Source organism: Corythoichthys intestinalis, chromosome 18 (genome assembly GCF_030265065.1).
Source record: "Corythoichthys intestinalis isolate RoL2023-P3 chromosome 18, ASM3026506v1, whole genome shotgun sequence".
Taxonomy (NCBI): domain Eukaryota; kingdom Metazoa; phylum Chordata; class Actinopteri; order Syngnathiformes; family Syngnathidae; genus Corythoichthys; species Corythoichthys intestinalis.
The window spans coordinates 37,322,267-38,463,600 of NC_080412.1; the positions used below are offsets into that span (position 1 = coordinate 37,322,267).

Sequence of the window (1,141,334 nt, forward strand, 5' to 3'; positions counted from 1 at the left end):
GTAAATCCACCAGTTATTTTTTTTTTTTAAGTGTAGACAGTTTGATTTACTGCAGTAAAATTTACTTATGTATCAGGATGATGTTTTACTGCAGTATAATTTACTAAATAAAAGTAAGTGCAAATTGTTACAATGATTTTATCAAGTAAATCCACCAGTTATTTTTTTCAGTGTATGGTTGCAGCTCCAAATTATACGCTGCTGCCCACCTGTTAAGTGTGTTAATTCCTATGCTTGAGCTGGTTTTGATGTCATACACTTTATGGCCAGAAGATGACGCTCTTTCAGGATATTGTCGGTACATCACTGCATTTTTGAAACCAAAATGCTTTATCTCCACTAAAAACCTCCAAATATTAAAACCACTGCAGCCTGTCAGTTCCGACTTTATTTAAATCTCCTTATAATGAATGATTGAAGTTATTGGAGTAATAGTAAATTTAGGGTTGAAAACTATTGATGTCAAAATACATCATGAAGTGACCACCTTGGGCTTGGGAGCAGTGAGGAGATGTAACCTGCGGTTCTTTGGCTGCTCGCTCGCCTCCCATCCTGCATTGTTGTGTGACGCCCCCTTCTCCGCCTCTCCCCTTTTGGCAATCTGTTCCATTTTCTGTGGGTCTGTGGAGAGTAGGGGGAGGCGGAGAGAGCCGCGGTGGAAGGCGGCGAACAGGACTACAATCATGTTTTAATCCTCGGAATCCAACCTGTGCTTTCCCCCATGCTTCTGAGACGCGAACGAGCAGAAGTTGTGGGCCCACTGCAGCATTTTGCCGTCTTTTCTTGCTTGAGAATCCGCGGCTCTACCCCACCTTACTGCAATATTTGGGCAAAGATAAGAGAGTTAAGGCTGCCATGGCAGCATAGAAGGGGGGCATCCTCAAGCAATTCCTCGCTCCTCTCGTCTATGATGCCTTATTGTTCTAATTAGACTGGATTTGGGAGTTAGCATCCTTGTACGTGCATGTGGCGCCGCCGCACGCCGACCCGTTGGAATTAAGCGGGGATCAAGCAGCGGATCCCGATGGCATGGACACTTGTGCGAGGTCCGCCGCGCTGCCGAGCCACTGGAGTCCCCTCGCCGTCTCCTCCTCCTCAGCCAGCCCATCTCCGTCGCCATCGCCCTGCAGCCCCGAGAGCCCCGCCGCCGCACCGCCAGCAGCCTCTCACGAGCCACAGCAGGCGGCATGAGGCTTGAGTCACTCGCACCTCTATCCATGCTGCTCATCGGGGTCTCATTCGCCTGCTACCCCCCGACTTCGGATTCCCTGCAAGACCGGGCGTACAGGTCGGCCGTGGTGATCGAGGGCAAGGTGCAGTCCACGCCGGGGAACGCCTCCGCCGAGGCTCCGCCGCAGCCCGGCGTGCACGTCAAGGTGCTGGACGTGTGGCCCCTCCACAGCGGGGGGCTGGAGCCCGAGCAGCTCGTCACAGTGCTGGGGGACTTCGGGTCGGAGGCTCCGTGCGCCGACGTGCAAAAGAACCGCAAGTACATCTTTTTCATGGAGCCCACCGAGGCGCCGCTGGTCTACAAGGCTTCATTTGCGCCCCTGGACACAAGCGGCAAGAGTCTCAAGAAGGATGTTGGGAAGATTTTGTGTGAGGACTGCGGTAAGTGTTTTGTGGATTACCGGTGAACCCGGAAGAAAAGCATACCAGCACATGCAGGTTCGTGCATGGGCAACGTCGTTATCTGCCATACACCACATACAGTACATAGCCGATGTATTGTTGCACATATGTGCCTTCGGGGCGTCTATGCAGCAATTTTCGACAACTCTCTCAGTCTCCCATAGCCCACATGATCAATCAAACTCTTTTTCTCTCTGCTCAGCTGCATCACACATGCGCCTCGCACTGTTGCTCTAGTGCAATTGCACTTTGTGCGGAGCAAACTATCTGCATCCTGCAATAGCCCCCTCCATTGCACTGCATAGTTTTAATACCCCAAATGTGCTCACGCACAATGCTCCTCTCTAACCTTGCAGTCTTCTATCCTCTTCTGGCTTGGCCCCTGTTTCAGCACCCGGGACAGCGGCCGGTGGCACAGCATCACGTTGCTCCAAGCAAATTGCTTCCACCCTGGGCTATATTTAGGTTCACGCCCGCTTTACTGCTGTGATAGCCTTCACTTTGACTTAGCTCAGCTTTGTCACAGCTATAGCAGATGAGGTACTTGTAGATTATCTTGCTGTACTTCCCTTAAATGAGGTGCTTATATCAATTTTAAGTCAGTTTTATTAGACATCTGACTCTTCAATGCTTCATTGATTCTAATACTTGAGTCTAGCGCTGCAACGATTATTCGATTAACTCGAGTAATTCGATTAGAAAAAAGATTCGAATTAAATTCTGCTACTTCGAGTATTCGTTTAATTAAATTTGCATTGCAATGGTTTGTTTGGAAAGTGTTTGCATTTAGTTTTATTGATTTGGGTGGAGACGCTGCCCTCTAGTGGCAACAGTGAATATCACATAACTCATTTCACATGGGTGAATCCAGCTGCTCCCCGTTAAGACCACCATAAGCTAAGTTTTAGTTTGAGCTAATGTTTTAATTCAGTTTATATGTATATTCAATAGGGTTGTTCCGATCATGTTTTTTTGCTCCCGATCCGATCCCGATCGTTTTAGTTTGAATATCTGCCGATCCCGATATTTCCCGATCCGATTGCTTTTTTTTTTTTTGCTCCCGATTCAATTCCAATCATTCCCGATAATTTTTCCCGATCATATACATTTTGGCAATGCATTAAGAAAAAAATGAATAAAACTCGGACGAATATATACATTCAACATACAGTACATAAGTACTGTATTTGTTTATTATGACAATAAATCCTCAAGATGGCATTTACATTAATAAACATTTTTTCTGTGAGAGGGATCCACAGACAGAAAGACTTGTAATTCTTAAAGGATAAATGTGACTTTGTATATTGTGACTAAATATTGCCATCTAGTGTATTTGTTGAACTTTCAGTAATGATACTGTAGCCATTTAACTGTTCTGCCTAAATGCATGATGGGAAGTACAACCATGACTGTGCGTAGTGGTACCAATTGATATATCTTCTCTGCGTTGTGAAATAACATAGGGTGTTAAGAAAAAGATCAATTACTACCTTTCTTCCCCACATTGCTTCCCACGATATTTCTAATCGTAGGGAGAGGGATTGTAAGGCTTTAGCCAATTGGAAAAAGGCTCCAAAGGCTGCCAAAATTCACTCTACTCATTTTGCGCTGCCTTTTAGCTCTATATATAGGTAAAACGGCGCCATTACAGATTAAACGCGACAATGCGTGAGTGGATCGTGCAGCGCATGAGTTAATTGCGTTAAATATTTTAACTAGGGCTGTCAAACGATTAAAATTTTTAATTGAGTTAATTACAGCTTAAAAATTAATTAATTGTAATTAATCACAAGTAATCGCAATTCAAACCATCTATAAAATATGACATTTTTTTTCTGTGAATTATATGTATATATGTATATATTGTATTCTGTAAAATAAATTGTTGGAATGAAAAGATAAGACACAAGATGTATATATACGTTCAACATACTGTACATAAGGACTGTAGTGGGCATTTCACTCTACTGTCATTTAAATCTGTCCATGCTGTCCTCACTCCGAAGTGTCTACTTTTTCCAAAGCTAGACAGTTAGTGAACGACACCTTAATAATCAGACTTCTTCCTTTTTCATCTGATTTATTAATAAAATGGCCTCAAACCATTGTCTTCTTTAGACCGTCGTAAAACTACAAAAAAAAAGTACACAAGCATTGCATTAGCAACAACGTTAGCTTAGCACGCTATACAGGTTCACTAAACATAAACAAAAAGCGTCTCATACAAAAAATATAACATTTAGCTTATTAACATAATATGTACATTCTTTACAATATGTACATCTCTAATATTTAACCGTTTTTTTGTGGGAATGTGTGTTTGAACCATTTGTTTAGAGCATTTTATAGCATTTATGCTAGCGGACTTTTGCTATGTAAGTTAGCCAATTGTTCTTTTGTTGTACTGAGATCCTCATTTATTATTTTTTTTATACCGTTTGAGGCTCAAGTATTTTAATTTTTTATGTTTATTATTCAATTCCTCGATTATTTGAATTAACTTGTTCAGTGGTTCTTAACCTTAACCTTAACACAAGTCTCCCACGTGCGATAACCGAACCCTTTGGAATTAAAAATCTTTTTTTCCCCAATTCAAAATCGATATATCTAAGGTAGATTTTTGTAAATTTCCATTCATATTTCATTTAGACAGCATGTTTTTAAACAGGCCAAAATGTATGTTTTTATCTTCATGCCTGAAGCATCACCAGACCATTAAACCAGGACTGGCCCAATGCGCATAATTTTTCATTAAAATTTGGAAGAATATGGAAAATGAATGAATGAATGAATGAATATCTTACATTGTTCAACATTAAACCTGTTAAGTTGCATTAACCTTGACCGTGCAGTTTGTCATGTTTACATCTCATATCAAATATAATGAAACACCTTGCACAAAATAATCGCCAAATTTGGACACAATGTCATTATGTTAAAAAAAAAGTATGAATCTTTTCACATATCCAATAAACAGTGTGAATTCACAACAAATAATTTTTCCTTTTGATTTCCTTTTCACGTTAGACAATGAAATTAAACTCAAATCATTTTGCACTGTTTCTATTTTTTTTTCATGTCGACATTCGCATTCTCTCACATCCTTGCCTCGCATGCTATTTTCATGGCATATGTCAACACAGTGCGCGCCATTCGTAGGTCTGTTGTACATCTTCATACCAAGTGAGAGTCAACCTTCCACTGAGCAAACCAGTTTCTCCTCCCATCAGGTAGAGGAATACCGTAATTTTTGCACTATAAGGCGCACCTGACGATAAGCCGCCACCCACCAAATTTGGTATGAAAACGGCATTTTTTCATAGTTAAACCGCACTGGACTATAAACTGCAGCTGTCCTCACAGGATTATGGGATATTTACACCAAAAAATATTAACCGGTAATACTTTATTTGGTAGCGGCATCATAAGACCAAATGAACCACCATGCTTCATTGCTTCAAGAGGCTTCATTTGGCCATCACTGCTCTGTTGGGGGAGACAGTCAACCTCTCTAACCACCTGCTGTCAACACAGTTGTTGTCCAACATGCCTCTAGCATACATTGCAGCGCTACAGATGAAAATAACTATCAAAATTCATGCTCTGTGCTAATTATTTCCTCAGTTACTGTTCCAATTGTTTCATTAAATGCTAGTTATGTTATGTGGTAACACTTTATTTGACAGTGGCGCCATAAGACTGTCATTAAACAACCATAATTTTGACATGACACCGTCATGAGCATTAATGAATGCTTATTACAGATGTCATTTCGTGTTATCCGGCAAATTATCTCATTTTTGAATGCATGTAAAAGATCCAAGCAGGGCATAACTGGAGTTAGTGGCATAATTTGTCAGATGACACTTAATGACATCTGTCATAAGCATTCAGCAATGCCCATGATAGGGTCATGTCATATTTATTACGGTCTTATAACAGTCTTATGACGCAGCTGTTAAATAAAGTGTTACCTATTAACTCAAATAAATTAACAAATAAGCCGCACTGGACTATAGACCCCACTCACATGACGTCACAACCACGCCTCCGCCCCATATTGTCCGTCAGCTTGTCGTGTTTACGCATTACCGGTACATAAATTCCTCCTAATACGGCGTGTTTTTCTGCTGGTTAAGATTAATAATCAAAATGGTGAAGGCGTGTGTGGCGGTTGGTTGCAGTAACAGAGAAGATAGACGGAGAGACTTGAAGTTCTACCATATTCCGAGAGACCCGGAGAGGAGAGCGAGATGGACTGCTGCAATTCGACGAGAAAACTGGGCACCAAACGATCACCACAGATTATGTAATAGTCATTTTACATCTGGTAAGATGCATTTAATATATATTTAGAGGGTTTTGGGCTGACAACCACAATTAAGATCATTGCGAGGCTAATCGCCGACAACATACAGTTTCAAATTCAAGATGTTTATTTCTTCTGCCATCATTATTTTTTGAATAATATTTAGCTGGTACCAAGTGAAAGAAGCTGGCCTCGTCTCCGGATCATCAGTTAAACAGGGGTGTCCAAACTTTTTGCAAAGGGGGCCAGATTTGGTGTGGTAAAAATGTGGGGGCCTACGTAGAACAATATATTTAGTCTTTCGACACTCGGGCTCTTGCGAAATACTGCTGCTGTGAAATTAAACTAATATCAAGTTGCCATAATTTCTCGCTGAATATCTTCCCTGTAATGTTGTACATGTCAGCGTGTCTAGTTTGGTAATATCGCGTCACATCGAACTCTTTGAAAACAGCGACGGTCTCTTTGCAAATGAGGCAGACACAGTTGTTGTGTATTTTATTGAAGAAATAGTCCAATATCCACCTATCCTTGAAGCGTAGGCCATCGCAGTCAACTTTTTTTTTTTACTGATTGTCGCCATTTTTGAAAATTGGAAGGGTCACACGGGGTAATGTTGCTTAGAGTGCTGCTCTTAAAGTTTTTCAAAGTTTCGTGAGTATAGGCTGAGTTTCTGTGGACAAGATAGTTGTAGATATCAGGGTAGCAAATGTCAGGCAGAGACGGCGAAGACAGCGGGTCAAAAAATATCGATTTAGGCATCAAATATGGATCTGGCGAATGGATAGACTGAAGCTTTTCCACATAACGCCTTTTATGCAACGCATCCAATGAGTTTACAGCGTCTGAAAGCATCGGGGCTTCCATGAATTGCACTATAAATTGCACGACAAATTGAAACCATTGAGAATACGGATAAACAATGACGGACAATATGGCGGCCGGATACAGCGACACGTCACTGTGTGACGTTGGTGAGTGGGGTCTATAAGCCACAGGATTCAAAATAAAGGAAAAAAGTAGCGGCTTATAGTCCGAAAATTATGGTAATTGGAATAAAGCCTGTAAATCGGTGACTAACCAGTCTAAAACGCCCTTTTGCCTAGATTTAGTCAGGGTCAAAAAATAGGCCCCTAAGTGTCATAACCTTCACCAACTCCCTTGGACTCACTGACCAAACACCTGGGGATAGGGTTAGATCAAACCCAGGTTAAGAACAACTGAACTAGTTCATTGATTAATCGACTACTAAAAAAATCGATAGCTGCAGCCCTACTTGAGTCCATGGTTGTGTAGTGGATCATTTGCCTTCATTGTTGCATGGAACATGGGCTCACTTGCCACTCTATATCTCAAATTATGCTCTGTCATTGACTGGCAACCAGTTCAGGGTGGTGAAATGGATGGAGAGAAGCTAAGACTTTTATATCAGATGTATTTGTCTTTTTTCTATTAAGTCTACTGTTTCTCAAATCTAGGGTCAAAGCAGGTCAAATATGACCTCTCACTGTTTCTACTAGCTGATAGGCTCCATGCTAGGACTCTAATGAGGTAAAGCACAATATAAAATGGATGGATGGTCAACTTTATTTTCTTTTCAAGTCGAAGTCCAAGTGTGTTTGTGAATGTGCTCACTGATGTAATTTGAGTGTGTATCGTTTCAGTCCTGCTCGGCTTGTCCTACAAGAGAAAATCAAAGCTGAGTGATTTTCGTAGGTTAAGCGGCCTATTGATTAAACACAACACACTGCTGTTGGTTGCGGGGAGAAGCACATAAATAGATTCATTTATATGCAAATGTGCATGTAGCAGGAACACACTTTTTTGTTTACAAATTATTTCATATCAGAATTAAGCAGGTGTTCTGCCAGGAGTGTGTGGCAACCTCACCGTGATGCCTCAAATTATACACACAATGTATTCCATGCTCGGCAGGGTAAAACAAGTCTCTACTGCTCAAATTATAGCGACAGGTCCTGTAACTGGGTCTCAAACAGCTCCTGGTACTTGTCACAGTGACACCTGCAAAGGCCTGTAACACTGAATCGGACTGGGATAATGGAAAGCAGCTATTCCTGTAGTTCTTCATGATACCAGAGAACGTAAAGGTGGACATGTACTTAAATGAAGAAGTCACATCCGGGCAATATCTTGCATAGTCATTTCAACTTGGTGCTTAAGAACATATTGTGCCTTCTTAAATTCTTAAATCCTCTTAGCTTGTACCCACGAGATATGAATGCTCCCCTTTTCTCCCTTTTGCCACACTCACTCCATTGGCCTGCCTTCTTAACTCGTGTCCTAATTAGAGAGGTAGCATCAAATGAGCCTTATTATTGCCCAAACCTCCCCAAAGACATCTTTTCCCCAAAAAGTGAATATTTTCAATAAAGTGCTCAAAAGTAACCTCATTACTGTACTTTCTTATATATCGTTTTTATTGTTACCCAACTGCAGAGAAAACCAGACGGTTATTAGAGGAACCCTTTAGTCGTACAGAAGCATTTTCATGAACTGACTTGAAGGTTTTTCCATATATACAAGCTTTGGTTTGGACATTTTTCTGTGCTTTTGTGAGCAAGATTTGTGAAAGCACCACTGTATTCAAGTACTGTATGCATTTTAAAGGATATGTTCCATAGACTTCATAATGATATTGATGGGACACAGGTGCGAGGCCGATTAATGGGGGGGGGGGGGGGGGGGGGTTGCATTGTAGGCGTGACCGTCAAAGCTGAGTGGAATCACAGACAAAGAGCTTTTTTCGTTGAAAATTCTATTGAATAAATGCTTAAATTCCTGAATTCTTTTTAGATATGGACGCAAAACAGTCTCGATTCTTGGTTATAAGCAAGAAAAACATGCAGTTAGCATTTATTTTACGGAAATATATCGTAGTACAATGCTAGTCTGTCAGTCAGTGTGGGGGTCGCCATATGTAAACAGAGCTTTTCCGGTCAAAATTATTGTAATTAAATGGTTAAATCCCTGAATTCTTTATAGATATGGACGTGAAACAGTCTCGATTCTTGGTTACAAGCAAAACAAAAAACGTGCAGTTAGCATTTATTCTACGTAAGTATGTCAAAGAATGATGCTAGTCTGTTAGATAATGTGGTGGCAGCCTTACAGCAAAGAGCTTTTTATGTTGAAAATTCTTGTGAATAAATGCTTAAATCCCTGATTTTTTTTAATAGATATGGACGTAAAACAGCCTTGATTCTTGGTCAAAACAAAAAACCCTGTGCAATTAGCATTTATTCTACGTAAATTTGTCAAAGTACGATGCTAGTCTGTCAGTCAAAGTGGCGGCTGCCATATGTAAACAGAGCTTTTCCGGTGAAAATTCTTGTGAATAAATGCTTAAATCCCTGAATTCTTTGTAGATATGGATGTAAAACGGTCTCAATTCTTGGTTTAAAACTAGATAATAATAATAATTTAAAAAATGCAGTTTGCATTTATTCTACGTAAATATGCCGAAGTACGATGCTAGTCTGTCGGTCAATGTGGCGGACGCTATATGTAAACAGAGCTTTTCCAGTGAAATTTTTTATGAATAAATGTTCAAATCCCTGCATTCTTTATAGATATAGATGTAAAACAGTCTCGACTGTTGGTTTAAAAAAAAAAAAAAAAAAAAGAAAAACGTGCAGTTAGCATTTATTTTACATAAATATTTCGAAGTACGATGCAAGTCCGTCAGTCAATGTGGCGGACGCTATATGTAAACAGAGCTTTTCCGGTGAAAATTTTTGTGAATAAATGTTTAAATCCCTGCATTCTTTATAGATATGGATGTAAAACAGTCTCGACTGTTGGTTTAAAACAAACAAAAAAACAAAAAACAAACAAAAAAAAACAAAACCAAAAAAAAAGAAAACCTCGCCGTTAGCATTTATTTTACGTAAATATTTCGAAGTACGATGCTAGTCCGTCAGTCAATGTGGCGGCCGCCATATGTAAACAGAACTTTTCCGGAGAAAATTCTTATGAATAAATACTTAAATCCCTGAATTCTTTATAGATATGGACGTAAAACAGTCTTGATTCTTGGTTAAAAGCAAAAAAAAAAAAAACAACGTGCAGTTAGCATTTATTTTACGTAAATATGTCAAAGTATGATGCTAGTCTGTCAGTCAATGTGGTGGCTGCCATATGTAAACAGAGCTTTTCCGGTGAAAATTCTTGTGAATAAATACCTAAATCCCTGACGTCTTTGTAGATATGGACACAAAACAGTCTCGATTCTTCGTTAAAAGCAAAAAAAAAAACATGCAGTTTGCATTTATTTTACGTAAATATGTCGAAGTACGATGCTAGTCTGTCAGTCAATGTGGCGGCTGCCATATGTAAACAGCTTTTCCGGTGAAAATTCTTCTGAACAAATACTTAAATCTCTGAATTATTTACAGATATGGACGTAAAACAGTCTCGATTCTTGGTTTAGCTTAAAGCAAAAAAACAAAAAAACGTGCAGTTAGCATTTATTTTACGTAAATATGTCGAAGAATGATGCTAGTCTATTAGACTAAGGCGGCAGCCTTACAACAAAGAGCTTTTTACGTTGAAAATTCTTGTGAAAAAACGAAAAATATAATAATTACCTTGAATCCTCGAACAAATCACTCCTGAGACAAACCTTCCTGTTTGTATGTGGTACAGCTTTCGTACTTTTTCAACATAAATCCGGCGTCGGACCGCTGCATGTGTCGCTGCGACCGACTGCGAATAACTGAAGCGGGTTGTGGGATGGCCCCCGACTTGAAGGCGTGGCGCAGTAAAGGTCGAACCTGACCCGTCAGTATCATTATGAAGTCTATGTATATACTTAAAATGTGTGTCATCTATTTCAGGTGAAGTTTAACGGGTGACATAAAGCAATTCAGTGTTTACAGGAGGTAATTTTGACCACTATTTGATGAAATCTAGTAAAATAATCCAACCTTTTGCCATATTTAGCCCTAAGACTCTTTCTTGTGAAAACATGGCTTTTAAGTAACAGCAACACAAGACTGTACATACCTTGTATTATTGAGGAGTTGCTCTCTTGTGTAAGGGTCTACACTCCCCACGGTAGACATTCTGTTCTGCTCTGCCAGGACAGTTCATGACAAAGCCATTCCCAGAGCTCGAGAAACAATCAGTCCCCTGACAGTTGCTATTCCACAACAAGCTACTTCATGTATTCATCAAAACTCACATTCATAATTCCTGTGTTCCATCACATCTCTTTTAACCCCCCCCCCCCTCCAAATTAGATCATTTTTGGCCGTCAATGTTACGATGACCCAAACATTGAGCTTGTATATTACCTCTTGTGCTGGTTTGCAGATGCCCCCCCGTGTGTCAACCATGGGGCTGTGCATAGTGTACATTTCTCAGTGGAATATCTTTGTTGTCGTCTGGTTGCTAAGGGCTGTTGGGATAGAGGTGCCCTCCAAGCACCATTAGTGAAACAATGTCTGCAACAAATTCATTCAAAAACAAGGATCTATTTTTGTGGCCTCTCCGCTCAGTGACTCCCTACATATAAATGTGTCGTAATATTTTGAAAAGTAATCCAAATAGTATGCTTATTATTGCAAGGGCGTAGGTTTGGTTTCAACATTGGTAGGGAGTCAGGGACGCTATAACAGCATAACCTGCGTGTACCGTTTTTGCTGGGGACGGGACGTTAATAAGACCAAACAGATAGGGTAAACAGGGGTCAGGGCTACATTGCTCACAAATATGCTGATGTGCTTCTTACGTAAAAATGATAAAGCTAAAATTTCATGGGAGAAAGTCATTTTTTAAAATGGGGGAATTTCCCCTTGTTTCATATAAAGGAAATTTGCATTGGGGTGTAAATACAGTGGGGTAAATAAGTTTTATATTTAGTCAACCACTAATTGTGCAAGTTCTCCCACTTGAAAATATTAGAGAAGCCTGTAATTGTCAACATGGGTAAACCTCAACCATGAGAGACAGAATCTGGAAAAAAAAAACAAGAAAATCACATTGTTTGATTTTTAAAGAATTTATTTGCAAATCATGGTGGAAAATAAGTATTTGGTCAATACCAAAAGTTCATCTCAATACTTTGTTATGTACCCTTTCTTGGCCATAACGGAGGCCAAACGTTTTCTGTAACTCTTCACTAGCTTTTCACACACTGTTGCTGGTATTTTGGCCCATTCCTTCATGCAGATCTCCTCTAGAGCTGTGATGTTTTAGGGCTGTCGTTGGGCAACACAGACTTTCAACTCCCTCCGCAGATTTTCTATGGGGTCGAGACCTGGAGACTGGCTAGGCCGCTCCAGGACCTTGAAATGCTTGTTATGAAGCCACTCCTTTGTTGCCCTGGCTGTGTGTTTGGGATCATTGTCATGCTGAAAGACCCAGCCACGTCTCATCTTCAATGCCCTTGCTGATGGAAGGAGATTTTCACTCAAAATCTCTCGATACATGGCCCCATTCATTATTTCCTTTACACAGATCAGTCGTCCTGATCCCTTTGCAGAAAAACAGCCCCAAAGCATGATGTTTCCACCCCCATGCTTCACAGTGGGTATGGTGTTCTTCGGATGCAATTCAGTATTCTTTTTCCTCCAAACAAGAGAATCTGTGTTTCTACCAAAATGTTCTATTTTGGTTTCATCTGACCATAACTTATTCTCCCAGTCCTCTTCTGGATCATCCAAATGCTCTCTAGCGAACCCCAGACGAGCCTGGACATGTACTTTCTTCAGCAGGGGGACACGTCTGGCAGTGCAAGATTTAAGTCCCTGGCGGCGTATTGTGTTACTTTGTTACTGTGGTCCCAGCTCTCTGTAGGTCATTCACTAGGTCCCCCCGTGTGGTTCTGGGATTTTTGCTCCCTGTACTTGTTCTCATTTTGACGCCACGAGGTGAGGAGGGAGATGAAAGTCCGTGTTGCCCAACGACAGCCCCAAAACATCACTGCTCTAGAGGAGATCTGCATGGAGGAATGGGCCAAAATACCAGCAACAGTGTGTGAAAAGCTTGTGAAGAGTTATTGCCAACAAAGGGTACATAACAAAGTATTGAGATGAACTTTTGGTATAGACCAAATACTTATTGTCCACCATGATTTCCAAATAAATTCTTTAAAAATCAAACAATGTGATTTCCTGTTTTTTTTTTCCACATTATGTCTCTCATGGTTGAGGTTTACCCATGTTGACAATTACAAGCGTCTCTAATATTTTCAAGTGGGAGAACTTGCACAATTAGTGGTTGACTAAATACTTATTTGCCCCACTGTATTACTTAACTCATTCACTCCCAGCCATTTTCACTGGTGCAACCCCCTTCGCTCCCGGCCGTTTTACTGGCTTTGGACTGATTTTGCAAGGCCCATAGAATTCTGTTCTATTGCTATATAAACATGGAACCCACCAAAAGAAAGACTAGACTCTCTTCTTTCAGCAGGAATAAAAAGTAAGTTCATATCTTTTTCCATTCTTTAGAAATCAGCATTAGAAAATAGCTTAGTTTGAGCAATTTTCCAATTTCTGATAAAAAAAAACAAATTGAGCTTTTTGTGAAAGCATACATTTCAAACATAACTTTGACTTTAACACAGCCATTTTTTGCTTTAGTTACATCCCAAACATCTGAATAATGTTTTCCGTTTACAAAATAACATAAACAACAAGACAAATCGAGCTTTTGATGGCAAAGTAACAATTTATTTACACAAAACCAACTGAGAGATGACGCTGTTGTGGCCGCGACAGCCGGGGTTAACTTTTCCCTCATCACCGCCTGTCTCATAAAGATGGATTTTTTTGAGTCTTTCTTTTGTGGCAGAGTTTGCCTGGGGAACTTGTGTTCCGGGGGTGGGGTGGGGGTGGGGGTGGGGGGGGGACTGGTTTGGCCGTGCGCATTTCCGTGCCGGACACTGGAAGCCGCTAGCTTAAATGCTATATATTGATGGTGTTTACAACAATTGGCTAACTTGCATAGCAAAAGTCTGCTAGCTTAAATTATTATTATTATTATTATTAATAATGCTAATGCAACAGATTGCTTAAGGGGATCCACGGATAGAAAGAATTGTAGTTCTTAAAAGAGGAACGTTTATATGAGTTAAAATAATTTGATATTGAAACCCCTCTTGATGTTTTCGTTTTATACAATTTTTAAAATTAGTTTAACTAGTAGGTCGCCACTGTTGTTGACATCACAGGGCGCTGACGTCACATTGTTACGCTGCCGGGCTTCAGAGTATGACTCTAGCGACATAAACATGTCATCTGTTCAACTCTTTCAATTTGAACCCGAGAAGAACATTAATGAGCAATATTCATCGATATGTCAATATTTCATAAAATGAGCTGCAATAGCAACATAAACAGGAAAGTCGGGATGAGACGAGACGAGAGGAGGAAAAAAAAAACGGTGTTCTGCCAAAATGTGCGACACCGGCAAAACGTCCTACAAGAGGCGAATTTGACACCCAAAGTACTACCGTGTGCTTTCAGCTTGCTTTGTTTAAATGCATAAAAACAGAACATACTAATGGTGCCTTAAGAAAATACTTAAGTGTAAATATCAAATAAGGTTGGTTTAAATATGCTACCATAGTAATGTGGTCAACAGATCAACAATCTGCTTTAAAGCTACCACAAGAAAACACAATGCTAAAAAGTATGAGAGGGAAACCCATGCAAAAAGTATTTTGAGGCAATGAAAAGGTAATAAAAGACTTAAAAAAAAAAAAAAACAAATAGTAAGTACTTGCCGCTTTTACCGATGTGCGCATGTGTTGGACATCTCACCACATAGAAGGAATTTCAGTAACCCGGCAGTGTTCATCTAGTGACAGAAACAAACGTCATCACCCTGAGTGCCCATTGCGCGCATAAAACATGGCGCCCTCTGTAGGTCAAAACATGTACTAAATATTATAGATTTTTAAATCAATGGCAATATAGTATGTGTTTTTATGTGTAAAAGAGAGCAATTATGGCTTATTAGTAGGGGTGTAACGGTACACAAAAATCTCGGTTCGGTACATACCTCGGTTTTGAGGTCATGGTTCGGTTCATTTTCGGTACAGTGAGAAAACAAAATGCAAAATATAAATGTGCTAGTTGTTTATTACACACTTTTGTGCTTTCAACAATAGGAACAATAGCCTATACAAAGCTAGAATTCAGCTCAAAAAGTAGCGGGTATTTAAAGATAATAATCCAACAACAATTTGGCCTTTCAGACCCCGCGTTTTGGTCAGCTTTCTTTCTGAAAGAAAGAAGAAAAAGGAAGTCCTGTGCTAAAGCGAAAAGCAATCCCAATGACAAAGATTTTAACATGTATTTTACAAATGAAACGCCTCAATGATTTTTTTTTTCTTATGAATGGTTTTCAAAAGCTTTATTGGTGGATTTTCTCATGTTAAAGCGCCACACAGAAATTAATAAATTTAATTGTGTAAGCAGGATCTGTTTATTATTCTTATTATTTAATTACAGGTGTTTTAGCTCATTTCAATTTACTTTATTTAAATGGGATATTATTTATTTTCTTATGTGTCTGTATTTTACAAACGTGATGTAGTATTCATTTATATTGTATACTTTATGTTGTATAACTTTAGTTCCTATGTGAATATTAGTTCCTACTTGTTTTGTTGTGGTAGGAGGGTTTTATATTGAACACGGGGCCGTGTTGGTTATTATTATAGCAGAGAAGACAAATGTAAATCAACAAAGACAAGTCAACTGTGCCCCGATCTACCACTAAGAGATCTGATGGACTCAAAAAGTGGGTTACGATTGCATATTAGTTTGAAAATTGACCGGATCCAACGTATTTTTACACGAGTGACTTCCGGTCTGCCCGCTAGTAGTATTGACGCAGGAGGGCCGCATCACGCATCACATAATAAACTCTGCCGTTCTTTTCGCATCGTGTTGAGCTGCTTCTGGGACGCGTCTAACACGCAGCCGCACTGCGACTTGTGTGCATTGGCTGACCGACTTTAACGCCCGCGTTTCACTGCGTTCTCATGGCGGGCACGTTGTCGTGCTGTTGACGTTTCTTACTGTCCTCATTATAGTAAAGAAGACGGAGTAAATATAATCTACATAAAGAAACTGTAACCCGATCGATTCACAGCCTCGAAAAGTAAGGGTTACATTTCGTCAGAAACTTGTTCGATACGCCTCAGTTCCGAACCGAGCACCAAATACCGAAACGGTTCAATACAAATACATGTACCGTTACACCCTTACTTATTAGAGCCTCTAATTCTTTAAGTCCGATGTTATTTCATTTCTGTTGATGGGTCTTTGGGGGCTCCGTATATGTGAGTACAACCCCTTCCCTCCAGACCGTTTGGGGAGACTTCATATAGCCTACTTATTGCACTTTTTGTGTGTGTGTTCAGACAGGTGGGAGCATTGATGCACATATCTGCACAAAAATAGCACTTGGCATCCACTACAATATCATAATGATGATTAACTATTTCACAAAACATGATTGATTTCATCGTTCAGGAAGGACATTTCTTTGCCCTCCGTCAACCCAAATCCGTCCGTGGTTGCAGCTGCCAGGCCGAGGTGGTAGACGAGCAGACGCTTGCCCCCGAGCCACATTTGTATCTTTGTCTGAATCGAGAGCATTCCTTCCCAAAGATAGACGCTGAATGCGAGTGACACTGCGCTGTCGCCTTGCGAGCTCTCCTCCAAGCCCACAAGGTTATCTGGCAGCAGTATGAATCAACACGCGCCTACAGATTGCCCATTATCCTCTAAATATTACACCGAAGGGCAATTTAGCCAACAGTGCTTGATGGTGACAAAGGTGCTCATTCAGAGGAATTCACCTCGGAAATTGTGCCCCAGCACAGGATGTTTGGCAAGATAAGAATGATTGAAATGTTGATGACTGCCAGTGCTGCAGTGCCTCTTGTCCAGGCCAGAGATTGAGGCTAATGGGAGTGACCAGCTGGGAGCACAGATCTCTCTCCATTTAGGTGGATACTCTCCCTTTGTGTCGCTTGTTTATGTTCATTCATGTAGAATCTCTGTCCTCTTAATCTTTGCTTCTCTGCTGTTGCAAGATAACTTGATGAATGGAAAACTAGAACTGGGCCAATGCGAATAGCTGCCCCTTCATTTTCCACTCCTGTTCACTTGAGCATCCATTTCAAAATGGATTTTTTTTTTTTTTTTAAAAGCTACTATTTTTATACGGTGAACATATTTTGGTGTCAAATGACAAGCTTTTTCTGGTACGATTCTCAATGGTGGCTTTTAAAAAGAGAAATGCATACTCAGAATTAGGGCTGTCAAAATTTTCGCGATAACGGGCGGTCATGAATTTTTTAAATAAGCCAATGTGGCGCCGCCTTATCACAACAAAGAGCTTTTTTCGATGAAAATTTTTGTGAATAAATTCTTAAATCGCTGAATTCTTTATAAGTATGGACGTAAAACAGTCTTGATTCTTGGTTGAAAGCAAAAACCAGGCAGTTAGCATTTATTTTACGTATTTGTTGAATGTGATGCTAGTCTTTTAGGCAATGTGGCGCTGCCGTATCACAACAAAGAGCTTTTTACGATGAACATTCTTGTAAATAAATGCTTAAATCCATTAATTCTTTATAGATATTGACATAAAACAGTCTCAATTCTTGGTTAAAAGCAAAAACAAACGGGCAGTTAGCATTTATTTTATGTAAATATGTCGAATGTTGCTAGTCTTTAAGCCAATGTGGCACTGCCTTATCACAAAGATCTTTTTATTAAGAAAATTCTTGTGAATAAATGCTTAAATTCTTGAATTCTTTATAGATATGAACGTAAAACAGTCTCGATTCTTGGTTAAAAACAAAAAACCGTGCAGTTACCATTTATTTTACGGAAATATGTCGAATGTAATGCTAGTCTTTTAGCCAATGTGGCGCCGCATTCTCACAACAAAGAGCTTTTTACGATCCATCATGTTAAAATATTTGACGCAATTAACGCACATGCCCCGCTCAAATAGATTAAAATGACAGCAGTGTAATATCCGCTTGTTACTTGTTTTTTTATGTTTGGCGCCCTCTTCTGGCGCTTTCAGCACAATGGGCGAGAATGGTGTAATTATTGACATCAACAATGGCGAGCTACTAGTTTAGTTTTTGATTGAAAATTTTACAAATTTTAATAAAACGAAAACATTAAGAGGGGTTTTAATATAAAATTTCCATAAATTGTACTAACATTTATCTTTTAAGAACTACAAGTCTTTCTATCCATGGATCGCTTTAAGAGAATGTTAATAATGTTAATACCATCTTGTTGATTTATTGTAATAATAAACAAATACAGTACTTATGTACCGTATGTTAAATGTATATATCCGTCTTGTGTCTTTCCACTCCAACAATAATTTACAGAAAAATATGGCATATTTTATAGATGGTTTGAATTGCGATTAATTACGATTAATTAATTTTTTAGCTGTAATTAACTCGATTAAAAATTTTTATCGTTTGACAGCCCTACTCAGAATACAACCTTTAACTCTTTGGCTGCCATTGATGGCAGAATCCAATTTGAGACAGTTGGCAGCGATCGAATGACGATCAAAGGACGAGCTTCAAGCTGACACTGCTTAAAAATACAAAAGTCACAAGCTCCAGTATATCTGCGTTCTGTGTTTTTTTCCAAAGAATAAAAATATCCATGTTTTGGATTACAACATTTGCATAGAGAGCAGCGCTCTGGCAAGTACTGTAAACAGTCACACTGCAGGTGTATAGTTTTGAGGCACACATCTTTGTACTAATCCTCTAAATCAGTGGTCTCAAACCGGTCCTCAAAGGGCCGCAGGGGGTACTGGATTTCATTCCAACCAAACGAGACAAATACCTTTTCACCAATCTGGTTTCTTACAAGTGTAATCAGTTGACTGCAATCAGGTGCTGCTTATGTTAGTAGAAACCTCATTGGTTGAACTGTTTGTGCTGGATCTGTTGGAACAAAAACCAGGACCCACTGCGGCCCTTTGTGGAGTCGGTTTGAGACCGCTGCTCTAAATGACACAGTGAGTCGAACACTCCAGGTGCAAAAACATTCACGATTTCTGCTTACATTGTCAAAGTATTTAGCTTGTTTTAATTACCCCATGTCCAAACTGTAAGTAGCAGATACAGTGGGGCAAATAAGTATTTAGTCAACGACCAATTGTGCAAGTTCTCCTACCTAAAAAGATTAGAGAGGCCTGTAATTGTCACCATGGGTAAACCTCAACCATGAGAGACAGAATGTGGAAAAAAACAAACAAACAGAAAATCACATTGTTTGATTTTTAAAGAATTTATTTCCAAATTACAGTGGAAAATAAGTATTTGGTCACCTACAAACAAGCAAGATTTCTGGCTGTCAAAGAGGTCTAACTTCTTCTAATGAGGTTCCACTCGTTACCTGTATTAATGGCAACTGTTTTAACTCATTATCGGTATAAAAGAAACCTGTCCACAACCTCTGTCAGTCACACTCCAAACTCCACTATGGCCAAGACCAAAGAGATGTCAAAGGACACTAGAGACAAAATTGTTGACCTGCACCAGGCTGAAAAGACTGAATCTGCAATAGGTAAAACGCTTGGTGTAAAGAAATCAACTGTGGGAGCAATTATTAGAAAATGGAAGACATACAAGACCACTGATAATCTCCCTCGATCTGGGGCTCCATGCAAGATCTCACCCTGTGGCGTCAAAATGATAACAAGAACAGTGAGCAAAAATCCCAGAACCTAGTGAATGACCTACAGAGAGCTGGGACCACAGTAACAAAGGCTACTGTCAGTAACACAATGGACTCAAATCCTACACTGCCAGACGTGTCCCCCTGCTGAAAAAAAGTACACATCCAGGCCCGCCTGCGGTTCGCTAGAGCATTTGGATGATCCAGAAGAGGACTGGGAGAATGTTTTATGGTTAGATGAAACCAAAATAGAACTTTTTGGTAGAAACACAGGTTCTCGTGTTTGGAGGAGAAAGAATACTGAATTGCATCCGAAGAACACCAAAACCACTGTGAAGCATGGGGGTGGAAACATCATGCTTTGGGGCTGTTATTCTGCAAAGGGACCAGGACGACTGATCTGTGTAAAGGAAAGAATACATAATACATAACAAAGTATTGAGATGAACTTTTGGTATTGACCAAATACTTATTTTCCACTATGATTTGCAAATAAATTCTTTAAAAATCAAACAATGTGATTTTCTGTTTTTTTTCTCCACATTCTCTCATGGTTGAGGTTTACTCATGTTGACAATTACAGGCCTGTCTAATCTTTTCAAGTGGGAGATCTTGCACAATTAGTGGTTGACTAAATACTTATTTGCCCCCCTGTACATATAAATAAACAAAAATAAATTACCTAAATTATGCAAGCAATCACACATATTTGACATTTGTAAAGAGCATGCTATTTGTCATGGATCATTGTAGAAATTGCTATTTGCCTGTGGAGTTGCCCTGTGTCAAAACAACATTCATACTCAAGGAGAAGGTCGGGTCAGTTAAGTACACGCTCCTTATCTGCTGGGTCTAATTGTCAATATGTCTTTGTCAAACTTTGGCTGATAGTTTCTTTTTGTCAGGCTGAGGACATCTCCACCACTCTGTCTGAACTAGTTTAGGTTAAAGGTCATGTCGGATGATGTTTGCCGTTAGGTCCTGACTTGTTCCAACTTTTAAATAACTTGCTGCAGATCACATTTAAGTCCAATGCACATTGTTGTTTGAGACTGTTTTTATACTTTAGAATTTGCATTTGTAAGATTGATTCAAAGTATCAAATCTAAATTTATATGGTGGAAAACACTCAGGTGACTTAAAGATCCGCTTTGAGACCCCCGATTTAGCCAAATTTCAAAATTGTCCGATATGCACGTGTTATACATCATTGGAACGCTTAAAATCTCAATTTTCAGAGGGAGGAAAAATTTTGAACAAGAGGGTATTTAAAAAAAAATATATATAATATATACAGTGGGGAGAACAAGTATTTGATACACTGACAATGGGAAAACCCATTGGCAGTGTATCAAATACTTGTTCTCCCCACTGTGTATATATATATATATATATATATATATATATATATATATATATATATAAAAGCTGTCAAACGATTAAAATCTTTAATCGAGTTAATTACAGCTTAAAAATTAATTAATCGTAATCAATCGCAATTCAAACCATCGATAAAATATGCCATATTTTTCTGTAAATTATTGTTGGAATGAAAAGATAAGACACAAGACGGATATATACATTCAACATACGGTACATAAGTACTATATTTGTTTATTATAACAATAAATCAACAAGATGGCATTAACATTAACGTTCTCTTAAAGCAATCCATGGATAGAAAAACTTGTAGTTCTTGAAAGATAAATGTTAGTACAAGTTATATAGATTTTTATATTAAAACCCCTCTTAATGTTTTCGTTTTATTAAAATTTGTAAAATTTTCAATCAAAAAATAAACTAGTGGCTCGCCATTGTTGATGTCACTACACCATGCGCACTCCCCAAACCCATAAAATCATTTGGACCCAAGCGCCAGCAGAGGGCGCCAAACAACAAAAAACAAGTAACAAGTAACAAGCGAACATTACACTGCTGTCATTTTAATCTGAGCGGGGCATGTGCGTTAATTGCGTCAAATATTTTAACGTGATTAATTTAAAAAATTAATTACCGCCCGTTAACGCGATCATTTTCGCAGCCCTAATATATATATTTTTTTAAACAGCAAAACCATAACTGGAGGTGAGAGCATGAGAGAGCCTAATTAAAGACACCACGATTTTAACGAGATATTATCGCGTACTTACCTTCTTTCGATCCAAAAACTCCATGTAGCGCGTATCACCGCATCTCAAGACACGGCTGTGAATGGCCGCAGCTGGATTTTGGGGGATTTTATGGGTGAAACATGGTAATATAACAAGGGTCGCGATGCAGAAATCGCAGACATCAAGGATTGGTCGAGATTTTCTTTTTCATATATTTCCCCTTTTAGGCGTTTTTTTTTTTTGTTTGTTTTTTTTTTGTTTGGATCGATTATTTATCATCTAACATACTGGGGAAAATGCAACAGAAACAAAAAATACAGTTAAGCGATAGTTATGAGGTAGATATCTGACTTTTTTACAGACACCATTTTTTTCATTGTGACTTAATTTGTTTAAAAGTTTAAAATATGCGAGTGAATAATTTTTTTAAAGTCGTTTTTGTATTTCAAACGAAATATTTGACATCAATTAAGGATTCTAAGCTAAAGATTACAGACATTTTGAATAATAAATATAACTAGGCCTGCAAGCAGGACTGAACGGGCCCTCGCAATCTAGCGCAACTCGGACGTCACGCAACTCGGACTGTGTGCAGGTCAGGGTGGTGGCAGATCCTCCTCTCTAATCATCTCATTAGAACCTAACATGCACGAAAGTCGCCTATTTACATTACCACACCCAAGAGATAAAAAACCCTATTGGAGAGAGTACTACAAAAAAGGAGCAACTACTGAGCTGTGCAGCCAAGCCCTTATTCAAAACCAAATTAATCTTCTAACTGGGCCAATTCGACCAAGTGTGCCAAATATTGTGGCTCTATAAGCTGCCTGAGTCTCTGAAAAAAAATATTTCCTTTAAATGGCGAACAAAGGGTCGTCACGGCAACAGATAGAGACACGTGGACATGTGCCGTAAATAAGTATTTTAATAGGTCTTGAAACTACAATGACCAACCTGAAAAGAACTGGACATGTATTGGAAAAACGAGTGACTTTCTATTGCCACTAGTTGGCGCTGTAGCGTTGATGCAAATGACCCCTACAAGGCCCTTCAGGGTATGACTCTCAACAAGCACGGGAAGTTTGGCGCAGATATGTTGTATATCTGCCGAGTTATGACTGTTCAAAGTTTTTGGAGAGAAAAATTGATGACAGTCATTTTCACTTTGCTGTTTGGACCCCTCCGCTTCAACGAAACTTCAATATTCTTCATCAGGCACCTGAAGACAGGTCTTAAGGCTTCCCTTATGCAGGTTTGAGGTAGATTGATTTTTTCCCTTTAGAGGAGGAGTGTGTCCAGTAAAAAAGGGCATTTCCTGTTCCCACTAGGAGGCGCCAGGCACAAACGGTAAATTTTCAATCCAGTCCTGCTCAGGCTGGTATACCTCACACACATGCCAGATTTAAAATAGATTGAAGGTTGTATGAGGGAGTTATCAGTCATTTTCCGAATTCGGTGTTTTGGCGAAAAAATGGCCGACTTTGGCACCCCGCCCATGTCAGGCCCGTGAATGAAAACACACCATTTTGATAACTTAAGATTTCATGTGCCTCATGAACAGTCTCGCCAATTTTGAGAATGATCAAACTAATTCCCTAGGTGCCAAGGTGTAAAATGTGCACACTGTAAATCGATACAAATTTCATATTCAATCCAAAATACCTGATTTCCTGTTGGGTTTGGAATACGCATGCAAGAGACTTTTTGGAGCAGTTTTGTACAAGGTATCGACTCTCCGAATTTCATCCTTCTACGTTGAAAAAACCTAAATAGAGAGGCCTTTTTGAAAATTTCAAGGGGGCGCCACTGAGCCATTTTGTTACATGTTTTCGTAACGTTGCAAGATTATTGAACTTTATGCAAAGCCGCATGTATGTCCAAATTTTTGTGAGTTTTCGTGCATGTTCAAGCCTCCAAATGTAAACTCCTACTGTGAACCGATAAAAATTTCACATTCCATCTAAAATACCCGATTTCCTGTTGGATTTGGAATACGGGTGCAAGAGACTTTTTGGAGCAGTTTTGCACAAGGTATCGACTCCCCAAATTTCATCACTCTATGTTAAAAAAACCTAATAGGAAACGCCTTTTTGAAAAATTCAAGGGGGCGCCACTGAGGCATTTTGTTACATTTTTTCGTAACATTGCAAGATTATCGAACGTTATCCAAAGCTGCATGTATGTGCAAATTTTTACGAGTTTTTGTGCATATTCAAGCCTCCAAATGTAAACTCCTACTGTGAACCCATGAAAATTTCACATTCGATCCAAAATACCCGATTTCCTGTTGGATTTGGAATACGGGTGCAAGAGACTTTTTGGAGCAGTTTTGCAGAAGGTATCTACTCCCCAAATTTCCTTGCTCTATGTTGAAAAAACCCAATAGGAAAGGCCTTTTTTAAAACTTCTTTCTGTCGCCACTAGTTGGCATTGTAGAGTTGATGCAAATGACCCCTACAAGAACCTTCAGGGTATGACTCTCAACAAACACGGGAAGTTTGGCGCAGATATGTTGTATATCTGCCGAGTTATGACTGTTCAAAGTTTTTTGCGTGACAAATTGTTGACGTTCATTTTCACTTTCCTGTTTGGACCCCTCCGCCTCAACGAAACATCAATATTTTTCATCAGGCACCTGAACACAGGTCTTAAGGCTCCCCTGATGCAGGTTTGAGGTCAACAGATTTTTTTCCCTTGGAGGAGGAACCTGTCTCGTAAAAAAAGGCATTTCCTGTTCTCACTAGGGGGCGCTAGACCTAATGGGTAATATTTCAATGCACTCGTGTTAAGGGTGGGATACCACACATACATGCCAAATATGAAAAAGATTGAACGTTGTGTCAAGGAACTATTAGTCATTTACTGAATTTGTCATTTTGCCGAAAAAATGGTCGACTTTGGCACCACGCCCAGGTCAGACCCGTGAATGAAAACGCACCATTTTCAAAACTTAAGATTTCATATGTCTCCTGAACAGTCTCACCAATTTTGAAGATGATCCAACTAACTCCCTCGGCGAAAAGGTCTCAAATGTGCACCCTGTGAATCGATAAAAATTTCATATTTGATCCAAAATAACCGATTTCCTGTTGGGTTTGGAATATGCGTGTAAATGCTTTTTTGGAGCGGTTTTGGACAAGGTATAGACCCCCCAAATTTCATTGCTCTACGCTGACATACCCTAATGTTATAGGCCAATTTTAAAATTTCAAGGGGGCGCCACTGAGCCATTTTGTTATATTTTTTTGCAACGTTGCAAAATTATCAAAATTTACAATTTTCCGGACGTATGTGCAAATTTTGGTGACTTTTCGTGCATGTTCAGGCCTCCAAATTGGCCGTTTTCATTTGCCCTGAAAAAAAAAAAAAAAAAATAAAAAAAAAAATAATCCTTTGCAAAACAATAGGGCCTTCGCACGTCTAGTGCTCGGGCCCTAATTACTTCTAGGGTTGTTCCGCTCATGTTTTTTGCTGCCGATCCGATTCCGATCATTTTAGTTTGAGTATCTGCCGATCCCGATATTTCCCGATCCGATTGCTTTTTTTGTTTTGCTCCCCATTCAATTCCAATCATTCCCGATAATTTTTCCCCGATCATATACATTTTGGCAATGCATTAAGAAAAAAATGAATAAAACTCGGACGAATATATACATTCATCATACAGTACATAAGTACTGTATTTGTTTATTATGACAATAAATCCTCAAGATGGCATTTTCATTATTAACATTCTTTCTGTGAGAGGGATCCACGGATAGAAAGACTTGTAATTCTTAAAGGATAAATGTGACTTTGTATGTGACTAAATATTGCCATCTAGTGTATTTGTTGAGCTTTCAGTAAATGATACTGTAGCCATTTCACTGTTCTGGCCAAATGCATGATGGGAAGTGCAACCATGACTGTGCGTACTGGTACCAATTAATATATCTTCTCTGCGTTGGGAAATAACATAAGGTGTGAAGAAAAACATCAATTACTACCTTTCTTCCCCACATTGCTTCCCACGATATTTCTAATCGTAGGGAGAGGGATTGTAAGGCTTTAGCCAATAAAAAAAGGCTCCAAAGGCTGCCAAAATTCACTCTACTCATTATAGGCTGCCTTTTAGCTCTATATATAGGTAAAACGGTGCCATTACAGATTGAACACGACAATGCGTGTGTGGGTCGTGCAGCGCATGCGTTAATTGCGTTAAATATTTTAACGTGATAAATTAAAAAAAAAAAATTAATTACCGCCGTTAACGGGATAAATTTGATAACCCTACCTTAAGCCTAAACTTAAGACTCTGGATGAGTGTAACATATTATGTCTGTAACGTTAAATACAATTAGAAAACGATTTAATCAAAAAAATACAATAAAAAAATTAAAAAAAGGAATGTCCGATGTTTTTTTGCCGATTCTGATACTTTGAAAATGATACTATTAAAGTTATATATATATATATATATATACATATATATATATATATGGATATATTATCGTGGATGGAGTTTACAGAGGTTAAGGATGCCACTGCACAAGTGGCTGATTGCCATTTTTCTACAGTCTGACAGGTGTCAGTCAAAGCGAAACCTTGTTAATCCTCAGTCATTTCTCCCTGCATATTTCTCTTCGGCCTTATCGATAGCTATATTTAGGCACGCAGTGAAAATGCAAGACTTGCAAAGTATGGTTTATTGCGTGTTTTAGCGATACAGAAGTCCAATTCAAGACGACTCTCCAGTATGATTTGTCTCATAGCAATTAGGTATGTAATAAAAGCTTTGGACGTCACGCAAAACTGAAGTTATCACTCCCTAATATGGCTCTTAGTCACCAAACCGTGCATAGACGCTAAGTACCTGCACTTTTAGTTCTACATGGGTGATTTTACAAGTCTACTGTGGATATTTTTTCTACCCGTTTGAGTGTCTGTTAACATGGCCTTTGATTTCACACATAGCAAAGCAACACTTTGGATGATTATACATTTCCGTGCTATAATAATGTCTTGGCTAGTGGGAAATAACGCGCCTACTCGAGTTTCATCTGGATGAGTACTATGAGAACATGTTAGAAATGCCGAGCATTTTTAAAGCTGCAATTTAAACATTTTAAGGAGTGTGACACATAAGTATAAAACATTTTAGCGAGGTCTTAAAGAAATGAACATACAGTGGGGCAAATAAGTTGAGATCTGGAGACTGGCTAGGCCACTCTAGGACCTTGAAATGCTTCATACGAAGCCACTCCTTTGTTGCCTTGGCTGTGTGTTTGGGATCATTGTAATGCTGAAAGACCCAGCCACGTCTCATCTTCAATTTCCTTGCTGATGGAAGGAGATTTTCACTCAAAATCTCTCGATACATGGCCCCATTCATTCTTTCCTTTACACAGATCAGTCGTCCTGGTCCCTTTGCAGAAAAACAGCCCCAAAGCATGATGTTTCCACCCCCATGTTGCACAGTGTGTATGGTGTTCTTTGGATGCAATTCAGTATTCTTTCTCCTCTAAAAACGAGAACCTGTGTTTCTACCAGAAAGTTCTATTTTGGTTTCATCTGACCATAACACATTCTCCCAGTCCTCTTCTGGATCATCCAAATGCTCTCTAGCAAACCGCGGACAGGCCTGGACGTGTACTGGCTTCAGCAGGGGGATACGTCTGGCAGTGCAGGATTTGAGTCCCTGGCGGCGCATTGTGTTACTGATAGTAGCCTTTTTTACTGTGGTCCCAGCTCTCTGTAGGTTATTCACTAGGTCTCCCCGTGTGGTTCTGGGATTTTTGCTCACCGTTCTTGTTATCATTTTGACGCCACGGGGTGAGATCTTGCATGGAGCCCCAGATCGAGGGAAATTATCCGTGGTCTTGTATGTCTTCCATTTTCTAATAATTGCTCCCACAGTTGATTTCTTTACAACAGGGGTCCCCAAACTACGGCCCGCTGGCCGGATACTGCCCACCTCCACATTTGGTCCGGCCCCCTGAACAATAATTTTATTTTTATTTTTTTTCAAGAGTGTTATTTATTTCCTGGCTTTTTTCTGTGAAGAAACCAGAGAGGGTTATTTGGTTATGATCTATTTAATTAATAGTGTTATTATTATCTTGTGTCATGTCCATGTCCATGTCCATGTCCATATCCATATCCATATCCATATCCATATCCATATCCATATCCATATCCATATCCATATCCACGTCACGTCACGTCACGTCACGTCACGTCACGTCACGTCACGTCACGTCACGTCACGTCACGTCACGTCACGTCACGTCACGTCACGTCATGTCATTACTTTTTTTATTTACTTTTGTTCTGTGAAGAATCCAGAAAGGGTTATTTGATTGTGGCTTTCTGAAAAACAATACATTTTTACATTTAGGCACTCCTGCAATCGTCACACCTTTTCTTCAAACTGACCCCGGCCCCTCATCAGAAAAGGGTTAGTGTATTTCACATGGCTAGCGCGAGACAGACTGTTGTCAATGACTCATGTCGATGTGCTTTTGTTAATTTAAAACTGATTTTACCATGGATTGGAAGATATTCTCGGCTCTCCTGTTCACCATCTGTGTTGTTGTGGGGACGACTTCCGACGCACAAGAGTGACGTTGCTCGTTAAGAACACGTCACGCAAATAAACGAATCTGATTTGTCGATTGATTTTGTACCTGCTCGAGAGGCCGTTAATGGGCTGGTTCCCAGACTTTTCTCTCAGTGTTTGAAAAATACAGGGAGAACAGTCTGGTCGTGCCAGGCAAAAGTTATGTGGCCCTCACAGGAAAAAGTTTGGGGACCCCTGCTTTACACCAAGCGTTTTACCTATTGCAGATTCAGTCTTCCCAGCCTGGTGCAAGTCTACAATTTTGTCTCTGGTGTCCTTCGACAGCTCTTTGGTCTTGACCATAGTGGAGTTTGGAGTGTGACTGACTGAGGTTGTTGACAGGTGTCTTTTATAACTATAATGAGTTAAAACAGGTGCCATTAATACAGGTAACGAGTGGAGCCTCGTTAGACCTCGTTAGAAGTAGTTAGACCTCTTTGACAGCCAGAAATCTTGCTTGTTTGTAGGTGACCAAATACTTATTTCCACTCTAATTAGGACATAAATTCTTTAAAATTCAAACAATGTGATTTTCTGTTTTTTTCCCACATTCTGCATGTGTCTCATGGTTGAGTTTTACCCATGTTGACAATTACAGGCCTCTCTAATCTTTTCAAGTAGGAGAACTTGCACAATTGGTGGTTGATTTAATACTTATTTTCCCCACTGTATTTGTTAGGTAGTGAAAATGAGCAACCCTGTACAACAATTATCATGCATTTGGAGAAAGTTGAACATTCTCATGGTGTTTTCCCATTTCTGATGAAAATAGGTATTTGTGTACGCCTACTGAATACATTCAGGAAAAAACATTTATTCATCCCCAAATCCTTATTCATGTCCCGCTTGTGATGAAGCAACACTGGAGTCGGTAAACAGCTGGCAGAATCGTCCAATCGGACAGAAAAGAAGGATTGTAATAGTGTGAAGGCAGATTAGTAATACAATTAGTGCATAATGCGCCGATTTATAATCTCTTCCTAATCTCTATATTGAATTAATAGAAAAGATTACTTTGCTGTCGGAACAGTAAAACTGTCTTGCGTTTTTTTCTGAGTGCGTTTTCATTTAATGGAAATAATTTGACAATATTTTATATTTTAGCACCTTCTCTTAATGCAATGCAGTTCTTTACCACTATAAACCTTAGAAATAAACATGTTATAATCAGTACCTCTCTTCCAAGTTGCATTTACAATTATTTTATAATAATTTTTCTTTCCAGTTACAATATTTCCGCGTCTGCTACTACACTTTGCAATGAGGCAGATTTTTGAACCCACTGAAAACTGTTGCCTTCACCACCATGAGGCAGTATATGATCAGGATCAGGGCGCACTAAAAAGTTTTAAAGGATGGGCCTGTTAGAAACGTCAGCAGTTGTTTGACTCACTCAGCTACATTGAAGAGGCCACAGTTGTTGCACAGTGAGCAGTACAACAACCGTGAAATTCACCACCATTTGGACGCTTCATGTTCATCAAAGAACGCTATATTCCCATTTTTGGGCCTCTCGCTTTTTAGCATTGCTGTGCTGTCAGCTATAAACAGATATGCTCCTGTGAATCAACTAACGGTAATGGTGTCCCTCAGGGACGAGCAACCCCCGGACACTTTTGGGCCATCGCCAAAAAGATCCAAGTCGTTAAGTTTGAGAGTTAGATATAAATGTCAATGGCTTACCTCACGTCTGCATTTCACCGGAATACAAAACTGCCATTACATTAAATTACGGCGCTGTTAATTGGACCTCAATAAAAATAGCAGCAAGCATTTACAATTTTCAAAATGGCAAGAGAATAGGGTCGTGAACTTAGGACACGACAAAAAGCAGCATTACAGTACTTTGGACAGTCAAATTAATGAAGATTGGATCTTAGAGCTTTTAATAAAAACACACAATGCAAATACACTGCTCAAAAATATAAAGGGAACATATGTATACAGTGCCTTGCAAAAGTATTCGGCCCCCTTGAATCTTGCAACCTTTCGCCACATTTCAGGCTTCAAACATAAAGATATGAAATTTAATTTTTTTGTCAAGAATCAACAACAAGTGGGACACAATCGTGAAGTGGAACAACATTTATTGGATAATTTAAACTTTTTTAACAAATAAAAAACTGAAAAGTGGGGCGTGCAATATTATTCGGCCCCTTTACTTTCAGTGCAGCAAACTCACTCCAGAAGTTCAGTGAGGATCTCTGAATGATCCAATGTTGTCCTAAATGACAGATGATGATAAATAGAATCCACCTGTGTGTAATCAAGTCTCCGTATAAATGCACCTGCTCTGTGATAGTCTCAGGGTTCTGTTTAAAGTGCAGAAAGCATTATGAAAACCAAGGAACACACCAGGCAGGTCTGAGATACTGTTGTAAAGAAGTTTAAAGCCGGATTTGGATACAAAAAGATTTCCCAAGCTTTAAACATCTCAAGGAGCACTGTGCAAGCCATCATATTGAAATGGAAGGAGCATCAGACCACTGCAAATCTACCACGACCCGGCCGTCCTTCCAAACTTTCTTCTCAAACAAGGAGAAAACTGATCAGAGATGCAGCCAAGAGGCCCATGATCACTCTGGATGAACTGCAGAGATCTACAGCTGAGGTGGGAGAGTCTGTCCATAGGACGACAATCAGTCGTACACTGCACAAATCTGGCCTTTATGGAAGAGTGGCAAGAAGAAAGCCATTTCTCAGAGATATCCATAAAAAGTCTCGTTTAAAGTTTGCCACAAGCCACATGGGAGACACACCAAACATGTGGAAGAAGATGCTCTGGTCAGATGAAACCAAAATTGAACTTTTTGGCCACAATGCAAAACGATATGTTTGGCGTAAAAGCAACACAGCTCATCACCCTGAACACAGCATCCCCACTGTCAAACATGGTGGTGGCAGCATCATGGTTTGGGCCTGCTTTTCTTCAGCAGGGACAGGGAAGATGGTTAAAACTGATGGGAAGATGGATGCAGCCAAATACAGGAACATTCTGGAAGAAAACCTGTTGGTATCTGCACAAGACCTGAGACTGGGACGGAGATTTATCTTCCAACAGGACAATGATCCAAAACATAAAGCCAAATCTACAATGGAATGGTTCAAAAATAAACGTATCCAGGTGTTAGAATGGCCAAGTCAAAGTCCAGACCTGAATCCAATCGAGAATCTGTGGAAAGAGCTGAAGACTGCTGTTCACAAACACTCTCCATCCAACCTCGCTGAGCTCGAGCTGTTTTGCAAGGAAGAATGGGCAAGAATGTCAGTCTCTCGATGTGCAAAACTGATAGAAACATACCCCAAGCGACTTGCAGCTGTAATTGGAGCAAAAGGTGGCGCTACAAAGTATTAACGCAAGGGGGCCGAATAATATTGCACGCCCCACTTTTCAGTTTTTTATTTGTTAAAAAAGTTTAAATCATCCAATAAATTTTGTTCCACTTCACGATTGTGTCCCACTTGTTGTTGATTCTTGACAAAAAATTAAAATTTTATATCTTTATGTTTGAAGCCTGAAATGTGGCGAAAGGTTGCAAGGTTCAAGGGGGCCGAATACTTTTGCAAGGCACTGTATATATATATGTATATATTTAGCTGATTGACACGTGTCCGATTGGTCTGAACAGTTTTAATGTATCACATGGGATTATCACATACTCCCATCGTGATCATTCAACGTGCCACGTTTATTAGGAGAAAGCAGCGAACAGAAAGGGGTTATGGAAGGACAGAAGAAAAAAAAAAGGCGAGAGAGACAGAAGACGCACAAACAGCAACAAGAAATACATGGAACGCCTACATTAACTATGAATATGTTGGAGCTATCGTTAGCTAGTTGTATTTCCGGTTGACCCCAGGTGGGGGGCCTGATGACCAAGGAGAAAGAGGAGGGGATGAGTCAGAAAGATAAGTGATTGGGAGGGGTGGAGTGTACACAAATCAGCCATGTGAGGTGAAGAACCCAGTATTTGTGTGCATCCCTTGTGAGTGTATGTTGGCATCCTATTCTATGCTGCCTGATCGCTAATCATGACATCGAGTTTTTCTGCTTGAGTGTGTGTAATTGCACCTAGTCATCCATGAATCCCATCAGACATGTGATAGTCCTGCAGACGAGTGGAAATGCCGCGCGGGAGCCGCCCCAGGGCCATTGCCCTTCCCCAGCCAATAGCATATCATAGGAATACAATTTTTAGACTGTGACGTCGCCATCGAAGTGGGACATTATAGACATGCCCTCACTTACAAACCATGTTATTTCTGCTTATTTTCTCCAGTAGTCTTTCAAAAACCAACATGTCGATCAAACACTGCTGCTATGGAACTTGTAGAAACGACTCTAGACATGACGACATAGAAGGATGTTTTTTTCATACATTTCCCGAAACCAAAACGAAAGGAAAAAATGTGAAGAATGGATCGTCTTGCGCGGACGTCCAAAAGACCAGTTTAATGCCAGCAAGGTGAAGCCATTTACATTTCATATGCAGTAAACATTTTGTTGGGGGCCATGGTCCTTCAGAGGACGAAGAGGTAGGCCATTTGGATATTTTTACTTATTTTTTTAGCGTGGCGTTTTGCTGTGCTGCTTAGTCTGACAATGAATGACCTGAAAAAATTTAAACGGTATCTGACTCCACTGTTACCTTTTCTGTTGTAAAAAAAACAACTTTAGTAAATTTAGTAAGGGGGAAGTGTAAATTAATTAAAGAATTAAGATTTGTTATTAATGAAAAAAATTTAAAGTGTTCGTTGGCTGTCACTGGGTATTATTTGTGAGCGCTACACAAAAATAGCAATGTAAATTGCCCCCAAGAACAGTCAGAGATGTAAGACAACCAGAGGATATAATATATAAGAAAGACGGGGCATATGGAGGTAAAGGATAGATTGTTGAAACAGGAGAATGTCATTGTCAGTGGCGGAAGGCAATGCACTCTAGAAAAAGGTGTCGATAAAAAAGCTAACTCTGGATGAGGTCGGTTCAGCTCTTTTTCTCGTCTTTTTCAGCCCTCGGCACTCAAGCCATTTCTTTAACTGAAAATTTGAATATTCTTCCACATCTTTACCAGTGAATTTGGGACTAGGGACATCATTTTCGGACAGAATTGGTAGGTTTAGCTCAGTAAACATCTCGTTCGTACACTATTTCCATTCATTTACTACTGGAGACAAATGGGAGGTTGACCCGCCTAGCCACAATTGCTAACGTCATGAATATTAATGAGCAAAAGTAACGTGTTGCTTGCAGTATGCCATGGGGGTGGGGGGGTGAACCAGCACAGCCTTGACCTCCTTCTGTAGCTCAACGCGGGGCCGCCGTCATCCCCCCGGGGTTCATGGTGGTCCCCTGGTCCATCTGCGCCCTCAACAACTAGCGATCAGGGATGGGATGAAGGGATGCGCCACCACCCCCACCCGGCCCACGAGCCACCGCCGCAGCCCCCCAACCGACCCGAGACACCGCGGGACCCCCATGGCCCACTCAGCCCAGGGCAGGGTCCCCACAATACCCAGCCGACCCACCGGCACCCAGCCAGCGACCTGCGATAAAATACTTTGTTCCTTCCATATTTGAATGTGTTGACAACAAAATCACACAAAAATTATCAATCATAAATCATATGTATCAACCCATGGAGGTCCTGATTTGGAGTTATACTCAAAATGAAAGTGGAAAAACACTCTACTGGCTAATCCAACTTTTATGTAATGTCCTTTAAACAAGACAAAATGATGCTCAGTAGTGTGTGTGGCCTCCCCGTGCCTGTATGACCCCTAATAAGACAACAGAGGGTGTCCTGGGGGATCTCCTCCCAGATCTGGACCAGGGCATCACTGAGCTCCTGGACAGTCTGAGGAGCAACCTGGCTCTTCCAGATGGACCTAAACCTAATGTCCCAGAGGTGTTCTATTGGATTGGGGTCAGGCGAACCTTGGGACCTGGGTTATCAATTCCTTCTTCCTTCAGGAACTTCTTGCATACTCCATCTACATGAGGTTGGGCATTGTCGTGGACCAGGTCCCACTGCACAAGCGTAGCTTATGACAATGGGTCCAAGGATTTCATCCCGATACCTAATAGCAATCAGGGTGCCATGATCTAACCTGTAGAGCAGGGTTCACTAATTCCGGACCCTGGTGCCACTTTTCCTGTCGGGTTTTCCATGTCTCTCTCCTACAACACACCTGAATCAAAATAATCAGGATCATTATCAGGCTTCTGGAGAGGTTGCTGATGACATAATCATTTGATTCAGGTGTGTTAGTGGAGAGAGACGTGGAAAACACGACAGGAAAAGTGGCACCTAGGTCCGGATTTAGTGAACCCTGCTGTAGAGGTTTGTTGGTCCTTCTAGTGATATGCCTACCCTGACCATCACTGACCCACCACCAAGCTGGTCATCCTGAATGATGTTGCAGGCAGCATAACATTCACCACGACATCTCAGGACATTTCTCATCTGTCGCATGTACTCAGGTTGAACCTGCTTACATCGGTGAAGAGCACAGAGCCAGTGGCGTAGTTGCAAATTCTGGTGATCTATGGCAAATGCCAATGGAGCTCGACGGTGATGCATCCGCATGGAGCCCATTTCTGATTGTTGGGTCTGAAACATTCACACCAGTGGCCAGCTGGAGGTCATTTTGTAGGGCTCCGGCAGTGCTCATCCTGTTCCTCTTAAAAACAAAGGAGTGGCTACCGATCCTGCTGAGGGTTGAAGGACCTTCTGCGGCCCTGTCCAGCTCTTCTGGAGTAACTACCTGTCTCCTGGAATCTCCTACAGGCCGCCAGGTTGCTCCTCAGACTGTTCAGAAGCTCAATGATGCTCTGGTCCAGATCTGGGAGAAGATCCTTCAGGAAAACATCTGCCAGCTCATCAGGAGCATGCCCAGGCATTGTAGGGATTTGATTTTCATGGATAAATATTCTGTGACTTTGTTGTCAGCACATTCAACTATGGACAGAACAAAATTTTAATCAAAATATTTCATTCATTCAGATCTACGACGTGTTCCCTTTTTGAGCATTGTATATTCTAGGGCTGTCAAAATTATCCCGTTAACGGGCGTTAATTAATTTTTTGATCCTGTTAAAATATTTGACGCAGTTAACGCACATGCCCCGCTCAAACAGATTATAATGACAGCAGTGTCATGTCCACTTGTTACTTGTGTTTTTTTGTCTCCCTCTGCTGGCGCTTTGGTACGATTGATTTTACGGGTTGACATCAACAATGATGTCTACTAGCGAGTCACTAGCTTATTTTTTGATTGAAAATTTTACAAATTTTATTAAAACGAAAACATTGAGGGGTTTTAATATACAATTTCTATAACTTGTACTAACATTTATCTTTTAAGAACTACAAGTCTTTCTATCCATGGATCGCTTTAACAGAATGTTAATGTTAATGCCATCTTGTTGATTTATTGTTATAATAAACAAATACAGTACTTATGTACAGTATGTTGAATGTATATATCCGTCTTGTGTCTTATCTTTCCATTCCAACAATAATTTACAGAAAAATATGGCATATTTTATAGATGGTTTGAATTGCGATTCATTACGATTAATTAATTTTTAAGCTGTGATTAACTCGATTAAAAATTTTAATCGTTTAACAGCCCTGGTATATTCCAAACACAACTGTGGCTTAAACTGTTTGTGACGTAAAAAATGACCGCAGAACCAAAGAATCCATGCCTCTATATACCCAGAAATCCTTTTTACTCCGCTCCACTCCTTTGTGTGTGTCTTGTATCTATACAAATTGAGTCCTCCTGCTTTGCCAAGGCAGTTATGTTTACCCGCCTTTTGAATCTTTCAGTAATTTGCAGCTATCTTGGGCTGCAATATTCTTCCTTCACAGACTGCAGCTAGTGCATGTAATTAAATATTGAAAGCATATTTTTCTTTGTGTGCACCGCTCAAGTGGTGCTTGATAAAATTAACCCTTTTGAATTTCATGAACAAGAGCAAAATGACGCTCGGAATAAAAGATGGCTGCGGTGGAAAGTGGTTTGGAAGTATTATTAACAATGACAAATGACAATGACAAATGCGCAAATAATGCAGAGAGTCCTTGAGTGTTTAAAGTGTCTCTAGTGTGTGTGGTGAGTAGTAGTAGTGTGAAATATGAGGCTAGGACAGTAAATATGGTATTACTATCAGTGGCCATTCTCCTTATGGTCTATCTTCACGAGGGGTTACTTGAGCCTATGCCAGCAGACTTTGGTTAGAGGGTGGTTTGCATCTTGAACTGGTTGCTAGCAGCAGAATACAGTGGTGAACCAATCAAAGCCGGGCTTGGGGCGAGGAATCTGAACTATAAAGTAGGCATGTGTGCGATTCTGACGGTATGATAACCTTAAGCCAAAATATCACAGTATCACAGTATTGCAATTACAGCTCTAAAATACGTTACTTTGTGATATGTGGGTGAAAAAAAAAAAGCCATTTAACACGATTTTTATTTTTCAAAACACGTTAGCAAATTGGAATGTAGGTATAATGTTAAGTTAAAAGAAATCTAAAAAATAATAACTAGGGCTGTCAAACGATTAAAAATTTTAATCGAGTTAATCACAGCTTAAACATTAATCGTAATTAATCGCAATTCAAACCATCTCTAAAATATGCCATATTTTTCTTTAAATTGTTGGAATGGAAAAATAAGACAAGACGGATATATACATTCAACATACTGTACATGTGTACTGTATTTGTTTATTATAACAATAAATCCACAAGATGTCATTAACATTATTAACATTCTTTCTGTGAAAGGGATCCACGGATAGAAAGACTTGTAATTCTTAAAAGATAAATGTAAGTTTGTATATTGTGACTAAATATTGCCATCTAGTGTATTTGTTGAGCTAAACGAAATGTTTGAATAGAGTTTGCCCAAATGCATGATAGGAAGTGGGGCAACCATGACTGTCAGTGGTGGCTGCAAATGGTATATCTTCTCTGCGTTGTGTTCAATACAGGGTGTTAAGAAAAAGATCATCTCCTATAATTCGTCCCCACATCGCTTGTCACAATAGATATAATTGTTGTGAAAGTGATGTTAAAGTTTTGCCAATAAATAGCACGTCCCCAATGAATGCCCCTGACCACTCCACTGGCATGTCTCGGCTTCTTCGCTCTCAATATACGCAAAACAGCGCCATTGTAGTTTGTTTGCGGCAATGCGTGAGTGGGTCGTTCCACACATGCGTTAAATGCGTTAAATATTTTAACGTGATTAATTTAAAAAATTAATTACCGCCCGTTAACACGTTAAACTTGACAGCCCTAATAATAACTGAAATATTCTAAATAAAATTAAAATAAATGCAGTCCTTTAGGTGAGCCAAAACCCGCAGCTCTACATTAGTAACATCAGAACAAAAACAATTGAATTATTTTCCATAAAAAGCACATGTGTATGACTTGTATCAAATTTACAATATACACACACTCTCTTTCTCACCACAGAAAGTTGCCAGAGAGAAAAAAACACAATGTTATACCACCGCTAGACAAACAAAACACGCTAGAGTTAACTTTCATAGCTGGCGGGAAATGTTCATGACAGTGTTTTCTAACCCTTAATTTTGTATAAATTAGGGGTGTCAACATTATCGCGTTAACGGGCAGTAAATAATTTTTAAAAAATTAATCACGTTAAAATATTTGACGCAGTTAACGCAAATGCCCCGCTCAAACAGATTAAAATGACAGCATAGAGTCATGTGCACTTGTAACTTGTGTTTTTTGGAGTTTTGTCGCCCTCTGCTGGCGCTTGGGTGCGACTGATTTTATGGCTTTCAGCACCAAGAGAATTTGGTAATTATTGACATCAACAATGGTGAGCTACTAGTTTATTTTTTGATTGATAATTTTACAAATTTTATTAAAACAAAAACATTAAGAGGGGTTTTAATTTAAAATTTCTATAACTTGTACTAACATTTATCTTTTAAGAACTACAAGTCTTTCTATCCATGGATCGCTTTAACAGAATGTTAATGTTGATGCCATCTTGTTGGTTTATTGTTAAAATAAACAAATACAGTACTTATGTACAGTATGTTGAATGTATATATCCGTCTTGTGTCTTTCCATTCCAACAATAACTTACAGAAAAATATGGCATATTTTATAGATGGTTTGAATTGCGATTAATTACGATTAATTGATTTTCAAGCTGTGATTAACTCGATTAAAAATTTTAATCGTTTGACAGCCCTAGTATAAATGCGAAATCATATTAGAGGTATTGCCTCCTCGGCAGCCACCCTCCCCAACATGTTTTACAACCCTCTTCAAAGCCACAGCCATTTGTAACTTTTCTGTAGCCGAAGTATTCCTTTGCCAGCGATTTCGCTTTCTTCGATAGGGGAAAAAGTTCAGTTTCACCACTTCCAGCCATCGTGTAGCACAGCTGACTACTGACACTGAGCAACAATCGGTAGGGGGAGGGTTCAGCCTTGCAGGTGCAAGCAAGGGATAGCTAAATACCTCAGGGACGGTATGAATGAAAATTTTTGCAGTTTTGAAATACATGACGGTTTCAATCCATGGTATACCTTGAAACTGTACCTCGACTATCAAGTTCATATGCATGTTTTTTTGGACGAATTAGTGTTAAAAGTTCTTATGCCAATAATTTATTCTGTGTTGTTTTAGGCCTATTTGTATCTGTTTACATCCATCCATTAGAAACCCTATACAGCACATTGTCTTTTGGTAATCTACCTTGAATGAAGAATGGCATTGCTGTCCAAAAAAATAACTAAAAATAAGTAAACAATGCTGTATGAAGACCCCCAGGAACAGTGGCAGAACGAATGTGAACAGAGCCCAGGTGTGATGAGCATAAACTGCATTGGGAAGGTTCTCGTCGACAGTTGTTTGCAGGCCGATCCAGACAACCGGCCAAGTGACTGGCAGAGATATTGGAACACTTAAACACTATATTACAGCGCCACGCATCATCTTACATTTCTGTTTGACGCTCCCCTTCACCAGCAAACCAGGCCCCCCAGATACCAGACCGCCATTGAGAAGATGTTGGATCAACATTCCGCTGTTGATATTATATCGTTTAATCAACGTCACTTTTGCACCCTCAATTAATGTTATTTTAACGTTGAAATCCTTACAAAACCTAAACGTCATTTCGATTATTAATAACAATGGAACAACACTGAATCGATGTTTTGTTTTCGACTGAAACGCCAGCTCATCCTTAATTCAATGACTTTTCAATCATATTTCCCGGTCAATCATAAATCAACTATTTGTCAACATTAGTTCATCAACTATAAAACAATGTTAACCCAACCATCACCGGACATACCATAGAACAACAATGTTTCAACGTCACTTGACGTCGAAAATTTCAATGTCAACCGTACTGATGATTTTGATGGAATCAAATCATCAGTATGGTTGACAAATCAACGTTTATTCAATGTCCGTCTGCTATCTGGGGCCCTGAGGGGCCCAGGTGCGGTCGCACCCTCTGCACCCCCTATAGACCCTACTCACGTGACGTCACAGCCACGCCCCCGCGCCATGTTGTCCGTATACTCGTCATGTTAATGCATTAGTGCCTCGTAAATTCCTCCTATTATGGCATGTTTTTCTGCACGTTAACATTAATAATCAAAATGGCGAAGTCGTGTGTGGCGTTCGGTTGCAAAAACAGAGAAGATAGACGGAGAGACTTGAAGTTTTACCGTATTCCGAGAGACCCGGAGAGGAGACCGAGATTGACTGCTGCAATTCGACGAGAAAACTGGGCTCCAAACGACTACCACAGATTATGTAGTAGTCATTTTATATCTGGTAAGATGCATTTAATATATATTTAGAGGGTTTGGGGCTGACAACCACAATTAAGATCATTGCTAGGCTAATCGCCGACAACATACACTCAGACGTTGTGAATGAACTACCTGAAAATATATAATTATAAGGGGATTATCAGACAGTTGTCATACAATTAATTTACAATTTCACTATTGAGGTCAAAAGCCAAAAAATAAATTCAACTTGGGACAATCTGGAGTAGTGCTATCGCACTTCATATTTTTTACATATTATATATATGTATGTAGTGAGAGTGCTATCGCTAAACCATATAAACATTAAAAGCCCTAGCTCCATTGACAAATGACATGAAATACATTAGACTTGACAGTGGATGTTAGCAAGAACAAAAGATTTTGAATTGAAAATTTCGCAACTCACCTTCCCGAGCACACGATAGATTCCTGCCGAATTTTCGTGGACGAGGACCTGTTTCACCCAACCAGCAACGAAGTATTTATAAGCCTCCAAGCTCTTAAAGTTTTTCAAACTTTCGTGAGAATAGGCTGATTTTGTGTGGACAAGATAGTTGTAAATATCAGGGTAGCTAGCAGATGTCAGGCAAAGACGGCGAAGACAGCGGGTCGAAAAACATCGATTTAGGCATCAAATATGGATCTGGCGAATGGATAAACTGAAGCTTTTCCACATAACGCCTTATATGCAACGCATCCAATGAGTTTACAGCGTCAGATAACACCGGGGCTTCCATGAATTGCTCTATAACTTGCACGACTAATTGAAAACAATGAGAATAAGTCTAAAAAATACGGACAATATGGCGGCCGGATACAGCGACACGTCATTTTGTGACGTAGGTGAGTAGGGTCTATAGGTCCCCCCTGCCCAGCAAGCTCACATTGTGTATTGACTAAAGCCTGAGTTATACGCCCGCGTTGCGGTGACGGCGCAGCGACTACGGCGCCATTCGACATTCGATAGTTCTGCGGTGAGGGAATGCGTTGCTCTGTAATTCACCGCCAAGCCACTAGAGGGGTGTGGCGTTATGTTTGTACGGTTTTGGGGCATGCTTGTCGACTTCCGCTAGTCTAGTTTAACGGAGAAAAAAAAATAAACAATGCAAGATGGAACTCTTGAATGTAAATCTTCTTCTCATCAACATTGAATAAATGTTGAAAATACAAATGTTGAGGGGCAGGCGACGCAGAAGACGGTTTCGAGGCGGTCTGGCCGACTTTTGATGCCGCACAGAGAGATTGAGACTCGGGTGGAGAGAGCTAGCTGTGGCGGCTAGCTTCAAACTGGCGCTGCGTCCAAGGTCTGCAAAGCCCTTCAGCCCAATTTGTTTGCCGTGTCCTACAACCAGCCAGTGGGAAGCCATCGCAGATTTCTGGCGTCTATGGAACTTCCCAAACTGCGTTGGGAGCCTTGATTTTAACGTTACCATAAAAAGCACCGAGGCACTCTCAATCAGTGATGACGTATCGTGTGTGAGCTGTCTGTTATTGAAAATGAAAGATCAAAACAACTCTTTTGACACCAAATCTGTGCTTTATTCTTCATATACTTGAAGTGTGACACGTACTGTAAATAAGTCACAGACTCACAGCAAACATATGTACACAATAAATGATGAAGTCCACCAACCAAAAATACAGCATAAAGTGATAAAAATTTGGCAGTTTTTGGTCGACTGGGTCACCGCTTCGTGTGGCCACTCGATTCCGAACACACGTCTCGGTGGTTCTTCCATTTTTTTTTTTGTTTTTTTTTTTGTTTAATCGCCAACCTTGCCATTTGGCAATCATAATAATGTCTTGACGAGACTTGCTCTTTGATGATACTCCCGTCGGCTTGGTCCATTTTTGCGTGTAGAAAAATAATGTTTGATTCTATTCTACAGTGGTGGTGATTTTGCGCTGAACCAGAAACAACAGCCTGCGCGGACCAATCACAGTCCGTTTTCGCCACGTCATACGCGTCTACCCGACGCGAAGGTTATAAAATTCGTGAGGAGCGTGTCAGGCTACGGCGCAGGGTCGTAAATCTGGTCTTCCTTGACGGCGCAGGTCTGACGCGGAAGTATACAGTGCCTTGCAAAAGTATTCGGCCCCCTTGAACCTTGCAACCTTTCGCCACATTTCAGGCTTCTAACATAAAGATACAAAATTTTAATTTTTTGTCAAGAATCAACAACAAGTGGGACACAATCGTGAAGTGGAACAAAATTTATTGGATAATTTAAACTTTTTTAACAAATAAAAAACTGAAAAGTGGGGCGTGCAATATTATTCGGCCCCCTTGCGTTAATACTTTGTAGCGCCACCTTTTGCTCCAATTACAGCTGCAAGTCGCTTGGGGTATGTTTCTATCAGTTTTGCACATCGAGAGACTGACATTCTTGCCCATTCTTTCTTGCAAAACAGCCAACCGACAGGTTTTCTTCCAGAATGTTCCTGTATTTGGCTGCATCCATCTTCCCGTCAATTTTAACCATCTTCCCTGTCCCTGCTGAAGAAAAGCAGGCCCAAACCATGATGCTGCCACCACGTTTGACAGTGGGGATGGTGTGTTCAGGGTGATGAGCTGTGTTGCTTTTACGCCAAAAATATCGTTTTGCATTGTGGCCAAAAAGTTCAATTTTGGTTTCATCTGACCAGAGTACCTTCTTCCACATGTTTGGTGTGTCTCCCAGGTGGCTTGGTGCAAACTTTAAACGAGACTTTTTATGGATATCTCTGAGAAATGGCTTTCTTCTTGCCACTCTTCCATAAAGGCCAGATTTGTGCAGTGTACGACTGATTGTCGTCCTATGGACAGACTCTCCCACCTCAGCTGTAGATCTCTGCAGTTCATCCAGAGTGATCATGGGCCTCTTGGCTGCATCTCTGATCAGTTTTCTCCTTGTTTGAGAAGAAAGTTTGGACGGACGGCCGGGTCGTGGTAGATTTGCAGTGGTCTGATGCTCCTTCCATTTCAATATGATGGCTTGCACAGTGCTCCTTGAGATGTTTAAAGCTTGGGAAATCTTTTTGTATCCAAATCCGGCTTTAAACTTCTCCACAACAGTATTTCGGACCTGCCTGGTGTGTTCCTTGGTTTTCATAATGCTCTCTGCACTTTAAACAGAACCCTGAGACTATCACAGAGCAGGTGCATTTATACGGAGACTTGATTACACACATTTGGATTCTATTTATCATCATCGGTCATTTAGGACAACATTGGATCATTCAGAGATCCTCACTGAACTTCTGGAGTGAGTTTGCTGCACTGAAAGTAAAGGGGCCGAATAATATTGCACGCCCCATTTTTCAGTTTTTTATTTGTTAAAAAAGTTTAAATTATCCAATAAATGTTGTTCCACTTCACGATTGTGTCCCACTTGTTGTTGATTCTTGACAAAAAAATTTAATTTCATATCTTTATGTTTGAAGCCTGAAATGTGGCGAAAGGTTGCAAGATTCAAGGGGGCCGAATACTTTTGCAAGGCACTGTAACTCGGCCTTAACCTGAGTAGAGATTTGTGTACGTCGCCCTCTAGTGGTTGGCCCCCATTTACTGGGGTGTTTGCAGACAAAGCAGCCCAGCGTCATTCAATGTAAACAGCAACGTTAGCTGCTGTTGGCTGTGTGCTGCGGGCGGCACACTTCAGCAATGGCGGATGAGGTACTTCCGGTCATTTTACTCTGAGTCAATACATTACTCTAAGAATGACTTTTTTTTTTTTAATTTAATGATCAGCATACAGTAAATGTCAATAGCACCACTGTTGTTGTCAGGTGTGTCTCTTTCAACATTGTTTTGGCATGTTGGAAAATTAGGCTACAATTACTCAGTACCAAAAGGGCGCGTCAGGACACCAGGCAGAAACTTTATGCTCGTCATAATTGCAATCGTATTCCTGTGGCTGTCGGAAAAACACTGCCAAACATACATTCTTTAATCTTCTCTGAATGTACTAACATTTGTCTTTAACTGCAGGGTGTCAAACATTTTTTAATACATCAAATGCCTCATTGCTAGTATTTCATAATGAATCCGTCATTGCTGTGAACCCTCTCACTGAAGTCAGTACAAAGGTATCCCCAGGAGCGCCCTCACTCATCAACTCTTTGCTACTGTACAACGTACACGTGGCAAATAGCAGAATAGCAGTGGTGCATATGACTTCCCTCAACTCTTTTTGAATTTATGTCTTGTCTAAGTGTGAGATCCTTCTTTAGCCAGAAGGTGAAAAATAATCAATCAGTTTCAACTTGATAGCTGCCAAAATTTCTGTGACAAATAGTCAATAATGAGCCAGATGTTGGATACACTTTTGAGTTGTTTTTGTATTTGAATGTGGGGGATGTGATTTACAAATGTTTACGTGTCAGCTCTTGACGACGCTTCTCCTTTTGCGTGTCGTCATGGTCCAATGGCAGGAAATAGTTTGTGTACAATACAACATGCACTCTATTTCTCTGGCAATAGTTCACCACAGGAGCTATTGACACCAAAAATAATGTATCTGCATTAGGAGTGGGAACTTGGTACTTCACGATACGATACGATTTGCGATACAAAGCTCAAGATAACGATCTGACGATATGGCGATACAACGATTATCGATTCATTGGTCAGGAAATCATTCTAGTATATTCTACAAACAACTAATTAGCAGAAAAACAAGCTTCTAGTGTGAATCGGAATTAGTTTATCACTAGTAGACGTCCAATCCATTTGAAGTGGGAGGGTGGCAGCGAATGAACGTTCGTTCATTCGCTGCCATCCCTCCCACTTCAAACGGATTGAACGTCTATGACTGTCAGTGGCAGTCAATGCCAGGCAATTAGATAATTTTGGGCCATTTAAGATCTCACTGGAACAGCACCAAACAAAAGTTCCAGCATCATCACCTTGTCCAATGCAGATTTTTGACTCTTGACACCTTGTCCAATGCAGATTCTTGACTCTTGACAAGGTGACGATGCTGGAACTTTTGTTTGGTGCCGTTCCAGTGAGATTTACAAAGATGATTGCCGGAAGAAGACATCAAAATTCCCTCAGTCCTTGATGATATGGGGCCGCATGTCAGGCAAAGGCACTGGGGAGATGGCTGTGGTTAAATCTTCAATAAATGAACAAGTTTACGTTGAAATTTTAGACAGCTTTCTTATCCATTCAATTGAAAATATGTAATTTTCCAAGATGACAGCGCATCGTGCCACAGAGCTAAAACTGTTAAAGCATTCCTTGGAGAAAGACTCATCCAGTCAATGTCATGGCCTGCAATTAGCTCAGATCTCAACCCTATTGAAAACCTGAGGTGGAAATTGAAGAAAAAAATGGTCTACATCAAGGCTCCGACCTGCAAGGATGATCTGGCAACTACAATCAAAGAGAGTTGGCACCAAATTGATGACAAATACTTATCAAGTCCATGCCTCAGAGGCTGCAAGCTGTCATAAAAGCCAGAGGTGGTGCTATTAAATACTAGAGATGTGTTTTGATTGTTATTTCTTTGTTTGTTTCTCATGATTCCTTATTTTTTTCCTCAGAATGGAGTGATTCCATATATATTTCCCTGCACCTGCTCTATAAAATTAACATTTACTGACCACCACAATATTTTCTATTCATTTCTTTTAGTGTTTCTGAATGCTAAAGAGTTGCACTTTTGAACTAATTCATTATTTTTTTCAAGCTTTTTATATGAGTTTGTTCTACATGATAAAATGTCTAAGTGGGTGCTGGTCCGAGACTGGTGATTGCATACTTTTTGCCAGGGGTTGTATTACGGTGGAAGATGTTGATAACAACTTGTCGGTTCCTTTTTTTTTTTTTTTTTTTTTTTTAAACATTGACACCTTTTTAAAATGATATGTCGATTCTTGACAGGAGCACATCGATAACCTTTTGGGATACACAGTATCACAATACAGTGCCCTCCATAATTATTGGATTTATAAGAATTATGTGTTTTTTCGCTTCTAATATATATATATATTTTCTTAATAATATGGGACCTTAATGGAAAAAAAGAGAAAAATCCAACTTTCAATACAAGTGCATTTATTCAGTGGGGAAAAAATCCCACATAAAGAAATAATTATTTGACATCAAATAATGTGTGTCACAATTATTAGCACCCCTGGTGTTAATACTTTGTACAACCCCCTTTTGCCAACAAAACAGCACCTAATCTTCTCATATAATGTTTCACAAGATGGGAAAAGACAGAAAGAGGGATCTTCAGCCATTCCTTTTTGCAGAATCTCTCTAAATCATCCAGAGACCTGGGTCCTCTCCTCTGTACTCTCCTCTTCAGCTCACCCCACAGGTTTTCAATGGGGTTGAGGTCTGGGGACTGAGATGGCCATGGGAGGAGCTTGATTTTGTGTCTGGTGAACCATTTCTGTGTAGATTTGGCCATATGTTTAGGGTCATTGTCTTGCTGAAAGACCTAGTGGTGACCCATCTTCAGCTTTTGGGCAGAGGGCAACAGATTTTGATTTAAAATGTCCTGGTATTTCAAAGCATTCATGATGCCATGCACCCTAACAAGGTTCCCAGGGCCTTTGGAAGCGAAACAGCCCCACAGCATCACTGACCCACCCCCATACTTCACAGTGGGTAAGAGGTGCTTTTCTGCATGCCCATCTTTCGTGGCACGCCAGACCCACTTAGAGTGTTTGTCGCCAAAAAGCTCAATCTTGGTCTCATCTGAGCAAAGCACACGGTCCCAGTTGAAGCCCCAATACCGCTTGGCGAACTCCAGACATTCTTATGGCACAACTGTCAAATAAAGTGTTACCAAATACTATAACTAGAAGTTAATGAAACAAGCGGTACAGTAACTGAAAAAATAATTACCACAGAACATGAATTCGATTGTTATTTACATCTATAGCGCTGCAATGCATGCTAGGAGGCATGTTGGACAACAACAGTGTTGACAGCAGATGCAGCAGAGGTTGACTGTCTACCCCAAGGGAGCAGTGATGGCCATATGAAGCATCTTGAAGCAATAAAGCTTTGCAGCCAATTGGTTAAAAGCTTCATGGTAGTTCATTTGGTCTTACGACAGTCATATGATGCCGCTGTCAAATAGTGTTACCGGTTAATGTCTTTTGGTGTAAATATCCCATAATACACTGAGGACAGCTGCGACTTATAGTCCAGTGCGGCTTATCTATGAAAAAAATGGAGTTTTCGTGCCAAATTTGGTGGGTAGCGGCTTATAGTCAGGTGCGTCTTATAGTGCGAAAATTATGGTAAATAAGGTTGCTTTAAAAGTTGGTGGGGACAATTTGAGCATCCTGAAAAGTTGGTAGTATTTTGTCCCGACCGTCCCTATTGCTATACAGTAGCTGCAGGAATCCAGCATTTCAATCTTATAGTTTTGATGATTTCCAGTTAATTAGTGTTTTTGTCATTCTGCTATTACTTCTATAAATGATCCATCTCTTCTGGCAATCATATGCTTGCTTTCCAGATGTTCTTTTATGTCAACCTGGCAAAAGATCAGACTCAAACAGAATTTTGATCCACAAAAATGAAACACGAGTGTCAGTTGTAAAAGTCTCAAAAGGCGATAGTGTACACGATAGGAACTTCGGCAAAACGCTTGGGAACAAAAGGAGCATGGGAAGGGCAACTGTGTTTGTGTGCAGCGTGACGAAGTGTTGAAAAGAGGGGCTGCCGGCACTCCCGCTATGGGCGCCTCCCGGTGTGTTTAAGCGACGTGTCCGGCCATGTTCGTCCCACACACGCGCGCACGCAAACACACACGCTCACGCAGTACATATTCTGAGAGGTTTGTTTCCTCAGGTATGTTGTAGGTGTGGATGTGTGTCTTAACATGAAAAGACTTTAAAGAGAATGGAATGGCTTGTTAGCTGCGCTTGAAATCTCACCAAGAGGCGGCCATGTTTCCTCTTCTTGTCCTGTTTTGAGACTTTTCCAGAAGAGTTGAGATGACACATGTGCTCATAACTCTTTTGGAAAGTTGCCCGACATTGTGGTCCATGACTGAGCGAATGCAATCACGCTGACTCATCGACGAAACAATGTGAACGACACGTTCAGTTCTAATATTTATGCGTATTTTTTGCTTGACTAAATGTACACCTGCTGTTTCTATGTCAAGCAAGTTGGCTGTTACTGTCTTGTGCCCTTCCACAGTGCTCATTATTGTCTTGCTCTAATCTGGAGGGGACAGCACTGACTGCAGGAGTGTATTTATCTTCCTGCACAAATAGGACCTCTTTCCGTCTGCTCCCTGCTCAGTTTGTTGTTGAAAGATAGTGAGCACCGAAAACCGAGTTTCACCACGGGCATGTGTGTGTGCAAAGCTGAATCGAGATGTAGCCCAGCTGGCTCGGACATCACCTCGCTGTAGCAAACGCAGGCGAAAAGGAGGAATATTTCTTCATTGATATTGATACCCCTTAACTTTGGTCTGGGGTGTTCTAGCCTAAATGAGAAAGGCAGCATTCCTCACAGAGGTTTGTTGTACTTGTAAAAGCCAGTAAGATCAGCATTACACAAAGTCCCTCAAGTGTAAGCTCCGTAGCCCCATTTCCGTCCCCCTAAACCCCCGCCCACACCCCACATCACATCACATCTGTTGAGATGTGTACTTTTGCTTGGCATTGTCTAGGCATGTTTCTTTTCATTCCCCCTTGTTGTCCCCATGACATTAGGTTCACAAGCAGGCAGTTATCATACTGCGAGTGGCGAAGGGCCAGGAAAGCAAGCCAGCATTACAAGCAACACAAGGCATACCATGAAAACTAGTGCCATGTTCCCCTCAAACTCCTGTCAAAATTCGTCAACGCCTTCCACATAAAACTGTCAGGGAGTTGATTGTTAACCTTATCTTTGTCGATGACTTCACAGTTGAGTATATAGTAAAAGGCCACATATTTGTGTTTTAACACTTGCTAAAAAACACATTCAGTGGGGCAAATAAGTATTTAGTCAACCACTAATTGTGCAAGTTCTCCCACTTGAAAATAGTAGAGAGGCCTGTAATTGTCAGCATGGGTAAACCTCAACCATGAGTGACAGAATGTGGAAAAAAAACTTCAGAAAATCACATTGTTTGATTTTTAAAGAATTTATTTGCAAATCATGATGGAAAATAAGTATTTGGTCAATACCAAAAGTTCATCTCAATACTTTGTTTTGGACGCTTTGTTGGTGTTGACATTCTGTGTCCCAGTTGAAGCCTGGGACCGTGTGTATTTTTGTGTGAGACCAAGATTGAGCTTTTTGGCAACAAACACTCTAAGTGGGTCTGGCGTGCCACCAAAGATGCGCATGCTGAAAAGCACCTCATACCCACTGTGAAGTATGGGGGTGGGTCAGTGATGCTGTGGGGCTGTTTCGCTTCCAAAGGCCCTGGGAACCTTGTTAGGGTGCATGACATCATGAATGCTTTGAAATACCAGGACATTTTAAATCAAAATCTGTTGCCCTCTGCCCGAAAGCTGAAGATGTGTCGCCACTAGGTCTTTCAGCAAGACAATGACCCTAAACATATGGCCAAATCTACACAGAAACGGTTCACAAGACACAAAATCAAGCTCCTCCCATGGCCATCTCAGTCCCCAGACCTTGTTTTGTTGGCAAAAGGGGGTTGTACAAAGTATTAACACCAGGGGTGCTAATAATTGTGACACACATTATTTGATGTCAAATATTTTTTTCTTTATGTGGGATTTTTTCCCCACTGAATGAATGCACTTGTATTGAAGGTTGGATTTTTCTCTTTTTTTCCATTAAGGTCCCATATTATTTGAATAAAAAAAATTTATATTAGAAACTAAAAAACACATCTTTTTCAGGGGTGCCAATAATTATGGAGGGCACTGTAATAATTACCATGAATCCTTGAGCAAATCACTCTTTAGACTCTCCTGTCTGCTTGTATGCACTAAAACTTGCGTCCTGTTTCCACCTAAATCCAGTGTTAGAACGCAGTGTGGGTTTGAGTTTCTCGCAGTGAAAGCTTCCACGACGCTCTGCCTGCCCTGGCCCCCTTCAGGAAGTCAACTGATAGTGAAGTCTATGTGGCATCATTCAAAATGAGGGAAAAAATGTAGCGGTTTATAGTCCGAAAATTACGGTAGCTATGAAGTGGATCTACACACATTCCAGCTTCCTGATTGGTTAATTCACTTCCCATTGCAAAAATGAATTGATTTCTTCCTTCCTGTATCACATTCTTTTCTTTGTTGACATCGGTTTAGCGATGGTGTGATGTCATATTGTTTATTTACATTGCTAATGCGGTTATCTTACCCACACATCCCACAATGGAAACCCAAGCCAGATTAGAATAGATCTTTCCAAACTGTTCCATGTCGAGATGAGCTGTACAGCTTAATGGAACTTTGGTTTGTTGACTCAATGACAGTTTTAGCTTCCTTTTAGTCTCGTCTAGCTTGCCAAATTGCAGCCTCGGGGCCACGGCGGCGCAGTCAACAGAGGCCGCTGTCCGGCCCACTTATCAATCTTAGTCCATTGGAGACCGCCTTGATCCGGACCCGTGTCGTCAAAGCATGATCTAAGCGTACACACATGCGTAGTGGCCTGTTTTCCAGGAAAAGCCTTCCATGATGAAAAACAAACAAGCAGATAAGAGAGACTCGTGATAAGCTCATGCTCAAGCAAAAAAAAGGCAAAAACAGAAATGCAAATGATTCCGAGCGAGTGGCTGCTTTCACTCTGTGTGAACCTCCTCTCGGTGTCCTCACTGTGACATGTTTGTGCTGCTCTAAAAGCACATTCTGGAGATAAAGGACAAGTGCAGAGCGCAAGAGGAATTTGATTCGATGTGAAGAATGCGAAGCAGAAAGCGGACACACGTATGTTTTTGAAAGGGGTGGCCTGCTCGCTGATAAGACAACAACGTTCATGTGCTTTCATTGCATTTTTGCAGTTTGAAGTCGATGCTAATCATGCATAGCTAAAAGTTTGAAATTAAAAAATAACAATTGTACCAAATAGTTCCGTTTCGAAAAACTTGTACAGTAAGTGCAAACCTATTATCAGTGATATGAAAGTTCATTTTCTACATGAACTAGATAAAATTGCACTTCGAAAATCCTGAGCTTAAAGAGCATGTAACGACAGGAGAAAAAAAGTCTAAAATAGCATTGTTATGTGAATTAGAATCATATTTTGAGACGATTCGACTATATGCAACAATTTAGCAAAGCGCAGATGACGAGAAATTAGTCTTTTATTCTGCCGGTTAGCAACGCCTACCATTATAGGGGTCAAGCGTCCCCAACAGGTGGATGACGTCAGCGGGAGACTGTGCTCATCGGTTTTACTATACAGTAGAGCTGGGAATCTTTGGGCACCTAACGATTCGATTACGATTACGATTCAGAGGCTATGATTCGATTATAAAACGATTATTGATGCACCCCCCTCCTTTTAAAAAAAAAAAGTTATTTATTTATTATTTTTAATGTTTTGTACATTAGTTCCAAAATTGTTCAAAAATACTCTCAGGCTAAACCAAACTACTATTTCAGTATCAAGTTAACATATAGCAGTAAACAAATATACAAAAATAACATAAATAAAAAACTCCAGTCCCCATTCTGTATCAGCAGCTTTAAACTACATTCAATTAATTTAATGTTGTGAATCAACCGTTAAAGTTGTTAAAATTGCTCCCGTTATTCCAAAATTTCCCTTTTGTCTACTTTCGACATGTAAAAGTTTTAAAACTATTTTAAAGATAGATTCAAGTCAATATTTTACCGATTTAGGAGTATTTTAGATAAAAATCTAATTAGGTTAGCTTGGAAGGTTCGCTACAACAGCCTTGCAGGGAAGTGTACTGCTTTAAGATGGCGGCCGTTTACTAACGCCCGCATCTAGCTTTTTGTAGATGTGCTGCTAACCCTACCGAATCTATATTGCATCCAGTCCTATATAAATGATATCTACCGTAACATTATGTGGATGTACTTTGTAGCAACTTTTCGGCAGCAGTCAGGTATGTTGTTGTGTTTTTTATCTTTTGGCATGAGTTGAGCTAGAGCCGTGAGTTGAGCATTGGCATTACCCGAGGGGCCGGGTAATGAGAAGCATGATGTTTAGCTACTCTCGCTTCGTTCCTCATTGCGTCCCGAAGAGAGTGTGTTGTACTTCCGCTTTACTTCGCATATTTCAATAATCGGAATTTGGATGTTTGTGAATCGTTCTCGAATCTTCCACGGCCGAATCGCGAATAATCTAAGAATCGGAAATTTTGCACACCTCTACTATACAGCCCATTGAGGGGGAATTATTCAGAACAAGGAAAACGCGACGAAGAGAGCCGCAAAATGTCCTTGTTTCAGTCTCACTACTCCAATATTTTTACAGGATATTCTTTTTATCCAAGTATTTTTCCCCAATAGCTAAATAAATGGCTTGAGAAGGAACAGTCAGCCCGTCGAGGGGGAACTATTCACAACGAGGAAAACGCGACGAAGAGATCTGCAAAATGTCATTGTTTCAGTCTCTCTACTCCAATATTTTTACAGGATATTCTTTTTATCCAAGTATTTTCACCAACTGCTAAATAAATGGCATGGTCATGACAAATAACAGTCTTATGCTAAATGGAATATGAAATAATAAAAATGCACTTATTCAGTACGACATCGCAAAATTACTCCATAATGGTCAAAACTGTCGACTTCACCTTTACTGTCGCACCTCCCGAACAATATTTTATGACACCTAAATCGGACATATGTCATTTCCTTTCCCCGGCTTTGGAGAATGTAAACAAACCAAGAGGCGTGACAGCTACCCGACATGCTAACCCGAACCGAGTGATGTTTCAAAGTCTTCTAAGCGGAAAATCACACATAACTAGCCCGGATTATTTGACATGACGACTGGGTTGTCGATTGTTTTCGCGGATCGGCAAACCGCCCGGCGGAGAGCAATTTACAGCTGGTTCCCCGGAGGAGGGCGGCTGCAGTTGTTGTGCAGCTAACGTGCAGCTAATGTGCATGAGGAGAGCTTTTTACATGCCTATCAATGATCAAACGTAAGTTGTCCTTTATTCAAAGAAAGTTTGTCGTGTTTACTTTGTAATCGCTGTATTCGTATTTGACATAATATAAAACAAGATGTTTACACACTTCCTCGTAAGTCAATGGTCCCACAGTAGTAGGGCTTGTTTTGGCCAATATCCACGGTGAATGGGAACCTTTTGAAATTCCAAAAACGCGCACACACCTCTCCCTCATACAGCAAGATTTTTCTGCAGCCGTTTGGCTGGCGTGATGCGAAAAATAAACGTATTAATCCGCAAAATCAGCTGAATCCTTAGTCCTCATGCACAACAGTAGGCTGTATAGTGAAGAGGAGTCCTTCCCCCGTACACGTCACAGCGCCCTCCTCCTCAATGCAAGACCGAAGCTGGAAGTCACTCATTTTCATGCCGCGGGATTAAAAAAAACTAAATAAATATAGCGATCGCTTCCACACACATCCAAGCAGTCCATATCATTCAGGAGCATAAAACACCGCGTGTATTATGAAATAAACATGCTTTTTCGTGTCACATGCACTTTTAAGTTCATGGTTAAAAAAAAAACTAACTTTTTTAGTTCTGTTCTTTCTTCTCCTCAACAGTCGATATAGAACCACAGACAGCAATTATTTTCTCCACTTTAACACTGAAACTGTGTCAGATTCATCTGGCGGAAAACACATACAAGACTGAAAAAGCAGTTTCTGCTCTTGCACTCCTCTTTAAAAGAAACTGCCGTATTTTGAGCCAAAACAACTGTTGTGTTTGATAGAACAATATGTCTACAGTGCCCTCCATAATTATTTGCACCCCTGAAAAAGATGTGTTTTTTAGCTTCTAATATATATTTTTTAAATTCAAATAACATGGGACCTTAATGGAAAAAAAGAGAAAAATCCAACCTTCAATACAAGTGCATTCATTCAGTGGGGAAAAAATCCCACACAAAGAAAAAATTATTTGACATCAAATAATGTGTGTCACAATTATTAGCACCCCTGGTGTTAATACTTTGTACAACCCCCTTTTACCAACAAAACAGCACCTAATCATCTCCTATAATGTTTCACAAGATCGGAAAAGACAGAAAGAGGGATCTTCAGCCATTCCACTTTGCAGAATCTCTCTAAGTCATCCAGAGACCTGGGTCCTCTCCTCTGTACTCTCCTCTTCGGCTCACCCCACAGGTTTTCAATGGGGTTGAGGTCTGGGGACTGAGATGGCCATGGGAGGAGCTTGATTTTGTGTATGGTAAACCATTTCTGTGTAGATTTGGCCATATGTTTAGGGTCATTGTCTTGCTGAAAGACCTAGTGGCGACCCATCTTCAGCTTTCGGGCAGAGGGCAACAGATTTTGATTTAAAATGTCCTGGTATTTCAAAGCATTCATGATCCCATGCACCCTAACAAGGTTCCCAGGGCCTTTGGAAGCGAAACAGCCCCACAGCATCACTGACCCACCCTCATACTTCACAGTGGGTATGAGGTGCTTTTCAGCATGCACATCTTTTGCCAGACCCACTTAGAGTGTTTGTTGCCAAAAAGCTCAATCTTGGTCTCATCTGACCAAAGCACATGGTCCCAGTTGAAGCCCCAATACCGCTTGCCGAACTCCAGACGTTTGCGTTTATGATTGTGAGTGAGGAAAGGTTTTCTTTGTGCATGCCTCCCAAACAGCTTGTTGGCGTGTAGACAGCACCTCATACCCACTGTGAAGTATGGGGGTGGGTCAGTGATGGTGTAGGGCTGTTTCACTTCCAGAGGCCCTTACTGTGAAGTATGGGGGTGGGTCAGTGATGCTGTGGGGCTGTTTCGCTTCCAGAGGCCCTGGGAACCTTGTTCAGGTGCATGGTATCATGAATGCTTTGAAATACCGGGACATTTTAAATCAAAATCTGTTGCCCTCTGCCCGAAAGCTGAAGATGGGTCGTCAGATGGATCTTTCAGCAAGACAATGACCCTAAACATATGGCCAAATCTACACAGAAATGGTTCACCAGACACAAAATCAAGCTCCTCCCATGGCCATCTCAGTCCCCAGACCTTGTTTTGTTGGCAAAAGGGGGTTGTACAAAGTATTAACACCAGGGGTGCTAATAATTGTGACTCACATTATTAGATGTCAAATAATTTTTTCTTTATGTGGGGTTTTTTCCCCACTGAATGAATGCACTTGTATTGAAGGTTGGATTTTTCTCTTTTTTTCCATTCAGGTCTAATATGATTTGAATAAATAAATTAAATACATTAGAAGCTAAAAAAACATCTTTTTCAGGGGTGCCAATAATTATGGAGGGCACAGTATATGCTGGCATAGCAGATTCATGGAGCATTAAGCCCCCGAACTATTTTTAATTGGTTCGTTTTACCTTGAAACCCTCCGTTTACAGACATCGCGCAACCGCTTTTGTTTCAACCCAGCCATAAAACGAAGGCAATTAATTGTATTTATTATTCAAAATGTCTGTCATTTTTAGCTTAGAATCATTAATTGATGTCTCATATTTCGTTAAAAAAACAAAAACCAAAAAAACCCCACTACCACTAATTGTGGAAGTTCTCCCACTTGAAAATATTAGAGAAGCCTGTAAGCCTGTCAACATGGGTAAACCTCAACCATGAGAGACAGAATGTGGAAAAAACCCACCAGAAAATCACATTGTTTGATTTTTAAAGAATTTATTTCCAAATTAGAGTGGAAAATAAGTATTTGGTCACCTACAAACAAGCAAGATTTCTGGCTGTCAAAGAGGTCTAACTTCTCCTAACGAGGTCTAACGAGGCTCCGCTCATTACCTGTATTAATGGCACCTATTTTAACTCATTATCGGTACAAAAGACACCTGTCCACATTCTCAGTCAGTCGGATTTCGATTAGCATCCTTAGTCATGACTAGAGATGTCCCGATCGATCAGGATGCCGATCGATCGGGTCCGATCACTTCATTTTCAAAGTATCGGAATCGGCAAAAAAATATCGGACATGCCTTTTTTAAATATATATATATATTTTTTAATCAAATCGTTTTCAAATTGTATTTAACGTTACAGACAAAATATGTTACACTCATCCAGAGTCTTTAGTTTAGGCTTAAGGTAGGGTTTTCAAATTTATCCCGTTAACGGTGGTAATTAATTTAAAAAGAAATTATCACGTTAAAATATTTAACGCAATTAACGCATGCGCTGCACGACCCACTCACGCATTGTCGCGTTCAATCTATAATGGCGCCGTTTTACCTATATATAGAGCTAAAAGGCAGCGTATAATGAAGAGAGTGAATTTTGGCAGCCTTTGGAGCCTTTTTTTAATTGGCTAAAGCCTTACTAACCCTCTCCCTACATTTAGAAATATCGTGGGAAGCAATGTGGGGAAGCAAGGTAGTAATTGATCTTTTTCTTAACACTTTATGTTATTTCCCAATGCAGAGAAGATATATAAATTGCTAGCACTACGCACAGTCATGGTTCCACTTCCCATCATGCATTTGGGTTGAATGGCTGCAGTATCATTTACTGAAAGCTCAACAAATACACTAGATGGCAATATTTAGCCACAATATACAAAGTCACAAGTCTTTCTATCCGTGGATCCCCCTCACAGAAAGAATGTTCATAATGTAAATGCCATCTTGAGGATTTATTGTCATAATACACAAATACAGTACTTACAGTGGGGAGAACAAGTATTTGATACACTGCCAATGGGTTTTCCCATTGTGAGTGTCTCAAATACTTGTTCTCCCCACTGTATGTACTGTATGTTGAATGTATATATTCGTCCGAGTTTTATTCATTTTTTTCTTAATGCATTGCCAAAATGTATATGATCGGGAAAAGTTATCGGGAATGATTGGAATTGAATGGGGAGCAAAAAAAAAGCAATCAGATCGGGAAATATCGGGATCGGCAGATACTCAAACTAAAACGATCGGGATCGGATCGGGAGAGAAAAAAACATGATCGGAACAACCCTACTTATAATTGTTTAACCATTAATATTATTCAAAAACATGGTTGGCCAACCTTACTTCACATTTCCGCTTTAAAAGACTCTTTTCCCGTCATCTGCGCTTTGTCAAATTGTTGTGTATTGTCGAATCATCTCAAAATATGATTTTCCTTCCAAAAATAATGCTATTTAAAAATGTTTTTATTGTGTCACAGGACTTTAAAGTAGGAGTAGTTTTGTGGTTAAGCTCCATGCATCTCACTTTTTCTACATTTAATGAAAAAGTTCATAGTAAATAAAAGTAAAATGTCAAAACCATGCAACACTCATCATATTTCTTCCCAATACGTTTGTTTCCTTCTGGATACTACGACCCAAAAGCCTTTTTGTGGTTCTACTATATTTTGATCCTAGCTTTCGTGCAATCCTGTTAACAAACATACTCTTAAACCACTGGTGGCATTTCGCACAAATTGGCTCCTTTGGTTTTACAACAGACGTGTGTGGGTGTGTTTGCAAGCGTGATGGGAAAAACACTGGTGTGACGGCGCGATACAGATGCAGCGTCCCTAAAAATGTCTTTCTTTTTTTTCTCGCTTCGTTTGAGCTAAGCTCAGAGTGGAAAACAGGCCCTCGTCCAACACATCAATGGCCCATGTGCTTCTTCTATTTACATGTGGATGCACCTGTGTGTTTGTACGCCCGTGTGGATGTGCGTGTCTTAGGGCGTATGTTTGCGTTTGAGTATGACAGTGTATACTTTTACGGCCGGGGGACACTTAGATTGAGTGTGTGTTGTTCTCTGTGATGAGAGTGCGCATATGTGTTTGCGTGAAGACCTGGTTCCATGTGGGTGTGTGTTTGATAAACTGTGAGAGCATGTGGGAGACTGTTTGTCTCTTCAGTCGCGAGAGAAAGAGCAGAATGAGGAGGTGGACGGGATCTGCTTCCAACCTTTATCTTCAAGTCAATCTGCTCACAGTCACACAAACCTCTTTATCGCTCTCTTAGACAGAAAGGAAGGAGACAAGCAGAAGCATGAGAGAAAGGTACTAAAAAAATATAAAATGTCATAAGCGGAAAAAGAGGGAAAATGGAAAAGGATGCAATCAGGGCAGCCTTAAGGAGATAAAGCGTCTTTTTCTTCTTTGAGAGGATCGCCAAAAGCCGTCAGTTGTGCCCAGACAACTTTTGCTTTTAAAATCTGGGCAATTATAGTACACTAGCCATGTTTTCACTTGTAAAGTAAATGGCGGCCATCGTGCGTCAGAGAACTTCTCTGGTGGCCTCTATTGTAGCGGAACTGACGTGAGTGTAGAGATGGATGCCGATCAAACAGGTCCGATCACGTCATTTTCAAAGTATCGGAATCAACAAAAAAATATTGGACATGTCTTTTTATGTATGTATATCATGTATTTGATACACTGCCAATGGGTTTTCCCATTGACAGTGTATCAAATACTTGTTCTCCCCACTGTATATATATTTTTATAGGACTGTCAAACGATTAAAATTTTTAATCAAGTTAATTACAGCTTAAAAATTAATTAATCGTAATTAATCGCAATTCAAACATCTATAAAATATGCCATATTTTTCTGTAAATTATTGTTGGAATGGAAAGATAGGACACATGACGGATATATACATACAACATACTGTACATAAGTGCTGTATTTGTTTATAATAACAATAAATCCACAAATGGCATTATTAACATTCTTTCTGTTTAAGTGATCCACGGATAGTAAGACTTGTATTTCATAAAAGATGGAATAGTTACAAGTTATAGTAATTTTAATTAAAACCCCTCTTCATATTTTCGTTTTAATAAAATTTGAACAATTTTCAATCAAAAGTAGAGTTAATATAATAATAGGAAGAGTAAAAATAACAATAATAAGAATTGAGTGACCAAACTCTGAGTAATGCCAGTTCACTTTGCATTGTTGTTTAGCCGTGTGAGAATAGGGCTTCATTACTACAGACTGAAGTGCTTTTCTTTTTGTGAACATTATATTTTTTTGAGAGATTGCAATATTATTTTTGTTGTGCTTTCACTAAATGATACTTCTGTTTGTTGTGAAGGAGTTGCAGAAGCTTATGCCAATAAACGGCGCAGCCCAAAGAACGCCTGTGTCCACTCGCCTTTATAACAGATATATCTCTAGGCATATCTTACCCAAAATACAACAAGAGACACATAATTGCCACTAAAAGAAAGCAAACTTACCGAAATATGTGTGGAGCACAAAGCAACAGCATAAACGTCTCACAACTACTAATTCTCCCACTATTAGAAGGAATAAAATTAGTATGGAATGGCGCTGCGCTGCCCCTAAGCGGCCGGTGGCATTCTCTTAACTCTTAATGTCCATAAACGGCGTCATTGAAATCTGTTTGAGGCAATGCGAGAGCGGCTCATTCAGTGCATGCGTTAATTGCGTCAAATATTTTAATGTGATAAATTAAAAAAATTAATTAACGCCCGTTAACGCGATCATTTTGAGGGCCCTAATTTTTTAATTAAATCGTTTTCTAATTGTATTTAACGTTACAGACATAATGTGTTACACTCTTCCAGAGTCTTTAGTTTAAGCTTAAGGTAGGGTTATCAAATTTATCGCGTTGACGGCGAGAATTAATATTGTTTATATTTATCACGTTACAAAATTTAACGCATGCACTGCGCGACCCACTCACGCATAGTTGCATTCAATCTATAATGGCGCTGTTTTACTCATACAGTATATAGAGCTAAAAGGCAGCGTAAAATGAGTAGAGAGAATTTTGGCAGCATTTGGAGCCTTTTTCTAAATGGCTAAAGCCTCACAATCCCTCTCCCAATGATTAGAATAATCATGGGAAGCAATGTGGGGAAGAAAGGTAGTAGTTGATCTGTTTCTTAACACCCTGAGTTATTTCCCAACGCAGAGAAGATATATCAATTGGTACCACGACGCACAGTAATGGTTGCACTTCCCATCATGCATTTGGGCAGAAGTTAAATGGATACAGTATCATTTACTGAAAGCTCAACAAATACACTAGATGGCAATATTTAGTCACAATATACATAGTCACATTTATCCTTTAAGAATTACAACTCTTTCTATCCGTGGATCCCTCTCACAGAAAGAATGTTAACAATCAGGGGTGCACATAAGTGGTCCGCATGCGCGCATGCGTACCAGACATAGACAAACGCGCTGGCCCTCAACGGCTTCAATACGCTTTTGCGTACCAATGGCTGACAACTGTATTTGCGGCGGACACGAGAAAATCACTTTCTCTCGGCCCCACTGAGTAATTATTTCCGTGATCCCCCACCCCCGTCAAAAGACAGACAGACGACAGAGACATCAACGGAGCTACCGAAAAAAAGGACTTTTGCTGAAAAGTGGCTGCAGGAGGTATCATGGCTAGAAGCAAATGATGCTCGCACGGAAATGTGGTGCAACATTTGCCGTGAGAATCCCAATGTCGCTAATAAGAGCAGCGCATTTTATGTAGGGTCAAAGAATTTTATCCATCCAAACTTTGAAAAGCACGAAAAAAACAGAGCATGTGGCAATTAAGCAAACTATCTATGTCAGATAGGACCCCACTCGCCCTATGGACAAGTGGCGGAATAAAGTTATTGTAGAACAGCGCCATGCGCTGACAAACGTGTTTTTGCTCGCATTTCACAAAGCTAAACATGCACGTTCAATGAGCTCGTATGAGGAGGACATCCCATTTTTACAAAGGCTTGGAGTTAATGTGAGAGCCGCATATGAATGCCCTTTATTTTGAATTGGTGCTTTTATGTTTATTTCTTTACATTTCACCTCAAAGTAATGGCAATTTTGTTGTGCCAGTTGATGTTAATCAAGCGTTAATTGTTTATATAATTAATTAAAGATAATTGGCTCTAAGTAAAGCTTGTCATAATTTTACCGCATCAGGCGGGTCGGCTCTCAAGCTCAATGAGGACCAAGTCACATCTCCAGGTCCTCCTCTGAGAACCTGGGCAAAAAACTTATGTGCACCCCTGTTAATAATGTAAATGGCATCTTGAGGATTTATTGTCATAATAATCAAATACAGTACTTATGTACTGTATGTTGAATGTATATATTCTTCCGAGTTTTATTCATTTTTTTCTTAATGCATTGCCAAAATGTATATGATCGGGAAAAATTATCGGGAATGATTGGAATTGAATCGGGAGCAAAAAAAAAAGCGATCGGATCGGGAAATATCGGGATCGGCAGATACTCAAACTAAAACGATCGGGATCGGATCGGGAGCAAAAAAACATGATCGGAACAACCCTACTGAGTGATTTTTTCCCCCAGTAAAATACTCTTAACCTGTTAAATTCTTGACAGATTTGGTTTTTAACAAACCTGTACATGGCAAATGTTAAGGCTCGATGTTGCAACTATGTTATACTGTATTGGCCCGAATTTAAGACGGCCCTGATTATAAGACGATCAATCTATTGTGATAAAACAACAAAATTGCAATAACTGCATTAACCATCAAAGTGAAGTCTAACTGTAACTGTAGTCTTAAAACAAATCTGAATAAGGAAAAACATTGCAATAAAATAATGCAAACTGATTAAACTAAAAAGAGTAGCTGAGATCTGTCATGACAGAACGTCACTTTAATGATATCTGGCTCCATCTAGCGTCGTGAATGGGGAAAGTAGCTGAGATCTGTCATGACAGAATATCGCTTCAATGATCTGGCGCCATCTAGCGTCGTGAATGGGTATAATGTCTGGACCGCTAATATAAGACGACCCCCTCTTTTTCAGTGTTATTTCAATGCAAAAAACACCGTCTTATATTCGGGCCAGTACGGTAATTTGAATTGTCTGATAATATTGGCCGATAAAAGCATTTTGAAATGATATCGGATAATACCAACATCAGTTTTTTTCATTATTGGTTTTGGGCCAATATGCATGTTGCCTTCAAAGCCTTTGTATAAGGGTTGGTCACAGCTTAGCCCTCCAGTTATGCTTATTGATATAGTGGTGCGATATAGCCACTTTTTCTATAATTTCAGTTGAAGTTGTTCTCTTATTTTCCAATGAATGTTTATTTGGAAAACCTCGAAGTTGTTACTTTTATCATCATTAAAGCATCCAGTGGATCATCACAATACAATTAGCCATAATATGTAAGTCGTATGTAAGTGTTTGTTGCCAAAAAGCTCAGTCTTGGTCTCACACAAAAATACACACGGTCCCAGGCTTCAACTGAGACCCTGTGCTTTGGTCAGATGAGACCAAGATTGACCTTTTTACAATAAACAGTCTAAGTGGGTCTGGCGTGCCACGAAAGATGCGCATGCTGAAAAGCACCTCATACCCACTGTGAAGTATGTGGGTGGGTCAGTGATGCTGTGGGGCTGTTTCGCTTCAAAAGGCCCTGGGAACCTTGTTAGGGTGCATGGCATCATGAATGCTTTGAAACACCAGGACATTTTAAATCAAAATCTGTTGCCCTCTGCCCGAAAGCTGAAGATGGGTCGTCACTGGGTCTTTCAGCAAGACAATGACCCTAAACATATGGCCAAATCTACACAGAAATGGTTCACCAAACACAAAATCAAGCTCCTCCCATGGCCATCTCAGTCCCCAGACCTCAACCCCATTGAAAACCTGTGGGGTGAGCTGAAGAGGAGAGCACAGAGGAAAGGACCCAGGTCTCTGGATGATTTAGAGAGATTCTGCATGGAGAAATGGCTGAAGATCCCTCTTTCTGTCTTTCCCATCTTGTGAAACATTATAGGAGAAGATTAGGTGCTGTTTTGTTGGCAAAAGCGGGTTATGCAAAGTGTTAACACCAGGGGTGCTAATAGTTGTGACACACATTATTTGATGTCAAATAATTTTTTCTGTTATGTGGGATTTTTTCCCCACTGAATGAATGCACTTGTATTGAAGGTTGGATTTTTCTCTCTTTTTCCATTAAGGTCCCATGTTATTTGAATAAGAAAAAAATTTTAGATGCTAAAAAAACAGATCTTTTTCAGGGGTGCCAATAATTATGGAGGATACTGTATAGACCCTACTCACATGACGTCAAAACCACGCCTCCGCGCCATATTGTCCGTCAGCTCATCGGGTTTAAGCATTACCGCTACGTAAATTCCTCCTATTATGGCGTGTTTTTCTGCTCGTTATCATTAATAATCAAAATGGTGAAGGCGTGAGTGGCGGTCGGTTGCAATAACAGAGAAGATAGACGGAGAGACTTGAAGTTCTACCGTATTCCGAGAGACCCGGAGAGGAGAGCGAGATTGACTGCTGCAATTTGACGAGAAAACTGGGCACCAAACGATCACTACAGATTATGTAGTAGTCATTTTATATCTGGTAAGATGCATTTAATATATATTTAGAGGGTTTTAGGCTGACAACCACAATTATGATCATTGCGAGGCTAATCGCCGACAACATACAGTTTCAAATTCAAGATGCTTATTTCTTCCACCATCATTGTTTTTTGAATAATATTTAGCTGGTACCAAGTGAAAGAAGTTAAACAGGTGTGTCCAAACATTTTGCAAAGGGGGCCAGATTTGGTGTGGTGAAAATGCGGGGGGCTACCTTGGCTGATTTACATAGAACAATATATTTAAACAAATTTTAGCAAGCCCTTCTGTGTGTCACATTTGCTTTATTATTTTTTTAAAATCATAATTTCATCAGTCTCGTCTTTGTGGCGTTCTCTTTCGACACTCGGACTCTTGCTGTGAAATGAAACTAGCTTCAAGTTGCTATAATTTCTCGCTGCGTATCTTCCCTGTAATGTTTGTCGTACATGTCAGCGTGTCTTGTTCGGTAATGTCATTATCGTGTCACATCGAACTCTTTGAAAACAGCGACTGTCTCTTTGCAAATGAGGCAGACACAGTTGTTCCGTGTTTTATTGAAGAAATAGTCCAATATCCACCTATCCTTGAAGCGTCGGCCATCGCAGTCAACTTTTTTTTTTATTGATTGTCGCCATTTTAGAAAATTGGAAGTAAAGGGTCACACGGGGTAATGTTGCTTAGAGTGCTGCTCTTAAAGTTTTTCAACGTTTCGTGAGAATAGGCTGATTTTGTGTGGACAAGATAGTTGTAGATATCAGGGTAGCAGATGTCAGGCAGAGAGGTCGAAGACAGCGGGTGGAAAAATATCGATTTAGGCATCAAATATGGATCTGGCGAATGGATAGACTGAAGCTTTTCCACATAACGCCTTTTATGCAACGCATCCAATGAGTTTACAGCGTCTGAAAGCACCGGGGCTTCCATGAATTGCACCATAAATTGCACGACAAATTGAAACCATTGAGAATACGGATAAACACTGACGGACAATATGGCGGCCGGATACAGCGACACGTCATTCTGTGACGTTGGTGAGTAGGGTCTATAGAGGAAAATCAATTACATGCAATGACACTTTTCGGCCACCAGGGGGGGGACCCCTTTAAAATCTGCTTATGCTTGTCCCCTCACCAATAATAATTTCAATTTCCCGATCTAACAGTAAGAAATTTCTGTTTCATTGCTCAGCAGAATTGTTGCAAGTGTCTGCACCCGCATGCCTCTTCTTGCATCACAAAATCTCAATCTTTACAATCTTGTGGTTATAAAGAGTGAAAAGCTGTAAATGTGGTATTTAGGCAAAGCATGCCTCACTACCTGTCTGTCTGAACATGCATTTAGACCTAAGTGATAGCAACAACCAACCTGTCTATTTGCAAAAAAACATACATGCATTCGTGTATAGTTTTTTAATTGACGGTGCAGATAAGGATGTTGACTAGGAATAGTTCGGACGGTCACATCTGGCAGTCCGGGCTGTCTAGGAAGACGTAATTCCCTCCCATGCCCTATTGGATGATGAGTTGCTATGCTCCTCTCTTGCTCCTCTCAGCCCCAATCAAAGCCATCGCGATATGAGTCAGCATCAGCAATCAGACACTCTGGGCACAATTCATCTGGCGAGGGTGGGGGTAATTGTGATGGTGAGGTGGAACGCAGCCAGAGAATTTGGCTAAAGATCTCCGTTGTCATTTTCTCAGCGGCCCAGCGAGCGGAGCGTGCTCAGTGCTGACGTTGGTCAGCTTCCCCCTCTGTGAGATGCTGCTGCAGTGTTTCCCAGCAGGCTTGGCACAATAGAGACTCCGAACAGGAGCGACACACCTTCTCTTTGCTGTGTCAACCTTTTTCTTTGCCATCCTTTTCCACTCTCCTCCTCCTGTTGTGTCCTGCCACATTTTCTCCTCACTTTCTTACTCTGCTATTGTCTCACGCTCAACGCCCTCATCTCTCTCATCCTCGCCCCACCCACAACCGCATCTCACGTGCTCCCGTTGCTACCCTTAAGACAACGGTTGCCATGGTGACAGCAATGTGCTGCGCAAACGTCAAAGAGCCCGAATCCACACAGGATGACTTCCTTGTTTTTTAACACTTAGATTCCTCGTTGCTCTCTTTCCTTTACACGCATGGTTTGGATTCACCCACCCATCCACGTGCGAGTTTAAAAAAGAGGCTGCTCCGTTTCTCTGTTTGTTTTATTTTCTCTCCGACCGTGTCCCTGATCTCAGCTGTTGCCGAGCAAAGTTCGCTCAGATTTGGAATCCCAGCTGACCTTGGCATCATTGACCTTGACAAAGAAGCCTCTTCCTGGGGCCCCTAAACTTGTCACCCGCATTCATTTGTGTCACGCTTCCCCCCGGGACAAAACTCGAATGCTTTTCATCTTTTGCCATTCATGCCGAGGAGACACTTACAGTAGCACGTTGAAGGCAACAAAACTGGCAGCATACAGTATATGCTGAAAGATTTATGTATTTTATGCACCTCCTTGGGCTAGACTTCCCATCGATAGCGCAGCTGGTGAAATCTTGAAGTCAGACAACTTGCAAGTGCATGTTCACGCAGCTCATTTCACCACATGGTCAGCTCAAGTGACTTTTTAAAGGGGACCTCGGACTTACAGACTTGTAGGCCCTAATAAGTCACAGTTGATCTCGTTTACTAAAATAAGTTATTAGAAACTAGGGGTGTAACAGTAAACAAAAATCTCGTTTCGGTACGTACCTCGGTTTTGAGGTCACGGTTCGGTTCATTTTCGGTACAGTAAGAAAACTAAATGCAAAATATAAATGTGCTAGTTGTTTATTACACACCTTTGTGCTTTTAACAATAGGAACATTAGCCTACACAAAGTTCTGCTCAAAAAGTAGCGGGTATTTAAAGATAATCCAAAAACAATTTGCCTTTCAGACTTTTAATTAATATTAATTTTAATTAACTTTAATTAAGGTTAAGAGGGGGGAACTTAAGCATTTATGATTTCTTAGTTAAGGGATACGTGTGCTACACTTTACAATAAGGGTCCAAAAAACATTCAGTAATGGTTAATTAAGGTTAAGTAATACTTATCAGGTATGTTCACGTGAATAATACCATACTTAAGATTAGGTTATAATATACTGTATAATATATATATTATACATTACTTAACATCAATTCACATATACATTAGTGCATGAATAAATAGTTAGTAATATATACTGGTACTAGTAAGTGATGATGTCATTTTAAAATGAGAAACATTGCTCTTTGAGTCCTTGGGTGCTGCTAACCTAACCTTAAGTATGGTATTATTTCACGTGAACGTACCTCATAAGTATTACTTAACCTAACGCGTTACTATAGTCTGATTACTTTCTTCAGTAACGAGTAATCTAACGCGTTAATTTTTCCAAGCCAGTAATCCGATTAAAGTTAGTTTCCCTAGTGCCCGTGCATTGCTATTTTGTTTTTGTCCTCATAATGTATGTAGAATGAAGAATACTGTAGTCATGTACAAAGAGCATTTCTCATCGGGGGAAAAAAAAACGGGTCACGTGTTTTACGGCGCTGTTTGAGGCTGAGCGCTGTCCGCCATGGCGGCCAACAACATAGCATTCTGACGAGGCAGCGAGGCTAACAGTGAAAGGCAGGATATGTACCGCAAATAGATGCCTTTGCTCACTGGAAATACAGCCATTACTTCACATTTCTGTCCAGTAAAGATGACAAAAGTATCTCCGTTGGATGTCACGTTTTCTCATCGGGGGGAAAAAAACCGGCTCACGTGTTTTACCATGCTATGAGCGCTGTTGGCGGCTAACAAACTACTGGCTACCTTTCAGGATGCTAACAGTGGAAGACGTAGGAGAAGAACCACAAACGGCTGCATTTGCTTATTGGACATAGAGCCATGACTTCACATTTCTCTCCAATAAAGATGACAAAAAATATCTCCGTGCGTCGCAAATTTTGCACTGGCTCAAAAGGGCACTCGACCGCTAATAACTCTACATCTAATTCAAGGAACCACTTGGAATTACAGCACAACGCGACAAAAATCGAAAAAAAGCCAACAGGTAACGAGACAGCCAGCACTTTTACAGTTTGTAACCAGCCTTTACGTACATTTTATAGTTATAGTTTGTAACCGTAGGCGGAGCGTGACTGTATGTGTGTGTGTGTGTGTAGGTGTGGGGTGACAAAAGAGCGAGTCAAAAGTTTGGACATGCCTCATCATTTGTGCTTTTTATATATTTTCACTACTATTGTAAATTCTCAGTGAAAATATTAAAACTATGAATGAACATGAGGAATTATGTTCTTGAAAACAGGTTTTATATTGTACATTCTTCAAAGTGTCCACCCTTGAGGTGTCTCCAAACTTTTGGCCTATACTGAATGCATTATGAAATACTTTGTAGGATTCTTGTTCATTGCATTTGTTTTTGTTGTTTGTCTTATTGCTTTACAACTTTTATAGACAGCATTTTAACGGCTAGGTCTTTATTGTAAAGGGGGAGTTCAGAATTTTTGACATTAGGCTTAATCTTCGAGTTAGTGGGGGTTTAATTAGTCGTTGGAGTTGTTTTGAACAAATTCTGTGCAGTTTGTCAGTTATTTGTTCGTTTCAGGGCTCCGGAGTGGCTGAGCTAGCGCAAGTCAGTGGTGGTTGAAATCAACTCCATTAAACCCCTGCTAACTCGAAGATAAAGCCTTATCTGAAAAATTCAGTTACATGCGATGAAATTTTTCTGTTGAGGCAGCAAAGGGAGAAAAATTGGGAAAAGGAACTGACAAATTACTTCTAAAGTAACTTAGTTACTTTGATAATAAAGTAATCAGTAAAGTAACTAGATTACTTTTTTGAGGAGTAATCAGTAATCAGTAATTAAATTACTTTTTCAAGTAATCTGTGACATCACCTTTATTAACCATTACTGAATGCTTTTTGGACCCTTATTGTAAAGTGTTGCACATGTGCCCCTTTACTTAGAAATCATAAATGCTAAGTTAACAAACCCTAAGCCTAAACCCTAACCCTATATAGGCCTATATATTTTTTTAATTTAACCAAACCATTAGTTACTGTCTGGTTATGCATTAACTAATGCATTACCTAATACATTAACTAATGAATTAGCTAATGCATTAACTAATGTTAATTAATATATTAATAAATGTTAGATAAACAATTATATTAATTATTGTAATGTTCATTAAACATTAGTTATTGTCTAAAAATGCATTAACTAACGTTAATTAAGGGACCCTTATTGTAAAGTGTTACCGTTTTTTTTTTTTTAATTGCTTCTTCCTCGACGCACGTGACGTCAGCGTGTTGTCCCGCATTAAAAGGTCTAATCAGAATACTGCTTTGGAAAAATGAACGCGTTAGATTGCTCGTTACTGAAAGAAATTAATAAGATTACAATAATGCAATACTTTGTAATGCGTTAGTGACAACACTGGTTAAAAGCAAGTACCATTACCAATATACACTTTTGTTGGCAAGAAGCAGACAGACTTAAGCTACATAGGCTAATGGCTGTTTAAAGTCATTATGCCTGCAAAGATAAACTTCTGTGTGAAAGGGCAATGGTGTAGTTGCGCAGCGTCGCTGTGATGATGTGCAGGTATGCCACTGCTCATCTCCATCACACTGGAGAGCTGTCTCTCCTTTTCTGGGAGGGATTAAGAGGCAAGCAGCGATGGGGCCTGGGAAGCATTTATGAACTAGGATATGCGTAGAAAGGATCTGCGTCAGAACATATAGGGCATGGGGCTACAAATTATGCCCCTCCAAATCCAGAACTACAGTGGGGCAAATAAGTATTTATTCAACAACTAATTGTGCAAGTTCTCCCACTTGAAAATATTAGAGAGGCCTGTAATTGTCAACATGGGTAAAGCTCAACCATGAGAAACAGAATGTGAAAAAAAACCCAGAAAATCACATTGTTTGATTTTTAAAGAATTTATTTGTAAATCATGGTGGAAAATAAATATTTGGTCAATACCAAAAGTTCATCTCAATGCTTTGTTATGTGCCCTTTGTTGGCAATAACGGAGGCCAAACGTTTTCTGTAACTCTTCACAAGCTTTTCACACACTGTTGCTGGTATTTTGGCTCATTTCTCCATGCAGATCTCCTCTAGAGCAGTGATGTTTTGGGGCTGTCGTTGGTCAACACGAACTTTCAGCTCCCTCCACAGATTTTCTATAGGGCTGAGATCTGGAGACTGGCTAGGCCACTCCTTTGTTGCCCTGGCTGTGTGTTTGGGATCATTGTCATGCTGAAATACCCAGCCACGTTTCATCTTCAATGCCCTTGCTGATGGAAGGAGATTTTCACTCAAAATCTCTCGATACATGGCCCCATTAATTCTTTCCTTTACACAGATCAGTCGCCCTGGTCCCTTTACAGAAAAACTGCCACAAAGCATGATGTTTCCACCCCCATGCTTCACAGTGGGTATGGTGTTCTTCGTAAGCAATTCAGTATTCTATCCCCTCCAAACACGAGAACCTGTGTTTCTACCAAAAAGTTCTATTTTGGTTTCATCTGACCATAACACTTTCTCCCAGTCCTCTTCTGGATCATCCAAATGCTCTCTAGCAAACCGCAGACGGGCCTGGACGTGTAATTTCTTCAGCAGGGGGACACGCCTGGCTGTGCAGGATTTGAGTCCCTGGCAGCACACTGAGTTACTGATAGTAGCCTTTGTTACTGTGGTCCCAGCTCTCTGTAGGTCATTCACTAGGTCTCCCCGTGTGGTTTTGGGATTTTTGCTCACCGTTCTTGTAATCATTTTGATGCCACGGGGTGAGATCTTGCATGGAGCCCCAGATCGAGGGAGATTATCAGTAGTCTTGTATGTCTTCCGTTTTCTAATAATTGCTCCCACAGTTGATTTCTTTACACCAGGTGTTTTACCTATTGCAGAGTCAGTCTCCCCAGCCTGGTGCAGGTCTACAATTTTGTCTCTGGGTTCCTTTGACAGCTCTTTGGTCTTGGTCATAGTGGAGTTTTGAGTGTGACTGACTGAGATTGTGGACAGGTGTCTTTTGTACCAATAATGAGTTAAAATAGGTGCCATTAATACAGGTAACGAGTGGAGCCTCGTTAGACCTCGTTAGAAGAAGTTAGACCTCTTTGACAGCCAGAAATCTTGCTTGTTTGTAGGTGAGCAAATACTTATTTTCCACTGTAATTTGGAAATAAATTCTTTTAAAAATCAAACAATGTGATTTTCCGTTTTTTTTTTCTCTCCACATTCTGTCTCTCATGGTTGAGGTTTACCCATGTTGACAATTACAGGCCTCTCTAATCTTTTCAAGTAGGAGAACTTGCACACTTGGTGGTTGACTAAATACTTATTTGCTCCACTGTATACATCTGTTGACAAACAGCAGAAGAAAATGCATTTTTACAAGTACGGTACGAGTACAATATCACCACCGATACTTATATGGTGGCATGCCGACTAATGACAGTCCAATTTTTGTACTAAATTCAACAAGTCTTGTTACTAACGCTGCTACTTTCAGTGTAAAATGCCTGCACAAACTATTATCTGACCTTTCAAAGTTGATTGATTGTTTTATACTATATTTTCCTCTTTATAATGGCAAGTCTTTTTTTCAGTTTTTGTGACGCTGCCAAGTGGCACGCAGTAAATGTCACTCACGTCGGTGTTTATATTCTTAAATGCTGCGAAATAGTTTGTTTCCAAATGAGCAGCAGCCCAGATGGTTTGCTAAGAGTTTGGCAGGAAGCCTCGGTTTTGAAATACACACCGGCCCAGAAGTTGATACCTTCTGACGTTGTAACGGCTGTCGACAAATTTCACAAACTTGCGTGTTTTGAGGATGGGCCTAATGCAGGTCATCGGTTCTTCAATGCAGACAACTGGCTGGGTTTTTATAATCTTCTTGATATTCTCATTTCCTTTGTGCTGACGTCACTCATACTCACATTTCTGACACATACATAAACCACATGCCCACCCACGTGCATGCAAGCCCGGCGAACGTCTCGTTCTGTAGAATGTAGGAGGAAGTGAGTGTTGATATTAGGGGGAGATCTCTCCTCACTGTAGCCCCCTGCCAGGACTCGGTTACCTCTGCTGACAGATTAGATCATCGGCAACAGCCACGAGGAGGAGAGTGTCGAACGGGAAGAGCAATTACGCCTAGGGAAGCACCACGTCGAACTAGACTGGCGTGTCGAAACTTGGCCACGCTTTGACCTTTTGCACTTTTCTTGCCTCGCCGGTGAGCCGTATGTTGTTGAGCACGTTGACCTGTTAAGACACGACCTCTTAGCTGCCCCTTACAAACCATGGTGTAGCCGCCACCTCCTCCCAAGACGGCGCAAAAATTCTCCACTCAGACAAAACCTGGGAGAGCCCGGCAGATGACTCATTTGTCCTTTTTTTTTTGTTTTGACTTTCAATAGGTAGGTTTCATTGAGAGCCACATGATTCTTTCTTTGATTCAGAAACACCCATAGATAAGCGTTCCTCCGACCTCTAGTAGGTCTTAGCAGCTTAAAATGTTCAAGGGAGACAATTTGGGACATGAGAAATTAAAAGATAAAGGGATGAACCATCTATCATGCTGCACAAGAACTCAAGCTCGGGTTTGTCAGTCTATAACTCAAAGACTGAATAAATGTACTGTAATTTTTGCACAATAAGGTGCACCTGTCTATAAGCCGCCAACCACCAAATGTGACATGAAAACGGCATTTGTTCATAGATAAGCCGCACTGGACTATAAGCCGCAGCTCTCCTCATTGTATTATGGGATATTTACTGTATTGGCCCAATATAAGATGTGTTTTTTGCATTGAAATAACACTGAAAAAGGGGGTCGTCTTATATTCGTGGTCTAGACATTATACCCATTCACTACGCTAGATGGCGCCAGAAGCGATATTCTGTCATGACAGACCTCAGCTACTCTTTTTAGTTTAACCAGTTTGCATTATTTTATTGCAATGTTTTTCCTTATTCAGATTTATTTCAAGACTACAGTTACAGTTAGACTTCACTTTGATGATTAATGCAGTTATTGCAATTTTGTTGTTTTATCATAATAGATTGGTTTATTTACATTTCAAAAACCAGAAGCCATTCATTTACGAATGTGTTTGCACTTTAGTTTACATATTTAAATGTTCAGATATTAAGATTTGAATGAGGCAAAAAACATGCTTTTTTTCTCATATATTGTTATAATCATTTGTTTCGGATGTACTGTAATTATTTTCTGTATAAAAATTAATTTGGTGTTCAAAAAATCTTTTTTGAAACTTGAGTCATGAAAAAGAAGGGGTCATCTTATAATCAGGGCCGTCTTATATTCGGGCCAATACGGTAATTTCATTTTATTTGGGTTTTATTTTGCAAGTGTTGATGTCATTAGCAGCTGAATAAAGTCAGCAGACCACACGGACGCCTGACAACGTCATTTCGGAGCTTAGCTCACTGTCTAGCTAGGACTTAGCTCCAGCGTCTTGGTAAGGACAGTACAATGACGTATTATACATGCTTTTGGATAGTTTTTAAAATACTTAAAGGGTTAATTCCAACTTGCGTGGAAATCTGAGTGACATCGCAAGCGCAAGAACGGAACTCGTTCGTAAACCAGGGACTACATGAATATGTGAAGTATACAATATGTAAATATATATAAATAAATACTGTTTACTTCGATCTTTTTATTTATTTATTTTTTAAGGGGGGTTCACAGTTTTTCACTTTTCACGTGGGTTTCGGGTCCCCATTAACCGCGAAAAACGGGGGATCTCTGTAGTGCTAAAGTCTAAAACCCAAGGGATGGATATTACCAGTTACAAATAGAATTAGGCCTTCAAGCAGGACTGAACGGAGGAACTCACCATTTTGAAAACTTAAGATCTCATATGTCTCCGATCCAACTATTTCCTTCAGCGACAAGGTCTCAAATGTAAATCGATAAAATTTCACATTTGATCCAAAATTTCCGGCTTCCTGTTGGGTTTGGAATATGAGTGCAAGAGACTTTTTGGAGCAGTTTTGCACCATGTATCGACTCGCCAAATTTCATTGTTCTACGTTGAAAAAACCTAATAGGAGAGGCCTTTTTGAAAATTTCAAGGGGGCGCCACTGAGCCATTTTGTTAAATTTGTTCGTAGATTATCAAAATTTACGCAAAGTTGCATGTATGTGCAAATGTTGGTGAGTTTTCGTGCATGTTCAGGCCTCCAAATGTAAATGCCAACTGTGAACCGATAAAAATTTCACATTTGATCCAAAATACCCGATTTCCTGTTGGATTTGGAATATGGGTGCAGAGGCTTTTTTGAGCAGTTAGGCATAAGGTATCTACTCCCCAAATTTCATTGCTCTACGTTGAAAACCTGAGTGGAGAGGCCTTTTTGAAAATTTTAAGGGTCAAGGGGGCGCCACTGAGCCATTTTTTGACATTTTTTCGTAACGACGCAAGATTATCGAAATTTACGTGAAGCCGCATGTATGTGCAAATTTTGGTGACCTTTCGTGCATGTTCAGGCCTCCAAATTGGCCATTTTCGTTTGCCCTGAAAATAAATAAATAAATAAATAATAATAATAATCCTTTGCAAAACAAAAGGGCCTTCGCACGCTTAGTGCTCGGGCCCTAACGAGAGTCAAACAAGTAGGCTTGCCGTTAGCATCCCTTCACAAGAATGAGCTGTTATACAGTTTGTTCATATTCAAATAGAACAGGCGTCAAACAAGTAGGCTTGCCGTTAGCATCCCTACACAAGAATGAGCTGTTATACAGTTTGTTCATATTCAAATAAAACAAGTGTCAAACAAGTAGGCTTGCCGTTAGCATCCCGACACAAGAATGAGCTGTTAAACAGTTTGTTCATATTCTTGCAAGGTGACTAAGTAAGGCATGTCAATACTCAAAAGAGAACAGAACTCAGCCAAGGTTTAACAAAAGTGATTTATGTTTGTGCGTCCATATGTTGGCTAGCTTTTTTTGCAAAGGATGACGGGAATGTACTATTCTAGTTCAAGTGCAGGGGAGCGCTTTGAGGATTAAATGGTAAAACCATCAAATTGATTCCAAAAGAAAATTTTAAAAAAGTACATACAGTGGTATGAAAAAGTATCTGATTCTTTTGGAATTTCTCACATTTCCGCATAAAACCACCACCAAATGTGATCTCATCTTTGTCAAAATCACACAGACGTAAAAACAGTGTCTGCTTTAACTAAAACCACTCAAGCATTTATAGGTTTTCATATAAAAAATAAGTGAACCCGCTGCCTAAGGAGACTTAAAGCGCAATTGAAACCAATTTTTACCAAACAATTTAAGTCAGGAGATTTAAAGCTGCCCTGCACACTATAAAACACACACCTGGTAAGAATTGTCTTGATGTGAAGCATTGTCTGGTCATCATGGCTTGGTCAAAAGAATTGTCTGAAGACCTGCAATCAAGGATATTTGATTTGTATGAAGCTGGGAAAGGATACAAAACCATCTCTAAAAGTCTGGATATTCATCAATCGACAGTCAGAGAAGTTTTTTACAGAGAGAATGAGAGAGTTTGAGTTTGTTTACAGAGAGAGTTTGGCACTGTTGCTTCCTTCCCAAGGAGTGGCCGTTCACCAAAGATGACGCCTAGAGTTCAGCGCAGAATACTCAGAGAGGTAAAATCTCTCGATACACCGCCCCATTCATTCTTTCCTTTACACAGATCTGTCGTCATGGTCCCTTTGCAGAAAAACAGCCCCAAAGCATGATGTTTCCACCCCATGCTTCACAGTGGGTATGGTGTTTTTCAGATACAGTTCAGTATTCTTTCTCCTCCAAACACGAGAACCTGTGTTTCTACCAAAAAGTTCTATTTTGGTTTCATCTGACAATAACACATTTTCCCAGTCCTCTTCTGGATCATCTAAATGCTCTCTAGCGAACCACAGACGGGGCTGGATGTGTACTCGCTTCAGCAGGGGGACACATCTGGCAGTGCAGGATTTGAGTCCCTGGCGGCACATTGTGTTACTGATAGTAGCCTTTGTTACTGTGGTCTCAGCTCTCTGTAGGTCATTCACTAGGGCTGGTTCTGGTTCTGGGATTTTTGCTCACCGTTCTTGTTATCATTTTGACGCCACGGGGTGAGATCTTGCATGGAGCCCCAGATCGAGGGAGATTATCAGTGGTCTTGTATGTCTTCCATTTTCTAAGACAGTAATTGCGCCCACAGTTGATTTCTTTACACCAAGCGTTTTACCTATTGCGGATTCGGTCTTCCCAGCCTGGTGCAGGCCTACAATTTTGTCTCTGGTGTCTTTTGACAGCTCTTTGGTCTTGGCCATAGTGGAGTTTTGAGTGTGACTGACTGAGATTGTGGATAGGTGTCTTTTATACAGATAATGAGTTAAAACAGGTGCCATTAATACAGGTAACGAGTGGAGCCTCGTTAGACCTCATTAGAAGAAGTTTGAAGTTTGTCTTTGACAGCCAGAAATCTTGCTTGTTTGTAGGTGACCAAATACTTATTTTCCACTCTAATTTGGAAATTAATTCTTTAAAGGGATCCTCTATTTTTAAGACAAGTAATTCTTAAAAGATAAATGTTAGTATGAGTTATAATAATTTGATATTAAAACCCCTCTTAATGTTTTTGTTTTAATAAAGTTTGTAAAATTATTTTAAGTGATTGGTCGCCATTCTTGTTACGTCGCAGTGCGTGACGTCACTGGTCCCGTTGCCGAAATTCCAGCGTGTCACTCGTTAGCTTTCCCAACATGTCGTCAGTTCTACCCTTCCTATTTGAACCAGATCTGAAAAGTGAAGAGCAGGACAGCACTGTCGGTCGTTCACAAGACGAGCTTCAGGGAAAAATGCGTGCAGCAAATACCTGATGAGACAAAAGTTGGGCAAAACTGGTGATGCGAGAGTGTATGCTGTTTGGAACTCCGGTTGGGAGCGAGAGTGGATGCTGTCCGGTTTTATTAGCAGATATTCAAGGTAAGCATATTGCGTTTTCAAACTTATCCCAATATAATTATGTAGATTGTTAGCATCCAGAGCTGTTGTGTGCTTTACATACAGTACAGGCCAAAGAGCACACCTTGTGTAATCCATGTCTTGTACATTGTAACGCGTGGTAGCTAGGATACGTGTATAAAAGTACCAAAAAGGTGAGAAGCTTCCACTATGCACATCTATTCACAAAAAATAATATTTCCACCTTGACCACTCTTCACTCGGGAGCTCAGCAGTAAGCAAACACGCATTCCCTGACGAACTCCAACATTGTTATGAGGTCCACGTCAGAGTCACTGTCGTCACTGTAGCGTGCCATAGTGCTTTAATTATTTAGTATGATTTGGGGAAAACTCCCACGAAGAGTCCAAATCCAAAATCCGCGTTTTTTCTACTCACTCTAAGATCCAGGAATTAGACCGATCCCATGGCATTGTCGCAGCCGTCAATTCCACAAAATAGACTGATCCAAAAAGCCGCTGTGGGACTGACGAATCAGAAAAATGGACAGATCCGAAACCAATATTGCAGACGCGGTGGGACCGTCGGATCCAGAAAATAGACGGATCCCTTACTTGACTGAGGATCCAGGAAAAATATTCGGGCGCCAGTTGTAACACGTGGTGGGTAGGGTACGTGCATACAGGGACCAAAAAGGGGGAGAATCTTCCACTTATGCGCATTTATTCACTAAAAATAATAATTCCACCTTGACCACTCACTTCACTCCCCTTGTTTCCATTTAACTGGAAATTGCATTCAAAAGCAGCACATCGTGGCATATTACTTTGCGAGTTTAGGCAGCAATAAGCAATTGTTTAACACGCTACACATTTAGAAAGATACCAATTACGTCATCACTGCAAGCTCGCAAACCATGGCGCCAACTAGCGGTCAAAATATGGACTAAATATTATAAAATATTGCCATTGATTTAACATTTTATGTGTTTCTAACAACATATTTTAGTACAAGAGAACAAATGTGGTTTATTAGAGCCTACATGTATTTAAGTTAGAGGATCACTTTAAAAATCAAACAATGTGATTTTCAGTTTTTTTTTCACATTGTCTCTCTCATGGTTGAGGTTTATCCATGTTGACAATTACATGCCTCTCTAATCTTTTCAAGTAGGAAAACTTGCACAATTGGTGGTTGACTAAATACTTATTTGCCCCACTGTATATTTTCACCCAGTTCGAAAAGTTCTGTTTCATTGAGAGTGATGTCATATTTAAAGGAATGTAATGGATGAATTCTGATATCAAAACCAGAAATATTTTCTAGTTTTATATGTTGTGTTTGATCCTTCCACAAGTTTGCGTGCAAATCATAATCGCTATTAAAAAAAAAATATATATATATATATTCCCCTCATTCTGGCTTTGCATGAAAAGATCTTGTTCTCTCTCTGCAGTTTTCTCTTGCTGACTTTCACCTCTGAAGTCCTCGTTTCCCTGTCCTAACATTTCCTCCGCGCTAGCCTATACATAAGTGAATCCAATGCTGGGAAAGCACATTTGCAGAAGACTTCTGTCCAATATTACTTTTAAAGATACGATCTTGTTTAATGAATCTGGTTTCTTTCCTCCGCGTGGGTATCGGTGTCACCAGCTGTAACGTGGACTGTTAGGGAGACGTGCATCCACGGACGTGCTGCGACTTGCCTGTAGCCAAGTGGGAGCGGGGGTGGAGTTGGGAGGGGGGGCGTGGATGTGTCTGAAGGGGGGGTAGTTTCTGACAGACAAGAGGGGGAAGCAAAAGCTGATTTTTGTGTGTGTGTGTGATTTTGCAAGAAGCTGTCTGTCGCTGATTTGGATCTGACTTTTGGCACCTCACAAGGACCCCCCCATCAAGTGCACCCCCGCCTTTTTTCTCCCTCACACGTATCTCGAATCTGAGCGCGTCAAATCAGACCCAGATGTGAAGTGGCTTGTGACCCTGACAACAAATTGGCAAGGGCAGACCCCCCCGAAGTCTCATCCGTTTGAGTTATCCGGGTGGGGTCAGCAGTGCAAAGAAGGGGTCTTGGTCTCACTTGGGCACGGGTCATTACTAAAGAGAGAAGATGCTAGAGGAGGAGAGTTTTTGGGATGGGCCTCATGGGAATTTTCTCAAGGGGGGGTCCTTTTGGTGGTCTTTTATAGCTGTAGGGCCTGGAAGAGTCTCTGCTTATCTATAAGAGCTGATGGCCTTAAAGCAATGGGAAATGCCTTCGTCGCCCTCCTCCCCTCTTCTGTATTCTCTCGCTTTTCTTAAACTGTCCCCACCTTTTCTCTCCCTATTTTTCCTTCCGCTTCCCTTCTTCCTCCTCACTCCCGCTCTATCTCTCTCTCTTGCTCTCCCTGCTGTGAGGAGTAGGTGGTTCCTAGCTGTGCTTGATTGGTGTGAGTCTATATAGGAGGAGAGACGTTCTAACTGGTCTCAGAGTCTACGGGTGCCCTCTTGCCACACATTCCCAAAACCGGACTATCTTTTTTTTTTTTCTGGAAGGAAAAAAAAAAAAAAAATTATTTCAAGGATCTTTAACCGAGAGGATTTAATTCGTTGTGACAAAATGACAGAGACTAAGAAGAAAGATAAGAAAGGGAGGAGGAAGGGAAGGAAAGGACAAAAAGAGAAGGAGGGTGATCCCACTCAAGGTAAGACGATATTCAAGGTGCAAATAATTTTCCTTTTATTTGCACGATAGTATGAGGAAACTGGAAAGGAAGTTTTTGTTGCTGAAGTATCGCCTTCAGCTTGTCAAAGCTTGCCGTCAAGTTGTCACATGGATGTCTCTCCTAATGTGTACAGCGTGTAGAGACACATCTGCTTTGGCGGCAGGCTGGAATTGTAGGGAAGTCAACAATGTGATTTGTGTACTTAACATTTTCATGCTTATTCTCAACCTTCCAGAAAGGGAAATGACAAAAAAAGGTACATTTGTGTTTTTAAATCTGCTCGACTCAGTTTTCCACTCTGGAAGTATTTTTGGATCACAACAGAGTACCGTAGCTCAGTACACTTTTGGACGTGTTCAATAATTTATCAACATCCTTAGTGTTTTGGGGATGTCGGTGATGAGTCACCGTACATAAGCGTGTCTTCATTTCATGCTTTCGGGTTAGTAATAACACTAGAAAAGCTTCCCAGTTACAAGTGTTGCAAATTTGCTTGCTCACTGGTGCTTGCATGCATGCTGCAGCATGTCACTGTAGATTGACCTCAGGTCATGGGGAAGCCCATCCCCTGTTTCAGTGAAACTGTGAATGTGACTTTGTGTGCTGTGACGTTGGCTAGCTCAGCTTTTACTTTGATCATTTCAAACGTATTGCCTTTTATCCACGGTTACAAAATATGTTTTATAACTAGTAATTCTACACTGCGATAGTGATCTGGAAACACTAGAGTTGTTTCGGGATATTTTAAGGGAGCATCTTCATTCATCAAGCAGATCTAATCTGATGACATATACAGTTCGATCAGTACGATGCATAACATAACAGCATTCAATGCAATTTTCCTCAACTTTCAAGTCAATGCATCTATTTTGCTTAGAAAAAAACCCTAACAACAAAAAAATGTGAAAAAGAAACTAATTTTAACACAAACTGACATTGTTTAAATGTAACCCTGAACACAAGCTGACAGTAAGTCATGATTTATTATCTTGAATGAATGGCAACAGGTGGATTCACAGGTTAATTGTACCTTGTGACATATAATTTAAAACACATTTAATGGCTCTGCCAGTCACTATACGTCGCTGGCGTAGACAGATGAATAGACATGTATACGAAGTTAAACAATTTTTGGCAATGCACTTAAAGCTGTTTGTGCCACATCGGACCACATTGGCTAAGAACTTTTTGGTAACACTTTATAATAACTATCTGTTTTACTAGTTAATAGATCATTAGTAAGCTGTTGATAAATGATTTATTGTTGATTTGTGAAGTATTTGTTAACAGTTTGTTAAGCATTTAGAATGTTGTTCCAATATGGTTGACCCCATTCTAAATGCCCATGCTAGTTGATGGATCTTAATAAAACTATATACACTTTGTGTTGAAGGTCATAAGTTTTATTGGTTAAATATACAAAGAAAAGTACAAATATTTGTTGGTTCTATGGCAGATTTTCATAAATGTGCAACATGAGCGCTGCCTGCAAAATGCCTTTTCTTTTGAAGTGAACGGCATTTCTTAACCTGAAAAGATAGAAATGCCAAACGTTACACACAAAAACTTGAAACGTTTCTACACAAACTGTGTTTCAGGTTAAGAACACCCTGTAAATGCTTAACAAACTGTTAACAAATACTTCACAAATGAACAATAAATCATTTATCAACAGCTTACTAATGATCTATTAACTAGTAAAACGGATAGTTATTATATAGCTCATTAGTAAGCTGTTGATAAATGATTTATTGTTGATTTGTGAAGTATTTGTTAACAGTTTGTTAAGCATTTACATGGTGTTCCAATATGGTTGACCCCATTCTAAATGCCCATGCTAGTTGATGGATCTTAATAAAACTGTATACACTTTATGTTGAAGGTCATAAGTTTTATTGGTTAAATATACAAAGAAAAGTACAAATATTTGTTGGTTCTATGGCAGATTTTCATAAATGTGCAACATGAGCGCTGCCTGCAAAATGCCTTATCAAAATTTCTTTTCTTTTGAAGTGAACGGCATTTCTTAACCTGAAAAGATAGAAATGCCAAACGTTACACACAAAAACTTGAAACGTTTCTACACAAACTGTGTTTCAGGTTAAGAACACCCTGTAAATGCTTCACAAACTGTTAACAAATACTTCACAAATAAACAATAAATCATTTATCAACAGTTTACTAATGATCTATTAACTAGTAAAATGGATAGTTATTATAAAGTGTTACCAACTTTTTCCCCCCTTTCTATTAGGGCCGAACAATATTTGGAAAAAAACGGACATTGCGACTTTTTGCGGGTTTGCGATTTACTGCGACGTACAGGGGTTGGACAAAATAATGGGAACACCTAACATTTTGGCATCAATAATTATTGATCATAATTGTTAAAGAATTGCATGCAACATTCTAATGAAGTTAAGCATCTCATATGGCCGACACAATCCCCAGACCTCAACATTATTGAGCATTTATGGTCAGTTTTAGAGATTCAAATAAGACGTCGATTTCCATAGCCATCTAAAAGAGTTAGAGGGTATTTTAACTGAAGAATGGCTTAAAATTCTTATGGAAACAACTCACAAGCTGTATGGAATCAATACCTCGGAGAATTGAGGCTGTAAGTGCCGCAAAAGGCCGACCTACACCATATTAAATTAGTTTTTGTTGAATTTTTAAGGTGTTTTCATTATTTTGTCCAACCCCTGTGTATTGCAATAAGTGAAAAACTGCGAAGAAGCCCCCCCTCCCCCAAATATATATATATATTTTTTGTGTGTGTATTTGTGTGTGTCCAATATATTTATTCAGATTTAGCATTGGAAATAGATGTGTATGAGACATGTTTTTTCACTTTTTTCCCCCCAAATTATAACAAAATAAAAACTTTTATGTATAGTGCCTTGCAAAAGTATTCGGCCCCCTTGAATCTTGCAACCTTTCGCCACATTTCAGGCTTCAAACATAAAGATATGAAATTTAATTTTTTTGTCAAGAATCAACAACAAGTGGGACACAATCGTGAAGTGGAACAACATTTATTGGATAATTTAAACTTTTTTAACAAATAAAAAACTGAAAAGTGGGGCGTGCAATATTATTCGGCCCCTTTACTTTCAGTGCAGCAAACTCACTCCAGAAGTTCAGTGAGGATCTCTGAATGATCCAATGTTGTCCTAAATGACCGATGATGATAAATAGAATCCACCTGTGTGTAATCAAGTCTCCGTATAAATGCACCTGCTCTGTGATAGTCTCAGGGATCTGTTTAAAGTGCAGAGAGCATTATGAAAATCAAGGAACACACCAGGCAGGTCCGAGATACTGTTGTGGAGAAGTTTAAAGCCGGATTTGGATACAAAAAAATTTCCCAAGCTTTAAACATCTCAAGGAGCACTGTGCAAGCCATCATATTGAAATGGAAGGAGCATCAGACCACTGCAAATCTACCAAGACCCGGCCGTCCTTCTAAACTTTCTTCTCAAACAAGGAGAAAACTGATCAGAGATGCAGCCAAGAGGCCCATGATCACTCTGGATGAACTGCAGAGATCTACAGCTGAGGTGGGAGAGTCTGTCCATAGGACAACAATCAGTCGTACACTGCACAAATCTGGCCTTTATGGAAGAGTGGCATGAAGAAAGCCATTTCTCAAAGATATCCATAAAAAGTCTCGTTTAAAGTTTGCCACAAGCCACCTGGGAGACACACCAAACATGTGGAAGAAGGTGCTCTGGTCAGATGAAACCAAAATTGAACTTTTTGGCCACAATGCAAAACGATATGTTTGGCGTAAAAGCAACACAGCTCATCACCCTGAACACACCATCCCCACTGTCAAACATGGTGGTGGCAGCATCATGGTTTGGGCCTGCTTTTCTTCAGCAGGGACAGGGAAGATGGTTAAAATTGACGGGAAGATGGATGCAGCCAAATACAGGAACATTCTGGAAGAAAACCTGTTGGTATCTGCACAAGACCTGAGACTGGGACGGAGATTTATCTTCCAACAGGACAATGAGCCAAAACATAAAGCCAAATCTACAATGGAATGGTTCAAAAATAAACGTATCCAGGTGTTAGAATGGCCAAGTCAAAGTCCAGACCTGAATCCAATCGAGAATCTGTGGAAAGAGCTGAAGACTGCTGTTCACAAACACTCTCCATCCAACCTCACTCAGCTCGAGCTGTTTTGCAAGGAAGAATGGGCAAGAATGTCAGTCTCTCGATGTGCAAAACTGATAGAAACATACCCCAAGCGACTTGCAGCTGTAATTGGAGCAAAAGGTGGCGCTACAAAGTATTAACGCAAGGAGGCCGAATAATATTGCACGCCCCACTTTACAGTTTTTTTATTTGTTGAAAAAGTTTAAATTATCCAATAAATTTTGTTCCACTTCACGACTGTGTCCCACTTGTTGTTGATTTTTGACAAAAAATTAAAATTTTATATCTTTATGTTTGAAGCCTGAAATGTGGCGAAAGGTTGCAAGGTTCAAGGGGGCCGAATACTTTTGCAAGGCACTGTATATATGGCGGAAAACACAGACAAGACTGAATAAGCAGTTTCTGCTCTTGCACTCCTCTTTAAAAGAAACTGCTGTATTTTAAGCCAAAACAACTGTTGTGTTTGATAGAACAATATGTCTATATGCTGCCATAGCAGATTCATGGAGCAATAAGCCCCCCCCGAACTATTTTTAAATTTGTCGTTTTACCCCAGAAACCCCTGTTTACAAACATCGCGCAACCGCTTTTGTTTTAACCCAGCCATAAAACGAAGGTCATTGAATTATATTTATTATTCAAAATGTCTGTCATTTTTAGCTTTGAACCATTAATTGATGTCTAATATTTCTTTAAAAAACAAAAACTTTAAAAAAATATTCACTCGGATATTTTAAACTTTTAAACAAATTACGTCACAATGAAAAAAATGGTGTCTGTAAAAAAAGTCACGGATAACTACCTCATAATTATCACTCCATTGTATTTTTTTTGTTACTGTCACATTTTCTCCGAAATGTTAGCTGATAAATAATCAATCCTAACAAAGAAAAATTGGAAAAAAAAAAGTTTTAAAGGGTAAATATATGAAAAAGAAAATCTTGACCACTCCTTGATGTCTGCGATTTCTGCATCGCGACCCTTGTTATATTACCATGTTTCACCCATAAAATCCCCCAAAAATGCAGCTGTGGCCATTTTTGACACTCGGTGATACATGCTACATGGAGTTTTTTTGATGGAAACAAGGTAAGTACGCAATAATATCTCGTTAAAGTCATTGCGTTTGTAATTCTGCTCTGGCGTGCTCTCACTTCCAGATAGGGGATTTGCTGTTTTAAAAACATTTTTTCTTAAAAATGTCCTCCTGTTCAAAAATTTTCTTTCCCCAGACAATGTGATTTTAAGCTTTCCAATGATGTATCACACATGCATATCGGACAATTTTGAAATTTGGCCAAATTGGGGGTCTCAGAGCGGAACTTCCAAGTCACTTGAGTGTTTTTTGCCTTATATTTTAATAAATAAATGTAACAGTTATGTTTTAAACATGTTACTGTCCCACCGAATTACTTTTAAACAAGAATAAAGTCCCAAAATGCTTGTCTTTTTAAATGCTGCATTGAGTGAGTCCACTCAAATCCGCTCAAGCTACTTACTTACACACAATGAGTTGCCACAGCAACTGTTTAACAAGTAAAACGATGATTGACGCATTCGGCACGTTGAAGTTCACGTCTCTGGCAAGATCAAACCCAAACGTCTCTAAATTATCGTTTAATAATTAAATAAAAACTTTTATGTAAATGTATATATTTTAATTAGGGCTGTCAAACGATTAAAATTTTTTTATAAAATTAATTAATCGTAATTAATCGTAATTCAAACCATCTATAAAATATGCCATATTTTTCTATAAATTATATATATATTCTGTAAAATAAATTGTTGGAATGGAAAGATAAGACACAAGATGGATATATACATTCAACATACGGTACAAAAGGACTGTAGTGGGCATTTCACTCTACTGTCATTTAAATCTGTCTATGCTGTCCTCACTCCGAAGCGTCTACTTTTTCCAAAGCTAGACAGCTAGTGAACGACGCCTTAATAATTAGACTTCTTCTTTTTTCATCTGATTTATGAATAAAATGGCCTCAAACCATTGTCCTCTTTAGACCGTCGTAAAACTACCAAAAAAAAGTACACAAGCATTGCATTAGCAACAACGTTAGCTTAGCACGCTATACAGGTTCACTAAACATAAACAAAAAGCGTCTCATACAAAAAATATAACATTTCGCTTACTAACATAATATGTACATTCTTTACAACCACCATACTTACGGACAAATCTTGTCCAGGGATCATATAAGCACAACATTATCAGCCCGAGACGTCGTGCAGCCATAATGAACTGGAAAGAAAACAATAAACCATGTCGCAAAGCGACCACAAGAGTTCGCTGTTGGACAGCACAAAATGTCTTGCTGTAAAACTTACCAAAAGGCAGAATACTTTCTGAGCGGGACATGTGCGTTAATTGCGTCAAATATTTTAACGTGATTAATTTAAAAAATTAATTACCGCGCGTTAACGCTATAATTTTGACAGCCTTAATTTTAATGAATGGTTTTTAAGCACTTTAAATGTAATAATTATTTTATAAGTTTTAAACATGTTCATCTCCCACCGAATTACTTTTAACAAGAATAAAGTTGAAAAATGCGTGCCTTTTTAAATCCTGCATTGAGTGAGTCCACTCAAATCCGCTCAAGCTACTCACTTAAACACAATGAGTTGCCACAGCAACTGTTTAACAAGTTAAGCGATGATTGACGCATTCGGCACATTGAAATTCGCGATTAATTATCGTCAATTATCGTTAACTTTAATAGGCAACTCCAGTTCATTGCCTGACCAATGAAGAGCAGATAGAGGGAGGGAGGGAGAGTGAGACTACTTGATTGACTCGGGACAGCTCATCTGTATTTATTTATTTATTTTTTTAATTGGAAAAAAAAAAAAAATCCGCGATGGACTGAGAATGCGAAGTTTGAAACGCGAAGTTGCGAGGGATCACTGTATTGCATTCAATATTTTATTTGATTATTTTTCCTGTATTTTCCCATTTGTTTTGTCATTTATCCTTGTATTTGTATTTTTTTTCTTAATTTTATATTCTTTCAACAATTTATCATATTCTTCATGATAAAAATTTTAGTTAGTTTCTGTGTTTTTTTATTGTCACATTATAGATTTAAGGTGCTTCAGTTTACTTTAATTGTATTTATGAAGTGCAAGAAATGGCAAAACTGTTATATATGATTGTATTCATACAATACCGTGTAATTCAGGCTAATTGGGTTTTTCTGTGAATGATGAACATTGCTGTATATAAAAAGATCCAGGAGGCCATGTCTTTGCACACTTGCTGCTTTTATGAGGCAAAACAAAAATTTACGTGCTCAAAAAAAAAAAAAAATAAAAAAAATAACCGCACATCTTGTGATGGGACTATTGCGCACGTGCCCCATTGCAATGGTGATGTTCAGCTACTACTTTCCATCTTTATCGGAATAACTTCTGCTTACGTGACTTCTGTATGGTCCGCGTTGACTGTGCACTTGTCATCAAGATGGGATTGTGAAATGTGTCATGCAAGATGAAAAGATTGCGCGGCTCTTAAAGCTCCGTAATAAGCGCTTTGCCACCTTGTAATTATTCGTGAGTATGCTTCACCCTGTTGAGAGCAATAAAACTATGACAGCATTTTTTTCAGTTAAAAAAATAAACGTCTCTAAGGCAAAGCTTTGTCGTTGTTTCAAACGCATAACGTGTAATTTTCTTTGTTTTTATGTTTAGTTGAAAGTGAACATTGACTGGTAGCGACCAAATGTTGGCTCATATTTCTTTGGGTGCTCAATTCTAGAGGTACTGTTGTATTTAGAGTTGTCCGGTCGGCCGATAAATTTTTAAAAATGATATCAGATAATATAAGCAGCTGTTTTTCATCATCAGTTTTGGGTCAGTATGTACTGTATGTTGCCTTCAAACTGAGTGTAGACGCCTGTCTTTGTACAAGCGCTGGTCGCAGGTTAGCACAGCAGTTATGCTTATTAGATGTCTTCAAACAGGCGACATACATGTGAGAGATGTTATGTGAGCAGACCATTTGCATTCATGTAGTGTAACGCGAGTAATTCGATTAGAAAAAAAGCTTCGAATCAAATATTGCTGCTTCGAGTGTTTGTTTAATTAGATTGGCATTGTAATGGTTTGTTTTGAGAGTGTTTGCAATTAGTTTTATTGATTTGGGTGGATATACTGCCCTTTAGTGGCAACACTGAATATGACGTAACTCATTTAACATGGCTGAATCCAGCTGCTCCCTGTTTAGAGCAACAAGGTATTTTTTTTCTTGAGGTAATATGTTTTTTACGCATTCGTAATGTAGTTTATAGGTATATTTAGACCTTTTTTTTTTTTTTTTTTGTGGGAATATGTGTTTGTACGATTTAAGAGCATTGTTAAAAAAAAAACAAAAAAAACGAGCATTTTATCGCATTTAAGCTAGCGGGCTTTTGCTTTGCAAGTTAGCCAATTGTTCTCTTGTTGTACTTAGATTCTCATTTATTAATTTTTTAAAATTTGTTTTTAAATGAACTTGCAAAAAGGGCAGGAAAGTGCAATCTTGAAATGTTCCTAATACGATTACTCGATTATTCGCGCAAAGTAGTTGATAGATTAATCGACTACTAAAATAATCGATAGCTGCAGGCCTACATTCATGGTGCAAAAATTAAATCAACAATAAATGATGGAAAAATAATGTATTACAAATTCCAGAAAGAAATAATGGCAGTCCCCAGGGTTATGACATACCCGACTCATAGGATTTCGTCTTAGCAACGCCTGTCTTGTCCGCCATATTGTCTCCGGTCGTTTTTTTTTTTTTTTTCATTTTTAAGTCGCGTAACAGTCTCTCGTCCACCATTCATTTTTACTTTATTTTATTATTAATACGTATAATACATGTTTTTGGATAATTATTTTGAGATTTAGGGGGTATTTAAGGGTACATAAAGGGTTAATTCTGATTTAAGAGGAAATTCGGGTTACGTCGCTAACTTAGGAACGTAACTGGTCCGTAACCCTAGGACTACCTGTAGTCACAAAGAAAACTAAAAAAGTAATAAAATACAAAAATATGTTTATCAGTTTGATATCGGTATCGATTTTTTTAGTTTTTGGACAATTTCGGGATATCGGTTATCGGTTAAAAACTGTATTGACGTGTAATGCCAATGAATCTATCAGTTAGGATAAATGGAATAGTGGAATTAACTTGACTATGAATATTGTCTCTTTTTCTCCCTTTCCGGCTGGAACAATAAACTGCATTGTTCTTCATCGGCGGCGTGTAGTGCAACATGTCCTTGCTTGTGTACCTGTCCTTCTGTGTCGAATAAGTGTCAAACCTAATTGTGTGTAATCTGACCAATGAGCGGCCTGCCACTCAAAAATATGACAGTCTTGTCCCTTCTACATAGTCATTCCTCTTAACTAAAGGATGTGATTTTCCCAGCAGGCGTTTTAGTGCATGATGTTACAAAGGGGCAGCAGGGCAACACTGGGAAAAAAAAAAATTATATTACTTGATTCAGTTGAGGTTTTAACAAGTGAGTCAGACATTGATTAATAAAATGCCAGTATAATATACTAGTATGTATACCGTAATTTTCAGACTATGAGGCGCACATGACAATTAGCCGCCACCCACCAAATTACTCACAAAAACGGCATTTGTTCATAGATAAGCCGCACTGGACTATAAGATGCAGCTGTCCTCACTGTGTTATGGGATATTTACACAATAAGATATTAACCAGCAACACGTTATTTGACAGCGGCAACAAATGAAACACCATGAAGGTCTGAACCAATTGGCTGCAAAGCTTCATTGCTTCAATAACCTTCATTTGGCCATCACTTGGACAGTCAACCTCTGCTGCCACCTGCAGTCAACACTGTTGTTGTCCAACATGCCTCTTAGCATGCTTTGCAGCGCTACAGACAAAGTCCATGTTCTGTGCTAATTTTTTCTTCAGTTACTGTTCCGATTGTTTCATTAATTGCTCGTTATAGTATTTGGGAACACTTTATTTGCCAGTGGCGCCCTAAGAATGTCATAAGACAATCATAATTATGACATGACACTGTCATGGACATTAATGAATGCTTATGGCCGATGTCATTTAGTGTAAATTATCTCACTTTTTAATGGATGTAAAAGATCCAAACTGGACATAAATAGAGTTAGTGACATAATTTGCTGGTTGACAATTAATGACATCCATCATAGGCATTCAGTAATGCCCATGATAGTGTCATATCATAATTATGATCGTCTAATGACAGTCTTATGACGCTGATGTCAACTAAAGTGTTACCTATTAACCCAAATTAATCAACAAATAAGCCGCACTGGACTATAAGCTGCAGGATTCAAAATGAGGGAAAATAGTAGCGGCTTGAAATCTGAAAATTACTGTACATATACACATCCTGTATATTAGGGTTGGAACCTCCGGATACCTTACGATATGATTTGCGATACAAGGCTCAAGATAATGATGATCTCATGATATGGCGATACAATAATTATCGATACGTGGGTCAGGAAATCATTCTAGGATAATCTACAAAACAACGGATAAAAAGCAAAGCAAGCTATTTTCATTCTTCTGCTGTAAGTTTATCACTAGTCCAACCCATTTGAAGTGGGAGGGATGGCAGTAAATGGCCGTCCTTGGCAGCCAATGCCAGGCAAATGAGTTCATTTTGGTGCATTTCATATCATTTCCTGTTAATTTTCCATCACTTCCTTTTCCGTTCTTGGTCATAGTTTTACATATAGTTGATGTGTGCACATTGATATTGGACGATGCCAGTGATTTCTGTAAGTTTTGCAGACACTCTAGGGTTCTTTTTTACCTCTCTGAGTATTCTGCGCTGAACTCTTGGCGTCATCTTTGGTGGAGGGCCACTCCTTGGGAGAGAAGCAACAGTGCCAAACTCTCTCCGTTTGTAGACAACTTCACTGACTGTCGATTGATGAACATCCAGACTTTTAGAGATGGCTTTGTATCCTTTCCCAGCTTTATACAAATCAACAATCCTTAATCGTTAGTCTTCAGAAAGCTCTTTTGACCGAGCCATGATGCACATCAGACAATGCTTCTCATCAAGACAATTCATGTTTTATAGTGAGGGGGGCAGCTTTAAACCACTCATCAGTGATTGGGCACACACCTGACTTAAATTATTTGGTAAAAATTGGTTTCAATTGCTCTTTAAGTCTCCTTAGGCAGAGGGTTCACTTACTTATTTTCCCCCTTCTGTCATTGTTTGCATACTATCCTCATTAAAATATGAAAACCTATAAATGTTTGGGTGGTTTTAGTTAAAGCAGACAGTTTTTACATCTGTGTGATTTTGACAAAGATCAGCTCACATTTGATGGTGATTTTATGCAGAAATGCGAAAAATTCCAAACGATTTGTATACTTTGTAATACTACTGTGCGTGCTGTAAAATGTAGTGAAGTAAAAGTACCACTTCATATTTGTACTCAATTAAAGTATAGATACATAAAAATATACTTAAGTACAGTAACGAAGCATTTTTACTTTGTTACATTCCACCAGTGTCTTTTCGATATACAGGCAGTCCCCAATTTATGAACGAGTTACGTTCCTGTGCTGGCGATGCGGATTTCAGCAAAAGTAGGAATTAACCCTTTAAATACCTCAAAAGACCCTCTAAAGAAAAAAAAATATATATCCAAAAACATATATTATTCGTTATTGTACTGTCCTCGCCAAGACATTGGAGCTAAGTCCTAGCTAGACAGTGAGATAAGCTCCAAAATGACGATGTCAGACGTCCGTGTGGTTTGCTGACTTTATTCAGCTGCTCATGACAACAAAACTTGCAAAATAAGACCATATTAAAATGAAATTAAATCAGTCTCGTCCTCAATAACAGAAAATCAAATTTGCGTTTACAAGTAGCTGCTGATACAGCAATAACAAACTATTAGAATGTATCAGTTAGCGTTCGCACATCATCAAAAAACAATCACCTAACCCTAAACCCTTAACCCAACCCTTAACCCTAACCCCAACCCTTAACCCCACCCTAACCCAGACCCCAAACCCCTAAAACATAACCCTAATCCATACCCCAACTTTACACCCTAACCATAACCCCTAAACCCTAACCATAACTTCAAAACCTAATCCACAACCCAACCCTAATACCCAATCCATACCCCAACCATAACCATAATCAAAACATACAAATTCATTAAATTTAAAAAAAAAAAATTTGAAAAAGATTTAAAAAGTTATAAAACATAGTAATTAAAAACAAGTTCATAATACTATCATAAAACACTAACACAATATCTAAAACCAAAGAAATATAAAACAACAAATAAAATACATTCACTAAAAACTACATAAAATTACACTGACAAGAAAGCTATAAAAGACAGAAGATAACAGAAAATACCAGTTGAAGAAAAATCATCGAGGAGGAAACACCATTGTATTGGATTGTTAATTATTGTGTGCCACTGACCTATAGAAAGCTGCTCACAGCCGAAACGTTGTTGGGGACACTTTTTTGAATTTGATTTAAGAGTTTTTTGTAGGATTTTTTTTTTGTTTATCATAAAACAGTTAAAAAAAAACTTTAAAAACATTAAAAACTAATTAAAAAGTACTAAAAATGTACAAAAATGAATGGAGTGAGGTCTTATATGGGAACCGGCACCGGTAATTTTTGGACTCGTGGAGGGATGGCCTGTGCACACTCCTTCACAAATCGTTGGGATCAGTTCCCCAATCTAAACCCAACCCCTAACCTAACCCTAAACCCTAACCCTAAACTCGCCTCAAGTATTCGAACGCAATTGAAAACGTACAATAAACAATATAAAAGGGGCTATACACAGCCGTCGCCTCTGGATGCTTCACAAGCAACAAATGTGGACGCAGGCTGTCAACTGTCTCTCACTTGGCTGCTCTCACTGTGCATAACAAAGCAAAAGTCAACATTTAAAAAAAACAAAAAACAAATTGTATTGTTGTAAAAGGACAACTTTACTCCATATTACGCATTCAGTTTTTAAATTTTTTGTTGATAAAATATAAATCCATATTATCACAACCTTTTTTGATACAATCACAGCTTTATTGACCTATAAATGCTCTTTCGAGCATGTTGATTTCTGGCATTTTGCAGCCAGAACTGTAACATGGAGATTTTCTTTCAAGCTCAAATATGCCTGTGTGTCGTGGTTGAAATCTGACACTCTCTCGAGAATGCTAACAAAAGTGCCAAAATGTTAACTTTTTATTGAAGAAGAAAAGCCACCTGAGGGGGCGTAAAACTGGGCAACTTGTTCTCATTCTTTCACAAAAGTGGAGGCTCTAGGTGCTTCATCAACTTTGACATCGTGTGACTGGCCTAAATAAATATGCATATACTAGCACTGTAATTGTATTGACCGGCCATCTTTCTTCAAGACAAAACATAGGTTTGCATCCGGGACGGTCGCGCTTGCGTGCGAAGTGCGCGCACGCGTGGCTAATGACTGGTTATGGAGTGAAGAGCCTCCCTCATTGTGTTTCAGATCTTTCTGATCATGTTCAAACACTTACCTGAGGTTTTAGAGCTTAGTTGTGAGCTCCCGAACAGAGTCAGAAAGAAAACGTAGCAGGAATAAAAGAAGCTGTCGACATTTCAAAACGCTTTGGATGTTGCGCATGTTGGTGTGGCCGTGCAAAGCGGAAAGCTAATCAAAAACAACACCTCACAGCGACTTTATTCATCACTAAGCTGCAAATACAGCAGTAATGTGGCCATAAAACACCTTAATGCGTGCTGAGTGGAGATTGTTTATTTTGTAAAAGCAAAGCTTTCGAAACGTGCCGACACAAAAGTACAACTGAGTCTGAACTTTGTTACTATACAATGCATGTGTTGTCTTCATGTCCACACAATTCTTATCTTTTCCCATCAGCTAATAAATACATTTTTCCTCTCTGTTTACGTTGCTCGTTTTATGTTTCCATCTAGGAAAGATGGATGCCACATGATAAAATATTAAGTTGTTGTTAAGTTGTAAACGGATGGCTGTTGACCAGTTTCCAAGGGTGCTTGAGTGAGCTCATCTTGAATCACGGTCCAGCAGTCTTAAATCTCAAAGCTTTATTTATATACATATTTTTTTACGAGTAAAATTGGCTTCATAATTTTAGAACGTCACACATTTCATTGGTACATTGCAGGATCTCTGCAGTGGAAGCAAAGGGTTGAATTTGTTAACGTCGAGAGAATAGTCGCTCTGATTCAAGCTATTTTTGAGTGCGTTTTGTGGCACAACTGCCGCATTCAACGTTTCCGAAATAGTACTCACACTTCCTGAACACAAGTGCATGAACTGCAACACAAAGCGGGCTTTGCTTTGATTCCAAAACATCCATGTCACTATACAGTCATGTGAATAAATTAGGACACCCTATGGAAGCCTGTGTGTTTTCTAACATATTTGTTCATATGGATATTTAATATCAATTTTAACAATCTTGAGAGAACATAATTACCCAGTGTTTTGAAGGAGGTTTGCCTTATTTAAACCTCACATTTAATTTGGTGTGCCCCTGACTGTTGAAGTGAGAGAAAACACCATGGTGAGATCAAAGGAGCTGTCTGAGGCCTTCAGAAAAAAGACTGTAGACGCTTATGAGTCTGGTAAGGGATTTCAAAAGATCCCAAAACAATAAAAAAAATCAGCCATTCTACTGTTTAGAAAATAGTCTACAAGGGGAGCACATTAAAAACAACTGCCTACGTGCCCAGGTCTGGCTGTCCAAGCAAGTTCACCACGAGAGCCGACCGCAAGATGCTACAAGATGTCTCCAAAAACCCTAAAATGTCATCACGGGACCTACAGCAGGCTCTTGCTACTGTTGGTGTGCAAGGAGGAAACCTTTGCTCTCCAAAAAAGAACATGAAGTTTGCCAGAGTGAACGTAGACAACAAACAGGACTTCTGTAATAATGTTCTTTGGACAGATGAATCTAAAATTCAATTATTTGGACGCCAGAACAGAGGACATGTTTGGCAGAAACCCAAGAAAGCATTCCAGGAAAAGACCCTCATACCAACTGTGAAGCATGGAGGTGGAAGTGTCATGGTTTGGGGATGCTTTGCTGCAGCAGGACCTGGCCAGCTCACCATAATAGAATCGACCATGAATACTATCGTGCATCAGAGGGTGCTTGAGGAACATGTGAGATCATATGTGAAAAAATTAAAGCTGAAGAGAAACTGGACCCTGCAATATGATAATGGCCCAAAACATACGAGTAAATCCACCAAGGACTGGCTGACTCCAAGAAGTACATGAAGGCCAGACTAGTGTTTTCCAGAGTGAATGTAGACAAAGACCAGGACTTCTGGAATAATGTTCTTTGTATGAATCTAAAATTGAATTATCTGGACACCAGAACAGAGGACATGTTTGGCAGAAACCCAATGCAGCATTCCAGGAAAAGAACCTCATACCAACTGTGAAGCATGAAGGTGGAACTGTCATGGTTTGGGAATGTTTTCTGTCAGCAGGACCTGGCCAGCTCACCATGATAGAATCCAACATGAATACTATCCTGTATCAGAGGGTGCTTGAGGAACATGTGAGATCATATGTGAAAAAAATTAAAGCTGAAGACAAACTGGACCCTGCAATATGATAATGATCCAAAACATACCGGTAAATCCACCAAGGACTGGCTGACTCCAAGAAGTACATGAAGGCCAGACTAGTGTTTTCCAGAGTGAATGTAGTCTAAGATCAGGACTTCTGGAATAATGTTCTTTGTATGAATCTAAAATTTAATTATCTGGACACCAGAACAGAGGACATGTTTGGCTTCAACCCAATACAACATTCCAGGAAAAGAACCTCATACCAACTGCGAAGCATTGAGGTGGAAGTCTAATGGTTTGGGGATGCTTTGCTACAACAGCACCTGGCCAGCTCACCATCTTAGAATCCACCATGAATACTATCGTGTATCAGAGGGTGCTTTAGGAACATGTGAGATCATATGTGAAAAAATTAAAGCTGAAGAGAAATTGGACCCAGGAATATGATAATGACCCAAAAACATATCAGTAAATCCACCAAGGACTGGCTGAAAAAGAAGAAATGGAGAGTCCTGGAATGGCTGAGTCAAAGCCAAGATCTTCATCGCATTGAGATTAAAACGGGCTGTACATGCAAGAAACCCCTCAAACATCTCACAGCTGAAAGTATTCTGCGTTGAGGAGTGGGGAAAACTTTCTGCAGACCGATGTCAAAGACTGGTAGATGGCTACAAAAAGTGTCTCAGTAAGGTTATTTCAGCCAAAGGGGGTAACACTACCTATTAGGTGGTAGGGTGTCCTAACTTTTTCCTCAGTTAGAATATGCTTTTTTTTGTTGTTGATATACGTTGTTTCATGAGTAAATGTTATTTTTGTTGTTGTTTACCTGCTATTAAATCACTTTATTTTCCAGAGATAAAGAAAAACAAGATCAGACATTGATTTTTTTTTTTCGCATCACATTATTTGGACTCATTTTCCATGCTTCTACTAAGTAAGAACAGTATGGCTCGAATCAATAAACTGCATCAGAGTTTTAGCGGTTATTCCAAAAATTCAAGTGAGATAACAGTATTGACTCTGCCAGTTTATGTCAGCCAAAAAAGTGCTGTCAAGCAGTGCAGCATGCTGACAGCAACCGACTGATTCTCTTATTTTCATTTGTCGTAACATTAAAAAAAAAGGTGGACAATTCTCTGTCAATACGCCAACAATCAGTGTCAGTGTGGACTTGCTATTATGTGTACCCAAGAGTGCACTTCAATTGGGGGGTACTGAAAAGTGGGACATGTGGTTCAAATAATTTGGGAGGCTTTACAAGAGAAACGCAATAAACAAAACTCTACCTCTTGCAAGAAAGACTAGTATGTATGGTGCTAAATCAAGGCCATAAGTATTGTAATATGAAAAACAATTGAAACCGAATGTTTTTTTTCCTTGAATCTTTCAATACCTTTTTTGTCAGTTACAAAGTTTACATTTTTAGGTTCAAATATTAAGTTTTTGCGGAAACAACAACCTGGCATATTTTCAATTTTTAATTCATCAAAACTGACCAGGAGTTGTCCAAAATGACAAAAGTCCCCCCCACCCTTAGCATTACTTCTATGTATTAGTTATCTACAGGTACCAAGAAAATAAAATGGAGAGTTTGGAGTCATAATCCATCAAAGTACCCAGGTTTCCTGAAGGCAACATCTTTTGGGGTTCCTTTGATAGGCTGTCTTTCACAAGCCTCTTGTCAAGGTCACGCCCCAAAGCGCCAAAACACGGCCAAAAGTCTTGGGAAATCTTAAAGTGAAAAAAATATTTAGATTTGAAGAAAAAAATTGAAACTGAATGTTAATTTTTTTTTGTCTTGAATCTTTCAAAACCTACATTTTTCTCAGTTACAGGGATAATATTTTCAGGTTCAAATATAAACTTTTGGGGGAAACAACAATCTAGCATATTTTCAAATTGTTATTCATCAAAACTGACCAAGAGTTTCTAGAATGACTTACAACCCCCCTCCCCCTCCTTTAGCATTACTTCTATCAGGTATCAACAGCTATCAAGAATATAAAATGGAGAGAGCTTGGAATCATAATCCATCGAAGTACCCATGTTTCCTGAAGGCAACATCAGTTAGGGTCGCTTTGATAGGGTATCTCACACAAGGCAACGTGCATCTCGTCGAGGCCACGCCCACTGCGCCAGGACACAGCCAAAAATCTGGTAAAAAAAGATCTGAAAACGAAAGAAAAAGATCAAAAAGTGAAAAAAAACTTAGATGAGAAAAAAAATAAATAAACCGAATTAAAATGAGATCTGAAAGTGAGAAAAAAAAATCTGAAGGTAAAAATAAGATAACCGAATACAAAAAGTTAATATTTGAACCTGAAAATATCAACTTTTTACAGATCGACAGAAATAAAATAAATTTACACAATCTTGGGCGCACCAGAAACTGATATATTATACACATATAGCCAATTGTTGTAAACATTAGCATTATATAGCATTTAAGCTAGCGGACTTTTGCTATGCAAGTTAGTCAATTGTTGCATTGTTGCTAGCTTAAATGCTACATAATGCTACTGTTTACAGCCAATTGTTGCAACTGACTAACCTGACTAACACAGCAAAAATCTGCTAGCTTGAATGCTATATGATGCTAATGTTTACAACACTGAGCTAAGTTGCAAAGAGAAAGCCCACTAGCTTAGTTTCTAGTGCGCACCAGATTGCTTAAATTTATTTTGTTTCTGTCGATGTCCCGTAACTTTTTAACTGAAAAAAATAATAAGGTTACTTTAGGTTATGGAAAAAAAACCATCCAGTTTCAATTTTTTTTGTTTTCAATTGTTCATTTTCTTTCTTTTTCAGATTGCAACACTTTTGGCCTTGATTGAGCACCATAGCTATGCAGTTTACTGTAAAGTGACATAATCAGATTAATCTAGATTTAAAAAAATATTCTGATTTTAACATCCGTGAAGCTTGTTATGCTTAAAAATAGTCAAGCTCAAATACAGTTTAGTGCAACAAAAATTGCTAAAATGAATTTGACATGAGTTAGAGAAAGCACTGTGATGATGAACGGTCAGCAGCAGAAAGAAACCATGTGCTGTTATTGTAAAAAGTAGCCTTATCGCAAAGGCTTTGAGTCATATCTGAACGATGCACCAGCTAATTATCTGGTGAAAGCAGTTTCCTTGCTTGTGATTAAGGAAAGATCTTTTAGAACAGATGTTGCGATACACTGACTGGGCTTCAGACGGAACAATTGGCCCAACGCAAAGGTCATTTCTCGAGCTGTCTCACTGGGCAATTTGTTTCTGGGATCATGTAGTGAAGTGACATAACACCGGAATGATCTGGAATACTTTGTCCCGCTTACAAATACATGCCTCAAATTCCTCCGCGAGAACTAAATGATAAATGTTGCCTCGATCCTATGAGCAATAGTTAATTCATCAAACAACTCTGTGTGGCCGTACCGACTTTTCCAACTGTTGCCCCTGAGCATTAGCCGCTGACTTGCAGGGGCGGATCCGCCAGGGTGGCATGGTGTGGCAACTGCCACCCTAAAAGACAGGCTTGCCACTGCAGTCTTCACCAATGAAAAACAAAACAAAGCTCCATTCTATTTGACATTTACTGCCATCAATTAAGTAGTGGTGTCAGTGAGGATCCATATAATAATAATATATAAAAAAAAAAGATTGTATGAAGCTATGTTTCAGGTTGTAAATATAACTTGGGCCTTTTTTGTAGTTTCTCCATACGATTTCTTTACACAATCTGATTCAATCGGTGTTCACATCTGCCATATGTGGACAATGGGGATGTAATAACTAACCTATTTGGATCAATATATTGATTTTAGGGATGGAGCGATTGCATATTTTGGCAACAGGGTCAATTGATTTTGAGAATCTATGGATACTGAGTCCCGATCCGATGCAGGCAAAAAAGTTTTTTTTTAAAATTTGAACAAAACTACGATACATGAAAGAGTACTGATCTTTTTCGTGCTTCCTCTTCCGCTTTTTCCGGGAGTGTTGCAGAGTCTAAAACGTATATATTTTTGTTATCTTTTGGCAATTCCATTGTATTGCTGGATTATTTTGTTACTTTTTACCCTTTAAAAAGTAAAAAACAAAAATTAGGCCTGAATGATATTGGAAAAAATTAACATAGCGATTGCCAAGGCTCCACACTTTACTTTTTACAATGGTTGTACTCATGCGTCTAACAAAAATGTAAGCGCACCCACATTTTTCATTACATCACCTATAACGCCATACTTTTAATCACTCTCAATAACATTCATATAATTCATATGAGTGAGCCCACCCAAATTCATTCCACTTTGACGCTCACACTGGTGAGAACAGCCTGTCGACAACGAAGATTGACTAAACGATGATTGACACATTTGTGCCTTTGATCCATAGAGCTACAGGGCCTTCACTAGCCAGATCAAAGCTACAAACCTGTCAATCATCGTTGACTTTAAGTAGCTCCAGCTGCCTCCTGACCAAGAAAAGCAACAAAAAGGAGAGTGAGAGGCTGTATAAGCATGAAGCAGAAAAACATAAATATGTTTTTTAGTGCTGTCAAATTTATCACATTAACGGGCGGTAATTAATTTTTTAAATTAATCACGTTAAAATATTTGACTCATTTAACGCATGCGCGGAATGACCCGCTCATGCATTGCCTCAAACAGATTACAATGATGCTGTTTTTTGCACATTGAGAGCTAAGAGGCACAGAAAGGTGAGTGGACACAGGCGTTCTTTGCCATTTATTGGCATAAGCTTCAGCAACTCCTTCACAACAAACATAAGTATCATTTAGTGAAAGCACAACAAAAATAATGTTCTTATCACTCCAAAAAAAAAAAATGTTCACGAAAAGAAATAGCTATGCAAAATATACATAAAACTTACTCAGACTTTGGTCAAACTCTATTCAAACATTTCGTTTAGCTCAACAAATACACTGGATGGCAATATTTAGTCGCAATATACAAACTATCAAAATTTTAATCGTTGGACAGCCCTAGTATTTTTTTAAAATTAAAAACCCAATCCTTTTCGCCCGATTCCGATCATCTGAAAAATAGCGCTATTTCCGATCACCCGATCGGATCAGTACATCCCTCATTGATTTGTTAAGCACAATAGAGTACCGCACATAACACATCACCTTTGCTCATTAATACTCATGACGTTAGCAACTGTTGCTAGTAGGGGTCAAACTCGCGTTTGTCCCTCATGCTAGATGGATGTCAATAGTGTACGAATGAGATGTTCACTGAGCTAAACTTACCAATTCTGTCCGAAAATGATGTTGCTGGTGCCAAATTAACTGGTAAAGATGTGGAAGAACATACAAATGTTCATTTAAAGAGATGGCTTGAGTGTCGAGGGCTGAAAAAGAAGGGAAAAAGAGCCGACTTGATCCAGAGGTAGCTTTTTTATCGACACCTTTTTCTTGTGTGCATTGCCTTACGCCACTGACAATGACATTCTCCTGTTTCAACAAGCTATCCTTTACCACCATATGCCCTCTCTTTCTTATACATTATATCCTCGGTTTTTCTTACTTCTCTGACCATTTTTGGGGGTCATTTTTATTACTATTTTTGTGTATTAATTTTTTCATTAATAACAAATCTTTATTCTATTAATTTACTTATACTTCCTCCTTACTAAGGTTGTTTTTTTACAATAGAAAAGGTAAAGCTGTGAAATCTAGAGCCTACCTGTAGGCATGAACAGGCTTACTACAAAAAGACCAAGGCCAAACATGGCTAATTTATTTAAACATCCTAGGCCTACATAACTGTTGTGACATATAAATAATTTTTTAATTTTTTTCAGGTCGTTCATTATCAGACAAGCAATACGGCAAAATGCCATTCTAAAAAATAAGTAAAAATATAAAAAATGCTTACATCTACGGGGCAGGATTGTCGATCTGTAGGACCATGGCCCCAACAAAATGTTTACTGCATATGAAAGTGAATGGGTTCACCTTGCTGGCGTTAAACTAGTCTTTTGGACGTCCGCACAAGTTGATCCATTGTTGTACATTTTTTTCCCTCTGAGTTTTTGGCTTCGGGAAACGTATGAAGAAAACATCCTTCATATGTGGATGGTCATAATGTCTAGAGTCGTTTCTACAAGTTCCGTAGCAGCAGTGTTTAATCGGCATGTTTTAAAAAAAATTTTTTTTCCTGTCAAGATTACCGGCAGAAAGCAAGCAGTACTAGCATGGGTTGTATGCGAGTGCGCTTCTATGTTGACCCCCTTCCGGTTTACGATGGTGACGTCACATAGCCTTGCGGTCTAAAAATAGCATTCTTGCGGTACGCTATTGAATGTAATTCGATCAAAATGCAAAATTATTTTAATTTTGACGTGCTGTTTTGTTAAAAAAAAAAAAAAAAAAAACATGAAAAAAATGTTTCAACAAAATTGTCAAACTCTCCAAAACTGATTAGTATTTTTTATTGCCTGATGTAAATGGATATATTAGGAACTGAATTTTGTTAAATGTCTTAACAATTTTGTAATTAGAGCAACACTAGGTAATTTTCAACCTTTTCTGTACAGATGGCAGAGCAACAAAAGAGACAAAAAGTTTTGTCTGTGGATGAAAAAAAGGGAAACTACCAGGATACTCTAAAACACATTGGCTCACTGGCGTCAATGTTAACAAGTTCAGGTGTGGTGGGGGGGGGGGGTTAGCCACACTTAGCCACACGGTTGCTAACCGTCATAGGCTATTGTTAAGCCACAACTGTATTTAATACCTGATAAACATCCATCCTTCACACAGGTACTGGAAACAGAAATGTCATTTTATCCATCTGCAGGTGACAGGGAGATCATGATTTCACGACACATGGGAAATGCAGTTTTCATTAAGCCAAACCACTACCGCTTTTGTCCATCGGCGTCGCTAAAATCAACCAAAACTGAAAAGTTAATCAGTGTTGATTTAAATCACAAAATATCGTATCATTGCCCAAAGACTTGACGTATTAACCATCAATAAATGTCTGCCAAGTTCCCGCCCCCTCTCGCCACTCGATAAATACTTTTCTAGATCTGCCCCTGCTGACTTGCCATGTCTTGGCTCTTTTGCCTTTTACTGTCCGCGTTTGCAGCTGCCCTTCACCTCAAAAGCAGACGATAAGGCGCTGGCAGAGGCCTTGAGTTTATCATTGCTGCCTGACACTTTTTTCCACAGGTGTCACGCAAAAAATGAGACAAGCGTTTGAGAAATCACATCTCGGGTGAAGAAAAAAACGGACTTTATGTGAGCGCGGTTGACTTGCGCGTACCTCATGTGTGTCCAGCAAACATCTCCTGGATGATGGTTTCCTCATCAGGCGACCCACAGAGGAGCATCCACTGTATATCATGCTGTGTGTGCGCTGCCAGAAGGGTCATGGATGTCATGTCGTGTAGATGAAAGCACCTTGAAGATAGTGGTGAATATTAATCTCCGTGGAGAACTGTTGAACATCTGCGTTGAGGAGGTAGAGCAAAGTGACGGCACCCTGCGTCTTCATTACGTTTCTGCACGGAGAGGTCCTTCTCGCACATCTGGCTTACCGATAAGTGTTTTTGTAACTCTTCCAGGCGAAGAGAAACTTGTTTAATTTCCTTGGAAAAGAGAGACCCAATGTTGAGGCAAGAACTAATTTTTTTAGATTGCACAACAGCTTTTCTCTCCGCCGATGGCAAGATGACAGACTTTCCTCAGGCCCTGTTTTGGGCCAAGTCTGGCATGTAAAGCCGTAGAACGCTGCACATTGTTTTTGCACTCTACAGGTTGTCCCCACGTTACGAACGAGTTGAGTTCCTACGCCAGCGATGTAACCCGAATTTCCGCATAAATTGGAATTAACACTTTAAATCTCAAAATAACTATTCAAAAAATACAAAAGTACTGAATTTTATTTAATGATGGAGGATGCACTGCCCTCTGGTGGCAACGTTTGGTCTGGCTGGACCGACACAGGAGCTTCCACTGCTGGCCAAAAGTAATAACACCCCTGCAATTCTGTCAGATAATGCTCAATTTCTCCCAGAAAATGATAGCAATTACAAATGCATTGGTAGTAATATCTGTATTTATTTTGCTTGCAATGAAAAAACACAAAATAGAATGGGAAAAAAATTCAATCATTATCATTTTACACAAAACTCCAAAAATGGGTCGAATCAAAGTATTGGCACATGATCTCAATTTTGCTTCTCGAGTCCTCTAACAGTTCTTTGTTCGTCTTTTTCTCCATGCTCAATGTGGTACACACAAGGACACAGGACGGAGGTTTAGTCAACTTTAATCCATTTTAACTGGCTGCAAGTGTGATTTAGTTATTGCCATCACCTGTAATGGACCATAGGTAAGTAACCGGTCCTGTTAATTGTTAAAGTTTGAGAAGAATCACATGATTTTTCAAAGGGTGCCAATGCTCTGTCCAGCCCATTTTTGAAGTTTTGTGTAAAATGATAATGATTTTTTTCCCCCCCTGTTCTCGTTTGTGTTTTTTCATTGCAAGCAAAATAAATGAAGATATTACTACCAAAGCATTTGTAAATGCAATCATTTTCAGAGAGAAATTGAGCATTAGCTGACATAATTGCATGGGGTTCCAATACTTTTGGCCAGCAGTGTACACAGGTATGAGGTGCTGTCTACACGCCAACAAGCTGTTTGGGAGGCATGCACGGAGAAAACCTTTCCTCGCTCACAATCATAAATGCAAACGTCTGGAGTTCGCCAAGCGGTATTAGGGCTTCAACTGGGACCGTGTGCTTTGGTCAGATGAGACCCAGATTGAGATTTTTGGCAACAAACACTCTAAATGTGTCTGGCGTGCCACGAAAGATGCACATGCTGAAAAGCACCTCATACCCACTGTGAAGTATGGGGGTGGGTCAGTGATGCTGTGGGGCTGTTTCGCTTCCAAACGCCCTGGGAACCTTGTTAGGGTGCATGGCATCATGAATGCTTTGAAATACCAGGACATTTTAAATCAAAATATGTTGCCCTCTGCCCGAAAGTTGAAGATGGGTCATCACTGGGTCTTTCAGCAAGACAATGACCCTAAACATATGGCCAAATCTACACAGAAATGATTCACCAGACACAAAATCAAGCTCCTCCCATGGCCATCTCAGTCCCCAGACCTTGTTTTGTTGGCAAAAGGGGGTTGTACAAAGTATTAACACCAGGGTGCTAATAATTGTGACACACATTATTTGATGTCAAATAATTATTTCTTTATGTGGGATTTTTTCCCCCACTGAATAAATGCACTTGTATTGAAGGTTGGATTTTTCTCTTTTTTTCCATTAAGGTCCCATATTATTTGAATTAAAAAAAAATTTTTTTTAGAAGCTAAATAACACATCTTAACCAGGGGTGCCAATAATTATGGAGGGCACTGTATCACGGCCATTACTAAATGCTTATGACAGATGTCATTAACTGTCATCCGGCAAATTATGTCACTAACTCCATTTTTGTCCAGCTCTAATCTTTTAAATCCATTCAAAAGTGAGATAATTTGCCGGATAACACTAAATGACATCTGTTATAAGCATTCATTAATGCTCATGATAGTCTCATGTCATAATTATGATTGTCTAATGACAGTCTTATGGCGCCACTGTCAAATAAAGTGTTACCAAATACCATAAATAGCAAATAATGAAACAACTATAACAGTAACTGAAGAGATCATTAGCAAACGACATGAATTTTGATTGTTATTTACATCTGAACTGCTGCAATGGTTGCTAGGAGGCATGTTGGACAACAACAGTGTTGACAGCAGGTGGCAGCAGAGGTTGACTGTCTCCCCCAAGGGAGCAGTGATGGCCGAATGAAGCTTCTTGAAGCTTTGCAGCCAATTGGTTCAAAGCTTCATGGTGGTTTATTTGGTTTTATGACAGTTGTATGATGCCGCTGTCAAAAGTGTTACCAGGAAATATCTTTTTGTGTAAATATCCCATAATACAGTGAGGACAGCTGTGGCTTATAGTCCAGTGCGGATTATCTATGAACTAATGTCGTTTTTGTTTCAAATTTTGTGGGTGGCGGTTACAGTCAGGTGTGCCTTATTATATGAAAATTCCGGTAGGCAAATTTAATCTACTAAATATACATCTTGATCAGACTAGATGGACATCGGAACACCAATTGTTTTATTGTTAAAATGCGTGTCGTTTTGAACATAAGTGTACATATGTGTGTTACTGTTTTAAAAATTGTCAAAAGTGATGTACGTAAAAATAAAAAATTGCCTTGTTTGCTGTCTGTAAAGCTGAACTTCACTTTTAGTGAGGACAAAACATGTCATATTATTAAAGTAAAGTAAAAATAAGATCGTACAATAAGTTACCGTTTACGCGTCGAAAAAAATGACTGGAGACAAAATGGTGGACGAAACTATGGCGTCGTAAAGTCGAAATTGCGTAAGACGGGTACCTTGTAACTCGAGGACTGCCTGTATTTCGTACAGTTAAGATATTGGGCATAATCAGTCAAATGACTGAAATTGAATTCAAAGCTTTCCTGCCAAACTACATTTCGAGGAAAAGGTTGTTTAATAAAACTGTGATAAAGTCTCTTGTCAAACATGTTTGAGTATTCATCAGTTCAGGTTCCTTTTTGTACATAACATCCCATACAGCCTCTTACAGCTGCGAAAATGCACAAAAAAATACATGTTTAATGGGAAACATCTGGACTTTTTAAGTTCCGCATGTGGTTTTGCTTGATAAACTCATAGCACCTGACACTTCAGTATGTTCAGCCAATGTGTATGTACCATGTAGTGTTTATATCTCTAAACCCTTATTAATTAGTGAGATTGTTTTGATAACTTCCAACCTTCAGGCATCTTAAATGAGCCTTCCGACCATTCTCTTTCTTTTTGCTACTCAAGCATTCATCGAAATTTGTCTTCATGGATTTCTAAGATGGCTGCAAACGGTTCTCCTTGTGAGCGTTAGTTACGGGTGGCCGAAATCCAGCTCGAGTATATGCATGACTGCAAACCTTGAGAGACTCCTACATCAAGAGGTTCTCGGGACTCCAGAGACGGCAGTAACTTCAAATACCTGCTTGCTGCTCATCAGGGGCTTCTTAACAGCTGTTGTCTTAATAAGATGCATTTGCCTGACAGATCTGTCAGCCAGAAATTCTTGCACATCTTTATTATAACTCGCCAACAAGGGCTTTAAATCAGAGAAAGATTTTTATTTTAACCGATTATTTTCTTGAAATATCCATGTTTTCTTGGCCCTAAGTGATTGGTAAACTTGCTCATTAGAGCTGTCAAACGATTAAAATTTTTAATCGAGTTTACAGCTTAAAATTAACTAATCGTAAACCATCATAAAATACGCCATATTTTTCTGTAAATTATTGTTGGAATGGAAATATAAGACACAAGATGGATATATACATTCACGGTACATAAGTACTGTATTTGTTTATTATAACAATACATCAACAAGATGGCATTAACATTATTAACATTCTGTTAAAGCGATCTATGGATAGAAAGACTTGTAGTTCTTAAAAGATAAATGTTAGTGCAAGTTATAGAAATGTTATAGTAAAACCCCTCTTAATGTTTTCGTTTTAATAAAATTTGTAAAAATTTTCAATCAAAAAATAAACTAGTAGCCCGCCATTGTTGATGTCACTAATTACACAATGCTCATGGGTGCCTAAGCCCATAAAATCGGTCGCACCCAAGCGCCAGCAGAGGGCGAAAAAACTCCAAAAAACACAAGTAACAAGTTGGCATTGCACTGTGCTGTCATTTTAATCTGTTTGAGCGGGGCATGTGCGTTAATTGCGTCAAATATTTTAACGTGATTAACTAAAAAAAAATAATTACCGCCCGTTAACGCGATAATTTTGACAGCCCTATTGATAATATGAACAACCTGTAATATCACTTTTAAGTAGGGTCATTTTTAAGACCTGTCTGACAAAAACATTTTGGCAACACTTTACATTAAGGGTCCCTTAATTAACATTAGTTAATGCATTTTTAGACAATAACTAATGTTTAAGTAACATTACAATAATTAATATAATTGCTTATCTAACATTTATTAATATATTAATTAACATGAGTTAATGCATTAGCTAATGCATTAGTTAATGCATTAGCTAATGCATTAGTTAATGCATAACCAGACAGTAACTAATGGTTTGGTAAAATAAAAAAAATATATATAGGTCTATGTAGGGTTAGGGTTTAGGGTTAGTTAACTTAGCATTTATAATTTCTTATGCCCCTTTCCCACTGAAACTAATGGGTCAACGTGGGTTTTTTCCAAGCCGATGCAACCCACTAGCAATTGGCATTTGGCACCTTTCCCACTGACCAAAAAAAGCCGTGTCTTTTTTTTTTTTTTTCTTCACCCATCTAACCCCCCACCCCTCCTCCGCCGTGTGTAAGGTTACGTGACGTCACCACGCTAAGATGCGCGTCGACAAGTGCGACCAAATTCATTCAGTTCAAGGAAGTAAACAATGCAGAGCAACATGGAAGCCTCCTTTCCGTTTGTGTTCTCTTTTTTCATGCTTTTTACTGCCCTCAAAATGGTCGAAATGCAGCAAAGGATCAACACTCTGCTTGTGCTGAGGACACGTAGGCGACATGAATTTTGGTTTGAAATTGAAAGGAGTTATGACGCATCATGTAAAACCCTACGTCACCACGTAGATTAGGGTGTTGACTGTTGACCCGGGGTTTTGCGTTCACACTGCATGACGATCAGAGCCGAGGTGATTTTAACGCGGGTTGCTTGGCGGGGTGATTGACACGGATCGAGGCGGGTCGCTGCACCTTTCCCACTGCCACCAAAAGCGGATTGTTAGTTGATTGACATGGGTTTTTTGGCCAGTGGGAAAGGGGTATTAGTTAAGGGACACATGTGCTACACCTTACAATAAGGGTCCAAAAAGCATTCAGTAATGGTTAATAAAGGTTAAGGTGGGGGGGGGGGGGGGGGTGGGACTTAAGCATTTAAAATTTCTTAGTTAAGGGACACATGTGCTACACTTTTCAATAAGGGTCCAAAAACATTCAGTAATGATTAATTAAGGTAAAGTAATACTTATGAGGTACGTTAACGTGAAATAATACCATACTTAAGGTTAGGTTAGCAGCACCCAAGGACTCACAGAGCAATTTTCCTCATTTTAAAATAACAATCACTTACTAGTACCAGTCTACATTAATAACTAGAAACTGCAATTTCTGGAGAAATTACTTCTGGTCTTTGCCGTGTGAAGATATAGATCTTATCCCCACCCAGGTTGGTTTGGGGACAATTTGAGGACAACATCAGGTTCTGTTGATTTGGGCACATTTGGGGGGCATGGCCAGGTCATATTAGGTCATTTTGTGACATTTGTGGGGCGTGGCCTAATCATATCAGGTCATTTGGGAACGTTTGGAGGGCGTAATAACTATTTATTGACGTACTAATGTATATGGCGGAAAACGCTCAGGTGACTTGAAGTTTTGCTAAGAGACCCCCAATTTGGCCAAATTTCTAAATTGTCCGATATGCATGTGTGATACATCATTGGAAAGCTTAAAAGCTCCATTTTCTGGGGGAAGAAAACATTTGAACAGGAGTGCATTTCTAAAAAAAAATGTTTTTTAAACAGCAAAACCCTATCTGGAGGTGAGAGCACGCGAGAGCAGAATTACAGACGCCATGACTTTAACAAGATATTATCGCGTACTTACCTTGTTTCGATCCAAAAACTCTATGTAGCATGTATCACCGAGTGTCAAGACACAGCTGTGAATGGCCACAGCTGGATTTTGGGGGGATTTTTTGGGTGAAACATGGTCATATAACAAGGGTCGCGATGCAAAAATAGCAGACATCAAGGAGTGGTCGAGATTTTCTTTTTCATATATTTACCATTTTAAACTTTTTTTTTTTTCTCAATTTTTCTTTGTTTGGATCGATTATTTATCATCTAACATATCGGAGAACAAAAAAAAAAAAAAAAAAAAAATACAATTAAGTGATAGTTATGAGGTAGATATCCATGACTTTATTACAGACGCCCTTTTTTAAATTGTGACATAATTTGTTTAAAAGTTTAAAGTATGTGAGTGAATATTTTTTTAAAGTTTTTATTTTATTTTTTAAATGAAATATGAGACATCAATTAATGATTCTACGCTAAAAACGACAGACATTTTGAATAATAAATATAATAAATTACCTTTGTTTTATGGCTGGGTTGAAACAAAAGCGGTTGCGTGATGTCTGTAAACGGGGGGTTTTCAGGGTAAAACGGACAAAATAGAAATAGTTCAGGGGCTTAATGCACCATGAATCTGCTATGGCAGCATATAGACATATTGTTCTATCAAAAACAACAGTTCTTTTGGCTTAAAATAGAGCAGTTTATTTTATGGAGGGTTGCAAGAGCAGAAACTGCTTTTTCAGTCTTGTCTGTTTTCTGCCATATGTGAATTAATGTTAAGTAAAGTATTATATATATTATGTAACATAACCTGAAGAAGAAAAGGATTGGGTTTTGAATTTTAAAAAAAAAATCTGCTTCGTGCTCATACAGCGCCCCATCTTCCCTCCTGCTAAGCAGTACGGCCAAACTGTCCAGTGCAGCTTGCGTTTGGTACTTAAAGTTACCTAAAGTGAAGTAAAGCTATTTTTCAGAGATCATTAGTAGAAACGTCAACAATACCCGTTCACTATTTTCTACTGTTGACAAACTGACAAACCCACAAGCATCAGTACCTCAGGAATTGGCATCTGATAATTTCCCAGCATTCTTTACACACAAAGTACTAAAGATTAGACTGACTGTGTGCAACTCCAGATTAACAATTGTTACATTAAATACCTCCCCCAAAATGTCAACCACGTCAATCTTGGACAGTTTAGCCTCTTGAACTATGCCACTTTAACAGAAATTTTGTTAAAATTAAAGCTCACAACATGCTGCCTTGAGATCCTTTTTCAAAACTGTTTTTCATTGCATAGCCCCAGTCATACTTCAGATTATAAATACTTGGAGAGTTCCCACAGACTTTAAAAACTGCAATAATAAAACCTCTTCTAAAAAAACCTAATCTGGATGCCTCAACCATTAGTAATTATAGGCCAATATCAAATCTAACATTCCTGGGGAAAACTAACGAGAGGGTTGTGTTCGAACAGATCCAGGTTTTTATGATGCAAAACAATCTTTTTAACTCATTTCAGTCTAGATTTCAGTCACAACACAGCACCGAGACTGTGCTTATCAAAGTCCTAAATTATATTCGTCGGAATACCGATGAGGGCAAATCATCTGCTCTGCTACTATTGGATCTCAGCGCCGCATTCGACATGGTTGATCACAACATACTACTCAGCAGATTGGAACAGTGGGTAGGGCTTACTGACACTGTTCTTCAGTGGTTCACATCTTACTTACATTATAGAGTTACTTCTTTGTGTCAGTCGGAAACCATAAGTCAAAACGAACCAAATTCACGTGTGGAGTCCCTCAAGGGTCCATTCTTGGACCACTCTTATTTGTCATCTAAATGCTTCCCCTAGCTCAGATTATGAAACAGTATGACATCTCCTATCACAACTATGCAGATGACACACAACTCTACATTTCTGTGTCCCCACATGATTATAGTCCCTTAGTCTCCCTGAGTAAATGCATTCATCAAATCAATGAATGGATGTGCCAGAATTTGCTCCAGCTAAATGTAGAGAAGACATAAGTGATCATTTTTGGGCCAAAAAAGGAAAGGTCAAAGATAAGCAGGCACCTCAGCACAATGTCACTTACAGCTACAAATCAAGTTAGAAATCTTGGCGTAATTATTGACTCAGACTGAAAATTTGATAGCCATCTAAATTCCGTGACTAAATATGCTTATTACCACCTAAAAAATACAGCCAGAATTAAGGGGCTTCTGACTCAACAAGACATGGAAAAACTTTAGAAGATTGGACTATTGCAACGGTATATTTACAGGTCTTGATAAAAAATCAGTCAGGAAGCTGCAGCCAGTACAGAATGCTGCAGCCAGAGTCCTCACAAATACAAGGAAACTAGACCACATTACACCGGTTTTAAAATCGTTACACTGGCTTACAGTGAGTCAAAGGATAGACTACGAAATACTACTACTTGTTTACAAAAGACTTAATGGCCTTGGACCAAAACACATGCTTGAGTTCTTAGATTCTTATGAAACATCTAGACCCCTAAGGTTGTCTTGTGAAACATCTAGACCCCTAAGGTTGTCTTTAACCGGTCTCCTGTATATTCCAAGAACAAGAACCAAGCAGGGTGAGGCAGCATTTAGTTATTTTGCCCCCCACCTCTGGAACAAGTTATCTGAAGGTCTGAAGTATGCTCAAACTGTTAGTTCCTTCAAATCAGGGCTAAAAACGCTTTTGTTTAGCACATTATATCCATAACTGTCCATATATTTCAAGCTATTTGCTTTCTTTTCCTCTTGTGCTTCATGTCAATTGCTGAATTAAATTATTATTATTAGTAGTAGTATTTTTTTTTTTTACCTGATTAAATGCGATTTTTATGTATAATTTCCTGTTTCGATTGTCTTAGTTTTTAACGTTCTATCGATTTAATGTGCTTTTTATGATCTTCATGTGATGCAAAGCACTTTGAATTGCCTTGTGTTGAATTGTGCTATATAAGTAAATTTGCTCCGCCTTGCCTAAAGTTAAAGATGATTGACAGGATTGTAGCTTTGATCTTGCCCGAGAAGCTTGGTAGCTAAACGATCAAAGGCACAAATGTGTCAATCAAGGTTTTGTGTTTGTTTCCTCCTAGTGTGACTTGTTCCTGTGATTCTCCATTGATTTCACCTGTTGTGCCTGCTCCTTGTGTATCCTCCAACCTGATTTTTCCTGTGTCACCCACCTGTTCTTTGTTGTCTCGTTACCCTTTGTCTGTGTGTATATAAGCTCCCCGTTTTTGTTGAGTCTTTGTTGCGACATTGTCGAAGTTCACGTCTGTGTCTATTCTCGTGCCGTCAGTAAGTTTTTTATACCCAGTTTTATGTTGGTACCTTGAGTTTTGTTTGGCTGTGTTTTTTGGATCACCTCAGTCTTGGTTTGTACTTTATTTTTTGTTTGCGTTAATTCAAATCATTTTTGCACCGCCTTTCTGCCTTGCCTCCCTTTCCCTGCATTTGGGTCCACACTGCTCGTCCGCCCCCGATCCGTGACACATTCCTCGTTAAACTTGCATACGTGTGCTGTGGCAACTCATTGTGTAAGTGAGAGGCTGTTCTCAGTTACATGAGCATCAAAGCGTGAGTGGACTCACTCAATGAAGCATTTAACAAAGTGTTTAAAAATAATTCACATTCTGAAGGCGGCACGTTGGGACAGTAACATGTTTGGAACTTTTGTTCAAATTCAAAAACAAAACTTTTTTTCAGGATTGGATCAGGTCTTGGCAAATCAGGTCACTCGGACTCGGGTGCAAAAATATGCAAGGATAAACAAAGACTCACCCACCTCATTTCAGCATCCCATATTCCAAAGTGCTATAAATACCGAAAGGCTCAAACCTTAAATAGATGCTGTTGATCTAAAAATATGTTGTCATCTATCAGTGGTTGAGCTATTTTGAAAATACTATATCTTTTTATTTATTTATTTCCCAAAAAGTATTTATAATTACATGATGTGTGAGAAAATTGGATCGAACTGTACCTCTGTTTCACTTTGGAATGTTTTTTTTTTTTTTTTTACTGAAAATGTGTAATGTGTTGGCAACTGCTATTGTATCATACAGTCATCATACAGTATAGTGTTTACTGTACATAAGGTGCAAGTCATTAGCCTTAACCTTGAGGGTTCAAACACGTCACATGCTACACGTGCAGAAATAAACTGTGCTGTTTGGATAAAGAAAGTAATGAATCTCATCCAGTCATGCTCTGCCACAATTGTTTGTGAGTGAATTTCATACAGTATTGAAGCCCATAGATAGCTTTATCGTTGAGTTTCGAATCTCGCATGTGTCTATTCTCATTTTCAACATCATATCAAAAACATAAATCCTTGAATTCAATTGTAGTCATGATCATTCATTGCCAACCTCAGCCAGTTCAAATGGCTTGGACATCTATCACCCTCACTGAGTTAATGAAATTTTCTTTTTAGCATTCATAACATTTTTAGTCATGGATGTGAACCCGTACTGGTTGAGTAAATTTATCATTTGAACTGAAGCAGTGAAGAGCCTACGCCAAAGTATTCAAACTGAAGAGTAACTTTTTTGTGTTGCATGAAAAACCCAAATAGGGAATAGTATAATGAGCGACTTGCAAGGTATCCGCGGGGTCTTAAAAAGTCTAGAAAAGTCTTAAATCCAATAAATTTCATTTAAGGCCTTAAAATGAGAATTCTCATAAAATCTCATAAAGTCTTAAATACACTTTTAAAAGGTCTTGAAAATCTATTGACGTTACTTTTATTTAGAACATGCATACATTTCAGTCTACATCTTTCAGTGTACATCATAACGAAACGGAACTAACGGTGCTGCCCCGTCATAAGTTATCGAACACAAGCAGGATTTGTTGTGCGTGTGTCATTGCGTGATGACAGCTTCGTTAGCGTAGTCATAGCGGAGAAAACTTAGCAGAACTGATTAACAGTAGTTACATGCATGGGCAAGTGCAAATTTAATGATTTGTAGCTTGAGAACGTATAGGGTGGAAAACACTCTGGTGACTTGACTTTCCGCTCTGAGACCCCCAATTTGGCCAAATTTCAAAATTGTCCGATATGCATGTGTGATACATCATTGGAAAGCTTAAAATCTCAATTTTTGGGGGGGAAGAAACATTTTGGACAGGAGGGCATTTTAAAAAAAATGTTTTTTAAACAGCAAAACCCTATCTGGAGGTGAGAGCACGCGAGAGCAGAATTACAGACGCCATGACTTTAAGAAGATATTATCGCATACTTACCTTGTTTCGATCCAAAAACTTCATGTCGCATGTATCACTGAGTGTCAAGACACAGCTGTGAATGGCCACATCTAGATTTTTGGGGGATTTTATGGGTGAAACATGGTAATATAACATGGGTCGCGATGCAGAAATCGCAGACATCAAGGAGTGGTCGAGATTTTCTTTTCCATATATCTCTCCTTTTAAATGTTTTGTTTTCAAGTTTTCTTTGTTTGGAACGATTATTTATCATCTAAAATATCGGGGAAAATGCGACAGTAACAAAAAAAAAAACCAAACAGTTTAGCGATAGTTATGAGGTAGATGTCCGTGACTGTAAACAAAATATTAGACATCAATTAATGATTCTAAGCTAAAAATGACAGACATTTTGAATAATAAATATAATTACTTACCTTGTTTTCATGGCTGGGTTGAAACAAAAACGGTTGCGCGACGTCTGTAAACGGGGGTTTTCAGGGTAAAACAGGCAAATTAAAAATAGTTCGGGGGCTGAATGCGCCATAAATCTTCTATGGCAGCAAATATACTGTACATATTTTTCAATCAAACACAACAGTTGTTTTGGCTTAAAATACAGTAGTTTCGATTAAAGAGGAGTGCAAGAGCAGAAACTGCTTTTTCAGTCTTGTCTGTGTTTTCCGCTGTAGCTCAGTGCATTGTTGATGCCGGTGGAGGGAAACTCGTATGAAGTGTTGGAATCCCATTGCAATCTGAAAAGCACAAGGCCATCATAAAATGCTAGCAGCAAACGCCGATTGTGGTTTACATGTTGGTTCACAAAAGAAAAAGTTCTAATGTTTTGGGTTCGGTTAAGCATTTTGTATCACAGTGTGAAAGAGCTGGGAACAAATTCATGTACTTTTCAAGTAATTCCGGGCCTCCAATTTTCCATGAAATCTTTTGTACGTTTTTTGCCGGTATCGATGTGAAATAGGTGTTAAATTGTATTTATCATGGTCTTTAAAAGTCTTAAAAGGTCTTAAATTTGGCTTGTAGAACTCTGCAGAGACACATAGTATGACATCACGGATTAAGATTTTTGTTTAATCTGTAATGGTGCTGCAACGATTAATCGATTAACTCGAGTAATTCGATTAGAAAAAAGATTCGAATTAAATTTTGCTGCTTCGAGTATTCGTTTAATTAAAGTGATGTTTTAATGGTTTGTTTTGAAAGTCTTTGCATTTAATTTTATTGATTTGAGTGGATACACTGCCCTCTAGTGGCGACAGTGAATATGACATAACTCATTTCACATGGCTGAATCCAGCTGCTCCCTGTTTAGACTAACATAAGCTAAGATTTTGTTTTAGCTAATGTTTTTTTAAAATGGATTCGTAATTTACTTTATTGGTGCATTTAGCCGTTTTTTTTAATCAGAACATGTCTTTTAATCATTTATTAAGAGCATTGTAAAAAAAAAAAAAACAACAAAAAAACGCTAGCATTTTATAACATCTAAGCTAGCGGACTTTTGCTGTGTAGGTTAGCCAATTGCTCTTTATTAATTTTTTTATACCGTTTGAGGCTCAGCTCAGGTATTTAAATTTTTTATGTTCCTTATCCGATTACTCGATTATTCGAACTAACTAGTTCATCGATTAATCGACTACTAAAATTATCGATAGCTGCAGCCCTAATCTGTAACACGTGTAAATATGTACAATGTCCTATACAATCACAAAGCAATTAAAAAATACCGCACACTCTATATCTCTACATCCAATCAGTCTTAAATCCTGAATTGGGAGAATGCAAATGGCGGAAAACACTCCGGTAACTTGAAGTTACGCTCTGAGACCCCAATTTGGCCAAATTTCAAAATTGTCTTATATGCATGTGTGATACACCATTGGAAAGCTTAAAATCTCAATTTTCTGGGGGAAGAATTTTTTTGAACAGGAGGGCATTTTTAAAAAGATTTTTTTTAAAACTCCTAAACCCTAACTCGAGGTGACAGCATGAGAGAGCATAATTTAAGACACCATGATTTTGACAAGATATTATCATGTATTTTACTTTGTTTCTATCCAAAAACTCCATGTTGCATGTCTCACCGAGTGTCAAGACACAGCTGTGAATGGCCACAGCCAGATTTTATAAGTGAATAGGTGGACATCAAGGAGTGGTCAAGATTTTCTTTTTCAAATATTAACCCTTTTGGACGTTTTTTTTTTTTTTTCAAATTTTTTGTTTGTTTGGATCTATTATTTATCATCTAAAATATTGGGGAAAATGCGACAGTAAGAAAAAAAATACAATTCAGCGATTGTTATGCGGTAGATATCCGTGACCAATTTACAGACACAATTTTTTTCATTGTGACGTACTTTAAAAGTTTAAAATATGCTAATGAATAATTTTATAAAGTCGTTTTTTTTTTTTTTTTAAAGCTAAATATTGGACATCAATTAACGATTCTAAGCTAAAAATGATAGACATTTTGAATAATAAATATAATTACTTACCTTTTTCTATGGCTGGATTGGAACAAAAGCGGTTGCACGGTGTCTGTAAAAGGGGGTCTTCAGGGTAAAACGAAAAAAATTAAAAAATTTTGGGGGTGCAAGAGCAGAAACTGCCTTTTCAGCCTTGTCTGTGTTTTCCGCCATATCTTTGTTGTTAATTAAAATTAAAGGAGTGAAGCTTTAATTTGTATTCTGTGTCCTGTGTTTGATTAATTGTAAGAATGCAAGTAGTGCTTTCAGAAAGTATTGGCAGAATATACTTTTATGAACATAAAAATAACCTGAAATTAAATATTGAAAATGTAATTTTCAATCTCCTAAAATTTTGTATATTTCGATGAATAATTGTGTCGTTAAAACACAATTTAATTGTTTGCAAAATGTGAACAAATTACAGATAACTACAGGATTAAAATCACATTTATGTAACGTAAAATTCATTAGTGTAGTAAAAAGGAAATATGTATTATTACAAGCAAGACGTAAATGTTTCGCGCCCCCCCAAACTCTCCGCCGCCACTGTAAATAGTATTATTCGTCTATAAAATTACTATTATAAATACTCATCTGCCTAACATTGTGTCCTTTTTTTCTAATAAAGAAAAAAAGTAACAGATCAACTTATAATAAAGTATAACTTTATTAACATTGTTTTGTTTGTAACAGAGAAGACTTGACGTGCATCAATTTGCCTGAATTTAAAAAAAAAAGTCACATTCAAACTGTAAAAATACACTCAAGGTATTTTTGACCATTTGATACAGAAAAATAAAATGTAATAAAATCCGTAAATAATAACAAATTCAAATTGATTAGAAACATTTACTCATGAGGACAATATGCCAAAAAATTTGACCGAAAAAACAAAAATGAATAAAGGAAAAAAAGAGTGTCTTTGGACAGAAGGACAGTTTTTATTTTTGCTGCTCACACTCAGTATTACCTCCTTTGCAATGGTGTGGAGTCATTTTGCAATGAGCATGCTAACAATGCTCACTGGTTTACTGATATAACACTGACAAAGCAGGACTATTGTTGGCAATATTCGGCACGTTTTCGCTGAAAAACAATCAAGCGGCTTATCAATGAGATTGGGGTCGAATGTCTTTAAGTGGCGTCTTAATTGATTTGGCTTCTGGCAGTCCGCTATAATTATTTTCAGACACAGTAAACAGTGGTCTTTCCTCATCACCCCACTGTATTAAAAGTCAAAGCTAAAAGGCAAACGGCACGAAAAAAGCGCATTCTCGGCGGCCGAGGTAGAACCGTAGGTGAGGGCGGTCGTCGTGACGATCCCAAGCCGAAAATGGCACTTCTCGGGCGGCGACGTGAGAACCGGACAAGACAGTGGGTCGCTGCGTGAGTGAGTCCGGTCGGAAAACGGCTTTCGAAAACGGCGGCGGCGCACTGCTCTTCATATCTGTTTTCTGTGTGCTGAGTGCTCTTCCTTAGTTCAAAAAAACTGCACGCACTCTGAAAATGAGAGCGCCACTGCCACCCACTGAGTGGATGTGCAAGTACACTTTATTCCAGTCCGGCAAAAAAAAAAAAAAGAAAAAAGCATGTTCCCCGAGGACACATGCGCCCCCCCTGGCATCGCTCTGCGCCCCCCCAGGGGGGCGCGCCCCACTATTTGAGAAGTACTGGTGTAACGTGATTTTGTTAACAATGGCTAAAACTGCATCACTGTGTGCATGTGTCACACAAACAGACAAAAAAATCCAAGCATCATTGAGGCTTTTCTTCTCCTCGCACACATGACACCTTCATCAGGTCACGGAACTAGGACACATTTTTTCACAGAAAGAGGTGTTAGGCGAACAAGTTGTAAATGCAACACAACTGCATTTTTTTGTACTCAGTGCTATACTTGATGGAGTGACAAACAGCTGGAATAAGAAGCATTACTCAGCGAAACATGCACATGATATCGTGAATGGAGAACATTTTTGAGCGTAAAGGCGGAGGAGGGGGGCATCTTGGCCATCCCCTTGACTGACCATCATTCACCCTAGTTCACTCTCTCCATCCTGAGTGAGTTTTCCCCCTAAAACATGTGTGCAGCTGTCAGCTGGCAAGTGCTTGTGTGGCTGTGTGTTCTCCGCGTAACGTACGGGTGTGTGTCAGAGATCATTTCTCATAATCAAATGAATGACATTTCTTGAAATTACACAATATTTGAGTCCCACGAACAAGAGAGGCAGCCTATCATACTAGTGTTGATTGATTGAGGATGTTTAATGTAATATCTTATAAAATTTCAAATAACAGTTTGTTGTAAAGCAAGATAACCAGATTGAAATTGCACCTGTTTCTTAGCCTGACGTCAACTTGATGATGCCTCTAGTGACAACATCTGCTGGTCACATGAGAGATTTTTAGCTTCATCATCTGAGGGACAGTTGGCTCAATTCTGCCTCAATGTCCTCTTTTTCACTCCCCGAATACACAATGGAGTATCAATTCTGCAAACTAAACAGTTTTTCCCCCTCTCAAAGAGTTCTCAACAGACAGATTCCCTTTTGTTTGGGGAATTGTCCTCCTCACAAACTTCTCTGTCTTGCGGGGTACCACAAGGCTCTATTTTAGGGCCTGTTCTCTTTGCACTTTATCTCCTACCTTGAGGATCAATTATAAAAAAACATAATATCTCTTTCATTTTTGTGCTGATGACCTGCAGCTGTATCTGCCCATGAGACCCAACAAACAAACTGCTCTCACTAAATTAATGGAGTGCATATCCGATGTGATGCAGTGGCTAGCACAACACTTTTTACATTTTAACGAAAGCAAAACTGAATATTAGGGCTGTCAAATTTATCGCGTTAACAAGCGGTAATTAATTTTTAAAAATTAATCACGTAAAAATATTTGACGCAATTAACGTATGCACGGAATGACCCGTTCATGCGTTCCCTCAAACAGTTTAAAATGACGCCGTTTTAGCACATTGAGAGTGAAAAGGCAGAGAAATGCGAGTAGACACAGGCGTTCATTTGACCGCACCTTTAATTGCCTAAAGGTTAAGCAGCCTGAACTAACAGTCATGGTTGCCCAACTTCCCTTCATGCATTTGGGGGGAGCAGGAGACGTTCTTTTTCTTAACACGCCTAATTGAATACAAAGCAGAACATACTGTATACCATTTGCAGCCACCACTGACAGTCATGGTTGCCCAACTTCCCATCATGCATTTGGGCGGAACAGTTGAGTCGCTACAGTATCATTTAGTGAAAGCACAAGAAAAATAATATTCCTATCCCTCAAAAAAATAATGTTCACAAAAAGAAAAGCAACGTGGCTGAAAATGAAAATATTAAGAGGGGTTTTAATATAAAATCACTATAACTTGTACTAACATTTATCTTTTAAGAACTACAAGTCTTTCTATCTGTGGATCCCTTTAACAGAAAGAATGTTGATAATGTTAATGCCATCTTGTGGATTTATTGTTATAATAAACAAATACAGTACTTATGTACAGTATGTTGAACGTTTGTGTCCGTCTTGTGTCTTATCTTTCCATTCCAACAATAATTTACAAAAAAAAGGCATATTTTAGAGATTGTTTGAATTGCGATTACTTAAGATTAATTAATTTTTAAGCTGTGATTAACTAGATTAAAAATGTTAATCGTTTGACAGCCCTACTCAATATATTGCTTTTGGCACAGCTTCTATGTTGAATCCCTTTGAGGCCAACTCTGGCGCTCTGGCTCCCTTTTTTAAGACACATGTTAAAAATCTCGGAGTGATATTTGATAGCAGGCTCAACTTTGAAAAACAGATTAATTCTGTTGTAAGAGCAAGTTTTTTCCAGCTCCGTCTCTTGGCCAAAGTGAAGCCTTTTCGTAGTCGCCACGACCTTGAAAAAGCTATTCACGCTTTCATAAGCTGAAGGCTGGACTAATGCAACGCACTTTATGTAGGTCTTCCCAAGTCCTCAATTTCTCGTCTCCAACTTGTTCAAAATGCTGCTGCTCAATTTTTAACAGATACACCTGGACGTGAACATATTACCCCCGTGCTATCATCGCTCCACTAGCTTCCGGTCCATTTTAGAATTGATTTCAAACTTTTACTGTTTGTTTTTAATTCTAGTAACTCATTTGCTCCCAAAAACGTATAAATATGTTCTATTTTTAATTGTTTCAGTTTACGTTTTTTTTCACAAGAGACATCTCTAGGTTCTGATGCAACTTAGCTCCAAAGCACAATGCTGAAAATCCATTTTAAAGCAATAAAACTGGCCACTGGAAGGCAGTAGCGCATTTGGTAAGACCCGCAACCCGATTCAAAGGAACGAACGGCTGGGCTGCATGGCCGGGGTGCCGGCGAAAGACGACCGAATGGATGACCAGGATGCCAGGCCCGGGAAGTCCGATCAGGACGACTGGGACCACCAGTGCAGCGGACTATGCCGTTGAGTCCGTGCTGCTCGCCGAGCAGAGCCCGCGCCGCCGTGCTCGGCCGCTCGCGTCCCCCGCTACCCTCCAGTGTCCCGCGACTCAGCCGGAAACGCGCACGGCCAAACCAGTTCCCCCTCAGAAACACAACATGCCCCACACAAGTTCACCAGGCGAACTCCGCCACGAGGCAGTGGTCACCACAAAAGAAAGACTCAAAAAAATCCATCTAGATGAGACAGGCGGCGATGAGGGAAAGGTTTACCCTGGCTGTCGCGGCCACAACAGCGTCATCTCTCAGTTCAACAGTTTAGTTATGTGTAAATAAATTGTTACTTTGCTATGAAAAGCTCTATTTGTCTTGTTGTTTATGTTATTTTGTAGAAGGAAAACAATATTCAGATGTTTGGGATGTCACAAAAGCAAAAAATAGCTGTGTTAAAGTCAAAGTTATGTTTGAAATGTATGCTTTTACAAAAAGCTCAATTTCTCTTTTTTCATCAGAAATTGGAAAATTGCTCAAACTAAGCTATTTTCTAATGCTGATTTCTAAAGAATGGAAAAAGATATGAACTAACTTTTTTTCCTGCTGAAAGAAGAGAGTCTAATCTTTCTTTTGGTGGGTTTATATGGTGGGTGTTTATATAGCAATAGAACAGAATTTTCTGTGGGCCTTGCAAAATCAGTCAAAATCCAGTAAAACGGCCAGGAGCGAAGGGGGTTGCACCGGTGAAAATGGCTGGGAGTGAATGAGTTAATGGCCAGGCTCCTTCTTACCTATAGGAAATTCTAACCATCCGTAATTCTGGCAGGACTCTTTGTTCTACCGGCCAACTTCATTTGGACGTTCCGAGGTCCAGTCTCAAACAGCGGGGAGACCGATCTTTTGCGGATGCTGCCCCCAGGTTGTGGAATAATCTTCCCCCTGAAATCCGCACCACTACGAATTTAGGCCTTTTTAAATCTCGGTTGAAGACGCACCTTTTTAGACTCTCCTTTCCCCAAGATTAGTGTAGCCTGGTTTTATTTCTTAAGGGTTTTTAATGTTTTCGGATTATATCTGTTTTATTGTTTTATTTGCTGACTTTTATCGTGATTGGTTATTTTGTTTCTTTTCTATTTATTTCTTAATGTTGTTGTATAATCCTTTCCTGCCTTTTATTTACTATGAGCCATGTTTGTCTTTGTTGTAAAGCACTTTGGGGGCCTTTCGGGTTTCGTAAAGGGCCATGGCGGAAAACACTTAGGTGACTTGAAGTTCCGCTCTGAAACCCCCAATTTGTCCAAATTTCAAAATTGTCCGATTTGCACGTGTGAGACATCATTTGAAAGCTTAAAATGTCAATTTTCTGGGGGAAGAAAAATTTTGAACAATAGTGCATTTAAAAAAAAAAAAATTTAAACAGCAAAACCCTAACTGGAGGTGAGAGGACGCAAGAGCAGAGTTAAAGACAGCATGATTTTAACGAGGTATTATCGCGTACTTACCTTGTTTCGATCCAAAAACTCCATATAGCATGTATCATCGAGTTTCAAGACACAGATGTGAATGGCCACAGCTGGATTTTTTGGGGATTTTATGGGTGAAACATGGTAATATAACAAGGGTCGCGATGCAGAAGTAGGAGAAGTAGGAAGGAGTAATTGAGATTTTCATTTTCATATATTTACCCTTTTAAACGTTTTTTTTTTTCCAATTTTTCTTTGTTTGGATGGATTATTTATCATCTAAAATATTGGGGGAAATGCGACAGTGACGAAAAAAATAAAATTAAGTGATAGTTATGAGGTAGATATCCGTGACTTTTTTACAGACGCCAATTTTTTCATTGTGACGTAACTTGTTTAAAACTTTAAAATATGCGAGCAAGTAATTTTTCAAAGTCGTTTTTTTTTTAATTTTTTAAACGAAATAGAAGACATCAATTGATGTTTTCTAAGCTAAAAATGACAGACATTTTGAATAAGAAATATAACTATTTATCTTCTTTTTACGACTGGGTTGAAAGAAAAGCGGTTGTGTGTTGTCTGTAAGCTGAGGTTTCCAGGGTCAAACTGACAACCGAAAAATACTTTGGGGGCTTAATGCGCCATGAATCTGCTATGGCATCATATAGACATATTGTTCTATCAAACACAACAGTTCTTTTGGCTTAAAATACAGCAGTTTATTTTAAAGAGGGGTGCGAGAGCAGAAACTGCTTTTTCATTCTTGTCTGTGTTTTCCGCCCTATATAAATAATTTTTTTTTTTCTTTTTGTCTAGCTTCGGCTCCAAAGTTAAAACCAATGAAGAATCCATCAATAGTGGACGAGGGAAGCAAGCTCACAGTCAAGTGCGAGGCCACGGGGAACCCTCTGCCGACCTACCGATGGTTCAAAGACGGCAACGAGCTGAAGAAAAGCAAAAAAATTCGAATAAAGAACAGCCAGTGAGTATAACGCCCGCCCCCGTGTCATTTCAGCAGATGTTTTAAAATAAAATCACGTTTGCCTTCAAAGGAGACCTAGTATTGAAATTAACTTTCGAATTGTTTGTATGACTAATTGGGTGTCGAAAGTGCCTGCCCCCGCATCAAAGATGAACAGATAACAATAGATTTCCTTTTTCTGGTTAAAATTAGCAAGTGGTGGCTTCACCAAGGCACTATCTCCGCCATGGTAACAAAAGATGTATTGTGCATTTGGACAGAACTGACGTTTTTTTGTTCTTACTAATTCATTTGAATATGTTAGTTTGTTTGAGAAAGTGCAGTGAACCCCCAGTTTGCTATTTATGAGTTCATCAGCACCTATCTTCGATTTGCTAAAAACGTACATATTTTTCAATGATTTGCTCCAGTCAAAAAATGCGTTGTGAAGAAGTAGAACAAAAAATGTTATTAGCACTGGACTGTAAGAAACATTTTTGGGGGGGAAGCGCTGTTTTTGGCAGCCCTTTTAATTTTCGTCTTAGTCTTATGTACGATAAAACTTATTATAAAACTTATCTTATTCATATTTAGGGTTGGGCATAGGCGGAGTTTGACTTTTCGGGCAGGGGGGGTCACAACATGTTGATGACCCTGAAACGTAGCGTCAGCAATGAAATTGAATGAAAAACAATGAAAAACAATGAGTGCTTTTTTGTTTCCCATCATTCTTGAGAGGAGTTCTAAATCAGGCTGCCTAGGCAAAATTTTTCGCCAAGATCGTCATCCATTGAATATGGTACACCCGCCGGTGTCGTGCCAATGTAGTTACCCCAGTCAAAAATTGTATCTCCTGGGCGGAGCCATATGGAGGTGGATTTGTATCTTTAGTATTCAATCCAAAAAATAAAAAATAAAAAGTTGCTTCAATAAAAAGAAAAACAAAGTTACTTCAATCAAAATATATATTTTCAACCAAATAACAAGTCACTTCAATTAAAAAAAATGTGTTTGAATGCAAAAATAAATTTAAAACTCAAAAAAACTAAGCTAACTGATCTAACTAAAAAATGTGAAAGCTATTTTTTTGGTTTTTTTTTGTTGATTTGATTTGTGTTTAGCTACCACATTAGCACAGGCTAGCACATTTTGGCTAGGACATTTTTGTCTTTATTATTCAATCAAAAAATAAGTTGCTTAAAAAAATACATATATTTTCAAAAAGAAAAGTCACTTCAATCAAAAAAAAAAAAAAAAAACAACAACAATTTCAATCATAGAAAAAGTTTTTGAATGCGAAAAAATATTTGAGATTGAAAAATTTGCATTTTAACACTTAATTTTTCACTGAAAAAGTTCTTTGATTGAAGCAATCCTTTTTGTGTTTTGGCCATATTATGGGTAGGACATTTGTGTCTAAATCATTCAATCCCTAAAAAAGTTGCTGTCATCAAAAACAATATTTTTAATCTAAGAAACAAATCATTTGAAAAATAAAATTGCCCTCCCCTAATATATACATATATTTTGAAAATTCTATGAAAAGCAAATGACCGTCTTAGGTGCTAGTGACATGATCTGTTCGAAAAATAGTTTTGACCCATTATAAAAATATATTTTTTTGTTCATTTCATTCATTTTTGTAGCAGTTTTATTGCTTTACAACTTTTATATATACTGTATATAGGAAAGTCAATGACATGCAATGACACTTTTCGGCCACCAGAGGGGGACTGGCCCCCTTAAAATCCACTTATCGGGTTGGGCATCGTTTGAATTTGAATAGTCCTGGTTCCGATTCCACGTTTTGATTCCGGTTCGAAACGATTCTCGATTCCGATTCTTTTAATAGGTGGGGTAAAAAATTTTTGCATAGTTCATATTAATTTCTTAACTTCTCGGTTATTTTTTAAATTATATCAACTTTCAATTAATTTTGCTGTGAATTTTTCACAGTGCTATTTTTAACTTGTTAATAAAAGTCTTTGAATTTGAATATGATGAAGTTTCCTTCCACAGGAGTGCACTTTCACAAAGAGGTTTATTTTTCAAAAGCTCACGGAGAAAAAAAATATTCATATTCTTTTGCCTATGTTTTAGAGTGTCTTATGCTGTCAGCATTTATTGTATTGTATCATTTTTTAGGTGGTATTTCTACAAGTTAGTTAAGGGACGAGATCTTGCATTTGTCAGGCAGAGAGTGTTCTGTCCCTTGATCTTAAAGCGGAAGTTCTTAATCTTCGAGTTCGCAGGGGTTCAGTTAGTTGGTGGAGTTGATTTCAACAAATTCCGTTTTGTTTGCAAGTTATTTGTTAGTTTCAGGGCTCCGGAGTGGCTAAGCTAGCGCGAGAGAGTGGCTAAGCTAGCGCGAGACGGAATTTGTTGAAATCAACTCCACCAACTAAGTAAACCCCTGCTAACTCGATGATTAAGCCTAATGTCAAAAATCCTGAGTTATTAATCCTAGTTATTTATTTAATTTCAGGGCTCTGGAGTGGCTAAGCTAGCCACTCCACTAGTCACTAGCCACTAGTCAATGGTCCCTTCCTAGTATGCCAATAAAAAAACGATATTAACAAATCTAACATAGTTAAATAAATTCAAAATGCAGATCGTTGTTCAAAATACCTAAATGTCGTAATTCATTTATTTCTGTGGGACTATTTTTTTAGATGCGTAATGCGACCACAACAGAGAGGAGTACTTCGGCCACTCGTGCTTATGCTGCATTCGAGGAAGGTGGGAAGTCACACTTATCCCACTCGAATGGTACGGCCTCAAAGCGTTCCAAGCGTTTTTTTATTTTGGCAATCAAAAGACATGTTGACCTCCAGCAAACATGGCTTCTCGTAAGCAATCAAATAGTGGAGAATAAACGACAGCTAAGGTAAATAGACCACACTGTAAACTGCCTTCTTTAGTTTTACTATTGACGGTCTGCTTTTCGATGGGCAATTTTGTCAAGTGACGTCTGATTGAAGCAACTCGTGAAGTCGGGGTACTTTTTTTCTGACTTCGCGAATAGGGCCCCCTAGTTCAAGTGACGTGCCAATGATATTAATCCTGGGCGCAGGTTGGAAAACTCAGATTTCCCACCTTCCTCGAATGCAGCATCAGTCTACGAAGAACGTCTTGACTGAAGAACGGCAACATAGTGAAATGTGGATTCAGAGGCTTTGGAAACAGACAGAAGAAATGGGCAAATGAGAGTTTCCACAAATTCCCTATGAAGAACAAGGAACAATACAAACTGTGGATACTTGCTACTGGCTACAACATAAACATACCGGGGGGAAAAAATATCACTCTGCTCTGCAGCCTGTTACCTACAGAGCTACTGGATTACAAATGTTGCTGTTCATAATGCAGTTATTGACATGTAATAGTAAGTTTTAATAACTTCATCGGTGATTTTCATGCGTGCATATTATGTTTTTTTATTGGCAAGCTAGGACGGGCTCATTGACTCGCGCTAGGTTAGCCACGCCGGAGCCCTGAAACTCATCAATAACAAACTAACTGCACTGATTTTGTTGAAATCAACTCCAATGACTAATTAAACCCCCGCTAACACAAAGATTAAGCCTAATGTCAAAAATTCTGAACTTCCCTTTTAAGTAAGTCACATTGAGTATAAGTCACAGGACCAGCCAAACTATATAAACCAAATTAGTGCTGCAACGATTAATCGATTAACTCGAGTAATTCGATTAGAAAAAAGCTTCGAATCAAATTTTGCTGCTTCGAAGATTCGTTTAATTAGAATGGTGTTGTCATGGTTTGTTTTGAAAGTGTTTGCATTTGCTTTAATTCATTTGGCTGGATACACTGCCCACTAATGGCAACAGTGAATATGACATAACTCATTTCGCATGGGTGAATCCAGCTGCTCCTTGCTAAGACCAACATAAGGTTTTTGTTTGAGCTAATATGATTGTTGATGCAGTCGTAATTTAATTTAGAGGTACCTGTATATTTACCAGTTTTTTGTGGAAATATGTGTTTGAACGATTTTTTTAAGGGCATTGTGAAAAAAACAAACGTTAGCATTGTATAGCATTTAAGCTAGCGGACTTTTGCTATGCAAGTTAGACAATTGTTCCTTTGTTGTACTTTGATCCTCATTCATTATTTTTTTTAATACTGCTTGAGGCTAAATTCAGGTATTTAAATTTAATTTCATTTAATTTTTAATGCATTCATTGTTCTAAAATGAAAGTGCAATTCTGCATAGTTTGAAAAAACACTCGGGAATTTTATTTCATATTCACTTTTAATGCTCTTTTGGAAGTGCAATATTAGGAAGCCTTTGTTTTACATCTTCTAAAATTTATTCTGCAATGCATTGAAGTTTCCAAATATGATTACTCGATTATTAAGTAATTGATCGATTAATCGATTACTTAAATAATCTTAAACAATTCTGCTTTTCCCGTCTTCCTTGTCTTGTCTGTCTCTTGATGATTTCTTTTTATGATGATCTGATGATGATGGTGATGACAATGACAATAAATAAATAAATTCATTCAAATTCATTTTTTAAACACATTCTACGACCCCAGATGTTTTATTTTTATTTTATTTTTTAATCTCAAATTATCTGTATTTTTAAATTGAATGTTTAAACTGGTCATAATATGTACAATACACTTCTTGGCTGCAGTACCAAACTTTGTATATTTTACAGGGTGATTGAAAAGTAACTCCATATTTCAAAAGTGCTTATAATTTGGTCAAATATTGTTATATTTTTCTCGCTTTTTTTTTTTTTGTCTATGTCTTTTGATGCATGGCAATTAAATCTATTTTCTCATTTTCTTTTCAGATATGTAAATTTGTATGAGGTTTCAGAGCCCTACAAAAATGACTTTTTATTTATTTATTTATTTACTTATCTATTAATTAATGTATTTATTTATTTATTTTTAATTTATTGAACCACTTGCACTACCCTCCTGTCCCTAGAAGTTGAAGGGTGACAAGCTTCTTCGAATATCAGCCACAAGTCCTGATTGTCTTAACCTCAACTTAAGCATTTCTTCTTTTAATGGTTCTGCACCATCTTTGCACGGATCCCCAAACTACGTCAGCCACTTCTGTAGAGCTCTGAAATCTCTAACAAATTAATAGATCTAGAAATAAAACAAGAACATGGATTTAATTGCCATACATCAAGGAACATACACAGAGAAATTGAGAAAAATATGACAATATTTGAATTAATGATAAGCATTATGAAATAGGAAGTTACTTTGCAATCACCCTGTATAGCACTCTTAATAATTTATCCTACCATACCACAATGTCTCTGGTTGGCTAATGAACTTGTAATTAAAAATGCTAGCTTGAAAGGAGCACGTGAATAATATGCGAGAAAAAGAAGCGATGGCTATTTTTGAGTCAAATTAAAGGTAGAATTAATAAAACCGCCATGAGACATTTGACATGGTTTAATGAGAACACACTGAACTCTGTACAATAGTAGTTGTGTTATTGTAGACACTTTTTTTTTTTTTTTTTGCTACTTAATCAGCACACTATCAAAACAGAGGCCTGTTGCCATGCGGCAGCTTGTCCTGTTGTCTGCCTGACTGTCCCCAATGTTTCCACTGGATGCGTTTCCATGTTGCTTCCTCCCGGGCCCGATTCCCCTGACTCAGCTGTGCGAGTGTTGTCTCCCACAGGAAAAACTCCAGACTCCAGATCAACAGAGCGAAACTGGAGGATTCTGGGAATTACACTTGTGTGGTGGAGAACCTGCTGGGAAAGGACAACTCCACTGGCACTATAAACGTCCAAAGCAGTGAGTACGAGCGAAAACGCTGGCATTGTTCTTCATTGCTTTCGACTGTTCTCCGGCCAACTAACTCCAAAGTGGGCATCCCAAAAAGGCGTGAAAACGTGGTAACATGCATGAAGAACAACTGTCCACTTTGTGTTTGGGGGTTTGCAGCGTTTTTAAGATGGTTTGCGTAATGTGTATTTGGCAGGAGAACGTAACACAGAACAGAATAAAATGCATAGGAAACCTGAGAGCAATAAAATGTTTCATTTTTTTCTGTCAAGGGAAATACTGTACATGTTAGGGCTTTATTTGTGCTGTAGTCGTGAAAAACTTTTGATGACAGTCTCTTTCATTTGCTCATGGAGTGGTTAGTTAATGTTGGTTTTGAGCTCTTCCATGAGTGAGTGTGTGCAAGGGCGTAAATTTGGTCTCAATATTGGTAGGGACGATATAACAACATCACCCAGGGCCGGCCCAGCCTATACGCAGACTATGCAGCTGCTTAGGGCCCCTGACCACTAGTGGGCCCCCAATCTGGCAATTGTTTAATTTATATTCTGTTTACTGCAGTTTGCTTTATTTGACTTTTGTGAGTTTTGATACTTGATTACAAGCTTAAAAAAAAAAAAGTTCTTCCTTAACCCTTTAACACCGAACGTGTCGGCAGCGACGCGTTTACGCATATCGTCTTTGAAGCTTCATCACGCTGTAATTACGTCACCCACATGCCGCTGGTTGGTCTCATTTGAAAGTGCGGAAGTTGATGTCCACACCAGTTTTTATTTGAAGTCAATCGACCAAGAAAAACGGGAGATAATGTCATTTGAGTTTTATAGTTTTATAGCACTCATAAATATGCATTCAAACGCTGCATGGACCATGCATCTATCTCCATATTTCCATCATTTCTTGTCCTTTTTCAAAACCGAAAGCAGCACAAAAGACTACATATCCCAAGAGCCGTTCTGATGTCAAGAAGGACGAACCGAATGTGATCATTTTTAATAAATTTCCGAACGAGGCGCCAACTAATGAAAGGGAGGCATGCGACGCAAGCAACGGCCAGTTGGTTTGAGCGAGCGACTTTGAAACGTGCAGAATGAATATAAAACTACATTTAGCGCAAGCTAATGCATTATTTCATTAAAGTAAGGAGGAAGATGAGCCGTATTTGTCGTCTTTTTCTTTGCATGAGTCGGCGTCTCGGTCAATAGAAGTGACGGCAGCGCGCAAACGGCGAAAGAGTAGGCTGTGTGACGTTGTGTGTGACGCAGCTCCGTGACCTGTTCAAGCTTTATTGAGTGCGCAAAAAAAAAAAAAAAAAAAACTTTATTGGGTCACATGACTGCAAATTTTGAATTGAACTGAACTACTTGTCAATATTTTTTAAAATACTTTTTTTCAATGTTATATATATATTTTCTTTACTATAATCTTTTCAATTTTTATGTAGATGTGTGTTCGAGAAGCTTGATTGCATGTACTTTTGATAAGGTGATGGGTACAACACCTAACTTCACAAAGAGATATCCTCCAAACCCTTTTTCTGTTAGATGATATATATATTTTTTTCTCACTATTTTGCACTGTATATAACCTGTTTTGACCATAGTATGTGTAAAGGCCAAAAAGGCCTATGACCATACCTGCTGTTTGTGTTGAATTGTCAATCATAAAACTATTCAATCTTATTTTTTTCTATTGAATGTTTATCCTAACAAGTTGAATAAATATGATCAAGCTTCAAAACGGTTGGTCGAGCATGTTTGGTTGTCAGTGGGACGTCAACATTACAAATTTTGAAAAAAGATTTTGGGATTTTTTTGTCTTTTTGGGTCCAAAATGTGGATTAAAATTGGTCAGTGAAGAAAACAACAGTTTGGACATGAAGTTCAAGGTGTCCTGAAAAACAGGGACCCAACTTGGCCATTGTAAACAATTTTTTCTTGGAAATATGAAGGCAACATCAAATGCATGCAAATTCGGCCAAAATAGGCTTAGGTGTTAAAGGGGTAACTTCTTTCTTTCCTCTTTTAGAAAAAGGTTTGGCGCTATCTACTGTAAGTACTGACAGTCATTTGGGGTGAGAAGTTTGAAGTATGCAGTGCAACAAAATCTGATTAATATACAAAATATGGACGTATGGGTTGGATTGCATGTATGGGTTTCACAGTACACTGTGACGAAATGATGGGCCAAAAATATGGGACCCTTTGCATTTTTTTGCTTAGGGCCCCCAAATGGCCTGGGCCGGCCCTGACATCACCTGCATGTGCATTTTTTGCTGGGGACGTAATATTAATAAGACCAAACAGATTGGGTGAACGAGGGTCATGGCTACATTTCTCACAAATATGAACCTAATTTATTGATAGGTGAAGGAGATAGTACATTTTGTCATGTTTACCGATCGACTGTTTGTATTACTCTAACACACTTAATATAATCAATCAGGGAATAGTATTCAGCTTTCAAAAAGGAGTCCGTACAAAGGGTTAAGACTAGCAGGCCGTTTACATGGTGACTGTCCGAGAAGACAAAAAATTTCATTTTTGCATTTATATGGTTCCGTCTCCATTCGAACAATGTCGCAATTCCGCATGAAAACGATGTAGTATTCATGCCAGGCCCTAGGAGGCAGTGCAGATTTACAAGGCAACAGCGAATAATGCACTTTGACCTCCTCAGCCCGGAAGACAACATGCCCGCCTACTCCAAGCAATGGCATTTTCTTTTGTTCAAAAAGGCACAAAAATGGAAACATTCAACATATTTGAATTAAAAAATATTACAAAAACGGTAAATTATAGCCGACGTTCCGCCATATTTGCTGTTTTTAATGTTTAGTAGCATCGCACCGCTATGCACGCCCAATGTGACGTGTACGAGTGCGGACGGTATTGGCACGGTCCCGCACCGCGGGAGCTTTTGATATGCATGCGGAGTAAGCCCCCGCAATCGAATTCTTTCACTTTGGAGGCAGGATTCCAAGGTTTGCGTCTTTGCCTTCCGTCTTCGGCGACACTATACGAAGTCGAGTCATTGCGTCTTCGTGTCGCAGAGTCGCCATGTAAACTGCCCCTACGGTGAACGTGCGGAGTTTGGCCTTTTGGCAGGGATGTCAGAGTCCCGCTGGCCTGGGTCGCTGGAGCTGCACCAGCGTGGATCCGGCGGTTCGGCTGGGGTGATTCCGGCAGTCTGGCTAAAAGGTCAGAGTCCTTCATATGCTAAATGATCAATGCAAAATTAATCTGTATTGATTTATACTAACTTTCATGTGTATTGGGTTAGGTGATACAACATTCGATTCAAGCACCCCTAGATTAAAACTGAAGTATTGTAATATAAAAGTGATTTGGGAAAAAAAATAATGGGGAAAAAAATCTGAGATATCCAAGGACCTATCTACATCTGAGAAATACTAGACTTCCCCAAGACTCAAACCAGATTTTTTTGCATGTTCATGTCAGTGTCTGCCTAAAGTGGACCGATTTTTGAATAGCTCCCCGTTTTTTTTTTTTTTTTCTTGTCTAATAAAGGAACCGCGTTTCATTACCGTAATGCGCATAATGCAAACAATGATCCAAATAAGGGACGGCTCGCTTGACTTTGTTTTTCCTTGTGGAGGCTGGCCTGACTGCAGTAGTTTTGCAGGTTAGCAAGTTCACACAGTTTAATGTAATGCTAACTGTGATGCAGGTCAGACTTTCAGTAGCAAAATTAGTGGTGTTTCCCCACCCCCACAACATTGACGTCTTTTTACATTCCTTAAAGCGGCTGCTGCTGGCCTAAAAAAAAAACAACAACTTTTAATATTCCTCTTCTTCAACATGAATCTGCCGTGGCTGTGTGTGAGTGTGTGTGTGGGGGGGAGTGGAATTGGGGGGGGGGTCAAGTCATCAGCCAGTCAAACGTGCATTTGAGGAAAAAAGAAAATGGACCATTACATTCAGAAAGTGAAAGAAGATAAATGTAAGTCTGAACGTAATTCACTTAATAATGGTAGGGTCTATACTATCCTTACAACATATGAGGAAACAATCTAAATTACTGAACTGAAGTCACAATGCAAATAAGGTTGCTTAAAAGCTGGTGGGGACAATTTGAGCATCCTGGAAAGTTGCTAGTGTTTTGTCCCTACCATCCCTATGCAAACTTATGCCTATTAAATGTTAACATACACAATTAATATAAACCTTTTAATCTCTTGACTATGGAGGAATGCAAAAAATAAACATTTGCCTTAAGACCACTCAGCATTGTCTCAATAAGTTAAATGTAACTGAAAAAACTTCAAAAAATGAAAATGGAAACTACAAAATGAATTTTGTAGGTTAGCAAATTCACAGTTTAATGTTATGCTAACTCTGATGCAGGTCGGATTTTCAGTAGCAAATTAGTGGTGTGTTTGATGTCTTTTAACATTACTTAGAGTGGGTGATGTTGCTGGCCGAAAAAACTTCGAATATCCCTCCTTCTTAAAGGGAGGGGTGGCATGTAATCGATATGTTGTTTTCCTGTCAGGGCAGTGTGTGCGGGTGTGTGTGGGGTGGGGGTCATGTCATCAGCCAATGACGCGTGCCTTTGATTGGGAAAAAATGGACCGGCACATTCAGCAAGTGGAAAGGGGTAAATGTACCGTAAGTCTGAACATGATAAAAATAATTCACATAGTAATGGGAAGGTCAATGCTATCCTTCCAACATATGGTAAGACCATCTAAATTACCTTTGTACTGTAACTGAAGTCATTACATAATGCAAATACTTATGCTTAAAAGTTGGTGGGGACAGTTTGAGCATCCTGAAAATGTTATGTCCCTATACCGTCCCAATGCAAACCTAGCCCTTGAGTGTGGGTATAGTACTGGCTGTGTGGTTTCACACTGTATTACAAAGGATAAAAGAGCAGAAATAAGTCATGTGCTTTTGCTTTTATCAAAACAAGGATGTGTTATCTGGTGTCTGAGCAGCAAAAATCCTCAGCTCGTCTGGAGGGGAAACAGTTGCTAGAACATCCACAAAAGAAATCTACATTCACTCACAATGGTGTCGTAAGGAGACAAAAACACATTTACTGGCTGTCAAATGCTAATTTGACGCTTGAAAATGCCATAACCAAAGTTAAATGGATCAACACCTGATTTTCAAAATATAGCTAACAACTATTCTAGCCAACAAGCACGGTATACTGTAACCCTAACAGTACATATTAATAGTAGAGATGTCCCGATCAATTGCTCCCGATCCGATCCCGATCGTTTTAGTTTGAGTATTTACCAATCCCGATATTTTTCGATCCGATTGCTTGTTTTTTTTTTTGCTTCCGATTCAATTCCAATCATTCCCGATAATTTTTCCCGATCATATATGTGGTGGCTACCACTACCACCACAATTTAGTGTTTCAGTATTTAGTTAATTATTTATGTAATGTTTTTTTGGACATGTATTTTCTAATGGGTGCACACTTTAGTTAATATTTGTCTGAATGCCTATTAGATTTTATTTGCCAATTTGAGTTAATGACCACAGCTGTGGAAGATCTGGCACCTACCATTCTGAAGGAGTTATTTAAGTTGATTTAATTATGATTGTTTGGAGTAAAGTTTTCACTGTTTGTTTAAATGCACATTAGTTAATTATTGTTTGAACATATGTATATTTTCCATCTGTTGTTGTTCAGTAAGTTGAAAATGTTTGGTTAATTTGTCATACCTCCTTCAGGTGGTCGTTAGTAGAGTCCGCCCTGATTTAAACAGCCACAGAGATGTGTCTGGAGGTCAGGTCAGTTTGGTTGCAGCCTTTTGTTATGTTGGCCTCTTTTATGTTGGGCCCAAAGTTTGTGTTAAACTGTTTATTTTGTGACTTTATTAAATGGAATTTTTACCGAAGTTGAAACACCAGTGTCCGCGTGTATGTCGGTCCACTACAATATACATGTTGGCAATGCATTAAGAAAAAAATGAATAAAACTCGGACGAATATATACATTCAACATACAGTACATAAGTACTGTATTTGTTTATTATGACAATAAATCCTCAAAATGGCATTTACATTATCAACATTCTTTCTGTGAGAGGGATCCATGGATAGAAAGACTTGTGACTTTGTATATTGTGACTAAATATTGCCATCTAGTGTATTTGTTGAGCTTTCAGTAAATGATACTGCAGCCATTCAACCCAAATGCATGATGGGAAGTGGAACCATGACTGTGCGTAGTGCTAGCAATTGATATATCTTCTCTGCGTTGGGAAATAGCATAAGGTGTTAAGAAAAAGATTGATTGCTACCTTGCTTCCCCACATTGCTTCCCATGATATTTCTAACCGTAGGGAGAGGGATTGTAAGGCTTTAGCCAATTAAAAAGAGGCTCCAAAGGTTGCCAAAATTCACTCTACTCATTTTACGCTGCCTTTTATATCTCTATATAGGTAAAACGGCTCCATTACAGATTGAGCGCGACAATGCGTGAGTGGGTCGTGCGACGCATGCATTCATTGCGTTGAATATTTTAACGTGATACATTTTTTAAAAAATTAATTACTGCCGTTATCGGGATAAATTTGATAACCCAACCTTAAGCCTAAACTAAAGACCCTGGATGAGTGTAACATATTATGTCTGTAACGTTAAATACAATTAGAAAATGATTTAATTAAAAAATATACAGTGTACATATATTAAAAAAAGGCATGGCCGATATTTTTTTGCCGATTCCGATACTTTGAAAATGACGTGATCGGACCCGATCGATCGGGATGTCCCCATCAAGCGGGATGCCGATCGATCGGGACATCTCTAATTTCTACCAAAAAGTTCTAATTTGGTTTCATCTGACCATAACACATTCTCCCAGTCCTCTTCTGGATCATCCAAATGCTTTCTAGCGAACTGCAGACGGGCCTGGACTGGCTTCAGCAGGGGGACATGTCTGGCAGTGCAGGATTTTGAGTCCCTGGCGCCGCATTGTGTTACTTTGTTTGCTACTTTGTTACTGTGGTCCCAGCTCTCTGTAGGTCATTCACTAGTTCCCCCAGTGTGGTTCTGGGATTTTCATTCACTGTTTTTGTTATCATTTTAACGCCACGGGGTGAGATCTTGCATGGAGCCCCAGATTGAGGGAGCTTTTCAGTGGTCTTGTATGTCTTCCATTTTTTAATAATTGCTCCCACAGTTGATTTCTTTACACCAAGCGTTTTACCTATTGCAGATTCAGTCTTCCCGGCCTGGTGGAGGTCTACAATTTTGTCTCTGGTGTCCTTCGACAGCTCTTTGGTCTTGGCCATAGTGGAGTTTGGAGTGTGACTGACAGAGGTTGTGGACAGGTGTCTTTTATACCGATAATGAGTTAAAACAGGTGCCATTAATACAGGTAACGAGTGAAGCCTCGTTTGACCTCGTTGGAGGAAGTTAGACCTCTTTGACAGCCGGAAATCGTGCTTGTTTGTAGGTGACCAAATACTTTATTTTCTGTTTTTTTTTTTCCACATTCTGTCTCTCATGGTTGAGGTTTACCCATGTTGACAATTACAGGCCTCTCTAATCTTTTCAAGTAGGAGAACTTGCACAATTGGTGGTTGACTAAATACTTATTTGTCCCACTGTATACAGTTTCGGGTTGATATCGTATCGTATTTTTTGAGTTAAGGTTTGGTGGTTATCGGAAATTATCTATATACAGTATGAATCAAGAGAAATAAGTCAATGAATTGTATTTGTAAACTGTTTTAATTCTGCGTTACAAATTTGAGAAGATTTTAATTCATATTAAAAGTCATATGACATTAAAGTTATACTCAAAATTTTGAGTCTGGCTTGAATACTTGTTCATACATGTACAAAAGACCATAAAAATATATCAACTTAAAGAAAAAAATACCGGTGTTGGTGTGGATATGACTTGCGCTTGATGTTTTGGAAGGAATGTAAATTCCTGCCGGTATGACCGAGTTCACCTGGCTGTAAAAACGTCTTAGGACTTTGATGCTGTCCAGAAGAGCCCGTGACATTAAACAGCCTACGGATTGCGTTTTGCTTTTCTAAAAAAAAAAAAAAAAAAAAAAAATCAATTGAGCATGCATGATGACATATCTTTGCTACTGCTTGTGAAACATTTGGATCATTTTGCACGTTTTATTCGAGAGAAGGGTGAGCTACGGAGATATCGTCACTCTTGTTGCTGACCTTGGCAACGGGCTCATTTTTGTCGACATTCGGCTCTGACTTAAGAGGCGAAGTGCGGCCGCCGAGGAGTGAAAAAAGAGGCGCATTGAGTCCAGCCGTCACTCAGTGCCCTTGTATGCTCGTTGAGGCACGACGCTCACTCAGCCTTCTCTCTTTACATCCGTCACAACGACCTGTTATTGTTTACAGTCAGGCAGCGCCACTGGAGTAGCAGATCTTTGCAAATAATGAAAAGGCCCTTTGTGCTAAGAAAACCAACATGCTGGTCCAATTGCGAGCACACCGATAAGAAGCCAACCACATCCAGTTGAGATTCCCATCCAGATTGTTTGGCTTGTGCTGACACGGAAATGTTACATAGCCTTTTTCAGGGCCGTCACATTTAATTGGAATCATCTAAAATACTGTAGGTGGAATGCTGCAGTCCATCCTGCAGAGGTCATGGGGAATCCCTTGTGGTAGCACCTGTTTGCCTGAATGTTCTTGGAAGACGTAGCAACATCTCACAGTGAAATGTATTAAATGTATTACAAAGCAAGCTGGCTGGACCCATGTGCAGATCCGACTGTGAACTTCTTCTAAGGTTAATATCTATACTGCAAAATTCAGTGTTAAACTACATTTTTGTTGTATGGTACAATATAAAGTCCTTTGCTGTGTAGGCTAACATTTGACATTCTAAGCAGTAATTTGAAAAGAATGAAAATAGGTTTCATTTTGTGTACTGTGCTATACAGTGATCCCTCATTTTTCGCAGTTAATGGGGACCAGAGCCCCCCGCGATAAGTAAAAAAACGCAAAGTGGCGTGTTGTGTATGTATTTATTCAGATTTAGCATTGCAAAGAGATACATATTAGACATGTTTTTTCTTTTTTTCCCCCAAAGTATTATTGGAAAAAAAAAAAAAAACCTTTTACAGTGGGGCAAATAAGTATTTAGTCAACCACTAATTGTGCAAGTTCTCCCACTTGAAAATATTAGAGAGGCCAAACGTTTTCTGTAACTCTTCACAAGCTTTTCACACACTGTTGCTGGTATTTTTGGCCCATTCCTCCATGCAGATCTCCTCTAGAGCAGTGATGTTTTGGGGCTGTCGTTGGGCAACACGAACTTTCAACTCCCTCCACAGATTTTCTATGGGGTTGAGATCTGGGGACTGGCTATGCCATTCCAGGACCTTGAAATGCTTCTTACGAAGCCACGCCTTTGTTGCCCTGGCTGTGTGTTTGGGATCATTGTCATGCTGAAAGACCCAGCCATGTCTCATCTTCAATGCCCTTGCTGATGGAAAGAGATTTTCGCTCAAAATCTCTCGATACATGGCCCCATTCATTCTTTCCTTTACACAGATCAGTCGTCCTGGTCCCTTTGCAGCAAAACAGCCCCAAAGCATGATGTTTCCACCCTCATGCTTCACAGTGGGTATGGTGTTCTTCGGATGCAATTCAGTATTCTTTCTCCTCCAAACACGAGAACCTGTATCTCTACCAAAAAGTTCTATTTTGGTTTCATCTGACCATAACACATTCTCCCAGTCCTCTTCTGGATCATCCAAATGCTCTCTAGCGAACCACAGACTTGTGGTTAGTGGTTTGTGGTGTACTGGCTTCAACAGGGGGACACGTCTGGCAGTGCAGGATTTGAGTCCCTGGCGGAGCATTGTGTTACTGATAGTTGCCTTTGTTACTGTGGTCCCAGCTCTCTGTAGGTCATTCACTCGGTCCCCCCGTGTGGTTCTGGGATTTTTGCTCACCATTCTTGCTATCATTTTGATGCCACGGGGTGAGATCTTGCATGAAGCCCCAGATCGAGGGAGATTATCAGTGGTCTTGTATGTCTTCCATTTTCTAAAAATTGCTCCCACAGTTGATTTCTTTACACCAAGCGTTTTACCTATTGCAGATTCAGTCTTCCCAGCCTGGTGCAGGTCTCCAATTTTGTCTCTGGTGTCCTTTGACAGCTCTTTGGTCTTGGCCATAGTGGAGTTTGGAGTGTGACTGACTGTACATGTGGACAGGTGTCTTTTATACTGATAATGAGTTAAAACAGGTGCCATTAATACAGGTAACGAGTGGAGCCTCGTTAGACCTCATTAGAAGAAGTTAGACCTCTTTGACAGCCAGAAATCTTGCTTGTTTGTAAGTGACCAAATACTTATTTTCCACTCTAATTTGGAAATCTTTAAAAATCAAACAATGTGATTTTCTGCTTTTTTTTTCACATTCGTTCTCTCATGGTTGAGGTTTACCCATGTCGACAATTACAGGCCTCTCTAATCTTTTCAAGTAGGAGAACTTGCACAATTGTTGGTTGACTAAATACTTATTTGCCCCACTGTATTAGACAAGTTTTTTTCACTTTTTTCCCAAAGTATTATTTAAAATAAAAATAAAAGAAAAACTTTTATGTATCTACAGTATATATTTTAATAAATGGTTTTTAAGCACTTCAAATGTGATAGTTATGATAAGTTTTAAACATGTTACTGTCCCACCGAATTATTTTTTTTAAACAAGAATAAAGTAGAAAAATGCTTGTCTTTATTAAATGCTTCATTGAATGAGTCCACTCAAATCCACTCTGCTCACTTACACACAATAAGTTGCCACAGCAACTGTTTAACAAGCTACACGTATATATATACATTCAACATACTGTACATAAGTACTGTATTTGTTTATTATAACAATAAATCAACAAGATGGCATTAACATTAACATTCTGGTAAAGCGATGCATGGATAGAAAGACTTGTAGTTCTTAAAAGATAAATGTTAGTACAAGTTATAGAAATTTGGTATTAAAACCCCTCATAATGTTTTCGTTTTAATAAGATTTGTAAAATTTTCAATCAAAAAATAAACTAGTAGCCTGCCATTGTTGATGTCAATAATTACACAATTCACATGGTGCTGAAACCCATAAAATCAGTCGCACCCAAGTGCCAGCAGAGGGCGACAAAACTCCAAAAAAACAAGTAACAATTGCACATGACGCTGTGCTGTCATTTTTATCTGTTTGAGCGGGGCATGTGCGTTAATTGCGTCAAATATTTTAACGTGATTAATTAAAAAAATTAATTACCGCCCATTAACGCGATAATTTTGACAGCCCTAAGTTTATAGCATTTAAGCTAGTGGACTTTTGCTATGAAGTTAGCTAATTTTCTGTATAAATTATAGGATATAGCCTGTAAATTGGGGACTATCCAGTCCAAAACCTTGCCTAAAACACCACTATACCTAGATTTATTCTGCGTCCAAGTCTTAACCTTCACCGAACCCCTTAGACTGACTCACCGAACCCCTTTTACAGCGCTTTTTTTATTTTTTACCTCCAAGGTACTCAAAGTGCTTTGACATTATTTCCTCATTCACCTACTGATGACGCAGCATCAGGAGCAACGTGGGCTTCAGTATCTTGCTCAAGGACATTTTGACATGATCACAAGGGATGAGGAATCGAACCCACAAGAATGAATACTCCACCACTGAGCCGTGTCGCCCTTTCACATCTGATTCAGTTTTGCACTCAGCTGCTTCTACAAAACAGCGTAAAAGTCTCCCTTGCAGTGCATGACGCTCTTGTCTTCCTCTCGCTTGCTACATCTCCTTCCTCTACATACTGCATATCTGCTTCTCCTTCTATATTGTATCAGTCTGCTTTCTGTCATGCATTGCCTTATACTGACCCCATCGTCCCTCTCTCGTCTTCCACACTTCCTTCACTCTCTTCTCTCTCTCACTCTCTCTCTCTCTCTGTCCATCTTCATCTCCACCCCTCCCCTCTCGCTGGCTTTAACTGATCATACTGCAGCGACATGCTGCTTCGGCAACATAATGCAGCGGACCACTGCAGCCCTCTAAAGCCGTGTCGCTTGCGACCTTTGGAGGAGAATTGGATCTGAAACAAGTTGTGTCCTTTGCAAAAACAAGCAGACTCGGGCCCAGCAGATGGTTTTAAGTGCAACATTTGCAAAAAGTTCAGTATTGATTTGGAGGTAAAAGACTAGTACTGATTTTGATCACAACTGCTTCCAGTTTTTATCAGTGGATATGGTTTCGGTGAACACCTAACCCCCACCTATGGACATACCACCTCTGTTTCGCCCCATCTTGCCTTCCTCCCTGAAGCATGACGGAACAAGACGTGCCGGTGTAACACAATGGGGCACGCAAACAAACACGCACACACATAGACAGGCAGACACCCTGGGGGTCACTGCAAAAAGATGGGCCATACAGTGATGCCATTGTTTGAAACCTGGAGCGATTTAATGAAATGCTGACAGACACTCTGTGCTTTTAGTATCATGTTGCACCAATACATTTGAACGCCTAAAAAGTATGCAAAAGTGTGCACTATGCAGCTTTTGTTTGCCTTTCACTCGTATTTAAACTACGCAAGTACGTCACTCCGTTAGGTTTGTGCTTCTGAAATATTTCCATTCAAAACTGATATAGGAAATAGGCTTCCTCCCTTACAAATATGTACCATATTGGCCAGAATATAATTCACGTCATTTTCAAAGTATCGGAATCGGCAAAAAAATATCGGCCATGTCTTTTTTAAATGAATATACAGTATATTTTTTAATTAAATTGTTTTCTAATTGTATTTACCGTTACAGACATAATATGTTACACTCATCCAGAGTCTTTAGTTTAGGCTTAAGGTAGGGTTATCAATTTATCCCGATAACGGCGGTAATTTATCTTTTTAAAAATGTATCACGTTAAAATATTTAACGCAATTAATGCATGCACTGCATGACCCACTCACGCATTGTCGCGTTCAATCTGTAATGGCGCCGTTTTACCTATATAGAGAGATAAAAGGCAGCGTAAAATGAGTAGAGTGAATTTTGGCAGCCTTTGGAGCCTTTTTTTAATTGGCTAAAGCCTTACAATCCCTCTCCCTATGATTAGAAATATCATGGGAAGCAATGTGGGGAAGCAAGGTAGCAATTGATCTTTTTCTTAACACCTTATGTTATTTCCCAACGAATCAATTGGTAGCACTACGCACAGTCATGGTTCCACTTCCCATCATGCATTTGGGCATGGCTACAGTATCATTTACTGAAAGCTCAACAAATACACTAGATGGCAATATTTAGTCACAATATACAAAATCACATTTATCCTTTGAGAATTACAAGTCTTTCTATCCGTGGATCCCTCTCACAGAAAGAATGTTAATAATGTAAATGCCATCTTGAGGATTTATTGTCATACTAAACAAATACAGTACTTATGTACTGTATATTGAATGTATATATTCGTCCGAGTTTTATTCTTTTTTTCTTAATGCATTGCCAAAATGTGTATGATCGGAAAAAATTATCGGGAATGATTGGAATTGAATCGGGAGCTAAAAAAAAACAATCGGATCGGAAAATATCGGGATCGGCAGATACTCAAACTAAAACGATCGGGATCGGATCGGGAGCAAAAAAACATGATCGGAACAACCCTAATGTTTTTTGCATGGAAATAACACTGAAAAAGAGATGGTCGTCTTATATTCGCGGTCTAGACATTATACCCATTCACGACGCTAGATGGCGCCAGATATCATTGAAGCGATGTCCTGTCTTGACAGAGCTCATCTACTCTCCCCATTCACGACACTAGATAGCGCCAGATATCATTGAAGCGATGTTCTGTCATGACAGATATCAGCTACTCTTTTTAGTTTAACCAGTTTGCATTATTTTATTGCAATGTTTTTCCTTATTCAGATTTGTTTCAAGACTACAGTTACAATTAAACTTCACTTTAATGGTTAAAGCAGTTATTGCAATTTTGTTGTTTTATCACAATAGATTGGTTTATTTACATTTCAAAAACCAGAAGCCATTCATTTACGAATGTGATTGCACTTTAGTTTACATATTTAAATGTTCATATATTAGGATTTGAATGAAGCAAAATAACATGCTTTTTCTCTCAAATATATTGTTACAATCATTTGTTTCGGATGTACTGTAATTATTTTCTGTATAAAAATTAATTTGGTGTTCAAAAGGTCTTTTTTCAAACTTGAGTCTTGAAAAAGAGGGGATCGTCGTATAATCAGGACCGTCTTACATTCGGGCCAATACGGTATTAGGCATGGCAATGACCAAGGGCAGATCTAGGAAAATATTTATGGGGTGGCGAGAGGGAGGCAGCAACCTTTAGAGGGTGGCAAATATTTTACGACGGTATAATAGGTACATTGATTCTTTGGACAACTATATTCTGCGGCGATTCGATTCAAAGGCCTTCGGTTGATTTACGTACTACAAAATGATGAAAACATTGAACAATCCGTTCCAACTGACCTAAAACAATAAAAAATACAAATCAGTTTTGATATGTATGACAATTTTGTTGAATGAAACATTTTTTTTAACAAATAGGCATACCAAAAATAGAATTATTTTGCATTTTGATCGAATTACGTTCAATTGTGCTTTACAAATTGATGTATTGATTCACATGGATTAATTGTTACAATCCTAGTGTCAACATACACTGCTGGCCAAAAGTATTGGCACCCCTGCAATTCTGTCAGATAATACTCAATTTCATTTCGAATGCTTTTTTAGTAATATATTAATTTATTTGCTTGCAATGAAAAAACAAAAAAGAATGGCTAAAAAAATTAAATCATTATCATTTTACATAAAACTCACAAAAACGGGCCGGACAAAAGTATTGGCACCCTTTGAAGAACCATGTGATGCTTCTCTAATTTGTGGCACCTATTACTTACCTGTGGCACAAAAAAGGTGGTGGCAATAACTAAATCATACCTTCAGCCAGTTAAAATGGATTAAAGTTGACTCAACCTCTGTCCTATGTCCTTGTGTGTACCACATTGAGCATGGAGAAAAGAAAGCAGACCAAAGAACTGTCTGAGGACCTGAGAAGCAAAATTGTGAGGAAGCATGGGCAATCTCAAGAGTACAAGTCCATCTCCAAAGACCTGAATGTTCCTGTGTCTACTGTGCGCCATATCATTAATAAGTGTAAAGCCCACGGCACTGTGGCTAACCTCACTAGATGTGGACGGAAAGGAAAAATTGACCAGAGATTTCAACAAAAGGTTGTGCAAATGGTGGATAAAGAACCTCGACTAACATCCAAATAAGTTCAAGCCGTCCTGCAGTCCGAGGGTATAAACAGTGTCAACCCGTACTATTCGTCTGCGTATGAATCAAAAGGGATTCTATGGTAGGATACCCAGGGAGACCCCACTTCTGACCCAGAGACATAAAAAAGCCAGGCTAGAGTTTGCCAAAATTTACCTGAGGAAGCCAAAAATGATTTGGAATAAGTGTACAGTACGATAATGTTACATGATGCATGAACAAGGAAATGTGAATGTGCCTGGTATTTTAACGTAACATAGCTATTATGAGTTATTCAGATAACTATAGCATAAAGAAAATCATCAGTGTCACTCCAAAACACCAAAATAACATGTGAAATGATATAATATTGTGTTGATAATTTCACACTTAAACCGCTCCAAAGTATAAGTTGCAACCCCAGCCAAACTATGAAAAAAAAACTGCGATTTATAGTCTGAAAAATACAGTAAAAAGTTTTGTGTCCACCAGTGTTGTGCATAATGCCAACTTTGTCGTATTGGTTGCTATTAGCAAGATGTACCTAATGTTCTGGCTTTAGATTACTAATGAGCAAAGATTAAATAACAAAGTCATACAGCAGCATCTTCCTCTCTCAACATTCCTGCTGTTCTGTGCTACGGGGGGGCCCGACCTGAGGCCCCCCATCAATCAGCTCCACCGCATAGTGATTTAAGACGACCGCAACACACAGTGAGGCTTAGCAGGGGTCCTCCTTCATTTGAAAATACCGTTCCAAAATGTGTTCTTCAAGGCCATAAAGCACACTATCCGCGAGTTTAAATATACGTAGGTCATTCAAAGTGATATGCAAAGCATCAATTTCTCAAGGAATGCTCGACTCATCTGACACTTTGCCCAGAGGTGATGTTAAATAGGAATTACCTAAATGATCCCCGGATACCAATTTAACTTCCAGATATAAAGGAATATGGGAAGGATCACTGCTGTGTGCCATTAAAAAACGAGCAAGATATATTAACCCCTATTAATAATGCACATAACATTTGGTCATTACTCCAGCTCTGCCAACACCTATTTATAATTTCAGAAACCGAGTGTGCCTGTTCCCTCGGGTGAGGAAAAAATAACCAGCCTGTTCATGTGGGAATAACCCGAACCTTAAGTGAACCCCTTTATACTGTACATGCTCCAGCATTCAGTGCATGGTGGCGCCGTGCCAGCCGTGCAGTTTGCCCTATAACATTGACAGATTGCACCTCTGTAGGAATTTGAACGCTTAACTGAATGGTGTGTCATTATTCAACGCACACTTGAGTTTCTGCTTTAACACTCATTTTGTAACTCCGCCCTCTCACGGCTTGTATTTTCGCTGAAACATTGGCCAGTCTCTCTGGTCTGTCTGTGGTTTCGTGTTTATGTTTTGCTGTAGCTGACCTGAGCGCAGCGTGTGTTTGTGTATGAGTGTTTATAAATGTCTCCCAGGGGTGCAGTGTGGGTTACCAATGCCTGGGGCAAGGCAAATATACCCCCGGCCCCTCCAATCCGATGTTTGGACCAATACCGCTTCCGAATTCACTGATATCAGTCCTTCATTTAAAGCAACACTTGCTAACTTTTTAACCTTTATAAAATATTTTCAGAACATTTGTGATATGTCGACTGACAACTACCGTAATTTTCGGACTATACGCCGCTACTTTTTTCCTTCATTTTGAATCCTGCGGCATATTTGTTGATTTATTTGGGTTAAAAGGTAACATTTTATTCGACAGCATCGTCATAAGACCGTCAGAATTATGAAGTGATACTATCATGGGCATTACTGAATGCTTATGACCAATGATGTCATTAAGTGTTATCCGGCAAATTATGTCACTAACTCCATTTATGTCCAGCTCAGATCTTTTACATCCATTCAAAAGAGAGATAATTTACCGAATAACACTAAATGACATGTTATAAGCATTCATTCATGCTCATGACAGTGTCATGTCATAGTTATGATTGTCTAATGACAGTCTTATGGTGCCACTGTCAAATAGTGTTGCCAAATGCCATAACTAGCAATTAATGAAATAACTGGAACAGTAACTGAAGAAATGATTAGCACAGAACATTAACTTTGATTGTTATTTACATCTGTAGTGCTGCAATGCATTCTAGGAGGCATGTTGGACAACAACAGTGTTGACAGCAGGTGGCAGCAGAGGTTTACTGTCTCCCCTAATGGAGCAGTGATGGCCAAATGAAGTTTCTTGAAGCAATGAAGCTTTGCAGCCAATTGGTTCAAAGCTTCATGGTGGTTCATATGGTCTTATGACAGTCGTATGATGCCGCTGTCAAATAAAGTGTTACTGGATAATATGTTTTGGTGTAAATATCCCATAATACAGAGACGACAGCTGCGGCTTATAGTCCAGTGCGGCTTATCTCTGAACAAATGTTGTTTTCATGGCAAATTTGGTGGGTGGCGGCTTATAGTCAGGTGCGCCTTATAGTGCAAAAATTACGGTAGTTGACTGACACCTCTTTTATATCTTGAGAGGGTCCGTATCGCTTTCACCAGCACTAATTAACTTTGAGGAGGGTGGCAGGAACCGAGCCACACACACAAAAAAGACTAAAAATCTGCTGACTGCTCAACGGCATACAGTGGGGCAAATAAGTATTTAGTCAACCAATTGTGCAAGTTCTCCTACTTGAAAAGATGAGAGAGGCCTGTAAATGTCAACATGGGTAAACCTCAACCATGAGACACAGAATGTGGAGAAAAAAAAAACAGAAAATCACATTGTTTGATTTTTAAAGAATTATTTCTAGATTAGAGTGGGAAAAAAAGTATTTGGTCACCTACAAACAAGCAAAATCTCTGGCTGTCAAAGAGGTCTAACTTCATCTAACGAGGTCTAACGAGGCTCCACTCGTTACCTGTATTAATGGCACCTGTTTTAACTCATTATCGGTATAAAAGACACCTGTCCACAACCTCAGTCAGTCACACTCCAAACTCCACTGTGACCAAAGACCAAAGAGCTGTCGAAGGACACCAGAGACAAAATCTTGGTCTCATCTGACCAAAGCACATGGTCCCAGTTAGGGTTGTTTCGATCTTGTTTTTTTGCTCCCGATCCGATCCCGATCGTTTTAGTTTGAGTATCTGCCGATCCCGATATTTCCCGATCCGATTGCTTTTTTTTGCTCCCGATTCAATTCCAATCATTCCCGATAAGTTTTCCCGATCATATACATTTTGGCAATGCATTAAGAAAAAAATGAATAAAACTCGGACGAAAATATACATTCAACATACAGTACATAAGTACTGTATTTGTTTATTATGACAATAAATCCTCAAGATGGCATTTACATTATTAACATTCTTTCTGTGAGAGGGATCCACGGATAGAAAGACTTGTGACTTTGTATATTGTGACTAAATATTGCCATCTAGTGTATTTGTTGAGCTTTCAGTAAATGATACTGTAGCCATGCCCAAATGCATGATGGGAAGTGGAACCACGACTGTGCGTAGTGCTACCAATTGATATATCTTCTCTGCATTGGGAAATAACATATGGTGTTAAGAAAAAGATCAATTGCTACCTTGCTTCCCCACATTGCTTCCCATGATATTTCTAATCGTTGGGAGAGGGATTGTAAGACTTTAGCCAGTTAAAAAAAGGCTCCAAAGGCTGCCAAAATTCACCCTACTCATTTTACGTTGCCTTTTATCTCTATATATAGGTAAAACGGCACCATTACAGAGTGAATGCGACAATGCGTGAGTGGGTCGTGCAGCGCATGCATTAATTGCGTTAAATATTTTAACGTGATACATTTTTAAAGAAATTAACTACTGCCGTTATCAGGATAAATTTGATAACCCTACCTTAAGCCTAAACTAAAGACTCTGGATGAGTGTAACATATTATGTCTGTAACGTTAAATACAATTAGAAAACGATTTAATTAAAAATATATATATATATTAATAGGGATGGGAATTGATAGGATTTTTACGATTCCGATTCCATTATCGATATTGCTTAACGATTCGATTCTTTATCGATTCTCTTATCGATTCTAATTTGGGGGAAAAGAAGAACAAACGTTTTGATTGGCATCGAGTTTGTTTAATCAGAAGTCACAACCTTACAAACTCACAACGAGATCAAAAGAGGCCCAAAGCCTCAATGTTAACTGTGGCAATAAGTGGCAAATACACAAGAATGTGTAACATTTTACTGAAACATTTATCTAATAGAAATACAAAATATTGATATATATTGACAGATAGGTTGTTGTTCTTCCTTTTGCAGCATGTGTTAAAGCAAAGGTCCCCAAACTTTTTCCTGTGAGGGCCACATAACTTTTCCCTTCTCTGATGAGGGGCCGGGGTCAGTTTGTAACAGAAAAAGTGTGACGATTGCAGAAGTGCATAAATGTAAAAAATTATTGTTTTTCAGAAAGCCACAATCAAATAACCCTTTCTGGATTCTTCACGGAATGAAAGTAAATAAAATTAAAAAAAATAATATAATATATAATAATAATAATAATTAATAATAAAAACACTATTATTAAATAGATAATAACCAAATACCCCTCTCTGAATTCTTCAAGGAAAAGGCCAGGAAATAACACAATTGAGAAAAAAAAAAAAATTCAAAATGGCCGGACCAAATGTGGAGGCGGGCGGTATTTGGACCGCGGGCCGCAGTTTGGGGACTGCTGGGTTAACGTGTATTATTTACCATTACATTGAAATGCATGCCTTTTAGTTTTTGTGGCGCTTACACGCTCAAGTGGGGGCGCCCTTGCGCTTCCTCGCGCGAAGAAGAACGCGCTCACGTGAAGAAGAGCGCGCTTACACCCGAAGAAGAAATGCCGCATCCAAGCGAGTGAGCGAGTTAGTGAGAGAGGGAAACACTTCTACGAGCCTATGTTCTTTGTTAATGTTAATATCTACAGAGGAAACGCCTGTATGTATCATCTTTTGTGTTGTTGTTGTTGTGTTTCCACTCGCGATCGGACACTTAAATCCAGTTGTGTAGTGGTTTGAACGATGTGCTAATGCTAGCGAACGAATGCTAACCATTTGTTATTACTGTTATTAGCAGCTAATCATCGCTGATTTACGTTGATGCAAACCTGTTTGTTATTGGGGACGAAATTGATTTGTTTCATTTCTATTCTTAGTTTCACTCTTCAAGTGATGGTTGAATAAAGTCAGCAAATTATACCAACGTCTTCTGCATCGTCATTTGGGAGTTTAGCTAGCTGTATAGCCAGGACTGAGCCTTAGCCTCTCTGTGAGGACAGCGCAGTCGTATTCCCTCCCGATGCAGTTATCTCCACCTTGCAATGAGTGCAAGTCGCTTTGTTGTAATTTTTCCTTGTGAAGTGAAGACACACTTTCGAGCGTTTGAACCTACGTGCTGTCATTGTTATGTTTATGGCTGCAATGCTCATGCTTACCCATCGTAACCTTTCATTTTCACACTCTTTCCTGGTGAAGTGTAGTCGAACTTTGGAGCGAGTGGTTCTTGGCGCCATGCTAGTTTAATGCGTCTGGACAACAAGACACGTCACGAAGCAATACGCGTCTTTAGGAATCGTTAAAGGGATCGTTAAGGCTTTTTCATTGTGATGTCGAGGCCTCGAAACACTCGGAACCGGTTCCGAATTGGAATCGGATTTCGATTCCCATCCCTATATATTAATAAAAGGCATGGCCGATATTTTTTTGCCGATTTCGATACTTTGAAAATGACGTGATCGGATCCGATCGACCGGGACATCTCTAGTTATGTCCTACTGTCCCTATGCAAACCTACGCCCTTACCCAAAAGACTCATACTTTGTCTTGGTCTCAGTCCCAGTCTTGACTCCCAGGTCTTGATCTTGACTTAATCTCAGTAATTCATGACTGTGTCTCAGTCGTGATCTTGAGCACATCACCACATACTTGCTATAATTATCTGATGGAGGTGTGGTGGAGTGACATTCCAGCTGGTCCAATCGGAGAGCGTTGCTTTAATTTTAATGATGAAATGTGAGATAGTGTTGTCCTTGGGCTTGCCTCCCGCAACACAATTCAACTCGACATTGACCCCTTCCCCGTTCCGTCCCTTTTCATGCTACCGCATTGTGATCTGCTAATGACAAGTCCTTTTTTCTTAATTGTGTTCTCATCCTTACGCCAAAAGTGGAACCGGGGGCGATTTGATGTCAAACAGTTTAGCATACTGTATCTTCCACTGTTTTGTAGAACCAAGGGGCGACTGCGGTCAGGTTCACGGGGCTCCACGTGGCTTCAGATTAAGGCCTCCCATTATCCTCCAGGCTGCCATGTTGTGATAAGCGCTTGTGAGGCAGCCATGTGTCCACGAGCTGTAGGTCACATCCTTGGGGGGTGCTGTGCGCGGCTCCGCCGAGAGAGTGTGTGAGCGTCCAGGAATGTGTTGATGGAAATCACAGCTGAACATATGATTGCTCCAACCTTCGCAGTCATGCTGGGGCCCACCAGCAACAATTTCACGCATGCACGCACGCACGCAGGCCCACACACACACACACACCTTAGCACACACCTACAGACACACATACCTTCATATGTTTTCACTCCTCATCCTGAGGCCAACCACAATGACCCCAATGCTGATATAACATATACAAACAAACTCTGCATCACGGCAAACACCTTCATACCAGTGGTTGACATCATTGCTTCTGTTCTGTATTTGGTCCAGCTAGGGAAAAAAAAGCAGATGGAAGTCCATGGTATAAAGATCATAAAGTGCACATATCTGTGAATGCTGTACACTCAGTTGGTTGAACTAATGAATGACACGGTGAACTAGTGGTACAGTATGGAGCTTTCTTGTTCTTCCCATGCTTTTGTGGGATTCCTCTCAGTACTTCAGCTTTCTCTCTCATTTCAAAGACATGCACGTTGGGCTTCGATGAAGTCTTTATATCATTTATATGTTTATTTTAAAATTAAAAGTCATAATTACAGTAAATGACCACTGAGGGAATAGCCGAAAAGGATGGATTTCTGAGAAAAACATTTTTAGGTGTAAACATATACAGTCCCTTACAAAAGTCTTGTCGCTTATCCATTTTGTGGAAACAATTGCTAATAACCTGACTTTTTAATTATTCAATTAGTTTCAGAAATATGAAAGCTAAGACCCTCCCAAATGATGTTGAATGTACAAAAATATATTTGTTTCACTGAAAAAAGATTTATCATTTAATGAAGACATAAAGGTCAAAATTTGGCAAGACAAAAGTTTTGTCGCCTACAGAAAGTAGTGTGAAAATTGGGCAAAAAATGTACTTCAAATACAAAAATATGTTCCATAAAATTAGCGAAATTAAGTAGTGGTGCGGTGAGATCCAAATTTAATATTTTGTATGACTTCCATGGGCTTGAAGCACTGCATCCATGCAGTTCGGCAAAGATTCATACAATTTATTGATGAAGTCATCAGGAACATCAAAGAAAGCAGTCTTGCATGCCTCCCAGAGTTCATCGACATTCTTGGGTTTCGTCTTCCATGCTTCCTTTTTCATCCTGTTCATGTCTGGTGACTGGGCTGGCCAGTCCTGAAGGATCTTGATCTTCTTTGCCTTGAGGAACTTTGAGGTAGAGATTGAAGTATGAGATGGATCACCATCCTGCTGCAGAATTTGTCCCTTTATATGGTTAGGAATGTAAGAGGCAGCTAAGATTTGTTGATATTTCAGACTTTATGTTGCCTTCCACCCTGCAGATCTCTCGCACACCTCCATACTGGATGTAACCCCAGACCATGATTTTGCTACTACCAAACTTCTTTTCTGAGTGAATGTCAGATCCATGCGGGCTCCAGTAGGTCTCCTGCAATATTTGCAGCCACTGTGGTGTAATTCAGTGGAAGATTAATCTGAAAAATCCACCGTTTGCCACTTTTCCAGCATGCATCCTTTTGACAGGCTGTGGACCTTGGCAAATGCCACACATTTTTTTAGTTGTCTGCACCTTGAGAGTGGGTGGAAGGTAACATAAAAACTCTGAAATATTAACAAATTTTAGCTGCCTCTTACATTCCTAACAATAAAAAGGGACAAATTCTGCAGCAGGATGGTGCTCCATCGCATACTCCCTCCTCCAGGCAGTGAGTGCGCTGGAGTTGCTCATTAAAGTTAAGAATGATTGACAGACGTTGATGTTGCCAGAGAACCGAGCCTCAAAGCGCCGCATGCGGGAATCATTGTTTAACTTGTTAAACAGCTGCTGTGGCAACTCATTCTGTGTAAGTGAGCTGCTTTGGATTTAGAGTGGACTCACTCAATGAAGCATTTAATAAATTCCTGTTTAAAAATATTTCGGTGGGACAGTAACACGAAGTGCTTAAAAACCATTTATCAAAATGAATATATATGTATAAATACATACGTTTTTTTTTTTTTTTAATAATACGTCGGGGAAAAAAGTGAAAAAACATCTTTTATATATATATATATATATATATATATATATATATATGCACATATATATATATTTCCAACACTAAATCTGAATAAATACATTAATTAAACGCACACACACACAAAAAATTAGGGCGGGAGTGGGTGTTACTTCATGGTTTTTCACTTTCGTGGCAGGTTCTAATACACATTAACTGCGAAAAATGAGGGATAACTGTAGATTCTAATGTTATTTTGCGCAAGTTGTTGTCACCACGCTCAACACCAGTGGGGATGCTGGTCTTTCAATGAGGGGAAGCTCAAAGTGTGTCTGCGTGTCAATGCTTTGTGACAGTGGAGGGGCTCAGCGGCACCCGCTGCTCGGTAGGGAAAGAAACTGGAGTGCCAAAAGGCCAGTCTATAAACCCAAGCATCTACAAAAATAAAAAAACTGAAATTGAAGCTTAATTTTTCGCTAGTCGTTTTTCACAAAGCAAGTGACGCTAGGATGATTAGAAAAGTCTCAAGTTCAACTCAGAACAACGTAATGAAAATTGAAAAATTCCTACTATGGATCTTAACACGACAAGATCATTGATTCGCTAATTTTGCTGTCAATCAAAAAGAGAGTCAGCCTCAGATATAATCATTATGCAGAGAGTCCGGGACAGCCGAGCCCCGCCGACTGCTCATAGACCCGCAGAGTCGCACAGCGTCTGGCGGGCGGGATAAACCCAGCCTTTAGCCAATGACTCGTCTTGTTTCGCTGTAGTGGAACAATGCACTTTCAACTCTGGAGATGCACACTGTTTAAAAGACCGTGAAGCTGCACGAATGAATGAAAAGCAAGCTGCATTGTAACCAGGGATAAGAAGCTAATTCTGAATAAAAGTTGAACGATTTGTATTCAATTCAATTCAATTTTATTTGTATAGCCCTATATCACAACAAGGTTGTCTCAAAGGGCTTTGCAGAGGCAATATGATACACAGTCAAAGTCATGAATTATAAGTTGTTGTCCAAGTCCTGGGAATCCCTCATCCTTAGACCCTCCATGTCGGAAAGGAAAAACTCCAAAAACTCTTTGGACTTGGGGAGAACCACAGTCAGGAGAGATCCACTCCCAGGACAAATAGACAAGATGCACTAGGACTGCTAATGGGAATTAGCAGACAGAGTTACAGTTTATAGAAATGCAGTAGAGTGAGGGAACAAGAGGAAGTCCATCTAGCCAGATGGAAAGGGGAGGGGGGGGCAACGAGGACGTCCATCCAGCCAGGTGTCCAGATAGTCAGGAGGCTGCGGCTGAAAAATAGCCCCTCCCCCGAGGGGAGGGGGGAAAGGGGACACCGGGTGACTAGTGATGAAAAGACAGTCAACAAGATATTAAAATTAGAAAAAAGAAATAAAGTAAGGCAAGTGGTAGGTAGAGTGAGAAAAAGGAGATAGGACTTCCCCCATCATTATAGCTTCTAGTGCAGCTTAGAATGAACTGTGAGTCTAGTTCGATTTCAACTAGCCTGACCATAAGCTTTGTCGAATAAGAACGTTTTTAGTCTAATCTTAAATGTACAGACTGTGTCGGCTTCTTTAATACTATCTGGAAGCTGATTCCATAGGACAGGAGCTTGGTAGCTAAATGGTAAAATACTTATATAGCGCTTTTCCACCTTTCAAGGCGCTCAAAGCGCTTTACACTATCTCGCCATCCAACTACTGGTGACGCAGCACCAGGAGCAACGCGGGGTTCAGTGTCTTGCTCAAGGACACTTAGACGAGTTCATCAGGGCGGAGAATTGAACCAACAACCTCTGGGTTGGGGGACAACTACTCTACCACTGAGCCACGCCACCACTAAAGGCTCTAGTGCCTACTGTACTTTTAGAAACCCTGGGAACTACCAGTAGACCTGCATTCTGAGAATGGAGTGTTCTGCTGGGGCGGTATGGAACCAGAGCATCGGTGAGATAAGATGGCCCCAAACCATTTATGGTCTTAAATGTAAGAAGGAGGATTTTAAATTTAATTCTTGACTGGAAGCCAGTGAAGGGCCTGGAGCACAGGGGTGATGTGCTCTCTTCTATTAATTCCTGTTAAAAGTATTGCTGCTGCGTACTGGACTAGCAGAAGACTTTTTAGAGAACTTTTAGGACAAGCTGCAAGTAGGGAGTTACAGTAATCCAATCTAGATGTCACGACCGCGTGAATTAATTTTTCTGCATCGTTTTTCGACAATATATTTCTAATTTTGGCCAATGTTGCGCAGGTGAAAGAAGGCTGAACTGCAGGTTTGTTTAATATGAGCTTTAAATGACAAATCTGGGTCAAATAGTAATAATGATAATAATAATAATAATATATCAACACTGAACTACAGTATATAAACTCCTCTGCCCCCATTTCTACTCTGAAGTCGCAAACTGACAGGCCCAAACGTATACAATCCCTGCTGCATTACGTAAACGCAATATGCTGTCTTTCCAACTGAGTTTCAGCAACACAAGACACTATCTACCTTGTTTTCAGTCTGTTTAAGGTCACCGGTCACAATCAATGCAAACCGTAAAGGAGTGTTTGGAGTTTACTTCCCACTGACTAATGCGCTCACGTAAATGAAACATTACGCTAAGAGCTACTTTGAAGAATATAAACATGAACTTCCTTCACGTCTTGTTTGTCTAATCCTGGCAAAAACACGACTTACTCCATCGATGTATGAAGCAAGATAAACATCTCCTGAACTGACGCTGACGGATGTTGTTTGTAGATGTGTAACTATATTTTGTGTAGCGTAGGTAAGCTCGAGTCATGTCAGAAAGCGGCTTTACATTTGCCAAGTGTTAAGTATTTACAGGCCACTGGAGAACTGCTTGGCAGCTTGAATGGCTTTAGCCACAGTGCTATCAATCATGCCCACTATGCTAAACTTGGTTGTCCACATTACCGTGGTGACATTTTTTCTTGTGATTTTCATTAATGACTATTGTGGATTGATTTTCTTTGTGGTTGGTTTTATTTCTGCTTTCATAATCAGGCAAAACTGTATGAGAATTTGTTATTTTTGGCCACCTGTTGCTTTGCTATACACTTGACGCTTGAATGTGTTGTTTTGTGAACTGCCCGTGTTGTCATGAAGCCTGACGTAACATGTACACAAGCATTCGCAAATTTGGAAACACTTTCTCGTGTTGTAAAATAAGAAACCATATCCAAACTGCTGATTTAGCTGTGAGGGGGGGTATTACACAGGCTTAGTCTGTTGTTTGCAGATTGTATTGCTCGCTGACAAGACCAATTTGCCTCATCAATGTTGGTCGTGTTTATGCGTGTTTGTGTGCGGCTAATAGGAGTGGAAACCTCTTGGTACCTCATGATACGATACGATTTGCGATACAAAGCTCACGATAACGCTGATCTGACGATATGGCGTTGCAACGATTATCGATACGTTGGTCAGGAAATCATTGTAAGGATATTTTACAAATAACTAATGAACAGAAAAACAAGCTTCTGCTGTGAATTGAAATGAGTTTATCACGAGTAGACGTCCAATCCATTTGAACTGGGAGGGTGGCAGCGAATGAAAGAATTCGCTGCCATCCCTCCCACTTCAAACGGATTGAACATCTATGGCCGTCAGTGACAGCCAATGCCAGGCAATGAGGTAATTTTGGGCCATTCAAGATCATTTACCTGTTGATTTTCAGTTACTTCCTGTTGATTTTGGAATATTTTATGGGTCACTTCCTGTTTATTTTGAGTTACAGAACAGGAAGTGACCTGGGAATCACCCAAATGAATAGGCAGTGACTTAAACTCAACAGGAAATGACCTGTAAAGGCCCCAAAATGAACAGCAGGTGACCTGTAAATGCCCTGAACATCGGACAGGATGACTGTGAATCCTCTGGTTTGGAATGATTGAATGTTCCCAGTCTAGATGGATTGTGCGTCGAGCACCGTAGATGCAGCCTTATAGTTTACTGAGACACTATTATGGTGGTAGATTTTGGTTGCAACTTGTTAGTTCCTTTTGATTTATTTATTTTTATACATTGACACCTTTTTAAAATGATATCTCAATTCTTGGCAGGGGCATATCAATAACCTTTTGGGGTACAAAGTATCACGATATATCACCATTTCGATATTTTGTCACACCCCTAGCGGCTAATGCAGCGGAAAAGTAGTGAAAATGATTCGAGTCCACTCGGGTGTTATGATTGCATGATGGGAGTAAGAATGGGTGAACAACTTGTACTACTACTGCACAGATACAGTATTTCCCCCTAGATGATATTACATTGGTGGTTTCAGCAGGAAATAACTGCGGTGAAGAATTATGATGCAAATAATAAGTACGGTAAGCCAAAAATATTAGAAACAGCCCTGTGGATGAAAAATGTAGTTTTAGGGAGTTTTATGCTAAAATACAATAAAAAGAAACAGAGAAATAAAAAGTACTTATGGCTTGTTATTATTATTATTATTATTTTTAAATCTTATGCTGTCATACATTTATATATACTGGATATAAATCTGGAATAACATCCCAACACTGGACAAGTCCTGGGTTCCCAGGGGTTCTTAATACATCATAAAATGTCTTAAATTTAAAATCTGGATAATCAAGGTCTTAAATTGTCTTAAATTTAATGGAAATTTGTAGTAAGTATTAAATATCCAGGCAATGTGTTTAATGCAAGGAAAATCACTGCAGTCTACCATAAAACTTGTAATGGTATGTATCAGTTTTATTAATGGCTGTGCACTAATTACGAGAGTTTGGGATTATTATAGGGCTGCAGTTATCGAATATTTTCGTAATCGAGTATTCGACTGAAAATTATATTGATTAATCGAGTAATCTGATAAAACATTTTTTTTAGGTAAAGTGCAATTATAAATATACATGAGAAAACAAGACATTTCACTTAAAATTGAACCATTTACAGACAATCAGTGTCTTTACTTTTGATGTACATTGTTGAAAACAGCCAACAATTGCATCTCAGACAAAAAAAAAAAAAAGAACAAACAAACCCTCAAAGTCACGGCTTTCACTCAAAAAAACATCTAGATCTTATCAAGAAAAATCTTATTTCTTAAAACTTCTTCTTACTTCTTAAAAATGTCATTACGCTTGATAACACATATCACTTAAAAGTTAGGTGTTTTCCCTATGTGATTCAATTGAAATCCCATTGGTGTCAAACTATTTTTAAGTTCTAGTTTTAAGTTTTAAGTTAGTCTAAATTGTAAGTCCTGATAAGATTTAGAGTTTTTTGCAGTTTTCAAAATAAATGTATGATACCTGCTTTATTGGAGCACATTAGGCACCAATGCTACTTGGTGTTTTATCTATCAATGACGACTGAGCTAAAATTTACAGTTAGCTTTATATCTTTTTATTTTGCACCCTCATCACTCTACAGCGCTCGTGTCCCCCTCGTAAAATTTGTATATTGTTGTGTTACTATGATAAAACCAATTAAAAAGATTTGAAATCACTCTACAGCGCTATTTTTACAGAATAAATAAAGCCTGTATGAAAGCCACGTATCGACAGTAGTCATAAATAATAGAGGGATTAGATTAGATTAGCAGGGCTAACGTATCGTTAGCAAGGTACAGTAACGTTAATCTTGTTTATTAGCGCTGAGTAGTCCACTGCCTTAAGATGGCGGCTGTTTATTAACGCCGCCAAGTCTGTGATTTCGAATCCAGCTCCATATAAATGTGATATCTATGAGACGCATCAGATTCTACCACCGTAGCATCATGCGGGCGCAGTTTGTAGCAAAGTTGGCATAGTTTATAGCGCCTGTCAGTTATACTGTATACTGTATATATATAGTTGATGTGTGCAAATAGATATTGAACTGTGACTGTGATTTCTGTAGGTCTTTAGCAGACACTCTAGGGTTCTTTTTTTTTTTACCTTCTGAGTACTCTGCGCGGAACTTTTGGCATCATCTTTGGTGAGCGGCCACTCCTTGGGAGAGAAGCAACACTGCCAAATTCTCTCCATTTGTAGACAGCTTCTCTGAGTGTCGATTGATGAACACCCAGACTTTTAGAGATGGTTTTGTATCCTTTCCAGCATTATACAAATCAACAATCTTTGATCGCAGGTCTTCAGACAGCTCTTTTGACTGAGCCATTACGCACATCAGAAAATGATTCTTATCAAGACAGTTCTTACCAGGTGTGTGTTTTATAGTAGGCATGGCAGCTTTAAACCACTCATCAGTGATTGGGAACACACCTAACTTAAATTGCTTGGTAAAGATTTGTTTCAATTGCTCTTTAAGGGGCCGTTTACATGGTGACTCTCCGAGAATACGAAAAATGTCAAATTTGCATTTGCGTCTCCATTTGAACAATGTCGCGATTCCGCATGAAAACGATGTAGTATTCATGCCAGGCCCTAGGGGGCAGTGCAGATTTACTGGGCGACAGAGAATGATGCACTTTGACCCCACCAAGCTCCCTCAGCCCGGAAAAAAAATATGCTCGCCCACTCGAAGTAATTTCATTTTTCTTTTGCTCAAAAAGGCACAAAGATTGAAACCTTCAACATATTTAATTTAAAAATATTATCAAAACGGTAAATTAAAGCCGACATTCCGCCATATTTGCTGTTTTTAATGTTTAGTAGCACCGCTGCGCACGCCCAATGTGACGTGTACGAGTGCTGACGAGTGCTGGGCCGAGGAAGCCCCCCTCAACCCCCCGCAATCGGAATCTTTCATTTTCGAGGCAGGATTCAGAATTTTTCATCTTCGCCGACACCATATGCACGCAAGGCGAGTCCGCAACTCAGTCATTGCGTCTTTGTGTCGCAGAGTCACCATGTAAACTGCCCCTAAGTCTCCTCTGGCAGAGGGTTCACTTAATTATTCCTCCCCCTTTTGTCATTGTTTGCATGCTATCCTCATTTAAATTTTGAAAAACTATACATGTTTCGGTGATTTTAGTTAAATTAGACACTGTTTTTACATCTGTGTGATTTTGCAAAAGATCAGATCACATTTGATGGTGATTTTATGCAGAAATGTGAGAAATTCCAAAAGGTTCAGATACTTTTTCATACCACTATACAGTATAATAATTTTTTTTTTTTTTGTCTTGTTCAGCTGTTTGACACGGAGAATGGAAGTCTAAGTTCCCGGTTGGTCTGAACAGTTTTAATGTTTCACATTGAGAGTATAACATACTCACATTGTGATCATTCAACATCCCTCGTTTATTATGACAAAGCAGTGAACAGGAAGGGGTTATGGGGGAACAGAAGAAACGAAACACAAACAAACAATAACAAGAAATACATTGAAAGTCTACACTAACTACTAATACGTTGGTGCTATCGTCAGCTAGATGTATTTCCGGTTGACACCGTGTGGGGGGCCTGTTGACCAGGTAAAGAGGGGGACGGGGGTGGGGGAGTCTATAAGCTAAGTGATTGAAAGGGGTAGAGTGTATACAAATCAGTTCTGTGATCTAGAACCCAGTAATCGTGTGAATCCCTTTTGAGTGTAAGCCCGTTGGCAACAGACCCTAAAAAAAAAAAAAAAAAAAAAAGTTTTTTCTTCATCAGAACTTTTTGCGACACTTTTTTGTCTTAAATTATATTTTTGAGGTCTTAAAAGTGTCTTAAAAAGCATTAAATTTGACTTTTAAAAGGGTGCAACAACCCTGAAAAGAAGTCTAAATCCTTGCTGTCATCATCTTCAGAAGCCATGACAGCTGCAGTGTGTCACACTTTTGTTTTGAAGTGCACCCACAACCATGTTTAGTTCTTGAAGCATTAACACAATTGCCACTTCGCCCACACGGAATTTCTCCACTTTTATTTTATTTCATTCTTCCGACTTTTCCGTTTCACATCTTGAGTTCCAGGAAAGGAGAGTAAAGAATCAAGTGTTGATTTTAAAGGCTATGATGAAAAAATAAAAAAAAGTGCAATAAATACACAAGGGAGTCTGAGAAACGTGAAAAGCAAATTTGTTCTTGAATGCCTTTAAGGAACGAAAGAAAAAAAAATTCCATATTTTGGCAAAGACGTACATATTTTCTAAAGGAATCGTCCGGGCATGTGTTTCAAATACACATGCAATCATTATATTTGCTTGCTTTGAAAATGTAACAAGAGCTCAGAAACAAAGTATATGAGGGTTTATGATATTTTTGCAGTACCAGAACACATTTTTCTCAGGAGCACTCAAAGAATTGCAGTCAATATGGCGGAAGACCAAAAAAATGCTTAATGGTTGACGCATAAAACATAAATCAACTTCCTAATATGTCAGCGATGGGGAAATAGCTATGCATGGTATGGCGCATTCAGTGTGCTGCTTACATGTGCCAAGTTGTCTGTTGAAGAGGCAGCTGTTGAATCTCATCATTCTAATGCTTAGAATCAACACTGTATACGGAACACTTCAAATCACTGCCAAAGCAACAGAATACTAAATTGGATCAGATCCAAAAAATATACACATTCATTGATAGTGTTATATGTAATCCAGGAATGAGATAGAATTTCGGGCTTCGGTTGCAATACTGGCCTACATTCACATTAAGATTCATTCACATAATTCGATAAGAAAATAAAACTGATACTCAAAATGAAAAATTAGATGGCGGAAAATGGAAAGATTGTCATCTTCGTTTATTCAAAAAGGATTCCTGGCAAAGAACGGTTTCAAACAGAGATTTTTATTCACTCTGTCACTTGTATGAAAGTGTATCCACCTAGAAAAATGATATGAAGGAACTCTACCAAATCTCAAAAGAGGGTTGTGAAATACACAACAGACAACAAATTTGCTCCATGTAGAAAAAGAAATGTAAAAATGTACTGGGCGAGGGTGAACAATACTTATACTGTCTATATATCCATTTTCTATTCCGCTTCTATTCTATAACATATATTACTATGTACTATATATATTCGATACTATACCATGTACGATATATACCGTATTGGCCCGAATATACGACATTGCATTGAAATAAGCCTGAAAAAGAGGGGGTCGTTTTATATTCGCGGTCTAGACAGTATACCCATTCACATCACTAGATGGCGCCAGATATCATTGAAGCGATATTCTGTCATGACAGATCTCAGCTACTCTCCCCATTCATGACGCTAGATGGCGCCAGATAGCATTGAAGCGATGTTCTGTCATGATAGATCTCAGCTACTCTCACTATCTATGTGGAAAAAAAAAAAAAGAAAATCACATTATTTGATTTTTAAAGAATTTATTTGCAAATCATGGTGGAAAATAAGTATTTGATCAATATCAAAAGTTCATCTCAATACTTTGTTATGTACCCTTTGTTGGCAATAACGGAGGCCAAACGTTTTCTGTAACTGTTCAAAAGCTTTTCACACACTGTTGCTGGTATGTTGGCCCATTCCTCCATGCAGATCTCCTCTAGAGCAGTGATGTTTTGGGGCTGTCGTTGGGCAACACCGATTTTCAACTCCCTCCACAGATTTTCTATGGGGTTGAGATCTGGAGACTGGCTAGGCCACTCCAGGACCTTGAAATGCTTCTTACGAAGCCACTCCTTTGTTGCCCTGGCTGTGTGTTTGGGATCACTGTCATGCTAAAAGACCCAGACACGTCTCATCTTGAATGCCCTTGCTGATGGAAGGAGATTTTCACTCAAAATCTCTCGATACATGGCCCCATTCATCCTTTCCTTTACACAGATCAGTCGTCCTGGTCCCTTTGCAGAAAAACAGCCCCAAAGCATGATGTTTCCACCCCCATGCTTCGCAGTGGGTATGGTGTTCTTTGGATGCAATTCAGTGTTCTTTCTCCTCCAAACACGAGAACCTGTGTTTCTACCAAAAAGTTCTATTTTGGTTTCATCTGACCATAACACATCCTCCCAGTCCTCTTCTGGATCATCCAAATGCTTTCAAGCGAACTGCAGACGGGCCTGGACGTGTACTTTCTTCAGCAGGGGAGACACGTCTGGCAGTGCAGGATTTGAGTCCCTGGTGGCACATTGTGTTACTGATAGTAGCCTTTGTTACTGTTGTCCCAGCTCTCTGTAGGTCATTCACGAGGTCCCCCCGTGTGGTTCTGGGATTTTTGCTCACCGTTCTTGTGATCATTTTGACGCCACGGGGTGAGATTTTGCATGGAGCCCAGATAGAGGGAGATTATCAGTGGTCTTGTATGTCTTCCATTTTCTAAAAATTGCTCCTACAGTTGATTTCTTTACACCAAGCGTTTTACCTATTGCAGATTCAGTCTTCTAAGCCTGGTGGAGGTCTACAATATTGTCTCCGGTGTCCTTCGACAGCTCTTTGGTCTTGGCCATAGTGGAGTTTGGAGTGTGACTGACTGAGATTGTGGATAGGTGTCTTTTATACCGATGATGAGTTAAAACAGGTGCCATTAATACAGGTAATGAGTGGAGTTAGACCTCATTAGAAGTTCTACCTCTGTGACAGCCAGAAAGCTTGCTTTTTTGTAGGTGACCAAATACTTATTTTCCACTCAAATTTTGAAATAATTTCTTTAAAAATCAAACAATGTGATTTTCTGTTTTTTTTTCCCCCCAATTCTGTCTCTCATGGTTGAGGTTTACCCATGTTGACAATTACAGGCCTCTCTAATCTTTTCAAGTAGGAGAACTTGCACAATTGGTGGTTGACTAAGGCTACGTTCATACTACAGTCTTAATGCACGAATCCGATTTTTTGTCATATCTGTTTCTTTGGCGTGTCCGTTCAGACTGCCTTTGTCCATTGAGATCATTCAAGTATTACGCATGCGCACTAATTCGCAGTCCGACAAGCGCTGAGCAAGACGACCCGCATGCGCAGAAGCATCAAAACAAATGACCACACATGCTGGCTGTCATCCGTCATTCCAGGGATATCATATTTTGCTTTTTAAAAAGAGGACACAAATAACAGACATAAATAATCCCAGTTTAGGCTTATATTCAAAGTATATGGATCGATAGCATGCACGCACTGTCCGTGCATGTCACACACACATACGCGCAGTTTGCCCCGACTCTCAGCCGTGTAAGCAATGTTGAAATATTGCTTATATGGAGCAGACAGAAAACCGATCATTCTCAGGCTTATCCTCAACCCATTTTTATTTTTTTTATGACTGTTGTCAAGTCCGAGTCTTCCTAAAAAGCTGTGTTCAAGGCAAGCTAGGCGCTAATAACGCACAGCTACACCGCTACCGTGGCGTCTCTCTCGCTTTTTGATGACGTAATTGCTGCATGAATTCCGATTTGAGAGACTGGACAGTACAGACCGCCGCGACAGTCTGGAAAAATGTGGCCCAGATCGGATTTGAACCACATACGAAAGTGACCCAGATCGGATTTGAAATGGTCCAGTTCTATGCGACTTGTCACATTCAGACCGTCAAGTTAATGCCTCACTCGAGTCGGAAAAACACGAAAAAATCGGATTCATGCATTAAGACCTGTAGTATGAACGTAGCCTAATTGGTGGTTGACTATTTGCCCCAATGTAGTCCAGTGCGGCTTTTCCAAACAAATGCTGTTTTTGTGTCAAATTTGTTGGGTGCCGACTTATATAGCCGGGTGCGCCTTATAATTCAAAAATTACGGTACTTGAATATCTATTTCATTGGCTGCCATTGATGGTGATAGATATTCAAACCATTTGAACTGGGAGGACTTGCAGCGATTGAATAATTAAAATACCACGGGACGGTGCTCCAACCTTCCCCAAAGTTTAATGGAAATCAGTCAAGGAATGTTTTTGTGTAATCCTCTCGATTCAACCAAGCTAACCTCCTGAGGTAATAGTCTTGAGTTGAAAAACATTTCTTGAGGCAGAAGCTTGTTTTTCTTGTTCTCTTAATTCCCTGTAATCCCATCGAGTCCGCCGTGCGATAAGCGGTGAGTTGCAGTGAAACCTTTGCAGAAAAGACGCAACTTAAGTTATTGAAATATCACAACACATCTTTCCAGGGAGGAGATACAGTAAGATATAGGTTGTGTTATAACCGCAGTGTAAATTGAGGGCATTGGGGTGTGTTTGTGTGTGTGTGTGTGTGTGTGTGTGTAAGGAGGAAGCAGCTGTTCCACTGGAGAAACTGAGTGATGTGAGCAGGAGGTGACATGAGGTTGTACTGTGTGTGCGGCTTTGTTAACTCTTCCTGGGTCTGACACAAAACTGATCTGTGACTTCATTTGATAGCATGATAAAAGAATTCCCACTTCTGGCCTCCCAGCTGTCCTGGTGGTCTTCCTCCCTTCCAGTGCGATCTGAGCTAAGGTTGCCGGTTTCTTCTTCGGGATGAGCCAAATACTGTTACTAACAAGCACCATCATGTTTTGTTAATGCTTTCAAATATTAAAAAGATTCATTACATCACAAGGACTTGTCTGTACTGAGTTAGTGCATGAAGATGGGCCTGAAAATAAGTTTTTGGTTGGACTCTGCTGCAGTACTCCCTTCATATTGCATTTTCATATTTTTCATGTGAGTGCATTTTTATGTTAAGCAGTTTCTTAGAAACTGACGTTATCATACGGGTCAACAATGATAAATATGTGGACCCAAGATTTCCCTCCTACTTTTGTTAGCATTACAAGACTTTTAGACTCATCCTTCATTTATTTTATTCTGCGAAAATGCAGACATCTTAATGGGATGATGACATTGCTTAACACTGAAAATTGGCTGAGGAATTCACTTTCCATTTGTTTTATCATTAAAACAATACAGAGACTTTTAGTGACATTTTCCATAGATTTTTAACAGAGGTGGGTAGAGTAGCCAAAGATTTTAGTCTAGTAAGAGTAGCGTTACTTCAAAATAATATTACTCAAGTAAAAGTGAAAGTAGTCATTCAGAAAATGTCATTAAATACACGTAAAAATGTATTTAATGAGAAGAATACTCAAGTAAGGAGTAACATTGTGTGTAACTGCTTACAATATTTGATTAAAAATTTTTTTTTTTGAAACGGCGGTATTTTTGTAAGTATCTATGAGTAGATATAAGTTATCGGTATGAACTAGGGGTGGGAACCTCTTGGTACCTCACGATACGATACGATTTGCAATACAAAGCTCACGATAACGATGATCTCACGATATGGCGATACAATGATTATCGGGATACTGGTTAGAAAATCACTCTAGGATATTTCACAAAACAACTAATGATTCTGCTGTGAATTGGAATGAGTTTATCACTAGTAGACGTTCAATCCTTTTGAACTGGGAGGGTGGCAGCGAATGAACATTCGACATTTCGATACAGAGACAAACTTGTTACCTCGGCGAAGGACAGATATGTGAGCAAACTTAAGGATGTGAACAATGTTGACCCTTACGAGCAAGCCGAACACAAATGGAATAAAGATGTCGACAAGCTTCCACCACTACGCGAAGTGGACATCATGCTGTATTTAGTGTAGAGCTGAAACGAATACTCGAGCAACTCGAGTAACTCGAGTTTAAAAACTGATCTGAGTAATTTTATTCACCTCGAGTAATCGTTTATTTTGACAGCTCTAAGCATCACGTTTTGCTCGGACTACTTTTAATGCGGGACAACGCGCTGATGTCACGTGCGTAGTGGAAGAAGCAAAAAAAAAAAAAAACTTACTGCAGCCGACAACCGCTACAAACGACGCCGACGTTGCTAAATACTAGCCCGCACATGCTACGTTAGTTGCAGGTAGCGTCCAATGAGTCTCATAGAGATCACATGTATGTTGAACTAGATGCACAATGACAGACTAGGCTGCGTTAGCAAACAGCCGCTGTCTTAAAGCAGTAGAGCGCTAAGCGCTAATAAAGAGCACTAAGCGCTAATATATAAGATTAACGTTACTGTCACTACTAGCTCACCTTACGTTAGCCCTGCGGAGGGCTAGGTTTCAATTAATTAAGACCACTTTCGATGCGTGGCTAACGTGTCTTACATACAGGCTTTAACATAACATAGCGTTGTGGAGTGATGAGGGTGTCAAATAAAAACTCAATAATGCTAACTATCAATTTTAGCTCAGTAGTCATTGCTGGATAAAACACCAAGTAGCACCTAATGTGCTCCAATACAGCCTGTATCATACATTTATTTTGAACAGTGAAAAACTCAAAATCCTATCAGGACTTACAGTTTAGACTAACTTAAAACTTAACTAGAACTTAAAAATGGCTTGACACAAATAGAAATTCAATTGAAAAACGTGGGAAAAAATCCTAACTTTTAAGTGATGTGTGTTATCAAGCGTAAAGGCATTTTTAGGTGTGTTTATATATATATATATATATATATATATATATATATATATATATATATATATATATATATATATATATATATATATATATGTATATACTTCTTTAAAAATAAGATCTAAAGGTTTTTTGAGTGAAAGCAGTGAATTAGTCATTTTCTAAAATTCTAGTTACATCTGAGATGCAATTGTTGGCTGTTTTCAACAATATACATAAAAAATAAAGACATTGATTGACTGAAAATGATAAAATGTCTTGTTTTCTCATATATATCTATAATTGCTCTTCACCTGAAAATATATTTGTTTTATCCGATTACTCGATTAATCGATAGAATTTTCTGTCGATTACTCGATTACTAAAATATTCGATAGCTGCAGCCCTAATTTAGAGTTTGGTGTAAGTTACTACACTCATCAGCAATTCCGAAACTACAAATCGCGACAAAGTTACGAACAGTTTTGCTGCTGATCGGTGCAGGACCTGCACATTATGACCGTAGCAAACAGCAACACCATCGTTCTTGCAAAGGTAGGCAATGTGTGTTTACATTTTCATTGTCATGAACATCTGAATTTGTGCTGTGCTGAGCTGTGATAATTAAGTGACAATTCAATGCTGTGTTTTAGAAAACAGATTTGTTGCAGACAATGTAGCCTGTTTACAAATTCGTTGCCACTATCTCACAGCTTTTTCCATTTAGAAACGACAGGAATTATGTCTTATGAAGACAATGCACATGTATGCATGCTAGTTGTTTAGCTGTAGCTATAGCTAACAACAGGCCGACTTAGGGCATAAAGTTACCGAAATTTGCGTAGACAAACGAAATTAACTTACCGGAGTGGAAGTGCATAGAGCAAACTCTGTGTGTAACTGGAGAATCAAACGTTATGCCACGTTATTTCCAGCTTAGCAACTACCCTCCTTTGCTTTGCCTGGGATGGTGAGGTGGCCTCATCAGTGGCAGTCTTCGTCCTCTTTCTTCATGTCTTGGGACATTTAGGTGGCTGTGCGTGTATGGTGGGCACCGCATCTGCTTTGAGCAGCAATCTTTTAGCAAAACCCGATTTCACTTGTCCATAGTTCGAGAAGCTTTCAGGTGGAAAATGCGCACCACACAAAACCGTGCCGGAGGCTGGGTCTGGAAAATTAGCCCTCTTTGCACGGACGAACTTTAACTTTTTTCGCGTTCAGGAACTCATGGATACTATATTCCGATAAATAGCTATTTGTACACCACATAGCACAGCAGTTTCGAACCATTTTTGTGATGTTTTCGTCAAACAAACCCCAATGCTACTCTCTCGTCGTTAAAAAAACAATGGCACCTGGCTCCGCCTCGACTGTCAATCACTTGTAGTGACGTCGCCGCCCCATTCGGCTGTTTCCGGAACACTTTCGGAAATGTTCGTCATTTTCGATCTATTTTTGATAATTGCTCATTAGTGTGATTGATTTTTTTTGTTAACTTTATCAATATTTGTTATCTTGGCACATTACGGTTCTATTGATGTCTCACACTCCCTTTGCCGTTTCATACCCTTTAAGGAAAAAGAAGAAGAAAAAAAAAAGTGAGTACCATATTTTTCGGAATATAAGACGCTACTTTTCTCCTCATTTTGAATCCTGCAGCTTATTTGTTGATTTATTTGGGTTAGTAGGTAACACTTAATTTGACATTGGCGTCATAAGACTGTCATAAGATCGTCATAATTATGACATGACACTCTCATGGGCATTACTGAATGCTTATGAAAGGTGTCATTAAGTGTCATCTGACAAATTATGGCACTAACTCCATTTATGTTTAGCTCGGATCTTTTACATCGATTCAAACGTGAGATAATTTGCCGGATGACATTAAATAACATCTGTTATAAGCATTCATTCATTCTCATGATAGTGTCATGTCATAATTATGATTGTCTTATGACAGTCTTATGGTGCCACTGTCAAATAAAGTGTTACCAAATACCATAACTAGCAATTAATGAAACAACTGGAACAGTCACTGAAGAAATAATCAGCACAGAACATGAATTTTGACTGTTATTTACATCTGTAACGATGCAATGTATGCTAGGAGGCATGTTGGACGACAACATTATTGACAGCAGGTGGCAACAAAGGTTGATTGTCTCCCCCAATGAAGCAGTGATGGCTAAATGAAGCTTTTGAAGCAATGAAGCTTTGCAGCTAATTGGTTCAAAGCTTCACGGTGGTTCATTTGATCTTCTGACAGTCTTATGATGCCGCTGTCAAATAAAGTGTTACCGGTCAGTATTTTTTGGTGTAAATATCCCATAATACAGTGAGGACAGCTGCAGTTTATATTCCAAGGCGGCTTATCTATGATCAAATGTCATTTTCATGTCAAATTTGGTGGGTGGCGGCTTATAGTCATGTGCGCCTAATAGTGGGAAAATTACTTATGCTTATTGTCCTTAAGCAGAGGTACACTAAACTGTGTCAGAAAAAAACTACTGAGAATAGAAGTGATTTAACTCCTGTGCTAAACTCATTGGCTACCATTGACGGAGGTAGACGTCCTAATCATTAGAACTGGAAGGGGCTGGCAGTCACGTTTCCTTCCAAATGGGGCACTTCAAGGTGTTTTTACACTTTTCAGTGTATCTTTATGAAACATATACTTACCATTCCTTCGCTTAAAGCTCATGCAATGTCGTCCACAGCTGTCTTTTATCCACAACCTCCCATTAATCCGTTGCGTAGGACCTCCCCTGTTTTTTGCATATGAATCGTCGCCGTGTCGCTACCACCCGGAGCGACGTTTCCAGAGTACGCAGGTGTGGACCGTGACTGGAAAGAACATGACTGTGGTCACTGATTCACAGGCAGAAGAGTCATCCTTTGGTTTACAGTAAATAGAGTGGCGTGGGATGTACAGCAAGTGTAGGTGGTTGTATGTAGAAGCTTTCAGGGAATGGTGTAGGGGAAAACCTCTCGTCCTCGCAGATGGTGTGCAACTGTGAGCGCAAGGCCCAAATATGGAGCTGTGGTATATGTCTTGTGTTTCTGGTACAAGGCTGCAAAGTCTGCCCTTCCTCCGAAATGAAAGCCAGCTGTTGAAGATGACGGCCAATGAAGACATGATACCTCCCAAGCGATGCGATCCGCTTTATGGCGCGTTAGTGTTATCATAGCTCTGACATCTCATCGCAAAATGGCTATTTTTACGACACTTTAAGTACCTGTGAGTTTTTGTCCATTTTGTTTTGTTCTAATGACTGCAAAAACATAGCAATCCATAAAAAATAATTTGCTAAAGTGAGAACACATGTTCCAACATCTGGCCCGAGAACCTGTCCCTCGGAGGTGTGCGATAGATTTCAAGCCATCAGAGCTACTAATTTAAATTTCACACGCTGCCTTTCAACCTTTGTGTGGGTTTGCGCGTGTATGTTTCTGGTTAGCGTGAAGAAAACGGAGGGAGTCACCAGTATTGCTAGATCAGCACATTGTTGCCAATGGTACAGTGGGGCAAATAAGTATTTAGTCAACCACCAATTGTGCAAGTTCTCCTACTTGAAAAGATTAGAGAGGCCTGGAATTGTCAACATGGGTAACCTCAACCATGAGAGACAGAATGTGAAAAAAAAAAAAAAAACAGAAAATCACATTGTTTGATTTTTAAAGAATTTATTTCCAAATTAGAGTGGAAAATAAGTCTTTGTTCACCGACAAACAAGCAAGATTTTTGGCTGTCAAAGAGGTCTAACTTCTTCAAACGAGGTCTAACGAGGATCCACTCGTTACCTGTATTAATGGCACTTGTTTTAACTCATTATCGGTATAACAGACATCTGTCCACAATCTCAGTCAGTCACACTCCAAACTCCACTATGGCCAAGACCAAAGAGCTGTCGAAGGACACCAGAGACAAAATTGTAGACCTGCACGAGGCTGGGAAGACTGAATCTGCAATAGATAAAACGCTTGGTCTAAAGCAGACATGTCCAAAGTCCGGCCTGGGGGCCAAATGCGGCCCGTGGTCAAATTTCATCCGGCCCCCAGCCTCTGTCATAAAATCAATCACGTCTGGCCCGCACACAGTCTTAATAAATTGGTCAGCAATGGTGCTACCAGCATATGAAGTAGCTTACACACTAAATGCTGCTCCTCATTTACCTACTAAAAGACAGCAGCACTCTAAGCAACATTACTCCGTGTGACCCTTTACTCCCAATTTTCTAAAATGGCGACAACCAACAAAAAGAAGAAAGTTGACTGCAATGGCCGACGCTTCAAGGATAGGTGGAAATTGGACTATTTCTTCACGAAAATACGCAACAACTTTGTTTGCCTCATTTGCAAAGAGACAGTCGCTGTTTTTAAAGAGTTCAATGTGAGGCGATAAGACCAAACAAGATGCTGACATGTACGACAAGATTATAGAGATGATACGCAGCGAGAAGAAGCAACTTGAAGCTAGTTTAATTTCACAGCAGCAGTATTTTGCAAGAGCCCGAGAGTCGGAAGAGAATGCCACAAAGGCGAGTTGCGGGATTGTTGAAATGATTAATTGAAAAAAATAATAAAGCAAATGTGACACACAGAATGGCTTGCCAAAATTTGCTTAAATACCGGTATATTGGTCTACATAAAGGACGTCAGCCAAGGTCGGCCCCCCACATTTTTACCACACCAGATCTGGTCCCCTTTGCAAAAAGTTTGGACACCCCTGGTCTAAAGAAATCAACTGTGGGAGCAATTATTGGAAAATGGAAGACATAAAAGACCACTGATAATCTCCCTCGGTCTGGGGCTCCATGCAAGATCTCACCCCGTGGCGTCAAAATGATAGCAAGAACGGTGAGCAAAAATCCCAGAACCACACGGGGGGACCTAATGAATGACGTACAGAGAGCTGGGACCACAGTAACAAAGGCTACTATCAGTAACATAATACACCGCCAGAGACTCTAATCCTGCACTGCCAGACGTGTCCCCCTGTTGAAGAAAGTACACATCCAGGCCCGTCTGCAGGTCGCTAGAGAGCATTTGGATGATCCAGAAGAGGACTGGGAGAATGTGTTATGGCCAGATGAAACCAAAATAGAACTTTTTGGATGAGAAAGAATACTGAATTGCATTCGAAGAACACCATACCCACTGTGAAGCATGGGGGTGGAAACATCATGCGTTGGGGCTGTTTTTCTGCAAAGGGACCAGGACGACTGATCTGTGTAAAGGAAAGAATGAATGGGGCCATGTATCGAGAAATTATGAGTGAAAATCTCCTTCCAACAGCAAGGGCATTGAAAATGAGACGTGGCTGGGTCTTTCAGCATGATAATGATCCCAAACACACAGCCAGGGCAACAAAGGAGTAGCTTCGTAAGAAGCATTTCAAGGTCCTGGAGTGGCCTAGCCTGGCACCAGATCTCAACCCCATAGAAAATCTGTGGAGGGAGTTGAAAGTCCGTGTTGCCCAACGACAACTCCAAAACATCACTGCTCTAGAGGAGATCTGCATTGACGAATGGGCCAAAATGCCACCAACAGTGTGTGAAAAGCTCGTGAAGAGTTACAGAAAATATTTGGCCTCCGTTATTGCCAACAAAGGGTACATAACAAAGTACTGAGATGAACTTTTGGTATTGACCAAATACTTCTAATATTTTCAAGTGGGAAAACTTGTATAATTAGTGGTTGACTAAATAGTGATTAGCCCCACTGTAACTGATTGCTCAATGGCAGCAGGCTTCCTTGAAGCATAAATGGATTTTATCAAAATTTAAACAACACCTATTCTTGACACTGAGCTGCTCAGATTGAGGGAAGGCATCCTCACATCTGTCTGAAACTGGCACTTCTGCAGGAAGTGCTGGATAAATACAAGCGTATTACTATCCACTAGAGCTGCTGCTGCTGTCTGTCAGGAGAGTTTAGACACAGGATGGCAGGAGGGTGAGTGGATCACCGTATCGACCTCCGAGATGTGGGGGGGAATCCCCTGCCTGGAGCTCAGCGTACGGTGTGTGACCTTAACAAAGCTGTGGATTGTGTGGGATTGCTCGTTAATTAATCACATCCACAACAAGCTGAGGCGTTGATGATTCAGTCACTCAAGACTAGTTTGTGGTCGAAAGAAAAACAACGTGAGGCAGGCAACATTATTCCGCGCAATGACAACAGAAGTCTTTCAATGGTTGTCTTATTCCATTAAAGGGAACCTCGGCTTGTAGGCTGTAATAAGCCACAATTGTTCTCTTTTACTAAAATGTGTTATTAGAAACACATAAAATATTGCCATTGATTTAAAAATCTATAATATTTAGTACATGTTTTGACCTACGGAGGGCGCAATGTTTTATGGACGCTTGGGGTGATGATAGATTGTCGCTGTCACTCGACAAATACTACCAGGTTACTGCAATTCCTTCGACGAGGCGAGACGTCCAACACATGCGTTCATTTATTACCTTTTCATTGACTCAAAAATACTTTTTGCGTGTTTCCCTCTCATACTTTTAAGCATTGTGGTTTTCTTGTGGTAGCTTTAAAGCAGATTGTTGATCTGTTGAGCACATTGGACTTATTTGATATTACTATGTTTATCAGAGTTATCACAAGCTTTTCACATACTGTTGCTGGTATTTTGGCCCATTCCTCCATGCAGATCTCCTCTACAGCAGTGATGTTTTGGGGCTGTCGTTGGGCAACACGGACTTCAAACTCCCTCCGCAGATTTTCTATGGAGTTGAGACCTGGAGACTGGCTTGGCCACTCCAGGACCTTGAAATGGTTCTTACGAAGCCAGTCCTTTGCTGCCCTGGCTGTGTGTTTGGGATCATTATCATGCTGAAAGACCCAGCCACGTCTCATCTTCAGTGCCCTCGCTGATGGAAGATTTTCACTCAAAATCTCTCGATACATGGCCCCATTCATTCTTTCCTTGACACAGATCAGTCGTCCTGGTCCCTTTGCAGAAAAACAGCCCCAAAGCATGATGTTTCCACCCCCATGCTTCACAGTGGGTATGGTGTTCTTCGGATGCAATTCAGTATTCTTTCTCCTCCAAACACGAGAACCTGTGTTTCTACCAAAAAGTTCTATTTTGGTTTCATCTGACCATAACACATTCTCCCAGTTTTCTTCTGGATCATCCAAATGCTCTCTAGCGAACCGCAGACAGCCCTGGACATGTACTTTCTTCAGCAGGGGGACACGTCTGGCAGTGCAGGATTTGAGTCCCTGGCGGCGCATTGTGTTACTGATAGTAGCCTTTGTTACTGTGGTCCCAGCTCTCTGCAGGTCATTCACTAGGTCCTCCCGTGTGATTCTGGGATTTTTGCTCCCCGTTCTTGTTATCATTTTGACGCCATAGGGTGAGGAGGGAGTTGAAAGTCCGTGTTGCCCAATGACAGCCCCAAAACATCACTACTCTAGAGGAGATCTGCATGGAGGAATGGGCCAAAATACCAGCAACAGTGTGTGAAAAGCTTGTGAAGAGTTACAGAAAACGTTTGGCCTTCGTTATTGCCAACAAAGGGTACATAACAAAGTATTGAGATGAACTTATGGTATTGACCTAATACTTATTTTCCACCATGATTTGCAAATAAATTCTTTAAAATCAAACAATGTGATTTTCTGTTTTTTTTCCACATTTTGTCTCTCATGGTTGAGGTTCACCCATGTTGACAATTACAGGCCTCTCTAATATTTTCAAGTGGGAGAACTTGCACAATTAGTGGTTGACTAAATACTTATTTGCCCCACTGTATGTTTTTTTTTTTCCTCTTTGTTGGGCATTTTATGGCTGGTGCGACTTATACTCAGGTGGGACTTATAGTCCGAAAAACAAAAAGTTTTTCTCTGAACAGCTAATAAAACAAAACAAACGTAACATTCAAAATATTTTTAAGTTTTAAACACTTGTTCCTGAAAACGTATCAACAGAGTGATGCATCCACAAACAGTCCTTGCGACAGGGAAACAAAATCCAGCGCATGTTTACCGGTTGCCAATTGCTGTCCGCCGCCGGCCTTGCTGGTAGATTTTCCCTCCCGTAGGCTTTCGCCGCTGATGTTTGAGAGTGCGGCGTGTACCGTGTGACTCTATTGCAGTTTGTGAGCAGCTGTTGTGCAATCGCGTATTGGGCTGCTCTTTGATTTGACTTGAGAGTCAGAATGATTGAGGCAGGCAAGACCAGGCATATCAGTTATGTGGCTGAGACATGGCAACAGAAGTCAGGAATATAAAAGACGACACAGTGGTTTTGGTATCTGCGGCAGTTGTGCTGACAGTGGGTGTTAGATTAATGTCCTTGGTAGGGTTCACTTCACCTCCAAGTTGTTTGGATTTGTGTATCGAGTTTTCCATTGTGGCTCAAATAATATTCATTATGGTCTGCTGCGTTTGTCCAACCTACAGCCACGTAATTCCTCTTTGGTTATTTGCGTGCCATTTTGCATCCACGGAACCTAAATCGAGAGGATATTAATGTTGATTGGGTGTGTTTTGAAAGTGTTTATTTGTCCTACATGGTAACATTTTCCGACCTCATATCCCGTCCAAACAAAAAAACTCCCACTCTTTCAGCTGTTTTTTTAAATTTTTTTCTTTTACAGTATATAACATTTTGTTTGCTGTTCTTGAGTTAATTGCTTGGCAAAAGATAAAATCAGTATTGCATGCCATTTCTTATTTATGATACAGAGGTAAGTAGAGAGACATTTTTTTCATTAAATAAGCCCCCCAAGTTAGTTTACAATTCAGAATGCCGCTGTTTGATCATTGAGGGGGGTCCGCGGAAGAATCGTTTTGGTTTCGCAGTTTATAATTTTATCGCATTCATTTCGCCATTGCTGACACTTTTTTAAGAGTTGACAACTTTCACAAGTGCATTGATTGCATTTTTTTTTACCTTCCTCATTTCTTGTGCATGCATCGTACATCTGCTTTCATGATTAAGACCAAACATCACAAACATACAATTTTTTCATGTACTGTAATGTCGCCTTTCCGATATACCTAAATTATGAAACGTACACTGTAAAAAATGTCCGTAGAATTAACAGGGAAATACTGTGAATTCATTAAAACAATGTAAATGGGAAACATATTTTCATTGTCAAACTTAGTTATATTCTGCAAAATACAGAACCTAGCACAACTGTTAATTCAAGGGTATTTATATGTAAAAATAACTATACTTGTTTGTATAATGTACAGTGTACTGTAAATTAAACGCAAAATAAACATAATAAAATAAGCAATACAACAGTAAAATTTACAATGTAAAGGTGCTGAAAATATTTTTTTTTTTGCGTAGATTTTTCCAATAGCCTTTCCAAAAGAAATAAACAAAACAAATCAAGGTATTAGATTTAATACATTCCTATGTTGCAATTTTTATGGCGGAAAACACTAAGGTGACTTGATGTTCCACTCTGAAACTCCCAATTTGGCCAAATTTCAAAATTGTCCTATATGCATGTGTGATACATCATTGGAAAGCTTAAAATCTCAATTTTCTGGGGGAACAAAAATTTTTAATAGGAGGGCATTTTAAAAAAAATGTTTTAAACAGCAAAACCCTAATTGGAGGTGAGAGCACGCGAGAGCAGAATTAAAGACGCCACGATTTTAATGAGATATTATCGCGTACTTACTTTGTTTCCATCCAAAAGCTCCATGTAGCATGTATGACCGAGTGTCAAGACACAGATGTGAATAGCCACAGCCGGATTTTTTTTTTCTAAATTTTATGGGTGAAACATGATGATATAACAAGGGTCGCGATGCAGAAAACGCAGACAACAAGGAGTGGTTGAGATTTTCTTTTCATATAGTTACCCTTTTAAACGTTATTTTTCAATTTTTTTGTTGTTGTTTGGATCGATTTATCATCTAACATATCGGGGTAAATGCGACAGTAACAAACATAATACAATGAAGCAATCGTTATGAGGTAGATATCCGTGACTTTTTACAGACGCCAAATTTTTCATTGTGACGTAATTCATTTCAAAGTTTAAAATATGAGAGTAAATTATTTTTTTTAAGTTGTTTGTTTTTTTTAAACTAAATATTAGACATCAATTAATGATTCTAGGCTAAAAATGACAGACATTTTGAAAAATAAATATAATACCTTCTTTTTATGGCTAGGCTGAAACAAAAGCGGTTGCATGACGTCTGTAAACGTGGGTTTTCAGGGTAAAAAGGACAAATTAAAAATAGTTTGGGGGCTTCATGCACCATGAATCTGCTATGGCAGCATATAGACTTATTGTTCTATCAAACACAAAAGTTGTTTTGGCTTAAAATATTACAGTTTCTTTTAAAGAGGAGTGCAAGAGCAGAAACTGCTTTTTCAGTCTTGTCTGTGTTTTCCGCCATATATACTGTATATAGACTGTGGTTTCGTTTGCTCTCGCGTAGTTATGACAAGCCCTTTATGATCGGGTAATGACAGAAATGCATGATGGGAAGTTGAGGCAACTATGACTATGAATGGTGGCTGTTCATGTTATACGATGTGTGCCGTCTCATTCAAGTGTGGCGATTTTTGGGGTCTACCAGTGTGGAAGGTACAGCGCAGCATGAATGAAGAAATGCGAATTTTGTGATATTCTTCCACACGTCGCTTGATACATAAACTTAGCAAAGCAATGATATTTCGAAACCGAGCAAAAATATATATATATTTAAAGTTTTATAATGCTGGATTTACAGTAAATCGCAATTTTTCAATGAAATTAAATGAGATTTGATGTAAAATAAACATAAAACATTTGAATTTTATTGAACTACGGTATTTTGTTTTAAAAGCAGCACGTTCATGCTGATTTAGCAGCAAAAAGCTGTTGGATTTACTGGTTAAAAATTGATTTTTTTCCTGATTTTAACTGTAAAATATATAGATTTTTCTGTAATGGTATTTACAGTTGTACTACATTTTTTATAGAATTTCTCTGGCAACCACAGCTGCCAGTTTTTTTCCGTGAAATTTACGGGATTTTTTTTTTTTTACAATGTATTGTTGAGATACCGTAATTTTCGGACGATAAGCCGCTACTTTTTTCCTTCATTTTGAATCCTGCGGCTTATAGTCCAGTGTGGCTTATTTGTTGATTAATTTGGTTGAATAGGTCATAATTATGACATGACACTATCATGGGCATTACTGAATGCTTATGTCATTAAGTGTCTTCTGGCAAATGATATTACAAACTACGTATAGCTTGGATCTTTTACGTCCATTCAAAAGTGAGATAATTGGTAAGATAACAATAAATGTCATCTGTTATAAGCATTCATAAATGCTCATGACAGCGTCATGTCATAATTATGACGGTCTTATGACAGACCTATGACCAAACATGGGCGGAGTTTAACTTTTGGGGCAGGAGGGGCAAAACATGTTGATGACCCCGAAACGCAGTGTCAGCAATAAAATTAACTTACAAGAATATTTATAATAATAAGTTGACAATGAGCGTTATTTGTTTCCCATCATTCTTGAAAAATGTTGTCTGTAAAAAAGTTTCAGATCTCTACCTCATAATTATCGCTTAATTGTATTTTTTTTTTTTGTTGCTGTCACATTTTCTCTGATATGTTGGATGATAAAAATCGAACCAAACAAAGAAAAATTGAAAAAACATTTAAAAGGGTAAATATACGAAGAAAAAAAATCTTGACCACTCCTCGATGACTCTGATTTCTGCATCGCGACCCTTGTTATATGACCATGTTTCACCCATAAAATCTAAAAAAAAATCCAGCTGTGGCCATTCAAAGCTGTGTCTTGACACTCAGTGATACATGCCAAATCGAGTTTTTGGATTGAAACAAGGTAAGTCCACGATAACATCTCGTTAAAGTCATGGCGTCTGTAATTCTGCTCTCGCGTGCTCTGACCTCCAGATAAGGTTTTGCTGTTTAAAAAATTATTTTTTTTTCAAAAATGCCTACCTGTTCAGAATTTTTCTTCCCCCAGAAAATTGAGATTTTATGCTTTCCAATGATGTATCACACATGCATATCGGACAATTTTGAAATTTGGCCAAATTAGGGGTCTTAGAGCAGAACTTCAAGTCACCTGAGTGTTTTCCGCCATTTTTTGAGGGGGGGGCGCTATTTCGCAGTTTTTCACTTATCGTGGCGGGTTCTGATCCCTATTAATCGCGAAAAAAAAGGGATCACTGTATACTGCACATGACAGTTTCCATTTAATTTTTTTTTTTTTATTCAATCAGGATTGCCAAAAGGAAACATCTTTCTTTCCATTGAAATATGTTTGGGTTGCTGACCCCCCTGCTTAAGGGTCTATCTATAGGCGTGCATGTCTTTACCTTTGGGTATTTCGTGGCTGAGTAGAAAAGATTTATTGTTGGTTTTTAATTGACGCTACTGTGTGCTTCCCACTCATTCATGTTGATTCATTTATTGGAAGGTTTGTCAGTTTAGCGTGACCCCAACATTTGGGAAAGACATTTATATGAAATTCAGAATCCGCGTACATGGATCTTTGTCTGCAGAGAATGCACTGTATCTGTCAGAAAGCGATAAGGTCTGCCCACTGTTCTTGCACACATACGTACCTTCTCCTCCTGTCTGTGGCACATGATTTATACATTTTATGCTGATAACATTTTTTGTGAGTGGAACCATCAAATCGTAATGAAGTCCAGATGTAAGCGAAGCTGCCTTGGCTCGATTCTGACACAGACTCGCATTCTGTCTTGTGTTCTGGAGATTGCGCTTGGTTCAACTTCAGCGCAACAGCTAAAGGTTGTTATCAAAAATGCAGTAAATGCTCAAGATTTTTCATGACTTCAGCCAATGTGTGTAAATTGGCCAAAGTTGCAGTTTCTCTCCTGCTTGCCAGGTGGAACGCACACAGTCTTATCGTGAGCGCAGTCGTGTTTGCTGCATATATGCACACGGAGCCCCAGGAGGGAAAAAACTTTGCAACGGGGACCCCTCTTTTCATTTTTACGATTTTCTTAGAATCCTTTGGAGAGCGTGGAAAGACAGGCATGTTTATGAAGGTTTCCAGATGGTCCTGTTTGCACCCCCAGCTTTACTTTTCAGTTCTTGGGCCATGAAGGATTAATCAAAGTCAGTGGTAAGGGCTGATGGCTAAACACTGTGGCTCTTTAGAACCCTAGGAGACCTCTCCGCAACTCCAACTCAGATTCGGCCCCTGGGCTACGAGGCCTGGTGAAAGTTGAAACCTGAGCTTCAAAACCAATCAAACTTGGTGAAATCATAAGGGCGGATAAACAAGCTCTGTTTGAGCAAGGCACCTGATCACCTCACGAGGCTGAAGGAATTTTTGTCAAGGATGAAGCCAAGGGATGCTGCCCGAGGAGGAACATATCTCTATTTTTGGCTTCGTTAGCACTGTTTTGCCTCTCCGGGGATGAATAGAAGACAAACGATTAAAGTGGCATCTCCGGAGACAGTGTGACAACCAAAAAGAAGCACACAAAAGATGATTGTTTCAAACAAAGCTCTTAATTTTGAATTATGACAGCGCTATTCTTGTTCACAGTGGCCCGCTCTCGTGCTTTCCATAATTATCACCGAGAACAGGAAAGCGAACAGAGCTGTGGTTGACATGGCTAACTGGAGAAGCTCCAAAGTGACAGCGTGTTTGCTTTGGGAGATAAATCGTTTGCAATTAAGATATGCGTCCCTTTGGATGTTGACTTTTTGCTGGATCTGCAACTACGCGAGAAGAACAACGGACTGTTTCTCGGACTTTTAGAAAAGATCCCAGCCAAACAGCTGGTCGACACAGGTGTGCATGTACTGGTTGTAATGCAGCAAGTTTTTTTTTTCCAAGAAATAATTGCATCTGTTCAACGAAACCTCACTATAAGTCACTTTGCACTAGGGGTGTGACAAAATATCGAAATGGTGATATATCGTGATTAGGGCTGTCAAAATTATCGCGTTAACGGGCGGTAATTAATTTTTTAAATTAATCACGTTAAAATATTTGACGCAATGGCATACTGCACGCAGGCTATTTTTAGACCGTGACGTCGCATCATAACGCGGAAGTAAAGCCGAAGTGGGACATCATCGACACAACGCAATTAGTGCTACTTTTTGCCGGTAATCTTTCAAAAACAAACATGCCGATCACGCATTGCTTTTTTGGAACTTGTAGAAACGACTCTAGACATTACGACACATGAAGGATGTTTTCTTCATACGTTTCCGGAAACCAAAAACTCGGGAGGAAAAAATTGGAAGACCGAATCAACTTGCGCGGACTTTAACAACAGCTCGGCGAATCCATTCACGTTTCATATGCAGTAAACTGTTAGGTTTTGTGTTGGTTCCCTCCTAGTGTGTCCTTGTAATTGCAATTGATTTCACCTGGTGTACCGCTCCATATGTATCCTCCAATCTCCAATTGTCTCGTTACCCTTTGTCTGCGTGTGTATATAAGCTCCCAGTTTCTTTTCAGTCCTTGTTGCGTCATCGTCAATGTCTATGTCAGTGTCAAAGTCGATGTCTATCCAAGCCCTCGTGTTCCAAGTAAGTTTTTTGATACCCAGCCTTTAGTTAGTAACCTGAGTTTTGTTTGCTACTGTGTTTTTTGAGATCACCTCAGTTTTGGTTTGTACTTTGTTTTTTCTGTCGGCCTTAATTAAATAATTTTTTGCACCGCCTTTTTTTGCCTCGCTTCACTTTTCCTGCGTTTGGATCCTCACACACCTGCCCGCCCAGCTTTTCCTGACAGTAAACATTATGTTGGGTTGGCATGGTCTTTCAGAGGACAAAGAGGTAAACCATTTTTATATGTTTAACTTATTTTTTTTGCGTAACGTTGTGCCGTACTGCTTCTGTCTGACAATGAATGACCTGAAAAGAATGGCAATGGTATCTGACTGCCACTGTTACAGTTTCTGTTATATATTAAAAAAACAAAAAAAACGACTTTAGTAAGGCGGAAGTGTAAATAAATTATAGGATTAAGATGTGTTATCAAAGAAAAAATTAAAAGTGTTCGTTGGTTGTCACTGAGTAGCATTTGCGATCGCTACACAAAGCTAACTAAATTACCCCCCAAGAACGGTAAGAGATGTAGGACAACCAGAGGATATATAAGAAAGACAGGGCTGATGGTAAAGGATAGCTTGTTGAAACAGGAGAATGTTATTGTCAGTCGCGTCGATAAAAAAGCTAAAGCTATGCTTAGGTCGGCTCGTTTTTTTCGTCTTTTTCAGCCTTCAACACTAAAACCATCTCTTTAACTGAACATTTTTATGTTCTTCCACATCTTTGCCAGTCAATTTGGCACCAGGCACATCATTTTCGGAGAGAAATGGTAGGTTTAGCTCTGTAAACATCTCCTTCGTACACGGTTTCCATTCATTTCCTATTAGGGACAAACGGTGGCTTGTCCCTACTTAGCAACGGTAGCTAATGTCATGAATATTAATGAGCGGAAGTGACGTGTTGCTTGCGGTACGCCATTAACGCACTTGCCCCGCTCAGACAGATTTAAATGACAGTACAGTGAAATGCCCACATGTTAATTGTGTTTTATGGAGTTTTGCCGCCCTCTGCTTGCGCTTGGGTGCGACTGATTTTATAGTCTTCAGCACCAATGAGCATTGTGTAAGTAATTCTTGACATCAACAATGGCGGGCTACTAGTTTATTTTTTGATTGAAATATTTACAAATTTTATTAAAACGAAAACATTAAGAGGGGTTTTAATATAAAATTTCTATAACTTGTACTAACATTTATCTTTTAAGAACTACAAGTCTTTCTATCCATGGATCGCTTTAACAGAATGTTAATAATGTTAATGCCATCTTGTTGATTTATTGTTATAATAAACAAATACAGTCCCTATGTACTGTATGTTGAATGTATAGATCCTAGATCTTATCTTTCCATTCCAAAAATAATTTACAGAAAAATATGGCATATTTTATAGAAGGTTTGAATTGCGATTAATTGCGATTAATTACGATTAATTAATTTTTAAGCCGTAATTAACTCGATTAAATAAAAATCTTCCACCATAATAGTGTCTCATTTATTTATATGGCTGCCATTGATGTAGCTCGAAACCCAATCCATATACCTTATTTTTCGGACTATAAGTCACGTTTTTTTTTTTTTTTATTTTAAATATTTTGGCTGTTGGTGCGACTTATACTCAGGAGCGACTTATGTGTGAAATTATTAACACATTATGATATCATTTCAAATGTTATTTTGGTGTTTTGGAATGACACTGATAGTTTGGTAAACTTGTTAGCATGTTGTTTATGCTATAGTTATCTGAATAACTCTTAATAGCTATGACCACATTCGCGTTCTGCCTTTTGCAATGTGTGTTCAAATGTAGAGCTGTCCGATCACGTCATTTTCAAAGTATCGGAATCGGCAAAAAAATATCGGATGTCTTTTTTTAATATATATATATATTTTTTAATTAAATCGTTTTCTAATTGTATTTAACGTTACTGACATAATATGTTAAACTCATCCAGAGTCTTTAGTTTTGGCTTAAGGTAGGGTTATCAAATTTATCCCGATTATGGCGGTAATTAATTTTTTTTTAAAATGTATCACGTTAAAATATTTAACGCAATTAATGCATGTGCTGCACGACCCGCTCACGCATTGTCGCGCTCAATCTGTAATGGCGCCGCTTTACCTATATAGAGAGCTAAAAGGCAGCGTAAATGAGTAGAGTGAATTTTGGAAGCCTTTGGAGCCTTTGTTTAATTGGCTAAAGCCTTACAATCCCTCTCCCTACGATTAGAAGTATCGTGGGAAGCAATGTGGGGAAGCAAGGTAGTAATTAATCTTTGTCTTAACACCCTATATTATTTCCCAACGCAGAGAAGATATATCACTTGGTAGCACTACGCACAGTCATGGTTCCACTTCCCATCATGCATTTGGGCATGGCTACAGTATCATTTACTGAAAGCTCAACAAATACACTAGATGGCAATATTTAGTCACAATATACAAAGTCACATTTGTCCTTTAAGAATTACAAGTCTTTCTATCCGCGGATCCCTCTCACAGAAAGAATGTTAATAATGTAAATGTCATCTTGAGGATTTATTGTCATAATAAACAAATACAGTACTTATGTACTGTGTGTTGAATGTATATATTCGTCCGAGTTTCATTCATTTTTTTCTTAATGCACTGCCAAAATGTATATGATCGGGAAAAATTATCGGGAATGATTGGAATTGAATCGGGAGCAAAAAAAAAGCAATCGGATCGGGAAATATCGGGATCGGCAGATACTCAAACTAAAACGATCGGGATCGGATCGGGAGCAAAAAAACATGATCGGAACAACCCTAAAAATTATTGCCTAAGCAGCCTGATTTAGAATTCCCCTAAAAAATGATGGGAAACAAAAAACGCTCATTGTCAACTTATTATTATAAATACCCTGGTAAGTTAATTTTATTGTTGACACTGAGTTTCGGGGTCACCAACATGTTGTGCCCCTCCTGCCCCAAAAGTCCGCCTATGCATCAGACACTATACCGTGGCACAGTGATTGAAAAACACTGCTCTACATCATGTCATTGTATTAAAAATCACATGAGCTAGAGAGGAATTATTTATTGTCTATTGTAGTTGCTTATCAAACCGCGTAATTTAACAAGCACAGAGGAAAATTAGGAGCACAACTTTTTTTTTTATATATAGCTAATTTTTATGCAGACACTGCACTGGTCCGTTGTGGTGAAGAAGGAGCTGAGTCGAAAGGCGAAGCTCCCGATTTACCAGTTAAAGCTTGGTCACCCGGGAGGGACTCGTTGTCGAGCCGCTACTCCTCCGCGTTGTGAGGAGCCAGTTGAGGTGGCTTGGGCATATGGTTCGGATGCCTCCTGGACACCTGACTGGAGAGGTGTTCCGGGCCTGTCCCACCGGCAGGAGACCCCAGGGATGACTCAGGACACGCTGGAGAGACTATGTCTCTCGGCGGGCCTGGGAACGTTTCTCGATCCCGCCTGAGGAGCTGGTTGAAGTGGCTGAGGAGAGGGAAGTCTGGGCTTCCCTGCTAAAGCTGCTGCCGGTAGATGATGGATGGGTGGGATGGATGGATGGATGGATGGATGGATGATGCACTTTTGTTTTAAACATTAAATAATGTGCACATACATGAGCTATATTTGTATCTTAAAGACAAAAAACTTTGTTGTCCAATTTCTTATAGTCGAGTCGCCGAGTAAGCTCGGCTGAACTCATCCAGAAAATGAAATGTTGTTTAATCCATCTGCAGGCGACCGGGAGATTGTTGATTGATTGATGATTTTACGACACTGTGCGGGTGTGCGCTGGTCCTCATGGGAAACGCAGTCTTCCTTAAGGCAAAACACTACCGCTTTTGTCCACCCGCGTCGCTAAAATCAGCCAAAACTGGTAAGTTACCAAGCATTGCTTTAAATGAAAAATCGGATCAATTACTAATCGATTGATTCAATGAGCTTTTTAAATGATCAGCTCTTCTTTAATTCTTATTTGTCTACTGTATCTTCAATTTTCAGTTGACATTAAGGCATTATAAGAAAATCAAACTCTATGTTATGTTACCTAATCTCCTATTGCTCTACTGGGTAACCACTGATTTTTATTTGATTTTTATATATAAATACATGACAGCAGTATTTAAATATATATTAGAGCGCTTATTACATATATTCATTTTGATTTTTCTTTTTCTACAAATGTGAAAAAGTACCATTAGGACCTTATTTTTTTAATTTGGTAATTCTCTGACAACTGCTTCATGTTGCAGGAATTAAGGAAACCTTGGTGGCCTGTAGATCAGTCCAGGGTGTACACCGTCTCTTGCCAAAAGTCTTAAACAAAAAGAAAATATATCATATGAAAATGCTTAAACAGCAGAACTAGTAAAACAACACTTCAATCAGCCAATGCAAAGTATGATTTCCGTTTTCCATAGCTCAAGCCTTGCATTAATTTGTACACCAGATGGGTGGAAAATTCTTTTTGTGTCATCATCCTACTAAGTGTTTGTGTTGGAAGTGCCATCAAAAGATGCAAAAACATGTCAAACAGCTGGGCTCCAAATTGGACACTTAGTGCACTGACAAATTGTGATGCTCAGCCAATAGATTTTTCCACTAAATCAGATTGTTCTGGAATATGCACTTTTAGCTTTTAACACAGCATTACAGAAAATCAAGTTTTTTTTTTACTTGGAGACAAAAAATTAATGCTACATTATATTGCTTGTTTTGCAACTGAGCAATCTGTGTTTTAAAGATTACTCTTAATTTACCTTGCTCAAGTCCAGTGGTTCTTAACCTGGGTCGATCAAACCCTAGAGGTTCGGTGCATAAGTCCAAGGGGTTCGGCGAAGGTTAAGACACTTAGGGCCCTATTTTCATTTGCTGACTAAAGGCAAAGTGATGTTTTAGACTAGGTTTTGAACTGGTTTGCCTCATTTGACCGACTGTATTCCACTCTTTCAACTGCTAGCCCTCTATCTAATGGGAGAAGAAACTGGTTTGCTCAGTGGAAGGTTGACTCGCACTTGGTATGAGGTAGTGTAATAGGCAATCTAGATTATGCGGATAATAAAAAAATTAGGGCCGTCAAACGATTACAATTTTTAATCGACTTAATTACAGCTTAAAAATTAATTAATAATAATTAATCGTAATTAATCGCAATTCAAACCATCTATAAAATATGCCATATTTTTCTGTAAATTATTGTTGGAATGGAAAGATAAGACACAAGATGGATATATACATTCAACATACGGTACATAAATACTGTATTTATTTATTATAACAATAAATCAGCAGGATGGCATTAACATTATTAACATTTTGTTAAAGCGATCCATGGATAGAAAGACTTGTAGTTCTTAAAAGAGAAATGTTAGTACAAGTTATAGAAATGTTATATTAAAACCCCTCTTAATGTTTTCGTTTTAATAAAATTTGTAAAATTTTCAATCAAAAAATAAACTAGTAGCCCGCCATTGTTGATGTAAATAATTACACAATGCTCATGGGTGTTTAAGCCCATAAAATAAGTCGCACCCAAGCGCCAGCAGAGGGCGACAAAATTCCAAAAAAACACAAGTAACAAGTTGGCATTGCACTGTGCTGTCATTTTAATCTGTTTGAGCGGGGCATGTGCGTTAATTGCGTCAAATATTTTAACGTGAATAATTTAAAAAATTAATTACCGTCCGTTAACGCGATAATTTTGACAGCCCTAAAAAAAAAAAAAAAATTCTCATTTTACGCCATGAAAATAGTAAATGGACAGTACTTATATAGCACATTTATCTACATGGTTACCATGCCCAAAGCGCTTTACATTAATTTACCCTTCCACGCACACATTCACACACTAATGGTGCCGCTGCCATGCAAGGTGCTGCCAACCCATTGGGAGCAAATTAGGGTTCAAGGATGCAAGGATGCGGCAATAAATGACGATGTAGACATGAAAGCAACAAAAGGAACAGTGTGAAATCAAGAGTTTCATATAATTTTCCAATTTGAAAGTCAACAGCAAAAAGGCAAAATTATTCATGTAGTCAGTTTGAAATCTGAGCAGGAATTCACTTAGGGCGGAAAACACAGACAAGGCTGAAAAAGCTGTTTCTGCTCTTGCACCCCTCTTTAAGATAAACTGCTGTATTTTAAGCCAAAAGAACTGTTGTGTGTGATAGAAAAATATGTCAATATGCTGCCATAGCAGATTCATGGCGCAATAAGCCCCCAAACTATTTTTAATTTGTCCGTTTTACCCTGGAAACCCCCGTTTACAGATGTCGCGCAACCGTTTTAGTTTCAACCAAGCCATAAAAGGAAGGTAAGCAATCGTATTTATTATTCGAAATGTCTGTCATTTTTAGCTTAGAATCATTAATTGATGTCTAATATTTAAAAAAAATGACTTTAAAAATTATTCACTCGCATATTTTAAACTTTTAAACAAATTATGTCACAATGAAAAAATTGGCGTCTGTAAAATAGTCACCGATATCTACCTCATAACTATCGCTTAATTGTTGTTTTTGTCGTCACTGTCGCATTTTCCCTAATATTTTAGATCAGGGATCCCCAAACTACGGCCCGCGGGCCAGATACGGCCTGCCTCCACATTTGGTCTGGCCCCCTGAACAATTTTTTTTTTTTTTTTTACTTGTGTTATTTATTTCCTGGCTTTTTCTGTGAAGAACCCAGAGAGGGTTATTTGGTTATTATCTATTTAATTAATAGTGTTTATATATATATATATATATATATATATATATATATATATATATATATATATATATATATATATATATATGTATATGTATATAATATTTTATTATTTTTATTTTATTTACTTTTGTTCCGTGTAGAATCCAGAAAGGGTTATTTGATTGTGGACACACACACTCACAGGAAATAGTTTGGGGACCCCTGTTTTAGATGATAAATAATCGATCCGAACAAAGAAAAATTGAAAAAAAAAAAAAAAACACAAAAAAAAACGTTTGAAAGGGTAAATATACGAAAAAGATAATATCGATTATTCCTTGATGTCAGCAATTTTCGTAAAATCCCCCAAAAATCCAGCTGTGGCCATTCACAGCTGTGTCTTGACACTCGGTGATACATGCTACATCGAGTTTTTGGATCGAAAAGAGGTAAGTACACAATAATATCTCGTTAAAATCATAGGGGTTTTATTTATGGTCTCGCGTGCTCTCGCCTCCAGTTAGAGTTTTGCTGTTTACATGTTTTTTTCTTTCTTTAAATGCCCTCCTGTTCAAAATTTTTCTTCTCCCAGAAAATTGAGATTTAAAGCTTTCCAATGATGTATCACACATGCATATAGGACAATTTTGAAATTTGGCCAAATTGGGGGTCTCAGAGCAGAACTTCAAGTCACCTGAGTGTTTTCCGCCTTAGATAGTAGCTTGCTATCTTAGCTATATCAGTTTTGAATTTGAAAAAAAAAAAAAAAAAACTTTTTTATGAAATTCCAAAGGCTTCGGTGAATGCACACGTGAAGCCCGTGGGGTTCAGTCCCTTTAGCAAGGTTAAGAACCATTGCTCTAGTCTATTCCCAACGACGTGCCTTGTCAGCCATTGAAATTAGATGATATGACTACAGTGCCCTCCATAATTATTGGCACCCCTGGTTAAGATGTGTTTTTTAGCTTCTAATATTTTTTTTATTCAAATAATATGGGACCTTCATGGAAAAAAAGAGAAAAATCCAACCTTCAATACAAGTGCATTTATTCAGTATGGAAAAAATCCCACATGAAGAAATAATTATTTGACATCAAATAAAAAGCTCAATCTTGGTCTCATCTGACCAAAGCACACGGTCCCAGTTGAAACCTGGGACCGTGTGCTTTGGTCAGATGAGACCAAGATTGAGCTTTTTGGCAACAAACACTCTAAGTGGGTCTGGTGTGCCATGAAAGATGCGCATGCTGATAAGCACCCCATATCCACTGTGAAGTATGGGGGTGGGTCAGTGATGCAGTGGGGGTGTTTCGCTTCCAAAGGCCCTGGGAACCTTGTTAGGGTGCATAGCATCATGAATGCTTTGAAATACCAGGACATTTTAGGCAAGGCAAGGCAAGGCAAGGCAAGGCAAGGCTAATTTATTTACAGTATATAGCACAATTCAACACAAGGCAATTCAAAGTGCTTTACATCACATGAAGATCATAAAAATCACATTTAAATCAATACAACGTAAAAACCAAGACAAAAGATTGCATTTAATCACAAATAGAATAAAAATAAATAAATAAAAATAAAAAATAAAAATAAAACAAAAACTACTATGACTAATAATAATTGAAATCAGCAATGGAGATAAGCACAAGAGGAATAGAAAGCAAGTAGATTGAAATATATAGACAGTTATGGATATGCAGTGCTAAACAAAAGCGTTTTTAGCCCTGATATAAAAGAGCTAACAGTTTGAGCATACTTCAGACGTTCAGGTAACCTGTTCCAGAGGTGAGGAGCATAATAACTAAATGCTGCCTCACCTTGCTTGGTTCTTGTTCTTGGAACATGCAGAAGACCGGTTCCAGATGACCTTAGGGGTCTAGATGTCTCTTAGGAATCTAACAAGTCAAGCATGTATTTTGGTCCAAGGCCATTAAGTGTTTTGTAGACAAGCAGTAGTATTTTATAGTCTATCCTTTGACTCACTGGAAGCCAGTGTAGCGATTTCAAAGCCGGTGTAATGTGGTCCAGCTTCCTTGTATTTGTGAGGACTCTGGCTGCAGCATTCTGTACTAGCTGCAGCTTCCTGACTGATTTTTTATCAAGACCTGTAAATATACCGTTGCAATAGTCCAATCTGCTGAAAATGAATGCATGCATAAGTTTTTCCATGTCTTGTTGAGTCAGAAGCCCCTTAATTCCGGTTATATTTTTTCGGTGGTAATGAGCGGATTTAGTGACGGACTTTAGATGGCTATCAAATTTTAGGTTTGAGTCAATAATTACGCCAAGGTTTCTGACTTGATTTGTAGCTGTAAGTGACATTGTGCTAAGTTGCCTGCTTATCTTCGACCTTTCCTTTTTTGGCCCAAAAATGATCACCTCTGTCTTCTCCACATTTAATTGGAGAAAATTCTGGCACATCCATTCATTGATATGATGAATGCATTTACTCAGGGAGACTAAGGGACTATAACCATGTGGGGACAGAGAAATGTACAGTTGTTTTAAATCAAAATCTGTTGCCCTCTGCCCGAAAGCTGAAGATGGGTCATCTCTGGGTCTTTCAGCAAGGCAATGACCCTAAACAAATGGCCAAATCTATACAGAAATGGTTCACCAGACACAAAATCAAGCTTGTGAAACATTATAGGAGAAGATTAGGTGCTGTTTTGTTGGCAAAAGGGGGTTGTACAAAGTATTAACACCAGGGGTGCTAATAATTGTGACACACATTATTTGATGTCAAATAATTATTTCTTTATGTGGGATTTTTTCCCCACTGAATAAATGCACTTGTATTGAAGGTTGGATTTTTCTCTTTTTTTCCATCAAGGTCCCATATTATTTGAATTAAAAATATATATTAGAAGCTAAAAAAAACACATCTTAACCATGGGTGCCAATAATTATGGAGGGCACTGTATATAGTGCCAGAATGTCAAAGAAATTAGAAAATACGAAGGACAATAATCCGGAAGAAGTAGACATATTAGGCATTGACTCAATACTGTTTGGACTGAATCTAGTCACATATATTGCTGAGTTCATTTAATCTGTTTTGGTAACCAAAACCAACACTGAATCACATTGAGTCCTAAAGCCACGTTTTAAACAAAGAGGGTACAGCTAAGATCCAATGAAAATGAAGAAACGGGGCACAGTGGCGCGCCATTACATGACTTGTTCCAACAAGAGGCCTCGCATTCACCAATGATATCATTCATTAATCCCTTATAGTGTAAACAGAAAATCGTTTGTTGCTAAGCTAATGCCGCGAGCCGACTTCTGAAAGGTTAGAATTACGTACTTTGCCCAGTTGGAAATTCAATTCCTGACAAAATTCAATTAATGTAGAATTTTAAGATTCATCTTACCTACTGTAAAGCTCATCCTCATAAGGGTCAAGGGGGTGCAGGAGCTTGGTTGGATTGGTACACCCTGAACTGGTCACCAGCCAATTGCAGAGCACAACGAGACAAATAACTATTCACGCTCACATTCATACCCAAGGGCAATTTCCCTTGTTTGTCTGTATTCTGTCTTTCCATCTAAACTCAACCAGTCAGGGCAGATGGTTGTCCCACAGAGCTTGGGTTCTATTCAAGGTTTCTTCCTCAGAGGGAGTTTTTCCCCTTACGTCTGTCGCCAAGTGCTTGCTCATTTGCTTTTCTTATTTACATATGGTATATACAGTATAATATTTGAGGAATGTGGTTCTTGCAAGTCTGAACTGTCTTGATACAGTACAATATAACTGACATTAAAGGCATAGGTTTGCATAGGGACGGTCGGAACATAACACTAGCAACTTTTTGGGATGCTCAAATTGTCCCCACCAACTTTTAAGCAACCTTATTAGCATTATATAATGACTTCAGTTATATAGGTTATTTAGAATGCCTTCCTATATGTTGTAAGGATAGAATTGACCCTACCATTATTAAGTGAATTACAGTACTTTTCACTCACTGAATGTGCAAGTCCATTTTCTTCCCGCAAACGCACGTCTGATTGGCTGATGACTTGACCCCCCCGCCCCACACACACACATGCACATTCACAGCCCGACAGAAATACAACATGCAGCCTCCTCCGCCCCTTCAAAGACGAGGGATATTAGAAGTTTTTTTTTCCGCCAGCAGGAGGCACTGAAGTAATGTATAAAGACATCAATGTCGTAGAGGTGGGGAAAACACCACTAATTTTGCTACTCCTACAGAGCTTCAAGTGAATTTTACTCACTTAGATTTCTTGAAATAAGAGAAACGGCTAGCTAAAAATAATCTTAACACTTATTTTAAGCTCAATACAAACAAATAGTAATATTTACTTAAAGTGGAAGAATCTGACGCATTCTGTCCCCAGCAAAAAGTGTACATGCAGGTTATTACGATACAGTGTATCACCAAAGTTAGTACACTCCTTGCATTTCTGCAGATATTTAAGTATATCTTTTCACGGGACAACACTGACAAAATGACACTTTGACACAATGAAAAGTAGTCTGTGTGCAGCTTATATAATAGATGTTTCCCCTCAAAATAACTCAAAATATAGCCATTAATTTCTAAACCCCTGGAAACAAAAGTGAGTACACCCTTAGAAACTACATACATCCCTAAATGTCCAAATTGAGTACTGCTTGTCATTTTCCCTCCAAAATGTCATGTGGCTCGTTACATGAGCGCTGTCAGCAATGCATCAGAGATTGAAGAGGTGGGGGGTCAGCCTGTTAGTGTTCAGACCATACATCGCACTGTACATCAAATTGGTGTGCATGGCTGTCACCCCAGGAGGAAGCCTCTTCTGAAGACGGTACACAAGAAAGCCCACCGTCTCAACAGACCATAGGACATGGTTCCAGTAATCCATGTGCTTTGTTGACATGTCTTCAGCAAACTGTTTGCGGGCTTTCTTGTGTACCGTCTTCAAGAGAGGCTTCCTCCTGGGGTGACAGCCATGCACACCAATTTTATGTAGAGTGCGGCGTGTGGTCTGAGCTCTAACAAGCTGACCCCCCACCTCTTCAATCTCTGCAGCAATGCTGACAGCACTCCTGTAACGAGTCACATGACATTTTGGAGGGAACATGACACGCAGTACTCAGTTTGGACACTTAGGGATGCACGTAGTTTCTAAGGGGTGTAATCACTTTTGTTGTCAGGGGTTTGGATACTAATGGCTAAATTTTGAGTTATTATGTGGGGAAAATAAATTAACTCTACTATTTAAGCTGCACACAGACATTGTGTCAAAGTGTCATTTTGTCAGTGTTGTCCCATGAAAAGATATACTTAAATATTTGCGGAAATGCAAAGGGTGTACTCACTTTTGTGATACACTGTATATTGTCCTTACCAGTGTTGTCAGTAACGCATTAGTAACGCGTTACTGTAATCTGATTACTTTTTTCAGTAACGAGTAATCTAACGCGTTCATTTTTCTGCACCAGTAATCTGATTAAAGTTAGTTTCCTTAGTGTCTCTGCGTTACTATTTTTTCATTGCCTCATAACGTATGTAGAATGAAGAATATTGTAGTCATGTACGACGAGCACTTTGAATAGAAAATGCTAAGATAAAAGGTTCCCAGTACGTGTTTCCATGACAACCTCTTAGCCATTTTCTGTTTTGGTTTCGCGTCACGTGTTGTGGGACTGAGGCGGGTGGACATTTGCGCCGAGTGTTGAGACGTTGCGAGGGAATGTTGCTCTGTGGATATCCATGAATGAAGGTGAGTATTTTTCCTTCATTCTGGAGGGTATCAGCAAAAGGTTGGACCACCTACATGCGTGGCCGTTTCGTAGCTTTGCCGTAGCAACGACGGGCATTCATCGCTCCAAGTTGGCAAGCTTTGTTTACATGATACGCGTGTTGCACATTTATGCCGTGAGGTGATGTGTTCGTTTAGCATCTGTGGGATGTGTTGTAAGTCCGATTGAGTGTAAAGTGCTTAGTTGCCGCCACGTTTTTGTGGCCAAATTGACCGCGTGTGTGTTGAGAGGAGTACTTCCGGGTTGTTAATGTGCACGGCTGCACGCGCATCCGCGCCCGCCACCACCTTTGTGTTTATTGCACTGTACAATCCACTTGTGTGTTGTTGATTATTGTGCCGTAAGTTTGCATTGTTTTACATTGGCACTGATATGCTGTTAACCATAACCCGAAATTCAGAAGTTTTGACATTAGGCTTAATCCTAGAGTTAGCAAGGTTTAATTGGTCGGTGGAGTTGATTTCAACAAATTCCAAGCAGTTTGTCAGATATTTGTTAGTTTGAGGGCTCCAGAATGGCTAAGCTAGCGCAAAATTCTGATATTCCCCTTTAAATTCAATCATCGGAAAGTCAATTACACGTGATGACATTTTTCTGTTGTCATTCTTATGTTGAGGCGGCAAAGGGAGAAAAATGGGTAAAAAGTAACTGATAGATTACTTTTAAAGTAACTTAGTTGCTTTGATAATGAAGTAATCAGTAAAGTAACTACATTACTTTTTTGAGGCGTAATCAGTAATTAAATTACTTTTTCAAGTAATCTGTGACAACACTGGTCCTTACCAATATTGAGACCAAACCTACGCCCTTGACTGACATGCATATTGACAGTTTCCTACCTTGTTAATTTCATCCATTTATTCATAAAGATCATTAAGAAATGTGTTATTTTAGGTATGTATATGAAATTTCAGTAGCTGAGTATTCACATATCCAAACTAGAGTTGTTTGGCGCTGCTCTGCTTTTGTACAATTGTCGTCTTTTTCGTTTGTTTAATTTTGATAGATTTTTTTGAATATAGCGTGTGCTTAGGTTGAAGCAAATGAAACAATGTGACTATGGATGGCAACAACAAACAAGTTACCTATAAACAACAACAACAAAACAACTAAATTCCTTAAAGTTTCTGCAAGACTGTGCAAAAGTTTTACTGGCCCCTTTGATGTACAAGCCAACGTGTCATCACCCAAACATGGCAGGAAGTTATTTTTTCAGAGCTGAGGAGCGGAATGCAATTAATTTACCCTCGTAGCAGTTTGCCCGAGGTAAGAAGTAAAGGGGTGGGCACTCAGTGATGTGTTCATTCATGACAATTATTACCCATAATTCTCTCTGTGATCATCCCTTGTCATATTTGGGAATGAGACAATAGGTTCAGCACACCTCAATGACTGTTATTCCGTTTGAAGCTTTAGTCTGGATAATGATTCTTTGGTTTTTAAATGTATTTTTTTAAGCATTTTTGAGTAACACACCAAACTCAAACCTGAATGGTGGATCTATGAGTGAAATCGGTTTATAAAGAAAATAAAATGACTGGAAGTAGTCATATGTTGTGCTCTCAACTGCATCACAGATCGGACATAGAAGCTGATTCTGATTTTTGGCAATCTGAGTTCTGCTCTGAATTTAATGTTGCCAGGTAGCAGATATTGTGACGTAATTAACAGGAAAAGTGAATGCTTTAATAACTTGATGTGTGTTATCTGCAGGGGCGGATCTCGAAAAATATTTATGGGGTGGCGAGAGGGCGGCTGGAACTTTGATGTAATCACACTGTAAAAGCTACGGTGCACACAAATAAAACAACACAATTAGAAATTAACGAAAACTTTTCACCTTTTTCCTTTTAAACCTTATTTATATATCAATGAATTGCCTATATGAATTGCCTTTACCTTAATTTATTACCTTATCATTGACAATCTCTCCCTTAAGTGCAATCACTGTATATACTGTATATATTTATGACCTTTTAACCTTATATAATTTTCTATACCATAAAATAAACCATAACATGAAACAAACCTTTCAGTTAGCATTAAGAACAATACTAATAGCATTTATAGGCCCATTGTCAATGAAACATTATTATTTAGTAAGGCGACAGCACCCTCTGGTGTACAAAAAATGAAAAAAAAAAAAAAAATTACAAACTGGGTTACGGCGCTTGAGGTGTTTATTCACGGCCTACGTGCAGCCAAGCTAGGCAGTGAAGAGACAGGACGGAAGAGTGTACGCTCCTTTGTTTCTTTGAAATAAGTCAATGTTTTGGACACTCTGGTGCGCTTTTTTGGCTTTGTGTCGCTTTCCCCGCTTGCATACAGAGCATCTGACATTATGAACTTTCCGCGCATATATTTTTTTAACCCTTCATTAACCGTCGACGGGATGTTGTGCTCGTCGACGGATTTACGTCATCGATGACGTCGACTATGTGGACTAGTCGGGACAGCTCTAGTGTCAAGTCATAAGTATGATGGTCTTATGACAGTCTTAAGGCACCACTTTCAAATAAAGTGTTACTAAATACCATAAGTAGCAATTAATGAAACAACTGGAACAGTAATTGAAGAAATAATTAGCAGAGACATGAATTTTGGTTGCTATTTACATCTGTAACGCTGCAATGCATGTTAGGAGGCATGTTGGACAACAAAAGTGTTGACTGCAGGTGGCAGCAGAGATTGACTGTCTCCCTCAAGTGAGCAGTGATGGCCAAATGAGGCTTTGCAGACAATTGGTTCAAAGCTTCATGGTGGTTCATTTGATTTGATGACAGTCTTATGATGTCACTGTCAAATAATGTGTTACCAGTTAATATATTTTGGTGTAAATATCCCGTAATACAGTGAAGACAGCTGCGGTTTGCCGTTTTCATGTCAAATTTGGCGGGTGGCGGCTTATAGTCAGGTGCGCCTTATAGTCCAGAAATTACGGTAATCATTCATTTTGTCGTCATTGTTACTTACAACATGCCTAAAACAACTTCAAGTATAGAGGTAATTTTAAAAAGTGACTTTTATCCGATTAATTGATTATAAAAATAATCGTTTGTCGCAGGCCTAGTCAAATTGATTGGCCCACATCAGTGCCGACTGGGGTGGGAAGGCTGCCTGTCTTTTAGGGTGCCAGTTGCCACCCCATGCCACCCTGGTCGATCCGCCCCTTGTTATCTGTGTCTATATTGCGTATCTTCAATGGTTGTATGTAGGGGTGTGACAAAATATCGAAATGGTGATATATCGTGATACTTTGTATCCCAAAAGGTTATCGATATGCTCCTGTCAAGACTCGAGATATCGTTTTAAAAAGGTGTCAATGTTTAAAAAAAAAAAAAAAAAAGAAAAAACACCATAATAGTGTCTCAGTTAACTCTAAGGCTGCCATTGACGGTGCTCGACGCCCAATCCATTCAGACTGGGAACATTCGTTCATTCAAAGCCAGAGCATTCACAGTCATTCGGTCCGATTTTCGGGGCATTTACAGGTCACTTGCTGTTCATTTTAGGGCATTTACAGGTCATTTCCTGTTGCGTTTGAGTCACTGCCTTTTTATTAGGGTGATTCCCAGGTCACTTCCTGTTCTGTAACTCAAAATAAACAGGAAGTGACACATCAAATACCCCAAAATCAACTGGAAGTAACTGAAAATCAACAGGTAAATGACCTTAAATGGCCCAAAATTACCTCATTGCCTGGGATTGGCTGCCACTGACGGCCATAGACATTCAATCCGTTTGAAGTGGGGAGAAATGTATTGGACGTCAACTAGTGATAAACACACAGCCGAAGGATGAAAATTGTGTTTTTCTGTTTATTACTTGCTTTTAGAGTATCCTAGAATGATTTCCTGACCAAGGTATCGATAATCGTTGTATCGCCACATCGTCAGATCATCGTTATCGTGAGCTTTGTATCCTAAATCGTATCGTATCGTGAGGTACCAAGAGGTTCCCACTCCTAGTTGTGTGTGAGTCCAGAATGTACAGTGGGGCAAATAAGTATTTAGTCAACCACTAACTGTGCCAGTTCTCCCACTTGAAAATATTACAGGCCTGTAATTGTCAACATGGGTAAACCTCAACCATGAGACAGAATGTGGGAAAAAAAACAGAAAATCACATTGTTTGATAAGTATTTGTAAATAAGTATTTGGTCTATACCAAAAGTTTATCTCAATACTTTTTTATGTACCTTTTGTTGGCAATATCGGAGGCCAAACATTTTCTGTGACTCTTCACAAGCTTTTCAGACATTGTTGCTGGTATTTTGGCCCATTCCTCCATGCAGATCTCCTCCAGAACAGTGACGTTTTGGGGCTGTCGTTGGGCAACACGGATTTTCAACTCCCTCCTCACCCCATGGCGTCAAAATGATAACAAGAACGGGGAGCAAAAATCCCAGAACCACACGGGGGGAACTAGTGAATGACCTACAGAGAGCTGGGACCACAGTAACAAACGCTACTATAAGTAACACAATGTGCCGGCAGGGACTCAAATCCTGCACTGCCAGACGTGTCCCCCTGCTGAAGAAAGTACAATTCCAGGCCCATCTGCGGTCCACTAGAGAGCATTTGGATGATCCAGAAGAGGACTGGAAGAATGTGTTATGGTCAGATGAAACCAAAATAGAACTTTTTGGTAGAAACACAGGTTCTTGTGTTTGGAGGAGAAAGAATACTGAATTGCACCATACCCACTGTGAAGCATGGGGGTGGAAACATCATGCTTTGGGGCTGTTTTTCTGCAAAGGGACCAGGACGACTGATCTGTGTAAAGGAAAGAATGAATGGAGCCATGTATCGAGAGATTTTGAGTGAAAATCTCCTTCCATCAGGAGGGGCACTGAAGATGAGACGTGGCTGGGTCTTTCACCATGACAATGATCCCAAACACACAGCCAGGGCAACAAAGGAGTGGCTTCGTAGGAAGCATTTCAAGGTCCTGGAGTGGTCTAGCCAGGCTCCAGGCAACATTGGAAATTGAAAGTCTGTGTTGCCCAACTGCTCTAGAGGAGATCTGCATGGAGGAATGGTCCAAAATACCATCAACAATGTGTGAAAAGCTTGTGAAGAGTGACAGAAAACGTTTGGCCTCCGTTATTGCCAACAAAGGGTACATAACAAAGTATTGAGATGAACTTTTGGTATTGACCAAATACTTATTTTCCATCACGATTTGCAAATAAATTATTTAAATATCAAACAATGTGATTTTCTGAGGTCTTTTTCCACATTCCGTCTCTAATGGTTGAGGTTTAACCATGTTGACATTTACAGGCCTCTCTAATATTTTCAAGTGGGAGAACTTGCACAATTAGTGGTTGACTAAATACTTATTTGCCCCACTGTATCATCTACCATAAATAGCCATTCACGGTGTTGGTGTTCAAAATAAGAAAAACAAATTAACTAATGATAACAGGAATGGATGAGTAAACAGTAAAAGTATACAATTTTATCTGAAGGATTAGTGAAATGACATGAGGCCAAATGAACTATGACCCCAGAATGACCGGAGTTCAAATCCTAGCCTTGATCCTATCCGTGTGAAGTTTATATCTCCTCTGTCTCCCTGTGTGGATATTCCACAGGCCATGTTTTTTTTTTTGTTTTTTTTTTTGCGGCGTATAAACAAGGTTGTAATATGTCACCATGCATAATCACCCATAATCAACCACCCCCATAGAAATGACAAATCAGATGCGGCGTTACATGTTTTTACAACCTCTTTTGCTTAATATTCTATTATAAGGGACTGGTTGTTTTTACAATGTTTTTAGCTTCTTGACTGATCTTTTTATGAGGCGTTTAACAAGCCAGCGAGAGGTCAGGTGTGAGCAACGATGGAGTTGTCATGAACCCTTTCTTCAATAAACCTTTTCTTGTCAAAAGATTGATGAAAGGATATTTGCAGTACACCCACATGGAGAATAGAAAACTTTTTTTTCGTACAAAATCCTGCTCTCGGCTCTTCTGTACACACAGAAAAGAGCTGATGCGACTTTCTGCATGTAACAAATGTGATCTTGTGACATCCCATCCTGATGGCAAAGAGCACACATCGCATGTCCAACTGAATCCACTCCAAACGCACTTTTCCAGCTGTTGAATTTTGATTTATTGTCCTTGCACAGAATTTGCAGTCGGAAATTCTACTCGTCCCACCAACAAACTGCCACAATCTACTAAATTGCTAATAGCACCTGACAGCAGGTAAACAGCCGCCATCACGTGTAAGGACGCTGCACGGCGCGCACCTTTTCCATACCCTGACTCTCCGCTCTTCACCTCGTGTTCCTCTCCCTCTCGGCACTCCCCCTTCGCCTTCAAACGATGCGGCTCCTGATTAGCAGCCTTCACCCCGAACATATTCTGTCTGTTCAGCCAGGGGGGATTAAGTGCAGATACATGACATTTCGGGCCATTCCAAGGATCTGAGTCAGCGCATAAACAACTCCTACGCTATGTCAGGGAAATATTTATCTTTGCTCGTACAACTTCTCGAGATAGTGTCAACACTGCTGAGAGATACAATTATACTCATGGATGGGGAAACTACAGTGAGAGCCCTCGTGGAAATACTGGAGTATCCTGTGTAGAAAGAAAAGGGCACTTTTTCCAACTGTTGACATACAAGTAGTGTTGTCAGTAACGCGTTACTGTAATCTGATTACTTTCTTCAGTAACAAGTAATCTAACGCGTTCATTTTTCCAAGCCAGTAATCCGATTAAAGTTAGTTTCCCTAGTGCCTGTGCGTTACTATTTTGTTTTTGCCTCATAATGTATGTAGAATTAAGAATACTGTAGTCATGTACGAAGAGCATTTCTCATCGGGGGGAAAAAAAAACGGGTCACTTGTATTACGGTGCTGTCTGAGGCTGAGCGCTGTCTGCCACGGCGGTCAACAACATAGCATTCTGACGAAGCAGCGAGGCTAACAGTGAAAGGCAGGATATATATACCGCAAATGGATGCCTTTGCTTGCTGGAAATATAGCCATTACTTCACATTTCTGTCCAGTAAAGATGACAAAAATATCTCAGTGTGTTGCAAACTTTACGCTGGCTGAAAATGACTGTCGGTCGCTAAATCAACAAAAAAGCACTTTGAAATAACAGTACAACACGACAAAACTCGAAACACCCTACAGGTAACAAGACAGCCAGCACTTCTACAGTTTGTGACCAGCCTGTATGCACATTTTATTGTCAGTGTTTGTAACCATAGGCGGAGTTTTACTTTTGTGGGGCTGGGGGTAAAGCATGTTGATGACAAACAAAAGTCAAAAGTTTGGACACACCCAAACATTTTTACGTTTTATATATTTTCACTACTATTGTAAATCCTCTCTGAATACATCAAAACTATGAACGAACATGTGGAATGGCCAAAAAAGTGAAATAACTGAAAACAGGTTTTATATTCTACATTCTTCAAAGTATCCACTTTTGAGGTGTTGCCAAACTTTTGGCCAATACTGTATATATACATATATATAAAACTGTTCAAGCTCAGTTGTTGTTGGTTGCGTTTGAAAGCTTAGGTTTACAGAAATTCTAAATATCCATCTTGCCTCCACAGGTGTAGTTTTGGCTTAGCAAAGCAAAAGCTAGTGTATTAGGTGCTAGTCAAATGATCTGCTCGAAAAATGATTTTGACCCATTATGAAATACTACGTTGTAGAGCTGGGAATCTTTGGGCACCTAACAATTAGATTACGATTACGATTCAGAGGCTCCGATTCGATTATAAAACGATTATTGATGCACCCCCCTCCTTTTTTTTCCTCTCTTTTTTTTTTTATGTTTTGTACATTAGTTCCAAAATTGTTCAAAAATACTCTCAGGCTAAACCACACTACTATTTCAGTATCAAGTTAACATATAGCAGTAAACAAATATACAAAAATTAACATTAAATAAAAAACTCCAGTCCCCATTCTGTATCAGCAGCTTTAAACTACATTCAATTAATTTAATGTTGTGAATCAACCATTAAATTTGTTAAAATTGCTTCGGTTATTCCATAATTTCCCTTTTGTCTACTTTCGACATGTGAAAAGTTTTAAAACTATTGTAAAGATAGATTCAATTCAATATTTTACCGATTTAGGAGTATTTTAGATAAAAAGTTAATTAGGTTTGCTTGGAAGGTTCGCTACAACAGCCTTGCAGGGAAGTGTACTGCTTTAAGATGGCGGCCGTTTATAACTTCCGCATCTAGCTTTTTGTAGATGTGCTGCTAACACTACCAAATCTATAATGCATCTAGTCCTATATAAATGATATCCACCGTAACATTATACGGATGTACTTTTCTAGCAGCTTTTCGGCAGCAGTCAGGTATGTTGTTGTTTTTTTTTTTTATCTCGTTGCATGAGTTGAGCTAGAGCCGTGAGTTGAGCATTGGCATTACCCTACCCGGGTAATGGGAAGCATGATGTTTAGCTACTCTCGCTCCGTTCCGTCCCGAAGACCGCGCGGCGCGCTGAGTGTTGTGTACTTCCGCTTTACTTCGCATATTTTAATAATCGGAATTTGGATGTTTGTGAATCGTTCTCGAATCTTCCACGGCCGAATCGCGAATAATCTAAGAATCGGAAATTTTGCACACCTCTACTACGTTGTATGATTCTTGTTCATTTCATTAATTTTTGTTGTTTCTTTTACTGCTTTACAACTTTTATAGACAATATTTTAACAGCTAGGTCTTTATTTTAAAGGGGAAGTTCAGAATTTTTGACATTATGCTTTATCTTGGAGTTAGCGGGGGGGGTTTATTTAGTCGTTGGAGTTGATTTGAACAAATTCCGTGCAGTTTGTCAGTTATTTGTTAGTTTCAGGGCTCCGGGGTGGCTAAGCTAGCGCGAGCCAATGGTTGTGGAAATCAACTCCATCGACTAATTAAACCCCCGCTAACTCAAAGATTAAGCCTTATGTGAAAAATTCAATTACATGTGATGACATTTTTTGTTGTCATTTTTATGTTGAGGCAGCAAAAGGAGAAAAATTGGTAAAAAGTAACTGATAAGTTACTTTTAAAGTGAATGAATGAATGAATTTATTGTCATTGTCATCATCATCAAAATCATTAGCCACGTTTACATGCTGACTTTTATTCATACCGATTCAAATCATTCCGAATGGAAATTTCACATCAGCTGTTTACATGTCACTTTATCTATTCCGATCCAGCGTTTACATGTGACTGCCTTTATTCCGAAAGGACGTTTGACAACTGCCGTCTGACATGCGCAGATTAATCAAAACAAAGCGTCACGTTGCAAAACATGGAGCTCGATCGTCAGATCAGCTGCTGTTTTAACTTTTCGAGTGGAAACAAAACTTCAGAATGATACGCCGTTCATTTAAAAAGTTGTGTGGGTGCGCTGTGCGTGTGCTTGGAAGCCATGTTGCAAGTGACGTTACTTACGTCACCAAGTGACGTAACCACGTCAGAACGGAGCATGCGCAGAAAGAACGCAACCAGACACCATTCCGCTTCCCTGTTTACATGATATAATTTTACTTCTAATCGGTTTGGGAAAAGGAATATTCCACCCCTGTGAATCGGAATGAAATTCCATTCGGTTTGGGCCTGTTCATTCCGAATGAGGTGTTTATATGGAACACATTTATTCGGTTTGAACAAATATTCCGATTGTAATTGGAATATTTGGCTCCATGTAAACGTGGCAATTGACAGTTTCAGAGTGTGGAATTTTACCCTAAGGAAAGACGAAGGCAGACAAGGAAAGATGCAGATGCTTATCGAAACCCACCCCCCATTAGTTACTTTGATAATAAAGTAATCGGGAAAGTAAGTAGATTACTTTTTTGAGGTATAATCAGTAATTAAATTACTTTTTTAAGTAATCTGTGACAACACTGCATACAAGTGATGCATGTCAAAAACTGGATTTTTGCATATTCCTTGGTAGTTGTACTCAATTTGTTTATCGTTGTGATTTAGATTCTCACATTGTATGAAGTTCTTTTCACCATACAAATCCATACTTTTTAAATTTTATAATGTTGTAAGTCAGAGTTACACAGTGAGGAACTACTAACACTAATGGAATGTGATTCCCTCTTGTGGTCTGTTGAAGAATCGCCGCCTAAGAGCAATTCTGCTGCATTCTGTGTTGTTTTTGGCAGCCTTTTTCATTTTCGTCTTCGAGGCCGTTTACATGCTGATGTTTGCATTTACTTAGCTTCAATGTTGTCAGTGATATTATGAGACAGTTACTGTCAAAACAGTTCTTTTCTAGAGCAGATCTGGTTTGTCTTATCACCAGTGGCGCCACCAGGGGGTGGCCAGGGGTGGCCGTGGCCACCCCAATAAATTGGTCGGCCACCCCACTGGCCACCCCGCTTGCCAGTATATCGTTAGATTGTTGTAGCATCAGTTATGCATTTCATCCCAAATGAGTGCATTTATTTTGTTTTGTTAAATGTAGGGCTGTCAAATTTATCGCATTAACGGGCGGTGATTAATTTTTTCAATTAATTAATTTTCAATTAATTTTTTAAATTAATCACGTGAAAATACGTATCGCAATTAATGCATTTGCGGTACGACTCACTCACGCATTGCCGCAAACAGCCTACAATGGCGCCGTTTTACTTGTGTACCGAGATAAGAGGCAGGGTCAAGTGAGTGGAGTAGATACAAGCATTCATTGAGACCGTGCTTTTAATTGGCAAAAGCTTTGTCATCTTTCCCACAGCAACTATAAATATTGTGGGAAGCGACGTGGGGAAGAATGACAGGAGTTGATCTTTTTCTTAACACCCTGTAGTGTACCCAGCGCAGAGAAGATATAGCATTTGCAGCCACCACACACAGTCATGGTTGCACCACTTCCCATCATGCATTTGGGCAGAACAGTTAAGTCGCTACAGTATCATTTACTGAAAGCTCCAAAAATACACTAGATGGCAATATTTAGTCACAATATACAAACTCACATTTATCCTTTAAGAATTACAAGTCTTTCTATCCATGGACCCCTTTCACAGAAAGAATGTTAATAATGTTAATGCCATCTTGTGGATTTATTGTTATAATAAACAAATACAGTACTTATGTACAGTATGTTGAATGTATATATCCGTCTTGTCTTATCTTTCCATTCCAACAATAATTTACAGAAAAATATGGCATATTTTAGAGATGGTTTGAATTGCCATTAATTACGATTAATTTTTAAGCTGTGATTAACTCGATTAAAAATTTTAATCGTTTGACGGCCCTAGTTAAAGGTACACCTAATGCCTAATATAGACATACCACGATAAAACAGAATTGTTGTGGAACTCAAAATGTTGACTGGACAGTTATGGACTATGCACATTAAATCATTAGTAACATCAAATATTACGCAATACACCAAAGTATATCAGTAGCCGTGTCCTTAAGTCTTTCTGATAGTTTTCCCCTGACCTTTTTACCGCAATAATATAATGAAACCTGAAATTATGGCTTTAGTTTTGGCCACCCCAAGATTTTAAGTGGCCCCATCTGGCCACCCCTATGAAACATTTCTGGAGGCGACACTGCTTATCACCGTCAATGGCAGCCAATACGTTAGTAATATGGCTGCAACTATCGAATATTTTAGTAATCGAGTAATCGACTGAAAATTCTATCGATTAATCGAGTAATCGGATAAAACATTTTTTTTTTAGGTAAAGAGCAATTATAAATATACATGAGAGAAAAAAGACATATAATCCAATATTGAATCATTTTCAGTCAATCAATGTCTTTATTTTCGATGTACATTGTTGGAAACAGCCAACAATTGCATCTAAGATGTGACTAGAAAAACAAATTCGCTGCTTTCACTCCAAAAACTTCAAGATCTTATAAAAAAAACAACAACAACATATTTCTTACCTAAAAATGTAAATATGCTTGATAACACACATCACTTGAAAGCTACATGTTTTTCCCACGTGTTTCAATTAGGGCTGTCAAAATTATCGTGTTAACGGGCGTTAATTAATTTTTTTAAATTAATCACGTTAAAATATTTGACGCAATTAACGCAGATGCCCCGCTCAGATAGATTTAAATGACGGTACAGTGAAACGCTCACTTGTTAATTGTGTTTTATGGAGTTTTGCCGCCCTCTGCTGGCGCTTGGGTGCGACTGATTTTATAGGCTTCAGCACCCATGAGCATTGTGTCAGTAATTATTGACATCAACAATGGCGGGCTACTAGTTTATTTTTTGATTGAAAATTTTACAAATGTTATTAAAACGAAAACATTAAGAGGGGTTTTAATATAAAATTTCTATAACTTGTACTAACATTTTTCTTTTAAGTACTACAAGTCTTTCTATCCATGGATCGCTTTATCAGAATGTTGATGTTAATGCCATCTTGTTGATTTATTGTTATAATAAACAAATACAGTCCTATGTACCGTATGTTGAATTTATATATCTATCTTGTGTCCTATCTTTCCATTCCAACAATAATTTACAGAAAAATATGGCATATTTTATAGATGTTTGAATTGCGATTAATTGCGATTAATTACGATTAATTAATTTTTAAGCTGTAATAAACTCGATTAAAAGTTTTAATCGTTTGACAGCCCTAGTTTCAATTTAATTTCCATTTGTGTAAAGCTATTTTTAAGTTTTAGTTAAGTTTTAAGTTAGTCTAAACTGTAAGTACTGGTAGGATTTTGAGTTTTTGCAGTTTTCAAAATAAATGTATGATACCAGCTGTATTGGAGCACATTTATTCAGCAATGACTACTGAGCTAAAACTGACAGTTAGCTTTATTATGTTTTAATTTTACACTCTCGTCACGCTACAGCGCTATGTTTTCACAGATTAAATAAAGCCTGTATGTAAGACACATTAGCCACGCATCGACAGTGGTCATAATCAATAGAAACCTAGCCCTCCGAAGGGCTAACGTTACATGGACGAGTGACAGTAACATTATATTTATTAGCGATGAGAAGTCTACTGCTTAAAGATGGCGGCTGTTTACTAACGCTGCCCAGACGCGGCCGAGTCTGTCATTTGGTATCTAGTCCTAAATGCATGCGATATCTATGAGACGCATCGGACACTACCTGCTACCAAACTAGCATCATGCGGGCGTAGTTTTTAGCAACGTCGGCGTAGTTTGTAGCGGCTGTCGGCTGCGGTAAGTTTTTTTTATTTTATTATTATTATTAGTTTTTTCAATTGCTTCTTCCTCTACGCACGTGACGTCAGCACGTTGTCCCGCATTAAAAGTAGTCCGGGCAAAACGTGATGCTGAGAGCTGGCAAAATTAAACGATTCCTCGAGGTGAATAAAATGACTCGGATCAGTTTTTAAACTCCAGTTGCTCGAGTTGCTCGTTTCAGCTCTAGTTAATAATAATTAAATATATAATAATTAAGAATATATAATAATCTCTGAACTCATTTCATCTTTCCTTTCTTTTCCAGTAACCACAACGCTATCTCCAGGCTCAGGCCACTCCAGCAGATGCAACGACACAGAGAAGAGCTTCTGTGTGAATGGCGGTGACTGTTACTTCATACATGGTATAAACCGGCCCCATTGCAGGTGGGTTATCTATTTTTCTGTCTTTTTTTTTTTTTTTTTTTTACATACAAACCACATTTCATGACAGAATTTTGAATATTCTTCATTACAGCAAGAAGCAGCCTTTCCCTACTGTTTGTGTTTTGGCTTGTTTTGTTGAAAACATTAATTCCTGTTGTTCTTTTTTTCTACAGCAGCAAACCGTCAGATGCAATTGCTGCCTAACTTACCACCTGTTGTGTAGTGCGGCATCGTCCCGCTCATCCTTTTAAGTCTCGTTTAGTGGAGTGCTGCGCGTTAAAAGCTCTTTTGAAAATGTCATGAGTCGCCCGTCTCGCAGGGAGCAAATATTTATGCCTATTAGGGGCCCCCAATGAGGTAAAGAGAGTCAATACTTATATTAAAAGTCCTTGCAAAGGAGATCATGACACCGCGATGAAAGTTTTGAAGTTACTTTTAGATACATTAACTATTTTATTGCCAGCGTGTCTATGTATAAGAGTCATAGCCGTATTTTTTGGACTATAAATCACAGGTTTTTTCATGTGTGACTCAACACATTATTATATAATTTATATGCTGTCCTCACTTCGAAGCGTCTATTTTTCCCAAGCTAGACAGCTTGTGAATGACGCTTTAATAATCACTTTTTGTTCTGATTTATTGAAAGAATGGCCTCAAACCATTGTCCTCTTAAGACCGTCTTAAAACTACAAAAACAGAAAGTGCACAACATAGCATTAGCAACAATGTTAGCTCACCAGACAAGTTCGATAAACATAAAAAAACATCTTATCTAAAAAAATAAAACATCATGTGCAACAACAGATTATGTACCGTAATTTTCAGACTATATGCCACTACTTTTTTGCTTCATTTTGAATCCTGCGGCTTATAGTCCAGTGCGGCTTATTTGTTTATTTATTTGGGTTAATAGGTTACGCTTTATTTGACAGCAGTGTCATAACACTGTCATAATTATGACATGACACAATCATGGGCATTACTGAATGCTTATTTTCTTTGTCATATGGAAAATTATGTCACTAACTCTATTTATGTCCAGCTTTGAGATTTTATATCCATTCATAAGTGAGATAATTTGCCGGATAACACTAAATGACACGTTATAATCATTTTAGAGCTCAAACCAGTACTCGAGCAACTCGAGTAACTCGAGTTTAAAAACTGATCCGAGTAATTTTTTTCACCTCGAGTAATCGTTTATTTTGACAGCTCTAAGCATCACGTTTTGCTCGGACTACTTTTAATGCGGTACAACGCGCTGTCACGTGCGGAGAGGAAGAAGGGAAAAAAAAAACTTACTGCCGCCGACAGCCGCCACAAACGACGCCAACGTTGCTAAATACTAGCCCGCACGATGCTACGTTGGTACAGGTAGCGTCTGTTAAGTCTCATAGAGATCACATGTATGTTAAACTAGATGCGCAATGACAGACTCGGCCGCGTCTGGGCAGCGTTAGTAAACAGCCGCCATCTTAAAGCAGTAGAGCGCTAAGCGCTAATAAAGAGCGCTAAGCGCTAATAAATAAGATTAATGTCACTGTCGCTACTAGCTCACGTAACGTTAGCCCTGCGGAGGGCTAGGTTTCATTTAATTATGACCACTGTCGATGCGTGGCTAACGTGTCTTACATACAGGCTTTAACATAACATAGCATTGTGGAGTGATGAGGGTGTAAAATAAAAACTTAATCATGCTAACTATCAATTTTAGCTCAGTAGTCATTGCTGGATAAAACACCAAGTAGCACTGCTCCCTAATTTGCTCCAATACAGCCTGTATCATACATTTATTTTGAACACTGCAAAAACTCAAAATCCTATCAGGACTTACAGTTTAGACTAACTTAAAACTTAACTAGAACTTAAAAATGGCTTGACACAAAGAGAAATTCAATTGAAACACGTGGGCAAAAATCCTAACTTTTAAGTGATGTGTGTTATCAAGCGTAACGGCATTTTTAGGTAAGATATATATATATATATATATTTTTTTTTAATTATTATTATTTTTTTTAATAAGATCTAAAAGTTTTTTGAGTGAAAGCAGTGAATTAGTCTTTTTTTTAAATTCTAGTTACATCTGAGATGCAATTGTTGGCTGTTTTCAACAATATACATCGAAAATGAAGACATTGATTGACTGAAAATGGTTCAAGATTGGATGAAATGTCTTGTTTTCTCATGTATATTTATAATTGCTCTTCACCTAAAAATATATTTGTTTTATCCGATTACTCGATTAATCGATATAATTTTCAGTCGATTACTCGATTACTAAAATATTCGATAGCTGCAGCCCTAAATCATTTATAAATAAAGATGGTCCGATCACGTCATTTTCAAAGTATCGTAATCGGCAAAAAAATATCGGACATGCCTTTTTTTAATATACATATATATTTTTTATTTAAATCGTTTTCTAATTGTATTTAAAGAGCATACGACAGGAGAAAAAAAGTCTTAAATGGCATTATTATGTGAATTAGAATCATATTTTGAGACTATTCGACTATATGCAACAATTTAGCAAAGCGCAGATGATGAGAAATTAGTCTTTTAATCTGCCAGTTAGCCACGCCTACCATTATAGGGCTTTAGCGTCCCCAACAGGTAGGTGAATGACGTCAGCGGTAGACTGGGCTCATCGGTTTTACTATTCAGCCCAACGCGACAAAGAGAGCCGCAAAATGTCATTGTTTCAGTCTCTCTACTCCAATATTTTTACAGGACATTCTTTTTATCCAAGTACTTTTCCCCATTAGCTATATAAATGGCCTGAGAAGGACCAGTCAGCCCGTCGAGGGGGAACTATTCACAACGAGGAAAACGCGACAAAGACAGCTAAAAAATGTCATTGTTTCTGTCTCTTTACTTCAATATTTTTACAGGATATTCTTTTTATCCAAGTATTTTCCCCAATTGCTAAATAAATGGCATGGTCATGACAAATAACAGTCTTGTGCTAAATGGAATATGAAATAATAAAAATGCATTTATTCAGGACGACATGGCAAAATTACTCCATAATGGTCAAAACTGCCGACTTCACCTTGACTGTCGCACCTCCCGAACGATATTTTATGACACCTAAATCGGACATATGTCATTTCCCTTCCCCGGCTTCGGAGAATGTAAACAAACCAAAAGGCGTGACAGCTAGCCGACATGCTAACCCGAACCGAGTGATGTTTCAAAGTCTTCGAAGCGGAACATCACACATAACTAGCCTGGATTTATTGACATGACAACTGGGTTGTCGATTGTCTTGGCGGATCAGCAAACCGCCCCGGAGGAGGGTGGCTGCAGTTGTTGTGCAGCTAACGTGCTGCTAATGTGCATGAGGAGAGCTTTTTACATGCTTATCAATGATCAAACGTAAGTAGTCCTTTATTTAAAGAAAGTTTGTAGTGTTTATTTTGTAATCTCTGTATTCGTATTTGACATAATACAAAACAAGATGTTTACTCACTTCCTCGTAAGTCCAATCGTCCCACAGTAAATATCCATGGTGAATGGGAACCTTTTGAAACTCCAAAAAGGCGCATACGCCTCTCCCTCATACAGAATGATTTTTTGCAGCCGTTTGGCTGGCGTGATGCGAAAAATAAACGTATTAATCCACAAAATCAGCTGAATCCTTCGTCCTCATACACAACAGTACGCTGTATAGTGAAGAGGACGTCTCCTACCGCACACGCCACAGCGCCCTCCTCCTCAATGCAAGACCGAAGCCGGAAGTCACTCATTTTCATGGCGCGGGATTCAAAAAACTAAATAAATATAGCGATAGCTTCCACACACATCCAAGTGGTCCATATCATTCAAGAGCATAAAATACCGCGTGTATTATTAAATAAACATGCTTTTTCGTGTCACATGCACTTTAATTTTACAGACAAAATGCCTTACACTCATCCAGAGTAGTTTTGGCTTAAAGTAGGGCTATCAAATTTATTGCGTTAACGGCGGTAATGAATTTTTTAAAATTAATCACATTAAATAATTAACGCATGCGCTGCATGACCCACTCACGCATTGTCGCGTACAATCTATAAAGACGCCATTTTACCTATAGATAGCGCTAAAAGGCAGCGTATAATGAGTAGAGAATTTTGACAGCCTTTGGAGCCATTTTTTTTGTGGCTAAACAATACCTCTCTCAGCAACGTGGGAGGCAATGTGGGGAAGAAAGGTAGTAGTTGATCATTTTCTTAACACCCTATATTCTTTCCCAACGCAGAGAAGATATATCAATTGGTGCCCCTACGCACAGGCATGGTTGCACTTCCTATCATGCATTTGGGCAGAAGTTAAATGGCTGTAGTATCATTAACTGAAAGCCCAACAAATACACTAGATGGCAATATTTAGTCACAATATACAAAGTCACATTTATCCTTTAAGAATTACAAGTCTTTCTATCCGTGGATCCCTCTCACAGAAAGAATGTTAATAATGTAAATGCCATCTTGAGGATTTATTGTCATAATAAACAAATACAGTACTTATGTACTGTATGTTGAATGTATATATTCGTCCGAGTTCTATTCATTTTTTTCTTAATGCATTGCCAAAATGTATATGATTGGGAAAAATTATCGGGAATGATTGGAAATTATTGGCACCCCTGAAAAAGATGTGTTTTTTAACTTCTAATATATATTTTTTTTATTCAAATAATATGGGACCTTAATGGAAAAAAAGAGAAAAATTCAACCTTCAATACAAGTGCATTCATTCAGTGGGGAAAAAATCCCACATAAAGAAAAAATTATTTGACATCAAATAATGTGTGTCACAATTATTAGCACCCCTGGTATTAATACTTTGTACAACCCCCTTTTGCCAACAAAACAAGGTCTGGGGACTGAGATGGCCATGGGAGAAGCTTGATTTTGTGTCTGGTGAACCATTTCTGTGTAGATTTGGCCATATGTTTAGGGTCATTGTCTTGCTGAAAGACCCAGTGACGACCCATCTTCAGCTTTCGGGCAGAGGGCAACAGATTTTGTTTTAAAATGTCCTGGTATTTCAAAGCATTCATGATGCCATGCACCCTAACAAGGTTCCCAAGGCCTTTGCAAGCGAAACAGCCCCACAGCATCACTGACCCACCCCCATCAGCTTAATCTTGGTCTCACACAAAAATACACACGGTCCAAGGCTTCAACTGGGACCGTGTGCTTTGGTCAGATGACACGAAGATTGAGCTTTTTGCAATAAACACTCTAAGTGGGTCTGGCATGCCACGAAAGATGCGCATGCTGAAAAGGACCTCATACACACTGTTAAGTATGGGGGTGGGTCAGTGATGCTGTGGGGCTGTTTCGCTTCCAAAGGCGCTGGGAACCTTGTTAGGGTGCATGGCATCATCAATGCTTTGAAATACCAGGAGATTTTAAATCAAAATCTGTTGCCCTCTGCCCGAAAGCTGAAGATGGGTCGTCACTGGGTCTTTCAGCAAGACAATGACCCTTCTTAGTCTTTTGCATTTTATTTATTATTTTCTTTTTTTGCCAATGTGCACTTTGAGATTTGTTTTTCAAATGTAAAGTGCGTTACAAATAAAATGCATTATTATTATAAACATATGGCCAAATCTACACAGAAATGGTTCACCAGACACAAAATCAAGCTGCTCCCATGGCCATCTCAGTCCCCAGACATTGTTTTGTTGGCAAAAGGGGGTTTTACAAAGTATTAACACCAGGGGTGCTAATAATTGTGACACACATTATTTGATGTCAAATAATTTTTTCTTTATGTGGGATTTTTCCCCACTGAATAAATGCACTTGTATTGAAGGTTGGATTTTTCTCTTTTTTCCATTAAGCTCCCATATTACTTGAATTTAAAAAATATATCAAATTAGAAGCTAAAAAACACATCTTTTTCAGGGGTGCCAATAATTATGGAGGGCACTGTATACTCCGGTGTGACTTATACATGTTTTCTTTTTTCATCTTCATTACGCATTTTTTGGCTGGTGCGACTTACACTCAGGTGCGACTTATAGTCCGAAAAATACGGTACGTAATTTGGTAGTAAGTAAAAGAACATGCTGTGCTGTGAGATTCATCTTATGTAAAATGAATGTCTTGGCTCAGTAAATGTTGGACAGCGCTGCTTTAGAACAATTTTTTTTTTGCCCTCCATTTTTTGTTAGTCCGTTCGATATCCAATCCAATCCGTTCCAGCTAATAAAATCCTTTCTTGTACTAGCAACACACACTATGAACCCCCTCTTGTCATGGCAGTTAAATATCAGGTTGCATGCTCCCTTGGACCATATGTCACTATATCAAGACTACTTAGTCCGCTGTGTTGTAGGAGCAGCAACAACGGTGCAGCTTCAGCGCCCAGTTGGCCCCCGAAAGGAAGACTGCTGGACGAGCAATGCGGATATGGCCGCAACAGCCGTTCAATACGCTATGTACAAATTGGAGGCAGCAATAACTCAATTGCTGTAGCTAATTCACTCACAGCCCCGGGGCATGGCTCCAGAAGAGTTGGATAATGCAGTGAAGGCCCGCGAGGGATTTGTTGCCCCCACAGCCATCTCATTCAATATAGGCTAGGCATCAGTGAGTATTACTCACTGGCCAAACAAGTGGTGCAGACAGCTCAGCCTACGTTCATACCCAATTATTCACTCTTGCGGATGAACCTTTTCAAATGGGAGCAAAGGTTAAGATATGAGCCGTTAGCAACAATTATTTTCGTTGTTTTCACCTCACAAATGAACTACAAATTGGAGTCTTGCCCTGTTGAACATACGATTAAAATCGCGGTCGCTTCATTAGGAATCCCTACAAAGTATTTCAAGAGCAACAAAATACTTCTGGTTCACTGCCAGTCAAAACGGATTGGTTGTCTATCGCCGTCAATGGCAGCCAATGAGTTAATGGAACAGTTTTGCTGTCTCAAAGGGCGGGAGGGTAGATTGGCATGGTCTGTAATTTAACATTATTTATTATGGTGGTTGTAGTACCGCACTGCAGTACAGTACAGTGCGTAATTGTCAGCTATTCAAAAAATGCTGTTCGTGATGTGGCTAAATAAAACAACCAAGCATTTTAGACATTTACAGTGATCCCTCGTTTTTCGCGTTTAATGGGACACCACCCCGTGAAAATAAAAAAAAGTAAGGGCGAAACATATTTACGTATACCTATGTATATTTTTATAAATGGTTTTTAAGAACTGCAAATGTAATAATTGTGATATAAATTATATAAATATACAGTGTATGTACAGTCTTGTAAAAAAAAAAAAAAAACAATTAGGACACTCCAATAAATGTTCACTTCTTTATTGAGAAATGTTCACATATCAATGTCTGATCTTGTTTTTCTTTATCACTGGAAAAGAAAGTGATTTAATTGCAGATAAAAAAGCAATAATTAACATTGTTTTATTCATTAAACCACATATAACAACAAAAATGCATATTCTAACTAAAGATGTCCCGATCGATCCCGATCGATCGGGTCCGATCACATCATTTTCAAAGTATCGGAATCGGCAAAAAAATATCGGACATGCCTTTTTTTAATATATACATTTTTTTTATTTAAATCGTTTTTTAATTGTATTTAACGTTACAGACAAAATGTCTTACACTCATCCAGAGTAGTTTTGGCTTAAAGTAGGGCTATCAAATTTATTGCGTTAACAGCGGTAATTAATTCTTTTTAATTAATCACGTTAAGTAATTCACGCATGCGCTGCACGACCCACTCACGCATTGTCGCATTCAATCTATAAAGATGCCGTTTTACCTATAGATAGCGCTAAAAGGCAGCGTATAATGAGTAGAGAGAATTTTGACAGCCTTTGGAGCCATTTTTTATGTGGCTAAAGCCTTACAATACCACTCTTAGCAATTAAATATAACATGGGAATGTAGGGAAGAAAAGTAGTAGTTGATCATTTTCTTAACACCCTATGTTCTTTCCCAACGCAGAGAAGATATATCAATTGGTAGCCCTACGGACAGTCATGGTTGCACTTCACATTATGCATTTGAGCAGAAGTTAAATGGCTGCAGTATCATTTACTGAAAGCTCAACAAATGCACTAGATGGCAATATTTAGTCACAATATACAAAGTCACATTTATCCTTTAAGAATTACAAGTCTTTCTATCCGTGGATCCCTCTCACAGAAAGAATGTTAATAATGTAAATGCCATCTTGAGGATTTATTGTCATAATAAACAAATACAGTACTTATGTACTGTATGTTGAATGTATATACTCGTCCGAGTTTTATTCCTTTTTTTCTTAATGCGTTGCCAAAATGTATATGATCGGGAAATTTTATCGGGAATGATTGGAATTGAATCGGGAGCAAAATTTTTAAAAAACTATCGGATCGGGAAATATCGGGATCGGCAGATACTCAAACTAAAACGATCGGGATCGGATCGGGACCAAAAAAACATGATTGGAACAACCCTAATTCTAACTGAGGAAAAAGTTAGGACACCCTACCACCAGGTAGCGTGACCCACATTGACTGAAAAAACATCAGTAAGACGCTTTTTGTAGCCATCTACCCGTCTTTGACTGAAGAAAGTTTGTCCCATTCCTCAACGCAGAATACTTTCAGCTGTGAGATGTTTGAGGGCTCTCTTGCATGTACAGCCTGTTTCAAGTCACACCACAGCATCTCAATGGGATTAAGATCTGGGCTTTGACCCTGCCATTCCAGGACTCTCCATTTCTTCCTTTTCAGCCAGTCCTTGGTGGATTTACTGGTATGTTTTGGGTCATTGTCATGTTGCAGGGTCCAATTTTGCTTCAGCTTTAATTTTTTCACAGATGATCTCACATGTTCCTCAAGCACCCTCTGACGCGCGATAGAATTCATGGTGGATTCTAAGATGGTGAGCTGGCCAGGTCCCGCTGTAGCAAAGCATCCCCATACCATGACACTTCCACCTCCATGCTTCACAGTTGGGATGAGGTTCTTTTCCTGGAATGCTGTTTGGGTTTATGCCAAACATCTCCTCTTTTCTGGTGTCCAAATAATTCAATTTTAGGTTTTTCTATCCAAAGAACATTATTCCAGAGGTCCTGGTCTTTGTCTACATTCAGACTGGCGGACTTCAGTCTGGCCTTCATGTTCTTCTTGGAGAGCAAAGGTTTCCTCTTTGCTCACCTGCCATGAAGGTTAAACTTTTCAAGTCTCTTTCTGATTGGAGAGGCATGCTCTTTCACATCAACAAGAGCCTGCTGTAGGTCCCGTGATGATATTTTAGGGTTTTTGGGGACGACATTTAGCATCTTGCGGTCTGCTCTCGGGCTGAACCTGCTTGGATGGCCAGACCTGGGCATGACGGCAGTTGTTTTGAATGTCCTCCACTTGTACACTATTTTCCAGACAGTGCAATGGCGGATTTCATATTCTTTTGAGATTTTTTGAAATCCCTTACTAGACACATACGCGTCTACAATCTGCTTTCTGAAGGACTCAGACAGCTCCTTTGATCTCGCCATGGTGTTTTCTCTTACTTCAACAGTCAGGGGCACACCAAACTAAATGTGAGGTTTAAATAAGGCAAGCCTCCTTCAAAACACTGGGTAATGATGTTCTAGTCATGTGCACCTGATGTGATACCCCTGTGTGTGATTTTATCCATTTGAAGTGGGGTTGAATGTGGGGGTGTCCGAATTTATTCCACAACAGAACTTGCATTTAATTGCATTTTTTTCAGGATAAATTGTTTAGTTCTATTACTTGAATCTCTCAATATTGCTAAAATTGTTATTAAATATGACCAAATATGTTAGAAAACACAGGCTTCCATAGGGTGTCCTAATTTTTTTAAATGACTGTATTTGGCGGAAAACACTCTTGACTTGATGTTCCGCTCTGAGACCCCCAATTTTGCCAAATTTCAAACTTGTGCTATATGCATGTGTGATACATCATTGAGAAATCTCAATTTTCTGGGGGTAGAAAAAGTTTGAACAGGAGGGCATTTAAAAAAATAAAAAATAAAAAAATTTTCAAACCCCTAGACCTTAACTGGAGGTGAGAGCATGAGCGAGCATAATTAAAGACACCATGATTTTAAGGAGATATTATCGCGTACTTGCCTTGTTTCGATCCAAAAACTCGTAGTATGTCTCACCGAGTGTCAAGACACAGCTGTGAATGGCCACAGTCGGACTTTGTGGGGATTTTATGGGTGAAACATGATAATATAACAAGGGTCGCGATGCACAATTCACAGACAACAAGGAGTGGTCGAAATGTTCTTTATCAAATATTTACACTTTTAAACTTTTTTTTTTTTTTCAATTTTTCTTTGTTTGGATCGATTATTCATCATCTAATATGGAATGGAATGGAATTTTATTGTCATCATCATCAGTATCATTGACAATCATTGACAATTACAAAATGTGATATGATTTGCCCGAAGGAACCGAAGAAGAGGACAAAGGCGGACGGGATGAAGCATTTGCTTATCAGTTTCCCGTCCCCCATACAACTAAAGACGCACATTCAGGCATGAAACATACATCAAAACTGTACAATAACACGATCAACAATCTGAGTTTAGTAACTTAGCGTCCAGTCAAGCAGCTCAATTAGTTTCAGGGCGTACAAGGTTATGGATAATCCTTAGTGTGTTCGAATTCTTGTAGAGACTCCTGACGTTGATAGGTTTCAGCTTACCGTCCACATCCACGAGTTGTTATACTGGTCTGCTGTGTAGTATTTACAGTTATCCAGCTATTATATTCAGCTGGTCAAGACTCGTGATAGCTTTTATCTTCATATCTTGCGTCTTGACAAGGATCCTGCAATCCGAGACCCAGGTGTTGGCTATTTTCCCAGCTTTCTTGAGTTGACGTGCTTTTCTTGCAATTTCGGCATTTCGGCGAGTCAAGTTGTCATTCAAAAAAATCTTCGACCCTTTCAGGTGGCGGCGCTGGTCAAGCAGGGCAGTCTTGGTCTTGTGGTCTGCCAGCTTCATGAGCACCGTCGCTGGTCCTCTCCCCCCAGATGGGAGCAGAAGGCAGCGACGGATGTCCAGCGGTTCCATGTTTATTCCATACTCTTTCAGCTTCGAAATTGCCAGTTGCGCCACTGTGTCCCCTGGGCTAGGCGTAAATTGTAATCCAGAAATGATGAGCTTATTTGCGCGTCGGCACTGGTCGAAATCGTCAGCCAAAATTTCCAGCCTCTTGATGCGAACATCTCTCTCCTCGACCGCCTGCTTGACTTTCTCATTTTCAGCGCGAAGTAACTGGAGCTCTCTGACGATTTCTTGATTCTGGTTTTGAATCAAGCCAGTCAAGGAGACCTCCAACTTCTGAATGGAGGATTTTATTTCATCCAAGTCTCCAGGTTTCAAATTCTTTGGAGCCATACTGGGAGTCGAGCTTGCTGGCCTTGAGCGCTTATCGGTTAAGATAGAGTGCTTCAGGAGCTCAGAGTGCGTCTGTACGCGTTGAAGGCTGAGCAGCAATCTGATAATATATCTGGGTTTTTTTGGGGGGGGGGTTTTTTGTTTACTGTTGCATTTTCTCCAATATGTTAGATGACAAATAATCAATCCAAACAGAGAAAAATGGAAAAAAAAAATTTTAAAGGGTAAATATATGAAAAAGAAAATCTCAACCACTCCTTGATGTCTGCGATTCCTGCATTACGACTCTTGTTATATTACCATGTTCCACACATAAAATCGCTCCAAAATCCAGCTGTGGCCATTCACAGCTGTCTTGACACTCAGTGATACATGCAACATGGAGTTTTTGGATTAAAACAAGGTAAGTACGCGATAATATCTCGTTAAAGTCATGGTGTCTATAATTCTGCTCTCGTGTTCGCTCACCTCCAGATAGGGTTTTGCTGTTTAATTTTTTATTTATTTATTTTTTTAAACGCCATCCTGTTCAAAATTTTTCTTCCCCCAGAGGATTGAGATTTTAAGCTTTTCAATGATGTATCACAAATGCACATCGGACAATTTTGAAAGTTGGCTAAATTGGGGGTCTCAGAGCGGAACTTCAAGTTACCTGAATGTTTTTCGCCCTATATACCGTAATTTCTGGACTATAAGGCGCACCTGACTATAAGCCGCCAGCCACCAAATTTGACATGAAAACGGCATTAGTTCATAGATAAGCCGCACTGGACTATAAGCCGCAGTTGTCCTCATTGTATTATGGGATATTTACACCAAAAGATATTAACTGGTAACATTTCATTTGACAATGGCATCATAAGACTGTCATGAAACCAAATGAACCACCATTAAGCTTTGAACCAATTTGGTGCAAAGCCTTATTGTTTTAAAAATCCTCATTTGGCCATCACTGCTCCCTTGGGGGAGACAGTCAACTTCTGCTGCCACCTGCTGTCAACACTGTTGTCATCCAACATTCCTCCTAGCATGCATTGCAGCGCTACAGATGTAAAAACTAGGGCTGTCAAACGATTAAAATTTTTAATCGAGTTAATTACAGCTTAAAAATTAATTAATCATAATTAATCGCAATTAATCGCAGTTCAAACCATCTATAAAATATGCCATATTTTTCTGTAAATTATAGTTGGAATGGAAAGATAAGACACAAAATGGATATCTACATTCAACATACGGTACATAAGGACTGTATTTGTTTATTATAACAATAAATCAACAAGATGGCATTAACATTATTAACATTCCGTTAAAGCGATCCATGGATAGAAAGACTTGTAGTTCTTAAAAGAAAAATGTTAGTACAAGTTATAGAAATTTTATATTAAAACCCCTCTTAATGTTTTGCGTTTTAATAAAATTTGTAAAATTTTCAATCAAAAAATAAACTAGTAGCCCGCCATTGTTGATGTCAATAATTACTTACACAATGCTCATGGGTGCTGAAGCCTATAAAATCAGTTGCACCCAAGCGCCAGCAGAGGGCGCCAAAACTCCATAAAACACAATTAACAAGTGAGCCGTACTGTACCGTTATTTAAATGTGTCTGAGCGGGGCATCTGCGTAAATTGCGTCAAATATTTTAACGTGATTCATTTAAAAAATTAATTAACGACCGTTAACGCGATAAATTTGACAGCCCTAGTAAAAACAGTCAAAATTCATGTCCTGTGCTAATTATTTCTTCAGTTACTGTACCAGTTGTTTTATTAATTGCTAGTTATGGTATTTGGTAATATTTTCTTGGATAGTGGTTTCATAATACTGTCATAATTACATTACACTGTCATAGGCATTATTGAATGCTTATAATAGATGTCGGTTAGTGTCATCCAGCAAATTATCTCACTTTTGAATGGACGTAAAAGATCTGAGCTGGACATAAATGAAGTTAGTGACATAATATGCAACAAGACACATTTTGACATCTGTCATAATAATTCAGTAATGCCCATGATAGTGTCGTGTCATGTCATAATTATGACGTTCTTATGACAGTCTTATGATGCCGCTGTCAAACAAAGTGTTACCTGTTAACCCAAAAAAATCATCAAATAAGCCCCACTGGACTATAAACCGCAGCTTTCAAAATTAGGGAAAATAGTAGTGGCTTATAGTCCGAAAAATAGGGTATATAGACTGGTAGAGTGGCATACGAACACCACGACATATCCTTTTGACAACAAAACAATATTTCATCTGATCCTCCAAATGTACCACCTATCTTAATTTGCATGTTTCTATTTTCATAATTTGGCCTACCACTTTTTGCTAAAAGACATAATAAATCACTCCATTGCATCTAAATGTGTTTTTGTTAAAACACAATGTGTTAGCGGTTACAATAAAAGTGTAGTGATAGTGTATGCAGCTGCGCTGAACATCGATTTTCACTGGATTATGTACTGTAGTTCCAATTTGGTCATTTTTATGCCAACTTCCCGTCATCTCATCAGTCAGGGTGAATAATTAAATGTTGAGCATTATGGTTCTCCCGGGAGGCGTTGTGTGAAACCAGTAAATCGCTAGCCAATGACCTTTTGTTGGACTGCTGGTCTCGCTGTGAATCAAAGTGGAATGTTGGTGCTCCTAAAAGAGCAACTGCTCATCCTAACGGGACTTTAATGAGGAAAGATGGCTCAGGCCAAAAAAGACGTGCTGAGGATGAAGTGTTTAGTTCATATACTATACTGTACAGTATTTCCCGGTTTACATGCGTGCAAAAAGAGTTAAACGCTTTTGAATTTCCTTTGGAAATGTTCTATGCTTCAATATTTTTCTCGAGATTGAATTATGAAGCTATTTAATTTATCACACAAGTCAAACTTTAAGCCCTGAACAGATGTCCAGAGAGTAATAGGCATTAGCCCACATTACATTTTGCTGCACAGAGTTCTAGTTGATGTATTGATTAGATTCAAAGCGCTGCAATAATCTTTTTTTTTTTTTTTTTTTGCCCTCTAGGCCATAAGAGACATGTTTTTAAGAGTAATTTAGATAACCTTTTGTGACCTCTGTGAAGTTGCCCCCCCATCAGACGCGCAAATTTATTGAAAAAGAATTACCGTATTTTTCGGACTATATGTCGCAGTTTTTTTTTTCATAGTTTGGCTGGGGATACGACTTATACTCTGGAGCGACTTATGTATGAAATTATTAACACATTATTATTAGATTATTAGACATTTATTATTATTAAATTTTTAATCAAGTTAATCACAGCTTAAAAATTATTTAATCGTAATTAATCGCAATTCAAACCATCTCTAAAATATGTGATATTTTTCTGTAAAATATTGTTGGAATGGAAAGATAAGACACAAGACGGACATAAACATTCAATATACTGTACATAAGTACTGTATTTGTTTATTATAACAATAAATCCACAAGATGGCATTAACATTATTAACATTCTTTCTGTTAAAGGGATCCACGGATAGAAAGACTTATAGTTCTTAAAAGATAAATTTGAGTACAAGATATAGCAATTTTAGTATAAAACCCCTCTTAATGTTTTCGTTTTTATAAAAATTTGTAAAATTTTCAATCAAAAAATAAACTAGTGTCTTTAACTATGTAAGATAGTGATTGAAATACACCACAGGGTGTCAATGGCGAGTTTGAAATTAATTACAGATCTAGCCAAGGCAAAGTCTGAGTAAGTTTTATGTGTATTTTGCATAGCTATTTTGATTGGCAATTCCAGATCTATTTGCATTAAGCGCTTTTCTTTTTGTGAACATTATTTTCTTGAGAGATAGGAATATTACTTTTATTTTTGTTGTATTTTTGTTTGACTTAACTGTTCCGCCCAAATGCGTGATGGAAAGTTGGGCAACCATGTCTGTCAGTGGTGGCTGCAAATGGTATACAGTATGTTCCGCGTTGTGTTCAATTAAGCGTGTCAAGAAAAAGATCGTCTCCTGTGAGAGATAGGAATATTATTTTTGTTGTGCTTTCACTAAATGATACTGTAGCGACTTAACTGTTCTGCCCAAATGCATGATGGGAAGTTGGGCAACCATGACTGTCAGTGGTGGCTGCAAATGGTATACATACAGTATGTTCTGCGATGTGTTCGATTAAGCGTGTAAAGAAAAAGATCGTCTCCTGTGAGAGATAGGAATATTATTTTTGTTGTGCTTTCACTAAATGATACTGTAGCGACTTATTTGTTCTGTCCAAATGAATGATGGGAAGTTGGGCAACAATGACTGTCAGAGGTGGCTGCAAATGGTGTACAGTATGATCTGCGTATTGTGTTCAATTAAGCGTGTTAAGAAAAAGATCTTCTCCTGTCATTCTTCCCCACGTCGTTTGCCACAATACTTTTATTTGTTGTGAAAGAGTTGCCAAAGCTTAAGCCAATAAACAACTCTCTCAATAACAGAGGGGTGTCCGAACAACTAGCGCAAACGTAGCACAAACGAATGGCACCTCTTCCCGTCCATTTTGCAGTTAATGGAGGTCTGCGAGTCACGTCATCAATCAAAATTAATATCTCAAACCCCCATTTACTGCAAAATGGACCCTGGGCAGTGCCATTTGTTTGTGCTATGTTTGCGCTAGTTGTTCGGACATCCCTCTGTTATTGAGAGCGTTAGTACCATAGGCGGAGTTTGACTTTTGGGGCAAGGGGGGCACAACATGTTGATGACCCCGAAACATTGTCAGCAATAAGATTAACTTACAAGAATATTTATGATAATAGGTTGCCAATGAGCGTTTTTTGTTTCCCATCATTCTTGAGGGGAATTTTATATCAGGCTGCTGAGGCAATACTTTTCGCCAAGTTCGTCATCCATTGAATATGGTACGCCCGCCGGTGTCATGCCAATGTAGTTACCACTGTCAAAAATTGTATCCCCTGAGCGGAGCCATATGGAGGTAGATTTGTGTCTTCATTATTCAATCAAAAAGTTGTTTCAATCAAGATATATATTGTCAACCAAAAAAAAAAAAAATCGCTTCAATAAAAAAAAAATTTAAAAACTAAAAAAGTGTTTGAATGTAAAAATAAATTTGAAACTCAAAAAACTCCCCCAAAAATGCATGTGAAAGATATTTTTCTTTGATTTTTTTTTTTTTTTTTTTTTTTTTTTTTGGATTGAAGGCGTTTTTTTTTTTTCGATTGAAGCAACTTTTTTGATTGAAGTAATGTTGATTTGTGTTTGAGCCACATTTGTCTTTATTATTCAATCAAAAAATAAGTTGCTGAAAATATATATATATTTAAATACAAAAATTTCAATCATAGAAAAAGTTTTTCATAGCGAAAAAATATTTGAGATACAAAAAATTTGCATTTGAACACTTAATTTTTCATTGAAAAAGTTTTCTTTCTTCTTGTGTTTGGGCCATATTAAGGGTAGGACATTTGTATCTCAATCATTCAATACCTCAAAAAGTTATATTTATTATTTTAAATATTTTCAATCAAAGAAAAAAATCATTTGAAAAATAAAATTGCCCTCCCCTAATATTTATAATTTTTTTTAATGAAAATTATATGCAAAGCAAATGTTTGAAAAATAATTTTGACCTAACATAAGAATATATTTTTTTGTTCATTTCATTCATTTTTGTTGCTGTTTTATTGCTTTACAATTTTTATATATATAGGAAAGTCAATTACATGCAATGACACTTTTCGGCCACCAGGGGGTCTGCCCCCCCTTAAAATCCGCTTATGGTTAGTACGCTCCGGCAGCTGCGAGTGACATCATCACTCGAAATGAATATCTCAATATCTATAAAACAATAGCAGCACAAACGCAAATTTTTGCAGCACAAACAAATGACATAATTTTTCTGCAAATTTGCATCTGATGGCGGCCAACTTCACGGAGGTCCTTTTGTGTCATAATTTCGTTGAAATTTGTGGTCTTTTAATTCTTGATTTTTGTGCTTTTTTCAGATTTGGATGTACAGTATATACTTTTTATTCCATGCATATTTTTTACACACAAACTGATTACCTAGAGAAAGTATAACAAAACTTGAAAAAAAAAATGAATGTCCCATGTTATCTAGTTTGAGTGACATTTTGCTATTTGTTGTCAAGGTAAACGGATCTAATATGCATCTTGGCAGCAAAAATGGAAAATCCCGCCTTGGAATCTCTGTCAAATTGCATCACATCAGGCTTAATATGTTGTGCTTATGTACTGTAGCTAAAAGGAGTTCAAGTTTCATCCAGATACAGATTTCCTTCTGGATCCAAGGGAACCAAATGTTAATACCACATTTGTTCACTTATTGACTTCACAGATGACAAATGTTTAAACTTTGGCAGGGGTCTGTTTAATGTCGTTTTGGGGGGGAGCTTCATTCTGTGGCCTCACAATTTCACATGGACGTGAGCTTCACTTTTGTAATTGTGTAATGTGACAAAGTTTTGTTTAGCAGAGATTCCAAGCAGTGCCTTTTCATGTGTAATTTATTGAAATTACAGTGATTGATCAAAACAATTGGAGGAAAGTTGACTTGACTTAGTGTTGCTATTTTAAGAATGTAATAATTCAAAAATGACTTCTATTTAGAGTTGTCCGATAATTACTTTTTAACCGATATCCCGATATTGTCCAACTCCAATAATCCGATACCGATATACAGTGTATCACAAAAGTGAGTACACCCCTCGTATTTCTGCAGATATTTAAGTATATCTTTAATGGGACAACACTGACAAAATGATACTTTGACACAATGAAAAGTAGTCTGTGTGCACTTTATATAATAGAGTTAATTTACTTTCCCCTCAAAATAACTCATAATATAGCCAATAATATCCAAACCCTTGGCAAAAAAAGCGAGCACACCCCTTTGAAAAAACGTACATCCCTAAATGTCCAAATTGAGTCCTGCTTGTCATTTTCCCTCCAAAATGTCATCTGAGTCGTTACAGGACTGAGGACATGTCAAAAAAGCACATGGATTACTGGAACCATGTCCTATGGTCTGATGAGACGGGTGGGCTTTCTTGTGAACCGTCTTCAAATATAATATATATAATATTTCTGTCTAACATCTATGTACAGTGGGGCAAGTAAGTATTTAGTCAACCACTAATTGTGCAAGTTCTCCCACTTGAAAATATTAGAGAGGCCTGTAATTGTCAGCATGGGTAAACCTCAACCATGAGAGACAGAATGTGGAAAAAAAAAACAACTGAAAATCACATTGTTTGATTTTTAAAGAATTTATTTGCAAATCATAGTGGAAAATAAGTATTTGGTCTATACAAAAAGTTAATCTCAATACTTTGTTATGTACCCTTTGTTGGCAATAACGGAGGCCAAACGTTTTCTCTAACTCTTCACAAGCTTTTCACACACTGTTACTGGTATTTTGGCCCATTCCTCCATGCAGATCTCCTCTAGAGCAGTGATGTTTTGGGGCTGTCGTTGGGCAACGCGGACTTTCAACTCCCTCCTCACCCCGTGGCATCAAAATGATAACAAGAACGGGGAGCAAAAATCCCAGAACCACACGGGGGGACCTAGTGAATGACCTACAGAGAGCTGGGACCCGTCTGCGGTTCACTAGAGAGCATTTGGAATATCCAGAAGAGGACTGGGAGAATGTGTTATGGTCAGATGAAACCAAAATAGAACTTTTTGGTAGAAACACAGGTTCTCTTGTTTGGAGGAGAAAGAATACTGAATTGCACCATACCCACTGTGAAGCATGGGGGTGGAAACATCATGCTTTGGGGCTGTTTTTCTCCAAAGGGACCAGGACGACTGATCTGTGTAAATCTGTGTAGATCTGTGGAAAGAATGAATGGGGCCATGTATCGAGAGATTTTGAGTGAAAATCTCCTTCCGTCAGCAAGAGCATTGAAGATGAGACGTGGCTGGGTCTTTCAGCATGACAATGATCCCAAACACACAGTCAGGGCAAAAAAAGGAGTGGCTTTGTATGAAGCATTTCAAGGTCCTGGAGTGGCCTAGCCAGTCTCCAGGTCTCAACACAATAGAAAATCTGCTGAGGGAGTTGAAAGTCCGTGTTGCCCAACGACAGCCCAAAACATCACTGCTCTAGAGGAGATCTGCATGGAGGAATGGGCCAAAATACCAGCAACAGTGTGTGAAAAGCTTGTGAAGAGTTAGAGAAAACGTTTGGCCTCCATTATTGCCAACAAAGGGTACATAACAAAGTATTGAGATGAACTTTTGGTGTTGACCAAATATTTATTTTCCATCATGATTTGCAAATAAATTCTTTACAAATCAAACAATATGATTTTCTGTTTTTTTTTTCACATTCTCTCTCTCTTGGTTGAGGTTTAACCATGTTGACAATTACAGGCCTCGCTAATATTTTCAAGTGGGAGAACTTGCACAATTAGTGGTTGACTCAATACTTGTTTGCCCCACTGTAAATACCCAATGTTAAGATATGGACACCTGCAGCTTATAGGCAGGTATGGCATATATGTGGATTTATTTATATAATTCTGTGAAATTTGGCTGGTGTGGCTTACAATCAGGTGTGCTTTACAGTCCAGAAATTACGGTGCATGTCTTTTTTTTAATTAATTTCAAAGTTGTTTGGTGGTATTTAAAGAGTTTATTCCAACTTACGCTGAAATCCAGGTTACATCGCCAGCACAGGAACGCAACTCGTTCGTAAACCGGCGATTTCGTGTATTAAATATTGAAAATAATTCAATTTTGAGAACGCTACCTTTGAAATTCCCTGGCCCGTCGCCATTATCACTGTCTTCTATTTGCCAGTGCGTGCAGTAAACTAGGCCATGAACCGCCCACCTAGCCAATCATCATCATGTTTGCAACGGTGTCACCGCCCACTTCCCTCCTTCCCCCTCCCTCTCTGCTCGTGCGTCATGCTACCAAATTGTAGTAACACGCCCCTTCACATCCTCAGTATTTGTAACGGTGTTGCAACGATAAGAAAAGTAATTAATTAGATTACTAACTACTGGAAATAATGACGCCGTTATACTCTTATGCCGTAACACTGGTGACCAACCCTTGTACAAAGGCAGACTTTGTACATTGACCTTGAAGGCAACATACTAATACCGTAAAAGCCCGAATGTAAGACGGTCCTGATTATAAGACGACACCACTCTTTTTCAAGACTCAAGTTTGAAAAAAGACTTTTTGAACACCAAATTAATTTTTATACAGAAGATAATTACATTTTAACAATATATTTGAGAGAAAAAGCATGTTATTTTGCCTCATTCAAAACTTAATATCTGAACGTTAAATGCAATCACAAAAAAATACTTTTTGGACACCAAATTAATTTTTATACAGAAAATAATTACAGTACATCCGAAACAAATGTTTATAACAATATATTTGAGAGAAAAAGCATGTGATTTTGCCTCATTCAAATCTTAATATCTGAACATGTAAATATGTAAACTAAAGTGCAATCACATTTGTAAATGAATGGCTTCTGGTTTTTGAAATGTAAATAAACCAATCTATTGTGATAAAACAACAAAATTGCAATAACTGCATTAACCCTCAAAGTGAAGTCTAACTGTAACTGTAGTCTTGAAACAAATCTGAATAAGAAAAAACATTGCAATAAAATAATGCAAACTGGTTAAGCTTGAGAGTAGCTGAGGTCTATCGTGACAGAACATGGCTTCAATGATATCTGGCGCCATCTAGCGTCGTAAATGGGTATAATGTCTAGACCGCGAATATAAGACGACCCCCACTTTTTCAGTCTTATTTCAATGCAAAAAACACCGTCTTATATTCGGGCCAATACGGTACATATTGGCCCAAAACTGATCATAAAAAACCGATGTCGATATTATCCGATATTTTAAAATGCTTTTATTGGCTGAAGTTATCGACTACCCAATAATATCGGACAGCTCCTATTAGAATTTAAGAGTAATTTGTGTCATGTTTTATGAGAAATTGAAAGTACATTCAGTGTTCCCTTGTTTTGAGGTTGTAATTTTTGTACAATATTAATTCATATTTCAACTTGAATCTGTCCAAGTTCACCTCAATGTTTTTTTTTTTTTCCTTTCCGTAACACTTGTGTGCTCCTTCCCAGATGTCCCATCGGATACTATGGCAAGCGATGCTCAAACGCTGAACCTCTGCGGTTGCACATGCCCAATCCTTTCAAAAGTATGTTCACTTGATATGAGCAGCTGAGAACAAAGACACAGTTGTCACAGGATTACCTCTGCGGACTCTCGCCGAAACACCCACGCTCTACCCTGTGCACCCACCCGCCAAAACTGCGGTCCTCTTCTTCTGTCTCTTTCCCACTTCTCAGGTCGACGGGCGCCTGGCCTTGCACAGTGGTGTCACCCATGGGAACGCTCGGGCTCTGCTGTCCATTAGTCGAGCTGTTGTTCTAATTCATTCTCTCCCACCCTTTCCTCCCTCTCTCCCCCCTCCACACCCTGATTCTTGCGCAATCTCCCGCTATCCACCACCCTCCTCTTCCTCCCTTCTTTTTGTGGCTTTCAGGTGTCCAAATGACTTTACTGGTGATCGGTGTCAAACCTACGTTATGGCACGTTTCTACCGTATGTCAACTTCCTCTTCTGTCAGACTCCCTCTCGAGTCACATGTGCATGTGTAGACTAGACCTTAGTCTCCTGAAACTGCGCCCAATAGTTGTGTGTCCTTATGTCCAGACCCATAGATAAGCAGGCCATTGTGCTGTTTATTGTGTGTTCTGCATGTCCTGTCTTGTCCTGTTTATAAGTGCATTTTAAGATAACTCAATAGTTGTTGGCGACGTGTCTGCTTTTGTGAAAAGTCAGCTGAATGCACTAATTAAAACACGCATTTAGTACAGGTACTAATCATTCTTTCTCGTGTTAAAGGGATCCTCTGTTTTTAAGACAAGTAATTCTTAAAAGATAAATGTTAGTATGAGTTATAATAATTTGATATTAAAACCCCTCTTAATGTTTTTGTTTTAATAAAGTTTGTAAAATTATTTTAAGTGATAGGTCGCCATTCTTGTTACGTCGCAGTGCGTGACGTCACTGGTCCCGTTGCCGGAATTCCAGCGTGTCGCTCGTTAGCTTTCCCAACATGCCGTCAGTTCTACCCTTCCTATTTGAACCAGATCTGAAAAGTGAAGAGCAGGACAGCACTGTCGGTCGTTCACAAGACGAGCTTCAGGGAAAAATGCGTGCAGCAAATACCTGATAAGACAAAAGTTGGGCAAAACTGGTGATGCGAGAGAGTCCTGTTGGGAAGTCCGGTTGGGAGCGAGAGTGTATGTTGTCCGGTTTTATTAGCAGATATTCAAGGTAAGCATATTATCCCAATATAATTATGTAGATTGTTAGCATCCAGAGCTGTCGTGCGCTTACAGTACAGGCCAAAGAGAACACCTTGTGTAATCCATGTCTTGTACATTGCGACGCGTGGTAGCTAGGATACGTGTATAAAAGTACCAAAAAAGGGGAGAAGCTTCCACTTATGCACATTTATTCACAAAAAAATAATATTTCCACCTTGACCACTCTTCACTCGGGAGCTCAGCAGTACGCAAACACGCGTTCCCTGACGAACTCCCAACATTGTTGTAAGGTCCACGTCAGAGTCACTGTCGTCACTGTAGCATGCCATAGTGCTTTAATTGTTTAGTACGATTTGGGGAAAACTCCCACGAAGAATAGTCAACAAAAAAGATAGCAATAGTAATCCAAATCCGCGTTTTTTACTCACTCGAAGATCCAGGAATTAGACCGATACCACGACAATGTCGCAGCTGCGATTAGGCCGTCGATTCCAAGAAATAGACTGATCCGAAAAGCCGCTGTGGGACCGACGAATAAAAACAAAATGGACATATCCGAAACCAATATTGCAGACGCGGTGGGACCGTCGGATCCAGAAAATAGACGGATCCCTTACTTGACTGAGGATCCAGGAAAAATGTTCGGGCGCTAGTTGTAACGCGTGGTGGGTAGGATACGTGCATACAGGGACCGAAAAGGGAGAGAAGCTTCCACTTATGCACATTTATTCACTAAAAATAATAATTCCACCTTGACCATTCTCGTCACTCCCCTTGTTTCCATTTGAATGGAAATTGCATCCAAAAGCAGCACATCGTGGCATTTTACTTTGCGAGTTTAGGCAGCAATAAGCAATTGTTGAACACGAAAGATACCAATGACGTCATCACTGCGAGCCCGCAAACCATGGCACCAACTAACGGTCAAAATATGGACTAAATATTATAAAATATTGCCATTGATTTAACATTTTATGTGTTTCTAACAACATATTTTAGTACAAGAGAACAATTGTGGTTTATTAGAGCCTACATGTATTTAAGTTAGAGGATCACTTTAAGTAGTGCGCATGTGCCTGTTAAGCTGTTTTCTCAGTTTTCCACCAAGCACTACAGTTCACTTTATTTCAATTTATTTAGGTATTTCTGTGACATTGGAATGGCACGATTGCTCAAACCAGACCTGTTGCAATGTGTTGATTTTCTGGTTAAAAAATGATGACTTCCTTGCAAGAACAGAAATGCATTTGGAAGAACACAAAGCACTCCAGAGAAAGGCTTAAAGCTATTATTTATGGGTAATGGTAACCACATTGCTCGTGGCTGACCGTATCTCCTTCCTTTCCCTTTACAATGTCATATATCACAGAGAGGACTCACAAAGTGATTTACGTACATCTTTTTAAATACAGTCAAAACACAGCTATCACTGACAAACTTCATTTAGTCTTCTTTCTAAATCGGACTGTACAGCGTGGTTGGGAATGTGTTTTTTTGTTTGTTTGTTTGTTTCTTTAGTTTGTAATTTTAGGAATTGAAAGTCACAATATGATTATAGTATTTACTACTCAGCATTTCAAACACCAAAATCAATAATAAAATTACAGAAGGGCAGGGGCGCTGGAAGTCACTTACAGCAGGGGGTGTTTAGAATCTTTATAGTTTTTCCCATTCAAAAAGAGCCGTTTCGGTCCAAATTTGTCATGCCTGTGCGTTTTCTCCATACAAGGCACAGTACACACGAATGCTGGATAGTTTACGTACTACTACTAGGCTACTACAAAGACAGTGTTCTATTTCATCTACAGTATGTGTTAACTAGGGTTGATCCGATCATGTTTTTTTCCTCCCGATCCGATCCCGATCGTTTTAGTTTGAGTATCTGCTAGAGATGCCGATCGATCGGATCCGATCACGTCATTTTCAAAGTATCGGAATCGGCAAAAAAATATCAGCCATGCCTTTTTTTAATATACAGTATAAATATTTTTTAATTAAATCGTTTTCTAGTTGTATTTAACGTTACACTCATCCAGAGTCTTTAGTTTAGGCTTAAGGTAGGGTTATCAAATTTATCCTGATAACGGCAGTAATTAATTTTTTTTTTAAATGTATCACGTTAAAATCTTTAACGCAATTAATGCATGCGCTGCACGACCCACCCACGCATTGTCGCGTTCAATCTGTAATGGCGCTGTTTTACCTATATAGAGAGATAAAAGGCAGTGTAAAATGAGTAGAGTGAATTTTGGCAGCCTTTGGAGCCTTTTTAAATTAGCTAAAGCCTTACAATCCCTCTCCCTACGAATACAAATATCATGAGAAGCAATGTGGGGAAGCAAGGTAGCAAATGATCTTTTTCTTAACACCTTATATTATTTACCAACGCAGAGAAGATCTATCAATTGGTAGCACCATGCACAGTCATGATTCCACTTCCCATCATGCATTTGGGCATGGCTGCAATATCATTTACTGAAAGCTCAACAAATACACTAGATGGCAATATTTAGTCACAATATACAAAGTCACAAGTCTTTCTATCCATGGATCCCTCTCATAGAAAGAATGTTAATAATGTAAATGCCATCTTGAGGATGTATTGTCATAATAAACAAATACAGTACTTATGTACTTTATGTTAAATGTATATATTCGTCCGAGTTTTATTCATATTTTTCTTAATGCGTTGCCAAAATGTATATGATCGGCAAAAATTATCGGGAATGATTGGAATTGAATCGGGAGCAAAAAAAAAAAGCAGTCGGATCGGGAAATATCGGGATCGGCAGATACTCAAACTAAAACGATCAGGATCGGATCGGGAGCAAAAAAACATGATCGGAACAACCCTAGTATCTGCCGATCCCGATATTTCCCGATCCGATTGCTTTTTTTTTTGCTCCCAATTCAGTTCCAATCATTCCCGATAATTTTTCCCGATCATATACATTTTGGCAATGCATTAAGAAAAAAATGAATAAAACTAAGACGAATATACAGTATACATTCAACATACAGTACATAAGTACTGTATTTGTTTATTATGACAATAAATCCTCAAGATGGCATTTACATTATTAACATTCTTTCTGTGAGGGGGAGCCAAGGATAGAAAGACTTGTAATTCTTAAAGGATAAATGTGACCTTGTATATTGTGACTAAATATTGCCATCTAGTGTATTTGTTGAGCTTTCAGTAAATTATACTGTAGGCATGCCCAAATGCATGATGGGAAGTGCAACCCTGACTGTGCGTAGTGCTTCCAATTGATATATCTTCTCTGCGTTGGGAACTAAGATAGGGTGTTAAGAAAAAGATCAGTTACCACCTTCCTTCCCCACATTCCTTCCCATGATATTTCTAATCGTAGGGAGAGGGATTGTAAGGCGTTAGCCATTTAAAACAAGGCTCCAAAGGCTGCCAAATTTCACTTGACTCATTTTACGCTGCCTTTTAGCTCTCTATAAAGGTAAAACGGCGCCATTACAGATTGAGCGCGACAATGCGTGAGTGGGTCGTGCAGCACATGCATTAATTGCGTTAAATATTTTAACGTGATACATTTTTGTAAAAATTAATTACCGCTGTTACCGGGATAAATTTGATAACCCTACCTTAAGCCTAAACTAAAGACTCTGGATGAGTGTAACATATTATGTCTGTAACGTTAAATACAATTAGAAAACGATTTAAAAAATATATATATATTTTAAAAAATCATGGCCAATATTTTTTTGCTGATTCCGATACTTTGAAAATGACGTGATCGGACCCGATCGATTGGGATGATCGGGACATCTCTACTAATAATTATTAAAGACTAAGACGAAATTGAAAAGGGCTGCCAAAAACAGCACTGCTACAATATACAGTATATTCGTTTATAGGTCGCTTTTTTTTTTTTTTTTACCCAAATTTTCGCCCAAAAATGCGGGTGCAACCTATACTCCCGATATGCTGTCCTCGCTCTGACCATTGCGCAATTTAGATCGCCGGCAAACTCAAAAAGCATACAATTTAGAATTAGCTACATATGCTAAATATACAGACAAGGTATGCTCAAAATAATCTACAAATTCTCATTTAACAATTATTTTTTTCAAATATTTTTTTTTTTTTTTTTGCTTTTAACCAAGAATTGGGACGAGGATTTAAGCATTTATTTACAAGAATTTTCAACATAAAAAGCTCTTTGTCTGCGTTTCCACTCGGTCAGCTTTGACGGAGATAAGCCCCCTATTAATCGGCCCTGCTCCCCATGTTCCGTTAATTTATTATAAAGTCTATGGTTTAGCAAGTGTACATACCGAAAGCACGTGAGCTCTTGTGGTGACGAAGATTTGTTTGTGAATGACGCCATGATAAAAGTATTTTCGTCTTAATTACTCTTGAAAATTTGATTATAAACATATTAATCGTAATAAAACTTCAACACCGCTAAATGGTCACGTAAAAATTAATGAAAACATTTTCATAGATTAAAAAAAAAAAACGCCGGACGCCCCGGACAGGATGTGAAAAGTGGACAGGCAAAAGAGGACGTTTAGTCACCCTATGTAAAACATTTAGTTGTCTAGAAGTAAGACAAATAGCATCTTATTTGTCCTCCATATTTTGTTTTATTAAATCTTTTTATTATTATTATTAGGTCATAGTAGCTGATCAGTCTGATTTTGTTAAGGTAGCATATTCCTGAATTCTGGATATCGCTAGTCAACATGCTCCTCTTATGTGATTTCATACCCGCGTGGCTGAAAACTGGCCATTTCTTCGGCTCGTAGTTGTTCTCTACTGTTTATCCTATAGTAAAAGTAGTGCAGCCTACTTAGCGTGCTGGTTTTTGGCAGAACAAAACGTGGTGTGTGGGAGAATGCAGCTCTCTCTGCCTTCAATTTAAGTTTGCTGCAGCTGTGCGGTGGAATCAAGGACAGAATATATCTCTGGTTCTCATCCAGCTCCAAATTCCAGGCTTTAGCAACTTTTTGGGAGCTTGAATTTATGGCAATTCCATAAAATAATTATAATTTAGTTTTGGTTTGCTAAGATTCCACTTTTAAAAGAGCATTAAATGTGAATACAAAATAAAATTCCTGAGTGTTTCTTCAAACTATACAGAATTGCACTTTTATTTCACAAGAGCAATAAATGCATTTAAAAGTAAATTAAAATATCTGAGCTTGGTCTCAAATGATAGAACAAATAATAATAATAAATGAGGATGTGATGCTGCATTTGAGGAAGGTGGGACATCGGACGTATACCACTCGGATGGTACCAGTTGAGACAAGTTGTTTTTTTATTTTGGCTATCAAAAGACATTTTCACCTCCAGCAAACCTGCCTAATTTGCTGTATTTCTATAAATAAAGGAATATCTTATTTATCATTTTGTTCAAATTATTGAATAACTTCATGCTAAGAGAGCAGCATATCCTCACGCAAAGTCAGTAAAAATCATATTGTGTTATGTGAAGTTCTGTTAAATAACTAAATAGATACAGGTAAATATATTTATATAATTTGCTATATTTCTAGAAATAAAGGAATATATTTTGAACAAGTCATCGAATAACCAGCAGCATATCGTCATGCAAAGTCAGTGAAACACAGATACAAATATATTTTTACAATCGTGTAATTTATGTTTTACCATTGATGGTCTGCTTTTTGACAGGCAGTGCCATTTTTTCGAGTGACATCAGATTGAAGCGAACCGTTAAGTCGGGGTACTTTTTTCCACACGACTACACGACTAGGACCTCCCAGTTCGAGAGGCTTTCCAATGATATTTTTCTGGTCGGAGGTTGGAAAACTCTGACTTCCCACCTTCCTCGATTGCAGCATACGTACAACAAAAGTACAATTGGCTAAATTGCATAGCAAATGTCTACTAGCTTAAATGCTCTAAAATGCTAACATTCGCTTGCAAAACTCTTAACAAATAGTTCAAACACATATTCCCACAAAAAAACTGCTAAATATACTTCTAAACTAAATAACGAATGCATAAACAGAGAGTCACGTGAAAAATTTAGGACATCCCATTAAATATTCAGTTCTTTATTAAGAATTGTTCACATATGAATGTCTGAGCTTGTTTTTCTTCATCTCTTGGAAAGAAAGTGATTTAATTGCAGGTGAACAACAAAAATTATCATTGTTTTACTCATTAAACCAAATTTATCAAGGAAAAAAAAAAAGCATATTCTGAGGAAAATGTTAGGACACCCTACCACCTAATAGCTAGTCTTACCCCCTTTGGCTGAAATAACTTCAGTGAGACACTTTTTGTAGCCATCTACCAGTCTTTGACATTGGTCTGAAGAAAGTTTGCACCACTCCTCAACACAGAATACTTTCAACAGTGACTGACTGTTGAAGTGAGAGAAAACACCATGGTGAGCTCAAAGGAGCTGTCTGAAGCCTTCAGAAAGAAGATTGTAGATAGTTAGCCATTCCACTGTCCAGAAAATCGTCTACAAGTGGAGGACATTCAATACAACTGCCAACATGCCCAGGTCTGGCTGTCCAGGAAATTTCACCTCTAAAACAGACCACAAGATGCTAAAAGAAGTCTCCAAAAACCCTAAAATGTCATCACGGGACCTACAGCAGGCTCTTGCTACTGTTGATGTGAAAGTGCATTCCTCTACAGTCAGAAAGAGACTTCACAAGTTTAACCCTAATTGGAGGTGTGCTAAGAGGAAACCTTTTATCTCCAAGAAGAACATGAAGGCCAGTCTGAACGTTGCCAGAGTGAACGTAGTAAAAGACCAGGACTTCATTCATTCATTCATTTTCCATGCCGCTTTTCCTCACGAGGGTCGCGGAGGTGCTGGAATAATATTCTTTAGACAGATGAATCTAAAATTGAATTATTTGGACACCACAACAGAGGACATTTTTGGCGTAAACCCAATACAGCATTCCAGGAAAAGAACCTCATACCAACTCTGAAGCAAAGACGTGAAAGTGTCATGGTTTGGGGATGCTTTGCTTCAGCAGGACCTGGCCAGCTCTCCATCATAGAATCCACCATGAATTCTATCGTGTATCAGAGGGTGCTTAAGGAACATGTGAGATCATCTGTGGAAAAAAAAAAAAGCAAAAACGCTGAAGCATAACTAGACCCTGCAACATTACAATGACCAAACACATACCAGTAAATCCACCAAAGACTGGCTGAAAAGGAAGAAATGCAGAGTCCTGAAATGGCCGAATTAAAGCCCAGATCTTAATCCCATTGAGATGCTGTGGGGAGACTTCAAACGGGCTGTACATGCAAGGAACCCTTCAAACATCTCACAGATGAAAGTATTCTGCGTTGAGGAGTGGGGCTTTGCTGCAGCGGGACCTAGCTAGCTCACCATCATAGAATCCACCATGAATTTTATCGTGTATCAGAGGTAACTTGAGGAACATGTGAGATCATCTGTGAAAAAAAATAAAGCTGAAGCATAACTAGACCCTGCAACATGACAATGACCGAAAACATACCAGTAAATCCACCAAGGACTGGCTGAAAAGGAAGAAATGGAGAGTCCTGGAATGGCTGAGTTAAAGCCCAGATCTTAATCCCATTGAGATGCTGTGGGGAGACTTGAAACGGGCTGTACATGCAAGAAACCCCTCAGACATCTCACAGCTGAAAGTATTCTGCGTTGAGGAGTGGGGCAAAATTTCTTCAGACCGATTTCAAAGATTGGTAGATGTCTGCAAAAAGTGTCTCACTGAACTTAAGGGGGTAAAAGGAGGTAACACTAGCTATTCTTCAGCCTCAGTTAGAATATGCATTTTTGTTGATATATTTGGTTTCATGAGTAAAAAAATGTTATTTTTTGTTGTTTACCTGTAATTAAATCACTTTCTTTCCCAGAGATAAAGAAAATCAAGATCAGACATTGATATGTGAATATTTCTTAATAAAGAACTGAGCATTTAATGGGATGTTCTAATGTTTTTTTACATGACTGCATTAGCTCAAACAAAAACTTATCTTAAGTTGGTCTGAACAGGGGGCGCCTGGATTCAGCCATATTAGATGAGTTATGGCATATTTTTGCCACTAGATGGCTGTGTATCCACCCAAATCCACTTTCAAGCCAGTCTAATTAAACAAATCCTCAAAGCAGCAAAATTTGATTTGAAGCTTTTTTTCAAATTACTCGAGTTAATCGATTAATCGTTGCAGCACTAGACATTCCACCTAGGGCTGTGCGATATGGCCTAAAGTACGTAACGCGGTAAATTGAGCAGATTTACCTCAATAATAAATGACGATAAATTCGCCCAAGCGGACTGTTATATAACTCGAAAATCTGAATCAATGCGTGAAATACTAATGAACTGTTTCTCGTTGATTTATTTACCAGATTTCAATTTAACATATTTAAACAATTGTACATGCAGTCTAAACATTGAGTACATAAAAATTTCCTGTAAACCATAAGAATTCAAGTATGAACATTTGTAACAGCTTGTATGACTTGAACAATGTACAACATTATAAAAATCAGTACCAATACTGTGCAAACATGTCATTGTAACACAAATGACTGACAGTTTGAACAAAACACTTCTAACAGACAACTTATTGATAATGGCTGCTTTGACATAATTACTCAACACAAGTGTTTACTTCAAGGTTTCAAGTTTTTTTTCCCCCAGAGCATTTTTTAATACATGCATGCACACATGCACCCCCCACACAGACACACACTCACATTAAAGCTATAATGCTCTTTTGCCAATGAAATATTTCAGATTTTATCATGGCAGTAATGACACAGAATGAAGCAAGCACATACAGAAAAATAGCTGTGGATATTAAACGATCATATTATATAAGCTTCACCATTGCATTATAATTTATGCTGAATGCTTTACCCACATAAAAGATGTCAAAGAAATCACGCATACATACAGATACAGAATAACGCGACATACTACTTGCTAGATGCAGTCCGTGCCCAATCCACTTATTAAGTTCAGCCGTTTTGACAAGGTTAGAGCCGCTATTCGACTCCATCACGTTCATTTTATAGCGTTAGCCGCTAGCGTTAGCCTGTGGCCTGGCTTCCAGTAGAAAGCAGTGAAAGCCCCCTCTCCTGAAATTGTAAGAACCAGGGAGGAAAGCGGGCGAAAGCCCGTTTGGAGGCCGCCAAGAATCTACTTAATGTCGGGTGAAAGTTTGGCGAAGCTCCCTTAAGCCCGACTCCATCACGTTTGCTTGTAGCGTTAGCCGCTAGTGTTAGCCTACCGGGCTTCTGTTTGTTTGAGTTCCTGATAACCACGGGACTTCATACGTAAGAACACTGACTGCCTTCATAAAGGGGAAAGAACATAAAACACTATATTGTTTTATTAAATTACCGATTTTACCAATATGGTCAAAATTACATCAGTCATCGTGAAAAATTTCGGTAACGGTAAATTCTCGTTATACCGTCTGGCTCTACTTCCACCTTAATGCAACGTGGGCTCACATAGTAAACCCACCGTTTAATCAATATATTACAAAGATGACTATTAACCTGTGGTTCCTCAAACATGCTGATGCATAGTAAAATTCCTGCTCTAAGTCACATTTGAACATGATGGATTTCGCGATTAGCTTTCCAAGTGAACTTTTAAGACAGTGTTGATATTTCACATTTTCCACTCTCAATTACGACAATGAATCACATTTAATCCCAGCGTGTGCACAGCCAAGAGGCGCTCACATAGACGTACGCACGCACATTCATTCCGCACTTAAAGACCTGCTTCCTGCAGGGGCACCACCCATCCCCAGGAGATAGCCCATAGTGCACGAGGATGGCTTCTGCTCCTCTTGGCTTAACGTGAACGTGTTGTCGAAAGAGCAAAGTCCAGAAATATGAAATCAGTCGGTGCGCATAACTATATTCCTATTCAGGGCGATTGTTTCAATTATGGCACGATACGCTTGTTTAAACTTGCCCCTTCAAGGGATGGGTGTGTTTGGAAACATAGTTTTTTTGTTGTTGTTTTTTTGCAAAGCTGAAAAATAGAGGCGCTTAATTTCACTGTTTGTTCTCATCTCGCATGAAAAATGTCAACACAGAAAGCTTCATATGTTAGCTATAAGTAAAATGATCAGACTTTTGTGTTTGTGCTGCATGCTGTCCCATCGTTAAATGTCACTAACAATGTCTGCCAGTTACTAAATTCAATAATTGTTCACTCTATTGTGTGTGTTTGGAGGTGCCTCTTTCATAATCTGCTGTTTTGTTTCTCTTTTTTGTTTGTATTTTCTTCCGACTGTCAACTGTCTGCAATGGCAGATCATCTTGGGATTGAATTTATGGGTATGGAACAATCCATTTTGATTCCTAGTCGTGCATAGATACTAAAAAAAAAGACAAAGATAAACAAGATTTCATTTTGACATGCATCCGTTCCATCTGTGGTGTGACTTGTCAATCATAGCGTCCCCTCGATTAACCAATCAATCTCCGCTCTGGTCGGACGTACTGACACTCATTAGAGTGTACAAACCCTGCAACTGATTCTCCATCAAACATGATTAACATGGATGCCGTCACCTGCACCTCTCGTACATGTGCATCGAGTCGACCGTCTGACTCACGCCGCCGCATTTCCCCTTGTTTTGATTCCTCATTCCATCTTTAACAAGCATGATATATCATGTTTGTAGCTGCCAGATGCCTTTCAACTTAAGCTTGCTTTCTCTTTGCATTTGCCTTCCCGTACTATTACTTCTAGAGATTTAGTACCTGTGTCTTGCCTCACACTCTTTCATAAGTGGAGTTGAAATTTGCCTATGAAGTATATAAAGTATGCGCTGTTTGATTGATCCTTTACGGAGTGGTTGTTGATATGAGCATGCAGTGCTATATTTAGAGCCTACGGTTATGATTTGCTTCTGTTTGCTGCTATTTCCGTCCCTCTTTTGACAGCTCACATTTTCTTCAAGCTTTTCCAGAAAAGTACTTCAGTGGTTTGAGGGTGAAATGAACACTAGCAAGTAAATTTACGCATCATGAGGCTGTGTTCTCATGAGAATTGAGCGATGGATTGGATATAAATCTGAACTTTTTATCGCATTCAAAATGGTCTACTTTGCAACAATGACCAACTAATGAAAAAATTGGCCATTTGACTTTGTCAATATGTTTCATTAGATGGGGCTTTGCAAAGCAAAAGCCCATATATGGCGTTTCTTCGGCGTGCCACACAGGCCAAATGTTTTGACCGACCCTCACCGTTTAAATGTCAAAATGACCAGAATTTTAACATGATGCAGGGAATTTTTCGAACAACCCCCCAAAATTTTTCATTCGCCCGTAAACGTGATTTTTTTTGGGGGGGGTGGGGAGAAAAAACAAAAATGTTTCAAAACACTACTTGTCCTACAATATTTTTACCAATTTGCATAATTTACACATAAAAAAATTCCAGGGCGCTAAACTGCATTAAAGTTGTATACAGAATATGGCAAAAATGTACGGTTCCCCCCCAAATTTGCCAAAAACTGTCCCATTTATTTCTAATAGGATGCCATTGACAGGCATATACGTCCAAATTTCCCATTCATTTTAAATGGCAGGGAAAAATAGGTTCTTGTGATTTTTAAGCATTTACCATTACAGCCCATTGACATTTTTTGACCTGATATCAACAGGATATGTCCCTGAAATGTCCCCAAATCAATAGTAAGTGACCTGATATCAACAGGACATGTCCGCAAAATGTCCCCAAATCAACTGGAAGCGACCTGATAGATCTGTATCTACCACAGCAAAGCCCCATTGTAATTTCTCCAGAAATGCCAATTTCTAAGTTTTAAAATATATTTTATAATCCTTGCGTATGTGTAATCACTTTCTCATGGTGGGATATGTTATCATTTATCTTATCATATGAAATCATCATTTCAATGTTTTAATCATAAGTGAAAATAACCCATTTTACTTAGAGTTGTCCGATTTAACCGATATCCTGATATTGTCCAACTCCAAAAATCCGATACTGATATATAAGGTCGTGGACTTAACATATCATAGCTAATTGTATTGTGATGCCCCACTGGATGCGTTAATAATGATAAATGTAACAACTTCAAGGTTTTCCAAAAAAACATACTGTGAAAAATAAGAGAACAACTTCAACTGAAGTTATCGAAAAAGTGCTTATATTGCACCACTATATTTGTTGTTGAAATCGAATTAGTACAAACATCAGTATTTTGGATCAAGTGCAACGTTCCAATAAGGCATTTATTCTGTCTTCGATATTTGTGTGGGTAGACAAATCGACAGTTAGCGAAGAAATCATTCTCTAAAGCAGTGGGTTTTTTTTTACCTTGCTTAAGGTACCGAACCCCATTAGTTTCACACGTGGATTCACCGAACCCTTCGGATTTAGATAATAAAGCAATTTTTTTCAAATTCAAAACTGATATAACTAAGCTAGCAAGCTAATAATTTAGCAAATTCCCGTTCAAAGTTCTTCTCATTTTTAAAGCATTTTTAATAAACAGGTCAAAATTTGAGACCACATTGCCCAGTGGTCTGTTGTATTCCCTCTTCCCAAGTGTGAGTCAACCTTCCACTGAGCAAACCAGTTCCTCCTCCCATCAGATCGAGGACTAGCATTTAAAAGAAATGGATTAAGCCTGTAAATTGGGAGCAAACCAGTACAAAACTCGGTCTATAAAGCCACTTTACCTAGATTTAATCAGCGTAGGAAAATAGGGCTCTGCATTTCGTTACCTTCGCCGAACCCCTGGGGTTTGATCGAACCCAGATTAAGAACCACTGCTCTAAAGAGAAGTCCGATCCTGGAGTAAAGAGCACTGATACGTAAAAAAAAAAAAAAGTAAAAAAAAAAGTAAAAAACAACAAAACATTGTGTCAATAATGTAAAATAAAGTCACAAATAAAGCAAAGTATACACCTATCGTCAATTTAAATAGCAACTGCTAGTACAGCTTGCAAGCAATGAAATAATGTAACCACATTTTACCACAAATGCAAACAATTATTTATAACAATTGTTATTATTACAATTATTTATTTCATCTGCTGTTTCTGACTGTGTATCATATTGCCTCTGCAAAGGCCTTTGAGACAACCTTGTTATGATATAGGGCTATACAAATAAAATTGAATTGAATTGAGTTGACTTGAATTGAGAAGGAAATATGCACATCTGTAATATACTCCATAAAGCTCATGAATATAAAACAAAGGAAAAATATAACTTGCAAGTGATGCTTGTATAAGGCACAAACAATTGGTGAGGTGGCAAGAACTGCTATGGTACATTGGCTGCAGACGTTAGCTCGTCCAGTTATCTCTCCCTATTCACAGTGAACTTGCGTTGACATATGATGACGTCAGCAGAAAGTGCTGTAACTTTTAAACACAAATTACACCTTAGAGCCAGCAGGGGGTGTCAAAATATGAGAAACAATAGCAGGCAATAAATGGACATGACAGCACTGCCATATGCAGACTGGCCCAAAACTGATATAAAAAAAACTGTTGTCCGATATTATATTATCCGATATTTTAAAATGCTTTTATCGGACAATATTATTGTCTACCAATAATATCAAACAACTCTAGTTTTACCACAACGACTTAGGAAAACAATGTGTCAAAAACATCAACTGACCTCATTATGTCAATTGGCTTGAAAAAGTATTTAGGAAAAATGTCTCCCGCTGAGTAGGGACTGAACACTTCTCTGGAAAAGCTCCCCGGTTTTAATTTTGTCAATGTGATGATGTAACACATGAATAGCTAGGGAAGCTAAAAACTATGACAAAAATGATAGCTACGCAGTTAAGAAAAAAAAAAAGCTGCTTATGAGATTTACTGTCTTTCTCCCCTCTGACTTATGTCACTGTGTATTTGTACTGCGTTCTGTGGACAGAGGCAGAAGAACTCTACCAAAAGAGAGTCCTGACAATCACGGGTATTTGTGTGGCTCTATTGGTGGTGGGCATCGTCTGTGTGGTTGCCTACTGTAAAACCAAGTAAGTTTTTCTCCAAAAGCCACTGCAAAATCTTCTTCTATAACAGTACGTCCTGGGAATCAAGTGTGAAAAGTGACCAAGACTTTCTCTACAGGAAACAAAGAAAGAAGATGCACAATCATCTGCGACAAAATATGTGTCCAGAACACCCCAATCGGAACCTAGCTAACGGACCGAATCACCCAGGACCAGGACCAGAGGAAATCCCGATGGTAGATGTGAGTGTGAAAGGTTTTTCATATACTTTTCAGAATGTCAAACCAGGGTTGTTTTTTGGCAGCCCTCTTATATTTTTGTCTTAGTCTTTTGGACGAAAATACTTACTAGTCATACAGTATTTTAGTCATTTCAAAATGTTTTTGTCGGTAATATTCAAATGTTTTAGTCCAAAAATAAAATAAAGGTCAAGTGGCTCTTCTTTAAATTGACTAGTGTTTAATAAGGACGCTCGCCATTCTGGAGCTAATGCTAACGCCAATGCTATGCTAATGCTAGGAGTAATATTTAGCGTCTGATGATCACTCAGCTCAGACGTTTCAAGGCTAAAGATAAGAAAACAAATCTTACCGTGTTTCCAAACAAGCAAGATTGATCACAGCCTAGCTTAAGATACATCCTAAACTCCGGTGAGGAGGTAGAGGCGCAGCACATTTCACATGAGTGAGACGACTCAAACACTGCTACGATGCCAGCTCATGTACTCTACGTACAATATGAAAATGTCCAGCATTGTAAACGTATGACAGAAATGATTTTTGTCTCGTTGTTGTCTCATTAGACGGAAACTGACATTCTTCTCATTCGTCTCCTTATGTTCTAGTCTCCCGTTTTTAGCTCGTCATTATCATGAAAAAGTTGTTCGTCGACGAAATATTTTTGTCATTGTCCTTGTTGACGAAAACAACACAGTGTCAAACAAAGCTAACACATCATTAAGTTAACACAAACCCCTTTTATAAAAATATCCTGGTAAATTCCCGTGTAAGGTGACGCGGGATTTACTCGTGTCATTGCACGCATGTAGAGATATCCCGGGAATGACACTTTCAGAGACTTGACCCGTGTTGGCACTGGTCGGCATCGGCTGTCACAAAGTTGGACAAATCGTGTTTTGTTAACGAGACTGTTGTGTGAGCATTTCTGATGTCGTAACTGCAGCCAAATCAAGCTCATCAAGACTGTATTTAAGCCCAGGCAATCCAAGCGAAGGGTGCCGAGATATTAACTTGCTGGGCGCCATTTGACACCTTGTACTCTCGAATTTTTTGCATTTGCTAGCTTGTTCTTCTGCCGCCCTTGTTTTGAATTCCCCTATGTTATGCTGGTATTTGAGTGTATTTGTTTTGTTGTTTCATCGGTCCCTGCCTACCGCTTAGGTTAGTATTATTGATCCTAGTCGACCTACTGTCCCAGACCCATTGTATTATTCCCAATTTCCGCGATCGTGTGTATTTTTGTTTGTATTTAATCAACCCTTGAACATGTCTCTCCGTTGTTTTTGGCTTTGATGTACAACCTTATTTCCGCAGTCGCAGACCCTAACAAAATACAAAATAAACAGCAACAAAATAAACCACACATTTTCAAAGACAGACAGTGGACTCTCTTCCTCATCTCTACGATCCAGAAGCAATTTAATTTCATTATGTTTTCAGTTTAATTTAGTTATTTCCAGCTAGTTATGTTGATAATTGTAGATGTTTGTTTATCACTTTTCGTCTTACTGCGAGGAAAGAGGAAGTGACGATCGGCCCGCCATGATGTTTACGTCATCAGCCATCGTGCTGTGACCCAGGAATTTAACGCTTGCTTTCACCAACGCCTCATCCCGGGAAAGTCCCAGAAATAAGACACGACCCGTTAAATGTCCGGGGTAATCTCCATGTCAGTTGACCCGGGAAATTTCTTTCATATACAAAGCATGCCCATTACTGTTGTTCCGATCATGTTTTTTTGCTCCCGATCCGATCCCGAACGTTTTAGTTTGAGTATCTGCCGATCCTGATATTTCCCGATCCGATTGCTTTTTTTTGCTCCCGATTCAATTCCAATCATTCCCGATATTTTTCCCGATCATATACATTTTGGCAATGCATTAAGAAAAAAATGAATAAAACTCGGACGAATATATACATTCAACATACAGTGCATAAGTACTGTATTTGTTTATTATGACAATAAATCCTCAAGATGGCATTTACATTATTAACATTCTTTCTGTGAGAGGGATCCACGGATAGAAAGACTTGTGACTTTGTATATTGTGACTAAATATTGCCATCTAGTGTATTTGTTGAGCTTTCAGTAAATGATACTGTAGCCATGCCCCAATGGATGATGGGAAGTGGAACCATGACTGTGCGTAGTGCTACCAATTGATATATCTTCTCTGCGTTGGGAAATAAATAAGGTGTTAAGAAAAAGATCAATTGCTACCTCGTGTCCCCATATTGCTTCCCATGATATTTCTAATCTTAGGGAGAGGGATTGTAAGGCTTTAGCCAATTAAAATAAGCCTCCAAAGGCTGCCACAATTCACTCTACTCATTTTACGCTGCCTTTTATCTCTCTATATAGGTAAAATGGCGCCATTACAGATTGAGCGCGACAATGCGTAAGTGGGTCGTGCAACGCATGAATTAATTGCGTTAAATATTTTAACGTGATACATTTTTTAAAAACTTATTACCGCCGCTATTGGGATAAATCTGATTACCCAACCTTAAGCCTAAACTAAAGGCTCTGGGTGAGTGTAACATATTATGTCTGTAAAGTTAAATACAATAAGAAAACGATTTAATTAAAAAATATATATATTAAAAAAAGGCATAGCCGATATTTTTTTGCCGATTCCGATACTTTGAAAATGACGTGATCGGACCCGATCGATCGGAATCCCGATCGACATCTCTAATGCCCATGTTTTGGTGTATGTGAAAGGTCCTACAATGTAACGATAACTATCAAACCTCCTTTATTTTGATCTAGTACATATCAAAGAATATCCCAGCAACTGAACGAGTCATACGGCCTGCAACAGAAGGATCATTCCCTGCCAGTCACACCTCTTCCAGATCTCACAATTCTTCCACACGTGCGCATTCATCAACTCATAGGTGAGCGTATCTAGCGCATCGATGCCGAAAGACTCTAGAAATGTTTTCGAATGTGCCTGACGCCGCTTGTGTTGTTTCAGACCCGAAGAGCGGACGTGGAGCCTGGAACATTCAGACAGTGTCCTTTCTGACTCACCGGGGATGATGTCATCATCAGTGGGGACCAGTAAATGCAGCAGCCCCGCATGCATGGAGGCACGGGCCCGGCGGGCTGCACACTGTGCTTACAATGACCCCCATCGGCCCGCCCTCCAATACGGGGACTCATTTGACTCCCTGGACTCCCCTCACAGCGACAGGTGGGAATCTGTGACTCATTTTTAGAAATCTTGAGAGACGAATAGAATCAAATTTACTACGTAGAAATAGAGAATTAAATGGGCAAAAATAAGTTCCTGTATAAATCGTCGTCATCAAACCTGACATGTTATGCCGCCATATTCGTATCAATAGAACCAGCTTACATCGTACGAATCAAGCCTCAAATTGCAAAGCGCAGCCGATTACATAACCGACATTCCCTCAGAGTCCAGTAACAAATAACATGGGCCTCGTCCTTTATGGCAACAGCTTCTGCATCAGCAAAATCAGCACTGCTGTGGATATCTCTCAGGCTCGCTTGGCCTTAGTGTATAGAGATTCCTAAAGGCTCATCACGCTTCAAAGAGCCACATAGATGCGCCATCAGCGAAATGCAACTTGTGCCAAGTTGTCTCTCAAATGCGTTGTGTGGGTTTATTGCTGGAGCACAAAATTACCCCAAGATCCAATATGAAGGTTGAATTTAGAAAAAAAAAAAAAAAAAAAGGGCAGTAATGCGTTTTTACTTGGTTACATTTCCTTGAGTAATTTTTTGAGAAAATGTACTCCTAAGAATAGTTTTACTAAGCCATACTTTTACTTGTGTAGATTTGTGAAATTCTTACTCTGCTACTTTGGGCTACACTAGACATACATATTATATTTTACTTTTTTTTTTTCTTCATAGATGCCAACACTGGCTCTACCAGTTTCCCCAATGAGACGTCGCAACAATAATCACATGACTCTATTATACCAATTAGACTCAAGCTTGCTGTTCTATGATCACGCCGGCCTGTTCAAACATCTGGCATCTTTAAAGCACCGTAAAAAATTAAGTATTTGACATAAAATGCCACAGTCAACATGACTCGAAAGTGCGGATTTTAATCTCCCACCCAATTTTTGTTTGGCACCGATTGGCCACGGAAAACCAGAGATATAAGCCTTTTAGTTTCATAATGGGAAATATGCTTTCTCCACTAGAGGGCACTCATGGTGTTTGGACGAATAAAGGTTCAGTTCTGTAGATTTTTTTTCTCACTCTTTGTATTCATTTAGCTTAACCCTATAATGGTCTGCCCAACCATTTAGTAGACCATATTTTGAGTCACTATATTTTATTGGAAAATGTGTTAAATTAAGAGGTGGGTAGAATAACCAAAAATTTTACTCAAGTAAGAGAAAAAGTAGTCATCCAAAAAATGTACTCAAGTACAAGTAAAAAAAAAAGTATTTGGTGAAAAGAATACTCATGTAATGAGTAACATTGGGAGTAACTGCTTACAATTTTGTTTCATGTTTTTTTTAAACAATGGTATCTATATTTAAAGTTATCTATATGGACTGTTGTGATAATGATACTATACAATAACCCAATACATAGTAACATTAATTCAAAGAATTTAAAAAAAAAAAAAAAAAAAAGAATCATTGAATTCCGACTAGAGAAAAATAATTACATAAATGAAGCATTATAAATGAAACATTATTCGTCCAAATTGCATGAGTGCCCTCTGGTGGAGAAAATAGTTTTTAGAATGAATAGTGAATAATTCCTTTATAATTACTATCATGAAATTAAAAAAGGAGCCTATCTCTGGTTTTCAATGGTCAACCGGTGCATAATAAAAACTGGGAGGGACGTTAAAATCTGCGCCTTCGAGACATGTTGAGGGCAGCCCTCTATGTCAAATACTTTATATTTTACAGTGCTTTAAAGTAGGGTTGTCAAAATTATATTAATTTTTTTAAATTAATCACGTTAAAATATTTGACGCATTTAACACACATGCCCCGCTCAAACAGATTAAAATGACAGCACAGTGTAATGTCCACTTGTTACTTGTGTTTTTCGGTGTTTTGTCGCCCTCTGTTGGCGCTTGGATGCGACTGATTTTATGGGTTTCAGCACCACATGAGCATTGTGTAATTATTGACATCAACAATGGCGAGCTACTAGTTTATTTTTTGATTGAAAATATTACAAATTTTACTAAAACAAAAACATTAGGGGGGGTTTTAATATAAATTTCTATAACTTCTACTAAAATTTATCTTTTAAGAACTACAAGTCTTTCTATCCATGGATTGCTTTAACAGAATGTTAATAATGTTAATGCCATCTTGTTTATTTATTGTATAATAAACAAATACAGTACTTATGTACCGTATGTTGAATTTATACAGTATATCGGTCTTGTGTCTTAACTTTCCATTCCAACAATAACTTATGGAAAAATATGGCTATTTTATAGATGGTTTGAATTGCGATTGATTACGATTAATTAATTTTTAAGCTGTAATTAACTCAATTAAAAATTTTAATCGTTTGACAGCCCTACTTTAAAGTCACCACATGATTAAACCAATGGCAATATTTTATGTGTTTCTAAAAACATATTTTCGTAAAACAGAAGAATTGTGGCTTAATAGAGCCTACAAGTCTTTTAAGTCCAAGATTCCCTTTAAAGCTGTTACTTCAATTGTAACTTAACAGTATTAATTGTAAAGCATAATCATTTCTGAATAATATAAGGAAAACGCCCCATCTGCAATCCATCAGCGTCACCTAAAATATCTGTTAAAAGACTTAATGAAAAAAGAAGTAGACTTTTAATAGATCCCTGGGGAACACCAAAGGATGATGATTATGTTAACACAGCTGGATTGCAGCTGTGTTATGCAATTTAAACACCTCTCAATTAACCAACGACATGTATATGGCGGAAAACACAGACAAGACTGAAAAAGCAGTTTCTGCTCTTGCACCCCTCACCCCTCTTTCAAAGAAACTGCTATGTTTTAAGCCAAAACAACTGTTGTGTTTGATAGAACAATATGTCTATATGCTGCCTTAGCAGATTCATGGCACGTTAAGCACCCGAACTATTTTTAATTTGTCCGTTTTACCCTGGAAACCCCCGTTTACAGACGTCGCGCCACTGCTTTTGTTTCAGCCCAGCCATAAAACGAAGGTAATTACTTATATTTATTATTCAAAATGTCTGTCATTTTTAGCTTAGAATCAATAATGTATGTCTAATATTTCGTTCAGCAAAAAAAGTAAACAACTTAAAAAAATTATCCACTCGCATATTTTAAACTTTTAAACAAATGACGTCACAATGAAAAAAATGGCGTCTGTAAAAAAGTCACAGATACCTACCTCATAACTAGCGCTTAATTGTATTTTTTTTTTTATGTTACTTTCGCATTTTCTCCGATATGTTAGATGATAATCGATCCAAACAAAGAAAAATAGGGGGGGCGGGGGAATGTTTAAAAAGGTAAATATATGAAAAAGAAAATCTCAAACCCTCTTTGATGTCTGCGATTTCCGCATCGCGACCCTTGTTATATGACCATGTTTCACCAATAAAATCCCCAAAAAATCCAGCTGTGGCTATTTACAGCTGTGTCTTGACACTCAGTGATACATGCTAGATGGAGTTTTTGGATCGAAACAAGGTAAGTACGCGATAATATCTCGTTAAAGTCACGGCGTCTTTAATTCTGCTCTCGCGTTTTCGCGTAGGGTTTCGCTGCTTAATTTTTTTTTTTTTTTAAATGCCCTCCTGTTCAAAATGTTTCTTCCCCCAGTAAATTGAGATTTTAAGCTTTCCAATGATATATCACAGATGCATATCGGACAATTCTGAAATTTGGCCAAATTGGGGGGGGTCTCAGAGCGGAACTTCAAGTGACCTGAGTGTTTTCCGCCATATATTTTTCTGTGGGAGCATCCACGGAGAAAGTGTTTATTTATTTTTGTGCATTTTTTGGGCAAAAACAGACTCAAAATATTATTGTATGCTTTAATGATTAGATGTTATTTTTCATATTTTTTTTGTAGAGTGAATTACTTGATTGTCTATTTCTTCTTCTTTTACTAACTAACTTAACACATTATCTCTGAATACTAGCAGTGAATGAGTTTCTCTGTCTTTTCCTCTCCCGCTAGATATGTGTCAGCTCTCACGACACCGGCCCGCCTGTCGCCAGTGGATTTCCATTATTCCTTGCCCCCGCAGGTGCCTACCTTCCAGATCACTTCGCCCAACGCCAGCCACGCCATGTCCCTCCCTCCCGCCGTCCACAACCCGTACCCCCTGGAAGACAACCGGCCTCTGCTACGTCGCTACCAAGTGCCCCTCCACGAGGCCCAGTGCCAGGAGGCCTACCGGCAGCAACGGCGCTCCTATCCCAACGACAGCAGGGGCAGCCTGCCCTCCAGCCCCTACCGGCTGGCGGACGACGAAGACTACGAGACCACCCAGGAGTACCTCTCCTCTCGGGAGCAACCAAAGAGAAGCGGGTCGGGCGCCCCCGACAGGCGGCGCTGGAGGAGATCCAGACTGAACGGCCACGTGGCGCCGCGCGGATACGAGGCCTCCCGGGACTACGGCTCTCGGAGCTGCCTAACAGGAAGCGAGTCGGAGGAGGACGGCGAGAGCACGCCCTTCCTCAGTATGCAGAACATGAACGCGGCGGTTGAGCCCTCCACCATCTACAGGCCGGCGGACAGTCGGACTCCTCACTCGTCGGGGCGGCTCGTGCAAACAAGACTTACGCACTCCCGCTCCAAAGCGGACACGACACCCCATTAGAGAGTGACCACGAACCCAGAAAAAGTCAATATAGTATAGACCTGCATCTATAAGAAATATTTTTATTTTATATAACTGACAGATATTCTAAACAAATGAAATATTTATTTTCATTTTAGCAAAAGTTGTCTACTAGTTAACAGCAAAGACTTTTTTATAGGGAAAACTCTATTTATATGTACATTTTGATTTACAGCATAAAAAGATGTGCCAGTTTTTCACAATGTAAAAAAAGAAAAAAAAATAGAGTAATATTGTGGTGCCTTTTGCTGTTTGCCGATGCCAGAGGGCCAGTGGAGGTTTTTGTAGCCTTTCTTATACGGACGCCTCATTTTTTTTATACACTTCTTTTCCTTTCTTTCCAAGTTGCACCCCACTGGAACCCCCCTTCCATATCATGCCACATAAACCACTTTCATCACAACGTGTATGTTTACATCAATGTAACTCACCTGTAGGGTTTCTCATTTGAGCTCAAACAGAATGACTGGTCAATCATTACCGTGTAGATGACTTTTGCCGTTTGATTTGCGTGAATGTGTACGTGAGAATCAAGTGTACTTTGGAGCGAGTAAGTTCAATCGTCGTGGTGGCGTCGACCCTGCGCGCAGTGTTGTTTTTGGCATCCCTTTTAATTTTCGTCTTAGTCTTTTGGACGGTAATACTTATTTGTCATATTTTAGTCATTCTTAAATGTGTATGTCTACGTCTAGGGTTTTTGTTGTTGATGAAAACTCAAGACTAATTTCCTCTAGATTTCGTCGACAATTACTCAACATGTTTTCGTCTGTAAAGCTCTAAAGTTTTAGTCCAAAAATGAATAAAAGTTTCCAACAATTTCGAATGCACATTGACAGACCTATTGTAGCATCTACAAGGACAACGCAAACTTGGTACAAATAAACACTCAGTAGGAAACAGTATATTATTTTCAATTAATTATACCCACCTGGACGCCACGAATTGTATGTAAAAAAAAAGTTGGCCGAGATTAGAAGAGAATGCTCGCCGCTATGCTAATGCTACAAGTTACATTTAGTGTGTGATGCTCACTCGGCACAGACCTTTAAAGGCTAAAGCAGCATTGCATAGTCTCTCTTGACTAAATAAACACATCTTACAGTGTATTTCAAAACAAGTAAGCAAACGTTTCCAACATTTTTGAATGAATATTGACATACGACACATATTGTAGCATCTACAAGGACAACACTAACTTGGTGACTATACACACTCAGCAGGAAAACAGTATATTATTTTCGATTATACTCACCTGGACGACGAACTGTATGTAAAAAAAAAAGTTGTCCAAAAGTTAAAGAAAATGCTTGCCGCTATGCTAATGCTACGAGTTACATTTAGTGTGTGTTGAACACAGGCTAAAGCAACATTGCTTAGTCTCTCTTGCCCAGATAAGAAAACAAATCTGACAGTGTATTTTAAAACAAGCAAGCCTTCAGCGGACACTGGTGAGTCGCGGTAGTGCAGCACGTCACATGAGTGACACAAACAGACACTGCTGCATTCAGAGGTGGGTAAAGGAGCCCAAAATTTTACTCAAGTGAGAGCAGAGTTACTTTTAAAATATATTAATCAAGTAAAAGCAAAAATATTCATCCAACAATTTACTCAGGTAAAAAAGTTGTAATTGAAAAGGGTACTCATTTAATGAGTAACATTGTGAGTAACTGCTTACAAAGTCAGTTTTTTTTTTCCTTTTTCAAAATAATGGTATATTTTTCTCAGCGCAACTTCATCTATATGAACTGTTTTTATTAAACTGTCAAATTACCTATTACATCATCACTTTAGGTAAGAGTAGAGTTACTTTTGAAGAATATCACTCAAAGTAAAAAGTAGTCATTCAAAAATGTACTCAAGAACAGGTAAAAAAAAATCGTTGAAAAGAGTATTCAAGTAATGAGTGACATTGTAACTGCTTACAATGTCAGATTTTTTTATTTTTTGTGTTAAAAATAATTGTTTTTTGTTTTCTCAGCATAACTTCATCTATATGAACTGTTGTTATCAAACTGTACAATAACCTATTACGTAATCATTTTAGGCTAAAAATATGACGCAAAAATAATCAAATTCAGACCAGAACAATGCTATGAAACATCACCCGTCCAAAGAGCATGATTGCCCTCTAGTGGAGAAAAAATGTTGTCACCCCTGACTGGTATGATGGAGTCATGTGATGTGGTAAATGGTGAAACTGAGACAGCCACTGTCGGCATCTCTGGCAAAAACTAAAGTCAATTTTTGTACAATATTTGTACAATTTGTAGAATAGAGAAGAAAAATGTAACAACTCTCGTGTAGCCCAAAGCAGCGGAGTAAAAATAGCGTTTCTTCACATATCTACTCAAGTAAAAGTAAAAAGTATTGCATGGTAAACTACTCTAAGAAGTACATTTTTCTCCACTAAAGTAAGTCTAACAGAGTGAATTTAAACCGTTACTGCCCACCTCTGGCTACGAACTTCACATAAAAATGTTCGGAATGATTTTTCATGCATTTTCGTCTCGTTCTTTTCTCTTCAAACCAAAACTGGCATTCGTCTGATTATTTTTAGTCTCCCAAAACACGTTTTTTAGCTCGTTTTCATCTCGTCATCGTCATGAAAATTGTTCGCCGACGAAATATTTTAGTCATCTTTGACGAAAACAACACTGCGCCTGCGGTTTTGCCAGGGCGCATCAAAAATACACAAATTTTGTGTCCCCCTCAGCACGACTGAGTAGGCGCAGGTGAAGCTGCGGTAGGTTGTGTTAAGTTATGCAGGTCATTGCTTGATGTGTTTACAGCTACTCCCCCCTGTCAACCTGCACCATTAAGCCCCCCGGCCACCCTCCCACTATTTCTGCAGGCTCCCCTCATTTTAGCCTTTTATGAGCCTCACAAATACCGACCTGCTTGGCACAGGGTGACCCCTGCCATCAGAGGTGGTGGGCGAAACAAAAAGATTGCATCTGTTTTCACTCAACCCCCCCTACCTTAAAATCCCCTACTTCATCATCCTTCTGTGTCCATTCTGGTTTTTGTGGTCTCTTTTAGAGGCCACACAGTGTCTCAGGATTTCCACTTTGACCCCCCTTTTCCCATCCTCACCCAGTTAAAGTCAGTTTCGGAACCTAAAGTCGAGAAGGGGGAAAGCAAACGAAACGACACGAGTGGAAATAGCTGTGAAAGAGATCATCTGATGCAAAAATATGCAAACTTTCTATTTTGCTGTTTGATTACATCATTTTCTAAGAGGTGACCGTGCGGTGCGTGATGCCTGTAGTGTAGAATGAAACAACACAATATATAGTCAATGCATATTTAACAGTTATTTTTCTTTGTAAAACTACAAAAAAAAAAAAGCCATCTATCGAGTTTCGTGCACATACTTATTTTATTACTCGGTTTAGTGCGCTTCACTTTTCCATGCACAATTCCAGTAATGTCAAGTAGCATCCAAATAGTGTCTCCTCCGATAGTACTGTGTACCTACCGCTTTGTCTTATTGACAGATTTAGTCATATCAAATTCAACTTGATGCAAGGAATCCAAAACATTCAAGCCCCCATGAAATCCACCAAATTCGGAAGGAAAGCTGATGTTTTGTCACTGTTGGTATTTCACTATTAAGCATTAAAAAAATAGATAATGTTTGATCTGCACTTCTTTTTGCGATGTGGTCGTTTTATGAGGAATGGTCTTTGGTCACATGTCACTTGCAGGCTATCCCTATCTCCTAAAGCTCCTCTAATTTCAATTCTGTTGAGGTCCTACCAGGCATGCCCTGCTACAGTCTCCTCTCTTTTCATTTGAAGACCCACTTCCACCTGACCTCTTACCCCCACCCCTGGCTTGAAACTATTTTCCTCTGCATGTCCTTGTGGTCAAGGTTAGATGGGTGCATGGTTCAAAATAAGAGGAAGAAAAAAAAAGAAAAGCAGCAGACAACTCTGTCCCGTTAGTAAAAATGTATTTCATTTAACATTCAGCAATAAAAAATTAAGCCCCGCCCCTCTCTCTCACGCACACACACACAAAAAACACACATGTCATTCCTGGAATATGCTAGAAATAAAAAGAAACAATGCGAGATTGTCATAGATTGTAAAATAAAATGAAAAATGATTCCACCTGTTCATATGAGGAAAATAAATCTTAATTCATATCATTTTATGATGTAGTTATTTCTGCAGAAATCTTGTTTTTTTTCCTTGCCAGAATGCCAAAATGCCATTTTTGAGGGCGTTATAATCTAGCGATGGGCGAATCATGAATGGACACGTATGCACTATTAGAAACAAAATAACGTAATCTTCTGACTATAAGACGCTACTTTTTCCTTCATTTTGAATCCTGCGGTTTATAGTCCAGTGCGGTTTATTTGTTGATTTATTGTGGTTAATAGGCAACACTTCATTTGACAGCGGTATCATAAGACTGTCATAAGACCGTCATTATTGTGACATGACACTATCATAGGCATCACTGAATGCTTATATGACAGATATCATTAAGTGTCATCCGGCAAATTATGTCCGCTTGGATCTTTTACATCCATTCAAAGTGAGATAATTTGCCGGATGGCATTAAATGACGTTTGCTATAAGCATTCATTAATGTTCATGACAATCTCATGTCATAATTATGGCTGTCTAATGACAGTCTTGTGGCACCACTGTCAAAGTGTTACCAAATTCCATAACTAGCAATTAATGAAACAACTGGAACAGTAACTAAAGAACTAATTAGCACAGCACATGAATTTTGTTATTTACATTTGTAGCACTGCAATACATGCTACGAGGCATGTTGGAGGACACCGGTGTTGACAGCAGGTGACAGCAGCGGTTGGATGTCTCCTCCAAGGGAGCAGTGATGGCCAAATGAAGCTTCTTGAAGCAATGAAGCTTTAAACAAATTTGGTCAAAGCTTCAATGGTTCAAAGCTTCATTGTGTCATAAGAATGTCATAAGACCATCATCATCTAGTGTATTTGTTGAGCTTTCAGTAAACGATACTGTAGCCATGCCCAAATTCATGATGTTAAGTGGAACCATGACTGTGCGTAGTGCTACCAATTGATATATCTTCTCTGCGTTGGGAAATAATATAAGGTGTTAAGAAAAAGATGATATTTCTAATCGTGGGGAGAGGGATTGTAAGGCTTTAGCCAATTAAAAAAAGGCTCCAAAGGCTGCCAAAATTCACTCTACTCATTTTACGCTGCCTTTTATCTCTCTATATACAGTGCCTTGCAAAAGTATTCGGCCCCCTTGAACCTTGCAACCTTTCGCCACATTTCAGGCTTCAAACATAAAGATATAAAATTGTAATTTTTTGTCAAGAATCAACAACAAGTGGGACACAATCGTGAAGTGGAACAAAATTTATTGGATAATTTAAACTTTTTTAACAAATAAAAAACTGAAAAGTGGGGCGTGCAATATTATTCGGCCCCCTTGCGTTAATACTTTGTAGCGCCACCTTTTGCTCCAATTACAGCTGCAAGTCGCTTGGGGTATGTTTCTATCAGTTTTGCACATCGAGAGACTGACATTCTTGCCCATTCTTCCTTGCAAAACAGCTCGAGCTCAGTGAGGTTGGATGGAGAGTGTTTGTGAACAGCAGTCTTCAGCTCTTTCCACAGATTCTCGATTGGATTCAGGTCTGGACTTTGACTTGGCCATTCTAACACCTGGATACGTTCATTTTTGAATCATTCCATTGTAGATTTGGCTTTATGTTTTGGATCATTGTCCTGTTGGAAGATAAATCTCCGTCCCAGTCTCAGGTCTTGTGCAGATACCAACAGGTTTTCTTCCAGAATGTTCCTGTATTTGGCTGCATCCATCTTCCCGTCAATTTTAACCATCTTCCCTGTCCCTGCTGAAGAAAAGCAGGCCCAAACCATGATGCTGCCACCACCATGTTTGACAGTGGGGATGGTGTGTTCAGGGTGATGAGCTGTGTTGCTTTTACGCCAAACATATCGTTTTGCATTGTGGCCAAAAAGTTCAATTTTGGTTTCATCTGACCAGAGCACCTTCTTCCACATGTTTGGTGTGTCTCCCAGGTGGCTTGTGGCAAACTTTAAACGAGACTTTTTATGGATATCTTTGAGAAATGGCTTTCTTCTTGCCACTCTTCCATAAAGGCCAGATTTGTGCAGTGTACGACTGATTGTTGTCCTATGGACAGACTCGCCCACCTCAGCTGTAGATCTCTGCAGTTCATCCAGAGTGATCATGGGCATCTTGGCTGCATCTCTGATCAGTTTTCTCCTTGTTTGAGAAGAAAGTTTGGAAGGATGGCCGGGTCTTGGTAGATTTGCAGTGGTCTGATGCTCCTTCCATTTCAATATGATGGCTTGCACAGTGCTCCTTGAGATGTTTAAAGCTTGGGAAATCTTTTTGTATCCAAATCCGGCTTTAAACTTCTCCACAACAGTATCTCGGACCTGCTTGGTGTATTCCTTGGTTTTCATAATGCTCTCTGCACTTTAAACAGAACTCTTAGACTATCACAGAGCAGGTGCATTTATACGGAGACTTGATTACACACAGGTGGATTCTATTTATCATCATCGGTCATTTAGGACAACATTGGATTGTTCAGAGATCCTCACTGAGCTTCTGGAGTGAGTTTGCTGCACTGAAAGTAAAGGGGCCGAATAATATTGCACGCCCCACTTTTCAGTTTTTTATTTGTTAAGAAAGTTTAAATTATCAAATAAATGTTGTTCCACTTCACGATTGTGTCCCACTTGTTGTTGATTCTTGACAAAAAATTAAAATTTTATATCTTTATGTTTGAAGCCTGAAATGTGGCGAAAGGTTGCAAGGTTCAAGGGGGCCGAATACTTTTGCAAGGCACTGTACATGGCAATACCAATTGCAGGAAAAATACACCACTTAACAATTGGAGTGCTAATAAAACAGTGTGATATTTTTATTTCTTATCTATTGCTATATTGAGTAATTAGTAGGGTTGTTGCGATTTTTTGCTCCCGATCCGATCCCGATTGTTTTAGTTTGAGTATCTGCCGATCCAGATATTTCCGATCTGATTGCTTTTTTTTGCTCCCGATTCATTGCCAATCATTCCCGATAATGTTTCCCGATCATATACATTTTGGCAATGCATTAAGAAAAAAAAATTAATAAAACGCTGACGAATATATACATTCAACATACAGTACATAAGTACTGTATTTGTTTATTATGACAATAAATCCTCAAGATGGCATTTACATTATTAACATTCTTTATCCACGGATAGAAAGACTTGTGACTTTGTATATTGTGACTAAATATTGCCATCTAGTGTATTTGTTGAGCTTTCAGTAAATGATACTGTAGCCATGCCCAGATGCATGATGGGAAGTGGAACCATGACTGTGCGTAGTGCTACCAATTGATATATCTTCTCTGCGTTGGGAAATAATATAAGGTGTTAAGAAAAAGATCAATTGCTACCTTGCTTCCCCACATTGCTTCCCATGATATTTCTAATCGTAGGGAGAGGGATTGTAAGGCTTTAGCCAATTAAAAAAAGGCTCCAAAGGCTGCCAAAATTCACTCTACTCATTTTACGCTGCCTTTTATCTCTCTATATAGGTAAAACGGCGCCATTACAGATTGAGCGCGACAATGCGTGAGTGGATCGTGCAGTGCATGCATTAATTGCGTTAAATATTTTAACGTGATACATTTTTTAAAAAATTAATTACCGCCGTTATCGGGATAAATTTGATAACCCTGCCTTAAGCCTAAACTAAAGACTCTGGATGAGTGTAACATATTATGTCTGTAACTTTAAATACAATTAGAAAACGATTTAACTAAAATATATATATATATTAAAAAAAGGCATGGCCGATATTTTTTTGCCGATTCCGATACTTTAAAAATGACATGATCGGACCCGATTGATCGAGATGTCGATCGGGACATCTCTAGTAATTAGTAGTATTATATGCTGAATAAAAGGAAGTGAGTCCTTGCTAATTGCCCGGCCTGTGACTGATTAGCAGTAGTGGAATCCAATGAAGTAAAAGTACTTCATTACTGTACTTAAGTACATTTTGGGTATCTGTACTTTACTTGAGTACAAATATGAAGCACATATCTGTACTTTTTACTCCACTAATTTTCAAATTCTTGCCTTGTTACTTTAGTTTGTTTTTCTCTCATTGTGAATTGATAGTTTGGTTTTCATGCGTCCAGCGCAATCAATAAGCCCATGTGCAACTATACCGTTATTGAACACTAGAGGGAGCAACATGAGCACAGGCAAGATTAGGCAAGTGAACAAGATTTTGACCAATTTAAAAAATACAGTAACAGCAGGGTCCCTTCAAATGGATGCTGCACACTATTGTACAGTAGGTGGGGGCAGGCACCTGATCGTTGCTTGAAATCCTCCATTAAGATAAATTTTGGAGTTTTTTGAGCTTGTTAAGCTTCTGTTTGAAGTGCAGTCCATTTTATTACTTCTTTCCCCCCATTCTGCTCGGTTATTCAATATATTTATATTTAATATATAAAATATAGATATCATATTTTTTCATAAGGAGAAAATTCTTTTACTCTTTACTTGTAAAGTAAATTTTAAAGCAAATAATTTTGTGGTCTCACTTGAGTATTTTTTCTTGGATACCTGTGCTTTTACTTAAGTATTTTTTGCCCCTGTATCTGTACTTTTCCATATGTAAAAAACTAAAATTAGATTAGAGACAAATGGTCAAGTAAAGTCTTGAAAGCAGCAAGATTATGACTACGTGGCAGCTGTGAAATAACGTGGAAAGGACAACACCCCCATTTAGCATAGAAAAATATTAACTCAATATTTTAGTAAACGAGTAGTCAGACCGCAGGCACAACGGAGTTGGAGCTGCAATATAACGGGAATACACAAGGTGGCGATGTTTCTTCATCAAAAATTAAACCGGCTATCAACAATTTGACCAGACAGGACACGTGTGTAACTGGAGAAAACTCGTCGAATGAGTAGATCATTTTCACTCGAAAAATGAGGGTCAAGAATGGACCTGGAAACTGTTTTACCGGTTTTGATATTTTTATTAACTCAAACGAGTTCATGTTTGAAATGTAACATAAAATGAAGCCCAGATAAGGAATGGCAGCAATGTTCACCAGGCACCTGAGAAGGTTAGTGATATCAAGCATGAACGCTTATTTGCTACTCTTCCAAACATTTGTTGTCACATGTCAACCTCTTTAATGTTTTAGTTCTTCTTTAGTTTGGTACTTTAATGTTCTTACTATCACAAAGTTTGCAAATGCAAGTAACATAAGTGTGTAATATTATAGATGCTGAAATAATAAAACCCACGGTCGGAATGATGTCTACACAAGAACGACACTCGGGACAGTTAACTAATGATGAAGACTTGAATCTAATATTCAACTGAACTCAACTCGGGCAAGTTGTAACCCAACCAAAGCAGTGTGTATCTGTTGTCAGTAGGGTTGCCAACTCTCTGAAAAAAAATTAAAATAAATAAGGGACACATCATTGGTAAAGCTAGCCGGGTGGATAACAGTCACCCTTTTTTTGTATGGGGAAAGTGATTTTTTTCATTAAAAAAAAAAAAAATTGTATATATATACACATATATTATAATGATTGTACCCCAAACTGAATTAATTAGGTACATATTTTAGTTATATATAATATATATATGTTAGGGCTGCAGCTATCGAATATTTTAGTAATCAAGTAATCGACTGAAAATTCTATCGATTAATCGAGTAATCGGATAAAACTTTTTTTTTTTTTTTTTTTTTTTTTTGATACAGAGCAATTATAAATATACATGAGAAAAAAAGACATTTAATCCAATATTGAACCATTTTCAGTCAATCAATGTCATTATTTTGGATGTAGTTGTAGAAAACAGCCAACAATTGTTTCTCAGATGTGACTAGAACTTTTTTTTACTGCTTTCACTCAAAAAACTTCTAGATCTTATAAAAAAATAAAAAACATTTCTTACCTAAAAATGTAATTACGCTTGATAACACACATCACTTGAAAGCTACGTGTTTTTCCCACGTGTTTTAATTGGATTTCCATTTGTGTCAAGCTATTTTTAAGTTCTAGTTAAGTTTCAAGTTAGTCTAAACTGTAAGTACTGATAGGATTTTGAGTTTTTGCAGTGTTCAAAATGAAGGTATGATACCTGCTGCACAGTATTGGAGCACATTAAGGACCAGTGCTACTTGGTCTTTTATTCAGCAATGACTACTGAGCTAAAACTGACAGTTAGCTTTATTACGTTTTAATTTTACACCCTCGTCACTCTACAGCGCTGTGTTTTTACAGATTAAATAAAGCCTGTATGTAAGACATATTAGCCACGCATCGACAGTGGTCAATGGTCATAATCAATGGAAACCTAGCCCACCGAAGGGCTAACGTTACGTGAGCAAGTGACAGTAACGTTATATTTATTAGCGCTGAGAAGTGTACTGCTTAAAGATGGCGACTGTTTACTAACGCTGCCCAGATGCGGCCGAGTCTGTCATTTCGCATCTAGTTCTAAATGCATGCGATATCTATGAGACACATCGGACACTACCTGCTACCGCACTAGCATCATGCGAGCGTAGTTTTTAGCAACGTCGGCGTAGTTTGTAGCGGCTGTCGGCTGCAGTAAGTTTTTATTTATTTTTTTATTACTTCTTCCTCTACGCACGTGACGTCCCGCATTAAAAGTAGTCCGGGCAAAACGTGACACTTAGCGCTGGCAAACTTAAACGATTCTTCGAGGTGAATAAAATTACTCGGATCAGTTTTTTAACTCGAGTTCCTGAAGTTGCTCGAGTATTCGTTTCAGCTCTAATATATATATTATATATATTATTATTTTATATAAGCCCATGGAAAAACAATAACTAGGCCTGCAAGCAGGACTGAACGGGTCTTCGCAGTTTAGTGCCAGTCAGACAAACACCGCAAAAAGCCGTGGAATACATTGAATTTTTTTTTCGCTGTATTCCCCCGTTTTTATTCCCCCGCTTTTCTCGGTGTTCGTGTTTTTTACGAAAACGAAGTACAGCAATTTTTTTTTTTACTGTATTCCCTGCTTTTTCCGTGAAAACCGAGGGAATACAGCGGAAAAAAAAATCACTGTATTCCCCACATCTCTGCGAAAAACGAAGGAATACATCTAAAAAAAAATTCACTGCATTCCCTCGTTTTTTGCAGCTTTCGTGGAAAAGCGGCAGAATACTTGCCTGGCACAGCCAGACTATTCTCCCTGTATTTTTCAAACACTGTGAGAAATAGTCTGGGACTCAGCCCATTAACGGCCTCTCGAGCAATGTACAAAATCAATCGTCCAGTCAGATTCGTTTATTGGCGTGATGTGTCCTTAACGAGTAACGTCACTCCTGCGCGCCAAAAGTAGTGTCTACAACAACACAGATGGCGAACCAGAGAGCCGAGAATATGTTCCAATCCGCCGTAAAACCAGTTTTAAATTACCAAAAACACATCAAAACAAGTCATTGACAACAATCAACATGGTTCGCGCTAGCCATGTTGAATAAACTTCTCCGTTCTCTGCTCACGCTAATTACTTGTCGCTTTAACAACGTCACGTCTGCCCGTCGCTGATTGGTCCACTCAGCTGTCTGTTTGCTGTGGCTTGCTCCGCCCTCGGAATTTGATCCGCCGGACGGTCACCAGACTCAATCGCTGGAACAGCGGTGAGTCTGGTATACCAGGCAAGGAGAATACAGCGAAATTTTTTTCCCGATGTTTTCGCTGAAATGCGGGGGGAAACAGTTAAAAAAAAAAAAAATTTCACTGTATTCCTTCGTTTCACGCCAGTTGGTGCTCGGGCCCTGATCAGCAATGTAAATTTAATACAAAATATACTACAATTAACTGCCCTGTTAAATTTGAAATTGTATAATTTAACACTTAAGATCTTGATCCTTTATGTGTGTGTGTGGGTGGGGGTGTATAAGTGTGTGTGTTTTTCTCCATTTTTTTTTTTTTTTTCCATTCTTAATAATAATGATAATAATAAAACATTTTATTTCTAGAGCGCTTTTCGAACACACAAAGACGCTTCACAAGACACAAAGAATCACAGTACGAAAAAAAGGTATTAAAAGGATAAAAAATTAAAAGCACAATAAAAAGTAAAAATATGACAGCTAGGGGTTATGGTGGGTAAGAAAGAGTGAACAGGTGTGTTTTCAGTCCAGATTTGAAAAGTGATAGAGTAGATATGCTGCGGAGATCACGGGGTAGAGAGTTCCAGAGCTGGGGGGCGCAATGACTAAAAGCTCTGGAACCAAAGATGGAGAGGCGGACACGGGGGACGGAGAGGGGAAGAATAGTGGTAGAGCGAAGTGAACGGGTTGGATTGTTTCGACGAAGAAGATCGCAAAGGTAGGGAGGGGCCAGGGCATGGAGTATTTTGAAGGTGATGATGAATTCTTCTACAATTTAGGTGCGTTCAAAGTACTCTCAGCAATTACATTTTAGCAAGTGATCACTCCCAAAATAATGAATTGGACAGATCAAAAAAATATAATACAATTCCTGACACTGGAGTACACAGAGAAGAACAAGAAAATTATCATCACTTTGAACATGCTTTTTAATCTCGCTTCAATCAAACCTCTCATCTCCCACACTCTTATGTTGTCTTCCGTTAGCGACAGTACCTCGACCAATGACATGAGTTGGATTTTAGACTGTTATTGTTCCGGTAGCTCCTTGGTCAAAAAGCAGTAGGCTATAGGTGGGGCAATGCATTTCCCTGCATATTTTTGTAAAGCACCATACCAGTATTGGTTCATTCTACAAGCAAGACTCAAGTTTGATGATAAGGGACAAAGCGCGTCCCTTGAAAGCTCCATAAGGGACGCGTACTTTTGTTTCAGAATGCCGAACGTTTTCATTTTTCAAGGGACAGTTGGCAACCCTAGTGGTCAGTGTTCATTGAAACTGCTCAAAAAAACGTTGCGTCAAGCTTCCATCATGTACACATAGTAGAGTATGTACAATATAAAACAATCAACAGCATCATATGTGCTGCAAAAAGGATTTTTAGTACATAATTTTTTATGATGATTGTATAAAACATTGGTTCCCCAGCATCACATAAGCCCTCGATGCTACAGTAAAACAAATGTTTAAGATTGTTTTCACAATTGACATTATCTATAACCATCATCTGGCGATGAAGATAAAGTAAAATCACTGCAAAAAAAAAAAAATACTGCAAAAACAGCAGTATCCACTCAATTTCTATTAACATGTCAGTTAATCAGTACAGTACTACAATTTCATTGCTTTCACACAACCGGCTTCAGGAGGTTTGCCTGCGTGTCTTGTAGAATGGCTGCTTCCTTTGATGTCTTTTTGGAGACTTTTCCAGAGCCCCTGTAATGAAAGCAAATGGGGGTGTGAGAATATATCAAAAAGGTGATATATAGTGATACTTTGTAGCCCAAAAGGTTATCGATATGCTCCCACCAAGAATCGATATATCGTTTTTAAAAAGTTTCACTGTTTAAAAAAAAAAAACAACAAAAAAACAGGTTGCTACCAAAATCTTCCAGTAGAAAACCGTCTATGTTGACTCACTGGCTGCCAATGACGGCGCTAGACATCCAATTCATTTTGATTGGATTGGACGTTTAGCGCTGTCAATGGCACTGAAACCAGAACATTCAAAGTGAGTCTTTTGTGGGCATTTACAGGTTACTCCCTGTTCATTTTGGGGCATTTACAAACATTACATTAATTCCTGTTGATTTTGAGTTACTTCCAATTAATTTGGGGACATTCTTGAGTCCCTTCGTTTTCAGTAACCTAAAATCGACAGAAAGTGACCCTTAAATGCCACAAATCGACAGAAAGTGACCCGTAAATCATCCAAAAGCGACAGGAAGTGACAGAAAATGACCAATCACCAATATGAACCCAATTAATTGATAGGCTAAATGATCAATGCAAAATAAATCCATATTGACTGATACTAACTTTCATGTGTATTGGGTCAGGTGATACACCGTTCGATTCAAACCTTTGTTTTCAAAAACTACGAAAGAAACATTTTGAAAATTTAATAATAAATATCTGGATTTTATTAGCAAATTTAAAATTGCAATATTTGAACACAAGTTATATAAACATACACAAGAAATACAAACTTGTTAATCATCAATTACCTATCTATGGGGTAATCCTTAGTTCACTACATTTCTTACAGTTTAATTACGTTAAGAGTTGAAAACATACAGGAGGCTATTTCTCTAAACGCAGCTTCCTCCTCGAGTTTGAGAAATTCAAACAGATTAATGTTATGCTAACTCTGATGCAGGTCGGCATTTCAGTAGCAAAATTAGTGGTGTGTTCCCCACCTCCACAACATTGACTTCTTTTTACATATAGTGGCTGCTGCTGGCGGAAAAAAACTTCTAATATCCCTCTAATGGACTCTAATGGTCGGGTCAATTCTATCATTACAACATATGGGAAGACCATCTAAATGACCTTTTTAACTGAAGCCATAATACAATGCAAATAAGGTTGCTTAAAAGTTTGGTGGGGACAATTTCAGCATCCTGAAAAGTTGGTAGCGTTATGTCCCTATCGTCCTAATGCGAAACTATGCTCTTGCGTAAAATGCCCCAAAATGAACTCCTTGCCTGCTACTGACGGCCATAGACGTCCAATGCATTTGAACTGTGAGTATGGCGAATGTTCATTAGCTGCTATCCCTCCCACTCCAAATAGATTGGACGTCTAATAGTGATAAACACATTCCAATTCACAGCAGAAGGATGAAAATGGCTTGTTTTCCTTTTTCATTAGTTGTCTTTTCGAATATCCAATCCAAGAATTATTTCCTGATGCATGTGTCAATAATTGTTGTATAGCCTTATCGTGAGATCATCGTTATCATGAGCCTTTCATCGCAAATCGTAAGATGCCCAGACGTACCCACCAATCAATCAATGAATCATGATTTTCTTTAAGTTCACTGTGCAATTTTTTTCCTATTTTTCCAGCTGATTTGTTCTTTTACCTGTCCTCCACATCTTGTATTGTGTCAGGAAGTGGCGACCCAAGCGTTTCTGGGAGGAAAATGGCAGCCACGCCACTGATGATGGGCGCTCCCCCGTAGATCAAACCCGGCAGCCAAGGTATATAGTCACCACTAAGAAGCACCATGGGGGCCACCATCGCTCCCACGCGAGCCATCATCGATACCATTCCCATTCCGTTCTGACTAAGGTGCAAAAAATATCAAGTCAATATCATGGGTTGATGAGACCTAATCCCATCAGCATCATGGTCACATTGTTAAATATTTGCTCCTCACTTGACCTCTGTTCAGGGGCGGATTCACCAGGGTGGCATGAGGGGGCACCTGCCACCCTAAAAGACAGGGTTGATTCAGATTGTAAATCTCACTTGGGCCCTTTTTGTCGTGTATAGATGTGATTTATTGGCAAACTCTGATTCAATATGTGTCCACATCTGCCATATGTCGACACGAGGGGTCAGTGTTGTTTTTGGCAGTCTTTTTTTCATTCTCCTCTTAGTCTTTTGGACGATAATACTTATTAGTTAGTCATATTTTAGTCATCTCAAAATGTTTCCAACTATTTCGAATGAACATTGACATACGAGCACATATGGTAGCGTCTGCAAGGACAACGCCAACTTGGCGATAACACATTCAGCAGGAAAACAGTACATTACTTTCAATTAATTATACCCACCAAGACGGCATGAGCTGTATGTTAAAAAAACAAACAAACAAACAAAAAAAAAAGCCATTAGCATTAGGTTTTGGGATCACGGTTTCGGTTTGGTTTCGGTTTGCGTTTTGCATTTTTTTTTTTTTTTTTTTTTTTTTAAACTGCCTTTATTTTGCTTTTTAAAAAAATGAAATAAACACTTAAAATGTAAACATTTTAGACTGTTAAAATGCCTCTTAGCTCTTTGGCAAGTGTAGTGACTGACTACTGAAATACACACACAGTAGTAAAAAAGTTACTTGGCAAAGTAACTGGTGATACCTTTCATGTTTTTTTTTTTTTCATTTAAAAAAAAAAAAAAAACAAAAACATTAACCTTTGCTATGTTTGGAGGTCATTTAATGTTGTGAATCAACCGATAAAGTTGATAAAATTGCTCCCGTTTTTGCCTTAGTTCCCTTCCGTCTACTTTTGACATGTGAAAATTTTATAACTGTTTCATCCTTTGAAGATAGACTCAAGTCAAGATTTTGCCGATTTAGGAGTATTTTGGATAAAACGTTGCTTAGGTTCGCTCGGAAGGTTTACTACAACAGAGCCTTTCTGAGAAGTATACTGCTCTAAAATGGCGGTTGTTTACTAACGCTACCGAGTGTCATTTCGCTTGTAGTTCTATATGCAAGAGATATCTAGGCGTAGATTGTATAATGTCGGCCACGGTCAAGAAATTGGAGCCACCTAGCCTAGCATCGCGTTTGCTACAGCGTCTCAACAAACACTCTTCCCTCTCCGTGTCTGACTTTTCTCATGTCATTCAAGTATTAACGAACATTGGCTCCTTGCAGAAACGGTGACCAAATCCGAACGGATGAAAAAAAAAACAAAAACGCAATGCACGAAAAACGTGCAGATTTTGAACGTAACGTTTAAAAACCAGTGCTCACGTGTACAAATTACGACGAGACCGTACAACTTGACAGGTATGAATTATAGTGGACCGTCACAGTTAGGTAGTAGCACTCTGTAGCACGGGACGTCCAACTATCAGCGGTCAGGGCGAAACTATGTGCTTTCGTGAAATCATCTTCAATGGCTTTGCGTGCCATTTCTTAAATGTCGGGGATTATGTTGTGGGCGAAATATGTCCGCGAGGGAACAATATAACGCGGGTCAAGCGTTGCAATTAAATTAACGAAGCCCGCATCTTCAACCGCGGAATATGGTTGCATGTCTTTTGCAATGCAAATCCCCACTGCGTGGGTTATTTTCTTGTGTTTTTCTGACCTGATATTGTAAGGCTTTTGGAACGCCTCTTCTATAGACCCGTGTGTTTTCACTGGTGTCATCTTCGGGGTTGTGCTGCTCTGAGAAAACGATGTCTGTGGGTGATGCCGGCTGAAGTGCTGACTGCTGAGTCATGTTAGAAGCCTTGCCGTTAGCATAGGGAACAAGTGCTGAGCAATGCTTGCAAATTGTTTTATGTTTTTTTCAATATTTTCTCTCCGTCTGCATTGTAGTCCACGGGGAAACCGAAATGTTGCCACACCGCAGATTTGAAAGAAGCCGGTGCTTCCTCAAAATTCGGTCTGTCGACTCCTCCGCTCGCCATTTGTTTTCTTTCTTGTTTCACTTTCACCTCGCTTGTAAGCGAGAGAGGGCGTTACTCGGCTTCTATTAGACAGGTGCTTGACAGCGATTGGACATTTACTCGTGGGGCGGGAATTTCTCCACAGCTGCTCTTCACGTCACACACAGGCACACAGAGTTTGACCAATTCATTCCACAAGCGTTCGGAATAAATTACTGTAATTGCAAAACCAAAAAGGCGCGGTTCATAAAGGCGTATTGAACCGAACAGGGCGAACCGTTCGGTTCGGTTTTGAACCGCGAACCGTTGCACTGCTAGTTAGCATTCGCCTAAGATTAATGCTACGAGTAGGCATGTGCCGGTTACTGGTTTCAAGGTTTACCACGGTATTTAAATTTCCCGGTTTCAAAACCACTAAAATTATCTGTCAAACCGTAATACGGTATTTGAAATATTTTATGTCCCAAAAATGCAGCGAGAAATGGAGTGGGAGCGCTCAACCCTCCCCCTCCGGTTGTTGCTATTTCTTTCAGTGACGCTACACTGTGCTATTGACTCAAGTTGAAACAATGGCTGAAGGTGGTGAGCTTTTTCTTGTCAAAAAAAAAAATTGTTTGTATGGGAGTATTTTGGCTACTGAAAAGAAGCAGACTGCTGCGGATTAGAGGAGGAAGGACATCCAACGTGCAAGACTTGCTTGCAGAGGCTGGCTGCAAGGGGGAGGGGGGCAACACCTTAAACTTGATTTCACATTTACGTGACCATCATCTGTCACTGTATACAAAATTGAAGGTGTCATTTACGTTTCCCATCAGCTACGAGTTATCTCCAGCGTGTTTAGTGTGTGTAGCAATGGTAAAACAAATACTAACTATATATAAATACTAAATTCGTAACTAGCTTGTTAACAAGGCAGATAATGTGGCAAGTTGGCATGACAAGACTGCTAACCGGGTTCCTCTCTACCATTAGCCAACTTTTCTAAAGTTTTCCGCGCTAGGGTACTTGCCAACAGTCCCGGATTTTGCGCTGCTGCTGACGGAACCAAGTTGAACTTCCTATATTGCGAGTTGCCCCGCACAATCGGGAGTGTTGGCAACCTCAATTCTTTCACCATTGTAAATATCTGTTCAAAATAACATTTTTATTATACAGCCTGCGGTGTTTTTTCTCTCTGGCGACTTTCTGTGTTGAGAGGGGGTGGGTGGCAGTGTGTATATAATGTGTAAATAATGATACGAGTCACACACTCTTGCTCTTCATTAATATTCAACTAATTATTAGTAGTAGTGGTATGCGTTTTACATAAAATCAATTTGATTATAAATTAAGTCAAGTTCTATACAACCAAAGTCATTATAAATTCAGGTTAATTTAACATATATACATATATATTTATTTTTCCTCATTATAAGGCATAAGTAGCTCTGACAGCAACAGAATATCAATATCAAAAGCTCCAGATCAGCCAACAGTTTGGGAAACTTTTGAAAAACAGGACAACTCTGCACCTTCATCCAAACATGCAAAAGACCTCAACAATGCTGTGGTATATTTCATAGCAAAAGACATGATGCCCTTTCAAACATTAGAGGAACCCGCATTTTTTAAACTGATTTTCAATGGAAATTTTTTTTTTTTTTTTTAACCCATACATCTCAAAATAACGCATTTTAGAGCTTTACTGTACGATTGCAATACCGTGAAACCGCAAAATTGTTTGCTGACAGTGATCGTACCGTCAAAATCTCATACCGACACATGCCTTGCTATGAGTTACATTTAGTGTGTGATGATCACTCAGCTCAGACCTTTGAAGGCTAAAGCAACATTTGTATATTCTCCCTGGTCAAGATAAGAGAACAAATCTTACGGTGTGTGTGACTTGAGACGCCACTGGTAAGTCGAGGGGAGTGCAGGATGCCACTAGTGACACAACCAAACACTTCTATGATGCTAACTACACATAAAATGTCAATCATTGTGAACATCTGACGGAAACTATTCCGCATTTTCGTCTCGTTCTCGTCTTGCCAAAAAATGCCATTTGTACCGTTATGTTTTAGTCACCCAAAACATGTTTTTAGCTCGTTATCGTCTCGTCATCATCATAAAAAAAAAAAAAAAAAAAAAAGGCTTTGTTGACGAAATATTTTCGTTATCGTCATCGTTGACAAACTCTGCTAGGGGTGTAACAATTATTCTATGGTGATCACTATATCGATTTATTAAGCATAACAATGTAATTCGATCAAAATGGAATATGATTATAATTTTGATGTACTTTTGTTTAAAAAAAAATATCGTTTGTCCCCAAAAATTCGATGATGTATTACACCATCATGAAATGTTTGCCACCCTCAAAACGTTCCTGTCCCCCCTCACCCCACCCTGTAAATATTTTTCTAGATCCGCCCGTCTCTGACCTTTAGTTGAGCACACACTGTCAATTTCAATCCTAAACAATTTCCATTCATTTTCTTCTCCTGATTCATGGGTTAAAAATTGTAATAAGCGAGGTACGCCAGGGACTGGACAGCCAATCAGCGGGGTTGCAAACTCAAGAGTTAGTCATCCCGTTGGAGCTATTTTACACTCTGTGTTGGACATGATATAGTTTGAAGCATTATGTAATCAGTCAGTGCAGCCTGTCAGTCCAATTATCCTGCACAAATAGTCAAGGAGAAAAGTGCTCGGCTGAGGTTCGGATTGTCTTAATGAGCTTAAGTTCCAGTGTACACGGGCAACATATAAACAAAGTTTTTCCGGCAAAGTCGCGTTTGACAGGAAGTCCCTCTGACTTACCGAATTATGGTGGGGAAGAGCTCTCCGGAGTAAAGGTAACAGCAGCTGAAGGAAGCAGCGAGGCAACCTTTACCCACGACAGCCAGAGAGGTGCGCAGCATCTGTTGGTCTGCCATGGAGTTATTTGGGGTTATTTGAGAGAGTGTCGAACGGCATTCCTATTAACAACAGCAGGCATCCAATCCAATTTGACTGTGAGAGGTTGAGCGCTGACATCCCTCCCAAATTGGTCGTCTATTACAGTGGTCAACGCTAAATTTATTGTGCAAGTTTTGTTAGCTGTTTATGATAATTTTAGTGTGCTAAATCCAAAAATCACATTGGTTTCGCTCAGTCAGGTCAACTTTCTGAACTATGTTAATGTCCTTGACTCTATGAAATGTCTATTACCGTATTAGCCCGAATATAAGACGGTGTTTTTTGTATTGAAATAAGACTGAAAAAGTTGGGGTCGTCTTATATTCACGGTCTAAACGTTATATCCATTCACGACGCTAGATGGCGCCAGATATCATTGAAGCGATGTTCTGTTATGACAGATCTCAGCTACTCTCAAGTTTAACCAGTTTGCATTATTTTATTAAAATGTTTTTCCTTATTCAGATTTGTTTCAAGAATACAGTTACAGTTGGACTTCACTTTGATGGTTAATGCAGTAATTGCAATTTTGTTTTATCACAATAGGTTGGTTTATTTAAATTTCAAAAAACAGAAGCATTCATTTACGAATGAGATTGCACTTTAGTTAACATATTTAAATGTTCAGATATTTGAATGAGGCAAAATAACATGCTTTTTCTATCAAATGTATTATCATTTGTTTCAGATGTACTGTAATTAGTTTCTGTATAAAAATTAATTTGGTGTTCAAAAAGTCTTTTTTCAAACTTGAGTCTTGGAAAAAGAGGGGGTCGTCTTATAATCAGGGCCGTCTTATATTCAGGCCAATATGGTATTTAGTTTACAAAATGTTCTCTTTTGTAATTTATGCTTTGTACTTTTCGATAAAGATTTATCTTTTTCAAAACCTGCTTTCAATGAAAAATATTAACGAAAACCAATTGATGATATCACGAAAATGTAATCGATTCGGTCATGGAATCAGATTTTACATTAAATTAGCGTAAAAATTTGACATGATTGAGTGACCATTGTAATTTTCAGATTCAGCAGAACAAATTTTCCCAAATTCAGTTGATTTTTGTTTTCCTTCTTCTGTAGACCAGTGTTATCATCAGTGGCAGCCAATCGCTTAAAATATTTTTTAAATCATGTTTTGGTATTTTTAAAGCAACACTTTGTAACTTTTCAGTTTTGGTCGATTTTAGGGACGCCGGTGGACAAAAGCGGTAGTGTTTTGCCTTAAGAAAGACTGCGTTTCCCATGAGGATCAGCGCTGCGTTTCCCATGAGGACCAGCACACACCGTACAGTGTCGTAAAATCATCAATCAATCAAAAATCAATCTGCCGGTCATATGCAGATGGATAAAACTACATTTCTGTTTTCAGCGGCTGTGCAAAGAATGAATAGTAATAAGGTAATGAATCCAGTTGTGGCTAAGAAATAGTATATGACGGTTAGCACCCGTGTGGCTAACCCCCGTCCCCACCCGAGTTTGGTTGGGGGGGGTGTCACGCCAGCGAGTGAAAGCCGTGCCAATGTTTATTCAGTATATCCTGGTGGCCTGCCTTTTTTCCTCCTCAGACAAAACTTTTTGACTCTTTTGTTGCTCTGCCATCTTTGCAAAATTAGCGCGATAGCGTTTGCATTTACATCAGTCTTTAAAACGAATGGGGGAAGTGACGTAGGACACAAAGCAGTCAGCACATTTGTAGTTTTTTTTTGTGTGGCAGGGTTCCTGCCACCCTCCTCAAAGTTAATTAGTGCCGGTGAAAACGATACAGACCCCCTCAAGATATAAAAGAGGTGTCCTTCATCTAGTTGTCAGTCGCCATATTATCACAAATGTTATGAAAATATTTTATAAAGGTTGAAAAGTTACCTAGTGTTGCTTTAAAATATTAAAACGTCTATTTTGGGAAGGAAAAAATAAAAGGTTTATTCTGTGATCTCTGACCATTTTACCTAAATTTGGGATGTGTCACCTGCAATAAATGGATTAGGGTTCAGGTTAGGGAAATAGTTGACTTTCTTTTCAATAACCAGCAGAGAGCGCAATTTATGCATCAATCAGAACCTAAACTCAAACAGGAAAAGCACTGTACTAAATTTAAATGATTTCTCAATCCATGTCCATCCTTAATTTTTGTTTCGTCGACACGAAAGCATACAATAGTATTTCATACCATGAGGTACAAAAAGGTTGATTAGCACCATGATTCCGGCAAGGATAAGTGCACCACTCTGGGATGGACGGCGTCCAATGAAACTCATGGTCACCGTAATGATGATCTTGGCCGGGATGTCCACAGCCCCAAAAATGACTTGGATTAAGTAGAAGTCCACGCCAAACTTCTGAAGGTCCATGGCTAGCCCGTAGTAGGCAAAGCTTGTTGATAGCCTGTGTAAAAAAAAAAAAAAAAAATGTTTATGAAATGTGGCAGTCATTGTGTAAGGGTTTACTCACCAGACAGCACTGAGGTAGATCGTCATCGATCGCATGGTGGGAGTGCGGAAAAGATCCAAGACGGAGTATGAGCCTTGTGAACATGTCATCTCTTTCTTCATGGACTCCTGCACCATCTTCATGCAAAGAAAAAACTCAAATTCAGCTGCTGAATTTAACACAAGATGAAATTGTAGTTAAGATCCTTAGCATGTCCACATACATTGATGTCGATTTTGTCTCCTTCCTCACGTCGACCGTTTATTTTTGCCACACTTTTGAGGTTCTTGACAGCTTGGTCATAGTTGTGGCTCAGGACTAGCCATCTTGAAGATTCATGAAACCACCTGTATGATTGCACATTATTTAACCGGTGTTTTTCAAACTTTTTTTAACCACAGCACACGTTTTTCACTAAAAGATCCTGAGTCACGCACCATCAAAAAAATGTGAAAATGAATGTCTTTAAACTATATTAATAATATTTCCACCAGTGTCACTGTTGTAGTTGCGCTAGCTAGCCACCGCTACCCCTAGCCCCTGTGCCACTCATACCTCTTCCGCAGCACTAAACAAATAATAAGCTACCTATTGACACCTACTTACCGTATTGGCCTGGATATAAGACCGTGTTTTTGCATTGAAATAACACTCTAAACTCATTCCAATTCAAAGCAGAAGGATGAAAATAGCTTATTTTTCTATTCATTAGTTATTTTGTAGAATATTCTAGAATGGTGTCCTGACCCGTGTATCGATAATTGTTGGATCACCACATCGTGACATCGTTATCATGAGCCTTCTAGCGCAAATCGTATCATATCTTGACGTGCCAAGAGGTTACAACAGGTCACCCACTGCCAACTACCGTATTGGCCCGCATATAAGACGGTGTTTTCTGCATTGAAATAAGACTGAAAAAGAGGGGGTCGTCTTATATTCGCGGTCCATTCACGTCGCTAGATGGCACCAGATACACTGCCTTGCAAAAGTATTCGGCCCCCTTGAATCTTGCAACCTTTCGCCACATTTCAGGCTTCAAACATAAAGATATGAAATTTAATTTTTTTGTCAAGAATCAACAACAAGTGGGACACAATCGTGAAGTGGAACAACATTTATTGGATAATTGAAACTTTTTTAACAAATAAAAAACTGAAAAGTGGGGCGTGCAATATTATTCGGCCCCTTTACTTTCAGTGCAGCAAACTCACTCCAGAAGTTCAGTGAGGATCTCTGAATGATCCAATGTTGTCCTAAATTACCGATGATGATAAATAGAATCCACCTGTGTGTAATCAAGTCTCCGTATAAATGCACCTGCTCTGTGATAGTCTCAGGGTTCTGTGTAAAGTGCACAGAGCATTATGAAAACCAAGGAACACTCCAGGCAGGTCCGAGATACTGTTGTGGAGAAGTTTAAAGCCAGATTTGGATACAAAAAGATTTCCCAAGCTTTAAACATCTCAAGGAGCACTGTGCAAGCCATCATATTGAAATGGAAGGAGCATCAGACCACTGCAAATCTACCAAGACCCGGCCGTCCTTCCAAACTTTCTTCTCAAACAAGGAGAAAACTGATCAGAGATGCAGCCAAGAGGCCCGTGATCACTCTGGATGAACTGCAGAGATCTACAGCTGAGGTGGGAGAGTCTGTCCATAGGACAACAATCAATCGTACACTGCACAAATCTGGCCTTTATGGAAGAGTGGCAAGAAGAAAGCCATTTCTCAAAGATATCCATAAAAAGTCTCGTTTAAAGTTTGCCACAAGCCACCTGGGAGACACACCAAACATGTGGAAGAAGGTGCTCTGGTCAGATGAAACCAAAATTGAACTTTTTGGCCACAATGCAAAACGATATGTTTGGCGTAAAAGCAACACAGCTCATCACCCTGAACACACCATCCCCACTGTCAAACATGGTGGTGGCAGCATCATGGTTTGGGCCTGCTTTTCTTCAGCAGGGACAGGGAAGATGGTTAAAATTGACGGGAAGATGGATGCAGCCAAATACAGGAACATTCTGGAAGAAAACCTGTTGGTATCTGCACAAGACCTGAGACTGGGACGGAGATTTATCTTCCAACAGGACAATGATCCAAAACATAAAGCCAAATCTACAATGGAATGGTTCAAAAATAAACGTATCCAGGTGTTAGAATGGCCAAGTCAAAGTCCAGACCTGAATCCAATCAAGAATCTGTGGAAAGAGCTGAAGACTGCTGTTCACAAACACTCTCCATCCAACCTCACTGAGCTCGAGCTGTTTTGCAAGGAAGAATGGGCAAGAATGTCAGTCTCTCGATGTGCAAAACTGATAGAAACATACCCCAAGCGACTTGCAGCTGTAATTGGGGCAAAAGGTGGCGCTACAAAGTATTAACGCAAGGGGGCCGAATAATATTGCACGCCCCACTTTTCAGTTTTTTATTTGTTAAAAAAGTTTAAATTATCCAATAAATGTTGTTCCACTTCATGATTGTGTCCCACTTGTTGTTGATTCTTGACAAAAAAAATAAATTTCATATCTTTATGTTTGAAGCCTGAAATGTGGCGAAAGGTTGCAAGATTCAAGGGGGCCGAATACTTTTGCAAGGCACTGTATTTATTTACATTTTAAGTTTTATTTTATATTTTATTTTTAGTATTTTATATACTCACAAGGTTTATTTACATTTCAAAAACCAGAAGCCATTCATTTACGAATGTGATTGCACTTTAGTTTACATATTTAAACGTTCAGATATTAGGATTTGAATGAGGCAAAATAACATGCTTTTTCTCTCAAATATATTGTTATAATCATTTGTTTCGAATGTACTGTAATTATTTTCTGTATAAAAATTAATTTGGTGTTCAAAAAGTCTTTTTTTCAAACTTGAGTCTTGAAAAAGAGGGGGTCGTCTTATACTCAGGGCCGTCTTATATTCGGGCCAATACGGTAGTTGGGAGCATATTGCCTGATTACCGACCGATATCGGATTTTGCGCATTCATTTCCAAATAAATTTTTACATCAATTAAGTGAAACTGGGTGATTTTCCACGGCACACCAGACACTATGCTATGTGGTTGAAAAACACTGATCTATACTTATACATGAATGGAACTTTGTCTGCGTGTGTGTTTGTTCCCTATGGACTTCGAAATGGCTGGTCGGATTTTAACGAAATTATACTCCGTTGTACTTTGTTTCTAAGAGTGTTCCTAGATGGGTTTGATCTCAGTAGGCCCCATTTATGCGCAAAATGAATTTGAAACTCCAAAAATTAGCATAGAAAGTCCCTGATTGTTGAGGCAACAGCGTCGTCTTTTGGGCAAAAGTGCAATTGCAAAGTCGCAGTTGGCTTTCAAACTTTACGGTCTCATGTATAAATTTAATTGTGCTGTGATGATACGTTGTGGCTTCTGAGTACTCCACAATAAGACACTGGATTTTAAACAAAATGTATAATTTACCAGAATATTACTAAGGGATTCATTTCTGCTTGATATTCATACTGTAGCAACTTAGTTATTATGTTACTCCCGAAATGGTTCATGGGTAATTGTGGCAACCATTACTGTGAGTAGTGGTTGCCGTTGTTATGTTCTGGTGATTTTAGTTCTACAAAGATGTCTCTTGGGGTTGTATGTGAAACATAAAAACTTTCTCATTATTCTCCACGTCACTCGTCATAACATTGTACACAGTGATGCAAATTAGCCCCTTTATGATGTTCTTCTACTATTACGTACTTATAGCTGCATCTGTAAAGAAAGTATGTTTTATCTGCCAATCGTTTGTATTGCCTTCATGTTACACAACGGAACAATGCCGAGCCATATTGCTAATCAAAATGAAAATATTAGGAGTGACTTGACAAAGATTTTGAGTTTTGATTCTCAATGTCATTAATTTATCGTTCAAGGCTGGACAATAAATTGACAACTAGGAAAATTATGAAGCAATTACATTTAAATACAAACTAAACATACCTTTTGTGCATTTACTGATATGACAATTATTGGCAGAAACGGAAAACGAGAAAACCGAGGATTAAAAAAAATATGTGGCGGAAAACACGGACAAGACTGAAAAAGCAGTTTCTGCTCTTGCACTCCTCTTTTAAAGAAACTGCTGTATTTTAAGCCAAAACAACTGTTGTGTTTAATAAAACAATATGTCTATACACTGCCATAGCAGATTCATGGCGCATTAAGCCCCCAAACTATTTTTTAATTTGTCTGTTTTACCCTGAAAACCTCCGTTTGCAGATGTCACACAACCACTTTTGTTTCAATCCAGCCATAAAACGAAGGTAATTAATTATATTATTCAAAATGTCTGTCGTTTTTAGCTTAAAATCATTAATTCAAGTCTCATATTTCGTTTAAAAAAAAAAAGACTTTCAAAAATTATTCACTCGCATATTTTAAACTTTCAAAAAATTCTGTCACAATGAAAAAATGACATCTGTAAAAAAGTCACGGATATCTACTATTTGTTACTGTCGCATTTTCTCCGATATGTCAGATGATGAATAATCGATCCAAACAAAAAAAATTGAAAATAAACGTTTAAAATGGTAAATATATGAAAAAGAAAATCTCGACCACTCCTTAATGTCTGCGATTTCTGTATCGCGTCCCTTGTTATATTACCATGTTTCACCCATAAAATCCCCAAAAAATCCAGCTGTGGCCCTTCACAGCTGTGTTTTGACACTCAGTGATACATGCGACATGGAGTTTTTGGATCGAAACAAGGGAAGTTCGCGATAATATCTCGTTAAAGTCGTGGCGTCTGTAATTCTGCTCTCGCGTGCTCTCACCTCCAGATAGGGTTTTGCTGTTTAAAAAACATTTTAAAAAAATAAAAATAAAAAAAATGCCCTCCTGTCCAAAATTTTTCTTCCCCCAGAAAAACTTTCCAATGATGTATCACACATGCATATCGGAAAATTTTGAAATTTGGCCAAATTGTGGGTCTCAGAGCGGAACTTCCAGTCACCTGACTGTTTTCCGCTATATATTTATAGTTTTTAGTAGGGTTGTTCTGATCATGTTTTTTTGCTCCCGATCGTTTTAGTTTGAGTATCTGCTGGTCCTGATATTTCCCGATCCGATTGCTTTTTTTTTTTTGCTCCCGATTCAATTCCAATCATTCCCGATAAATTTTCCCGATCATATACATATTGGCAATGCATTAAGAAAAAAATGAATAACACTCGGACGAATATATACATTCAACATACAGTACATACAGTAAGTACTGTATTTGTTATGACAATAAATCCTCAAGATGGCATTTACATCATTAACATTCTTTCTGTGAGAGGGATCCACGGATAGAAAGACTTGTAATTCTTAAAGGATAAATGTGACTTTGTATATTGTGACTCAATATTGCCATATAGTGTATTTGTTGAGCTTTCAGTAAATGATACTGTAGCCATTTAACTGTTTTGCCCAAATGCATGATGGGAAGTGCAACCATGACTGTGCGTAGTGGCACCAATTGATATATCTTCACTGCGTCGGGAAGTAACATAGGGTGTGAAGGAAAAGATAAACAACTACTGTTCTTCCTCGCATAGCTTCCCACGATATTTCTAATTGTTGAGAGAGGGATTTTAAGGCTTTTTAGCCTATGAAAAAGAGGCTCCAAAGACTGCCAAAATTCTCTCTACTCATTTTACGCTGCCTGTTAGCTCTATATATAGGTAAAACGGCGCCATTATAGATTGAACGCGACAATGCCTGAGTGGGTCGTGCAGCGCATGCCTTAATTGCATTAAATATTTTAACATGATTAATTAAAAAAAAAATTAATTACCGCCGTTTAAGCGATAAATTTGATAGCCCTACTTTAAGCCAAAACTAAAGAAACGATTTAATTGAAAAAATATATATATATATGTATATATATATATTAAAAAAAGGCATGTCCGATATTTTTTTGCCGATTCCGATACTTTGAAAATGACGTGATCGGACCCGATCGATCGGGACATCTTTAGTTTTTAGTATTGATATTTTTCACTAGCAGTCGACATGACTGCACTGCGTGCTAATAGTATGCGCATTAGTGCAACTTTGAAGAATCTCACCATGAGTAGATGAAGAAAAAATAGAAGGGTGAAGACGCAGCCAAGGTCAACCACCTCCAGTCACGAATAAAGTAAGCCATTCCCGCTTGAAGTAACTGTCCCAGTGTGTAAGAGTAACCTGTGAGCGTGCCAACAGCGGTCCGGACGCGGGTCGGGATCCACTCCACAACTTTTTCAAAGAAACAGAGAATTTTGCATGGCACTTTCGTATATACTTGAATTCTTCCCAGTCAAACAGAATAGTTTACTGAGCGAAAAGGTGTTGAGGCCCAGGCCTGATAGAGCCATTCCGCAACCAAAGCGGCACAGACAGAAGATGGAAAAGGACGTTGAGAACGCAGCACCCGTCCCGGCCACCGCCATCAGCAGGTGAGAAACAATCAAGAGGATCCGTCGTCCGTATCTGAGATCATAAAAAAAAGAGTCACTGTTGTGCATTACCTGCAATTTTCTCATACGGAACAGAAATGAATTGTCGCAATGTACAACGGCTCAGTTGAGATTCTTCTTTACTTGTCTGCAGGAGCTCCAAAGACGATGGATCCGACAAGAACACCTCCCATGTATATGGTTTGCCCCATTTGCTTCAAAGAGCGCAGATCGCACACCAAATCCCACTGAGCACAAAGTTCAAAATCTTGTCATCTCGCACGCTTGAGTGTGAAATAATGTCTTACCTCCGCTACGATACTCGAGGTCATCCCAGTCATATTATAGGACCATCCATCAGCACATCCCTGGACGCTTACTTCGGCATCAAATTCCTCCAGTTGCTCTCGTTTCAAAGTACCATTCTTGTCCAGGAGGTGCCACTGTGGAGAAACGTAGCGCTGGCAGCTCTGATGCTTGCCTGTTTGGTCCAAAGGCACCGTGACTGTTAGAATGTCTCGTGTGCTGAGTTGTTGCTTGGAGACGTTTGCATGTGCATTGCAGTAGTGAGGAGGCACGGCCGCCACAAAATTTTGCAGCAGGTTGTGACTGGCCATCAGTAGCACTGGGATACAGAGCAGGGTGACGTGAAGGATCTGGAAGCGGCCTGTGCTGCCCACCTGCTCCAGAAGGTCACCAAATGCCATTTTTTTTTCTCCACAAGCTACAGCACTGGGAGTTTATGTTGTTGTAGTGATGTACATTCCCCTCAGCACCTTTTGAACATAGGCGAAACCAGTCATTTTGTCGCATTTTATAATTTAAACTAGGGCTGTCAAAATTATCGCGTTAACGGGCGGTAATTAATTTTTTTAATCAATCACGTTAAAATATTTGACGCAAGTAACGCACATGCCCCGTTCAAACAGATTAAAATGACAGCAGAGTGCAATGTCCACTTGTTACTTGTGTTTTTGGGTGTTTTGTCGCCCTCTGCTGGCGCTTGGGTGCGACTGATTTTATGGGCTTAAGCACCCATGAGCATTGTGTAATTATTGACATCAACAATGGCGGGCTACTAGTCTATTTTTTAATTGAAAATTTTACAAATTTTATCAGAACGAAAACATTAAGAGGGGTTTTAATATAAAATTTGTACTAACATTATACTCTGCGGGTTATATAAGTTTGCTCTCCCAAGCTATTATGAAGAATACAGTTTTAGCTTATGTGCTTACTTATTTATTACCGGCAATTGCTCACATTCTGCTGATGAATAGATATACATACATATGTTGATTCATCACACAAGTTCTCAGTACTTTTCCACCAAGCTACTTCGAGTGCAAATGTGTGTTCAAAACAAAGTTATCTTGCTCGCTCAAGAGTGTGACTGTTAATTTAATCAATGAGTGTGACTGTTAATTTAATAAATGACTATAATAAGGAACTTGCCCGATCGAAACTGCCACGTTGGACAACAATGTTGTAACTATATTCTACCCAGCAACAAGCCCTTAATAAAAGTCAGCAGCGCGGGGAGCTCTGAGAGAGACTTTGATGAGACGCTCTTAGTCTAGTAGCCCGATCTCAGACCTCTCCCCAAACTGCAGCTTGGTAAAAGTCTCCTCTCTGACTCCTGCCTCCTTGTGTCCTGCCTTTGTCACCTCGCTCTGGGTCAACAGCTAAATTGAAGAAGGTATTTTAGACCCAACACTTATCTTTCCATTCCAATAATAATTTCCAGAAAAATATGGCATATTTTATAGATGGTTTGAATTGCGATTAATTACGATTGATTAATTTTTAAACTGCAATTAACCTGATTAAAAATTTTAATCGTATGACAGCCCTAATTTAAACCATATGCAGTATTTTTAAGGGGGCGGGTGCACCCTAAAGGTCACAAACAAATAAAAAATCCATTTATGAAAATGTGGTGAGAATTCATTCCAGTAGCAGATTTTTCTGAATCTTGTGTGATGGAAATTTGAGTCTAGACCAGTAATTCTTAATCTGGGTTCGATCGAACCCCAGGGGTTTGGGGTTCGGTGAAGTTTAAGAAACGCAGAGTCCTATTTTGTATGCTGACTAAATCTAGGCCAAGTGGCGTATTAGACCAGGTTTTGGACTGATTTGCCCTCAATTTAAAGGCTTTATTCCATTTTTTTTCAACTGCTAGCCCTCTCATAGACTTCAAAACTCTATTGACCTGACACTTCGTCATTCTTTGCGTCACTCCTTACCATAGGGGGATGAGCTTCATTTAGTATTAGTCATTCGAAGACAGCACACGCTCATGTCCAAGCCGGATTTAAGCTTGGATTTTTGAAGACGTACGAAAGCTGTACCACATACAAACAGGAAGGATTGTCTCAGGAGTGATTTGTTCGAGGATTCAAGGTAATTATTTTATTTTTTGTACTTGGCGTGTATTTTTAAAACGTTGTGAAAAAAAATCAATGGGCGTAATCAGCTACTACTGCATTGCCATCATAGTTCGCCATATTTACGCAAAATAAACGCTAACTGCAATTTTTTTGCTCTTAACCAAGAATCGAGACTGCCTTACGTCCATATCAAAGAATCTAAGAATTCGAAGATTTAAGCATTTATTCACAATAATTTTCGCCAGAAAAGCTCTGTTTACGTCAGACGGCCGCTAGCCTCATTCACTAACAGAGTAGCATTGTACTTCGACATATTTATGTAAAATAAACGCTAACTGCACGGTTTCTTTGCTTTTACCAAGAATCGAGACTGTTTTACGTCCATATCTATGAAGAATGTTTAAGTCAGGCAGCTGCTAGCCTCATTCACAACAACTATATAACTAACTACCATTGTATAATGACAATAAAGGGCTATTCTATTGTATAATAAATTCTATATGCAATCACAATTTATTAATAATCTATTTATAAATTATAATTCTGCATGTTTTCCTCAAGTATTAAGTATCTGATGTGAAGAGTGATTTATTATCTGTTAAAAAAAATTTAAGTTGCTATTTTGGGCAAAAACTTAATGTTAAATATTGCTATTGATCCTGAAAATATAGACCCTACCCACGTGACGTCACAACTCCGCTCTCCTGAATGGTACCGCCCAATTGTCCGTCAAAACATAGTGTTAACCTGTTACGGCTACGTACATTCCTCCTATTTACGGCGTGTTTTTCTGCTCCTTAACATTAATAATCAAAATGGTGCAGGCGTGTGTGGCTGTTGGTTGCACTAACAGAGAAGATGGAAGGAGAGACTTGAAGTTTTACCGTATTCCGAGGGATCCAAAGAGGAGAGCGAAATGGACGGCTGCAATTCGACGTGAAAACTGGGCACCAAAAAATCACCACAGACTATGTAGTAGTCATTTTATATCCAGTAAGATGCATTTAAGATATACTTAGAGGGTTTTGGGCTGACAAATAACCACAATTAAGATCATTGCTAGGCTAATCGCCGACAACATACACGTATGTATGTAGTACATGTAGTACAAACGACATGAAATACATTAGACTTGACAGTGGTTGTTAGCAATAACAAAAGATTTTGAATTGAAAATTTCGTAACTCACCTTTCCAAGCACAAGATAGATTCCTGCCAAATTTTCGTGGACGAGGACCTGTTTCACCCAACCAGCAACGAAGTATTTATAAGCCTCCAAGCTCTTGAAGTTTTTCAAATTTTCGTGAGAATAGGCTGATTTTGTGTGGACAAGATAATATCAGCGTAGCAGATGTCAGGCAGACAGGGCGAAGACAGTGGGTCGAAAAACATCGATTTGGGCATCAAATATGGATCTGGCGACTGTATAGAACGAAGCTTTTCCACATAATGCCCTTTATGCAACACATCCAGTGAGTTTACGGCATCAGAAAGCACCGGGTCTTCCATGAAATGCTTTTTAAATTCCTCGATCAATTGAAACCAATGCTAATACAGAGACAAAATGACGGACAAGTGGGCGGAACCATACAGCGAGCACGTGGTTTTGTGACGTCGGTGGGTAGGGTCTATAGGTGATTGTCTTTGCATTTGGTGATATTTGTGTATCTAGTGTAAAACCTGAGAATTTTATAGCTATTTTAAGTTTTGTTATACTTATATAAAAAATAATCTGTATTTTATAAGGGAACGACTTTGAATTTTTTGATGCCGCTACTCATGGAGACTCATATATACTGTAACTAAGGTAGGTGCTTGTTTTGGTTTTAGGTCAGTAGCAGCTTTGGTTTTGAAAATATTTGAACTTAAAGTTTTTGAAAATAGGCCCCCTACGGATCGGCCATGCACCCCGTGTCAAGTCAATATATCATGAAGTCTATGGGTCTATATAACGGGAGGAAAAATCTGTTTGCTCAGTGGAAGGCTGACTCACACTCAGTATGAGGAAGTAAAACAGACCTACAGGCAGCGGGAACTGCGTAGATAATTAAAAAAAAAAAAAAAAACCTTAGCGTCATTTTACGTCATGAAGATGTGATTCAAGGATGCGACAATAAAATGAGAATGTAGACATGAAAACAAACTGAACCATGTGTGTTTCATTTAATTTCATTAAAAATAAAATTTGTAGTAAATTAGAAATCGAGGAAATTTCAACAGGAATTCATTTAGATGTTAGCTTGCTAAGTTTTGAATTTGTTAAAAAATGGCTTGATAACAAAATTCCGAAGTTTTCGGTGAATGCATCTGTGAAACCCGGGTTCGGTACCTTTAGCAAGGTTAAGAACCACTGGTCTAGACCAATGTTCCCTCTAATTTTTCATGTGTCTGAGCAGACACACAAGCTCCTTGAGCACACTGAGGAACCACTGTGAGCAACATCAGCCACAGGCCATGAACTAACGAAAGTTGAAACCAGATGTGCCTGACAGGTGTGAGTGACACACGTTAAAGATCACATTTGACTGAGCAATACGATATTTGTTCAACCAATAGCAACAAATACAGGATGATATAGCCATATAAGGGCATGTCTTAGTGTTTGACCCATCTCAGGAATTAGAAGGATATAAAAGCAGGTTGCGCTCCCCATTTAGGGAGACGCTGTGTTACAGACATTGTCCTCTGTCATATTTTCTTCTTCAAACTAGGCATGTGGTGGTGTGAGATTCTGACGGTATGATAACCTTAAGCAAAAATTTCACGGTGTTACGGTACACAGTATTGTAATTACAGCTCTAAAATATTTTATTTTGAGATGTTTGGGTTAAAAAAAAAAACTTTTTTTTTTTCAATTGAACAGGATTTTTGGGGAATATAGTATAATGTTAAATAAAAAAATAAATAAATGAAATATTGTAAATACATTTAAATTGGCATGCTAATTAGCCATGTTATCTGCCTCATTATCAAGCCTATGTTATAGTGTGTTTTACACTGCTAGACACACTACACACACTGGAGTTGACTCTCGTAGCTAGTGGGAAACGCTCCTGACAGCGTTTACTAACCTTCAAGTTTGTATAAATTTGAAACCATATTAGAAATATTGCTTTCTCTGGTAGCCACCCCCCATAAACATTTTTTACATGTCGGTTGCTTTCCTGTACCTGTAGTATTGCCATACCAGTGCCTTTGTTTTCTACGATAGGGGAAAAAGTTCATGTGTTTAATTTCTTCCAGCCACCATGCAGCACAGCTGACTCACTGACACTGGGCAACAACTTGAAGGGAAGGGGCGAGCCCTACATTTTTGGGACATAAAAAATAGCTAACACCGTAGAGACGGTATGACGGGAAATTTTAGCAGTTTTGAAACCTTGATGTTTTCATATCATAGTATACCTTAGAACCGTTAACCGGCACATGCCTACTCCAAACTGCAGTTTGCCATAAAGAAATATCATCGTACAAAACCTTTCGTTGTCTTAGTTTCCCTGACAAGATGATCGAAATATGAAAAATGTCACAAAAATAATCACTCACATTTGATATTGTGTACCTAATTGAAAATGTAAAGAAGGAACAATGCACGGGTCAAAAGGTTAACTACCTTCTTGTCAATGGGGTTAATCAGTGGTATGTTTTTAAACGGTAGCAGTGTACAGTATGCTGACTCATTCAACATGAGTTTTGAGAATTTGATGGGTTAACCATATAAACAACTTTTTCAGATTAAAAGGTGTGCTTACATGTGCAAACAGATTTTCTCAGTTGTTTGTATTTGATTTGGCTGTGTTGTACATGCTGCATGCCACATCAAAGACATGGTATGCCGTTCTATATTGACAATATTTAACTTCTCTTGACTCTTGTTGGAAGTTAAGAACGTTAGCTAGAAGATTTTATATTTGACTCCTCAACAGATTACCGAAATTTTCGGACTATAAAGTGCACCTGACTATAAGCTGCCACCCACCAAATTTGACACAAAAACGGCATTTGTTCACAGATAAGCCGCAGCTGTCATCACTGTATCATGAGATATTTACACCAAAAGATATTAACCGATAAGCCATAAACCATCATAAGATTGCTATAAGACCAAATGAACCCCATGAAGCTTTGAACCCATTGGTTGCAAAGGTCCATTGCTTCATATGACCATCACTACTCCCTTGGGGGAGAAAGTCAACCTCTGCTGCCACCTGCTGACGACACTGTTGTCGTCCAACATGCCTCCTAGCGTGCATTGCAGCGCTACAGATGTAAAATTCAAATAAAAATTTATGTTCTGTGATAATTAATTCTTCAGTTACTCTCCTAGTTATTTTAATAATTGCTAGTTATGGTATTTGGTAACACTTTATTTGCCAGTGACACCATAAGACTGTCATAAGACCATCATAACGATGACAAGACAGTGCCATGAATGTTTATAACAGACTTCATCTGTGTCATCCGGCAAATTATCTATTTTGAATGGATGTAAAAGATCACAGCTGGATATCAATGGAGTTAGTGACATAATTTGACAATTAATGACATCTGCATTCATTAATGCCCATGATAGTGTCATGTCATAATTATGACAGTCTTATGGCAGTCTTATGACGCCGCTGTCAAATAAAGTGTTACCTATTTACTAGGGCTGTCAAAATTATCGCGTTAACGGGCGGTAATTAATTTTTAAAAATTAATCACTTTACAATATTTGACGCAATTAACGCACATGCCCTACTCAAACAGACAAAGATGACAGTACAGTGTAATGTTCGCTTGTTACTTGTTTTTTGGTGTTTGGCGCCCTCTGCTGGCGTTTTGGTCCAACTGATTTTATGGGTTAGTACCATGAGTGAGCATGGTGTAATTATTGACATCAACAATGGCGAGCTACTAGTTTTTTCTTTGATTGAAAATTTTACAAATTTTAATAAAACGAAAAAATTAAGAGGGGGTTTAATATAAAATTTCTATAACTTGTACTAACATTTATCTTTTAAGAACTACAAGTCTTTCTATCCATGGATTGCTTTAAGAGAATGTTAATAATGTTAATGCCAACTTGTTGATTTATTGTTATAATAAACAAATACAGTACTTATGTACCGTATGTTGAATGTATATATCGTTCTTGTGTCTTATCTTTCCATTCCAACAATAATTTACAAAAAAAATATGGCATATTTTTAGATGGTTTGAATTGCAATTAATTACGATTAATTAATTTTTAAGCTGTAATTAACTCGATTAAAATTTTTAATCGTTTGATAGCCCTACTATTAACCCAAATAAATCAACAAATAAGCCAGACTGGACTATAAACTGCAGAATTCAAAATGAGGGAAAAAGGAGTGGCTTATAGTCCAAAAATTACATTATCTTAATTTCCAATGTTTCCTGCACAAATTGAATCAAAAGCAGAACATTTGGAAATCAGTCAGCATCTTATAACAGATATTTATATATATTTTACCTTTGAGTCACCTCTGTATTTGCCCTTACCTGGAACATGAGATTGTAGTTTTCAGCGTGCACCACCTTTCTTTGAAATCTCTCAGAAGGCCGTTAACTCAATTAAAATTCTTTGAAAATGGGTAAAAAAAGTAGATGAAGTTGCAGCTGCATGGTCATGCAAGTCTCTGAAATTCCAGTGATTTTTCTGAACGTTGGATTATTGAAAGTTGTATTGAGCCGGCCGCACAAGGTATTAGTAACCCCACTCACTTAAACACAGAGTTCGAATACGGACTTTGCTGAATAGGATCAAAGTCTGGTCAGGCAAGGGAGCGAAAAGTGGGCAGAGACCTAAACTCAACTCATTTTCCCCCTCCCCGCTCAAATGTCTTACTTGGTCATTTGTTGTGTTACTTGTCATGACTTCTACCAATACAACAAAAGCATTTTGCTAATTTTTTGCAGAGCTAAATTTTCTTGATGCCAAAATAAAAACAAAACATTTGCAAATATGACTGTGAAAGAATATGCGTGGACAGAAACTTGCAATGTACATCTCTAATGTGGTAATAACTGTCGTCCTGCTATTGTTAGAGGACAAACTGCTTTGGTGTCCCGCTGAATTGTTCTGAGGAATGTGTGCACTTGTATAATGATCAGCGTGTGGTGTCAAACTGAATAAAGTCGCAGGTGCACCAAGGCAAAATAAAACAGAAACACTTTATTCAGCTGTGAGAGTCAAAATCTAGCTTGGAGTTGTTGCTTGTAAACAAACTGTTTTTGTTCGGCTTTCTCAGAAAGTAAATGCAGAGTGAAAAACCCCACCAGAATCTTAACTACAAACAGTGGTATGAAAAAGTATCTGAACCTTTTGGAATTTCTCATATTTCTGCATAAGACATATCACAAATCACCATCCAATGTGATCTGATCTTTGTCAAAATCACACAGATGAAAAATGTGTATGCTTTAAAAGCACTCAAACATTTATAGGTTTTTATATTTTAATGAGGATATTATGCAAACAATTACAGAAGGGGGAAAATTAAGTAAGTGAAACATCACATTTAATACCCCACACACACACACACACACTTTGGCAGCAATAACTTCAACCAGACGTTCCCTGTAGCTGCAGATCAGTCTGGCAAATCGATCAAGACTAATCTTGGCCTATTCTTCTCCACAAAATTGCTGCAGTTCACTCAGATTCCTTGAATGTCTGGCATGAATCGCTGTCTTTAGGTCATGCCACAGCATCTCAACGGGGTTCAAGTCTGGACTTTGACTTGGCCACTCTAGAACGTGTATTTTGCTCTTCTGAAACCATTCTAAAGTTGATTTACTTCTGTGTTTTGGATCATTGTCTTGTAGCATCCATCCTCTTTTTAGCTTCAACTGTCGACAGACAGCCTCAGGTTTTCCTGCAAAACATCCTGATAAACTTTTGAATTCATTCTTCCATTAATGATTGCAAGTTGTCCAGGCCCTGAAGCAGCAAAACAGTCCCGAATCATGATGCTCACTCCACCATGCTTCATGGTGGGGATCAGGTGTTGATGTTTGTGAGCTGTTCCATTTTTCCTCCACACGTGATGTTGTGTCTTACTCCCAAACAATTCAACTTTGGTTTCATCAGTCCACAAAGTATTTCGCCAAAACTTCTGTGGAGTGTCCAAGTCCCTTTTTGCGAACATTAAACGAGCAACAACGTATTTCTTTTAGACAGCAGTGGCTTCCTCCCTGGAGGCCTCCCATGAACACCATTCTTGGCCATAGTTTTACATATAGTTGATGTATGCGCAGAGATATTGGACTGTGCCAATGATTTCTGTACATCTTTAGCAGACACTTTAGGGTTCTTTTTACCTTTCTGAGCATTCTGCGCTGAACTCTTGGCATCATCTTTGGTGGACTCCATGGGAGGGAAGCAATAGTGCCAAACTCTCTCCATTTGTAGACAACCTTTCCGACAGTCGACTGATGAACATCCAGACTTTTAGAGATGGTTTTGTATCAAATAACAACTTTATACAAATTAACAATCCTTGATCGCAGGTCTTCAGACAGCTCTTTTAACCGAGCCATGATGCACATCAGACAATGCTTCTCATCAAGACAATTCTTACCAGGTGTGTGTTTTATAGTGGGTAGGGCAGCTCTAAACACTCATCAGTGATTGGGCACACACCTGACTTAAATTGTTTGGTAAAAAATTGGTTTCTGCTCTTTAAGCTCTTTAAAGAGGGTTCACTTAATTATTTTTTCCCCCTTCTGTCATTGTTTGCCTGCTATCCTCATTAAAATATGAAAACCTATAATTGTTTGGGTGGTTTTAGTTAAAGCAGACACTATTTTTTCATTCATGTGATTTTGACAAAGATTAGATCACATTTGATGGAGATTTTATGCAGAAATGTGAGAAGTTCCAAAGGTTCAGATACTTTTCAATACCACTGTACACCAATACAATCTAATGCCACATAAAATAATTCAATTATTTTTGCTTTATATAGTACATATTTGACAGTGTAGACAAGTTTAAGATGGATTTTAAAAATTGCAGATAGTATTTTTTTTTCTTTCAGTTTCAGCTTTCTTCATAAATTTGTAAGTAAAGTTCAAACTTGTAAAATCAGATATGAGTCTAAAAGACATGCTTTCTTTTTATCACGGTGGTCAAACGTGACTGTCACACCACTGACGGTCATAATACATTACATATTTTCCTCATTGTCTCACGCCTCTCACTCAACGGTCATGTATTTCTGACCCGTCATCTATAACGGAGAACAAAATCTAAAAATACGTCATTTATTAAAACACGTGCAGTTATCCCCTCGAACTGGGAGAAGCGTGCATGCACTGCAAATTTACGTTAGATCATTTTTCTTAAATCCAGTCAAAGGTCTTCTCCATCTTGTTTTGAGTGTTAAAGACGAGTTAACAGATTAATGTATCAGATTATTACACTTACTTTAAGTAAATATTACTATTTGTTCTTGTTAAGCTTATACATCTAAAATTTTAAAAAGTCCTTTTTTACCTAAATCAAGAAAATTTTGCTTTCAAATAATGCTTTGAACAACATCTATTCTTGAATTAAGGACATTTCTGACAAACAAGCTTTTTAAAAGATTAATAACAATAATTTATTGCTTAAAATAGGTCTGTTAAGAAAAATAGCGAGCTGAAAATAAGGTTATTTCAACAAATCTGATTAAAATATACTTGAGGCACTGGCAGATGATTTCACTTATTTCAAGGGGTGAAATGGGCCGGAACGGCGTTCAGGTATAAGATTCCGGGGCTGGAACGTCGGTCCGGTATACGGTGTTTTGATCCCAAAAATATGACAGCAACAGTCAAAACGCTTTGTTTTAAAAAAAAAAAAAAAAAAAAAAAAACTACAAGGCTGCAACACACGCATCTCCAAGAAGAAAACAATCTACCAAAATCAGATTTACATACAGAAGTACGGGTGTGACAAAATATCGAAATGGTGATATATCATGATACTTTGTATCCCAAAAGGTTATCGATATGCTCCTGCCAAGAATCGATATATCGTTTTGAAAAGGTGTCAATGTCTAAAAAAATAAATAAAAATGAACCAACAAGTTGCTACCAAAATCTTCCACCATAATAGTGTCTCAGTTAACTCTAAGGCTGCATTGACGGTGCTCGACGCCCAATCCGTTTAGACTGGGAACATTTGTTCGAAACCAGAGCATTCACAGTCATTCTGTCTGATTTTCAGGGCATTTACAGGTCACTTGCTGTTCATTTTAGGGCATTTAAAGGGTCATTTTCTGCTGAGTTTGAGTCACTGCCTATTCATTTGGGTGATTCCCAGGTCACTTCCTGTTCTGTAACTCAAAATACACAGGAAGAGACCCATAAAATACCCCAAAATCAATCAGAAGTAACTGAAAATGAACAGGTAAATGACCTTAAATGGCCCAAAATTACCTCATTGCCTGGCTTTGGCTGCCACTACTGCCCATAGACGTTCAATCAGTTTGAAGTGGGAGGAATGGTTCAAATGGACTGGACGTCTACTAGTGATAAACTCATTCCAATTCACAGCAGAAGCTTTTTTTTCTATTTATCAGTCGTTTGTAGAATATCCTAGAACGATTTCCTGACCAATGTATCGATAATCGTTGTATCGCCATATCGTCAGATCATCGTTATCGTGAACTTTGTATCGCGTATCTTATCGTGCGGTACCAAGAGGTTCCCACTCCTATACAGACGTGTTAACAACAAGCATAATAAAGTGCTTGTGTAGCGTAATCCATTTCCACCCATATAGACCCCACTCACCAACGTCACTCAATGACGTGTCGCTGTATCCGGCCACCATATTGTCCGTCATTGTTTATCCGTGTTCTCAATGGTTTCAATTTGTCGTGCAATTTATAGTGCAATTCATGGAAGCCCCGGTGCTTTCAGACACTGTAAACTCATTGGATGTGTTGCATAAAAGGTGTTATGTGGAAAAGCTTCGGTCGATCCATTCGCCAGATCCATATTTGATGCCTAAATCGATATTTTTCGACCCGCTGTCTTCGCCGTCTCTGCCTGACATCTGCTACCCTGATATTTACAACTATCTTGTCCACAGAAACTCAGCGTATTCTCACGAAAGTTTCAAAAACTTTAACAGCAGCACTCTAAGCAACATTAGCCCCGTGTGACCCATTACTTCCAATTTTCTAAAATGGCGACAATCAATAAAAAAAAAAGTTGACTGCGATGGCCGACGCTTCAAGGATAGGTGGATATTGGACTATTTCTTCAATAAAATACGCAACAACTGTGCCTCATTTGCAAAGAGACAGTCGCTGTTTTCAAAGAGTTCGATGTGACGCGATATTAACAAACAAGACAAGCTAACATGTACAACATTACAGGGAAGATATACGCAGCAACTTGAAGCTAGTTTAATTTCACAGCAGCAGTATTTCGCAAGAGCCCGAGTGTCGAAAGAGAATGCCACAAAGACTAGATTGATGAAATTATGAATTAAAAATAATAATAATAAAGCAAATGTGACATAAAGAAGGGCTTGCTAAAATTTGTTTAAATATATTGTTCTATGTAAATCAGCCAAGGTAGCCCCCCGCGTTTTTACCACACCAAATCTGGCCCCCTTTGCAAAAGGTTTGGACACACCTCTTTAACTGATGATCCGTAGACGAGGCCAGCTTCTTTCACTTGGTACCAGCTAAATATTATTCAAAAAATAATGATGGTGGAAGAAATAAGCAGCTTGAATTTGAAACGGTATGTTGTTGGCGATTAGCCTCACAATGATCTTAATTGTGGTTGTCAGCCCAAAACCCTCTAAACATGTATATATTAAATGCATCTTACCAGATATAAAATGACTACTACATAATCTGCGGTGATCGTTTGGTGCCCAGTTTTCTCGTCAATTGCAGGCGTCCATCTCGCTCTCCTCTCCGGGTCTCTTGGAATACGGTTGAACTTCAAGTTTCTCCGTCTGTTACTGCAACCAACCGCCACACACGCCTTCACCATTTTGATTATTAATGTTAACGAGCAGAAAAACACGCCAAAATAGGAGGAATTTACGTAGCGGTAATGCGTAAACACGACGAGTTGACGGACAATATGGCGCGGAGGCGTGGTTGTGACGTCATGTGAGTAGGGTCTATAGGCTATATTATTTCTTCATTCCACGGACGGCACAGAGGTTTCCCCAGTTTCTGCAGTTATCTGCGTCTGACGAAGAAGAGTCACGTCAATGTGCGCATGCATGCAGCAAAGCAAACCACTCTTGACTTAGTTGTCTGTTCAATTGGCTGACATACTGACATGTGATCAGCAGAAATAGTTAGCTCTGATTGGTTCAAATGTGCATGTTTTCTGGAACAGCAAAAAGAATTGTAGAATTGATTCGATTAAAAAAAAACAGCAATTCAACAGAAAATTGATCAGATCTTTAAGAACAAGGAAAGAGTTGAGGCTTTTTTATTATACTTTATTTTATTTACATTAGTGGGGAGGTTCAAAACATCTTACCTGTCAATGTGCACTTTTGACTTATTGCTTTTTTCTACATTTGATGGCTACTCATTCATTTCCTTCTAATTTGAAAAAGTCTATGTTTGCACGATCTTCAAAATATATTCCATTTCACTGTGCATAATTTAAGTCATTTGTACTTATTTTTGTGAATTTATGTTACTTCTATTTTTAATATTTCTAAAAAATAAAAAAAAATAAAAAATGTTTACATTAACCTCCATTTTAATTTACATCCTATGTTCTTAAGTAGTTAAAATAGAGATTTTGCAGTTAGATGTGAGGAAATGAGGGAAAATAAAAATTAGGAGATGGATGTTGGGGTTACTGCTGTTTTTGTTAACTTTTATTTTGCAATTCAAAAAAAAAAATTTTTTTTTGAAAGACAGGACAGGAATAACGACCAAAAGCTGTTTTCTTTGCATTTCAATGGTTTTAAGAGATTTGACACCCCCCCTCCACAAAATAAAAACTTTCTCTTTCACCCCTGCTTATTTCTAGTCGATTTACACTTAAAGCAAGGGAATTTAACTAATTTTAAAGGTGTGTTTTTGCCATGTGGTTCTGCCTACTTTACTATATATGTTGATTAAAAAAAAGTTGAGCGACTGTCTAGTTTCTCAAATTTTCAGTACAGATTCTCTGAAGCTATCGGTACAATAAATTTAAAAAAAAATCAAGCATAAAATTTGATGATGATTATCAAGATCAGACGATATGAGCACATCAGATTCTTTTTTTTCCCATTCACACATGAAATTATCAAAAAAACTCAACAATCTCACCAATAGTTTGGATGTTTTATTTTATCTTATTTTTTTCGGGGGTAATTTCTTTTTCCCCCTCTTCACCACTAGATGACGCCTGTGTACCACCATGGGTATTAGTGTTCTGTAGTACACAGTGTATCCTCACTGAGGTCACCGATGTGATGGAAACTAGATTTAAAACATTGGAAATTTCATCGACTAAAACTGGAATAACATCAGCACATGAATATAATGTTATTAAGACTAATAAGATTTTTTATTTAACAAACTAAATTTAAGAATACAAGTACAATGGCTGCCAAAATAAAATTTGTTGTTGGTAAAGACAACCACTGTGCCACTCCCCAACCCAAACAAACATCATGGACTTATCAGTCTTATGTATGCATTTTTAAACAAAACAAAACAAAACAAAACAAAAAAGAAACAAAAAAAAAAAAAAAAAGGAAAAACCCGTTTATTTTTGCAGATTGCGTCACCTGAAAACACAGTTCCAAAGATAGCAACTGTCTGCCGGTTGATTAAAATGCAAACTAATGACCATATGTTTGCAATTTCCGATCTCTAATTACACGTTTCAGGTTCCCGCTTTACAGCAGATTTGTTAGTGCAAAATCCAGGTCGGTGTCATTAACACTTATATTATAACCGTTAAATAATGTTATCAATGTTCTCTTTTGTCATCAATATTGACATACAAACAGTGGCGGAGCAAATTTGAACAGGGCCTTGGTGCGATGAGCATAAATGGGACCCCGAGTTTACCACTCGCCATCAGGCAATGTCCCACAATACGAACTTTCAAAACTCAGCTCAAGCAGTGGTTGAAAGCAAATCAGTCTTGCAATCACTGACTTTTAAGCTCTTAGTAACGTATTGTATTGTGTTGTTTTATTGTAATCTTTTGTTATTTCTTTTCTTTTTGTATCTTTGTGTCACCTGTTTAGGGACTACAGATGTAAATTAGCATATACTTGCTACAATCTAGCATATTTACATCTTTTTAGATGTTCATCAATGTTCACTGTCCCTATTAAATAAATAAATAAATGAATAATAATAATAATAATGGTCCGACAGGGTGGTGGGGTGCTAGTGGACAATTATTTGCAAGCCCTTCAAGACGACCATCCGGTGCGTGTAAATTTTTTGGGTGGGCCCCCTCCAGACAACCAACGAATGCCAGTTTTGGTCTGACGAGAAGAGAACGAGACAAAAATGCGCCAGTTTCCATCAATTGTTCACCATATATAACATTTTTATTTGTACCGTAATTGTTGGACTACAAGCCGCTACCTTTTTCCCTCATTTTGAATCCTTTGGTTTATAGTTTAGTGCGGGTTATTTTTTATTTATTTGGGCTAATAGGTAACACTTTATTTGACAGTGGCGGTCATAAGACTGCCACAAAACCATCATAATTGTGACATGACACTATCATGGGCATTAATTAATGCATATGAAAGATGTCATTAAGTGTCATAAGTGTTGTGGACACGTGTCTCTTATACCGATAATGAGCTAAAACGGATGCCATTACAACAGATAACGAGTGGAGCCTCATTAGACCTCTTCAGAAGTTAGACCTCTTTGACAGCCAGAAATCTTGCTTGTTTGTAGGTGACCAAATACTTATTTTCCACTCTAATTTGGAAATAAATTCTTTAGAAGTCAAACAACGTGATTTTTTTCCCCTCATTCTGTCTCTCATGGTTGAGGTCAACCCATGTTGACAATTACAGGCCTCTCTAATATTTTCAAGTAATAGAACTTGCACAATTGGTGGTTGACTAAATACTTATTTGCCCCACTGGATCTGACATAGAGCGCTGTCCTTAACATGACTCAAAAGCGCGGATTTTAACCTCTCACAGTGTTTATTTGGCCCAGATTGACCACAGAAAACTGGCAATATTATCCTTTGGATTTCATAATAGGAACTGTGAAGGAACTATTCAAACTAGCTACTATTTTCCCCACTGGAGGGCACTTGTACCCTTGGGACAACGATGCTTCTTTTTTGTATTTTTTTTCTCTCGCCGGAATTCACAGATTTTTTTTTTTTTTTCCGGTCTGTATTTTCTGGGCTTAATGTGGTTATGTAATGAGTTATTTTACAGTATAATAATAACAGTAAAAAAAGCCATTGTTTAAAAAACATTGTAAGCAGTCGCTCACAATGTTACTAATTACTTGAGTATTCTTTTCACCAAATATTTTTACTTGAGTACATTTTTTTGGATGGCTACTTTCACTTAAGTTATTATTATTTTGAAGTAACACTACTCTTACTTGAGTAAAATTTCTGGTTAGTCTACCCACCTCTGCTTAAAAAACACTATATTACAGCCCCGCACATCATCTTAACTTTGTGTTTGACCCTCCCCTCGCCCAACTAAGCCCACTTTAGAGGCTCGGGCTCGGGTGGAGTTGCACCCCCAGCACCACCCTTAGTTCCGCCCCTGTATAAAAAACACGGCTGTATTGAAGGGCGACAGTTAAAAGTAAACAACTAAAAATAATCACCAAGACTTGTTGGTATTTTTGACTCTTTTTATTCAGAATGAGTTTTGGGTGTGAGTGCCGTTCGGATTTTTTTCTTTTTTTTTTTTCTTTTCATGTTTTTATTGGGTTTTTATTTCCCCTTTTAAATCACCAGTCAGTTCCCAAAGCCTACCACACAGCTAGTTGATCAACTTCACAGCAGCTACATTGTAATCTCTGCACCCCTTGAACGTGGCTGCAAGCTGTGGTTTTGTGTATGCAAATGACATATGCAAAGTGTAGCTTTACGTTTTTATTTGTAGCACTGTGAAGTGATGCAAATAGATATTGATTTTTATGTGTGGATCGAGCTTTTTGGATGGAGTTTTTAACTGCCTGGCCCAGCCGCTATTTTGGATGTTAAGACAAGTTCATGTTTACAGTGTTGTCGACGACAGTTTAGAGTGTATCAACGTTCGGGAGTGCTTCGAGAGTAGGCTCCATTCCCCAAATCTCACGGGCGTACTGGGCAATGGTGCGGTCACTGGAGAACTTGCCGCATCCAGCAATGTTGTAGATCACCTTCTTGGTCCATTCCTTGGGGTTCTGGATTTAAAAAAAGCAATTTAAGCAGTGATTTATAGGATGACTATCAGCGTCCGTAATGATTTGAATGCTTATTTTAATTAGAATCGTGACACGTTGCCTATTACGACAGACCTTATAAAGCGCGTTGACTTTCTCCTGGCATTTAATATAGTCTTCATAATCAGCGAAGACCTTAAATCTGTGCAGAAAAACACAATTAAATGGAAAATCAGAAGATGCACAATTAGTCTCGGGTAATTATACCCATCTGCAAGTTTATAGCTGAACATATTATTTTTAGATTTGTCGTTCCAGGTTGTTATTGACGAGAAATGTCTTTACCTGTCATGATGCATCAGCATGTTGACAATTTCTTTGAACAAGTCAGGCTGTTTGGGACTGAAGAAGCCTCCGGCAATCTGGTCGATGGCTTGTTTCAGCTCAGGCAGGCGGTTATAGTACTCGTGAGCATGGTATCTACAGGCAGAGACGCAGAAAAAAAGGTTTCTTGTACTGCATTATAACTGCAAAATGTGTTATTAAAAACACTTAAAATATTGCCATTGATTTAAAAATCTATAATACTTAGTCCATGTTTTGACCTACGGAGGGCGCCATGTTTTATGCGCACAAGGACGCTCGGGGTGATGGCGTAGTTTGTCTCTGTCAATACACGAACACTGCCGGTATTCTGCATTTCCTTCTAAACGGCGAAACCTCCAACGAATTCGCACATCACTTAAAAGCAGTGAGTACTTATATTTGTTTTTGAGTCTTTTATTACCTTTTCATTGCCTCAAAATACTTTTTGCATGTGTATCCTTCTCATACTTTTAAGCATTGTGTTTTCTTGTGAGTAGCTTTAAAGCAGATTGTTGATCTGTTTACCACATTAGTCACGTAGCATATTTAAACCACCCTTATTTGATATCACTACGTTTAAGTATTTTCTTAAATCTTTAGTATGTTCTGTCTGCATGCATCTAAACAAAACAAGCTGAAAGTGCACGGTAGGACTTTGGGTATCAAATTCACCTCTAGTAGGACGTTTCGCTGGTGTAGCAGCCGGTTTAGTCATACTCTCGTCTCATCTCATCCCGTCTTTCCTGCTCGTTTTGTAAAATATCGGCAGTGTTGTCATGCTCATTAATGTTCCTCTCGGGTTCAAATTGAAAGGGTTGAAGAGATGACATGTTTATGTTGCTACAGTCATACTCTGGAAGCCCGGCAGCGTAACCATGTGACGTCACTGCCCTACGACGTCAACAACAATGGTGACCTGTTAGTTAGACTAATTTTACAAATTGTATAAAAATGAAAACTTCAAGAGGGGGTTTCATATTAAATAATTTTAACTCAGAATAACATTTATCTTTTAGGAAGTGCGTCTTTCTATCCGTGGATTCCTATTAGCAACCTTATTTGCATTATACAATCAGTTCAGTTATGTAGGTAATTTTGATTGTCTTCCCATATGTCGTAAGAATAGAATTGACGCTACCATATTTAAATGGATTATTTTCATTATGTTCAGACGTACATTTATCACTTTTCACTTGCTGAATGTGCCGGTCCATTTTTTTCCCCTCTCAAACGCACGTTTGATTGGTTAATGACTTCCATTTATTTAAAAAGTATGAATTTTCTATATTATTTATTTCAAAAAATGTTATTGACACCCTATGCAAACATTTTTTTCCAGATAATCATACATTAATCATAATCTATGTAAAAAAGTTTTCATTTCTTGTTGAGTTTGGTTGTGCTAAGACAAATCTTTATTTTTTGCATTCCTGGATAGTTAAGAGATTATTAACAAGTTTGTATTTATTGTGTGTGTGTTAATATAATTAAAGTTATGTTCAAATATTGCAGTTTTAATTTGCTAATAAAATCCAGACAATTATTCTGGAAGTTTTCAAAATGTATCCTTAGTAGATTTTGAAAACAAAGGTTTGAATCGAACGGTGCATCACCTGAACCAACAAACGTTAAAGCTAGTATAAGTCAATAAACTTTTATTTTGCATTCATCATTTAGCTTATCAATTAATTAGGTTTAAATTCGTGAGAAATGTAGCCCTGACCCCCGAGCTCCCAATCTGTTTGGTCTTATTTATGTCCCGTCCCCAGCAAAAAGTGCACATGCAGGTTATGCTGTTATATTATCCCTACCAATGTTGAGACCAAAACTACGCCCTTGGATGTGTATCACTGTCAACAGGTGTTTTTAAAACTAAACGTTACCAAATGTTGTATGAGGGGCCGTACAAGACATTTTTCATTCTGGCCCTCTCACACACATACATACTCCTCTCACATACATATACAGTATATTTACTTTTACACACATACAGTATATTCTCCTCTCACATCCATACATTCTCCTTTCATATGCATATACATTTTACTCATACACATACATACATTCTCCTGTGACAAAATATATTTTCATTCTCACACACACATATGACACATTGACTAGCTTCAAACTTTAATAGCTGTGAGGTCTTTTGACCTTATGACCCCAAACCAGTGCAGGGTTGAAGTAATTTACTTGGAGATCAAGGCACACCTCTTTGTTTTCCAATATATCTATTCATAATGTTTTTATGATTTTTAAAATTTATTGTAAAATTTCTCTCATCTCACTTTCAATCGCGTTATTATGAGTGACGTTGGGTGCAGCTGATCCTGTCCTCTGCCGCTCAAGACAGGATGACAAAGATGTGACCGTTTCAGAGGTCGACAAAATATTTCGTAATAGCCCAACTGCTTGCTGAAGTTTTCGCATCTCCTCTTCCATGTTGACCCGCCTCAACAGGAATTGCTTCAGCTTCTCGGCCAATCAGAGCTAGCCAATCAGAGCTGCCTTCCGTTTCCACTATACTTTCACTCACACATACATATATTCTCCCCTCACACACATATATATTCACTCTTATACCGATATATTCTTCTCTCATTTATATATATTTTCTTTCTACATACATACACACACATAGTGAAAATGTAAGACTGTGACAGTAAAAATGTATGAATATGAGAGTGAAAAAATATGAATATAAGAGTGAAAATGAATGAACGTGAAAGTAAAAATGTATGAATGTGAGATTGAAAATATATGAATGTGAGAGTGAAAATATAAATATGAGAGTGAAAATGAATGAATGTGAAAGTGAAAATGTATGAATGTGAGAGTGAAAATGTGTGAATGTGAAAGTAAAAATGTATGAAAGTGAGAGTGAAAATATATAAATGTGAGAGGAGAATATACAGTATATGAACTAGGGCTGTCAAAATTATCGCGTTAACGGGCAGTAATTAATTTTTTTAATTAATCACGTTAAAATATTTGACGCAACGTATTTAACGCACATGCCCCGCTCAAACAGATTAAAATGACAGCACAGTGACATGTCCATTTGTTACTTTTTTTTCGTCTCCCTCTGCTGGCGCTTTGGTGCGATGGAATTTATGGGTTTAAGCACAATGAGCATTGTGTAGTTATTGACATCAACAATGGCAAGCTAGTAGTTTATTTTTTGTCTGAAAATTTTACAAATTTTATTAAAACGAAAACATTAAGAGGGGTTTTAATATAACATTTCTATAACTTGTACTAACATTTATCTTTTAAGAACTACAAGTCTTTCTATCCATGGATCGCTTTAACAGAATGTTAATGCCATCTTTTTGATTTATTGTTATAATAAACAAATACAGTACTTATGTACAGTATGTTGAATGTATATATCCGTCTTGTGTCTTATCTTTCCATTCCAACAGTAATTTACAGAAAAACATGGCATATTTTAGAGATGGTTTGAACTGCGATTAATTACGATTCATTTTTAAGCTGTGATTAACTCGATTAAAAATTTTAATCGTTTGACAGCCCTAATATGAATGTGAGAGGAGAATATATGTGTGTGAGAGTGAATACACTGTATATGTGTGTGAAAGGAGAATGTATGTGTGTGAGAAGGCCAAAATGAAAAATGTTTTGTACGGCCCCTCATAACATTGTACTAAACTACCACACTACATACTCTTGGGATGAATTGAAAGAGTTAATCAATATTGATCTCAAATTGTATTAGCTTATCCAGTGGTAATTTTCGGATTTCACTGTCTTATTTATTTTCTCATTTGGCCAGATGGAAGTGCAAGCCTACCCTTTCTTGTCCATTTCATCGACGTCGTCCACCCTCATGCCAAAAATGAAGAGATTGTCCTCGCCCGCCTCCTCAGCCATCTCCACATTAGCTCCATCCATGGTTCCGATTGTCAGAGCGCCGTTCAGCATGAACTTCATGTTGCCAGTGCCGGAGGCTTCAGTACCCGCCGTGGAGATCTGCTCCGAGAGGTCAGCAGCCGGGATGGCTGAGAAATGACAAAGGTAGGCCATAAATGAGTCCCCCCGGGAATCGGTGGCGAAAAAGCTTTGAATTCATAGGGAACAATGCTGAGTCGTGGACAGCAATTCTTTGACCGGTTTGAACGCCGTGTTTGTCCACGGGTCATAAAAAGGAACCAAAAATGACCAGTAATAAAGCAAATTAAAGCGTAATGAAAGAAAAAAAAGTTCGTATGAAATATTTGCAATACCAAAACACTATGAAACATTGTGGTTCTGAATTCAGTGCTACAACGATTAATCGGTTAACTCGAGTAATTCGATTAGAAAAAGGCTTCGAATCAAATTTTGCCGCTTCTGAGTGCTGTTGCAATGATTTGTTTTGAAAGTGGTTGCGTTTAGTTTTGATTTCAGTGGATATACTGCCATCTGGTGGCAATGATGAATATATACATCTAAGATGGCTGAATCCAGGTGATCCTCATTAAGACCAACATTAGGTATGTTTTTGTTTGAGCTAATATGTTTGTTTATCCATTCATTATTTAATTTTGAAGTATATTGATCAGTTCTTTGTGGGAATATGTGTTTGAATGATTTGAGCTTTGGAGAAACAAAAAATGTTAGCATTTTATAGCATATCAGCTTTTGCTTTTGCAGACTTTTGCTAAGCAAGTTAGCCAACTGTTCTTTTGTACTGAGATCCACATTGTTATTTTTTTCATACCGTTTGAGGCTAAGCTCAGGTATTTTATTTATTTTTAAATGCATTTATTGCTCTTATGAAATGAAAGTGCAATCCTACATTGTTTTAAGAAACACTCAGGTATTTTATTTTATTTAACACTCTTTTGAAAGTGGAATCTTAGCAAGCAAAAATAAATATTATTGAAGCATAAAATAGACGTGCCGATTATCGTTTTCTATGTATACCGTGGTATGAAAACGTCAAGGTTTGTAAACCATAAAAATTTTCAGTCATACTGTCCTTAAGGTATTAGAAAATGTTTAACCACCAAAAATGCATGGAGAAATCCCTCGCTTGCAGCTGCAAGGCTCAACTCACCCCCACCGGTTGTTGCTCAATGTCAGTGAGTCAGCTGTGCTACACGATGGCTGGAGGAGGTGAAAAACCTGAACTATTTCCCCCCATCGAAGAAAACGAAATCACTGGTATGGGAATACTTTGGCTACAGAATAGTTACAGACAGCCGCGGCTTAGAAGAGGAGGGCTAACCGACATGTAAAACATGTTTGCGGAGGGTGGCTGCCGAGGAGGCAATACCTTGTGAGATGTGCTTTAATGCTTTTGCACAATAACAGTATTAACAATATTCACAATAACAGTATTTACAATAATTAAAGCAATTATGTGTGTTTAAAACTAGGTGTTATGATTATGTTTTCTCATGTAACAGTTTATTCGCCTGTGCTTTAGTGTTTACACAATGAAAAGAGTAAGGTTTCTGTTTTCAGTACACGTTACCATAATGTTTCATTCTGGTTTCTGTTCTCAGTAAAGAATACCTTAGCAGCTAAACAAAACTTACGCATGTGCAATGAATGCTCTCCCACTTTTCAATAAAAGGCTGCGTTCCTCAGGGAGTGGGCAGAGAAGCTTGTTGTGAGCCACCCGCTCCGCATCAACCTTCCTCCTGACGGCCGTCAGCATAAAAACGTATCTTCGTCTCCTGTTTGATCCTTGTCTTCGTCCTCCTCTAGGTCTTTATTATTTTGCTAGATACAAGTAAGTTTAGACCTAACAACCTCCAATATGATTTTGCGTTTATACAAAATTAAAGGTCAGTAAACACTAGCCACGTTTACATGCTGACTTTTATTCATACCGATTCAAATCATTCCGAATGGAAATTTCACATCAGCTGTTTACATGTCACTCCATCTATTCGGATCCAGCGTTTACATGTGTCTGCCTTTATTCCGAAAGGACGTTTGACAACTGCCGTCTGACATGCGCAGATTAATCAAAACAAAGCGTCGCGTTGCAAAACATGGAGATCGATCGTCAGATCAGCTGCTGTTCTAACTTTTCGAGTGGAAACAAAACTTCAGAATGACACGCCGTTCATTTAAAAAGTTGTGTGGGTGCGCTGTGCTTGTGCTTGGAAGCCATGTTGCATGTGACGTTACTTACGTCACCAAGTGACGTCACCACGTCAGTACGGAGCATGCGCAGAAAGAACGCAACCAGACACCATTCCGCTTCCCTGTTTACATGATATAATTTTACTTCTAATCGGTTTGGGAAAAGGAATATTCCACCCCTGTGAATCGGAATGAAATTCCATTCGGTTTGGGCCTGTTCATTCCGAATGAGGTGTTTATATGGAACACATTTATTCGGTTTGAACAAATATTCCGATTGTAATTGGAATATTTGGCTCCATGTAAACCTGGCAAAAGTCATGAATGTTTCCCACCCGCTACATGAGATAACTCCAGCATGTTTAGTGTGTCAAGCAGTGATAAAACATGTTATTTTTGTCTCTATGATAACTGTCTGTGTTGAGAAAGAGAGTGTATCATGTAAACATGATACGAGTCACACACACATTCTTTTTATGGAAAATAATTCAATTTTTCTCGTTCTGATGGTAATAATGTTGAGCTGTGGGACTGCATTTTTATTCTAATAAGAATATTTTGTTTTGTTTTATTTTCTTTGTTTTACATCTCCCGAAATTGATTTTGAAATGCATTAAATGTTCGAAATCCAATTATTGGAACTAAATGATAAATTAATCGATGACTTAAATAATCGATAGCTGCAGCCCGATATGAATTAACTGCCATCAGTACTGTTTTTTATTGTTGTTGTTTGTTGTTGTATTGTTTTTTTTTCAGTATTGTTTTAGTCATTATTTTGGTGGGAGTGTAAATAACCGACTCCTAATTTTCTGTCAACTAAATGTATTTTATTTTGGAATTCGCCATGACTTCCGTTACACTATATATTTTTTATACAGCATTGGCCAAAAGTATTGGCACACCTGCAATTGGAAGATAATGCTCAGTTTCTCCCAGAAAATGATTGCGATTACAAATGCTTTAGTAGTAATATCTTCATTTATTCTTCTTGCAAAGAAAAAACACAAAAGAGAATGGGGGGGGGGGGGGGGGGGATCATTTTACTCAAAACTCTAAAAAAGGGCCGGACAAAAGTATTGGCACCCTCAGCCTAATACTTGGTAGCACAACCTTTAGACAAAATAGCTGCGAACAACCGCTTCTGGTATTCATCAATGAGATTCTTAAAATGCTCTGCTGAAATTTCAGACCATTCTTCTTTGGCCAACTGCTGCCGGTCTCAGAGATTTGAAGGGTGCCTTCTCCAAACTGCCATTTTCAGATCTCTCCACAGGTGTTCTATGGGATTCAGGTCTGGACTCGTTGCTGACCACATTAGAAGTCTCCAGTGCTTTCTCTCAAACCTTTTTCAAGTGCTTTTTGAAGTGTGTTTTGAGTCATTGTCCTGCTGGAAGACCCATGACCTCTGAGGGAGACCCAGCTTTCTCACACTGGGCCCTACATTATGCTGCAAAATTTGTTGGTAGTCTTCAGACTTCATAATGCCATGCACACGGTCAAGCAGCCCAGTGCCAGAGGCAGCAAAGCAACCCCAAAACATCAGGGAACCTCCGCCATGTTTGACTGTGGGGACCGTGTTCTTTTCTTTGAAGGCCTTGTTTTTTTTCCTGTAAACCCTACGTTGACGCCTTTTCCCAAAAAGCTCTACTGCTGTCTCATCTGACCAGAGAACATTCTTCCAAAACGTTTTTGGCTTTCTCAGGTAAGTTTTGGTAAACTCCAAACTGGCTTTTTTATGTCTCTGGGTCAGAAGTGGGGTCTTCCGGGTATCCTACCATAGAGTCCCTTTTCATTCAGACGCCGACAGATAGTACGGGTTAACACTGTTGCAACCTCGGACTGCAGGGCAGCTTGAACTTGTTTGGATGTTGGTCAAGGTTCTTTATCCATGATCCGCACAATCTTTCGTTGAAATCTCTCGTCAATTTTTTTTTTTCTCATCCACATCTCGGGAGGTTAGCTACTGTGCCATGGGCTTTACACTTATTGATGACACTGCGCACAGTAGACACAGGAACATTCAGGTCTTTGGAGATGGACTTGTAGCCTTGAGATTGCTCATGCGTCCTCACAATTTTGCTTCTCAAGTCCTCAGACAGTTCTTTGGTCTTTCTTTTTCTCCATGCTCAAAGTGGTACACACAAGGACACAGGACAGAGGTTGAGTCAACTTTAATCCATTTTAACTGGCTGCAAGTGTCATTTAGCTATTGCCACCACCTGTTATGTGCCACAGGTAAGTAACAGGCTCTGTTAATTACACAAATTAATGAAGCATTACATGATTTTTCATAGGGTGCCGATACTTTTGTCTGGCCCATTTTTGGTGTTTTGTGTAAAATGATAATGATTTTTTTTCCCATTCTCTTTTGTTTTTTGTTTTTTTTTCATTGCAAGCAAAATAAGTGAAGATATTACTACCAAAGCATTTGTAATTGCAATCATTTTCTGGGAGAAATTGAGCTTTATCTGACAGAGTTGCAGGGGTGCCAATACCTTTGGTCAGCACTGTATTTCCTGTTTCAAGTTGTTTGCAATGTTTGTAGCTTGGAGGCAGGCGTACAGGAGTTGTGGTGAATTTGCGTTCTTTATTTCTAGCGGCCCCTCTTGAAGAGGCAGAGCTCTTACAGTGATCATTTTTATTTTGTTGTGGTTATCTGTGGAGATTTTGCATGGTTTGAGAATAAAGACATCAAATCATCAGTTGAGTCCTCACCCTTATTCGGATAGGGCCTGCTACAGTAAGATAGGCAGAACATTAAATTCGACAAAACAAAACTATGTATGAATTCTCCACATAGAAACGTATCTCCTGAATGCTGGGGGAAAAAATGTAAACTTTCAGTCAAATAATTAATGCAGTTTCTTCTCTGTGTGTGGCGTGTAAGGCCGTGATGAAAACTACAGGTAAAATATAGTATTCTGCATCTCGTCAGTATCCTGTGGACTGTTTTGATTTCGGCAGAAGACATTAACATCGGTGGAAAATGAATAAGTGACTCTTGTACAGACGTGTCAAACTTATTGTAGTATAAGTAGCAATCATTTTTAATTCCACTCTTTGCTATAAATGCAATGAAACATCAGTACATGCAATATATACTGTGTTTAAAATACTACCTATGGGTGTGCCAATATATCGAAAAGGAAAATTTTTTGCAAAACTTTGGACCCCAAAAGGTTATCAATCTTCTCCCACCAAGAATCTACAGTATATATCGTTTTAATGTCACTATTTAAAATAAATAAATAAATAAATAACAAGAAAACGGAACAGGTTGCTACCAAAACCTTCCATTAGAACAGTGTCTACGTTAGCTCACTGTCTGCTATTGACGGCGCTAGACGTCCACTTCATTTTGACTGGATTGGACGTCTCGCACCGTCAATGGCACTGAAACCAGAGCATTCACAGGTCACTTTCTATTCATTTTAGGGCATTTACAGGTTACTTCCTGATGGTTTTGAGTCACTTCCTATTCATTTGGGACATTCTTGAGTCACTTCCTTTTCAGTAACCCAAAATCAACAGGAAGTGGCCAGTAAATGCCTCAAAGTGAATTAATTACCTGACACTGACGGCCGTGGAAGTCCGATCTGTTTGAAGTGTCATTAACAAACTCATTCCAATTCAAAGCAGAAGGATGAAAATAGCTTATTTTTCTTTTCATTAGTTATTTTGTAGAATATTCTAGAATGGTTTCCTGACCCGTGTATCGATAATTGTTGGATCACCACATCGTGACATCGTTATCGTGAGCCTTCTAGCGCAAATCGTATCAAATCTTGACGTACCAAGAGGTTCCCACCCCTACAACAGGTCACCCACTGCCAACTACCATATTGGCCCGAATATAAGACGGTGTTTTCTGCATTGAAATAAGACTGAAAAAGTGGGGGTCATCTTATATTCGCGGTCTAAACATTATACCCATTCACTACGCTAGATGGCGCCAGATATCATTGAAGTGATGTTCTGTCATGACAGATCTCAGAGACTCTCCCCATTCACGACGCTAGATGGCGCCAGATATCATTGAAGCGATGTTCTGTCATGACAGATCTCAGCTGCTCTCAAGTTTAACCAGTTTGCGTTGTTTTATTGCAATGTTTTTCCTTATTCAGATTTGTTTCAAGACTACAGTTACAGTTAGACTTCACTTTGATGGTTAATGCAGTCATTGCAATTTTGTTGTTTTATCACAATAGATTGGTTTATTTACATTTCAAAAACCAGAAGCCATTCATTTACGAATGTGATTGCACTTTAGTTTACATATTTAAATGTTCAGATATTAAGACTTGGATGAGGCAAAATAACATGCTTTTTCTCTCAAATATATTGTTATAATTAGGGTTGTTCCGATCATGTTTTTTTGCTCCCGATCCGATCCCGATTGTTTTAGTTTGAGTATCTGCCGATCCCGATATTTCCCGATCTGATTGCTTTTTTTTTTTTTTTTTCCCTCCCGATTCAATTCCAATAATTCCCGATAATTTTTTTTTTTTGGCAATGCATTAAGAAAAAAATGAATAAAACTAGGACGAATATATACATTCAACATACAGTACATAAGTACTGTATTTGTTTATTATGACAATAAATCCTCAGGATGGCATTTACATTATTAACATTCTTTCTGTGAGAGGGATCCACAGATAGAAAGACTTGTAATTCTTAAAGGATACATGTGACTTTGTATATTGTGACTAAATATTGCCATCTAGTGTATTTGTTGAGCTTTCAGTAAATGATACTGCAGCCATTTAACTGTTCTGTTCATGATGGGAAGTGCAACCATGACTGTGCATAGTGGTACCAATTGATATCTTCTCTGCGTTGGGAAATAATATAGGGTGTTAAGAAAAAGATCAGTTACTACCCTTCTTCCCCACTTTGCTTCCCACGATATTTCTAATCGTAGGGAGAGGGATTGTAAGGCTTTAGCCAATTAAAAAAAGGCTCCAAAGGCTGCCAAAATTCACTCTACTCATTTTACGCTGCCTTTTAACTCTATATATAGGTAAAACGGCGCCATGACAGATTGAACGCGACAATGCGTGAGTGGGTCGTGCAGCGCATGCGTTAATTGCGTTAAATATTTTAACGGGATGGATTTTTTAAAAAATTAATTATCGCGGTTAAGGGGATAAATATGATAACCCTACCTTAAGCCTAAACTAAAGACTCTGGATGAGTGTAACATATTATGTCTGTAACGTTAAATACAATTAGAAAACGATTTAATAAAAAAAAATATATAGATTAAAAAAGGCATGTCCGATATTTTTTTGCCGATTCCGATACTTTGAAAATGACGTGATCGGACCCAATCGATCGGCAGTTATAATCATTTGTTTTGGATGTACTGTAATTATTTTTTGTATAAAAATTAATTTGGTGCTCAAAAAGTCTTTTTTTTCAAACTACAGTCTTGAAAAAGAGGGGGTCGTCTTATAATCAGGGCAGTCTTATCTTCGGGCCAATACGGTAATCTATTTTTTCACTTTGAAATGTATCCTGATTGAATTGACTAGCAGGCCACATATGGCCTGCAAGCCATAATTTTGACATCACTGCCAGGAGTCAAAGGACCAGGAAGATGAACAAGAAACGCAGAAGGACCCCAAAGTGGGTGTGTGAAATACCTTTCTCGGCAAGTGTGACTCTGTAGTTCTCCAAAAAGATGACTTTGAGCCTGTCTCCCACCACAGGATCATTGTTGACCACTTCGCCGATAGCTGTGATCAGACGAATAATCATCTTGGCAGTGTGGTAGCCAGGAGCGGCCTGCAACAAATGACATGTCACGCTAGCTGTGTTTAACAGCAGCAAACAAGTCCCGCTGACAATGGGGCTTCAAAGTCTTTTATTCTTGATTTTGCAACTACAGTAGTACCTCTACATACGAAGTTAATTGGTTCCAGGACCTTGTTTGGAAGTCGAAATGGTTGTATGTCGAGCATGATTTTCCCATAAGAATACATTATAATTCCATTAATTTGTTCAACAACCTGAAAACCTACACTAAATCCTTAATAAATGCTGCTGGTACTATTGCAAATAACAATTACACTGAGCAAAACAAATAAATTGTGAATAAAAATTGGAATAATAATAGTAATAATTAGGAGTGGGGAACTCTTGGTACTTTACGATACGATTTGCGATACAAAGCTCACGATAATGATGATCTGACGATATGGCGATACAGCAATTATCGATATATTGGTCAGGAAATCATTCTAGGATATTCTACAAACAAATAATAAACAGAAAAACAAACTTCTGCTGTGAATTGGAATGAGTTTATCACTAGTAGACGTCCAATCCATTTGAACTGGGAGGGTGGCAGCGAATGAACATTGTTTAGGCTTAAGGTAGGGTTATCATATTTACCCCCTTAACCGCGAACATTCGTTCATTCGCTGCCATCCCTCCCACTTCAAACGGATTGAACGTCTATGGCGGTCAGTGGCAGCCAATGCCAGGCAATGAGGTCATTTTGGGCCATATAAGGTCATTTACCTGTTGATTTTCAGTTACTTTCTGTTGATTTGGGGGTATTTTAGGGGTCTCTTCCTGTTTATTTTGAGTTACAGAACAAGAAATGACCTGGGAATCACCCAAATGAATAGGCAGTGACTTAAACTCAACAGGAAATGACCTGTAAATGCCCTAAAATGAACAGCAAGGACCTGTAAATGCCCTGAAAACCGGACAGAATGACTGTGAATGCTGTGGTTTTGAATGAACGAACGTTCCTAATCTAAATAGATTGGGCGTCGAGCACAGTCAATGCAGCCTTAGAGTTAACTGAGACACTATTACGGTGGAAGATTTTGGTAGCAACTTGTTGGTTCATTTTGATTTTATTTTTCTAGACATTGAGACCTTTTTTAAACAATATCTCGATTCTTGGCAGGAGCATATCGATAACCTTTTGAGATACAAAGTATCACGATATATCACCATTTCGATATTTTGTCACACCCCTAGTAATAATGGTAATACCTCTAATAATGTAACAAATCTGGTTCTAATGTGGCGGATGTGTTTTGCGTGGTGTACCTGAACGCACCGTGATATACAGCAGACCTAACAGTGAAGAACAGTGAAAAAATATATACCATCTAACACAAAAAGTGTTTAGAGGCCATCTCTTTATGAGTTTAGGTATTGCGGCCAATCGCCTGATGAAAACTATGTACACACAATCAAGCTTCTTGAACACACATTTATATACACAAATTGAGAAGATTGATGTGGGAAAAAAATATATATATAACATTGGGGGGAAAAAAGCATTTTCAAAAATATTTACAATAAACAAGTTAAATTTTTTTCAGTCATGCCACTCCGAAAAGCAGTTTCGTCCTGGAATTAGACACGGCTACATCACACAGCTCACACTTCCATGGGGTGTCGGTCCTCTTTCCACCCTTCCATTTTCATTTCACTTTGCTTTCATTGTCACTATAAATGTACATGAAAATAAGTCAGTATTTATGAAAATAATAAAGTATAAAATAAAAATATATACAGCAATAAATAATAATGGAAATCTATATGTATGACAATAGAAAGAATACCATAGCTGAATATGTGCTACATCCCTAATCTTCATATAGAAAGAAGAACACCACAAATTATAAATTCTTGCCTGGGATACCCACAGTGCACGTACGACTTTGATCTGATATGCACATTTTATTATTATATACACAAACACACACTTATATTGCATCAAAATTAACTTTGTCTTGCAATATCAAAAGAAACTTTCAAAAGAAACGTTTTCAGCATGAAAAAAAAGAGTGAGTTGGTTTACCTCTGCTCGTCGATGGCGTCACCCACGTGTTCAAATCCGTCACTATCTTCACTCGAGGACTCTTCCGAAGAAGACGATGATGACGAATTTGGACCATCCTCTTCCTCAAGTTGATCAGAAGCACAATTGCTTGCGCTAAATTTAGTTTTCCGTTCATTTTCAAAGTCACACAAAGTCGCTGCTCGATCCAGCAGTATCCAACTGGCCGTCGCTCGCCACCTCGCTGCTTCAGAACACTCCTCCTCCCTCTCGTTCGGTTGAACCTCGCACCGCAGTTATATTTATAAAAAAAAAAAATTAAAAAAAAAACGCATTTTGTGCTTCCACTGTGACTTCGAAAGGGTTCGTTTGATTTGTGTTTTTTTCATGGAGCTTCCGTTTTGAAAAAGGACTAGAAATGATGGAAATATAGACATAAACAAATGATCCATGCAGCGTTTTAATGTTTTTTTGAGAGGACAATAAAACTATAAAACTTAAATGACAATATCTCACGTTCTAGTTGGTCGATTGACTTCAAATAATAACGAGAGTAAACCGCAACTTCCGCACTTTAAAACGAGACCAACCAACGGCATGTGGGTGACGTAATTAAAACGTGAGGGCGCTTCAAAGACGACGTGCGCTGAGGACGCGCCGGCGCGTCCTTCGACTCTCAAGGGTTAAAGGTATCCATGGATAGAAAGACTTATAATTCTTAAAAGATAAATATTATTATGAGTTAAAATAATTTGATATGAAAACCCCTCTAGATGTTTTTGTTTTTATACAATTTTTTAAATTAGCTTTTAACTAGTAAGTCGCCATTTTTGTTGACGTCGCAGGGCTGTGACGTAACATGGTTATGCGGCCGAGCTTCCAGAGTATGACACTAACGACATAAACATGTCATCTGTTCAACCCTTTCCATTTGAACCCGAGAGGAACTTTCATGAGCGTGACAGCACTGTCGATATTTCCCAAAACAAGCAGCAAAAGCAAAATGAACAGGAAAGAGGGGACGCTACGTGATTAATGTGGTCAATAAATTAACAATCTAAAGCGACCACAAGAAAAGACTATGCTTAAAAGTATGAGAGGGAAACACATGCAAAAAGTATTTGGAGGCAATGAAAAGGTTATAAAAATGGACTCAAAACACAAATAGTAAGTACTCGCCGCTTTTAACCGATGTGCGCATGGGTTAGACATCTCGCCGCGTCGAAGGAATTGCAGTGACCCGGTAATGTTCATCTAGTGACTGTGACAAACTACGTCACGTCATCACCCCGAGCTACCATTGCGCGCATAAAACATGGCGCCTTCCGTAAGTCAAAACATGTGCTAATTATTATAGATTTAAAAAAGAACCGGGAGTATTTTATGTGTTTCTAATAACATGTTTTAGTAAAAGAGAACAATTGTGGCTTATTAGAGCCTACAAGTCTTTAAGTCCGAGGTTCCCTTTTAATGGCATAAATTTAATTGTGGATAAGTGTAACGCTTCTTTGTTGGAGCTCATTTTCACATAGATGACAAGTGTTGTGCATCATTTGAATTTGAACGGTTCCGATTCCGATTCGACGTTTTGATTCTGGTTCCAAACGATTCTTGATTCCGAATCTTTTAATAGGCAGGGTAAAAAAAAATGCATAGTTTATATTAATTTCATAACTTTTCGATTATTATTTTTTTTAATTATATGAACTTTCAGTTAACTTTGCTATGAATTTCTCACAGAGCTATTTTTAACATGTATATAAATATCAGTCTTTGAACTTGAATACGAGGGATTTTCTTTCCACAGGAGTGCACTTTCACAACGAGTTTTATTTTCAAGTAGCTCACAAAGAAAACATTTACACGTCTTCTTTTGCCTATGTTTTAGAGTGTCTTATGCTGCAGGCATTCGTTGTATTGCATCGTTTGTTTTAGGTGGTATTTCTACAAGTTAGTTTAGGGCTGAGGGAAGTGTACTGTCCCTTGATCTTAAGTTGACTACTTTTTAAGTTTGATTTATTTCTAAACTGTATTTCTTTGTAAACTTTGTTGTTCATCCGTCCACAAGATGTCACTATTGAAACTCCGGACTCTACAACTCTAGTTTTTCTTTGGTTTTGCTATGTGCGCTTGGTTTCCCTTAGTGGTGACTTACTGGAAGCAGCAGGCAAAAAGATCTTATTACTTTAGTTGGAAAAGAATCCTTGAGGTGTACGGACACACACCTCCTCTGCGCTACACATCGTTGGGAACCCTTGATAAAACAAAATCTTTAAGTGTGCACGTTTTAATATAAGGTCTGATATCATTTCGGTGTGTTTATTCTATTACTTTGTTGTCATTTATGTGAAGTGAAGCAACACTGTTTTGTGCTGAGCTAAATTAGCCGCTTCATTTGATTTGCTCATAACAGAGCTAGTCTTCACGTGGCTTCTCCTTCATGATGTTCGGCAGCTACTTTTTCCGGTCGGCAGTCAGGGCATCGAAACTTGGAATCGAAATTAAAAAATTTCCCATCGATGCCCGATGCCCAACCCTATAGATGACCAAGTTGTGTACTCAAATTTTGCGCTAATAATATGAAATTATGTGCAGTCAACACATTCCCTTGTATGGCACATACCTTTCCTCCAATCATGACGGTTCTTGGAGTCCACTGCTTGTTAGGCTCTCTCTTGATTCCTGACAGAAATCAGAGAAGATTTAAGGGTGGAGCTACTGTGTTAAGAATCGTCACGTAAATTCAAATGGATGTTCAATGCTTACGGTTATAATAAGTGATGATGTGTAGACAGTTGAGCAGCTGCCTCTTGTATTCATGGATTCTCTTGACTTGAACGTCAAACATAGAGCTCGGATTGATCTTAACCTTATAATGTTCCTCCAAGTGCACCGAAAACTTCAGCTTATTTTCCTGAAAAATAACAAGATTGACTTTAGCTCACCCGATAGTTAGTGTTTCCTCTCTAAACCTTTATACTCTCAGAGTGCGCGGAAACAATTTTGTAACAACCATATCAAGGAGACCTCTTAATGACAGATACCGATGCAGAAACGGTGGAAATCATGATTTAAGATTTGCATAACGAGCCTAGAGGAACAAATAGTGTTGCTGAATCACAATCAAAAAGATGAACTTGACATCACCTGCTTCACTTTGGCAACATCGCGGATGAAGGCGTCGTCGTTCACAAACTTGCGCAGACGCTGCAGCTGGTCCAGATCACGGATGAAGTCCTCTCCGATTCTCTTGATTGGACAAAGAAGGGAAGTGATATTTTAGCTAACATGCTAATCGATAATCACAGACATGCCTGCTTACTAATGCATGGTTTATGCTTCTGCGTCCGGCCGACGGCGTAGCATTTGAGCGCTGTGTAGAAGTGACTCATTGCGCTGTAGTGCGCCTCCCAGTCATTAGGGGGGTGTATCCTTATCTTTGTGTGGTTTTGCGGGCTTTTGCGGATTTTCACAGGGCTTCACATAACAAACCCTGGTCTCTGTCAGAGACGGAGCAACTCTTTCTCAAGCAGGAGCTCATCAAAATCAAAGAGTTTGTTTTTCTCAAAATGTTGAAACCCAGGAGACGAAAACTTTTGCGGAGTTGGTCTGTCTGACTACTGAACCAGTCGAGGCAGAGAACGAGTGAATGACGTGAAAAAGACATTTTGTGGTGACCAATCACTGTCTTTGCGGTTCACGTAGTAACGCGTTACCGCGAGGCGTAGTCAGGATTTTTGGGAGGCTGTGACATAGGGTCCAAGCAGGTTACGCAGTCGATGGCGTCGCCCAAATGCAGAAGCATAACAGCCCCTAAGTGATAAGAACAGGCCAGTATGCAGATAGTTGACGATGCACGTCACACCCTCAACATATGATAACAGATGGATCGATAATTCTAAGCTAACGTTTTGCGTCGAATCAGCCAACTCCTCGCTGAGGCTGACAGGACATGATCACCGATGCCCCAACAACAGTAGCCACGAACTCTTTTGCCCAATCCAAAACTGGCAAAGCCTCTGGGCACAGCCCCTTCGATCTGCCTCCCCACCTCCCAGCACCTTCAAAAGTAGTGTTGTTTTCGTCAGCGATGACGACAACTAAATATTTCGTCAACAAATACTTCTTTCATGACAGTAATGAGATGACAACATGCTAGAAGCGTGTTTTAATAGACTCAAACAACGAGACGAATGCCAGTTTTTTTCCGTCACATGTTCACAATGTGTGACATTTATGTGTAGTTAGCCTGCCTCATTGCAGTGTCTGGTTGTGTCACTTGTGATGTGCTGCGCCCCCCACCAGCGTGTCATCTCCAGTCTCCATATAGGCTTGCACACACTGTAAGATATTTTTTCTTGGCCAGAGAGAATATGCAATTTTGCTTTAGCCTGTAAAGTCTCTTCTGAGTGATCACCACACACTAAATGTAACTTGTAGCGTTAGCATAGTATTCGCCTTCACGTTAGCATTAGGCTAAAGCTAACGCAAGCGTCCTCTTAAACTCTCGGGAAAACTTTTTTTTTTTTTTTAACTTAATATTCGTGGATCCAGGTGGGTATAATTCATTGAAAATAATTTTGTTTTCCTGCTGATTGTGTATTATCACCAAATTGGCCACATTTTAAGATGACTAAAATATTTCCGTCAAAGGTCGTCACTTCTCAGGATGCCCCAACAACAGTGGTCACAAACTATTTTGCATAATCTAAGACTGGGAACACCCTTGGGTACCGGCCGAAAACCCCTCTGATCTGCCTCCCCGCCTTGTGACACCTTTAAAACACTGAACATTTCCATCAGATGTCGTCACTTCTCGAGAATGGAACCCTGGGCCCAATAATCTCCCTCTGTTTGCCTGACAGTTTTCATTGTTGTTCTCGTTATTTTTGACTGTTCCAGACTAGACATGTGCCGATTACCGGTTTTTAGGTATACCGTGGTATGAAAACGCCAACGTTTCAAAACCGCAAAAATTTTCCGTCATACTGTCCCTAAGGTATTAGCCATTTTTTGTGTCCCAAAAATGCAGGGAGAAATCCCTCTCTTGCAGCTGCAAGGCTCAACCCCCCACCGGTTGTTGCTTAGTGTCAGTGAGTCAGCTGTGCTACACTATAGCTGGAGGATGTGAAATTCCTAAACTTTTTCCCCCATCGAAGAAAACAAAATCCCTGGTATGGGAATACTTTGACTACAGAAAAGTGACAGATGGCCGTAGCTTAGAGGAGGAGGGCCAACCGACATGTAAAACATGTTTTTGCGTAGGGTGGCTGCCGAGGAGGCGATACCTCCAATATGATTTTGCATTTATACTAGGGCTGTCAAAATTAATTAATTATTTTTTAAATTATTCACGTTAAAATATTTGACGCAATTAGCGCACATGCCCCGCTCAAACAGGTTAAAATGACAGCAGTGTCATGTCCACTTGTTACTTGTGTTTTTTGTCTCCCTCTGCTGGCGCTTTGGTGCGACTGATTTTATGGGTTGACATCAACAATGGCGACCTACTAGTTTATTTTTTGATTGAAAATTTTACAAATTTTATTAACACGAAAACATTAAGAGGGGTTTTAATATAAAATTTCTATAACTTGTACTAACATTTATCTTTTAAGAACTACAAGTCTTTCGATCCATGGATCGCTTTAACAGAAAGTTAATGTTACTGCCATCTTGTTGATTTATAGTTATAATAAACAAATACAGTACTTATGTACAGTATGTTCAATGTATATATCCGTCTTGTCTTATCTTTCCATTCCAACAATAATTTACAGAAAAATATGGGATATTTTAAAAATGGTTTGAATTGCGATTAATTACAATTAATTAAATTTTAAGCTGTGATTAACTCGATTAAAAATTTTAATCGTTTAACAGCCCTAATTTATAACAAATTAAAGGTTATCAAACACTGTCATGAACGTTTCCCACCAGCTAGGAGAGTTAACTCCAGCATGTTTAGTGTGTCTAGCGGTTGTAAAAGATGTTTTTTTTTTCTCTCTGGCAACTACCTGTGTTGAGAAACAGTGTGTGTGTGTGTGTGTATAGTGTAAACATGAGTCATACACACATGCTTTTTCTGGAACATAATTCAATTATTTTTGTTCTGATGGTAATAATGTTGAGCTGTGGCTGTGGGTTAGGGTAGTCCTTTAGGCTTACCTAAAGGACTACATTTATGTCAATTTTATTGCGAAAAGTTTTTATTTTTTTTTATTTTAACTTCAAATTATGCTTATGTTCCAATTTGCTTATATATTTTGAAAACTAAAAATCCTGTTCAATAGAATTTTTTTTTCCCCTAATATGTCAAAGTAACACATTTTAGAGCTGTAATTGCAATACTGTCATACTGTGATATTTTGGCTTAAGGTTGTCATACCGTCAGAATCTCATACCGGCACATACCTTTTCCAGACTTAAATTATTAAGTCTACTTTTTGGGAAGTTGTTGTGAGAGGTTGTTTTTTTTTTCGATGATCAAAGTTGGTGTTCTTGGAGTCAGATAGTGTGTACAATGACATGAACATGCGGCATTTGGCTTGGAGGTCAAGTTCCAACAACAAGAATAGAGAATTGCTGTTTCAATCTGTGTAAGGTGTGTGTAAAAAAAAAAACAACAACAACAAAAAAACGCTAACCTCTGCGATGACCTCAGCCAAGCCAGGGTTACACATCACTAGCCAGCGGCGAGGGGTGATGCCGTTTGTCTTGTTCTGGAACTTATGTGGCTCCATTTCATAAAAGTCCTTGAAGCTGCCGGGCAGATATAAATCAGGACGCGCAAATCACAAAATGGCCCTCGGCCAAAGGTGCGGGGGCTGCGACGACCATCGCGAACGTACACAGTGGCTTTGAGGATGTCTGAGTGGATCTGGGCCACGCCATTGACCGCGTGCGACCCAACGATGCACAAATGAGCCATGTTGATCCTCTTTTGTCCTCCTTCTTCAACGAGGGACATCCGGCTCAGACGGTCCACGTCACCAGGGAACTTTGCAGCAACGTTCTGAGAAATAAAAAGGCAAATTGATCATTCACGTTCCTCTAATAGTAAACAAATACATCTCCTTCCTTGCTCCTATACTTGGAAATTTTGCAAAAGCCGCACAGTTGAATGAGAGCAAATTTCACTTTTCACCTTTAATTCACGGTTTGGCACATAGGTCCCCGAGCGCCTATCTGCAGCTAACAGCGAAACCAAACTGACAGAGAGGACGGATGTGCGTTGCAGACAAAGGCAGGTCTCAAACCTTGTTATTTCCTTCTGAAATTACGTGTCTGAAAAATTTTGTTTTACAGCCCTGATCTTTAGAATATTTGTGGCTGATGGAAAACGGGCTCGGTGTTGAGTTTGCTGGCTGCAGGGGGTGAAAGAATCAGCCGAGTTCACGTCATTCACTGAAGTGTATAATTCCGAGACCTGTCGTTAGTCTCCCAAAGGGCTGCAATTGGAAATCGAGCCATGGAAAACACAGACGGGAAAGGATTTCCAAATTTGCAAAGTCCTCCGGGACTAGGGACATGAACCTCTGGGTACCTCATGATATGATACTATTTACGATACAAGGCTCACGATAACGATAATCTCACGATATGGAGAGTGAGGCAAATAAGTATTTAGTCAACCACCAATTGTGCAAGTTCTCCTACGTGAAAAGATTAGAGAGGCCTGTAATTCTCAACATGGGTAAACCTCAACCCAGAGAGACAGAATGTGGAAAAACAGAAAATCTAATTGTTTGATTTTTAAAGAAATTATTTCCGAATTAGAGTGGAAAATAAGTATTTGGTCACCTACAAACAAGCAAGATTTCTGGCTGTCAAAAAGGTCTAACTTCTTCTAACGAGGTCTAACGAGGCTCCACTCGGTACCTGTATTAATGGCCCCTGTTTTAACTCATTATCGGTATAAAAGACGCCTGTCCACAATTTCAGTCAGTCACACTCCAAACTCCACTGAGGCCAAGACCAAAGAGCTGTCGAAGGACACCAGAGACAAAATTGTAGGCCTGCACCAGGCTGGGAAGACTGAATGGGCAATAGGTAAAACGCTTGGTGTAAAGAAATCAACTGTGGGAGCAATTATTAGAAAATGGAAGACATACAAGACCATTGATAATCTCCCTCAATCTAGGGCTCCATGCAAGATCTCACCCCGTGGCATGAAAATGTTAACAAGAACGGTGAGCGAAAATCCCAGAACCACATGGGGGGACAGAGTGAATGACCTACAGAGAACTGGGACCACAGTAACAAAGGCTACTATCAGTAACACAATGCGCCACCAGGGACTCAAATCCTGCATTGCCAGACGTGTTCCCCTGCTGAAGCCAAAAATGAACAGGAAATGACCCGTAAATGCCCGCAAGACTGGCTGTGAATGCTCTGGTTTCAATGCCATTAACGGCGTTAGACGTCCAATCCAATCAAAATAAATTGGATATCTAGCGCCGTTAATAGCAGCCAGTAAGCTAACATACACACTATTCTAATGCAAGATTTTGGTAGCAACCTGTTGGTTCCTTTTATTTTTGTTTTATTGTTTTTTTTAAACAGTTACACCTTTTTAAAACGATATATTGATTACTGCTGGGCACATATCGATAACCTTTTGGTTTACGAAGTCTCGCAGTATATCACCTTTTCGATATATTGTTACACCCCTACCCAGTACTGCATACTGTATACAGTGATCCCTCGCTACTTCGCGCTTCAAACTTTGCGCCCTCAGTCAATCGTGGATTTTTTTTTTTCCCCAATTAAAAAATAAATAGTGGTATTAAGTAATAGTATATAACAGTATTTTATAGAGTTGTCCCAATCAGATCACGTAGTCTCTTAGTATCGCTCCTGCCGCTTATCTTGGTCAGGCAATGCACAGGAGTTGCTTATTAAAGTTAATGATGATTGACAGACATTAAGGTTTGATCTTGCCAGAGACGCTTGGAAGTCGAAACATCAAAGTACCGCATGCGTCAATCATCGTTTAACTTGTTAAACAGTTGCTGTAACAACTTATTGTGTGAGTGGACTCACTCAATGAAGCATTTAATAAAGGTCAAGCATTTTCTAATTAATCCTTGTTTAAAAATCATGTTGTGGGACATTAACATGTTTAAACCTTATCATAATCATTGCATTTGAAGTGCTTAAAAACCATTTCTTAAAATATATATACAGTTGTGGTCAAAAGTTTACATACACTTGTGAAGAACATAATGTCATGACTCGCTTGAGTTTCCAGTTATTTCTACAACTCCGATTTTTCTCCGATAGAGTGATTGGAACTGATACTTCTTTGTCACAAAAAACATTCATGAAGTTTGGTTCTTTTATGACTTTATTATGGGTTAACAGAAAAAGTGATCAAATCTGCTGGGTCAAAAATATACATACATGGATCTGAAAAAGCGAATCATTGACTTGAACAAGTCAGGAAAGTCACTTGGAGCCATTTCAAAGCAGCTGCAGGTCCCAAGAGCAACAGTGCAAACAATTGTTTGTAATTATAAAGTGCATGGCACTGTTTTGTCACTGCCACGATCAGGAAGAAAACGCAAGCTATCATCTGCTGCTGAGAGAAAATTGGTCAGGAGGGTGAAGATTCAACCGAGAATCACCAAAAAGCAGATCTGCCAAGAATTAGAAGCTGCTGGAACACAGGTGTCAGTGTCCACAGTCAAGCGTGTTTTGCATCTCCATGGACTGAGAGGCTGCCTTGCAAGAAGGAAGCCCTTGCTCCAAAAGCGGCACCTTAAGGCTCGACTGAAGTTTGCTGCTGATCACATGGACAAAGATAAGACCTTCTGGAGGAAAGTTCTGTGGTCAGACGAAACAAAAATCGAGCTGTTTGGCCACAATGCCCAGCAATATGTTTGGAGGAGAAAAGGTGAGGCCTTTAACCCCAAGTACACCATGCCTACCGTCAAGCACGGTGGCGGTAGTATTATGCTGTGGGGCTGTTTTGCTGCCAATGGAACTGGTGCTTTACAGAGAGTAAATGGGATAATGAAGAAGGAGGATTACCTTCACATTCTTCAAGATAACCTAATGTCATCAGCCCGAAGATTGGGTCTTGGGCGCAGTTAGGTGTTCCAACAGGACAATGACCCCAAACACACATCAAAAGTGGTAATGGAATGGCTAAATCAGGCTAGAATTAAGGTTTTCGAATGGCCTTCCCAAAGTCCTGACTTAAACCCCATTGAGAACTTGTGGACAATGCTGAAGAAACAAGTCCATGTCAGAAAGCCATCAAATTTAACTGAACTGCACTAATTCTGTCAAGAGGAGTGGTCAAAGATTCAACCAGAAGCTTGTGGATGGCTACCAAAAGCGCCTAATTAAAGTGAAAATGGCCAAGGGACATGTTACCAAATATTAGCGCTGCTGTATGTATATTTTTGACCCAGCAGATTTGATCACTTTTTTCTGTTCACCCATAATAAAGTCATAAAAGAACCAAACTTCATGAATGTTTTTTGTGACAAAGAAGTATCTGTTCCAATCACTCTATCAGAGAAAAATCAGAGTTGTAGAAATAACTGGAAACTCAAGAGAGCCATGACATTATGTTCTTCACAAGTGTATGTAAACTTTTGACCACAACTGTATATCCCAAAAAGTTTAAAAAAAAAATTTTTTTAATTATAATTTGGGGAAAAAAGTGAAGAAACATGTCTTATATGTACTAGTATCTCTTTCCAATGCTAAATCTGAACAATTACATTGAACACACACACACAAAAAAATGATTTTTTTTTTATGGGGGGGGGGCGCTAATCCGCAGTTTTTCACTGGTCCCCATGAACCATGAAAAACGATGGATCTCTGTATATGAAAATCCGTATTCTTTGGTTGAACAGTATACATTTCCAGAAAAACATTGCTTTTAAAAAGAACTAAAACGCCTATGCCTCTCTGACCAGACGAGCAGGCCAATCAGCTGCCGTGTCATTCCTCAGCTATATTTAGCAGGAAGCAGGGGAGACAAGGATACCGGTACATCCAGCCTTTTGCAATAGGCAGTACTAACCTCCAGGTGGCGACGATTGATCTCATAGATAATTTCCAAGTGGCGGGGCAACAGATGGGCAAACAGGTCCACTGGCCATCTCTCCAGAGCCTCTGGGAGGACTGTGTGATTGGTGTACGCACAAGTACGCACGCACACATCCCAGGCCTGTATGGAAGGAAATAGTTTCGAGTTTTTGAACTTATTGCCTGCTAATTCATTTGAAACTCACCTGATCCCATGAAAGTTTCTCCTCATCGACCAGAACCCTCATAAGCTCAGGAATAGCCATGGCCGGATGAGTGTCGTTCAGCTGGATGGCAACCTGAATATAAAAAGCGGCGTTAAATGTCATTAGCCAGTTGCAGAAAATTCTCACAGAGCGCTCAGTGGCGCTCCACTATTCTGATTCGATAATAACCCTGCAACAATGCGTTAAACACACACTGACAGAGGCAATTTGAAGTGAGGCGCAGACACATTGGGACAGGGTGTTAAAATTGACAGAAACTATTTTGTTTTTTTTTTCCCTCTCCCTTCACCTTGTCAGGCAGTTTGCTGAAATCTGTGCGAGCAATCTCCCTGGAGCCAAACTTGGAGACCTTGAAACGGCGAATGATGTCTTGCAGGGTGGCAGACACCACAAAGTATTCCTGCTTCAGACGCAGCTCCTTGCCCTCAAAGAACTAAGGAAAGAAACACATTTTTTTGTTTATAAAACCTCGACACATCATTCAAATTGACAGTCGGGGAAATTACTGTATTTTGTCAATATCCGTTCAGATTTTGATCACTTACCCAAACAGGATTTAATCCTATTTGGCACGGAACTAATATAATAGCTGCATGAACGGGGTGACAAAAATACTATTTTTGAGGGAAATTAAACATGACTTTCATAAATAAATGACCATCTAAAAGTGCATGGATTTGCATTTTACAAAGAAATTAGGCTCGTGTCCACCTTTTAATAAAAAATGAGACAAAACGAAACGGCAGTGCGTGTTAGCTAAAATTACATTCAAGCGCTACCTGAATTTTGGATCAAGCCCTTGCACCCTAACCCTTTTGCACGGACATAAATTACCATGACACGGTTCATAGCTAAAGCTTCAGGGTTATCAAGCAAATCCTCCATCTGGAGCCTGTAGGGAGGCGACGCATCGTGGTCAGGTCTTAAGTCAGATTTAAAAGACGAAGACCCTCAGGTTCTTCAGGTCCAGATTATGGAAATCCATCCTTTAGGATTTAGATACCTCAATAGGAGCAACACCGCATACCGGCTGTTTAATTTCGCACTTGAAAAAAAAAAAAAAAATTATACTGTATTTTTCGGACTATAAGTCGCACCTGACTATTAAGGCCGAGTTATACTTCCGCGTCAGACCTACGCCCTCAAGGAAGAATCGAGTTACGACCCTACGCCGTAGCCTGACGCGCACCTCTCGATTTTTCTAACCTTCGCGTCGCGTAGACGCGTTGACGTAGCGAAAACGGACTGTGATTGGTCCGCTCAGACTGTTGTTTCCGGGCGAAAACACCGCCATTGTAGAATAGAATCAAACATTATTTTCTACACGCAAAAATGCACCAAGCCGACGGGAGTATCATCGAAGAGCAAGTCTCGTCAAGAAATTATTATTGTGACTGCCAAATGGCAAGGTCGGCGATCGAAAAAATAAATAAATGGAAGAACCACCGAGACGTGGGTCGTGGGACGTCGGAATCGAGTGGCCACACGAAGCGGTGACCCAGTCGGCCAAAAACTGCCAACTTTTTATCACTTTATGGCGTATTTTTGGTTGGTGCACTTCATCATTTACTGTGTACATATGTTTCAAGTATATGAAGAATAAAGCACAGATTTGGTGTCAAAAGAGTTGTTTTGATCTTTAATTTTCAATAACAGACAGTTCACACACACAATACATCATCACTGATTGAGAGTGCCTCGGTGCTTTTTATGATAACCTTAAAATCAAGCCTCCCAACGCAGTTTGGGAAGTTCCCTAGACGCCAGAAATCTGCTATGGCTTCCCACTGGCTGGTTGTAGGACACGGCAAACAAATCAGGCTGGAGGGCTTTGCAGACCTTGAACGCAGTGCTCGACGCCAGTTTGAAGCTAGCCGCCACAGCTAGCTCTCTCCACCCGAGTCTAAAACTCTCTGTGCGGCATCAGAAGTCGGCCAAACCGCCTCGAAACCGTCTTCTGCGTCGCCTGCCCGTCAACATTTGTATGTTCAATATTTATTCAGTGTTGATGAGCAGAATATTTACTTTCAAGAGTTCCATCTTGCATTGTTTATTTTTTCTCCGACTAGCGGAAGTAGTCAACAATCATGCCCCAAAACCGTACAAACATAACGCCACATCCCTCTAGTGGCTTGGCGGTGAATTACAGAGCAACGTGTTCCCTCACCGCAGAACTATCGAATGTCGAATGACGCCGTAGTCGCTACGCCGTCACCGCAACGCGGGAGTATAACTCAGGCTTTAGTCGCACCAGCCAAGAAATGCACAATGAAAAGGGAAAAAAAACATTTTGGTCGCACCGGAGCAGAGGTGGGTAGTAATGCTCTACATGTACTCAGTTACATTTACTTGAGTATCTTTTTGAGAAGAATGTACTTTTACTTGAGTAGATTTGTGAAGAAAAAAACGCTAATCTTAGATTTATTATTTTTTTGCAAGCGATGCCAAGAGTAGCTCTACCAATTTAACCAATGATTCGTCGCAACAATAATCACATGACTCCATTATACCAATAAGACGATAGCTTGCTGTTCTATGATCACGTCACTAACACTGCTAGCCTGTTCAATCACATGGCGTCTTTAAAACTCAGTAAAAAAATTATTTGACATAGGGTGCTGCCTTCAACATGACTTGAAAACGCAGATTTAAACTTTTTTTTTTTTTTTTTTTTGGGGGGGGCACCGATTGACCACGGAAAACCGGAGATATGACCCTTTTAATTTCATAATAGTAACTATGAAGGAACTATTCACCATTAAAAGTAGGAACTATTTTCTCCACTAGAGGGCACTCATGCTCTTTGGATGAGTAATACTTCATTTCTGTCATTTTTTCTTTCGGCAAAATTAGATGTTTTTTCTTTATTTTGTGTTTCTTTGGCATTATGTACTGTAATTGGTTATTTTACAGTATCATTATAACAACAGTTAATATAGATATCTTTGTACTGACAAAAAAATGCTATCGTTTAAAAAAAAAAAAATCAAACAAAAATGTAAGCACTTACTCACAATGTTATTCATTACTTGAGTAGTCTTTTTACCAAATATTTTTTTACTTGTACTTGAGTACATTTTTTTTGTATGACTGCTTTGACTTGAGTAATATTATTTTGAAGTAACACTACTCTTACTTCAGTAACATTTTTGGCTACTCTACCCACCTCTGCATCGGACTATGAATCGCATTTTGGGGGGGAAATCCAACACCCAGAACAGACATGTCATCTTGAAAACAGTGTTGTTTCCGTCAACAATGACGATAACGAACATATTTCGTCAACGAGTGGTTTTATTCATGACGATGACGAGACGATAACGAGCTAAAAAAAAGTGTATTGGGAGACTAAAAATATAATGACATGAATCGTGCGCTATAGTTTCCTTCACATGTTCACAATGTGTAGTTAGCCTGCATCTTAGCAGAGTCTGTTGGCGTCACTCATGTGACTTGAGCCCCCCCTCCTCCCTGACTCACCAGTGTGTCTTCTCCAGTCTCCATGCAGGCTTGCACACAAAATACTTTCAAATCGCAGATATGTTGGCTGTGAGCCAGTCGTGTTAGCTCGCCATTTTTTGATTACATCATCACCAGAGTACTCAGGTTCTTCAGACTTTTCATGGGTAAACCTTTGGCCTTTTTACAGAAAAAAAACGAAAATGCAATTTAAGCTATTTTTGGCTGAAAGTTTTCGGCGCCGAATTTTTGGTCACATCTCTAAATATCCTTCCATCCATCTATTATCTTTTGCTTAATCTGGGATCAGGTCACGGGGGCAGCAGCTTTAGCAGGGAAGCCCAGACTTCCCTCTCCCCAGCCATTTCAACCAGCTGCCCCTGTGGGATTCTCAGGCATTCCAGCTTGTCCTCGGTCATTCGCGGGCGGGGCCACCCGCTGGTGGAACATGCCCGGAACACCTCTCAAGGGAGGCGTCCAGGAGGCATCCGAACCAGATGCCGGAGCCACCTCAGCTGGCTCCTCTCAATGCAGAGGAGTAGCGGCTCGACCCTGAGTCCCTCCCGGATGACCGAGCTAATCACCCTATCCCTAAGGGAGAGCCCAGACACCCTGCAGACATTTTGGCTACATATATCCAGGATCTTGTTCTTTCGGTCATGAACCGCAGCTCGTAACCAAAGGTGAGGGTAGGTAACATAGATCGAAAGCTGAATCTGCTCCAAAAACGAACTGGTGCAGAGTCCGCATCACTGCAGACCCATCCCCGATCCGCCTGTTAATCTCCCGCTCTCTCCAACTCTCACTCAGGAACAAGACCCCAAGAAACTTGAACTCCTCTACTTGGGGCTCATCACCAACACGGAGAGGGCACACCACCCTTTTCCAACTGAGGACCATGGCCTCGGATTTGGAGGTGCTGATTTTCATCCCAATTTATGAAGCCAACAGCACCACATCATCTGCAAAAAGCAGAGATACTATGCTGAGGCCACCAAACCGGACCCCCTAAATGCTTCAGCTGATACTACAAATTCTGTCCATAAAAGTAATGAACAGAATTGGTGACAAAGGGCAACCTTGGCGGAGTCCAACTCTCACTGGGAACAAATCCGACTTACTGCCGGCAATGCGGACCAAACTCTGGCACCGGTCATACAGGGACCTTACCAATCTCTCTCTAAATAATATGTTAATAATTCCACACAAAAATTGGTCCAGAGTATAGTCGCACCCCCCGGCCAAACTACAGTCATTTTTGGACTATAAGGCCAACCTGACTATAAGCCGCCATCCACCAAATTTGACACGAAAACTGCATTTGTTAATAGATAAGCCACGCTGGACTATAAACTGAAGCTGTCCTCACTGTATTTTGGGATATTCACCCCAAAAGATATTAACCAGTAACACGTTATTTGACAGCAGCATCATAAACTGTCATAATACCAAATGAACCACAATTAGGCTTTGAACCAATTGGCTGCTGAGCTTCATGGCTTCAAGAGGCTTCATTTGGCCATCCCTGCTCCCTTGGAGGAGACAGTCAACCTCTGCTGCCACCTGCTATCAACAGTGTTGTCGTCCAACATGCCTCCTAGCATGCATTACAGCGCTACAGATGTAAATAACAATCAAAATGCATGTTCTATGCTAATCGTTTCTTCGGTTACTGTTGCAGTTGTTTCATTAATTGCTAGTTATGGAATTTGATAACACTTTATTTGACAGTGGCACCATAAGACAATCATGATTCTGACATGACACTGTCATGAGCAAGAATGTCTTTTAGTGTGATACGCAGGGGTGAAAGTGGCCAGAACGGTCAGGAACGCAGTTCCGGTATAAGATTCAGGGCCGGAATGCTGTAGCGGTATAAGATTTAGGGCCGGATTGCCGGTACACGGTGCTTTGATTCCAAAAATATGACGGCAAATGTCAAAAAAAAATGCTAAGCTGCCACACACACATGCATTTCATCTCCAAGAAGAAAAACAATCTACCAACATCAGATTTACATACACAAGTGTTAACAACAAGCATAATAAAGTGCTTGTGTAACGTAATCCGTTTCCACCAATATTTATGATTGATTTTATTCCACGGACGGCATGGAGGTTTCCCAAGCTGCTGCAGTTATCTGAGTGTGACGATGATGAGTCACGTCAATGTGCGAATGCACGCAGCAAAGCAAAACGCCTGGACTCATTTATCCGTTCAATTGGCTGACATACTGACATGTGATCAGCAAAGATGGTTAGCTCTGATTGGTTCAAATGTGCATGTTTTCTGAAACAGCAAAAAAAAAAATGGATCAAATCTTTAAGCGCAACGAAAGAGTTGAGGAGGCTTATTTATCATATTTAGTTTTATTTGCTCTGATGAGGAGGTTCAGAACATCTTAGCTGTCAATGGGCACTTTGGACTTATATTTGTTCATGTTAGGCTACTTATTTATTTCCTTATGATTTAAAAAAGTCGATTTTTGCACGATCTCTTTAAAATATATTCCATTTCACTCTGCATAATATAAGTCATTTGTACTTCTTTTTCTTAAAGTATGTTACTTATATCTTTATTATTAAAAATTTTTAAAAAGTAAATGTTTACATTTACTTCAATTTTAATATATATCCTATGTTTTTATGTAGTTAAAATTGAGATTTGGCATTTAGTATGTAAGGAAATGAGGGAAAATAAAAATTAGGAGATGGAGGTTGGGGTTATTGCTGTTTTGTTAACTTTTATTTGCAAATCATTGAAAAAAATACAAATTTGAATGAAAAATAAATAAATAAAACTTCTGGCTCCGTGGCGACCTTCACGTCGGGGAGTTCCGGCAAGAAATTCTAGCCACTTTCACCCCTGTTCATACGGCAAATTATCTCTCTTTTAAATGGATGTAAAACATTTGAGCTGTATATAAAGGGAGTTTGTGACATAATTTGCCAGATGACACTGAATGACATCTATCATATGCGTTCAGTAATGCCCATGATCGTGTCATAATTATGAAGGTCTGTCGACAGTCTTATGATGCCGCTTTAAAATAAAGTGTTACCTATTAACCCAAGTAAATCAACAAATAAGTTACACTGGACTATAAGCCACAGGATTCAAAATGAGGGGGAAAAAGTAGTGGTTTATAGTCTGAAAATTACGGTATGTGAAAATAAGGTGAAATGATATAATAATGTGTTAATAAGTTCACACATACGTTGCTCTAGTGTATACAGTATGTCGCACCCTCGGAAAAACTATGGGGTGGGAAACACTGCAAATAATCCTTTCTTACATTGTCATTGGGATACAGCACACGAGAGATGTTCTCAGCCAGGTTACGATCCAAAACGGCTTGAATGTAGCCACCGACGTTGACTGTCGAAATACAAAAGTGAATGAATAAAACCTTCCAAGCTGATTAAGATGGTTCCACATCATCACATTTCTGCAAGACACGTACAGTCTTTCAAGTTGAATTCGCACGGGGCCTTCGCAGACCACAGCCTCATCGTGTTGACGACGTTGTTTCTGTAGCCAGGGATGGGGGTGTCATATGGCAGGGCCAAAACTACCTGCCAACACATTACAGGAAGAGAGAGACAGTTTAGATTCTTAGATTTGATTCCTGGTAGCTCTATAAATATCATCTTATTTTTCACCTGCGTGTCAACCCATTTGACACCGTCGGGGTGATGCTCGGTCCTGCCGTAGAAGTGCACAGGGCGCATGTACTCAGGACGTGCCTTCTCCCAGGCGTTGCCATAGCGCAGCCAATCATCAGCCTCTTCAACCTTGATAATGACATTGGGAGAGAAAAACACTCATTAGGTGAGTACGACTAGGCTGAGTCAGACCCAGAAAATGACAAGGACAATCAAGACAAGATAATGATGACACATAATTATGGATATTATTCACTTTATGCCATTAGGTTGCCTAAGCTCACATTTGTCCTTAAAAAAAGGCCAGAAATTACAGTATAGGATAGCGCGAGATTGAAAATGTTACAAACCTGCCAGCCGTTCATTATTTTCTGATTGAAGATACCGAATTCATAGCGGATACCGTAACCATAGGCAGCCAGGCCGAGAGAGGCCATGGAGTCGAGGAAACAGGCTGCGAGCCAGGTCAAAGCATAAGAAGAAAGTCATTATTTTCCCCACAAGCTGTGCAAATTTAAGCGAGTGAAAGGGTATAATAATGATTTGACTGTTTATAATATATATATATATAGAAATGATTAAAAAGCACACCGGCTAGTCGACCAAGTCCACCGTTTCCCAAACCGGCGTCTTCCTCCATGTCCTCCAGTTCCTCCATGTCTAGACCCAACTAAAGATACCGGAACACACACATGCACTGAAATTAAGAAACTTAAGAATTTAGACGCTGATTACAAAAAAAGACAAAGCATCTTGCTTTCACCTGGTACGTGGCTTCGTCACAAGCGTTTTCCAGTGCGAGGTTCACCATGGTGTTCTGCAGGGTGCGACCCATGTAGAACTCCAGAGATATGTAGTACACACGCTGTGTAAAAATGACAAAATGGTTTGATCAGTGGGTATTAAGCTTTTCTTTTGTTCTCCCATTAGCACCATTGTGACCAACATGTACAAATACAGTAGTGTAGTTGGCATAAATGTTCATCAAAAAACAAGACCGAAGCAAAAAGTAGCCACTGTAGCATTATGCACAGTTTGAACATTGTGTTATTGTAAAATACCAAATTTTCCGCACTGTAAGGCACATCGGAGTATAAGGCGCTCCTTTAGTAAATGGGCTCTTTTGAAAGTGTTTTCATATACAGGGCGCACTGGATTATAAAGCGCAGTAGTAGTAGTAGTAGTAATAGTGATTGGAGTTGCGTCATGCATCCACTAGATGGAGCTGTGGTAAAGGGAATGTCACGCCATGTTTAATAATAATAATAATAATAATAATATATTTGAAGGTGCCTTTCTGAGACTACCATAGTTTAAAACAGTTAAACATATTAAAAGTAAGAACATTAAAGCATGGAACGTTTAAGGAGATTTTAAAATACTAAAAGAGATATAAGGGCAATAATAAGTAAAAAAAAAAAAAAACAACGGACCAGAAATTAGTGATTATTATGGATAGGCAAGTCTGAACAGGTGAGTTTTGAGTATGGATTAAAAAAGGGGGAGAGAATCTGTGGTTCTGAGGTCGGGTGGGAGTGAATTCCAAAGCCCCCATGGTGCTGAGGTGTTTAACCAGTATCAATCCATATACAAGTGCTCCCAAGTTTACGAACGAGTTCCATTCCTACGCTGGCGACCTAGCCTGAATTTTCCGCCTAAATTGGAATTAACCCTTTAAGCACCCCTAAATCTCAAAATAACTATCCAAGTAGTCCAAAAGTATTGTATTTTGTTTAATGATAGGGGATACACTGTCCTCTGGTGGCAGAGTTGGATCTGGCTGGACTGTGTCCTTGTATGACTGAGCAGACTCTGACGTCTGACATGGATAAAGGATAGCTGTGCTCTGGTTTGTCCCACAAACTGTAGGCTGTAAGTCGTTTCAGCTAATATATGTTTGTGTATGCATTTATTAAGTTTAGAGCTACAGTTTGTGGAGTTATGTGCGAGCGATTTGCTATGAGCATTGTAAATACGTTAGCGTTCATAGGCAAATTTAGACTTTTGTTAGGCAAATTTAATCTACTAAATTTACATATTAGACTAGATGGGAGTTTGAACGCCAATTGTTTTGTGTCAAGTGTTTTATTGTGAAAATGTGCGTCGTTTTGAACATAAGTGTATTGGCTTTACAAATAGCCAAAAGTGAAGGAAGTAAAAAGCTTCAAAAAGCAGAATTGCCTTGATTACTGTCTGTAAAGCTGATCAACATCAAGTTTAGTGAGGCCAGAACGTCATATTAATGAAGTAAAAGTAAAAAATAAAATACAGTGAGGTACAACAAGGCAGTGGTCCCCAGACTTTTTTGCACCACGGACAGGTGTAATTTTGCCATTTTTTTTCACAGACCGGCAAAAAAATAACACATCGAGGCTAAAAACGACTACTAAGCAGGGCCGGCCCAGTCTTTACGCAGACTATGCAGCTGCTTAGGGCCCCTGACCCCTAGGGGGCCCCCAATCTGGCAATTGTTTAATTTATATTCTATTTTGTTTACTACAGTTTGCATTATTTGACTTTTGTGAGTTTTGATGCTTGATTACAAGCTTTAAAAAATAGTAGTTAAGTTCTTCCTTAACTACTTTCTTTCCTCTTTTAGAAAAAGGTTTGGTGCTCTACTGTAAGTTCTGACAATCATTTGGGGTGAGAAGTTTGAAGTATGCAGTGCAACAAAATCTGATTAATATACAAAATATGGACGTATGGGTTGGATTTCATGTATGGGTTTCACAGTACACTGTGACGAAATGGTGGGCCAAAAATATGGGCCCCTTTACATTATTTTGCTTAGGGGCCCCAAATGGCCTGGGCTGGCCCTGGTACTAAGTGCAGGGAAAATGGAACTCAACATACACTGAATCAACCTTTTTTTAACAGTGGCCTCTCCTAAAACTTGTCGGCGAATATCCGTGGTCGCAAGCCTGAGTTCTCCGATCGTGAAAGGTTTCTTAGCTTTAGCAATACGTTTCGCCATGAGGTATGATGCTCTCAGTGCATTCGCTTTTTTGCCTCGTTTGCCAGCTTTTAGTCACATATTATGCAGAAAGAATGGACTTGGTTTTAGGCTCCTCTTCTGGCTCAGCAGGTGGCCTTTTCCCCGTCAAAAAGCTGTCCAAAGACGTCGCCGCCCGCAGCACACAGCCAACAGCAGCTAAAGTTACTGTTTACATTGACTGGCGCTGTGCTGGTATAGGTGTGCAAACACCATAGTAATTGCGGCCACTAGATGGCGACCTATACAAATCTTTACTCGGATTAAGCTATAGAGTATACAGAGATATTGATGTGTCACGAGCCACAGGCCAGATTGCCGTTGTAAATAAATTACCGTATTGCAGTGTTTTTTTGCATTGAAATAAGACTGAAAAAAAGGAGGTCGTCTTATATTCCTGGTCTAGACATTATACCCCTTCATGACGCTAGATGACGCCAGATATCATTGAAGCGAATGCTGAACTTGAGGAGTAATGTTCTGTCATGACAGATCTCAGCTACTCTCAAGTTTAACTAGTTTGCATTATTTTATTGCAATGTTTTTCTTTATTCAGATTTGTTTCAAGACTAGTTACAGTAAAATCTCACTTTGCTGGTTATTGCAGTTATTGCAATTTTGTTGTTTTATCACAATAGATTGGTTTATTTACATTTCAAAAACCAGAAGCCATTCATTTACAAATGTGATTGCACTTTAGTTTACATATTTAAAGGTTCAGATATTAAGATTTGAATGAGGCAAAATAAGATGCTTTTTCTTTCAAATATATTATGATCATTTTTTTTCAGATTTACTGTAATTATTTTCTGTTTAAAAATTAATTTGGTGTTCAAAAAGTCTTTTTCAAACTTGAGTCTTGAAAAAAGGGGGGTCGTCTTATAATCAGGGCCATCTTATATTCGGGCCGATACCAATAGTATTTCTCTGCGGCCCGGTAGCAAATGCTCGGTGGTTGGGGACCACTGCAATAAGGTACTGTTTATGCGACATAAAAAAAAAAAGACTGGAGACAAAATGGCGGACGAGACTCCGGCATCGTAAAGTCAAAATCGTGTAAGCTGAGTACGTCGACTACCTGTATGTGGCGCATCGTTGGTTTTTGAGAAAATGGAAGGGTTTTATGTGCGCCTTATAGTGCGAAAAATACGGTAACTATTTTTGCATTATAAGCTTTCCACATTAACATAAACATTTACTTCTACAGTATTGCCGTAGCTAGCAGGGAATGTAACAATGATTCAGTTAAAAGGTGTTGCACATAAAACTAAATACCATTTGACCAAAAATATGAATTTAAAAATGGTGATTACAGATTAAATGCGTTCAATTTTATCGTACTAACAGATTTGAACTGATTCTTTCACTTACAACTAGAGGGAGCTGGTGTAGCACTTATGATACGCATAGCTCATTTCGAGAAACCCTGGTATCTAAACTTGAAATGCAAACACCTATCATATTTGAAGTACACTACCCCCAAAATATTCATCGCGATCCCATTACACGCATGAGTAATTTTCCACCTGCGCCTCTTTAATGTTTAGCCTTTGCCATTTAGGTGTTTTGTTTTTTTCCCCCCATTCCTCTTCTGAAATTGAGAAGGCAGACGCACGCTGAAGAGCAAAAGCAGAGAGAAGGGAAGGGACGAGAGGACAAATTGCATTCCGTATTACATAACTGCAACATTTTGATTCTGCAAAAATAGCTCCCGTGGAGGTCGTCGTAAAGGTCAGCCTGTGAGTGATATTCTTTACTTGTGGAGTTCAAGCCTGGAGTGAAATGAGAAGTGGTTCACCTACTTGTGCATAAATAAAAAAAAATTAAGTACTGATGACGGGCTGGGTTCAGTTATTTGATAGGATTTGTTACAAATCTAAGCTGACTTTTATTTCGTCAATATTTTTAGTCATTGTTGAATTTTTTTGTTCTGACACTTTTGATACTACGCCATCAATCAATCAAGTGACTGCCACATTCACTGTGCAGCACAGTACATGAGCCATGAGCTCTGTTCAAGGTTTCTTTTCAAGGAATTCACCTTTGACCTTTCAGTCTGCAGCAGTGAACAAGGTCGATACAGTCAGTAGGGTCGGGTGGTTCAGTGTGAGGTTGCATCCCGCCGACGCTGGATTAAACCTGTTCTAAAAATGTATTCCACTCTTCAAGTAAATGTCACCCTGCTTGGGTGAACACAAAAGGCACTTAAGTGACAGAACAATGACTCTCTTGGATGTTGGCTGTATCAAAGGGGGAAAAAATCTGCAGAGTGATACATTAAAAGGAAAAGAACAATTTTCCCTTCATGTAAATTTAATTGATGTTGTTTCACTCAGCCGCCAAAGCACTGTTTACGATTATGTACGTGTCAGCTTGCTATTGTGGGTATACGTGCTGTATAGGCGCACCTGTACGGGGGTGTAGATATGAAATCCAACGCCCTTGGAGCCTTGTGCTCATGTGAGACAAGCTGTGTGCTTTATGGTGAGGCGGGATATGAACAGAAGGTCACGGAGAGGTTTAATGTTTCAGCACACCGTAAGAATGGAAGCTTAGCAGCAGACTGCTAAGAAGCCCTTGTGAAGTTTAAATGTCATGCCCTGGCATTAGATTGTACCCAGGCTGCTCTTAAAAGGCTGAGGAATGAGAAACTCTTTCCTCAAATGAAATGAAGCAGGGCTTTTTGTTTAACAGCAGAATTCAAGCTGGAGGATTTCAAAAATATATATATCGGGTGCATTCAAGGCAGGTCACATGACTTACAATCTCAAGTACCTGAACCTGTTATGTGTTGAACTTACTTTGGGATCTTTCTCATAGTAGTGCTGCTGGGTTCTGATCCACCTGCCGATCAAGTGGTCCCGCACAGTGTGTGCAAGAGCAAAGTAGTAATCCCTTCTGGTGGCCACATTTCTGTCTTTGGCCAGCGTGAAGTGGAGGTGCCTGTTGAAATTCTGCTTCAGTTCGGTGACATTATCAACACCGGCCAGGCCTCGCACCGAGATCTGCTTCCTCCTGTCATGGTCGGACAAGGGTTTGGACATGGCGGCTCAGGGTTTGCTAGCTGAGACCTCTGGGAGAACTTTTGACGTAAAGAAAACGCCACCGGGCCCGGACGCACTGAAAGACAGGCAGCACAAAGCGGGGTCGGCCTCAGCTTTTTAAAGGCAGTGCTATTAATGTTACAAAGAGGGTGGGGCTAGTGTGTAAATTTGGTCAAGGGTGGAGTATATGTTGAGTAACTTTGAAATAGGTCATTCTCAGGGATGAATTATTGGTTTTATCTTCAGTTATTGCCGCTTTTCTGAAGAAGCTTAAGGCTATCAATCTGTGCTGGTAAAAATAAAATACATATGCGCCCCGACAAAATGTACAAAGTAACTGGCATTGATTGATCATGTTTCAGAGATATTGCTAATGATAGCCAATAAATCAACATCATTGCCGACAGCATTAAAACAGTTACATTGATCCCTCATTTTTTGCAGATTATGGGGACCAGAACCCGCTGCTATAAGTGAAAAACCGCAAAGTAGTGCCCGCGCCCCACAAAAAAATGTTTTTATTTTATTTATTTTTTTCTGTTTTAATTTGGTGTGTTCAATATATTTATTCAGATTTAGCATTAGAAAGAGATACATACTGTATAAGATAAGTATTTTCCTTTTTTTCCCAAAGTATAATAAAAAATATATATATTAGGGCTGTCAAATGATAAAAAAATTTATCCGAGTTAATTACAGCTTAAAAATTAATTAATCGTAATTGATCGCAATTAATTGCAATGCAAACCATCTATAAAATATGCCATATTTTTCTGTAAATTATTGTTTGAATGGAAAGATAATACACGAGATGGATATATACATTCAACATACGGTACATAAGGACTGTATTTGTTTATGATAACAATAAATCAACAAGATGGCATTAACATTATTAACATTCTGTTAAATCGATTCATGAAAGACTTGTAGTTCTTAAATGATAAATGTTAGTAGTAAGTTATAGAAATTTGATATTAAAACCCCTCTTAATGTTTTCGTTTTGATAAAATTTGTAAAATTTTCAATCAAAAAATAAAATAGTAGCCCACCATTGTTGATGTCAATAATTACTTACACAATGCTCATGGGTGCTGAAGCCTACAAAATCAGTCGCACCCAAGCGCCAGCAGAGGGCGGCAAAACTCCTTAAAACACAATTAACAAGTGGGCATTTCACTGTACTGTCATTAAAATCTGTCTGAGCAGGGCATGTGCGTTAATTGCGTCAAATATTTTAATGTGATTAATTTTAAAAAATTAATTACCGCCTGTTAACGCGATAATTTTGACAGCCCTAATATATATATATATATATATATAGGCAGCACGGTGGCTGAGTGGTTAGCACGTCCGCCAATCCCGGGCTTTGGCCTTCCTGTGTGGAGTTTGCATGTTCTCCCCGTGCCTGCGTGGGTTTCCTCCGGGAACTCCGGTTTCCTCCCACATCCCAAAAACACACATGGTAGGCTGATTGAACACTCGAAATTGTCCGTAGGTATGAATGTGTGCGTGAATGGTTGTATGTCTCCTTGTGCCCTGCGATTGGCTGGCAACCAGTTCAGCGTGTCCCCTAGCCTACTGCCCGTAATTAACTGGGATAGGCTCCAGCACCTCCGCGACCCTCGTGAGGAAAAGCGGCATGGAAAATGGACAACAAGTATTTGATACACTGCCAATGGGAAAACCCATTGTCAGTGTATCAAATACTTGTTCTCCCCACTGTATGTATATATGTATATATATGTATATATATATATATATATATATATATGTATGTATATATATATATATATATATATATGTATGTATGTATATATATATATATATATATATATATATATATATATATATATATATATATATATATATATATATATATATATACATATATATATGGTGGAAAACACTCAGGTGACTTGAAGTTCCGCTCTGAGACCCCCAATTTGGCCAAATTTCAAAATTGTCCGATATGCATGTGTTACATCATTGGAAAACCTGATTGAAACTCAATTTTCTGGGGGACGGAACATTTTGAATGATTTGAAAGAGTCAGAGATTTGTTGATGCTCTGAAATGCTGGACCAACAAATCACGCCCCTGACATTGAAAAAAAAAAAAAAAACCTTTCGAAATTTGAAGCATTTGGGGAGCAAGCAGCCAGGATCAAACGGTATTTCAACATGCCAAAAAGACAGTTGCATTTACTGTCTTTTTTTTTTTTTTTTTTCAAAAAGAAGGAAGATGGTTCAAAACAAGTCAGAAAAGCAACAACTGGCGATGAGAGCAGCTGCAGCGATCATGCTAACGGGCAAGCTGGGTGCAACAGGAGGCTAGTGCCGCAAAAGCTAGCCAGGTTCACGGACAGCCAGCCAAGCCGGTGCAGGAAGCTGGTCAGGTACAGCGCCACCCAGAGTGGGGGCCAGCTACAGTGCCAGCAGTCAGCCAGGTGGACCACCAACAGCCGGAGCAACAGGCCAGGGCTGCACAATTTGTAAGGCAGTGGGAACTTTGGGGCCAGAGAAATCTAATAAAATAATAATCTGAAATTGAGGCTTGTAAATCCTGCAGTATGGCAAGTGGGCATTTGCGTGTTGTTTTCTACACCATTTTCTGCGTATGTTCCGGGACCTGTGCCTGTCTCGTCATCCCTGTGCTGTCATATGTACTTTGCGTTCCGGCACCTTATGATTTACAAATTAAGCACTGACTAGACGTCATGCATGGCATGGAAGGTGGAAGCTCAAACCAGCACATGTTAAGGCCCATCTTAGCTCTGCCTATGACCATCTGGATGATGCAGAGGAATCATGGGAGCAGGTTTTGTGGTCAGATGAGAGTAAAATAGAACTTTTTGGTCAAAATTCCACTAACCGTGTTTGGAGAAAGAAGAATGATGAGAAGAAAAAGAACACCATCCCTACTGTGAAGCATGGGTCTGGTAGCATCATGCTTTGGGGGGGGGGGGGGGGGGTTCTGCGCATGGGACAGAATGAGTGCAATCTATGAAAGACAGGATGACTAGGGCCCTGTATTGTGAGATTTTGGGGAACAACTTTCTTCCTTTAGTCAGAGCATTGAAGATGGGTCGTGCCTAGGTCTTCCAACATGACAGTCACCCGAAGCACACAGTCAGGAAAACCAAGGAGTGGCACCGTAAGAAGCATAACAAGGTTCTAGCATGGTCTAGCCGGTCTCCAGACCTAAACCAAATAGAAGACCTTTCGAGGGAGCTCAAACTCTGTGTTTCTCAGCGACAGGCCAGAAACCTGACTGATGGGTGGGTCAAGATCCCTCCTGCGGTGTGTGTGCAAACCTAGTGAAAAACTGCAGGAAACGTTTGACCTCTGTAATTGCAAGCAAAGGCTACTGTACCAAATATATGTTTTTTTTTCAGGTTGTCAAATACTTATTTGCAGCTGTATCACAAATAAACTGTTAAAAAATTATACATTGTTATTCTTGTTTTTTTCTTTTTAAACTATCTCTCTCACAGTGGATATGCACCTACGATGAAAATTTCAGAACCCTCCATGATTTCTAAGTGGGAGCACTTGCAAAATAGCAAGGTGTTCAAATACTTTTTTTCTCCACTGTATTCGTATCGGTTTGATATTGGTATCAGTTTTTTGGAGTTGGACAATATCGGTTGTCGTTAAACAAGTCATTATCGAACAAGTCTAAAAAAAAAAAAAAAAAAATTCACCTTAGTTGACTGATGTACGAAAAAAAAGTATTCTTCCCGCAAAAAAAAAAAAAAAAACATATTTTTGCAGTCCTGCTCTCTGTACATGATTGAAAGATAGATAATAATGACACCTGAATATTTGTTTACGGTTGGTTGTGCCCGTCATTAGCGACATTGTTACCTCCGGAGCATGGGTAAACTTTTCAAAGGTGTTCCAGCATGGAGACATGCTGGTGATGAGGATGTCTGGCAGCCATAGTGGCTAACTCATTTTCTTTCTCATCATTGGCAGGAATGTCTAAGTTAGCAGATGGTATATTAAATCCCAACCAACGTATTTTTTTGCCGAAGCGAAGCGCAGCAAAAGCCTGCCAATTATCGTATTGATAGCTGCTGCTATATTTACAAATTGCTGGATTCTGTTGGATCCGTCAGCTTTGCAGAAAAACCCGACAGACTTAGTTTGACGTGCCATGTTTTGTTTTCCTCGCTAGCGTCTCAACAGTACTGGAACAACTCCTTCCAAAACAGTGATTCAGGATGCGTATAGATCCCATTTATTCAACAGCCCGCAGCCAGATCAGACTCAAAAATCATCTGCAGCCGAGCTACTAAAGCCCACTCTATTTTGAGTTATCGCGCTCGCAAGCCAAACTATCGTAAAGTCTTGACCTTCTATTAATAGTAACTCTGACCCAGTCCCAAAGGCCATGATATTTGAAAGGCATATCTCGTTAATGTCAGCTAGAGCCAGCAGACAACACAAGCGAGCACTATGTCGGAAGACGCTGTTGTCAGCGAGCTGCAAAGCGGTTTTGAAATTGGTTTGGTCTGTTATTTTTGTGTCAACAAGGAATGGATTTCATTGCACTTTCATTACAAGTTGACAGTAAAAGTATAGGAGGCGTGGAGGCGGGGGTGAATTAACATGCCATTCCAACCATTTGCACACTGGACGAGACATACGAGTGACAGAGAGGTGTTGTTGCCAAGCGCCATAACAGAAAAAAATACCCTGTAAATTAAATGACAAATGTTTCGTAATGGCAAAGGCTGTCAAGATATTTTTTTGTGGTTTAATAATCCCTCCTACACAACGTTACATTAACATCCCCGCATACCCAATGACCCCCGCAACGGCGGAACCATCACACAGTGGATGACAGAGATTGAAGCTGGCGTGTCCCTGATTTGTCCATTATGATGAGCAAATTATGTTCCTACATGTCTACTGGCTGTTCTGTCAAATAGTGCATCAAGCATTTATAGACCACACTTTTGTTTCCGGCCTGATTGACGTGTGTACGTTTGAACATTTTGCCCTGCAATTTGTTCAAATTGAGCCATTAAATGAGAACGCCAACAATAATATCCATACCTACATTCTTCTGTCTGGAGATTGGACTTTGTTGAAACCAGCAGGGGCTCACTTGTTCTCAAGGTTCTGAGTGATTTCTGAGTGATCAATGTGAAAAAAAAAAAAGTTGAATGGCACTTTTACTCTGGTAACTAAGGGCTTTGGGTGAAAGTACTATTGTTCACTTGGTATTCATGACCATTTAATAGAGGCATTCAGACATTTTTTCTTTCTTTTATACATTTTTGGGCAAAAAGAATTGTAACAATTGCATTACTGACTGCTGCTCATTTGACAGGACACTATTTTTGTTGGAAACTCAAACTAAATCAAAGTGGTTGTAATGAGAGCAGAGGTGGGTAGAGGAGCCAAAAATGTGATTAAAGTAAAGGCCGAGTTATACTTCCGCGTCAGACCTGCGCCGTCAAGGAAGACCCGAGTTGCGACCCTGCGCCGTAGCCTGACGCGCTCCTCTCGAATTTTCTAACCTTCGCGTCGCGTAGACGCGTATGACGTGGCAGAAACGGACTGTGATTGGTCCGCTCAGACTGTTGTTTCCGGTTCAGCGCGAGATCACCACCATTGTCAAAAATTAAACATTATTTTCTACACGCAAAAATGGACCAAGCCGACGCGAGTATCATCGAAGAGCAAGTCTCGTCAAGACATTATTGTGCTTGCCAAATGGCAAGGTCGGCGATTAAAAAAAAAAAAAAAAAAAAAAAAAAAAAAAAAAAAAAAAAGTGGACGAACCACTGAGACGTGTATGTTCGGAATCGAGTGGCCACACGAAGCGGTGACCCAGTCGGCCAAAAACTGCCAACTTTTTATCACTTTATGCCGTATTTTTGGTTGGTGCACTTCATCATTTATTGTGTACATATGTTTGCTGTGAGTCTGTGACTTATTTACGTGTCATACTTCAAGTATATGAAGAATAAAGCACAGATTAGGTGTCAAAAGAGTTGTTTTGAGCTTTCATTTTCAATAACAGACAGTTCACACACGATACATCATCACTGATTGAGAGTGCCTCGGTGCTATTTATGATAACGTTAAAATCAAGGCTCCCAACGCAGTTTGGGAAGTTCCATAGACGCCAGAAATCTGCTATGGCTTCCCACTGGCTGGTTGTAGGACACGGCAAACAAATCGGGCTGGAGGGTTTTGCAGACCTTGAACGCAGTGCTCGACGCCAGTTTGAAGCTAGCCGCCACAGCTAGCTCTCTCCACCCGAGTCTAAAACTCTCTGTGCGGCATCAAAAGTCGGCCAGACCGCCTTGAAACAAGTCTTCTGCGTCGCCTGCCCCTCAACATTTGTATGTTCAATATTTATTCAATGTTGATGAGCAGAATATTTACTTTCAAGAATTCCATTTTGCATTGTTTATTTTTTTCTCCCTTAAACTAGACTAGCGGAAGTCAACAAGCATGCCCCAAAACCGTACAAACATAACGCCACACCCATCTAATGGCTTGGCGGTGAATTACAGAGCAACCCGTTCCCTCACCACAGAACTATCGAATGTCGAATGACGCCGTAGTCGCTGCGTCGTCACCGCAACGCGGGAGTATAACTCAGGCTTAGGTGGAGTGTTACTTCAAAATAATACAGTGATCCCTCGTTTTTCGCAGTTAATGGGGACCAGAACCCTCTGTGATAAGTGAAAAACCACGAAGTAGCGCACCCCACCAAAAAACAAAAAACAAAAAAAAAAATTGGGGGGTTGGGGGGCGGGTGTTCAATGTATTTATTCAGATTTAGCATTGGAAAGAGATACATATAAGACATGTTTTTTCACTCCCCACCCAAAGTATAATTAAGAAAAAAACAAATGTTTATGCATATTTTAATAAATGGTTTTTAAGCACTTCAAATGCAATAATTATTATATTTTAAATAGGGCTGTCAAAATTAATTAATTACCGCTCGTTAACGCGATAATTTTGACAGCCCTAACGAGCGGTAATTAATTTTATAAATTAATCACGTTAAAATATTTGACGCATTAACGCACATGCCCAGCTCCAACAGATTAAAATGACAGTGTCATGTCCATTTGTTACTTGTGTTTTGTCGCCCTCTGCTGGCGCTTGGGTGCGACTGATTTTATGGGTTTCAGCACCATCCATGAGCATTGTGTAATTATTGACATCAACAATGGCAAGCTACTAGTTTATTTTTTGTTTGAAACTTTTACAAATTTTATTAAAACGAAAACTTTAAGAGGTGTTTTAATTAGAGATCCTGATCGGCGATCAGGTCCGATCACGTCATTTTCAAAGTATCGGAATCGGCAAAAAAAATATCGGCCTTTTTTTTAAATATATATTTTTTTTTTAATTAAATCATTTTCTAATTGTATTTAACATTACAAACATAATATGTTACACTCATCCAGAGTCTTTAGTTTAGGCTTAAGGTAGGGTTATCAAATTTATCCCGATAATGGCGGTAATTAATTTTTTAAAAAATGTATCACGTTAAAATATTCAACGCAATGAATGCATGCGTCGCACGACCCACTCACGCATTGTCGCGCTCAATCTGTAATGGAGCCGTTTTACCTATATAGAGAGATAAAAGGCAGCGTAAAATGAGTAGAGTGAATTTTGGCAAACTTTGGAGCCTCTTTTTAATTGGCTAAAGCCTTACAATCCCTCTCCCTACTGTTAGAAATATCATGGGAAGCAATGTGGGGAAGCAAGGTAGCAATTGATCTTTTTCTTAACACCCTATGTTATTTCCCAACGCAGAGAAGATATATCAATTGGTAGCACTACGCACAGTCATGGTTCCACTTCCCATCATGCATTTGGGCATGGCTACAGTATCATTTACTGAAAGCTCAGCAAATACACTAGATGGCAATATTTAGTCACAATATACAAAGTCACAAGTCTTTCTATCCGTGAATCCCTCTCACAGAAAGAATGATAATAATGTAAATGCCATCTTGAGGATTTATTGTCATAATAAACAAATACAGTACTTATGTACTGTATGTTGAATGTATATATTCGTCCAAGTTGTATTCATTTTTTTCTTAATGCATTGCCAAAATGTATATGATCGGGAAAAATTATCGGGAATGATTGGAATTGAATCGGGAGCAAAAAAAAGCAATCAGATCGGGAAATATCGGATTGGGAGCAAAAAAACATGATCGGAACAACCCTAGTTTTAATATAAAATTTCTATAACTTGTACTAACATTTATCTTTTAAGAACTACAAGTCTTTTTATCCATGAATCGCTTTAACAGTATGTTAATGTTAATGCCATCTTGTTGATTTATTGTTATAATATACAAATACAATACTTATGTACAGTATGTTGAATGTATATATCCGACTTGTGTCTTATCTTTCCATTCCAACAATAATTTACAGAAAAATATGGCATATTTTATAGATGGTTTGAATTGCGATTAATTACGATTAATTAATTTTTAAGCTGTGATTAACTCGATTGAAAATTTTAATCGTTTGACAGCCCTACTCGACATACGACCATTTTGACATACAAACCAAGCACTGGAACGAATTACATTTGTATGTCAAGGTACCACTGTATTACTCCAACTAATAATAATAATGCATCAGATTTACTTTACAGTATAATAACAAATAACAATGCATTATTCTTTCATTCCGTGTTAGATGGTGGTAAGCTGCTACAGTAGCCACAACTCTCCAGGGGCAGTCTGACAGAAGCGAGGCAGCCAATTTGCACCATCAAACACTTTTTTTCGCACTATTTTCAAACAGGCAAGTAGGCACGATCCCTCGATCAATGGCTCAACCACCTACGCCACCGTCTGCCTTGATCATCTCATTCTTTCTTTCCTGCAGCAAAACATTGTGACAAAGAATGTTATTGATTTCCGGTGGTTAAGTCATTTCAAATGATTTCTTTTAATTGGATGACCCATCGTCTACACTATAGAAGCACTGTCAACTGGGGATAAATCTGCTGTTTCCTACAGAAAGGCCACAAGGACAAGTAATGGACGGATGTAACAACGCTCAGGTAAATGTACCAACTGTGGCATTCTCTTACCCAGCGAGTTCCTCATTAAATCAGGTCGCAGTCTTGACAACTTTAATCACAATTATGATTCATGAATCCACCACAAAACAATTTGTCTGTGGTCTCTGCTGGGAAGCATTACTGAGTCGCCAGTCTTTTGTTAAACATCGCTGCCTACTGTTCCCTTCAGTCATTATGCTCATTATATTCACATTCTCTTGGCTGTAGTCTATTTGGGTGTTTTGGCTACAGGATGTTAGTTAGTAGGTGCAAAGCTTGGAAGAGACTGCCAGTAAACAATCCCCTTTTCTGCTTTTTCAACTTGACGCTGCCCAGTTTCTGTTTGAATGTAAACAAACTACCTTAGCTTTGGTGGAATATTCAAGCACTTTTCCCCTCCGGGCTCCAAAATGCGACCATTTTGCAACTAAAGTTAGAGTCGGTGCGATTATTTTTTTCCATCTTCTGCCACATGCGTGAAAAGTAACATCTCAGGTTTTTTTGTTTGTTTGTTTTTGTTGCTGTCAAACTCCTTCACGGTTAAATCCACTAGGTGGCGGTAATGTTACAAGCTGGTTTGCGAAGAAAGTAGCGGTGAATGATGTGTGAAGCGGTAGCCGCTCGGCCGCCGACGGAGTCGCCTCCTCCCGACTCGATGCTGAGCGAACTGGAGTAATTGAAAAATGCATACGGGAAAATTAAACCACGAAAGGGAACCGTGTGGTACCCCAAGTCACACAGGCGCACCCTCGCTTTCACTTTTGTGACTTTTTGTGCTGTAAATTGTTGCCACTTCCAGAGAGCGAGACTTATGAAACGGGCGCCACTGTTACGCACACGTCCCATTGGTCGTCTTCGGTTGTGGTTTTTGCTGCCACACCATGTTACTATTTGTTGTTTTCCAAGTGGAAAAAAAGTGCGCAACTGTGCAACGATTTTCTACATCCAAAGTAACGATATTGGACTGTCATTTTCTAAAGATTTGTTTCAATTGCAACTTGGCAACTGCTTGTAAAAGCAGAGCGTGACCACGCGCTACATCCCGTGTGATGCATTCAAATGCGTTCACGAAAGAAACAGCGCTCACAAAATGGACTCGGACAAGCTGGCAACAGAACATAGAGAACAAGATAGAATATACTGTGTGTATATCTATATACAGCATATATATAAATTGGTACCTCGTCATACGACCGCATCGACATACGATCCTTTCGACATCCGATGTAAAATTGGCCTCGCCATTTGTCTCGACATATGATGACATGCTCAAAATACGCCGATTTACGACAGCTTCGCAATTTCGTTGTTTTTCCACAAGACAGGCACACGGCGGATTTTCTTGTGAGAGAAATCAACATGTGTTGGGTCTAAAACTCGTTCTTTAACTTAGTTATTTACCCAAGGCAAGCTGACAAAAGGCAGGGCATAAAGTGAGACAGAGTCAGAGAGTTGACGTTTTTCAACCTGCAGGTTGGGAGAGCCAGGAGACAGAGTTCCGCGATCAATGCGGTCTCATTAGAGTCTCTCGCCGAACTCCCCCACGCTGCTAACTTTTATTGAGGGCTTGTTGCTGGGCAGAATACAGTTACAACACTGTTGTCCAACGTGGCAGGTTCGATCGGGCAAGTTCCTTATTCTAGTCATTGATTGAACAGTCACACTCTTGATTGAATTGACAGTCACACTCTTGAGCGGGCAAGATATCTTTGTTTTGAACACACATTTGCACTCAAAGTACTGTAGCTTGGTGGAAAAGTACTGAGACGTTGTGTGATGAATCAACATATGTGTGTGTATCTATTTATCAGCAGAATGTGAGCAATTGCCGGTAATAAAAATATAAGCACATGATTATGGGCTAAAACTGTATTCTTCATAATAGCTTGGGAGTACGCATATAATAGCTGTGGGAGAGCAAACTGGCACAATATATTTGGCACACAAAAACAAGCTTATCTTACACATGGGTCCCAAGAAGGTTAGTGCAGGTGGTGAAAAAAGGAAAAAGGTCACGCTTACTGTTACGTCCCACGGAAGGCTCGCTAAGGGCGTAACGTAAAACGAGCCACACAAGTTCACAAGTGGCAAAAATTTATTCAAACAGTCAAACTCGCAATGAACAACAAATACAAAATGTGGAAGAAGCACGGCTTCTGGGTAAGCCCAGGCCAAAACAACAAACAAAAGGATCTACGCTTCAACCCCACCTGCTAACTAAACCCTGATCGTAAAAAGGAAAGAACAAAAAGACAGCCCCTACCCTAGCTTCTTAAACTAAACAAAACAGGAGAAAACGGGTTGAACAGAAATGGCAGCTTACCCCTACTGCTTCAGTGCTCCTATTTACAGTGGTGAACAAAAACGATCCAATAATGAATAAACACAAAAGACCTCACCGAAAAAGCTGGAGTGTAACAAAGTAGCGATCAAACGCACACGAGAGTGAATGGTGAGCAAACAGCTGGTGAGGAGGACCGCGGCACGAATGCTGTCAAATGCGACCTCAGCTGTCAGATGACAGCGTCTGGTTTTTGAAGCTTGGCACCCTTTCTTCATGGACAATCAGCGGCGGCGACGTCGTCTGTCCATCCAGCGTCGATCATCTTACGTCACAGTGGTGGGGTGGGGGGGCAGCCAGGCAGAGGCGAGGGTCAGCTGACTGAAAGTCTCAAAAAATGACAATTAAACGGCCAAGGCTGTTTACACTGTAGACGTTCACACTTACCGTTAAAATTAAGAAGGAAATGATATAAAAATATGAGCGCAGTGTGCGTGTGCGTGAACTGGCAAGACAATGCGGCTCACTGGTCCCCCGCACCACCGCCAACAACAACAGAACATGAAAAGCAAAAGTAAAAACTTCCCACTCTACAGCACCTCTCTCTTTCATCAGTCACACATTGCGTCCAGGAACAGCATGCAAACAAAAACCAATACCACATTAGAACGCGATTCGTTTCATGAATTTGTTGTTATTATTACCTGTTATTATTATTCCGATTTCCGATTATTTGTTTTGCCATGTATAATTGTACCTGCAGTATTTATTAAGAATTTAGCAAAGGTCTTTGGGTTGTGGAACAAATTACCGTATTGGCCCGAATATAAGACGGCCCTGATTATAAGACGACCCCCTCTTTTTCAAGACTCAAGTTTGACAGACTTTTTGAAAACCAAATTAATTTTTATACAGAAAATAATTACAGTACATCCGAAACAAATGATTATAACAATATATTTGAGAGAAAAAGCATGTTATTTTGCTTCATTCAAATCTTAATATCTGAACATTTAAATATATAAACTAAAGGGCAATCACATTCGTAAATGAATGGCTTCTGGTTTTTGAAATGTAAATAAAGCAAACAGCAAAATTGCAATAACTGCATTAACCATCAAAGTGAAGTCTAACTGTAGTCTTGAAACAAATCTGAATAAGGAAAAACATTGCAATAAAATAATGCAAACTGGTTAAACTTGAGAGTAGCTGAGATTTGCTGTGACAGAACATCGCTTCAATGATATCTGGCGCCATCTAGCGTTGTTAATGGGTATAATGTCTAGACCGCGAATATAAGACGACACCCACTTTTTCAGTGTTACTTCAATGCAAAAAAAACACCGGCCAATACGGTATTTGTTAAATAAAACAACTTGCTGCCCACCTCTTTCCATTTACTGATCGAAGTCTATGTTGTCGTTCAGTATTCATTGCTGTTCAGTGTTTCCCCTAGGATTTTTTGAAGCTGTGGTGGTGGGCTGCATCGGAGTCGGACAGCCTCACCATGTCGTGCCACAGCGAATTTTTTTTCCTTCATTTTTTCCCCCAAGAAGAACCATAACAAAGATATATTTGAAATATTTCATTAGCCAGGCTAATGTTGTACCGCTCAGCTACAGTACATGTATGTAAAATGCGTAGCTGATTACAGCTACGTTACCCGATGTACTAATGCGACTTTTTTTCTCGTGGCAATAGTACGACTTACATCTCGTAGTGACTCAGGGTTGGCAACCCAAACTGTTGAAAGAGCCATATTTGACCCCCAAAAAAACACAAAAAAAACTGATACAGTATGTCTGGAGCCACAAAAAATTAAAAGCCTTTTACAAGCCTTATAATTATCGATACTAGCTATATTAGCCTACTATAGAAATACGTAATTAGCCTTCATGATTAAATGTTTGTTTTCCCTGCAGTGGATCCTATAGAGAATGACGCACCACGTGACTACTCTGTTGTACTATGCCACCACAAGTTTAACTTCATTACAGTATTAATGAATTGAAAGAATGTTTGTGTCATGTTTGTCCTCCTAGAAATCCTATTAAAACAAAAAAATATATTTCCCTACCCCATCTTTTTCCATTAAAAAAAAAAAAAAAAAAAGCTCCGAAGCATCGCTAAAGAGCCGCATGCGGCCCGAGAGCCGCGGGTTGCAGACCACCGTCGTAGTCCTCCTTTTTCCTTTTATTTGACCCTCATAAGTACTACATTACCACAACAATAACAGTCCTTCTGTCAACTGACCCATTTAGAGCACTGGGGGAATTCTAATAGCCGTGTAAAGAGTTTTACTTGATTCGGTGAGAAGGTGAATAGTTTTTTCCCCGTTGTTCGTAAACTAAATTTCCACACAAAGGCACGTCGAGGTACCATTAACTTAGCAAGGAGAGGTATGAGAGTCATTTTTCGAGTATCCCAGAGCTCGCGAAATTTGGGTGGGGGGGCGCATTTATCAAAGTTTCGTCAGCCGTAATTGTCTGAAGTTGGCGCGCCGGTGTTGTGCCGAAAAATAGCCACTCCACGTGAAATGTCCCCCCTGACGGGAGCGCCCACACGTCACTCGTACAAACAGCCTTTTCTTACCAATCGATGGACACAGAAACGACGTTCTTGTACCGTGAATATGTATCATTTTACTCTGCTTGAACTGATAAATCGTTTACTGTGACCAACGCTCTGAAAATAGAGCAAGGCTTTATTTTGGGCCCCGCCTCTCCGCAGTCTCTCAGCGCAAGTTAGTCAAAGTTTGCTTTAGACGGCCGTCCACCGCTCACTTTCGCCGAAAAGTCCGATCCAAATTATTGTAATGCCCCGGATATGGGTAAGAAGGAGAGAAGTCTGTATTTGCTTACCCACTTTATTGTGGTAACAATAATAAAGAAAAACAATAACAAAATAACAGCGGGCTGCTACAACATGCGACCGCTATCTCTCGCTATCTCGCTCGTTCTCCCATTCTTCCTACTCGTTCCCCTTGCGTCTCTTAAGGGGGGGCCTGCATAGTTACGAACATTAGGCTACAATACACAATGAATAGGTGTCCGCTGAACTCCTCCCACTCGGCTGCCGCTAGTTTGAAGCGGCCTTAAAAAAATTTTTTATTTAAATAAATAAATAAAATACATCTCATTTGCCAGGCGTGGCGGCTTTCATTTTAGTGTGGCGGTGCGCCACAATCTGTTGAATATAGGGGAATCCCTGCTGTTTCTGACAATAACCTTTAAGATAGCCCCACTTCAAAATGCTGTCTTGTTATTTATGAAGCCAACAAATGGCCTGTATTCATTGCAGCAAGTTGTAAAATCTAATATGCCTCCATGGCTTCAAGACATGGCGACTACAAGTGCAACTCCTATTCCAAAAGCTTAACAAAAGCAATCAAAAGCCATTACATGAATTTATAATGTCCATCCATCCGCAGCAGGCTTCATTCTTTCTTTACCAGCACGAGAGGTAGCGAGGGAATGTAACTTGAAAGAATGAACGATCACATCCCAAAGGGAGGCAACGCGGGATAACTGCTGATTGACTGAGCGCAATCATAATTATGTGCGCAGAAGTAAAACACTGTCTTCCATTATCTGTACTTTTTTTTGCTGAGGGCTCGGTATATGATAGTTCTGCATGGCCAGTTTCATTTAAAATATATCTGATAAATGTACAAACTGCAACGAAGATACTTCAGATACATACATTCATGCTCTTTGGCAATGTAAACCAATACAAGATTTCTGGGCACAGGTAACGAAGAAACTCTCTTTCCTATTGAACTGCAGGATTCCATTGTCTCCAACTCTTTGTCTGCTTGGCGATCTGAATACAGTGAATATCTCTATCCATCAAACCCGTCCACTACTAGCAAGTCTAACGATAGCCAAAAAAACAATATTGTTGAATTGGAAAAACAAACAAAACATTAACATTAACCAATGGCTAAATCTAATCATTGAATATATAACATTAGAGAAAATATCTGCCAAACAGACAAATAAAATGGACAAATACGAACAACAGTGGGAAACGGTCGCAAGAATGATGAACATAGAATAAGGATTCTCTCTCACCTGCGAAGGAATGCCACAAAAATAATAAAAATGTACACATAAATTGATGTATGCGGGGTGTCCAGGGAAGTTGTATGCATCCTTCTGCAGCTGGAAACAGGACATGTTTAAATCCAAACTGTTTTGTACACTCCCAACAGCATGTAATAAATACACTTTCTTCCTTCACAGTTTAGTCGGTCAATGGGCTTATTTTACAAGGATACTCATAGACAATTTGGTTTCCAGCTGCTGGGGAACATATGCAACTTTTTTTTGGAACACCCTATATATTATTAGACTTGGAACAATTAAGGAACTATGCGTAAATAATACACTTCACCGGTCCTTGGCATACATCTAATGGTGTTTGATAAACCTCTTCTTCTGTCAGCTTTGCAGGTGGAGTTTGTTGGCGTCCTGCCCTGGGCCGTCCCGTCGCCGGTCTTGGCCCCCGGGATTTTCGGCCGGGGCTTGTCTGGTTGCGTCTGGCTGTGCGGGGGTCCCGTCGGGCGCGCGCTGGTGTCGTGGGCGGGTGGGGGGGCCGCGCGGGTGCCGGTCCGGGGCCGCGGCCCTTCCCCGGCCGGCTGGGGTGGGGTGGGGTGGGGTGGAGTTGGGGTGGGGGACGGGGGGTACATGCGGCAGCCATGGTTCCCTCCCTGGTCCGCCCGGCCGGAGCCGCGTCTCCCTGTACCGGGTGCCGGGGAGGTGCCCTCTGGTGTCATGCCGCGCGCCCCTCCTGGCCCGGGGGTGGGTTGTGGGGGGCGCGCTTCCGTCCCCTTGGTCTGCTTCCGGCCCTGTCCGCCTCCCTGGGCCGCGGCGGCCGCTGCTGCCCCCCGGCCGGCGGACTCGTTGGCGGGGCCTCTTGGGGCCCGCGGGGCCTTGGGTGAGGCTTGCTGTCCCTTGCCGGTGGGGTGGACGTCCCCTGGTCGCCGGCGCTTGGTGTGGCGCCTGCTCGGGGTGCGGGGTGGGTGCTCGGTGGTGGTGGTGGGGGGGGGGGGGGGGTCGGTCGCGGAGGCGCCGTGGGTGGTCTGGGGCGGGGATTGATCGGGGCCCTGACGCCTCTTCTGCCCTGCGGCCGGTGGTTCTGGTGGACGGGGCCACGCCCGCGGGAGCCTGCCTCTTAACTCACGCACTTCTCACTTCGGCACTGTAAATATTTTTCACCTTGGCACTTACATGCTCATACATTTCTCCGGGGAGAGTTGGGACGGGGCTTTACAGTCCCGGCCCGGCTCCCCCCTGTTTTTAATGCACCACACACCAAGGTTGTGGGATGGTTGGGACCTGTTGGGGGTGGGGGTACCTCACGGCTGCCTCCTCACCACAGGCCCCGCCATCTCTGCACCTTTTTTAAATGCACCACACATCATACTCCACAGGAGAGCTCTGGCAAAGGGCGGTGGGACGGGCGGCTGGGCAGAAGCTCCATGCTGCGGTCCCACTGCCCCAAGCCAAGCTCTCCTATTTTAATGCATACATTGCACTACCCTCCCCTCACACCCCCATCACGGTGCTGGGTGATGGCTGCCAGTCGGGAACCTGGCAGCCACAGTAATAGGGTGGTAGGTGGGTCCCACACTTTTTTATATGGCGTGGCTCCTGGGGTGTGGCCTCCCCTCTGCCTCTGCTGCCGGCCGCGGGAGTAGGTTGGGGGGTCGGGTCCCCGATCTTGCATCGCCCCGTGGCAGTTCCTGGGCGTTCTCCTGCCTCCGCCTTCCCCTCTCTTCTCTGGCTGGGCATCCGCCCTGCGCTCCGTCGCGGGTCGCTGACTGGGCGCCGGTGTATCAGCGGGGTGTCGCCTGCACCGGCGGGGGACCCTGCCTTGCCTGGGGCTTGGTGGGCCGCTGGGGGTCCCGTGGCGTGCCGTGCCGGTTGGGGGGCTGTGGCTCGTGGCCCGGGTGGGCGGGCGGGAGTGGGTGTAGGCGTGGGGTTGGTGGTGCGTCCCCTCCTGCCATCCCTGAAGGCCGGTTGATGGGTGCGCGGGTGGCCCGGGGGACCACCCTGGGTCCCGGGGGGGGAACGATGGCTCCTTTGCTGGGCTGCGGGAGGAGGGATGGGCTGCGCATGGCCCCCCGCCCCCGCGCCCGCCCTCCCTCCCTCCCCGGGCTGGCTGGGTGGGGGCTGTGGCCCTGGGTTGGCGCCCGCGCGGCTTCTCCGCCCGTCTGCGTGGCTGTCGCGCGCCCGGTGGGGCCTGCGTGCTGCTGGATGTGGTAGGGCATTCTCGGGTCGGGGGTCCCGGTGCCGGGATTGGCGATGCGGCGGCGTAGGGTTGGTCGCCAACGGGCTTACTCGTAAGAGATTCACACGATTACTGGGTTCTAGATCACAGAACTGATTTGTGCACACTCTACCCCTTTCAATCACTTAGCTTATAGGCTTATAGACACCCCCACCCCCATTCTCCTCTTTCACTGGCCAATAGGCCCCCCATGGTGTAAACCGGAAATACATCTCGCTGACGATAGCACCAGCATATTAGTAACTAGTTTAGATGTTCAATGTATATCTAGTTGTTGTTTGTGTATGTGTTTCTTTTCCTTCTTCTCTTGTATTTCTTTTCTTCTGTCCCCCCATAATCCCTTCCTGTTCGCTGCTTCGTCATAATAAAAAGGTATTTTGAATGATCACAATGGGAGTATGTCAGACTCTCAATGTGAAACATTAAAACTGTTCAGAATCTGGGCACTTAGACTTCCATTCTCTGTGTCAAACAGCTGAACAGGACAGGTTTAAAAAAATAATAATAATAAAATAAAAAAAATAAAATATATCTGATGTTGTGAAAGGATGCAATGTTGGCCAAGGTGGTGCTTTGAAATACTGCTCGCGCTCACTACGACTTTGACAGTGACATTGAACGTGTTGTATGTTCGCAGTGTTAGCTGCTGTGTGTGTGTGGCTCTCTAAACTTCAAATTCATCAACAGGGAAAGCCGAATTGCAAAGTTTTAAAAATAAATGTCATGTCTTGACTATCAGACTGATACTAATGCGTTTGCTCAGCCGCCACGAGTATATCAGAATGATGGACGAGCAAAAGCTACACTTTTGCACCGCCGACGATAAAAATCCAACATTAAATGTAACATTTGCTAAGCTGTATATAGCTGTGAAATATATCCACATAAACATGGGATGTCATCTATGTGCTTAATTCTTTTGAACTTTTAAACCGCCACGCGTGTGTGACGATTCTAATCTGGCGGGAGAAAAAGTATTTGACAGTTTAATCCATTTTCAATGGGAAAAAAGAATGCTACTTCTGAAACGGGTAAAAAAATGTTTAAAATAAGTTAAGATTTGCTTTTAAGAAGTACAAAAAAATGCCAATGGAACAAGCATTTCTTTAAAATTTCTTAAAACATTCAAGATGAAAGAGATCTTGAAATTAGTTATTGTATATTGAACTAGTTTCAGGAAGTCTTTGGTCTTAACATAAGCCTAAAAAGTAGAATTACCTGCTCATTTTAAGCCTTGTAATAAGCCAGTAATGCTTCAAATGAGAGATGTCCGATGGATCGGGTCCGATCACGTCATTTTCAAAGTATCGGAATCTAAAAAAAAAATATCAGAGATGCCTTTTTTAATATATATATTTTTTAATTAAATCGTTTTCTAATTGTACTTAACGTTACAGACATAATATGATACACTCATCCAGAGTCTTCAGTTTAGGCTTAAGGTAGGGTTATCAAATTTATCCCGTTAACAGCCGTAATTAATTTTTCTAAAAATTTATCATGTTAAAATATTTAACGCTATTAACGCATGCGCTGCACGACCCACTCACGCATTGTCGCGTTCAAACTGTAATGGCGCCTATACCTATATATAGAACTAAAAGGTAGCGTAAAATGTGTAGAGAGAATTTTGGCAGCCTTTGGAGCCTTTTTTTAATTGGCTAAAGCCTTACTATCCCTCTCCCTACGATCAGAAATATCGTGGGAAGCAATGTGGGGAAGAAAGGTAGTAATTGATCTTTTTCTCAACACCCTATGTTATTTCCTAACGCAGAGAAGATATAGCAATTGGTACCAATGTGCACAGTCATAGTTGCACTTCCCATCATAGATTTGGGCAGAATAGTTAAATGGCTACAGTATCATTTACTGAAAGCTCAACAAATACACAAGATGGCAATATTTAGTCACAATATACAAAGTCACATTTATCCTTTAAGAATTACAAGTCTTTCTATCTGTGGATCCCTCTTACAGAAAGAATGTTAATAATGTAAATGCCATCTTGAAGATGTATTGTCATAATAAACAAATACAGTACTTATGTACTGTATGTTGAATGTATATATTCGTCCGAGTTTTATTCATATTTTTCTTAATGCATTGCCAAAATGTATATGATCGGGAAAAAATATCAGAAATGATTGGAATTGAATCGGGAGAAAAAAAAAAAAAAAAAAAAAGCAATCGGATCGGGAAATATCGGGATCAGCAGATACTCAAACTAAAACGATCGGGATCGGATCGGGAGCAAAAAAACATGATCGGAACAACCCTACTTCAAATTAGTATTTCCGGTTTATTATGAGACTCAAAAAAAGTCTCATAATATGATTATCATACTTATATTTAGAATTATAGGTAGCACAACCTTGAGATAAAATAACTGCAAACAACCGCTTCCAGTATCCATCAAAGAGATTCTTCCAATGCTCTGCTGGAATTTTAGACCATTCTTCTTTCGCCAACTGCTCCAGGTCTCTGAGATTTAAAGGGTGCCTTCTCCAAACTGCCATTTTTAGATCTCTCCACAGGTGTTCTATGGGACTCAGGTCTGGACTCATTGCTGGACACTTCAGAAGTCTCCAGTGCTTTGTTTCAAACCATTTTCTAGTGTGTTTTGAAGTGTGTTTTGGGTCATTGTCCTGCTGGAAGACCCATGACCTCTGAGGGAGACCCAGCTTTCTCACACTGGGCCCTACATTATGCTGCAAAATTTGTTGGTAGTCTTCAGACTTCATAATGCTATGCACACGGTCAGGCGGTCCAGTGCCAGAGGTAGCAAATCAACCCCAAAATATCAGGGAGCCTCCGCCATGTTTGACTATGGGGACAGTGTTCTTTTCTTTGAAGGCCTCGTTTTTTTTTCTTCCTGTGAACTCTATGTTGATGCCTTTTCCCAAAAAGCTCTACTTTTCATCTGACCACAGAAAATTCTTCCAAAACGTTTTTGGCTTTCTCAGGTAAGTTTTGACAAAACTCCAGCCTGACTTTTTTATGTCTGTGGGTCATCCTGGGTATCCTACTATAGAGCCCCCTTTCATTCAGACGCCGACAGATAGTACGGGTGACACTGTTGTACCCTCGAACTGCAGGACACCTTGAACATGTTTGGATGTTAGTCAAGGTTCTTTATCCAACATCTGCATAATCTTTCTTGAAATCTCTCGTCAATTTTTCTTTTCCGCTCAAATCTAGGGAGGTTAGTGCCATGGGGTTTACACTTATTGATGACACTGCGCACGGTAGACACAGGAACATTCAGTCTTTGGAGATGGACTTGTAGCCTTGAGATTGCCCATGCTTCCTCACAATTTTGCTTCTTAAATCCTCAGACAGTTCTTTGGTCTTCTTTCTTTTCTCCATGCTCAATGTGGTACACACAAGGACACGGGACAGAGGTTGAGTCAACTTTAATCCATTTTAACTGGCTGCAAGTGTGATTTAGTTATTGCCACCACCTGTTATGTGCCACAGATAAGTAACATGTGCTGTTAATTACACACTTAGTGAAGCATCACATGATTTTTCAAAGGGTGCCAATACTTTTGTCCTCCCCATTTTCGGAGTTTTGCGTAAAATGAGAATGTTTTTTTTTTTTTTTTTTTTTCTATTCTCTTTTGTGTTTTTTTCATTGCAAGTAAAATAAATGAAGATATTACTACCAAAGCATTTGAAATTGCATTCATTTTCTGGGAGAAATCGAGCATTATCTGACAGAATTGCAGGGGTGCCAATACCTTTGGCCAGCACTGTATATAGATATGTTTTGCAATATGCAGGTGAGGCTCTGAATCTCTTCCCTCTCCTATCTTTGCTCTCGTTGTTTTGATTTTTAAAAAATCACACAAGGTTTCTGGATACATCATTCAAGAAAAGTTTAGGGCAAATTACTATTTTTGTAAATAAAAACCAAAAACAGATTATTATATTGTAGCATCTACAAGGACAACACCCACTTGGTGATGAGAATGCATACTCAACGGGAAAACAGTCCATTGTTTTGAATTAATTGTACCCACCTGGACGCCAAGAACTGTATGTAAAAAAATTTTCATTTATAATATTCATTAGAATAGCTGCGATTGGCAGCGCTACCTGGATAGGACGTCAATTGCCGTCGATGGGCAGCCAGTGAGTTAAAAGCAGCATGCCAGTTATCTAAAACCATATTATGGCAACCGTCACCGTTGCAGAGCTTAAATAAAATCTGAAAAGTTGTGCAGGTTGAGGTAAAAAATGACACATAACATCGTGTATTTCAAGTAAAGCAAGTCAAAATTAATGTTGATTTTTTTTTTTTTTTTTTTTAATTAACACAACAGTTATAGATACAAACAAAAACAAGCTCTTGACAGTTTTGTAGAAAGAAACCATATACAGTGATCCATTGCTACTTTGCGCTTCAAACTTCGCGCCCTCAGTCCATCGCAGATTTTTTTTCAATTGAAAAGTAATAAATACAGTATTTTATAGAGAGATCCCCGATCCGATCACGTACAGCCCTCACCTCTCCCTTCTGCTGCTTTTCTTGCTCACCACGCAGCTGGTTGTTAAAGTTAATGATGAGTGACAGCTCTGAAGCTTTGATCTTGCCAGAGAAGCTTGGGAGCACCTACCTTACAAAGCGCTGAATGTATGAGCTCGTTGTGCTTGTGAAACACTAGTGGTAGTGTGCTGTGGCGACTCATTGTGTGTAAGTGTGCAGCGTGTGCGGATTAAAGACAAGCATTTTGCTACATTATTCTTGTTTTAAAAAATAATCCGGTGGGACAGTAACATGTTTAAAACTTTTTTTTTTTTTTAATTTAAATTATACTTTGGCGAACAAAAGAAAAAACATGTCTTATATGAATCTCTTTCCAATGTGAAATCTGAATACATTGAATACACCAAAAAAAAAAAAAATAATAATAATTTTTATTTTTAATGTAAATTAGCTGCGCCTCCACTTCGCGGCTTTTATCCTGGGAAAATTATCGAGAGGGTTGTGTTCAAACAGATGCAGGTTTTTATGATGCAAAACAATCTTTTTAACTCATTTCAGTCTGGATTTCGGCCACAACACAGCACGTGCTTGTCAAACTCCTAAATGATATTCGTCAGAATACCGATGCAGGCAAATCATCTGTTCTGCTACTATTGGATCTCAGCGCCGCATTCGACACGGTTGATCACAACATACTACTCAGCATAGTGGAACAGCAGATAGGGCTTACTGACACTGTTCCTCAGTGGTTTACATCTTATTTACATGATAGGGATTTCTTTGTGTCAATTGGAAACCATCAGTAAGAACGAACCAAATTCACGTGTGAAGTCCCTCAAGGGTCAATTCTTTGACCACTCTTATTTAACATCTATATGCTACTCCTAGCTCAGATTATGGAACAGTATGACATCTCCTATCTCACCTATGCAGACTGCACACAACTCTCTACATTTCATAAATGCAATCATCAAATCAATGAATGAATGTGCCAGAATTTTCACCAGCTTAATGTGGAGAAGACAGAAGTGATCATTTTTGGGCCGTAAAAGGAAAGACCAAAGATAAGCAAGCACCTTAGCACAATGTCACTTACAGCTGCAAATCAAGTCAGAAATCTTGGTGTAATTATTGACTCAGACCTAAAATTTGATAGCCATCCAAAGTCCGTCACTAAATATGCTTATTACCACCTAAAAAATATAGCCAGAATTAAGGGGCTTCTGACTCAACAAGACATGGAAAATTTTTAGAAGATTGGACTATTGCAACGGTATATTTACAGGTCTTCATAAAAAATCAGGAAGCTGCAGCTTGTACTGAATACTGCAGCTAGAGTCCTCACAAATACAAGGAGACTGGACCACATTACACCGGTTTTGAAATCGTTACACTGGCTTCCAGTGAGTCAGAGGATAGACTATAAAATACTACTACTCGTCTACAAAACACTTAACGGCGTAAAATACATGCTTGAGCTGGTAGATTCCTATGAAACATATAGACCCCTAAGGTCGTCAGGAACTGGTCTCCTGTATGTTCCAAGAACCAAGCACAGTGAGGCAGCATTTAGTTATTATGCTCCTCACCAGTGGAACAAGTTACCTGAAGGTCTGAAATATGCTCAAACTGTTAGCTCCTTTAAATCAGGGCTAAAAACGCTTTTATTTAGCACAGCATATCCATAACTGTCTATATATTTCAAGGTATTTGCTGTCTATTCCTCTTGTGGTTTATCTCCATTGCTGATTTCAATTTTGATTAGTAGTAGTATTTTTTTTTTAGATTCTATTCATGATTAAATGCAATTTTTACGTATAATTTTATTTCCTGTTTCAATTGTGTTTGTTTTTACGTTCTATTGATTTAATGTGATTTTTACGATCTTTATGTGATGTGACAGAAATAGAACTCGGGCTGCAGCTAGGCATGTGCCGGTATGAGATTTTGACGGTATGATAACCGTGAGCAAAAATACCGCGGTTTCATGGTATCACGGTATTGCAATTATAGCTCCAAAATTTTGAGATGTATGGGTTTAAAAAAATAAATAAATAAATAAAAAAGAAAGGAAAAAAAAAAAAAAAACTTTTTTCCTTTGAACAGGTTATTTTTTCAGAACATATTTGCAAATTGGAACATGAATATAATGTGAAAATAAATTAATGTGAAAATAAATAAATTAACAAAAAATAAATATTTTATATAAAATTAAAATAAATAGAACCTAGAATATACCCACAGCCACAGCTCAAGTTGCTCAATATTAGAGCAAGAACAAAATAATTGCTATAAAAAAGTAAAAATACTTCTAAATAAAATAAAACATATATACTGTATGACTTTTTTTGAGGGGGTGAAGCTGAAGTTTCGCCATTTTCAGCCACTGTGTCAACTTTCTTCTACATGATGTCATGCCTTTGTGTTAAAAAGAACAAAGAATTCATAAGTTAATAAGTTAGTTAAAAATGTGTAAGTTAGTTAAAATGTAAATATTGTTGAGGAAAGGTTTAATCTAAAACAAAAAGTGAGGAGTGAGACCTCCTTTCGCAATTAGCGATCTTTGACGCAATCCTTTTTTTTAAAAAAAAATTCTCCCCCCCCTTCATTCAAGCATGTTTCTCACTCAGCGGCTGTGAGACATAAAACGTCGACGAAGCTGCTCTCCCAGCTTAGCCTAGGCTAACATTCGTCTTTGTAAGTTTTAGTTAGTTTGTATAATGAATTTGAAAGGAAAATGTATGTTTTGTTTTTGGCGACTTTTTCATGGTGCTACTGCTATCCTGTTGAACCTACTCACATGTGGAAAAATACAATTGTATAACGTTTTAAATGTATTCATTTGTATATTTCACCACGATTTGAGAGCTCAATAAATTGAAGAAAAGTACGCATTGTGTTTGGAGGGTTTGTTTTTGGGTTTGCGGGCTGTTTAGCAGAATAGAGTCACTAACACTCACGGCAACAAACGGGAAGGGTGAGCGCTGCCGCACTAAGCCACTTCGGCTGCATTTTGGCACATGGAAAATAGCGAATACCGTACTAAGGTATGACGGAAAATTTTAGTGGTTTTGAAACCGCGACGTTTTCACACCACGGTAAACCGTGAAACCGGTAACCGGCACATGTCTAGCTGCAGCTAGACAGTATTGACAGTATTTTAGTTAATGGAGTATTCGACTGAAAATTCTTTCGATTAGTTGAGTAATCGGATGAAACTTTTTTTTTTTTTTTTTTTTTTAGGTAAAGAGCAATTATATACATGAGAAAACAAGACATTCCACCTAATAGTGAACCATTTTCAGACAATCAATGTCTTTATTTTCGATGTACATTGTTGAAAACAGCCAACAATTGCCTCTCAGATGTGACTAGGAAAAAAAAAAAAAAAAATCACGGCTTTCATGGCGCTTGAGAACACACATCACTGAAAAGTAAGGTGTTTTTCCCCACGTTTCAATTAAATTTCCGTTTGTGTCAAGCTATTTTTAAGTTCGAGTTAATTTTCAAATTAGTCTAAATTGTAAGTCCTGATAGGATTTTGAGTTTTTGCAGTGTTCAAAATAAATGTTTAAAATAAATGTATCACACCTGCTGTTTTGAAGCACATTAGACACCAGTACTACTTGGTGTTGTATGCAGTAATGACTAGTGAGCTAAAATTGACAGTTAGCTTTTTTTTTTTTTTTAATTTTACATCCTCATCACTCAACAGCACTGTGTTTTCTTGGCGATGTTCGCCTCGCCGCGTTCGTTCCACAGAAAATGTATTGAACGCCTCGCTCGACGTGTGTTTTGCCCTTCAGACTTTTAAGTGTGATTATGTTTAGATTTTTAGCTAATTTTTAGCTAACTTCGACTGGTATATTTAAGGCAAACTTCAAGCATGAAACTCAAATATTGTTTAAAGTCCTTGAGATTATTAAGTACAACATCAAAAATTTTTTTTTTTTTTCCAAGTCTGCATTTTCACATCTGACAGCAAAAGTGTTCTCCCCATTTACGCACTCAGGCTGAATTGTTTTTCAAGAAAAATACATTTGAGCACATTCATAATTCATACGTCATCCTCAAATGTGAGATAGCTTTGACTTTATCTCTCGCAGGGAAGGCTCGGGCCCTTAAAAGCACACCTCGGCAGGCTTTAGGGGGTTGTGCTGTCACTTAAAAGGTAAAATATTCTCCAACAAAAATATCTCCGTCTGTGGGACGCACACGTTCCGAGCTTCTTTTATTGTGTTCTCGAGCTTGCATCATTTCCACTCCTTCATCTACTTGTGTTCTTTTCATACTGTATTTAGTTATAGTCTGTATAAACAGATGCAGTAGGACGTCTTTTCATGCATTCCAGTCAAGACGTGTAATACTTCTTCCCGATGGGACTTAACAGAGCATTTTCAGTCGCGAGCTTCATAATTACTTCTGAAGTGGCTTCCTTCCAAGTACACATTAACTTAGCAACCTTCTAACTGATGGCATCTGAATATAAACTCACTGGGCAGTTTGTCAGGGAGCTCTAAACAACGCAATAACATTTCAATTAAAGGCAACCTTAAGCCTTTGTGAAATGGACAGCAGCAACTGTCAATGACTGGGAGGATTGTAACATTTTATCTATTCTCACCGTTTCATCGGGACGCAAGACGTGTCACATAATCCGATACATAAGCACAACACTGCAATCTGATCTGATGGGATTTGACAGAGATGTATCTGAACTTTTGCAATGGGATTATCCAAATGAAATTTGAATTGCTGCCAACTGAGCAATCTGTTAGGCATGAGTTTACATCGCTCATACAGTGGGGCAAATAAGTATTTAGTCAACCACTAATTGTGGTTGAAAGTTCTCCCACTTGAAAATATTAGAGAGGCCTGTAATTATCAACATGGGTAAACCTCAACCATGAGTGACAATGTGGGGGAAAAAAACAGAAAATCACATTGTTTGATTTTTAAAGAATTTATTTGCAAATCATGGTGGAAAATAAGTATTTGGTCAATACCAAAAGTTCATCTCAATACTTTGTTATGTACCCTTTGTTGGTTATAACGGAGGCCAAACGTTTTCTGTAACTCTTCACAAGCTTTTCACACACTGTTGCTGGTGTTTTGGCCCATTCCATGCAGATCTCCTCTAGAGCAGTGATGTTTTGAGGCTGTGGTTGGGCAACACGGCCTTTCAACTCCCTCCACAGATTTTCTATGGCGTTGAGATCTGGAGACCGGCTAGGCCACTCCAGGACCTTGAAATGCTTATTAAGAAGCCACTCCTTTGTTTCCCTGGCAGTGTGTTTGGGGTCATTGTCATGCTGAAAGACCCAGCCACGTCTCATCTTCAATGCCTTTGCTGATGGAAGGAGATTTTCACTCAAAATCTCTCAATACATTGCCCCATGCATTCTTTCCTTTACACAGATCAATCGTCCTGGTCCGTTTCAGAATAATAGCCCCAAAGCATGATGTTTCCAACCCCATGCTTCACAGTGGGAATGGTGTTCTTCGGATACAATTGAGTATTCTCTCTCCTCCAAACACGAGAACCTGTGTTTCTACCAAAAAGTTCTATTTTGGCTTCATCTGACCATAACACATTCTTTCAGTCCTCTTCTGGATCATCCAAATGCTATGTAGCAAAACACAGACGGGCCTGGACGTGTACTTTCTTCAGCAGGGGGACACGTCTGGCAGTGCAAGATTTGAGTCCCTGGCAGTGCATTGTGTTACTGATAGTAGTCTTTGTTACTGTGGTCCGAGCTCTCTGTTGGTCATTCACTCGGTCCCCCCGTGTGGTTCTGGGATTTTTGCTCACCGTTCTTGTTATCATTTTGACGCCACGGGGTGAGATCTTGCATGGAGCCCCAGATCGAGGGAGATTATCAGTGGTCTTGTATGTCTTCCATTTTCTAATAACTGCTCCTACAGTTGATTTCTTTACACTAAGCGTTTTACCTATTGCAGATTCAGTCTTCCCAGCCTGGTGCAGGTCTACAATTTTGTCTCTTGTGTCGTTCGACAGCTCTTTGGTCTTGGCCAAAGTGGAGTTTGGAGTGACTGACTGAGGTCGAGGACAGGTGTCTTTCATACTGATAATGCGTTGAAACAGGTGCCATTAATACAGGTAACGAGTGGAGCCTCGTTAGACCTCGTTAGAAGAAGTTAGACCTCTTTGACAGCCAGAATTCTTGCTTGTTTGTAGGTGACCAAATACATATTTTCCACTCTATTTTGGAAATAAATTCTTTAAAAATCAAACAATGTGATTTTCTGTTTTTTTCCACATTCTGTCTCTCATGGTTGAGGTTTACCCATGTTGACAATTACAGGCCTCTCTAATTTTTCTAAGTTGGATAACTTGCACAATTGGTTGTTGACTAAATACTTATTTGCCCCACTGTATCAACCGCATTCCTTTTGTAAAGCAATTTTTTGGGTATTTGGTGATATTTTTACTACAGATGGGTACATTCTCCGAAATATCACGATGAAAACGGAACCAGAATAAGAATGCTGCACACAAGTCTACAGATAAAGCCACATAAATATAAACACTAGGCTTCAAGGCTTTGTTGTGATTGTCACTTTCAGAGAGGTATTGGGTTTAACAACATGTTTATCTTTGTGGTTGGAGTTTTCAGTTGTGTACAAATGTATTGGATTTTGCTAAAGCATCGAAATAATATTAGAGCTTTCACTATGTTAAAACACTATCAACTGCAACCACAATAATAAATACTGCTAAGTAAATATGCTCTGAAGCAAAGGTGGATGCTGGTCTTTAAATGGAGGCTCAAAGTGTGTCTAGTGCTTTGTGACAGAGTTGCTTGGTAGGGAAAGAAACTAGAGTGCCAGAAGTCAAAGCTCCAAAAACAAAGAAGCTGCAACTGAAATAAACCACAGCAATAGAAGCTCAAATTTTCGTTACTCATTTTTAACAAGTCAAGTTTCGTTCAAAGGATCCACAAATAGAAAGACTTCTTTAAAGCTAAACATTATGTGTTAAAATAATTTGATATTAAAACCCCTCTTGATGTTTTCGTTTTTATACAATTTGTAAAATTAGTTTAACTAGTAGGTCACCATTGTTGTTGACGTCGCAGGACGGTAACGTCACTAGGTTACGCTGCCGGGCTTCGAGAGTATGACTACCGACATAAACATGTCATCTGTTCAACCCTTTCAATTTAAATTAAAGGGGAACATTAATGAGCATGACAGCACTGTCAATATTTCAGCAAAAGCAAAATGAACAGGAAAGACGGGATGAGACGAGAGTAGGACAAAACCGGCGTTCTGCCAAAATGTGCTACACCAGTGAAGGTATCTGACATTTCAGCCAGATCGCCGGAATCACGCCAGCCGAACCGCCGGATCCGCGCTGGCTGTCCGGGCAACAAGGGTTGTGGATTTTGCCACTTCAGTGTCAAAGGGGCTCTTGGAGTCTTGTCAGTTGTGTTATCAGTTGGATATTGGGCGTTCTCCGGTGTTCCTTGTGTTGGGACAGAGCATCCCGCCATTTATTCTGGATTGTCAAGGAGAACTGATTGCGAGTCATTTGCGTGACACACATGTTGGGCTCCCATAATAAGAAGACGTCATGTATCTCTATGCCCTATATTTTACTTGTTTTCCTAAAACTATGGTATCTGTGCTATTTATTTTATATTGGGTTTGTTAGAGTAATACAAACAAGCAGTAAATACGAGAAACAATACTATTCCCTGATTGGTTATATTTAAGTGTGTTAGAATAATGTAAACAGTTAGACGGTGCCTACGAAAAAAAGTACTATCTCCTTCACCGGCGAAACGAATTTGACACCGAAAGTACCACAGTGCACTTTCAGCTTGTTTTTTTAGATGCATACAGACTGAACATACTACAGATGCCTTAAAGAACATAGTAATAATATCAAATAAGGGTGGTTTAAATAAGCTACATGACTAATGTGGTCAACAGATCAATAATCTGCTTTAAGCTATCAAAATAAAACAATGCTTAAAAGTATGAGAGGGAAACACTTGCAAAAAGTATTTTGAGGCAATGAAAAAGTAATACAAGACTCAAATAGTAAGCACTCGCCGCTTTTAACCGATGTGCGCAAGTGTTGGAAATCTCGCCGCGTAGAAGGAATTGCAGAACACCGGTAGCATTTGTCTAGTGACAGTGACAAACTACATAATCACCCCGCGCGTCCATTGCGCGCATAAAATTAGCTGCTCAGCCTTCACCGTGTACAGATGCACTCTCTGAACTCCTGAAGCACTCTCTTATCTTAACCGATAAGCGCTCAAGGCCAGCAAGCTCGACTCCCAGTATGGCTCCAAAGAATTTGAAACCTGGAGACTTGGATTAAATAAACTCCTCCATACAGAAGTTGGAGGTCTCCTTGACTGGCTTGATTCAAAACCAGAATCAAGAAATCGTCAGAGAGCTCCAGTTAATTCGAGCTGAAAACGACAAACTCAAGCAGGTGGTCGAGGAGAGAGATGTTCGCATCAAGAGGCTGGAAATTTTGGCTGATGATCTCGACCAGTGCCGGTGCGCAAATGAGCTCATCATTTCTGGATTACAACTGACGCCTAGCCCAGGGGACACAGTGGCGCAACTGGCAATTGCTAAGCTGAAAGAGTATGGAATAAACATGGAACCGCTGGACATCCGTCGCTGCCTTCTGCTCCCATCTGGGGGGAGAGGACCGGCGACGGTGCTCATGAAGCTGGCAGACCACAAGACCAAGACTGCCCTGCTTAACGAGTGCCGCCACCTGAAAGGGTCCAAGATTTTTTTGAATGACAACTTGACTCGCCGAAATGCCGAAATTGCATGAAAAGCACGTCAACTCAAGAAAGCTGGAAAAATAGCCAACACCTGGGTCTCAGATTGTAGGATCCTTGTCAAGACGCAAGATATGAAGATTAAAGCTATTACGAGTCTTGACCAGCTGACTACAATAGCTGGATAACTGTAAATACTACACAGCGGACCAGTATAACAACTCGTGGATGTGGACGGTAAGCTGAAACTTATCAACGGCACGAGTCTCTACAAGAATCTTGAACACATTAAGGATTATCTACTAAAGATAACAAAGACTAGTTTACTGAGTATATGGAAAAGATACTGTAAAAATTAAGAATAAGCATATTTTTGTTGTGGAGACGTTAATCTTGGGATAAAATATGTACAACGTTTGATTTTCCTCATACATTCATGTCTGATGAAACTGTTACAGTGACCTTTGTGTGTGCCAATTGTTGCCACCATGTACACCTTAGCAATGTATCCTTTTAAGAGACTTATAAGAAAAGCATTTTGAGTCGCTACTCACACCAGCTGTGATAACACATAATCACTTTTGCCACACACATAGCCACAACAAAATGTTCCACAGCAAACAGATGCAAAAATGTCAGGGACATGACAAAGCCATAACCTTGTACGCCCTGAAATTAATCGAGCTGCTTGACTGGATGCTGAATTACTAAACCGATTGTTGATTGTGTTGTTGTACAGTTTTGTGGCCATCTGATGTATGTACCATGTCTGAATGTGCGTCTTTAGTTGTATGGGGGACGGGAAACTGATAAGCATATGCTTCCTCCCGTCCGCCTTTGTCTTCTTCTTCGGTTCCTTCGGGCAAATTATATCACATTTTGTAATTGTCAATGATTGTCAATGATACCAATGATGATGACAATAAAATTTCATTCATTCATTCATTCAAAACATGGCGCCCTTCGTAGGTCATGTACTAAATATTATAGATTTTTAAGTCAATGGCAATATTTTATGTGCTTCTAATATATATTTTAGTAAAACGGAACTCATTACAGCCCGAGTCTTTAAGTCTGAGGTTCCCTTTAAGACCATTATGAAAGTCTCCGGTTAAAAAAAAATCTCCCGCAGCTGCTATTACGACAAGATCACTGATTCGTTCATTTCACTGTCAATCAAAAAGGATTCACCTTCGCAAATGATTGAAAAGCAAGCTGCATCGTAACCAGTGATAAGAAGCTAATTCTCAACAAAAGTTAAGCGCGTTGTAGCGCATATTTAGTTAATGACATGTACGCACAACAGAATACATTTGATCACTTATTTTTTGAGATTTTAAGGGAAGATGAGCTTTCCTTGCAGTCTTAGAGCAATCGCCTCTGCTCTGAAAGTGGTTGGCATGTCTAGAGCTTGAGGTTTTCCAGATTTTGTGGATATTTTTTTGCGGTATGTAGGCCACTATAGGACTTCTGCGCGCTTTCCAAAACTATGTAACTTTATTGAAGACTAAATTACAGGTGTCAAGCTCAAAAGCCCAGTGGCCTCACTGCTTTTTGTGGCCCACAGAAGCAAATAAAGTGTGTCTACTTCTTTTTTGTGTGTGTGTCTCCTTCTGGTGCTAAATAGGTTTCATCTTTTCATTTTGGCAGAAAATCTTTACTTCACTTTAAGCAGATATTTCAAGCATTTTTCCTTGCCAAATTCACTCATAACAACAATTCAGTATTTGTATACTTAACTATTTGAGTGCCATTGATGATGACAGGTATGGGGCGCCGTTTGTAAAGAAGCACATGCTGAAAATTACGACATTTTCTCACATTTAGCGCCAGACAGTGTTTAAAATGTGGTGTAAAATTTTTAGAGTCACTTTTTTTGCACATTTAAAACATTATTTAGCAACTTAAACATTTATTTTTAAATAAGAAGTTTTGGACCTGATTGTTTACATCCAGAACTAAATATTTAATTTAAATCTTAAATTTATGGTCCTTCATTCTAAATGTTAAATCTGGAAACGGTTGGAACTAAATATTTCGCTAATATAGCTTTAATATGCAAATTCACATGACTGGAGACCGGAAGTAACAAAATAAAAGCTGGCGCACACGAAATAATCTTTGAATAGTTTCTCCTAAATGTGTATTTTAGCAATATATTGTTATTATCACAATGACTCATGTCCAAGAGCTGACCGACTGCCACCGTTGAGTAGGTTTTATTCGTTTTTAGTCAACGTAAACAGACAGTCTGAGCTGCTCCAGCTTTTATTTTGTTACTTCCGGTCTCCAGTCACGTGAATTTGCATGTTAAGCTAAATATTTAGTTCCAACCGTTTCCAGATTTAACATTTAGGATATAGGATATAAATTTATGATTTAAATTAAATATTTAGTTCTGGATTTAAACAGTCAGATCTAAAACTTCTTATTAAAAAATAAATATTTAAGTTGCTAAATTGCGTTGTAAATGTGCAAAAAAAAAGAGAGACTAAACATTTCAAACCATTTTAAACACTGTGGCGATAAATGTGAGAAAATGATGTCGTAATTTTTAGCATGTACTGCTTTACAAACGGCGCCCCATAGACAGGCGCCGGAAAGCTGCGGCTTGAGAGCCGCATGTGGCTTTTGAAAAGGGAAAAGATTTTTTTTTTTTTTTTTTTTTTTTTTTACAGGTATTTATTCTCTTAATGAACAGGAGATGAAACCACGCGATTCAGGAACAAAAAGCAATAGTCGCCTAAGATACATTTATTAAGGAAATAATAATTGAACGTTGGTCGGCCAGGATAAGCATCCCCGAGAGCCCCACTCAGGTGCCCCAGAGAAGAGCCGTCCCGAGCTCTCAACGCTTTTTTGTTATTTCCAGTGGCAGGCCCCCCACATTAACCCATAAGTGGCTCAAAAGAAGTAGAATTTTACTAGACAGGTATGTTTTCTGTTAATGACCTTGCTTCAGGGTAGAAGTTGAGAGCTGCAATCTTTATCAGACAAAATGATATGGAAAGAAATGTGCCAAGAGCAATAAACAAACAAATATCTCTACACTCTCTTCAACCTGTGAAGTCAAAAAAAGTTTCTCACTAGCTAGATAGAGAGGTGGGTTGAGTAGCCAAAAATTTTACTTAAGAATATCATTACTTCAAAATACCGTATTGGCCCGAATATAAGACGGCCCTGATTATAAGACGACCCATTCTTTTTCAAGACTCAAGTTTGAAAAAAAGACTTTTTGAACACCAAATTTTTATACAGAAAATAATTACAGTACATCCGAAACAAATGATTATAACAATATATTTGAGAGAAAAAGCATGTTATTTTGCCTCATTCAAATCTTAATATCTGAACATTTAAATATGTAAACTAAAGTGCAATCACATTCGTAAATGAATGGCTTCTGGTTTTTGAAATGTAAATAAACCAATCTATTGTGATAAAACAACAAAATTGCCATAACTGCATTAACAATCAAAGTGAGGTCTAAATGTAACTGTAGTCTTGAAACAAAGCAAAAACATAATTAATGCAAACTGGTTAAACTAAGCTGAGATCTGTCATGACAGAACATTACTCAAGTTCAGCATTCGTGTCAATGATATCTGGCGTCCAAGGCCGGCCCATCCTGTATGCAGGCAATGCAGCTGCTTAGGGCCCCTGACCACTAGGGGGCCACCAATCTGGCAACCTCCTTTTATATGTTTTTAATAGAGCATTGTGAATAATGTGGCGCGCATTGCCGTTTATCTATGCACACATCCATTTTACAATCATTACAATCTGGCAACCTGGGGAATGACGTTGAACCTGCTTTGCGATGATTGATGCTCAAACGTGTTTGGAAAATAGATGCACGAATATGTTGAAGAGAATTTATCCTTCTGGAGCAGAGAAACGAAAGAAGAAGAAAATCGAAGAAGAGAAGAAACAACAGTATTAAGGTAATAGAGCATGTTGTTGATGTTGTTGTTGTTGCGCAAGACACTCCGACGAGTTGTTGTCAGCTGAGCTTGTCAATATGTCGTAATTGCCACAGGGCGAAGGCCCAGAGCGAATCAAAGAAAGCCGAGCAAGTTGTCACCTGTCGGCAACGGCAAATGCACGGCTTCCACTGATTGTAGTAAACGAAATATTGGCGTAATATGCATTTGAAATTGTGGGTCAAAAATATGGGCCCCTTGGCATTATTTTGCTTAGGGCCCCCTAATGGCCTGGGCCGACCCTTCTGGCGTCGTGAATGGGTATAATGTCTAGACCGCGAATATAAGACAATCCCCACTTTTTCAGTCTTATTTCAATGCAAAAAACACCGTCTTATATTCAGGCCAATACGGTAGTAATGTCTGCTGGTCACAGCACACTGAAGTCAGAGCTCGAGACAGCTGATAAAAAGCCCGCCAGTGGACAGTTAATGTTGACGATGCCTTTCTTCTGTTTTGTAACTTAAGATCTGTCAGTAAAAAACGTAACCCATTCAGTAAGTTGTCTTATTCAAGAAACCCACAAAGTTACACAATTAGCACCGGTCATTTGTTTTGCTTAGCCAAAACCACCAGAAGAACAAAGAGGCAAGATGGATGTATTAGTAATTTTTTATAACCTAAGCTTTCAAAAGTCACAACAACTACGGAGCAAGAACCAAGGATTGGAAATAAGGATCATGAAAAGCCAGAGCGCACGGCCAAAATGGTGAGCGGACTTTCAGTTTGCTCCACTAAATAAAATTATCGAGGACAAGCGCCCATACCAACCGATCGGGTCCGATCACGTCATTTTCAAAGTATCGGGATCGGCAAAAAAATATCGGACATGCCTTTATATATATATATATTTTTTTTTTATTTAAATCGTTTTCTAATTGTATATAACGTTACAGACAAAATGTCTTACACTCATCCAGAGTAGTTTGGCTTGAAGTAGGGCTATCAAATTTATTGCCTTAACGTCGGTAATTATTTTTTTCTTAATTAATCATGTTAAATAATTAACGCATGCGCTGCACGACCCACTCACGCATTGTCGCATTCAATCTATAAAGGCGCCGATTCACCTATATATAGAGCTAAACGTAGCGTATAATGAGTAGACAGAATTTTGACAGCCTTTGGAGCCTTTTTTTATTCGGCTAAAGCCTTACTTTCCCTCTCTCAACAATTTGAAATATCGTGGGAGGCAATGTGGGGAAGAAAGTCAGTAGTTGATCATTTTCTTAACACCCTGTGTTCTTTCCCAACGCAGAGAAGATATATCAATTGGTGCCCCTACGCACAGTCATGGTTGCACTTCCCATCATGCATTTGGGTTGAATGGCTGCAGTATCATTGACTGAAAGCTCAACAAATACACTAGATGGCAATATTTAGTCACAATATGCAAAGTCACATTTATCCTTTAAGAATCACAAGTCTTTCTATCCGTGGATTCCTCTCACACAAAGAATGTAAATGCCATCTTGAGGATTTATTGTCATAATAAACAATTACAGTTCTTATGTACTGTATGTTGAATGTATATATTCGAGTTTTATTCATTTTTTTCTTAATGCATTGCCAAAATGTATATGATCGGGAAAATTTATCGGGAATGATTGGAATTGAATCGGGAGCAAAAAAAAAGCAATCGGATCGGGAAATATCGGGATTGGCAGATACTCAACCTAAAACGACCGGGATCGGATCAGGAGCAAAAAAACATGATCGGAACAACCCTAATATATACACAAAACAAGATGTATTGCGAACAGTCCAATCAATGGATTTCTTTGACGACATTCTAATCTATCCTGTAGTATTATATCTAGAGTAGACAGGGATATTGGTGTGTTAAACAGGGGCACAGGGTTAATTTGGCCAGAATGCGGTCATTAATAAATTATTATTTCTGTGCGGCCCGGTAGCAAATACGCCACGGACCGATACCGGTCCGCGGCCTGGCAGATGGAGACCCCTTCTCTACAGCATTCGCGTATGTCAGCAGTTGGAATGTTCTGTCTTCGCGACAGAGCTGATTATTAGGGCATGTTCCAATCATTTCAATGCTGATACAGTGGCGCCTTCAGAAATTTTTCATAGGGGTGGCCAGATGGGGCCACTTAAATTCTTGGGGTGACCAAAACTAGAAGCCATAATTTCAGGTTTTCATTATATTATTGCAGTAAAAAGGTCAGGGGAAAACTATCAGAAAGACTTAAGGACACGGCTACTGATATACTTTGGTGTATTGTGTAATATTTGATGTTACTAATGACTTAATGTACATAGTCCATACCTGTCCAGTCAACATTTTGAGTTCCACAACAATTGTTTTATTGTGTTTTGTATATATTAGACATGAGGTGTACATTTAACTAGGCTGTCAAACGATTAAAATTTTTAATCAAGTTAATCACAGCTTAAAAATTAATTAATCGTAATTAATCCCAATTTAAATCATCTCTAAAATATACCTTATTTTTCTGTAAATTATTGTAATCCACAATAAATCCACAAGATGGCATTAACATTATTAACATTCTTTCTGTGAAAAGGATCCACGGATAGAAAGACTTGTAATTCTTAAAGGATAAATGTGAGCTTTCAGTAAATGATACTGTAGCGACTTAACTGTTCTGCCCAAATGCATTATGGGAAGTGGTGCAACCATGACTATGTGTGGTGGCTGCAAATGCTATATCTTCCCTGCGCAACTCCTGCCATTCTCCCCACGTCGCTTCCCACAATATTTATAGCTGCTGTTGGAGGGATGACAAAGCTTTGGCCAATTAAAAGCACGGCCAAAATGAATGCTTGTATCTACTCCACTCACTTGACACTGCCTCTTATCTCTGTATAAAAGTCAAACGGCGCCATTGTAGGCTGTTTGCGGCAATGCGTGAATGAGTCGTACTGCGAATGTGCTAATTGCGATAAATATTTTCACGTGATTAATTTTTTAAAAATTACCACCCGTAAACGCGATAAATTTGACAGCCCCACATTTAACAAAACAAAATAAATGCATTCATTTAGGATGAAATGCATAACTGATGCTACAACAATCTAACAATATACTGGCAAGCGGGGTGGCCAGTGGGGTGGCCGTGGCCACCCCTGGCCACCCCCGAGTGGCGCCACTGTGCTGATACCAATAAATTGGATGTCTATCATCGTCAATGAGTAAACGATTTGTCATTTGAAATCAAATTTATTGGTGCTGATTGTATAGTTACTTTTGAGGAGGGCTTCCTTTACATGCTTTTTTCAGGTTTGGTAAAGGGAGTTACTGTGCTGCACTGTGGCCAAAACTAGTTTTAAAAACCTGAATTATTTGAGTCTTGTTTGAACTTGATTATTGTAAATGAATACTTATTAAACGACCTTAAATTGTGTTAGATTAGGATAAGCAATATCCCTCAATGGCAAAGCCGCTGTTTGTGGCTATAAGTTCCATTGGTCCACGACGGCTGACCGCGCCCTCAACCCGGCCAAGCTACCTCGCCAACTGTTAGCATCAAGTGTCAGGGGAGAGGCGGCCCCCGATACTGAGGATGAGGAGGAGGATGCTGCGGAGGAGAGGAAGCATCTTTGTCTGCACGCAGCGACTCCGGGCTTCCCTTGCTCTCGCCTTTCTCCACTCACAGAGCAGATAAGACCGACCACTACCACTCCGAAGATTAATAACGCTTCTTTTTTACTGCTGCTGCTTTTATCTCACCTTGATGCAGGATTCCCCCCCGCTCTTTTGTGCTGTCTTTGGCCGGCCGGAATACAAATAACCCTTCGCTCGTGTGTCGGATCGCCGGATTAGGCACAGGTAAACGACACCGCGCACCTCCCACACTCGAGCCGCAAAACCAAGCGCTTTAATGAGCGTCGCTGCCGGGTTATTTGTGTGTCTTTCCAATGTCATCACTCCGGAGTTGTTTTTATTGTTGCGGGCTATTCCAATTCCGACAATTATATACACTTTTTTTCCACCATAAGATGTCGCCATGCTTGAGAACTCGTGTTTAAAAAAAAAAAAATTTTTTTTTTTAAACACGACGTGATCCAATTTAACCTACGCGGCAGGTGTTTTCTTAGTGTGAAGAACACGCTCTCCCAAAATGAGGTCGTATATGAACTGCAAGCCGATAGACATGCTGTGTACTGTGTTGCTGTACTATGATTTGCATCAAGGCGGCTGCAGCCACCAGCGTAAACTGGAGCCAAGGGCTCCCATTGTGTGATGCACATGTTGGTGGCTTGTCATCATTTGGCCTGGAAGTGAGGTGAAGCTGCTGCATGCAGGCTTCCTCAGATGCTGCTGGTAGCCTATTTATTATTGAGAGATGGGAGGGGGGCCACATGTTCCATGGGGAAAAGCCTGGCACCCTTCAAGATAGCGGTAGAAAGTAGCACTCATGCTTTTCTTCCTTGCCAAATTGGACCAACTTGGGGGGTGAAATAGGGGGTTGTCTGATCAGAAATGTAAAAACAAAGAAAAAGCTGCATTTTAAAATATACTAGTACAGATATATAGATACCGTATACAGTATATAGGCGGCAGCTGCTTTCTGTGTGATGTCAGTTCAGGGTGGGCCGCGCAGCGGAGTTTCAACATCCAATTATTTTCCCTTTCTTTTTCATAGAAAACATGGAAAACAATTACATGTCAAGCAGATGACAAACGTGGGTGGCTGTCAGAATGTGAGATTGTTCTTGGACTGAAATCAGGAATACTAACATAAAAAAGAAGTACAGTATTTGTTTTTTTCTTTTTATGTGGTGTGTGTGAGATGCACCTGTAAATGCATTGATTTTCAACTTGTCGCTCGTGGACCCGCAGTTTTCCTCTGTGATACAACCAGTCGTACCATCCAAGCGCACATCGGTTAAAACATGCGAGTACTTAATATTTTTGTTTTTAATTGAGCCTTATTTTACCTTTTCATTGTCTCAAAATACTTTTGGCATGTGTTTTCCTGTCATAGCTTTTAAGCAGGGCCGGCCCAGCCTATACGCAGAGTATGCAGGTGCTTAGGGCCCCTGACCACTAGGGGGCCCCCAATCTGGCAATTGTTTAATTTATATTCGATTTTGTTTACTACATTTTGCTTTATTTGACTTTTGTGAGTTTTGATACTTGATTACAAGCTTAGAAAAATAAGTTCTTCCTTAACTTCTTTCTTTCCTCTTTTAGAAAAAGGTTTTGCGCTATCTACTGGAAGTACTGACAAATCATTTGGGTTGAGAAGTTTTAAGTATGCAGTGCAACAAAATATACAAAATATGGACGTACGGGTTGGAATGCATGTATGGGTTTCACAGTACACTGTGACGAAATGGTGGGCCAAAAATATGGGCCCCTTTGCGTTATTTTGCTTAGGGCCCCTAAATGGCCTGGCCCTGCTTTTAAGCATTGTGTTCTCTTGTGGTAGCCTTAAAGTATTTATCTGTTGACCACGTTAGTCATGTTGTCACAGCCAGACTATTCTCCCTGTATTTTTCAAACACTGTGGGAAATAGTCTTGGAACCAGCCCATTAACGGCCTCTCGAGCAAGGTTCAAAATCAACCGTCCAATCAGATTTGTTTATTTGCGTGACGTGTTCTTAACGAGTAACGTCACTCTTGCGCACCGAAAGTCGTCTCTAATACAACACAGATGGCGAACGGGAGAGCCGAGAATATGTTCCAATCCGCGGTAAAACCAGTTTTAAATTACCAAAAACTAGAGATGTCCCGATCGATCACGTCATTTTCAAAGTATCGGAATCGGCAAAAAAATATCGGCCATGCCTTTTTTTAATATATATATATATTTTTTAAATAAATCGTTTTCTAATTGTATTTAACGTTACTAACATAATATGTTACACTCATCCAGAGTCTTTAGTTTAGGCTTAAGGTAGGGTTATTAACTTTATCCCGATAACGGCGGTAATTATTTTTTTAATAAATGTATCACGTTAAAATATTTAACGCAATTAATGCATGCACTGCACGACCCACTCATGCATTGTCGCGCTCAATCTGTAATGGCGCCGTTTTACCTATATCGAGAGATAACAGGCAGCGTAAAATGAATAGAGTGAATTTTGGCAGCCTTTGGAGCCGTTTTTAAATTGGCTAAAGCCTTACAATCCCTCACCCTACGATTAGAAATATCAACGGAAGCAATGTGGGTAAGCAAGGTAGCAATTGATCTTTTTCTTAACACTTTATGTTATTTCCCAACGCAGAGAAGATATATCAATTGGTAGCACTACGCACAGTCATGGTTCCACTTCCCATCATGCATTTGGGCATGGCTACAGTATCATTTACTGAAAGCTCAACAAATACACTAGATGGCTATATTTAGTCACAATATACAAAGTCACAAGTCTTTCTATCCGTAGATCCCTCTCACAGAAAGAATATTAATAATGTAAATGCCATCTTGAGGATTTATTGTCATAATAGACAAATACAGTACTTATGTACTGTATGTTAAATGTATATATTCGTCCGAGTTTTATTCGTTTTTTTCTTAATGCATTGCCAAAATGTATATGATCGGGAAAAATTATCGGGAATGATTGGAATTGAATCAGGAGCAAAAAAAAGCAATCGGATCGGGAAATATCGGGATCGGCAGATACTCAAACTAAAACGATCGGAATCGGATCGGGAGCAAAAAAACATGATCGGAACAACTCTACCAAAAACACATCGAAACAAGTCATTGACAATAGTCAACAAGGCTCGCGCTAGCCATGTTGAATAAACGTCTCCATTCTCCACTCACGCTAATTACTTGTCGCTTTAACAACGTCACGTCTGCCCGACGCTGATTGGTCCACTCCGCTGTCTGTTTGCTGTGGCTTGCTCCGCTCTCGGAATTTGAACCGCCGGACGGTCGGCAGACTCAATCTCTGGAACAGCGGTGAGTCTGGTATACCAGGCAAGTCATACCTTGAGTTCAGTTCTGTTAAAAGGAACCACAGACAGAAAGACTTGTAGTTCTTAACAGATAAAATGTTAGTATGAGTTCTGGGCAGCGCTGCTGTGCTTCCACAGTGTCACTCGTAAGCTACATAAACATGTCGTCGGTTCTGCCCTTCCAATTTGAACCCGAGCAGGACAGTACTGTTGATATTTCACAAAACGAACAGCAAAAGCAATTAATTGAAGGTATCCAGCGGGATTCGAAATCGCTTTTCACATGCGACAGACGAGCGCGTAGACCACAGGACTATACTTCAGCGTGATGTGAGAGTCATGATTTTCCATATCAAGCAATCGCAACCCAGATGCGTTGTCTGTCTGTGTGATAAAACCCGAAAGGGAAATAAAACTGAAAAGAAAGTGCGACGGGCTTGAGAGCAGAATTAGACTGCAACCAGACAACAATAACACAGGGATTGTGTGCAAGGGTTTATTGACCACACAAAAAGGGAAAAGGGAGACACAAAAAGGGCCTGTGACAGTGGGTCGAGTTCAATAAAAAATATTTTTTTAAAAAACAGAGGGAAAATTGTGGTGAGAGGCAGACAAACGAAAAAAACAAGGCAATGATGCAATTAGCAACGAAGAGATATACAAACTGTCAAATGGAAAATGTCTCGGCAAGACGCCTAGGATCGGTTTAAAGACACTGCTAATGAGCTGGAGGAATTAGATGCAGGTACAACATTGGAAACTCAGCTCTGTAACAAAACAATCTGACCAACAGCAGAATGTGACAGAATCATGCTAGTCGTCATACTAGCTTCGCTTGCTAGCTAGCACAGCTACTCTCCCAGCGCGTCATCACCCCCAGCGCGCATTTCGCATGTAAAGCATGGCGCCCTCTGTAGGTCAAAAAATGTACTATATATTGTAGATTTTTAAATCAATGGCAATAATACCGTATTGGCCCGAATATAAGACGGCCCTGATTATAAGCTGACCCCCTCTTTTTCAAGACTCAAGTTTGAAAAAAGACTTTTTGAACACCAAATTAATTTTTATACAGAAAATAATTACGGTACATCCGAAACAAATGATTATAACAATATATTTGAGAGAAAAAGCATGTTATTTTGCCTCATTCAAATCTTAATATCTGAACATTTAAATATGTAAACTAAAGTGCAATCACATTTGTAAATGAATGGCTTCTGGTTTTTGAAATGTAAATAAACCAATCTATAGTGATGAAACAACAAAATTGCAATAACTGCATTAACCATCAAAGTGAAGTCTAACTGTAACTGTAGTCTTGAAACAAATCTGAGTAAGGAAAAACATTGCAATAAAATAATGCGAACTGGTTAAACTTGAGAGTAGCTGAGATCTGTCATGACAGAACATTCCTTCAATGATATCTGGCGCCATCTAGCGTCGTGAATGGGTATAATGTCTAGACCGCGAATATAAGACGACCCCCACTTTTTCAGTCTTATTTCAATGCAAAAAACACCGTCTTATATCCGGGCCAATACAGTATATGTGTTTCTAATAAAATATTTTAGTAAAAGAGAACAATTGTGGCTTATTAGAGCCTACAAGTCTTTAAGTCCGAGATTCCCTTTTAGTTTGTGGCCAAGTGTGTGTGTGTGGTCATTGGGATTACCCATTGAGTTCACCTGTTGTGGCCCGCTCGTTGTATATCCACCAATCAGCCACCTCTTGTATCACCCACCTGTGCTTCATTTTCTCGTTACACCTTGTCTGTTTATTATTTTCCCAGTTTTCTGTTCCCTCCTTGTTGCATTGTCGATGTCTATCCAAGCATCTGATCTCGTCATCATTCTTGCCCTTGTTGGTCCTGGATGCCTGCGACAGTAAGTTTTGATACCTTTTGTTTGATCCCCTTGATTTCTGTTTGTACTTAGTTTTTTTTTGTGTGAACTATCAATTACCATTTTTGAGTTTTCCGTCACCCTGCCTTGCCTTTACAGTTTTCCCTGCATTTGGGTCCTCCATGCCCCCAACCAACCCCCCCCCCCCCCCCCCACACACACACACACACACCTGACACACGCAGTGTGTATATATAGCACTGTCATTTGATATTACAACATTGAAGTATTTTGTTGAGCCATTTTTTGGTACGTACTTCTGTATGCACCTAAACAAATCAAGCTGAAAGCGCACAGTAATTTGTCAAATTTGTCTCTGGTAGGGCATTCTGGCAGGACACCAGATTTTATAGATGTCAAATATGCTGCTTAAAATTACTTTATTAATCCCAAATATATACGGCGGTAAACACTCAGGTGACTTGAAGTTCCGCTCTGAGACCCCCAATTTGACCAACTTTCAAAATTGTCCGATATGCATGTGTGATACATCATTGGAAAGCTTAAAATCTAAATTTTCTGGGGGAAGAAAATTTTTGAACGGGAGGGCATTTAAAAAATAAAAAATTAAAAATTAAACAGCGAAACCCTAACTGGAGATGAGAGCAGAATTAAAGACGCCATGACTTTAACCCTTTATTGCCAAATGTATCACATTTGATACACCTAAAATTTCATGATTTTGAGAGTAATTCAGAATTTTGCCATTTCTTTTTGGGGGAAAAAAAAATGATGGATGCAAGTCAACACATGCATCTGATGTTTCCATGAGGAAAAAAAAAACAGGATTTAGCTAGGGTTATAGATATTGGAGCGCTTTTTACACTTATTCATTTTGACATTTCTTTTTACAAATTTGAAGAAAAAGGTTTCATTGGTACCGTATTTTTCAGATTTTGGGATTCTCTGATAATTGCTTCAGGTTTTTAAGGGTTAAAGATTATTATTATCGCGTACTCACCTTGTTTCGATCCAAAAACTCAATGTAGCAGAGTGTCAAGACACAGCTGATAATGGCCACAGCTGGATTTTGGGGGGATTTTATGGGTGAAACATGGTAATATTACAAGGGTCGCGATGCAGAAATCGCAGACATCAAGGAGAGGTCGAGATGTTTTTTTCACATATTTAGCCTTTTAAACTTTTTTTCCCCCAATTTTTCTTTGTTTTGATCGATGATTTATCATATAACATATCGGAGAAAATGCTACAGTAACAAAACAATTAAGCGATAGTTAAGTGGTACATATCTGAGTTTTTTTACAGACGCTATTTTTTTCATTGTGACGTAATTTGTTTAAAAGTTTAAAATATGCTAGAATTTTTGAAAGCCGTTTTTTTTTAAACAAAATATTAGACATCAATTAATGATTCTAAACTAAAAATGAGACATTTTGAATAATAAATAGAATTACCTTCGTTTTATGGCTGGGTTGAAACAAAAGTGGTTGCGTAAAGTCTGTAAATGGGGGTTTCCAGGGTAAAACGGACAAATTAGAAATAATTTGGGTGCTTAATGTGCCATGAATCTGCTATGGCAGCATATAGAGATATAGTTCAAACACAACAGTTGTTTTGGCTTAAAATACAGCAGTTTCTTTTAAAGAGGAGTGCAAGAGCAGAAACTGCTTTTTCAGTCTTGTCTGTTTTCCGCCATATATCTGCTTACACATTGAAAGTCTCTCAGACCACGCTATTCATATAACTAGGGCTGCAACTAACGATTATTTTCATAATAGATTATTCAGACAAAGAATGGATTAATCGGATAAATGTAAATCCAATTACCTTCACAATTTACCTTGAAGTTGTTTTCGACATGTTGTAAGTAGCAATGAAGACAACATGGATGACTATTTCCTTCAACTGTATCGATTATCAAACTCGTTGGCAACTAATTTATTAATTGGTTGGCTGTTGCAGCCTTAAGAAGCGAGTTTCGACGGTAAGATGTCTGAAAATTGGCAAAAATGTGAATTGTTGTTTTCCAAAGTAAAAGATGTTTGTTCATGTCCTAGCTCGACTTGACAAAAATATCATGAAGAAATCTGATGTTTCATTCATTCATAGATAAGCCACACTCGACTATAAGCCGAAGCTGTCCTCACTGTATTATGGGATATTTACACCAAAAGATATTAACCGGTAACACTTTATTTGACAGCGGCATCATAAGACTATCACAAGACCAAATGAACCACCATGAAGCTTTGAACCAATTGGATGCAAAGCTTGATTGCTTCAAGAAGCTTAATTCGGTCATCATTGCTCCCTTCGGGGAGACAGTCAACATCTGCTGCCCCCTGCTGTCAACACAGATGTTGTCCAACATGCCTCCTAGCATGCATAGCAGCGCTACAGTTGTAAATAACAATCAAAACTCATGTTCGGTGCTAATTATTTCTTCAGTTACTGTTCCAGTTGTTTTATTGATTGCTAGTTATGTCATTTGGTACCACTTTATTTGACAGTGGCACCATATGACTATCATTAGAAAATTAGAATGATGACATGACACTGTCATGAGCATTAATGAATGCTTATAACAGATGTCATTTAGTGTTATCCGGCAAATTAGCTCACTTTTGAATGGATGTAAAAGATCCAAGCTGGACATAAACGGAGTTTGTGACATAATTTGCCGGATGACACCTAATGACATCTGTCATAAGCATTCAGTAAGACCCATGATAGTGTCATGTCACAATAATGACGGTCTTATGAATTCACTGTCAAATAAATTGTTACCTATTAACCCAAATAAGCCGCATTGGACTATAAGCCGGAGGATTCAAAGTGAAGGAAAAAAGTAGCGGCTTATAGTCCGAAAATTACGGTACATGGCGAAAAACATAGACAAGACTGAAAAAGCAGTTTCTGCTCTAGCACCCCTCTTTAAAAGAAACTGTTGTATTTTAAGCCAAAACAACTGTTGTGTTTGATAGAACAATGTGTCTATATGCTGCCATAGCAGATTCATGGCACATTAAGTCCCCGAACTATTTTTATTTTGTCCGTTTTACCCTGAAAATCCCCATTTACAGACCTCGTTCAACCGCTTTTGTTTCAACCCAGCCATAAAAAGAAGGTAATTATATTTATTAATCAAAATGTCTGTCATTTCTAGCTTAGAATCATTAATTGATGTCTAATATTTTGTTTGAAAAAAAAAAACACTTAAAAAAATTATTTACTCGCATATTTTAAAGTTTTAAATTACGTCACAAAAAAAATAAAATTGGCGTTTGAAAACGGTCACTGATATCTACCTCATAACTATCGCTTAATTATATTTTTTTCATTACTGTTGCATTTTCCCCAATATTTTAGATGATAAAAATGGAAAAAAAACTGGAAAGGGTAAATATATGAAAATGAAAATCTCGATTGCTCCTTGACGTCTGCGATTTCTTCATCGCAACCCTCGTTATATTACCATTTTTCACCCATAAAATCCCCAAAAATCCAGCTGTAGCCATTCACATCTGTCTCTTCACACTCGATGAGACATGCTATATGGAGTTTTTGGATCGAAACAAGGTAAGTACGCGATATCTCGTTAAAGTCATGGCGTCTTTAATTCTGCTCTCGCGTGTTCTCATCTCCAGTTAGGGTTTTGCTGTTTAAAAAATACATTTTTTTCCAAAATGCCCTCCTGTTCCAAATTTTTCTTCCCCCAGAAAATTGACATTTTAAGCTTTCCAATGATGTATCACACATGCATATGGGACAATTTTGAAATTTGGCCAAATTGGGGGTCTGAGTGGAACTTCAAGCCACCTAAGTGTTTTCCGCCATATGTTAGAACTTCAAGAATTTGGACAAGTTTAAGGTGAAGAATGTCCTAAACGATTCATCGGTTATCAAAATCGTTGTTGATTAATTGTTGCACCTCTACATATAACAAATTAAACACACAAGTAAAGCTACTAATCTAATGCTACGTGGGATACGTATTAAATATTTTAACTAGACTATTAGTAAAAATGTCCCGATCAATTGGGATGCCGATCAATCGGGTCCGATCATGTCATTTTCAAAGTATCGGAATCGGCAAAAAAATATCGGACATGCCTTTTTTTTTTTAAAATTTATATATAATTGTTTTCTAATTGTATTTAACGTCACAGACAAAATGTCTTACACTCATCCAGAGTCTTTAGTTTTGGCTTAAAGTAGGGCTATCAAATTTATCGCGTTCACGGCGGTAATTACTTTTTTTTTAATTAATCACGTCAAAATATTTAACGCAATTAACGCTGCACGACTCACTCACGCATTGTCGCGTTCAATCTATAATGGCGCCGTTTTACCTAATATATAGAGAGATAAAAGGCAGCGTAAAATTAGTAGAGTGAATTTTAGCAGTCTTTGGAGCCGTTTTTTAATTGGCTAAAGCCTTACAATCCCTCTCTCACAAATTACAAATATCATGGGAAGCAATGTGGGGAAGAAAGGTAGTAGTTGATCTTTTTCTTAACACCCTGTTATTTCCCAACGCAGAGAAGATATATCAATTGGTGCCACTACGCACAGTCATGGTTGCACTTCCCATCATGCATTGGGGCAGAACAGTTAAATGGCTACAGAATCATTTACTGAAAGCTCGACAAATACACTAGATGGCAATATTTAGTCACAATATACAAAGTCACATATGGCCTTTAAGAATTACAAGTCTTTCTATCCGTGGATCCCTCTCACAGAAAGAATGTTAATAATGTAAATGCCATCTTGAGGATTTATTGTCATAATAAACAAATACAGTACTTATGTACTGTACGTTTAATGTGTATATTTGGCAGAGTTTTATACATTTTTTTTCTTAATGCATTGCCAAAATGAATATGGTCGGGAAAAATTATCGGTAATGATTGGAATTGAATCGGGAGCAAAAAAAGCAATCAGATCGGGAAATATCGGGATCGGCAAACTAAAACGATCGGATCAGGAGCCAAAAAAAACATGATCGGAACAACCCTAGTAATTGGTTAATACCAGAGTTCCACTAGAGAAATCAAAATATGATGGATGAAAAACACTTTAGTCAATGAACATACCTATTCTTGCTTCATCACAAAGCATTTTATATTCTCTGACAATTGTTCTAAGAAATTAAATAAATCAACATAAGAGTAAATGCAGCATCGCAACTCTATATGTAAAGTAGTTGTCGTACTCTGTCAAAAGGCTGCTAACACCTCACATAATTGTGAGATGCTTCCTGCTGTTCCTTCCTGCTTCTCCGATATTTGCTATGCAAATTGGAGTCCAACGACGGCACATTGCATTTCACAAGAGTGAGGATTATGCACAAGGCAGCTGTAATTTCCTGGCCACCTGAATTGGGTAAGCCCAGCATCCACTCAATGCCCCACACATGCCTTTTTAGTTGTTGTATTTTTTTTTTCCTGCCGCATATTCTCTTTATGCACTTCAAGTGTGGACAGTCTAGCTGTTTTGCATCTCAGTTCTGTTGTATAATGCATCTATTGCATTTGGCCACTCTACTCATTCGCTGCTGGATTAGGTAACACACTTGTTTAAAAGCTATTCTCCTCTTAAGTGAACTTAAATGAGAGCTACAGTATGTTAACAAAGGAGCAAATTTGCTCAATATAGTGTTAGGGGTAGCAGTAGTATTATATATTAAGACGACGGTACAAAAACTGTTTTCTTTTTGTTGAACTTGCTTTCCCCTCTGTCACGCTCCATGCGGTGTAGTTTCAGCTCAAAACACATTTGTTTGTTTTTTGTCCTTTGTCAACATCCACTCTAATCTGGCACAACACAACATTGTACCACTGACCAAACAGTAAATATTCTGGTCTTGCAGCTGCGTCTTCCGCTCTCTTAAATTCCAAGTCCCCGGACATCTGTCCGACTTTTGTGCTTTCTGTGACTTTTGTGTGGCTAGCGACAGACAAATACTGACAAATGCTAATTTTGAATCGGCATGTAATCGATACACTGCAAAAACGCACCTCCCTAAAACTTGTTAAATTCCCTTGTTTTCAGTATAAATCTACTAGAAATGAGTAAAATTATCTGCCAGTGCTTCAAGTAAATTTTACACACTTGGCGTTCCTGAAATAAGATGAATATCTGAAAATAAGCTCAACAGATTTTTAAGCAATTAATGTTTAATCTTACAAAAAAGCTTGTTTGTCAGAAATATTTTTAATTCAGGAATATTTTTTTCAAAATATTATTTGAAAGCAATTTAGGTGAAAAATGACCAACTTTTAGATGTATGGGCTTATTAAGAACAAATGGTCATATTCAGGGCTGCAGCTATCGATTATTTTGGTACTCGATTAATTGATGAACTAGTTAGTTTGAATAATGGAGTAATCAGATAAGGAACATAAAAAAAATGAAATACCAGAGCTGAGGCTCAAACGGTATAAAAAATAATAATAAAAAAAATAAGGATCAAAGTACAAAAAAAGAACAATTGGGTAACTTACATAGCAAAAGTATGCTAGCTTAATTCATTCACTCCCAGCCATTTTCACCAGTGCAACCTCCTTCGCTCCTGGCCGTTTTACTGGGTTTTGACTGATTTTGCAAGGCCCACAGAAAATTGTTCTATTGCTATATAAACATGGAACCCACCAAAAGAAAGATTTTTTTTTTTTTTTAAAGATGAATTTTTTTTTTGAGTCTCTGCGGGCTCTGCTCGCAAGCAGCACGAACTCAACGGCATCGTCCACTGCACTGGTGGTCCCGGTTGTTCTGCTCGGTCGTCCAGCGCCTGGCATCCATTCGGTCGTCTTCCGCCATCGCCCGGCCGTGCGGCTTGGCCGTTCGTTGCCGTTGAATCAGGTTGCGGGTCTTACCAAATGCGCTTCTGCCCTCCAGTGGCCAGTTTTATTGCTTTAAAATTGATTTTCAGCTTTGTGCTTTGGGGCTAAATTGAATCAGAACCCAGAGATGTCTCTTGTATAAAAAAAAATAAAATAGAACAAAAAAAAACGTAAAAGACGTATAAATATGTCTTTGAGACACTGAAACAATTAAAAATAGAACGGATTTATACGTTTTTGGGGAGCAAATAAGTTAACAGGGAGCAGGTGGATTCAGCCATGTGAAATGAGTTATGTCATATTACATGCTGCCTTTATGGGGCAGTATATCCGCACAAATCAATAACACTAAATGCAAACACTTTCAAAACCATTACAACACCACTTTAATTAAACGAATACTCGAACCAGCAAAATTTAATTTGAATCATTTTTGTAATCGAATTACTCGAGTTAGTCAATTAATCGTTGCAGCACTAGTCATACTTACTTAAAGTGGAATAATCTGACACATTAGGGTCTGTTAACTAGTGTTTAAATGCATCATTGTCCCAAAAACGTATTTATGCGTCTTTTGCGTTTTTTTTTTTAATTTTTTTTTTTTTACAAGAAGCATCTATAGCTTGTGATCTGAGAAACAAAAAACAAGGCTCCAAACCCATTTTAAAGCAATAAAACTGGCCACTGGCGGGCAGTAGCGCATTTTATAATACCCGCAACCCGATTCAACAGCAATGAACGGCCGGGCAGCACGGTCAGAGCGCTGGCGACATGATGCCAGGCGGCGCTCTGACCGAACAAAACAACCGAGAGGACGCATAGGAGGCCAGGCGCTGGACGAACGAGCAAAACGAGTGAGACCCCCAGTGCAGCGGCTCGCCGAACAGACCCCGCAGAGATGCAAAAATAATCCATTTTTGTGAGACTGACAACGATGAGGGAAAAGTTTACACGGCTGACAGGGCGACAATGGCATCATCTCGGCGACAAAGCGTCATCTCTCTGTAGTCGTATGTAAATAATTGTTACTTTACTATCAAAAGCTCTATTTGTCTGGTTGTTCATGGTATTTTTTAAAAGGAAAACATTATTCAGATGTTTGGAATGTAACTAATGCAAAAAATAGCTTTGTTAAAGTCAAAGTTATGTTTGAAATGTATGCGTTTGCAAAAAGCTTATTTTCTCCATTTTTTTCATCAGAAATTGGAAAATTGCTCAAACTAAGCTATTTTCTAATGCTGATTTCTAAAGAATGGAGAAAGATATGAACTTACTTTTTCTGCTGAAAGAGAGTCTAATCTTTCTTTTGGTGGGTTCTATGTTTATATAGCAATAGAACAGAATTTTCTGTGGGCCTTGCAAAATCAGTCAAAATCCAGAAAAAACGCCGGGAGCGAAGAGCCTTGCTCTGGTGAAAATGGCTGCGAGTGAATGAATTAAGACGTAATTTGTAGTCTAGATTGGTAGGTAAGCTTGAACACAGATGTGAATAAACATAATTTAATTATTTTCAGCCACAGGTCATGCCCGGAAACTATAAAAACTTGCCATAGAAACGCAATAAAAAATTTACACACCCTTGTTCAAATGCAAATATTTTATAAAGCTGTCCCAATCACATATTTTTTGAACCAGAGTTCCAATCCGAGTACCTGATTTTGAGTTGAGGATCTGCCGATAAAGAGTACCAATCGATACCTCGGCAGTTTATTCATTTATTTAATCATTTATTATGAAAAATACATTTTTTTTGTTTTTCAACGACATCCTTGTACATCTTATTTTGTTGGTTTGTAGCCCAATTCCGATCTTCTAAAAATTCTATCACGTGATTGGATGGTGGACATCCCTAATCGTGATTCCTCTGTATTATTTTATTGCTTGTAGCCCTGAACTCATAGATTAAATTATAGTTGAACGTGATCATGTTTCACTGCCATTGATGGTGATAGACGTGATCGCTGCCAGCCCTCCCAGTCAAATTGGATTGAACATTTATCACCGTCAATGGCTGTCATTGAGTTAAAACTTAAATACATTTTGAAAACCCGATCTTTTTCACCCAATTCCGATCATCTAAGAATGACGTGATCAGGCCTGATTTCCTATCACGTGATAAGATCTGGGACGTCCCTATTTTAATTTTTATCAGTGTTGATTAAAAAAAGGTGGTATTATCAAAAAGTACTGACCTAAGACTAAAATAAAAATGGATACTGTGACTTCTAATGTGCTTTCTTTAATAGAATTTGGATGTATGGTAGGTAGTATACTCCTTGTTCAACTGGGTATTTGGACTCCCTTTAAGCTACTATCTCTTTTAAATTAGCATAGCAGCTGCTGAGCATGAAAAGGAAATCATATTTGAAATTAAGATACCTCACACAAAGGCAGCAGCCAATATGCAAAGAGAGATGGATGATTGGATGGTATGAAGGAGGAGACTGCTGGAATTAATCGCGGGGCAGAGTTGACATAGTGTGTGTGTACGGGTGTGTGTGGGTCTCCGGCGTTTCTCAGTGGCTTGGGCATGCAGAGCGGCAAGTAGAAGGTTACAGATATTGTGTGGCATGGCGAATTGTGTCGCTTCCTCTCTATCATAGCCCATCAAGGTCACATCCACAGACTGGATGTGGTGGCCCTGGCCTTTCACTCTCCTGCATGGCTCTGGCAGAGGAATGGAGCCCGCGGACCACTGCTGCTTCTAATCAGGGCTGACGCGTGACTCAATTGCATGCCAGCTGCACGGCCAAACAGGGATTATGTCCCTGGATGGTGAAGACACAAACAAAAAAAAGGTCACCGTTGAGATCTTTGTCTAGCTATACCTTGCAGTGGCGTGGCTAGAGTCTCTCAGGGCTTGAGCAAGAAATCCCTGGGGCCCCTATCCCACCTGTGCACACCGCAAAAAATGTGTTTCTTGCACACATAAAAACACGATAAATGTTTCTGGCCACACCAAAAGTTGGCAGACAATATTCGAATATAAAACATTTGTCAAAAACGTACACACTTAAAATGGCAACTCTTTAAGTTTTACTTTTCACGATATACTAGGGCTGCAGCTATATATTATTTTTGTAGTCGATTAACCAACTACCGGTAGTTCAAATAATAGAGTAATCGGATTTGGAACATTTAATGCGCTGCAGAATAAATTTTAGGAGATGTAAAAGAAAGGCTTGCTAAGATTGCACTTTCAAAAGAGCATTTAAATGCAGAGACAGCATTCCGAGAGTTTCTTCAAACTATGCAGGATCGCACTTTCATTTAAAAATGAATTAAAATACCTGAGCTTAGCCTCAGACGGTATTGAAAATATAAATAAATTAAATGAGGATCCAAGTACAACAAAAGAACAATTGGCTAACTTGCATAGCAAAAGTCCGCTAGCTTAAATGCTATAAAATGCTAACTTTTTTTTTTAAAACAATATTAACAATTGTTCGAACACATATTCCCACAAAAAACAGCTAAATATACCGATAAACTAAATTACGAATTGATAAAAAATACCTCAAACAAAAACTTACCTAATGTTGGTCTAAACCAGTGCTTCTCAATTATTTTCTGTCACGCCCCCCCAAGGAAGAAGAAAATTGTTTCGCGCCCCCCCCAAACTCTCTGCCGCCACTGTAAATAGTATCATTTGTCTATAAAATAACTTTTATAAATACGCATCTGCCTAACATTGTGTGCTTTTTTTCTAATAAAGAAAAAAAGTAACATAGATCAACTTATAATAAAGTATAACTTTATTAACATTGTTTTGTTTGTAACAGAGAAGACTTGACGTGCATCAATTATCCTGAATTTTAAAAAAATAATTCACATCCAAACTAAAAAATACACTCAAGGTACATTTTTGACCATTTGATACAGAAAAATAAAATGTAATAAAATCAGTAAATAATAACAAATTAAAATTGATTAGAAACATTCACTCATGAGGACAATGTGCCAAAAAATTTGACCGAAAAAACAAATCTGAATAAAAGAGAAAAAAAATGTCCTTGGACAGGAGAGTTTTTATTTTTGCTGCTCACAGTATTTACCTCCTTTGCAATGGTGTGGAGTTATTTTGCAATTAGCATGCTAACAATGCTCACTGGTTTACTGTTATAACACTGACCAAGCAGGACGATTGTTGGCAATATTCGGCACGTTTTCACTGAAAAAATCAAGCGGCTTAACAATGAGATTGGGGTCTAATGTCATTAAGTGGCGTCTTAATTGATTTGGCTTCTGGCTGTCTGCTATAATTATTTTTCGACACAGTAAACAGTGGTCTTTCATCATCACCCACTGTATTAAAAGTCAAAGCTAAAAGGCAAACGGCACGAAAAAAGCGCATTCACGGCGGCCGAGGAAGAACCGTAGGTGACGGCGGTCGTCGTGACGATCCCAAGCCGAAAATGGCACTTCTCGGGCGGCGACGTAAGAACCGGACAAGACAGTAGGTCGCTGCGTGAGTGAGTCCGGTCGGAAAACGGCTTTCGAAAACGGCGGTGGCACACTGCTCTTCATGTCTGTTGTCTGTGTGTGCTGAGTGCTCTTCCTTAGTTCAAAAATACTGCGCGCACTCTGAAAATGAGAGCGCCACTACCACCTACTGAGTGGATGTGCAAGTACACTTTATTCCAGTACGGCAAAAAACAAAACAAAACAAAAAACCTGTTCCCCGAGGTCACATGCGCCCCCCCGGCATCGCTCTGCGCCCCCCCCCAGGGGGGCGCGCCCCACTATTTGAGAAGTACTGGTCTAAACAGTGACATACACTGTTCCCACTAGAGGGCAGTGTATCCACCCAAATCAATAAAACTAAATGGAAACACTTTCTAAACAAAACATTGCAGCGCCACTCTAAGCAAATACTCGAAGCAGCAAAATTTGATTCGAATTTTTTTTTTTCTAATCAAATGACTCGAGTTAATCGAGTAATCGTTACAGCACTAGGTTAAACGTCAGGGTACAACAGTAGTATGAAAAAGTAAACCTTTTGAAATTTCTCACATTTCTGCATAAAGTACCATCAAATGTGATCTGATCTTTATCAAAATCACACAGATGAAAAAAAACTAAAACAACTAGGGTTGTTCCGATCATGTTTTTTTGCTCCCGAGCCGATCCCGATCGTTTTAGTTTGAGTATCTGCCGATCCCGATATTTCCCGATCCGATTGCTTTTTTTTTTTTTTTTTTTTTTTCCTCCCGATTCAATTCCAATCTTTCCCGATAATTTCCCCCGATCATATACATTTTGGCAATGCATTAAGAAAAAAAGGAATAAAACTCGGACAAATATATACATTCAACATACAGTACATAAGTACTGTATTTGTTTATTATGACAATAAATCCTCAAGATGGCATTTACATTATCAACATTCTTTCTGTGAGAGGGATCCACGGATAGAAAGACTTGTAATTCTTAAAGGATAAATGTGACTTTGTATATTGTGACTAAATATTGCCATCTAGTGTATTTGTTGAGCTTTCAGTAAATGATACTGTAGCCATTTAACAGTTCTGCCCAAATGCATGATGGGAAGTGCAACCATGACTGTGCGTCGTGGTACCAATTGATATATCTTCTCTGCGCTGGGAAATAACATAGGGTGTTAAGAAAAAGATCAATTACTACCTTTTTTCCCCACATTGCTTCCCACGATATTTCTAATCGAAGGGAGAGGGTTGTAAGGATTTAGCCAATTAAAAAAAAGGCTCCAAAGGCTGCCAAAATTCACTCTACTCATTTTACTCTGCCCTTTAGCTCTATATATAGGTAAAACGGCGCCATTACAGATTGAACGCGACAGTGCGTGAGTGGGTCGTGCAGCGCATGCGTTAATTGCGTTAAGTATTTTAACGTGATAATTTTTTTAAAAAATTACCGCCGTTAACGGGATAAATTTGATAACCCTACCTTAAGCTTAAACTAAAGACTCTGGATGAGTGTAACATATGTCTGTAACGTTAAATACAATTAGAAAACGATTTAATTTAAATATATATATATATATATATATATATATATATAAAAAAGGCATGTCCGGTATTTTTTTGCCGATTCCGATACTTTGAAAATGACGTGATCGGACCCGATCCATCCCGATCGATCGGGACATCTCTAATAACAACCCAAACAATTGTTTTTTTATATTTTATTGAAGTATGCAAACGATGAGAGAAAAGTGAAGTTTTGATTTTTTTTTCATCTGTGTGATTTTGACAAAAATCAGATATTTCATGGTGATTTTATGCAGAAATGTGAGAAATTCCAAAAGGTTGATACTTTTTCATATCACTGTACGTCAGAGTGGGTGGAGCCTCACAAGGGGGTTGGTCATTTCAAATGGCCAATTCTTGTCGTTTCTGTGGATTACATGTTGATAGCACTCAGGGGGGGCCCTTTATTCCCCTGGGCCCCAAGCAACTGCCTGGCCTGCCTGTTCGCTAGCCCCGCCTCTGACACCTTGGGCCAGTATAGAGTTTCTGCTCAAATAAAACAGTCTGATTCACACAATGTAAAATATGTAGCCGAAAGCCCTCTAGGAAGAACCACGACACCCCTGTAGGTGACATTACAATAGGGGTCATTATCCCAATTGTTTTCTGAAGTGGCTCCGAGCTACTTAAGCCGCCGACTTTGCATGTGGCTTTTAAGTGTACACCCATGGACTGTTTTGCAACCAATTTGTGCATTGTTTGGAGGGCGTCATCACCGTGAGGGAAAATTGGCTTCTATTTTCACGACAGGTGTTGTTTTCGGTCCAGTAATGCCTGTGATTTTACCTTAGTTCAATCCTACTCCGGATTCAGATAAATGTGTTACCTTACGGCTTGTCATAATAGGGAAAATGATGTCTGTAAGTTCTTGGAGAGCTCCGGTGATGAGTCACTGGATATGGGCTTGGCAAGCAAATCCTGATCAGATTTTTACGGCATACAATAAGAGGTATTGTGGAAAAACATTGGTGCCGTGAGATTTGAAATGGATATTTTTTCCCCTCTGTTCATTATTTATTAAGGAGCAATAATCCTCCGCTTAACTAAGAGTATCCTGAGTTATTTTAGTGGCTTTGACAGCCCAGGAAGTACAATCAGGAAGAAGGGTAATTTGAACCTTCTCATATCAAGTCTAGTTTGGGTCCACGTGTAATTGCTGCATATTCATCGTCCTGCTGTTCAGGAACATTCGATGTTGGGGAAATGACAGTGTGACTGCTGAAGTGCAAGCGGATTGGCTACAACAGATACACATGTAGTGTCCCACCAGGAGCAGATGTAACTATGGGGCCACGTTTAACACCTGGCACTCGGGTGTCCTTGCCAGTTTGTTGACTGATTTGTTTGTCTTTTTTCTGGCACCTGCCTATTCACTTGCATTAGTTAGATTCTGCTTATAGCATACTAGAATCAGGTTTGATCCAATTAGGGGTGTAACAGTACACAAAAATCTCGGTTCGGTACGTACCTCAGTTTTGAGGTCACGGTTCGGTTCATTTTCGGTACAGTGAGAAAATAAAATGCAAAATATAAATGTGCTAGTTGTTTATTACACACCTTTGTGCTTTCAACAATAGGAACATTAGCCTATACAAAGCTAGAATCCTGTTCAAAAAGTAGCGGGTATTTAAAGATAATCCAACAACAATTTGCCTTTCAGATACCACGTATTGGTCAGCTTTTTCTGAAAGAAAGAAGTCCTGTGCTAAAGAGAAAAGCAATCCCAATGACAAAATTTTAACATGCATTTTACAAATGAAATGCCTCAATGAATCTTTTTTTTTTTTCTTATGAACGGTTTTCAAAAGCGTTATTGGTGGATTTTCTCAAGTTAAAGCGCCACACAGAAATTAATACATTTAATTTTGTAAGCAGGATCTGTGTATTATTATTTAATTACAAGGTTTTAGCTCATTTCAATTTACTTTATTTAAATGGGCTATAATTTATTTTATTATGTGTTTATATTTTACAAATGTGATGTAGTATTCATTTCTATTGTACAACTTTAGTTCCTATGTGAATATTAGTTCCAACTAGAGATGTCCCGATCCGATATTCGGATCGGATCGGACGCCAATATGGGCAAAAAATGCCGACACAGGAAAAATTCCTATCCAGACTTCCGATCCAGTTTTTTTTTTTTAAAGTCCGTTCCAGGTTTTCCAGCGCACAGACTTACATAATCCATTCCAGTGTTTGCTTCGGTTTCCCTAAAATCCGGTCCGCATTTTACGGCACACCTTCAACACACTACATTACAGTCTCCCAATTTATGGTGTTATGGTGTTATACTTATATAGCGCTTTTCCACCTTTCAAGGTGCTCAAAGCGCTTTACACTATCTCGCGATTCACCTACTGGTGACGCAGCACCAGGAGCAACGTGACCGAGAGACATTATCGGTTAAAATGTCAGCTGTGTGGGATCATTTCACCTTAAACGACGACAAAGACAAAGAGGCAGAGTGCAACATATGCTACAATAAAGTCAAGCGTGGACGACAAAGGCGAAGAGGCAGAGTGCAACATATGCCACAATAAAGTGTGGTGGTAAAGCTGTAAGAAGATTTAATTCAATCAACCTAATCAAGCATTTAGCGAAATACCACCACAAACAATATCAGAAGTTTGTTGAGAAAACCGAAGACAAAACGAAAGGTCCTACGCAACTAACACTGGCAGAAACTTTAGCTATGCGTGACAAATTGGCACTCGACAGTCCCAAAGCCCAGGGAATAGCAAGTCATTGCCGAAGAATTCATTCTGGATGACGAGCCATTATCTCTCGTGAGTAAAGCCACACCATCCAACACTTAGAACCACGGTACAACATGCCCAGCCGTCATTACATCCTTGAGCGATTCGGCCGTGGAAGATTCGAGAACGATTCACATCCAAATTCCGATTATTGAAATATGTCAAGTAAAGCGGAACTAATACACAGCGTGGTCTTTGGGACGCAATGGGAAACGGACCGCATTGCGTCCGGAGAGTAAACATCATGCTTGTCGTAGACCTGGGTAATACCAATGCTCGACTCACGGCTTTAGCTCAACTCATGCCGCTGGATAAAAAACACAAGAATACCTGACTGCTGCTGACAGCCGCTACAAACTACGTCAACATCGTTTTACTGTAGATATCATACAGTATGTATATAGAACTAGATTCAAAACGACATACTCGACTGCGTTAGCAACATTGAAGTATGGATAAACAGGTCAGTTTCTTGTTACCAACCGTTGTGTGTTATTCAAACTCACCTAATTCAGCTGGCTAGTTGTTATCAAGAGTACTAAAACCCTTTTCAACATGAGTCTGACAACTAAGTAAGGAGGCTAAATAACTTTAAACTTTAACACATGCTCAGATAGGCCGGTATCGGATCAGAAGTGCAAAACAATACCGGTATCGGATCGGAAGTGCAAAAACCTGGATCGGGACATCCCCAGTTCCTACTTGTTTTGTTGTGGTAGGAGGGTTTTGTATTGAACACGGGGCCGTGTTGGTTATTATAATAGCAGAGAAGACAGCAGTAAATCAACAAAGACAAATCAACTGTGCCCCGATCTACCACTCAAGAGATCTGATGGACTCTAAAAGTGGGTTACGATTGCATATTAGTTTGAAAATCGACCGGATCCACCGTATTTTTACACGAGTGACTTCCGGTCTGCCCGATCCTAGCTACCGGTAGTACCGCATTGGCCCGAATATAAGACGATGTTTTTTGCACTGAAATAAGATTGAAAAAGAGGAGGTCGTCTTATAACTGCGGCCTAAAAAAAAAAAAAAAAAAAAAACTGCGGCCTAGACATATACCCATTCACGACGCTCGATGGCGCCAGTCATCAATGAATCGAATGCTGAACGCGACTCGGGCGGCCAAAGCGAACCCCTGACACGAAGAAGAAAGTGGTAAGAAGGAAAAGAGAAGAAAATACCGGTAATAGAAGAGATAACCGAAAATGGAGAAACTTCGCGACAATTTGGAGAAAAGTGGGTCGAAGATTGGCCAGGTTAACCGGTGTTTGGCCATTCCTTACTACGCGGCGAAACGTCCTACACAATGCTCAGGGCGCTTGCATATGCATTCACACGCATGCGCACATCGGTTGGAAGCGGCGAGTACTCACTATTTTTGTTTTTATTTAGTTATTTAGAACCTTTTCACAGCCTCAAAGATACTTTTTGCATGTATTACCCTCTCATACTTTTAACCATTGTGTTTTTTTGTGTTAGCTTTGAAGCAGTTGACCACATTAGTCACGTAGCGTATTTAAACCGTCCTTATTTGACATAACTACATTTAAGTATTTTCTGCAGGCATTTCTTTAGTACGTTATTCCTGTATGCATCTAAACAAAACAAGTTTAGAGCACACGGTAGTAATTTAGGTGTCAAATTCGACTAATGTAGGACGTTTCGCCGATGTAGGACATTTTGGCAGAACACCGGCAGCTGAGGAGAAGTTATGACGCAAACTTCAAGTTGATGGTGATAAATGAGGCGGTGTCTTCAAACAACTGCAAAGCGGCTGTGAAATATGGTGTCACAGAGTGTAATGTACGGAGATGTAGAGCTCAAAAAGATCGCCTAAAAAATGCTCACAGTCAGAGAAAAGCTTTCCGTGGTCGTTTCTGTATAAAAATTAATTTGGTGTTCAAAAAGTCTTTTTTCAAACTTGAGTCTTGAAAAAGAGGGGGTCGTCTTATAATCGGGGTCGTCTTATATTCGGGCCAATACGGTAGTATTGACGCAGGAGGGTTGCGTCTCGCGTCAAATAATAAACTCTGCCGTTCTTTTCGCGTGCGTCGTGTTGAGCCGCTTCTGGGACGCGTCTAACACGCAGCCGCACTGCGACTGGTGTGCATTGGCTGATTGAATATAACTCTCACGTTTCACTGCGTTCTCGCGGCGGCCACGTTGTCGCGCCGTTGATGTTTCTGGGTTATACTGTCCTACCGTGTTTGTCCTCGTTATAGTAGAGAAGACGGAGTAAATATAATCTACAAAAAGAAACTGGAACCCAATTGACTCACAGCCTCCAAAAGTAAGGGTTACATTACGTCAGAAACTCGTTCGGTACGCCTCCGTTCCGAACCGAGCACTACGTACCGAAACGGTTCAATACAAATACATGTACCATTACACCCTTAGATCAATCCATTTTTGTTTGCAAACCTTCAACACAATGTACATTAAAAAATGACGAACCAAGCTTGAAGATTTGTTTGCCACCCTATTGTCACTTCTGGATTCTCATTTTTCACACTTGCGGATGATGACAGGCTTTAAATATAATTACCCATCTTTGAACTACTTATTAAAGAAAAGATGAAGTAATCCCTGCATTTTTCCCACGAGGCAAAGAATAATACAGACACTTTACAGCTTATGCTATATCTAGACATGGAATCTCCATGCATGCCAACAAGTGTTAATGTATTCTAAAGGTCACACGCCCATACAGCCACATTCTGTCGACTAAGTAAATTTCTGTACTGACTGCTAACGGTGAAGGTTGCTTCCACATTAGAAAGTAATTGACACGATTACTGTCCTTATCGTAAATATCAAGTGATTCTTAAGCAGCAAAACTCTCTCGGGGGGAAAGAGAATTAAAAAAGCAAGCGGTACAACAATACATTTATGCTTCACTTATTCCTTTATTAATTTATACAGTAGTAACACAACACTATATACCAGACATGTCCAAAGTCCGGCCTGGGGGCCAAATGCGGCCCGTGGTCAAATTTCATCCGGCCCCCAGCCTCTGTCATAAAATCAATAACGTCTGGCCCGAACACACACTTAATGAATTGGTCAGCAGTACTGCAACCAGCATATGAAGTAGCTTACACACAAAATGCTGCCCCAATTTACCCACTAAAAGGCAGCAGCACTTTAACCCTTTATTGCCAAATGTATCACATTTGGTACAACTAAAATTCCATGATTTTGAGACTAATTTAGAATTTTGACATTTCTTTTTGAAAAAAAAAAATGATGGATGCAAGTCAATACATGCATCTGCAGGTTCCATGAGAAAAAAACACATGATTTAGCATGGGTTATAGGTATAGAGCGCTTATTACACATATTCATTTTGACTTTTCTTTTTACAAATTTGAAAAAAAGGTTTAATTAGGACCTTATTTTTCAAATTTAGAGATTCTCTGATAATTGCTTCACGTTGGAGGTATTTAAGGGCTAAGCAACATTACTCCGTGTAACCCATTGCTTCCATTTTCTAAAATGGTGACAATCAACAAAAAAGAACGTTGACTGTGACGGCCGACGCTTCAAGTATAGGTGGAAATTAGACTATTTCTTCACCAAAATACGCAACAACTGTGTCTGCCTCATTTGCAAAGAGACATCGCTGTTTTTAAAGATTTCAATGTGAGGCGATATTACCAAACAAGACATGCTGACATGTACGACAAGATTACAGGGAAGATACGCAGCGAGAAATTGAAGCAACTTGAAGCTAATTTAATGTCACAGCAGCAGTATTTCGCAAGAGCCCGAGACACGAAAGAAAAAAAAATAATAAAGCAAATGTGACACACTGAATGGCTTGCTAAAATTTGCTTAAATATATTGTTCTACGTAAAGGACGTCAGCCAAGGTCGGCCCCCCACATTTTTACCACACCAAATCTGGCCCCCTTTGCAAAAAGTTTGGACACCCCTGCTATATACATATATATATATATACACCAGTATATGGCGGAAAACACAGACAAGGCTGAAAAAGCAGTTTATGCTCTTGCACCCCTCTTTAAAATAAACTGCTGTATTTTAAGCCAAAATAACTGTTGTTTGATAGAACAATATGTCTATATGCTGCCATAGCAGTTTCATGGCACATTATGGCCCCGAACTATTTTTAATTTGTCCGTTTTACCCTGGAGACCCCCGTTTACAGACACTGCACAACTGTTTTTGTTTCAATCCAGCCATAAGAAGGTAATTAAATTTATTATTCGTCATGTCTATCATTTTTAGCTTAGAATCATTAATTGATGTCTAATATTAAAAATTAAAAAAAAGACTTTAAAAAATTATTCACTCTCATATTTTAAACTTTTAAACAAATTACATCACAATGAAAAAAAAATGTGTCTGTAAATAGGTTACAGATATATACCTCATAACTATCACTTAATTGTATTTTTTTTGTTACTGTCACATTTTCCCCGTATTTTAGATGATAATCGATCCAGACAAAGAAAAATTGAGAAAAAAAAACATTTAAAACGGTAAATATTTGAAAAAGAAAATCTCGACCACTCCTTGATGTCTGTGATTTCTGCGTTCCAACCCTTATATATGGCGGAAAACACTCAGGTGACTTGAAGTTCTGCTTTGAGACCCCCAGTTTGGCCAAATTTCAGAATTGTCCTCTATGCATGTGTGATACATCATTGGAAAGCTTAAAATCTCAATTTTCTGGGGGAAGAAAAATTTTGAACAGGGCATTTTCCCAAAAAATTTTTAAACCGCAAAACCCTAACTGGAGGCGAGAGAACGAGCGAGCAGAATTAAGACACCATGATTTTAACGAGACAATATCGCGTACTTACCTTGTTTCGATCCAAAAACTCCATGTAGCGTGTATGACCGAGTGTTAAGACACAGCCGTGAATGGCCGCAGCCGGATTTTTGGGGGATTTTATTTGTGAAACATGGTAATATATCAATGGTCGTGATGCAGAAATCGCAGACATCAAGGAGTAGTCGAGATTTTCTTTTTCATATACTTACCCTTTTAAACTTTTTTTTTTTTTTCCCTTTTCCCCCCAATTTTTCTTTGTTCGGATCCATTATTTATCATCTAACATATTGGGGAAAATGTGACAGTAGCAAAAACATACAATTAATTGATGGTTATGAGGTAGATATCCATGACTTTTTTTAAAGACGCCAATTTTTTCATTGTGACGTAATTTGTTTAAAAGTTCAAAATATGCGAGTGAATATTTTTTTGTCGTTTTCCTTTAACGAAATATTAGACCTTAAGTAATGATTCTAAGCTAAAAATGACATTTTGATTACTAAATATAATTCGTTTTATGGCTGGGTTGAAACAAAAGCTGTTGCGTGACGTCTGTAAACGGGGGGTTTCCAGGGTAATGGGGACAAATTAAAAATAGTTCTGGGGCTTAATGCGCTATTACAGCATATAGACATATTGTTGTATCAAACCTAACAGTTGTTTTGTCTTAAAATACAGCAGTTTATTTTAAAGAGGAGTGCAAGAGCAGAAACTGCTTTTTCACTCTTGTCTGCGTTTTCCGCCATATACATACCTGTACAAGGCTGAAAAAGCAGTTGCTGTTCTTGCACCCCTCTTAAATAACCTGCTGTATTTCAAGCCAAAATAACTGTTGTGTTTGATAGAACAATATGTGTGTATGCTGCCATAGCAGTTTCATGGCGCAACCCCAGACTATTTTTAATTTGGCCATTTTACCCCGGAGACCCCCGTTTACAGACACATCGCATCCGCTTTTGTTTCAATCTAGCCATAAAAGGCGTAAGTAATGATACTTATTATTCGAAATGTATTATGTTTAGCTTTAAATCATTAATTGATGTCTAATATCTAGTTTAAAAACAACTTTCAAAATTATTCACTGGCATATTTTAAACTTTTGAATAAATTACATAATAGTAATAAAAAATACATAGATATCAGTGACGTAAGTTTTACCTCATAACTATCGCTAAATTGTTTTTAATTGTTACAGTTGCATTTTCCCCGATATTTTAGATGATAAATAATCGATCCAAACAAAGAAAAATTGAAAAAAAAAAAAAATGTTAAAAAGGGTGACTATTTGAAAATCTCGACCACTCCTTTTTGTCTGTGACTTTCGCGTAGCAACCCTTGTTATATGACTGTGTTTCACCCATAAAATCCCCACAAAGTCTGGCTGTGGCCATTCACAACTGTGTCATGACTCGGTGGTACATGCTACACTTTTTGAGTTTTTGCATCCAAACAAGTTACGTGTGTGATATCTCAAAAAATCAGCGTGTCTTGAACTCGTTCACTCCCAGCCATTTTCACCGGTGCAACCCCCTTCGCTCCCGACAGTTTTACTGGATTTTGACTGATTTTGCAAGGCCCACAGAAAATCCTGTTCTATTACTATATAAACATGGTACCACCAAAAAGATTACTCTTTTCTTTCAGCAGGAAAAAAAAAGTTAGTTCATATCTTTTTCCATTCTTTTGAAATCAGCTTCGAAAAAGTTTGAGCAATTTTCCAATTTCTGATGAAAAAAGAGAAATTGAGCTTTTTGTAAAAGCATACATTTCAAACATAACTTTGACTTTAACACAGCTATTTTTTGACATCCCCAACCTCTGAATAATGTTTTCCTTCTACAAAATAACACAAACAACAAGACAACTAGAGCTTTTGATAGCAAAGTAACCATTTATTGGCACATGGCTAGACTGTTGGGTTGGGAGATGGCGCTGTTTTGGCCGCCGCAGCTGTCATAGCAGACTGGGTGGGCTTTTCCCTCGTCACCGCCTGTAGTGTCTCATCAAGATGGACTTTTTTGAGTCTTTCTTTTGTGGTGACCACTGCCTCGTGGCGGAGTTCGCCTGGGGAACTTGTGTGGGGTTAGGGTTAGGCTTCCTGGGGGGAACTGGTTTGGCCGTGCATGTTTCAGGCTGAGTCGCGGGACACTGGAGGGTGCGGGGGGACGCGAGCGGCCGAGCACGGCGGCGTGGGCTCTGCTCAGCGAGCAGCATGGATTCAACAGCATCCTCCGCTGCACTAGTGGTCCCGGTCGTTCTGCTTGGTCGTCCAACATCTGGCATCCCGGGTATCCTCCCGGTTGTTCTGCTCGGTCTTCCGCCGCCTGGCATCCTGGACGTTCATTCGGTCGTCTTCTGCCGGCGGCCCGGCCATTCGTTCCGTTGAAACGGGTTGCGGGTCTTACCTATTGCGCTACTGCCCTCCAGTGGCCAGGTTTTTTTGCTTTAAAATGGATTTTCAGCATTGTGCTTTGGAGCAAAGTTGCATCAGAACCTAGAGATGTCTCTTGCGAAACAAAACGTAAAAGACATATAAATACGTTTTTGGGACACTGAAACAATTAAAAATAGAACATATTTATATATTTTTGGAAGCAAATGAGGTAATGATGCTCGCACCTCGGGTTAACAGAAAGCCACAAAAAGACATACATTGCAGTTGAACGCTAGTGTGAGAATTATGGACACAGCAGGCTAACTGACTAGCGTGCTATCTATTATCTTTTCGACCCTTGTTGCCGTTTGTATTGCTTATTATGGGTTTATATCGATGTAATAGATGCTTAAATCATCACTACGGCAAACCCGACACTACGCCACTGCACAGTAGTGTGCTGCAGCACAGTGGTTGGAAAAACACTGATACTGTATATAGTATATTATAGTAGCACAATAGTTTTGAATTTTTGTTTGCTCCTTCATTTGTCTTCTGTACTGCTTATCCTCACATAAGAACTGTGACAAGCTAACCGTTTACTCACTGTGCCACCTATACTTGAATTTTTATTTACCACTTAACTCCTTGGCTGCCACTAACACCAATAGACGCCAATCTGTTTTCACTGGAATGGGGTAGCAAATGATCAGCTAGAGGATTGGCTCAAGCTTGAATGCTTGGAGTATATTTAGCTAATAACGTACAATAAAACATTTTCTGATGCTTCGCTGGACTGTGACAAAGTGCCAGAACTACATTTTTCTTGTAACAGCTACTCACTCACACACTCACCTGCTACATACCGCTACACATATTACTATCACATATTTTCTTTTCATTCCCTTCTTGCTTTTTTTTCCTTTTCCTTGCTGTGTTTGACTAATAAGGCACGATGGATTTCAGCAAGCCTGCCAGGAGGTGACCCTGTTAGGGGAGTTCCGAATTACAATGTGTCTGTCATTGCAGTGTCTGCTGTTTCTTCGGGGCCCTTATTCGAGAAAAGACAGCAATACTGTAGCTAGTAAAGTGGCTCAATGTTGGGGTTCTCAACAGTGACTTGTTTTTATGGCTGTGTCTAAGCCAGAGGTGTCAAACTCATTTTAGTTCATGGCAGGGGCGGAACTTAAGGGGGTGTGAACACACACAGGAGACCTGGTTTGGGGTTAGGGTTAGGGTTTAAATGGGGGTTTTGAGATATTAATTTTGAGTGATGACATGACTCGCAGCCCCCCCCCCCATATACTGCAAAATGGACCCGAAGGGGTGCCATTGGTTGGAGCAGTACTTCTCAAATAGTGGGGCGCACCCCCCAGGGGGGCGCAGAGCGATGCCAGGGGTAGCGCATGTGACCTCTGGGAACATTTCAAAAACATATCAAAAGTGATATGAAGAAGAGCTGTGCGCCATGTTCGAAAGCAGTTTTCCGGCCGGACTCACTCAACGACCCACTGTCTTCTCTAGTTCTCACGTGTCCGCCCGAGAAGTGCCATTTTCGGCTTGGGATCGTCACGACAACCGCCCTCACCTACGGTTCTCCCTCAGCCGCCGAGAATGCCCTTTTTTCGGGCCTTTTGGCTTTGACTTTGACTTTTAATACTGTACAGTGGGAGAAGAGGAAAGACCACTATTTACTGCAGTGACGTGCGGTCAGGGGAGGCAGGTGAGGCAGAGCCTCACCTGTCATCATGACAAAAAAATAATTTAATTGAATATTTATATGAATATTTGTCCATTGCTCTTTATGTATGACTCATTTCAAACATTTTTTATAGTCAAAATCGCTGAATTTGCCTATTTCCTGTTCAAATAAAGAAATGAAACGAGAGGTGCGGCAGCAACGAGTAAAGCTTCACCTCTGATTGCGCAATCCATAACAAACTGGGTTGATACATGGAATTGGAGCGTGCTGGTTGCCGTACATCTGCATGTCGCCGTTATAATGTTTCCAGATACGTTTATTTGACCTGATTTTCCACATTCTGGCTAATGTCTTTATCCCTTAACGTTTAATGTTTGTTAGCGACATATTTAGTTTTGCTGATGGGACATAAAATCGCAGTGAAAAGGCACATGCTGCGGCAGATAGTACTCTGCCGCACTGCAAGGGGGCGTACGTGAAACTGGACTTTCCGTTAAATGTGGACGCGGTTAACACAACACCGGAGCTAGAAAGTTTGCTTCAAACTACGAGACAGAAGATAACTCGCGCTTTTCAAACGGACTGGTACACCCGAAAAGACTGGCTATGTGGCTGTCCTTCGAAAAATCGCCTTTGCTGCTTTCCCTGCCTTTTCTTCTCAACTTGTGCCAATGTCTGGACTAACACGAGATATTGTGACATTAAAAAACTACGACGAAGCCTCAGCAAACATTAGAGCTCGACCACTCACATTCAAAGCCTGATTGCTTTAAAAACTTTTGGAAGCTCAAGGATCGATTTGGCTTTGACGAACAGCGGAAGCTCAACGGTAGCATCCTCAGTGCTAAGGTAAAGAAAAGAGTTTGAAAGACCTCATTAATGCAACCTGCATCATAGCTAAACAGGAGTTAACATTTCGTGGTAACGATGAGCGTGTAAGCTCTTCTAAACGTGGCATATATGTAGAACGATTACATGGTTTTGCTGAGAAAGATGAAAGGTTAGCTAGACTTTTGGACACATCCACTGTGTTTTCTGGCTTGTCAAATAGAACACAGAACGATCTAATTGAAGCAGTCCTCTCCATTGAGGCGGAGAGATTTTTTTTTTTTTTTAAAGTAAAGGAAAATAAGGAGGACTTTTACAAAAAGGGCGTAGGTTTGCATAGGGACAGTAGGGACATAACACTACCAACTTTTTAGGATGCTAAAATTGTCCCCACCAGCTTTTAAGCAACCTTACCTTTTTTGCATGATATAATGTTCAGTTATATAGAGAATTTAGATCTTTCAATAGTTCCATATGTTGTAAGGATAGAATTGACCCCACCATTATTAAGTGAATTATTTTCATTATGTTTATGTTTGCTAATAAAAACCAGACATTTATTCAGGAAGTTTTCAAAATGTTTTAGTATTTTTTGAAAACAAAGATTTGAATCGAACAGTGTATCATCTGAACCAATGCATGTAAAAGTTATTATCAGAAGATAAGGATTTATTTTGCATTGATCATTTTGCCTATTAATTAATTAGGTTCATATACATGAGAAATGTGGCCCTTTGCCCCCTGCATCCAATCTGTTTGGTCTAATTAATGTCCCGTCCCCAGCAAAAAGTGTACCTACATGCAGGTTATGCTGTTATATCGTCCCTACGAATGTTGATACCAAACCTATGCCCTTCCAAAGTAATGCCGGTTTTTGTGGTGAAGGACAGGTGCAAGAGCACAAACAGTTTTCATTTCAATCTTATAAAAAAAAAAAATTAAAAAAAAAAAAGCTTAGACCAAGAAAAATACAATAGAATATTTAAAAACTAAATTTTGGCCTTAAATAAAATATTCTTTGTTTTTCTTTTCACACTTTTTGTTTAGCAATCTGTAATAAATTGATTAAAGTATCAGAATTAAAAGTTTTAAAAACAACAATATTTTACTAAAGGTCAAAATTGAATTCTGTGGCTTTGTACACCACTCTTTACTCTCATTTATGTTGCATGAATTATAGAATTGCGACGACCAACACATTGAGGGTGTGGGGCAAATGCATGTTATTTTCTTACTTTTACGTATCGATATTATGTACCGTGTGTGCGTGTTTTGTGAAGAATGCTGATGAGATATGAAATAACCAGTAGCCAATTGAATAAGCTACCGTTTTTGGTTTATATATTTGGAAATCTGACACTAAAGGAGTCAGTGCCTCACCAACCATGAACCTCACCGTACGTCACTGATTTACTGTGTCTAAAAATGATTATGTAGCAGACAGCCGGAAGCCAGATCAATTAAGATGCCACTTAAAGACATTAGACCCCAATCTCATTGATAAGCCGCTTGATTGTTTTTCAGTGAAAACGTGGCGAATATTGCCAACGATCGTCCCGCTTTGTTAGTGTTATATCAGTAAACCAGTGAGCAGTGTTAGCATGCTCAGTGCTAAATAACCTCACACCATTGCAAAGGAGGTGGTACTGTGAGCAGCGAAAATAAAAACTGTCCTTCTGTCCAAAGACACAGAAGGAAGGTTTTTTTCTTCAGTTTTGTTTTTTCGGTCAAATTTTTTGGCATATTGTCCTCATGAGTTAATGTTTCTAACCAATTTGATTTTTTTATTATTTACTGATTTTATTACATTTTATTTTTCAGTATCAATAGTCAAAAATGTACCTTGAGTGTATTTTTACAATTTGGATGTGACTTTTTTTTTTTTTTCTAAATTCAGGCAAAGTGATGCGCGTTAAGTCTTTTCAGTTACAAACAAACAATGTTAATAAAGTTATACTTTATTCTAAGTTCATTTATATTACTGTTTTTTTCTTTAGTAGAAAAAAAAGACGCGTACTTTTAATAATAATTTTATAGACAAACGATACTGTTTACAGTGGCGCCAGAGTTTGGGGGGGCGCGAAATATTTACGTCTTCCTTAGGGGGACGTACCAGAAAATAATTGAGAAGCACTGGGTTAGAGCTACGTTTGTGCAAGTTGTAGGGACATCTGTTATTGAGAGAGGTGGTATGCTCTGTCAGCCACGACGAAGAGGCTGCGATTGACGTCATCACTCAATATCTCAATGTCTATAAAATGATAGCACAAACGAACATTTTTACAGCACAACAAATGCCACAGTTGCGGTTCGGTCTCATCGTAGATGGGGTGCTGCGTGACATCATCATTCTAAATCAATATCTATAGCAGCACAAACAAAACTTTTTACAGCACAAAGAAGCACAAACGTAGCACGAATGATTGACATCATTTTTCTTTAAATTTGTGTCTGCAAATTCAACTCTCTGCAACTTTACTCAGATATCGTATTGGACAATCGTCTTGGGGGGCCTATGACAGTGTGGAGGGGCCAGTGATTAATTGCTCACCAGAACCCCTCCCTCCAATGGGACCGTTATGTTGAACGGTTTACGCTCATCGCACCTGTGCCCTGTTCACATTTGTTCTGCTTCTGGTTCAGGAGCCACATTTTTTATCTCAAATCTGCTCTTAATAAAAATTATTTTAAATTTTATTCTTTATAAAAAATATTTGAAATTGTCCCTATTGTTTCAATGTCAATAATTACAAGTGCATTTGGAGCATATTTAAATTTATCTTGTAGGGAATGTTGCATATGAGCAAAATAAAATACATCTAGCAATGAGTTTAAATTTTCATGAATTTGCTCTTCCATCTGAAAATGTCGATAAACTCTATTTAGAAAGCATCTCCCATTATCTGCCTACCTTGTGAATGTATACATATATAAAAAAAGAGACATGCTGAGGCAGTGCATGAAAAACAAACATAAAAAGGACCAACCAAAACAACCCTTTTTCAACTGAAGCAGTTTAGTGGCATTTTATTAATTCCTTCTATTCCAACATTTCTACCGGTGGTTTTTATTTTCACTGAACTGTAGTTCAAAGGGGGCTCTATATTTTATAGAAAGAATGGAAAGAAAAGCTATCTTTGCTTTCAGCTTTCACTACAGCATTAATATCAGATGTCAAATCAACCAATACGAAAATGTCATTTCAGTGGAAACCGGTTGTCAACCTCGCCCAAACATGACCACTGAACGAGTTTTCCCGATGAGGGGGTGAAAGTTTCTTTTTAGATTGATTGAAGAACATGAGCTTTTTCAGATACAAAAGAAGCAAGCAGTATCCATAAAAAAAGGGGGAAAAAAATCAAGGAATGCTTGACACGGCTGAGCAGTGTTGAGTCATTCTCTGATCTTGATTTTATGCACGAATATGGATGCAGAATAAAGATTTTTCTTCAGACATCTAACGTATGGTTAAGGCCAAAACACTGTAATTTTCGCACTATCAGGCTCACCTGACTATAAGCCGCCACCCACCAAATGTGACACAAAAATGGCATTTGTTCATAGATGAGCTGCACTGGACTATAAGCCACAGCTGTCCTCACTTTATTAGTGGACACTTTATTTGACAGCGGCATCATACGACTGTCAGAAGACCAAATGAACCACCATGAAGCTTTGAACCATTTGGCTCCATAACTTCATTGCTTCAAGAAGCTTCATTTGGCTATCACTGCTCTCTTGGGGGAGACGGTCAACCTCTTCTGTTAACACAGTTGTTGTCCAACATGCCTCCTAGAATGCATTGTAGCACTACTGATGTAAAAAAACAATCAAAATTCATATTCTGTGCTAGATTTTTATTCAGTTACTGTTCCAGTTGCTCCATTTATTGCTAGTTATGGTATTTGGTAACACTTTGACAGTGTGGTGCTATAAGACTGTCATAAGACCATCATAATTATGATATGACACTGTCATGAGCATTAATGAATGCTTATAACAGATGTTATTTAGGTGCACCTGACTATAAGCCGCCACTCACCATATTTGACACGAAAACGGCATTTGTTTATAGACAAGCCGCACTGGACTATAAGCCACAGCTGTCCTCATTGTATTATGGGATAAATACTAAGGTTGTTCCGATCATGTTTTTTTTGCTCCCGATCGTTTTAGTTTGAGTATCTGCCGATCCCGATATTTCCAGATCCGATTGCTTTTATTTGCTCCCAATTCAATTCCAATCATTCCCGATAATTTTTCCCGATCATATACATTTTGACAATGCATTAAGAAACAAATGAATAAAACTCGGACAAATATATACATTCAACATACAGAACATAAGTACTGTATTTGTTTATTATGACAATAAATCCTCAAGATGGCATTTACATTATTAACATTCTTTCTGTGAGAGGGATCCACGGATAGAAAGACTTGTAATTCTTAAAGGCCATATGTGACTTTGTATATTGTGACTAAATATTGTCATCTAGTGTATTTGTTGAGCTTTCAGTAAATGATACTGTAGCCATGCCAAAATGCATGATGGGAAGTGAAACCATGACTGTGCGTAGTGCTACCAATTGATATATCTTCTCTGCGTTGGGAAATAATATAAGGTGTTAATCTTTTTCTTAATTGCTACCTTGCTTCCCCACATCGCTTCCCATGATATTTCTAATCATGGAGAGAGGGATTGTAAGGCTTTAGTCAATTAAAAAAAGGCTCCAAAGGCTGCCAAAATTCACTCTACTCATTTTACGCTGCCTTTTATCTCTCTATATAGGTAAAACGGTGCCATTACAGGTTGAGCGCGACAATGCGTGAGTGGGTCGTGCAACGCACCGGCATCCCGATCGATCGGGACAGCTGTACGGATGACACTTAATGACATCCGTCATAAACATTCAGTAATGCCCATGATCGTGTCATGTCATAGTTATGATTGTCTAATGACAGTCTTATGGCGCCATTGTCAAATAAAGTGTTACCAAATACCATAGCTAGCAAATAATTAAACAACTGGAACAGTAACTGAATAAATAATTAGCACAGAACATGAATTTTCATGCTTATTTACATCTGTAGCGCCGCAATGCATGCTAGGAGGCATGTTGGACAACAACAGTGTTGCCAGCAGGACGCAGAAGAGGTTTACTTTCTCCCACAATGGAAGAGTGATGGCCAAATAAAGCTTCTTGAATAAAGTGTCATAGTGTTTGTCAAATAGTCTTACCAAACACCATAACAAGCAATTAATGAAAGAATTGGAACAGTTACTGTAAAAGCAATTAGCACAGAACTTGAATTGATTGGTTATTTACATCTTTTGTGCTACAATGCATGCTAGGAGGTATGCGTTGCCTATTAACTGAAATAAATCAACAAATAAGACACACTGGACTATAAACCCAAGGATTCAAAATTAAGGAAAAAAGTAGTGCCTTATAGTCCAAAAATTATGGTAGTTATTTCTGTTACTATTCCGCATGTTTCCTTGGTCTAAGAAACTAATTAAAAGTTTAAGCTTTTTTTTTTATTATTAAACAAGAACTGTATTTCTTTTGGAATTGGAGCTGTTAAAGTATCTGGAATAATGTGAAACAAATACCCTTTAGACCAGATATAAAGCAAGGCTATATAAAATAAGCACGCCATATTAATTGTAACATATGTGTCTTTGCAGTTAATGGAGGCACATTAAAGCACTTTACCTCATTCAGATTGCACCATTCTGAGTATGGTGTCACGTTGCAAACATTACAGCTCATCCATCGTTGTTACAGTGTGACAGCTTGAGGAAAGGAAGCCGAAAATTGCACTGCGAACTGAAATGTGCTCAGGCAGCATTATCAGTGCCCGTGGAGACATAAAACACAATATTACCTGCATGGTGTATACATTATGCAGTTACAGGGCTCAGAAGACCGCTGGAAAACAAGCTTCAAATCTACAACAAGAAAAAATCAGCAGGCAATGTGTACGCTCCAAGCTACAGTATCATTTTCTTATCTCCAGCTACTTTTGTTCACAGCGTATGATCACAGGCCATTGTCTTGAGCAAATGAACCTTGGCAGACTGTCATTTAGATAAAACACTTTATCTATGTCACATGACACAATACAGTGCCAAGTGACAGCCGACTTTGAAATTCCACGAAAGCGAGAAGCATACTGAATGCGGCTTGGCCAGTCAAAGCATTTGAATTGGAACTTGCATCAAATATGTCGCGCTACCGAGGTCGAGCGCTATCTGTTTTGCCGATCTCAATGAATTTTTCTTTTATTCCAGACACCTCCCTCACTGGTGCAGGCATTCATCTCTTGCTAATATCCACACACCTCTCCCAGGGGAGGAATGAGTGTTGCGTACCGTACTGCTATGTCTGTGTACGTTGACACCGCCATAATGTAATACTAAGAAAAATAATGTCCCTTGCCGTAATGTACATACAGTATGAAACACACAAAAAAATGGAAACCTTCATTATCATGATCTGTAGTGCCGACTATGCGCATGCTCACCCTGTGGCTGCTTGGTTCCCCCAGTCTTGAAGAAAAGCATTTGTGTATAATTTTAAGATTTCACGTACAGTGGGGCAAATAAGTATTTAGTCAATCATCAATTGTGCAAGTTCTCCTACTTGAAAAGATTAGGCCTGTAATTGTCAACACGGGTAAACCTCAACCATGAGAGACAGAATGTGCATTTAAAAAAAAAACAGAAAATCACATTGTTTGATTTTTAAACCAAATTAGAGTGGAAAATAAAAGTATTTGGTCACCTACAAACAAGCAAGATTTCTGGCTGTCAAAGAGGTCTAACTTCTTCTAACGAGGCTCCACTGTATTAATGGCACCTGTTTTAACTCCTACTCCTTTATCGGTATAAAAGACACCTGTCCACAATCTCAGTCAGTCACTTACCAAACTCCACTATGGCCAAGACCAAAGAGCTGTCGAAAGACACCAGAGACAAAATTGTAGACCTGCACCAGGCTGGGAAGACTGAATCTGCAATAGGTAAAACACTTGGTGTAAAGAAATCAACTGTGGGAGCAATTATTAGACAATGGAAGACATACAAGACCACTGATAATCTCCCTCGATCTGGGGCTCCATGCAAGATCTCACCCCGTGGCATCAAAATGATAACAAAAACGGTGAGCAAAAATCCCAGTACCACACGGAGGGACCTAGTGAATGACCTACAGAAAGCTGGGACCACAGAAACAAAGGCTACTATCAGTAACAATACGTGCCGCCAGGGACTCAACTCCTGCACTGCCAGACGTGTCCCCCTGCTGAAGAAAGTACATGTCCAGGCCCGTCTGCTGTTCGCTAGAAAGCATTTGGATGATCCAGAAGAGGACTGGGAGAATGTGTTATGGTCAGATGAAACCAAAATAGAACTTTTTGGTAGAAGCACAGGTTCTCGTGTTTGAAGGAGAAAGAATACTGAATTGAATCCGAAGAACACCATACCCACTGTGAAGCATGGGGGTTGAAACATCATGCTTTGGGGCTGTTTTTCTGCAAAGGGACCAGGACGACTGATCTGTGTCAAGGAAAGAATGAATGGGGTCATGTATCGAGAGATTTTGAGTGGAAAATCTCCTTCCACCAGCAAGGGTCTTTCAGCATGACAATGATCCCAAACACACAACCAGGGCAACAAATGAGTGGCTTCGTAAGAAGCATTTCAAGGTCCTGGAGTGGCCTAGCCTGTCTCCAGATCTCAACCCCATAGAAAATCTGTGGAGGGATTTGAAAGTCCTTGTTGCCCAACAACAGCCCCAAAACATCACTGCTCTAGAGATCTGCATGGAGGAATGGGCCAAAATACCAGCAACAGTGTGTGAAAAGCTTGTGAAGAGTTACAGAAAACGTTTGGCCTCCGTTATTGCCAACAAAGGGTACATAACAAAGTATTGAGATGAACTCTTGGTATTGACCAAATACTTATTTTCCACCATGATTTGCAAATACATTCTTTAAAAATCAAACAATGGGATTTTCTGTTTTTTCCACATTCTGTCCCTCATGGTTGAGGTTTACCCATGTTGACAATTACAGGCCTCTAATATTTTCAAGTGGGAGAAATTGCACAGTTAGTGGTTGACTAAATATTTATTTGCCCCATTGTATCTATGCACCTCCACGATCCATTTACCTACGTCTCTACAAACGGAATTTTCAAGGATTTTACATGCCTCAACAGGAAAATATTGCCTGTTACGAAAGAAATTTCAGGATACAAAAGGCAAAAATACAGTATGGGCTGCTACTCGCAATTCCTAGATTACTGAATGTAACATACTTATACCTGCTCAGAAAGGGGGTCAGAAAGATAAGTGATTGGGAGGGGTATAGTGTATACAAATCAGCCATGTGATGTAGAACCCAATATTTGTGTAAATCCCTTGAGTGTTTTGGCATCCTATTCTATGCGGTCTGATCGCTAATCCTGACAGTTTTTCTGCTTGAGTTTGTCTAATTGCACCTAGTCATGCATGAATCCTATCAGACATGTGATAGTCCTGCAGACGAGTGGAAATGCCGCACGGGTGCCGTCCCAGGGCCCAGCCAATCGGGAGGAGGGGTGAGCCAGCGCAGCCCATCCCTCCTCCCGCAGCCCAGCAAAGGGGCCTCCGTCATCCCCCTGGGATCCAGGGTGCTCCCCAGGCCATCCGCGCCCCCGGACCACGGAGTGTTTTCGGCATCAATGACGATAACGAAAATATTTCGTCAACTAACACTTTTTCAGGACTATGACGATAACAAGCTAAAAATGTGTTTTGGGAGAATTAGGGGGAAAAAAAACAAAAACAAAAACATGAATGCCAGTTATCGTCTGACAAGACGAGAACAGACAAAAATACTTAATGGTTTCCATCACTTGGTCATAGAGAATATGAAATGTGTCTTTGGCCTTTAAGGTCTGTGTGGTCATCACACACTAAATATAACTCGTAGCATTAGCATAGCATTCACATTAGCATCAGAGCGTCCTCTTAAATTCTCAGACAACTTTTTTTACCTACAGTTTGTGCGTTCCAGGTGGGTATAATTAATTAAAAAATAATGGACTATTTTCCTGCTGAGTGTGTATTATCACCAAGTTGGCGTCGTCCTTGTAGATGCTACAATATGTGCTCGTCTGTCAATGTTCATTCGAAGTAGTTGGAAACCTTTTATTTTTTGGAGGTTTTAAGATCATTTTATAGGCAAATTTTTTTTTAGTAAACCTGGACTAAAACTAGACGAAATTAGTCGAGTTTTCATCAACAAAAAGTAGAGTAGGACACATTTTTAGATGACTAAAATATGAATAATAAGTATCATTGTCCAAAAGACGAAAATTAAAAGGGTTTCTAAAAACAACACTGGGGCCATGAAGTGCTCTGACAGCTTTACATGAGTGTATTAACTTTTATTCTTTATTCTTTGTTTTTTTACATTATGCACAACGATCAGTTAACATTTATTATGCAATAATCTAATTGTAACACGTATTTGTTACATGTCTTCATGCATTTTCTGTATAAGATTTATGTCTGAATTTTGGGTTGCTTGGAACAGACTTTTCAGTTTACAAAACTACTTCCAGAACCAATTAATTTCATAAGTAGAAGTACCACAGTAAAACATTTGTGGAAATTAACGCAGTTCTAAAGAAAACCACACTTCAGACAGAACATATAAATTGATTAATATGGTAGTGAGGCTAAAATCTCATTTGACAATCATTTAATCAGACATACACTTATAGTGCAGACAAATTGTTGTATAGATAGATAGAATTTAATGGCGGGAAAAGAAGTTTACATTCCACCTCTAATGACTAAGTACCCTGTTGATTGAATCATGGCTGGAAACCCCCCAAAAGTGCGTTAAACTCAGATCATGTTTGTGTATTTGAAGCAATTCATCTCAACCAGGGTCGAATGATGCGTACCTGAAAAGAAAAATGTCGAAATATTTTTGCCATTCAGACAAAAATAAAGCCAAGATTACAACCAGGCTGTCCATCATGGCATTGTTGGATATTTGCTACAACTCCTAGGAAAACAAAATAACTGTTTTATATAAGAAACTGTCAAGTGCCTATGGCAATTTACTGCAGATAGTCCATCTTCTTTACCAAACGCCAATTCACTCGTCGCATACATCCTCAAATATGTCTCTGCCTGTGATCTGTGGTTAACTCTAATACAGTATATCTTCAATTGTGCTGCATAAAATATGATAATTGAGTAAAACAATCCAAGGGAGATGTCATGAATCTCTAAATTGCTATTAGCAATGAAGGAATCCTTCACAGACATTGGTTAAAATCAAGTGGGTTGACAGGATCAAGAGGATGGAAATAATGAAGAGGTTAACGGTCTTTGTGCAAACGGTGTGAACTGCGGCTCCTTTTGAAGGGCTCGGATTAAGGCTTCATTTAAATTAAGGTCAAGCGTTAGTTAAGGGAACTTCAGTTCTTGTACATATACAAAGCATCCCCTTGCAGCAATAAACACATCGATAATAATGTCAATCCTTCCCTACTGTTCGATGTCCAACATACAAATGTGTTCACCAGTGGTTCCATAGTCTGGTATAAAATCTGACAGAATTTTGCACACGGTTAACCAGACTATTGATTAAGTCATTTTATGACTCAGATGCCCTTCACATACTGCGTTGTAAACATCAGATTACATATAGCAGCAAAGCAGGTAGGTGCCACGACATTAACAAACATCTAACTCGCATTAGAACACTTCGAAACTCTGAACAGCAGCCTCATGCTGTCATTATAAACCACTGTGATTTGAGGATTATACAAAGACGCATCGCCAGACAGACGGAGGGCAGCAAATGCTGGTTATTGGTTGTTTTCACTTCTCTGACAGTCACAATCTAGCTTTTATAGCATTTCACATCAAAATCCGTTGCATTGTGTAATACTGTACTGTAGTTACATGTATTAGGGATGTCCCTATTGCATATTTCTGCACCAGAGTCTGAGTCGCCAGTTTTTGAGAATCTGCTGATATCTAGTCCCAGGGGTGAAAGTGGGCCAAAACGGTCAGGAACCAGTTCCGGTTTAAGATTCAGGGCTGGAATGCTGTTCCGGTACATGGTGCTTTGATTCCGAAAATAGAACAGAAACTGTCAAATGCTATGTAAAACTAAAAAAGAAGCTAAGCTGCCACACATGCATTTCATCCCAAAGAAGAAAACAATCCACCAACATCAGATTTACATACACAAGTGTTAACAACAAGCATGATAAAGTGCTTGTGTAGCGTAATCCGTTTCCACCAATACTTATTTTATTCCACGGACGGCATGGAGGTTTCCCCGGATGCTGCAGTTATGAGTCTGACGATGATGATCTTTATTGTTAAAAAAAGTTTACATTAACTTCAATATTAACATACATCCTATGTTCTTAAGTAGTTAAAATTGAGATTTGGCATTTAGTATGTGAGGAAATGAGGGAAAATTAGGAGATGGTTTGGGTTATTGCTGTTTTTGTTTTGTTTTGCAAATCATTGAAAAATAAAATTTTGAATGAAAATCGGTTTTTTTATGTGTTATAGAAATTAATGTGCTAAAACAGTTTTCTTTGCATTTCAGTAGTTTAAGAGGTTTTATCCCCCCCCCCCAAAAAAAAAGGAAGAAAAAGAAAAGAAAAAAAAAAGAAAATTTCTGGCTCCTTGGCGACCTTCACGTTGGGGAGTTCCAGCAAGAAATTCTAGCCACTTTCACCCCTGCCTAGTCCCGATCCGATACAGATACGACACACTTTTTAAATTTGAACAAAAAACAAACATGGTTCAGTACTGTATTGTTTCCAGTACATCTTCTTTTTCGGGGAGTGTTGCGGAGTATAAATCACATATTTTTGTTTGTTTTGGCAATACCATTGTACAAGTAGTCCACGGGCCACGAACGAGTGCCGTTCCTACGCTGGCGTCGCAACCCGAATTTCTGCATAAATCGGAATTAACCCTTTAAATACCCCGAAATACCCCCCAAATCTCAAAATAACTTTCCAAAAAGATCTATAATTCATTATTTTTGTACCGTCCTCGTCAAGACGTTGGAGCCAAATCCTAGCTAGACAGCGAGCTAAGCTCCGAAATAACGATGTCAGACGTCCGTGTGGTTCCCTGACCAGTGTTGTCAGTAACGCGTTACTGTAATCTGATTACTTTTTTCAGTAACAAGTAATCTAACGCGTTCATTTTTCGACACCAGTAATCTGATTAAAGTTAGTTTCCTTAGTGTCTCTGAGTTACTATTTTTTCATTGCCTCATAACGTATGTAGAATGAAGAATATTGTAGTCATGTACGAAGAGCATTTTGAATAGAAAATGCTAAAGTAAAAGGTTCCCGATACGTGTTTCCATGACAACCTCTTAGCTATTTCCTGTTTTGGTCTCGCTTTACGTGTTGTGGGACTGAGGCGGGTGGACATTCGCGCCGAGTGTTGAGACATTGCGAGGGAATGTTGATCTGTGGATATCCATGAATGAAGGTGACTATTTTTCCTTCATTCTGGAGGGTATCAGCAAAAGGTTGGACCCCCTACATGCGCGGCTGTTTCGTAGCTTTGCCGTAGCAACGACGGGCAGTCGTGGCTCCAAGTTGGCAAGCTTTGTTAACATCATATGCGTGTTGCACTTTTATGCCGTGAGGTGATGTGTTCGTTTTGCATCTGTGGGATGTTTTGTAAGTCCGATTGAGTGTAAACTGCTTAGTTGCCGCCACGTTTTGTGGCCAAATTGACCGAGTGTGTGTTGAGAGGAGTACTCCCGGGTTGTTAATGTGCACGGCTGCACGCGCATCCGCGTCCGCCACCACCTTTGTGTTTATTGCACTGTACAATCCACTTGTGTGTTGTTGATTATTGTGCAGTCAGTTTGCATTGTTTTACATTGGCACTGATATGCTGTTAACCATAACCCGAAATTCGAACCCGAAAAAGTTGGGTCCATTTTTTCAGGACACCTTGAACTTCATGTCCAAACTGATGTTTTCTTCACTGACCAATTTTAATCCACATTTGGACCCAAAAAGACAAAAAAATCCCAAAATCTTTTTTCAAAATTTGTAATGTTGATGTCCCACTGACAACCAAACATGCTCGACCAACCGTTTTGAAGCTTGATAATATTTATTTAACTTGTTAGACAAACATTCAATAGAAAAAATAAGATTGAATAGTTTTATGTTTGACAATTCAACACAAACAGCGGGTATGGTCACAGGCGTTTTTGGCCTTTACACATACTATGGTCAAAACAGGTTATATACAGTGCAAAATAGTGAGAAAAAAAATTATATAGATCATCCAACACAAAAAGGGTTTGGAGGATATCTCTTTGTGAAGTTAGGTATTGTACCCATCACCTTATCAAAGGTATATATGTACATGCAATTAAGCTTCTCGAACACACATCTATATAAAAACTGAAAAGATTCATAGTGAAGAAAAAAATATATTTAACATTGAAAAAAAGTATTTTCAAAAATATTGACAAGTAGTTCAGTTCAATTCAATTTTTTTCCAGGTATGCGACCCAATTTATACATATATATATATATATATATATATATTTTTTTTTTTTTTTTTTTTTTTTGCGCACTCAATAAAGTTTGTTTTTGAACAGGTCATTGAGCTGGGTCACATACGTCACACAGCCTACTCTGCCGTTTGCGCGCTGCTGTCAGTTCTACTCGCAGAGACGCCGACTAATTCAAGGAAAACAATGACAAATACAGCTCATCCTATTCCTTGCTTTAATGAAATAATGCATTAGCAAGCGCTAAATTTAGTTTTCGATTCATTCTGCACGTTTCAAAGTCGCTCGCTCAATCCAACTGGCCGTTGCTTGCTTTGCGTGTCTCCTTTTCCTTAGTTGGCGCCTTGCTCGTCAATTTATTAAAAATGTTCACATTAGGTTCATCCTTCTTGACATCACAACGGCTCTTGGGATATGTAGTCTTTTGTGCTGCTTTCGGTTTTGAAAAAATGACAAGAAATGATGGAAATATGGAGATAGACACATGGTCCATGCAGCATTTTAATGCATATTTATGTGTGCAATAAAACTATAAAACTCAAATGACATTCTCCCATTTTACTTGGTCGATTGACTTCAAATAAAAACTGATGTGGACATCAACTTCCGTACTTTCAAATGAGAGCAACCAGGGGCATGTGGGTGACGTAATTAAAGCGTTACGAGGCTTAAAAAATGATATGCGTAAACGTGTCGCATCCGACACGTTCGGTGTTAAAGGGTTAAAACTAGGGCTGTCAAAATTATCGCGTTAACGGGCGTTATTTAATTTTTTTAAATTAATCACGTTAAAATATTTGACGCAATTAACGCAGATGCCCCGCTCGGAGAGATTTAAATGACAGTACACAGTGAAACGCTCGCTTGTTGTGTTTTATGGAGTTTTGCCGCCCTCTGCTGGCGCTTGGTTGCGACTGATTTTATAGGCTTCAGCATCCATGAGCATTGTGTAAGTAATTATTGACATCAACAATGGCGGGCTACTAGTTTATTTTTTGATTTGATTAAAACGAAAACAAGAGGGGTTTTAATATAAAATTTCTCTAACTTGTACTAACATTTTTCTTTCAAGAACTACAAGTCTTTCTATCCATGGATCGCTTTAACAGAATGTTAATGTTAATGCCATCTTGTTGATTTATTGTTATAATAAACAAAGTCCTTATGTACCGTATGTTGAATTTATATATCCATCTTGTCTCTTTCCATTCCAACAATAATTTACAGAAAAATATGGCATATTTTATAGATGGCTTGAATTGCGATTAATTACGATTAATTTTTAAGCTGTAATTAACTCGATTAAAAATTTTAATCGTTTGACAGCCCTAGTTAAAACCCGATCCTTTTCACCCAATTCCCATCCTCTGAAAAATGTCCCGATCGGGCTAATTCACGTGATCGGATCGGGGACATACCTAATATGTGTACATTGTAGTTATTTGAAATTTTTGAGTTGTCTGGTTTGCAAATGGCACAAAAGCATCACTTTGAAAGACGTTTTATTCCAAATCATATCACCTTAAATGACGCTATATAATGACCATTCAGACAAACATTGTGAAAACGAATGTAACTAAAAATAAAAGCAACCGGATCTCCCGACAAGAGGTTAAAGGTAGAGAGTCCCCCTGCCACCTCTCTTTCCTCTGTCACTTGAAGGCGGATGGCATTTTCACACAGATGCAATTGATCATTGAGTGGCACGCCAGTCTGGACTTGAACCAAGAGATTTTAACAGCTGCCTGGCCATCCATCCGTCACGCTGATCTCCACTGTGCTCGATGCGGGCCTGTCACACTTAGATGGCCAAATGACGGCAGTACGGGAGATGTGTGGTAAATAGTGCAGCAGTCATTTATTTCCACCCTCCCTGCGACTTGCAGGCGTCACTCATGAGGAACAGATTCATGCTAATTCATTATTGTATATGCATCAGGAGTCTCATCGAAGCAAACTCAATCTTATCCTTGCCTGCGGCTGCTTTGTCTATAAAGGCATTTGTCTTGAACATCTTACCTGCGTCAGGAGGCTGCATGTCAGCTCTCGCTGGGTCACGTGTGGGGAGAATAAACTGAGGTCTGTGTGATGTCCTCTGAAGTGCTTGCAAACACAAGTGTGCGTGAAGGAAGGAAGGAAGGAAGGAAGGAAGGAAGGGAAGAAATAAGGCAGAGAGGAGGCTCGCTCGCGCCCACTCTCACTTTTGTCTGGTGGCGTTCTCCTCAGGATGAGATGTGACAGCGCTGGATGATCTAATTGTGGATGTCATAGCATAGCTGCTTATTAACTGGGATTTCAAGGGCAAACATTCCCATCATTAGCGCTATACTGTATGAAAGGGAATAAAGCCTGAGCAAGCAAACCAGTGATGGATCCCGGTAATGTCAACCGGGCGCGGGAGGAACCGCTTGTCTCATCTGATTTTTCCATGCCGACATTTTAGGAAGTTTCTTGACGAGGGTCTTAATTTACGATGCGCGGATTGATGCAGATTGTTCTTGTGGAGGTTGACATCTCGGCAGCAATTTTGGTCCTCCGTCTGACTTGAGTGGGAAGGAACTGTCACATGTAGTCAAACTCAGCCGGGGTCGCTTTCATGATGGCTACGTTTTGCACCATTTGCATGTTAGTAATTCGCAAGAGGCACTTTGAAAGAGATGATCTTTGATTTCGTGTACTCCCTCCCAATTGCAGCTTTGCTCATTAAATGTATCTTGTCTTTGTTTTGATTCAAAATCCTGCAAATTTGCCATTTAGGTTAAATTGAGATCATACAAGATGTTTACCCACACTGAATGGCTGTGAGAAATTTCACGGTGGTATTAAGATGATGATTTCTAGAGTTGTCCGCTAATTATTTTTTAACCGATATCCCAATCTTATCCAATTCCGAAAGTCCGATACCGATATCTAACCCATACCAATGTATGCAGTGGTGAATGAAGTACTTTTTTTTTTTTTTTTTACTTCATTAAAAGTAGATACAGGTGCAAAAAAATCACTCAAGTACAAAAGTACTTGCTTTAAAATTTACAAGTAAAAAAGTATTTTCACCCGTTGCAAAAATGTAATGTACGTATATATTTTTAAAATTCAATGACTGCTCAGTTTTATTTAAAACTTCGTAGAAAGGAAAAAAACCAATAATATTGACTCTAAACGGTAGCTTAACTAGCTCAAAAACTATAAAATCTAGCTTAATGGCGGATTGCAAGCAACCATACTGCCACCTATTGTGCAAGAGTGTGGTAGTTTTTATTGTTCAATATCTTGTTCACCTGCCAAATCTTGCTTGTACTGGTGTTGCTGCCTCTAGTGCTCAGTTACGGTATAGTTGCACGGGACTTATCATTTGCGTCGGAGGCATGGAAATAAAACTATTGATTCACAATGAGAAAAAAAGAAGTAAAAATGAAAGGTAAGGTGTCACGCAGGACGCAGGCGACAATTTAAAAATTGGAGTAAAAAGTGCGGATACCTGCTGGAAAATGTAGTGAAGTAAAAATAAAAATTACCACTTCATATTTGTACTCAAGTAAAGTACATATACACAAAAAATGGACTTAAGTACAGTAACAAATAACTTTGACTGTTACATTCCAGCAATGAATATATGCGGTTGTGGACTTACGTAGGGCTGCAGCTATCGAATATTTTAGTAATCGAGTAATCGACTGAAAATGCTATCGATTAATCGAGTAATCGGATAAAACAAATATATTTTTAGGTGAAGAGCAATTATAAATATACATGAGAAAACAAGACATTTAATCTAATCTTGAACCATTTTCAGTCAATCAATGTCTTTATTTTCAATGTATATTGTTGAAAACAGCCAACAATTGCATCTCAGATGTAGCTAGAATTAAAAAAAAAAAAAAAAAAAAAAAAAAAGACTAATTCACTGCTTTCACTCAAAAAACTTTTAGATCTTATTTAAAAAATATATATATTACCTAAAAATGCCGTTATGCTTGATAACACACATCACTTAAAAGTTAGGATTTTTTCCCACGTGTTTCAATTGAATTTCTCTTTGTGTCAAGCCATTTTTAAGTTAAGTTTTAAGTTAGTCTAAACAGTAAGTCCTGATAGGATTTGGAGTTTTTGCAGTGTTCAAAATAAATGTATGATACAGGCTGTACTGGAGCACATTAGGGACCAGTGCTACTTGGTGTTTTATCCAGCAATGACTACTGAGCTAAAATTGATAGTTACCATGATAAAGTTTTTATTTTACACCCTCATCACTCCACAATGCTATGTTATGTTAAAGCCTTTATGTAAGACACGTTAGCCACGCATCGACAGTGGTCATAATTAATTGAAACCTAGCCCTCCGCAGGGCTAACTTTTCGTGAGCTAGTAGCGACAGTAACGTTAATTTTATTTATTAGCGCTTAGCGCTCTTTACTAGCGCTTAGCGCTGTACTGCTTTAAGATGGCGGCTGTTTAATAACGCTGCCCAGACGCGGCCGAGTCTGTCATTGCGCATCTAGTTCAACATACATGTGATCTTTATGAGATGCATCAGACGCTAGCTGTTACCAACGTAGCATCGTGCGGGCTAGTATTTGGCAACGTCGGCGTCGTTTGTGGCGGCTGTCAGCTGCAGTAAGTTTTTTTTTTTTTGTTTTCCTTCTTCCTCTCCGCACGTGACAGCGCGTTGTCCCGCATTAAAAGTAGTCCGAGCAAAACGTGATGCTTAGAGCTGTCAAAATAAACGATTACTCGAGGTGAATAAAATTACTCGGACCAGTTTTTAAACTCGAGTTACTCGAGTTGCTCGAGTACTCGTTTCAGCTCTAGACTTACGTAATATATTATGGCTAATTGTATTGTGATGCTTTAATAATGATAAATGTAACAACTTCTAGATTTTCTAAATAAACATTCTGTTAAAGTTGTTCTCTTATTTTTTTTTATTTTTTTTTTTTGTAACTGAAGTTATAGGGAAAAAAGTGCCTCTATATCCACCAGTATATTTTTCAAATCAAAATAGATATTATATTTTTTGATCAAGTGCAAACTGCCAAAAAGGCACAGCCATATTAGACATGGCTCGCACAGTGCTTCTGGCTCAAAATAACAACACAGCTTCAGTACAGTGAATTCAATAAAATGTTTGCTTATGAAAACCAACTGGCGATAACTTTTCAAATAAAATAATTACAGTAATTTCATTGTAAACTGAAATCAATCTGCCCTGCTCCCCTGAACCCTGCCATAACAAATCCCAAGCATCTTAGTTCAGAGACCTCTAATGGTCAATAAGCATAACTGCTGTGCTAAGCTGTGACCAGCCCTTGAACAAAGGCAGAGCGCTCCTACTTTGAAGTTAACATGCATATTGTCTTACAACAGAAAATGAAAAACCAGTATTATCCGATACTCGGGATGTCCCGAGCGCATATTTTTGCAACCGAGTCTGAGTCACTTGATTTGAGAATAAATAATTGAACAAAACAAACGTGTTACTATCCCATCATGCTGCCTTCATAATGTGAATTATTTTTAAACAAGAATAATGGAGATAAATCCTTGTCTTTATTAAATGCATCATTAAGTGAGTTGACTCAAATCCTCGCACGGTGCTGAGAACAGCCTCTCACTTACACAATGAGTTTCCACTCACGCTGCTGAAAAGAGCCTCTCACTTACACAATAAGTTGCCAGAGCACATTTAAGCAACGATGACTGACACATTTGTGGCTTTGATCGTAGCACTATCGAGCTTCTCTGGCAAGATCAAAGCTACAAACCTGTCAATCACCGTGAACTTTCAGTACCAAGTGCAGCAGTTTGGCTGTACTGCTTAGCAGGAGGGAGGGTGAGAGGCTGTGGTGCTGTATAAGCATGAAGCAAAAAAACAAACAGCATAGATAATTTTTTAGACTATAAGGCGTACCTGACTATAAGCAGCCACCCACCAAATTTGACACGAAAACTGCATTTGTTCAAAGAGAAGCCGCACTGGACTACAAGCCACAGCTGTCCTGATTGTATTATGGGATATTTACAACAAAAGACATTTACCCGGAACACTGTATTTGACAGCGGCATCATTAGACTGTCATAAGACCAAATGAACCACCATGAAGCTATGAACCAATTGGCTGCAAAGCTTCGTTGCTTCAAGAAGCTTCATTTCGCCATCACTGCTCCCCTATGGGGCCTATGGGGGAGACAGTCAACCTCTGCTGCCACCTGCTGTCAACACTGTTGTCGTCCAACATGCCTCCTAGCATGCATTGCAGCGCTACAGATGCAAATAATTAAAATTCATGTTCTGTGCTAATTATTTCTTCAGTTACTCTCACAGATGTTGCATTAATTGCTAGCTCTGGTATTTGGTAACACTTTATTTCACAGTGGCGCCATAAAACTGTCATAATACCATCATAATTATGACATGACACTGCCATGAGCATTAAATGAATGCTTATGACAGATGTCATTTTGTCATCCGGCAAATTCTCACTTTTGATTAAATGTAAAATGTCTGAGCTGGACATAAATGGAGTTAGTGACATAATTTTCCGAATGATACTTAACCCTTAAATACCTGCAACATGAAGCAATTATCAGAGAATCCCAAAATTAAAAAACAAGGTCTTAATGAAACCTTTTTTTATTAATTCGTAAAAAGAAAAGTCAAAATGAATATGTGTAATAAGCGCTCTGATATCTATAACCCTTGCTAAATCCTGTTTGGTTTTCTCATGGAACCTGCAGATGCATGTGTTGACTTGCATCCATCATTTTTTTTTTTTCCAAAAGGAATTGTCAAAATTCTGAATTGGCCTCAAAATCATGAAATTTTAGGTGTATCAAATGTGATACGTTTGGCAATAAAGGGTTAATGACATCTGTTATAAGCATTCATTAATGCTCATGATAGTGTCATGTCACAATTATGACGGTCTTATGCCAGTCATATGACGCCACTGTCAAATAAAGTGTTACCTATTAACCCAAATAAATCAAGAAATAAGCCGCACTGGACTATTAGCCACAGGATTCAAAATGAGGGGAAAACGTAGCGGCTTATAGTAGGAAAATTACGGTAATTAAAATAGCTTAGGCTTTTGTTTGACAGCGGCATCATAAGACTGTCATAAGACCAAATGAACCACCATGAAGCTTTGAACCAATATGCTGCAAAGCGTCATTGCTTCAAGAAGCTTCATTTGGACATCACTTTTCTCTTGGGGCAGACAGTCAAACTCTGCTGCCACCTGCTGTCAACACTTGCCACGTTTACATGGAGCCAAATATTCCAATTACAATCGGAATATTTGTTCAAACCGAATAAATGTGTTCCATATAAACACCTCATTCGGAATGAACAGGCCCAAACCGAATGGAATTTCATTCCGATTCACAGGGGTGGAATATTCCTTTTCCCAAACCGATTAGAAGTAAAATTATATCATGTAAACAGGGAAGCGGAATGGTGTCTGGTTGCGTTCTTTCTGCGCATGCTCCGTACTGACGTGTTGACGTCACTTGGTGACGTAAGTAACATCACTTGCAACATGGCTTCCAAGCACACGCACAGCGCACCCACACAACTTTTTAAATGAACGGCGTATCATTCTGAAGTTTTGTTTCCACTCGAAAAGTTAAAACAGCAGCTGATCTGACGATCGATCTCCATGTTTTGCAACGTGACGCTTTGTTTTGATTAATCTGCGCATGTCAGACGGCAGCTGTCAAACGTCCTTTCGGAATAAAGGCAGTCACATGTAAACGCTGGATCGGAATAGATGAAGTGACATGTAAACAGCTGATGTGAAATTTCCATTCGGAATGATTTGAATCGGTATGAATAAAAGTCAGCATGTAAACGTGGCTACTGTTGTTGTGCATTATGCCTCCTAGCATGCATTGCAGCGCTACAGATGTAAATAACAATCAAAATTCATGGTCTGGGCTAATTATTTCTTCAGTTACTCCTCCAGTTGATCCAATAATTGCAAGCTCTGGTATTTGACCGTGGAGCCATAAAATTGTCATATGACCATCATAATGATGATATGACACTGCCATGAATGCTCATAACAGATGTTATTTTGTGTCATCCGGGAAATGTTCACTTTTGAACAGATGTAAAAGATTTGAGCTGGACATAAATGGAGTTAGTGACATAATTCGCTGGATACTTTCATTCATTCATTATTGCCCATGATAGTGTCATGTAACAATTATGACGGTCTTATGGCAGTCTCATGACGCCACTGTCAAATAAAGTGTTACCTATTAACACAAATAAATCAACAAATAAGGCGCACTGGACTATTAGCCGCAGGATTCAAAATGATGGGCAAAAAGTAGCGGCTTTTAGTCCTAGATATTTTTCACCCGATTCTGGTCACGTGATTGGGACATCCCTATCTGGAATCATTTTAAAAAATGCTTTTGTCAGCCGATCGATAATATCTGACAACTCTAATTATCACTATATATTTAGATTAGTTCCATATGTTGGCCAAATACTGACCCTGACAATTCGAATAGCTGCAAACAATAGCAATAAAATTTCAGTGCAACCATTATGCACCCGAGTCGGGGCCGACGGTGTCATGGTGACTCTGAGATGCGGCACTGTGGCAGCTGCACAGTGGGTAAACTAGTTTGACACAGTCTGTCCTCCAGTGCCACCTCGGGCCAAGCTTTTATGTTTTTTTTTTTTCTTTTTTTTGCCCCACTGCTCGTGAGGAGTGTAGTCCATCTATTTCATCCCCGGAGTGAGTCATACTACAGCAGATATAGTGCATTGGCTATAGGGGAAATCTAATACTGGAAGGGATCATAAAGCCTTTGTTAGCAACTTTGTTTTTTTTTTGTCCTCATGATAACTAAGCCTGTCGCAATAATTCCATTTATCGCGCGATAAATAAAAACAAAGGAGGTAATTTTTCCGCTGCGATTTATTGCCTCACGTGCATGTGCGTGCGCGCGTGCAGCAGATGTGCTGTTAAAAGTTCGGATTCCTTGTTACCAACTACGCAAAATGTATCTTCAAAAAATGGCGCCGGAGCCAATCCCTTCCCATTATATCCTATTTTTCAACCTATACCGGCCGCGTCAGTGCTCAGATTGACTGCGGAACATCTCTGGCGTGCCGGAGTCCGCCGAATGGTTTAGGCGATTTTTTATTTTTGCTGGAGACGCATCCGTCAAAATGAGTCAACAGCCCAGTGTCTTATTAACGGTTTAAACACCAGCGAACATGGACGAAGAACGTTTCATCATGGAGTTGGAAAGTCACAAAGTGATATATGATGCAGCAGATCATCATATGACTGTCGCGTGCGCTTCCGGATATTTACAACGAAGTCCGCCAAAACATTGTTCCTGACTTGGCTGCTACGAACAACCTCGCTTTGACAACGGACAGCTGAATGGACATGATGAACATTGAGTGGCAAATTAAGAGCGCTGTGCTTCAAACGCGTCCTGTTTATGAAAGTCGATTGTCATATGCTAGTGTTGTGCAGTAATGAGCAGACGTGACTTCTGTGGCGTTAGCTAACTTTTTTTAATGCGCGCGCACTAGATATCATGAAATAGAAAACTAGATGTGCTACGTCCCATGCCATTGGCTACGTGAGCCCAGAGTGCTTATGGGACACGTAGTCCATATACTACATCGATGAATTATAAACCGCCATGACTGAATGGAAGTTAAGCAGGCCAAATCAATCCATACCAGTGACTATAGATAATGTTGCAAATATTGTTAATTCAGTACATGACACAAATGGATTCGGACCACAAATGGGATGTTTTGCTCATGTAGTAAACCTAGCTGCGAAGAGGGTTGTAGCAATCAACAGTGTGCCCCATATCACTTTACAAACAGTAAAGATTGTTCTCAGCACTTTGATACAAAATTTCTTCAGATCAGTAAGAAGTAAGCACATAAATATTATGCACTAAAATGCATGTTTATATGATGGCAATTTAATTTTTGCTCGTTAGCAAAAAAAAAAAAAAAAAAAAAATTTTTTTTCCAGAGCATTAAATTTTTTAACTGTATTGTTGCATCCCTATGGAACACCATAGCAGAAGGTATAAGGGGAAAAGTTTTCATTTGCCAAAATGCTTGTTATTTAGTGCAATATTTTTTTTTTCTTGAAAAAGACATTTTATTCATTCAGTGTTTCTGTGCGGTATTAATATTGTTGTCTTTTACTTAAAAGGCATGGTCTATTGTTTTTAGTTGTGATTTCTTAAAAAGTATTTTTGAATTTAAGAGTAAACATTTATCGCGTTTAAATGGGTGTGCTTGATCTATTAATATATAATGTATTCTCACTGTGTTATTGTAAATTGGTTTTACAAAAAATCGGGGGGGGGGGGGGGGGGGGTGCAATCATATCGCAATAATTTATGAGATATATTATCACACACTAAAATTTGTTATCGCGACAGGCCTATTGATAACCGAAATAGTTTCTCCGCATTTCCCCCTTTTGGCTTAGCAGTAGGAGGCTAAAGTGTCACTCCTTACCACCTCCTTGTTCTCCATTATTAGTATCCTAGCAAGCTCAAAGTGAGTGGGGCATTCTTTTAACTGAATACTCAAGACAAATACATCTGACACATACACAGAGGAGCGAGGAAGTGAATGCCGATGATGGATACGTCTGGGACGAGCTCCGCTTAATGGAGCCTTCGTAGCATCGGCTCATAGCGGCAATCTTAGCTGATAAGAGATGCCATGCTGAGACATTGATAAGAGTAGGTCATTCGCAAATGAAGATTCTGGCTGATGTTTGCTGTCGTCTCCATCCAATCTTTTGGGGGAAACGCTTCTCTGGTGTACGCTACAATGTAGTGAGCAGATGCGCATTGCATTTGTTCCTGTAGTACACCTACAGAACATTTGCATTAACTTAATGAGGTAGTGTGTGCGGAAGTCTGTTTATGCTTGTAGCAAGTGTTGTGCACTTAGCTACTCAATTACCTGGCTTACTGGTTTGTGAAAATGTCAGCTGTTCCAATGCCTTGCGCCTTTTTGGAATGCTGGAGTACAAGCACACACACACTCACCATGGCCTACATATAAAGTCCTTCTAGTACACTTTGATACTTCTTGAGTGATCGTTATGCTTGCCTGTTTGTGTTCTTTAGTTTGAATGTAATGGATAACCTTACAGTATTTTTGGAGTTTTGAGTGTTTTTACCAAATGAAGATTATACTAGTATACACTCATTGTACAATACAACTTTGACAATGTGATTTAAAAAATAGAAACAACTCTCAGTATGATGGTGTACAGTGCATCAGATTTTTACAATCTTGTTATAAGTATCTTGTTAAAAATTGAGAGCGATAAAACCTATATAGGCTACTGTATGTATACACGTATACATACAACACGTATTATATGAGAAAGAATAAAATCCAGTACGTACAGTGTTGTCACCGATGACTTGAAAAATGTAATTTAATTTAATTACTGATTACGGATTTTGCCTCAAAAAAGTAATCTAGTTACGTAACTGATTATTGTCGAAGTAACTACCGTAATTTTCGGACTTCAAGCAGCTATCTTTTCCTTCATTTTGAATCCTGCAGCTTACAGTCCAGTGCAGCTTATTTGTTGATTTATTTGGGTTTATAGGTAACACTTTAATTGACAGCGGCTTCATAACACTGTAATAAGACCGTCATAACTATGACATATCACTGCCATGGGCATTACTGAATACTTATGTCATTGTCATCTGGCAGATTATGTCACTAATTCAATTTATATCCAGCTTGGATCTTTCACATCCATTCAAAAGTGAGATAATTCACCAGATAACACTAAATGACATCTGTTATAAGCATTCATAAATGCTCATGACAGTGTCATGTCATAATTATGATTGTCCAATGACAGTCATATGGCGCCACTGTCAAATAGTGTCACCAAATACCACAACAAGCAATTAATGAAACAACTGGAACAGTAACTGTAGCGCTGCAATGCATGCTAGGAGGCATGGTGGACAACAGTGTTGACAGCAGGTGGCAGCAGAGGTTGATTGTCTCCCACAAGGGAGCAATGATGGCCAAATGAAGCCTCTTGAAGCAATTAAGCTTTGCAGCCAATTGGTTTAAAGCTTCATGGGGGTTCGTTTGGTCTTATGATAGTCGTATGATGACGCTGTTAAAGTGTTACCGGTTAATATCTTTTGGTGTACGTATCCCATAATACAGTGAGGACAGCTGCGGCTTAGTCAAGTGCGGCTTATCTATGAACAAATGCCATCTTTGTGCCAAATTTGGTGGGTGACGGCTTAGTCAGGTGCGCCTTGTAGAGCAAAAATTACGGTAAGTTTCTTTAAAAGTAATTTATTGGTTACTTCTCACCAATTTTCTCTTTGCTGCCTCAACATAAGAATGACAAAAGACAAATGTAGACTTTCCGATAATTGAATTTAAAGGGGAAGATCAGAATTTTTCACATCAGGCTTAATCTTCGAGTTAGCTGGGGTTTAATTAGTCGATGGAGTTGATTTCAACCACCATTGACTCACGCTAGGTTAGCCACTCCGGAGCCCTGAAACTAACAAATAATTGACAAACTGCATGGAATTTGTTGAAATCAACTCCACCGACTAATTAAACTCCCGCTAACTCGAACATTAAGCCCAATGTAAAAATTCTGAACTTTGGGTTAGGGTTTAGGGGAAAACGGCATGTCCATGCCAATGTAAAACAATGCAAATTGACTGCAAAATGATCAACAACACACAAATGAATTGCACATTACAATAAACATAAAGGTGTGGGCGGGCACGAATGCTTGCGCACATACTGGAAGTACGCCGTACACACACGCGGTCAATTTGGCCACGAAACGTGGCGGCAACTAAGCACTTTACACTCAATCGGACTTACAACACATCCCAAAGAAGCTACACGAACAGGTAAGCTCACGGCATAAATGTGCAACATGAATATGATGTAAAAAATGCTTGCCGACTTGCAGCGATGACTACCCGCCGTTGCCAGGGCAAAGTTACGAAACGGCCTCGCATGTAGCAGCTACAACTATCGCGAAACCCTCCAGAATGTTCATTCAAAGATCAACATTCCCACACTCGCACATTTCAACAGGTGGCTGCTTTCGTCACAAATGTGCACCACGTTCCACACGGCTTTCTCAGTCCCAAAATACTTAGCGCGTGTGATGCGAGACCAAAACAGGAAGCAACCGTGAGCGATTACCATGGAAACGAACACGTAATGAGAAGATGGATTTTTTTTTTGTTTTTTTGTCTGTCTGTCTTTTGTGGTGACCACTGCCTCGTGGGGGAGTTCGCCTGGGGAACTTGTGTTCCTGGGGTGGAACTGGTTTGGCCATGCGCGTTTCCGGCTGAGTCGCGGGACACTGGAGGGCGCGGGGGACGCGAGCAGCACAGCTATTGCCCTCCAGTGGCCAGTTTTATTGCTTTAAAATGGATTTTCAGCGTTGTGCTTTGGAGCTAAGTTGCATTAGAACCAAGAGAAGTTTCTTGTGAAAAAAAATAAAAGATGTATAAATACATCTTTGGGACACTGAAACAATTAAAAATAGAAATTATTTATACGTTTTTGGGAGAAAATGGGTTAACAGCGATAAGTGAGGGATCACCGTACTTCAAAATAAACCATAATAGGCAACATATTTGTAACCCAATGGATAATTGAGTAAATATTTTCAATTGAATAACATGATGGAATTTAATATTTTTAATTTCATATTTGCATTTCAATTATTTTAGTTTATAGATGATCTAACTCACAAAGCGTGAATTATACATAAAACGAGTCAACCCCTCTGCTGTAGCACCAAGCCAATGGAAAATTACCAGCAACGCGATGAGACCGACCCTTTTTTTCAACTGACCGCATTGTGAACTGCTCCAGAAGAGAGGTGCTGCATAGGAGAGCCACTGAACGAATTTATTCGATATTTTATGGTTAAAATCCCTCCAAAAAGCGAGTTACCCTTTTGTAGCACTTCCTTATCAGCGTGGGCTGAGTTGGAGACGGTGTGCGTGAGGCAAAAGTGCAGTTTACTCGTCCTTGGTAAGTTTAGCCCATCGAGCTAATCGGCGCTAACGTTAGCATTAGCTGGCCAGTTCGGCAGTTAATAAAGAATTTGTTGACTCATTGTTGACTAAAGTTGGTAAAATAATTGTCATCCTATATGTTGACGAATAGAGAAGGGAGTGGAACCGGAGTTCCTTGAGCCTGGAGTTTGTGAAGCTCTTTGAAAGCATCTTGGTGAGTTACTTCAAATGTGCTAACTACAGTCAAGTGCAAAAATGTAGTCACAGCAGTTGAATCTTATGCACTCATGAAACCTATTGTTGACAATGACACATTTATTTTTCTTTTTAATGTTGAATGTAATTTTTGTATTTGTGTTGAAATGAGAATAGACTCAATTATTAAATTGAGTTGAACTGGAGTTAATGTTGTTAAAAATAACATTGGTTGGGAATTAGAAAAATAATTAGATTTTAAGAGCTTTGTTTTATACAGGCTAGGTTTTTTTGATGACCTTTGAATGGCGTACCGCAAGCAACACGTCACTTCCGCACATTAATATTCATTACATTAGCTACTGTTGCTAAGTAGGGACAAGCTTGTCCCTAATAGGAAATGAATGGAAATCGTGTACGAAGGAGATGTTTACAGAGTTAAACCGACTGATTCTCTCCTAAAATGATGTGCCTGGTGCCAAATTGACTGGCAAAGATGTGGAAGAACGTAAAAATGTTCAGTTAAAGCAGTACTTCTCAAATAGTGGGGCACGTTGCCAGGGGTGGCGCATGTGACCTCGGGGAACGTTTTTTTTTTTCTTTTTTTGCCGTACTAGAATAAAGTGTACTTGCGCATCCACTCAGTGGGTGGCAGTGGGGCTCTCATTTTCAAAGTGCGCGCAGTATTTTTGAAGCAAGCAAGAGCACACAGAAGAGAGACATGAAGATCTGTGCGCCGTTTTCAAAAGCCGTTTTCCGGCTGGACTCACGCAGCGACCCGCTGTCTTCTCCGGTTCTCACGTGTCCGCCCGAGACGTGCCATTTTCGGCTTGGGATCGTCACGACGTCTGCCCTCACCTACGGTTCTCCCTCGGCCGCCGAGAATGCGCTTTTTTCGGGCCGTTTGCCTTTTGGCTTTGACGTTTAATACAGTGGTAGGTGAGGAAAGACCACTGTTTACTGTGTCTAAAAATAATTATAGCGGACAGCCGGAAGCCAAATCAATCAAGACGCCACTTAGACATTAGACCCCAATCTCATTGATAAGCCGCTTGGTTGTTTTTCAGCGAAAACGTGCCGAATATTGCCAACAATCGTCCCGCTTAGTCAGTGTTATACAAGTAAAGCAGTGAGCACTGTTAGCATTCTCAGTGCAAAATTACCCCACACCATTGCAAACTGGAGGTGATACTGTGAGCTGCGAGCAGCGAAAATAAAAACTGTCCTTCTGTCCAAAGACACTTTTTTTTTCTTCTATTCAGTTTTGTTTTTGCGGTCAAATTTTTTGGCATATTGTCCTCATGAGTTAATGTTTCTAATCAATTTGAATTTGTTATTATTTACTGATTGTATTTTTCAATATCAAATGTTAAAAATGTACCTTGAGTGTATTTTTGCAGTTTGGATGTGACTTATTTTTTAAATTCAGGCAAATTGATGCGCGTTAAGTCTTTTCTGTTACAAACAAAACAATGTTGATAAAGTTATACTTTATAAGTTGATCTGTTATTTTCTGTAATAGAAAAAAAGGAAACAATGTGAAGCAGAGGCGTACTTATAATAGTAATATTATAGACAAATGATACTATTTACAGTGGCGGCAGAGTTTGGGGGGACGCGAAACATTTACGTCTTCCTTGGGGGGGGCGTAACAGAAAATAATTGAGAAGCACTGAGTTAAAGAGATGGCTTTAGTGTCGAAGGCTGGAAAAGACGAAAAAAAACGAGCCGACCGAAGCAGAGCTTGAGCTTTTTTATCGACGCGACAGACAATGACATTCTCCTGTTTCAGCAAGCTATCCTTTACCATCAGCCCTGTCTTTCTTATATATCCTCTGGTTGTCCTCCGTCTCTTACCGTTCTTGGAGGTAATTTAGTTAGCTTTGTGTAGCGATCGCAAATAGTACTCAGTGACAGCCAACGAACACTTCATTTTTTTCATGATGACACATCCTAATCCTATAATTTATTTACACTTCCTCCTTACTGATGTAGTTTATATATATATATATATAACAGAAACGGTAACAGTGGCAGTCAGATACCATTGTAATCCTTTTCAGGTCATTCATTGTCAGACAGAAGCAGTACGGCACAACGTTACGCTAAAAAAACAAGTTAAAAATATAAAAATGGCTTACCTCTTTGTCTTCTGAAAGACCATGCCAACCCAGCATAATGTTTACTGCATATGAAACGTGAATGGATTCGCCGAGCTGGTGTTAAAGTCCGCGCAAGTTGATTCGGTCTTCTCATTTTTTCCTCCCGAGTTTTTGGTTCCGGAAACGTAAGAAGAAAACATCCTTCATGTGTCGTAATGTCTAGAGTCGTTTCTACAAGTTCCAAAAAAGCAATGCGTGATCGGCATGTTCGTTTTTGAAAGATTACTGGAGAAAAGTATCACTAATTACGTTGGGTCTATGCGAGGGCGGGTCGATAATGTCCCACTTCGGCTTTAATTCCGCTTTACGATGTGATGTCACGGTCTAAAAATAGCCTGCGTGCGGTACGCCATTACACTGGATTTGGATTCTGGATTCTCCCTGAAGAGGGGGATGGCGAGCTAACCCTTGATTGATGGATCTGACTGCCTCCTTTTTCCAAGGAGCACAATCTTCAACTTCTACCTCTCCAGTGTGGTAGGATTGCGAACTACTTCTGCAGTGGATAGGATAAAAAACTGAATAGTGCACTTTTATTTTCATATAAATTGGGACACTCTTCACTTATTTTGAAGGGACACTTTAATTTATTATTTTTTCTGGCACCAATCTGAACTGTTATACATGAGAGACCCAGCTCTAATACCGTAATTTCTGGACTATAAGCCGCTACTTTTTTCCCTCATTTGGAATCCTGTGGCTTATAGTCCAATGCTGTTTATTTGTTATTTATTTGGGTTAATAGGTAACGCTTTATTTGACCGTGTCGTCATAACACTGTCATAAGACTGTCATAATTATGACATGACACTATAATGGGAATTACTGAATGCTTACGTCATTAGGTGTCATCCATTCATGTCCAGCTTGGCTCTTTTACATCCATTCAAAAGTGTGATAATTTGCCAGATAACACTAAATGACATCTGTTATAAGCATTCACTAATGCTCATGACGGTGTCATGTCATAGTTATGATTGTCTAATGAGTGTTATGACGCCACTGTCAAATAAAGTGTTACCAAATACCATGACTAGCAATTAATGAAACAACTACAACAGTAACTGAAGAAATAATTAGCACAGAACATGAATTTTGATTGTTATTTACATCTGTAGCGCTGAAATGCATACTAGGAGGCAGGTTGGACAACAACAGTGTTGACAGCAGGTGGCAGCAGAGGTTGACTGTCTCCCCCAAGGGAGAAGTGAAGGCCAATTGAAGCTTCTTGAAACAATGAATCTTTGGCTGCAAAGCTTCATTGTTTCATGGTGGTTCATTTGGTCCTATGACAGTCGTATGATGCTGCTGCTGTCAAGTAAAGTTTTACCGGTTAATATCTTTTGGTGTAAATATGCCATAGTACAGTGAGGACAGCTGCAGTTTATAGTCCAGCACGGCTTATTTATGAACAAATGTCGTTTTCTTGCCAAATTTGGTGGATAGCGGCTTAGTCAGGTGCGCCTTATCGTGCGAATCTTACGGTAGGCAGTCATTGTGAATATATTTTCCTTCAAGAGACGAACCTAAGCGCACGTGCCCAATTGGAAAAATTCCTGTTGACCCTACAGGGGTTACATATTGCTGAGGCAAAACATCTTTGTCTGATATTAAGGTACATTTTGAAGAGCCATTGTGTTTGATTCCATTAAATCATCATGCAAAACAACAGAATAGAAGCTGTAACTCTCACGATGTGAATGTTTAATGGTCAAGCGAATAATGAAGATGGTGATAACGTTGAATGATGGTCGCATTAGTGACTATGCACCTGGTGATGAGTGTGGTGATTATAGCCATTAAAAGAAATACAAATTTAAAATTTGTTGAGTGCTTCTGTGGGGAAAAGTCTGCAAGTCGAAATCACAAAATGAAACGTTCTGCTTGTTTTTGGAGCATAGTACATCTTAATACATTAATTTGCCGTCCTAAAACATACATATGTTGATTCAGCAGTATCTACCGCAATGGTTACAGTATATTATGGTTGTCATTGTAGTCTGAGTAGTATTGATCCAACCTTTTGATTGACATGGCAATAAAAAAAGATGATGCATCTTCAAGCGCTACTGTTGACACCGCAATAGTAGTCATAACCAAAATAACCCATCTATCATCTCCCGAGAACAACAACAAGCCAGACACTTCTGTTCCTAGATTCACCCGCCCCCAAAAAAGAAAAAAAAAACACCTTCTCGTAATTGAAGCCATGCTGCAAAACTGCCCCTTTATAAAATATTGAGTTGGAGGGATGTGTTTGCTTCACCTTCAAAAAAGAGGTTTGAGGAAACCATCGAAGAGATAACATGTAAGATTCATAAAGCTAGTAGGAGACGGGGAATGTACTTTGCAACATGACATACATTTGGAATCGCTTGCTGTCACTGCTTGCTTTTAGAGTCTGGAAATGCAAGTTTGATGTATATTAAATATACAGTGCAGTCCTGGAAATTGAGTCCTTGGTTTGCTAATTGAACAGTCATTTTCAACACTGTTAGATCTTCCCACTTGATACTTGAATACTTGTTTATTCTTGAATTTGAAATTGCATTTTGAAGTGTTTGAATTGTGGATGAAATGCTCGGAATTGTTTGAAATAAAAACAAGCAATGGCTGCTCACGGAGACGGCTGACATATTTTCAAATCTGGATTCCTTAGCCTCGTTCTGCTACGAGTAACAGAAATTATCTGATTAGCACAAAGCAGTGTATTTGAGGCAATAGAGCATTTGTAGTTTGTTGGAAATGCTTGGCAATTATTCCTGATGGTGCAATGCTCAAATATGACCTTGGAAAAAGGTGAATGAGCTACTGATGGACATTTGTTACATTTCCTTGACCATCCATTCATCCATTTTATCTATAGCGCAAGGGTGAGCTAGAGTCTATCCATGCTGACTTTTAGTGAAAAGGGTCGTGCACGCCTGTTTTTTTTTCCCCTTTTTTTCAGGTTATAGATCAGTGTTTTTGAAAGGTACCGAACCTCATGAGTTTAACACGTGGATTAACCAAACCCTTTAGAATTAGAAAAATCTTTTCAAATTCAAAATCGATATATCTAAGCTACATCAGTATGAAAAAGTATCTAAACCTTTTGGATTTTCTCACATCTCTGAATAAATCCACCATAAAATGTGATCGGATCTTTGTCAAAATCACACAGATGAAAAAACAGTGTCTGCTTTAACTAAAATCACCCAAAAATTTATAGGTTTTCATATTTTAATGAGGATAGTATGCAAACAATGACAGAAAAGGGGAAAATAGATAAGTGAACCCTCTGTCTAAGGAGACTTAAAGAGCAATTGAAACCAATTTTTACCAAATAATTTAAGTCAGGTTTGTGCCCAATCACTGATGAGTGGTTCAAAGCTGCCCTGCCCACTATAAAACACACACATGGTAAGAAATGTCTTGATGTGAAGCATTGTCTGATGTGCATCATGGCTCGGTCAAAAGAGCTGTCTGAAGATCAGCGATCAAGGATTGTTGATTTGTATAAAGCTGGGAAAGGATACAAAACCATCTCTTAAAGACTGGATGTTCATCAATCAACAGTCAGAGAAGTTGTCTACAAATGGAGAGAGTTTGGCACTGTTGCTTCGCTCCCAAGGAGTGGCCGTCCACCAGAGATGACGCCAAGAGTCCAGCGCAGAATACTCAGAGAGGTAAAAAAGAATCCTCGAGTGTCTGCCGGAGACTTAACAGAAATCACTGGCACAGTCCAATATCTCTGCACACATCAACTAAATGAGTAGAAAGGATGGATGCTGCAACAAGACAATGATCCAAAACAGAGCAGAAGTATATCAACTTCAGAATGGTGTCAGAAGAACAAAATACACATTCTGGAGTGGCCAAGTCAAAGTCAAGACTTGAACCCATTTGAGATGCTGTAGCATGACCTAAAGACAGTGATTCATGCCAGACATCCCAGGAATCTATCTGAACTACAGCAGTTTTGTAGAGAAGAATGGGCCCAGATAAGTCTGGCACATCGATCAGGACTAATCTGCAGCTACAGGAAGCGTCTGGTTGAAGTTATGGCTGCCAAAGGGGGGCACAAATGTGATGGTTCACTTGTTTTAAACCCCTTCCGTCATTGTTTGCATACTATCCTCATTGAAATATGAAAACCAATAAATGTTTGGGGGGTTTTAGTTAAGATAGACACAAAGAACAGATCACATTTTATGGTGATTTTATGCAGAAATGTGTTTATGCAGAATTGCTACAACTATAGCATGCTAAAACCCAAGTGAATTTCCATTCAAATTTCTTCATATACACGGCATATTTTTAAACAGGCAAAAATGTATGTTTTTATTTTTATGCCTGCAGCATTATCAGACCACCAAACCAAGACTGGCCAAATGCAAATCTTTTTTTTCATTCAAATTTGGAGGGATATATTTTATATTCAACATTAAACCTGCTTGGTTGCATTAACCTTGAGCGTGCAGTTTCTGTCATGTTTACATTTCAAATTATATCAAATTTAATGAAAAACCATGCACAAAATGATCGCCAAATTTGTATACTAAGTCATTATGATAAAAAAAGGACGTGAATCTTCCCACAAATCCAATAAACGGTGAATTTATAACAAATACCGAAATTTTCACACTATAAGGCGCACCTGGCTATAAACTGCCACCCACCGAATTCGACAAAAACAACAATATACAATATATTTAAGCAAAAATTAGCAAGCCATTCAGTGTGTCACATTTGCTCGATTATTTTTTTAAATGAATAATTTCAACAATCTAGCCTTTGCGGCGTTCTCTTTCGACTCTCTGGCTCTTGCGAAATACTACTGCTGTGAAATTAAACTAGCTTCAAGTTGCTTCGATTTCTGGCTGCGTATCTTCCCTGTAATCTTGTCGTACGTGTCAGCGTGTCTTGTTTGGTAATATCGCCTCACATTAAAATCTTTAAAAACAACTGTCTCTTTGCAAATGAGGCAAGACACAGTTGTTGCATATTTTAGTGAAGAAATACTCCAATTTCCACCTATCCTTGAAGCGTCAGCCGTCACAGTCAACTTTTTTTTGTTGATTGCCACCATTTTAGAAAATTGGAAATAGAGGGTCACACGGAGTAATGTTGCTTAGCCCTTAAATGCCTGCAACATGAAGCAATTATCAGAGAATCCCGAAATTTGAAAATAAGGTCCTAATGCAACCTTTTTTTCAAATTTGGGAAAAGAAAAGTCAAAATGAATATGTGTAATAAGCGCTCTAATATCCTTAACCCATGCTAAATCATGTTTTTTTTTTTTCTTATGGAACCTGCAGATGCATGTGTTGACTTGCATCCACCCCCCCACCCCCACTAATTCTAAATTAGTCTGAAAATCGTGAAATTTTAGGTGTATCAAATGTGATACATTTGGCAATAAAGGTTAAAGTGCTGCTGCCTTTTAGTGGGTAAATGAGGAGCAGCATTTTGTGTGTAAGCTACTTCATATGCTGGTTGCAGTACTGCTGACCAATTTATTAAGTCTGTGTGCGGGCCAGATGTTATTGATTTTATGACAGAGGCTGGGGGCCGGATGAAATTTGACCACGGGCCGCATTTGGCCCCCGGGCCGGACTTTGGACATGCCTGCCGTAGACTGACTCAAAGAACTCCTGGGGTTTGATCGAACCCAGGTTAAGAACCACTGTTCGAGCTAAATCATTAAAATTCATTGCCTTGCATGCGCCCTTCAAATCGTACCGTTCAATTTTTAAGAAATATGTTCTAGAGGGAATGTAAAAAAAGGAACTACTGAGATCTAAACCCTTTTAAAACATTGGTTAAATGAATACCTCACATGCGCCACTGTTAAAAGGGCCTGTCATTAACCCCAAATTAAGTGTAGCTATTCTAGTTGGATTTTTCTGACATTTTTGAGCCGTGCTTAGCGGAAAGCTTCCACAGCTTCAAAGGTGATATCATTATTCAAAGTTATTAGTCAGAAGAAGGGTACAAAAGACTCTCCGAGACGCATAGTATACCATGGAACACAACAATGAGCACTCATCATTTAGCAAAGGAAAAAATAATGAAACACGAGTGGCATTTCTAACTGGATGTCCTTCCAATATTGATGAAGAGACTGAAAGAAAAATGGTCAGGGAAACGGCCAAGAGGCCGCTAGCGACATTGAAGGAGCTGCGTGAAATCTTGGCGAGCACTGGCTGTTGAGTACATGTGACAAATAATGAATGTCTTCTTCACATTTTTGGTAGAGTGGCAAGATGAGTCTTAAAACTATGAACTCCATTTTTTTTTTTTTAAAGCTATACTTGTACTACATATACAGGTATCCCGGGTTACGAACGAGTTCCGTTTCTACGCTAGCGACGTGAACCGAATTTCGGAGCAAGTCTGAATTAACACTTAAAGTACCCCTAAATACCTAACTATAGAAAAACATGTATTATACGCGATGAAGTAGTTAAATTAATAATGTATTACTTAAAATTACTTAAAATATAATGCAATATTGACAAAGAGCGCACAATAATGCTATAAAGTAAATCATTAGAGACATATTTTCTTACAAAAACATACTTCAATGTCTGCACAATAATACAAAGAAAATAAGATCCAAATCTTGGGCAATTCAACAAGGACAACCAGCACCAGTCAAACGGTGAGAACGAACGCTGCTCAATATGCTATCAGGCTAATAGCGAGCTAACAGGGGAGCATTGCCGAGCCTGTGCTGTTTGCTGTTTCTCTGCCTTTTTGAAATGTTAACTGGCGTTCAACGCCACTTCCCAACGTGAACGCAACACTTGAAACTAACAGAAAATAGTGCTGGCGTGGCGTCAAACAAGTCTGAGTGCAACAAAGGAAAGCGGACCGCACTTATACTGTTGTAGAATGAGGTACCAGATATGCATAGCAATTACTGTAGAGGTCAACCATTTAGATTACTTAGACCTAATAAATAACAAAATTAATGGACAAATAATATACAGTGGGGCAAATGAGTATTTAGTCAACCACTAATTGTGCAAGTTCTCCCACTTGAAAATATTAGAGAGGCCTGTAATTGTCAAAATCGGTAAACCTCAACCATGAGAGACAGAATGTGGGGGGGGGGGGGGGGGGGGGACAGAAAATCACATTGTTTGATTTTTAAAGAATTTATTTCCAAATCATGGTGGAAAATAAGTATTTGGTCAATACCAAAAGTTCATCTCAGTACTTTGTTATGTACTCTTTGTTGGCAATAACGGAGGCCAAATGTTTTCTATAACTCTTCACAAGCTTTTCACACACTGTTGCTGGTATTTTAGCCCATTCCTCCATGCAGATCTCTTCTAGAGCAGTGATGTTTTGGGGCTGTCGTTGGGCAACACAGACTTTCAACTCCCTCCACAGATTTTCTATGGGGTTGAGATCTGGAGACTGGCTAGGCCACTCCAGGACCTTGAAATGCTTCTTACGAAGCCACTCCTTTGTTGCCCTGGCTGTGTGTTTGTGATCATTGTCATGCTGAAAGACCCAGCCACATCTCATCTTCAATACCCTTGCTGATGGAAGGAGATTTTCACTCGAAATCTCTCGATACATGGCCCCATTCATTCTTTCCTTTACACAGATCAGTCGTCCTGGTCCCTTTGCAGAAAAACGGCCCCAAAGCATGATGTTTCCACCCCCATGCTTCACGGTGGGTATGGTGTTCTTCGGATGCAATTCAGTATTCTTTCTCCTCCAAACACGAGAATCTGTGTTTCTACCAAAAAGTTCTATTTTGGTTTCATCTGACTATAACACATTCTCCCAGTCCTCTTCTGGATCATCCAAATGCTCTCTAGCGAACCGCAGACGGGCCTGGACGTCTACTGGCTTCAGCAGGGGGACACGTCTGGCAGTGCTGGATTTGAGTCCCTGGGGGCGCATTGTGTTACTGATAGTAGCCTTTGTTACTGTGGTCCCAGCTCTCTGTAGGTCATTCGCTAGGTCCCCTTGTGTAGTTCTGGGATTTTTGCTCACTGTTCTAATCATTTCTTTTTGACGCCACAGGGTGAGATCTTGCACGGAGCCCCAGATCGAGGGAGATTATCAGTGGTCTTGTATGTCTTCCATTCTAATAATTGCTCCCACAGTTGATTTCTTTACACTAAGCGTTTTACCTATTGCAGATTCAGTATTCCCAGCCTGGTGCAGGTCTACAATTTTGTCTCGGGTGTCCTTCGACAGCTCTGTGGTCTTGGCCATAGTGGAGTTTGGATTGTGACTGACCGAGGTTGTGGACAGGTGTCTTTTCTACCGATGAGTTAAAACAGGTGCCATTAATACAGGTAACGAGTGGAGCCTCGTCAGACCTTGTTAGAAGAAGTTGGACCTCTTTGACAGCCAGAAATCTTGCTCGTTTGTAGGTGACCAAATACTTATTTTCCACTCTAATTTGGAAATACATTCTTTAAAAATCAAACAATGTGATTTTCTGTTGTTTTTTTTTTTCCACATTCTGTCTCTCATGGTTGAGGTTTACCCATGTTGACAATTACAGGCCTCTCTAATCTTTTTAAGTAGGAGAGCTTGCACAATTGGTGGTTGACTAAATACTTATTTGCCCCACTGTAAGTAACAAAATTAATGGACAAATAACATACTTACCATCAATGCTGGGAGGTGACGAACGAAACACTATTTCAATCAATTTGTCAAATCAGCCACGCGGTGTGTTCAGGTACACATCGCAAAACACAACTGCCACATTAGAACCTGATTCGTTACAATATTAGTGATTATTTTTATGATTACTACTATTATTATTCTGATTTTTATTAATCTTGCTCTGTGTAATTGCTATTTGCAATTGTACCAGCAGCATTTAGTAAGGATTTAGTGTAGTTTTTCGGTCTGTGGAACGAATTAATGGAATTATAATGTATTTTTATGGAGAAATCCTGCTTAAGATACGACCATTTTGACTTACAAACAAGGTCCTGGAACGAATTAACTTCGTATGTAGAGGTACAACTCTATTTGCTTATCTTTTTAAAGTGTAGCGAGTCCCTTAACCCACTGGACTGGTTTCATAATTTAATTACAGAAGAACGGAGAAACATTGCCATCGATAAATTGCTTATTTGCGAATTTATTGAAAATTTTGTTTATAAAAGGTGGCCTCTAAGTGTCCAGTGGGTTTACCTTCAGCAAACTTTAGATTAACGTTGGCACAAAACATTGCCCATAATGAAAAATTTCACAGTCTGTTTATTGTGCTTGTACAACGTTGTTGTTTGCAAGCCAAGTAATGCTGAAATGAGTTAATCAATGCAATAAAAGCGAATTAAGCAGCCAAATCTCTTAGGTGTCTCTGACTCAGGAGAACACTGGGAGAATTTGTTCCAACCTGAAAGTCTGCAATAATAGCTGGCCATTTTCTAAGCTCTCGGTTTACACGGTAAGAAGCTTCAGCTGGGTCCAGGCGAGCTAGCAGCTTGTTGGAGAGATGGCACACAGCTGAGCAGCCTTCTGTGGCTTCATCCTGAGTGCTGCGGGGCAGAGGGCGGGTGCTGTCCTTGGAGCCGAGCTGTGGCTCCCCAGGCGGGAGCGCGGCCTGAGTGACAACCCCTCGCTGCCTTTCGCCTGCTTATATTTTCAAATGTGTCCTATTTATATACACTATTTCATTACGGAACAATTGGTGCTGAAGTTTCTCTTTTTTAGTACGCGGGACTTGTGATTTATACTCATTAAAAATGTATGCTAATACCGCCAGTTGAGAGACACAGTCCTTAGAATACTGTGCGATAGCGGTTGTAATTTCAGACGCATGACATTTAATGAGACAAATTATCAAGCAACATGCTCGCACAAGAATTTTGCAGGAGTTCATTAAAAGATTAATGAAAATAAGCGCTGAAAGAGTTGAAAATTGGCTATACTTCAGCAATGTGAGCGTCCGCCCACCGCGTTAGCTTGGCAGACGTTCTGAATTGTTGTTTTGCCATTGTTACAAAGTGATTTTGAGATGAGAAGCAATACTAAAAAAATACAAATGACAGGCTTTTTATTGTTCAACTGAAAATATAATTTTACTTGTTAAAGCACCCCATTGCAATTTAGATCCAAAAACATGGAATCCCCGCAGTGATGTCCTACAACAATCTCTGTAAAAACAAATGTTCTGAATTTTTATGAAAGTTATAGGTTTGATTGTTTAGGATGAAAGGAATTCAAATATTAGGCGTTCTTTAAAAAATATACCGTTATTTTCGGACTGTAAGGCACACCTGACTATAAGCTGCCACCCACCAAATTTGACACTAAAATGACAGTCCAGTGCGGCTTATCTATGGACAAATAAGCCGCAGCCGTCCTTACTGTATTATGCGATATTTACACTAGTGCTGCAACGATTAATAGATGAACTCGAGTATTCGATAAGAAAAAAATATTAGAATTAAATGTTGTTGCGTCGAGTATTCGTTTAATTAAAGTGGCGTTGTAATGGTTTATTTTGAAAGTGTTTACATTTAGTTTTATTGATTATGGTGGATACACTGCCCTTTGGTCCGCCTCATTTCACATGGCTGAATCCAAGTGCTCCCTGATAAGACCAGCGTAAGCTAAGTTTTTATTGGAGCTAATGTTTTTGAATGCATTCGTAATTTAATTTATAGGTATATTTAGCCGTTTTTTGTGGGAATATGTGTCCGAACCATTTTTGAAGAGCTTTGTATAAAAAAAAAAAAAAGTTAGCATTTTATAGCATTTAAGCTAGCTGAAGTTGGCTATGTGAGCCAATTGTTCTTTTGTTGTACATAGATCCTCATTTATTTTTTCATGCCGTTTGAGGCTCATCCCAGGTATTTTAATTTTTCATGTTCCTTAGCCGATTACTCGATTATTCGAACTAACTAGTTCATCGATTAATCGACGACTAAAATAATCGATAGCTGCAGCCCTAATTTACACCCAAAGATATTAACTGGTAACACTTTGGCAGCGGCATCATAACACTGTCATAAAGACCAAATGAACACCCATGAAGCTTTGAACTAATTGGCTGCAAAGCTTCATTGCTTCAAGAAGCTTAATTTGGCTATCACTCCTCCCTTGGGGGAGACAGTCAACATCTGCTGCCACCTGCTGTCAACACTGTTGTTGTCCAACATGCCTCCTATCATGTATTGCAGTGCCACAGATGTAAATAACAATCAAAATTCATGTTCTGTGCTAATTATGTCTTCAGTTACTGTTCTAGGTGTTTCATTAATTGCTAGTTATGGTATCTGGCAACAATTTATTTAAAAGTGGTGCCATAAGACAATCATAATTCTGATATGACACTAATGAGCATTTATGAATGCTTACAACAGATGTCATTTAGTGTCATCCAGCAATTTATCTTACTTTTGATGTAATGAATGTAAAAGATCAGAGGTGGACATAAATGGAGTTGGAGACATAATTTGTCCAATGATACTTAATGACATCTGTCATAAGCATTTAGTAATGAACATGACGGTGTCCTGTCATAATTATGATGGTCTTATGACAGTCTTATGACGCCACTTTCAAATAAAGCTTTACCTTTCACCCAAATAAATCAACAAATAATCCGCACTTGACTATAAACCGCAGGATTCAAAATGAGAGAATAAAGTAGGGATTTATAGTACAAAAATTACAGTATGTTTAAAATCCGGTGGCTCAGTGGTTAGCATGTCCACTTCACAGTACTGGGTAGCTCACGATTAAATACGATTTGCGATAGAAGACTCACCATCACGATAATCTCACAATATAACAATTATCGATACATGGGTCAGGAAATAATTCTGCAAAATTTTATTATACAAGTAATAGAAAAATCAGCTTTTTTATCATTCTGCTGTGAATTGAATTGAGTTCATCACTAGTATATGTCCAAACCTTTGAACTGGAAGGGTGGCAGCGATTGAACGATTGCAACCATCCCACCTCAAACGGACTGGATGTCCATGTTTTTATTGATCTGGGGGCATTTATTGGTCAATTCCTGTTCTGTAACCCAAAATCAACAGGAAGTGACCTGGGAATGTCCACAGAGGAATAGGCAGTGACAAAAACTCAACAGGAGGTGACCTGTGAATACTCCGAAAATCGGAAAGAATGGCTGCGAATACTAGAGGTGTGCAAAATTTCCGATTCTTAGATTATTCGCGATTCGGCCGTGGAAGATTCGAGAACGATTCACAAACATCCAAATTCCGATTATTGAAATATGCCAAGTAAAGCAGAAGTACAACACACTCAGCGCGCCGCGCAGTCTTCGGTACGCAATTAGGGCCGGAGCGAGAGTAGCTAAACATCATGCTTCTCATTACCCGGCCCCTCGGGTAACGCCAATGCTCATCTCACGGCTCTAGCTCAACTCATGCCACGAGATTAAAAAAAAACAACAACATACCTGACTGCTGCCGAAAAGCTGCTACAAGCCACATTAAGTTACGGTAGATATCATTTATATAGGACTAGATGCATTATACCTTCGGTATCGTTACCAGCACATCTACAAAAAACTAGATGCGGGCGTTAGTAACGGCCGCCATCTTAAAGCAGTACACTTCCCTGGAAGGCTGTTGTTGCGAACCTTCCAAGCGAACCTAATTAACTTTTTATCTAAAATACTCCTAAATCGGTAAAATATTGATTTGAATCTATCTTTAAAATAGTTTTAAAACTTTTACATGTTGAAAGTAGACAAAAGAGAAATTATGGAATAACAGGAGCAATTTTAACAACTTTAACGGTTGATTCACAACATTAAATTAATTGAAAGTAGTTTAAAGCTGCTGATATAGAATGGGGACTGGAGTTTTTTTATTTACTGTTATTTTTGTATACTTGTTTACTGCTATATGTTAACTTGATACTGAAATAGTAGTTTGGTTTAGCCTGAGAGGATTTTTGAACAATTTTGGAACTAATGTACAAAACAAATAAAAAAAAAATAAAAAAAAAAAAAAAGGAGTGGGGTGCATCAATAATCGTTTTATAATCGAATCGGAGCCTCTGAATCGTAATCGTAATCGAATCGTTAGGTGCCCAAAGATTCCCAGCTCTAGCGAATACTCTGGTTTCCAATCAGGGTTGTTTTTTTTTTTTTTTGCCTTAGTCTTAGCCTTTTGGACAAAAATACTTATTAGTCTTACTTTTGTAATTTCAAATAAATCGTATTTCGAGCATGTTGTCGGATGTAGAAACAAATGGCAAATCAAATTTTGCGTCGCATGTCGAAAAGATCATGTGTCGAAGCGATCGTACGTCAATGTACCGCTGTATTGTCACACCCCTTGCTCTGAGATTGTTAGTTCAATACTGGCTCCGGCCTCCCTGTGTGCAGTCATTGGTTCTCTACACCAGTGTTTTTCAACCTTTTCTGTATCGCAGCACGTTTTTACATTGGAAAAAATATCGCGGCACACCACAAACCAAACATGTTCCAAAATTACTTTCTGTACAGTGTATCTAATTATGAAATAATTTCTCGATATAAATACAAGTATAAATTCATACTTACTCAGTGTGAAACTTGAGCCTGTATGGATGAACACAAAGCCAATATCCTTGCAGGAATCTTCGTCAACAGCTCTTAGTCTGTTTTTATTTTATTTTTTTATAGCAGTTAGGCTTGAAAAGCTCAGAATTGTCAGACAGGGACTTTAGAAATGTCTTTAGTCGCAAGCATCTCACTGACAATGGCTTTGCAGGCAGGTAGTATTGCCTCTTTTTGGATTCAGCAACAAGGTAACTGGCTTTGAGGGCTTTCTCATTTACCTTTGCAGTGTTTCTCAAAAAAGCTGCCTTTTTTTCTCTGTTTTCATGGAGGCGAACAAAATAGTCAATCGACTTGGTTTGAAACGAGAGCAAATGCAACTGCTCGCATCACGTTCAAGAACTGCTCAGATTTTTAGCCATCAGCTACCTCACTGTCATCAACAATGTGTTGGAATAAAACACAGGGGGAGGATCGACGGTCTCAAATATGGATGAAATGGAAAGGACACTTCCGTGTATATTGACACTTGACGACTCTAATCAAATGATGTACAGTAGACGTGCTGTGGTCCACATTTTCGCGGACAGCAATGTAGCTGATGGCTAAAAATCTGAGCAGTTCTTAAATGCGACAGGAGCAATAGATTGCTCATTTGCACACCACCGCAAGCTTCTACCTACTTCTCCTTTTCTACTGCAACTTGTAACGCGTTGTAAGTAGGATGCGTGCATAAAAGTAACAAAAAGGGGAGAAGCTTCCACTTACGCACGTTTATTCTCAAAAATATAATAATAAATCCACCTTGGTCACTCGGGAGCTCAGCGGTTTATCACGCGTTAGCAGAACTCCAACATAAAAGTAAGCAGCAACAGAAGAAGAACATATTCAATGTAAATAAAGCAGCGCCACCGCGTGGTGGATGTTGGGAGGAACACCATTTAAGGAAGTGACTGTTACAAACTCCGCCCGACGACGTAAAAAAAAAAAAGCGATATTGGATAACTTTCTGCGGCACACCTGACGTTCTCTCACGGCACACCGGTGTTCGGCCATTCCTTACTATGCGGCGAAACGTCTACACAATGCTCAGCGCGCTTGCGCATGCATCCACACGCATACGCACATGGGTTAGAAGCGGTGAGTACTCACTGTTTTTGTTTTTAGTTATTTAGAACCTTTTCACTGCCTCAAACATACCTTTTGCATGTATTACCCTCTCATAATTTTAACCATTGTGTTTTTTGTGTTAGCTTTGAAGCAGTTGACCACATTAGTCACTAGGGATGGGAATCAAAATCCGATTCCAATTCCGAACCGGTTCCTAGTGTTTCGAGGCCTCGACATCACAATGAAAAAGCCTTGACAATCCCTTTAACGATTCCTAAAGACGCATATTGCGTTGTGACTGTCTTGTTGTCCAGACACATCAAACTAGCATGGCGCCAAGAACCACCTGCTCCAAAGTTTGGATACACTTCACCAAGAAAGAGGGTGAAAATGAAAGGTTACGATGGCTTAGCATGAGCATTGCAGCCGTAAACATAACAATGACAGCACGTAGGTTCAAACGCTCGAAAATGTGTCTTCACTTCACGAGGAAAAATTACAACAAAACTACCGTATTGGCCCGAATATAAGACGATGTTTTTTGCACTGAAATAAGATTGAAAAAGAGGAGGTCGTCTTATAACTGCGGTCTAAAAAAAAAAAAAAAAAAAAAAAAAAAAAAAACTGCGGCCTAGACATATACCCATTCACGACGCTTGATGGCGCCAGTAATCAATGAATCGAATGCTGAACGCGACTCGGGCGGCCAAAGGGAACCCCTGACACGAAGAAGAAAGTGGTAAGAAGGAAAAGAGAAGAAAATACCGGTAATAGAAGAGATAACCGAAAATGGAGAAACTTCGCGACAATTTGGAGAAAAGTGGGTCGAAGATTGGCCAGGTTAACCGGTGTTTGGCCATTCCTTACTACGCGGCGAAACGTCCTACACAATGCTCAGGGCGCTTGCATATGCATTCACACGCATGCGCACATCGGTTGGAAGCGGCGAGTACTCACTATTTTTGTTTTTATTTAGTTATTTAGAACCTTTTCACAGCCTCAAAGATACTTTTTGCATGTATTACCCTCTCATACTTTTAACCATTGTGTTTTTTTGTGTTAGCTTTGAAGCAGTTGACCACATTAGTCACGTAGCGTATTTAAATCGTCCTTATTTGACATAACTACATTTAAGTATTTTCTGCAGGCATTTCTTTAGTACGTTATTCCTGTATGCATCTAAACAAAACAAGTTTAGAGCGCACGGTAGTAATTTAGGTGTCAAATTCGACTAATGTAGGACGTTTCGCCGATGTAGGACATTTTGGCAGAACACCGGCAGCTGAGGAGAAGTTGTGACGCAAACTTCAAGTTGATGGTGATAAATGAGGCGGTGTCTTCAAACAACTGCAAAGCGGCTGTGAAATATGGTGTCACAGAGTGTAATGTACGGAGATGGAGAGCTCAAAAAGATCGCCTAAAAAATGCTCAGTCAGAGAAAAGCTTTCCGTGGTCGTTTCTGTATAAAAATTAATTTGGTGTTCAAAAAGTCTTTTTTCAAACTTAAGTCTTGAAAAAGAGGGGGTCGTCTTATAATCGGGGTCGTCTTATATTCGGGCCAATACGGTAATTGCAGTCATTGCAAGGTGGAGATAACTGCATCGGGAGGGAAGGTGGAGATAACTGAATCGGGAGGGAATAGACTGCACTGTCCTCACCGAGGCAGCTATAGAGCTAGCTAAACTCCGAACTGACTATACAGATGACGCTGGTATAATTTACTGACTTTTTTCAACCATCACTTGAAGAGTGAAACTAAAAATAGAAATGAAACAAATCAATTTCGTCCCCAATAACAAACAGGTTTGCATCAACGTAAAACAGCGATGATTAGCTGCTAATAAGAAAACGGTTAGCATGCGTTCGCTAGCATTAGCGCATCGTTCAAACCACTACACAACTGGATTTAAGTGTCCGATCACGAGTGGAAACACACAACAAGAACAAAAAAGATGATATATACAGGCGTTGCCTCTGTAGATATTTTACAAACATTAACAAAGAACGTAGGGTCGTTGCAGTGCTTCCCTCTCTCACTAACTCGCTCACTCGCTTGGATGCGGCATTTCTTCTTCTTCACGTGAGCGCGTTCTTCTTCGCGTGAGGAAGCGCAAGGGCGCCCCCACTTGAGCGTGAAAGCGCCATAAAAATTAAAAGGCATGCATTTCAATATACTGGTAAATGATACACTTTAACAGGGGACCCAAAACTACGGCCCGCGGGCCGGATACGGCCAGCCCCGACATTTGGTCCGACCCCTTGAACAATACCAGAGAGCATTTTGAATTTATTATTTATTTATTTTTTTCTCAATAGTGTTATTTATTTTCTGGCCTTTTTCTGTGAAGAACTCAGAGAGGGTTATTTGGTTATTATCTATTTGATTAATAGTGTTTTTATTATTTATTATTATTATATTATTATTTTGATTTTATTTACTTTTGTTCCGTGAAGAATCCAGAAAGGGTTATTTGATTGTGGCTTTCTGAAAAACAATAATTTTTTACACTTAGGCACTCCTGCAATCGTCACACTTTTTCTGTTACAAACTGACCCCGGCCCCTATCAGAGAAGGGAAAAGTTATGTGGCCCTCACAGGAAAAAGTTTGGGGACCCCTGCAAGTTTAACACATATTGCCAACAGCAGACCAACGACCTATATGCCAATATATACCAATATTTTTTATTTCTATTAGAAAAATGTTTCAGTAAAATGTTACACATTTTTGTGCATTTGCCACTTATTGCCATAGTTAATATTGAGGCTTTGGGCCTCTGTTGACCTCGTTGTGGGTTTGTAAGGTTGTGACTTCTGATTAAACAAACTCGATGCCAATCAAAACGTTTTTTCTTCTTTTCCCCCAAATTAGAATCGATAAGAGAATCGATAAAGAATCGAATCGTTAAGCAATATCGATAATGGAATCGGAATCGTAAAAATCCTATCAATTCCCATCCCTATTAGTCACGTAGCGTATTTAAACCGTCCTTATTTGATATAACTACATTCAAGTGTTTTCTGCAGGCATTTTTTTAGTACGTTATTCCTGTATGCATCTAAACAAAACAAGTTTAGAGCGCACGGTAGTACTTTGGGTGTCAAATTCGACTAATGTAGGACGTTTCGCCGTTGTAGCAGATTTTGGCAGAACACCGGTTGAAAAACACTGCTTTACACGTACTCCGGCTTCCTCCCGCAACCGAAAAATATGCATGGTAGGCTGATTGAACACTAAAAATTGCCCGTGGGTGTGAGTCTGTATGTGATTGGTTGTTTGTCTCTATGCGCCCTGAGACTGGCTGGCAACCAGTCCAGGGTGTACCCCCTCTCTTGCCCATTGTCAGCTGGGATTGGCTCCAACACCCCCACAACCCTCGTGTTTAAAATCCCAGTATATTCTCATAACAGGCTCGGTAATAACGAGGAACAACAGGGAAGGGATTAGTAAACAGTAGCATCCAGCCAGTATCTTTAGAGTTAGTTATCTTTGTTTATTACAAGACTGATGAAAGACACTTTGACTTTGAAAAGTGCCTTGATAGATCTTCGGTGTTCCTGATACGCTTCACTGCATGCTTCTCACTTATCTAAAAGGAGATTGCTCTCAAAAGGCAAAATCCTGACAATCTTTGGACTTTGAAGCATTGGAACCTCGTGGTCACGCTTTGTGTCATACACATGCAAACATCCATACTAATTAGAGCTTATCTACTTGCTCAAAAAGTAACATCAAGCCCATGTTTAAAAATATCCATTAATGCACACGCTTGCACTTTGTGTCCATCTGATAACTTTGTGTAAGCAGCTATTGTTGGCCTCTTGGGAAAGCAAGTTTTCTGCATGCGCACCGTCTCGCAGGGAAGCCTGATTAAATATGAGCGAGTAAATATAGTCTGCGTGGCGGCCCTGCATGTTGGAACAGTCGACGGAATGGACAGACCCTCTCTTAAACTTGGATGAAGCGATCAATTCCCAGTTGTGCTTAATTACTTAAACAATTAGAAAGCCTTGTAAATGATTCGGCGTGAGACAGCAATCAAAGCAAAACAATGTCGCTTTAATGAAATCAGGAGCTGAAACAATGGAAAGAGCAGCAAATTATGGAGTAGAAAATGCAATTAGGGACATTGATCTCGGCGACGGAAACATTTACGTATGATATTTTTAATTCAAAGAAAATATGACGGCCTATCTAGGTCAGGTCCGTCTTTGTTCCGCGTCTGACGGCAGCAGATTTAAAATGGGTAATTAAAAGTGTAACGTTATTCTATGTAGTCGTTCCCATCAATTATTCATATTGGGAATTGTCAGTTTTTTTTTTTTTTTTTTTTTTTTTGACATGCAGCGCTTTACACTTGTCAGCAAGGTTTTAAAGGCTGTATCATAATTCAGTGTCTACAATGGAGATAAAACCATAGAGTCAATATTTACGACGAAAGTAATACTTAGGATAAAAGCACGCACATTTAGTTAGAATTTGTGGTCTCAGTAAATTGTTTTATGATTAACGTTATGCTTGACTAATAGCTTTTTGCGTCTGTTGAACGATTTTCAATTAATTTAGTAATGTCATTTTAAATGAACTTATATTCATTTGAACTGTGAACTGTGTTTTTTAGTTGGATCTGTATTCAATTAAAAATCGTACACTATTTAATTCACTGAACAAGTGGTGTTTTTGGCAGCCCTTTTCATTTTCGTCTTAGTCTTTTGGACGAAAATACTTAGTTGTCTTAGTCATATTTTAGTCATTTAAAAATGTATCCTAGTCTGGTTTTCGTCAAAACTCAGAAAAAAAATCTGTCAAGTTCTAGGGGCCGTTTACATGGTGACGTTCCAAGAATACAACGTTTCATGTCTGCATTTACACAGAGGTGGGTAAAAAAAAATACTCAAGTAAGCGTAGCATTGCCTCAAAATATTACTAAATGAAAGATTTAAAGTAGTCATTCAAAAAATGTACTCTAGTAATTCAAAAAATGTACTCTAGTACAAGTAAAATATTTGGTGAAAAGAATACTCAAGGAATGAGTAACATTGTGAGTAGCTGCTTACGATGTTTTATTTAAAAAAATATATATAAAAAATTAAACTTTTTTTTTGTCTGTTATCTAAAGTTATCAATATGAACTGTTATTAGTATACTGTACTATAACCCAGTGGTCCCCGACCTTTTTTTGCACCACGGACCGACAAATATTACCAGATTGGCCCGAACATAAGACGGTGTTTCTTGCATTGAAATAAGACTGAAAAAGAGGGAGTCGTCTTATATTTGCGGTCTAGACATTATACCCATTCACGACGCTAGATGGCGCCAGATATCATTGAAACGATGTTCTGTCGTGACAAATCTCAGCTACTCTAAAGTTTAACCAGTTTGCATTATTTTATTGCAATATTTTTCCTTATTCGGATTTGTTTCAAGACTAAAGTTACAGTCAGACTTCACTTTGTTAGTTAATGCAGTTATTGCAATTTTGTCGTTTTATCACAATAAATTGGTTTATTTGCATTTCAAAAACCATAAGCCATTCATTTACGAATGTGACTGGAATTAAGTTTACATATTTAAATGTTCAGATATTAAGATTTGAATGAGGCAAAATAACATGCTTTTTCTCTCAGATATATTGTTATAATCATTTGTTTCGGATGCACTGTAATTATTTTCTGTATAAAAATTAATTTGGTGTTCAAAAAGTCTTTTTTTCAAACTCGAGTCTTGAAAAAGAGGGGGTCTTCTTATAATCAGGGCCGTCTTATATTCAGGCAAATACGGTAATTGCAGGGAAAATGTCACTCACCATCAGTGTTGTTAATCTTCCTTTAAAAAAAGATGAATTACAGTTACAAAAAATGACTTCTCCCAAAGAGTAATTGAGTTAGTAACCCAGTTACCTTAATGTAAGAGTAATTACTTGGCAAAGTAAGTGGTTTTACTTTTGATGTTTTACACGTTATTACATGATCCATTCTATAACGTCTTTCACATCAAATATGTTTATATTAATTGAACTTTTTTTTTTTTTTAATAAATAAATAAATAAAACATAGGTCACACAATGTGAAGTTCATTGTGAATCAACCGTTAAAGTTAATTCTGCTGCTGTTATTGCATTAGGTGCCTTCTGTCTACTTTCAACATGTGAACGTTTTAAAACTGTATCATCATTTAAAGATAGATTCAAGTCAAGATTTTAGGAGTATTTTAGATATAAAAAGTTACTTAGGTTCGCTACAACACTACAACAGAGCCTTCCTGAGAAGTCTATTGCTTTAAGATGGCGGCTGTTTACTAACAGTCAGTCATTTCGCATCTAGTTCTATATACAAGTGATATCTACCGTATCATCATGTGGGCGTAGTTTGTAGGCAGTCGGTGTCTGCCGCAGTCCGGTATTATTGGAGCCACCTAGCATCGCGTTTGCAACAACGTCACGACTCCCTTTCCTCCTCCTCGCTCCCGCTCTGCTTTCTCCTTTCTCTCAGACATTTTTCGCATCATTCAACCAAAGTAGTAATGCACAGTAACACATACCTTTACATCCTCAGTAACGGTAATGGCATTGCAAAGATGAGAAAAGTAATTACCGTAATTTCCCGAATATAACGCGCACTTTTTTTCCCCAAAATCAACTTGTAAACTCATGGTGCGCATTATAAACGGGTACATGGATGGAGACAGAAATATATATGTATTACATATATATATAAACCGATTTTTTTTCATTGACACGGCCACGTTGTGTTGAAGAAACGTATGCGGCGACCCGTTGCCGACCATTACGGTACGTGACGTCACCATTTTGTTTCGGTAATACTTCACACTAATCGGCCGAATGATTTCGTCTGTGTTAAATTCTGCTTTTTTTCACTCTTCATAAAGCACAGAATTTAGTTTCTTGAACTCATTTGAGTCGACGTTTATTGCAGCTCCACAATTCTGAGGATAACAAATGTAAGGACACACACTTCCTGTGTCCGTCAACTATATCGGTCCCTCGGGAAACTCAAACCCAAATAACAATAGTTCAGTAGTTTTACCGTATCAATCCATGGAAGAAACATTTATTCATCATGAGGAAACGAGCAAGTTATACAGCAGCCTTTAAAAGAAAAGTCACATCCGTTTTGTTTTCTCCTAGATTCTGGTAAGTTGGAGAAGTTGTCAAATCATATTATTACCGTAAATATTGTCAGTTTACGGTAATGTTTTGAACTACCAATGTGCTATGCTTGTGCTGTGTTTCACCAGTCAGTAAAATGACATCTCTGTATCTGTACACGAGCTCTGTTTTCTTGTATTCTTCTATTTATTGGTGCTAAAATTAGGGTGCGCGTTATAAACGGGTACAATAATTTTCCCCAAATTTTACAAGTAAATTTGGGGTGCGCATTATACACGGGTGCGACTTATATTCGGGAAATTACGGTAAGTAGATTACTCACTACTGAAAAAAATAATGCCGTTACTAGCGCTGTTGCTCACCATACACTGAATCAACCTTTATTTAACAGCGGCCTCTCCTAAAACCTGTCGGCAAATGTCCGTGGTCGCAAGCACAATGAGTTCTTGTCTAATCGTGAAAGGTTTCTTAGCTTTAGCAATACGGTTCGCCATGTGGTATGATGCTCTCAGTGCATTTGCTTTGTTTGCCTCGTTTGCTAGCTTTTAGCCACATATTGTACAGAATGGACTTGGTTGTAGGCTCCTCTTTTGGCTCAGCAGGTGTTCTTTTCCCCGTAAAAAACCTGTCCAAAGATGTCGCTGCCCGCAGCACACAACCAACAGCAGCTAAAGTTACTGTTCACATTGACTGCCGCTGGGCTGCTATAGGTGTGCAAACACCTTGTAATTTCAGCCAACCACTAGATGCGACCTATACAAATCTTTACTCGGATTATTCTATAGAGTAGACAGGGATATTTATGTGAAAAGAGCCACAGGCAAGATTGCAGTAGTTAATAGATTATTCATTTCTCTGCGGCCCGGTAGCAAGTGCGCCACGGACCGGTACCGGATATAAGTCTGAAGGGGCTTATGGTGCCTTTTCGTCTCGTCATTTCGTCAGACCAAAACTGGCATTCACTTCATGTTTTCGTCTCCTCAATACACGTTTTTAGCTTGCAAGCGTCTCATCATCATCATTAAAAAAATTGCTCGTTGACGAAAACAAAAATACTGAACCATCTGAACAAGCTTTGACAAATTCAGGATACAAACCTTGAAATTGCAATCAAGTGAAAGTTACTGAGTTGTGAGTTTATTCACAAATTGAAAATGTCCCCAAAAATGATTTTGATAAAATACACACAATTCCCATTCGAGGGCATCATAACTCATTTTGATACCATGGACGGAACATGAGATTTCGGTGGAACGTCTCACAGTCATCCATAGATGCGAGTGCTTGCCGATATTTGCCTCGTGATTGGCTTGCTAGCGGTCCCTTGCCTCAGCAGTATAAGAAATGGATGGATGGGTGGGAGCCAAAGCCTTAGGCTGAATCTCAGTACCGTCAAATTTACAAGATAACCAGTAACAAACATTGAGGACTGCCAACTGATTCTTGTTGAGAAATACAAGGATGTGAACATAGTGCTAAAGTTGATAGAATGCAGACAAATTCACTCACAATGCTAACTTTTTCATCACCCTGGGGAATGTCACTCAACATTCACTACCACACTCTCCGCTCATGGCTGCCTCTTGTATTGTTTTAATATGTAGGAACTAGACTAGTGCTGCAATGATTAACCGATTAACTCGGGTATTTGATTTGAAAAAAAAAAAAAAAATTCGAATTAGGTTGTGTTGCTTCGAGTATTCCTTTAATTAAAGTGGCGTTGTAGTGGTTTACTTTGGAAGTGTTTGCATTTAGTTTTATTAGTTAGGGCGGATACACTGCCCTCTGATCTGCCTCTTTTCACAATACTTAATCCAACTGCTCCCTCTTAAGACCAACGTAAGCGAAGTTTTTTTTTGAGCTAATGTTTTTTAATGCATTCATAATTTAGTTTATAGGTATATTTAGCAGTTTTTGTGGGAATATGTGTCTGAACCATTTAAGAAAAAAAAAAAAAACTGGCATTTTATAGCTTTTAAGCTAGCGGACTTTTTCTATGTAAGTTAGCCAATTGTTCTTTTGTTGTACATACAGTGGAGCAAATAAGTATTTACTCAACCACCAATTGTGCAAGTTCTGCTACTTGAAAAGATTAGAGAGGCCTGTAATTGTCAACATGGGTAAACCTCAACCATGAAAGACAGAATGTGGGGGGGAAAAAAACAGAAAAACACATTGTTTGATTTTTAAAGAATTTATTTCCAAATTTCTGTGGAAAATAAGTATTTGTTCACCTACAAACAAGCAAGATTTCTGGCTGTCAAAGAGGTTTAACTTCTTACGAGGCTCCACTCGTTACCTGCATTAATGGCACCTGTTTTAACTCATTATCGGTTAAACGACACCTGTCCACAATCTCAGTCAGTCACACTCCAAACTCCACTATGGCCAAGACCAAAGAGCTGTCGAAGGACACCAGAGACAAAATTGTCGACCTGCACCAGGCTGGGAAGACTGAATCTGCAATAGGTAAAACGCTTGGTGTAAAGAAATCAACTGTGGGAGCAATTATTAGAAAATGGAAGACATACAAGACCACTGATAATCTCCCTCCATCTGGGGCTCCATGCAAGATCTCACCCCGTGGCGTCAAAATGATAACAAGTCGGTGAGCAAAAATCCCACAACCACACGGAGGGACCAAGTGAATGACCTACAGAGAGCTGGGACCACAGTAACAAAGAATACTATCAGTAACACAATGTGCCGCCAGGGACTCAAATCCTGTACTGCCAGAAGTGTCCCCCTGCTGAAGCCAGTACACGTCCAGGCCCGTCTGCGGTTCGCTAGAGAGCATTTGGATGATCTAGAAGAGGACTGGGAGAAAGTGTTATGGTCAGATGAAACCAAAATAGAACTTTTTGGTAGAAACACAGGTTCTCGTGTTTGGAGGAGAAAGAATATTGAATTGCATCCGAAGAACACCATACCCACTGTGAAGCATGGGGGTGGAAACATCGTGCTTTGGGGCTGTTTTTCTGCAAAGGGACCAGGACGTTGATCTGTGTTAAGGAAAGAATGAATGGGGCCATGTATCGAGAGATTTTGAGTGAAAATCACCTTCCATCAGCAAGGGCATTGAAGATGAGACATGGCTGGGTCTTTCAGCATAACAATGATCCCAAACACAGCCAGGGCAACAAATGAGTGGCTTTGTAAGAAGCATTTCAAGGTCCTGGAGAAAGTCCGTGTTGCCCAATGACAGCCCCCAAAACATCACTGCTCTAGAGGAGATCTGCATGGAAGAATGGGCCAAAATACCAGCAACAGTGTGTGAAAAGCTTGTGAAGAGTTACAGAAAACGTTTGGCCTCCGTTATTGCCAACAAAGGGTACATAACAAAGTATTGAGATGAACATTTGGTGTTGATCAAATACTTATTTTCCACCATGATTTGCAAATAAATTCTTTTAAAATCCAGCAACGTGATTTTCAGTTTTTTTTCCACATTCTGTCTCTCATGGTTGAGGTTTACCCATGTTGACAATTACAGGCCTCTCTAATATTTTCAAGTGGGAGAACTTGCATAATTAGTGGTTGACTAAATACTTATTTGCCCCACTGTAAATCCTCATTTAAAAAAAATAAAATAAAAAATTATACCGTTTGAGGCTCAGCTCTGATATTTTAATTTTTCATGTTTGAACTAACTAGTCCATCGATTAATAGACCACTAAAATATTCGATAGCTGCAGCCCTAAACTAGACAGCAAACTTTATTGATGTGAAGTATCAGTAACATTTCTATGAATTGCACACATCCAATGCCTGGATGCGATGCTTCCTTTCCATCGAACACTTTTCATGCAAATGCTCCTCTGCACAGCAGCTCTGTTATTTTACTGCAAACTGCTTGTAGGAGAGCGAAAAGTCCATTTTCACTTTACGGGTTCCGGCTTTCATGTCGACTCGCTGTCATTACCCGGTTCTGCTCGTTCACGTCCATAGGCAGACTTTGTAATTGCTTTCATAGTTTTCCGGGCTCCATTTAAAACGACGGCAACCTAATCAACCTCCGCTGCTCTTCTATAGGAAAATTGATGAGTGAAAGAGTCGAGCTAAACTGTTTGAGGCCAATAACCATGCAGTGCAAATGATGCAGTCTTTTGAAATATTGCACCACACGCCGCAGATAACAAAACAAAGCGTTCGCAGCTTAGATGCTTCTTCAACAATCACAAATTATTTATCACTAAATGCACAGGCAGCTGTCATAGAAACTATTCATCGTTTTGAAGTTGTGAAGAAAAGCCAATTAATTCGTCAAAACCCACGTGGATAAGTGCATTCTGTCATCATGCATATATTTATCCGCGCTCAGTGACCGCTTCATGGGGAACATCAGCACAACCGAATTAAAAAAATATTAATTTAACGCCATGCTAATTGCGTCATGCTGAGAGCATGTTTTGTCAAAGCAGAATGTGACAAATTGGATTTTGTTCAGAAAGTTTGCTTAACTGTGTGCTTATTGAGGGTATTACATTCTCTTAGTCATTTGTTGAGCGCTACCGCCATCATAGACGGCCACCTCGTTTGAGCTCACGCTGTACAATTCTATTGATTCTACAGCAACGTGCTGTCAAATGGCCATTCACTGAAATTTTACTATGACCCACACAATGAAGCCAGATCCGTTGTACTTATTCTGAATGTGCTCAGTAGATTTCCTTGCAGCATTGTACCCATAGGCGGTGTTTAACTTTTGGAGCAGGGGGGGCATAACGTGATGACCCCAAAACGCAGTGTCAGCAATAAAATTAACTTACAAGAATATTTAAAATAATAAGTTGACAATTAGCCCATCATTCCCATTCCCATCATTCTTGAGGGGAATTCTTAATCGGGCTGCTCAGGCAATACTTTTCGCCAAGATCGTCATCCATTGAATTTGGTACGCCTGCTGGTGTCGTGCCAATGTAGTTACCCAAGTCAAAATTGTATTGTAGATTTGTGTCTTTATTATTCAATCCAAAAAAGTTGCTTCAATCAAAATATATATTTTCAACCAAAAAAAAAGTCGCTTCAATCAAAAAAAAAAAAGTGTTTGAATGCAAAAATAAATTGGAAACTCAAATAACAAATGCATGTGAAAGCTATTTTTCTTTGATCTATTTATATACTGTATATATATAATTTTTTTTTGGGGGGGGGGGGGGTTGAAGTCGTTTTTTTTGTTTGTTTTTTGTTTTTTTTGGGGGGGGGGTTTAAACAACTTTTTGATTGAAGTAATGTTGATTAGTGTCTGGGCCACATTTTGGCTAGGACATTTCTCTTTATTATTCAATCAAAAACTAAGTTGCTTCAAAAAAATATAGATTTTCAAAAAGAAAATCACTTCAATCAAAACAAGAAAAATTTCATAGAAAAAAGTTTTTGAATGCGAAGAAATATTTGAGATTGAAAAATTTGCATTTGAACAATTAATTTTTCATTGAAAGTTGCTTCAAAAAATAAAATATTTTCAAAGAAAAAAATCATTAAAAAAAATATTTTCTTCTGTAATTATATATATATATATATATATATAAAATTATATGCAAAGCAAATGACTGTCTAAGGTGCTCGAAAAATAATTTCGACCCATTATAAAAATGTTTTTTTTTGTCCATTTCATTCGTTTTTGTTTGCTTTACAGCTTTATATATATATAAAGTCAATTCCATGCAATGACACTTTTCGGCCACCAGGGGGGGCCTTGCCCCCCTTAAAATCCGCTTATAATTTGTACCGCTGTTTTTGACCAGCACTGTGTATTATCTGGATTTCCACAATCAGTAGCGTAATGCCTTATGAAAAGCATTGGATGTAAAATACATAAATGCAAACACTCACAGACGTTCTTGAAAAAAATATTGAGTGTATTTTAGCAACTTATTTAGTAAAATTATTGTCAGTCACTGGCGGAATAAATGTGAACAGGCCCCTGTTGAGCGATGAGCATGAATGGGACATCCCCTAGTTGACCGTCCGACCGGGGGTGCTAGTGGACAATTATTCACGGGCCCCTTCACAGTTTTGTCGGCCCCTAAAGACGATCAGCCGATGTGTGTGTTTGTCACGTGATAGTGAAAATTTCTTCCAGCGTGGGGGAGGCATGTGCCGATAAAAAATTTCAAGGTATACCGTGGTATGAAAACGTCATGGTCATAAGCGGATTTTAAGGGGGGGGCAGAGGGGCCAGGCCCCCCCTGGTGGCCATAAAGTGTCATTGCATGAAATTGACTTTCATATATATATATATATATATATATATATGTATATATAAAAGCTGTAAAGCAATAAAATTGCAACAAAAATGAATGAAGTGAACAAAAAAATATAGTTTTATAATGGCGTCAAAATTATTTTTTTGAACATATCATGTGAATAGCACCTTAGACAGTCATCTGCTCTGCATATAATTTCCCCCCCCCCCCAAAAAAAAAAAAATTAGGGGAGAGCAATTTTATTTTTCAAATGTTTTTTTTTTCTTTGATTGCATTTTTTTTTTTTTTTTTTTTTTGGGATTGAATGATTTAGACACAAATGTCCGACCCATAATATGGCCCAAGCACAAAAAGGATTGCTTCAATCAAATAAAACTTTTTCAATGAAAAATTAAGTGTTCAAATGCAAATTTTTCAATCTCAAATATTTTTTCGGATTCAAAAACGTTTTTTTATGATTTACATTTTTTTATTTTTTTATTTATTTATTTATTTTTTTTTTATCAAAGTGATTTTTCTTTTTGAAAATATATATTTTTTAAAGCAACTTATTTTTTGATTGAATAAGACAAAAACATCCTAGCCAAAATGTGGCCAAACACAAATCAACATTACTTCAATCAAAAAAAGTTGCTTCAATCCCCCCAAAAATTAAATCAAGGAAAAATAGCTTTCACATGCGTTCTTTTAAGTTTCAAATTTATTTTTTGCATTCAAACAAGTTTTTTCATTTTTTTGACTGAAGCGACTTTTTTTTAATTGAAAATATATATTTTGATTGAAGCAACTTTTTTTTGGTATTGAATCAGAAAGAGACGAATCTACCACCATATGGCTCCGCCCAGGGGATACAATTTTTGACTGGGGTAACTACATTGGCACGACACCGGCGGGCGTACCATATTCAGTAGTTAAAGATCTTGGCGAAAAGTATTGCCTAAGCAGCCTGATTTAGAATTCCGCTCAAGAATGATGGGAAACAAAAAACGCTCATTGTCAATTTATTATTATAAATTTCCTTGTAAGTTAATTTTATTGCTGACACTGCATTTTTGGGGTCATCAACATGTTGTGTCCCCGCCTGCCCAAAAAGTCAAACTCCGCCTATAGTTTTGTTTCAAACCGCCAAAATTTTCTGTCATACCGTAGCTATTTTTCATGTACCATAAATGTAGGGAGAAATCCCTCACTTGCAGCTGCAAGGCTCAACCCTCCCCCACTGGCTGTTGCTCAGTGTCAGTGTGCTGCACGATGGCTGGAGGTGGTGAAACTCCTGAACTTTTTTCCCCTCATCAAAGAAAACGAAATCGCTAGTATGGGAATACTGCGGCTACAGAAAAGTTAGACGGCCGCGACTTAGAGGAGGCGGGACAACCGACATGTAAAACATGTTTGCGGAGGGTGGCTGCTGAGGAACTCCAATATGAGTTCGCATTTATACAAAATTAAATGTTAGCAAACACCAGGGGCGTTACCAGGTGGAGGCAGGGGTGGGCAGTGCCCACCCACGGAGACGTTCTGATGATGCATGCATTTTTTTTTTTTTTTTTTTGGTTTCAAATTTATTTTTGCATTCAAACATTTTTCTTTTTTCTTTTTCTTTTATTGAAGCGACATTTTTTTCGGTTGAAAATATATATTTTGATTGAATAATAAAGACACAAATCTACAATACAAATTTTGACTGGGGTAACTACATTGGCACGTCACCGACGGGCGTACCATATTCAATGGATGACGATCTTGGCAAAAAGCATTGCCTAAGCAGCCTGATTGCGAATTCCCCTCAAGAATGATGGGAAACAAAAAACGCTCATTGTCAACTTATTATTATAAATATTCTTGTAAGTTAATTTTATTGCTGACACTGCGTTTCGGGGTCATCAACATGTTGTGCCTCCCCTGCCCCAAAAGTCAAACTTCGCCGATGATTTTCGTCCAAAAGACAGAAAAATTTAAAGGTCTACCAAAAAAACAACACCGCTTGTGAAAAGTACTGCAGATATATCGTAATTTGGTAAATAATACAATAAATCATACTTTTGTCTCGTGACGGTGAGATAAGGCGTAATTCACGCTACGTGTCTGAATGATGAAGCAAAATTGTTCAGGTAAGTTTCTGTTGTTCTGCAATATTCATATTTCAACGCCCTAAAATATGTAACCAATTCAAATGTGTAAAGAGAAGGAATGTCCAAGCATTTGTTCTTACTTGACAGCATTTACAAAACTGAAATTGACAGATTCGGTATCAGCCCAGGGCATACTTCTACAAATAATACCTGCGTGGGTGGTTTTGTTCTCTTGAAATCTTCTGTGGCTGTTAATGTAGCTTGAATAAAATCTTCAAAGTGCCTCGATGGCTGAAATAATGAAGCTTCTCAGCTTTGCTTTGTTTATTTCACATTTTCTGGTTCGCATGATATTTCAGCAGCAATTTTTGGTCACAATCCCCTTTAAATCCATTCGCGCTTAAATTAAATGACTACTTATTTTCTCGGCCAAACAAAAAAAGTGCAGATGCAAGAGGTATTGGTTTGGTGCGTCGATCACTAAAGGACGGCAGGACTTTCAGGTCAGCTTCAAGAAGAAGAATGGAAGAAGCCATTCAATTTCAGAGCAATTATGGATTTCAATGTGGGTAGATCATTTCTGAAATCATGATTACCCTCGCATTGAAGCCATTCTACTTGACATCGATCTACTCTAAATGGAATAGACAAAGTGGCGTTTACAGTCATAGTACCGTATTTTTCGGACTGTAAGTCGCACCTGAGTAGACGTCGCAACAGCCAAAAAAATGCACAATGAAGAGGAAAAAAACTAGAGATAGACCAATTATCGGCACCAATATTTGGAAACTTGACGTACATCAGTATCTGCCTTTTTATTATTTCTCTTTTAATCGGACCGGCCGATATTTAAAAAATTAATTGGGTTATTTCGGCTCAGATGCAGCCACATCTCTCTCCTGCACTAGTGCAACCCCTAACAAAAAGTATCGAATCACCAGTCTCGCACGAGCACTCACTCAGACATTTTATCATGTAGAACAAACTCAGATAAAAAGCTTGAAAAAATGATGAATTAGTTCAAAAGTGCAACTCTTTAGCATTCAGAAACACTAAAAAAAAAACGTGGTGGTCAGTAGATGTTAATTTTATCGAACAAGTGCAGGGAAATATTGATGGAATCACTCCATTCTGAGGAAAAAAAATATGGAATCATGAGAAACAAACAAATAACAATCAAAACACATCTCTAGTATTTAGTAGCACCATCTCTGGCTTTTATGACAGCTTGCAGTCTCTGAGGCATGGACATTATGAGTATTATTCATCAATTTGGTGCCAACTCTTTGATTGCAGTTCCCAAATCATCCTCGCAGGTCAGAGCCTTGCTGTGGACCATTTTTTTCAATTTCCACCACAGGTTATCAATAGGGTTGAAATCTATTTGCAGGCCATGACATTGACTGGATGAGTCTTTTCTCCAAGGAATGCTTTAACAATTTTAGCTCTGACATGCCTGACATGCAGCCCCATATCATCAAGGACTGGGGGATTTTTGATGTCTTCTTTGTAAATCTCACTGGAACAGCACCAAACAAAAGTTCCACCATCATCACCTTGTCAAAAGTCAAGAATCTGCATTGGACAAGGTGTCAAAAGTCAAGAATCTGCATTGGACAATGCTGCTGGTGTTTCTGAATGCTAAAGAGTTGCACTTTTGAACTAATTCATTATTTTTTTTCAAGCTTTTTATCTGAGTTCTTTCTACATGATAAACTGTCTGAGTGCTTGTCCGAGACTGGTGATTCCATACTTTTTGCTTGAAGTTGTATTCACCGATCTCTGATTGGTTAAATGGTAATGGTAAATGGAGTTACACTTGTATTGCACCTTTCCACTTTTTTAAAGCCCTCAAAGCGCTACACACTACATCCTCATCTACTTACTAATGACCCAGCACCAGGAGCAACGTGGGGTTTAGTATCTTGCTCAAGGATACTAAGACAAGGTCATCAGGGCAGAGAATCAAACCCACAACCTCCTAAATGGGGAACAATTACTCTACCACTAAACCACGCAGAATATCCCTTCCAAAAATTGGTTATCAGCCTCTATAACTACTAATAGTCTTAGTAATACTAGTACTAATAGTACTGGTCCTGAATAATCCATATCGGTCGATCTCTGGAAAAAACATATACAGTGAAGAAAACAAGTATTTGAACACCCTGTTATTTTGCAAGTTCTCCCACTTAGAAATCATGGAGGGGTCTATAATGTTCATCGTAGGTGCATGTCCACTGTGAAAGAGATAATCTAAAAAGAAAAATCCACATATCACAATGTATGATTTTTTAAAAACAATTTATTTGTGTGATACAGCTGCAAATAAGTATTTGAACACCTGAGAAAACGAATGTTAATATTTGGCACAGTAGCCTTTGTTTGAAATTAGAGGTCAAACGTTTGCTGTAGTTTTTCACCAGGTTTGCACACACTGCAGTAGGGATCTTGGCCCACCCATTAGTCAGGTTTCTGGGGTGTCGTTCAGACAAGGAGTTTTAGCTCCCTCCAAAGGTTTTCTATTGGGTTTAAGTCTGGAGACCGGCTAAGCCATGTTAGAACCTTGTTATAATTCTCACGGAGCCACTCCTTTGGGTCATTGTCATGTTGGAAGACCCAGGCACGACCCTTCTTCAGTGCTCTGACTGAAGGAGGGAGGTGGTTCCCCAGAATCTCACAATACAGGGCCCCAGTCCTCCTCTCTTGATAGAGTGCACTCGTCCTGTCCCATGCGCAGAAAAACACCCAAAGCATGATACTACCACCCCCATGCTTCACAGTAGGGATGGTGTTCTTTAGATAGTAATGGGCATTCTTCTTCCTCCAAACATGTTTAGTGGAATTATGACCAGAAAGTTCTATTTTACTCCCATCTGACCACAAAACCTGCTCCCATGACTCCTCTGCATCATCGAAATGGTCATAGGCAACTTTTAAGACGTGCTGGTTTAAGCAGCGGAACCTTCCGTGCCATGCATGATTTCAAACCATGACATCTAGTGTATTACCAACACTAACCTCGGAAACGGTGGTCCCAGCTCTTTTCAGGTCATTGACCAACTCCTGTGGTGTAGTTCGGGCTGATTCCTCACCTTTCTTAGGATCATTGAGACCCCACGTGGCGATATCTTACATGGGGTTCCACTCAGATTGAGATTGACCATCATGTTTAGCTTCTTCCATTTTCTAATGATTGCTCCAACAGTGGACCTTTTTTCACCAAGATGCATGGCAATTGCTCCGTAGCCCTTTCTAGCCTATTGGAGGTGAACAATTTTGTCTCTGGTGTCTTTGGACAGCTCTTTGGTCTTGACCATGTTACAAGTTTGAGTTTTACTGATTGTATGGGGTGGACAGGTGTCTTTATGCTTCCATTGACCTCAAACAAATGCATCTGATTCAGGATAATACATGGAGTGGAGGTGGACATTTAATGGGCGGACTAACAGGTCTTTCAGGGTCAGAATGGCGTACCGCAAGCAACACGTCACTTCCGCTCATTAATATTCATGACATTAGCTACTGTTGCTAAGGGGGACACGCCGCTGTTTGTCCGTAATAGGAAATGAATGAAAATCGTGTTCGAAGATGATGTTTACAGAGCTAAACCTACCAATCCTCTCCAAAAATGATGTCCCTGGTGCCAAATTCACTGGCAAAGATGCGGAAGAACATTAAAATGTTCAGTTAAAGAGATGGCTTGAGTGTCGAAGGCTGAAAAAGATGAAAAAAACCGAGCCGACCTAAGCATAGCCTTAGCTTTTTCATTGACGCGACTGACAATGACATTCTCTTGTTTCAAAAAGCTATCGTTTACCACCAGCCCTGTATTTCTTATATATTATAACCTCTCTGACCGTCCTTGGAGGTAATTTAGTTAGTTTTGTGTAGCGATCACAAATGCTACTCATTGACAGCCAACGAACACTTTTAATTTTTTCATTGATAACAAATCTTAATTCTATAATTTATTTACACTTCCCCCCTTACTAAAGTTGTTGTTTTTTTTTTTTTTTTTTACAACAGAAAAGGTAACTGGCAGTCAAATACCATTTTAATTATTTTCAGGTCAGACAGAAGCAGCACGGCACAACGTCACGCTAAAAAATAAGTGAAAAATATCAAAATGGCTTACCTCTTTGTTCTCTGAAGGAGCATGCCAACCCAACAAAATGTTTACTGCATATGAAATGTGAATTGCTTCACCCTGCTTCACCTAGCTGGCGTTAAAACGTCCGCGCAAGTTGATTAATTCATCACATTTTTTCCTCCGAGTTTTTGGTTTCGGGAAACGTATGAAGAATACATCCTTAATGTCTAGCGTCGTTTCTACAAGTTCCAAAAAAAAGCAATGCATGATCAGTATGTTCGTTTTTGAAAGATTACCGGATAAAAGTAGCAGAAATAACGTTGCTTCTCTGCGAGGGCGGGTCTATAATGTCACACTTCTACTTTCCGCTTTACGATGCGACGTCACGTTCTAAAAATAGCATGCGTGCAGTAGGCCATTTTAGCTGATAGGTGTTCAAATACTTATTTGCAGCTGTATCACACAAACAAATTGTCAAAAAAATCATGCATAGTGATTTCTGGATTTTTCTTTTAAAGATTATCTCTCACAGTGGACATGCACCTCCGATGAAAATGTCAGACTCCTCCATGAATTCTAATTGGGAGAACTTCAAAAAACTTATTTTCTTCACCGTATAAGTCACACCGAAGTATAAGCCGCATTTTTGGGAGAAGTTTATTTGACAAAATCCAGCACCAAGGACGGATATGTCCTCTTGAAAGGCAATTTAAAATAAAAAATAGAATAGAGAAGCTAATGTTATATGACGTATAAACAACGAGCTGAGAACATGCCCGTTATGTTCAAGTAACAGTTATGATTTATTCAGATAACAATAGCATAAAGAACATGCTAACAAGTTTACCAAACCACCAGTGTCACTCCACATCACCAAATCCAATAAAATCTTCATCCTCAGTGTCAGTTTTACACAACTTGAGTGCCCACTTTCGGTTTATTGTGATATATAACATGTGAAATGACATACGTATTTTTCGGACTATACGTCGCACCGGAGTATAAGTCGCACCAGCAAAAAAATGCACAATGAAAAGGGAAAAAAACATATATGTCGCACCGGAGTATAAGTCGCATTTTTGGGGGGAAATTTATTTGATAGTCCAGCACCAAGAACAGACATCTTTAAAGGCAATTTAAATTACAATAGAGACCAACAGGCTGAATAGGTGTACGGTATGCCAACATTACATGACGTTAGAAATTAGATCAGGCCGAAAAAATCCAGCCCGACCCGACCGGCTCGCGGGTATTAAAGACCGACGCGGCCCGAGCCAGATCAATTAACTTGATTTGCTTGCCCAAGCCCGAAAAAACCCAAAATTTAATGTTTTATTTGTAGGCACAAGCCCGAAAAAAAACCGGAATTTGATGTTTTATTTGTGAAAAGTCAAAGAAATGCGGAGATGTGATGCGTGGTTGCATTTTGTGTGAGCATGTTTGTGACGATGCCGGTGCTTATATGCATAATGATAACAAATTAAACCCTGCCTTTTGTCACATTCTCCCAGTTAAACAAGACTATAAGATGGATATTCAATAAACATTTATATCTTTTCTATTTGCTTTTCTGTGCTAACAGGCGGATAGTGGATTTGACATTTATTTTAATCTCCTCGAGTTGGCAGGAAAAAAACGCAGGTTTTATCATTGTTTAAATAGTCTAAATATTTTTATGATCATTATAAATGCATTTACACAACGAAATAACGCTGGAAAAGTTTTTTTTTTTTTTATATTCCTCGTCTGAGACCAAAGCGCCACTTTTGTTAACATTCAGCAAAGCTGACACAGGTTTCCATATCTTCAACAATCAATTTGAATCTTTTCTATATCTCACTCCTACCGCAGTGGTTTGCTTTACAATTCCATTGTCTTTAGTTTGTTTTTCACTCCTATAGCTGCTCCATATCAAAAGGAAATACCAGGATACTCGCGGATGGCACCAGGGCGCTGTAGGGGAAGATTGAAAGGAGAGTTCACATGTTCAGGCATGCACAGCGCCTTTTCTGTTTTATCCCAAATTTTTTAGTTAACATCTATACATTGTTTTAGTATAAATATATGAATATGGCGGAAAACACTCAGGTGACTTGAAGTTCTGCTCTGAGACCCCCAATTTAGCCAACTTTCAAAATTGTCCGATATGAATGTGTGATACATAATTGGAAAGCTTAAAATCTCAATTTTCTGGGGGAAGAAAAATTTTGAGCAAGAGGGCATTTAAAAAAAAAAAAAAATTTTTTTTTTTTTGAAGAGCAAAACCCTATCTGGAGGGTAGAGCACGCGAGAACAGAATTACAGACGCCATGACTTTAATGAGATATTATCGCGTACTTACTTTGTTTCGTTCCAAAAAACTCCATGTGGCATGCATCACTGAGTGTCAAGACACAGCTGTGAATGGCCACTGCTGGATTTTGGGGGGATTTTATGGGTGAAACATGGTAATATAACAAGGGTCGCGATGCAGAAATTGCAGACATCAAGGTGTGGTCTAGATTTTCTTTTTCATATATTTACCCTTTTAAACGTTTTTTTTTTTTTTTCAACTTTTTTTTGTTTGGATCAAGTATTTATCATCTAACATATCGGAGAAAATGGGACAGTTAAAAATATATATATATAAACAATTAAGCGATAGTTATGAGGTACATATCCGTGACTTTTTTACAGACGCCATTTTTTCCTTATGGCATAATTTGTTTAAAAGTTTTAAAATATATGAATGAATTTTTTAGTGTTTTTATTTTTTATTTTTATTTTTTTAACCGAAATATGAGACATCAATGAATGATTCTAAGCTAAAAACAACAGACATTTTGAATCATCATAGTATAATTAATTACCTTCGTTTTATGGCTGGGTTGAAACAAAGGCGGTTGCGCGACGTCTGTAAACGGGGGTTTTCAGGGTAAAACGGACAAATTTCTTTTAAAGAGGGGTGCAAGACCAGAAACTGCTTTTTCAGTCTTGTTTGTGTTTTCCGCCACATACTGTATATTTTTAAAAAAGTTAGCGAAAGAGAAGTCAGCCCGACTCGACCGTAAATAATCACACATAAGTCGCTCCAGAGTATAAGACGCACCCACTGCCAAACTACGAAAAAAAACTGCGACTTATAGTCTGAAAAAATACGGTAATAATGTGTTAATAATTTCTCACATAAGTCACTCCAGACTATCAGACGCACCCTTTGCCAAACTATGAAAAAAAACTACGACTTATAGTCAGAAAAATACGGTACATACAACTATGACGCCCCACGATGTTCCTTTTTTCTTATTTGCTTATCTCATAATGCTGCAATCCACTATTTGTTTGGCCAAAGAAAATAACCCATTTTCACAGTTCTCTCCAGCCACGTAGCACCAATTAAAAACATATTTACACCTTCCTACAACAGGGACAGTCTCGCTCTCTTTCCAGTGGTAAAATACGTCGTGTCCTTGTTTACTTCAGATCATTATAACCTGCTTGAGATCATCTCGACCCACATTATGATGCGCAAGGTGACATATTGCTCAGGATGTTTCGCCTCCCCAATGAAGTCGCAGCGAAGCTGAAAATCTGTGCGCGCCGCATCGAGAAATACAAATGTGTTCTTTGTGGAAATGAAAACAAGGTGAAGTCGGACCACATAGATGCAACTGGGACAGACTCTCATTTCATACTCTATAACTGACCTTGGCAAATTGCAATTCATCTTGCGAGGAGCGACCGAGTTTGTAGTATGACCTCCAGGATGCAACTACAGGTATTCCCATGATAAAGCCATCTATCTGTAAGGTTTTCTTCCAGCCTCCAGCTTTCAAGAGCAACTTTGATTTGTCTCTTATGATATGCTAGTTCTCGCAACTCCACCAAATGTGAGTGAACCCAAATGTGGCAGTTCCTCATCCGCGGCGCCCCAGTATATGCCGTAATTCCCTCCTGACTCCAACATATCATATATTTCTCTCTGTGCCGAGATAAAAATGGGCCAGCCCTGCAGGAGATGGCTTTACTAATGCTCCCTGTTGAGGGGGAAAAAAATCACAGTTTAACATGCAACAAAAATATTTCTTGCTTAAAATAAATTTTGTTGTTTATGCAAAGCTTACCCGTATGAGGAGTGCAGATTTCAATTCACAGTGTATCATAAAAGTGAGTACGCCCCTTGCATTTCTGCAGATATTTAAGTATATCTTTTCATGGGACAAAATGACACTTTGACACAATGAAAAGTAGTCTGTGTGCAGCTTATATAATAGTTGATTTAGTTTCCCCTCAAAATAATTCAAAATACAGCCATTAATATCTAAACCTCTGCCAACAAAAGTGAGCAGAGGCGTCGCGTCCCATTAGGCAAACCAGGCAATTGCCTAAGGCCCCCAGCCAGCAGGGGGCCCCAGAGGACCAACAGATTTAGCACAAGCAGCTTTACTGCACTGTCGCAGCAACAAGTGTAGGGAGTTTTTCACTACCATGGAATGATTTGGCAGATTATCTAACGATTCTGTTATCAATCCCAATCAGCATTCACCATGTCACGTAGATTACACATGTTTAAAATAAGCCCAATCAGCTATTAATACCACATGATTGTTTAAAGACTCACCGAGTACTCTCTGGAAGGTCCTTCCCAAGTTGTTATTTATTTATTTTCACAGGCCACCTCATTATTCATGTGACTATTTAAAGAAATGGATTTTTCCAAAAAAGTCTATTAATGGGTTTTTCGTATTCCTCGTTGAATACTCTATAAGAAAAACATAACATATATGCATCTAAAATAATCCTAAACAATTTCATTAGCAAATTTAATACTCATTTCGGTTGGTAGTCCACCAATCAGTGGTTATTACGGAATAATTTGAATTTGGTGGGTCGTAGGGCCAATCTGACTACTGATTTCACACAAAGGTATATACCTCCGCATCCGATGGTGGTATTTTTGTGTTGCTACTCTTCTATTGCTCCAAGTCCAACTGTCCCCCTTACTTGCACACTCTCGAAGGGCCCCATGTTGCTTGTTGCCTGGGGCCCCCGGGGACCCTTGCTACGCCTCTGAAAGTGAGTACACACCTATGAAAAAACGTACATCCCTTCCCAAATTGAGTACTGCTTGTCATTTTCCCTCCAAAATGTCATGCGACTCATTCTGTCAGCGTTGCTGCAGAGATTGAAGAGGTGGCCCACCCCTCTCATCAGACCATCAGACACGGTTCCAGTAATCCATGTGCTTGGTTGACATGTCTTCAGCAATCTGTTTGCGGGATTTCTTGTGTATCGTCTTCAGAAGAGGCTTACTCCTGGGGTGACAGCCATGCACACCAATTTGATGTAGAGTGCAGCGTATGGTCTGTAACGAGTCACATTACATTTTAGAGGGAAAATGACAAGCAGTACTCAATTTGGACATTTAGGAATGTACGTTTTTTCATAGGGGTGTACTCACAGATATTAATGGCAATATTTTAAGTTATTTTGAGGAGAAAACAAAAATATAAGCTGCACACAGACTACTTTTCATTGAGTCAAAGTGTCATTTTGTCCGTGTTGCCCATGAAAAGATATACTTAAATATCTGCAGAAATGCGAGGGGTGTACTCACTTTTGTGATGCACTGTATGTTGCCTAGTGCATATGACTGGGGCTGGTCAATAACAATGACAGGAGCAATCTGTATCCGTTGAGAGTTTATCACACCCACCAAGTGCCTCTTGCTTTCTGGAGAAAGACACTGTCCCTGTATACCGTCTTCAGAAGAGGCTTCCTCCTGGGGTGACAGCCATGCACACCAATTTGATGTAGAGTGCAGCGTATGGTCTGAGCACTAACAGGCTGACCCCCCCCCCCCCCACCTCTTCTATCTTTGCAGCAATGCTGACAGCACTCCTGTAACGAGTCATATGACATTTTGAAGGGAAAATGACAAGCAGGACTCAATTTGGACATTTAGGGATATAAGTTTTTTCATAGGGGTGTAGACATTAATGGAAATAATTTATTTTCCCCTCAAGATAACTCAAAATAACTGTAGTCTGTGTGCAGCTTATATAATACTTTTCATTGTGTCAAATTTTCATTTTGTCAGTGTTGTCCCATGAAAAGATATACTTAAATATCTGCAGAAATGCGAGGGGTGTACTCACTTTTGTGATGCACTGTATGTTGCCTAGTGCATATGACTGGGGCTGGTCAATAACAATGACAGGAGCAATCTGTATCCGTTGAGTTTATTACACCCACCAAGTGCCTCTTGCTTTCTGGGGAAAGACACTGTCCCGGTGTACCGTCTTCAGAAGAGGCTTCCTCCTGGGGTTAAAGCCATGCACACCAATTTGATATAGAGTGCGGCGTATGGTCTGAGGACTAACAGGCTGACCCCCCACCTATTCAATCTCTGCAGCAAAGCTGACAGCACTCATGTACCGAGTCACACGACAGTTTGAAGGGAAAATGACAAGCAGTACTCAATTTGGACATTTAGGATGTACGTTTTTTCATAGGGGTGTAGATATTAATGGCAATATTTTGAGTTATTTTGAGGAGAAAATAAATTAACTATTATATAACCTGCACACAGGTTTGGACATTTAGGGATGTCCAGTGGGGCAAATAAGTATTTAGTCTACCACCAATTGTGCAAGTTCTCCTACTTAAAAAGATTAGAGAGGCCTGTAATTGTCAACATGGGTAAACCTCAACCGTGAGAGACGGAATGTGGGGGGAAAAAAAACAGAAAATCACACTGTTTGATTTTTAAAGAATTTATTTCCAAATTAGAGTGGAAAATAAGTATTTGGTCACCCACAAACAAGCAAGATTTCTGGCTGTCAAAGAGGTCTAACTTCTAACGAGGCTCCACTCGTTACCTGTATTAATGGCGCCTGTTTTAAGTCATCGGTATAAAAGACACCTGTCCACAAGTTCAGTCAGTCACACTCCAAACTCCACTATGGCCAAGACAAAACAGCTGTCGAAGGACACCAGAGACAAAATTGTAGACCTGCACCAGGCTGGGAAGACTGAGTCTGCAATAGGTAAAACGCTTGGTGCAAAGAAATCAACTGTGGGAGCAATTATTAGAAAATGGAAGACATACAAGACCGCTGATAATCTCCCTCGATCTGGGGCTCCAGTCAAGATCTCACCCCGTGGCGTCAGAATGATAACAAGAACGGTGAGCATCCCAATCCCAGAACCACACGGGGGGACCTAGTGATTGACCTACAGAGAGCTGGGACCACAGTAACAAAGGCTACTATCAGTAACACAGGGACTCAAATCCTGCACTGCCAGACGTGTCCCCCTGCTGAAGAAAGTACACGTCCAGGCCCGTCTGCGGTTCGCTAGAGAGCATTTGGATGATCCAGAAGAGGACTGGGAGAATGTGTTATGGTCAGATGAAACCAAAATAGAACTTTTTGGTAGAAACACAGGTTCTCGTGTTTGGAGAAAGAATACTGAATTGCATCCGAAGAACACAATACCCACTGTGATGCATGGGCGTGGAAACATCATGCTTTTGGGCTGTTTTCCTGCAAAGGGACCAGGACGACTGATCTGTGTAAAGGAAAGAATGAATGGGGCCATGTATCAAGAGATTTTGAGTGAAAATCTCCTTCCATCAGCAAGGGCATTGAAGATGAGACGTGGCTGGGTCTTTCAGCATGACATTGATCCCAAACACACAGCCAGGGCAACAAAGGAGTGGCTTCGTAAGAAGCATTTCAAGGTCCTGGAGTGGTCTAGCCAGTCTCCAGATCTCAACCCCATAGAAAATCTGTGGAGGGAGTTGAAAGTCCATGTTGCCCAACGACAGCCCCAAAACCTCACTGCTCTAGAGAAGATCTGCATGGAGGAATGGGCCAAAATACCAGCAACAGTGTGTAAAAAGCTTGTGAAAAATTACAGAAAACGTTTGGCCTCCGTTATTGCCAACAAAGGGTACATAACAAAGTATTGAGATGAACTTTTGGTATTGACCAAATACTTATTTTCTACCATGATTTGCAAATAAATTCTTTAAAAATCAAACAATGTGATTTTCTGTTTTTTTTTTCCACATTCTGTCCCTCATGGTTGACGTTTACCCACGTGACATTTACAGGCCTCTCTAATATTTTCAAGTGGGAGAACTCACACAATTAGTGGTTGACTAAATACTTATTGGCCCCACTGTACGTATTTCCTAAGGGGTGTACTCACTTTTGTTGCCAGGGATTTAGATATTAATGGCTATGTTTTGAGTTATTTTGAAGGGAAAATAAATTAACTCTATTATATAAGCTGCACACAGACTACTTTTCATTGTCAAAGTGTCATTTTGTCAGTGTTGCACCATGAAAAGATATACTTAAATAGCTGCAGAAATGCGAGGGGTGTACTCACTTTTGTGATACACTGTATGTTGCCAAGTGCATATGACTGGGGCTGGTCAATAACAATGACAGGAGCAATCTGTATCCGTTGAGAGTTTATTACACCCGCCAAGTGCCTCTTGCTTTCTGGGGAAAGTGATTTGGTAAGTGTGTATTACAGCCGCTGGAGGGTTTTAGCAGGTATGTTTCTGTGCCTTAAACATGGTGGAGCATATTATATAGTCGGAGTGGGATCCTCTGTGTATCTCACGATGTGATTTGAGATAACGATTACAGTGAATCGCAAAAGTGAGTACACCCCTCGCATTTCTGCAGATATTTATCTTTTCATGGGACAACACTGACAAAATGACACTTTGGCACAATGAAAAGTAGTTTGTGTGCAGCTTATATAATAGAATTTTCCCCTCAAATAACTCAAAATATAGCCATTAATATATAAACCCATGGCAAGAAAAGTTAGTACACCGCATGGGAACTACGTACATCCCCAAATGTCCAAATTGAGTACTGCTTGTCATTTTCCCTCCAAAATGCCATGTGACTCGATACAGGAGTGCTGTCAGCATTGCTCCAAAGATTAAGTTTTGTCAAATGTTCTGTTTTACTGACACCGTTTTGAACCTGGAGGAAATTTATCGCAGTCTTTTTTTTGTTTGTGGCATTCATCAATTGCTTTGTTATTGTAAGAGTGGACGTTGCTAATTATAGAAATGTTGGCTTCTACAATGGGTTCATACAAATACAGGTCAATCTTTGTGGAAGTTGATGCTTGAAATGTGAAACTAAAATGGCAACTTGCAAACAAAAAAACAGAACAAACGAGTTAGTAGCAGTTTTGTGGATACCCTGAAACATTTCTTCATGGTGACAAGTACACAATGAGCACTGCAAGTTTAAAGGAACTTTCACTCCTCAGACACGAGCCTGTTTCTTTGTGTCTCTTCCAAATTGACACAACAGAAATGTTGCTTTAGAGCCGGCATTTATTTGAGGGCGCTTTTCAGACAGAACTCACCGAAGCGGCACGTTGCGGTATCCGTGCATCCACACAGATGCTGTGTCTTCATGCATTCTGATAATTGGATGTGTGACGACGGTGTTAAATACCACGCAATGCGTTTGGCTTCCCTGCTGTAGTTGGACACATTATCAGTTTGCAGTGAAATTTGCTAATTAACTTCAGGTCTCCATTCTGCAATGGTGCCTGACACAAAGGATCGTGAAACGTGTAGCTGATGTACAAACTGAAAAGTTTATTCAACCCATTTGATGTCAAGTCCATCCATCCGTCCATTTTCCTCCCACTTATCCGAGGTGGGGTCACGGGGGGGCAGCAGCTTTAGCAGGGAAGCTCAGACTTCCCTCTCCCCAGCCAATTCATCCAGTTCTTCTTGGCGGATCCCGTGGCGTTACCAGGCCAGCCAGGAGACGTAGTCTCCCCAGCGTGTCCAAGGTCCGCCCCGCGGCCCCCTCCTAGTGGGACATGCTCAGAACACCTCACCAGGTGTCCAATCAGATTACCAGATGATCAAGCTTCTCACCTTATCTCTAAGGAAGAGCTCGGACACTCTACGGAGGAAACAAAATTCGGCCGTTTGTATCCGAGATTTTGTTCTTCCGGTCACGACCCACAGCTCGTGAGCATAGGTGAGGAACATGGATCGACCGGCATAGGAATTTGACCTTTTATCCAGATTGCCGGAATGAAACCCACGAGCCAGGCCGCCAAAACCGCGCTATTGCAAACCCAACAACCCAGCCAAAAGGCCAAACTCCGCACGTTCACGTTAGTTTTAACCAGTGTTGTTAATTTTACTTTAAAAAAGTAATTAATTATAGTTACAAATTACTTCTCCCCAAAAGTAATTGCGTTAGTAACTGTTACCTGAATGTAAGAGTAATTAGTTACTTGGCAAAGTAACTAGTGATAATTTTCATGATTTTTTTTTCCTTTAAAAAAAAAAAAAAAAAAAAACTGGTCACACAATGTGAAGTTTAAAGGGTTTTGGGGACAATTGGCCCTAGCCCAATTCTTTACCCTCTACTTAACTAGACACAAGGGTATTGCGATAACTAGATAGTAACCTTTGCTATGTGTGGAAGTCATTTAAAGTTGTGAATCAAACGTTTTAAAAGTTTTTAAAATTGCTCCCGTTATTGCATTAGTTCCCTTCTGTCTACTTTCACCATGTGTAAGTTTTAAAACTGTTTCATCATTTAAAGATAGATTTAGGACAAGATTTTGCCGATTTAGCAGCATTTTAGATTAAAAAAAAAAAAAAAAAAAGTTACTTAGGTTCGCTAGGAAGGATCTCTACATCGGAGCCTTCCTGAGAGGTCTACTGCTTTAAGATGGCGGCTGTTTACTAACGCATGTAGTCCTTAAAACATGTTGCCAATGCAGCAGTGTCTGTCATTTGCATCTAGTTCTATGATATCTGATATCGACCGTATTATGTGGGCGTAGTTTGTAGTCTATGGCTACAGTCAGGTATTATTGGAGCCACCTAGCATCGCGTTTGCAACGGCGTCTTCCCCACTCCTGCTCTGCTCTCTCATCTCCGTGAGTCCGTCTCTGACTTTTTTTTATTCAACCAACTTAGTAACGCATAGTAACGCACGCTTTTGTAACGGTAACGGCGTTGCCAAGATGAGAAAAGTAATTAGATTACTCATTACTGATAAAAATAATGCCGTTAGTAACGCCGTTATATTCTTACGCAGTTATTGACAACACTGGTTTTAACCAGTGTTGGGCACGTTACTTTAAAAAAACTAGTTCTAGTTACTCACTACTTCTTCCAAATAGTAACTGAGTTAGTAATGGAATTACTCTATGGTAAAAGTAACTAGTTACCAGGGAAAGTAATTATTTCCGTTATTTTAAAAAGAAGTTGTTGTATGTCAAAGAATTTGAAATTTTCTGAGCAGTATTCGAGTCAGTTGAATAGAGAAGAACAGACAGGTAGTTGTGTTATAGAAACTTGTAATATTTATTGCACCTCACCAGCAACAGATTTATCCTACACTTGAAGTGCAACAAAAATGAACAGTAAATAATATAATAAAATAACAATCAGCAATAAACAATATAAAATGAGTTTCAATCAATTAAATCTAACTCTCACAACCTGAGACAACTGGTCAAGTAGACATAGACATAGTCTACTGTACTTCAAGCATTTTGACTTGAAATAGTGTTTATATCTCCACCTCGTAAAGGACAAATTTTCCTCTAAATGCTCTGCCATCATATCCCTCTGCATCTGTTTTGCATGTGTGGTTTTTCCGCACACGCTGTTCCGCTTTGTGTATGAAAACACCGGCTCTGATTGGCTTACCATGACACATGACTCTAAACCTCAGCCAATCACAATTACTTCCATCGCATCTATCCAGGTGGTGCATTCAGGTAGCCTTGTCCTCCTACTCCTCCCGTCACCCTCAAAGCGTCTGCCGTCCTCAAGATGGAAGCAGCATTCTTGCTGCCTGACAGTGGGGGATGGGAACGAGGCTAGCATTCAGGTGTATCAAAAAGAGAAACGTTAGCAAGCTTTGGAAAGCATCGTCTAATTGAATGAGCAGGGACAAACAGCCTGGAGTCATAAGAAGTACGTGCTTTAATATTCTGATACAGAATTATCCGAGGCACCCTAAAGTGCACATGGCGCCAAGATTGTTTTGCTCACATGATGCGGGCGTGAGTTAAAGACACGGCCGGCCGGGAGCCGTACGTTTGTGTTAATGTTGAAGTTATATGTGCTATTAAAGAAACAGTGCCAGCACGTCCTGTGGGGTATATCTTTGCTAAGAAAAAGCACAAAACAAAACACGTGCACTATTCTCGAACCTGAACGCACCCCAAGTCTTGGATGACAAATAAACAGAGCAGAGTAGACTCGCTAGGGCTGGTAGTTTTTTCAATTTATTCAGAGTTAGTAACGCACCGCTTATGACCGTCAGTAACGGTAAAGGCGTTGTAACGGTGGAAAAAATAATTAGTGTGATTACCTCGTTACTGAAAAAAATAACACCGATATGTAATGGCGTTATTTATAATGGCGTTATTCCCAACACTGGTTTTAACCCCTTGTACTGACTCCATTTTAAAAGGAGTATTCATCCTAAACGATTTTATTAGCAATTTTATTTTAGATGCATATATGTATGTAAAATCACCGTTTCTTTAAGTAGTCACGTGAATAATGAGGTGGCCTGTGAAAACCAACATAAAACAAATCGACAAGGACTTTCCAGAGAGTACTTGGTGAGTCACTCTTTAATCAATCATGTGGTTTTAACAGCTGATTGGACTTTCTTAAACATATATAATCTATGTGACATGGTTAGTGTTGATTGGGATTGATAACAAAATCGTTAGATAATCTGCCAATGATTCCATGGTATTGAAACACTCCCTACACTTGTTGCTGCGACAGTGCAGTAAAGCTGCGTGTGCTAAATCTGTTGGCGCTCTGTGGGCCCCTGCTGGCTGGGGGCCCTAGGCAATTGCCTGGTTTGCCTAATGGGACGCGACGCCTCTGTTGATCGGATTACATGGACGTTGGAACACCAGTGGTTTTGTGTCGTGTTTTATTGATAAAACGTGTCATTTTAAACTTAAGTACATATGTGTGTTACAGCTTTACAAACTGTCAAAAGTGTAGGAAGCGAAAAGCTTCAAAAACCTCAATTGCCTTGTTTGCTGTCTGTCAAGCTGAACAACCTCATGTTCAGTAAGGACAGAACATATATTAAAGTCAAAAATAAAATACTGTAAGGTACAATGAGGTAGTGTTGATGGGACGAAAAACGTGGAGACAAAATGGCGAACGAGAGTCCGGCGTCGTAAAGTCGAAATCACGCAAATTGAGTACGCCTACCTGTACATGTTAAAAAAAAAAGCAAAGATGCAATTCTAAGGCCAACAAAGCGGACCCCCTGAATGCCTTGGCTGCACCTAGATATTCTGTTCATAAAAGTTATGCAGTATATCAACAGTTGATGTCGAGTCCTCGGCAAAAATGAAATATTTGGTGCAAGCTTTACTTATCTCTGAGAGACCTGTTGTGTTGCTATTTGACCAAGCCACAATTTATACTGTCTGTCTGTCACATTAACCTCTAACTTTCCACTGCTGCCAGTCTCCGACCTGTAGATGTATTAATAGTCTGCCATTGCTTAACTTAGTCCAGAGAGACAGCAAAGTGAGCTTAAGGGAATCTGCGTCCCACAAGGTACCCACAGGTTGCAGCACAACAGTTTGTGTTTGGCCGTGAAATATATGGCAGGAAAACACTCAGATGATATGAAGTTCTGCTCTGAGACCACCAATTTAGCTAACTTTCAAAATTGTCTGATATGCACGCATGATACATCATTGGACAGCTTAAAATCTCAATTTTCTGGGGGAAGAAAATTTTGAACGGGAGGGCATTTTATTTATTTATTTTTTTTAAACAGCAAAACTCTATCTGGAGGTGAGAGCGTGCGAGAGCAGAATTACAGACGCCATGACTTTAACGAGATATTATCGCGTACTTACCTTGTTTCGATCCAAAACCTCCATGTAGCATGTATCACTGAGTGTCAAGACACAGCTGTGAATGGCCACAGCTGGATTTTTGGAGGATTTTATGGGTGATACATGGTAATATAACAAGGGTCGCGATGCAGAAATCGCAGACATCAAGGAGTAGTCGAGATTTTCTTTTTCATATATTTACATTTAAAAAAATTTTTTTTTTTCCTTTTTCTTTGTTTTGATCGAATATTTATCTAACATTTCCGAGAAAATGCGACAGTAACAAAACAAAACAAAAAAAAATACAATTAAGTGATAGTTATGAGATAGATATCCGTGACTTTTTTACAGACACCATTTCTTTCATTGTGACGTAATTTGTTTAAAAGTTTGAAATATGCGAGTGAATAATTTTTCTATAGTAGTTTTGTTTTCTAAACGAAATATTGGACATCATTTAATGATTCAAAGCTAAAAATTACATTTTGAACAATAAATATAATTAATTACCTTTGTTTTATGGCTGGGTTGAAACTAAAGCAGTTGCGCGACGTCTGTAAACGGGGGTTTCTGAGGTAAAACGGACACATTGAAACTAGTTCGGGGGCTTAATGCGCCATGAATCTGCTATAGCAGCATATAAACATATTGTTCTATCAAACACAACAGTTGTTTTGGCTGAAAATACAGCAGTTTCTTTTAAAGAGGAGTGCAAGAGCAGAAACTGCTTTTTCAGTCTTGTCTGTGTTTTCCGCCGTATATTATTTTTTCCTGCCACCTTTTTGTAACGCAGCTGCAAAACTGCTCGGAAGCACAGGAACGTCTTCATTTCTTGATATTAGGAAACACTACAAATCTGTAAATAGTTCTCGCTGGCTTAGTTAGAAACTGTTATGTCAAACCATGTCGATCTGATATAGATAGCCAATTGGCAGAATTTCTAATGCAATGCGGAGAATCATATTAAATGTGTTCTGGAGCTTAGACCGCTCATCGGATCAGGTTGTTGTGCTTGGATATATGATCCTATTACAGTGAGTTCCCTTGAATCCAGAGGAAAATCGACATTTGCATGAAAGATTATTTTTGCTGTCCTCAAGATCGGCTCTTTATTAAATAAGCGACACGAACAGTATTTTAAGTGTTGACTACAGTTACCCCCACTATATTAATTAGCTAATAATAAAGAATACAGTATTGGCCCAAATATAAGACGGTGTTTTTTTGCATTGAAATAACACTGAAAAAGAGGGGGTCGTCTTATATTCACGGTCTAGACATTATACCCATTCACAATGCTAGATGGCGCCAGATATCATTGAAGCGATGTTTTGTCATGACAGATCTCAGCTACTCTCCCCATTCATGACGCTAGATGGCGCCAGATATCATTGAAGCGATGTTCTGTCATGACAGATCTCAGCTACTCTCAAGTTTAACCAGTTTGCATTATTTTATTGCAATGTTTTTCCTTATTCAGATTTGTTTCAAGAATACATTTACAGTTAGACTTCACTTTCATGGTTAATGCAGTTACTGCAAATTTGTTGTTTTATCACAATAGGTTGGTTTATTTACATTTCAAAAACCAGAAGCCATTCATTTACGAATGTGACTGCACTTTAGTTTACATATTTAAATGTTCAGATATTAAGATTTGAGTGAGGCAAAATAACGTGCTTTTTCTCTCAAATATATTGTTGTAATCATTTGTTTCGGATGTACTGTAATTTTCTGGATAAAAATTTATTTGGTGTTCAAAAAGTCTTTTTTCAAACTTGAGTCTTGAAAAAGAGGGGGTCGTCTTATAATCAGGGCCGTCTTATATTCGGGCCAATACGGTACTAAATATTTAGAAGACTTCAGTTCCAGAACAAATGTGAATAGGGCTCAGGTGCGATGAGCATAACCGGGATCCCCAGAGCATCGCCCCCTCGCTCCCCTCCTGTCAGACGGTGGGGGTGCTAGTGGACAATTATTCGCGGGCCTCTCCAGACAATAGTCCAGCGTGTGTGTGCAGGGTGCAGGTGTTTTTGCAGGTTGTCTGGAAGGGCCTGGCAGAAATATTTTAGCACTTAAAACTAGTGCTGCAAAGATTAATCGATTCACTCAAGTATTCGATTGGAAAAAAAGATTCGAATTAAAAATGTTGCTGCTTCGAGTATTCGTTTCATGAAAGTGGCGTTGTAATGGTTTGTTTTGAAAGTGCATTTAGCTTTAATGATTTGGATGGATACACTGCCTTCTAGTCTGCCTCATTTCACATGGCTTAATCCAGCTGCTCCCTGTCAAGACCAACATAAGCTAAGATTTTGTTTGAGTTAGTTTTTTTTAATGCATTTGTAATTTAGTTTATAGGTATATTAAGCCATTTCTTGTGGGAATATGTGAGTGAACCATTTGTTAAGAGCATTATAAAAAATAAAAATAAAAAAAAAGATAGCACTTTACAGCATTTAAGCTAGCGGACTTTTGCTATGTAAGTTAGCCAATTGTTCTTTTGTTGTACATAGATCCTCATTTATTTATTTATTTATTTATTTCAATACTGTTTGAGGCTCAGCTCAGGTATTTAAATTTTTTATGTTCCTTATCCGAGTACTCGATTATTTGAACTAACTAGTTCATCGATTAATCGACTACTAAAATAATCGATAGCTGAAGCCCTATCTAAAACACTATACAGTATAAAAGCTCAGCACATCATCTTGCCTTTCTGTTTGAACTTACCCACACCAACTTTCTCCCCACAAACTGGTCACACCCCTAGCAACCACCTAAAGGCCTGATTTATGCTTCTAAATAGCGGTGACGGCGGACCTACGCCGTTAAGGCAGACCCCATTTATGACCTACGCCGTAGCCTGACGTGCACCTCCAAAAAATAACTACGTATCACATCAACGCGCGAGATGTGAATGTCGAAGGACTGTGATTGGTCCGTTCAGAACGTTGTTTCCGGATCAGCGCAACAACAGCGCCGTTTTCAAACGATCGCAAACGTCTTCTATTTGGCCTACACAGTGTAGTTGTATTGTTTTAATAAACCATGTAATTTGCTATGATCCAGGGTTTTGAACAGGCGTAATACTGATTTTTGGCCCAAAGGTACACGTCTGATGTTGCTTACTGTGGTCCGCATTGTGCTCAGGGAGCTTGTGTGTCTGCTCAGACACATGAAAAATTAGAGGGAATTGTTGCTGCTGTATTTTCATTCTTGTAACAAGCAATGTAACTTGCTATGATCCAAGGTTTTGAACAGGTGTGAAACTAATGTGTGGACACAGCGTACACATCTGATGTTGCTCACAGTGATTCTCAGTTTGCTCAGGGGGCCTTCGTGTCTGCTCAGACACATGAAAAATTAGAGGGAACATTGCCCCCCCCCAGGAAGACATAAATATTTCGCGCCCCCCAAATCTCTCCCGCCACTGTAAATAGTATCATATGTCTATAAAATCCTTATAAGTGCACCTCTGCTTAACATTGTGTCCTTTTTTTCTATTAAAGTAACATAGATCTACTTACAATAAACTATAACTTTATTAACATTATTTTGCTTGTAACAAAAAAGACTTAAACTGCATCAATTTGCCCAAATTGAAATTGAAGGAAAAAAAAAAAAAAAATCGCGTCCAAACTGTAAAAATACACTTAACACTCAACGTACATTTTTTCAGCATTTGATACTGAATAATAAAATTTCATAAAATCAATAAATAATAATAAATTCAAATTGATTTGCAACATTATCAAACAATAAGACCGAAAAATAAAAAATGAATAGAAGAAAAACGACAGTGTCACTGGACAGAGGGACAGTTTTTAATTTTTGCTGCTTGCAGTATCAGCTCCTTTGCAATGGTGTGGTGTTATTTAGCACTGAGCATGCTACATAGTGCTTGCTGGTTTACTGATATAACACTGACATAGCGGGACGATTGTTGGCAATATTTGGCACGTTTTTGCTGAAAAACAATCAAGCGGCTTATCAATGAAATTAGGTTCTAATGTCTTTAAGCGACGTCTTAATTGATTTGGTTTCCCGCTGTCTGCTATAAACATTTTTAGACACAGTAAACAGAATGGTCTTTCCTCGTCTCCCACTGTATTAAAAGTCAAAGCCATATGGCCCGAAAACAGCGCATTCTCGGCGGGCGCGAGACATCCGGAGGTGAGCGTGGTCGTCGTGACGCTCCCAAGCCGAACATGGCGATTCTCAAGCGAACACGTAACAACCGGAGAAGACAGTGGGTCGCTGCGTGAGCCCGGCCCGAAAACGGTGCACAGCTTCTCATATCTCTTAGCTGTGTGCTCGTGTTTGGTTCAAAAATACTGCGCACACTCTGAAAATGAGGGCGCCACTGCCACCCATTGTGTGGATGTGCAAGTACACTTTGTTCCAGGACAGCAAAAAAGTATGTTCCCCGAGGTCACATGCACCACCCCCGGCATTGCTTTGCACGCCCCACTATTTGAGAAGTAGACGTTTCAAAGCAAATGTGCTTGTTGTGTATCTCGCAATATGCTGTACTGGTCCTTAAAAAAAATAGCATATTGTGATAAAGTTTATTATTTTCTGTAATTTACTGATAAACATTAGACTTTCATATATTTTAGATTCATTACACACAACTGAAGTAGTTCAAGCCTTTTATTGTTTTAATATTGATGATTTTGGCACAAAAGAAAATTGGAAAAAAAACCTTCAACCTTCAATTAATTATATCAGCTGTGCACTCAACACTTGGTTGTGAATCTTTTTGCAGAAATGACTACTTCAATGCGGCGTGGCATGGAGGCAATCGGCCTGTGGCACTGCTGAGGTGTTATGGAGGCCTAGGATGCTTTGATAGTGGCCTTAAGCACATCCGCAGTGTTGGGTCTGGTGTCTCTCAACTTCCTCTTCACAATATCCCACAGATTCTCTATGGGGTTCAGGTCAGGAGAGTTGGCACCCAATTGAACACAGTAATGCCATGGTCAGTAAACCATTTACCAGTGGTTTTTGCACTGTGAGTGGGTGCCAGGTCATGCTGAAAAATGAAATCTTCATCTCCATAAAGCTTTTCAGCAGATGGAAGCATGAAGTGCTCCAAAATCTCCTGATAGCTAGCTGCATTGACCCTCCCCTTGGTAAAACACAGTCGACCAACACCAGCAGCTGACATGGCACCCCAGACCATCACTGACTGTGGGTACTTGACACTGGACTTCAGGCATTTTGGCATTTTTCCTTCTTCCCAGTCTTCCTCCAAACTCTGGCACCGTGATTTCCGAATGACATGCAAATTTTGCTTTCATCTGAAAAAAGTACTTTGGACCACAGAGCAACAGCCCAGTGCTGCTTCTCTGTAGCCCAGGTCAGGCACTTCTGCCGCTGTTTCAGGTTCAAAAGTGGCTTGCCCTGAGGAATGCGGCACCTGTAGCCCATTTCCAGCACACACATGTGCACGGTGGCTCTGGATGTTTCTACTCCAGACTCAGTCCACCGTTTCTGCAGGTCCCCCAAGGTCTGGAATCAGCCCTTCTCCACAATCTTTCTCAGGGTGCAGTCACCCCTTCTGGTTGTGCAGCGTTTCCTGCCACACCTTTTCCTTCCCACAGACTTCCCACTGAGGTGCCTTGATACAGCACTCCGGGAACAGCCTATTCGCTCAGAAATTTATTTCTGTGTCTTAGCCTCTTGCCTGAGGATGTCATTGATGGCCTTCTGGACAGCAGTCAGGTCGGCAGTCTTGCCCATGATTGCGGTTTTGAGTAGAGATGTCCCAATTGATCGGCATCCCGATCGATCGGGTCCAATCATGTCATTTTCAAAGTATCGGAATCGGCAAAAAAATATCGGACATGCCTTTTTTTTTAATATATATATATTTTTTAAATGAATCGTTTTCTAATTGTATTTAATGTTACGGACATAATATGTTACACTCATCCAAATCTTTAGTTTAGGCTCAAGGTAGGGTTATCAAATTTATCCCGTTAACGGCGGTAATTAATTGTTTTTTTTAAATTGATCACGTTAAAATATATAACACAATTAATGCATGCGCTGGACGGCCCACTCACGCATTGTCGCGTTAAATCTGTAATGACGCCGTTTTACCTATATATAGAGCTAAAAGGGAGTGTAAAATGAGTAGTGAATTTTGGGAGCCTTTTTTTTAATTCGCTAAAGCCTTACAATCCCTCTCCCTACGATTAGAAGCATCGTGGGAAGCAATGTAGGGAAGAAAGGTAGTAATTTATCTTTTTCTTAACACCCTGTGTTATTTCCCAACGCAGAGAAGATATATCAATTGGTACCACTACGCACAGTCATGGGTGCACTTCCCATCATGCATTTGGGCAGAACAGATGGCTACAGTATCATTTACTGAAAGCTCAACAAATACGCTAGATGGCAATATTTAGTCACAATATACAAAGTCACATTTATCCTTTAAGAATTACTAGTCTTTCTATCCGTGGATCCCTCTCACAGAAAGAATGTGTTAATAATGTAAATTCCATCTTGAGGATTTATTGTCATAATAAACAAATACAGTACTTATGTACTGTATGTTGAATGTATATATTCGTCCGAGTTTTATTCATTTTTTTTCTTAATGCAAAATGTATATGATCGGGAAAAATTATCAGGAATGATTGGAATTTAATCGGGAGCAAAAAAAAAAAGCAATCGGATCGGGAAATATCGGGATCGGCAGATACTCAAGCTAAAACGATCGGGATCGGATCGGGAGCAAAAAAACATGATCGGAACAACCCTAGTTTTGAGTAATGAACCAGGCTGGGAGTTTTTAAAAGCCTCATGAATCTTTTGCAGGGGTTTTGAGTTAATTTGTTGATTCATGTGATTAGGTCATTAGCTTCTTTAGAGTACCTTTTCATGATATGCTAATTGTTTGAGATAGGGATTTTTGTTTTTTCTTGTCTTTTTTGCCAAAATCATCAATATTAAAACAATAAAAGGCTTGAACTACTTCAGTTATGTGTAATGAATCTAAAATATATGAAAGTCTAATGTTTATCAGTACATTAAAGAAAATAATGAACTTGATCACAATATGCACATTTTTTTAGAAGGACTAGTATTTGTTTATTCCATGTTGTTTCATTTTATCCCAGTTTTTGCTGTGGACTGTGCTTTAATGACTTTTACAAGTGATTAACGCATAATCAATCCCGCGCAATTGATTAATATATTATGCCTATCCGAGTATGAGTCTGAATGAACTTGATTGATTCAGAAGAGATTTTATTTTGACGTGTTTTCCACATGATTCCCAGTAATAATTAGGATTAATCATTTTCCCATTTCCTCCTTTTGTTCTAGAATGTTGTGTGGCTGAAAAGGCAGCGCACGCCACCTAGGCTCTTTGCCTAGTTGACGCTTGAAGAATTGACTGGGGCCGTGCTGGATGGAGGCCAAGACACTGGATGGCGAAGACGAGGAAGCCCACATTCTCGGGAATCGCTTGTGATGTCTCTTGTCTTTCTGTCACGTTTGGAAGGATGGCCAAAAGAATCCGAATAGACACTCAAGGCTAGAGAAACACTGCAAAAATTGCTTTTTTTTGCCTTTAAGAGCCTCCAGTAGACACTAAGCTATTCTATCTCCCTCTTGTTGTTTTGGATGCATATGCATTAGTTGCTTGACTCTAAGCATCATGGCCAGGTGTCACAACAAAGCCTCTTGGTTATTGTTTTTAGTTCATTTGGTGCTAACAGGAAGAGCGTTGGAATATGAAGGCATTCCAGGTCAGTGGACACGTTACGGACAATGGGACGCCAAGACGACGGCTGAGCTCAGCTTCATCCTGAAGACAAACATCAGCAAAGCTCTGGTGCTCTACTTAGACGACGGCGGAGACTGCGACTTTCTGGAGCTGCTCGTATCCGACGGGAGACTCCAGTTACGCTTCGCCATCCACTGCGCCGAGCCGGCTTCACTACACACGGAGACTCGGATCGATGACCTCCGCTGGCACCGAGTCGTACTCTCGCGGAACTACCGGGAGACCAAGCTGCTTGTGGACAATGAAGAGAAGGCGGCCGAAGTCAAGTCTAAGAGGAAAGAGATGGTGGTGGCCAGCGACCTCTACGTGGGCGGGATCTCGCCCGACGTGCGTCTCTCCGCTCTGACGTCCAGCACCGCCAAGTACGAGCCACCGTTCCGTGGCCTCATCGCCAATCTGAAAGTGGGCGAAGCTCTGCCGGTGCTCTTGGACGGCCAATCGGTCCACAGCGACATGGACTACATCTGTTCCACGCACTCACCCTGTAATAACGGAGGCCTGTGTTCCGTCAGCCAGGGGGAGGTCCTTTGTAACTGCATCAACACCAGCTACGTGGGAAGCTACTGCCACGACGGTGAGGCAAATCCCACGTTTTTTGCAAAGCTTTATATTGCACCTCGGTGACTAATTGACAAAGCCTGACAAAATTAATTGAAGTCAAATACATAGGAGCGGTTGGAAAACAGTTATCTTTTTAGAGTAACTTTTATTATGAAAGCAGCTTGATGTCATTTGTTTACCCTGGCACTATTACAAAACACTAGAGAGGGAATTAAGAGAACTAGACTGATTTCACTTCATCCTATCTACTGAAAATACCCAATAGAAGAAAAGCTCATATTTAATCACGTTTGTTTATAATATAATTTTGCCACAAATCAAACTAAACAAAATGGATCCCAACAGGCAGTGAATCTAAATGTTCCTTAATGCAATAAATGGAAAACATTACTGCATTTTAAAAATAATATTAATTACATGGTACTAGGCCTGTCAAACGATTAAAATTTTTAATCGAGTTAATCTTAAAAATTGTAATTAATCGCAATTCAAACCATCTATAAAATATGCCATATTTTTCTGTAAATTATTGTTGGAATGAAAAGATAAGAAAGATATATACATTCAACATACTGTACATAAGAACTGTATTTGTTTATTATAAGAATAAAGCAACAAGATGGCATTATTAACATTCTGTTAAAGCGATCCATGGATAAAAAAGACTTGTAGTTCTTAAAAGATAAATGTTAGTACAAGTTATAGAATTTTTAGATTAAAACCCCTCTTAATGTTTTCGTTTTAATACAATTTTTAATATTTTCAATCAAAAAATAACTAGTAGCTCGCCATTGTTGATGTCAATAATTACACAATGCTCATTGTGCTGAAACCCATAAAATCAGTCGCACGCAAGCGCCAGCAGAGGGCGACAAAACACCAAAACATACAAGTAACAAGTGGACATGACACTGTGCTGTCATTTTAATCTGTTTAAGCGGGGCATGTGCGTTAAATGCATCAAATTTTTTAACGTGATTAATTAAAAAACTTAATTACCGCCCGTTAACACGATAATTTTGACAGCCCTACATGGCACGTAATGATAAAATGCATCACAGTATAATAAAATGGGATTAATTTTTTATTACAGTGATCCCTCGCTCAGTCCATCGCAGATTTTTTTTTCAATTAAAAAAATAATAATAAATGCAAGATTTTATAGAGATGTCCCATCCGATCACGTACAGCCTCTCACTCTCCCTCCTAAAGCTTTTCTTTCTCACCAGGCAGCTTGTTAAGGTAAACGATGAGTGACAAGGGAGCTGCTTTGAAATTCCCAGAGAAGCTTGAAAGCACTACATTTCAAAGGCGCCGACTCGTTTAACTTCCTAAACATATGTTGTAGTGTGCTATGGCAACTCGTTGTGTTGTGTTGTGTGCTGTTCTAAGCAGCATGAGCTGATTTGAGAGGACTCACTCAATGAAGCATTTAAAAGAATTATACTTTGGGGGAAAAAAAGGGAAATATCATGTCTTATATGTATCCCTTTCCAATCCTAAATCTGAAAATACATTGAACACACCCCAAAAAAAAAAAAAAAAAAAAAAAAAAGCTACACAGCTACGGATTTACCCTAGATTATTGCTTGGGGAAGGCTTTGCATTGTCATTTCAATTTTTACAGCTCTTAAAATGCCAACACTGTTCCTGTTTTTAATTTGAGAGAGCGAAAACGAAAGTGGTATTTTGTATGTTGCAAAATTTATTTGAGGGGTGTGTGGCAAAATAGATTTTGGCATGTGGCATTTTTTTTTTGGTATGTGGCAAAATTGATTTTGCCCTGTGGCATTTTTTTTTTTTTTTTTTTTTTGCCATGTAGCAAAATTGATTTTGTCATATGGCATTTTTGGGGGTATGTGCCAAAACTGATTTTGCCATGCGGCATTTTTTTTGCTATGTGGCTTTTTTTGGTATGTGGCGAAATGGATGAATGTAAATGCGCTGTAATGGTAAATGTATGGTCAAAAATCACAGCCATACATGTTTGTCTGCCATTTAATATGAATGGAAAATTTGGACGTGCATAGCAAAAATGCCATATATGGCAAAAAAAATGACACATACCAAAATCCATTTTGCCACACACCAAAAAAATGCCACATGGCAAAATCAATTTTGCCACATGGCAAAAAAAATCTGCATGCCAAAATCCATTTTGCCACATGGGAAAATCCATTTTGCCCCCCCCCCCCCAAAAAAAAATGCCACATACCAAAATTCATTTTGCCACATACCAAAAAAATGCCACATGGCAAAATCAATTTTGCCACATGGCAAAAAAATACTACATGGCAAAATCAATTTTGCCTGATGGCAAAAAAATGCCGCATGCCAAAATCCATTTTGCCACATTGCAAAATCAATTTGCCACATGGCAAAAAAATGCCATATTCCCAAATCCATTTTGCCACATACCAAAAAAAATGCCACATGCCAAAATCAATTTTGCCACATGGCAAAAAAAATGCCACATGCCAAAATAAATTATGCCACATGGCAAAAAAAAATGCAACATGCCAAAATCCATTTTGCCACACACCAAAATTCATTTTGCCACACACCAAAAAAATGCCACATGGCAAAAAATTCCATATGCCAAAATCCATTGTCACATGGCAAAATCAATGTTACCACATGGCAAAAAATACTAAATGGCAAAATCAATTTTGCCACATGGCAAAAAAAAATGCCACATACCAAGAAAAACGCCACATGGCAAAAATGCCACATGCCAAAATCCATTTTGCCACATGGGAAAATAAATTTTGCCACATGGCAAAAATAAAATGCCACATTGAAAAATCAATTATGCCACATGGCAAAAAAAAAAAAGCCAAATACCAAAATTCATTTTGCCACATAGCAAAAAAATGCCACATGGCTAAATCAATTTTGCCACATGGCAAAAAAATACTACATGGCAAAATCAATTTTGCCACATGGCAAAAAAATGCCACATGCCAAAATCAATTTTGCCACATACCAAATACCACTTTTCGTTCTCGGCCCTGCTGCAGATTAAATGCTTTAGGGGAAAATGTGAATGTGTTTTTACTTTTTACTCAAATTACAAACTTCACTTGTGAAATGGTCAATTTGGTTATTTTGATTACAGTAGTCTCTAATGTGATATGGATACATACCTATACCTATAAAATGATTTTTAAGTTTATTACATAGTGTTTAACAAGTCGTACCCAGATTTTTTCCTTCCATTGGATGGTGTGATATTTGAACTATACCTGATGTGATCATTCAAATTGTTAGAATAATAATCCGTAAAACGTGGCGTCCGGGTGAAAATCGATGATGGATGAAAATGATAGGGTTTTAAATTTTAAAAAGTACGTATATTTTTGTATTTTTTAAGGGCTAAAAAGAAACACGATAATCCAGAAATACAATGGCATTGCCCAAAGAAAAAAATATATACCGGTATACGTTATATATCCGGCAACACTTCCGGAAGAAGTGGTTAACAGTACAGTACTGTAACATGTTTGGAGCTTTTATTCAAATTAGGGAAAAAAAACTGTATCGGATCGGAACTCAGAATCGGCAGATTCTCAAAATCAGGTAACTTGGATTCAGACTCATTTGCAAAAATTTTTGCTATTGTGACATCCTTAATCTAAATAATCCTGCTATTTATATCATACAGTTTGTTTGCTTCACTCTCACTAGTGTAAACCTGCGAACATAGTGTGCCAAAACACAAGTAAACAGTTCAATTAGACATGGATTTGTTTCTAAAATATTAACCCTACAGAAAAAAATATAATAGCAGCTGTGTTGGTTTAAAATTGAAGCTGTTTGGTATTTACTTTCTTAACCCTGAAAAAATAAACATGTCTGTTTTTTTTTTCCTATTACAGCAGGTGTCCAAAAAGAAGTAGAAGGTAAGCCACTCACATTTTATAACAAGCATAAATGTAATAGTTGGTAGTCTTTGCAAAGGCTTTTGCTCCAGCTTCAGTGTAATTAGAGTGTTATTTTTCCGTTTGGACTGCAGTTCTGACATCCAGCACATTAGGCAGCAAGGACAAATTTTGTATATATAGATTTCATTGCATATATTATCACAACAGTCAAGGTGAATTGTTAGGTCTGTCAAGCCCGTGGGCGTCGCAACAACACGCTGAGCGTTTGCATACTGCGTCAAAGAAAAAGTTGTTTGCGCGTTAGTATGCATCACCTTTTTCCACTTCTTAGCAACAACTTGTTTGCTCGACTCAAATGACATTTTAGCTCTCCGCTTGACTCTACCGAGCCTGCAGAAATCAACTGACTGATTTCTGGGGACATTCATCAATTTGTTCTGTTATTTTGCACAGTGTGACTTCCCGTAGATGACGCGTTTTCTCTAAAAGGAAGCCACTTTGTCATTACTGGCTCATTATCCCGCTACATGTTAGCATTTGCAACCGGACAGGTTTGTTTTCTAAATATGATGAGCACACAGAATGCTACGTACGATACGAAGTGCAAGGAGAAGATTTATTTGCTCGCTTGTGAGACTTATGCATCATGTCAGCAAAGTGGCCGTCGTGGTGAAGTGGCGGCCAACACACTCTGGGGAGCTGCACTGAACCACAGCATGCTATCAATCACTGTTATGTAGCAAACTATGCACACCTGCTCTCCAGAATTCATGAAAAAAAAAGAAACACTATAAAACATCTACAGTGGGGCAAATAAGTATTTAGTCAACCACCAATTGTGCAAGTTTTCCCACTTGAAAATATTAGAGAGGTCTGTAATTGTCAACATGGGTAAACCTCAACCATGAGAGACAGAATGTGGGAAAAAAACACAGAAAATCACATTGTTTGATTTTTAAAGATTTTATTTCCAAATTAGAGTGGAAAATAAGTATTTGTTCACCTACAAACAAGCAAGATTTCTGGCTGTCAAAGAGGTCTAACTTCTTCTAACGAAGCTCCACTCGTTACCTGTATTAATGGCACCTGTTTTAACTCATTATTGGTATAAAAGACACCTGTCCACAAACTCAGTCAGTCACACTCCAAACTCCACTATGGCCAAGACCAAAGAGCTGTCGAAGGACACCAGAGACAAAATTGTAGACCTGCACCAGGCTGGGAAGACTGAATCTGCAATAGGTAAAATGGTGGAAAATAAATATTTGGTCAATACCACAAGTTCATCTCAATACTTTGTTATGTACCCTTCGTTGGCAATAACGGAGGCCAAACGTTTTCTGTAACTCTTCACTTGGTGTAAAGAAATCAATTGTGGGAGCAATTATTAGAAAATGAAAGACATACAAGACCACTGATAATCTCCCTCGATCTGGGGCTCCATGCAAGATCTCACTCCGTGGTGTCAAAATGATAACAAGCATGGTAAGCAAAATCCCAGAACCACACGTGGGGGACCTAGTGAATGACCTACAGAGAGCTGGGACCACAGTAACAAATGCGACAATCAGTAACACAATGCGCCGCCAGGGACTCAAATCCTGCACTGCCAGACGTGTCCCCCTGCTGAAGAAAGTACACGTCCAAGCCCGTCTGCGGTTCGCTAGAGAGCATTTGGATGATCCAGAAGAGGACTGGGAGAATGTGTTATGGTCAGATGAAACCAAAATAGAACTTTTTGGTAGATACACAGGTTCTCGTGTTTGGAGGAGAAAGAATACTGAATTGCATCCGAAGAACACCATACCCACTGTGAAGCATGGGGGTTGAAACGTCATGCTTTTGGGCTGTTTTTCTGCAAAGGGGCCAGGACGACTGATCTGTGTAATGAAAAGAATGAATGGGGCTATGTATCGAGAGATTTTGAGTGAAAATCTCCTTCCATCCGCAAGGGCAGGCATGTCCAAAGTCCGGCCCGGGGGCCAAATGCGGCCTGTGGACAAATTTCATCCGGCCCCCAGCCTCTGTCATAAAATCAATAACGTCTGGCCCGCACACAGACTTAATGTGAAAGAATATATTTTATTCATGCTTATAAAACACAATTATCAACTGCTGTGAAGCTATATGCTTGCATGTGAGACTAATTTTTAGTGGACTCTTATCTAATCTTCACTCCCTTTCGTCCCAGCTACAGCTAAGTTCCCAAGGTCTGTGGAAAATTCCCAAGTCGAGCTGTAATACGTTTCACTTCTGTTTCACAGTAAGCATCCAGTTTTGAGGAACACCAAATAAGGAGAAGTAGTTAGAGCTGGCTCACTCTGAACTAACCAATTATCACGCACCACATACCTACTGTTATGACATGTTTCTGACCATGTGACTTTGTAAATAAAAAGACTGCGCGCGCTTCAACAGGTGGGAAGACTTTAGCGAGGCATAGCTTCGCATCTGCCGAAACCCCGTGTGCATGTTAAAACCTTGACACTCGAGTGGTTTCTGACTGCAAATGGTTTTATCCCCGATGAGGTGGGAGGTTTTTCTCCTTGTGACTGTCATTTGAATAGAATACTCTAGGTGTTTTATTTCCTGACACTTAATAAATTGGTCAGCAGTTCTGCTACCAGGATATGAAGTAGCTTACACACTAAATGCTGCTCCTCATTTACCCACTAAAAGGCAGCAGCACTCTAAGCATTACCCCGTGTGTCCCAATTTTCTAAAATGGTGACAATCAACAAAAAAAAAGAAAGTTGACTGAGACGGCCGACGCTTCAAGGATAGGTGGAAATTGGACTATTTCTTCTCTAAAATACGCAACAACTGTGTCTGCCTCATTTGCTGGTTTTAAAGAGTTCAATGTGAGGCGATATTACCAAACAAGACACGCTGACATGTACGACAAGATTACACGGAAGATATGTAGCGATAAATTGAAGCTAGTTTAATTTTACAGCAGCAGTATTTCGCAACAGTCCGGGATTCGAGTATGCCACAAAGGCTAGTTGCGAGATTGTTGAAATTATTAATTTGAAAAAATGATAAAGCAAATGTGACACACAGTATGGTTTGCTAAAATTTGCTGAAATATATTGGTCTACGTAAAGGACGTCAGCCAAGGTCGGCCCCCCGCATTTTTACCACGCCAAATCTGGCCCCCTTTGCAAAAAGTTTGGACACCCCTGCGCAAGGGCATTGAAGATGAGACGAGGCTGGGTCTTTCAGCATGACAAACATCCCAAACACACAGCCAGGGCAACAAAGGAGGGGCTTCGTAAGAAGCATTTCAAGGTCCTGGAGTGGCCTAGCCAATCTCCAGATCTCAACCCCATGGAAAATCTGTTGAGGGAGTTGAATGTCCGTGTTGCCCAACGACAGCCCCAAAACAAACACCACTGCTCTAGAGGAGATCTGCATGGAGGAATGGGCCAAAATACCAGCAACAGTGTGTGAAAAGCTTGTGAAGAGTTACAGAAAACGTTTGGCCTCAGTTATTGCCAACAAAGGGTACATAACAAAGTATTGAGATGAACGTTTGTTATTGACCAAATACTTGTTTTCCACCATGATTTGCAAATAAATTCTTTAAAAACCAAACAATGTGATTTTCTGGGGTTTTTCCACATTCTGTCTCTTATGGTTGAGGTTTCCCATGTTGACAATTACAGGCCTTTCTAATATTTTCAAGTGGGAGAACTTGCACAATTATTGGTTGACTAAATACTTATTTGCCCCACTGTATTTGTACAGTGTGTCTATGGGTGCAACTGGCATGAAATGTCTTCAATGACAGCGCAGTGTAATGAGCTTTTGAGCGCCAGCGTGCACAAATAAGCTATAATCGTCGCACGCTCGCACAAAGGTGGCACTTGTCTGCTCTTACAGCAAAAATGCATCCATTATTAGATGAAATGCTGCATAGAGAGTGTATTAGAATGTTTATTGGATTAAAGCTCGACACGGAGACAATCCCCTGCGCAGAAAGCTTGAAGACAACAATGACGACAACATAACACTCAGTTGATATTGCCCTGACGCTTTGCATTCTGTTGTTCTTCCACCACATCTACGCCGTACACAGCAAAGATGGCCGCCCGTACGCTTTATTTCAATCGCTGTAGGAATAATTCCCGAAACGCTGTGAGGGAACGAAACCGTTTGGCACAGCAGGTGGCTCTCGCCAGTTGTTCATAGACTGCATGCGGGATCCCGTTGATCTGTGTGGACAAAGGCCACGGCGGGGCACGCTCTAATGCCAAAAGCACCCTCTGATGTTTCGAGAGCGGAAAAGCAGGTCTGCGAACGAGAGATAAGCGCAGCCACCTCACATGGCGCAAGCGGACCACGGAGGATTCTCTCAAACGTCACGGGACGAGCGTACACAAACACACAAAGTCCGATCGCAAACGCTTTGTCATTGCTTTGTCGGGGATTTTATGTTTGTTTGCTTTGTTTACTTTCAGAATTGGATGCACAAGCACACAGTAATTGCACTCGAGGAACTGCTGGGAATGACAAAGCATGCAGAAGCATCCTTAGAAAAAGGACATGGGCTTAGATCTTCCAGTAGCAATGACCTTGGTCTAATCCCTCATTATAACTAGGTCCATAATTCTGGACTTTTCACGGAAAACAAATTTGGCAAATCTTAATCCTAATGCAATGGCTCTTTTTTCATACTTGTGGGCTAATTATGTCTCGACAATGACCGAATGTTTTTGTCAGGATCGTACTATTTTAGCAAATCTTGAAGAGTGTCCATTGTGACAAAGTTTGCGAAACCGCTGGCAGTGTCTTGTTTAGAGTTAACTTCTGGAAACCTTGTTAAAGAAAATGTGCAATCATAGGCGGATCTACTATTCAGGCGAAGTAGGCGATCGCCTTAGGCCCCCAACCAGTAGGGGGCCCCCCAACCAGCTGCCCTTGCCCCAGCGAGCAAGAGCTTGGGCCACCGGAGCCACTAGCACCCCCAGCTATTCGTCATGTATAATTATGTCAGCATACCAAACAAACAAAAAAGAAAGCCATTTGAATGCTGCATTTATATTATCTCTCCCACACACACAATGGACTGTTCCACGACGACGGACTGAATATCAGTTAGGTTAGCTTCATTTAGCACCGTTTAGCTTTGCTTAGCTCCGTTTAGCATAAAATACATGACAGCACACCTTGTGGCAAAACAATGCAGTACAGTTCCAATCATACAATAACACTCAACAGCTGGTTAACAGCATTTGCTCACGAAAAAAAAATCTATTTGTGACACCACAAGAAATGACGAAGAATGTTTTTTACGGAGTGTAAAGCTTTCGGTTAGCGGTTTAGCAAAGGTAACTCCGGTGAATATTTAAAAATAAAAGCAGGTCATGTTCGTCATAAAAAAACGATTTCTGGAGTTAATCCCACATACTTCAGAATTCATTAATTAATAATTACTTTGTTATTAAAAGTATCACGCTATATCGCCATTTCGATATTTTGTCACACCCCTAGTTTTAAAGAGAACATTTCTTTTTCTCAGATAGTCCACTTCGTTTTGTAAATGTGAACGCGCATCGGAACTATAGTTCGAACCAAATAAACGAACTGTGGTCCGCTCAAAAATTGTGGGTCTCGGTCCGCTTTAAGCGCACTCGGGCTGCAGCTATCGAATCTTTCTATAATTGAGTAATCGACTGAAAATTCTATCGATTAATCGAGTAATCGGATAAAACATTTTTTTAGGTAAAGAGCAATTAATAATACCCATGAGAAAACAAGACATTTCTTCTAATATTGAACCATTTTCAGTCAATCAATGTCTTTATTTTCGATGTACATTGTTGAAAACAGCCAACAATTGCATCTCAGATGTGACTGGAATAAAAACACTAATTCACTGCTTTTACTTAAAAAAACTTCTAGATCTTATGAAAATCTATATATGTTTCTTACCTGAAACTGTCATTACGCTTGATAACACACATCACTTAAAAGTTAGGTGTTTTTCTCATGTATTTCAATAGAATTTCCATTTGTGTCAAGCTATTTTTAAGTTCTAGTTAAGTTTTAAGTTAGTCTAAACTGTAAGTCCTGATAGCATTTTGAGTTTTTGCAGTGTTCAAAATAAATCTACGTATGATGCTGTATTGGAGCATATTAGGGACCAGTGCTACTTGCAATGACTACTGAGCTAAAATTGACAGTTAGCATTATTTTTTATTTTACACCCTAATCACTCTACAGCGCTATGTTTTCACAGATTAAATAAAGCCTGTATGTAAGACACGTTAGCCACGCATCGACAGTGTTCATAATTAATAGAAAACTAGCCCTCCGCAGGGCTAACGTTACGTGAGCTAGTGACAGTAACGTTATTGTTATTTATTAGCGCTATGTAGTCTACTGCTTTAAGATGGCGGCTGTTTACAAACGCCGCCGTCTGTCATTTCGCATCTAGTCTACTTACATATGATATCTATTAGACGCATCAGAACTTAGCTACCTGCTACCACCGTAGCATCATGCGGGCATATTTTTTAGCAACGTCGGCGTAGCGGCTGTCGGCTGCAGTAAGGTATTTTTTTTTAATCGGTTCTTCCTCTACGCACGTGACGTCAGCGCGTTGTCCCGCATTAAAAGTACTCCGGGCAAAACGTGATGCTTAGAGTTGGCAAAATTAAAGGATTCCTCGAGGTGAATAAAATTATTCGGATCAGTTTTTTAACTCGAGTTAATCGTGTTGCTCGAGTATTTGTTTCAGCTCTAAAGCGCACCCTGCTTCGCTTGTAAATTCAAACGGACCAGTGTGCGCTTATGCTACTTTACGTGCAGCGTCACAGCGTGGAACTGTGGTGCTCCAGGCTTTGACGCTACACTCTGTGCATTCTTGGAAGCGGAAGTACAGCGCACACGCTATTCAAAGTCAACAATGGCAAGAGGCCAGATGATTAACCATGGCCAAAAGTTGTTGTGCTGTGCTAAGCAGTTGCATTTGATACACAGAATCGGTTTCCAATATGGCGGTTGTGTTTTGCATGCTGTTCCTGAACGTACCGTGTGACATGGGTTAGATACTTTCACTTTCTATGTTCTGTTGTTGTTGGCATCGCCTACGGGGGACAGTAGCCGTGTTGTGTTGCGCAAGTTCTAAAATAAAGGATTAAAGACCATACGAAGCTAGCAACTACCTTGTCATTGTTACAGTATGGAGGTGGGGAATATAGTTCGGTTGGCGCAGTGTGAATTCTGAACCTTTTCAACAAGTGTTGTTGCGAGGTAGCTCTCCAACTGGTCCCTGTTCCTCATGGTCTGATGTGAAAGTGCTTTTCATCACATGGACGTATCTAAAATTTTGGCTACCACATTTAAATGCATGACCAAGACCCATAGTACCGTATTGGCCTGAATATAAGACGGTGTTTTTTGCATTGAAATAAGACTGGAAAAAGAAGAGAAGAGGTCATCTTATATTCGCGGTCTAGACATTATACCCATTCACAACGCTAGATGGTGCCAGATATCATTGAAGCGATGTTCTGTCATGACTGATCTCAGCTACTCTCCCTATTCACAACGCTAGATGGCGCCAGATATCATTGAAGCAAGCGATGTTCTTTCATGACAGAGCTCAGCTACTCTTTTTAGTTTAACCAGTTTGCATTATTTTATTGCAATGTTATTCTTTATTCAGATTTGTTTCAAGACTACAGTTAGTCAGAATTCCCTTTGATGGTTAATGCATTTATTGCAATTTTGTTGTTTTATCACAATAGATTGGTTTGTTTACATTTCAAAAACCAGAAGCCATTCATTTACCAATGTGATTGCACTTTAGTTTACATATTTAAATGTTCAGATATTAAGATTTGAATGGGGCAAAATAACATGCTTTTTCTCTCAAATATATTGTTATAATCATTTGTTTCGGATTTACTGTAATTATTTTCTGTATAAAAATTAATTTGGTGTTCAAAAAGGTTTTTTTCAAACTTGAATCTTGAAAAAGAGGGGGTCGTCTTATAATCAGGGCCGTCACATATTCAGGCCAATACGGTATTACACACACTCTGATGTTATCATTCAATGCCGCACCCATATTGATGAACAACTTCCTTATAGAGTCACTCAAAAATGTAACAATTTCTTTGAAGAGTGACTGTGTTGTAACTCATTAAACTTTATGAAAGACTCACAAAGACTTCAAAAATTTGCTGCAAGCCAAATCAAAAAGCTCAAAATGGCAACATATAAAGCACTGATACATCTGCGGCCTGCTGTTTTAGTTTCCTTCCCACGTTTAAAAATAGCAAACTAAACAGTAAAGGAAGTGGGGGAGAAAAGGCGGTTTATGTTCGTATATGCTCCCGGGACTCTATCTCTGCATTGCCACGCTGAGATTTGGCTGTAAGGCTCAACCAAGTGGGATAAGGATATTCAACGTAGCATCTGCCTCAATGTGATATTTTACTGCAGCGGGATGACAAATCTCATCCACTTTGCTTGCAATACTACAGTAGTCCAAGATTAGCCTGATTGGTTCGAACTCTGGGCATCCCATTCTCCCTTGTTTGTGTCCGACCTGTATAGGTCACACGGTTTGATGTGCATTGTTCAGACATGCGAGATGTTCTCACGGGAAATTGTGCAGGAATTTAAGCACGCTATAGGTGATTTGAAATGACCTCTGAAATGATCCAGTCCAAAAACATAGCGAAGACTGGAAGATGCAGGACAATTTGAGGGTGAATCATTCGGTTTTGTGTGGGTGAAAGTAGCAAAAAATAGAACAGAATGCGCTGGCAGTTAAACAACAACAACAAAGCCTTTTTTTTCTAGTAACCTCAAATAAATGTCTTCTCTTTACTAACTACAATGAATTACTTTTTGCACAAAATCCTGCAAGAACACTCTGAAAAGATGGTTGCCTTGCAGTTGTGATATATTTCTGCTCCTCATCGAAAGGTGTTTTGCAGCTTGCTGCTGCTGGGTGTGTCTTTGTCTCTGCCTTGCCAACAGTTGTGATGAGTGAGCGGCTAACTGAACAAACACACACACCAACACACGCGGATACACCACCCCCCACCTTGTAGCTGAAGGATGACAGACACCTTAAGGTGGTGATGTTTCTTGCCTTGCTGTCCAGTTCAATCTCAGCTCTACTGGTGAGAATAAGATGGCCTGAGGGGGGAGGAGAAGAGGGAGAGGTGTTTTTGTTTGTACGTCGAGGACTATGTATTGCTTTAGAGTCGAGAAGCAACAGTCCCACCGGGAGCGCGCACAGCTTTGCTTTGTTTGCCGGGTTGTTCAAACCAAATATCATCAGGTGTGTGTTTGTGTGTGGGGTGCAAATCTGCTCCCTCGGGTGATGAGGTTCTCTGTACACCAAGACGTACTCTGACCTGCATGTTTATAAGGTTTCCTAGTGACTGAAATGCTCTATAGCCACATTTACTGAAGCAATGCATTTTCATTCATTTTACCACACATGGAGACGTTAACACTGATCTGACTTTTGTGTCTTCTGCTGCTGAATGTGTAGGCGGAATGCTGATAATTATGTAAATAGCGTGAGCGCATTCCAACAAGATACCACGTACATAACCCACCGATAAATTAAACCAATGGTATCAAACTCATTTCAGTTCAAGAGGCACATTCAGCCAAATTTGAGCTCAAGTGGGCGGAACTAGCGCCATCTGATTAACAACTACATATAGACAAATATTTACATTTATTTAGTGATAGAATAAAGTGCTACAATATGATTCAGAGTTTTCATACACGTGCAAGAGATCATAGAAAACACTGCCGATCTTGTAAGCAACAACATGCTAAATGCTATGTCTATTCATGAGATACAAATTAAAATTCAATTAGCTGCTAATGTAATAGTTACCCAGGAGCTTGCCATTAAAAAGATGGCATATGTTAGCTAAAACACAAACAATGGACCTGAGGTACGTAAAAGGATTAGTGTAGAAACAATTAGCAACCTGTCTCAAGCTAGGCTATTAGTATGCATCACATTAGCTCAGGGTTCCCCAATTAGTTCACACTGAGAGTCAAATGATGTCAAGGTTGTGGTCCAAATCTTCTGGCTTGGATGAAAATAGAGAATTAGACCAGAAAAAATTATCTACAGATGTTATTGCTGTTATTAGGTGTAGCGTGACGATTAGTAATTTAAGTGGTAGCTTGTTGTTACAGCATACCGTAATTTTCGGACTATAAGCCACACTGGACTATAAATCGCAGCTATTCTCACTGTATTATGGGATATTTACACCAAAAAATATTAACGGGTAACACTTTATTTGACAGCGGCATCGTAAGACTGTTATAAGACCAAGTGAACCACCATGAAGCTTTGAACCAATTAGCTACAAAGCTTCATTGCTTCAAGAAGTTTCATTTGGCCATAAATTCTTTCTTGGGGGAGACATGCAACCTTTGCTGCCACCTGCTGTCAGCCCTTTTTGTCGTCCAACATGCCTCCTAGCATGCATTGCAATGCTACAGATGTAAATAACAATCAAAAATCATGTTATGTGCTAAATATGTGTTCACTTGCTGTTCCAGTTTCATTAATTGCTAGTTATGGTGTATGGTAATACTTTATTTGACAGTGGCGCCATAAGACTTGTCATGAGACAATCATAATTATGACATGACACTGTCATAAGCATTATTGAATGCTTATAATATGTCATTTAGTGTCATCCGGCAAATTATCTCACTTTTAAATGCATGTAAAAGATCTGAGCTGGACATACAGTGTATCACAAAAGTGAGTACACTCCTCGCATTTCTGCAGATATTTAAGTATATCTTTTCATGGGACAACACTGAAAAAAATGACACTTTTACACAATGAAAAGTAGTTTGTGTGCAGCTTTTATAATACAGTTAATTTATTTTCCCCTCAAAATAACTCAAAATATAGCCATTAATATCTAGCTTTCTTGTGTACCGTCTTCAGAAGAGGCTTCCTTCTGGGGTGACAGCCATCCACACCAATTTGATGTAGAGTGGGGTGTATGGTCTGAGCACTAACAGGCTGACCCCCCCCCCCCCCCCACCACCACCTCTTCAATCTCTTCAGCAATGCTGACAACACTCCTGTAACAAGTCACATGAGGGGAAATGACAAGCAGTACTCAATTGGACATTTAGGGATGTACGTAGTTTCTATGTGGTTTACTCACTTTTGTTGCCAGGGGTTTAGATAATAATGGCTATATTTTTAGTTATTTTCAGGGGAAAATAAATTAACTCTATTATATAAGCTGCACACAGACTACTTTTTATTGTGTCAAAGTGTCATTTTGTCAGTGTTGTCCCATGAAAAGATATACTTAAATATCTGCAGAAATGCGAGGGGTGTACTCACTTTTGTTATACACTGTAAATGGGGTCAGTGACATAATTTGCCGGATGACACTTCATGACATCTGTCATAAGTATTCAGTAATGCCCATGATGGTGTCATGTCACAATTATTACGTTCTTATGACAGTCTTATGACTTCACTGTCAAATAAAGCGTTACCTATTAACCCTAATAAAAGCCACACTGGAATATAAACCGCAGGATTTCAAATGAGGAGAAAAAAATAGCGGCTTATGGTCCGAAAATTACGATATGTGAAATAGATATTCCACATATTTTTAATACACTTGAAGAAATTTTTGATCAACAGAGTATGAGCTGTCACATTCAGACTCATATATCACAACAGCAGGAATTTCAAAATAGTCTTGCACGATACCTACAGTAAGGTTCCAGAAGAAGAAAACTGGGCTGGAAAACTGACTCGAATCCATTTAACTACTGCAAGCCTCCATTCGGTATGCTCTTGAAAGCATGGAGAGACGACGCATGCTTGAAACAAAACAGAACTGAACCGTTTTGAGTACAGAGCAGCATTAATCCTAGAATAATGTAACGTGGTAATATCTCTTTGGGATAATACAACAATGCATTCAGAGGGAAATGTGCGCCATTGATGTACAGAACAGAGCAATTACTCGGGTACCCACTTGGTATGCATACGATTGCTTGTCAAATTGAAACTAATAGTGTTTGGTGCATAAATGGAAGGGTGTCTAATGTCTTTTGTACAATTGATAATATATCAAATGAACACCACTTAATATGGGTGCTGAAATCCTGCACAAGGCAACCAAAGGACCAAAGTGTGCCACGTTTACTCACCTGGATTTTCTGTAGTTACTCCAGTTTCCAACCATATCCCAACTAATTAGGCCTTGTTCAGACTGGCACCCAAAATCTTGATTTTTTAGCCCATCCAGATTAAAACTGGATGGCTCGTTTGTAGAATGAATAGAAATCTAGGTAGGGTAGTTTCATATCAGATATGAACAAGATGCTTCTCAAGGACTGTCTACATGGTGACGCTCCGACAAAAACAACAGAACACGACCCATTTCATGTTTGTATTTACACGGATCCGTCTCTGTTTGAACGGTGTCGCAATTCTGCGATGTAGTATTCATGCCAGGCCCGAGGGGGCAGTGCAGTTTTACAAGGTGACAGCCAATGATGAAAACAATGGCGTCCAAACAGTTGTGAACATGTGGCGCACCACACAAAGAACAAGTCTACGTTCCGCCATGTTTGCTGTTGTGAATGTTTAGTAACAGCAACTGCGCATGGCCAAAGTCATTGGAGCGAGAGTGTTCCATTCATATGGTTGTAGAGCTTGCCCTGAAATCGAATCGTTCCCAATTTAGAAGCCTGAATCAAAAGCTTATGTCTTCACCTTCTGTTTTCGCCGTCAGTCACAGTAAGAACGTCAGCCCATTCCGCAACACAGCACAGTGTCGCAGCGTCACCTTGTAAATGATCCTTCAATCTAAACTGCTCAGATGGGTTTTGTTTACTTCACGCTTTGTTGGATGGCGCCTTTATTGCCACAGCAACCTGTCAGATGTGTCAACAATGTGGCCCAGTCTGAACAGGCCCAAATGTACGGTGCCCCTAATGGGACATCGACAGAAATAAAATAAATTTATTTTAGCAATCTAGTCCGCACATAGTTTCTTAGTGCGCACCAGAAACTATCTGGTAAACTTTAGAATTATATAGCATTTAAGCTAGCGGACTTTTGCTATGCAAGTTAGCGTATTGTTGTTAACATTAGCGTTATAAAGCATTTAAGCTAGCGGCCTTTTGAAATACAAGTTAGCCAGTGGCGTACTGCACGCAACACGTCACTTTTGCTCATTAATATTCATGACGTTAGCAATTGTTGCTCGGCCAGTCAACCTGCCGTTTGTCTCTAACAGGAAATGCATGGAAATAGTGTACGAACGAGATGTTTACTGAACTAAACCTACCAATTCTGTCCGAAAATGATGTCCCTGGTGCCAAATTCACTGGTAAAGATGTGGAAGAACATACAAATGTTCAGTTAAAGAGATGGCTTGAGATGGACAGGGCTGAAAAAGATGGGAAAAAGAGCCGACCTGATCCAGAGGTAGTTTTTTAATCGACACCTTTTTCTTGTGTGCATTGCCTTACGCCACTGACAATGACATTCTCCTGTTTCAACAATCTATCCTTTCAAACCATATGCCCTAGCTGTCTTTCTTATATATTATATCCATGTTCTTGGGCGTAATTTACATTGCTATTTCGAGTAGCGATCGTAAATCCTACTCAGTGACAGCCAACGAACACTTTTAATTTTTTCATTAATAACAAATCTTAACTCTGATATATTTACTTCGCCCTTACTAAAGTTTTTTTTTTTTTTTCAACAACAGAAAAGGTAACAACCATTTTAATTTTTTGCAAGTCATTCATTGTCAGACAGAAGCAGCACGGCAAAACACCACGCTAAAACAATAAGTAAAAACATCAAAATGGCTTACTTCATTGTACTCTGTAGAACCATGGCCCCCCCAAAAAATGTTTACTGCATATGAATTTGAATGGCTTCACCTTGCTGGCGTTAAACTGGTCTTTTGGACGTCTGCACAAGTTGATTCATTTGTCACATTTTTCCTCTTTTTTGGCTTCGGGAAACATTAAAAAAACATCCTTCATATGTCGTAATGTCTAGAGTCGTTTCTACAAGTTCCATAGCAGCAGTGTTTACTCTGCATGTTCTTTTTTGAAAGATTACCGGCAGAAAACAAGCAGTAATAACATGAGTTGCATGCGGGGGCGTGTCTATGTTGACCCACTTCCGGGGTACGATGGCGACGTCACGGTCTAAAAGTAGCATTCGTGCGGTACGCTATTGTTGCATTGTTGTCATTGGCTAACTTCCATAGCAAAGGTCCGCTAGCTTAAATGCTTATAGTTTCTGGTGCGCACTAGAAACTATCTGGTCGCACCAGAATGCTTTTTTTTTCTTCTTTTTTTCAGTCAATATCTATTTAGGGGCACCAATCTGATTTGGAAATTTGCTAAAAATAGTCAGCCCTAAAAATCAGATTTGAGCTCGAATCCGTTGGAATCAGTTATGCCTGCAGTCTGAATGCAGCCTTAGGTTAACTGAAGTATAAACAGCCCGTGGTTGGGGATGTGAGCGTGTATGTTTACGTGTACTACGATTGGCTGGCAACAGTCTATCTGACTGGCTAGGAAATACTCCATATATCCAAGAATCTAATAGGGCCAAAAAGCACATAAAATGAATGGAAGAATGATACTAAACATAGAATAGGGATTCAAAGTGGTTGTTTAAAAAAATATATGTATTTCTTTGAGTTTGTATACCTTTGTATTCACAACCCATTATCCTCACCAATCCCAGGAAGAATGTATTCATCTGAATTTGTCTTCTAATGGAAGCATAATGAAAAAAAAAAAAAAAAAAAACAATAATGTAATTAGTCAATGTGTAAACAAAGTGATTTTAAAAAGTGCCTTGATACTAGCAATTGGTACCTTTTGGTTTCCAACACCGTCCTCTTTTGGCACATTATGCTGTGTTTTGCAAAAATTATAAATCAATTACGAATGTGTCCTTATCTAGCTGTGCCAGCGACATGACAGGCAGAACTATTGAATGCGGTTTCATTATGAGAATAGTAGGAGGCACTATTGAATCTTTGTAACCACCTGTTGCCATTTATACAAAAGAACATGGTCACGGCTGTCCTGCGAGCGCATTAGCTTTGTGTTCAATTAAAATAGCCAACATTTATCACAAACTGAGTAAAATTGAGTCAAAAATATCATTATCCCTGAATTAATACCTTTTGTGACATTATTGCGCCCTGAGATTTTCTCATGTAAATTGGGAGCCTCGACTCCAAAAGGTTTGGAAACGCTGCCTAAACAAAAGGAAGCTACGCTTGACATCTTTTGGAAACGCGGGCGTATCACGTCCAGTATCGAACTGAATTGAACCGTAATTGTTGATGCCAGTGGGTCTTTTGAGTGACAAAGCGAGATTCTGGGCCAATGGGAGCGTTCAAGAGTGCCGATGCAATGAGCAGAGCTGTTTGTGTTAGCTGGCTCAGTGGGGCTCATGTGCTCAGCAGAAGTGTTGTGTTTTGTCATCCCCGTCTCCTTTTTGGCACGAAAGGCGGGTGAAGTATGCCACATATACTCCCTGCCAGGCTGCATATTGATTAGTTCACGCGTGTGTGTGCACGCACAGGAAATAGATGTAGGAGTGAACAACTTGGCACCCGCTGCTCTTTTCTGCTTTCTTCTTCTTTTTTTTCCTTTTTTCCTCAATCTGATGTATTACATGTTGATTGGTGTATGATATCATTCTGTGAACTGCAGCAGGAGGGCTTTTGACTTGGTATTTAGTGCTAAAGCTGGTCATAGTGTGCTTTGTATGATCCTGATGTCATTTAGACAGAGGTGCGCAGTAACATGTTATTTACTCAGACGTGGGTTGAGTAGCCATTTTCAAGTAAGAGTAGTGTTACTTCTATATAGTATTACTCAAGTAAAAGTAGTCATTCAAAAATATACTCAAATTAAAGTAATAAAGTATTTATTGAAAAGAATACTCAAGTATTGAGTAACTTTGTGAGTAACTGTTTACAATGTCTGATTAAAACAATAATTGTATATTTTATTTCTCAGCACAACTTCATCTATGAGAATAGATATTACCGTTTTGGCCCGAATGTAAGACGGCCCTGATTATAAGACGACCCCCTCTTTTTCAAGACTCAAGTTTGAAAAAAGACTTTTTGAACACCAAATTATTATACAGAAAATAATTACAGTACATCCGAAACAACTGATTATAACAAAATATTTGAGAGAAAACGCATGTTATTTTGCCTCATTCAAATCTTAATATCTGAACATTTAAATATGTAAAGTGCAATCACATTGGTAAATGAATGGCTTCTGGTTTTTGAAATGTAAATAAACCAATTTATTGTGATAAAACAACAACATTACAATAACTGCTTTAACCATCAAAGTGAAGTCTAACTAACTGTAGTCTTGAAACAAATATGAAAAAGGAAAAAATTGCATTAAAATAATGCAAACTGGTTAAACTTGAGAGTAGCTGAGATCTGTCATGACAGAACATCGCTTCAATGATATCTGGCGCCATCTAGCGTCGTGAATGGGTATAATGTCTAGACCGCGAATATAAGACAACTCCCGAGTTTTTCAGTCTTATTTCAATGCAAAAAACACCGTCTTATATTCGGGCCAATACAGTATTATGTGTACTATAGCCCAGTGGTCCCCAACCAGTGTGATTATCGGCCTTTTCTTTTTACTTACTGGAAATGTGTGCCAGAAAATGACAGTAAATATAAAATCTCACAACGGGGCTAAAAACATTTAAGTACAGGAAAAATTTTATTCACCATACGGTGAATGAACCTTTTTTTTAACAGCGGCCTCTCCTAAAACTATCAAATATCCTTGTTCGCCGGCATAATGAGTTCCTCTTCCTTGGCTTTAGCAATACGGTTGGCCATGAGGTATGATCCTCTCAGAGCATTCGCTTTTGTTGCCTCGTTTTCTTGCATTTGGTCACATATTATCCAGCATGGACTTGTTGTAGGTTCCTCTTCTGTCTCAGCAGATAGCCTTTTCACCTTTAAAAAAAAAAAAAAAGCCTCTCCAAAGATGCTGCCGCCCACAACACACTACCAACAGGCGCTAACGTTGCTGTTTACATTGACTGATGATGGGCTGCTATAGGTGTGCAAACACCCCAGTAGTGGCGGCCAACCACTAGAGGGCGATGTATGCAAATCTCTACTCGGATATTCACACAGTCCAGATTGCGGTCGTTAACAAATTATTTCTCTGCAGCCCGGTAGCAAATGCGCCACGGACTGGTACCGTCCCCGGCCTGATTGTTGTGGATCTCTGCTGAGCTGCTGTATGTAATAACAATGACCATAATATGCCAAAAAGAACACGGAAAAATCATCAAATTTAGGCCTAGACACTATCCGTCAAAAGAGCATGTGTGCCCTCTAGTGGAGAAAAACCATTGTTACCTCTGATTGGTATAATGGAGTTATGTGTTTATTGCTGCGACATCTCATTCGTGAAACAAGTAGCGCTACTGTTTGCATCCATCCATCTACCAGTTAATCCAGGGTAGGATCACGTGGGAAGCAGCTTTAGCAGGGAAGCCCAGACTTCCCTCTCGCCAGCCACTTCAACCAGCTCCAGCGGGATCCCAAGGCGTTCCCATGCCAGCCGAGAACATATTCTCTCCAGTGTGTCCTGCGACGTCCCACGTGCCCTTCCGCCAGTGGGACAAGCCTGGAACACCTATCCAGGGAGGCGTCCAGGACGCATCTGAAACAGATGCCCGAGCCACCTCAACTGGGTTTTCTCAACGCGGAGGAGTAGCGGCTTGACACAGAGTTCCTCCCTGATGACCGAGCTTCTCACCCTATCTCTGTGGCGAAAAGTCATTTCGGCTGCTCCTATCTGCGATCTTGTTCTTTCGGTCACGACCCACAGCTCGTGACCATAGGTAAGGGTAGGAACGTAGATCGACAGGTCAATTGAGAGCTTTGCCTTTTGGCCCAGCTCTTCCTTCACCACTACTAACCAGTGCAAAGTCCGCAAGATTTGTAGATTCCTTCCCAGTGAGGGTTGGACTCCGCCAAGGTTGGCCTTTGTCACCGACTCTGTTCATAACTTTTATGGACAGAATTTCTAGACGCAGCCGAAACTTTGAGTGTGTCCAGTTTGGTGGCCTCAGCATTGCACCTCTGCTTTTTGTAGCTAATGTGGTGCTCTTTGCTTCATCAAGCCGTGACCTCCAACACTCACTGGAGCGGTTCGCAGCCAGGTGTGAAGTGGTTGGGATGAAGTCAGCACCTCCAAATCCGAGATCGGGGTCCTCAGTCGAAAAAGGTTGGCGTAACCTCTCCGGGTCCGGGATGAGATCCTTCCCCAAGTGCAGGACTTTAAGTATCTTGGGGTCTTGTTCACAACTGAGGGTAGGAGGGAGCGGGAGATCAACAGGCGGATCGGTGCAGCGTCTACTGTCGGCATGTCTGACAAAAATAAAGTCCATACGTAGAATAAAGAGGAAAAATGTAACGACTCTAGTGGAGCCCAAAGTAGGACAAGTAAGGGTAGTGTTTCTTCTTCACAAATCTACTCAGGTAAAAAGTATTGTGTGGTAAAACTACTCTTAGAAGTATATTTTTCTTAAGTAAATGTAACCAAGTAAATGTAACACGTTACTAGCCACCTCTGCATTTATTCCGTTACATTTACTTGAGTAACCTTTAGAGAAAAATGTTATTCTAAGGGTTGTTTTACGAAGCCATACTTTTTACTTGAGCAGATTTGTGAAGAAACCCGCTACACTTGTCATTACATTTTTCGTCTTTTTTTGTTTTTGTTTTTGCGAGAGATGCCAACAGTGGCTATACCAGTTTCACCAATGAGAGGTTGCAACAATAATCACCTGACTCCATTATACCAATCAGTCTCAAGCTTGCCGTTCTATGATCACACTGGCCTGTTCAATCACGTGGTGTCTTTAAAGCACCGTAAAAAAGTATTTGACATAAAGCGCTGCCGTCAACATGACCCGAAAGCGAGGATTTTAAGTTCTATCCCAGTTTTTATTCGGCACCACGTAAAATTAGATGTGGTCCTTTTAATTTCATAATACGAAATATGTTTTCCCACTAGAGGGCACTCATTCTCTTTGAACGAATGATGATTCATTTCTATAGATTTTTTTTCTTTCTCCGGAATTCATTTATGTGTTTTGTATTTGTTTTGCCTAATGTGTTTATGTAACAGGTTGTAGCACAGTATAATAATAACAGTTCATAATTCATATAGATAACTTTGTGCCAAGAATTTAAAAAATTTTTTTTAATCAAACGGCATAAGGAGGTACTCACAATTTTACTCATTACTTGAATATTCTTTTAACGGAATACTTTTTTACTTGTACTTGAGTGCATTTTTTGGATGACTACTTTTACTTGAGTAATACTATTTTGAAGATACGCCACTCTTACTTGAGTCAATTTTTTGGCTACTCTACCCACCTTTGCATTTAGATGTAGAGAGTGAGAATGAATGCAAGTACTGGCCCTTTCATAAGCTCCTGCTAGTTGTTTGTGCCAAGCCTGAGATGGAAATTTGAGTGCCCGTAAAAATACTCCGTTAATTTGTACATCGCAAACACTTGTCTAAACATACAATGTGTCTTCCATTTTGGAAAAAAAGCATCTTTGAGTGCAACACTTGACGGCGGTTGCGCTAATCAAGATGTTTTTTTTTCTTTTCCTTTCCTCTCCTCCCTTTGAGATGTCTGTCTCTTTTTTGCTTTGATTCCTCCTCTCTCACCTTTTGAACTCTTTGACATCCGTGCTTACCCCAGGATGTCTGTCACAAACTGCAGTCCAACATTGTGACAATGTTTTTTGTTTTCCCGATCCTCTTTATGAACTTCCTGTTTTCGTATCCTTTTTTCTGTTCTTTCCCTCAAGGTCTGGCGCACCTGATGTTAAATCGCCAAGGTATGGGGCCTATTGGTTTGCTTTTCCCTCCCAGCCACCTAACCTCAACATTCCCCCTCTCCCATAGATACCATTTCAGTTAACTGTGCAACACTAATATTTCCTGTCCTGTTTTTTCCCCCTCACATGTACTTGCACATTTTTGCTTCCTTTCATGTTATGCTCACAACTCACTCACTTCTTGTCCATCAAACCTTTGTCCTGACTGACTGCGCTACTGGAACATCACCTTTGACCGCCGCAGTCTTAAGCCAAGGTAATGCACCGACGCTCAAGGCGTCTCTTCGGTTCGCCGAAGGTATTTTCAAAGCCGACAATGAGTCTCGGGTCAAAGAAAATCACTTTCTTTCCTGGGAAGCTAATGAGGAAGAATACATGAATAATTTAAAAGTATAATTTACTGTGTTTCACATGATTTGCCATTCAAATACCGTAGTGATCTTAAATGATGTTAGTTTTGGTTATAGATGGGTTGTGAATGCTACATTTCATCAGGGTAATTGTACTACAGATGTGAGGAATACGATGGTGCTGACAGATATTACAATATTGGACCGTAAATTGGGATATTTTGCAATATTAAAACAAGAAGCACAATTTCAACAGCTTATTTGATGCTAAGGCTCAATAGAAACTATGACCTATATATTTATGCTTTTGTGTTTGTTTTTTCTGCCACGAGATCAAGTCGTTCTGTCGGTATCCATGGCAATCTCTTTTCATGAAGCATCGGCCTGACTTTGGTGACCTACTCAGGCAGTGAAATACACAGTGTCTGCCCTCAGTTTTCCCCTTTACAAAATTACGTTCATAAAGGATAAAACTGATCCCTGCGATATCCTACTGAGGCATCTTGAAGCTCTTTTTCTTTTTTTATTCGCAGCACGCTGTCAAACATCTCAAATCTAAAAAAACGGGAAGTTACGAATGTTTAACATTAGGCTTAATTTTCAAGTTAGCGGGGGTCTGATTATTCGGTGGAGTTCATTTCAACAAATCCCTTGCAGTTTTTTAGTTACCGTATTGGCCCGAATATAAGATGGTGTTTTTTGCATTGAAATAACACTGAAAAAGTGGAGGTCGTCTTATAGCCGCGGTCTAGACATTATACCCATTCACGACCAGTGTTGTTAATCTTACTGAAAAAAAGTAATTAATTATAGTTACAAATTACTTCTCCCAAAAAGTAATTGCGTTAGTAACTCAATTACCTGAATGTAAGAGTAATTAGTTACTTGGCAAAGTAATTGGTGATAATTACTTTTTTTTTTTCCCCCTCAAAAAAAAAAAAAAAAAAAAAAACATTGGGCACACGATGGGAAGTTTTTTGTGAAGGTTTTTGGTACAATTGGCCCGAGCCCAATTCTTTACCCTAATTTACCCTTTACCCTGAATCAACTGTTAAAAGTTGTTAAAATTGCTCCCATTGTTGCATTAGTTCCCTTCTCTCTACTTTCGACATATGAAAGTTTTAAAACTGTTTCATCATTTAAAGATAGATTCAAGTCAAGATTTTGCCGATTTAGAAGTATTTTAGACTAAAAGTTACTTAGGTTTGCTAGGAAGGTTCTCTACAACAGAGCCGTCCTAAAAAGTCTACTGCTTTAAGATGGCGGCTGTCTACTAACTCATTTAGTGCCATGTCTGTCATTTTGCATCTAGTTATATCTATGTACAGTACATATCTACCATACCATGCGGGCGTAGTTTGTAGGCTATCGGCTACAGCATGTATTATTGGAGCTAACCTAGCATCGCGTTTGCTCGGCGTCACAACATTCTTGCCTCCTCCCTACTCCTACTCTGCTCTGTCGTCTCGGTGAGTCCGTCTCCCTCAGACTTTTCGACCAATATAGTAACGCATGCCTTTCCGTCCTCAGTAACGGTAACTGCGTTGCCAAGATGAGAAAAGTAATTAATTAGGTTACCCACTACTGAAAAAAATAACGCCGTTAGTAACGCCGTTATATTGTAACACCGTTATTAACAACTCTGTTCACGACGCTAGATGGCGCCAGATATTATTGAAGCTACGTTCTGTCATGACAGATCTCAGCTACTCTCAAGTTTAACCAGTTTTCATTGTTTTATTGCAATGCTTTTCCTTATTCCGATTTATTTCAAGACTACAGTTACAGTTAGACTTCACTTTGATGGTTAATGCAGTTATTGCAATTTTATTGTTTTATCACAATAGATTAGGTTATTTACATTTCAAAAACCAGAAGCCATTCATTTACGAATGTGATTGCACCTTGCATATTTGCATATTTAAATGTTCAGATATTAAGATTTGAATGAGGCAAAATAACATGCTTTTTCTCTCAAATATATTGTTATAATCAGTTGTTTCGGATGTACTGTAATTCTATGTAAAAATTAATTTGGTGTTCAAAAAGTCTTTATTCAAACTTGAGTCTTGAAAAAGAGGGGTTCGTCTTATAATCAGGGCCGTCTTATATTCGGGCCAATACGGTAAATATAATGTGTATGAGGAGAGGTGTATGATAGAGCGACAGGATGCTGTAATCAATTCTTATTATTATTTGTCACCCATACCAGGTATGCAATAAAAATTTGTACTGGATTCACTTTGTATTAGTCTTTTTCCTGTTTCACAAAGGTAAGCAGCAGCCTGACAAAGACATGATAGCAATGATTTCACATCCAAGTATATAGCTCTTCATATAAACAGTATATATATATATATATATATATATATATATATGTACACTAACCGGCCACCTTATTAGGTACACCTGTCCAACTGCTCGTTAACACTTAATTTCTAATCAGCCAATCACATGGCGGCAACTCAGTGCATTTAGGCATGTAGACATGGTTTAAGACAATCTCCTGCAGTTCAAACCGAGCATCAGTATGTGGAAGAAAGGTGATTTGAGTGACTTTTGAACGTGGCATGGTTGTTGGTGCCAGAAGGGCTGGTCTGAGTATTTCAGAAACTGCTGATCTCCTGGGATTTTCATGCACAACCATCTCTAGGGTTTACGGAGAATGGTCCGAAAAAGAAAAAATATCCAGTGAGCGGCAGTTCTGTGGGCGGAAATGCCTTGTTGATGCCAGAGGTCAGAGGAGAATGGCCAGACTGGTTCGAGCAGATAGAAAGGCAACAGTGACTCAAATAACCACAACCAAGGTAGGCAGAAGAGCATCTCTGAACGCACAGTACGTCAAACTTTGAGGCAGATGGGCTACAGCAACAGAAGACCTCGCCGGATGCCACTCCTTTTGGCTAAGAACAGGAAACTGAGGCTACAATTTGCACAGGCTCATCGAAATTGGACAATAGAAGAATTGAGGCAATTCCGAAGGCAAAAGGGGGTCCAACCTTGGTTGTAACGGGTGGCTATTTGAGTCACTGTTGCCTTTCTATCAGCTCGAACCAGACCTCTGGCATCAACAAGGCATTTCCACCCACAGAACTGCCGCTCACTGGATATTTTTTCTTTTTCGGACCATTCTCTGTAAACCCTAGAGATGGTTGTGCGTGAAAATCCCAATAGATCAGTAGTTTCTGAAATATTCAGACCAGCGCTTCTGGCACCAACAACCATGCCACGTTCAAAGTCACTCAAATCACCAACTGTGTGATGCCATCATGTCAATATGGACCAAACTCTCTGAGGAATGCTTCCAGCACCTTGTTGAATCTATTCCACGAAGAATTGAGGCAGTTCTGAAGGCAAAAGGGGGTCCAACCTGTTCCTAGCGTGGTGTACCTAATAAAGTGGCCGGTGAGTATTTATACATATATATTTTTTTAAAACGGAGTGGAATCGGAATGGTATCGTTATCGGCCATTACTGCACAGCCAGTTATCAGTATCGGGGTCAAAAAATGGCATCGGTGCAACACTATTGGTAATGCCATGATACTCTAATGCTGTTATTATCATTACTGCTACACGTACAATGTGAAAATGTCACTCATTGTGAACATATGACAGAAACGATGTCGCATTTTCATCTCGTCAGACGAAAATCGGCATTCGTCTCGTTATGTTATGTTCTCGTCCCCCAAGCCACGTTTTTACCTCGTCATCGTCATTAAAAAAATATTCCTCGACGAAACAACGATGAAGTTTGCATAATATGTTGAGATTTAAAATGTAAAATAGTATAACATGTTCATCCGTGAATTATTTCTATCTATGAATCACCAATGAAGAGTCTGGAATCATCCAGCTGCATGATCTGTTATGCATTTTCTAGGGTAAAAATATGATTGCATAAACATCTTGTCAAAGTCTGTTACAGTAGAAGGAAGAGCCAATACTCCATAGAACGCAATGGGTGTGTTTTTTTCAAACCTCTATAACATCTAGCCTGAAGCCCTTTGATGACTTAGGCATCAGATATTCTGTTATAATTCCCTCTCGGTCAGACTTCCTCCAAATGAGCGATAATAATGATATAATTATAAGGTGATGTTTACTTGAAGATCATGCTACAATAAATATGATCACCATATCAACTGTATAATGATTACCAGCAGAACCTGCATTAATAGCACTTAGGTATCAAATATTTACTGAGTCATACAATGAGTAGGTCCTAAAGGTCAACCATACTGCGATTTGTCCTGAAATGAGGCCTGAAAGTAATTGCTCCATTTCATGCATCAATAAGAAGACATTGTGGAGATAATTACCCCCCAGGCAATACTAGCACACTTTTCAATTTGTAGCAAAGCAGTGTACATCTCGCTGCGGGAGAAATAAGTGAGACGGAAAAGTTTGACCGTGGCATTAAGTCTGATATCAAACATTGGTTATCAGCATTGGCAGTTGTCAAGCTGTTAGCCTGAGGCGTATGCACATGTGTTTCAGTTTGAGCTGGTTTTGTTTTTTATTTGGCACTAAATTAGCTCAAATCAAATAAACAATGTAGTGGCTCCCCGTGGGTCTAGCCTCGCAGTCTCGAAACGAATTTAGAGGGTGCTTATTTTTTTATGCTGAGATGATGTTTGAATTCACAAACGTTTGAAAACCCTGCACACACACAGACACACTTGCAAGATGTGGCCAACTACTTGCTTATGCATTCCCCCAATGGACTCAGTGGTCAGTAGCTGTCCATATGTGCATGCCACCTGACTTAAGTTGAAACGTTGACAGATCCCTCCCCCACTAAAGACTTTGTCGCCACCTGTGCCCCGACCCAAGCTTATGGGCCTTTTTGAATTTGTAAGTTGTGAAGTCTCGTCATAATAAACGATTCGCATATTGCCATTTTAAATGACTGCGTGCTGTCAGTGAAACAGGTGGGCTCTTAAAATAAATGAGCTAGTGACACCCACATGGTGGTATAGCTCTCTTCTGTGTTTAATGTGTTTCATGTGGTGACAGTTGTTATTAGTATCGTGATTTAAATGGGTTTTTAATGTATAGCTTATGAGCATGGGGACAGCATTTGTCATTTTAAAGAGCTAAAACAAATGTTGAAGGTTGCCTTGTTTGTGTGTTTTTTAACAGTACGATCTGATTTAGCCAAGTGGGGCAAAGTCATAGGCGGAGTTTGACTTTTGGGGCATCACAACATATTGATGACCCTAAAACGCAGTGTCAGCAGTAAAATTAAATTACAAGAATATTTATAATAATAAGTTGACAATGAGTGTTTTTTGTTTCCCATCATTCTTGAGGGGAATTCTAAAACAGGCTGCTTAGGGAATACTTTTTGCCAAGATTGTCATCCATTGAATTTGGTACGCCCGCTGGTGTCGTGCCAGTGTAGTTACCCTAGTCAAAAATGGTACCTCCTGGGCGGAGCCATATGTAGGTAGATTTGTGTCTTTATTATTCAAGCCAAAAAAAGTTGCTTCAATTAAAATATATATTTTCAACCAAAAAAAGTTGCTTCAGTCAAAAAAAATGTGTTTGAATGTAAAATTAATTTGTAACTCAAAAAACTCAATGCACGTGAAAGCAATTTTTTCTTTGATTTTTTTTTTTTTTTTTTTTTTTTTTTATGGATTGAGGCAACTTTTTGATTGAAGTAATGGGTCACATTTTGGCTAGGGAATTTTTCTCTATTCAATCAAAAAATAAGTTGCTTAAAAAAAAATTTCAAAAACAAAAATCCCTTCAATCAAAAAAAAATTTTTTTTCAATCATAGAAAAAGGTTTTAGAATGCGAAAACATATTTGGGATTGAAAAATTTGCATTTGGACACTTAATTTTTCATTAAAAATGTTTTCTTTGATGGAAGCAATCCTTTTTGTGTTTGTCTTTGTGTGTGGTTTTTGTTCATTTCATTCATTTTTGTTGCAGTTTTATTGCTTTACAACTTATATATATATAGGAAAGTCAATTACCCAACCCTAACCCGGCCACCAGGGGGGCCGGGTTAGGGTTGGCCCCCCTGGCCCCACCTTAAAATCCGCTTATGGGCAAAGTACAGTCAAACTGTAGAATTTCAAAGCAAGAAATTAACATTTCTTCAAGTCTGAACAGTGTTAACAACATTTTAAAGTGTTTTAATAGCATCTGCATGGTTGCTTTTCAAGAAGCTATAAGGTGGAAAACACTCAGGTGATTTTTGTCCGATATGCACGTGTGATACATCACTGGAGAGCTTAAATTCTCAATTTTCTGGGGGAAGAAAAATTTTGAATGGAGGGCATTTAAAAAAAATGTAAACAGCGAAACTCTAACTGGAGGTGAGAGCATGAGACAGCACAATTAAATATCCCATGATTTTAACGAAATATTATCGCGTACTTACCTTGTTTCGATCCAAAAACTCCATGTAGCATGTATCACAGAGTGTCAAGACACAGCTGTGCATGGCCACAGCTGCATTTTTTTTTTTTTTAGATTTAATGGGTGAAACATGGTAATATAACAAGGGTCGCGATGCAGAAATCGCAGACATCAAGGAGTGGTCGAGATTTTCTTTTTCATATATTTACCCTCTTAAATGTTTTTTTTTCTTTCAATTTTACTTTGTTTGGATCGATTATTTATAATCTAACAAATCGAGGAAAATGCAACAGTAACAAAAAAAAATACAATTAAGCGATAGTTATGAGGGAGATATCAGTGACTTATTGACAGACATCATTCTTTTCATTGTGACGTAATTTGTTTAAAAGTTTAAAATATGCGAGTAAATAATTTTTTAAAGTCGTTTTTTAATTAATTAGTTCAAAAGAGCAACTCTTTGGCATTCAGAAACATCATCACCTTGTCAAGAGTCAAGAGAATCTGCATTGGACAAAGTGTCAAGGATCAAGAACGCACTGGACAAGGTGATGATGCTGGAACTTTGGTTTGGTGCTGTTCCAGTGAGATTTACAAAGATGACTGCCTGAAGATAACATCAAAATTCCCTCAGTCCTTGATGATATTGGGCTGCATGTCAGGCAAAGGCACTGGGGAGATGGTTGTGGTTAAATCTTCAATAATTGAACAAGTTTACATTGAAATTTTAGACAGCTTTGTTATCCCTTCAATTGAAAATATGTTTATCATTTTCCAAGATGACAATGCATCATGCCACAGAGCTAAAACTGTTGAAGCATTCCTCGGAGAAAGACACATCCAGTCAATGTCATGACCTGCAAATAGCCCAGATCTCAACCCTATTGAAAACCTGTGGTGGAAATGGAAAAAAAATGATTCACAGCAAGGCTTTGACCTGCAAGGATGATCTGGCAACTGCAATCAAAGAGAGTTGGCACCAAATTGATGAAGAATACTCATCAAGTCCATGCCTCAGAGACTGCAAGCTGTCATAAAAGCCAGAGGTGGTGCTACTTAATACTCGAGATGTGTTTTGATTTTTATTTCTTTGTTTGTTTCTAATGATTCCATATTTTTTTCCTCAGAGTGGAGTGATTCCATATATATTTCCCTCCACTTGCTGTATAAAAGTAACATTTACTGACCACCACAATGTTTTTTATTCATTTCTTTTAGTGTTTCTGAATGCTAAAGGTGTGCACTTTTGAACTAATTCATTATTTTTTCAAGCATTTTATCTGAGTTTGTTCTACATGAAGAAAAATGTCTGAGTGAGCACTCCTGCAAGACTGGCGATTCCATACTTTTTCTAGGTATTGCCCAAAACTGATAATGAACCACCAATGTCGATATTTTCCGATATCATTTTAAAATGGTTTTATTGGCCGTAATGTCGGACAACTCTACTATTTTTATATTATGCTATCCACAGAAGAGATCCTCGGATGATACCACCATACATGTATATTGAATTGGTTCATGCAGATGCATAAGAATGTTATCACAACACACTCGGTTAATGTGAAATTTTTTATTATTGTTACTTTTTTGTGGTGTGTGTGGTATTGTTCCAATTTTTTAGCATGGGTAATTGAAAGAATACTGCTCATCCCTATTTTATGGGATGATCTCATTCTCAATTGCTTCTAACAGTGAGCAGTAAATAAATACCATTAAAAATTACGAGAAGGTGTGAGTGGCAGTTCTCGCATAAGTTGCGTAGTTTATTAACACCATAATAGTTTTAAAATCAGAACCAACCAATCAGAGGGAAGGGGATATGAGGAGAGAGGTCACAGTCACGTAAAGCTTCCCAGCCATGCTAGTATATTCTCATTTTCGGTAGCAGTCCTCCACAATGGTATAATAGCTGCCGCCAAGGTAAACGGTGATGGATTTGCCCACGGTGGCAGCAGTTACAAGGTTCTGAATTGCCCTATCAGCAATAGCCGTTTGACTGCAGCCTTGAGCAGCCTTTGCCTCTGAGTTCGTGCCAAAGTTGGAGCGGTGTCAGGGCAAACACAGCAGCTACTGGCCTCCACGGTATAGCTGCAAACAATGGAGAATATCGAGCTGTTATTTAGCTCTATCTGTCATGAAAAAAAAAAAAAATCCAAACACAATCGCCTCTGGAATGGCAACATCTCAACAATATTTTTTCCTATAGTCTTAACAACAATGCTACTTGTCTGTTAGCAACACCACATGCACCAGTGTAAGATTGGATACAATTCTGACACTTAAAGTAGTTTGTAATCTATGTTCTCAATGTGGAGTTTCGCAAAATGCCAAAAGTGAAAAATCTCTCTGCTCCTCTGTTTAGTTGGACTTACACTTTCATATTGACATTTCAAAAATGTCACCCATGAATAAAGGCACAGACATAATTATCTTTTTATATTATTGTCAACAAATTGTATGCGGGAAGATTATTTGCTGCCTGTCTTGTCTTGTCCGTAGCGTTCACCATTATAACACATTTCTCACAGTGGCATATAATCTTTAAACATAACCTTGGGGTTTCTTTTCCTATATGTAGCATTGCAAAGGAGTTCTGAGAATGCTAGATGATATTAGGTTCCTGCAGCAAACATTATACTTTGTAGGTATGATTTATCACTAGTTTTGAATAGAGTACTGTGTAGAAGCTGTTCAGCTGTTGTGACTGTAAAATGTGTGAACACTTTTTTGCTCTTCCATTCTTAGGCCAGGGGGAGTCAATGGCGACATTTAAAGGCAACGAGTACTTCAGCTACAACCTGTCGCAGACGCCCATTCAGAGCAGCTTGGATGAAATCACGCTGTCCTTCCGCACGCTGCAAAGGAACGGCCTGCTGCTTCATACGGGCAAATCGGGAGATTACGTCAACCTGTCTTTGAGAGACGGAGCTCTGTGGCTTGTCATTAACTTGGGCTCCGGTGCGTTCGAGGCCCTCGTGGAACCGGCCAGCGGAAAGTTCAACGACGACATCTGGCACGATGTTCGAGTGACGCGCAATCTCCGCCAGGTATGTAGACCTTCGATTTGTATTCACGTTTTAGATTAGGGCTGAAGCTATCGATTATTTTTGTAGTCGATTGATCTATGTCTAGTTAGTACGAATAATCGAGTATTGTACAAGTCGCACCTGAGTATAAGTCGCACCAGCCATAAAATGCCCAACGAAGAGAAAAAAAACATATAAGTCGCACCTGAGTATAAGTCTCATTTTGGGGGAAATTTACATGATAAAATCCAGCACAGAGAACATATATGTCATCTTGAAAGGCAATTTAAAATAAAAATACAATAGAGAACACCATTCTGAATAATTGTACAGTATGATAATGTTACATGATGCATACAAATCTACGAAATGCGAACGTGGCCGGTATGCTAACATCCCATAGCTATTAAGAGTTATTCAGATAACTATAGCATAAAGAACATGCTAACAAGTTTACCAAACCATCAGTGTCACTCCAAAACACCAAAAAATGCGTGAAATGATATAATAATGTGTTAATAATTTCACACATAAGTCGCTCCAGAGTATAAGTCGCACCCCCAGCCAAACTATGGGGAAAAAAAAAAACGCGATTTACAGTCCAAAAAATACGGTAATCGGATTAAGAACATTTAATGTGTTGCAGGATAAATTTTAGGATATGTAAAAAAAAACACTGCTAATATTCACTTATCCACTTTCAAAAGAGCATTACATACGAATATAAAATCAAATTTTATGATGTTTCTTCAAACTATGAAGGATTGCACTTTCATTTAAAAATAACATACCTGAGCTTAGCTTTAAATGGTATAAAATAAAGATCTAAGTATACCAAGAGAAAAATGGACTAACTTGCATAACAAAAGTCCATTAGCTTAAATTGTTTAAAATTAACAAATCGTTTAAACACATTTTTCCACAAAAAAAAATAAATAAATTAATGTTTAGTTATACCTATAACCTAAATTACGAATGCATGAAAAAAAAACACTAAAATTTACCTTATGTAAATGAGTTGTGCCATACTCATTGTTGCCACTAGAGGGCAGTGTATCCACCGAAATCAATGAAACGCAAACACTTTCAAAACAAACCATTACAATGCCACTCTAATTAAACCAATCCTCCAAGCAACAAATTTTGATTCGAAGCTTTTTCCAATCGAATTACTCGAGTTAATCGATTAATCGTTGCAGTTCGATGCAGCTGTTAATATATTTATGTATAAATCCTCACGTGTCTCTGCATCTGTCGCACCAAATTGACCTCAAACAAGCTGCTAGATCTACCTTTGTACTGGAATGTAGACCCCTTCTTTTACGGCATTATAAAATTGTGCTTATTTTGTCACTTGTATTGGGCGTGTATTAAACCATCAACAATTTTTTTTAAACCATAGAATTCATAATGATATTGACAGGGCGCGGGGCCGATTAATAGAGGGCCTGCACTGTTGGCATGGCCGTCAAAGCTGACCGAGGGGAATCACAGACAAAGAGCTTTTTTTGTTGAAAATTCTTGTGAATAAATGCTTAAATCCCCGAATTCTTTATAGATATGGACGTAAAACAGTCTCAATTCTTAGTTAAAAGCAAAAAAAGTGCAGTTAGCATTTATTTTACGCAAATATGTCGAAATACGATGCTACTCTGTTAGTCAATGTGGCGGCCGCCATATGTAAACAGAGCTTTTCCTGTGAATAAATGCTAAACCCCTGAAATCTTTATAGAAATGGACGTAAAACGGTCCCGATTCTTGGTTAAAAGCAACAACAACAACAGCAAAAAACGTGCTGTTAGCAATTATTTTACGTAAATATGTCGAAGAATGATGCTACTCTTGTTAGTCAATGTGGCGGCCGCCATATGTAAACAGCTTTTCCTGTGAAAATTCTTGTGAATTAATGCTAAACCCCTGAATTCTTTATAGAAATGGACGTAAAACTGTCTCGATTCTTGGTTAAAAGCAAAAAAGCAAAAAAACAAACAAAAAAAACCAAACATGCAGTTAGCATTTATTTTACGTAAATATGTCGAAGAATGATGCCACAGATAAATATAAGTACAGTCCATTTACCATTTTACTATTTTACTCTGTTACTCAATGTCGCAGCCGCCATATGTAAACAGAGCTTTTCCGGTGAAAATTCTTATGAATAAATACTTAAACTCCTGAATTCTTTATAGATATGGATGTAAAACAGTCTCGATTCTTGGTTAAAAGCAAAAAAATAAAAAACGGGCAGTTAGCATTTATTTTATGTAAATATGTCGAAGAATGATGCTTGCCTGTTGGACAATGTGGCGGCAGCCTGACAACAAACAGCTTTTTACGTTGAAAATTCTTGTGAATAAAACGACAAATTAATCAATTAAGGTATTTAATAATTACCTTGAATCCTCGAACAAGTCACTCCTGAGACAAGCCATCCTGTTTGTACGCGGTACAGCTTTCGTACGTTTTCAACCTAAATCCAGGATTGGATCGCTGCATGTGTCGTTGCGACCGACTGCAAATAACTGAAGCGGATTGTGGGATGGCCCACTACTTGAAGGCGTGGCGTAGTGAAGGTCGAATCTGACCCGTCAATATCATTATGAAGTCTATGTTTAAACGCTATAAAATGCAAACTTTGTTTTTTTTTTTTTTTTTTTTACAATGCTCTTTAACGCGTTAACGGGCAGTAATTAGTTTTTTTAAAATTAATCACGATAAAATATTTAGCGCATGTGCGGAATGACCCGCTTAAGCATTGACTCAAACAGACTACAATGACGCACTTGAGAGCTAAGAGGCAGAGAAAGGTGTCTTGTTTTGTGCTTTTTCTTAACTAAGGTATATCACACGCGATGTCCTGGCACTTTGTTTCTTTATTAGCACATTCAGCTTCAACATTAACACAGCTTACGGCTCTCGGCAGGCCGTAACTCTAACTCACTCCTGCATCATGTGAGTAAACAGCATTGGCGCCGCGTGCACTTCAAGGTGCCTCGGATATTCGATATCAGAACATTATTTTCATCAGACCGCGCCGTTTATTGGCATACAGTAAGCTTCGGCAACTCCTTCACAACAAACATAAGTATCATTCAGTGACGGCACAACAAAAATATCTAAAAAATAATAATAATAATGTTCATAAAAGAAAAGTGCTTCAATCTGTATTAATGAGGCCCTATTCTCACACAGTTAAACAACAGTGCAAAGAAAACTGGCATTCCCAACCAAAATAGCTTTGCAACATACACATAAAACTTACTCAGACTTTGGTCAAACGCTATTCAAACATTTCTTTTAGTTCAACAAATACACTGGATGGCAATATTTATTCACAATACACAAACTATCAGAGGTCAAGTACGTTGTGAAGCCAGCACTCAAACTATGGCGTCAGTCGAGGGACAGAACACACTATTTGGCTTGATTTCTAAGTTCATTTAAAACTGACACTTGACACTGTATTTAGTGTGTCCAGTTCATTTTTTGATTGAAAATTTTACAAATTTTATTGTAACGAAAACATTAAGAAGGGTTTTAATATAAAATTAGTTAAACTTTTACTAACATTTATCTTTTAAGAACTACAAGTCTTTCTTGTGGAGCCCTTTAACAGAAAGAATGTTAATAATTTTAATGCCATCTTGTGGATTTATTGTTATAATAAACAAATACAGTACTTATGTATTAATATCCGTCTTATGTCTCGTCTTTCCATTCCAGCAATAATTTACGGAAAAATATGGCATATTTTAGAGATGGTTTGAATTGCAATTAATTACGATTAATTACTTTTTAAGCTGTGATTAACTCGATTAAAAAATTTAATCGTTTGACAGCCCTAGTTCAAACATATTCCCACAAAAACTGCTAAATATACCTCTAAGTTAAATTACTAATGCATTAAAAAAAATAAACAGCGCAAACAAAAACACACCTAATGTTGGTCTTAACAGGGAGCAGCTGGATTCAGTCAGGTTAAATGAGTTATGTCCAGGGGTGCACATATTTTTTTTGCCCAGGTTCTCAGAGGAGGACCTGGAGATGTGACTTGGTCCTCATTGAGCTTGAGAGCCAACCCGCTTGATGCGATAAAATTATGACAAGCTTTAGTTAGAGCCAAATACCTTTAATTAATTATATTAACAATTAATGCCTGATTAACATCAACTGGCACAACAAAATTGCCATTACTTTGAAGTGAAATGTAAAGAAATAAACATAAAAGCAGTACTAATTCAAAATAAATGGCATTATGCGGCTCCCACATTAACTCCAAGCCTTTGTAAAAGTGGGATGTCCTCCTCCTCATAAGAGCTCATTGAACGTGCATGTTTAGCTTTGTGAAATGCGAGCAAAAACACGTTTGTCAGTGCATGGCGCTGCTCTTCATTAACTTTATTCCGCCACTTGTCCATAGGGCAGTACTTCTCAAATAGTGGGGCGCCCCCCTTGGGGGGCGCAGAGCGATGCCGGGGGGGCGCATGTGACCTCGGGGAACATGTTTTTTTGGGTTTTTTTTTTTTGCCGTACTGGAATAAAGTGTACTTGCACATCCACTCAGTAGGTGGCAGTGGCGCTCTCATTTTCAGAGTGCGCGCAGTATTTTTGAACTAAGGAAGAGCACTCAGCACACAGGGACAACAGATATGAACAGCAGTGTGCCACCGCCGTTTTCGAAAGCCATTTTCCGACCGGACTCACTCACGCAGCGACCCACTGTCTTGTCCGGTTCTCACGTCGCAGCCCGAGAAGTGCCATTTTCGGCTTGGGATCGTCACGACGACCGCCCTCACCTACGGTTCTACCTCGGCCGCCGTGAATGGGCTTTTTTCGTGCCGTTTGCCTTTTAGCTTTGACTTTTAATACAGTGGGTGATGATGAAAGACCACTGTTTACTGTGTCTAAAAATAATTATAGCAGACAGCCAGAAGAAGAAGAATCAATTAAGACGCCACTTAAAGACATTAGACCCCAATTTCATTGTTAAGCCGTTTGATTTTTTCAGTGAAAACGTGCCGAATATTGCCAACAATCTTCCTGCTTTGTCAGTGTTATATCAGTAAACCAGTGAGCATTGTTAGCAGGCTCATTGCAAAATAACTCCACACCATTGCAAAGGAGGTAAATACTGTGAGCAGCAAAAAGAAAAACTGTCCTGTCCAAGGACACTTTTTTTCCTTCTTCTTTTATTCAGATTTGTTTTTTCGGTCAAATTTTTTGGCATATTGTCCTCATGAGTGAATGTTTCTAATCAATTTTAATGTTATTATTTACTGATTTTATTACATTTTTTCTGTATCAAATGGTCAAAAATGTACCTTGAGTGTATTTTTTAGTTTGGATGTGAATTTTTAAAAAAAAATTCAGGCAAATTGATGCACGTCAAGTCTTCTCTGTTACAAACAAAACAATGTTAATAAAGTTATACTTTATTATAAGTTGATCTATGTTACTTTTTTTCTTTATTAGAAAAAAAGGACACAATGTTAGGCAGATGCGTATTTATAATAGTAATTTTATAGACAAATGATACTATTTACAGTGGCGGCAGAGTTTGGGGGGGCGCGAAACATTTACGTCTTCCTTGGGGGGGCGTGACAGAAAATAACTGAGAAGCACTGCCATAGGGCGAGTGGGGTGCTGCCTGACATCGATAGTTTGCTTAATTGCCACATGCTCTGTTTTTTTCGTGCATTTCAAAGTTTGGATGGCTGAAATTCTTGGACCCTACATAAAATGTACCACATATCCGTGCGAGCATCATTTGCTTCTAGCTATGGTACCTCCTGCAGCCACTTTTCAACAAAAGTCCTTTTTTCGGTAGCTCCGGTGACGTCTCTGTCGTCTGTCTGTCCTTTGACGGGGGTGGGGGAACACGGAAATAATTACTCAGTGGGGCCTGCCTCCGACATTTTGAGAAGTGATTATCTCGTGTCCGCCGCAAATACAGTGGTCAGCCATCGGTACGCAAAAGCGTATGGAAGCCGTTGAGGCCCAGCGCGTTTGTATACGTCCAGTACGCATGCGCGCATGCGGACCACTTATGTGCACCCCTGGTTATGTCATATTCACTGTTGCCACTAGAAGGTAGTGTACCCACCAAAATCAATGAAACTAAATGCAAACACTTTTAAAACAAACCATTACAACGCCACGCTAATTAAACGAATCCTTGAAACGGCAAAATTTGATTCGAAGATATTTTTCTAATCAAGTTACTCGATTTAGTCGATTAATCGTCGCAGCACTATTTTAGATGGTTCTCTTGGATGACCTATGGAAGACTAGGAGAGGGACGTCTGGGCTTTGCTAATTGGCTGTTTTGCCCACGACTATGCAGAAGACATTAGATGGATGGAGGCTGCATGTGACCCCAGGGCCATAATTTGTCTATAGTATCGACACATAGGTAGGTTTCAGATCAGTAAACATCTATTGTATGGCTGCTTGTTGCCAGGCAGCATTTCATGTACTGCAATCATTTAAACCCCTAAGGCCAGTGAGGAATAATGCTGTATGCCAGTCACACCCACATTAAGGTCAGTCAATCACACACACTTAATTTTAGTCAGTAACACTTGAGTCAGATTTTTAAGAGGTGCTGGTAATTTTCTTACCTTCAGGAAATCTTTTGAGGTAATACAGTTCTCCATCAGTGAAGACTTGAGCAAACAAGTGCTGCTTCTAATGAATGTTAAATATGGTGCTCTGCAGGAGCCCCGCTCTCCATGTTCCTTTGCTCTGCAAGAGATTACCAGCTCATATTAGGTCATTGCCCTCTCCCTCATGAAATGAATGAATGTTTTGGTTGATATAATCAGCATCTTATTTATTATGCAGCATGATTTTTTTTGCATCCACAATAATACCTAGCATATTCGCACACAGTTTCTCATAACCTATGTTACCTTTAGAACAATAATCGCTGCCCATGGAAACACCCACTCTTAAATGTAATTTTTTTCTCTATGGAGGCTGATGCAACATTGCAGTAGTTTCAGAGAGGTCATGCAAGCAACAGCAGGGCTTGTATAATGAATACAGGCAATGCATGCCAAGTACAACTCAGCCCTAAGGTTTCATATTCATTTGTGCTGTCCAGAGGACAAGGCATGGCACTGAGTCCGCCAACTAATTGCCAGGATGTGTCTTTTACAGTATATGTGACCCCATTTCTACTTTTAGACTGCGTTATACTACCACTCGTACTGCATACTCAAAACTCAAAAAATTTATCAAATTTAAAAAATACTGAGTTCTACGATGTGATTTCGAAACTGATGCAAAGGGTTTGATGTCGGGCTGCAGCTATCGATTATTTAGGTCATGGATTAATCTATCAATTAGTTCGAATAATCGGGTAATCGGATTACGAACATTTAATGCTTTGCAGAGTAAATTATATGTAATACGTAAAACAAATAAACAAGGGTTTATGCTTGTAAAACATTTATTTTGGCATGCTAAGATTATACTTTCAAAAGAGCATGAAATGCGAATACAAAATAAAATTCCTGCGTGTTTCTTCAAACTGTGCAGAATTGCACTTTCATTTCACTAGAGCAATGAACACATTTAAAAACAAAATAAAGTACCTGTGCTTATAGCCTCAAACGATGTAAAAACAATTCTAAGAGGATTTAAGTGCAATAAAAGAACAATTGGCTAACTTGAATAGCAAATGTCCACTAACATAAATGCTATAAATGGCTAACTTTTTTTATATTACTCTTAGGGCTGTCAAAATTATCGCGTTAACGGGCGGTATTTATTTTTTGAATTAATCACGTTAAAATATTTGACGCAATTAACACACATGCCCCGCTCAAACAGATTAAAATGACAGCACAGTGTCATGTCAACTTGTTACTTGTGTTTTTTGGTGTTTTGTCGCCCTCTGCTGGCGCTTGGGTGTGACTGATTTTATGGGTTTCAGCACAATGAACATTATGTAATTATTGACATCAACAATGGCGAGCTAGTAGTTTATTTTTTGATTGAAATTTTTCCAAATTTTATTAAAACGAAAACATTAAGAGGGGTTTTAATCTAAAATTTCTATAACTTGGACTAACATCTTTTAAGAACTACAAGTCTTTCTATCCATGGATCGCTTTAACAGAATGTTAATGTTAATGCCATCTTGTTGATTTATTGTTATAATAAACAAATACACTACTTATGTACCGTATGTTGAAGGTATATATCTGTCTTGTGTCTTATCTTTCCATTCCAAAAATAATTTACAGAAGCGTGGCATATTTTATAGATGGTTTGAATTGCGATTAATTACGATTAGGGCTGCAGCTATCGAATATTTTAGTAATCGAGTAATCGACTGAAAATTCTGTCGATTAATCGAGTAATCGGATAAGACAAATATATTTTTAGGTGAAGAGCAATTATAAATATACATGAGAAAACAAGACATTTCATCTAATCTTGAACCATTTAAGTCAATCAATGTCTTTAATTTCGATGTATATTGTTGAAAACAGCCAACAATTGCATCTCAGATGTAACTAGAATAAAAAAAGACTAAGTCACTGCTTTCACTCAAAAAACCTTTAGATCTTATTTAAAAAAGAAAAAAAAAAAAATATATATATATATATATATATATATATATATATATACATATATATAAATGCTTTTACGCTTGATAACACACATCACTTAAAAGTTTTGATTTTTTCCCACGTGTTTCAATTGAATTTGTATTTTTGTCAAGCCATTTTTAAGTTCTAGTTAAGTTTTAAGTTGGTCTAAACTGTAAGTCTTGATAGGATTTTGAGTTTTTGCAGTGTTCAAAAATAATGTATGATACAGGCTGTATTGGAGCACATTAGGGACCAGTGCTACTTGGTGTTTTATCCAGCAATGACTACTGATCTAAAATTGATAGTTAGCATTATTGAGTTTTTATTTGATACCCTCATCACTCCACAACGCTATGTTATGTTAAAGCCTGTGTGTAAGACACGTTAGCCACGCATCGAAAGTGGTCTTAATTAATAGAAACCTAGCCCTCCGCAGGGCTAACGTTACGTGAGCTAGTAGTGACAGTAACGTTAATCTTATATATTAGCGCTTAGCGCTCTTTATTAGCGGTTAGCGCTCTACTGCTTTAAGATGGCGGCTGTTTGCTAACGCTGCCCAGACGCAGCCTAGTCTGTCATTTCGCATGTAGTTCAACATACATGTGATCTCTATGAGACTCATCAGACGCTACCTGCAACTAACGTAGCATGTGCGGGCTAGTATTTAGCAACGTCGGCGTCGTTTGTAGAGGCTGTCGGCTGCAGTAAGTTTTTTTTTTTTTTGCTTCTTCCTCTACGCACATGACATCAGCGCGTTGTCCCGCAGTAAAAGTAGTCCGAGCAAAACGTGATGCTTAGTGCTGTCAAAATAAACGATTAGTCGAGGTGAATAAAATTACTCGGATCAGTTTTTAAACTCAAGTTACTCGAGTTGCTCGAGTATTCGTTTCAGCTCTAATTACGATTAATTAATTTTTAAGCTGTGATTAACTTGATTAAAAATTTTAATCGTTTGACAGCCCTAATTACTCTCCACAAATTGTTCAAACATATACTGTATTCCCAAAAATAACTGCTAAATATACTTCTAAACTAAATAACGATTGAATAAACAAACAAATTAGCTCAAACAAAAACATACTTTATGTTGGTCTCAACAGGGAACAGCTGGATTCAGCCATGTTAGATGAGTTATGGCATATTCACTGTAAATGCATCACTTTCAAAACAAACATCACTCCAATTAAATGATCCCTCGAAGAATCAAAATTTGATTCGAAGCTTTTTTTCCAATCAAATTACTTGAGTTAACGGATTAATCGGAACAGTTCGATCCAGCTGTTAATATATTTACAGTACTGGCCAAAAGTATTTGCACCTCTGCAATTCTGTCAGATAATGCTCAATTTTTCTCAGAAAATGATCACAATTACAAATGCTTTGGTCGTGATGTCTTCATTTATTTTGCTTGCTATGACAAAAACACATAGGAGAATGAAAAAAACAAATAAATCATTGTCATTTTAACACAGAACTCCAAAAATGGGCCAGACAAAAGTATGGGCACCCTCAGCCTAATCCTTGGTAGCACAACCTTTCGACAAAACAACTGCGAACAACCGCTTCCGGTATGCATCAATGAGATTCTTACAATGCTCTGCTGGAATTTTAGACCCTTCTTCTTTGGCCAACTGCTCCAGGTCTCTGAGATTTGAAGCGTGTCTTCTCCAAACTGCCATTTTCAGATCTCTCCACCGGTGTTCTATGGGATTCAGGTCTGAACGCATTGCTGGCCACTTTAGAAGTCTCCAGTGCTTTCTCTCCAGTGCTTTTTGAAGTGAGTTTTGTGTCATTGTCCTGCTGGAAGACCCATGACCTCTGAGGGAGACCCAGCTTTCTCTCACTGGGCCCTACATTATGCTGCAAATTTTTTTGGTAGTCTTCAGACTTCAGAATGCCATGCACACGGTCAAGCAGTCCAGTGCCAGAGGTAGCAAAGCAACCCCAAAATATCAGGGAAACTCCGCCATGTTTGACTGTGGGGACCGTGTTCCTTTTTTTCAAGGCCTTGTGTTTTTTCCATGTAAGGTCTATGTTGATGCCTTTTCATAAAAAGTTCTACTTTTGTCTGATCTGACCGGAGAACATTCTTAAAACGTTTTTGGCTGTCTCGGGTAAGTTTTGGCAAACTCCAGCCTGGATTTTTTTCTGTCTCTGGGTAGAAAGTGGGGTCTTCCTGGGTATCCTACCATAGTGTCCCTTTTCATTCAGACTGATAGTACGGGTTGACACTGTTTTACCCTCGACTGCAGGACAGCTTGAACTTGTTTGGATGTTAGTCCAGGTTCTTTATCCACCAACCGCACAATCTTTCGTTGAAATCTCTCGTCAATTTTTCTTTTCCGGCATTATCTAGGGAGGTGAGCCACGGTGCCATGGGCTTTTGACCTATTGATGACACTGCGCATGGTAGACACAGGAACATTCAGATCTTTGGAGATGGACTTGTAGCCTTGAGATTGCCCATGATTCCTCACAATTTTTGCTTCTCAGGTCCTCAGACAGTTCTTTGGTCCTCTTTCTTTTCTCCACGCTCAATGTGGTACACACAAGGACACAGGACAGAGGTTGAGTCAACTTTAATCCATGTTAATTGGCTGCAAATGTGATTTAGTTCTTGCCACCACCTGTTATGTGGCACAGGTAAGTAACAGGTGCTGTTAATTACACAAATAAGAGAAGCATCACATGATTTTTCAAAGGATGCCAATAATTTTCTCCGGCCCATTTTTGGAGTTTTGTTTAAAATGATAATGATTTATATATTTATTTATTTATTTGCATTCTGTTTTTTGTTTTCTAGAGAAGCAAATTAAATGAAGATATTACTACCAAAGCACTTGTAATTGCAATCATTTTCTGGGAGAAATTGAGCATTATCTGACAGAATTGCAGGGGTGCCAATACTTTTGGCCAGCACTGTATAAATCCTCACATGCATCTGCATCTGTTTCACCAAAATGACCTCAAACAAGCAGACAGATCTACCTTTGTACTGGAATGTAGACCAATTCATCAACGGCATTATAAAATTGTGCTTTTATTGTCACTTGCATTGCACGTGTATCAAACCATCAACCTTTTTTTTTAAAACAGTCTTCCAAAACCATGCTTTCTGAAAACAGGGCTCACACTCTAGATTGTTTGACAAGTGTGAGAGCTCCATGCTGTGTTCAAGCATGTTAGGAGGAGAATAAGGCTTGGGCAGCGTGTTTACTCATGCATGTTTACTGAACCCATGAATAAATAATCAATGCAATCATTCCTCCTACCAGTTACTGATCATGGCAACAGCCACTTTGTAATACGAAGTAGAGGGAGAGGTAAAATGATCAGATAAAAGAATTACTGCTATGTGGCAATTTTGGTGTATTGAAGGCGAAAAAAATAGCAAACACTAGAATAATCCGTCATCTCGATAATGTTAGGCTGCTGCAGTGCTATATGACGATGTGAGGACATTCTGAACGTGAACATTTGCTTGGGCATACATGAGTACAGAGCAGTGAATGCAAGGAGAGAGGGGAGGACAATACAATTAAGCCTTTATTAGGCCTGCAGTGGGCAAATTCTGGTTAGTGTAGCAAAGTAGACAGTAGCAGCACTAGAAACAACAAAGAGTGCATTTACAACATCAGCTAAAGAGAGCAGTCACGTTTGTGATGACTGTACGTGAATAATGAACACAGATACAGTAAGTAGTGCATGCTAAACAGGTATGTACTGTATTTTTAAAGGGGACTGACTTTTGAGAAAAAAATGGCGCAATTATTAGGGGTGCACGATATCCATTTTTTGAAACCGATATCGATCACTTCCTGCTCCTCAAAGCCGATACCGATGTCGATAACTGATAATAAATATATACTTATTTAAATGTATAACCTGAGTTTTTGAACACCTGAAGGTTTAAAAAAAAACATAGTGGTGGATTCAACATAGATTTGCCTTTGATCTCATCAGATTTTTCATAATGACATGAACAAAACAGTGCGTTTCACTTCTGCACTGCTCGACAGCCAGCTAAGAATGAATGCACTTCCATAAACCACAAGGCTTGGTCTTTTCTTGCTTTTATGGGAAGACACTCGTCTTAATATTGTGAAAGTACAACAGAAAAATACACATATTCAATGCTCAATATACAACAAACTGCACAATACACTTATATACACAACTATTATACGTATGTATAGCATAGCACACTAGCTTGAGCTACTAAAGCATTGGCTGGCTTCTATAACACAACTTAGGAAGTTCTGTACATATGACCCTTCACCACAGAAGTAAACATATATTGCACATCCATATGTTATAGTAAACATAAAATACTTACATATATTTCCGAGGTGGAAACGTAACAGAAAGCATTCACGACTGTCAATGCTACCGCTAGACACCGCAATGTGTAAGTGATTGAACCAAACTACTGTAACAAAAAATAGATGCAGTGAATTATTCTGACCAGCAGGTGGGAGCAATGGCCCGCAAATGGTCAACTGATTTCCCATACTACTGTGTAAACTGTAAAACCAGAACAGTACATATTATCGGTCCTATTATAAATGTTATTGGATTTATCGGGATGACGTCATAATTCCTATTATCGGATCGATAATTATCGGACCAATAATTATCGTGCACCAGTAGCAATTATCAAGGAAGAAACCAATTGCAGACAATTCGACTCAAGTTGCAAATTTGATGACTCGCAACTCAACTCGGACTTGAAGAAAAAAACGCTGACTCGGACATGACTCGCTGGAACTGGGAGTGTGCAAGACTCGACTCGACTCGTAAGACAGTGACTCGATATGAGACAAGCGACATATTAGATAAGATAGATATTGGACAAGTGGCCGATCTCACCACGCCCTCACGTAACACCATGGCAATCAAAAATAAATCAATTTTCCTGCAGGGTATATTGCAATTTATTAAATATAAATATAAATATTGACTTACTTTGACAGTAAGGTTTCCCTCAAAGATAAACCTGAGTAATTTGTCGGTGGGCTGGGGAATAATGGTGGAGGCCTTGATGAACCTGTGACTTGACTTGACTCAACAACCTTTGACTTGACACTGCTCGTCTTTACAACCTTGTGACTTGGCTCGACTCTACGTGATCTCAAGACTCGACTCGACATGCCGTATTTTTCGGACTATAAGTTGCACCCGAGTACAAGTCGCACCAGCCATAAAATGCCCAACGAAGAGGAAAAAAACATATATAAGTCGCATTTTTGGGGGAAATTTACTTGATAAACTCCAACACATAGAACAGATATGTCATCTTGAATGGCAATTTAAAATTACACAATATACAATAGACAACAACATGCTGAATAAGTGTACAGTATGATAATGTTACATGATGCATGAACAATGAAATGCCACTTCGGGTGGCGCAGAACCTGACAAGCTGCTACCACCGTAGCAGCCTCCTGCCCCGGCTTGGCTGGCTGTCCGTGAACCTGGCTAGCTGCTGCGGCCCGTTAGCATGATAGCTACAGCTGCCCTCATCGCCAGTTGTTGCTTTCCTGACTCGTTTTGAACCATCTTCCTTCTTCTTGAAAAAAAGACAGTAAATGTTTTTTTTGGCATGTTAAAATACCGTTTGATCCTGGCTGCTTGCTCCCCAGATGCTGCAAATTTCCAGTTTTTTTTTTTTTTACGCCAGGGGCATGATTTGTTGGTCCAGCTTTTCAGTGCATCAACAAATGTCCGATAATTTCAAATGACGTTAATTTTTTATAAACAACATGCAATTCTTTGGATTTGTTCTGTAAATGAATTTATGCATATTATAATTTTATTAGGGCTGTCAAAATTATCGCGTTAACGGGCGTTAATTAATTTTTTAAATTAATCACGTTAAAATATTTGACACAATTAACGCATGCACTGAATGACCAGCTCGCACATTGCCTCAAACAGATTACAATGAGGCCGTTTATGGACATTGAGAGTGAAGAGAATGCCACCGGCCGCTTGGGGGCAGCGCCGTTCCATACTAATGTTATTTCTTCTAAACGTGGGAGAATTAGTAGTTGTGAGATGTTTATGCTGTATGCACAATGCAATGCAAATTGCTATTTGTGCTCCACACATATTTCGGTAAGTTTTCTTTCTTTTATTGGCAATTATGCGTCTTGTTGTATTTTGGGTAAGATATGTGCAGAGATATACTGTATATCTAATAAAGGTGAGTGAACACAGGCGTTCTTTGGACCGCGCCGTTTATTGGCATAAGCTTCTCCTTCACAACAAACATAAGTATCGTTTTGTGAAAGCACAACAAAAATAATATTCCTATCTCTCTCAAAAAAAATAATGTTCACAAAAAGAAAAGCACTTCAGTCTATAGTAATGAGGCCCTATTCTCACAGTTAAACAACAATGCAAAATGAACTGGCATTCCATATCAAAATAGCTATGCAAAATACACGTAAAACTTGCTCAGACTTTGGTCACTCTATTCTTATTATTGTTATTTTTATTCGTATTATTATTATATTAACTCTACTTTTGATGGAAAATTTTACAAATTTTATTAAAACGAAAACATGAAGAGGGGTTTTAATATAAAATTACTATAATTTGTAACTATAACATTTGTCTTTTAAGAACTACAAGTCTTTCTATCCGTGGATCACTTTAACAGAAAGAATGTTAATAATGCCATTTATGGGTTTATTGTTACAATAAACAAAAACACTACTTATGTACAGTATGTTGTATGTATATATCCGCCATGTTCCATTCCAACAATAATTTACAGAAAAATATGGCATATTTTATAGATGGTTTGAATTGCAATTAATTGCGATTAATTAATTTTTAAGCTGTAATTAACTCGATTAAAAATTTTAATCGTTTGACACCCCTAATTTTTATTTTATACATTTTTTAAAAATGTTTTTATATTATTATTTTCTATACACGAGAGGTGCCGGATCTGCCCAAACAAGTTTATTCACACATGGAGGCCAAAATCAAGAGGTGCCGGATCTTGTTCCGGCAGGATCCGGCACAAATTAACCCCTGCTGTTATGGCTTTGTATTTTCTTCAATAGAACACACAACAGTCCCAATAATTTTTTTCCTTCAATGTTTCCGACAAGTCAATTTCAAAGGCGTTTGTGCCACGGCCAATGTGACACTATCCAAGCTTTGCTCAGCGACTATATTTGTACCGTCAACACGCTGTGGCGGCAAGTTTTCTTGAATTACTTGTGCTTTTTTTTTTTTTTATGTGCCAATGCTCTGGGCTCACATCGTGGGGAGCGTGCTCGACACGTTCAGGCACATAAATTGTGTCAATTCATGCAGAACTCCTTTGGGCTGAGCTGCCAAGCTATATTTTTTACCTCAGATGTGCTTTTAAAACATCTGCAATGGAAAAGTATCACTGCAGAATCCCTGTGATCATTTCTGCCACATTGAAACTTTATGGAATTGCGCACCTCTGATAAGACTTTATTCATTCCAGGGGAGACATTCAGGGGGGAAGAAATATGGTGGGCGAAATAAAATGAGCGTTCACCTGCAGCATAATTTTACTAATCTTGTTCTTGTGATGTGCGGTGCATTTCAATGTTGGCGTGCTAAAGAAGGGCTCCCTGTTGTATCTAATTCACCATCAGCAGTATATAATGAGCTTGGCCACATGAATCACAATGTGAACTTGAATTTTCCTCCATGCCGGTTCACTTCCTCAGACTTCCACAACAGAGGCGATTCAATGCTCGCAACGTCACTTATGCTTTCAGCTATGCATTTGATCCATGTGTAAATTGCCTTCGCCTCAGATAAGTTACCTCCCTGACATGTAGATATGGAGAACTTTAACTCCCGAGAGAATGCTGGTGGAAACATTTTATTAGATCCGCTGTTGCATTTCAGGGAAGAATTCCTCCAATTATTATCTCCCTTCTTCTCCTGTCTTTTCTCTTACTCAGGCGGACAAAATGGTTTTATACCTTTTCTGACCCTCATTAATGCTGTTGCTGCTGCGTATTGATGTGTAAGCACACGTACTGTACGTGCACACGGTATCATCAATTGTGATGCTTTTCATGTCTGTTTTAATACACTCAGGCTCAGGAACTTAGCATCGGTATCTGAAAAATGTATTCAGCATCAGAAGTGTATCTAGATAGTACTGAAGAATTTTAACTATTCTTTCTGATTACCTGTTATGTTTACTCACACTTTTCTCAAGAAGTTGTTCACAAAATGTTGAACTGTTTTTCAGAGAGTATTTGCTAAAAAAAAAAAAATCATCATCATCATCAGTTTGATCCGGTGGTGTTTTTTTTTTTGCAGCCCTTTTAATTTTCATCTTTAGTCTTAGTCTTTTGGACGATAACACTTATTATTCTTAGTAGGCATGTGCCGGTTACCGGTTTCACGGTTTACCGCGGTGTGAAAACGTCGCGGTTTTAAAACCACTAAGAAGTGGCTTGGCGCAGCAGCGCTCACCCACTCCCGTTTGTTGCTGTGTGTGAAAGTGACGCTATCGGCTAGACAGTCAGTGAACCCAAAAACAAATACTCCAAACATAAGGCTGACTTTTCTTCAATTTATTGAGCTCTCAAATCGTGGTAAGCGGAATATACAAAATGAATACATTTAAAACTAAAAGCTTACAAAGACGAATGTTAGCCTAGGCTTAGCTGGGAGAGCAACTTCGTCGAGTGTTACAGCCGCAGAGTGAGAAAACAAGCTTGATTCGCTTGAATGAAGGGGAAAAGGGGATAGCATCAAAGATCGCTAATTGCGAAAGATGCTCTTGCCCTAAGCACAAATCCATGTTCGCTGGATCAAGGAGAGGTCTCACTCCCAATGATTTTTTTTTGTTTGTTTGTTTGTTTGTTTAGATGAATCCTTTCCACAACAATATTTACACTTAAAACTAACTTATACATTTTTAACTAACTTATTAACTTATGAATTCTTTGTTTTTTAACACATAGGCATGACATCATGTAGGCTAGAGCTGACACAGTGGCTGAAAATGGCAAAACTTCACTTGAGCTTTTCCACCCTCAAAAAAAAAAGTCATGCAGTACAATTTTTTAAAAGTTTTATTCAGAAGTGTTTTAACTTTTTTATAGAAATTATTTTGTTCTTGCTCTAATCTTGAGCAACTCGAGCTGTGACTGTGGGTATAGTCTATAAGATATATTTATTTGAATTTTATTTAAATATATATTTTTTTTTTGAATTGATAATTTATTTTAACAATACATTCATGTTCTGAAAAAAAAAATCCTGTTCAATGGAATTTTTTTTTTTCCTTAACCCATACATCTCAACATATTTTGGAGATATAATTGCAATACCGTGAAACCGCGGTATTTTTGCCCACGGTTATCGTACCGTCAAAATCTCATACCGACACATCCCAAATTCTTAGTCATATTTCAGTCATCTCAAAATTTGTTTGTCTTCGTCTAGTTTTTTTTTTTTGACAAAACTCAAGACTGCTTTCGCCTGGTTTTAGTTGACGTTTACTAAAAAAAATTTCGTCTGTAAAATGAAGAAAAAAAATCTCCATTAAAAAAAAAAAAAAAAAACATAATTTTTGGACTGAAAGCCGCTTCTTTTTCAATTTCTTTTGAATTCTGCAGCTTATAGCCCAGTGCAGCTTATTTGTTGATTTATTTGGGTTAATATGTCACACTTTATTTGACAGCGACGTCATAAGACTGTCATAAGACCGTCAGAATTATGACACTGTCATTGGCATTACTGAATAATTATGACAGGTGTAATTAAGTGTCATCCGGCAAATTATGTAATTTTGAGATGACTAAAATATGACTAAGACTAATAAGTGTTATCGTCCAAATGACTAAGAGGGAAATTAAAAATGCTGCCAAAAAAAAGATTTAAAAAAGCTGTAACACTAGAAGTCCCAGAGAATTCTGGTACTCCTAATAGTCCGATTTATTTATTTACATTTATTTATGGAGTTTTGCACTTTTCACACATTTTTTAACTCACTTCTCCCACACTACATACAAAAACAGAAAAAAAAGGCCCAAATGTGTACATTGTTTTGAAATATAGCGTTTTAGAACTGCAATTTGAGTGTAAAGCAGGAATTGTGTCTATAATTTAGAAGGACTGAATCAGGGGCATGGAGCATGAATTTTGGTCATTGTGTCTGAAGTTAGTAGAAGAAAATGTGTGAAAACTTTGAGAAAAACATTAACAGGCTGAATTTGTGTCGTGTGAAGGGGAGAATATTAGGAGTACTTGTGTTGGGAAAGGCTGAGTCGGCCTCTGCTGGGTTTTCTAGCGTTAATGATGAATTTTCTCAAGTTACAGCACCAAGCAGATATTGATGAAATTGCATATTAGTTTGAAAATTTTTACACGACTGACTTCCGGTCTGTCCGATGCTACCTAATGCAATTGACGCAGGAGGGCTACATCTCGCGACAAATAATAAAACTCTGCCGTTCATTTCTCATGTGACGCGTTTAACCGCTTCTGGGACACGTCTAAAACGTAGCCGCTCTGGTGTACAGTCGCTGCTTGACTTTAACGGCCGCGTTTCACTGCGCTGACGCGTCGGTAACTCTGACGCACCACCGACGCGTCTAATGTATTACCGGGGAGGAACTTAGCATCAGTATATGAAAAATATTATTCAGGATCCGAAGTGTATCTAGATAGTACTGAAGAATTTTAACTATTCTTTCTGATTGCCTGTTATGTTTACTCACACTTTTCTCACGCAGTTGTTCACAAAATGTTAAACCGTTTTTCAGAGAATATTTGCCCAAAAAAAAACAAACATCTTGATCAGTTTGAACATTACTTTTGTAAAAAGGTACTGAAATCAGTTTTCCGTGGTGTGCAAAGAATTGCTTTTGATGTGTGAAAGCACTATATAAATAAACTTGACATGACTTGACTTGCCAGGTATAAACGGGACAGCCGTATTTGTCAATTTCAAGACATAAAAGCCTTTTATTGGATGTGTGCCATCAATCAAACTAAAGCAAAGCAGACCCAGTTTCAAAGAAGCAAAGCTAAAGATACTCAAGGTTCTAACACAAGATGGACAAAAAAAATCAATATGTGTCACGGCAAGAGAATGGCCGACAGGACCTGACACCTCGGCGTGTCCCATCACTGCTTTGACTTTTATCCTCTTGCTTTCAATGCGATGGGATATCCATGTGGAAAAAAAATCCTGGGTAAAATTGACTTTCTGGAAACTTTTAATGTTACCACCCTGTTAAAAAAGGCAAAAATACTTCTCGTTGCTTAAAAGACGCGAAATTATAATGCCCTGTTGTTAAAGAGGCCCTTTATCACTTTGGTGTCACCTAATCAAAATGATAATTACCCATGAAGAATTGTAAATCAGTTGCTGTAGCTCATTAAACATGAACATTGCCAGACAGTTTTAATTCATATCGCAATGAGAGATGCAGAAGCTGCTTTCCTTACATCGTTTAAAATGTGCAAGTACAGGTAGTTCCCGGATTACGAACGAGTTCCGTTACTAGGCTGGCGATGTAATCCGGATTCCCGCGTGACTCAGAAATAACCCATTTAATTAGGGTTGTTCCGATCATGTTTTTTTGCTCCCGATCCGATCCCGATAGTTTTAGTTTGAGTATCTGCCGATCCCGATATTTCCCGATCCGATTGCTTTTTTTTGCTCCCGATTCAATTCCAATCATTCCCAATAATTTTTCCTGATCATATACATTTTGGCAATGCATTAAGAAAAAAATGAATAAAACTCGGACAAATATATACATTCAACATACAGTACATAAGTACTGTATTTGTTTATTATGACAATAAATCCTCTAGATGGCATTTACATTAGTAACATTCTTTCTGTGAGAGGGATCCACGGATAGAAAGACTTGTGACTTTGTATTTTGTGACTAAATATTGCTGTCTAGTGTATTTGTTGAGCTTTCAGTAAATGATACTGTAGTCATGCCCAAATGCATGATGGGGAGTGGAACCATGACTGTGCGTAGTGCTACCAATTGATATATCTTCTCTGCGTTGACAAATAACATAAGGTGTTAAGATAAAGCTCAATTGCTACCTTGCTTCCCCACATTGCTTCCCATGATATTTTTAATCGTAGGGAGAGGGATTGTAAGGTTTTAGCCAATTAAAAAAAAAGCTCCAAAGGCTGCCAAAATTCACTCTACTCATTTTACGCTGCCTTTTATCTCTATATATAGGTAAAACGGCGCCATTACAGATTGAGCGCGACAATGCGTGAGTGGGTCGTGCAGCGCATGCATTAATTGCGTTATATATTTTAACGTGATACATTTTTTAAAAAATTAATTACCGCCGTTATTAGGATAAATTTGATAACCCTACCTTAAGCCTAAACTAAAGACTAAAGACATAAAAACATATTATGTCTGTAATGTTAAATACAATTAGAAAACGACTTAATTGAAAAAATATATATCTTAAAAAAAAAAAGGCATGGCCGATATTTTTTTGTCGATTCCGATACTTTGAAAATGACGTGATCGGACCCGCCGATCGATCGGGACATCTCTAATTTTAATACCTCTAAACACCCTCTAAATTAAAAAAAAAAAAAAAAAAACTACGCAAAAACATGTATTACACGTCATTGTACTGTCCTCGTCAAAACGTTGGAGCTAAGTCCTAGCTAGACAGCCAGCGAAACTCCGAAATGACGATGTCAGATGTCCGTGTAGTTTGCTGACTTTATCCAGCTGCTCATGACATCAAGACTTGCAGATTGAAAATAAAATAAAATGAAATTAAATCAGTCTCCTATAACTGGGGTTGAAGTCACTGAGGTGGTTGGAAAGCTCCTCGGTTGCAAGGCCCCGGGGGTGGATGAGATCCGCCCGGAGTTCCTAACGACTCTGGGTGTTTTGGGACTGTCGTGGCTGACGCGTCTCTACAACATTGCGTGGACATTGAGGACAATGCCTCTGGATTGGCAGACCAGGGTAGTGGTCCCCCTTTTTAAGAGGGGGGATCAGAGGGTGTGTTCCAATTATAGAGGGATCACACTCCTCAGCCTCCCTGGTAATGTCTATTAAGGGGTGATGGAGAAGAGGGTCCGTCGAGAAATTGAATTTCGGATTCAGGAGGAGCAGTTTGGTTTTCGTCCCGGCCGTGGAACAGTGGACCAGCTCTAGACCCTCGACAGGGTCCTCGAGGGTGCATGGGAGTTCGCCCAACCGTCTACATGTGTTTTGTGGATTTGGAGAAGGCGTTCGTGTGCCTCGGGGAGTCCTGTAGGGAGTGCACCGGGAGTATGGGGTACCGAGCCCCATGGTAAGGGCTGTTTGGTCCCTGTACGACCGGTATCAGAGTTTGGTTCGCATTTCTGGCAGTAAGTCGAGTTTGTTCCCAGTGAGGTTTGGACTCTGCCAAGGCTTCCCCTTGTCACCGATTCTGTTCATAACTTTTATGGACAGAATTTCTAGGTGCAACCGAAGCGTTGAGGGGGTCCAGTTTGGTGGCCTCAGCATTGCATCTCTGCTTTTTGCAGATGTGGTGGATTCATCTAGCCGTGACCTCCAACTTTCACTGGAGCGGTTTGCAGCTGAGTGTGAAGCGGTTGAGATGAAGATCAGCACCTCCAAATCCAGGACCATGGTCCTCAGTCAGAAAAGGGTGGGGTACCCTCTCTGGGTCGGGATGAGATCCTGCCCCAAGTGGAGGAGTTCAATTATGTTGGGGTCTTGTTCACCAGTGAGGGTAGGAGGGAGCGGGAGATCGACAAACGGATCGGTGCAGCGTCTGCAGTGATGCGGACTCTGCACCGGTCAGTAGTGGTGAAGAAGGAGCTGAGCAGAAAGGGGAAGCTCTCGATTTACCAGTTGATCTACGTTCCTACCCTCACCTATGGTCACGAGCTGAGGGTAGTGACCGAAAGGACAAGATCCCGGATACAAGCGGCTGAAATGAGTTCCCTCCGCAGGGTGTCCAAGCGCTCCCTTAGAGATCGGGTGAAAAGCGTGGTCATCCGGGAGGGACTTGGTGTTGAGCCACTACTCCTCCACGTTGAGAGCAGCCAGTTGAGGTGGCTCGGTCATGTGGCTCAGATGCCTCCTGGACGCCTCCCTGGAGAGGTGTTCCGGGCATGTCCCACTGGCCGGAGGCCCCGGGGACGACCCAGGACACGCTGAAGAGACTATTTCTCTCGGCTGGCCTGGGATTTGCCTTGGGATCCCGCCGGAGGAGCTGGTTGAAGTGGTTGGGGAGAGGGATGTCTGGGCTTCCCTGCTAAAGCTGCTGCCTCTGCGACCTGACCCCGGACTAAGCTGTAGATGATGGATGGATGGATCAATCTTATCTTCAATGACAGCAATTCAAATACGTGTTAACAAGTAGCTGCTGATAGAGCAATAACACACGATTAGCATGTATCAGTTAGCGTCCGCACAAAATCAAAAACAATCATATAAACTCGCCCTGAGTATTCGACCACAATTGAAAACGCACAATAAACAGTACAAATTGGGTTATATACAGTCGTCACCTCTGGATGCTTCACAAGCAACAAATGTGCGCGCAGGCTGTCACCTCTTCAATCAGCTGAGCGCTTCCTCATACAGTATGTGCGTGTGTGGGATAGGCAGTGTGTAGATGCTCTCACCTGCAGGAGTACAACCTGCTCTACGCCCCGTGCGTCAAAATAAAAGCGTTCATCACAAAACAAAAGTCAACATTTAAAACAAACTAAAAAACGACGAGACATGCGTCGTAAAGTGGAAATCACGTAAGTGGGGTACGTCGTAACCTGGGGACTACCTGTACTTCTGCTTTTGTAAAAATTCATCATATTTCCAGCATGTTTTGAAGTCTGACCTTTTCATAGGATACATGAGCAATTCCTGTAAACCCTTTGAATTTTAATTGTTTTAATTTATTGTCATGCATTTGGAACGGTTTCCATCTGTGAAGAATTTCAATATTACCAGTGGGCTTATTGTCATGGCAACAAGCGTATTCGTCTTTTGCCTTTCTCTGTGGTTTTACACTTCATCTTCTCTGTCTCTTGTGATGTGACTGATACGATAAGATTTTTTGTTTGCCTCTGCCAGTGGGCAAAAGCACTAATTAAGCTCACCATTTCAGTATTCTTAAACCCAAATTAATCGAGTTTTCCAACTTCAGCAGCATCCACATTGCTTTCGGTGCCAAACAGTGATTTGAAGAAACCTTTGTGTTGTACTCACTTTACTGCCATCAGAAACGGGAATCAGTAGAGATTAGTGAGGCTATCAAGGCTGTTTTTCCTGTTATGGCTTTCCAAATCTAACCGTCAGCTATTATCAGGCAAAGAACCACGCGAATTCAGTGAGTGAGGAAAAAAAACATCAATGCCGAAAGATGCATTTAAAAGAAAAAAGTCGCAAGTCGGAAATAATACTTACAGGCACCGGTTCAGCCTTTTATGAAACTTCAGGCAGGAATTCGTAGTCAGCACACTCATTTGGAAGCTGTTGTTGGCCACAGCTCTCTCCTAAAGACATGTTTGCATTTTTTTCAAAGTCCTTTTTTTATCCTTCTAGGTGACCGTTTTGGTCGATGGGATACTGACCACCACAGGCTACACCCAAGAGGACTACACCATGCTGGGCTCTGATGACCTTTTCTACATCGGAGGCAGTGTAGACACGGCTGACCTACCGGGTTCGCCAGTCAGCAACAACTTCATGGGCTGCCTTAAAGACGTAAGTTCACCACGGCCGATTGAGATGATTGAAATTGATGCAGTTTAGCGCAACTCGGACGTTACAGAAACTCTGAGGGCACGCAGGTCAGGGTGGTGGCAGATCGTCCCCCTCTAATCCTCTAATGAGAACCAAACATGCTCAAAACGTGCCTCTTTTTTTGGGATTAAAAATTCATTCACACACCTAGGAGAAAAAAACCCAATTGGAGAGAGTACTACGTAAAAAAGGAGGCGCTACTGAGCTGTGCAGCCATGCCCTTTTTCAAAACCAAAATCAATCTTCTAATTGGACTAATTCGACCAAGTATGCCAAATTCCGTGGCTCTATAAGCCGCTGAGTCCTTGAAAAAATATACTTCGTCACGGCAACAGACAGAGACATGTGGACATGTGCCTTAAAATGTAGTATTACAAAAGGTCTTGAAACTACAATGTCCAACCTGAAAAGAACTGGACATGAATAGGTAAAATGAGTGACTTTCTGTTGACACTAGTTGGCGCTGTAAGGTTGATTCAAATGACCCCTACAGGACCCTTCAAGGTACGACTCTCACCAAGCACGGGAAGTTTGGCGCAGATATGTTGTATGCGTGCATAGTTATGACTGTTCAAAATTTGTGGCGAGACAAAATGGGGTTGGTCATTTTCACTTTCCTGTTTGGACCCCTCTGCTTCAACGAAACCTCAGGATTTTTCATCAGGCACCTGAATACATGTCTTAAGGCTCCCCTGAAACAGGTTTGAGGTCACTTGAATTTTTTTACCTTGCAGGAGGAGCCTGTCTCATAAAAAATGCCATTTCCTGTTCCCAGTAGTGGGCGCCAGGCCTAATGGGTAATATTTCAATGCAGTCGTGTTCAGGCTGCGATACCACATATACTGGTCATTCTCAAAAAATTAGCAAATTGTGAAAAAGTTCATTTTTTTCTGTAATGTATTGATAAACATTAGACTTCCATATATTTTAGATTCATTACACACAACTGAAGTAGTTCAAGCCTTTTATTGTTTTAATATTGATGATTTTGGCAAAAAAAGTCAAGAAAAACCAAAAATCCCTATCTCTAAAAATTAGCATATTTCATCCGACCAATACAAAAAGAAAAGTCAAGCTTCAATTAACTATATCAGCTATGCCCTCAATACTTGGTCGGGAATCCTTTTGCAGAAATGACTGCTTCAATGCGGCGTGGCATGGAGGCAATCTGCCTGTGGCACTGGTGAGGTGTTATGGAGGCCCAGGATGCTTCGATAGCGGCCTTCAGCTGATCCACAGTGTTGGGTCTGGTGTCTCTCAGCTTCCTCTTCACAATATCCCACAGATTCTCTATGGGGTTCAGGTCAGGAGAGTTGGCAGGCCAATTGAGCAATGCCATGGTCAGTAAACTATTTACCAGTGGTTTTGGCACTGTGAGTAGGTGCCAGGTCGTGTTGAAAAATGATATCTCCATAAAGCTTTGCAGCAGATGGAAGCATGAAGTGCTGCAAAATCTCTCAATAGATAGCTGCGTTGACCCTGCCCTTGATAAAACACAGTAGACCAACACCAGCAGCTGACATGGCACCCAGACCATCACTGACTGTGGGTACTTGACACTGGACTTCAGGCATTTTGGCATTTCCTTCTCCCCAGTCTTCCTCCAAACTCTGGCACCTTTTTTCCGAATGACGTGAAAAATTTCAGTGCTGCTTCTCTGTAGCCCAGGTCAAGCGCTTCTGCCGCTGTTTCAGGTTCAAAAGTGGCTTGACCTGGGGAATGCGGCACCTGTAGCCCATTTCCAGCACACGCCTGTGCAAAGTGGCTCTGGATGTTTCTACTCCAGACTCAGTCCACTGTTTCTGCAGGTCCCCCAAGGTCTGGAATCGGCCCTTCTCCACAATCTTTCTCTGGTTGTGCAGTGTTTCCTGCCATACTTTTTCCTTCCCACAGACTTCCCACTGAGGTGCTTTGATACAGCACTCCGGGAACAGCCTAGCTCAGAAATGTCTTTCTGTGTCTTAGCCTCTTGCTTGAGGATGTCAATGTTGGCCTTCTGGACAGCAGTCAGGTCATCAGTCTTGCCCATGATTGCGGTTTTGAGTAATGAACCAGGCTGGGAGTTTTTAAAAGCCTCAGGAATCTTTCGCAGGGGTTTTGAGTTAATTCGTTGATTCAGATGGTTAGGTTAGTAGCTTCTTTAGAGTACCTTTTCATGATATGCTATTTTTTTAGAGAGGGATTTTTGTTTTGTTTTTTCTGATTTTTTTGCCAAAATCATCAATATTAAAACAATATAAGGCTTGAACTACTTCAGTTGTGTGTAATGAATCTAAAAAATATGAAAGTCTAATGTTTATCAGTACATTACAGAAAATAATGAACTTTATCACAATATGTTAATTTTTTGAGAAGGACTAGTACATGCCAGATATGAAAAAGAGTCAACCTTGCATCAGAGAGTTATTAGTCATTGACTGAATTTGGCGTGTTGCAAAAAAAAAAAAAAAAAAAAAAAAAAAAACGGCCGACTTTGGTACCCCGCCCAGGTCAGGCCCGTAAATGAAAACTCACCATTTTGAAAACTTAAGGTCTCATATGTCTCATGAACAGTCTTACCAATTTTGAGGATGATCAGACTTACCCCCCTGGTTGACAATATCTCAGATATGCACCCTGTAGTTAGTTATAAATTTCACATTCAATCCAAAATACTCGATTGGAATATGGAATATGGGTGCAAGATTTTTTTAGCAATTTTGGACAAGGTATCGACTCCCCAAATTTCATCGTTCTACGTTGAAAAAACAGAATAGGAGAGGCCTTTTTGAAAAATCCTTTCTGTCGCCACTAGTTGGCGATAATTTTTGTATCGACAAATCGTGAGATCAACGTTATCGTAAGCCTTGCATCCCAAATCGTATCCTATCGTGAGGAACCAATAGGTTCCCACCCCTACTACTTAGAGGGTGTTTCAAGGAGAAACATTAGTGGAGAGACGGCACCATGTGTGTTTATAGAATCCGATGGGAATTCCTTGGCGAGAGAGTCGCGCCAGTATACATAATGCATCCATCTTCTTATGCTCACTCTTGAATCTCCTCTCTGGGCTCGTCCTCATTTTTAATCTTTCCATAAAGCCTCGGCCTGCACCTGTCACTTTGATTATCTCCATGGAGCCCGTTAACATCGTGTACTTGTGCATTAGAATTATGTCAGGTGTAAAGCAGCGCATGATCTGCTAATGCCCAATTTCAGCTGGTCATACACATTTTTAATTCAACAGGAAAGGCAGTCGCATAAAAATCAAATGGGACCACATTTAAAAGTGCCAGTGCCAACTCTCAATTCAAACCAACGAGTTTGCATGCTCTATTCAAATGCCTTTTTTGCATACGTGGCTATAAAGTTTGTGTTTGTCTGCGTCCTCGCTTCCCATTGAAGCATTCTGCATAAAACAAACAGCTAATCCGTATTACAGCCTGACAAAATTCACATAGCAAATAAGGTGGAAAGACTAAACACAAGCAATAGCAAATGTGACTGAGAGCTTGGCAGATAAAGAGAATTTCATACTGTATTATTACAATCAGACCGGAGGCTTATTTGAGAATTGTGCCAAAACCAGCACAAAGCTTCATAGCTGAGTGAGATTTGACTCTTTTTCCACTTTTGCAAGTTTTTTTTCCCTACTACTAAATGGAATATAAAAGCTGCATGGTTTGCTGCCACTTTATTTCCGTGGCCAGACATTCAAAACAGCTAACACTATTTCAGGCGCAACGTCTTGCAACAATAGACTTGTGCAGGAACAGGTACGGCGAGGGAAATAAGTATTTGAACACCATGCGATTTAGCAAATTCTCCCACTTAGAAATGATGCGTGGGTTTGAAATTATCATGGTAGGTGCTTGTCCACTGTGAGAGACAAAACACAAAAATCCAGAAATCACAGTGTATGATTTTTTAAAGAATTTATTTGTATTATACTGCTGCAAAAAAGTATTTGAACACCTGTTTATTACCTAGAATTGTGAGCCTCAAAGACCTGTTAGCATAGGCGGAGTTTGACTTTTGGGGTGGGGGGGGGGGGCACAACATATTGACGACCCCAAAACGCAGTGTTAGCAAAAAAATTAACTTACAAGAATAATAAAAATAATAAGCTGACGATGAGCGTTTTTTGTTTACCATCATTCTTGAGAGGAATACTAAATCAGGCTGCTTACTACGGGTGTAACGGTACACAAAAATCTCGGTTCGGTACGTACCTCGGTTTTGAGGTCACGGTTCGGTTCATTTTCGGTACAGTAAGAAAAGAAAATGCAAAATATAAATGTGCTAGTTGTTTATTACACACTTTTGTGCTTTCAACAATAGGAACATCATCCTACACAAAGTAAAATTCTGCTCAAAAATAGAAAATACAATATTCTGAAATGTAGATATTTTGGAAAACAAAATAAAAATAACTTTGGCTAAGACTTTTTCTTTAAAATAAATATCTGATGTGCAAAATTGAACAGTTGCAACACTGAAGTGAAGAGTTGTTCCATCTATATTCTTTTTTAATTTAAATTCCCCACCCAGAGAGCCAACCATCTTCCATGTTAACATTTAACCGTTACCCATGCTGCTCACTGCACTTCTGAGTGGTGCGACGGCCCTGGCCGTTTAGTTGTTATCTTTTTTGAGACTGTCAGTCATCTGATCAGCTGGCCGCCTCCCCTCCCAACGTGGCGTACTCTGATTGACGCCGGACGGGCAGACGACGTCACCGTCGCTGACGGGCCACCCGAACTAGCCGCTGTCTGACATGTATCCATTATGCAGCGCTTTGTTTACATTTGCGGCAATAACGACACTTGCTTTACGGCAGCTAATCCGATACACGGTAATACGGCTCTGGTAATAGTATTAGGCCGTTGTTTGAGCTTGCATACCCGCGTGTGTGTTGTATTGTGCCTGAGTCTTGTTAACCAAATTAAGGCAGCGTTAACAAAAGTCATCTGATCGCTGGTCATTTTACAGTCAACACTCAGAGTTCGCAACTTCGCATTTGACAGCATACGTGCCGCGTACCTCCTCGCCAGATGTTTGCTCGCCATTCATTCACCCGTGCATTTGATCGCTATTTTGTTACACTCTCGCTTTTTCGGTGAGGTACTTTGTGTTAATTCGTTATTGGATCGTTTTTGTTCACTACTGTAAATAAGAGCACCGCAGCAGTAGAGGTAAACTGCCATTTTCGTTCAACCCGTTTTGCTTAGTGTACAAGCCCGGGTAGTGGCTGTATTGTTTTTTCTTTTTTACGATCAGGGTTTACTTAGCGGATGGGGTTCAAGTGTAGTTTCATTTTGTTTGTTGTTTTGGCCTGGGCTTACGCTGAAGCCAGCTTCTTCTGCATTTTGTATATTTTGTTCATTGCGAGTTCGACTTGTGTGAATAAATTTGTGTCCACTTGCAACTTGTGTGCGTGGCGCGTTTTATGTTACGCCCTTAGCAGCTGTCCGTGGGACGTAACAGTGGGATTATGGGAAGCATGAGCGGGCATTCTGCGCTTGCGTTAAATGCGTCAAATATTTTGACGTGATTAATTCAAAAAATTAATTACCGCCGTTAACGCGCTAAATTTGAAAGCACTTTGCATTATGTCAGAAACTCGTTCAGTACTCCCCCGTACCGAACCGAGGACCACGTACCGAAACGGTACAATACAAATACATGTACCGTTACACCCTTACTGCTTACGCAATATTTTTCGCGTATTACGTAGAACAATATATTTAAGCACATTTTAGCAAGCCATTCTGTGTGTCACATTTGCTTTATTACCGTATTAGCCCGAATATAAGACGGCCCTGATTATAAGACGACCCCCTCTTTTACAAGACTCACGTCTGAAAAGACTTTTTGAACACCAAATTAATGTTTATATAGAAAATAATTACAGTACATCCGAAACAAATGATTATAACAATATATTTGAGAGAAAAAGCAAGTTATTTTGCTTCATTCAAATCTTAATATCTGAACATTTAAATATGTAAACTAAAGTGCAATTACATTCGTAAATGAATGGCTTCTGGTATTTGAAATGTAAATACCAATCTATTGTGAGAAAACAACAAAATTGGAATAACTGCAATTAACCATCAAAGTGAAGTCTAACTGTAACTGTAGTCTTGAAACAAATATGAATAAGGAAAAACATTGCAATAAAATAATGCTAACTGGTTAAACTTGAGAGTAGCTGAGATTTGTCATGACAGAACATCGCTTCAATGATATCTGGCGCCATCTAGCGTCGTGAATGGGTATAATGTCTAGACCGCAAATATAAGACGACCCCCTCTGTTTCAGCCTTATTTCAATGCAAAAAACAAAAAAAACACTGTCTTATATTCGGACCAATACAGTATTTTTTAAAAATAATTTCAACAATCTTGTAACTCGCCTTTGTGGCGTTCTCTTTTGACTGTCGGGCTCTAGCAAAATACTGCTGCTGTGAAATTAAACTAGCTTCAATATTTCGCTATGTGCCTTCCCTGTAATCTTGTCTTACATGTCAGCGTCTTGTTTGGTAATATCGCCTCACATTGAACTCTTTAAAAACAGCGACTGTCTCCTTGCAAATGAGGCAGACACAGTTGTTGCATATTTTAGTGAAGTAATCGTCCAATTTTTACCTATCCCTGAAGCGTCGGCCGTCGCAGTCAACTTTTTGTTGTTGTTGTTGATTGTCGCCATTTTAGAAAATTGGGAGTAACGGGTCACACGGGGTACTGTTGCTTAGAGTGCTGCTGCCTTTTAGTGGGTAAATGAGGAGCAGCATTTAGTGTGTAAGCTACTTCTTCTGCTGGTAGCAGTATTGCTGACCAATTTATTCAGTCTGTGTGCGGGCCAGACGTTATTGATTTTATGACAGAGGCTGGGGGGCGGATGAAATTTGACCATGGGCCGCATTTGGCCCCCGGGACGGACTTTGGACATGTCTGTCGTAGGGTCTCAATGTTCCTAAGAATGGTGAGGAATCAGAACTACACAGGAGGAGCTGGTCAATGACCTGAAAGGAGCTGGTTACTGCAAGGTTACTGTTAGTAATACACTTAGACGTCATGGTTTAAAATCATGCATGGCACGGAAAGTTGATTAAACTGATTAAACCAGCACATGTCCAGGTCCGTTTTAAGTTTGCCAATGACCATTTGGATGATCCAGTGGAGTCATGGGAGAAAGTCATTTGGTCATATGAGAACAAAATGGAACTTTTTGGTCTTAATTCCACTCAAAGTGTTCGGAAGAATGAGTGCCATCCCAAGAACACCATCCCTACTGTGAAGCATGGGGTTGGTAGCATCATGCTTTGGGGGTGTTTTTCTGCATATGGGACTAGACGACTGCACTGTATTAAGGAGAGGATAACCAGGGTTATGTATTGTGAGATTTTAGGGAATAAATTCGAGAAATGCTTAAAAATCAGCAGGAGGTGACCCTGAAATGCCTCAAAATCAACAGGAGATGAACCCCAAATGCCCCAAAATCCCCACGAAGTGTCCTGATAGCTACAGAAAGTCCGAGGTGCTTCAAAATTATCAGGAAGTGATCCGATATACAACCATCACAGCAAAACTACTATGACAATTTCTTCAGAAATTGCATTTTCTTGTTTACCAACTGGTTTTCCTGTCCTTTTTCTAGTAAATCTAATGAGATCGTATCCAATTTCATTAACTTTTACAACAGTAATATTGTTTAATTGGCACCGTCAGCGTGGTACGGCTTGAAGTATTGCTTGATATGTATTTATTGTTGTGGTTAAGTTTTCCAATCGGCCACAAGAGACAGGATATTAGATACGATGTGTGTTGTACATCACTGCAAACGTGACCGCAACTATAAACATACTCTTAAATTAACCTGTCTAACAGTGACTCATATTAGCTGTTGGCATATTTTTGTTATTATTTTTATGGTGTACCTAATTAAATGTCCCATGTCTCTCTCGTTCCTTAAATGGAAATAAAAACATTTTCACATTCGGTAGTATAACTCGGATTTGCAACCATTTAAATGTTTATATTGGTTTCAAATGAGGGTATCACATATCATTTTCAAGCACAGGCGCCGGATGATTTGCTCTCCATATTTACGCTGTAGCGTGAAGGCGCTGAAATGAAGATGAGATGTTATTTATGGGCAGGTTATTGTCCCGGTATTACTGCAACCAACGCTCTGTGGGCGGCATGGCTTGTGGTGGTGTTCGGGGCCCGCGTTGCTGCTGATGTGCCAAAGTAGAAGGTATTGAAGGCACGCTGGCAGGATTGCAGCCGTGAAGACGGGATGACAAACAAGAATAGAAAAAAAAAGCCCTACTAATGAGGGCGAGCGGTGGACGAGGCAAAGCTGATCAAATGGGATCAGCCTGCCAGGAAATGCTGAGGCGAGGTTCAGAGACGGGTCAGTCCGGCCCGGAGCTTTGCTACCAGACCGGTAGGGCCGCTTGCCGAAAGCAGAGAATCGACACGTTTACCTTGCGCTTAATCCCGGTGGGAACCAAAAGTAAGCCCCGACTCGAATATGTCGTTTAAATTCACAAAGGACATTTATTTAGAGAGATTAATGTCTTGTGTCATTGAAATGACAGAACATAGTCAATGATGGATCTCTTTAGAGATGATAATAGAGGCCATCAGGTTCATCTGTTAAAAGGGAAAATAAAATGCACTTGAAGACAAATGCATCAAGCACAGTAGCGAGCGAGTGGAGACACGTTTATCTGCAGGGTGATCATCTGAGAGGTCAACAATACGCCAGGCGATCCAACATTTCCTCCATTTATACGATGCTTCAACCTTTGGAGCCAATTTGTAGTCAAATGTCCTTGTGGTCCTCATAATCATATTCAGCTTTCTATTCTAATAACAACGCTAAAAAATCAGTGAAGATAATTGCCATAATTGATTTAATTGTGTACTTACATACAGCCAACTGTTCTGACAATTCCCCCCTCCCACTTTTTTTTATGAAATGACACATTTGATTCCTGGTAATGGCATCGTTTCCACTTTACACCCACTGGTTGCCAGAACACATCATTTTCTGACACATGCGATCATGTTTCAACTCTCTAATACGCTGCATTTATCGCTCACTTATGGAGATATGGATCCAGTGTCATTTGCTTTTGGGGAGATGGTTTTCATGGCAATTTAGTGGAGAAATATAATGCAGTTGATGCGAAGAAAAACAGCCTTTTAAATAATGCCCAAATCTCTTGACACTTTGACTCTCTGACCTTTCGGTGGCATTCGCTTGTTGCTTTCTCTGAGTACTCTGGCTTCCTCCCACATTCCCAAAACATGCATGTTAATTGAAGACAGTAAATTTTGATAGCTTGTACTGTATATAAAATGTTGCTGGTGACCAGTCCGCGATCATTGGGATACGCTAATGCTCCATTTTCAACCACAGCCAGAGGTGGGTACCGTAGCCAAAAATTTTGTTCAAGTAAGAGTAACGTTACTTAGTAGTAGGGGTGTGCCATCTTAGGCACCCCATGATTCAATTCGACTACATTTCGATTTTTGAACGATGATCACAGTATTGACGATGATTGCGGTTATCGCAATAAACACGATTATCGATGCATCGTACATTACTGATTAATTAAGTAGCCCAGAAAATGTATGTCCATTACCGTATTTTTCGGACTACAAGTCGCACCTGAGTATAAGTCGATCCAGCCATAAAATGCCCAACGAAGAGAAAAAAAACATATACAAGTCGCACCGGAGTATAAGTCGAATTTTTGGGGGAAATTTACTTGATAAAATCCAACACATAGAACAGACATGTCATCTTGAAAGGACATTTTAATATAAAAATACAATAGAGAACAACATGCTAAATAAATGTACAGTGTACAGTGCATGAACAACGAAATGTGAATATACTGTCCTACGCTACGGCTCGGTCCTGGCTATCCAGCGAACTCCCAAAAGACAATGCTGGACATCCGTATAATTTGCTGAATCAATTTGGTCCTCGATGGCAAACAGGTTCGCATCAGCGTAAATAAATGATAATTAGGTACTATTACAGTAATAAGTAACAGGTTAGCATGCGTTCGCTATCATTAGCACATCGTTCAAACAACCACACAACTGGCTCTAAGTGTCCGATCGCGGGTGGAAAACACAAAACAACAGAAAAGATGATACACGCAGGCGTTGCCTCTGTAGAGATAATTTAAAAGCATAAACAATGAAAGTAGGTTCGCAGCCGTCTTTTCTCTCTCGCTAGCTCGCCCACTCACTCACTCACTCACTCAGAGCTACTTAGCTGTCCGTCTTCTTCTGGCGTGTGAGCACTCTTCTTCACGTAAACAAGTGCGAGTGCGCCCTCACGTGGGCGTGAAAGCGCCACAAACTAAATGCATCCATTTCAAGATAAAAAAGTCAATAATGCAATTGAACATACACTGCCAAAGGCAGAACGCGAACGTGGCCATAGCTATAAAGAGTTATTCAGATAACTATAGCATAAGAACATGCTAACAACTTTACAAAACCATCAGTGTCACTGCAAAACACCAAAATAACATGTGAAATTATATCATAATGTGTTAATAATTCCACACATAAGTCGCTCCTTAGTATAAGTCGCACCCCCAGCCAAAATATGAAAAAAAACGCGACTTATAGTCCGAAAAATACGGTATTTATTTAAAATATCCTTATGATTCAACAGAAATTATGTTAACATGCCCATACAACAAAAAGCTGCCCTTAAAGAGCATACGACATGAGGAAAAAAAAGTCTTAAATAGCATTATTATGTGAATTAGAATCATATTTTGAGACAATTTGATTATATACAACAATGTAGCAAAGCGCAGATGACGAGAAATTAGTCTTTTAATCTGCCGGTTAGCCACGCCTACCATTATAGGGCTCTAGCGTTCCCAACAGGTGGATGACGACAGCGGGAGAATGGGCTCATCGGTTTTACTATTCAGCCCATTGAGGGGGAATTATTCAGAACGAGGAAAATGCGACGAAGAGAGCCGCAAAATGTCATTGTTTCAGTCTCTCTACTCCAGCATTTTTACAGGATATTGTTTTTATCCAAGTATTTCTCCCCAATAGCTAAATAAATGGCTTGAGAAGGACCAGTCAGCCCGTTGAGGGGGAATTATTCAGAACGAGGAAAACGCGACGAAGAGAGCTGCAAAATGTCATTGTTTCTGTCGCTCTACTTCAATATTTTTTTACAGGATTTTCTTTTTATCCAAGTATTTTTCCCCAATTGCTAAATAAATGGCATGGTCATGACAAATAAGTCTTGTGCTAAATGGAATATGAAATAATAAAACTGCACTTATTCAGGACGACATGGCAAAATTACTCCATAATGGTCAAAACTGTCGACTTCACCTTTACTGTCGCACCTGCCGAACGATATTTTATGACATCTAAATCGGGCTTATGTCATTTCCCTTCCCCAGCTTCGGAGAATGTAAACAAACCAGGAGGCATGGCAGCTAGCCGACATGCTAACCCGAACCGAGTGATGTTTCAAAGTCTTCGAAGCGGAAAATCACACATAACTAGCCTGGAACTTTTGACATGACGACTGGGTTGTCGATTGTCTTCGGCAAACCGCCCGGCGGAGAGCAATATGCAGTTCGTTCCCCGGAGGAGGGCGGCTGCAGTTGTTGTGCAGCTAATGTGCATAAGGAGCGCTTTTTACATGCCTATCAATGATCAAACGTCAGTAGTCCTTTATTTAAAGAAAGTTTTTAGTGTTTACTTTGTAATCGCTGTATTCTCGGCCATTTTTAACACAAAGTTGCAATTTATGATCGGGTGGATAATTTGACAGAACATCGCGCAAACCAAGAGTGCAAAAGCCGAGCATAGTGCTCTCCCGGCAGGGTTATGTGCGACAAGGAGCATGTCAGCCACAAAAGGCAAGCCACCTAAGTATTAAAATGATCCCAGTATTTGACATAATACAAAACAAGATGTTTACTCACTTCCTCGTAAGTCCTAATGTCCCACAGGAGTAGGGCTTGTTTTGGCCAATATCCACGGTGAATGGGAACCTTTTGAAACTCCAAAAAGGCGCACACGCCTCTCCCTCATACAGCAAGATTTTTCTGCAGCCGTTTGGCGGGCGTGATGCGAAAAATAAATGTACTAACCCGCAAGATCAGCTGAATCTTTAGTTCTTCTCATACAACAGTACGGCTGTATAGTGAAGAGGACTCCTTCTTCCGTACACGTCACAGCGCCCTCTTTCTCAACTCGAGACTGTTGCCGGAAGTCACTCATTTTCATGGCGCGGGATTAAAAAAACTAAATAAATATAGCAATCGCTTCCACACACATCCAAGCGGTCCATATCATTCAGGAGCATAAAATACCATGTGTATTTTGAAATAAACATGCTTTTTCGTGTCACATGCACTTTAAGCTGTTTTTATTTATTTATTTATTTATTTTACAAGAAAGTGCAAAAACACTCACCATTTTCAAAGGGAGTACTTATTTCTCTCAACAATACAATAAAATTTACACTGGTGGAATGAATTCCACATTTTCTGGACACAAAGTGTGTTTAGAAATAAGACTTCTTTTCACCAATATACTTTGTTTTCACAATGTTACCTCCCTTGTGTAACTCTTGGAGTGACAGGTGGAAATCACAACTGCTCTTGATCAATTTTAACTTGTGGCATTTATTGCAGAGCACATAAAAAAGCAACACCGCCACACACACACTCATTACAGAGCGCGCACTTTCTTCTCTCCCTGCCCGCCCACGCGCACACACGCCTGTCGGCTGCAAGGCAGCACTTGCAACAACTGATTTCTGGACTATTTCGCATGTTTGTAGTGTTACCGCTGTACTTAATCATGGTTTTACACGTTCTGCATATGAAATACACCTTAGCAAATTAGCTTAGCGCTCGTGTGTGGTCATGTGACTTGTTATGTTTCATTGGTGCAATGGAGTCAGGTGATTATTGTTGCGACGTCTCATTGGTGAAACTGAGACAGCCGCTGTCAGCATCTCTGGCAAAAATAGTCTAATATTTAGAATAAAGCGGAAAAATGTAACAACTAGTGGAGCCCAAAACAGTGGTTAAAGTACTCGAAGTAGTACATATTTATCAAAAAGTTACTCATGTAAATGTAACGGAGTAAATTTAACGCGTTACTACCCACCTCTGCCCACAGCTCTATTGAAAGTGAGCACTACAGGAGAATAATAAATACTGTAGATGGGCTCCTAGCAGCTTCCCTCTAACACTGCTTAATAATTTAGCTGTGATTTGTTAGCATAATCCCTTCCAGCTTTTTGACTTTTGTTGTGATTTCAAAAGAGCATCTGGGAATGAAGCCGTTCTGCTCGGAATTGTCGCCGTATTTATAAAGCTAATGATTATACAGTTTATGTTTTGAGTTGCTTTTCAGCATATTAAATTGACATCATACATTTAAGGTGGAAAAATATCTCATTCAAGTACTAAATCTGTTGTTTTTTCATACTTGAGTATATGTTAGGAAATGACGCATGTATCGTTTTCACACTTTGGCATTGATTTGACCTTGAGTGTAAGTACGTAACCACTTTTCACTAGGGTACATATTGTCAAATTTCCCAACCTTTAATCCCTTTTGCTATGAGTTTTGCTAATATACGTGTTCCTATGTATGTAGTATATAAAATAAAGAACGTTTACCTCACTTAATTCCAATTGGTCAGCTTGACCATCTGATTTCAGTGCTTAATTAGTCACAGCGAGGCAGTGTGAAGTGTGATATTGGCTTACTTCCCCTTTGAGCCGGCCTGTAAGTCCTGTGTGCAGTGTGGTGTGTCACCTCCGGCGCTGACTGGTGGCACAGTGATGTGGCAGATAACACATCGGGCTGCGGGTGAAATGAGACGAGCTTTATTTTTTTGGTGTCCTGCTGTGCATATTAATGAGGCCAGACCACAATACAATAACAACGCAAGGGGAAGTCACAAGAATGCCGCTGAAATAATGTACTGTCTGCTTTCATGAGGAATGTGCTATTAACTCTTCTCACTTTAATGTCATACAAACGCAGTATATTTTTAAATATATTGCTTTCTTGTTATAAAAATAGCAAAATATAATGAGGGCACAGGTAAATACAACAGACACCTTCTTGTGTGAGCTGTCCTTGTTTAGTGATGTTGAGTTGTTTGATGACCTTGAAAAATATTTTGCTACCTTCAGTCCATAATTTTCTCCTCTGCAAAACAAGAATATTTTACAAAGAAATCATAAGCTAATTTTAATAGAACGTATTTTTACTTGCCTTAAAACCAGTTATGGACCCTCTAATCAGCTACTTTATGTCTATGCAGGCTTCAAAATTGACTTTAAAATACAGCGGTATGGAAAAGTATCGGAACCTTTTGGAATTTCTCACATTTATGCATAAAATCACCATCAAATGTGATCTGATCTTTGTAAAAATCACACAGATGAAAAAACTCTCTCCTTTAAAGTGCATATGACACGAAAAAGCGTGTTTATTTCATAATACACGCGGTATTTTATACTCCTGAATGCTATGGACCGCTTGGATGTGTGTGGAAACGAGGCTGTCAAAATTATCGCGTTAACGGACGTTAATTAATTTTTCAAATTAATCACGTTAAAATATTGTACGCAATTAACGCAGATGCCCCGCTCAGACAGATTTACATGACAGTACAGTGAAACGCTCACTTGTTGTGTTTGATGGAGTTTTGCCGCCCTCTGCTGGCGCTTGGGTGCGATTGATTTTATAGGCTTCAGCATCCATGAGCATTGTGTAGGTAATTATTGACATCAACAATGGCCGGCTACTAGTTTATTTTTTGATTGAAAATTGTATAAATTTTATTAAAACGAAAACATTAAGAGGGGTTTTAATATAAAATTTCTATAACTTGTACTAACATTTTCCTTTTAAGAACTACAAGTCCCTCTATCCATGGATCGCTTTAACAGAATGTTAATAATGTTAATGCCATCTTGTTGATTTATTGTTATAATAAACAAATACAGTCCTTACGTACCGTATGTTGAATGTATATATTCATCTTGTGTCTTATCTTTCCATTCCAACAATAATTTACAGAAAAATATGGCATATTTTATAAATGGTTTGAATTGCGATTAATTGCGATTAATTACGATTAATTAATTTTTAAGCTGTAATTAACTCGATTAAAAATTTTAATCGTTTGATAGCCCTACTATATTTATTTAGTTTTTTTAATCCCGCCCCATGAAAATGAGTTACTTCCGGCAACTGTCTCGAGTTGAGAAAGAGGGCGCTGTGACGTGTACGGTAGAAGGAGTCCTCTTCACTATACAGCCGTACTGTTGTGTGAGAAGAACTAAGGACTCAGCTGATTTTGCGGATTAATAAGTTTATTTTTCGCATCACGCCAGCCAAACGGCTGCAGAAAAATCTTGCTGTATGAGGGAGAGGCGTGTGCGCATTTCTGGAGTTTCAAAAGGTTCCCATTCACCGTGGATATTGGCCAAAACAAGCCCTAATACTGTGGGACCATGGGACAAGGAAGTAAGTAAACATCTTGTTTTGTATTATGTCAAATACTGAGATCATTTTAATATGGAGGTGGCTTGCATTTTGTGGCTGACATGCTCCTTGTCGCACATCCCCCCGCCGAGCAAGCACTATACTCGGCTTTTGCACTCTTGGGTGGCTGATGTTCTGTCAAATTTTCCACCCGATCAGAAATTGCAACTTTGTGTTAAAAATAGCCGCGAATACAGCGATTACAAAGTAAACACTACAAAACTTTTTTAAATAAAGGACTACTTACGTTTGCTCATTGATAGGCATGTAAAAAGCTCTCCTCATGCACATTAGCTGCATGTTAGCTGCACAACAACTGCAGCCGCCCTCTTCCGGGGAACCAGCTGTAAATTGCTCCCCACCGGGCGGTTTGCCGATCGGCGAAGACAATCGACAACCCAGTCGTCATGTCAAATGATCCGGGCCAGTTATGTGTGATTTCCCGCTTCAAAGACTTTGAAACATCACTCGGTTCGGGTTAGCGTGTCGGCTAGCTGTCACGCCTCTTAGTTTGTTTACATTCTCCGAAGCCGGGGAAGGGAAATGACATAAGCCCGATTTAGGTGTCATAAAATATCGTTCGGGAGGTGCGACAGTAAAGGTGAAGTCGACAGTTTTGACCATTATGGAGTAATTTTGCCATGTCGTCCTGAATAAGTGCATTTTTATGATTTCATATTCCATTTAGCACAAGACTGTTATTTGTCATGACCATGCCATTTATTTAGCTATTGGGGAAAAATACTTGGATAAAAAAAATATCTTGTAAAAATATTGGAGTCGAGAGACTGAAACAATGACATTTTACGGCCCTATTCGTCGCGTTTTCCTCGTTTTGAATAGTAAAACCGATGATCCCATTCTCCCGCTGACGTCATCCACCTGTTGGGGACGCTAGAGCCCTATAATTGTAGGCGTGGCTAACCGGCAGATTAAAAACCTAATTTCTCGTCATCTGCGCTTTGCTCAACTGTTGTATTTCGTCGAATTGTCTCAAAATATGATTCTAATTCACTAGAGCAGGGCGGTAAACTGAAAATTTACCGTGACCGAAATTCTTCACGATGACCGACGTAATTTTGACCATGTCGGTAAATTCGGTAATTTAATAAAAGAAGAAAATATAGTCTTTTCATCCCGCTTTGACTCTGTGTTGTTCGGCTATGTTCATTCCCCTTTAAGAAAGCAGACAGTGTGCTTACGTTTGGTGTCACATGGTTTTCAGGAAGCCAATCAAACAGAAGCCCGGTAGGCTAACGCTAGCTGCTAACGCTAGCGGCTAACGCTACAAGTAAACGGGATGCGTCGGGCTTAAGTTAGCTTCGCCAAACTTTCACCCGACATTAAGTAAACTCTTGACGGGTTCCAGATAGGGATGGAAAAACCGAGGCTTTCTGAAACAATGAACCACTTTTAAGACAATTGCCCAAAATTGAATCACTGTTTGACACACTGCAAGAGCCCCATCTACTGGATAAACAGTGCACGTTTCTTTTTAAAAGTAAAGTTGACAAATTGCCTCAGCATTACATATCTTCAATAGAATTAAGTGGATGTCGTCTATTTCAACCAGGAGATCGTGTCGTCATTAAGTGTGATTTACACAATTAAAGTTGACCTCTTTAAGCCTGTGTCATTGCTTTTGTCTGTGAAGATGTGTTCAAAGCAGTATTTGTAATACACGACAGTGCTAGTCTTGTAAGTGGCTCGTCCTAGATGACGGGGAGTAACTATGTATTGTTTATTTTTTTGTAAAAATTACAGTACAGTAAGCACAGTGCTTGGGAACAGGAATATTATTTATTGCATACTGTAAGGATTTCCAAAATCATAAGATGTAAATAATTGAGCCGAATAAAAGAAAGGAAAGGTTTGTGAAACATTTTATTTTTTAATTAAGTATAATTTCTGGGGGGCGGGTGGATGTGTCGTATTTGTATCTATTCTAAATATCTAAACGTAACAATGCGGAATGAATTTAATGAAATTCAAGTGATGATATTTTTCAAGTCATACAAGCTGTTATAAATGTTCACACAAGAATTCTTATTGTTTACAAGATTTTTTTTAATACTTAATGTTTAGACTGCATGTGCAATTGTTAAATTGAAAGCTGGTAAGTAAATTTAACGAGAAACTGTTAATTTGTATTCCATGCATTGATTCAAATTTTCAAATGATATAACAGTTTGCTTGGGCGAATTTATCGTCATTTATCGTTATCGAGGTAAATCTGCTCAATTTATCGTGATACGTACTTAAGGCCATATCGCCCAGCCCTATAATTCACATAATAATGCTATTTAAGACTTGTTTCTCCTGTCATATGCTCTTTAACTAAAACCACCCAAACATTTATAGGTTTTCACATTGTAATGAGGATAGAATGCAAACAATGACAGAAGGGCGAAAAACAAGTAAGTGAAACATCGCATTTAATATTTTGTGCCCCCCCCCCCCCCCCCCCCCCCCTTGGCAACAATAACTTCAACCAGACGCTTCTTGTAGCTTCAAATCAGTTAGGCACATCGATCAGGATTAATCTTGACCCTTTCTTCTCTACAAAACTGTTGTAGTTCAGTCAGATTCCTGGCATGCCACAGCATCTCAATGGGGTTCAAGTCTGGACTTTGACTTGGCCACTCCAGTGTATTTTGTTCTTCTGAAACCATTCTGAAGTTGATTTACTTCTGTGTTTTGGATGGTTGTCTTGTTGCAGCATCCATCCTCTTTTTAGCTTCAACTGTCTGACAGATGGCCTCAGGTTTTCCTGAAAAACGACCTGATAAAATTTTGAAAAAATGCTTCCATGAATGATTGCAAGTTGTCCAGGCGCTGAGGTAGCAAAACAGCCCCAAATGATGATGCTCCCTCCACCATGCTTCACGGTGGGGATGAGGTGTTGATGTTGGTGAGCTGTTCCATTTTTCCTGCACACATGAAGTTGTTTGTTACTCCCAAACAATTCAACTTTGGTTTCATCAGTCCACAAAACAGTTTGCCAAAACTTCTAAGGAGTGTCCAAGGGCCTTTTTGCGAACATTAAACGAGCAACAATGTTTTTTTTTTTCCGACAGCAGTGGCTTTCTCTGTGGAATCCTCCAATGAACACCATTCTTGGCCATAGTTTTACATATAGCTGATGTGAGCACAGAGATATTGGACTGTGCCAGGGATTTTTGCAAGTCCTTAGCAGACACTCTAGGGTTCTTTTTTACCTCTCTGCGTATTCCGCGCTGAATTCTTGGCGTCATCTTTGGTGGACGGCCACTCCAATGGAGTGAAGCAACAGTGCCAACCTTTCTCCATTTGTAGATAACTTCTCTGACTGTCGATTGATGAACATCCAGACTTTTAGAGACGGTTTTGTATCCTTTCCCAGCCTTACACAAATCAACAATCCTTGATCGCTGGTCTTCAGACAACTCTTTTGACCGAGCCATGATGCACATCAGACAATGCTTCTCATCAAGACAGTTCTTACTAAAGATGTCCCAATCGATCGGGATCAGGTCCGATCACGTCATTTTCAAAGTATCGGAATCGGCAAAAAAATATCGGATATGCCTTTTTAAAATTTTTTTTTTTTTTTTTTAATTAAATCGTTTTCTAATTGTATTTAACGTTACAGACAAAATGTCTTACACTCATCCAGAGTCTTTAGTTTTGGCTTAAAGTAGGGCTATCAATTTTATTTATTTATTTTTAAAATTACGTTAAAATATTTAACGCAATTAACACATGCGCTGCACGACCCACTCACGCATTGTCGCAATCAATCTATAATGGCGCCGTTTTACCTATATAGAGAGATAAAAGGCAGCGTAAAATGAGTAGAGTGAATTTTGGAGCCTTTTTTTAATAGGCTAAAGCCTTACAATCCCTCTCCCGACGATTAGAAATATCATGGGAAGCATTGTGGGGAAGCAAGTTTGCAAGTGATCTTTACTTAACACCTTATGTTATTTCCCAACGCAGAGAAGATATACAGTATCAATTGGTAGCACTACGCACAGTCATGGTTCCACTTCCCATCATGCATTTAGGTTGAATGACTGCAGTATCATTTACTGAAAGCTCAACAAATACACTAGATGGCAATATTTAGTCACAATATACAAAGTCACAAGTCTTTCTATCCGTGGATCCCTCTCACAGAAAGAATGTTAATAATGTAAATGCCATCTTGAGGATTTATTGTCATAATAAACAAATACGGGACTTATGCACTGTATGTTGAATGTATATATTCATCTGAGTTTTATTCATTTTTTTCTTAACGCATTTCCAAAATGTATGTGATGGGGGAAAATTATCAGGAATGATTGCAATTGAATCGGGAGCAAAAAAAAGCAATCGGATCCGGAAATATCGGGATCGGCAGATACTCAAACTAAAACGATCGGGATCGGATCGGGAGCAAAAAAACATGATTGGAACTAAAAGAAACCCAAGTAAAGTGGGGGACAACCAGTCCAAAGCCTGGTCTAAAACGTCCTTGTCTTAGATTTTAGTCAGCAAATCAAAATAAGCCGCTGCATGTCTTAACCTTCGCTGAACCCTTTAGATTTACTCACCTGGGGTTCGATCGAACCCAGATTAAGAATCACTGATTTAAAATTATTTTAAAATAAAATCAACATTGACATTTTTTAAAATAAATGTACACTCATATCCAGCCAGTGCAGTATTGACATTAAAATCATAAGTCAAGGCACCACTGCATATAATTTTTGTGACCTTTTAGTTTGATGCCTTGGGATTTTTCTAGTGTGAAATTATGTGCCTCGGTTCAATTCAGGTTGTCAAACACCACAGCATGCTTTATAATGTAAGGGTTGACTTTATGGACCCACGCAGGTTTTAATTGTTCAGTTTTTGTGCTTCATCGGTCATAGTAAAGCTTTGGTTCGCGTGTAAGTGTGTTATATACATTGCTTTATTTATTGATATTTCAATTTTGGGGCCAGATGAATTGCTTGGCGCAGCTGTCACCTCACCGCAGCATCTCTCTCATTTATCAGGTGGTCTACAAGAATAATGAATTCCGACTGGAGCTGTCACGGCTGGCTGAGCAGCGGGACCCGAAAATAAGTATCCATGGTGACTTGACGTTCAGCTGCGAGAGCGTGGAGGCCCTGGAGCCGGTCACCTTTGACACGCCGGCCGCCTACTTGACATTGCCCAGGTGGAACACAAAGAAGACAGGCACCATATCGCTGGACTTTCGCACCACGGAGCCCAGCGGCTTGCTGCTGTTCAGCCACGGCAGCCTGCTGGGGGCCCTGCCTGAGAGCAAGCTCCGGGCTGACTTCTTTGCCATCGAGCTGCTGGATGGATTCCTCTACCTGGTCATGGATATGGGCTCCGGCAGCATCAAAATAAAAGCCAGCGATAAGAGGCTTGATGACGGCCAGTGGTGCCACGTGGACTTTCAGAGGAAAGGGCGCAGTGGTAAGGAGGAGGCGGGGAGGGGGGATAATGTGTATGTGAGGAGGCAGGGGAGGCTCTCTGTCTGCTTCTGTTACTGTGTTTCGCTGCTCTTAGCGGCCGCGTAGAAAGATTTCCAAGCTGTGAAGTCACCATATGCCAGCTCGGATACTGTCACCGCGTCGTGCCCTTGCCATTTTTTTCCCTCGCTGCGGTGAAACAAGCATGCATATGCAGTGGGATTTTTAATTAGTGATATTTTTAGCTGACATATTATATGTATGATAGTTTTGTTAAATAATTTCACTTAACAGTTGCTCTTATCGCATTGGGCGATGCTCTGCTGTTTGGTCTGCCTTTAACTTTTAATGGCTGCCATTGACGGCGATAGGCGTGCAATCCATTTTGACTGGGAGGGTTGGCAGCGATTATTCGCTCAGTGAAATTATTACAAATTGAAGGGGAAAGGATATCATCATCGCACACACCATATAATTGTTTGCATTAGTCTAACACATATATAGTCTAACACATACATATGGTACAGGTTGGCACCGTCTAACTGTTTGCATTACTCTAACACACGTAATATAATTAATCAGGAAATAATATCATTTTCATATTTACGGTAAGACTACACTACTAATATAAAATAAATAGAACACCATAGTTTAATGAGAAGAAATAGAAGAGATACACAATGCCGTCTTATCACAAGATTGACGCACCAACTCTGGCAATCAGCTCTCCCAGCAAACTCCAAGGACAAAGCGCTTTGTCCTAAAACAAGTACAACCAGCCCGGACAGCAAAGTTGATAGCGGGCGTCCCAATCCGCGCACGAACCTAAGCCGCCCAAAACCGGCCACAGAGGGGATGACCCAAAAGCAACGCCCAGAAACGCCTTCGACAAGGCCCGCCTCAGCAAAGACTTTAAAAAGACTGGACACTGAGATAACACAGATTTTTTCTGCTCGGAAACATGTAGCCTTGTTTTGGATCCAGAATTGTCCCTCCGTCGTCTGTTTTTGCCTTGTTTTTACCATTGTTGACGAATAAATTGTCAACCTGTTTTCGGTGAGTGTTCTTCAAGCTTTTGAAACATGGAGTCAGTACAAAGGGTTAAAATAAGAGGACGCGCGAGATTCGGCCTTCCCGGCGGGCGCACACGGGGCAGCGTCAGCCGAGCGGCACTTGTTTTGGTTGGTGCTGTCCCCCGGGTGCGTCTGCGTCTGTATAAATAGATGATTGTACAGTGGGGCAAATAAGTATTTAGTCAACCACAAATTGTGCAAGTTCTCCCACTCCCACAAATATTAGAGAGGCCTGTAATTGTCAACATGGGTAAACCTCAACCATGAGAGACAGAATGTGGAGAGAAAAAAAACAGAAAATCACATTGTTTGATTTTTAAAGAATTTATTTGCAAATCATGGTGGAAAATAAGTATTTGGTCATTACCAAAAGTTCATCTCAATACTTTGTTACGTACCCTTTCTTGGCAATAACGGACGCCAAAAGTTTTCTGTAAATCTTCACAAGCTTTTCACACACTGTTGCTGGTATTTTGGCCAATTTTCCTCCATGCAGATCTCCTCTAGGGCAGTGGTGTTTTGGGGCTGTCGTTGGGCAGCCTATGGGGTTGAGATCTGGAGACTGGCTAGGCCACTCCAGGACCTTGAAATGCTTCTTACGAAGCCACTCCTTTGTTTCCCTGGCTGTGTGTTTGGGATCATTGCCATGCTGAAAGACTCAGCCACGTCTCATCTTCAATGTCCTTGCTGATGGAAGGAGATTTACACTCAAAATCTCTCGATAAATGGCCCCTCTCATTCTTTCCTTTATACGGATCAGTCGTCCTGGTCCCTTTGCAGAAAAACAGCCCCAAAGCATGATGTTTCCACCCCCATGCTTCACAGTGGGTGTGGTGTTCTTCAGATGCAATTCAGTATTCTTTCTCCTCCAAACACGAGAACCTGTGTTTCTACCAAAAAGTTCTATTTTGGTTTCATCTGACCTCCTAGTCCTCTTCTAGATCATCCAAATGCTCTCTAGCGAATCGCAGACGGGCCTGGACGCGTACTTTTTTCAGCAGGGGGACACATCTGGCAGTGCAGGATTTGAGTCCCTGGCGGCGCACTGTGTTACTGATAGTAGCCTTTGTTACTGTGGTCCCAGCTCTCTGTGAGTCATTCACTTGGTCCCCCCGTGTGGTTCTGGGATTTTTGCTCACCGTTCTTGTTATCATTTTGACGCCACGGGTTGAGATCCTGCACGGATCCCCAGATCAAGGGAGATTATCAGTGGTCTTGTATGTCTTCCATGTTCTAAAAATTGCTCCCACAGTTGATTTCTTTACACCAAGCGTTTTACCTATTGCAGATTGTCTTCCCAGCCTGGTACAGGTCTACAATTTTGTCTCTGGTGTCCTTCCACAGCTCTTTGGTCTTGGCCATAGTGGACTGACTGAGGTTGTGGACAGGTGTCTTTTATACGGATAATGAGTTAAAACAGGTGCCACTAATACAGGTAACGAGTGGAGCCTCGTTAGACCTCGTTAGAACAAGTTAGACCTCTTTCACAACCAGAAATCTTGCCTGTTTGTAGGTGACCAAATACTTATTTTCCACTCTAATTTGAAAAGATTTTTTTTTTAAATCAAACAATGTGATTTTCTGTTTTTTTCCCACATTCTGTCTCTCATGGTTGAGGTTTACCCATGTTGACAGTTATAGGCCTCTAATCTTTTCAAGTAGGAGAACTTGCTCAATTGGTGGTTACCTAAATACTTATTTGCCCCACTGTATTAACTATTATTCAATATTATTAACAAGCTCTGTGGAAAATGTAATCAAAATTGAACATGATTTTCTCAGCAATATAGCTCAATGTTCATATGCGTGTACCTAGATACTAAGGAGTATCATGGGAAATTATGCAATAACACTTATAATTAGTCTAAAAATTATTCACTATAAATACTGTGTCTTTGTTCATCTATTTCGGCCAGCAGAGTGTAGCGACTAATAGGAATTAGAAAATGCTTGTTGACTTATCCAACAAAAGACTCCAATTTTACACTGAAATGTAAATGTCAATTAAACTGAGAAGAAATGCGATATACAGACTATACCGTATTATTCATATAAGACGCGCAGGAGTACGAGTCACACCGGCCAGAAAAATCACAATAAAGTGCAAAAAAAAGCATACATTGCACTGAGGATTAGTCACATTTTTCTCACATCTCCAAATCACTACCAAATCAAATCTCTCAAATTCTACTTGGGAGAGCTGTAATTACAAGAGAAAACAATAAGTAAACCTGTGTATAATTCGCAGACCCAGCCAAATTATGAAAAAATATACAGTGATACTTCATTTTTCGCGGTTGATGGGGACCACATACATTTTTTGGAGGGTGGTGGGTGTTAAATGTATTTATTCAGATTTAGCATTGGAAAGATACATATAAGACGTGTTTTTTTCCCTTTTTTTCTCAAAGTATAATTTAAATTAAAAAGTGTTAAACATCAGCGAATTATTTTTAACCAAGAATAATGTAGCAAAATGCTTGTCTTTGTTAACTTTCACTCCCAGCCATTTTCACCAGTGCAACCCCCTTCGCTCATGGCCGTTTTACCGGATTTTGACTGATTTTGCAAGGCCCACAGAAAATTCTGTTCTATTGCTATATAAACATGGAACCCACCAAAAAAAAAAAAAAGAGTAGACTCTCTTCTTTCAGCAGGAAAAAAGTTAATCCATATCTTTTTCCATTCTTTAGAAATCAGCATTAGAAAATACCGTATTGGCCCGAATATAAGACGGTGTTTTTTGCATTGAAATAAGACTGAAAAAGTGGGGGTCGTCTTATAGTTGCGGTCTAGACGTTATACCCATTCACGACGCTAGACTGTGCCAGGTATCATTGAAGCGATGTTCTGTCATGACAGACCTCAGCTACTCTCAAGTTTAACCAGTTAGCATTATTTTATTGCAGTGTTTTTCCATATTCAGATTTGTTTCAAAACTGCAGTTAAAATTAGACTTCACTTTGATGGTTAATGCAGTTATTGCAATTCTGTTGTTTTATCACAATAGTTTGTTTTATTTACATTTCAAAAAACAGAAGCCATTCATTTATGAATGTGATTGCACTTTAGTTTATATATTTAAATGTTCAGATATTAAGATTTGAATGAAGCATAATAATATGCTTTTTCTCTCAAATATGTTGTTATAATCATTTGTTTCGGATGTACTGTAATTTTTTTCTATATAAAAATGCATTTGGTGTTCAAAAAGTCTTTTTTTCAAACTTGAATCTTAAAAAAGAGGGGGTCGTCTTATAATCAGGGCCGTCTTATATTCGGGCCAATACAATAGCTTAGTTTGAGCAATTTTTTTGAGCAAGAAATTGAGCTTTTTGTGAAAGCATACATTTCAAACATAACTTTGACTTTAACACAGCTATTTTTTGCTTTAGTTACATCCCAAACACCTGAATAATGTTTTCCTTTTACAAAATAACAAAAACAACAAGACAAATAGAGCTTTTGATCGCAAAGTAACAATTTATTTACACATAACTAACTGAGAGATGACGCTATTGTGGCCACGACAGCCGGGTAAACTTTTCCCTCATCGCTGCCTGTCTCATTAAGATGGATTTTTTTTTTTTTTTTGTCTCTGCGGGGTCTGCTCAATGAGCAGCACCGACTCAACGGCATCGTCCGCTGCACTGGTGGTCACGGTCGTTCTGCTCGGTCGTCCAGCACCTGGCATCCTGGGCGTCCTACCCGTTGTTCTGCTCGGTCGTCCGCCGCCTGGCATACTGGACCCTATTCGGTCGTCTTCCGCTGGTTCCCCCGGCCGTGCGGCCCGGCCATTCGTTGCCATTGTATCGGGTTGCGGGTCTTACCAAATGCGGTACTGCCCTCCAGTGGCCAGTTTTATTGCTTTAAATGGATTTTCAGCTTTGTGCTTTGGAGCTAAATTAAATCACAACCCAGAGATGTCTCTTGTAAAAAAAAATAATAATAAATAAATAAATAAATAAAAAAACGTAAAAGACATAAAATATAAGTATATAGTCCTTATACTGTATATAGTATATATAGTATGTAGAGTATTTATACTTATTAGTACATAAGTATAAATACGTCTTTGGGACACTGAAACCATTAAAAATAGAATGTATTCATACGTTTTTGGGAGCAAATGAGTTAACAAGCTCAACGAGCGCATACATTCGGCACCTTTCAAGGTAGGCGCTCCCAAGCTTCTCTGGGCAAGATCAAAGCTTCAGAGCTGTCACTCATCGTTAACTTTAACAAGCAGCTGCTTGGTGAGCAAGAAAAGCAGCAGATGGGAGAGGTGAGAGGCTGTACATGATCGGAATGGGACAGCTATACTTTTTGTTATAATTGAAAAAAAAATCCACGATGGACTGAAGTAGTGAGGGATCGCTGTACAGTCACAAAAAAAAACATGGTAGCCTACATCAGTGGTCCCCAACCTTTTTTTGAACCACTATTTTATTTCGACTGGCAATGTGTGGCAGAAAATTGGCAGTAAATATAAAATAACACGACGAGGCTGAAAACGAACATTAAGTGCAGCGAAAATGTAACTCACCATACGCTGAATAAACCTTTTTTAACAGCTACGTGTATAACTTGATGGCAAATATCCTTGATCGCAGGCATAATGAGTTCCTCTCCAATCGTGAAAGGTTTTTGGGTTTAAGCAATACGTTTTGCCACATGGTATGATGCTCTCAGTGCATTCGCTTTTGTTGCCTCGTTTGCTAGCTTTTAGTGACATATTATGCGGAATGACAGTTGTAGGTAGTGTGGTTATCCTTACTTTAAAACGTAATCAGTTAGTTAAAAATTAGTTCTAAAAGTGAGTTAGTAACTCAGTTACCTCATTGTCAGAGCAATTAGTTACCCAGCAAAGTAACTGACATTACTTTTCATGTTATACACGTCATTACATTATACATTCTATAACATCTTTGACATAAAAGATGTTTATATTAACTGATCACATTTTAAAATGTCACTTATAACAGTGTAACGGTACGCAAACTTTAACTTTCAAATGCTGTGGGGGGGGGCTTTTTTTGTTTGTTTTACCTGTTGTACTGAACCCTCACCAAACCGTGACCCCCGTACCGAGGTACGTACTGAACCGTGACTTGTGTGTATCGTCACACTCCTAATATATTAGATATCGCGGAAAAAACTCAGGTGACTTGACGTTCCGCTATGAGACCCCCAATTTAGCCAAATTTCAAGATTGTCCTGTATGCATGTGTGATACATCTTTGGAAAGCTTAAAATCTCAATTTTCAGGGGAAAAGTTTTTTTTGAACAGGTGGGACCCTAAACAGCAAAACTCTAAATGGAGGTGAGAGCATAAGAGAGCATAATTAAAGACTATAATAGACTATAAAGACTAAAATATTATCGCGTACTTACCTCTTTTTGATCCAAAAACTCCATGCAGCATGTATCACCGAGTGTCGAGACACGGCTATAAATGGCCATAGTTTGGGGGATTTTATGGGTGAAAAATGGTAATATAACAATGGTCGCGATGTAGAAATCGCAGACATCAAGGAGTGGTCGAGATTTTCTTTTTCATATAGTTACCCTTTAAATGTTTTTTTTTTCTTTTTCAATTTTTCTTAGTTTGGATCGATTATTTATCATGTCAAATAACGGGGAAAACGCGACAGTAAAAAAAAATATATATATATACAAGTAAGCTATAGTTATAAGGTAAATATCCGTGACTTATTTACAGATACCATTTTTTTCCATTGTGACGTCAGTTGTTTAAAAGTTTAAAATATGAGAGTGAATAATTTTTAAAGTCTTTTTTTTTTTTTTTTTTAACTAAATATTAGACATCAATTAATGATCATAAGCTAAAAATGACAGACATTTTGAATATTAAATATAATTACTTACTGTATTTTTCGGACTATAAGTCGCACCTGAGTAAGGAGCATAAGTTGCATTTTTGGAGGAAATTTACTTGATAAAATCCAACTTATTATACAACAGATATGTCATCTTGAAAGGCAATTTAAAATAAAAATACAATAGAGAACATGCTGAATAAGTGTACAGTATGATAATGTGACATGATGCATAAACACATAAATGCGAACGTGGTCGGTATGTTAACGTAACAAAGCTATTAAGAGTTATCCATATAACTATCACATAAACAACATGCTAACGGGTTCACTAACACCAAAACACCAAAATAACATGTGAAATGATACAATAATGTGTTAACAATTTCACACATAAGTCGCACCACAGTATAAGTCGCACCCCCAGCCAAGCTATGAAAAAAAAGAAAAGAAAAATAAACACTGCGACTTATAGTCTGAAAAATACGGTACCTTCTTTTTATGGCTGGGTTGAAACATAAAATAGCATAACATAACATAGACATATTTTTCTATGAAACACAACAGTTCTTTTGGCTTAAAATACAGCAGTTTATTTTAAAGAGGGGTGCAAGAGCAGAAACTGCTTTTTCAGCCTTGTCTGTGTTTTCCGCCATAAGTTTTTCAATATGCAGGTGTGGCTCTGAATCTCCTGCCTAACCTATCTTTGCTCCAGCTGTTTTGATTTAAGATGCATAGATATGTCATTCAAGAAAAGTTAGTAGGGCAAGTGACCATTTTTAGAAATTAAAACAAAAACAAAAAAACACAAAAAAATTATTACGTAGCGTCTACAAGTACCTTGGTGATGATAATGCACAATCGGCAGAAAAATAGTACATTATTTTCAATTAATTGTACCCACCTGGACGCCACGAACTGTATGTTAAAAAAGAAAATTTAAGGTAACGCTTGTCACGCTAAATGCTAATGCTAATGAGACCGCGAATGCTATGCTAACGCTCTGAGCCACTTAGCCAATTACCATCTTCGTGTTTGCTACGGCGTCACCACCGCCTTCCTTCCTCCCCTCTCCCGCTATGATATCTCCCAGCCAGCTGTGATAAAATAAGACAACTTGCACCTCATTTAACCAAATTGTAGTAACGTGCCCCTTCACCTCCTCAGTAACGGTAACAACGTTGCAAAGATAGGAAAAGTAATTAATTGGATGACTCACAAATGAAAAAAAATAACGCCGTTAGAAACGCTGTTATTAACTAATTTGCTCCCAAAAACATATAAATACGTTCTATTTATAATTGTTTCAGTGTCCCAAAAACGTATTTATACGTCTTTTTAGTTTTTTTGTTTTTTTTCCACAATAGACATCTCTAGGTTCTGATTCAACTTCGCTCCAAAGCACAACGCTCAAAATCCATTTTAAAGCAATAAAACTGGCCACTGGAGGGCAGTAGCGCATTTGATAAGAACTCATATTGGACCATGAAAGGAAATGAATGAAGAGAAATAGTCAGGAAACGGAAGTTGGAAGAAGTAAGAAGCGTGTGAAAAATGTGGAGAACAATGTAAACACAGGGCACATGCCCCACACAAGTTCCCTAGGTGAATTCTGTTATGAGGTAGTGGTCACTACAAAAGAAAGATTCCCAAAAAATCTATCTTGATGAGACAGGCGGTGATGAGGGAAAAATGTACCCCATCTGCTAATACAGCTGCGGCCACAACACCGTTATCTCTCAGTTCAATAGTTTAGTTATGGGTAAATAAATTGTTACTTTGCTATCAAAAGCTCTATTTGTCTTGTTGTTTATGTTATTTTGTAGAAGGACAACATTATTCAGATGTTTGGGATGTCACAAAAGCAAAAAATAGCTGTGTCAAGGTCAGTTATATTTGAAATGCTTTTACAAAAAGCTCAATTTCTGTTTTTTCATCAGAAATTGAAAAATTGCTCAAACTAAGCTATTTTCTGATGCTGATTTCTAAATAATGAAAAACGATTTTCCTGCTGAAAGAAGAGATTGATCTTTCTTTTGGTGGGTTGCATGTTGATATAGCAATAGAACAGAATTTTCTGTGGGCCTTGCAAAATTAGTCAAAATCCAGTAAAGCGGCCGGGAGTGAAGGGGGTGACTCCGGTGACAATGGCTCGAAGTGAATGAGTTAACAACACTGGTTGTAGGCTTCTCTTCTGGCTCAGCAGGTGGAATTTTCCCCATGAAAAAGCTGTCCAAACAGCATCTAACATTACTGTTTACATTAACTGACGCTGGGCTGCTATAGATGTGCAAACACCCCAATAATGGCGGACAACCACAAGAGGGCAACGTACACGAATTTCTACTCTGATTAGTCAATAGAGAAGACAGGCATAATGATGCGTCGAGAGGCACAATCTGGCCGTTAACAAATTATTATTTCTCTGAGGCCCTGTAGCAAATGCGTCCCCGGCCCCGTGGTTGGGGATCATTGGCCTACATGACAAAGATGGGGGCTGGCGGAACTGACATTCATAAGGTTATACTGTTACTGTCTGCTTCCCATTCAGTTAATTCCCCCTAAATATCATTCCAAATTCTGCACACTAAATTCAATGCGCATCCTCTTGAGGCTGACAGAAGAGCTTCTTTATTTACACTGGAAAAAGCAAAGACGAGAGCCCACTTCCTCATCCCACGTTTGTTGCTTGCTTAGCACAGCCCCCACACACCTGTCCTTATTTCCCACATGTAAAATATTGCATAAGTGCAAGTTGACTCACCCGCCGTGCTTCCGTCCCTACAGGCTTTATTTCGGTGAACGGCAAGAGCGTCCCGTTTTCCGCTAACGAGGGCAGCGAGATCCTCGACCTGGACGGGGATATGTATCTCGGGGGTCTTCCTGACGAACGCCAAGGTCTCATGCTCCCCCCGGAGGTGTGGAGCGCCTCTCTAGGCCTGGGCTACGTGGGCTGCGTGCGGGACCTCTTCATTGACGGCCAGAGCCGCAACCTGTGGCGGCTGAGCGAGATTCAGGGCACCGCGGGCGTCAGCAGCTTGTGCACCAGAGAGACTCACGTCAGGTGCGGCCGAGACACGTGTGCCAACGGGGGGCACTGCAAGGAGGGCTGGAATCGACACATATGTGACTGTAGTTCAACCGGCTACCTGGGGCCCAACTGTGAGAAAGGTATGAGTCTCTTTAAAGGAGATGGAGGGATGAATACGTGAGTGAAAAATACATCTGCAAAGCTTTTATCACACTTTGAACTGTATTTTATTCAGCACCCGGCTGGAAAGTGACATTAAATAAATATGTACAGGGAAAAAAGATGGTCCCTCAAGGCCTCCAAAGGAGTAATACATTTCTTTTAAGAGTAAAATATTAGGGCTGTCAAACGATTTAAAAAATCGAGTTAATCACAGCTTAAAAATTAATTAATCGTAATTAATCGCAATTCAAACCATCTCTAAAATATGCCATATTTTTCTGTAAATTATTGTTGCAATGGAAAGATAAGACACAAGACGGATATATACATTCAACATACTGTACATAAGTATTAAAGATATCCCGATCCGATATTTGGATCGGATCGGACGCCGATATGGGCAAAAAAATGCGCATCGGTATCGGATCGGCCAACACGGAAAAATTCCGATCAAGATTTCCGATCCAGTTTTTTGAAATACGGTCCGGGTTTTCTAGCGCACCGATTTACATAATCCATTACAGTTTTTGCTTAGGTTTCCCTAAAATCCGGTCCGCATTTTACGGCACACCTTCAACGTACTACATTTACATTACCGTCTCCCAATTTACCGAGAGACTTTATCGGTAAAAATGTCATCCGTGTGGGATCATTTCACCTTAAAGGACGACAAAGATGAAGATGCCTCAATAAAGTCAAGCGCGGTGGTAAAGCTGTAAGAAGTTTTAATACAACCAACCTAATCAAGCATTTAGCGAAATACCACCACAAACAATATAAGAAGTATGTTAAGAAAACCGAAGACAAAAAGAAAGGTCCTACGCAACTAACACTGGCAGAAACTTTTGCTATGCGTGACAAACTGGCACATGACAGTCCCAAAGCCCAGGGAATAACAAGAGTCATTGCCGAAGAATTCATTCTGGATGACGAGCCATTATCTCTCGTGAGTAAAGACACACCATCCAACACTTAGAACCACGGTACAACATGCCCAGCTGTCATTACATCTTTGAGCGATTCGGCCGTGGAAGATTCGAGAACGATTCACAAACATCCAAATTCCGATTATGAAATTATGTCAAGTAAAGCAGAACTAATACACAGCGCGGTCTTCGGGACGCAATGAGAAACGGACCACATTGCGTCCCGAGAGTAAACATCATGCTTGTCATAGACCCAGGTAATGCCAATGCTCAACTCATGCCGCTGGATAAAAAACACAAGAATACCTGACTGCTGCTGACAGCCGCTACAAACTACGTCAACATCGTTTTACTGTAGATAATAGATATCATATGTATATAGAACTAGATGCAAGATGACAGACTCGACGGCGTTAGCAACATTGAAGTATTGAAAACTAGTTGCGTTAGTAAAGAGCCGCCATCTTAAAGCAGGAGACTTCCCTAGTAGGCTGTTGTGAACCTTCCAAGCAAACCTAATTAACTTTTTATCTAAAATACTACTAAATGGGCAAAATCATCACTTGAATCTATCTTCAAAACTGTTTTAAAACTTTCACATGTCGAAAGTAGACAGAAGGGAAATTATGGAATAACGGGAGCAATTTTAACAACTTTAACAGTTGATTCGCAAAATTAAATGAATTGAATGTAGTTTAAAGCTGCTGATACAGAACGGGGACTTAAGTATTTTATTTACTGTTTTAAATTGTTAACTTGATACTGAAATAGTCGTTTTTTTAAACCTGAGAGGCTTTTTATACAATTTTTGTAACTAATGCACGAAACATTAAAAGCATCTAATAGCTTGGGGGGTTTGTGAGATTTTCCACTGCGGTTGTGTGTTTTGCTTTTTCAAGACAGTTTACAATATTATTTGCACGTTTTACTGACTGACTATGCTATTTCTGTTTGTTATTTATAATGTTTTGTGTTTGCCACTGAATAAACAGGTGAGTTTCTTGTTACTAACCGTTATGTGTTATTCAAACTCACCTAATTCAGCTGGCTAGTTGTTATCAAGAGTACTAAAACCTTTTTCAACATGAGTCTGACAACTAAGTAAGGAGGCTAAATAACTTTAAATTTTAACACATGCTCAGATAGGTCGGTATCGGTATCGGCCAGTATCGGTTTCGGATCGTAAGTGCAAAACAATATCGGTATCGGATCAGAAGTGCACAAACCTGGATCGGGACATTCCTAATAAGTACTGTATTTGTTTATTATAACAAAAAATCAACAAGATGGCATTAACATTATTAACATTCTGTTAAAGCGATCCATGGATAGAAAGACTTGTAGTTCTTAAAAGATAAATGTTGGTACAAGTTATATTTTGAAACCAGTCTTAATGTTTTCGTTTTGATAAAATTTGTTACATTTTCAAACAAAAAATACACTAGTAGCTCGCCATTGTTGATGTCAATAATTACACAATGCTCATGGTGCTGAAACCCATCAAATCAGTCGCACCCAAGCGCCAGCAGAGGGCGACAAAACACCAAAAAACACAAGTAACAAATGGACATGACACTGTGCTGTCATTTTAATCTGTTTGAGCGGGGCATGTGCATTAAATGCGTCAAATATTTTAACGTAATTACCGCCCGTTAATGCGATAATTTTGACAGCCCTATAAAATATATAAGTAATGGGCATCATAAGTTACCCACTTTGTTGATTTGTGGTCATTCGATCACGTTGCAGGTAAACATGGTGATAAAGTGCTAAGCATTATGTTTATTTTACATTGAAAGTATCCATGGAAGACTATCTTCCACAGTTATTAAAAAAAAAAAAAAGTACCTTACTATTGACGGTGAACATGCGTTTCAGAAATTCTGAATTTCAAACACTGCATTCCAGGCTTTTGAGGAGAAAAACAAATCCCACGTAAAAATACGAGATCGTAGTGAAATATAGATATGTTGTGCAGGTGTAATGCTATATATTCCATGCATTGAGTAATTTGTTCAAATTAAATTGTTTGAGGCTGCTGAAATTTGTAAAAGAAAAATGGATGATTCCCACAAACACTCTTAAGTATCATATACCTTGGTACCTCGACATATGAATTTAATTAGTTCCAGGACCTGGTTTGTATGTCGAAATGGTCGTATGTGGAGCAGGATTTTCCCATAAGAATACACTACAATTCAATTAATTCATTCCACAGCCAAAAAAACTACGCTAAATCCTTCATAAATACTGCAGGTACAACCAGAACTAGCAATTACACATAGCAAAACAAATTATTTTATTATATAGATAATTATAAAGACAAATCGGAGAAAAAAATAATATTGATAATAATGCAACGAATCGGGTTCAAATTGGCGGTTGTGTTTTGCATGCTGCAAGCCCCCGGAAATATGCCGAACGACGCCACTGGTAACGCGAGTCCTACTTGAGTAAAACTTTTGGCTACTCTACCTACCTCTACCACCTTAATGGAAAAAAGAGAAAAATCCAACCTTCAATACAAGTGCATTCATTCAGTGGGGAAAAAATCCCACATAAAGAAAAAAATATTTGACATCAAATAATGTGTGTCACAATTATTAGCACCCTGGTGTTAATACTTTGTACAACCCCCCTTTGCCAACAAAACAAGGTTTGGGGACTGAGATGGCCATGGGAGGAGCTTGATTTTGTGTATGGTGAACCATTTCACCATTTTTGTGTGAGACCAAGATTGAGCTTTTTGGCAACAAACACTCTAAGTGGGTCTGGCGTGCCACGAAAGATGCGCATGCTGAAAAGCACCTCATACCCACTGTGAAGTATTGGGGTGGGTCAGTGATGCTGTGGGGCTGTTTCGCTTCCAAAGGCCCTGGGAACCTTGTTAGGGTGCATGGCATCATGAATGCTTTGAAATACCAGAACATTTTAAATCAAAATCTGCTGCCCTCTGCCCAAAAGCTGAAGATGGGTCGTCACTGGGTCTTTCAGCAAGACAATGACTCTAAACATATGGCCAAATCTACACAGAAATGGTTCATCAGACACAAAATCAAGCTCCTCCCATGGCCATCTCAGTCCCCAGACCTTGTTTTGTTGGCAAAAGGGGGTTGTACAAAGTATTAACACCAGGGGTGCTAATAATTGACACACATTATTTGATGTCAAATAATTTTTTCTTTATGTGGGATTTTTTTCCCCACTGAATGAATGCACTTGTATTGAATGTTGGATTTTTCTCTTTTTTTCCATTAAGGTCCCATATTATTTGAATTAAAAAAAAAAAATATTAGAAGCTAAAAAACACATCTTTTTCAGGGGTGCCAATAATTATGGAGGGCACTTTATTAGTTTACTTTGTGATTGAAAATTTTACAAATGTTGTTAAAACGAAAACATTAAGAGGGGTTTTAATATAAAATTACTACAACTTGTACTCACATTTGTTTTTTAAGAACTACAAGTCTTTCTATCCAAGGATCTCTTTAACAGAAGGAATGTTATTAATCATAATGCCATGTTGTGGATTTGTTATAATATGTACAGTATGTTGAATGTATATATCCGTCTTATCTTTCCATTCCAACAATAATTTACAGTGCCTTGCAAAAGTATTCGGCCCCCTTGAATCTTGCAACCTTTCGCCACATTTCAGGCTTCAAACATAAAGATATGAAATTTAATTTTTTTGTCAAGAATCAACAACAAGTGGGACACAATCGTGAAGTGGAACAACATTTATTGGATAATTGAAACTTTTTTAACAAATAAAAAACTGAAAAGTGGGGCATGCAATATTATTCGGCCCCTTTATTTTCAGTGCAGCAAACTCACTCCAGAAGTTCAGTGAGGATCTCTGAATGATCCAATGTTGTCCTAAATGACCGATGATGATAAATAGAATCCACCTGTGTGTAATCAAGTCTCCGTATAAATGCACCTGCTCTGTGATAGTCTCAGGGTTCTGTTTAAAGTGCAGAGAGCATTATGAAAACCAAGGAACACACCAGGCAGGTCCGAGATACTGTTGTGGAGAAGTTTAAAGCCGGATTTGGATACAAAAAGATTTCCCAAGCTTTAAACATCTCAAGGAGCACTGTGCAAGCCATCATATTGAAATGGAAGGAGCATCAGACCACTAGAAATCTACCAAGACCCGGCCGTCCTTCCAAACTTTCTTCTCAAACAAGGAGAAAACTGATCACAGATGCAGCCAAGAGGCCCATGATCACTCTGGATGAACTGCAGAGATCTACAGCTGAGGTGGGAGAGTCTGTCCATAGGACAACAATCAGTCGTACACTGCACAAATCTGGCCTTTATGGAAGAGTGGCAAGAAGAAAGCCATTTCTCAAAGATATCCATAAAAAGTCTCGTTTAAAGTTTGCCACAAGCCACCTGGGAGACACACCAAACATGTGGAAGAAGGTGCTCTGGTCAGATGAAACCAAAATTGAACTTTTTGGCCACATTGCAAAACGATATGTTTGGCGTAAAAGCAACACAGCTCATCACCCTGAACACACCATCCCCACTGTCAAACATGGTGGTGGCAGCATCATGGTTTGGGCCTGCTTTTCTTCAGCAGGGACAGGGAAGATGGTTAAAATTGACGGGAAGATGGATGCAGCCAAATACAGGAACATTCTGGAAGAAAACCTGTTGGTATCTACACAAGACCTGAGACTGGGACGGAGATTTATCTTCCAACAGGACAATGATCCAAAACATAAAGCCAAATCTACAATGGAATGGTTCAAAAATAAACGTATCCAGGTGTTAGAATGGCCAAGTCAAAGTCCAGACCTGAATCCAATCGAGAATCTGTGGAAAGAGCTGAAGACTGCTGTTCACAAACACTCTCCATCCAACCTCACTGAGCTCGAGCTGTTTTGCAAGGAAGAATGGGCAAGAATGTCAGTCTCTCGATGTGCAAAACTGATAGAAACATACCCCGAGCGACTTGCAGCTGTAATTGGAGCAAAAGGTGGCGCTACAAAGTATTAACGCAAGCGGGCCGAATAATATTGCACGCCCCACTTTTCAGTTTTTTATTTGTTAAAAAAATTTAAATTATCCAATAAATTTTGTTCCACTTCACGATTGTGTCCCACTTGTTGTTGATTCTTGACAAAAAATTAAAATTTTATATCTTTATGTTTGAAGCCTGAAATGTGGCGAAAGGTTGCAAGGTTCAAGGGGGCCGAATACTTTTGCAAGGCACTGTACAAAAAAATATGGCATATTTTAGAGATGGTTTGAATTGCGATTAATTATGATTAATTAATTTTTAAGCTGATTAACTCAATTAAAAATTTTAATTGTTTGACAGCCCTAATATTAATACCCAATACCACATGCACATGTGCTCGAGTCTGTCAGTGTGTATGTGCGTGTGTACAAGTGACGTCACAAAATGCTTGTAAACCCTGTCAATTTGTGTATACGTTCAATTATTTTTTTTCCTCCATTATCACACTTCTCCGAAACTCCCCATTTGCATACTTAAATACGCTGAGCAGCCGTCTTTCATATGAAGGTCATTTATACAAGGCATTGTCTTCCCTTTTAAATCTGAAATTGCTAATGTATTGTTATTAGCAGCCCCATCTGTCAAGGACACTGTGCATTGATTGCCACGCCAAAACAATATACAATGCACCTCCCTAATCCATGTAACATATTAGTAAATCTACATGCATAAAGCAATATTGACAGAGAAAAAAAAAAAGTGATGTGCTGTGGTCATCAGAGCGACTTATTGTGTGGCATAATTGCAGCCCCTGCTCGAGAGAGGTTTATTAAAGAATGATCAGTATCTTGATGTATCCAGGCCCCCCTTTTTTTTTTTTTTTTTAGTAGGACAGTGTTGCTTTCCTGGCAATATTTTTGTTAATATTCAAGCAGATTGTTTTCTCAGACAGAGTCAAATCACAGCAAGTGATATGTGGGATGTCAGGAAACCACACACACACACACACACACACACCCCAACCACCTTTTAACACTCCATGATGACTTGGAGCTTGTCAGAAATCTGATTTCTGCTGCATTGGCGCCCACTGTCTACAAATGCTCCAGGCTTTTTCTGCCATCTGCTGCAAAAGAGGAAAACTGCAATGCCAATTTAAATAATAGAGTAACACGGATAAGCTTTTAAAATGCAGGGTTCACGTAAGTGCTGGAAATACGACTATTACATATTTATGTTGTTTTGTAAGGGTTGAAAAGTGCAAACAACATCCCTGCAGCGAAGAAACATTATTCGCTGTAGAACATTTTAACCAAATGATTATTCAGTGAAATACTCTGTATTTAAATATATTTTGAAAAGATGTGGTGTTGGTGTTCGCGTCTCGGCTCAAGCTTTTGTGTGGAGTTTTAATTTATTGTGCTTAAATAGTTGTGTCCTCCACCGCACAGATGCCACAGTGGTGAGCTACGACGGCAGCATGTACCTGAAGGTCATGCTTCAGAGGACACTGCACACGGAGGCCGAGGATGTGTCCCTGCGTTTTATGTCCCAGAGGGCCTTTGGGCTGCTGGTGGCCACCACGTCTCAGCAGTCAGCGGACACCCTGCGCGTGGAGCTGGACGCGGGCCGAGTCAAGCTGACGGTCAACTTGGGTAATGCCGCATCAGCAGATCCACCAGCAGATAATATCTCGGCTGACCTTTTTGCAAGAAGAGTCACTCAGCCAGTGATCTGGATATTAGTCTGCTGTCACTCTCTCCCATACCATTCTTGTACACTACAGTACAACTGCAGTTGCTTTAAAAAATGGCACGTCCCTTGAGTCTTTTCCTTGATAGTATTCAATGAAGTTAAATACAGCATATTTATGTCTGTTGATAGGGATCATAAATTATACAATGTTTACATGACAGTACTTGTCTATGTTTATCTGTAAGCTCACAGCTAGACGCCACTGGGTCTTATTTGTTTACACAGAGTATCTTTTATTCTAGTGGATTTATTGACTGTAGCTTTGCATGCAAGGTGAAAGCTACCCTCTATTAATATATATGGTGGAAAACACTTAAGTGACTTGAAGTTCCGCTCTGAGATCCCCAATTTGGCCAAATTTCAAAATTGTCCTATATGCATGTGTGTTACATCATTGGAAAGCTTAAAATCTCAATTTTCTGATGGAAGACCAAATTTGAACATGAGGGCATTTTGAAAAAAAACAAAAAAATTTTTTTTTTTTTTTTAAACAGCAAAACCCGAACTAGAGGTGAGCGCACGCGAGAGCAGAATTAAAGACGCCACGATTTTAACGAGATATTATCACACACTTACCTTGTTTCGATCCAAAAACGCCACTTAGCATGTCTCACCGAGTGTCAAGACACAAATGTGGATGGCTACAGCTGGATTTTTGGGGGATTTTATGGGTGAAACATAGTAATATAACAAGGGTCGCGATGCAGAAATCACAGACATTAAGGAGAGTGGTCGATATTTTCATTTTCATATATTTACCCTTTTAAACATTTTTTTTTGTTTGGATCGTTTATTTATCATCTAAAATGTTGAATGTTGGGGGAAATGCGACAGTAACGAAAAAATACAGTTAAGCGATAGTTGTGAGGTAGATATCCATGACTTATTTACAGACGCCAATTTTTTTCATTGTGAGGTCATTTGTTTAAAAAATGCGAGTGAATAATTTTTTAAAGTGTGTTTTTTTAAACTAAATATTAGACATCAATTAATGACTCTTAAGCTAAACATGACAGACATTTTGAATAATAAATATGATTACTAACCTTGTTTTTATGGCTAGGTTGAAACAAAAGCGGTTGCGCGACGTCTTTAAATGGGGGTTTCCAGGGTAAAACGGACAAAAATAGTTTGAGGGCTTAATGCTCCATGACTGCTATAGCAGCATATAGACATACTGTTCTATCAGACACAACAGTTCTTTTGGCTTAAAGTACAGCAGTTTATTTTAAAGAGGGGTGCAAGAGCAGAAACTGCTTTTTCAGCCTCGTCTGTGTTTTCCGCAATATATTTTTTTTGAATTGCTTTTTTTCCCCAGGAAAGGCAAAGCAAATTTATTTATATAGCACAATTCAACACAAGGCAATTCAAAGTGCTTTACATCACATGAAGATCATAAAAATCACATTTAAATCAATACAACGTAAAAACCAAGACAATCAAAATCGGAAATAAAATTACACATAAAAATCGCATTTAATAACAAATAGAATAAAAATAAAACAAAAACTACTACGAATAATAATTGAAATCAGCAATGAGATAAGCACAAGAGGAATAGAAAGCAAGTGGATTGAAATATATAGACAGTTATGGATATGCAGTGCTAAACAAAAGCATTTTTCCCCAGCCAAAACATACACCAAAATGACCGGAATTCTCATGAGATGTGGGCTCTCGTTTCACCCCCCATCAAGGACCGTGTGCCCAAAAACATAGACCTAGACAAACATTTCAAAACTGCACTTGTCCTACAATTTTTGTCCAAATCACACCATTTATACATTTTTTAAAAATCAGGACGCTAAGGGGCGCAAAAGATCAGTTAGGTTTTTGCTAAAAAAATACAACTTGGCCAAAATTTTCCAAAAATATACCTATTCGTTTCTAATGGCCAAAATTTCCCATTCATTTCCAATGGCTCTATTCGCCATTCATTTCAACGGCACAAAAGCTTCCCATTCACTCCTATTGATTTTCAACGAAGTGACTCGATATCAACAGGTAGTTACCCTGAAATGACCCCATATCAATAGAAAGTGACCGATATGAAGAGGAAGTGACCCTGAAATGCCCCAAAATCAACAGGAAGTGACCCTGAAATGCCCCCAAATTAGGGCTGCAACTAACGATTATTTTCATGAACGATTAATCTGACGATTAATTCAAAGATTAATCGGATGTCACTTTTTTCAATTACCTTCACAATTTACCTATAGATTGTTTACATCATATTGTAAGTAGCGGTGAAGACAAAATGAATGACTTTCTTTCAACTGTATCGATTATCAAATTCATTGACAACTAATTAATTAATCGATTTAATCGATTAGTTGTTGCAGCTTTATTAAGAAGCTCGTTTATAATAATAATAATGCAATTTATTTGAAGGCGCCTTTATGGCACTCAAGGTCGCCGTACAATCATTTAAAAAAAATTTAATAAACAAAAGGTTGAGAACAGTAAAAATAATAAAATATAGAATGTTTAAGGCAAATTTAAAATACTAAAGAGATGTAAAACCAATAAAAATACTATTAGATAAAAATACATAGCAAAAAACCAAACACAAAGAAATTAGGGATTATTATTGATAGGCGAGTCTGAACAGGTGAGTTTCGAAAGAATCTAACCTTATAGCCACATTGCCGGAATCACGCCAGCAGAACCGCCGGTACCGTACTAGCGCGATTCCAACGACTCGGTCCGGCAAAGCTTCAACAACCCGGCCAAAAGGCCAAATTCTGCGCGTTCACCTTTGTCTTAACCCCTTGTACTAACTCCATTTTAAAAGCTGGAAAAAGGCTTCAAAACACGAGTTGACAATCTATTTCGAGTCGACAGCAACCATACAGCACAGAGAGACCCAGGCGAGGATCCAGGGTCACCATAGCAAGTCAACAAAAGATTCCCGAGAAAAATGACAACGATTCGTTAAACATTCAGTCTTTTAAAGGCTCTGGTGAAGCGGGATGTGTTTGGTCATTGTTTAGGATTATTGTCTGTTTGTGGATAGGACAGGAGGATTCGGGCGTTACTGTTGTCAGGGCAATGAGAGTTAAGGATTTTGCCATCCTCAGCACCACACAAGTGCTGAGTGTTCATGCCTCGGTCGCGGGGTCCTCCATATCAGATGTTCCTTGTAGCAAGACAAGATGTCCCGCCATTTGTGCTGGACTGTCATTAAGAGATGGTGCAGACGTGGGCATGTAGATGTCTTGCCTATCACCTGGTTGTCAGCGTAAATCTTGCTCAGTCATGACGCAGTCACATGACGCGCGCTTTGGGCTTCCGTGGTCAGAAGGCGTCCTGTGTCTTTCTGTCCTTATCTGCCCGTTGTCTTGGCGCTGCAAGTTCTAATCATTCCAAGTCCAACTGTTCTTAAAATCAAATATATTCTGCTTGTTTTTCTTAAAGTATGATATGAATGTTATTTATTTTATATTGGGTGTGTTAGAGTAATACAAACAAAAGAAAATACGAGAAAAGAAACTATTCCTTTCAGTTTGGATTGAAAACTGGGGAGTGAGTCGGTGTTAATGAGGTCGGGTGGTAGGGAACTCCAAAGCCGGGGAGCTGAACGGTTGAATGCTTTGCTTCCCCATGGGGGGACAGACAGGTGTATGGAGGAGGAGGATCTGAGGGCACAGGAGTTGTAACATGAATGAGGTCAGACAGGTATGACGGGGCGAGGTTGTGAATGGCCTTGAATGTGAGGAGGAGGACTTTGAACTGAATGCGAAAGTGGACCAGGAGCCAATGGAGTGATGTGGTGGATGGAGGGGGCAGTTTTTTTGAGGCAAGCCAAAGGGGAGAGAGTTGCTGTAGTCAAGGCGGGAAGTGACTAGGCTGTGAACAGGAATGACAGCCGAATGTGGGGTGAAGGAGGGGCAGAGGCGATTAATGGTGCATAGGTTGAAGTGGGCAATCCAGATAATGTTATTGATGTGCGATTGAAACGAAAGTGTTTTGTCCAGGATTACTCCCAGGCTCTTGACTTGAGGGGAGGTTGAAACAGTGGAGTTGTCGATGGTGAGGGATAGGCTATGGTTTTTGGAAATGGTGGATTTGGAGCCAACGAAGTGCACCTCGGTTTTATTCCTGTTGAGTTTCAGGAAATTGTGGGTCAACCACATTTTTTTTTTCGTGATACAGTCAGTCAGGTATGTCAGCGGGAGACAGGAGGAGGGTTCGGAGGTGAGGTAGAGTTGGGTGTCGTCGGCATAACAGTGAAAGTAGATTTTAAATTTATGGAAGATGTTGCCAAGGTAGATGGTAGATGATGAAGGGTGAGGGCATGAGGACAGAGCCCTGGGGGACACCAGAGGTAACGGGGGACGGGGTAGATTTAAGTGACTTGAGTTGGATATATTGAGTGCGTTCAGAAAGGTAGGATGAGAACCAGTTCAATGTGGTGCGGGTGATGCCAATAGCGGATAGCTGGTGGAGGAATGTGGTGTGACAGCAGGATGTTCGAAAATTGTGAAAATTGTAAATTGTTGTTGCAGATTTTTGTCCATGTCCTACTTTGACTTATCAAAAAATATTATGTACAAATCTGAAAATATTTACAACTGAGAAGTTATATGTAATAATTTCAAGAATTTAGACAGGTTTAAGGTGAAGAAGGTCCGAAACGATTAATCGGTTCTCAAAATAGTTGCCAAATAATTTGCTAATCGATTAGTTGTCGATTAATTGTTGCACCCCCAGCCCAAATCAATAGGAAGTGACCCTGAAATGCCTCAAAATCAACTAAAAGTGACCCTGAATTGCCTCAATATCAACAGAATGTCACCCAACATGTCCTGTGGCCTATACTACGAACCGAGTTCAACCTCCCCAGAAGTAATCCAGTTTACCATCGGGTAACCGGAGTTGACAAAACCTGGTTGTCTAGTTTGTGGTCAATCGGTGCTACGACGCTGATTATGAGGTTGATTAGTCGAACCTGTGTCCACCCAGTCAGAGTTACTGCGCGTTCACATAAAAGGGGGCGGTGACCAGAGTCAAACACTACTTGTGACGATGGCACGGGCACCTTACTTCACGGAGGAGGAATGCGCGATGATCATGCGGAATTATGAGGAATTAAAATCCACCCTCACCGCGAAATCCAACACCGCTTCGGCGAGTAGAGCGCAACGGGTCTGTTGACAGCGAATTTACAGATCGTGTGATTTGTGAGTGCGTCAATATGCCAGTTTACTTATGTCCATGAAAAGAAATAAAGCCTGCTGTCAGGACAATAAAATAAGATTTGGTACATTAACAGTAAGAAATAATTGTCACGCATCACCACACGAAACAGGATGATTGTATGTTTAGTCCCCTTGACTTTACGAATACGTATGTTCTTTTTTTTTAGTTTGGGCCTAAAAAATCCAGTCCGACCCGACCCGACCCGAGTCCGATCAATAAACTTGATTTGTAGGCCCGAGCCCGACAACCCAAAAAAAAAAAATTTATGTTATATTTGTGAGGACTCAGGAGAAGAAGGAAATGCGGGGATGCCATGCGTTGTTGCGTAAATAAAAGCCCGTCTTTTGTAACGATTTTTCACAGTTAAACAAGACTGTAAGATGCATATTCAATAAACTTTCATATTTGTGCGTCTGTCCTATCAGTGGATTTGACATTTAATTTAATCTCCTCGAGTTGGCAGAAAAAAACCAAGTTTTCTCAATGTTTAAATAGTCTACATATTTCAATGATTATTATAAATGCATCAATTTGAAGCGTTTCCATACCCCACTCTGAATCGCACGGCACACAGTGTTCTTACGCAGATATTCAGCATCACCGATGGAATACATATATTGTCCCTGGCGAAAGAGCGCACGGACAGGCACACACAATTTGCGCGGTTGTGAGGGCCTGACTCGGCGGGTTACATTAGTGACGTCTGCCTAGATCAGTTGGCACAGGTAAAGAATTCCCTCAGCTGAAAATCTATATCTTTCATGGAGAACATCTGCCGGGTACGCCAGCGGATTCTGGCGGTCCCGAAATACCCGTGCCCTCCGGAGAGAGCCCCTCACAATCCGCGCGCCAATGTCGTATGGGTCGTCCAAGTACGCTGTCATTGTCAGGAGGACACGTCCGCGGAGGAGTGCTGTTTAAATAGAGCGTGGTTAATTGGAATCCTGATGTTAAGCAAGATCTAACTCTGACACGACCAGGTTTGGCGTGTGGCGTGTGTTGCCATGGCAACACTTCTCGGTTCCAACATATCCACCTTTCGTAGTCTCGCATAGCCGCGAACTTACGTCGCACGTGATAAAGTTACTCTCGAAGTTACCCTGCTAAGCCAGAAAACCGGCTTCGTAGTATAGGCCACAGGAGTTGAACCCAAAATGCCCCCATATCAACAGGAAGTGACCCCGAAATCCTCCCATATCAACAGTAAGTGACCCAAAACCCAATATACCAATCACAGCAGAGCTACCATCACAATTTCTCCAGAAGTTGAATTTTCTAGATAATATATGTTGTTAAACATGATCTGTAAAGAAAACTAAAGCAATCTAATCCCCCATGTTCCAAAAAGACAGCAACCTATGAGTTCAAGGCGTATTACATTATTGCCTTTGGTGGATTATTGCGCATCTGAAGGTTTCAAATTACAAACTGCAATTTCCTTTACTTGCACGAATGCTAAGATATGATGTCGCCGGGATAAAAGGACAAGGGAAATGAAATACGGATTGATTATAAAGCCAGTTAATACATCAAAGAATGTTATTTCGGATGGCATGCTCAACTCTGGTCTGTTATTGGGAACATAGTAAAATAATCATCACAATAACGCATCTTTTGCCCAAATTTAATTTCAGATTCTTGAAATTCTTACAATGAACTTGGCACAGATGTCCAACGTATTGTTACTGTGAGGGCTGGCAATGATTAATCATCAAAGCACCATTTTAGTTTTAGGTTTCTGGGCAAAATTTTGACAAATTCGCCGATGTTCTACAGCGGATTACTGGTAGTCCCCAGGTTACGACGGAGCCAATTTATGCGATTTCGACTTTACGACGTCTCGTCGTTTCTTTTGTGATGAATGCTTTTATTTTGGCACAGGAAGCGTAGAACAGGAAGCGAGTGCATGTCCAGACGCGCCCGCCCACCCCACACAGCACACACACAGAGCAGCCGAGTGACAGAGGAGACAGGCTGCGCGCACATTTGCTGCTTGTTAAGCATCCAGATGTCTGTATATAACCCCTTTTTGTACTATTTATTGTGCGTTTTCAATTTTTTAAGATTTGCGGACGTTGTTACATGCTAATCATTTGTCCATAGACTCCAGCATCAGTTGACAGTTGACTCCCACAGACACTGCGCCACGCCTTCCCGTAGGGCGCCAACCCAGGCAGAACGTTAAATTGGCTTTCACTATGATAAACACACGCTGTGTTCTAACTCTACATTTAGGTGGAAACAGGATGAAGGTTTTACTGCATACAAGCAGGCAGGAGAGTCTCGAGTGATTTGGTCGAGGATTCAAGGTCATCCTTGTGTTAAATAGCACCATGCATGCACTTTGAAACGTTGTGAAGAAAATCGATGGATAAAGGCTTTGGCTTGAAGTATTTAAGTAAAATGAACGATAACTGCTCGTTTTTTGCTTTTAACCAAGAATCTACACTGTTTTACATTCCTATCTATGGAAAGTGCATTATTTAAGCATTTATTTACAAGAGATTTCAACTTAAAAAGCTCTTTGTTTCGTGACGGCCGCCATGTTGGATTACACAATACCGTAACTTTTGATGAAATTTTTACATAAAATGAACGATAACTGCCCATTTATCTAGACTGTTTTACATTCATATCTATAAAAATTGTGCGATTTAAGCATTTATTCACAAGAATGTTCAACTCAAAAAGCTTTGTTTTGTGACGGCCGCCATGTTGAATTACACAATACCGTCACTATTGCTTGAAATATTTACGTAAAATGAACGATAACTGCCCGTTTTTTGCTTTTAAACAAGAATCTAGACTGTTTTACGCTTATATCTATAGAAATTCCACAATTTTTGCATTTGTTTACAAGAATTTTCAACTTTGCTTTTATGACGGCCGTCATATTGGATTTTGTATTTCTACGCATGACATTTAAGTTGCTATTTCTGGCAAAAACTTATATGATATGTTAAATATTGCTATTGATCCTGAAAATATACAGTAGGTGTTATCTCTGCATTTGGTGATTTGTGTGAATCTAGTGTAAAATCTGAGAATTTTATAGCCATTTTAAGTTTTGTTATACTTATATAAAAATAAGTACCGGTAATCAGAGTTTTACTATGGAACGACTTTGAATTTTTTAATGCCGCTGCTCATGGAGGCTCATATATGCCTAGGTGAGGTGCCTGTTTTGGTTTTAGGTCGCTACTGGCTTTGGTTTTGAAAATATATGAATTTAATTTTTTTAAAATAGGCCCCCTAGAGAACGGCTCAGTGTCCCGTCAACTGATAATGAAGTCTATGGTTTGTTATTGCTGTATTAGCAGCTACTTGTAAACACAAATTTGAATTGCTGCTATTGAAGATGAGACTGATTTAATTTCATTTTATTTTAGTTTCATTCTGCAAGCGTTGATGTCATGAGCAGCTAATTAAAGTCAGCAAACCGCACGGACGTCTGACATCGTCATTTCAGAGCTTAGCTCACTGTCTAGCTAGGATTTAGCTCCAACGTCTTGGCGAGGACAGTACAATGACGTATAATACATGTTTTGGGATTTTTTTTTTTTTTTTCATTTGGAGGTTGTTTTGAGGTATTTAAATAGTTAAAGGGAACCCCGGACTTAAAGACTTGTAGGCTCTAATAAGCCACTGATTTGCCATTGATTAAAAAAAATAATAAATAAATAAATAACAAAAAAAATAACAAAAAGTTTTTTGTGACAAAACATTTAACTTCTGCTTTTTCGTCGTCCGCTAGCCATTACGAACACATTTGCAGTCATATATAAACATACTTAACGATCAACATATTTCTGAACTATTATAACACACAGTACACATCACAATTATCCTAAAATAAAGCAATACGCTAATATACACAGTCAAATTATACTCTTTTTTCCCACCTGTAACAAAAAAAAAATACTAGTTTACAACGTCTGTCTCACATTGCTGCACAGACGGCTCATTTCTTATTTGCTCTAAAATGCGAGCACTTATTGCCCATGCATGCCAAGAAGCGAACGCTGCCCCCTGCTGGTTTAAAACCGTAAGTACAAGTCTTTTCAGGGTGAAACGTGTGTGTATATTTTTCACAAACACAACAAAATAAGATGAATCTCTGTGGACACAACCAAATATTAAAATAACTTTTTTAATATTATTGAATTATTATTGATCATTTAATTCAATTATTATTATTTATATAAGTTAATCAAAAGAATTAAGATACTTATTGTACTTTAAATGTGTTGAAATGACATAACATGCACATATTACATGTATTTTTAGTTTTAAACACATTGTATGGCTCTCACACAATTACATTTAAAAATATGTGGTGTTCATGGCTCTCTCAGCCAAAAAGGTTCCTGACCCCTGCGTTAGAGTCACTATGGAAGCCCTGCAGCATAACCATGCGACGTCACTGCCCTGCAACGTCAACAACAATGGCGACCTACTAGTTAAACTAATTTTACAAATTGTAATAAAACGAAAACATCAAGAGGGGTTTCAATATCAAGTTATTTTACCTCATAATAACGTTTATCTTTTAAGAACTACAAGTCTTTCCGTGGATCCCTTTAAATCCAGGTTACACCGCCAGCGCAGGAACCGAATTCGTTTGTAAACCTGGGACTACCTGTCTGACAAGGAAAAAGAATCAAACATTTTATTCTTAGTGATACAAGAGAGTCTGCTCTTTCATTTAGTAGATTCAGTGTTAAATAAAACACAATATTCAATCTTCATTTGTGACACTAGTTGCAGAATTTTTCCAACACACCCTGTACATAAAATATGAGCTGTTCCCACTCTGTCAGTATAAATAATATAACATATCAACTTGGGGAAACATGTTAAGAATAAAGCACACGATGATGTTGTGAGTAAGGATATGGCTATAGTTAATTGTTTAACACAAGGGACTGTTGCCTTTTTAAGCAACTGTGGTCTTTCTCTCTTTCTTTCTCACTCTCTCTCAGTTCATGCAGTGGTCAGTTCCCGTCTGGCCGTCTGTCTCAGCTCTTTCAGCCCTTCAATGGCTTGTCTGCAGTTCAAGGAGAAGGCAGTCAGAGACCACATTCATCACGACGCTCACACATTACACTTTAAACTGCACATGTGGCAGGCATTCACAACACGGGCCCTCGGTCGTCCCATCTAGCTTAGTGTCACTTCCCTGAGCTCGGGGTGTCATCGATCAACAGACATACACGCACACAAAGTGAAGCACTGTGGTCTCCGGCTTTCTGCATCCACTGCTCTGTGATGGTTGACAGTTCGAGAGCACTTCTCAGCCACGCGACGTAACGTAGCCCTGCGCTCCAGATGCATCAGCTTAAATATTCACAACATGCAAAAATTAGCCCGTGGCTTTCCAGCCCAATGATAAGTGAATTATAGATCGTATTTAGAAGACATTAAGTGCTTCTAAGATTGGCCAAATGGTATCTGACTTGTTATTTTTTTCCTCTCTCTCAATTTAAGCGTGGCTGTAGGATGTGCAAATCGCCTCTTTCCTCTGCATTTAATGTGCAAAATGCATCATCACCATGCAGGCCTGCACAGCAAGCAGGAGACATCTCAGCTAACTGGAGTGCCAGAGTTAATGAAGGAGAAGCTCAGTCTGCCTGATTAAAAGAAAAAAAAAAGAAAGCAGCTGAACCCACTAACATGGGAAATATCAACTACCAAACCTAGACTTTAAATGATGTTTTAATCTCTTTACCTCCTAACCTTAAACAAGGTATACATTTGTGGTTTTACAAATATTAGGTACATCTGTGCAGTGGTAAAACAAATGTGAACAGGGAACTGGTGCGATGAGTACAAATGGTGAACCTGAACCTGAGGTGAACATCCAGCGAGTGGGGGTCCGAGTGGATAATTATTCACGGGCCCCTCCACACTTTCGCAGGATTGTTTGATGTCTCCTGCAAACCGGGACCCCTAGAAGCCCCGGGTGAGGCCTGGGGGAGGATATTGTAACCCCAAATCCCACAGATTTCGGCACAGCTCCGCTCTGATTCGTTGCGGACCGCCTGGGTGTGGACTAGATTAGAGACATTGGACATTGGGGCACGCGGCCCCAATGTCCAATGTCTCTAATCCGGTTTGTACACCCGCGGACGCATGCACAAAACAAAGAAGAGCACATTCATCTTTCCTGTTTGGCGCGTGCTAAACGCCACGACTTGATCTGGTGTTCTGTCAATTTTGCACCCCATCAGAAATTGCAACTTTGCGGTTCTGCGCATGAACGTAATCTTAAAAATGGCCGGGAATGCACCGATTCGAAAGTAAATAATACAAACTTTCAATCAAGAAAGGCATATTTACTTACGTTTGACCTTGGACGGACATGGAGAAAAGTTCTCCTCAGACACATCTTGCCATGTTAGCTGCACTTAACAACTACACGCCACTCTATCTCTGTTAACGTCTTCGCCGTGTCGTTAAGCATTATTTTTAGGGCTGCAGCTATCGAATATTTTAGTAATCGAGTAATCGACTGAAAATTCTATCGATTAATCGCGTAATCGGATAAAACATTTTTTTGTTTTTGTTTTGTAAAGAGCAAATATAAATATAGATGAGAAAACAAGACATTTCATCTAATATTGAACCATTTTCAGTCAGTCAATGTCTTTATTTTCAATGTACATTGTTGAAAACAGCCAACAACCTAATTACATCCCAAATGTGACTAAAAAAAAAGACTAATTCACTGCTTTCACTTAAAAAACTTTTTGATCATATAAAAAATATATATATTTCTTACCTAAAAATGTCATTATGTTTGATAAAACACATCACTTAAAAGTTAGGTGTTTTTCCCCACATGTTTCAATTGAATTTCCACTTGTGTCAAGCTATAAGTTCTAGTTAAGTTTTAAACTGGTCTAAACTGTAAGTCCTAATAGGATTTTGAGTTTTTGCAGTGTTCAAAATAAATGCTGTGCTGTATTGCAGCACATTAGGCACCAGTGCTACTCGGTGTTTTATCCAACAATGACTACTGAGCTAAAATTGACAGTTAGCATTATTAAGTTTTTATTTTACACCCTAATCACTCTACAGCGCTGTTTTCACAGATTAAACAAAGCCTGTATGTAAGAGTTAGCCACGCATCGACAGTGGTCATAATGAATAGAAACCTAGCCCTCCGCAGGGATAACGTTACGTGAGCGAGTCTCAGTAACGTTAATCTTATTTACGAGCGCTGAGAAGTGTACTGCTTTAAGATGGCGGCTGTTTATTTAACGCCGCCAAGTCGGTCATTTCGCATCTAGTTCTACGTACATGTGATATCTATGACACGCATCCGACGCTACTTGCTACACCGTAGCAACATGCGGACGTAGTTTTTAGCAGCGTCGGCGCAGTTTGTAACGGCTGTCGGCTGCAGTAAGTTTTTTTTATTTTATTTTATTTTTTTTATTGCTTATTCCTCTACGCACGTGATGTCAGCGCGTTGTCCCGCATTAAAAGTAGTCCGGGCAAAATGTGATGCTTAGAGCTGGCAAAATTAAACGATTCCTCAAGGTGAATAAAATTACTCGGATCAGTTTTTAAACTCGAGTTACTCGAGTTGCTCGAGTATTCGTTTCAGCTTTAATTATTTTACACCATTTTCATGTTGCACATGTATGTTTATGATGTAACTCGTTTATTTAGCAACTTTGGATAACATGGAGAGTCCAGCTAAATGTAAAAGAGGGCTTATTCACTGCCACAGCAACAATTTATAAGGTTGCAAAATTTGACAGAACATCGCATGTTAACGACCCAGAAAATGGACCTCATCAGACGCAAATTTATAGATAAATTATGTCATTAATTTGAGGAAGATATGTGCTCGTTTGTGCTGCAGTTTTTTAGGCACAGTGGTACCTCTACTTCAGAAATTAAATGGTTCTGGAAGTAGTTTCCTAACTTTAAAATTCTATAAATAGAGACGCGTTTTCCATATAAATGCCCTAATCCGTTCCAAGCGCCCCAAAATTCAGACAAATCTTTTATAATGCATGTGGCTCGCATACAAGACACGCATGTAAAGCTGTCGGAACACGAGGGGCGAATGAAGAGGACGCTGTTATATACACATACAGTGCCCTCCACAATTATTGGCACCCCTGAATAAGATGTGTTTTTTAGCTTCTATTTTTTTTTTTTTTTTATTCAAATAATATGGGACCTTAATTGAAAAAAGGAGAAAAATCCAACCTTCAATACAAGTGCATTCATTCAGTAGGGAAAAAATCCCACATAAAGAAAAAAATATTTGACATCAAATAATGTGTGTCACAATTATTAGCACCCCTGGTGTTAATACTTTGTACAACCCCCTTTTGCCAACAAAACAAGGTCTGGGGACTGAGATAGCCATGAGAGGAGCTTGATTTTGTGTCTGGTGAACCATTTCTGTGTAGATTTGGCCGTATGTTTAGGGTAATTTTCTTGCTGAAAGACCCAGTGACGACCCATCTTCAGCTTTTGGGCAGAGGGCAGCAGATTTTGATTTAAAATGTTCTGGTATTTCAAAGCATTCATGATGCCATGCACCCTAACAAGGTTCCCAGGGCCTTTGGAAGCGAAACAGCCCCACAGCATCACTGACCCACCCCCGTACTTCACAGTGGGTATGAGGTGCTTTTCAGCATGCGCATCTTTCGTGGCACGTCAGACCCACTTAGAGTGTTTGTTGCCAAAAAGCTCAATCTTGGTCTCATCTGACCAAAGCACACGGTCCCAGTTGAAGCCTGGGACCGTGTGTATTTTTGTGTGATCATCAGATCATCAGAAGCGGTTCTAGATAACAGAACTGATTTGTGTACACTCTACCCCTTTCAATCACTTGGCTTATAGGCTTATAGACACCCCCACCGGAAATACATCTCGCTGACGATAGCACCAGCATATTAGTAACTAGTCTAGTTGTTCAATTTATTTCTTGTTTTGTTTGTGTATGTGTTTCTTTTCCTTCTTCTTTTGTATTTCTTTTCTTCTGTCCCCCCATAATCCCTTCCTGTTCGCTGTTTTGTCATAATAAAAAGGTATTTTGAATGATCACAATGGGAGTACGTCAGACTCTCAATGTGAAACATTAAAACTGTTCAGACTATCCGGGAACTTAGACTTCCATTCTCTGTGTCAAACAGTTGAACAGAACAGGTTTAAAAAAATAAATTAAAAAAAAAAGACGTGGTCAGATGAGACCAAGATTGAGCTTTTTGGCAACAAACACTCTAAGTGGGTCTGACGTGCCACGAAAGATGCGCATGCTGAAAAGCACCTCATACCCACTGTGAAGTACGGGGGTGGGTCAGTGATGCTGTGGGGCTGTTTCGCTTCCAAAGGCCCTGGGAACCTTGTTAGGGTGCATGGCATTATGAATGCTTTGAAATACCATGACATTTTAAAACAAAATCTGTTTCCCTCTGCCCGAAAGATGGGTCGTCACTGGGTCTTTCAGCAAGAAAATGACCCTAAATATATGGCCAAATCTACACAGAAATGGTTCACCAGACACAAAATCAAGCTCCTCCCATGGCCATCTCAGTCCCCAGACCTTGTTTTGTTGGCAAAAGGGGGTTGTACAAAGTATTAACACCAGGGGTGCTAATAATTGTGACACACATTATTTGATGTCAAATAATTTTTTCTTTATGTGGGATTTTTTTCCCCACTGAATGAATGCACTTGTATTGAAGGTTGGAATTTTCTCTTTTTTTCCATTAAGGTCCCATATTATTTGAATGAAAAAAAAATTTTTTTTAGAAGCTAAAAAACACATCTTTTTCAGGGGTGCCAATAATTATGGAGGGCACTGTATAGTAGAGGTCTCTCTTAGCCAATTGGATGCCAGGAATGCTCAGCCCATCTGTCCTCCCGCAGCCCAGCAAAGGAGCCATCATCCCGCCCCCGGGCCACCCGCGCGCCTATCAACCGGCCTTCAGGGATGGCAAGATGGGACGCACGTCCGTATTTTTACTCTGACGGACTCAAGAGGATGGACTCAAGCGGATCTGGATCGTAGCTGAGGGGATAATGTGGGCCATATTTATTAAAATAGAAACCTATTTCTTGCGTCGTTTGGAACGGAGCAATTCTGAGCAGAAACGGACTACAAGGTACTTTTAAAAATAACTACAGTATATTCCAGCTTCTTCCATCATCTTACCTTTCCGTTTGACCCTCCCTTCACCCAACCAGGCCCCCTATACGCCCACAAACCACCCACAAGAGGCCTGAACCCGGGTGCCAGCGCACCCTTAGCACCCCCTTAATCTCCGCCCCTGCATCCGTGCAATATAAAGGAACCTAAAACAAGAGCTGTATCAAAACCTCTCATGTCGTTATTATTGTTGTTGTTGTCCAAATAGAATCAAGTGGTATTGTCTCTAAATGCACAAACGTACAGAAATGGATTGATACAGCTATTGAAATGGTTTTCATTGAACTGTGCAGGTGTACCTAATAAATCATCCCATGAGTGTATCTAACAGACAGGACATTATTAAACCACGACTTTTCAATTGGCATCTTTTCCTGTTAACACGGGGCCGTTATCTTGTTCCAATTTAGCCTTCTGTTATCTGCCTCGTACATTTTGTTCACGTCCTGTACATTTGCTATACTGCAGCACAACCCAGGCGAGCATTGTCATGGTAACTGCAACTCACTCGCCGATGTTGAATTTAAATAGCCCAACCAGCGCTGGACCTGACACGGGCCCGACCACATCTTCCCCGGCGACGAAAGAGCTCATTGATTGACTCCATTGTATGGCCGGCACACGCTGAGATGTTTCCTTTCACTCACTGTTCCTTCTCTTAATGCTATTTGCACAGCGAGGGGGAAAGTGGCGCTTTAGACTCTCGATGCTGTCCCCGGATGGTGGGCTCTGAGAAGCACTCACGTGTCTGCAGAATGTACCTTGAAGGATGTGAAATATTCTCTTTCCTCTTTTTTTTTCTTCTTTTAATCTCACCATCTCACTCTCTTTCTCACCAGATTGTATCAGGATAGACTGTAATCTCAGTAAGTGTCTCCTAACATTATCTACTGTATTGTGATTGAAAAAAAGATACATGAACTTTATTTTGCATTCCTATGGTTCACTGCTCGCCTACAAAAGAAACGTTGTTGTGCTCAGCAGTGTAATTTGCTCAAAAGCGGATTCACTGTATGGAAGATGTAGGCCGGTACATTTTCACAGGAAAATTAGTATAATACATGAAACAGTCATTTACAAAAAAAAAGTAAAATTTCACTGCATTCTTAATTATTCTATCAAACCTCTGTAATAAAGGACCTCATGGATATGTTATGACTGACCAACCAATGCAGGTTTATCCAACCAATTTTTTACTGCAAATATTTTTTTATTGTATTAATGACAACAGAAATACATTAAATAAGTGCAAGCGGGAAAACAACAAAATTCATACGAAAATAAACTGGAATTTAGGCAAAAAAAATAGTGATCCCTCTCTCATCGGGACCAGAACTGACCGCGTAAAGTGAAAAATCGCAAAGTATTGTCTCAACACACACATTTTTAACATGCATTTTTTTATTAAGTGGATAGAAAACCCTATAAATACATAGAACTGTGAAAAGTGTGTGAACACACTGAAATGCAAAGAAAACTGTTTTAGCAGTTATTTCTATAACATGCAAAAACTGATTTTCATTTAAAATTATATATTTTTTTAATGATTTGCAAAATAAAAGTTAAAAAAACGGCAATAACCTCAACTTCCATCTCCTAATTTTTATTGTCCCTCATTTCCTCATATACTAAATGCCAAATCTCAATTTTAACGACTTAAAGAGGGAAAATGCTAATATTCCATCATTTATCCATAAACGCATGCCTTTTGGATTCATATCATGCCACTTCTTGTAATTACACACATCGCAACACCAAGAAAATGATAGAAATCGATTGTCAAGTTAAAACGACCGGCGCCCGAGATCCCGGAAATCTAGCATATTGTGTGCGTGACGTCACAACTAGGAAACACCCGGCTCAGTGCTTGGGTCCTGACAAAGTACTGAATGGCGGCGATGATGGCAGACAATTTTGTTTCTAGTTGCAGCGACGAATCCGACGTAACGAACGTTCTTCTAATGGTGACGAGGAGAGTTATGAACCTTTCTTTGGTGTTTTGGGTTATCAATTTGAGCCCAAACGAAAGCAAATGCAGCCTAATGAAACGATCACTGAGGGGAGCAATCACACTGATGAAACACCGGCAACAGATCATGTGGGAAACACCAAATGGTTTGTTTTGCATTTCTTTTTGTGTAGCTGATACACCATGACCGCAAAATAAAGTGAAGTATAAAATAATTATCATTTTTTGTGTTTGGTAGGTTGTCGCTCTGCCAACAGACACAAATATGGATGGGATTAGAGGATTTGTTCTATATATTTTACGAGCGATAATTTATACATGTGTCCAGTCCTATATCCAATGCGTGATATGTTTTTTTATTATAAACAGGGGTGCACATAATGTTTTCGCCCAAGTTCTCAGAGGAGGACCTGGAGATGTGACTTGGTCCTCATTGAGCTTGAGAGCCGACCCGCCTGATGCGATAAATTTATGACAAGCTTTACTTAGAGCCAATTAACTTTAATTAATTATATTAACAATTAATGCTTGATTAACATCAACTGGCACAACAAAATTGCCATTACTTTGAAGTGAAATGTAAAGAAATAAACATAAAAGCACCAATTCAAAATAAAGGGCATTATGCGGCTCCCACATTAACGCCAAGCCTTTTTAAAAGTGGGATGTCCTCCTCATAAGACCTCATTGAACGTGTATGTCTAGCTTTGTAAAATGCGAGCAAAAACACGTTTGTCAGTGCATGTCGCTGTTCATTACCTTTATTCCGCGACTTGTCCATAGGGCGAGTGGGGTCCTGTTTGACATCGATAGTTTGCTTAATTGCCACATGCGCTCTGTTTTTTTCGTGCTTTTCAAAGTTTGGATGGCTGAAATTCTTTGACCCTACATAAAATGCGCTGCTCTTATCGGCGACATTGGGATTCTCACGGCACATTTTGTACCGCATTTCCGTGCGAGCATCATTTGCTTCTAGCCATGGTACCTCCTGTAGCCACTTTTCAGCAAAAGTCCTTTTTTTCGGTAGCTCCGGTGACGTCTCTGTCGTCTGTCTGTCTTTTGACGGGGGTGGGGGAACACGGAAGTAATTACTCAGTGTGGCCTGCCTCTTCGACATTTTGAGAAGTTATTTTCTCGTGTCCGCCGCAAATGCAGTTGTCAGCCATCGGTACGCAAAAGCGTATGGAAGCCGTTGAGGGCCAGCGCGTTTGTCTACGTCCAGTACGCATGCGTGCATGCGGACCACTTATGTGCTCCCCTGATTATAAAAGAGTACTCACTCTGGCCATTTCGAGCTTGGCTGCTCCGCTCCTTTGCTTAGCCTGGGGTGGTGGGGTGGTCTCATCAGTGCCAGTCATTGTCCTCTTTCTTGATATCTCGGGACATTTAGGTGGCTGCGCGTGTATGGTGGGCACCGCATCTGCTTTCAGCAGCAATTTCTTAGCAAAACCTGATTTCATTTGTCCATAGTTGGGATAGCTTCCTGATGTAAAATGCGCACCACACAAAACCGTGCCGGAGGCTGGGTCTGCAAAATTAGCCCTCTTTGCACGGGCGAACTTCACTCATTGTCAGCGAAGTCCAGCTCTTTTTCTCGCTTTCGGGAACTCATGGGTACTACATTGCGACAAATGGCTATTTGTACACCACATAGCACGACAGGTTTGAACCATTTTAGCGATTTTTTGATAAAACACGAACGCAACTCTCTCGTCGATAAACAACGATGGCACCTGCCTCGACCTTTTGTTTCCTGGCTGTGACGTCACAGCCCCATTCGACTGTTTCCGGGCTACATTCGAAAATGTTCGTAATTTTCGATCTATTTTCGATAATTGGTCATGAATGTGATTTATTTTTTTGTTAACTTTATCAATATTTGTTATTTTGCCACATAACAGTTCTATTGACATCTCACAGCCCCTTAGTATTCTCTTTAAGAACAGGATATATATTAAAATTGAAGTTAATGTAAATATATATTTTTTTTTTTAAATAATAAAGATATAGGTAACATACATTCAGAAAAATAAGTATAAATGACTTACACAGAGTGAAATGGAATATATTTTCAAGACCGCGCAAACATTGACTTTTTTAAATCATAAGGAAATCAATAAGTAGCCCAACATAAATGAACAAATATAAGTCCAATGTGTACATTGACAGCTAAGATGTTCTAAACCTCCCAATCAGAGTAAATAAAACTAAATATGATAAATATGCCTCCTCAGCTCTTTCGTTGGTCTCAAATATTTGATCCATTTTATGTTACATTTCCCTTTTTTTTGTCGCATCAATTCAACAAGCATTTATTTATTTATTTATTTATTTTTTGCTGTTCGAGAAAACATGCACATTTGAACCAATCAGAGCTAACCATCTCTGCTGATCACATGTCAGTATGTTTGCCAATTGAGCGGATAAGTGAGTCCAGGCGTTTTGCTTTGCTGCGTGCATTCGCACATTGACGTGACTTATCATCGTCAGACTGATAACTGCAGCACCTGGGGAAACCTCCAGGTCATCCGTCGAATAAAATCAATAATAAATATTGGTGGAAAGGGATTACGCTACACAAGCACTTTATTATTCTTGTTGTTAACACTTGTGTATGTCAATCTGATGTTGGTAGATTTTTTTCTTCTTGGAGCTGAAATGCATGTGTGGCAGCTTAGCATTTAAAAAAAAAAAATTTACATAGCGTTTTGACAGTTACCGTCATATTTTCGGAATCAAAACACCGTGTTCCGGAACAGCATTCAGGCCCTGAATCTTACTCTGGAACTGCGTTCTGGCCCTGAATCTTATACCGGAACTGCGTTCCTGACCGTTCTGGCCCACTTTCAAGGCAACATGCATATTGGCCCCAAAACCGATAATGAAAAACCAATGTCAATATCATCCGATATCCATAGGTGGAGTTTGACTTTTGGGGCGGGGGGGGCGCAACATGTTGATGACCCCGAAACCCAGTGCCAGCAATAAAACTAAATTACAAGAATATTTCTAATAATAATTTGAAAATTAGCGTTTTTTTTGTTTTCCCATCATTCTTGAGGGGAATTGCAAATCAGGTTGTTCACCTTTCGCCAAGATCGTCATCCATTAAATATGCTATGCCCGCTGGTGTCATGCCAATGTAGTTACCCCAGTCAAAAATTGCATCTCCTGGGCAGAGCCACTGCGCTCCACTGATTTGCTTGATTTCCGTGTTTTGGTGACGTAGTTATCTACGAGGTTTTAAAACATGGCACATCCATTAAAAAAAAACAAAAAACTTTTTTTTCTGGTGTAAAAAGTAACATACGTATTGAAAATAAAAAAGGCAATGTTTCACCGTTTTACCCAGAGGATGACCGATAACTGTTAATACTGTAATTCAGGTCCTGTATGGAGTTTCTCCAGTTTAATAAATGTCGATGTACAAAATCAATTAATTGTTTAAGTCGACATAACTCATAACTAGGGCTGTCACAATGATCGCGCTAACGGGCGGTAATTAATTTTTTAAATTAATCATGTTAAAATATTTGACGCATTTAACGCACGTGCCCCGCTCAAACAGATTAAAATGACAGCACAGTGTCATGTCCTTTTGTTACTTGTGTTTTTTGGTGTTTTGTCGCCCTCTGCTGTCGCTTGGGTGCGACTGATTTTATGGGTTTCAGCACCATGAGCATTGTGTAATTATTGACATCAACAGTGGTGAGCTACTAGTTTATTTTTTGATTGAAAATTTTACAAATTTTATTAAACGAAAAAATTAAGAAGGGTTTTAATATTAAAATTTCGATAACTTGTATTAACATTTATCTTTAAGAACTACAAGTCTTTCTATCCATGGATCGCTTTAATAGAATGTTAATAATGTTAATGCCATCTTGTTGATTTATTGTTATAATAAACAAATACAATACTTATGTACAGTATGTTGAATGTATATATCCGTCTTATCTTTCCATTCCAACAATAATTTACAAAAAAATATGGCATATTTTATAGATGGTTGGAATTACGATTAATTAATTTTTAAGCTGTAATTAACTCGATTAAAAAATTTAATCGTTTGACAGCCCTACTCATAACTAATGTGTGTGTGTGTGTATGCTCCTATGGTCAGGAGACACAATTTTTGACGGGCGTGACTACATTAGCAAGACATCGGTGGTGGCTCTGTTGTACAATTAGCATCTTTAGCGGGGCAAATTGAAACTCCGCTCACGATTTCGACGGTGGTCTCTTGTGTTTCATGGTCCACATTTTCAATCTTTGGTTCTTGCTCAGTAGTTGTTGTCGCTTTTAAAAGTTTAGGTTTGAAAAAAAATCGAATATATCCATCTTGCTTCTTCGGTCCTCGGGTGGTTTTGGCTAAGCAAAGCAAATGACCGTCTAAGGTGCTAGTCACATGATCTGTTCTAAAAAATAATTTTGACCCATTATAAAAATGTCTTTTTTTTTGTTCATTTGGTTCATTTTTGTTGTTTGTTTTATTGCTTTACAACTTTTATAGACAATATTTTACCGGAAAATTCTTAATTTTAAAATCATATACTGTATAGGAAAATCACTTACACGCAATGACAATTTTGCGCCACCGGGGGGGGGGGGGGGGGTCCACTTATGCCGATATCGTTTTAAAGTGCTTTTTTCGGACGATATTATCGACTACCTCTACTATGGGTGTGCCATCTTAAGCACCCCACGATTCGATTCGATTACGATTGAGGGTGCTACTATCCGATTACTAAAAGATGATCGCGGTATTGACGATGATCGCGGTTATCACGATTATCGCGATTATCACGATTATCAATGCATCGTACATTACTACTTAATACAGTAGCCAATCAAATTTATGTCCATTATTTAAAATATCCTAATGATTCAACAGGAGCGATGGAAACGTGCCCATAATACAAAAAGCTGCCCTTAAGCTGATTTTTTATTTATTTATTTTTATTTTTATTTTTTTTTTCAAGAAATTGCAAAAACATTAACCACTTTAAAGGGAGTACTTATTTCTTTCAACAATACAATAAAATTTACACAGGTGGAATGAATTCCACATTTTCTGGAAACAAAGTGTCTTTAGAAATAAGACTTCTTTTAACCAATATTCTTTGTTTTCGAAGATTTCAGTACTCTTTCGCATGTTTGTACTGTTACCGCTGTACTTAATCGTGGTTTTACACGTTCTGCATATGAAATACACGTTAGCGAATTAGCTAATTAGCTTATCGCTCGGCGCTAACTATTACCATCTCAAAATCAACAACAGTAAAGGCTAAACAGCACAAGAGGGTTCGTGTACTCACCTCTTATAGATGCATACAGGTCTTAGCAAAACACTCAGGACATTTTTCAATTGAAATGCCTTAAAACTACTGCTGGACATCTACAAGACAAGGAGCAATGAACTATCTCTCTTCCCGTCTTGCTCTAATATATATATATATATATATATATATATATATATATATATATATATATATATATATATATATATATATATATATATATATATATAATTTGTGTATGAGACAGGCAGAAATAGAAGCGCGATCTGGCAGTTGCGCTTCTGTTTCTGCCTGTCTCATACACAAATTTATTTTCCAGTCATTTAAAAAGGTGTAAATCTCTCTCAGTAATAGGCAGCATCCATCATAACGAGCATGCGCCCGTTAACAGTGCCCGGGCGGCAGACTTTTCTTGAATTTCGTTCTGTTACCAGCGGCTGCCATAAAGTTATGAGGGAAAATCATCGTTTTTGAACCTTTATGAATCGTAATCGAATCGTCGCGTGTCGAATCGCGATTTATGTAATAATCGATTTTTTGGAACTCCTCTAACCTCTATACTTATAACTAGGGTTGTTTCGATCATGTTTTTTTGCTCCCGATCCTATCCCGATCGTTTTAGTTTGAGTATCTGCCGATCCCGATATTTCCCGATCCGATTGCTTTTTTTTTGCTCCCGATTCAATTCCAAACATTCCCGATAATTTTTCCCGATCATAAACATTTTGGCAATGCATTAAGAAACAAATGAATAAAACTCGACGAATATATATACATTCAACATACGGTACATAAGTACTGTATTTGTTTATTATGACAGTAAATGCTCAAGATGGCATTTACATTAATAACATTCTTTCTGTGAGAGGGATCCATGGATAGAAAGACTTGTGACTTTGTATATTGTGACTAAATATTGCCATCTAGTGTATTTGTTGAGCTTTCAGTAAATGATACTGTGGCCATCCCAAATGCATGATGGGAAGTGAAACCATGACTGTGCGTAGTGCTACCAATTGCTATATCATCTCTGAGTTAGGAAATAACATAAGGTGTTAAGATAATGATCAATTGCCACCTTGCTTCCCCACATTGCATCCCATGATGTTTCTAATCATAGGGAGAGGGATTGCGAGGCTTTAACCAATTAATAAATGGCTCCAAAGGCTGCCAAAGTTCACTCTACTTATTTTGCGCTGCCTTTTATCCCTCTATATAGGTAAAACGGCGCCATTACAGATTGAGCGCGACAATGAGTGAGAGGGCCATGCAGCGCATGCATTAATTGCGTTAAATATTTTAACCTAACACATTTTTTTTATTTAAATAATTGACGCCATTATCGGGATAAATTTGATAACCCTTCCTTAAGCCTAAACTAAAGACTCTGGATGAGTGTAACATATTATGTCTGTGACGTTAAATACAATTAGAAAACGATTAAAATATATATATATTTTTTTTTAAAAAGCCATGGCCGATATTTTTTTGCCGATTTCGAAACTTTGAAAATGACGTGATCGGACCCGGGCATCTCTACTCATAACGAGATTTTTTAAAAATCTGTGATGCACTAAAGTTGAGCTGCGAAGTAGCGAGGGATCACTGTAAATGTAAATGTTTGCCGTTATGGACTGCTCCTGACTACTACACAGTGATAAAAAAAATATATTGTTACACTACTGAGCATAAGAGGTTTAGAAAATGGACAAATGAATACTGCCATTCAAACAATCAAAACTGAATTATAGTATTTTCCATCAACCCAATATTTTCTCCTCATTCAAGAGGCAATATATTCTCCTCAGTTCATGTTTTTCCCTCATCTAATGTGTACCTATAGCTACCGATGTGGTTGAATTTGGATGAAAATAAAAAATATTACACAATTGGATGCTTATAGCGGCAACAGCACTGCCATCCAATTCAACCGCATGTGGCATTTGATCCAGTTGTGTAACTAATTAGCTCTACATTACTGATGTCTGTCGATAATAGCTGCCGTAAACGGCATTTATCTCTCTGGAGAAGGAAAAAAACGACTCATCCTCAGTTTAGACATGCCGCCGTGTCACTAATCCCACTTTGGCGGTTGAGCGGGGATTATTTTTGCTCCCGTTTGTCTGCTATCCAATCAATAGACGAGTATGAGACAAAATTATCAGGGACATCAAGAAGAAAGATAACAGTGCTCGCATACTGCCAATTTGCCGTCTTCAGAGTCCATGTCTTTTGTGGAAGACTGTCTATTTATAGACGCTTAAATTATGGCATGTCGTTGAATACTATTATGCAAATCCAAATGAATCAGTGTTCATATCTAACTAGTCACCCAACATCACCAGGCACTCTTAATACACGATGATGTCAGAAAGGCCTGGCTGTTTCATCACAAGTTTTAATTATTGATGATAACCTGATATGTAAAAATAATTCCATTCATCATAATTTGTTTCTGTAAAAATAATTCTGTTAATGAAAATGGGCTCACGGCTCAAGTATTATGAGGCACTGATGGAATGTTTGATGAGCATGTGCTCTCACCTGAGAGATGCGCATTAATTTTACAGTCTAGACGAGTTACGATACGATTTGTGATACAAGGCTCATGATAAAGATTATCTCAGAATATGGTTGTTACGTCCCAAGGACGGCTCGCGAAGGGCGTAACATAAAACAAGCCACACAAATGTACGAGTGGACACAAATTTATTTACAATCAAACTCGCAATGAATATGTACAGAATGCAGACGAAGCATGACTTCAGGGTAAGCCCAGGCCAAAACAACAAACAAAAGGAACTACACTTAAACCCCACCAGCTAACTAAACCCTGATCATGTAAAAGGAACAAAGAAAAGACAACTTCTAACCTGACTTCATACTCTATACAAAACAGGAGAAAACGGGTTGAACAGAAATGGCGACTTACCCTTACTTGCTTCAGTGCTCTTATTTACAGTGGTGAACAAAAACTATCCAATAACGAATAAACACAAAAGACCTCACCGAAAAAGCGGGAGTGTATCAAAGTAGCGATCAAATGCAAACGAGAGTGAATGGCGAGCAAACAGCTGGCGAGGAGGACCGCGGCAGAATGCTGTCAAATGCAACCTCCTAGAGCGTTGACAGTTTATGAAGCTTGGCGCCTTTTTCTTGGCCAATCAGCGGCGGCGACGTCGTCGGTCCGTCCTGCGTCGATCAGCTGTCGTCACAGTGGGAAGGGAAGCAGCCGGCTGGTGGAGGCGACGATCAGCTGACTGGAAGAGTCTCAGAAAATTAACTATTAAACGGCCAGGGGCCGTCACAATGGTGATTTAACAATTATTGATACATGGGTCAGGAAATCTACAATATTTTGCTATACAAGTAATAAACAGGAAAAACAAGCTCTTTTTAATCCTTCTGCGATGAATTGAATTTAGTTTATCGCAAGTAGACGTCCGATGCATTTGAACCGGGACGGTTCCATTTCAAACAGATTGAACGTCGCTGGCGGTCAATGGCAACTATTGAGTTTAATTGGGGTATTTTAGGTCGTTCTCTGTTGTTTTCAGTCACTTCCTGTTAATTTTGGGGCGTGTGTGGGTCACTTCCTGTTGATTTTGGATACAGAACAGGACGTGACCTGGGAAAATCCGCCAAATGAATAGGCAGTGACTCAAACTCAACAGGAAGTCACCTGTAAATGCCCCAAAATGAAGAGGAAGTGACCCGTAAATGCTCAGAAAATCGGAAAGACTGGCTGCGAATGCTCTGAATTAGTTAAAATTCCTCAAGGTGGAGAAAATGTCTCAATCATTTTTAAAAATCACATTACTCGATATTATTCGAGTAATCGTTTCAGCTCTAGCAGGAGCATAACTTTTTGGGATACAAAGTATTATGATATATCACCATTTTGATATTTTGTCACTCATTTAGTCTCTATTACATCTTAAAAGACAGGTAAAAGCAAGACTAAGGTTTTGACAATGTACAGTGGGGCAAATAAGTATTTAGTCAACCACTAATTGTGCAAGTTGTCCCACTTGAAAATATTAGAGAGGCCTGTAATTGTCAACATGGGTAAACCTCAACCATGAGAGACAGAATGTGGGAGAAAAAAAACAGAAAATCACATTGTTTGATTTTTAAAGAATTTATTTGCAAATCATGGTGGCAAGTAAGTATTTGGTCAATACCAAAAGTTCATCTCAATACTTTGTTATGTACCCTTTGTTGGCAATAACGGAGGCCAAACGTTTTCTGTAACTCTTCACAAGCTTTTCACACACTGTTGCTGGTATTTTGGCCCATTCCTCCATGCAGATCTCCTCTAGAGCAGTGATGTTTTGGGGATGTCATTGGGCAACACGGACTTTCAACTCCCTCCACAGATTTTCTATGGGGTTGAGATCTGGGGACTGGCTAGGCCACTCCAGGACCTTGAAATGCTTCTTACGAAGCCACTCTTTTGTTGCCCTGTGCTGTGTGTTTGAGATCATTGTCATGCTGAAAGACCCAGCCACGTCTCATCTTCAATGCCCTTGCTAATGGAAGGAGGTTTTCACTCAAAATCTCTCGATACATGGCCCCATTCATTCTTTCCCTTACACAGATCAGCAATCCTGGTCCCTTTGCAGAAAAACAGCCCCAAAGAATGAAGTTTTCACCCCCATGCTTCACAGTGGGTATGGTGCAATTCAGTATTCTTTTTCCTCCAAACACGAGAACCTGTGTTTCTATCAAAAAGTTCTATTTTGGTTTTATCTGACCATAACACATTCTCCCAGTCCTCTTCTGGATCATCCAAATGCTCTCCAGCGAACCACAGACGGGCCTGGACGTGTTCTTTCTTCAGCAGGGTGACACGTTTGGCAGTGCAGGATTTGAGTCCCTGGCGGCGCACTGTGTTACTGATAGTAGCCTTTGTTACTGTGGTCCCAGCTCTCTGTAGGTCATTCACTAGGTCCAACGGCGTGGTTCTGGGATTTTTGCTCACCGTTGTTGTTATCATTTTGACGGGGGTCAAAACCACTGGGTGATGAGGGAGTTGAAAGTCCGTGTTGCCCAACGACAGTCCCAAAACATCACTGCGTTAGAGGAGATCTGCCTGGAGGGGGTTTGGAGGAGAAAGAATACTGAATTGCATCCGAAGAACACCATACCAACTGTGAAGCATGGAGGTGGAAACATCATTCTTTGGGGCTGTTTTTCAGCAAAGGGACCAGGATTGCTGATCTGTGTAAGGGAAAGAATGAATGGGGCCATGTATCGAGAGATTTTGAGTGAAAATCCCCTTCCATCAGCAAGGGCATTGAAGATGAGACGTGGCTGGGTCTTTCAGCATGACAATGATCCCAAACACAAAGCCAGGGCAACAAAGGAGTGGCTTCGTGAGAAACATTTCAAGGTCCTAGAGTGGGCTAGCCAGTCTCCAGATCTCAACCCCATAGAAAATCTGTGGAGGGAGTTGAAAGTCCGTGTTGCCCAACGACAGCCCCAAAACATCACTGCTCTAGAGGAGATCTGCATGGAGGAATGGGCCAAAATACCAGCAACAGTGTGTGAAGAGCTTGTGAAGAGTTCCGGAAAACGTTTGGCCTCCGTTATTGCCAACAAAGGGTACATAACAAAGTATTAGATGAACTTTTGGTATTGACCAAATACTTATTTTCCACCATGATTTGCAAATAAATTATTTAAAAACCAAACAATGTGATTTTCTGAGTTTTTTTCCACATTCTGTCTCTCATGGTTGAGGTTTACCCATGTTGACAATTACAGGCCCCTCTAATATTTTCAAGTGGGAGAGCTTGCACAATTAGTGGCTGACTAAATACTTATTTGCCCCACTGTACATGGATTATGACAAAACTCTTCAATCCACTTAAATGCAATTTCCCAGCCCTTCTGTAACATTTATAAAGGGCTGATGTAAATAATGACCTGAAAATCGAATTGTGTGTCCTACAGGGTTTTTAAATAGCATTTTTATTGATTTTTAAGTGTACTTGTGCATGCAACTCTCCACCAAAACCTCATTTCCATCTTTTTTTTAGGTACGTATGTAAATTAAATCCAGGACAATGCGTGACAGTCCCCACAATTGCACATGCCTCAGGCCCACTTCTTAATTGGCTATCGTTCCATTTCACCCCACAACTCAATAAAGGAAGTGACCACGCGCTTAGATGCATATATTGAACCGGTTTAACATATACGATTGCCAGACCTGCTCAGAAAACAATCCATCTTAACACATTCCATGCTACGGGATAATGGATCAGGATAATATTTTAGTAACTTTCAAGAATTGGAGCTTTTTGCTGACTAATTGCAAGCAGCTTAAATTCTATCCCAGTTGGTGTAAAAACAAAGCATGTTAATGACCCGTGACTGGTGACAGGACAAGTTGCAAAAAAAGTAGTTCTCTCTCATGTTAGGATATATAATTATATCATTAATGTAAAACTCATTGGCTGACATTGATAGTGATATACAAACCAGATCTGCACAACTGTTTTTACACACAGTAAATTTAGCATATCATTACTTACAAGTTACAACACTGAAACTAAGGAAACAGACAACCCTCCCACTGTTGTAACCCGGGCCGGCCTTGGGCATAAGCAAGCTAAGCGGTTGCCTAGGGTGTCATCCAGTTGAGGGGGCGCCAAATTGCTTTGGAAGAAAAATGACTACTCTGGGGGGGGGGGGGGGGGGGGGGTTCATGGTACGGTTGCAGATTATTATCTAACATATCAAGGGGAAGTGGTTGCGCATCTTCTCACTGTGTTAGTGGCTAGCGCTAATGAAAAATGAATGTCTCACAACTGTTTCTTTCTATACGACATTAAACACTTTTAATATGAAAAGGTCCAAGACCTCAGGTGCTGCTTTAAGAAAGCGACGAAAGGGGGTGGAGGAAAAACGGACACTTTAAATTGGACTTTAACGTCGGGAGAGGAACCTTTATTCATTCGTTTCAGGTGAATCATAATCAGTGGCGGACGTACACCCTTGGACTCATGAAAATACAATACAGTGCTACGATATACAAATTTGATTAGTTCCAGGACCTGGTTTGTAAGTCAAAACAGTCGTATGTCGAGCAGGATTTTCCAAAAGAATACATGATAAATTGATTAATTCGTTCCACAGCCCAAAAAAAAGTACGCTAATTCCTTAATAAATACTGCAAGTACAATTTCAACAAGCAATTACACATAGCAAAAGAAATGAAGACAAATCGGAATAATATTATATCGGAAGTAAAAGAGCCTTTTTATTGATTGCTTAACATTGTCAAGCCAGTTCATTGACGCGCACACCGTTCTCATATTTATACATCATTTGCTTCTTAATTTCAATGGTAAGCGTCACCTTTTTCCCTTTTCACGACCTGCGCTAACCGTCCTTGGGACCCATGTTGATTTCTCTCGCAACAAAATCTGCAGTGCTGCCGTCTCGTGGGAAAACAATGAAACAACAACGCTGTCAAATGGTATTTTAGCATGTCGTCAAATGTCTTGACGAATATCGAGTCAAATTTTACGTCAGATGTCGGAAAAATCGTATGTCGAGGTACCACTGAATATGCAAAATATCCAATATTGAAAATATATATACAGGTAGTCCCCGGGTTACAAACGAGTTCTGTTCCTAAACTGGCGACGTAACCCGTATTTCAGTGTAAATCGGAATTAATCCTTTAAAAATGAAAAATAACTCTCCAAAAAGTCCAAATGTACGGCATAGACTTCATAATGATATTGACGGGACGCAGGGTGCAATTAATAGGGGGTGTGGCCGTCAAAGCCGACCAAGTGGAATCACAGACAAAGAGCTTTTTTCGTTGAAAATTCTTGTGAATAAATGCTTAAATCCCTGAATTCTTGATAGATATGGAGGCAAAACAGTCTCGATTCTTGGTTAAAAGTAAAAAAAAAACAAAAAAACATGCAATTAGCAATTATTATTCGTAAATATATGGAAGTACGATGCTAGTCTGTCAATTAATGTACTGGCTGCCTTATGTAAACAGAACTTTTCTGGTGAAAATTCTTGTGAATAAATGCTTAAATCCCTGAATTCTTGATAGATATGGACTTAAAACTTCTTGGTTTAAAGCAAAAAAAATAAAATAAAAAAAACATTCAGTTAGCATTTATTTTATGTAATTATGTTGAAGTACGATGCTCGTCTCTTAGTCAATGTGGCGGCCGCCTTATGTAAACAGAGCTTTTCTGGTGAAAATTGTTGTGAATAAATGCTTAAATCCCTGAATTCTTTATAGATATGGATGTAAAACAGTTTTGATTCATGGTTTAAAGCAAAAAAAAAAAAACATTCAGTTAGCATTTATTTTATGTAATTATGTCGAAGTACGATGCTAGTCTCTTAGTCAATGTGGCGGCCGCCTTATGTAAATAGAGCTTTTCTGGTGAAAATTGTTGTGAAAAAATGCTTAAATCCCTGAATTCTTTATAGATATGGATGTAAAACAGTCTCGATTCATGGTTAAAAGCAAAAAAAAAAAAAAAAAGTGCAGTTAGCATGTATTTTAAGTAAATATGTCGAAGAATGATGCTAGTCTGTTAGACTATTTGGCGGCAGCCTTACAACAAAGAGCTTTTTACATTGAAAATTCTTGTGAAAAAACGAAAAATATAATAATAAACTTGAATCCTCAAAGAAATACCTCCTGAGACAATCCTTCCTGTTTGTATGCGGTACAGCTTTTGTACTTTTTCAATATAAATCTGGCATTGAATCACTGCATGTGTTGCTGCAACAGACTGCGAATAACTGAAGTGGATTGTTGGATTGCCCCCACTTGAAGGCGTGGTGCAGTGAAGGTCGAATCTGACCCGTCAATATTAATATAAAGTCTATGTGTACTGTATTTTGTTTAATGGTGAAGGATACACTGCCCTCTGGTGGCATCGGTGGGTCTGGTTGGACTGGCGTTCATTAATGCTTCCAAACAGGAGCACTCATACGCCTCACATAAAGAATAGCTGCGCTCTGGTTTGGCCCACATAAGGCTGTAAGTTGCTTCAGCTAATATATGTCTGTGTATGCATTTGTAATTAAGTCTAGAGCTACAGTTTGTGGTGTTACATGTGAGTAATTTGCTATGAGAATTGTAAATACGTTAGCATTTGTAGCATATAAACTAGCGGACTTTTGTGATGCAAATTTGGCTAATTTAATCTACTAAATTTACATATTGATCAGACTAGATGGACGGTTGTTTTGTGTCAAGTGTTTTATTGTTAAAATGTGTGTCGTTTTGAACATAAGTACATTTGTGTGGTACAGCTCTAGACATTGTCAAAAGTGAAGGAAGTAAAAAGCTTCACAAAGCACAATTGCTTTGTTTGCTGTCTGTCAAGCTGGACAACTTCACGTTTAGTGAGGACAGAAAAAGTCATGTTAATAAAGTATCGTGAAAAAAATAAGATACTGTGAGGTACAATTAAGTACTGTTTGTACGACTAAAAAAAAAGACTGGAGACAAAATGGCGGACGAGACTCCGGCGTCGTAAAGTCGAAATCGCTTAAGTCGAGTACGTCGTTACCTGGGGACTAAACCTAGCTAAACCTTCGCCTAGGGTGGGGGTCAGCAACCCGCAGCTCGAGAGCCGCAAGCGGCTCTTTCGCGCTGCCCTAGTGGCTCCGTGGAGTTTTTTCAAAAATGTTTGAAAATGGAAAAGATGGGGGAGGGAAATACATTTTATGTCCTAAGATGGTTTCTTTTGGAGGAAAAACATCACAAAAACATTCTTCTAATTCATTCATATTATAATGAAGTTAAACTTGAGGTGGCATCATACAACAGAGTAGTCATGTGGTCAGTCATTCTCTCGGCTTCACTGCAGAGAAAATAGACATTTACCGTATTTTCTGCACTATAAGGCGTGTCGGCGAATAAGGCGCACATTCAATGAATGGCCTAATTTAAATGTTTCCCTGTATAGGGCGCACTGCATTATAAGGCGTAGTTGTTGTAGTAGTAGTGGTTGGCGTTGCGTTATGCATCCCCAAGATGGGGCTGAGCTAAACGGAATGTTGTGCCATGATTAAGTACTATTGATCCATTTATAAGGCACATTGGAGTAAAAGGCGCACCTTCAATGAATGGTATGAAAGCGATATCAATAACTTCCTGCTCCTCAGAGCCGATACCGATATCGATAACCGATAATAAATATATAATTTTTTTAATGTATATCCTGAGTTTTTGAACACCTGGAGCTTAAAAAAAAAAAAAAAAAAAAACTAGTGGTGGATTCAACATAGATTTTCCTTTGATCTCACTAGATTTTTCATAATGACATGAAAAAACAGTGTGTTTCACTTCTGTACTGCCTGATAGCCAGCAAAGAATGAATGCACTTCATTAAACCACAAAGCTTGGTCTTTTCTGGCTTTTATGGGAAGACACTCGTCTTAATATTGTGAAAGTACAACAGAAAAATACACATATTCAGTACTCAATATTCAACAAACTGCACAATACACTTATATACACAACTATTACATGTATAGCATAGCACACTAGCTTGAGATACTAAAGCATTGGCTGGCTTCTATAACACAACAACTTATAAAGTTCTGTACATATGACCCTTCACCACAGAAGTAAACATATATTGGACATCCATATGTTATAGTAAACATAAAATACTTACATATATTTCCATGGCGGAAACGTAACAGAAAGCATTCCCGATTGTCAATGCAACCGCTAGACACCGCAATGTGTAAGTGACTGAACCAAACTACTGTAACAAAAAATAGATGCAGCAAATTATTCTGACCAGCTGGTGGCAGCAATGCCCTGCAAATGGTCAACTGATTTCCCGTACAAGTGTGTAAACTGTAAAGCCAGCACAGTACATATTATCGGTCCTATTATAAATGTTATTGGATTTATCGGGATGATGTCATAATTCCTATTATCGGACCGATAATTATCGTGCACCAGTAATGAATGGCCTAGTTTCAATCAGTTTTTATGGGCGCACTGCGTTATAAGACGCAGTAGTAGTAGTAGTGGTTGGTGTTGCATTATGCATCCACAAGATGGAGCCGAACTAAGCGGAATGTCGTGCCATGATCAACTTATATTTATATTTAAGGCACATCGGATTATAAAGCACACTGTCAGATTTTGAGAAAATTGAAGGCTTTCAGGTGTGCCTATAGTGCAGAAAATACGGGAATCGTGATGGCTGTATTTCTTAGCCAATTTTGTCATTTTGATGGTAGACTAATATAGCTAATATAGATTAGGAGTGGGAACCTCTTGGTACCTCACGGTGATACAAAGCTCACAATAACGATGATCTGACGATATGGCGATACAACGATTATCGATACATTTGTAGAATATCCTAGAATGATTTTCTGACCAACAACTAATAAACAGAAAAACAAGCTTCTGCTGTGAATTGGAATGAGTTTATCACGAGTAGACGTCCAATCCATTTGAAACATTGAACGTCGATGGCCGTCAATGATAGCCAATGCCAGGCAATTAGGTAATTTTGGGCCATTTAAGGTCATTTACCTGTTGATTTTCAGTTACTTCCTGTTGATTTTGGGGTATTTTATGGGTCACTTGCTGTTTATTTTGCGTTACAGAACAGGAAGTGACTTCGGAATCACCCAAATGAATAGGCTCAACTCAGAACTCAACAGGAAATGACCTGTAAATGCTGTAAAATGAACAGCAAGTGACCTGTAAATGCCCTGAAAACCCACAGTTTAAATGGATTGGGCGTCGTGCACCGTCAATGCACCCTTAGAGATAACTGAGACACTATTATGGTGGAAGATTTTTGTAGCAACTTGTTGGTTCCTTTTTATTTTATTATTTTTTAGATATTGACACCTTTTTAAAACAATATCTCGATTCTTGGCAGGAGCATATCGATAATCTTTTGGGATACAAAGTATCACCATATATCACCATTTCGATATTTTGTCACACTCCTAAAATAGATACATACAGCATGTGTTGCCTTCATTTAAAGGCTTTCAATTTTTTGCGGCTCCAGAAATATTTGTTTTTTGTTTTTGTTTTTGTTTTTTTGCTCCAATTTGGCTCTTTAAATATTTTGGGTTGCCCGGCCCTGGTTATAACTAAAGCTACACGATAATATCGGACGGCGATAATTATCGGCCGATAATGGCAATTATGACGTCACACAGATAATCCAGATAATAAAAAAATTCAACCGATAATGCAATCTGATAGTTATATACTTGATTTAGCCTCCAAATGTGCACAACCGAAGAATTCAGCATGCCGCCTCCTCAACCCCTCCCCTCTCTGAAGCCCCTGAGGGAGGAGGGGTTGAGGAGGCGGAGTTACACGACAAGAAATTGTTGAATATTATGGTGGCTGTTACTAAAAAAAAAAAACGACGCTCTCGCCATCTGCGAAACATGTACCGCAGAAGTTCCACGAGGCCGAAAGAAAGCGTCCTCATTCAAAACCACTAACCCAGCATCCATTTAAAACTGCATCACAAAGATTTTGAACGAATACGAGGCTGCTGCTAGCGGGAATGCTAAAGCTATTGTAAACACTAAGTTAAACTACGGGGCTTGTGACGATACAGAGTCGGGTAAATGTTTGGGAAAGCAGCCCAAGGCGGGTGGTAAACTCGCATCTAAGGCTAAACACCGGCACGACTGGAGACCGATAGTCAGCAAGTAGCTGTCTTCCGATGGAGCCCGCCACTCTGGCCGGTCCGGCAGAGCCCGGTTCTCCGGCTTCAGGACCTCCGGCGAACACCCCGGTTTCTCGAGCGTTCCCTCGCGGCGTGCGAGCAGAGCCAGGCCCCGAATACGCCGCGGCGAACCGGCCGGTGCGGGGGCGGATTATCCGGTACGAACGTAGCCGCCGCCGAGACAAGACACGATTTTTTTTTACCGAAATGACCCGAGAGCCAAAGCCCTGGATAAAAAAATAATGCAGTTTATACGACCACCATTCGTCATGAAAAACGTGCCAATCACATTTTCACCATGTACATTTGGAAAAGTGATTTCCAGTAAGCAAACTTATCATGACGGCAAAGTGGTTAGATGATAATTTAAACATGGAGAAAACGAAGTCAGCCAGTCAATAATGCATTCAGTATGTAAAATGACGAGCGGTCAGATGACTTTGTAACGCTGCCTTTATTTTATGCTTAACAAAACTCAGGCACAAAACAACACGCACGGAGATGCGAGCCCCAACTCCATCCAAATAGTACTGCCGTGTATCAGTTTAGCTGCTGTAAAGCAAATGTCGTGAGTGCCGCAAATGTAAACAAAGCGCTGCAGAATGGGTACATGATATCTCGCTCTTTTGAGTTAATCATTTTCACAGTGTGCAACAAAGCATGTAACATTAGCAATCACTTTTCAAATTAATTTAACATATTTGTCTGCTCAATTACAGTCACAGTAGATAATGAAAACATATTGGCACTTATTAACACTTTTCAATTTAAATATGCACATTCCTGTTGTAATGAAATCACAATAATATTCTGTAGCCACAAATATTATTCAAAATCTTTTCTTCTTCCAAGTTTTTTTTTAGGATTAAGTATAATAATGTATTGCTTAAAATAAGGCTGTTAAGAATATTTTCAGCTAGCTATTTTTCTTCCAAGAAATCTGAGAGAAATACACTTGAAGCGCTGGCAGATAATTTCACTTATTTCCAATAGATTTACACTTAAAACTGACTAGTTTTAAGGAGGTGTGTTTTGCAGTGTATTAATGTTATATATGTTAGGAATGGCTTACTTTTAAAGGCATTTTTGTGCAACTTAGGTATTTACTCTGTAAGTAATTGTTGCCAAAAGTTTACCATTACACAATGTCAGACAATCTGTCATTATTTAGATGTTGGAATTAGGGCTGGGCGATATGGCCTTAAGTACGTATCATGATAAATTGAGCAGATTTACCTCGATGACGATAAATTCGCCCAAGCAAACTGTTATATAATTTGAAAATTTGAATCAATGCATGGAATACAAATTAACAGTTTCTCGTTAAATGTATTTACCAGCTTTCAATTTAAAAGTTGCACATGCAGTCTAAACATTAAGTATTAAAAAAAAAATCTTGTAAACAATAAGAATTCTTGTGTGAACATTTATAACAGCTTGTATGACTTGAAAAATATCATCACTTGAATTTCATTAAATTCATTCCGCATTGTTATACACTAGATAGTGGCATGCGTTTAGATATTTAGAATAGATACAAATACGACACATCCACCCGCCCCCCCAGAAATTATACTTAATTAAAAATAAAATGTTTCACAAACCTTTCCTTTCTTTTATTCGGCTCAGTTATTTGCATCTTATGATTTTAGAAATCCTTACAGTATGCAATAAATAATATTCCTGTTCCCAAGCACTGTGCTTACTGTACTGTAATTTTTACAAAAAATAAGCAATACATAGTTACTCCCCGTCATCTAGGACGAGCCACTTACAAGACGAGCACTGTCGTGTATTACAAATACTGCTTTGAACACATCTTCACAGACAAAAGCAATGACACAGGCTTAAGGAGGTCAACTTTAATTGTGTAAAACTGTAAATCACACTTAATGACGACACGATCTCCTGGTTGAAATAGACGACATCCACTTAATTCTATTGAAGATATGTAATGCTGAGGCAATTTGTCAACTTTACTTTTAAAAAGAAACGTGCACTGTTTATCCAGTAGATGGGGCTCTTGCAGTGTGTCAAACAGTGATTCAATTTAGGGCAATTGTCTTAAAAGTGGTTCATTGTTTCAGAAAGCCTCGGTTTTTCCATCCCTATCTGGGACCCGTCAAGAGTTTACTTAATGTCGGGTGAAAGTTTGGCGAAGCTAACTTAAGCCGACTTCATCCCGTTTACTTGTAGCGTTAGCCGCTAGCGTTAGCAGCTAGCGTTAGCCTACCGGGCTTCTGTTTGATTGGCTTCCTGAAAACCATGTGACTCCAAACGTAAGCGCACTGTCTGCTTTCTTAAAGGGGAATGAACATAGCCGAACAACACAGAGTCAAAGCGGGATGAAAAGACTATATTTTCTTCTTTAATTAAATTACCGAATTTACCGACATGGTCAAAATTACGTCGGTCATCGTGAAGAATTTCGGTAACAGTAAATTTTCGGTTTACCGCCCTGCTCTAGTTGGAATTGACGACTTGTTCATATTTTATGTTGAAAAAAAGAGCAATAAATTATATTTTTGCGCAGTAATATTTTGTTTTGAGTATACTTTAAAATTTTACATAAATCTTTTAATAGAATTATTGGCTTGACATTATCGGTTATCGGTTGGAATGAGGAGGAAATTATCGGTATCGGTTGAAAAATGTATTATCGTGCATCACTAGTTATAACTGCATTAATGTTATTTCATAAAAGACCTTACTGGCTGCCATTTAGAATAACTGAAGTCCAATCCATTGTTACTGTGAGAGTCTTACTATTTATTTTAATTAAATATAGGTGAGTTTTGTACATGCATGTATAGAGCTGGAGACTATAGGTGAAAATTGTAGTCAAAACGAGCAGAAATAGGGAGAGGGTTGATTTGTGTGTTTGGAAGCCTCAGCCAATTATATACTCCTCTACTCCAGCAGGTGGCACTGTACCAACATGTACCAAAAAATACCCTGTGCCCTTATCTGATTTCAATTTGCATGTGGGCCACTGCAATTTATCACCAAATGAGCTTATTAACTCTGCAGATGTATTGATGGATGGCTGTCTCGTGGAAGAATTTGATGAGAGGGGAAATTAGAGGCAAATGTAAATCATGCAATTAGCTGCTTAAATTATTTAGAAGATATCATTTAGAGGGAATTATAGTTTACACCAACTTGATTACAGAATGAAAACTTCACATCCCTGACGCGGAGATCCAGTTTGTTTTTGTAGGGATGTTTGAGGCACAGTCCATCCGCCCGTCTCATCCTCACAGGCCAATCACAACAAGAGCCAAAAGAGAGCACAATTAGCAGATTTGTATCAGAGAGGTTGGTTGTACAGAAATTACATAATCGGCATACTTTGATTCCTATATGCGTCCCGCTTTAAAATCTGCGCCACCTTCTTAATGTTGACCTACTAAAATTTTGCGCTATCTTTGAAGCTATCTGTTTCTATAATCCAATTTGAATACAAGTGGAGATCAAAACAGTATTTGTCTTTACTGCTCTTATGTGCCTGTGTAAAGCAGAAGAAAGTGCCAGTAATAAAGCGAGTTTATTTATCGCGACATGTCAAAAGAATATTTTTACAACGACTACAAAATGCAAAAAATATCACGTTAAGAAGCTAAAAATGCTCCCTATTATCACCACTCAGTCGTCACTTTCTCTAACAAAAGCAATGGTGCTTTTAAGCTGGGAGATTCCGCCAATGAATGTTTTAGTATTTGTGATACGCATCATTCAACTGCTACTATAGGGGGATGAAGCTTTAATGTCATCGATCCACGTACAGTCGATACTGTTCAGAGTGGAGGTGATGCATGTGTAGTTTTGTAAAGATAAAACGATAGGCAGCAATGGGCCCAAATTTCGCCGGTCACACTTTTGTCTCCCTGGGGATGAATCAGCAAGGTGTGCGGAAACCACTTGATGTTTTCTCATTTATTGTCCTCTGTGCGTCCCCTGTAATTGTGCACCCAGAGCTCAATTAGAGAGACAAACCCCTCAAGGCGCAGTCAAGCTTAGGCATGGCCAATTAGTTTCCCAAGCGATGTCAGAACTCCTTTGAACTGCCGTGTCGGCCTGTTGCGCTGCCGCTGATTTAGGATGACGGTGCTGCAGTGGAAAGCTTCTGCGCTGTGACCTATTTTGAAAGCCAAAGGTTTGGCTGTTCTTACAGATTTGGTCTATTGTCTCCCAAGTAGAGGTTTTGGGAGAATAACACTCAATAGGGTGCAGAAAATAATCATTCTAAAATGTTAATAATATTAATAATAACAGTAAAATGATTTTGTTTCTCAGTATTTTAATCTTATTCATTGATTGCGATAGATGTCCAAACCTACGATGGCGGATTAGGGCCAAATAAAGGAGAAGAATACAGACAAAAATAAGGATTACGAGATTAAAGTCGTACTGGAACTACGAGGGGGAAAAAAATCATATTATTACTAGGGCTGTCAGACAATTAAAATTTTTAATCGAGTTAATCACAGCTTAAAAATTAATTAATCGTAATTAATCGCAATTCAAACCTATATGTAAAATATGCCATATTTTTCTGTAAATTATTGTTGGAATGGAAAAATAAGACACAAGATGGATATATACATTCAACGTACTGTACATAATTACTGTATTTGTTTATTATAACAATAAATCAACAAGATGGCATTAACATTATTAACATTCTGTTAAAGCGATGCATGGATAGAAAGACTTGTAGTTCTAAATGTTGGTACAAGTTATATAAATTGGGCGTGAAAGTGCCACAAACTAAAAGCATGAATTCCAATATAAAAAAGTCAATAAAACAATTGAACACACATTGCCAAAGGCAGAACGCGAACTTGGCCATAGCAATTAAGAGTTATTCAGATAACTATAGCATAAAGAACATGCTAACAAGTTTACCAAACCATCAGTGTCACTCCAAAACACCAAAATAACATTTGAAATGATATCATAATCTGTTGATAATTTCACACATAAGTCGCTCTTGAGTATAAGTCGCACCCCCAGCCAAACTATGAAAAAAAAAAAAGCGACTTATAGTCCGAAAAATACGGTACATATCTTGCCGCTACGACGTAGCTTGGAGCTACGACGAAATGTTGGTAACCTATACATCATTCTATTGATAATATTTGATGTAGATGAGACAAAATATGAAGGATTTCCTTTTCCATATTTGTAAAACCGATTGTAAAACACAAGATGCTTTCAAATTGTGGATTATAACAGAGGCGAAGCGCTATGTAAAGTAGCATCATTATTCATCTGCATTAGCCCAACGAAATAATACATTTTTTCTCTTAGTAATAGTACGAGAAAAAAAGTCGAACTGTTACTACAAGAAAAAAGGCGTACTATTACGTAGCGGTAATGTAGTTTTTTAATCATTATTATTATTTTTTTTTTTTTAATTTATAAGCGACCAACACTTCGTCGTAGCTTCCAGCTACGTAGTAGCTTTATGACGTAAGTGACATAATAGCGAATTGGAATAATGTTGTGCACTTCCTGATTCTATATTTTAGACTCAACTTTATTATAAAGGAAATCATTTATCTTTTGGTTCATCTACATCAAATAATAATCAATAGATGGCTTTATATTGATGCTTCATCATAGCTCCCAGCTAAGGCACATGTACGTAAAGTGCGTAGCAGTTTACCCTATGTAGTAATACTTTTTTTCTTGTAGTCCTTTTTTTCCCTTCTTCTCCTTTTTTTGGCCCTAATCCTCAGATTGGACGTCCAGCGCTGTCAATGGTAGCCAATGACTTAAACTCCAGATGTATTGAACTTAGAAACTAAAATCAGTGGTACCTCTACATACGAATTTTATTCATTACAGGACCTGATTTGAAAGTCAAAATGATTATATGTCCAGCGGGATATTCCCATAAGAATACATTACAATTTGATTATTCAGGGTGTACCCTGCCTACTGCCCATAGTTAGCTGGGATAGGTTCCAGCACCTCCGCGACCCTCGTGAGGATAAGCGGCATGGAAAATGAATGAATGAATGAATAATTCGTTCCACATCCCAAAAACCACGCTAAATCCTTACTAAATACTGCTGGTACAATTAGAAATAGCAATGACACAGAGCAAAACAAAAAATGATGAATAAAAATCGGAATAATATAAAAATAATAATAAAGTAACAAATCTCGTTCTAATGTACGGTTGTGTTTTGCATGCTGTTCCTGAACGCACCATGAGACTGACGAGAGCGCGAGAGCGGGAAGTTTTTACTGTTTTCATGTTGATGTTAACGTCAGCTACAGCGGACAGTTATCATGTTGTGTTGCACAAGTTCTGAAATAAATGATAAAAACCTGACAAAGCTAGCGACTTCTTTGCTGATGTTACAATAATAATAATTAGAACTACAAAGGTGTTTTTATTGTCATCTTAGAGGGACTAGCATCGTACAAAAATCAAATATAACATTGAAAAAAAGTATTTTAAAAAATATTGACAATAAACTAGTTCAGTTCAATTTTTTCAGGCATGCTACTCAGTTTCCTCTTGAACAGGACACAGACCTACGTCAGTCACAACGTCACACAGCCCACTCTTCTGCCGTTTCTCACTCGCCGAGACGCCGACTCATCCGAAGAAAACAATGACAAATCCGCCTCATCTTCTTCCCCCCGTGAAATAATGCATTACCATTCGTTTTCGATTCATTCCGAACATTTCAAAGTTGCTCGCTCAAGCCAGCCGGTCGTCGCTCGCAACCTCGCCTCCTTCTCCTTCGGTGGCGCCTCGCTCGGCCATTTGTTAAAAATGTTCACATTACGGCCGTCCTTCTTGACCTCCTAATGGCTCCTGGGATATGTAGACTTTCGTGGTGCTTTCGATTTTGAAGAAATGATCGAAATATGGACATAAACACATTCTCTATGCAACGTTTTAATGCTTATTTATGAGGGCAATAAAACTATAAATCTCAAATGATATTGTCCCCCATTTTACTTGGTTGATTGACTTCAAGTAAAAACGAGCGTGGACCTCAACTTCCGCACTTTCAAATAAGACCAACCAGTAGAGGCGTGCAAAATTTCCGATTCTTAGATTATTTGCAATTCGGCCGTGGAAGATTCGAGAACGATTCACAAACATCCAAATTTCGATTATTGAATTATACCAGGTAAAGCGGAAATAAAACGCAGTCAGCGCGGTCTTCGGGACGCAATGAGGAACGGACCGAGAGGAAATATCATGTGCAGCTAATGCCGCTAGGTAAAAACAAAACAATAATACCTGACTGCGGCCGTCAGCCGCTACAAACAGCGCCCAGTTGCTAGTTGCTACAAACATACGGCAATATGTAGATATCACATATATCTAGACTAGATGTGATGTGACAGACTTTCTCGCGCGAGTAAAGAGGCGCCATCTTAAAGCAGTAGACTTCTCTAGAAGGCTCGGTTGTAGAGAACCTAATTACTTTTTATCTAAAATACCCCTAAATCGGCAAACTCTTGACTTGAATCTATCTTTAAATGATGAAACAGTTTTAAAACTTTTACATGTCGAAAGTAGACATGAGGGAAATTTTGGAATAACGGGCGCAAATTTAACAACTTTAACGGTTGATTCACAACATTAAATCAATTGAATGTAGTTTAAAGCTGCTGATACAGAATAGGGACTTGAGTATTTTATTTACTGTTTTAACCGGTAACTTCATACTAAAATGGTAGTTTGGTTTATTTAGCCTGAGACGATTTTTGAACAAATTTGGAACAAATATACAAAACATAAAAAAAAAATAATAATAAAAAAATGGGGGGAGGGGGGCATCAATAATCAATTTATAATTGAATCGGAGTCTCTGAATCGTAATCGAATCGTTAGGTGCCCAAAGATTCCCACTTCTACCAACCAGCGGCACGTGAGTGACGCAATTACAGCATGGCGGGGCTTCAGAGATGATTTGCGTAAAAATGTCGCCGCCGTCACGTTCGGTGTTAAAACTGTTTGGCGAGAATCAACATTTAACGTGTACACAGTATATCTTTCATGAAAAGTCCCTCTGATCATTTAGAACTCCCTAAAACTCAAAAATGGCATATCAATATAATGTATTTAGTATTCAAAACAGAAACTTCATTACATATGCCACCTCTCCAAACAGCTGAGCGGAAATTGGCTTTTTACTTCATGAGTAATTGTACTTGTAGCTCTTATCTTACACCTGCGCTTGTCAGAAGTTCAACAAAAAGATTAGTTTGCTCCCATTTTGCTTTCACACCTTTGAACCTAAGTTGAGTACAAATTACTGGTTGCGAAAGTTAAATGTGACTGAATGCACGCCACCTGAGCGGCGTTGTTCACTTTGAGAGCATAGTTTGATGAGAGAGGACATTGGGCTCATTGGGCGTAATTGTCACTTGACGCTCTCCACTTCTCAGGCAAAGGACCCGAAGTACTCCTGCTGGGTGACAAGCTGAATGACAATGAGTGGCACGCCGTTAAGGTGGCTCGGCGGGGAAAACATTTGCAGCTCTCTGTGGACAATGTCACCGCCGAAGGTAATTCAGATGATGCAAATGAATGCGTACGTTTACATGATACATGCACCGTCGCCTTCTTCAGGCTTCATGAGCGGTGCTCACACCCGCTTGGAGTTCAACAACATCGAGACAGGCATCATGACAGAGCGCCGATTCACTTCGGTCATTCCTTCCAACTTCATCGGCCACCTGCAGGCCCTCTCTTTCAACGGCATGCTATACCTGGACCAGTGCAAGAACGGAGACATCTCCTACTGCGAGCTGAACGCACGCTTCGGCATGAGGCACATCGTGGCCAATCCTGTGACCTTCATGACCCAGGCCAGCTATTTGGCCTTCTCCACCTTGCAAGCCTACGCCTCCATGCACCTGTTCTTCCAGTTCAAGACCACCAGTCCTGACGGCCTCATACTGTACAATTCTGGAGATGGGAGTGACTTCATTGTGGTGGAACTGGTTAAAGGGTAAGTTTGACTGTATGCAATTAGCTCAGTGCTTCTCAATTATTTTCTGTTTATACAGTGGGGCAAATAAGTATTTAGTCAACCACCAATTGTGCAAGTTCTCCTACTTGAAAAGATTAGAGAGGCATGTAATTGTCAACATTAGTAAACCTCAACCATGAGAGACAGAATGTGGAAAAAAACAGAAAATCACATTGTTTGATTTTTAAAGAATTTATTTCGAAATTAGAGTGGAAAGTATGTATTTGGTCACCTACAAACGAGCAAGATTTCTGTCTGTCAAAGAGGTCTTCTTCTAACGAGGTTTAACGAGGCTCCACTCGTTACCTGTATTAATGGCACCTGTTTTAACTCATTATCGGTATAAGCGACACCTGTCCACATCTCAGTCAGTCACACTCAAAACTCCACTATGGCCAAAACCAAAGAGCTGTCGAAGGACACCAGAGACAAAATTGTAGACTGAATCTGCAATAGGTAAAATGCTTGGTGTAAAAAAAATCAACTGTGGGAGCAATTATTAGAAAATGGAAGACATACAAGACCACTGATAATCTCCCTTGATCTGGGGCTCCATGCAAGATCTCTCCCCGTGGCGTCAAAATGATAACAAGAACGTTGAGCAAAAATCCCAGAACCACACAGGGGAACCTAGTGAATGACCTACAGAGAGCTGGGACCACAGTAACAAAGGCTACTATCAGTAACACAATGTGCCGCCAGGGACTCAAATCCTGCACGGCCAGACGTGTACCCCTGCTGAAGAAAGTACACGTCCAGGGTTCGCGAGAGAGCATTTGGATGATCCAGAAGAGGACTGGGAGAATGTGTTATGGTCAGATGAGACCAAAATAGAACTTTTTGGTAGAAACACAGGTTCTCGTGTTTGGAGGACAAAGAATACTGAATTGCATCCGAAGAGCACCATACCCACTGTGAATAATGGGGGTGGAAACATCATGCTTTGGGGCTGTTTTTCTGTAAAGGAACCAGGACCTGATCTGATCTGTGTAAAGGAAAGAATGAATGGGGCCATGTATTGAGAGATTTTGAGTGAAAATCTCCTTCTATCAGCAAGGGCCTTGAAGATGAGACGTGGCAGGGTCTTTCAGCATGACATTGATCCCAAACACACAGCCAGGGCAACAAAGGAGTGGCTTCGTAAGAAGTATTTCAAGGTCCTGGAGTGGCCTAGCCAGTCTCCAGATCTCAACCCCATGAAAAATCTGTGGAGGGAGTTGAAAGTCCGTGTTGCCTAACGACAGCCCCAAAACAACACTGCTCTAGAGAAGATCTGCATGGAGGAATGGGCCAAAATACCAGCAACAGTGTGTGAAAATCTTGTGAAGAGTTACCGAAAACGTTTGGCCTCCATTATTGCTAACAAAGGGTACATAACAAAGTATTGGGATGAACTTTTGGTATTGACCAAATACCTATCTTCCACCATGATTTGCAAATGAATTCTTTAAAAATCAAACAATGTGATGTTCTTGGTTTTTTTTTTCTACATTCTGTCTCTCATGGTTGAGGTTTACCCATGTGGACAATTACAGGCCTCTCTAATATTTTCAAGTCGGAGAACTTGCACAATTGGCGCTTGACTAAATACTTATTTGCCCCACTGTATATATTTTATTGTAATTTACTAATGAAAAAACAGAAATTGAGCTTTTTTGGAAAGCATACATTTCAGAATAACTTTGACTTTAACACAGCTATTTTTTCTTTAGTTACATCCCAAACATATGAATTATGTTTTCCTTTTACAAAATAACATAAACAAAAAGACAAATAGTGCTTTTGATAGCAAAGTAACAATTTATTTACACATGACTGAGAGATGACGCTGTCAGCCGACGTGACAGCCGGGTAAACTTTTCCCTCATCGCCGCCTTTCTCATAAAGATGGATTTTTTTTGTCTCTGTGGGATCTGCTCTGCAAGCAGCACGGACTCAACGGGCGTCCTCTATGTTGTTCTCCATTGGGTCATCTTCCGCCGGCACCCCGGCCGTGCGGCACAGCCTTTCGTTTCCGTTGAATCGGGTTGCGAGTCTTACCAAATGCGCTACTGCCCTCCAGTGGCCAGTTTTATTGCTTTAAAATGGATTTTCAGCCTTGTGCTTTGGAGCTAAATTGAATCAGAACCCAGAGATGTCTCTTGTTAAAAAAAAAATTTAAAAAAACGTAAAAGACGTGTAAATACGTCTTTGGAACACTGAAACAATTAAAAATAGAACCTATTTATACGTTTTGGGAAGCAAATGAGTTAAGTTTTTGTGTGGCACCAGTGATTAATACATTTTATATATTTAGACCTATATGTGTGGGTATTTTTGCTTCATCAGCAATTATCACATTACTCATCATGTGTGTAACACAGTAGTACTGGCTGGCAACCATTTTAGGGTGTAACCTGCCTCCTGCGCATTGTTAGCTGTAATAGGTTCTAGCACCCCCGCAAATGAATGAATAATACAGCAACTCCCCCACCAAAATTAATTTGCTTGAATTAAAACTATGTGAAGATGCGACTATTTTGACAGTTTATCACAATAAAAGTTCTGAATTTTTTTTTTTAACCTTCAATTCACCAGGTTGGTCTCACTGAGATAGAACGACAATTTTTCCAATGGAGACCTGAAAAAAACCATAGAGTAACAAAAGTAATAGAATGACACTTTAACCAGCTGAGTCATATCTAGAAATCAATCGTTCAAACCACTGGGCTAAAACATCAACATTCTGTCTGAAATGCTTCCATCTCTTTTATTTTATTTTACCAGCACATACCATAGTTTGGGGAAGCAAAAAGTAAGTTTTTCCAGGGTGGATGCACTTGTGTCGCTCTTCCAAAAACGAGCACTTCAGAATGTGTTTGGCCTTCACCTTGAAACGGTCACAAGCGTCTGGTCACCTAAGTGGGGGGGAAACTAAGGGAATGGGCATGAAGGCGCGTATTCGTTTTGAGTTTCAATAAGAAGCAGTCAGGTATGCTTTCCCACTGGTAAACACACAAAAACATTCTCCGGGAAGCAATTAGTTCCTCTAAAGTCTCGCTTGGCACCACAGCTTGCTCCTTCAGAGAAAAATAAAGTCTTTAGAACATGTTATTGGCAGTTTTCAGGTGGCTGCCTTTTTTTCCCTGTGTAATGGAGCCACTTGCTATTCGTAACTCGCACCATCTCTCATCAAATGCTAATGAATATATTTCATGATCACTTTTCATTCAAGACAGAAAAGAAATACAGTCAAAATATTGGATTGCAAATGTTATTATTTATCAAGTACACTTCGTATGAAGAGATTTAGTGAGGATGCAATTATAGTTGTCTGATATTATCGGAAGCTCACAATATTGGCCAATAAATGCAATTTAAAATGATATCGGATAATATCGACATTGATTTTTCATAATTGGTTTCGGGCCAATGTGTATATTACATTCAAAGTGAATGTAGAAGCTTTCTGCCTTTGTATAAGGGCTGATCACAGTTTAGTACAGCAGTTATGCTTGTAGACCGATAAATGTCTCCAAAGCAAGATGCTTGGGATTTGTTATGTGAGCAAACCATTTGTTTTCATAGTGCAAAACTTCAATGAACAATAAATGATTGAAAAATAATGAATTGTAAACTTACATATATAACTACTGCGTTACCAGAAAGAAATAGTCACTAAGAAAAGTAATAAAATACCAAAAATAAGTGCAAAAGCGCAGCAAACTGCATCTTGGGAATTGTCATTGCATTGGCATGTCCTATGATTGCCTATATTTGTAATGCTTTGTAAGCCTCCTAGTGGCTCTTTAGTAGGGGTGTAACGGTACACAAAAATCTCGGTTCGGTACGTACCTTGGTTTTGAGGTCACGGTCCGGTTCATTTTCGGTCCAGTAAGAAAACAAAATGCAAAATATAAATGTGCTAGTTCTTTATGACACACCTTTGCTCTTTCAACAATAGGAACATTAGCCTATACAAAGCTAGAATTCTGCTCAAAAAGTAGCGGGTATTTAAAGATAATCCAAAAACAATTTGCCTTTCAGACCCCGCGTATTGGTCAGCTATCTTTCTGAAAGAAAGAAAAAAAGAAGTCCTGTGCTAAAGAGAAAAGCAATCCCAATGACAAAGATTTTAACATGTATTTTACAAATGAAATGCCTCAATGAATCTTTTTTTTCCTTAGGAACGGTTTTCAAAAGCTTTATTGGTGGATTTTCTCAAGTTAACGCGCCACACAGAAATTAATAAATTTAATTGTGTATGCAGGATCTGTGTATTATTCTTATTAATTACAGGTGTTTTAGCTCATTTCAATTTTTTTTTTTTAATGGGCTATTACTTATTTTATTATGTGTTTATAGTTTACAACTGTAATGTAGTATTCATTTATATTGCATATTTTATGTTGTATAACTTTAGTTCCTATGTGAATATTAGTTCCTATTTGTTTTGTTGTGGTAGGAGGGTTTTGTATTGAACACAGGGCCGTGTTGGTTATTATCATAGCAGAGAAGACAGCAGTAATTCAACAAAGACAAGTCAACTGTGCCCCGATCTCCCACTCAAGAGATCTGATGGACTCAAAAAGTGGGTTACGATTGCATATTAGTTTGAAAATCGACCGGATCCACCGTATTTTTACACGAGTGACATCCGGTCTCCCCGATCCTAGCTACCGGTAGTTGTATTGACGCAGGAGGGTCGTGTCTCGCGTGAAATAATAAACTCTGCCGTTCTTTTCGTGTGCGTCGTGTTCAGCTGCTTCTGGGACGCGTCTAACACGCGGCCGCACTGCGACTGGTGTGCATTGGCTGATTGATTTTGACGTCCCATTTCACTGCGTTTTTCGCGGTGGCCACGTTGGCCGTTGACGTTTCTGGGTTGTACTGTCCTACCGTGTTGGTCCTCATTATAGTAGAGAAGATGGAGTAAATATAATCTACACAAAGAAACCGTAACCCGATCGACTCACAGCGTCGAAAAGTAAAGGTTACATTACGTCAGAAACTTGTTCGGTACGCCTCCGTTCCGAACCGAGCACCACGTACCGAAACGGTTCAATACGAATACATGTACCGTTACACCCTTACTCTTTAGGGTAGCTACTGAAAACGTGATTTAATTGTGAATGATTTCTTTTATTAAATAATGGATGTTTTGCTCATTTCAGTTTATATTATTTATAAGGGAGCATTTTTACATTTTTTATTTCATTTGGAAAAGCTTGAAGTTGTTACATTTATTATTAGAGCATCCAGTGGGGCATCACAATACAATTATCAAAAACACGTCAAGTGCACAACTGCAAATATCGATAGTGGTTTGATTTTGAATTTTTGCAGTTGGACAATATCGGGATATCGGGTTAAAAAGTCATGATCAGACAACCCTAGGTGCAATGTTGGTGTTTGTTGGGGAGCAGTTCAGGTTGCACTTCACGCCTAAAATCAGCTAGGATAGAATGCAGCTCACCCGAGACTATTATGAGGACAAGCATTATAGACGATGGATGGACGGTCATGATAAACCAGGGGTAACCAACTCTGGTCCTCGAGATCCCCTATCCAGCTTTTTTTCCATGTCTCCCTCCTTTAACACACCTGAATCAAATGATCAGCTCATCAGCAAGCTCTGCAGGAGCCTGATAACGATCCTGATTGTTTGAGTTGGATACCCCTGTGATAAACAGATTGCAAAAAGAGTACCCTCATTAGAAGAATGGATGAATCCAGTAGTCAATGTACAGTAGAGAGTGGAAACAAATGCCGGTGTCATTCTGCAGGTTCATACATTACGTCTTTGACCTGGGAAATGGCCCATCGCTGATGAAGGGAAACTCAGAGAAGCCTCTCAACGACAACCGATGGCACAACGTGGTCATCTCCCGTGACAACGATAACGTGCACACGCTTAAGATTGATGTTCGCACCGTCACCCAGCACGCCAACGGAGCACGCAACCTGGATTTGAAAGGTAAAGGTTTTCAAGATAACAAAACACATCTCTTCCGCTGAATATGATCTTTTTTGTAGGTTTTTTTTTTTCTTCAAAGATGGTGAGCTAAAATTCTCGTAATGACTAACAAGCTGTCTTCTATGTTACAGGGGAGCTGTACATTGGAGGTGTCGGGAAGAGCATGTACAGCAGCCTCCCTCGACTGATCGCATCCCGGGAAGGTTACAAGGGCTGCTTGGCATCCGTGGATTTGAACGGAAGACTCCCCGATCTGCTAGTAGACGCCCTTCAGAAAGTGGGCGAGGTGGATCACGGCTGCGGAGGTGAGGCGTGACACACACGCACACAAAAAAGATGCCTACTGTGCTCAATGTCCCGTTTTCCCGCAGTACTACAATACATAATGGGAAGATTGAAATAAATGTGTACGAGGACGTACGGAAGAGGACAACATTTAAATTAGGGCTGCAGCTATCGAATATTTTAGTAGTCGATTAATCGATGGACTAGTTAGTTCGAATAATCGAGTAATCGGATAAGGAACATGAAAAATTAAAATACCTGAGCTGAGCCTCAAACGGTATAATTATTTTTTTTTATGAGGGTCTATGTACAACAAAAGAACAATTGGCTAACTTACATAGAAAAAGTCTGCTAGCTTAAATGCTATAAAATGCTAAAGTTTTTTCACAATGCTCTTAACAAATGTTTCAGACACATATTCCTACAAAAAACGGCTAAATATACCAATAAACTGAATTATGAATGCATTAAAAAACATTAGCTCAAACAAAAACTTAGCTTACGTTGGTCTTAACAGGGAGCAGTTGGATTCAGCCATGTGAAAAGAGGCAGACCAGAGGGCAGTGTATCCACCCTAATCAATTCATCTAAATGCAAACACTTTCAAAATAAACCATTACAACGCCCCTTTAATTAAACGAATACTCGAAGCAACAAAATTTAATTCGAATATTTTTTTCTAATCGAATACTCGAGTTAATCGATTAATCGTTGCAGCACTAATTTAAATATTGTGAGCATTAACATGCATCTATTTGAATAATGATTAATTGCAATGTGGTAAAAACAAGAATTTGATTTCAAATCTTACTGTATTCAATTGATTAGCCAGTCACCACAGTTTTTTAATGTCCTAGAATTCAACTTCTTTATTAGAGGAACTTTTAGCAGATACTGTATGGTATTCAAATGCAAATTAATTTGATGAATAAAATTCAAATCCTGTGATTATTTAGTTAAAGAAATTAATCCAACAATAAATTCGTAGAACAACACACTAGCAAAATGTGCAAAACCCCATATGAATAAATAAATGTAACGTCACTTGAACCAGGGGCAGAACTCGGGGGGGGCGCAACCACATGCAGGCCTGGGCCTCTAAGGGGCCCGGTTTGTGGGCGTTAAGTGGGCGTGGTATGTCAGCCCTCACCCCCACCTGGCTCGCAAATAGTGGCGTACCACAAGCAACACGTCACTTCTGCTCATTAATATTCATGACTTGAGCTACTGTTGCTAAGGGAGGACACGCCAATAGGAAATGAATGGAAATCATGTACAAAGGAGATGTTTACAGAGCTAAACCTACCAATTCTCTCCGAAAATGTCATCGTCTGGTGCCAAATTCACTTGCAAAGATGTGGAAGAACATAAAAATGTTCAGTTAAAGAGATGGCTTGAGTGTCGAGGGCTGAAAAAGACGAAAAAAAGGAGCCGACCTTAGCATAGCCTTAGCTTTTTTATTGACACCTTTTTCTTACGCGACTGAAATTGACATTATCCTGTTTTAACAAGCTATCCTTTCCCACCAGCCCTGTCTTTCTTATATATCATACCCTCAGGTTGTCCCACGTCTCTGACCGTTCTTGGGAGTAACTTATATTGTTAGTTTTGTGTACTGATTACAAATGCTACTCAGTGACAGCCAGCGAACACTTTTAATTTTTTCATTGATAACAAGTGTTAATTCAACAATTTATTTACACTTCCCCCTTACTAAAGTTGTTGTTTTTCTTTTTTTTTTACAACAGAAAAGGTAACAGTGGATTTGTCAAATCGTGCACACTTCGATCACATTAGAAAAACCATACTGAGCAGTTACCAAACACTAAAACATAGTAAAAAGTAGGGGTGTAACGGTACACAAAAATCTCCGTTCGGTACGTGCTTCGGTTTTGAGGTCAAGGTTCGGTTCATTTTCGGTACAGTAAAAAAACAAAATGCAAAATATAAATGTGCTTGTTGTTTATTACACACTTTTGTGCTTTCAACAATAGGAACATTAGCCTATACAAAGCTAGAATTCTGCTCAAAAAGTAGCAGGTATTTAAAGATAATCGAACAACAATTTGCCTTTCAAACCCCACGTATTGGTCAGCTTCTTCTGAAAGAAGAAAAAAAAAGTCCTGTGCTAAAGAGAAAAGCAATCCCAATGACAAAGATTTTAACATGTATTTTACAAATGAAATGCCTCAATGAAACATTTTTTTGTCTTATGAACAGTTTACAAAAGCTTTATTGGTGGATTTTCTCAAGTTAAAGCGCCACACAGAAATTAATAAATTTAATTGTGTAAGCAGGATCTGTGTATTATTATTTAATTACAGGTGTTTTAGCTCATTTCAATTTATCGTATTTAAATGGGCTATTATTTATGTTATTATGTATTTATATTTTACAAATGTGATGTAGTATTCATTTATATTGTATATTTTATGTGGTACAACTTCAGTTCCTATGTGAATATTAGTTCCTACTTGTTTTGTTGTGGTAGGAGGGTTTTGTATTGAACACGGGGCCGTTTTGGTTATTATTATAGCAGAGAAGACAGCCGTAAATCAACAAAGACAAGTCAACTGTGCCCTGATCTGATGGACTCAAAAAGTAGGTTACGATTGCATATTAGTTTGAAAATCGACCGGATCCACCGTATTATTAATCGAGTAACTTCCTGCCCGATCCTAGCTAGTAGTATTGACGCAGGAGGGCCGTGTCTCGCGTCAATTAATAAACTCTACCGTTCTTTTCGCGTGCGTCGTGTTGAGCCGCTTCTGGGACGCGTCTAACACACGGCTGCACTGCGACTGGTGTGCATTGGCTGATTGACTCTAACACCCGCGTTTCACTGTGTTCTTGCGGCGGCCACGTTGTCACGCCGTTGACGTTTCTGGACTGTCCTACCGTGTTGGTCCTCATTATAGTAGAGAAGACAGAGTAAATATAATCTACACAAAGAAGATGTAACCCGATCGACTCACAGCCTCGAAAAGTAAGGGTTATAATTAGGGCTGTGAAACGCCATATTTTTCTGTAAATTATTGTTGGAATGGAAAGATAAAACACAAGACACATTCAACATACGGTACATAAGGACTGTATTTGTTTATTATAACAAAAAATCAACAAGATGGCATTGACATTATTAACATTCTGTTAAAGCGTTCCATGGATAGAAAGACTTGTAGTTCTTAAAAGATAGTACAAGTTATAGAAATGTTATATTAAAACCCCTCTTAATGTTTTCGTTTTAGTAAAATTTGTAAAATTCTCAATCAAAAAATAAACTTGTAGCCCGCCATTGTTGATTTCAATAATTACTTACATAATGCTCATGGGTGCTGAAGCCTATAAAATCAGTCGCACCCAAGCGCCAGCAGAGGGCGGCAAAACTCCACAAAACACAATTAACATGTGGGCATTTCACTGTACTGTCATTTAAATCCGTCTGAGCGGGGCATGTGCGTTAATTGCGTCAAATATTTTAATGTGATTAATTAAACAAATTAATTACCGCACGTTAACGCGATAATTTTGACATCCCTAGTTATATTATGTCAGAAACTTGTTCGGTACGCGTCCGATCCAAACCGACTACCACGTACCGAAACGGTTCAATACTATTACATGTACCGTTACACCCTTAGTAAAAAGGTTGTCCCCCCGATTGCCTGCCTGAAAGGTCCACTGTCCGACAAAGCCAAGGTAGCCCTGCCTTGCAAATACTCAAGATGCTAATTGGAGCTATCCAACCCTGTGGTTTTGCGAGTGTTAATGGAAATGACTAATGAGGACCTCAATGCTCACAAAAGATCTGCTGATTGAGTCAGATGACCCTTCTCTGGGTACAAAAGTGATTTGTATCAACTGAGCCATCCTTGGTAATTCTAGTGCTTTACGGGCTCTGTAGAACAATAACAAACCACAGTATTTATTAATTTTTTTCAGATTAATTATATCATCCCCTCGAGGCACATTCTTATTTCATTGATATACTGTGGAATACCATAAAAAATATACTGTCCAGTTTTTTTTTTCCTTTAAACCAATTCCCCAATGTTTATATAACAATTAGAATACTAACCACTGAATTTGTCCACCACAGTGGAAATTTGAACATCAGAAACATGTTAACCAGTTTTCAAAAGCTCACTCCTTCATATTTGGTTTCATTGAAAAGCCCCAAATGTCCTCTGGAAAAAAATCAGGCTTACAAATGTCCTCCACAGAGGACACATTTGAGCTACTGTTCAGAGGATACTACAGTCCAGACAAAATGAAGGGGCAACCTTGTAAATCCCGAGTGTTTTATGTGTTATCATCGTTCAGGTCCCAGCACCACTTGCACAGAGGACTCGTGCCACCATCAAGGAGTGTGTCTGCAACTATGGGAAGGCTTTTCATGTGACTGCAGCATGACAACATACGGAGGCCCCTTCTGCAGTGACCGTAAGTTTGCTTTTTCCTTCATTTGCTTTCTCCTGCAACGCTGATTTGTCACTGCAGTTTGGTATTGCAAGACACTAAAAAGAGATATTATTCTATATTTATATTTTAATGCTTTCACAATGAGTCACCGCAGATGTCTGCATAGATTACCTAAGATGTTCGCCCTCACAGAGCCCACAGCGGGTGTCATGGCCACCAAAGCACTAAACTGGTCTTGTAGTCTTTGTGGAGACTGCTGTTTTGTGAGATGTGTGTTGAATTGTGAATTAATTGGTACAGAGTGATAAAACGGCCATATTTTGTGTCCCCGTTGCTTGTTTTGTTTTATTAATTGGCCTTTGGATTGTCTCCCCATGTTTTCAATCATTCATATTTGATCCAATTTTGTGAGTACATTCATTTAAGCTAATTATGTCCAGACAGCTTTGTTTGATGTATTTAAATTTCAAGATGAATAGACATTTTCCTCAATAGTGGATCAATCTTTAAAAAACTGAAACTGTGCTGCTTTAAAATTACATTTGCAATTTGCATGGCACTCGCAAAGCATATTACCAGACTTTGCGGCGTATGAGTCGCATTTTTAGGGGAAATTTATTTTGATTAAATCCAACACCAAGAACAGACATGTCATATTGAAAGAAATTTTGAAATAAAAATAGAATAGAGGAAAAACAGGCTGAATAAGTGAACGGTATGCTAACATTACGTGACGCGTAAACACTACCGGCAGCATGTGTGTGTGCACATCTGATGCACACAAAGCAGAGCGTGAATAGATGGATGAAGGCTGGACATAAGAAGGTTTTCCAAGAAAGTGAGTATTTATCACTGCTGATAGTTAGTTAGCTCCAGCCCCTGACTAACAGCAGAAAGTTCCAATTAATTAATAAACCAACTCCTCCGTGTTTGACAAAAACCTGGCTTGCGCACCACAGACCAAAGACTCCACCATCAGTTGACAAGACAGCTCCCACAGACATTGCGCCACACCTTCCCGTAGTGGGCCGACCCAAGCAAAACATTGAGTTGGCTTTCACTGTGATAAACTCAAACACACGCTGCGTTCTAACACCGGATTTAGGTGGAAACAGGACGAATGTTTTACTGCATACAAGCAGGCGTGTCTCAAGAGTGATTTGGTCGAGGATACAAGGGTGTTCTAAAATGGTTGACCCCATTCTAAATGCCCATATCTTGGAAACTACTTGATGGATCTTAATGAAACTAAATACACTTTATGTTAAAAGTCATAAGTTTTATTGGTTAAATTTAAAAAGAAAAATACAAATATTTGTTGGTTCTATGGCAGATTTTCATAAATGTTCAATATGAGCGCTGCCTGTGACTCTGCACACGTCAAGTCAGTATTATAGCTCGTGTAAAACTCGCTGGTGTTCTAAAATGTTTGAACGATGTTCATTCGCTGCCACCCTCCCAGTTCAAACGGATTGGACGTCTACAAGTGATAAACTCATTCCTATTCACCGCAGAAGCTTGTTTTTCAGTTCATTAGTCGTTTGTAGAATATCCTAGAATGATTTCCCGATCAATGTATCGATAATCGTTGTATCGCTAGTAGGGATGGGAATCGAAATCCGATTCCAATTCCGAACCGGTTCCTAGTGTTTCCAGGCCTCGACATCACAATGAAAAAGCCTTAACGATCCCTTTAACGATTCCTAAAGACGCACATTGCGTCGTGACTGTCTTGTTGTCCAGACGCATCAAACTAGCATGGCGCCAAGAACCACCCGCTCCAAAGTTTGGCTACACTTCACCAGGAAAGAGGGTGAAAATGAAAGGTTACGATGGTTTAGCACGAGCATTGCAGCCGTAAATATAACAATGACAGCAGGTAGGTTCAAACGCTCGAAAGTGTGTCTTCACTTCACAAGGAAAAATTACAACAAAACGACTTGCAGTCATTGCAAGGTGGAGATAACTGCATCGGGAGGGAATAGATTGCACTGTCCTCACCGAGACGCTAAGGCTTACTCCTGGCTATACAGCTAGCTAAACTCCGAAATGACGATACAGAAGACGTTGGTATAATTTGCTGACTTTATTCAACCATCACTTGAAGAGTGAAACTAAAAATAGAAATGAAACAAATCAATTTCGTCCCCAATAACAAACAGGTTTGCATCAGCGTAAATCGGCGATGATTAGCTGCTAATACAGTAATATAAATAGACAGTTAGCATGCGTTCGCTAGCATTAGCACATCGTTCAAACCATTACACAACTGGATTTAAGTGTCCGATCGCGAGTGGAAACACACAACAACTACAAAAAAGATGATACATACAGTTGTTGCCTCTGAAGATATTTTACAAACATTAACAAAGAACAAAGGGTCGTAGCAGTGTTTCCCTCCCTCACTAACTCGCTCACTCGTATGGATGTGGCATTTCTTCTTCGCGTGAGGAAGCGCAAGGGCGCCCCCACTTGAGCGTGAGAGCACCATAAAAACTAAAAGGCATGCATTTCAATATACTGGTAAATAATACGCTTTAACAGGGGTCCCCAAACTACGGCCCGCCCCGACATTTGGTCCGGCCCCCTGAACAATACCAGAGAGCATTTTGAAATTATTATTATTTTTTTTTTCTCAATAGGGTTATTTATTTTCTGGCCTTTTCTGTGAAGAACTCAGAGAGGGTTATTTGGTTATCTATTGATTAATCGTGCTATTATTATTTATTATTATTATATGATGTTATTATTTTTATTTTATTTACTTTTGTTCTGTGAAGAATCCAGAAAGGGTTATTTGATTGTAGTTTTCTGAAAAACAATAATTTGTTACATTTAGGCTCTCCTGCAATCGTCACACTTTTTCTGTTACAAACTGACCCCGGCCCCTTATTAGAGAAGGGAAAAGTTATGTGGCCCTCACAGGAAAAAGTTTGGGGACCCCTGCAAGTTTAACACATATTGCCAACGGCAGAACAATGACCTATATGCCAATATATGCCAAGAATTTTAATTTCTATTAGAAAAATGCTTCAGTAAAATGTTACACATTCTTGTGCATTTGCCACTTATTGCCACAGTTAATATTGAGGCTTTGGGCCTCTTTTGACCTCGTTGTGAGTTTGTAAGGTTGTGACTTCTGATTAAACAAACTCGATGCCAATCAAAACGTTTGTTGTTCTTTTTCCCCAAATTAGAATCGATAAGAGAATCGATAAAGAATCGAATCGTTAAGCAATATCGATAATGGAATCGGAATCATAAAAATCCTATCAATTCCCATCCCTAATCGCTAGATCGTCAGATCTTCGTTATCGTGAGCTTAGTATCGCGAATCTTATCGTGAGGTACCAAGAGGTTCCCACTCCTAGATTCAATCATTTGTTTAAAAGAATTTTCAACGTAAAAAGCTCTTTGTGTTTCCACTCGGTCAGCTTTGACGGAGATAGGCCCCCTATTAATCGGCCCCGTGTCCCATCAATATATTATAAGGTCTATGATTGGGGACGAACCAATCCAAAACCTGGTTTAAAACGCCACTTTGCCTAGATTTAATCAGCGTCCAAAAATAGGGCCCTTGGTGTCTTAAACTTCAATGAAGCCCTTAGACTGACTCTACGAACCCCTGAGGTTCAATCAAACCCAGGCTAAGAACACCTGCACTAAACAGTTTAGGAGGATAAAATATTTGTCAGAAACCATGGCTATGAAATGGCAGCAATTTGACTCTTGAACAGACATGAATCAGCGAATTAAGCAGAGATTTCATCCGTTGAAAATATTGATGATGGCATGTCATTATGAATACAACAGAAATATGACATGATGGGTTGAAACCAGACGTCAAAGCATAGGTTTCATTGGATTGTTAAAGTTTTTTTTGGGTCACCCAGTATATAGCCCAATTTTGTGTTGTGTTAAAAACATGAAAAATCTATCATAGGAGTCTTGGCTCTTCATACTGCCCTGTAATGAATCATGGCTAATCGGTAAAAGCAGCCCTTTGATGTATTTTTACCTCACGTTGCCTTTTTCAATTAGTTGGCCTCCATATTTGTGAACTCAGCACCTTCTCTCTGCTTGTGACCTGCTCCGAGCAGGAGGGCGGCGGACCGAGCACATCATGCTGAGTCTTGGCATCAGAATTCTATTGTGAGGCTGCGCTCCATAGCTCACCTCTTTTCACTCTGTGGGACAGCCTGATGCAACATTTAGAGCTGATGACTAAAAAACTCCAAAATCTTGCAAGGTCTTAAGACAACTTCTGGTTCTTATTTTACGCCCGTCTGAAATACATGTACATGAAGTGTAGACTTAAAAAAAAAAAAAAAAATACATGCATGTTCATTTCAATCTACTTTGATTCCTACTGAGAGTGATAATTATTTGTTGGTAGGCACTGGTTCACCCGATCGGAAGTTCAAAGAACATACCATTTAAAGTCCTCTCAACATCTGATTATCTGTAAGTGGCGCTCTGGCGAGCACACGCGTACGGCATCTGAACAGGAATTTTAAATGGCTGCCTAAGGCGAAACCATCAGAAGACTTAACCCAGCATGTCATATAAACATGAATGTATTTACATGTATATTGAACTGGCTGACTTGAAGAATATTGTATATACTGTCGAGTCAATTCCCATGACTTGCAACAAATCACAATGTCTTCTTCTGTTTGGTCAGGATGTTTTGAAAAAGAGCTACTTAAGTGTGTCAAAGCAAAACTGGATAACATTTGATGGTTTGTTAGGATGCCAATGCCAATCGATAAGTCAAAATTGTTTATGACTAGCATTAGCCCGACGTTGCTCAGGTTTGTGTGACATGAATGCAGTACAACTAGGGGTGTAACGGTACACAAAAATCTCGGTTCGGTACTACCAGTTGATATTCAAAGTGTATACTTTGCTTGATTTCTGACTTCATTTCATATGACTGACATAATGCTTTATTGTTATTAGTTCTACAAAAAAGCATCAGTGCTCTTGTCAAGAGAAAGATGACCACAGTAAAGCCAATTCAACTTTACTCTAGCATCTGGCTTCTCTTCAGAGCCTGATTTGTTCGCTATCTGTCCATTTGTGCACCCACACACACACATCAAAGACAGAAAAAGTGCCTTATTGGCACTTTGCACTTGCACTTGATCCAAAAACCTGATGTTTGGACTACAGGTAGTCCCCGGTTTACAAACGAGTTCTGTTCATGCGCTGGCGATGTAACCTGAATCGCCGCGTAAGTCGGAATTAACAATTTAAATACTTCAAAACCCCCTCTAAATGGAAAAAAAATATCCAAAAAACATGTATCATATGTCATTGTACTGTCCTCGCTAAGACGCTAAGAAATCCTAGCTAGACAGCGAGCTAAGCTCCGAAATGACGACGTCAGACGTCCATGTGGTTTGCTGACTTTATTCAGCTGCTCATGACATCAACACTTGCAGAATGAAACAAAAATGAAATGAAATTAAATCAGTCTCATCTTTAATAACAGAAATTCAAATTTGCGTTTACAAGTAGCTGCTGACCACAATAACAAACGATTAGCATGTATCCGTTAGCGTTCGCACATCATGAAAAACAATCACAAAAAGTCGCCCCAAGTATTCGACCACAATTGAAAACGCACAATGAAGAGTACAAAAGCCGTCGCCTCTGAATACTTCACATGCAACATATGTGCGCGCAAGCTGTCTCCTCTGTCACTTGGATGCTCTGTGAGTGCTTGTGTGGGTTGGGTGCGCCGGTACATGCGCTCTCTTCCTGTTCTACACTTCCTGTGCCAAAATAAAAGCTTGCATCACAAAACAAAAGTTAATATTAAAAAAAAAAAAAAAAATGAGACGTCGTCGTCGTAAAGTCGAAATCATGTAAATCAGGTCTGCCATAACCCGGGGAATACCTGTATTTTGATTTCAACAATAAATATAGTGGCGTAATATAGGCAATTTTTTCCATAATTTCAGTTGAATTTTTTTTTTTTCTTTTTTTTTTAACAATGTGTGTTTGGGAAACCTTGAAGTTGTTACATTTATCATCATTGTTAACTCATTTGCTCCCAGAAACGTATAAAGACGTTCTATTTTTAAATGCTTAACTGTCCCACAAACGTATTTATACGTCTTTTGCGTTTTTTTGTACAAGAAGCATCTAGAGCTTCTGATCTATCGCCAAAACAAAAAACAAGCCTCAAAACCAATTTTAAAGCAATAAAACTGGCCACTGGAGGGCAGTAGCCCATTTGTTAAGACCCCACAACCCAATTCAAACAGTACAACTTTATTAGGGAAGTTAGCAGAGCCCATCCGCAGCTTACTGCTCAGGTCCACCGCACGCTCGATTGTCCTGCACGGAAACGCGCACGGCCAAACCAGTTCCCCCCCAGGAACATAAGTTCCCCAGGCGAACGAGACAGTGGTCACCAAAAAAAAAAGATTTTAAAAAATCCATCCTTTACGAGACAATCGGCAATGAGGGAAAAGTTTAACCGCTGTCGCAGCCACCAAACGTCATCTCTCAGTTAGGTACGTGTGAATAAATTGTTACTTTGCTATCAAAAGCTCTATTTGGCTGGTTGTTCATGTTATTTTGTAAAAGGAAAACATTATTCAGATGTTTGGGATGTCACTGAAGCAAAAAATAGCCGTGTTAAAGTCAGTTATGTTTGAAATTTTTGCGTTTACAAAAAGCTCATTTTCTCCGTTTTTTCATCAGAAATTGGAAAATTGCTCAAACTAAGCTATTTTCTAATGCTGATTTCTAAAGAATGGAAAAAGATATGAACTTACTTTTTTTTCTGCTGAAAGAAGAGAGTCTAATCTTTCTTTTGGTGGGTTCCATGTTTATATAGCAATAGAACAGAATTTTTTGTGGGCCTTGCAAAATCAGTCAAAATCCAGTAAAATGGCTGGGAACGAAGGGCCTTGCTCCGGTTAAAATGGCTGGGAGTGAATGAGTTAAAGCATCCAGTGGGGCATCACAATTAGCCATAATATCTTAAGTCCACAACCGCATTTTGGAGTGGGACAGTATCGAGATATCGGTTAAAAAGTTATTAACGGACAACTCTAATTTTGATGTTTTGTTGGCATACAAATACCAATTGATAAGTCAAAATTCTTATTTCTGTTCTAGTTGAAGATGTTACAAAAAGAATGCACAAATTTGTACACACAGCAATTGCTGTTTTTATGACAGTGCAATTTCCAGAGAATAAACACTGTGTTGTTTTTCGTAGAACATAACACAAAATGGACAATTTTAAAGAAAGCCTGTCATCTTGAATACGGTCGGGGAGGAGCAATACTTTTTACCGAGAACATGAAAACAGGAGCAGGTAAAATGATGATTCATTGAAAACAATTTCTCGTGTATGCCAACAGTGTCTTCTAACCTGTCAAGTGGCTATAATTTCGCACAAAGCCATGTGTTCCTCATTATGATACTGCTATGCTTTGCTGTGCAAACAGAAAACAAGTGTAATTATCGGTGAAGCGGCTTGGAATATGCTTTGAATGTAAAGTGTTTCCGTCACACCAAAATGCCCAATAACTATAATTTTCCACCATCTCAAAACATGTTATAATACAGTTTTTTTAAAAAGGTTTAGGTCAAGAGGTGACATACGCCTTGGGACTCATTGCCAGCCAATTATATTGTCATCAAATTACATCTATCTATTTTCTGTGCGGATTTTTTTCATTATGGTGGCAGGTGAGCTAGAACCATTTCAGTCCCTTTGGGCGAGAGGTGGTGTATACTCTAATTGACATCTTTGGATAATTTAGAGTGGTCAGTTAACCTAACATGCATTGTTTTTAAATCATTTCCAACCGCGGACAAACTGTGAGAAAGATTGATATTTCGACTAGTATATCTTTTTCATCACAATCAAGTTTTAATTAATTATTAAATGATTGCCTTTGAGACCCGGCTCCAAATGAAGCGGAAGCCGCAGGTTGCAGGCTCCTGATTAGGCATCTATTATTGGCTATAGCAGGGGTGTTCAGTCCTCGAGAGCCTCTATCCAGCTTGTTTTCCCATGTCTCCCTCCTGAATAACCATTCTTTTGCATTCAGTTGGACTTTAAATATTATCCAAAGATGCTAAATAAACAAGTTGAATCATAAACCTACTTCTGTAACATGAATACGGCTTCAAAAGAGGTGGGTAGAGTAGCCAAAAAATTTACTCAAGTAAGATAGCATTACTTCGAAATAATATTTCTCAAGTAAAAGTAAAAGTAGTTGTCCAAAAATGTACACAAGTACAAGTAAAAAAAAAAGTATTTGGTGAAAAGAATACTCAAGAAATGAGTAACATTGTATTTTTTAATCAATGGTAGGGCTGTCAAATGGTTACAATTTTTAATCGAGTTAATCACAGCTTGAAAATTAAATAATCGTAATTAATCGCAATTCAAACCATCTCTAAAATACGCCATATTTCTCTGTAAATTATTGTTGGAATGGAAAGATAAGACACAAGACGGATATATACATTCAACATACTGTACATAAGTACTGTATTTGTTTATTATAACAATAAATCAACAAGATGGCATTAACATTATTAACATTATTAAAGCGATCCATGGATAGGAAGACTTGTTCTTAAAAGATAAATGTTAGTACAAGTTATAGAAATTTTATATTAAAACTAGGGCTGTCAAACGATGGAAATTTTTTTTTAAATGTTAATCACAGCTTAAAAATTAATTAATCGTAATTAATCACAATCGCAATTCAAACCATCTATAAAATATGCCATATTTTTCTGTAAATTATTGTTGGAATGGAAAGATAAGACACAAAATGGATATATACATTCAACATACTATACATAAGTACTGTATTTGTTTATTATAACAATAAATCAACAAGATGGCATTAACATTCTGTTAAAGCGGTCCATGGATACAAAAACTTGTAGTTCTTAAAAGATAAATGTGAGTACAAGTTATAGATATTTTATATTAAAACCCGTCTTAATGTTTTCGTTTTAATAAAATTTGTAAAATTTTCAATCAAAAAATAAACTAGTAGCTCGCCATTGTTGATGTCAATAATTACACAATTCTCATGGTGTTTAAACCCATAAAATCAGTCGCACCAAAGCGCTAACAGAGGGAGACGAAAAACACTAGTAACAAGTGTCCATGACACTGCTGTCATTTTAATCGCTTTGAACGGGGTATGTGCGTTAATTGCGTCAAATATTTTAACGTGTTTAATTTAAAAAATTAATTACCGCCCATTAACGCGATAATTTTGACAGCCCTAATTAAAATCCGTCTTAATGTTTTCGTATTAATAAAATTTGTAAAACGTTCAATCAAAAAATAAACTAGTAGCTCGCCATTGTTGATGTCAATCATTACACAATGGTGCTGAAACCCATAAAATCAGTCGCACCCAAGCGCCAGCAGAGGGACACATAACACCAAAAAACACAAGTAACAAGTGCACATGACACTGTGCTGTCATTTTAATCTGTTTGAGCGGGCATGTGCGTTAAATGCGTCAAATATTTTAACGTGATTAATTTAAAAAATTAATTACCGCCCGTTAACGAGCTAATTTTGGCAGCCCTAATCAATGGTATTTTTTTCTGGGCACAAAGTTATCTATATGAACTGTCGTTATAATGATACTGGACAATAACACATTACCACCACATTAAGCCCAAGAAAAAGAAAAAAAAAACCATTGAATTCCAATGAGAAAAAATTACATATAGACCCTACTCACCTACGTCACAAAATGGGCGTGTCGCTGTTTCCGGCCGCCATATTGTACCTCTTTTTCAGACCTATTCTCATTGTTTTCAATTAGTCGAGCAAGTTATAGAGCAATTCATGGAAGCCCCGGTGTTATCTGACGCTGTAAACTCATTGGATCCGTTGCATAAAAGGCGTTACGTGGAAAAGCTTCAGTTTATCCATTCGCCAGATCCGTATTTGATGCCTAAATCGATGTTTTTCGACTCGCTGGCTTCGCCTGACATCTGATATCCTGATATTTACAACTATCTTGTCCACACAAAATCAGCCTATTCTCACGAAAGTTTGAAAAACTTTAAGAGCTTGGAGGCTTATAAATGCTACGTTGCTGGTTGGGTGAAACAGGTCCTCGTACACGAAAATTCGGCAGGAATCTTGTGCTCGGAAGGTGAGTTACGAAATTTTCAATTCAAAATCTTTTGTTCTTGCTAACATCCACTGTCAAGTCTAATGTATTTCATATCATTTGTCAATGGAGCTAGGGCTTTTAATGTTTATATGGTTTAGCGATAGCACTCTCACTGTATACATATATAATACGTAATAAATATGAAGTGCGATAGCACTACTCCAGATTGTCCCTAGTTGAATTTATTTTTTGGCTTTTGACCTCAATAGTGAAATTGTAAATTAATTGTATGACAACTGTCTGATTATCCCCTTATAATTATATATTTTCAGGTAGTTCATTCACAACGTCTGAGTGTATGTTGTCGGCGATTAGCCTAGCAATGATCTTAATTGTGGTTCTCAGCCCCAAACCCTCTAAATATATATTAAATGCATCTTACCAGATATAAAATGACTACTACGTAATCTGTGGTAGTCGTTTGGAGCCCAGTTTTCTCGTCGAATTGCAGCAGTCAATCTCGGTCTCCTCTTCGGGTCTCTCGGAATACGGTAAAAATTCAAGTCTCTCCGTCTATCTTCTCTGTTTTTGCAACCGACCGCCACACACGACTTCACCATTTTGATTATTAATGTTAACGAGCAGAAAAACACGCCATAATAGGAGGAATTTACCAAGCGCTAATGCATTAACATGACTAGTATCCGGACAACATGGCGCGGGGGCGTGGCTGTGACGTCACGTGAGTAGGGTCTATATGAGGCATTATTCGTCCAAAGAGCATGAGTGCCCTCTTGTGGCGAAAACAGTTCTTAGTTCGAATAGTGAAGAGTTCCTTCATAATAATAGAAATACATTTTTCACAAAAAGTTACTCAAGTAAATGTAACGGAGTACATGTAACATGTTACTACCCACCTCTGGGCGTAAATAAATTCTTAAAGGCACGGGGACAACGCGGTGAGAGAGAACTTTCCTTCGTGTATGTAAGCCTGTCGCAATATGCAATAATTCCATTTATCGCACGGTAAATAAAAATGAAGTCGATAATTTTTCCGCTGCGATTTATCGCCTCGCGTGCACCTGTGTGCGCGCGTGCGGCTGACGTGCTGTTAAAAGTTCGGCTTCCTTGCTACCAACTACGCAAAATGCATTTTAGTTCTGTTTTTAGTTTAGTGCAGTTTAAGTTTAGTGCAGGTGGAGAAAAAAAAGAAAAGGTGACGCTTACCATTGAAATGAAGATGTGAATGATAGCAAAATATAAGCATGGTGTGTGCATCCATGAACTGGGTTGTAGAATGCCGACCTCGGCCGGCGGTCCCCCTCCGTTCGCCAGTCTTTATAAGTTAAGGTGATAGTTCTTATTGTGGTAACATCGCCTAAGAAATCGCCAGCTTCATCAGGTTTCAAATCATTTATTCCATCAACTCGCCGAGTGTCCATGCCAGGATCAAAACAGAAAGTAAAATAGCGCTCTCCTGCTCACCGTCAGCCCCGCGGTGCGTTCAGGTACAGCAAAAAAAGTCAGCCACATTAGAAACCGATTCGTTACATTATTACAGGTACTGTTCTGTATTATTGTTATTATTGCTATCATTATATTATTGTTATTCTGATTTTTATTCATATTTTATTTGTTTTGCTCTTTGTAATTGCTATTTGCAATAGTAACAGCAGTATTTATTAAGGATGTAGTGTGGGTTTTTGGGCTGTGGAACGAATTATTGGAATTATAATGTATTCTTATGGGAAAATCCTGCTCGACATACGACCATTTTGACTTACAAACAAGCTCCTGGAACGAATTAACTTCGTATGTAGAGGTACCACTGTGTTACACATGGAACGCCATAGCAGAAGCTACAGTATGAGGGGAAACGTTTTCATTTGCCTAGATGCTTAAATTATTAAGTGGAATTTTATTTTTCTTAAAAAACACATTTTATTTATTCTGTGTTTCTGTGCAGTATTAATATTGTTGTCTTTTACTTAAAAGAGGCATGGTCTATTGTTTTTAGTTGTGATTTCTTAAAAAGTATTTTTGAATTTAAGAGTAAACATTTATTGCGTTTAAATCGGTGAACATGATCTATTAATATATACTGTATTCTCACAGTGTTATTGTAAATTTTTTTTTTTTTTGGGGGGGGGGTGCAATAATATCGCATATCGCAATAATTTATGAAATATCGCTCACTAAAATTTGTTATCGCGGCAGGCCTACGTGTATGTCCATGACCGAATGTATGTACATAATTCCTTAATTTATAATACGTTTTGGGTGTTTACTTTGGAATCGCTGCATTCGCGGCCGTTTGTAACGTTATGCGCATGTGCGGAACAGCAAAGTTGCAATGTCTGCTGGGCGACAAAATCTGACAGAAATCTGGCACAGTACCAACATTTAGCTGAGTTTTACGAACAGGTCAGTACCGAAGCAGATTTGAAATTGAATATGAAGAATCTGACACAGTTTTAGTGTTTAATTGGATAATGTAATGTGTCTAAGTGGATACTATAATTGCTGTCTGTGGTTCTAATATTGACTCTGTCAATAATAGCATGCAGCAATTATCGGGGAGAAGAAAAGAACTACACTTTTTTTTTTTTTTTGAACCATGAGCTTGAGTTCAAAATTTTCAATTATGAACTATGAACTGAACAAAAATTGGGAACTGCAATTTGAACTACTTCATATAGAAAATGAACTTTCCCAACACTAAGAATCGTTATAAGGCTCCATTAGAGCTTGCTGATGAGCTGATCAGTTGATTCAGGTGTGTTATAGGAGGGAGACCTGGAAAACAAGCTGGATAGGGGCTCTTGAGTACATGCACAATGATGTTCATGTCTGGTGACTGGTCTGGCCAGTCCTGGAGGATCTCGAGCTTCTTTGCCTAGACTTGAGGAACTTTGAGGTAGAGATTGAAGTATGCTATGGAGCACCATCCTGCTGTAGAATGTGTCCCTTTTTATGGTTAGGAATGTAAGAGGCAGCTAAGATTTGTTGATATTTCAGACTATTTATGTTGCCTTCCACCCTGCAGATCTCTCGCACACCCCCATACTGGATGTAACCCCAGACCATGATTTTGCCACCACCAAACACTGTTTTCTGAGTGAATCTCTGCTCCATGCGGGCTCCAGTAGGTCTCCTGCAATATTTGCGGCAACTGTGCTGTAATTCAATGGGTGATTCATCTGAAAAATCCACCTTTAGCCACTTTTCCAGCGTCCACCCTTTTGACAGGCTGTGGGCCTTGGCAAATGCCACACGGTTTTTCAATTGTCTGCACCCGGAGAAATCTGCAGGGTGGAAGGCAACATAAATAGTCTGAAATAACAACAAATTTTAGCTGCCTCTCACATTCCTATCAAGATCCTCCAGGAATGGCCAGCCCAGGCGCCAGACATGAACATCATTGAGCATGTCTGGGGTAGGATGAAAGAGGAAGCATGGAAGACGAAACCCAAGAATGTTGATGAATTCTCGGAGGCATGCAAAACTGCTTTCTTTGATGTTCCTGATGACTTTGTCAATAAATTTTATGAATCCTTGCAGAACCAAGCCCATGGAAGTCATACAAAATATTAAATTTGGATCTCACAGCACCACTACTTAATTCGCTTATGTTATGTAACATATTTTTGTATTTGAAGTACATTTTTGTTCAATTTTCACACTACTCTCTGTAGGCGACAAAGCTTTTGTCTTGCCAAAATTTGACCTTTATGTCTTCATCAAATGATAAATCATTTTTCAGTGACACAAATATATTTTTGTACATTCAACATCATTTGGGAGGGTCTTAGCTTTCATATGAGCCATTTCTGAAACCAATTGAATAATTAAAAGTCAGGTTATTAGCAGTTGTTTCTACAAAATGGATAAACGACAAGACTTTTGTCAGGGACTGTATGTTCACTAGTAATGGTTCACAGTTAACTGTGTATAATCCAACACTGGAAATGGTAGTATCTTATTTTTATTTTTAAAAAAGTACCTACCTACGACTTTAACTGTTACCACCACCTTCAAAAAAGGGTGTGCTGTCTATTTTCGCACATAAAGTTTGAATTAAAAAGAAAAAGATGTTTCCTTCTATTTATTTTGCACTTTACTTAGAGCAGCTTTTTAGTTTTAGCCAATTATCCAAACAAATAAAAAAAAAGACATTTTGTTTTTCCTGTTGTACTGAACCCTGACCCCCGTACCGAGGTATGTACCAAACCGTGACTTGTGTCTACCGTTACACGCCTATACTAGATAGTTCTACATAAGTCATTGCAAATGTGTAGCAATTATCTTCCATCATGCATAATATTTTAGAAACAAATCTATAATTTCACTTAACAGTGTCTTGAAATGATAATAAAGGAATATAGAGGCGGACTCAGTATTGAAGTTCTCCGGTCGAAGCACATTTTTGACGCTTCCATTGTTGTCATTCCATTTTGCAGGCGACGTATAATGGCGAGTCCAATGATTATAAATCAGTCAATATTTTGTGTCCTCTCACCACATGCGACTGTGTGAATCCATCTTGTTCAGTCCAGACATGAAATTGCACCTGAGATGGCTTTGATGTAACTCGACAACGATCCACCACCTGAACAATACAGCCTACCTTTTCAGCTCATTTATAAGTCTGCATTTCCTTGTGATTGTTTTATTCCCACGGAGGCGAAGACAGACGGTAAATTGTACTTTTCGCCTGAGGGCATGAAGCCAAGCTACATGAGTGCGGCGTGACTGCCGCTGTCTTCTTTTTCTATTTCACATGCCAGTTAGTGGGCTCTTTTATCTCGCTTTCATTTCATTTATGTCAAAACTACAATAGTGTAGTTTATCCATGGGAACGTTGCCTGTCGGAGCGCTCAAACAAATTCCGTTTTATGCTTAAACTTCCATTTGAAAGGAAGCTGTGCAGGTCCTACAGGCCACCAGCATAATCCGGGCGAGAGTTTCCGCTTTAATCTGCTCGACCTCCAAAATATGTTTCTGAAAGATCTTAGACATGGTTAAAGGTAGAAAATTCAAGTTAAAGTGGGTAAGACAGGAGAAAAAAAGTCTTAAATAGCGTTATTATGTGATTTAGAATCATATTTTGAGACGATTCGACCATATACAACAATTTAGCAAAGCGCAGATGACGAGAAATTAGTAGGGGTGTAACGGTACACAAAAACGGTTCGGTTCGGTACGTACCTCGGTTTTGAGGTCACGGTTCGGTTCATTTTCGGTACAGTAAGATACAAAATGTAAAATATAAATGTGCTAGTTGTTTATTACACACCTTTGTGCTTTCAACAATAGGAACATTAGCCTATACAAAGCTAGAATTCTGCTCAAAAAGTAGCGGGCATTTAAAGATAATCCAACAACAATTTGCCTTTCAGACCCTGCGTATTGGTCAGATTTCTTTCTGAAAAAGGAAAAAAGAAGTCCTGTGCTAAAGAGAAAAGCAATCCCAATGACAAAGATTTTAACATGTATTTTACAAATGAAATGCCTCAATGAATCTTTTTTTTTCTTATGAAAGGTTTTCAAAAGCTTTATTGATGGATTTTCTCAAGTTAAAGCGCCACACAGAAATTAATGAATTTAATTGTGTAAGCAGCATCTCTGTATTATTCTTATTATTTAATTACAGGTGTTTTAGCGCATTTCAATTTATTTTATTTAAATGGACTATTATTTATTATGTGTTTATATTTTACAAATGTGATTTAGTATTCATTTATATTGTTGTATAACTTTAGTTCCTATGTGAATATAGTTCCTACTTGTCTTGTTGTGGTGGGAGGGTTTTGTATTGAACACAGGGCCGTATTGGTTATTATTATAGCAGAGAACACAGCAGTAAATCAACAAAAACAAGTCAACTGTGCCCCGATCTACCACTGAAGAGGTCTGATGGACAAAAAGTGGGTTACGATTGCATATTAGTTTGAAAATCGACCGGATCCACCGTATTTTTACAATTGTGACTTCCAGTCTGCCCAATCCTAGCTACCGGTAGTAGCATTGACGCAGGAGGGTCGCGTCTCGCGTCAATTAATAAACTCTGCCATTCTTTTCGCGTGCGTCGTGTTGAGCTGCTTCTGGGACGCGTCTAACACGCGGCCGCACTGCGACTGGTGTGCTTTGGCTGACTGAATTTAATGCCCGCATTTCACTGCGTTCTCGCGGCGGCCACGTTGTCGCGCCGTTGACATTTCTGGGTTATACTGTCCTACCGTGGTGGTCCGCATTATAGTAGAGAAGACGGAGTAAATATAATCTACACAAAGAAACTAACCCGATCGACTCACAGCCTCGAAAACTAAGGGTTACATTACGTTAGAAACTCGTTCGGTACACCTCCGTTCCGAACCGAGCACCACGTACCGAAACGGTTCAATACAAATACATGTACCGTTGCACCCTTAGAAATTAGTATTTTAATCTGCCACGCCTACCATTATAGGGCTCTAGCGTTCCCAACAGGTGGATGACGTCAGCAGAGTAACAATTTCAGCTGATTTAGAATTCAGCCCATTAAGGGGGAATCCCCGGACTAAGCGGAAGATAATGGATGGTTTGGATGAATATTCAGAACGAGGAAAACGCGACGAAGAGAGCCACAAAATGTCATTGTTTCAATCTCTCCAATATTTTTACAGGATTTTCTTTTTATCCAAGTATTTTTCCCAAGTCGCTAAATAAATGGCCTGGTCATGACAAATAACAGTTGTGTGCTAAATGGAATATGAAATCATAAAAATGCATTTATTCAGGATGACATGGCAAAATTACTCCATAATGGTCAAAACTGTCAACTTCACCTTTACTGTCGCACCTCCCGAACGATATTTTATGCCACCTAAGTTGACTTATATCATTTCCTTTCCCCGGCTTCGGAGAATGTAAACAAACCAAGAGGCGTGACAGCTAGCCGACATGCTAACCCGAACCGAGTTATTTTTCAAAGTCTTCAAAGCGGAAAATCACGCCTAACTAGCCCGGATAATTTCACATGACGACTGGGTTGTTGATTGTCTTTGCCGATTGGCAACCCACCCGGTGGCAAACAAGTTAGAGCTCGTCATTCCCCTGCTGAGGGCAGAAGGCTCGTTTGCGGGGAAGCAGCTGGACAATAACCGCCAGACAAACCGGCCGACGTCAGAGGAGTGTGTAGCTGTCAAATGGTTAACACCAATATGGCAAAATAATGCTTTACTACACGGCGAAGTCGTAAACAGTGAGAGACTCATAGGAGGGCATCTGCAGTTGTTATGCAGCTAACATGACAATATGTGTATGAGGAGAGCTTTTTACATGCCCAGCCATGATCAAACGTAAGTGGTCCTTTATTTAAAGAAAGTTTGAAGTGTTTACTTTGCAATCGCTGTATTCGCAGCTATTTTTAACACAAAGTTGCAATTTCTGATCAGTTGGAAAATTTGACAGAACACCGGGCACATGAAGAGGGCAATAAGCCGAGTATAGTGCACTCCCGGCAGGGGGATGTGCGACAAGCCGCCGATCGTCGGCCGAGGGGACAAGGAGCATGTCAGCCATAAAATGCAAGCCACCTACTTATTAAAATGATCCCAGTATTTGACATAATACAAAACACAATGTTTACTCACTTCCTCGTAAGTCCCATGGTCCCACAGCAGTAGGGCTTGTTTTGGCCAATATCCACCGGTGAGAATGGGAACCTTTTGAAACCCCAAAAAGGCTCACAGGCCTCTCCCTCGTAAAGCAAGATTTTTCTTTAGCCGTTTGGCTGGCGTGATTCGAAAAATAAACAAATTAATCCGCAAAATCAGCTAAATCCTTAGTCCTTCTCATACAACAGTACGGCTGTATAGTGAAGAGGACTCCTTCTCCCGTACACGTCACAGCGCCCTCTTCCTCAATGCAAGACCAAAGTCTGAAGTCTGTCATTTTCGTAGCGCAGGATTAGAAAAATTGTATAAATATATCGATCGTTTTCACACATCCAAGTGGTCCATTTCATTCAGGAGCATAAAATACAGTGTGTATTACGAAAGAAACATGCTTTTTCGTGTCACAGGCACTGTAAGTGGGTACAGAAAATATATAGCGATAATAATACAATGATAATTCCAGCCAATGTCAATGTACTTGGTCTCCTGTTCTTTTTTTTTTTGCATTGAATGCCTCTGGAGGTGATCTTCCTATAGGGTTGATTACTGTTACCATGGCAACAAAGGCACCCGCTTAGTAATCTAAATAGGGAGGGAAATATAGGTATAAGTATATTTTCTCTTAACCATGAGTAACTCTTTCAATGCGTGTCATTGAAGATCATGATGATGACAATTATGTTGGTCACTTGTAGACGTCCGATTCATTTGGACCGGGGTTCAGTATCCCAAAATCAACAGGAAGTGACCCATAAATTCCCCAAAAGAAAAAGGAAGTGACTGGAAATCAACTAAACATTCTGTTAAATGCCGGAATATGAACTCATTGCCTAGCATTGGCTGCCACTGACGGCCTCAGACGTCAAATCCGTTTTGACCGTCAATGGCCCTGAAACCTGAGCATTCACAGCCAGTATTTTGTGGGCATTTACAGGTCACTTGCTGTTGATTTTGAGTCATTTGCTATTCTGTCGGGGACACTTTTGAGTCAGTTGCTGTTCAGTACCCCAAAATCCATAGAGTGATCTGTGAATGCCCAAAAATCAACTGGAAGTGACCCCAGGGTATCCACGGGGTTTTGAAAAGCTTAAAATGTCTTAAATCCAATCATTTTAAATTTAAAGGGAACCACGGACGTATTTATAGGCTCTAATATTCCACAATTGTTCTCTTTTACTAAAATATGTTATTAGAACTGCATAAAATATTGCCATTCATTTAAAAAATCTAGTCTGTAGTACATGTTTTGACCTACAGATGGCGCCTTGTTTTATGCGCGCAACGGACGCTCGGGGTGATGACATAGATTGTCACTGTCACTAGAGGAACAATATTGGATTACTCCAATTCCTTCTATGTGGCGAGACATCCAACATGTGCGCATCTGTTAAAAGTGACGAGTACTTTGTGTGTTTTTAGTGTCTTTTATTACCTTTTCATTGCTTCAAAATCCTTTTTGCATGTGTTTCCCTATCATACTTTTAAGCATTGTGTTTTGTTGTGGTAGCTTTAAAGCAGATTGTTGATCGGTTCACCTCACATCACTTTAGTCACGTAGCATATTTAGACCACTCTTATTGGCTCTTACCAGTGTTGTTACTAACAGCATTACTAACGGCGTTATTTTTTTTTCAGTAGTGAGTAATCTAAAGCTGTATTGGCCCGAATATAAGAAGGCCCTGATTATAATACGACCAGTGTTGTTAATAACGGCGTTACAATATAACGGCGTTACTAACGGCGTTATTTTTTTCAGTAGTGGGTAATCTAATTAATTACTTTTCTCATCTTGGCAACGCCGTTACCGTTACTGAGGACGGAAAGGCATGCGTTACTATGCGTTACTATATTGGTCGAAAAGTCTGAGGGAGACGGACTCACCGAGACGACAGAGCAGAGCAGGAGCGGGGAGGAGGCAAGAAAGAAAAGACGCCGAGCAAACGCGATGCTTGGTAGCTCCAATAATACATGTTGTAGCCGATAGCCGGACAAACTACGCCCGCATGTTATGGTAGATATGGTAGACATGGTAGATATCCCATGTATAACTAGAAGCAAAATGACAGCCGCCATCTTAAAGCAGTAGGCTTTTTAGGACGGCTCTGTTGTAGAGAACCTTCCTCGCGAACCTAAGTAACTTTTTATCTAAAATACTCCTAAATCGGCAAAATCTTGACTTGAATCTATCTTTAAATGATGAAACAGTTTTAAAACTTTCATATGTCGAAAGTAGAGAGAAGGGAACTAATGCAATGATGGGAGCAATTTTAACAACTTTTAATAGTTGATTCAGGGTAAAGGGTAAATTAGGGTAAAGAATTGGGCTCGGGCCAATTGTACCAAAAACCTCCACAAAAAACTTCACATAGTGTGGCCAATGTTTTTTTTTCTGTTTTTTTTTTTTTTTTGAGGGGAAAAAAAAAAGTAATTATCACCAATTACTTTGCCAAGTAACTGATTACTCTTACATTCAGGTAATTGAGTTAGTAACGCAATTACTTTTTGGGAGAAGTAATTTGTAACTATAATTAATTACTTTTTTTCAGTAAGATTAACAACACTGAATACGACCCCCTCTTTTTCAAGACTCAAGTTTGAAAAAAGACTTTTTGAACACCGAATTATTTTTATACAGAAAATAATCACAGTACATCCGAAACAAATGATTATAACAATATATTTGAGAGAAAAAGCTATTTTGCCTCATTCAAATCTTAATATCGGAACATTTAAATATGTAAACTAAAGTGCAATCACATTCGTAAATGAATGGCTTCTGGTTTTTGAAATGTAAATAAACCAATCTATTGTGATAAAACAACAAAATTGCGATAACTGCATTAACCATCAAAGTGAAGTCTAACTGTAACTGTAGTCTTGAAACAAATCTGAATAAGGAAAAGCATTGCAATATAATAATGCAAACTGATTAAACTAAAAAGAGTAGCTGAAATCTGTCATGACAGAACATCGCTTGCTTCAATGATATCTGGCGCCATTTACGTCGTGAATGGGGAGAGTAGCTGAGATCTGTCATGACAGAACATCGCTTCAATGATATCTGGCGCCATCTAGCATCGTGAATGGGTATAATGTCTAGACTGCGAAAATAAGACGACCCCCTTTTTTTTCAGTGTTATTTCAATGCAAAAAAACACTTATATTCTTATTAGTATTATATTCGGGCCAATACGGTAATTACTTTCCTCATCTTTGCAGCGCCATTTTTGTTATTTCAATGCAAAAAACACATTTCAATGAAAAAAAAAACCACACTTATATTCGGGCCAATACGGTAATTACTTTTCTCATCTTTGCAACACCATTACCGTTACTGAGGATGTAAAGGCGTGCGTTACTTTGCGTTACTACGTTGGTTGAATGACGCAAGAAAAGTGTTAGACACCGACTCAGGAAGAGAGCAGAGCGGGAGTGGGGAGGAGGGAAGGGAGTTATGACGCCGTTGCAAACGCGATGCGAGCTCTTAGAGGTAGGAATCTTTGGGCACCTAACGATTCGATTACGATTACGATTCAGAGGCTCCGATTCCATTATAAATCGATTATTGATGCACCACAACCCCCCCCCCCACCCCCCACCACCCCCCCACCCCCGCTTTTATTTTTTTGTACACTAGTTCCAAAATTGTTCAAAAATCCTCTCAGGCTAAAAAAACCTACTATTTCAGTATCAAGTTAACCATTAAAAACAGTAAATAAAATACTCCAAGTCCTCATTCTGTATCGGCAGCTTTAAACTACATTCAATTTAATATTGTGAATCAACCGTTAAAGTTGTTAAAATTGCTCCCGTTATTCCATAATTTCCCTTCTGTCTACTTTCGACATGAAAGTTTAAAAACTGTTTCATCATTTAAAGATAGATTCAAGTGAAGATTTTGCCAATTTTTTTTTTTTTTTTTTTTTTTTTTTTTTTTTTTTTTTTTTTAGATAAAAAGTAATTAGGTTCGCTACAACAGAGCCTTCTAGAGAAGTCTACTGCTTTAAGATGGCGCCTGTTTACTAGCGCGGCAAAGTCTGTCATTTCGCATCTAGTTTTTGGTATATGATCTAACACGGCCGTCGTCTGTCATTTCACATCTAGTTCTAGATATATGTGGTATCTACCATAGCCGTATGTTGCCGTATGTTTGTAGCAACTAGCAACTGGGCGCTGTTTGTAGTGGCTGACGGCCGCAGTCAGGTATTATTGTTTTTTTTTTGTTTTTTTTTAATCTAGCGGCATGAGTTGAACATGATATTTACTCTCGGTCCGTTCCTCATTGCGTCCTGAAGACCGCGCTGACTGTGTTTTATTTCCGCTTTACCTGGTATAATTCAATAATCGGAATTTGGATGTTTGTGAATCGTTCTCGAATCTTCCATGGCTGAATCGCGAATAATCTAAGAATCGGAAATTTCACATGCCTCTACTAGCTCTAGCTAGGTAGCTCCAATAATACCTGACTGTAGCCGCTAGCCTACAAATTACACCCACATGATGCTATGGTAGATCTCACATCTACTGTAAACCTCAGGTGTCCTCACCATTTTAATGCCATAGCGCAGTGGCGTACTTCCAGGATTAAAACTCCTTTGCTCCCGTCCGTATGCTTATGTGTCCTCAAGCAACTCGTGCACAGAAGAGTGCCAACAAGAATGAATGAGAGGGACGTTGTATTCTGAATGAGTGCCAAATAAATGCAGAGCTTTTAATTAACTCTGGAGTCGATTACCGTAACACGCTGCAAGCAAAGCCTCTACTGGGTGGTTGGTTCTTACTGAAGTGAAAAGTAAATACTAATGACTGAAGTAACGTTAGAGATGACCTTTTACTATAAACTCATACTTGGTGATTGATGGGAGGCCCATGCTTGCTGAAAAATGTCATTGCATGGAATTGGCTTTCCTATACAGTATATGAATTCAAAATAAAGACTTTGCCGGTAAAGTGTTGTCAATTAGAGTTGCACAAACATCAAAAATGAATGAAATGAACAAGAATACTACAGAGTATTTCATAATGGGTCAAAATATTTTTTTTAAACAGTGTATGACAAGCACCTTCGAGACACTAACCCTACCAACGGACACTGCGTTTCGAATTCATTAACATTCCTTTGCCCCCCGACCACTAAAGTCAAACTCCGCTTACCATGTATAAACTCAATGTAGGAACAGTCAACAAAGCCACATTTTTCTTTTGTATTAGAGGTATTATTTTGCTCATGTAGAACAGTTTTGTTTTAGTCAGCCCATTTGGACGATAATACTTATCAGTCTTAGTCATATTTTAGTCCTCTCAAAATGTGTTTGTCTTCGTTTTGTTTTTGTTGACAAAAACTCGACTAATTTCGTCTAGTTTTTGTCCATGTTTCTATAAAATCCGTAAAATTAACGTTACACTCCACGTTGAACAATCGTCAGCATAATGACGAATAGTTGCTCTTTCATTCAACACCAGATGGCAGCTCTCTCACATCATATTTAAAACGAGCTTTTCCGAGGCGACTGGGAAATCAAGTCGAAGTTCGTGTCTGTGGCTGCCATCTTGCCTCCGCAATGTTTCAAGTCATGTCTCTGCTGGAATAATCAATTTTCTCACAATTACATCGGCAAAATGGCATCACAACGACAAGCCAGGGATAGAAGAGGTGTAGAACACCAGTAAAAGAGCATCCAGTCCTTAACAGGCGAGTAGAAACAGTGAATGATGCAGAGTCTGAAGATGATGGCTAAGGATTCAGCTGATTTTGCGGATTAATACGTTTATTTTTCGCATCACGCCAGCCAAACGGCTGCAGAAAAATCTTGCTGTATGAGGAAGAGGCGTGTGCGGCTTTTTGGAGTTTCAAAAGGTTCCCATTCACCGTGGATATTGGTTAAAACAAGCCCGACTACTTTGGGACCATTGGACTTACGAGGAAGTGAGTAAACATCTTGTTTTGTATTATGTCAAATACGAATACAGAAATTACAAAGTAAACACTACAAACTTTCTTTAAATAAAGGACTACTTACGTTTGATCATTGATATGCATGTAAAAAGCTCTCCTCGTGCACATTAGCTGCACGTTAGCTGCACAACAACTGCAACCTCCGGGGAACGAGCTGTATATTGCTCTCCGCCGGGTGGTTTGCCGATCGGCAAAGACAATCGACAACCGGGTCGTCATGTCAAATAATCCGGGCTAGTTATGGGTGATTTTCCGCTTCGAAGACTTTGAAACATCACTCGGTTCGGGTTAGCATGTCGGCTAAATGTCACGCCTCTTGGTTTATTTACATTCTCCGAAGCCGGGGAAGGGAAATGACATATGTCCGATTTAGGTGTCATAAAATATCGTTCGGGAGGTGCAACAGTAAAGGTGAAGTCGACAGTTTTGACCATTATGGAGTAATTTTTCCATGTCGTCCTGAATAAGTGCATTTTTATGATTTCATATTCCATTTAGCACAAGACTGTTATTTGTCATGACCATGCCATTTATTTAGCATTTGGGGAAAATACTTGGATAAAAAGAATATCCTGTAAAAATATTGAAGTAAAGAGACAGAAACAATGACATTTTGCCGCTCTCTTCGTCGCGTTTCCCTCGTTCTGAATAATTCCCCCTCAATGCGCTGAATAGTAAAACCGATGAGCCCAGTCACCCGCTGACGTCATCCACCTGTTGGGGACGCTCGTGCCCTATAACGGTAGGCGTGGCTAACCGGCAGATTAAAAGACTAATTTCTCGTCATCTGCGCTTTGCTAAATTGTTGTATATAGTCGAATTGTCTCAAAATATGATTCTAATTCACATAATATTGCTATTTAAGACTTTTTTTCTCCTGTCGTATGCTCTTTAACCAGTGAAATACAAGCGAGTGCATGGCAAAATAAAAATAATTTGCGCCTTTTTACCTGAAATTAAGACATTTTCAGTTGCGCGCCCTGTTATTTAGGGGCTTTACGGGAGCGCCTCCCCACCCCTTCTGCCTATAGCGTCATATGCGAGCAATAATGGATTTTGAGCACACCTCCAGCGCTTCCTCAATTTCTCGATTCCTGCACTCGTCCTTTTTTTTCTCTGCGCGCTCAGTTCAGCAAACCCTACTAACGTGTCACGAAGCCAACCAATCAGAGAGCTGGCGGAAGTACACTGTTTTACCAATATGCAGTTTTTGGTAATTGCGGTGCTTTCAACTCCGCACTGTATTATGGAATGGACCTACGATCAACGTGGCTCGTTGTCGTCTATTCGTCCGGTGATTACTTCGGAGAGGTGGCGATTTGTATAAAAACACAATGACGCGTTGGATGGCATTTTGCTGGAGACTTTTATTAACTAAACAAAAATGCCATGCTTCGCTCCCTCTCTTTTTCTCGCCCAGACGCCCACTTCTTCTTCTACGCTAAACTAGTAAGTAGAGCTGTCCCGACTAGTCGACATAGTCGACGTCATCGATGACGTAAATCCGTCGACGAGCACAACATCCCGTCGACGGTTAATGAAGGGTTAAAAAAATATATGCGTGGAACGCTAGAATGTCGGATGCTCTGTTTGCAAGCGGGGAAAGCGGCACAAAGCCAAAAAAAGCGCACCAGGGTGTCCAAAACATTGACTTATTTCAAAGAAACTAAGGAGAGTACACTCTTCTGTCCTGTCTCTTCAGTGCCAAGCTTGGCTGCACGTCGGCCGTGAATAAACACCTCAAGCGCCTTCACGCAGTTTGTAAATTTTTTTTTTTTATTCTCCATTTTTTGTACACCAGAGGGTGCTGTCGCCTTACTAAATAATAATGTTTCATTAACAATGGGCCTATAAGTGCTATTAGTATTGTTCTTAATGCTAATTGAAAGATTTATTTCATGTTATGGTTTATTTTATGGTATAGAAAATTATATAAGGTTAAAAGGTCATAAATATATACAGTATATACAGTGATTGCACTCAAGGGAGAGATTGTCAATGATAAGGTAATAAGGTAAAGGCAATTCATATAGGCAATTCATTGATATATAAATAAGGTTTAAAAGGAAAAAAGTGAAAAGTTTTTGTTAATTTCTAATTGTGTTGCTTTATTTGTGTGCTCCGTAGCTCTTACGGTGTGTTTACATCAAGGATGGAATAAAAGTTGTAAACCATCAGTTTAAGAGACCATCTTTTCAATCGGGATGCTACACTAGTTAATTCTATCAGCATTTGAACTCATTGTTTATTTGTGATTTATTATTGTTATTTACGTGTTTATTTGTACTTTAATAAATTATTTGAGTGTTCCAATATGTTTTTTGTGAATTGATAAGCGTCAACAAAAATTTCATTGCTAAATTAGGAAACAAAAACAAATTTTTTTTAAATAAATTAATTATTAGATTAGTCGACTAATCGTAAAAATAGTCGGCTGACTAATCGGGAGAAAATTAGTCGTTTGGGACAGCCCTACTAGTAAGCCAGTCATATTGTAGGGCAGTGGTCCCCAACCTTTTTTGCCCCACGGACTGGTGTTATTTGGGTCTTTTTTTCACGGACCGGTGTTCTGACAAATTTTGCAACCCATCAAAAATTGCAACGATGCGGTTCTGCGCATGTGTGCAACGTTAAACATGGCTGCAAATGCAGTGATTCCAAAGTAAACACTACAAACTTTCTTTAAAGAAAGGAATATTAATTTACGTTTGATCATGGAAGGACATGTAGAAAAGTTCTCCTCAGATATGTCCTGCCATGTTAGCTGCACACAACAACTCCACACCGCTCTCTCACCATTAACGACTTCGCCTTGTTGTTAAGCATGAATTAAGAAGCCCGCTTCACAGAGATATGATGTTGGAAATTAGAGCAAGGTTTTCAATGGTCTCGTAGCGATGTCAGGATATTCCGGAGTGACTTTAATCCAGAACCTCGGTAGAGCTGTTGTCTTAAATGTACGTTTAAGGTCGCCGCCATTTGCGATCTCTACAAGCTGATCCTCCTGTTGCACAGACATGCTCGAATCACTCGGTTTATTCACCAACGGGTCACGAATCCACTCCTTCGCAGTTCGTGGGTCTTCGAGGTTGTAGGCTCATCTTCTGGCTCGTCAGTTGCCCTTTTCGCTAGAGCTGGGAATCTTTGAGCACCTAACGATTCGATTACGATTACGATTCAGAGGCTCCGATTCGATTATAAATTGATTATTGATGCACCTCACCACACTTTTAATGTTTTGTACATTAGTTCCAAAATTGTTCAAAAATCCTCTCAGGCTAAACCAAACTATTTTAGTATCAAGTTAACAGTTAAAAACAGTAAATAAAATACTCAAGTCCCCATTCTGTATCAAAAGCTTTAAACAACATTCAATTAATTTAATGTTGTGAATCAACCGTTAAAGTTTTTTAAATTGTTCCCGTTATTCCATAATTTCCCATTTGTCTACTTTCGACATGTCAAAATTTTAAAACTGTTTCATCATTTAAAGGTAGATTTAAGTCAAGATTTTGCCGATTTAGGGATATTTTAGATCAAAAGTAATTAGGTTCGCTACAACAGAGCCTTCTAGAGAAGTCTACTGCTTTAAGATGGCGGCAAGTCTGTCATTTCGCATCTAGTTCTTTGTATATGTTCCAACACTGTCGTTACTGTCATTTGACATCTAGTTCTACAATATGTGATATCTACCATGGCCATATGTTGCCATATGTTTGTAGCAACTAGCAACCAGTCGCTTGTTTGTAGCGGCTGTCGGCCGCAGCCAGGTATGATTGTTTTTTTGTTGTTTTTTTCATCTAGTGGCATGAGTTGAACAAGATATTTACTCTCGGTCCGTTCCTCTTTGCGTCCCGAAGACCACGGCGTCCCAAAGATTGCGCTGACTGTGTTTTATTTCCGCTCTACCTGGTATAATTCAATAATCGGAATTTGGATGTTTATGACTCGTTCTCAAATCTTCCACGGCCGAATCGCGAATAATTTATGAATCGGAAATTTCGCACGCCTCTACTTTTCGCCGTAAAAAATAGCTCCAAAGACGTCTGTTTTCCAGTCATCTTCGCTTGTGTGGGGGCTAATTATTTCCGGGAACAAATGTGCTGAGACCGCGGCCTTTTAATACGTTATTATCGAGGACAAGTGTCCATAGATATACACAAAACTAGATGTACAGCTAGCAGTCCAATCAATGGATTTCTATGACGACATTCTAATCTATCCTGTAGTATTATATCTAGAGTAGACAGGGATATTGGTGTGTTAAACAGGGGCACAGGGTTAACTCGGCCAGAATGCGGTCATTGATAAATTATTATTTCTGTGCGGCCCGGTAGCAAATGCGCCACGGACCGGTACCTGTCTGCGACCCGGCAGATGGGGACCCCTGCAGGCGACAGCGACCCCTTGGGGATGGTGGTAACAACTGGCTAGTTCTTTCTGTTTGTGCGTTATGCCTCGAGAGCGTTGTGTGTCGCACAACAAGTGTCAAACGCCACGATGAGACAAACCATGAAAATTCATGGAAAACAGGGCCAGGGATCACATTAAAGAGTATGTCATGCCCTGGAAAAAATATTAATATTCCATCATTTATCCATAAATGCATGCCTTTTGTATTCATATCATGCCACTTCGTGTAATTACACACAAGAAAATGAGAGAAATTTGGCTCGATTGTCAAGCTAAAACGACCAGCGCCCGAGATCTGGCAGATTGTGTGTGTGACGTCATTACAAGTGAAGAGAGTGCCACCGGCCACTAGGGGGGCAGCGCCTGTCTGCATCAATATAATTCCTTCTAGTGAGGGGAGAATTAGCGGTGTTTTGAGCTGTTTATGCTGTTGCATTGTGTTCGTCCTGCACATATTCCAGGTTCCCTCATGAAGAAACACCCCTCGTTGTCAATAAAAGAGAATTCAGAATTGACAGTGAGGGGTGTTTCTTCAACAAGAAAAAAGGCTCAGTGCTTTAATACTGAATGGCGGCGATGATGGCAGACAATTTCGTTTCTAGTTTCAGCGACGAATCCGACGTAGAAGGACGTAACGAATGTTCATCTAATGGTGACGAGTAGAGTTACGAAGCTTTAATTGGTGTTTTAGGTTACCAGTTTGAGCCCAAACGAACGCCAATGCAGCGTAATGAAACGGTCATTGAGGGGAGCAATGACACTGATGAAACATCGGCAGCAGATCGTGTGGGAAACAACGAATGATATTTTTTGCATTTCTTTTTGTGAAGCTGATACACCGTGACCGCAAAATAAAGTAATGTATAGAATAATTATCATTTATTGCGCTATCATAGTTTTTCGCTCTGCCAACAGACACAAATATGAATGGGATCAGAGGATTTGTTCTATATATTTTACGAGCGATAATTTATACATGTGTCCAGTCCTGTATCCAATGCGTGATATTTTTTTATTATAAAAGAGTACTCACTCTGGCCATTTCGAGCTTGGCTGCTCCCCTCCTTTGCTTAGCCTTAGCCTCCTTTGCCAGTCATCGTCCTCATTTAGGTGGCTGGTGTATGGTGGGCACCGCATCTGCTTTGAGCAGCAATCTTGCAGCAAAACCCGATTTCACTTGTCCATAGTTCGAGAAGCTTTCAGGTGGAAAATAACAAAAAACCGTGCCGGAGGCTGGGTCTAGAAAATTAGCCCTCTTTGCACGGACGAACTTTACCCATTGTCTGCGTAGTCCAGCTTTTTTTTTTTTGCGTTCGGGAACTCATGGATACTATATTCCGATAAATAGCTATTTGTACAACACATAGCACAGCAGTTTTGAACCTTTTTAGTGATGTTTTGGTCAAACAAACCCGAACGCTACTCTCTCGTCGATAAAAAACAATGGCACCTGGCTCCGCCTCGACTGTCAATCACTTGTTGTGACGTCGCCGCCCCATTCAGCTGTTTCCGGAACACTTTCGGAAATGTTCGTCATTTTCGATCTATTTTCGATAATTGCACATTAATGTGATTGATTGTTTTGTTAACTTTATCAATATTTGTTATCTTGGCACGTAACGGTTCTATTGATGTCTCACACCTCCTTTGCCGTTACATACCCTTTAAGGAAGGCATCTTTTATATTTGTAATATAAAATCAAAAATTGTGCATATTGTGCACGGTTGAAGTTGCTAGTGAACAAGAAAAAAAAGTAAGAGTCTGCATTTCTAACTTTGAAGGTTAAAACAGCACACTCTATACTATGAGAGAGCTGCACTGAGAATCACACCTGTTCACCTTTTCCTGCTGGGGTGTGTGTGATATGAGTACATAAGATGATGCTGCTGTAAAGCTGTTGTTACTGTTGCACTTATTTTCAAGTTTTGATATTTTCTATGATATGCATTTTTTTAGTTCATTGACAAAGAAGAATGGTAGTTATTAGGGCTGTCAAACGATTAAAAATTTTAATCGAGTTAATAACAGCTTAAAAATTAATTAATCGTAATTAATCGCAATTCAAACCATCTATAAAATATGCCATATTTTTCTGTAAATTATTGTTGGAATGGAAAGATAAGACACAAAACAGATATATACATTCAACATACTGTACATAAGTACTGTATTTGTTTATTATAACAATAAATCAACAAGATGGCATTAACATTAACATTCTGTTAAAGCGATCCATGGATAGAAAGACTTGTAGTTTTTAAAAGATAAATGTTGGTACAAGTTATAGAAATTTTATATTAAAACCCCTCTTAATGTTTTCGTTTTAATAAAATTTGTAAAATTTTCAATCAAAAAATAAGCTAGTAACTCGCCATTGTTGATGTCAATAATTACACAATGCTCACAGTGCTGAAACCCATAAAAATCAGTCGTACCCAAGCGCCAGCAGAGGGCGACAAAACATCAAAAAACACAAGTAACAAGTGGACATGACACTGTGCTGTCATTTTAATCTGTTTGAGCAGGGCATGTGCATTAATTGCGTCAAATATTTTAACGTGATTAATTTAAAAATTTAATTATCGCCCGTTAACGCGATAATTTTGACAACCCTAGTAGTTATACGAATTCAATGTATGTCCATGTTTTTTTTCTTGGGAGTAAAATTACAGCTCTGTCAGATATAAAAATTCGGATGTCCGTCATTAATCTTGGTGTGGCACAGTGATTGAAAAGAAAGTTTGAAAGTGGCACTCCAAACCAAAAAGGTTGCTAACGCCTGCATTAAATGCTTTCAAATCATGAAAAATGCAAATGTTATGTGTTCAGATGTTGTGAAGGGCAAGTGAGTACTTATTGTTTTAACTCATTGGCGGCGATAGATCGAGATACATGTACTCAGTTACATTTACTTGAGTAACTTTTTGAGAAAAATGTACTCAAAGAGTATTTTTATTAAGCCATACTTTTTACTTTTACTTCAGTAGATTTTTGAAAAACTCTACTCTCACTCCGCTACTTTGGGCGACACAAGAATCGTTACATTTTTTTTCTTTTTATTCTTCTGATTAGTTTTATTTTATTTATTTTTTTTTTTTTGCTAGCGATGCCATGAGTAGTTCTACCAATTTCACCAATGAGACGTCGCAACATGACTCCATTATACAAATCAGATGCGAGCTTGCCGCTCTAGGATCACGCCAGCCTGTTCAGTCATGTGGTGTCTTTAAAGCGCCGTAAAAAAATTAAGTATTTGACATAGAGCGCAGCCCTCAACATGACTTGAAAGCGCAGATTTTAACCTCTCTCCGTGTCTTTATTTGGCACCGATTGACCACGGAAAACCGGAGATAGGATCCTTTTAATTTTCCCCTTTTCAATGCGATTCTTTCTCATCGCCATCCTTCGTCCGTCCGGGGCTGGCCGGTCGGAGAAGCGGCGGCGAGACGGTACTTCCGCCCCGCGCCAATTTCCTTATTGTAACTATGAAGGAACTACTGTAATCAAACTAGGAACTATTTTTTCCACTAGAGGGCACTCATGCTCTTTGGACGATTAATGCCTAATTTTGGTAATTTTTCTCTCTTGCCAGATTTCAATGATTATTTTTTTTTGTGTGTGTATTTCTTTGGTTTAATGTGGTTCTGTAATAGGTTATTGTATCATTGTTACAACAGTTCATGTAGATAACTTCGTGCTGAGAAAAAAAACAAAAAACAAATTTATAAGTAATTACTCATAATGTTACTCATTACTTGAGCATTCTTTTCACCAAATACTTTTTTACTTGTACGTCAATACATTTTTTGGAAAACTACTTTTACCTTAACTAGAGTTTATTTTGAAGTATCACTACTCTTGCTTGAGTACAATTGGCTACTCTACCCAACTCTGGAGATAATTATTTGGTTTATTATACATTTGCTCTAGTTAATCAGCGCTGCATTTCATATGTACTTTGCTTGTTGAATTAATGATGCTTTAGCTCACAATCAACTTCTACATAAAACTGGTACCAACCAGTTTTATCCTGTATGAAGAAGAAAGAAGTAGAAGCGGCAGATGTTTAATGATTTGCATAAATATGTTGCTAAAATAGAGATCTCCTTTTATACACATCTGCTAATTGCACTTACATGCCACACATAGACAAGTTCACGGTGTGTCGCCAGCTTGCTTCCCCAATTCCTTATTGGGGCAAGACACCCATCTGTTGCTAGGGCCATCCCTAATAAAAAGAAAGGGAATAGGAGGTTTAGGTTCAGAAATATCTGTATTGTACTGCATTATATAGTGTTCTCCCGTTCTCCTTGCATGTTTCTCAAAACGTCGAGTGCCTTCTCTCCTTATTTTGTGTAATATTGATAAATGTGATTCTATGGATTTGTATCTAAACTTGACATACGGGTCCAGGGTGTCTGCTGGTTTCAAAAGCCCAAATTTAAGACTTTTTAAAGACCTTATTGAATACGGTTTAAGACGCATTTCACACCAATACCGGCAAAAACATAAAAAACAGTATGTTTTACATACATACAGTGGGGCAAATAAGTATTTAGTTAACCACCAATTGTGCAAGTTCTCCTACTTGAAAAGATTAGAGAGGCCTGTAATTGTCAACATGGGTAGACCTCAACCATGAGAGACAGAATGTGGAAAAAAAAAAAAACTGAAAATGACAATGTTTAATTTTTAAAGAATTTATTTCCAAATTAAAGTGGAAAATAAGTATTTGGTCACCTACAAACAAGCAAGATTTCTGGCTGTCAAAGAGGTATAACTTTTTCTAACGAGGTCTAACGAGGCCCCACTCGTTACCTGTATTAATGGCACCTGTTTTAACTCATTATCAGTATAAAAGACACCTGTCCACAAGCTCAGTCAGTCACACCCCAAACTCCACTATGGCCAAGACCAAAGAGCTGTCGAAGAACACCAGAGACAAAATTTTCAACCTGCACCAGGCTAGGAAGATTGAATCTGCAATAGGTAAAAGGCTTGGTGTAAAGAAATCAACTGTGGCAGCAATTATTAGAAAATGGAAGTCATAAAAGACCACTGATAATCTCCCTCGATCTGGTGCTCCATGCAAGATCTCACCCCGTGGCGTCAAAATGATGAAAAGAATGGTTAGCAAAAATCCCAGAACCACACAGGGGAACCTAGTGAATGACCTACAGAGAGCTGGGACCACATTAATAAAGGCTACTATTAGTCACACAATGCGCCGCCAGGGACTCAAATCCTGCACTGCCAGATGTGTCCCCCTGCTGAAGAAAGTACACGTCCAGGCCCGTCTGCGGTTCGCTAGAGAGCATTTGGATGATCCAGAAGAGGACCTGGAGAATGTGTTATGGTCAGATGAAACCAAAATAGAACTTTTTGCTAGAAACACAGGTTCTCATGTTTGGAGGAGAAAGAATACTGAATTGCATCCGAAGAACACCATACACACTGTGAAGCATGGGGGTGGAAACATCATGCTTTGGGGCTGTTTTTCTGCAAAGGAACCAGGACGACTGGTCTGTGTAAAGGAAAGAATGAATGAGGCCATGTATCGAGAGATTTTGTGTGAAAATCTCCTTCCATCAGCAAGGGCATTGAAGATGAGACGTGGCTGGGTCTTTCAGCATGACAATGATCCCAAACACACAGCCAGGGCAACAAAAGAGTGGCTTCGTAAGATGCATTTCAAGGTCCTGGAGTGACCTAGCCAGTTTCCAGATCTCAACCCCATAGAAAATCTGTGGAGGGAGTTGAAAGTCCGTGTTGCCCAACGACAGCCCCAAAACATCACTGCCCTAGAAGAGATCTGCATAGAGGAATGGGCCTAAATACAAGCAACAGTGTGTGAAAAGCTTGTGAAGAGTTCCGGAAAACGTTTGGCCTCTGTTATTACTAACAAAGGGTACATAACAAAGTATTGAGATGAACTTTTGGTATTGACCAAATACTTATTTTCCACCATGATTTGAAAATAAATTCTTTAAAAATCAAACAAAGTTATTTTCTGTTTTTTTTTTTTCCACATTCTGTCTCTCATGGTTGAGGTTTACCCATGTTGACAATCACAGGCCTCTCTAATATTTTCAAATGGGAGAACTTGCACAATTAGTGGTTGACTAAATACTTATTTGCCCCACTGTAGATATACTGTAGCCCAATATGATTTTTCATTAATACAAAATAAAAGGTCAGTAAACACTCATGAACGTTTCCCACCAGCTACGAGAGTTAAATCCAGCTTGTTCAGTGTGACTAGCGGTGGTAAAACTTGTTTTTTTTTTTTTTCTTTTTGGCAACTGTCTGCATTGAGAAAGAGTGTGTGTATAATGTAAACATGGTACGAGTCATACACATGTGCTTTTTATGGAAAATAATTCAATTATTTTTGTTCTGATGGTAATAACGTATAGCTGTGGCTGTGGGTTTAGCTCACTTAAAGGACTCCATTTATTTTATTTTATTTTTTTCTAATTCTTTTAATTTAAAATTACACTTATGTTCCAATTGGCGAATGTTTTGAAAAATAAAATCCTATTCAATGGAAAAACGTCAAAAATCAGTACATGGATATTCCCTCACAGTAAATGCTCCAATCTCCCCTGCCCAATTTAAGCTTATTGTGAGCATGCTGTTAGAAATAATTCCTACTAGACCCAGCAATTTTACTCAGCATGTACAGAATAAGGAAGTCATTGTAAAATATCCAATGGGTAGCTCAATGTCCCCTGTGACAAGACAGAACACCATTTTGTCAGATATTGCTGCTCTGTGTCAAAGCAAGAGTCCCACTGATTTTAAAAGGATCCACGGATAGAGAGGCTTGTACTTCTTAAAAGATAACGTTACTTGATAATTTGATATTAAAATCCCTCTTGATTTTTTCGGTTCATACAATTCATAAAATTTAACTAGTTGGTCGCCATTGTTGTTGACGTTGCCAGGCGGTGACGTCATTTGGTTATGCTGCCGGACTTCTAGAGTATGACTATAGCAACATAAACATGTTATCTGTTCATCCCTTTCAATTTGAACTAGGGCTGCAGCTATCGAATGTTTTAGTAATGGAGTAATCGTCTGAAAATTCTATCGATTAATCGAGTAATTGGATAAAACATTTTTTTTTAGGTAAAGAGCAATTATACATATACATGAGTCAAAAGTCATTTAATCCAATATTGAACCATTTTCAGTCAATCAATGTCTTTATTTTCGATGTACATTGTTGAAAACAGCCAACAATTGCATCTAAGATGTGACTAGAAAAATAAATTCACTGCTTTCACTCAAAAAAACTTCTAGACCTTATATAAAAATTAAAAAAAAACGTATTTCTTACCTAAAAATGTAATTACGCTTGATAACACACATCACTTGAAAGCTACGTGTTTTTCCCACGTGTTTCAATTTAGTTTCCATTTGTGTCAAGCTATTTTTAAGTTAAGTTTTAAGTTAGTCTAAACTGTAAGTACTGGTAGGATTTTGAGTTTTTGCAGTGCTCAAAATAAATGTATGATACTTGCTGTATTGGAGCACATTTATTCAGCGCTGACTACTGAGCTAAAACTGACAGCTTTATTATGTTTTAATTTTACACCCTCATCACTCTACAGCGCTGTGTTTTTACAGATTAAATAAAGCCTGTATGTAAGACACGTTAGCCACGCATCGACAGTAGTCATAATCAATAGAAACCTAGCCCTCCGAAGGGCTAACGTTACGTGAGCATGTGACAGTAACGTTATACAGGGTACCCGCGGGTTATTAAAAGTATTTTAAAAAAAATTGAATGTAGTTTTCCATTATTAAAGGTATTAAAAGTATTAAATTAGCTGTTGTAAGTCTGGAATTTTTTCGCTGTGGTCTTAATTTTCAAGAACATCTCAGTGCAACCTAAATTATATCCGTGACGAAGTTTTTTTTTTTTTTTTTTTTTAAATCCATAATGAAGATGACGCATAGAATTTTTACGATGCACTGCACTACAAATCGAAATGCAGCTCGTGCGTGCCAAACCACCACAACCGGCAAAACGGAGAATCCATCCACCTCTGCATCGGGAATGCGTCCGTTTGTCGGTGGAACGAAAGCCCTGCAGGCAGAAGTATTGTGGATTCTGAACACCAAAACAGACCACCATTCATATACTTCAAATGAGTCAATTGGTGATCTGTTTCGGATATTACGTCATTTTTGGTCGGCATCGGCTGTCACAATGTAGGTCATATTGCATTTTGTTCCAGAGGGAGCGTTCCCGATGTCTTAACTGTTTTTTGTAACGAATTTTCAGTTGGCAGAAAAAAACCGCATATTTTCTTAATGTTTATATTTATGTACTGAATGTTGAATGTATATATTCGTCCGTGTTTTATTCATTTTTTTTCTTAATGCATTGCCAAAATGTATATGATCGGGAAAAATTATCGGGAATGATTGGAATTGAATTGGGAGCAAAAAAAAAAAGCAATCGGATCGGGAAATATCAGGATCGGCAGATACTCAAACTAAAACGATCGGGATCGGATCGGGAGCAAAAAAAACATGATCGGAACAACCCTATATTTTAGTAAAAGAGAACAATTCTGGCTTATTAGAGCCTAGAAGTCTTGAAGTCCAAGGTTCCCTTTAAATGATTTGCGACAAGACATTGTTCAGATCACAAATCTCGCTTCATCTAAAAAAGCATTAATCTCGACTGATTTACAATTTGTGAAAGGTCTAAATATAAATAAATCATCACAGTTTTAGTCCGTTAAGAATGCGTTGCAACATCATCCATTTTAACCCTTTAACACCGAACGTGTCGGATGCGACACGTTTACGCATATCATCTTTGAAGCCTTGTAACGCTGTAATTACGTCACCCACATGCCACTGGTTGCTCTCGTTTGAAAGTACGGAAGTTGATGTCCACACCAGTTTTTATTTGAAGTCAGTCGACCAAGTAAAACGGGAGATAATGTCATTTTGAGTTTTATAGTTTTATTGCACTCACAAATATGCATTGACACGCTGCATGGACCATGTGTCTATCTCCATATTTCCATCATTTCTTGTCCTTTTTTCAAAACCGAAAGCAGCAGAAAAGACTACATATCCCAAGGGCCGTTGTGATGTCAAGAAGAACGAACCTAATGTGAACATTTTTAATAAATTGACGAGCAAGGCGCCAACTAAGGGAAAGGAGACACGCGCAGCAAGCAACGGCCGGTTGAATTGAGCTAGCGACTTTGAAACGTGCAGAATGAATCGAAAACTAAATTTAGCGCAAGCTAATGCATTATTTCATCAACTCAAGGAATAGGATGAGCTCTATTTGTCATTATTTTCCTCGGATCAGTCGGCGTCTCGGCGAGTAGAACTGACAGCAGCGCGCAAACGGCAGATGAGTGGGCTGTGTGACGTTGTATGTGACGCAGCTTAGTGACATGTTCAAAAACAAACTTTATTGAGTGTGCAAAAAAACTTTATTGGGTCGAATGCCTAAAAAAATTTGAATGGAACTGAACTACTTGTCAATATAGATGTGTGTTCGAGAAGCTTGATCACATGTACATATATACCTTTGATAAGGTGATGGGTACAATACATAACTTCACAAAGAGATATCCTCCAAACCCTTTTTGTATTGGATAATATATATATAAAAAAAATCTCACTATTCTGCACTGTATATAACACGTTTTGACCATAGTATGTGTGAAGACCAAAAACGCATATGACCATAGCTGCTGTTTGTGTTGAATTATCAAATATAAAACTATTCAATCTTATTTTTTTCTATTGAATGTTTATCCTAGCAAGTTAAATAAGTATTATCAAGCTTCAAAATGGTTGATCAAGCATGTTTGGTTGTCAGTGGGACTTCAACATTACAAATTTTGAAAAAAGATTTTGGGATTGTTTTGTCTTTTTGGGTCCAAAATGTGGATTAAAGTTGGTCAGTGACGAAAACAACAGTTTGGACATGAAGTTCAAGGTATCCTGAAAAAAGGGACCCAACTTGGCCATTGTGAACAGTTTTTTCTTTGAAATATAAAGGCAACATCAAAGGCATGCAAATTCGGCAAAAATAGGCTTAGGTGTTAAAGGGTTAAAGGTAGATAAGTTTAACTATATGAGAGTATAGATCATGTTAATTTATCCTCCAATAATGCATAATCCACTTCAGGTCATCTTTCGTTTCACGGCACTTTTTCAGTTTCTCAGCCTTTTAAGCCCGAGAGTAAAAGTTCTGACATTTACATTGATGTAAAAAGAGGAATAGTACCTGAGGCAAATCATGTCTCTTTGGTTTACTTTTGCTGCCTTGTCCTCGCTTCTCACATTAAAAAGCCTGATGTGATGATGTGTTGCACTTTTTCAGGCTGGAAGGAATAGTTGTGTGTTCTCCAAAAACAGGTTGGGTGTAATTCTAGTCTACGCCTATGAATTTGGGTAGACAGGACTGGATTTTGGTTCACGTGGACCTGTTATGTGCTTGATAAGTAGCTGTGGGAGGTTGCTATAATAGAGGAAGGGATTAATAAAAAATTCAAAAAAAGAAAAGGGGTAAAGCGACATCCCAGCAAATTACTCAAACCTAATTATCCAATTCACTGGCATGTGCGCTCGATAGAATTAACCGCACATTCTTCACTTTTTGGTTGGAAAATGAAACTCGAAAAACGAAAGATGACAAGGTTATATCATCAGAAGCCCACATAACAGAATTAAATGTAACATTCCCTTAAAAGCCTCTTCTGGGGTGCTATTTAATACTATTATTCCTTGGTATTCGCTCATTTGGAACCAAACCAAACATTAGGGTGTTGCTCCATGTTATTTCTGCCAGCCATTTAAAGGGGTTACACATTAGCACTTTAACACTCCCTTTAAAAAATACTATCTTCCCCAGTTAGAGAAGTTGGAAGCGTTGTTGTTTTCTTCAACAAACAATTTCTTCATGACGATTAAGGCTGCAGCTATCGTTTGTTTTAGTAGTCGATTAATCTATCAACTATCGTAATTTTCAGACTATAAGGCACACCTGACTATAAGCCGCAACCCACCATATTTGACATGAAAACAGAATTTTTTCGTAGAAAAGCCACACTGGACTATAAGCCGCTGCTGTCCTCATTATATTATGGGATATTTACACCAAAAGATATTAACTGGTAGCACTATATTTGACAGTGGCATCATAAGATCAAATGAACCACCATGAAGCTTTGAACCAATTGGCAGCAAAGCTCCATTGCTTCAAGAAGCTTCATTTGGCCATCACTGCTCCCTTGGGGGAGACATTCAACCTCTGCTGCCACCTGGTGTCAGCACTGTTGTTGTCCAACATGCCTCCTAGCATGCATTGCTGCACTACAGATGTAAATAACAATCAAACACATGTTCTGTGCTATTTTTTTTAAGTTACTGTTCCATTTGTTTAATTCCTAGTTGTAGTATTTGGTAACACCTTATTTGACAGTGGTACCATAAGACTGTCATAAGACCATCATAATTATGACATGACACTGCCATGAGCATTAATGAATGATTATGACATGTAAATTATCTGTTTTGAATGGATGTAAAGATCCGAGCTGGACGTAAACGGAGTTAGTGATATCATTCAAAATGTCATTATTGCCCATGATAGTGTCATATCGCAATTATGACAGACTTATGGCATCTTATGATGCCGCGGTCAAAGAAAGTGCTTCCTATTAACCCAAATAAATCAACAAATAGGCCGCACTGGACCATAAGCCGCAGGATTCAAAATGAGGGGGGAAAAGTAGAGGCTTATTGTCCAAAAATTACGGTAGTTAGTTCGAATAATCGAGTTATCGAATTAGGAACATTTAATGCATTGCAGAATAAATTTGAGATGTAAAAAAAAAAAAAGGCATGTATTTTTTTCCAACTATGCAGAATTGTACTCTCATTTAGATATAAATAAAATACCGAAGCTTAACCTCAAACAGTATAAAAAAATTGAATTAATGACGGTCTAAGTACAACAAGAGAACAATTCAGTCAAGTCAGAACAAGTCAGCTAGCTTAAATGCTATAAAATGCTAAATGTTTTTTTTTTTTTTTTTAACAATCCTCTTAAATCGTTCAAACACTATTCGCACAAAAAAAAAAAAAACTGCTAAATATACTAATAAACTAAATTACGAATGTTAAATGAGTTATGTCATATTCACTATTAGCCTGGAACTCCAGACTCACCACTGTTCCAGCTATAGAGTCTGGCTGCTGTTCAGCGGCTCAAATTCCCAGGGTGGAGCAAGCCACAGCAAACATACAGCGGAAGTGACCAATCAGCGACAAGCAAACGTGATGTTGGTAGGCGACAACAAACTCTAGGGCGAGGACGAAACATACGAGGAGAGCGGAGAATGCGGAAGTTTATTCAACATGGCTAGTGCGAGACTGTTGGTTTTAGCGACTCAATGTGTTTTTGGTCATTTAAAACTGAATTTACCGTGGATAGGAACATATTCTCTGCCCTCCCGTTCGCCATCTGTGTTGTTGTGGAGAAGACTTTCGATGCACAAGAGTGACGTTGCTCGTTAAGAACACGTCATGCAAATAAACAAGTCTGATTGCACGGACGATTTCGTTCGGGCTCAAGAGGCCAATAAGGAGCTGGGTCCCACACTCTACAGCTGGAACAGCGATGAGTCTGGAGTTCCAGGCTAATTCACTGTTGCCACTCGAGGTTAGTATATCCACTAGAGGCGTGCGAAATTTCCGATTCTTAGATTTTTCGCGATTCGAGAACGATTCACAAACATCCAAATTCCGATTATTGAATTATACCAGGTAAAGCGGAAGTCAAAAACACAGTCAGCGCGTTCTTTGCGACGCAGTGAGAAACGGACCGAGAGTAAATATGTTCAACTCATGCCGTTAGATAGAAAAACAATCAAACCTGACTGCGGCCACAAACAACGCCCAGTTGCTAGTTGCTACAAACATACAGCTACAGTAGACATCATATATATGTAGAACTACCGGTAGATACAAAATGAGAGACGACGGCGGTGTTAGAACATGTATTATTGAACAGAGATGCGAAATGACAGACTTGCCGACGTTAGTAAACAGCCGCCATCTTAAAGCAGTAGACTTCTCTAGAAGGCTCTGTTGTAGCGAACCTAATTAACTTTTTATCTAAAATACTCCTAAATCGGCAAAATCTTGTCTTGAATCTATCTTTAAATGATGAAACAGTTTAAAAACTTTGACATGTCAAAAGTAGACGGAAGGGAAATTATGGAATAACATGAGCAATTTTAACAACTGTAACAGTTGATTCACAACATTAAATGAATTGAATGTAGTTTAAAGCTGCTGACACAGAATGGGGACTGGAGTATTTTATTTACTGTTATTTTTGTATATTTGTTTACTGTTATATGTTAACTTGATACAGAAATAGTAGTTTGGTTTAGCCTGAGAGGATTTTTGAACAATTTTGGAACTAATGTACAAACATTAAAAAGAAAAAAAGAAAAAAAAAAGGAGGGGGGTGCATCAATAATCGTTATATAATCGAATCGGAGCCTCTGAATCGTAATCGTAATCGAATCGTTAGGTGCCCAAAGATTCCCAGCTCTAATATCCACCCCAATCAATAAAACTAAATGCGAACACTATCAAAACAAACCATTACAACGCCACTCTAATCAAACTAATACTCAAAGCAGCAAAATTTGATTTGAAACTTTTTTGCCAAATGAATTACTCAATCGATAAATTGTTGCAGCACTAATGACAATTACGTACGCGATGATGACGAGCTAAAAACGTGTCTTGTGAGACTAAAACGAGACGAATGCCAGTGAGATTAACTCCAGAATTGGTTATTTATGTTGAACATGACGTGCTTTTATTTTTAAATGTTCACCAGAAGTACATTCGCTTAGCCGCTAACCATAAGCTTTAAACGTAGTAAAAAAAAAGTGCAATTCTCTTTTCGTCATGCATGTGGTGTCAGTAATATATATATATATATATATATATATTTTTTTTTTTTTTTTTTCAGTTTTTCGTTTGCAAATGCTGTTAACTAGCGATTTTTCATGTTTGAAGTGTCACCTTCAAGACAATGTTTTAGAGCAGGCTAAAGTGGTTAGTACTTTGTCTTTTTCCCCATTAGCCTCAATGTAGCAAGGCTAACGCTTAAAGTGTTTCATACGGAGGTGTTTCCTTATTTTGTATGTCTGAACTTTAATTCTACGGCGTGTTGATGACCAATAAACATCTGAGAAAGGAACTGGAGTCTCATATGCCATCAACATGCACGTGTACACGCACGCACAAATGTACGCACACACACGCGACGATAAAATGCAGCTGTGAAAATTACCGCCCTCATTTTTATTTACCATTCGATAAATTGACTTATTGGATATCGCGACAGCTTACCTGACATCTTCCTTGCTACTGACTCATGTAAAATAAGGAGCAATTGGAACGGAAAAGTAAACTTTACAGAGGAGGCGTTAATATGGCGCAAAAACGAATTCACGATTTTTTTCTTTACAAAAATAGCTACATTTTCTTCAATTAAAATGATTGTCCTCTCGTGTTTTCAAATAGGTAAGACATGCTTGCATTGAGCTGCCGCCGTGCAGAGCGCTGTTGGATATTCGTTTGCAATTTATTTTAGTGTTGTGAATAGGGGGTGTTAAACCTTGGCCTTTTGGCCCTTTTAGTTTTCAAATGTGTTTGTGTGCCATTGTGCCGACTAGCTGTAGGGATCTTCATGACAATACACGGGCACGTTTATTTCAAATACAAAAACTCCAACACACACTGTAGGTTAAATAGAACGCTGCATTTGTAGTAGCCTAGTAGTAGTCAGTAAACCATCCAGCATGCGTGTGTACTGCCATTGTGCGCCCATTGTATGGAGAAAACGCACGAGCATGACACATTTGGACCGACAAAGCTGTTTTTAGATGGGAAAAAATAAAAAAAGATCCTCAGCACTCCCTGCTGTGAGTAGCTTCTAGCGCCACTCTGCATGTCTACCTCAGATTGTGTGAAATGTTTGGCATTTTGATTACCCCATGTGCAATGTTCGGCATTTTGTTAACTTTTAATTATGTGCAATGTTCCTCATATTTTGAAATGCCGTAAAGTAATTTGTCACCATGCATGAATCTTTGTTCTGACATGAACTCATTCACTCCCAGCCATTTTCACCGGAGCAAGGCCCTTCGCTCCCGGCCGTTTTACTGGATTTTGACTGATTTTGCAAGGCCCACAGAAAATTCTGTTCTATTGCTACATATGCATGGAACACGCCAAAAGAAAGATTAGACTTTTTTCTTTCAGCAGAAAAAAAGTAAGTTCATATCTTTTTCCATTCTTTAGAAATCAGCATTAGAAAATAGCTTAGTTTGAGCAATTTAACAATTTCTGATGAAAAAACTGAGAAATTGAGCTTTTTGTTAAAGCATACATTTCAAACATAACTGACTTTAACATGGCTATTTTTTGCTTTAGTTACATCCCAAACGTCTGAATGTTTTCCTTTTTCAAAATAACACAAACAACAACACAAAAAGAGCTTTTGATAGCAAACTAGCTATTTATTTACTCATAACTAACTGAAAGATGACGCTATTGTGGCTGCGACTGCCGGTTAAACTTTTCCCTCATCGTTGCCTGTCTCAAAAAGGTGTTTTTTTTTTTTTTTTTTTTTTTTTGAGTCTCTGGTGGCTCTGCTCATGAGCAGAACGGGCTCAACGGCATCTAGTGGTCCCGGTTGTTCTGCTCGGTCATCCAGCGGCTGGCATCCCGGGCGTCCTACCGTTTTTTTCTGCTCGGTCGTCCGCCACTTGGCATCCATTCGGTCGTCTTCCGCCAGCACCCCGGCTTTGCAGCTTGGCCTCACGTTGCCGTTGAATAGGGTTGCGGGTCTTCCCAAATGCGCTAATGCCCTCCATTGGCTAGTTCTATTGCTTTAAAATGGATTTTCAGCTTTGTGCTTTGGGCCTCAATTAAGCCTGTCGCAATATGCAATAATTCCATTTATCGCACGGTAAATAAAAATGAAGTCGATAATTTTTCCGCTGCGATTTATCGCCTCGCGTGCACCTGCGTGCGCGTGTGCTGCTGACGTGCTGTTAAAAGTTCGGCTTTCTTGTTACCAACTGCGCAAAATGCATTTTAGTTCTGTTTTTAGTTTAGTGCAGTTTAAGTTTAGTGCAGGTGGAGAAAAAAAAAGAAAAGGTGACGCTTACCATTGAAATAAAGATGTGAATAATAGCAAAATATAAGCATGGTGTGTGCATCCATGAAGTGGGACGTATAATGCCGATCTCGGCCGGCGGTCCCCCTCCATCCGCCCGTTTTTATAAGTTAAGGTGACAGTTCTTATTTTGGTAACATCGCCTAAGAAATCGCCAGCTTCCTCGGGTTTCAAATCATTTATTCCATCAACTCGCTGAGCGTCTACTGCTGTTGACGCCAGGATCGAAACAGAAAGTAAAATAGCGCTCTCCTGCTCACCGTCAGCCCTGCGGTGCGTTCAGGTAGAGCAAAAAAAGTCCGCCACATTAGAAGCCGATTCGTTACATTATTGCGGGTACTGTACTGTATTATTGTTATTATTGCTATTATTATATTATTGTTGTTCTGATTTTTATTCATATTTTATTTGTTTTGCTCTTTGCAATTGCTATTTGCAATCGTAACAGCAGTATTTATTGAGGATGTAGTGTGGGTTTTTGGAACAAATTATTGGAATTATAATGTATTCTTACGGGAAAATCCTGCTCGACATACGACCATTTCGACTTACAAACAAGCTCCTGGAACGAATTAACTTCGTATGTAGAGGTACCACTGTATTACACATGGAACGCCATAGCAGAAGCTATGAGGGGAAACATTTGCCTAGATGCTTAAATTACTAAGTGGAATTTTATTTTTCTTAAAAAAAACACATTTTATTTCTTCTTTGTTTCTGTGCAATATTAATATTGTTGTCTTTTACTTAAAAGAGGCATGGTCTATTGTTTTTAGTTGTGATTCCCTAAAAAGTATTTTTGAATTTAAGAGTAAACATTTATTGCGTTTAAATGGGTGTACATGATCTATTAATATATACTGTTATTTCACAGTGTTATTGTAATTTTTTCTTTGTTTTTTGTTTTTTTTTTAATTGGGGGGTGTGCAATAATATCGCATATCGCAATAATTTATGAAATAAATTATCGCACACTAAAATTTGTTATCGCGACAGGCCTAGCCTCAATTGAATCAGAAGCCAGAGATGTCTTTTTTGGGGGTGGGGGGGGACGTAAAAGACAGACACTGAAACAATTACAAATGGAACGTATATATACGTTTTTGGGAGCAAATAAGTTAAATATCAGCTAAAGCAGCATCTGTTTTTGTCATTTTACACTCAGTGGCAAAAATCAGACTATTATCGTGATAATTATTGATGTCGACTGATAAGAATTTTTTTAATCATGATAACAATTTTTGTCGTATCGCCCAGGCTTAGTGGGAAGGCCCCTTTCTCTATGTGCAAGGGAATACCAATTTTAAGACCACTGTCACCCATCTCCTTATCCAAATGAGAAACACGTTGTCTCAGTCTTTAATTGGACCGATAAAAAGAGGCAACTAATGACCATAGCCTTTTAATCCATTTTCTATAGCATTGTCATTCGGTTGAGCCTTTCATCAAGAGTTGTCGCATACCCTGGACTGGTCGACAGCGCGTCAGAAAAAGAAGACCCCTATTTTATTTTCCTCACGGCTCGCAAATTGTTATCATCGTTAAGTCTTTCTTTGAAATTGAAATAATGACAGTAATTATTCCCTGACATCTCTTGGCCTTTGAATGTTTGGTCCCAGATCGCGATGAACTTGTAGCTTGTTAGAATGCAAACTGACAGGTATTGCTATGCATACTTAACACAAGCTATAGCAAAGATGTATTAAGCTATGGGAATGGTGACTTGATGATCATTAGTCATACGTTCACATGACTCACACTGCATAAAGTACATTGACGGCTGACGTGGGCGTTTGGTGTTTTAAGAAAGACTAAAACAATCAGCATTCGTGTCCACGCGTCATATTGCCTCAGACTAAATGGTACGTGACACTCGCTGATCTCATCCGCAGCATCCAAGCATCATTTCTCAATCTACAATTTACAATCTGCAAAGCGTCACAAAAGTATCTCTAAAACCTTAACGATCATCAGTCCTTGGTAAGACAGATTGTCAATAATTGGAGAAAGTTAAGCACTTTCGGCTGTCCTCTATAGATGACTGCAAATGTGCTGTGCAGAATGCCAATGAGGTCAAGAAAAATCAGTTTAAAGCTTATTGAAATCTCTGGAATATAATATACTAACTCTGCTGACAAGTAAATAAAACATTAAACAAGAAAAGATCAACAGGGAGAAAGAAACTTCTATCCAAAATATTTGTTGGAGCTTTTGTGGAAATGCTGAATAGAATATTGATCTTATTTGTAATATACGTGAGTGCATTTTGATGTGCGCCATACAAAAAGGTTTTCATGCACTTGGCAAATTTTTACAAAATGCTCATATTAATAATGCATGGTTGTTCAGTGCACTGTATGCTAATTTAAATGTGACTTTGTTCAAAAAGGGCTGGGGGAAGCCTGTAGTGCTTGGTGATTGAGAAACATTGTTTTGTGATTTTAAAGATTGCAGGAATTAATTTGGGAAGTATGGATAACTTAATTCTTAAATAGGATCAATATTTTACAATACAGTCATGCACACAGTATTTAGCTTTTCAACAAATTTATTCGACGTTTAGACGTTTAGTGAGAGTTTTCAAGATTCCAACCAAATAACGCGCTAGTTTTCTTCAAGCAGTGGTTCTTATCCGAACCCCACAAGTTTCACATGTGGATTCGCCGAACCCTTTAGAAATGGATAATAAAGCTGTATTTTTCAAATTCAAAACCAACCAAGCTAATAAATGTCCAACTGGAAAAGTTGCAGCAATGGTTCAACACTAAAAAATTATCTCTAAATCGGGAAAAAAACAAAATACATGCTATTTGGCAGAAAAGGGCTGCAGGAGCACTTAAACTTAAATATAATCAACATAACAATACAAAGAGTAAGCGAGCACAGAGTCTTAGGTGTAGTAATTGATGATTTATTAACATGGAAGGCACATGTAAGCCATCTGCAAAATAAGCTAGCCAGAAGCATTTCTGTTCTCTTTAAGCCCAAAATATGCTCGATGAGAAGGCCCTCCAAACTAGCCTGGTACTCCAGACTCACAGCTGTTCCAGCTATTGAGTCTGGCCACCAGCGGATAAAATTTCCAGGGCGGAGCAAGCCACAGCAAACAGACAGCGGAGTGGACCAATCAACGACGGGCGGGACGAGGGACTTGCGCGCGGAAGTAAACATACGAGGAGAGCGGAGTTTATTTAACATGGCTAGCGCGAGACAGACTGTTGTCAATGACTTGTGTCGATGTGTTTTTGGTCATTTAAAACTGATTTTACCGTGGATTGGAACATATTTTCGGCTCTCCTGTTCACCATCTGTGTTGTTGTGGAGACGACTTCCGACGCGGAAGAGTGACGTTGCTCGTTAAGAACACGTCACGCAAATAAACGAATCTGATTTGTCGGTTGATTTTGTACTTGCTCGAGAGACCGTTAATGGGCTGGGTCCCAGACTATACTCTCAGTGTTTGAAAAACACAGGGAGAACAGTATGGCCGTGCTAGGCAACTCCAAACACTCTACAGTGCATTGATTTTGCCGTATCTCACCTATTGTGCAGAAATTTGGGGGCACCCTTACAAAGCACACCTTCATCCTCTGCTGATCCTTCAAAAGAAAGTAATCCGGATCATCCACAAAGCACCATATAGAGCACACACAAATGAACTCTACATCAAATCCAAGTTTTTAAAATGTTATGATTTGATACACTTCAAAACTGTTCTGATGATGTTCAAGGCCCATACAAATTGTCTTCTGTACAACTTACAAATTCGCTTCGAAGAGAGAGAATCGACTTATGATTCGAGAGGGAACAATGTGTTTACCAATGCTCAAGTTAGAACCACCTTAAAATCTTTTTCAATTACCAACATAGGAATGCTCTTGACCCTGTATTAACCAACATACGGTCCCTAGCAGCATTTAAAAGAAAATATAAGGACAGTTTTTTTTAGTCGCTACCGTGATTGACCTCCAAGTTTTGTAACCCTAACAGAACGAGAGTCAAAGAAAAGTGAAGGAACCTCAGGGGCTAAAGATAATGGTAATCATAACATGCCTTAATAAATATTTCTGTCGCAAAGACAAAACATTCAAGTGCTGACATACATGAATGTTGTCCACCTTGATTAGATCTGCAACAATTGTGTACAATGGAGTTACTAAACTGATCTATGGACAATGGACAAAGGTTTTTCTCAACAATGCAACCTACATCAACGCCCATGTCCGGCCAACATTCTCACGTCGGGATTTTACTGAGGATGGCTGGGGGAAATGGATCCCCATATGTTTGACCGCGCCAGATCAAGGATGTGGAAGATGTTTTCCTCCCTCGGCTATTCCTCCTTTAACAAATCAGAGAATCTTCCCCTAATCAATGAGCAACCAGTTGATTGACAGCTTTACCAATGTGTTATGTCGAATCAATCACTTTGGGGGGGGGGTCACTGTACATGTACCACAATGTGGAATGTCTACTCTATTTTTTAATGATGTGCGTCCTTGGTCTAAAGGGGACGGGACTAGATAAGCTCAGGCTTCTCCCGTTAGCCCTTGTCTTTTCTTTGGTTTTCTTCGGGTTAATTATATCACAATGCTATCTTGGATTTGTCAATGATACCGATGATGACAATAAATAATAATATTAAAACCAATATATACTGTAATTTTCAGACTATAAGTCGCTACTTTTGTCCTTTATTTTTAATCGTGTGTCTTAAAATATCATAAATAGCAATTAATGAAACAACTGGAACAGTAACTGAAGACATAATGAGCGCAGAACATGAATTTTAATTTATTTACATCTCTAGTGCTGCAATGCATACTAGGAGGCATGTTGGAGGACAACAGTGTTGACAGCAGATGGCAGCAGAGGTTGACTGTCTCCCCCAAGGGAGTAGTGATGGCCAAATTGAAGCTTCTTGAAGTAATGAAGCTTTGCAGCAAATTTGTTCAAAGCTTCAAGGTGGTTCATTTGGTCATATGACAGTCTTATGATGCCGCTGTCAAATAAAGTGTTGCCAGTTAATATCTTTTGGTGTGAATATCCCATAATACAGTGACGACATCTGCCCCCTGGGGTTCGATTGAACCCAGGTTAAGAAACACTGTCTTAAAGCAACACTAGGGAGCTTTTCAACCTTTATAAAACATTTTCATAACATTTGTGATGGTATGTCGACTGACAACTAGTTGAATAACACCTGTGTTATGGCTTGAGGGGGTCTGTATTGCTTTCACAGGCACTAATTAACTATAAAAGGACACTGAAGAATAAACATTGGCCCGGCCTTTCCATGCTGGCGTGAAAGCGGGAGGGGCGGTGGGGGAATACGGTACAAAATCAAACGTTTATTTTCACCATTGTTATATGCTATTGTTTAGCCACAACTGGATTCATTACCTCGTCACTATTCATCCTTCATACAGCCGCTGGAAACGGAAATGTCCTTCAATCCAACTGCAGGTGACCGGGAGATCAGGATTTTACAACACTGTGCGTTGGTCCTCATGGGAAATGCAGTCTTCCTGAAGGCAAAACACTGCTGTCCACCTGCCCTGCTAAAATCGACCAAAACTGAAATAGGATTTATGCCTGAGGAACTGAATGGTATTGTACAGTAGCGGATGCTGGTCTACGTGGAAGCTCAAAGTGTGTCTGCCTGTGAGTGACTTGTGACAGTGAAGTGACTCAGCGGCACCCGCTGCTCGTTAGGGAAAGAAACTAGAGTACAACAAGTCTCCAAACACAAGCAACTACAATAGGAAAAAACACCAGAAATAAGTTTGATTTTTTTTTTCTCGCTAGGATAATTATGAGTCTCTTGTTCAACTCAGAGCAACGGAATGAAAATTGAAAAATGCCTCCCGTGGATGTTACTACGACAAGATCACTGATTCGCTCATTTCGCTGTCAATCAAAAAGGGATTCAGCCTCAGATCACAAGCGCTGAGCAAACTGACCCGCATGCGCAGAACCATAAAAACAAATGACTACACATGCTTGCACGACGTCATTCTAGGGCGAGCTTCCTGTATTTTTATTTCCCAAAATAGGACACAAATAATTGTCATAAATACTTCACGTTTAGTCTCATATGCAAAGTTTATATGGATTGATAGAACGAATGCACACACACACACGGTAAGTTTGCCCCATATCTTGGCCATGTAAGCAATGTTGAAATACAGTACTGCTCATTTAGCGCACAGAAAAAAAACTGAGCATTCTTAGGCAAATCCCCCCCATTTTATTTTTTTATGACAGTTGCAAAGCCCGCCTCTTCCCTAAAAGCCGAGTCCAAGCTAGGCGCTAACGCTAATGTACAGCTCCATCGCTGCCTTCCTCTGTGCCTCTTGCTCTTTGCTGACGTAACTGCTGCATGAATTCAGATTTGGGAGACTTGACAGTTCAGACCGCAGCCACATTCTGGAAAATGTGGCCCACATCGGATCTTAACTACATACGAAAATGACCAAGATCGGATTTGAAATGGTCCACTTTTATGCGACCTGTTGGTTAGTTAATGTCGCACTCGAATCGGAAAAACATGAAAAAATCAGATTTGTGCATTAAGTCCCGCAGTATGAACCTAGCCTTTTTTTTTTTTTGACATTTCAGGGGGAAGCTGAACTTCCTTTGCAGTCTTAGAGAAATCACCACTGCTGCAGTAGCCCTTTTGTTAAAAGAAAAAAAACACAACAGAATATTCTTTACACTTACTTGAAAAACACATGTACACACACCGACTATCAATCACCCTGATGTGGTGATGTTATGTGTCACAAATCTATGGGCTAAAGTGTGAAAGTGTGTCCGGCAGCACTCTTTGTGTCAACCTTAGCCGTGTAAAAGCTGGGTCAATTCTTACTAAGATCCTTAGTGAGAATGCTAGATGTTCTAAAATACAAAATAAACAAGGGGGGGGAAACACTATAGCCTGAGGCATTTCTTGCCTTGTTCCCTCTCATATGTCCTAAACAAGACCCCCCAAATAATTCCCGAAATAAGCGCTGTGCAGTTGACAGAAGAAGTGCGATGCAGGTGAAGGTCCTCCGCCCTGCGCTGACTTCTTCCTCTGTACCTCCCTCGCTGTGGAAGACGGTGAGATTTATTTAACACCCACCACACGCAGCAGCTGAACCTCAGATAAATGGCGGTCTGTGCCAAGCTCCCGCACCCCACCCCGAAGGGGTTCAGGGCTTCTCGGTCGCTCCTGTGAGGGCCGAGCGGAAGGAGAGAAAGGTTACATTCAGTTTACATCATAAAGAGCAGACCCAGTGCACACAAAGAGGCCCTCACATTGCGAGATCCGCATCTGCCCGTCCGTCTATCTCGGTCCCAACTCTAGCGAGTCACACTATCGCACGCTTATACATCATTTAAGCGATGCTTCCCCAGCATCCTCAAAGCTCTCACGCTGTTTTTGTTGATAAAATTATAACTACATGCGATGAAGAATTTAAGCGTTTAGCCATTCGGCGTGGTTATGTCACAGCAGTAGCCCATGGTACCCTGCAGCAAAACAAAAGATTTACCTCATTTAGCCTCATCCTGTTCATTTCTGACAAGATATTTAACAGTATATTTTATGTATAGAACATAAACAATTTTTTAGCTGAATAAAACCATGCACAATCCACAAAGAGTGCAGGCTTCTACCAAGGCAACCTAGTTTCTCTCTTATTGCCATGGCAACTCTAACTGAGCTGTGTTAACCTTCCAAACACTGGATTACAATGCATTACTGCAAATCAAATAGGCTCCTGTAAAAGGACTCTAGCGTTAGCAAAGTGTCTGTTTTTGCTTGGTGGTGCTGCAGCAACCTCAAATTATTTTTCATTCGGAAAGTTTTGTTTTGAACAAGTGGAGGTTCCATTACCACTGTTGTGAACCTGCAAAGGTGAAAAGGCATCTTTCATGGTGAAGCTATAAAACATGCATGATTTTATGTTTATCTGAAAAACTAAAGCTGTTATTTTATTCTTGTGGCTGTTATTGCTTTACAAATAGTGCGCATAGACTTCACTATCAGTTGACGAGACAGCTCCTACAGACATTGCATTATGGCTTCCCGTTTTCAAAACATTAGCAACCATAAGTATAATGTAAAGTTCAAATACATTTTTAAAAATGCAAAAAAATTACTGAAACCCTAAACCCTAGCCCTATTCTAAATAAAATTAGAATAAATGCAATGCTTTAGGTGAGTCTGAACCCTAGCCACAGCTCAAGATTATTTACCATCAGAACAGAAATAATTGAATTATTTTCCATAAAAAGCACGTGTGTATGACTCGTATCATGTTCAGATTATACACACTCTTTCTCAACACAGAGAGAAAAAAAAACACCGTGTTTTACCACTGCAAGACACACTAAACACTAGGAGTGGGAACCTCAGGGCACCTCACGATACGATACGATTTGCGATACAAGTCTCACGATAACGATTACCTCACGATATCACGATACAGCGATTGTCGATATATTGGTCAGAAATTGGATACATGATATTCTACGATACAACTATTGAAACGGGGAAAAAAAAGATATTTCAAAATAGAAAAAGTACTGTTTAAGTCATTTATTAAACAGTGACACCTTTTCTGTGCAACATTGCTGTAAAATATAAATCTACTGCAAATTGTGCACCTGCACATATAGAGGAAACAAACCACAACCACTGATATCTCTTGGAGAGTTCATGATGAATGGCACCCTTAATTTCTTTAAAGTTTTAAATGTTTAAAAAAATAAAATAAAAAATAGTGCTGTAGGTGTCAGTCAGCAGTTGAGCTTGGAGTGGGGCAATGATAAAATTGGTGGGTCTTTTCTTCGTATATGACCTTTGTAGCCAAAAGCGTTGGTTTGAGCACTTCCACTATCTGCTTCAGCATTTGAGATGTCAGACTTGGTCAGTCACGGTCTTCCTCACCTTAAAAACAACAAAATAAAACAAAAAATATTAGCTACTTCATAGCTTTTGAGTTGAAATCCTGATTTTTTGTGTGTGTGTGTGTGTGTGTTGGAAGTATTGAATTAAAAAAATATGAATTGAATGTATATAAATTAAAAATGCAATAATTACCTATTTTTAATATGTAGGCTACATTAATTATCATGCACATCACTTTATATATCTTGGAACCTATTCAAACCATTTTTATAGCTTATTGTATCAAAATGGCAGTAATAACAGTTTGTGTAGTAAACTAGATGGAAAGTGGTTCTCAAGATCAAATAAATTGGTAAATTCATGAGGGCTTGTTCGATATTCATTTTCATCCAGTTTAGGGTCCTGGTTTATTTTATATCATTCAACACCAAATTTCATCAAAATAATACATGTAAATTAAAAATCAATTACATTGCAAAACTTTCTTACCTCAAGTGATGAAAGCGAAGCGGTGAAGAAATCCGGTGTGCGCTTCTTCACCAGCTACCAGTGAACCTTATTTTTGTTAGACAATTCTTGAATACAGCAAAGTCCTTGTTCACCTTACTTCCTTTCTTGTTGGTGTAAAATCTAAAGTGTGTCCCCATGTGTGATTTGTAGCAATATTTTTCTCATTTTTTCCTCCACCGTTCTCACGTAGCTTTATTTTTTCAACCCACTTGGAGCTTCCTCTCTTCTTCTCTAGACGAATTGTGCGCACTTTACCTCCACCCCCACTCCCGAGCGCCCCTAGTGGACCGCCAAGGAATTGCTCAACAAACATTGAGCAGTTTACAGCATCCATACTACATTGTATGGCCAATATGTTAAATTAAAGTATCGATACTTGGCGGGAGCATATCGATAACCGATCGGGTTGCAAAATATCGCGATATATCTATCGCTGTATCGAGATATTGTCACACTCTTACTAAACACACTGGAGTTATTAACCTTTAATTTTGTATAAACGTGAAATCATGTTGGAGGTATTGCCTCCTCTCCAGCCACCCTCCGCAAACAACCACTAAGCCGCGGCCGTCTGTAACTATTCTGCAGCTGAAGTATTCCCATACCAGCGGTTTTCATTATTTTTCACTACCTCCAACCACAGCTGACTTACTGACACTGAGCAACTACTGGTGGGGGAGGTTTGAGCTTTACAGATGCAAGCGAGGGATTTCTCCCTGCTTTTTTGAGACATAAAAAATAGCTAATACCTTAGGGACGGTATGACGGAAAATTTTTGAGGTTTTGAAACCTTGACGTTTTCATACCACGGTATACCTTGAAATCGGTAATCGGCACATGCCTAGTTTCAAGAGTGATTTGGTGGAGGGTTCAAGGTAATTATATAAAATAGCACCTTGCATGCACTTTGGAAACGTTGTGGAAAAAAATGAAATGAATGGAAAAAAATAGCATAACTTAAGCTTGAAATATTTGCGTAAAATGAATGAAAACTGGCTTTTTTTTTTTTTTTTTTTTTTTTTTTTTTTTTTTTTTTTTTTTGCTTTTAACCAAGAATCTAGTTTTTTTACGTTCATATATATAGATATTCTGGGATTTATGCATTTATTTACAAGAATTTTAAAATTAAAAAGCTGTTTGTGATAGCCGCCATGTTGGATTTTGTATCCATACACAATAGTGTAAATTTACATTCAAATAGGCAGGTAATTTTCGGCCAACTGCCTGTTTTTTGTTTTGTTTTGTTTCGGGGAAAAAATTTTTTTTTTAGACATTTCTGTGTCCATATGAAAAAAAATCCACTTTTACGTTTTTTTTTTTTTTTTTTTTGGGGGGGGGGGGGGGGGGGCTTGGGTTGGTTTTTGTTTTGTTTTACGTAACATTTAAATCTAAAAACGACAAGGGCAAATTGCAAAAAAAAAAAAAAAAAATGCAAATCAAAAAGTTGTCGCTATTTCGGGCAAAAACTTCTATGATATGTGAAATATTGCCATTGATTCTGAAAATATGGGTGACTGAACCCTATCTCTGCATTTGGTGATTTTTGTGCATCTCAAGTAAAATCTGATAATTTTATAGCCATTTTGTTTTGTTATACTGATATATGAAAAATAATCGGAATTTTATTAGGGAACAACTCAGAATTTTTTGATGCCGCAGTTCATGGAGACTCATATATGCCTAAGGGAGGTGCCTGTTTTGGTTTTAGGTCGCTGGCGGCTTTGGTTTTGAAAATATTTGAATTTTAAGTTTTTGAAAATAGGCCCCTTGTGGCGCGACCCCGTTTCCAGTCAACTGATCGTGAAGTCTATGTAAAGCGTGTCCAAGAAAAAAAACATTCTTGCTGTCTGGAACTGTACTGGCTATTCATTACTATTAGTGTGATTTTTTTTTTTTTTTTTTTTTTTTTTTTTGAACTCAAGTGTTGGTTTCTTCACATCTACTTCATTTTGAACAAAAAATCACATGTATAGTAATTACAGTTGCTCGATCACGACTTTTTCACCGATAACCGATATCCCAATGTTGTCTAACTCTAAATATCTGATAGCGATATGAAACCGAAACCGATAAATGCAGTCATGGACTCAACGTATTATGGTTCTATCCCTAACCATAATAAAATAAGTAATGACCCATATAATGTATATCATGTAAATGCCTTAATCCATTCCAAGTCCCCCAATATTCAGACATTATTCTTTTATAATGCATAAAAATGCATCAAAATATGTAACAAATACATCTTACAATTACATTATTGCACAATAAACAAAAAATCAGAGTTGTGCATCTTGTAAAAAACCAAGAATGAAGTAAAGATTAAAAAAAAGTTAACTCATGTAAAGGCGAATGACAGGGTACCCGGGGGTTATTAAAAGTATTAAAAAAGCATTGAATTTAGTTTTCCATTGTTAAAGGTATTAAAAGCATTAAATTAGCTGTCGTAAGTCTGGAATTTTTTCACAGTGGTTTTAATTTTCAAGAACATCTCAGTGCAACCTAAATTATATCCGTGACAAAGTTGTTGTTGTTGTTTTTTAATCCAAGATGACGCGTAGAATTTTTACGATGCGCTGCACCTCGTGCTTGCGCGCCGTTAGCATCATTAGCATCAAAGGCAGGCAATCGCACAGTACTGTGTGCTAACGCAAGGAACTGCTCAGGTGCCTTAGTTGTTATGTTCAACGAAAGCCTCAACAAGACTACCAAGTCCAAACAGTTGGACCAGCATGTGAGGTATTGGATCGGCGACCAAGTCGCATCCAGATACTTTGGGTCGCAGTTTATGGGTCATGCAAAGGCAGTGGACCTGCTTAACATTTCAAAGTAAGTTGCCAATTTCTCCAATTAAAATGTGTTAGATGCAATAATGTATTTCTGCACGGTTTGCCTTTCGAATGAATGTGAATTTCGCAGTTTGAACTCAAGAGTTAGCCATGTTCAGTGGGGTATTGGCAGGTGCACTAGCCTTAGCATGGATAAACCGGAGTCGTTGATTCACCATCACTCTCAGATACACAACACGGTTGACACTGTCTATTATTGGAACGAGTGCGAGGTAACGTACTAACGTTGATCTGAATAACATGGCATGGTGATAGGCAAATTATAATGTAGGTGATAGTAAAACACCTCCTGGTATATTTAAATGTTTTTCTTGATTAAATAAGAGTATGGATTTTCTTTATCTGATTAAAAGAAATGTCTTCAATATCTAACAAAGGATTAACATGTGTTTTTTATACTTCTTGTAATGTGATTAGAAAAAAACAATTTCCAAGGGAAATGGTCATGTGTAGCTTTTTTATTTTGTGGTAATTAATGGTAAACTACTGCCATTTAGTGGCTGTTTTTTTAAACTTTCTCTGCCAATTGCAAGATTTTCCCAAGCACTTTACAGTTAAGGTGGCCAACTTGACAATCACCTACCTACCACCTTGACTAGGTCCTCTTACAAGGGAAACCTGTTGTATTGCAAATGTAATTTCTGAAGTTGCTTTACAATAATAGTGTAAAATCCATTTTATCCTGGGGGAAAAAAATTCTGAAAGGCCTTATATTTAAATGTGTTTTAATTGTATCTTCAATAAATGTGCATTCTTTTGTCAAACACACTTAGTAATTGAGGTTAAATTTGATGTTCAGTGCTTTATTTTTTTTAATATAATTCAATATTATCTAAATAATGGGTGCGAGAAAAGTATTAATTTTCAGTTGAAATGGCAATAAAAAAAGGTCTTAAAAGTCTTGAATTTAGATTTATCAATCCTGGGGGGACCCTGGAATGAAACTGACGCTGGGTTACACACGTGCACGTACACTTGTGGAGCCACTCAGCCAATTGGGTGCCAGGAATGCTAGGCAAAAGCCTTTAGATTGCCCATGCTTCCTCACAATTTTGCTTCTCAAGCCCTCAGACAGCTCTTTGGTCTTCTTTCTTTTCTCCTTGCTCCATGTGGTACACACAAGAACACAGAGTCAACTTTAATCCATTTTAACTGGCTGCAAGTGTGACTTAGTTATTGCCACCACCTGTTATGTGCCACAGGTAAGTAACAGGTACTGTTAATTACACAAATTAGAGAAGCATCACATTATTTTTCAAAGGGTGCCAATACTTTTGTCCGCCCCATTTTGGGAGTTTTGTGTAAAATGATAATGATTAAAAATAATAATAATAATTCTCTTCTGTGTTTTTTTTTTTTTTTTTTTTTTTATTGCAAGCAAAATAAAAGAAGATAATACTACCAAAGCATTTGTAATTGCAATCATTTTCTGGGAGAAATTGAGCATTATCTGACAGAATTGCAGGGGTGCCAACACTGTATGTTACATTCAATAAGCTCTGGGAGCTGCGATTACCAGCTATACTGTATTTTTGCCTTCCATATCCTGAAATTTCTTTCGTAAGGCAATATTTTCCCGCTGAGGTGTGTCTTAACCTCAAAATTCTGTATTTGGAGCCGTTCGTAAGTAGAGGTATCCCTGTATTGTCAATGAGTTATTCCCAAGATGCATTTTGCTGGGCTTTTGCACAGATTTCTTTATTTTGCTAGTTTTCTTAGTGACTATTCCTTCCAGGTAACGCAGAAGTTCTATGTAACGAGTTTATGATCCATTATTTTTCAATCATTTATTGTTCATTTAATTTTTGCACCATGAATGCAAATAGTCTGCTCACATAGCAAATCCCAGGCATCTTAGTTTAGACATTTAGTCTTAGACATTTAATGGTCAATAACCATAACTGCTGTGCTAAGCTGGGACAAGCCCCTCTACAAAGGCAGAAGGTTTCTACATTTATTTTGAAGGCAACATGCATATTTGCCCACATCGGGTAATGAAAAACCGATCTAGCTATTGTCCAGTATCATCTTAAAATGCTTTTATCGGTTACCGGACAACTCTATTCCTCACATTTACTTCATCTTAAATGAAAATCATATGCATATGCATAGTATAACACGGAATGCTTGCCTTATGATGCTTGAGTAGGAAAATGGAAATAAAGTTCAAAGCTTTTATAATTATAGATGAATAATAGTTGTCTGATTGTTTGGATAGGGAAAAGTAAAGTTCAGTCGGCACCAGTATTATGCGCTGTTAAAATGTGAAGAAAAATTCAAATAAGGTGCTGAGAGATACTGTCAGTGAGCTGAAATGTCAAATAAAAACAACAACACGGACTCATGTGACTCAAGCTAACCAAATCACTTGAGTAAGTAAGTGACCCATAGTAACCCCAGTCCATTAAATGGAGTGACTTTACCACCGATGTTGCTTTTGTAAAAATGGGGGGGGGTGGATCTGAAGAACGTTACAAATTAAATCAAAATGGCTCTTTGCTATAGTGACCAAATAAAAAAAAAAGACGTGTTTGTTACTCGGGCAACTATGCTTGTATTATACAGTAGTAATAAACTATATGACACTTTTATTTTTTTAAATGCCTTGTACAATCACTTGCAATGTGTTCCTGTTTTTCTCTGGCACGCACCAACTCTCCTTTCAGTGCTTCTTATCTCCTCTCTATTTGTCAACCCCCTCCATATTCCTGGCTCTCTCCCTGGTCACCGTTAAATAAATACACAGCAGAGCAGAAAAAAATTAAAACCTTCAGATTTTCTTCTTTGCTCTCTTTTATTTCCAATCCAATGTTCACTCACGTTCAGCTCCTGTATGTTCAGTGAATAGCAAAATGATTGCAAGAAGCATCCCTCCATACTAGTGTTGTCTTTGGCAGCCCTTTTAATTTTCGTCTTTTGGACGAAAATACTTATTAGTCTTAGTCATACAGTGGGGAGAACAAGTATTTGATACACTTCCGATTTTGCTGGTTTTCCCACTTGCAAGCCATGTAGAGGTCTGTAATTTGTATCATAAGTTCTCTTCAACTGTGAGGGACGGAATCTAATACAAAAATCCAGAAAAATCACATTGTATAATTTTTAAATAATAAATTTGTATTTAACTGCATGAAATACGTATTTGATACATTAACAACTAGTAAATATTTCGGCTCTTAGTTCTTTAAGAACCCCTCCTGTTCTCCACTCATTACTGGAAGTAACTGCACCTGTTTGAACTTGATACCTGCATAAAAGACACCTGTTCACATGCTCAAACAAACAAACTCCAACCTCTCCACAATGGCCAAGACCAAAGAGCTGTGTAAGGACATCAGGGATAAAATAATAGACCTGCACAAGGCTGGGATGGGCTACAGGAAAATAAGCAAGCAACTTGGTGAGAAGGTAACAACTGTTGGAGCGATTATTAGAAAATGGAAGAAGTTCAAGTTGACAGTCAATCTGCCTCGTTCTGGGGCTCCATGCAAGATCTCACCTCGTGGGGCATCACTGATCATGAGGAAGGTGAGGGATCAGCCCAGAACTACACGGCAGGACCTGGTCAATGACCTGAAGAGAGCTGGAACCACAGTCTCGAAGAAAACCATCGGAAACACATTGCGCCGTAATGGATTAAAATCCTACAGCGCACGCAAGGTCCCGCTGCTGAAGCCAGTGCATGTCCAGACACGTCTGAAGTTTGCCACTGACCACCTGGATCATCTAGAGGAGCAATGGGAGAAGGTCATGTGGTCGGATGAGACCAAAATGGAACTTTTTGGTCTAAACTCGGTTCGTCGTGTTTGGAGGAAAAAGGACGAGTACAACCCCAAGAACACCATCCCAACCGTGAAACATGGAGGAGGAAACATAATGTTTTGGGGGCTGCTTATCTGCCAAGGCTACAGGACGACTGCACCGTATTGAGGGGAGGATAGATGGGGCTATGTATCGCCAGATCTTGGCTGACAACCTCCTTCCTTCAGTGAGAGCCCTGAAGATGGGTCGTGGCTGGGTCTTCCAGCATGACAACGACCCAAAGCACACAGCCAAGGCAACTAAAGAGTGGCTCCGTAAGAAGCATCTTAAGGTCCTGGAGTGGCCTAGCCAGTCACCAGATCTGAACCCGATAGAAAATCTATGGAGGGAGCTGAAAGTCCGTGTTGCCCGGCAGCAGCCCCGAAACCTAAAGGCTCTGGAGAAGATCTGCATGGAGGAGTGGGCCAAAATCCCTGCTGCACTGTGTGCAAACCTTGTCAAGGACTAAAGGAAACGTTTGATATCTGTAATGGCAAACAAAGGTTTCTGTACCAAATATTAAGTTCGATTTTTGTGCTGTATCAAATACTTATTTCATGCAATTAAATGCAAATTTATTATTTAAAAATCTTACAACGTGATTTTCTGTTTTTTTTATTTGTATTAAATTCCGTCCCTCACAGTTGAAGAGAATTTATGATACAAATTACAGACCTCTACATGCTTTGCAAGTGGGAAAACCAGCAAAATCGGCAGTGTACCAAATACTTGCTCTCCCCACTGTATTTCATTCATTTCAAAATGTGTTTGCCTTTGTGTAGTTTTAGGCAACGGAAACTCAAATTACATTTAGTTTTAGTCAGAGTACTCAAAATGTTTTCGTCTGTAAACTTTAAAGTTTTAGTCCATGAACAGATAAATGAATAAAAGGTTTCCAACAATTTCGAATGAACATTGACAGAAAAGCATGTAATTGAAGTCTACAAGGACGTCATCTTCTTGATGATAATACACACTCGGTAGGAAAACAGTACGTTATTTTAAATTAAACCCACCTAAAAGCCATGAACTGCATGTAAAAAGTTTTCCAGGAGTTTAAGACGACACTCACGATGCTAATGCTAACGCAAATGCTATGCTAACACTACAAGTTACATTTAGTGTATGATCACTAGCAAAGAATATCTAGCCAAGGTAAGAAAACAAAACTTGCCAAGTAGCAACTGACATGTGTTTTTAAAAAGGCAAGTTTGGAGGCTGGAGAATGAGGACACCAGTGAGTAAGTGTGTGTGGGGCGGGCGCAGCACATCACATGAGTGACACGACCAAACACTGCTACGATGTGTGCAAAGTAGTACACATACAATAAGTAGATGTCACACATTGTGAACCTATGACAGAAGCTATGGCGAATTTTCATCTCTTCTCGCCAGACAAACACTGGCATTCATCTCATTATGTTTGTCTCCTGAGACACGTTTGTAGCTCGTCATCGTCATGAACAAAATTGTTCGTTGATAGAATATTTTCTTTCTCGTCATCAGTGATGAAAATAACACTGCTCCAATCACAATGCCAGAAGGATACAAAATACATTATTCCTTGTTCTTCATGATGCAAAATTGATAACTATTTTTGTACCATATTTTTCGGACAATACAAGAAATTAGGACACCCTGTAGAAGCCTGTGTGTTCTCTAACATATTTGGTCATATGGATATTTAATATCAATTTTAACAGTCTTGAGAGATTTAAGTAATAGAACTAAACAATTAAAACTGAAAAAAATATTTTTTATGACTTTCTGTAAAATATTTTAAATGCAATTTCTGTAGAGGAATAAATTAGGACACCCCCACATTCAATCTCACCTAAAATGGCTAAAATCACACACACAATCAGGTGCTCATGATTAGAACATTACCCAATGTTCTGAAGGAGGTTTGCCTTATTTAAACCTCACATTTAGTTTAGTGTGCCCCTCACTGTTGAAGTGAGAGAAAACACCATGGTGAGATCAAAGGAAAGGCCTTTGGCCTTCAGAAAGAAGATTGTTGACACTTATGAGTCTGGTAAGGGATCTCAAAAGAATATAAGATGAGCCATTCCACTGTCCGGAAAATAGTCTACAAGTGGAGGACATTCAAAACAACTGCCAACATGCCCAGGTCTGGCCATCCAAGCAAGTTCACCCCGAGAGCAGACGGTAAAGAAAAGAAGTCTCCAAAAACCCTTAAACGTGATCAAGGGACCTACAGCAGGCTCTTGCTACTGTTGATGTGAAAGTTCATGCCTCTACAATCAGAAAGAGACTTCACAAGTTTAACCTTCATGTGCGGTGTGCATGGAGGAAACCTTTGCTCTCCAAGAAGAACATGAAGCCCAGACTGAAGTTTGCCAGAGTGAATGTAGACAAAGACCAGGACTTCTGGAATAATGTTCTTTGGACAGATGAATTTAAAATTGAAATATTTGGACACCAGAACAGAGGACATGTTTGGCGTAAATCCAATACAGCATTCCAGGAAAAGAACCTCGTACCGACTGTGAAGCATGGAGGAGGAAGTGTCATGGTTTCGGGATGCTTTGCTTCAGCAGGACCTGGCCAGCTCACCATCATAGGATCCACCATGAATTCTATCGTGTTTCAGAGGGTGCTTCAGGAACATGTGAGATCATCTTTGAAAAATTTAAAGCTGAAGCAAAACTAGAACCTGCAACATGACAATGACCCAAAACGTACAAGTAAATCCACCAAGGAAGGACTGATTGAAAAGGAAGAAATGGAGACTCCTGGAATGACTTGAGTCAAAACCCAGATCTTAATTCCATTGAGATGCTGTGGGGTGACTTGAAACGGCCTGTACATTCAAGAAAACCCCAAACATCTCACAGCTGAAAGTAAGGGTGTAACGGAACGTGATAGTTTAGAACCGTTTCGGTACGTGGTAGTCGGTTCGGAACGGACGCGTACCGAACGAGTTTCTGACGTAAAGACTGGCAGATGGCTATAAATTCATCTCAAGTTATTTCAGCCAAAGGGGGTAACGCTAGCTATTTGGTGGTAGGGTGTCCTAACTTTTTCTTCAGTTAGAAAATGCATTTTTGTTGATTATATTTGGTTTAATGAGTAAAAAGTTCATTTCTGTTGTTTACCTGCAATTAAATCATTTTCTTTTCCAGAGATAAAGAAAAACAAGACGTTGATATGTGAACATTTCTTAATGGTGTGTCTTGATTTTTTCACATTACTGTAAGTCGCACTTGAGTGTAGGTTGCACCAGCCAAAAAATGCTAGATTTAGAGGCAAAAAAAAAAAACATATAAAAGTCGCACCGGAATATAAGTCGTATTTTGGTGGGAAATGTATTTGATAAAATCCAACAGATAGAACAGACATCTCATCTTAAAAGGCCATTTGAAATAAAAATTGAATAGAGAACAACTGGCTGAATAAGTGTAAGGTATGCTAACATTACATGCCGAATAACAACGAACTGAGAACGTGCCGTTTGTTAACGTAACATAGCTATTAAGAGGTATTCAGATACTATTAGCATAATGAAACAAGCTAACAAGTTTATAATAATGTGTTAATAATTTCACACATAAGTCGCTCCCGAGTAGAAGTCGTCAAACTATGGGGGGGTGCGACTTATAGGATGACAATATGGTAATTATTATTTTTTAATATGGTTGCTTTAGTTTCTCTCACTCGGCTGACTCAAATACAAAGAGTGCTGTTGTTGATAAATGACTGATATTCTACTTAGCACTGTATTCTTCAAAGGCAGCTGTTTTAACAAACAGTTAAGATAACATTCTTTAATTAGGGTACTTCCCTCAGAAACATTCAGTAAACACTATAAATTCTCTTCAGCCTTGCAAACGTGCTTGATTATAGCTTGTATTCAATTAATGCTAACAGATTTGAACATCTGGCCAAAAGAACCACCTCGAAGCTTTTCTCCTGCTCACTGAGGAAAGTGTCTGTTGATTCTGCAGCTGAAACCATAAGCTGCTACTGGCCCAGTGCCTTCACGCTTATTCATACCAAGCTTATAGATTAATCCCCAAGGATGGCTATGGCCATGTGTTTTAACCATGTGTAGGTAGTAGACGCACACACCGCCACATCACCGAGTGGTGTCTTGCTCAAGGCGGATTCAATCACAAGTGTGAATTTGAACGTGATTTTCTCATAAGTCACTGTGCTGGAGGCTGTCTTTTTTATTGTCATGAATCTCTTGGCTTCTTCAACATTTCTTGGAAGGTTGTCTCAAAATGAAGGTTGTTTTCCTTGGTGTAGGTTGCTGGCCTTTTTTTTCCACTGGCGAAGATTTTGTCTTTTATTTTAGAGCTTCTAATCACTGATGTTGTAGAGTTACATTGTCATTCAGTCTAATTCGATACCGATCTGATACGCATATATTTGGACCAGTGCAATAAATGCAAAAAATAATGTAAACAGTGAATATCAAATAATTTTTTGTGTTAAAGTGAGCCCGACCGACACCTCCTCGAAAAATGCTCTGTTTAACTCATTTGCTCTCAAAAATGTATAAATACGTTGTATTTTTAATTGTTTGTGTGCCAAAAACGCATTTATACGTCTTTTATGGTTTTTGTTCCCACAAGGGACATCCCGAGGTTCTAGGGTTGTTCCGATAATGTTTTTTTGCTCCCGATCGTTTTAGTCTGAGTATCTGCCGATCCCGATATTTCCCGATCCGATTGCTTTTTTTTTTTGCTCCCGATTCAATTCCAATCATTCCCGATAATTTTCCCCGATCATATACATTTTGGCAATGCATTAAGAAAAAAATGAATAAAACTCGGACGAATATACAGTGCCTTGCAAAAGTATTCGGCCCCCTTGAATCTTGCAACCTTTCGCCACATTTCAGGCTTCGAACATAAAGATATGAAATTTAATTTTTTTGTCAAGAATCAACAACAAGTGGGACACAATCGTGAAGTGGAACAACATTTATTGGATAATTTAAACTTTTTTAACAAATAAAAAACTGAAAAGTGAGGCGTGCAATATTATTCGGCCCCTTTACTTTCAGTGCAGCAAACTCACTCCAGAAGTTCAGTGAGGATTTTTGAATGATCCAATGTTGTCCTAAATGACCGATGATGATAAATAGAATCCACCTGTGTGTAATCAAGTCTCCGTATAAATGTACCTGCTCTGTGATAGTCTCAGGGTTCTGTTTAAAGTGCAGATAGCATTATGAAAACCAAGGAACACACCAGGCAGGTCCTAGATACTGTTGTGGAGAAGTTTAAAGCCGGATTTGGATACAGAAAGATTTCCCAAGCTTTAAACATCTCAAGGAGCACTGTGCAAGCCATCATATTGAAATGGAAGGAGCATCAGACCACTGCAAATCTACCAAGACCCGGCCGTCCTTCCAAACTTTCTTCTCAAACAAGGAGAAAACTGATCAGAGACGCAGCCAAGAGGCCCATGATCACTCTGGATGAACTGCAGAGATCTACAGCTGAGGTGGGCGAGTCTGTCCATAGGACAACAATCAGTCGTACACTGCACAAATCTGGCCTTTATGGAAGAGTGGCAAGAAGAAAGCCATTTCTCAAAGATATCCATAAAAAGTCTCGTTTAAAGTTTGCTCCAAGCCACCTGGGAGACACACCAAACATGTGGAAGAAGGTGCTCTGGTCAGATGAAACCAAAATTGAACTTTTTGGCCACAAAAAACAGAAAGTTATAAAAACTTTTTTTTTTTTTCACTTTTAATTTTTTAGCTCTATGACTTGAATCTCTCAAGATTGTTAAAATTGATATTAAATATCCATATGACCAAATATGTTAGAAAACACACAGGCTTTTATAGGGTGTCCTAATTTTTTCATTTGACTATCATCGGAAAAATACGGTACAAGAATCGTTATCAATTTTGCATCACGAGGTACAAGGTATAATGTATTTTGTATCCTTCTGGCATTATGATTGGAGCAGTGTTGTTTTCGTCACTGATGACGAGAATGAAAATATTTCATCAACAAACAATTTTGTTCATGACGATGACGAGATACAAATGTCTCAGGAGACAAACACAATGAGACGAATGCCAGTGTTCATCTGACGAGATGAAAATTCGCCATAGTTTCTGTCATAAGTTCACAATGTGTGACATCTACTTATCGTGCTGTGTACTACTTAGCACGAATCGTAGCAGTGTTTGTATATTTTAGGTTGTATAACTTTAGTTCCTATGAGAATATTAGTTCCTACTTGTTTTCTTTTGGTAGGAGGGTTTTGTATTGAACACGGGGCCGTGTTGGTTATCATTATAGCAGCGAAGACAGGAGTAAATCAACAAAGACAAGTCAACTGTGGCCCAATCTACCATTCAAGAGATCTGATGGACTCAAAAAGTGGGTTACGATCAGTGTTGTTAATTTTACTTTAAAAAAGTAATTAATTACAGTTACAAATTACTTCTCCCAAAAAATAATGGTGTTAGTAACTCAGTTACCTGAATGTAAGAGTAATTAGTTACTTGGCAAAGTAACTAGTCATATTTTTATTTTTTTTCAAAAAAAAAACACAAAAAAACAGTGAAGTTTAGAGGGTTTGGGGGACAATTGGCCCTTGCCCAATTCTTTACCCTCCACTTAACTAGACACAAGGGTATTGCGATAACTAGATAGTAACCTTTGCTATGTGTGGAAGTCATTTAAAGTTGTGAATCAACCGTTAAAGTTGTTAAAATTGCTCCCGTTATTGCATTAGTTCCCTTCTGTCTACTTTAAACATGTGTAAGTTTTAAAACTGTTTCATCATTTAAAGATAGATTTAAGTTAAGATTTTGCCGATTTAGGAGCATTTTAAGATTTAAAAAAAAAAAAGTTACTTAGGTTCGCTAGGAAGGATCTCTACATCAGAGCCTTCCTGAGAGGTCTACTGCTTTAAGATGGCGGCTGTTTACTAACGCATGTAGTCCTTAAAACATGTTGCCAATGCAGCTGTGTCTGTCATTTTCATCTAGTTCTATAATATGATATCTACCGTGTCATGTGGTCGTAGTTTGTCGGTTATGGCTACAGTCAGGTATTATTGGAGCCACCGAGCATCGCAGTTGCAACGGCGTCTTCCCCACTCCTGCTCTGCTCTCTCGTCTCCGTGAGTCCTTTTCTCTCAGACTGTTTTTTTAATCAACCAACTTAGTAACACATAGTAACGCACGCCTTTCCCGCCTCAGTAACGGTAACGGCGTTGCCAAGATGAGAAAAGTAATTAATTAGATTACTCATTACTGAAAAAAATAACGCCGTTACTAACGCCGTTATTAACAACACTGGTTACGATTGCATATTAGTTAGAAAATCGACCGGCTCCACCGTGTTTTTATAGGAGTGACTTCCGGTCTGCCCGATCCTAGCTACCGGTAGTAGTATTGAAGCAGGATGGTCGCGTCTCGCGTCAATTAATAAACTCTGCTGTTCTTTTCGCGTGCGTCGTGTTGAGCCACTTCTGGGACACGTGTAACACGTGGCCGCATTGCGACTGGTGTGCATTGGCTGATTGACTTTAACGCCCGCGTTTCACTGCGTTCCCGCGGCGGCCACGTTGTCGCGCCGTTGACCTTTCTGGGTTATACTGTCCTACCGTGTTGGTCCTCATTATAGTAGAGAAGACAGAGTAAATATAATCTACACAAAGAAACTGTAACCGGATCGACTCACAGCCTCGAAAAGTAAGGGTTACATTATGTCAGAAACCCGTTCGGTACACGTCCGTTCCGAACCGAGCACCACGTACCGAAACGGTTCAATACAAATTCATGTACCGTTACACCCTTAATATATAACCATTTCGATATTTTGTCACACCCATAATCACCATTTTTTATTATTATCAGACTGATGGACGATTAGACTTCATAAACCTAATTTGCATATTTTGGATTGTTCTCTGGCAGTGGCTGTCTGATTTTAAAGGTTTTGGCCCAATAAATGAAAGAAGTCAAATGTTCAAGAACCTTTTTCAAAAGATCGGGAGACGTTCTCTCAAAAATGCTTTGGAAAATTGTCAGTAGATTCTTTTGTCAGTCGTTGAGCTACGGTGCAGCTCTTTTCTTAGAGACACGCTGAGGCTAGTCAGCTCAACTTAACAAGCAAATGGAGTCTATTCATGCCAGCGCCATGTGCAGCCAACAATGCAGAGAGCTGTCACATGTAGTGCCTTTTTAGGAGGAAATGTGGGCCATGTGGGTAGGAAAGAAGAAATATCATTTAATTAAGGTGGAGAGCAGAGCTTGTGTGCATTCGCAGATCTCCTGTAAACATTTTATCTCGGTACTTGTAACTGCACAACGACTTCTCCCTGCTGTCTTATTGTTTTTTTGTTTACATGATACAACGCTCTTTGTTTGTACATTTGCGTAGAACCTGATTGTTACATGTGTTGAACCGATTTGCTTCTCAGCTTTTTCACAATTCTTTATTTTTTTCTTCTTTCCCGCGTCCCTGTCTCAGGCGGACTTATTTTAGGTGTTGTCGCTTTGAGCCTAATGAAATCAACCAAACATCACAACTGCAGGCTACGCCTTTCAGAGCAAGCTGGCATTATGAGTAATTAATCTGAAAGTGCTATGATTAATCCTGCTACTTTATCGCCTCGGGTGAGACTGGATGTCGCTGAAAAATCTTCTCTAACAGACCCTCCTGAGAACAAACAGTGCAATTTAGGTTTCTTAAGTCAGCGCTACATGTCTTCTCAAATTCTATCACTTTGCAAGTTTTCTGATAGCCTTTGATACATGCTACTATTATAAATTAGGGTTGGGAATCTCTGGCATGAAGCCGATTCGATATGTATCTAGATACACAGGTTACGATTCGATTAAAAAAACGATACATTTTTAAGGCCGAGCGATTCGATACGATTCGATAGTTTAAGAACGATACGGTTCTATACAATGTGAAAACGATAAGATAACAAACATTTGTTGTTTGTTCTTACAGTATTTTAAACGGATAAAAAGACGTAATTTCTACAAGCAAAATTAAACAACAAAAGTTCATACCAATGTATGTTTATTTTCGAGGCAAGAAAAAAAATAAGACCAACTAGATGACCATCATTTTGTTGGATGGGATTGATAATAAAATAAAACTCCAGTGACAGACAACAATAAATTGCAGTAATTCAATCTCTGTATTATATATTTATGTATATTTGTTTGTGGTGTTTTTAAAACAAGAAGTACGTAATTTAGGTGCAACCTTTCAACGTAAACATCACGTAAACATCTTACAAACTGAAATTATATGCAGGAGCTCTCATAATTAAACCTGCTAGTGTTTTCATAATAAATGAATAATAAATAATGCATAATGCTATTATTCTTCTTGTAAAATTGGGGGAATTAAAAACATGACATTTTAGCCAGATACAGTGGGGCAAATAAGTATTTAGTCAACCACTAATTATGCAAGTTCTCCCACTTGAAAATATTAGAGGCCTGTAATTGTCAACATGGGTAAACCTCAACCATGATAATAATAATAATGCCATTTAAGACTTTTTTTCTCATGTCGTATGCTCTTTAAGTATATTGCGTTTTGTGGAAACAATATCTCCAGCAGGTTGTGCTGCCCTTTCCACCATTGTCGTGGGTTATTTTTCAGGTTTAAAAACTCAAGATCTCTGACCCATACAAATCTGGCTGCCGTCCTCACTTCAAAGTCCGACTTTTGTTTCCTGGTGCGTTGAAAATCAATCGCTGTCATTCACCACTTCCGCCTGGCAAGCTGGCGTTGGCGCTCTTGCTGTTTGTCCATTGTTTTAGAATGCCCGGCTGTGGTTTCATTAGCTCTCGCGTAGTTATGACACGCCTATCACGATCGAAATGCATGATGGGAAGTTGAGGCAACCACATCTGTGAGTGGTGGCTGTCCATGTGTATGATGTGTGCCGTCTCACTTCAAGTGCGACGATCCTTGGGGCCTAACCGCGTGGAAGGCACAGCGCAGCATGATTGAAATAAAAGTTAATTATGTGTGATTCTTCTACACGTTGCTTGATGCATAAAATTAGCAAAGCAATGGCGTGGACGCTGATAACTGATTGTTACTCGTGCGATAGCCGAGTGCTTGTTCTACTATCGATACATTTACTGCCTATTTACTGTCGATTAGCTTGTTTGCTATCGATACAGCCGTATCGCTCGCCTGTAAAACCGGATATCCGGTTGTATCGGTTTATCGTTCTCAAGCTTATTATAAATGGGCTGTTACAGTGAAATGGTGCCATTGCTTGTGCTCTCAAACTGGAAGTTCTTTTTTAAAACATTGAATGTCCTCATAGAATTGGAGAGCTATTCAAAATATTTTTGCCAATTTCAGGCAACTTTTTTTCTCTGTTTCGTAGTACTATTAGGTTTATCTCACCCAGAATTGGCAAGAAACACAGAGAGCGAGGTAGGTTTGGTCTTTCTGGAGAGAAGCTGGCAGCAGGTGTTCAGCTCAAGATGTTCAGCTATGCTCAAAATTGTCATCTTGATCAGCTTGCTCTGAACACCGCTATTCACCGTTATTTCCGCATTCAAGAGGGGGCAGAAGCAAATTAACATACAATTAGGCATGTGCCGGTCTAAGATTTTGACAGTATGATCACCTTAAGCAAAAATACCGCGGTTTAACTGTATGCAGATATAGCTCTAAAATGTGTTATTTTGGATAGTATGGGTTTTAAATAATATTAGGGCTGTCAAACAATTAAAAATTTTAATCGAGTTAATTACAGCTTAAAAATTAATCGCAATTCAAACCATCTATAAAGTATGCCATATTTTTCTGTAAATTATATATATATTCTGTAAAATAAATTGTTGGAATGGAAAGATAAGACACAAGATGGATATATACATTCAACATACAGTACATAAGGACTGTAGTGGGCATTTCTCTCTACTGTCATTTAAATCTGTCTATGCTGTCCTCACTCCGAAGCGTCTACTTTTTCCAAAGCTAGACAGCTAGTGAACGACGCCTTAATAATCAGACTTCTTCCTTTTTCATCTGATTTATTAATAAAATGGCCTCAAACTACTGTCCTCTTTAGACCGTCGTAAAACTACAAAAAAAAGTACACAAGCATTGCATTAGGAACAACGTTAGCTTAGCACGCTATACAGGTTCACTAAACATAAACAAAAAGCGTCTCATACAAAAAATATAACATTTCGCTTACTAACATAATATGTACATTCTTTACAACAACCATACTTACGGACAAATCTTGTCCAAGGATCATATAAGCACAACATTACAACGTAGGCGTCAGCCCGAGACGTCGCGCAGCCATATTGAACTGGCAAGAAAAAAATAAACCATGTCGCAAAGCGACCACAAGAGTTCGCTGTTAGACAGCAGAAAAAGCCTTGCTGTAAAACTTACCAAAAGGCAGAATACTTGTCTGAGCGGGACATGTGCGTTAATTGCGTCAAATATTTTAACGTGATTAATCTCAAAAATTAATTACCGCCCGTTAACGCGATAATTTTGACAGCCCTAAATAATGTTTTTTTTTTTTCATTGATGAAGACTTTTTGTTTACAAATTGAAACATCAACGTGAATATAATGTTAGAATAAATAAATAACAAAAAAAATAAATCACTGAAATATTTCAAATAAAATTTAAATAAATACAACTTAGACTAAAGCCACAGCTCAAGTTGGTTAACATTAGAACAAAATAGATTAATCGATTAACTCGAGTATTCGACTCGACCGTGACATTTTCATACCTTGAAACTGGTAATCGGCACATGTCTAGTCGTAACATGAAAACTCCCTTTGTTGAGACTCTCTTAAGTAACGAGGGAAAAAAAAGGTTAATAGCACTAAACCCAGAGTTTGATTCCGTATAGGTGTGAATTGATTTTTTTCGTGTGCCCATATTTTTTAATAAGGAAAGAAAGCCTCAGATTTTCTATCGGCTTATAAATTCATTAAGATTAAGTTGTTAATAGTAAGCTTGAGAACGATAAACCGATATGACCGGATATCCGGTTTTACAGGTGAGAGATACAGATGTATTCATAGTAAAGTTACCATTCGACAGTAATTAGCCATTAAATATTCAATAAACCGATAGTAGAGATAGAATTCGGCTATCCCGAGCACAAGAATCTGCTTCTAATGCCTAGTTCAATGCTTTGCTTAATATGATAATAATTTAGCCTTTACTTCACATGCTGCGCTTCTGTCTTTCACCACACAGCGTACTTAGATCGAGACCGCACGCATGATATAATATGGACAAGCACTACTCACAGTCGTGGTTGCCTCAACGTCCCATGCATTTCGGCAAAACCGCTACTAGTCGCCGTCATTACCCGATCATCACGGGCGTGTCATAACAACGCGAGAGCTAATGAAACCATTGTAACGCACGCTCCGTAGAATTTTCTTCACAGCCCAAAACGAAACTAGTAGTGGCAACGAAGCAACATGCTAAAACAATGGACAGTGTGCTCACCCACGCCAGCGACGTGCAGCAATTGATTTTCAACGCACCCAGGAAAACAAAAGTCGGACTTTGAAGTGATGAAATCAGCCAGATCTGTTCACATGGGACAGAGCTTGTGTGAAGTGTGGAGCAGTACAGAGATCGTGAGTTTTTGACTCTGAAAAACAACCCACTACAATGGTGGAAAGGGCGGCATATTGTTTCCACGAAACGCAGTATTAAACATGAACATGTGGATTAGTTGAGCTTCCTCAAGAAAAATCTGCCTTCAAAAAAGATATGGACAGTGATGAGGAATAAAAAATGAGGAAGCACAAGCATAAGTGAACGTCTGTGCTGTGCATTAGGTTAAAGTAATGATTATTGACCTCTGTCTAAAATGCCATGTTTTTATTCCCCTAATTATACCATTCGTAAAGCATAATTTATTATTTATAATAACAATAGCAGGTTTAATTCTTTTTTTTTTCCCCAGAGCTGCTGCATATAATTAATATTTTTTGTTTGTAAGATGTTTACGTTGAAAGTTTGCACTTAAATTAAATACCTCTTGTGTTAAAAACACCAGGAAATACAGTAAATGAATTACTGCACTTTATTGTTGTCTGTCACTGGAGTTTTATTTTATTATCAATCCCATCCAACAAAATGACGGTCATATAGACCCTACCCACCGACGTCACAAAATCACGTGCTCGCTGTATGGTTCCGCCCCCTTGTCCGTCATTTTGTGTCTGTATTATCAATGGTCTTAATTGATCGAGCAATTTATAATGCATTTCATGGAAGACCCGGTGCTTTCGGATGCCGTAAACTCACTTGATGCGTTGCATAAAAGGCGTTATGTGGAAAAGCTTCAGTTTATCCATTCGCCAGATCCATATTTGATGCCTAAATCGATGTTTTTCGACCCGCTGTCTCCGCCGTATTTGCCTGACATCTGCTAGCTCCCCTGATATGTACAACTATCTTGTCCACACAAAATCAGCCTATTCTCACGAAAGTTTGAAAAACTTTAAGAGCTTGGAGGCTTATAAATACTTCGTTGCTGGTTGGGTGAAACAGGTCCTCATCCACGAAAATTCGGCAGGAATCTATCTTGTGCTCGGGAAGGTGAGTTACGAAATTTTCAGTTCAAAATCTTTTGTTCTTGCTAACATCCACTGTCAAGTCTAATGTATTTCATGTCGTTTGTCAATGGAGTTAGGGCTTTTATTGTTTATATGGTTTAGCGATAGCACTCTCACTACATACATACGTGTATGTTGTCGGCGATTAGCCTAGCAATGATCTTAATTGTGGTTGTCAGCCCAAAACCCTCTAAATATATATTAAATGCATCTTACCAGATATAAAATGACTACTACATAATCTGTGGTAATCGTTTGGAGCCCAGTTTTCTCGTCGAATTGCAGCAGCCCATCTCGCTCTCTTCTCTCCGGGTCTCTCGGAATCCGGTAGAACTTCAAGTCTTTCCGTCTTCTCCGTCTATCTTCTCTGTTATTGCAACCGACCGCCACACACGCCTTCACCATTTTGATTATTAATGTTAACGAGCAGAAAAACACGTCGTAAAGAGGAGGAATGTACGTAGCCGTAACAGGTAAACATGATGTGTTGACGGACAATTGGGCGGCACCAGTCAGGAGGAAGGAGTTGTGACGTCACGTGGGTAGGGTCTATAGGAAGCCTTTTTTTTTTTTTTCTTAAAAAAATAAAACATAACATTGATATGAAATTTTGTTGTTTAATGTTGCTATATTAGAAATGTGGTCTTTTTATATGTTTAAAATACTGTACAAACACACACAACAAATATTTACTATCGTATCGTTTTCACTCTATCGAACCGTATCGTTCTTACACTGTATCGAATCGCTCGGCCTTAAAAATGTATCGTTTTTTTAATCAAATCGTAACCTGTGTATCTAGATACATATCGAATCGGCTTCATGCCAGAGATTCCCAACCCTAGTTAATAGTACTATTACCAACTAAATGACAAATTTCCTCATTATCTGTTCCACTACCATGAAGAAAGACATAATGCGTTTCTGGCCTCTTTAATAAAACTGTAATGTATTGTTGCCACCACTCATAAATTGTCAACTTCAATGGGTGTAACCGCACATACATTAGCTATATGTGAATAATTTGATTATGTAAATTAGCAGGGACCTGTCAAGCTGCTTTGTAAGATGAAAGTACATATATAGCCGCCTCCAGGATAAATTCTGCTCGAATAATTTTATTGTCTGAAGCTGTAATGTTGACAGATGCCGAAAACACATGATAAATGTATCGAGTAATCAATTGGAATTGCTTGTGAAAGCGAGGCCTGATGACGAATGTACATACATGAAGCATGCGTTTGAAGCCGGAGCATGTGAGGGAAGTGTTAATTGGCCGCGCTGCTTGTGTAAGAATCGTGGCTTATTAAATAACGAATGACGACCCAAGGTTAAACTCGCCACTGCTTAAACGGCGCCCTCCCCCTTCTTGTTGTCCAGAAAGCCACAGCTTTCACGGCGTTGCGCAGACCCTCGAGCATGTCAATTGATTAATGCAAACCTCTCATGCAAGACAGCCCTCACTAAGATATCATCGCTGCCAAGACAGACGCTCATGAGCTCGGAGAGGCTGACAGTCCAAGTTGTAGGCCATAAATCATTTTGCTTAACTTCTGCAACACAGCTTTGCCAGAAATAAAGCCCCTTGTTTTAGTCTGCGGTGAAAAAGTTTTCAGTTAAAGCGCAGGCTATTTTATAACCTTTCTGAGCTGTGAGCTCAAATTAAGATTGGATAGAGGTTTTGCTGTAATTGAAAGTCTTTTCCTTTGACGTCATTAGAGGATTATTTTCTGTGCTTGTATCATTACATTTTCACACTAAAAAGCCACTGCAACCCTGTACTATCTTAACCGGGTACACACACACAATGACAGGGGTGCTCAATTAAAAGTTAGAAAAGAGGTCAGGAAAAGTTCTCAATGCCAAGGTCTGGAAAATGGATGGCATGCATTATATTTAGTCAATCTCAAACTGGCTAAACTGTAGCTTAGCTTCACTTTCATGTGTGGACATCCTTAAAGCAACACCAGGTAACTTTTCAACCTTTATAAAATATTTTCATAACATTTGTGATGATATGTCAACTGTCAATTAGTTGAATGACCCCTCTTTTATATCTAAAGGGATACTCTATTTTTAAGACAAGTAATTCTTAAAAGATAAATGTTCGTATGAGTTATAATAATTTGATATTAAAACCCCTCTTAATGTTTTTGTTTTAATAAAGTTTGTAAAATTATTTCAAGTGATAGGTTGCCATTCTTGTTACGTCGCAATGCGTGACGTCACCGGTCCCGTTGCCGAAATTCCAGCGTGTCACTCGTTAGCTTTCCCAACATGTTGTCAGTTCTACCCTTCCAGAGCGATGCCAGGGGGCATGTGACCTTGGGGAACCAGGGGTCGCGTTAACCAAATATTTTCCGTCGTTGACCGATTTTTTTAAAGCGGTGACGGAAAAAACTGAAGTCCACCTGTCATTTTGACAGGTTGCAATTCACACCCCAGACCACAGGGTGGCGAGTGAGCATATTAATTAGCTATTGTCTCTCTTGATGCATGATGTTGTTGGCCTTACTCTGAAAGATGTCAAGGCAACTGAGTGTCCGAAGTTTCTTCAAAAAGCCCCAAAACGACGATGGTGTTGATAAAAGACGTGAAAAAACAGGGACTGCACAAGCGGGCACGCAATTCAAGTCCATGCGCACCAGGAGGAAGGTGTAAGACTCCGTTCAGGCCACAGCAGGTGAACTGTTGATTTCATTGTTCCATAATGTAGCCTACCTACTGGGGCCACAGTCAGCTGTTTTTGTCACTGCGGAGAAAAAGTTACATATTCATCTGCTTGATGTGTGATGGCACGGTGTGGATTCTCTGTTAAGCGTGTTCGGACAGAATATTAATTTAAAATGAATGAAAACTAAATACTATTGAATATGTTGAAGCGGTATGCAATGTTAAGAGTCTTGTTAGCTTGAATTGCTGTGTCCAGCCGCTGTAGCTCTGCTGCTCTCTGTGAACTCTGTATTCAAGCCGGAACGCGCGCGGCTCTTAAGTGTCTTTGTCACGTGACTGTGTCGTAGCCGCTAACGCGCTCGGCCAAATGGACACACAAGTACGGAAGGTGAATTATGCCAAACAAAGGGTAACCACAATGTCATTATCATCATTTTAAAAATTAAAGTGACGGGTAAAAATATTATTATGACCGGATTTTTATGACCCTGTCAGTCAAAATGACAGACAACGAAAAAGTCTAGCGCAACCTCTGTGGGGGAACATACTTTTTTTCCTTCCTAGTATAAAGTGTAAGTACACATCCACACAGTGGGTGGCAGTTGCGCTCTCATTTTCAGAGTGAGCGCAGTATTTTTTAAACCAAACCAGAGCACACAAGAAAGAGCACTGAAACTATGAAGCGCAAATTCTGCATTTGAGGAGGTGGTACCAGTTGCAACCTCAAAGCGTTCCAAGTGAATGTAAAAAACAAAGATGGTTGATCGTGACAAGTTGTTTTTTATTCTGGCCATTAAAAGACATTTTGACCTCGAGAAAACCTGTATTCTCGTAAGCCGATCAAATAGTAGAGGAAAAATGACTGCTGAGATAAATAGCACACGCTGCCATCTTTAGTTGCAACCGTGTTGAAAGTCAATATAAAAAATAACATACTGTATAGTATAACATAATAACATAACAGAAAATAATTGACATGACAAGCACTGGTTTAGGCGCATTACCTCTATCGCTCTCTGGAGTAAAAGAGAACTAACTCTGACATGGATTTTTTTTTTCTTACGTATTCGCCGTCTGACTGCGTGCACCGAACAGTGACTGTACGGGACGAATACAAATACTGTTACTCTTACAAGCTAGCTAGCTAATGTTGCACTCCAAAAATTGATATTCCCTTCAAGTAGTACGCTGGCACGGCCGTTTTTGAGAAAGTTAGAATCGAAACATAAATTCATATTTTGCGCTGTGCTATACAGGTCTGTTTCAATGCTTTTTTTTTCTTGTCTGTTTACACAAGTTTGTGCCAATGAATTCTCTCCTTACCACTCGCCTGCTTCAAACACAACCACACGCTCCACTCGCGTAGCTGCTCAGAATAAACCATTTTATCGATTAAGTCATGTCACGTAGGGGGAGTTAAAATGAGATTCTGTGTATTTTTTTTGGTTTGCATATATTTACAGTGACAAGAAAAGATCATCATTTAACAATTCCCAATCCGGATTCCACTCAAGGGAAATTAGACATTTCTGATATGTCTATGAAAATGTAAAAGAACAGTCGCGCAGCTGAATTACGGCTCACAAACTATTTTAATATACCCTGACTAGATTGCAGTAGTCACCCCGCAATGCTGTATCTGCATGAAAATCTGAAAATGATGTGAAGATATTTGAAACGATAATGTGTACCGCTACTTTTTTCCCTCATTTTGAATCCTGCGGCTTAGAGCCCAGTGCGACTTGTTTGTTGATTTATTTGGGTTAATAGGTAACACTTAATTTGAGAGCGGTGTCATAAGACTGTCATAAGACCGTCATTATATGACATGACACTATCATAGGCATTACTGAATGCTTATGTCATCAAGTGTCATCCGGCAAATTATGTCACTAACTCCATTTATGTCCATCCTGGATTTTTTTACATCCATTCAAAAGTGAGATAATTTGCCGGATAACACTATAAATGACATCTGTTATAAGCATTCATTAATGCTCATGACAATGTCATGTCATAATTATAATTGTCTAATGACAGTCTTAGGACACACTGTCAAATAAGGTGTTACCGAATACCATAACTTGCAATTAATGAAACAACTGGAACAGTAACTGAAGAAATAATTACACAGAACATGAATTTTGATTGTTATCTACATCTGTAGCGCCGCAATGCATGCTAGGATGCATGTTGGATGACAACAGTATTGACATCAGGTGGCAGCAGAGGTTCACTGTCTCCCCAAAGGGATCAGTGATGGCTAAATGAAGCTTTGCAGCCAAATGGTTCAAAGCTTCATGGTGGTTCATTTGGTCTTATGACAGTCGTATGATGCCGTTGTGAAATAAAGTGTGACCAGTTAATATATTTTTGTGTAAATATCCCATAATACAGTGAGGACAGCTGCGGCTTATAGTCCAGTAGCTTATATATGAACAAATGCCGTTTTCGTGACAAATTCGGTGGGTGGCGGTTTATAGTCAGGTGCGCGTTATACCGTGAAAATTACGGTAGTCGATTAATCTATCAACAATTTATCTCGAATAATCGAGTAATCGGATTAGGAACATTACATTGCAGAATAGATTTTTAGGAGATGTAAAACAAAGGCTTGCTAAGATTACACTTTTATTCATTCATTCATTCATTTTCCATGCCGCTTCTCCTCACGAGGGTCGCGGAGGTGCTGGAGCCTATCCCAGCTAACGACGGGCAGTAGGCAGGGACCACCCTGAACTGGTTGCCAGCCAATCGCAGGGCACAAGGAGACATACAACCATTCACGCACACACTCATACCTACGGACAATTTAGAGTGTTCAACCAGCCTACCATGCATGTTTTTGGGATGTGGGAGGAAACCGGAGTTCCCGGAGGAAACCCACGCAGGCACGGGGAGAACATGCAAACTCCGAAGCCCGGGATTGAACCCTTGATCTCAGAACTGTGAGGCCGACGTGCTAACCACTCAGCCACCGTGCCGCCGATTACACTTTTATTTAAATGCAAATACAAAATATAATAATATATAGATTTTTTTTTTTTTCAAACTGCGGAACTACACTTTTATTTGAAAAAGTATTGAAATGCCTGAGCTTAGCCTCAAACAGTATTAAAAAAATGAATGAATGAGTACCTAAGAACAACAACAGAACAATTGGCTAACTTTCACAGCAAAGTCCGCAAGCTTAAATGCTATAAAATGCTAACGTTTTTTTTTACAATGCTCTTAAAAAATAATTCAAACACATTTTCCCACATAAAAATGGCTTAATATACCCATAAACTAAATTAGGAATGCATAAAAAACTTATTAGCTCAACAAAAAAAAACTTACCTTATGTTGGTCTTAACAGGGAGCAGCTGTATTCAACAATGTTAAATGAGTTATGTCATATTCACTGTTGCCACGAAAGGGCAGTTTAAACACTTTAAAAACAAACCATTACAACGCCACTCTAATTAAACGAATACTCGAAGCAGCAAAATTTGATTCGAAGCTTTTTTCTAATCGAATTACTCGAGTTAATCAATTAATCGTTGCAGCACTGGTACAGTGTATTACTTGGTAAAAATCTCAATGCAGATCAAGTATGTAAAAACTAGAGATGTCACGATCGATCGGGATGCCGATCACGTCATTTTCAAAGTATCGGAATCGGCAAAAAAAATATCGACCATGCCTTTTTTTAATATATATATATATATATTAATTTTTTTAATTAAATAGTTTTCTAATTGTATTTAACGTTCTAAACATAATATGTTACACTCATCCAGAGTCTTTAGTTTAGGCTTAAGGTAAGGTTATCAAATTTATTCCGATAACGGCGGTAATTAATTTTTTAAAAAATGTATCACGTTAAAATATTTAACGCAATTAATGCATGCGCTGCACGACCTACCCACGCATTGTCAATCTGTAACGGCGCCGTCTTACCTATATAGAGAGATAAAAGGAAGCATAAAATGAGTCGAGTAAATTTTGGCAGCCTTTTTTTAATTGGCCAAAGCCTTACAATCCTTCTCCCTATAATTAGAAATATAATGGGAAGCAATGTGGGGAAGCAAGGTAGCAATTGATCTGTTTCTTAACACCGTATGTTATTTCCCAACGCAGAGAAGATATATCAATTGGTAGCACTACACACAGTCATGGTTGCACTTCCCATCATGCATTTGGGAATGGCTACAGTATCATTTACTGAAAGCTCAACAAATACACTAGATGGCAATATTTAGTCACAATGTACAAAGTCACAAGTCTTTCTATCCGTGGATCCCTCTCACAGAAAGAATGTTAATAATGTAAATGCCATCTTGAGGATTTATTGTCATAATAAACAAATACAGTACTTATGTACTGTATGTTGAATGTATATATTCGTCCGAGTTCTATTCATTTTTTTTCTTAATGCATTGCAGAAATGTATATGATCGGGAAAAATTATCGGGAATGATTGGAATTGAATCGGGAGCAAAAAAAAAAAAAAAGCAATCGGATCGGGAAATATCAGGATCGGCAGATACTCAAACTAAAACGATCGGGATCGGATCGGGAGCAAAAAAAACATGATCGGAACAACCCTAGTAAAAACGTGCAGTTCTGGTCAAGATTGTCGACACGTTTTGATTTGCATTTCATCTCTAGTAAATCTTGTTACAAACAGCAATCGAAATTAGCGTTGACTTTGGATTTGGCAGCATAAAATACACCTTTGCAAACGAATGTGTTCTGAATTGACCATTAATCCACATTATTCTTGTTAACAGTACAAGCTGATAAATTTGGTGCAGGCTCTTGTCATTCTCGAATGTGAAGCACGAACCTTCCTCTGTTCTTTTTTGTTCAATCAGCGTCTCTGGCCCAGAGTGCCCCACCTCCTCCCCAGCATGAGTAATAGCCTGCGTCGACTTCTTGTCAACGTGTGAGGTGGTGCCGCATGGCTTGCCTCTGTCCTCCTGTTTCCATGCGTGTCCTTTCAAACGACCAGGCAATCCCGAGCTGATATCTATATCGACCGTGATTTAGCTGATACAGCTGCAGTCCCTCTTCCGCCGCTCCCTTTGCCTCCATCCTCCTTCTCTTCCTCCCCATTATGGCTCTATTGTCAATGAATGTGTTCATCCCTCATTCCAGTTCACCCTATCCTCACATTCCCACCTCCAACATTGAAAGAAATGAAAACTGTCTGGATTTTTTTCCCACTCACCGCTAGGAATAAGTCTTGCATGAGTGAGCAGCAAGAGGGTTGCTGAGCTGTAGCTTATGTATAGATAGGAGGTGAACATGACGGGAAAACATTGGCGCTAATTGATTAAGCGGGCACAAGCAGTAAAGGCTTGGGGAACACAATACCGTGAAATATTTACACTGTCACAAATGAGGCAGGAGTGGGAGTGTATTTCTCTCCCTCAAGGTGGATCATATTTTTTCTGAATGCAGCACTATAGAAATGAAAGAATCAGGACAAATAGCCAGATAGAGTGGACAGTGTCTATCTGAAATATGTGGTCGCCCTCCAACATTGCAACTGTCACAACTCCACTCCTCTAAAAGAATTTGGAAGGGATTGTTTTTGTTATGAGTCGGGGGGGTCATCGATCTTTGGCTAGGTCTTAATGCACAAGTCCGATTTTTTTTGTCTTAACGTTTTTTTTTTCCTGTTTTTGGCGTGCTCATTCATACTGCCTTTTTCCATTGAGCCCGTTCAATTATTACGCATGCGCACGAACTCAACTACTCAACTAGAGCAGGGCGGTAAACCGAAAATTTACCGTTACCGAAATTCTTCACGATGACCGACGTAATTTTGACCATGTCGGTAAATTCGGTAATTTAATAAAAGAAGAAAATATAGTCTTTTCATCCCGCTTTGACTCTGTGTTGTTCGGCTATGTTCATTCCCCTTTAAGAAAGCAGACAGTGTGCTTACGTTTGGAGTCACATGGTTGTCAGGAAGCCAATCAAACAGAAGCCCGGTAGGCTAATGCTAGCAGCTAACGCTAGCGGCTAACGCTACAAGTAAACGGGATGAAGTCGGGCTTAAGTTAGCTTCGCCAAACTTTCACCCGACATTAAGTAAACTTTTGACGGGTTCCAGATAGGGATGGAAAAACCGAGGCTTTCTGAAACAATGAACCACTTTTAAGACAATTGCCCTAAATTGAATCACTGTTTGACACACTGCAAGAGCCCCATCTACTGGATAAACAGTGCACGTTTCTTTTTAAAAGTAAAGTTGACAAATTGCCTCAGCATTACATATCTTCAATAGAATTAAGTGGATGTCGTCTATTTCAACCAGGAGATCGTGTCGTTATTAAGTGTGATTTACACAATTAAAGTTGACCTCTTTAAGCCTGTGTCATTGCTTTTGTCTGTGAAGATGTGTTCAAAGCAGTATTTGTAATACACGACAGTGCTAGTCTTGTAAGTGGCTCGTCCTAGATGACGGGGAGTAACTATGTATTGTTTATTTTTTGTAAAAATTACAGTACAGTAAGCATAGTGCTTGGGAACAGGAATATTATTTATTGCATACTGTAAGGATTTCCAAAATCATAAGATGTAAATAATTGAGCCGAATAAAAGAAAGGAAAGGTTTGTGAAACATTTTATTTTTTAATTAAGTATAATTTCTGGGGGGCGGGTGGATGTGTCGTATTTGTATCTATTCTAAAAACGTATGCCACTACCTAGTGTATAACAATGCGGAATGAATTTAATGAAATTGAAGTGATGATATTTTTCAAGTCATACAAGCTGTTATAAATGTTTACACAAGAATTCTTATTGTTTACAAGATTTTTTTTTTAATACTTAATGTTTAGACTGCATGTGCAATTGTTAAATTGAAAGCTGGTAAATAAATTTAATGAGAAACTTAATTTGTATTCCATGCATTGATTCAAATTTTCAAATTATATAACAGTTTGCTTGGGCGAATTTATCGTCATTTATCGTTATCGAGGTAAATCTGCTCAATTTATCGTGATACGTACTTAAGGCCATATCGCCCAGCCCTATACTCAACTCAAATTGAACTTTTTCAATTTAAAAAAAAAAAAAAAAAATCTCGATGAGCTGTCCCAAGCCAATTGCGAGTCTCACTCTCCCTCCCTCCTTCTCCCTGCTTTTTGTTGGTCAGGCAGTGCACTGCAGTTGCTTATTCAAGATAACGATGATTGACAGACGTTTAATGTTTGATCTTGCCACAGATGCCTGGAAGCTGAAGCTCCAAAGCGCCGCATGCGTCAATTATCGTTTAACTTGTTAAACAGTTGCTGTGGCAACTCATTGTGTGTAAGTGAACGGCTTGAGCCGGTTTGAGTGGACTCACTCAATGAAGCATTTACTAAAGACAAGCATTTTTATACTTGTTTAAAAATAATTTGGTGGGACAGTAATATGTTTAAAGCTTATAATTACATTTGAACATTTGAAGTGCTTAAAAACCATTTATTAATATATATATGGCGGGAAACACAGACAAGGCAGAAAAAGCCGTTTCTGCTCTTGCACCCTTCTTGAAAATAAACTGTTGTATTTTAAGCCAAAAGCACTGTTGTTTGATAGAACAATATGTCTATATGCTGCCATAGCAGATTCATGGCGCATTAAGCCCCCGAACTATTTTTAATCTGTCCGTTTTACCCTGGAAACCCCCGTTTACAGGCGTCGCCCAACTGCTTTTTTTTTTCCAACCCAGCCATAAAACGAAGGTAATTAATATTTATGATGCAAAATGTCATTTTTAGCTTAGAATCGTTAATTGATGTGTAGTATTTCGTTTAAAAAAAAAAAAAACTAAAAAAAATAATTCACTCGCATATTTTAAACTTGTAAACAAATTACGTCACAATGAAAAAAAATGGTGTCTGCAAAAAAGTCATTGATATCTACCTCATAATTATCGCATAATTATCGCTTTTTTTTTTTTGTTTTGTTTTTTTTTTTTGTTTTTTGTTTTGTTTTTGTTTTTTGTTATTGTCGCATTTTCTCCGATATGTTAGATGATGATCGATCCAAACAAAAAAAAAATTTTAAACGTGTAAAAGGGTAAATATATGAAAAAGAAAATCTCGACCACTCCTTGATGTCTGCAATTTCTGCATCGCGACCCTTGTTATATTACCACGTTTCACCCATAAAATCCCCCGAAAATCCAGCTATGGCCATTCACAGCTGTGTCTTGACACTCAGTGATACATGCTACAAAGCTCAATACGGACGTGTAATTTTGTTTTATGAATACGGGACGATTCCGTTTTTCAAGGGACAGTTGGCAACTCTAACTACACCCCCAAGTCCAGATGTACAGTACAGCAAAGTGATCTTTTTATTTATTTATTTTAACATTGCGTTTTGTACATCAGAAATTTCAATAATATTTATGTATTACAGTCACCGAAGTGTTTTCTTTTCCTTGTCATATCGTCCTTGTTCAGCGAGCATTTGACGACAAAATTTCAATTCCTGTTTTCTCTTTTTGTACGTCCAAATGCACAGTTGTAGCAACAACCAATATGTTACCCTTCAAATTCCAAACGGCCGCATGAATAAATGGCATGGCCAGAAATTGGAACGTAAGCAATACTTTTGATGGATGTTGCTCGGCCCGCGAGACAGCTAAAACCTTATTGCAGTTTTGAAGTTTTCTAATGAATCGCACTGTTGTCTGTGCAACGTCCTGGCTGATATATTAGAAGTAACAATAAACCTCAGACTCTTAGCCAAGGTTGTAGGTTTGGGCTCAACATTGGTAGGGACTATATAAGAGCATAACATGCATGTACTTTTTGCTGGGGACGGGACATTAATAAAACCAAACAGATTGGGTGAATATGGGGCAGGGCTACATTTCTTTGAACCTAATTAATTGATAGGCTAACTGATCGTTGCAAAATAAATCTGTATTGAGTTCTAACGGTGCTTCTCAATGATTTTCTGTAACGCCCCTCATAGACAGACACTATGCGCTCATGCGCTGGTCCTTCTGGTAAACGCAGTCCTCAAAAAACTACCGTTTTTGTCCACCAGCGTCGCCAAAATCTACCAAAACTGAAAAGTGACCAAGTGTTGCTTGAAGACCACAGAAACAAAACAAAAATGAAAATCGGTTAGAAGGGGGTAAACCTTGGTTCACTACACTTCTCATAGTTTAAATTAGAAGCAGAAAATTAATACAAAAGTGGAGGACACTTCCCTCTAAGCAGCTTCCTGCTCGAGTTTTGCCGGTTAGCAAATTCACACAGTTTCATGTTATGCAAACTCTGATGCAGCTTGTAGCAAAATTTCAGTCGCAAAATTAGTGGTGAGTTCCCCACCTCCATAATATTGACGTCTTTTTACATTACTTACAGTGGCTTCTGCTGGCTGAGAAAAAACTTCTAATACACCTCCTCTTTGAAGGGGGCGGATGAGGCGGCATGTTGGCGACATGTTGTAATTTTCGGCGGGTCAGCGCGCATGTGTGTGTGTGTGGGGGGGGGGTTCATCAGCCAATCAAACGTGAGTTTGAGGGGGGAAAATGGACTAGCACATTCAGCAAGTGAAAAAGGGGTAAATATTAGTCGGAACATTATGAAAATAATTCACTTAATAATGGAAGGATCAATTCAATCCTTACAACATATGGGAAGGTAATCTAAATCACCTATAACTGAACTCATTATAAAATGCAACTAAGGTTGCCTAAACGTTAGTTAGGACAATTTGAGCATCCTGAAAAGTTGGTAGTGTTATGTCCCTACCGTCCCTATGCAAACCTACACTCTTGCTCTTAGCCTATTTTCCTGTTCTATTGCCGACCTTAATGCTCAAAGGAACACTAGCCCAATCCTAACTAATGAATGAGTTGATTAAAAGGCATCTCTGCTAGTACTTTTTGCACTGTTAAGTCCCTGAGCTACAGTAGAGCAAATAAGTATTTAGTCAACCACTAATTGTGCAAGTTCTCCTACTTGAAAATATTAGAGAGGCCTGTAATTGTCAACATGGGTAAACCTCAACCATGGGAGACAGAATGTGGAAAAAAAAAAACAGAAAATCACATTGTTTGATTTTTAAAGAATTTATTTGCAAATCATGGTGGAAAATAAGTATTTGGTCAATACCAAAAATTCATCTCAATACTTTGTTATGTTCCCTTTGTTGGCAATAACGGAGGCCAAACGTTTTCTGTAACTCTTCACAAGCTTTTCACACACTGTTGCTGATATTTTGGCCCATTCCTCCATGCAGATTTCCTCTAGAGCAGTGATGTTTTGGGGCTGTCGTTGGGCAACATGGACTTTCCTTCACACTTCTATGGGGTTGAGATCTGGAGACTGGCTAGGCCACTCCAGGACCTTGAAATGCTTCTTACGAAGCCACTCCTTTGTTGTCCTGGCTGTGTGTTTGGGATCATTATCATGCTGAAAGACCAAGCCACGTCTCATCTTCAATGCCCTTGCTGATGAAAGGAAATTTTCATTCAAAATCTTTTGATACATGGCCCCATTCATTCTTTCCTTTACACAGATCAGTCGTCCTGGTCCCTTTGCAGAAAACAGCCCCAAAGCATGATGTTTCCACCCCCATCCTTCACAGTGGGTATGGTGTTCTTCGGATGCAATTCAGTATTCTTTTTCCTCCAAACACGAGAACCTGTGTTTCTACCAAAAAGTTCTATTTTGGTTTCATCTGACCATAACACATTCTTCCAGTCCTCTTTTGGATCATCCAAATGCTCTCTAGCGAACCGCAGACGGGCCTGGACATGTACTTTCTTCAGCAGGGGAACACGTCTGGCGGTGCGGGATTTGAGTCCCTGGCGGCGCATTGTGTTAGTGATAGTAGCCTTTGTTACTGTGGTCCCAGCTCTCTGTAGGTCATTTACTAGGTCCCTTGTGTGGTTCTGGGATTTTTGCTCCTCGTTCTTGTTATCATTTTGACGCCATGGGGTGAGGAGGGAGTTGAAAGTCCGTGTTGCCCAACTACAGCCCCAAAACATCTCTGCTCTAGAGGAGATCTGCATGGAAAAATGGGCCAAAATACCAGCAACAGTGTGTAAAAAGCTTGTGAAGAGTTACAGAAAACGTTTGGCCTCCGTTATTGCCAACAAAGCATACATAACAAAGTTTTGAGATGAACTTTTGGTATAGACCAAATACTTTTTTCCACCATGATTTGCAAATAAATTCTTTAAAAATCAAACAATGTGTTTTTCTGGGGGGGGGTTCTCCACATTCTATCTCTCATGGTGGAGGTTTATCCATTAGGAGTGGGAACCTCAGGGCACCTCACGATACGATACGATTCGCGATACAAGGCTCACGATAACGATTATCTCACGATATCACGATGCAGCGATTTTCGATATATTGGTCAGAAATTGGATACATGACATTCTACGATACAACTGTTGAAACGGGAAAAAAAGATATTTAAAAATAGAAAAAAATACTGTTTAAGTCATTTATTAAACAGTGACACCTTTTCTGTGCAACATTGCTGTAAAATATAAATCTACTGCAAATTGTGCACCTGCACATATAGAGGAAACAAACCACAACCACTGATATCGCTTGGAAAGATCATGATGAATGGCACCCATAATTTCTTTAAAGTTTTAAATCTTTAAAAAAATAAATAAATAAATAAATAAAAAGTGCCATAGGTGTCAGCAGTTGAGCTTGGAGTGGGGCAATGATAAAATTGGTGGGTCTTTTCTTCGTATATGACCTTATTTGCTTGGTTTGAGCACTTCCACTATCTGCTTCAGCATTTAAGATGCCAGACTTGCTCAGTCACAGTCTTCCTCACCTTAAAAACAACAAAATAAAACAGAAAATATTAGCTACTTCATAGCTTTTGAGTTGAAATCCTGATTTTCTTTTTTTGTGTTGAAGTATTGATTTAAAAGAAATATGAATTGAATGTATAGAAATTAAAAGTGCAATAATTACCTATTTTTAATATGTAAGCAACATTAATTATTATGCACATCACTTTATATATCTTGGAACCTATTCAAACAATTTTTATAGCTTATTGTATCAAAATGACAGTAATAACAGTTTGTGTAGTAAACTAGATGGAAAGTGGTTCTCAAATAATATCAAATAAATCGGTAAATTCATGAGGGCTTGTTCGATATTCATTTTCATCCAGTTTAGGGTCCTGGTTTATTTTATATCATTCAACACCAAATGTCATCAAAATAATACATGTAAATTAAAAAGTCAATTACATTGCAAAACTTTCTTACCTGAAGTGATGAAAGCAAAGCTCACAAACTCCAGTGTCCACTACGTCACCAGCTCCCAGTGAAACTTATTTTTCTTAGACAATTCTTGCATACAGCAAAGTCCTTGTTCACCTTACTTCCTTTCTTGTTGGTGTAAAATCTAAAGTGTGTCCCCATGTGTGATTTGTAGCAATATTTTTCTCATTTTTTCCTCCACCGTTCTCACGGAGCTTTTTTATTTTTTCAACCCACTTGAGCTTCCTCTTCTTCTTCTCTAGACAACTTGTGCGCACTTTACCCTCACCGCCACTCCCGAGCGCCCCTAGTGGCCCGCCAAGGAATTGCTCAACAAACATTGAGAAGTTGACAGCATCCATACTCCATTGTATGGCCAATATGTTAAATAAAAGTATCGATACTTGGCGGGAGCATATCGATAACCGATCGGGTTGCAAAATATCGCGATATATCGCTGTATCGAGATATTGTCACACTCTTATTATCCATGTTGACAATTACAGGCCTGTCTAATATTTTCAAGTGGGAGAACTTGCACAATTAGTGGTTGACTAAATACTTATTCGCCCCACTGTATATGAGTATTGGCACTGAAATTTCCGTCGCATTGACAAAGCACTGTAACCCCCGAGGCTCCAATCATGTATCTTTCTTTACTGCAGATGTTTACAGCACTAGGCTTGTATTATAAGCTGCATGGTATCAAATTGTCAAGTATATCTGCATCCATCACGCGTGGCTATTATAGCTCTTGGTGTTAACAGTGTGTCCATATCACTGGCCTTGTGTTCGCTTCTGTAACAGCACTGACAGCTCACCTAAATCAGGCTCCTCCTCTGCAGTATGATTCCTGCGTGTTACTGCCAGGACCTGCGAGCTGTGTATTTATTCACACAACCCATTTCCTTGCTTCACTATCCACCCCCTTTTCAACCCCCACTAGCACCATCACCACCACTCACAACACCCCCCTTTTCTCTTCCTGCCTCTCCCTCCCCGCTCACTACCGCTCATCCTTGGCCCCCACCCCCGGGGGCCCCTCCCTCCTTTGCTGGCAGACTCGCTTTTCAGACACACACACACACAAACGCACACACACACTCACAACAGTCAAGAAGATGCTCTTGTATGGCGTTATTATTAGAACTCCAAAGTGTTGTTTTTGCAAAGCTCCAGGCTGTCCCGGAGTTTGACACGGATTCCCGATAATAGATTAATTTTTGAGATATCAGCATTTTTTTTTTCACTAGCGCGCCACCGCATCCGGAGCTCATTCATCTCGTTTTGAAGAGGACGCTTTCCCGCTTGATACGCGAGGTTAAAAAAGAGGCAGCGCCGCAGACCTGCCGTAGATGAGGTAACCAGAGCGGTAGCATGAGAGGAATGCAGCAGTGATCTTTGCTGCATGAGCAGGTGGAGCACCGGAGAAGGACGGCAGTATCCCGGCTCATCTTTCGGAATTTCGCCGCATCCTCTGAGGAAGCCGCTGAGGGAGAGAAAGTGAGATAGGAGCTCATTTATTTATTTTTCTGGATTTTCCTCCCTTTACTGCGCCGCTGCAGATGTCGCTCGCTCTCTTGCTCCATCTCTACCTCATCTAGCGCCCCGTCCCCTCCTCCTCCTCCCTCCCTCCTTTGCTGTTCTCTTCCCCGTCACTGGCTAAAGGGGAACAAAAGTACTGGTTCCCGCATCATCCCTAATCGCCAGCATCTTTACTCGCGCTATTATTTTTATCGGCTCGTCCGTTCGGCTTAGTGAAATGATCCGTTTTCCCACGGACGCGTGCGACGGAGTGGCGCTCGTCTTAGTGGGTATGCTCAGCTGCCCTCCAGCTCTACCTGTGGGCGATGGAGACTTTAATCGCGAATCGTATCTCATCCAGCTCGCCGCCGCTGCCTCGTTTCACGCCTAAATGTTTCTCAGGCGGCATGCCTCTTTAGTTGGATCCATCTCTTTTGATTTTCACTTGGATGTGCACCTTGGATATCCCACCGAACGATCCCTCCGGATGCTTTTTAACGCTGCGCAGAAAACACCTCGCTCTGGGAAAATGTTAGGATAAGTTTGTCGTCAGGCAGGTGAGCGGTCGGATTGGCGTTATTTCCATTCACTTTGGGTTATTTTTATTGCACGTTCACGGGATTTTTCTTTTTATTATCTGCCGCCAAGTCCCCCAGCGAGCAAAAGGATTATAAACGCAATGTCCTCGATTCTCTGAGACGCTTCGTGGTCTTCTAGAGGAACTCCATAACGTGCTCAAGCGGTCAGTCTTCGGCCCAGCTATGGGTGGACTCTCCGCAGCGCCATTTGGGAGGACCTGGGCCGACTGGAGCGTCAGCATGGGCCTAAGTTACTGTTCCAGACTGGCTCTGTGGCTGGCTTTGATTATAGTGCTGCCTATCCAAACTGGAACGGCACGTGTATCTTCTAGTCTCAGCACCACGCACCACGTCCACCATTTCCACAACAAGCATGGTACCGTCCCCATTGCCATCAACAGGATGCCTTTTCTCACCAGAGGGGGCCACGGTAAGACAAAATTTCAAGAAAACTCAACGAAATGCTCCGTTATCGGATATCTACGTGCTGCAGCTCGTGCATCATTAAACACTCTGTAAGCACATCAACGTCACATCAGTCGTGTTGCCCCTTTTCCCTACACTGCCTTTTTACCGAGGAGCAAAATCAATAGAGACGTGTTTGTATTGTCACATCATACGCGCTTTGTATTTATTTGAGAAATTCAATTAAGGCAAAGTACGCTCTTTGCGCTGCTGAACGATGTTAAGAAATGACCTATCCTCTGCAATTAACATCAATTTAGAGGCGCTTCTTAAATCGCTCGACTCAAAGCGCTGACACCATAGCTCCTTTTTTTATTATTTTTTTTTGGATTGCACTTTGAAATGCCTTTCCTAACACTCACTTTTATGTCCTGTAAAATAGGACCCCGGTGGATTTGTCGTCTTTTTAGCACGCGGCAGTTTTGTCAGCCTTTTTTAAAAAGAGGGGCTCAAAATGTGACGAATTACATCAGCGCTATTATTGTAGCCCAACGTTTGTGGTTGGGGATTTTACAGGCGAGCCAACGCTGGTGATCACACAGACCTATTTAAAAACACTTCAAAGAACTCACTGATAAATTTTCAATTACCCTTATTGTAGGGTTGCTGCTGCCTGCTCCATCTGAAGTACTGTACATGCTTCGCAATGACACTTAAATGCCTCGCTAAGAATTCAAAGGTCATCATCGTGTTATGTGGCTGTTTGGAATTTTTAACAAGTGTTTATTATTGGAGAAAACACCAGAAAAAACAACTCTAGTAGCATAGGCTCTATAGCAGCGGTTGGCAACCTTTAAGATTCAAAAAGCCATTTCAACCATGTTTCTTCAGAAAACACAACACTTGGAGCCGCGCGTACATATTGACATTTGAAATGATGATGAATGATGATTGTGTCAGCTTGACAGTGAATATGTACATATATATTCGTATATGTACAAACATATACATACAGTGGGTCAACCACTAATTGTGCAAGTTCTCCCACTTGAAAATATTAGAGAGGCCAGTAATTGTCAACATGGGTAAACCTCAACCACGAGAGACAGAATGTGGGGGGGGGAAAAAACAGAAAATCACATTGTTTGATTTTTAAAGAATTTATTTGCAAATCATGGTGGAAAATAAGTATTTGGTCAATACCAAAAGTTCATCTCAATACTTTGTTATGTACCCTTTGTTGGCAACAATGGAGGCCACTCTTCACAAGCTTTTCACACACTGTTGCTGGTATTTTGGCCCATTCCTCCATGCAGATCTCCTCAAGAGCAGTGATGTTTTGGGGCTTTCAACTCCCTCCACAGATTTTCTATGGGGTTGAGTTATGGAGACTGGCTAGGCCACTCCAGGACCTTGAAATGCTTCTTACGAAACCACTCCTTTGTTGCCCTGGCTGTGTATTTGGGATCATTGTCATGCTGAAAGACCCAGCCACGTCTCATCTTCAATGCCCTTGCTGATGGAAGGAGATTTTCACTCAAAATCTCTCGATACATGGCCCCATTCATTCTTTCCTTTACACAGATCAGTCGTCCTGGTCCCTTTGCAGAAAAACAGCCCCAAAAGCATGATGTTTCCACCCCCATGCTTCACAGTGGGTAAGGTGTTCTTCGGATGCAATTCAGTTTTCTTTCTCCTCCAAACACGAGAACCTGTGTTTCTACCAAAAAGTTCTATTTGGTTTTATCTGACAATAGCACATTCTTCCAGTTCTCTTCTGGATCATCCAAATGCTCTAGAGCAAACCGCAGACGGGCCTGGACGTGTACTGGCTTCAGCAGGGGGACACATCTGGCAGTGCAGGATTTCAGTCCCTGGCAGTGCATTGTGTTACTGATAGTAGCCTTTGTTGCTGTGGTCCCAGCTCTCTGTAGGTCGTGGTTCTGGGATTTTTGGTCACCGTTCTTGTTATCATTTTGACGCCACGGGATGAGATCTTGCATGGAGCCCCAGATCGAGGGAGATTATCAGTGGTCTTGTATGTCTTCCATTTTGTAATAATTGCTCCCACAGTTGATTTCTTTACACCAAGCATTTTACCTATTGCAGATTCAGTCTTCCCAGCCTGGTGCAGGTCTACAATTTTGTCTCTGGTGTCCTTCGACAGCTCTTTGGTCTTGGCCATAGTGGAGTTTGGAGTGTGACTGACTGAGGTTATGGACAGGTCTTTTATACCGATAATGAGTTAAAACAGGTGCCATTAATACAGGTAACGAGTGGAGCCTCGTTAGACCTGTTAGACCTCGCCAGAAATCTTGCTTGTTTGTAGGTGACCAAATACTTATTTTCCACTCTAATTTGGAAATAAATTCTTTAAAAATCAAACAATGTGATTTTCTGGGTTTTTTTCCCACATTCTGTCCCATGGTTAAGGTTTACCCATGTTGACAATTACAGGCCTCTCTAATCTTTTCAAGTAGGAGAACTTGCACAATTGGTGGTGACTAAATACTTATTTGCCCCACTGTATATGTATAATCATGCGAAAAAATTAGGACACCCCATTAAATATTCAGTTCTTTATGAAGAAATGTTCACATATCAATGTCTGATCTTGTTCTTCTTTATCTCTGGAAAAGAAAGTGATTTAATTGCAGGTAAACAACAAAAATAAACATTGTCCCTGAAGGAATCTGACCTTTTAGCCAGACTGCCTGAATCGGGCCAGCCGAACCGCCGGACCTGCTCTGGCGCAGCTCCAATGACCCGGGCCGGCGGGATACGACATGCAGGCCAAAACGTCAAAGTCCGCGCGCTCACCTTAGTCTTAGCCCTTTGTACTGACTCCATTTTAAAAGGTTTAAAGAAGGCTCATCGAAAACAAGTTGACAATTTATTCAGGTTGACAGCGATCACACAGCAAGGCGAAACAGAAACCGCCTAAGGCTGGGAGGCAGGGTTACCCTGTCACACGTCAACAAAAGGTTTCCGAGAAAAAATGACAATGCTTACTTAAACATTCAGTCTTTTGAAGGCTGTCGCTAGGCGGGCCATGGGCAGGAAGAAGGGTGTGTTTAAGATTATTGTCTGATAGGAGGATTCTGGAGTTACTGTTGTCAGGGCAACGAGGGGTGTGGATTTTGCCACCTAAGCGTCAAAGGGGCTCTTGGAGTCTTGTCAGTCGTATTGTCAGTTGGGTATCAGGCGTTCTCCGGTGTTCCTTGTGTTAGGACAGGGCATCCCACCATTTGTTCTGGACTGTTAGGGAGAACTGATTGCGAGAGTTGGTGGTGCAGACGCGGGCTTGTCAGCGTAAATCTTGCTCAGTCAGTTGCATGACGCACCTTTTATGCCCTGTATTCTGCTTGTTTTCCTTGAACTATGGTATAAGTGCTATTTATTTTATATTGGGTGTGTTAGAGTAATACAAACAGTGAAACAGTAAATACGAGAAACGATACTATTCCCTGATTATATTAAGTGTTTTAGTGTAATGCAAACAGTTAGTACCTTTTCTCGTAGGCACCTTTTATCTCCTTCAACCCACAGCATCTCAATGGGATTAAGATCTGGCCTGTGACTCGGTTGTTCCAGAACTCTCAATTTCTTCCTTTTCAGCCAGTCTTTGGTGGATTTACTGGTATGTTTCGGGTCATTGTCATGTTGCAGGGACCTGTTTCGCTTCAGCTTTAATTTCTTCACAGATGCTCTCACATGTTCCTCAAGCACCCTCTGATACACAATAGAATTCATGGTTGATTTTATGATGATGAGCTGGCCAGGTCCTGCTGTAACAAAGCATCCCCAAACCATGCTTCATAGTTGGTATGGGGTTCTTTTCCTGGAATGCTGTATTGAGTTTACGCCAAATATGTCCTCTGTTCTGGTGTCCAAATAATTCAAATTTTTAGATTCATCTGCCCAAAGAAATTATTCCAGAAGTCCTGGTCTTTGTCTAAATTCACTCTGGCAAACTTCAGTCTGGCCTTCATATTGTTCTTGGAGAGCAGAGGTTTCCTCCTTACACACCTCCCATGAATGTTAAATCTCGTGAAGTCTATTTCTGATTGTAGAGGCATGCACTTTCAAATCAAGAGCCTGCTGTAAGTCCCGTGATGACATTTTGGGGGTTTTCGAGACTTCTTTAGCATCTTGCGGTCTGCTCTTGGGGTAAACTTGCTTGGAAGGCCAGACCTGAGCATGTTGGCAGTTGTTTTGAAAGTCCTCCACTTGTAGACTGTTTTCTGGACCGTGAAATGGCGGGGTTTTATATTCTTTTGAGATGTCTTACCAGACTCATAAGCGTCTACAATCCTCTTTTTGAAGGCCTCAGACAGCTCCTTTGATATCACCATGGTGTTTTCTCTCACTTCAACAGTCAGGGGCACATCAAACTAAATGTGAAGTTTAAATAAGGCAAGGCTCCTTCAAGCGATATGGCCTGAAGTACGTATCACGGTAAATTGAGCAGATTTACCCCGATAACGATAAAAGACGATAAATTCGCCCAAGCGGACCGTTATATAATTTAAAAATCTTAATCAATGCATGAAATACAAATTAAGTGTTTCTCGTTGATTTATTTACCAGCTTTCAATTTAACAGTTGTACATGCCGTCTAAACAAATCTTGTCAACAATAAGAATTCAAGTACTGTATGAGCATTTATAACAGCTTGTATGACTTGAACAATTTATATTATAAAAATCAATATGATGACTGTGCAAACATATCATTGTACACAAATTACAGCTTGAACAGTACACTTCAAATAACTTATTGTTAATGGTAGCTGTGACATAATTACTCAACACAAGTGTTCAAGGTTTCAGGTTTTTTTTTTACCAGAGCTTTTTTTTTTTTCTTTCGTTTTTATTAATACGTGCACGCACACATGCACCCCCCCCACGCAGACACACACACACACATTAGAGCTATATCGCTCTTATGCCATGAAACATTTAAGATTTCATGATGGTAGTAATGAGACAGAATAACAGAATGACAAAATAAAGCAAGCACATACAGAAAAATAGCTGTGGCCATTAAACGGTCACTGTTGGATTATAATTTCTGCTGAATGCTTAACCATCACAAAAGATATCAAGGAAATTACACACACACAGATACAAAATAACGCGACATACTAATTGCTAGATGCAGTAAGTACACAATCCACTCAAATTCAGCCGTTTCGACAATGTTAGAGCCGCTATCCAGCTCCATCACGTTCGTTTGTAGCTGCCGTTAGCCGCTACCGTTAGCCTGTGGCCTGGCTACCAGTAGAAAGCACTGAAAACACACGCTCCTGAAATCGTGAGAACCAGGGAGGAAAGCGGTTGAAAGCCCGTCTGAAGTCCGCCAAGAGTCTACTTAATGTCGGGTGAAAGTTTGGCGAAGCTCCCTTAAGCCCGACTCCATCACGTTTGCTTGTAGCGTTAGCCGCTAGCATTAGCCTACCGGGCTTCTGTTTGAGTTCCTGATAATCACGTGACTGATAATCACACTGACTGCTTTCTTAAAGGGGAATGAACTTAGCCGAACAACACAGTCAATGCGGGATGAAAAGACTATCTTTTCTTGATTTATGAAATTACCGAATTTACCGACATGGTCAAAATTACGTCGGTCATCGTGAAGAATTTCGGTAACGGTAAATTTTCTGTGTACTGCCCGGCTCTAATACCTACTAAAGGGAAGATAGTAATGTTAAATATTCATTAATTTAAAGCAACACTAGGGAACGTTTAGTTTTGGTCGATTTTAGCGGCGCAGGTGGACAAGAGTGGTTGTGTTTTGCCTTAAAGCAACACTAGGTACATTTTCAACCTTTATAAAATATTTTCATAACATTTGTGATAACATGTCGACTGCCAACTAGTTGAATGACACCTCTTTTATATCTTGAGGGGATCTGTATCGCTTTCACCGTGTGTATCGCTTTCACAAATGTGCTGACTGCTTTAAGGCATACATCACTTCCCCCTTTCCCCATTTATTATAAAGACTGAAGTCGATGTGAACGCTTTCGCGCTAGTGCTGCAAAGATGGCAGAGCAACAAGAGACAAAAAGTTTTGTCTGGGGAGGGGGAAAAAAATGAGAGGCTGCCAGGATATACAAAATACCAAACTCGTCAGCGCTTACGACTTCGGGTGGCTTCACTAAACAAAGTAATTAGCTACCTATAAAAACCTACTGAAATGGATGAGTATTGCATAATTACTGTTGAAATTCGCCTCCCAGACAAGCCGCACAGAAACAGCGACAGCTGAACAAAGTGCTGCGCTGCCGATGCTGCCTCGCGTGCGCCAACCGGGAAGGCGGAACTTCGCGCGTTCATCTCTGATATTAACCCTTTGTACTGACTCCATGTTCCAAAAGTTTGAAAAAGACTCGCCGAAAGCAGGTTGACAATTAATTCGTCGACAATGGTCAGAAACAAGGCAAAAAAAGACGACGGAGGGACAATTCTGGATCCAAAACAAGGCTACGTGTTTCCGAGCAGCAAAATCTGTCTTATCTCAGTGTCCAGTGTTTTGTAAGTCCGTGGGCCGGCCGAAGGTGTGTCCAGGCGTTGCTTTGGGATCATCCCTCTCTGGCCGGTTTCGGGCTGTTTAGGTTCGTGCGTGGATGGGATGTGGTTGCCACAGCGACCGACGCTGGTCTTGACGTCACAAGCGCCTGCTATCAACTTTGTTATCTGGGCTGGCACTACTTGTTTTAGGACAAAGCGCGCTGGTCTTTGTCCTTGTTCGTTTGTCGGGAGGACTGATTGCCAGAGTTGGTGTGTCAATCTTGCTCGTGGCGCACACGTTTTGGGCTTCTGTGATAAGATGGCATTGTGTATCTATTCTGTTTCTTTAAACTATGGTGTGCTATTTATTTTACATTTGGTGTGTTAGAGTAGTGCAGTCCTACAGTGAATATAAGAAATGATGCTATTCCCTGATTGATTATAGTACGTGTGTTCGAGTAATGCAAACAGACGGTGCCTACGAGAAACGGTACCATTTTTCCTTTTCCCCCTCATGAGCGCCGATAAGGTGATTCACTCTAGTGTGTTCAAGGCCACTGAGTGGAGTCTGCCTAAACTATAGTTAAATGAATGTGTTATACTAATGCAAACAATTCTACGGTGTGTGCAAGAACGATACCTTTTCCCTTCATTACCAACCATTGGACAGCACAGACACCAGATTTTGCGCATTTGCAGATTCTTTTTCCGAAAACATTTTTACATCAATTAGGTGAAAACGGATTATTTCCCACAGCACAACTACAGTGGTTGAAAAATACTGCTCTATAGCAACAGCATTTGGTCCAATGTACTGTAGTGCTCATCACTTTTTACAGTGTGTGGACGGTGTTACGCTCAACAAGAAGATGACTATGTATGAACATTTTCAGTTTATGTTGTCACTCAAAACAGCTTTGCTCATTTTCATTGCAAGGGCCAGATACGATATGCGCGAATGAGCTTTTAAAAGGCTGAGAGTTCATGTGCACCCTTCCATAAGTAAAGAGTACATTACTGTCAGTCATCACTACCATTGTTGGAAAACGTTTTATTCTCTGGATGGAAGACCAGAGTTAACATCGCCACTGTCTGACAGTTTGATAGAAGCTTCGCAGCACTAAAAGATTATGTAATAAGGCAGTTACCTCAAAATTCAATTTAAGTGTCATTTATACTTTCTTTCATTGTTGCTGGAGCAAAAAAACTCATAATAATGATTCCACTGGGCGCTGACCATTACAATCTGCTGCCAGCCTTCACTTAATGTTGTTCTATAAAGGTTAAAAGTCCATATCTCGCTGGTAATGGAAATATACTTTCCATTTGTCCAAAATGTGTGCTACTTGAGTGCACTAGATAATAAAAAGTCCATTGAGGAAGAGGCTAACTGGAGAATTTCTGGAATCGAGCGAGCCCAATGACTTTTGTGCAGCAGCACAATTGGTGCGAACACAATTATCAAATGGTCCTCGAGACAACTGTGGCACAAGAAGTGACAGCCGGAAGCCTATTTAGAGAAACTGAGTTAAAAGGTTTAGAAATGACTTCTAAAATGTTTAAAAGCTAGAAGAAGAAAAATTATTGTCTAGCAATCTGCATTGTACAATGTTTTTCATAAACATCCGGACAAATCGCTTCTGGCATTTTAAGATTTAAGGTTTTCGCTTTATATAAACGTGAATTTTAAAACACTTTATTTGGATTAATAGATAACACTTTGATAGCCGCGTCATAAGACTGTTATAAGACCGTTATAACTATGACATGACACTATCATAGGCATTACTGAATGCTTATGTCATTAAGTGTCATCCAGCAAATTATATAACTAAAGTCATTTATGTCCAGCTCCGATCTTTTACATCCATTCAAAAGTGAGATAATTTCCCGGGTAACACTAAATGACATCTGTTATAAGCATTCATTAATGTTCATGACAATGTCATGTCATAATTATGATTGTCTTATGACGCCACTGTCAAATAAAGTGTTAGCAAATACCATTAATACACTTAATGAAACAACTGGAACAGTAGCTGAAGAAATAATTAGCACAGAACATGAATTTCAATTGTTATTTACATCAGTAGCGCCGCAATGATTGCTAGGAGGCATGTTAATCATATATCCTTAATTATTTTTTTATACCGTTTGAGGCTCAGCTCAGGTATTTAAATTTTTCATGTTTCTTATCCGATTACTCTATTATTCGACAAACTAGTTCATCGATTAATCGACTACTGAAATAATCGATAGTTGCAGCCCTAGTTTAGATATCCCATAATACAGTGAGGACAGCTGCGGCTTATCTTTGAACAAATGCCGTTTTTGTGCCAAATTTGGTGGGTGGCGGCTCAGTCAGGTGCGTCTTAAAGTGTGAAAATTATATAGTATGATAATTTATGTTTTTGGTTTTTGTTTAATAGCGTTTCTTCGGCATGCTGCCCAGCCAAAACCGTTCGACCCACTGGCACAGTTAGTACACCAAATTGACCAGAATTCTCATGCAACGCGGGCTCTTTCATTTGACACCCCAAAAATGACCGAAACGCAGGTTTTTTGGGGGAAAAAGGGGAAATTTTAAAACGCAACTCATCCTAAAATTTTTGTCCAAATCACATCATTTATACATCCAAAAAAATTCGGGACGCTAAGGCGTGCCAAAGTTCAATACAGTTTTTGCGAAAAATATAGTTTGACTGAAATTTGCCAAAAACATACCCATTTATTTCTAATGGCCAAAATCTCACATTCATTTCCAATGGCACAAAAACCTCTATTCACTCCTATTGATTTCACACCAAAGTGACATGATATCAGCTGGAAGGGACCCCGAAACAGCACCAAATCAACAGAAAGTGACAAAATGTGAAATGGAAGTGAAGCCAAAATGCCCCAAAATAAACAGGAAGTCACCCGATAGCTTCAGGAATTCCGAGGTGCCTACGAATCAACAGGAGGTGAAGTGCCTTTTCTATTTTATTAAATCATTCGAAAACACAACCCCTAGCATCATAAAAGTTTGCGTCTATCTTCCCTGTAGCGTTCTAAAATGACATTCACCATTCTACATTCAAAAACGTCCTTAACATTCCGAACACATCACCTCAAACATTTAAAAATGTATCTTCTGACATTTAAAAGCATTTTATGCATGCTGGTATTTTCAAAACCTTTTTACACATTTCAGAACATCCTTGTGGAACGTTCTCACCAACATTACCATTATAGAACACTTGAAGTACCTGTACGTTTTTCTTAAAACATTCCAGAAACTCTCTTTGACAAAAACATTTTCTTGAATTCTAACACATACAGTGCCCTCCATAATTATTGGCACCCATGAAAAAGATGTGTTTTTTAGCTTCTAATTTTTTTTTTTTTAATTCAAATAATATGGGACCTTAAAAGAAAAAAAGAGAAAAACCCAACCTTCAATACAAGTGCATTCATTCAGTGGGGGAAAAAGCCCACATAAAGAAAAAAATATTTGACATCAAATAATGTGTGTCACAATTATTAGCACCCCTGGTGTTAATACTTTGTACAACCCCCTTTTGCCAACAAAACAAGGTCTGGGGACTGAGATGGCCATGGGAGGGGCTTGATTTTGTGTCAGGTGAACCATTTCTGTGTAGATTTGGCCATATGTTTAGGGTCATTGTCTTGCTGAAAGACCCAGTGACGACCCGTCTTCAGCTTTCGGGCAGATGGCAACAGATTTTGATTTAAAATGTCCTGGTATTTCAAAGCATTCATGATGCCATGCACCCTAACAAGGTTCCCAGGGCCTTTGGAAGCGAAACAGCCCCACAGCATCACTGACCCACACCCAAACTTCACAGTGGGTATGAGGTGCTTTTCAGCATGCGCATCTTTGGTGGCACGCCAGACCCACTTAGAGTGTTTGTTGCCAAAAAGCTCAATCTTGGTCTCATCTGACCAAAGCACAGGGTCCCAGTTGAAGCCTGGGACCATGTGTATTTTTGTGTGCACACCAGTCGCAGTGCGGCAGCGTGTTAGACGCGTCCCAGAAGTGGTTCAACGCGACGTACACGAAAAGAACGGCAGAGTTTATTATTTGACGCGAGACGCAGCCCTCCTGCGTCAATACTACTAGCTAGGATCGGGTGGACCGGAAGTCACTCGTGTAAAAATACGGTGGATCCGGTCGATTTTCCAACTAATTTGCAATCGTAACCCACTTTTTGAGTCCATCAGATCTCTTGAGTGGTAGACCTGGGCACAGTTGACTTTTCTTTGTTTATTTACTGCTGTCTTCTCTGCTATCATAATAACCAACATGGCCCCGTGTTTAATACAAAACCCTCCTACCACAACAAAACAAGTAGGAACTAATATTCACATTGGAACTGAAGTTATACAACATAAAACATACAATATAAATGTATACTACATCACATTTGTAAAATATAAACACATAATAAAATAAATGATAGTCCATTTAAATAAAATCAATTGAAATGAGCTAAAACACCTGTAATTGAATAATAAGAATACACAGATCTTGCTTACACAATTAAATGAATTAATTTCTGTGTGGCGCTTTAACTTGAGAAAATCCACCAATAAAGCTTTTGAAAACCGTTCATCTGAAAAAAAAATGATTCATTGAGGCATTTCATTTGTAAAATACATGTTAAAATCTTTATCAATGGGATTGCTTTTCTCTTTAGCACAGGACTTCTTTTTTCTTCTTTCTTTCAGAAAGAAAGCTGACCAATACGCAGGGTCTGAAAGGCAAATTGTTGTTGGATTATTATCTTTAAATACCCGCTACTTTTTGAGCAGAATTCTAGCTTTTTATAGGCTAATGTTCCTCTTGTTGAAAGCGCAAAGGTGTGTAATAAACAACTAGCACATTTATATTTTGCATTTTGTTTTCTTACTGTACCGAAAATGAACCGAACCGTGACCTCAAAACCGAGGTACGTACCGAACCGAGATTTTTGTGTACCGTTACACCCCTAGTAGAAAGTGTAAGTCATTCACTGCCAACCCAGGTATTTGAATAGTATTAACTAGGGATGTCCCAATCCGGGTTTTTGCACTTCCGATCCGATATTGTTTTGCACTTCCGATCCGATACCGATAATGGCCGATACTGATACCGGCCTATCTAAGTATGTGTTAAAGTTATTTAGCCTCCTTACTTAGTTGTCAGACTCATGTTGAAAAAGGTTTTAGTACTCTTGATAACAACTACCCAGCTGAATTAGATGAGTTTGAATAACACACAACGGTTGGTAACAAGAAACTGACCTGTGTGACAAATACAAAACATTATAAATAAAAAACTGAAATGGCATAGTCAGTCAGTAAAATGTGCAAATAATATTGTAAACTGTCTTAAAAAAGCAAAACAAACCAACAACCTCAGTGGAAAATCCCCCAAATCCCCCAAGTTATTAGATGCTTTTAATGTTTCGTGCATTAGTTACAAAAATTGTATAAAAAGCCTCTCAGATTTAAATAAATGACTATTTCAGTATCAAGTTAACATTTTAAAACAGTAAATAAAATACTCAAGTCCCCATTCTGTATCAGCAGCTTTAAACTACGTTCAATTCATTTAATTTTGCGAATCAACTGTTAAAGTTGTTAAAATTGCTCCCGTTATTCCATAATTGCCTTTCTGTCTACTTTCGACATGTGAAAGTTTTAAAACTGTTTTGAAGATAGATTCAAGTCATGATTTTGCCGATTTAGGTGTATTTTAGATAAAAAGTTGATTAGGTTTGCTTGGAAGGTTCACAACAGCCTACTAGGGAAGTCTCCTGCTTTAAGATGGCAGCTGTTTACTAACGCAACTAGTTTTCAATCCTTCTGTGTTGCTAACGCCGTCGAGTCTGTCATCTTGCATCTAGTGCTATACACATATGATATCTATTATCGACAGTAAAACGATGTTGACGTAGTTTGTAGAGGCTGTCAGCAGCAGTCAGGTATTCTTGTGTTTTTTATCCAGCGGCATGAGTTGAGCAAAAGCCGTGAGTTGAGCATTGTCATTACCCGGGTCTATGACAAGCATGTTTACTCTTGGGACGCAATGCGGTCTGTTTCTCATTGCGTCCCGAAGACCGCGCTGTGTGTTAGTTCCGCTTTACTTGACATATTTCAATAATCGGAATTTGGATGTTTGTGAATCGTTCTCGAATCTTCCATGGCCGAATCGCTCAAGGGTGTAATGACGGCTGGGCATGTTGTACCGTGGTTCTAAGCGTTGGATGGTGCGTCTTTACTCACGAAAGATAATGGCTCGTCATCCAGAATTAATTCTTCGGCAATACGTTTTGTTATTCCTTGGGCTTTGGGACTGTCGAGTGCCAGTTTGTCACGCATAGCAAAAGTTTCTGCCAGTGTTAGTTGCGTAGGACCTTTTTTTTTGTCTTCGGTTTTCTTAACATACTCCTCATATTGTTTGTGGTGGTATTTCGCTAAATGCTTGATTAGGTTGGTTGTATTAAAACTTCTTACAGCTTTACCACCACGCTTGACTTTATTGTGGCATATGTTGCACTCTGCCTCTTCGTCTTTGTCATCCTTTTAGGTGAAATGATCCCACACAGCTGACATTTTTACCGATAGTCTCTCGGTAAATTGGGAGACGGTAATGTAAATGTAGTGTGTTGAAGGTGTGCCGTAAAATGCGGACCTGATTTTGGGGAAACCGAAGCAAAAACTGGAATGGATTTTGTAAATCGGTGCGCTGGAAAACCCGGATGGGACTTAAAAAAAAAAACTGGATCAGAAGTCTGGATCGGAATTTTTCCGTGTTGGCCGATCCGATACCGATGCACATTTTTTTGCCCATATCGGCGTCCGATCCGATCCAAATATCGGATCAGGACATCTCTAGTATTAACATAGCACGTGTTGATCTTTTTCATACCACTTATACTCATAGCATTATTTGGCTGAATGTAATTTGCTTGAGTTCCTTTCTAATTTGCGTTTCATTTAATGTGTTAAACGGTTTTAAACGCTTGAATGTCATTATCTAGTGCCAAGTACAGTTTGTCGCTGAACCAAATTGCTGCGGTCTCTGTCCCTGCAGTTCTCAAGTTGTTGGGCCCTTGCCTCACAGCTGTTATTATGCAGTATTTTGCTGTTCTAACCTTTTCCCACTAATACAGCAAGAGACTTGGCCGTGGTCTGACCCCCTATGTGGTAGACCTGATACACACTCCACTAAAACTCAAGAGGGATCGGCCGGTAGCTGACCTCATCTTCATACTCCCGACAACCCCCCACGTGCTTCACAAACTCACTGGAATTATTCCGCGCTTGATTCTTCCGAGCCCCTTGAGTTAGAACTGTCTGCTACGAGCAGACAGTTCACCAACTTGGAGGAAATGGCTTTTTGGGAGCTGTTTGGATGCGTCGTCAACTTCCAATTGGGTGTCACAAACTGAATTCAACAAAAAGCATGTCATCCCTACAAACGATTTATTTTCTTGCGAGAGCCGTGGAAAAAAAAAAAAAATCAGACATTACACAAGCAATAAAAGTTCTGTCAAAAAAAATCTATTTCCTCCAAGTCACATTTTATATTGCTCTGAAGGGGAGATTGTGTATTTGGCAAAAAGTAACAAAATATCGCTTTTTGAAAAAAAAACATTGGTAGCTCTGAATCTTTTGGGTATCAGAGAGGATAAATTAAAGCAGGCAAAGAAATAATAAAGCAAGGTTTTGTGATACGCAAAAGGAATGAAAACAGGTTTTAAAATATCTCTGTTTGTTGTGCCTTTTATTACAGCTCAAATCTGAATGACTTTTTACTGACTAGCAAATGAATATGAGTGTAAAATAAAAGGAACATTTGACCAGAATAAAATGGCACATTCGGTATAATGGATAAGAAATCAGGCGTAATGAATGCCACCGCTGCCTTCAAGAAAAGCATATCACATATAAACAACAAGCTTTATACGAATGTGAATTGCTGCGGCAGCGCGACGACACTTGAGTGTGAAATGAGTTTCTCCGAAGGAATATGAATGATAAAATCCATTGAGGAAAGCGCCACTGCAAATTGGATAGGAAAGACTCGACAAGGTCATCGCATCATCGTGCCGGTTTTAATTGTGAGGGTCATGATGTTTTCTCTCCTAAGAAAGGACGCCTCGCATTTTCTGCTACAGCATCTCGGCAGATGATTTAAACTTGACTATGAATATATCTGGAATGAGCACGTAGGTCTTTCTCGAGATATGCGGCAGTGGTGAATGCGCTAAGGATGCAAGGGAAGCTCAGCTGCCCGCAAAATGTCGAAAAATAAGTGATCAAATATGTACTGTTGAATGTACAGGACTGTCTCAGGAAATTAGAATATTGTGATAAAGTTCTTTACTCTCTGTAATGCAATTAAAAAAACAAAAATGTCATACATTCTGGATTCATTACACATCAACTGAACTATTTCAAGCCTTTTATTATTTGAATATTGCTGATTTTGGCTTACAGCTTAAGAAACCTCAAAAATCCTATATCAAAAAATTAGAATACTTCCTCAGACCAAGTAAAAAAATAATTTTATAACAGCAAAACTAAATCAAACATTTGAAAATGTCCATTGATGCACTCAGTACTTGGTTGGGAATCCTTTTGCACGGATTACTGCATCAATCCGGCGTGGCATGGAGGCAATCAGCCTGTGGCATTGCTGAGGTGTTATTGATGCCCAGGATGCTTCGATAGCGGCCTTCAGCTCATTTGCATTTGTAGGTCTGGTGTCTTTCATCTTCTTCTTAACTATACCCCACAAATTCTCGATGGGGTTCAGGTCAGGGGAATTAGCAGGCCAATCAAGGACAGTGATGCCATGGTCAGTGCACCAGTTACTGGTGGTTTTGGCACTGTGGGCAGGTGCCAGATCATGCTGGAAAATGAAATCCTCATCTCCATAGAGCTTTTCAGCAGATGGAAGCATGTAGTGCTCTAAAATCTCTTGGTACACAGTTGCATTTACTCTGGACTTGATGAAACACAGTGGACCAACACCAGCAGCTGACATGGCTCCCCAAACCATTGCTGACTGTGGGAACTTCACACTGGATTTCAAGCAACTTGGATTTTGCTCCTCTCCAGCCTTTCTCCAGACTCTGGCGCCTTGACTTCCAAATGAAATGCAAAACTTGCTTTCGTCTGAAAAGAGGACTTTGGACCACTCTGCAACTGTCCAGTGCTTCTTCTCCATAGCCCAAGTCAGACGCTTCTTCCGTTGTCTTGAGTTCAGAAGTGGCTTGACCATGGGAATACGGCTATTGTAGCCCATTTCCCGGACACGTCTGTGAACTGTGGCTTTTGATACCTGGACTCCAGCTTCAGCCCACTGTCTTTGAAGCTCCCCCAAATTCTGGAAGCAGCTCTTCTTCACAATTTTGTTAAGGCTGCGGTCATCTCTCTTGGTTGTGCAGCGTTTCCGGCCACATTTTTCCTTTCCAACAGACTTTTTGTGGATATGCTTTGAAACTGCACTCTGTGAACAGCCTGCTCTTTGAGAAATTTCTTTTTGTGTCTTACCCTCCTGATGGAGGGTATCAATGATGGTCCTCTGGACAGCAGTCAGATCAGCAGTCTTCCCCATACTTGTGATTTAGTTTACTGAACCAAGCTGAGTGTTTTTAAGGCTCAGGAAACCCTCGCAGGTGTTTCGAGTTAATTAGATGATTCAGGTGATTAGTTGAATAGCCTACTTGTATACTTTTTCATGATATTCTAATATTTTGAGATAGGATTTTTGAGTTTTCTTAAGCTGTAAGCCAAATTCAGCAATATTAAAATAATAAAAGGCTTGAAATAGTTCAGTTGATGTGTAATGAATCCAGAATGTATGACATTTGTTTTTTTAATTGCATTACAGAAAGTAAAGAACTTTATCACAATATTCTAATTATCTGAGACAGTCCTGTATATGTTGTTGGAATTTGACTTTTTAGCCAGTTTGCTGAAAACACGCCAGTGGACCCGCCAGAACCGCGCAACGACCCAGGCCGGCGCAACGCTAACAACCCGGCCAAAAGGCAAAACTCCAAGTGTTAACCTTAGTTTTAACCCCTTGTACTGACACCATTTTAAAAGCTGGAAAAGGCTTCGAAGTTGACAATTTATTCCAAGAACAGTAGCAATCAGACAGCAAAGCAAAACAGCAAATAGACCCAGACGAGGAGGAAAGCTGGCTCCAGGGTCACCATATATCAACAAAAGATTCCCGAGAAAAGACCCCCGCTTATAGCTGAAGAGTTCAGTCTTTTGAAGGCTCTGATGAGGCGGGCTGCGGTCCGGAAAAAGGCTGTGTTTGGGCATTGTTTAGGGTAATTTTCCGTTGCAGGTTAGGCCGATGAGTCAGTGTGTCACTGTTGCTAAGGCAACCAGAGGTGGAGATTTTGTCAGCCTCAGCGCTGATTGTTCAAATTCTCAGCCGTGGAGTCTTGTTGTTGTCAGGCGTTCCTTGTGGCAAAACAGGATGCCCTGCCATTTGTTCTGGACTGTCCAGAAGGGCTGATTGCGGGATTTGGTGGTACAGACGTGGGCTTGTAGATGTCTTGCATACAGTGGGGCAAATAAGTATTTAGTCAACCACTAACTGTGCAAGTTCTCCTACTTGAAAAGATTAGAGAGGCCTGTAATTGTCAACATGGGTAAACCTCAACCATGAGAGACAGAATGTGGAAAAAAAAACAGGAAAATCACATTGTTTGATTTTTAATGAATTTATTTCCAAATTAGAGTGGAAAATAAGTATTTGGTCACCTACAAACAAGCAAGATTTCTGGCTGTCAACGAGGTCTAACTTCTTCGAACGAGGTCTAACGAGGCTCCACTCGTTACTTGTATTAATGGCACCTGTTTTAACTCATTATCGGTATAAAAGACACCTGTCCACAACCTCAGTCAGTCACACTTCAAACTCCACTATGGCCAAGATCAAAGAGCTGTTGAAGGACACCAGAGACAAAATTGTAGACCTGCACCAGGCTGGGAAGACTGAATTTGCAATAGGTAAAACGCTTGGTGTAAAGAAATCAACTGTGGGAGCAATTATTAGAAAATGGAAGACATAAAAGACCACTGATAATCTCCCTCGATCTGGGGCTCCATGCAAGATCTCACCCCGTGGCGTCAAAATGATAACAAGAACGGTGAGTAAAAATCCCAGAACCACACGGGGGGACCTAGGGAATGACCTACAGAGAGCTGGGACCACAGTAACAAAGGCTACTATCAGTAACACAATGCGCCGCCAGGGACTCAAATCCTGCACTGCCAGACGTGTCCCCCTGTTGAAGAAAGTACATGTCCAGGGCCGTCTGTGGTTTGCTAGAGAGCATTTGGATGATCCAGAAGAGGGAGAATGGGAGAATGTGTTATGGTCAGATGAAACCAAAATAGAACTTTTTGGTAGAAACACAGGTTCTCGTGTTTGGAGGAGAAAGAATACTGAATTGCATCCGGAGAACACCATACCCACTATGAAGCATGGGGGTGGAAACATCATGCTTTAGGGCTGTTTTTCTGCAAAGGGACCAGGACGACTGATCTGTGTAAAGGAAAGAATGAATGGGGCCATGTATTTAGAGATTTTGAGTGAAAATCTCCTTCCATCAGCAAGGGCATTGAAGATGAGACGTGGCTGGGTCTTTCAGCATGAAAATGATCCCAAACACACAGCCAAGGCAACAAAGGAGTGGCTTCGTAAGAAGCATTTCAAGATCCTGGAGTGGCATAGCCAGTCTCCAGATCTCAACCCCATAGAAAATCTGTGGAATGAGTTGAAAGTCCGTGCCCCAAAACATCACTGCTCTAGAGGAGATCAGCATGTAGAAATGGGCCAAAATACCAGCAACAGTGTGTGAAAAGCTTGTGAAGAGTTGCAGAAAATGTTTGGCCTCCGTTATTGCCAACAAAGGGAACATAACAAAGTATTGAGATTAACTTTTGGTATTGACCAAATAATTATTTTCCACCATGATTTGTATTATGTCAAATACCGGGATCATTTTAATACGGAGGTGGCTTGCATTTTGTGGCTGACATGCTCCTTGTCCACTCCGCCGACGACCGGCGGCTTGTCGCACATCACCCCGCCGGGCGAGCACTGTACTCGGCTTTTGCCCTTTTGGTGTGCCCGGTGTTCTGTCAAAATTTCCACCCGATCAGAAATTACAACTTTGTGTTAAAAATAGCCGCGAATACAGCGATTACAAAGTAAACACTACAAACTTTCTTTAAATAAAGGACGACTTACGTTTGATCATGAATGGACATGTAAAAAGCTCTCCTCATACACATTAGCAACATTGTCCAGCTGCTTCCCCGGCGAGCTCTGCTGTCCTTAGTAGGGGAACGAGCTGTAAATTGCTCTCCGCGGGACGGTTTGCCGATCGGCGGAAACTATCGACAACCCAGTCGTCATGTGAAATGATCCGGGCTAGTTATGTGTGATTTTCCACTTTGAAGACTTTGAAACATCACTCGGTTTGAGTTATAATGTCGGCTAGCTGTCACGCCTCTTGGTTTGTTTACATTCTCCGAAGCTGGGGAAGGGAAATGACATAAACCCGATTTAGGTGGCATAAAATATCGTTCGGGAGGTGCGACAGTAAAGGTAAAGTCGACAGTTTTGACCATTATGTAGTAATTTTGCCATGTCGTCTTGAATAAATGCATTTCTATTATTTCATATTCCATTTAGCACAGGACTGTTATTAGTCATGAATAATTCCCCTCAACGGGCTGACTGGGCCTTCTCAAGCCATTTATTTAGCTATTGGGGAAAAAAATACTTGGATAAAAAGAATATCCTGTAAAAATATTGGAGTAGAGAGACTGAAACAATAACATTTTGCGGCTCTCTTCGTCGCGTTTTCCTCGTTGTGAAAAATTCCCCCTCAACGGGCTGCATACTAAATCAGATGAAATCGTGACTCCGCTGACGTCATCCACCTGTTGGGGACGCTAGAGCCCTATAATGGTAGGCGTGGCTAACCGGCAGCTTAAAAGACTAATTTCTCGTCATCTGCGCTTTGCTAAATTGTTGTATATAGTTGAATCGTCTCAAAATATGATTCTAATTCACATAATAATCCTATTTAAGACTTTTTTTTCTCGTTTCGTAAGCACTTTAATTCACAGGATAGTGTTGTGGCATCATTTTATGGATTGACATTTGACCAACTGAAACTCATTGTATCATTGACAAAGCCTTCAATTTGGGTGTAGCAGACTGTGTTTGGCTGACATGGCCATTATAAGGCTTCAAAGGTTTTAAACTTCGGTGTCTTGCCTTGTCTCGAGAGGTGCTGCATTTGCATTAGAGAGGTCTGTCAAGAGCTTGGTCCATTACGATAAGAGGTGAATGGGATTGTCCTTTTGCTGAAAGACCTGAAGAGCATCCACGTGTGTAGCCTTTTGTTCATTCAAGCCTGTCTGATGTACTCAAAAATGCACAGAGTAGTAAAGGTCTGGAGATGGTTCCGGTAGTCTTTTCTCAGATATCCAACAGACAGTTTCCTACTACCTCAACCTCTCTTTTTTTAGAATACGCTTCTTTTATTGCATCCAAGTGCAATTTGATGCAATCTTCTCCTTTTAGATGTACTTTTTTAGAAAGGGGCATCATTTGGAATATTATGTATAATGATAAAGCTTTCAGCCATGCTCACTTCTCCAGAATATAAAACACAAAAATCCAATGAAATTGGGTCTTTGGGTTAAATAAACAGTTTTTTTTTTTTAAAAAAAGAGAATGCAGTCATTTGACTGGAACATTGAATATCATGTCTTTTTGATGTATTCAATCAAACATACTATAAGTTGAACATGATTTGCAAATAATTGTATTCGCTTTTTGTGTTGAACACAATGTCCCAGCTTCATTAGAATTGGGGTTGTAAATAAATGGACGTAAAAGGAGAGTTAGTAATAGTTAATGACGCAAGATCCTTTTTTCGCTAAACCCCTTGATGACGTGGAGACGGTACTAAAGCGCTTTGAGTAGACAAACTAAGTGAAAGCCCATTTACCATTTTTGTATGATCGTTAAAGATAATTTATTTTATTGATATTTCCTTTGCAGGAAATTGGTTGTTACTCCAGTCACATTTACAGTCAAATACAAAGGGGGAAAAAAGCAATAAAATGATAATAAAATAGAGAACAAATACTAAAATATATGTATAAAATAAAGTGAAGCAAATGGGAACCTCCTGCTTTCTAAGTAAACTTTAGATCCAAAGGGATTTTTTTCAAATCTCAAAGCAGTATCTCAGAATTTTATTGAAGCATAACATTTTTATGATGACCCCAACTATCTGCATGTTTAGTGTAGGAGTATGTTGTACTTTTCTTTTGAGGAGTTCACTACGGAGCCCCTAAAGGGACATCGGCAGAAATAAAAATAAATTTAAGGTTTTTGGTGCACAACAGAAACAATTTGGTGCAGACCAGAAACTCTGGTAGGCATTAGCATTATATAGCATTTAAGCTAGCGGACTTTTGCTATGCAAGTTAGCCAATTGTTGTAAACATTAGTACTGTATTACCGTATTGGCCCGAATATAAGACGGCCCTGTTTATAAGACGATTCCCTGTTTTTCAAGACTAGTTTGAAAAAAGACTTTTTGAACAACAAATACATTTTTATACAGAAAATAATTACAGTACATCTGAAGCAAATGATTATAACATATTTGAGAGAAAAAGCATATTATTTTGCCTCATTCAAATCTTAATATCTGAACATTTAAATATGTAAACTAAAGTGCAGTCACATTCGTAAATGAATGGCTTCTGGTTTTTGAAATGTAAATAAACCAATCTATTGTGATAAAACAATAAAATTGCAATAACTGCATTAACCATCAAAGTGAAGTCTAACTGTAACTAGTCTTGAAACAAATCTGAATAAGGAAAAACATTGCAATAAAATAATGCAAACTGGTTAAACTTGAGAGTAGCTGAGATCTGTCATGACAGAACTTCGCTTCAGTGATATCTGGCGCCATCTAGCGTCGTGAATGGGTATAATGTCTAGACTGCAAATATAAGACGACCCCCACTTTTTCAGCCTTATATCAATGCAAAAAAACACCGTCTTATATTTGGGCCAATACGGTATACAGTGATACCTCAGCTCACGAACATAATTGGTTCCCAGAAATTGTGTGTAAGGCGAAAAGTTCGTCTTCCGAACATTTATTTCCCATAAGAAACCATTAAAATGAGAATAATCCGTTCCCAGGTCCCCATAAAACATAATTTTCTACTAAATAAGCCTTAAAACTACACAAAAATATACCTTATTTTATGTATAATAAATGTGCTATTGTATTATAATTACAGAAATAAACTGTACTGTATAATAAAGTCGTTTTATTTACCTTTGTGATGGTAGTTGATGGCTTGATGGAATGGAGTGGGAGGAGGAGGGAGGGAGGGAGTTACTGTTTGGAAGGAGAGTGTTACCGGCAAAGTGCGCAGTTAGCGTAGACTCCACTGCTGTGCCCCCCACATGCTTTTGGTTGTTAATAAAAGCCATCCGACGCCTCTGGGTGTTTGTATGCACGCCGCCACCTTTCTGGAGAGGAAATCGGGCAAACCGAAGACAACCGACGACAACGAGCCAACGTGACTCGCCGGTCCACTTCTCACTACGGTGGGAAGCTGAAAGCACCGCCAATTACCAGTCGAGGGCAAATTGGTAACACGAGTCACCTTCCATAAGGACTGTAGGTAACTCTTTTTCGGTCCCATAATAGCAAAAGTACACTCAATATGGTCCAAAATGTCTATCAAACACAAACCACGTCCGCACTCAACGAAAGTGAGGGGACGAACTGGGACGCCGTGAGCGTGCGTCAGCTTCTCGTGGCGCTTTTCGACCGCGTGAATTGGTTCGTCCGCCGAAAAGTAGTTCGTCAGCAGAGACTATATGCTCGCGAATTTAATGTTCTTGAGGCGAAAAGTTCGTGAGCTTAAGCGTTCGTGAGCCGAGGTATCACTGTACTGTATTTCAGCTCGTTGACTTTTGCTATGCAAGTTAGCCAATTGCAACAATAGGCTAACTTGCATAGGACAAGTCCGTTAGCTTAAATGCTATATAACGCTAATGTTTACAACAACTGCCTAACTTGCAGAGCTAAAGTCCGTTAGCTTTAATGCTATATAATGCTAATGTGTACCAGATAGTTTCTGGTGCGCACTAGAAACAATCTGGTGCGCACGAGAAAAAATCTGTGCACCAGTTTGCTTAAATTTATTTTATTTCTGTCGATGTCCCTTTAGGGGCTGTGTAGTTCACCCCTTTACTTTGAGAGTTAACAGTCCGGGCGCATCTCACAAACAATTCTTGCCCCATTGCATGGGCGTCGCCAGACATATTTTACTGGGACACGTGCTGCAGTATTGATCTGCAGTGCCCCAGGATGAATTTCACCGGTAAAAAAAAAATACTTTGAAGTTTTAGGTCTACATCAGTGTTGTTTTTGGCAGCCCTTTTAATTTTCGTCTTAGTCTTTTGGACGAAGATACTTACCAGTCATATTTTAGTCATTTTAAAAAGTGTTCGTCTTCATCTAGTTTTAGTTGAAAATTACTCAAAATGTTTTCATCTATAAACTTCAAAAGTCTTAGTCCATGAATAAACAAATAAAGGGTTTCCAACAATTTCGAATAAACTTTGACAGACGAGCACATAATTTTAGAGTATCGAGGGACTTCACCATCTTTGTGATGATAATACACACTCAGCAAGAAAACAGTACATTATTTTCAATTAAACACATCTGAACTGCATGTAAAAAGTCTTCCAAGAGTTTAAGACGACATTCACCACGCTAAATGCTTACGCGAAGGCTATGCTAATGCTACAAGTTACATTTAGTGTGTGATGATCACTCAGCACAGACCTTTTAAAGGCTAAAGCAACATGGCATATCTAGCCAAGAAAGGAAAATAAAATTTACCAAGCAACTGACGCGTTTCACAAAAGGAGCCTGGAGTGAACACACTCACCGGCCAGTAAGTAAGTGTGTGTAAGGGGGGGGGGCGCAGTACGTTACATGAGTGACACAACCAAACACTGCTACAATGCGTCCTAACTACAATTACGAAGAAAATGTCATACATTGTGAACATATGACGGAAACTGTGGCAAATTTTCATTTTGTTCCCGTCTCATCAGACAAAAACTGGCATCCACCTCATTTTTTCAGTCTCCCAAGCTCCCAAGACAGTATTCAACTTAACTCTTTACGTATCAGGCAGTTAACTGCGGTAAGCTACTTTGGTTCTTTGGTTGCATTTCGCAAATTGTAGTAGCAGATTAGCTGGCGTCTTTTAGCTAACTGGCTATGAATACAATGACAATTAAATGTGATTTTAGTGAGAGGTTCTCACGCAAGAGCTTTGTCTGACATTTTGTGATTATGATATGTGCTATTTTGAATTGTATCAATACTGATGCTATTTATTGCTATTTGTTTATATGACCAAAAAGAATAGAATCATTCCGTATGAAAGAATTGCCTATCTTTAGGATATAACCTCTAAAGACATGGATGTGTGTTCATCATAATTTCCAGCTGTTTTACAAGCATTTATTTTTTTTACTGCAGTACCTGTAATCTGTAACAAGATCTTTTTTTTATTTCTATTTGACACAAACAGAATTACTCTTGCAAATGGATATTAGAAAGGTATTTGCTCGCAGCAAGGAGGAATGAGATAGGTAAGCTAGGTAACCCACCTAGGCAACATGAAACACTTTTAGGTCACAACCTACCAATTCAGAAACACTGATTAATTGCATAACAGTTACAGGGATATATCCCCATTTCTGTTCAGACAAAGTAGAGCAGCAGAGTGCAGGAGGAGGTGAAGGAGAGATGGAAGTTGATGAGCACGAGCAGAGGTGAATTGACTATCAACAAGGGATGTCCCAATTTTTAATTTTGATGGCTGAAAAACAAAAAAACATAACATTTTTTACCGACACATGTACAGTGATCCCTCGCAACTTCGCACCTCAGACTTCGCACCCTCAGCCCATCGCAGATATTTTTTCAATTAAAAAAAATATATATAAATGCAACATTTTGTAGAGCTGTCCCGATCCGATCACCTAGTCTCTTGTTCTCGCCGCTTTTTTCGGTCAGGCAGTTTAAAATTGATCTTGCTAGAGACGCTTGTTAGTTGAAACTTCAAAGCGCCACATGCGTCAATCATCGTTAACCTTGTTAAACAGTTGTTGTGGCAACTCATTGTGTGTAAGTGAGCAGCTTGAGCGGGTTTGAGTGGACTCAATGAAACATTTAATAAAGACAAGCATTTTACTACTTTATTCTTGTTTCAAAATAATTCGGAGGGACAGTAACATGTTTAAAACTTATCATAATTATTACATTTGAAGTGCTTAAAAACCATTTATTAAAATATACATAAAAGTATGCTAAATCTGAATGAATACATTGAACACACAATGGGGTAGGCGGGGTTCTGGTCCCCATTAACCGTGAAAAACGAGGGATCACTGTATTTTGCTTTGATTTTATATATAGTTTAAAGTGCTATTTCTGACTTTTCATGATAGATAAATGCTTTTTTAAAAAAAACATCAGCGCTCGCCAGTGCCCCGCTGTGCCTCAGTATTGTATAAAGTCGAGTGACGCCCCTGCCCCGATGCACCCAAGGTCTGTGTAGCAGCTGCATTAACTTACGAAACCCCATCTTAATTGAAGACCTCTGCGCGCGTCCGTTGCCATTTTCTCACTTGAACGCCATCATTTAAAGTGAAGAGCATATGTCCTCTAAGTCAGGCTTCGGGCTGAACTATTCATTTTCATCATTTGACTGAGCCAAATTTAATAGAGCGTGAAAGAAATGGGCTTCAAATGTCATAAGTCAGACGACAAAATCAGACTTAATATCGCTCCGTAATACTCGGCGGCCGCATGAAACGCTCGCGGTTTTAGAATTTAATGTGAATTTATATTCCTAATCGATCGTCTTGTTTGTTTTTTTTTTCCCTCCGCTATTAAATTATGTGGTGCTGAGTTTTCTGCATAATGAGTCCGCAGTTTACCCGAAATTATTTTGTCATTTTCACACTGCTGGGGGGCTGACAGGTCATTAGGGGAAGTTTATCGACTTTAAAAAGAATGTCTTTTTAAACCCGAGTGTCGTCAGATATGAAAATATACACTTGCATCAAATATAAACACTACATTAAAGCTAAAGTGTGTTCCAGCGCAAATCCACAATGCTGCAACCACAATATAAAAAATTTAATAGAATATTGTGTTAAATTTATTGCTGTTGCTCAGCGTCCGTCAGAACTGAGTTATTTTTTTAGCGCTACTGTTCATAACCTTGGGCAAGTTGAGCATATATAAAATTTCACGGCACCAAACAAAAATAGTGAGGATATCAAAATCCTTAGTGTGAAATTAGAGATATTTAAACATTTGATGTGAAAACTTTGTTGAAGATTATAGGTTATACTTTATTTGAACTCGATGTCATAAGACATAATAATAAGACACCTGTCATGAATATGAATGGGGGGTTATGACAGGTCTCATTTAAGTAGGTTATGTCACCTTTTATGCAATATTGAGATTTTTGTTAAATGTCTTGGGATTAGAGTTTAGAAACTGTGTTAAGGTTAGAACACTTAATGAAATCCGTCATAAGTGTTTATTAGAGGTGTGCAAAATTTCCGATTCTTAGATTATTCGCGATTCGGCCGTGGAAGATTCGAGAACGATTCATAAACATCCTAATTCCCATTATTGAAATATGTATATAATATAAGTAAAGCGGAAGTAAAACACTCAGCGCGACGCGCGGTCTTCGGGACGCATTGAGGAACGGAGCAAGAGTAGCTAAACATCATGCTTCTCGTTACCCGGCCCCTCGGGTAATGCCAATGTTCAACTTACGGCTCTAGCTCAACTCATGCAACGAGATAAAAAAACACAACAACATAACTGACTGCTGCCGACAGCTGCTACAAAGTACATCCACATAATGTTACGGTAGATATCATTTAAATACAGGACTTGATGTAATATAGATTCGGTAGCGTTAGCAGCACATCTACAGAAAGCTAGATGCGGGCGTTAGTAAACGGCCGCCATTTTAAAGCAGTACACTTCCCTGCAAGGCTGTTGTAGCGAACCTAATTAACTTTTTATCTAAAATACTCCTAAATCGGTAAAATATTGACTTGAATCTATCTTTAAAATAGTTTTAAAACTTTTTTAGAAATTTTAACAACAATTTTTAAGCAGTTTTAACAACTTTAACGGTTGATTCACAACATTAAATTAATTGAATGTAGTTTAAAGCTGCTGATACAGAATGGGGACTGGAGTTTTTTGTTTACTGTTATTTTTGTATATTTATTTACGTTTATATGTTAACTTGATACTGAAATAGTAATTTGGTTTAGCCTGAGAGTATTTTTGAACAATTTTGGAACTAATGTACAAAACATTAAAAAAAAAAGAAAAAAAAGAAAAAAGGAGGGGGTGCATCAATAATCGTTTTATAATGGAATCGGAGCCTCTGAATCGTAATCGAATCGTTAGATGCCCAAAGATTCCCAGCTCTAGTGTTTATTAATGTTCATGACAGTGTCACGGCATAATTATAATGGTCTTAAGACAGTTTTATGACACAAAGTTCAAATGAAATGTTACCAGATAATGTAATTGTTGTGCTAGTGTCACTATACATTAGTGATATCGTATGAAAAAGTATCTGAACCTTTTGGAATTTCTCACAAATCTCTATCAAATGTGATCTGATCTTTGTCAAAATCACACAGATGAAAAAACAATGTCTGCTTTAACTAAAACCACCCAAACATTTATAGGTCTTCATATTTTAATGAGGATAGTATGCAAAGAATAACAGAAGGGGGAAAATAAGTAAGTGAACCATCAGATATAATATTTAATATTATATGTGATGTGTATAATATCACATTTGATGGTGATTTTATGCAGAAATGTGAAAAACGTTTTCATACCACCACTGTGTATCAAATAATTGCTCTATTGCAATGCTTTGTAGTCCAAAAGGTTATATTGATATGCTTCTGCCAAGAATCGATATACAGGTAGTCTCCACGCGGTAAGACGTACCTGACTAACGTGATTTCGACTTCACGACGCTGGAGTCTCGTCTGCCATTTTGTCTCCAGTTGTTTGTTTATTCATTCATTTAATCGTGTAAACAGTACCTTATTGTACCTCACAGTATCTTTTTTTTTTTACTCTATTTTATCAATATGACTGTTCTGGCTATGGCGAAATGTGTATTTGATTATAACGTTGACTTTTGTTTTGTGATGCATGCTTTCATTTTGCCGCAGGAAGCGTAGAACAAGTAGTACTTCCACACGCGAGTAAGAGCGCATATATAAACGAAGAAGAACGTATTTGCACACACGAAGAAGAGCACACGCACACATGAGGAAGAGTGCATTTGCTCCCACGAAGTTGTGCAGCCAAGTGAGGGAGAGAGGGGTTTGGCGGGGCTCGCATGCGGCTGGATGCGATTGGGCGCACTCGGGTGGGGGGTCCCGGTGCCTGGACTGGTGGTGGGGCGGCGCAGGGTCGGTTGCCAACAGGCTTACACTCACACGATTACTGGTTCTAGATCACAGAGCTGATTTGTGTACACTCTACCCCTCCCAATCCCTTAGCTTATAGACCTTCCCACCCCCCTTCTTTCCCGGGTCAACAGGCCCCCCACATGGTGTCAACCGGTAATACATCCAGCCGACGATAGCACCAACACATTAATAGTTAGTTTGCGCATTCAATTTATTTCTTGTTGTCGTTTGAGTTTCTTTTCTTCTGTTCCTCCATAACCCCTTCCTGTTTGCTGCTTTGTTATAATAAACGAGGTATGTTGAATGATTATCACAATGGGAGTAAGTTATATTCTCAATGCGAAACATTAAAACTGTTTAGATCAACCGGACACATAGACGTCCATTCTCCATGTCAAACAGCTGAACAGGACAGATTTTTTTTTAAAATGAGAGGGGAAAGATTGCAGTTTAGCTCGCTGTCTAGCTAGCATTTAGCTCCAATGAATTGGTGTGGACAGTACAATGATGTGTAATCCATGTTTTTTAGGAGTGTAACGGTACACAAAAATCTCGGTTCGGTACGTACCTCGGTTTTGAGGTGACGGTTCGGTTCATTTTCGGTACGGTAAGAAAATAAAATGCAAAAAATAAATGTGCTAGTTGTTTATTACACACTTTTGTGCTTTCAACAATAGGAACATTAGCCTATACAAAGCTAGAATTCTGCTCAAAAAGTAGCGGGTATTTAAAGATAATCCAACAACAATTTGCCTTTCAGACCCTGCGTATTGGTCAGCTTTCTTTCTGAAAGAAAGAAGAAAAAAGAAGTCCTGTGCTAAAGAGAAAAGCAATCCCAATGACAGATTTTACCATGTATTTTACAAATGAAATGCCTCAATGAATCTTTTTTTTTTTTTCTATGAACGGTTTTCAAAAGCTTTATTGGTGGATTTTCTCAAGTTAAAGCGCCACACAGAAATTAATAAATTTAATTGTGTAAGCAGGATCTGTGTATTATTCTTATTATTTAATTACAAGTGTTTTAGCTCATTTCAATTTATTGTATTTAAATGGGCTATTATATTTTTTATTATGTGTTTATATTTTACAAATGTGATGGAGTATTCATTTATATTGTACAGTATATTTTATGTTGTATAACTTTAGTTACTATGTGAATTTTCGTTCCTACTTGTTTTGTTGTGGTAGGAGGGTTTTGTATTGAACATGGGGCTGTGTTGGTTGTTATTATTATAGCAGAGAAGACGGCAGTAAATCAACAAAGACAAGTCAACTGTGCCCCGATCTACCACTCAAGAGATCTGATGGGCTCAAAAAGTGGGTTACGATTGCATATTAGTTTGCAAATCGACTGGATCCACCGTATTTTTACACGAGTGACTTCCGGTCTGCCCGATCCTAGCTACTGGCAGTAGTATTGACGCAGGAGGGTCGCGTCTTGCATCAAATTATAAACTCTGCCGTTCTTTTCACGTGCGTTGTGTTGAGCCGCTTCTGGGATGCGTCTAACACGCTGCCGCACTGCGACTGGTGTGCATTGGCTGATTGACTTTAACGCCCGCGTTTCACTGCGTTCTCGCGGCGGCCACTTTGTCGCGCCGTTGACGTTCTGAGTTATGCTGTCCTACAGTGTTGCTCCTCATTATAGTAGAGAAGACCGAGCAAATATAATCTACACAAAGAAACTGTAACCCGATCGACTCTTAGCCTCGAAAAGTAAGGGTTACATTTAGGGCTCCCAAAATTATCGCGTTAACGGGCGTTAATTAATTTTTTTAATCACGTTAAAATATTTGACTCAACGCATGCACTGAATGACACACTCACGCATTGCCTCAAACGGATTACAATGACGTCGTTTATGAACATCAAGAGTGAAGAGAATGCCACCGGCCGCTTGGGGGCAGCGCCGTTCCATACGAATGTAATTCCTTCTACTAGTGGGAGAATTAGTAGTTGTGAGACATTTATGCTGTTACATTGTGCTATTTGTGCTCCATGCATATTTCTGTAAGTTTTCTTTCTTTTAGTGGCAATTATGTGTCTCTTGTTGTATTTTGGGTAAGATATGTACAGAGATATATATGTTATAAAGGCGAGTGGACACAGGCGTTCTTTGGACCGCGCCGTTTATTGGCATAAGCTTCGGCAACTCCTTCACAACAAACATAAGTATCATTTAGTGAAAGCACAACAAAAATAATATTCCTATCCCTCAAAAAAAAAAATGTTCACAAAAAGAAAAGCACTTCAGTCTGTAGTAATGAGGCCCTATTCTCACACAGTTAAACAACAATGCAAAGTGAACTGGCATGAACTGGCAACTTACTCAGACTTTGGTCCCTCTATTCTTATTATTGTTATTTTTATTCTTATTATTATTATATTTACTTTTGATTGAAATTTTTACAAATTTTATTCAAACGAAAACATGAAGAGGTGTTTTAATATAAAATTACTATAACTTGTAACTCTAACATTTATCTTTTAAGAACTACAAGTCTTTCTATCCGTGGATCACTTTAACAGAAAGCAAGTTAATAATACCGATTTATTGTTATAATAAACAAAAACAGTACTTATGTACAGTATGTTGTATGTATATATCCGTCTTGTGTCTTATCTTTCCATTCCAACAATAATTTAATGAAAAATATGGCATATTTTAGAGATGGTTTGAATTGCGATTAAATACGATTAATTAATTTTTAAGCTGTGATTAACTCGATTAAAAATGTTAATCGTTTGACAGCCCTAGTTACATTACGTCAGAAACTCGTTCGGTACACCTCCGTTCCGAACCGAGCACCACGTACCGAAACGGTTCAATACAAATACATGTACCATTACACCCTTAATGTTTTTGCGTAGTTATTTTGAGATTTAGGGGTGCTTAAATGGGTAATTCCAACTTGCGCGGAAATTCAGGTTATGTCGCTAGCGTAGGAACGGAGCACGTTCATAACCCGGGGACTACCTGTATCTGTTAAAGAAAAAAAAAATGAAAATGAAAACAATCTCTTCAAACGTCTACTCGTAATAAACTAGAAGGATGAAAATAGCTTATTTTTCTGTTTATCAGGTGTTTTGTAGAATATCCTAGAATGACTTTCTGACCCAATTGTTGTATCGCCATAACGTGAGATCGTTGTCGTGAGTCTTGTATCGCAATAGCATCGAATCGGATCGGTTCCCACCCCTACTACTAATCGTTGGCATACGAGAGATATGATTTGTAGGAAATTAGATTTTTTTTGGGGGGGGACCAATTTAATGAAAGTGCATGCACAGTTTGCACACAAATGTACCATAGCACAGTATTTGCTAAATTACTGACTTAGTGAAGTCTCTAGGAATGATTAAAATGCTCTATTGGTTTGTTTTCATGCCATTTTTATTTAGTGTGATTCATTATTAACGCGGTCCCCATCCATAAATCATTTGTACAAGCCTGCACTCGCTCATTTGAGCTGCAGGAATCATCCGCTTCTTTTTGTCAGCAAGCTCAGGTTTTTTTTTTTTCTTCTTCGCATCAAAGAGTGAAGCGTGATGCAAATTACCACCAGCATGCGCAGCCTATCGCTCATTGCCTCTTGTGTTGTGCACTCAGTAGGCCGAGAGCACAAAGGAGAAAGGACGGAATGTTTTTGAGTGGGTAGTCAATGCAACGTGGCATAGAAACACATCCATAATGTTACAGTGGGCGCGTACATAACCACCAAGACGTAGCAGCTGAGCCTGGTTTGAGGAATTATTTAGAGCGTGACGGCTCCTGTAAAATGGGAATGGATCTATCACTTGATGACCTGCATAACATATGATGGCAAGAAAAGCCTGTGCATAAGCTCACGCTGGAGATTGTGTTGGGTTGTATTGGATTTGATTTCCGTGTGTGCATTTCTTCCATTATATACGGTATTTGCCTCCTCTGAGCCCGAAGGCAAACGGCATTCTTTTAATCGCTGTGTGTTGGTCAGTTTTTTGAGTTAAAATAGGACTGCTGGGATTGGACAATGTGTTGTGCAAATGTCAGTTTTGTTACTTGTTTTCCTTGAAATACCAAATATTTAAATTATCGTTTGTAGTGCTCACTGAATGTGGATTTAGCCTGTTAGCCAGCATGAGCAATTCCAGAATTCCATATGTACTATACAGTATATGTACCGTAATTTCCAGACTATAAGCCGCTACTTTTTTCCCTCATTTTGAATCCTGCGGCTTATAGTCCAATGCGGTTCATTTGTTGATTTATTTGGGTTAATAGGTAACACTTTATTTGACAGTGTCGTCATAACACTGTCATAACACTGTCATAATTATGACATGACACTATAATGGGCATTACTAAATGCTTATGTCATTAAGTGTCATCCATTTATGTCCAGCTTGGCTTACATCCATTCAAAAGTGTGACAATTTGCCAGATAACACTAAATAACATCTGTTATAAGCATTTATTAATGCTCATGACAGTGTCATGTCATAGTTATGATTGTTTAATGAGTCTTATGGCGCCACTGTCAAATAAAGTGTTACCAAATACCATAACAAGAAATTAATGAAACAACGAGAACAGTAACTGAAGAAATAATTAGCACAGAACATGAATTTTGATTGGTATTTACATCTGTAGCGCTGCAATGCATGCCAGGAGGCAGGTTGGACAACAACAGTGTTTACAGCAGGTGGCAGCAGAGGTTGACTGTCTCCCCCAAGGGAGCAGTGATGGCCAATTGAAGCTTCTTGAAGAAATGACTCTTTGGCTGCAAGGCTTCATTGTTTCATGGTGGTTCATTTGGTCTTATGACAGTCGTATGATGCTGCTGTCAAATAAAGTTTTACCGGTTAATATCTTTTGGTGTAAATATCCCAGAATACAGTGAGGACAGCTGCGGCTTATAGTCCAGCGCGGTTTATTTATGAACAAATGTCGTTTGCGTGCCAAATTTGGTACATAGCGGCTTATAGTCAGGTGCGCCTTATAGTGCAAAAATTACGGTATATTCAGTGTTGTCACAGATTACTTGAAAAAGTAATTTAATTACTGATTACTGATTACGCCTAAAAAAAGTAATCTAGTTACTTTACTGATTACTTCATTATCAAAGTAACTAAGTTACTTTAAAAGTAATCTATCAGTTACTTTTTACCCATTTTTCTACCTTTGCCACCTCAACATAAGAATGACAACAGAAAAATGTCATAACATGTCATTGACTTTCCGATGATTGAATTTAAAGGGGAATATCAGAATTTCGCGCTAGCTTAGCCACTCTGGAGCCCTGAAACTAACAAATATCTGACAAACTGCTTGGAATTTGTTGAAATCAGCTCCACCGACCAATTAAACCCCGCCAACTCTTAGATTAGGCCTAATGTCATAACTTCTGAATTTTGGATTATGGTTAACAGCATATCACAGCCAATGTAAAAACAATGCAAACTGACCGCACAAAATTGCAAAGGTGGTGGCGGGCGCGGATGCGCGTGCATAACCCGGAAGTACTCCTCTCAACGCACACGCAGTCAATTTGGCCACAAAACGTGGCGGCAACTAAGCACTTTACACTTTAAACCTTACTGGTGTAGAAAAATGAACGCGTTAGATTACTTGTTACTGAAAAAAGTAATCAGATTACAGTAACGCGTAAAGCTGAAAAAGCAATTTCTTCTCCTGCACCCTTCTTTAAAATAAACTGCTTTATTTTAAGCCAAAAAAACTGTTGCGTTTAATAGAACAATATGTCTATATACTGCAATAGCAGATTCATGGCGCATTATGCCCCCGAACTATTTTTAATTTGTCTGTTTTACCCTGGAAACCCCCGTTTACAGACGTCGCGCAACCGCTTTTGTTTCAACCCAGCCATAAAAAGAAGCTTGGTAATTATATTTATTTTGAGCTTAGAATCATTAATTGATGTCTAATATTTAGTTAAAAAAAAAAAAAACGCCTTTAAAATATTAGTCACTCGCATATTTTTAACTTTTAAACAAATTACGTCACAATGAATAAAAATGGTGTCTGTAAAAAGGTCACGGATATCTACCTCATAACTATCCGTTAATTGCATTTTTTTTGTTACTGTTGCATTTTCCCCGATATGTTATATGATAGATGATAAATAATCGATCCAAACAAAGAAAAATTGGAGGAAAAAAAAAACGTTTAAAAGGGCAAATATATAAAAAGAAAATCTCGACCACTCCTTGATGTCCGCGATTTCTGAACCCATGTTATATTACCATATTTCACCCATAAAATCCCCCAAAAATCCAGCTGTGCCATTCACAGCTGTGTCTTGACACTCAGTGATACATGCTACATGGAGTTTTTGGATCGAAACAAGGTAAGTACGCGATAATATCTCGTTAAAGTCATGTTGTCTGTAATTCTACTCTCGCGTGCTCTCACCTCCAGATAGGGTTTTGCTGTTTAAAAAACTTTTTTTTTTTAAATGCCCTATTGTTCAAAATGTTTCTTCCCCCAGAAAATTGAGATTTTAAGCTTTCCAATAAAGTATCACACATGCATATCGGACAATTTTGAAAGTTGGCCAAATTGGGGGTCTCAGAGCGGAACTTCAAGTCACCTGAGTGTTTTCCGTCATATATATTTTAATAAATGGTTTTCTAACACTTCAAATTTAATAATTATGATAAGCTTTAAACATTTTACTGTCCCACCGAATTATTTTTAAACAAGAATAAAGTACTGTAGTAGAAAAATGCTTGGTTTTATTAAATGCTTCATTGAGTGAGTCCTCTCAAACTGCTCCCTTACACACAATGAGTTGCCACAGCAACTGTTTAACAAATGAAACGATGATTTAAACATGTGGCACTTTGAAGTCCGCAGCTCTGGCAGGATAAAACCCAAACATTTGTCAACATTGTTAACTTTGATAAGCAACTCCAGTGAGCAGGCTGACAAACAAAGAGCAGGGAGCGGGAGGGAGGCTACGCAATCGCAACTACGACACGCAACAGCTCATCTGTATTTTTAAAAAATCTGCGATGGACTGAGGGCCCGAAGTTTGAAGCGCAAAGTAGCGAGGGATCGCTGTATTACGCTTGAAAAGTTGGACTGAGGGCTAACTTTAGCACAAAATGTCCACTCTGTTAGTGTCCACTCTGTTAAAAACTACAAAATGACCAATGTATAACAATTATTCAAAATAAATAGATGCAAATTCTTGAACTGAACTACTGTATGCCATGATCATCTTTTCTGAGTAATTAGATCCACCATTGATGAAATGCTTTTTCTATTTTAGGCTCGTGGTTTTCACAATTTCACACTCCAGGCAATAATCATTGATGGTTTTCAGGAAGACCGCACCGTTCCACCTGTCTAGCATGCAAGTTTTGGCGATGTGTGTGTCAATTTTCAGTCTGATTGCGAACTCTGGCTTTTTCGTTTGCATGTTCTCACTTTGCTTATATGGCTGTTCTGCTGGTACTCCGGCTATCTGAGTCATTCCAATAACATGCAAGCTATGTTTAGTATAAGCCAAACTGCCCTCAGGTGGGAATGTGAGTAGGAAATGTTTTTGTGCTATGCGATGACTGGCGACGACCAGTCTTGGGTGAAACCCAGCCCCCCGCATAAATTCAGATCACGTGAGAATAATTCATTTAAAAATGGATGGAAATTAATTGTTGTTTTCTACTATAATTTCTACTTTGTTCATATTTTGGTGTATATACACCTAGGCCTGTCGCGATAACAAATTTTAGTGTGCGATAATTTATCTCATAAATTATTGCGATATACGATATTGTTGCGCCCCCCCCCCCCCCCCAATTTTTTTTAAAACCAATTTACAATAACACAGAATACAGTATATATTAATATTTCAAGTACACCAATTTAAACGCGATAAGAAATCACAACTAAAAACAATAGACCATGCCTCTTAAGTAAAAGACAACAATATTAATACCGCACAGAAACACAGAATAAATAAAAAGTGTTTTTCAAGAAGAAAAAAATACAATTGCAGTTAATACCTTATGCATTTTGGCAAATTAAAACTTTTCCCCTCATAGCTTCTGCAATGGTGTTCCATAGGGATGCAACGATACAGTTAAGTCACGGTTCGGTACGATTTTCGAGACGGGGGACACGATTTTCGATCCGATTCAATACATTTAATGCTCTGGAAAAAAAAATAACAACTGTATTTTTTCTTTTCTTTTTTTTTTTTTTTTTCTGCAAATGAGCAAAAATTTAATTGCCATCATATAAACATGCATTTTAGTGCATCTTATCTATGTGCTTACTTCTTACGGATCTGAAGAAATTTAGTATAAAAGTGCTGAGAACAATCTTTACTGTTTGTAAAGTGAGGCACACTGTTGATTGCTACAGCTCTCTTAGCAGTTAGGTTTACTACATGAGCAAGACATCCTATTTTTGGCCCGAATCCTTCTGTGTCACGTACTGAATTAACAATATTTGCAGCATTATCTATAGTCACTGGTATGGATTGATTTGGCCTTCTTAACTTCCATTCAGTCATGGCGGTTTATAATTCATCGATGCAGTATATGGACTACGTGTCCCATAATCACTCTAGGCTCACGTAGCCCATGGCATGGGACAAAGCACATCTAGTTTGCTATTTCATGATATCTACTGTGTGCGCGCAGTAAAACTGTTAGCAAACGCCATAGAAGTCACGTCTGCTCATTACTGCGCAACACCAGCATATGACAATCGACTTTCATAAACAGTACGAGTTTGAAGCACAGCGCTCTTAATTTGCCACTCAAATATCCGGTGTTGTGCCGAAAAATAGCCGCCCAGCGTGAAATGTCACCCCTGACGGGAGCGCCCACACGTCAACAACACCGGCACGCCGCAGATGGTCCGCAGTCAATCCGGAGCACCGACGCGGCCGGTATATGTTGAACAATGGGATATAATGGGGACGATTGGCTCTGGCGCTATTTTTTGCCGGACCTGGAACGAAGATGCATTTTGCGCAGTTGGTAACAAGGAATCCGAACTTTTAACAGCATGTCTGGCACACACACGTGCACGTGAGGCGATAAATCGCAGCGGGAAAATTACCGCCTTCATTTTTATCGTGCGATAAATGGAATTATTACATATTGCGACAGGCTTATATGCACCTAAATTGTACCGCTTATGATTGTTAAACCTACAGAGCTGCTTTAAAAGCAAGCATATCGTATGGCCTTGAGAGATAAGAAGCACCCTCCTGTAAAGTGGACAGCAGTAAGAAAGGAGAGATGCGTCATACGAGAGAAATGTACCTTTTATAGTAATAGTCTCGGCAAGACTTGTATAGTACTGTATTGGCTAATTTGATACGCTCTTATGGCAGATGGAGGATTGGTAAAAGGAGATGCAACAATCAGGCAGTAGGGAGTCACGTAACACTTTCCATGTTAAGTTACGACTTACTGTCTGCTGCTTGATTTATCACTTTTAAAATAGGCCTAAATGAAAGTGATTAAGATGTTGTTTTCAAATTTCATATGTGCAATGGTCCATCAATATCAAGTCTGAGGAAGTGCTCCTCTGCCATTGTTATATCCATCCATCCCTTCTCAAAACCACTTATTCTGCCCATTCATTCACATTTGTTCCAATGCATTGCAGGGAGGGTAGTCGTTTACTGTGGAGTTGTTGTGACAATAAGCAATAAGTTTGCTGAGGTAGCTTTTAAATTGCAAGACTGATCTTTCCACATGCAAGTGTGTCGTCGCCTCACTGGATTTAGTGCCTCAATAAGCAAAAGTGTGAATGTTTCTTTTATGGCTGTAGCTATCGATTATTTAAGTAATCGATTAATCAATCAGTTAGTTCGAATAATCGCGTAATCGAATTTTAGGAGGCTTGCTAAGATTGCACGTTCAAAAGAGCATTAAATGCGAATACAAAATAAAATTCCCGAGTGTTTATGCAGAGTTGCACTTTCATTTCACAAGAGCAATAAATGCAATTAAAAATACATTAAAATATCTGAGCTAGGCCTGAAACGGTATTTAAAAATTAATAAATGAGGATCTAAGTACAACACAAGAACAATTGGCTCACTTCCATAGCAAATGTCCCCAAGCTTTAATGTTCTTAACAAGTTGTTCAAACACATATTTTCACAAAAAAACTGCTAAATATACCTCTAAACTACGAATTAATGCATAAAAAAGCATATTAGCGCACACAAAAACTTAGTCATATGTTGGTCTTAACAAGGAGCAGCTGGATTCAGCCAGTCGTGGAATGTAACGAAGTAAAAGCACTTTGCTACTTAAGTACATTTTTGTGTATCTGTACTTGAGTAAAAATATGAAGTGGTCCTTTTTATTTTTACTTCACATATACATTTTACAGCAGGTATCTGTACTTTTTACTCCACTACTTTTGAAATTGTCGCCTGCGTTACACGTTACTTTTTTTTTTTTCCCCCTCATAATGAAATGATAGTTTCGTTTTCATGCCTCTGGCGGAATGGATAAACCTCATGCAACTATACCGTGACTGAGAACTAGAGGCAGCAACACTAGTACAATGAAGATAAGGCAGGTGAACAAGATATTGACAAATTAAAAACCACCACACTCTTAAACAGGAGGTGGGGGTATCCACCTGAAAGTTGCTTGCAATCCGCCATTAAGCTAAGTACAGTCCCTAACAGAAGTCTTGTCGCTTATCCATTTTGTAGAAACAATTGCTAATAACCTGACTTTTAATTATTCAGTTGGTTTCAAAAATGGCTTGTATGAAAGCTAAGACCCTCCCAAATAATGTTGAATGTACAAAAATATATTTGTTTCACTGAAAAAGATTTATCATTTCAAACAGTGAAGTTTTGTGGTTACATAATTACCACAATCATGGTCTGGGGTTACATCCAGTATGGAGGTGTGCAAGAGATCTACAGGGTGGAAGTCAACATAAATAGTCAGAAATATCAACAAATCTTAGCTTCCTCTTACATTCCTAACCATAAAAAGGGACAAATTCTGCAGCAGGATGGTGCTCCATCGCAGACTTCAATCTCTACCTCAACGTTCCTCAAGGCAAAGAAGATCAAGATTGTCCAAGACTGGCCAGCCCAGTCACCCGACATGAACATCATTGAGCATATCTGGGGTAGGATGAAAGAGGAAGCATGGAAGACGAAACCCAAGAATGTTGATGAACTCTGGGAGGCATGCAAGGCTGCTTTCTTTGATGTTCCTGATGTCTTCATTAATAAATTGTATGAATCCTTGCCGAAGCCCATGAAAGTCATACAAAATATTAAATTTGGATCTCACAGCACCACTACTTAATTTGCGTATGTTATGTAACATATTTTTATATTTGAAGTACATTTTTTGTTCAATTTCCACACTACTTTCTGTAGGCGACAAAACTTTTGTCTTGCCAAAATTTTACCTTTATGTCTTTATTAAATGATAAATCTTTTTTCAGTGAAACAAATATATTTTTGTACATTCAACATCATTTCGGAGGGTCTTAGCTTTCATATGAGCCATTTCTGAAACCAATTGAAAAATTAAAAGTCAGGTCATTAGCAATTGTTTCTACTAAACGAATAAGCAACAAGACTTTTGTCAGGGACTGTATGTACTTCAGTTAAAAAAAAAATGAAATAAAAAAGTGAGAACTTCATCCAGCACTGGATTCAGTCACGTTAATCAGTTATATCATATTCTCTGTTGCCACTATAGGCCAGTGTATCCACCCACATCCAAATAACTAAATGCAAACACTTAAAAAAAACAAAAAAAACATTACAACGCCACTCTAAGCGAATCCTCGAAGCAGCCAAATTTGATTCAAAGCTTTTTTTCTAATCAAATTACTCGTTAATCGATTAATCAATAGTCTTTTGTGAATAAAGGTAAACACAAATGCTTTAAAAAAAAAAATGGTCAAAATGGAGTAGGCATGATGGATTCACTGAATTTTACAATTTGATGCGAAAAAATACATAAAAGCCAAATGTTTTCGTTTTACATTAAAAACCTTGAAATGATCAAATTAGGGCTGCAGCTATTGATTATTTTAGTAGTCGATTAATCGATGAACTAGTTCAAATAATCGAGTAATCGGATGAGGAACATGAAAAATTAAAATACCTGAGCTGAGCCTCAAACGGCATTAAAAAAAAAAAATGAGGATCTATGTACAACAAAAGAACAGTTGGCTAACATATATAGCAAAAGTCCTCTAGCTTAAATGCTATAAAATGCTAAAGTTTTTTTTATTTTATTTTTTTAACAATACTCTTAACAAATGGTTCAGACACATATTCCCACAAAAAACAGCTAAATATGCCTATAAACTAAATTATTGAAGGGAAAAGGTACCATTCTCGCACACACCATATAATTGTTTGCATTAGTATAACACATTCATTTAACTATAGTTTAGGCAGACTCCACTCAGTGGCCTTGAACACAGTAAAGTGAATCACCTTATCTGCGCTCATGAGGGGGAAAAGGAAAAATGGTACCGTTTCTCGTAGGCACAGTCTAACTGTTTGCATTAATCAATCAGGGAATAGTATCATTTCTCATATTCACTGTAGGACTGCACTACTCTAACACACCTAATTTAAAATAAATAGCACACCATAGTTTAAAGAAACAGAATAGATACACAAAGCCATCTTATCACAGAAGCCCAAAACGTGTGCGCCACGAGCAAGATTGACGCACCAAACTCTAGCAATCAGTCCTCCCGACAAACGAACAAGGACAAAGACCAGCGCACTTTGTCCTAAAACAAATAGTGCCAGCCCGGATAATAAAGTTGATAGCAGGCGCTTGTGACGTCAAGACCAGTCGGTCGCTGTGGCAACCACATCCCATCTACGCACGAACCTAAACAGCCCGAAACCGGCCAGAGAGGGATGATCCCAAAGCAACACCTGGACACACCTCCGGCCGGCCCATGGACTTAAAAAACACTGGACACTGAGATAAGACAGATTTTGCTGCTCGGAAACATGTAGCCTTGTTTTGGATCCAGAATTGTCCCTCCGTCGTCTGTTTTTGCCTTGTTTTTGACCATTGTCGACGAATAAATTGTCAACCTGCTTTCGGCGAGTCTTTTTCAAACTTTTGGAACATGGAGTCAGTACAAAGGGTTAATATCAGAGATGAACGCGCGAAGTTCCGCCTTCCCGGTTGGCGCACGCGAGGCAGCATCGGCCAAGCGGCACTTGTTTTGGCTGTCGCTGTTTCCGTGCGGCTTGACTGGGGAGGCGAATTTCAACATTATGAATAGAGGTGTGCAAAATTTCCGATCCTTAGATTATTCGCGATTCGGCCGTGGAAGATTCGAGAACGATTCACAAACATCCAAATTCCGATTATTGAAATATGCCAAGTAAAGCGGAAGAACAGCGCACTCAGCGCACCGCGCGGTCTTCGGGACACAATGAGGAACGGAGCGAGAGTAGCTAAAAATCATGCTTCTCATTACCCGGCTCCTCGGGTAATGCCAATGCTCAACTCACGGCTCTAGCTCAACTCATGCCACGAGATTATAAAAAAAAAAAACACAACAACATTCCTGACTGCTGCCGAAAAGCTGCTGCAAAGTACATCCACATAATGTTGCGATAGATATCATTTATATAGGACTAGATGCAATATAGATTCGGTAGCGTTAGCAGCACATCTACAAAAAGCTAAATGCGGGCGTTAGTAAACGGCCGCCATCTTAAAGCAGTACACTTCCCTGCAAGGCTGTTGTAGCGAACCTTCCAAGTGAACCTAATTCACTTTATATCTAAAATACTCCTAAATCGGTAAAATATTGACTTGAATCTATCTTTAAAATAGTTTTAAAACTTTCACATGTCGAAAGTAGACAAAAGGGAAATTATGGAATAACGGGAGCAATTTTAACAACTTTAACGGTTGATTCACAACATTAAATTAATTGAATGTAGTTTAAAGCTGCTGATACAGAATGGGGACTGGAGTTTTTTTATTTACTGTTATTTTTGTATATTTGTTTACTGCTATATGTTAACTTGATACTGAAATAGTAGTTTGGTTTAGCCTGAGAGTATTTTTGAACAATTTTGGAACTAATGTACAAAACATTTTTAAAAAAATAAAATTTGAAAAAAAAAAAAAGGAGGGGGGGTGCATCAATAATCGTTTTATAATCGAATCGGAGCCTCTGAATCGTAATCGTAATCGAATCGTTAGGTGCCCAAAGATTCCCAGCTGTAATTATGAATGCATAAAAAACATTAGCTCAAACAAAAACTTACATTGGTCTTAACAGGGAGCAGTTGGATTCAGCCATGTGAAATGAGGCAGAACAGAGGGCAGTGTATCCAACCTAATCAATCAAACTAAATGCAAACACTTTCAAAATAAACCATTACAACGCCACTTTAATTAAACGAATACTCGAAGCGATAAAATTTAATTCGAATATATTTTTCTAAACGAATACTCGAGTTCAACGATTAATCGTTGCGGCAGTAAATCGAATACACCATTATTTTTATGGCTAAATGCAACATAGTCGTCACTTATTTTCATGCCAATAAGCTTTAAATTTAGGTCATTATTTCACTGCCATAAATTGAACTGAAGGGAAACGCAAGTGTTTCTCGCTGGCGCTATAGTGAGTGATCACGAACATGCCTCGGCAGGACTGTGAAGTTGCGTGAATAATTCAAAGCAGTCGGAAGTGAAAAAGTTGAGAGAAAAAAAAGTGGCTTCGCTGAATAGAAAAGAGGGCAGTGTGAGGCCAGATGTAGATTACATTCAGTCCAAGAAAGAAAGCAATAGAGCTCGATTACTGCGACTCCATCATGTAACTAATGTCGCGGACTCGCATTTGACTGCGAATCCGTGATATTAATTAAGATTAGCGTGGTAAGAAGTCGAAGAAAAAACCACACAGTGTGAGAACCTGCCCTTTAATTAAATTCAAAGTCGGCACCAAGTAATATTCAAGCCTTTGGAGGTCTTTAAGTATCAGGCCGCAGTTAGCCGCTATCAATAAGAAACCATTGTGGCAACTGGCCATTACGCCGTGCTGAAGGCTACTTTCAAGTTTCGTGCAATAAATTGAGGCTTCAATTAAGTGTCAAGTGTTCCTCCGTGTTTGGCTTTATTGATTCGCTTTTTGAAAAATACCCGCCTGACAGACCCAAATGGTTGTTTTATGAGCTTAAGCATAATAACACGCATTTCTGTTGTACTTTTCGAGGTAATTGTCATTGCAGCGGAGCAGCACTTTCACATCACAGCGCAATGGCAAAGACATCGATGTCACTCCGCGTTTGCCGCCAGCCCCTCAAATCTAAGCTCTTCAGAAAGTGCATGACTCGCCCACCACCAGCCCCACCCCCCACAGCTTCATCCTCCTGAAAAACGACTTGAACTACTGTTAGTCTTAAACTTTTGTTGAACTTTGTGGCACTGTTTGATGATTTTGTATATTTACAACTATGAGAATCTAACTCCGCAAAACAAGAAAAATTAGCCTGTTTCAGGACTAAGCGGGAGGGAGGAAAAGATCCAAGAAGCTTTATTGTCAAACATACAGTGGGGCAAATAAGTATTTAGTCAACCACTAATTGTGCAAGTTCTCCCACTTGAAAATATTAGAGTGGCCTGTAGTTGTCAACATGGGTAAACCTCAACCATGAGAGACAGAATGTGGGGAAAAAAAAAAAAAACAGAAAATCACATTGTTTGATTTTTAAAGAATTAATTTGCAAATCATGGTGGAAAATAAGTATTTGGTCAATACGAAAAGTTCATCTCAATACTTTATTTGTTGGCAATAACGGAGGCCAAACGTTTTCTGTAACTCTTCACAAGCTTTTCACACACTCTTCCTGGTATTTTGGCCCATTCCTCCATGCAGATCTCCTCTAGAGCAGTAATGTTTTGGGTCTGTCGTTGGGAAACGCGGACTTTCAACTCCCTCCACAGATTTTCTATGGGGTTGAAATCTGGAAACTGGCTAGGCCACTCCAGGACCTTGAAATGCTTCTTACGAAGCCACTCCTTTGTTGCCCTGGCTATGTGTTTGGGATCATTGTCATACTGAAAGACCCAGCCACTTCTCATCTTCAATGCCCTTGCTGATGGAAGGAGATTTTTCACTCAAAATCTCTCGATACATGGCCCCATTCATTCTTTCCTTTAAACAGATCAGTCATCCTGGTCCCTTTGCAGAAAAGCAGCCCCAAAGCATGATGTTTCCACCCCCATGCTTCACAGTGGGTGTGGTGTTCTTCGGATGCAATTCAGTATTCTTTCTCCTCCAAACAAGAGAACCTGTTTTTCTACCAAAAAGTTCTATTTTGGTTTCATCTGACCATAACACATTCTCCCAGTCCTCTCTACTCTCTAGCAAACCGCAGACGGGCCTGGACGTGTACTGGCTAAAGCAGGGGGGACACGTCTGGCAGTGCAGGATTTGAGTCCCTGGCGGCGCATTGTGTTACTGATAGTTGCTTTCTTTACTGTGGTCCCAGCTCTCTGTAGGTCATTCACAAGGTCCCCCCGTGTGGTTCTGGGATTTTTGCTCACCGTTCTTGTTATCATTTTGACGCCACTAGGTGAGATCTTGCATGGAGCCCCAGATCGAGGGAGATTATCAGTGGTCTTGGATGTCTTCCATTTTCTGATAATTGCTCCCACAGTTGATTTCTTTACACCAAGTGTTTTACCCATTGCAGATCCAGTCTTCCCAGCCTGGTGCAGGTTTACAATTTTGTCTCTGGTGTCGTTTGACAGCTCTTTGGTCTTGGCCATAGTGGAGTTTGGAGTGTGACTGAGTGTGGGCAGGTGTCTTTTATACCGATAATGAGTTAAAACAGGTGCCATTAATACAGGTAACTAGTGCAGCCTCGTTAGACCTCGTTAGAAGAAGTTAGACCTCTTTGACAGCCAGAAATCTTGCTTTTGTGTAGGTGACTAAATACTTATTTTCCACTCTAATTTGGAAATAAATTCTTTAAAAATCAAACAATGTGATTTTCTGTTTTTTTTTTCCACATTCTGTATCTTATGGTTGAGGTTTACTGTACATGGATTAGTTGTTTGCCTCGTGTCACAGTCCAACTATGAGGATCTAACTCCAGATCTTAGCAAAACAAGAATAATTAGCCTGTTTCAGGACAAAGCATGAGGGAGGAAAAGATCCAAGAAGCTTTATTGTCAAACATATACTAGAAGATGAAGTTGTGCTGAGAAAAATTATGGTGTTTTGTTTTGTTGTTTGTTTGTGTTTTTTAAACTAACATTGTAAGCAGTTACTCAAAATGTTACTTATTACTTGTGTATTCTTTTCAACAAATACTTTTTTACTGTACTTGGGCACATTTTTGGATGACTACTTTCACTTTATAGTCCCTTAGTCTCCCTGAGTAAATGCATTCATCAAATCAATGAATGGATGTGCCAGAATTTTCTTCAATAAAATGTGGAGAAGACAGAAGTGATCATTTTTGGGCCAAAAAAGGAAAGGTCAAAGATAAGCAGGCACCTTAGCACAATGTCACTTACAGCTACAAATCAAGTCAGAAACCTTGGTGTAATTATTGACTCAGACCTAAAATTTGATTGCCATCTTAAGTCCATCACTAAATCTGCTTATTACCACCTAAAAAATATAGCCACAATTAATGGGCTTCTGACTCAACAAGATATGGAAAAACTTATGCATGCATTCATTTTCAGCAGCTTGGACTATTGCAACGGTATATTTACAGGTCTTGATAAAAAATCAGTCAGGAAGCTGCAGCTAGTACATAATGCTGCAGCCAGAGTCCTCACTAATACAAGGAAACTGGACCACATTACGCCGGTTATGAAATCGTTGCACTGGCTTTCAGTGAGTCAAAGGATAGACTATAAAATACTACTGCTTGTCTACTAAACACTTAATGACCTTGGACCAAGATTCCTATGAAACATCTAGACCCCTAAGGTCGTCTGGAACCGGTCTCCTGTATGTTCCAAGAACAAGAACCAAGCAGGGTGAGGCAGCATTTAGTTATTATGTTCCTCACCTCTGGAAGTTACCTGAAGGTCGGAAGTATGCTCAAACGCTAAAAATGCTTTTGTTTAGCACTGCATATCCATAACTGCCTTTATATTTCAATCTATTTGCTTTCTATTCCTCTTGTGTTTTGTCTCCATTGCTGATTTTAATAGTAGTATTTTTTTGTTTATTCTATTCGTGATTAAATGCGATTTTTATGTATAATTTTATTTCCTATTTTGATTGTCTTTGTTTTTACGTTCTATTGATTTTCATGTGATTTTTATGGTCTTCGTGTGATGTAAAGCACTTTGAATTGCCTTGTGTTGAATTGTGCTATGGCGGAAAACCTTCAGGTGACTTGAAGTTCCGCTCTGAGACCCCCAATTTAGCCAACTTTCAAAATTGTCCGATATGCATGTTTGATACATCATTGGAAAGCTTAAAATCTCAATTTCCTGGGGGAAGAAAATTTTTGAGCAGGAAGGAATTCTTTAAAAAAAATTAAAAAAAATTTTTTTTAAACAGCAAAACCCTATCTGGAGGTGAGAGCACGTGAGAACAGAATTACAGACGCCATGACTTTAACGAGATATTATCGCGTACCTACTTTGTTTCGATACAAAAACTCCATGTAGCATGTATCACTGAGTGTCAAGACACAGCTGTGAATGGCCACAGCTGGATTTTTGGGGGATTTTATGGGTGAAACATGGTAATATAACAAGGGTCGCGATGCAAAAATCGCAGACATCAAGGAGTGGTCGAGATTTTCTTTTTCATATATTTACCCTTTTAAACGTTTTTTTTAAACTTTTCTTTGTTTGGATCAATTATTTATCATCTAATATATCGGAGAAAATGCGACAGTAACAAAAAAAAATACAATTTAGCGATAGTTATGAGGTAGACATCCGTGACTTTTTTACAGACGCCATTTTTTTCATTGTGACATAATTTGTTGAAAAGTTTGATATGTGAGTGAATAATTTTTTAAAGTCGTTTTTTTTCTTTTTTTTTTACGAAATATGAGATATCAATGAATGATTCTAAGCTAAAAACGACAGACATTTTGAATAATAAATATAACTAGGCCTGCAAGCAGGACTGAACGGGCCCTCGCAATCTAGCGCAACTCGGACGTCACGCAACTCGGACTGTGTGCAGGTCAGGGTGGTGGCAGATCCTCCTCTCTAATCATCTCATTAGAACCTAACATGCTCGAAAGTCGCCTATTTACATTCCCACACCCAAGAGATAAAAACCCCTATTGGAGAGAGTACTACAAAAAAGGAGCCACTACTGAGCTGTGCAGCCAAGCCCTTATTCAAAACCAAAATTAATCTTCTAACTTGGCCATTTCGACCAAGTGTGCCAACTATTGTGGCTCTATAAGCTCCCTGAGTCTCTGAAAAAAAATATTTCCTTTAAATGGCGAACAAAGGGTCGTCACGGCAACAGACAGAGACACGTGGACATGGGCCGTAAAAAAGTATTTTAATAGGTCTTGAAACTACAATGACCAACATGAAAAGAACTGGACATGTTTTGGAAAAACGAGTGACTTTCTATCGCCACTAGTTGGCGCTGTAGGGTTGATGCAAATGACCGCTACAAGGCCCTTCAGGGTATGACTCTCAACAAGCACGGGAAGTTTGGCGCAGATATCTTGTATATCTGCCGAGTTATGACTGTTCAAAGTTTTTGGAGAGAAAAATTGTTGACAGTCATTTTCACTTTCCTGTTTGGACCCCTCCGCTTCAACGAAACTTCAATATTTTTCATCAGGCACCTGAAGACAGGTCTTAAGGTTTCCCTTATGCAAGTTTGAGGTAGATTGATTTTTTCCCTTTAGAGGAGGAGTGTGTCCCGTAAAAAAGGGCATTTCCTGTTCCCACTAGGAGGCGCCAGGCACAAATGGTAAATTTTCAATCCAGTCCTGCTCAGGCTGGTATACCTCACACACATGCCAGATTTAAAATAGATTGAACGTTGTATGAGGGAGTTATCAGTCATTTTCCGAATTCGGTGTTTTGGCGAAAAAATGGAAGAATTTGGCGCCCCGCCCAGGTCAGGCCCGTGAATGAAAACACACCATTTTTATAACTTAAGATTTCATATGCCTCATGAACAGTCTCACCAATTTTGAGAATGATCAAACTAATTCCCTAGGTGCCAAGGTGTAAAATGTGCACACTGTAAATCGATAAAAAGTTCACATTCAATCCAAAATACCTGATTTCCTGTAGGATTTGGAATGTGTGTGCAAGAGACTTTTTGGAGCAGTTTTGCACAAAGTTTTGACTCTCCAAATTTCATCACTCTATGTTAGAAAAACCTAAATGGAGAGGCCTTTTTGAAAATTTCAAGGGGGCGCCACTGAGCCATTTTGTTAAATTGTTTCGTAACGTTGCAAGATTATCGAACGTTATCCAAAGCCGCATGTATGTGCAAATTTTGGTGAGTTTTTATGCATATTCAAGCCTCCAAATGTAAACTCTTACTGTGAACCCATGAAAATTTCACATTCGATCCAAAATACCCGATTTCCTGTTGGATTTGGAATATGGGTGCAAGAGACTTTTTGGAGCAGTTTTGCATAAGGTATCTACTCCCCAAATTTCCTTGCTCTATGTTGAAAAAACCCAATAGGAAAGGCCTTTTTTAAAACTTCTTTCTGTCGCCACTAGTTGGCACTGTAGAGTTGATGCAAATGACCCCTACAAGAACCTTCAGGGTATGACTCTCAACAAACACGGAAAGTTTGGCGCACATATGTTGCATATCTGCCGAGTTATGACTGTTCAAAATTTTTGGCGAGACAAATTGTTGACGGTCATTTTCACTTCCAGTTTGGACCTCTCCGCTTCAACGAAACCTCAATATTTTTCATCAGGGACCTGAACACATGTCTTGAGGCTCCCCTGAAACAGGTTTGAGGTCAATAGATTTTTTTCCCTTGGAGGAGGAGCCTGTCTCGTAAAGAAGGCCATTTCCTGTTCCCACTAGGGGGCGCCAAGCCTAATGGGTAATATTTCAATGCAGTCGTGTTCAGGCTGGGATATCTCATATACTTGCTAGAAATGAAAAAGATTGAACGTTGTATCACGGATTTTTTAATCATTTTCTGAATTTGGTGTTTTGCCCAAAAATGGCCGACTTTGGGACCACGCCCAGGTCAGACCCTTGGATAAAAACTCACCATTTTGAAAACTTAAGATCTCATATGTCTCCTGAATAGTCTGACCAATTTTGAAGACGATCCAACTATTTTCTTCAGCGACAAGGTCTCAAATGTAAATCGATAAAATTTCACATTTGATCCAAAATTTCCGGCTTCCTGTTGGGTTTGGAATATGGGTGCAAGAGACTTTTTGGAGCAGTTTTGCACAATGTATCGACTCACCAAATTTCATTGTTCTACGTTGAAAAAACCTAATAGGAAAGGCCTTTTTGAAAATTTCAAGGGGGCGCCACTGAGCCATTTTGTTAAATTTTTTTGTAGATTATCAAAATTTACGCAAAGTTGCATGTATGTGCAAATTTTGGTGAGTTTTCGTGCATGTTCAGGCCTTCAAATGTAAACTCCAACTGTGAACCGATAAAAATTTCACATTTGATCCAAAATATCCGATTTCCTGTTGGATTTGGAATATGGGTGCAAGAGGCTTTTTTGAACAGTTAGGCATAAGGTATCTACTCCCCAAATTTCATTGCTCTACGTTGAAAACCTGAGAGGAGAGGCCTTTTTGAAAATTTTAAGGGTCAAGGGGGCGCCACTGAGCCATTTTTTGACATTTTTTCAAAACGACACAAGATTATCGAATTTTACGCAAAGCCGCACGTATGTGCAAATTTTGGTGACTTTTCGTGCATGTTCAGGCCTCCAAATTGGCCATTTTCATTTGCCCTGAAAAAAGAAGAATAATAATAATAACTAGGCCTGCAAGCAGGACTGAACGGGCCCTCGCAATCTAGCGCAACTCGGACGTCACGCAACTCGGACAGTGTGCAGGTCAGGGTGGTGGCAGATCGTCCTCTCTAATCATCTCATTAGAACCTAACATGCGCGAAAGTTGCCTCTTTACATTCACACACCTAAGAGATAAAAACCCCTATTGGACAGAGGACTACAAAAAAGGAGCGAATAAAGGGTCATCACAGCAACAGACAGAGACATGTGGACATGGGCCGTAAAATAAGTATTTTAAAAGGTCTTGAAACTACAATGACCAACCTGAAAAGAACTGGACATATATTTAAAAAAATGAGTGACTTTCTATTGCCACTAGTTGGCGCTGTAGGGTTGATGCAAATGACCCCTACAGGACCCTTCAGACTATGACTCAACAAGCACGATATGTTTGGCGCAGATATGTTGTAGAAGTTATGACTGTTCAAAACTTGTGGTGAGACGAAATGGCTTCAGTCATTTTTACTTCTCCTGTTGGACCCTTCTGCTTCAACCAAACCTCAGTATTTTTCATCAGGCACCTGAACACATGTCTTCAGGCTCCCCTGATGCAGGTTTGAGGTGAATAGATTTTTTTTTCCTTGGAGGAGGAGCCTGTTTCGTAAAAAAGGCATTTCCTGTTCCCACTAGGGGGCGCTAGGCCTAATGAGTAATATTTCAATGCACTCGTGTTCAGGGTGGGATCCCGCACATACATGCCAGATATGAAAAAGATTGAACGTTGTTTCAAGGAGCTATTAGTCCTTTACTGAATTTGTCATTTTGCCGAAAAAATGGCCGACTTTGGCACCACGCCCAGGTCAGACCCATGAATGAAAACACACCATTTTGAAAAGTTTAGATTTCATAGGTCTCCTGAATTGTCTAACCAATTTTGAAGATGATCCAATTGATTCCCTCTGTGACAAGGTCTCAAATGTGCACCCTGTTAATTGATAAAAATTTCACATTCGATCCAAAATACCCGATTTCCTGTTGGGTTTGGAATATGGGTGCAAGAGACTTTTTGGAGCAGTTTTGCACAAGGTATCGACTCCCCAAATTTCATTGCTCTACGTTAAAAAAACCTAATAGGAAACGCCTTTTTGAAAAATTCAAGGGGGCGCCACTGAGCCATTTTGTTACATTTTTTTGTAACGTTGCAAGATTATCGAAATCCACACAAAGCCGCATGTATGTGCAAAATTTGGTGAGTTTTCGTGCATGTCCAGGCCTCCAAATGTAAACTGTACTAGAAATGGACAGAAATTTCACATTTGATCCAAAATACCCGATTTTCTGTTGGATTTGGAATATGGGTGCAAGAGGCTTTTTTGAGCAGTTAGGCATAAGGTATCTACTTCCCAAATTTCCTTGCTCTATGTTGAAAAAACCCAACAGGAAAGGCCTTTTTTAAAACTTCTTTCTGTCGCCACTAGTTGGCACTGTAGAGTTGATGCAAATGACCCCTACAAGAACCTTCAGGGTATGACTCTCAACAAACACGGAAAGTTTGGCGCAGATATGTTGCATATCTGCCGAGTTATGACTGTTCAAAGTTTTTGGCGAGACAAATTGTTGACGGTCATTTTCACTTCCAGTTTGGACCTCTCCGCTTCAACGAAACCTCAATATTTTTCATCAGGCACCTGAACACATGTCTTGAGGCTCCCCTGAAACAGGTTTGAGGTCAATAGATTTTTTTCCCTTGGAGGAGGAGCCTGTCTCGTAAAGAAGGCCATTTCCTGTTTCCACTAGGGGCGCCAGGCCTAATGGGTAATATTACAATGCAGTCGTGTTCAGGCTGGGATATCTCATAAACATGCTAAAAATGAAAAAGATTGAACGTTGGATCACGGAGTTTTTAATCATTTTCTGAATTTGGTATTTTGCCTAAAAATGGCCGACTTTGGGACCACGCCCAGGCCAGACCCTTGAATGAAAACACACCATTTTGAAAACTTAAGATCTCATAGGTCTCCTGAATAGTCTGACCAATTTTGAAGACGATCCAACTTTATCCTTCAGCGACAAGGTCTCAAATGTAAATCGATAAAATTTCGCATTTGACCCAAAATTTCCAGCTTCCTGTTGGGTTTGGAATATGGGTGCAAGAGACTTTTTGGAGCAGTTTTGTACAATGTATCGACTCACTAAATTTCATTGTTCTACGTTGAAAAAACCTAATAGGAGAGGCCTTTTTGAAAATTTCAAGGGGGCGCCACTGAGCCATTTTGTTAAATTTTTTTGTAGATTATCAAAATTTACGCAAAGTTGAATGTATGTGCAAATTTTGGTGAGTTTTCGTGCATGTTCAAGCCTCCAAACGTAAACTCCAACTGTGAACCGAAAAAATTTCACATTCGATCCAAAATACCCGATTTCCTGTTGGATTTGGAATATGGGTGCAAGAGGCTTTTTTGAACAGTTAGGCATAAGGTATCTACTCCCCAAATTTCATTGCTCTACGTTGAAAACCTGAGAGGAGAGGCCTTTTTGAAAATTTTAAGGGTCAAGGGGGCGCCACTGAGCCATTTTTTGACATTTTTTCAAAACGACGCAAGATTATCGAAATTTACGCGAATCTGCACGTATGTGCAAATTTTGGTGACTTTTCGTGCATGTTCAGGCCTCCAAATTGGCCATTTTCATTTGCCATGAAGAAAGAAGAATAATAATAATAACTAGGCCTGCAAGCAGGACTGAACGGGCCCTCGCGATCTAGCGCAACTCGGACGTCACGCAACTCGGACTGTGTGCAGGTCAGGGCGGTGGCAGATCCTCCTCTCTAATCATCTCATTAGAACCTAACATGCTCGAAAGTCGCCTATTTACATTCCCACACCCAAGAGATAAAAACCCCTATTGGAGAGAGTACTACAAAAAAGGAGCCACTACTGAGCTGTGCAGCCAAGCCCTTATTCAAAACTAAAATTAATCTTCTAACTGGGCCAATTCGACCAAGTGTGCCAACTATTGTGGCTCTATAAGCTGCCTGAGTCTCTGAAAAAAAATATTTCCTTTAAATGGCGAACAAAGGGTCGTCACGGCAACAGACAGAGACACGTGGACATGGGCCGTAAAAAAGTATTTTAATAGGTCTTGAAACTACAATGACCAACATGAAAAGAACTGGACATGTTTTGGAAAAACGAGTGACTTTCTATCGCCACTAGTTGGCGCTGTAGGGTTGATGCAAATGACCGCTACAAGGCCCTTCAGGGTATGACTCTCAACAAGCACGGGAAGTTTGGCGCAGATATCTTGTATATCTGCCGAGTTATGACTGTTCAAAGTTTTTGGAGAGAAAAATTGTTGACAGTCATTTTCACTTTCCTGTTTGGACCCCTCCGCTTCAACGAAACTTCAATATTTTTCATCAGGCACCTGAAGACAGGTCTTAAGGTTTCCCTTATGCAGGTTTGAGGTAGATTGATTTTTTCCCTTTAGAGGAGGAGTGTGTCCCGTAAAAAAGGGCATTTCCTGTTCCCACTAGGAGGCGCCAGGCACAAATGGTAAATTTTCAATCCAGTCCTGCTCAGGCTGGTATACCTCACACACATGCCAGATTTAAAATAGATTGAACGTTGTATGAGGGAGTTATCAGTCATTTTCCGAATTCGGTGTTTTTGCGAAAAAATGGAAGAATTTGGCGCCCCGCCCAGGTCAGGCCCGTGAATGAAAACACACCATTTTTATAACTTAAGATTTCATATGCCTCATGAACAGTCTCACCAATTTTGAGAATGATCAAACTAATTCCCTAGGTGCCAAGGTGTAAAATGTGCACACTGTAAATCGATAAAAAGTTCACATTCAATCCAAAATACCCGATTTCCTGTAGGATTTGGAATGTGTGTGCAAGAGACTTTTTGGAGCAGTTTTGCACAAAGTTTTGACTCTCCAAATTTCATCACTCTATGTTAGAAAAACCTAAATGGAGAGGCCTTTTTGAAAATTTCAAGGGGGCGCCACTGAGCCATTTTGTTACATGTTTTCGTAACGTTGCAAGATTATCGAACGTTATCCAAAGCCGCATGTATGTGCAAATTTTGGTGAGTTTTTATGCATATTCAAGCCTCCAAATGTAAACTCTTACTGTGAACCCATGAAAATTTCACATTCGATCCAAAATACCCAATTTCCTGTTGGATTTGGAATATGGGTGCAAGAGACTTTTTGGAGCAGTTTTGCATAAGGTATCTACTCCCCAAATTTCCTTGCTCTATGTTGAAAAAACCCAATAGGAAAGGCCTTTTTTAAAACTTCTTTCTGTTGCCACTAGTTGGCACTGTAGAGTTGATGCAAATGACCCCTACAAGAACCTTCAGGGTATGACTCTCAACAAACACGGAAAGTTTGGCGCAGATATGTTGCATATCTGCCGAGTTATGACTGTTCAAAATTTTTGGCGAGACAAATTGTTGACGGTCATTTTCACTTGCAGTTTGGACCTCTCCGCTTCAACGAAACCTCAATATTTTTCATCAGGGACCTGAACACATGTCTTGAGGCTCCCCTGAAACAGGTTTGAGGTCAATAGATTTTTTTCCCTTGGAGGAGGAGCCTGTCTCGTGAAGAAGGCCATTTCCTGTTCCCACTAGGGGGCGCCAGGCCTAATAGGTAATATTTCAATGCAGTCGTGTTCAGGCTGAGATATCTCATATACATGCTAGAAATGAAAAAGATTGAACGTTGTATCACGGAGTTTTTAATCATTTTCTGAATTTGGTATTTTGCCCAAAAATGGCCGACTTTGGGACCACGCCCAGGCCAGACCCTTGAATGAAAACACACCATTTTGAAAACTTAAGATCTCATAGGTCTCCTGAATAGTCTGACCAATTTTGAAGACGATCCAACTTTATCCTTCAGCGACAAGGTCTCAAATGTAAATCGATAAAATTTCGCATTTGACCCAAAATTTCCGGCTTCCTGTTGGGTTTGGAATATGGGTGCAAGAGACTTTTTGGAGCAGTTTTGCACAATGTATCGACTCGCCAAATTTCATTGTTCTACGTTGAAAAAACGTAATAGGAAAGGCCTTTTTGAAAATTTCAAGGGGGCGCCACTGAGCCATTTTGTTAAATTTTTTTGTAGATTATCAAAATTTACGCAAAGTTGCATGTATGTGCAAATTTTGGTGAGTTTTCGTGCATGTTCAGGCCTCCAAATGTAAACTCAAACTGTGAACCGATAAAAATTTCACATTTGATCCAAAATATCCGATTTCCTGTTGGATTTGGAATATGGGTGCAAGAGGCTTTTTTGAACAGTTAGGCATAAGGTATCTACTCCCCAAATTTCATTGCTCTACGTTGAAAACCTGAGAGGAGAGGCCTTTTTGAAAATTTTAAGGGTCAAGGGGGCGCCACTGAGCCATTTTTTGACATTTTTTCAAAACGACACAAGATTATCGAAATTTACGCAAAGCCGCACGTTTGTGCAAATTTTGGTGACTTTTCGTGCATGTTCAGGCCTCCAAATTGGCCATTTTCATTTGCCCTGAAAAAAGAATAATAATAATAATAATAATAATAATAATAATAATAATAATAATCCTTTGCAAAACAATAGGGCCTTCGCACGCTTAGTGCTCGGGCCCTAATAATAATAATAATAATAATAATAATAATAATAATAATAATAATAATAATCCTTTGCAAAACAATAGGGCCTTCGCACGCTCAGTGCTCGGGCCCTAATTAATTACCTTTGTTTTATGGCTGTGTTGAAACAAAAGCGGTTGCGCGACGTCTGTAAACGGGGGTTTTCAGGGTAAAATGGACAAATTAAAAATAGTTCGGGGGCTTAATGTGCCATGAATCTGCTATGGCAGCATATAGACATATTGTTCTATCAAACACAACAGTTGTTTTAGCTTAAAATACAGCAGTTTCTTTTAAAGAGGAGTGCAAGAGCAGAAACTGCGTTTTCAGTCTTGTCTGTGTTTTCCGCCCTATATAAATAAATTTGCCTTGCCTTGCATTTACTTGAGTAATATTATTTAGAAGAAACGCTACTCTTACTTGTGTAAATTTTTTGGCTACTTTACCCACCTCTGGTTACACTCTTACAATGCAAATAATATTCGTTATAAAAAAAATAAAAATAAAAAACACATAAAAATGACAACTAGTGAATAGAAATTCAAAGTTGCTCTAACATGCATCTAATAAACATCAACCCCCGTAAATACATCCCTAATTGCAATTTTTTAAAATCTGTTTTGTTGCTTTTTTGTGTGAGAAACACAAATGCTGTTCAAAGTTTTTCGACAGTTGTTTAATTTAATTTGAGCGATAATGTCACAACATTATAAAACATCCTCAACACATTTGGGGGAAAAATAACACTTTCTTGCGGTACTTTCTGGATAATATATGCAGAGATGAATACATAGAACAATAACTGTGAGTGAGATGTACTAATGATCTTCCTGTAGTTAATTAATATTGTTAGAATTGTAATGTACACTGTTAACATTTATGCTTTCCTCATTATAGTCAGTCAACAAATAGGATGGCTTCTTTGTAGTCAGCCTTTCCTTTGTCCTGGGCCATATGCCCCCCATGTAGTCTATGTATTCTATGTTCTATGTTGCTTTCCTGCCATTCCCATCCTTTTGTTTTCCCCTGAATAAAGAGGGTTGCCATTACAGCAACGAGGGGAGCTGCGACCAACCTCCACAAAAGCTACATTGACTTCCTGCGTGTTCTTTCTAGCTAAGCTAGATGTACATAAACCTAGCTTCAAATCTAACAGATTTTTTTTTCTCTGTGTAAATATACAATTTTCTAGATTCTCGTAGATTTATATCACGGAGACTAGTGATTTTGTGAATTATTATGTTCTGAAGCATCTCACCTTTTGTTGTTACAAGAAAAATCTAATATTTGTCCTCGAGCGTGTCAGACAAAGAAACAAACTAACCGAAGGGAAGGTATTTCAGTAAAATGGTGTTGTTTACAAGTCTCTTTTTCCCTACGCAGCTGGAACCACATACATCTTCGGGAAAGGAGGCGCTCTCATCACGTTCACATGGGCCCCTAACGAGCGGCCCAGCACCCGGGCCGACCGACTCGCCGTGGGCTTCAGTAGCTTGCAAAAGGACGCCATTTTGGTGCGGGTGGAGAGCACCCACGGGCTCGGAGACTATCTTCAACTGCACATAGTAAGTGCTTATTCACGCTCTCGCTACTCTAATACAGTGGGGCAAATAAGTATTTAGTCAACCACTAATTGTGTAACTTTTCCCACTTGAAAAGATTAGAGAGGCCTGTAATTGTCAACATGGGTAAACCTCAACCATAAGAGACAGAATGTGTTGTGTGTGTGTGTTATGTACCCTTTGTTGGCAATAACAGAGGCTAGGGTTGTTCCGATCATGTTGTTTTGCTCCCGATCCGATCCTGATCGTTTTAGTTTGAGTATCTGCCGATCCCGATATTTCCCGATCCGATTGCTTTTTTTTTGCTCCCGATTCAATTCCAATCATTCCCGATAATTTTTCCCGATCATATACATTTTGGCAATGCATTAAGAAAAAAATGAATAAAACTCGGACGAATATATACATTCAACATACAGTACTTAAGTACTGTATTTGTTTTTTATGACAATAATCCTCAAGATGGCATTTACATTATTAACATTCTTTCTGTGAGAGGGATCCACGGAAAGAAAGACTTGTTATTCTTAAAGGATAAATGTGACTTTGTATATTGTGACCAGAGGTTGCGCTAGACTTTTTCGTTGTCTGTCATTTTGACTGACAGTGTCATAAAAATCCGGTCATAATCTCTTTTTACCCGTCACTTACATTTTTAAAATGATAATAATGACATATTCAATAGTATTTAGTTTTCATTCATTTTTAATTAATATTCTGTCCGAACAAGCTTAACAAGAGGCAAACAGACAGCGGAATGCACCAATCAGCGACGGGCAGACGTGCCGTTAGCAAAGCGACGAGGGCAGGACGAGGGACTTGCGCGCGGAAGTAAACATACGAGGAGAACGGAGTTTATTCAACATGGCTAGCGCGAGACAGACTGTTGTCAATGACTCGTGTCGATGTGTTTTAGCTCATTTAAAACTGAATTTACCGCGGATTGGAACATATTCTCGGCTCTCCCGTTTGCCATCGTTCGTTGTTGTAGAGACGACTTTCGGCGCGCAACAGTGACGTTGCTCGTGAAGAACACGTCACGAAAATAAACAAATCTGATTTTGTACCGACTCGAGAGGCTGTGTCCCAGACTTTTCTCTCAGTGTTTGAAAAATACAGGGAGAACAGTCTGGCCGTGCCAGGTAAACACTCAGTTGCCTTGACATTTTTCCAAGTAAGGCCAACGACGTCATGCATCAAGAGAGACAATAGCTAATTAATATGCTCACTCGCCACCCTGTGGTCTGGGGTGTGAATTGCAACCTGTCAAAATGACAGATGGACTTCAGTTTTTTCCGTCACTGTTTTAAAAAACCGGTCAACGACAGAAAATATTCGGTTAACGCGACCCCTGATTGTGACTAAATATTGCCATCTAGTGTATTTGTTGAGCTTTCAGTAAATGATACTGTAGCCATCTGTTCTGCCCAAATGCATGATGGGAAGTGCAACCATGACTGTGCGTAGTGGTACCAATTGATATATCTTCTCTGCGTTGGGAAATAACATAGGTAGTAATTGATCTTTTTCTTAATACCCTTTCTTCCCCACATTGCTTCCCACGATATTTCTAATTGTTGAGAGAGGGATTGTAAGGCTTTAGCCAATTAAAAAAAGGCTTCAAAGGCTGGCCAAAATTCTCTCGACTCATTTTACGTTGCCTTTTAGCTCTATGTATACGTAAAACGGTGCCGTTATAGATTGAACGCGACAATGCGTGAGTGGGTAGTGCAGCGCATGCGTTAATTGCGTTAAATATTTTAATGTTATTACCGCCGTTAACGCGATAAATTTGGTAGCCCTACTTTAAGCCAAAACTAAAGACTCTGGATGAGTGTAAGACATTTTGTCTGTAACATTAAATACAATTAGAAAACAATTTAATTAAAAAAATATATATATAAATTAGGGCTGTCAAACGATTAAAATTTTTAATCGAGTTAATTACAGCTTAAAAATTAATTAATCGTAATTAATCGAAATTCAATCTATCCATCTATAAAATATGCCATATTTTTCTGTAAATTATATATATATTCTGTAAAATAATTTGTTGGAATGAAAAGATAAGACACAAGATGGATATATACATTTAACATACAGTACATAAGGACTGTAGTGGGCATTTCACTCTACTGTCATTTAAATCTGTCTATGCTGTCCTCACTCCGAAGCGTATACTTTTTCCAAAGCTAGACAGCTAGTGAACGACGCCTTAATAATCAGACTTCTTCCTTTTTCATCTGATTTATTAATAAAATGGCCTCAAACCATTGTCCTCTTTAGACCGTAGTGAAACTACAAAAAAAAAAGTACACAAGCATTGCGTTAGCAACAACGTTAGCTTAGCACGCTATACAGGTTCACTAAACATAAACAAAAAGCGTCTCATACAAAAAATATAACATTTCGCTTACTAACATAATATGTACATTCTTTACAACAACCATACTTTCGGACAAATATTGTCCAAGGATCATATAAGCACAACATTACAACGTAGGCATCAGCCCGAGACGTCGTGCAGCCATATTGAACTGGCAAGAAAGCAATAAACCATGTCGCAAAGCGACCACAAGATTTCGCTGTTAGACAGCACAAAAAACCTTGCTGTAAAACTTACCAAAAGGCAGAATACTGTCTGAGCGGGACATGTGCGTTAATTGCATCAAATATTTTAACGTGATAAATTTAAAAAATTAATTACCGCGCGTTAACGCGATAATTTTGACAGCCCTAATATAAATTTTAAAAAGGCATGTCCAATATTTTTTTGCCGATTCCGATACTTGCCGATCAATTGAGACATCTTTAACGGAGGCCAAACGTTTTCTGTAACTCTTCACAAGCTTTTCACACACTGTTGCTGCTATTTTGGCCCATTCCTCAATGCAGATCTCCTCTAGAGCAGTGATGTTTTGGGGCTGTCATTGGGCAACATGGACTTTCAACTCCCTCCACAGATTTTCTATGGGGTTGAGATCTGGATGACTGGCTAAGCCAGGACCTTGAAAGGCTTCTTCAAAGCCACTCCTTTGTTGCCCTGGCTGTGTGTTTGGGATCATTGTCATGCTGAAAGACCCAGACACGTCCTACTTCAATGCCCTTGCTGATGGAAGGAGGTCTTCACTCAAAATCTCTGGATACATGGTCCCATTCATTCTTTCCTTTACACAGATCAGTCGTCCTGGTCCCTTTGCAGAAAAACAGCCCCAAAGCATGATGTTTCCCCCCCCATGCTTCACAGTGGGTATGGTGTACTTCGGATGCAATTCAGTATTCTTTCTCCTCCAAACACGAGAATCTGTGTTTCTACCAAAAAGTTCTGTTTTGGTTTCATCTGACCATAACACATTCTGGATCATCCAAATGCTCTCTAGCAAACCGCAGACAGGCGTGGACGTGTACTGGCTTTAGCAGGGGGACACATCTGGCAATGCAGGATTTGAGTCCCTGGCGGCGCGTTGTCTTACAGATAGTAGCCTTTGTTACTGTGGTCGCAGCTCTCTGTAGGTCATTCACTAAGTCCCCCCGTGTGGTTCTGGGATTTTTGCTCACCGTTCTTGTTATCATTTTGACGCCATGGGGTGACAGCTTGCATGGAGCCCCAGATCGAGGGAGATTATCAGTGATCTAGTATGTCTTCCATTTTCTAATAATTGGTCCCACAGTCGATTTCTTTACACCCAGTGTTTACCTATTGCAGCTTCAGTCTTCCCAGCCTGGTGCAGGTCTTCAATTTTGTCTCTGGTGTCCTTTGACAGCTCTTTGGTCTTGGCCATAGTGGAGTTTGGAGTGTGACTGACTGAGGTTGTGGACAGGTGTCTTTTATACCGATAATGAGTTAAAGCAGGTGCCATTAATACAGGTAACGAGTGGAGCCTCGTTAGAAGTTAGACGTCTTTGACAGCCAGAAATCTTGCTTGTTTGTAGGTGACCAAATACTTATTTTCCACTCTAATTTGGAAATAAATTCTTTAAAAATCAAACAATGTGATTTTTTTTTCCACATTCTGTCTCTCATGGTTGAGGTTTACCCAAGTTGACAATTACAGGCCTCTCTAATCTTTTCAAATAGGAGAACAATTGGTGGTTGACTAAATACTTATTTGCCCCACTGTATTTTACCTCTCCAGTTGTTAGTGATATTACTCAACAGATTTTTAACATATCATCATTTATGTGGTTATAATTCGTTTTAATTCACAAATTATCCCTGATTCTCTATAAACACACCCATGAGTAACTGAAAATTAACCATTGGGTCCACCAAGAAAATAAAGCATGCTTGTTAACTCTAGATATTTAATAATTCAGTTCAGTGTCTCGGCTAAAATCATCATAAATGTATGAACTTATTGCCTTCTATAAACAAGACTTGATGGAAGAGAGTGCCGTTTTACGTCAATAAATTAACAGACAAACGCTGCCAATGTTGACTGCACATTAAAAAAAAACACTTTGCATTTGCTCATCTTTTACCCTTCAGTCAAATGCCAAGAACAAGCAATACAACCAAAACGTGTATAATCAATTCACTTGGCTATTACCTTCCAGTATGTTCATGCTGCCTTCATGTGGTGTCGTAAATTTGGTAAATACTACTTGTCGAACGGAAAATTGCATGTTAACGCCCCTTCAAGTGTATTTTCTACTTGAGATCTGGGATTTTTATTATGATATGAGTTTCCCAGATGGGTGGACCTTATACTTTCCAATATGGCGGCGCGCGAGCAAGACGTTGTTCATGTTTTTAAAGTTTTTTAAGATGTATCATCAATTTGCACATTTATTGACACCAGCTGGATAACGTAGTTTACAGTACACATTTATGAAACTGTTCAGTTACCAACAAAACCTTACCGTTTGCATTTTGATTCATTCTCTTCTTGTTTGAGTAGATGTATTAAAACAGTTTTGCCCACGCAACAAACCAAAATGAAGTCCGTGCCTGCTTTGTTTTTTTTTTGTTTTTTTTTGTTTTTTTTGCCACAACAACAAAAGCACATACACAGGATGCAAGGACGTAGGTTTGGTCTCAACAAATAACAGCATAACCTGCATGTACACTTTTTGCTGGTGACGGGATATTAATAAGGCAAAACAGATTATTGAACGGGGGTCATGGCTATATTGTTCATGGCTACATTTCTCATGAATATGAACCTAATTACCGTAATTTTTGGACTATAAGCCACTACTTTTTTCTAGGGCTGCAGCTATCGAATATTTTAGTAGTCGATTAATCGATGGACTAGTTAGTTCGAATAATCGAGTAATCGGATATGGAACATGAAAAGTTAAAATGTCTGAGCCTCAAACGGTATTTTTTTTTAAATGAGGATCTGTGTACAACAAAAGAACAATTGCCTAACTTACATAGAAAAAGTCAGCTATCTTAAATACTATAAAACGCTAATGTTTAACAATGCTCTTAACAAATGGTTCAGACACATATTCCTACAAAAAAACAGCTAAATATACCTATAAACTAAATCATGAATGCATAAAAAAACATTCGCTCAAACAAAAACTTATGTTGGTCCTAACAGGGAACAGGTGGATTCAGCCATGTGAAAAGAGGCAGACCAGAGGGCAGTGTATCCACCCTAATCAATAAAACTAAATGCAAACACTTTCAAAACAAACCATTACAACACCACTTTAATTAAACGAATACTCGAAGCAACAAAATTTAATTCTAATATTTTTTTTCTAATCGAATACTCGAGTTAATCGATTAATCGTTGCAGCACTACTTTTTTCCGTCATTTTGCATCCTGCGCCTTATAGTCCAGTGCGGCTTATTTGTTGATTTATTTGGGTTAATAGGTAACACTTTATTTGACAGTGGCGTCATAAGACTGTCATAAGACCGTCATAATCATGACTTGATACTATCATGGGCATTACTGAATATTTATGAAAGATGTCATTAAGTGTCATCCGGCAAATTATGTAACTACCTCCGTTTATATCCCGCTCGGATCTTTTACATCCATTCAAAAGTGAGATAATTTGCCGGAAAACTCTAAATAACATCTGTTATAAGCATTCATTAATGCTCATGACAGTGTCATGTCGTAACTATGATTGTCTAATGAGTCTCATAGTTGCACTGTCAAATAAAGTGTTACCAAATACCATAACTAGCGATTAATGAAACAACTAGAACAGTAACTGAAGAAAACATTAACACAGAACATGAATTTTGATTGTTATTTACATCTGTAGCATTGCAATGCATGCTAGGAGGCATGTTGGACCACAACAGTGTTGACAGGAGTAGGCAGCAGAGGTTGACCGTCTCAACCAAGGGAGCAGTGATGGCCAAATGAAGCTTCTTCAAGCAATGAAGCTTGGCAGACAATTGGTGTAAAGCTTCATGGTGGTTCATTTGGTCTTATGACAGTAGTATTATGCCGCTGTCAAATAAGGTGTTAATATCTTTTGGAATAAATATCTCGTAAATCTCATATAGTGAGGACAGCTGCGGTTTAATAGTCCAGTGCGGCTTATCTATGAACAAATGTCGCTTTGGTGTCAAATATGGTGGGTGACGGCTTAAAATGGGTCCACTTCTAGTAGACACTGGAACACCCCCAGACTAACTAAAAGTAAACTAAACTAAACTAAAAGTATTGTAATATAAAAGTGATTTGGGTAAAAAAAATCTGACCTATCCAAGGACCGTTCTAAATATGAGGAGTATTAGACTACCCCAAGACTCAAACCAAAGTACTCTCATGAAATTCTGATGTGTGGTTTCATTTCACATTCATTTTTTTTTCATGTCAGTGTCCCAATGAAGTGGACCCATTCTTGGATAGTTCCCAGTTGCTGTTTTTTTTGATAAAGGGACTTGCATCTGAAGCCACTGTGTTGCATTGCCGTAATGCACATAATGCAAACAATGATCCAAATGAGGGACGGCTAGCTTGGCTTCGTTGTTTTCCTTCTGGAGGCTAGCCTGACCGCAGTAGTTTTGCAGGTTAGCAAGTTCACACAGTTTAGTGTTATGCTAACTCGGATTCAGGTCGGATTTTCAGTAGCAAAATTAGTGGTGTTTCCCCCACCTCCACAATATTGTCGTCTTTTTACTAGGGCTATCAAACAATTAAAATTTTTAATCGAATTAATCACAGCTTAAAAATTGATTAATCGTAATTAATCGCAATTCAAACCATCTATAAAATATTCCAGATTTTTCTGTAAATTATTGTTGGAATGGAAAGATAAGACTAATATATACATTCAACATACTGTACATAAGTACTTTATCTGTTTATTATAACAAATCAACAAGATGGCATAAACATTATTAACATTCTGTTAAAGCGATCCATGGATAGAAAGACTTGTAGTTCTTAAAAGATAAATGTTAGTACAAGTTATAGAAATTTTATATTAAAACTCCTCTTAATGTTTTTGTTTTAATAAAATGTGTAAACTTTTCAATCAAAAAATAAACTAGTAGCTCGCCATTGTTGATGTCAATAATTACACAATGCTCATGGTGCTGAAACCCATAAAATCAGTCGCACCCAAGCGCCAGCAGAGGGCGACTAAACGCCAAAAAACACAAGTAACAAGTGGACATGACACTGTGCTGTCAATTTAATCTGTTTGAGCGGGGCATGTGCGTTAAATGCGTCAAATATTTTAACGTGATTGATTTTTTAAAAATTAATTACCGCCCGTTAACGCGGTAATTTTGACAGCCCTACTTTTTACATTACTTACAGTGGCTGCTGCTGGCTGAAAAAAACTTCTATTATCCCCCCTCTTCGAAGGACGGGGAGGAGGTGGCATGTTTTCGACATGAATCTGTCGGGGCTGTGTGAGTATGTGTGTGGAGTGGAGGGGGTCAAATCATCAGCCAATCAAATGTGCATTTTTGGACCACCACATTCAACAAGTGGAAAGGGATAAATGTAAGTCTGAAAATTAAGAAAACCATTCGTTTGATAATAGACATATAGTCATCCCGATCGAACAGGTCCGATCACGTCATTTTCAAAGTATCGGAATCGGCAAAAAAATATCGGACATGCCTTTTTAAATTTTTTTTTTTTTTTTTTTTTATTAAATCTTTTTCTAATTGCAATTAACGTTACAGACAAAATGTCTGACACTCATCCAGAGTCTTTAGTTTTGGCTTAAACTAGGGCTATAATGTCGCGTTCAGTCTATAATGGCACCGTTTTACGTATACATAGAGTTAAAAGGCAACGTTAAATGAGTAGAGAGAATTTTGGCAGCCTTTGAAGCTTTTTTTTAATTGGCTAAAGCCTTACAATCCCTCTCTCCACAATTAGAAATAACGTGGGAAGCAATGTGGAGAAGAAAGGTAGTAGTTGATCTTTTTCTTAGCACCCTATTTTATTTCCCAACGCAGAGAAGATACATCAATTGGTACCACTACGCACAGTCATGGTTGCACTTCCCATCATGCATTGGGGCAGAAGTTAAATGGCTAAAGTATCATTTAATGAAAGCTCAACAAATACACTAGATTGCAATATTTAGTCACAATATACAAGGTCACATTTATCCTTTAAGAATTACAAGTCTTTCTACCCGTGGATCCCTCTCACAGAAAGAATGTTAATAATGTAAATGCCATCTTGAGGATTTATTGTCATAATAAACAAATACAGTACTTATGTACTGTATGTTGAATGTATATATTCGTCCGAGTTTTATTCATTTTTTTCTTAATGCATTGCCAAAATGTATATGATCAGGAAAATGATTGGAATTGAATCGGGAGCAAAAAAAAAACAATCGGATCGGGGAATATCGGGATCGGCAGATACTCAAGCAAAAACGATCGGATCGGGAGCAAAAAAATATGATCGGAACAACCCTATTTAATAATGGTAGGATCTATTTTAATGACATATGGAAAGACGATCTAAATTACGTATGGAACATAACTCTTTATATAATGCCAATAAGTTGGTGGGGACAATTTGAGCATCCTGAAAAGTTGCTCGTGTTTATGTCCCGACCGTCCGTATGCAAACCTACGCCCTTGACAGGATGTACTCATAATTACCGGTTAACAAGTGGTAAGGATCATCTTTCCCAGAGCATGTGAAGGCAGCATCATACTCATCAAGAAAATTAAACAAGTACTAGTAAAAAGTTAAAATATATTTTATTGTTTGCTTGTTTGCAAGCAAGCAATCTCAATGAAAAAGTGAACATTTCTTCAATCAGGAATTGAAACCATGGTGGAAAGACGACAAACTTGGCAACTTTGCACAACACAAATCGATCTGGCTCTACAAGAGATACTACAAAACATTACTTGGTTTGGCAAGCGACGTGAAGAAAATGTCTCCGTGTTTGGAAACGGCGGCCAGGGAAAAGAAACAACATTCTGTGCTCCTCCACCAACAATTCGCACGTTTATTAATTTCTCATCAGGTCAAGAAACGTGCCAAGTTCCACCACGTGTCAGTTATTGGCGAGGCGCTGACAAAAAAGCAAGTTGAAAAGCTCCCAGCGGGCTTAGAGAAATAAACAATAAGGAATACTTTAATAGAGGAATTGGGGAAGAAACATTAATACTCAAGCAATTCAGTATAAGAACAGCTTTTTGGAACCATTGTTGTTTTTGGCAGCCCTTTTAATTTTTGTCTCACTCTTCATATATATACAGTGGGGCAAATAAGTATTTGGTCAACCACTAATTGTGCAAGTTCTCCCACTTGAAAATATTAGGGAGGCCTGTAATTGTCAACATGGGTAAACCGCAACCATGAGAGACAGAATGTGGGGGGAAAAAACAGAAAATCACATTGTTTGATTTTTAAAGTAATTATTTGCAAATCATGGTGGAAAATGAGTATTTGGCCCATACCAAAAGTTCATCTCAATACTTTGCTATGCCTTTGTTGGCAATAACGGAGGCCAAATGTTTTCTGTAACTCTTTACAAGCTTTTCACACACTGTTGCTGGTATTTTGGCCCATTCCTCCTTGCAGATCTCCTCTAGAGCAGTGATGCTTTGGGGCTGTCGTTGGGCAACCCGGACTTTCAACTCCCTCCACAGATTTTCTATGGGGTTGAGATCTGGAGACTGGCTAGGCCACTCCAGGACCTTGAAATGCTTCTTACGAAGCCACTCCTTTGTTGCTCTGGCTGTGTGTTTGGGATCATTGTCATGCTGAAAGACCCAGCCACGTCTCATCTTCAATGCCCTTGCTGATGGAAGGAGATTTTCACTCAAAATCTCTTGATACATGGCCCCATTCATTATTTCCTTTACACAGATCAGTCGTCCTGGTCCCTTTGCAGAAAAACAGTCCCAAAGCATGATGTTTCCACCCCCAAGCTTCACAGTGGGTATGGTGTTCTTCGGATGCAATTCAGTATTCTTTCTCCTCCAAACACAAGAACCTGTGTTTCGACCAAAAAGTTCTATTTTGGTTTCATTTGACCATAACACATTCTCCCAGTCCTCTTCTGGATCATCCAAATCCCCTCTAGCAAACCGCAGATGGGCCTGGACGTGTACTGGCGTTAGCAGGGGACATGTCTGGCAGTGCAGGATTTGAGTCCCTGGCGGCGCATTGTGTTACTGATAGTAGCCTTTGTTACTGTGGTCCTAGCTCTCTGTAGGTCATTCACTAGGTCCCCCCGTGTGGTTCTGGGATTTTTGCTCACCGTTCTTGTTATCATTTTGACGCCACGGGGTCAAAGCCGTGCGGCGTATGGTCTGAGGGCTAACAGGCTGACCCCCAACCTCTTCAATCTCTGCAGCAATGCTGACAGCAGTCCTGTAATGGGTCACTTGACATTTTGGAGGGAATGAAAAGCAGTACTCAATTTTGATTTTTAGGGATGTACGTAGTTTCTAAGGGGTGTACTCACTTTTGTTGCCAGTGGTTTAGATATTAATGGCTATATTTTTAGTTATTTTGTTGGGAAAATAGATTAACTCTATTATATAAGCTGCACACCGACTACTTTTCATTGTGTCAAAGTGTCATTTTGTCAGGTTTGTCCCATGAAAAGATATACTTAAATATCTGCAGAAATCCTTGGAGTGTACTCACTTTTGTCGTACACTGTATATCATCTATATATTGATACACACACTGTATGGCTGTCGTGGAATCACATTTTGAAAAATATTGGGCGTTTTGGCTCTCTCAGTCCAAGAGATTCTCAAACACCGCCCTAAAAGAACAAATTATAGTGTTGAGGTAACCTTTCTCCACAACGCCAATGGATAAAATCCACCAACATCCAAGATCATGTATTCTCCATCCGTCGCAGCTTAATCACAACTGCAAAAATGACCACAACAAAGCGGCGAGGTTTCTATCGTGATAAAGCATAACGTCTGTTGGCGAAACAAGCGACACCTCAGCAGCTGTCATCAAGTGTGTCTGTTCTGGAGGGAAATCAGCCTTTTTAGTACATCCCTGCAGGACAGATGTGGTGTGATGAAAACCAGAAGAGAGAGCTGTCAAATGTCTGCGTGTGGTGTAATAATTAAAATCACAGCTGCCTAACGTGGCTTTCGGTCGACTGCGTATTTTGATATTCGTCGCTGTTATTGAAACGCTTTCAACCTCTCATGGTCACAGTTTTATTAAACCAATTTGATGCTGTTAAACCACAAAACATTCGAAAATCAGCTAAAAAATACAGTAATTCTCTGGTAGAAATGGATTTGAACGAGCTTTGCTTTAAGACATAAATATTGCAGAATAAATGGCATTCAACTCTAGTCTATATTTGCAAACAGATGCTTTTTTTTTTTTCCTGGGATCAAGTCTCTCGTCACAGCTACATGCACATGCTTACAGCTTGTAAGTGTCTTTTTTTTCTCTTGAGGCTGCCAACTTGCGCACAGATACTTTGACACATTGACACATTATTAAATGCTCAGGCAGGGAAGGAGCTCACAGAGTGTGCAGTTTCTCGAGCAAAGCTCTTAGATATAATGGATAGCACTCATATCTCTCATAAGCCCAAGTCACTTTGGTCAATATGATTCAATTCAGGGGAAAGAGTGGAGAATGGGAAGCTTAGATTAAATGAAGCTGAGACCAAAATGTGTAATATTGGAAATATATAAAATAAAATAAAAAAATTAAAAATATTAATGATCGAGGGCGTATTGTGGTGTTGTTTGGTTTTTTTTTTTCTATACCATATTTTTCGGACTACAAGTCGCACCTGAGTATAAGTCGCATTTTTGGGGGAAATTTTCTTGATAAAATCCAACACATCGAACAGATATGTCATCTTGAAAGGCAATTTAATATAAAAATACAATAGAGAACAACATGCTGAATAAATGTACAGTGCATGAACAACGAAATGAGAACATACTGTCCTCACCCGGGACGCTACGGCTCGGTCCTGGCTATACAGCGAGCTAAACTCTCAAATGACGATGCTGGACGTCCGTATAATTTGCTGAATCAATTTCATCCTCGATACCAAACATGTTCGCATCCACGTAAATAAATGATAATTAGGTGCTATTACATCAATGACACAAACGGTTAGCGTGCGTTCGCTAGCATTAGCAGATCGTTCAAACAACCACACAACTGGCTCTAAGTGTCCGATCGCGGGTGGAAAACACACAACAACAACAGAAAAGATGATACACACAAGCGTTGCCTCTGTAGAGATATTTTACAAGCATAAACAATGAACGTAGGTTCACAGCTGCGTGTCTCTCTCTCTCTTGCCCAATCATTCAGAGATGCTGCGTAGCTGTCCGTCTTCTCCTGGCGTGTGAGCGCTCTTCTTCGCGTAAACAAGTGCGAGTGCGCCCCCACGTGGGCGTGAAAGCGCTACAAACTAAAAGCATGCATTTCAATATAAAAAAGTCAGTAATACAATTGAACACACATTGCCAAAGGCAGAACGCGAACGTGGCCATAGCTATCAAGAGTTATTCAGATAACTATAGCATAAAGAACATGCTAACAAGTTTACCAAACCATCAGTGTCACTCCAAAACACCAAAATAACATCTGAAATGATATCATAATGTGTTACTAATTTCACACATAAGTCGCTCCTGAGTATTGGTCACACCCCTAGCCAAACTATGAAAAAAACTACGACTTATAGTCCGAAAAATATGGTATATAGCGGGAAACACAGACGTGGCTGAAAAGGCAGTTCCTGCTCTTGCACCCCTCTTAAATAAACTGCTGTATTTTAAGCCAAAAGAACTGTTGTGTTTTTATAGAACAATATGTCTTTATGCTGCCATGGCAGTTTCATGGCGCATGAAGCCCCTGAACTATTTTTAATTTGTCTGTTTTACCCTGGAGACCCCCGTTTACAGACACCGCACAACCGCTTTTGTTTCAACCCAGCCATAAAAAGAAGGTAAGAAGGTATATTTATTATTCGAATGTCTATCATTTTTAGCTTAGAATCATTAATTGATGTCCAACATTTAGTTTAAAAAAAAAAAACTTTAAAAAATTATTTACTCGCATATTTCAAACTTTTAAACAAATTATGTCACAATGAAAAAAAATTGTGTCTGTAAATAGGTCACGAATATCTACCTCATAACTATCGCTTAATTGTTTTTTGTTACTGTCGCATTTTCCCCGATATTTTAGGGAGGGAAAAAAAAAAGGCACACCAAAACCGAACCAAAACCGTCATCCCAAAACCGAGGTTCAAACCGAACCGTGGGCTAACTGAACCGTTGCACCCCTATGCTGGACATACGACCATTTCGACTTACAAACAAGGTCCTGGAATGAATTAATTTTCTATGTAGCGGTACCACTCTATATTTTAAATGTTTAACAAGCTAAACAATGATTGACACATGCGGCGCTTTGAAGTTTCGGCTCCCAAATATCTCTTGCAAGATCAAACCTTAACGTCTGTCAATCATCGTAAACTCGTTTGCTCCCAAAAACGTATAAATACGTTCGATTTTTAATGTTTCAGTGTCCCAAAAACGTATTTATACGTCTTTTACGTTTTTTTTTTCACCAGAGACATCTCTAAGTTCTGATGCAGCTTCGCTCCAAAGCACAATGGACAACCTGTCTCTTCATTCAGAATTCTAATTTTTCAACAATTTGCAAAATAACAGTTAACAAAACCACTAGTAACCCCTCACTTCGAGGCATTGAATGCCATGCCATTATCTTGTGCCCATTTGAGTTGGCGTTGAGATCTTCTTGGTGTTGACTACTTTATCAGCCCTCGCTTGGCCAACTTTTTTGGAGTCATCGCAATACAAGAAAGGTCTAAAAGACTTGGCAATGCTGTCCACAGGATTATTCCAGCAAGGCTAATACTACTAGATTGGTAACATAATATCATTGGATAAAACTTGCGGGACTGCTCTGATCACTGGGGAGAGAGTGACAGTGCAACGATATTAGTGTGCCGAATATGGAATTTTTGAATATTCAATTTCTTTCATCTCTTGAAAAATGAGCTTTACTCGGTCACAGATGGGATTAAAGAACACTTTAAATTGCTTTTATTTACCAGGTCCCTGGAGTTAGCCATATTATCACAAGTCTTGTCGTTGAGTTTGAAGAGATATTTTAGAGTTCTGCTGGGATTACCAGAGATAAAGCAGCCATGAATTGCCCTCACCAATGATGCAGACTCCCACTTGACTTTGGATATGCACTAAGGAAGATAATCCATCTCTTAACGTCTTTAATAAGGAGTTGCAGGGGAACGTCATAGTCAAACAGTCGACACTGTTATCCATACATTATATAGACACCAGCAAAGGTGGGTAGTAACTAGAGGCGTGCGAAATTTCCGATTCTTAGATTATTCGCGATTCGGCCGTGAAAGATTTGAGAACGATTCATAAACATCCAAATTCCGATTATTGAATTATACCAGGTAAAGCAGAACTAAAACATAGTCAGCGCGGTCTTCGGGACGCAGTCAGGAGCGGACAGAGATTAAATATCATGTTCAACTCATGCCGCTAGATAGAAAAACTATAATACCTGACAGCGGCCGACAGCTGCTTCAAACAACGCCCAGTTGCTAGTTGCTACAAACATACGGCCACATACAGCTACGGTAGATATCAGATATATGTAGAACTAGATGCTAAATTACAGACGACGGCGCCATTCGAGAATGTAAAGAGAGTCTAGATGCGAAATGACAGTCTTGCCGTTTAGTAGGTGCCGCGTTTGTAAATAGCCGCCATCTTAAAGCAGTACTAAAGCAGTGACTTCTCTAGAAGACTGTTGTAGCGAACCTAATTAACTTTTTATCTAAAATACTCCTTAATCGGCAAAATCCAGACTTTAATCTATCTTTAAATGATGAAGCAGTTTTAAAACTTTGACATGTCGAAAGCAGACAGAAGGGAAATTATGGAATAACGGGAGCAATTTTAACAACTTTAACGGTTGATTCACATCATTAAATAAATTGAATGTAGTTTAAACCTGCTGATACACAATGGGGATTTGAGTATTTTATTTTCTGGTTTTTACTGTTAATTTGATGCTGAAATATTAGTTTGGTTTAGCCTGAGAAGATTTTTGATCAATTTTGGAACTAATGTACAAAATATTAAAAGCGGGGGAAGGGGGGAGTATCAATAATCGATTTATAACAGTGGCGCCTCCAGAAATTTTTCATAGGGGTGGCCAGATGGGGCCACCTAAAATCTTGGGGTGGCACACCAAAACTAAAAGCCATAATTTCAGGTTTTCATTATATTATTGCAGTAAAAAGGTCAGGGGAAAACTATAACAAAAAATTAAGGACACGGCTACTGATATACTTTGGTGTATTGTGTAATATTTGAGGTTACTAATTATTTAATTTGCATAGTCCATAACTGTTCAGTCAACATTTTGAGTTCCCTACAATTCTGTTTTATTGCGTTATGTATATATTAGGCATAAAATGTACATTTTCCAAAAGAAAATAATTACTGGGGTAAAGCAGGTGCTGGCAGGTACAAATAAAAGCAAATACAGAGGAAATCATATCTTAACTGGGTATTTCCTAACACAATGTTAATGTGACACAAAAATAATTATTACTGAATGAACAAAACATAAAAAGTACTTTCCAACAGGGATACGATATACTGGCTTGCGGGGTGGCCAGTGGGGTGGCCAACAAATTTATAGGGGTGGCCGTGACCACCCCTGGCCACCCCCTGGTGGCGCCACTGATTTATAATCGAATCGGAGCTAGGCCTGAACGATATTGGAAAAAACTATTGTTGCGATTTTTTTGAGGTGTGCAATATATTGCGATATTATATTGCGATAGTAAAAATATATATATATATATATATATATATATATATATATATATATTTTTTTTTTTTTTTTTTTTTTTTTTTAAAGAAATTTTCACTAGATGACTTGAATAGCTGTTTGGAAATACTTTGCATGACACACCGTGACCACAGTGTATTCATATAATACCGTTTCATTTGTGAATGATTAAGATTGCTGTATTATTATGAAGGGATCCAGGAAGCAATGTCTGCACAAAATAGATAATTTATTGAACACAATATTTGACACTTCAACAGCAGCAAATACATTAAATGACAAATAAAAGAGCAGGTGCATTCGTCCCCTAAGTTTTTGACAAAATATAACAATAAATAAAAACTTCTGTAAAATAACAACAAAGTTGTAAACATAGTTGAACAAAAATATTAAATATGACAAATAAGAGTTGTTCACAAACTGTAACAATAAATAAAAACCTCAGTAAAACAATAAAGTTGTCAACATATTTGAACTTAAATATTAAATCTGTCAAATAAAAGTGCAAGTGCATTAGTCCCCTGAGTTGTTTACACAAAATATAACAATATAAAACTGCAAAACTGCAACAAAGTTGTAAAAATATTTAAAAAATATTAAGTATCAAAACTTTATGTGCAGCTGTACTATAGTTATTTGAAAAATACGATTTACAATTAATTTAAATATAAAAGAAACAGAAACTCAATTGAACTTGTAAATAATTGAACTGAATAACAGCAAATAACTGATGAATAACAGAACCATTTTAACTCCCAAATTTCCTACCTTCCTGATAGCTGTCACATGAATAAAAAGAAGAAAAGACATTCCTGCAGCTGTGTTATGTATTTGTCTGCATATCGTCCACCTTCCTTGCTCAGCAATTCTCAACTGGGTCTCATAGGTTTTTGGCCAAGACTACTAGTTTATCCACCATTGCAGGCTTGAGACAACAACGTTGGCACGTAACAATGTTCCCACCTGTACTAAAAAGCCTCTGATGGGAAGCTCGTAACAGGAATGCATAGATACCTGTGTTTTAAATGGTCCCACATGTTCGACGGATTACTTCTTGTTGAGGCAACCATGGCGAGGCACTGTCAACAGGGCTGTTTTTTGTTCCTTATATTCTTGTCGATAGCCAAAATACTTCCAAAACTCCTTTTGGAGACAGTCTTCCCTATTCAACGTGTTGCTTGCTTTCACTTTGAAAACGGCCCCTCCTCCCTCCGCTCTGCTGTTCGGCCCCTCCTCCCTCCACTCCGCTGTAGCAGGGGAGGGGGAGGAGCCGATGACTGCGAGTTGGAGGGAATGAGAGGCTGTGCGCTCTCCTTCGCGCTCCTTCCTCAAAACAAACGTTTGTGGATTTAAAAAAATGAAATGAAAAAACTATCGCACGTCCTTGCGATGGGACTATTGCGCATGCGCACATCGCGATGGCGATGTTTAAACGATATATCGTTCAGGCCTAATCGGAGCCTCTGAATCGTAATCGAATCGTTAGGTGCCCAAAGATTCCCACCTCTAGTAGTAACGCGTTACATTAACATTAACTCCGTTACATGTACTTGAGTAACACACCACACACATCATACTCAATAGGGGAGCTTCAGCAAAGGGCGGTGGGACGGGCGGCTGGGTTAAAATTCCATGTAGCGGTCCCACTGCCCCAAGCCGCGCTCTCCTATTTTAATGCATACATTGCACTACCCTCCTCTCACAATGCCATCACGGTGCTGGGTAATGGATGTCAGTCGGGGACCTGCACGCCACAGTAATAGGGTGGTAGGTGGGTCCCACACTTTTTCTCTATGGCGTGGCTCGCGGGGCGTGGCCTACCCTCTGCCTGGGCTGCCGGCCGCGGGAGTGGGGGGAGGTCGGGGCTCCGATCTCGTGTCCCCCCGCAGTGGCTTCTCGTCCGCCTTCCCCTCTCTTCTCTGCCTGGATACCCGCCCTGCGCTTCGGCGCGGGTCGCTGGCTGGATGCCGGTGTGTCGGCTGGGTGTCGCTTACTGGTGGGCCGTTGGGGATTCCGCGATGTGCCGTGCCGTCACGTTTTTCCTTTTTTTCACCGCCTGCACTAACTTTCTTGGAGCCTGTGTTGATTTCTCCCACAAGAAAATCCACCATGCGTCTGTTTCCGGAACTGTCATGTCGTCGTATTTCGAGCATGTCGTCGGATGTAGAAACAAATGGCGAGTCAAATTTTACGTCGGATGTCCAAAAGATCGTGTGTTGAAGCGATCGTATTTCGATTCGTTTTTTTTTTTATTACACTTTGGGGAAAAAAGGTGAAACAGCATGTACTATATGTATCTCTTTCAATTACTAAATCTGAATAAAATACATTAAACACTAGAGCTGATTCGATTACGATTAAGATTCAGAGGCTCCGATTCGATTATAAATCAATTATTGATGTCACCCAAACCCCCCATTTTCATTTTAGATGCACCCCCCTCCTTTTTTTTTTTAAATAAATGTTTTTTACATTAGTTCCAAAATTGTTCAAAAAATCCTATCAGGCTAAACCAAACTACTATTTCAGTATCAAGTTAGCATATAACAGTAAACAAATATACCAAAATAACAGTAAATAAAATACTCCAGTCCCCATTCTGTATCAGCAGCTTTAAACTACATTCAATGTTGTGAATCAACTGTTACAGTTGTTAAAATTGCTCCCGTTATTCCATAATTTCCCTTCTGTCTACTTTTGTCAAAGTTTTAAAACTATTTCATCATTTAAAGATAGATTCAAGACAAGATTCTGCCGATTTAGGAGTATTTTAGATAAAAAGTTAATTGGGTTCGCTACAACAGAGCCTTCTAGAGAAGTCACTGCTTTAGTACTGCTTTAAGATGGTGGCTGTTTACTCACGCCTGAAAGTCTGTCATTTCGCATCTCTGTTCAATAATACATGTTCTAACACCGCCGTCTGTCATTTTATATATACAGTGGTACCTCTACATACGATCGCTTCGACACACAAACTTTTCGACATCCGACGTAAAATTTGACTCGCCATTTGTTTCTACATCCGACGACATGCTCAAAATACGACGACAATGGCAGCACCGCAGACGAATGCACGGCGGATTTTCTTGTGTGACAAATCAACACAGGTTTCAGAAAAGGTTGGTACAGGTGGAGAAACAAGGAAAAAGTTGATGCTTACCTTCTAAATGAAGATGCAAATGACAGAAAAATATGAGCATGGGGTGGGCATCCGTGAAATGGCTCAACAATACATCTCCACGGTCCTCCTCCGACCATCGTTCGCCAGTCTTTATAAGTTAAGCTGACAATTCTTATTGTGGTAACATCTCCAAAGAAGCCAGCTTCGCCACGTTTTCATCATTTCTTTCACAACTTATTCAACACAAAACGCCTGCTGTCTGCCGCCATTGACGGTGTTCTCAAGAGAACATTCAAAGTGAAAGTGAAACTCAAGCTCACCGGTCCGTCTCTGGCACGTCAGCCCCGCGGTGCGTTCAGGTACACAAAAAAACGTCCGCCTTATTAGAACCCGATTCGTTACACTATTACAGGAATTATTATTATTCTTTTTATTATATTATTCCAATTTTGATTTATAATTTATTTGTTTTGCTACGTGTAATTGCCATTTGTAATAGCACCAGCAGTATTTTTTAAGGATTTAGTGCAGGTTTTTGGGCTGTGGAACGAATTAATGGAATTATAATGTATTCCTATGGGAAAATCCTGCTCGACATACGACCATTTCGACTTACAAACAAGGTCCTCGAACGGATTAACTTCGTATGTAGAGGTACCACTGTATATATATATTATATATATATATATGATATCTACTGTAGCCGTATGTTTGTAGCGGCTGTCGGCCGCAGTCGGGTATGATTGTTTTTTTTATCTAACGGCATGAGTTGAACATGATATTTACTCTCGGTCCGTTCCTCATTGCGTCCCAAAGACCGCACTGACTGTGTTTTACTTCCGTTTTACCTGGTATAATTCAATAATCGGAATTTGGATGTTTGTGAATCGTTATCAAATCTTCCACGGCCGAATCGTGAATAATCTAAGAATCGGAAATTTGGCACGCCTCTATTAAACACACAAAAAAAAATGTAAATGGCGGAAAACACTCAGGTAACTTGAAGTTCCGCTCTGAGACCCCCAATTTGGCCAAATTTCAAAATCGTCAGATATGCACGTGTAATACATCATTCGAAAGCTTAAAACTTCAATTTTCTGGGGGGAGAAAAATTTTGATCAGGAGGGCATTCAAAAAGAGACGAGACACAGAAACACAGCTGTGAATGGCCACAGCTGGATTTTGGGGGGGAATTTATGGGTGAAACATGGTAATATAACAAGGATAACAAGGAACGCGTTGCAGAAATCGCAGACATCAAAGAGTAGTCGAGATTTTCTTTTTCATATATTTACCCTTTTAAAAGTTATTTTATTTTATTTTTTTTTCTTTGTTTGGATCAATTATTTATCATCTAACATATCGGAGAAAATGAGACAGTAACAAAAATAAAAAATTAAGCGATAGTTATGAGGTAGATATCCGTGACTTTTTTACAGACACCACTTTTTTCATTGTGACGTAATTTGTTTAAAAGTTTAAAATATGCGAGTGAATAATTTTTTTAAAGTCGTGTGTTTTTTTTTTTTTTTTTTTTTTTTCAAACGAAATATTAGACATCAATGAATAATTCTAAGCTAAAAATGACAGACATTTCGAATAAAAAATATAATTACTTACCTTCTTTTTCTGGCTGGGTTGAAACAAAAGCGGTTGCGCGACGTCTGTAAACGGGGGTTTCCAGGGTAAAACAGACAAATTAAAAATATTTCGGGGGCTCAATGCGCCACGAATCTGCTATTGCAGCATAAAGACATATTGTTCTCTTAAACGCAACAGTTTTTTTGGCTTAAAAAAAAGCAGTTTATTTTAAAGAAGGGTGCAGGAGAAGAAACTGCTTTTTCAGCCTTGTCTGTGTTTTCCGCCATATACACAGTGTTGTCAGTAACGCGTTAGCTAGTAACGCGTTACTGTAAATATGCGAGTGAATAATTTTTTAGTCGTTTTTTTTTTTTTTTTTTTTTTTTTTTTCAAACAAAATATTAGACATCCATTAATGATTCTAAGCTAAAAATGACAGACATTTTGAATGATAAATATAATTAATTACCTTCGTTTTATGGCTGGGTTGAAACAAAAGCGGTTGCGCGATGTCTGTAAACGGGGGTTTCCAGGGTAAAACGGACAAATTAAAAATAGTTTGGGGGCTTAATGCGCCATGAATCTGCTATGGCAACATATAGACATATTGTTCTAACACAACAGTTCTTTTGGCTTAAAATACAGCGGTTTCTTTTAAAGAGTAGTGCAAGAGCAGAAGCTGCTTTTTAAGTCTTGTCTGTGTTTTCCGCCGTTTTTTTTTTTGTTTTTTTTGCGCATTGTGATCCTTATTAACCGTGAAAACAAGGGATCTGGTTTTTTTTTCTACTCCACGGCATTCGTGCTCTTTGAAAGAATTTTTTTCCTCTTGCCGGAATTCTTTTTTTTTTTTTTTGTATTTCTTTGGCTTAATGTGGTTATGGACAAGGTTATAGTACAGTGTAATAATAACAGTTCATTTAGATAACTTTGTATTGAGAAAAAAAAATACCAGTGTTTCAAAAATCAAACATCGTGAGCAGTTACTCACAATGTTACCCATTACTTGAGTATTCTTTTCACCAGAGATGTCTCGATCGAACGATCGGGTCCGATCACGTCATTTTCAAAGTATCGGAATCGGCAAAAAAATATTGGACATGCCTTTTTTTAATATATATATATATATATATATATATATTTTTTTTTTTTTTTTTTTTAATTAAATGGTTTTCTAATTGTATTTAACGTTACAGACATGATGTGTTACACTCTTCCAGAGTCTTTAGTTTAAGCTTAAGGTAGGGTTATCAAATTTATCGCGTTAACGGCGAGAATTAATATTTTTTACATTTATCACGTTACAATATTTAACGCATGCGCTGCACGACCCACTCACGCATTGTCGCGTTCAATCTATAATGCCGCCGTTTTACCCATGCAGTATATAGAGCTAAAAGGCAGCGTAAAATGAGTAGGGTGAATTTTGGCAGCCTTTGGAGCCTTTTATTTGGCTGAAGCCTTCAATCCCTCTCCCAACGATTAGAATAATCGTGGGAAGCAATGTGGGGAAGAAAGGTAGTAGTTGATCTTTTTCTTAACACCCTATGTTATTTCCCAACGCAGAGAAGATATATCAATTGGTACCACGACGCACAGTCATGGTTGCACTTCCCATCATGCATTTGGGCAGAAGTTAAATGGCTACAGTATCATTTACTGAAAGCTCAACAAATACACTAGATGGCAATATTTAGTCACAATATACAAAGTCACATTTATCCTTTAAGAATTACAAGTCTTTCTATCGGTGGATCCCTCTCACAGAAAGAATTGTTATTTAATGTAAATGCCATCTTGAGGATTTATTGTCATAATAAACAAATACAGTACTTATGTACTGTATGTTGAATGTATATATTCGTCCGAGTTTTATTCATTTTTTTCTTAATGCATTGCCAAAATGTATATGATTGGGAAAAATTATCGGGAATGATTGGAATTGAATCGGGAGCAAAAAAAAAAAGCAATCGGGATCGGATCGGGAGCAAAAAAAACATGATCTGAACAACCCTACTTTTCACCAAATACTTTTTTACTCGAATACATTTTTTTGATGACTACTTTTACTTGAGTAATATTATTTTGAAGTAACGCCACACTTGAGTCAAGTTTTTGGCTACACTACCCACCTCTGCACACTAGCTGCAGGCAAGGTGAAGCCTTCAGTGCAAATGCAAACAGAGCCCTTCAGCACAAAAGCAGGTCCTTGTGGAAGCAAACAGCAGACACCTTGTGTCTTTTCATGTCACACCTCCTATAGGCCGCTTCAAGTAGATTCTTGAACACAAAGGGGAGCAAATGAATGTCATAGCGAAAGCCCTTTTCTTTGGGTCGCTTGGACAAGTGTGCTAGTTTTGCTTTGCCAGCACTCGAAAGGTCCTTTGGGACTTGTTTTGTAATCCGACTGAGTCAAGTGAAAAAGAAAAATGCCCTTGGCAATCAACTCCAACCTAGGAGATGTCATTATGGGCTGAATTCAACTCTGAGCTAGAGTTCACGCATTGCTTGTCTTTATACAAACATGACCAGTCTACATGCTGAGGCCAATCAATTTAAAATGAGTCTGACTTTTAATATGAGGCACGACATGAACTCATTCACTCCCAGCCATTTTCACCGGAGCAAGGCCCTTCGCGACCGGCTGTTTTACTGGATTTTGACTGATTTTGCAAGGCCCACAGAAAATTCTGTTCTATTGCTAAATAAACATGGAACCAACCAGAAGAAAGATAAGACTCTTTTCTTTCAGCAGAAAAAAAGTTAGTTCATATCTTTTTCCATTCTTTAGAAATCAGCATTAGAAAATAGCTTAGTTTAAGCAATTTTCAAATTTCTGATGAAAAAACGGAGAAATTGAGCTCTTTGTGAGAGCATACATTTCAAACATAACTTTGACTTATACAGTGGGGAGAACAAGTATTTGATACACTGCCGATTTTGCTGGTTTTCCCACTTGCAAGCCATGTAGAGGTCTGTAATTTGTATCATAAGTTCTCTTCAACTGTGAGGGACGGAATCTAATACAAAAATCCAGAAAATCACATTGTATAATAGTTAAATAATAAATTTGTATTTAACTGCATGAAATAAGTATTTGATACATTACCAACTAGTAAATATTTCGGCTCTTAGTTCTTTTTTAAGAACCCCTCCTGTTCTCCACTCATTACCGGAAGTAACTGCACCTGTTTGAACTTGTTACCTGTATAAAAGACACCTGTTCACATGCTCAAACAAACAAACTCTAACCTCTCCACCATGGGCAAGACCAAAGAGCTATGTAAGGACATCAGGGATAAAATAATAGACCTGCACAAGGCTGGGATGGGTTACAGGAAAATAAGCAAGCAGCTTGGTGAGAAGGTAACAATTGTTAGAGTGATTATTAGAAAATGGAAGAAGTTCAAGTTGAGGGTCATTCTGCCTCGTTCTGGGGCTCCATGCAAGATCTCACCTCGTGGGGCATCACTGATCATGAGGAAGGTGAGGGATCAGCCCAGAACTACAAAGCAGGACCTGGTCAATGACCTGAAGAGAGCTGGAACTACAGTCTCGAAGAAAACCATCGGAAACACATTGCGCCGTCATGGATTAAAATCCTACAGCGCACGCAAGGTCCCGCTGCTGAAGCCAGTGCATGTCCAGACACGTCTGAAGTTTGCCACTGACCATCTGGATGATCCAGAGGAGCAATGGGAGAAGGTCATGTGGTCGGATGAGACCAAAATTGAACTTTTTGGTCTAAACTCGGCTTGTCGTGTTTGGAGGAAAAAGAAGGATGACTACAACCCCAAGAACACCATCTCAACCGTGAAACATGGAGGAGGAAACATCAGTTTTTGGGGCTGCTTCTCTGCCAAGGCTACAGGACGACTGCACCGTATTGAGGGGAGGATGGATGGGGCTATGTATAGCCAGATCTTGGCTGACAACCTCCTTCCTTCAGTGAGAGCCCTGAAGATGGGTCGTGGCTGGGTCTTCCAGCATGACAACGACCCAAAGCACACAGCCAAGGCAACTAAAGAGTGGCTCCATAAGAAGCATCTTAAGGTCCTGGAGTGGCCTAGCCAGTCACCAGATCTGAACCCGATAGAAAATCTATGGCGGGAGCTGAACGTCCGTGTTGCCCGGCAGCAGCCCCGAAACCTGAAGGCTCTGGAGAAGATCTGCATGGAGGAGTGGGCCAAAATCCCTGCTGCAGTGTGTGCAAACTTTGTCAAGGACTACAGGAAACGTTTGGTATCTGTATTAGCAAACTAAGGTTTCTGTACCAAACATTAAGTTCGATTTTTGTGATGTATCAAATACTTATTTCATGCAATTAAATGCAAATTTATTATTTAAAAATCATACGTGATTTTCTGTTTTTTTGTATTAGATTCCGTCCCTCACAGTTGAAGAGAACTTATGATACAAATTACAGACCTCGACATGCTTTGCAAGTGGGAAAACCAGCAAAATCGGCAGTGTATCAAATACTTGTTCTCCCCACTGTACACAGCTATTTTTTGATTGTTACATCCCAAACATCTGAATAATGTTTTCCTTTTACAAAATAAGATAAACAACAAGACAAATAGAGCTTTTGATAGCAAAGTAACAATTTATTTACACATAACTAACTGAAAGATGACGCTGTTGTGGCCGCGACAGCCGGTTAAACTTTTCCCTCATCGTTGTCTGTCTCATAAAGATGAATTTTTTTGAATCTCTGCGGGCTCTGCTCACGAGCAGCACGGACTCAAAGGCATCGTCTGCTGCACTAGTGGTCCCGGTCGCTCTGCTCGGTCGTCCAGCGCCTGGCATCCCGGGCGTCCTACCGGTTGTTCTGCTCGGTCGTCCGCTGCCTGGCATCCATTCGGTCGCCTTCCGCCGGCACCCGGCCGTGCGGCCTGCCCGTTCCTTGCCGTTGAATCATGTTGCGAGTCTAACTAAATGCGCTACTGCCCTCCAGTGGCCGGTTTTATTGCTTTAAAATGGATTTTCAGCTTTGTGCTTTGGAGCTAAATTGAATCACGACCTAGAGATGTCTTTTTTGAAGAAAAAAAAAGACGTATAAATACGTCTTTGGGACACTGAAACAATTAAAAATAGAACGTAACTATACGGTTTTGGGAGCAAATGAGTTAAAGACCAGTTTTTGCTGGATCTGCCGTCAAGTTTTTCATGAGAAATTGTATTGATAGCCAAGGTCGGGAAATAGTGATTTAATAGGTGCAACAATACAAAGTCTTCTTTCAACATTTATCTGCACCTATTTTCAGTTAAGGTGGTGGTAATAAGCAGTTGTCAAGGAAAAGACAGATAATGGCTCTTGCGAATCCACAAAGCTGAACTCATGCCAGCCAGATAACTGCACAGTACATCTGTTTTTGCTCTGAACACTTTGTTGTTACTTTATTTGTTTTTATTTTTTGCTGTGCAAGAAATATCTTCCTTTTGCCGGCCAGGAATAGCAGCCATTTCCCACTAAGCGAGCCGTTATCTAGCCTTGAGGCTAATTTGAGGCAAATCAATGATGTTTCAGACAAAGTAAGATAAGCTGTCAACTATTCCGGGTCATTAAGTGAAACCATTTCAGTTTTTTTTTTTTTTTCCCGGATGTCTTTGCACGCAGATAGGCGAGTGTCTTTGCAAGCTAGCAAACAGCAATCATAGAAAAACCACTGGAAAAAAAGTGTGAGTGAATATTTAATGCACATTCATACTTAATTTGGAAAGTGCATTGCTTTGCCTGAGAGTTCAAATGGGAAATAGAATATGATTTTACGTATATTTTATTTTATGCCACCACAAAGCATTTATCAAGTCATGATATAATGAAGATTAATGATATGCCAAAGAAAAAAACAAAACACATGCACTTGTCTCATCACCTTGACATTCATTTGATGTCATGCTAACAATACAATATTTTGAAAAGGACTACCTTCAACTAAAAATGGAAAAGTTTTCAGTAACACTTTATAATAACTATCAGTTATAACTACAGTGGGGCAAATAAGTATTTAGTCAACCACCAATTGTGCAAGTTCTCCTACTTGAAAACATTAAAGAGGCCTGTAATTGTCAACATTGGTAAACCTCAACCATGAGAGACAGAATGTGGGGGAAAAAAATAATCACATTGTTTGATTTTTAAAGAATTTATTTCCAAATTAGAATGGAAAATAGGATTTCTGGCTGTCAAAGAGGTCTAACTTCTTCTAATGAGTTCTAACGAGGCTCCACTCGTTACCTGTATTAATGGCACCTGTTTATACTCATTATCGGTATAAAAGACACCTGTCCACAAACTCAGTCAGTCACACTCCAAACTCCACTATGGCCAAGACCAAAGAGCTTTCAAAGGGCACCAGAGACAAAATTGTAGACCTGCACCAGGCTGGGAAGACTGAATCTGCAATAGGTAAAACGCTTGGTGTAAAGAAATCAACTGTGGGAGCAATTATTAGAAAATGGAAGACATACAAGACCACTGATAATCTCCCTCGATCTGGGGCTCCATGCAAGATCTCACCCCGTGGCGTCGAAACGATAACAAGAACGGTGAGCAAAAATCCCAGAACCACACGGGGGGACCTAGTGAATGACCTACAGAGAGCTGGGACCACAGTAACAAAGGCTACAATCAGTAACAGAATGCGCCACCAGGGACTCAAATCCTGCACTGCCAGTCGTATCCCCCTGCTGAAGAAAGTACAGGTCCAGGCCCGCCTGCGGTTCGCTAGAGAGCATTTGGATGATCCAGAAGAGGACTGGGAGAATGTGTTATGGTCAGATGAAACCAAAATAGAACTTTTGGTAGAAACACAGGTTCTCGTGTTTGGAGGAGAAAGAATACTAAATTGCATACGAAGAACACCATACCCACTGTGAAGCATGGCTAAACGTTTTCTGTAACTCTTCACAAGCTTTTCACACACTGTTGCTGGTATTTTGGCCCATTCCTCCATGCAGATCTCCTCTAGAGCAGTGATGTTTTGGGGCTATCGTTGGGCAACACGGACTTTCAACCCCCTCCACAGATTTTCTATGGGGTTGAGATCTGGACACTGGCTAGGCCACTCCAGGACCTTGAAATGCTTCTTACAAAGCCACTCCTTTGTTGCCCTGGCTGTGTGTTTCGGATCATTGTCATGCTGAAAGACCCAGCCACGTCTTATCTTCAATGCCCTTGCTGATGGAAGGAGATTTTCACTCAAAATCTATCGATACATGGCCCCATTCATTCTTTCCTTTACATAGATCAGTCGTCCTGGTCCTTTTGCAGAAAAACAGCCCCAAAGATTGATGTTTCCACCCCCATGCTGGCTTCACAGTGGGTATGGTGTTCTTCGGATGCAATTCAGTATTCTTTCTCCTCCAAACACGAGAACCTGTGTTTCTACCAAAAGGTTCTATTTTGGTTTCATCTAACCATAACACATTCTCCCGGTCCTCTTCTGGATCATCCAAATGCTCTCTAGCGAACCGCAGACAGGCCTGGACGTGTACTTTCTTCAGCAGGGGAACACGTCTGGCAGTGCAGGATTTGAGTCCCTGGCGGCACATTGTGTTACTGAAAGTAGCCTTTGTTACTGTGGTCCCAGCTCTCTGTAGGTTATTCACGAGGTGGTTCTGGTTTGACGTCACGGGGTGAGATCTTGCATGGAGCCCTAGATCGAGGGAGATTATCAGTGGTCTTAATTATCAGTGGTCTTGTATGTCTTCCATTTTCTAATAATTGCTCCCACAGTTGAGTTCTTTACACCAAGCATTTTACCTATTGCAGATTCAGTCTTCCCAGCCTGGTGCAGGTCTACAATTTTGTCTCTGGTGTTCTTCGACAGCTCTTTGGTCTTGGCCGTAGTGGAGTTTGGAGTGTGACTGACTGAGTTGTGGACAGGTGTCTTTTATTCTGATAATGAGCTAAAACAGGTGCCATTAATACAGGTGATGAGTGGAGCCTCATTAGAAGAAGTTAGACCTCTTTGACAGCCAGAAATCTTGCTTGTTTGTAGGTGACCAAATCCTTATTTTCCACTCTAATTTGGAAATAAATTCTTTAAAAATCAAACAATGTGACTTTGTTTTTTTCCACATTCTGTCTTTCATGGTTGAGGTTTACCCATGTTGACAATTACAGGCCTCTCTAATCTTTTCAAGTAGGAGAACTTGCACAATGACGTACCGCAAGCAACACGTCACTTCCGCTCATTAATATTCATGACATTAGCTACTGTTGCTAAGTAGGGACAATCCACCGTTTGTCCCTAAAAGGAAATGAATGGAAATCGTGTACGAAGGAGATGTTTACAGAGCTTAACCTACCAATTCTCTCCGAAAATGATGTGCCTGGTGCCAAATTCACTGGCAAAGATGTGGAAGAACATAAAAATGTTCAGTTAAAGAGATGGCTTGAGTGTCGAAGGCTGAAAAAGACGAAAAAAACGAGCCGACCTAAGCGTAGCTTGAGCTTTTTTATCGACGCGACTGACAATGACATTCTCCTGTTTCAACAAGCTATCCTTTACCATCAGCCCTGTCTTTCTTATATATCCTCTGGTTGTCCTACGGGGTAATTTAGTTAGCTTTGTGTAGCGATGGCAAATGCTACTCAGTGACAGCCAACAAACAGTTTTAATTTTTTCATTGATAACACATCTTAATTCTATAATTTATTTACACTTCCCCCTTACTAAAGTTGTTTTTTTATATATATAACAGAAACGGTAACAGTGGCAGGCAGTCAGATACCATTGTAATTCTTTTCAGGTCATTCATTGTCAGACAGAAGCAGCACAGCACGTTACGCTAAAAAAATAAGTTAAAAATATAAAAATGGCTTACTTCTTTGTCCTCTGAAAGACCATGCCAACCCAACATAATGTTTAATGCATATGAAATGTGAATGGATTCACCGAGCTGGTGTTAAAGTCCGCGCAAGTTGATTCAGTCTTCACATTTTTTTGGTTTCCGGAAACGTATGAAGAAAACATCCTTCATGTGTCGTAATGTCTAGAGTCGTTTCTACAAGTTCCAAAAAAGCAATGCGTGATCGGCATGTTCGTTTTTGAAAGATTACCGGAGAAAAGTAGCACAAATTACGTTGTGTTTATGCGAGGGCGGGTCTATAATGTCCCACTTTGGCTTTACTTCCGCTTTATGATGCGACGTCACGGTCTAAAAATAGCCTGCGTGCGGTACGCCATTGGTGGTTGATTAAATACTTATTTGCCACACTGTACATGTTTATAATAACATATTTTAGTAAAAGAGATCAATTGTGGCTTATTCGAGCCTACAGGTCTTAATACTTATTTGCCACACTGTACATGTTTATAATAACATATTTTAGTAAAAGAGATCAATTGTGGCTTATTCGAGCCTACAGGTCTTTAAATCTGAGGTTCCCTTTAAAAATCCTCACTGAGATGTCAGAAGTCTCTGCACTTCACGCATTTAACACACATGTTGCACCAACCACGTCGGCATGAATAATTATTTCACATCTGAAAAGGATTCCAGCAGTATTTTGCATATGATTAGAGGGTGAACAAAGCCTTAAAACCGCTTTTACATCACGCCACGGCATCAGCAGTGGCAGCAGCCACCTGAGAGGCTCATATTTCTGTCTACATGTTCAGCCAGTCATTCAATTTTCGTGAGTACGAGGGAGGAGGAATGATTTAATATGGCACAAATCTCAGAATGAGTTCAGGAGGAAGCGCACAAATGTGACAGCAAAGCTGGAAACTCCCAAATACGAAGCGCTAAGAAGTGCTTAAGATATGTACACCTTGTCTGTGAAGCCAGTAAATATTGGAGTGCCACAGAGGAATAGCGCATTTTCGTATCAACAAAATTCTACACCCACCCAATTTGCCTGCACTTCCTCTGTCTTGTTGAAGGTGCCATATTGCAGCTGGAGTTGGAAGAAAGCCCTGCAGCCCTCTGCATATCTTATTCCACCCGCCTGAGAGACAAAAGGCATATGCAGGCTGAACTTGCTTATTATAATGATTATTAATCGTGTGCACCGCATAGAACTGTGCACAACTGACATTCTTATTATAGTCACGTCACTGCCTGTCAACGGTCCTCTCTAATGAACTGTTAGCATACCACTGGGTTGTTTCATGTGCCGCAAAATATACTCGTCGAACACTTTATTAGGTACAAGCACACATTGGAATGAGATTCGCAGGATATAAAAGAAGCGTCCCGGTGGCACGCTGTAAATGTAGACTGTACGTCAAAAGGATTTTCTATACCGCAATCATTTGCATATTGTTAATTGAAACCAAGCCAACTGAGAATTACTGTATTTGAGCAGATTTCTTGATTCAGCTGTTGAATTATCAGGGCATATTTGCCAACCAGTTCTTCATCTGCACATTAGGTGCAGTTTATCGCTCTGCCGTCACCACTTCGACCTTGTGTGGCAGTCAGGGGGGCACAGGAAACAGTCTGTTTGCTACCAGTGCCCCCCAAAGGCTATATTGGGAAGCAGCTTTGACCTTTGTGGAAGGTTGTCAGTTGCTGACAGAAGCAGGGGGAAGGGGGAGACTCGGTGGAGTAAAGGAAGAACAGCAGGATTGTGTCAGGATTGATCCACATCAGGCAACCTGAGCTGGCGGCTCACAGGAAACTATGCTGAACCCTTAAGAAAGAGCTTAACATACTGCCCACGTCACAAACGATATGCTCTCACTAGCCCATCAAGGGTTTTCAGTCCACATACTCACTCTATTTTCTTGGCTGTTTCTGAGTTACCACAATTTTCGGACTGTACGCTGCTACATTTTTCCTTCATTTTGAATCCTGTGGCTTATAGTCCAGTACAGCTTGTTTGTTGATTTATTTGGGTTAATAGGTAACACTTTATTTCGCACCGGTGTCATAAAACTGTCATAAGACCGTCATAATTATGACATGACACTATCATGGGCATTACTGAATGCTTATGAAAAATGTCATTAATTGTCATCCGGTAAATTATGTCACTAACTCCATTTATGTCCAGCTTGGCCCTTTCACGTCCATTCAAAGTGAGGTCATTTTAATGTAATTACAATTGTATTTTGAGATGATTCGACTATATACAACAATTTGATAAAGCGCAGATGACGAGAAATTAGTCTATCAATCTGCAGTTTATCCCCGCCTGTCATTATAGCGCTTTAGCGTCCCTGACTGGAGGATGACGTTGGTAAGGTCACGATTTCATCTGATTTAGAATTCAGCCCATTGAGGGGGAATTGTTCCGAACGAGGAAAATGCGACAAAGAGAGCAGCAAAATGTGATTGTTTCAATCTCTCTGCTCCAATATTTTTACAGGATATTCTTTGAATCTTAGTATTTGGATCTTAGTATTTTTCTCCAATTGCTAAATAAATGGTATGGTCATAACAAATAAGTCTTGTGCTAAATGGAATATGAAATATTCAAAATTTATTTATTCAATACGACATGGCAAAATTACTCCATAATGGTCAAAACTGTTTGACTTCTTGCACTTCCCGCACAATATTTTATGCCACCGGGGTTCGGAGAGCGTAAACGAAACAGGAGGCGTGACAGCTAGCCGACATGCTAACCTGAACTGAGCGGCATTTCAAAGTCTTATTCTCGCCTTTCAAAGCGACATATCAGACAAAACTACCCCGGATCATGTCACGCAGCGGCGGGGTTGTCGATTATCTTCACCGATCGACAGCCCCCCTAGTGGCGAGCAAGTTACAGTTACGTCGTTCCCCTGCTGCGGACAGGAGAGCTCATTTGCTGGGGAAGCAGCTGGAGAATGACCGCCGGACTAACCGGCCGACGTCGGAGGAGCTCGTAGCTGCCCGAGCTCAACCCGAGGATAGTGGTCTATTGCCGGGCATACGAAGAGGGCAGAGGGGGCTGGAAGTCTAGGCAATATGGAGAACTGCACGAGCATAAGCCGAGTATAGCGCTCTCCCGGCGGGCATGCAAAGAAGACCAAAGGTGGTGTGCGACAAGCCGCCGGTCGTCGGCCGAGTGGCATTCTCGGTGGACAAAGAGCACTGTCAGCCACAAAATGCAAGCCACATCCCTATTAAAACGTGTGCTATGATCCCAGTATTTGACATAATACAAAACACGATGTTTACTGACTTCCTCGTAAGTCCAATGGTCCCACAGTTGTCGGACTTGTTTTGGCCAATTTCGGGGTAAATGGGAACTTTTAGAAACCCAAAAAGGCTCACACACCCTGGTGCAGCAACAAAACCCTGCAGCACATTTGGCTGGTGTGATGTGAAAAATAAACAAATTACCGTATTGGCCCGAATATAAGACAGTGTTTTTTGCATTGAAATAAGATTGAAAAAGTGGGGGTCGTCTTATATTCGCGGTCTAGACATTATACCCATTTACGATGCTAGATGGCGCCAGATATCATTGAAGCAATGTTCTGTCATGACAGATCTCAGCTCCTCTCAAGTTTAACTAGTTTACATTATTTTATTGCAATTTTTTTCCTTATTCAGATTTGTTTCAAGACTACAGTTACAGTTAGACTTCACTTTGATGGTTAATGCAGTTATTGCAATTTTGTTGTTTCATCACAATAAAGTGGTTTATTTACATTTCAAAAACCAGAAGTAATTCATTTACGAATGTGATTGCACTTTAGTTTACATATTTAAATGTTCAGATATTAAGATTTGAATGAGGCAAAATAACATGCTTTTTCTCTCAAATATATAGTCATAATCATTTGTTTCAGATGTACTGTAATTATTTTTGTATAAAAATGTATAAAAAGTCTTTTTTTCAAAATTGAGTCTTGAAAAAGAGGGGGTCGTCTTATAATCGGGGCCGTCTTATATTCGGGCCAATACGGTAATCCACAAAATCAGCTGAATCCGCAGTCCATCTGCATGATATAAAGCAATGCTGTATTGTGAAATGCTGACCTGGGTGAAGTCACATTCACATTCATCCTCAATCCAGGAAGTCAGTCATTTTCATGGTGCGGGATTTTAAAAAATTGAATATATAAATCGATCGCTTCCACACTCATCCAAGCGGTCCATTTCATACCACCTGAAATATTAAATTAACATGCTTTTTGCTGTCATAGGCACTTTAGTGGCAATATTTTATGTGTTTCTAATAGAGGCGTGCGAAATTTCCGATTCTTAGATTATTCGCGATTCGGTCCTGGAAGATTCGAGAACGATTCACAAACATCCAAATTCCGATTATTGAATTATACCAGGTAAAGCGGAAATAAAACACAGTCAGCGCGGTCTTCAGAACGCAATGAGGAACGGACCGAGAGTAAATATCATGTTGAAAACAAAACAATAATACCTGACTGCGGTCAGCCACTACAAAAAGCGCCTAGTTGCTAGTTGCTACAAACATACGGCAACATACGGCTATGGTAGATATCACATATATCTAGAACTAGATGTGAAATGACAGACGACGGCAGTGTTAGATCATATACCAAGAACTAGATGTGAAATGACAGACTTTCCCGCACTCGTAAATAGGTGCCATCTTAAAGCAGTAGACTTCTCTAGAAGGCTCTGTTGTAGCGAACCTAATTACTTTTTATCCCAAAAAAGATTGGCAAAATCTTGACTTGAATCTATCTTTAAATGATGAAACAGTTTTAAAACTTTCATGTCGAAAGTAGACAGAAGGGAAATTATGGAATAACGGGAGCAATTTTGACAACTTTAAAATTAATTGAATGTAGTTTAAAGCTGCCGATACAGATTGGGGACTTGAGTATTTTATTGACTGTTTTTAACGGTTAACTTGATACTGAAATAGTAGTTTGTTTAGCCTGAGAGGATTGTTGAACAATTTTGGAACTAGTGTACAAAAAATTAAAAGCGGGGGGGTTGGGGGGGGGGTTGCATCTATAATCGATTTATAATCGAATCGGAGCCTCTGAATCATAATCGAATCATTAGGTGCCCAAAGATTCCCACCTCTAGTTTCTAATAACATATTTTAGTGAAAGAAAACAATTGTGATTTATTAGAACCTACAAGTCTTCAAGTCCCAGGTTCCCTATAAAAAGCATTAAATTTGACTTTTAAAATGGTGCAAAAACCCTGTAAATGCTAGACTTGTTCATGTAGCCCATGTTAAGGCCTACGCACGCGTCATCAAACTCTGTTTAGAGTGATAAGCAAACGACATCAAGAGAATTTCCTCCAATATGTGTGTTTTGAAAATCCTTGGCATCGGCGTTTGTTATTCATTCTTTGTTACCTGCAGGATCAAGGCAAAATCGGCGTCATATTCAACGTGGGGACGGACGACATCACCATTGATGAGCCCGCTGTCATGGTAAATGACGGCAAGTACCACGTTGTACGCTTCACACGCAGCGGTGGCAATGCCACTCTCCAGGTGGACAACTATCCAGTCATTGAGCGCTACCCTCCAGGTAAGACTAAAGACGGTGACTGCGCGCTAAATGAAGCCAAGCCCATTGCATGTTTGCCTCAAGGTCAATCTCCGAATGATTGGAGGTTTGAATTCAGCTCTCTCAGTTGTGCATCCCTCTCAAAGCCGTCTATTAAGTTGCCACCCACATATCCATAGTGTACCTTTTATGTTGCATAAACAATCACTCCATCCGATACTGATACACAGGCCTAAAGCTGTATTGCTAAGTATATCTTTGAGTTAAAAAGACTTTCATCAGCAGCTGTCATTCCAGCGATCGTTTTTTCTTCCTCAAACGGATAGGCAAACAAGCTCGCAGCAGTACATTCAAAGCTTCTATTTTCTCCTCACACCTATTCTAAAAATGTCTTTTCTTTAGTTTAATACTAATTGTAATTGACGTGAGGCAATTAAAACTAACTACCTAACCTCAGGTCTTTCGTATATAAACAGTTTTTTGGGGAATTTTGAGGGATGTGGCTTATAGTTAGGTACGTTTAGGCCTTGTTCAGACTTGCAGCCAAAATCTGATTTTCAGCCAATCCAGATAGAAACTGGATTGTCCTTTGTAGCAGTGTTGGTTTCGTCAGCTATAACGATAACAAAAAAATCTCGTCAACGAACACTTTTTTTAATGATGATGATGAGACGATAACGAGCTAAAAACATGTTTTGGAAGACTAAAACATAAAGAGACTAGGGCTGTCAAACAATTACAATTTTCAATCGAGTTAATCACAGCTTAGAAATAATCGTAATTAATCGCAATTCAAACCGTCTATAAAATATGCCGTATTTTTCTGTAAATTATTGTTGGAATAGAAAGATAAGACACAAGACTGATATATACATTCAACATACTGTCCATAAGTACTGTATTTGTTTATTATAAAAAAAAAAAATCAACAAGATGGCATTAACATTATTAACATTCTGTTAAAGCGATCCATGGATAGGAAGACTTGTAGTTCTTAAAAGATAAATGTTAGTACAAGTTATAGAAATTTTATATTAAAACATCTCTTAATGTTTTCGTTTTAATAAAATTTGTCACATTTTCAATCAAAAAATTAACTAGTAGCTCAACATTGTTGATGTCAATAATTACACAATGCTCATTGTGCTGAAACCCATAAAATCACTCGCACCCAAGCACCAGCAGAGGGTGACAAAACACCAAAAAACACAAGTAACAAGTGGACATGACACTGTGCTGTCATTTTAATCTGTTTGAGCGGAGCATGTGCTTTAAATGTGTCAAATATTTTAACGTGATTAATTTTTAAAAATTAATTACTGCCCGTTAACGCGATAATTTTGACAGCCCTAAATGAGACGAATGTTTTCGTCTGAGGTCAAGAGAGCAAGATAACAATGTGCAATAGTTTCTGTCACTTGTTCACAATGTGTGACATTTATGTGTCGTTAGCCTGTATTTAGCAGTGTCTGGTTGTGTCGTTAAGATTTGTTTTCTTGGCCAGAGAGAATATGCAATGTTTTTGCTGTGTGATCGTCACACACTAAATGTAGCTCATAGCATTAGCGTAGCATTCGCGTTAGCAACATTTTAAGGAACCAAATAACGCACAACTTGACATGGAAATACATGTTAGCGAAGTCGCTAGTTGGCATAGCACTCGGCGCTAACTACTAACATCTCAAAAACAACAACAATAAAGGCTAAACAGTACAAGAGGGTTCGTGTACTCACCTCTGATAGACGGAAGCGGGACTTAGCAAAACACTAGGGACTTTTTCCAATTAACACGACTTGAACATACTGCTGGACAACTGAAAGACAAGGAGCTACGAACTATCTCTCTTCCCTTCTCGCTCTAAAAAATAACTTGCGCACAGAAGTGCGACCGCCGGGTCCCTGCCTGTCTCATACACAAATTTATTTTCCAGTCTTTCGAAAAGGAGTAAATCTCCCGCTCAGTAACCTGTAGCATCCATCATAACGTTGTGCGTGCGTCCGTTAGAGGTGTTCGGGCGGCAGATGTGTCTTGAATTTCGTTCCGCTACGAGCGCTTGTCATTAAGTTATTAGGGAAAATCATCGTTTTTGAACATTTATTAATCGTAATTGAATCGTCACTTGTCAAATCGCGATGCATCTAATAATCGATTTTTTGGCACTCCCTTACCTTACACAGGACTTTACCGGGATATAAGTCTGAAAGAGGCTTAAGAATAAGACGAAAATTAAAAGGGCTGCCAAAAAACAACACTGCTTTCTAGTCTGAACAGTCACAAGGCACAGAAATCAGATTTTAGGAGACAGATTGAAAACAACATACGGGAGGTAGTTTCATATCAGATATGGACAAAATGTTGCTCAGTCTGAACAGCTCAAATGGGATTTGACCATCCGTCACTCTACACTGGATGACGTATCCGTTGCCAAAGCAACCTGTCAGGTGTGTCAATAATGTGGCCCAATCTGAACAGGCGAAGATCTGTTTGGACACTTGCTAAAAATAACCCATATAAATCGGATTTAAGGAGGAATCTGATAAGCATGCAGTCTGAACGTAGCCTTATAGTCAAAAAATGACTTACTGTACATCATCCGCATGTATCTAGTCCTCCTCCAAAAATTAGCATATTGTGATAAAGTTCATTATTTTCTGTAATTTACTGATAAACATTAGACTTTCATATATTTTAGATTCATTACACTCAACTGAAGTAGTTCAAGCCTTTTATTGTTTTAATATGGATGATTTTGGCAAAAAAAAGTCAAGAAAAACCTAAAATCCCTGTCTCAAAAAATTAGCATATCATGAAAAGGTACTCTAAAGAAGCTACTAACCTAATCATCTGAATCAACGAATTAACTCAAAACCCTTGCGAAAGATTCCTAAGGCTTTTAAAAACTCCCAGCCTGGTTCATTACTCAAAACCTCAATCATGGGCAAGACTGCCGACCTGACTGCTGTCCAGAAGACCATCATTGACACCCTCAAGCAAGAGGCTAAGACACAGAAAGAAATTTCTCAGCGAATAGGCTGTTCCCAGAGTGCTGTGTCAAGACACCTAAGTGGGAAGGGAAAAGTGTGGCAGGAAACGCTGCACAACCAGAAGAGTTGACCGCACCCTGAGAAAGATTGTGGAGAAGGGCCGATTCCAGACCTTGGGGGACCTGCAGAAACCTGGAAATTTGCTACAGGTGCCGCATTCCCCAGGTCAAGCCACTTTTGAACCTGAAAGAGCGGCAGAAGCGCCTGATCTGGGCCACAGAGAAGCAGCACTGAACCGTTGCTCAGTGGTCCAAAGTACTTTTTTCAGATGAAAGCAAATTTTGCATGTCATTTGGAAATCAAGTTCCCAGAGTTTGGAGGAAGACTGGGGAGAAGGAAATGCGAAAATGCCTGAAGTCCAGTGTCAAGTACCCACAGTCAGTGATGGTCTGGGGTGCCATGTGAGCTGCTGGTGTTGGTCTACTGTGTTTTATCAAGGGCAGGGTCAATGCAGCTAGCTATCAGGACATTTTGGAGCACTTCCGGCTTCCATCTGCTGAAAAGCTTTATGGAGATGAAGATTTCATTTTTCAGCATGACCTGGCAACTGCTCACAGTGCCAAAACCACTGATAAATGGCATTACTGTGCTCAATTGGCCTGCCAACTCTCCTGACCTGAACCCCAGAGAGAATCTGTGGGATATTGTGAAGAGGAAGTTGAGAGACACCAGACCCAACACTGTGGATGGGCTTAAAGCCGCTATCGAAGCATCCTGGGCCTCCATAACACCTCAGCAGTGCCACAGGCTGCTTGCCTCCATGCCACGCCGCATTGAAGCAGTCATTTCTGCAAAAGGATTCCCGATGGGGTCCGATCACGTCATTTTCAAAGTATCGGAATCGGTAAAAAAATATCGGCCATGCCTTTCTTTAATATATATATTTTTTTAAATTAAATCGTTTTCTAATTGTATTTAACGTTACAGACATAATATGTTACACTCATCCAAAGTCTTTAGTTTTGGCTTAAGGTAGGGTTATCAAATTTATCCCGATAATGGCGGTAATTAATTTTTTAAAAAATGTATCACGTTAAAATATTTAACGCAATTAATGCATGCGCTGAACGACCCACTCACGTATTGTCGCGCTCAATCTGTAATGGTGCTGTTTTACCTATATTAAGAACTAAAAGGCAGCGTAAAATGAGTAGAGTGAATTTTGGAAGCCTTTGGAGCCTTTTTTTAACTGGCTAAAGCCTTACAATCCCTCTCCCTACAATTAGAAATATCGTGGGAAGCAATGTGGGGAAGCAAGGTAGTAATTGATCTTTTCCTTAACACCCTATGTTACTTCCCAACGCAGAGACGATATATCAATTGGTAGCACTACGCACAGTCATGGTTCCACTTCCCATCATGCATTTGGGCATGGCTACAGTATGATTTACTGAAAGCTCAACAAATACACTAGATGGCAATATTTAATTACAATATACAAAGTCACATTTGTCCTTTAAGAATTACAAGTTTTTCTATCCGTGGATCCCTCTCACAGAAAGAATGTTAATAATGCCATCTTGAGGATTTATTGTCATAATAAAGAAATACAGTACTTATGTACTGTATGTTGACTGCGTATATTCGTCCGAGTTTTATTCATTTTTTTCTTAATGCATTGCCAAAATGTATATGATCGGGAAAAATTATCGGGAATGATTGGAATTTAATCGGGAGCAAAAAAAGCAATCGGATCGGGAAATATCGGGATCGGCAGATACTCAAACTAAAACGATCGGGATCGGGAGCAAAAAAACATGATCAGAACAACCCTAGTGCATAGCTGATATAATGAATTGAAGGTTGACTTTTTTTGTATTAAAAAACACTTTTTTTTAATTGGTTGGATGAAATATGCTAATTTTTTTAGATAGGGATTTTTGGTTTTGCTTGACTTTTTTGCCAAACCATCAATATTAAAACAATAAAAGGCTTGAACTACTTCAGTTGTGTGTAATGAATCTTAAAATATATAAAAGTCTAATGTTTATCAGTACATTACACAAAATGATGGTAACACTTTATAATAACTATCCGTTTTACTAGTTAATAGATCATTAGTAAACTGTTGATAAATGATTTATTGTTGATTTGTGAAGTATTTGTTAACAGTTTGTTAAGCATTTACAAGGTGTTGCAATATGGTTGAACCCAATCTAAAAACCCATGCTAGTTGATGGATCTTAATCAAACGATATACGCTTTATGTTGAAGGTCATAAGTTTTATTGGTAAAATATACAAAGAAAAGTACAAATATTTGTTGGTTCTATGGCAGATTTTCATAAATGTGCAACATGAGCGCTGCCTTCAAAATGTCTTATCAAAATGCCTTTTCTTTTGAAGTGAATGGTACTTCTTAACCTGAAAAGATAGAAATGCCAAACGTTATACACAAAAAGTTGAAACGTTTCTACACAAACTGTGTTTCAGGTTAAGAACACCTTGTAAATGCTTAACAAACTGTTAACAAATACTTCACAAATCAACAATAAATCATTTATCAACAGTTTACTAATGATCTATTAACTAGTAAAACGGATAGTTATTATAAAGTGTTACCAAAATAATGAACTTTATCACAATATGCTAATTTTTTTAGAAGGACTACTATGTGCACAAAAAGACAAACTGATACTCTTGCGTCGGAATCCAGTGGAAATATCACGCCTGGCGTGACATTTTGTTATTGACTCAACTCTGCAGCTACATGTATACACAGGAAACAAACCTGGAGATAATATATTCATCGAAACCTCATTTTAAACCCAAAAGGGATTAAGACTCGCCCGCCTGTGTACTTGCACGCCTCATTTGCATGCAGATTGAAAAGGAAAACGCAAACTGCTTTCATGTAATCACGCTGGCTGCTCTTTAACCTGCTCTGAACCCGCTCGACCTTCTTCAGAGCAGGTGCACCAGCGACGACAGCGGGAGGAAGTTCCCTCTATGCCTCCAGCTGCCGGTGAAAATACGCACAAACCCGAAAAAAAAATCTTCAATCATTTGCTCACACTTTGATCCCACTTTAGCAATCAGTGTTTTCATGATTTGATTTGAGTTTGTATATTTTTCCCCCCACGTTAACAATCCGAGAGGACTTGTTGTGTAAGAAGACTTGAACACAGTCTAAATGACTTAAACCGTCGTGTATGCTGCCACCTCTTCCATGTTGCACCATAATCTTAATCCTGTTTATTTATTCATTACCATCCCCCTGACAACACTGACTTTGGCCTGTTTACTTAGTGTATCTTTACATATGCATGTATTCATTTGTCTATGAGTTCATGTATCCTGTCATCATTGATAATCTGTATTTGTTTTGGGAAAAAAAGTGGAAGAATAAATCACTTGTCATTGATGTATTATGCACAATGTTGTATTTGTCCAATAAAAAGCATGTATATTCAAATAAGTAACCCAAAATAATGTTACGTATTTTTAAGTAATGAAAAGTTGAAAAATAATTGTAAACGGATAATGCTTTTTATTGGACTGTAATTCTTTTTTATAAGAATGTTTGCTATAATAGTGTCTTTTCATAGGAAATTAGTAGGACTTCATATACCGTATTTTTTCGGACTATATGTCGCAATATGTTATATGTTGGCAATATTCGACCCCTTTTTGGCTGAAATAATCAAGCGGCTTATAAATGTGATTGTGTTCTAATGTCTTTAAGTGACGTCTTGGTTGATTTGGCTTTTCTGCTGTCCACTGCAAACATTTTTAGACACAATAAACAGACTGGTCTTTTCTCATCTCCCACTGTATTAAAAGTCAAAGCCAAACGCTACATACACTTCTTATATTTCCTCGTTTTAGTTCTTCATATCTCCAATGCTCTTTGCTGTGCGCTCTTGTTTGGTTCACAAATACTGCACACACACTGAAAATGAGATCGCCACTGCCACACACTGAGTGAATGTGAAATTACACTTTATTCGACTTTATCCGAGTACAGCAAAAAAAGTGTTCACCAAGGTCACATGCGCCACCCCCTGCATTGCTCTGCGCCCCCTATTTGAGAAGTACTGATTCAATCAGAGACCAAGCACAAACATTATATACAGAGGTGGGTAGTAACGTGTTACATTTACTCAGAAAAATGTATTTCTAAGAGTAGTTTTACTAAGCCATACTTTTTACTTGAGTAGATTTGTGAAGAAGAAATGCTACGCTTACTCCCCTTATATTTTTTCTCTTTATTCTACCTATTAGACTTTACTCCCCCTCCAAGCAATTCCAACAGAAGCTCTACCAGTTTCACCAATGAGACGTTGCAACAATAATCACCTGACTCCATTATACCAATCAGGCTCAAGCTTGCTGTTCCATGATCACGCCGGCCTGTTCCATCACGTGTCGTCTTTAAAGCGCTGCTAAAAATTAAGCATTTGACAGAGAGCCCTGCCCTCAACATGACTCGAAAGCTCAGATTTTAACCTATCTCCCAGTTTTTATTTGTTACCGATTGACCACAAAAAACCGAAGATATGCTCCTTTTAATTTCATAATAGGAACTATGAAGGAACTGTTCACTGTTCAACTATTCAAACTAGGAACTATTTTCTCCACTAGAGGGCACTCATGCTCTTTGGATGAATGATGCTTCATTTCCGCAGATTTTTTTTCCTCTCGCCGAAATTTAATGATTTTTTTGGCAGGGTATTTCTTTGGCTTAATGTGGTTATATACTGTAACTGGTTATAGTACAGCATAATAATAACAGTTCATATGGATCAGGGGTCGGGAACCTTTTAGACAGAGAGAGCCAAAACCCAGCGTATTTTAAAATGTGATTCTACAAGAGCCATACAGTGTGTGTGAATTGCATATATATTGCAAATAAATCTTGAGAAAACGACAATGAAAGTCTAACACCGTTACTTGTCTTATACAATCGTTGTGCAGTTGTGCATTCACCACAAGGAAAATAACAAATAGAAACATGGTGTGGTGCCGCGTATATTTATTATAGTGAAAAAAGCTGAATTTAACACGGACGAAATCATTTGGCCGATCAGAGTGAAGTATTACTAAAACAAAATGGTGACGTCACGTACCGTAATGGTCGGCAACGGATTGCCGCATACGTTTCTTCAACACAACGTGGCCGTGTCAATAAAAAAAATCGGTTTATATATATACAGTACTGTGCAAAAGTTTTAGGCAGGACACCTGCCTAAAACTTTTGCACAGTACTGTATATATTTTTTTTTAATTATTAAATTTATTGGGATCATGGAAGCTTCCACTTGGGGAAAATATATGCATACAATATATCCTGTATATACATAATATAATAAAAATATACAGTACTGTGCAAAAGTTTTAGGCAGGTAGGCAGGTGTCCTGCCTAAAACTTTTGCACAGTACTTTATATATATATATATATATATATATATATTTCTGTCTCCATCCATGTACCCGTTTATAATGCGCACAATGATTTTACAAGTTGATTTTAGGGGAAAAAAGTGTGCGTTATATTTGGGAAATTACGGTGTTTAAAAAAATAAATAGATATAAAAAAATCTGGCATTTTAAGCAGTTAGTCACAATGTTACTCATTACTCAAGTATTCTTTTCACCAAATAATTGTTTACTTGTACTTGAGTACATTTTTCGGATGACTACTTTTACTTGCGTAATATTGAAATCACGTTACTCTTACTTGAGTAAAATTTTGGCTACTCTACCCACCTCTGTTTGTTTATTATTATAGTAATAAAACAGAGAACAAGTGCCCAATATGAATCTGTTGACATACTAACAGTTATTCAGATAGGATAAACAAACTTTCAATCTCACTCCAGATCACTACCAAATCCATTCAAGTCCTCATCTTCCGTATCACTTTTGAACAACGGCACCTATTCGAAATAGAGGGCACACCTCGACTATAAGTCACAGGACCAGCCAATCTATTGAAGAAAGTGTGACATCTAGTCCAGAAAATACGGCATACTGTAAAAGTTAATTGGCATTTTGGATAATTATTTGAACATTTGACTGAATGCCTTGCAGCAGGGGTGTCCGAACCGCTCAATCAATCAAATCAACTGATTACATTTGTATGACACCAGATTGGTAAAGAGGTGTCGTCATGTTTTGTTGGAATGAAATCCAGCACCCACTGTGGCCCTATGTGGAATAGGTTAGACACCCCTGCCTTACAGTATTAGTTTGTTTGAAATGTACTTTTTGTCCTACTCATTTCACTATGATGGAATTTCAACAATAATAATGTTGGTTTCTGCTGATATCTTCTGTATCTTCTTCGAAATGCTGTTTTCTCCGAGTGTTTTTTTTTTTTCTACATGTCTGAATTTTCATGCTGCTAACTGAATTAACCATTTTTTGTCAAAGTATATAAACCTTTTTGTCCTGTGGTTAAAATAGCTAAACAATACTAACTAGTGTAGATATAAACAGCCTAAACCTGACTTCTCTAACTGTTGCTCTTAAAAATCAAATAATAAAGATACGTTTAAGTGACAGATGCTTAACCAATTTGTTAAAGGTGTTAGCCATCATAACTCTGTTTCTAACCCTGTGATCTTTCAGCTTGCAGACGTTAACCTTTAACCTGTCTCTCCAAATTCTCTGAAGGACACTATGATAATGAGCGACTGGCTATTGCTAGGCAAAGAATCCCGTACAGACTCGGTCGGGTAGTTGACGAGTGGCTACTCGATAAAGGTAAAAAAAATAATTGATTGGTTAATTAATCCTTGAACTAACTAGTGATTAACCTTCCCCTAAGTGAGGCGCAGCACCACAAGACAATTGTGACAAGGGTCATCTTATCCAATTGTGTCATAGTCCCCATTGACTGTAATTGGAAAACGATTACGGAGAGCTAAGACGTAGCGCTGAGAAAACGTTTGTTGAAATCTTCCTTCCTTGTCACCCTTGCACCTTGTGGCATAGCTGCACTCTTAAACAGATTTTAAACCAATGAACTAAAAACACATAACCCATACCCAGCCCTCCATCGTCCCTTTTAACCACTGCATTAACTTATGAAGGTGTGTTACATCTACGCTGAAAAGATAAAAAATGGTAACACTGGTCTTTTTTTTCCTAACTGAATTAGGGAATTTGTACCACTGAATCCAAAAACCGGTTTCGCTCAATCAGGTCAGATTTTTACACTAATTATTTGATCTTCTAACTGAATCGATTACATTTTTGTGACATCATCAGTTAATTTTCGTGAGCATTTCTCATTCATGGCAGGTTTTGAAAGAGATGTTTTTTTTTCTAAAAGAACATATTAATCACGGTTGTCCGATATTATCGGGTATATCTGCTGATAAACGCATTTTAAAATGATATCGGATAATATCGACATCCGTTGTTCATAGAGATGTGACTGAAAATTCATCCGAAAATTACTGAAAGAATGTGTTATCGGTTTTAAGTTATGAAGACCAAAATTTTACGAACTAATAGACTGAAGAACCTTAGTCCTTTGTTGGTGATGTCATCAAAACACGACAAAAAACAACACAATTGTTGTAAACATTTGCATTACATAGCATTACATAGCATTGAAGGTATGTAATGCTATACAATTGGCTAACTTGCATAGCAAACGTCCACTAGCTTCAATGCTACATAGCCTAATGCTAATGTTTACAACAATTGGCTAACTTGGATAGCAAAATTCTGCTAGTTTCAATGCTATATAATGCTAATGCTTACAACAATTAGTTAACTTGCATAGAAAAAGTCCGCTAGCTTCAATGCTATATAATTTTAATGTTTACAACAATTGGCTAACTTGCATAGCAAAGTCCGCTAGCTTCAATGCTATAAAATGCTAATGTTTACAACATTTGGCTAACTTGGATAGCAAAAGTTCTCGAGCTTCAATGCTATATAATGCTAATGTTTACAACAATTGGCTAACTTGCTATATAATGCTAATCTTTACAAAAATTGCTAACTTTCATAGCAAAAGTCCGCTAGCTTCAATGCCATAAAATGCAAATGTTTACAACAATTGGCTAACTTGGATAGCAAAAGTTCGCGATGCTATATAATGCTAATGTTTACAAAAATTGACTAACTTGCTATATAATGCTAATGTTTACAAAAATTGACTAACTTGCTTACAAAAGTCCGCTAGCTTCAATGCTATATAATGCTAATGTTTACAACAATTGGCTGACTTGCATGCAAAAGTCCGCTAGCTTTAATGCTATGTAATGCTAATGTTTACATCAATTGGCTAACTTGGATAGCAAAAATCCGCTAGCTTCAATGCTATATAATGCCAATGTTTACAAAAATTGGCTAACTTGCTATATAATGCTAATTTTTACAAATTTGGCTAACTTGCATAGCAAAAGTCCGCTAGCTTCAATGCTATATAATGCTAATGTTTACAACAATTGGCTAACTTACATAGCAAAAGTCCACTAGCTTCAATGCTATATAATGCTAGTTTTTACAATAATTGGATAACTTGCATAGCAAAAGTCCACTCGATTCAGTGCGAAATAATGCCAATGTTTACCAGATTGTTTCTGGTGCGCACCAGAATGCTTACATTTATTTTATTTCTGTCGGTGTCCCTTTAGGGACCCCGTAGTTATTCATAGAGTTAAGTCGTTCAGAAAGTTGACCAGATTGAGCGAAACCAATGTGATTTATTGATACAGCACATTGAAATGATCGTAAATCAGCTAACAAAACTTGGACATTAAATTTTGACCAGTGTAATATATGACAAAGAAGTCATAGAATTATGAGAATAAAGTGTAATATTGATAGAAAGGTGGAAATATGAGTTTTCCATTTAGATTAAAACACAACAGAATAACAAAAAGAGAAGTGAACGTAGTTTTTTTTTTTTAATGCACGTACAATGATGTGATAGAATGAGAATAGTTTATGACAAAGCACAGCATGTATTTTATGAGTATAAAGTCACAATTTCACCTTAAAAGGATATACATGAACAAGAAGAATGAAAAAATTTTATCAGAATAAAAAACAATATATACGGTACTTTTGACATTCATTAGCTCAAGCTATAACTTTATTCTCATAATATTGTAAACCCACAATTACTTTTTTCACCAATGAATACAACATGAAATTGCTTTCTTGCAATATTACAACTACATACTCGTTATTTCTCTTTCCAGCGTAGTTCTAACATTCCTTCTTCCTAACTAGATGTGTAAATGTGTGTAATAATTTGTTTTTAATCTTAAAAATGTGCTGCACTTTTGAGTCGTGACAGTAGATTGTGGCCTAAAAGTCCTTCCTTCTCCCCCTTAAACCGATAGAAGCAAAACCTCTCAATGTGATGGCCCCGAGTGAACCGCTTCCCTCCTCTTGTTCCCGGCGGCCCTGTGTTGTTGGCTCCGTGTACGCACTACAGTGACCATGTCACAGTCCCCCAGCTTCAGTTTAGTCTGTGACAAAAGAGCCCTGACAGGCTGCTGAAATGGATCACTGTTTGCAGCCACCAACTTTGCTAATAAGTATTCTCCTGAAACAGGCCCATTACTGCAGTTCTTTCGCTGATGTAGCTTATCAGCGTAGCTGCTGTCAGTGGCGCTGTTACAAGACATTGTCCCTCTCAGGAGCTAAAACAATTGGACTGGAGGAGAACTCAGAGTTTTAATGACTGCGGAATTCACTAGTCAGTGGAGTTTAGCCTCCATTTTGGAGGGATTTTTTTTCCCTCCCGCTGCACTAAAGACAGTGACTTCACTTTTAATCATGGCCTCTTTTTGGTAATGTTGAAGACATTAATAAAGATCCAGTTTAATAAACACCCCTCCCTTTCGAATATTAGGTAGTAAGAAATCAAATTTTAGCTTAAATAGGGACCTAAATATAAACGACTCCTCTATTTAATGTAAACTGCATGATTAAAGTGTAAACCCCCCCTCACCCGTTAACCTCTAAATTATTTTTCTGGTGAATTACTAAATGCTCGCTAACTCCAACCCGTTTGAAGTAGTGCTTCCTAACAACTTGTGTAACATATTCATGTGTGCTTCACCTTTTTTCTTTCCCTTCCTATCAACTGCCTGGCTTGTAGGGAGACAGCTGACCATCTTTAACAGCCAGGCCGCCATTAAAATCGGCGGCCAGGACAAGGCTCGGCCTTTCCAGGGTCAGATCTCTGGCCTCTACTACAACGGGCTGCAGGTGCTCAAATTAGCGGCAGAGAACGACCCCAGCGTGCAGGTGGAAGGAAACCTCCGCCTGGTAGGCGATGCGCTCTCCGTGCTGACTACAGACACGACCTCCGCCACCCCGCTGGCAGTGTCCGATATGTCCACCACCATCATGGAAACCACAACGACGATGGCGACCACCACTACCCGAAGGCAGCGTTCGCCCAGCCTGAGGGACAGCATCTCTAAGGTAAGAAGAGTATAAAGAACAGAGGAAAGCCACTGGGGCAAGGGTGTCAAACTCATTTTTGTCGCAACTTTGCATAGGGACGCTAGGGACATAATACTACCAACTTTTCAGGATGCTTAAATTGCTCCCACCAACTTTTACGCAACTTTATTTGAATTATATAACGAGTTCAGTTACAGTGGGGCAAATAAGTTTTTAGTCAACCACTAATTGTGCAAGTTCTCCCACTTGAAAATATTAGAGAGGCCTGTAATTGTCAACATGGGTAAACCTCAACCATGAGAGACAGAATGTGGGGAAAAAAAACAGAAAATCTCATTGTTTGGTTTTTATTTGCAAATCATGGTGGAAAATAAGTATTTGGTCAATACCAAAGGTTCATCTCAATAATTTGTTATGTACCCTTTGTTGGCAATAACGGAGGCCAAATGTTTTCTGTAACTCTTCACAAGCTTTTCAAACACTGTAGCTGGTATTTTGGCCCATTCTTGCATGCAGATCTCCTCTAGAACAGTGATGTTTTGGGGCTGTCGTTTGGGCAACACGGACTTTCAACTCCCTTCACAGATTTTCTATGGGGTTGAGATCTGGAGACTGGCTAGGCCACTCCAGGACCTTGCCCAGGACCTGTTGCCCTGGCTGTGTGTTTGGGATCTTTGTCATGCTGAAAGACCCAGCCACGAATCATCTTCAATGCCCTTGCTGAGGAAAGGAGATTTTCACTCAAAATCTCTCGATACAGGGCCCCATTCATTTTTTGTTTTACACAGATCAGTCGTCCTGATCCCTTTGCAGAAAAACAGCCCCAAAGCATGATGTTTCCACCCCCATGCTTCACAGGGGGTATGGTGTTGTTCGGATGCAATTCAGTATTCTTTCTCCTCCAAACACGAGAACCTGTGTTTCTACCAAAAAGTTCTATTTTGGTTTCATCTGAGCATAACACATTCTCCCAGTCCTCTTCTGGATCATCCAAATGCTCTCTAGTGATCCGCAGACGGGCCTGGACGTGTACTGGCTTCAGCAGGGGGACACGTCTGGCAGTGCAGGATTTGAGTCCCTGGCGGCGCATTGCGTTACTGATAGTAGCCTTTGTTACTGTGGTCCCAGCGCTCTGTAGTTCCTCGTGTGGTTCTGGGATTTTTGATTTGCCTGTTCTCCCTGTATTTTTCAAACACTGTAAGAAAGTCTGGGACCCAGCCCATTAACGGCCTCTCGAGCGAGGTACGAAATCAATCGTCCAATCAGATTCGTTTATTTGCGTGACGCTTAACGAGTAACGTCACTCTTGCGCGCCAAAAGTCATCTCTACAACAACACAGATGGCGAACAGGAGAGCCGAGAATATGTTCCAATCCGCGGTAAAACGAGTTTTAAATGACCAAAAACACATCGAAACAAGTAATTTGACAACAGTCAACATGGCTCGCACTAGCCATGTTGAGTAAACTTTTCACCATTCTCCGCTCACGCTATATACTTGTCGCTTTAACGACGTCACGTCTGCCCGTCGCTGGAACAGCGGTGAGTCTGGTATACCAGGCAAATTTTTGATCACCGTTCTTGTTATCATTTTACTCCACGGGGTGAGATCTTGCATGGAGCCCCAGATCGAGGGAGATTATCAGTGGTCTACTATGTCTTCCGTTTTCTAAAAATTGCTCCCACAGTTGATTTCTTTACTCCAAGCGTTTTACCTATTGCAGATTCAGTCTTCCCAGCCTGGTGCAGGTCTACAATTTTGTCTCTGGTGTCCTTCGACAGTTCTTTGGTCTTGGCCATAGTGGAGTTTGGAGTGTGACTGAGTGTGGACAGGTGTCTTTTATACCGATAATGAGTTAAAACAGGTGCCATTAATACAGGTAACGAGTGGAGCCTCGTTAGACCTCGTTAGAAGAAGTTAGACCTCTTTGACAGCCAGAAATCTTGCTTGTTTGTAGATGACCAAATACTTATTTTCCACTCTAATTTGGAAATAAATTCTTTAAAAATCAAACAATGTGATTTTCTGTTTTTTGTTGTTGTTTTTTTTTCACATTCTAGCTCTCATGGTTGAGGTTTACCCATGTTGACAATTACAGGCCTCTGTAATCTTTTCAAGTAGGAGAACTTGCACAATTGGTGGTTGACTAAATACTTATTTGCCCCACTGTATATAGGTAATTTAGATTACTTTAGGTTAATTTAGATCTTCCAATAAGTTGTAAGGATAGAGTTTACATTCATGAAGATCATAAAAATCACATTAAATCGGTAGAACGAAGACAATCAAAACATGAAATAAAATTCTACATAAAAATCACAATTAGTCACGAATAGAATAAGAAAAAAACAAAAATAAAAAAATACTACTCATAATAATAATAATTGAAACCAGCAATGGAGATAAAGCACAAGAGGAATAGAAAGCAAATAGATTGAAATATATGGATAGTTATGGATATGCTGTGCTAAACAACAGCATTTTTAGCCCTGATTTAAAGGAGCTAACAGTTTGAGCATACTTCAGACCTTCAGGTAACCTGTTCCAGAGGTGAGGAGCATAATAACTAAATGCTGCCTCACCCTGCTTGGTTCTTGTTCTTGGAACATACTGGAGACCGGTTCCAGATGACCTTAGTGGTCTAGATGTTTCATAGGAATCTAACAAATCAAGCATGTATTTCGGTCCAAGGCCATTAAGTGTTTTGTAGACGAGCAGTAGTATTTTATAGTCTATCCTTTGATTCACTGGAAGCCAGTGTAACGATTTCAAAACCGGTGTAATGTGGTCCAGTTTCCTTGTATTTGTGGGGACTCTGGGTGCAGCATTCCGTACTAGCTGCAGCTTCCTGACTGATTTTTTTAATCAAGACATGTAAATATACCGTTGCAATCGTCCAATCTGCTGAAAATGAATGCATGCATAAGTTTTTCCATGTCTTGTTGATTCAGAACCCCCTTAATTGTGGCTATATTTTTTAGGTGGTAATAAGCAGATTTAGTGACGGACTTAGATGGCTATCAAATATTAGGTCTGAGTCAATAAATACGCCAAGATTTCTGACTTGATTTGTAGCTGTAAGTGACATTGTGCTAAGGTGCCTGCTTATCTTTGACCTTTCCTTTTTTGGCCCGAAAATGATCACTTCTGTCTTCTCCACTTTTAACTGGAGAAAATTCTGCCACATCCATTCATTGATTTGATGAATGCATTTAGTTAGGGAGACTAAGGGACTATAATCATGTGGGGACACAGAAATGTAGAGTTGTGTGTCATCTGCATAGGTGTGATAGGAGATCCCATACTGTTCCATAATCTTAGCTAGGGGAAGCATATATGTAAATGTTAAATAAGTGTTGTCCAAGAATTGACCCTTGAGGGACTCCACATGTGAATTCCCTCAAGCTTTCTTTGAGGACTAAGGAAATTTTATTTTTTCGTGAGAAACATAAAGTTGACTTTCACAGGCCACACAAAATGATATATGGGTGTCAGATCTGGTCCCCAGGCATTGAGTTTGTCCGCTTGGTGGTCAGTGGCCTATTTCCATATTTTAGAATAAATCTTGAAAAAAAAACGACCATTTATAATCCACTGCACATATTCATCTCGACTGCTTTTACCACCTGAGTGTTCCGCGGGGACTTAATCCATCTCTTGATACCACTGCTATCGCGTCGCAATTATAAAAACCATCAATACTAAACAAAAGCACAATAACAGGACAAAACTGTACTTTATCTTGAGCAAGAATCAATATTTATCTAATAACGTGGCAAAAACATTTCATTTATGAGTTGGCGGGTGGCAGATTCATCATCACCGCTGTTTTTCTAGCATTTGTGAGTTTACTCAATTGCTGTGCCTTAGGCTTTTAGGTTTTGTTGTTGTTGTTCAAGTCTTAAAAGATTGCTTATCTGTTACAGACATCATATTGAGAAATCTTTCAATCTAATAAGTGGTGGTTAAGCACGAACAGCAGTGGGCCACAACCTTTTTTTGCACCACGGACCGGTGTGATGTGAGCTTTTTTTTCATGGACCGGCAAAAACGAACATTAAGTGCAGGGGAAAAGTAGCTCACCATACACTAAATCAACCTTTTTTTAACAGCAGCCTCACTTAAAACTTGACGGCAAATATCCTTAGTCGCAGGCATAAGGAGTTCTTCTTCAATAATGAAAGGTTTCTTGGCTTTAGCAATACAGTTCGCCACGAAATATGATGCTCTCAGTGCATTCGCCACATAGTATTCAGAATGGACTTGGTTGTAGGCTCCTCTTTTGGCTCAGCAGGTGGCCTTTTCCCTGTTAAAAATCTGTCCAAAGATGTCTGTTTTTCACTCATCTTTGCTAACGTCTGGGCTTACTATTTACAGAGATGAGTAGAGTAGCCAAAGAATTTTACTCAAGTGAGAGCAGCATTACTTCAAAATAATATCACTCAATTAAAAGTAGTCATCCAAAAAATTTACTAAAGTACAAGTAAAAAAGTATTTACTGAAAAGAATACTCAAGTAATGGGTAACATTGTGAGTAAGTGCTCAGGATGTTTGATAGGGTTATATTTCTTTAAACAATGGTATTTTTTTCTCAGCACAAAGTTATCTACTAGTATATGAAGTGTTATTATTATACATTGAAGAAGAAGAATTTTTAACGGAGCTTTAAAGATGCCATGTGATTGGACAGGCTGGCGTGAGCAAGAAACGGCAAGTTTGAGCCTGATTGGTATCATATGGTCACGTGATCATTGTTGCGACGTTTCATTAATGAAACTGGCGTCTCTGGCACAAAAATAAAAGTAAAATATAATATGTAGAATAAAGAGAAAATATGTAACGACTAGTGTAGCCTAAAGTAGTGCAGCAATAGTAGTGTTTCTTCACAAATCTACTCAAGTAAAAGTAAAAAGTATGACTTAGTAAAACTACACTTAGAAATACAGTTTTCAGAAAATGTTAATCAAGTAAATGTAACTGAGTAAATGTAACGCGTTACTACCCACCTCTGATTATTTCCGGGAACAAAGCTGAAACGCCTAGTCATGATAGATATTAAAAATAGATGCTAGATCAGTGGTTCTTAACCTGGGATCGATCGAACCCCTGTGAATAAGTCCAAGGGGTTCGGCGAAGGTAAAGAAAGTTCGAGTCCTATTTTCATACGCTAATTAAATTTAGGCAAAGTCCATTTCCTTTAACTGCTGGTCCTCAATTTGATGGGAGGAGGAACTGGTTTGCTCAGTGGGAGGTTGACTCGCGCTTGGTAAGAGGGAATACAACAGACCATTAAGCAGGTCTCAAATTTTGACCTGTTTATAAAACATGCTATCAAAATGAGAAGAATTTTAACAGGAATTTGCTCAATTATTAGCTTTCTAGCTTAGATATATCGGTTTTGAATTTAAAAAAAAAAAAAAAAAAAAAAACTTTATTATCCACTTCCGAAGGGCTCAGTGAATCCACATGTGAAACTTATGGGGTTTGGTACCTTTAGCAATGTTAAGAACCACTGTGCTAGATGCTAACTCCAAGTGATTTCAATGACAACTTCCTATCCAGTTCTACTGTATTGGCCCGAATGTAAGACATTGTTTTTTGCATTGATATAAGACTGAAAAAGAGGTCTTATATTTGCGGTCTAGACATTATACCCATTCACGACGCTAGATGCCGCCAGATATCATTGAAGTGATGTTCTGTCATGACAAATCTCAGCTACTCTCAAGTTAAACCAGTAGGCATTATTTTATTGCAATGTTTTTCCTTTTTTAGATTTGTTTCAAGACTACAGTTACAGTTCGACTTAACTTTGATGGTTAATGCAGTTATTGCAATTTTGTTGTTTTATCACAATAGATTGGTTTATTTACATTTCAAAAACCAGAAGCCATTCGTTTACAAATGTGATTGCACTTTAGTTTACATATTTAAATGTTCAGATATTAAGATCTGAATGAGGCAAAATAACATGCTTTTTCTCTCAAATATATTGTTATAATCATTTGTTTCGGATGTACTGTTATTTTATCAGGCATGAAAATCTCTCACCTTTCGGCGAAATTCGCCGTTTTGAAGTCAAAAAGGGCGACCTATGTGAATTGCGTAGATCCGAGGAGATTTTTTTTGGGGGGGGGGGGGGGGTAGATCTTATTTAATTATCATTATCATCATGTGATTAACTTACTACGGAAACGGAGCAATTCAGAAATCGGTCCTTTAAAAAAGTGACACTTGGACAGTCAGCAAATCCTTCCAGATGCTTCGCTGACAAGAACCAATCATCGGCCCAAACTGCGTTCCACTATCCAATCGCGCGCACTCTTTACGTGTACAGGGAGTGCTAGGAGAGCCTTTGGTTGCATTGCAAAGCTGCGAAAACAAAAAGCAGGCCTTATCCACACCGGGGCAGACCAGAGCGCAGCATACACACACTTGCCTGTATTTGCCAGCAGATTGAATTTGGTGAGTAAGGGTTTCAATCGTTTTCATATTTTGCGATATAATAAAGTTACTGCTATTCGTTGCAGCTTGCGTTGAACACTACCAGAGCTAGGCAAATCTCCCGTGAAAAAATAGTTCCCGTTAAATTGGCGTCAAGCTTGTGTATTTAGCGGTAATATAAACGAAGAAACGCACTGTTGAGCCAAATTAAGCGGCCTGCTCTCAGATGGAGGGGGGCGCCTCGCATCGCTCCCGTCGTCCACCTGAGACGCGTTATTTTCGGCTGGGACTTGAGCTGACGGCCGGTGTTGTGCCGACACCGGCCCGACGAATGGCGGGAATGATTCTTGCTTCTTAAAGCTTTTCAGAAATACAATGATCCCTCATTTTTCGCGGTTAATGGGGACCAGAACCCGCCGCAATAAGTGAAAACCGCGAAGTAGCGCCACCCTCCATAGTTATTGAGAGAGAAAGAAATTAAGAAAGCTTTAAAAATACAAGCCACCGGGGAGTCAGATTTTTTATTATTTTTTTAATAAGATTTATATTTCATTATATAGATATGTCTTGTTAGGAAAGGAGATTGAGCGATAAAAAAAGAGTTGAATGAATCTGCTAAAGGCAGTGGATACCTCATCAGCTGGGTGAATAGCACACTTGGTAAGTTTGCAAGGATAGTCGGGTGTAAAATACAATTATAAACACAATTACAATGTTATTTTTCTATAGGATTTTATGCCGTTGCTTTATTGATTATTAGGTGGTAGAGTTGTTAAGTATGGATAATAATGAAATAATAGTTTTGAGAAAACTGAGCTGTTGGTGGGTCAGTGACCATCTGATGTGGTTTGTTCTCAGATGAACAAGTTGAGGAGGGAAGTTTTGATGCAGAGGTTGAAGGAAGAAAAGAGGCAGACAGAGTGACAACCAGAAAGTGTTGATGACAGTGTTGATTTCTATTCACTGCTGCCCCCTCCTAATTAAAGTATGTCACAGTTGCAGCCAATTATTACCTAAAGCTGGTTAAAACTGAAGTTATGTTGTTTTAAGGTGTATTAAGTACTTGTTCATGTGCCCCTTTTGATCAACGAGCACCCGCCCCTCCAACGGTCTCTGCACGGCCCTGCTGAAACACAGTTTGGGTCGACAGAGCTCAATATTTTGTTGGGTTGTACAGTGTACCGGAACATATTTCCTCCACACCCTTCTCACCTTTTTAACCCCTGACCCATTTACATGCCTGTTTTTTGTATAAAAATTAATTTGGTGTTCAAAAAGTCTTTTTTCAAACTTGAGTCTTGAACAAGAGGGGGTCGTCTTATAATCAGGGCCGTCTTCTATTCGGGCCAATACGGTACATAGCATACTCTACAAAATGCACCTATTTAATATGGTGATATTACTCTATTCACTCCATATACACGATCCGCACATGGGTCCTTAATATGGTAATTTATGCATGTAACTTCAGCTGTGATAGGCATAAGAGTTGACACTTCCGCAAAGCACCTTCGGGAGATGTGCTGCGTTCATGTGTCTCGGGAGACCCGAGTTCTGAAAATCTGAAAATCGTTCTGATGTGTTGTAAGGTCGTAATGTGGGATAAAAACATGGTTGCTACAAAGAAGAGTTGCCTATTTTATTACTCCAACGATTCATCAAAAGTTGAGTGACTGTTTGGCGAATGTGAATCTGTGAATGTGAATGAATGTAAATAATCCAATCTATTGTGATAAAACAACAAAATTGCAGTAACTGGATTAACCATCAAAGTGAAGTCTAACTAACTGTAGTCTTGAAACAAATCTGAATAGGGAAAAACATTGCAATAAAATAATGCAAACTGGTTAAACTAAAAAGAGTAGCTGAGATCTGTCATGACAGAACATCGCTTCAATGATATCTGGCGCCATCTAGCGTCGTGAATGGGTATAATGTCGAGACATTGAATATAAGACGACCCCCTCTTTTTCAGTCTTATTTCAATGCAAAAAACAACGTCTTATACAGTGCCCTCCATAATTATTGGCACCCCTGAAAAAGATGTGTTTTTTAGCTTTTAATATATATTTTTTTAATTCAAATAATATGGGAACTTAATGGGAAAAAAAAGAGAAAAATCCAGCCTTAAATACAATTGCATTTATTCAGTAGGGAAAAAATCCCACATAAAGAAATAATTATTTGACATCAAATAATGTGTGTCACAATTATTCGCACCCCTGGTGTTAATACTTTTTACAACCCCCTTTTGCCAACAAAACAAGGTCTGGGGGACTGAGATGGCCATGGGAGGAGCTTCAACTGGCACCAAACCACACAGTCCCAGGCTTCAACTGGGATCGTGTGCTTTGGTCAGATGAGACCAAGATTGAGCTTTTTTGGAACCAAACACTCTAAGTGGGTCTGGCGTGCCACTAAAGATGCGCATGCTGAAAAGCACCTCATACCCACTGTGAAGTATGGGGGTGGGTCAGTGATGCTGTGGGGCTGCTTCGCTTCCAAAGGCCCTGGGAACCTTGTTAGGGTGCATGGCATCATGAATGCTTTGAAATACCAGGACATTTTAAATCAAAATCTGTTGCCCTATGCCCGAAAGCTGAAGATGTGTCGTCACTGGGTCTTTCAGCAAGACAATGATTCTAAACATATGGCCAAATCTACAAAGAAATGGTTCACCAGACACAAAATGATGCTCCTCCCATGGCCATCTCAGTCCCCAGACCTTGTTTTGTTGGCAAAAGGGGGTTGTACAAAGTATTAACACCAGGGGTGCTAATAATTGTGACACACATTATTTGATGTCAAATAATTATTTCTTTATGTGGAATTTTTTCCCCACTGAATAAATGCACTTGTATTGAAGGTTGGATTTTTCTCCTTTTTTCAATTAAGGTCCCATATTATTTGAATAAAAAAAAATTTTTAAATAGTAGAAGCTTTTTCAGGGGTGCCAATAATTATGGAGGGCACTGTGTATAATACCGTCTCAATGGCATTGTTTATACCATGTACTTGGAGGTGCACTCATGTCCATGTGCTCTGTGTGTTTAAAAGCGTTACCATAATGAAGCAGATAATGTGACGCGCTGTTTTTTAATCAATGGCACGCTATGAGAGAAATATTCAGAGGGAAACACAAATTAAAAACATTCCGTTTCTCATTGTGAGACTTCAATATTAAGACTAATTAAAATTTCAGGGTCTAAGTCTCACAGGAGGATTAAATTTGAAGTCTTTTGTGTGAGGCTTCTATGGAACATGAGCGCGTGCTGTGTTTTACTGGAACTGGAGGCCATAGGTATTGTTAAACCTTGAAATTGGCCTCAAACTTTTCTAAGCCACAATAACTTTAGATGTGAAGCATTAGTCAAATATTATGCTGCAGCAACACATTAATTCTAACAAGTGTTAGCACAAATTGGAGTGAATAGAACAGATCTAATCATCTATAGTGGTATGAAAAAGTATCTGAACCTTTTGGAATTTCTCACATTTCTGCATAAATCACCATCATATAGGATCTGATCTTTTGTCAAAATCACACAGATGTAAAAAAGGTGTCTGCTTTAACTAAAACCACCCAAACATTAATAGGTTGTCATATTTTAATGAGGATAGCATGCAAACAATGACAGAAGGGGGGGAAATAATTAAGTGAACCCTCTGCCTAAGGAGACTTAAAGAGCAATTGAAACCAATCTTTACCAAACAATTTAAGTCAGGTGTGTGCCCAATCACTGATGAGGAATTTAAAGCTGCCCTGCCCACTATAAAACACTCACCTGGTAAGAATTGTCTTGATGAGCATCATTGTCTGATGTGCATCGTGGCTCGGTCAAAAGAGCTGTCTGAAGACCTGCGATCAAGGATTGTTTCTTTGTATAAAGCCGTAAAAGGATATAAAACCATCTCTAAAAGTCTGGATGTTCATCAGTCGACAGTCAGAGAAGTTGTCTCGAAATGGAGAGAGTTTGGCACTGTTGCTTCTCTCCCAAGGAGTGGCAGTCCACCAAAGATGACGCCAAGTGTTCAGCGCAGAATACTCAAAGTGGTGAAAAAGAACACTAGAGTGTCTGCTAAACACCTACATAAATTACTGGCACAGTCCATATCTCTGTGCACACACCAACTGTATGTAAAACTATGGCCAAGAATGGTGTTTAATTGGAGGAATCCACTGAGGAAGGCACTGCTGTCTAAAAAAAACATTGTTGCTTGTTTAATGTTCGCAAAAAGGCACTTGGACACCCCACAGAAGTTTTGGCAAAATATTTTGTGGACTGATGAAACCAAAGTTGAATTGTTTGCGAGTAACACGCAACGTCATCTGTGGAGGAAAAATGGAACCGCTCACTAACACCTCATCCCTACCGAATGAAGCATGGTGGAGGGAGCATCATGATTTGGGGCTGTTTTGCTGCCTCAGCGCCTGGACCACTTGCAATCATTAATGGAAGAATGAATTCAAAAGTTACCAGGATGTTTGGCAGGGAAACCTAAGGCCATCTGTCAGACAGTTGAAGCTAAAAAGAGGATGGATGCTGCAACAAGTAAATGATCCAAAACACAGAAGTAAATCAACTTCAGAATGGTTTCAGAAGAACAAAATACACTTTCTGGAGCGGCCAAGTCAAAGTCCAGACTTGAACCCCATTGAGATGCTGTTGCATGACCTAAAGACAGCGATTCATGCCAGACATCCCAGGAATTTGACGGAACTACAGCGGTTTTGTAGAGAAGAATGGGCTAAGATTAGTCCTGATCGATGTGCCAGACTGACCTGCAGCTACAGGAAGCATCTGATTGAAGTTATTGTTGCCAAAGGGGGGCCACAAAATATTAAACGTGATGGTTCACTTCCTTAATTTTCCTCCTTCTGTCATTGTTTGCATACTATCCTCATTTAAATATGAAAACCTATGAATGTTTGGGTGGTTTTAGTTGAAGCAGACACTGTTTTTTCATCTGTGTGGTTTTGACAAAGATCAGATCACATTTGATGTAGTGATTTTATGCAGAAATGTGAGAAATTCCAAAAGGTTCACTTTTTCATACCACTGTACAGTCGTTTTCTTTTGAATATGACATCATGTTTTTAATTTTTCCAAGTCAACAATGTATTCACTGTTTAAGTTTCTACTGAGGTTGCTTGATGTTTGCCCTCGAGCCATTCTGAGAAGCTTGATTTTGCATGATAGTTTGTTTTTGCAAATTGCACGCAACCAAATGAAAAGCAAGTTTAGCCGGGTTTGAAATTTTCTATTCAACAGTAACGCTTCTCTTTACGGCCGTGGAAGAGACCGCCATGGGAGCAACGAATGAAAAGCAGCAGAATTTATGCGCTTTTTCCTGTTGATTCTTTCGCCAGCGTTGCTCCAAGCAGAAAAAAAAAAACACTGAAGTGGCACACTGACTGCAACATTTCTTCTTCATAAACCACACAGCAAACAAGCTCATATGGGAGTAGTGGGACTGTGTTTGTAAAATCTTGCTTTTTTTTCCCTTCTTCCCTCGACGCAGCCGCAGAACTCCGATGATATTCTGGTGGCGTCGGCGGAGTGTCCGAGTGATGATGAAGATCTGGAAGAGTGTGAGCCGGGAACAGGTGGGTTTTCTGTTGCAAAAAAAAAAAAATCTATGTAAATGTGCAGTTGCCTCAACCGCAATACAAATTGGTGTTTTTACTGTAAGGCTCAATCAATGCTTAATTAGTGTATTGTCCACTTGAGCAAATCAACGCTTCGCTGCCAAATTGCTCCTTAAAAAAGAACAGCTTTGTAAATACCGTGACATTATAGTAGCAGGATTGTGATTAACTCCCCAGTGAATTACCGTTTTTCAGTTTTTTTAAACAGCTGCCGCTCAAGTGACAATATATCAAAAAGGTGATATATCATATTTTGTAGCCCAAAAGGTTATCGATATGCCCCCATCAAGAATTTATATAATCGTTTTTAAATGGTGTCACTGTTTATTACATAGGCTGAGATTGAAGGGGGGTGGGATCTGGGAGGAAATTTCAACAAATTCTATGTAGTTATTTTTCAGCCACTCCGGACCCCTGAGACGAAGCTAGCGCAAGTCAATGGTCAAATCGACAGACTAATTTAGCCTCCGCTAACTCGAAGATTGAGCCTAATGTAAAAAATTCCGAACTTCCCCTTTAAAATAAAGACTAACCTGGTAAAGTGTTGTCTATAAAAGTTGTAAAGCAATACAAACTAACAACAAAAATTAATGAAATGAATAAGATTCCAACAAAGTATTTCATAAAGGGTCAAAATTATTTTTCGAATAAATCATGTGACTACCCCCTTCGAGACGGTCCTTACATATATACATACAGTGCCTTGCAAAAGTATTCGGCCCCCTTGAATCTTGCAACCTTTCGCCACATTTCAGGCTTCAAACATAAAGATATGAAATTTAATTTTTTTGTCAAGAATCAACAACAAGTGGGACACAATCATGAAGTGGAACAACATTTATTGGATAATTTAAACTTTTTTAACAAATAAAAAACTGAAAAGTGGGGCGTGCAATATTATTCGGCCCCTTTACTTTCAGTGCGGCAAACTCACTCCAGAAGTTCAGTGAGGATCTCTGAATGATCCAATGTTGTCCTAAATGACCGGTGATGATAAATAGAATCCACCTGTGTGTAATCAAGTCTCCGTATAAATGCACCTGCTCTGTGATAGTCTCAGGGTTCTGTTTAAAGTGCAGAGAGCATTATGAAAACCAAGGAACACACCAGGCAGGTCCGAGATACTGTTGTGGAGAAGTTTAAAGCCGGATTTGGATACAAAAAGATTTCCCAAGCTTTAAACATCTCAAGGAGCACTGTGCAAGCCATCATATTGAAATGGAAGGCGCATCAGACCACTGCAAATCTACCAAGACCCGGCCGTCCTTCCAAACTTTCTTCTCAAACAAGGAGAAAACTGATCAGAGATGCAGCCAAGAGGCCCATGATCACTCTGGATGAACTGCAGAGATCTACAGCTGAGGTGGGAGAGTCTGTCCATAGGACAACAATCAGTCGTACACTGCACAAATCTGGCCTTTATGGAAGAGTGGCAAGAAGAAAGCCATTTCTCAAAGATATCCATAAAAAGTCTCGTTTAAAGTTTGCCACAAGCCACCTGGGAGACACACCAAACATGTGGAGGAAGGTGCTCTGGTCAGATGAAACCAAAATTGAACTTTTTGGCCACAATGCAAAACGATATGTTTGGCGTAAAAGCAACACAGCTCATCACCCTGAACACACAATCCCCACTGTCAAACATGGTGGTGGCAGCATCATGGTTTGGGCCTGCTTTTCTTCAGCAGGAACAGGGAAGATGGTTAAAATTGACGGGAAGATGGATGCAGCCAAATACAGGAACATTCTGGAAGAAAACCTGTTGGTATCTGCACAAGACCTGAGACTGGGACGGAGATTTATCTTCCAACAGGACAATGATCCAAAACATAAAGCCAAATCTACAATGGAATGGTTAAAAAATAAACGTATCCAGGTGTTAGAATGGCCAAGTCAAAGTCCAGACCTGAATCCAATTGAGAATCTGTGGAACGAGCTGAAGACTGCTGTTCACAAACACTCTCCATCCAACCTCACTGAGCTCGAGCTGTTTTGCAAGGAAGAATGGGCAAGAATGTCAGTCTCTCGATGTGCAAAACTGATAGAAACATACCCCAAGCGACTTGCAGCTGTAATTGGAGCAAAAGGTGGCGCTACAAAGTATTAACGCAAGGGGGCCGAATAATATTGCACGCCCCACTTTTCAGTTTTTTATTTGTTCAAAAAGTTTAAATTATCCAATAAATTTTGTTCCACTTCACGACTGTGTCCCACTTGTTGTTGATTCTTGACAAAAAAATCAAATTTTATATCTTTATGTTTGAAGCCTGAAATGTGGCGAAAGGTTGCAAGGTTCAAGGGGGCCGAATACTTTTGCAAGGCACTGTATACAGTACATGCACATACACACTCCATACATATACATATATATATATATATATATATATATATATATATATTAGGGCTGTCAAACGATTAGAATTTTTAATCGAGTTAATCACAGCTTAAAAATTAATTAATCATAATTAATCGCAATTCAAACCATCTCTTAAATATGCCATATTTTTTCTGTAAATTATTGTTGGAATGGAAAGATAAGACACAAGACGGATATATACATTCAACATACTGTACATAAGTACTGTATTTGTTTATTATAACAACAAATCAACAAGATGGCATTAACATTCTGTTGAAGCGATCCATGGATAGAAAGACTTGTATTTCTTAAAAGGTAAATTTTTGTACAAGTAATAGAAATTTTATATTAAAACCCCTCATAATGTTTTGTAAAATTTTCAATCAAAAAATAAACTAGTACCTCGCCATTGTTGTCAATAATTACACAATGCTCATGGTGCTGAAAGCCATAAAATCAGTTTGACCCAAGCGCCAGCAGAGGGCGGCAAAACACCAAAAAAACACAAGTAACAAGTGGCCATGACACTGTGCTGTCATTTTAATCTGTTTGAGCGGGGCATGTGCGTTAAATGCGTCAAATATTTTAACGTGATTAATTTTTAAAATTAATTACCGGCCGTTAACGCAATAATTTTGACAGCCCTAATACATATAAACATACACCGTATTGGCCCGAATATAAGATGGCCCTGATTATAAGACGACCCCCTCTTTTTCAAGACTCAAGTTTGAAAAAAATACTTTTTGAACACCAAATAAATTTTTATACATAAAATAATTACATTACATCCGAAACAAATGATTATAACAATATATTTGAGAGAAAAAGCATGTTATTTTGCCTCATTCAAATCTTAATATCTGAACATTAAAATACGTAAACTAAAGTGCAATCTCATTCGTACATGAATGGCTTGTTTTTGAAATGTAAATAAACCAATCTATTGTGATAAAACAACAAAATTGCAATAACTGCATTAACCATCAAAGTGAGGTCTAACTGTAACTGTAGTCTTGAAACAAATCTGAATAAGGAAAAACATTGCAATAAAATCATGCAAACTGGTTAAACTTAAGAGTAGCTGAGATCTGTCATGACAGAACATTATTCCTCAAGTTCAGCATTCGCTTTATTGATATCTGGCACCATCTAGCGTCGTGAATGGGTATAATGTCTAGACCCCGAATACAAGACAACTCCCACTTTTTCAGTCTTATTTCAATGCAAAAAACACCGTCTATAGTAAGTTAACGTTATTGCTGAAACTGCATTTCGGGGTCATCAACATGTTTTGCCTACCCTCCCACACAAGTCAAACTCTGCCTATGTCTTTTTTTTTTTTTTAAATGGAACCAACAGGTTGCAACCAAAATTTAAATAATTGAATTTAAAGGGGAAGATCAGAATTTTGCACAAAAGGCTTAATCTTCAAGTTAGCGTGGATTTAATTAGTCAATGGAGTTGATTCCAACTACCATTGACTCGCGATAGCTTAGCCACTACGTAGCCCTGAAACTAACAAATAACTGACAAAATGCATGGAATTTGTTGATATATAATTCACTGACTAATTAAACCCGAAGATTAAGCCTACTGACAAATATTCTGAACTTTGGGTTCAGGGCAGAGGTCAGCAAGTCCGGTTATCAGTGCATATGTAAAACCATGCAAATTGACTGCACAATAATCAACAACACAAAAATGAATTGCACAGTGCAATAAACACAAAGGTGGGGGGCGGGCGCGAATGCGTGCGCACAACCCGGAAGTATGCCGTACACACACGCGGCCAAGTTGACCACAAAATGTGGCGGCGACTAAGCACTTTACACTCAGTTGGACTTACAGCACATCCCAAAGATGCTAAACGAACACGTCACCTCACGGCATGAATTTGCAACACAAATATAATGTAAACAACGCTTGCCGATGACTAACTGCTGTTTTAACAACAAAGCTATGAAACGGCCACGCATGCAGCAGCTCCAACCTATCGCTGGAGCCCTCTAAAATGAAGGAAAAATACTCACGTACATTCATGGACACACACAGATAAACATTCCCTCGCACATCTCGACAGGTGGCTGCACTCTGCTCAAATGTGCACCCGCGATCTTCACGGATCTCAAAACACTTAGCGCGTGTGACTCGAGACCAAAACAGTCAATCAATCAATCAACTTTATTTGTATAGCACATTTAAAAAATCCGCCAAAGAGTCCAAAGTGCTTTACATACCATAAAACAGCTAAATAAGTTAACTTCCAAAGAAAAAAAACACATAAAAATGAAATAAATAAAAGACAGGTCATAAACAGTCATTGCACTTAAAAGCTGAAGAAAAAATGTTTTAAGCCGTGATTTAAAATCCATAAGTGAAGGGGCCTGTCTAATAGTAATTAGTTCCACAGCCTGGGCGGCATCACCGCAAATGCACGGTCACCCCTAAGCTTCAGCCTTGATTTTGGGACTACTAGAAGCAGGTGGTCAGCTGATCTGAGGGTTCTGGTTGGACTGTAAGGCTGAAGCAGTTCTGACAGATATGGCAGAGAAAGATTATTCAAACATTTAAAAACAAATAATATCTTAAAATGTGTTCGGTAATGTACTGGGAGCCAGTGAAGAGACGCTAAAATCGGGGTGATATGTTCGCGCCTGCGGGTTCTAGTTAGGAGTCGAGCAGCAGGAAGTAACTATGAGCGGTTACCTTGGAAACGAACGCGTAGTGGCTAATATTTTCTATTCAAAATGCTCTTTGTACATGACTACAATATTCTTCATTCTACATACACTCACCGGCCACTTTATTAGGTACACCTGTCCAACTCCTCGTTAACACTTAATTTCTAATAAGCCAATCATATGGCGGCAACTCAGTGCATTTAGGTATGTAGACATGGTTTAAGACAATCTCCAGCAGTTCAAACCGAGCATCAGTATGGGGAAGAAAGGTGATTTGAGGGACTTTGAACGTGGCATGGTTTTTTGAGTATTTCAGAAAATGCTGATCTCCTGGGATTTTCACGCACAACCATCTCTAGGGTTTACAGAGAATGGTCCGAAAAAGAAAAAATATCCAGTGAGCGGCAGTTCTGTGGGCGTAAAATGCCTTGTTGATGCCAGAGGTCAGAGGAGAATGGCCAGACTGGTTCGAGCTGAAAGAAAGGCAACAGTGACTCAAATAACCACCCGTTACAACCAAGGTAGGCAGAAGAGCATCTCTGAACGCACAGTACGTCGAACTTTGAGGCAGATGGGCTACAGCAGCAGAAAACCACGCCGGGTGCCACTCCTTTCGGCTAAGAACAAGAAACTGAGGCTACAATTTGCACAAGCTCATCGAAATTGGACAATAGAAGATTGCAAAAATGTTGCCTGGTCTGATGAGTCTCGATTTCTGCTGCGACATTCGGATGGTAGGGTCAGAATTTGACGTCAACAACATGAAAGCGTGGATCCATCCTGCCTTGTATCAACGTTTCAGGCTGGTGGTGGGTGGTGTAATGGTGTTGGGAATATTTTCTTGGCACTCTTTTTGCCCCTTGGTACCAATTGAGCATCGTTGGAATGCCACAGCCTACCTGAGTATTGTTGCTGACCATGTCCATCCCTTTATGACCACAATGTACCCAACTTCTGATGGCTACTTTCAGCAGGATAATGCGCCATGTCATAAAGCTGGAATCATCTCGGACTGGTTTCTTGAACATGACAATGAGTTAACAGTACTCAAATGGCCTCCACAATCACCTGATCTCAATCCAATAGAGCATCTTTGGGATGTGGTGGAACGGGAGATTCACATCATGGATGTGCAGGCGACAAATCTGCACCAACTGTGTGATGCCATCATGTCAATATGGACCAAACTCGCTGAGGAATGCTTCCAGCACCTTCTTGAATCTATGCCACGAAGAATTGAGGCAGTTCTAAAGGCAAAAGGGAGTCCAACCCGTTACTAGCATGGTGTACCTAATAAAGTGGCCGGTGAGTGTACATTATAAGGCAATAACAAAATAGTAACACACAGACACTAAAGAAACTATCTTTAATCAGATTACTGGTTTGAAAACCGAACACGATAGATTGCTCGTTACTGAAACAAAGTAATCAGATTACAGTAATAAGTAACGCGTTACTGACAATACTGATCATGAGGTGTCTCAGAGTTTTCCACCCCTTTTGTCTACAGTTCTGAATCACTCAAAGCCCGAGGTCCTGTTTGAAAAACGGGGCTTTTTTCTTTCCACAAAAGAACTTCTTTGAACAGAAAACGCTCAAATAAAATACCCACGAGCATGTAGCGCAAACCTGAGTAGTCTTGATCGATGGGATGCTTGCAGGATAACTTTTGAAAGTGCTTCAAAAACACCCTTGAGTGTTGCTAACTACTTTAAGAGTTAAATCTTGTCTCGTCTTACTATCATTATTCGGCCACACAGTTCAGGCAGCTGCATCGATCATAAGTGACAGTGCATTATTTTACAGGAACCATGAATAAAATGACACTCTAAATATAGAACTTAAAATCTGGTACAGTCTTAGGAAAAGAGTAAGCTCCAGTAAGTAGTATTGTAACAGTATTGTAATCGTTTATGTCTACTGGAATCATAAAATTGATTAAACGTCTTGTCTTTCCCTAATTACCTGCATTACTTTTCGTGTAGAATTGTACTAAATTCTCTCGAGAGCAAGCTGCTGGTTTATAGTGTTGTTAAGAGTGAATGATAGCAGATAGCGCAAGAGTTTATGGCCCTGCAAGTGCAGCAATTTAAAGGATTTTCCCATATGATGCACCCTCAATAATTAACAGGACCTGGGCAACTTTAACCTGATTGTGATTCATCCTCAGATCTGGAAAACATTAAGCACAAATAAATTGATGGATCATTTCTAGCGTTGTCCCCGATCACGTTATTTTTTTAGAAGATTGGATTCAGGTGAAAAATATGTTTTTTTAAAATGTATTTTTAAATAAAAACTCGTTGGCTGCGATTGACGGTGATAGATATCTAATCTATTTGGACTGGGAGGCTGGCAACGATCTATTGTTGGTCGATCGCTGTCAATGGCAGTGAAACATGATCACTAAGAGTGTAACGGTACATGTATTTGTATTCAACCGTTTCGGTACGGGGTGCTCGGTCGGAACGGAGGCGTACCGAACGAGTTTCTGATGTAATGTAATCCTTACTTTTCAAGGCTGTGAGTCGATGGGAGGGATGGCAGCGAATGAACACCCTCCCACTTCAAATGGATTGGACGTCTACTAGTGATAAACTCATTCCAATTTACAGCAGAAGCTCGTTTTTCTGTTCATTAGTTGTTTGTAGAATATCCTAGAATGATTTCCAGACCAATGTATCGATAATCGTTGTATCGCCATATCGTCAGATCATCATTATCATGAACTTTGTATTGCAAATCATATCGTGAGGTACCAAGAGGTTCCCACTCCTACTCACGCCTGCGTATATGCAGTAAAACCTTTGTCCTTTTTCCACCTAAATCCGGCGTTTGAACGCAGCGTGTGTTTCAGTTTATCACAGTGAAAAGCACCTCAACTGGGTCGGCCCCCTATGGGAAGGTGTGGCGCAATGTCTGTAGGAGCTGTCTTGTCAACTGATGTTTTTTTTTTTCAAAGATTTTCGCAACACTAACAAAAAAAAATATATTGTGTACAAAACATTTTTGTAAGATCGGAATCAGTTTGAAATAGATTGTGTTTTTTTTTTTTTTTTTGTAGATATTTTTTAATGGCGACAAACAAGATAATCAAGATGCTCAAAAAATGCGTGTTTTGTAATAAGTTCATAAATTAATTTACAAGATATCGGATCATTACTCGGAATCGGCAGATTGTCAAAATCAGGTGACACGGATTTGAACTCGGCGGCAAAAATATGCGACCGGGGGCAGCTCTACTGATTCCACCTGTATCGCTGCCTACACATGCATACGAAATGCATGGCAATGTAACTGTTCAGTGTAGGGTTGTTCCGATCATATTTTTTTGCTCCCGATCGTTTTAGTTTGAGTATCTGCGGATCCCGATATTTCTCGATCCGATTGCTTTTTTTTGCTCCCGATTCAATTCCAATCATTCCCGATAATTTTTCCCGATCGTATACAGTACTGTGCAAAAGTTTTAGGCAGGACACTTGCCTAAAACTTTTGCACAGTACTGTATATTTTTATTATATTATGTATATACAGGATATACTGTATGTATATATTTTCCCCAAGTGGAAGCTTCCATGATCCTAATAAATTTAATAATTAAAAAAATATATATACAGTACTGTGCAAAAGTTTTAGGCATGTGTCATGCCTAAAACTTTTGCACAGTACTGTACATTTTGGCAATGCATTGAGAAAAAAAAGAATAAAACTCGGACGAAAAAATACATTCAACATACAGTACATAAGTACTGTATTTGTTTATTATGACAATAAATCCTCAAGATGGCATTTACATGATTAACATTCTTTCTGTGAGAGGGATCCACGGATAGAAAGCCTTGTGACTTTGTATATTGTGACTAAATATTGCCATCTAGTGTATTGGTTGAGCTTTCAGTAAATGATACTGCAGCCATGCCCCAATGCATGATGGGAAGTGGAACCATGATGGGAAGTAAAACCATGACTGTGCGTCGTGCTACCAATGGATATATCTTCTCTGCTTTGGGGAAATAACTTAAAGTGTTAAGACAAAGATCATTTGCCACCTTCCTTCCCCACATTGCTTCCCATGATACTTTTAATCATAGGGAGAGGGAATGCAAGGTTTTAGCCATTTGAAGAAAGGCTCCAAAGGCTGCCAAAACTCACTCTACTCATTTAGCGCTGCCTTTTATCTCTCTATATAGGTAAAACGGCGTCATTACAGATTGAGCGCGACAATGAGTGAGAGGGTCGGGCAGCGCATATATTAATAGCGTTAAATATTTTAACGTGACACATTTTTAAATAAATTAATTGCCGCCGTTATCGGGATATTTTTGGTAACCCTACCTTAAGCCTAAACTAAAGACTCTGGATGAGTGTAACATATTATGTCTGTAACGTTAAATACAATTAGAAAACGATTTAATTAAAAAATATATTTAAAAAAGGCATGGCCGATATTTTATACTCTTTATTATACTCTGAAAATGACGTGATCGGACCCCATCGATCGGGACATCTCTAGTTCAGTGTTTTTGTTGGTCCCGTGTTTGCTTCCGGTGTCTTCCTGTATATTTGTGTCTTCGCGTGTGCCTCTTTCAGCATTGATACGCTATCCACCCACACTTTGCCTAGACATATTTTACTCGAGACCAAAGCGGCGACTCTCATTTGTGTATGACCTCATGCAGTTAATGTTGGCTAGTCTCACAGTGTAAAATGATCATTAAGAAAGTATCACTTGTACGGTGGTTAATGGTAATTTATTCTTTACTGATATTCTACTTAATGAGCAGATTGCGCCTCTACGGTAATGAGCGCAAGTGTTCGGGCAGAATTTTAATGCTGTTCTAATTTAGGATCCCCCCCCCTACCTTTTCTGTTTCCTTTTTAGGAGGTGAATTAGTGTTGCCTATTATAACAGTGGATTCCCTTGAGCCCCCATCCATCGCCACCCGTTACCCCGTCATCCCTCCTCCCCCTACCCTCCTGTCCCCTTTCGAAACCACCAAAGAGTCTGTGATAGTCCCCCCTCATCCTTCCTGTCCCCCAGACCAGGAGGACTGTGGTGACGCCGTGGAGGTCTCGGCCTTCGGCTCCGGGGAGATGACGGAATCGGATGACGAGGACTTTTACAATAATAACAACTCCCCGTTGGTCACTGACAGGACAGTCCTTCCGCCGCCTCCCGCCGGTGAGGGCGGAGTCCAGAAACCCCGCCCCTTACCCCCTTATGTTCCCACCACCAACCCCAACCAGCTCCACATCCCCGCAGGCAAAATGAACACCCGAGACCAGGTGCTTCTGCCCCCTGCTCCCCCATCCTCCCGAAACACTCCAGGACTAACTTACCCCCCCAATTTTCCCCATGTGCCCACAGCCGACCCCACCGCCTCCGACGAAAAGATCCAACCGGGCGCCGTGGAGGTGATCAGGGAGTCCAGTAGCACCACGGGGATGGTGGTTGGTATCGTGGCTGCTGCTGCTCTCTGCATTCTAATCCTCCTCTATGCCATGTACAAGTACCGCAACCGGGACGAGGGCTCCTACCAGACAGACCAGGGCCACAATTTTGCCAACAATTTCGCCGTGGAAGGCAACGGAGCGGTGGTCAAAGACAAAAGCACAGCGACGGCCTCCGTGGCCAAGGCAATCACAAAAGGCAAAAAGAACAAGGACAAAGAATATTACGTATGAGTAGGCGGGCCGGGACTGAGAGGATGTGAGGGTGCTCCACTTTCCAATCACCGTCATTTGGTTTTCTTTTTCTCCGATTGGACGTCAGACATTTCACAGGTAATTAAAGGCAACTGTCAAACGCAGACTTAATACTAACTTACTCACAGTTGCACAGCTCCCATAACGCTGTCGTCCGTCACCCACTTCTCGTAAGTGCTTCTTTTTATGTTAACAACTGAGGAAGAGTCATATCCAGTGTTGCTTTGTACATAGCACGGATATGATGCAGCGAAAGGAACCGAGGTCGAGTTCCCTCAGTGTTTACTTTGTAACCTGTCTCAAGTGTCGACGTCTGACCTACTGATCGAGTGGCTTTAGAACGTCAACACAACCTTGTATTTGTCATGTAAACTGTGAACCTGTGCGGTTTAATTCCAATGACCCCAAAAAAATCTATTACCCTAATTTTCCTACCATAAGGCACACCTGACACCAAATTTGGCACGAAAATGGCATTTGTTCATAGATAAGCTGCACTGGACTACAGGCCGCAGCTGTCCTCACTATATCGTGGGATATTTACACCAAAAGATATTAACCGGTAAAACTTTATTTGACAGCGCCATCATACGACTGTCAAAAGACCAAATGAAGCACCATGAAGCTTTGAACCAATTGGCTGCAAAGCTTCAAGAAGCTTCATTTGGCCATCACTGCTCCCTTGGGGGAGACAGTCAACCTCTGCTGCCATCTGTTGTCAACACTGTTGTCATCCAACATGCCTCTTAGCATGCATTGCAGCGCTACAGATGTAAATAACAATCAAAAATCATTTTCTGTGCTAAATATTTCTTCTTTATGGGTGAAACATGGTAATATAACAATGGTCACGATGCAGAAATTGCAGACATCAAGGAGTGGTCGAGATTTTCTTTTTCATATATTTACCTTTTTAAACGTTTTTTTTTTTTTTTTCTCTCTGGATCAATTATTTATCATCTAAGATTTCGGAAAAAAATGTGACAGAAACAGATAAAATACAGTTAAGCGATAGTTATGAGATAAATATCCCTGACGTTTTTTACAGACGCCATTTTTTTTCATTGTGACATAATTTGTTTAAAAGTTTAAAATATGCGAGTGAATAATTTTTTAGTCGTTTTTTTTTTTTTTTTTTTTTTTTTTTTTTATGAACTATTAGACATCAATTAATGATTCTAAGCTAAAAATGACAGACATTTTGAATAATAAATATAATTATCTTCTTTTTATGGCTGGGTTGAAACAAAAGCGGTTGTGCGACGTCTGTAAACGGGGGTTTTCAGGGTAAAACGGACAAATTAAAAATAGTTCGGGGGCTTAATACGCCATGAATCTGCGATGGCAGCATATAGACATGTTCTATCAAAGACAACAGTTGTTTTGGCTTAAAATACAGCAGTTTCTTTTAAAGAGGAGTGCAAGAGCAGAAACTGCTTTTTCAGTCTTGTCTGTTTTCCGCCATATGCATATTTTAATAAATGGTTTTTAACCACTTCAAATGTAATAATTATGATAAGTTTTAAACATGTTACTGTCCCACCAAATTATTTTTAAACAAGAATGAATTAGCAAAATACTTGTCTTTATTCAATGCTTCATTGAGTGAGTGCACTCAAATCCATTCACGTTGCTGAGAGCATTTACACTCATAATGAGTTGCCACAGCAATCTACCGCTAGTGTAGTTAGTGCTTAACAAGCTAAACAATTCGGTGCCTTTGAAGGTGACGCTCCCAAGCTTCTCTGGCAAGATCAAAGCTTACCGCCTGTCAATCATCGTTAAATTTAACAAGTAACTCCAGTGCACTGCCTGCCCAAGAAAAGCAGCAGGATGGGGAGTGAAAGACTGTACGTTATCGGATCGCGACGTCTCTATAAAATGCTGTATTTATTTCTTTTTTAAATTGAAAAAAAATCCACCATGGACTGAGGACGCGAAGTAGTGAGGGATCACTGTACTGCAAAAATCCATTTGGAAAAAATCATTCAGCACGAGAAAACTGATTACAAACATATTTCACGAGAGCCTTGGAACAGTGTGCTCGAGGATTGGAATATTACATGTGCCTTTAAATTTTCCATTCTTTATTTCAAGCATTGAAATCAAGTCTCAATGGATCAAAAACACTTTCCTCATCTGTTGAGGACCTTCTTTTGTTGATTTGGATCTATGCTTGGGGTCATTATCATGCTGAAAAAGGTTAGATTTCTCTTCAGCGTCAACCCTGGAACAGTACACGTGGCCCTCAACCTTGTTGAAACCTCCAGTTCCAGCGAAAGAAAAGCAACCCCAAATGTATTAAAACATGCGTCAGCGTGCTTTTCATTTCACGGTGCACACACCTAAACAACCTGCTTCTATTTTTCCTTAATGAATTTGTAGTGGGGGGAAAAGCCAAAACACTATACAGTGCTTACAGTAACGTAAAGTATTTGAACACCCTGCAATTTGGAAGTTCTCCCACCTAGAAATGATGGGCAGGCTTGATATTTTCATAGTTGGTGCTTGTCCACTGTGAGAGACGATCCCAAAAAATCCAGAAATCACAGTGTATGGTTTTTTTAATCAATTTATTTGTATTATACTGCAGAAAATAAGTATTTGAACACCTGAGAAAATCATTTGGTACATATTTGGTACAGCCTTTGATTACTATTACAGAGGTCAAACGTTTCCTGTAACTTTTCACGTGGTTTGAACACACTACAGCAAGGATTTTGCAGCACAGCTCCTCACAGGTCTTCTCTAGATCAATCAGGTTTCTGGGCTGTCACTGAGATACACGGAGTTTGAGCTTCCTCCAAAGATTTTCAATTGGGATTAGGTCTGGAGACTGGCTGGGCCATTCCAGAACCTTGACATGCTTTTTACCAAGCCACTCTTTGGTTATTCTGGCTGTCTGCTTTGGGCCATTGTCATGTTGGAAGACCTAGTCACGACCAATTTTCAATGCTCTAACTGAGGGAAGGAGGTTATTCCCCAAAATCTAACATTACATGGCCCTGGGGATCCCCAAAATCTAACATTACATGGCCCTGGTGATCCTCTCCTTAATACCGTGCAGTTGTGTAGGCCCACATGCAGAAAAACACCTCCAAATCATGATGCTACCACCCCCATGCTTCACAGTAGGGATGGTGTTCTTGGGATGGTACTCATCATCATTCTTCCTACAGACACCATGAGTGGAATTAAGACCAAAAAGTTGGCTGGCTGTCTGCTTTGGGCCATTGTCATGTTGGAAGACCCAGTCACGACCAATTTTCAATGCTCTAACTGAGGGAAGGAGGTTATTCCCCAAAATCTAACGTTACATGGCCCTGAGGATCCCCAAAATCTAACATTACATGGCCCTGGTGATCCTCTCCTTAATACAGTGCAGTCGTGTAGGCCCACATGCAGAAAAAACCCTCCAAATCATGATGCCCTGCTTCACAGTAGGGATGGTGTTCTTGGGAGGGTACTCATCATCATTCTTCCTACAAACACCATGAGTGGAATTAATACCAAAAAGTTGGCTGGCTGTCTGCTTCGGGCCATTGTCATGTTGGAAGACTCAGTCACGACCAATTGTCAATGCTCTAAGGCAGGGGTCCCCAAACTAACAAAAAATAAAATTTGAAAAAAAAATTTGGGGAAAAAAAAAAAAAACCTAGTGAAAAGTTACAGGAAACGTTTGTCCTCTGTAATTGTAATCAAAGGCAAATATTGACATTTATTTTCTCAGGTAGTCAAATACTTATTTGCAGCAGTATAATACAAATAAAATGATTTTTAAAAATCATACACTGTGATTTCTGGATATTTTTTTATCTTGTCTCACAGTGGACAAGCACCAATTATAAAAAATTTCAAATTTTATTTATTTATTTTTTTTCCAATAGTATTATTTATTTCCTGGCTTTTTTCTGTGACGAACCCAGAGAGGGTTATTTGGTTATTATTTATTTAATTATTAGTGTTATATTATATTATTATTTTATTTACTTTTGTTCCGTGAAGAATCCAGAAAAGGTTATTTGATTGTGGCTTTCTGAAAAACAATAGATCTTTACATTTTGGCACTCTTGCAATCGTCACACCTTTTCTGTGGCCCTCACAGGAAAAAGTTTGGGGACCCCTGCTCTAAGGGAAGAAGGTTATTCCCTAAATCTCACAATACATGGCCCTGGTGATTCTCTCCTTAATACAGTGCAGTCGTCTAGTCCAGGGGTCCCCATCTGCCCGGCCGCCCGTTAACACGATAATTTTGACAGCCCTAATATAAACACATAATAAAATAAATAATAGCCCATTTAAATAAAATTGAAATGAGCTAAAACAGCTGTAATTAAATAATAAGAATAATACACAGAACCTGCTTACACAATTAAATCTATTAATTTCTGTGTGGCGCTTTAACTTGAGAAAATCCACCAATAAAGCTTTTGAAAACCGTTCATAAGAAAAAGATTCATTGAGGCATTTCATTTGTAAAATACATGTGAAAATCTTTGTGATTGGAATTGCTTTTCTCTTTAGCACAGGGCTTCTTTTTTCTTCTTTCTTTCAGAAAGAAAGCTGACCAATACGCGGGGTCTGAAAGGCAAATTGTGGTGTGTGTTATTATCTTTAAATTCCCCGCTACTTTTTAAGCAGAATTCTAGCTTTGTATAGGCTAATGTTCCTATTGTTGAAAGCACAAAAGTGTGTAATAAACAACTAGCACATTTATATTTCGCATTTTGTTTTCTTACTGTACCGAAAATGACCTCAAAACCGAGGTACGAACCGAACCGAGATTTTTGTGTACCATTACACCTAGGGTTGTTCCGATCATGTTTTTTTTGCTCCCGATCCAATCCCGATCGTTTTAGTTTGAGTATCTGCCGATCCCGATATTTCCCGATCCGATTGCTTTTTTTTGCTCCCGATTCAATTCCAATCATTCCCGATAATTTTTCCCGATCATATACATTTTGGCAATGCATTAAGAAAAAAATGAATAAAACTCGGACGAATATAACATTCAACATACAGTACATAAGTACTGTATTTATTTATTATGATAAATCCTCAAGATGGCATTTACATTATTAACATTCTTTCTGTGAGAGGGATCCACGGATAGAAAGACTTGTAATTCTTAAAGGATGAATGTGACTTTGTATATTGTGACTAAATATTGCCATCTAGTGTATTTGTTGAGCTTTCAGTAAATGATACTGTAGCCATTTAACTGTTCTGCCCAAATGCATGATGGGAAGTGCAACCATGACTGTGCGTAGTGGCACCAATTGATATATCTTCTCTGCGTTGGGAAATAACATAGGGTGTTAGGAAAAAGATCAACTACTACCTTTCTTCCCCACATTGCTTCCCACGACATTTCTAATTGTGGAGAGAGGGATTTTAAGGCTTTAGCCAATTATAAAAAGGCTCCAAAGACTGCCTAAATTCACTCTACTCTTTTTACATTATCTTTTAGCTCTATTAGTAAGTAAAACGGCGCCATTATAGATTGAACGCGACAGTGCGTGAGTGGGTCGTGCAGCGCATGCGTTAATTGCGTTAAATAATTTTACGTGATTAATTTAAAAAATAGTTACCGCTGTTAACGCGATAAATTTGATAGCCCTTCTTTAAGCCAAAACTAAAGACTCTGGATGAGTGTAAGACATTTTGTCTGTAACGTTAAATACAAATAGAAAAATAGAAAAATTTAAAAATATAAATATATTTAAAAAGGCATGTCCGATATTTTTTTGCCGATTCCGATACTTTGAAAATGACGTGATCGGACCCGATCGCATCTTTAATTACACCCCTACTTTTAACAGAAACAAGACCAAACCTAACTACAACGAACCACATTGGTCATAAATTGAATTAAATCCCTTGATACATACTTTCTCGAACTGTAATTACAGTATTTCATCAATGTTCCATACTACACTGGTGTAAGAAAAACGCACAGGTTGGGGTCTTTTTTCATTTTGAACAAAAAAATGCAACTCTAGCACGGTTGTGTTCACTTTCTACAGCCACTTTCTTAAAAGCAGAACAGACCGTTGTTGAGTTTTTGTGGCACACGAGCAAAAAAAAATAAGAGAACGCCTTTCATTTCTGTAATACATTTTCTCAGCCATAATGCATAATGAGGGTTTGATGCCCCGCAGCCTGCCCTGCCTCCGTCCGCAAGAGATGATCCTCATGAAAAATACAGGATGCTTAAAAAGGGATATCACTCAACACAATCTGGCTGTTGAACACCGCAGTAAGGCAGACGGGAATCATTTTTTTTCTGTGTGGTCGGTGTAGCGTTTCATTCAAAATAGGAGTAAATGTGAAAAGTTCAGTCGACACCAAGTGAAGGTATATTTGTAAACATTGCTTGTATGTATATATAGAGGCTAGCACATTGTGGATGCTAAATTACAGAGAAGATTTTAGCGTCCGAGATGCTCGTCGCTCTCCCACCTCCCTCACAGCTTCACGACGATGACCCAAAAACGCTGAGGCCCAACTTTCGGGCCGAGGAACAATTTGCTTCTTGAAAAGTGACAATGGAGCCAGCTCACTGTCCATCATGTACCCACCATTAAAAGAGAAAAAAAAACTGTTAAGGGATGATTCTAAAAGCACACAGGAAATGTAAACATATCGTGGAAACATAGATATTCCTTGTAAAGCAGCCAAACATGTATTGTTCTTTTTCTATCAGTGACTTATTCCAGGAGATGAATAATTGATGATGTGTGAATTGTATTGATATTTCTCTGATATTTCGATGTACCTTGTCACCGCTCCTCTTAACACGTTCCGTTTTAGATTGCCTTTGACTCGAGACAAAAAGCACACACTCTCCTCTGATAGCTGCAAACATCTTGTGTTCCTGCATTATTCATGGCTCAGATGAAGCTGAGAAAACACAAGGATGGGACAAACAAATGTTTTTGTTTCATTGCATTGTGCATTTTATATGTGCTGAATCTGTTACTCAATGGATCTAATAATATAAAGCCATTTCCTCTGTTGGGTTCTGTCTATATTGACTTATTTCAAGCTGTGTGATCCCCTGTTACATTTTTGTTTTTTTAATTGAAAAGTGCCATTTGACATGAGCTGCTCTGTGCTCGGAAAAATATTCCATCCCTCACTCATTGCTATTGTATAGTGTTCGTGTGAAATGGATCTCAATATGTGTACAGAACGTGCATAAAGATAACAAAAAAAAAAATACACTTGATGATATAATTTGTACACACTTGTGTTGCGTGATGCTTCTTGGACAAAATGCAACACTTTTTAGTTACGGATGCATCGGTCTGTGTTTTACGGTGGGGCAAATAAGTATTTAGTCAACCACTAATTGTGCAAGTTCTCCCACTTGAAAATGTTAGAGAGGCCTGTAATTGTCAACATGGGTAAACCTCAACCATGAGAAACAGAATGTGGAAAAAAAACAGAAAATCACATTGTTTGATTTTTCTTACTTTCAGCTACCTATTTTACTTATTTCAAGAAATCTGAGTAAAATTTACTTGAAGCACTGGCAGATCATTTCACTTATTCCTAGTAGATTTACACTGAAAACAAGGGAATTTAACTCGTTTTGAGGGGGTGTATTTTTGCAGTGTACTCTTGTTTCACTGGTGAACAAGTTCACACAGTTTAATGCTATGCTAACTCTGATGCAGGTCGGACTGTCAGTAGCAAAATTAAGGGCGTGTTTGCCACCGTCCACAATACTGACGTCTTTTCATATTACTTACAGTGGCTGCTGCTGGTGGTGGCCGAAGAGTGAGGAGGTGGCATGTATTTCCGGCGAGATTGAGTGTGTGCGTTTGTAATACATTTTTAATAATAATACATTTTATTTGTAGAGCGCTTTTACCAATGCTCAAAGACGCTTTACAGTAGGAACAGAAACAGCAAACAACGTGGACAGAACAAAACAAGAAAATAATTATAAGTTAAAAGCTAGTTTAAAAAGGTGAGTTTTTAACAGTTTTTTGAATGTGGGAAGGTCTGAACATGAACGAATGGGTTTTGGGAGTGAGTTCCAAAGCGAGGGGGCGGCAGCAGAGAAGGCTCTGTCCCCCCTAGTTCGGTGTGTTCTTTGTTTGGGCGGTGCGAGGATGTTTCCATTAGAAGAGCGGAGGTGACGGGAAGGGGTGTGGGGACAGAGAAGGTCTGTGAGGTAGGGCGGGGCCAAGTTATTGAGTGTTTTGTAAGTGAGAAGGATGATTTTGAACTGAATTCTGTATGAAATAGGAAGCCAGTGCAGTTTGTGGAGGACGGGGGTAATGTGGTTCGTATAGGGGGTCCGAGTGAGAAGGCGTGCAGCAGAGTTTTGGATATATTGTAGTTTATTGATGAGTTTGGATGGAGAACCGAAGAGAATGCTGTTGCAGTAGTCAAGTCTGGAGGTTGTGGTGGGAGGTGGAGTAAGGGGGGTCTAGTCACCTGCCAATCAAACATGCGTTTGATGGGGGGGAAATGGACCGGTACGTTAAGCAAAAAAAGGGGTAAATATAAATCTGAACATGATGAGAATAATTCCTTTCATAATAGTAGGGTCAATTCTATCCATGCAATATATGGAAAGACAATCTAAATGACCTACAGTGGGGCAAATAAGTATTTAGTCAACCACCAATTGTGCAAGTTCTACTTGAAAATATTAGAGAGACCTGTAATTGTCAACATGGGTAAACCTCAACCATGAGAGACAGAATGTGGGGAAAAAAACAGAAAATCACATTGTTTGATTTTTTAAAGAATTTATTTGCAAACCATGGCGGAAAATAAGTATTTGGTCAATACCAAAAGTTCATCTCAATTCTTTGTTATGTACCCTTTGTTGGCAATAACGGAGGCCAAACGTTTTCTGTAACTCTACACAAGTTTTTCACATTCTGTTGCTGTTATTTTGGCCCATTCCTCCATGCGGATCTCCTCTAGAGCAGTAATGTTTTGGGGCTGTCATTGGGCAACACGGACTTTCAACTCCCTCCACAGATTTTCTATGGGGTTGAGATCTGGAGACTGGCTAGGCCACTCCAGCACCTTGAAATGCTTCTTACGAAGCCACTCCTTGTTGCCCTGGCTGTGTGTTTGGGATCGTTGTCATGCTGAAAGACCCAGCAACGTCTCATCTTCAATGCCCTTGCTGATGGAAGGTGATTTTCACTCAAAATCTCTCGATACATGGCCCCATTCATTCTTTCCTTTACACAGATCAGTCGTCCTGGTCCCTTTGCAGAAAAACAGCCCCAAAGCATGATGTTTCCACCCCCATGCTTCACAGTGGGTATGGTGTTCTTCAGATGTAATTCAGTATTCTTTCTTCTCCAAACACAAGAAACTGTGTTTCTACCAAAAAGTTCTATTTTGGTTTCATCTGACCATAACACGTTCTCCCAGTCCTCTTCTGGATCATCCAAATGCTCACTAGCGAACCGCAGACGGGCCTGGACGTGTACTTTCTTCAGCAGGGGGACACGTCTGGCAGTGCAGGATTTGACTCCCTGGCGGCGCATTGTGTTACTGATAGTAGCCTTTGTTACTGTGGTCCCAGCTCTCTGTAGGTCATTCACTAGGTCCCCCCGTGTGCTTCTGGGATTTTTGCTCACAGTTCTTGTTATCATTTTGTCGCAACGGGGTGAGATCTTGCATGGAGCCCCAGATCGAGGGAGATTATCAGTGGTCTTGTATGTCTTCCATTTTCTAATAATTGCTCCCACAGTTGATTTCTTTACACCAAGTGTTTTAACTATTGCAGATTCAGTCTTCTCAGCCTGGTGCAGGTCTGCAAGTTTGTCTCTGGTGTCCTTCGACAGCTCTTTAGTCTTGGCTATAGTGGAGTTTGGAGTGTGACTGACTGAGGTTGTGGACAGGTGTCTTTTATGCCGATAATGAGTTAAAACGGGTGCCATTAATATAGGTAACGAGTGGAGCCTCGTTAGAAGAAGTTAGACCTCTTTGACAGCCAGAAATCTTGCTTGTTTGTAGGCGACCAAATACTTTTTTCCACTCTAATTTGGAAATAAATTCTTTAAAAATCAAACAATGTGATTTTCTGTTTTTTATCCGCATTCTGTCTCTCAAGGTTGAGGTTTACCCATGTTGACAATTACAGGCCTCTCTAATCTTTTCAAGTAGGAAAACTTGCACAATTGGTGGTTGACTATAGACTTATTTGCCCCACTGTATGATTGCATAAACTCTCCTGATACGTCACCGGGGTCAAACTGACCCGTTTTAAATTTTAACACATCTTTTAATGTATAAGGGCAAAATTTCAGGTATTGATATTTTCATAACAATTGTGATATGTCAACTGACAACTAGTTGAATGCAGTTGCGTGGGGTGCTGAGGGTGGTGCTGCACTCCCTGGTGTTGTGGAGAAAAAAATTGAAACAATACCGTCTTTAAGTTTGGGGCACAGACTTCATAACCATATTAGCGCGACACATTCCCCAGACACTGCGCCATGCCTTCAAGGAGGGGGCTGTCCCACACTCCGCTTTAGTCGGTCGAAGTCGGTCGCAGGTATTCTAAAACACATAAAAGGAATCTGACCTTCTAGCCAGACAGCCGAAATCGCGCCAACCGGACCAGCTGGCGCACCTCCAACAACCCGGGCCAGCGAGAACCCAACATCCGGCCAGAAGGCCAAATCCTGTGCGTTCACCTTAGTCTTAACCCTTTGTCCTGTTTCCATTTTGAAAGGTTTAAAGAAGGATCACCGAGAACAAGTTGACAATATATTCGGGTCGACAGCGATCAAACAAAAAGGTGAAACAGACACGGACTCAGGCGAGGAGGCAAACTCGATCCAAGGTCACCATATCAGAAGTCAACAAACGGTTCCTGAGAAAAATGGCAACGCTTAGTGAAACATTCAGTCTTATGAAGGCTCTCACAGGGCGGCCCATGGGCAGGAAGAAGGGTGTGTTTGGGATCATTGTCTGTATGTGGACTGGACAGGAAGATTGGGGAGTTGTCAGGGCAAAGTGGGTTGTGGATTTTGCCACCTCAGTGTAACGGGGCTCTTGGAGTCTTATCAGTCGTGTTATCCATTGGATATCGGGCGTTCTCCGGAGTTCCTTTTGTTGGGACGGCGTCCCACCATATGTTCTGGACTATTTGCCCCACTGTATATCGAAAAGAATTAGGGATTTAAGCATTTATCCGCAAGAATTTTCAACGAAAAAAGCTCTTTGTCCGTGATTCCATTCAGTCAGCTTTGACCACGACAACAATGCAGGCCCCGCGCCCTTTGTCCCGTCAATTTCATTATGAAGTCTATGATTGAAAAGATCCCGTATTTAACTTTGGGGGTTAAATGTATGCGTTGAAAATTTTTTTGTTAAAATCATGGTCACCAGCTGAAACCTTGCTTGCGAACGGCTCATGTTGAATAAGGCTCTATTGGAACTGAAAAGTTAACTTGACAGAGGAGAACTTAACATGGCGCAAAAACAGTAAAACATTTCTCAAATTCAATTCGATGTCGAAAATGAAGATGATTACGATGATAGTTCTATTATGGTGCCCAGCGAGGAAAAGTTAGCTGCAGATTTAGACCGAGGAGTTCCTGAAGGAAATCTATGGTGTCTTCAAATAGGTAAGAAATGCATGCATTGTAGCTATATTATTATTTGGTGTTGCTGTTGAGCTTCACCCCTTGGTTATTCATATGCAATTTACCTGTGACGTTTTAGTTTTCAAATATGTCCGCTAGCTTAAATGCTACATTATACTAATGTTTTCAACAAATGGCTAACTTGCATAGCAAAAGTCCGCTAGCTTAAATGCTATATATTGGCGATGTTTACAACAATTGACTTAACTTGCGAAGCAAAAGTCCGCTATCTTAAATGCTATATGATGCTAATGTTTACAACAATTGGCTAACTTGCATAGCAAAACTCCGCTAGCTTAAATGCTATATAATGGCGATAATTACAACAATTGACTAACATGCATGGCGATCGCTACACAAAGCTAACTAAATTACCCCCAAGAACGGTAAGAGACGTAGGACAACCAGAGGATATATAAGAAAGACGGGTGATGGTAAACAATAGCTTGTTGAAACAGGAGAATGTCATTGTCAGTCGCGTCGATAAAAAAGCTAAAGCTACGCATAGGTCGGCTCGTTTTTTTCGTCTTTTTCAGCCTTCGACACTAAAGCCATCTCTTTAACCAAACATTTTTATGTTCTTCCACATCTCTGCCAGTCAATTTGGCACCAGGCACATCATTTTCGGAGAGAATTGGTAGGTTTAGCTCTGTAAACATCTCCTTCGTACACGATTTCCATTCATTTCCTATTAGGGACAAACGGTGGCTTGTCCCTACTTAGCAGCAGTAGCTAATGTCATGAATATTAATGAGGGAAAGTGACGTGTTGCTTGCGGTACGCCATTGACTAACTTGCATAGCAAAAGGCCGCTAGCTTAAATGCTATATATTGGCGATGTTTACAACAATTGACTAACTTGCATAGCAAAAGTCCGCTTTCTTAAATGCTATATAATGCTAATGTTTACAACAATTGGCTAACTTGCATAGCAAAAGTCCGCTAGCTTAAATGTTATATAATGGCGATGTTTACAACAACTGACTAACTTGCATAGCAAAAGACCGCTTTCTTAAATGCTATATAATGCTAATGTTTACAACAATTGGCTAACATGCATAGCAAGAGTACGCTTTCTTAAATGGTATAATGCTAATGTTTACCAGATAGTTTCTGGTGCACACAATTTGTCTGTTATTTATGAAAATGGTATTTATTTCAAAATGTTTTTTTTTTTTTTTTTTTTTAAATTTAAATTTTGACCCTTTGTGGTTTCATACAAACGGACCTTGGCAAAACTCTGGTAACGGCAGGGTTACGTCAAACAATTCCAGTTTTAATCAATGCATAAATCGTGAGAAGGCCGCAGACTCTCCCAATACATCATGATGAAATTTGACCTTACTCAAAGGTTGCACTATTCTACTAGCGACTAAAGGTAATAAATACACTTAATAATTTCACGCTTGGTGTCATTTTACACGTGAGGCGAAAATATATGAATTTTTTTGTACATGGTAGAATAGTGTTTCATACAAGTTGTAGGTCATGATATGGTTTACAAATGTCTCTTGCAATGGAATTTCATCATATGCTGGCGCTCTCCTCTCATTGCCTAACAGTGTTTCTTTCTTCTCCTCAGGCAACGCCTCAGACTGGATAATTTGGGTGCTGATGTCCACGTTGATCTTTTTGTTCATGTGAATTAAGAAAAACATGAATTACAGAAATACATATAACTCTGCCTTCACAGTTAGCAAAGAGCATATCTTGTGCAATGATTATAATTAATACATTATGGCTTCGTTTATGAATTATATATGCTTTTTTGCTGTGCCGTAGAACTGCACCGGCACATTTACATTGCGCGCAGCAGGAAAAAATACACATGTCTGAATACAGTACTCTAAACTGGTTTATTAATTAAACCTGTTTTCTCACACAGCCAGACTTCAACAGGTTGAATTACTGTAGGGGTGAAAACAATGCGGCTTGTTTTCAGCAGCTGCAATGGATAATATGCTGCTTGACTACCCCCTGCTGAATAGACAAAGAACTGTGGGATGAAGAAAAGTTACTTTGCAAAGCTTTGAAGTTTTTCCCCTCCGGAAGGTTATATTCAAGAAATCAGTGAGGAATAAAAACAGGAAAATCACAACATAGTTTGGGAAGGTTACAGTTGGGTCAAATGCGTAATGCGGAAATCCTTTTTTGCCCATCTGCCAACTGATTTGATCTGTAATCAGTTGGTCAATGTCGACGTATGACACAAAATCAACGTGCTTGAAAATGTCAAAAGTCACACGTTACACAAATCGGGTGTGTCAGAGTTCCAGAACTCGTGTCCGAAAACACCGTGAAATGGTTTTTTCTGATAATTCATAAGACTGTTGTAGAGACCCCTACCTACAGAATTCACTTCGGGTTGTATGGGGCATGTTGTACATGCTACACCAGTGTAGTGGATGATGTTGTTGAGTCTCGTAGCTCGTTGAGTAGACGTGTTGCCGTGTTCGGCTGCCCATGTCTCTCGTGACTGTAGTGTCTAGTGCCGGAAACGCGCGCAACAACAAAGTTTTCCCCCCGGAACACAACGTGCCCCATGCAAGTTCCCTAGGTCAATTCTGTTAAGAGGTAGTAGTCACTACACTGTCATAATTATGACATGACACTAAGGCTGTTCGATTTGCCTAACAAGAAAATCCCAATTATTTTCTGTCAAGTTGGATTTTCTGATATTCATTACAATTTCTTGTTAACTTACACATAACAATCCTTTTTATTTACACAACATCATAAGCGGAGTTTAAGGGGGGCCAGGCCCCCCTCTTGGTGGCCAAAAAGTGTCATTGCACATAATTGACTTTCCCATATACAGTGGGGCAAATAAGTATTTAGTAGTGATGAACGATAATACATTTTTCAACTGATATCAATAACAGATTATTTCCTGCCCCTTCCACCCGATAACCGATAATATCATGCCGATAATTCTATTCAAATATGTATGTAAAATTTTAAAGTATACAAAGATCAAATGTTACTGTGCAAAAATGTAATTTATTGCTATTTTTTCCACATCAAATGTGAACAAGTAGTAAATTCCAACATCTAAACAATGGCAGTGACATTGTGTAATGGTAAGCTTTTGGCAACAATTACTTGGAGAGTAAACAACCAAGTTGCACAAAAATGCCTTTAAAAGTAAGCCATTCCTAACATATATCACATTACTACACTGCAAAAATATCTCCTTAAAACTGGTAGAATTGGACAAACTGTTGATTGTGCACATTTGGAGGCTAAATCAAGTACATAATTATCGGATTGCATTATCGGTTGAGTTTCGTTTTATCTGCTTTATCTGTGTGACGTCATAATTGCCATTATCGGCCGATAATTATCGGGGACCGATATTATCGTACATCTCTAGTATTTAGTCAATCAATAATTCTGCAAGTTTTCCCACTTGAAAATATTAGAGAGGCCTGTAATTGTCAACATTGGTAAACCTGTGAGATGTGCTTTAATGCTTTTGCACAATAACAGTATTAACAATATTCACAATAACAGTATTAACAATATTCACAATATTTACAATAGTTATTGCAATTATGTGTGTTTAAAACTAGGTGTTATGATGATGTTTTCTCTATTCACTTATGCTTTTTAGTGTTTACACAATGGAAAGAGTAAAGTTTCTGTTTTCAGTAAACGTCACCATAATGTTTCATTCTAGTTTCTGTTCTCAGTAAATGATACAATAATAAAAGGCTGCGCTCCTCAGGGGTTAGATTAGATAAGCTTGTTGTGAGCCACATGCTCCGCATCAACCTTTCTCCTGACGGCCGTTAGCGTAAAAGCTTTATCTTCGTCTCAAGTCTGATTCTCTCTCCGCCCTCCCTCAGGTCCTTTATTATTTTATTAGTACAATAGTAAGTTTAGACCCAACAAAACCTCAACCGTGAGAGACAGAATGTGGAAAAAAAAAAAAAAAAAAAAAACAGAAAATCACATTGTTTGATTTTTGAAGAATTTATTTGCAAATCATGGTGGAAAATAAGTATTTGGTCAATACCAAAAGTTCAACTCAATACTTGGTTATGTACCCTTTGTTGGCAATAACAGGCCAAACTCTTCACAAGCTTTTCACACACTGTTGATGGTATTTTGGCCCATTCCTCGTTGCAGATCTCCTCTGGAGCAGTGATGTTTTGGAGCTGTCACTGGGCAACAGGGACTTTCAACTCCCTCCTCACCCCTTGGCGAATGGTGAGCAAAAATCCCAGAACCACACGGGGGGACCTAGTGAATGACCGACAGAGAGCTGGGACCACAGTAACAAAGGCTACTATCAGTAACATAATGCGCCACCAGGGACTCAAATCCTGCACTGCCAGACGTGTCCCCCTGCTGAAGAAAGTACACGTCCTGGCCCGTCTGCGGTTCGCAAGAGAGCATTTGGATGATCCAGAAGAGGACTCGGAGAATGTGTTATGGTCAGATGAAACCAAAATAGAATTTTAAGGTAGAAACACAAGTTCTCGTGTTTGGAGGAAAAAGAATACTGAATTGCACCATACCCACTGTGAAGCAGGGGGGTGGAAACATCATGCTTTGGGGCTGTTTTTCTGCAAAGGGACCAGGACGACTGATCTGTGTAAAGGAAAGAATGAATGGGGCCATGTATCGAGAGATTTTGAGTGAAAATCTCCTTCCATCAGCAAGGGCATTGAAGATGAGACGGGGCTGGGTCTTTCAGCATGACAATGATCCCAAACACGCAGCCAGGGCAACAAAAGAGTCTGGCAACTAGTCAGTCTCCAGATCTCAACCCCATAGAAAATCTGTGGAAGGAGTTGAAACTCCGTGTTGCTCAACGACAGCCCCAAAACATCACTGCTCTCGAGGAGATCTGCATGGTGGAATGGGTCAAAATACCAGCAACAGTGTGTGAAAAGCTTGTGAAGAGTTACAGAAAACATTTGGCCTCCGTTTTTGCCAACAAAGAGTACATAACAAAGTATTGAGATGAACTTTTGGTATTGACAATTTGATTTTCTGTTTTTTTTTTTCCACATTCTGTCTCTCATGGTTGAGGTATACCCATGTTGACAATTACAGGCCTCTCTAATATTTTCAAGTGGGAGAACTTGCACAATTAGTGGTTGACTAAATACTTACGGTATTTGCCCCACGATATGTATAAAAGTTGTAAAGCATTAAAGCAAACAACAAAAATGAATGAAATGAAGAAAAAAAAAGATTTTTATAACGGGTCAAAATTATTTTTCGAACAGATCATGTGACTAGAACCTTGGACGGTCATTTGCTTTGCATATATATATATTTTTTTTAATTAGGGCAGGGCAATTTTATTTTTCAAATGATTTTTTTCTTTGTTTGAATTTTTTTTTTTTTTTTGTGGGATTGAAGCAACTTTTGGGGATTGAATGATTTAGACACAAATGTCCTACCGATAATATGGCCCAAAAACAAAAAGGATTGCAGAAATCAAAGATTTTTTTTTAAATCAAAAATTAAGTGTTAAAATGCAAATATTTGGGTCTCAAATACTTTTTCGCATTCAAAAACTTTTTCTATGATTGAAATTTTTCTTTTTTTGATTGAAGTGGATTTTCGTTTGAAAAAAAATTTTTTTTTTAGGGCTGTCAAAATTAACGCGTTAACACGTGGTAATTATTTTTTTTAATTAATCACTTTAAAATATTTGAAGCAATTAACGCACATGTCCCGCTCAGACAGTATTCTGCCTTTTGGTAAGTTTAAAGCAAGGCTTTTTGTGCTCTCTAACAGCGAACTCTTGTGGCCGCTTTGCGACATGGTTTATTGATTTCTTGTCAGTTCAATATGGCTGCATGACGTCTCTGTTGTGCTTATATGATCCTTGGACAAGATTTGTCCGTAAGTATGGTTGTTGTAAAGAATGTACATATTATGTTAGTAAGCGAAATGTTATATTTTTTGTATGAGACGCTTTTTGTTTATGTTTAGTGAACCTGTATAGCGTGCTAAGCTAACGTTGTTGCTAATGCAATGCTTGTGTACTTTTTTTTGGTTGTTTTAAGACGGTGTAAAGAGGACAATGGTTTGAGGCCATTTTGTTAATAAATCAGATGAAAAAGGAAGAAGTCTGATTATTAAGGCGTCGTTCACTAGCTGTCTAGCTTTGGAAAAAGTAGACGCTTCGGAGTGAGGACAGCATAGACAGATTTAAATGACAGTAGAGTGAAATGCCCACTACAGTCCTTATGCACCGTATGTTGAATGTATATATCCATCTTGTGTCTTATCTTTCCATTCCAACAATTTATTTTACAGAATATATATATAATTCACAGAAAAATATGGCATATTTTATAGATGGTTTGAATTGCGATTAATTGCGATTAATTACGATTAATTAATTTTTAAGCTGTAATTAACTCGATTAAAATTTTTAATCGTTTGACAGCCCTAATTTTTTTGTTTGAAGCAACTTATTTTTTGATTGAGTAATAAAGACACATATGTCCTAGCCAAAATGTGGCCCAAATGGAAAACAACATTACTTCAATCAAAAAACAAAAATTGACTTCAATCAAAACAAACGTTCAAAGAAAAATAGCTTTCAAATGCATTTTTTTTTTTTGTTTCAAATTTATTTTTGCATTCAAACACATTTTTATTTTGATTGAATAATGAAGACACAAATCTACCTCCATATGGCTCTGCCCAGGGGATGCAATTTTTTTGGCACATTGGCACAACACCGGCGGGCGAACCATATTCAATGGATGACGATCTTGGCGAAAAGTATAGCTGTCCTAAGCAGCCTGATTTAGAATTCCCCTCAAGAATAATGGGAAACAAAAAACGCTAATTTCCCACTCATTATTATACATATTCTTGTAAGTTAGTTTTACAATTGTACAAAACCTAAACGTCATTTTGATAATTAATAATAATATTGGAACAACGCTGAATCAGTGTTATGTTTACCTTCATTTTCAACCATGACGCCATTATTGCTTTCAAATGTGCCTTTATTTAAAGGTCCTGCTTTATTGACAGACAGTAGAAACAGCTAGGCTGACAGATAAAATATTATACTGAATAAATAATCAAAATAAAAATGTCTAGATTTCAAATTATTTTTTAATAACGCTCTGTAAAGATATTTCCTCCTCTTCAGTCTGACGAGCTTCGCTGCAAACCTTGCCACCAACGCAGTCTGGGGCATAGCGTAGCTACTTCTGCACAACAGCAGCAAATGCATATTCTGACACATCCGTCCCCATCGCCCTCTTCAGTGAATCTGAAGAATACAAACAAAACAGCATTCACAGTAAATTCATATCATGGAATATAAGCAGATGTCATGGGTTAGTTTAACATACAGTGGTATGAAAAAGTATCTGAACCTTTTAGAATTTTCTCACATTTCTGCATAAAATCATCAAATGTGATCTGATCTTTGTCAAAATAAAACAGATGAAAAAACTGTGTCTGCTTTCACTAAAACCACCCAAACATTTATAGTTTTTCTTATTTTAATGAGAATAGTATGCAAACAATGACAGAAGGGGGTAAAATAAGTAAGTGAACCATCACATTTAATATTTTGTGGCCCCCCCTTTGGCAGCAGTAACTTCAACCGGACGCTTCCTGTAGCTGCAGATCAGTCTGGCACATCAATTAGGACTAGTCTTGGCACATTCTTCTCTACAAAACTGATGTAGTTCAGTCAGATTGCTGGGATGTCTGGCATGAATTGCTGTCTTTAGGTCATGCCACAGCATCTCAATGGAGTTCACGTCTGGACTTTGACTTGGCCACTCCAGAATGTGTATTTTGTTCTTCTGAAACCATTCTGAAGTTGATATACTTCTGTGTTTTGGATCATTGTCAGCATCCTTCCTCTTTTTAGCGTAAACTGTCTTACCGACGGCCTCAAGTTTTCCTGCAAAAACTCCTGTTAAACTTTTGAATTCATTCTTCCATTAATGATTGCAAGTTGTCCGGGCCCTGAGGTAGCAAAACAGCCCCAAATCATGATGCTCTCTCCACCATGCTAAATGGTGGGGATGAGGTGTTGATGTTGTTGAGCTGTTCCATTTTTCCTCCACACATGAAACTGTGTGTTACTCCCCAAAAATTCAACTTTGGTTTCATCAGTCCACTAAATATTTTGCCAAAACTTCATCATATCACATAATTTGGTCATCAAAAATTCCGGGACAGTGAGGGGCATTAAAGTATACAGTATACAGAATTTGGAAAAAATTTACGGTTCCCCGGAAATTTGCCAAAAACTTTCCCATTCATTTTTAACGGGAAAAACGGCGCGCCGCGCAGCCCGAACCGTCTAACCGATTGGCACTGTTCATGTATCGAAACGACTGGAATTTTCGTGCGAGGCAGAGAATTTTTCAGACGGCCCCGAAAATTTTTACGTTCGCGCGTAAACGCCGATTTTCCCTCAAAGAATAAATAAAGTTTTTAAAATGTATCTAGCCCTACAATTTTGGACCGAATCACATAATTTGGTCATCAAAAATTCCGGGACAGTGAGGGGAATAAAAGTATACAGTACACAAAATTTGGTAAAAATTTACAGTTCCCGTTATATTTGCCAAAAACTTTCCCATTCATTTTTCATGGGAAAAACGGCGCGCAGTGCATCCTGAACCGTATGACCGATCGGCACCGTTCAGGTATCGAAACGACCAGAATTTTTGTGCGATGCAGGGAATTTTTCAAACGGCCCCGAAAACTTTTCCATTACGCCGATATTTTGGGGAAAAAACAAGTTTCAAAATGTATCTAGTTGTTAAACAAGATTCTTTCCGATGGATGCACTTGGTCTTGTCTTGCACTTTAAGTGGAGATGTTCTTTCCTTCATGTTCTTTATACATGTTTTTTTTTTTTTTTTTGGCCAATTTTGAACTCCTTGAACAACTACAAATCACTTTCAGCTCCGTTGACATGATGAGGTCGAACCTAATTGATGTTGTGCCTTTAATCGTGAGGTAAAAAGTCCCGCCCAGTGACATCATTTCACATGACCAATCAGCGTCATGGGAATATCTCTCACTGATTCTTCACTTGAACGTGCGTGCATGAGCGCGCGCACGAGTGAGCCAACTAGTTGTTGGCTTAGCACCTTAGCAGCTACACTTATAGCCCGCTTTTTCCGAAACATTTTAACACACTCCCTTTTCTTGCCAAAGACTCGCATGACGTCCACCGTGAAAAGGGATCCCCGTCAAAGAGGCTTGTCCGTCCCCCTAAAATGTCAAAGAAGACCACGGACTCTCGCCAAATCATAAATTAGCGCTTCGTAAGTGGAGGAAAAAGTCCTGCTATATTTTACAGCTTTTCATTTCAAGTGGGGGGGGACATAGTTTGTTAGCATCCTGGAAGGAAAGCTCTCAGAATTTTGTGACGAGTGGATGCGGAAGAAGGATATGAGGCGAGCTGGACGGCTAAAGCTAACTGGACGCAGCGCTGGGACTCAAATGTGAGAAGCGTTCAACTACGAGCACATTTCTAATCCCTCTCAAGCCAAATTGAGCTCACGACGGTCACATTTGGAACGAGAACGTTCAGGTCTTGTTCATGTTTTATCTTGTTTAGCCAGCTAACGAGGGTGACAGCGAGCGGATTGGATCGCGGACACTGGAGGCCTAGCATTAGCCGGTTTCGAGTTGAAAGCATCTCATGTTTTAAGTTTTAACACCGAATGTCAGATGATCTACTGCTGTTTGGGGTGATTATCGATTATGTGCGCACACACGCTGCGGTAATGGCAGGTGTCGGTGCGAAGATCGGCTCCGGTTTGTCCCGATTACACATACATAGTCATAAAATAGGCCAGGTTAGCTTGCTAATGCTGATTAGAAAATGCCATATAGTTAGGGACTACCTAAGAATATTTTCCTAAATATCTTAAGCAGTTAAAGAGGTTGACTTTTATTTAAACTGTATTATGCCATGCACCCTAGTTCTAGTTCGTAGAGTAAGTAAGTCGACGGCATCCTCACGAAATAGTGTGATTTAGGGCAGTCATGTCTAATAATTTTGGAATCAATATTACTAGTAGTCCGTCGATTATTCGTAGAAACGGATAAATTTGCGTTCCTCACAAAAATAGTTGCATAAATCCTCTCATTTTTCAGGATACAGTGGTACCTCTACTTACGAAATTAACTAGTTCTCGAAGTAGATTCGTATTATGGGTGCACGATATCAATTTTTTGAAACCGATATCGATAACTTCCTGCTCCTCAAGGCCGATACCGATATGATAACCGATAATATATATATATATAATATATAATTTTTAGGGGTGTCAAACGATTAAATTTTTTAATCGAGTTAATTACAGCTTAAAAATTAATTAATCGTAATTAATCGCAATTAATCGCAATTCAAACTATAAAATATGCCATATTTCTCTGTAAATTATTGTTGGAATGGAAAGATAAGACAAGATGGATATATACTAGTGATGGCCAAATGAAGCCTCATGAAGCAATGAAGCTTTGCAGCCAATTGGTTTGCACATGTAGCAAAGCTTCATTGTGCTTCATTTACTCTATGGCGCCATCAAGTGGTCTACAAGCCCAAGAGGTCAACATTGTTAAGAATTCAATGGTTATTTAATTATGGCAAAGATATGAATGTGCTTATGTTAGTAATTTAGTATGTGAACAAAATACAACAAGTGCTAAGGATAATTTGTTATTCATTTTTGTTGAGAAATAATAGCTTTCCCACAGTGGCTAGCTTTAAACGGTTTCTTTTTTTTTTTGACAATATTTCACCAGCTTTAGAAAATATTCTTTCACAAGGCACAGATGAAGCTGGGGTGCTAAAATGTGAGTGCCAGTTTATATAAATTTGGGTAGGTATTCTTTTGTGCCTCCCAGTACACTAATGGATTGTTCATATTGTTGATGTTTGGTTCAGATAGGTACACACACTCACATTTATATTAATGTAGTTCTTCTCCCTTACCTTATTGAAAGCAATCAAATGAAAATGTTCCCATACAGGGGAGGATCGCTTTTTTTTTGCGCAGTTTCCATCGCAAGCAAAGGACAAGGCTAGAAAAAAGATTGCACTGGTTGCACTGTTGCGCACAGGTCATGTAACAAGTACAGGACCCCGAAATGCACAAAATGTGAGATAACAGGCGATCGCCATTGCGTTTTGCAACCAATTTATACCGTAGTCTGTAGCCTACTGTGTTTGCAATGCGCGCCGAACGTCGGATCACTTCCGAAGCGTACATCAGATTCAGCCGGCCGGCGAGGCTTCCCACGTCATCATTTCCGGGTTCTGCCGAAATGACACGCGCCTCGCTACAAGCTTCGTGGAAACACCCCTCCCATTACTCGACACAAGCTTCGGAACCTCGGCCCATTTCGTCCCATCACTAATATATATATTCAACATACGGTACATAAGTACTGTATTTCTTTGTTATAACAATAAATCAACAAGGTGGCATTACCATTATTAACCTTCTGTTAAAGCGATCCATGGATAGAAAGACTTGTAGTTCTTAAAAGATAAATGTTAGTACAAGTTATAGAAATTTTATATTAAAACCCCTCTTAATGTTTTCGTTTTAATAAAATTTGTAAAAATTTTCAATCAAAAAATAAACTAGTAGCCCGCCATTGTTGGTGTCAACAATTACTTACACAATGCTCATGGGTGCTGAAGCCTATAAAATCAGTCGCACCCAAGCGCCAGCAGAGGGCGACAAAAGTACGAAAAACACAACAAGTACACCTTTCACTATGCTGTCATTTTAATCTGTTTGAGCGGGGCATTTGTGCGTCAATTGCGTCAAATATTTTAACGGGATTAATTTTAAAAAAATAATTACCGCTTGTTAACGCGATAATTTTGGCAGTGTATCAAATACTTGTTCTCCCCACTGTATATTCACCTGAGTTTTTGAACACCTGTAGGTCAAAAATACTAATGGTTGATTCAGCATAGACTTGCCTTTGACCGAACCAGAATTTCATGATGACATGAACATTATTATTAGGGTTGTTCCGATCATGTTTTTTTGCTCCCGATCCGATCGTTTTAATTTGATTATCTGCCGATCCCGATATTTCCCGATCCGATTGCTTTTTTTCTGCTCCCGATTCAATTCCAATCATTCCCGATAATTTTTCCCGATCATATACATTTTGGCAATGCATTAAGAAAAAAATGAATAGAACTCGAATATATACATTCAACATACAGTACAAAAGTACTGTATTTGTTTATTATGACAATAAATCCTAAAGATGGAATTTACTTTATTAACATTCTTTCTGTGAGAGGGATCCACAGATAGAAAGACTTGTGACTTTGTATATTGTGACTAAATATTGCCATCTAGTGTATTTGTTGAGCTTTCAGTAAATGATACTGAAGGCCATGCCCAAATGCATGATGGGAAATGGAACGATGACTGTGCGTAGTGGTATCAATTGATATATCTTCTCTGCGTTGGGAAATAAGGTGTTAAGAAAAAGATCAATTGCTACCTTGCTTCCCCACATTGCTTCTCATGATATTTCTAATCGTAGGGAGAAGGATTGTTAGGCTTTAGCCAATTAAAAAAAAAAAGGCTCCAAAGGCAGCCAAAATTCACTCTACTCATTTCACGCTGCCTTTTATCTCTCTAAATGGGTAAAAGGGCGCCATTACAGATTGAGCGTGACAATGCGTGAGTGGGTAGCGTGACAATGCCCGAGTGGGTCGTGCAGCTCATTCATTAATTGCGTTAAATATTTTAACGTGATACATTTTTTAAATTAATTACCGCCGTTATCGGGATAAATTTGATAACCCTACCTTAAGCCTAAACTAAAGACTCTGGATAAGTGTAACATATTATGTCTGTAACGTTAAATACAATTAGAAAAAAATTTAATTAAAAAAAAAGGCATGTCCGATATTTTTTTGCCGATTCCGATACTTTAAAAATGACGTGATAGGACCAATCGATCGGCATCTCTAGTTAATACACTCATGTAAAGCTGTCAGAACACCCATGGCGAATGAAGAGGACGCAAGGATAGACACATAGTTAGCCAATGGATGCCAGGAAGATGCTAGGCAATAGCCAATGGCAGAGCAGCTCCAAGTTACGTTGAGTAAACCCATACTGTATTTTTTGCCCATCGTGTCCTGAATTTTCTTTCATAATAAAAGCAGTATTTTCCCGTTGAGGTGTGTCGTAACCTGAAAATTCTGTAAGTAGAACGAAAAGATGTCCCGATCCGATCAAGTGCTTGGAAATCTGGTGGATCGCGCCATTTTCTAGCGACGGAAGGCTCTGTAGGCGTTACCGTCAAAGGCTTCAAATGTGTCAGTCATCGTTTAGTTTGTTACACAGCAGTCTGTGGCAACTCTTTCAAGTGAGAGGCTGCATGAGCGTCAACGTGGATTTGAGTGGACTCACTCAATGAAGCATTTAATAAAGACATGCATTTTTCTACGTTATTCTTGTATAAAAATTCTAATTTTTAATGCGGCACGGTGGGACAGTACAAAGTTTTTGTGAAATTGTGATATGCATACAGTTCTCATGTGTATCTTTCAACTCCATTTTACCCCACTTTTGTTGTGGTCTTTCTTCCAGATGAATGTTTTTTTCCACTTTTACCCGGTTGCCAAAGTGCTACAATGTTGCTCACCTGAATACCCTTCAAGGATTACACTCAGCATCATTTGTGCGGAGAGGGAGCCCACAGCGGTGCCAAAATGTGCAAAGACTCCTGACCTTAAGTGAAGCGTTCACACAGCCAAGCCTGAGAAGTGTTGTTCTCCATGAGACAATTTCACTTAATTTGCCCCAATGGAAGTGCCATCGTAGATTCAAGACACTGTGGCTTCAACTCCACAGTTTTCTGAGCGACCGGGTTGGAGCGGCTTTTTCAGCTGTGGGTTCCCCCTGAACGTGGCGAGATGGGCTCCCAGGCGCTTCAGATATTACGACAGGGCGTGTGGGCCTCACTCACCGGAGGGTGGTATGTGGACCCGCATCAGAGCACCTTTTCCAACTGCTTCCATCTCTACCTGTGGATATTTCTGCTGGCCTTCCCCTTTTTGCTTTACATGGTGAGCACATTTGTACTCAAATTTTGACTGACTACATTCATAAATGAGGTTTTTATATGTGAACGGTTGCTAGAATTAATGCTCGAGGGGTGGGAAGCTCTGGGTACCTAACGATTTGCGATACCAGACTCATGATAACGATGATCTAACGATATGGCGATACAACAGATATTGAGACATGTCTCAGGAAAACAGTCTACAAAACTAGTCAACAAAAGCTCTTTTCATCCTTCTGCTGTTAGCTGAATGAGTTTATCACTTGTCATAGAGTTCACTATCAGTTGACGGAGCTTGGGGCCTATTTGTACGGGACCTATTTTCAAAACCTTAAAATTCAAGCTGCTAGCGACCTAAAACCAAAACAGGCACAGCCCGTAGGCATATATGAGTCTCCATGAGCAGCGACATAAAAAAAAGTCTGTCGTTCCCTAATAAAATCCTGTTTAATTATTTTTTTATATAAGTATAAAAATTATAAAATTTAAAATGGCTATAAAATTCTCCGATTTTACGATTGATGCACTAAATCACCAAATGGGGAGATGACCGCCTATATATACAGACTCAATAGCAATATTTAACATATAAGTTTTTGCCCAAAATAGCAACTTAATTTGGAAAAAAAAAAAAGTTTTTTAAGTTTTCAACAGCTAATAAATCAATTTTTACATCAGAAACGTAATACTTGAGGAAAGCATGCAGAATCATCTTAATTTTACTCAACAAAAGCAAAATTTGCATTTTTCTGTATACAATCACAACTTATTTAGGTTGAATTCCACTATTGTGTAAAGATACAAAATCCAACATGGCAGCCGTCACAAAACAAAGAGCTTTTTAAGTTGAAAATTGTTGTAAATAAATGCTTAAAACGTGGAATTTCTGTAGATATGAACGTAAAACACTCTAGATTCAAAGCAAAAATCGGGCACTTATCGTTCATTTTACGTAAATATTTCAAGCAAATTTTACGGTATTGTGTAATCGAACATGGCGGCCGTCACGAAAAAGCTTTTTAAGTTGAAAATTGTTGGAGATAAATGCTTTAATCGCGGAATTTCTACAGATATGAGTGTAAAACAGTCTAGATTCTTGGTTAAAAGCAAAAGACGGGCAGTTATTGTTCATTTTTCGTAAATATTTCAAGCAAAAGTTACGGTCTTGTGTAATCTTGGTTAAAAGCAAAAAACGGGCAGTTATCGTTCATTTTACGTAAATACTAGTATTTCAAGCCAAAGTTACGGTATTGTGTAATCCAACAAAGAGCTTTTTAAGTTGAAAATTCTTCTAAATAAATGCTTAAATCGCGGAATTTCTATAGACATGAACGTAAAACAGTCGCGAATCTTGGTAAAAGCAAAAAACGGGCAGTCATCGTCCATTTTACATAAATATTTCAAGCCAAAGTTACAATTTTATCCATTTTTTTTCACAACATTTCAAAGTGCATGCATGGTGCTATTTTATATAATAATTACCCTGAATTCTCGACCAAATCACTATTGAGACACTCCTGCCTGCCTGGACGCAGTAAAACCCTCGTTCAAGTTTCACCTAAATCTGGCGTTAGAACGCAGCGTGTGTTTCAGTTAATCACAGTGAAAGCCAACTCACGGGAAGGTGTGGTGCAATGTCTGTGGGAGTTGTCAACTGATGGTGGAGAGTCTATGTGCAAAGTATTGTGATATATCATTTTTTTCGATATATTGTCACACCCCTAGTTGTAACAACACTTGCAACTAAAATCCACATTACATTTTGCCTCTATTGCCTCAACACTCAATCAACAATTAGTTTTTCACAATTTGCAGAATACTAATCAAGAGACACCACAAAGCTGACATTCTTCAAATAGACTAATTGTAGCTGCCTTTGCGAGGTCTATTATCTGGGTCCTTTGATGTAATTATCGTTGCTGTCACCACATTGTTTTGAGTTGTTAGGACCTAATCTGCTTTCTTGGCAGTGATTACGTTTCCTGTTCTCTGGCAATTGTTATATACCGTCAATGGTACCCTTGTGTTACGAAATTTCAAAAACAAAAATACAACAAGGTCTCGTGGAGCTGAGCTCTCTGAAGTTAAAGTCTAGAGTGATGTGCTAAGGTCTTGCATTACTTGCTTGATAGCCTTGAGAGTATTGGTTTCTACAACTTATGTCACATTTTCACAGGCTTTCCCCGCCAGTTTGGTGATAGCAGGCTTGTACTCCGCTGCGGTGGCAATCTTTTTCACCACCATCAAAGTGGTGAACTACCGACTGCACGCTATGTTCGACCTCGGGGAGATTGTCGAGAAGAAGCGGGCTTCGCTCACGGCCGAAGGTCCTAGGACAGAAGAAGGGGATGAAGGCTCAGGTGGTCATGACGGGAGTCAACACAGGTAAGTTAGTGATTTATGATGTGAATTGGTAGTCATGTGAGCAAACTTGGCAATACACTGTACAGTGGTACCTCGACATACGATCGCTTCGCCACTGTATGTCCTTTTTATTAGCTGTTTTTCTATTTCGCACCAGGGATATTCATGCCGGTGTGGAGATGACCGTGTTTCGGAAGGTCAACTCGACGCCTCCGGTGAGATGCAGTTCTCAGCACTCCCTGTTTGGACTCAACCAAGTGTCGGTGAGGAACATAAATTTGGTTTGGTCTAAAATGTTTTTCTTCGTTTCACATTTTTGTTTTTGTCTGTCCAGGAGTTCCTGCCTCAACTCGAGGATTCAGGGGGAACAAAGGGTTAGCGGATTTTTTTCTTCCATGCTACAAGTCAATACTTCATGTGCTAATGCATATTGTACAACTTTGGGGATTGAAACCATTTCTGTCTTTGTTTCCCACAGATATCAAGGAGTTAATGCGAGAACAGGGAAGCAATAATGTGATCGTTACCTCTGCACATCGCGAAATGCTGCAGCAGAGTTCTCAGGACACCGTCAGTAAGTCTGCAAGTTTTCTCTAAGGCACAACACTTTAAACGCAGTACGACCTAAGGGTGTAACGGTACATGTATTTGTATTGAACCGTTTCGGTACGGGGTGCTCGGTTCGGAACGGAGGCGTACCGAACGAGTTTCTGACGTAATGTAACCCTTACTTTTCGAGGCTGTGAGTCAATCGGGTTACAGTTTCTTTGTGTAGATTTATATTTACTCCGTCTTGTCTCTACTATAATGAGGACCAATATGGACAGTATATAACCCAGAAACGTCAACGGCGCGACAACGCAGTGAAACTCAGGGGTTAAAGTCAATCAGCCAATGCACACCAGTTGCAGTGCGGCCTCTTGTTACACGTCCCAGAAGCGGCTCAACGCGACCCACGTGAAAAGAACGGCAGAGTTTATTATTTGACGCGAGACGCGGCCCTCCTGCGTCAATACTACTACCTAGGATCGGGCAGACGGGAAGTCACTCGTGTAAAAATACGGTGGATCCGGTCGATTTTCAAACTAATATGCAATCGTAACTAGAGGCGTGTGAAATTTCCGATTCTTAGATTATTCGCGATTCGGCCGTGAAAGATTCGAGAACGATTCACAAACATCCAAATTCCGTTTATTGAATTATACCAGGTAATGCAGAACTAAAACACAGTCAGCGCGGTCTTCGGGATGCAATGAGGAACGGACCGAGAGTAAATATAATGTACAACTCGTGCCGCTAGATTAAAAAAAAACAATAATACCTGACTGCGGCCGACAGCTGCATCAAACAACGCCTATTTGCTAAAACTTACGGACACATACGGCTATAACAGATATCACATATATGTAGAACTAGATGCAAAATGACTGAAGACGGCGGTGTTAAAACATATAAAAAGAACTAGAGGCGAAATGAGAGACTTGCCGTTTAGTAGTTGCCGCGTTGTAAACAGCCGCCATCTTAAAGCAGTAGACTTCTCTAGAAGGCTCTGTTGCAGCGAACCTAAATAACGTTTTATCTAAAATACTCCAAAATCGACAAAATCTTGACTTGAATCTATCTTTAAATGAAGAAACAGTTTTAAAACATTGACATGTCGAAAGTAGACCGAAGAGAAATTATGGACTAATGATAGCAATTTTAACAACTTTAACGGTTGAATAAATTAATTGAATGCAGTTTAAAGCTGCTGATACAGAATGGGGACTTGAGTATTTTATTTACTGTTTCTGTTAATTTGATAATGTAATATTAGTTTGGTTTAGCCTGAGAGGATTTTTGAACAATTTTGGAACAAATGTACAACACATTAGAGGCACTGTCGAGTGGGGGTGTGGGGTGGGGGTTAAATCATTAATCGATTTATAATCTAATCGGAGCCTCGGAATCTGAATCGAATCGTTAGGTGCCCAAAGATTCCCACCTCTAATCGTAACCCACTTTTTGAGTCAATCAGATCTCTTGAGTGGTAGATCGGGGCACAGTTGACTTGTCTTTGTTGATTTACTGCTGTCTTCTCTGTTATAATAATAACCAACACGGACCTTGTGTTCAATACAAAACCCTCCTACCACAACAAAACAAGTAGGAACTAATATTCACATAGGAACTAAAGTTATACAACATAAAGTATACAATATAAATGAATACTACATCACATTTGTAAAATATAAACACACAATAAAATAATAGCCCATTTAAATAAAATAAATTGAAATGAGCTAAAACACCTGTAATTAAATAATAAGAATAATACACAGATCCTGCTTACACAATTAAATTTATTAATTTCTGTGTGGCGCTTTAACCTGAGAAAATCCACCAATAAAGCTTTTGAAAACCGTTCATAAGAAAAAAAAAAAGATTCATTGAGGCATTTCATTTGTAAAATACATGTTAAAATTTTTGTCATTGGGATTGCGTTTCTCTTCTTCTTTCTTTCAGAAAGAAAGCTGACCAATACGCGGGGTGTGAAAGGCAAATTGTTGTTGGATTATTATCTTTAAATACTCGCTACTTTTTGAGCAGAATTCTAGCTTTGTATAGGCTAATGTTCCTATTGTTGAAAGCACAAAAGTGTGTAATTAAACAACTAGCACATTTATATTTTGCATTTTGTTTTCTTACTGTACCGAAAATGAACCGAACCGTGACTTTAAAACCGAGGTACGTACCGAACCGAAATTTTTGTGTACCCTTACACCCCGAAGTAGGACCAAAAGATTATTTGGTCTGATGTGATTATGATCCGTATCCCTGTGCAGGCGCTCCGAGTGTGGTCCAGTCCTGCATTGCTGTTGCACTGGGAGGTAATTTCCCAGGTCTCATGGGACTCCCCGGAGCTCCGTCTGGATTTGGAGAACCAGGAGAATATCTGTCTGTACCCCCTTCGCCCTCCAGTCAAGAAGATGGGGGCGAGAAAGAGCCAGAAGTACCGCAGAAGATTCCAGAGGACAATGCGTTAGCTTATTCTCCCCTTGGACCGTCTGCTGAGTCTGAGAGTCTTGGAGATACCCCCCTCAGTCCCCTTATAAAGAGTAGCTTGAGTGAAGAACTAAGTGAAAATTTGTTAGGGTTGTGCCTCGACCTAGTGGTGTTTGTTCCTGGGACCGAGTACCCTGGCTGTCGTAGCGGGGTGGCGTTAGCTGCTGGCTCCACAGACAGCTGTTTCAGTGGCGGTGCCGCTGCCACCGATCGTGAGACACTGAGCACTGTCAGTAGTTACCGCAGTGAAAAGACGGACTCTACTCAACTTGAAAGTCCTTCATTCAGCCAACCGAAGCTCGCGGATGGACCGGGATGTTCTACGGGAGTAGCGGCGGGCGACCGAGGCCATGCAGACACTACGGTCCAGGCAGGACAGGATGGCAGTGATACGGATAATCTGTCGGACAGTGTGTTGCTGCGTTCCCCTTCCAAAGATATCTCCCCTAGTCAGGCTTTGGATAGGACACTTGTTGAAGGAGATGATTTACCATCTGTTCCGTCGGACATGATTGCACAACCCCCTACTTTTCCCAACTCTTCCCCGTCAAGTAGCGGCCATTCAGACGTTTGCGATTTAGCCGCCTCGGTCCCCCCCTTACCTCCGCCTCGGCAGGCCGCTTCAGTTCCCTCGAGACTGGCCCTGGGTTCAGTATGCTCTGAGCCATCCCTGCCCATATCCTCAACCCCATTCCTGCTGTCTGATCAAGCCACCCAGCAGGTTGTGCGGCCCAAGGACCTGAAGCTGCTGCGGGCCAGCGGCAATAGCGTGGGCCACAAGCCGGGCCGGCGGAAAGCTCCTCGAAGGCGAGCCGGGGCCGGGAGTAGTAGTTTTGACTGTGGCTCTTACAGGCGTCACCACAATCATAGACAACACAGAGATTACATCCCGGTGCGCAACAAGCTCGGGGCCAAGGCCTACAGCGAAAGTCTCTTCGAGGACTCCAGCGACGAGGACGACGGCAGCGACATGAGCGCCGCTTCCAGTCTAGGTTCTCAGCGCCGCTACAGTTCAGATGAAGACTCCAGTTCCTCTACCTCCTGCTACTCTCCAGAACTCGCGAACGCCAACGCCGCATTAAAGCTTCCCCCGGCCGCTCGGCCTCCTACTCCACGTGAAGGGGAATTAGCAGAATCCGTCGGCCCCTCGCATTCCCACGCTGCTCAGCGCTCATCGAGCACAGCCAGCGCTAAGACTCACGCCAGGGTGCTCAGTATGGACGGGGCGGGTTCCAGTCACAGCAGCGCGGCCGCTCCGCCTTCTGCTTCGCACACGATGCCCTCTACTTCCACCCCTGCGCCTCGACCTCTCACCATTTCCAAGTCGGACTTGGAAGCTCGCACCCTCCAGGTCGATTGCTTCCCTGTCTCTCACCCTCATCGGCTTGATTCTCTCGGAGGTTCTTGGACTGGCAATCAGATGGGCTGGCGAGCAGGAGAGTTGACCGAAGAGGGTGCAGTTGGGGGAGGTGAGCTGATTTTTTGGGTTTTAAAATGTTTATGCTTCATTTCCAAGTTTGTAAAAATCACTTCTGTCTTGCTTGTCCTTATGTGGTCTGCAGTGTTGTTAATAACGGCGTTACAATATAACGGCGTTACTAACGGCGTTATTTTTTTCAGTAGTGGGTAATCTAATTAATTACTTTTCTCATCTTGGCAACGCCGTTACCGTTACTGAGGACGGAAAGGCATGCGTTACTATGCGTTACTATATTGGTCGAAAAGTCTGAGGGAGACGGACTCACCGAGACGACAGAGCAGGAGTATGGAGGAGACAAGAAAGTTGTGACGCCGAGCAAACGCGATGCTAGGTAGCTCCAATAATACATGTTGTAGCCGATAGCTAGTACAAACTACGCGAGCATGTTATGGTAGATATGGTAGATATGATAGATATCACACGTACTGTACATGGATATAACTAGATGCAAAATGACAGACATGGCACTAAATGAGTTAGTAGACAGCCGCCATCTTAAAGCAGTACTTTTTAGGATGGCTCTGTTGTAGAGAACCTTCCTAGCGAACCTAAGTAACTTTTTATCTAAAATACTTCTAAATCGGCAAAATCTTGACTTGAATCTATCTTTAAATGATGAAACAGTTTGAAAACTTTCATATGTCGAAAGTAGAGAGAAGGGAACTAATGCAATAATGGGAGCAATTTTAACAACTTTTAACAGCTGATTCAGGGTAAAGGGTAAATTAGGGTAAAGAATTGGGCTCGGGCCAATTGTACCAAAAACCTTCACAAAAAACTTCACATAGTGTGGCCAATGTTTTTTTTTTTTTTTTTTTGAGGAAAAAAAAAAAAAAGTAATTATCACCAATTACTTTGCCAAGTAACTAATTACTCTTACATTCAGGCAATTGAGTTACTAACGCAATTACTTTTTGGGAGAAGTAATTTGTAACTATAATTAATTACTTTTTTTCAGTAAGATTAACAACACTGGTGGTCTGTAACTAGGGGCGGGAACCTCTGGGTACATCAGAATACTATATGATTTATTGTGCTGCAAAGATTAACTCGAGTATTTCTATTAGAAAAATGCTTCGAATCAAATTCTGCTTCTTCGAGTATTCGTTTAATTAGTCCCGTTGTAAGGGTTTGTTTTGGAAGTGTTTGCGTTGAGCTTTCTTGATTTGGGTGGATACACTGCCCTCAAGTGGCAACAGTGAATACAACACATTTAACATGGCAGAATCCAGCTGCGCCCTGTTAAGACCAACAGAAGTTTTTTTTTTGACCTAGTATTTTTTTTATGCATTCGTAATATAGTTTATAGGTTTATCTAGCCGTTTCTTGTGGGAATATGTGTTTGAACGATTTGTTAAGAGCAATTTAAAAACAAAACAAAAAAACATGGCAATTAAGGTAGTGGACTTTTGCTATTCAAGTTAGCCCATGGTTCTCTTGTTGTACTTAGATCCTCATTTATTCTTTTTGTTATACCGTTTTATTCTAAGCTTAGGTATTTTAATGTATTTTTTAGAGCTGAAACGAGTACTCGAGCAACTCGAGTAACTCGAGTTTAAAAACTGATCCGAGTAATTTTATTCATCTCGAGTAATCGTTTATTTTGACAGCTCTAAGCATCACGTTTTGCTCGGACTACTTTTAATGCGGGACAACGCGCTGTCACGTGCGGAGAGGAAGAAGGGGGAGGGGGGAAACTTACTGCAGCTGACAGCCGCCACAAACGACGCCGACGTTGCCAAATACTAGCCCGCACGATGCTAAGTTGGTAACAGCTAGCGTCTGATGCGTCTCATAAAGATCACATGTATGTTGAACTAGATGCGCAATGACAGACTCGGCCGCGTCTGGGCAGCGTTATTAAACAGCCGCCATCTTAAAGCAGTAGAGCGCTAAGCGCTAATAAAGAGCGCTAAGCGCTAATAAATAAGATTAACGTTACTGTCGCTACTAGCTCATGTAAAGTTGGCCCTGCGGAGGACTAGGTTTCAATTAATTATGACCACTGTCGTTGCGTGGCTAACGTGTCGTACATACAGGCTTTAACATAACATAGCATTGTGGAGTGATGAGGGTGTAAAATAAAAACTTAATCATGCTAACTATCAATTTTAGCTCAGTAGTCATTGCTGGATAAACCACCAAGTAGCACTGGTCCCTAATGTGCTCCAGTACAGCCTGTATCATACATTTATTTTAAACACTGCAAAAACTCAAAATCCTATCAGGACTTACAGTTTAGACTAACTTAAAACTTAACTAGAACTTAAAAATGGCTTGACACAAAGAGAAATTCAATTGAAACACGTGGGAAAAAATCCTAACTTTTAAGTGATGTGTGTTATCAAGCGTAACGGCATTTTTAGGTAATATATATATATATATATATATATATATATTTTTTTTTTAAATAAGATCTAAAAGTTTTTTGAGTGAAAGCAGTGAATTAGTCTTTTTTTTTAAATTCTAGCTACAATATACATCGAAAATAAAGACATTGATTGACTGAAAATGGTTCAAGATTAGATGAAATGTCTTGTTTTCTCATGTATATTTATAATTGCTCTTCACCTAAAAATATATTTGTTTTATCCGATTACTCGATTAATCGATAGAATTTTCAGTCGATTACTCGATTACTAAAATATTCGATAGCTGCAGCCCTAGTATTTTTAAATGATGACCCAAAAAGACATAAGAAATCCCAAACTTTTTTTTTCAAAATTTGTATTGTATCGTATTCAAAATGCTCAACGAGACTATTTGAAGCTTGATAACAAATTGAATAAATATACTTGGTAGGATAAACACTCAACAGAAAAATGAGACTGAATAGTTTTATATATGATAAGACAACAGAAACAGCAGGTATGATCATCGGCGTTTTTGTTCTTTCTACATACTGTGGTCAAAACATGTTATATACAATGACAAATCTGGAATGTCTTTTTCCTCAAGTTGATGAAATAATGCATTAGCTTGCGCTAAATTTAGTGTTCGATTCATTCCGCACTTTTCAAACTCGCTCACTCAATCCAACCGGCCTTTGCTTGCTACCTCGCCTCCCTCTCCTTAGGTGGTGCCTCGCTCTGCAATGCATTAAAAATGTTTCCATTATCTCCGTCCTTCGTGACCTCACAATGGCTCCTGGGATATGTAGTTTTTTGAGGTGCTTTCGGATTTGAAAAACGACATTAAATGATGGAAATATGGACTGAAACACATGATCCATGCAGTGTTTTAATGTTTGTTTATGAGGGAAATAAAGCTATAAATCTCAAATGAATGAATGAATAAATCTCCTGTTTGACTTCAAGTAAAAACTGGTGTGGACCTCAACTTCCGGACTGTCATTGAGACCAACCACTGGGACGTGGGTGACATAAATACAGAGTGACGAGGCTTCAAAGATAATATGCGTAAATGTGTCGCCACCAGCACGTCCGGTGTTAAAAGGTTAAATAAACAGTGACACCTTTTTAAAGCGATATATCAATTCTTGGTGGGAGCATATCGATAAACTTTTGAGCTACATACAGTAGTCCTGGAATATATAACACCTTTTTGAAATATTGTCACACCCCCATTTGTCACATGTCTTGATGCATGAACGCATGAAAAAAATCTGATACTTGTCACGTATGGGCAAAGAAATCAGATTTGACATGCGTTGTGAACGTAGCATCTTTCTATTGCCAACATTTTGGTGTCATACATAAAACGTGTGAGGTTGTCTTTAATATCCTTATGGGTTGAAAACCCAAATGTCCCAGACAGTACCATATTTCGTACGGTAATTTATGAACTGTAAACATCTTTGCAGCTCTGGCACCAGAAGATGGCGCCAAGCATGACTCTGTCAGCAATGTGAAGAGGACACAAGCCATTCGTAGGAGACACAATGCAGGAACCAACCCGACACCCCCGCCCTCCACTATGGGATCCCCTCCTAGGTCGGTGCTGCTAAGCTAGAACAAGTTATTTCATTTATTGTGTTTTATATTTGATATTCGATCTGATGTACGCTGGACTTGTCATCGCTGTCTTGAAACCATTAGCCTCCAGGACCTCCAAAGGGCTCGGACGTCCTCGCACTCGCGGACCCGCACCCTTCCCTCTGCCTTACAGTTCGCCTCGTCACTACTGCTCCCCCGCAGCGGCATCCATGAGGCCTCCACCTTCGATGACACATCAGAGGGGGCTGTGCACTATTTTTTTGACGAGAGCGGTGAGTTTGCACCTTTTCAAGAAATAAGCGTGACAATTTCAGAAGCTTTGCTCTTTTACTGTGTGGAGATTAATGAGAAGATCAATGCGACTTTCATGTCTGTCAGTTAAATAGGAAGAGAGGGACCAGTTCAGAATCAAAGCAGGGACACAGCTGGAAATTGATTTTTTTTTTTTTTCTCGCACTGTTATTCTGTTATCCATCAGGAGTGAAGAGATCCTACACGTTTGGACCTGCTGGAGGAGGTTATGAGGATCCAGTTCAGTAAGTTCAACCGTTATTTTTAACTGTAATGCAGGCTTAAATTGCCAGCAGGGCCGCGAATGAAAAGTGGTATTTGGTATGTGTCAAAATAGATTTTGCCATTTGGCATTTTTTTTGCCATGTGGCAAAATGTATTTTGGCAATTGTCATTTTTTGGCCATTTTTCCTTTTTTGGGGTATATGGCAAAATGGATTTTTGAATGTGGCTTTGTTTTTGCCATGTGACCTTTTTTTTTGTATGTGGCAAAATTGATTTTGGCATATGGCATTTTTTTGCCATGTGACTTTTTTTTTTTTTTTGGTGTATTGGCAAAATGGATTTTGGCATGTGGCTTTGTTTTTACCATGTGGCATTTTTTGGTTTGTGGCAAAATAGATTTTGGCATGTCATTTTTTTGCCATATGGCATTTTTATTTTGATATGTGGCAAAATAGATTTTGGCATGTAGCTTTTTTTTTTTGTATGTGCCAAAATGGATTTTGGCATGTGGCCTGTTTTTTGCCAAATGGCATTTTTTTATTGTTATTTGGTACAATGGATTTTTGTATGTGGCAAAATGGATTTGGACATGTGCCATTTTTTTGGTATGTGGCAAAATGGATTTGGGCATGTGCCATTTTTTTTTTTTGTCAAGTGGCAAAATTGATTTTGGCATGTGGCTTATTTTTTGCCATGTGGCCTTTTTTGGTATGTGGCAAAATGAATTTTGGCATGTGGCTTTTTTTTTTTTGCCATGTGGCAAAAAGGATTTTTGCATGTGGCATTTTTTTTTGGCATTTGGCTTTTTTTGGTATGTGCCAAAATGGATTTTGGCATGTGGCTCATTTTTTGCCATGTGGCATTTTTTGCCATGTGGCCTTTTTTGTATGTGGCAAAATGGATTTTGGTATGTGCCTGACTTGGGCACATACCATACCAAAAAGCCACATACAAAAATGCATTTTGCCACATACATACACATAAATTGCTTTGAAATACAAACAGATTATAATAATACAATGTCATTCTTGCAGAGAAAGGGAGAGGCAGTCCCAATCCTCAAGCTTCACCTCCACAGAGGTCCAGGAAGGAGCACCGGTCTTGTCCATGCTGCAACCAAGACCAGTGGTCCTACAGGGCATGCAGGTGCGCAGGGTGCCATTGGAAATGCCCGAGGTTAGTGCTCTTAATTTTTTTTCTTCAGTGCAAGAATCCTCACAAACTCATTTTCTGCTTCTCAAACCTTCTTCAGTTTGACCTGGATCACGAGTCTCTGCAGGAGTCCCAGGAGAACACGCTGATGATCGAGGAGAAGACAAAACCCAAACAGTACTATCGCTTTTGGGTGCTGCCTGGGAAGTGGGTCAGAGTCCGCTATGATCGATTAGCGCTTCTGGCCTTGTTGGACAGGTAAGAAATGTGATGTGATATATGCAACCCTGTTACACTATACAAAGCAGTAACAATATTAGTGCTGCAACGGGTAATCGATTAACTTGAGTAATTCGATTAGGAAAAAAGCTTCGAATCAAATTTTGCTGCTTCGAGCATTCGTTTAATTAGTAACGTTGTCATGGTTTGTTTTGAAAGTGTTTGCATTTAGTTTTATTCATTCGGGTGGATAAACTGCCCTTTAATGGCAACAGTGAATATGACATAACTCATCTAACATGGCTGGCTCCAGCTGCTCCCTGTTAAGACCATCATAGTTGTCATTTTTGTTTGAGATGATTATTGTTTATGCATTATTAATTTAGTTTAGAGGTGTATTTAGCAATTTTTTGTAGGGATGTTTTTCTACGCTAGTACAAAGTATGTTAGGATGTGTTTATCAGTGTTTTCAATATAAATATCTATAAATACCGCAACACCTACTGTTTAATTCATAAATTTAATAAAACCTCATTCTTTCATCAGGAACCGACGTGTGGCAGAAAACGTTTTTGCTGTGGTGCTGGCCAGTCTGGTGGCCTTTCTGGGGTTCCAACTGTTGCTCCAGGGCTTTTTCAGGGACATCTGGGTCTTCCAGTTTTGCCTGGTCATTGCAAGTTGCCAATACTCCTTACTTAAGGTATTTAATTTTGCAGATGTGTCAAGCACTTTGTTGCATTTTTTTTTTTTTTATTTAATTTTTTTTAAGCTGCTCTCATGTGAAATTTATAAAGCTTCTAAACATGCCTCCTATGTTTCAGAGTGTACAACCAGATGCAGCCTCTCCCATGCATGTAAGTACTTTGTTTGTCCTCCTATTTCAAATAGGGGTGTGACAAAATATCAAAATGGTGATATATCGTCATACTTTGTATCCCAAAAGGTTATCGATATGCCCCTGCCAAGAATCGGTATATCGTTGGGTTGCTTACAGGTCACTTTCTGTTGGGTTTGAGTTACTGCCTATTCATTTGGGGAGATTCTTGGTTCACTTCCTGTCCTGAAACCCAAAATAAACCGGAAGTGACCCATAAATGCCCCAAAATCTACAAGACTTGACTAAAAATCAATAGCAAATGGCCTGAAAGGCACCCAAATTGAACTCCATTGACGTCCAATCCGTTTGAAGTGGGAGGGATGACAATGAACGTTCATTCGCTATCACCCTCCTAGCTCAAGCAGATTGGACGTCTGCTAGTGATAAACACAGCAGGATGAAAATAGTTTGTTTTTCTGTTTATTAATTGTTTTGTATAGGGCTGTCAAAATTATCGCGTTAACGGGCGGTAATTAATTTTTTAAATTAATCACGTTAAAATATTTGACGCAATTAAAGCACATGCCCCGCTCAAACAGACTAAAATAACAGTACACCGTAATGTCCGCTTGTTACTTGTTTTTTGGTGTTTGGCTCCCTCTGCTGGTGCTTGGGTCCAACTGATTTTTTTGAGTTAGTACCAGGAGTGAGCATGGTGTACATTGACATCAACAATGGCGAGCTACTAGTTTATTTTTTGATTGAAAATTCTACAAATTTTAATAAAACATAAACATTAAGAGGGGGTTTAATATAAAATTTGTATAACTTGTACTAACATTTATCTTTTAAGAACTACAAGTCTTTCTATCCATGGATTGCTTTAAGAGAATGTTAATAATGTTAATGCCATCTTGTTGATTTATTGTTATAATAAACAAATACAGTACTTATGTACCGTATGTTGAATGTATATATCCGTCTTCTGTCTTTCCATTCCAACAATAATTTACACAAAAATACGGCATATTTTATAGATGGTTTGAATTGCGATTAATTACGATTAATGAATTTTTAAGCTGCTATTAACGCAATTAAAAATTTTAATCGTTTAACAGCCCTAGTTTTGTAGAATGTTCTAGAATGATTTCCTGACCAATGTATCGATTAACGCCGTATGGTGAGATCATTGTCATGGTGAGCTTTGTATCGCAAATCGCATTGTATCGTGAGGTACAAAGAGGATCCCTCTAGTGCTGCAACGATTAATCGATTATCTCACGTAATTCGATTAGAAAAGGAGTTTAGATCAAATTTGGCTGCCTCGAGTATTCGTTTACTTAGTGGCGTTGCGATGGTTTGTTTTGAAAGTGTTTGTTTATAAAATATTTTTGTTGATTTGGGTGGGTACGCAGCCTTCTAGTGGCAACAGTGACTATGCCATAACTCGTCTAACATCGATAAATCCAGCTGCTCCCTGTTTAGACCAACGTTAGATAAGTTTTTGTTTAAGCTTGTGTTTTTTTCTGCATTCGTAATTTTAGTTTATAGGTACATTTAGCAGTTTTTTTTATGTGGGAATAGTATGTGTTGTGATTTGTTAAGAGCGTTGTTAAAAAAAAAAGTTAGCATTTTATAGCATTTAAGCTAACGGACTTTTGCTATGCAAGTTAGCCAATTGTTCTTTTGTTGTATTTAGATCCTTATTGATTTTTTTTAATACCGTTTGAGGTAAAGCTCAGGTATTTAAATTTAGTTTTTAAATGAAAGTGCAATTCTGCATCGTTTGCAGAAACACTCAATTTAATTTTGTATTTGCGTTTAATGCTCTTTTGAAAGTGGAGTCTTAGCAAGCCTTTTTTTTTTATTTTTTTTTTTTTACGTCTCCTACAATTAATTCCGCAACGCATTAAAAATTTCTAATCCGATTCCTCGATTATTGGAACGAACTAGTTGATGGATTGACTTCTAAAATAATCGATAGCTGTAGCCCTAATTCACACAATTTTTCATATTCCATGACACCTCTTTATTATATTCATTTTTGCTCTGAACAGGGTCATAACTGGATCATCGTGTACAGCCGGCCTGTTTACTTCTGCTTGTGCTGTGTGATGATCTGGATCTTTGATTTGTCTGGCCGCTCCGGCAGCCTGCAACCGTTTTCCCTCTACGGCGTCACCTTCTTTTCCGCACAATTCCTGCTTTGCATCAGAGATATGCTTCTAGGTAAATCTTGAACTTCATTCTTTTTTATTGTACTAATTGACAGAGCTTTCGGTATTAATCACTTATCGGGTTTTCTTGCTCCACCGCAGTATTGGCCTTGTGTTTCCCGGTCATCTTCCTGTTTGGCTTGCTACCTCAGGTCAATACTTTCATCATGTGTCTGTTGGAGCAGATCGACATGCACATTTTCGGCGGAACAGGTAAGAATGCGGCTCTGCACTGCATTGCTTCTATCAGGAGAAATACATCATGACATAAATCGATCCACTCCTTTTTCTCTTCCTCCACAGCCACCACCAGTCCCCTCTCGTCTCTTTTTAGCCTCATACGTAGCGTGCTGGTGGCCGCCCTGCTGTATGGATTTTGTCTCGGTGCCATAAATGTGAGCACGACATGAATACTTGTTCAATACCATCTCTTAAATTGAAGCTCGGTATGGCAGAGGTGAAATCTGTTTTCTTTCCCCCAAAAAGGCACCGTGGGGGGACGCCCATGTGCCAGTACTATTTTCTGTGTTTTGCGGCCTGCTGCTCGCCTTGTCCTACCACCTGAGTCGCCAAAGCAGCGATCCAACTATCCTGTGGTCAGTATAGCACTTCAATAATAACTTATTCTGCGTGAATGTAACATGCATCCATGACATTCAAAATTTGTCGTAAATTGAAGGAAATCTAGTCACTTTCTCTAGAAAAATGGTTTTTTTTTTTTCAGTAATGACAATATTCACACAATTGAGAGGTTTTACACTTTCTTGCACTAGAACTGGTCGGGAACCTTTTAGGCAGGGAGAGCCAAAACCCATCATATTTTAAAATGTGATTCCGTAAGAGCCATACAGTGTGTGTGTGTGTGTGTGTGTGTGTGTGTCTGTGTATGTAAGTACTAGTCCTTCTCAAAAAATTAGCATATTGTGATAAAGTTCATTATTTTCTGTAATGTACTGATAAACATTAGACTTTCATATATTTTAGATTCATTACACACAACTGAAGTAGTTCAAGTCTTTTATTGTTTTAATATTGATGATTTTGGCAAAAAAGTCAAGAAAAAACAAAAATCCCTATCTCCAAAAATTAGCACATTTCATCCGACCATTACAAAAAAGTGTTTTTTAATACAAAAAAAGGCAACCTTTAATTAATTACATCAGCTATGCACTCAATACTTGGTCGGGAATCCTTTTGCAGAAATGACTGCTTCAATGCGGCGTGGCATGGCTGCAATCAGCCTGTGGCACTGCTGAGGTGTAGAGCTGTCCCGACTAGTCGACATCGTCGACGTCATCGATGACGTAAATCCGTCGACGAGCACAACATCCCGTCGACGGTTAATGAAGGGTTAAAAAATATATGCGTGGAAAGTTCAGAATGTTTGACGCTCTGTATGCAAGCGGGGAAAGCGGCACAAATCCAAAAAAAAGCGCACCAGAGTGTCCAAAACATTGACTTATTTCAAAGAAACAAAGGAGGGAACACTCTTGTGTCCTGTCTCTTCAATGCCAAGCTTGGCTGCACGTCGGCCGTGAATAAACACCCAAAGCGCCGTCACCCAGTTTGTAAGTCCATCTAACTAACTAATGACATGTTTTATTGAAGTTGCTAAGCCTGTCACGATATGCAATGAGTCCATTTATCGCACGGCAAATAAAAATGAGGGCGGTAATTTTCACGGCTGCCTTTTATAGCTGCGCACGTGCGTGCGTGCATACATTGGTGCGTGCGTGCTGATGGCATATGAGTCTCGAGTTCCTTTCTCTTATCAACACGCTGTAGAATTAAAGTTCAGACATACAAAATAAGAAAACACATCTATATTAAACACTGTAACGTTAGCACTGCTATACTGAGGTGAATGGGGGGAAAAGGCTACTTACTTTAGCCTGCTATAAAACTTTGGCAGTTGTCTCGTGAAAGCAAACTTGCGGTTAAAAGGTGACACTTGAGACATGAAAAATCGCTGGTTAACAGCATTTGCAAACGAAAAAAATGACCAAAAAAATCTATTATTGACACTACATGCAATGACAAAAAGTGCTTTTTTTGCGGAATGTAAAGCTGAAGTTAGCGGTTTAGCGAACGTACTTCCGGTGAATATTTCAAAATAAAAGCATGTCATGTTCGTCATATAAATAGCGATTTCTGAAGTTAATCCCACATACTTCAGAATTCAGATTCTACACTAAGCCTTTAAAATGACACCCTTTATGAAAAATCTGATTAGCAATGAATAATTATTATAATTATTATAATACTATTATATATAGTACTATGCTGTACTATTAATGCTAGGTGTTTTTTTAAGAATTGTTTTGAATAGTGTTGGAAAGGCGAAGTCAGTGTTCTGAATCTGTTTACATTCCATTCTTTTGCACTAGTTAATTCGATCAGCATTTGAACTCATTGTTTATTTGTGATTTATTATTGTTATTTACGTGTTTATTTGTACCTTAATAAATCATTTAAGTGTTCCAATATGTTTTTGTGAACTGATAAGCGTCATCAAAAATTTCGTTGCTAAATTAGTAAAAAAAAAAAAAAAAAAAAAAAAAAATTTTTCTTAATTATTAGATTAGTCGACTAATCGTAAAAATAGTCGTCTGACTAATCGGGAGAAAATTAGTCATTTGGGACAGCCCTACTGAGGTGTTATGGAGGCCCAGGATGCTTAGATAGCGGCCTTAAGCTCATCCACAGTGTTGGGATCTGGTGTCTCTCAACTTCCTCTTCACAATATCCCACAGATTCTCTATAGGGTTCAGGTCGGGAAAGTTAGCAGGCCAATTGAGCATAGTAATGCCATGGTCGGTAAACCATTTGCCAGTGGTCAGGAAAGTTAGCAGGCCAGTTGAGCACAGTAATGCCATGGTCAGTAAACCATTTGCCAGTGGTGTTGGCACTGTGAGCAGGTGCCAGGTCGTGCTGAATATAAAATCTTCATCTCCATAAAGCTTTTCAGCAGATAAAAGCATGAAATGCTTCAAAAGCTCCTGATAGCTAGCATTGACCCTGCCCTTTATAAAACACAGTAGACCAGGGGTCCCCAAACTTTTTCCTGTGAGGGCCACATAACCCTTCTCTTCTCTGATGAGGGGCCGGGGTCAGTTTGTAACAGAAAAAGTGTGACGATTGCAGGAGTGCCTAAATGTAAAAATGTATTGTTTTTCAGAAAGCCACAATCAAATAACCCTTTCTGGATTCTTCACGGAACCAAAGTAAATAAAATAAAAATGATATAATATAATATAGTATAATATAATATAATTAGGGCTGTCAAATTATTACAATTTTTAAGCGAGTTAATCACAGCTTAAAAATTAATCGTAATTAATCGCAATTCAAACATCTCTAAAATATGCCTTATTTTTCTGTAAATTATTGTTGGAATGGAAAGATAAGACAAGACGGATATATACATTCAACATACTGTACATAAGTACTGTATTTGTTTATTATAACAATAAATCAACAAGATGGCATTAACATTAATATTCTGTCAAAGCAATCCCTGGATAGAAAGACTTGTAGTTCTTAAAAGATAGATTTTAGTACAAATTATAGAAATGTTATGTTAAAACCCCTCTTAATGTTTTCGTTTTAATAAAATTGGTAAAATTTTCAATCAAAAAAATTAACTAGTAGCTCACCATTGTTGATGTCAAGAATTACACAATGCTCATGGTGCATAAAATCAGTCGCACCCAAGCGCCAGCAGAGGGAGACAAAAAACACAAGTAACAAGTGGACATGACACTGCTGTCATTTTAATCTGTTTGAGCGGGGCATATGCGTTAATTGCGTCAAATATTTTAACGTGATTAATGAAAAAAATTAATTACCGCCCGTTAACGCGATAACTTTGACAGCCCTTAATATCATATCATATCATATCATCAGGGGTGCACATAATTTTTTTGCCCAGGTTCTCAGAGGAGGACCTGGAGATGTGACTTGGTCCTCATTGAGCTTGAGAGCCGACCCACCTGATGCGATAAATTTATGACAAGCTTTACTTAGAGCCAATTAACTTTGATTAATTATATTAACAGTTAATGCTTGATTAACATCAACTGGCACAACAAAATTGCCATTACTTTGAAGTGAAATGTAAAGAAATAAACATAAAAGCACCAATTCAAAATAAAGGGCATTATGCGGCTCCCACATTAACTCCAAGCCTTTTTAAAAGTGGGATGTCCTCCTCATAAGACCTCATTGAACGTGCATGTTTAGCTTTGTAAAATGCGAGCAAAAACACGTTTGTCAGTGCATGTCGCTGTTCATTACCTTTATTCCGCCCTATTCCGCCACATGTCCATAGGGCGAGTGGGGTCCTGTTTGACATCGATAGTTTGCTTAATTGCCACATGCTCTGTTTTTTTCGTGCTTTTCAAAGTTTGGATGGCTGAAATTCTTTGACCCTACATAAAATGCGTTGCTCTAATCGGCGACATTGGGATTCTCACGGCACATTTTGTACCGCATTTCCGTGCGAGCATCATTCGCCTCTAGCCATGGTACCTCCTGTAGCCACTTTTCAGCAAAAGTCCTTTTTTTCGGTAGCTCCGGTGACGTCTCTGTCGTCTGTCTGTCTTTTGACGGGGGTGGGGGAACACAGAAGTAATTACTCAGTGTGGCCTGCCTCATCGACATTTTGAGAAGTTATTTTCTCGTGTCCGCCGCAAATAGAGTGGTCAGCCATCGGTACGCAAAAGCGTATGGAAGCCGTTGAGGGCCAGCGCGTTTGTCTACGTCCAGTACGCATGTGCGGACCACTTATGTGCACCCCTGAATATAATATAATATAATATCATGTAATATAATATAATATAATAATACTGTATTAATTAAATAGATAATAACCAAATAACCATTGCTCAGTTCTTCACAGAAAAAAGCCAGGACATAAATAACTCTATTGAGAAAAAAAAAAAATATATATATATATATATATATATATATATATATATATATATATATTTTTTTTTTTTTTTTTTTTTTTTTTTTTTTACAATTTTTTTTGTTTTGTTCAGCGGACCGGACCAAATGTGGCTGCGGGCCGTATCAGGCCCGCGGGCCGTAGTTTGGGGACCCCTGCAGTAGACCAACACCAGCAGCTGACATGGCACCCCAGACTATCACTGACTGTGGGTACTTGACACTGGACTTCAGGCATTTTGGCATTTCCTTCTCCCCAGTCTTCCTCCAAACACTGGCACCTTGATTTCTGAATGACATGCAAAATTTGCTTTCATCTGAAAAAAGTACTTTGGACGACTTAGCAACAGTCCAGTGCTGCTTCTCTGTAGCCCAGGTCAGGCACTTCTGCCATTTCTAGCACACCCCTATGCACGGTGGCGGTGGATGTTTCTACTCCAGACTCAGTCCACTGTTTCTGCAGGTCCCCCAAGGTCTGGAATCGGCCCTTCTCCACAATCTTTCTCAGCGTGCGGTCCCCTCTTCTGATTGTGCAGAGTTTCCTGCCACACTTTTTCCTTCCTAAAGACTTCCCACTGAGGTGCCTTGATACAGCACTTTGGGAACAGTCTGTTCGCTCAGACATTTCTTTCTCTGTCTTAGCCTCTAGTTGAGGGTGTCAATGATGGCCTTCTGGACAGCAGTCAGGTTAGCAGTCTTGCCCATGATTGCGGTTTTGAGTAATGAACCAGGCTGGGAGTTTTTAAAAGCCTCAGGAATCTTTCACAGGAGTTTTGAGTTAATTCGTTGATTCAGATGATTAGGTTAGTAGCTTCTTTAGAATACCTTTTCATGATATGCTAATTTTTTGAGATAGGGATTTTTGGTTTTTCTTGACTTTTTTTCCAAAATCATCAATATTAAAACAAAGGCTTGAACTACTTCAGTTGTGTGTAATGAATCTAAAATATATGAAGCCTAATGTTTATCAGTACATAAATAATGAACTTTATGACAATGTGCTAATTTTTTGAGGAGGACGAGTATATAAACACACGCTGTATATTCTATGTTCTTTTGCCAGTTTGTCCGAGTTCGTTTTGTAAGCACTGTTTCTTTCGTGAATGCATTACATGGGAGGCAGAGGGTGGTCACGCTCTGATTTCACGAGCAGTCGCCGAGTTGCGATTGAAATAAATCTTTGGAAAACGACGAAGGCGAACATCATTACTTGGGTTGCTACAATCGTTGCGCAGTTTTGCACTCACCACAAGGAGAATAACAAAACGAAAACATGGTGTGGCGCCGCGTGCATTTCCTGGAATAACCTGAAAAGACGTTGATAAGTAGAGATATAACTGTATTACTGATAGAATTCCATTTAGTTAAAAAATAAGTGCGTGTCCGTCTCTCACCTTGTCCATTCTGAAATATGAGTTCGACCCATTGTTTTTTGTTTCTACCGCTCAATTTTCATCAGGGCGTTGGTTCGATCCAAACTCTTCCCCGAGCTGGAAAATCCCACACCTGAAGACCCCCCTGTGGAGATCAAAGATCCTCTCCCAGAAAAGCTGCGCAACTCTGTGGTAAAAAAAATCAAGGCTTGCTAACCGTTACACTATTTATTCCACTTTAAAGCATTTTGCCTTCTCGACCGTAGAAAGAAATTCTGCATTCAGACCTCGTCATGTGTCCCCTCATGGCTGTGATTACCTTCGCCATCAGTGCCAGCACAGTTTTCATTGCACTGCAGGTTAGTACCGGTTAAGGACATTATTTCTCAATTTGATGGTAGTAGATCGTTTATTTCTAGGGGTCTGACAATACAGTGGTCCCTCGTTACTTTGCGCTCTCAGTCCATCGTGTTATTTTTAATTTTTTTAAAAACTTGATATTTCATTCAATAATGCTAGTAAATATGTATGTATACATGTACAAATCATTGTTTTCTTTTATATTTGGCGGAAAACAGATAAGGCTGAAAAAGCTCTTTCTGCTCTTGCACCCCTCTTTAAAATAAACTGTTGTATTTTAAGCCAAAACAATTGTTGTGTTTGATAGAACAATATGTCTATATGCTGCCATAGCAGATTCATGGCGCAATAAGCCCCCGAACTATTTTTAATTTGTCCGTTTTACCTTGGAAACCCCGGTTTACAGACATCACGCACCCGCTTTTGTTTCGAACTAGCCATAAAAAGAAGGCAAATAATCATATTTATTATTCGAAACGTCTGTCATTTTAAATTTAGAATCATTAATTGATGTCTAATATTATGTTTAAAAAATTAAATTAAAAAATTATTCACTAGCATATTTTGAACTTTTAAACGAATTACGTCACAATGAAAAAATTGGCGTCGCTAAAAAAAGTCACGGATATCTACCTCATAACTATCGCTTTATTGTATTTTTCTTTTTGTTTTTTTGTTTTTTTGTTATTGTCGCATTTTCCCCATTATTTTCGATAATAAATAATCAAACAAGGAAAATTTGAAAAAAAACATTTAAAAGGGTAAATATACAGTCATATATATATGACAAAGGTAATCTCGACCACTCCTTGATGTCTGCGATTTCTGCATCGCGACCCTTGTTATATTACCATGTTTCACTCATAAAATCCCCCAAAAATCCAGTTGTGGCCATTCACAGCTGTGTCTTGACACTCGATGATACCTGCTACATGGACTTTTTGCATCGAAACAAGGTAAGTACGCGATAATATCTCGTTAAAGTCGTGGCGTCTGTAATTCTGCTCTCGCGTACTCTCACCTCCAGATAGGGTTTTGCTGTTTAAAAAGCATTAAAAAAAAAAAAAAAAAAATGCCCTCCTGTTCAAATTTTTTCTTCCCCCAGAAAATTGAGATTTTAAGCTTTCCAATGTATCACACATGTATTAAGGACAATTTTGAAATTTGGCAAAATTGGGGGTCTCAGAGCGGAACTTCAAGTCACCTGAGTGTTTCCCGCCATATGTATATTTCATTCATATCATAATTACAGTGATCCCTCGCTACTTGGCGCTTCAGACTTGGCGCCCTAAGTCCATCGCGGATTTTTTTTTCCAATTAAAAAAATGCAGATGAGCTGTCCAGTCTCTCCCTCCTTCCTTTCCTCCGTCCCTCTCCCTGCTCTTTGTTGGTCAGGAAGTGAGTGCACTGGAGTTGCTTATTAAAGTTAACAATGATTGACAGACGTTGTTCGATCTTGCCAGGGAAGCCAGCTTCAAAGCGCTACGTGCGTCAATCATCATTTAACTTGTTAAATGAACGAATGTTAATTCACTGCCACTCTCCCACTTCAAATGGATTGGACGTCTACTATTGATAAACTCATTGCAATTCACAGCAGAATATCCTGTTTGTATCATCGGATGATTTCCTTACCAATGTATCAACAATTGCTGTATCGTCAGAGGTTCCCATCTAGATGTGCCGATTATCGGTTTTAAGGCATACCGTGGTATGAAAACATCCCGGTTTCAAAATGCAAAAATTTTCCGTCATACCTTACCAACGGTATTAGCTATTTTTTATATCCCAAAAATGCAGGGACAAATCCCTCACTTGCACCTGCAAGGCTCAACCCTCCCCCACTGGTTGTTGCTCAGTTTCAGTGAGTCAACTGTGCTACACGATGGCTGGACGAGGTGAAACTCCTGAACTTTTTCCCCCCATTGAAGAAAAGAAAATCGCTGGTATGGGAAGACTTCAACTAGAATAAAGTTACGGACAGCCGCAGCTTAGAGGAGGAGGGCCAACCGACATGTAAAACATGTTTGCAAAGGGTGGCTGCTAAGGACGCAACACCTCCAGTATGATTTTGCATTTATACAAAATTATATGTTAGTAAGCACTATCATAAATGTTTCCCATTAGCTACGAGAGTTAACTCCAGCGTGTTTAGTGTGTCTAGCGGTGGTAAAACGTGATCTGTGTTGAGGGAGTGTGTGTCTGTTTAATGCAAGCATGATACGAGTCATACACACGTGCTTTTTATGGAAAATAATTTAATTATTTTTGTTCTGAGGGTAATAATGTTGAGCTGTAGCTGTGGGTTTTCGCTCACCCAGAGAACTGCATTTTAAAATTTTATTTTATTTTAACTTAACATTATACTTATGTTCCAATTTGCTAATATGTTTTAAATAGAGATGCTGATCGATCGGGTCCAATCACGTCATTTTCAAAGTATCGGACTCGGCAAAAAAATATCGGCCATATCTTTTTTTTAAAATATATATATTTTTTAAAATTGTTTTCTAATTTATTTAACGTTACAGACATAATATGTTACACTCATCCAGAGTCTTTAGTTTAGGCTTAAGGTAGGGTTATCAAATTTATCCCGATAACGGTGGTAATGAATTTTTTTAATAATGTATCACGTTCAAATATTTAATGCAATGAATGCATGCGCTGCACAACCCACTCAAGCATTGTCACGCTCAATTTGTAATGCCGCAGTTTTACTTGTATAGAGAGATAAAAGGCAGCGTAAAATGAGTAGAGTGAATTTTGGCAGCCTTTGGAGCCTTTTTTTAATTGGCTAAAGCCTTACAATCCCTCTCCCTGCGATTAGAAATATCATGGGAAGCAATGTGGGGAAGAAAGGTAGTAGTTGATCTTTTTCTTAACACCCTATGTTATTTCCCAATGCAGAGAAGATATATCAATTGGTGGCACTACGCACAGTCATGGTTCCACTTCCCATCATGCATTTGGGCATGGCTACAGTATCATTTACTGAAAGCTCAACAAATACACTAGATGGCAATATTTAGTCACAATATACAAAGTCACAAGTCTTTCTATCCGTGGATCCCTCTCACAGAAAGAATGTTAATAATGTAAATGCCATCTTGAGGATTTATTGTCATAATAAACAAATACAGTACTTATGTACTGTATGTTGAATGTATATATTCTTCCGAGTTTTATTCATTTTTTTTCTTAACGCATCGCCAAAATGTATATGATTGGATGATTGGAATTGAATCGGGAGCAAAAAAAAAGCAATCGGATCGGAAAAGATCGGGATTGGCAGATACTCAAACTAAAACGATCGGGATCGGCTCGGGAACAAAAAAACATGATCGGAACAACCGTAGTTTTGAAAAATAAAAATCCTGTTCAATGGAAAAAAGTTTTTATTTTTTAACCCAGATATCTCAAAGTAACACATTTTAAAGCTGTAATTGCAATACCGTGAAACCGTGATATTTTTGCTTAAGGTTACGGTAATTCATACCGTCAGAACCTTATACCGGCACATGCCTACTCCAACCCCTACTTATTTCTCTTCTCTCTTCTCTTGCCCTACAGCCCGCGCTCAGCCTCGTCTTGTACATCCTGGCAGGAGTTGTCGGCTGTATTACTCACTATCTCCTGCCTCAGCTTCGTAAACAGCTTCCTTGGTTTTGCCTGGCTCACCCTGTGCTCCGATCAAAAGAGTACAGTCAGTTCGAAGTCCGAGGTGAGCGTTTCATTACTCTATCCGCTTGAGCCCCATTCACTGTAAAAAAATAAATAAATAAAAAGAGCTATTATCAGCTTCTCCCTCCGGAGGCATCACTGAGGATTAAATGAAAACCAGCAAGGTCTCAAGTTGAAGTGCTGCTGAGAAATGCATTTAGCCTCCATCATATTCCAGGGATTTTCACAGGGTGCGCCAACGCTAAATTGAGATGATGGGGTTTTCTCCTCTTTAACTTGCTTCACATTTTGAGAAGTTACAGTAAAGCTCACTTAGTTGTATGTCAGTTGTTTTGTCACATATTTCCCACACTGCAGCATGCATTTAGCAAGATGTTTTGGTGTTTTGCTAGATGCTGCTCAGCTGATGTGGTTCGAGAAGTTGTACGCGTGGCTTCAATGTGTAGAGAAGTACTTCATCTACCCGGCGGTCGTGCTCAACTCCCTCACAACGGAAGCACGTGCTGTTGGCCAAAACCATAAAGAGCTGGACATTTAGTAAGTCGGAAAAATAAATATGCTCAATATGGCAGAATATCATTTTAATTGATGGTAGATTTGCTTGTAATGCAAAAGCTATATTTTACTTGTATTATTGGCTCCCAGCGACGGCGATCGACCATTAGATTTTCTCATGTTGAATGTGCCATTTGGGGAATTTTGAACGCATCGTGTTGTCTTGGCATGTTTTCCAGTAGCCGAGCGCTCTTCATCTCGGTGGCTGGCATGAAACTGCTGCGTTCGTCCTTCTGCGCCCCGTCGCAGCAGTACGTCACACTGTGCTTCACCACGCTCTTCTTCCACTTTGACTACCCGCACTTCTCCGAGACTTTCCTGATTGACTACTACTTCATGTCCATTCTTTTCAGCAAGGTCATTACACACATTTCACATGCATTTTAGAACCGAAATTATGATTGAATAACGGCGTATCTTGTTACTTTTTTTCAGATGTGGGATTTGCTGTATAAATTGCGCTTCGTGCTCACTTACATCGCCCCTTGGCAGATCACGTGGGGCTCAGCTTTCCACGCGTTCGCGCAGCCTTTTGCAGTGCCACGTATCCTTAAATTCATGATAAGATGACATACCGCCTCCCTCCCACCTTCCTCCCTCACCCTCTGCTTAGATGACATTAACTCCTGGTTCTCCTCCAACTTCCTCCTACTTAACAGCTCCAAAACAGAAGTCCTCTAGGTTGGTACCACCTCAACACTCTCTAATGTCCATAAGTTCTCTATTACAATCAACAATTTACCGATCTCTCCTTCATCTCAGGTTAAGAGTCTGGGTGTCATCCTCGACAGCACACTTTCCTTCCGGGCACATATCAACAGCATCACCAGATCAGCCTATCTCCACTTTCGCAACATTTCTCGCCTCCTCCCTTCTCTCACCCGCCATACCGCTTCCACCCTGGTCTGTAATCTAATAACCTCCCGGCTCAATTATTGTAACTCACTGCTCTTCGGTCTCCCTAATAAGTCCCTCCAGAAACTGCAGCTCCTCCAGAACTCAGCAGCACGCCTCATCACACGAACCCCCGCAACACACCACATTACCCCCATCCTCCGTCAACTTCACTGGCTTCCCGTCAAACAAAGAATCAATTACAAAATCCTCATCATCACCTTCAAAATACTCCATGCCCTGGCCCCTCACTACCTTTGCGATCTTCTCCCTCTAAACAATCCAACCCGTTCACTTCGCCCTACCACTATTCCCCCCCTCTCCGTCCCCCGTGTCCGCCTCTCCACCTTTGGTTCCAGAGCTTTTAGTCATTGCGCCCCCCAGCTCTGGAACTCCCTACCCCCTGATCTCCGCAACATATCTACTCTATCACTTTTCAAATCTCGACTGAAAACACACCTGTTCACTCTTTCTTACCCACCATAACCCCTAGCTGTCATATTTTTACCTCTTTTTATTGTGCTTTTAATTTTTTAAAATCCTTTTAATACGTTTTTATCGTACTGTAATTCCATGCCTCTTGTGAAGCGTCTTTGTGTGTTTGAAAAGCGCTCTAGAAATAAAATGTATTATTATTATTATTATTATTATTATATCAGCGATTTCATGAGATGCCCTTAACTCCAATTTCTCTGCAGACTCTGCCGTTCTCTTTGTGCAAGCTATCTTTTCAGCCATCTTTTCTACCCCTCTCAATCCAGTCCTTGGCAGCGCTGTGTTTGTTACTTCATACACCAGGCCTGTTAAATTCTGGGAGCGAGACTACAAGTATGTCTTTTTCAAATCTGTAGCTTTAGTTTACTCGCTGTAATTTTCGGACTATAAGGTGCACCTGACCACCAAGTTTGACCTGAAAACGACATTTGTTCATATATATATGCCGCACTGGACTCAAAGTATTATCCGGTAACACTATTTGACAGCGGCATCATAAGACCAGATGAACCACCATGAAACTTCGAACCAATTGGCTGCAAAGCTTCATTGCTTTGACCTGATATGACTAGGACATGTCCCCCAAATGTCCCAATATGACCTTATTTGACCAGCACATGTCTCCGAAATTTCCCCAAATGACCTGATGTGACCAGGGCATGTCCCCCAAATGACCTGATATGACCAGGACATGTCCTCCAAATGTCCCCAAATGACCTGATACGCCCAGTACATGTCACCGAAATGTTCCCAAATGACCTTATATGACCAGGACACGTCTCCCAAATGACCTGATATGCCTAGAATGTGTACCCCAAAAGTCCCCAAATGATCTGATATGACCAGGACATGTTCCCCAAATGTTCCAATATGACCTCATATGACCAGGGCATGTCCCCCAAGTGTCCCCAAATGACTTAATATGACCAGGACATGTCCCCCAAATGACCTGATATGAACAGGACCTGTCCCCCAAATGACATGATATGAACAGGACCTGTCCCCCAAATGTACCCAAATGACCTGATATGACCAGGACATGTCTCCCAAATGACCCGGTATGACCAGGACATGTCTCCCAAATGACCCGGTATGACCAGGACATGTCTCCCAAATGACCCGGTATGACCAGGACATGTCTCCCAAATGACCTGATATGACCAGGGCATGTCCCCAAATGACCTGATATGCCCAGTACATGTCCCCGAAATGTTCCCAAATGACCTTATATGACCAGGACACGTCTCCCAAATGACCTGATATGCCTAGAACGTGTACCCCAAAAGTCCCCAAATGATCTGATATGACCAGGACATGTTCCCCAAGTGTCCCCAAATGACTTAATATGACCAGGACATGTCCCCCAAATGACCTGATATGAACAGGACCTGTCCCCCAAATGTACCCAAATGACCTGAAAGACCAGGACATGTCTCCCAAATGACCCGGTATGACCAGGACATGTCTCCCAAATGTTCCCAGATGACCTTATATGACCAGGACACGTCTTCCAAATGACCTGATATGCCTACAACGTGTACCCCAAAAGTCCCCAAATGATTTGATATGACCAGGGCATGTTCCTCAAATGTTCCAATATGACCTCATATGACCAGGGCATGTCCCCCAAGTGTCCCCAAATCACTTAATATGACCAGGACATGTCCCCCAAATGACCTGATATGAACAGGACCTGTCACCCAAATGTACCCAAATGACCTGATATGAACAGGACCTGTCCCCCAAATGACCCGATATGACCAGGACATGTCCCCCAAATGACCTGATATGAACAGGACCTTTCCCCCAAATGTACCCAAATGACCTGAAAGACCAGGACATGTCTCCCAAATGACCCGGTATGACCAGGACATGTCTCCCAAATGACCTGATATGACCAGGACATGTCCCCGAAATGTTCCCAAATGACCTTATATGAGCAGGACACGTCTCCCAAATGACCTGATATACCTACAACAGGTACCCCAAAAGTCCCCAAATGATCGGATATGACCAGGACATGTTCCCCAAATGTTCCAGTATGACCATCATATGACCAGGGCATGTCCCCCAAGTGTCCCCAAATGACTTAATATGACCAGGACATGTCCCCCGAATGACCTGATATGAACAGGACCTGTCCCCCAAATGTACCCAAATGACCTGATATGAACAGGACCTGTCCCCCAAATGACCCGATATGACCAGGACATGTCCCCCAAGTGTCCCCAAATCACTTAATATGACCAGGACCTGTCCCCCAAATGTACCCAAATGACCTGATATGACCAGGACATGTCTCCCAAATGAACCGGAATGACCAGGACATGTCTCCCAAATGACCTGATATGGCCAGGACATGTCCCCGAAATGTCCCCAAATGACCTGATATGACTAAGACATGTCTCCAAAATGTCCCCAAATGACCTGATATGACTAAGACATGTCTCCAAAATGTCCCCAAATGACCTGATATGACCAGGACATGTCACCGAAATGTCCCCAAATGACCTGATATGACCAGGGCATGTCCCCCAAATGTCCCAATATGACCAGGACATGTCCCCAAATCAACAGTAAGTGACCTGATAATGTCCCCAGACCAACCTCGGCGGGACGAAGATCTGTATTTCCGCACAGAAAAGCCCCATAGTAATTTCTCCAGAACTTGCCATTTCTAGTTGCTTCAAAAAGCTTCATTTGGCCATCACTGCTCCCTTGGGGCAAGACAGTCAACCTATGCTATCACCTACTGTCAACACTGTTGTCGTCCAACATGCCTGCTAGCATGCATTGCAGCGCTACAGATGTAAATTACAATCCAAATTCATCTTCTGTCCTAATTATTTCTTCAAGTACTCATCCAGTTGTTTCATTAATTGCTAGTTATGGTATTTGTTAACACTTTATTTGACAGTGGTGCCATAAGACAATAATAAATATGACATGACACTGCCGTGAGCATTAATGAATACTTATAACAGATGTATTTTAGTGTCATCTGGCAAATTATCTCACTTTTGAATGGATGTAAAAGAGCAAGCGGAACATGAATTGAGTTAGTGACATAATTTGCAGGATGACACTTCATGACATCTGTCATAAGCATTCAGCAATCCCGATGATAGTGTCATGTCATTATTATGATTGTCTTATGACACCACTGTCAAATAAAACGTTACCTATTAACCCAAATAAGCTGCACACGACTATTAGCCGCAGGATTCAAAATGAGGGGGGAAAAGTAGCAGTTTATAGTCTGAAAATTACGGATTACCGTTTTTTTTTTTTTACGTTTTAAAAAAAAAAAAAAATGATGAATGTTTACTAACCAAGTTACAATATCATTGCTAATACGATTATGTGTCTGTAGCACAAAGCGAGTTGACCACTCCAATACCAGACTCGCCACTCAGCTGGACCGTAACCCTGGTAAGGCTGTAACGCTATTCGAAATATCTCTTTATCTTTATGATTTTTTTTTTTTTTTTAACCATGATCACGATAACTGTTGCTATGCTGCCTTGTTTTCTTGCCAGGTGCCGACGACAACAACTTGAACTCCATATTCTACGAGCACCTGACACGTTCACTGCAGCACAGCCTGTGTGGAGATCTGTTGCTCGGCCGGTGGGGCAACTACAACACTGGTGACTGCTTCATCCTGGCCTCCGACTACCTCAACGCGTTGGTGCACATCATCGAGATCGGAAACGGTCTGGTCACCTTCCAGCTGAGAGGGTTGGAGTTCAGAGGTCAGCAACAGTGATCCGTTTGAAGAAGTAGAGTTTAGGACTGTGACAATATATCGAAAAGGAGATATATCACGATACTTTGTAGCCCAAGAGGTTATCGATAGTTGTTTTGCTTAATATCCTAGAATGAATTCCTAATAATTGTTGTATCGAGATCATCGTTATCGTGAGGTACCCAGGGGTTCCAACCCTTAATATAATACCATATTTTTCTGGCTTTAAAGACGATTCAGTTCACGTGTTTTTGCACGATGCATTTTCCATCCTGTCATTTTGCCTGGCAGGCACCTACTGTCAACAGAGGGAGGTGGAAGCCATCACAGAAGGCGTGGAGGAGGACGAGGGCTGCTGCTGTTGTGAACCGGGTCACTTGCCTCACATGTTGTCGTTCAACGCCGCCTTCGGGCAGCGCTGGCTCGCCTGGGAGGTGGCAGCCACCAAGTATGTGCTGGAGGGTTACAGCATCAGTGATAACAACGCCGCCTCAATGCTGCAAGTCTTTGACTTGCGCAAGATTCTCATCACGTATTATGTCAAGGTGAGATTCCTTCTTGTATCTTTGCCTTTCCATATGAACTGAAGTAGAACAAACTTTAACCGTCTGCGGAATTTAAATTGAAATTGCACCAATTGAGATTGTAATTAAATGCTGCATTGCAGCAACAAATTCTGCTATTCCTAGAAGTTAATGTATTGCTATGGCAATTTTTTCTCTTGTTTACTTCCTGTTTTAATTTTTCCACGACTAACAAGGCGCTAAAGCAGTCTGGGCTCGACCCATCGAACCGTCTGTTGGTAGTGGAACTCAATTATACCTCCATTGATTTCAAGACACTTTAATCTGTGAAATAAACTTAACAAATTTCTGTTGGAGCAGTTTCCAAATTTGAGAGAACTAGCTTTCCTTTTCCTTATTCAAGTATATTAATATATGAAATAACTAGAGTATAACCGATAATAACTTTTTAAACAATATCCGGATGTTATCCAGCTCCAAAAATCCAATACCGATATATGCGGTCATGCACTTAACGTTTGCTAATTTATTAGTTTATATTTCATTATTTTTCAATCATTTATTGTTCATTTATTTTTTGCACCATTTATGCAAATGGTCTGCTCACATTAGAGGTTAGATTTTGTGCCCGAACCCGAACCATGTCGGGTCGGGTCGGGCCCACAATTTAAGCATTCACGTTCGGGTCAGGTCGGGTCGGGCCGCCATGCCGGACTAATAAATTATTTTAAAAAAAAAAAAAAAAAAAGAAATGGAGAGCATGCTCTCTGTATTGCGCTTTTGCTTGTGCGTGTGCACGAACGCCGTGGCGCCGGCCGCTTTTTCTTCTTGTCCTCCCACTGCACGGCCGAGGCGCCGCCCTCTCCTGATCCCTCTCCTTGTCAGAGAGGCGCGTCCATGTGAGAACAATATCCCACACACTCAGAAATATGTTTAACAAACTTTCCCAGCGTTATTTCGTTGTGTGAATGCTTTGATAATTCTCAAAAAAATATGTAGATTATTTAAACATTAAGAAAACTTGCGTTTTTTTCTGCCAACTCGTAGAAATGAAAATAAATTGCTGCTGCTGCGTTTTTTCCGCGTCACTCAAAAAAAAAAAAAAATAAATAAATTAAAAAAAAATGGAGAGCATGCTCTCTGTATTGCCCTTTTGCTTGTGCGTGTGCACGAACGCCGTGGCGCCGGCCGCTTTTTCTTCTTGTCCTCCCGCTGCACGGCCGAGGCGCCGCCCTCTCCTGTTCCCTCTCCTTGTCAGAGAGGCGCGTCCATGTGAGAACAATATCCCACACACTCAGAAATATGTTTAACAAACTTTCCCAGCGTTATTTCGTTGTGTGAATGCTTTGATAATTCTAAAAAAAATATGTAGATTATTTAAACATTAAGAAAACTTGCGTTTTTTTCTGCCAACTCGAAGAAATGAAAATAAATTGCTGCTGCTGCGTTTTTTCCGCGTCACTCAAAAAAAAAAAAAAAAAAAAAAAAAATCGGGTTTTTCCGGCTTGGGCCTGCAAATCTAGTTAAGTGATCGAGCTCGGGCCGGGTTGGGCCTCAATACCAGCGGGCCGTGTCGGGTCGGGCTGGATTTTTTAGGCCCGAACTAGGCTCTAGCTCACATAACAAATTATTTAGTTTGGAGACATCTAATGGTCATTAGGCATAACTGCTGTGCTAAGCTGGGACCAGCCCTTGTATAAAGGCGGAAAGCTTCTACATTCACTTTGAAGGCAACATTTATATTGCCCCAAAATCAATCATGAAAAACCGATTTCGGTATTATCCGTTATCATTTCAAAATGCTTTTATCGGTCAATATTATCGGCTACCCGATAGGGCTGGGCGATATGGCCTTAAACATGTATCACGATAAATTGAGCAGATTTATCTCGATAACGATAAATGACGATAAATTCGCCCAAGCGGACTGTTATATAATTTGAAAATCTGAATCAATGCATGAAATACAGATTAACTATTTCTTGTTGATTTATTTACCAACATTCAATTTGATATACTGTATTTAACAATTGTACATGCAGTCTAAACATTAAGTTTATAAAAATGTATTGTAAGCAATAAGAATTCAAGTATGAACATTTATAACAGCGTGTATGACTTGAACAATGTACATTGTCAAAATCAATATGCCTGTGCAAACATGTAATTGTAACACAAATGACTTGCAGCTTGAACAGTACACTTCAAAAAGACAACTTATTGTTAATGGCTGCTGTGACATAATTATTAAATACAAGTGTTTACTTTATGGTTTAAGGGTTTTTCCCCCCAGTGCATTTTTTAATAAATGCACGTACAATAAAAATAGCTGGGGCCATTTCTCGGTCATTATAAATTTCGCCATTGGATTATACTTAATGCTGAATGCTTTACCATCACAAAAGCTATCAGAGGAATCACACACAGACAGATACAAAATAACGCCACATAGTAATTACTAGATGCAGTCCGTGCCCAATCCACTCATTAAGTTCAGCCGTTTAGACAAGGTTAGAGCCGCTATCCGACTCCATAACGTTCATTTGTAGCGTTAGCCGCTAGCTAGCGTTAGCCTGGCTACCAGTAGAAAGCACTGAAAGCACCATCTCCGGAAATCGTGAGAACAAAGGAGGACAGCGGGTGAAAGCCCGTCTGGATGCCACCAAGAGTCTACTAAATGTCGGTTGAAAGTTTGGTGAACCTCCCTTAAGCCACACTCCATCACGTTTTGCTTGTAGCGTTAGCTGCTAGCGTTAGCTTACCGGGCTTTTGTTTGATTGGCTTGCTGATGATCACGTGCCTCCCTACGTAAGCATATTCACTGCTTTCTTAAAGGGGAATGAACATAGACGAACAACACAGAATCAAAGCGGGATGAAAATACTATATTTTCTTGTTTTATTAATTTACCGAATTTACCGACATGGTCAAAATTACGTCGGTCATCGTTAAGAATTTCGGTGACGGTAAATTTTCGGTTTACCGCCCTGCTCTACTACCCGATAATATTTGACAACTCTAGAAATAACATTAAACGTGGGAATATATCCACATGGTGATGTATCGCGATACTTTGTATCCCAGCAGAAGATAATCGATGCACTCCTTCCATGATAATTCATGAGCTGTCAGTGACGGCGATAGACGTCCAATCCCTTTTGACTGTCAATGGCACTGAAGCACAGTATTCACAGCCATTCTTCCTGGTTTTTGGGGGCATGAATAGGTCACTTCATGTTCATATTAGGGAATTTACAGGTCACTGCCTGTTGATTTTGAGTCATTTCCTATTTATTTGGAAGACATTCCCGGGTCACTTCACGTTCAGTAACCTAAAATCAACAGGAATTGATCCGTAAATGCCCCCAAATCAACAAGAAGTAACCAAAAATCAATATATTGCATATTGAAAAATAGTGCTGCAACGATTAATCGATTAACTCGAGTATTCGATTAGAAAAAAAAAATTGAATTAAATTTTGCTGCCTCGAGTATTTGTTTAATTAAAGTGGCGTTGAAATTGTTATGAAAGTATTTGCATTTAGTTTTATTGATTTGGGTGGATACACTACCCTCTAGTCTGTCTCATTTCACATGGCTGAATCCAGCTGCTCCCTGTTAAGACCAACATAAGCTAAGTTTTTGTTTGAGCTAATGTATTTTTAATGCATTCGTAATGGAGTTTAAAGGTATGTTAAGCTGTTTTTGCGGGAATATGTGTTTGAACTATTTGTTAAGAGCATTGTAAAAAAAATTGGCATTTTATAGCATTTAAACTACTTTACTATGTAAGTTAGCCAATTGTTCTTTTGTTGCACATATATCCTTTATTTTTTAATACCGTTTGAGGCTCAGGTCAGGTATTTAAAATTTTTATGTTCCTTAATCGATTACTCGAATATTCGAACTAACTAGTTCATCGATTAATTGACTACTAAAATAATCGATAGCTGCAGGACTATTGTAAAATGATTTCCTGACCCATGTGTTGATAATAGTTGTATCGTGAGATCATCATTATCGTGAGCCTTGTATTGTCGATCGTATTGTGAGTTACTCAGAAGTTCCCATCCCTAACAATAAAGCAGTAGGAAGTAGACACAGACTGATATATCGGCCGGCCGATATTTGGAAATTTGACGTATATCGGTATCGGCCCTTTTTAAATTTTTTTTTTTTTTAATCCGACCGGCTGATATGAAAAAGTCAATAATTTAAAACTAAGGGACCAGGGATCGCTTCATTTTTCAGAGGATCTGAATCTGGTGAAAAGGTTCGGGTTTTTAATTGAAAAAATATATTTGTTTTTTCTGCTTCATGCTCGTACAGCCTCACTCTCCCTCTTGCTGCTTTTCGTGGTCATCAGTGCTCTGAGAGTTTTGCGTGTTAAAGTAAAGCACAGTGGAACAGTAACATGTTTAAAACATTTTTTTGGAACAACTTTTTTTAGAACTTTATTTAATCTTTTATTCAACTTTATAAGAGATGTTTCTTAGTTTAGGAAATTCAGGCACTTCTGGAGCTATTATTTTTTATTTGTGTGATTTAGGCCTGAACGATATTGGAAAAAACTATTGCTGCGATTTTTGGGGGGTTTGCGATATATTGCGATATTATATTGCGATATTAAAAAAATATATATTTTTTTTTAAAGAAATTTTTACTAGATGACTTGAATAGCTGTATGGAAAGACTTTGGAGTACTCATCATGACCACAGTGTACAGTATTCCATCGTTTTTCGCGGTTAATAGGGACCAGAACCCGCCGCGATAAGTGAAAAATCGTGGAGTACGCCCCCCCCTTTTTTGTGTGTGTGTGTGCACAATGTATTTAATCAGATCTAGCACTGGAGATACATATAACACATGTTTTTTTCTCACTTTTTTCCCCCAAAGTATGATTTTAAAAAATGTTTTTTTTTTTTTTTTTTAATATATGCTTTATAAGCACTTCAAATGTAATAATTATGATCAGTTTTAAACATAACTGTCCCACTGCAAAAATGCTTGGCTTTATTAAATGCTTTTGTTTACCTAACATGGCTGTGGCTCTTGGAGTGACATGTAGAAATTACAAGCTCCTCATAATCACTTCTGGCGTTGCTTTTATAACTCTCGAACGTCTCCACATTCTCCCCCCACAGACACACACATTCATTCCAGCCCGCGCTTCTTTGCAGAAACTGTTTAACAAGTTAAACGATGATTGACAGATTGCTGCCCGGCTTCTTTGACCAGATCAGAGCCATCGTTAACTTTAATAAGCAAGTGCCGCAGTGACTTAGAGCTGGGAAAGGGGCTGAGAGAGGCTTTGCGAGCGAATGAAGCAGATCAAAGGTCTGTGGATTGGGGAAAAAAAACAAAAACTATCGCACGTCCTCGCGATGGGACTATCGCGCATGCGCACATCGCGATGGCGATGTTTAAACGATATATCGTTCAGGCTTAGTGTGATTCACTAAACATGTTTTAGGCATTTCAATGAAATTCAGTGTTATGAATATGAGCTCCAAAAATCGATTATCGGCCCCTCTAACTACTAATTATCTGTATCGGTCCTGAAAAACTCATATCGGTCGATCTCTAGTCGGAAGGTTGATGTGTCTGATTAGTTTCTCTGATGTAAGTGTTAATATTCCAAAGTAACTGTGTGGTCAATGTAAAAAAGTTCATTTTTAGAGCAGACCTGATTCGTTCGTCCCTATCAATGGCAAATTTGAGTTGATGCTTCATGATTGTTCACTCCATCAGAGCATCATTTACTACGTGAGCCGATCACCCAAGCTGGAGGAGTGGTTGGCAAACGAGGCCATCCACGAGGCACTGCGACCTTGTCTGGCACCCAACTACGTAGACAGCGATCCCACCTTCAACCTGAACATCGACGAGGACTATGATCACAGAGCCTCAGGCATCACGCCCGCCTCCTTCTGCATGATTTATGTGGACTGGATTCAGTATTGTAACAGCAGGCGTCAAACGGTATTCATCTCTTGTGTTTTAACATTCATAAAGGAAACCTCAGTTTTGGGTCTGGGGATAGTTGGTTTAACTTTGAATTATAATGTGTTGCAGCCTGTGACAAGTGATAGAGATTCTCCTCTAGTCAGTCTGTGTTTTGGTTTGTGTATCCTGGGAAGAAGAGCGCTTGGCACTGCCTCGCACAGCATGTCTGCAAGGTGAGAGCGCCGCCACAGACCGGCCTATACTTGCTTTGATGCCGGGACGATGCGATAGCTCACTGTCCATCCCCCATTGTGTTTTTGACAGCTTGGAGCCGTTCCTCTACGGGCTCCACGCGCTCTTCAAGGGAGACTTTCGCATCACGTCTCCACGAGACGAGTGGGTCTTTGCAGATATGGACCTTTTGAATCGAGTGGTGGCACCTGGAGTGCGGATGTCCCTCAAATTGCATCAGGTAGCACTTTTAATGACACTTGGGAACCATCTTCACTGGAAGAAAACTTTATCTTGATCCGTTTCATGCTCCACACAGGACCACTTCACGTCACCGGATGAGTACGAGGACCCCGCAGTGTTGTATGACGCCATCACGGCCAACGAGGAGAAGATGTTGATATCCCACGAAGGCGACCCAGTTTGGCGGAGCGCCATCCTCGCTAACATGCCCTCGCTGCTGGCGCTGCGTCACATCATGGATGACGGAAGCGACGAATACAAGATCATCATGTTGAATAAGAGGTTCCTCAGCTTCCGAGTCATCAAGGTTGTACAACCAACATTATGGGTGGTTAATTGTAGCAGATTAGTTTTGTTTCTTTGTAGGAAATTCCTTCTAAAAAGTTTTTTTTTAATTCAAATTTTAGTGTGTTTTTGTCGTCAAGCATTACATTTTTATGCCCTTAAAGAGACTATACAATAGTGCTGCAAAGATTAATGTATTAACTCGAGTAATTCGATTAGAAAAAAGATTCAAATTAAATTTTGCTGCATCGAGTATTTGTTTAATTAAAGTTGCATTTCAATAGTTTGTTTTGAAAGTGTTTGCATTTAGTTTTATAGATTTGGGTGGATAAACTGCCCTCTGGTGGCAACAGTGAATATGACACAACTCATTTCACATGGTAGAATTAGAATTCAGCTGCTAACTGTTAAGACCAACGAAAGCTGTTTTTGTTTGAGCTGTTTTTTAATGCATTCATAATTAAGTTTATAGATATATTTAGCCGTTTCACGTGGGAATGTGTTTGAACCATTTAAGAGCATTTTTTTTTTTTTTTTTTTAAAAGCATTTTATTGCTAGCACACTTTTGCTATGCAAGTTAGCCAGTTGTTCTCTTGTTGAAATTGGGTCCTCATTTATTTATTTTTTTTATTCGATTTAAGGCTAAGCTCAGGTATTATATCTTTTTATGTTCCTTATCAGACTACTTGAACAATCGATAGCTGCAGCCCTACTATACAGCATTTTTACAGTTAATATAAAATACTTTTGCACTACCTCTACCAGTGCATATATGAGTACACAGAGCCCTGACATTTTAACTTGGACTGCCCCAAAAGTATTTTTACTCCCTTCAATAGAGTAATTCGGGTCAAACACACGCCTTTGCACATCCACGCTGTTTCACCGAGGCTTCACCTAGTTTCCGCTTGGCAAAAACACTTTTCTAATCCACTTAAGACTTGCTACTAACTGGCAAACGCTCGTTGCTTTATGTCCGTGCTCGTACAAGCATGCTCGCCAGAGGGCAACAGATTTTGATTGAAAATGTCCTGGTATTTCAAAGCATTCATGATGCCATGCACCCTAACAAGGTTCCCAGGGCCTTTGGAAGCGAAACGGCCCCACAGACTCACTGACCCACCCCCATACTTCACAGTTGGTATGAGGTGCTTTTCAGCATGTGCATCTTTCGTGGCATGCTAGACCCACTTAGAGTGTTTGTTGCCAAAAAGCTCAATCTTGGTCTCATCTGACCAAAGCACACGGTCCCCTGGGGCCGTGTGCTATAAAATTAAATTTAATTAAAAATAAAAATGAAAATTATTAGAAGCTAAAAAACACATCTTAACCAGGGGTGCCAATAATTATGGAGGGCACTATATCTTTCATAGTACTTTGTAATATTTTTGCCTCTCCTAACCGAAAATTTCTTAACAAGAGGCAATATTTTCCCACTTAGGCGCGTCATAACTTGAAAATTACATTTGTAGAGATGTTCGTAAGTAGAGGTATCACTGTATTAATAAGATTGATGTCTGATAAACTTTGTGTTCTTTCTGAAGGTGAACAGAGAGTGCGTGCGAGGACTGTGGGCCGGTCAACAGCAGGAGCTGGTCTTTCTGCGCAACCGCAACCCCGAACGCGGCAGCATTCAGAATGCCAAGCAGGCCCTGAGGAATATGATCAACTCGTCGTGCGACCAACCCATCGGTTACCCCATTTACGTGTCTCCCCTAACTACGTCTTACGCCGGCGCACATAGTCAGCTGCGCTCAGTGTGGGGCGGGCCTGTTAGCCCGCACAATATCTACAACTGGCTCATCAATAGCTGGGACAGGTAAAGAAGACGGTTGCAGACGAGGTTAGAGCTGCGAATGTGACAGTGTTTCTTGACAGGATGCAGAAAGGGTGCGGTGCCGGTTGCAATAGCGGAGGAAACATCGAGGACTCGGACTGCGGTGGCGGCGGCTCCGCGTCCATCACGACCAATGTCGCCATTCACACCACCCAAAGCACACCAGCTTCCAGCCTTCCTCAGCCACATATCACCACCATACAACCCTCATTGGGTAAGACACCGTGATATCCAGTATAATGTCGTTAATATGTATGAATTAGGGTTGTGACTAGGGTTGTTCCGATCATGTTTTTTTGCTCCCGATCCGATCCCAATCGTTTTAGTTTGAGTATCTGCCGATCCCGATATTTCCAGATCCGATTGCTTTTTTTTGCTCCCGGTTCAATTCCAATCATTCCCGATAATTTTTCCCGATCATATACATTTTGGCAATGCATTAAGACAAAAAAATGAATAAAACGAATATATACATTCAACATCCAGTAAATAAGTACTGTATTTGTTTATTATGACAATAAATCCTCAAGATGGCATTTACATTATTCTTTCTGTGAGAGGGATCCACGGATAGAAAGATAGAAAGACTTGTGACTTTGTATATTGTGACTAAATATTGCCATCTAGTGTATTTGTTGAGCTTTCAGTAAATGATACTGTAGCCATGCCTAAATGCATGACGGGAAGTAGAACCATGACTGTGCGTAGTGCTACCAATTGATATATCTTCCCTGCGTTGGGAAATAACATAAGGTGTTAAGAAAAAGATCATTTGCTACCATGCTTCCCCACATTGCTTCCCATGATATTTCTAATCGTAGGGAGAGGGATTGCAAGGCTTTAGCCAATTAAAAAAAGGCTCCATAGGCTGCCAAAATTCACTCTACTCATTTTATGCTGCCTTTTATCTCTCTATATAGGTAAAACGGCGCCATTACAGACTGAGCGCGACAATGCGTGAGTAGGTCGTGCAGCGCATGCATTAATTGCGTTAAATATTATAACGTGATACATTTTTTTAAAAATTAATTACCGCCGTAATCGGGATAAATTTGATAACCCTACCTTAAGCCTAAACTAAAGACTCTGGATGAGTGTAACATATTATGTCTAACGTTAAATACAATTAGAAAACGATTTAATTTTAAAAAGTATATATATTTAAAAAAGGCATGGCCGATATTTTTTTGCCGATTCCGATACTTTGAAAATGACCAATCGGGACATCTCTAGTTGTAAGAGAACGCACAAGTCACGGTTCAGTGCGGGTTCGGTACAACAGAAAAAACACCAATGCTTTTTTGTCACAGTATTTGAAGGTTAAAGTTTGTTCTATTGGCTAAAACTAAAAAACAGCTTGTGAAATTGTGTTTGTATTTTTTCTTTAAGATTCTTTATGTGCAAAAATAGACAAAACACCCTTTTTCATAGGGGTCGACTGAGGTAACAGTCAGGTAGAACTCGCCAGCTTTGGTAACTTTTTGATCAAAATTTTTAATTTTGGATTAAACACGGTTAACTGTAAACCAGTGTCAGTAAACAAACACTCCAACATAAGATATATTTTGATGGTGGCAAAAATAAAATGTGCAAACAGTTCCAAAATTGGAAAAGTATCTCTTGATATATGGCGTGGCTCCCGGGGTGTGGCCTCCCCTCTGCCTCGGCTGCCGGCCGCGGGAGTGGGTTGGGGGGTCGGGTCTCCGATCTTGCATCGCCCCGTGGCAGTTCCTGGGCGTTCTCCTGCCTCCGCCTTCCCCTCTCTTCTCTGGCTGGGCATCCGCCCTGCGCTCCGTCGCGGGTCGCTGGCTGGGCGCCGGTGTATCAGCGGGGTGTCGCCTGCACCGGCGGGGGACCCTGCCTTGCCTGGGGCTTGGTGGGCCGCTGGGGGTCCCGTGGCGTGCCGTGCCGGTTGGGGGGCTGTGGCTGTGGCTCGTGGCCCGGGTGGGCGGGCGGGGGTGGGTGTAGGCGTGGGGTTGATGATGCGTCCCCTCCTGCCATCCCTGAAGGCCGGTTGATGGGCGCGCGGGTGGCCCGGGGGACCACCCTGGGTCCCGGGGGGGGGACGGTGGCTCCTTTGCTGGGCGGCGGGAGGAGGGATGGGCTGCGCATGGCCCCCCCACCCCCCCGCCCTCCCTCCCTCCCCGGGCTGGCTGGGTGGGGGCCGTGGCCCTGGGTTGGCGCCCGCGCGGTCTCTCCGCCCGTCTGCATGGCTGTCGCGCGCCCGGTGGGGCTTGCGTGCTGCTGGATGTGGTAGGGCATGCTCGGGTTGGGGGTTCCGGTGCCGGGATTGGCGATGCGGCGGCATAGGGTTGGTCGCCAACGGGCTTACACTCATAAGAGATTCACACGATTACTGGGTTCTAGATCACAGAACTGATTTGTGTACACTCTACCCCTTTCAATCACTTAGCTTATAGTCTTATAGACACCCCCACCCCCATTCTCCTCTTTCACTGGCCAATTGGCCCCCACATGGTGTAAACCGGAAATACATCTCGCTGACGATAGCACCAGCATATTCGTAACTAGTTTAGATGTTCAATGTATTTCTTGTTGTTGTTTGTGTATGTGTTTCTTTTCTTTCTTCTTGTATTTCTTTTCTTCTGTCCCCCCATAATCCCTTCCTGTTCGCTGCTTTGTCATAATAAAAAGGTATTTTGAATGATCACAATGGGAGTATGTCAGACTCTCCATGTGAAACATTAAAACTGTTCAGAATCAGGGCACTTAGACTTCCATTCTCTGTGTCAAACAGCTGAACAGGACAGGTTTTTAATTAAAAAAAAAAAAAAAAAAAAAAAAAAGGAAAAGTATCTCTTGAAATAGTGCAAAAATCACTAGCGCAAAATGAACATTTCCTGCTTGGAAAAAATAAACTTCAAAAAGTGTTTGTAATACTGCATTCACCCCTAACTTTCCTCGTAGTGATAAATAATTTCTTCTTCCTCTTCGTCTGTTAATTTTTCATTTTCCCATAATGTCAGATACTTATACTACCCTCTGGAGTAAAGGAGGACTAAGTCTCTATTATTATTATTTTTTTTTTTTTTTTTCCCCACTATCTGACTGCGTGCAACGAACCGTGATCACGGTACGGGACTGGGAATGTTCCGATCACATATTTTTGCACCCGAGTCACCTAATTTTGAGACTCTGCCGATACAGAGTCCCGATCCAATACTGAAAAAGTTTTGTTAAAAAAAAAACCAACGTTTTTTTAAAAACATGTTACTGTCCCACTTTGCCGCCTTGTGTCGCTAGTGTTTAACAAGCTAAAGGATGCTTGACACATTCGGCGTCTTTGGTAGCGTTACCAAGCTTCTTTGACACGATCAAAGCTTCAGTGCCTGTCAATCATCGTTAACTTTAACAAGCAAACGCCAGTGCACTGCTGACCAAGAAAAGCAGCAGGACGGAGAGTAAGAGGCTATACGAGCACGAAGCAGAAAAACATAAATATATATTTATAATTAAAAACCCGGTCCTCTCCACCGGACTCCGATCCTCTGAAAAATGGTGCTTTCCGCCCGATTTCCTATCACATGATCGAATCGGGACATCCCTATACGGGAACAATACAAATACCATTACACTCTTAGTAAGATGGTTAATTTATTTTATTTTCAAGCATTAACTCATTGGCTGCCATCGACGGTAATAAACGTCCGATCCATTTTGACTGGGAGGGCTGGCAGCGATCGGTCGATCCAAAATCTAAATATTTAACATTTTTTCATACATCGTTAATGTATAAAATAAATATTTCAGGTCCCAAGATAGATCCCTGTGGAACACCCAAAGTAATATTGAAGTTCATTGAAAGTTATGAGACAGAAAATTAACACTCTGCTTCTTCATAAAATGTGATTTGATATCGTCAAAATAGATTGGACCTCTAACGGTGTCAATGGCAGTGAAATGTGATCACTTAGTGCCAGCCTTTACAGTTGAAATGGATTTGATGTCTAGAACTGTCAGTGGCAGTAAATGACTTAAGAGTAGAAATACAGTAGTCGTTGACTGGCATTAATGGTGATAGATATCCAATTCATTTGAACTTGTGTGGCTAGCAGCGGCCGACGTCAGTGACACTAAAACATGATAATTCACTGCTTCAGGTACCGACAACCCAGTTGGTCCGAGCCAGAATTGGCCTCACCACCCCCAACCCCTTCCTCTGGCTCTGCTCAGCCAGTCAGAAGGCAGGATGGAAGCGGGACTGCTTTCATCCCTTCAGCGTACGTCCTCCATTCAGGGCTTGTTGGGCCAGCAGCTGTCCAACTCCCAACTCTCCTTCAGCGGCTCGGTGGCGCCGCCCCCTCTGCCCGCGCCCGAACGCTTCTGCCCCTCAGGCTTCCTGGACAACTCGGGCCACAGGGCGGGCCAGCGGGCTGGCCTCGCCCAAGGCAACGTTCTTCACTTCGAGAGCCATTTCGGGAAGTGGACTTTTTCAGGCAGAAAGGGCTTTAACAGTCCGGCGGCAATAGCAACGGAGGGCGACGGAGGAAGCGTCCACGCCATTCGCACCCAGGTGAGCAACAGGAAGTGCTGTTTTGAAGTGAAAGACTTCTAAAAGATGGTTTTTCAAAGTATTTAAGTTTACAAATTAAGATTTTCTTAGACCTCCGTTAATGGAGATTTTTTGTTTTCCAAAATAACAAGATGTTGTCTTTCCTTTTAAGTTGTTCGCACACCAAGAAACGTAATTTCATGTACTATTTCAAGTTCCACATTTTCAAACATTACTCCTAATTTGATTTCCAAATATGTCATCAGTTTTGTGAAGGTCTCATGAAAATTAATTGCATCAAGCCAACACTTTACTTTTAAAAATGTATTCACCCCCGTTCACAAAATACAATTCATCTGCAAAAAAACAAACCAACTCCAAAACAAAATATGACATTTTTCGTAAATCATTCATGGATAGTATAAATATCTTCGGTCTCAAGGTAGACTCCTGTGGAACACCTAAAGTAATATTGAAGCCAATGGCATAGGTTTGGTCTCAGTAATGGTAGGGAAGATAGAACAGTACAACCTGCATGTACACTGGGGACGGGACATTAATAAGACCTAATAGATTAGGTGAACAGGGGTCATGGCTACATTTTTTATCAATATGAACCAAATTAATTGATAGGCTAAAACTGCACATTTTTAACGTCTTAATCTGATTATTTTTCTTATATTTAGTCGAATAACTTGTTAAAGGCTAGTTACCAGATTCATATGTCAGATTCTTCCATTTACGTGAAGTAAATATTACTATTCTCATTAAGCCTATACATCTCAAAGTCGGTCATTTTTCACCTAAATCAAGAAAAAAAAAATGCTTTCAAATAATGTTTTGAACAATATTCTTGAATTCAGAACATTTCTGACATTTCTTTTAATATTAAAAATACAAAAAGCTCATCTGACCAAATCACACGGTCCTAGGTTTTTGTGTGAGCCCAAGATTGAGCTTTTTGGCAACAAACACTCTAAGTGGGTCTGGCGTGCCACGAAAGATGCGCATGCTGAAAAGCACCTCATACCCACTGTGAAGTATGGGGGTGGGTCAGTAATGCTGTGGGGCTGTTTCGCTTCCAAAGGCCCTGGGAACCTTGTTAGGGTGCATGGGATCATGAATGCTTTGAAATACCCGGACATTTTTAAATCATAATCTGTTGCCCTCTCCCCGAAAGCTGAGGATGGGTCATCACTGGGTCTTTCAGCAAGACGGTGACCCTAAACATATGGCCAAATCTACACAGAAATGGTTCACCAGACACAAAATCAAGCTCCTCCCATGGCCATGTCAGTCCCCAGACCTTGTTTTGTTGGCAAAAGTGGGTTGTACAAAATATTAACACCAGGGGTGCTAATAATTGTGACACACATTATTTGATGTCAAATATTTTTTTCTTTATGTGGGATTTTTTCCCCCACTGAATGAATGCACTTGTATTGAAGGTTGAATTTTTCTCTTTTTTTTTCCATTAAGGTCCCATATTATTTGAATAAAAATAAAAATTATTAGAAGCTAAAAAACACTTTTTTTCAGGGGTGCCAATAATTATGGAGGGCACTGTATATGTGGCCCTCAATTTAATATTGTTCTGCCTTCCCTTTTCCCAGCCGCCACTCCCTGCACCCCCAGCACAGGACGTCAGTCCCTCCCAAGACCCGCTGGGAGCGACACGGACGGTAGATTCCTCCACCCCCGCACCCCCTGATGAATCCACAGAGTTGCCTTTACTTGAGCACCTGCGCTGACGAATGACCCCCTACCCCACTTTCCCATGGGTAACAGCACACTGGACCCGCCCACCACCCCTTCCCTCAAGTGTTCAGGACTCATTCCACCAATTTTGGTCCAATACACATCCAGGAGACAGGGATTTTTTGACGAAGAAACCTACACTCCCTCCTTTGCAGTCTGCTAGCACGTCACACGTCGACTCATGACGTGACATCCGCCGTCACCCTCGTGACGCTCTTATATCAGGTCAGAGGCGCCGTGTGTCTGTGTGTGTATGCGATGGTATGTGTGCAAAAAGGCCAGGAAGGCCAGTGCAATTATTAGGGATCTTTGTTTTCCTTCGCTCGGCGATTATTTTTCATGAACTGGAACGCGGAAGATCAGCTTTGACTGCGAGGATACCACAAGAAGCCTTGTTTAGCTTTTCTCTCGACTCAGAAGTCAGAAGATTTTTTTTTTCAAAACTATGGTGGGGGGGGAAAATGACTTCACCCCCCTTAGCCGGCGCGTGGTGCTCGGACCGCTTGTTTACAGAGTCCAATCTGAGAAATTGTGTTGATCACAAACTTGCCAGCAAAGCTTTTTTTCTCTCTTCAGAGAAATATTCTTTTTTTTCTTCTTTACTTGAAGATTTTGGGGAAGCTCTCGGTCGTTGGCAGACACCCGCCCGCATCCAACGCACTCCTACGCGACTACTGCTCCTGCGCCTCCCACTACTACTAACTAGTAAACCAAGTCACTACTACTACTGCTGGAATCCAGCGTTTTAGTTGGAAGCTGAAAACAAAAGGATGAATATTTATTGGATGAATACGGTCTTACATGGGATTCGATTGTATCGTGCTGATGTGGAATTGGCAATTTGCTTTCGTGTTTTGTCCTCTCCAAACAAGTATCACAATTGCGTCATCTCAAAAGAAGTGTATGTAACTGGAAGTATGTCACCGGGAGTGGGCTTTCTTCCCCTTTTGCACTCTTTCGTCGCTTTGGTTCGACCGCAGTGACAGTCTCATGCAGTAGAATACAAATATAGTAGATTACAAATTAAAGGGAACCACGGATAGAAAGACATGTAGTTCTTAAAAGATAAATGTTAGTACGAGTTTATACTAGTAGGTCGCCATTGTTGTTGACTTCACATGGCCACGCTGCCGGGCTTCCACCACGTAACTCTTTAGTTATGTAAGGTAGTGATTTAAATACGCCACAAGGTGTCAATGGCGAGATTTAAATTACAGATCAAGCCAATGAGTCAGTTTTGTCCCTTGACTGATGCCGTAGTTTTCCTTTGATTCCACAGTGAAAGGGGAGTGGACACAGGCGTTCAGATTTGTAGCTTGGACCGCGCCATTTATTGCCATAAGGTTCAGCAATTCTACCATCACAACATTCAATTGAACATAAGTATCATATTGTGAAAATACAACAAAAATAAAATTCATTTATATTATACCCCTGTGCGGGGAATTGCAGGCACCATTATGCCTTATGTTCAATTGTATGTTGAGAAGGTAATACACCTGATAATAGCTCCCAGCATCATAGTTTGTATATTGTGACTAAATATTGTGTATTTGTTGAGCTGAACAAGTTGCTAAAATGTTTAGAGTTTGACCAAAGTCTGAGTAAGTTTTATGTGTATTTTGTATATCTATTTTGATTGTGAATGCCAGTTCTCTTTGCATTGTTGTTTAACTGTGAGAATAGTGCCTCATTATTACAGATTGAAGCACTTTTCTTGGTGTGATTATTTTTTGAGATATGAATATTTGTTGTATTTTCACTGTATGATACTTACAGTGGAGAGAACAAGTATTTGATACACTGCCAATGTCAGTATGTTTAACTGTATGTTTATTAAGGAGGAGTTGCCGAAGCTTATGCCAATAAACGGCACAATCCGAGCTATGGCTCTGAACAAAAGATCAAGGCAATGAGTGTGATTTGTCCCTTGACTGACGCCGTAGTTTTCCTTTGATTCCACAGTGGGGTTTAAGGCGGAGAGAAAGGGGTTCAGATTCGTAGCTCAGACCGTGCCGTTTATTGGCAAAAGCTTCGGCAACTCCACCTTCACAACATACGGTTGAACATAAGTATCAAATAGTGAAAATACAACAAAAATAAGATTCATCTAAAAAATGTTCACAAAAAGAAAAGTGCTTCAATCTATTAATGAGGCCCTATTCTCACACAGTTAAACAACAATGCAAAGACAACTGTCATTCACATTCAAAATAGATATGCAAAATACACATAGAACTTACTCAGACTTTGGTCAAACTCCACTTAAACATTTTAGCAACTCGTTTAGCTCAACAAATACACTGGATGGCAATATTTAGTCACAAAATACAAACTATGATGCTGAGAGCCATTATCAGGTGTTTTACCTTCACAACATACAATTGAATATAAGGCACAATGGCGCCCGCAGTGCCCCGCACTGGGGAATAAGATTAATTTTATTTTTCTTGTATTTTCACTAAATGATACTTATTTTCAATTGTATGCTGTGAAGGAGGAGTTACCGAAGCTTATGCCAATAAACGGCGCGGTCCGAGCTACGAATCTGAATGACTTTCTCTCTGCCTTACACCCCACTGTGGAATAAAAGGAAATCTACGGCCTCAGTCAAGGAACAAAACGGACTCATTGGCTTGAGTTCTTGTTCAGATTCGTCGCTTGGACAGCGCCACTTATTGGCATAAGCTTCGGCAACTCCTCCTTTGCAACATACAATCGAACATAAGTATCATATAGTGAAAATACAACAAAAATAATATCTCTCAAAAAATAATGTTCTCAAAAAGAAAAGTGCTTCAATCTGTATTAATGAGGCCCTATTCTCACACAATTAAACATTCAAAGAGTTCATAAATTCACAATCAAAATAGATATACAAAATACACATAAAACTTACTCAGACTTTGGTCAAACTCTAAGCATTTTAGCACCTCGTTTAGCTCAACAAATGCACTGGATGGTAATATTTAGTCAGAATCTACAAACTATTAGGCTGAGAGACATTATAAGCTGTTTTACCTTCACAACATACAATTGAACATAAGGCACAATGGGCCTGCACTGGGGATAAAATGAATCTTATTTTTGTTGTATTTTCACTATATGATACTTATGTTCAATTGTATGTTGTGAAGGAGGAATTGCCAAAGCTTATGCCAATAAACTGTGCGGTCCAAGCTTGAACGCATGTGTCCACTCGCCTTGCCTTCTGCCTTAAAACTACGGCATCAGTCAAGGGACAAAACGCACTCATTGGCTTGATCTCCAATTAATTTAAAACTTGCCATTGACACCTTGTGGTTTTGTAAATCAAACCTTACATAGTTAAAGGGTGACACTGTGGAAGTCCAGCAGCATGGCCATGTGATGTCACCGCGACCTACAAGTTAATTTTTTGGTTTAAAATTTTACAAATTTTCTGAAACGAAAACATTAAGAAGGGATTTAAAAGACACTATTGTAACTCGTACTAACATTTATCTTTCAAGAACTACATGTCTTTCTATCCGTGGTTCCCCTTTAAAGAATACGAAAAGGGAGCGGTTCGAATTCAGGCTCTTCCAAAAATGTTGTATTGAAGACACAAAATTATCCTTGTGTGAATGTAAGTAAGAACGGTTGATTGGCTAAATTTCACATGGAAAGTTTCTGGAACGTTGAGGGCTCCTGCTAAAATTCCAAAGAGCTGGAATTTTGCAGGCTCTCGGTTGTTGCAAAAATGCCAAAAGTCTGTAACGCGAAGGCCCAAATTCTGCTGCTAAAATCCCAAATAGCTGGATTATCGTTGGGTCTTTTTTTTTTCCTCATATCTTTAGGAACTTTTTTTCCCCCTTCTTTTTTGGGAGAGAAGCAGCAGCTGCCAGTAACCCCTTTTACTTTGCTGCGTGAAAGCAAAGCACAAGAACTGGGTGTCATTTGAAATGAAATAAAAAGGGATTCCTTAATCTCTGCAACTATGTACAGCATGTTTCATATATAAATATATATTTAAAAAAATATAAACCTATTTTATTATGATTGGAAATTATGGGTGTTTTTTGGGGGGGTTGTTTTTTAAGACACTAAGTCTGTTGAAAATGAGCGAGGGAGAAAGCTTCACATTTGAAATGTGCAATTTGGGAAGATTTGGTTCTGTTTTTCCTTGGTTTTTTTTTTTTTTTTTTTTTGACATCCCATCCCACCATCTGATTTTTTTCATTTTTCTGAAAGGGGAGCATTTTATTTAAGTCATGTTCTGTACAGTTTTTTAAAAGTGTTTTCTTTTCTTCTATTTAAATTAAAGGTTTTTGTCTTTGTTTGCAACCTGAGTGCTATGGCCCTTACTTTTTGTGTCGGAAATCTCTGAAAAGTCATTCATAATTTGGAATGTTTATTTAAAAATCAGCATGACGGTTTTACACAAAGGAGCGTTTCATGAGGGACGGAGTGTAGCGTATTTCGTTGTAGCCTTCCTCCTCCTCTTCCTCCTTGGAGACCCTCCATCGACCATCCTGGCCAGTGCGATGAAGCCACGTCATGAGAACCAGCAGTGCTAACAGCATTAGGCTCATGGATAGGGTCAGCAGCACCCCCTGGAGGATCCCTGAGGAACTCTCTTCACCTGCTGAAATAGACTTAGTGAGGTGTGTAAGGGAAACGGAGTATTACAGGAGACCTCGGTGAAGTTTGGCACCCCATCAGACGCAAATTTATATAAATCTGATGTCAATCATTTGTGCTATAAAAAAAAATCATTTGTGCCGCTATTGTTTTTAAGATATTTACAATTCTTTTACAGATCAACCTACGGGCACTGGAAGTCACTCACAGCAGGGGTGCTTTTAGTTTTTCCGCATCCAAAAACGGCCGTTTTGGTCCACATTTGTCTTGTTCGCTCATTTTGTCCGTACAAGGCATGCACAATGGCAGTACACACGCATACTGGATGATTTACGTACTACTACTACTACTACGTGTCAAATCTTTTTAATGGTTTTTCCATAACAAAGCAACATATAACAAACAATATAGAACAATATGGAATAAACAAAAACAGACTACATATTCATGCTATCCATAAACTGACATGGAAGCGGTAATCAGTGCACACACTCAATGACGACAAAAAAAAAAAAAAAAAAAAAAACGAAACAGACAAACCATACACAAGTACATAGTCTGGGATATCAAATACGGCCACTTAATTTGAAGATTCCACTCCAAAGACTCTGGGAGCACAGGCTCTATGGGTAGGTAGGCAGAACTGGGCAGCACCTGAGAGTATTTCATGGGGGGCATCAGAGGTTGCGCTAGACATTTTCGTTGTCTGTCATTTTGACTGACATGGTCATAAAAATCCGGTCATAGTCTATTTTTACCAGTCACTTAAATTTTTAAAATGATAATGATGACATATTCAATAGTATTTAGTTTTCATTCATTTTTAATTAATATTGTAACGCTTGCTTGGCGGCGAAAAATTAGACACGGAAGTCGTGGTATTTTTCTCCCTTTTTACTCTGCTTACCGCCAACAACTCCGCCCCCAAAGAAAAGGAGGCAACGATATAGACCCCAATCACCAACGTCACACAATGATCTTAACTGTGGTTGTCAGCCCAAAATCTTCTAAATATATATTAAATGCATCTTACCAGATATAAAAAGACTACTACATAGTCTGTGGTGATCGTTTGGTGCCCAGATTTCTTGTCGAATTACAGCAGTCCATCTCGCTCTCATCTTCGCGTCTCTCAGAATAAGGTAGAACTTCAAGTCTCTCCGTCTATCTTCTCTGTTACAGCAACCAACCGCCACACACGCCTTCACCATTTTGATTATTAATATTGATGAGCAGAAAAACACGCCGTAATAGGAGGCATGTACGTAGCGGTAATGTATAAACATGACGGGCTGACACACAATATGGCGGCTCCGGTCAGGGGGGCGGAGTTGTGACGTCATGTGATTGGGGTCTATACACAGGCGGCAATCTTGTCCATCAATTGGATGACGCGCTGGCACACCGGGTGCACCAATATGAACCTCGCGTTGATGTGTCAATCACGGTGCCGCCGCCAGACCCCGGTGACGCTACAATATTCTGACAGAATAGCCAACGACGTCATGCATTAAGAGAGACAATAGCTAATTAATATGCTAACTCGCCACCCTGTGGTCTGGGGTGTGAATTGCAACCTGTCAAAATGACTGACGGACTTCAGTTTTTTCCGTCACCGTTTTAAAAAACCGGTCAACGACGGAAAATTTCCGGTTAACGCGACCCCTGGGGGGCATATAAATTCAGCATTATTTTCAAAACAATATATGAGAATCTGAACACATTGGAATTGAAAGCAGAGGGGAAGGAGACTTCTAGAATAAATAAATAATAAAGGGGAAGCAAGGCTGTAACACCTTGGATGGTCGCTAAAGCTAGGTTTTAAATTCAGTCTGAAAAAAGGTTATAAATGGATGCCATGTTTTTTCATAGTTCTGGAGAGAGCCATTAGAAACACGTCTTAAGTGTTCCAATTTTAGATTGGCCATAACGTCTTCAATCAAGCTTTTAAAATATGGAGGCTGTTTTTTTCCAATTAAATAAAATCATGCGCCTAATGAGTAAAGTAATAAAAGCTATTGCACTGGCCTGGTGAAATGAAACTAACATATTTGATGGGACAATCCCAAACAACGCTGTTGTACAGTTTGGCGCAATATCCTTGTTGCATAAGGAGGACAGTGCAGGGAAAATCTCTCTCCAGAATGCATAAAGCTTGGGACACAACCAAAACATATGGCTCAAATTAGCTGGGGTGAGGCCACACTTTGGACACGCTGAATCGGATTAAACAAAATACAATACTTTTGAACTTTTGGATAGTTATTTTGGGGTACTTAAACGAAATTTTTTACAAACGTAGCATAAACAAATGGCACCATTTTTTAGCCATTTTTAATCAAAATGGGCGACTGGTTGACCTCAGATTGGCCTATAAAAAATTGTTAATATCTCAAAAACAATAGCACAAACTAAAATAATTTCAGCACAAACCTAGCACAAATGAAATTTTTCTATAAATTTGCGTCTGATGGAGGGCCAACTTCACGGAGGTTTGAAAGGGAAGCGAGACTGGCGTTCACCGCTATAGATGGACAGGTTGATGTAGCAGTTCTCTGTTCCGAGCAGGTTGGAGGCGGAGCATCGATACAGGCCGGACGTCTGCGCAGACACGTTGATGATTTGGACTGAACCCGACAGCTCGCCTGACAAATAATCGCAAGGTTTGAACCAAACTTCTCACTTTGAATCGGAGGCAATTTGTCTAAGACAAAATGTCAAAAAATAAGTGATCAAATGTATACTGTTGTGTGTACATGTCATTGACTAAATACGTGCTATAACATGCTCAACTTTTGTTCAGAATTGGCTTTTTATCACTGGTTTTCTTAAGTAATCGATAGATGCAGCCATAGATGGCAATAGACGTCCAATCCATTTATAAAAAATAGAGTATAAATACAATAGGTATTTTCAGTATGAATTTTCCTCTTTTGCTAACTGCAACTATCGGTTACTTTAGTACTCTATCAGTTTGAATAATCGAGTATTAGGAACATTTAATGCGTTGCAGGATAAATTTTAGAAGATGTAAAACAAAGGCTTGCTAAGATTGCACTTTCAAAAGAGCATTAAATGCGAACATAAAATTCCCAAGTGTTTCTTCAAACTGCAGAATTGCATTTTTATTCAAAAATAAATTAAAATCCTAGAGCTTAGCCTCAAAACGTTTTAAAAAAGAATAAATGAGGATCTAAGTACAAGAAAACAATTCGCTAACTCGCACAGCAAAAGTCAGCTAGCTTAAATCCTATAAAACGCTAACGTTAATGCTCTAAACATATCGTTCAAACACAAATTGCCACAAACAATGGCTAAATATACCTGTAAACTAAATTACAAATGCATAAAAACAAATTAGCTTAAATAAAAATATACCTTGTGTTGGTCTTAACAGGGAGCAGCTGTAATCAGCCATGTTAAACGAGTTATGTCATATTCACTTTTGCCACTAGAGGGCAGTGTATCCACCCAAATCAATAAAACTAACGCCACTCAAAGGAATTCTCGAAGCAGCCAAATTTGATTCTAAGCTTTTTTTTAATCGAATTACTTGAGTTAATTGATTAATTTTTGCAGCACTACTAACTATTATCATCTACTCTCAAGAGAAAAACATATTCCGACCTTCCATGTTGATGGGTAGTGAAATCTCCTCGGGGTTGAGTTTATCCCAGCGGATTTCCGGAGTGGGAATGCCCTCGGCAACTGAGCACGACAAGGTGACGCTGCCCCCGGTGTCCATGTCGCCATCCCACCGGCATGCGGGCAATGATGGTGCAACTAAGTACATAATCATGAGATAGTGTTTTTTTCTCTATCCAATGAAAGAAACTATCTTGCATTTAAAAATCCCAGTTTACCCAGAACAGTGAGCAGCAATTCCCCTATTCCAGGGTCCGCCGCTTCCGGAGGGTTGTTAACCATGCAGCGATAAACCCCGGCGTCAGACACGCGAGTGTCATTGACCATGATATCGGCACTCCACGGGAGACCTGTAAAGCCCACCCTCCCAATAAGCGAAGGGTCTTCAATAATCTGACCGTGGTCATACACGATCACCTGGAACATCAATGAAGATGTTTTCACTCTCAGAAGGATGAATTTATCATGTTACTGACAGAAAAATGATCTCAAGAAGATGTTTGTCCACCTGAATGGGAGATTCTGGACTGGAGAACGGAGCCAGTGTCCAGATTATGTTGAGTCGGGAAAGCGGGCTGGAGGTGAAGAAGGAGCAGGGAAGGATGACATAATCCCCTCGGACCACCTCCATTGTGGACTCTCTCATTGTCACCCTGAGAGCATCTAAATAACAAAAGTGTGTTCAATAACAATGACCTACAGTGGGGCAAATAAGTATTTAGTCAACCACTAATTGTGCAAGTTCTCCCACTTGAAAATATTATCAATATAATATTAATATATCAAATAAGTATTTGGTCAATACCAAAAGTTCATCTCAATACTTTGTTATGTACCCTTTGTTGGCAGTAACGGAGGCCAAACGTTTTCTGTAACTCTTCACAAGCTTTTCATACACTGCTGCTGGTATTTTGGCCCATTCCTCCATGCAGATCTCCTCTAAGGCAGTAATGTTTTCGGGCTGCAGTTGGGCAACACGGACTTTCGACTCCCTCCACAGATTTTCTATGGGGTTGAGATCTGGAGACTGGCTCGGCCACTCCAGGACCTTGAAATGCTTCTTACGAAGCCACTCCTTTGTTGCCCTGGCTGTGTGTTTGGGATCATTGTCATGCTGAAAGACCCAGCCACGTCTCATCTTCAATGCCCTAGCTGATGGAAGGAGATTTTCACTCAAAATCTCTCGATACATGGCCCCATTCATTCTTTCCTTAACACAGATCAGTCGTCCTGGTCCCTTTGCAGAAAAACAGCCCCAAAGCATGATGTTTCCACCCCCATGCTTCACAGTGGGTATGGTGTTCTTCGGATGCAATTCAATATTCTTTTTCCTCCAAACACAAGAACCTGTGTTTCTACCAAAAAGTTCTATTTTGGTTTCATCTGACCATAACACATTCTCCCAGTCCTCTTCTGGATCATCCAGATGCTCTCTAGCGACCCGCAGACAAGCCTGGATGTGTACTGGCTTCAGCAGGAGGACACGTCTGGCAGTGCAGGATTTGAGTCCCTGGTGGCGCATTGTGTTACTGATAGTAGCCTTTGTTACTGTGGTCCCAGCTCTCTGTAGGTCATTCACCAGGTCCCCCCCATGTGGTTCTGGGATTTTTGCTCACCGTTCTTGTTATCATTTTGACGCCACGGGGTGAGATCTTGCATGAAGCCCCAGATCGAGGGAGATTATTAGTAGTCTTGTATGTCTTCCATTTTCTAATAAGTGCTCCCACAGTTGTTGTTTTTTACACCAAGCATTTTACCTATTGCAGATTCAGTCTTCCCAGCCTGGTGCAGGTCTACAATGTTGTCTCTGGTGTCCTTTGACAGCTCTTTGGTCTTGGCCATAGTGGAGTTTGGAGTGTGACTGACTGAGATTGTGGACAGGTGTCTTTTATACCGATAATGAGTTAAACCAGGTGCCACTAATACAGGTAACGAGTGGAGCCTAATCAGACCTCGTTAGAAGAAGTTAGACCTCTTTGACAGCCAGAAATCTTGCTTGTTTGTAGGTGACCAAATACTTATTTTCCACTCTAATTTGGTAATAAATTATTTAAAAATCAAACAATGTGATTTTCTGGGGTTTTTTCTCCACATTCTGTCTCTCATGGTTGAGGTTTACCCATGTTGACAATTACAGGCCTCTCTAATCTTTTCAAGTAGGAGAACTTGCACAATTGGTGGTCGACTAAATACTTATTTGCCCCACTTTATTCTGTCTATCTAGTACAAAAAGTACAAAACTCAAGAACGGAGCCTTGTGGAACTCCAGTGCAATTAGTGGTCTAGGTCCACATTTGTGGGAAGGGGTATAACATGGCAAAATTTGCTAAGCAAATGACAGAAATTCTAACTACCGGTAGATTTCTAAGAAAAGAAAATTGAAGATGAATAATGAGGTTTATTTTATGGGACGGCAAGCAAAAGGCCTATAACTGTTGATAATTTTTTACCAAAGAAAACGTTACGCAGCCAAGTGAGCATGTCAAAAAAAATATGTGTGCGTTCCATTGATCTACTTTTTCATGTCCTCATTTCCATCTCATGATCCAGAAATAATGAACTCACCCCCTGGAACCCACTTTCCCCCTCATCTACGTGTGTGTGTGAGCATGTTTGCATTTGAATTTGCTAAGTGAACATGACAGCTCTGACGTAGAGCCAAAACCAATTGCTGGTGAGTGGAAAAGCAATACACTCGAAAACATTGTTGAGAATGTTTGTTTGTGCTTATTAAAAAAGCAACATACAATGTTATCATACGCAAAGCTGTTTTTACATTTGGACTTATGTCATATCACTTATGTATCACTATCAGAGGTGGGTAGTAATGCGTTACACTTACTCAAGTAACTTTTTGAGAAAAGTACTTCTTAGAGTAGTTTTACCACGCAACAATATTTACTTTGAGTAGATTTTCCGAAGAAGTAAAGTCGATACATTTTTCCTCTTTATTCTACATATTGACTTTATTTCTGCCAGAGATGTCGACAGTAGCTGTCTCACTTTCAGCAATGAGCCGTCGCAACAATAACCACATGATTCCATTGTAGCAATCAGAGGTATAAATTAGGGCTGTCAAAATTATTGCGTTAACGGGCGTTAATAAAATTTTTAAATTAATCACTTATTTGACGCAATTAACGCATATGCCCCGCTCAGATTAAAATGACTTTTTTCGGAGTTTTGTCGCCCTCTGTTGGCGCTTGGGTGTGACTTATTTTATAGGCTTCAGCACCCATGACCATTGTGTAAGTAGTTACTGACATCAACAATGGCGGGCTACTAGTTTATTTTTTGATTGAAAATGTTACAAATTTTATTAAAACGAAAACATTAAGAGGGGTTTTAATACAAAATTTCTATAACTTGGACTAACATTTATCTTTTAAGAACTACAAGTCTTTATATCCATGGATCGCTTTAACAGAATGCTAATAATGGTAATGCCATCTTGATGTGATTTATTGTTATAATAAACAAATACAGTACTTATGTACCATATGTTGAATGTATATATCCATCTTGTGTCTTATCTTTCCATTCCAACAATAATTTACAGAATAATATGGCATATTTTATAGATGGTATGTATTGCGATTAATTGCGATTAATTACGATTAATTCATTTTTAAGATGTAATTATCTCGATTAAAAATTTTAATAGTTTGACACCCATAGTATAAATGTTTTATGCTCTTTGGACGGTTGATGTTTCAAGTGTTGCTCTGGTCTGAATTCGATGTTTTTTGTGTCATCTTTTTGGCCTAATATGGTCACGTCATAGGTTATAGTTCAGTTTAATAATAACAGTTCATATAGATTAAGTTTTGCTGAGAAAAAAAAAGTATATGGCGGAAAACACAGACAAGGCTGGAAAAGCAGTTTCTGCTCTTGCACCCCTCTTTAAAATAAACTGCTGTATTTTAAGCCAAACGAACTGTTACGTTTGATAGGACAATATGTCTATATGCTGCCATAGCAGATTCATGGCGCATTAACTCTCCAAACTATTTTTTAATTTGTCCCTTTTACCCTGGAAATCCCCGTTTACAGAGGTCGCGCAACTGCTTTTGTTTCAACCCAGCCATAAAACGAAGGTAATTAATTATATTTATTATTCAAAAATTTCATTTTTAGCTTAGAATCATTGACGTCTAATATTTCGTTTAAAAAAAAAAAAAAAAAAAAGACTTCAAAAAATTATTCACTTATATATTTTAAACTTTTAAACAAATTACATCAGAACGAAAAATTTGGCGTCTGTAAATAAATCACGGATATCTACCTCATAACTATCGCTTAATTGTATTTTTTTTGTTACTGTCGTATTTTCCCCGATATGTTAGATGATAAATAATCGATCCAAACAAAGAAAAATAACATTTAAAAGGGTAAATATATGAAAAAGAAAATCTCGACCACTCCTCGATGTCTGCGATTTCTGCATCGCGACCCTTGTTATATCACCATGTTTCACCCATAAAATCCCCCCAAAATCCGGGTGTGGCCATTCACAGCTGTGTCTTGACACTCGGTTATACATGCTACATGGAGTTTTTGGATCAAAACATGGTAAGTACGCTATAATATCTCGTTAAAATCGTGGCGTCTTTAATTCTGCTCTTACGTGCTCTCTCCTCCAGTTAGGGTTTTTGCTGTTTTTTTTTTTTTTTTCTTTAAAAATGCCCTCCTGTTCAAAATGTTTCCTCCCCCAGAAAATTGAGATTTTAAGCTTTCCAATGATGTATCACACATGCATATAGGACAATTTTGAAATTTGGCCAAATTGGGGGTCTCAGAGCGGAACTTCAAGTCACCTGAGTGTTTTCCGCCATATATATATATTTTTTTTAAATTGAAAACCTGATCCTTTTGACCCGATTCCAATCCTCAGATAAATAGCGCAATCGGCCCAATTTCTGATGGCGTGATCGAGCCGGGGACATCCGTAGTTCAAACTTAAACAACTAAACCAAACATGTAACCAAGTAAAATTTAAGAACATTTCAACAAAAATTGTACATAATGCATTTTTTTAAAAACTAAAAATATATTTTTTTAAACCTACGTCATATACAGTGCAAATTTATAACATCCTAATCAGACAATTTTTCTGAAATCTTGTCAAATAATTTTCTCCATCTTGTTTTGAGTGTTAATGACTAGTTCACAGATTAATGCGTCAGATTATTCCACTTGAAGTAAATATCATTTGTTCTTTTTAAGGCCATATTTCTAAAAGTTGGTCATGTTTCACCTAAATTAAAAAAAAAAATTGCTTTCAAATCATGTTTTGAACTATATATATTCCTAAATTAACTTTTAAGATCAAATACACTAATTTATTGATTTTAATGTCTGTTAAGGTTATTTTACAATTAAACTGTATTTAATAACTGCTCTTTACTAGTTTACTTTTACGCTGCCAAAACACCTTAAAACTAGTTAAACTCCCTTGTTTTTAATATAAATTACTACAAATAATTGAAATTATCTGCTAGTGTGTTGAAATAAGAAAAAAAAAATTAGCAGACTAATTTAAAGCAATAAGTTAGTAAACTTAATCTTTAAGAAAAAGCTTGTTTTTGAAGAAATGTTCTTAATTCAAGAATAGATATTGTTCAAAACTAGTGCTGCAACAATAATCAATTATTTCGAGTAATTCAATTCGGAAAAAAACTTTGAATCCCAATTTGCTTCTTCGAGTATTCGTTCAATTTGTGGCATTGTAATGGTTTGTTTTGAAAGTGTTTGCATTTAGTTTTATTGATTTTGGGTGTATAGGAGTGCCCTCTAGTGGCAACAACGATGACATATAACTCATTTAACATGGTTGAATCCAGCTGCTCCCTGTTAAGACCAACGTAAGCTAATATGTTTTTATGCATTTGTAATTTAGTTTATAGGTATATTTAACTGTTTTTGTGGGAACATGTGTTTGAACAATTGAGTTTTGTAAAATACATCAATCAATCAATAAATAAACATTAGCATTTTATAGCATTTAAGCTAGTAGACGTTTGCTATGCAAGTTAGCAAATTCTTCTTTTGTTGTACTTTCGGTTCTCAATTTTCGATTCATTCTTTTAATACCTTTTGAGGCTCAGGTATTTTAATTTATTTTTATGCAATGCAATTCTGCAGTTTGAAGACCTACTCGGGGAATTTTATTTTTATTTGTATTCTGTGTTTGCATATACTGTAATGCTCTTTTGAAAGTGCAATTTTAGCACTAAAATCTATTCTGCAACGCATTAAATGTTCCTAATCCGATGACTCGATTATTCGAACTAACTAGTTGATAGATCAATTGACTACTAAAATAATCGATAGCTGCAGCCCTATTCAAAACATTATTTGAAAGCCAATTTTTCTTGGTTTAGCTGAAAAATTGCCAACTTTTAGATGTCTGTGCTTAATAAGAACAAATAGGAATATTTTCTTAAAGTAAATGGAATAATCTGACACATTAACTGGTCTTTAACACTCAAAACAAGATGGAGAAAAAGAAAATGATTTGACTAGATTTAAGAAAAATAATCTGATTAAGATGTAATAAATTTACAGTAGACCTTATATATTTTATTGAATCATTATACATAGTATAATCCAGTAATTATTTTTCATAGCGCTACTAATGTTACCTAGTGAGCAAATAATCTCTGACCACGTAAAGCAAAATAACTTAATAAAACTTAATAAATTATTACTGAGAATCCGACTCACTTGTTTGCAAAGCCGTAAAGCAGACGCACAAGGTCCAGAGCGCGCACCATCCAGGGGCAGCCATGGCAGACGGGAAGCGGTATGAAGCACAAGCTCTCCTCTCTTCCCCCCTCATGTGCCAAAAAAGAAAACTAGGCATGCATGATTAATGTATTGAGCAACCCAGCCTCACCTCACCACTCACTGTCAGCTGAATGGAGAAAACAAAAGCAGCATTATTATTACATTCTTCTCAGGGGACGCCATTAGGTGACTTTTTAGGTTCGGGAAAACTATGAATAATTGATGATTTCATGTAACCGTGTCCCGTTTTCATATGAAAGTGTGTATCAAAGAGCTGTCCTAAGAATGTCAAGTGTTTGCTTTCTGATTCAACAAGTAATATACAGCCCCTGACAAAAGTCTTGTCGCTTATCCATTTTGTAGAAACAGTTGCTAATAACCTGGTTTTTAATTATTCAATTGGTTCCAGAAATGGCTCATATGAAAGCTAAGACCCTCCCAAATGATGCTGAATGTACAAAACTATATTTGTTTCACTGAAAACAGATTTATCATTTAATGAAGACATAAAGGTCAAATTTTGGCAAGACAAAAGTTTTGTCGCCTACAGGAAGTAGTGTGAAAATTGAACAAAATATGTACTTCAAATACAAAAATATGCTACATAATCGATTTAAGTAGTGGTGCTGTGAGATCCAAATTTAATATTTTGTATGATTTCCATGGGCTTCAGCAAGGATTCATACAATTTATTGATGAAGTCATCAGGAACATCAAAGAAAGCAGTCTTGCATGGCTCCCAGAGTTCATCAACATTCTTGGGTTTTGTCTTCCATGCTTCCTCTTTCATCCTACCCCAGACATGCTCAATGATGTTCATGTCTGGTGATTGGGCTGGCCTATCCTGGAGGATCTTGATCTTCTTTGCCTTGAGGAACTTTGAGGTAGAGATTGAAGTATGCGATGGAGCACCATCCTGCTGCAGAATTTGTCCCTTTTTATGGTTAGGAATGTAAGAGGCAGCTAAGATTTATTGATATTTCGGAATATTTATCTCTCAGGGTGCAGACATTAAAAAAAAAAACGTGTGGCATTTGCTAAGGCCCACAGCCTGTCAAAAGGATGGACGCTGGAAATGTGGCAAAAGGTGGATTTTTCAGATGAATCTTCCATTGAATTACACCAGTCGCCACAAATATTGCAGGAGACCTACTGGAGCTCGCATGGATCCGAGATTCACTCAGAAAACAGTGAAGTTTGGTGGTTACATCATTACCACAATCATGGTTTGGGGTTACATCCAGTATGGGGGTGTGTGAGAGATCTGCAGGGTGGAAGGCAACATAAATAGTCTGAAATATCAACAAATCTTAGCTGCCTCTTACATTCCTAACCATAAAAAGGGACAGATTCTGTTGCAGGATGGTGCTCCATCACATACTTCAATCAAGATCCTCCAGGACTGGCCAGCCCAGTCACCAGACCTGAACATCATTGAGCATGTCTGGGGTAGGATGAAAGAGGAAGCATGGAAGACGAAACCCAAGAATGTTGATGAACTCTGGGAGGCATGCAAGACTGCTTTCTTTGATGTTACTGATGACTTCATCAATAAATTGTTTGAATCCTTGCCGAATCGCATGGATGCAGTCCTTCAAGCCAATGGAAGTCGTACAAAATATTAAATTTGGATCTCACAGCACCACTACTTAATTCGCTTATGTTATGTAACATATTTTAATATTTGAAGTACATTTTTTGTTCAATTTTCATACTACTTTCTGTAGGGGACATAACTTTTGTCTTGCCAAAATCTGACCTTTGTCTTCATCAAATGATAAATCTTTTTTCAGTGAAACAAATATATTTTTGTACATTCAACATCATTTGGGAGGGTCTTAGCTTTCATATGAGCCATTTCTGAAACCAATTGAATCATTAAAAGTCAGGTTATTAGTAGGGCTGTCAAACGATTAAAATTTTTAATCGAGTTAATTACAGCTTAAAAATTAATTAATCGTAATTAATCGCAATTCAAACCATCTATTATATATCTGCCATGTTTTTCTGTAAATTATACATATATTCTGTAAAATAAATTGTTGGAATGGAAAGATAAGACACAACATGGATATATACATTCAACATACGGTACATAAGGACTGTAGTGGGCATTTCACTCTACTGTCATTTAAATCTGTCTATGCTGTCCTCACTCGGAAGCGTCTACTTTTTCCAACGCTAGACAGCTAGTGAACGACGCCTTAATAATCAGACTTCTTCCTTTTTCGTCTGATTTATTAATAAAATAGCCTCAAACGATTGTCCTCTTTAGACCGTCGTAAAACGACAAAAAAAAAAGAACACAAGCATTGCATTAGCAACAACGTTAGCTTAGCACGCTATACAGGTTCACTAAACATAAACAAAAAGCGTCTCATACAAAAAATAACATTTCGCTTACTAACATAATATGTACATTCTTTACAACAACCATACTTACGGACAAATCTTGTCCAAGGATCATATAAGCACAACATTACAACGTAGGCGTCAGCCCGAGACGTCGTGCAGCCATATTGAACTGGCAAGAAAACAACAAGCCATGTCGCAAAGCGACCACAAGAGTTCACTGTTAGACAGCACAAAAAGCCTTGCTGTAAAACTTAGCAAAAGGCAGAATACTGTCTGAGTGGGACATGTGCGTTAATTGCGTCAAATATTTTAACGTGATTAATTTAAAAAATTAATGACCGCGTGTTTACGCGATAATTTTGACAGCCCTAGTTATTAGCAATTGTTCTCAGATGAGTCAAAAGCGGTCTTGCCAGACCCAACGCTGCCACCAGATGGCAGTGTATCCTCCATCATTAAACAAAATACAGTAAGTTAGGACTTTTTGGATAGTTATTTTGGGGTACTTAAAGAGTTAATTTACGCAGAAAGTCTGTTTACATCACCAGCATAGGAACAGAACTCGTTTGTAACTCGGGACTACTGTAATTTTTGGACTATGAGGCACACCTGACTATAAGCCACCACACACAAAAATGGCATTTGTTCATAGATAAACCGCACTGGAGTATAAGCCGCAGCTGTCCGAACTGTATTATGGTATATTTACACTAAAAGATGTTAACCGGTAACACTTTATTTGAGAGCGTCATCATAAGACTAGTGCTGCAACAATTAATCGATTAACTCGAGTATTCGATTAGAAAAAAATATTCGAATTAAATATTGTTTCTTCGAGTATTCGTTTAATTAAAGTGGCGTTGTAATGGTTTATTTTGAAAGTGTTTACATTTAATTTTATTGATTAGGGTGGATACACTGCCCTCTGGTCTGCCTCATTTCACATGGCTGAATCCAACTGCTCCCTGTTAAGATCAAAGTAAGCTAAGTTTTTGTTTGGGCTAATGCTTTTTCATGCATTCGTAATTTAGTTTATAGGTATTTTTAGCCGTTTTTTTGGGAACAGGTCTGAACCCTTTGTTAAGAGCATTGTAAAAAGTTGCCATTTTCTAGCATTTAAACTAGCGGACTTTTGCTATGTAAGTTAGCCAGTTGTTCTTTTGTTGTACATAAATCCAGCTCAGCTCAGGTATTTCAATTGTTCATGTTCCTTATCCGATTACTCGATTATTCGAACTAACTACTTCATCGATTAATCGACTACGAAAATAATCGATAGCCGCAGCCCTGCATAAGACTGTCATAAAACCAAATGAACTACCATGAAACTTTGAACCAATTGGCTGCATAGCTTCATTGCTTCAAGAAGCTTCATTTGGCCATCACTGCTCTCTTGGAGGAGACAACCTCCTAGCATGCATTGCAGGGCTAAAGCTAACAATCAAAATTCATGTACTGTGCTATTTATTTCTTCAGTTACTGTTCCAGTTGTTTCTTTAATTGCTAGTTATGGTATTTGGTAACACATTATTTGACAGTGGCACTATAAGACTGTCATAAGACCATCACAATTATGTCATGACACTGATGCTCATGACATATGTCATTTTGTGTCATCCAGCAAATTATCTCACTTTTGAATGGATGTAAAAAAATTCGAGCTAGACATAAATGGAGTTAGTGACATAATTTGATGGATGACAATAATAGAGGTGGGAATCTTTGGGCACCTAACAATTCGATTACGATTCAGAGGCTCCGATTCGATTATAAATCGATTATTGATGACCCCCCCCCCCCCCCCCCCCGTTAATGTTTTGTACATTAGTTACAAAAATTGTTTAAAAAAAAAAAAAAGCCTCGCAGGCTTAAACGACTATTTCAGTATCAGGTTAACAGTTAAAAACAATAAATAATATATTCAAATACCAATTCTGTATCAGCAGCTTTAAACTACATTCAATTAATTTAATGTTGTGAATCAACTGTTACAATTGTTAAAATTGCGCCTGTTATTCCATAATTTCCCTCATGTCTACTTTCGACGTGAAAGTTTTAAAACTATTTTAAAGATAGATTCAAGTCAATATTTTACCGATTTAGGAGTATTTTAGATAAAAAGTTAATTAGGTTCGGTTGGAAGGTTCGCTACAACAGCCTTGCAGGGAAGTCTACTGCTTTAAGATGGCGGCCATTTACTAACGCCCACATCCAGCTTTCTGTACATGTGCTGCTAACGCCACCGAGTCTATATTGCATCTAGTCCTTGTTGAAATTCGCCCCCCCGGCCAAGACGCACGGAAACGGCGACAGCCAAAACAAGTGCCGCTCGGCCGATGCTGCCTCGCGTGCACCAACCAGGAAGGCGGACTTCGCGCATCCATCCCTGATATTAACCCTTTGTAATAACTCCATGTTCCAAAAGTTTGAAAAAGACTCGCCGAAAGCAGGTTGACAATTGTTGAAATTTGCCCCCCCCGGCCAAGACGCACGGAAACGGCAACAGCCAAAACAAGTGCCGCTCGGCCGATGCTGCCTCACGTGTGCCAACCGGGAAGGCGGAACCTCGCACGTCTACCCCTGATATTAACCCTTTGGACTGACTCCATGTTCCAAAAGTTTGACAAAGACTCGCTGAAAGCAGGTTGATAATTTATTCGTCGACAACGGTCGAAAACAAGGCAAAAAACAGACGACGGAGGGACAATTCTGGATCCAAAACAAGGCTACGTGTTTCCGAGAAGCAAAATCTGTGTTATCTCAGTGTCCAGTCTTTTTAAAGTCTGTGGTGAAGCGGGCCGTGCCGAAGGTGTGTCTGGGCGTTGCTTTTAGGTCTTCCCCTCTGTGGCTGGTTTTGGGCGGCTTAGCGGGCGTCCCATCCGCGCACGAACCTATCAACTTTGCTGTCCTGGCTGTCTCTACTTGTTTTAGGACAAAGCGCTTTGTCCTTGGAGTTTGCTGGGAGAGCTGATTGCAAGAGTTGGTGTGTCAATCTTGTTCGTGACGCACGCGTTGGGCTTCTGTGATAAGATGGCATTGTGTATCTCCTCTATTTCTTCTCATTAAACTATGGTGTGCTATTTATTTTATATTAGTTGTGCAGTCCTACCGTAAATACGAACATGATTTCCTGATTATTATGTGTGTTAGAGTAATGCAAACAGTTAGACGGTGCCTACGAGAAACTGTACCATTTTTCTCATCTCCCCCTCATTAGCCCGGATAAGGTGATTCACTTTACTTTGTCAAAGGGAATGTAGTGGAGTCTGCTTAAAGAATAGATGAATTTTAAGACTAATGCAAACAATTGTATGGTGTGTACGATGATGGTACCTTTTCCCTACATCCTATATAAATATATCTACCGTAACATTATGTGGACGTACTTTGTAGCAGCTGTCGGCAGCAGTCAGGTATGTTGTTTTTTTATCTCGCGGCATGAGTTGAGCTAGAGCCGTGAGTTGAGCATCGTCATTACCCGAGGGGCTGGGTAATGACAAGCATGATGTTTAGCTACTCTCGCTCCGTTCCTCATTGCGTCCCGAAGACCGCGCGGCGCGCTGAGTGTGTTTTACTTGACATACTTTACTTGACATATTTTAATAATCGGAATTTGGATATTTGTGAATCGTTCTCGAATCTTCCACGGACGAATCGCGAATAATCTAAGAATCGGAAATTTCGCACACCTCTACTTAACGTCATTTGCATTCATTAAAGCCCATGATAGTGTCAGCTCATAATTATGTCATATAATGTTGCTGTCAAATAAAGCATTACCAATTCACACAAATAAATCAATAAGCCACACTGGACTATAACACGCATGATTCAAAATAAGGAGAAAAAGCAGCGGCTTATAGTCTGAAAATTTTGGCCTGTACTGTTAAGGTTGTAGTCCCACTACTTATTGAAATAAGTCACTAGACACATAATGGACTTCTCTCCGTTTATTTCAAACATCCATTGGCAGCCTTGTGCGTTTCAGCTGGAGGACAGAAAACTTGACTGTTCGGCAAGAAAATTAAAAAGGGGTTGATAGAGGAAAGATTGGCAAACATGTTTACAAAAAAAAAAACACACGAGTCCCGGGCTGTACATGTATTTTGATATAATTTCAGTAGAATGTACATTTTGTAACACAGTACACTGATATTGAGGCTATATCTTTCAATCCTTTGGCCTGCGAACCGTTCCCGTTCACCTTCGTGACATGCAAACCACACGCAAATTATCAGGGAGCCAATTTGATCTGATTGGACATAAGAGTGTAATGACTGCCCTTTCACAACATGATACGTCTGTAGTGTCAGCCTCCATGTGCGCTAGGTTTCGTTACAACTAATGTAGTTGTGTCTTTTATGGCATGAACTTAATAAATAAGGGATAGAGAGAAAAAGACTAAAGATGAAAATGGAGTGAGTTTTGCCCCTCCCTCCTTCAGAGTAACAGTAAGTGCTGTGGTGGCCGGCCAGCCAATCACAGGAGGATGTAGAGCATTTGGACGAGCGAGCGATCTCAGTCCTCTCACAAGAGCATGGTGACGGGCTTCTCCAGAAACTTGCGGAATTCGGCGAGCCACTGTGCGCCCACCGCGCCGTCCACCACCCGGTGGTCACAGCTCAGCGTTACAGACATCACGCTAGCCACGTCGAAACTGAAAAATAAAAAATGCCCAGAAAATGTCTTAACAAAAGCGGTGGTGTAGCATCGAGTGTTTTTTTCCCTTCTATTGTTCAGGTTGAAATCAATGAAATGAAATCAATTCCCATGGCATTTAGGTGAATTTGAGCCTTACCCTTTTTCATTGTCAGCCGGTACGAGGCGCTTTTCCGACCCTCCCACGGCGAGGATGCACGACTGCGGAGGGTTGATGATGGCCGAGAAGTTTTTGATGCCAAACATCCCCAAATTTGAGATGGTGAACGTGCCTCCCTGGTGGCAAAGCATTTTAAAAAAGGTTACAAATAGAGTTGTCCAAAAGCCCGATACCGATATATGCGGTCGTGGACTTAACGTATTATCCCCCACTGGATTCTTTAATAATGATAATGAAGAAATCCCAAGCATCTTAGTTTGGAGACATCTAATGGTCAATAAGCATAATTGCTGTGCTAAGCTGTGACCTGCCCCTGTACAAAGGCTTTTACATTCACTTTGAATGCACAAACAGATAATGAAAAACTGATGTCGTTATCCGTATCTCATTTAAAATAATTTTATCTGCCGATATTGACTTATACAGTGGTACTTAAGGACATCTACAAACTGAATTTTCAGGTTAAGACATGCCTCAATGGGAAAATATTCCCTTTTGTTGCAAAAGAAATTTCAGGATATGAAACGCAAAAATACAGTGCGGCTGTACTCGCAGCTCCCAGAGTTTACTGAACGTAACATACTTATAGCTGCTCTGCCATTGGCTATTAGCTAGCATTCCTGGCATCCAATTGGCTAAGAGGGATCTCTACTGTATGTGTATGTGTGTATCACATCGTCCTCTTTATTCGCCCCCTGTTTTCCGACAGCTTGAGTGCATTAACTTTTATTCTCGGCAAGAGAGAATACGCTTTAGCCTTTAACGGTCTGCTGAGTGATCATCACACACCCAATGTAACCCTGAGCATTAGCATTACTTTTCCAAATAATTGGAAAACTTTTATTATTTTTAAAACTAACTTTTTAATTCTGCAGATGAAAACATTTTGAGTAAACTTTATTGAAAACTAGACAAATTTTGAAATTACTAAAATATGACTAGTATGTATTTTTGTCCCAAAAAAGTACAAACAAAATTAGTAGGGATGCCAAAAACAACACTGTTAGAAAGTCAAATTTCAGTTTCTGAAAACTTTTCCCGCTAGTGGGATTTTACCTGAAACTCATGCGGCTGCAGTTTGCCGTCCCGCGCTTTGGCGGCGAGCTCTGACACGTCGCCGCTGATGGCGGCGAGCCCTTTGATGTGCGCGTTGAACACGATGGGGGTGATGAGGCCGTTGGCCGTGCTCACCGCCACGCTTACGTCCACCACGTGGTTCCTGGAAGAAGGTGAAGGCGGTCGCGCTCATGAGGAAGGACGTTTGGAAGTCATTGTTTTCAATTCAAATAAATTGGACGACCATGTTAGTGAACACATTAAACATAATACCGTATTGGCCCGAATATAAGACGGCTCTGATTATAAGACGACCCCCTCTTTTTCAAGACTCAAGTTTGAAAAAAACTTTTTGAACACCAAATTAATTTTAATACAGAAAATAAAGTACATCTGAAACATGGTTATAACAATATATTTGAGAGAAAAAACATGTTATTTTGCCTGATTCAAATCTATATATCTAAACATTTAAATATGTAAACTAAAGTGCAATCACATTCGTAAATGAATGGCTTCTGATTTTTGAAACGTAAATAAACCAATTTATTGTAATAAAACAACAAAATTGCAATAACTGCATTAACCATCAAAGTCTAACTGTAACTGTAGTCTTGAAACAAATCTGAATAAGGAAAAACATTGTAATAAAATAATGCAAACTGGTTAAACTTGAGAGCAGCTGAGATCTCTCAAATCAGAGCATCGCTTCAATGATATCTTGCGCCATCTAGTGTTGTGAATATGTATAATGTCTAGAACGCAAATACAGTAGTACCTCTACATATGAAGTTAATCCGTTCCAGGACCTTGTTTGTAAGTCGAAATAGTCGTATGTCGAGCATGATTTTCCCATAGGAATACATTATAATTCCATTAATACAGTTGTGGTCAAAAGTTTACATACACTTGTGAAGAACATAATGTCATGGCTCTCTTGAGTTTCCAGTTATTTCTACAACTCTGATTTTTCTCCGATAGAGTGATTGGAACAGATACTTCTTTGTCACAAAAAACATTCATGAAGTTTGGTTCTTTTATGACTTTATTATGGGTTAACAGAAAAAGTGATCAAATCTGCTGGGTCAAAAATATACATACATGGATTTGAAAAAGCGAATCATTGACTTGAACAAGTCACTTGGAGCCATTTCAAAGCAGCTTCAAGTCCCAAGAGCAACAGTGCAAGCAATTGTTTGTAAGTATAAAGTGCATGGCACTGTTTTGTCACTGCCACGATCAGGAAGAAAACGCAAGCTATCACCTGCTGCTGAGAGAAAATTGGTCAGGAGGGTGAAGATTCAACCGAGAATCACCAAAAAGCAGATCTGCCAAGAATTAGAAGCTGCTGGAACACAGGTGTCAGTGTCCACAGTCAAGCGTGTTTTGCATCTCCATGGACTGAGAGGCTGCCGTGCAAGAGGAAAGTTCTGTGGTCAGATGGAACAAAAATCGAGCTGTTTGGCCACAATGCCCAGCAATATGTTTGGAGGAGAAAAGGTGAGGCCTTTAACCCCAAGTACACCATGCCTACCGTCAAGCACGGTGGCGGTAGTATTATGCTGTGGGGCTGTTTTGCTACCAATGGAACTGGGGCTTTACAGAGAGTAAATGGGATAATGAAGAAGGAGGATTACCTTCAAATTCTTCAAGATAACCTAACGTCATCAGCCCGAAGATTGGGTCTTGGGCGCAGTTGGGTGTTCCAACAGGACAATGACCCCAAACCCACATCAAAAGTGGTAATGGAATGGCTAAATCAGGCTAGAATTAAGGTTTTCGAATGGCCTTCCCAAAGTCCTGACTTAAACCCCATTGAGAACTTGTGGGCAATACTGAAGAAACAAGTCCATGTCAGAAAGCCATCAAATTTAACTCAACTGCACCAATTCTGTCAAGAGGAGTGGTGAAAGATTCAACCAGAAGCTTGCCAGAAGCTTGTGGATGGCTACCAAAAGTGCCTAATTGAAGTGAAAATGGCCAAGGGACATGTTACCAAATATTAGCGCTGCTGTATGTACATTTTTGACCCAGCAGATTTCATCACTTTTTTCTGTTCACCCATAATAAAGTCATAAAAGAACCAAACTTCATGAATGTTTTTTTTTGACAAAGAAATATCTGTTCCAATCACTATCGGAGAAAAATCGGAGTTGTAGAAATAACTGGAAACTCAAGAGAGCCATGACATTATGTTCTTCACAAGTGTATGTAAACTTTTGACCAAAACTGTACATTCCACAGCCCAAAAACCTACACTAAATCATTAATAAATACTGCTGGTACTATTACAAATGGCAATTACACATAGCAAAACAAATGAATTATGAATAAAAATCGGAATATAATAAAAATAATAATAACAATTCCTGTATTAATGTAACGGGTTTTAATGTGGCGGACGTTTTTTGCTGTACCTGAACGCACCGCGTAGCTGACGTGCCAGAGACAGAGAGCGGTGAGCTTGAGAGTTCCACTTTCAATGTTCTCTTGAGAACACCGTCAATTGAGGCAGACAGTAAGCTATTGTGTTGAATAAATTGTGAAATAAATGATAAAACATGGTGAAGCTGGCGATTTCTTTGTAGATGTTACCACAATAAGGATTGTCAGCTTAACTTATAAAGACTGGTGAGCGATGGTCGTCAGAGGACCGTGGAGATTTTATTGAGCCATTTCACGGATGCCCACCCCACGCTCATCTTTTTTTATAATTTGCATCTTCATTTAGAAGGTAAGTGTCAACTTTTTCCTTGTTTCACCACCTGTACCAGCCTTTTCTGAAACCTGTGTTGATTTCTCACAAGAAAATCCGGCATGCATTCGTCTGCGGTGCTGCCATGTCGTCGTATTTCGAGCATGTCGTCGGATGTAGAAACAAATGGAGAGTTAAATTTTACGTCGGATGTCGAAAAGATCGTCCGTCGAAGTGATCGTATGTCGAGGTACCACTGTATAAGACGACCCCCACTTTTTCTGTCTTATTTCAATGCAAAAAACACAGTCTTATATTCGGGCCGATATGGTAAAATTTTTCTTATTGTTCTTTTGGCTGCCACTCACTGGCGAATGACTGTATCCATCCAGGAGGAGTTGCACTCGGGCACCTTGAGACATGCCAGCGCACTTGCTTTGATGATGAAGTCATTGACACTCAGCTTGATACTCCTGGCTTTCACTTCCTGTGCATCAGACGTGACAACGTTTCAAGTGTTTCATTCTGGTTAAGTGCTAACTAAGCAAAATAAATACCTCATTAAGTTCTTTTCTAAGCTCCAATACTTGGTCCATGTTGACATCTACAGAGAGGTAATAGTGAGGGATGGTTTGCTTTGACTGCATCAACCTCTGAGCGATGACCTGCAGAGGAGAGGGCAAAAACACAAGAGAAATCAGATTTGGTGCAGATGTAATTTATTAGGGAAGCAGAAGTAGAGAGAACAAAAGTTGAGAAGAACAGTCCAAAGTGCAGCTCTGGCAGCAGGAGGTCAGGTGTGTTTGCTCTCACCTTGCGGATATTGCTGATAGGGATGTCTGTGAAAGTCCCGGCTGGCGCGGCAACACCGGCGGCGGGCACCGGAACAGCCGGCGCCGGGGTCGGAGCGGGGGCAGCCTGCCAGAAGGAAATCAATTTAATCACATCAAAATTCAAATGGCTCTACGCCAACGTGTAGAAATCAAGTTTGCGTATGCTGTATTTTACAGACCAATCCGTTTGAAGTGTCGCTGCCACCCTTCCCCATTTCAAACGGATTGGATGTCTTCTAGTGATAAACCCAATTCAATTCACAGCAGAAGGATAAAACTTACTGGTGGAGCCTTCGCGGGAACAAAACTCTCAATGTCTTTCCTGGTAATCCGTCCATCGGGACCCGAACCTGAGAAGGAAGTGTGGATATCATCATCAGGGTTTCCCCTACAGAAAAAAGATTGTGGCGCACCACCACACTAAAATAAAAGCTAGCACGCCTTCCAAATGAGAATTAAAAAAAAAAAAATTATTTAAAGATACATTCCAATTTATCATTTGTATAATTTAACAATACATCTATGCTGGCTATAAGTACCAGTGTGGGAAACCAGTTGACCTTCTGAAGTCCGTTGCTGCCACCTGTCGGTCAAAATAATTCACTGCATCTATTTTGTGACAGATTGGCTCACAAGTCATTTACTTGCACAGTGTTGTGTCAATCGGTCGCATTGACACTCGTGAGTGCTTTCTGCTACGTTTCCGCCTCGGAAATATATGTAAGTATTTTACATTTACAGTAACCTATTGATGTGCAGTTTATGCATACCTCTGTGGAGAAAAGTTATATGTACAGAACTAAGGAAACGCCAAAAAATCGAATATTAGATGCGTCACGATTCGACACGTGACGATTCGATTACGATTCATAAATGCTCAAAAACGATGATTTTCCATATAACTTTATGACAGCTGCTAGTAGCGGAACAAAATTCAAGACACGTCTGTCGCCCGAACACGTTTAATGGATGCACGCACAACGTTATGATGGACGCTGCTGGTTACTGAGCGAGAGATTTACTCCTTTTCAAAAGATTAGAAAATAAACTTGTGTATGAGACAGGCAGGGACCTGGCGGTCGCGCTTCTGTGCACAGGTTATTTTTTACAGCGAGAGGGGAAGAGAGATAGCTCGTTGCTCCTTGTCTTTCAGTTGTCCAGCAGTAGGTTCAAGTCGTGTAAATTGGAGTACCTATTGTTTTGCTAAGTTCCGTGTCAGTCTATCAGAGGTGAGTACATGAACCCTCTTGTACTGTTTAGATTTTTGTTATTGTTGTTTGTGAGATGTTACTAGTTAGCGCCGAGCGCTATGCTAATTAGCGACTTCGCTAACATGTATTTCCATGTCAAGTTGTGCGTTGTTTGGTGGTGTACTAAAGTTACTTCAGATGCAGAAAGTTAAACCAGGATTAAGTACAGCGGTAGCACTACAAACATGCGAAATAGTACAGAAATCTGTGAAAACAAAGTATATTGGTTAAAACAAGTCTTATTTCTATAGACACTTTTTTTTCCAAAAATAAATAAAAAATTTTAAAAAAGCTGTTTAAGAGCAGCTTTTTGTTGTATGGGCATTTTTCCCATCGTTCCTGTTGAATCATTAGGGTACTTCAAATAAATAACGGACATAAATTTGTTTGGCTATTTTATTTATTAGTAATGTAGCATTGATAATCGTGATCATCGTCAATAGCGCGATCATCGTTCAATAATCGAATAGTAGCACACTGAATCGTAATCGAATCGAATCGTGGGGTGCCTAAGATGGCACACTCCTATACAGAACTTCTTAAGTCTTCTTGTTGTATTATAGAAGTCAGCCTATGCCTAAGGCTTGTAGTAGCTCAATACAGTTGTGAAATCTATATAATAGTTGTGTATTTGAGTGTGTTGCACAGTTTGTAGTGTATGGAGTATTGAATATATGTTTGTTTCTGTGTTATAGTTTCATAATATAAAAACGAGTGACTTCTCATAAAGGCAAGAAAAGACCAAGCCTCGTGGTTTATTGAAGTACCGTAATTTTCGGATTATAAGCCGCTACTTTTTTACCTCATTTTGAATCCTGCGGCTTATAGTCCAGTGCGGCTTGTTTGTTGATTTATTTGGGTTAATTGGAAACACTTCAATGGCGTCATAAAACAGCCATAAAACCGTCATAATTATGACATGACATTATCATGGGCATTAATGAATGCTTATGACAGATGTCATTAAGTGTCACTAATTCAATTTATGTCCAGCTCGGATCTTTTACATCCATTCAAAAATTAGATAATTTGCCAGATGAAACAAAATGATGTCTGCCTTAAGCTTTCATTAATGCTCATGGCAGTGTTATGTCATAATTATGATGGTCTTATGAAAGTCTTATTGCACCACTGTCAAATAAGTGTTAGCAAATTCCATAACTAGCAATTAATGAAACAACTAGAACAGTAACTGAAGAAAGTTAACTTAGAACATGAATTTTGACTGTTGTTTAAACATCTGTAGCACTGCAATGCATGCTAGGAGGCATGTTGGACGACAACAGTGTTGACAGCAGGTGGCAGCAGAGGTTGAGAGTCTACCCCAAGAAAACATTGATGGCCAAATGAAGCAATGAAGCTCTGCAGCCAATTGGTTCAAAGCTTCATGGTGGTTAATTTGGTTTTACGACAGCCTTATGATACATTTTTTGGTGTAAATATCCCATAATACAGTGAGGACAGCTGCGGCTTATTGTCCAGTGGGGCTTATCTATGAACAAATGCCGCTTTTGGGTCAAATTTGGTGGATGGCGGCTTATAGTCCGGTGCGCCTTATAGTGCAAAAATTATGGTACATTTAGTGATAGCTGGCTATCGGGCAGGGCACAAGAAACACACTGTTTTGGGCAGTAGAACGTCTAAATGAATAGATATGTACTTCACTATTTACGCACTATTTGCCAGAAGTCGTCTGAAATAGCATGTCAAATAAAAATGGTTCTTTTAATCGCTTTATTTTGAAAATCACATCGGTTCTCCTGTTGAGAGCTTGTGCCTGACTATGTTGGTGCGGATTTGGAAATTGGAGAAAAATCCACAGAAAGGTTCAGGTTTAAGAATGTAATTCTGGTTTAAGCCTGTGAATACGACCTTAATAATGACATTGACATAACGTCGTAGGTATTAGGGCCAAATAAAGGGGAAAAGAAAGGGACTATGAGATGTAAGTAGCTGTAATCGGCTACGCATTTTACATACATGTAACGTAGCTGAGCGCTATGACATTAGCCTAGCTAATGAAATATTTCAAATAGATATTTGCTATGGTGGTTTTGTTGGAAAAAAATACATTTGAAAAAAAATATAATTTGTCATATGAAGCAATTTCGCTGCGGCACGACATGTTGGTACTGTCTGACTCCCGATGTAGCCCACCACAGCTTAAAAAAAAATCCTACAGGAACCCCTGATCATCATCGTCGTCCTCATCACATGTCTCCGCGTTGATTGACAACTCACCGGTGATCTGCGCCAAGTCAAAGCCTTTCTCTGCCGCTAGCTTCTTCGCTAGCGGGCTGGCGAACACGCGTCCCTTCCTCGGCGTCGCGGCCGCTGAAGGAATGGAGGGTGCTGCGGCGGGCGCCGGAGGGGGTGCTGCGGCGACGGGTGCTGGTGTCTGCGTCAAAAAAGTCAAAACGGTTACAAGTTTGAAGCTACATTTACATTTAAGATGTACTTGTGGTGTCTTACTGGTGCCGGAGCAGGAGGAGGTGTTGAAATTTCCGCGACGCCCGTTTCGACATAGTCTTTGAATGCCGCAATGTCGCTCTCGTTCTCTACGATGATACACAGCGGCGTCCCTAAGGGAACGTCTCGAGTGCCCTCGGGCACCATTATTTTGGCCAGATATCCCTCCTCCTGCACCTCAAAGCCTTGATGTCATACAAAAGGGATTCAATCAGTATAGATTGGACAGAAACAACCATTTCGTAATTTCAGCGTGGTCCCTGTTTACCAATAGTCGCCTTGTCCGTCTCGATTTCGGCCAGCAGATCTCCCTCGCTGAGCTTTTCGCCCACCTTCTTCTCCCAGCGCTGCACTGTACCCATGGTCATTGTGGGCGACAGAGCAGGAAGTGTGATCTGCAATGCGCAAATATTTAAAAACTATTCATGATATTATTTACTAAATGCTCCAAATGAATTGGACGTCTATCACCGTTTATAAATGCCTTTCATTTTAAGTTCTTTGGTCTGCGTATACTATGCATATTAATGTGCTAGGAGTTAATAGTAAGGCTTAAGGCTTCAACAACTAATCGGTTAAATTGATTCAAATTAATAAATTGGTTGCCAACGAATATGATAATCGATTATTGTCGGCAGCAGTCCCGTTTGAGTCTTTGTGTGTAATGAGAGGCTGCGCGCACACGGCAGTGACCAGCGCGGGAGTTCACTGCTAGTCTGCTACAGTCAGGTTGGGTTGCTAAATGCATATCTTTACGAAGTGTCAAGAGTCAGATTGTCTTTTGTTCTGTTAGATCCAGTGTGCCTCGTAAATTAAGCCAATTGCATTGTTTGTAATCTTTGTTGATGAGACGCTAAGCTAGTTAGCGATTATGCTAATCGATGTCATAAGTGTCCGTTTGCTTTGTGTTTTGGAGAAGCATGTTATCACTTGAGTTATTGTTGGATAGTAAAGTTGTCTCATTTCTTTTTATAAAAAAACCACACACATAAACCCATTCATACTAGGACTGCAGCTATCGATTATTTTAGTAGTCGATTAATCTATTAACTAGTTAGTCTGAATAATCGGGTAATCAGATTAGGAACATTTTATTGGCTGCAGAATCTAAGTACAACAAGAGAACAACTGGCTAACTTGCATTGCAAAAGTCCGCTAGCTTAAATGCTATAAAATGCCAACTTTTTTTTTTTTTTTTTTAAACAATGGTTTTAAAGAGCATACGACACCAGAAAAAAAGTCTTAAATGGCATTATTATGTGAATTAGAATCATATTTTGAGACGATTCGACCATATACAACAATTTAGCAAAGCGCAGATGACGAGAAATTAGTCTTTTAATCTGCCGGTTAGCCACGCCTACAATTATAGGGCTTTAGTGTCCCCAACAGGTGGATGACGTCAGCGGTAGACTAGGCTCATCGGTTTTACTATTCAGCCCATTGAGGGGGAATTGTTCAGAACGAGGAAAACGAGACGAAGAGAGCTGCAAAATGTCATTGTTTCAGTCTCTCTACTCCCAATATTTTTACAGGATATTCTTTTTATCCAAGTATTTTCCCCAATAGCTATATAAATGGCTTGAGAAGGACCAGTCAGCCCGTCGAGGGGGAACTATTCACAATGAGGAAAACGCGACGAAGAGAGCGGCAAAATGTCATTGTTTCTGTCTCTTTACTTCAATATTTTTACAGGATATTCTTTTTATCCAAGTATTTTTCCCCAATAGCTATATAAATGGCTTGAGAAGGACCAGTCAGCCCGTCGAGGGGGAACTATTCACAATGAGGAAAACGCGACGAAGAGAGCGGCAAAATGTCATTGTTTCTGTCTCTTTACTTCAATATTTTTACAGGATATTCTTTTTACCCAAGTACTTTCCCCAATTGCTAAATAAATGGCATGGTCATGACAAATAACTTGTGCTAAATGGAATATAAAATAATAAAAATCCATTTATTCAAGACGACATGGCAAAATTACTCCATAATGGTCAAAACAGTCGACTTTACCTTTACTGTCACACCTGCCGAACGATATTTTATGACACCTAAATCGGACATATGTCATTTCCCTTCCCCGGCTTCGGAGAATGCAAACAGACCAGAAGGAGTGACAGCTAGCCGACATGCTAACCCGAACCGAGGGATGTTTCAAAGTCTTCGAAGTGGAAAATCACACATAACTAGCCTGGATTATTTGACATGACGACCCGGTTGTCGAGTTTCTTTGCGGATCGGCAAACCGCCCGGCGGAGAGCAATTTACAGTTCGTTCCCTGGAGGAGGGTGGCTGGAATTGTTGTGTAGCTAACGTGCTAACAGCTAACTGCTAATGAGCGTGAGGATAGCTTTTTACATGCCTATCAATGATCAAACGTAAGTAGTCCTTTATTTAAAGGAATTTTATAGTGTTTACTTTGTAATCACTGTATTCGTATTTGACATAATACAAAACAAGATGTTTACTCACTTCCTTGTAAGTCCAATGGTCCCACAGTAAATATCCACGGTGAATGGGAACCTTTTGAAACTCCAAAAAGGCGCATACGCCTCTCCCGTATACAGAATGATTTTTCTGCAGCCGTTTGGCTGGCGTGATGCAAAAAATAAAAGTATTAATCCGCAAAATCAGCTGAATCCTTCGTCCTCATACACAACAGTACACTGTAGCGTGAAGAGGACGTCTTCTACCGTACACGTCACAGCGCCCTCCTCCTCAATGCGAGACCGAAGCCGGAAGTCACTCATTTTCCTGGCGCGGGATTCAAAAAACTAAATAAATATAGCGATCGCTTCCACACACATCCAAGCGGTCCATATCATTCAGGAGCATAAAATACCGCGTGTATTATGAAATAAACATGCTTTTTCGTGTCACAAGCACTTTAAATCTCTCAAGCACATATTCCAACAAAAACAGCTAAACATAAATGTAAACCAAATTATGAATGCATAAAAAATATTACCTCAAGCAAAAACTTTATTATAATGAACAAAACAAAGACAGTAACAAAACTTTGCATACTGGAAAAACAAGAGTGGAAACAAATGCACAAATCCCATTCCAACACCGTGCCAAAAATATTATTAATAGGGCCGATAATATGATATGTTATCGGATTTATTGGGATGACGTCATAATTCCTATTATCGGACCGATAATTATCGTGCACCTCTAGCTATCAAATTGTTCAAACACTATTCCCTCAAAAAATGGCTAAATATACCTGTAAACTAAATTACAAATGCGTAAAAAAACATTAGCTCAAGCAAAAACTTACCTTATTTTAGTCTTAACAGGGAGCAGCTGGATTCAGCCTTGTTAAATGACTTATGTCATATTCACTGCTGCCACTACAGGGCAGTGTATCCACCCAACTCAATAAAACTAAACGCAAACACTTTCAAAACAAACCATTACAACGCCACTCTATTTAAACGAATACTCGAAGCAGCAAAATTTGATTCGAAGCTTTTTTCTAATCGAATTACTCGAGTTAATCGATAAATCGTTGCAGCACTAATTTATGCAACCTTCTCCTTTCAACACAGTAAATTGTCATTGACAATTTACCGTTTGAATGGGAGTTTGACTAATTTTCGACTAATTTTCTCCCGATTAGTCAGCCAACTATTTTTACGATTAATAGACTAATCTAATAATCTTTTTTTTTCTAATTTAGCAACAAAATTTTTGTTGACGCTTATTAATTCACAAAAACATTTTGGAACACTTAACTTCTTTATTAAAATACAAATAAACACGCAAATAACAATCATAAATCACAAATAAACAATGAGGTCAAATGCTCAACTAGTGCAAAAGAATTTAATGTAAATAGTTTCGGAACACTGACTTAGCCATTCCAACATGATTCAAAACAATTCTGAAAAAAAAAATACCTAGGATTAATATAATATATAATAGCATTATAATTATCATAATAATTATTCATTGCCAATCAGATTTTTCATAAAGGGTGTCATTTTAAAGCTATTCTTAGTGTAGAATCTTAATTCTGAAGTATTTGGTATTAACTCCAGAAATCGTTATTTATATGACGAACATACGAACATGGTGTGCTTTTATTTTGAAATGTTCACAGGATGTACGTTCGCTAAACCGTTAACCGTAAAAAGCTCTTTTTGTCATTGCATGTGGTGTCAGTAATATATATTTTTTTTCATTTGCAAATGCTGTTAACCAGCGATTTTTCATTTTTGAAGTGTCACCTTTTAATCGCAAATTTGCATTTTGGAGAAGACTGCCAATGTTTTATAGCAGGCTAAAGTAGGTTGTCTTTTTCCCCATTAGCCTCAATGTAGCAATGCTAATGTTTACAGTGTTTAATATAGAAGTGTTTCCTTATTTTGTATGTCTGAACTTTAAATTCTACGGCGTGCCGATGACCAATAAACATCTGTGAAAGGAACTGGAGTCTCGTATGCCATCAACACGCATGTGTACACGCACGCGAACATGCACTCGGTGATAAAATGCAGCCGTGAAAATTAATTTTGTTGTTTAGTGTGGTTTAAAGAAAAAAATGAGTGACACAATTTATATCAGCGTTTTGCCCACAAGACTAAAAATGTCAATCAGCAGCACTTTTTTTATTTGAATGAATAGAACTTTTGTCTTATTTGTGTACTCAGAAATTGTTCTTATGCTTTATACTGAGAACCTTTATTAAAAACTTTAACAAGTTTTATGTACTTAAAACAGTAAAGTTGTAGACTGCAGTTAAGTCAGGAAGCTGTAATCAAATATTATTTTTGAAGGAAATAGTCATCCATTTTGTCTTCATTGTTACTTAAAACAACTTCAAGTTAAATTGTGAAGGTGATTGAAAAAAATTGACATTTATCCGATTCATCATCCGATTAAACGATTATAAAAAATCATCGTTAGTTGCAGCCCTAGTGAATACTAGAGGCGTGCAAAATTTCCGATTCTTAGATTATTCGCGATTCGGCCGTGGAAGATTTGAGAACGATTCACAGACATCTAAATTCCAATTATTGAATTATACCAGGTAAAGCGGGAAAAAAAACGCAGTCAGCGCGGTCTTCAGAACGCAATGAGGAACAGACCGAGAGTAAATATCATGTGCAGCTAATGCAGCTAGGTAAAAAAAAAACTATAATACCTGACTGGCCGTCAGCTGCTACAAACAGCGCTCAGTTGCTACAAACATACGGCAACATACGGCTATGGTAGATATCACATATATCTAGACTAGATTTGAAATGATAGACTTTGCCGTGCTAGTAAACAGGCGCCATCTTAAAGCAGTAGACTTCTCTAGAAGGCTCTGTTGTAGAGAACCTAATTACTTTTTATCTAAAATACCCCTAAATCGGCAAAATCTTGACTTGAATCTATCTTTAAATGATGAAACAGTTTTAAAACGTTCACATGTCGAAAGTAGACATGAGGGAAATTATGGAATAACGTGCGCAATTTTAACAACTGTAACGGTTGATTCACAACATTAAATTAATTGAATGTAGTTTAAAGCTGCTGATACAGAATGGGGACTTGAGTATTTTATTTACTGTTTCTAACCGGTAACTTGATACTAAAATAGTAGTTTGGTTTATTTAGCCTTAGAGGATTTTTGAACAATTTTGGAACAAATATACAAAACATAAAAAAAAAAAAAAAAAAAAATTTAAATGGGGGGAGAGGACAATCAATAATCGATTTATAATCGAATCGGAGTCTCTGAATCGTAATCGAATCGTTAGGTGCCCAAAGATTCCCACCTCTAGAGAATACGTTAATTGTTTCTGTACGATTAGTTCCAAAAATACACAATGAAAGGGCTTACCTTCAAGTGCGTTGGGTAGGAGCTGCCTGGGGCTGCGGGTGGAGCTGCAACTGGAGGAGGAGGTGGAGTGGAGGTGGCTGCTGAAGGGGCGGAAGTAAGCGAGTCCAAGGTGACGTCCTTAAAGGCTGGGATGAGGTCTGGACTGAAAGGTGGATAATGTAAATTAGTGATCATTTGTTTTGTCTTTTTGCACGTATTTTCCTCAACCCAACATGAGTACATCAGTGGTGTTCACCTGTCAACAGTGATGCAAATGACTGATCCAATGTTTACATCTCTGGTCCCTTCAGGAACAAGTATTTTAGCAAGATAGCACTCTTCCAGCATCTCAAATCCCACTGTGGCTTTATCAGTCTCCACCTAGAAAATACAGTAATATCATTTACATTTTGCACAGTTAATTACACATCCACTACACACACTCCGAACCTCTGCTATAAGGTCGCCCTCGCTGATTTTGTCACCCTCTTTCTTTTCCCAACGAGCAATGGTTCCAGTCTGCATGGTAGGCGACAGCGCTGGCAGCTCCACCTGTTTCACATGGATAGCGGCATGTCAATGAAGAAGCTAAAACGTTTTTCATTACTGACACGCATCAACCTATACATGGACAATGTAGCTGGAAATATAGCTTCGTGTGTGGTCGGACTATCAGGACACCCTCTATAATACAGTTAGCGCTTGGTTAACAAGTACGAGTAACAAGACTGGCCCTGACAGAAAAAAGCATCACTGATGACAACAAAGATAATTTATTTCAATATATTATGACACAGAGAAAAAACATGCTGGGGGGAGAAAAAGGAAAAAAAAAAAAAGAGTGATCCTCAGGTGCAACTGTTCTTTTTAGTGCTGCGACGATAAATCGATTAACTCGAGTAATTTGATTAGGAAAAAAAGCTTCAAATCAAATTTTGCTGCTTCGAGTATTTGTTTAATTAGAGTAGCATTATAATGGTTTGTTTTGAAAGTTTTCGCATTTAGTTTTATTATTTGAGTGAATACACTGCCCTGTAGTGGCAAAAGTGAATATGACATAACTCATTTAACATGGCTGAATCCAGCTGCTCCCTGTTAAGACCAACATAAGGTAAGTTTTTGCTTGAGCTAATGTTTTTTTTACGCATTCCTAGTTTAGTTTACAGGTATATTCAGCCATTTTTGAGGGAATATGTGTTTGAACAATTTGATAAGAGCATTGTTATAAAAAAAAATAATAATAAATAAAGTTAGCATTTTATAGCATTTGAGTTACTTTTGCTAGGCAAGTTAGCCAATTGTGAAGCAAATATGTATTTTTATGCGTTTGTAATTTAGTTTATAGGTATATTTCGCTGTTTTTTGTGGGAACATGTTTGAATGATTACGAGTATTGTAAAAAAAAAAAAAATTATTATATTATAGCGTTTAAGATAGCGGACTTTTGCTATGCAAGTTAGCCAATTCTTCTTTTGTTGTACTTAGATCCTCATTTATTGATTTTTTTTAAAATACTGATAGAGGCTATGTTCAGATATTTTAACTTATTTTTGAATAAAAATGCAATTCTGCTGTTTGAAGAAACACTGGGCAATTTTATTTTTTGTTCTCATTTAATGCCCGTTTAAAAGTGCAATCTTAGCAAGCCTTTGTTTTACACGTCCTAAAATTTATTCAGCAACGTATTAAATATTCCTAATCCAATTTCTCAATTATTTGAACTAACTAGTTGATCGATTAATCGACTACTAAAATAATCGAAAGCTGCCGCCCTGGCTATTTTAGCCTTCAAATTTCTTGTCCTTCACTACAAATGTTTATGTTTCAATAAAGCTTGCTATCTCATGAGCATCAGACTTCGTCAATATTAATATTAGTATTTTGTGACATTTTACATTGTGGTGTTTGTGCAATCTTTCAAATTATTGGGATTACACAGTAAAAACACACTTCCTTAAAACTCGTTAAATTCCCTTGTTTTCAGTGTAAATCTGCTAGAAATAAGTGAAATTATCTGCCAGTGCTTCAAGTAAATTTTACTCAGATTTCTTGAAATAAGGAAAATAGCTAGCTGAAACTAATCTTAGACTTATTTTAAGCGAAACGTTAGGATATTTAGTCTTTAAAAAATCCTTATTTGTCAGAAATGCTCTTAATAGCGTACCGCATGAATGCTATTTTTAGACCCGGAAGAAAAAAATGAAAGTGTTAATAGTTTATTTTCATCAATTAACAAAATGCAGTGAATGAACAGAACAGAAGCATTTTGTAAATTGATAAAAATAAACAATCATTGTTTATATTTTTGAAAGCATTCTTAGTTTACATCATTTTTTCACACCTGCCTAAAACTTTTGCACAGTACTGTATATATATATATATATATATATATATATATATATATATATATATATATATATTTTTTTTTTTTTAATTTTTTTTTATTAAATCGTTTTCTAATTGTTTTTAACGTTACAGACATAATGTCACCATCCAGAGTCTTTAGTTTTGGCTTAAAGTAGGGCTATCAAATTTATCGCGTAAACAGCGGTAATTAATTTTTTTTTTAACTAATCACGTTAAAATATTTAATGCAATTAACGCATGCGCTGCACGACCCACTCACGCACTGTCGCGTTCAATCTATAATGGTGCCGTTTTACCTATATATAGAGCTAACAGGCAGTGTAAAATGAGTAGAGAGAATTTTGGCATTCTTTGGAGCCTCTTTTTAATTGGCTAAAGCCTTAAAATCCCTCTCTCAACAATTAGAAATATCGTGGGAAGCAATGTGGGGAAGAATGGTAGTGGTTGATCTTTTCCTTAACACCTTATGTTACTTCCCAACGCAGAGAAGATATATCAATTGGTGCCACTACGCACAGTCATGGTTGCACTTCCCATCATGCATTTGGGCAGAACAGTTAAATGGCTACAGTATGATTTACTGAGAGCTCAACAAATACACTAGATAGCAATATTTAGTCACATTTATCCTTTAAGAATTACAAGTCTTTCTATCCGTGGATCCCTCTCACAGAAAGAATGTTGATAATGTAAATGCCATCTTGAGGATTTATTGTCGTAATAAACAAATACAGTACTTATGTACTGTATGTTGAATGTATATATTCGTCTGAGTTTTATTCATTTTTTTCTTAATGCATTACCAAAATGTATATGATCGGGAAAAATTATCAGGATTGATTGGAATTGAATCGGGAGCAAAAAATAAAACAATCGGATCGGGAAATATCGGGATCGGCAGATACTCAAACTAAAACGATCGGGATCGGATCGGGAGTAAAAAAACATGATCAGAACAACCCTACTATTTACAGGCATCTAGCATGAGGGACAAACGCAAGTTTGACCCTCCTAGCAACAGTTGCTAACGTCATGAATATTAAAGAGAAAACATAACGTGTTACGTGCGGAACGCTATTCACGAATAGATATTGTTAAAAACATTATTTGAAAGCAAATTTTTAATGATTCAGGTGCAAAATTCCCAACTTTTAAATGTATGGTCTTAATAAGAACAAATAGTAATATTTACTTAATGTAAATGGAATAATCTGACGCATTAATCTTTGAACTACTCTTTAACACTCAAAGACTCTGATTAAGACGTTATAAATTTGCAGTGTTTTCCATGTAAAATGAGTGCTTTTAGCCCAGTTGATGTTGGAAAGCACTGTGTAGCTAGTATGTAGCTATTTCAAGCTAATGACATTTCGTTTATAGTTAAAAGACAAACAATATGAAAAGAAGCAGTGATCAATTCTCCGCAATGACTCCAAATACAATGATTTTCAGGCTAAAATCGAAGCTTATGACGGTTATCATAACAAACTGTGCTGCAAATCACATCTCCTGACACTATGCTAATGCCGGAGGTCAAGCTAAGTGAAGAGCAACCGGAAAACCGGTAACGGTACCTTTTGGTGCGGCGGCAGGCTGTAGAAACGCTCGCTCCGACCGCTAACCGACAGCTGGGGACATCGCAGCAGAGCTCCCCTGTGACTGAAGCCCACTGTCGAGCATACAGACCGGGACCCGGCTACGCGATGTAGCCGCCTCGCGGAGCCGGTTCCGGGCACGCATCGGGAGCCAGAGGCGGTAGGCCCAGCAGAGAGGGCACGGGGACGAGGGAGCCCGACGGACGGCCTGAGCCGCAGGATTACACGAAGCATGTCGGAGCAAGAGAATAACTACACGGAGCTATAGTGCATCAAGTTGTTTTAAACCCGCATTAGGAAAAACGTCCAAAAACCGTTCTGGGGCCACTCCTCACTTTCCAATGACCTCCTCCTGTCCAAAACAGAGCGCTTTACGGCACTCTCCACCCACTGCCGCCTTCCCGCTAAAAGTGTCGTAAAGTCTGTTGAAACGCAAAATGACACCGAAAAGAATATCACCAAAGTTAAAGCAACACTAGGTAACTTTTCAACTTTTATAAAATATTTTCATATCATTTGTGATGATATGTCGACTGACAACTAGTTGAATGACATCTCTTTTATATCTTGAGGGGGTCTGTATCGCTTTCACCGGCACTAATTAACTTTGAGGTGGGTGGCAGGTATGGAGGTTGATTTGTGTCTTTATAATTCAATCAAAAAAAAGTTGCTTCAATCAAAAAAAAAGTTGCTTCAATCAAAAAAAAAGTCGCTTCAATCAAAATATATATTTTCAATTAAAAAAAAGTCACTTCTATCACAAACAAAAACATCTGTTTGAATGCAAAAAATAAATTTGAAACAAAAAAATGCATTTCAAAACTATTTTTCTTCGATTTTTTTTCCGAACTTTTTTTAAATGAAGTAATGTAGTTTTGCATTTAGGCCACAAAAAATAAGTTGCTTCAAAACAAAAAGAACAAGTTGCTTCAAAACAAAAACAAAAATTTCAAAAGAAAAATCACTTCAATCAAAAATTAAAAAAAAAAAATCAATCATAGAAAAAGAGTTTTTGAATGCGAAAAAATATTTGAGACTCAGAAATGTGCATTTTTACACCTAATTTTTCATTGAAACTGTTTTCTTTGATTGAAGCAATCCTTTTTGTGTTTGGGCCATATTATGTTAGGACATTTGTGTCTAAATCAGTCAATCCCAGAAACAGTTGCTTCAATCAAAAAAACTATTTTCAATAAAAGAAAAAAATCATTTGCAAAAATTGGATTGATTGAATGACTGAATTTTTAAAAATTTTTGATTAAAGTGATTTTTCTTTTGACAATATATATTTTTTGTTTGAAGCAACTTATTTTTTGATTGAATAATAAAGACACAAATGTCCTAGCCAAAATGTGGTCCAAATGCAAAACTACATTACTTCAATCAAAAAAGTTGTTTCAATTAAAAAAAAAAAAAAAACTGCAATCAAAAAATTCAAAAGAAAAATAGTTTTTTTGTTTGAAATTTATTTTTGGATTCAAAGTTTTTATTTTATTTTATTGAAGTTACTTTTTTTTTTGATTGAAAATATATATTTTGATTGAAGCGACTTTTTTTTTTTTTTATTATTGAAGCAACTTTTTTTTTTTTTGATTGAATAATAAAGACACAAATCTACCTTCATAGGTAGGAACCCTGCCAGGCAAAAAAACTACAAATGTGCTGACTGCTTTACTATACGTCACTTCCCCCTTTCATTATAAAGACGAAGTCAATGCGAACGCTTTCGCGCGAATACTGCAAAGATGGCAGAGCAACAAAAGAGACAAAAAGTTTTGTCCGAGGAGGGGGAAAAAAAGGGAGGCAACTAGGGATAAAAGGATACTCAAGAATAAACATTAGCCTGACCTTCACTCGCTGGCGTGACGTTCCCCCCTCCCCAACTGAACTCGTCAGTGCTAACTAAGCCACACGATTGCTAACCGCCATATGCTATTAGTTAGACACAACTGGATTCATTACCTTATTACGATTCATCCTTCACACAGCCGCTGGAAACAAAAATGTCATTTAATCCATCTACAGGTGACCTGGACGTCATGATTTTACGACACTGTGCGGGTGTGCGCTGGTCCTCGTGGGAAATGCAGTCTTTCTCAAGGCAAAACACTCCCGCTTTTGTCCACCGGTATCGCTAAAATCGACCAAAACTGAAAAGTTACCCAGTGTTGCTTTAAGACATTGATAATCAAAACAAAACTTTAAAAATGTTATAAAGGTTTCCAATCATCATCTTTCATTATCAAGAAGCAAGTCTTTAACAATAATCTTTTATTTTGGAAGAATGTATTGTTCAATCTGCTATTATTATGGCCAAATTTCACATTCACTGGAGCAAATTTACTTGAAGAAAGCCATGTTTTGCTGCATTTTGCATCAAGTTCAGACATTATATTTGGATGATCATTCTATGAATAATAAGGCAATCAAGACTATTTATGTACTGTTTGTTATACAGTATTTCGGTGATAATTTTTTTTAACCCTAGCGTTATGTTTTGCTCTTTTTGTATGTATGTGTGAGTTTATGTACGTATGTGTGTTGATGTGCATTGTTCAAGGATTTATATAATATCCCCAAGTGTATTTTTCATTAAATTTACATCATTAATTCCCCATGGTGCAATTCCTCCGGGCACACAGTAGCGTCATTTTCGGACTATAAAGAACAACTGACTATAAGTCACAACCCACCAAATTTGACACGAAAACAACATTTGTTCATAGATAAGCCACGCTGGACCATAAGCCGCAGCTGTCCTCACTGTATTATGGGTTATTTACACCAAAAGATATTATCAGATATCACTGTATTTGACAGCAGCGTCATAAGACTGTCATAAGACCAAATGAAGCACCATGAAGCTTGGCAGCCAATTGGTTCATTGCTTCAAGGAGCTTCATTTGGCCGTCACTTGCTCGCTTGGGGGAGACAGTCAACCTTTGCTGCCAACACTTTTGTCATCCAACATGCCTCTTATTATGCATTGCAGCGCTACATATGTAAACAATCAAAATTCATGCTCTGAACTAATTATTTCTTCAGTTACTGTTCTAGTTGTTTCATTAATAGCTAGCTAATGTATTTGGTCACACTTTATTTGACAGTGTTGCCATAAGACTGTCATAAGACAATCATAATCATGACATAACACAATCATTAACATTACTGAATGCTTATAACAGATGTTATTTAATGTCATCCAGCAAATTATCTCACTTTTGAATGGATGTCAAAGATTCAAGATGGACATAAATGGAGTTAGTACCATAATTTGCTGGATGACACTTATTGATATTTGTAATAAGCATTCATTAATCCGCATGACAGTGTCAAGTCATAATTATGACGGTCTTATGACAGTCTTATGACACCACTGTCAAATAAAGCGTTACCTAATAACCCAAATAAATAACAAATAAGCCACACTGGATTTTAAGCCGCAGGATTCAAAATGGGGGCTTATATTCGGAAAATTACGGTAGTTGGGAAAGTTTTTCCCGCCTGAAACGTAACACAGAAATGAAACAATCATGTCTCTTTTTATGCCAAGGTTTATTTTCCAGTACACATCTTTCAACAATGACAAATAAAACTCAATAAATTGTAAGTCTTTGTACATATGAATTGAAAAATCCAAACTCCAAACTACATTTCAGGCCTTTATGGCATTCAAAACGTTACATCAATTATATCTATTGGCGTGTTAGAAAACACAAAATAATCGCAAAACGGAAGCCTCAGTGTAGCTGGAAGGGTCTGGCATGACTATAACATGGAAACTGAGCACACACATTGACAGTCACACAATAAATAAAAGTTTAGTTCGTTACCTTAGTTAGGTCCTATATGCTTTCCATGTCGTTTCATAGTGCAGCTTCACTATTAAAGGGAGCACAAGCATTCCCAGCCCATACATGACAACGTATACTAATCACCATACCAAAAATATGGTATGAAAAACTACTACAAAAATACTATATATTTTTACTATTGTAAACACTTCCATCCATCTACAGCACAGTTCCAGCATTTTTCCAACATCTATGCAGAGGCATATGTGCAGAATGTAAACATGCAAGGCAGTGAGCCACTCGAATCAATCAAAAATCAATATCATAACATGTTATAATCTGGAGTCAATTGCAAAATATGTCCTATTAACTGCTAAAGTTGATAATACTGAAGGCTTAACGTGACATCAACGTTGCAGGATTAAGGACAGAATGCATTTAAAAGTGGCTTTAAAGACTACAGTGATCAATGACTCAAGATGATTCCAAAAACTTCTAAACATGGACATTAGTATAAACATTATATAAAATACAGGTTTCTAGATTGCAGTTAATGCCTGGCAAAATCAAGCATAACGTGGCAAGGCACTGAGTTCTATAGTCCAGCATAAAAACTCCAATCTCTTGACTGCTGAATGTTTGAAGAACTTGAATCTTAAATCCTCTTGTTTCAGCTTCCGAATTTATGGCTGTCTTATCAATGTCTAAAAGAATAAAAATATATCAGCAGACAGTAAATGAAAAAAGTGACGATATCTGGAAAGATCTTGTCACCTGTCTTCACCATGGTCTTCCTCCACCCAGGTCACAATTTTGCCTTCCCAACCAGGAACGATGGCTCCATCTAAGAAAACCTATTCTCACATAAATTTATTGTATTATCGACATGAAGTCTAGAGATGTTTTGTCCCCCGCTGCATCTTACCTCTTCTTTCACGGTACCAAATTCCGGGTCCAAGGCTTTAAAGTGGTATCTGTAGTTCCCCTCTTGATCCACAGCTGCCTTCACATCTCTGAGAGTCACCTCTCCCAGCCTGTTTGAATGTTCACCCAACATTAAAACTGATATTAAAAAATGTCTGTACAAGCAATCAACGAAAAACAAGCTCTTTTTTATCCTTCTGCTGTAGATTGAACTGAGTTTATCAGTAGTAGATCCTCCTTCCACTTCAAACGAATTGGACGTCTATGGAGGTCAATGGCAACCAGTAAGTGAAATTTTGAGCCATTTCAAGTTATTTGCTGTTGATTTTCAGTCACTTCCTGTTGATTTTGGGGTATTTCTGGGCCACTTCCTGTTGATTTCGAGTCATTGATGTTGGGTTACAGAACAGGAAGTGACTAGGGAATCCTTCTAGGATATTCTACAAAGCATAAAGTAAACAGGAAAAACAAGCTATTTTCATCCTCCTGCTGTGAATTGGAATGAGTTTTATCACGAGTAGACATCCAATCCGTTTGAAGTGGGAGGGATGGCAGCGAATGTTCATTCTATGGCAGTCAATGACAGCTAATGCCAGGCAATGAGTTAATTTTTGGGGCATTTCTTTCTTTTTATTTTCCTTTCAGGCGTGACAAATCCAAACAAACATACAGCATTCATTTGTACAGTGGTACCTCTACATACGAAGTTAATCCGTTCCAGGACCTTGTTTGTAAGTCGAAATGGTCGTATGTCGAGCAGGATTTTCCCATAGGAATACATTATAATTCCATTAATTCGTTCCACAGCCCAAAAACCTTCACTAAATCCTTAAAAATCCTTACTGCTGGTACTATTACAAATGGCAATTACACATAGCAAAACAAATAAATTATAAATCAAAATCGGAATAATAATAATAATAATTCCTGTATTAATGTAACGAATCGGGTTCTAATGTGGCGGACGTTTTTTGCTGACCCTGAACGCACCGCGGGGCTGACGTGCCAGAGACAGACCGGTGAGCTTGAGTTTCACTTTCACTTTGAATGTTTTCTTGAGAACACCGTCAATTGCGGCAGACAGAAGGTGTTTTTGTTTTGAATAAGTTGTGAAATAAATGATAAAAACGTGGCGAAGTTGGCGATTTCTCTGGAGATGTTACCACAATAAGAATTGTCAGCTTAACTTATAAAGACTGGCAAACGATGGTCGGAGGAGGACCGTGGAGATGTATTGTTGAGCCATTTCACGGATGCCCACCCTACGCTCATATTTTTCTGTCATTTGCATCTTCATTTAGAAGGTAAGCGTCAACTTTTTCCTTGTTTCACCACCTGTACCAACCTTTTCTGAAACCAGTGTTGATTTGTCACACAAGAAAATCTGCCGTGCATTCGTCTGCGGTGCTGCCATTGTCGTCGTATTTTGAGCATGTCGTCGGATGTAGAAACAAATGGCGAGTCAAATTTTACGTCGGATGTCGAAAAGTTTGTGTGTCGAAGCGATCGTATGTAGAGGTACCACTGTATTTAGATTCAGTTCAACCCGAAAAGAAAAGGGCAGACGGGAGAAGCCGAAGTTTATTGAATCCCGCCCCCAGTAAGACGCAGAAATTACTGAATAACAATTTTGACATTTCAGGTTGTGTAATGATTACAATGTGTTTTTTTCCCTCCCCTTGATGGTTCATTTTCCCAATAGTCATTGTCGATCGTGGCGGTTTGTTCGTTATGTTGATTAAATCCAGTAGATCAGGGGTGGCCAACCCTGGTCCTTGAGAGCCGCAATCCAGCTTGTTTTCCATGTCTCCCTCCTTTAACACACCTGAATCAAATGATCAGCTCATCAGCAAGCTCTGCAGTTGCCTGATAACAATCCTAATAATTTGAATCAGGTGTGTTGGGAGAAGGGAGATATGGAAAACAAGCTGGATTGCGGCAAATATTTTAATGTGATTAATTTAAAAAATTAATTACCGCCCGTTAACGCGATAATTTTGACAGTCATAATTGGAAGATTTTGGTAGGAACTTGTTTTTAAACAGCGACAACACCTTTTTAAAACGATACATCAATTCTTGGCAGGAGCATATTGATTACCTTTTAGGATACAAAGTACCCCAACATATCAACATTTTGATATTTTGTCACTCTGTATGCATGGGTACCTTTTGGGTATGCTGATCATAGAAGGTGTGGGGGATCTTCCAGTGAAGTACAGGATCTTAGTGGAGGAGGTGGCAGTGCTGCTAGATTGGCAAGCCTCTGTAGTGAAAGAAAAAACATACAAAGTGAACATTAAAAATGCATATATTAGATATGCATGGCTAAGTTTCACCGAGACGACGGCATACTTGGCCAAGAGTCGCAATCATTGTTTTGTCCTTTACGTCTGGGAGATTTCCCTCTAACCTGCAATATAAGAATGCATGTTAAAGATAAACAAGCACAACAGCAACACTCAGCAAATCAAATTTATTTATTTAGCCCTTTATAAAAACCTGACAAGTTGTCAAAGTGCTTTACAACAAAGCAAAATATATTACTGGACACTAGAGCTGGAAATCTTTGGGCACCTAACGATTCGATTACGATTCAGAGGCTCCGATTCAATTATAAAACGATTATTGATGCACCCCCCTCCTTATTTATATATATATATATATTTTTCCCTATGTTTTGTACATTAGTTCCAAAATTGTTCAAAAATCTTCTCAGGCTAAACCAAACTACTATTTCGGTATCAAGTTAACATATAACAGTAAACAAATGTACAAAAATAACAGTAAATAAAAAACTACAGTCCCCATTCTAAATCAGCAGCTTTAAACTACATTCAACTTGTGAATCAACTATTACAGTTGTTAAAATTGCTCCCGTTATTCCATAATTTCCCTTCTGTCTACTTTGTCAAAGTTTTAAAACTATTTCATCATTTAAAGATAGATTCAAGACAAGATTCTGCCGATTTAGGAGTATTTTAGATAAAAAGTTAATTAAGTTCGCTGACAACGGAACAAAGCAGGAATTGGGAGGCGGCTAAAAAGTTGTGATGCCGAGCAAACGCGATGCTAGGTGGCTCCAATAATAAGTGACCGTAGCCGATAGCCTACAAACTACGCCCACATGATATGGTAGATATGGTAGAAATCACATATATATAGAACTAGATGCGAAATGACAGACACGGCGGCGTTAGCAACATGTACAGTATAGGAACTAGATGCGTTAGTAAACAGTCGCCATCTTAAAGCAGTAGACTTCCTAGGAAGGCTCTGTTGTAGACAACCTTTGTAGATAACATTTTAGATCAAAAGTAACTTTTTATCTAAAATACTCCTAAATCGGCAAAATCTTGACTTGAATCATTAAATGATAAAACAAGTTTTAAAACTTCCACATGGTAAAAGTAGACCGTAGGGAACTAATGCAATAATGGGAGCAATTTTAACAACTTTTAACGGTTGATTCAGGGTAAAGGGTAAATTAGGGTAAAGAATTGGGATAGGGCCAATTGTCCCAAAAACCTTATAAACTTCACACAGACCTTTTGTTTTTTTTGAGGAAAAAAAAACAACAAAACAAAACATTAAAATTATCACCAGTTACTTTGCCCAGTAACTAATTACTCTTACATTCAGGTAAATGAGTTACTAACGCAATTACTTTTTGGGAGAAGTAATTTGTAATTACAGTGGGGAGAGCAAGTATTTGATAGAGTGTATCAAATACTTGTTCTCCCCACTGTAATTACTTTTTTAAAGTAAGATTAACAACACTGATCGTCACGTGTTGAATCTCAATGAATCTAATAATCGATGTATTGGCACACCGCTAGTGTACACGGGTAAAAATAATTAGCTAACGATAGCACCACTCTATTCATAGGTATCATAACCCTGTAATAGTGTATTTCTTATTGCTGTTTTTCTTCTCCTTTTCTTCTCCTGTTTTTATTCTCCTTTCTCCTGTCTACTTCCTTCCTTTCTGTCTAGATTTACAACTCTACATGCCACATACAGACATGCACAAAAAAACAACCTCAAAATACACAGTGTTGGGAGTAACGCCGTTATTTTTTCAGTAACGGGGTATCTAACTAATTACTTTTTCCGCCGTTACAACGCCGTTATCTTTACTGACGGTCAAGAGCGGTGCGTTACTTACTCTGAATAAATTGAAGAAACTACCAGCCGTGTCGAGTCGACTCTCTGCTCTGTTGATTTGTCATCCAAGACTTTGGGTGCGTTCAGGTTCGAGAATAGCGCACGTACTTCTGACTCCAAGCTTTTTGTCCCTGCTCATTCAATTAGACAATGCTTTCCAAAGTTTGGTAACGTTTCTCTGTTTGCTACACCTGATGCTAGCCTCGTTCCCATCTCCCACTGTCAGCCAGCAATAATTCTGCTTCCATCTTGAGGACAGCAGACACTTTGAAGGTGACGTGAATTGTCGGGAAACGAGCCTACCTAAATGCAGCCCCTCGAGAGATGCGATGGAAGTGATTGTGATTGGCTGAGGGTTAGAGTCATGTGTCGTGGTAAGCCAATCAGAGCCGGTGATTTCACAAGCAAACCGGAACAGCGCGTGCGGCAAACACACACATGCAAAACAGATGCACAGGGTCGGGATGGCTGAGCATTCAGAAGAAAAATTGTCCTTTAAGAGGTGGAGATATAGACACTATTTCAAGTTTGTCGAAATTAAAGGAAAGAACCTGCATGTAATGTGTAATTTATGTCCCGGGACAAAGCTTTTGTCGACATCTGTGGTAAGCAATTCAAATCTGCTGAAGCACCTAACAAGTTAACGACCTGTCTGTTCTTCTCTATTCCACTGACTCGAATACTGCTCAGAAAATTTCAAATTCTTTGACATACAACAAGTTCTTTTTAAGTAACGGAAATAGTTATTTTCCCTGTTAACTAGTTACTTTTACTATAGAGTAATTCAGTTACTAACTCAGTTACTTTTTGGAAGAAGTAGTGAGTAATGTAACTAATTACTTTTTTGAAGTAACATGCCCAACACTGAAAATACACCAAAAACACACGCTCATACCCTATGTGTATAGACAGCATGTAGTCTATCAATGAGCGACACAATGCCCTGCTCCAGGGTGTCCAGTGTGTGGTGCTGCGGGTCGTGAACTCTTAAGTCATTTCTCAAACTTCGGAGTGCGTCTCTGAGCAGCTGCACCTCCTCAGCCTGAAAACAAAGCGCAACACACAGGTAACCAACAAAATAATAGCAATGTTTCCATAATAATAGAAAGTGAGGCAACAAAAAAAAAGTCAAAACCTACACTTGATATGAAGGAAGCCGTATTTCCGGAGTAATAATAGCCATTGTTTTCAGCACATGGGTGTATCTGAGAAAACTAAAAGTTGATGGTCAAATATGTATTTAATATTAAAAATGAAGAATTAACATTATTATAGTCAATGCTACCTGTTGTAGATCTCTATTAATCACTTCCTGCGTCATGCTGTTTTTATGGTCCAGCTCTTTTTGTAACTCACTCTGCCCAAAAACACACACAAAAAAACAACAACAACAACACATTAACAAAACCCAAGTAGAAGTCTTAAAGGCAAATTGTACCTTTATTGAACATAACAGCTGAAATGTACCTGCTGCTTTTGGCTTTCTTCAAGATTTTGTCTGAGCTGTTGGAGAAGTCTGTCCTTCTGCCCGTTTTCCTTCTTAAGCGACACAGTGAGGATAAAGAAAAGCTAAGTTACAAAAAAAAAAACATCCAATGCATTTGGACTGGTCTATGGCAGCAAATGTGGTAACAGGGATATTTCCCTTTTATTACAATTAGAGGAACACATTTTTGAGCAATACAGGGCGCCACTTTACCTTGCAGTCACTCCACATTCGGTTGCATTCCTCCAGCTTCCACTGTAGCTCAGTCTAGAGGAAGATATATTATACAGTGATCCCTTGCTACTGTCCGGCTCAACTTTCGCACCTTCAGTGCATCGTAAATTTGAGTTACATACATTGTTACAGAATAGAAGAGTTCTAAAAACATTTGAGTACATTTAATTTATATATGGCGGAAAACACAGGTTTCTTTTCTTGCACCCCTCTTTAAAATAAGCTGCTGTATTTTAAGCCAAAAAACCTGTTGTGTTTGATAGAACAATATGTCTATATGCTGCCATAGCAGTTTCAGTTACTATTTTAAATTTCTCCGTTTTACCCCGGAAACCCCCATTTACAGACGTCACGGAACCGCTTTTGTTTCATCCCAGCCATATGTTGTCTAATATTTAGTTTAAAAAAAAATAAAAAATAAAAAATTAAAAATTAAAAACTTATTCACTCGCATATTTTAAACTTTTAAACAAATTACGTCACAATGAAAAAAATAGTGTCTGTCTTTAGTCAACCACCAATTGTGCAAGTTCTACTTGAAAAGATTAGAGAGGCCTGTAGTTGTCAACATGGGTAAACCTCAACCATGAGACAGAATGTGGGGAAAAAAGAAAATCACATTGTTTGATTTTTAAAGAATTTATTTCCAAATTAGAGTGGAAAATAAGTATTTGGTCACCTACAAACAAGCAAGATTTCTGGCTGTCACAGAGGTCTAACTTCTTCTAACGAGGTGTAATGAGGCTCCACTCGTTACCTGTATTAATGGCACCTGTTTTAACTCATTATCGGTATAAAAGACACCTGTCCACAAACTCAGTCAGTCACACTCCAAACTCCACTATGGTCTGTCGAGGGACACCAGAGACAAAATTGTAGACCTTCACCAGGCTGGGAAGACCGAATCTGCAATAGGTAAAACGCTTGGTGTAAAGAAATCAACTGTGGGAGCAATTATTAGAAAATGGAAGACATACAAGACCACTGATAATCTCCCTCGATCTGGGGCTCCATGCAAGATCTCACCCCGTGGCGTCAAAATGATAACAAGAACGGTGAACAAAAATCCCACAACCACACTGGGGGACCTAGTGAATGCCCTACAGAGAGCTGGGACCACAGTAACAAAGGCTACTATCAGTAACACAATGCTGCAAATCCTGCACTACCAGACGTGTCCCCCTGCTGAAGAAAGTACACGTCCAGGCCAGGTTCGCTAGAGAGCATTTGGATGATCCAGAAAAGGACTGGGAGAATGTGTTATGGTCAGATGAAACCAAAGAAAGAGAACTTTTTCTTAGAAATGCAGGTTCTCGTGTTTGGAGGAGAAAGAATACTGAATTGCATCTGAAGAACACCATACCCACTGTGAAGCATGGGGGTGGAAACATCATGCTTTGGCGATGTTTTTCTGCAAAGGGACCAGGACGACTGATCTGTGTAAAGGAAAGAATGAATGGGGCAATGTATCGAGAGATTTTGAGTGAAAATCTCCTTCCATCAGCAAGGGCATTGAAGATGAGGTGTGGCTGGGTCTTTCAGCATTACAACGATCCCAAACACACAGCCAGGGCAACAAGGGAGTGGCTTCGTAAGAAGCATTTCAAGGTGCTGGAGTGGCCTAGCCAGTCTCCAGATCAAAACTCCATAGAAAATCAGTGGAGGGCGTTGAAAGTCCATGTTGCCCAGCGACAGCCCCAAAACATCACTGCTCTAGAGGATATCTGCATGGAGGAATGGGCCAAAATACCAGCAACAGTGTGTGAAAAGCTTGAGAAGAGTTACAAAAAACGTTTTACCGGCGTTATTGCCAACAAAGGGTACATAACAAAGTATTGAAATGAACTTTTGGTATTGACCAAATACTTATTTTCCACCATGATTTGCAAATAAATTCTTTAAAAATCAAACAATGTGATTTTCTGTTTTTTTTTTTCACATTCTGTCTCTCAGGGTTGAGGTTTACCCATGTTGACAATTACAGGCCTCTCTAACATTTTCAAGTGGGAGAACTTGCACAATTAGTGGTTGACTAAATTACTTATTTGCCCCACGGTACCTCATAACTATCGCTTAATTGTACTTTTTTGTGACTGTCTCCCGATATTTTAGATGATAAATAACCGATCCAAACAAAGAAAATTTGAAAAAGAAAAAAAAACATTTAAAAAGGTAAATATTTGAAAAAGAAAATCTCGACCACTCCTTGCGGTGATTTCTGCATCGCGACCCTTGTTATATTACCGTGTTTCACCCATAAAATCCCCACAAAGTCCGGCTTTGGCAATTCACAGCTGTGTCGTGACACTCAGTTTTTGGATCTAAACAAGGTATGTATGCAATAATATCTCGTTAAAATCATGGTGTCTTTAATTATGCTCTTTCATGCTCCCACCTCAAAAGCCACAAAAAGATATACAGTACATTGCAGTTAAAAACTAGCGCGAGAGAATTATGGACACAGCAGGCTAACTGACTAGCATGCTGTCCATTATCTTTTCGACCCTTGTTGCTGTTTGGATTGCTTATTATGAGATGATATCGATGTATTAGATACATTAGATGCTTAAATCATAAAGCCTAGGTCCTAGGCTTCGAGGTTAAATACAATAAATAGATAGTGTTATGTACTCACAGTGATTAATTCTGTTGTACAAAAATGTGTTGTTTTTATACCTTCTGATTGTTAAGTTCATCTTTAGCCATGCTTGCTCGGAGAAGCTCTTGCTTCATCTGAAGGATGGACGCCTCCTGAGTGCAGAGTCGACGTTGCTGAGCTTCCTAGCAATAATAAAAAAAAATCTTTAGTTCAAGCAATCCAAACAAATCACCATGTCACGCAACGAGATAGAATGTTAAGATATTTGAAATTATGCATGGATCTTGCCTTGATTCCTTGCAGGTTTCTCATCTCTTGTTTACAGCTCAAAAGTTCCCTCTAAAGTGGTGAGTTGAATATAAATAAGTCTTACATACCAAGAAATACCTTGTTTCATTTGAATAAAATGAACTAAAACACACCTTCAGCTCCCGAGACTCCTCCATACTCTGATCCAAACGGCTGCGGATGACTACCTGGAACAAGAGTGATAAAAGAGAGGCGTGTGAGAACGCGCCGAAACTGACACCCGTGTCACCCTACGAGTCAAAAGCAAGAAATGTGATCCGCGTGGAGCACTGAGCTCAAAAGAGAAAGAGGACAGTAGAGAAAAGCTTGAAGGACGAAGGATCTAAAATTAAATGTATGAAGGAGCACAAATTGAAATGGAAGGAATTTTAGGAAACACTTTATTTGACAGGGGTTTCATAAGGTCGTCATAAGACAGTCATAATTATGACATGACACTGTCATGAGCATTAATAAATGCTTATGACAAGTCATGACGTGTGATCCGGCAAACGCCTGATCCCTGAGCCCTGCTTCACCTCCTTGTGTGTGTGTGAGGGGCGGGGGGTGTCTTGATCGCAGAATTGGACAGATGGCTGAGCCTGGGAACAGGTGCAGTCGATCTTCGTCAACAGCCTACTTAAGCCCGTCCCTGGGCTAACTTTGTCGCCAGATCAACAACTCTACTCCACGAGTTTGTGACTCTAGCGTTCACTTTGATCCAAGATTTGTATTGTTTCTATTCAGCTGACCTTGTCTTTGTGTCTTTGTTTACAGATCCTGCATTGCTTGCCTGCCTTGACAGCTCACCTGCTCACTCGCCAAATGCCCGCCTGATTATTTATATGACACAGACTGCTTTCATATTTTGCAATGAACTATTGTTACCCCTGCCACCTTGCCTGCCTTCTCTGCGCTTGGGTCCCCCGTTCACTCAGAACCATGACAACTTGACATATGATTTATGTCACTTTTGATGAGAAGATGATATCGTTTCTGTCATGACAACTTGACATAATGATTTTTGGTAGTCCCTTCCATTTGATGGTGGAGGGTGGGGGTTTCTTGTGGTCACTTCCTGTTGTTTTCAGGCATTCCAAGATCACTTCCTGTTGATTTGGAGGCATTTCAGGGTCCCTTCCTGTTGGCATAAGGTCAATGGCGTACCGCAAGGAACACGTCACTTTTGCTCATTAATATGAATGACATTAGCAATTGTTGCTAGGCGGGTCAGCCTCCCGTTTGTGCCTAATAGTAAATGAATGGAAATAATGTACGAACGAGACGTTTACCGAGCTAAACCTACCAATTCTGTCCAAAAATGATGTCCCTGGTGCCAAATTCACTGGTAAAGATGTGGAAGAACATACAAATGTTCAATTAAGGAGATGGCTTGAGTGTGAAAAAGACAAGCCGACCTGATCCAGACTTAGCTTTTTTATCAACACCTTTTTCTTGTGTGAATTGCCTTACACCACCGACAATGACATTCTCCGGTTTCAACAATCTATCCTTTACCACAATATGCACTATCTTTCTTATATATTATAGCCTCTGGTTGTGTTATGTCTCTGACCGTTCTTGTGGGCAATTTACATTGACATTTACATTTTTGTGTAGTGTGTGCAATGAACACTTTTAATTTTTCCATTAATAACAAATCTTAATTCTATAATTTATTTAGACTTCCCCCTTACTAAAGATGTTTTTTTAACAATAGAAAAGGTAACAGTGACAGTCCGATACTATTGTAGATATTTTTTTCAGGTCATTCACTGTCAGACAAGCAGCACGGCAGAATGCCACGCCAAAAATAAAGTAAAAATATCAAAATGGCTTACCTCTTCGTCCTCTGTGGGGAAATGGCCCCCAACAATAAGTGTACTGCATATAAAATGTGAATGGCTTCACCTTGCTGGCGTTAAACTGCTCTTTTTGGACATCCGCGCAAGTTGATCCAGTCTACGTAACGTATGTAGAAAACATCCTTCATATGTCGTAATGTCTAGAGTCACTTCTACAAGTTCCATAGCAGCAGTGTTTGATCGGCATGTTCTTTTTTTGAAAGATTACTGGCGAAAACAAGCTAAAATAACATGGATTGTATGAGCGGGCGTGTTTATAATGTCCCACTTCCACGTTATTATGGCAACGTCACGGTATAATAATAGCATTCGTGCAGTACGCTATTGGAGCGAATAGTTTTTGTGCTCTTGAAATGAATTCAGATTCAGATTCAGAATATTTATTGTCATTGTTACAAAAAAGCACAACGAAACTTTGTTTGGAGCATCCATCCAGCTCATACAGCTAAGTTGGTAAAGTGGGAATGGGAAGTTTAGGGAATTAGAAATGAATGGGTATGTTTTTGACAAATTTTGGTCAAGCCGTCAATTTTAGCAAAAACTGTATGGAACTACTTTTGTGCTCCTTAGTGACCTGAATATATACATATATTTTTTTTTTATATAAATTATGTGATTTGGACAAAAATTGTAGGACAAGTAGCGATTTGAAACTTCACCCCCCCCCCCCCCCCCAAAAAAAAAAAAAATTTGCTTTTTTGAGCAAACAGTCATTTTTGGGGTGTCAAACAAAAGAGCTACTGTCGCATGAGAATTCAGGTTGTTTTGGTGTATGAATGGTGTCGGGTGGGTCAAACGGTTTTCGCTGAGTGGTGCGCCGAAGTAATGCCATTGGAGAAAAAAAAATTATGACATCAATTATGTCACTTTTGATGCTCAGTTGACATTGTTTGAGATATCTTTGTCATGACAATTCGACAAAAGCCAAGACAAAATTACCTGTCACAGAAACAATGTCAACTTTGCATCAAAAGTGACATAAATCATATGTCAAGCTGTCATGAAACCAATTGTTACGACAATGACACCAAAAGTGACATAATTTCCCAGATGACACTTTAATGACAGCTGTGATAGACATTCATTATTGCTCATGACAGTGTCATAATAATTATGCCGCTCTGATGCCAATCTTCTCAACCCACTGTCAAATAAAGTGTTAACCGAATTTCATTACCAGCTGCTGCTCAGGATGACCTTCATCCAAACTCAAAGACAGATCTTGCTCGTCCTCGGGCAGTGAACCTTGCAGCAGCAGGGCCTTAGAAATACAAAAGACAGCATAAATGGCCACTAGGTGGCAATGTAGAAACATGAATAGTTTAGCTCTTCAATGACTGTCAAGAGTGCAGTTTTTTTACCCCTGTAAAACTAAAATGTCTCACAATTACTATTGTATTTGAACGTTGATCATCACTTGGAGAGTATTATTATATTCTGGATTCTACTACACTCTGAACAGTAACGCAAGGATTTTTATCTGAGGGGTATTTAAATGTTTTTGTAAATGTCAGCTTTTGGCTTCCATGTCTGCTTTGTACTGCGTGTTGTGGTGGTACATTCTTTCTGTCATAGTGAAGTACAGTGTAAATACACCCGCCTAGAGGCAAGAACGGTTATTTTTCTGAGAGAAAATCAAACTTTATGGCATTGATATATTTGTTAAAACCTGCAATTAATTTAGAACACAGTGAGGGCTATCTTTGTTTAATAAAATTCCAGTGAAAGCACGTAGCAACCAAACAAAAGTGTCTTAAATCTCATAGATATAGAATGTGTTGATTACGAGCTCCATGCAAGTTGACCTATTTACAATTTGATTTTAATCAATTTAATGAAGCATTATTCGTCCAAAGAACATGAGTGCCCTCTAGTGGAGAAAATAAATTTCCTGTGATGAAACTAAAAGGATCATACATGGTTTTCTGTGGTTAATCGGTGCCAAATAAAAACTGGGCGAGAGGTCAAAATCCAAGCTTTCGGGTCATTTTGATGGCGGCGCTCTCTGTCAAATACTTATTTATTTACAGTGCTTTAAAGACGCAACGTGATTGAACATGCTGGCGTGTTCAGAGAACGGCAATCTTGCGTCTGAATGGTAAATGGAGTCATGTGATTATTAATGTGATGTAAGTAAAATCTGATATGCAGAATAAAGAGGAAAAGTGTAATGACTACTCTAGCCCAAAGTAGCGGAGTAAGAGTAGCGTTTCTTCTCCACAAATCTACTCAAGTAAAAAGTATGGCTTAGTAAAACTACTCTTGACTTAGAAGTACATTTTTCTCAAAAAGTTACTCAATTAAATGTAACGGAGTAAATGTAACACGTTACTACCCACCTCTGTATGTAACATTATACTGACAGTACAGCAGCAATTGAGGTTAAAACTTCTTCCAATGCAAACTCTCCAACTAACCTACCTGCAAAGCGGACACCATTTTGCGCGTCTCCTCCACCTCTTTCTCCAAAGTTTCACTTATTGAATCCTCCAATGTCGTCTCTTCTACCGGAACAGAGGACTCAACTGCGCGTATGAAGACACAAACCAATTAATAATAAATGGATGAATAATAATAATAACAATGAATACAGCTCACCTCTGTTCTCTAACTGTGTTGCGTCTTCTTCCTGGCTGCCTGCTTCGGTACAGGGTGGAGTTCTAGGAGATGGTAAAGGACTACTTGAGTGGACACTAAAAGAGAAAAAAAGGATATACTCAACAGTAGTGCGTATGTAAACAGAAACAAACATCCTAAATGCGGTATATATATATAGAAGCATATGCTGTGCAGAACACTCACATATACAAGGTATCTGGTTTTACCATTTAATCTGTGTTGCCCCCATCTGATCTATCTAGGCTGTGTTCTAGCAGGCTTGTGATCTTTTCCACACAAATGCACGCCCTCTTTGTATTGGTAGTCACATGCTACTAGGGGTGGGAACCTCTGGCTACGATACGATACGATTTGGCTTACAATAACGACGATCTCACGATATGGCGATACGATAATTGTCAGGAAATCATTCTAGAATATTCTACAAAATAGCTAAAAATAATATAACAAGCTAAACAAATGTGAATTGGAATGAGTTTATCACTATCTATCTATGCCCGTCAGTGGCAGTCAAGGCTAGGCAATGACTTTCATTTCATGTCATTTTCTGCGGATTTTCGGTCTTTTCCTTTTCATCTACGGGTCACTTCCTGTTTATTTTGGGGCATTTACTGGTCACTTTCTGTTGATTTTGGGTAACTGGAAAGGAACTGACTCGAAAATTAACAGGAGGTCATCTATAAATGCCCATAAAAGACTGTGAATGCTCTGGTTTCAGTGCCATTGACGGTGCTAGACATTCAGTCCAGTCAAAATGAATTGGATGTCTAGCGCCGTCAATGGCAGCAAGTGAGCAAATGTGGACACTATTCTAATGAAGGATTGCGGTAGCAACCTGTTGGTTCCTTTTTTTTTTAAAACAGTGATACCTTTTCAAAACGACATTTCGATTCTTGGCGGGAGCATATCTATATTCTTTTGGGCGACGAAGTATCGTGATGTATCACCTTTTTGATAAATTGTCACATCCGTACATACTACAAAGGCAACCACAGCTAAAACAGTTGGACAATTATTTTGTGGCCATGAAAGTGGAAAGGTTATCAAAGGTCAAACCTACATGGGAATCAATTGGGATGCATTCAAACGGAAGTTACACTGCTGGCCAAATGTATTGGCGCCCCTGCAATTCTGTCAGATAATGCTCAATTTCTCCCAGAAAATGATTGCAATTACAAATGCTTTGGTAGCAATATCTTCATTTATTTTTCAAGTCATGAAAAAACACAAAAGAGAATGGGGAAAAAATAAATCATTATAATTTTACACAAAAATCCCAAAATTGGCCAGACAAAAGTATTGGCACCCTCAGCCTAATACTTGGTAGCACAACCTTTAGAAAAAATAACTGCGTACAACCGCTTCCGGCATCCATCAATGAGTTTCTTACAATATTCTGCCGGAATTATAGACCATTGTTCTTTGGCCAACTGCTCAAGGTCTCTGAGATTTGAAGGGTGCCTTCTCCAAAATGCCATTTTCAGATCTCCCTACAGGTGTTCTATGGGATTCATGTCTGGACTCATTGCTGGCCACTTTAGAAATCTCCAGTGCTTTCTCTCAAACCATTTTGTAGTGCTTTTTGAAGTGTGTTTTGGGTCATTGCCCTGCTGGAAGACCCATGACGTCTGAGAAAGACCCAGCTTTCTCACACTGGGCCCTACATTATGCTGCAAAATTTGTTGGTAATCTTCAGACTTCATAATGCCATGCAAACGGTCAAGTAGTCCAGTGCCAGAGGCCGCAAAGCAACCCCAAAAACATCAGGGAACCTCCGCCATGTTTAAATTTGGGCACCATGTTCTTTTCTTTAAAGGCCTTATTTATTTTTCTATAAATATGTTGATGCCTTTTCTCCTTTTGTCTCATCTGACCAGAGAATATTCTTCCAAAACGTTTTTGGCTTTCTCAGCCTGGCTTTTTTATGTCTCTGGGTCAGAAGTGGGAGTCCCTTTTCATTCAGATGCCGACGGATAGTACGGGTTGACACTGTTGTACCCTAGGACTGCGGGACAGCTTGAACTTGTTTGGATGTTAGTCGGGGTTCTTTATCCACCATCCGCAATTTTTCGTTGAAATCTCTCGTCAATTTTTCTTTTCCGTCTACATCTAGGGAAGTTAGCCACAGTGCTATGGACTTTGTACTTATTGATGACACTGCGCACGGTAGACACAGGAACCTTCAGGTTTTTGGAGATGGACCTGTAGCCTTGAGATTGCCCATGCTTCCTTACAGTTTTGCTTCTAAAGTCCTTTGAGAGTTCTGTGGTCTTCTTTCTTTTTTCCAATGCTCAATGTGGTTCACACAATGACACAGAACAGAGGTTGTGTCAACTTTAATCCATTTTAACTGGCTGCAACTGTGATTTAGTTATTGCCACCACCTGTTACCTACCTGTGGTAGGTAACAGGTGCTGGTAATAGCACAAATTAGAGAAGCATCACATGATTTTTACCAAAGGGTGCCAATACTTTTGTCTGACCCATTTCTGCAGTTTTGTGTAAAATCATCATGATTTAAGTTTTTATTTCCATTCTATTTTGTGTTTTTTCATTGCAAGCAAAATAAATGAAGATATTACTCCCAAAGCATTTGAAATTGCAATCATTTTCGGGGAGAAATTGAGCATTATCTGAGAGAATTACAGGGGTGCCAATACTATTGGCCAGTAATGTATACAAAGCATTAAATTGTTTTGAAAAGTTACTAGTTCTGTAAATGTGATATATATAATATAAAAATAAGAAAGTAGCCGCAAAATTAAGCGCTGTTGGTCTATTAAAAGTAACCAAATCACTAGAAAAACCTCCCCGCATGCCAGTCTAAAACAGGACTGAACATGTGACTAGAGAAGATAAAGGATGCAATTCTTTTCTCTATCATCTGCCTTTGGACACACCGCGAGTACATCACGGTTGTATTACAGTCATCATACGCTTAATCAGGCATGACACAGATACAAATTATGGGAGAGTGAAGTCAAATTTTCTATTAGTATGAGAAAGTAGGTGTTCAAGAGTGCAAATAATACAAATTTACAGTATAGTTACCATTGATTTATTATAATTATACAATCAAATAATGGGAGGCAAGTGGCTAGCACATTAGCCTCACAGTTCTTAGATCAAGGGTTCAATTGTGTTTAATTTGCAAGTTCTACCTGTGCCTGTGAAGGTTTTCTCTGGGTACTCTGGTTTCCTCCCACATCCCCAAAGCAGACATGGTAGGCTGATTAAAATTGTCCCTAGCTATGAGTTTGTGTGTGAATGGTTGTTTTTCTCCTCCTTGTGCCCTGTGATTGGCTGGCAACCAGTTCAGGGTGAACCCCGCCTACTGCCAATAGTTTACTGGGATGGGCTCCAGCAGCCCGAGACCCTCGTGAAGATAAGCAGCTCGGAAAATAAACGAATGAATAACATAATAGTCATGGCCTTAGTTGTAATTTCCATACAAATACGTTAAAATTAAGGCTGAAACAACTAATCATTTCAATCGAATAAAATCGACTAATGAATTAGCTGACAAACTAACTAATAATCGATTTTTGCCAGAAGCTGTGAGCAGTTTTGTTTGTGTCTTTGTGTTTGCGCAATGTGAAGCTATGCGTGCATGCAAGAGAGAGAGAGAGTTCACTGCTACACTCAGGTTGGGTTACTGAATCAATAAGATTACAAAGTGTTGAGAGTTTGTATTTTGTGTTGTTAGATCCAGTGTGCCTCGGTCAGAGGTGAGTAATTGAAGCCAATTGTATTGTTTGTATTCTTTGTATGTGAGACAAAGCACAGAGCGCTAAGCTAGCTAGCAATTACTCTCATCCGTGTCATAAGTGTCCGTTTATATTGTGTTCTGGAGAAACATATCAGCACTTAAGTTACTGTTGGATAGTAAAGTTGTCTCATTTCTTTTTAAAAAAAGAAACGGCACAAACCCATTCATATAATAGCTAAGAATATCCTTTCAACACAAACTCCCATTCAAACTGTAAATTGTCATACAAGCGAGTGTGCTTTGAAATTGGATTTGGATTGTATTTATGAAATGTTTGATTAAGAAAACTGATTCATTACAGTCTGTCTCCTCCTCATTTGATTTGTTGTTTTGTCAATTGTTTGTTGTTTAGTTTGTTCAAAGAAAACAAATGAGTCATTGACACATTTTTTATCAGCGCTTTGCCCACAAGAAAGAAAATGTCAATCAGCAGCACTTTTTTAAATTTGAATGAACAGGAATTTGGTCTGATTTGTGTACAGAGATGTTCTTTTTATATTTTTTACTGAGAACCTTTATTAAAATCTTTAACAAGTTTTATGTACTTAAAACAGTACAGTTGTAGACTACAGTTAAGTAAGGAAGCTCTAATAAGATATTATTTTTGAAGGAAATAGTCATCCATTTGTCTTCATTGTGACTTCCAACATCCCTGAAACAACTTCAAGTTAAATTGTGAAGGTAAATCGCAAAGGTGACATTTATCCGATGAACCGATTAATCGTCTGATTATTCGATTATAAAAATAATCGTTAGTTTCGGCCCTGGTTAACTCATTTGCTCCCAAAAACGTATAAATATGTTCTATTTTTAATTGTTTCAGTGTCCCAAAGACGGTTTGTTTTTTTTCTTCCAAAAAAGGCATCTCTGGGTCGTGATTCAATTTAGCTCTAAAGCACAAAGCTGAAAATCCATTTTAAAGCAATAAAACTGGCCACTGGAGGGCAGTAGCGCATTCGGTAAGACCCGCAACCCGATTCAATGGCAACGAACGGCCAAGCCACACGGCTGGGCGCCGACAGAAGACGACCGAATGGATGCCAGGCGGCAGACGTCCGAGCAGAACAACCGGTAGGATGCCCGGGATGCCAGGCGCTGGACAACCGAGCCGGACGACCGGGACCACTAGTGCAGCGGACGATGCCTTTGAGTCCGTGCTGCTTGCGAGCAGAGCCCGCAGAGACTCAAAAAAATTCATCTTTATGAGACAGACGGCGATGAGGGAAAAATTTAACCGGCTGTCGCGCCCAGAACAGTCATCTTTCAGTTAGTTATGTGTAAATAATTTGTCACTTTGCTATCAAAAGCTCTATTTGTCTTGTTGTTTATCTTATTTTGTAAAAGGAAAACATTATACAGATGTTTGGGATGTAACTAAAGCAATAAAATAGCTGTGTTAAAGTCAAAGTTATGTTTGAAATGTATGCGTTCACAAAAAGCTCAATTTCTCCATTTTTTTCATCAGAAATTGGAAAATTGCTTTAACTAAGCAATTTTCTAATGCTTATTTCTAAAGAAAGGAAAAAGATATGAACTAAATTTTTTTAGTTAAAATATTAACTAAGCCATGACATCATAATACCGTATTGGCCCGAATATAAGACGGTGTTTTTTGCATTGAAATAAGAATGAAAAAGAGGGGGTCGTCTTATATTCGCGGTCGAGACATACCGATTCATGACGCTAGATGGCGCCAGATATCATTGAAGCGATGTTCTGTCATGACAGATCTCAGCTACTCTCCTCATTCACGACGCTAGATGGCGCCAAATATCATTGAAGCAATGTTCTGTCATGAAAGATCTCAGCTACTCTCAAGTTTAACCAGATTGCATTATTTTATTGCAATGTTTTTCCTTATTCAGATTTGTTTCAAGACTACAGTTACAGTTAAACTTCGCTTTGATGGTAATGCAGTTATTGCAATTTTGTTGTTTTATCACAAAAGATTGATTTATTTACATTTCAAAAACCAGAAGCCATTCATTTACGAATGTGATTGCACTTTTGTTTACATATTTAAATTTTCAGATATTAAGATTTGAATGAGGCAGAATAACATGCTTTTTCTCTCATATATTGTTATAATCATTTGTTTCGGATGCACTGTAATTATTTTCTGTATAAAAATTAATTTGATGTTCAAAAAGTCTTTTTTCAAACTTGAGTCTTGAAAAAGAGGGGTTCTCTTATAATCAGGGCCGTCTTATATTCGGGCCAATACGGTAGTTATTAGTTATTTGTATAGTTAGTAAACTGTATCTCTTGAATTACCTGTTGCTCTGCTCATCTGGAGTCCCTCTCTCATACTGCTTCACCAGTGCACGAACACACACGCTCTTGTCAACATCTGACCTCCAGCAACTGAAAGGATGTACACTAAGTAATTGTCATACTTAGCAAAGGAATGATTGGCCACAATAGATAATGCGGGAGACCCTATCAGAAGTTCAACATAAACTCAATTATTATTTATTGACTTTAATGGGATCTCCATACCTGTGAATGCGTGACACACTTGCAGGAAGTGAGGCGTCGTAACGGGCTGATGCTAAGGTGGCAGCGGCACCTTGTGCCAATGCCACGGTGGAAAGAGGGTTATGGCAGGGGGCGCCTGCTGTTGAACCCCTCCCGGTTCCCGAGGGAGCTCTCTGATTGGCTGAGGGCTTGAAGTGGGCAGCAAGCGCCAGAATAATCCTCATCACGGATTTCAGGTTACCATCAACAATGTCTGCAAAAAGGACATACGGAAGAATGACTGTTCATGCACGAAATAAAAACATGTAGTGTTTATGACAAACTTTATATACAAATCATTTCAATTTAAATGATAATAATCCCGTATCTAGAGAGAGTATCCATGATCTGACATACTGTACCTCTCGCGGAGATGTGAGGCATGCGTATATGTCTGGAGGAAATGAACTGCAGCACTTGCTCCACATTTTTCCTGCTTTCTTCTTTGCTTTGAGGAGTTACATAAATGTCCTCAAGTACTTCCCCAGCTGCCAAACAGAAATACAGTACTTTAAAAAAAAATACATTACATGATGCACATGCATTATGTGTTTCTTGTGCGCACCAGATATTTTCTAGTATGCACCACATACTATCTGGTGCACACCAGATTGTTTCTCGTGCTACCAGATACTGTAGTTTCTAGTGCGCACCACATACAATCTGGTACACACCAGATTGTTTCTTGTGCTAGCAGGTAGTTTCTAGCACGCACCATATACTATCTGGTGCGCACCACCAGATTGTTTCTCGTACGCACCAGATAGTTTTTAGTGTGCACCACATACACCCGGTCCATGTGGAACTGCTCCAGGTTCTGCTCCCACAAGGAGATCTGATCAAGAATGGTTTTTCTACCCGATAGTTTCTAGTGTGCACCGGATAATTTCTTGTGAGCACCAAAGACTATCTGGTGCAAACCAGATTGTTTCTCGTACGCATCAGATTGTTTGTAGTGTGCACCACATACTATCTGGTGTGGACCAGATTGTTTCTCGTACGCATCAGATAGTTTCTAGTGCGCACCAAATACTACCTGGTGCACACCAGATTATTTCTTGTGCGAGCAGATAGTTTGTATTGCGCACCAGACAGTATATGTTGCGCGCTAGAAACTATCTGGTGCGGACCAGGTTGTTTCTCGTACGCACTAGATAATTTTTAGTGTGCACCACATATTATCTGGTGCAAACCAGATAGTTTCTGGTGCGCACCAGATTGTTTCTCGTGTGCATCAGATAGTTTCTAGTGCGCACCACATACTATCTGGTGCGCACCAGATTGTTTCACGTACGCACCAGAAAGTTTCTAGTGCGCACCACATAATATCTGGTGCACACCAGATTGTTTCTCGTATGCACCAGATAGTTTTTAGTGCGCACCACAAACTATCTGGAGCACACCAGATTGTTTTTCGTGCTACCAGATAGTTTCTAGTGCGCACCACATACAATCTGGTCCACACCAGATTGTTTCTTGTGCTAGCTCTTTTGCTAGCAGATAGTTTGTAGTGCGCACCAGATAGTTTTTAGCGGGTACCACATACTATCTGGTGCACACCAGATTGTTTCTCGTATGCACCAGATAGTTTTTAGTGCGCACCACAAACTATCTGGTGCGTACCAGATTGTTTCACGTAAGCACCAGGTAGTTTTTAGCTTGCACCACAAACTATCTTGTGCAAACCAGATTGTTTCTCATGCTACCAGATAGTTTCTAGTGCACACCACATACTATCTGGTGCGCACCAGATTGTTTCACGTAAGCACCAGATAGTTTTTAGTGGGCACCACATACTATCTTGTGCACACCAGATTGCTTCTCGTGCTACCAGATAGTTTCTAGTGCACACCACACACTATCTGGTGCGCACCAGATTGTTTCTCGTAAGTACCAGATAGTTTTTAGCGGGTACCACATACTATCTGGTGCACACCAGATTGTTTGTCATGCTACCAGATAGTTTCTAGAGCGCACCATATACTATCTGGTGCAAACTAAATTGTTTCTCGTGCGCACCAGATAGTTTCTGGTGCACACCACATACTTTCTGGAGCACACCAGAAGGTTTAAATTTATTTTATTTCTGTCAATGACCCTTTAGGGGCTCTGTAAGATTCTATTTTTTTCTTTTGATTTAAATGTGAGTTTGACTGCTTGTTTGTCTAGAGATGTCCAGTTAAGATACACATTCATATTAATATTGACATTGTTTTCGTCATTCACACAAGGCCAAATGTATAATTTACTATTTGTAAAACCTCAATTGAGATGAGCATTAAATACTAGTACATTTCACTTGGAAAAGCTTTTAGCAAAGTTGTGCAGAGTCGCCCCCTAATGGTCATTTCATATTTACAATCTATCTTTATTACTCTTTAACCATTACGTGTGCTGACTTTATCAATGAACGAATTGAGTTTTGAGATTTTTTGTTTTTGTTTTTTGTTGCCATTGTGATTGGATATTATCTTCATGACTACAGTATATATTTTTAAATCTGTGAGCAAGTTCAATATAGTATGGGTTGTTTTGTACAACTTGAAGTAATGCAGTCTAAAAGAAAAAAAATAGTTAAGAGTTTTATTGATAGTTGTCCAGTCAATTTAATTAAATAAATTTTCCTAATTACATTAGAAAGACAAAATTATATAACACTGGTTTTCGAATGCCACTTAATTTTTTTTAAATGAACATTGTTGTTCTACAGCCATCTATCGAACTGATACCAATGCATTTGTAGAAAAAAATGTTAGACCACAGTAAATAACGTGCGATATATATATATATATATGTATGAGCCTGCTTTTCCCATAATTTTCGGACTATAAACCGCTACTTTTTTCCCCCTCATTTTGAATCCTGCGGCTATTACTCCAGGGCAGCTTATTTGTTCATTTATTTGGGTTAATAGGTAAACACTTTATTTGACAGCGGTGTCGTAAGACTGTCATAAAACCGCCCTTATTGTGACATGACACTATCATGGGCATTAATGAATGCTTAAGACAGATGTCATTAAGTATCATCAAGCAAATTGTCACTAACTCAATTTATGTCCAGCTCAGATCTTTTACATCTATTAAATAGTGAAATAATTTGCGGGATGACACAAAATGACATCCGTCATAGGCATTCATTAATGCTCATGGCAGTATCATGTCATAATTATGATTGTCTGATTAAAGTTTTTTGGCGCACTGTCAAATAAAGTGTTCCCAAATACCAGAGCTAGCAATTAACGAAAAAACTGAAAGAGTAACTGAAGAAATAATTAACAAAGAACATGAACTTTGATTGTTATTTACATCTACAGCGCTGCAATGCATGCTAGGAGGCATGTTGGATGACAACAGTGTTTACAGCAGGTGGCAGCGGAGGTTGACTGTCTCCTCCAAGGAAGAAGTGATGGCCAAATGAAGCTTCTTGAAGCAATGAAGCTTTGAACTAGAGCTGAAACGAATACTCGAGCAACTCGAGTAACTCGAGTTTAAAAACTGATCCGAGTAATTTTATTCACCTCGAGTAATTGTTTATTTTGACAGCTGTAAGCATCACGTTTTGCTTGGACTACTTTTAATGCGGGACAACGCGCTGATGTGACGTGCGTAGCGGAAGAAGCAAAAACAAAAACCTACTGCAGCAGACAGCGGCTACAAACGACGCAGACTTTGCTAAATACGAGCCTGCACATGCTACGTTAGTTGCCGGTAGCGTCTGGTGAGTCTCATAGAGATCACATGTATGTTGAACTAGATGCAAATTGACAGACTAGGTCGCGTCTGGGCAGCGTTAGCAAACAGCCGCCATCTTAAAGCAGTAGAGCGCTAAGCGCTAATATATAAGATTAACGTTACTGTCACTACTAGCTCACGTAACGTTAGCCCTGCGGAGGGCTAGGTTTCTATTAATTAAGACCACTTTCGATGCGTGGCTAACATGTCTTACATACAGGCTTTAACATAATATAGCGTTGTGGAGTGATGAGGGTGTCAAATAAAAACTCAATAATGCTAACTATCAATTTTAGCTCAGTAGTCATTGCTGGATAAAACACCAAGTAGCAGTAACACTGGTCCCTAATGTGCTCCAATACAGCCTGTATCATACATTTATTTTGAACACTGCAAAAATTCAAAATCCTATCAGGGCTTACAGTTTAGACCAGGGGTCAGCAACCTTTTTGGTGTGGCGTGCCACTTTCAAATTTTCTTGTCAATCAGTGTGCCACACCAAGATTAATGACGCACATCCGAATTTTTATATCCAACATAGCTGTAATTTTACTCCAAAGAAAACAACATGAACATACGTTGAAATCTTACAACTACCATTCTTCTTTATCAAATAACTAAAAAATAAAAGTATATTGTAGAAAATATCAAAACTTGACATCATCTTATGTAAACATATAACACACACACAACCCATCAAGAAAAGGGGAAAGAGCATGATTCTCAGTGCAGGACTCTCACAGTACAGAGCGGGCTGTTTTAACCTTCAAAGTCAAGCGACTACTTTGTCTTTTTCACTAACAGTGAATTCTATGCACAATTTTAGATTTTATATAACAAATACAAAAGATGCCTACCTTCATGTGATCCCTGGCCCTGTTTTCCATGAATTTCATGTTTTGTCTCGTAGTTGCGTTTGACACTTGTTGTGCGACACACACACAACGCTCCCGAGGCATAATGCACAGAGCAAGCGGAAGTAACCAGCCAACCAGTTGTTACCAGCACCCCCAAGGGGCCGCTGTCCCCTACAGTATGACCAGCTTACTAGTTAAGCGTAAGAAAAAGAGAGGCAGGGAACAAGGTGTTGAGAGAGAGTTGTGCGAAGAGCGCCACGAAAAGTGTCTGTGTCCCATGCTGGTTTTAGTTTTGTTAATTAAAGTCTCCAGCAAAATACCATCCAACGTGTCACTGTGTTTTTATACACATCACCACCTCTCTGAAGTAAGTACCGGGCGAATCGACTACAACAAGCCACGTTAATCGCCTGACCACCACACCCTACGGTACAGAGTTGCAATTACCAAAAAGTGCAATTGGTAACACAGTGTACTTCCGCCAGCTCTCTGTTTGGTCGGCTTCGTGAATTGTTAGTAGCGTGGGCTGAATTAAACGCGCAGGGGGAAAAAAATCCGACAAGCGCAGGAGTCTAGAAATTGGGGAAGAGCTGGAGGTGTGCTCAAAATCCATTATTGCTCGCATATAACGCCACAGGCAGAGTGGGTGAGAGGGGCGGTCCCGTAAAACCCCTAAATAACAGGGCGCGCAACTGAAAATGCCTTAATTTCCGGTAAAAAGGCACATTGTAAATGGGCTCGCTTCCGCTATCCAAACAGCTAAACATGAAAAGGTTCACACTCCGGATGTTTTCAGTCATCCTTTATGTGTCGCTTTTCTTTTTTATGAAACTAAAACAATGAAAAAATACATGCAATCAGCAACAATGCTGCAAATAACAAAAATGCCATCCATATATGCAAACACAATTAGCCTGTATTCAGTAGTTCTTAATGAGAAATATCAAACACATTTCCCCTCAAACATGCAACCTAAAGACAATATAAAGAGTAATTCTCAATTTGACAACAAAATACTCACAGACGTTGCTCTAAAGAACACAAATGCCACTCAAGTTGTGAGAGTGGAGCTGCCACGTAACACACTGAATCCCATTTGAAGAACTTCCTATTTGCATTTTTCTTCTACTGTTTTAGAACCAATAAATAAAACGGCCACAAGATGGGGCGCTTCAGCAAGTGATAAAGATACAACCGACAATAAACATAACACGCATTTTTTTTTTTTTTTTTTTTTTTTTGCCATGCCCTCGCGTGTCACTGGTTAACCCTTCGCGTGCCAGTGCTGACACGCGTGTCATAGGTTGCCGACCCCTGGTTTAGACTAACTTAAAACTTAACTAGAACTTAAAAATGGCTTGACACAAATAGAAATTCAATTGAAATACGTGGGAAAAAATCCTAACTTTTAAGTGATGTGTGTTATCAAGCGTAAAGACATTTTTATATATGTATATACTTTTTTAAAATCTAAAGCTTTTTTGAGTGAAAGCAGTGAACTAGTCTTTTTTTTTTTTTTTTAATTCTAATTACATCTGAGATGCAATTGTTGTCTGTTTTCAACAATATACATAAAAAATAAAGACATTGATTGACTGAAAATGATAAAATGTCTTGTTTTCTCATGTATATCTATAATTGCTCTTCACCTAAAAATATATTTGTTTTATCCGATTACTCGATTAATCGATAGAATTTTCAGTCGATTACTCGATTACTAAAATATTCGATAGCTGCAGCCCTACTTTGAACTAATTGGCTCCCAAGCTTCATGGTGGTTAATTTGATCTTAAGAAAGTTTTATGATGCCACTGTCAAATAAAGTGTTCCTGTTTAATATCTTTGGTGTAAATATCCCATAATACAATGAGGACAGTTGCAGCTTCTAGTCCAGTGTGGATTACCTAAGAACATATGCTGTTTTCATGTCAAATTTGGTGGGTGGAGGCTTCTATCTAGTCAGGTGCGTCTTATAGTCCGAAAATTATGGTAGTCGACTAATTGCAAAATAATCAGTAATTGGTCGAACATCAAAATAATTGTTTATTTATTTACCAACAATCTCTATGAGTTGAACAAGAACCACTCCATCCTGCAGATCCCTCCGAAGGTCAGTGATGGGATTTAGCCCAGGTTTCCTCTTGAGCTGGGCGTTCACCCAGGAGATGTAGGTGGCCAATTGCTGCTACATTCAAAATAAACAAACATGCATACGTCACAGTTCAATCGATAAAACGCATAGTACTTATGTGCATAAGAGGACACACAAGGGAATAGAAAAGGGCTTAACGGCCTTTGTTTATTATGCCGGTGGACAAAGGAGGTGGGGGCGGGGTTAAGTAACATCACAACTCCATATTCATTTTTCTTCTTTCGAATTAATTTCAAAACGTTATTTTTTTCACGAATATGAAGGCGTTATACGTCATAGTCCTCAGAGGTTTAAGTGGCGAAATTTTGCACGATTACCGTTACAATCACGTGATCTACCGTTGTCCAGGATACACACCCTGCCCCATTAACAACACATTAGAACATTTTTACTCATACGAAGTACACTTTTTAAGCTTTATCGTGTACATGACTTGTGTTTTAGTTTAAATTCAACTATCACAAAAATGACGTCAGCTACTGTTGTCTAAAATTGACTCGTTTGGGAAAAAAACGAACCAAGTTAATCGTCCAGGTTAGCATTTTCTTTATCTTTAAAGGGGTACACCGCGTATGTTTGTTTCACTTATTTTTCAAGTCAAAAAGACGGAATTACACATGCAACTGCGGTGTGCTGAAGCTAACCCTAAACAGGAACCCGACTACCATTACCTCGTTAAAGCCTCCGTGCAGCACCTCATCAAGCAAACTTCCCCGAGAAAGTGAGGCGATCATCTTTTCAGTCGAAAACCCATTGAAGCCGGCAAACTAGCCGGCTATCTACTTAAACTAAAAGCACATGGTTACGGACGAGCCGTAACAACTTGCTAACTAAACAGTGCGGGTAGCGGTAGCCCTCCAAATGTCAAACATCATTTGATGGACGGGAGGAGGAAACCACCGCCGTCAGTCAAGTTAGGCCACCGGAGACGAGGCAATCTGCCCGCACAATTCTGTGTCCGGTTGGAGCTTTCAAAGTAAAACAAACAAGCAAACACTTCCGGAAAGAAGCATGGTCATACATTAAAACCTAATCATTCACTAATTTAATGCAATTGTTTCATGTAAAATGAATACAAAATACATCAAGAACAGCACATTCATATCAAATGACCAATTTTAAGAACTAAACAATAACAAACAGATATTAAAATACGTTCAAATACACTAGAGTTGTCCGATAATTACTTTTTAACCGATAACCATAGGCGGAGTTTGACTTTTGGGGCAAGAGGGGCACAACATGTTGATGGCCCCAAAACGCATTGCCAGCAATAAAATTAACTTACAAGAATATTTAAAATAATAAGTTGACAATGAGCGTTTTTTGTTTCACATCATTCTTGAAGGGAATTCCAAATCAGGCTGCTTAGGCAATACTTTTCGCCAAGATTGTCATCCATTGAATTTGGTACGCCCGCAGGTGTCGTGCCAATGTAGTTACCCCAGTCAAAAATTGTATCCCCTGGGCGGAGCCATATGGAGATAGATTTGTGTCTTTATTATTCAATCAAAAAAAAGTTTCTTCAATCAAAATATATATTTTCAACCATAAAAAAGTCGCTTCAATAAAAAAAAAATGTGTTTGAATGCAAACTCAAAAAAACAAAAAATAAAAAATACATGTGAAAGCCTTTTTTTCTTCGATTAATTTTTATTTATTTATTTATTTATTTATTACATTTTTTAAAAAATAAAATTCAGGACATTTTTCTCTTTTTTATTCAATCAACAATAAGTTGCATAAGACAAATATCGATTTTCAAAAAGAAAAATCACTTCAATTAAAAAAAGGAAAAAAAATAAATCATAGGAAAAAGTTTTTGAATGCGAAAAAATATTTGAGATTGAAAAATTGGCATTTGAACACTTAAACTTTTATTGAAAAAGATTTGATTGAAGCAATCCTTTTTGTGTTTAGGCCATATTATGATTAGGACATTTGTTTCTAAATCATTCAATCCCCCAAAAAGTTGCTTCAATCAAAAAAAATAATATTTTCAATCAAATTTTAAAAAATCATTTTTAAAAATATTTTTTCTCTAATATATATATATATATTTTAAATTATATGCAAAGCAAATGACGGTCTAAGGTGCTTGGAAAATAATTTCTACCCATTATAAAAAATTTTAAAATTTTTTGTTCATTTCATTCATTTTTGTTGCAGTTTTATTGCGTTACAACTTTTATATATACTGCATAGGAAAGTCAATTACATGCAATGACACTTATCGGCCACCAGGGGGGCCCCCTTAAAATCCGCTTATGCCGATAACAGATATCTTCCAGCTCCAAAAATTCAATACTGATATCAAACTTATACCGATATAAGCAATCATAACCTCTGTGAAGTTGACCCCCCATCAGACACAACTTTAGACAAAAATAATGTCAATCGTTTGTGCTGTAAAAAGTTTCGAAGTGCTCTGGGGCACCTGAAGTCACCCACAGCAGGGGGTGCTGAGGATCTGATATTGTTTTTCCCATCCGAAAACACGTTTTGGTCCAAATTTGTCGTGCTCGTGCTTTTTCTCCATACAATGCGTGCACAATGGCAGTACACACGCATGCTGGATAGTTTACGTACTACTACTAGGCTATTACAAAGACAGTGTTCTATTTCACCTTCAGTGTGTGTTGGAGTTTTTGTATTGGAAATAAAAACGCACGTGTATTATATCATTCAAATCCCCGAAGCTAGACGGCGCTATGACACACAAACACATTTGAAAACTAAAAGGTCCAATAGGCCTCTGTTTAACTTTTCACAACACTCAAATAAACTGCACAAAAATATGCAACAGCGCTCTGCACGGTGGCAGCTCACCAGCGACAACAAACAATAATATGACTACAATGCAAACTATATGAAGTCCTCTAGAGTCTTATTCTGCAGCTAACTTTTCCTTGCAGTGGCACTATTATAAACTGTCACAATCATCTTAATTTTCGATCTGGAAATGAATTTTAGAAGATTTTGCTATTTTTCTAAAGAAAAATTAGCTAATTGGTTTTTCCTTCCTCTCTCAACAATTAACTTTTCATTCCAATAGCGCCTTATCCAACATGACCTGGCAGCAAGCAATGTGTCAGGGGGTGACCATGTTATTCCCCAAAGTTAAATGTGCTGCTGTTTCAAAATGCTTCATTCATTTTAACCCCCACCCAAAATCTCCTCAAAAACTTTTTGCCCCCTCCCCAACACTAAGGGGGTGCTGCAGCACCCTCAGCAGCCAGTTTCCCACGCCACTGTTTGTGCTGCTATAATTTTTAAGATGTTTACAATTCTTTTATAGGTCAATCTGAGGTCAACCGCAAATTTATATTTAAAAAAAATTACGTCAACCGTTTGTGCTACGTTTGTGCTTGTTTGTGTTGTAAAAAGTTTTTTTTGTGCTGCTATGGGTTTTGTGATATGTACGATTCTTTTGCAGGTCAATCTGAGGTCAACCAGCCCTCCATTTACAATATGCCCAAAACCGATCATGAAAAACCTATGTCGATATTATCCGATATCATTTTAAAATGCTTTTATTGGTCGATATGATCGGCTATCTGATAATATTGGACAACTCTGCAATACGCTATTATCATTATTAAGCTAGAACCTGGTAATTTTGCCACAAGCAGAGGAACAACCACAACAAAAAACAACATTGCATTAATTTCTATTGCACATAATACAAAACTTTATTTGTACTCTTAACAGAAATTACAATAATCATTGCTCTAGTATTCAATAAATAACGTGAACGTTCTACACATCCAGATGTACCCGCTGGCACTGTAATGGCATTTTCACTCTACTTAGACCCAAACATGACCTGAAAGAAATATTACATGAATTCATTACGCAACAATATACATATATACAACGTTTAGACACTTCCCTTTTTTTTCTTTCTAGACAAAACAAGTCACTTGCATGGCTTCTATATTATGCATTGTTGAAAATATGAATTAACATTTTACTATGAAGTTTGATCCAACATTTGCAGGTAAGGGAGGTAAATGTTCTTCGGTCCAGGAGGAGAAATAGAACATTTTCCATCCTCCAATAAAACATTCTCGCCAAGCTCACAAAGCTGAAAAAAGGAAAAGAAAAGTTAAGTTGTTTTGCAAAGTGTTTGTTTGAATGTTGATGTTTTGACCTGTTTTTGCAGAAGTTTATGAGTCAGATTTAGAAGTTTGCCACTCTGTGTGCTTTTAAGGCTAGTCAGACGCATAGTGGCTCTAATTAGAGTCATGCTGGACCCCGGTGGCATGCGGGTCCGTCCTGACAGCAGACTCACAGCTTCCTGTGAACATAATTCACATCAAAATTGCACTGTTGGTCATCTACCAACAGTTGACACTTTGGTTTCAAGTAATTATTAGTAATATGCAAGTATTGTTCCTAATCTTTTATAGTGATTGTGTTGCTATTTTGTATGCATAATGTATTGTAACTAGGGTTGTTCCTATCATGTTTTTTTGCTCCCGTTCCGATCCCGATCGTTTTAGTTTCAGTATCCGGCGATCCCGATATTTCCCGATCCGATTGCTTTTTTTTTGCTCCCGATTCAATTCCAATCATTCCCGATAATTTTTCCCCATCATATACATTTTGGCAATGCATTAAGAAAAAAATGAATAAAACTCGGACGAATATATACATTCAACATACAGTACATAAGTACTGTATTTGTTTATTATGACAATAAATCCTCAAGATGGCATTTACATTATTAACATTCTTTCTGTGAGAGGGATCCACAGATAGAAAGACTTGTAATTCTGTAAGGATAAATGTGACTTTGTATTGTGACTAAATGTTGCCATCTAGTGTGTTTGCTGAGCTTTCAGTAAATGATACTGTAGCCATTTAACTGTTCTGGCCAAATGCATGATGGGAAGTGCAACCATGACTGTGCGTAGGGGCACCAATTGATATATGTTCTCTGCGTTGGGAAGTAACATAGGGTGTTAAGGAAAAGCTCAACCACTACCGTTCTTCCCCACATTGGTTCCAACGATGTTTCTAATTGTTGAGAGAGGGATTATAAGGCTTTTGCCAATTAAAAAGTGGCTCCAAAGACTGCCAAAATTTTCTGTACTCATTTTACGCTGCCTGTTAGCTTTATATATAAGTAAAACGGCGCCATTATAGATTGAACGCGTCAATGCGTGAGTGGGTCGTGCAGCGCATGCGTTAATTGCATTAAATATTTTAACGTGATTAATTTAAAAAAAAAAAAATAATTACCACCGTTTACGCGATAAATTTGATAGCCCTACTTTAAGCCAAAACTAAAGACTCTGGATGAATGTAAAACATTTTGTCTGTCACGTTAAATACAATTAGAAAACGATTTAATTTAAAAAATATATATATATTAAAAAAGGCATGTCCGATATTTTTTTGCCGATTCGGGTACTTTGAAAATGACGTGATCGGACCCGATCGATCGGGAGTAATATGCAAGTATTGTTCCTAATCTTTTATAGTAATTGTGTTGCTATTTTGTATGCATAATGTATTGTAACATCATAACTGTTCTGCTCATCAGATTAGTAGTTTATTAATTTTCTCATAAAGTGGTGTTTGTGTTGATACCTGCAAAAGTGACAAGCCGTCATCTCCTCTCTTTCTTCGTGACTTTAATTGTGAACCTTCCACTAGCAAAAGCGCCTGAGTGTCGACATCTCCTAATGCTGCACAGTCCTCCAGGCTCTGCTTTAACACTAGAGCAGCCTTGTCATGTAGCTTCCCTTTAAAAGGCATTGTGTACATATACACGGATAGTAAAACGTTAAGAATATTGAATGTTAAAAATTTAAACGAGCGAGAAACAAACCTGGATTCGGAGCTGTGACATCGGAAGCTTGTAGAAGAACGCAACGAAGCAGCGCCACGCGGCAACGTAGCCACAAAGCACCTCCGACCCTCTCGCTGGCCTCGATCGCCCTAGGGCAATCTCCATGCTGTACGCACTGTTCAGTTTCCTATTGACAGAATAGAATATGAATTTCTGACATTTTGTCCCCCAATTCCAAATATATAACGTAACCTGGTCGGATTCCGATTCAGCCAGCATGAGCTCAAAGGATGGTTTCTGAAAATCCAGAATGGTTTCTTTGAAGTCCTGCAGAAGCAGCAATGATGAAACTGCCATTTCAGAACTAAGGATGTACAGATACGAAACTATTACATGGCATATCATTAAAAATAAATGTGTAAACAAACGAGGGCTGTCAAACGATTAAAATTTTTAATCGAGTTAATTACAGCTTAAAAATTAATTAATCGTAATTAATCGCAATTCAGACCATCTCTAAAATATGCCATATTTTTCTGTAAATTATTGTTGGAATGGAAAGATAAGACAGATATATACATTCAACATACTGTACATAAGTACTGTATTAGTTTATTATAACAATAAATCAACAAGATGGCATTAACATTATTAACATTCTCTTAAAGCGATCCATGGATAGAAAGACTTGTAGTTCTTGAAAGATAAATGTTAGAACAAGTTATAGAAATTTTATATTAAAACTAGGGCTGTCAAAATTATCGCGTTAACGCCCGTTAATTATTTTTTTAAATTAATCACGTTAAAATATTTGACGCAATTAACGCAGATGTCCCGCTCAGACAGATTTAAATGACTGTACAACGAAAAGCTCACTTGTTGTTATGGAGTTTTGCCGCCCTCTGCTGGCGCTTGGGTGAATGAATATCTCGCATATTGCCTCAAACAGATTACAATGTGTCGGGATTAGTCAGGTGAGGGTTGGAACCAGAATGCAGATTCAGCAACAGGCTTGACAGTTTGGCCAGGAGGCCGTTTATTGCAATCAGAGGCAGAATGTAGGGACAGCAACAAGAGGCAGACCAGATTACTTGAAAGCAGGCGTGGTTGGAAGTCAGTCAAGATGAGCAGGCAGGATATCACATGAAGGAGGTCTCAGGACGTGAAGCTTTGTGCTGGAACGATCAGACAGTGAAGTGATGTGAGCCTGCCACTTAAATACTCCCCTAACGATGATCAGTAGCAGCTGTGCCAAGCCGAGAGGCGGGAAAAGGCAGGTGAGTGAACCAGAGAGGCAGGGAACATGACAGGGCCCCCCCTCAACGGCCGGCACCCGACGGCCCAGGCGCCCCAGGATGGGCAGCGTGGAAGGCACGGATGAGGGCAGGGTCCACGATGAACCGGGAGGGAATCCAGGAGCGCTCCTCCGGGCCGTACCCCTCCCAATCGACCAGATACTGGAAACCCCGGCCGCGACGCCGCACCGCCAGGAGCCGCCGGACAGAATAGACCAGGCCGCCATCCACAAACCGGGCGGGGGGCGGGGGTCTGGCCGGAGGGACAAGACGACTTGCACGGGCTGGTTTCAGCTGACTGACATGAAATGTGGGATGGACTCTCATGGACTTTGGCAACTGCAGGCGCACGGAGACTGGATTAATAACTTTAGAAACCGGAAAGGGACCCACAAACCTGGGAGCAAGCTTCCTTGACTGGACCTTCAAAGGCAGATGTCATGTGGACAGCCAGACCCGGTCACCTGTAGCGTACGTCGGTGCAGCAGACCTCTTGCGATCCGCAGCAGTCTTGTAGATGGCCGAACGACGGAGCAGAATGCGTCGAGCTCGTTCCCAGGTCCGGCGGCATCTACGGATTAAGGCGAGAGCTGATGGAACTGGAGAGTTGGTATCAAGAGCAGGGAAGAGCGAGGGCTGAAAGCCATGCACAACATGGAAGGGTGAGAAGCCTGTCGCTGATGATGGAAGAGTGTTATGTGCCACCTCAAGCCACATCAACTTCTCGCTCCACGTGGAGGGGTCCTGGGACGCCAGGCAACGAAGACCAGTCTCCAAGATTTGGTTCAGCCGCTCCGCTTGACCGTTGGACTGGGGATGGAATCCAGATGAAAGACTAACCGTAGCCCCTATCATCCTGCAGAAGGCTTTCCAGAAAGCTGAAACAAACTGTGGACCCCTATCAGAAACTACATCAGTGGGGAAGCCATGCACGCGGAATATGTTGTACATGAGTACTTGCGCCAACGCCTTGGCAGAAGGTAATTTAGGCAATGGGATGAAATGTGCCATCTTGGAAAATCTGTCTACTACTGTGAGAACAACGGTGTTTCCAGAGGATGGGGGTAAACCAGTTACGAAGTCCATACATATGTGTGACCAGGGTTTGGATGGTATTGGTAAGGGATGGAGCCCACCAGCTGGTCTGCACGAAGATGGCTTACAGGAGGCACATACTGAGCAGGCGTTGACGTATTCGGTAACGTCATTGCGCATGGCTTTCCACCAGAACCTCTGAGATATGACAAAAATTGTTTTGGTGATACCTGGATGACAAGAGGTCTTGAGAGTGTGGGCCCAGTGGATAACCTGACCGCGAAGCTCAGGCACCACATATAGCTTTTCTTTGGGGCAGTCTGAAGGGGTCTCTGTGGACTCGAGAGCGGATTTTACCTTTGCCTCGATATCCCACGACAGCACAGATAAAAAACAGGATTCAGGCACAATTGGCATTGGTTCAGAGGGGTTTTTCCTTGATTCAAATATCCTCGACAATGCGTCTGGTTTCGTGTTCTTGGAGCCTGGTCGATATGAGATATGGAATTGGAACCGATTAAAGAACAGAGACCAACGGGCCTGACGTGAATTCAAGCGTTTAGCAGTTTTGAGGTATGACAGGTTCTTGTGGTCGGTCCAGATCAAAAAGGGCTGTGAAGTGCCTTCAAGCCAGTGCCGCCATTCTTCTATGGCTAGTTTGATTGCTAATAGTTCCCTGTCACCAACATCATAATTTTTCTCAGTGTCTGACAATTTTTTGGACATGAAATAGCAGGGGTGAAGTTTACCGTCCGTGGGATTTCTCTGGGAGAGCACTGCTCCTACTCCCACGTCTGAGGCATCCACTTCCAGAATGAATTGGTGAGCAGGGTCCGGCAAGGAGAGAATGGGGGCAGAGGTGAAGCGGTTCTTGAGCAGATCAAAGGCCTTCTGGCATGGCTCTGACCACAGGAAGCGTCTATGAGTGGAAGTAAGACAATGCAGGGGTGAGGCAATAGTGCTATAATTCTTAATGAATTTCCTGTAAAAATTAGCAAAACCCAGGAATCGCTGTAGCTCTTTTAGGTTCTTTGGTACAGGCCAGTTCAGGACGGCTGAAATCTTGTCAGGATCCATCTTGACCTTACCCTCGGCGAGAATGTAACCGAGAAATGGAACGGAGGATTTATGGAAATCACATTTTTCAGCCTTGACATACAACTGGTTCCGCAGGAGTCTCTGAAGTACTGCCCGTACATGCTGCTGGTGCGATTCCTGGTCGTGGGAGAAAATCAAAATATCGTCAAGATACACGAATACATTCTTATTAAGCAGGTCACCAAGAACATTGTTTACAAGATTTTGGAATATGGCAGGTGCGTTGGTGAGTCCAAATGGCATGACAAGATATTCATAATGTCCTGAAGGGGTGTTGAAGGCCGTCTTCCACTCGTCTCCTTGCCGTATACGCACCAAATGGTACGCATTACGCAAGTCCAGTTTAGAGAAGACTTTGGCACCCTCCAATAACTCAAAGGCAGACGATATTAGTGGAAGAGGATAACGATTCTTGACCGTGATTAGATTTAGGCCTCTATAGTCAATGCATGGCCTTAATGTCTTGTCTTTCTTCTCTACAAAAAAGAAACCGGCCCCGGCCGGGGAAGACGAAGGACGTATCAGGCCTGCGGCCAGGCATTCCTTTATGTATGAGTCCATGGCCTTACGTTCAGGTGCAGACAACGAATAGAGCTTTCCTCGTGGTGGGGTGGTACCGGGCAAAAGCTCGATCGCACAGTTTATGTCTCTAAATGGGGGAAGTGAAGTGGCTTTGCTTTTACTGAAGACCTCCGACAGGTCATGATAACAACTTGGAACATTGGCGAGATCAGAAGGAGGGACCAGAGTTTGAGGAAGTCGAGGAAAACACATGTCTGTACAGTCTTTTCCCCACTTTATTATATTGCCAGAGTTCCAGTCTAACTGTGGGTTGTGTTGCTTTAACCATGGTAAACCAAGGATTAGGTCATGGGGCATGTGCTCAAAAACGTGAAGGCAAAGATTCTCAGAATGGTTGTCTGTAAACGTCACACAAACCGATTGAGTTTGATGGGTGACTGATCCAAGGGGAGTGCCATCGACAGCCTTGACCGACAGGGGGCTACTCAGACGAATCAGGCAGAGTGACAGACGCCTGGCAAGATTGAAGTTGATCATGTTAGCTTCTGAACCAGAGTCAATAAAAGCTGAAACTGTAACATGACTATGGGGTGAGGACAAGGTAACTGAAGGAGTGATGTTTCCCGAATTATTAATGATAGTCTGGCTCACCTGGACAGAGGGGTTAGCTGGGTATGATGCAGCCTTGACTTGACAGTTATTGACTACATGACCACGTTGTCCACAGTAAAAACATAGTCCTTCTCTTGCTCTGCGTTGACGTTCCCCTGGGGTGAGGCGAGTACGGCCCAGCTGCATCGGCTCCTCAGGTGTTTGTTCTTGCGGACGAAGGGAGTGAGGCAAGCGCCGTTGAGGTGACGGCAGGAAGGTGTGGGGGTTGCCTTGATCGCGATGAGGATGTTGGCGTGGCAGACGTTTTCCTTCCTGGTCTCGTTCGGCAAGGCGTCGGTCGATCTGCATGGCCAGTGCAATAAGGGAGTCCAAGTCGCCCGGGATGTCGATGGCTACCATGGCAAGCTTGATGGGGTCAGACAAGGCTTGAAAAAATACATCAGACAGTGCGGATGGGTTCCAGTCACTGTCTGCTGCTAGCGTTCGGAAATCAATGGCGAAGTCGGCCACCCGGCGTTTCCCCTGTCGCAGGTTCATTAGGGCTAACGACGCTTCTCTCCCCGGTGGTTTACTTTGAAAAACTTGTTTCAAGGAGGTGGTGAAAGTCAGATATGATGAACAGACAGGCGAGTTGCGGCTCCATTCAGCAGTGGCCCAAGCTGCGGCTTTTCCCGAGAGGTGAGAAATTGCATAAGCCACCTTGGAACGCTCAGACACAAAAGCAGAGGCTTGCAATTCAAAGTGGAGCTCACATTGTGTTAGGAAGGTGCGAACGTCTCCCGTGTCACCCGAAAAGCGTTCCGGGCGGGACAGTTGTAAGTTCACTTGTGTGACAGGCGCCCCCGCTTGACCCTCGGAGAGAGAGTTGGGTTGGTCCACAGGAACAGAGGCCGGCCTGGCAGATTGGGCTGTTGGTTGAAGTTGAAGAGCGATGTTTGCGAGCTGAGAGTTCAAGTTCTGTATCATTGACGCTTGTCGATCAGTTGTCTTTTTCAGGAATTCATGGAGGGAGGAAATCTGTTCCTCCTGCTGCAGGATTCGCTGTCCCTGGACTCGGAGGGCCACGTGAAGCGGATTTGAATCTGCGGGTTCCATATTGTGGTCTGATCGTTCTGTCGGGATTAGTCAGGTGAGGGTTGGAACCAGAATGCAGATTCAGCAACAGGCTTGACAGTTTGGCCAGGAGGCCGTTTATTGCAATCAGAGGCAGAATGTAGGGACAGCAACAAGAGGCAGACCAGATTACTTGAAAGCAGGCGTGGTTGGAAGTCAGTCAAGATGAGCAGGCAGGATATCACATGAAGGAGGTCTCAGGACGTGAAGCTTTGTGCTGGAACGATCAGACAGTGAAGTGATGTGAGCCTGCCACTTAAATACTCCCCTAACGATGATCAGTAGCAGCTGTGCCAAGCCGAGAGGCGGGAAAAGGCAGGTGAGTGAACCAGAGAGGCAGGGAACATGACACAATGAGGCCGTTTATGGACATTAAGAGTGAAGAGAATGCCACCGGCCGCTTGGGGGCAGCGCCGTTCCATACTCATGTTATTTCTTCAAAACGTGGGAGAATTAGGAGTTTTGAGACGTTTATGCTGTATTCACAATGCAATGCAAATTGCTATTTGTGCTCCACACATATTTCGGTAAGTTTTCTTTTTTTTAGTGGCAATTATGTGTCTCTTGTTGTATTTTGGGTAAGATATATGTTATACAGTAAAGGCGAGTGGACACATGCGTTCTTTGGACCGCGCCGTTTATTGGCAACTCCTTCACAACAAACATACAGTGGGGAGAACAAGTATTTGATACACTGCCAATGGGGGGGGGTATCAAATACTTGCTCTCCCCAATGTAAGTATCGTTTAGTGAAAGCACAACAAAAATAATATTCCTATCTCTCCAAAAGCACTTCAGTCTATAGTAATGAGGCCCTATTCTGACACAGTTAAACAACAATGCAAAATGAACTGGCATTCCATTGTTATTTTTATTCTTATTATTATTATATTAAATGTACTTTTGATTGAAAATTTTACACATTTTATTAAAACAAAAACATGAAGAGGGGTTTTAATATAAAATTACTATAACTTGTAACTATAACATTTATCGTTTAAGAACTACAAGTCTTTCTGTCCGTGGATCACTTTAACAGAAAGAATGTTAATGCCATTTGTGGATTTATTGTTACAATAAACAAATACAGTACTTATGTACAGTATGTTGTATGCATATATCCATCGTGTGTCTTATCTTTCCATTCCAACAATAATTTACAGAACAATATGGCATATTTTAGAGATGGTTTGAATTGCGATTAATTGCGATTAATTACGATTAATTAATTTTTAAGCTGTAATTAACTCGATTAAAATTTTTAATCGTTTGACAGCCCTAATTAAAACCCCTCTTAATGTTTTCGTTTTATTAAAATTTGTAAAATGTTCAATCAAAAAATGAACTAATTCCTCGCCATTGATGATATCAATGAATGAATGAATGAATTTAAATGAATGAATGAATTTATTGTCATTGTCATCATCATCAGAATCATTGACAGTTACTGAGTGTGGGATAGTTTGGCCAGAAAGGAGAAACATTGACACAGACTATTGAATAATTTGCCCGAAAAAGACGATGACAGACAAAGGAAGACGGGGAAAAAAGCAAATGCTTATCGATACCCGTCCCCCAACAGCCCGGGACGCACAGTCTAGCATGTTTGTGTTAAATAGCCGTTGGTTTGGTGTAGGTCTCATTGTAGAAAATATCTTGTCCAATGAGTGTCCAGACAAGGCGCTCCATGTCACAGCAGGTTAAACACAGCGCTCATGTTGCAATGGCAGATCAGTAATCTAATTTTACTGGAGGGCATATCTTCAGAGCAAGCAATGTTATGTCTTAGTCTCTGTCCCTGACATTTATTCATCCTTTGTTTGCCTTTTTTGCTGTGGGAACAACTTGTAGCGGATGTGTGTGTGCAGTGCAGCTATGACTCATTTTGGTCCCTGTAGCGATTTATTATAGTTTCTTTGTACATCTATTGAAGTAACTCAATGATTTTATACTCGTAAGCGCTGCATCACATGTATTCCATAGGCGAGCCCCAATGTTCGGAATCGAGAAAGATTTTAATGTTGTCCTAGTTGCCCGATAGGAAAACAATCTGATTCCTCTCACGTCGTAGGTTGATTCCCTTAGTTGGAATAGAGCTTGTAGGTTAGGCGGGAGACTGTTTGCGTGGGCCTTGTACATCATTTGAGCAGTTTTGAAGTTAACCAAGTCATAAAATTTGTTGTCAATAATTACACTATGCTCACTCATGGTGCTGAAAGCCATAAAATCAGTTGGACCCAAGCACCAGCAGAGGGCGCCAAACACCAAAAAACAAGTAACAAGCGGACATTACACTCTGCTGTCATTTTAATCTGTTTGAGCGGGGCATGTGCGTTAATTGCGTCAAATATTTTAACGTGATTAATTTAAAAAAATAATTACTGCCCGTTAACGCGATAATTTTGATAGCCCTAAAACAAACATAAAACTTGCACGAGGTGCTTGTACCTTTGTGCAACATGTCCTTGCTGCAGGTAGAGGTTTGCTTTGAGAAGATTTGCTTCTATTTTCAGTTCCATGTTCTCAATTTCACTGTACGAGGGCGATGGGAGTTTCTCCAATATCGAGTCCAAAAAGAGGGCAGCTGCTTTTAGCAGTAGGTACTACACCAGAAAACACAAATAAAGACAGGAGCTGAAAGCAAATCAGATTAGTGCACAATTCTTACCTTTATCTTTTCCAAAGTGAGGGTCTGGTGGGATGTGAATTCATTCACTTTGGGCTTTTCCTTCACTTCCTCCACATCCTCAGAGTCCATTTCCTCTTCTTCATTTTCTTCCAGGTCCACTTCATCATCTGTCACTTATCACATATGTGTCATTTTTAAAAAGAGATACAAATTGAGGGAACATTTCTAAGCAGAAATGCAATCATTAAAGTGTATATGACACCAGAAAACATGTTTAACCCATATTACACACAGTATTTTATGCTCTTGAATGAAATGGACCGCTTGGATGTGTGTGAAAGCGATCGATATACAGTATTCAACTTTTTGAATCCAGCGCCATGAAAATGAGTGACTTCCGGTCAGATTTGAGGTAGAAGGCGAATGTGACGTCAGCGGATGAGATATTCTTCACTATACAGCCATATTATTGTATGCAAAAGGACTGCGGATTCAGCTGATTTTGCGGATTAATTTCCTATTTTAATGTCACACCAGCCTCTGCCAGTGCTGCAGGCTTGTGGTGCAACACCAGAGAAAGTGGCGTGAGCCTTGTTGGATTTCTAACACCAAAAGATCCTGCTCACCGTAAAGAACGGGCAAAACTAGTCTGACAATCGAGGTACCATTGGACGGACGAGGAAGTGAGACGTGTTTTATATTATGTCAAATACTGGGATCAAGGCACAGGTTTTAATAAGGAGGTGGCTTACATTTTGTGGGTGACAATGCTTGCCGTCGGGAGGCGGGAGTGCTTGCCTGTATCGGCCGGGGACCGTGACATGTGACATGTCCGCCGAGAATGAGCCATTTTCGGCAATCATTCCCCTGCTGCGTCCTTAGCAACGAGCACTCCCTCAGAAAGCTTGCTGACATTGCCCTGGGTCCGGCGGGATTGCTTGCTGGGGCCGCAGCAAGGGAATGACAAGTCCGCCGAAACTTGCTCGCAGCCGGAGGCTGGCCGATCGGTGAAGGCACTCAGTCCTGCTGCAGTGTATGACAAGAGTCGGGGTAGTTTCGTGTGATTTTTCGTGTTCAAAAGGCGAGGAAGAGCCGCTCGTACGGGTTAGCATGTCACGCTTCCTCTTTTGTTTACGCTCTTTCCTCAGTCTCCAAAGCAGCGGCAGGGAAATGACAAGAGCCGGACTAAATCCGTTGGCATAAAATACCATTCGGGAGGTTTAACAAGTCGGCAGTTTTGACCATTATGCAGTAATTTATCCATGTCATACTGAATAAATGCATTTTAAATTTTTTATAGTCCATTCGGCACAAGACTGTTATTTGTTATGACAATGTACTGTATATAGCAGTCGGGGAATTGATACTTATACAAAGTATATTCTGTAATAATATTAGAGTAGATGGATAAAAACAATGAGGACATTTTACGCTGCCCACACAGGCTGCTATTGTCATCAGCTTCGTGTTTGTTGTAGGGCTGTCAAAATTATCGCGTTAACGCGCAGTAATTAATTTTTTAAATTAATGACGTTAAAATATTTGACGCAATTAACGCACATGTCCCGCTCAGACAGTATTCTGCCTTTTGGTAAGTGTTGCAGCAAGGTTTTTTGTGCTGTCTAACAGCGAACTCTTGTGGTCGCTTTGCGACATTGTTTATTGCTTTCTTGCCAGTTCAATATGGTTGCAGGACATCTCGGGCTGACGCCTACGTTGTAATGTTGTGCTTATATGATCCTTGGACAAGATTTGTTTGTAAGTATGGTTGTTGTAAAGAATGTACATATTATGTTAGTAAGCGAAATGTTCTATTTTTTGTTTGAGACGCTTTTTGTTTATGTTTAGTGAACCTGTATAGCGTGCAAAGCTAACGTTGTTGCTAATGCAATGCTTGTGTACTTTTTTTTGTAGTTTCACTACGGTCTAAAGAGGACAGTGGTTTGAGGCCATTTTATTAATAAATCAGATGAAAAAGGAAGAAGTCTGATTATTAAGGCGTCGTTCACTAGCTGTCTAGCTTTGGAGAAAGTAGACGCTTCGGAGTGAGGACAGTATAGACAGATTTAAATGACAGTAGAGTGAAATGCCCACTACAGTCCTTATGTACCGTATGTTGAATGTATATATCCATCTTGTGTCTTATCTTTCCATTCCAACAAATTATTTTACAGAATATATATATAATTTACAGAAAAATATGGCATATTTTATAGATGGTTTGAACTGCGATTAATTGCGATTAATTACGATTAATTAATTTTTAAGCTGTAATTAACTTGATTAAAAATTTTAATCGTTTGACAGCCCTAGTTTGTTGTAGTTCTGGCTCTCCCTCCTCCTCCAAATACGACTCAAACATATATGGCTGTATGTCACATTTCTTGTGGATCAACAATATTTTTCGAAAATTCCACATTTGAACCAGTATCGCTGAAAAATGCTTCCCTCTCCATTGTGCTCAATGCTTAATACTTCACCTCGTGACGGCATTACCAAGATGGAGGTGCCGGAGCACTATGATAGCAGGAGCAGCTAAACAGCAGCTTAAAAGACGCATTTCTCGTCACCTGCGATTATTTTAATTATTTTATGTAGTTGAATCGTCCCATTATATGATTTTAATTCCAATAATAATGCTATTTAAGATGTAATTTTAATGTTATATACACTTTAAGACATCCTATTATAACACTGCCAACTGTAGTAAAATGAAATAGTTTGCAAACCTGGTTCAGGATGACCATTTACAGTACTACTCAGTGCCAAGCAGAGTTGAACACGCGCAAGGTTGAATCTTTGCTCCAAAGAGGATCCATATAGCATGCTGACCTCAGGAGAAAGCTCACAGCACAAAAGTGCCTCCAAAGCCTAAGAATCATGTCCACGTGGAGCGCAGAAACAGCAAATCCTACTTTAGACACGATGTTGAACTACATGGAAGTAGCGTAGAAAGTACCTGAACATTGTCCAGGAGGGACTTGCTGTCACAAAACAACTTCTCTGACTGCAAAAGAAGCAAAGTTGTTGCGATAGTAACAATTTGCTATAATGAATAGCAATAGAAAAGTGAGTGTACATACTTGTTGAGACTCACGAGCGATGTAGCGTCCATTTGGGAGGAGAATCCCTGCCCCTCTAGACAGCTGCTCCGTCTCCTTGATGGCCTCAGAGAAGAAGTATAGTTCAGTGAAAGCGCGGATCTGTAGTCAATATCACAACGAACAAAGCAAACCCACCGGGATCATTACAGGAAATGGCAGTTGAAAAGACTCAAAACACTAACGCTGACCTTAATTATTCTGCTTTCGACATTGCGTTGAACGTCTCTGCACACTGTTCCCACAATGTGTTGATAAAGTGTCAGCATGGGTAGAAGCTGGAATTGCAAACCTTTATTTAAACTACTATTTTAAACATGATTGATAATTACGTGTATACTTCGATGTAGTAGCCCGCAATGAACAACCATTGGCAGATGAAGTTCAAGCTTGCGACAGTGGTGGAGAGGTCGGCCCTGTGGGGTTCTGAGAAAAGGTCCACACCTGGGAGAAGTTCATCGCCGATGCTATATGAAGCATACAGGAGGTCTTCCAGGGGATGAGCCAGGGAGCAGCGCAGCACACACTAGTAGGTAAAGTTTTTTGAAATTAATTTTTTTGGAAACTTCTGTTCAACACACAGGAGAATACTTGACAATATTATCAACAGTATACAAAACGTATCCATACAGTGGGGCAATTAGTATTTATTCAACCACTAATTGATCAAGTTGTCCCACTTGAAAATATTAGAGAGGCTTGCAATTGTCAACGTGGGTAAACCTCAACCATGAGAGACAGAATGTGGAAAAAAAAACAAACAGAAAATCACACTTTTTGATTTTTAAAGAATTTATTTGCAAATCATGGTGGAAAATAAGTATTTAGTCAATACCAAAAGTTCATCTCAATACTTTGTTATGTGCCCTTTGCCAATAACGGAGGCCAAAGGTTTTCTGTAACTCTTCACAAGCTTTTCACACACTGTTGCTGGTATTTTGGCCCATTCCTCTATGCAGATCTCCTCTAGAGCAGTGAAGTTTTGGGGCTGTCATTGGGCAACACAGACTTTCAACTCCCTCCACAGATTTTCTATGGGGTTGAGATCTGGAGACTGGCTAGGCCACTCCAGGACCTTGAAATGCTTCTTACGAAGCCACTCCTTTTATTGACCTGGCTGTGTATTTGGGATCATTGTCATGCTGAAAGACCTAGCCACATCTCATCTTCAATGCCCTTGCTGATGGAAGGAGATTTTCACTCAAAATCTCTCGATACATGGCCCCATTCTTTCTTTCCTTTACACAGATCAGTCGTCCTGGTCCCTTTACAGAAAAACAGCCCCAAAGCATGGTGTTTCAACCCCCATGCTTCACAGTGGGTATGGTGTTCTTCGGATGCAATTCAGTATTCTTTCTCCTCCAAACACGAGAACCTGTGTTTCTACCAAAAAGTTCTATTTTGGTTTCATCTGACCATAAACCATTCTCCCAGTCCTCTTCTGGATCATCCAAATGCTCTCTAGTGAACCGCAGACGGGCCTGGATGTGTACTTTCTTCAGCACGGGGACACGTCTGGCAGTGCAGGATTTGAGTCCCTGGCGGCGCATTGTGTTACTGATAGTAGCCTTTGTTACTGTGTTCCCAGCTCTCTGTAGGTCATTCGCTAGGTCCCTCCGTGTGGTTCTGGGATTTTTGCTCACCGTTCTTGTTATCATTTTGACGCCATGGGGTGGGATCTTGCATGGAGCCCCAGATCGAGGGAGATCTTGTATGTCTTCCATTTTCTAATAATTGCTCCCACAGTTGATTTCTTTACACCAAGCGTTATACCTATTGCAGATTCAGTCTTCCCAGCCTGGTGCAGGCAGGTCTAGAATTTTGTCTCTGGTGTCCGTTGACAACTCTCTGGTCTTGACCATAGTGGAGTTTGGAGTGTGACAGACTGAGATGTGGACAGGTGTATTTTATACCGATAATGAGTTAAAACAGGTGCCATTAAGTAAGTGTGGATATGTTGACATCCTATTCTATTCTGCCTGATCGCTAATCCTGGCACTGATATTTACAGTGCCTTGCAAAAGTATTCGGCCCCCTTGAATCTTGCAACCTTTCGCCACATTTCAGGCTTCAAACATAAAGATATGAAATTTAATTTTTTTGTCAAGAATCAACAACAAGTGGGACACAATCGTGAAGTGGAACAACATTTATTGGATAATTTAAACTTTTTTAACAAATAAAAAACTGAAAAGTGGGGCGCGCAATATTATTCGGCCCCCTTGCGTTAATACTTTGTAGCGCCACCTTTTGCTCCAATTACAGCTGCAAGTCGCTTGGGGTATGTTTCTATCAGTTTTGCACATCAAGAGACTGACATTCTTGCCCATTCTTCCTTGCAAAACAGCTCGAGCTCAGTGAGGTTGGATGGAGAGTGTTTGTGAACAGCAGTCTTCAGCTCTTTCCACAGATTCTCGATTGGATTCAGGTCTGGACTTTGACTTGGCCATTCTAACACCTGGATACGTTTATTTTTGAACCATTCCATTGTAGATTTGGCTTTATGTTTTGGGTCATTGTCCTGTTGGAAGATAAATCTCCGTCCCAGTCTCAGGTCTTGTGCAGATACCAACAGGTTTTCTTCCAGAATGTTCCTGTATTTGGCTGCATCCATCTTCCCGTCAATTTTAACCATCTTCCCTGTCCCTGCTGAAGAAAAGCAGGCCCAAACCATGATGCTGCCACCACCATGTTTGACAGTGGGGATGGTGTGTTCAGGGTGATGAGCTGTGTTGCTTTTACGCCAAACATATCGTTTTGCATTGTGGCCAAAAAGTTCAATTTTGGTTTCATCTGACCAGAGCACCTTCTTCCACATGTTTGGTGTGTCTCCCAGGTGGCTTGTGGCAAACTTTAAACGAGACTTTTTATGGATATCTTTGAGAAATGGCTTTCTTCTTGCCACTCTTCCATAAAGGCCAGATTTGTGCAGTGTACGACTGATTGTTGTCCTATGGACAGACTCTCCCACCTCAGCTGTAGATCTCTGCAATTCATCCAGAGTGATCATGGGCCTCTTGGCTGCATCTCTGATCAGTTTTCTCCTTGTTTGAGAAGAACGTTTGGAAGGACGGCCAGGTCTTGGTAGATTTGCAGTGGTCTGATGTTCCTTCCATTTCAATATGATGGCTTGCACAGTGCTCCTTGAGATGTTTAAAGCTTGGGAAATCTTTTTGTATCCAAATCCGGCTTTAAACTTCTCCACAACAGTATCTCGGACCTGCCTGGTGTGTTCCTTGGTTTTCATAATGCTCTCTGCACTTTAAACAGAACCCTGAGACTATCACAGAGCAGGTGCATTTATACGGAGACTTGATTACACACAGGTGGATTCTATTTATCATCATCGGTCATTTAGGACAACATTGGATCATTCAGAGATCGTCACTGAACTTTTGGAGTGAGTTTGCTGCACTGGAAGTAAAGGGGCCGAATAATATTGCACGCCCCACTTTTCAGTTTTTTATTTGTTAAAAAAGTTTAAATTATCCAATAAATGTTGTTCCACTTCACGATTGTGTCCCACTTGTTGTTGATTCTTGACAAAAAAATTAAATTTCATATCTTTATGTTTGAAGCCTGAAATGTGGCGAAAGGTTGCAAGATTCAAGGGGGCCGAATACTTTTGCAAGGCACTGTACTTTAGTGTTTCTAATTACTGTTATTTATAACAGTAAATTTAAGTTTATTGGAATCGAGTGAAATATTTCAGGACTGACGCAAAACGTACTATTACTTTTTACAGGAGAACTGTTATGACTTTCAGTAACTCTGTTGTAACTTGCTTATGTGGCACATCATTTTACCTTGAAAAGGTGTGCAGACAAGAGACAAAGCTTAGTTCTCTGGCTGATATCTGAAGTTAGAATGTACCTGTAGATGAACACACATAGCTTAAATCTTAAAATATCACAAAAATCTTGGTATATTTGACTTAAAACCTACTGTGCAATTTTAGCAGTGATCACGGCCGCCTGCATACATCCCCAAATGCCAACCTGTTTTAGCGTTTGTTGTAGGGTGCCGCCGCCAAATGACACCCAATCCCATTTATCGATCACCCCTGAGCTGTGTAAGGCGGCGTCTATAGCTTTACTCCAGCAAGTGTGTGCCATCCTATAGGTAAAAGGAAAAAAAATACAGGACAACAATGAAAAGCCTATTTAACTTAGTTTTCCTAGTGTAATTGCATAGAGAAGGCTTCTAATAAAATACAAGCACACATTCACCGACAGGGGAGAAAATAAGTTTTCTGACCGTGTGTTTAAGTCGTAGAAATGTAGGTTTCCCAATTCATGCAGAGCAAATACACTCAGGGATTCCTGGTTGTTGGTCTGGAGATATTCTTTAAGAAGAGGCAAATATTTCAAATTGAATAAGCCTGATTCAGATAGAATTCATCTGCACACTTTATATTTTGTCATTATTAATTTTTGTGTCCTTACTTGTGGATTCAAAGTATGTCGAGATGATTCTCGACGTACATTCAGAGCTGATGGGTGGATTGTAGAGCGTGTCCGGAGTGATGTAGTCTTTATTGATCAGGTCCCATGGCTGGATGCTTGGCGTAGTCATAAGCATCGGGTTAAAGTCAATCTGGTCTGATTTGATCTCGCCGAATTGCTCAGTTTCAAAACACGGTTGTGTATGGGCCAGGAGCAGTAACAGTAATGCTCTGCTATAGCGGAACACTTGAAGGCAATGGGGTATTCTTTCAATAGCTTGACGGTAGAAGTGCAGTGTGTTTGTCACATCCAGAGGAACACAAACAAGGAACTGGGAGCGCTTCATTTCTGCATCTTTTTGGCACAGAACACATAAAAACATTAGCCTCATGCAGTGGTGGATAAAGTACTCATTTTTTATTTCAGTAAAAGTACAGATGCAGGTGCAAAAAATTACTTGAAGTAGAAGTACAAAAGTACTTTTTTTGAAATTTACTGTACAAATAAAAGTATTTTCTCCCAATGCAAAAATGCAATATACGTATATACAGTGGGGCAAATAAGTATTTAGTCAACCACCAATTGTGCAAGTTCTCCTACTTGAAAATATTATAGACCCTACCCACCGACGTCACAAAATCACGTGCTCGCTGTATGGTTCCGCCCACTTGTCCGTCATTTTGTGTCTGTATTATCAATGGTCTCAATTGATCGAGCAATTTATAATGCATTTCATGGAAGACCCGGTGCTTTCGGATGCCGCAAACTCACTTGATGCGTTGCATAAAAGGCGTTATGTGGAAAAGCTTCAGTTTATCCATTCGCCAGATCCATATTTGATGCCAAAATCGATGTTTTTCGACCCGCTGTCTCCGCCGTATTTGCCTGACATCTGCTAGCTACCCTGAACTGTACAACTATCTTGTCCACACAAAATCAGCCTATTCTCACGAAAGTTTGAAAAACTTTAAGAGCTTGGAGGCTTATAAATACTTCGTTGCTGGTTGGGTGAAACAGGTCTTCGTCCACGAAAATTCGGCAGGAATCTATCTTGTGCTTGGAAAGGTGAATTACGAAATTTTCAATTCAAAATCTTTTGTTATCGCTAACATCCACTGTCAAGTCTAATGTATTTCATGTCGTTTGTCAATGGAGTTAAGGCTTTTAATGTTTATATGGTTTAGCGATCGCACTCTCACTACATACATACGTGTATGTTGTCGGCGATTAGCCTAGCAATGATCTTAATTGTGGTTGTCAGCCCAAAACCCTCTAAATATATATTAAATGCATCTTACCAGATATAAAATGACTACAACATAATCTGTGGTAATGGTTTGGAGCCCAGCTTTCTCGTCGAATTGCAGCAGCCCATCTCGCTCTCTTCTCTCCGGGTCTCTCGGAATCCGGTAGAACTTCAAGTCTCTCCGTCTTCTCTGTCTATCTTTTCTGTTATTGCAACCGACCGCCACGCACGCCTTCACCATTTTGATTATTAATGTTAACGAGCAGAAAAACACGTCGTAAATAGGAGGAATGTACGTAGCCGTAACAGGGAAACATGATGTGTTGACGGACAATTGGGCGGCACCAGTCAGGAGGAAGGAGTTGTGACGTCACGTGGGTAGGGTCTATAGAGGTCTGTAATTGTCAACATGGGTAAACCTCAACCATGAGAGACAGAATGTGGAAAAAAAACATAAAATCACATTGTTTGATTTTTAAAGAATATATTTCCAAATGAGAGTGGAAAATAAGTATTTGGTCACCTACAAACAAGCAAGATTTCTGGCTGTCAAAGAGGTCTAACTTCTTCTAATGAGGTCTAACAAGAGCTCACGAGGCTCCTAACGTTACCTGTATTAATGGCGCCTGTTTTAACTTATTATCGGTATAAAAGACACCTGTCCACAATCTCAGTCAGTCACACTCCAAACTCCACTATAGCCAAGATCAAAGAGCTGTCGAAGGACACCAGAGACAAAATTGTAGACCTGCACCAGGCTGGGAAGACTGAATCTGCAATAGGTAAAATGCGCGTCTGCGTGGCTGTCGAGCGCCCGGTAGGGCTCGCGTGCTGCTTGATGTGGTAAGGCATACTCGAGTTGGGGGTCCCGGTGCCGGGATTGGCGATGGGGCGGCATAGGGTTGGTCGCCAACGGGCTTATACTCATAAGAGATTCATACTGGGTTCTAGATCACAGAACTGATTTGTGTACACTCTACCCCTTTCAATCACTTAGCTTATAGGCTTATAGACACCCCCACCCCCATCCCCCTCTTTCACTGGCCAATAGGCCCCCACATGGTGTAAAACGGAAATACATCTCGCTGACGATGGCACCAGCATATTAGTAATTAGTCTAGATGTTCAAAGTATTTCTTGTTGTTGTTTGTGTATGTGTTTCTTTTCTTTCTTCTCTTATGTTTCTTTTCTTCTGTCCCCCCATAATCCCTTCCTGTTCGCTGCTTTGTCATAATAAAAAGGTATTTTGAATAATCACAATGCGAGTATATCAGACTCTCAATGTGAAACATTAAAACTGTTCAGACTATCCGAGCACCTAGTGAATGACCTACAGAGAGCCGGGATCACAGTAACAAAGGCTACTATCCGTAACAAAGGCTACTATCAGTAACACAATGCGCCGCCAGGGACTCAAATCCTGCACTGCCAGACGTGTCCTACTGCTGAAGCCAGTCCATGTCCAGGCCCGTTTGCGGTTCGCTAGACAGCATTTGGATGATCCAGAAGAGGACTGGGGGAATGTGTCATGGTCAGATGAAACCAAAATAGAACTTTTTGGTACAAACACAGGTTCTCGTGTTTGGAGGAGAAAGAATACTGAATTGAATCCGAAGAGCACCATACCCACTGTGAAGCATGGGGGTGGAAACATCATGCTTTGGGGCTGTTTTTCTGCAAAGGGACCAGGACGACTGATCTGTGTAAAGGAGAGAATGAATGGGGCCATGTATCGAGAGATTTTGAGTGAAAATCTCTTTCCATCAGCAAGGGCATTGAAGATGAGACGTGGCTGGGTCTTTCAGCATGACAATGATCCCAAATACACAGCCAGGGCAACAAAGGAGTGGCTTCGTAAGAAGCATTTCAAGGTCCTGGAGTGGCCTAGCCAGTCTCCAGATCTCAACCCCATAGAAAATCTGTGGAGGGAGTTGAAAGTGCGTGTTGCCCAACGACAGCCCCAAAACATCACTGCTCTAGAGGAGATCTGCATGGAGAAATGGGCCAAAATACCAGCAACAGTGTGTGAAAAGCTTGTGAAGAGTTACAGAAAACGTTTGGTCTCCGTTATTGCCAACAAAGGGTACATAACAAAGTATTGAGATTAACTTTTGGTATAGACCAAATACTTATTTTCCACCATTATTTGCAAATAAATTCTTTAAAAATCAAACGATGTGATTTTCTGTTTTTTTTTCCCACATTCAGTCTCTCATGGTTGAGGTTTACCCATGTTGCTAATTACAGGCTTCTCTAATATTTTCAAGTGGGAGAAGTTGCACAATTAGTGGCTGACTAAATACTTATTTACCCCACTGTACCTGCTGTAAAATGAAGTGAAGTAAAATGTACCACTTCATACTTGTACTCAAGCAAAGTACAGATATACAAAAATGTACTGAAGTACAGTAACAACATTCACAATAAAATATTTCTGGAGCTAAAGCTTGTATTCTAACCTATGAGCTCAGTTTCTTCAGTCGGCTTACAGTTGGCCACTGTGCATGACGCCTGGTCGGCAGACTGAGGTAACCAACCACTAAAAAGCTGGCAGCCTGCGTAATTTTTGTATGTTACCTAAAATATAAAAAGGTCAAATACACACACACGCGCACACACACAGGATGCGTTGAAAGCAACACTTCCTGAATGAGATGCCGAGACTATGTTACCTCCTTGCCAGTGGTCCACTGAGTCTTAATATGGTGTGGTTGTGGGACCTTTGCAACTCCATTAGCACAAATTCTTTCAAGGAGCTTCCTCTGGGCCAAGGCCAGGAGGGGGGTTACTGTCATGGCGTATCGTTCTCTACGATGACATAAGTATTGTTTTTTAAATGACACATCTACATCTGCCACTGATATATATTTTACCGGGTATGTGAGTTGAAAATGAGTGCAAAGTGTGCCAAGCGTTCCCATTTCCCTGTGTTGTGGAGCAATTCCAGGGTGCGCAACACCAAATCGTGGACAAACCGCATGTTCACTTGGGTGCAGTCATCCATTGGGGCTGAGAAACAGAGACTGAACTGTTGTTCCTCTTCTGTTACGCGCTCGTACAAACGCCAAAGCTTGAGGTAGCAACGGAGGGTTAGGGTTAGTACATGTACAGTAACATGTACTAAATATATACAGTGCTAGCCAAAAGTAATGGCAACCCTGCAATTCTGTCAGATAATGCTCAACTCCTTCCAGAAAATTATTGCAGTTACAAAAGCTTTGGTAGTAATATCTTAATTTACCGTATTGGCCCGAATATAAGACGGTATTTTTTGCATTGAAATAACACTGAAAAAGAGGGTGTCGTCTTATATTCGCGGTTTAGACATTATACCCATTCAGGACGCTAGACGGCGCCAGATATCATTGAAGCGATGTTCTGTCATGACAGATCTCAGCTACTCTTTCTAGTTTAACCAGTTTGCATTATTTTATTGCAATGTTTTTCCTTATTCAGATTTGTTTCAAGACTACAGTTACAGTTAGACTTCACTTTGATGGTTAATGCAGTTATTGCAATTTTGTTGTTTTATCACAATAGATTAGTTTATTTACGAATGTGATTGCACTTTAGTTGACATATTTAAATGTTCAGATATTAAGATTTGAATGAGGCAAAATAACATGCTTTTTCTCTCAAATATATTGTTATAATCATTTTTTTTCGGATGCACTGTAATTATTTTCTGTATAAAAATTAATTTAGTGTTCAACAAATCTTTTTTCAAACTTGAGTCTTGAAAAAGATGGGGTCTCTTATAATCAGGGCCGTCTTATATTCTTGCCAATACGGTATTTTGCTTGCAATGAAAAAACAAACGAGAATGATAAAAATAAAATAAAATGAATAAATCATCATTATTTATTAAAAAAAATAAATTAAAAAAATGGGCTAGAACAAAGTATTGGCACTCTTTGAAAAATCGTGATGTTAACAACAGGTGGTGGCAATAACTAAATCAGACTTGCAGCCAGTTAAAATGGATTAAAGTTGACTCAACCTCTGTCCTATGTCCTTGTGTGTACCACATTGAGCATGGAGAATAGAAATAAGACCAAAGAACTGTCTGAGGACTTCAGAAGCAAAATTTTGAGGAAGCATGGGCAATCTCAAGGCTACAAGTCCATCTCTAAAGACCTGAATGCTCCTGTGTCTACTGTGCGCAGTATCATCAATAAGTGTAAAGTCCATGGCACTGTGGCTAACCTACCTAGATGTGGACGGAAAAGCAATATTGACGAGAGATTTCAACGAAAGATTGTGCGGGTGGTGGATAAAGAACCTCGACTAATATCGGACAAGTTCAAGCTGTCCTGCAGTCCGAGGGTATAACAGTTTCAACCCGTACTATCCCTCGGCGTCTCAATGAAAAGGGACTCTATGGTAGGATACCCAGGAAGACCCCACTTCTGACACAGAGACATAATCACCAGACTGGAGTTTGCCAAAACTTCCCCGAGAAAGCCTAAAACGTTTAGGAAGAATGTTCTATGGTCAGATGAGACAAAAGTAGAGCTTTTTGGGTAAAGGCATCAACATAAAGTTTACAGGAAAAAAAAAAAAAAGAGGCCTTCAAAGAAAAGAACACGGTCCCCACAGTCAAACATGGCGGAGGTTCCCTGATGTTTTGGGGTTGCTTTGCTACCTTTGGCACTGGACTGCTTGACCGTATGCATGGTATTATGAAGTCTGGAGACTACCAACAAATTTTGCAGCATAATGTAGAGCCCAGCGTGAGAAAGCAGGGTCTCCTTCAGAGGTCAAGGGTCTTCCAACAGGACAATGACCAAAACACACTTCAAAAAGCACTGGTGAGAAAGCACTGGAGACTTCTTAAGTGGCCAGCAATGAGTCCAGACCTGAATCCCATGGAACACCTGTGGAGGGATCTGAGAATGGCAGTTTGGAGAAGGGACCCTGCAAATCTCAGAGACCTAGAGCAGCTGCCCAAAGAAGAATGGTCCAAACCTCCAGCAGAGTATTGTAAGAAACTCATTGATGAAGAACGGAAGCGGTTGTTCGCAGTTATTTTGTCTAAAGGTTGTGCTACCAAGTATTAGGCTGAGGGTGCCAATACTTTTGTCCGGCCCAATTTTCAGAGTTTTGTGTAAATTAATCATGATTTAAACATTTTTTTTCATTCTCGTTTGTGTTTTTTCATTGCCAGGAACATAAATGAAGAAATTACTACCAAAGCATTTGTAATTGCAATCATTTTCTGGGAGAAATTGAGCATTATCTGACAGAATTGCAGGGGTGCCAATACTTTTGGCCAGCACGGTATTTATAACACTTACTCCCAGTCTGCTCATCATATCCATGATAAGATCAGTTGCGAGTATTAACAGAGGGGTAAAGATATTGTGCAACTCGTTTGATGTAACCAGGAAGGGCGGTTGAAACTGAGAAGCAGTCTGCTCTAATGCAATAATTCTGTTGCTTTCTTCCCACACTGTGTGACACACTTTCTGCAAATTTGTCCAGTGACCTCCACGGTGGGCCAAAACCTAAAAAACGAAAAATAAATTCATGCACACCACAAAAAAAATGGTCGTACTAATATGGTATTTCAGTACTGTATATTGAAGTTATACTCAGTCATCATGAAATTGTCAGATTCTTATTGTGGCCTTTGAGCTTAAAAGTTTTCCATGGCTTAGGTTAACAAACTGTACCATGGCCCTGCGTAGATGTAAAGCAGCTTTCTCCAGTTTGTCCAATGGTATGTTTTTGGGCACCTCTGGTTTTTCAGGCTGGTCTTCCCCATCCTCGCAGCTATCCCCAGTGTCTGAAGTATCTTCTATAAGAAGAAAGCAGAGGCAATTAGTCTGCTTTTTGCATTTTTTCCCCCACTTTATTTTCTCACTATTGGACTTCGCCCAATGCTGCACATTTATGTTTTGGTAACCATTATCTGACTCCAAGAACACTAACTTTGATAGTCTGAAGAAAAGCTCAAACAACGTCCTCTTTGAGTAGCCTCTTGGTCAGGACTGTTTGGCCCCTGTACGACCGGTGCCAAAGTCTAGTCCGCATTACCGGTGGTAAGGCGGATTCGTTCCCGGTGAGCGTTGGACTCAACCAAGGTTGCCTGATGTCACAGATTCTGTTTATAACTTTAATGGGCATAATTTCTTGGCACAGCCAAAGTGTTGAGTGTGTCCGGTTTGGTGGCCTCAGCATTGCATCTCTGTTTTTTGCAGAAGATGTGGTGTGTTGGCTTCATCTAGCCATGATCTCCAACTCTCACTGGAGTGGCTCGCAGCCGAGTGTGAACTGGTTGGGATGAAGATCAGCACCTCCAAATCCGAGACCATGGTCTTCAGTCGGAAAGGGGTGGCGTGCCCTCAAGTCGAGGAGTTCAAGTATCTTGGGAGTCTTGTTCACGAGTGAAGGCAGGACGGAGCGGGAGTTCGACAGGCGGATCGGTTTAGCACCCGCAGTCATGTGGACTCTGTACTGGTCCGTTGTGGTAAAGAAGGAGCTGAGTTAAAAGGCGAAGCTCTCAATTTACCAGTTGATCTACGTTCCTACCCTCACATATGGTCACGACCTGTGGGCCGAGACCGAAAGAACAAGATCCCGGATACAAGCGGCCGAAATGAGTTTCCTCCGGAGGGTGCCTGGTCTCTCCCTTAGAGATATGGTGAGAAGCTCGGTCATCCGGGAGGGACTCAGGGTCAAGTCGCTACTCCTCCACATTTAGAGGAGCCAACTGAGGTGGTTTGGGCATCTGGATCGGATGCCTCCTGGACGCCTCCCTGGAGAGGTGTTACAGGCATGTTCCCCTGGCGGGAGGCCCCGGGGACAACCCAGGACACACTAGAGAGACTATGTTTCTTGGCTGGCCTGCTGGTTGAAGTGGCTGGGGAGAGGGAAGTCTGGTTTTTGCTGCTAAAGCTGCTGCCCCCGCGACCCGACCCTGGATTAAGCGGTAGATGGATGGATGGATGGATGGACGGACGGACGGACGGACAGTGGGACGTACATACCACCTGTATTTTTATGATGACGACTGACACGTTTTCGCGCGATTAATTTGTGCATTCTCATGAGAGCCTTAGTGATTACCTCTGTCTGATTGCCGCAGACAAACACAACCGCACACAAACGCAACAGGTAGAAATTGACCTGAGAAGTTTTTAAAGTCGAAGTTTTATTGTTGGCTACACTACGGTTTAATATCTTTACTTTGTACTAAAACAATAGAAGCAGGCATGTCTACTGAAGGAGATCGTACCTTATCTCGTAGGCACCGTCTAACTGCTTGTATTACTCTAACACACCAAATATAAAATAAATAGCACATCATAGTTTAAGGAAAACAAGCAGAATATAGGAATAAAAGATACACAACGCCTTCTTATCACGGAAGCCCACTGTGTGCGTCATGAGCAAGATTTACGCACCAACTCTCACAGTAAATTCTCCCGGCGGGACGCTCTGTCCCAACACAAGGAGCACCGGAGAACGCGCGAAATCCAACTGATAACATGACTGACGAGACTCCAAGAGCTCTTTGACACTGAGGTGGCAAAATCCACAACCCTCGCTGCCCGGACAACGGCAACTCCCGAGTCCTCCTGTCCAATCCACAAACAGACAATAAACCCAAACACACCCTTCTTCATGCCCACGGCCTGCCCCGCGAGAGCCTTCAAACGACTGAATGTTTACTAAGCTTTTTCATTTTTCTCTGAAACCTTCTGTTGACTTCTGATATGGTGACCTTGGAACGAGTTTGCCTCCTCGCCTGAGTCTGTTTCGCCTTGCCGTTTTGATCACTGTCGACCTGAATAAATTGTCAACTTGTTTTCGGTGAGCCTTCTTTAAACCTTTCAAAAAGTAGTCAGTACAAAGGGTTAAGACTAAGGTGAATGCCCAGAGTTTGGCCTTGTGGCTGGATTGCCGGGCCGTTGGAGCTGCGCCAGCGTGGGTCCGGTGGTTCAGCTGGCGCGATTCCGGCAGTCTGGCTAGAAGGTCAGATTCCTTCAGTGCGATTATTGATTAGCATTAGCGATGTCGATTGGGTCCGATCACGTCATTTTCAAAGTATCGGAATCGGCAAAAAAATATCGGACATGCCTTTTTTTTAATATATATAGATTTTTTAATTAAATCGTTTTGTAATTGTATTTAACGTTACTGACATAATATGTTACACTCATCCAGAGTCTTTAGTCTTTAGTTTAGGCTTAAGGTAGGGTTATCAAATTTATCCCGTTAACGGCGGTATTTTTTTTTTTTTTTTAAATGTATCACATTAAAACATTTAACGCAATTAACGCATGCGCTGCACGACCCAATCACGCATTGTAACGTTCAATCTGTAATGGCGCCGTTTTACCTATATATAGAGCTAAAAGGAAGCGTAAAATGAGTAGAGTGAATTTTGGCAGCCTTTGGAGCCTTTTTTTTTAAATTAGCTAAAGCCTTACAATCCCTCTCCCTACGATTAGAAATATCGTGGGAAGCAATGTGGGGAAGAAAGGTAGTAATTGATTTTTTTCTTAACACCCTATGTTATTTCCCAACGCAGAGAAGATATATCAATTGGTACCACTACGCACAGTCGTGGTTGCACTTCCCATCATGCATTTGGCAGAACAGTTAAATGGCTCCAGTATCATTTACTGAAAGCTCAACAAATACACTAGATGGCAATATTTAGTCACAATATACAAAGTCACATTTATCCTTTAAGAATTACAAGTCTTTCTATCCGTGGATCCCTCTCACAGAAAGAATGTTAATAATGTAAATGCCATCTTGAGGATTTATTGTCATAATAAACAAATACAGTACTTATGTACTGTATGTTGAATGTATATATTCCTCCGAGTTTTATTCATTTTTTTCTTAATGCATTGCCAAAACGTATATGATCGGGAAAAATTATCGGAAATGATTGGAATTGAATCGGATCGGGAAATATCGGGATCAGAAGATACTCAAACTAAAATGATCGGGATCGGATCGGGAGCAAAAAAACATGATCGGAACAACCCTAATTAGCATGTTAGCAAAAATACCATTACCCTTCATCACCTACCGTTTTTATCGCACTCTTTGCTGGATGCGTCATCTGACAGATCAGTGCGTGATGAGTCACTCTCTGAACTAACTTTGCATATGGCGGTTAGCTGTTCTTCTAAGTTCTTCTTCACCATGACACCAGAGTTAGCCAGAAAGAACAGGGAGGGATTTAAGTGGCTGTATCTGAACAATACAGAACATTATTCAGTTTGCACTCTGTGTGCAGTTCAATGAACTCATATTTCACAGTTAGTTCACATTTTGGTAGCTAATATAGGTTTACGGTAATTCCAGGTAAGTAGCAAAGTCCTCTATGAGGTTTGTTTGAACCTGGGTTGCAGGGACGCTTCATACAAAGGCTGTAGGCTCTGTCCGAACAGTGTAAGATGTGCCAGGGCGATGCTGTAATTGATCTGACACCGCCACACTCTCTCCTCAGAGCACCTCTTCCTCAACTGAAGACGCCTGTTGTGTCGTTCCACTACAGAATTCATGCAGGTCAACAGCCTCTCTACAGCTTTTAGCTCCCTAAGAAATAAAGGTAGAACAAGATTGAGATGACTTCAATCCAATTACAGTTCACCTACATTGTCTACCTGACAGTCCTCGCTGTCAGAAGTGCGCCACGTCTGAGTTTCTTTCGTTTCTTTGTCATTTTTGTCGTCTTCTGCAAAAGAAGCCATTCATTAATAATTTGATCCGTTTTCTTGTTTATTGCTGAATTTATTTTTCTTTTATTTATGTGTTCTTTTACCTGTGAAGTTTGACTTTCTGTCGAACAGGATTCAGCTTCTTTATCAGAATATTGAGTGTTTCGTTCTGTGTATTTGGTGGGCATGATCATTTCGTCATCTCTTCTGGTAAAGACACAAGCATTTGTAAAATGTTAGTCTGTCATTATTAGCCTTTCCTATGGTTTGCATTCATACCTCGCGAGAAATCCGAATATGGTTTGACCCCATTGTACTACGTGATCCGGGTCTCCTTCTTCCAAGGCTCGCTGAAGTAATAGTGATGAGATCTCCATGAAATTCGAATGGCTGCCGAGTTGCATCACTATTATGAAAATATACGTGCATGCTGAAGGAATTGTCCATTTCAAAGAGAATACTGTATGATAAGTGTTACTTGCCAATTCGATAAGCATGCTGGAGAGTACCAGTGATGATCCGCTCACGCAGTGTGGCTACATCTTCAGAACCACTCAAGGAGGGTGAACTCTCTAAAAAAAAAAAAACATGAGTAGTGGATCGTACAGCGGGGCAAATAAGTATTTATTCAACAACTAATTGTGCAAGTTCTCCAACTTTAAAATATTAGAGAGACCTGTAATTGTCAACGTGGGTAAACCTCAACCATGAGAGACTGTGGAAAAAAAACCCAGAAAATCACATTGTTTGATTTTTAAAGAATTTTTTTTGCAAATCATGGTGGAAAATAAGTATTTGGTCAATATCAAAAGTTCATCTCAATACTTTGTTATGTACCCTTTGTTGACAATAACAGAGGCCAAACGTTTTCTGTAACTCTTCACAAGCTTTTCAAACACTGTTGCTGGTATTTTGGCCCATTCCTCCATGCAGATCTCCTCTAAAGCAGTGATGTTTTGGGGATGTCGTTGGGCAACACGGACTTTCAACTCCCTCCTCACCCCGTGGCGTCAAAATGATAACAAGAACGGTGAGCAAAAAATCCCAGGACCACACTGGGGATCTAGTGAATGACCTACAGAGAGCTGGGACCACAGTAACAAAGGTTACTATCAGTAACACAATGCGCCGCCAGGGACTCAAATCCTGCACTGCCAGGCGTGTCCCCCTGCTGAAGAAAGTACAGGTCCAGGCCCGTCTGCGGTTCGTTAGAGAGCATTTAGATGATGCAGAAGAGGACTGGGAGAATGTGTTATGGTCAGATGAAACCAAAATAGAACTTTTTGGTAGAAACACAGACTCGTGTTTGGAGGAAAAAGAATACTGAATTGCACCATACCCACTGTGAAGCATGGGGGTGGAAACATCATGCTTTAGGGCTGTTTTTCTGCATAGGGACCAGGACGACTGATCTGTGTAAAGGAAACAATGAATGGGGCCATGTATCGAGAGCTTTTGAGGGAAAATCTCCTTCCATCAGCAAGGGCATTGAAGATGAGACGTGGCTGGGTCTTTTAGCATGACAATGATCCCAAATACACAGCCAGGGCAACAAAGGAATGGCTTCGTAAGAAGCATTTCAAGGGCCTGGAGTGGCCTAGCCAGTCTCCAGACTTCAACCCAATAGAAAATCTGTGGAGGGAGTTGAAAGTCCGTGTTGCCCAACGACAGCCCTAAAACATCACTGTTCTAGAGGAGATATGCATGGAGGAATGGGTCAAAATACCAGCAACGGTGTGTGAAAAGCTTGTGAAGAGTTACAGAAAAGGTTTGGCCTCCGTTATTGCCAACAAAGGGTACATAACAAAGTATTGAGATGAACTTTTGGTATTGACCAAATACTTATTTTCCACCATGATTTGCAAATAAAAATCAAACAATGGGATTTTCTGTTTTTTTTTCTACATTCTGACTCTCATGGTTGAGGTTTACCCATGCTGACAATTACAGGTCTCTCTAATATTTTAAAGTGGGAGAACTTGCACAATTAGTGGTTGACTAAATACTTATTTGCCCCACTGTATTAGTATCTAATTAAAATAGGGGTTCTTTTTATGTTATACTTCTTACTTGACCTTTTCCATTGATTTCAAAGCGAACAATACAATTACACGTCTTATGATGGCATCAATTGGAGGGGATCGAATGATTCAATTGACTTCATTTTGTATATTTATCCTAGGCCTTGTTCAGATTGGCAGCCAAAATCTGATTTTTAGCCTATCCAGAAGGCAGAACAGATACAGGCCAGGCCTTTGGAAGTGAAAACAGCCGCCAGACCCACTTAGGCTACGTTCATACTACAGGTCTTAATGCACTAATCCGATTTTTTTGTCATGTCTGTTTTTTTGGCGTGCCCGTTCAGGCTGCCTTTGTCCATTGAGACCTTTCAAGTACTACGCATGCGCACTAATTCGCAGTCCGACACGCGCTGAGCAAGACGACGCGCATGCGCAGAAGCATCAAAACAAAAGACCACACATGCTGGCTGTCATCCGTCATTCCAGGGATATCATATTTTGCTTTTTAAAAAGAGGACACAAAAACCAGCAAAAATAATCCCAGTTTAGGTTTATATTTAAAGTATATGGATCGATAGCATGCATGCACGCACTCTCCGTGCATGTCACACACACATACGGGCAGTTTGCCCCAACTCTCGGCCGTGTAACCAATGTTGAAATATTGCTTATATGGAGCATCATTCTCAGGCTTATCAGCAACCCATTTTTATTTTTTTTTATGACTGTTGTCAAGTCCGACCCTTCCTAAAAAGCCGCGTTCAAGGCAAGCTAGGCGCTAATAACGCACAGCTGCACCGCTACCACAGAGTCTCTCTCGCTTTTTGATGCCGTAATTGCTGCATGAATTCCGATTTGAGAGACTGGACAGTACAGACCGCCACGACAGTCTGGAAAAATGTGGCCCAGATCGGATTTGAACCACATACGAAAGTGACCCAGATCGGATTTGAAATGGTCCAGTTCTATGCGACTTGTCACGTTCAGACCGTCAAGTTAATGCCTCACTCGAGTCGGAAAAACACGAAAAAATCGGATTCGTGCATTAAGACCTGTAGTATGAACGTAGCCTTAGAGTCCCAGGCTTCAACTGGGACCGTGTGCTTTGGTCAGATGAGACCAAGATTGAGCTTTTTGGAACCAAACACTCTAAGTGGGTCTGGCGTGCCACTAAAGATGCGCATGCTGAAAAGCACCTCATACCCACTGTGAAGTATGGGGGTGGGTCAGTGATGCTGTGGGGCTGTTTCGCTTCCAAAGGCCTCGGGAACCTTGTTAGGGTGCATGCCATAATGAATGCTTTGAAATACCAGGACATTTTAAATCAAAATCTGTTGCCCTCTGCCCGAAAACCGAAGATGGGTCGTCACTGGGTCTTTCAGCAAGACAATGACCCTAAACATATAGCCAAATCTACACAAAAATGGTTCACCAGACACAAAATCAAGCTCCTCCCATGGCCATCTCAGTCCCCAGACCTTGTTTTGTTGGCAAAAGGGGGTTGTACAAAGTATTAACACCAGGGGTGCTAATAGTTGTGACACACATTATTTGATGTCAAATAATTATTTCTTTATGTGGGACTTTTTCCCCACTGAATAAATGCACTTGTATTGAAGGTTGGATTTTCTCTTTTTTCCATTAAGGTCCCACATTATTTGAATTTAAAAAATTATTAGAAGCTAAAAAACACATCTTAACCAGGGGTGCCAATAATTATAGAGGGCACTGTATTTGTATTTACCCTTTACTATGTCAGGATCTTCTTCAGCTGTAATCACCTCCTTGAACTTCATGTAATGTGCCTTCAATTTAACACATTTTTTCATTTCTTCCCTTACTGCAGCTGGATCTTCCGTCTTTGTCTAGGAACGCACATAGACAACACTCTGAACGGATTTTGAAATACCAAAATTAAGTTGAAGAACCAAAACGAATAAGGGGGTAAAATTAGCACTCATTTTTACCGAAAAGCGTTTGCAAGCAAGTCTAATGAGCCGCTCTTGGGCTTCAAAGATGTCATGAAGTAGAGCACGACCGCATTCTATCACCACGGAGGCCTTGTGATGCTCCTTCAGGGCACGCAATGCCTGGACGATCATCAATGCGTAAAATACACTCAAAAGACAAAACATTATTTGCATTTCTTGTAGTCCTTTAAGAAAAATTCACTTCACCTTGGACAGATAGTTGGTGATGCAGGCAATCATATGCATGAGGGTCTCCACTGTGTTTCTGGACCATTTTTGTTTGAGGTGAGCCTCGTTCTCTTTTAGTACGTTCAAGCATTTAGTCAGCAACTAAAAATTGAAACACATGATATTGCTTAAGAATGTTACGTATTGGATACTAAATCAAGTTTTTACCTTGATTGCAGGATCACAAGGGATCTGATGAAAGATAAACGGAACCAAGAGACCATAACAGCTAATAACTGCTTGAACGGCAGAACTGCTGTCATTCAACCACATGGCCAAGTCCATGGCTACCAGCAATCGTCCACATTCAGCTAGTCGGGCTTCCTGTATGCGCCATAAATGCAAATATGCTTATGTTAAATGTACATGGAACTAAAAGTAAGTTTTTCAACTGAAAATACTGAATTATAAATGTTCAGAACTAGGGGTAGGAAGCTCTGGGTACCTCATGATTCGGCACGATTTGCTATATAAGGCTCGCGATAACGATGATCTCATGATACAAAAATTATCGGGAAATCATTGTAGGATATTCTATAAAACAACTAATGAACAGAAAAACAAACTCTTTTCATCCTTCTGCTGTGAATTAGATTGAGTTTATGACCAGTGTGCTGACTTTCTGCAGTAATATGGGCCATCAGTTGACCATTTGCGGTACGTTGCTGCCACCTGTTGGTCAGGATAATTCGCTGCACCCATTTTTTTGTCACAGTTTTGGTCATAAGCTCATTCACTTTCACAGTGTGGTGTCTAGCGGTATCATTGACACTCGTGAGTGCTTTCGGTTGCGTTTCTGCCTCGGAAATATATGTCTGTAAGTATTTTATGTGTATAACAACATATGGGTGGGCAGTGTATGTATACCTAGGTGGTGAAGGGTCACATGTACAAAACCTATTAAGTTGTATTGTGTTGTAGAGGCTAGCCAATGGCTAATAGCTCAAGCAAGTTGTGCTAACTGTATATAGTTGTATATATAAGTGTATAGTGCAGTTTGCTGTATATTGAGTGTTGAATTTGTGTATGTTTTTTGTGTTGTAGTTTCACAATATTAAGACGGGTGTCCTCACATAAAAACAAGAAAAGACAAAGCCTTGTGGTTTATGGAGGTGCATTCAATGTTAGCTGGCTGTCGGGCAGTGCACAAAGGAAACGCCCTGTTTTGGGCAGTACAACGAGTATATGTCAGATCTATTTGAACCGGTAGGATGCTGCCCCATGGATATATGGATTCTTGGTGGGAGCATATCGATAACCTTTTGGGCTACAAAGTATAGCGACATATCACCTTTTCGATATATTGTAAGTAGGGTTGTTCCGATCATGTTTTTTTTTGCTCCCGATCCGATCCCGATCGTTTTAGTTTGAGTATCTGCCGATCCCGATATTTCCTGATTCCGATTGCTTTTTTTTGCGCCCGATTCAATTCCAATCATTCCCGATAATTTTTCCCGATCATATACATTTTGGCAATGCATTAAGAAAAAAATGAATACAACTCGGACGAATATATACATTCAACATACAGTACATAAGTACTGTATTTGTTTATTTTGACAATAAATCCTCAAGCTGGCATTTACATTATTAACATTCTTTCTGTGAGAGTGATCCACGGATAAAAAGACTTGTAATTCTTAAAGGATAAATGTGACTTTGTATATTGTGACTAAATATTGCCATCTTGTGTATTTGTTGAGCTTTCAGTAAATGATATTGTAGCCATTTAACTGCTGCCCAAATGCATGATGGGAAGTGCAACAGTGACTGTGCGTCATGGTACCAATTGATATACAGTTGTGGTCAAAAGTTTACATACACTTGTGAAGAACATAATGTCATGGCTCTCTTGAGTTTCCAGTTATTTCTACAACTCTGATTTTTCTCCGATACAGTGATTGGAGCAGATACTTCTTTGTCACAAAAAACATTCATGAAGTTTGGTTCTTTTATGACTTTATTATGGGTTAACAGAAAAAGTGATCAAATCTGCTGGGTCAAAAATAAACATACATGGATCTGAAAAAGCGAATCATTGACTTGAAGAAGTCAGGAAAGTCACTTGGAGCCATTTCAAAGCAGCTGCAGGTCCCAAGAGCAACAGTGCAAACAATTGTTTGTAAGTATAAAGTGCATGGCACTGTTTTGTCACTGTCACGATCAGGAAGAAAACGCAAGCTATCACCTGCTGCTGAGAGAAAATTGGTCGGGAGGGTGAAGATTCAACTGAGAAACACTAAAAAGCAGATCTGCCAAGAATTAGAAGCTGCTGGAACACAGGTGTCAGTGTCCACAGTCAAGCGTGTTTTGCATCTCCATGGACTGAGAGGCTGCCGTGCAAGAAGGAAGCCCTTGCTCCAAAAGCGGCACCTTAAGGCTCGACTGAAGTTTCCTGCTGATCACATGGACAAAGATAAGACCTTCTGGAGGAAAGTTCTGTGGTCAGACGAAACAAAAATCGAGCTGTTTGGCCACAATGCCCAGCAATATGTTTGGAGGAGAAAAGGTGAGGCCTTTAACCCCAAGTACACCATGCCTACCGTCAAGCACGGTAGTGGTAGTATTATGCTGTGGGGCTGTTTTGCTGCCAATGGAACTGGTGCTTTACAGAGAGTAAATGGGATAATGAAGAAGGAGGATTACCTTCAAATTCTTTAAGATAACCTAACGTCATCAGCCCGAATATTGGGTCTTGGGCGCAGTTGGGTGTTCCAACAGGACAATGAGCCCAAACACACATCAAAAGTGGTAATGGAATGGCTGAATCAGGCTAGAATTAAGGTTTTCAAATGGCCTTCCCAAAGTCCTGACTTAAGCCCCATTGAGAACTTGTGGACAATGCTGAAGAAACAAGTCCATGTCAGAAAGCCATCAAATTTAACTGAACTGCACCAATTCTGTCAAGAGCAGTGGTCAAAGATTCAACCAGAAGCTTGCCAGAAGCTTGTGGATGGCTACCAAAAGCGCCTAATTGAAGTGAAAATGGCCAAGGGACATGTTACCTAATATTAGCGCTGCTGTATGTATATTTTTGACCCAGCAGATTTGATCACTTTTTTCTGTTCACCCATAATAAAGTCATAAAAGAACCAAACTTCATGAATGTTTTTTGTGACAAAGAAGTATCTGTTCCAATCACTCTATCAGAGAAAAATCAGAGTTGTAGAAATAACTGGAAACTCAAGAGAGCCATGACATTATGTTCTTCACAAGTGTATGTAAACTTTTGACCACAACTGTATTTTCTCTGCGTTGGGAAAGATCATAGGGTGTTAAGAAAAAGATCAACTACTACCCTTCTTCCCCACATTGCTTCCCACGATTATTCTAGTCGTTGGGAGAGGGATTGTAAGGCTTAAGCCATTTAAAAAAAAAAGGCTCCAAAGGCTGCCAAAATTCATTCTACTCATTTTACGCTGGCTTTTAGCTCTATATACTCTATGGGTAAATCGGCGCCATTGTAGATTTGAACGCGACAATGCGTGAGTGGGTAATGCAGAGCATGCGTTAATCGCGTTAAATATTGTAACGTGATAAATGTAAAAAAATATTAATTCTCGCCGTTAACGCGATAAATTTGATAACCCTACCTTAAGCTTAAACTAAAGACTCTGGAAGAGTGTAACACATTATGTCTGTAACGTTAAATACAATTAGAAAAGCATTTAATTAAAAAAAATATACAGTGGGGAGAACAAGTATTTGATACACTGCCAATGGGTTTTCGCCGTTAACGCGATAAATTTGATAACCCTACCTTAAGCTTAAACTAAAGACTCTGGAAGAGTGTAACACATTATGTCTGTAACGTTAAATACAATTAGAAAAGCATTTAATTAAAAAAAAATATACAGTGGGGAGAACAAGTATTTGATACACTGCCAATGGGAAAACCCATTGGCAGTGTACTTGTGTACTTGTTCTCCCCACTGTACATATTAAAAAAAGGCATGTCCGATATTTTTTTGCCGATTCCGATACTTTGAAAATGACGTGATCGGACCCGACATCTCTAATTGTAAGTTGTAGCACCCCTATTCACAACCCAGTTCACATTAAAGTGAAATAATTTAGCAAATAAATGTTGCATACCTGTTTCCAGACAAAGAGTCCACAGATGCTACCCGAGTCACATTGGAGCGACTGCTGCTGAATGTTGATATCCGTCTCGATGAAGATGGACGTGAGGAACAGCTGACACAATAGTGGAGACGAGCATTGCAGATATTTCATATGCAGCCTTTAATGAGAAAAGAGTGGAAAGAGACTATTAACTTTGAATAGAGTCAATTTTTCTGTGTTGTTTTTGGCAGCCCTTTTAATTATCGTCTTCGTCTTTTGGACGATAATACTTAGTCATGTTTTAGTCATCTCAAAATGCGTTTGTCTCGTCTAGTTTTTGTTGACGAAAACTCAAGACTAATTTCGTTTAGTTTTAGTCAACGTTTACTAAAAATGTTTTGGTCAAATTAAAAAAAACTTTACTCCAAAAATAATAAAAGTTTTGAACTATTTCGAATGAATATTGACGGATTAGCACATACTGTTGTGACTGTCTACAAGGACAATGTGAACTTGGTGATTATACACATTCAGCAGGGGATGAGGCTGGAGACGACACACTGGTTCGTCAGGAAGAGGGGGGGGCGCAGCACGTCACATGAGTGACACAAGCAAACACTGTGCGGGGAGTGCGTTAATTGCGTCAAATATTTTAACGTGATTAATTAAAAAAAAGAATTAACGCCCGTTAACGCGATAATTTTGACAGCCCTAGAAATAATATAATAATGTATCACTCCAGAGTATAAGTCGCACCCTGGCCAAACAACGAAAAAAAAAAGCGATTTATAGTCTGAGAAATACAGTAGTTACGAAGGTCTTACGCTGTTGAACCAAGTCGATCCTGTGTTTTGTGGGGCCCTTTGTCAGGAAGGGTAAAATGGCACCATAATTCTTTGCATGCTTTCTTTGCAATGTCGAATTGGTTGGTTTGAAATGCCACCTGAAATTGCAGGCAAAAAAAGTTACCTTCATTTTAGCAGCACCAGAAAAGCAAATAGTACCTGTGCCAGGTGAGCCCACGACGAAAGCAGTGACTTCGGCATGGATGTTAACAGCGGGAAGGTCGTCGCTCCAATGGCGTTGCCCAGTAACTTCCCTTGGCAGGTATACGCAGCTATGGCGAAAACATACTTCTGGTTGGGTACTAGCTTGTCCGCCTTAAGCTGCCACTCTCCACAAATTGCTGGTACCTGCAACAGTTTGACTTTACAGCATTGATATGGGCTTAGATGACAATTGCAATAAACTGCATACCAAATTTCCAGTTCCTGCTAAGCTACAGTCTCCGAAGCGTACTTTTAGGTCGATGCCTTCTGCTGCACGTCCCCACAATTGGTACCAGCACACCTTGATTGAGGGGGAAATTCATTGTTTTATATTACGTTGCTCAAAAATGTGTTGAAAAATGTACATAAGAGAAATCCTCACTTGTTCCTCCATGTGGTATGGAGCGGGAGCAAAGGTTAAGGAACAGTAAGTGCGTGAGATTAGGACAGGACGAGGTGGAGGGGTTTCTTTTTCCTCCTTCAATATTTTGCCTTTGTTTTCAAGAGCAAACTTTGGGTTGTTGGCGATGTATAGTTTTCTTTCTTCTATTGCTGCCTTATCTATTAAAATGCAGGCTTCCTGGAGAAAGTGATAAGGATGTTACTATAAAAATGTACTCACAAAAGATATTCAGACAGGGAGACAAGGTGTCCTAGGGGGAAGTATCCCGAGAAGGATACCCCCCCGCCCCCACACACACACACGCACAAAAAATGAATAAATAAAATAAAATATACAGTTTATTTTTAAAATTTTGTAAATATTGTATTTTCACAACTTAAAGCAAGACTAGGGAACTTTTAGTTTTGTTCGATTTTAGTGGCGCAGGTGAACAAAAAGGGCAATGTTTTGCCTGCATTTCCAATGAGGACCTTCGAACAGTATCGTAAAATTCTGACCACTCGGTCGCCTGCATTCGGATTGAACGGCATTTCTGTTTCCAGCGGCTGTGTGAAGGATGGATAGTGATGAGGTAATGAGTTGTTGCTAGTGCAAGTGCTGCAACGATTAATAGCGTAACGCACCAATGCTATTTTAAGACCGTGACGTCACCATCGTAACGTGGAAGTGGGACATTATAGACACACCCTCGCATACAATCCATGTTATTTCTGCTTGTTTTCGCCGGTAATCTTTTAAAACGAACCTGCCGATCAAACATTGCTGCTATGGAACGAGCTGTGGGTCGTGACCAAAAGGACAAGATCCAGGATACAAGCGGCCGAAATGAGTTTCCTCCGCAGGGTGTCCGGGCTCTCCCTTAGAGATAGGGTGAGAAACTCGGTCATCCGGGAGGGACTCGGCGTCAAGCTGCTACTCCTCCGCATTGAGAGGAGCCAGCTGAGGTGGCTCGGGCATCTGGTTAGGATGCCTCCTGGACGTCTCCCTGGAGAGGTATTCCGGGCATGTCCCACCGGTGGGAGGCCCCGGGGAAGGCCCAGGACACGCTGGAGAGACTATGTTTCTTGGCTGGCCTGGGAACGCCTTGGGATCCCGCCGGAGGAGCTGGTTGAAGTGGCTGGGGAGAGGGAAGTCTGGGCTTCCCAGCTAAAGCTGCTGCCCCCACGACCCGACCCCGGAGCGAGCAGAAGATGATGGGTGGGATGGGTGGGTGGATGGGGATTATATTAGGAAACGACTTTGAATTTTTTGATGTCGCTGCTCTTTGAGACTCATATACAATGTATCACAAAAGTGAGTACACCCCTCACATTTCTGCAGATATTTAAGTATATCTTTTCATGGGACAACAATATCAAAATAACAAAAAATATAGCCATTAATATCTAAACCCCTGGCAACAAAAGTGAGTACACCGCATGGGAACTACATACATCCCTAAATGTCCAAATTGAGTACTGCTTGTCATTTTCCCTCCAAATTGTCATGTGACTCATTATGGGAGTGCTGTCAGCATTGCTGCAGAGATTGAAGAGGTGTCACATGACATTTTGGAGGGAAAATGACAAGCAGTACTCAATTTGGACATTTAGGGATGTACGTTAAGCCTGAACGATATATCGTTTAAACATCGCCATCGCGATCTGTGCGTGCGTGATAGTAGCATCGCAAGGACGTGCGATAGTTTTTATTTTTTTTAATCCACATATGCCCTGCTTTCTGCTCTGCGCAGAGCCTCACACGCTCTTTGAACCTCACAGTCACTGCAGCACTTGCTTATTAAAGTTAACAATGCTGGTATCTTTGATCTTGCCAAAGAAGCGGACATCACAGCGCAGCAGCTGTCAATCATCGTTTAACTTGTTAAACAGTTTCTGCAAGGAAGCCGCTTTGGAATGAATGTGTGTGTGTGTGGAGTTTGAGACATATATAAATTAGGGCTGTCAAAATTATCGCGTTAACGGGCATTAATTAATTTTTTAAATTAATCACGTTAAAATATTTGACACAATTAACGCAGATGCCCCGCTCAGACAGATTTAAATGACGGTACAGTGAAACGCTCACTTGTTAACTGTGTTTTATGGAGTTTTGCCGCCCTATGCTGGCGCTTGGGTGCGACTGATTTTATAGGCTTCAGCACCCATGAGCATTGTGTAAGTAATTATTGACATCAACAATGGCGGGCTACTAGTGTATTTTTTGATTGAAAATTTCACACATTTTATTAAAACGAAAACATTAAGAGGGGTTTTAATATAAAATTTCTATAACTTGTACTAACATTTTTCTTTTAATAACTACAAGTCTTTCTATCCATGGATCGCTTTAACAGAATGTTAATAATGTTAATGCCATCTTGTTGATTTATTGTTATAATAAACAAATACAGTCCTTATGTACCGTATGTTGAATGTATATATCCATCTTGTGTCTTATCTTTCCATTCCAACAATAATTTAGAGAAAAATATGGCATATTTTATAAATGGTTTGAATTGCGATTAATTGCAATTGATTACGATTAATGAATTTTTAAGCTGTAATTAACTCGATTAAAAATTTTAATCGTTTGACAGCCCTAATATAAATTAAATGCTACTACAGTACTTTATTCTTGTTCAAAAATGATTTGGTTGGATAGTTATGTTTAAAACTGATCATAATTATTACATTTGAAGTGGTTAAAACCATATATATACACATTTTTTAAACTCATACTTTGGGGTAAAGGTGAGAAAAAAACATTCCTTATATGTATCGCTTTCCTATGCTAAATCTGAATAAATACATTGAGCACACATACAAAAAAATAAAAATGTGCGGGGCAGGGTGCGCAACTTCGCGGTTTTTCACTTATCGCGGCGTGTTCTGGTCCCCATGAACCGTGAAAAACGAGGGATCACTGTACACTGGTGATTGTGAGTCATCCAAAGTCTTTCCAAACAGCTATTCAAGTCATCTAGTGAAAATGTCTTTTAAAAAAAACATATACTGGACTGTCTCAGAAAATTAGAATACACAATATTCTAATTTTTTGAGACAGTCCTGTGTATATATACAGGACTGTCTCAGGAAATTAGAATATTGTGTATTCTAATTTTCTGAGACAGTCCAGTATATATATTTTTTTAAATCGCAATATAATATCGCAAACCCCCCAAAAATCGCAGCAATAGTTTTTTCCATTATCGTTCAGGCCTAATGTACGTAGTTCCCATGCGGTGTACTCACTTTTGTTGCCAGGGGTTTAGATATTAATGGCTATATTTTGAGTTATTTTGTGGGGAAAATAAATTAACTTTATTAAATAAGCTGCACAGAGACTACTTTTCATCATGTCAAAGTGTCATTTTGTCAGTGTTGTCCCATGAAAAGATATACTTAAATATCACCAGAAATGTGAGGGGTGTACTCACTTTTGTGATACACTGTATGCCTAGGGGAGGTGCCTGTTTTGGATTTAGGTCGCTAGCGGCTTTGGTTTCGAAAATATTTGAAATTTACGTTTTTGAAACTAGGCCCCCTATGAATCGGCTCCGAGCCCCGTGCCCCGTGAACTGATAGTGAAGTCTATGCTGAAATGCTAAATGTGCTGTATGAAAATTTGCGCATACAACCTCTAGTAGGCTCCTGGTAACACAAGAATCATTTGACTGACATCCATCATTAATCAGCAAAGCCTTCTGGATCAGGAAAAGTGCTTTGGATACTTTATTCTTCTTGATCTTGTCCAAGATATCGGATTCTGTCACTAAAAAAAAAAAAAAAAAAAAAAAGACTTTCAGCTTCAGAAAATGCAATCTTATATATATATATATATATATATATATATATATATATATATATATATATATATATATATATTTTTTTTTTTTTTTTTTTTTTTTTACAATTTAAATTAGGTTCACCTGCATTTAGTTGCATTAACTTGAGCGACGCTCTGTGATGTATAATGTCCAGTTCAAGAAGAATGTCTATCGCGAGCATCGCCGTATGGGTTGACTGGTTGGACCGATTCCTTTTAGCGTCTGATTCGATTTCTTCCTTTTGCTTCTCAGATATTTCACTCTTGACATTTCCATCATCCCTCTTCGAATAGAACGGACAATCACAGCACTTAAATTTGAAGATAGGAACTTTTGTAAAAGTAAAACTCAAATTAACATGACAAACTTCTAAGAACTCAGTACAAACCAATAGGTAAGTAATGTCAGGGGATGCGGCGCCATCTTGGGGCATCAATGTGACCACACGCTTGACCAAAGCCTCGAAACCGTTCTCGACTACTGTACACACTTTTTGAAGAAGATCTATACGTGACCCCTGCAAAGAAATAAAAATAGTTCCTCCTATTAGGCATTTACTGTTTTATTATTAGAAACTTGTTATTGACATGATGCAAAATGCATTCGGCATACCTTCAGCAGAGTGAAGGTATATTTCTTTTCACCACCAGTTTTGATTTTCATTGGAACTACAAACAGCAGATATATAAAATTAAATAAATTTGTAAAGATATCCTAAACAAAAACAGCGTGATCATTATCCTTACTCCGTTCCGCTGCACTCTCCAACAATAAAACCAATCTATGGATCATCTCTGCTGTCTTTATGCAGTCAACTGTTGCCAGGTCACAGGCAAAAGCCACCTCACACTGCATGGATAGGCACCACGCCCACTTTGTGGGCATAGAGGGAAATAAAGACATGCATTTAGCACAAAATACATGTTATAAAAACACACTCACTGTTAACGTTTTACCTTGTCGTGGTCTTGTGTGAATTCCGGGTTTTTCAGCTGATCCATCATTATGGCCAATTTCAGCTTACCCCATAGAAATAGTAAAACATGCCAAACTAGTTCTATTTCTGGCTGTGCCTCCTACAAAACAACATGTACACAAAAATGTATGCTCTTTGTCCGTAGCATTAGAAAATCAATATCATGCACTATAAACTAGGGATGTCCCGATCCGATCATGTGATCGGAAATCACGCCATTTTTCAGAGGATTATAATCGGGTGAAAACGACAGGGTCTTTCATTTAAATACATACCGTATTGGGCTGAATATAAGACGGTGTTTTTAGCATTGAAATAAGACTGAAAAGGTGGGGGTCTTCTTATATTCGCAGTCTAGACATTATACCCATTCATGACGCTAGATGGCGCCAGATATCATTGAAGCGATGTTCTGTCATGACCAGTGTTGGGAGTAACGCCGTTATAAATAACACCTTTACGTAACAGCGTTATTTTTTCAGTAACGGGGTAATCTAACTAATTACTTTTTCCTCCGTTACAACGCCGTTACCGTTACTGACGGTCAAAAGCGGTGCGTTACTTACTCTGAATAAATTGAAGAAACTACCAGCCGTGTCGAGTCGACTCTCTGCTGTTGATTTGTCATCCAAGACTTGGGGTGCGTTCCGGTTCGAGGATAGTGCACGTACTTCTGACTCCAAGCTGTTTGTCCCTGCTCATTCAATTAGACAATGTTTTCCAAAGTTTGGTAACGTTTCTGTGTTTGCTACACTTGATGCTAGCCTCGTTCCCATCTCCCACTGTCAGCCAGTAATAATTCTGCTTGCATCTTGAGGACGGCAGACGCTTTGAAGGTGACGCTACTTGTCGGGAAACGAGCCTACCTGAATGCAGCCCCTCGAGAGATGCGATGGAAGTGATTGTGATTGGCTGAGGGTTAGAGTTATGTGTCGTAGTAAGCAAATCAGAGCCGGTGATTTCACAAGCAAACCAGAACAGCGCGTGCGGCAAACACACACACGCAAAACAGATGCACAGGGTCGGGATGGCTGAGGATTCAGAAGAAAAATTGTCCTTTAAGAGGTGGAGATATAGACACTATTTCAATTTTGTCGAAATTAAAGGAAAGAACCTGCATGTAATGTGTAATTTATGTCCCGGGGCAAAGCTTTTGTCGACATCTGTGGTAAGCAGTTCAAATCTGCTGAAGCACCTAACAAGTTAACTACCTGTCTGTTCTTCTCTATTCCACTGACTGGAATACTGCTCAGAAAATTTTAAATTTTTTGACATACAACAAGTTCTTTTTAAAGTAACGGAAATAGTTACTTTCCCTGGTAACTAGTGAATTTTACTATAGAGTAATTCAGTTACTAACTCAGTTACTTTTTTGAAGAAGTAGTAAGTAATGTAACTAATTACTTTTTTAAAGTAACGTGCCCAACACTGGTCATGACAGATCTCAGCTACTCTCGAATTTAACCAGTTTGCATTATTTTATTGCAATGTTTTTCCTTTTTCAGATTTGTTTCAAGACTACATTATAGTTAGACTTTGATGGTTAATGCAGTTATTGCAATTTTGTTGTTTTATCATAATAGATTGGTTCATTTAAGAATGTGATTGCACTTTAGTTTACATATTTAAATGTTCAGATATTAAGATTTGAATGAGGCAAAATAACATGCTTTTTCTCTCAAATATATTGTTATAATAATTTGTTTCAGATGTACTGTAATTATTTTCTGTATAAAAATTAATTTGGTGTCTTTTTTCAAACATGAGTCTTGAAAAAGGGGGGGTCGTCTTATAATCAGGGCTGTCTTATATTCGGCCCAGTATGGTATATTTATGTTTTTTGGTTTATGCTCTTACAACGCCAAAGCCTCTCACCTTCCCTCCTGTTAAGCAGTACGCCCAAACTGTTTGGTACTTAAAGCAAGGTAGGTAACTTTTCAATTTTTGTCGACTTTAGCGATGCAGATGGACAAAAGTTGTAGTGTTTTGCCTTAAGGAAGACTGCGTTTCCCATGAGGACCAGTGCACAGTTTCGTTAATTTCCAATCTCCCGGTCGCCAGCAGATGAATTGAACGACATTTCTGTTTCCAGCGCTGTGTGAAGGACGAATAGTAATGAGGTAATGAATCCAAATTTGGCTAGACAATAGCATATGACGATGTTGAAAGTAAGAAACATTTGATTTTGTCATGTCAGCAAGTGAAAGCCGGGCCAATGTTTATTTTTGAGTGTCCTTTTATCCCGGTAGTCTTCTTTTTTTGTATCCACCGACAAAACTTTTTGTCTCTTTTGTTGCTCTGCCATCTTTGCAGAATTTGCGCGAAAGAGTTTGCATCGACTTACGTCTTTATAACGAATGTGGAAAGGGGGAAGTGGCGTATCAGCAGTGTTGTCACAGATTACTTAAAAAAGTGATTTAATTACTGATTACACCTCAAAAAAAGTAATCTAGTTACTTTACTGATTACTTTATTATCAAAGTAACTAAGTTACTTTAAAAGTAACTTATCAGTTACTTTTTATTATGAAAGCGGCACGGTGTGTCAGTAACATGTTTGGAACTTGTAAAAAGGTATCGGATCGGGACTCCCCAAAATCAGGTGACCCGGAATCCGGTGCAAAAATATGCGATTGGAACATCCCTAGTATAAACTTACTAGAACAGAATCACAAACTGCCCTGTGCAGAGTCTCAGTTAGGCCAATGATGGCATCGAGCGAGCCCCTGCATCTCTCTGTTAAAAAACATTGATGAGCAGAAACATGCATTGTTTGGATTACAAATGAATCGTCAGAAATTGGTTTAGTATAAAAAACATTATCTCTGTGTGTTTAGGGCAGGGGTCCCAAAACTATTCCAGGATTTCTTTCCAACAAAGCAGGACGACACCTTTGCAACCAATCTGGTGTCTTATAAGTGTAATCAGTTGATTTTGGTGAGGTGCTGCTTGTTTTAGCAGAAACCTAATTGGTTAAACAGTCTGTGCTTGATCGGTAGGAACAAAAACCAGGACCCATAGGACTTGTTTGGACACCCCTGGTTTAGGGAAACACTGGACTGCATAATCACTTGTACCGCCAGAGCCGTCGTCTCTAAGGCGCCTTCTGTGGCAGGACTTCAGAGTGCTGAAACCACTTATCAAGGAGAGCTCGTATTCTGCCTTCCTGAATGCAGGACCTTCCACAACCTGGTATACACAAACAGCATCCTCTAAGACATGATTTTCCTCTGCTTTTCTACTAGTCCTTCTCAAAAAAATTAGCATATTGTGATAAAGTTCATTATTTTCTGTAATGTACTGAGAAACATTAGACTTTCATATAGTTTCGATTCATTACACACAACTGAAGACCTTCAAGTCTTTTATTGTTTTAATATTGATGATTTTGGCAAAAGAATCAAGAAAAACCAAAAACCCTATCTCAAAAAATGAGCATATCATGAAAAGGTACTCTAAAGAAGCTACTAACCTAATCATCTGAATCAAAGAATTAACTCAAAACCCCTGTGAAAGATTCCTGAGGCTTTTAAAAACTCCCAGCCTGGTTCATTACTCAAAACCGCAATCATGAGCAAGACTGCCGACCCGACTGCTGTCCAGAAGGCCATCATTGACACCCTCAAGCAAGAGGCTAAGACACAGAAAGAAATTTCATAGCGAATAGGCTGTTCCCAGAGTGCTGCATCAAGTCACCTCAGTGTCTGTGGGAAGGAAAAAGTGTGGCAGGAAACGCTGCACAATCCGAAGAAGGGACTGCACTAGGCCTGAACGAAATTGGAAAAAACTATTGCTGTGATTTTTTGGGGGGTTTGCGATACATTGCGATATTATATTGCGATATTAAAAAATATACATATTTTTCTTAAAGAAATTTTCACTAGATGACTTGAATAGCTGTTTGGAAAGACTTTGGATTACTCACCATGACCACAGTGTACAGTATTCCATGTTTTTTGCAGTCAATAGGTACCAGAACATGCCGCGATAAGTGAAAAACCGCGAAGTAGCACATAAAATACATACATATATATATATATATATATATATATATATATATATATATATATATATATATATATATATATATATATATATATATATATATATATATATATATATATATATATATATATATTAGGGCTGTCAAACTATTAAAATTTTTAATCGAGTTAATTACAGCTTAAAAATTAATTAATCGTAATTAATCGCAATTAATCGCAATTCAAACCATCTATAAAATATGCCATATTTTTCTGTAAATTATATATATATTCTGTAAAATAAATTGTTGGCATGGAAAGATAAGACACAAGATGGATATATACATTCAACATACGGTACATAAGGACTGTAGTGGGCATTTCACTCTACTGTCATTTAAATCTGTCTATGCTGTCCTCACTCCGAAGCGTCTACTTTTTCCAAAGCTAGACAGCTAGTGAACGACGCCTTAATAATTAGACTTCTTCCTTTTTCATCTGATTTATTAATAAAATGGCCTCAAACCATTGTCCTCTTTAGACCGTCGTAAAACTACAAAAAAAAAGTACACAAGCATTGCATTAGCAACAACGTTAGCTTAGCACGCTATACAGGTTCACTAAACATAAACAAAAAGCGTCTCATACAAAAAATATAACATTTCGCTTACTAACATAATACGTACATTCTTTACAACAACCATACTTACGGACAAATCTTGTCCAAGGATCATATAAGCACAACATTATCAGCCCAAGACGTCGTGCAGCCATATTGAACTGGACTGAAAACAATAAACCATGTCGCAAAGCGACCACAAGAGTTCGCTGTTGGACAGCACAAAACGCCTTGCTGTAAAACTTACCAAAAGGCAGAATACTTTCTGAGCGGGACATTTGCATTAATTGCGTCAAATATTTGAACGTGATTAATTTTAAAAATTAATTACCGCGCGTTAACGTGATAATTTTGACAGCCCTAATATATATACATTTCAATAAATGGTTTTTAAGCACTTCAAATGTAATAATTATGATTAGTTTTAAACATAACTGTCCCATCAAATCATTTTTAAACAAGAATAAAGTACTGTAGCAGAAAAATGCTTGGCTTTATTAAATGCTTCTGTTTACCTAACTTGGCTGAGACTCTTGGAGTGACATGTAGAAAAAATTACAAACTCCTCATGATCACTTCTGGCGTGTATTTTATATGTCTCGACGGTCTCCACGCCAACATACACACCCACACATTCATTCCAGCCCGCGCTTCCTTGCATAAACTGTTTAACAAGGTAAACGATGATTGACACATTGCTGCCTGTGTGAAGTCCGCTAAGCGAGTGCCGCAATGACTGAGAGGGAGGCTGTGCGAGCGAATGAAGCAGAACAAAGGTTTGTGGATTTGAAAAAAATTAGAGCTGTCAAACGATTAAAATTTTTAATCGAGTTAATTACAGCTTAAAAATTAATTAATCGTAATTAATCGCAATTCAAATCATCTATAAAATATGCCATATTTTTCTGTAAATTATTGTTGGAATGGAAAGATAAGACACAGATGAATATATACATTCAACATACGGTACATAAGGACAGTATTTGTTTATTACAACAATAAATCAACAAGATGGCATTAACATTATTAACATTCTGTTAAAGCGATCCATGGATAGAAAGACTTGTAGTTCTTAAAAGAAAAATGTTAGTACAAGTTATAGAAGTTTTATATTAAAACCCCTCTAGTAGCCCGCCATTGTTGATGTCAATAATTACTTGCACAATGCTGATGAATGCTGAAGCCTATAAAATCTGTCGCACCCAAGCGCCAGCAGAGGGCGGCAAAACTCCGTAAAACACAACAAGTGAGCTTTTGACTGTACTGTCATTTAAATCTGTCTGAGCGGCGCATCTGCGTTAATTGCGTCAAATATTTTAACGTGATTAATTTAAAAAATTAATTAACGCCCGTTAACGCGATCATTTTGACAGCCCTAAAAAAAAATATATATATATACGTATATATCGCACATCCTTGCGATGGGACTATTGCGCATGAGCACATCGCGATGGCGATGTTCAAACGATATATTGTTCAGGCGTAGACCGCACCCTGAGAAAGATGTGGAGAAGGGCCGATTCCATACCTTGGGGGACCTGCAGGAACCTGGGAATTGGCTACAGGTGCCACATTCCCCAGGTCAAGCCACTTTTGAACCTGAAACAGCGGCAGAAGCGCCTGACCTGGGCTACAGAGAAGCAGCACTGGACTGTTGCTCAGTGGTCCAAAGTACTTTTTTCAGATGAAAGTCTACTGTGTTTTATCAAGGGAGATTTTGGAACACTTCATGCTTCCATCTGCTGAAAAACTTTATGGAGATGAAGATTTCATTTTTCAGCACCTGCTCACAGTGCCAAAACCACTGGTAAATGGTTTACTGACCATGGCATTACTGTGCTCAATTGGCCTGCCAACTCTCCTGACCTGAACCCCATAGAGAATCTGTGGGATATTGTGAAGAGGAAGTTGAGAGACACCAGACCCAACACTGTGGATGAGCTTAAGGCCGCTATCGACGCATCCTGGGCCTCCATAACACCTCATCAGTGCCACAGGTTGATTGCCTCCATGCCACGCCGCATTGAAGCAGTCATTTCTGCAAAAGGATTCCCGACCAAGTATTGAGTGCATAGCTGATATAAATAATTGAAGGTTGACTTTTTTTGTATTAAAAACCCCTTTTTTGTATTGGTCGGATGAAATATGCAAATTTTTGGAGGTAGGGATTTTTGTTTTTTCTTGACTTTTTTGCCAAAATCATCAATATTAAAACAATAAAAGGCTTGAACTTTGTGTGTAATGAATCTAAAATATATCAACGTCTAATGTTTATCAGAACATTATAAAAAAAATAATGAACTTTATCACAGTATGCTAATTTTTTTTTAGAAGGACTTAGTACAAAACAAGCCAAGAAGAACTCACAGACAAACTCTGCAGCATCAATCGTGAATATTCAGCAAAAGCGTCTGGTTGTTTGTACTGAATCATCATCTTAATGAACCTGACGGCAGCACTGACCGGCACTTTGTGTTCTCCTGTAGTAAAATGATACGTGACAATACGTTAACAAAGCTATTTAGTGGCTGTAAAATGGGTGTGGAAATGCGAAAAACAATGACCTACCTGCAACAGCTAATTCCATCAGAGTTGACGTCGTGGACAGCGCACTGAGAGGTACACAGGACTGTTCGTGACGTTTCTGATCGGTAGTAGTCGCAGCTCCTTGACAAAACAAAAAAATTTCTGTGAAATTTTCTCTTTATCGACTAGTGGCGATTACAAGGGGAGCTCAGCTTCCCCCAATACGTCAAAAAATAAGTGTTCAAATGTTTGGAGACTTTCCCTACCGAGCAACTGAGCCCTGCACCGTCACAAAGTCTGGCATACGGGGATACCGGGTATTTCCCCATGGTCAAATGAGCGGACCTTAAAATTAGCGCACCTACGTAATCCAAACATTACGGTAAATGCATTTTGACCGAGCGGCAAGGCAGTTGACTTCCGTGTGTTCGCGTTGTTCCCAGTCTTAAAAACACTCTCAACACTCTAAAATATATAATGCCACCGTTGTCATCATTTAATGATGAAATGAAGTCACCTAATCCTAAAACTGCTCCAATTAGATGTGCATTACATGCACTGTCACATCAGTATACTATAATATTATGTTATTCCCCTGAGCAAAGGGTCGTTTAGTAGATGGTAGGTTACAGTTCTCATTTTTGTGGCACTGTAAATCTACATATCTGAATAAGTACTGGCTAAGGTTAGTGAATATGCATTTCTACTGTACCAAAATTTTGAAAATTTGAATTAAAAGTCCTACAGGCATACTTTGATCAGGTTACAGTTCTCATGTTTGTGGTACTGTAAATCCAAAATATTTCATGAGTTTTGGCCAACGTTGGTCAATATTAGCAGTGGACCTCTCTGTATACTCACATACTCAAAACTTTGCATTTTTACTGTATTAACACTTTGAAAATTTGCATTAAAAGTCCTACATGATTACTTTGATCTGGTTACTGTTCTAATGTTTGTAAATCCAAAATTTGCAATGAGTTTTGACCAATGTTGGTGAATATTATTAGTGGACCTCTCTGACTACTCACATACTAAAAACTATGCATTTTCACTGTACCAACATTTTGAAAAGTTGAATTAAACGTCTTACATGTGTACTTTGATCTGGTTACAGTTCTCATTTTTGTGGAACTGTAAATCCACAGTTCTGAATAAGTACTGGCTAAGGTTGGTGAATATTAGTAGTGGACCTCTCTGACTCCTCCCATACTCAAAACTATGCATTTTTACTGCACCAAAATTTTGAAATTTTGAATTAAAAGTCCTACATGCATACTTTGATCAGGTAAAAGTTCTCATGTTTGTGGTACTGTAAATCCACAATTTTACATGAGTTTTGGCCAAGGTTGGTGAATATTGGTAAAGGACCCCTCTGACTACTCCCATACTCAAAACTATGCATTTTTACTGTACCAAAATTTAGAAATTTTGAATTAAAAGTCCAACATGCATACTTTGATCAGGTTACAGTTCTCATGTTTGTGGTACTGTGAATCCAAAATTTTGCATGAGCTTTGGCCAAGGTTGGTGAATATTAGCAGTGGACCTCTCTGTATACGCACATACTCAAAACTATGCATTTTTACTCTATTAACATTTTGAAATTTTGAATTAAAAGTCCTACATGAATACTTTAATCTGGTTACAGGTCTCATGTTTGTGGTACTGTAAATCCAAAATCTTGAATGAGTTTTGGCCAAGGTTGGTGAATAGTAGTAATGGACCTCTCTGACTACTCACATAATCAAAACTATTTGAAATTTGGAATTATAAGTCCTACATGCACACTCTGATTTGGTTACAGTTCTCATGTTTGTGGAACTGTAAAACCAAAATTTTGTATGGATTTTGGCCAAGGTTGGTGAATATTAGTAGTTGACCTCTCTGACTACTCACATACTCAAAACTATGCATTTTTACTGTACCAAAATTTTGAAAATTTTAATAAGTCATACATGCATGCTTTGATCTGGTTACAATTCTCATGTTTGTGGTAATGTAAATCCAAAATTTTGAATGGTTTTTGACTAAGGTTGGTGAATATTAGTAGTGGACCTCTGTGACTACTCACATACTCAAAACTATGCATTTTTACTGTACCAAATTTTTTGAAAATATGAATTAAAAGTCCTACATACATGCTTTGATCTGTTGACAGCTCTCATTTTTGTGGAACTGTAAATGCACAGTTCTGAATAAGTACTGGCTAAGGTTAGTGAATATGAGTTCTGGACCTCTCTGTATTTCCGGCTGGATGGCTTCCAACACCGTCCATGAATTGGGGCGGTCTTTCAATGGCTCCCGGCCCACTCCCCACCCCCAGTCCGCCCCTGGTGGACACACTTTGAGTTTCCCCTCATTGAAAGACCCGCATCCGCCACTGTTATCGACCATGTTACTTTTTATGTTTTGACTAACCAGATAATATACTGATTCCAGAGGCAAAGAGTTCCAGGACCACGTCTTGCAGCTCCAGTTCCTCTGGCAGCCTTGCCTGTAGCGGACGCATGGAGCTGTCCCAGAGTGCTTCACAGATGCCCAAAAACTGTGACGCACTGCTGTCAAAGAGGCCCATCAGCATTCGCTCTGTCGCATTACGAGGCCATGGTATCTGCGATCACGATCAAACAGATGTCAATGATGAAGCAAGGACAGCCATGAAAGTTTACAATACACGGTGTGTAAATTCTCCAACCCATTGCAAACCTAATTTAAATTTAGCAACAAGTATTGTTTCATAGGCTACTAATGGTTTCAAATAAGCAGTGTTCAACAGTGTGTATTTAGATTTATTTTTGATAGCCTGCATTTACATTTGGAAAGTCCTTCAGAGTGATTTTGCTTTTGATCGTAATAATGTGTTTGGGTTTCCTCCTGGTCTCAAACACAGCACGCTTGAACATAATGGCAGCCAGCTGGAAGAAAAATAATATTCAAATCAATTGAAGTTGACGAAAATCTTTATGAAAGCAGGACAAGAAAAAAAAAGTGAAAATTAAAATAGTAACAAGAAATTCATTCAGATTTGCTTTGGCATCTTTAGACTTAAAAATATTAAGCAATAGTAGTCTAATGCCTTGATGGAGGCTTCCCTAAAGGCCATTTGTGTCTCTTTGTTTGAAGGATGACTATTCTCCTTATCCTTCTCCTGCTCTGCAAGGTCGTTGATTTTTCCAAGCGCTCTCCTGGCAAATTCCTGAAAGCATTTGAAGTAAAAAAAAAAATTATTATTTTAAAAGGTTTTTTTTTTTGCATTGACGAAGATACAGTACGTAGTTGATGCTTTCACATTGGTCTGATGTCGTCATCAATTAAGCATCTAAAAAGAGTGATCGGCAGTGTTTACCTCTGCACGAAGAGACGACAGGTTGTCATAGTAACAATGACAGACAGCACAGTAGAGTTTGACAAGCCATGGCAGATGTTTAATAGTCATGCTAGGCATGGTTGACTCTAATGTCAGACTCGCCCACAGAAGGTACTCCAACGCCTTGGAGGGATCACAAACGAGAAATGAGTAAAATTTCCAATTCTATCACAAAGGAGACTAATGCAAGAGCGTAGGTTTGCATAGGGATGGTAGGGACATAACACTACCAACTTTTTAGGATGCTCAAATTGTCCCCACCAAATTTTAAGCAACTTTATTTGCATTATATAATGAGTTCAGTTTCAGTAATTTAGATTGTCTTCCCATATGTTGTAAGGATATAACTGACCCCCAAATGAAGTGAATGATTTTCATTATCCCCAAACGCACGTTTGATTGGAGGATGACTTGACTACATCACACACGCACACACGCACACACACACACACACACACACATGCACTCACAGCCCCGACAGAAATAAAACATGTCGACAACATGCCGCCTCCTACTAAGAGGAAGGATATTAGAAGGTTTTTTTTGGGCCAGCAGCAGCCACTGTAGGTAATGTAAAAAGGTGGAGTTGGGGAACATATCACTAATTTTGCTACTGAAAGTCCAATATGCATCAGAGTTAGCATAACATTAAACTGTGTGAACTTGCTAACCTGCAAAACTTTGAGTAGGAAGCTGCTTAGAGAGAAGTGTCCTGTATGTGTTTTCTACTGTTAACGTTAATTAAACTATGACAAAGGTAGTGAACCAAGGTTTACCCCCTTCTCCCCAATTTTCATTTTTATTTTATTTATGTGGTCTTAAAGGGAACCACCGATAGAAAGACATGTAGTTCTTAAAAGATAAATGTTAGTACGAGTTATGATAATTTGAGTTTAAAGCCCCTCTAAATGTTTTCGTTTTATTAAAAACGAACTAGTAGCTCGCCATTGTTGTTGACATCGCAAGGTGGTGACGTCACATGGCTACGTTAACTGTTCTTCCAATGTAATTTAAAAACGCGAGAAGGGCTCAATGGCGAGTTTTTAATTAATTAGAGATCAAGCCAATGAGTGCGTTTTGTCCCTTGACCGATGCCACAGTTTTCTTTTTATTCCCCAGTACGGGTCGATTGTGCCTTATGTTCAATTGTATGTTGAGAAGCTAAGACACCTAATAATGGCTCCCAGCATCATAGTTTGTATATTATGACTAAATATTGTCATTAAGTGTATTTGTTGAGCTAAACGAGTTGCTAAAATGTTTGAATAGAGTTTGACCAAAGTCTAAGTTTTATGTGTATTTTGCTTATCTATTTTGATTGTAAGTGCCAGTTTTTTTGCATTGTTGTTTAATACTTATTTTTTTGAGAGATATGAATATTGTTTTTGTCGTATTTTCACTATATGATACTTATGTTCAAACGTATGTTGTGAAGGAGGAGTTGCCGAAGCTTATGCCAATAAACAGCGCGGTCCGGGCTACGAATCTGAACGCCTGTGTCCACTCACTTTTCTCTCTGCCTTACACAACTCACCCTAGATCTCAATGTGCATAATAAGGCGTCATTATAATCTGTTGGGCAGGAAATTATACGAAATAGCCAGCAATCAAATTAAGTTTAATACATTTATTCGTTTTCCGTGTCGCATATTCAGCGGGAAGCAAGCTTCTGGAGCGACATCGGATAAGTCCGATAAATCTAGGAACACCGGCAGGATGATCAACACTTTGGACATCTGCTTTTACGTGACAAAAATAAGACATCATTAGATGCCATTAGACGTCTTGGTAGAGGCAAACTGCATCAACGTTTTTGTGTGCTGTGTTGCACGGGCTATCTGCAAAAATAATCAAACTGCTGTGTTTCACTGCATACCCTAATCAAATGTAGAGCACACAACAGCTCTGGATACTATTTCTATATTAATATTGGATTACGTTGGATCACACAATAATATCTGCAAACAGTTTTTGACATCAAAAACTCTCCTGCTCTCGTCACTAGAGCAGGAGAGCGCTGTCACTAGCTTATTTGACACATGAACGCTACTTGTCTCGTCCCGTCTTCCCTGTTCATTTTGCTTTTGCTGTCCTTCTCATTAATGTTTCACTCGGGTTCTCGTACCGTCTTTCCTGTTCATTTTGCTTTTGCTGTCCTTCTCATTAATGTTTCACTCGGGTTCAAATTGGAAGGGCAGAGCCGATGACATGTTTATTTAGTGAAAGAGTGACACTGTGGAAGTTCGGCAGCTTACCCATGTGACGTCACCGCCCTGCGCCGTCAACAACAATGGCGACCTAAAACAATAAATTTGTAATAATTTGTACAATTTTTATTAAAACGAAAACATTAAGAAGGGTTTTAATATCAAATTATTATAACCCGTACTAACATTCATCTTTTAAGAATTACATGTCTTTCTATCCCTGGTACCCTTAAAAGCAAGCCAAAGGAGCTTTCATTTTTTTGTTAAATTAGGCTGTGGTTGACTAAGAAGATTTTTCACTTATATTTAATTCATTTATTGAGAAAGACAATGTTGAGTGGCAAATGTTTCTTTTTTTGCATTTCTGAACAGTTAAGAGATTATTAACAAGTTTGTATTTATTGTGTAGGTTAATATAATCTAATTTATGTTGAAATATTGCAATTTAAATTTGCTTATAAAATCCAGATATTTATTTTGGAAGTTTTCCAAAAGTATTTTGAAAACAGCGGTTTGAATCGAACTGTGTATCACCTGAATCAATACATATGAACGTTAGTATAAGTCAATACAAATTTATTTTGCATTGATATCAATTAACCATTACTATTATTGCATTTATTATGTAATAACACCAAACCTACGCCCTTGCTTTAATGGGTGTCTTACACGACATACCTTTGCACTATGATTCAATGCCATTAGATAGCTACACATCTTAAAAATGTGCAATGTACCTGCAAAAGAAAATGTACGTTTTTACCTTGTAGTTTGTATGTTTCACCAAAAGAACTTAAATCGTTTACCATTATAAATTATCCAGCAGAGGTGCTTGTTCTGCTGAAATGCCTGCATCATTATCCTGATGAAATTTAGCACATGCAGCAGTTTCGAAAGCCCCTTCTGGCTGAGGACCATGGGCCTTTTCTCCAACTCAAATATGCACTGTGCACAGCCCAGCATTGAGCGGACCTTCGCAGACACACAGACAAAAAACCCAAAAAATAATCAACAGAAAAGAATGTGTTAACTAGCACAATACAGTATCACTAGCAGACGTCCAATCCGTTTGAACTGGATTGTACCATAGACTTCACTATCAGTTGACGGGAAACGGGGCGCCGGTCCAGGGCCTATTTTCAAAAACTTAAAAATCAAATATTTTCAAAACAAAAGTCGCTAGCAACCTTACACCAAAACAGTCACCTCCCTTAGGCATATATGATTCTCCGTCATCCGGCATCAAAATTTCAGTGTTTCCCTAATAAACTCCCTATTAAATATTTTTATATAAGTATAAAAAAACAAAATGGCTATAAAATTCTCAGATTTTACGTTAAATGCACACAAAAAAAAATCACCAAATGCAGAGTTAATCACCTATAAATTCAGGATCAATGGTAATATTTAACATATCATCAAGTTTTTGCCGGAATTAGCAACATAATTTTTTTTTAGCTGTTTTCAACACCTAATAAATCACTCAATTTTCACATCAGAAAATAAATACTTGAGGAAAAGCAAATTTAGCATTTTTCTATATACAATCACAACTATTTAGGTTGAATTCCAATGTCACTATTATCTCAGCGGGTCTTGCAAGCTATCTGGCCCTCCTCGTTTTTATAATGAAATGTTACATAAAATAAAACACAGATTTTTTTTTTTTGTTTGGACGCAGAAATGTCTAAATTACTAGTTTTTTGCCCCCTACATTGTCGTGCCAATGTAGTTACTCCAGTCAAAAATTGTATCCTCTGGGCAGAGCCATATGGAGGTAGATTTGTGTCTTTATTAGGGTTGTCCGATCATTTTTTTGGCTCCCGATCCAATCGTTTTAGTTTGAGTATCTGCCGATCCCGATATTTCCCGATCCGATTGCTTTTTTTCGCTCCCGATTCAATTCCAATCATTCCCGATAATTTTTCCCGATCATATACATTTTGGCAATGCATTAAGAAAAAAATGAATAAAACTCGGACGATTATATACATTCAACATACAGTACATAAGTACTGTATTTGTTTATTATGACAATAAATCCTCAAGATGGCATTTACATTATTAACATTCTTTCTGTGAGAGGGATACACGGATAGAAAGACTTGTTGTAATTCTTAAAGGATAAATGTGACTTTGTGTATTGTAACTAAATACTGCCATCTAGTGTATTTGTTGAGCTTTCAGTAAAGGATAATGTAGCCATTTAACTTCTGCCCCAATGCATGATGGGAAGTGCAACCATGACTGTGCGTCGTGGTACCAATTGGTATATCTTCTCTACGTTGGGAAATAACATAAGGACCATCGGTCTGAAGAAAGTTTGCCCCACTCTTCAATGCAGATTACTTTCATGTTGATGTTTGATGGGTTTCTTGCATGAACAGCCCGTTTCGAGTCGCCCCACAGCATCTCAATAGGATTAAGACCTGGGCTTTGACTCAGCCACTCCAGGACTATCCATTTCTTCCTTATCAGCCAGTCCTTGGTGGATTTGCGCACCGAGGTGCCACCCCCATACCTATAAATTGGTTGGCCACCCCACTGGCCACCCCGCTTGCCAGTATCTTGTCAGATTGTTGTAGCATCAGTTATGCATTTCATTCCAAATGAATGCATTTATTTTGTTTTGTTCAATGTAGGGCTGTCAAATTTATCATGTTACGGGCAGTGATTAATTTTTTAAAATTAATCACGTTAAAATATTAATCGCAATTAACACATTCGCCGTACGACTCATTCACGCATTGCCGCAAACAGCCTACAATGGCGCCGTTTTACTTATATACAGAGATAAGAGGCAGAGTGGAGTAGATACAAGCATTCATTGGGGCGGTGCTTTTAATTGGCAAAAGCTTTGAAGATATAGCATTTGCAGCCACCACACACAGTCATGGACCACCATGCACCACTTCCCATTATGCATTTGGGCAGAACAATTAAGTCGCTACAGTATCATTTACTGAAAGTTCAACAAATACACTAGATGGCAATATTTAGTCACAGTATACCAACTCACATTTATCCTTTAAGAATTACAAGTCTTTCTATCTGTGGATCCCTTTCACAGAAAGAATGTTAATAAAGTTAATGCCATCTTGTGGATTTATTGTTATAATAAACAAATACAGTACTTATGTACAGGATGTTGAATGTATATATCTGTCTTGTCTTATCTTTCCATTCCAACAATAATTTACAGAAAAAGATGGCATATTTTAGAGATGGTTTGAATTGCGATTAATTACGATTAATTAATTTTTAAGCTGTCATTAACTCGATTAAAAATTTTAATCGTTTGACAGCCCTAGTTAAATGTACACCTTATGCCTAATATATACATAACAATATAAAACAGAATTGTTGTGGAACTCAAAATGTTGACTGGACAGTAATGAACTAGGCACATTAAATCATTAGTAACATCAACTATTACACTATACACCAAAGTATATCAGTAGCCGTGTCCTTAAGTCTTTAAGTTTTCCCCTGACCTTTTTACTGCAATAATATAATGAAAACCTGAAATTATGGCTTTTAGTTATGGCCACCCCAAGATTTTAAGTGGCCCCATCTGGCCACCCCTATGAAAAATTTCTGGAGGCGCCACTGCATAAGGTGTTAAGAAAAAGATCAACCACTACCTATCTTCCCCACATTACTTCTCACGATATTTCTAATTGTTGAGAGAGGGATTTTACGGCTTTAGCCAATTAAAAAAAGGCTCCGAACACTGCCAAAATTCTCTCTATTCATTTTACGTTGCCTTTTAGCTCTGTATACAGTATGGTTAAAGTGGCGCCATTATAGATTGAACTCGAAAATGCGTGAGTGGGTCGTGCAGCGCATGCATTAATTGCGTTATGTATTGCAACGTGATACATGTAATAAATATTAATTCTCGCCGTTAAAGCTATAAATTTGATAACCCTACCTTAAGCTTAAACTAAAGACTCTGGAAAATTGTAACACATTATGTCTGTAACGTTAAATACAATTAGAAAACGAGTTGATTAAAATATATATATTAAAAAAACGCATGTCCGATATTTTTTTGCTGATTCCGATACTTTGAAAATGACGTGATCGGACCCTAAAAAAATAATGCTTCAATAAAAAAAAGTTGCTTCAATCAAAATATATATTTTCAATCCAAAAAAAAGTAAAAAAAAAAAGTTTAAAAATGTGTTTGGATGCAAAAATACATTTGAAACTCAAAAAAATGCATGTGAAAGCCTATTTCTTTAATTGATTTTTTTTTTATTGGAGTCTTTTGGAGTTTTTTGATTTAAGCAACTTTTTTGATTGAAGTAATGTTGATTTGCGTTTGGGCCACATTTTGGCAAGGACGTTTTTGTCTTTATTATTCAATCAAAAAAATAAGTTGCCTAAAAAAAATTGGGTTTTTTTTCAAAAAGGAAAATCACTTCAATCAAAACAAAGAAAAATTTCAATCATAGAAAACGTTTTTGAACGCGAAACAACATTTGAGATTGAAAAATTTGCATTTTAACACTTAATTTTTCATTGAAAAAGTTTTCTTTGATCGAAGCAATCCTTTTGCGTTTGGGCCATTTATGGATACGTCATTTGTGTCTAATTCATTCAATCCCCCAAAAAAGTTGCTTCAACCCAAAAAAAAAAAATATTTTCAATCAAAGAAAAAAATCATTTGGAAAATAAACTTGCCCTCCCCTAATTTTTTTTTTGGGGGGGGGATTATATGCAAAGCAAATGACTGTGTAAGGTGCTAGTCACATGATCTGTTCGAAAAATAATTTTGACCCATTATAAAAATTTATTTTCGTTGCAGTTTTATTGCTTTAGAACTTTTATATGTATAGGAAAGTCAATTTCATGCAATTACACTTTTCAGCCACCGGGGGGGCTGGCCCCCCCTTAAAATCTACTTATGCTGGACGTCTATGGGTATCAATGGCAAGCAATGAGTTAAAGTCTGGGGCCATTTCAGGTCATTTTCTGTTGATTTTCAGTCGCTTTCTGTTGATTTTGGGGCATTTCTAGGTCACTTCCTGTTGATTTTAGGTTACTGAATAGGAAGTGACCCGGAAATTAATAGGCAGTGACACAAAGTCAACAGAAAGTGACCTGTAAATGCTCTAAAATGGACAGAAAAGGACCTGTAAACGCCCCGAACATCGTAAAGACTGGCTACGAAAGCTCTGGTTTCGAATGAACTATACATGAGGAAGAGTTTGGTGATAACCTACTGATTGATATTTTTTTTAAACAGTGACACCCTTTTAAAACGATATATCGATTCTTGGCTGGAGCATATTGATAACCTTTTGGGTTACAAAGTACCATTTTGACATGTTGTCACACTCTGTATGATAATATTTACAAAATAAATACAAACAATAAAATACCTTCATGATAAAGACATCTTGATCTGTATCAAAACCTTCAGGGAAGAAGCAGCTGATAAAATGGTTTACATCTGTGATGTCCGTTATACTAGTTGAACAGAACTGAAGCAGGTGCAGGCTGTAGCCCTGCGAGAGAGCCGTCTGGTACAACTGATTTGAAGAAAAGACAAATTGATCAATAAAATAAAATACAAAGGTGAAATCTTTGAACTACCTTTAATCCAGTGAGAAAATCTCCAATCTGTAACATGCGCTCCTGGTACAATTTAAATGGCAGACGGGGTTTGAAATTTCGCCAGATTTCTGCCAGCAGGGTAATCCTTCAAAACAAAACACTCATTATGACAACAGGGCACCTCATTATGACAGCTTCATTCCATCTGTTCCATTGTTGAAATACTTTTTTTCTAACACCAGTTAGTTGTGTGGCATGTATGATACGATGTATACAATATCATCTGAAATATTTAATTAAATTCCATCTGTTTATTTCCATATACCGTAATTTTCGCACTACAAGTTTGGGGCGCCGTTTGTAAAGCAGCACACACTCAAAATTACGACATTTTCTCACATTTAGCGCCACACAGTGTTTGAAACGTGGTGTGAAATTATTATTATTATTTTTTTGCGCATTTACATTATTTAGCAACTTAAATATTTATTTTTAAATAAGAAGTTTTGGACCTGATTGTTTAAATCCAGAACTAAATATTTAATATATATCTTAAATTTATATCCTAAATGCTAAATCTGGAAACTGTTGGAACTAAATATTTAGCTTAATATGCAAATTCACATGACTGTAGACCGGAAGTAACAAAATAAAAGCTGGAGCACACAAAATACTCTTTAAATAGTTTCACCTAAATATGTGTTTTACCTATATATTGTTATTATCACGATAACTCATGTCCAAGAGCAGACTGCCACCGTTGAAATAGGTTTGATTCATTTTCAAGCAACGTAAACAGATAGTCTGAGCTGCTCCGCCAGCTTTTATTTTGTTACTTCCGGTCTCCAGTCATGTGAATTTGCATATTAAGCTAAATATTTAGTTCTGACCGTTTCCTGATTTAACATTTAGGATATAGGATATAAGTTTAAGATTTAAATTAAATATTTAGTTCTGGATTCAAACAATCAGGTCCAAAACTTCTTATTTAAAAATACATATTTAAGTTGCTAAATAATGTTGTAAAAGTGCAAAAAAAAAAAAAAAGAGTGACTCTAGAAATTTCACACCATTTTAAACACTGTGTGGTGCTAAATGTGAGAAAATGTCGTCGTAATTTTGAGCATGTGCTGCTTTACAAACGGCGCCCCATACAAGGCGCACCTGACTATAAGCCGCCCCCCACCAAATTTGACACGAGAACGACATTTGCCTATAGATAAGCCGCACTGGACTGTAAGTCGCAGCTGTCCTCCCTGTATTATGGGATATTTACACCAAAATAAATATAACCGGCAACACTTTATTTGACAGCGGCATCACACGACTTTCATAAGACCTAATGAACCACCATGGCTTCAGGAAGCTTCATTTGGCCATCACTGTTCCCTTGGGGGAGACAGTCAACCTTTGCTTCCACCTGCTGTCAACACTATTTTCCTCCAACATGCCTCCTAGCATGCATTGCAGCCCTACAGATGTAATTAACAATCAAAATTCATGTTCTGTGCTAATTATTTCTTCAGTTACTGTTCCAGCTGTTTCATTAACTGCGAGTTATGGTATTTGATAAGACAGTGGGGCCACAAGACTGTTATTAGACAATTATTATTATGACATGACACTGTCATGACCATTTATGAATGCTTATAACTGATGTCATTTAGTGTTATCCGGCAAATTATCTCCATTTTGAATGGATGTTACCTGTCTGTCAACTAATTATGCTGCCTTCACGTGCTTTGGGAAAGATGATCGCTACCACTTGCTAATTGGTAATTACGAGTATGTCATGTTCATGTACTTGTGTTGCCGTGGCAAAGAAAAAAAAACAAAAAACATAGCAAACATGGACATCATTATGGTTTGTTGCATAAGCAAAACTATTTGTGACCTATTAATTCATTTACTAGAAAACAAGAGAACGCATCAACATCTAAATGGTAAGGTTTTGTTTGTAACTGAACATTTAGCAGACACTAGGTTAAGAAATAAAACTTTTATAAACGTGTACACTACGCTACGTTTTAAAAAAAAAAAAAAAAAGTGAAAATTGACAATTCTCCAGTGGAAAAATACGACTTGAATGGGCGTTCACATGCAATTTTCCAATCGACAAGTGTTATTTACCATATTTAAGACACCACATGAAGGCAGCATAAGATTGATAAAGTTTATTAGAAGTTAGCTAGCTTACCCTTTAGCATAAGAGACGTTGTCTTGGCAGGTGGACGACGCTACTCGTTTCATAACAGTCATAAAAGAATTAATGTCTCGCTCAAAAGACACAATGACCGGGTTTCTTTTGTCAACTTTTCCATAATAAGTAGCTGGTAAATCCATTGAGGCCATAATAGTTTTTAACCCGTCAACGCGTGTAGGGAAAGTTGCATCACTATGGTAACCAGTTGGAAGTCAAATAAACTCAGAAGCTTGTCATTGATGCTTTGCGGTCATCAAAGAAAGTGGGAATTTTCATCTTCCACAGTCCCGATAAAGTAAAAAGTACCGTAGAGTGACGATACGTTTGAAAACGGTTTCCTTTAACGTTTCTGTTCTATTCGGTTAAGAACAGAGGCACGGAGCACTCCGCCATTTATTTTAAAACTACAGTATATATATTTTAAAAAAGTCACATTTTTGGAAAGCTTCAGCGATAAGAAAATTACAACATAGTCCAGCTGTATGTTTTTCTATTTGTATTCATTTTGTAAATTTATTTATCACCAATACTTTGATTCCTTTGATGAATGTACCTGTTATTTTTCCACACTGATTCGCAAAATGGTAAAACCCCACAATATATCGCGATGTACAATAGTAATTTAAAATTGTACACATGAAGAATTACTTATTACACCATGTAATTTTTTAATAAAGCCTACCGTATTTTTCGGACTATAAGTTTTTATTCATAGTTTGGCTTGGGGTGCGACTTAGACTCTGGAGCGATTTATGTGTGAAATTATTAACACATTATGATATCATTTCACATGTTATATTGGTGTTTTGGAGCGACACTGATGGTTTGGTAGACTTGTTAGCATGTTCTTTATGCTATAGTTATATCAATAACTACTAATACCTATGTTACGTTAACATACCGGCCACGTTCGCTTTTCGTTGTTTATGCATCTTGTAAAATTATCATCCTGTACACTTATTCAGCATGTTGTTCTCTATTGTATTTTTATTTTAAATTGCCTTTCAAGATGACATATCTGTTCTATGTGTTGGATTTTATCAAGTAAATTTCCCCCCAAAATGCGACTTATACTCCTGTGCGACTTATGTTTTTTTTCCTCTTCGTTGGGCATTTATGGCTGGTGCGACTTATACTCAGGTGCGACTTATTGTCCAAAAAATACGGTAACACATATTTTATTTCCAGGTTATAAATGGTATTTCCTAGTTTGTTTCATCGCATTGACATGTAAACACACTTTTGTTTCCCAAAACGTTAGGGTTTGTGGTCACGAATTTGAAATTTTATTTTCCACTTTTCTTAACTGTTGTACTTTCTAATGTTTTATATATATATAGTATTTTTGTAGATTTTCTCATATTTTTTTCAACTTAGTTTGACTTGAAACAAGAAGAAATGGCATTTAACAAATGTTTTCTGCATAACCAGTTCATCAGTTGTCACCTGGTGTTATCACTGTCGGCTTTTGAGAAAATTTAAGGCTTTTCGGTGCGCCTTATAGTGCAGAAAATACAGTAGTTTAATTTGTTCTGTTATGTAAAAACACCTGAATCTCAATTATATTTTCCCATTGAAATTAACAGAAATACAAGTACCGTAATTTTCGGACAATAAGCCGCTACTTTTTTCCTATCATTTTGAATCCTGCGGCTTATAGTCCAGTACGGCTTATTTGTTGATTTATTTGGGTTAATAGGTAACACTTTTTTTGACAGCGGCGTCATAAGACTGCCATAAGAACGTCATAATTATGACAGGACACCGTAATGGGCATTAATGATATCATCTGGCAAATTATGTCACTAACTCCATTTATGTCCTGCTTGGATCTTTTACATCCATTCAAAAGTGAGATAATTTGCCGGGTAACACTAAATGACATCTGTTATAAGCATTCAATAATGCTCATGACAATGTCATGTCATAATTATGATTGTCTAATGACAGTCTTATGACACCACTGTCAAATAAAGTGCTACTAAATACCATAACTAACGCAACTAATGAAATAACTGGAACAGTAACCGAAGAAATGATTATCACAGAACATGAATTTTGCTTGTTAATTACATCGGTAGCGTTGCAATGCATGCTAGGAGGCATTAGAGGTTGACTGTCTCCCCCAAGGGAGCAGTGATGGCCAAATGAAGCTTCTTGAAGCTTTGCAGTCTATTGGTTCAAAGCTTCATGTTGGTTCATTTGGTCTAATGACAGTCGTATGATTCCGCTGTCAAATTAAGTGGTACCAATTAATATCTTTTAGTGTAAATATCCCATAATACAGTAGGGACAGCTGCGGCTTATAGGAATTCCGGTGCGGCTTATCTATGAACAAATGCCGTTTTCATGTCAACCTTGGTGGGTAGCGGCTTATAACAACATGACTACTAGCATGTATTGCAGAACTACAGATGTAAATAACAATCAAAATTCATGTTCTGTGCTAATTATTTCTTTATTTACTGTTCCAGTTTCATTAATTGCTAGTTATGGTATTTGGTAACACTTTATTTGACAGTGGCACCATAAGCCAATCATAATTATGGCATGGCACTATCATGAGCATTAATGAATGCTTACAACAGATGTCATTTAGTGTTATTCGGCAAATTATCTCACTTTTGAATGGATGTAAAATATCTGAGCTGGACATATATTGAGTTAGTGACATAATTTGCCAGATGACACTTAATGACATCTGTCATAAGCATTCAGTAATGCCCATGATAGTGTCATGTCATAATTACGACGGTCTCATTGCAGTCTTATGAGGCCGCTGTCAAATAAAGTGTTACCAACTAACCCTAATAAATAAAAAAAATACACCGCACTGGATTACAAGCCGCAGGATTCCAGATGAAGTAGAAAAGTAGTGGTTTATATTCCGAAAATTACAGTACAAACCAGGGATTAGGGGAAAAAATCTGTCACATAGTGTCACAGTGGTGGTTCACTTTGGTTAGAAAGCCGTATAAACTTTATGATACACCTAGTTTTTCCTAACAAAAATAATTAAGGAGGAGTACTTTTAAAATGTTTCCTAACTCAATAAATACTATACCCAAGAATGAACTGACACGCTGAGATGCCGGCACAAATTTGTAGAGGACTTCAAAACTTACATCCGAGCTCACAGCAAAAATGATACACGCTTTAGCTGCCACCTAATGCAGCGTCATACAAACTCATCATTTCCCATTCAATACACCGTCCACTTTACCCGCAGTCCTAAAGCTTCTGGCACTCGAAGGCCAGCAGTCTAATACTCTGGCAGCTCGTCCTCATACAAACACGTGCACTGGGATCCAGACAGGGGCATTTCCTGGGTAGAGAACATAGGCAACATCAGCAGTATTCCCAGCCAATGTCACCTCATGACCGGGCTGAAGGGAGAATCAGAGAGAGATAGCGAAAGGATGGAGAGACACTCAGTCACCATTGGAGGGATGAAACAATGAGGCCAGTGGTGAGACAAACAGTTGACATCATTGTTCCAGAAAGATCAGGCTGTTGGCAGGGGTCACCGTACAAGCGGGCTGTTATGGCTGGCTGTGGACACAGCCGCTCAGGATGGGATGGGAGGGGAAAGTGCTATAAATGTGCTGCAGGAAAGCACAGCGAGCACCCATCTAAGACCAAGTGTCACCCTCAGACACCCTATCGTTCTTTCATCTCATCCGGATAGTCGCCATGGATATCCCTATTCAGTACCCCTGGTACCGCCGGGCCTTTCCATACCGACGTGCTGACATGTCCTTGGGCGACTCTCTTACTGACTGGCCCCTTGTCTGGCCTTTCCCTTGGTCCTTTGCTTGGATGCGCCCAAGTCTCTTGCGTTGGTTAAACTGGCCTGAAAACGGACACAGTGAGGTAAAGTGCCTAAACATTCTTCATTTTCAATGTACTGTGTATTCTATTTAGTAGACGACCTGGGATTCTCAGTCTTACTAAAAGATCTGCTATTCAACCTGCAGATGCACGTAGAAAAGGATCGCTATGTTATTTATCTGGACGTGAAGCATTTCTCCCCAGATGAGCTGAGCGTCAACGTCGGCGACGAGTACATCACAATACACGCCAAGCACGAAGATAGACAGGTTGGTGAAATTCTCCTCAACTAGGGCTGCAACTAACGATTATTTGGATAAAAGTCCATTTTTCCAATTACTGTAATTTTCAGACTATAAACCGCTACTTTTTTCTTTCATTTTTAATCCTGCGGCTTATAGTCCATTTATTTTGGTTAATCGGTAACACTTGATTTGACAGTGGCGTCATAATACTGTTATAAGACCGTCATGATTTTCACATGACACTATCATTGGAATTACTGAATGCTTATGGCAGATGTCATTAGGTGTCATCCAGTAAATTATGTCACTAACTTATGTCCAAATCGGATGTTTTACATCCATTCAAAAGTGAGATAATTTGCCGGATAACACTAAATGACATCTGTTATAAGCATTCATTAATGCTCATGACAGGGTCATGTCATGATTATGATTGTCTTATGGTGCCACTGTCAAATAAAGTGTTACCAAATACCATAACTCGCAATTTATGAAAGAACTGGAACAGTAACTGAAGAAATAATGAGCCCAGAAGATACATTTTGAGTGTTATTTACATCTGTAGCGCTGCAATGCATGCTAGGAGGCATGTTGGACAAAAACAGTGTTGACAGCAGGTGGCAGCACAGGTTAACTCTCCCCTGAGAGAGCAGTGATGGCCAAATGAAGCTTCTTGAAGCAATGAAGTTTGCAGCCAATTGGTTCAAAGCTTCGTGGTGGTTCATTTGGTCTTATGACAGTCGTATGATGCCGCTGTCAAATAAAGTTTTACCGGTTAATATCTTTTGGTGTATATATACATTGAGGACAGCTTTGGCTTATAGTCCAGTGTGGCTTATCTGTGAACAAATGCTGTTTTTATGTCAAATTTCGGGGGTATTGGCTTATAGTCAGGTGCGCCTTATAGTGCGAAAATAGGGTACCTTCACAATTTAACTTGAAGTTGTTTTAGGCATGTTGTAAGTAACACTGAAGACATAATAGATGACTATTTCCCTCCAAAATAATATTTTATTACAACTTCAAGTCTTAACTGCAGTCTACAGCTACTGTTTTAAGTACGTAAAACTTCTGAATTCTGAGTATAAAATTCTCAGTAGACAAATTAGACAAAAGTCCTGTTCATTCAAAAAGTGCTGCTGATTGGCATTTTTGTTCTTGTGGGCAAAGCGCTGAGATAAAGTGTATCAGTGACTGATTAATCTTTAAACAAACTAAACAACAAAATCAGATAAGGAGGAGGCAGACTGTAATGAATCCGTTTTCTCTATCGAAGAGTTCGTAACTACTACTACAATTTCAAAGCACACTCTCTTGTATGACAATTTACAGTTTGAATGGGAGTTTGTGTTGAAAGGACACTAAGCCAGGGGTCGGCAACTCAAAATGTTGGTAGGGCCATATTGGAACAAAAAAATAATTCTGGAGCCGCAAAAAAATAAAAGCCTTATAACGAAGGCAATGCATGCTGTATGCATCTATATTACTCTAGTATCAAAATGACTAAATTGGCTACAAATACATGATGAGCCTTCATGATTAAATAGTACAACTGGCATCGTACAACTGAGTAGTCACGCACCACGTGACTACTCAGTTGTACGATGCCGCCTCAAGTTTAACTTCAATAGAATTTTAATTAATTAGAAAAATATTTGTCCTCCTAGAGAATCCATATTAAAGCAAAAAATATCTTTCCCTCCCCCATTTTTTTCCATTTTCAAACATTTTTGACAAAGCTCTAGGGAGCCACTAGGACGGCGCCAAAGATGCGCATGCGGCACTAGAGCCGTGGGTTGCTGACCCCTGCTCTAAGCTTTTATATGAATGGGTTCCTAATGTGGTTTCTTTATAAAAAGAAATGAGACAACTTTACTATCTAACAATAACAAGTGCTAATATGCTTCTCCAAAAGACAACACAAACGGACACTTAAGACACTGATTAGCATCATGGCTAACTAGCTTAGCGCTCCATGCTAAGTAGTAACGTCTCATCAACAAAGGATACAATTGTCTGAAAACATGGACACTTAATAAGACACTGGTGAGCATAATCGCTAACTAGCTTAGTGCTCCTTGCTAAGTAGTAACGTCACATTAACAAAGAATACAAACAATACAAATGGCTTCATTTACTCACCTCTGACAGAAGCACACTGGAGCTATTGACACTTCGTAATATATTTTTGATTAAGCAACCCACCTAAGTGTAGCAGTGAACTCCCTCTCTTGCTCTAAGTAATGCGATTATATTGTGATGTTCCCGATTTTCTAGGACGACCACGGCTACGTGTCGAGAGAGTTCCTGCGGAAGTACAAGCTTCCCGCCGGAGTGTCGTGCGCGGATATCACCTCCAGCTTGTCGTTTGACGGCGTGCTGACAATCACTGCGCCGAGGTCTTCACCCGGCCCTGAGCGCAACATCCCAATATCCTGTGAGGATGGAACAGCCAAGCAGAAAATGTAGAAACAAGTCAGAGCGCCTCTGACGCAGTTTCGTTACTAATCCTCACTACTAAATTCTGAATGTGTTTGTATTGTGGGCAGATGAGATGTACGTATAAGTGGGTCAGCCATGTCTAGATCCTTCTAATAAACCAGTCTCTAACTTACTACTACTGTCATATGCCTGCAAGACAATTGTGCTTTAAACCACAGATTGACATTTAAAGACAGGAGTTATGTTAGTGTACGATTTCCTATCAGATATTGCGCCACCTTGAATGTAAAACTGCTCTTATTTTGAATTTCATTTCAAAAGTTCAAACAGTAACTTAACGGGAAGAAAATGCCAAAGATTATTGCAGTGGTGCTTCGATGAGTGCGTGTCTGTTTCTTTGTATTTGTTGAATTTGGGACCAGGTTTGTGCTCTGTTGATAGTGAGAGGGGAAAAGGCTTGACTTGACTATTGTAATTCTTTTCCACAGAGAAGCAGGGCCCACAGAATGTTCGGGATAACTTGTATTTATGTATGTGTTGGATGAGAGTGCAGTGAAGCCCAAAAGAGACTGAGAATGTGCCCAAAGATGATCTGTATTATTCTTTGCAAATGCTGAGGATACCTTGCTGTATTAACCAGTAATACATAGAATAAATGTTGAGGAACAAAAATCATGTGCATTTGTCTGTGCTTGCAAGAGCCAAGCTCCAGGGGCGGAACTTAGGTTGTTTTATGAGGGTGTGACCAATGCAAAAATGTAATATACAGTATACAGTGGGGAGAACAAGTATTTGATACACTGTCAATGAGAAAATACTTCTTCTCCCCACTGTATATTGTATATATATAATATACATACAGTGGGGTAAATAAGTGTTTAGTCAACCACTAATTGTGCAAGTTCTCCCACTAGAAAATATTAGAGAGGCCTGTAATTGTCAACATGGGTAAACCTCAACCATGAGAGACAGAATGTGGAAAAAAAAACTGAAAATAACATTGTTTGATTTTTAAAGAATTTATTTGCAAATCATGGTGGAAAATAAGTATTTGGTCTATACCAAAAGTTTATCTCAATACTCTGTTATGTACCCTTTGTTGGCAATAACAGAGGCCAAACGTTTTCTGTAACTTTTCACAAGCTTTTCACACACTGTTGCTGGTATTTTGGCCCATTCCTCCATGCAGATCTCCTCTAGAGCAGTGATGTTTTGGGGCTGTCGTCGGGCAACACGGACTTTCAACTCACTCCGCAGATTTTCTATGGGGTTGAGACCTGGAGACTGGCTAGGCCACTCCGGGACCTTGAAATGCTTCTTACGAAGCCACTCCTTTGTTGCCCTGGCTGTGTGTTTGGGATCATTGTCATGGGCCAAAATACCAGCAACAGTGTGTGAAAAGCTTGTTACAGAAGTTACAGAAAACGTTTGGCCTCCGTTATTGCCAACAAAGGGTACATAACAAAGTATTCAGATGAACTTTTGGTATTGACCAAATGCTTATTTTCCACCACGATTTGCAAATAAATTATTTAAAAATCAAACAATGTGATTTTCTGTTTTTTTTCCCCCACATTCTGTCTCATGGTTGAGGTTTAACCATGTTGACATTACAGGCTTCTCTAATATTTTCAAGTGGGAGAACTTGCACAATTAGTGGTTGACTAAATACTTGTTTGCCCCACTGTACTTGCATGCATACATACAGAGATCTGAGCCAATATTCAAAGAAAAAAAACAGAAAATTCTTTGACTGCTCAGTTTTATTCAAAACTGTGCAGAATGGAAAAAACAAGCAATAAGATTGACTGCACTGTAAACAGAAGTGCAAACAAGCTCAAAAACGCCTAAACATAGCTTAATGGCAGATTGCAAGCAACTATCAGGTGCATATCGCCACCTACTGTACAAGAGTCCGATGGTTTTAATTGGTCAATATCTTGTTCATCTGCCTAATCTTGTTTGTGGCATTTTTTCATGCCACGATGACAATGATTTAATAAAGTGCTGTATGAGAAAAGCAAGCATTATTTACTCTTTGCCGAAGAATCTAAGATCAGCTTTTTGGGACAGCTCTCAATATGGTTCTATAAAAATGCAAACAACAACAAGAACAACTTTCAATTCGATTATGCTGATGAAGTAATGTAAACTGACAAAATGGCACTCTCTTTCTTGATGGAACCCATTTCAGTTACAGTAAAAGTCCCATTTCTGAAATCAAAAAGCAAAGTAGAAAGATAAGAAGCATCATCAACTATGCGGTTGTGTATTGTGTTTACCCACAGTCGTCTTCACTTCAGTGTTAGCCTGTTCCAGAGCTTGAACTTCTTCCACTACAGAGCTGGGAAAGTGACCAATCCTAGCCTCCTGTCCCCCGTAATAGGAATCCTGAACCTAAAAGTATGTGACGGATGACATTTCAAGCATTAACATCAGGGGTGAAAGTGGCTAGAATGTCTTGCCGGAACTCACCGACGTGAAGGTCGCCACGGAGCCAGAAATTTTATTTATTTATTTATTTTTTTATTTCATTTTTGGGGGGCGAGGGGTGTCAAACCTCTTAAACTACTGAAATGCAAAGAAAACTGTTTTGGCGCAGTTATTTCTATAACACATACAAAATTGATTTTCATTCAAAATTTTATTTTCTCAATGATTTGCAAGATAAAAGTTAACAAACACAGCAATAACCCCAACCTCCATCTCCAGATTTTTATTTGCCCTCATTTCTCCACATACTAAATGCTAAATCTCAATTTTAACTACTTAAAGGGTATGAGAAAACACTAAGGGGCTGTGAGATATCAATAGATCAGTTATGTGGCAAGATAACAAATATTAATGAAGTTAACAAAAAAATAAATCGCATTCATGAGCAAATATCGAAAATAGATCGAAAATTACGAACATTTCCGAAAGTATTCCGGAAACAGCCGAATGGGGCGGAGACGTCATAACAAGGAAACAAAAGGTCGAGGCAGGTGCCATCGTTGTTTATCGACGAGAGAGTTGCGTTTGGGTTTTATAAAAAAAAAAAATCGCTAAAATGGTTCAAACCTGTCATGCTATGTGGTTTACAAATAGCCATTTGTCGCAATGTAGTACCCATGAGTTTCCGAATGCGAGAAAAAAAGCTGGACTACGCAGACAATGAGTAAAGTTCGTCAGTGCTAAGAGGGCTAATTTTGCAGACCTAGCCTCCGGCACGGTTTTGTGTAGTGCGCATTTTACACCTGAAAGCTATACGAACTATGGACAAATTAAATCAGGTTTTGCTAAGAAGTTGCTGCTGAAAGCAGATGCGGTGCCCACCTACACGCGCAGCCACCTAAATGTCCCGAAATAAAAAGAAAGAGGATGATGACTGGCACTGATGAGACCACCCCACCACCCAGGGCAAAGCAAAGGAGGGAAATGGCCAGAGTGAGTACTCTTTTATAATAAAAAACATATCACGCATTGGATATAGGACTGGACACATGTATATATTATAGCTCGTAAAATATATAGAACAAATCCTCGAATCCCATTCATATTTGTGTCGGTTGGCAGAGCGAAAACCGATGATAGCACATTAAATGATAATTATTCTATACATTATTTTGCGGTCACGGTGTATCAGCTTCACAAAAAGAAATGCAAAACAAACAATTCTGTGTTTCTGTTGGCGCTGGTGTTTCATCAGTGTGATTGCTCCCCTCAATGATCCTTTCATTAGGCTGCATTGGTTTTCGTTTGGGCTCAAATTGATAACCCAAAACACCAAAGAAAGGTTCATAAGTCTCCTCGTCACCATTAGAAGAATGTTCGTTACGTCGAATTCGTCGCTGCAACTAGAAACAAAATTGTCCGCCATCATCGCCGCCATTCAGTACTAAGCACTGAGCCGGTTGTTTCCTTATAGTGACGTCACGCACACAATATGCTAGATTTCCGGCATCTCGGGGGCGGGTCCTTTTAGCTTGACAAGCGACCTAATTTCTATCATTTTCTTGGTGTTGCGATGTGTGTAATTACACAAAGTGGCATGATATGAATTCAAAAGGCATGCGTTGATGGATGAATGATGGAATATTAGCATTTCCCCAGTTGTTGTCATACCCTTTAAGAACATAGGATGTACATATATTAAAATTGAAGTTAATGTAACCGGCAGCGTAACCATGTGACGTCACCGCCCTGCATCGTCAACAACAATGGCGACCTACTAGTTAAAACTAATTTTACAAATTGTATAAAAACAAAAACATCAAGAGGGCTTTCAATATCGAATTATTTAACTCACAATAAGGTTCCTCTTTTAAGAACTACAAGTCTTTCTATCTGTGGATCCCTTTAAAAATGACTAGCGACTTTTATTGTAGCTGCTTGTTTTTTTGACTTGACTTCTGGCACTCTAGTTTCTTTCCCTACCGAACAACGGGTGCCACTGAAGACTGAACCCCTCCACTGTCACATAGCACTCACAGTTGGACACACTTTGAGCTTCCCCTCATTGAAAGACCAGCATCCGCCACTAATTGGTTTGCTGTTATTATTGTCAACGTGAACTAAACAGTGCTTGCACACTGTGCCACTTTGGGTTCTCATTTCGCTCGCCAAAATCTTACTCACACTGCCCGCCCAGAAGAGGTTGCCCGTGTCCTGTAGCATGGCGTAGACATAAACAAGCTGCCCCTGTCTGATAGAGATGAACCTGCAGTCGGCCGGGAAATAATCCTGCACGGCGCGCGCTATCAGGATAGCATCTGCGCAGAAATGGAAATTCATTCACACAGTAAGACTATTCTTTGAAACAAAGTGTGCGTACTTACAGCTACATTCCGAGTCAGCGCAGAGTTTTCTAGCAGAAAGTTTAGGCATCTGTCTTCCAGCATCACAGCATGGCAACAAAAGCCAAAGTGAGAGTAACAGTAAGAATTTGCGAGGCATGTCTGCACGCACTGATCCACTATGACCTTCCTCTTGTGAGCTTTATCCTTTTGTGGGTGACCTTATGATGGCGCCCGCTATTTGTACTCCCTCCACCTCATCCCCTCGCTAACGAACGACATACACAGAAGTCCTTTGAAAAGCTTTCAAGTAGGTAAACAGGATGGGGGGATGAAGAGGAGGAGTGTTGTGCACATTTGACAAACTGTTGCTTGTTTTCTGACCTCCACCCGCCCGTTCACTGCCAAACTGGACCAGGGTGCTCACACTAGAGTGAGTATTCATCTCTTGAGGCCTTTCCTGGGTTTTGTCCTTCCTTGTTCAGCCGCTAGGTGTCAGAATTCCAGAGCATCTTTTACTGCTTTCTCCTTCATTCTCTTTATCAGTGCAAAACCTCAAGAGGTGGAGCTTCTACCTGTATTTACATACGGTGTACTGCACTGCCAAGGGAACCAGCACAGCCTCTCCTGTGCAAACACACACTCCCCAAACAGGAAGACTATTATTCTTTGGCGTGAGTTGCCCGTGAGCACGTTCAGGTAAGGCTGATTTTCTGCTTTCTAAGTTAAATTGATGCATAATGTGATTGACACCAGATTTTTTATTAAACTACTATACAAAATATGACAATAATAAGGAATATTGTGGTTCAAATCTGGTTGGAATTAGGGAAAATTAAACACGATCTCTTAAAATATAGCAAGAAATTTGCTCAGTTTTAACTGACTTGTTTCTATACATATCATATTTAGTGCTTCATCCAAATATTTTCTTTGCTTTCCATTGCAAATTTTGCCAAACTTCTCATTCCTACACTCTAACACTCACGTTGGATTATCTCAAAACTGTGGCTAGCGATTGCAAATTCCCGCTTTGTTATCTGAAAGTATATCGTTAAAAGGCAATGCTGATGGAAACTTCTCAATCAGATCATCGGGAACTGATTAAAAGTTTATTTTGTGGAACCTTTTGTTGACCTTTACTAGTGACGTGTCAGGCGGAAACATTGGAATTCAGTGAGTGGATCAAAACAATGACTACATTATAGCCGATCTGGAATTTCGGTCAAAAGATAACAAAAGAGACTCTCAGACAAAAGAGTATAGAGATTGGGTGACTAGAAAACAGCCAGAGGGAACCTTCATGATATCTTCTGCCCTGCATTTATAGTTGGGTTGTGTTTATGTTCCTTGCAGGACAGGAAACGTGAATAACACCCTCTGGTTTACAGTGGACTTAACTGGATTACAAACAAATCATTCCTGAGAAGGACTTTTTCGGGTTTGCCCACCTACCTGTCATTCCTAGGACAATGTTCTCCGACTGACGCCCACAAACTTGATATCATGCTCAGCCCGAGAAAGAACAGCGTCCCTTCCCCCAGCTTGGAGGACTCCTTTTTCCCCCTCTCGTCGTCCTCCTCCATCTCGCTCTCCTTCGCCCTTCCGACATCGACTTCAGATCACAGGGGAATCGATAGCAGGGGAGACATCGAGACGGACTTGATTCTGGCGGCAGAGCTTGGACAGGCTCTGCTGGAGAAGAATGAGGAACTGGCCGCCGCTCTGGAGGAGAAGCAGAGGGAGGTGGAGGTAAGTGTATTATTCAATTTACACAGTACTGTCTGTAGTTTGAACTCGCATTGTCTGATAATGACTTTAACCGATATTCCGATACAAACCGATACCGATATATACAATCATGGTCTTCTCCTGTGTTGTCACACATGTAATTACTAATTACTGATTACGCCTCAAAAAAAGTATTCTAATTACTTTAATGATGACTATATTATCAAAGTAATCAAGTTACTTTACAAGTAATTTATCGGTTACTTTTTACCAGTTTTTCTCCCTTTGCCGCCTCAACACAAGAATGACAACAGAAAAATATCGCATGTCATTGACTTTCCGATCATTGAATTTAAAGGGAAAGATCAGAATTTTTCACAAAAGGCTTAATCTTTGAGTTAGCAGGGGTTTAATTAGGCAATGGAATTGATTTCAACCACCATTGACTTGCTCTAGCTTAGCCACTCCGGAGCCCTGAAACGAACAAATAACTTACAAACTGCATGGAATTTGAGTTGAAATAAACTCCACCGACTAATTAAACCATGCTAACTCGAAGATTACGCCTAATGTCAAAAATTCTGAATTTCGGGTTAGGGGTTACCAGCATATCAGTACTAATGTAAAACAATGCAAATTGACTGCACAATAATCAACAACACAAAAATGAATTGCATTATCCAATAAACACAAACTTGGTGGGGGTTGTGGATGTGTGTGCACAACTCGGAAGTACGCCATGCACATATGCCGTCAATTTGGCCACAAAACGTGGTGGCAACTAAGCTTTTTCCACTCGATCCGACTTACAACACATCCCAAAGATGCTAAACGAACACGTCACCTCACAGCATGAATGTGCAACACGAATATGATGTAAACAATAGCCGCCGACTTCTCGAGGAAGAGCTGGAGGGACGACTACTTGCTGTTGCAACAGCAAAGCTACAAAACGACCACACTTGTAGCGGCTCCAACCTATTGCTGGAACCCTCTAGATTGAAGGAAAAATATTCACGTTCATTCATGGACGCACACAACATTCCCTCGTGCATCTCAACAGGTGGCTTCACTCGCCTTTCTCAGTTTCAAAACACTTATCGCGGGTAACTCGAGACCAAAACAGGAAGTAACTATGAGCGTTTACCATGGAAACCAACACGTACAGTAGCAGTAACCTATCTAACATCATCTATTCAAAATGCTCTTCGTACATGACTACAATATTCTTCATTCTACATATGTACATTATGAGGCAATAACAAAATAGTAACTCACAAAAACCATGGAAACTTTAACTAGATTACTGGTTTGGAAAAATGAAAGCGTTAGATTGCTTGTTACTGAAAGAAAGTAATCAGATTACAGTAACGTGTATATATATATACATATACATATACACATATATATATAAATATATATATATATATATATATATATATATATTTATATATCTTGACACTGTTCGTGTTCAATACTCGGCTAAAACTCTGTTGTTGTTGAAGCTGTTAGCATTTTTGTTTTGTATATTAATCACTTAACATATTATTTACTATGTTTACTACACTGTATTTACTAGGGATGTCCCCGATCCGATCATGTGATCAGAAATCGGGACCGATCACATGAATTTTAGAAGATAGGGTGGAAAAAGTAGTTGGAAATCTGACTTTGGGTGAAAAAGACTGGGTTTTAAAATGTATTTTTTAATTTTGATGTATTAACACATCGGCTGACATTTCTGGCGATAGACGTCCAATCCATTTTGACAGTGAGCTCAAATGGGATTGGACTTCTATCGCCGTCCTTGGCAGTGAATCAGTTAAGGACGACGAGCAACAAAATAATCCAGAGATATAACAATTAGTGATGTTCCCGATCTGATCACGTAATCGGAAACTGTGTTTTGAGTGAAAAACCTTGGGTTTTGGAACGTTTTTTTTTTTAATTTTTTTTTATTTAAGCACTACAAAGCAACAAAATAAGATCTACAACGATGTCTTCAAGGGAAACAAAAAAACATGCAGCAGTTTTAGAAAATTGGAATCGGCTAGAAAAAGACAATGATTTTTTAAAATGGCTACAAAGCAACAAAATAATCAAGATGGAGAAGGATATTGTCAAAAGAAACAATAAAATATTTTAATGTTTTGTCGAAAATTTTACAATTGCCAAAGTATCGGATTGGTACTCAGTATCGGCAAATCCTCAAAAATCAGCTGACTCGAACTCGGGTGCAAAAAAAGACGGGACGACTGTAGTATCCACTTTTGATTAATAAATCTAAATATTGCAAAAATATTTTGAAATAAATGTCATTGACAATCACTTCCTATCCAAAAATGTTGCATCGAATGTCTTAGATGGTACAGCAGCAGAAGCATGTTCTACAAAGGAGGCTGGAAATGAACGAACTGGCATCCGGACAGAGGGAAGCCGAACTGAATGGAGATTTGGCCGCTTTACGATCCGAGTTGGACCGCCACCACACTCAGGGACGGGACCGGCGCCGAGATGAGAGTGAGCAGCTAACCCAGTTATCCAACCATAACCAACGTTTAGTGGAGCAACTATCAGAGGTGTGTTACGTCATCACCCATCGAGCAGGTTTTAACACTCCAGTCTCGACGGGAGTGTTTTGACGGAAACAGTCATGCTGCTAAACATAGCGCCAGGGAATTCAAAGCCAAAGCAATGCCGAGGAACTGGTTTTCAAAGTTTTCAACTTTTCCCCTCTGCCACCTTTCTAGGCTGTGACGCTGGAACATTCCTTGAGGACTGAGATTCGCACGCTAAGAGAAGAGATGGACGACTCCTCCTTTAGCCGGAGTATAAGCTCCACACAATTAGAAAACACTTTAGCAGAGGTATGAATATTACTCTGACACACCTAAATAAGTATGTTATGTAAAGATTACACTACTTGGTCTTGGATATTGCCTTCCCTGAACTTACAGTAAAGAGAATAAATATTTGAACACCCTGCTATTTTGCAAGTTCTCACTCTTAGAAATCATGGAGGGGTCTGAAATTTTCATCGCAGGCGCATGTCCACTGTGAAAGAGATAATGTAAAAAGAAAAATCCAGAAATTACAATGTATGATTTTTTAAAAATAGATTTATGTGTTTGAAACAGCGGCAAATAAGTACTTGAACCCCTGAGAGAATGTTAATATTTGGTACAGTAACCTTTGTTTACAATTAGAGAGGCCAAACTAGGGCTGTGACAAAATATCGAAATGGTGATATATCGTGATACTTTGTATCCTAAAAGGTTATCGATATGCTCCTGCCAAGAATTGAGATATCGTTTTAAAAAGGTGTCAAAAAAAAAAAAAAAAAAAAAAAAAAAAAAGAACCAACAAGTTGCTACCAAAATCTTCCACCGAAATAGTGTCTCAGGTAACTCAAAGGCTGCCATTGACGGTGCTCGACACCCAATCCATTTAGACTGCGAACGTTCATTCGAAAAAGGGCTGCAGCTATCGATTATTTTACTAGTCGATTAATCGATGAACTATTTAGTTCGAATAATCGAGTAATCGGATAAGGAACATAAAAAAAATTTAAAACCTGAGCTGGGCCTCACACGGTATATACAGTGGGGCAAAGAAGTATTTAGTCAACCACTAATTGTGCAAGTTCTCCCACTTGAAAATATTAGACGGGCTTGTAATTGTCAACATGGGTAAACCTCAACCATGAGACAGAATGTGGAGAAAAAAAAAACAGAAAATCACATTGTTTGATTTTTAAAGAATTTATTTGCAAATCATGGTGGAAAATAAGTATTTGTAGCAACGTGTAAAGCAACGTGTAACGCAGGCGACAATTTGAAAAATAGTAGTGTAACACTGGTTATAAGTTAGTAAGTTATTGAGAGGCCTTTTGGTTATTGATAGTCTTGCTGTCCTAACCTGTCTACCAGGTTAAGAAAGTTGTTCCATGGACCAAGACCACAACTGTCTCCTCTCCTGTAGCACCAAATATTTTTATCTGATGATAAAGCACAATACCTGTTGGGTTTATGTTTTAGTTCAGTGCTCATTAGTCAGAAAACACATCTTCAATTATATTGACTAATTGATTGTGATTGACTCAAATAATATTTATTTGAAAAAATAAATATTGTCACTTTATTTGAAGTCAAGACTGTTCTTGTCTTTGTTTTGTTCATAATAATGTTCATGTCATTATGAAAAATCTGGTGAGGTCAAAGGCAAAAATCTGTTGAATCCACCACTATTTTTTTTTTAACCTCCAGGTGTTGAAAAACTCGGGTGAATATACATTAAAAAAAGTATATATTTATTATCGGTTATCGATATCGGCTTTGAGAAGCAGGAAGTTATCGATATCGGTTTCAAAAAATGGATATCGTGCACACCTAGTAAAAAGTACAGATAATGTGCTGTATAATGCAGTGAAGTAAAAAGTACCACTTCATAATTGTACTCAAGAAAAATACAGATACAGAAGAAATATTCTTCAGCACAGTAACGAAGTACTTTCACTTCGTTATATTCCACCCCTTCCAGAATGAGACAGATGTGTGAGAACGTACTGCTTAGTGAGATGCATGTGACAATGTTGTGGCGTTAGCAGTGCAATGATATTTCAGTGGAAACTTAAAGTGCAAAATTACAGTAGATAGAAGACAAAAAAAACTATGAAAATTACCTCTTCATTCATTCTGAAACTTTCCACTCTCCAGAACCGAGTTTTGAAGGGGCGCCTTTGTCACATGGAAACGCAGCTGAAGGCCTCCCAGGAAGCCACCGACAGGCTGCGCTCTGAGCGGGATGTCCTGAGGGACAGAGTGTCAGAGCTGCAGGTGCAGCTGAAAGAGAAAGAAGCAGAGGTAAACGTGTGTGGTCAAAGAAATAGACAATGGGTGGTCTTTGTCATCAATCAATTCCACACTAACAACGAGCCACTAACAGACAAAGTCAGTGATTGTTGTGGGGGTGTATCTCACTAACTGTGTGTGTGTGTTTGTGTAGCTAGAGCAGGAGCAAGGGGTGGTGTTTGAGTTGCGTACCATGAATCGCTCTCTGCAGCAAAATGCCCTGAGCCTGGGAGAAGAGAGCGTCCTGGACATTACGCACACACAACCTTTGTCACTGCTTAGTGAAATTCAGCAATCCCAGGTACATAATGCGCACACACACACACACACACCCCTACACACCCACACACACACACACACACAGTCCCCATTTCTAAATTTTGCTGCGTACTAACCACTAATGACCCGAATGCGCTTTTGCTGATTTTTGACTGCATTGAACTCCTAATATTTTCTCTTATGTATGAAATATGTATGTCTATATCTAAAATCTACAGGCCAAAGATGCACTCCTAGCCCACTCAGTGGTACTACAAGCAAGAGATGATGAGATAGCAGCGCTGAAAGAGGAGGTTTGTAGCAACTCCACATACCTGCCCTCTTTACGTAAACAGGATAAAACACCAAGGTTGACTTTGACAAACTCAAATACAAACTGTTGGCGGTTAATCCCGTTATGTGAACAACAATAATAGTGATTTGCAAACCATGGAGGATCCAATGAGACAATGAAATATATAAATTAGTGCTGCAACGATTAATCGAGTGACTCGAGTATTCGATTAGAAAAAAAAAGATTCGAACTAAATTTTGCTGCTTCGAGTATTCGTTTAATTATTGTGGCGTTGTAATGGTTTATTTTGAAAGTGTTTGCATTCAGTTTTATTGATTTGAGTGGATACACTGCCCTGTGGTCTGCCTCATTTCACATGGCTGAATCCAGCTGCTCCATGTTAAAACCAACATAAGCTAAGTTTTTGTTTGAGCTAATGTTTTTTTTTTCTAATGCATTCGAAATTTTGTTTTTGGGTCTATTTGGCCATTTTTTGTGTGTCTGAACCATTTGTTAAGAGCATTGTAAAAAAAAAAAAATTTTTTTTTTAATGCCGTTTTATAGCATTTAAGCTAGTGGACTTTTGCTAAGTTAGTGAATTGTTCTTTTGTTGTACATAAATCGTAATTCAAATACTTTTTTATACCGTTTGAGGCTCAGCTCAGGTATTTTAATTTTTCATGTTCCTTATCCTTCCTTTTTTTTTTTTTTTTTTTTTTTTTTTTTAAATTTTTTTTTTTCATGTTCCTTATCCAATTACTCGATTATTCGACAAACTACTTCATCGATTAATCGACCACTAAAGTAATCGATAGCTGCAGCCCTAATATAAATACGTCTTTAAATAAATATCATTAATGAATTAAAATGTGAATTAATGGGTATATAAAAAATTATTTCACTATTTAATTATTTATTTAATGGACATGTGTTGCAGCACTTTATGAATTTATTTTATCTGTCAAACTCACCCATCAAAGACAGTGGGCGGGGCTAACACCTGATCGGTTCCCCAGCACATCAAGCCAAAATGGGTCGATTTTAGATAAACGATCGATGCAGAGCCAGTACATATATTCTGAAACACTGGGTGAAGCTTCCTTTACACATGTCAAACAAGTGGAGGACGAGTGACAGCAAGTTTTGCTGCAACGACAAGCCGAAATGAAGCCAACAACTTCAATAAACTCCAGTCCTTTGCACACTACATGTTCTTGGTTTGCACGTAATAAGCAATGTCCAAAATATCTCTAACCAACTGCCGAGAAAGTTCCGTAGCCGCCATGTTTTGAAAGAATTCAGACAACAGCAGTCGATTTGACTTAGATCAGTGTCCCACCCACTGACTTTGATGAGTGAGTTTAACAGATAAAAATAATAAAGTGCTGCAACATGTGCATTAGGACTGCGATTATTTTAGTAGTCGATTAATCCATCAACTAGAGAGTTCGAATAATTGAGTAATCGGATTAGGGACATTTATTGTGTTTCAGTATAAATTTTAGGAGATGTAAAACAAAGGCATGCTAAGATTGCTGTTATATAACTGACTATCTAGTTACTGTATATTAATGAATTAAGGGCGTAGGTTTGGATAGAGATGGCAGGGACAAAACACAACAAACTTTTCAGGATGCTCATATTGTCCCCACCAGCTTTTAACAGACCGTATTTGCATTATAGAGTTCAGTTATATAGGTAATTTAGATTGTCTTCCCATATGTTGTAAGGGTAGAATAGACCCTACCATTATTAAGTGAAATATTTTCATTATGTTCAGACTTGCATTTTTTACTTTTCACTTGCTGAATGTTCCAGTCAATCCCCCCCCCTTACGCACGTTTGATTGGCTGATTACTTGACACCCCCCCATTCACCCTCACAGACACACTCACACAGTTCCAACAAATTCATGTTGACAATATGCCGCCTCCTCCGACCTCTTCAGAGAGGAGGAATATTAGAAGTTTTTTTTCGGCCAGCAGCGGCCACTGTAAGTAATGCAAAAAGATGTAAATGTTTTGGATGTGGGGGAAACACCACTAATTTTGTAACTGAAAGTCCAACCTACATCAGAGTACGCATAACATTAAACAAGGTGAGCTTGCTAACATGCAAAACTACTGCGGTCAGGCCAGCCTCCACAAGGAACAACAAAGTCAAGCTAGCCGTCCGTCATTTGGATCATTTTTTGAACCATGCGCATTACGGTAATGCAGCGCCCTATATTAATGTCCCTTTATTTTGAAAAAAAAAAAAAAAAATAAAAAAAAACAGGGGCCCTATCCAAGAATGGGTCCACTTAATGGGGACACTGACATGAACACGAACTGATATGAAAAAAAAAAATCTGAAATGAAATCACACATCAGAATTTCATGAGAGTACTTTGGTTCGAGTAAAGGGACTGGCACTTTAAAATGTTTCTTTAGTAGGTTTTGAAAATGTTAAACTAACCTGCATTGATCTTTTCTTTTATCCTATCAATTAATTACGTTCATATTCGTGAGAAATGTAGCCCTGACACCTGTTCATCCAATCTGCTTGGTCTCATTAATGTCCCGCCCCCAGCAAGAAGCGTACATGCAGGTTGCTCTGTTATGTCCTCCCTACCAATGTTGAGACCAAACCTACGCCCTTGTAATAAATATTCAGGACTCAGGAACCCAACACATCACATCTCTGACAGAAATATTTCACTTTCAAAAGATTATATGCAACTACAAAATAAAATTCCCAATTGTTTCTTCAAATTATGCAGAATTGTACTTTCATTTAAAAATAAATTAAAATACCTGCATTGCAAAAGTCCGCTAGCTTAAATGCTATAAAATCATAACCTTTTTTTTTTTTTTTTTTTTTTTTTACAATACTCTTAAAAAATCATTCAAACATATATTCCCATAAAAAAACGGCTATAAATACCTATAAACTAAATTACGAATGCATTATAAAAAAAACATACTAGCTCAAACAAAACCTTACCTTATGTTGGTCTTGACATGGCAGAGTTATGTCATATTCACTGTTGCAACTAGAGGGCAGTGTATCAACCCAAATCAATAAAACTAAATGCAAACACTTTCAAAACAAATCATTACAACACCACTGTAATTAAACGAATACTCAAAGCAGCAAAATTAGATTCGAGTTAATCAATCGTTTCAGCACTAGTGTGCATGAAATGATTAAATGCTAAAATAATGTTATGCTTTTACATAAAATGAGTTGGTATTTTAATAAATTAATAACACATTTAAGTATGTATTTAAAGATGTATGCATGTATATATTTCATTCTTTCCCATTGGGTCCTCCATAGCAACCACTGTCCTGCAATTGTTTTTTTTTTTTTTTAAATCAAGTTAAAATAATGAAACGAGCACTAGTGTAGTTTGAAATACAATTTTATGATTGTATCCAGAGACTTGTTATCTTGCATGACTGATGCTTGATTTCTACACTGTCTCAGGTGCAATCCCAACGAGAAGAACTGGAAACACTGAGGGAGGAAATCAAGCCATTTCGAAACAGACCAGGAGCGCCGACGTACAGGTAACGCTACACAACACCATGCACAACACGGTCTCGAAAATATGCTAATTCATAAACATCGTGCTGAACTTACCTATTTCCAGTTCGCTAGAGAGCGAGTTTGCCACCGTGCGACAGGAGAAGGAATTATTGACCAAACAGCTTCTCAACACCATCCAACACAAAGTGGCGCTGTCCCAAGAGCTTGACGCTTGGCAGGTATGCCTAAAAATAGACTGACATGCACTCACAGGGCAGTACATAGTAAGGGTGTGATAATATATTACAGTGCTCTTAACAAATGGTTTAAACACATATTCCCACAAAAATGGCTAATATACCTCTAAACTAAATTACGAATGCATTAAAAAAACATGAGCTTAAACAAAAATTGTTTTGGTCTGAACAGGGAGCAGCTGGATTCAGCCATGTGAAATGAGTTATGTCATATTCACTGTGGCCACAAGAGGGCAGCGTATCCACCCAAATCAATAAAACAAAATGCAAACACTTTCAAAATAAACCATTAAAACGCCACTTAAATTAAACGAATACTCAAAGCAGAAAATTTTAATTCGAATCTTTTTTCTAATCGTATTACTCGAGTTAATCGATTAATCGTTGCAGCACTAATTTTTAGTTCTGGCATTTGTCTGGCAGGAGGATATGCGCTTGGTGATCAATCAACAGGTGCTGCAGAAGGAGGAGGACAGAATAAAGCAGATGGGACAAGAGCAAGAGAGCACAGGTGGACTCCAAAGAAGCAAATCTTTGAAAATGAAAGGCGAAAGAGGAAAAGGATTCTTCTCATCTCTTTTTAGAGACAAATGACACATGAGAGAGAAACCTCCACTTTTAACAGGAAAGAAATAGCTTTTTCTAACAAAACAAGCAAGTGTACAATATATATAGATATTTGTATTTATGAATGTACAGTAATACATTTTTATAGCTTTCTATTAAAATCTTATTTGGGGTCCCGTGTACTTGTTTCATGTTGGTTGCTTTTTAAGACTTTTTAAGACCCTGCGGACACTGTGTAATATAGTGTTTTAAGTGTTAAAATATCTCTGCCAGCCCCCACCCGCAAAAAAAATTCCACTTGAACCCCCCCAACACACACACACACACACACACACACCGGACAATCATCTTGAGGAGCCCGCGAATAAATGTCCCCTAGAACACCTCGCACTTCCCATCAGACATACCACGAGGCTTGTCCAGTTTATGCTCATCGCACCCAGGCCCTGTTCACATTTGTTCCACCACTGTATCAGATACACCTTATTTAAAAGGGACTATATGGAGTTGTCATTTTTTTTTTACTCGTGACTGCCAACTATGGCCTAAAGCGTTTGGTCCATCAAATCAGCACCAGAAACGTAAATACAATTAGCAGCAAGTCTTAAGTGAGAGTTAGAAATGTGTTTTTGCCAAGAAGAGACTAGACTGAGGCTAGGTGAAACTGCTTGTGTAAGTGCACATTTCCACCCAAAGTGTTGGACCCGAAACACTCTCTACTGAAGGGAAGAAAAATACTTTTTAGGGGAGTCTCAGTTAAAATGCCAGGGCTTTGTGTACTCATCAGGGCATTGGTAGAGCATGTATGGAGTAGGAAAGTATTTTAAATCAACTCTAAAAAACCCGCATAGTCCCTTTAAATATCAATAGAAAAAAACAGCTTTTGGGGAAAAAAGCAGCACTTTTGATTAAAAATATATATATTTGTTAAAATATTGTTGATTCCATTTGCGGTGACTACATCATTCTTGCTACAGCTCCTGAATTGGATGCAAGAATTTGAGTTTTATCCAGTGCACCGATTGGTAGAAAAAAAATAAACAGTGATATACAATAGAAATAACAGAGTTTAATTACCTAAATCAAAAATACACTCCCATCCACATCCTTTTTTTAAATAACATAAATAATACAATAAATACATAAATAATGAGTGGAGCGTGCAATAGTGCATGTTACAGAAAAGTACTGTGCAAACCTTCCGTACAATTCATTACTTGGTCCTCATGGGTCAAATGTTAAGAGCACCTGTATGCTGGTATACTCGACTGAATATACACCACTGTTTTGTTCCCGTATATTTCAAAATTCACAACCATTTCACTGTTGTTTGCGCGATTTTAGCACAAATGCCAAAAAGTAGCGAATGGTAAACTAATCATGTTTGACTTGGTAACCGAGACAAAACAGATTTTTGATCTGCAAGTTGGTTCTATCATTAAATCATCATGCTTGTGTTCCTTTTCTGCTATACAGAAAGGTAGCATACATTGCAGTAAAAACATTAAAATAGCACTGTTTTTTCTTGCTATCACAATCTTTTGTAATAAAATGTTTGCATTAGTAGATCCCGCAATTTTGTGGTTGAGCCTCTACACAAGTCCACTTAAGCCTTGTTCAGACCAGCTGGCAAAATCTGATTTTTAGGGGCAGTTTACTTGGCGACTCTGCGACACAAAGACGCAATGACTGAGTAGCGGAATCGCTTCGCGTGCATATGGTGTCGGCGAAGATGAAAAGTTCTGAATCCTGCCTCCAAAGTGGAAGAATTTGATTGCGGGAGATTAAGGGGGGGCTTGCTCCACATGAATATCAAAATAACAAAATATTGAATGTGATGGTTTACTTACTTATTTTTCTCACTTCTGTCATTGTTTGCATAATATCATTAAAATATGAAAACCTATAAACATTTGGGTGGTTTTAGTTAAAGTAGACACTGTTTTTTCGTCTGTGTGATTTTAACAAAGATCATATCACATTTGATGGTGATTTTATGCAGAAATGTGAGAAATTCCAAAAGATTCAGATACTTTTTCGTACCACTGTAGAAGAGGAGGGCCATGTTTGCGGAGGGTGGCTGCTGAGGAGGCAATACCTCCAATATGATTTCGCATTTATACAAATTAAAAGTTAATAAATGCTGTTGTGAACGTTTCCCACCTGCTACGAGTGTTAACTCCAGCGTGTTTAGTGTGTCTAGAAGTGGTAAAACGTAGTGTTTTTGCCACTCTGGCAACTGTCTGTGTTGAGAAAGAGAGTATATAATGTAAAAGAGTCATACACGCGTGCTTTTCATGGAAAATAATTCAATTATTTTCTCTATGATGGTAATAATGTTGAGCTGTGGGTTTAGGCTTAGCTAAAGGACTGCATTTATTTGAATTTAGAATATTTCTTTTTTTTTTTTGTGTGTGTTTGTTTTTAAAACTGATTTTAACATTATACTTATGTTACAATTTGCTGATGTTTTGAAAAATAAAAATCCGTTTGAATAGAAAAAAGTTTTTTTTTTTAACCCAGACATCCCAAAACAACACATTTTAGAGCTGTAATTGCAATACCGCAATACTTTTGCGTAAAGGTTATCATACAGTCTGCATCTCATACCAGCACATGCCTAGTCCGAACACCTCAAATTGGATTTGACTGTCCGTGATGTCGCTCTATACTGGATGACGCCATCGTTGCCACAGCAACCTGTGAAGTGTCAATAACGTAGCCCAAAATATCTCAAAATAGTGTGAACAGTCAGCCCCAAAACATCAGATTTGAGGAGGCATCTCATTTGAATCAGATTATGCCAACAGTCTGAACGCAGCCTACTAGTAAGTATTTCTGCTTAATTGGACAGCAACAAAATATAAATAAATAAACCCCCTTCGTTTCAGAGGTAGAATGTTTTGAAACAGACAGTGCACTGATTTCAGGATTTTTTCTCGAGTTCGAGACCACGTTACAATGGTATTTCCCGTAGTTGACTTGTCAAGAGGGATCGGGTGTCCGGACCGAGCCCTGGAAGCAGTTTCTGGGTGTTTCCCTCCCCGATATGCCAGTTGTCAACGCCAACAGTCATTCCAGCATTAAAAAAAGAATCTTATTGTCCAACATTGACACCTAGACCTACTTGCAGCTTGTCACCGCGGTGGTTGACAAAAGCCCCCATAATTAGCGTGGCAGGGAGCGGGCTTAATCGCTTTTCCAGCACTCCACCTATGATGCAGCGACTGTTTATCATACCTGCAAGCACATGGCACAAACTATAAATTAAGATTCTTGTGGGAATCCAAACAAGTCAAAACGCATACCTCGAAAGACCATGTTAGCCTCTGGTAGTTCCATCTGATATCCAAATGACGTTGTAGTCTCCTGAGTCCTGGTACTGGCCTCAAATTCCACCCCTACTTGGATCTAGTAGCCCACAGACCATACACATGCATTAATGCAAAAACACAATTGAATGGATGTCGTACTAGATCTAGTACCTGCTTGTTAGCCCGGTGATAATAGCTAGCGTGGGCACCTCCTTTCCCAGCATTCAGTGTTGCTACCCAGTTTGGTCCTGAACACAACGAGGGACAAATGTTTCTGTGAGATCATTCAACGGTTGACTCAATATTACGGCTACATTTACTTAATTCACAAGGAAATCCCACTTGAATACTGTCCAGCCAGTGTGAGGATTCCACCCTCTTCTGCTCTGCCTCTGTGGTAGACCAGCTCACCTCCTAACACCAGACTAGAGGACACACTTTGTAGAAAGTGAGCCACTAGAATAACTGCACGAGGAAATGACACAATAATGAAAAACGATGATGGAGTAGAGTGTCTCTTGCTCTTATTGCAAGTGTACCTGATTCTCTAAGCACATCTGGATTTGCCACTGTAACAGCAGCGGTGAAGTCGCTCCCCCTGTACTCCGTTTCAAATTGCCACGTTACAAACTGAGACTGCTGGGTCTAAACCAAAAGAAAAAATGTGTAGAGTTCGTTTTACAGGAGGGACAAACAAACACAAAGTATTTTTCGGACTACAACCCCAATTCAAACGAAGTCCGGATGTTACGTCCGTGAAGTTGGCCCGTCATCAGACACAATTTTATATAAAAATGATGTCAATCATTTGTAGGGCTAATGATCATTTGCGAAAAACAACAACGACCAATGAAAAATACGGTACGATGTTTTTGGGGGGTTTGTTTATTTACCTGGAAAACAGATCTGGCTCGTACACGTTCAGTAAGATGCAGCAAAGCGTGAGCATTCAGACTGCCCGAGGAATCCATCTCACCGATCAAAGCGGGGGCATCCTGGAGGTAGACAAGCCATCAATATACAACTTGTGTGTGCCTATACAACACATATACACTCACAATTGTGACTAATGTTTACTTTGTCTTTGCTGTAATCATCAGATTGCAGATGCTCCACATGGAATCGATAGTACGAAGGACTGACAGCACTGAGGTGGAGGGTATGACTAACCTGAAGACAAACACATGAATGGTTGTATCAAACTACATTTGATCTTCCTTGATAGTTACAAAGTGGCAAGTGGCGAGCATCACCTTAAAGAAGCTGCTTAGAGTTTTATTGACAATCATCTTGACTCCCTCAATCTGCTGAGGAAACACATCTATGAGGAGGAGAGGAGAGAAAATGTGTTCATAAGGGACATAACCTCATAATGTGACAATTAGGTGTGTGACACAATATGACAAAAATGTCGAAATGGTCATATATCGTGATACTTTGTATCCCAAAATGTTATTCACGGACGGTCGTGGCGCAGTTAGTAGCTGGAGTTGTCCTTGGACTGAAGGGTCGGCGGTTCGATTCCTGGCCATGACTGCCCACTGTCGAAGTGCTATTCTGTGATTAAATGCGATCTTTTGTCTTGGTTTTTACGTTGTGTTGATTTAAATGTGATTTTTATGGTCTTCATGTAATGTAAAGCACTTTGAATTGCCTTGTGTTGAATTGTGCTATATAAATAAATTTGCCTTGCCTTGCCTTGGGCAAGGCACTGAATCCTAATTTGTTCCCAATGGGTTGGCAGCGCCTTGCATGGCAGCAGCACCATTGGTGTATGAATGTGTGCGAGAACGGGTAAATGTGTGCTAATGTAAAGCGCTTTGGGCATGGTAACCATGTAGATAGATGCGCTATATTAGTACTGTCCATTTACCATTTACCACATGCTCCTGCAAAGAATCGATGAATCGGTTGAAAAAGCTTTGGTATGTGGCAAAATTTTGCCATGTGGCATTTTTCTTGGTTTGTGGCAAAATGGATTTTGGCATGTGGCATTTTTTGTGGTATGTGGTAAAATGGATTTTGGCATGTGGCATTTTTTTGGTATGTGGCAAAATTGATTTTGCTATGTGGCATTTTTTGGTGTGTGCCAAAATGGATTTTGCCATGTGGCATTTTTTTGGATATGTGGCATTTTTGGGATGTAGCAAAATGTATTTTGCCATGTGGCATTTTTTTGGAATGTGGCATTTTTTGGCAGTATGTGGCAAAATGGATTTTGCCATGTGGCATTTTCCTTGGTATGTGGCAAAACTGATTTTGCCATGTGGCATTTTTTTAATGTGTGGCAAAATTGATTTTGCATTGTGGTATTTTTAGGCAGGTGGCATTTTTTTGGGATGTGAAAAAATTATTTTCCCCTGTGGCATTTTTTGGGAATGTGGTATTTTTGGGGGGTATGTGGAAAAATGGATTTTGCCATGTAGCATTTTTTGGCATGTGGCATTATTATTGGTATGTGGCAAAATGGATTTTGGCATGTGGCATTTTTCTTGGTATGTAACAAAATGGATTTTGGCATGTGGCATTTTTTTGGCATATGGCATTTTTTGGTACATATGTGGCAAAACTGATTATGCCATGTGGCATTTTTCTTGGGATGTGGCTAAATGGATTTTGGCATATGACATTTTTTGGCATGTGGCAATTTTTTGGTGTGTGGCAAAACTGATTTTGCCATGTGGCATTTTCTTGGGATGTGGCAAAATGGATTTTGGCATATGGCATTTTTTGGCATGTGGCAATTTTTTGGTATGTGGCAAAATGGATTTTGCCATGTGGGATTTTTCGTGGTATGTGGCAAAATGGATTTTGCCATGTGGGATTTTTCGTGGTATGTGGCAAAATGGATTTTGCCATGTGGCATTTTTTTGGGCATGTGGAATCTTTTTGGTATGTGGCAAAATGGATTTTGCCATGTGGGATTTTTCGTGGTATGTGGCAAAATGGATTTTGCCATGTGGCATTTTTTTGGGCATGTGGAATCTTTTTGGTATGTGGCAAAATGGATTTTGCCATGTGGCATTTTTATTTTTTGGTATGTGGAAAAATGGCTTTGGCATGTGGCATTTTTATTTGGTATGTGGCAAAAGGGATGTTGGCACGTGGCATTTTTTTTGGTCTGTGGCAAAATGAATTTTGGTATGTGGCCAAATAAAAATGCCACATGCCAAAACCCATTTTCCCATATACCAAGAGAAATGCCACATGGCAACATCCATTTTGCTACATACCAAATACCACTTTTTGTTCTCGGCCCTGCTGTATATTTTTTCATTGAGCGGACATCTACTAATGAAAAACTCATTGTAATTCGCAAGAGAAGGAGGAAAAAAAGATTAATTTCTGTTTATTAGTTATATCATACATTGATTTATCGACCAATGTATTGATAATTGCTGTATCACCATATCGTGAGATCGTTATCTGAGTCTTGGATCGCAAATTGTGTCGTATTGTGAGGTACCCAGAGCTTCCCATTCCTAATTATTACATTGGGTAAATTCTTTACCACTTTGCAGTGGTTACTTAGAACTGGATTTCAGGCAAACCTTTGCAACTTCTATTCAACTTTACAGTGGTTACTTAGAACTGGATTTCAGGCAAACCTTTGCAACTTCTGTGAAGGGAATGAAAACTGCCAGGGTTAGGTAGCCGTCCATCTCTCCTCTCCCAGCGTGGCGGGCTGTACCAATGAGCGGGATGTGCATCCCAACGAGAAGGAGGGGGGTCCGTAGAAAATGGCCAGTTCTGGTGGCCCTGACCAGAAGACAAAGCCAGAACACTGCCCATGGGGCTCCAACACTTTCTGGAAGAAATGATGGACCATTTTGAAAAACATTTTCCACAACCATCACATTTGTAATCACCAGGCACACAGGGGCGGAACTTAGGGGGGGTCCAAGAGGTGCAGCGGCACCCAGGCCCAGGCCTTTATAGGGCCCCGTTTGCAGCCGTAACAGGGACGTGGTTGAGCGAGAGGAGGGTCAAACAGAATAGTACGATAATGCGCAGAGCTGTAATATTGTGTTTAAGTGTTAAAAGATAAGCCCCCGACCCAGGGGACCAGTTTTAGGTTTATGCATTTTCCAATTGAAAGTAATGTCAATTAGGGCAGCAGCTATCGAATATTTTAGTAATCGAGTAATCGACTGAAAATTCTATCGATTAATCGGATAAAACATATTTTTAGGTGAAGAGCAATTATAAATATCCATGAGAAAACAAGACATTTCATCAAATACTGAACCATTTTCAGTCAATCAATGTCTTTTATTTTAGATGTACATTGTTGAAAACAGCCAACAAGTGCATCTCTGATGTAACTAGAATTAAAAAAAAAAAAAAAAGATTAATTCACTGCTTTCACTCAAAAATCTCAGATCTTATAAAAAATAATAAATAAAAATAATAATAATACACTCACCGGCCACTTGGCCACATGGTCAGCAACAATACTCAGGTAGGCTGTGGCGTTCCAATGATGCTCAATTGGTACCAAGGGGCCCAAAGAGTGCCAAGAAAATATTCCCCACACCTTTACACCACCACCACCAGCCTGAACCGTTGAGACAAGGCAGGATGGATCCATGCTTTCATGTTGTTGACGCCAAATTCTGACACTACTATCCGAATTCGCAGCAGAAATCGAGACTCATCAGACTAGGCAACGTTTTTCCAATCTTCTATTGTCCAATTTCGATGAGCTTGTGCAAATTGTAGCCTCAGTTTCCTGTTTTTAGCTGAAAGGAGTGGCACCCGGCGGGGTCTTCTGCTGCCGTAGCTCCTCTACCTCAAAGTTCGACGTACTGTGCGTTCAGAGATACTCATCTGCCTACCTTGGTTGTAACGGGTGTTTGAGTCACTGTTGCCTTTCTATCAGCTCGAACCAGTCTGGCCATTCTTCTCTGACCTCTAGCATCAACAAGGCATTTCCGCCAACAGAACTACCGCTCACTGGATATTTTTTCTTTTTCGGACCATTCTCTGTAAACCCTAGAGATGATTGTGCTTGAAAATCCCAGTAGATCAGCAGTTTCTGAAATACTAAGACCAGCCCTTCTGGCACCAACAACCATGCCACGTTCAAAGTCACTCAAATCACCTTTCTTCCCCATACTGATGCTCGGTTTGAACTGCAGGAGATTGTCCTAGACCATGTCTACATGCCTAAATGCACTGAGTTGCCGCCATGTGATTGGCTGATTAGAAATTAAGTGTTAACGAGCAGTTGGACAGGTGTACCTAATAAAGTGGCTGGTAAGTGTATATAGATATATATTTCATACCTAAAAATGCCATTACGCTTGATAACACACATCACTTAAAAGTTAGGTGTTTTCCCCACGTGTTTCAATTGAATTTCCATTTGTGTCAAGCTATTTTTAAGTTCTATTTAAGTTTTAGGTTAGTCTAAACTGTGTCAAGCTATTTTTAAGTTCTATTTAAGTTTTAGGTTAGTCTAAACTGTAAGTCCTGATCGGATTTTGAGTTTTTTCAGTGTTCAGAATAAATGTATGATACCTGCTGTATTGGAGCACATTAGGGACAAGTGCTACTTGGTGTTTTATCCAGCAATGACTACTGAGCTAAAATTGACAGTTAGCATTATTAAGTTTTTATTTTACACCCTCATCACTCTACAGCACTATGTTTTCACAGATTAAATAAAGCCTGTATTTAAGACACATTAGCCAGTGACAACAATATGCTGAGTCAAAAATTGAGCAGTAGTACAAATTATCGTGACGTACAAATATATCATCAGCATACATGGAAGGATGCTGTCATCCGACTAGGTACCGTTAGCTTGCATGACCTTAGCATCAACGAAAGTGGGCGTTTAAGTCATGTATTTGTTCTGATGGTGACCTTATTCCGGATGATTATACCTTAAATTCCAGGAAGAAATCGGGAGCGATACATTGGAAACACTGCCAACTTGGGTGAATACGAAGAGCCTTTTAGAGGGGGTGGAATGAAGGAACTGTTCCTCCAGCTGTTGTGTGTCACCGGATAACATGTCCCTTGGAAACATGACCGCAATTCCTTCGCCTCTGGGATACGTTTTTATGAATATTTTTTTTCTATTTAAAAACACAAATGTAACATTTTAAAGTAATTTTTTGAAGTATAATTCAGATTTTTTAATTTTTAAATTTCGGAAATTAATTAAACTCTTGTTTCCAATCGGACAACTATTGCCGTAACGTGATACGAACGCAGGCTGTAGGTGAGAAGATTAATCTTGAGCTTTCCGCAAATCACGATAAGGTCAAACTCTTTACCAACCGGACAGGAAAACTCATTTTTATTACTTAAACAAAAAGACGCCTTTCAATGAAATCGAGTTTAAAATCGACTCCCACGCGCGTTTCTTTTGCGACAAAAAGAAAATTACTTTTAGAAACCTGTAGAATATCTTTTTTCTAACTCGGACCGGTTTGCGGATATGTCTCGTTCACGATCGGTGTTGCTGGTGGGAGAAGGGAACTTCTCCTTTTCCGCTGCTTTGTGTCACTTGTCATCGGAGATGAGCGTCACTGCCACTTGTCTGCAGCCGCAGGAGGAGGCAATGCGGCAGGAAGGCGCATTCAATAACATGCAGATCATCAAGGACTCAGGTGAGGATTTGCTTCGTTGATCTTAAATAGCTCTACGGTGTTGTTGCGTGTGCTACATTTGCTTGTGTCTTTTACTTTTCAGGTGGAAAGGTGATTTTTGAGGTCGACAGCACAAAGCTTGGGGAATGTGCATCCCTCAGAGGGCATTTGTTTGACCGCGTGGTCTTTAATTTCCCTCACTGCGGGAGAAAGAGTGGCGTTAAAAAGAACAGGCAACTTCTCAAAGACTTTTTTCTCAGGTAAAATTTGGCATCACGGCAATACTCACGAGTTTAGTATTATTATATCGTCAATTTTAAATGTTTTTAGGCTGTTTATCGCAGTCAATGGCAGCCAATGAGCTACTACCGTAATTTTCGGACTATAAGACGCACCTGACTATAAGCCGCCACCCACCAAATTTGACACGAAAACGGCATTTGTTCATAGATAAGATGCACAGGACTATAAGCCGAAGCTGTCCTCACTGTATCATGGGATATTTACACCAAAAGATATGAACCGGTAACACTTTATTTGACAGCGGCATCATAAGACTGTCATAAGACCAAATGAAGTCCATAAAGCTTTGAACCAATTGGCTGCAAAGCTTCATTACTTCAAGAAGCTTTGTTTGGCCATCACTGCTCCCATGGGGGAAACAGTCATCCTCTGCTGTCAACACTGTTGTCATCCAACATGCCTCCTATCATGCATTGCAGTGCTACAGATGTAAATTACAACCAAAATTCATGTTCTGTGCTAATTATTTCTTCAGTTACTGTTCTAGTTGTTTCATTAATTGCTAGTTATGAAATTTGTTACCATTTTATTATCATAACTAAGACATGACATTGCCATGAGCATTAATGAATGCTTATGACAGATGTCATTTTGTGTCATAAGCATTCATTAATGCCCATGATAGTGTTATGTCATAATCATGACAGTCTTATGGCAGTCTTATGACACAACTGCCAAATAAAGTGTTAACAAATACCATAACTAGCAATAAATAAAACAATTAGAACAGTAATTGAAGAAATATTTAGCACAGAACAAGAATTTTGATTGTAATTTACATCTGTAGCGCTGCACTGCATGCTAGGAGGCATGTTGGTCGACAACAGTGTTGACAGCAGGTGGAAGCAGAGGATGACTGTGACGCAAAATGACATCTGTTATAAGCATACATTAATGCTCATGGCAGTGTCATGTCTTAGTTATGACGGTGTTATGACAGTGTTATGGCGCCACTGCCGAATAAATATTAATAAATGCCATAACTAGCAATTAATGAAACAACTAGAAGAGTAACTGAAGGAGTAATTAGCACAAAACATGAATTTTGATTGTAATTTATATCTGTAGCGCTGCAATGCATGCTAGGAGGCATGTTGGATGACTACAGTGTTGACAGCAGGTGGCAGCAGAGGATGAATGTGACACAAAATGACATCTGTCATAAGCATTCATTGATGCTCATGGCAGTGTCATGTCATATTTATGATGGTCTTATGACAGTCTTATGGTGCCACTGCCAAATAAAGTGTTACCTGTTAACCGAAATAAATCAACAAATGAGCCACACTGGACAATAAGCCGCAGGATTAAAAATGAGGGGAAAAAAGTAGGGGCTTGTAGTTCGAAAATTATGGACGGATTACCTTAAAATACAGTGGTACTTCTACTTACAAAATGTAATTGGTTCCCTTTGTTTGCTCCGTTCCCCAAAATTCAGACATACATTTTTTTTATCAAGCATCAAATTGCATCAAAACATGAAACAAATACATGTTACATTTAGATTATTACACAATAAACATAAAATGACAGTTTTGCATAATGTACAAAAAAAATCAAAGCCTATAAGTTATACAGTGAACCCTCCTTTTCAAGCGGTTAATACACATGCATGCTGGATAGTTTAAATAAGCCTCGGTTTAACACCCACTTTTCATATCACTCAAATAAATTGCACATGAATATGCAGCAGAGCTCTGCACGGCGGCAGCTCAACAGCAACAACTAACAATAATATTCCACAGTGCAAGCTATTTGAAGCTCTCCACAGTCTAAATCTGCAGCTAACTTTTCCTCGCTTGGCAGTTTTGTAAACTATCATAACAAGGGCATAGGTTTGGTCTCAATATTGGTAGGGACGTTATTAAGGAAATTTACAGTGGTTGTTTTTGTGTGTATTTTTTTCTGGGGGGGGGGGGTCAAAAATGTCTGCATAGGCGGCAAAATTTTTTTTGTAGATATATGATGTAGAAAAGAAATAAATACATTTTAATTAATGAATAAATACACAGTTGAATTCACGTTAACAGTAGAAAACACATAACGGAGGACGCTTCTCTCTAAGCAGCTTTCTACTTGAGATTTACAGGTTAGAAGGCTCACACAGTTTAATGCTATGCTAACTCTGATGCAGGTCGGACTTTCAGTAGCAAAAGTAGTGGCTTGTTCCCCACTGCCACCACATTGATGTCTTTTTGCTGGCCGAAAAAAAAACCTTCTAATATCCTTTCTCTTCGAAGGGGGCGGCATGTAAGTCTGAACATAATGAAAATAATTCACCTAATAATGGTAGGGTCTGTTCTATCTTTACAACATATGGGAAGACAATGAAACTGAACTCATTATACAATGCAAATAAGGTTGATTAAAAGTTGGTGGGGACAATTTGAGCATCATGAAAAGTTGGTAGTGTTATGTTCATACATGCAAATGTGCGCCCTTGTATCATAATCATCTTTAAATTTTAGAAAATTTTGATACTTTTGTAAAAAAAAAAAAAAAAAATTAAATCGCTATTTCATTTTTGTGCCATGATAGCCTCTTTCAACAGTTAACTTTTCCATTCCAATAGTGCCTTATTCAATATGACCTGGTAGCACGCAAGGTGTCATTTGGTTGGTGTGATTTCACCTTTGGGTCCTTTTGGATTTGGATTTAAGACTTGTTAGGTGGTGACCATGTTATTAAAAAAAAAAAAAAAAACTTATTCAACGTATATATTTAATCTCAAAAGTTAAATACGCTATTGTTTCAATATGTCTTATGTATTTATTTTTAACAAACAAACAAACAAACAAACAAAAAAGAATCGGCAAAACCCTTTTCTTACTCCCCAACACCAGGGGGTGCTGCAGCACCCTCAATACCCCACTTCTCGCGCCACTGTGTAAATATATGGCGGAAAACACTCAGGTGACTTGAAGTTCCGCTCTGAGACCCCCAATTCAGCCAACTTTCAAAATTGTCCGATATGCATGTGTGATACATCATTGGAAAGCTTAAAATCTCAATTTTCTGGGAGAAAAAAAATTTGAGCATTTTTAAACAGCAAAACCCTATCTGTAGGTGAGAGCACGCGAGAACAGAATTACAGACGCCATGATTTTAACGAGATATTATCGCGTACCTACTTTGTTTCGATCCAAAAACTCCAAGTAGCATGTATCACTGAGTGTCAAGACACAGCTGTGAATGGCCACAGCTGGATTTTTTTGGGGATTTTATTGGTGAAACATGGTAATATAACAAAGGTCGCGATGCAGAAATCGCAGACATCAAGGAGTGGTCAAGATTTTCTTTTTCATATATGTACCTTTTTAAACTTTTTTTTGTTTGGATCAATTATTTATCATCTAACATCGGAGAAAATGTGACAGTAACAAAAAATATATATAATTAAGTGATAGTTATGAGGTAGATATCCGTGACTTTTTTACAGACGCCATTTTTTTTCACTGTGACATAATTTGTTTAAAAGCGTGTGAATAATTTTTTAAAGTTTTTTTTTTTTTTTTTAAACGAAATATTAGACATCAATTATTGATTCCAAGCTAAAAGCTTTGTTTTATGGCTGGGTTGAAACAAAAGCGGTTGCGCGACGTCTGGGTAAAACGGACAAATTAAAAATAGTTCGGGGGCTTAATATGCCATGAATCTGCTATGGCAGCATATAGAAATATTGTTCTATCAAACACAACAATTGTTTTAGCTTAAAATACAGCAGTTTCTTTTAAAGAGGAGTGCAGGAGCAGAAACTGCTTTTTCAGTCTTGTCTGTGTTTTCCGCCATATATATTTTAAAAACATGATATTTTTTTACCCTATTCTGATCCTCTGAAAAAGACTCGATTTCCCATCACAGACAGCCCTTATTTAGACGTTTGCGTCTTTGCTCTTCAAGTTGCGTTCAGGTGTTAGCCGAAGAAGGGGAGGTTCACGTTTCCCTGTGCAACGGGCAGGGCGGTACCCCGGCCGACCAGCCGAGGCGAGAGCGCCACAACAGCTGGCAGGTGGTCGCCGTGGCGGCAGAGGCTAACCTCATCCTTAGTGACGTTCGCCCTTTTGAGAGTGAAAAGTACCAGGGCTACAAGTGCACAGGATACAGGTAAGATGGAAAGGTGAGTGTTTAATGAGCAGATATGTTGTTTTAATGTGGGATTAGAAAGTTTTTTTTCAACTTTTCATTTCCGCAGGAGCCAAGATAAAGGCTTCCATTTGGAGAATGCTTTACTCCACGTGTTTACTCGCAGCGCCCCCTTCAGCTGCCCTCCTGTGCTTAAAATGGAAGAAACTGTGGAAGGAGAGAAGGTCCAGTACGACATTCCTGCAGAACTCAGCGATTACATGACTCGGTATTATGACCTCAACAAAATACTGTGACTTATAGTCCAGAAAATATGGTACATACAAAGTACTTTTATTGAAATGAGTTGAGTGCTAGAAACCGTCTGTTAAATATTGAAGATAATGTCACTATTTTGGAGGTACCGTTATTGCTAGGTATCCAAGCAACCGACATCCAATTCTCACTTGCTGTGTCCAAAAAGTGCCATTCAAGTTGTTTACTGTGTTTATCTCTCCTTAGGTGTTTTCTCACCTCAGATTCAGTCCATCCTGTTAAATTGGTGCAAGATTTTCTTCTCGAAAGGCTGCGGGAAAAGTCGGTGGTCTCCATGGTGACAGAGGCTCTTCCTGTCCTCCTCAGCGCCAAGCAGTTGCAGTTGTGCTGCCCTGACATTGACCATACACTTTTTTACTGGATTCACGCGTGTCAGAAAAAGATGAAAGCCGAGGCGTGTTGTAACACCACAGAGGAGTTGAAATGTCAGGTTAGTGTTAGCTCAAAGCCAGCAAACCCAGCTGTGAGTTGTAAGGGAGTTGAAGGGATGAGGTCATTATCCACCCATGATGTTGACCTTGAGGAGGAAACTGCTCTTTATATCCTGCGTCCCTCATTGCGCCCCCAAATGGAAGCACTTATTGCTAAAAAAGCTGAGTGGACAGAAATGGAATATCAGCATGTCAATGCAGAGAATAGTCTAAACTGGAGCTTACTTGGTATCAGTGGTATTGTGTTCCAAAATATTCCAGTCAACTACTGGGCTCTACCAGTGTTTCACGAGCTACTTTTTACTGGGCTTCTTCTTAAAAAGGACGAGCCACTAAAAGTTCTAGAGCAAACCTTAGGATGTCTACTCGCTCCTTACGGCGTCTCCGCAGTTACCGAGCAGGAAGGTCTACACCTGATGGCGCAGCCGATGGGTTTAATCGGTAAAGTGCTCCGAAGTAGCACAAGTGACAACAACCTATTCGGTGTGACTGTGTCTTTAAATCTGGACCTCCTCGCCGTGCTCATGTTCTCACTTCCAGACTGGCGTCTGCTCTGGTCACCCGACCCACGCTTCTTGCAACAGTTTGTCCTCCGGCCAGCTCCCGGGACACCTTTCACCACATATTGCCTCTTCCCTGAGCTCTACAGCTTCGACATCAGTTTCTGGACGGGCACGGCGTGGGAGAACAAGAAGTTTCACGCCTTGGTCCGAGAGGCCTCCTGCGGGACGGTGGAGCACATTAAACTAATCGATAAGTTCTCGCATCCCGATTTGAGCCAGACCAGCTACTGCTACAGGCTTATTTACCACTCGCACACACACGCTTTGTCACACACCCAAGCCCTTCAGTTCCACAAACGTTTGGAGGAATTGCTGTCATTACGCTTGGATGTCACAATCCGGTAGCAGCTAAAACCCTTCACTTTGGCTAAATATGATTTTAGAGACGTTACATTAAATTATTTAAATTTTGCAGAGCAAATGGAAACTAAGACTGCAAACAGGACTGAACGGGACCTCACAGTTTGGCGCTACTTGGACGGCACGCAGGTCAGGGTGCTGGCAGATCGTTCTCCTCTCATCATCTCATGACAACTTGCTCGAAACTTGCCTCTTTCTTTGGGATTAGAAATACATTCACACACCTAGGTGAAAAAAAACATATTGAAGAGGGTCCTACAAAAAAGGAAGCGGTACTACGCTGTGCAGCCACGCCCTTATTCACAACCAAAATGAATCTTCGATTAAAATAATAAAAGTAATAATAATAATCCTTTGCATTACAAAAGGGCTCTAACGCCGGTTGGTGCTCGGGCCCTAATACCGTAATTTTCAGACTATAAGCCACTACTTTTTTTCCTTCATTTTGAATCCTACAGTTTATAGTCCAGTGAGTCTTATTTGTTGATTTATTTTGGGTTAATATGTAACACTAACTCAATTTAAGTCCAGCTTGGATCTTTTACATCCATTCAAAAGTGAGATAATTTGCCGGACAACACTAAATGTTATAAGCACTCGCGACAGTGTCATGTCATAACTATGATTGTCTTATGGCGCCACTGCCAAAAAAAGTGGTACCAAATACTATAACTAGCAATTAATGAAACAACTGGAACAGTAACGGAAGAAATAATTAGCACAGAACATGAATTTTGATTGTCATTTATATCTGTAGCGCTGCAATGCATGCTAGAAGGCATGTTGGACAACAACAGGGCTGGCAGCAGGTGCCAGCTGAGGTTGACATTCAACTGTCTCCCCCAAGGGAGCAGTGATGGCCATATAAAGCTTCTTGAAGCAATAAAGCATGGTGGTTCATTTGGTCTTATGACAGTCGTATGATGTCGCTGTCAAATAAAGTGTTACCGGTTAACATCTTTTGGTGTAAATATCCCATAATACAGTGAGGACAGATGCAGCTTATTGTCCAGTGCGGCTTATCTATGAACAAATGACTTTTTCATATCAAATTTGGTAAGTGGTGGCTTATAGTCAGGTGTGCCTTATAGTGCGAAATTTACGGTAATAATAATGATAATCCATTGCATTACAATAGGGCTCCCGCACGCTTGGTGCTCGGGCCCTAATGAGACCCCAATACTGGTGTTTTATCATTCAAATATTTATTAGTCAATATTATTTCTTTCATGTTTGAGTGAGAGACTAGTCAAATGACAAAGTGTAAAAAGTTAGTTTCTATGAATAGCATGCTTCATCCATAAACTGGAAACGCAAGGAACAAATGCACATAATGAAGAGCATTATGTAAACTTCAGTACTGTACACAGTTATTTGTTTACAATAAAGGGCATTTGAAAGGATTGCAAGGCTTGTTTTGCTTTGGAATGTACATACAACAATGATATGTGTTATTTTAGTAGGATCATTCTTTTGCAGTCAAAATTATTAAAATTTGAAGATTTAGAGAGCTACAACTACACTTCTCACTCATTTTGAAACATTTACTCCATTACATTTACTTGAGTAACTTTTTGAGAAAAATGTACTTCTAAGAGCAGTTTTACGAAGCCATACTTTTTACTTGAGTAGATTCGAAACGCTACTCTTACTCCGCTACTTTGGGCTACACAACTCGTTCCATTTTTCCTCTTAATTCTCCATATTAAGATTTTCCTTTTTTTTGCCAGCGATGCCAACAGTAGCTCTACCAGTTTCACCAATGACACATCGCAACAATAATCACATGAGTCCATTATACCAATCAGACTCAAGCGTGCTGTTTTATGATTACGGCAGTCTGTTCAATCACGTGGCGTCTTTAAAGCACCTTAAAAAATGAAGTATTTGACATAGACCGCTGCCATCAAAATAACTCGACAGCAATGATTTTAACCTCTCTCCCAGTTTTAATTGGCACCAATTGACCACGGAAAACCGGAGATATGAGCCTTTTATTTATTTATTTATTTTCAGAATAGGAACTTCGAAGGAATTTACCATTCTCATTGCAAATCGCTCACACATAACTCCACAAACTTTAGCTCTAAACTTAGTTACCAATACATACACAAACACATATTAGCTGACACAACTTACAGCCTAATGTGGGCCAAACCAGAGCGTAGCTATCCTTCATCCATGACAGACGTCTGAGTCTGTTCAGTCATACAAGGCGACAGTCCAGCCAGAATCAATGCTGCCACCAGAGGGCAGTGAATGCTCCATAATTAAACACAATACTTTAGGACTTTTCTGATGGTTATTTTGAATTTTTAAAGGCTCAATTCCGAGTTACGCGGAATTTGGGGTAACGTCGCCAGCGTAGAACCGGAACTCGTTCGTAAACCAACTACCTGTATTCAACTATTCAAACTAGGAACTATTTTCTTCACCAGAGGGCACTCATGGTCTTTGGATGAATGATGCTTCAGTTCTGTCATTGTTTTTCTCTCGCCGGAATTCAACTATTTGAAAATCATTTTTCTAAAAATTATGTAATGGGTTATTGAACAGTATAATAATAACAGTTCATATAGATAACTGTGTGCTTAGAAAAAAATACTATTGTTTAAAAAAAAAAAAAAAATAATCAACATTGTAAGCAGTTAGTCACAATGTTACGCATTACTTGAATATTCACCAAATACTTTTTTCAATTATACTGGAATACATTTTTTGGATGACTACTTTTACTTGAGTAATATTATTTTGAAGTAACGCAACTTTTAGTTGAATACAATTTTTGGCTACTCTACCCACCTCTGAAAATGTGTGCTTGTTTGTTTCATTATTATTATTTGGTTGTTCAAAAATAAATTCGATTCAATTTCAGTGCTGTGAAATGCAAGCAGTTTTTGCCGCTCATTGACTGAATGAGACTCGGGCAGAACTGAGGGGGGTGCTGGGGGTGCGAACCCGCCCGTGCTTCTTAGATGGCCCAGTTTGCGGGCATGAAGTGGGCTTAGTTGGGCTAGGGGAGGGTCAAACAGAATGGCAAGATGATGCGCGGAGCTGTAATAAACTGTCTAAGTGTTAAATATCTCTGGCACCCCCTGTCGGTTGAACGGTCCACTCGGGGGGACCCGTTTATGTTCATAACACCCGGGCCCTGTTCACATTTTATCTGCCACTGATGAGACGCCAGTTCTGTCATTCATGTTTAATGCTTAGCAAAATACCACACTGTAGAAATAAAGTTATAACATACAAAATAAGAAAACACATATATTACACTTGGTACATGGTTAGCATTACTCCACTGAGACTAATAGAGAAACAATTAATAGTTGTACTAACCAGTTCAGCCTGCTCTCAACCAATGGCGGTCGCGGTGTTCCTCAAACACAATCGTGATTCAAACTTCGAACATGAAATTTGCTGGTTTAAAGTAATGCAAACGATGAGAATAGAAAATGTACAACATGCACCAAATTTTAAAATAAAAGCATGTCATGTCTGCTGTTACAGTGATAAACCTTTCAAACAGAAAATGATTACTGAATGTAGCGCCAACTAAACTGACCAATCAGCGACTCTCGTTTATGTCAAGAGCCGAACATTGACGGAAATCAACGAAGGTTGACTCAGCGGAGGTTCGTCAGGAAACATGGCGGCCAAGGCGCTTCGCCAGCGTAGCAGGCGAGGCAGCAAACAAGATGCCAATAACCTCAACGTATCTACAGAGGCCCGAACGCCGAAAGAGGATAAAGGAGGTGATGAGAGTAAAGTCACAGAGACCCGGCAAGAGTGAGTAAGAGGCGGGAACGAGTGACAATTGACACGCCGCTGTTGTATTGTCCATCCCGTGTTGACACTGAAAGCTCTGGTAGGAAAGCTAAAAAGCTAGCCAGTTGGCTCCTTAAATACCAGTTTAGTGACAAAATCTTTTAATCCTCACCTCTAAACATACGCACTTATCATTTATCGCCCAATATATTATCATCTGTGGTTCCGATATCCAAACAATAGCTTTGTTGACGTCTTGTGGTCAGGTCCATTCATTATTCATTCTTTCCTGGTGCCACTGTTGTGACACATTCATTGATATTTGCTTTATATTTCAGACTTTTGTATACATTTACTTCAAGAACTTAGCATCATAAACGTGTGTATGAATTCATTTTAGAGTGACATGTGACGTCACACTTATATTAGGTCATGAAACACACTCTTGAACCAAGAACTGTTTGGACTCGGAATATTATAGCTTTCAAAGTAAAAGTGAAGTAAAGATGAAACTAGTCTAAAATTTTAATGCGCATAAAACTATTAATATTATTAATATTATATTAAGGCAAATCTATGGATAGTAAAAAAAAAAAAAAAAAAAAAAATCTACATCATAATAGAGTTACACCCAGGTAGTTTTAAAATAACATTTAGAGCACTTTTATTTTTTTAAGAGAGTAAAACAAACTTTAAAAACCATACAAACAGATTTAAACCGATCTGACAACACCGGTCTGCCAGCAAAATGCTTCCTGGATAAAACTAGTGAGACTCTACTCAATTTTTCATCACTAAAAATGAAAAAAATGAGGTCAAAAGTGTCAATTGTTTTTAGTTTTTGAAATGCATTATCTCTGGCCGAAACGTTAAAATCCAAGCAATTTAGGCGAAAATAGGTTTTAATTGAAATAGAAATATTTTTTGCTAAACATATCGAACTAAAAAAATTGTCCACCATTTCATAATATATTAGTGTAGGCGAAAGCTTTGACATAATATGCTGTTTTTAATGTATTGCATAAAACCTGGTGTTTTGAAAGTGGACAAAATGCATTCATGTAGACACATGATATAGCCATCTCATATCACATTTAGCAACTTCTTAAACTGATATTAGATCATTACACTTGGGCTGCAGCCTGCAGCTATCGATTATTTTAGTACTCGAATAATCTATCAACTAATTAGTTTGTGTATTCGAGTTATTGATTTAGGAACATTTAATGTGTTGCAGAATAAATTTTATGAGATGTAAAACAAAGGCTTGATAAGTTTGCACTTTCAAAAGAGCCTTAAATGCAAAAACAAAATAAATTTTCCGAGTGTTTCTTCAAACTATGTAGAATTGCACTTTAATTTAAAAATAAATTGAAGTACCTGATCTTAGCCTCAAACGGTATGAAAAAATGAATAAATGAGGATCTAAATACATCAACAGAACAATTGGCTAACTTACATAGCAAAAATCCACTAGCTTAAGTGCTATAATATTTTTTTACAATGCTCTTAACAGATCATTCAAACACATATTCCCACAAAAAATGGCTAAATATACCTGTAAGCTCAGTTACGAATGCATAAAAAAACATATTAGTGCAAATATGTTGTAATATGTTGGTCTTAACAGGGAGCAGCTGGCTTCAGTAATATGTTGGTCTTAAAGGGAAGCAGCTGGCTTCAGCCATAACAAAAAAATAACAGTTTTAGCTGTAACAACACTTAAACTGCAAAATTGTACTAAATGTGTGTATGTTTATTTGCCAGGTCAATAAGTCGCGGTGGACAGGTATGGGCCCCAGAAGGTTCCACTGCATTTAAATGTCTGCTTTCGGCACGCTTCTGTGCAGCGTTGCTAAGCAACATTTCTGACTGCGATGAGACCTTCAACTACTGGGAACCTGTGAGTACAAGAAAAAATACCAGTAATGAAGCATAAAGAGAACATAATGTCGAAAAAAAGACTTTTTAATGGCTTGCATTTGAATCCGTGTGGATTGAAACAACAAGTATTTTGGTAATTGCAATTCCACCTGATTGTTACTTGCTAAATTATATGATAACTAGGGCTGCAGCCACATACGCACTGTTGCGGGGGGGGGGGGGGGGGGGGGTATGTCAATTGGCCAGAATATGTCATTGCATGAAATTGACTTTCCTTTATATGATTTTAAAATAAAGGGTGTCCAGTAAAATATTGTCCATAAAAGTTGTAAAGCAATAAAGCAAACAAAAAAAATTAAATGCCAGCGAGCACGCCAAAAGGGTGAACGGAGCTTCAATTTGCCCAACTATAGACACTAATCGTACAACATAGCCACCACCGGTGTCTTGCCAATGTAGTTACCCCCATCAAAAATTGTATCCCCTGGCCGTGGGAGCGCACACACACATTAGTTATGAGTTATGTTGACTTAAACAATTAATTGAAGCCAGAAAAGAACCATATTTTTGACATCGACGTTCATTATATTGGAGAAACACCATACAGGATTTGAATTACAGTGATAACAGTTGTAGGTCATCCTACAAGTAAAACAGTAAAACATTGCCTTTTTTTATGTTCAGTATGCATGTTACGTTACAGGACAGAAAAAACAGTTGTTTTTTTTTTAATGGATGGTCCATGTTTTAAAACCTCGTAGATAACGACATCACCAAAACACGGAAATCAAGAAAATCAGTGCAGCGCAGTGGCTCCGCCCAGGGGATACAATTTTTCACGGGGGTAACTACATTGGCACGACACCGGTGGGCGTACCGTATTCAATGGATGACGATCTTGGCGAAAAGTATAGCTGTCCTAAGCAGCCTGATTTATAATTCCCCTCAAGAATGAAGGGAAACCAACAAAAAAAAAAAAACGCTCATTTTCAATTTACTATTATAAATATTCTTGTAAGTTAATTTTATTGCTGGCACTGCGTTTTGGGGTCATCAACATGTTGTGCCCTGTTCCCCCCGCCACAAAAGTCAAACTCTGCCTATGTGCAGCTATCGATTATTTTAGTAGTCGATTAATCGATTAACTAGTTAGTTCGAATAATCGAGTAATCGGATAAGGAACTTCTTAAACTGATATTAGATCATAACACTAGGGCTGCAGCTGTCGATTATTTTTGTAGTTGAATAATCTATCAACTAGTTAGTTCGTTTAATTGAGTTATTAATTTAGGAACATTTAATGTGTTGCAGAATAAATTTTATGAGATGTAAAACAAAGGCTTGATAAGTTGGCACTTTCAAAACAGCCTTAAATGCAAATACAAAATAACATTTCCGAGTTTCTTCAAACTATGCAGAATTGCACTTTGATTTAAAAATAAATTAAAATACCTGAGCTGAGCCTCAAACGGTATTAAAATAAATATATAAATAAATAAATAAATGAGGATTTAAGTCCAACAAAAGAACAATTGGGTAACTTTCATAGCAAATGTCCGCTAGCTTAAATGCTATAAAACGCAAAAGTTTTTTTTTTTTTTTTTTTTTTTAATAACAATGGACTTAACAAATGATTCAAACATATTCTCACACAAAAACGGCAAAATATACCCATAAATTGAATTACGAATACATTAAAAATACATTAGCTCAAACAAAAATTATTTTGGTTTTAAGAAGAAGCAGCTGGATTCAGCCATGTGAAATGAGTTATGTCATATTTTTTTGTTGCCACTAGAGGGCAGTGTATCTACCCAAATCAATAAAACCAAATGCACTTTCAAAACAAACCATTACAACGCCACTTGAATTAAACGAATACTCGAAGCAGCAAAATATAATTTGGATAATTTTTCTAATTGAATTACTCGAGGTAATCGATTAATCGTTGCAGCACTAATCATAACCACCTACTGTGTGTTACTCTATCTCAATTTTTCTCTGTAATCCAACAAACAGTAGCATTTTTAACTGAACTGAACATCTTGACACTACAGGCCTTTTAAGCTGTTAACGTCTGTAATAGTTGTGATGACTCTTTTCTGACAGATGCACTACCTGCTTTATGGCACAGGGATGCAAACGTGGGAATACTCACCGTTGTACGCCATCAGATCTTACGCTTACTTGTGGCTTCACGCGCTCCCAGCCTGTTTGCACGCCCATGTACTGCAGACGAGCAAGGCAAGCGTCTGCACAGTGTATGTTGACACACAAGAACATGTGCTGGAAATAGACATTTGCCTTTGTGTTGCAGGTGTTGGTATTCTACTTCGTACGGTGTGTCCTGGCCTTCTGCTGCTGTGTCTGCGAGCTTTATTTTTACAAGTGAGTTATAACATTTCCGCGTTCTTGCCAAACCTGGCTCAAGAGTAATTCATCTTTTTCAGTCTGTCAAACTGGGATTCTTAATTAACAGTTAAGAAGGTTACATTTTAGAAACAATTCATTCCTAAATATTCTATAAATGTTCATAATGGCAGCAGTTGTCATACTTACAAAAACGGTCAAATGCTTTTAAAGTAGTTTCATTTGGAATTTGCCCTATAAAATGTACCAATTACAAAAGCGTGAAGACTAACCTATTCGCGATGAACAATTGTGTGTCTAGGGCTGTATGTAAGAAATTTGGTTTGCACGTCGGCCGCCTGATGCTGGCGTTTCTCGTCCTGAGCACTGGAATGTTCACCTCATCCGCAGGTTGTTAAAGCTCCTCTCAATTTTCTTTTACATTGCTAGGGATGTTTTCCTTATGTTGTTTTCTTTCCCTTCCGCAGCATTCCTGCCATCCTCCTTCTGCATGTACACAACACTTGTCGCCATGACAGGGTGGTTCCAGGACTCCACGCCGTTAGCCATTATGGGCGTAGCTGCCGGTGCTATCGTTGGTTGGCCCTTCTCCGCTTTGATTGGGTATGCTTATTTACTGTATGAACTGTCAATAGATTTTTATTTTTCCTAAAAGTACCATTCTGATGCATATGCAGGATCCCAATCGCGTTTGACTTACTTGTACTAAAGAGGCAATGGAAGAGTTTTATCACCTGGTCGGCTATTGCTCTGCTGCTTTTGCTGGTAATACAATAAAATAATGAAAAATGAGATTAAGTGAGAAATAATGAAAAAATAACTTTCCCCCCCTCTTTTGTCAGGGCCCTTTAATTGCAGTGGACTCTTTCTTTTATGGAAAACTGGTGGTGACCCCGCTCAACATTCTACTTTATAATGTCTTCACATCACATGGACCTGATCTGTATGGTAATTTACACTCACCCATAAATATATACAGGTAGTCCCCGGTTTATGACAGACCCGACTTACACGATTTCAACTTTATGACGCTGGTGTTTCGGCCACCATTTTGTCTCGAGTCGTCTTTTTCCACTTTTTTCTGTCGAGTAACAGTGCTGTGTCCGCCATTTTATCGCTAGTCGTGCACTTTTCACTTATTTATTTACTTTATATTATTAATATGACATAAAATATACATTTTTGGATAGATTTTTGTAATTAAGAGTCTGTTTAGAGGTTCTGACTGGGGACTACCTGTATATTTGTATATTTAGATCTAATATATATATACAGTTGTGGTCAAAAGTTTACATACACTTGTGAAGAACATAATGTCATGGCTCTCTTGAGTTTCCAGTTATTTCTACAACTCTGATTTTTCTCTGATAGAGTGATTGGGACAGATACTTCTTTGTCACAAAAAAACATTCATGAAGTTTGGTTCTTTTATGACTTTATTATGGGTGAACAGAAAAAAGTGATCAAATTTGTTGGGTCAAAAATATACATACAGCAGCGCTAACATGTCCCTTGGCCATTTTCACTTCAATTAGGCGCTTTTGGTAGCCATCCACAAGCTTCTGGCAAGCTTCTGGTTGACTCTTTGACCACTCCTCTTGACAGAATTGGTGCAGTTCAGTTAAATTTGATGGCTTTCTGACATGGACTTGTTTCTTCAGCATTGTCCACAAGTTCTCAATGGGGTTTAAGTCAGTACTTTGTGAAGGCCATTCGAAAACCTTAATTCTAGCCTGATTTAGCCATTCCATTACCACTTTTGATGTGTGTTTGGGGTCATTGTCCTGTTGGAACACCCAACTGCGCCCAAGACCCAATATTCGGGCTGATGACGTTAGGTTATCTTGAAGAATTTGAAGGTAATCCTTGTTCATGATCCCATTTACTCTCTGTAAAGCACCAGTTCCATTGGCAGCAAAACAACCCCCCAGCATAATACTACCACCACCGTGCTTGACGGTAGGCATGGTGTACTTGGGGTTAAAGGCCTCACCTTTTCTCCTCCAAAAATATTGCTGGGCATTGTGGCCAAACAGCTCGATTTTTGTTTCGTCTGACCACAGAACTTTCCTCCAGAAGGTCTTATCTTTGTCCATGTGATCAGCAGCAAACTTCAGTCGAGTCTTAAGTTGCCGCTTTTGGAGCAAGGGCTTCCTTCTTGCACGGCAGCCTCTCAGTCCATGGAGATGCAAAACACGCTTGACTGTGGAACCTGACACCTGTGTTCCAGCAGCTTCTAATTCTTGGCAGATATGCTTTTTGGTGATTCTCTGTTGAATCTTCACCCTCCTGACCAATTTTCTCGCAGCAGCAGGTGATAGCTTGCGTTTTCTTCCTGATCGTGGCAGTGACAAAGCAGTGCCATGCACTTTATACTTACAAACAATTGTTTGCACTGTTGCTCTTGGGACCTGCAGCTGCTTTGAAATGGCTCCAAGTGACTTTCCTGACTTGTTCAAGTCAGTGATTCGCTTTTTCAGATCCATGTATGTATATTTTTGACCCAGCAGATTTGATCACTTTTTCTGTTAACCCATAATAGTCATAAAAGAACCAAACTTCATGAATGTTTTTTGTGACAAAGAAGTATCTGTTCCAATCACTCTATCGGAGAAAAATCAGAGTTGTAGAAATAACTGGAAACCAAAGAGAGCCATGACATTATGTTCTTCACAAGTGTATGTAAACTTTTGACCACAACTGTATATACATACATTGCGTGAGCACACTGTGTAAAGCAGTGCTTCTCAATTATTTTCTATTAGGGCCCCCCCCCCCCCAAAGAAGACGTAAACATTTCGCGCCCCCCAACTCTTACGCCACTGTAAATAGTATAATTTATCTATAAAATTACTATAAGTACACCTCTGCATAACACTGTGTCCCTGTTAACATTAAAGAACAAAAGTAATATAGATCAAATTACGATCAAGTTTAACTTTTATTAACATTATTTTTGTTTTTAACAAAAAAAAAAAAAAAAAAAAAACTCATCAATTTGCCTGAATTAAAAAAAAAGTCATACCAAAAGCCAAACTGTAAACATATACTCATGGTACAATTTTGACGGTTTGATACTGAAAAATAAATTTAATAAAATCCAAAATAATAATAAATTCAAATTGATTAGCTACATTAACCCAGAGTAGGATATGCTAAACGATTTGACCAAAAATAAATAAATAAATAAAATGGTGTGGGGTTATTTTGCACTGAGCAACCTGGTATGCCACCTTATATGATGCTAGTAGGTCTCGTTGGTTTACAAATGTAACACTCACAAAGCTAATAGAACAAAAAAGACAAACAAAAAAAGTTGTTTTTTTTGTTGTTGTTGCTGCAGGCAGTATCAGCTCCTTTGCTCTGGTGTGGGGTTATTTTGCACTGAGCAACTTGGTATGCCACCTTATATGATGCTAACAGTGCTTGTTGGTTTACTGATGTAACTTGCAGGACGATTGTTGGCAATATTTGGCACATTTTCGCTGAAAAAAATTCAAGTGGCTTATCAATGTGATAAAGGTCTAATGTTTTTCATTTATATGGCTTCGTGCTGTCCGCTGCCTACATTTTTAGACACACACAGGTCCTTCCTCGTCCCCCACTGTATGAAAAGTGAACTCAAACGCTACACACGCTTCGTCATATTTCCTCATATTACCTTTTCATATCTCCGTGCTCGTTGCTGTGTGCTCTTGTTTGGTTAAAAAATACTGCGCACACTCTAAAAATGAGAGTGCCACTGCCCCCTACTGAGTGGATGTGCAATTACACTTTATTCTAATTGGGCAAAAAAATATGTTCCCCGAGGTCAACATGCGCCCCCCAACATCGCTTTGCGCGCCATTATTTGAGAAGTACTTGTGTAAAGTAAGCAGTGGCGTCTTGCCCAATTGAAACTAAACCACTTTAATTGACCTTCGAGTGATGTTAATGCCATTTTTATGTTAATTTTACGAGGAACAATATTATGTTAGCCTGTTTGCCAGATGCATTACTGTATTAGGACTCTAGAGGGAGCCTACATCAAACAGTTTTTTGCCTATGTTTCAAAGTGGTCAAAATGTTGGACTGACCATTTTTTGGCTTTCTCCTGCTATTCCTGCTACATTCAATAAACATTTAGTGTTTCTCATCCATTTCTTTCAGGATGTATAATGTTATTTTGTGTCGGGTTTCTTCACAGGTACAGAACCGTGGCACTTTTACTTTCTGAACGGGACCCTGAACTTTAATCTAGTGTTTGTTCTGGCGCTCTTTTCCCTCCCTCTGACTGCTCTCATGGAGACCCTTCTGCACAAGTTCAATGGTGAGTGATTTTAAGTAGGTTTTTGTGTGCATGTGAGGAAGTCATTCGTCTTTGATGGTATTTAGTCTGTTTCCTGCAGTGCAGAACCTTGGCCGTCCCTATTGGCTGACTCTGTCCCCCATGTACCTGTGGATGTTGGTTTTCTTCACCCGGCCTCACAAAGAAGAGCGCTTTCTCTTTCCCATCTACCCCCTCATCTGCCTCAACGGCGCTGCGGCCCTCTCGTCCCTGCAGGTGGGATCGCGCTTTGCGACGTTGTTTCTGACGATCGAAGGTCATCGTTTTTTTTCTTCCTGCAGAAATGCTACCACTTCTTGTTCCAGCGCTACCGACTGGAGCATTACACAGTCTCCTCCAATTGGCTGGCGCTTAGTGCGGTTGTTGTGTTTGCGGTGGTGTCTCTCTCTCGCTCCGTGGCCCTTTTTAGAGGTGTGCTCGCACTTTGTCCCTCTACTTGTGCTTTAATTTGTTATCTCTTAGCTTTTCCTACCACCTGACAGGTTACCACGCCCCTCTCGACTTGTACCCGGAGTTTCTCCGCATCGCCAAGGACACCACGCTACACTCGGTCCCCGAAGGCAGACCGGTTAGCGTGTGTGTTGGCAAGGAGTGGTATCGCTTCCCCAGCAGCTTCCTTCTCCCTCCCAAGTAAGGAGTCATGAATTAAACAGTGTAAAACATCAGTTACGTTTTGTAGTTATGTTTTAAAATGGATCCCGTTGGGGGCTGACAGACGAGAGCTCACTCGTTTCTGACCTTTCTACCTTGACACATTGCCCAAAAAAGTTGTAACGGGAAGTAAACAGAAAGGGAGCAAAGTTTGTTGCAAGAAGTAAAGAAAAACACATTTCATCGTAAATATTGCATTAAGTAAGCATGCACTGTGTTTTTCGGATTTTAAGTTGCACCTGAGTATAAGTCACACCAGCCAAATAATGCGCAATGAGGAGGAAAAAAACATATACAGTGAGGAGCAGATGTATTTGCACCCTTCGTCAGTCTACCTTAAAAAAAAGGGCCATCTTTACCCCATTGGTAAACAACCACCCATTAGACCTCATTATTGTGCACCCCACAGTCAGTCATAATCCAACTGCTAACATGGGCAAGACCAGAGAGCTTTCGAAAGACACCAGAGAAAAAAATTGTTGATCTCCACAAAGCTGGAAAAGGCTATGGGACAGTTGGAAAGCAGCTTGGTGAGAATAAATCAATAGTTGCAACAATGTTAGAAAATGGAAAAGGCTAAACATGACTGATAATCAACCTCGGACTGGGGCTCCATGTAAAATCACTCCTCGTGAGGCATCACTCACAAGCCAGTCGACGGGGGGGGGGCAACCGGGTATGTTGTCCCGGGCCTCAGGACCATAGGGCCCCTGAATGACCCTTAATTTATTTTACTTTACATTCACATATTCCTTTTTTTATTTGAATCATTGTCTGATTAAATAATATGTTGTCTATATACTTAAAAACTTTAACATATTACATAGTTCAAATATATATATTTTTCCTTTTTTTGCACAGGATGTTTAGTTTTACTGTTTTGTTGCTTAGCAGGCAGGCAGGCATAGAACTCTGTTTTATTGCAACGTAGCCTACATGGGACAATAAATGGAAATTGTTTGTTTATATTGTGTCACATCACATTACGGTCTGTTAATTTAACTGTCCATCTCAAATAATTTGAAAATTTACACTGTCATTGCTTGCAAAGCGTTAAAGTACTGCGTATGTTGTCGTAACAAGCCGGTGGCAGGGGTGGGCTGGGGGGGCCTTATAATGGTCTCTTGTCCCCGGGCCCCTGCAAGTCTGTTGACAGCCCTGATCACTCACTCAAGATGAGTAAAGTTTGGGCTCAGCCTAGAACTACACGGCAGGAGCTGGTCAATGACCTGAAGACAGCTGGATGCACAGTTTCAAAGGCTACTGTCAGTAGAACACTAAGGTGCAGTGGTTTAAAATCATGCATTGCTCAGAAGGTGGCTATAATAGTCTCAGATTTTACAGTAGATGCACAAAAATCACCAAATGCAGAGATAATCACCTATATTTTCAGGATCAACAGCAACATTTAACATATGTTTTGCCCAAAATACCAACTTCTTACATAGTATTTATTTTACGTAAATATGGCGAATGTGCGGCTCGTTTTAAGTTCACTGTGGCTCCGCCTTACCACAAGTCCACAGCAAAGAGCTTTTTACGTTGAAATTCTTGTGAATAAATGCTTAAATCCCTGAATTATTTATAGATATAGACGTAAAACAGTCTGTTTTCTGTTAAAAGCAAAAAATAAATAAATAAAAAAACGGGTACTTTGAATTTACTTATATCTGTCGAAGAATGATGCTAGTCTGTTAGCTCTTTGTTATGATAAGGGGGCTGCCACAATGGCTTTTTCCGTTAAAAATTCTTGTGAACAAATGCTTAAATCACTGAATTCTTTATAGGTATAGACGTAAAACTATCTCGATTCTTTGTTAAAAGAGCAAAAAACCAGGCAGTTACGCATCTATTTTGAGTACCGTAATTTTCGCACTACAAGGCGCACCTGACTATAAGCCGCCACCAACCAAATATAACACGAAAACGGCCTTTGTTCATACATAAGCCGCACTGGACTATAAGATGCAGCTGTCCTCACTGTATTATGGGATATTTACACCAAAAGATATTAACCGGTAACACTTCATTAGATAGCGGTATCATACGACGGTCAGAAGACCAAATGAACCACCGTGAAGCTTTTAACCAATTGGCTGCAAAGCTTCATTGCTTCAAGAGGCTTCATTTGGCCATCACTGCTCCCTTGGGGGAGACGGTCAACCTTTTATGCCACCTGTTGTTGTCCAACATGCCTCCTAGCATGCATTGCAGCGCAACAGATGTAAATAACAATCAAAATTCATGTTCTGTGCTAATTATTTCTTCAGTTACTGTTCCTGTTGTTTAATTAATTGCTAGTTACGGTATTTGGAACACTTTATTTGACAGTGGTGAAATAAGACTGTCATTAGACAATTAGACACAATTATGACATGACACTGTCATGATCATTAACAAATGATTATAACAGTTATCATTTAGTTTTATTTGGCAAATGATCTCACTTTTGAATGGATGTAAAAGATCCAAGCTGGACACAAATGGAGTTAGTACCATAATTCCCTGGATGACACTTAATGACATCTGTCATAAGCATTCAGTAATGCCCATGATAGTCCCATGTCATAATTATGACGGTCGTATGACAGTCTTATAACGCCGCTGTCAAATAAAGTGTTACCAAATACCATGACAAGCAATTAATGAAACAACTTGAACAGTAAATGAATAAATAAGTAGCACAGAACATGAATTTTGCTTGTTACATACATCTGTAGTGCTGCAATGCATGGTAGGAGGCACGTGTTGCCTATTGTTGAAATTCGCCCCCCCGGCCCAGACGCACCCGGGGACAGCACCAACCAAAACAAGTGCCGCTCGGCTGACGCTGCCCCGCGTGCGCCCGCCGAAAAGGCCGAATCTCGCGCGTCCTCTTATTTTAACCCTTTGTACTGACTCCATGTTTCAAAAGCTTGAAGACCACTCACCGAAAACAGGTTGACAATTTATTCGTCGACAATGGTAAAAACAAGGCAAAAACAGACGACGGAGGGACAATTCTGGATCCAAAACAAGGCTATACATGTTTCCGAGCAGAAAAAATCTGTCTTATCTCAGTGTCCAGTCTTTTTAAAGTCTTTGCTGACGCGGGTCATGTCGAAGGCGTGTCCGAAGGTGGGTCTGGGCGTTGCTTTTGGGTCTTCCCCTTGGTGGCCGGTTTTAGGCGGCTTAGGTTCGTGCGCGGATTGGGACACCCGCTATCAACTTTGCTGTCCGGGCTGGTTGTACTTGTTTAAGGACAAAGCGCTTTGTCCTTGGAGTTTGCTGGGAGAGCTGATTGCACGAGTTGGTGCGTCAATCTTGTGATAAGACGGCATTGTGTATCTCTTCTATTTCTTCTCATTAAACTATGGTGTGCTATTTATTTTATATTAGTAGTGTAGTCCCACCGTAAATATGAAAATGATACTGTTTCCTGATTAATTATATTAAGTGTGTTAGAGTAATGCAAACAGTTAGACGGTGCCAACCTGTACCATATGTATGTGTTAGACTACATATGTGTTAGACTAATGCAGACAATTATATGGTGTGTGCGATGACGATATCTTTTCCCCTTTACTATTAACCAAAATAAATCAACAAATAAACCGCACTGGACTATAAGCCGCAGGATTTAAAATGAACGAAAAAAGTAGCGGCTTATAGTCCGGAAATTACGGTATATATGTCGAAGAATGATGCCAATGCCATATTGGTTCCCATTCTCCCATTGATTTTTTTTTCTCAACGTTTCAAAATGAATGCATGGTACGAAAAATAAAATATATACCTTGAATCCTCGAACAAGTCACGCCTTCCTGTTTGTATGCGGTACAGCTTTCGTAGTTCTTCAAAAATCCAAGCTTAAATCCGGCTTGGAAAGAGCGTGTGCCGTCTTCGGCTGACTATTACTAAATGAAGCTCGGCCCCCTATAGTAAGGCGTGACTCAAAGAATGACTAAATGTTACGTCAATAAGTAATGAAGTCTATGCCTCTACCTGTTTTTTAAGTGGGTGAACTTGTAAAATCACAAGGGGTGCAAATACTTCTGCTCCTCACTTTAAATTGTGTGAATGCAGTCAGTGCTATAGTAATTATTCATTCATGACTGAAAATATCAATCGATAATTTGTTAATTTTCCAAACAAATTTATGAACGTCCCCTCAATTGCTTAAAGTTATGGATGGATGAGAACTGTCAACCTTTCCTGTCCCTGATCTCCAGCTGGCAAATACACTTCATCCAAAGCGAGTTTAAAGGTCAACTCCCCAAGCCATACGCCATGGGTCCTCAGGCCACGCAGATTATACCGGCAGATATGAATGACCAAAATCTGGAAGAGCCGAGCAGATATGTATGTTACCCCCGCCATCGTATTGAATCTTTAATCAGTAGTCAGTGGCATAAACAAATGGATATGTTGTCTCTCTCCAGGTGGACATCCGACACTGCCACTACCTGGTAGACCTCGACACAGAAGAAGAAACGCCGCGGGAACCACGCTACGCAGCCAATAAAGAAGAGTGGAACGTCATTGCCTATAAGCCTTTTCTCCAAGCTTCCCGGTATTTCACATTCACATCTCGCGATGAACATGCTTACACACCAGAAGCAATTGAATGACTATGTCCAATTTTTAGGTCCTCGCCATTCTTCAGAGCGTTTTATATCCCGCTCCTATCCGACCATCACACCAGCTTCAGGCGCTACGTCATCCTCAAACCCAGGCGGCAAAAGCAGCCTCGCACGCGAGGCCATGGCTGACCTTCGCCCAAATAAAACGACATCATTCCCCCTTGTTTTGACACGGCTGCTGTGTGTATGCGTGCGTACATGTTTTGAAGTATTTGTCTCAAGAGATGAAGATACGGACCCTTTAAGAACTTTGTGTATGCATGTGAAAACAATTCCAATGGATGGTTAACTCATTCACTCCCAGCCATTTTCACTGGAGCAAGGCCCTTCGCTTCCGGCCGTTTTACTGGATTTTGACTGATTTTGCAAGGCCTACAGAAAATTCAGTTCTGTTGCTATATAAACATGGAACCCACCAAAAGAAACATTAGACTCTGTTACTTCAGCAGAAAAAAAAGTAAGTTCATATATTTTTCCATTCTTTAGAAATCAGCATTAGAAAGTAGCTTAGTTTGAGCAATTTTCCAATTTCTGATGAAAAAACGGAGAAATTGAGCTTTTTGTGAAAGCATACATTTCAAACATAACTTTGACTTTAACACAGCTATTTTTTGCTTTAGTTACATCCCAAACATCTGAATTATCTTTTTCTCTTACAAAATAACATAAACAACAAGACAAATAGAGCTTTTGATAGCAAAGTAACAATTTATTTACACATGGCGGAAAACACTCAGTTGACTTGAAGTTCCGCTCTGAGACCCCCAATTTGGTCAAATTTCAAAATTGTCCGACATGCATGTGTGATACATCACTGGAAAGCTTGAAATTTCAATTTTCTAGGGGAAGAAAAATTTTGAACTGGAGGGCATTTTTGAAAAAAAAAAAAGTTTTATAAACAGCAAAACCCTATCTGGAGTAGAGCCTAGTTCGGGCCTAAAAAATCCAGCCCGACCCGACACGGCCCGCTGGTATTGAGGCCCGACCCGGCCCGAGCTCGATCACTTAACTAGATTTGCAGGCCCAAGCCCGAAAAACCCGATTTTTTTTTTTTTTTTTTTTTTTTTTTTTTTTGAGTGACGCGGAAAAAACGCAGCAGCAGCAATTTATTTTCATTTCTTCGAGTTGGCAGAAAAAAAACGCAAGTTTTCTTAATGTTTAAATAATCTACATATTTTTTTGAGAATTATCAAAGCATTCACACAACGAAATAACGCTGGGAAAGTTTGTTAAACATATTTCTGAGTGTGTGGGATATTGTTCTCACATGGACGCGCCTCTCTGTCAAGGAGAGGGAACAGGAGAGGGCGGCGCCTCGGCCGTGCAGCAAACGGTACAGCGGGAGGACAAGAATAAAAAGCAGCCGGCGCCACGGCGTTCGTGCACACGCACAAGCAGATGCGCAATACAGAGAGCCTGCTCTCCATTTTTTTTTTTTTTTTTTTTTTTTTTAAATAATTTATTAGTCCGGCATGGCGGCCCGACCCGAACTGACCCGAACGTGAATGCTTAAAATGTGGGGTCGGGTCGGGTCAGGTTCGGGCACAAAATCTAACCTCTAATCTGGAGGTGAGATCACGCGAGAGCAGAATTACAGACGCCATGACTTTAACGAGATTTTATCGCGTACTTACCTTGTTTCGATCCAAAAACTCCATGTAGTATGTATCACCGAGGGTCAAGACACAGCTGTGAATGGCCACAGCTGGATTTTTTGAGGATTTTATGGGTGAAACATGGTCATATAACAAGGGTCACGATGCAGAAATCGCAGACATCGAGGAGTGGTCTATATGTTCTGTTTCATATATTTACCCTTTTAAACTTTTTTTTTTCAATTTTTCTTGTTTGGATTGATGATTTATCATCTAAAGTATCGGAGAAAATGCGACAGTAACAAAAAAATACAATTAAGCAATGGTTATGACTGAGGTAGATATCCGTGACTTTTACAGACGCCATTTTTTTCATTGTGACATAATTTGTTTATTCACTCACATATTTTAATATATAATATATAATATATTTTACTTTTAATCTTTTAAATTCGTTTAAAAAAAAACAAAAACGAAATATGAGACATCAATTAGTGATTCTAAGCTAAAAATGACAGACATTTTAAATAATAAACATAATTAATTACCTTGGTTTTATGCCTGGCTTGAAACAAAAGCAGTTGCGCGATGTCTGTAAACGGGGGTTTTCAGGATAGAACGGACAAATTAAAAATAGTCCGGGGGCTTAACCCGCCATGAATCTGCTATGGCAGCATGTAGACGTATTGTTCAATCAAACACAACAGGTGTTTTGGCTGAAAATACAGCAGTTTCTTTTAAAGAGGAGTAGAGCTGAAACGAATACTCGAGTTTAAAAACTGATCCGAGTAATTTTATTCACCTCGAGTATTCGTTTATTTTGACAGCTCTAAGCATCACGTTTTGCTCGGACTACTTTTACTGCGGTACAACGCGCTGATGTTACGTGCGTAGAGGACGAAGCAAAAAAAAACCCCAAAACAACTTACTGCAGCAGACAGCCGCTACATACGACGCCGACGTTGCTAAATACTTGCCTTCACTGATGCTAGTTGGTAGCAGGTAGCGTCTGATGCGTCTCAGAGATCACATGTATGTTGAACTAGATGTACAATGACGACTCGGCCGCGTCTGGGCAGTGTTAGTAAACCGCCGCCATCCTAAAGCAGTAGAGCGCTAAGCGCTAATAAAGAGCGCTGAGCGCTAATAAATAAGATTAACGCTACTGTCACGTTAGCCCTGCGGAGGGCTAGGTTTCTATTAATTATGACCACTGTCGATGCGTGGCTAACGTGTCTTACATACAGGCTTTAACATAACATAGCATTGTTGAGTGATGAGGGTGTAAAATAAAAACTTAATCGTGCTAACTATCAATTTTAGCTCAGTAGTCATTGCTGGATAAAACACCAAGTAGCACTGGTCCCTAATGTGCTCCAATACAGCCTGTATCATACATTTATTTTGAACACTGCAAAAACTCAAAATCCTATCAGAACTTACAGTTTAGACTAACTTAAAACTTAACTAGAACTTAAAAATGGCTTGACACAAAGAGAAATTCAATTGAAATACGTGGGGAAAAAAATCCTAACTTTTAAGTGATGTGTGTTATCAAGCGTAACGGCATTTTTAGGTAAGATATATATATATATTTTAATAAGATCTAAACGTTTTTTGAGTGAAAGCAGTGAATTAGTCTTTTTTTAAAAATTCTAGTTACATCTGAGATGCAATTGTTGGCTGTTTTCAACAATATACATCGAAAATAAAGACATTGATTGACTGAAAATGGTTCAAGATTAAATGAAATGTCTTGTTTTCTGATGTATATGTATAATTGCTCTTCACCTCAAAATATATTTGTTTTATCCGATTACTCGATTAATCGATAGAATTTTCAGTCGATTACTCGATTACTAAAATATTCGATAGCTGCAGCCCTAGTTGCAGGTCTTACCAAATGCGCTACTGTCCTCCAGTGGCCAGTTTTATTGCTTTAAAATAGATTTTCAGCTTTGTGCTTTAGAGCTAAATTGAATCACAACCAGAGATGTCTTTTTTGAAAAAAAACAAAAAAAAAAAACATAAAAGACGTATAAATACGTCTTTGGGACACTGAAACAATTATAAATAGAATGCATTTATACGTTTTTGGGAGCAAATGAGTTAACTGTAAGAAACGTGTGTTGTCTGGCAATTGAAGCAGTTCATATCCATGTTTTACTTCATTCCGGACATCAAATTGGTGCCTGAATGCAAGAAAAGTCCTCGTTGAATCATGTAGTTTCTAATTGTATTGGGTGAGCTGTGAGAATGAATGGAAAATGTTAATTTAAGAATAATGTGACTGTGAATACAATCATTGTTTTTTTGAATAAAATAACAGCACGGCCATTTGATTTGTTTATTTCCTTAACAAACATACAAAGCACGGTGGAAATCAAGACATTACACTGCTTTACAAATATCACTAGAGTTCAACATTCCTCTTTAACATGCTGTGTAATTTTGCTACCTGACCACTCACAAGCGTTAGGAATCAAAATAGTTTTTGTGGGAACACAAACAATGCACAGTTTACCCCATGTGTTAAAAAAAGAATTCAGTGAACATCTACGGGCACAGCACATATCAGTGAGGTGTCAACATTTCATGCAAAAGGCCATGCCTCTTTCTAAAGTCAATCGTATTACGTTAGCAGAAACCAAATGCTTCATGCTAACGCTCTACTTGGCGTGAGCACAATGTCCGAGGCGAAAGCTGAAGCTTCTCCAAGAAGAATTTGCCCTTTATTTCTCCCAATATTCTTGGTTGTTTGTATTCCTTGTTTGGTTTTCCAGAACCTTTACTGTTTTCCTGTGTAAATCGTAAACGGCGCTTTCGTTTGAGGGTTTGTCAGTGCATGCAACACCATGATGATCGCATTTAAAAATAGTCTTGAATGCTGTTATCAATCCAAAAGTCATTTAGTTCGAATTAAATGTCAAAATCGTTAGCGAATCTACTGTAGTTAACGTGAACTCGTTGCGAATGATCGTTGTCAGAACTCCCAGTCCAAACAAACTGGACGCCAATTGCCGTCAATGGCACTTAGACATGAACGTTCAATGCCAGCTCCTCCCAGTCCAAATGGATTGGATGTCTACTGTATCGCTGTCGATGGCTTTCAACGTGTCTTATTTATGTCAGGTTTCAGGGTTCGTATTAGTGTTGTTTTTGGCAGCTCTTTTAATTAAGAAAAAGTAACAAAATAATCCAGAAACAAGAAACAAATACAGTGTATCACAAAAGTGAGTACACCCCATGCATTTCTGCAGATATTCATATCTTTTCATGGGACAACACTGACAAAATGACACTTTGACACAATGAAAAGTAGTCTGTGCAGCTTATATAATAGAGTTAATTTATTTTCCCCTCAAAATAACTCAAAATATAGCCATTAGTATCGAAACCCCTGGCAACGAAAGTGAGTATATCACATGGGAACTACGTACAGTGGTGCAAATAAGTATTTAATCAACCACTAATTGTGCAAGTTCTCCCACTTGAAAATATTAGAGAGGCCTGTAATTGTCAACATGGGTAAACCTCAACCGTGAGAGACAGTATGTGGTAAAGAAAAACAGAAAATCACTTTTTTATTTTTATTTTTAAAGAATTTATTTGCAAATCATGGTGGAAAATAAGTATTTGGTCAATACCAAAGGTTCATCTCAATACTTTGTTATGTACCCTTTGTTGGCAATAACGGAGGCCAAACGTTTTCTGTACCTCTTCACAAGCTTTTCACACACTGTTGCTGGTATTTTGGCCCATTCTTCCATGCAGATCTCCTCTAGAGCAGTGATGTTTTGGAGCTGTCTTTGGGCAACACGGGCTTTCAACTCCCTCCTCACCCCGTGGCATCAAAATGATAACAAGAACGGTGAGCAAAAATCCCAGAACCACACGGTGAATGACCTACAGAGAGCTGGGACCACAGTAACAAGGCTACTATCAGTAACACAATGCGCCGCCAGGGACTCAAATCCTGCACTGCCAGAAATGTGTCCCCCTGCTGAAGAAAGTACACGTCCAGGCCCGTCTGCGGTTCGCTAGAGAGCATTTGGATTATCCAGAAGAGGACTGGGAGAATTTGTTATGGTCAGATTAAACCAAAAAAGAACTTTTTGGTAGAAACACAGGTTCTCGTGTTTGGAGTAAAATGAATACTGAATTGCACCATACCCACTGTGAAGCATGGAGGTGGAAACATCATGCTTTGGGGCTGTTTTTCTGCATAGGGACCAGGACGACTGATCTTTGTAAAGGAAAGAATGAATGGGGCCATGTATTGAGAGATTTTGAGTGAAAATCTTCCATCAGCAAGGGCATTGAAGATGAGACGTGGCTGGGTCTTTCAGCATGACAATGATCCCAAATACACAGCCAGGGCAACAAAGGAGTGGCTTCGTAAGAAGCATTTTAAGGTCCTGGTGTGGCCTAGCCAGTGTCCAGATCTCAACCCCATAGAAAATCTATGGAGGGAGTTGAAAGTCCGTGTTGCCCAACGACAGCCCCAAAACATCACTGCTCTAGAGGAGATCTGCATGGAGAAATGGGCCAAAATACCAGCAACAGTGTGTGAAAAGCTTGTGAAGAGTTACAGAAAACGTTTGGTCTCCGTTATTGCCAACAAAGGGTACATAACAAAGTATTGAGATGAACTTTTGGTAATGACCAAATACTTATTTTCCACCACGATTTGCAAATAAATTATTTAAAAATCAAACAATGTGATTTTCTATTTTTTTCCCCACATTCTGTCTCTCATGGTTGAAGTTTACCCATGTTGACAATTACAGGCCTCTCTAATATTTTCAAGTGGGAGAACTTGCACAATTAGTGGTTGACTAAATACTTATTTGCCCCACTGTACATCCCTAAATGTCCAAAATGAGTAAGTACTGCTTGTCATTTTCCCTCCAAAATGTTATGTGACTCGTTACAGGAGTGCTGTTAGCATTGCTGCAGAGATCGAAGAGGTGGTGGTGGGGGTCATTCCCACCACCATGGTTGACTGTAGGCATGACACACGTATCTTTGTACTCCTCACCTGGTCGACACCACACATGCTTGAGACCATCGGAACCAAACAAATTAATCTTCTTCTCGTCAGACCATAGGATATGGTTCCAGTAATCCATGTGCTTTGTTGACATGTCTTCAGCAAACTGTTTGCAGGCTTTCTTGTGTACCGTCTTCAGAAGAGGCTTCCTCCTGGGGTGACAGCCATGCACACCAATTTGATGTGGACTACAACGTATGGTCTGCGCACTAACAGGCTGACCCCCCACCTCTTCAATCTCTGCAGCAATGCAGACAGCACTCCTGTAACGAGTCACATGACATTTTGGAGGGAAAATGATGAGTAGTACTCAATTTGGACATTTAGGGATGTACGTTTTTACTAAGGGGTGTACTCACTTTTGTTGCCAGGGGTTCAAATATTAATTGGCTATATTTTGAATTATTTTGAGGGGAAAATAAATTAACTCTATTATATAAGCTGCACACAGACTACTTTTTATTGTGTCAAAGTGTCATTTTGTCATTGTCCTATGAAAAGGTATAGTTAAATATCTGCAGAAATGCGAGGGGTGTACTCACTTTTGTGATACACTGTATATACGTTTTATACTCTGCAACACTCCCGGAAAAAGAGGAAGTACTGTACACTACTGTAACATGTTTGGAACTTCTGTTCAAAAAAAAAAAAAAAAATATCGGATCTGGACTGCATCGGCAGATTCTCAAAATCAGGTGATT

General features: G+C 39.3%; 15 protein-coding genes and 2 long non-coding RNA genes across 57 annotated transcripts; 8 read left to right on the forward strand and 9 right to left on the reverse strand.

Annotated features, from left to right (window-relative positions):
- Window positions 1–919: 919 nt before the first annotated feature.
- Window positions 920–256,969, forward strand: nrg2a (neuregulin 2a). 2 transcript variants are annotated; one of them, XM_057820501.1, is made up of 11 exons: window positions 920–1,611; window positions 123,189–123,354; window positions 129,018–129,136; window positions 207,632–207,752; window positions 229,693–229,751; window positions 240,790–240,813; window positions 244,409–244,511; window positions 244,606–244,729; window positions 247,500–247,627; window positions 247,708–247,926; window positions 251,892–256,969. In XM_057820501.1, exons 1-11 carry the CDS (start codon window positions 1,188–1,190, stop codon window positions 252,535–252,537), a joined length of 2,133 nt encoding a protein of 710 aa, XP_057676484.1. In that variant the 5' UTR covers window positions 920–1,187; the 3' UTR covers window positions 252,538–256,969. The 2 variants fall into 2 exon arrangements, with proteins under 2 accessions (XP_057676484.1, XP_057676485.1); XM_057820502.1 differs by lacking the exon at window positions 920–1,611 and adding an exon at window positions 78,539–79,236 and having other exon boundaries at window positions 251,892–256,966.
- Window positions 256,970–261,474: 4,505 nt separating this feature from the next.
- On the forward strand, window positions 261,475–346,924 carry LOC130906797 (uncharacterized). Its single transcript, XR_009061367.1, has 4 exons — window positions 261,475–261,713; window positions 267,651–267,740; window positions 303,632–303,873; window positions 346,895–346,924. It is a non-coding gene; the product is annotated as an uncharacterized LOC130906797 (long non-coding RNA).
- Window positions 264,637–289,836, reverse strand: slc22a6l (solute carrier family 22 member 6, like). The gene is made up of 11 exons (XM_057821427.1): window positions 289,622–289,836; window positions 282,035–282,502; window positions 281,871–281,974; window positions 281,606–281,760; window positions 281,358–281,526; window positions 275,486–275,609; window positions 275,284–275,399; window positions 275,003–275,217; window positions 272,695–272,803; window positions 267,623–267,826; window positions 264,637–265,971 (listed from the first exon to the last, which is right to left on the reverse strand). The coding sequence occupies exons 2-11, from the start codon at window positions 282,431–282,433 to the stop codon at window positions 265,884–265,886; spliced, it is 1,683 nt and encodes a 560-aa protein (XP_057677410.1). The 5' UTR covers window positions 282,434–282,502; window positions 289,622–289,836; the 3' UTR covers window positions 264,637–265,883.
- On the reverse strand, window positions 298,918–338,266 carry pygma (phosphorylase, glycogen, muscle A). The gene is made up of 20 exons (XM_057821426.1): window positions 337,944–338,266; window positions 332,914–333,015; window positions 332,742–332,820; window positions 332,501–332,604; window positions 332,148–332,279; window positions 331,949–332,060; window positions 331,781–331,863; window positions 325,316–325,459; window positions 325,006–325,098; window positions 324,795–324,941; window positions 320,602–320,765; window positions 320,398–320,512; window positions 316,898–316,999; window positions 316,517–316,664; window positions 316,374–316,432; window positions 311,589–311,730; window positions 303,650–303,857; window positions 299,815–299,949; window positions 299,605–299,671; window positions 298,918–299,490 (listed from the first exon to the last, which is right to left on the reverse strand). The coding sequence occupies exons 1-20, from the start codon at window positions 338,184–338,186 to the stop codon at window positions 299,344–299,346; spliced, it is 2,526 nt and encodes an 841-aa protein (XP_057677409.1). The 5' UTR covers window positions 338,187–338,266; the 3' UTR covers window positions 298,918–299,343.
- A 29,625-nt stretch (window positions 346,925–376,549) lies between the features above and the next one.
- On the forward strand, window positions 376,550–872,902 carry nrxn2a (neurexin 2a). 17 transcript variants are annotated; one of them, XM_057820422.1, is made up of 22 exons: window positions 376,551–376,899; window positions 492,542–493,578; window positions 497,444–497,467; window positions 517,384–517,413; window positions 517,658–517,669; window positions 526,887–527,188; window positions 551,343–551,504; window positions 572,143–572,572; window positions 582,269–582,652; window positions 590,027–590,230; window positions 606,549–606,575; window positions 634,137–634,256; window positions 634,321–634,702; window positions 640,489–640,679; window positions 640,811–640,984; window positions 645,288–645,407; window positions 794,034–794,215; window positions 829,461–829,632; window positions 839,274–839,363; window positions 842,731–843,059; window positions 855,010–855,094; window positions 865,062–872,902. In XM_057820422.1, the coding sequence occupies exons 2-22, from the start codon at window positions 492,876–492,878 to the stop codon at window positions 865,862–865,864; spliced, it is 4,926 nt and encodes a 1,641-aa protein (XP_057676405.1). In that variant the 5' UTR covers window positions 376,551–376,899; window positions 492,542–492,875; the 3' UTR covers window positions 865,865–872,902. The 17 variants fall into 17 exon arrangements, with proteins under 17 accessions (XP_057676421.1, XP_057676405.1, XP_057676409.1 ...); XM_057820426.1 differs by having other exon boundaries at window positions 497,447–497,467; XM_057820424.1 differs by lacking the exon at window positions 376,551–376,899 and adding an exon at window positions 379,613–381,876.
- LOC130906276 (uncharacterized) lies at window positions 733,593–734,849 on the reverse strand. Its single transcript, XR_009061277.1, has 2 exons — window positions 734,400–734,849; window positions 733,593–733,954 (listed from the first exon to the last, which is right to left on the reverse strand). It is a non-coding gene; the product is annotated as an uncharacterized LOC130906276 (long non-coding RNA).
- A 13,686-nt stretch (window positions 872,903–886,588) lies between the features above and the next one.
- Window positions 886,589–943,065, forward strand: LOC130906375 (pecanex-like protein 1). 3 transcript variants are annotated; one of them, XM_057820644.1, is made up of 36 exons: window positions 886,589–886,985; window positions 891,126–891,604; window positions 893,777–893,985; window positions 894,122–894,227; window positions 894,299–894,338; window positions 894,443–894,538; window positions 896,790–898,478; window positions 902,313–902,442; window positions 902,548–902,717; window positions 902,924–902,981; window positions 903,996–904,137; window positions 904,214–904,371; window positions 904,879–905,032; window positions 905,154–905,186; window positions 907,207–907,378; window positions 907,468–907,578; window positions 907,669–907,760; window positions 907,852–907,961; window positions 913,772–913,877; window positions 913,952–914,044; window positions 917,619–917,769; window positions 918,122–918,266; window positions 918,464–918,641; window positions 918,720–918,828; window positions 919,877–920,006; window positions 923,047–923,105; window positions 923,213–923,428; window positions 923,713–923,966; window positions 929,698–929,928; window positions 930,022–930,125; window positions 930,217–930,364; window positions 930,443–930,673; window positions 932,197–932,471; window positions 932,531–932,703; window positions 936,611–937,023; window positions 938,616–943,065. In XM_057820644.1, the coding sequence occupies exons 2-36, from the start codon at window positions 891,452–891,454 to the stop codon at window positions 938,751–938,753; spliced, it is 6,777 nt and encodes a 2,258-aa protein (XP_057676627.1). In that variant the 5' UTR covers window positions 886,589–886,985; window positions 891,126–891,451; the 3' UTR covers window positions 938,754–943,065. The 3 variants fall into 3 exon arrangements, with proteins under 3 accessions (XP_057676627.1, XP_057676629.1, XP_057676630.1); XM_057820646.1 differs by having other exon boundaries at window positions 886,589–886,805; XM_057820647.1 differs by having other exon boundaries at window positions 886,980–887,074.
- On the reverse strand, window positions 942,555–953,894 carry zgc:165604 (uncharacterized protein LOC792578 homolog). 5 transcript variants are annotated; one of them, XM_057820649.1, is made up of 6 exons: window positions 953,734–953,894; window positions 947,516–947,670; window positions 947,226–947,424; window positions 946,990–947,145; window positions 945,885–946,007; window positions 942,555–943,363 (listed from the first exon to the last, which is right to left on the reverse strand). In XM_057820649.1, exons 1-6 carry the CDS (start codon window positions 953,870–953,872, stop codon window positions 943,158–943,160), a joined length of 978 nt encoding a protein of 325 aa, XP_057676632.1. In that variant the 5' UTR covers window positions 953,873–953,894; the 3' UTR covers window positions 942,555–943,157. The 5 variants fall into 5 exon arrangements, with proteins under 5 accessions (XP_057676632.1, XP_057676631.1, XP_057676635.1 ...); XM_057820648.1 differs by having other exon boundaries at window positions 942,555–943,366; XM_057820652.1 differs by having other exon boundaries at window positions 943,180–943,363; window positions 945,885–946,066.
- A 6,192-nt stretch (window positions 953,895–960,086) lies between these two features.
- Window positions 960,087–979,434, reverse strand: dlat (dihydrolipoamide S-acetyltransferase (E2 component of pyruvate dehydrogenase complex)). The gene is made up of 14 exons (XM_057821496.1): window positions 979,030–979,434; window positions 975,539–975,640; window positions 975,345–975,469; window positions 975,110–975,251; window positions 969,542–969,668; window positions 969,277–969,458; window positions 969,046–969,202; window positions 965,837–965,904; window positions 965,535–965,639; window positions 965,279–965,386; window positions 965,090–965,208; window positions 962,027–962,189; window positions 960,950–961,086; window positions 960,087–960,808 (listed from the first exon to the last, which is right to left on the reverse strand). The coding sequence occupies exons 1-14, from the start codon at window positions 979,282–979,284 to the stop codon at window positions 960,679–960,681; spliced, it is 1,920 nt and encodes a 639-aa protein (XP_057677479.1). The 5' UTR covers window positions 979,285–979,434; the 3' UTR covers window positions 960,087–960,678.
- A 3,156-nt stretch (window positions 979,435–982,590) lies between these two features.
- LOC130907091 (dixin-like) lies at window positions 982,591–1,010,986 on the reverse strand. Of its 2 annotated transcripts, none has more exons than XM_057821969.1 (21): window positions 1,010,726–1,010,986; window positions 1,009,958–1,010,087; window positions 1,003,674–1,003,799; window positions 1,003,294–1,003,525; window positions 1,003,069–1,003,158; window positions 997,005–997,099; window positions 996,828–996,931; window positions 995,584–995,667; window positions 992,676–992,729; window positions 992,542–992,592; window positions 992,331–992,435; window positions 989,634–989,687; window positions 989,402–989,470; window positions 989,220–989,291; window positions 989,074–989,148; window positions 988,830–988,976; window positions 986,123–986,180; window positions 985,937–986,033; window positions 983,770–983,878; window positions 983,619–983,698; window positions 982,591–983,548 (listed from the first exon to the last, which is right to left on the reverse strand). In XM_057821969.1, the coding sequence occupies exons 1-21, from the start codon at window positions 1,010,786–1,010,788 to the stop codon at window positions 983,542–983,544; spliced, it is 1,902 nt and encodes a 633-aa protein (XP_057677952.1). In that variant the 5' UTR covers window positions 1,010,789–1,010,986; the 3' UTR covers window positions 982,591–983,541. The 2 variants fall into 2 exon arrangements, with proteins under 2 accessions (XP_057677952.1, XP_057677951.1); XM_057821968.1 differs by having other exon boundaries at window positions 989,402–989,473.
- Window positions 1,010,987–1,013,735: 2,749 nt separating this feature from the next.
- Window positions 1,013,736–1,078,122, reverse strand: LOC130906799 (cilia- and flagella-associated protein 54-like). Of its 15 annotated transcripts, none has more exons than XM_057821434.1 (55): window positions 1,077,623–1,078,119; window positions 1,075,465–1,075,570; window positions 1,075,251–1,075,400; window positions 1,070,667–1,070,832; window positions 1,070,539–1,070,597; window positions 1,067,633–1,067,776; window positions 1,067,363–1,067,482; window positions 1,067,100–1,067,201; window positions 1,066,705–1,066,897; window positions 1,064,326–1,064,424; window positions 1,064,125–1,064,237; window positions 1,060,227–1,060,344; window positions 1,059,815–1,059,891; window positions 1,057,137–1,057,256; window positions 1,056,927–1,057,053; window positions 1,056,793–1,056,848; window positions 1,056,569–1,056,697; window positions 1,056,283–1,056,463; window positions 1,056,085–1,056,125; window positions 1,052,352–1,052,549; window positions 1,052,178–1,052,270; window positions 1,051,925–1,052,113; window positions 1,051,745–1,051,863; window positions 1,050,951–1,051,098; window positions 1,047,024–1,047,179; window positions 1,046,835–1,046,957; window positions 1,046,625–1,046,747; window positions 1,046,402–1,046,522; window positions 1,043,119–1,043,208; window positions 1,042,916–1,043,042; window positions 1,042,741–1,042,843; window positions 1,042,583–1,042,653; window positions 1,042,317–1,042,514; window positions 1,042,003–1,042,169; window positions 1,038,626–1,038,750; window positions 1,038,248–1,038,457; window positions 1,035,824–1,036,020; window positions 1,035,623–1,035,758; window positions 1,035,410–1,035,527; window positions 1,031,705–1,032,058; window positions 1,031,517–1,031,604; window positions 1,031,205–1,031,375; window positions 1,031,066–1,031,132; window positions 1,027,600–1,027,785; window positions 1,027,451–1,027,537; window positions 1,027,242–1,027,361; window positions 1,027,118–1,027,165; window positions 1,026,888–1,027,029; window positions 1,024,198–1,024,331; window positions 1,023,978–1,024,132; window positions 1,016,107–1,016,218; window positions 1,015,894–1,016,041; window positions 1,015,653–1,015,807; window positions 1,014,208–1,014,354; window positions 1,013,736–1,014,141 (listed from the first exon to the last, which is right to left on the reverse strand). In XM_057821434.1, the coding sequence occupies exons 1-55, from the start codon at window positions 1,077,775–1,077,777 to the stop codon at window positions 1,014,028–1,014,030; spliced, it is 7,296 nt and encodes a 2,431-aa protein (XP_057677417.1). In that variant the 5' UTR covers window positions 1,077,778–1,078,119; the 3' UTR covers window positions 1,013,736–1,014,027. The 15 variants fall into 15 exon arrangements, 11 of the variants coding, with proteins under 11 accessions (XP_057677417.1, XP_057677414.1, XP_057677416.1 ...); XM_057821431.1 differs by having other exon boundaries at window positions 1,042,741–1,042,840; window positions 1,055,992–1,056,125; XM_057821433.1 differs by having other exon boundaries at window positions 1,024,198–1,024,325; window positions 1,055,992–1,056,125; window positions 1,077,623–1,078,118.
- Window positions 1,078,123–1,081,228: 3,106 nt separating this feature from the next.
- LOC130906578 (alpha-crystallin B chain-like) lies at window positions 1,081,229–1,084,834 on the forward strand. Its single transcript, XM_057821044.1, has 3 exons — window positions 1,081,229–1,081,501; window positions 1,081,606–1,081,728; window positions 1,083,982–1,084,834. Exons 1-3 carry the CDS (start codon window positions 1,081,322–1,081,324, stop codon window positions 1,084,171–1,084,173), a joined length of 495 nt encoding a protein of 164 aa, XP_057677027.1. The 5' UTR covers window positions 1,081,229–1,081,321; the 3' UTR covers window positions 1,084,174–1,084,834.
- Window positions 1,084,835–1,085,892: 1,058 nt separating this feature from the next.
- mia (MIA SH3 domain containing) lies at window positions 1,085,893–1,090,658 on the reverse strand. Its single transcript, XM_057821544.1, has 4 exons — window positions 1,088,964–1,090,658; window positions 1,088,764–1,088,897; window positions 1,086,433–1,086,543; window positions 1,085,893–1,086,360 (listed from the first exon to the last, which is right to left on the reverse strand). The coding sequence occupies exons 1-4, from the start codon at window positions 1,089,079–1,089,081 to the stop codon at window positions 1,086,337–1,086,339; spliced, it is 387 nt and encodes a 128-aa protein (XP_057677527.1). The 5' UTR covers window positions 1,089,082–1,090,658; the 3' UTR covers window positions 1,085,893–1,086,336.
- Window positions 1,089,500–1,102,843, forward strand: bicdl2 (BICD family like cargo adaptor 2). Of its 2 annotated transcripts, XM_057821541.1 has the most exons (10): window positions 1,089,500–1,089,620; window positions 1,090,278–1,090,673; window positions 1,093,016–1,093,231; window positions 1,093,403–1,093,519; window positions 1,095,368–1,095,514; window positions 1,095,657–1,095,803; window positions 1,096,000–1,096,074; window positions 1,099,527–1,099,609; window positions 1,099,693–1,099,807; window positions 1,100,249–1,102,843. In XM_057821541.1, exons 2-10 carry the CDS (start codon window positions 1,090,428–1,090,430, stop codon window positions 1,100,417–1,100,419), a joined length of 1,317 nt encoding a protein of 438 aa, XP_057677524.1. In that variant the 5' UTR covers window positions 1,089,500–1,089,620; window positions 1,090,278–1,090,427; the 3' UTR covers window positions 1,100,420–1,102,843. The 2 variants fall into 2 exon arrangements, with proteins under 2 accessions (XP_057677524.1, XP_057677525.1); XM_057821542.1 differs by lacking the exon at window positions 1,095,657–1,095,803.
- On the reverse strand, window positions 1,100,684–1,109,720 carry si:dkey-71l1.1 (uncharacterized protein LOC569883 homolog). Its single transcript, XM_057821543.1, has 10 exons — window positions 1,109,598–1,109,720; window positions 1,107,315–1,107,514; window positions 1,104,960–1,105,027; window positions 1,104,784–1,104,876; window positions 1,104,600–1,104,701; window positions 1,104,246–1,104,351; window positions 1,104,049–1,104,171; window positions 1,103,878–1,103,954; window positions 1,103,701–1,103,803; window positions 1,100,684–1,103,632 (listed from the first exon to the last, which is right to left on the reverse strand). The coding sequence occupies exons 2-10, from the start codon at window positions 1,107,496–1,107,498 to the stop codon at window positions 1,103,490–1,103,492; spliced, it is 999 nt and encodes a 332-aa protein (XP_057677526.1). The 5' UTR covers window positions 1,107,499–1,107,514; window positions 1,109,598–1,109,720; the 3' UTR covers window positions 1,100,684–1,103,489.
- Window positions 1,109,721–1,109,928: 208 nt separating this feature from the next.
- On the forward strand, window positions 1,109,929–1,118,131 carry fdxacb1 (ferredoxin-fold anticodon binding domain containing 1). 2 transcript variants are annotated; one of them, XM_057820945.1, is made up of 5 exons: window positions 1,109,929–1,110,329; window positions 1,110,412–1,110,568; window positions 1,114,512–1,114,715; window positions 1,114,804–1,114,962; window positions 1,115,196–1,118,131. In XM_057820945.1, the coding sequence occupies exons 1-5, from the start codon at window positions 1,110,158–1,110,160 to the stop codon at window positions 1,116,346–1,116,348; spliced, it is 1,845 nt and encodes a 614-aa protein (XP_057676928.1). In that variant the 5' UTR covers window positions 1,109,929–1,110,157; the 3' UTR covers window positions 1,116,349–1,118,131. The 2 variants fall into 2 exon arrangements, with proteins under 2 accessions (XP_057676928.1, XP_057676929.1); XM_057820946.1 differs by having other exon boundaries at window positions 1,114,570–1,114,728.
- Window positions 1,118,132–1,119,979: 1,848 nt separating this feature from the next.
- Window positions 1,119,980–1,138,200, forward strand: alg9 (ALG9 alpha-1,2-mannosyltransferase). Its single transcript, XM_057821675.1, has 15 exons — window positions 1,119,980–1,120,152; window positions 1,121,899–1,122,034; window positions 1,124,125–1,124,259; window positions 1,124,333–1,124,403; window positions 1,124,687–1,124,775; window positions 1,124,853–1,124,988; window positions 1,125,063–1,125,150; window positions 1,125,228–1,125,333; window positions 1,128,572–1,128,694; window positions 1,128,774–1,128,928; window positions 1,128,994–1,129,123; window positions 1,129,195–1,129,342; window positions 1,133,575–1,133,704; window positions 1,133,785–1,133,915; window positions 1,133,991–1,138,200. Exons 1-15 carry the CDS (start codon window positions 1,120,013–1,120,015, stop codon window positions 1,134,112–1,134,114), a joined length of 1,842 nt encoding a protein of 613 aa, XP_057677658.1. The 5' UTR covers window positions 1,119,980–1,120,012; the 3' UTR covers window positions 1,134,115–1,138,200.
- The last annotated feature ends 3,134 nt before the right edge of the window (window positions 1,138,201–1,141,334 follow it).

Bases quoted from the DNA above. Each gene is read 5' to 3' on its own strand.
- nrg2a (XM_057820501.1), top strand. From the start codon at position 1,188: ATGAGGCTTGAGTCACTCGCACCTCTATCCATGCTGCTCATCGGGGTC. The intron at 240,814-244,408 runs GTATGGAACAAT...TTCTGTGGACAG, and splicing joins TCTTGGGATTGAATTTATGG to AGGCAGAAGAACTCTACCAA. The intron at 247,628-247,707 runs GTGAGCGTATCT...GTGTTGTTTCAG, and splicing joins GCGCATTCATCAACTCATAG to ACCCGAAGAGCGGACGTGGA.
- slc22a6l (XM_057821427.1), bottom strand. From the start codon at position 282,433: ATGGCATTTGGTGACCTTCTGGAGCAGGTGGGCAGCACAGGCCGCTTC. The intron at 275,400-275,485 runs GTATGTGGACAT...CTTTGCATGAAG, and splicing joins GAGACAAAATCGACATCAAT to ATGGTGCAGGAGTCCATGAA. The intron at 272,804-275,002 runs GTATGAAATACT...ACTCCATGGCAG, and splicing joins CAACCTTTTTGTACCTCATG to ACCAACAGATGCTGCGCACC.
- pygma (XM_057821426.1), bottom strand. From the start codon at position 338,186: ATGTCCAAACCCTTGTCCGACCATGACAGGAGGAAGCAGATCTCGGTG. The intron at 332,821-332,913 runs GTGAAAGCAAGA...CGGTATCTTTAG, and splicing joins GTGACGAAGCCACGTACCAG to TTGGGTCTAGACATGGAGGA. The intron at 332,061-332,147 runs GTGAAAAATAAG...ATGTGTTGGCAG, and splicing joins TCAAATGGGTTGACACGCAG to GTAGTTTTGGCCCTGCCATA.
- nrxn2a (XM_057820422.1), top strand. From the start codon at position 492,876: ATGGCCAGGTGTCACAACAAAGCCTCTTGGTTATTGTTTTTAGTTCAT. The intron at 551,505-572,142 runs GTAAGTTCACCA...CTCATTTATCAG, and splicing joins TCATGGGCTGCCTTAAAGAC to GTGGTCTACAAGAATAATGA. The intron at 855,095-865,061 runs GTGGGTTTTCTG...TTTCCTTTTTAG, and splicing joins AGAGTGTGAGCCGGGAACAG to GAGGTGAATTAGTGTTGCCT.
- LOC130906375 (XM_057820644.1), top strand. From the start codon at position 891,452: ATGGGCTCCCAGGCGCTTCAGATATTACGACAGGGCGTGTGGGCCTCA. The intron at 918,642-918,719 runs GTCATTACACAC...ACTTTTTTTCAG, and splicing joins TGTCCATTCTTTTCAGCAAG to ATGTGGGATTTGCTGTATAA. The intron at 932,704-936,610 runs GTAAGACACCGT...TCACTGCTTCAG, and splicing joins CACCATACAACCCTCATTGG to GTACCGACAACCCAGTTGGT.
- zgc:165604 (XM_057820648.1), bottom strand. From the start codon at position 953,872: ATGCCTAGTTTTCTTTTTTGGCACATGAGGGGGGAAGAGAGGAGAGCT. The intron at 947,425-947,515 runs GTGGACAAACAT...TTGATGTTCCAG, and splicing joins GTCCAGAATCTCCCATTCAG to GTGATCGTGTATGACCACGG. The intron at 947,146-947,225 runs GTAAACTGGGAT...TTATGTACTTAG, and splicing joins ATTGCTGCTCACTGTTCTGG to TTGCACCATCATTGCCCGCA.
- dlat (XM_057821496.1), bottom strand. From the start codon at position 979,284: ATGCTTCGTGTAATCCTGCGGCTCAGGCCGTCCGTCGGGCTCCCTCGT. The intron at 969,203-969,276 runs GTAAGACACCAC...TTTTTGACGCAG, and splicing joins CTCCTCCTGCTCCGGCACCA to ACACCAGCACCCGTCGCCGC. The intron at 965,905-969,045 runs GTGAGTTGTCAA...CTTCCTTCTCAG, and splicing joins TGACTTGGCGCAGATCACCG to GTTCGGGTCCCGATGGACGG.
- LOC130907091 (XM_057821968.1), bottom strand. From the start codon at position 1,010,788: ATGATCGCCTCACTTTCTCGGGGAAGTTTGCTTGATGAGGTGCTGCAC. The intron at 988,977-989,073 runs GTAGGTTTTGAC...CTTTGTTTTCAG, and splicing joins CGGCTTCCTTCATATCAAGT to GCTGAGGAGGTGCAGCTGCT. The intron at 986,181-988,829 runs GTATGAGCGTGT...CTTATATTGCAG, and splicing joins ATGCTGTCTATACACATAGG to GTTAGAGGGAAATCTCCCAG.
- LOC130906799 (XM_057821430.1), bottom strand. From the start codon at position 1,077,777: ATGGCCTCAATGGATTTACCAGCTACTTATTATGGAAAAGTTGACAAA. The intron at 1,042,844-1,042,915 runs GTATGAATGCAA...TGTCTTTACCAG, and splicing joins ATATTCGGATTTCTCGCGAG to AAGAGATGACGAAATGATCA. The intron at 1,031,376-1,031,516 runs GTCAGAAAACTT...TTTTACCTATAG, and splicing joins TTCTACGACTTAAACACACG to GATGGCACACACTTGCTGGA.
- LOC130906578 (XM_057821044.1), top strand. From the start codon at position 1,081,322: ATGGATATCCCTATTCAGTACCCCTGGTACCGCCGGGCCTTTCCATAC. The intron at 1,081,502-1,081,605 runs GTAAAGTGCCTA...TTCAACCTGCAG, and splicing joins CTGAAAACGGACACAGTGAG to ATGCACGTAGAAAAGGATCG. The intron at 1,081,729-1,083,981 runs GTTGGTGAAATT...CCGATTTTCTAG, and splicing joins CCAAGCACGAAGATAGACAG to GACGACCACGGCTACGTGTC.
- mia (XM_057821544.1), bottom strand. From the start codon at position 1,089,081: ATGCCTCGCAAATTCTTACTGTTACTCTCACTTTGGCTTTTGTTGCCA. The intron at 1,086,544-1,088,763 runs GTGAGTAAGATT...ACATACTTTTAG, and splicing joins ACCTCTTCTGGGCGGGCAGT to GTTCAGGATTCCTATTACGG. The intron at 1,086,361-1,086,432 runs GTGGGTAAACAC...TTTTGATTTCAG, and splicing joins ACACTGAAGTGAAGACGACT to AAATGGGACTTTTACTGTAA.
- bicdl2 (XM_057821541.1), top strand. From the start codon at position 1,090,428: ATGCTCAGCCCGAGAAAGAACAGCGTCCCTTCCCCCAGCTTGGAGGAC. The intron at 1,090,674-1,093,015 runs GTAAGTGTATTA...CGAATGTCTTAG, and splicing joins AGAAGCAGAGGGAGGTGGAG to ATGGTACAGCAGCAGAAGCA. The intron at 1,099,610-1,099,692 runs GTAACGCTACAC...ACCTATTTCCAG, and splicing joins CCAGGAGCGCCGACGTACAG to TTCGCTAGAGAGCGAGTTTG.
- si:dkey-71l1.1 (XM_057821543.1), bottom strand. From the start codon at position 1,107,498: ATGGGCAGTGTTCTGGCTTTGTCTTCTGGTCAGGGCCACCAGAACTGG. The intron at 1,105,028-1,107,314 runs GTTTGCCTGAAA...TCCTCCTCATAG, and splicing joins CCTTCACAGAAGTTGCAAAG to ATGTGTTTCCTCAGCAGATT. The intron at 1,104,877-1,104,959 runs GTGATGCTCGCC...GTTTGTCTTCAG, and splicing joins CTCTAAGCAGCTTCTTTAAG to GTTAGTCATACCCTCCACCT.
- fdxacb1 (XM_057820945.1), top strand. From the start codon at position 1,110,158: ATGTCTCGTTCACGATCGGTGTTGCTGGTGGGAGAAGGGAACTTCTCC. The intron at 1,110,569-1,114,511 runs GTAAAATTTGGC...TTGCTCTTCAAG, and splicing joins CTCAAAGACTTTTTTCTCAG to TTGCGTTCAGGTGTTAGCCG. The intron at 1,114,716-1,114,803 runs GTAAGATGGAAA...TCATTTCCGCAG, and splicing joins TACAAGTGCACAGGATACAG to GAGCCAAGATAAAGGCTTCC.
- alg9 (XM_057821675.1), top strand. From the start codon at position 1,120,013: ATGGCGGCCAAGGCGCTTCGCCAGCGTAGCAGGCGAGGCAGCAAACAA. The intron at 1,120,153-1,121,898 runs GTGAGTAAGAGG...TTTATTTGCCAG, and splicing joins GTCACAGAGACCCGGCAAGA to GTCAATAAGTCGCGGTGGAC. The intron at 1,128,929-1,128,993 runs GTGGGATCGCGC...TTCTTCCTGCAG, and splicing joins CGGCCCTCTCGTCCCTGCAG to AAATGCTACCACTTCTTGTT.